This window comes from Sturnira hondurensis, unplaced genomic scaffold (genome assembly GCF_014824575.4).
Source record: "Sturnira hondurensis isolate 20B ecotype Veracruz unplaced genomic scaffold, ASM1482457v3 Scaffold0010428, whole genome shotgun sequence".
Lineage (NCBI taxonomy): Eukaryota > Metazoa > Chordata > Mammalia > Chiroptera > Phyllostomidae > Sturnira > Sturnira hondurensis.
Window position 1 is genome coordinate 8,328,266 of NW_028083059.1, and position 1,126,693 is coordinate 9,454,958.

The 1,126,693-nt window shown below is 35.8% G+C and overlaps 2 protein-coding genes, 2 non-coding genes and 2 pseudogenes across 10 annotated transcripts; 2 read left to right on the plus strand and 4 right to left on the minus strand.

Annotated features, from left to right (window-relative positions):
* Window positions 1-532: 532 nt before the first annotated feature.
* Window positions 533-54,074, minus strand: ARL6 (ARF like GTPase 6). Of its 6 annotated transcripts, none has more exons than XM_037058990.1 (9): window positions 53,905-54,074; window positions 50,206-50,356; window positions 41,348-41,409; window positions 40,836-40,904; window positions 35,489-35,583; window positions 14,111-14,240; window positions 10,502-10,557; window positions 10,357-10,369; window positions 533-3,320 (listed from the first exon to the last, which is right to left on the minus strand). In XM_037058990.1, exons 2-9 carry the CDS (start codon window positions 50,326-50,328, stop codon window positions 3,287-3,289), a joined length of 582 nt encoding a protein of 193 aa, XP_036914885.1. In that variant the 5' UTR covers window positions 50,329-50,356; window positions 53,905-54,074; the 3' UTR covers window positions 533-3,286. The 6 variants fall into 6 exon arrangements, with proteins under 6 accessions (XP_036914885.1, XP_036914881.1, XP_036914884.1 ...); XM_037058986.1 differs by lacking the exon at window positions 53,905-54,074 and adding an exon at window positions 53,633-53,896; XM_037058989.1 differs by lacking the exon at window positions 53,905-54,074 and adding an exon at window positions 44,306-44,385 and having other exon boundaries at window positions 50,206-50,224.
* Window positions 37,474-37,578, plus strand: LOC118995894 (U6 spliceosomal RNA). Its single transcript, XR_005068378.1, has one exon. It is a non-coding gene; the product is annotated as a U6 spliceosomal RNA (small nuclear RNA).
* A 15,813-nt stretch (window positions 54,075-69,887) lies between the features above and the next one.
* EPHA6 (EPH receptor A6) lies at window positions 69,888-968,735 on the minus strand. 2 transcript variants are annotated; one of them, XM_037058993.1, is made up of 19 exons: window positions 968,260-968,735; window positions 900,306-900,370; window positions 814,061-814,724; window positions 599,620-599,775; window positions 581,350-581,685; window positions 434,834-434,958; window positions 395,081-395,243; window positions 355,266-355,374; window positions 349,903-349,973; window positions 346,690-346,815; window positions 300,561-300,746; window positions 246,300-246,425; window positions 228,775-228,836; window positions 198,995-199,204; window positions 117,553-117,702; window positions 83,149-83,342; window positions 80,660-80,731; window positions 71,696-71,845; window positions 69,888-70,642 (listed from the first exon to the last, which is right to left on the minus strand). In XM_037058993.1, the coding sequence occupies exons 1-19, from the start codon at window positions 968,639-968,641 to the stop codon at window positions 70,528-70,530; spliced, it is 3,462 nt and encodes a 1,153-aa protein (XP_036914888.1). In that variant the 5' UTR covers window positions 968,642-968,735; the 3' UTR covers window positions 69,888-70,527. The 2 variants fall into 2 exon arrangements, with proteins under 2 accessions (XP_036914888.1, XP_036914887.1); XM_037058992.1 differs by lacking the exon at window positions 80,660-80,731 and having other exon boundaries at window positions 968,260-968,731.
* On the plus strand, window positions 246,755-257,696 carry LOC118995705 (ubiquitin-conjugating enzyme E2 C-like; annotated as a pseudogene).
* A 64,718-nt stretch (window positions 968,736-1,033,453) lies between the features above and the next one.
* On the minus strand, window positions 1,033,454-1,063,288 carry LOC118995732 (ran-binding protein 3-like; annotated as a pseudogene).
* An 8,055-nt stretch (window positions 1,063,289-1,071,343) lies between these two features.
* LOC118995896 (U6 spliceosomal RNA) lies at window positions 1,071,344-1,071,447 on the minus strand. The gene has a single exon (XR_005068380.1). It is a non-coding gene; the product is annotated as a U6 spliceosomal RNA (small nuclear RNA).
* Between the last annotated feature and the right edge of the window lie 55,246 nt (window positions 1,071,448-1,126,693).

Consider the following 1,126,693-nt stretch of genomic DNA (forward strand, 5'->3'; position numbering starts at 1 on the left):
TTACAGTTGTCCAAGTGGAGAATAATGCAATAATTAATAAACAAGGATAAACTGTGCTTTGCAAACAGAGAACTGTATAGGCTTACTTTTGCCCCGCCCTATGTAAAGTGCTTAGAAAATGCATGACACATAGTAAAAACTGTAAAAATGTTTATTACTATTATGTTCCCAACCAAATTACATGTTCAAAATACCTACCATTCCTGTATGACTTGTAGCATTACTCAGTGACTCAAAATATGGGGAAAGATTTAATTTGTCCTTCTTGGTTTATTCTAAGTCACCAGAAAACAGTTTAACACTGCACATTGAGAAATCCTCCAAGTGTGGCCCTGAAATCAAGCGGTCAGAAGGAAGGGTCCCGGTGCCGAGGAAGTCCCGGGCAAACCTCAGCAAAAGCATCGTAAGGAGGGAGACTTAGTATGAAAATGAAATAAGTTTTCCGAAACAGTCAATTAAATACAATAACCATTTCTTAATCATTATATCTCTCCAAGCACAGAAATAAACAACCTATTTTTACAACATTAAGTGAAATTTTAACATTAGTTTTATTTTTAAATTAAAAAGAAGAAATAATTAGAAAGCAGAAATACACACAAAGTCAGTTAAAATGTTACGTTTTAAATATACCAGAGTTACATACAGGATGTCTTAGGTATTTGCAAGCATAAGGAACAATGTGGTATGCCAACAATTCCAAAGGAAAAAAATAACTCGAGCAATCAGGAGACAGGTCATAATTTTTAGCAGACAATCTATAAATGAAAAAGAAATATATAAAACTCAGGCCTTTTGTGATTTACAGGCTGAATAGAGCCACATATAAATATTTAAATGCAAAACATACAATAGGATAAGTTCTGAACATTTTATGAGCTGTTATATTGAAATGCAGAGCTTATAAATTAAGCTTGGTTATACAGTGATGTCTAAACATGAAAAAACATCTGCTTGAGCTTTATAATGCAATAAATTTTAATTGCATAATGTTAAATACAAACACAACAACCTCAGCTTATATACACTTACATGGCATCCTGTGGCTATTGTTGCCCAATTTACATCTACATAATCTTGACATGAAATTGTAGAGTAAAAATGGATGTTTACATAATGTAAACCAGATCTGAAGATCATAAAAACAAAGGAAAAGGTACTTCTATTTTGCCTAAATATTTGCACAGGTATGAGTTACTATAGTTTGTAGAATACTAATTAACTGAATACCAACATGAGAATTATTTTTATCAGTCAATTAAGCCCAGAGTTTAAAATCTGAATTGATAATAGACTTAAAACAAGTAACAAGAACAAAGCAGCAGTTCTTCATCTCTGACTGCCTCCCATTCCAATCCTGGTCTCCCTCCACATTGAGACTTTTCAACCCTTTTAGCTATTTTTATGACAGATATCTCTACATTTCTAATATCTGTAATACCCTTGTCTCCTGAATGGTCTATTTTAAACAGATTGTTTGGTTCTGAATCCAAGCACCACCATTCACTAGCCTTGTGACCTTCGGCAAATTTTTTAACATTTTTAGGCCTTAATTTTCTTGTCTAGAAACCAAATAATAGAACCTACCACATAAAGCTACTGAGGATTAAATGATACCAAATCACACATATGATATACCTTGCTCAAAATATAGTGATCAGAGTGATAACTATTATTATTACTATTATTACCATATGCTAGATGAGGACTTGAATTCTCTTATTCACTCTTTTCTGCAACTCCTTAAAATTGTTAAGGAATACTAATTGTTGCTGTTGTTTTTTTTTTTGGTAAATCACATTCAGTGTTTTCATCATCATGTTCCTTTTATATTTGAGTCAATTCAATTACTGAGTCTAACTTTTTATTCTCATTGAAATAATTTATAAATGGCTGGCAAAGTAGCTTAACATGCGAGACCACTGGAAGACCCCAAGTAACTTTCAATTTGCTAAATTCCAAATCAATGGGATTTCAGGACCATGAGAAAGTGCATTACAGAACTTTTACTATAGTTTTAAAATTATTTTATTCAAATCTCTGAAACATACAACAACTGCAGTTACTATAACACCTCTTTATTACTCACCTTTTGCCTGTTTTTTTAAAAAATCATTTTCACAGCTAAGGATGTTTAAGATGTTACAAACCGAATATTCTACTTTTTCTTTATATGCAAAACTTTTAAGAATTGATACCACGGCTTTGAACAGTTTCCCAGTGTTTGATTTAAAATCAAAGTTTCTATTTAGAGTTCATAATCCTAAGTAGTCTCTAATTAAGTTGTGAGAATAACACAATTTCCTACTGTAGAGACCTGAGATATGCCTAAAATTCTAAAGAACATTTATGTAGCAGTTTATGCTCAGAGAAAAAAACAGTTTGGTGAGTCACAGTCCATCTTATAGTGTACTATAGCAAACTGGGGGAATTTTAAAGAAATAAGCAGTCAGTTATAATTATTAAAGAATCGCACATTAATTAATTTTTATAACTCAATCTGAAGATAAAATATTTTCACTCAGCCAATGATATAAAATTAAATGTGATATATTAAAAGATTCTCAAATGGTCCCTCATTAAATTTTAAGTTCTCTGAGGACAAGGAATATATCTTATTTACCTTGTATCAATCACCATTGTGTAGGATAATGCCAGACTAGTACTGGTATAGAGATGTTTAATACACACTCATTGGATAAATAACTTCAGCGTAACTGGGTCTCAGATCTACTAATGTCTCATAGTAAAACACCAATGCCACATTAACACAGCATTATTCTTCCATCATGAACAAAGCACATTAGTTGGTATATCACATTTTGATTTACTGTTGGTGAAATATAGTAAAAACCTAAATATACATTAATTAACTGTGGTCCCTTATAAATATTTAAAGTTCCTTTTCACTAGCACAATCACACTGCAGTCCTACTATAAACCTAATTTTTAGAGAATAACTAAAAAACAAAATACATTAAAAATATCATAATTCGTGATGAGATAGTGAGATGGATTTAACTGAATAAACATTCTCACTACAATCAAGACCTTTACCAAGAAGTTGATAGTTTGGGAAGCCCTTCTGAGGACTTGTTTTCATATAATTAATGGCCAGATTAGGATCTCTGTAGTCCTATATTCTTATAAAGTTTATTCAGAGTCCATAAATACAGGCAGATCATAAAATGTTTTTAGATGCACCAATATCTTTACAAAAATTTAATGTATTCAGTTTGTCTTAAGATATGTTCCTTGAACTGAGAATTGCTGAGGTTTCCAAATACTATCTTTTCATGTCTTCGCAGTCTGGATCTGATCTGGTAACAAAAACAGACAAGAAATCATCAGTCTCTACAGGGAAAAATATATTCTTTAACATAATCCGATGCAAATCTATAAGAACACAGTAGACATCTATGCACACTTTTTAAAAAGTGTAATTCATACTACAGTTTTTAATTTTCATGTAAACTGCGTTTGCAGTCTGTCAGCTGGCTCTGAGTCTGTATAAAACTCAGCAGTCTCTCGCGTCATCATCTCCTTCCTCCTTTTATAGGCAACTACTTCCAACTCCCTTTTAAATGATTACCTCTGTATGTCTAAATGATGTACTTTTATTGTTACTTACTGAAATGTCAGTTCCTCACATTTAATGAGGCTTCAGCTCTCATGTACCCCTGTTCCGGTCTCTGCAGCCCTCAGAATGTTTTCAATACTCCTACCTTCCCAACACAGGGATGTAGCCACTGGTAACAGAATGACTCTGGAAGTGCTATTCACAGTTGAGACATGTGGTATAATGTTTACTTTTCCTGTCTTCAACTATATTTTGTTTTCTATGGTGTTAATTGTTGCTTATCCCTATCCCTCTCTGCTTGTTAATGTACTTAATAATACTTCAGTCCCACCACTCTACATTGTTTACGCTTTTATAACTATGAAGCACATTACATAGCCTTATCAATTTCTCTAGAGTGTTCCATAACTCTCTAAACTGTCTCAGTTGTTTCTTATCCTTGCCCAATTATTTTAATACGAGGTCTTTCACTGTCATTCTAGGATCTCCACTATCTCTCTCTTGTGCTAGTCTACTTGTTTCATGACTCCTTTTTTTTTTTCTTTTTGGCTTATTCTCTTGCTTCTGAAGAGTACACCTTTCACTGTCTACCTTAGTAAGAGGTATAGAAAGTAAATTCTTGAGACTTTACGTGGATGGAGATGTCTTCATTTTACAGTCACGACACACTGATACTGGCTGAGAACACAGGTGCCAGGACTGTTCCAGGCACTGCTCAATTACGTTACAGCTTCCAAGTGTTGCTGCTGAAAAGTATGATGCTATTCTGTATCCTTAGCCTTTAGATGACAACTCTTATTTTTTTCTCAGGAAGTTTGTAGACTTTTTCATGGTCTTCAGTGTTGACTTTTAATAATGATGTACCTTGGTGTGAGAATACTTTCATCCACTGCATTGAGCTCTTGAGAGGCCTTTCTAAAAACTCATCATTCAGTTTTTGAAAATGTTTGATAATTTATCTGATGATTTTTCTCCCCTCTATTTTCTCTCTTTCTAAAATTCCTAGTATTAGGATATTGGGCTTCCTAAACCCGACCCCTTATTTTTTTATCTTTTCTTTCCAATTTTCTATTCTTTGTTTTTTTGCTCTACTTTCTGAGAGATTGCCTTTATTCCTTTTTTTAAAATTCTCACCCAAAGATATGTTTCTTGATTTTAGAAAGACAGGAAAGGGGAGAGAGGGAGAGAGGGAGAGAGGGGGGAGGGGGAGAGGGAAGGAGAGAGGAAGAGAGAGGGGGGAGAGAGAGAAAGAGAGAAACAAAGAAGGAAACAAAGAAAGAAAGAAGGAAAGAAGGAAGGAAGGAAGGAAGGAAGGAAGGAAGGAAAGAAAGAAAGAAAGAAAGAAAGAAAGAAAGAAAGAAAGAAAGAAAGAAAGATTGATTAATTGGTTGCTTCCCTTCCATGCCCTGACTGGGAATTGAACCTGCAACCTAAGTATTGGGTTGGCCAAAATGTTCGTTCAGTTTTAAAGTAATCCATAAGAGATAAATTTTTCATTTTCACTAATAACTTCATTGAAAAATGTATTTCACTGTTTTGTTCCACTACCTTCTGCCATCTTTCATGTAGCTTCATGAGTTCATCTTCCCAAAACTCTTTATCTTTTTGAGCAAAGAACTGTTCCAGGTGCCTTTGGCAGTCTTCCAGAGAATTGAGTTTTTTCACTAAGAGAATTTGTGTAAACCAAAATACATGGTAATCTGAAAGTGCAATGCCTGGTGGATACAGCACGTGAATCGGAACTTCCCAGCCAAGCTGTAAGTTTTTCTCTGGTCATCAAAGAAACGTGCGGTCTTGCATTATCCTGATGGGAGATTATGCATTTTCTGTTGACTAATTTTGGATGCTTCCTGTTGAGTGCTGGTTTCAGCTGGTCTAATGGGGAGCAGTACTTTTTGGAATTAATGTTTGGTTTTCTGGAAGTAGCTCATAATAGAGGATTCTCTTCTAATGCCACATACAGAACATCATCTTTGGATGAAGACCAGCCTTTCGTGTAGTTGGTGGTGGTTCATTTCACTTGCTCCATGATCTCTTCCATTCCACATTATTGTAAAGTATCCACTTTTCATCACCTGTCACAAGTTATTTTTAAAATGCAATACTTTCCTTAGGTTTAAGGAGTGAATCACATGAGGAAATATGGTCAAGAAAGTTCTTTTTCCTTCACTTGTGGGGAACCCAAACATCAGAGCCATTAGCATAACCAAGCTGGTGAAAAGTTATTTTCAACACTCGATTTGGATATTTTGAATATGTCAGTTATCTCCCGCATGGTATAATGTTGACTTTTTTCAATTAATGTCTCAATTTGATTGTTATCAACTTCAACTGGTCTACGGATGGTAGAGCATCATCTAGCAAGAAATCTCCAGCATGAAACTTCACAAACCATTTTTGACACATTTGATCAGTCACAGCACCTTCTCTGTACACTGTATAAATCTTTTTCTGTGTTTCAGTTGCATTTTACCTTTCTTGAAATAATAAAGCATAACATGCTGAAAATGTTGCTTGTTTTCTTCCATCTGCAAGGTTAAAATGCTACACAAAAATTCACCAATTTTGGTAAGTCTTTTTAAATGCACGCTGATAAAACAGTTGTCATAATACAGTCTAATAACATTGTTTCAAATGAAGTTGAAGACAGCTAAGTGCTACTAGAGGCATTTTATAGAAAAAAACTGAATGAACATTTTGGCCAACCCAGCATGTGCCCTGACAGGGGATTGAACTCGCAATGTTTTGATGTACAGGATGATCCTCCAACCAACGAAGCCACCTGGCCAGGGCTATTTATCTTCTTTTAATTGAGTTTTCCATTTCTAGTATTCTATTATTGTTTCCCAAAAGCTCAGTTTTTGATTCTTTCTTTTTGATACTTGTTTTTTGAAATGTTCTCCCTAAGTAAATTCCACTTTCTCTAACCTAACTTCTGTTCATGTTCCATGATTCATGTTTTTGTCTTCATATGGCCGGTGACCCTTTGCCACTTTCCCATATGTATGAGTAAACACTGTATGGCTGATTGGAATTTTGATATGTGTGTTAGGTTTGTCAAATATGGTTTCCATTCTAGCGCCTCTAGCTGAGAAATCTCCTTGGGAATTTTTGATGTTAACATCACTAGGTCTTCTCTCTTAGGCTTCTGATTCCTCAAAAATGACTTTCTATTTCCTGCCTATTGCCAGTGTCTTCTAGAAGAAGCACAAGGCAGAAACGGATGAAATATTTGGTATGAAATTTGTTATGACTTCAGTCACTCATCATTCTCAGTTCAGAACTACCACACGCAGTTGTGCTAGTGCAGAGACAGGCTGTCTGACTCTACAGAAAATTAACCTCTAGTCTCCTTTTGGAATAAACACGGAGGACTGGGTCTTCTCTTCAGCCCCAACTCATCTGATTTACAATTTTCACCAACATCGAGCCTTTGGGGGGATGTGCAATATGAATTGGGATGTTTTCCAGCTTTCCCCAGTGCGAGCTCAGAATTCTGCTTTCTCTGTTAAGGGAAAAGGCCTTTAGGTCTGGTAAACCATTCAGCACTCATCTGATCTGGTAAGTCATTTAACATTCATCAGATATTCAGCTTCCAAAATTGGTTGCCATTTTTGTCACTTCTGTTTTTTTGCCTTTGAGGGTTAATGTCTTTAAACAAAAGTCCCTTTATTCTTAGTGAGATTTGAGGAGGGGATGAAACTAAGTGTGTTTTCAATCCTTTTCCTCTGGAACAACCGTATGACTAGTTTACAAGTCCTATATTAAAATCTGAAAGTATTAACCTTTCCCACACAAACGAAGTGATAAAATGAGTAAGTTGCCTTAGTCACATGGGAGGATTTCTTTTTATAAATATCTTACTTCAAAGTGTCAGAGCTAGAAAACAACTTATATCTCTGTGATGACTTCCATATATTCTCTGTTGGTTTTTAAAAAATACTTCAAAATCTCCTCAGGGATTCTTGTCTTTGGGCTGCAATACAGAGGTGATCATTGGGACTCCTTCCAAAAAAGAACGGAATCATGGCACAAAATGTGTCATTTAATATTTGAACCCTGGAATTTCAATCTTAACTGATAAATCATAAGGTTAAATTGGCCCAAGGGCCTTCTTGTTTATCATGCTAGGAAATTTCAGAATTTTGGAAGCAAAATGAAGAGCTAAATCCAGAACATCTTTCAGAGTTAGATTTATATAAAAACTTCTAGCTAATAAATTAGTTATAAACACAGGGAAATCTCCTACATACTGTTACTTATTTTGTAAAATAGGTTTCTGCCTCTTTTGAAATCCAGTGAGACAGGAGCATCATCTTATAAGCTACTATTACATAAGAATTATGACCAAAGGATCTCCTATTCAAACCCAGACTGATAAACTTTTTAATCTATGTACAAAGTTTCCTTCTTTATTAAATAGAGCAGTTGGTAAAAGGGTAGGAACATTTAACATTTATTGTTTTCTTATGCTAGGGATTAACACATACAGTGTTTCATTTAATCTGTACAATTCTGACATTTTATTTTAAAAAATTTTACAGATGAAGAAAATAATATAAGATAAAAGATGTTAATTAATAATAGCTAGTGGAATGAATATGCTAGACTCAAGAGCTCAGGTGCTTTTTAACTACTATTCCATGACACCTACATAAAACAGGGATTCAGCTAACCATGCAAAGAGCTGTTGTAACAGTTATATAAAACAGGGCAACACAAGTGCACAAAAATAATTCCAACAATGTGCCTTCTTTGCAAAGACTTGGGAGGTGAGATGCTAAGATAATGAATCAGAAAAGTCAGAGATACAAAAATCAGGTGACAGACCAGAGTTGGCAAATGACACTGCAATGATGGATTGTTACTAATACCTAGCGGCCTCATTGTCACAAAATATGTACCCCTCTCCTCCTCCTCCTCAAAAAAAAAAAGGGAACGAGCTATGATGTAAAATTCAGATGACTCTCTCAACCTACTTTTTAGTGATTACTGTGCTTTGAATTACTTTGGTATGAACAATTATAGGGTTTGATCCACATAACATCTTCACTGTGAGCAATAATAAGCACTTGTAAAGAAGAATGAAGGCTGAAAATATGCTTGTCTGTAACACTCCTCTGCAACCTATGTTTTATAGGCTGTCCCTATAAAACAAAAGGAATCAGTCCCTTTGACTACTTCTTTACTACAGTCTATGAAGCTAAGTTGGTGTGTTCACAGAAAATTCCAGTAGTTTTTAGAATTCTGAGAACCACTAGAAGTTCTCAACTAAGTTTCACTTAATTATAAAATTATGATTAGTATACAATTATAATTATAAAATTAAAATTATTAGCCCTGGCCAGGTGGCTGTTAGTTGGAGAGTTAGTTGGAGAGTTGTCTCTGTATGCCAAAGGTTGCAGGTTTGGTCCCCATTCAGGGCACACACCTAGGCTGTGGGTGTGATCCTCAGTCTGGGTGCATAGGGGAGGCAACCACTTGATGTTTCTCTCTCTCCTCCACCCCTCCTTCTTTCTAAAATCAATAAAAATATCCTTGGATGATTAAAAAAATATGACTACAATGTTCTTTGGAGTTTTTGGTAAATATCATGATGATTCCATAAATACAATAGAGAAAAACTGATAATAGTCTGTGAAATTAACTAAAATACCGTATTTTACTGATAACGTATAAAATATTTATCAGATATATATTTAGTACTTTGAATCAAAGCAATACTATTTCAATGCACAGATAAACAGGCTACTCTTGCCCACACATAAATATTTTTGGGGTTGGAAGATCCACCATGACATACAGACGAGGGGAAAAAAACCACACATAACTGGAATTAAAAAGACAGTGTAGAAGAAATTAAGTTGATAGCCACAAGACTAACACTTGAATTTATAGTATCTTGTTATTCACCCTTGTTCAGAGCAGGAAATGCCTAATAGGAATGATCCTCAGTTGTTCTCACAAATAAAAATTTCTTGGCCTGACCCTCATGGCCTGTAATAAGAACCTAAAGAACTTGGTTTCATTTACTTCTGCTCTGTGTGGGTGTTTGTGCTTCAAGCCATTCCTGTAACTAGCAGACAATGTAAACTTAGAAAAAATGATGTATCTTTTAAAAAAGATTTTATTTATTTATTTTTAGACAGAGGGGAAGGGAGGGAGAAAGACAGGGAGAGAAACATCAGCGTTGCCTCTAGTGCGCTCCCTACTGGGGACCTGGCCCACAACCCAGCCATGTGCCCTGACTGGGAATCAAACCAGTGACTCTCTGGTTCCCAGGCCGGCCCTCAATCCACTGAGCCACACCAGCCAAGGAAGGAGAAATGATGTATCTTTTTTAAAATTTACGAAATGATGTATCTTAATTTATTCCTTGATATAGTAAGCCCGTACCAACCTAGTATAAGTATTTTGATGAAAAATAGAACTGAAATATACAAAGCATCAATAAAATACCAGGATTTATAATTCTAAACATGATTGTTAAAGGTTATATAAACATGTTACATATAAATGAAGATATATATGGATTAAAGCATTATTAAAATACATGCCATGCAGACTTATTTTAAGTTATTGACAGTAAGGTCTAAAATTTGTTCCAAACTTCAAATGTGCTTCTATTACTAGATATCATAGAAATGTATTGCTATAAATTAAAAATATTTCTACAGTTGTCACATAATTGACTGTAAAAACTCAAACATTTTATTTCAATAAATCCTTTAGAAAAATGTAATAGAAGTAAATGGAGCAAGGTACTGGATACTTACTGTAGTGCATTTTCTGAAGGCAGAAATAAATGAAAACAAGGGGGAAGAGGCAGTGATAGAATAAAAATAAAATGTTAAAAAAGGAAAGACAAATGTGAATGGAAAGGAAATAAAGGCTGAAGATGAACAGTGATTTGTGATGTACCTTGAAGCCAGTCTACACCTTCTTGCAATCCTTCTCCTCTGATGGCATCACTAGCACTGAAATGAAGTCCGTAAGAAACACAGCCATTTCATTATATCACAGAACTACAAGAATACACAACCACAACTTTTCCATATAGCCGATTAATATATTCTAGTAACACATAGCCGAGCAAAACTGGTTAAGCACTGAAGCTGACTGTGTATGAAAAATAAAAGTCTGAGTGTTCTGGAGGAGGACATGAGAAAATTATCCCTAAGTTGTACTGATTTAATTGGTATGACATTTTAAAAAGTGTAGCAACAAAAGTTATTATTTTAGGAATAGTACTCAGACTGACATTAACAAAACACACTTTGAGTTATTTTTCCAGTTTTACAGTCCCCTCCTTCCTACTATGCCCAGTGACTAAAGAGCAGTTATTTATTAGAAATGTTTGACTTAGGATGCAATTTTTAGCCATAGATTCAGTGACTTTATTTGAAATGGAATTTGATATCTACAGGGTATAAACCTGTAATTATAACTTTGGTAAGCTGGTAAAATAAAAAAAACCAGGAGATTTCAGTAATAGTTTTATACTCATTGGCCTAAATTTTAGCATCTGTAACATGGGGGAATATTTTATCAGTGACCTCATACGGTTATTATAAGAATTAAATATTTGAGATATATATGTATACATATACACACATACACATTTCTATATCTATATATCTATCAGGGTCTTTTCAAGGTCTTTCTATTCTTGAGAGTAAATTTACATCTTCACTGTGATTATTTTATAAATAATTATAATTAAGTTACATAAACTAAAGCAAAATGCAAGAAACTTTTTGAGTATCAGTCTTTCAAAAGACAGTCTGATAGCTTCTCATAACATTTTACTGGTCTAGTAGTCATTTCCTTTCAAAATATAATCGTGTAAGAGCAACAGAATACATAATTAGATTTTCTGAATTAGGGTTCCCTTTAGTGTGTTGAAGCATGATTTTAAAATATACTAAAACATAGGTGCTAAGTTACCTGTAAGAGTTAATTTGATTCTAATCAAATCATAAATTACTTCCAAGGAATTACTTATTAAATTAAGAATATGGCTTATATTTTAAAAATAAAGACGAACAGCATGGGATACACAATTATTCAAAGCAAACTATGGATTATTTGTATCAATAGCAAAACATCAGTAATGAATACTTACATATCAAAGATGAATATATTGGTGGAAGAGTCACTAACTACCCTACTAAAGAGCCTGCGTCTTTTCCTACTTATTTCCGACTGTTTGAATTCTACTTTCCTTTCAAATAACCCATAAGACCTATAACTAAATAAAAGCCAAAGTCTTCACCATGTCCTACAAGGCCCTATGTGATGTGGCCCCTGGTTATTGCTCAGTGGTTTCATCTCCTACAAATCCACTCCAGATGTCTCTGCTCTAGTCAGCTTGGACGTCTTGCTATTCCTGAAATATACCAGATATTGCACATTCTCAACCAAGAGCCTTCTTACTACCTGGCCTCTCACCTGGAAAGGGTTTTCCCCAAACCTTTGTGTAAACTCCTCCCTGACTTCAAGTACATCTCAGAGAGGGAATCTCTCATTATTTCTTTTATCTTATTATCCTACTTTATTTTTCTTCACCTTTCCAGCTGACATTTTATGGTTATCTATTTACCTGTTTTATTATCTGTCTCCCTTACAAGATTGTAAATAATCAAAAAACATATACATCATGCCAGGGATTGGGTCAAAGCACACACAGGAAGAACAATACTGCAATAAGATCCTGAAAATGAGAGTTGACTATATGTTTAGTACACTAGTTAGAAATAAACTGTAAAAATTTCCTTTAATTTTCCAGACTATACTTCTCTATAATCTTTTATTGCCCAGTATATTTACTTGTACCTGTAGCAAGAAACATGCAATATTTTATCTCTCCATCACTGCACATTACCTTTATCTCTAAAACTGGAAAAGGATACATCTATTTTCAATTTTATACATCCGTTAAAAATAAAAAAAAACTTAACAAATGAAGCAGTAATTGAAACTTAGTGAGATGCCCAGTTTTAATGAAGAAGTCAAAGTCAGAGACAAACTTAAAGAAATACTTGGCATTCTTCTGTAAGTTATACAGAAAACACGGAAACTGGAAATGCAATGTTCCTATTGCCATAGCATTAGGATACTACTTTTTCTCTCACTGAAAAATATTTAGATGTCACAACTCAGTAAGTTTTTAAAATTTCGAGTGCTAATTATTTTAATTAGAGATTTTTTCCATTTGCAAAATTAACTTCTACTTCAAAATTAAAAGTAGGACTGCATCTTTTACTAAATAGACTCATGTTTTTGAATGTAGTACTTGCTATCAAAGCACTCACAATACTTAATACAATGGAAAAACTAAAATTATTCTACTTTAGGCATTATCAACTTAGTGTGATTTACCTAAATGATGCAGAGATATGCAAAGGTTCCATCTTAGGATACTTCTCTATTCAAAATCCCCCCATTCTTCACCAACAAAATACTACCGAATCTCCAATTCTAACCCAAGACTTTCCTTCTGATTCCAAAGTAGGGGGCTTTCACTTGAGATGGACAGTGTTTCACTCCTGGCTAGGGGAGCGGGAGGCCTTGAGTATGAGGAGTTCCCAGGGCCTTCGCGGCTCTCTTCCATTACTCTTTCAGTACCCAGGTGAGCTCGTCCAGTTCTTCTCTGAGTCCTGCACTAACTCCTTGCTTTGTATTGTTTTCTCTGCAGGAGGCCATGGATTTCTTGGGCCTCTGTGTTCAGCCTTTCTCCATATATACCATCTTATAGAAAGAGGAAACCTCATAGGATAGCGGGAGTTTAACGGCAGGTTGTGGCAGGCACTAAATACTATCTAACAATGTAAAATAATTTCAGACATCATTTATGAATTCAATCTTATTAGTATGTCCAAGTAAGATTATTATTTCCATTTATATCTACTCAAATAAAGAAGTATTTATTGTGAACTTACTAAGTACCATGTACTATAATTCCAGGGCTTAGAATGAAGAAAGCTCATAAAACCCCAATTTTCATGGTGCTAATGCACTAGTGTAAGAAGATAAACTATAAAACAAAGGAAAAAAAGGGAAAAGGTCACATAGCAACATAAAAAGCAAAGAAAGGTAAACATGAGGCAGGGTAAGGTACAGAGATTGTTTTAGAGCTTTATCAGGAGAGGTTCCTGAAGGAACTCGGCAAAATTATTTTGGAGAATAATTTAGACAAAGGGAGTAACAAGTTGTAACACCCTCAGATGGAATTGTGGTTGGCTTATTCAATGTGTAGAAGGAAATCGGCATGTTGAAGTTGGGTGAGTAAGCAGGCTATTTAATTTATTCTTTTAAAGAGTTGTTTGTATTTTTCAATGCCTCAAAAGATTTGAAAAGTTTTAATAGTAATATATTCATCAACACCTGCAATGCCACATTCTATAAAACAAAATCCTTAGCTTATATCCTACCATGTTAGGTCATTTATAAAATGAACTTAGAAAATAAACACTGAAGCTTGGAGATTTTTTCAAAATGATAAAATGAAAAATAAATCTAAAACTTTACCAAATATGCCATGGCTTATCTTTGATGTTCTCTAAACACAGCAACTGAGACACTTTCACGGATGTCACTGCATCTCTAAGGTCCATTTTGTTTGCAAAGAATAAGATTGGTATTCGGCGGTGCTTAATATCTGAAATAGAAAATAAGACTATCGTCATACTTCCAGCCTCTGGTCACCTCCCCCCAAATCCTTAAAATCAAAATTTACTAAAATTATTTCCCAATCACTTCTTTCTATATCACTCACTCATAAACTTTTAAAGACACAGACTACCAGGCATGTGTTTGAGTGATATGATAATTTAAACAATATTTCTTCCAAGATTATCTGCTCTCTGGCTGGAGCTTTAAAACAGACAAGTGTTTGTGGGTGGTTCACTAAGCCGTCCCTGAGCAGTACCTACAAAGGGTTAAATATTTTGTTTCATTTTTTTGTCAACACAGAGGCGGCAAACTTCAAATAGAAGCAGAAGGAAGATAAAGTGGATCTTGATTTTAGTTACAGTATGGTAAGTAGCAAGCTAGATATTTTAACAATACATTTTACCTTGTTACAATGTTGAAAACACGGTTCACTATTGTGAATAAAGAATTTATTTAAATACTTAAAACTCAGAAGACACAAAGTGGTATTCAGTAACAGTCTCCCTCTCACCTCAGTCCCAGGCCATTCACTTGTCGTCCTTCGAAGCAGCAACCCGTAGTATCCATGATATGGTATATTTTTAGAAATATTTTACATATTTGGAATTAATTATTATATGATTCTTTATACAAATAGTATTAGAAAGCCATCTCACTTTTTAAACCTTTTGCTTTTCACTTAATTTCATATCTTAGAGACTATCCATGATCAGTACATTAGTTTCTTCATTATTTTAACTACTGTGAAATATTCTTTTAGTATTGTATTACGTACCACAGTTTATTTAATTAGATGTAGCTGAGATATACTGCTGCAAATATTCACAACAATAAACAATGCTGTAATGAATAAACTATAAAAAAATTTGTAAGTGGGTCAGTGTGTCTGCTGGACAGATTTGAGAAGTGGGATTGCAGGCTCAAGGGGTACGTAAATTGCTATTCTGACAGACAGGATTACTGACCTGCCTTCCCTTAAACAACTTTGTATTAAGAGTGTAAGAAGTACTATCAGGAGAACAAACTCACAACTATCAACAACTGAACCTAAAACTAAAACCAAAACCAAAACCAAACAACTAGAAAGGAACAGAATCACAGAAATAGAGGTCACATGGAGGGTTACTGGCAGGGAGGGGGTGGATGGAGAATAGGGGAAAAGGTACAGGGAATAAGAAGTATAAATGGTAGGTACAAAATAGACAGGGGCATGTTAAGAATAGTATAGAAAATGGAGATGCCAAAGAACTTATATGTATGACCCATGGACATGAACTAAGGGGGAGAATGTGGGTGGGGCGGGAATGCAGGACAGAGGGGAATAAAGGGGAGAAAAAATGGGACAACTGTCATAGTATAATTAATAAAATATACTTTAAAAAAGTACAATCAGAATATGTTTACTTACACTGTTTTTTTAAAAAGACTTTATTTCTTTATTTTTAGAGAAAGGGGAAGGGAGAACGAGAGAGAGAGAAAGATCAATGTGTGGTTGCCTCTCACGAGCCCCCTACCAGGGACCTGGCCTGCAACCCAGGCATGTGCCCTGACTGGGAATCGAACTGGTGACCCTTTGGTTCATGGGCCAGTGCTCAATCCACTGAGCCACAGCAGCCAGGGCGTATTGTTCTGAGAAAAGTGACGAATGTTTCTATTCAAAAGATGTTTATAATTCTGTTTTTGTAAGTTATCTTGGCATGTCATTTCTCCACTTATCTATTAATTTTTATTCTATAATTTATTCATAGAAATACGTTAAGTACTAAGGAAATAAGTCTTATGGCTATGATATGAAATACAAATATTTTTCTTGCTTGTCATTTGACTTTGACTGCACGTGGTCCATTTTACACTTGAAATCTTTTCATGGAGGCATAGTCATTGATTTTTTTTAGGATTCTGGGGTTTGTTATAGTTAGAAAGGACTCTTCTTGCTCAAAAATTATTTTTCAAAATCTCCCACAGTTTCTTCTACTGCTGTAACAGTGTAATTTTTATACTTAAATGTTTAGTTCATAGGGGGAAGATGGTGGCCAGGTAGGAAAGAACAGATTCTACTTCCCCTTACACAAAGGGGAAAAACCTAGCCATCTATGGAGGAAAAAAGCAAACAACCAACAGTACCACAGCATATATAAAAATAAGAGACCAAAAATTGTAGCGGACATTGTAAAGCCAGACAGTAAGGAGAGTGTTTCAGGACAGTAAGGTCCCTGGGACCAGCATGGGGACCAGGGCGGCTGCAACCCCAGTGTGGCCCTCGCTGAGTCTGCCACAGGGTCCCTGGGAGAGAGCCCGGGCAACTGCTCCCTCCCCTGCCAAACAAGGTTGGAGGAGCACGGGGAGAGACCTGGTTGCTTAAAGTCGAAAAGAGGGGAATAAGACCAAGTGGCAAACACACGGCGGCTGTGAGCACCCACAGAGTTTGTGGATGCTGGTTGGGGTGAGTTGAGAGTCTCGATGTGGGGGGACCTGACCCCGATAGTCACTGGTCTGGCTGGAGAATTGGGCTGTGCCAGAGGCCAGGCCATTATACGGCAGACTGGAGTAGGAGGAATTCCTCAAAAAGAAAAAGTGAAAAGAGAGACACTGTTTGAGGAATTCTCCAGCAGCAGCAGCTCTGGCCTCCTCCCCACCCAGCCATCCAAGGTTGTGAGAAAAGGTTGCATGGAAGGCCCTGCGCACTCCCATAGCACTGGGAAGGGTGCACACACAAACCCCTGGGACAGAGGCAGCCTGGTCAAGAGCGCATCCTAGCCTACAGAGGTAACCTGCGGGGGAAGAACACTCTGAGGAAGACCTGGATCCCACACCCAAGGCGCCAAGGACAGGTGCCAGGCTGGCTCTGGGGAGAGTGCCCGAAGCGGACTGAGTGCAGATCAGGAAGGGAGAAAAGCCACACCAATGGCCCCTCAGCCTGCTGCAAGCCAGCAAGACCAGAAACAACGGTTTATCCAGTATGAAACCAATAAGAGGTTTTTTTAAAGCAATTTTTAATTCTTTAGTATTTTTTATCTTTCAATTCCTTTTTCCTCACTTTCCTTCTTTCTTGTTTTATTCCTTCTTCCTTTCTTTCCAACTTTATCTCTTCTTCCTTCCTTCCTTCTTCTGCATTTTTTAAAAATACCCACAAGTGAGATAGAAAAACCTGGAACTGTGAAAAGACCAGAGCTGGACCAAAAGAGGGGGCATCCCAACAGCTGAGACAGAGAGACAAATTTCACTTGGCTATTACAGAGAACCTGCAAGTTATTGCATATTTGTATTATTATTTTTTCATTATTCTTACATCTTTTATTTTAATAGTATTTTTGTATTCCTCTTCTTTCTGTATAGTCTGCTTGGCTGGTTATATTGTATCATTTGACACGTTTCCCCAGTTCTCTCATTCATAGTGTATTGCTAATTTACTGTCCTTCACTTCACCTGTGTTCCATTGGCACACTATTGAAGGTCTGACACTCCCTATTCTTGTTGTCCAGATCACACAGAATCTGTCATATGATTGTTGCTCTAATATTATTGTGAATAATAGCTGTTCCATACAATTGTAACTACTACACAATGCCCCTCCCAGATCTTAGTCCACTTCACGGTTTCTTGAACTCTATTACTGTAGTGGTTAACTCTATTCTCTCACACACTACACCAATTTACTATCCTTTGTTCTCATCTTACCTCAGAATCTGACCTCCCACAACCTCAAGGCTTTCTAGATCCAACTCACAATCCTTCCCTCCCCAACAAGAGTCTTATCTTCTGTCCATCCTTCCTAAAAAGTGACTAGTTGGGTGGAAGATCGCAGTTAACACTATACATAGCCAAAGGATCTCCTATGTCTTCTCTACTGGCTGATACTGTAAATACCATAGAATACTCTCTTGCTGTCTTAAACCATTTTGCCTTCCCCGTCCAACTGATCACAAAAAAAGAGTAGGTGAAAGCTGTGAACACCAGGATGCCCGCTGGAACAGGAAACCCAACAACAAAGGAACCACCAACAGATAACAGCAGAAGAAGGTGAAGGAGGGAGTGGAAACCATACAAATCTCAATTCAGAACCTATCTGGAAATACAACTCAAGAGTGGAGAAACTACCGAGTACAAACAACTGAACAAGAGCAAGAGAGAATCCCCAAAACCTTGTACACTTGGAAGAACCAGCTTCAATACAACCTTCCCTCACCAGCACAACAAAATACAAGAGGTGGTGGACAGAGTGACCCTTAGTTAACCAACTGGTGGGAAGGACCCACCAAAGAAAGACCCAACAACAATCAAAACACAAAGACAAACACAGAGACAACTTAAATGACAGTCCAAGACCAGTGAGTTTGGGAGATCAAGGAGACTGCATCTCAAAGGTATTCCACCACAGAAGTTCACACCATAAATCCAGGGAGCCAGAACAGATCAATTTAAGAAGCTGAGGCTAACAAGAAGAGTCTCACAAACAATGGGAAGAAAAAGAAACAATCCCTAAATGAAAGGAAAGAAGGAAGGCTCATAAAGAATGCTAGATGAAATAGAGGCAAGTCAACTATCAGATATTGAATTCAAAGCAATGGTTATCAGGAAGTTCAATGAGCTCACAATGAGCTACCAGAAACTACAGGGAAACTACAATGAAATCACTGCAAATTATATCAACATGAAAAAGGACATAAAAACTAATAACAAGGGCCAAGAGGAAATGAAGAATACAATTTCAGAGCTGAAGAACACAGTAGAAGGATCAGGATCAATGGATGCAGGATCAATGATGCAGAGGGTCGGATCAGCGAGCTGGAGGACAAAGTAGAAAAAAACACCCAGAAAGAGCAAGAAAAGGAAAAGAGGCTCAGAAAGAAAGAGGAATTAAGAGAAATGTAATATGAAACACAATAATATCCATATAAAGGAACACCAGAAGGAGAAGAGGAGTAAGGAATAGAAAACCTATTTTAAAAAGTAATGATGGAAAACTTCCCTAATTTGATGAGAGCTAAAGTCACACAAATCCAGGAAACACACAGTCCCAATCAAGAGGAACCCACAGAGGCCCACTTCAAGACACATCATCATTAAAATGTCAAAATTCCAAGACGAAGAGAGAATGTTAAAGGCAGCAAGGGAGAAAAAGAAAACAACATACAAGGGAGTCCTATAGGGTTAGCAGCTGACTTCGCAATGGAAATGCTCCAAACAAGAACAGAATGGCAAGAAATATTCCAAGTAATGAGAACCAGAGGCCTGCAACCAAGGCTACTTTACTGAGCAGGGCTCTCAATCCAGATAGAAGGCCAAATAAAGAGCTTTCCAGACAAAAGAAGTCTAAAAGAATACATCTCCACCAAACCAGTTCTGCAAGACATGCTAAAGGGACTGCTTCAAGGAAAGGAAGGAAAAGAGAGAGGAACACATAAATGGATGAAATGCTCCAATCAAAAGACACAGAATAGCTGAACAGATAAGAAAGCATGACCCACACACATGCTGCCTACAAGAGACCCACCTCAGGACAAAAGACCTACACAGACTGAAAGTGAAAGGCTGGGAACAAATCTTCCAAGCAAACAAACAGGAAAAAAAGCTGGGGTAGCAATACTCATATCAGACAAAATAGTCTTCAAAAAAAGGGCCATAAGGAGAGACCCAGAAGGTCACTTCATAATACTCAAGGGAAGAATCTACCAAGAAGACATAAAATTGTAAATATATTTGCACCCAACACAGGAGCACCCTATGTTGGGTGTGCCCTATTTCTTTAGATACATAAAGAAAATCTTAGAGGACTTCAAGAAAGATATTGACAGCAACACAACTATAGTAGGTAATTTTAGCACCCCACTGTCAAAAATAGACAGATCTTCCAAACAAAATACCAACAAAGATACTGTGGCATTAAACAATGCCCTAGATGAAATGTACTGACCTGATATATATATAAGCCCTTCATCCCAAAGAAGCTAAATACACATAGAACAGTCTCAAAGACAGACCACATGATAGGACACAAAACAAGCCTCAACAAATTCAAGAAATTTGAAATCATACCAAGCATTTTCTCCAACCACAAGGGACTGAAACTAGAAACCAATCTCAAGGGGGAAAAACCCAAAACACTCAAAATCATGGAGATTGAGTAGTATGCTATTAAACAACGAATGGGTCAAGAATGAAATTAGGGAAAAAGTCAAAAAGTTTCTGGAAACAAATGAAAATGAACTCACAACAACCCCAAAACTTATGGGACACAGTGAAGGCAGTCCTGAGAGGGAAGTTCGTACCCATTCAGGCCTACCTAAAAAATATAGAAACATTTCAAACAACCTAACCCGACACCTGCAAGAACTCGAGGAACAAGAACAAAGACAGCCCAGAGCAAGTAGAAGGGAGGAAATAACCAAGATCAGAGCAGAATCAAATGACATAGAGACTAAAAGTGCAATTCTAAGGATCAATGAATCCAGGAGCTGGTTCTTTGAAAAGATAAACAAAATCAACAAGCCTTTAGGCAGGCTCATCAAGAAAAGAAGAGAGAGGACCCAAATAAACACAATCAGAAATGAAAGAGGAGAGATTACAACTGACACCACAGAAATACAAAGGATTGTAAGAAGTTACTATGAAGAACTATATGCCAAGAATTTTGAAAACCTAGGTGAAATGGACAAATTTCTAGAAAAACATAATCTTCCAAAACTGAATGAAGAAGAAGCAGGAAGCTTGAACAGACTAATAATAGCAGAAGAAATTGAAGCAGTAATCAAAAAACTCCCAACACACAAAAGCCCTTGATTGGATGGTTTCACAGGAGAATTCTACAAAGCATTTAAGGAAGAGCTAACCCTTATCCTTCACAGACTATTCTAAAAAACCCAAAATGATGGAAGACTCCCAAACTCTTTTTATGAAACCAGCATCATCCTAATTCCAAAACCAGATAAAGACACAACAAAGAAAGAAAACTTCAGGCCAATATCGCTGATGAACATAGACACTAAAAATCCTCAACAAAATACTGGTGAACTGCATCCAACAATACTTTAAAAAGATCATACACCATGACCAAGTGGATTCATCCCAGGGATGTAAGAATGGTTCAATATTTGCAAATCAATAAATGTAATACATCACATAAACAAAAGCAAAGACAAAAATCACATGATCATATCAACAGATGCAGAAAAAGCATTTGATAAGGTACAACACCCATTTATGATAAAAACACTCAGCAAAGTGGGAATAAAGGGAGCATTCCTCAACACAATAAAGACTATATATGAGAGACCTACAGCCAACATCATACTCAATGGGCAAAAAATAAAATCTTTTCCACTAAGATCAGGGACAAGACAAGGTTATCCATTTTCACCACTTCTATTCAATATAGTATTGGAAGTTCTAGCCACAGCGATCAGACAAGAAAAGAAATAAAAGGCATGTAAATTAGAAAAGAGGAAACAAAACTGTCATTGTTTGCAGATGACCTGACAGTGTACATAGAAAATCCTATACACTCCACCCAAAAACTGCTTGATCTAATAAATGAATTTGGCAAAACAGCGGGATACAAAGCCAATATCCAGAAATCAAAGGCAATTTTGTATACCAACAATGGAACAGCAGAAGCAGAAATCAAGACAAAAATCCCATTCGATATAGCAAAAAGAAAAATAAAATACGTAGGAATAAACCTAATTAAGGAGGTAGAAGACCTGTACTCAGAAAACTACACAACACTGAAGAAAGAAATCAAGGAAGACGTAAACAAATGGAAACATACACCGTGTTCATGGACTGGAAGAATTAACATCATCAAAATGCCCATACTACCCAAAGCAATTTACAGATTCAATGCAATACCTATTAAAGTACCAATGGCATATTTCACAGACATAGAACACTTCAAAAATTTATATGGAACCATAAACCATCCTGAATAGCTGCTGCAATTTTGAGAAAGAAGAACAAAGTAGGAGGGATCACAATACCTGATGCCAGACTGTATTACAAGGCCACTGGAATCAGAACAGCCTGGTACTGGCATAAAAACAGGCACATGGACCAATGGAACAGAACAGAGAGCCCAGAAATAAATCCAAGTCTCTATGGTCAATTAATATTTGACGAAGAGGGCAGCAACATAAAATGGAGTGAAAATAGCGTCTTCAACAAATGGTGTTGGGAGAACTGGACAGCTACATTAAAAAAAATGAAGGTCGACTTACACCATACACAAAAAATAAATTTGAGTCAGATAAAGTATTTAAATGTAAGCTGTGACACCATTAAAGTCCTAGTGTAGAACATAGGCAGGAAAATCTAAGATATTTCACACAACATTTTTACTGATATGTCCCCTTGAGCAAGGGACATAAAGAAAAGAATAAACAAATGAGATCTCATTAAAACAAAAAGTTTCTGTATGGCCTAAGAAAACAGTATTAAAATAAAAAGAAAACCAACTGTACGGGAAAACATATTTGCCAATGATACCTCAGACAAGGGTTTGATCTCCAAAATATATGAAGAACTTACATGACTCCACTCTTAAGAAGACAAGCAACCCAATTAAAAAATGGGCAAAGGACTTGAACAGACATTTCTCCAAGGAGGACATACGGAGGATCCAGAGACACATGAAAAGATGCTCAGTATCGCTAGGTATCAGAGAGATGCAAATTAAAACCACAATGAGATACCACTTCACACCAGTCAAAATGGCTATCACAAACAAAGCAACAAATAACAAGTGTTAGAGAGGTTGTAGAGAAAAGGGGACCCTAGTGCATTGTTGGTGGGATTGCAGACTGGTACAGCCACTATGGAAAACAGTATGGAATTTTCTCAGAAAACTAAAAATGGATCTGACCTTTGACCTAGCAATTCCACTGCTAGGATTATATCCTAAGAACCCTGAAACACCAATCCAAAAGAATCTATGCACCCTGATGTTCATAGCAGCACAATTTACAATAGCCAAGTGTTGGAAGCAACCTAGGTGCCCATCAGTAAATGAATGGATCAAAAACTATGGTACATATACACAATGGAATTCTATGCAGCAGAAAGAAAGAAGGAGCTCCTACCCTTTGCAACAGCATGGATGTGACTGAAGAGCATTATGCTGAGTGAAATAACCAGGCGGTTAAAGACAAATACCATATGATTTCACCTTTAACAGGAACCTGAACAACAAAACAAACAAACAAGCAAAATATAACCAAAGACACTGAAATAGGTAATAGGGTGACAGTGACCAGAGGGGAGAGAGGAGGGAATTTCAGGGGGAAAGGGTTTACAGGAACAAGTATAAAGGACACAGGGAAAAACTAGGAGGGGTGGAAATGAGATGGAGGTAGGGAGGGTTGCGGGGAGGAGCTGGGATGGGAGTAAAAGACAGATAACTTTACATGAACAACAATTAAAATAAAAAAATACAGGCAATTTCATTATGATACAAATAACTGATAACTACTATTAATTTGGCATTAATAATATACAAAGTAAGTACTAAATTGACATAAAATAGAGATTACTATCTAATGGTCTGGTAATTATGTACATTAGAGGGCTTATTTATTTGTTGCTATGAAAATTTCATAATTAACTGTTATTAATATTTTTGACTTGTTACATATATTATTTTAAAATCTGATTTTGTAATTATTGTGAATAAAATTCAAATTGGATATTAAAAATTAAATATAAAAATATAAGTGTTTAGTTCAGCTGGAATTTATCTTGGAGCACAGAATGTCAGAATAGATAAATAAGCAAGACATAACCAAATAGTGTTTACAAGAAACACTAACAAGCTGAAGGTGAAAGGATGAAAAACATGCACACATATAAGCCTAACAAAGCATGGCTACACCACTATCGGACAAAGTAGCTTTAAAAGAGGGAGGCTATTATCAGGAAAAAAGGCATTAAAATTTAAAAGGGCCCATCAATCAAGAAGACAAAATGATTTTAAGTGTATATGTATCTAATAAACAAGCTCCCAAACGCATAAAGTAAAAATTGATATTATTAAACCAAAATACAAAGAAATCCACAATCACAGGTGGATACTTCAATATTCCTCTCTCAGAAATTGACAAATTAACAAAAAATTAGTAAGAATGTGGAAGATGTGAACAATACTATCAACTGTCATTTATAGAATTCTTCATCCAACAACAGAAAATTACGTATTTTATTTGATTGCAGATGGAACACTTAACAACTAGACCATATATTCTGGGCCATGTATTTCAAAGGATGAAATCATAGAATGTTCTTTGATCAAGTGGAATTAAATTAAAAGTCAATAATCAAAGATACCTATAAAATTCCCAAGTATTTGTGAAATAAAAAAAATATATACTATCAAAGATTCCAAGGGTCAAAGAAGGATTCACAAGGTAAGTTAGAATATACTTGGAAACAGATAATAAAGAAAACAAAGTTATCAAAATTTGTAACATGTAGCTAAATCCTTAGAGAATATGCATTTTGGTAAATGTTTGTTTGAAAGGGTATAAATTCTATTATTTCCACTTCTATCTGAAAATGAGACAGTGAAATACAAGGTAAGAATAGACAGTTCATAATAAATTAAGAGCAGAAAGTTAATGACAAAAGAGAACATTTAAAGGGCCATAAGTTCTTAGAAAATTAATAAAATCAATAAACTTTTTAAAAGATTGAGCAGGAATAAAGGGAGAAAACATAAATTACCAGCATCAGGAATGAAAGAAAATATATCATACATATTTGTGGACATTAAAAGGTTTATGAGAGGATGTTATAGACAATGTTATGCCAATAAATCTGACAACTTACATACATTAATAAATTTGGTCACAAGTTACCAAAAGTGATCCAGAAACATAAAACTTTAATATTCTTATATCATTCAAGGACTGGAATTCATAAATAATGCCTCCCACTTCTTCAATATACATACCCAATACTGACATAAATGGCTTCACTAGTATATTCTATCTAACAGGAAGAAATAATACCAATTCTATACAAACCCAAAAATAAAAAATAAAATATATTTATTTTATAAATAATACGTATAAGTATAATAAGTATATTCATACTCTCCAACTTATTTGATGAGGCCTCTATAACCTTGATACAAAACCAGATGAGGACATCACAAGGAAGAAAATAAAAACCCCAAAATGGGTGAGATCAGCAGTACATCAGCATGAGAGGATCTCCAGGTCTCTTCCCCAGAAGTTAAAAGTGGGACACCTAGGATTCAACGAAGGATTGATTCCCTACTCAACACACAATCGTGTCTGAGACATCATGCCTTTAGACAGCTGAAGGTCTGATGGACTTACTTGAGCAAACAGTGGAGACAGAATGGTAGGGAGGAGGAGAGAGAGAGAAGCCACAGGCAGTCAGGCGCTGGCTGCAGGTCCTAGTGGTCATGAGAGCAGTGAAGGGCTGGGGTGTGGCCGTCACCGTACAGACAAGACTGGAGGGGCACACACTGGCTGGTTAGTACACACTGAGGCCGAGCCCAGGGTTAGGGACAGAGAAACAGTAAAGAAAAAAAAAATCACTGTGTTTCAACTCTCCTAGCATGGAACAAAGCACTCTGCATGTACAGAAATTTGCCCACCCCTATCTCTTTGTGGCTTGCCTGGCAGCTTTATCCTCAAGTGGGCAAATGGAGAAGGGTCTAGAGAAAAAAACAACAACATTCCAGTGTAAGTGGTCTGTTTTCATTAAAGGTAAACTCCGAAGGAAAAACAGAACTACAAGACACAGGAACGGCTTCTTATTGCCCAACCATCATTCACCCATCACCTACCCATTGCAGAACGGCCTGGTAGAGGCTGCTAGGCCAATTCTGAGCAGCCCTGCCAGCGGCTTCTGGCTACAGCAAGGAGGTGTCAAGAATACAAAGGAGACCCAAAGACTGCCATTTCCAATACACAGGAGTGGTACCCCGAGAATGGGGTGACCAGATGGGAAAAGGGATGCCCACCTCCTTGGGGAACATGAAACATTCCAAGGGGGAGGTGCTGACACCTTCCTACAAAGATGCCAGAAGCCCCTGCAGTACAAGTAAGAGAAAATAAAACTGTGCTTCAGCGCCACCTTCTGGAAAACAAAAGAAATATCTCCACTTAATCAACCTGCTTAACAATGAAGTGTAAAAATTGTTTTCTTTCTTTCTATTGTTGTTCAAGTACAGTTGTCTTCACTTTCCCCCCACCACTTTCCTCTCCCCACCCACCCCCTACTCTCAATCCTTCCCCCCTTTGGCTTAGTCCATGTGTCCTTTATACATGTTCCTTGACAACCCTTTCCTTTCTTTCCCTTGTTATCCTCCTTCCCCTCCCCTCTGGTTACTGCCAGTTTGTTCTTTATTTCAATGTCTCTGGTTGTATTTTGCTTGTTTGTTTTGTTGATTAGATTCCACTTATATGTGAGATCATATGGTATTTGTCTTTCACCACCTGGCTTATTTTCACTCAGCATAATGCTCTCCAGTTCCGTCCCCATGCTGTCACAAAGGGTAGGAGCTCCTTCTTTCTTTCCGCTGCATAATATTCCATTGTGTAAATGTACCATAGTTTTTTTGACCCACTCATTTACTGATGGGCACTTAGGTTGCTTCTAGCACTTGGCTATTGTAAATTGTGCTGCTATGAACATTGGGGTACACAGGTTCTTTTGAATTGGTGTTTTGGGATTTTTAGGGTATAATTCTAGCAGTGGAACTCCATGGTCAAAAGGCAGATCCATTTTTAGTTTTCTGAGGAAATTTTATACTGTTTTCCACAGTAGCTGCACCAGTCTGCATTCCTACCAACAATGCACTAGGGTTCCCTTTTCCCCACATCCTCTCCAAAGCCTATAAAAATTAGTATTTGCTTAATCCTGAAAGATGTGTACTGTATACTCAAGCTGTCAGTTTCCTAAAACACTATTTTGGAGGTTTTGATTCCTTTTCCTATGTTGGTAAATAGAACAATTCAGAAAAATTGGTAATTTTTTAATTCAGGAAATGGCTATTTTCCTCTGAGTGTTTCTAGCCAACCCTAAGATAGTCAATTAGCAAAAAGTTTGAGTCAAGAAAAAACTTCAAAACTAAGATTAAACATGAAATGATCCACAGGCAAAGAGCAAGGTGAGCAAAACTAAGGGGCAGGGGTAAGGATAATTAAAGAAGTAACATCATTGTGACTAAGATGCTGATGGCTAGTTTTTGGCTCCTTTTAAAATCTTCAGATTTTATCTTCTTTCCAACTCTTTAAACATTCTTTCCATTTAGAATTTTCTTGCTTTATTTTAAATATAGTGACATAAGGAGCTAGTTACTGAAACTTCTCTGCTGAAAACACCTTACCTGAACTATCTGGTCAGTGCACATAGAGCTGTCTATTTATTCTCACATGGTTTCATTAGTAAGGGAGTAGACAAACAATATCCAGTGTGAAAAAGACATGCCTGGACAAATAAAAGAGAATGCTAGTCATAATGAATCATAGCCATGGGCTCATTTTAAAACATCTACTTTACTCATAAAATTTTATTAGAAATTTAAAGAGAGCCTTATAATCAAGGACACACAGAAGAAGCCACTTTATCACAAGACTGGCAGGAAATATAGAGGAGAACTTCCATGGGCAATAGCTGATGTGCCAGAGGGATATTTCAGTGGCCAGGGGGTTCCCCCTGAATTGTGGGGTCTGAACCCCAAGCTGGCCTCCCAGCCTATAGCACCAGAGCTGGAAAGGGACCTAGATAATAGCCAGATTCGAAAAGCAGCAGAGTATCTGTCTGCCAGGGAGAGACAGCAAGAGATGCAGACGGCCTCTTAAAGGGCTAACACATGAAATTTCCTTTGCAACCACTTACCAAAGCTGCCAACATGGGAAGACAAAGGAACAGACCCCAAATAAAAGAATAAGAGAATTCTCCAGAAGAAGAACTAGATGAAATGAAGGCAAGCAATTTATCGGAGACTCCAGAGTTATGATTATAAGCATACCCAACAGTATGAAAAAAGACATGGGAATCAGTAAGAAATAAAGAATGTAGTATCTGAAATAAATAATACACTGGAAGGAATACACAGTAGGCTAGATGAAGAGGACTGAATTAGTGATTTGGAAGACAAAGTAGAAAAAAACAATACCCATGCAGAGAAGCAAAAAGAAAAAAGAATTAAACAAAGAGGTGAATTCAAGAAACACCTTGGACAACAAGTACAACAATATCCACATCATGGGAATACCAGAAGGAAAAGAGAGCAAGCAAGGAGTAGAGAACCTATTTGAAGAAATAATGACCAAAAACTTCCCTAATTTGGTGGAGGAAAAATTCACCCAAGTCTAGGAAGATCAGAGTCCCAAACAAGTTGGACCCAAAGAGGCCTGCACTGAGACACATCATAACTAAAACAACAAGGCTTAAAGACAAGGAGAAAATCCTAAAAGATGCACGACAGAAGCAGGTAATTACCTACAAGGGAGCACCAATTAGACTGTCATCTGATTTCTCAACAGAAACATTTCAGGTCAGAAGGGAGTGGCATGAAATACTTATAGTGATGAAAAGCAGGGACCTACAATCACAGCTACATTGCCCAGCAAAATCATTTAAAATCCAAGGAGAAATGAGGAGCTTCCCAGACAAGAAAAAGCTAAATGAGTTTGTTAACACCAAACTAGTACTGCAACATATGTTAAAGGGCTTGCTTTAAGAAGAAGAAAAAGAGAAGAAGAAAGAAAAAAAAAACAATGGAAAACAGTCTAACAATAAAATGGTACTAAATATGTAACTAGCAATGATCACCCTAAATGTAAATGGCTTAAATGCTCCAACCATAAGACATAAGGTAGCTGAATGAATAAGAAAACAAGACCCATGTATATACTGCCTCCAAGAGACATATTTCAGATCAAAAGATACACACAGACTGAAAGTAAAGGGATGGAAAAATATATTTCATGAAAATGGAACAGATAAAAAGCTAGGGTAGCAGTATTTATATCCAACACAATAGACTTTAAAACCAAGGCTATAGTAAGAGTCAAAGAAAGACTCTACATAATGATAAAGAGAAAAACCTAGCAAGAAGATATAACCCTTAGGAATACTAAGTACCCAGCAGAGGAGCACCTAACTATGTGAAGCAAATCTTGATGGACATAAAGGGAGAGACTGACACAAATGCAGTCATAGTCAAAGATTTTAACAACCCATCTACCTCAATGATTATATCTTCCAGACAGAAAATCAACAGGGAGACAGTAGCCTTAAACACCACACCAGGTCAAAAGGATTTAATTGATATTATCAGAGCACTTCACCCCAAAGCAGCAAAATATAAATACTTTTCAAGTACACGTGGAATGTTTTCTAGGATAGACTACATGTTAGGATACAAAACAAGTCTCAATAAATTTAAGATAGAAATCATATCAATCATCTTCTCTGACAACAATGCAACGAAACTAGAAATCAATCACAAGAAGAACACTGAAAAGCATGCAAAGACACAGAATCTAAATAACATGTTGTTAAATAATGAATGGGTCAACAATGAGATCAAGGGAAAAATCAAAAGATACCTTGAAACAAATGAAAATGAGGACACAACAATTCAAAATCTGTGGGACATTGGGAAAGCAATCTTAAGGGGGAAATTTGTATCCTCACAGGCCTATCTCAAAAAAACAAGAAAATGCTCAAATAAACAATCTAACTTCAGTTTTGAAAACAAAGCCCAAACTGAGTAGAAGAAAGGAAATAATAAAGATCAGAGCAGAAATAAACAAAATACAGTCCAAAAAATCAATACGAAAGATCAATGAACCCAAGAGCTGGTGTTTTAAAAAGATACACAAGATTGACAAACCTTTAACCAGACTCATCAAGAAGAAAGGACCCAAATAAATAAAATGAGAAGTGTAAGAGAAGTAACAACTGACACTGAAGATATACAGAAGATTGTTAAGAAAATATAAACAATGATATTCCAACAAGTGGGACAATATGGGTGAAATAGATAAACTGGTAGAAACATACAATCTTCCAAAATTAAATCCAAATAATCAGAGAATCTGAATAGACAGATTACACCTGGTGAAATTGAAGCAGTAATCAAAAAACTCCCAACAAACATAAGCTCTGGACTGGATAGCTTCAAGGCGAAGTTTACCAAATATTCCAAGAAGAACTAACACCTCTTCTCAAACTATTTCATAAAACTTAAGAGGTGGGAAGGCTGGCAAACTCATTTTATGAGGCCAGCATTATTCTAATTCCAAAACCAGATAAAGAAACTACCAAAACAGAAAATTATAGGCCAATATCCCCAATGAACACACATGCTAAAATCCTCAGCAATATATTAGCAAACTGAATATAGCAATGCATCAAAAAGATCCTACACCATGATCAAGTGGAATTCATTCCAGGAATGCAAAGTTGATACAATAGTCACAAATCAATAAATGTGATTCACTATATAAAGAAAATGAAGGGTAAAGCCCAAATGTTCATATCAATAAATGCAGAAAAAAGTATTTGATAAAATCCAGCACCAATTCATGATAAAAACTCTAAGCAAAGTGGGACAGAGGAACATACATAAACATAATACAGGCCATATATGACAAACCCACTGCCAGCATCATACCCAACAGGCAAAAACTACAAGCGTTCCCTTTAAGATTGAAAACAAGGCTGGGATGTCTGCTTTCACCCCTGTTAGTCAACATAGTACTGGAAGTCCTAGTGACAGCAATCAGACAAGAAAAGAAATAAAAGGCATCCAAATAGTTAAAGACAAAATAAAACTACCATTGTTTGCAGATGACAAGATACTGTACATAGAGAACCCAAAGATTCCAATAAGAAACTACTGGAACTGATCAATGAATTCAGCAAAGTAGAAGGATACAAAATTAGGGTCCACAAATCAGTTGCATTTTTTATATGCCAATAACACATTAACAAAAAGAAAAATTAAGAAAACAATCCTACTCACAAATGCTACAAAAAGCATACAATACCTAGAAATAAACTTAACCCCGGATGTAAAAGACCTATACTTGAAAAATTATAAGACACTGAAGAAATTGAAGAAGATACAAATAAGTAGAGGCATATACTGTGTTCATGAATAGAAAGAATTAACATCATTAAAATCACCAAGTCCTTATTATATGAAATGTTAAAGGGACTTATCTAAGAAAGAGAAGATAAAAAATATGAACAGTGAAAGGACAGCAAACTCACAGTTATTAACAACCACACCTAAAACAAAAGCAAACCAAGAGGACAACTAGTTCAGGAGCGGAACCATAGAAATGAAGAACACATGGAGGGTTAGCAACAGGGGAGTGGGAGGAGGAGAAGGTACAGAAAACAAGTAGCACAGACAGTAGGTAGAAAATAGGGGGGAGGGCAATGACATGGAGGGTTAGCAACAGGGGAGTGGGAGGAGGAGAAGGTACAGAAAACAAGTAGCACAGACAGTAGGTAGAAAATAGGGGGGAGGGCAAGGATAGTAGGGTAAATATCGAATCTAAAGAACTTGAGACACATGGTCATAAACTAAAGGGAGGAAATGGTGGGGGAGGGGGTGTGCAGGGTGGAGGGGAATGAAGGGGGGAATAGAACAACTGTAATGGTATAATCAATAAAATGTATTAAAAAAATAAAATGTTCATACTATCCACAACAATCTATAGATTCAACACAATTCCTATAAAGATTCCAATGACATATTTCACAGAACTTAAGTATTTAAAAAATTTTGTATGGAACCACAAAAGGCCCCACATAGCAAACAAGACAAACAGATGGCCAATAGACATATGCAAAGATGCTCAATGTCACTAATCATCAGAGAAATGCAAATTAAAACCACAATGAGATATCATCTCACACCTGTCAGAATGGCTATCATCAATAAATCAACAGTGTAGAAAAAGGAAAACCCTTTTGCAGTGTTAATGAGAATGCAGATTGGTGCAGCTGCTGTGGAAAACAGTCAAAAAATTAAAAATGAATCTGCCTTTTGACTCAGTGATCCCACTTCTGGGAATATATTCAAAGGATGCCAAAACACTAATTTGAAAGAATATAAGCACCCCAATGTTCACTGCAGCATTATTTACAATTGCCAAGATATGGAAGCAGCCCAAGTGCCCATCAGTAGATGAGGGGATAAAACACCTATAGGACATTTACACAATGGAATACTATTTGGCCGTAAAAAAGAAGAAAATTTTACTCTTTGCAAGTGTATGGATGGACCTGGAGAACATTATGCTAAGTGAAATAAGCCAATTAGTCAGAGAAAGACAAATAGCATATGATTTCACTCATATGTAGAATCTAAATACCACCCTAAACTAACAAGTAAAATGGGGACAGACTCATAGGTGGAGAGCAGGATGACAGCTAAGTAGGGGGTGGGGAGTGGACATTAGAGGTGGAGGGATTAAGGAACAAGGAAAAAGGACTCATGGACAATAATGTGGTGATTGCTGGGGTGAGGGGATTATAGGGATCAAATGGTAATGAAAAAATACAATAAAGATTAAAAAAGTGATCTGAAGAAACTGCACAGTTGTAAATCATTCTCCCTCTTTAAACAAATATTTAGAATGAAAAAAATAAAAATATGGAAGACCTAGAACTACCAAAATAACTTTTCAAAAGCAGACTTGAGTTGGAGGATTTATCCTATCAGACTTCAATATTTACTATAAGTCTCCAGTAATCAAGGCAACGTGAAAGGACATGAAAGAGGCCCTTTCTATCATGAAAGGACATGATAGATCCCAGATCAAAACATAAAAGATGAAACTGTAACACTCCAAGAATAAAACATAGAGAATATCTTAGCAATCTTTGGATAAATTTATTAAAGAGTACATAGAAAACTTGTATACTTATAAAAAATGATAGATGCTCAAAATTGGATACATGCATTCTTCAAAACATTCTGTGAATTAATTAGACAAGCCACAGACTGAGAAAATAATCTTTAAAACATATATTTAACAGAGGCTTTATATCTAGAACACATCAAGAAATCTTATATATCAATAAAATGAACAACCAAATTAAACAAATGGGTAAAAGATTTAAAAGGACATTTTAAGAGAATGTATAAGATTGGCCGAGAGAACATGAGAAAGTGCTCAACATAATTAGTCATCAGGAAAATGCAAATGAAAAGCACAAAGAGACCTCAGTGCACAGTAGAAAAGCTAAAATGAAAGAAACTTTATATCAATCATTGGAGAAGATGTGGAGCTACTGAAACTCTTACACATTGCTGTTGAGATGCAAAATAATATGACCTCTTTGAAAAATAATCTGGCAGTTTCTTAACATATTATCCATATATCTACCCTTTGTCTCGGCAATATCATTCCTAGGGTGATATTTGATATGAGAGAAATGAAAACATGTCCCTACAAAAAGCCTTTTACAAAAATTTTCAAAGCAGGTTTGTGCATAATAGCCCTAAACTACAAACAGCCTAGATGTCAATAAATAGGAGACGAAATAAACTGAGGTATATTCATATATTACAAAGCAATAAAAAGGAGTCAAATGATACATAAATCATGAGTGACTGTCAAAAACACTACACTGAATGAAAAAATCCTATGCACAAAAGTGTATGTACTTCCCCCTCCATTCATATGTAATTATAGAATAGGCATAAATAATCTGATAACAGAAAATCAGATTAGTAGTTTCTTTGGTACCAGGTGTGGGGTTGTGATTGAAAAGGGCCTTAAGAGAATTTTCTGGGATAATGGAGTGTTCGGTTTCTTGATAGGGAGTGTAGTTATATGTGCATGTGTTTGTCAAAATTACCGAAGTAGAGCTTAAATCTGAGTATTTCACTGTGTACAACTTACACTTCAATTTTAAAAAGAAACTTCAGATACATTTCAGCTATGCACCAGTACATAAAGACACACGGACAAAGCTTCCCTTGAAAAAACCAAGGATCCCATTATGTTTGAAGCAAATTTTGTAGGAATGATTTTATTTTATTGTCAAACATAGTATTTTTTCAGGAGAGTGGAAAGATTAAAGCAAAGGGAATACATAATCAAAAATGCATTTTTATCTCAACACAGATAAGACAACATAAAAATTAAGGCTGGATAATTATCTCCCAAAATATCTGAATACACTTGAGGTTGTCAGATAAAAATACTAAAGATATTGTGGTTAAATGGCAAGAATTGTTAGAAAGCCCCACAGTACTTCTGTTTCATTTCTAAACAAATCCATACTTCTTTTAAACCACCATGCTATTTTAAAGGTTCAAGCACAAAGACCACTTAAAATCTTTTTTCAGGCATGAGAAAAGGCAGAAGTGCAGAATTCCACAACACATTCTGGAACACTGTTGTGTGGAATTAAAAAAGACTATCCACCAATAGGTAAATAAAAGATATGCAATCTGGCTTAAAAGAATTTCCATCACGGAGTGTTATTTGAGAATAGAAAGATGCGGGAGTAGCGGTACTCAAAGCCCCACACCCTACAGAGTATGGGCCGAAGGTTTACAGTTGTTCATATGGAAAATAGTAAATAAATAGTAATATAAGAATAAACTCGTGTTTTGCATACTTACAACTGTAAATCTGCTTTGTCTCACCTTGTACATACCTCTGGTGCCTGTGTGTGTGTATAATATAGATAGTAGATGTAGATATAGCTAAGGCATACATAAAAGTATGAAAAAAATACCAACTTGCCAATGCTGGCATCTTGAAAAAACTTTAAGAGCGTTCCCACAATAAATATGTAAGAAATGCTGTGATTACACATACATATACAATAAACACATGAAAAGATAGTAACCAAAATCATTTTAACAAGTGTCAAAGTATATGAATTTTCACTTTCTTCCTTATTTTATTGCTATCTGCATGTTTTACTATTGACATATATTATTTATGTAATCAGAAAAAAGGGGCATTTTTATTTGGGGGGAAATAAACATCATAGACCTGAAGAATACTGCAAAAAGCTTTGCAATTTAAAAAATATATATGGGTAAAAATATTGTTATGGGTTATAGGTAAAAATATTTTGAGTTATGCATAATGGTTTAAAATTTAAATAAGAGATGATTGTCTAGTGCAAGCACTTCTTTTTGCCAACATCAAAGAACAAAACATACCATGTAAACAGACCCCAAAGGCTGATCACAGACTGATGGGCATACAAACGTACCTGGATGGTTCAGAAGAGTATCAAGTTCTTCTTTGGCCACAACCATTCTTAATCTATCACTACTATCAATGACAAAAATAATGGCTTGTCCATCTCTGTATAATATAAAGAATGACAAAAATTAAAAATAAACTTACACATTTTCCCATGTTTACTATCTGTTTGCATGCCCTAACCAGTGCATTATCTCTCCATATCCTGTCCATTTATCATTATAGGCTTTGACACTGTTTCTTATTAGTTTGTATTAGTGATTAAAATATTAATCATTAGTGATATTTCATGTAAAACAATTTCATTTCACTTCAGAGATAATACAGTAAATTTAACGACTTTAAAGTTATTTCATAATTTAAAAAAATTACAATTAAAACCACAACCCTGTAACAGACATGATAATCATTATTTTGGGGGTAAATCAATGTTGACATGCGTAATCACACATGACTATCTACAGCTGTAGAAATGGAATCCTGCTGTTGTACACACGGCTTTTCTGACATGTACGTACATTTCACTGATCTTTTCTGCAGTACAGTTTGAACTACTTTTAGTGCTTCTCAAATAATTTTTACCATAACCATGGTGAGACATATTTTATATTATTAAACACATATAAGTATATGTAAATATATTTTATACAGGTCCCCTGAAACAATATTTACAAATAGATTTTATTTTATTCCATTTTATTTTTTTTTAAGCTGATACCCAGCCAATGAACTAGTTTAAGGATTCACTTACCAATCACAGTGTTGCTTCGGAAATCACTGATTCCCTGTGCACCCTTTCTTTTAATAGTTATAAAGTATTTCACTGCATGAATGTGTCATCAAACATTGTGTCAAACATCTATTGTTGGACCTATTGTAGGTTATTTCCAATTTTCATCATTATTGGAAATCCTCCTAAATACATTTTTAAAATTTCTTGAAACTTTAAAGATCCTTTCTTAGGAATAAAATTTCTAGGAATCTATATAAAATTTAAAGTTCTAGATAAACAGTGATAAACTGTCTTCCAGAAATGCTGTATGCATTTATATCACTACCTGCATTTTTCCTATCCACCTGGGGCATAGATCCTATCATTTTTTTCAATCTTTGTCATTGTAACAGTTATATTATTTTACTTTATATTTTATTAAATGCTAATGAAGTTCAATATCTTTTCATGTATTAATTGGACATTTATACATTTTTGTGAATCATTTATTCCAGTCATAAATTAAGATTTTAAAGTTCAGTGTCATTAATAATCATGTAACTATAAAAATAAAACAACTTTTTAGTACCACTGTCTTGAATCACTTAAAAATGTAAATGCAGATTAGCACAGTCATACACTACCAATGGATACAGAAACTGGTCCAACTGGAAACATCCATCCAGAGCTTTAAGAATGTTCAATCACATAAACTGTGAAAAAGATTTATGTAGCCAGATGATAACTGAAGAACTGCTTATAATCTTCAAAAACCGAGAATAGCCTTCATACACAAATACAGAAATGACACAGCAAATTTTGGCATAGGCATATAAAAAATGTTAGGCAGACATTAGAGTTACAGTCTTCGTATGTTTTTCCTGATTCACCTGCATCATCGAATGTTAACTGAAAAAGCAGGACAACAAACTATATATGGTATATGATTTAGAAGGTTCCTTTCTCAATTATGTAGAGTGTACATTACATATTCCAAAAAACAATCTTTTTAATCTTTCAGCCTAATATATTAAAATGCACTTGTTCTTTAATAATCAGAAAAGCATAGAGATACATACAAATAAATTTACTATTACTGTAGCCTCAATAGTAACCATTTTACCATTTAACCTACAATTTATCTATAATATTCCTAAATTCAGCAGCTTCTTCCAAAAAATTTTTGAAGGGAAGTTAAAATTAGAAAAAAATGCTTCCATGTTTTAAAGTACTATTTTCTCTGTATTTTTGCTTTCTGTAAAGTAATTAAAAGTGTTAGTGTACACTTTGGCAGTACATATACTAAAATAGGAATGATACAGAGAAGATTAACATGGCCCCTATGCATGGATGACATGCAAATTCGTGAAGTGTGCCCTATTTAAAAAGAAAAGTGTTGGACTTCTGGCCAAGATGGAGGCGCAGGTGGAAACACTATGTTTCCTGCACAACCAAAATTAAAGTCAACAAAGATTTAGAAACAAAAACACAACCAGAATAGACAGAAAATTGAACTGTACTGTAGTCTGACAACAATGAACCATTCATCCAGATCAGTAAGAGGGGCAGAGTTGGTGGCCGGTGGAGAGGGGTCGCAGCAGGAAAAGGCGGTGGCTGGCAGACCCAGGCGCACAGGAGGTGAAGGACTAGCAGACTCCAGGTGTGGGGAGAAAACTAGCAAACCCAGTGAGGCATACAAGGCTGCTGGCTGACCGCGGTCACAAATTCACGCCCAGATACACCAGGAAAAAACAGGCAGTGAGACAGACCATGCAACCCAGGGCCCCAGCGCTGGGAAATAAAGCCTAAAAGCACTGACTGAAAACACTTGTGGGGGCTGAGGTGCTGGGAGAGACTCCCAGCCTCACAGGAGAGTTTGTTGGAGAGACCCACAGGGTCCTAGAATGTACACAAGTCCACCAACCCAGAACCAGCACCAGAAGGTCCCAATTTGCTTGTGGGAAGCAGTGAAAGGGACTGAAATACGAGAGGAGCAAGTGCCATTATTCCCTCTCTGACCCTGCCCCCACACACAGCATCACAACCCAGTTACTGGGTTGCCCTGCCTTGGAAAGCACCTAAGGCTCTGCTCCTCATATATAACAGGCGTGACCAGACCAAAAAGTTATGGCTCCAACGGAAGAACAGATCAAAGTCCCAGAGCCAATACTTTTAAGCGACCAAGAGATAGCCAACCTATCAGATGCATAGTTCAAAACACTGGTGATCAGGATGTTCACAGAACTGGTTGATTTTAGTCGCAAATTAGAGGAACAAATGAAGGCTATACTAAGTGAAATGAAGGAAAATGCACAGGGAAACAATAGTGATGGGAAGAAAACTGGGATTCAAATCAATGGATTGGACCAGAAGGAAGAAAGAAACATCTAACCAGAAAAGAATGAAGAAATAAGAATTCAAAAAAATGAGGAGAGGCTTAGGAACCTCCAGGACATCTTTAAATGTTCCAACATCCAAATTATAGGGATACCAGCAGAGAAAGAGGAAGAGCAACAAGTGGAAAACTTATTTGAACAAATAATAAAGGAGAACTTCCCCAATCTGGCAAAGGAAAGAGACTTCCAGGAAGTTCAGGAAGCTCAGAGAGTCCCAAAGAAGGTGGACCCAAGGAGGAACACACCAAGACATATTATAATTATATTACCCAAGATTAAAATGAAGGAGATAATTCTAGAAGCAGCAAGAGATAAGGGGACAGTCACCTACAAAGGAGTTCCCATCAGATTGTCAGCGGATTTCTCAAAAGAGACCTTACAGGCAAGAAGGGGCTGGAAAGAAGTATTCCAAGTCATGAAATCCAAAGACCTACATCCAAGATTCCTCTATCCAGCAAAGCTTTCATTTAGAATGGAAGGGCAGATAAAGTGCTTCTCAGATAAGGTCAAGTTCAAGGAGTTCATCATCACCAGGCCCTTATTATATGAAATGTTAAAGGGACTTATCTAAGAAAAAGAAGATAAAAAATATGAACAGTGAAAGGAGAGCAAACTCACAGTTATTGACAACCACACCTAAAACAAAAGCAAACTAAGTGGACAGCTAGATCAGGAGCAGAACCATAGAAATGGAGATCACATGGAGGGTTAGCAACAGGGGAGTGGGAGGAGAAGTGGGGAGAAGGTATAGAGAATAAGTAGCATAGATGGTTGGTAGAAAATAGACAGGGTGGAGGGCAAGAATAGTATGGGAAATGTAGAAGCTAAGAACTTGTGACACATGGACAGGAACTAAAGGGAGAGAATGTGGGTGGGAGAGAGTGTGCAGGGTGGAGGGGAATGAAGGGGGAGAAATGGGACAACTGTAATGGCATAATCAATAAAATATATTATAATAAATAAATAAATAAAAAGAAAAAGGTTATTTTTTTAAAAGTAGGTAAAGTAAATACAATTTTTGTAAAAAGATTTTTACCACCTAACTGGAGAAGAAATTTAAAAAATCTTACACTGAAAAACTCTAGTTTTTCTAAATAAAAGGATAAAAAAAACAGGTCATATTTCTCCAGGAAATTTAATGTACGATATCATAACATGCCACTTTTCCTTTTCCAAACTGGCCCTCAGATCTGAAGCACTCTTTTCTCTCTACCTCAGAGGTCCTCTGGATCAATATACAACTTAAATAGATCTTCAATTTATTAACATACTCATTGAAAAGAATATCTGAAATAAATTTTCTTGGTTCCTACCTGAGAAACACAATGTTCTTGAAACTTTATTAGCAGGAAAAGATTAACCAAAATCACAATGTGATCTGGTGGTAATCACACACTATTTTATTGCTAGAGTTCATTAAGGACAAAGGAGCATTTAGTCAAGGTACATTGTTTGTAAGTTTCAGATTCTAAAAGTGAGTTACACTGCTTTTAAAAGAAGGAGTATCCTAGCTATATTAGAAGTTAATGAATTCATTTTAACACCTAATGCAAACCTGGAGAGGGTATAACACATCTGGATCCTAGTAACTTGACAGCTGTTAATCTAATGTGATTAATGAGTGCTTGACTCACCTAGGCTAAAAAATACCTGTAGAGTTGCTTATAGAACAAATGGATGGATCAACTGTTATAGCGTATGGTTATTTTAACTAAATTTACTCAATAAATATTTACTGACCTATATGCCCATCATCATACTTGGCCTTGAAGAAATCATCTGAATGAAAAATAATCCCTGCTCTTGAGGAGGAGTTCACAATCCCATTAGGGAAGCAGCTATGGTGCATGACTTTAGGATACAGTGAGTATGATTGGAGATGTGAAAGTATCATGTGAACAATGGACAGGATAACTGGGTGAACAGTGAACTTTCACAGAGGGAGTCACTTTTGTGCTAGTCTTTAAAGAATGATATATGACCCTTAAGCAGCAAAGAAGTAGGGTAGAACAGGGTGTTAAAAAAGGAGAGAACAGAATATGCAGAGGTTCAAGGTTATGAAAGACTTCATGCATATGAGAAGTAATGTGAAGTATGATGGTACTTTTTAAAAAAATTGGGGCATGTGTTTAAATTGTATAAAAAATAAACACTGAGACCCAACCCATGTGATCACTTGGATTTCCAATCATTATTTGTATTACGATATACCCATCTGGTTAACCAACATTCATAAACATACTTACTTATAATAGTGTTCCCAGAGATTTCTATATCTTCCTTGACCTGACATGTCAAACACTGTAAAAGACAAACTAGAAAAAAAACACAAAGACTCATGACTATATTATAAGCTATTAACTTTGAAGTATAACTTTCACTTAAACTTTTAAATTGTTTTCAATCAAAAACACCACTCTTGAATATACAATATTCAACTCAGGCCAATTTTCAAGTACAAATGCCATAAAATAAATGTATTAAATAGAAGTAAGATTTTGCAGTGAATAACACAAAAAAACCCCTCAAAAGATGTTCTTTGTTAGTATGATTATCAGCATTTGTCTAAAGTCTAAATTCCAAATCCTGAAAAATAATCCAGAGGTAGTAGTACAAATATTTTAACACCTGAGAGTTTCTGAAAACAAAACAAAACAAAAAGATTACTTTTTCTTACAGTAGGAGGAATGACTAGATCTAATATAACCATTTTTCCCCCATAACTTCTTAGTCACAAGTATAATGAAGTAAAAATTACCTGGATGATTTGAATTTCTCTATGCTGAATCCTATTGTTGGAACTATATCTTGAGATTGAGCCTTTTAAGAGAAAAGATAAAATTATCAGATTTCCGGTCAAGACAGAGGCGGAGGTTCTATCTTGATGGGTCCCCTCCTGGCACAACCACATCAAAATTACAACTAAACTAAAGAACAACCATCACTCAAAACTGTCAGAAACTGACTTGAATGGAAGTCTGACAACCATGGAAATAAATAATCCATATCCATCCAGACTGGCAGGAGATGTGGAGATGCAGAATGGGCTGGTTCCACACCCATGTATGGTGGATAAACATTCAGGAGGTGCATCTCGGGAGTAGGAGGTCCCAGCCCCACACCATGCCCCCCAGCCCAAGATTCCAGTGTCAGGAAGATAAGCCTCCATAACTTGTGGCTTAAAAACCAGTAGGGTTTGAGTGGGTGAAAGGAACTACTAGAGGTCCAAGCAGTGCCTCTTAAAAAGCTCACACACAGACTCACTCCCTCTAAGCTCCAGCACTGGCATAGTAGCTTGCAAGGCACTAGTGGCATACGGGGAGGAACTGAAGTATTTGGTAACAGGGCAAGACTGAGCGATAGCTTTCACCCAGACAGAAAGGCCAGCAGAAGCCATTTTGCCTTTTCTGAGACCTCTGCACACAGAGCCACAGAGCAGGCAGGAGGGAGCCATAGCTGAGACTCCATCAACCAGGCTCACACAGTTTGCTCCACCCTTGGGAATCCCTGAAGCTCTTCCCCACTCAATTTATGGTCCACCCAAGCTACTAACAATGACTCTTCCATATGAATGGCTGGCCTTGGTTCAAGTTTCATATCTTTCTAAATTCTCTCAAATAAGCACAATCAACCTCAGTGAGTCCCCAGCACCAGCACTTCTAGCTAAGTAGCCCCAGGCCCAGCACTAGCAGCAGCCAAATTTGGATCACAGTTTGGCTTCACCTGAGACTTCCAAGCCCAGCACAAGTAGCAGCCACCTGAAGATTGCTCTGTAGCTCATGCTGGGTGGCCTGGGTGGAACACAGGTGGGGGCTGACCTTGGCCTGCACCCCCCAGGAAACCTCAGAGCCTGTGTACCCAGGGGACAGCTAAAGACCACGATGGAGCACCACCAGCCTGCCCCAGCACAATTGATCCTCGACAGAGGGTGGAGGCTGATAGTCAGTGGTCACAACCAGTTCTTGCAACTGACTGGCCTGGGTAAATCCCTCCCATTGACCTGCCCTAGCAATCAAGACTCAACTACAAGAGAAGGGTATACTCAGTTCACATGAAAGGTGCACCTTGAGTATCCAGCTTTGGTGATAGGGGAGTCTGTGCCATTGGACCCTACAGGACACCTCCTATATTATGCCACACTACCAGGACATGGAATCACAACAGCTCTATTTAGTACACAGAAACAAACACAGGGAGGCTGCCAAATTGAGGAGACAAAGAAACATGGCTCAAATGAAAGAAAAGATCAAAACTCCAGAAAAAAGCCTAAACAAAATGAAGATGAGCAATTTATCAGATGCACAATTAAAAACACTGGTTATAAGGATGCTGAAGGACCTTAGTGAGTACCTCAATAGCATAAAAAGATCCAAGCAGAAATGAAGAATGCACTAATTGAAATAAAGAACAATTTACAGAGAATCAGCAGTAGGATGGATGAAGCTAAGACTCAATCCAATGATACAGACCATCAGGAAACAAAAAAACAACCAATCAGAACAAGAAGAAGAAAAAAATAAAAAAAATGATAGTGTAAGGAGCCTCCAGGACAACTTCAAGCATTCCAAAATTCACATCATGAGGGTGCCAGAAGAACAGAAAGCGCAAGAATCTGCACATCTGTTTAACAAAATAATGAAAGAAAGCATCCCTAATTTGATAGGCATGCAAGTGCAGGAAGCTCAGAGACTCCCAAACAAGATGGATCCAAAGAAGCCCACTTCAAGACACATTATAGTTAAAATGCCAAAGGTTAAAGATAAAGAGAGAATTTTAAAAGCAGCAAGAGAAAAGAAGTTAGTTACCTACAAGGGAGTTCCTATAAGACTGTCTGCTGATTTCTCAAAGGAAACTTTGCAGGCTAGAAGGAACTGACAAGAAATATTCAAAGTCATGAAAAGCAGGGACCATTAGCCAAGACCGCTCTACCCAGCCAACTTGTCATTTAGAATCAAAGAGCAGATGAAGAGCTTCCCAGACAAGATTAACTAAAGATGTTCATCATCACCTAACTATTATTATATGAAATGTTAAAGGAACTTATTTAAGAAAAAGAAGATAAAAACTATGAATAAAATGGCAATAAACATGTACTTATCACCAACTGAATCTAAAAAACAAACTAAGCAAACAAGGACAGAGACAGAATCATGGATATGGAGAGTATTTTTCCAGATGGAAAGGGGGTGGGGAAAATGGATGAAGAGGTGAGGGGATTAAGAACTACAAATAGGTAGTACAGAACAGCCACAGGGATGTAAAGTATAGTACAGGAAATGGAGTAGCCAAGAAATTACATGCATGACCTATGGCCATGAACAAAGGGGTGGGGACTGCTGGAGGGAGAGGGGGATCCTAAGAGAGGGTATAAAGAGGGAAAAACCAGGACAACCATAGCAACAAAATCAAGGAAATATAATTTAAAAGAAAAAAACTGTAATGATCAAAGATGACATTTTTCCTCAGCTTAAAAAAAGCATCCTAATTTTCCAAGTCTAAAATCTGTTACTAAGGAGACAGTAGAATTAGACAAAATAATAATTTTTACAGGGGTAAATTTATAGAAGTTTAAGGTTTACTAATTATGAATTTGTATAACATGTGTATTAATTCACATTTTGTGTGGCCTGCTGCAAGTTAACATGGACTTAAAGTGGTTTTATAAGTCAGTCTGAATTCACATGTAGGACTTTTTAATCTTTCAACACATATTTACCGAGCTCATATGTGCTATGGGGACTGTCCTCTGGCTGGCATGGTGAATCTACCCAGGCCCTGTCCCATGGAGTTTATAATCTAGAGGAGGCAAACAGCAATAAAGAACTACTAAGTTATAAACAATAACACGACTTGGGGCAGTGATAAGTGGAACAAAAGGTAACTGGGGGCTGCGGGGTAACGGGGCAGAGGGTTGTTATGACGCATGGAAAAAGGGTGCTCAGGTACTTCTCCGAAAAGCTTCTCTGAAGAGGTGACATCTGACCAAGGAGTAAATATGAAGAGGAAAAGCTATACCAAGATCTTGGCAAAGGACATTCCAGTACAATAACCCTAAGATAGGAAGAAACTTACCCCCTAGGAAAAGAAGGCGGCCTGCATGTCCCAAGTGTACTGCCTGATGGACAGAGCTGCATGCGATGAAGTAAGGGAGGAAGGGCCTCAAAGGCCATGGTGGGGAGTTCTTTGTGAAGAAACTGCAAGTGGGTAAGACTCCTGCTATAGTCTCCTACTACAGCAGGAGACTCTGACAAGTCCCACAGGCCAGTAATATGCCTTCCACTGAGGACTTAACAAGGCGTCTCCCAACATTTCTACCATCAAAACTCATCCACATTCTGATCAAGATGCCTAGGAGTTACTCTTGACTCCTTTCCATTTTACATTCTCTGTATAACCATTCTCTGAGCTTTATTGGTTCCATCTAACTAACATGTCAGGCCTTACCATTTCTTGCTTTGAATTACAACAGCCTTCTAATTTCTAATATGCTACCTTAGAGAAGTTACTTAATTTCCTTAAGCCTTAGTTTTCTCTAATTTAAAACATACTATGATCCTTAAGTCATAAAGTTATATGAAAATTAAATGAGTTAATGGATGCAAAATACTCAACACAGTGTCTGGCCCATAGTAAATACTCAATGAATGTTTGCTAATATAACTACTCTCACTGATGTTATTCTTGTCCACAATTTTCTCCATACTCCCACAAGTACAACTTTGAAAAATTCCCCTTCAGTTCATCTTGTTGTTTTTATGTGAAAACAGGAGAAACAGAGGGCAAGTTGCTGCCTCACATCATTATGTGCACTTCGCTAGTCTACTCCTAGAAATTTAAAATTAAAATGGAAAGACAGAGAAGCTGAAAAGTCACTGGAGCTTGGACACTTGAATGTTAACGTGCTAGTGAAAAAGCACCCTCTGAGCTGCTTTGCTTTTGCCTTTCAGAAGGCTGTTTATTCAGCTTTTTCTTCCATTTTTTAAGTGCCCAGTATTCTTCCAAAAATAGCTTTCTTTTTCTTGATGTTAGAGTTTATTTCCTGCTACTCAGATTCCTGCTGTATACCTTAGGGCTCCTTCACTGCACCAGAAACTTTGGAATAAAGTCTCCTAATTTCTAAAATACCCCACTGCTTTGATTTTAAAGTTTTTCATGTGCCAATCTTGTGATAAAATAAACCATCAGCTTTTATTAGGAAAAACATACCAATGGTAAAAAAAATAAGGAAGTTAAAGATTTATGAAATCTCTGAAAATAGCAGCCTTGTCTTCACAGAATTGTAAAACTTTCATATAGCCTCTCCTAAATTGCTCAGCTTTTTCACAAACTCTTGTTTCCAGAGAAGCTCCCTTTAACTTGCTGTTTTACCTAATAGGGATGAAATTATTCAACTTCCTTTTCCCCCTCTCACTTCTCAAGTTCTAATGGAAGACAATTAGAAAGAAGAGACTCCACAAATGCAGCAGAACAGAACAAGATACATCAGCTGGTGTTTCCACATTCAACTGGGATTCATTCTCATCTAAAGAATTTAAAAAAATAGTTTCCAACATTACTGTCCCTCTGCTTTATCCAGAACAAATGCATTCTGGTCATTCTCTAAATTGGAAAGGGTATGATGCAAAGTAAACAAAGAGTATAGGAATTATTATTGCCTAAGAGGGACAGACCACTTAGGGCTGGGACAGCCCAGGGATAGACCAACACCAACAAGAAAAGAAGGAGATTTCTGAGAAAGACCCTATTTGGTTAGCTTCATTAAGCTTTAGTAAAAATGATATCTCTGGTGCCTACCCAAAAATAAAAACAGAAAAAAAATCAGCCATCAGTCCATTTGTCCAAAAATATATTTTAAATACCAAGCAATATGGTATGTATTTGGGATTCAGTGTTGACCGATATAAGATCCATGATCTTATAAAATTTAAATTTATGAAGGAAAATTTAATACACAAGTTACCAACTGAACATGCAAGATAATTTCAGATTACTTTAAATGCTAAGAATATAAAACTGTATGCAAGCATTTATGTTGAGAAATGAGAGAAAAAATGAGAATTTTAAAAGAAAGGTGTTTATGGAGTACATCTCTAAGAAAAAGCTAACACCAGATTCTTGAGAAGCATGATCAGGTTATAACATGCCCCTTGTCTCCCTATTCGTCAGTTTAGAAAACATCAGCAACCTCAATTTATAAACAATAAATAAACATTAGGACAGTTTAATAGTAAAAACCAGTGTGGGTCCAGGAAGTATTTAGTTATCTAGAAACTGATTTTATCCATAAAACATATGTGGGACTACTTTACTATAAAATGAGATTTGCAATTTTTTTCAGAACAGTTCTGATATAGCATTGTAGATTTCTACAGTTCACTTAGTTTATTAAAAATAATGTTTCTAGGTCCATTTCTCCATCTGGGAGGACATCGGTGTTGAGGAGAATACAACTACCATGTCTTCCAGTGCTTTGACAAAACCTCCCATGCGTGGCCTTCTGGCCAAGCATCTGCGATTTCATCCTGTGGGAGCCATCCTTGTCTCCCCGGGGGCTGCAGCTTCCTACAACTTTGGTGTGGCTGAAAAAAGAAAGAAGGCATATGCAGATTTCTACAGAAATTATGATTCCAGGAAAGATTTCGAGATGAGGAAGCTAGTATGTTTCAGAGTACAAAGTGATCCTGGCATGTAAAGAATTTCTCTGGGGTGAGTTCCGTGGAAGGCTGTCACTGACCTGGGTTCCTGAACTATGAAACATGAATATTTGAGCAAAGAAAAAGTTTCTCTTGATAAATAAATAATTAAGGAATAAAAAATAGTATTTCTAATACTAAACTCACAAGAGGCTCTTCTTTGGTTCAAAGGTAGGGAGGAAGCAAGTGTTTTATCTATACCTGTGTGACAGGAGTTTTGAGGTCTTTAAAAAGCCCATTTCAAGGAGCCTCATGGTTATTGTCACCAAGGTTTTTTTTTTTTTTTTAAAGCAAAGCAACTTAGTCCACTCTCAGGTCTAGAGGTCAACTGCTATGTGGAGAAGGGCAGTTGCTAGTTCCCTAATTCATCAGAGACAACAGACAGAGAAATTGTGAAGCAACAGAAGGTTAATTTAAAAGCCTTCGTTATTTGTTGTGCACCAAGATTTTCCTGAGGGCTCTACCTAACTGGTTTATGAGGCAGTGTCAATAGTTCTTCTGCAAGACCAGACTGAAACTGGAATATCAGAATCTTTCAAGATGATAAACTGAACACATACTACTTCTTTCCTATTTTGCCCCAAATCTCTAGAAATGACAGAAGAAATTATGAAAGAAAATTCATAACTAAGTTAAAAAAGAGCAAGTGTTTTCAAAGTAGCAAACACTGTTCTCTGTAACTGTACTGTTACAGAGAAAGCTATTCCCACCCACATCAAAGATGATTCTTACGGTACTATGTGTTGGGACAGAAATCACTACACTGTGGGGGATGACAGAGGAGACTAATTTCTATTCTGTTCTTGGAAAGTTATTTCTCCCATTTGATCTAGTAGGCCTGGAGGGTGGGGGGAGTTGGTCCAACTGAGGGCTATTAACTGTGGCTCTGGTTTCAATCATTTTGTTTTTATTTGTAACTATTTTTACCAAGAAAAATTCTTTTGAGGCCAGTTGGGTATGGTTCTACTTTTTTGCCATATATCCATTGTTCTCTAAACTCAATTCTGGACCCCATCCAATTAGGTAAGATGCTGTATCTTTGACTTATGGACCAATAAAGAAATTTCTTGTAATCACCTAGGTCAGAAGACAGACTCATACACACACACACACACACACACATTCTTCCCCAATAAGGAAAAGAATCTGTTTTTCCCTGTTTCCATAAAGAGAAAGCACTATTAGAATGATAGTCCTAGTTTCTCTCTATCTCTTTTCCCAATTTATTCCCTTCTATGGGGGGAAATAAATGACTTCTCTGCTTAGTTTGTACAATAGAACTGAACCTCCTTGGTTCTGACTGTCTCTCTCTCATTTGAGAGCTACGTACTTATTGCAAGCATGCGTTCTCATCAGTTCTTAGCTATGCAGTAAACCTAGAAGAGCTGGATTTTCCAAGGAGGAAACCTTGACATTTTGACTAACTAGAGTGTTGGCAAGTTCTCTGGCCAGACCTAAACTTTGCCCTCCAAAACCAACCTTTTCAATAAAGTTGACATTATTTGATGTCTGGCTGACTTCAGTGTGTATGTATCAACTGATTCCCAACTCAGCTGGGAGCCCTCTTAAAACACCTATATTACCTCCCAAATCCATTTTCAGCTTCTTATCCCAGCTACTTCAAACTAATTCCCACTTGAAAATACACCAGTAGTTAGTTGTTTTTAAATGGCAAACTCATCTCTGTAGAAGAAAAGAAATAATAACATTTTCTCAATTCAGAAGCAATTTCCAACTAAATAGAAGTAAAACTGAAGCTGTTGCAAAAGAAAATGGAGCAGTAGGTCATTCCGCCCAAGCTGAAACACTGTTTGGAGGCCCGGGAGACCACCTTTAATCACCATATTTAGGAGCAACATTTCCCACTCCACTCATTTGGTCAGTGTGTGTACCAGCTGCCTTACGTTGGCCCTATCTGTGCAGTCCATATTACCTTTTTACTCAACATTTTTCATGAACTGATTAATGGTTTTTCCCTAAATAAATGTATTTACAACTGTGAATGTTGTCTACTCAATATTCATTTTCTCCTGCTTCCATACTATAGGACCCTTATTTTTGAAAGGAGTAATGTGCCCTGCTTCCCAAGATCCAACCTTATTTACAGATGGGGTAGCCAATGAAGTGTAAGTAAGAGTCATTAGTTGGAGCTTCTGGGGAAGCTCTTCAGAGAAGCCTTGTTTAGGAAGAAGGCCTATTCTTTCATCCTCCTGTGACTTAGAATACAGATATGACAGTTAACCAAAGTGACCACATGGAGATCTTGAGGATGGAGATCTTTCAGGCACTGAAAATAGCAGAGCGGAAAGATGGAAGATATCTCAATCTCTTGTGACCATGTAGCTACCATTCCTGCCTGGGAATATGAAGCTTCGGGTTTTTTTTAGTCCAATGTTATGTGGGTTTTCTTTACATGTAGCAGAACCCAGCTTTAACTGATGTGTCATGTGTTGAATGCACCAACTTTATATATTGTATTTTTCAGTTATTAAAAATTATGTTTATATACTTATTACTAAATGACTTAAAAGCCATCTTGCTTACTACTACTGATATAACACAGTCTTGGGAAACTAATTATCCACGGGACCTACAAAAATGATTCACCTTTCCCTTTGTTTTGTTCCTCTTGTAAAGAGAGAGCCAAAAGAAGGCAAAGTGACCTGAAAGTAAACTTGGCAAATTTGTGAAGATCTTTTGAGAAAAAAAGACATTTGTAAAATATTCCAGTTTAAATAATCAAGACTTACCTACATATGTGCATAAAATATACTGCAAATTATGGCTCAGTGATACTTACTACTTCAAGCTACTGTAATGTTAATTAAATTTCATAACATGAAGTTATAAGAGCAACAAAATAAATTTGCATATTAACTTTCTCTAGCAGAAAATACATAAAGCATCTAACAAAGATACTTACATTTGAAGGTTTAAGTTTGTTAATGATTGTTGTTTTGCCACTATTATCCAACCCAAGGCACAAAACATGAACCTCCTTCTTCTTCAGGCCAAGCAACCCTGAAAGTCTGTCTAGTAATCCCATAATATAATTCAAATATTTTACAAGCTGGCTGCAAGTCAGAAAAAAAAGTATATTACTCACGGGCACTTTAGGTTTGGAAAGTATGAGCATATATATAACAAAATTGATAATATAAAGACACAACAATGTGAAAACCATGTCAGTGTAGCTTTGCATGTAGTAAACAAGAGTATATAAGCTGATTACCAGAAAGGAGCCTTAGCTAAAATGCAGATTGGCAGTTTATAACCCCTGACAACACAGAATAATGCCCTTGAAATAACTGTACATTTCTCATTGTAATTTTATAATATTTAGGAAGAAAAAGTGGTATCTACCATTTTTGATACATGAAAGTATCTGCAGCCCTTTCTAGGAATCTGGAACAATGTACGGGCAATGGGGTTCGCGTGGAGCCTAAGGATGAAGCTGGGAAAGTAGAAGACAGACCAGAAAAACTGAGATTCTGGCTACACCATCTGAGCCACAGGCTAAATATTTTCCTGAAGCCAGCCCTATTGTTGTATTTTGCAAGAATATGAAGTAATAAATATTAAATTCACTGTTCCTGTTTACTTGATTATGTCCAGTATAGACTGTATTAATAGAAACAGAATTCTAATATTTTTATCTTAATTTTCCCTTAGTTCTTAAATATATTTATGTTGTCACTACAAATTCATTTAGAAAGAAGTTTATGTGTAATATACATACATATGTATGTGTAAACAATTTTATCAAAATAAAAATGTTAAAACTGTAATTTATCTGAAATAGCCTGTTAAGTATTATCTTAAAAGAACTTTAATTAGTATACCCATAAAGAATAAAAAACTAAATGCTGATCTTAGATTCTAATCTAGCTTTCTTAAGTATTGTTAAAGTTTGTTTAACTCATCCCTGAAGTGGTCATTTGTTTATCCATTCTTTCTTTAGGAAAAAAAAATTCTTCCAATGCAAACTGAAAAATAAAAAACTTCATTAGAAATTCAAAACAGAAGTATTTTAAAGTCAAATAAAATGGCTGATGACATATTACTCATTATGTGATAACCTGTTCATACCCTACTAACGTACTGTCAAATTTAGACGTCAGGTTTCCAAATGAAACTTCCTAAACGTGTACCTTTTGGGTCTATCACTTACCAAAACATTATTATGTGGTGGGAGAAGAAAGCCCTCAACTGCTGAAGGGACTGCTACAGCAGTAGCTCTAATACACCCATGTCCTAAATATTTCCTGTTACTCTTTGGACTGTCATTTTCAAAGTTCTCTAAATATTAACCTCATTTATTTGATTTATTCTCACCTCCATCTAAGGTTGCAGAAGACTGTCACCTTACAGCTCCTTCACTATTTTTTAAATCTCACACAATCTCAGACAAGGCCATACTTTGAAGGATGTGAGGCTGCAGCAACTTAAATGATAAAAGGCTTCAAAGACAACTGCATTTGAAATGAGGCTGCATCATCAGCTTTGCTTAGGACCCTTGGGAGATCATTATGGATAGAAGTTTCAAAATTGAATTCTAATAATCTGCAGGGAAAAAAAGTGACCTATCTAAGCATGGGGCCTTATCACAGAGCCACAGTTGCCTTACTCAAGGAATGGGATTTATAGCCTATAAATCCAGGTTCTTCATTTGTCCAACTTGAATCAATTTTTCTCCTTGTGATAGAGATTTAAATTTCATTCAGTTCATTCCTTTATATCTCAGCTTAAGGATAAGCATTTCTAGAGTCTAGTTTACGCTAGCCTTCTGATACTATAAAACAATTCACAGAGACAATTTTAATTCAAAGTAAATTTACTATAACTCACTGTTGTTTATTGTACTAAACTTACTGATAGAAAGAGATATAATTTTCCTGTAACCAAAGACACTGAAATACAGAACGTGCTGATAGGGTCCAGAGGGGAGAGGGGAGAGAATCACAGGGGAAAAGGGGAAGGACTCACATGAACAAGTATAAAGGACACATGGACAATAACTAAGGTGGGGGGGCAGAGATGGGAGGGAGGTGGGGAGCACTGGGGGGGGAGGGGCAGGGCTGGGAATACAAGAAAGAAAACTACTTGAACAAGAGTTAAAAAAAAGATTAAAAAAGATTTAAAAAAAGAGAGAGATATAATTTTCCATTTTCCATACAATTTTTAATAGATTAAAAAAAAACATGACCACTTCTCACTTCATTCCCCTCAGGACATTTACTATAAAGCATCGATTGTCAAAAGCTTGACATTGAATATTAATTTTTCAAAGAAACTTGGATTGAGATTTTCCATCTCTTTTTCATGGATTACCAAACACCCAGTGCTTGTGACATCTGATTTAAAAGAACAATCAGATGTTCTAAGAGACGTAGTTACATTTATTGAACTTGCTTTATAAACAACTATCATATGCTTCTATTTCTTAATAAATATACATTTCTATAAGTGTACTTTTGCTTGCATGAAAGAAGGAAAAAAATATATGTCAAGCCACTCAAACTTATTTTATCATGCCGTAAGAGCATAGCGGGAGACACATTGCAAGTTTTCTGCAGCTCCCTCAGCCATCGTCCTCAACCCTGGCGCACACTGGAATCAACTACCGGATGAGTGTATCTGAAGACGGGAGCGGGGCATCTATATTCTAGAAAGCTACACAGTGTTTCTGACATACAGTCACTAGTGAGAACTAATGGCTTTCAGAATAAAATTCCAAGCTTTCATACACAGCTTTTAAGGTTGTTCACATTTTGGCTCCAATCTACCTTTCCAGTTTTGCATCTTATTGTTTTCCTCTCTGCACACCAGTTAATCAAATTCTCTTAGCTGTTACCCAAGAAACTGCTTTGTAAATGATCACTTGTTGTCTGAAAAGTCCTGAAGAATTAGGCTTTTATCCACAGCTAAGAACGTGGAAGATAGCTGCAGAGACAGTGGTCGGGGAAAGAAAATATCAGGAGTGGTACTCTGTAAACTTAAAATGTGTCTAGAGTGAATTATAGCACACTCTAACTACCTCAAGTAAACATTTTTATTCGACTTTCAGTTTCTGATTATGAAATTTCAATTATACTTCCCATACACCAAATAAAAACGCCAAAATTGTGCAGTGTTAAAACCAAAGATTTGCCCAACCAGTTCAATGAGTTTTCTGGGATTCCTAGTAAGTCACTGCATAAATCTCCTTTTCTATCTGTCACAAATTAAACTGATTACACATAATGAAAAACATGGGAACGAGCAACCCTAAAACTGACCGGGGCAGGAGCGGGGGCGTGGGGAAGGGGAGCGGCCCCGCGGGCTGCAAAAATTGTAGGCGGGGGAACTACCTGATCTTTGAGGTTACTTCTGTGGGCCCAGGAGCTGGTGAGGAGCAGGAATGGACACACCCGCTCGGTACCGTCTCTCAGGATGCCTGGTCCTGACCAAAGCCGCCGCCTCCACAAGTTAGGCGAACTGTAGCCTCACTCTCAGCCCACGCGTCAGTCACTGGGCCAGCGACCGGGCGCGTGGCGTTCCCTTGGCAACCGAAGGTACTTCCGGCCTCGAAGCCACCCTTCCTCCGAGGTCAGAGCGAATCAGCCGCATTCATCTTGCTTACTGGACCGTAGAGCTCCCCAAACTGTCACACGAAGGAGTATTAAAGAGGGTGGCACCGTGGCTTGGTGGACCGCAGCCTTTCCACAAATTGTTCAGTCTTGGTGGAGGATGATGGAAGTTGTAGGCGCGCGCACAGACTGCTGGGATGCGTTCAGCGAATGCGCTACAGGGCGTTTCCCTCCCTACTTCACCGGCCGGTTCCAGAGAGAGGCTCCCTAGGGCGGGATCTAAAGGTGGTGACCGGAACGCGGAGGAATCTCTGGCTTGTTCCCTGATAGGGGCGCAGCGTGGTGGCAGCGAGGGCTGGACACGAAGGTGCTCACTGGGGCAAGATGTGTGCCGCAGTAGCCTCGCCGCCCGGCACACCGACCCTCTTTCTGGGCTCGGAACGCCTAAAACCCTAGAGTACCTGCGAAGTGAAGCTGTTAATGTGGGTAGGCAGAGTAAATCAACTCAAAAGCGTTAAGCAAAAGAAGCGTTAAGCATGCGGGGTATGCCTGTATCCTGGCGTCCTAGCTCCGTGGTCTGCAGCGATTCCCCGAGGCGTAATCTCCTGTGAGGGGATTACAGTCCCCAGAGTCCACAGGGCAGGTGGTCAGTAGAAATAAAGTCTCTTGAAACTAGGATTTGTAGTAGCACATGATCCTATAATTGGAAATATTTTGACATACATGTTTTTAGACATTTTTGTTACTGCTCTTCCCAATGTTGAGACTATAGATGCAATAGTTTTAAAGACCTAGTTTTTTTTTTTTTTTGTCAACCTTTCAATCTTCCTAGATCTACCAACCTCACATCCCCAATGAATGGTGGTCCTGAGTTAGGTGTTAAGAGAGTTTTCATTTCTCCTCCTCCTTGTTACCATGCGTATGGGATTTATCCCCTCTCCAATTACATAGTGTTATGTTTACTACCCTACCTGTTCTTTGGCCTAGTAATTAATTTGGCTTATTAAATGGAGGGTGAAAAAGGAGACTAGGAGTTTTACAAAAGTAATGATGGGTTGTTTGCAGATCTTGGTCCATCAATAGATGAGTGGATAAAAAAGCTGTGGTACATTTACACGATGGAATACCACGATACGATTAAAAGAAAAAAGGAAATCTTACCTTTTGCTACAGTGTAGGTGGACCTGGAGGTTATTAAGCTAGTTGAAATAAGCCAGTCAGAGGAAGATGAATACCTTATGATCTCACTTACATGTGGAACCCAATGAACAAAATAAACTGATGAACAGAATAGAAAGAGAGGCATGGAGACATGGAACAGACTGACTGCTGTCAGAGGGGGAGGAGAACTGGGTGAAGGAAGGTGAAGGGAGTAGCTAAAGAACATACATGCATAACCCATGGACACAGACAACAGTGCAGTGATGGCCAAAGGGAAGGAGGGGGTGGGAGCTACATGAAGTTTGGCAAATGGAGGAGAAATGGGGACATCTATAATAGTATCAACAATAAAAATAAAGGAAAAGAGTAATGATGGGGAAGGGGTGAATTGTAGGTGTATGACGATGGGGTGCTTTATCTTCTGTTCCTTTCCCAAATTTTCAAATGTGAAAAAAGTGTGGTTCTGGGCTGCTGACTCTGTTGATAAGACAAAAACTAACAAAAGAACTGCGTATTCAAAAGAACTGAATTATAAATGTCCTGGGAGTAATTGAGTATGCAAATATATGTTTTCTTTCTTACCTTGTGACCTTAGGCCAATTAACACTATCATGCTTTAGTTTCCTCACCTTCAAACAGCCACAGTCTACTCAATAATCTAGAAAATGCCAGTTTTTAAAATATCAGCCTTAAAAAAAGTAAATACTTAACATGTTGAATCCATTATTTTGGTGCTTTGCCAACTGAAACAGCTCTCAAGAGTATACTCAAAGCTCAGTATAAAAATTGTTCCATCTTGATTTAAGAAGTTAGTTTGGATCTCTTCATTGTATTGGGAGATTAAGCAGCTTTAAAAATGGTATGCAATTTTCTAAATGCTATTTAAGATACCTGTATAAAGGAAGAAAGTTTCAGGTACTTTATTACTAGTTTAAATTTCATACTGGCTTTTGGAACTGTAATAGAAGAATTATAAAAGAGGTCAGAGTAAGAAATGATGAATACAGCACTTTATGACAGCACTCATGACAATTTTAATGTATTTCCTTATCAGAAGCTTTCAAAGTAATATAAAAAATCCCTGATTTGTAATTTATTGGAAGTTTTTGGAATGAATGTTGATAGTGTAAAGATGTTCAAACAGTTAGTCACTATGTTGATCGTTTGGTCATCTGCAGTTTGTATACAGTGGTATCTCTCCACTGAACGATTTCCTTGAATCTCACAAAACATTTTGCCCATATATAATCACTATAAAACTGTGTACCAATTGTTTATATTGATTTATGTCAGTTTGTCTTGACCTTAATGATATTATTATGAAAAATTATACCTATGATTTTATATCCAGAATTACTAATATACTAAAGAGCATCTAGATTTAATAGACATTTTAAAAATACATTATATTAAATATGCATCAATATAATATAAAAAGTCACAAATTCAACCACCAGAACTATAACTTTTATTTGCTAATAGATATTTTAATAAACAGGCTTACTCCATCTGTAAGACCCTGATAATGCCTTAGGAAATCATAGAAAAATAAAATACAATAATTAGTAATTTGTACTTTGTACAAAAATCTTATGTTGCTTAGCAGGTAGTTTTGCTAAACACCATATTCTTTCAGCAAATAGATGACATATGTAATGCAATACACCACAATCCCTCATTGAGAGCTGAGCATTCTTTAACACTATTAACTTTCGGCATGCCAGCACATGAACATTAACATGGAACAGTATAATATTAGAGTAAATTTTTATGAGATGAGAACAATACCACCTTCAAGTAAGTATTGACTACTTTACTGTAATAGTAAAGTAAATAGTAGGTAGGATTGCAGTGTTATTCTTAATACCCCTATACTGTGTTTATCTCTCTACCATAGTGTGATGCAACAGAAAAGAGAATATAGGCTGTGTCAGGAACCTGAGTGGAAGGCAGAAACAGAAGCTCTAAATAGGGATGTAATACCAAAGGGAAAAAATACAGTGCTGCCCTTCTTTGTTCTCACAAACAGATCTTTCCCCTGCCCTTTGCAAGAGTAGACGGGTACAGTGCTAGGTTCATAATTAGTGATAAATAACTTTGACATGCTACAAAGAGATTTCAAAAATCATTCTTTCTTATAGGAAGGAAAAAAATGTTTTCAGCTGTAGTTTTTATTCATCAAATATCACTCTATGAGAGATTAAATGTCAACTTAGATGTTATCTAGGTATTTTGTATACAGATACTGTTTAGTATTAATAAACTTTTTAGGATTTGTGCTGTAACAGTTTTCTTACAACTATTATGAATGCACTGCAGCTGTCGACATATACCATTTAATATTTGAAATGGCCATTTAAGTATTAAATGTTTAATCAAATACATAATTATATGTATATCATTATATTTTTGGCTATGCTAAATTAGCAAAAAAGAAAAAAGGAGAGTAATCTTATTCCATTGTTCACAATCTAATGTTACAACAAATTCAAAGAACAAATATGCACCTATAAATTCCAATACATTGAATTACATACAGTCTGTCCAGAAATAAAGCTCCATGTACAATGAAAAGATCACACTTAATTCCTATAGATAGGGAGGGTACAGTAACAACAACCACATTGCCCATTTGTTTTTTCCTAAATGACGGATGGTATTGATGTTTTTCATGTCATGTGAAAACAAACAAAAAGGTATTGTTTTCATAAACAGTTAGAGCCTGATTATCTTTTTAAAAAAAATCAGACGGGGGCTCAAACTCTCCAAAATAGTATTTTAAGAAACTGACAGCTTGAGTATACAATATAAATCTTTTAGGATTAAGCTAATTTTAATTTTCATAGGCTTTGAACTAGAACAGAATAGCTACAAAATATTTCTGCCTTTTACTCTGAAATAGGTAAAAACAAATAACGAAACATGAGAAGCATCAATGGCACTGAGAAGTCCTCACTTCATCTCGACATATGGAAAAGAAGACTGTTATCAGAGTCCTTGGAAAACACAGAATTCAGTTTCAGATCTTCCAAACAAGATGTCTCAAAAATAGTTAGTAAAAATGGCTTTAAAATATTTTATACAGTAGGGTTTTTTTTGCTATGATGAATAACATACAAATATTCATTGACTGTGTATGTAATATACACATATATATGCATGTGCATATATATACATACATACACATATATTCATTTTCTTCCTTTCCAAATACATACACCTGTCTCCTCTAATATATACTCTCTTCCTGTCCCAGTATTGACTTTTATCTCCTCTTGGTAAAATAAAACTACTCACATAGTAACATCCTTACTTTTCTACCACAAATGTATCAAACTATATACATATTACACACTTTGCTCCCATTACAGTCTATGCATCTTATATAAAAAACTAACCTCCCTACTTAGGCTATGAATTCTAACCCTTCTCAAGGCTTTTTCTATAATTACAGTCTCTCTACCAGATCATTCTTGTTAATATATACATATATATATATATACTTTCTCTAAAAACACACACCTGAAACCAAAACCTCTCTTAACTCCATATATCTCTACAGCTACTGCCCTATTTTTCCTGCTTCCTCTACAATAAAACTTTTTGAATTAGTTGTTTGTGACACTGATTCCACCTCCTTTCTGAAAATGTCTTCTTGATTACTTCAACCAGGCTTTGACTTCACTACTTCATAGAGATTGCCCTTTTCAAGGTCTTAAATAACTTCCATGTTGCCAAATGCAATGGCCATTTCTTTATTCTAATCTTGACTTCTTAAAAGCATTACATCCAGATAACCAATCACATGTTCCATGTTTTTTCTCTATCTTACCTTACACTTCTCAGTGTCTTTTCTTGGTTTCTAATTCTTTACCTGATATATAAACATCGGAATGCCCTAGAACTCAATCGAGACTTATTTCTCTATCTGACAGCCTTTTCCTAGGTGATTTCAAAATTTTACACACTGTGTATATACTGATGACTTCTAAATATTGATACTAACCCCGACTGGTCTTGAAACTCTCATATACAACTGTCTACTTGATACCTCCATCTGAATATCTGACAGACATCTCAGGCTTAATGTGGGTAGAACCAAACTCTTGATTTTCCCCTCCAACCCTGCTTTTCCTGCACCAAAATGGATTCGGTTTCTTATTCTCCAAATGCAGAACTTATCTTTGACTTTTCTCTCTTTATCCCTCATACCCAGTCCATTATTAGCAAGCCCTCTTTACAAACATTCCCAAAATCCATCCATTTCTCTCCATGTTCTCTACTAGCACTTTAACAAAAGCCACTGTTTTCTCTCTCTCTCTCTCTCTCTTTTGATTAAACTATTGCAGTAGGCTCTAAATGTTCTTTGACCCTATATAAGTTTTGTCTTTGTCCGCTCACTGACTATGTACCAAGTACACTGTTCTCCCCAAACACTCCAAACTCCCACACATGAAACTATTCCCTCTGCTTGGAATGCTCATCCTACAGATTTTCTCATGACTGGTTTCTTCATGCTTTTCAGACAGTCGTTTAAATGTCACATCCTCAGAGATTTCCCTTGACACTTAACATAGAGAAGCCATGGTCCTGCTATGCAACATTAACTTAATCATCAGCATAATAAATATCACTATTTCTTTATTGTGTGTCTTCACCACTAGGAGATCATTCCATGAGACAAGAGCTTTTGTTTATCTTGGTCACCCTGTATTGTCTGTCAGTGTTTAGGACAGGACACTGATACATGATAGTGGTCAATAAATAGTATTTAATGAATAAATGGACTTATAGATAAATATATCTCTAAAATAAATTGAGCAAAAAGGAAAAAGGACTCATGGACATGGATGATAGTGTGGTGACTGCCAGCGGGGAGGAGGAGGGTATAAGGGGACTAAATGGTAGTGGAAAAAATACAATACAAAATTAAAATACATTAAATCAGTATGTTTGTATATACACTACTTTTAAAATATAGGAATTATACAATTTTGACCAGCAGATAGACATTACTTCCTTTAATATTTTTGTTTGTTATATCTGTTCCTCCTAGTGTAAAGAGCTTTGACTAGACAAATCATGATTTATTGTTATTGTTCTCTATAGGTAACCAACTTTTTCATTTGATAGTAGAGTGATCAAGGTTGTATGTTTAGGAAAGGGAATGTTTTACTTCTTCAAAGGGATTTTTGAAAAAAAATAAGCAGTTTATACAAAAATAGAATGGATTTTCACTTTTGTTTGAAGTACCCTATTTGGTGAAATTTTTAAAATTCATTAAACAGTTAGCAGTGAAAAGTAACTACAAAAATAAATGTTTACCATTTTGAACACACAAAATCTAACAAAGGATTTCTGTTTGTATTTCCATTCATGAGAAAGTAAGAAGCTTGCTTTCTCCAGCAGACTTTATGGGATATTTGTCCAATATTCGATGAAAAAAGTAACTTCAAAGATAATAACTTCTAGACACTATGTTATGGTATTTGGCTTCAATTTCTTTGGGAATTAGAAAGTTACAAGCATTATGAGGCTGAATGGAAATATAAAAAAATAAAGTGGCTCTTAAAAAACATTTAAAGTAATTGAAAAGAGAAGGCAATCTCCTTGGAAGAATATAAACATTTACAAATAAGATATGGCACAAAATTAATATATTGGTACCATATTTTTTTAAACATTAAAGATTATTTGTAAAATTTATATAACTGCACAAAGCATAAATTACATCTAAAAGACTACCCTTTCAACTCAATTATTTTTATCTGCCTATTATATGCATTCACTGTTTTACATTTAATAAAGCAGAAGAAAAACTCCTAATTTTTATTGGGAGTGACTTATTAATATGTCTAAAGTGCTTTTACAGTCCAATATTCAATGTATTTTGAGGGGCAAATTCTTCAATTATATATGTCTTAAAGTCAAAAGAACTAATGGTATGGAAATGTTAGTAAGAATTGTGGCCATTTGGTCTATTATTAAAATTTAAAAAAATATTTTTGCTATTTTGGTAAGATTCCTTTTTAATTTTATACACCAATATGTTTTTAAACAATAAGTTTATATCCTGTAGTTATTCAAATTTTAAATAACACAATCTAAGATGGAGGGTGATTAACAAAGTGATTAATTATGTATCAGAAATATTAGTGGACTTATTTGTTTAGAAATTCCCATCCTCAAAATGTATTTTAGTTTCAAAATTACCAGTAATAGTAACATAATAGGGTGTATGTTTGTTTTTTTTGAATGAGGTAATTTATAGTTTTAACACAAACTCCTCTTTGTATTACCTGTTCATCTTTTTCTCAATTTTAATGGAACTTGGTCTGTTTCCACATTCTGCATTTCATGTTCTGCTTCTGATTTTTAAAAAATGAGGTTATTATACAAGGTATAACTAACATTTTAGGAAACACAGACTGTTAAGTAACAATTATTCTTTCAAAATTCAAAATTAAGTGATTTAAATTTACACAGCATACAAAATGAAGCCCAAATATACTTTGTGAAAAATGTCTAAAGAAATTTTTATCCTGTAGTTATTCAAATGTTCAACATTACAATCTAAGATCAAGGGTGATTAAAATGATTAATAATGTATCAGAAATAAAAGCACATATAATAACATTTAAAATTATTTTCATATTTGTAGGATTGCTCAATTATTGTGTTGCCCTCCACCCGAAATTTCCCACCTTGTGTTTTGATTTTTTTCTCTTGGAGGCCTAAAAAAACTAAAATTATATCAAAACTGCATATTTGTCAAAAGAAAATTAGATTTTTGCATAGTATAGATATATTATTACAAGTTTCATTAAACACATACATATGACATTGGAAGAAACATCACATTAAAGCAAATTAAAACTTCAATGACAAACCTTGATGTACATTAAGCCTTATTCTCTAAGCAGTGCAGACATTTTTAAAAAGCCCCGATCATTAGTATATTTTCCATAAATTTAGTATTGTTTTAAAAATACTTTTGAAGATATGCAGTAACAGCTCTCAGTGAACTACTGGTGGCTTTTTAAATGAGTTAGATTGAACAATGCTCATGTCAATCACATACACCAGAAACACGGCTCATTCAGTTATACGTTTGCAAAGGAGGGGCCATTCATTGATTTTTGTCATAGAACTCGTAAAAACCACAATTTTAAGCAGATTTATTTTAAAGACAGAAATAATGTGTAGCATTAAGTAAAGCTTGTACAGTCAAAGAAAAACATTACAACTTTAATATTGATATTATGGGCAAATAATTCTAAAGACAGCAGAAGTTAGTACTTTTTATGAAAAAAGAGCTAATAGAATTAATTATCTTCTGGCTTCTCTCCGACTGAGTTAAGATGAGTTTTAATGAAAATTTAACAACAGCAATTTCTATCCAAAGGTATACATTTCATTCTCCAAATTACCAAATGTGGAAGAGAGACTTTTATTATAAAAGCAAGAGAAGAGGACATTTTAAATGAAGTAAAAATCTTGAAACCGTATTGTTTACTCATTTTTATGATTTAGCACTACTTCATCTATCATGATTTCAAAAAGTTGAATGATACTGGTCTTATTAGACAGAGGCAAATTAAGTCTGCAACAGAGATGTTCACATCAGTGTTTCTTGTCATGTAAGCTTACATTTAACTCACGAAATCAAGGAACCCATGAAAACAAAGTTTCAAAATTAATAATGCTTAAATATAAAATTTGACTTTAGATATATGCAAATGAAGTTTCTCATGTTTTAGGAATTTTCTTTATAGTGACATATTATTTTGGAATAAAGATAGTTTTCCCTTCAATGAGGGCAAATGAGATGGAGAGTCTGATACTATCTAAACAGGAATCCTGAGACTGGGTGGTGTTCCATTCACTGTTTTACAGAATACCTTAAAGCCATATCTCAGTTGTTGTTATTTATTGTTTGAGTTGATAACTTATTATCTTAACCCAAAAGTAAGTTTATAATGACAGATTAAAGACAGCCAGAGGTTACACATCATGGAGAAACATGAATAAGGACAGAGCTTTACTTGAGAGATTTTTGCTAATTCTGATACTTTTCCAATTTACAACTTCCAGGAAATAGTGTTGTCAATCCATACTTTTTTTTCTAATATAAAGTAGAAATCTCATCTTTATATTGCATTTAAGAGTTAGTTTTCATGATCATCTGTCAGGTACTTCTTTAAAAGTAGTAGAATTCTTTAAAGATTTTTCTTTTTAAATGAAACAAATAAAAATTCTCTCAATTAAAAGTTCTCTTTGAGATTTAATACTCTGATTAACCAGTAAAGAAATTCAAGAACTTTAATTGGTTTTGTTTAGGAAAAAAAACTCTTTCAATGGGAAAGTACAAAACCATAATAAAATGCAGGTATCATTGAGAAATACACAAAACTTTGTATTTGCCAAATTCTTTTTTTAAAAGTGAAGTGAATCATTTTACTAGTGCTTTACTACCCTTAGTAATCGAAAGTTTTTCTCTTAACATTTTTCTTTTATTTTTAAATACAGTAATTTTGAATCAACACTGATAAGCTTAAGGCAGACTTTCAAATCTATTCTAAAATCCTGAAAAAGCAAATGCCAAGTGAATAAAAGTATTAAGAATAAAGAGAACCCAAGTCTTTCAATTAAGATATAAACATCCTTTTAAGCATATTTTATACAAATCTATCATTAATTTGAAATTTGAATTTAATTATTAGTTAGAAGAAAATTAGAACTACATTTTGATGACCTGTATCATCTTCTGGATGTTTTGACATTTTTCCCCATTTTATCCCAGACATGAATATTATGTTATGCCCATATAACCTAAAATAATTCTTTTCATCCTAAGAAATCTCTGAGCCCTGGCTAGTTTGGCTCAGTGGATTGAGTGGCAGCCTATGAATGAAGTGGTTGCTGGTTCGATTCCCAGTCAGGGCATGTGCCTGGATTGTAGGCCAGGTCCCCAATTGGTGGGGAGAGGCAACCACACATTGATGTTTCTCTCCCTGTTTTCCTCCTCTCCCCTCTCTCTAAAATAAATAAATAAATCTTAAAAAAATCTTTGAAATACCTATCTTTTTGTGAAAGGGATCAGTAAGAAAAAGATGGGCTATTTACTTTTCTGTAAAAAGATGTTTTGTTCCTGAATTTCACGGAGTTATATGTTAGATCTAGTCATGAGTAATCATCTCTTTCTTTGCTAAATGTATCACATTTAAAAGAATTTTACGCAACCATTGCAGGTTCGTATTTATTATTACATTTACTAAGACTAGTGAATTGGCTCAGGCAAGAGATTAGTCAAGAACTATTTTTGAAAAGGGGCTCATGTTTTCTAATTAGAAGCACTTTTGAGGTAGTGAGCCTGCAAACTGAAAAGTTTGCCACAGGGCAATAAAAATAGATCTGTGACTCTTGGGGAGGATCTAATTAACAAGAGAGATTATCTTAGAGAACCTGACAAGCATGTTGTCGTCTGCCAGAGGAAGTATAGGGTGTTCTATGAGAATTTAAGGTCAAAGTTATTTCTTTTCATAGGGATTACAAATGCAATTCACACTGGACAAAGTTTTATTTACTTATTTAATATATTTTTCCATGGAAAGAGCTAACATTAGTGACATGGCAATTGCAGCAAACACAGCAAGTTGGCTCCAGTCTTTAGGTTTTAAGCTTAAGAATTGCTTGAAGGTCAGGACAGTATAGCCAAGCTCATCTTTGACATAAAATGCATGGGTGAAGGAGGCACTTGGTAAACTGAACTAAATAAAGTTTAGACTACCTTTACTGAACATTATAAATATTGAAATTTTGTTGAAAATGTTGGTTGTAAAACCTGAAAGTTAGGTGATTTCAGTACCTGGTGTCCTAATGAAAGAATACCAGTTTGACCCAGTAAACTGCTTTACCTTTTGAAGTCTCCACATAAAAGCACTAAAATATTTTTGAATTGAACATGAATGAAGTAAGGTGTGGTAAGGTGGCAGCTGGTGGATGGGATTTCCCACATTTGTGTGCAGATAAACCAGGAGGAACAACTGGGGAGTGAGACAAAGTGCAAGCCAGGGTTCCAGTGTGGGGAAATAAAGCCTCAAAAACTCTAGCTGTGAAAACCTGGGGGGACTGTGGCAGCAGGAGAAACTCCTAGTCTCACAGGAAAGTTTGTTGGAGAGGGCCACAGGATGCTGGGATGTGCACAAGCCCACCTACCTTGGTTCGGCACCTGAAAGGACATAATCTGCTTGTGGGAAAGTAGGGAAGTGACTGAGAGTGGGACGAAAGCCTAGCAAGCTAGCAAGTGGCATTGTTCCTCCTCTGACCCTCCCTCATATATAGGGCCACTACCCAGTGAAGTGGGTTGCCCTGCCCTGACGAATACCTAAGGCTCCACCCCTTACAATTTAGCTGGTGTGCTGAGACAAGGGAATATAGCCCAAATGAAAGAACAGATCAAAACTCCAGAAAAAGACCTAAAAAGCAAGGAGATAGACAACCTATCAGATACAGAGTTCAAAACACTAATAATCACAATGTGCACAGAAATGATTGAGTTTGGTGGCAATGAAGGAAGAAATAAAGGCTACGCAATGTGAAATAAAGGAAAATACACAGGGAACCAACAGTGAAGGGCATGAAACTGGGATTCAAATCAATGATTTGAATAAAATAAAGAAAAATATCTAACTGGAACAGAATCATTGATTTTGTTCAAATCAATGATTTGGAACAAAATAAAGAAAAATATCTAACTGGAACAGAATGAAGAAACAAAAATTCAAAAAAAATGAGAGGCTGGGGGACCTCTTGGACAACTTTAAATGTTCTAACATTTAAATCATAGGGGTGCCAGAAGGTGAAGAGGGAGAGCAAGAAATTGAAAATTTATTTGAAGAAATAATGAAGGAAAAACTTCCCCAATCTGATGAAAGAACCAGACATGCAAGTTCATGATGCTTAGAGAATCCCAAAGAAGTTGGATCCAAGAAGAAACACATCAAAACACATCATAATTACATTACCCAAGATTAAAGAGAAGTAGAGAATCTTAAAAGCAGCAAGAGGAAAGGAGACAGCTACCTACAAAGGAGTCCCTATAAGACTATTGGCTGATTTCTCAAAAGAAACCTTATAGGAAAGAAGGAGCTGGAAAGAAGTATTGAAAGTCATGAAAGGCAAAGACCTACATCCAAGATTACTCTATCCAGCAAAAGCTATCATTTAGAATGGAAGGGCAGATAAAGTGCTTCTCAGATAAGGTCAAGTTAAAGGAGTTCATCATCACCAAGCCCTTATTATATGAAATGTTAAAGGGATTTATCTTAACAAAAAGAAGATCAAAACTATGAACAGTAAAATGACAACAAACTCACAACTATCAACAACTGAACATGAAAAAAGAACTAAAACAAAAACAAAGCAAACAAGTGGAATAGGAACAGAATCACAGAAATGGAGATCACACGGAGGGTTATCAGTGGGGAGAGGGAGGTCGTCCATGTTCACGACCCATGGACATGAACTAAGTTGGGGAAGGAATGCTGGGAGGTGTGGGGGTGCAGGGCAGAGGGGGATAAAGGGGAGAAAAAATTGGGACGACTGTAATAGCATAATTGTAAAATATACTTCAAAAAGAAGTAATATGAGCCTCTAACTTATTGGAATTTAAGGTTGAAAAAGTTATGGTGATCATACTAAAAGAAGCACTTCATGTAATTTTAATCTCTTTGTTATATAAAGACGTACACCAACTATGAGATGATAATAACAGTTTTAATTCTTAAAATACTAATTTCTTTTAAATTAAAATTTTTTTAAAGCTAAAACTATGAAAAAGGATCATCATCACCCATTTGGAAATTACTTTCCAAAGCATTTAATTTCCAGTTAATGAAAAGCCAGAACTCATATGTTTTGCGAGCCCACATGCTCCCATTTATATGGTAGGACCCAAAATGTTAAAGTATGACATTTGCAACATTCCCTTCTTCCCTCCTTCCCCAGCATCTTTTCTGGAGATCTATAAGATCTCGTTGGATGTGTTGTGCAACCTCAATTTTGCTGAGAGGGTTGAGGGTGGAGTGGCAGGAGCTGAGAAATAAAAAGAGATGGAAGAATAAAGGGAGAACCAAGGGGGCTGAGAAAGGAAGGTTTAGAAAAATTGATAAAGGAATAGAAAAAAGATACCCAGTGTTCATGAAAATTTTGAGATAAGAGATTGAACTGACTGCTTTACAGAGTAAAAATTTGGTAGGGAAAGAAATAAAAATGGATTTTTAAGGAATCAAGAGATAGAGAATGTAATTAATTTTTTACCACCTCTTTGGAAGACTTTCTGTAAAGACTACTTTTCAAGGATTGGGTTTGGATTTGTTTTCCACTCATGGTCTGAGACAAACCTTGAAGCTTAGTGGGAGTCTGTTTTGTTCACGTGATAGCTGAGTAGATTTTCAAGGGCAGCACAGAGTGAAACAAGAGAAATCATCTTGATTATGGCATGCATAACTTATCAACAGGTATAAGGTAACAGCGCAAAAGTACTATAATTCTTGATTCTTATTAAGCTAAGAGCTTTGCAATTTCTGATCACTTTTGTAATTGGACAATTTACATACCTCATCTCTCTTTTTGACTGTGCATTGTCTTTAATTTTTTTTACAGGTATACCTTATAACTATAGACTGTAAATCGACCACCCAGAAAATAAGAAAAAAGTTGTTTAACTATCTGATTTTCAGTATTCAAAAAATTCCTCAGTAGTACAGATTAGAAAATTCAAAATGATGAGGCACATGAATATATATGTGCATTTTACTTATCAGAGATTATTCCTGAAGGCTTGTGATTTATGGAAGTTGCTTATTTTGTTCCTATAATTTAGTTCTATGCTTATGCATGCTGAAGTTTTATATGCTGAATATGTATACTAGTAAATCTCAAAAAATTTCATGTAGAACTTTCAAATGTATTTGGTGATTTAACTGTCAATATTTCTGTATATTTTAATACCCTTGGGATCACAGAGTCTGTCACTGATAGGCAGTAAAGAAATAGATATCCTTATTTTTTAATGTTTCATTTTAATATTGCACATGTATTCCACCCTTTCTCTGACCATAAAAAGGCTCAAAATTACACTCAGGATTATCATGCTTACAGTTCTGAAAAATTTAAATGTAATTTTAAAGAGGATTTGGTGTAAGAGACAAAGTGAAAAGAGAGTTTATAAAACTAGACAAAGATATTAGAGAAGAAAAATAGAAGTACAAATTAGCAGATATAGGATAGAATTGGACTTTTTTAAGAAAAAAAATGTAACAGAGAACTTTAATATGGCAAACACTAAATGCTCATTCCATAGAAATTTAAATATTTCACCAAAGTATACAGATGTTGCTTACAGAGTCCTTGGAAGACCATAATTATTCTATTCCTTATTTTGCTAAATACCTTTTTTATTGTATTATAAAAATAAATATATGTGGTTAATAAATTTAATCTGTTTTACATTTCTTATTTATCTGTTATTATTTAATATATATTTGAAGACAGGTAAATATGGATATTTTGTATTTCCTCTAAATGTGTTCAGAGTTGTGGAGATGTGTCAAGCAAACTGCAGGTAGTCTATGAGTGACACGACTATGCAGGTGATGGCTGGAAAATGCTACTAGCTGTTTCTGACACACTGAAAAAGGGATGGATTTCCCACTTTGTTTTAGTATGCCTCAAGGAGTACTTTAAAGACTTTTTTTTAAAGCTCTACACACTTTTTTGAAATAAGAAAAGTTAAGTTGTGGTAGGCAAAAATCAGGAGATAATAAATGCGTGGAAAGACACGGTCTAGTAGCACAATCAACAAATCTGAAAATAAGGTTAAAAAATGAGTCTCCTTTAGCAGCAAGAAAGCTACTTCCACCAAAAAATGTGATTCAGGTGGGGATTTGAGAATGTGGGTAGGCACCTTTGTCTCTGAGGTCCAATGAAAACTGATGTATTAAATTGGCATTTAGACAGCCTGTGTTTAGACAACCTGGCCATTTGGTTTTGTCCTTTAACGCTTTCCCCCCTCTTGCACTCAGCACAGCAGTCATTTTTTGAGTCTCACAAGGAACAGCTGATTTTATAATTGAAATACAAAATACAGCACTATTTTGATAGAGTGGCTCAGCATAATTCACTAAAAATATGTATATTTGCCTTTTTTGACAGCCTTGAGGAGGTTATGGCCATAGCACATCTTAGCTGTGTTCACGTTTTTACGTTACTGTATTATGAGCCCAGGTTAACAAAGTTTATATACACTCATGTGTTAGATCTGTCTGTGTGCTCTTTGGAGTGTGCAACGGTATACCTATCTCTTGGAAGGTTTGGAAAACAGCTCAGCATGTTCATGTAACTTATTTTTATGAACAAAACAAAAATTCTTAAACTTGTAAAATGCATTAATATCAAACAGTCAGCTAGATGTGTTTATGTTCTCAGGCCACCATACAATGATTATAAAATTCTGTTCGAATTAAATCAATTAATCTTTTTCCATTAAATCCAAAGCTATAATTTTAGATCTTTTATTCCAAGCAATTCTACTGAGAATAACTAATTTTATCAGTGCTTTGATGATTACTTTTGAAAACTTGTGAAGAAGAATCAGGGGAATAGTGACGGTTTTACTCTATACTTCACTCCTTGGCAAACTTTGGAGCAATGAACTCACTCATGGTCTCTCTAAGGGTGATCTTTACAAGGTAGTAGAGAAACGTACTATAGTTAGTAAAAAATTAGAGGGGAAAAACCTCTAAACTATCACCTACTATGCAATATGTAGGACACTATAAAGTTTATTTTTAAAAAGTTGACAAACCCAGTCTTAGAAGATTTGAAAGCACAGAATGTTTCTCCCTTCCCCTCCCTGATAACCCCCTTCTCACCAGCCACACCTGACAGAAATTCACTACATAAAGTCATTGCTCATTTCTTCAAATCTAACAACATCAGACATCAGCAGTTAAGCCATTATAAAACAAGGTAACAATAAGACCCATAGAGTTAAATATAATTATCTGACAAATAAATATATATGTTACTTTGGAAGCTACTTGATCACAAAGCATGAAAATAAGGTCGATTATTTCTTTTTCATCTACCATTAAACTCTAAATACATCACCAAGGAAGACACACCTGGGCAAATTCCTTTGCGTTAAGTCCCTGAACACTTCCCAAATACTGTTATACAAAGTTACACATCCATGCTGAGTTATTTACCATCATGTAGCGATAATCTGCAGTGGGCCAGGGTTTTTATTTGCAGGTTATTCAGAGAGGAGCTATGAAGCATGATTTTAAAATCCAGGTTGGAAGCATAAACAAAAGATGTGTGCCCCACAGTCTGAGCAGGAAACTGCAGTTTGTTAAGTGATGTTTGGAGAATCAGATGAGAGGGTAGTAGAGAGGGTATCTTTCGTTACAGAAATGCTGAGGCACAAGACACCGGAGCTTGTAGTACTTTCATACATGAAATCCTTTCTCCTGTATGTGCATCATGTGTAAACGTAACGTCTGTATACTGCTGACTATCCGTCTCTGGTGTCCAATGAGTATGACTCCAATTCTTCTAATGTCACTGAGAGAGAGAGAGAGAGAGAAAGAGAGGAGAGGCAGGGAAGGAGGGCAAGGGAGAATAGAGAATATGAACATTTAGATCTGGTAAGTATGAGAGAGAGGAAATAAACATTTAGGTATGGCGAATATGTACCATATCAGATTTACTTTATAAATTTACCAAAAATTATATATCTGGTAAAATGAAAGTTTAAGCACAGATATAAATGTACATTAAGAGTTTGTTACTTTTTTCTTCTCTCTGGTGCCAACAAATACATCAAGTTAACCTCAACTTTAAGGTTACAAGGAAAATTTCAAATTCAGGCACTTATGGAATATTCAGATATTTAATAGGCCTAAGGTTATATAATTTAGGTAATTATATAATTTTTCAGTAGTTTTAAAATAATATGTAGGGTAGAATGTATAATGGACTTTGTTTGAGTTCTTGTAATTTTTCAATAACTTGAAAAAGAATGTTATATTATATCAAATCATATGATATTGTCATTATTATTTTAAAACAGTGGCAGTTTCTTATAGCTTAACCTACTAGATTTAGCATCTAACCTTTTAAGCACATCTTGAGTACTTTTATTACACCCAGGCAAATGATAGTCTTTGAGAAAGTGGGAAAATGCCTGGCCATGATAATACAGAGAAGAAACTCTGAAATAACATGATAATATTGTATGGTTACAATTACTACATTTGATGAAGTAATAGAAATTTACTATACAATATTAGCATACATGAGTAATAAATAATTTGCTAAGGTAAAACTATGTTATGTAACACCTATGATATGAATGAGTGTAACATGCATTTTAGAAATCATTATAAAATTTTAAATAGCTATTTACATTAAATGTATTCTTTGAAAGAATAGTAGTTAAAAGTGCAATGTCCAACTTCCACTAGAATGACATTCAGAAATGGTGGGGAAGGATGTGGAAAGGCCATGGTAGCCTTAGGAAAGGTGGTTTAAACGTGGTGCTCTTGATACAGTATTTGAATTTAGAGTCTCATGGTTGGAGCATCTAAATCCAGTAATAATCCTAGTACCACTTACTCGATGCTCATTCTTGAAATCAGGTCAAAAGTTGTAAAGCCTGCTGCCATGAAGTTATTCTTATACTGCCCCATCTTTATCGAATCCAGCCAGTCACCCACCGTGACAAACAAAGGGTATTCAGGAATTTCACCAGGGGACTCTGGAATTCTGCAAGAAAAAAACCCAAAATAAAATAAAAACAGTGGAGACATTTTAAAGCCAAATAAAGCAAAAAATACCCACCTTTCTTTTTTCCTTTTATAATTTTATTTATTTATTTTTAGAGAGGGGAAAGGAGGGAGAAAGAGAGGGAGAGAAACATCAATGTGTGGTTGCCTCTTGCACGCCCCTACTGGGTACCCAGCCCACAACCCAGGCATGTGCCCTGTTTGGGAATCGAACCAGAGACCCTTTGGTTCCCAGGCTGGCACTCAATCCACTGAGCCACAGCAGCCAGGGCAAAATTTATATTTTTGTTTCTTAGATCTGATGCAAAGGGCGTTCCAGTTAGAATAGTTTTATAGTTTTAATACAACAATAATGTAAAGGTACTATTTTTGAAAGGAATGTGCATATATACACATATACCCAATATATGTGTGTAGTGTGTGTATATAAATGCATATACAGTGTATGCACAGAATAGTTTTATATAAATTAAAGTCAGACAGAGGAAATACAATGGAAACTATTATTATTCTCCTTACTAAATAACATAAAAATTAATGTTAACAATTTAATGTATGGTTTTAAAAAATGCTTGATAGTAAAAGTGCTTTTTATAGTAGTAAGCATGCTATTAACCTTTTAGGGTAACATATATGTATAATTTTTTAAATGATTAGATCTAGAGTCTATATTATATAGAAAGCAGTAACAATTTTTTCTAATGATCAGTGTTTGAGTCAAATCAGCATTTTCTAAGTAATAAAATCTTTTCTATTAGAAGTAAACCACTGAATTATTTTTATTAGAATATTTAAAGTTAATCCAACTTTCATTTACTTTGCTTTTAATTTTACAAAGTTAAAGAATGAAAGAATCTGTAGAGACTTAACTGGAGCCACAGTTTAAACATTCACATTTGGAATATTTCATTATAATGTTTTTACCATTCATATTTGAACTATTTTAACTTTAACTAGAAACTGATAATCCATGGCAGACGTGATTAAACAATGTGAAATAAGAATATTTCCAATGTGCACAGAACAGCATATGCCTGCTGTGTAACCCCGCTACTGTTATGGGGACCTCTGTAATAAAGTCAACCATAAAAATAAAGGAAAAATTATAGGAATAGGAGTTAGGCTCTAAGGTCAGTGCACAAGGTAAAAATTGAAAGAGAATCTTTAACAATCAAAATTACCCTTACAAATCTTTCAAATTACCCTCAAATAACCAAGACTTAGGCCTTTGTTAGCATAAAAGCCAAAGACAGTGTGCATGGCCATACAAGTTGTGTGTTCTGTGACTCTCAGGGATTGAAAGGTGTTCCTTGAAACTGTTCAGGACAGAGTCCCTACTAAAGGCCCAGACTTTATTTCTTTGTTTTTTTCTTTGATTGCTACATTGATTTTCTTTTTTCTAAACTAGGGTCTAGTTGAAAGTGGGGATAGGGTGAAGAGAGATGATAGGCTAATTCAGGGGCTTTTGTGCTTTATAAATATATAACTGGAATTTACATAAACCCAATGCATGTATCTTGTGACTAGCCTGTAGTATGTATTGAGTCTGGTTACCCTTAGCAGTGACTTGTGTCCTTTTTTCTGTTTCTCAAATCTGTGATCGTATTTCCGTTTTAGAGGCTAAGCTACACTCTCTTCTCCTGTACTATAAAGTTCAGCGATACTTGACTGCCGACTGTTTCATTCTAAATATCGGAATGATTCATCATTTGACCCTATACAAAGATTAGTCATGTCCAAAGGCTGAAAAACTATTACAGTATCTACCAGCAAATAATTATTGCTATTATTTCTTTATTTCCTAGAAGTGTTTACATTAATAAGTATTGGCAAATAAATAAAAATTCTTATATAAATACAAAATAATAAATGTCTTCACAGTAAACAGAGGTAAGCAAGGTTTTTACCTGTAATATTTCTCAGAGTGCTCACTGTCCAAATGTCCAGTGTGAATACGTAAGAGGATTCAGAATTGCTTCTGCATGGTTTTCCTAAATCATCTGATCAGTTTCTACAGAGCATGTGTTTAGGGAATACTGCTGTGGTAACGTCACTAAGTTTAAACATCAAAATGTCTAGGGTATCCTCATTGCTTACTTACGTAAATAAAACCACACATTTAGAAAACCTAATGTCCTATATTTTTAAAATCTAGGTCTTATATCTTTCAATAGCTTCTCAGAGAAGTTTGTTGAAAATGAACAAAATTAAAAGAACACATTTCAGTGACTGGCCCTCCATACTCCTATTCAATTCTTGATGCACAGGCAGAGTCAGATGACGTCCGCTTCTCTATCTCCAGAGATGAGGCTGGAAAAATTCTTAAGCATTCTCAATTTCATATAATTGGTGAGTAGAAATGTAATTTGCTAATTTTATGTCCTTAGTATAGAGATGTCACGGAAGGACATTCTATATACTAAATGACTTAAATAGCCTACTTCTTTGTTGAATAGCATCCACTGTTTGCTCCCAGAATGATTCAGTACCTTAATCCTGTTTCTCTCCGCGTGACTTCGGTAGCCTGGTTACGCCCTTGCCCTTTATATGACTGTGTTGACAGTTGATTTAGTGAGGTCAGGGACCCCTCATTGCTCACAGCCACTGTGCACAGCTCTTCTTTCAGCTCATAACGCAGTTGGAACATGCTGCCTGGTTTCTGGCTTCAAGGGCTGGGCACCACCAGCCTCACATGAATTCTCTGGAATATTACCTAATAAACAATAAGTGCCCTTTCTTATCAGCCATATACCATGATAAATTCAGTCAGCTATTTGCTGAGTACTTAGACATTTCTGCTCTTTGTGATTAGTGGGAGCTGCCCACCTGAGCAATGTCTTTATAGCAAAATCTGTAGCTCACATTTAAAAAAGCACATATTCTACAGAATAGACTACCTTCTGTAGAATAGAAGATCAAGGAAAGGGGATACCTTTAGGAAACTCCAAGCACAAATTATGATCAATTTAGATTAGGGAAAGGGCTGGAGTATAGCTAGAATAGATAATGATACAGTTTAGATGCACTAAATACATACCTCCAATACATCTTGATATGTGAAAAAAAATAGTGCTGATGCAGCCAAGATGTTTTTATCCTAATGGGTTCCTTGAATTGACAATAGTACTAGTCTTTTAATTTAGAAAGTTCTTAGATAGCTTATCAATAGGTATCAAAACTGACATTAAAAAGCAAGGAGGTTTTGGTCCTGGCCAGGTGGCTCAGTTGGTTGGATCATTGTCCCATACGCCAAAAGGTTGCAGGTTTGATCCCTGGTCAGAGGACATTCCTAGGTTGAGAGTTCCACCCACGGCCATGTTTGGGAGGCAACAAATTGATGTTTCTCTCCTCCTACACTTCCTCTCTCCTTTACTTCCTCTCTCTTTAAAGATCAATAGACATATTCTCAGGTGAGAATAAAAAACTTAAAAAGCAAGGTTTTTCAGACAAACAAGATAGGAAGAGAGAACCGACTGATAATTGCCAGAGGGGAGAGGTGTTGGGGGACTGGGTGAAAAAGGTGGAGGAATTAAGAACTACAAACTGGTAGTCACGAAAGAGTCCCGGAGATGTAAAGTGCAGCATAGGGAATACAGTCGATAACACTGTTATTACTATGTGTGGGCAAGGTGGGTACTTGAAATATCGGGGAGACTATTTTGTAAAGCGTGTGATTGTCTAACCACTGTGGTTATACCTGAAACTAATACAAAATAATATTGAATGCAAGCTGTAATTGAAAAAGAAAATTTAAAAAAGCAAGGTTTTTACCCTCAGAAATTTTCCATGTTTTATATCCATCATGTAAATATAATAGTAACAGTCCTATTACAAATAACTCAAGAAAGTAGTGTTTGAGAGAGACTATTACAAGGTAAGATCTTGTTTTAATAGGAAACCATTACATTCATTATATGCTTAAAGGCTTTTTCCCCCTTACTACTCTAACATAGTTTCTTTTTTCCTAGCTCTTCATTTGCATGTGGTTAGCAGAACTGTACAGAGTCCATTCTATTTTATTCCCTTTATTTCAAATATTTATAAATATTTTGCATGCTTCAATAGTTTTCATAACTACCATCCAAATGAGTGTATACTATTCTATATGTTAATGCTTAATAATTATTAATTCCCTGAAATTAGACTCTTAGATCGCTAACAACATTCTTTTATTATAGATGATTATACAGTCTTAAAGCATGCATCTTTTTGCTTCAGTTAAATGACTTCCTTGGGGAAAAGCCATAAGTAAGGAAAAAATACTTCAAGAGTTAAGTTAAAAGTCTCTGATGGCAAGAGCCATATCTCACATTTTCCTGTTTTCTGTAGGCCTTAGCACAATGCTGAAAGCACTACAGGAATTTATGAAATAAATGATTTAGAGTTGAATATTCTTTACAGAGAAGTTTGGTCCATGACAGAATGGCTGGTTCATATTGAATCATCTGTGATGTAACAGTCAGCCTATTAAAGGACATGCGACTTACTTAACCTGTTTCTTGTATTGTGAAAATGTTTGCCGTTTCTGTCTTTATAGTTTTCAGAGTGGAGGAAGAGGCAGTTATAGGCGGAGTGAGCTAGCACAGGGTTACGGGACCTAGCACCACAAAATCAGCATTGACCTTATTCAATATCAATGCTTTCATGTGAGTTTCTCTTCTCATGACTCAGGGAGTTCATACTAGTTCATCCATAAAATAATATCCTAACATACATACTACCCACCTAACTTTTGAAGGAAGAATTTATTTAATTGGATGAAAAACAGTGTTTTTTTCAATTAGGCCTAACAGTCAATTTTAACACAAGTTAAATTAATGAAAGAATTTTGATATTCTTTTAAAATTTTATTCAAAATTCTATAAAATTTATAGAACCATGTTACATATCTTGTGACTACTTCATGCTTATGGTTGATATCTTAACTTCAATAGTGTTAACTAGAAACATGAATTATTTTAGCCAGCCTTTTATTTTCAGAAAGTCATCAGGATTTTTAAATTGATATGATTATTTAATTCTGATAATAAACTTGATAATTGGTGACAAGTATGAAGAAATAAAATTCAAGGCAAAATCTACAATTATAGGTGTGTTTGAACATTAGGAGAGACAGATGCAGAGCCAGAAAAATAACTGTTTAAAAAGTTCCCATAATTCTGAGTACCCGGCACATGGTTTCTATGGCTAGAGTAATAGATTACTGAACCTCAAGGAAAGCCTATTTGTGTGAAGAAATAGACTTCACATCCCATGCCAACTACAATTCATTAGCAGTGGTTGTCAAAACGTGGTCTTTAGAAGAATACTGAGGCAGCATTTGGGCTCAGCGGGAAAGTGTTGTGATGATTAGTAATGTCTGCCATAATAGGGGAAAAAAGGAGCCCAAAGCATATTTTGCCAACACTGGAAAAATTCAATCTACAAAAATGCCTGAGGATGTAATTCTGGAACTATGTTCCTGCCATTTTTTTCATTTTACTATATTGTAGTTTCGACTTTCTTTTTTCAAGCAATGTTCTTCAAGTGGCCGAGCACTATAGGAGGATGTTAAGGGGATAGAATATAGGGACTATATATACATTTGCTACTTACTCCCACAAGACTAAGAGCACATACTCTACGTCCTTGTATTTGTAGTGGAACATAAAATACTGGGTTTTGTCCCATTACAGATTCTTTTTGGGATTTTAAATACCCCATCTATGAAGTTGATTAGTCCAGAGAAAAATCTATCTGGAAATGTAAAAATGTACCTTCTTTCTTATAATCATATTTTTGAAACAGTGCTGTATTGGGAAAATCTTGGTGTTTTGTGTGATTGTATACTGTGTAGGGCAAAGACCAGGGTTTTGCAGTCAATGCATCTTGTTCAAATTCCTGATCTACTAATTATGTGCTGTGTGCCCTTGGGAAGTTAACTTCTCAGATAAAGAAATGGATGGATGGAGATAATAATAGGAATAAATGACCTAGCAGATGAAGTGCATAGTGCACTGACTGGGACATAGTAGGTTCTCAACAAATAATAGTAAAAATTATCATTGATAGTGTATATTAGATTTTGTATCAACATTAGTATTGGAATTAACATTAGTATGTATTATCTTGCGCTAACAATTCATGTAAATTGAATTTAGATTTTCCAATAGGTAGGAATTTTACACTTCCTGATTAATACTTAATGTTCTGTTTTCCTTCCACAAAGCTTTGCTAATCCCTCAGTCCAACACTGAGTTTTGTCCAGTAGTTATTTCTCTGTCTAAAAAAACATCATTAAAAGTGTTCATTAAGGAACTCAAGCAAAACAAGTTTTCCATGAGCTGGTGTCTTACAGATAACAATTTAGCAAGTGCTGATTCTGTACAGTACAGGCAGCACTGAGCAAGATCTCTTCAAAATGAATGGGAAAATTTATGTCAAACTCTTGAAAGTTACTGCCCCCTGAAGACAGCATTATAAGTGCTTTATTAACTGGATGGAGGGAAGCAGTATTATCTATTTTTACAATGTTAACTCATAGTTCTCTAAAGTAGAGTTTCAAAATTAAGATACTGGTTTGAGTTTTCCCTTACCTTCACGTTTCACATATTACTGGAAGCCAAGTGCTTAAAAGTTCAAGTAGATTTATATATAGTACTAAGAAAAGTGGTGGTTCCAGTTCCTAAAAGGTAAAATATTATAAAACTTAACTATGGTCCAATGGTTAGTGAGAACATTCCTAAGTGCCTCAGCCTGAGTGGAACATGATTTTTGAGACAAGTGACTATCAAAGACTGGTTCATCTGGTCAACCACTACCCATCCCTAGATTCCACCTATTTAAGCAGATGTTGTCAAGGAGGCTATAATCTGTAAAATTCTTTGACAGTGACATTCTGGGGCTCTGCAGCAGAGATGTAGGAAAGTATTATTTTCTTATTACATTGCAGCACTGTCCAAAAGGCTGGCCAGTTGACTTCAACATAGTGCCCGCAGAAGGCTGCAGTGTGTGGAGAAAGAGGGGTGGGTTTGAATAGCTAGGAGAATAAATGTGGGTGGGGCTGGGAAGTTAGGGCTGGGTTAAAGAACACCCATATAGCCATCGATCCACTTTGTGCTATTAAACTGCTGGACCCCAGATGTAACCCTGGAGTCTATGGGAGTATGGTTGGCTTGAGGCTGAGAGTATCTACCAAACTGATCATGAGGGTCAGGGGAGAAGGAACAAGGGATGTTTCCATTGCCATGGCCAGGCAGCTATTCCTGTTGCCATTCACCCCATAGCCTTAGCCTCAAGTTGGGCATTTTCTCCCATTGGCTGTGCACCATGTGATAGCTACAAATGAGTCTTTGAAAGGAAGGTTATAGGGCATCATTGTACAATAAGTTAAAGTGAAAGTACCTTGAAATTCACACTTACTAAAGAATGACTGCCTATATTATTAAGGTACTTTTGCAAAAATTATTTTTCACTATCAGTTGATTTAAGGTTGTACGTATAATAGCACTATGCTCACTTGTATGTTTACATACCTTCTTGAATAGGAGAGAAAACAAGAAGGTTGGGAAGTGCATGGAACTCTGAATGCTCCCATGGGAGTGTGTTAGGCACAAGAATATCAGCATGATTTGGAGACACTGCTCCAAATAATTAAAGCTGTCTCTGACCAACATTATTTCTATTGGGTGTTCTGTTTTTTGAAAGAAAATATTACAGACATAAGATTATGAAATTTCCAATGTTAGTATAAAATTATTAAGCTGTGGATTTTCCCAGCCTTCCTTGTGCCCCTTTGTTACCTTCATCTCTTCCCCTCTTACTACCCTGTCAAGAGAAAGGATAAACGCTTGAGAAAAAGCAATTAGAGTAAAACAAAAAACAGGGGGACCTAGGTGCTGAGAGAGCTATGTCAGTGTAAAAGTGTGTGAGAACCCTGGGAGCATGGAGATAGTAGAAAAAAGTTAAGTGTAGGAGAGTTTAAATAAGAGTCACTTTGGGTTGTACACTCAGACTCCTTTTCCAGTCTGAGAGCTGTATGGGAGCAAAAGCTGCAATTAGACACCCGGTCACATTTCCTGAATCCAGTATCACTCTGGGACAAACGCTGGGTTTTTAGACTTGAGGGATGGAGGGGCAGTGTTACAGTTTATAAGCATAAAACAAACCAGGCATTCTTTAGCTAACATTACTGTCCTTTAATTTCCCATGTCTCTTCTCACTAAAGTGTCTCAGTGCTTTGGGATCGGGGACAGGATGAGGGGAGCATTGGAGGCTAGGGGCTAGACAGGGGAACCGTTCAGGTTACTGTGAAAATAAGAAGGCCGATAAAGGTTCAGCATAATATTGCGTACCTTTCAAATTCCGGTTCCTTTTGTTTCTCAAACAAAAGTGTGTTGGGGGAAAAAGCAGTAGTACACTTTGTTTCTTTGTCAGAAACAAAGAAAACCAGTCACAAAAACTCCCATTTGGTTTCCTAGAGATGAGACTTGAGGGTTGAATTAAACTGCCAACTGTATATGAAGAACCAACTTTTGGCCCCCAGATCCTGGGGGAGCCAAAGGCAGCGCGCCTCACAGATCCTGCCATGCACTGGTCTACGCACTGGTCACTGCACACCCCATGAAACCTAAACCTCTGGCCCTCAGGAATGAGCCCTCAGCTCGACTTTACCTTGTGATCATGTTGACTTTTGGTATTTTCTCATCTCAGATTCCTCATCAGTATTTTCCAAATGTGAGGAACAGTCACAATCTTGATAAGGCAGGGAAGAAATGGTTTTTATCTGCTTTTCTTCAAAAAAGAAGGCTCTTACCTGCCTGCTTGTACAGCCATAAAACAGTTAGGGAGCTCAGCTGATGGGCACTGGCTGTGGGGTCCGCTGACCCTATACCACAACAAGAAGCCCAGAATGAATGTTTTTAGTTTGCAGGCGCTGGTGTCCTCCTTCATTAATGCAGACTTGCTCCGTGAGCCCTTTCTACCAGCTCTTTCTCCTCAATGTTAAAGTGTGCCTGACTCTTCCATAAAATGTATAAAGGCAAAAGCTAAGAAACATGGTTTCTAACTACTTCTCTTTCTCTTCAGAGACAGATTTCTTGGAAAAAAAAAAAAACAGTACTTTGTATTGCTTTTCTCTCTGACCTCATATTCAGTCCTCCATTGTAATCTGTCTTAAACAAGTTTATCGAAAATGCTCTTGCAAAGGCTGCTAACTTGAGCACCTCGTTACTAAATTCAATGGGTATACTTCACTTTTTATTTTCCTGAAGCTTTGTGGGGCCTTGGAAATGACACTCCTTGAATCTCTCCCCCTTTTCAGTTTCTATGATACCACTCCTTCCCTGTTCTCTTCATTACCTGTCTGGCTCTTTTTTCTCAGTGTACTTTGGTACTATTCTTTAGTTTACTTCTTGCATTTTTGTATTTCAGAGGGTTCTATTCTTTTCCTCTGTTAATTTGTATTCTTCTTTTTAAAAAAATATTTTATTGATTTATTTTTAGAGAGAAGGGGAGGGAGGGAGAAAAAGAGGATGAGAAACATCGATTGGTTAGACTGAACCTGCAACCCTGGTATATGCCCCTACTCGGAATTGAACTGGCCTTTTGCTTTGCAGGACAATGCCCAACCAACCGAAGCCACACTGGTCAGGGCTAATCTGCATTCTTTATATTCTCCATGGGTTGTCTTAACTATACTTAAAAGTTCAGGTACAATCTGTATGCTGATGATCTTCAAATTTATATCTCTAGCCCAGATATTTTCACCTGAGGTTCAACTTGCAAATATAAAGGCCTGCAGTACATCTCTACATAGGAGTACCACAGGCATCTCCAGGTCAGCATGCTTGAAATGGTGTCATATCTATTCCAAAAATTTGTCCTTCCTCCTCTCTCCCTTAGTGGTAATATCATCAACCAGCTTGTCTAAGAAAGAAACTTGACAAGTGTCCTTGATTTTTTTCTCTGCTCCTCCCTCCATATATTCAATCAATGACCAAGATACATTCATTTTCCTTGCCTAATAACAAATCCTTTTTAAAAAATCTCGTGACTCTAACCTTATTCCCATTGCGTAAGCAGGACTTGATTTTTTTCTAGCTTGTATTGCTGCAAATATATAATTGTCTCTGTTTCCAGTCTCTTGTTTTTTGCTCCAAGTGTATATTACCCCTGGAGTGATATTTCAGAAACACAAACGGGACCATTCTATTATTCTGCTTAAAAATCTTCAATGGCAGCCATGGCTTTTAAAACCCAGAGGGCCTTCCATCCTCCTGCCCCACCCCCGATTTACAGCTTCCTGCGCTGGACTGCCTCAGGGAAGATGGGCTAGAGTAATAGTTTAATCTCTGGCTATTTCGTGCTTGGCTTCACTTTACTAAGGCTGCCAATTACTGATTTAGAGGTGAACTCTGATGTGCTCTGCTGTAAGCTGAGGCCTGTTTCAAGCAGTCCTAGAACAGCTTTTGGCCTTAGTGTCACTAAAAACCTGTACTGATTTGAACCTGTGGCCTAAAGTTAAATATCCTGTTGGCCATCCCCTGAGTCAGGAAGGTGAGTTTTGAAAACGCTTTGGTTATTTTTAAGTCTAATTTGGTCTAAATAAGAAAAATATATTTTCAACTTAATAATATTTTAAATGTAGTAATTTCAGACACAGATGGTAGTTTTTTTCTCCTACTCTCCCCTTCTTATAACTGCTTTGCAAAGGGAGATGAGTAGCTTTCAACTCTACTGACTTATAAAACGGTGTGTGAGTGCCTTCATTATCTTGTCATCTGCCTTTCTCCGGTTTTAGGCATGGAAAGTAACAATAGCTGAGTGTGATCATACCAGCAGGAAACATCCTTGCTCCTGGCTGATTCACAAATTGCCCATCTTGCTTGCCATTTAAAATAGAAGAACAGAACACATACAAAATGGACAAGAAAATTAAAGGGGCTGCTGGCATGCACATATTCTACTTATAAAAGTAAGAAAGAATCAGCAAATAAAGGGTATGTAAATACCAAAGTAAATACCAAAGACCCACACAAGAAAAGTATAAAGAAATTCAGAAAGATTGCACATGGAGAAAAGAAAAGAAAAACCTGTTTTCTTATAGAAAAAAAATCATTTTTTTCTAAAATATTAATAAAATGCTTTTTCAGCTGTTAAATAAAATATAGTTTATACACAATTTTCTAAAAGGTTGACAACTGGGTGGTTATCAAGGCAAACTTTCTCCTATCTGTTAGTCTTGTCTACAGCCTGAAAGAAATTATGATTGTCAAGGGGGAAAATCAACTTTATGCATCTTACACAAGGATGTCCTCCACCAGAGTGTGAAGGGCACTGGGATTGCGGATCAGTTTGTCAAGGAAGCTGACAATGTCAGTAAATTTTGGTCTGTGATTTCTCTCTTTCTGCCAGCAATGGAGCATCAGCTGATGTAGAGACGCTGGACAGCCCATGGGAGCCGGGAGTCTGTAACCTTCTTCAATGGACAGAATGACCTAAATGCAAGCATACAAAGGTTATTTTCTTACTTTTGGGGACAGAGAACACATATGCTGAGTTATGATTTCTTTTTATGAATGAAATAGGAGCCAAAATATTGGTAAGCATGAAAACTACTTGTGAATTCAAATGGTCCAGACAAGAATATGTACAAAAGTTATGAGCAGGAATTGCAAATATTTCCATAGTACCTTCTGATATCCCTGAGAGGAAAATACGTGTTTTAAACATGTGGTATACAGAAGGCAGGTTAAGTTCCATCACAAGGCCAAGCAATAGTGTTTGTATGATTTAGCTGGAAGATCTCAAAACAATTAGGACATTAGAAAATCAGCATTTAGGGCAAACCATGTGTGACAAATATTTTAAGAAAAATGTACTTCTGCTGAAGCACTAAATTCCTAAATATTTTTTTTTTTACTTTTACAATAAGTCACTGTGTATTCTTTTTCTAGTTAAGATTTCTTCTTCCTTCTTCATTACCTATTGAATTCCTATTCACTTACTTCTGCCTTTCTCTTAGTCTGATTCATGATTATGAGCCCTCTCATGATGTCTAAGATCATTTAATCTTTGAAATGTTATTAATGCCCACTTGAAGGCCACAGAGCCCCAGGAGCTTGGCCTGAGCATCCTCTGGGCCAACACTCTCCAAGAGAACTGTCTGTGATGGTGGGAATGTTTTCTTTGCCCAACATGCTAGCAAATATGGGGTACCCAAAATGTGATTAGTAGGCCCAAGGGACTGAATTTTTAGGTTCAGTAAGTTTTAATTAAAATTTAAATAGGCACATGTGGTTAGTGGCTACTCGACACAGTATAGATCTAGAGAAAGAACTCTTTATAAGAAGCCAAAGTTAAGGACAAGAAGATAATGATGGCTTTTTTTCTTTTTTTCTTTATGTACTTAGGGAATATGTTAGAGATAAGGCAAGTTATTTATTTGCTTAATATGTGACCCACCTGGGAATTTCTTAACACTGCAATTAAATTAACCCTGAATTTATGTGACTTATTTTTTCATAACATGTACAAAAGTGTTCATATGAGCCTTTATTCTTATATTATTTCTTTTGGAAAGGCAAAGGAAAGGGTCCCCCTCCCCATTTTTGTGGTGGGAAAACTGAGAAGACAAATATTTAAAGACAAACACAATACAATCTCACCCATGTCCCCTGTCAATGACAGAAATATAAAAGTGCTGGACTTCTGGTTCAGATGGCAGTGTAGCTGGCATGGCTCATTTCTTTGCACAACCACATCAAAATTACAACTAAAATATAGAACAAGCATCACTCAGAACCTTAGAAATCCAGTTGAATGGAAGTCTGACAACGATGGAATTAAAGAAACCACATCCATCCAGGCTGGTAGGAGGGGTGCAGATGTGGAACAGGCTGGTTCCTCATGCACATATAGTGGGTAAAAATTCGGGAGGGATATCTCAAGAGCAAAGAGTCCCAGCCCCACACCAGGACCCCCATCCCAGGGTTCCACTGCCAGGAAGATGGGCCCCCACAACTACTGGCTGCAAAACCCAATAAGGATTGAGTTGGTGGAAGAAACAGCTGGAGCTCCAAGCAGTTCCTTGTAAAGAACCCACACATGGACTGGCCCACTGAGGCTCACTTCCTCCAATCTCCAGCAGTGGGACAGAAGCTTGAAAGGCAGCTCTCAGTGGCATACAGGGAGAAACTAAAGTGCCTGCCTTCAAGACAAGCAGAAGACATTGTCCCTTTTCTAACACCTCCCCCCACAGAGCTGGCAAGCTGGTGCCATATCTGAGTGCCATAGCCACTGACCTGGCTAACACTGACCTGCCTGGGAGATCCTCAGAGACTCTACCCCACCCATCTTATGGGTCCACCCAAGCTGCTTTTCTGTATGACTGGTTGGTCTTGGCTCATGCTTCACAACTTCCTAAATCCCCTCAAACAAACAAGAGCTGGCTTCAGAGAGCCCCAGTCCTACCACTAGCAAAATCCAGCCTAGACTAACAGCTTGGCTTTGAGTGGGAATCTCTAAGCTGAACACAAGTAGCAGCCATCTCATTGCTTTATAGCTCAGGAAGGGTGGTACCAGGCAAAATACAGATGGGGGCTGACCTGGGCATGCACCACTGGGAAACCCCAGGGCCAGTGCACCCAGGGGATAGTTACAGACTATATCAGAGCACCACCACCTTGCCCTTGCACAGCTGATGCTTCACAGAGGGTGGAGATTGGTGGTAGATGGTCATAGCCAATCCTTGCAGCTGACTGTCCTGGGTAAATCTCTCCCATTGATCTGCCAACAGCAACCAAGTCTCAAGTACAAGAGGAGGATATACTCAGACCACAGGAAGGGCATACTTTGAGCATACTTTTGAGCTTGAGTGATAGAGGAGGTTGTGCTACTGGACCCTACAGGATACCTCCTATATTAGCCACACTACCAAGGCATGGAGTCAAAGCAGCTCCACATAGTAGAAACAAACACAGGGAGGCTGCCAAAATAAAGAGACAAAGAAATATGGCCCAAATGAAAGAACAGATCAAAATTCCAGGAAAAGAACTTAACCAAAATAGAGTTGAGCAATCTATCAGTTGCAGAGTTGAAAATACTGGTTGTAAGGATGCTCAAAAATCCTAGTGAGGACCTCAGCAGTATAAATAAGATCCAGTCAGAAATGAAGGATTCTCTAATTCAAATATAGAACAATTTATAGAGAATCAACAGTAGAGTGGATGAAGCCGAGAGTCAAATCAATGATTTGGAACACAAGGAAGCAAAAAACCAATCAGAACAACAAGAAAAAAGAATCCAGAGAAATGAGGAAAGTATAAGCAGCCTCTGGGACAACTTCAAGACGTCCAACATTTGCATCATATGGATGCCAGAAGGAGAATAGAAAGAGCAAGAAATTGGAAATCTACTTGAAAAAATAATGAAAGAAAACTTCCCTAATTTGGCAAAGGGAATAGACATGCAAGTCCAGGAAGCACAGAGATTCCCAAACAAGATGGATATAAAGAGGTTCACTCTAAAACATCATAATTAAAATGGCAAGGTTAAAGGTTAAGATTCTCTAATCTTAAAAGCAGCAAGAGAAAATAATTTCTCTACAGAAACTTTGCAGGCTAGAAGGGATTGGCAAGAAATATTCAAAGTCATGAAAAGCAGGGACCTACAGCCAAGATCGCTCTACCTGGCAAAGCTGTCATTTTGAATTGAAAGGCAGACAAAGAAAGAGCTTCCCAGACAAGAGAAAAACTAAAAGATTTCATCATCATCAAACCATTATTATATAAAATATTCAAGGGACTTATTTCAAAAAGATCAAAGCTATGAACAATAAAATGGCAAAAAATACAAATCTATGAACAATTAAATCTAAAAAAACAAAGTAAGTAAAAAAGAACAGAGTCAAAATCATGTATAGGGAGATCATTTTGATGGTTGCCAGATGAGAAGGCAGTTGTGTGGGAATGGGTGAAGTGGTGAGGGGACTAAGAAGTACAAATAGGTAGTTACAGAATAGCCATGGGGATGTAAAGTACAATATAGGATATGGAGCAGCTAAAGAACTTATATGCACAACCCATAGACATGAACAATGGTGGGGGATTGTCTGAGGAAGTGAGGGGTGCTGGGTGGAGGGGGGGAAGGGGGAAAATCAAGACAACTCTAATAACATAACCAATGAAATATAATTAAAAAATAAAAATACAAGTGTTAATATTGCTAACAGAAGAACATCCTTTATTGTAGCAGCATGTATATGTGTTCTATAATTAAAAAACACATTTTAATTTCTTTAAAAATTGATGCTATTTGACATGGCTTTAAAATATACATAATTTAGCCCTGGCTGGTGTAGCTCAGTGGATTGAGTGCAGGCCTGTGAACCACACAATCGCGGTTTGATTCCCAGTCAGGGCACATGCCTAGGTTGCAGGCCAGTTCCCAGCAGGGGACTCACGAGAGGCAACCATACATTGATAATTCTCTCCTTCTCTCCTTCCCTTCCCCTCTAAAGATAAATAAAATCTTTAAAAAAATAAAAAAATAAAAAAATATATACATAATTTATACTACAGGCAGTTTGCAAACAGGAGCGGTAAAATGCCTTCAGGAACCTCTTAACTCCAAAGCTCTAGCAGTTTTTATTTTTTATTTTTTTTTACTAATAGGGAATTTCTCATAATCCTGTCAGTGTCTTTATGACCAGAACACATTAATCTACCAGGATACTAGCATTTTTCTATTTGTTTTCTATTCCATTAAGAAAAGGATCTTTTCTTATCTGTTTTATGACTACTTTTGCTACCAACTAGGCTTGGATGTAAGACATTTTGCAACATATTTCAGTACAACAGAATGTGTGTAAAATGCTTGTAATACATCAAAACAGCAGTGGACAGTTTCTAAAGTTCTAAGAAAAATAGGATAGAATTCCATTACAGAAAGACTTTCAAATCCCACTCTAGAATAGCTCTCTAGTCAATTTACCAGAGTTATCTAATTATATGTGCTTAGACTAAAACAGATGACAAGTGAGGTTATATTCTGAGAAAATAGCTGTTTTTACTGAGCATCATGTGCTAGGTGCTTTGAATATTTTTATTAATTGCTTAAATTAACTTGATATGGTATTTATTTATTTATTGTTGTTCAAGTACAGCTGTCTCCATTCTTAAACAAAAAGTTCCAACATAGAGTGGTTAGTAAAATTGTCTAAATTTACACAATATAGGTGGGAGATATGGAATTTGAACTTAGTTCCTTTTAGCTTCCAAAATTTTCCTCTGGCCATTCTGCAGAAATACTTTTTAGTTTCATGATATAATACCTTCCTCTGCAATTTTATATCAACTTACACAATTTCAGGAGTGATTATCATGCTATTTTGGGTCATAGCATCTACTAATAAAACTTCAGTTATTTTAAAAATATTTTATTTATCACTTTTAGAGAGAGGGGAAAGGAGGGAGAGAAACATCCTCTTGAGCCCCCTACTGGAGACCTGGCCTGCAACCCAGGCATGTGCCCTGACTGGGAATTCAACTGGCTACCCTTTGGTTTTCAGGCTGGCACTCAATCCACTGAACCAAACCAGCCAGGGAAAGACTTCAGTGTTTCTATTTGGAACTTAAGTTAAATATTCTGGTGAAATAGAACACATATTTACTTCATAGTTTGCAAACTGTAATTTCTGGCTGAACAGATTCCTTTCTGAATGCTTCTGAGTTTTGTACACATATATTTATTATTGCATATGTTACATTCTATTGTAATTTATCATCTGCCTTTCTTTTAAGGCTTTCTATACTTGAAAACAGAGATTATTTCTCTACAATTTGCATTTTCATCATTTAGTATGGTGCCTGACACATTAATAAATGTTATTGAGACTCTGAAGAGAAGATGGCAACCAAGTGGGTGGAAACTGAATCCACTTGCTCTTGCCCCAACTCTAATACTTAGTGGACCTTCCAACAAATAACCTGAACATTCAACAGAAGTTTAGCTGATATGACACTTGGAAGCTAAAGGAGTACAGAAGATGCTTCACAACAGGCAGTAAGGAGATTTTATAGGTGGAGGGGAAATACTCCGTATGTGGCACCTGCAGCCACAGGAACCTATTCAAAAATCACAGCTTTGTGGCTCTTTCCTAACCAAGAGCAGAGAACCCTGAGACTCTGGCTGGGAGTGTCTTGGATACATAAAGTTGGGGAGATTCAGGCTACATGCACATACAGTGAGCAGCACATCTATAGCTATACTGGGAAACACCAAACAGGAGAGTGCCAGAGAGAGAGGGAGAGAGAGAGAGAGATTGATTCAATCTGCACCTGGGTTGGGCAGAAGCAGGCTGTGACTGTGAAAGACTTCTGGCTTTCTGGAGAGATGATATGTGTAGAAAATTGGACAGTGACTTACTACTGCAGTGGTTGTGCCCAGAAAGACTTTTTTAATAGGAGAGCTGTAGCATGCTGGGCAGGTACCCTGACTTGCCAGCAAAGGGCAAAGATTGAAAGCACAGTTTGCTCTCACTGAGTACAGCTGGGCAGAGAGATCAGAAAGGTGCACAGCAAGGGGACTTCTTGACCACAGCCTGGTACTGTTAGCAGGCTGGAAGGCTGTGCAGCGTGGAGAGTTTGGGACTGTGTGTGCTACAAGGGCGGTCATCTGGGAACTGGATGGGCAAGAGTTGGGCACCAGAAAGAACTGAAGAATGTAATGTCTGAAATGGAAAATATACTAGGAAGAATTAAAAGTAGGCTGGATGAAGCAGAGGACTGGATCAGCTGGCTGGAAGACAAATTAGAAAGAAATACCCATTCAGAGCAACAAAACAAGACAAAAAAAGAGTCAAAAGGAATGAGGATACTTTAAGGGATCTTCAGGAAACATGAGACATAACAACATTTGTACCATAGGAATATGAAAAGAAGAAGGAAAAAAGAAAGGAAAAGAAACTGCTGAAAAAATAACGACAGAAAACTTTCTTAGCTTGGTGAGAGAAAAAACCATGCAAGGTTCAGGAAGCACAGAGGGTGCTAACCAAGATGAACCCAAAGAGGGGTGTATTCCAAGAGACACCATAATTAAAATTGCAAATTTTAACGACAAACAGTGAATCTTAAAGGCAGCAAGGAAAAACAGCTAGTAAAATACAAGGGAGCTCTGACAAGACCAGCAGCTGATTTCTCAACAGAAACACTACAAGCAGAAGGAACTGACATGAAATATTCCAGGTAATGAAAAGCAAAGACCTACAACCAAGACTACTCTATCTAGCAAGGCTCTCATTTAAAATGGAAGGTGAAATAAGGAGCTTCCCAGAAAAAAGAAGTCTAAAAGAGCACATTTTCACAAAGCCACATTACAAGAAAAGCTAAAGGGACTGCTGTCAAAAGGGGGAGGGAGGGAGGGGAAGAGAAAGAGAGAGAGAGGGAGGGAGAAAGAAAGAGAGAGAAACACAGTTATTGGAAAAATGGCGATGAATAAGTACCTATCAATAATAACCTTACATGTAAATGCATTAAATGCTCCAATCAAAAGACACAGGGCAGCTGAATGGATAAGAAAAAATGATCCACTTCCATTCTGTCTATAAGAGACCCACCTCAGAGCAAAAGATCTATACAGGTTGAAAGTGAAGGGATAAAAGAAATATTTCAAGCAAATGGACATGAAAAGAAAGCTATGGTAGGAATATTTTATCAGACAATAAACGTCAAAGGCCATAAAAAGGGAGCAAAAACATCACTACATAATACTTAAAGGAGTAGTCCAACAGGAGGATATAACTCTTGTAAACATATATGCACTCAATATAGGAACACTTAAATACATAAAGAAAATCTTTGAGGACTTCAAGAAAGATATAGACAACAACACAGATATCACAGGGGATTTTAACACCCCACTGTCAACAATGAACAGATCTTACAAACAAACCAATATGATGTTTTGGTGACACTCTAGAATGACACTTTAGAGATCAAATTGAATTAATTGACATATACAGAACCTTTCCCCAAAGAAGCAAAATACACATTTTTTTCAAATACACATGGGACATTTTAAAAGATAGATCATATGGTAGGACACAAAACTAGCCTCAATGAATTCAAGAAAATTGAAATCATATCAAGCACATGCTCAGATAAAAACGGATTGAAACTAGAAACTAACCTTAAGGAAAAAACTAAAAAAGCATTCAAATACATGGAGATTTAATAACACATTATTAAACAGTGAATGGGTCAACAATGAGATCAAGGAAGAAATCAAAAGGTATCAGGGAACGAATGAAAATGAACTCCTAACAACCCCAAACCTATGGGACACAGTGAAGGCAGTACTGAGAGGGAAGTTCATAGCAATACAGGCCTCCCTAAAACTGAAAATTCTCAAATTAACAACCTAACCCTACATCTGCAAGAACTAGAGGAACAACAACAGACAAAGCCCAGAGTGAGTAAAAGTAAGGAAATAAGATCAGAGCAGAATCAAATGACGTAGAGACTAAAAGAACAATTCAAAGGATCAACAAATCCAGGAGCTGGTTCTTTGAAAAGACAAATAAAATTGACAAACTTTTAACCAGACTCATCAAGAAAAAAAGAGAGAGGAACCAAATAAATAAAATCAGAAATGAAAGAGTACAAGTTACAACTAAAACCACAGAAATACAAAGGATCGTAAGAAATTACTATGAACAACTATATGCCAAGATATTAGAAAACTTGGGCAAAATGGACAAATTTCTAGAAACATACAATCTTCAAAAACTGAATCAAGAAGAAGCAGAGAACCTGAATAGGTTGATAACAACTACTGAGATTGAAGCAGTGATAAAAAAAACTCCCAGAACACAAAAGTGCTGGATGGAATGACTTCACAGGTTAATTTTATGGAACACTTAAGGAAGAACTAACTCCTATCCCTCTCAAACTATTTCAAACAATTGAAGAAGAGGGGAGACTCCCAAACCTCATGAGGCCAGTATCATCCTAATTCCAAAAATAAAGACACAACAAAAAAAGCTATAGGCCAATATCTCTGATGAACATAATGCTAAAATCCTCAATAAAATATTTGCAAACCACATCCAGCAATACATTAAAAAGATCATACACGGTGATTAACTGGGGTTCATCCCAGGTATGCACAGACAGTACAACATTTGCAAGTCAGTGAATGTAATACACCACCTAAACAAAATTAAGGACAAAATCACATGACCATATTAATAGATGTTGAAAAAGCATTTGATAAAGTATAGCACCCATGTATGACAAAAACACTCAGCAAAGTGGGAACTGAGGGAGCATACCTCAAAGTTATAAAAGTCATATATGAGAAACCTACAGCTGACATTATAGTCAATGGGTAAAACCTAAAAGCTTTCCCCTTAATATCAGGCAGAGGACAAGGGCGTCTGCTTTCATCACTTTTATTCAACATAGTACTGGAGTTCTAGCCACAGCTATCAGACAAGAAAAAGTAATAAAAGGCATCCAAATTGGAAAGGAAGAAGTAAAACTGTCATTACTTGCAGATGACATGATAGTGTACATAGAAAACCCTATAATCTCCACCAAAAAAACTGCTCAACCTAATAGGTGAATTTGGCAAAACAACAGAATACAAAGTCAATATTTAGTGATTTATGGCATTTTTATACACCAACAATGAAACATCAGGAAGAGAAACTGAGAAAAATTCCCATTTACAATAGCAATAAGATAAATAAAGTACCTAGGAATAAATTTACCCAAGGACGTAAAAGACCTGTACTTGGAAAACTATAGAAAACTGAAGAAAGAAATTAAGGAAGACACAAATAAATGGAAGTATATACCCTGTTCATGGATTGGAAAATTCAACATTGTTAAAATGTCCATATGACCCAAATAAATGTATAGATTCAATGTAATTCCTAATAAAATACCAATGGCATATTTCACAGATATAGAGAAAATATTTCAAAAATGTACATGGAACCAAAAAGACCCTGAATAACTTCAGCAATCTTCAGAAAGATGGACAAAGTATGAGTGATCACAATACCCGATGTCAAACCATACTACTCAAGATGGATTGAAAGCATAGCATAGTAGCGATTGAATTCATCTGTAGAGGAAATATTAAAATATTGGTGTCTCATACAGCATGTCCAAAGTGATCTTGCCATCTGACTCTCATTTGCCTAGAGTTTGAGCTGGGTGAGACTGGGGCTGGCTTCCCTGAGGCAGAGGGACTGAATCCAAAACCAGCTTCCTGTGATACTAGTGGCTCTTGCTCTTGTCCAGAGGAGTTACTATCTCCCATTGGCTTCAGAGTCCTTGGCTGCTGGAGGCGGACCTTCCCAGGCTGCTGTAAGTGGTCGACACCCAAATCCAGACTGGTTGGCGCTAAGCAGGCTATTTATTCTCTCTGACAGAGTTGCTCTCCTGATAGTCCTGTAAGAATAGTGACAAGAGAGCATGGCCTCTCCCCTGAAATCTTTACCCATAATGTGTTCAGTGAGTATGGCTCCAGTATGCCTTTCTTTGGGAACAGTGGGAAAATCTGGGGACTCATGACTTTTTTTCTTGCTGATCTCTGGTTTTTAAGTTTCCTCAGTTTTTAATCATGTGACTTCGTGGAATTTGTCTTGAGCCCTAGTTATGACAGGTGTCAAACATTTAGGGTTCCACCTCACAGAGGAACAGTAATAACAATAGTGATAAGAATGATAGTCATAGTGACATCTAATAATTGAGAGCTCTTAGGTACTTCCAGGTGTCAGTTCTAAATGATTTGCATGTATCAATTCTTTTAATCCTTACAATACACTATATGGGGTAGGTACTATCGTTATTCCCATTTTACAAACATGGAACTTAAACATTCAGAAGTTTATTTTATTTTTTTCTGATTCTTTTTTCCATTTTGTTGAATCTCTTGGAGGATAATACTGGTTACTAACTTTAACCTTTAATCTCTTGGGGGATAATACTGGTTACTAACTTTAACCTTTAATCTCTTGGGGGATAATACTGGTTACTAACTTTAACCTTTAATCTCTTGGGGGATAATACTGGTTACTAACTTTAACCTTTAATCTCTTGGGGGATAATACTGGTTACTAACTTTAACCTTTAATCTCTTGGGGGATAATACTGGTTACTAACTTTAACCTTTAATCTCTTGGGGGATAATACTGGTTACTAACTTTAACCTTTAATCTCTTGGGGGATAATACTGGTTACTAACTTTAACCTTTAATCTCTTGGGGGATAATACTGGTTACTAACTTTAACCTTTAATCTCTTGGGGGATAATACTGGTTACTAACTTTAACCTTTAATCTCTTGGGGGATAATACTGGTTACTAACTTTAACCTTTAATCTCTTGGGGGATAATACTGGTTACTAACTTTAACCTTTAATCTCTTGGGGGATAATACTGGTTACTAACTTTAACCTTTAATCTCTTGGGGGATAATACTGGTTACTAACTTTAACCTTTAATCTCTTGGGGGATAATACTGGTTACTAACTTTAACCTTTAATCTCTTGGGGGATAATACTGGTTACTAACTTTAACCTTTAATCTCTTGGGGGATAATACTGGTTACTAACTTTAACCTTTAATCTCTTGGGGGATAATACTGGTTACTAACTTTAACCAGTATTATCCTCCAAGAGATTCAACAAAATGGAAAAAAGAATCAGAAAAAAATAAAATAAACTTCTGAATGTTTAAGTTCCATGTTTGTAAAATGGGAATAACGATAGTACCTACCTAATGGTTACTAACTTTAACCAGTATTAATAAAAATTACTAACCAGCATTGAGGTGTACAATTCTACAACACATCATCTGTATAGTGTATTATGTGTTCACCACCCAAAGTCAAGTCTCTATCACCATTTATTCCGCCTATACCCTCCTCCTTTTCCCTCCGCTCCCCTACCTCAGCAATCACCACACAGTTGTCCATGTCCATGAGTTTTGCTCGCTCTCTCTCTTTTTCTTTTTTAAGCTCAATCCCTCTAACATTGAGAGGTTTAATTTGCCCAAGACCACACACCTGAAATTTCTGGCTTCAAAGAGATGTTCAAGCAATATAATTCACAAAAATGGTTAAAAGATACATTTTTCTAATGGATTTTTAACTTATTCACCCAAACAGATGTATTAGTCACTTAGATGTGCTATTGAACATACTGTGTATAAAGGTATAACAAGAACTATTTCTTCCTTTAGGAGATGCATAATCTAGTGAAGGAGACTGAGGAGTATGACTATGGCCAAGAAGCTATGGGAGCTTGTGGAAGGAGCACCTCACATAGCCTGTGGGAGGCGACTCAGAGGAGGTAGGCTGAACCTTAAAGGATATACAACACATATGGAAGGCGGCATGGTCAGTTAGATGGGAGGAGAGGCGATGTGACCCAGTCAGGAAATGAAAGTAGATTCATGCAGCTAGAACAGAGTTTTGAGATAAAGAAATGGTGATATATGAGGATGCAAGGTTAAATGAAATTTATATTACTTGAGGTTATAAATTATTTTGAATGCTGTAAACAAACTTTTTGCAAAGGGAAAAGGGTTTTAGCAAGTAATTAGAGTTGCCTTTTGGCAGTTCACTCTGGCTGCAGAGTGGAGAATGTGTCAGAGGGGGCAGGAGGCCAGGAAGGAGGCTTGCAGGGATCCAGGAGAGAGATTAGAGAGGACTCGGTGGAGACTGTGTCGGTGGTGCACGAGAAGTGGACTAAATTGGCAGGCATACAGGTATGGGGTGAGATTAGATGTAGCAGTAGAGGGAGGAGACAAGGATAATTTTTAGGTTTTTGGCTTGGTCAACTGGCAAAGACAGAGGACACGGGAGAAGCAATTTGGGGGACGGAGTGAAGATGAGTTCAATTTTCTATGAGCTTTCTAATTTCAGATTCAAGAAACATATATTACTTTGAGAGCTTACTGTGTGCTGAGTTCTGGGCTAGGAGTTTTAACACAATTTAAGGTCTCAAAATACTTGAGTGTATGAATATGGCTATGCACATTTTACAGGTAAGAAAACTGAAGCTCGAACTGAGGAACAGACTGAGTTAATATCACATAACTAGTAATTCCTGTAATTCCCTCAATGAGAACAGACTAGTATCACCATCTTGGTAGCATCTGAATCATGGCAGTGGTAGAGACAATCTGATTAATTCTTGAGCCACATCCCTGACCGGTTCCCTGGAATTAGATCTTAAGCCCTCTCTTACCCTCATGCATGCTGCATGTTTCGACTCTCAGCTATCTGCTTATGACTTCCATTGCTAGAGCTCTAGCGTAGCTTTCTCTCCAAATTTCTATACCTATCGTCTATACATAAAGTTGTCATAGAGGTGCCGTAGATTAATTCTGGTTAAAACTAAGCCTGTTTCTCCTTTGGGATTTCTGTCCTTTGCAGAGTTTACCACTCTTTTTTTTTTTTTTTTAGTGAGATGAGGCAGTTATTTGGACCTCTGCCTTCTCTGATGCTGGTTCTACCACATTAACATATTATAAATCTGCTTTATATTTAAGCCCCTCTCCAAATGATTTATTTCTCATTGTGATCACCGCAATAGCCTTAGCCTCCTAACTAGTCCTCCTGTCTCTTCTCCTGCAATCATCCTCCAAGTACACTCACGCAATCCTACTGAAGTGGAACTGAGACTGGGCTCCTCCCATGCCTGAAATTTTGCACTGGCTCGCCATGAGCCTGGCTCTGTCTCTACCCCTGACTTGGTCCCCTTTACCCCTTTGGTCTGGCCACTACAGAATGCTTGCAGTTCTTCAGCTGGGCAAGCTGAGTGCCCCCCAAACAGCAATTGTTGCTTTTTCCATCTGTTCCCATAATTCAGGACAAGCCTTACCAAGTCAAAGAAGAGAGTGCCAATTGTCGTGGATGTGACTTACAAAAGCTATGTTTTGCGGTCAGCTCCAGAAAATCTTTAGTATTTTTATCCTTGCAAACATTTCTTTTGCAAGAAGTCTTACTTTACAGGTATTTTCTAATTCTTTAATCAAGAACTGAGAGGGAGCCTGGAGCATATGGGTGCTTTATCTAGAAGACTAATTGAAATTTGTTGTTTTAGGATATGAAGGGGTGATAATTAACTAGAGAGAATTTTTTTAACACTTGGCTTTTATGATAGTTGTAGGCTGTCATCTTTTGGAGAAGAGTTAAATAAGGTTATACCTTTATTTAAAATGTAAGGCAAAAATTAAAATAAAGTGAAAAAATATGAAAATGACTGCAGTGATAATTTCCATGCAGAGGCAGAAGGAATTAGATTCTGTCAGAAGGTATTATCTAAGACCTGGCTGGCGATTCTAAATATATCGTGCTGGCTCCTTGTCACTGACACTGCAATTTTTAACAGCCTAGAATCAACATGTAGCAGACAATCCTACTCTTGCTAAATCTGATGAGTTCTCCAATTGCCTTGACAGTTTCTGAATCAAAGCAGGCAGTGCGCACTTTTATTAAACCAGGCAAACAAGGAGCAGACAGTCAATAGGAAGACACTTAAACATCCCTGAACAAAACCTTGAACAAGGATTGTTTCAGTTGTGCAGGGAATCACATTTTTATAAAACTGTTGAATATTTTCAAAAGAGCAGCACATTGAATTTAGTTATTTATACTTTCTTTTAATAGAAACTATGTCAAAATTTTAGTAAAGAAAAAAATGTACTCTAGTAAATGGAATGGGGAATATTTTTATTTTTTGTTTGTCTCTAAATATTTTTCATGGCTTTGGGGAAAACCTATAATTTCGAGTAGAAGGGGCAAGGTGAAGCAAAGGGCCCCAGTATGCACTTAATTTTTGTGATAGTGATTACCTGTACATACAGGATATTAGCTTTATAGTACAGCAATACTATTAATAAAAACACTGATAATGCCTTTTTCTTATATTTAATATAAAGATTGTGTTTACAGGTATAAAAAAGACTGATAAGAAGTGGTTATAAGTAAATAACAGTTATAATCTTATATCTGTTTTCTTATTCAATATTTTTCAAGATACAAAATTTATAATTTGGTGAAAAGCAAACAAAATGCAAGAGAAATTTCAGTGTACATTAAGAGGGGATAGAGTAGTTTCCTACATACAGACCAAAAGAACTTTTTCAGAGACTAATTTTTACTATTTAAGTAATTATGGCAGCCCTGACTGAGCCCTGTGACTCAGTTGGTTGGGTGTTATCCTGCAAAGTGAAAGGTAGCCAGTTTGATTCCTGGTCAGTGTACATGCTTGGGTTATGGGTTCAGTCCCTGGTCGGGGTGCATAGGAGAGGCAACTAATTGATGTTTCTCTTTCACATAGGTGTTTCTCTCCCTCTCTTTCTCCCTTCCTTCCCTTCTCTCTAGAAACAAACAAATAAATAATTATAGCATGGAAGCTCAAGATTTTTGTTAAACTTTAAGATAAAGTCTTTCCGGAGGGAAGGGGGAAGATGGCGGCGGAGTAGGACAAAGGATTTCGCTTCTCTCCATGCACCAGAGAAGGACCTGGCTGATCTGCGGAAGAGCACAGCAGATGCCAAACTGGGACCCAGCATATAAGAAGGCAGGACTCCAGAGACTGTAGCGGACACTGAATGACCAGAGGTTGAGGAGAGGAGACGACCGCAGATCAACAAGGTACGAGGGAGCAGCACAGAGGCGGTGGCGGCCCCCTGCCAGGCCAAGCCAGGGCCCGGCCGGCCGCCCAGGTCTCTGAGAGCCGAGGGTGGGCAACACCTTCTCTGGGAGAGAACTGGTCACCGGCACCACCCCTGTCTGGCAGGGCGCAGATTGGAAAACACCATAAGAGATCGGTCTGCCAGTAGTGGCAGAGAGAGGAGTGAGCATTTGGAAGCAAACCAGAAAGCTCTGATAACCCATGGAGTCAGGTTGCTGGCTTGGGAGAACTGAGAGTTGCCAGAGCACTCCCTGCTTCGAGGGGCCCGTGCCTGCCTGCGAGCAGTCCTGGGGAATCTCGGGCTGCTGTCAGGGCCTCCAGAGGTGGGTCAGTTGCGAGCTCCATCCCTACTCAGCCGGCACAGACCAACCCCATCCCTGCTCAGCTGGCGCAGACTAGGAGACACTGTGAGTCAAGCATTGATCTTCGGCTTGACTGGCTGCAAGTCTCCCCGGTCCCCAAGTGGCCCCAGCCATCACCAGCGCCTGCTCCTTCAGCCGAGCCCGCCTTCCCGGCCGCCCCCCCCCCCCTGGGATCTCACTCNCCCCCCCGCTTCATTGATCACTGGTCCCACGCACCTTCCGGGGCCCCCAGTTTCCTCAACCTCAGGTAGCGCGCACCTTCCCGGCCCCCAGGCGACCTGCGCCCGCGCCATCGCCGGCGCCTGCTCCCTCAGCCACTCACGCCTGCCTGGCCCCCCGGCTTCATCAGCCTCGGGTCTCACGCGCCTTCCCGGCCCCCAAGGGGCCCGGAGCAGGCTGTCTACTCGGGGAACTGCCAGTCCCCGTGCTTTTCCCGTGGGGCAGGGTCTGCTCCAACCCTCGGCTTGGGGAATTGAGAGTCGCCCAGGTGATCCCTGTGGCACAGGACCTGCACCGGCTGTCGAATAAATTCGGGGAGTCTCTGGCTGCTGGCTGGGCCCCTGGAAGAGAGCCAGTCGCCAGCTTCACCCCTACTCAGTCGGCGCAGACAGGGAAACACAGGGAGTCAGGCTGTTGCTGTTGGTTTGGGAGAATTGTGAGTTGCCCTGTGTATTCAGCCACAACACAGGGAAAGGTCCACACCCAAGCCTACGAGAACAAGAAAGCCAGGCTGGGAGCGCGCACCCTCATGTCAGACCAGGGCTGGGAAGCCTGGGAGAAAATCTGTTCTCAGTAGGGCGCGGGTGAGAAGTGCCAGTCTGGATCTTGGGGGGTACTGGCAAGACCAGTTGAGTGTACCAAGGCCCGAGAAGAGCCACAATAACAGCCCCTCAGGCGGCTGCAGTTACTGAGACCAGACGGTTTGACTCGCTGGACACCAACCGGAGGAGTAGTGGGAGCAGAGAAGACCAAGATACCTACAGGAGACTGCACCACTGAATTCCACAGGTATCCTCCACAGAAGTTCATGCCATAAACTCAGGGTACCAGAACAGATCAATCTAAGAAGCTGAGGCCAACAAGAAGAGCATCACAAACAATGGGGAGACAAAGAAACAATCCCCAAATGAAAGAAAAGGAGGAAGCCTCAGAAAGAATGTTAGATGAAATAGAGGCAAGCCAACTATCAGATGTGGAATTCAAAGCACTGGTTATCAGGAAATTCAAAGAGCTTACAACGAGCTACCAGAAACTACAGGGGAGCTACAATGAACTCTCCGCAAACTATACCAGCATGAAAAAGGAAGTAGAAACCATTAGCAAAGGTCAAGAGGAAATGAAAAATACAATTTCTGAATTGAAGAACACAGTAGAAGGTATGAAGAGTAGGATTGATGAGGCGGAGGACCGCATAAGCGAGCTCGAAGACAGGGTGGAAAGAATCTCCCAGAGAGACGAGGTAATGGAAAAGAGAATCAGAAAAAATGAGGAGAGTCTAAGAGAAATACAAGACAATATGAAACGTAATAATATCCGAATAATAGGAATACCAGAAGGGGAAGAAGAAGAACAAGGGATAGAAAACCTACTTGAAAGAGTAATAACAGAAAATTTTCCTAAGATGAGGGGAGAGAAAGTCACACGAATCCAGGAATCGCAGAGAGTCCCAGGCAGGTGGAACCCAAAGAGGCCTACTGCAAGACACATCATCATTAAAATGGCAAAACTCCAGGACAAAGAGAGAATCCTAAAGGCAGCAAGGGAGAAAAAGGAAGTAACATACAAGGGGGTCCCAATAAGGTTGGCTAATGACTTCTCAACGGAAACATTCCAAGCAAGAAAAGAATGGCAGGAAATATTCCAAGTAATGAGAAACAGAGGCCTACAACCGAGACTGCTTTATCCAGCAAGGCTCTCAATCAAGATAGAAGGCCAAATAAAGAGCTTCCAAGACAAAAGAAGTCTAAAAGAATACGCCTCCACAAAACCTGCTCTACAAGAATTACTAAAAGGGCTGCTTTAAGGAAAGGAAGGAAAAGAGAGAGACAGAGAGGAACACAGGTACATAAATGGCAATGAATAAGTACCTTTCGATAATAACTTTAAACGTAAATGGATTAAATGCACCAATTAAGAGACATAGAATAGCTGAATGGATAAGAAAGCATGACCCACACATATGCTGCCTACAAGAGACTCACCTGAGGACAAAAGACCACCACAGACTGAAAGTGAAAGGATGGAAACAAATTTTCCAAGCAAATGGACATGAAAAAAAAGCCGGGGTAGCAATCCTCATATCAGACAAAATAGACTTCAAAAAAAAGGCTATAAAGAGAGACCCAGAAGGTCACTTCATAATACTCAAGGGAAGAATCCACCAAGAAGACATTAACATCATAAATATATATGCACCCAACACAGGAGCACCCAAATATATAAAGAAAATCCTAGAGGACCTCAAGAAAGATATTGACAGCAACACAATTATAGTAGGGGATTTTAACACCCCACTGTCAAAAATGGACAGATCTTCCAAACAAAATATCAACAAAGATATAGCAGCATTAAACGACACTCTAGAAGAAATGGACCTAATTGATATATATAGAGCCATCCATCCCAAAGAAACTAAATACACTTTCTTTTCAAACGCACATGGAACATTTTCAAAGATAGATCACATGATAGGACACAAAACCAGTCTCAACAACTTCAGGAAAATAGAAATCATACCAAGCATCTTCTCTGATCACAAGGGACTGAAATTGGAAACCAACCCCACAGGAAAAAACCCAAAACACCCAAAATCATGGAGACTGAATGGTAGGCTATTGAACAATGAATGGGTCAAGATTGAAATTAGGGAGGAAATCAAAAAACTCCTTGAAACAAATGAAAATGAACTCACCACAACCCAAAATTTATGGGACACAGTGAAGGCAGTCCTGAGAGGGAAGTTCATAGCGATACAGGCTCACCTAAAGAGGATAGAAACATTTCAAACAAACAACCTAACCCAACGCCTGCAAGAACTCGAGGAACAACAACAAAGACAGCCCAGAGCAAGTAGAAGGAAGGAAATAACCAAGATCAAAGCAGAATTAAATGACATAGAGACTAAAAGCACAATTCTAAAGATCAATGAATCCAGGAGTTGGTTTTTTGAAAAGATAAACAAAATAGACAAACCTTTAAGTAGGCTCATTAAGAAAAGAAGAGAGAGGACACAAATAAACACAATCAGAAATGAAAGAGGAGAGATTACAACTGATACCACAGAAATAGAAAGGATTGTAAGAAATTACTATGCGGAACTGTATGCCAAGAAATTTGAAAACCTGGGTGAAATGGACAAATTTCTAGAAAAATATAATCTTCCAAAACTCAATGAAAAAGAAGCAGAAAACCTGAACAGGCCAATAACAGCAAATGAAATTGAAGAAGTAATCAAAAAACTCCCATCACACAAAAGCCCTGGGCCAGATGGTTTCACAGGAGAATTCTACAAAGCTTTTAAGGAAGAGCTAACCCCTATTCTTCACAGACTATTCCAAAAAATCCAAAAGGAGGGAAAACTCCCCAACTCTTTCTATGAAGCCAGCATCACCCTAATCCCAAAGCCAGATAGAGACACAACAAAGAAAGAAAATTACAGACCAATATCACTGATGAACATAGATGCTAAAATCCTCAACAAAATATTGGCAAATCGCATCCAACAATACATCAAAAAGATCATACACCATGACCAAGTGGGATTCATCCCGGGGATGCAAGGATGGTTCAATATACGCAAATCAATAAATGTAATACACGAAATAAACAAAAGCAAAGACAAAAACCACATGGTCATATCAATAGATGCGGAAAAAGCTTTTGATAAGGTACAACACCCATTTATGATAAAGGTACTCAGCAAGGTGGGAATAGAGGGAACATTCCTCAATATAATAAAGGCCATATATGAAAGACCTACAGCCAACATCATACTCAATGGGCAAAAACTAAAAGCTTTTCCACTAAGATCAGGTACAAGACAAGGTTGCCCACTTTCACCACTTCTATTCAATATAGTATTAGAAGTTCTAGCTGCAGCGATCAGACAAGAAAAGGAAATAAAAGGCATCCAAATCGGAAAGGAGGAAACAAAACTGGCATTGTTTGCAGATGACATGATAGTGTACATGGAAAACCCTATAGCCTCTACCAAAAAACTGCTGGAACTAATAAATGAATTTGGCATAACAGCGGGATACAAAGTTAATATCCAGAAATCAAAGGCATTTTTGTATACCAACAATGAAGCAGCAGAAGCAGAAATCAGGAAAAAAATCCCATTCGATATAGCAAAAAGAAAAATAAAATATCTGGGAATAAACCTAACCAAGGAGGTAAAAGACCTGTATGCAGAAAACTACACAACACTGAAGAAAGAAATCAAGGAAGACACAAATAAATGGAAACATATACCGTGTTCATGGATTGGAAGAATTAACATCATCAAAATGTCCATACTACCCAAAGCAATTTACAGATTCAATGCAATACCTATTAAAGTACCAATGGCGTATTTCACAGACATAGAACAAACACTTCAAAAATTTATATGGAACCAGAAAAGACCCCGAATAGCTGCTGCAATTTTGAGAAAGAAGAACAAAGTAGGAGGGATCACAATACCTGATATCAAACTGTATTACAAGGCCACTGTAATCAAAACAGCCTGGTACTGGCACAAAAACAGGCACATAGACCAATGGAATAGAACAGAGAGCCCAGAAATAAACCCAACTCTCTACAGTCAATTAATATTCGACAAAGGGGGCAATAACATAAAATGGAGTAAAGACAGCCTTTTCAACAAATGGTGTTGGGAGAACTGGACAGCTACATGCAAAAAAATGAAACTTGAGCACCAACTTACACCATACACCAAAATAAATTCAAGGTGGATAAAAGACTTAAATATAAGCCGTGAAACCATTAAAACCCTAGAGGAGAGCCTTGGCAAGAAAATCTCAGATATTCCACGCAGCAATATTTTTACTGATACGTCCCCTAGAGCAAGGAACATAAAGGAAAGAATAAACAAATGGGATCTCATCAAAATTAAAAGCTTCTGCATGGCTAAGGAAAACAGTATCAAGATACAAAGAGAAGCAACAGCTTGGGAAAACATATTTGCCAATGATACCTCAGATAAGGGTTTAATCTCCAAAATATACAAAGAACTCATTCGGCTCCACTCAAAGAAGACAAGCAACCCAATCAAAAAATGGGCAGAGGACTTGAACAGACATTTCTCCAAGGAGGACATACAGAGAATCCAGAGACACATGAAAAGATGCTCGATATCACTAGCTATCAGAGAGATGCAAATTAAAACCGCAATGAGATACCACTTAACACCAGTCAGATTGGCTATCATAAACAAAGAAACAAACAACAAGTGCTGGAGAGGTTGTGGGGAAAAGGGGACTCTAGTTCACTGTTGGTGGGATTGCAGACTGGTACAACCACTATGGAAAACAGTATGGAATTTTCTAAGAAAACTAAAAATGAACGTACCTTTTGACCCAGCAATTCCACTCTTGGGAGTATATCCTAAGAACCCTGAAACACCAATCCAAAAGAACCTATGCACCCCGATGTTCATAGCAGCACAATTTACGATAGCCAAGAGTTGGAAGCAGCCTAGATGCCCATCGGTAAATGACTGGATCAAAAAACTATGGTACATTTACACAATGGAATTCTATGCTGCAGAAAGGAAGAAGGAACTACTACCCTTTGCAACATCATGGATGGAACTGGAAAGCATTATGCTGAGCGAAATAAGCCAGGCGGTGAAAGACAAATATCATATGATCTCACCATTAACAGGAATCTAAACAAACCAAACAAGCAAGCAAAATACAACCAATGACACTCAAATATGGAACAGGCTGTCAGGGCCCAGAGGGGAGAGGGGAGAGAATCATAGGGGAAAAGGGAATGGACTCACATGAACAAGTATAAAAGACACATGGACAATAACTAAGGGTGGGGGGTGGAAAGGGGAGGGAGGCGGGGAGCATGGGGTGGGGGGTGGGCAGGGTTGTGAATATAAGACAGAAAGCTGTACTTGAACAAGAATTAAATAAAAATTATATTAAAAACAAACAAACAAACAAACAAAAAATAAGATAAAGTCTTTCCTAAAATCTTTTACTTAAAACAGTTCTCAAACCTCATTTTTTTAAAAAAATATTTATTTATTTATTTTTAGAGAGAGGAGAAGGGAAAGAGAAAGAGAGGGAGAGAAACATTAATGTGCGATTGCCTCTTGCACGCCCCGCTACGGGGGACCTGAACTGCAACCCAGACATGTGCACTGACTAGGAATTGAACCAGTGATCATTTCATTCACAGGCCCATGCTCAGTCCACTGAGCTACACCAGCCATGACTCAAACCTCATTTTTTGACGTCACAATAAAATATACACGGCCTGTATAAAATGGAGAGTGCTTGTCCTTTGTTGGTTACCGCCTTTAAGATTGCTGCATGAGTGGACAAAATGGGAAACAATATGAAGTGTAGGACTTTGTAGGTTAAAAGGTTGTAAATAACATGGTTTATTATTTGGAAAATCTTTTTCCCTAACAGTTAAAGTCACCCTTCCTGAGACTGATATAACTAGCACCTTCGATCTAAATATGCTTCTGTGTGTGAACAGTGGGAAGAGCGTTAGTGGAGGAGTCATCTGAACTGCATCAACATCCAAATGTCACTGACAAGCTCTGTCACCAGGCAAGCCTCTGTCTCTTCATTACTAAAGAAGACAACTGGATTCAGTACTTGCAATAGTACATTCCAGCTCAAAAACTGATGTTTCTAGTACCATTTAAACTGAAGGCTAAATTTGCAGGATCTTTGGTAGCATCTCTAGATCTTAAAGTTCTGTAACCTTCAGATCTAGATTTGGCTTCTGAGTGCAGGGAGACAAAAAATCCAGATGGAGCCAGAGTATATCCTGGTAAACTGAGAATAGGAGGATTTGGGGAACCATGATATTCCTTCCTATGCCAATTCTCCTCCAATAAATTATAGTTTTTGGAAATATAAAGACATGTTCCAAATCTATTTATTTAAAACCATTTTTTTTTCTTTAAGAAGACAATGTTCTTAAAACTCAGGGCCTTATTTTTCTCAAGTGCTTTCTGGGAAAAAAAAACACAAATATTTCTTCAATGGTGCATCATTTTGATTTTAGAAAGATATTAGGCAACTCTAATACATTTCCTAAACCCACTAAAATATCCAAAAGCTATGCAAAGTATTTTATTATTACAAAGAAAAAGGGGATTTCAAAATGCCTTCTTTGTAAATGTTCCGAAGAGCACAAAAGACAAAATAAAAATGTTAAAAGCAAAAGACTGTAAATAAATTTTTCCCAAACAGAAACCAAAGATGTAATTAGTTTTTTATAAAAATATTGCTGGCAGGTATACATTTTACAACTTTGTGGTCATTTAATAAAAAATCCCCCTGAGAGTTCCGGCCAAGATGGACACTATGTAGAAACCCTTTGCTTCCTCATGCAACCAAAAGGAGGATAACAACTAATCTAAAATCAATAAACAACCAGAAGTGCCAGAAAATCAAACTGCATGGAGCTCCAACAACCAAGGAATTAAAGAAATAGTCAGCCAGAACAACCAGACCTGTAAGAACCATGGCCCAGCAGACAGTGTGGGCAGGGCCAGCTGAGAGAAAATGTAGTGGGGCAGCAGACCCTGCCAGTGGGGCTGGCTGAATGGGAAACAGACTCAGAGGTGGCTGTGGACTACAGCGGGGGTTGCCACAGTGGGAGAAACTCCCAGTCTCACATGAGAGTTTGTGGGAAAGAGCTGCATTGTTCCCTCTCTGGCCCCTCCCTCACAGGCAGCGCCACAACCCAGCACAGAGGGTTGCTTTGCCCAGGTGAATGCCCAAGGCTCCACCCCCTACAACTTAACAGGTGCACCTAGACAAAGAAATGTGGCCCAAATGAAAGAACAGAGCAAAACTTCAGAAAGAGCTAAGTGATGAGGAGATAGCCAACCTATCTGAAGGAGAATTTAAAGCCCTGGTAATCAAAATGCTCACAGAACTGATTGAGTTTGGTCAAAAAATGCAAAAAAAAAAAAACAAATGAAAGATACCCAAAATGAAATAAAGCAAAATATTCAGGGAACCAACAGTGACAGGAAGAAAACCAGGACTCAAGGCAACGATTTGGAACAAAAGGAAGAAATAAACATCCAACCAGAACAGAATGAAGAAATAAGAATTAAAAAAAACACACACACAAAGAAAGGCTGAGGAATCTCTGGACAACCTGAAATATTCCAGTATTCAGATTATAGAGGTGCCAGAAGGAGAAGAACAACAGCAAGAAATTGAAAACTTATTTGAACAAATAATGAAGGAAAATTTCCCCAGTCTGGCAAAGAAAATAGACTTCCAGGAAATCCAGGAATCTCAGAGAGTCCCAAAGAAGGTGGACCCAAAGAGGAATGCACCAAGGCACAGCATCATTAAGTTACCCAAGATTAAAGACAAAGAATCTTAAAAGCAGCAAGAGGAAAGGAGACAGTTACCTACAAAGGAGTTCCCATAAGGCTATCAGCTGATTTCTCAAAAGAAACCTTGCAGGCAAGAAGGGGCTGGAAAGAAGTATTTCAAATGAAAGGCAAGGACCTACATCCAAGTTTACTCTACCCAGCAAAGCTTTCATTTAGAATAGAAAGGCAGATAAAGTGCTTCCCAGATAAGGTCAAGTTAAAGGAGTTCATCATCACCAAGCTCTTATTATATGAAATGTTAAATAGACTTATCTAAGAAAAAGAAGATAAAAACTATGAACAGTGAAATGACAACAAACTCACAACTATCAACAAATGAACCTTAAAGAAAAAATAAACAACAAAAACAAAAACTAAGCCAACAACTAGAACAGGAACAGAACCAGAGAAATGGACATCACATGGAGAGATTTCAGTGGGGAGGGGGAGGGGAGGAATGGAGGAGAAAAGTACAGGGAAGAAGAAGCATAATTGGTAGGCATAAAATAGATAGGGAGAAGTAAAAAATGGTACAGGAAACAGAGAACCCAAAGAACTTATATGTATGATCCATGGACATGAACTAAGAGGGGAAATGCTGGAGGGTTGGGAGGGTGTATGGTGGAGGGGGGATAAATGGGGAGAATTTGGGAAAACTGTAATAGCATAATCAACACTTAAAAATTCCCTTGAAAATTACACTGTGGTAATAGCATATTGGTTATTGGTTTCCTCTACTTGGAACTTTATTATTTGAATTATTTACTATTATGATTGATTATATCTCATAATATCTTCTATTACTCTTGCCTCGGCAGCAGGCATGAATCACATTAGTGTAACTGGTATATGTGTAATTAAAAGACTTCTATTGCCTAGGTACCAGTAGTAGGGACTATTGAAAAAAGGGGAGAAAGAAGATCATTTCGAAAATTGCTTTGGTAGACTATACACTCAAATAAATGCAAAAATTCCCTCTGTAATATGGAAGTTGAAATAATGGCAATGGGCCTTTAGCCATTTACTGTATCTTACACAGACCATTACACAAGGACCATTACATAATAAAGCAGAGTCAGGAAAATCTAATCAGAGACTGAAATTGGAAGTATCTGGACTCTTTGAGTCATAAAATCATACTGCATTTCTAGGTAAGTGGATTCTACACATCCACCATTCTTGGCTGAAGTAGTGACCTATAATTGAGAAAGGTTATAGAATTATGAGGACAAACAAGAAATATGGTAAAAGGTTATTTTCTTCCTCCTTGGGTTTTGAAAAAAATAAAGAATCGATTCAGATAATATCAAAAGATTACTTCCAAACACTTCACCTATAAAAAATAATCTTACAGATAAATTGTATTTTTTCCAGTTAAGCTTTTGAAAGCAAATTAAAGCAAAACTCATTACTATATAAAATTTTTTGAAAAGTAAGGAATAATACAACACAAAAATGTTAAGCAGCATTATGTTTCCTAGTGAATCTCAAATGAAATGCTTCCTGAAAGTGGTTCTTTTTGGTACAAAACTGAACTAGCTTCGTAGCATATGCTTAACCGATACTGTGCCCAGGAGGCACTTGGGTTTCAAATTGCTTCAAGGAGGATTTTTTTAAACATCATCACATTAGGGAAAAACAAAACAAAACAAAACCCAAGACTCCAGCCTTGTGTTAGATCATTAGTTTGAGCCAAGTCGTCTCTCATTTACGTGGTGGTAGTTTTTCCCCTACATTTAGCTCTATGGGGATTTGGTTATTTAATGTTGCCTGCTGCTCATATTTTGCTTGCATCTTCTTCTGTTAAGCACATTACACAGCGTAAGTTTGGAAGATCTTCAGTGCCCTTTGTATCATCTTTAAACCTTGTGTAGCTCCTAGCATTAAAATGTACTCCCCTATGGAGTAAACAGCAATGATTTTGAATTTGGATGAAAATAAACTAAAAAAAAAAAGAAACAAAGTGTTCAAAACAGCTAGAAGTTGTATACCTTCAATGTGCCTATGACATCTTTCTTGTAATAGGCTAAATATGTTGGTCATTAGAATCTGATTTTGAGCTACTGCTACTATTGATAAGAAATTCATAAATATAGTATATACTATAAATTTTAACATCAAGATACAAAATACTGCAGAAAAGATTTATAGATCCAAACAACAGTGAGTCAATCCACATTTTTTTGCTAATAGGAAACAATGAAAACACTTTTCCTGTGAACAGGGTGGCATACATAACTAAAGATGCTTGATCTCATTATGCAGAACTTCTGTGGTATGGAGATGTCTTTGAAAATTAGACAGCTTACAGGGTGAAAACATGCACTTTGGAATGAGCAGGGGCCATGAACTTCCGTTCTATCGTTAACCAACTAGTAACCTTGGGTAAGTAACTTAAATTTTCTAGATAGCCTCAGTTCTTTCATCTAGTAATAATAGTAAGAACAGTATTTGTTTTAGAGAATTATTTTGAAGGTTAAATGATCTAATAATCTAGCATACTTGGCTCATAATAAGCAAGTTATTATTATTACCACTGATTAATCACTATGTACAAGGTGCTTTACACACACTATCTCTAATTTCTTCGAATTCTGCAGTTGAGTGTTTTGAATCCCATTATAGATAATATCTCAGGTATCGTCAACTACTTGCCTGAGATTACATAGCCAGTAAATTGTGTGTGGAGCTAGGATCTGAACTCAGGTCTTTCTAGCTCTAAAGCAGTGGCTCTTAACTGGGAGTGATTTTGTACCCCATCCTTGACTGGACGATGGATGGGGACAATTTTGGTTGTCATGCCTTGGAGGGTGCTACTGGCATCTGCTGTGTTGAGGTCAGAATTCTGCTAACCATCCTACAATGTACAGGACAGCCCCCTCCACATACACACACAAAGAATTATTCTGCCCAACACATCAATAGTTCTGAGGCTGAGAAACTGTCCTCTAAAGCTTTCATGATCTTTCTAATACACCTGCTGCTTCACTAGAATACAGTGATGTGCAAAGTTAATAATTTAGAGCCATTTGGGATTTTAGGCCAAGATGAAGGTGTAGGTGGATATACTTTGCCTCCTTGTACAACCAAAAGAAGGACAACAACAAATTTAAAAACAAAAAACAACCAGAACTGTCAGAGAATTGAACTGTATGGAAGTCTGCCAACTGAGGAGTTAAAGAAGAATCACTTATGCAGACTGGTAGGAGGAGAAGAGATGGGCAGCCAGGGTGTAGAAGACCTGAGGCAAGGTAGTGGCTGGAGGACTGGGGCAGGCTAGGCAGCAGCTGGTGAACCAGGCAGTCCCACATTTGAATGCATATAAACTGGGAGGAACAACTGGGGAGTGAGACAGAGAAGACAACCCAGGGTTCCAGTTATGGGAAATAAAACATCAAAACCCCCGATTGTAAAAACCTGCGGGGGTTGCGATAGTGGGAGAAACTCCCAGCCTCATAGAAGAGTTTGTTGGAGAGACCCACAGGGTCCTAGAACTTACACAAACCCACCCACCCAGGAGTCAGCCTCAGAAGGGCCCAATTTGCTTGTGAGTAGTGGGGAAAGTCACTGAAACCCAGCCAAGAGCCAAACAAGCAGCATTATTCCCTCTTGGACCACTCCCCAACATACAGTGCCACAATGCAGCAACTTGGGTTGCCCTGCCCTGGTGAACACATAAGGCTACACCCCTTACTATGTAACAGGCCTGCCAAGACAAAAAAATATGGACCAAATGAAAGAACAGATCAAAGCTCCAAAGTAGAACTCAGCGATGAAGAGATAGACAACCTATCAGATGCAGAGTTCAAAATACTGGTAATCTATATGTTCACAGAAATGGTTGAGTATGGTGGCAAAATAGAGGAAGAAGTGAGGGCTATGCAAAGTGAAATAAAGGAAAATGTACAGGGAACCAACAGTGATGGGAAGGAAACCAGGACTCAAATCAATGATTTGCACCAGAAGGAAGAAATAAACATTCAACCAGGACAGAATGAAGAAACAAGAATTCAAAAAAAAAATGAGGAGAGGCTTAGGAACCTCCAGGAGAACTTTAATGTTCCAGCATCCGAATTATAGTAGTGCCAGAAGGAGAAGAGAAAAAGCAAGAAATTGAAAATTTATTTGAACAAATAATGGAGAACTTCTCTAACCTGGCAAAGGAAATAGGCTTCCAGAAAGTCCAGGAAGCTCAGAGATCCCAAAGAAGTTTGTCCCAAGGAAGCACACACCAAGGCACATCATCACCACATTACCCAAGATTAAAGAGAAGGAATCTTAAAAGCAGCAAGAGAAAGGCAGACAGTTACCTACAAAGGAGTTTCCATAAGGCTATTAGTTGATTTCTCAAAAGAAACCTTATAGGAAAGAAGGGGCTGGAAAGAAATACTTGAAGTCATGAAAGGCAAGGATGTATACCCAAGTTTACTCTATCCTGCAAAGCTATCATTTAGAATGGAAGGGCAAATAAAGTGCTTCCCAGACAAGGTCAAGTTAAAGGAGTTCATCATCACCAAGCCCTTATTATATGAAATATTAAAGGGACTCATCTAAGAAAAAGAAAATGATCAAAACCATGAACAATAAAATGACAACAAACTCACAAGTATCAACAACCAAACCTAAAAAACAAAGACAAAAACAAACTAAGCCAACAACTGGAACAGGGACAGAATCACAGAAATGCAGAAAACTTGGAGCGTTACCACTGGGGAGGGGGAGGAGGGAGAATGGGAGAAAAGGTACAGGGAACAGGAAGCATAAATGGTAGGTACAAAATAGACAGGGGGAGGTTAATAACAGTATGGGAAATGGAGAAGCCAAAGAGCTTATATGTACAATCCATGGACAAGAACTAAGGTGGGGAATGCTGGTGGGTGGGGAGTGCAGGGCAGAGGGGAATAAAGGGGAGATAAAAATGGCACAACTTTAATAGCATAATCAATAACATATTAAAAATAATAATTTGTGGTCATTAATACTGCAATAAATAAAGTTGCTCTTGAAAATAGCATGTACTGAAAAAGGACAACATAGTATACCTCTGGCAACACAACTGCTTTCCTTTGGGGAATTCTTCACTCCATGTGATTTTTGTGATAGCCAATTACAGTGCTTCCCCGGCCTCTGAGTGCACAGGCTGGTATATCAACCCAGCTGGGCCAACCATAGTGTCCATTTCCTGGCATGATTTTGGTTCAGGGTTGAGCAGGGCCCTAACAGAGTCAACCAGAATTCTCTGGTATTAGCACATCAATTTTCAGAGGCAGATGGTCTCATTTTGCTGAGGTTTTTGAGCTGGAATGCTCAACTCTGGAGCATAAAGAAGGATAAAGCAAAGAAGACCTTTGCAGTAGGAGAAAATCTGAGGACAACAGATTTCTGAGGACAACAGACTCAGAAAAGCACTAAAAATCCACATGGTCCTTGAGATGGATCACTGGTAAGCTACCTTCTTAGTCTCATGTATGAAAAATGTTAATTTTTACCTTTGTTTGACTTGACTTTTTGTTGTTTATAATCAAAAGAAACCTGAATAATAGAGTATGCATGCTTTCTTGGCATAGATTTTTAAAATAGCGATGCTGCATTCACACAATGTTATTTCTAGTTAAAAAAAGGTAGGAAGGCCCTGTCTGGACAGCTCAGTTGGTTTCAGCATCATCCCAACATGCCAAAGTTGTGGGTTCAATCCCTGGTCAAGGAACATCAAAGAATGAACCAATGAATGCATAAATAAGTGGAACAACAAACATCCCTTTCTCTCCCTCCTTTCCTCTCTCTCAAATCAATTTTTAAAGAATGGTAGACAGCATGAGGTCTTCCTTTGAAGTGTGTGCAATCTATTTGGTGGCAGACGAAAGACTTATAAATGCCAGAACTTCATCTCTTCACCTACATACTGGGCTCCTTGATAATAAGGACTGGGTTTTCTAATTCTCCATCCCCAGCCGCATGTGTGCCTGGCCCAGTGACTGGAATGTGCACTTGCTGTTATGTTTGTTAGGCCTTTAATGGACTAGTCTGGTGCACTGTATTTTTCTCATTTCCTTTTTATACAATACCACTGACCTTTGGGAAACCTTATATTATTCACTAAAACAAATTCTGCAGGCTCAGAATTGTTTGTATAAAATATGCCACAGTCTGCAGAATGGAGGGACTCTTTCATCAAAACTATCCGAAATCTCCTAAACTCATTTAAAATCATAAAGCATGTTAACATTCCATGTTTAATTAAGCCATAGCTCAGCTAAACTCATCAAACTGTAGTAAAAATGTAAAATATTCAAACAGAACATAGTTGAATTTTTATTATCTAAAACATTACTTTCCTTATTTAAAATGCATCTTGGTTGCAGAAAGTCAAACATAAAATCATACTTTCACCACAAAAATAAGAAATGCAAGACAGGAAATAACCAGGGTTTGGGGAGGAGCACCTGGGAAAGTTTGCATTAAGCTTCCAAATGGAAATTTTGGTTATGCCATCTTCACAGATATGTTGACTTCCTACATATTAAGCCAAACAGAATTTCAACTCTTTTTACTGCAGCAGAAAAAAAATCACAAGATTTGTAAAAGATTTCCACCCTTACTATTTTCCTTCAGTCTTATATTGACCTTAGGACCTCAAAGGTTTGGCTCCTTCCCACATTCCTTGCTCCCATCCCCGGAACTTGTTCTCTAATTTTCAGATTCTTGTTTGAATATACTTTAGCAACCAGTTGAAGACCATGAAGATAGCCAGCTTAACTCCTACCTGGTCATTGAAAAACAACCAACCTCTGGGTGGAGAGAGTTCAGCCTTGTGCTGTGGGCACTGGCAATCCTGCATGAATGAGAATGGGCTTAATGTTGAGAATCTATTCCTGGCTGCAGTAACTTCCTGGTTCCAAACATAGTATTTGTGGCCAAATGAGGTTTAGTAGACAGAATTGCTCTCTAAATGGTCATCTTAACTATAGCTCATCATTATCCATGGCCAGAATGGCTGGGTAAACTGTTGGGCAAGATCCAGGAAGAAATGGATCAATGAGTGTTTGGACTATTCTAGGCAACAACTGACATTGGAAACCTCACATTTGAGATTTTTCCCTCAGAGGCCGCTCTCCTAGTGGGGAAAACATCAAACCCTGTTTCATCTGGTATCTTCACTTGTACCTGCTCTGCTCTGTGGAAGCCCCATCTCATTCTTGGCACCTCCACAGCAATTCAGGTATGTCCTAAATTTCAGAAAAGAACACTTTGAATCACTCCTTTGCTGAGTCAAGTATGGTAACTATTTCTGAAGACATAAAATAATAGCATGTAATAATCCTGTTAAAAGGGATATTACAAATCATTTAACCCGGTCCTTTTATTGTATTTATTGGTCATGAAACTCAGGCACTTTGAAAAGTTAAGTGACTTTCATGGATGACTATAGTCTCCATAATAACAGCCATGGTCACTAAATCTGTGGTACAATGTACCCCAGGTAGTGAGACCATAATCGCGGGCAGGAAAAACAATAAAACTTCTCTTCATATTTTTTTATCTTATTCTATTATAAGAATGACTATTTATAAAGGTCTAATAAGAATGATTACTTAGGACTTTTATGAACATAAAGGAGTGAATTTGATGAATGTATTTTATAACATGTATGATATACTTAGAATCAAACCCCCAGCATTTCTTATCCTGTGTTCTTGCTTCCCTCCCCAAAGCATCGATCATCCTCTTACATACTGGATCTTTTACTTATTTACGTTGTTTACAGTGTGCCCCCCCTCGCTGGAATGTAAGCTCCACGAGGGCAGGAGGTCGCTGGGCCCACATGGGGAGGCACATGGACTGTAAAACCCAACCCACCAGGAAAGCAGAAGTGATTCCCTCTTCTCTTCTCCTTGCCCCTGACTTATTCTAGAAGGTGATTAGCATTGTCTCCTAGGATCACTGTTAAATGCCTTATTATGTAAGTTTATGGAAATCATGTTGCTTCTCTATGCCTCCTTTTCATAATCAAGTTGGACTTGGGTTGAACTTGATAATCCTCATGATCCCTTCCAGGTGTAACATTTGTTTTTTGTTGCATCTGTAGTTCTTGAAGCAGAGAAGTCACCTAATAAATATTTTTAAATGAATACATGACTACATCAGTACAGTAGTTCTTGTACATAATACACAAATATATATATATATATATATATATATATATATATATATATATATGTAACATGAGCTGCGAATGCTCAAGAACTTTTTATTGGGAAGTGTATATTATCAGTAAAGTTTGGAGGCTTCTGAGTCAGGCAACTTTTCATTTGAAGTCTGTCAGGAAACCGGTGAAGGGTGTTAAGGCAAAGACTAAATGGAGTGCCAGTTAAGGAGGGTACTTGAAGGAAGAGCTCTTCTGTTCAGTGAAGACTTGAACCCAGCTGGAGGAGGAATTTTTATTTTGGAGATTTGCTTGAATGGCCTACTTTATCAGGTCAAAGCAAAACAAGAGGGCAAGCATGATCTGGGGTTAGAGTGGAACAGGAGCCGTGGTGCTGAGTCCAGGGCTTCCGTTATGTTGGATAACTGGTTAAGGAAATGAGAGTTCCTTCCGGGACCGAAGGGGCAAGTTGCTGCCTCTGACATTCCATTTTACGTAGCACCGGAGCGATAGTTATAAGCTGTCCCAAACAAGGCCCAGTGGCAGGGAAGAGCAATGATTTCCTTCAGTTAAAATTCCCTGAAGAATAGTAGAGAGACCGTAGGCAAATGACCTGGATCCCAAAGTCTGAGTGTTAGGAGTGGAGCAGAGGTCACTGGTTACAGGACACTCTAACTCTGTTGCTTCAAAAGCAGACGCCCTGCAGGACCTGGCCACGCTGGCTTTGTGCTTTGAAGGTGGGCTTCGGTGAGTGATGACTGATCAGTGTGTACAACCTCAAACCTGCTGCCATGTAGGTTTCTGGACCTGGCGATCTCCATAGAGTGAGGGGGCATCCATAGGACCCAGGAGGACTCAGCTTCGAAAGTAACACTCAAGGGCAGGGAGGAATAGGAGCCACAATAAGCTAACCCAAACCCAGTCTTCTCTACACTTGACATTAAGAAAGGATAAACTTTGTGACTAAGTTCTTCAGATACTTGGACAACTTGAAGCTGAGATGGAGCAGTGAGGAGCGAGGTGTGGAGGGGTTGCTCAAGCAACTGACTAGGAAAAAGGAAGGAGATGTGACAGCAGTCATAGTCTGAGTGTGTTCAGGGATTGTCTTTGTGGTCAACCGTGAGCGTTCAGAATCCCATCAGTGGTGCTTTTTTGTTGCCATTGTCTCAGAAACCATAGATACTTTGTGGAAGGCAAGCGAATGGAAGGAGTGTGAGTTCTGAGGTGAGGAAGTTGGGAATTAAAGTATATTTTCATTTCTGACAGCACACTTTTTTTGCACAGCCAAGTTACTTGCATTTTCTGGTTACTGTCTCTATCACTCGGGACAGGTCGTAGGGGTCAAATAGATGTTAACCATCTTATTCTGTAGTGTTATCTACCACCAAGGTAACTTCTACGGATGTAAGAGAAAGAAAACAGACTGCATAAAGGGTCACACACATATCTTTAAAGAGGTATACCTGATGGCATATATAGATAATACAGTGCCCGAAAGCATTCACTCTTTTCCCACTAAGCAATATGTAGTCTAAATTACTTTGCTGTTTACAGTGTTACATTAAATTGCCCTAAGGAATAACAGGTTAACATTTCTCTTTCTTGTTTGTCCCTTGTAGTGCAAGCACAGTTATGCTGCATTAGAACAATGTGTGTGAACGTCTCAGAGGTGGGATGTGGATCATCTACTCACCTGGCAAAGCCCATCCGCTGGACCCTGTGACACCAAATACAGCTCAGTGTGAAGTTACTTAGCTCTTCAAACTCAGCCACAGGCCCCAACAACTCTCAGGAAGATAAGGCCTAATCTGAGTGAGGGCAAAAGGCACATTTACCCCTCCCTGCCGATGTGTTCACCCTCACAAAATGGCAGTTCAGCTGTGGGTGGCACTTACATCTTGGTTAGACATCTCCCAGTACGGTCTCTCTCCATAGGACATGACCTCCCACATGACAATGCCGTAGCTCCATGCATCGCTTGCCGAGGAGAATTTTCTGTAGGCAATAGCTTCTGGGGCTGTCCACCTTATGGGTATTTTCCCACCCTGGAAAACAAATGAAAGATTTCTCAGCTGTCTCACAAGTGTATTAAAAGCAAAATGAGCCCTGGCTGGTGTAGCTCAGTGGATTGAGCTCAGGCCTGACAACGAAAGGATCGCAGTTCGATTCCCAGTCAGGGCACATGGCTGGGTTGCAGGCCAGTTCCCAGCAGGAGACTCACGAGAGGCAACCATACGTTGATATTTCTCTCCCTTTCTCCTTCCCTTCCCCTCTAAAGATAAATAAATACAAAACCTTTAAAAAAATCAAAATGACATTCCAATTAAATATTTTGTTAGAAAGACCTAAATACTGCATGACAGTATTGATATTTTGAGTCAAAATAAGAAAACCAGAATAATGTTAATATCTCAGAAATATTTCTCCTATAATAGTTACTCAGTGGAAAGAGCTTTAATGGGGAATAAGTCACACTTCAGAAATATTTTATTTCATTCATTAGAGAAATTTATTTTCACTTTAGATTCACACAATTAAACACACCATCATGCCGTCAGAAGAAAGTTCTAGATTGTAGGACATTAAGACTAAATATCACTCAACATTCATTAAACATTATATTGCATGTATAAATAACAATGATAATAAGTTCTAACTTAATTGAAGACAAATGGTTAAATATAGAACTGTGACATTCTCTATCAATTCAATGTTTATGAGAACCTTATTTCCTTTCCCGCTTTCATTTTCATCTGCTGTGATTACATTTATTTTAAATTAAAAATTTCTTAACATTATACAAGAGCACTTGAGAAGGATAATCTTTCTTTATAGAATTTTTAGGCTAGTTAATATTTTTATTCTTCAAAATTCAAGTTAACATCTTAATATATTAAAGAGATTAAATGGAATGAATTTAATCTATACTATTTAGGTATTAAAGTTGGCTATTTTGTTACACTTACTTTTATCAAAATTTATTACATTTTATCTTTTGAAGCACTACAAATCCCTTTTTACAGTGACAACAAGAATAAAACAATTCATTTGTTTGATTTACAATCTTTGAAATCTTTGCAGCTCTGAACAGCAAGTTGAGGGGACGAGAGCAACCCTGGCGCCGCTAGATGGCGGAAGAGAACAACGAGCTGCCCCAGACAGAGGTCTCACACGTGGAGAAGGCTTCTGTTCACAGCAAACGATTCTGACAGTCAGAACCCACTATAATGAAACTGTTTCAACTTGGTCAGCACTTTCATCTGATACCCACTGTGCAACAAGTCTGGTGCCCGGGTGAGTGGGGGTGGAAGGAAACAAAGGGTATATTCTTCAGCACTTGAGTAATTTAGATCAGACATCTTTAAAGGTGAAGCCATTAATCAAGTCATCTAAACGCTACTTATTTGGTAATCTAAACACTACTTAATTGTAGAGAAAAATAGATTCAACTGAAATAAGAAAAATTAGATTTCACCAGGTAAATGCCAACATTAACGGAACCTTCAGTTTTAAAGAACTGTAGCAAGAAATTGGTAGTAGGAACCTTGGGGAAAACACCTTGAATCCAATCACCTGAATTTACAGGTGAGTAGACTGAGACCAGGGTTTAGAGATTTAGAGGTTTAGAGATTTAGAGGTTTAGAGAGTCCTCCCCACATTATTAAGCACATCATCTCTAGTAATTTCATCACAGTAGTATTATGGAGCATTGATACAAAGATGTAAATACTTTGACATGAGAGAAAAGTTCAGCCAAACTAACCTCAATGTTTTAACACTGAGCATTCATAAACATTTATATAATAGTATAGTAGAACAGTCTGAAACCTGGGGTTTGCGTCTTTGGGGCAGCACCACATTGAGACCAGAAAATTAAATTTACAAAGTTGGTAATACTGGTTTAAGAGGGTGGTGGTTGGGGAATAGAGTTGCAAGGAGAGGATTCATTCTCGAACCCAAAGTAGAATTTCCAGATACAATATAGGCTCACAGTTAATTTTAGATTTCAGATAAATAACAAATATTATTTTTAGAATAAGTATGTCCCATGATGAAATATACTTTTTTGCTTATGTCCCAAATATTTCATGAGACATATTTATACTAAAAAACATTCATTGTTCATCTGAAATCCAAATTTACTGGGTACCCTTTATTTTTATTTACTAAACCAGGCACTCTCAACACAGAGCATTACAAAATTCAGAAACGGGAACACTGTCAATGATCCAACAGAACATGGAAGGAGTGTTCTGAAAAGACCAGTGTGGTCTGTGCTTGCAAGGGGACAAGGACACTCAGGCTTATGTCAGTGCAGCAGCACTAGAGTGGCCTCTGTTGCACTGCGTGTTTGTGGCTAAGGTGCCTCAGTCTTTTGGCTTTGCATTCAAAAGCGACATCTGTAGATCTGACCTAAAAACAGAGCAGCAGTCTCATCTGGCATTTTTGACTCTGGATCTTTCTTTGTCTCTCCTGGCAAACAACATGTAGAAGTGTGACTTGCTGGTTTGCTGGGCTGATTCTTTGCTAAATCTTTCTGTGCTCCAATAAGACAGACTAAAAAAATAGATTTAAGGGTTATTTCATGTGCATTCACTTGTAAATGCTATCTCATATAAATAATTTACATATAAATTTATGTTTCATATAATTTGATATAACATATAAATAACTTTATCACATTCCTCCTTAAGATTTTATTAGTTTCTTCAAGGGCGAGGTATTATAGAATGTTTTATTAATAGCATTGCTATCCTCAAAATCCATATTTTGAAGCCCTAGCCCCCAACATGACTATATTTACAGACTGGGCATTTAAAAGGATAATTAAGGTTAAATGAGGTCATAAGGTCGGGCCCTAAGTATGACTGGTGTCTTTATAAGAAGATAAAGTCACAACACAGGTGTGCAGGAACAGGGAAAAGGCCATGTGAGGACACAGCAAGAAGATGGACAGTGCATCTTTATTTGACATTCTATTCCACTGTCATCTTGTAATAGAAAGTGTAAGCTAGAATATATCTAAAAACAAAGTATAAAAATTAGCACAGAAGTTTCAAGCAACAAGAAAAATAAAGTATCTAGGAATAAACCTAACCAAGGAGGTAAAAGACCTGTACTCAGAAAACTACACAACACTGAAGAAATTAAGGAAGATAAAAACAAATGGAAGCATATACCACATTCATGGATTGGAAGAATTAACATCATCAAAATGTTCATACTACCCAAAGTAATTTATAGATTCAATGCAATACCTATTAAAGTACTGGTGGCATATTTCACAGACATAGAACAAACACTTCAAAAATTTATATGGAACCATAAAAGACCCCAAATAGCTGCAACAATTTTGAAAAAGAAGAACAAAGCAGGAGGGATCACAATACCTGATATCAAACTGTATTACAGGGCCACTGTAATTAAAACAGCCTGGTACTGGCATAAAAACAGGCACATAGACCAATGAAACAGAACAGAGAGCCCAGAAATACACCCAAGTCTCTATGGTCAATTAATATGTGACAAAGGGGAAAGAAGCATAAAATGGAACAAAAAAGCCTCTTTAACAAATGGTGTTGGGGGATCTGGACAGCTACATGCAAAAAAATGAAACTTGATCACCAACTTACATACACCAAAATAAATTCAAGGTGGATAAAAGACTTAAATATAACTTGTAGCACCATAAAAGTCCTAGAGGAAAACATTGGCAGGGAAATCTCAGACATTCCACACAGCAACATCTTCATGGATATGTCCCCTAAAGCAAGGGACATAAAGGAAAGAATAAACAAATGGGATCTCATCAAAATTAAAAAGCTTCTGCATGGCTAAAGAAAACAGTATTAAAATGAAAAGAGAGTCAACCATTTGGGAAAATGTATTTGCCACTGACACCTTGGACAAGGGCTTGATTTCCAAAATATGTAAAGAACTCACACAACTCCACTCCAGGAAGACAAAAAACCCAATTAAAAAATGGGCAAAACACTTGAACAGACACTTCTCCAAGGAGGACATAGAGAGGGTCCAGAGACACATGTAAAGATGCCCAGCATCACTAGCTATCAGAGAGATGCAAATTAAAACCACAATGAGATACCACCTCACATCATTCAGAATGGCCATCACAAACAAATCAACAAACAAGTGTTGGAGAGGATGTGGGGAAAAGGGAACCTTAGTGCACTGTGGTGGGAATGCAGATTGGTGCAGCCACTGTAGAAAACAGTATGGAATTTCCTCAGGAAACTAAAAATGGAACTGCCTTTTGACCCAGCAATTCTGCTGCTGGGATTATACCCTAAGAGCCCTGAAACACCAATCTAAATGAACCTATGCACACCAATGTTCATAGCAGCACAATTTACAATAGTGAAGTGCTGGAAGCAACCTAAGTGCCCATCAGCAAATGAGTGGATCAAAAAACTACAGTACATTTACACAATGGAATTCTATGCAGCAGAGAGAAAGAAGGAGCTTATACCCTCTGCGACAGCATGGATGGAACTGGAGAGCATTATGCTAAGTGAAAGAAGCCAGGTGGTGAGGGACAGATACCATATGATCTCACCTTTAACAGGAACCTGAACAACAAAACAAACAAGCAAAATATAACCAGAGTCATTGAAATTAAGAACAATCTAACAATAGCCAGAGGAGAAGGGGGAGGGGACAGTGGGGGGAAGGGTCTTCAGGACACACGGACAAAACCAAGGGGGAGGGTGGAAGCAAGGGAGGGAGGTGGGTTTGGAGGGGGTGGGAGAGGGAGAAAATACAAACAACTGTAATTGAACAATAAAACAATTTAAATTAAAAAATTAGCACAGAAATTTTAATACAGGAGATACAATTCTAATTAACAAAAATGCATGGTAACGTGAATCTGACAGTATGCATAGACTAGAATAATTCTGAGTATACATGGGATGGAGATAAGGAAGTGTTCAAATTTTTTTTTCTAGTGGGGCCATATACACTGGATATGGTTTACATCTAAGTGCAAGATGAGACAGAAAGGAAGAGGTCATTAAGATTACTGCATGATCTCTATCCCTTTATTTATTTTAGAAGCACAAAGGCTTTCTTCTTCTTTTAATTGAATGTATGAACTTTGTGGCTTAATCTCTCTGCCTATTTTTGCCCATGATTTTGAATCACAGACGGAGGTAATGCGTTAAGGTACATTTTTCCCCCTCAAAGCATTAACCACCAGATGTTTGTTTCAGGTTTCAGGAATGAACAAATAGTACTTTAGATTTGAAATCACAATGATTGGAACATTTTATCTTGCTTTACCATATGCTTGTGAGAACAAAAAAAGTTACCAAGATGCTGATCAAAACGACTGAAATGTAACTCCAAAGCCTCTGCATTTACTACTGCTCCTTTATAGGGCAAGCTTCATTATTTAGGGTACAGAGAAGAAATGGGAAGTAAGCAAGCTGGATCCCCACTGAAAGAGCTGTTAGCAAACCTTTTTCTTTTTTTTTTCGAATAATATTCAGGGCTGGTGTCTAATAAGCAGATAATTAGGCTGTAGCAGAAAAAGTGCTGAAGAGGAAGCCAGGAGCCTTGTATACCTGTAAACCCTGAGACCCAGGAGTGTAGTTATATTATAGGTATATTTAACCAACATCTCAGTTTTAGAGCCTAATCCTCTCATCTTTAACAGAGGACACAAGCAACTGAAATACAGTAAGGTTACAGAGGCTTAGCACTGACACCAGGTGAAAAATTCCACTGAGAAACTAGAACACACAAAGAAATCTCTTCATTTCTTACTCACTGGATGGTTACCTTAAAGGCAATGGGTTTGAATTGACAACAATCTATCTGCAGACTGACCTTTTCTTATTTCCTCAGTTTATCTCTGTGCTACCCAAATTTCAATAATTATAAGAATTACAGTACAGAAAACACATACTACAGTTAAAAACTAAGTTGAGGAATTTCTAATGATAATTTTGAGTAAATAATATTTTCTTTCTAAACTGAATATTCTAAGTAGAGTTGCAATGCTACTATATAATCCATTGTGTGAACTTGGGCAAGTCTTAACTCTGAGTCTTGTACTTCAGACCGGCAAAATGATGGGGTCTGAATTAATGATCATTAACTGGTAAACACTAATGTTTTAATATTTGCCTGCAGTATCTCAGCTCCCATTAAACTGTAAGGAGATAGGCCATATGAGTTGACATATAGTTTGTGTGAACAGAGAGCCTCATGACAGTAATGGGGGAGAAGCACACTTACATCCAGACCAATAATTAACGGTCACGGGGATCATCCTAAGTGGTAAGGAAGAGTTTAAAGAACTCAATTGCTTTTTAAAAAGAAGACAACAGCATGAATAATATGAAACCTATTAGAAAGGTATGGAACCAGGACATTGACCTTTTTTTTTTGAGAATTTTTACGAGTTGATTTGAACGAAACTGATGGTTGCTGTGGAAGCAAAATCTCAAGGAATTCACTTTTTAAAAAAACTCTTAATGGCTAACTATTGGGTATGTGAAAAACTCATTATATGAGGCTCACTGATGTCCAACAAAAGAGGAGTTAGTGTGCTTAAAGATCACTTTACATTATAGTTCATTATCAGTCAGATTATCTGGGGCAGAGGTGGCCGGTTTTGGCAGCATTGGTGGAGGAATGAGAACTGTGCCATCTTCTGTCTTAATTCACTACAGTTCCCTGGAATTGACAGCAAATCACAGAAAGATCACACACACAGACACAAATTGTACAGACAACCCTCACTAGGCGGGTATTTTTCTTTCTCTTGAGAATTACTGATCTTAAGAAAGAAGTCCAGTTCTGAGCATTTATTTCTAGTTTGTATTCCAAATCAACAGATTATTATATTAAAATGTATAACTATATCACATTGTGTACCCCTTTTAAAACTGCATCCCCGCCCCTTCTGAGACAGATGTGTATTCTCTTTTTTCATTGAGGTTTACTGATCTAGGCAACTCTGGTACTGTGTGAAGTTTTATTCTTTTCTGAAATACGAGGATAATATCTGTCCATCCTTGAAGAAAGACTGAGGACTAAGATAGACTAAATTCATTTGGGGTCAAGAAAGCTTCTCACATTTTTGGCTTCTAGATAACATTTATTAAATGGATTAAATGAAATGGTACACATGAAGCACCTCTGAGTTGCCAAAATGTAATAGGTTCTAAGAAAATGATTTGTTTCCATAAGTTAATGTATTTAAAATTTGTGTTTTGGGGGGGACCTGTTTGGCTTCCAGCCCAGACCAGTGTCCCATTCCCTCATGTGAAGTCACTGAGCCCACCCCCTACAATGTCCAGGCTCAGGGGTGATCTTCCCTAACAAGGGCTTTTTAGTGCCAGAGGCACCAAATCAATTCTGCTGATGGGCAAGCTCTAACTCAATTCTTGTAATTTACCATAGATCAGAGCTTGTCCAGTTTGAGGGAACCTGTGTATCGTGGCCCACAGACTTTGGAGCCAAGCTTACGTTCCTGCCACTGTCCCACCAGTGCCCTTCCCAGACTGAAGACGTATCTCATTCCTCCTATTCTTTCACGGGTAGAATTCTGTCATCAAAGAACATTATTTGTGGTTGGGTGTTGGCAGCCTGGTTTCTGCCTACAGCTGGACCTGCCCAGTGATGATTCTCTCCGGATTCCTTGCCTTTTCTGAGAGTTTCTCTTCTGTTTGTGGGGTTGTGACACTGGATAAGTTACAAAGCTTCTCTCCTCAAAAATGCACATGTGCAAACACACACACGATTTTGCATTAGCAGATGGAATTTGTAGATGTCAGACCGAGACACTCTTGCTGGAAGCATAAGACCCATTTTTTGGCATAGTGTTTTAAAAATATAACACTGGTTATATTGGTTCAAATAACCAGTTTTTTAGAGGATGATAAACACTGTAGAAATCTGTGATAAATAGCGTCATTTTAGTCCACAAACATATGAAACAAACTTCCTAACAGTCGTTTTCTGTTCTAGGTTTTCACTCCCTTTGCCAAGGACCTTTGTTTGGGTGCTCACTGATGTCTCAGGGTCTTGATTTTATGAATCCAGAGCTCACCAACTGTTTGCCCTTGGGCTGAAATAGGTCTGCAGTTAGGTTTACTTTTTTTTTTTAGTGGATCTAAATGTCTTTAGACAGAGTGTGGGTTCTCCAGAGTACTGACACTCCACTCTACTATCTCACGAAGTCTTTCATTAGACACACTTGACCTATTTCCATTATCTTCCTGGCTCCTCTAGACTTTGCTGTCACCCCCCAAGTTAACTTTAATCCAACCTCTTGTTCTGACTATGAAACAATTACCGACTTTCAAATTTATTTAGATAATGTTTTTCATGAAAAATAGGGACAGATGAGAAATGACTTCATATAAACAAATTGTTAACTCACTTTGTTTTCTACTCTTTAAAAATTTTTTTAACTGTGAAAAGAAGTTCTCAGTCTCTTCTCCTTACACTATCTACCTAAAATACATTACAGGTTTATTCACTGTCTAAATGAATAAACGGCTCTGTGAATGCTATTTTTTTTGTTCCTGTAGTAAAACAGAGTTCATAGTGCTATTCAAAGCCTCAAGAATGAGAATCCTTTCACCTGATTCCTCCTAAATTGCTCCTGAAAATAACTCATTGTCATCTCTTTCTCAGTACTCAGTTTCGATGAGAACATAGGTGCTACATCATTAAGTGAATAGCGTTATTCTGGGGACATCTGTTAAATTAGATTTTCTAATCCACCCTATTGAGCAGATAAAGCAGGACAAAATGTGACCGTAATGTGTGCAAATTAAACATGTACTTTATTATGAATATTGCATCGTATCTGAGGGTAGGTATGTGAACACCACTGACAGTATCAGCAAGTTTTTGAAAGTGACCTATTGTTTGTTATGGTTTTATGACTCTACTGTATGGTAAGGTCCCCAGGGGATAGTAGCAGAGTTAACAATATAGTTGCCAATCTTTTCTAAGCAGTAACATTCTTCCCTATTTCATCTCTCTGCAGTTACTCCCTCTCATTTTTCTTTCTAATCCCATTCTGTGGAAGACTAGCTACCCATCTAATCCCTCCCCAGTGTATTTTAATGAAGTTTTCTCAAGCTTCTCATCTACAGTAGTTTTGACAAAAATTATGGAAATTAGCACAGAGGTAATAGTTTTAAAAATTATACCACATAAATCATAAAAGAAAGTAAAGAATTAATTTTTTGGCCACTAATATTGAGGCATTTAATACATTAAATGCAAGTGTAATATATAAAATGATAATGTAATTCTTCATGTATATACCACTTGAGTATTTACAAAACATTTTTTATCTGAATGGCCTCAAAGTGATGTAAAACACTGAAGAGTAAATATTCTGCTTTCTTATCAAATTTCCCTGTGAGAATAATACCAATCAAAAGCAGTAGTTAATACTTATACTACCTATTTCTATTCATAGTTGGATGCTATTTATTTGAGGAAAAACTCAGATCCTGTTGTCGGGAAAAGAGACTGCATGAAATAAGGTATGTTTTTATTCATATTTAAACCAGTATTGTTTGCAAACCCTGTTTGAAAGCAAATATTTAAATAGGATAGAGAAAGTACATAGGACTCTGGGGCATACATAGTGCTGATTCTCATAAACCAGGGTGTTTACTTAGGAAAGAGAGGGTGCAATGTGGAGAGACAAAGTGACTTTAGAGCCAAACACCTGGCTTCTAATCCCTCTTTTTTCACTAATGTGTTGTGCGAGCTTGGACAAGTTACAGATTCTCTGTAAACTGAGCAGTTTGGACTCTGTGATCTGCAGTTCATGTGAGGGTTTCATATTCCATGATTTTTTAATACACATAATAGCCTAGTAAGTTAAAGCAGAAGGAGCAACTTCCACTTCTGCCTAAGGAAACGGAAAGGGTTAGAGCTGGGCCCAGCTGCTGCCTTGCCATTCTGCCCACAGGCCCTTCACACTATGCATTGAATTAGGCTCCTCCTGACGGGCCCACAGAGCTTTGATTGAACATATCTGAGGCGCAGGTCTGTCCATGTGGGTGTTGGGTGTAGTGTGGTGATACATCAGTTCAGAGCAGAACTGTGACCTCTAATTACCCATTGTCAGGAAGGCTAGCTCTGAGTGTAACTCCGGGGACGACAGGCGAGATGACATAAATGACATCTTTAGAGGCAGTCTGTTTGGGACCAGCTACTCAAATTGACGAAAACTCAAACAAGAGGAGAGGGCAGAGCGCTCAGAAAGGCTGAGTGAGCATTGCTCTGCAGGAAGGACAGGGCATAGGCACTCGTAGCCAAAGGTGGGTAAGAACCTGAGAAGAGTCTGGAAGAGCCCGGAGCTGGAAATGCCAAAAGATATCTACTACAAATAAACCTACTTTAAAGGTAGACTTAGGCCCTGGCTGGTGTAGCTCAGTGGATTGAGCCTGGGCCTGCGAACCACGCGATCGCGGTTCGATTCCCAGTCAGGGCACATGCCTGGGTTGCAGGCCAGTTCCCAGCAGGGGACTCAAGAGAGGTAACCATACATTGATATTTCTCTCCTTCCCTTCCCCTCTAAATATAAATAAATAAAATAAAATACCCAACCTTTTTGCTTAAAAAAAAAAAGGTAGACTTAGGCTGAGAAAATGATCAAAATGCTAGTATTTTCAAATAAGTTTTAACACTGAGACCCCCTGATTAAAGTTGGAGCATAGTTTTCTTTACATCCTCAGGGGCTTAGCTCAGAAAATATACAGTCAAACCTTTGTTCATTCCATTATTCCAACATGGAATGCCGCCCTGTCAAATTTCCTTTCGCTCCTATTTTGTTCATGACTCACGTGATCACTCCTCTTAGGCCTGCTTATTCCACCCACTGTCTGCCTCACTCTTTGGCACTTAGTGTCATATACCTTCTATGTACAGCCATTTAGTTTTTAAAAATATAGATGTACTGTCTTCTAGAAAGGAAATAAAAATCTTGGAGGGGCTTTAATTCTTTGTGATCTACTTTACAGCATTTAGCATGGTGCTGTGATATTAATAGGAATTTGATGATTATTTGCTGAGGGAATGACTGGATGAAATGAATTAGGCAAATGATGTAAAATGAAAAGCACAGTTTCAGAATCATACTGTATAACTGGAATTCAAATTTTGCTTTTAGTTCCTTCTTAGTTATCATTATGAACTTGGTTAATAAAAAGTAAAAAAGAGAGGGAAATTCCTCAGTCTGAGTTTTTAGTGTGTAATGGGCATTACCTGAAGAGGCACTGAAGGTCACTGGTGGCATTCATTCATTCATTTATTCTTTTCCAATCAGACGTTTTTTAAAACAGATCTCAGGTGCCAGGTGCTTGAATCATGAAGACATCCTCCTTATCTTCAGGGAGGTCATGTAGGAGAGACTGATGTAGACAAAGAGGCAGCACAGAGGGTACATGTTGTGGACCGCTGTGCCTGGTTCTAGGAATTGTAACTCTACCCCCTGTGGCTAAGGGTGAATGAGTGACCTCTGGATGACCTCTGGAATGTGAGCCGCAGGAGGCAAAGCTTATCTCTGGTAGCAAACGCTGCCTCAGTTTTCTCCCTGCCCCCAAAGCATGGTCAGAAGTCCTTGATGGGTAAGACCACTCAGAGGAGGGGCAACCTAGGCCAGACAGCATCACTTGGGAGGCCATCATGGAAGGACTCAGGGGGCTGCGACAAAGAGCAATGGACTCTCGTCCCCTGGCTTTGACATAGCCCGAGTCCCCAAGTTCTCTGGGAGAAGCGCTTCCAGGCTCTAATTCCCTTAAGCCTGAATACCTGTTGGGGAGGGATGCAGCTCCTTGCCTTGCTAAAGCGTGTCAGGGAGCGGAAATCAGGCATCACAAAGACTTCCTGAAAAACCTGTGAAATCTGCTCTTCTAAGAGTGCTTTCATTCATATGTTAAGGGTTTGAACAGAAAACCCTAAATCTCTCTTCCTGACGAACTCTGACTCAGACTAAGCCCTCAGATTTCTTTGAAATGTTATTTACTGTTTGATCCTTGCCGCCCTGTATTCTTGTGTATTACAACCCAATAAAAGCCCTTGGAGGAAAGGGCTCAACGCCTTTTCCCCCTGAGAAACTGGCCACTGCTCAAGGCCTTTTACCTCTCGGAAACTGGCCGCTTCTCCTCCCCAAGCAGATCATGTCTCAGTCACGTTTACTCTCATCCGTGGCACACAGGGGGACTTGCGAGGAACGTTGCCCCCACAGGTACATGCTCTAACAAAAGTCTGTGCAAGATTCATTTGGGGGCAAAAACAAAGGATCAGCCATTTGAGATGGTTATGGAGAAAAGCAGAGAAGCATCAGTCACGTATGTATAGTGTTTTAGGTAGAGTTTAACAGAAAAGTAGGAGTTTGACTAGTAAGTCGGAGGCCAGGGCATCCTTTCAGAGAGAATTTTGTGTGCAAAGGCAAGAAGGGTGGAAGAGCGTAATGTGTCCAGGGGACTGCAAGTTGCCTGAAATCGCTGCCCATCAGAGTGCAAGGAGAAAACCAGTGTCTGTGAAGAGGGAGACATCAGCTGCAGCCATGTCATGGAAGACTTGATTGGCCATTTAGAGTAGAGCAGAGTAGGCAATAGGCCTTCACAGTGTCACAGTAAGTGGAAATGTGTTTCTAGAAAATAGAGTTTAACAATGTGGGATGTATCAATCACTCTTTTTGTATGCTAAATTATACACAATTTGGTTTGATTTCTTTGTTTGTTTTCACCCTAATTTTGTTGTGTCCTAAAGACCTGCTTCACATAGTAAAAAACTGGTGTAAATAGCTGCTTTAAAATTTTTTTTAAGTATAAGAGGATGACAGGGATCCCAAACCTTTCTTCTGACCTTCTGTACTAAATGTCTAATAAAAAATAAAATTACTTTTAATTCTGGCAGAATCACCTTGCAATAAGTGTGTGCAATCATGCATCATACCAAACAGGTTGAAAGGTTTAATTTTACTTGCATCATGTATTCACTATTTTAGAGCAGATTTTCCCAGTGAACAAGTTTTGGAAAAGCAATGCTTTTAAAATAGGTCCCAGCTCATTTTGCTCAGGCTTAAGCATATCATTTGTGTTCTGAGCCTTGTTCAATGTGGACAGCAGATGGCTCTGGAGGACATCACTAGAAGGCTGAATAGTGTAATACGACAAGATCTGAGGTACTTGGCTGCAAGTGGAATGAAGTAACGAATGATCTCTATCACCTTCAAATGGCATCACAAGCCAATGGCACAGTTTTAAATAGAAGAGAGCCTATCTCACCCTGAGGAGGGATCTTTGAAGAGATCAACGTTGATTTCTGTGAGCACTTTCCATTTTTATCTTGTATGTTTTCTGGCTCTTCTTATTTCACTCTGCACTCTTTTCTACCTGTTCTTTTTCTGTTGTTCTCTACTATCCTGTTTTGTTTTACTCTGTTCTTGCCAACAACTATTCAATATGTGTTCAGAATATAAGTTCTCTGAGGCAGAAACTTTGTTTGCTTGGTTCCATGCTGTTTTCTCAGAGCTTAGAAATTAGTCTGGGCATAATAGTACCCAATTAGTATTATTTAAAGGAATGTTGGAGATATGGCATAAGGTTATAAAAGTACTATCATCTAATGGATGATAATGACACATAATATATGATGCTATGAGACATATGACATATGCTATGTCATATGCTAATATGACAGGTGCCACGAGAGGGTAGAGTCAGGGAAGGCTTCCATGAGAATATGATACACAGGCTTGCTTCTTATGGAAGATTGAAGTTAGATGAATAAAGGTGGTGTGGGAGGGGGGAAGATCAGGGAAGAGAGGAGGAAAGGCTGGTCCAGACCAAAGAAGAGCAGGTACAAAAGAGAGCACATGATAGATTTAGAGGTACTGAGAGAAGCTGAGTGGGATTGGAGGGAAGAATGTGAGGTGGGGGACTGAAGAGAGATGGAAGCTGGAGAAGCCAGCAGAGGGGAGATCACGAGGGCTTACAAGATCATGAAGGGCTTCCTAAGGCATTTAAAGAATTTGGATCTTTTCTTGTAGCAATGGGAAGCCACTGAAAGGCTTCAAGCAACGTGGTGATGAAATTAGGGGTTTCGTTTTGTTTTTTAGATCATTTGGGCTGCATTGTGAATTGCTGGTGGGGGACTAGGGGACTCATAGAGGGAAGAGAAGAAGCAGGAAAATCTTGCCATGTCTAGGAAGTTAGTAACATTATTTAGTAGTTCCATCATGACACATATAACACCTGATTTTTATACATAAAACCACCCATTTCAATTCCTTTGATTAGATATTTGCCATATTCCTGAGAAGAATGGAGCAACATTTACTCTGTTTAACCTGTCTAAATGGATGGTCCAAATCAATCATGTAAACAAAGCAGAGGGAGAAATATTCTACAACCAATTTTGGAAAGTTCTCTTCTAAAAGGACAAACATACACTATAGAAACACCATTCACATACAGTGCAAATTTATGCATTACAACAAATCCTCTAAGGACCTGCTTATTAGACTAGAGAGATTTTTTACAATATTTAAAATGAATAATATTGAAATGTTAAGAAAAATCTACCTTTTAGCATTAAATCCATAATGGCTTTTCTATTGAATTTACAGTTTAAGTAGTTTACATGGAAGGGAAGGACAAATGTCCAACTTCTCATTTTGTTTGTTTTGTTTTGCTTTCTCACATATATTTGTGCACTGGGAAGAAGAAAGAAAATTCACTCAGAAAGGTGCTTTTTCGGTATTGTCACTTATGAAATTCTATAGAACCATTTTTTTGTTATTTTTCCCCATCTGACAACAAATTTGCTCAGGAAAAAGGACTTCATGTGGGCTCAATGTTATACTCCAGAGAAATAAATCCAAGGTCAAGTTGCTGAAGCAATACAAATCAAAAACATCACTTAGGGTTACCAAATAAGCTTCCTCCATTATTTAAGCACAAAAGAAGATAATTTATTTGATTGTGTTTCTGACATGGTGGATTTCATCTGCCTCCTCAGTCTTACTTTTGTATTTTGTGTTGTTTTGTAGGTAACTGGTGATTTTAAAGCCAGCATTGGCTGTAAAGCTTTATGTGATGTGCAAGTTGCTATGTATTCACTTCTGCTTGTCATATTATTGCTGTAGGTAAACACCTTTCACAGCATTAAATTTGTTCTTGTATCTCCCTGGTAAACAAAACTGAACTTAAATCAGACCCCTGAGAATTCAGGAAGAAAAAAGTATCTACTGTAGAAAAATACCTGAAATGTTAAACCCAATATGCTACTTTAAAAAAAGTCCTAATTTGCAGGAAACTCTTTTCATTTCAGAAAGGCTATTCTCATTTGAAACATGACCTTGGTCATCTCTAATTAGTCTTGGGTAGACATTTGCTAGCTGGCCACAACCAGAACCGCTGGGCCAGTGTTACATTATGGACAGGCTCTTCCCAGATGGCTTCTCTGTGGATCCAGAGGAAGCAACGCAGCACAAGCTGCCTGTCAGCAATGCCTCCCCGGGTGCCCGGCTTCCCGCCTGACTTCAGCCAGTGCTGTCAACCTTCCATTTTCACAAGCCCTGAGATGATCCTGCCTTCCCTTTCCCAAGTGTCTCCTAAGAAGGAGAGATGAACTCTTATAATTAAGGAAAAACAGATATTTTACATTTAGTGCAGAGAGCACTTCACGTTGTTGATGGTAAAATGAGGATGACAGCCCCATTGTACTAAACTTGGGTTTCTTTATTTAGGATTTTTTGTTTGTTTGAAGAGGAAGTCCTAGATATTTTGATAGTTCACTCTCCTAAATGACGAATTTTACGATCTAAGCTGTAAAAACCATGTGATTCCACCAAGCCATGGGAACTCAAGCCAGAAGAATGACTTGCACACTGCCCCTTAAAAGTGTAAACAGGAAGAGAATAGGGATAAGGGAAGTAGTGTGTAGTGGTCTGTGTCCATAATGACAGAAAAATGCTGAAAATTCATTATTATTAGGAATTATAAGAACTATATTACCTTCAAAATAAATAGAAAAATCTATTTCTAAGAGTTTCTCTCTTTTCTTGATTTATAGATCAGTGTTCTTACAATTTAAATTTTGCTGAAACATGCTACAACTCCTCTTGGAATTATCATGTTTCTAAGAAAATTCAAAACTCCACACTTTAATCCCTCTTCTAAGTGTTCAACTATTTTGATCAGATTCTTAGTTTCCAAAAGTATTATGGAATTCAAACATTGCATCATTTTTGTAAAATAAGACTTTCTCATTTTGCCCAATGGGAACTTTTAATAAATAATAAAAATCTTCAGTAGTATTTTTTGTAGCAAATCACTTTATCATTAAAGGGGAAAAAGTTCTTCCCCTATTCTAATACACTGATCTTCATGAAGGTTGAAAGATAATAAAATATCTGATAAAAATGCATAGGTTTGACCCTCAAAATCTGTGTTAGTGAAAGGGAAGTGAATATTTCTGAATGCTAAAATCTGCGTTACAATCATATTTTCATAGCAGGCTGATTTAAAGAGCTTTATATGACAGTCAAGCTGTACAAGCCTTGACAGTACAACTGGGTGAAGAAGATTTAGAACTGTTTTTATATTTAATTGGAGTGTAAAGGTCACACTGTCAAAGCAGGATACTCTTTCCAGTTGTCAGGAAGGGCTGACTTTGAGAACACTGAATTAGGATAAAGACACCTGACATTATTTTCAATTTGCCATTCAATTTATAAATTTGGCAAAATGGCTAGGCATCTCCATACATTATTTATATTACCTGTGATTTAAGGACTTCATTGCATTACACTTGATGGGGGATGGAAATGGAAAAGGAAGTGAATATGAATGTCAAATAAGTGTAAGTTATTCAGGGTAACAATCATGAAGTTAGGTAGTCATTATTGAATAAATGCAAATAGTAGTACTAGATTTAGTAAAAAAACCAAAATTATATATATAAAATCTATATTTATATAATACACACATAAAATGTGTAACCTGTGATTGTGAGAACGTGTTAAAGTAGGAATATGTTACAGTAGACTATCAAATATACAAATTATGGAATCTCCATATTTGTTGCTAGTCTGAAATATGCATTAAATATCAGGTATAGTAAATGCTTGATAATTTTTTTGCTGAAAGAATATAGTTAACTGTCAATGTACTCTAAATCAGGAAAGTAAGGAATGAAATGGCTTATCTGGCTCTTTACTCTCTTCCTGGTCCCCACAGCCCTCTGATCTCCCCAAGAAGGAATACTCAGCCATCACTGGCTCACCAAGTATCCTCTGGGGCCACTATTGCCTCCAGACAGCACAGCCCCTAAAGCTGTAAGACTCAACATGGAATTAGCTTGTGGGAATCCTTCTTGTCCATTGGGTTTTTGAGATCAATCCCTGTCCAGGTATCCCTACCTGGATACCTGTCCTACCCTTTATCTAGTATATAGGTCCCATCAGAATAAAGTGATACTAGAGTTCTTATTTCTAAAATCCATGAACTATGTCTAGCACAGATTATTTGCCTTTTTGAATGATCACTCCTAACCTGCCACCAAATGGTCTGGACACTATGTTCTGCCCAGCAACAGGGAAACCCTTTTCTATACTCTCTGACACACTCACCTGGCTCCCAGCTTTTGGCCTGTGATGTGGCCTGAGTGAGGTTTCCTGATATTCCGCTCCCTTCTAATGTCTTTCCCACTCCTTCCCTGCTCTGGCCTGCCGTGTTTTACCCTCAGTGGAAGGTAAAACACCCATCTTGGACTTCTGGCTGAGAAGAGGAATAGTAAGATACACTGTGCCTCCTCATACAACCAAAAGAAGGATAACAACACGTTTAAAAACAAAAAACAACCAGAACTGCCAGAAAATTGAACTGTATGAAAGTTTAACAACCAAGGAGTTAAAGAAACATTCATCCAGACCAGTAGGAGGGGCGGAGATGGGCAGCTGGGGCGAAGAGGTTGTGCAGCAAGGCGGTGGCTGGATGACCTGGTCAGGCAGAGCAGTGGCTGGTGGACCAAGAGAGGAGGCAGCTGGTGGGCCAGGCAGTCCCACATTTGTGTGTGGATAAACCAGGAAGAAAACCTGGGGAGTGAGATAGACCATGCAACTCAGGGTTCCAGTGTAGGGAATAAAGCCTCAAAACCTCTGACTGAAAAAAACCTGTGGGGGCTGTGGTGGTGGGAGAAACCCCCAGCTTCACAGGAGAATTCAATGGAGAGATCACAGGGTCCTAGGACGTACACAAATCCAGCCACCCTGGAATCAGCACCAGAAGGGCTCAATTATCTTGCGAGTAGCAGAGGAAGTGATTGAAAGGCAGCTCAGAGCAGAGAAAGTGGCACTGCTCCCTCTTGGACCCTCCCCCCACATACAGTGCCACAATGAAGCGAAGTGGGTTGCCCTGCCTTGGCGAATACTTAAGGCTCCACTCCTTACTACATAACAAGCATGCAGAGACAAAAAAACTGGCCCAAATGAAAGAAAAGATCAAAACTCCAAAAAAAATACAACTAGGCTATGAAGAGATCGCCAAGCTATCAGATGCACAGTTCAAAACACTGGTAATCAGGATGATCACAGAAATGACTGAGTGTGGTTGCAAAATAGAGGAAGAAGTGAGGGCTATGCAAAGTGAAGTAAAGGAAAATGTATAGGGATCCAACAGTGAAGAGAAGGAAACCAGGACTCAAATCAATGGTTTGGACCAGATGGAAGAAATAAACATTTAACCAGAACATAATGAAGAAAGAAGAACTCAAAAAAATGAGGAGAGGCCTAGGAACCTCCAGGACATCTTTCAATATTCCAACATCTGAATCATAGTGGTGCCAGAAGGAGAAGAGGAGGAGCAAGAAATTGAAAACTTATTTGAACAAATAATAAAGGAGAACTTCCCCAGTCTGTCAAAGGAAATAGACTTCTAGGAAGTCCAGGAAGCTCAGAGAGTCCCAAAGAAGTTTGTCCCAAGGAAGCACACATGAAGGCACATCATCATTACATTACCCAAGATTAAAGAGAAGTAGAGAATCTTAGAAGCAGCAAGAGGAAAGGAGAGAGTTAAATGTACAAAGAAGTTCCCATAAGACTATCAGCTGATTTCTCAAAAGAAACCTTATAGGCAAGAAGGAGCTGGAAAGAAGTATTGAAAATCATGAAAGGCAAGGACCTACATCCAAGATTGCTCTATCCAGCAAAGTAATCATTTAGAATGGAAAGGCAGATAAAGTGCTTCCCAGAAAAGGTCAAGTTAAAGGAGTTCATAATCACCAAGCCCTTAAAATATGAAATGTTAAAGGGACTTATCTAAGAAAAAGAAGATCAAAACTATGAACAGTAAAATGACAACAAATTCACAAGTATCAACAACTGAACTTAAAAAAACAAAGACAAAAACATACTAAGCCAACAGCTAGAACAGGAACAGAACCAGAGAAATGGAGATCACATGGAGAGTTATCAGTGGGGAAGGGGAGAAGGGAAAATGGGAGAAAAGGTACAGAGAATAAGAAGCATAATGGTAGGTACAAAATAGACAGGGGGAGGTTAAGAATAGTATGGGAAATGGAAAAGCCAAAGAACTTATATGTATGACCCATGGACACAAACTTAGGTGGGGGAATGCTGGTGGGAGGGGTGGTGCAGGGCAGAGGAGAATAAAGGGGAGAAAATCAGACAACTGTAATAGCATAATCAATAAAATATATTTAAAAATAATAGAGTTTTACAGAAAAATCCCACATCTTTTCGGAATTATATTTCTGAAAATTCATTGGTGCATTGGATTATAATATGCAAGACTGAATATTTTATGACACTGAAGAAAATTACATATATAACATATACTAATATATGCATATATTATATATGTGTAGTGTGCATGTCTGTGTATATTTCTTTTTCCTTTATACCTCTGTAGAACCAAGCTAAAATGGAGTTATTTATGTCAGGAGATGGAGATGGTCAATGTAGGTACATAAAGGAAACTTAACCTAACTGTATAGGGATTTATAGCTTTTCTCAGAAATTGGCAGAGCACACCAGCCAATCACCAATGGCCAAGTCTGTTCACCTAGCTCTGGACTTTCTACTCAGCTCCCCTCATCTAAATAAGAAAAAAGATCAGTAGGCAATCAATCAACTGAAAAGCCAAATAAGTTCTGCATTTACCCCATAAAAATCCCTTACTCTGTGAGTAACTTGGGAACACATTGCTCCTATAGCCTTGAGTTTCCTGGCTTGCAGGTCGTAAGCTGCGCGATAAACTCATCTTTCTTCTTTGTTTTATCCAGTGTGCAGTTTGCTTTTTGACAGCCCTATACCCTAGATGTTGGCAGACATTAAAGGAGACAGCTCTTTCTTAGTGGCCTTGAGTTTTGAGATCCTGTTCAGCTGAGCTGAAGAAGTTGATTTCTGAAAAGTTACACAAATATTAGGGAATGTGTCAGCTTCTTTCAGCCTCATATGCCTCTTGGACCATGCTGCTGTCCCTGAGGGCTCACTGGGTGCTGACCTTGGGAGTGCCAAGTCCACCTCCACTCATCCAGGTACACCAGCTTTAGGCACAGAATTTGTGATGTCCACCACCTGTGGACTTGAATGATACACCACACTGAAGAATGGGAAACTTGGCATCCTATGTGGTCGTTAAAGATGCCAGTTCACTCAGCTTGTAATCATGGGGAATTAACTCACAGCACGCCAAACATTGGCCAATGGGAAACAGGAGACAGAGAAATCCTTCTTTCTTCCCCTGAATGATTTCAAAGAGAGGTTTGTCTGTGCAGCCCTTTTGGAGGAGTTCTGTGTGGCTAGTGGACTTGTCTCTCTATTGTTGTGGCTTTTCATAGTCTGGTGAAGAAGTAGCTGGCACATGGTCCGGTGAAGAAGTAATACATCATGGTATTTACCAACCTTCTTTCTTGCCTCACTTCCACTTTCCCTCATTCTAGCTGCCCTGGTGGTATAGCTCCAAAATAAAGCTTCATCATTTTAAATTCTTTTCTGAATCTCTGTTTTGTAAGGAACTGGGGCTAAGACAGTTGCCACAGATCAACCTTGCTGCCATCCCTTGAAAATTCAGGGTATTTATTCTAGTCATATACAATTTGGGATGACAAAATATAGTTAGTAAAATGCTTACCTGAACATGTGTTATAGAAAACTGTGGCACAAGGGAAATAGTGGCATAAAGATATTAGTTTTTTGTGTTTTCTAGACATTTCTCTGCTATTCTGTGAGACATAGTTTATTCTTCCAGGCCTTGTGCTCTTGCTGAGTTAAGTTGTAACTTCTGTGCTGGAGTCAGGAATTGCATATCAGGTTCCTTTTCTCATGTCCTATATTTTTCTATTTACTATCCCGGGCAATAAAGTGTAGAGGTTAAAAGCCCAGGCTCTCAGGTCACTCTGCTTAGACCTTGATCTTGCCTCTGTTGCTTAGAGGATTTGTGTATTTTGGAAAATTTCCTTTCTTCTTTATAACTCAGTTTTCTCATCTGTAAAGTGAAGATAATGATAGTACCTTATAGGGACATTTTCTGGATTAAAGAAGGGAATGCATCTAAAATGTTTGCAATAGTGCTTTGCTCATACAAGAATAATGATTAGTATTATTTCTTTTCCTATTTAGTCTGTTTTATATATTGTGAAGAATATACTAATGAGAACAATTTCTGCCATTTCAAAAGGGGACATGATGTGCAATACCTGTTACACATTCTTTACCTCTACCAACAAGGACAACTGTGATATCCTTGGTATATATTCTTTATCTCCACCAAGAAGGACAGCATTATAGTATAAGTTGTTAATTGTGAGTATCTGCTGGAAGTGGGAGTGAGTGAAATAGTTCTTGAATAGATCGACCTGCCATATGCTTCTGAAATCTACTTGTCTGTATACACCTGGCTGTTCCCATCTATAGTGACCAACGTTCGTTTTTGGAATCCACATATGTCAGAATTCCCAAGAGGGAATCCTGTTCCATAAGCTACCATGACATTTTTCTTACTGGCTATGTGACACTAGGTCCCTGAAACATTTTTGAGCCCCACTCTGCTCATCTGTAAATGGAAGACAGTGATTCCTCAGACTTATTTATCCATCATAAAGTCATTGTTGCCTGGCAATGTGCTAGGACCTGTGCACATAAAGATAAATAAGGCACAGACCCTGTTCTCCGCTTGCTTATGGTTAATAAAGACAGTTGCCACCACTGACAGACAAAGAAAATGAAGGCCAGAAGAGGCTGAAAACTGTCCAGGGCCACATTACCAGAAAAAGTGCCAGATCTAAGGCTTGGATGTAGGCCTTTGTCTTCAAACCAGTGCTTTTCCATCATATAGTGTTGCTCTTCTGTCAAACGTCAACAGAGTGCTGAGGCTTTTTTATATTATAGACTACTGTAAATGTTCTATAAATGTAAAGAGCTCTACAGCGTCCCTTCATTATATTATAATCTTGTAACTTATTGTTTTACTTTTATGAGTACTAGAATTTCAACTTTTAGAGGCAAAGACAAGTTGAGGTCATTTTCCCATGAGGGGCAGGAATTTAGTAACAAAGCATAGTTTTGCAAAACTATTTAGTTTTACAAAGCTACTTTGTTTTACAAAAATACCTTTATGTTAAGAGATTGTGAATGGTCTTGCTTGTCACTGATGCTTTTTCTTCTTAAGACAATGACTGTATCTTTACTAGTATATAGAGGAATGAAACAAACATATACAGGCTATTTTTAATGCTTTGACTTTATCTTAAAATTTTATTAATAATTTACTTCACTTAACATCCCAATAAAAAACTAAGACCAGCACACTGGTAAACGATAATGCTGAAAATACTCATTGAACCTATTTTGAGAGTGCTCTTTGGCAGTTGTAAATGGAAGCAGAGTGTGGAGTGGAGGGCTGGCAGCACCCTGACACGTGGGACAGACTGGACACAGTGAGTGCTGGGCGCAGACAGCCAACATGCTGTTGGTCCTGACAAATATGTTAGATGCCCTGGAAATTGATCACACACCTCCAAGCCAAATTGCACACTGACAAGCTGATACCAACTTCATCACGATCCTGGAAGCACTCTAGAACAGGCCGCCCTGCTGAAATTGCACACATAAATCAGCTGAAGTAAAACTCCTTTCATGACCCTGAAACATTTTTTGAGGTCTGGAACACATTCATCTTTTAAGGTTTTTAGTTCTGATGAAGAGACTTATCCACTCATTCTTAAAAGCCATACGTCTTGTATTGTTGGCTCCTTGACTACAGAAAATAGCCTTTATTTTTATAAAAGGATATTAAAGTAGGGCTCTTTATGTCTCAATTTTAGTTGAGATCTGAAAAGGCCAAGGAGAAAAAAATAATACATAGTAAGTGTCCTACATTAAAAACTGTCCTACACGATTCGAGGGTTGAAAGGGAGATTTAAACACAAAGGAACAAAAACACTGGTGTTGTCTCCAGTCGCTGAGTACCCAGATCACTGAGGCAGAAGACATTGAGATGGAAATAACTGTCTTTGGAGAAGGCAACTGTGGCACTCTTCACATCAAATCTAGTGAGGGCCCTTGACAGTAACACTGGGAAAGTTTTTAGGTGACATTTAATTTGGGGGAATACAAGCAGAGAAATGGAGACACTCTACTCTTGCTTTGAATCTGGGCCTGGAAAATCCTGAAGGTGAGATATTGGTTAGTTGGTACCTGTTATAATGAGAGAACACCAGTGTGTAGTTCTAAAACTGAGAGCAGTATCTAGTGCCGATACTAAACCCACAATTCAGTGTTACAGTCCAGAGCATACACAGTAAAGCTATGGCTGCCGGGGCTTGAGTGTCTTGGCTCTCTCTCATTTCTGGGTCTTGTAACACTGGGTAAATCAATCTCTGTATGTTTCAGTTTCTTCATCTGTAGAATTGGGATAATAATACCACCCTTCTTTTTGGGGAAAGTTTAATAAGTTAATACATGTAACAAAGCCTGGACCATAGTATGAAAGGAAAAGTTAGTTATTGTGATGATCACTATGTCAGTATCTAGCTGTGCTCCCACTGACAACAGGCAGAGGGTATGCTCCTTGTGGGTCAGATATGGACCTTGTGGAGTGGAGCCAGTTTACCTTTTCCTCCCAAAGGGACTTTGTTCCAAGTCTCAAAGGTGCTAAAAGAGAGGTGAACAGTTGGAAAACAGAGGGTAACAAAATGATCATAACTCTAAAAGACAGAGTCTACCAGGAGATCTTGTAGTGACTGGGTGGGAATGGCTCAGTTCCAAAGAACCTGTGAAAGTATTCTATGATACAAAAGTCAGTTTTAATTACCCAGTATGCTCAGATCATCAATGCCAAATCAAGAGATTACCAGTCAAGGAGAATCTATCATGCTGTTTACCTATCATTCTCCCCATCGTCCCTGTGACTATGAATGGGTCAGAGACTTTAGCTAGAAAACTGGGAGGAAGAAGTACTTAGCTTTTGAGATCATGATAGAACAAGCAATGCTAACAAAAACAAAATTGTTTTCCATTCGCAAACCATGGTGTCTGACTTTTTTAATCTAGGTGTTTGGTGTCAGACATTATTTGTTTTCTTTTTTAAGATGTTATTATTTAGTTTTAGAGAGAGGGGAAGGAGAAAGAAAGAGAAAGACAGAAACATCAATGTAAGAGAGAAACATAGATCTGTTGCCTCTTGCATGTCCCCAACTGGGGACCTGGCCCACAACCAGGCACGTGCCTTGACCAGGAATTGAACTGGCGGCCTTTTGGTTTGCGGGACAATTCTCAACCCACTAAGCCACAACAGCCAGGGCCTATTTTGTGGTTTTAAATATAGTTACAAGAAAACTATTAGTTCATTCAATTAAGCAAGTCTCTTTTGCTGCCCAGTGTATGCAAAGTTCTGTGCAAAACAAGATGCTGTAACAACAGTAAGCAACTTATATGTTGAATATGGTAGCTGTCACTCAGCTACCATTTCCTGATATGTCTGGGTGTTCAGTGACTTGCAACATAATGCTTACATCATTACAAAGCAGATATAGAAGGCAACCAGTGGTCTACAACAGACAGCTTCTTATAAGAAGTTCTGAGGTTTCTTAAGGACAATTAAGTAAAGCTAAATCACTGTCAAATGTGTGAATAAAGGACAAAGGATGAATTTTGGTTCGCAGTTAACTATGTCCTCTCTCTATAGTAATAGTATTAAAATTGACAGTGCTTTTATAACCTCACCTCATGGACTCATCTTTCTTTAACTTGTTTTCACTTTTAAAGGACGTTTAATATACCATGCTACATGAATTCTGGCATTAGGATATCACCAACCCTATTAATCAACTGAATCTACTTGTAGTTTTCCACAATGGTGTCATTCTTTGAGTAATGTGAAATCAGATACTCTCTCACTGATGATGTATCTCACTTAATCACTCTCGGAGTGCTGATAACATGATGACAATAATATATTAGCATAATTTATCATCACATGTACCTTTGCTCTGGGGGTGTTTTATTGTGATGTATAATACACTGGCTGTCACTCTGGTGATATATTACAGCAAGACTTCCTCAGGAAAAAACACACTTTGATGGAATGCTATTCATATCAGATGGTAGTGCCCAGGGATAAACAATTGAAAGAGTTTGACTTCATTTGCTATAGAATTCGCATGAAGGTCAAAGGCACTGCAAATAGCAAAAGACAGTTTGAAGACAAAAGGTATCTATCTCTCCAATATAGACCAGTTTCTATAAGTTTAACTTTGAGTTCAAAGTAGGATAAGGCTGATTTTTATCCCTAGTAAATACTTAATTTCCAAATCAATGCCAAAAGTTTTGGCAGCCCTTACTCTCATCAATAGAAGTTTCTGCAGCCTGCTGTACTGTTTAGCAAAATGATACTCTTAAACAAGATGTGGAGCTTGCTGGGGTCAGAAGTAAGGTGGCTTCCAATGATAGATTAAAAGTGAACGCAATGTATTATAATACTTTTTTTGAAATTTGGCCCTTTGAGCTGCCCCAGAGAATATTACACATGAAAGGGACTCATAGATATCCTCTATTATAACTGTGGCCCAGAATAAGACTTACTTTAGGTCTCACAATAGTGAGAGTAGAAAATGAACATGAACTAGGTTTTTTGATAATTGTTCCAGTGTTTGATATAAAATAATTAAAGTTAATTGTGGACCATTGGTAAATTACATAGCTAAAATAGGGTACAATATATTGAGTACAAAAGAGTTCTTTATGTTGTCTTTGGTGGAGACCTTCATGCAAATCAATGTCTATTTGAGCACAACTATAACCATCCACTAGAAAAAAATGATAATTATGATAATGATGATGATGATAATAGCTAATACTTACTGAGGGCACACTGGACAATCTGATAGACATTTTCCTGAAATTATTTCATTTTGCCTTTTCAATTTTCCTGAACACTTGTCTGAGATACAGATTCCAGAAAACAATGACCTTAAATTCACATACACAATCTTATCAACGTCATTTCTTCTCCCATACAAAACCCTTGTTCAATGGTGAAACAAAGTTCATATATGTCTTTGATGCAATCAGTCTTGCTGATAATTGCATCCATGAAATCATCCTAATTAAATTCTCTAAATAGTAGAAACAATTGTTCTTCAGAAGACTAGACTTGATTTGTTTTATTTATTCTAGGTTTTTATTAAGAAAATGGTTTAAGAAGGGGAAAGGTCATTAAGGAACATGTATAAAGGCAAAGGCAAAGCCAAAGGTGGGTAGGATTGAGAGTGGGAGGTAGGAGTCATTGGTGGGGAAGTGATGGGCAGAAAATGGAAATAACTGTACTTGAACAACAATAAAAAATGGTTTTTCTAAAAACATGTACTGGTACTGCTGATCCAGACATCTGAATTTCTCTGCTAACAGTTTACATGCCTCTCCCTGTTTAGTTGATGGTCTTTAGCATTTTTCTTGGCTGTCTAATTAAAATGATGAGGCGCCCACACTGGCAGGTCCTCTGCATCTCCTTGTGTTCTCTGCAGGACAGAGCGCTTCATATATGGCCAGTCTTCTTTATGAATGCCTGTCTCACTGAACAAGACAGTATTTTCCTCATTTACCTTCTTTATTACTATCAGGCCGTCAGGACACCTTGACAAGGGCCACTTACCAACTACACACCATTTTCTGAGTCAACACTGTAGCTGCAATGTAAGCATTCCAGGTGACCCTAAGAAACGGTAATAATATTGCAGCTTTTAATAACTTAATAGGTGCTCATAATGTTCTTCTTAATTCTAAAGGTCAGGTAACTATTGGTAATGGCAGAGTGCACACAAGATAATGATCTATTGAGTAATGCTATTTAATGTGTGACTTTGTGAAGAGACTGCCCAAAGTCTCTTTTTAATTTGAAGAACAACAGGGCAGAAAATTGAGGTCATTGATAACTGAGCCCCCTTCGTATGAGAATGAATAGAAAAACAAGGTTTCAGAGAAGTTTTTCAGCAACTTTACACTACTATGAAAAGACATCACTGTAAATCAAAAGCAAACAAGTCACACACAGAGGTGTTTCAGTGTTTTATCCTAGGCACTGTAAATCACATAAATTATTCAGGAAATGGCAGTGAGGTCTCATAGAACATCTGAGCTAGCTAAGGATTCAGTACTGAGGGGTCAATTGATTTAGGAGAAGAATGGCCTTTTGGAGATTTATGGCATTTTTGGCAGGTCTACCATAAGAAGGCTCAAGTCAGAAAAACCTTGTTTTTGAAATGCTCCAAACATTACTTTAAACATTCTGATCAAATGCAGATTATATGTAAAAAGTTTGCTATATATACCAAAGTACTTCTTAATAACCTATTACTAAAAATGTCTTATATGAGGAAGAGGGGAATTAATTACCTTCAGTTAGAAAAACTGCATAACCATTAAGAAAAAGAAGAGGAAAGACAGATGAAAATAATCTGTTTTAACAGAGTTGGCTGTAAGAAAACAAAAAAGTCCCACATAATAAAGAAGATGCTGACAACAGATTTCAAATTTTATAGTACAGATTCTCTAACTTTGGACATATAGAAGTGAGTCTGTTAAAATCGCATGACCACACCCACTACGGAAGCCTCTCTCGTACTCCTGCTACCAAATGTACCCAGATCCGAGGAAAGGTTGTGGTTGATGGGCAAAGCATTGAATGCAGCAGCCATTTTTCCAGTTTTGTGAATCTTTTCTATGACTGCTCTTCTCGGTTTTTGAGAAAATTTTACTTTCTTGTAAAATAAGTTTCTATAGTTAAAAATACACGTTGAGAATACCAGAAGGACCTATAAGTGGATTTTATCCTTTTTCTGCTCTGGGTGTTGTTGGTTTGTGACCTCCCAACCTAACTGTGCTCATATCAATTCACAACTATTGCTTCAGTAGATGTTTTAATGTGAGGAGATCAATAAGTTATTATATGAATTGGGTGTTAGGGTTATTAGAGCATAAAATTCAAATACATTTTTTTCTTTTAAGAAAGATGTTTTACTATGTGAATATATGTACAGTTATGAAAGCCAAGAACCCTTCCCTCAATCACATGCACATTATTTATTCTTTGAGGTAATTTATTTGGTTTTCCATGTGTAATTCAGGCAAAAAGAAACAGAGAAACAAGAAGAGAAAGTGGGCTAAGAACTTTCTGTTTTGACTTCAAAAATCCAGCCAAGTTGCAAGGGATCCACAGTAGCCAAAACAATGATTAAAAGGAAGAACAAAGTCAGTGGACTCACACTAACAGACTGTAAAATTTAACCACAAAGCTTCAGTAATCAAGACAGTGCAATACTGTCATGAGAATAGACATACAGGTATGTAGGTATGTAGGAAGGCAAAGTCATTGAGTATCCAAAAATAAATGGTCATAAATAAATATTTATGGTTAATTTAGAAAGAAGGGTCAAACAATTCAATGAGGGAAAATAGCCTTTCAATAAATCAGATGGAGCAACTGAATATCCACATGCAAAAATAAATACAGACACTTATCTTATACCACACGCACAAATTCACTCAAAGAGGAAGACATATCTAAATATTAGAGCCAAAACTTTAAAAATCTTAGAAGAAAACATAGCAGTAGATCTTTTTGACCTAGGTTAAGCCAAATTTTTTAAAACATGACACTAAAAGCACAAGTGATCAAAGGAAAAATATATAAAGTTGACTCCATAATAACTAAAACTTTAGTGTTTCAATTAACGCCATCAAGAAAGTGGTAAGACAGCTAAAACAGCTGAGATAATATTTGTAAATCATATATCCAATAAGGGACACATATTCAAAATATATAAAGAACTTATAACTCAATAATAAAACAACTTAATTTTAATAATAAACAAAGGATCTGAGTAGACATTGTTCAAAGAAGATATATGAATGGCTAATAATGATGTTCAACATCATTAGTAATTAGGGAAATGCAAGTGAAAGTCATAATGGAATATCACTCTACCCCCACTAGAATAGCTGTAATGAAAAAGACTGACAATACAATGTTGGCTTCTAAAAAGTTCAGTGTAAATTTGCCATGTGTAGGTCTACTATGACCAGCAATTTCTCTTCTAGGTATATATCCAAGAGATGTAAAAACATATGTTTACACTAAAACTTGTATAAAAAAGTTTATAGCAGCATTATCCATAATAGCCAAAAGCAGAAAAAACATGAATCCATTAGTGATGAATGGATAAACAGACCTGCAGTATATCCACACAATGAAATATTACTTGGAAATAAAAAGGAATGAAGAATTGATACATGTTACAAAGTAGATAAACTTAGAAAACATTATGCTTAATAAAAGAAGCCAATCACAGAAGACCACATATTATATTATTCCATTCATATACAATGTCCAAACTGCCAAATTAAATATAAAGATAGAAAGTAGCTTCTTGGTTGTCTAGGGCTGCAGAGCAGTGGGAGGGGGCCAATGGTAGGGAGGTTTCTTTTAGAAATGGTAAAAATGTTCTAAAATTAGAATATGGTGATTGTTGAACAACTCCATAAATATATGAAAAGCTGAATTGTACACCTTACCTGAGAGAGCTTTGTGGTATATAAAATATGTATCAATAAAGTTGTTAAAAACAAAAGAGCAATCCAAAGACTGGCTCACCGAGCAGCTGGAATGAGGCTCAGAGTTTCCAGCTGCTGGGCTGCAGCCCACATGGGGCTGCCGGGAGAGGCCACAGAATTGGAGCCAGATCTGTGAAAACTCTCCTCACCTCCTGTGTAGGCCCTGAACTACCAATCCAGAAGAACCTATGCACCCCAATGTTCATAGCAGCACAATTTACAATAGCTAAGTGTTGGAAGCAACCTAGGTGCCCATCAGAAATTGAATGGATCCAAAAACTATGGTACATTTACAGAATGGAATTCTATGCAGCAGAAAGAAAGAAAAGAACTCCTACCCTATGCAATAACATGGATGGAACTGGAAAGCATTACGCTAAGTGAAATAAGCTAGGCGGTGAAAGACAAATACCATATGATCTCACCTTTAACAGGAACCTATAACAATAAAACAAACAAGCAAAATATAACTAAAGACACTGAAATAGGTAACAGGCTGACAGTGTCCAAAGGGGAGAGGAGAAAGAATTTCAGGGGAAAAATGGAAGGGTTTATAGGAACAAGTATAAAAGACACACGGACAAAAACTAGGGGGTGGGCAGTGGAAATGGGAGGGAGGTGGGGAGGGCTGGGGGTGGGCTGGGATGGGAGTAAAAGACAGAAAACTGTACTTGAATACCAATTAAATTTTTTAAAAAAGAAAAAAGAAGAAAAAAAACAAAAGCAAACAAACGAGTAAAAACTAGCTTCCCAAAGAAAATGAATTTTTATATATGTAGCCAAAATTGAACATATTTTTCAGCCCATCATCAAATCTAAGGGAACTGGACATACATCTCTCTATGACACTGCAAGGACAAACTGTGGGCTGCAATGTATTTCCTGGGACTTATGAATAGCCCAGTGGCACAGATGTTTGAATGAACACAGGCCATTTGGCCAATCTCTAATACAAATATAAAGTTTGCTTTTTATTCTGTGAAATTTCATGTGATTCTATCCATCCCCATTATGTGCAGATGCTATAATTTTGCAAAAATGCATTTACTTCACATGGTATCTATTTTTATGGGTTTAATGTGTGTAATATGTACATTGAACAGTTTTATGAGATTGTATTGTGACAGCTGTCACATGTGTGTGCATTTCAAAAAAACATCAAAAGTGGTGAATTTTTTTGCAGCCATTTTAATATCAAAGAAGGAAGAAGATATGCAACATTTTCAGTGTATTATACTTTATTATTTCAAGAAAGGCAAAAACACACCTCAAATGCAAAAAAACCCCCTCGATTTGTGCAGTGTATGAAGATTGATCGAACATGTCAAAACTGGTTTGTGAAGTTTTTTGGTGCTCTTGACATTTTGGGCCAAATAATTTTTTGCTGTGGGGCCATCTTATGCACTGGAAGATATTTAGCAGGACCCCTGGCTTCTACCCATGAGAAACAAATAGCAGGAGATAACCGCCATACTAAAAAAATGCTCATCAATAAAGTTATCGGTGAAAATGAAAATGTGTCTCATTTTATGGAAAGAAATAAACAGACTTTATGGCCAGCCCAATAGAAGTAGGTCACAGGTCATTCATTAATTTTTTTAAAAAGTGATAATTTAGGGAAGTGAGTAGAAGTGTATGTTACTTTTTAAAAAGGTGATTTGGAAAAGATCTGTATTACCAGGTGGTTTCATATCAATTCCAATGAATTATAATGAAACATATATTTGACCCAAACAGAAGGCATGAAAGATAAATAATAGTAGAAAACTATATACCAAGTAACTGTGGAAATATACTCCTAGAAATAAAGGTAGCATTTCTTGAAGTGCACTGCAATGTGTGATTAGAAAGTTCCATTGGCAATTACCATATTTCATATGCAAAAGACAGGGAGTAATAATTGAAACTTAAGGTAAACTGTGTTACTCGGTCACAGGCCTCCCTTTCCTCCCTGCCCTGGCCACTGATCACTGTGAGTGAAGATCCCTGCCCAACTAACTCTGAGCTTGGAAGACGCCCTGCTTGGCCAATGCAATGTGAGTAAGGAAACATATGGCACATCCAACCAGGGCTTTAAGATGCATACATCATTCTGGCTATCACTCTGGCACTCCCTCGCTATACAACAAGAAGGACATGCTCCAGAGAGCTGGTCCTCTTGCCACCTGAATCCCAGAATGAGAAATGTGGAGCAAACCTGAACTGAACTGATATTTTGTTTATTCATTTTTTAAGTTGTTGTTCTAATATAGTTGTCCCAATTTTCCCCTGTGGCTCTCCCCTGCTCCACCCACCCCCCTGCTTCCACAGTCAATCTCCACCCTGTTGCTCATGTCAATGGGCCATTTATACTTGTTCTTTAACTAGACCCTTGCCCTTCTTTCTTCCATTATCTTCCTTCCCTGTTCATTTTGGTCCCTATCAGTTTGTTCCCTGTTTCCATGCCTCTGGTTCTATTTTTCTCATTTTGTTTTTTTTGTTCATTAGGTTCCTGTTATAGGTGAGATCATATGGCATTTGTCTTCCAATGTCTGGCTTATTTCACTTAGCACAATACTCTCCAGTTCCATCCATGCTGTTGTGAAAGGTAGGAGTTGCTTCTTTCTTTTTGCTGTGTAGTATTCCATTGTGTAAATGTACTATGGGTCCTTTTTACATGTTCCTTGATTACCCTTCCCCTTCTTTCCCCTATTATCTCCCTCCCCCCTTCCTTCGAGTTACTGTCAATTTGTTATTTCCATATTTCTGGTTATATTTTTCTTACTTGTTTGTTTTGTTGATTATGTTCCACTGATAGATGAGATCATACGGTATTTGTTTTTTACCACCTGGCTTATTTCACTTAGTATCATGCTCTCCAGATCCATCCATACTGTCACAAAGGGGAGGAGCTCCTTCTTTCTTTCTGCTTTGTAGTATTCTATTGTATAAATGTACCAAAGTTTTTTGATACACTCATTTACTGATGGATACATAGATTGTTTCTAGCATTTGGTTATTGTAACTTGTGCTGCTATGAACATTGGGGTGCATAGGTTCTTTTGAATTGGTGTTTCAGGATTCTTAGGGTATAATTCCAATAGTGGAATTACTGGGTCAAAAGGCTCCATTTTTAGTTTTCTGAGGAAATTCCATACTGTTTTCCACAGTGGCTGTACCCAGTCTGCATTCCCACCAACAATGCACTAGGGTTCCCTTTTCTCCACATCCTTGCTAGAATTCATTTGTTGATTTGTTAATGATAGCCATTCTGATGGGTGTGAGTGGTATCTCACTGTGGCTTTAATTTGCATCTTGTTGATGGCTACTGATGTTGAGCATCTTTTCATATGCCGATGAACCCTCTGTATGACCTGCTTGGAGAAGAGTCTGTTCAGGTCTTTTGCCCATTTTTCAATTGGAACATATGTCTTCCTGGTGTTGAGTTGTATGAGTTCTTTATATATTTTGGAGATCAAAACCTTGTCTGAGGTATTACTGGCAAATATGTTTTCCCATATGGTTGGTTCTCTTTTCATTTTGATGAGGTTTTCTTTAGCTGTGCAGAAGTTTTTAAATTTGATTTAGTCCCATTTATTTATTATTTCCTTTATTTCCCTTACCATAGAGGATGTATTGGTGAAAATATTGCTGTGTGGAATATCTGAAATTTTCCTGCCTATGTCCTCCTATAGGACTTTCATGGTGTTGGAGCTTATGTTTAAGTCTTTTATCCATTTTGAGTTTATTCTTGTGTATGGTGTAACTTGGTGGTCTGGTTTCATTTTTTGCATGTATGATTTCAGATCTCCCAGCACCGTTAATTGAAGAGGCTATTTTTACTCCATTTTATGCTTCTATCCCCTTCATCAAATATTAATTGACCATAGAGATATGGGTTTACTTCTGGATTCCTATTTTGTTCCATTGATCTATGTAGCTATTCTTATGCCAGTACCAGACTGCTTTGATTACAGTGGCCTTGTAGTATAGTTTGATATCAGGTATTGTGATCCTTCCTACTTTGTTCTTCTTTCTCAAGACTGCTGAGGCTATTTTGGGGTCATTTTGATTCCACATACATTTTTGAAATATTTGGCCTAAATCTTTGAAATATGTCATTAGTATTTTGATAGGGATTGTACTGAATCTATAGATTGCTTTCGGTAGTATAGACATTTTAATGATGTTGATTCTTACAATCCACGAACATGATATATGCTTCACTTATTTGTATTTTCCTTCATTTCTTTCTTCCATGTTATATAGTTTTGTGAGTATAGGTCTTTCACCACCTTGGTTAGATTTTCTCCTAGGTACTTTATTTTCTTTGTTGCTATAGTAAATGGGATTTTTCCCCATAGTTTCTGTTTCTGATATTTCACTGTTGGTATACAAAAATGCTTTTGATTTTTGAGTACTGACTTCGTATCCTGCTATTTTTCCAAATTCACTTATTAGGTCAAGTAGTTCTTTGGTGGAGCCTATAGGGTTTTCTGTGTACACTATCATGTTGTCTGCGAATAATGACAGTTTTGCTCCCTCCTTTCTAATTTGGATGCCTTTTGTTTCTTTTTATTATCTGATCCCCAAGGCCAGAACTTCCAATATTGTGTTGAATAAATGTGGTGAAAGCAGACATCTTTGTCTTGTTCCTTATCTTAAAGAGGAAGCTTTTAGTTTTTGCCCATTGTGTATGATGTTGCCTGTAGGTCTCTCATATATGGCTTTTATTATGTTGAGGTATTCTTCCTCTATTCCCACTCTGCTGGTTATTTTTTATTATAAATGGGTGCTGTACTTTATCAAATGCTTTTTCAGTGTCTATTGACATGACCATGTGATTTTTGTCTTTCCTTTTGTGTATGTGATATATTACATTTATTGATTTGTGAATATTGTACCATCCTTGCATCCCTGGGATGAATCTCACTTGATCATGGTGTATGATCTTTTTAATGTATTTCTGGATGCTGTTTGCCAATATTCTGTTGAGGATTTTAGCCTCTATGTTCACCAGTGACATTGGCCTGTAATTTTCTTTCTTTGTTGTGTCTTTATTTGGTTTTGGAATTAGGATAATACTGGCCTCATTAACAGAATTTGGGAGTCTTCCCTCTTCTTGAATTTTCTGGAATAGTTCAAGAAGAATAGAGGTTAGCTCTTCCCTAAATGTTTGGTAAAATTCTCCTGGGAAGGTGTCTGATCCAAGGCTTTGTGTGCCTGGAGTTTTTGATCACTGCTTCAATTTCACTAGTTGTTATTGGTCTATTCAGGCTTTCTGCTTTTTCTTGATTCAGTTTGGGAAGATTATATCTTTCCAGGAATTTGTCAATTTTGCACAGGTTGTCCAATTTCTTGGCATAATATTGTTTATAGTAATCTCACAATCCTTTTATTTCTGTGAAGTGACATTTTATATAGAGTTGCCACAGCTGACCTGCAGACTCATGAATGAGAAACAAAGGCCTGTTGTAAGCCACTGAGATTTTTGGGGGGCTCCTTATTATGCAGCATTACTAGACAAATAGCTCTTTGTTTGCTTGTTTTTCCCAAACTTTTAATAATAATAATACTGAAAACACTGATGGCTTCAACAAAATAATAGCATCTGCTGTAAAAGAAATTATGTGGAAAGGTGTACACCATGCTCAGAAGGAAAATATGTACAAAATAACTTAAATCTGCATCCTTTCTCACAACTCCTTAGCCATTTTGAAATAGGAGATATGCTTATTATATTTCACTATATTACAGTCTGACAAATTAAAATGAAACAAAGTAATTAATTCCAATGAGAACTTCTTGTAAAACACTAGCATTTTTGAATGCACCATTAAAGCTACCATGTCAATGTTTTAACAAATATATAGCCACCTGTACTTCTGTCCAGAAAACTGAAGACACAGGTTGAGATAAGACAGTAGCCAGTTGTAACAGCACAGATGTTAAGTTTGTTTTTTATACTGAGGGATCTATGGCAGACTAAAATACATAAAGCACTCAAAAAATATTTAATTGGAAAAGAAAGCAAAATAAGACCTCTGACGCTAAGAATGGAGACAGGATATCATACCAGTAATTAAAGTTTGGAAAAACAACTTTTATGAGCAGGAGAGATATTTCAGGGGAGAGGACTTTCATTTGTCCTTTTCATGCACCATAAGAGATAAAGAGCCTGACGTATAAATCATTGCAGGTGAAGTACAAGTAAGACTTTCTGCTGGATGGCTGTAAACAACTTTCTGAACCCTGGGAAACAGAATTTTTTCCATGAAATATACCCTGAGACACAGAATTTTTCTCATGAAATATATAATGTATAATATAATAATACATACATAACATACTATATATAAATATAAATATATAAATGTAAGTATTTATATTTATATAAATATATATATTTTGCTGTGCCACAGTTAAATAATGTATATCCTAGTGGAAATGAAGGTAGTAAGGCATTTACTAACAGATGCCAAAGAACGCAGAATCCAAAATCCAGTGTTCTCAGATGGTTATAAATGCTTCTATTTTTACTACAGTTCTGAGTTATTTCAGTAAAAATACTTGAAATCTTATCCAGCCATAAAGCTATAGCACCATGTGTCATTATAAACAAATGTGGACACAAAAGCCTGGAAAGATAGATAATGCATGTCAGCTGTAAACACATCAGTGAATGAAACCAAAGGTCTTATGCATTAGAGAGGATGCTGATAAATCCACAGGCTGAGAGCTGTAATAAACATAACCTGGCAAATTATAGTCTGGTCCTGCCCCTATAAAATCAGGCACATGTGTAGAGTGTGAATTTCAGAAGACTTGCAGTGTATCCATCCCACTGAATATTTTATTTGTGCATCTCATTTGTGGCTGTGATTGTGACTTCCTTGAGGACAGAGGGTAGATCTTATTCCTGTTTATCTCTCCAATTCCTAATACTAGCCATCTGACAGGAATGCAAGGCATTTTCATGAAAGAGAGGATGGTACAAAGTATGGGAAGAAGGACAGAAGGAAAGGAAGGTGGGAGGGAAATAATGAGAGAGGGAGGGAGAGAGGAAGAAATGAAAGAAGGACTGAAAGGCAGGCCGGGTATTGATCATTGGTAATTGGTAATTATAGATACCCAGTAGAGGACCCTTTCATCTCCAGATAATTCCCTCCTCTAGTGTGTGGTAGGTGAGTTTCTCCTGTTTGCTTTCATGATTAGACTGATGTGATAGCACATCATAAATAAATAACTATATTCATTTATAATTTCATTTTTTTGTTTTTCATATAATTTCTAAATGTACTTTAGAAATGTTTGTTGAATAAATAGAATGATTGAGAGATTAAGCTATCTTGCTCATTAAACTAGAAAATGTGTCGATCTTGCTTGTGTTATTTGTCATAATTTCTCAGCTAGAATACAGTGCTTGGAATAAAGCAATTTGCTATTCCAGGATTTAGGAATTTACCAAATAATTTACAGCAAAGGAGGTAGAAGCAAAGTGGCCAAGCTTGTGGTTTCTGGAGCCTGGATTTGAATCTGAGCTTCACATTTTATTATTTGTGCAATCTTTGACTAGTTAATTTTGTGCATGCTTCATTTTCCTATATGTGAAGTAGTGATAATAGTACTCGTAGTAATAATTGATTGTTTACAAATATTTGTTCTAAACAAATGACGAGGTTGTTTTTGCTCACTTATTTGAAGTTAGGCGTAGCCAGATGACTTGCTTTGGTCAATAAAATGTAAGTGAAAATCATGGTGTCACTTCTAGTCAAAACTTTTAAAGAGTCGATGTGCTATCTGTCCTCCCTTTTCTCCTTGTTACGGTGACTGGAGATATTTCAGATGGTGGGAGCTCTGTCATACTAAGTATCTAAGTGACAACCGTGTAGAGCACTATTTCTAGCTACAGGATGTGAAGAGTAAGCCAGAAATAAACCTTTATTTTATTAATCCAGTGCTGTATAACATTGTCCATTGTGCTGGTATGGTAACTTTTTTGAATTGTTGCAAATACATTTAAAGAAGCAAACACATGCAACATCCTTAGAAAACGTTCAGTAGGAGTTAATTGTTACTCTCATTTTAGGCTGTTGCTATACTGGAACTGCATACCATTGGGTATGTTTTTGGTGGCATAACATTGCTCACTTCTTCGTTTGACAACAGTTTTATACTACAATTGTTTATAAAGAGAATACAAAGTGTATTCAGTCTTTCCTCTAGCATGGTTGGTTAAAATTAGTTTTTTTAAAATATCAGCTTAGAAAAACATTTTTCGGCTTCATATTTTTTATGGGTGATGTCATGTAAATTTCTATGATGGCCACTAAATTTGGGAAAACCTACCAACTTTCTTTTATAGGCAAATTTGCTGTTTGCTACAGATTTGTACTGCTACAGATTTGTACTCTATGGAGTCAAGAATTATAATAAATTCTGTTTCTTATAATACCCATTAAAAGTGATAAAAAGGTGTATGGTGCTTTAAAACTGTATACACTGCACTAGTAAATATATTTGTGACAGGAGAGATCTTCTGTTTTGAATAAAGTTTGATAAGCACTGAAACCTCTACTTACAATTTTACATATCTGGTGATTGAAAAATAAATTGAACAATCTAGTTTCTGTCTCCTGCCTTTCCACCTTTGTTTCTCCTTTGCTAGTAACATTCTTCCATGACTGTAAAGCATGTTCAATTACGATAATGACTCTGACCTGTGCTGTGGTATCATGGTAGTGATTGAGCATGGGGAGTAAAGGTGTATTTCTGGGGATCGTTCTTATACCAGGTGGCTGGAAACCATTCCTACTCCAGGTGGCTTGCAATAACATCGCTCTCCATGGAAATAACTGAGGAACACATGACTATATCCCATTGAAATACAGTCACGTGTTCCCACTTCAACTCTCTGATAGCTGAATTCCCCCAATGCTCATGGTCACTCTAACGTTGGGAGAAACGTCATGGAGGGTAAATAACTCAGAGTGGAGTCAGCAATTTTAACCAATTGCAGTTAAAATATCTTACTTCTGCAAATTTTACAATAACAGATAATCACAACAACACGTTTCTATAGCTCTTCTTAGGTTCTTAAAAAGAACCTCAAAATTTAAGCGTGGTTAACTTCACAGTGAAGTTTTTTTTATTCTTAGGGACTAGGTATTTGTTCTCACATTCATTGTCTCATGCATCCATTGATTGGAAAGTATTCACTGAACATGTAACATGCATTGAAGATACGCATGTGCACAGAAACAATGCTCATTCTCAGTGAGCACACAGTGTCCTAGAGAGGTGGATAAGTATCAATACATAGCGAGCAATAAATCCACAGAGTAGCAGATACTTTTTAATATGCATCCAACAAACATTCACCAAACTATTTCTTCCTTTTGAGCAGAACTTGAGGGAGTGTTGGGTTATTCACACTGTTTCACGCTATCCTGTTCACAAAGCAGTGGGTGGTAATCCTATTCTATGTGCCTGTGATTGATGTGGAAATGGGCATTGGCCAATGCAATACGAGCGGAAGTCAGCCCAGGGGCTTCTGGAAATACTCAATCCGCGATTTCTCTTCTTTCTCTGGAAATAAGTCTGGATGGCATGACTATAGCTGCAGCAGTCATCTCGCTGAAGGCAAGCTCAGCTACACACTGGGGCACCGCAATAACAGGCACACACGTCCGTGAGGCTTTTCGTGGAGGTGGTGGGCAGCTGACTTAACCAAGCCCCGAACTACCCTGTCCTGGGACTGACAATGCTTCAGGAAATTTAGAACTCAAAAAGAAAATTTTTAATAAGCTAGAAAACTTCAAATTAAATGGTGACAAGCTATTTCTGCCAGCTATGCTCCTCTCTGTAAAATTATAAAGTTTCATTATTTTAATTCTAGTACAAATATGAAAAGCAATTAAATACTTCAGAGGGCAATTCGATTATCCTTTTTTATAGTTACTACATCTGCACTAATGTGTTGGGGGTGATTATGCTGTTTATTTTCTATAATTTTTCCCAATTAAGAGTTATTACCAGGAGCTATCTTTGTTGAATAAATGTGGCTGAATATATATCAGAGGACATGTACGAATGTGAGGCAGACAATTACAGAAAAGGCCTCTTTTGTTAAAAAAAGATTGCATTTATTTATTCTTTAGAGACATGGTAACGGAGGAAGAAAGAAAGAGAGAGACACTGATGCAAGAGAGAAACACCCACCAGTTGCATCTTGCACACGCCCCAACCAGGGACCAAACCTGCAACCCAGGCACGTGCCCTGACTGGGAATCAAACTGGTGACCTCTCACTCTGTGGTGTGTCACCCAATCAACTGAGCAACACTGGTCAGGGTAGAAAGGTCTCTTTTTTATAATGGTCAGGAATTAAAATATCAATTTTTAATTTAAATGCACCTAAAACTGTACACATTCATAAGAGCATGGTGTCAATGAAGGCTGAGTTCTATGACATTAGGAGAATTTAACTTAATTAAAAATTATAATTTGAAAGTATTGTAAGACCTTTTTACTTAAAGGAGAAACAGATATTTCTAAAGATTTTTGACTCAAAAATGCAGATACATCTAATAAAAATGATATCCACAAAGCGCTATAAAAAGCTTCTATAAATCTTATAAGAATGCACTCAAAATGGAAAAGAAGATGTCCTTTGCTACATCTTTGCTCAAGATGTAGCCAGGTTATAGCCAGCTGCTGACATTTGTTACATTTCAGTTGTAACTAGGTGGGTCACCTCTGTGTTTATAAATCCATATGGCCTGATACAAGAGAACACATTTTGTTTTGAACAATTGAGTAGCGACAGGTAAGCTGTCCATAGAATACACAGATGTTAGGTCAAGAGGAAAATGAGCTCTTAAATAGTTTTTCAGTGTCCTCACTGGAGAAATAGCCATTGTGCACAGTAGGCCTCTGTGTTAGAGTTCACACTACTGGAAAATGTATTGCCTGAACCAAACACACCCTTTATTGAACACAAATGATTCAACCACAACGTGATAGGGAGATCATTATTTCTGCAAAAGGGTTTTCAACATGAGCAGTGAGGAGTCATAGTCTATGGAGGAAACTGAGATGTTACTTGTTCAACATTGTAAAAGTATATGGCAGTATAGATGTATTTTGTGTTTATGTCAGTAAGTACAGGGTCAATAGAAAAGGGCATGCTTTAGGTGGGTTATTCGCACCAACACTTCTATATATCATCATTAATCCCTGGGGATTATTTACTTTCCTAGAATCATCTTATTTTTAGCTTTCAAAGGTGCTTTAAAAATGAACTATTGAGGGATCAGAATTGAGACATTTCATCACCATCTCCACTCCTTTGACCTGTTTAAAGGCATGATTTTTTTTTTTCATTCACCTTCCTCTGAGAGAGTACACTTGTAAGTGAGGGTTGGCTACTGCCTTATAGCCTTTCAGGTGATCCGAGACATAGTCTGTACAAGAAGAAAAGGAATAGACTTAACTCAACATACATTAATTTAAATGATACTAGATGGGCTAACCATTACTAAGTAATAATTTGGGGGCTTTTTGTTGTTAAGACTCAGTGTGTGATACTGCTTACATGTCTGATTGTCTATCAGACTAACCACTGGTAATATAGATATATATAATATAAATAATAACTGATTATCTATAAACTTCCAACTACTTGGCAAATAAGTATTAAGCTGGGCAGGCTTTAACAAACTCTACTGTTATTGTTAAGTGTTATTATTATTATTATTTAGAGATATATCAATATCTCTAAAATTACATGTGTAATACAATTATGTTACAAATGATTCAAATTATACAGAACTATACATGTAAGACATGTTAGCTCCTCTTCGCCCCTCTCCCAGTTAGTAGTAACTGCTGAGTTTGGTATCACACTAAGTCTGTTTCAACACAGCTGCATTCTTCATTTGTAATGTAGCATTTCCTTTAAAACAGATCAGTGCACCAGATAGTTGAATAATTTAAAGAAAATATGCAAGTCACTGATTCATTTATTCAGTAACATACATAAATTTATATAAATAGTATTATGCCCAAAATTTAAATTTACAACATGCTTTTAATTTTTTCATTAAACAATATGTTTGGGAGATCTTTCCAAGTCAACCCATGAAAATCTGCCTCATTACTCATCATTATTCAGTATTTAAATACCGCCTGCATCATATTTCATAGTATGAATGTATAAGTATTAATTAATTAATTAATTAATTTATTTTTTAAAATATTCTAATGTTTTTATTTTTTATTATTTTTATTTTTTTCCAATTTTTTTATTTAATTATTTTTTCAAGTACAGTTTTCTGTCTATTACTCCCATCCCATCCCACCCCCCATCCTCCCCCCTCCCTCCCATTTCCACCCTTCTCAGTTGTTGTCCATGTATCCTTTATATAGGTTCCTCTAAATCCCTCCCTTATTTCCCCTGAAATTCCCTCCCCTCTCCCCTCTGGTCACTGTCAGCCTGTTCTCTATTTCAGTGTCTTTGGTTATATTTTGCTTGCTTGTTTGCTTTGTTGTTTAGCTTCCTGTTAGAGGTGAGATCATATGGTATTTGTCCTTCAACACCTGGCTTATTTCACTCAGCATAATGCTTTCCAGTTCCATCCATGTTGTTGCAAAAGGTAGGAGCTCCTTCTTTCTTTCTGCAGCATAAAATTCCATTGTGTATATGTACCATAGTTTTTTGATCCATTCATTTACTGACGGGCACCTAGGTTGCTTCCAACTCTTGGCTATTGTAAATTGTGCTGCTATGAACATTGGGGATGAATGTATAAGTATTAATTTAAAATTCTCGCATTGCAGGATATTTAATTTGTGCTCAAGTTCTTCAGTCACAAACCACGCTGCTATCAATGCCCTGCAACAAGTCTGCGGCCATGGGAAAGCACTTCTGTAGAAGAAAGTCGTCGTCGGCTGAAAGTTGCCCACTGGAATTTCGAGATGCTGCCAAATGCTCTTCAAAACAAGTTCATCAACTTATACTCCCACCAACTGTGTGTGGAAGTGCTTATTTCCATTTATCACTGTCAACTCCGGATATTATAAATCTTTTTAATTTCTGCCAGTCCAATTGTTGAAAATACTGTCTTGTTATTTTAGTTTGCATTTTTCTGATTACTAATGAGGTTGAGTAGCTTTTTATGTTTACTGTCATTTGTATTTTATCTTCAGTGAATTGCTTCTTCCTCCACTCTCTTATTTTTTATTTGGCTATCTATTTTTTCTTATTAATCCATGAAGCTAATATCTTACCATATTTATCTTTACCTATTTACCTTTGCTGTTTGTTAATCCTGATGCTGATTCTGCATATTTTCTTATGCACATGCTTGGTAGAGCCATTATTTAAAAAGCTTAATGGATTTTCACTGAAAAAGTAAAAATATAAAGACTTTTTACTTTCCTTTCATAGAAAGTGCTTTTAGTTTCATGTCTACTGTGACACATTTACATAATGGAATACTATTTGGACACATAAAAGAAGGAACCTTCTGTGATAGCATGGATGGACCTGGAGAGTATTACGCTCAGTGAAATAAGCCAGTCAGAGGAAGACAAATACCATATGATTTCACTTATACATAGAATCTAATGAAGAAAATAAATAAAAACAAATAGAAACAGGCTCATAGATACAGAGAACAGACTGGCAGCTGTCAGAGGGGAGGGTGGTTGGAGGGCTGGGTGAAAAAGGTGAAGGAATTAAAACCAAAACAAACTCACCATCACAGACAACAGGACAGTGATTACCAGAGGGAAAGGAGGGTGGGGGCAAGCAGAAGAGGATAAAGGGGATAAATGGTGATGGAAGGAGACTTGACTGGGCTGGTGAGTACACAATTCAGCATACAGACGGTGCATTATAGAATTGTACACCTGAAACCTATATAATTTTATTAACCAAAACATTTGGAGACTGACATAAAGAAACCATGACAATATAATTAAAGGGATGTCTTGGCAATTTTAGGTCGAATGTTTATATCTGAAATTACCGAGAAGTTGGGGAACCCAACCCTTTGTCACATTTGTTGTATGACTCATTAATTCAATAATACTCAAGTATTTATACTACAAATGGTAAAATATAAAAATAAGCATGTTTTAGATGCCTTCTTTAAGGAACCAAGAGTCTAACTAAGAAAAAGGTATTTACACATTGATGGTGAGATCTTAGGAAACATGGACTATGGCTGTGTGCATGTGTGTGGTACACTTGTGAGCCTGGCCTGCTGGAATTCTGTTTCTGCAAGGGAACTCTCTCAGAGAAAGCACAGTAAGGGGTAAGGGAGTGAGTATTATGGTACACAATCCTTAGACACAAGAGAATAGAGGTGAGTCTGAGTATATGTGCCCATGACTATAATTTCTTGGCCCTTTTCCACCATGTCTGAGTTTTTTACTGACCTTAGCAGGGGAGGAGGAAGGAGAGCTGAAAGTCAGAATTGACAGAGATATCTCATTAAAATTCTGAATGACATCAAAGATGCAGGAAATATGTTAGGAGCTCTGTAATCAAGTAAAACTCTAACGAAGTGAAAGTGACTCCTCTAACCATTTCACAACAGAACATTATGCAGCAGCATTTCCTAAAATGGGTTACATTGAAAATAAATTGTCAGTATAAGGCAAGCAAAAGATCTCAACGGTCAAATAACTGTGGATCACAAAGTGTTAAAGAGAGGCCTTAATGTTGAGCCTGACAAGAGCTTTTAATAAATAAGTGCTTTAGTGAGTCAGTGACTGAGAAAACAGAACTCAAAATTACTTAGAGACAGACCCTCTATAGGGTACCCAGGGAAACACTTCTCAGAGAGGGATGTGTTGGGACATTGAAGGGACTGGTACCTCTACAAATATGTTTACATTGAAGCCAAGATGAAGGTAAACACCAAAATAGCTAAAGTTACTTATTCTTCGAAATATTTAAAAGCAAATGATTGACTAGGGACTGGATTAAGCAGCTAATTATATTCCAGTTAATGATTCTGTCATTAAGCAGGTGCCATATTAGAGTATGTTAATCAGGCATGAGGCACTTAGCGTTAGTTTTAAACAGCTTCCCACAGCCTTGTTTGTCAGGCCCACCAGTACCACAGAATGCATTTCCTATATTAAAAATGGTGATTTACTGCTTTACGCACTTTGGGGAACCACTACACTTTGTATACTACCACACAGAGAGCTCCATGATTATCTCGCAGTTGAGAGAAACTACCAGGCTCTGTTAAGCCCTTCACATTCCAAATTTCCACTGGAATGAGAAAGGGATTAAATAAATTGCAGATTAATTGATAAAATCTTAGCAGTGGTGGGGCAAGAGAAGTAAAAGCTAGGCAAATTTCTTTCTGAGAATTGGTAGGTACACAACATGTTTGAAAGTAACTTAAAGGTAATTGCTCATAGAAAACTTCTAAATCACTAATGAATAATAAATAAGCAGAGTTGTTTTGATTAATATAGGAAAATAAAATAATGTTTTGGAAATCTAAGATGGCTTAAACACTAAGCATGTCAGTTACCACAATAAATGGAGATGGTTTAAATTCTTTTTTAAAAAACAGAGACCCTTAGATTGATTCTCATGTATACACAGATGTATATACTCACCTAACTAAATGTTATAGTTTATAAAAAATATTTTGTGTCAACCAAAACAAAAGTAAGATCATAACAGTATCTTACAAAAGTAAGATACTATTCATATCAAGAAGAATAATAGTTACACATTTTTTTTATGTAAAATAGTCAACCCTGAAATATAAAGCAAAAACTATTAGAGCCCTGGGAGGAATGGACAAAGATACAACCATATGAGAGATTTTTACTTCTCTCAGTTTAAATGCTAAGTTTTGAGGGTCAAAGACTAATAAAGCAAAACTTAAATAACCTCCTCAGGATTCTTTACCTCCACAGCAGGAGTGAAGGGAGGTCCCAGATACCCCTAATATTTATAGTTTTACCTGCACAATCTGCCATGAGAACCACAGGACCAATGTCATTGGCTCATTACTCCTCCTGTGTCATTCATCATGGGAACACCAGTCTCCCTAGCCACCCCTTACCTCAGTCATTCTGGTCTTCTACTCTGAAAGCCACCTACTGTGCCCTCTGAGTCTCAGAGTCCATTATAAATTTCTTCTCTGATGTTTCATCTATTTCTTGTTAACCAAAATCTGAATTTTGCTTGAGAACACATGGTCCTGTGTACAACTTTCATGGCATGATTGGTTTTCTAGTCTTATGTGCCATTGTTACTGGGCTGGGATAGATATCTCTCTCATCTTACCTCAAAACTTCCAACTTGGAGACTCAATTCACAAGACTTTTCCATTTGCCACCCTCTTTGCGGTAGTAATCTATTAATACCCCAGATCATCCCCCCTCATTTCCTGAAGATTTTTGCTTCTGATTACAGCCCCTCTCTCCAATACTATTCCTTTCTCAATTGTTAATTTTATTTATCAATTGTAATTCAATTCCTGGCCTCTCAGTTCCTTTAATTCCTCTTCTTCTCCATCTCACATCAGTCATTTGTTCTTATGATCCTACCCTAGACCTCTCTGTCATGAGAACTGCACCACAATCTCAATTTCAAGCAGCCCACACTGGAATCACTTTATCTTTCTCACTCCTCCAGTAGCTTGTCTCCTATCATCCCTCAAATTCATCAAGTCCAGGAATCCACTGGTCCTACTTTCCCCATTTCTCTTAACCCTTTCATGTCCTTATTATATCACTAAGCTTAAGTTTCATCAGCATTTTAATAATTCCCTTGAAAGCACTTTTACCCTCTTTTGTTTTGTTGAACTTGACAAGACCCCAACCCTGCTTACTCCACACTTATTATACACCATTGACCTTGGCTAGAGAAACTCATACCACCTTGATGACTGGCTTCACTTTAAATTCATGACCACTGACCTCAAGTGGGTCTTTAAAACCATATTTCTTTTCACCAGCCCATATTTTCCAATAGAAGTATAATGAAAACTATATGTATAATTAAAAATTTTCTAGAAGGCATACTAAAAATAGAACAAAAAGATTAAATTAACATCAATATATTTTACTTAATGCAATATATTTAAATATTATTATTTCAAAACAATCTATATAAAATATAGATAAGCTATTTCACTTTTTTAATCTATGAAATCTGGTGCATATTTGACAAATATAGCACCTCTCAGTTTGAATGCTAAACATGCAGAGAAAATGTAGAATCTGTATTTAAATTTCATAAAGTTTATGATTAAGATCATAGAGTTATATACTTATTTCCCAAATATTCTTAACAGTTTTCAAAAGAATGGAGTAACATTTATTTAAAAATCAAATTAAAATAGTCAGAATTGAATATCATTAAAAGTTCATTTCCTCAGTCACACAAATCATATTTCAGCATTCAGCAGACACGTGTGGCTAGAGGTCGCCACACTGGATAGCAAAATACCTCAACGATTTATTTTCTTGCTGTCCTAGATGATTATTCCACATCTTATTCTTTCTCCTTAAACTGCTTAAAACCCCCCTCAGCCTCAATTTCAGCTGATGAGATTTCCAGCAAGACTGAGAAGAGAGCTGAAGAGACCCTCAACCACAAGCTGACATGACCACATTCAGACCCATGGCATCTGCTTTCTTCTCAGTATTAGAGAGAGACAGTTTGCACTCCCATCTACAGCCAGTCATTCCTCTTGTGCACTGCATTCTAATTTTGTCTTGTCTACTCAAGAACATAATTTCAGGAAATCTGTCCTTTCTTTCCCACATCTATTTTTGCTTCCCATAATCACACAGGCACCTTAAAAAAGGCCTATTGATCTAATTTCTCCTTCTAGTCAGTGCCCCATTTCTCTGTTACCCTCTGTAGCAAATCTCTTTGGAAGAGTTATCTCTACTTCTTGGCTTCTTTTCACCCTCATTTTCTTTTAAATCCATTCCAGTCAAACCTTTGCCCCTACTGCTTCACGGAAACTCCTCTTTTAGAGTCTCCAATGGTCTTGCTGCTAAATCAAGTGGCCAGTTCTCAATTCCCATCTTCCTTGATAGCACCTTGCCCCTCGGAATACTTCTTTCATGTGGATCCCGCTCCACCACTCCCTTTCACTCTCCTGCCTGCATGTGAACTCCCTTCTGAGTGTCCTTCTCATCTTCTTCTCAGCCTTCCAGCTCAGAGTGTCCCAAGACTCTTATTCTTTCTTAAGAATCCCACCTGTTCTCATGTTTTAAATACCATTTATCCAATATATGCCAGTGACTCCCAGATTTATATTTCTAGCCTGGGCCTCTTTCCTGAACTCCAGCCTTACATATGTTTTATACACCTTTCTGCTCAACATCTTCACTTGGATATCTAACGGGCACATTCAACAGAACATACCAAAAATCAAACAAGTTTTCTCCTCTGTAACTGCTCCCCCATGCATTCTTTTCTTTTAGGTTCCTATGAAGTCTTGGAATTTTCCTTTTTTTAATATCCAGTGAAGCAAGAATGCTGTTAGCTTTACCTTAAGAATACACCCAGAACTGGATCACTTGCAAAACCACCTATGATTTTTTCATTCTTGCATACGTTTTAGAATGTAGAGAAGGCAGTCATTCTTTTGCATTTTAAGTTAAAAGACTACAGGCCGACATCCCTCATAATAGTCTGTTTTCGATGTAAGATTAAATTTATCTATGTAAGCATTCCTGAAGTTCAGTGAAAAGATCTGATGGAATAAATTAGTTTTTGTTCTTATAAGGTATATAAATACATGTTTAGAGATTACAGAGATTATGTTTCAGATGAGGTCATCACCCTATGTACCATAAAAGGAATTTCAAAGTTATACTAATTAAGTTAGTTAGACTTTGGTCTTCTAGGGTCTAAGATAAGAGTGATGCTATGTAGATTCCTTGGATGTCACTTTTTAAAAAAAAGATCTCATTTATTTACCTCTAGAGACAGGGGACGGGAGGGAGAAAGAGAGAAAAATCAATGTGTGAGAGAAACATTGATTAGCCGCTTTCCACTGGGGACTCTGTGTGCAGGCCAGGCATGTGCCCTGGCTGGGAATTGAACTGGCAACCCCTCAGTTTCTGGGATGATGCCCATCCCACTGAGCCACACTAGTCAGGGCTGGATGCCACTTTCTATTGGGTTTTTGTTGCTCTTCCCATCCAACACCTGCAGGTTTTGTTTAACCATAAAATGAGAATTGAAGCAGGTCTCTGATTGCTTTCTGCTGTTCTCATTGTGAATTAAATGAATGGCAGTGTTCTGCTGTTTCTTAGTTCATCTCCTGCAATGCATATCTGATTAGGAGCAAGAGCCCCCACGTGGCTGTGTATCTTGATATATTAGAACCTTCCAAGGTTCTGCTTGTGTAATCTCACCCCAAATTCTGATGCACACACCTTATCTCCTGGCTGAGAATTCCTGATGCAGTGAATAAAAAAAGGATGTGCTATACCCTTCAAATTGACCAGGATGGGACAAGATGAAGAACCTCTGGCTTACCGGTTTGTGGTTTCAGAGATTGCTTTAGGAGACAGCAGTGAATAATACAGTGCCTGCTTCAGTAAATGGTTTTCCTGTCTCCTTTTAATTGAATCAACCAGTTATTAGACTCCAATAACCATTTCCTAAAGTGGTTGCAATAAGCTGAAGCCATTGTACTGTACTTTTCAGGGAATTAATTCAAACTCAGTAATTAAATTTTCCCGATTCCTCTAAGTCACAAGGGCTGCAACACTAGCAGAAATCAGCTGAAGCAGGTCCGGTCTAGAGAAAACTTGTTTTCATTCTCTGTGGTTTGGAAATGTAGAATATGGGCCTATTAATTAGGAAAATGATTAGCTAGATTATCTAACTGCCTAAAAATAAAATTGTTTTTGTGTAAAAAGAAGTACCCACATATTCTTAAGAGCTGCAAGCTCAGTTCAGATAAAACTGAGTTGCTGAAAAGAAGTACATTGCAACAGTTTTTGCTGAAGTGTGTTACGAAGCATTAGTAAACAAGCCATTATGAATCAATGTAGCCTTATTAAAATCCTTAGGTGAGTAGTAGAATGAGACAATATGTGCACTTGGCTGGAAATGCGTTCCAGGTACTTAGAAAAGAAACATAGTGTTGTTAATATGCTCCCATTACCATTCACATAGACATTATTTCTTGGGCAATGAATCACCACCTAATCAGCTAGGTTTTTACTTTTCTTAATATTGTGTTGTGCTTAGCTTTTAAGTTTCTTTCTGCTTTTCTGCATACAAATCATCTTAAGTACAGCTAGCTCTTTCTTACAAAATGCCGTCTTCCTTTAGAATAATTTTAAAAAGACTTCTGGAAAAGCTTTTATACCCTGCTAATACATAAGTTATATCATCTAAATTAAGCATAAAACGTATTGTTGTTAATAGTAGACAGTTATAATTTAAAAAAATTATTGCAGAAAGCAAGAGGTGTTTTGGCAGACCAGTCGGATATAGAGTGGTCTAGTCTCAGTTCCCACGGCCTTGGCTAGTCCTGCTGGGGCTGAGTCCTTTGCTTCTCGGGCATTCAGAAGTTCATCAAACCCACAGCAAAAGCTTTGGAAAAAGATGAACTTGATCAATGGGCCCACTCTATACTTGCCTATAAAACAAGGTGAACTCTGATCGGGGCCCTTGTCTTGAAAAAGCTTGTTTTGAGGCCCTGAAGTTGTCATAAACTTTTCCTTACACGTGACCTAGATAGAGCCCCAGTTTAATAGCCTTACCCTGATCCTACATTTTCTTCTATGAGATGCAGTTAGGCTGCTGACATCTAATTAATACCCGTCTGGATAATCACAGAGGAGTAGTAGCGGCTAATTTAGTTTACCTGACATCAGGGAAAAGTGGATGGGAATGTGATCCATTGAAAACAGTAGTTGTGCACCCCAGTGTTCATAGCAGCACAATTTACAATAGCCAAGAGTTGGAAGCAACCTAGGTGCCCATCAGTAAATGAATGGATCAAAAAGCTATGGTACATATACACAATGGAATTTTATGCTGCAGAAAGAAAGAAGGAGCTCCTACCCTTTGCAACAGCATGGATGGAACTGGAAAGCATTATGCTGAGTGAAATAAGCCAGGAGTTAAAGGACAAATACCATATGATCTCACCTTTAACAGGAAGCTAAACAACAAAACAAACAAGCAAGCAAAATATAACCAAAGACACTGAAATAGAGAACAGGCTGACAGGGACCAGAGGGGAGAGGAGAGGGAATTTCAGGGGAAATAGGGGAAGGATTTAGAGGAACCTATATAAAGGATACATGGACAACAACTGAGAAGGGTGGAAATGGGAGGGAGGGGGGAGTACAGGGGTGGGCTGGGATGGGAGTAATAGACAGAAAACTGTACTTGAAAAATAATTAAATAAAAAAACTGGAAAAAAAAAAAGAAAACAGTAGTTGTATCCCCTCTCCTCCTCTGACTGATGTGTGAAATTTCCAGAAATGTCCTGCCACTCCCCTTCCTCGGTAATACCAGATTGTTTCTTTTTCTTTTTCCTTTATTTTTCTTCACATGAGAATTATTGAAATAGGAGAGCTCAGAAACGGGGTTTTACAGACCAAATATATGCAACTCTGACTTTAAAGAAAAGAAACAGAAATTAGTGTTGGGGAAGTGGTAAGATGATAATTAATCTTTGAAGAGGTTTCTTAATTTAAAAAGAATCCTTTTGAAGAAGACAGGGTTCTGTTAGCAGCCAGTTTCCGTGGGGACTTTATTTACAGTTAGATGTATGGGCATTTAATTTACACAGATGGGGTCTGCACACTTCTACTGTGAGGTCTGGGGAAGTTTTTCCCAGTGAAGTTTCCATTTCCTTCTCATGGCCCAGATTCATTTTCACTTTGGAATATGAATGCATCAAAGCTGAGGTTTCAATATAAAAAATCCATTTCAGCAAAATCAGTTTTAAGGAAAAATATATGGTCACGAATTTTAAAGAGTAAGTGTCTGCTTTCCCATGAGCCTGAGAGTAGCGGCCTACTCGAAGTATTGACAATGAAATCAGTCTCACCAGGACCCAATGGCTCGTTCTCCAAAGTCAGAGGTTTTCCCCACCTCCCTCCCTCTCCCTTCTTCCCTTCCTCCATCACCCCTTTCCTCCTGCAGAGGACTTCTCCCCCCTCTCCCTTCTTCCTTCTCTTCTCTTTTCTTTCCTTCTCCCTCCTTCCTTCCTGCTCTCCTTTAAAACTGAAGAACAGCGGGCTGAGAATGCAGTAGTGCATTCCCAGTTTCCTCCCTGCACTTGGCTATTTTGCCTCCGTGTGACCATCACTGTTTTCTCTGCTAGTGCAGTTCTTTTCTGTCTAAACTCCCCCTGACTACCCTCCCTAACATGTTACAAGAATTACAGTAAATAAATCCCTGTTCTTGAAAGCCAATGAAACCACCTAATTTGTAGAAATAAGAATAGTTTGGGAAAACAACTGGCCAAAGCAAAATACTGTTCAGGAAAGATGGGCACGAAGAAAAGCACTGGATTATCATTATTAAGGCAAGAAATACGCAGCAGAAAGTAGCTTCCTTTAGAGTTGGAAGTCAGAGTATTATTTGGTAGACCTGTAAAGGGACGCTAGGTGATTTAATAGGTAAAAACCAGAACTTGAAATTGGAATTGAAAAACACTTATATAATTTGGTCCCTTTGGCCAGGAAAGCAGCAATACAATTTTGGATCTAAATTTAATTGGGATTTAACTAGATTCTTGGAAGCTTTTCCATTTTTCATCTGGAAAGCACAAAGTGCTCATCCTTTCAGGAACAGTGATGGACTGCACAATCCAATAGTGCACAGTGTATCCTAAATCAAGTTCGCAGCCGCCACAGTGGGGCAGCCAGAGGTATTCCAACTAAAATGAGACTCTAAACAGCTTTGAAATGTGCATTGGGAAGGAGGCTAAACCTTTTGGATAGAAAATGGTCAAAATCATAGCTTCTATTCCTACTTTGAAAATGTCTTTGACGTTGAAAATCTGTGTTAGAATTTCATCTTTTGCCCCAAGACTGCTGCAGCACTTTCTTAACAATTCCTGCTTACACAGGGTACTTTAAAACAAAAAGCATTAAATGATTTTGGCCTGAGTTTACAAAAAGTCAAAGGCATTTTAAAGTACTATCTTTCAAGTAAACAATACCAAGATTACGGTGAGGGGACTCAATATTAAAGAATAATAAGGCTATGTGTGAATTAAGTATATTATATTTGACTTCTCTTAAGGACTATGCCACTTGCATAATTTAATCGATTATGCTTTCATAAGCCTATACTTTCCAACACATAGTTCTCACATGCAACTCTGCAATCAAGCAACAACAGACTGAAGCCAGTTTTTAAGAAAGCATTACAGTGGCTGGATAAGAATTTATCTCACCTGCTACTCCCTCATGAACGAATATTGGAGTTCACAGGCCATCAGTCATTGTTCCCTTTCTCCCCTGTATGTTACCTTGTTCCTTCTGGAACGATAGAATTGAGAGTGGGGGCAGGCAATGACTGAATAGAGCAGCTATTTGTGAACTGAAACCCCATGTCCCCTAGGAAGCCATCTGTGATACAGACAGGCCAGGTTTAAAATGAACCACGTAAGTGGTATTGCTTATACTTCATAGGTGGGAAAGCTGAGACACTGGGTGATATACTGAAACATGGGTGGTCAGTGACTGAGTTGACACTGTACAGGGGTCACAAAGGATTCTGAAAGAAGCTACTATAAACCCTCTGAAAGAGCCTCTATGACAATTAAACTCAGGTGTTAGAGGTCCTTTACCATACCATAGCTTCTAGGTCTGATGAGTGAAACTCTCATTTGTGGAAGAACTAAGAATCCTGAGCAAACAAATAGTAGCAGTTTAATAAAAAAAATGAGAGAAACTTCACAGGATCAATTTTGAAGAAAGAAACAGAAGTTTGTGTGTGATGCAGGTGGTGGTGACTCACAAAGAACCTGTGTGGACAAAGAACATGCTAGTGTGGGGTGGATAGGCTCAGTGGTAAAAGTTCATGAAGGTATTAGACACTGTTTAAATAAAAAAGGTGGTTTTTAAACTACTGTTTAAAGGCATTATGAATCCCCACCTTGAGTTGTTCTTAAATTACCCGAAAGTGACTGATCCAGACACCGTTCGTTGCAAGGCAAGACAGTTGCAGGGATAAAAGAATCTGCCACTGGGTAAGAAAGGTCCTAAAACTTGGTATGTTTATAACCATATCATATGGCATTAACCTCCCAGGAGGCCAGAGAAAACGCCACTGAAAGAAAGATGATGGAAAAGGTGGTGAAGTAGGTAAGTCTTTTCCACCTGGGTACTAAGTGATGGCCAAATATTCTATTTTCTCCTGTATTTGTGTGGATGTATCTGAGAAGAGTTACCTTTGTCCAATTTTGGCTAAGGATACCAGTTAAAGGCATTTTCAAACCCTTTTGGAAAACATTTTTTTTACTATTTATACCCAATAATCTAGCTGTATTTATGGCATTTTATATGGCTATTTTAGCAGTATGTATTATGAATTGTTAAGCTAATTATGAAGTATTTAGTTTCTCAGTAAGTGGGTAAAGTCAGTCTTTTCTGTCCTGTTTGTTTGGTGCATATTATAGCTAGCTCTTTCTTACCTATAGAAGGGATGATCCTTTTGGGTGGAATATTTATTGCACATAAAACCCCCAACTACATTTCAATATGCCTAGAAAGTAGGCCTTTCATCAAACTTGCTAACTAGTTGCAACAGATGAGTGATTTGTTCCCTGGAGAAATAGCCAAAAGGCATTAAAGGGAAGGCAGAAGAAACAGAGTCTGGGCATCCATCAGCTAGTTAATTCACACCTGAATAATTGAGAGTGAGCTTTACATTAAATATTTATGAAGGTTCCACAATATGCTGAGAAGTAGATGCACCGAGTAAAAAATACCAAATGAAACCAGCCTGCCCACAGTTTATGCTTAATATGGATCTTACTACTTGACCAGAACACACAAAATAGAATGTGTTTTCCAATTTAAGCGTGTATGAGAATCATGAGAAGGAATGTGTCTGTTAAAATTTGCAGATTTTTATATGAACCTTAGAGGCGTTCTCAGGAATCTGCATTTTTAAGAATTTACCCCAGATGATTCTGAAGCAGGCAGTCTAGAGACGTCTCTTGGAGAAAATATCAGTAAGAGTAGTGCTGGGAGGCCTAAGAGAAGAAATCAGAGATGTACTGACCTGTGAATTGAAGAAAGAGAAGAAGCCCAAAGAGAATGATTATTAGTATAAAGGAGAGCGTGGGCATAAAGAAAAAGAAAAAGGGGAAGATAGATAATAGAATAATGGTATCATAAAAGATCTTAGTGTCTCAGAAAGTTACTGTAATGTTCTGATATCTATGCTTTACTGTAAGTTACTTACAGTTAGTGTAAGTTACACGTTAGGTGTTTGAGATGTGAACAGTTATTGGGATCTCATGGCTCAGCCACGGCTCACCAGCATTGTGAAAGGAAACCCAAATTCCAGATGAGGCTGATGCAACTGAGTTAGCTATTTATACTAAATTAATACCACAACTTTAATAATTAGCATAGAGAATGTCAGGAAAAGGAATTGCACTGGTTAAACTGGTGGGTTGTTAACCAGTATAATGGGTGTGAGAAGTGGGTGCTCATTGGTGAAATTAGTGGCACTGAAGATATGTGGACTGGCTAAAATATTTTAGGGATAATTTCTTCCTCCTCACAGTCAGGGTATAGGAAATGCAGAAAAGCCCATAGAGATCCTGCTGCCTGAAGGATGAATTATAATCTGTCAATAATCCCTAAATGGTTTAGACAGTGAATCTGAAGATGTCTGATCGCCCGGCCTATAATGCTATAGAATCTTGGTTTGGGATATTATGTAAGCTTTTTTGGATGATATTTGCCTGGTACTATGTTTAGGGATCCCCTATGAGAATGGAAAGTTGGGACTTCATCGATCTTACAGAACAAATTATATGAATGTCCTATACCTGTTTATTAATAAATTTGTATGAAAATCATCGATACATGAGGCTGAATTGTTCTCATTTGCTCTAGCTTTAACTTGAAGCAAGTTCCTGAGCGTGTTTGCTCATTCTCAGTCCCCTTAAGTGTTTCGGTTGGTACAGTTATCTACTAAGCAGACTTCATTAGCTGTCATAACCCAAGTAGTATAGACCAGTTCTCAACACAAATGTAAAAAATAAAACTTTAATTGGGAGAGAAATTTGGTGAATCCTTCTTTGTGAGCTTTTTGTTGTGAGAAAATCTATAGTTTTTGTGCTCTCTCAGTAAGGCAAGTGTACTCACTGTACTGATCTTTTGGCCCCAAGAAGATATGAAGGGGTCAACAAAGGCTTGAATAAAAGTAACTTTCAAGGCATGCACCCTCTGCTGGGTAATTCACTTCTCTAGTTAGCTCCATGAAAAAGAGCAAATATGAGAAATGGGAATAGATTTTGACATTTCAGATGCTGCCCCACTGTGCTCTCTCCAATGGGCTGTGATCTCCACAGTATTTCAGATCTTTCCAAGGGTATTCTCTATAATCGATACTTCTTTTTCTTATTTTGATTGTATCAATCCATCCCTCTCCCCAAGTAATTACTGATAAAAAAGAATTAAAAGCCAATCAGAAAGCTCTAGTTGTATGTTCCTCAATTTTCTCTGCTTAGATATTCTGAAGCAATCAGATGCTTTCATCATATCTGCCTAGAAAAGAAGCCACATCAGTTAATATCTTTCGAATTTATTTATATATAGGCACTCAGATATGAAAATGTTCAAATGTTCAAATTACATGATAATTTGTTTCTCTACAGTGGAAGTAAAAATTTAAATGGGAAAAGGGAAATGTATCTGTATCTATACACCTATAACAACATCTTTTCTGAGGTGGCATTGTATAAAACAAATTTGGAATGTGTAACCCAATACCCTTCCATGTTGAATGGTAAAATTAACTATGAGGTTATTTCAAAATAGCAAAGATTCAAATTGTGGAGCAACAAATTAATTAAATAATAGACATTGTGCATGTTTAAGAATGTCACTCTAAAACATCATACTTTCAATAAAAGTAAGAGATTTAGTTTGGATATTCTCTCACTTTTATAGATACATGATTTGTTAGACAATGTCAGCATGCAGAGAGAAAGTGGGAGATATTTATAAATAACTTTGTATATGTTTGTCACAACTTACCAGCTCATTATCATTTTGAGATATGATGCTTCTGATTAATAAACCAAAAAGGAAACTTATGAATGCATGCAATCAAACTTCATATGCAAGCCAAAATAAACCCAGCATTGCAAGTCAGAAAAACCCATGAGGGAAACTAATATGATAATGTTCCAAAGCTACATTGTGTGAAAAAAAAAAATGCTTTCCTGTTTAATGGAAAGAGGTAGGTAGGAGAGAACTTAAAAGATAAACTAGCTGGAACATTGCATGTGATGTCAGAACACACACTGAAGAAAAGGGCTCAAGTGGAAAGAGAAAGGGTGATGTGTTCAGTTTTTTCAGTTGAGTTCAAGAAATATTTATTGGGTCACAAACTAAAGCCTCTTCTCCAGAAGGCTGTTTTCACTTCAAGGAAAGATAACATCTCATTGCTTCTGACTATTATGGGTTAAACTGCATCTCCCCCAAATTTCTATGTTGAAGTTATAATGCCAGTATATCAGAATACGAATCTATTTGGGAATTATACTGGAGGAAGGTGGGCCTCTAACCCCATATAGCTGGGGTCCATATGAAAAGAGGAAATTCAGACACTGAAACATGCACAAAAGGAGAATGTGGCAGAGACAGGGATAGTGTTTCCACAAGCCAAGCAACATCAAAGATTGCCAGCAAACTGCTGGACGCGAGGAGGGAGGCATGAAACATCTTCTCCCTCTTCACCCTTAGAAGGAACCAACCCCGTCTGTGATCTCAGACTAGCCTCCCAACCTGTGAGATTGTAAATTCCATTGTTTAGGCCACTCACTTTGTGATACTTTGTTATGTCAGCCTTTGCTCTATTCTCAGAGCCTACAAACAGTTATTCTATTGTAAAAGTTAAGAATCCCATCAGCAAAGTTTTGTCACTTAAATTGCAACCTTAAGAAGCCTGAAAACAGAAATAGATAAATGGAAAAATGTAAGTTACCCAGGACTGGCGAGGTTAAAGATGAAGGGGATGGATGATTTGAGGCATTAAGGTACATTCTTGATGTGGGTGACCATGGGATCAAGGCTGGGAAGACAAGTACAGGAAACGATGTGGGAAGGGCTGTGTGTGCCAGTGACGGGCAACAAGAGTAGGAAAACTGGAGAGTGACATTGCCAAGATGGTGACATAGTTGGTTCCTGACTTTCCTCCCTCCTACAAGAAGAACAAGCACCATGGAGGTGAGGCTGAAGTGCTCCTTGCACCACAGAGACCAAGACAGGCAGCATTAGAAGGGTAACAGAAGTAGCTACAAGTTGACCATCTTGCTCACCCCCAAGGCCAGCTCAGCACCACCTGGAAAGGTTTCTTCTGAGCCTTCTGTTCCTCTGGAAGGAAAACACCTGGGGTGGGGGGCAGTGAGTCGGCCCCCCAACACTGTGGGTCACTTTGTGGGAGCACCATGGGGATTATGGAGAATCTGTGGGGTTCAACTGGTAATCTGACTGTCACTGAGGGAGAGGAGGGGCTTGCAACAACCAGCCCACAGATGTTGGCAGACCAAGTTCATGCCTGCAGTACCCACTGACTAATCTGGGCACCCAGTGCCCAGGTGGTAATCCCAACCAGTGGCTTTGCTCACCTGCAGAACCAAGTCAGGGGTGTACTCTGACCAGGGAAATAGATGGGATGTAGAGCTTCCTGATTCTCATCCTCAAACGAGTTTTCCTGGCTCAAGGGACAGGTTTGCTCAGGCAAGGAGACGAATTGCAGCCCCATCTGTTGTGGAAAGTGTCTTCTGTCTACATCTAGCCAGAAAGGCTGGTGACAACTGCTGGAAGCAGAGTGGCCCACTGGCACTTGAGCTGAGAGGGGTGTGGCCAGAGCTTATAGTCCCCAGAGAAAATCCAGTTGCCCTGTTTGGTCAGGGAACTTGGGTTGCAGTGAGCTTGAATTAAGACAATGAAGAGCTTTACTGTTGTAGAACTGCTTCTCTTTCTGTGCCTGGGTAGGGAATCTACTTTGTAGCCCTGCTGAATGCTGAATGCAGTATTCATCTTGTCTGACCAAAGAACTTAACCAAGGTAAATGGGAAGCTGTGTAGCCCATTCAATTAGCCCTATGCATAGTGGCACCTGAAAAGAGAGCACAGCCCATGGCTTGTCCTATATTCAGAGCAAAACTGGTGGACTCACTTGACCAGGGAATGCAGTGCCCACTCTGGCCTGATTTGGGTCCTCAAACAATGATCTGTATGGGCCCCTGGGTCCCATCCTGCCACTCTGCCAAGGCAGGGAAGCTAATTCTTAGCTCTGTCTACTACTCAATATAGTATGCAGTCCCGACCAGCTAAAAAGCCTGACCAGGGAATCCAGGCAACCGGCACAGCCCACCCTACAGCCTCACTTGCATAGGGAACCAAATCAGCAGTCCTATCCAAACGTTTTCAGCCAGTGTCACCCCTACCCAGCCATGTTCTCAGAGCTCAAATAGTTGCCTTGCCCCCAAACAGACCATAATAATAGGCTCCGCCTGCTCTAGGATATTACCAGCAGACACACCAAGAAACACAAACAGAGCAGACTAGTGAAGATGCACCTCTGACAAACCAAACCTGCAAAGTGTGGAAGAGGAGCCCAATTACTCAAATGTGGAGATACCAATGTAAGGAATGAAGGACCATGAAAATCAGGTAAACATGACATCACCCAGGGAAATTCATAAAGTTTCAATAACTGACCCCCCCCAAATGGTGATCCATGAACAAAGAATTCAGAATAATCCTCTTAAGTGATTATATGAAAATTATATGGAAAAGAATTCATGAACAAAACAAGAAGTTTGACAAGGAAAGAACAATCATCAAACAAACAAATATTCATATTATGGGAATTCCAGAAGGAGACAAGAAAGAGAAAGGGACAGAAAGTATATTTAAAGCAATACTGGTTGAAAACTTCCTGGACTTGAAGAGAGAAATGAACATCCAGGTTCATAAAGCCCAAAGAACCCTAAATAGTTTTAACTCAAATAGGGCTGCACGGAAACACATCAAATTGTCAAAAGTCAAAGACAAAGAATGAATTATAAGGGAAGCAAGAGGGAAAACGAGAAGTTACATACAAGAGAACCTTCATAAGGCAAGGAGAACTTTTCAGGCAAGGAGAGCATTGGATGACATTAAAAATATTGAAAGAAATAAACTGTCAATCAAAGATTCTGTACCCAGAGAAGGTGTCCTTCAGAAATACAGGAGGGATAAAGACTTTACTGAACAAACAAAAGCTGATGAAATTCATTACCACTATGCATGACTTGCAAGAAATGATGAAGTAACTTTGAGTGGAAGTAAATGAATGCTAATTACATCATAAAAACATAACAAGGTAGTGTAAATCACACTGTAAATGGTAAGTATGTCATTATAGTGAGACTATGTACTAGGGTTACAGTAGCATATAAGTTACTTATGATTGCAAAGGAAATAAAAACACTAAGTTGGAAAAAATATGCAGCCCCTGTTCACAGCAGCATTATTTCTGATAGTCAAGACAAGGGAACAACCTGAGCGCCCATTAGTGGATGGATAGATGGATGGATACAAAAGCTAAGATATATATAAAGTACTTATATATATCTCATACACAATGAAATATTTTTCAGTTGTAAAAAAATGAGGAAATCTTACCATTTGTGACAACATGGATGGAACTTGAAGGCATTCTGCTAAATGAAATAAGTCAAACAGAGAAAGGCAAATACAGTATACATTTACTTCCATGTGAAATCTTAAAAAACAACAAAACAAAACAAAAATGAACCAAACTCATAGAGAAAGCGGTCAGGCTTGTGGATACTATCAATGGAGGGCAGGAGGATGAGGAATTAAAGGAAGGTAGTCAAAAGGTACAAAGCTCCACCTGTAAGATAAGTAGGCACTCGGGATATAATGTACAACATGATGGTTATAGGTAACACCACTCTATGTACATGGGGAAATTAAGAGGGTAAATCCTAAGAGTAATCACAAGGAAAAAATTTCCCCCATTTTCTTTTTTTTTGTGGTATCTATATGAGAATACGGATGTTAGCTGAACTGATTGTGGTAAATATTTCACAATATATGTGTCAAACGATCATGCTGAATGCCTTAAACTTATAGAGTGATGTATACCAATAATTTTTCAATATGACTGGAAAAAAGAATAAGAAACCTGGGGACAGTGGGGATTTTGTTTTGAGAATTTCTACTCTCTTATCTCTGGATTTAGGTAGTTGTGCCCTCTTTGAAGGATAATGTGAAGATTCTGTATCTTTTCATTATTTCTAATATGCCAATATACATCTTAATTTTAATGCAAATCATGTGGTCATCACCTTGTCAATGTTTCTGAAAATTCTTTAAAATATTGTAAAATATTTCAGACACAAAAGTCACATAAAGACTAACACAGTGATTACTCATATATCCACCATTTGGCTTTATAATACAGCTGAAGCCCTAGGTTCCTCCTTCAGATTTCATTCTTCCCCCCGGACTCCCATCCCCTTGTACCTACCACTCTGAACTTGGTGTTTATCATTTTCATGCCATCCTGCTTTGTATTTCTCCTCCAAAGTCATTCAGGTTAGAAACAGGAGGGTTGGAGTCTCTACAACGCTGCCCTGTCAGTTACTGGTTCAAAGCTGCCTGGGGTGGGGTAGGGATTGAATTACAAGTTGCTTTCCAGCTCTTCCTGCCTGCAGGCAAGGTGTGGGAGTAAGCACTTTGGGAGCCTTCGGACTTAGAAGTGGTGGGGAGACATGAGAAATATGGAAAGCACACTATCAATACCAGCCATATGTCCCATCACATGGAGATGCCACACTTTACCCATTGTCTTGTTGATGGACCTTTAATCCAGGTATATATTTATTCTAGTTTTCAACAGTAAATTCCAAGACCAGGCTATAGAAATAGGCATCTTTGTGCATTCCCTAAAGGTGTATTTCATGTTGCACTTTAAGAAATAATGTCCCATATAAAGTCCTCTGAGAAATCAGCTGAAGGGTGGAGAACTGTTTATTCTGGACGGTTAGAGAGGAGATGAGCTGGGACATGAGCTAGAAGTCCTTTGCACAGAGGCAGTTTATTCTGATGCTTTGCTCTGCGTGCTGCAGGCGAGGGCTCTTTGCAGCAGTAGAGACGGGGCCTGTGTCCCAGCCTCCTACGAGACCCTCATCGAAGAAGAATCCTCCACTTCCCAAACTTCTTCCAAGCCCTTTGTAATCTTCCATCATATACCTTGTTTTATCCTTGGTTATTCTGTTTTATGTTTGAAAGTATGTTTCATTTTTACTGTCATTTTTCTCATTTGTTTAATTGATATATTTTTTAAGTTTTATTTTTTTAAGTGGGCATCAGGAGATACTTGCATAAGGAACAGGTTGATTGGCCGAGCCCAAAGCAAAAGAGGCCTAATATCTGTTTCTCTTTCCTCACCTCCCTCCTGTCTCCACTCCCTCAGCTCTCAGATTCTGAGATGTTAAAAAGAAAGATCTCTGTCTTTTATTCAAGTTCCAGATGGTCTTCTGGACCTAACGAGAAGCTCTGTGGGCTGAGTTGGCAGCCTAAGTTGTACACATAAACAATGCTTTTGACATTTGGACATACACTAGGGGGAGAAGTAGTTTTCCACTCTAGAAGCAAAGTACTTTTCTCAGCTCTGCCAAGGAGCAGTCTCTCAGGGCAGTGCTGCTTTTGTGTGTGCAGCCGACATACCGTATATGTAAAGACTGTGAGGACATCGTGAGAGGCAACGCAACTGTGTCAACCTCCAGCCTGTGCACATTTGTGTATGCCCAAAAGAGAAATTGTGAAGAATATGGTAACGGTAGGAATGCATAAGAAGGACTCCTGAAATGAAAGAAAATCTTACAAAAACTTTTAATTTTAGGATTCTCACTCAGATGTTAGAATTTCCCTTTTAATGGCCTGGCATAAGAGTCACTAACCCACATGTAACAACCACCACAGAAAACACAAACTAATTTCCTTTCAGGGGAAAACTTATACCTCTTCTAGTTTTTCAGCTCTTAATTAGTTGGTTAGTATCATGGATTAAATGTCTGTATCCTCGCAAAATTCACACGCTGCAGCCTTGGCCCCCAGTGTGGCGGTGTTCAGAAGTGAGATTTTGCGGGGCGATTAGGGGTGCAGGAAGCCATCGGGGTGGGCTCCACGATGAGGTTAGTATTCTCATAGGAAGAGAAGAGGAGCGACAAAAGCTCCTTTCCAACCACATAAAGACACAGTCAGAGGGTGGCCGTCCGCAAGCCAGGAAGAGAGTCCTCACCAAGGAACTGAAATAACAGTCCAACCAATGTTAGTCTCCAGTTTCTGGAACTCTGAGAAATACATTGCTGGTTTTTAAGATACCCAGCGCATGGCATTTTGTTATGACAGCCCAAGGAGACTAAGCATTTGGTTGATAGAATTACCAATAGGTCTTTTAGTCTGGATGTCCACAGAACTTGCTTCTACTACTTAAAAATGATATAATTTGGAGCTTAAAAACCAAAGTTTTATGAACTATGAAGTGTCTCAGCACCAGTGTCCCATCCATCATAAACTCCAACATTCTAAAAAATTTCTTGAGCATTTGAAGGCAGTGAAGGTACACCTGAACAATGTTATGGTATTTCTTAAGATGTGCATGGGGGCTAGACACACCCCCAAGTAAGCTGACCAATGTCAGGGAGCACAGCCCTCACGACAATTCTTTTCTCTTTGAACTCCTTTTGATAATGTTATATGAAAAAATATCTTTATCAATATTTTCATTTATATAAAAAGTACAGTGCAGAAAGAGACTGGCAGTGCCCTGGCACCACACAATGAGATCGTATTTCTGGATTTCTAAAGACAGCAGGGACTTTGTATTTTCTACTTTATCATAGGAAGCAGCTCACCTTTGAAAACAGTGAAAAAGACTGGAGCTAAAGTGAACTTTGAGCAAATGTACTGATAAAAATGAGAAGACATAGAAAAAAGTCATTAAAAACTCAAAAAAGTCATAGATTAGACCAAAATAGATGTTTTGGACACCTTTTTAGACAAATTTTTACTGAGAAAAAATTGGGATTTAATATTAGGATGTCATCCTGGCTGGTGTGGCTCAGTGGACTGAACGCCCACCTACAAACATAAGGGTCGCCAGTTTGATTCCTGGTCAGGGCACATGCCTGGGTTGTGGGCCAGGTCCCCAGTAGGCGGCACATGAGAGGCAGCCACCAGTGCTTCTTCTCTCCCTCTCTCTCTCCCTTTCTTTCCCTCTGTCTAAAAATAAGTAAATAAAAAATCTTAAAAAATAATATTAGGATGTAATTTTCTTGTATGCTGAGTAGACTCATGATTAATTTAATATGTGGTAGAATGCATTCTGTTTTATTTTCATAACATGGATTCAAGCTATTTTAAGTAATCCTTTTGTCATTCCCACAAATCCAGAATTGAAGAATACTCTCCAGATACTGCCATCTACAGAGACCTTTGCTGGCAGATGCGCTCCGATGATGGCAGCTAAGATTCTGGCCCAGTGCCAGCAAAATCAGGCAGGTAGTACGCCTCACAGAATGCCGTTTCATGGTGCATATCTCTGTCACATTGTGCCACATTCACCTTTCATTTATGTTTTTATTCTTGTTTGTCTCTCTCTTGCAAATTGTAGCCTACTTTACTTGTCTTCAATTCTATTTTGCATTGTTTTAGGCAAGCTAAATTCAGGCTGTTACAGTGAGTGACAAGGGACTTTATATCGTGGTTCTAGCACCTTTCAGATTACAAAGTTCAGGTTCAGCTGTGCTGCACTTCCTGCCAATGTGAATGGGGGGCACTCCTACAATGGAGAGTGAAGAGATAGGAGGAGTTTTTAAGAAAAACATTTTTATTAAAAACTGTATTGGTGGAAATGTGGCTTAGATTAGTCTTAAAAATTCAATGTCAGAAAAATAGTAAAAATTGATACATAGTAATATTTTTAAAAAATCAGAAATCAGTGCAAAATACCGAAGGGAATATAATGAATGGTATTATATTTTAAGGTTGTAATTATAATCCTTTTTTTTTCCTGTCAATGTTTTATAACCTTTCAAGAGTAGAAATTTAAAAAAGAGGAATACTAATACTTAGTCAGAAACAGAATTCAAAAAGTTTTGCTTTGTTCCTGTGACTTTCTTGTATTTACTCATTTCAGGGTAAGGAAAATGACCATGTACAAATAGCTTTCCATATGATCTTACTAGGTGCTAAAATGGCTTATATTTGTATGGGATATTTCCAATACTCGAATAAATTGTAATTATGTTGGCAGGATGGGAAATTCTTACTTGAACAAATGCAGCCTAAATTCTTTGATTATATAATTTAAAGTATGACCTGTGACAATGCAAGAAAATAATTTACAAGTTTCATTCAACATTAAATAATGTATTACCATCCTCATATCTAAAATAAATTTAGGAAAACATATCCATAAAATAAGTACCATATCTTTTTCAAAGTAGTGCCCACAACTGTTATTATTTCTGGTAATTTTTCCAATACAATAGAAAATCCACTGGAGAGAAAATTTTGATATTCTTTTCAGATCTAACCCTTGACTGCCTCTGTCTTCATTAATTAGGGATTAATCGGGTTGCTGGGTTTTTATCTCTCCTTTCCTCCTTATATGTAGTAATTAGACATAAGCTATTAGGCTCATATCTGTAGAATTGCTCATTGCCTTAAATCTCCTCCTAAATTCATGGTTGCTGTCTTGCCCTTAGAGACACCTTCACAGTCTCTTAAATATTGTCAGAACTGTGAGTTTCACTAAGATGCAAGAAAACTTAGCATTGGCACTTACAAATGTTGGTAAAAAGTCCTCATGCTTTTTCTTTTCCACTTAGTTTCTCTCTGCTTCTGCATTTCACCTGATTTGTTTTGAACACACACTGCATTCTTTTACTTTAGCAGTTCCTTTTCCTGATTTTACATTTGATATATTCACTAGGATTATAGTTCTACTTATACCTTAAATTTTAAAGTGAAAACAATGACTAAATCTTTGTAAAGTCCAGTTTTGGAATCCCGATTTAAATCTCAGAAACTTCTCAGTTAAATATTAGGAAACAGTTCCGAGTTATTAAGCCTTAATAAATAACACATAAGTAAAATCTTTGTCAATCAGAGCTTATTTTTTTTTAAGATTTTAATTTATTTATATTTAGAGAGGAAGGGAATAAGAGAAAGAGAGAAACATCAATGTGTGGTTGCCTCTCGTGAGTTCCCTGCTGGGAACTGGCCTGCAACCCAGACATGTGCCCTGACTGGGAATCAAACCGCGATCGTGTGGTTTGCAGGCCCGTGCTCAATCCACTAAGCTACACCAGCCAGGGCTCAATCAGAGCTTATTAAAATGTGCATGTTATATCTCAGTGAACTAAGAAAATTGCTTTTCCTCGATTCCCAGCAACCTTTCAAGTGTCCCACCACATTCGTTGACCCCAACGGGGTGAATGTGCACAAATGTGTCTTGGCCTTTATCACCATCTGAGGCAGATTTCATGAATGTTTTGCTTGCTTTGTTTTATCATGTTTTATGTCTTTTCCCCCTCAGTATAAGGCGTATAATTCCTAAGACTACTGTAGTTTCGAATGTTGACTGTAGAGAGTGAATTTCACTTTAGAACCAGAAGAGATATTCTAGGTTAATACTGTAGAAACGGCAATTCCAGCGGCTTTTTCTATTTCTCATAAAGCATGTTGAAATTCAAGGGAAACCTAATCATTCCAAGTACCTCAAAACCCCATGAGCTTTAGAAATATTCAATATTCAATGACATAATTTGTATTTATTCATAATTGTTTTAACACTGAGATAAAATTCAGCCCCTGGGGCAACTAGATGACTTTGTTCTCTAATATAAGTTGTTCCTGTTTTGGCTACAGGTTATAGTTATATCAGAGTTTAAAGTATTTTTTACAAAATGTTACAGGTTTTCAAAAGTGCCCAGAGAGGGCATACATTTCTACATCAAACAATATTGGGGAAAATAATGATCACAGATTTCTCTCTTTCTCTTTAAAGCAGATATGTTAAAAAGAAGAAACTACAAGAAGGTAGCAAAGTGAAAACTACTGAATTCATCACAAAAAATTCATCACAACATAGAAAAAAATGAACCACAGGGCTAACAATTTTCCTCTTTATTATTAAGCATGTTTTACCCTGAAAACTATCTTCTGTGCGAAACTGAAAACAAAATACTTGGGCTCCGGAAATATATATTCCAGGAATAACGTCAGAGAAGCCACGTGTTTTTGGTGTGTGGTATGTTCTCTCGTAAGTGTAACCACAACCACTCTAAATGACCATCATCTGTGCCACTGTCCTCCTCTGCCCTCCCGTCTCCAACGCACTGGCAACATTCTTACCGGCTTGCAACTTCGGTCTCATCGAGTGATGTGCAGGCTGGAGGAGGAAATGACTGGATATGTATCTAAGGGTGCAGTAGGGCAATAAACCAAGATGGGGCCCTTAGATAACCTGTCTCACAATCATCTGGTATTTCACAATCATCTGGGTATTTATTAAAAATCCAGATTTGCAGATCACGCCTGGTTACTCCTCCTTCCCCTCACCCCTCACCCCCTACCTACTGAATAAAAATGATCTCTAGGTCTGGAAACTGGGATTCTGCATTTAAAATAAGTATGTTTGGTGATTCTAATGCGTTCATCTCAATAGTGGCTATAATCCATACTTTAGCTTATTATCTTAATTATCACATCATTTCTGTAGAGACTAAACAGTTTCATTATTAATTCTATTGAAGATGTGGAAATTGAGGCACAAGGATTTTAAATTGGTGATCCATGTTTACTCACTGAATTATGGCCAAGCTAAGATTAAAATTATAACTCTAAATTTATAACCCACTGTTTTTTCCAGTATATTATGTTCAGGGGTGAGCAAAAGTATGTTTACAGTTGTAAGCAAAACACAGATTTTATTCTTGTATTATGTATTTTCCCATATGGGAATCTGTATACCTACTTTTGCCCATCCTGTATATAATGTTTTCTCCATTACTTAATAATTTCCTATTCATATTTGGCTACTGAAATGCTTTGATTATGCAACTCTGTGGAGGATGGGGTGAAGATGAAGATAAAATAGCTTACCCTTAGATTTGTTAGTTATTACTCTATGTAAAAGTATAACTTAGTTCTGATGAATTTATGCCTTTATTTTAGTAGCAATTAATTTTAAAAGCAAATGTATTTGCAACTAAAAGCCATAGCCAGAAACCTTTTCTAAAAAATAAGAAATCATTGCCTTTATTAAAAAACCCTTTGAATCAATAGAAAGAAGGTAATGATTCACTTTCTATAAAAAGAAGAGAATTAAGGACCAGAATGTGTTAGGACCTAAACAATGCAATATATACAGGCAAATGTAGAAAACATTATCTTTAGGTAAAAGTCATTCAGCAGCTGCCTGTTTGTGACACATATTATACACTGATTAAGAGCACGGTTAAACAACTGAATAATGTGTGTGCTCCACATCATAACACCCTGTTCTTACTGCAGGTTTAAAGAAGCAAAACTAGGTACAGTAAAACCTGTGTGTTAATGTTAATTGGAACATTTCATGATCTGAATGTACAAAAAAGTGATAGATCATGGACTCATTCACAGTTTTCCTTATATATGGAGAGAGGTTTCAGGAGAGTTTGGGAGCCTCTTTGCAGCCACCTTTTGGGTGGTCTTCTTTTGCTTTCCTGTGATGAATGACGGCTACAATGTTTGCCCTATGAAAACGTGATTGGTAAGTACCTAAAGTAAATCTACCACGGGATAGCCAGCTGGGAAAGTAAGAGTAAATGGGGAAAAAGTATTTCTTAACAAGGATGCTGGTAAATTTCCATAGTGTTTGAAATTCAAGTTTATGTCTTGTAAAAGCACAGTTCAGATTTTGTAGTGCTTTATCTAGCGTTCAATCTCAGGCTTGGAAATGTGGATGATTGAGGGGCTTACTGATAGGCCCTGGGGTGGCCATGAGGGGTAGAGAGTGAATCAGAAACCCTCTGGAAGAATCTGAGGGTTCCTGGAATATGGCCCAGAATTCCATTGAAAAAATCAGTAATGGTAATGTCCACTTCCTTAATCTCCTTATCTTTCATTTAAAAATAAATGTTGCCCAGTGAAATGACTTCCAGCCATGTGTTGATCAGACAAGTCACATTAAGACAATCAAACAGAGATGTTCAGTCACTGACTAATACCAGGATGAAGGCACTTTAAAAACACTGGTCAGAAAGGTGTCTTGGCACTTTGCCAGGGGCTACTTCTCATTCTATTTTTATAAAATATGCTATTCTTTTCATAAAGGTAAAATATTCACCATAGAATAATTTAAAAAGTTCGATAAACAAAAGAAAAAACATTTTGAGATATGTTTATACTGGTAATATATATCACTAAAGACTAAGAAATCATTCTCTTTATTTCTCAGTCTTCAAAGACTTTCAGTTGCTGCTATCCACAGCCTTCTGCCTGGGTGTCTGAGATGAGGGATAGAAGGGAATCTGCAGTGGGCAGTATTGGAAGAGGATTCGATCTTGGGATACACACTTTCCCTTAACATTGTCATTACTGCAATGGTTAATTGACATTGTTGTCAATGTAATAGCTGTGTGACTTATACCTATTGTTTAATTTTGGGGGCCTCAATTTCCTTGCCTTTTTTTTCTAAACACACACACACACACACATACACCCTGTGGAGCTATTGACCCAAGATATCCCAAGTCACTCCACCAGTATTTATTTTTTCTACTATCAGTTTATATTAACCTACCATCATTTCCTGTCTAGGGTGGTGCAAGTGAATCTCCTTGCTAGAGCTCTGCTTGGCCCTCTACAATTCATTCCCCACATATCAGTGAGAGTGAGCTCTTTAAAAGCATAAATTCTGTTATGTCATTATCTGCTCTTTTCTACGATTCCCATGTTTCTATAGAATCTGGCCTCTCATCTCCCACATTCTCCCCTACATCTCAACGTGTCAACCACCTGGTCTTTTTTCTAGTCCTAAAATATGCCAAGCTTGTCCTCATCTTATAAGCTATCTTTGTTTTTTTCCTCACTTCAGAACATTTGGTTTCATATCATTTCTTGGCTGGCAGGTACCCTTATAATTTTCAGGTCTCATGTCAAATATCACCTCGTTACAGAGGTGTTTCCTGGCCATGCTGTCCAAGGGAGCTACTCGTATTTATTTATTTACTTATTTATTTACTATATATCCAGTATTTATCACTATTTTTAGATTGATTTTTAACTTTATTATCTTTTTGCCCAGCATACTCAACACTGTAAGCTCCAAGAGAAAAGCTTGTTTACTAGAATACCTCTGCTGCCCAGAACAGTCCGGCACACAGCAGGCACTCAGTACACATGTCGTATAAAATCTAAGATCATAATTACAAATTCCACGGCATAATTATTTAATGCCTGTCTTCTCCTCAGTTTCTAAGCACTTTTGTTTCCATTGTGTAACTTGTTGCCTAATGATACTAAAGAATGCATGTTAAATGAATAAATTAAGATTATTACATTCTTAAACGATATATTTATAACCTCACATAATCTAATCACTTTGTATGACTGAGGCAATATTTTACTTAAACTCTTCATTTTGTAATTCTTCTACTTATGATATCTATTAATATGAAAGTTCTTAATATGTTGATTGTGTGTCAAAATGTCTTCAGATACAAGTCATAAAGTCATGCAATGCCCAATTGTCAGGAGCTCAAGCAAGTTAGACATTTAGTTAAACAAATAGCTGGACTAAGTGGCTTCTGTATTGACATAGGAGCTCAACGATTTCATCAGAGAACCACGCTCATTTGAACTTCCTACTCGGCCATCCCCAGCATTGTGTTTGTTTCCCTAGGCTAGCTGCCTCATGCCACCTGAGATGACACAGTGCTGAGCACTATGTCCTTCCAAGACTGAATTCAAGGAGATAAAGAAAAGAAATGGCTAGTACTAGAAAGCTCTCCATTCAAGCCTATGTCTGGTAGATCTTAACCGGAAATTTTTCCAGAAGTCACCAATCACACTTCCCTTTATATTTAAGTGACCAAAGTTTAAAATTTAAGTGGCAAAAAGAATAGTATAAATATAACTGGTTTATAGAAGTCATGATTTATTATTATGGAAGCCATTATTATTATTATAGAAGCCATTATTTCTGGGCTCATGACAAACATCTAAATTTAAAGGTCTTATTAGTGAGGAAGAGATGACAACAGACATTGGGTAGGCAGTTAACATGGTCTGTCACAAATAGCACAAATAATTAATAACTGTTTTCAATTTATTTGCCATTGACCTTAATCTCTTCACACTGGGAGAAAGTTTTCCACAGTGTTTTCTTGTGATTTAGCTTGCATTTTAATATTTCCCTTTCCAGTTTTTTATTTTCAGTGGAAAAAAGCATTTTTCTGATATCAGAGATGAAACTCACAGTTTAGCATTAGTAACAATTTTGTTGCTTCAGATGGTACGTTTAAAATTCTAGGTGTAAAGTCGACGGCTTTGTGTTCATTGTCTGACTTTGTTTCTTTTTCTGTACAAGCAAGATCAACCAATGAGCACTGTATTTTCTGCTTGCTGAACATCTGCTAATTGATCTTCCCGTAAATCAATTTAGTGTGGGTTTGTTCCGAAATCACTCGGAGACGGGAGAGTACTCTGAACTAGACAATGGCAAACACAGAAACAAAAGCCCTTGGTAGTTCTTGTGGCTGTTGGTTAATCATCGAGTATGTAGTGAATACCTTGAGAAATGTGATTGGCTCTTAATTATTGCTCATTGATTAGCACTTAGGTTAGAAGAACTGTATGTATTTTGGGTACTTGTAGGTATTAAAATACTATGTATTATGTGACTTTGTGAACTATTTGTCTCTGATCTTATCCATGCTGTAGGTATCCTTTTGTGCTCAAAGCATTTGGTAGAGTGTTTTCAGACTGCAAAACAGAATTTCCCCCTTTGTTTGTGAATACCTTGATTCACTGTCACAAGTGCTTCAATGTTTGTTACGTTTGCTGCTTTCTATTGAAATTTTTTCATCTCTTTTTTTCTTAAAATTACTTTTAAAAAAGATTTTATTTATTTATTTTTAGAGAGAAGGGAAGGGAGGAAGAAAGAAATAACGATGTGTTATTTCACATACCCCTACTGGGGACCTGGCCAGAAACCCAGGCATGTGCCCTGACTGGGAATTGAACTGGTGACCAGGCTTCACAGGCCTGTGCTCAATCCACTGAGCCACTTCAGCCAGGGCATTAAGGATTAATGCTTTATCAAGCATTAAGGATTGTTTTAGACTCACTCATTGGTGGGTTGTAGTTCACAGTGATATCAGAGAAGAAATACATGTAATTTCACGGATGACAATATTCTTATAGTTTCAATTATTTTTTCTAACTTTTTTCTTCTGGTTTAATTATCAGCAATTAATTAAGCTTCCATTAAGTAGTATATTATTATAGGTGCTGGAAAGCTTTAGAAAATGTAAAAGACAAACCTCATGTTCTCTAGCATTTTATACCAACCTAAAGGGATTCATGACTTGTAGAAAAAAATAATACTGGTAAGTCACACACTAAGCCTTCGGTGCTGAATAAAAATTAGATATTGTCAGTGGTTACTTGTCTTCAGTAATGCCTTCCCAGGTCTGAGGCCTTTGGGTCCTTGTTTGAGAATGTGTGATAGAAAGACAAAGGGCTTACACCCACCTATAAAGAGTTTGTTTTCGTACATGCTTTGCACAAATGACAAATGGAGTTTTTCCCAAAGCAACTCTGGGAAGCTCATTGAGCTTCCTGGTAACCAGTGCTTTGAACTCAATATCTGATAGTTGACTTGCCTCCATTTCATCTAACATTCTTTCTGAGGCTTCCTGACTTCCTTTCATTTGGGGATTGTTTCTTTGTCTTCCCATTGTTTGTGAGACTCTTCTTGTTAGCCTCAGCTTCTTAAATGGATCTGTTCTGACTCCCTGGGTTCATGGTGTGAACTTCTGTGGTAGAATACCTGTGAGATTCAGTGGTGCAATCTCCTGGATCTCCTGAGCTCACTGGTCTTTTGCTGTCATTTAAGTCGGCTCTGTGTTTGGTTTGGGGTTTTGGTTGTTTTGGGGTCTTTCTTTGGTGGGTCCTTCCCACCAGTTGGTTAACTGAGGGTTACTCTGTCTACCACCTCTTATATTTTGTTATGTTGGTGAGGCCATGTGGTGTTGAAGCTAGTTCTTCCGTGTGTACAAGGTTTGGGGGATTCTCCTTTGCTCTTGTTTAATTGTTGGTACTGGGTAGTTTCTCCACTACTTAGTTGTATTTCCAGATAGGTCCTGGATTGAGGTTAGTGTGGCTTCCACTCCCTCCTTCACCTTCTTCTGTTGTTATCTGTTGGTGGTTCCTTTGTTGTTGGGTTTCCTCTTCCAGTGGGTATCCTGGTGTTCACAGCTTCCACCTACTCTTTTTTGTGATCAGTTGGAGGGGGAGGCAAAATGGTTTAAGACAGCAAGAGTGTATTATTCTATGATATTTATAGTAGAAGCCAGTAGAGAAGAGATAGGAGATCCTTTGGCTCTGTGTAATGTCAATGGTGATCTTCAACCCAACTAACCACTTTTAAGAAAAAATGGAAAGAAGATAAGACTCCTGTTCAGGGAGGAAGGATTGTGAATTGATTATAGAATGCAGTGAGGTTGTGGGAGGTCAGATTCTGAGGTAAGGTGAGAGTAAAGGATAGTAAATAGGTGTAGTGTGTTGGGGAATAGAGTTAACCACTACAGTAATAGAGTTCAGGAAACCGTGAAGTGTGCTAAGATCTGGGAGGGGTGTTGTGTAGTATTTACAATAATATGAACAGGTATTATTTATAATAATATTAGAACAACAATCAAATGACAGAATCGATGAGATCTAGATAACAAGAATAGGGAGTATAGGACCTTGAGTAGTATGTTAATGGAACACAAGTGAAGTGAAGGATACTAAATTAGCAATACGCTGTGGAAGAGAGAACGTGGGAAACCTGTCAAGTGATACAATATAACCAGCCAAGCACAGAAAACTATACAGAAAGAAGAGGAATACAAAAATACTATCAAAATAAAAGATGTAAGAATACTGAAAAAATAATAATAATACAAATATGTAATAACTTGCAGGTTCTTTGTAATAGCAAAGTGAAATTTGTCTGTCTCAGATATTGGGATGACCCCTCTTTGGGTCCAACTCTGGTTTTTTCACAGTTTCAGGTTATTTTGTCCCCTTTGTGGGTATTTAAAAAAAAAGAAGGAAGGAAGAAGAGATAAAACTGGATAGAAAGAAATAAGGAATAAAACAAGAAAGAAGGAAAGAGAGGAAAAGGAATTAAAAGATTAAAAATAAAAAAGTAATAAAAATAAAAATAAAGAATTACTTAAAAAAAAAGCCTCTTGCTGGTTTCAAACAAGCCAGTTTTGCTGTTCTTGCTGGCTGCAGCAGGTAGAAGGGCGACTGGTTTCATTTTTCTCCCTTCTTTTTTTTTATTTTTAAAAATATATTTGATTGATTTTTATCCCTTCTTTGATCCTCACTCACCCCAGGACTAGCCAGGTGCCTCACCCCAGGGCTTTGGGTGTGGAGTCCGGGCCTTCCTCAGAGCACACTCTCCCCCGGGTTAGGGGTGTGGGCCCGGGCCTTCGGCAGAGTGCACTCTCCCTGGGTTGCGGGAATGTGCTCGGCCAGGCTGCCTCCAGCCCCACGGGTTTGGGTGTGTACCCTCCCAGGGGTATGGGGGTGTGCAGGGCCTTCTGCTGCCAAGCAGGGTGGGCTGGGTGGGAAGGAGTCTGAAGCTGCTGCTGCAGGAGAATTCCCCAAACAGTGTCTCTTTTTTCACTTTTTCTTTTTGAAAAATTCCTCCTACTCCAGCCTGCTGCTCTGTACAGCAGCCTGGCCTGTGGCACAGCCCAGTTCTCCAGCCAGACCAGTGACTATTAGGGTCAGGGCCCATCACTGTGAGACTTTCAACTCTCCCCAACCGGTGCCCACAGACTCCATGGGTGCTCACAGTTCCTGTGTGTTTGCCGCTTAGTCCTTATTCCCCTCTCTGCGACTTCAAGCACCTAGGTCCCTCCTGGTGCTGCCCAAACCTTGTTTGGCTGTGGAGGGAGCCACTGACCTGGCTCTCTCCCAAGAACCCTGTGGCAGACCTGGCAGGCGCTGGGCCAGGGCCTGTAGTCACCCCAGTCCCAGGGACCTTATTGTCCTGAAGCACTCTCCTTACCGTCTGGTTTTTCAATATCCACTACAATTTTGGGTCTCCTATCTTCATATGTGCTGGGGTCCTATTGGTTGTTTGCTCTGTTCCTCCGTAGATCAGCTAGGTATTTTCCCCCTGTGAAGGGGGAAGTGGCATCTGCTCCCTCCTACCTCTCTGCTTGCTATCTTCCTTCCTCTGATGGTAAATCTCTATTTCTCATGTTAAATTCGAGTACTTAAAGGCAGAATAGTGAATGAAGTAAAATAATTTTCAGGTCACTTTTGTTGAAAATACTTATTCTTCAACCTGGACATGTCTCAAGATTTAAAAATTCTTGTTAAAATGTCAAGACAGTTTATAACCCTTGAATTAGGTAAAGGAAGAAGGTTGCTCTGATCTTCCCCTGACTTAAAATACACATGTAAATATGTCTCCCTCATGCTGCTCCATTATTTTCTGTAACTACTTCCTTGTTGAGTATAAACCATGCCTACTTAGACTGATAGGAGATTTGACTTTTCTCATATTTTATGCAGAATAGAGGAGGTTAAGAGTTGGAGAATGCAGGAGGTCTTATGAATGCAAAGTAAATAGAACTAACATGTGACAGAACTATGATTATATAGATTATGTGTGGTCAACATGAAGCTCTGTATTTCAACTAAGAAAGTACTTACATGGAATTGCTATTGTCAAGTTCAAAATCAAAATTTTCCCTGAATAATACAAAATAAACATGATTGAAAGTTAGAATCGAGGAATCTTAATTTTTAGCAGATATTGTGATAAACTTCAATTTTATTTTGATCTTCAATTTTATTTTGATCTCATGATATATGAGGAGTTATTCATTATAATTAAAAAATCTGAATGGTAGCTGGCATTATATTTTAAGTAAAACTTATCTCTTCAAATGGATAAGTGTGAGCCAGAATACATCCTTCAATATACTTTTTAGGTAAATAAGGCCACATTTTCCTTCTTGGAAGCAAAGAAGCTTAACATTTCAATGTAAGGTTAAGACTGGTGACTTAGCAATATTTAAAGGAGAGAGCTTTCTGCTTTACCATAGGAAACATAGCAATTGTCCACGTAAATGTGGGGCAGATTTGGAGAAGGAAGAAAGTTCTTAGCATCTGCATTACAACCAGACAGGAGATCATGTAATCAAATGAGAATAATCAAAGCTCGGAAATTTTCATGCAGATTATGTTACATCACTAACTGTATACATAGCTAAGTGTATATGTATCATTATGTGTGGTTCATAATCATTCATCAATCTCCCCTGAAAGCCTGGTATACTTTCATAGAATTGGCGCATAAAAACAAGGACTCATCCTCATCTAGGTCATGTTTATGAGAATTTTTTCCCTTCTATCTTTAGCCCACAATGCATATTTCTTAGTTTTCATGTCATTACAAGTTATGAAGTTCCCTTTGCAAAGGCTTGATATACCCATATTTTAGTGCAGGCTTTACCAGGAAAATCTGCTACTACTCTTGTATCATGCTCTTTTGGTATTTGCACATCTGTTGGTTTTATTGTGCTCAACTCTATATGGTTACTCTTGGTCCTCTCTCTGTATAGTCATTTATCCATTCTCAAGATTCCCTTTATGACAAAAACCAGACACAGGCAACAGCATGATGGCTACCATAGGGAAGGGGAAAGGGTGCAGTAAAAGGAAAAGGGGGCCAATTACACGGTGATGAGAGAAGATTTGACTGGCATGGGCACACGATGCACTATACAAATGATGTATCATAGAATTGTAAATGTTAAACCTATATAATCTTATTGGCCAGTGTCAACCCAATACATTTAATTAAAAAGTCTTAAAAAAGAATCCTTTTGTTTTTGGTTATTGGCCCTCCAAGGGAAAGGGCCTTATATATAGTCCCTCCACAATAAGCTGGGTTGCATACACGCTGAATGACTGGGTCTTAGATCTGAAGCAGGGTATGCAAAACACTCTTAAGTTGTAGGGAGAGATTTCTGTTTATGTGTAGTCATAAATCACATCATTTTATTTTATACAGTATATTTTATAATATAGCCAATATGTTCTTCTATATTAATGTATACACCGTCTAAATAGGGTACTCATGGACTCAGCATCTGGCAGGGTAATCTATCTTGTCACCTCTCTGTCGGGTCTGGCTACTCTGGTTCCAATGGCCACCCTGTTCATCTGCCACATGCTGACTGACCTGCTCAGTGCAATCACCTGTTCTGGAGTTACATTAGGATCACAAAGTCATCTTAATGGGAATGTCCATGTTGAGTACTGTTCTAAGAATTATTTTCTTGAAGATTACAATAAATAATCTTTATCCATGGTGTTTTCCTATTTTTAAAACCCTCTGCAAGCCTCCCTTTCCTCCTAACCCTTCTTAAACACAGATTATAAAACCATTTAAAATAATGAGGAAACAGAAATTATACTTACACAGCAAGAGAAAAAAAATCAAAATCATTTATGGTAAAAGATATGTTCTAACAAATCTGACTTTAAAAAATAAAATTATACTTTAAAAAACATACATTAAGGGAGCTTGCTCTTTAAAGTTATTTTTGTATAAGTGTTTTTATAAAACAAAGAATCATTTTCACATAAATGCACATTGTTTTGCAGTATTTTATTACTCAGGGTTTGCTTGAACTGAGATATATCTTCACCAGGCAGTTTTCTAACCATGTCATTCATTTTAACAGGAAATAAAAATATTTATTTATATTTTTTGCCTAAGTATATTTATATAAAGTCCAAAAATTTTATATAGAATTTCATCAGAATGCCAGTGCTCAATCTAGCATTATGCTATGACTTCGAGACAGAGTACCTGTGACCTAAAGCCATGTAGCCTTCCAGATCTGTAGTAGTAATGCCCTAATGGGTCTCCTGGTAACCAGTCCTCCTGTCCTTCCTTCCACTACCCTTCCCTCCCCTCTCCTCCCCACCCTCTCCCTCTTTTACCTTCCCCTCCTCTACTTTTCTTCACACTGTTTTTACTGATAGCTTCTAAGATGCACATGCACTTGATTTCCCTATTTAAATTGATTAATGTCTGCCTCTTAATCCCTACAGAAAAACCTTGAAGTATCACCTAACTACCTTCACAACCTGGCCCCTCCACTTCTCTTCACCCCCATTCCAAACTGTTCACATTTCCACACTGTGACCATTGACTCAGCCACATTTCCACACCTATTTATCTTTGTGTTTCCTGTACTCAGACCTTTCCCCCAACTCTCTGCCTCATGGAATCTCTTAATACTTTTTCCAATTTTATCTTTTTTGTGAAGACTTCTTCAGACCTGTGCTTTTCAGGTACTTCCACATTTCTTTCTCAGACCGTTAGGACAACACTCAACGCAAGGAAGCACTGCCTACCCTGACACAGGGTAAGCCTCCGGAGGGAAGAGCTCTGTCATGTTAAGTAGTGAATGTCCATGTTTGTTATAAATTCAAGTGACTGGTGTATGAGGGTTTGTGCCCCAGGGTCTTCTGAGCACTTAGGTATTTCAGATTTTTTTTTAAAATGTGCTTGGTGACATAATTTACCATTTAACTGATACTTGTTAAATTCAGAGACATTTCTTAATTGAGACATAATATATCGCTTTTAAGAGATACTTTTTGGAGTGTTAATGTACTACTTAATTTTATGTTTAATTCTGCAGTCAAATTTAAATTTAAATAGGATTTTTCTAGGCCTCTCAGTCTTTATAATCATATAAGACAGAGAATATTCCTGGAGTTTATGTGTCAGAACTGACCCAACCAGACATATGTATACTTTAAAATTCTGATTACTCTACCAATTTTATTAGTACCTTAAATGTAGTTTAAGCTTTGCTTTTTAAAAAGCAGTTGAAGGATTATTTAATAAAGGATTTCAAGTTCATCTGTATAAGCATAGAAAGAGTATAGTGGTTATTTCCTATTAATTGTTTCCTATCTTTATTTTTTGTAGATAATATTTGCTGTCATTTTCATAAACATATGCTTTATAATACTTATATAACTTTAAACACTATTCTCCAAGGTTGTAAATAACACGCATAAAAGAAAAATCTTAGCTGCATTGTTTTATAACTTGAAGTTATAGTTATAAAAATAAAAGAGAAGAAAATAAAGTTCTTAAAGAAAATAATTTTGACCTTTCCAATTACAAAACGGATTTAAGATACTGTTCATTTCTAAAATATACAATTTATTTTCAGACTTGATAGACTTATTTTATGAAGCTTTTTGGTCATATTAAAAGATCAATAGATACTGTTACCATATACATTAGGCTCTGAGAGATGGACTTATTTTCATTAGAACTGTATTTCTTTGTTAGATATGTTAATGAGAAAATAACACTGATTAATTAATATGGAGCTTTTCTGCAAAGCAAACATAGTAAGGGCACAACCTGTTTCATTCATAATATTAAACATGTATCCAATATGAAGTAATTTTTTACAGTGAAGTTTCAAAAGATTCTCATAGAAAATGAAATAAAAGGGAACTAAATAATGGATTTGCCTCTTGTAAAGTAATGTGTAAAGCTAGAAAAAGAGAAGAGAATAAAATATCTAGAATAATTTTGCTGACTTATTTTTCATTGAAGTTGACTATTAAATGAGCCAATGGTAAGAGGTTTGTTTAAAAATAACAGAAATGTATAGTTTTATAAGTTATTAGCTTGATAATAGAAGAGAGACTTTGAGACTGAACTCCTTAAAACAATCACCAAAATGATTAGTGGGATGACACGGTTTTAAGGCATTAAGAAATGCCTAAATAATATATTCTTGACTTATTTGAGATCATATACCTTATATGTTAATTTGGTTCTAAAGTTGTAGCCTTTTATTCTGGCTCACATTTTCCCCAAGTATCATTCAAATAAAGGTTTAGAGTGTACTTATATGTTTTCCGAGGAACCTATACACATGGTTCATTTTTAAGTATGATCAGATTATTCCATAATATTTGCTGTGAGGAAAACATGTCATTCATAACCACTGGCTCTTCACTGTCACTGACTTAATTAATGACACTGTTCTTCAATGCATGGAACTCCATTTAAAGGAGATAATTACTGAATTATCAAGAATAGCTCAGGCAGAGCTAATATCAAGACAGATTTGTGTGAAGGCATGGATGCTATGATTATATTAAAATAGCCCTGGCTGGTGTTGCTTGGTGGACTGAGTGCTGGCCTGCAAATCAGAAGGCCACTGGTTTGATTCCTGGGCAGGGCACAGGCCTGGGCTGTGGGCCAGGTCCCCAGTGGGGGCCACCAGTGGCAACCACACATTGATGTTTCTCTTTTTCTCTTCCTCCCTCTTTTTACTTCTCTAAAAATAATTAAATAAAAATCTTAAAAAAAACCCTGATTATGTTAGAACAAAGTTCCATTACAATGGAAGAAATAAGACAGTTAAATATAAGAAGGTTTTGTTTTGTTTTAATCAGGCACTGAGATAAAATTAATATTTTTCAATTAAATAACAATGTTAAATTGGGAAAATGACAAATGAGAGCAGAAAATTAGAAAAACAAAACCAGAATTACTCTAGTGACATTAAAAACAATAAAAGCAAACAAACATACTATATTGGAAAAGAACAGGTAAACTTACAGTTGTTGTATAAGCAGCTTCTGGATCATCTTCCAGCACCCGGGACAGACCGAAATCAGAAACTTTGCATACTAAGTTGCTGTTGACCAATATATTCCTAGCTGCTAGATCCCGATGAACATAACCCATATCAGAAAGATACTTCATTCCTGATGCAATGCCTCGAAGCATACCGACCAACTGAATGACTGTAAAGTGGCCGTCGTGTTTCTGAAAGAGAATTCAAATTCAGAGAATTCAAATTATATTGATTTATTTTAACGCAATATGTGTGCATGCATGCTCGTGTGTGTGTGTGTGTGTGTGTGTGTGTTATATTAAATAAAGTCCGTGAACTTATTTTACTGGATTCAGTGAAAGTAAGCATAAAGTTTTCTGACCATCAACTATTTTCACAACAAAATGAAAGAATCTGTTTGACATTTAAAGGAAAGAAAACTCTAGCTGGAAGTGATAAAGAATAACAAGTAAGGGATAGAAGAGAACCAACCAATTAACTTCCAGAAAAAAACAGTTGCAAAAACTTTAAGAAGAGGGAAGTAAAGTCAAATAAGGTGATAGCAATGCTTATCAAGAAAGCAGAATTCACTTTCCATAGTTGTGAGCTCTGAACCAGCCATACGGGTGGGCAGAAGGCCAGCAAAACCTAGGACTGGATGAAAGATGTGTGATGACTGGAAATATGGTAAAAACATGTCATTCAGGAAAAAGAAAAAATGATTGTATAAACAAGATACAAGTTTAGGAAAGCCACAGGAGAAAGAAAAAAACACGCAAATAGGAAATAACTACATTTTCTCATTCTTTCATTATATATAGAGCAAATAGGAAGTTGTTGGCAAGTGACTGAAAACAGGTCTATTTTAGCTCCCAGTTGGAAAAATTGAAATATGACCAATAGGCCGGGCGCAGCAGGGGTATGTAGCAGTCAGTCCCTTGAATATTTACTCCTCCAACCTTGATTTTAAAATAATAAATAATTTTTTAAAAAGTAAATACATACAATTGTCATCCATACAAGATATGTACACTAATAAGACCAGATCCAAATATTACTCTAGAAATTAGAGAAAATGAAAATCAGAGTTTTCATTTTGAAAAACAGAGTTTTAAGTTTGAAAAACAATACGAATTGTTCTACTGAGTTATTTGGATATTGTTGTCTTTAATGGAGATACAGAGAAACAAGAAAGATTCTCAAATTGGTTTTACACATCAGGTAACATTTATTTATGAATGATATTAAAAATGAATATCTAGTAACAGATTATAGGGCCATATTACCTTGTACAGTGTGGTAGAAGCATACCTAAGAGTATCTTAAATTTTGCAAAGTTAAGCAGTTTTCATAGATATCTGACTTAAAGCTGTAGAGCATCTTAGAGGCAGTGATGATCTGACTACATCACAGTGTCATAGTATCCTATACAGTGATGATTCATTGGTTGGTCAAATGAATAAGCTTATACCACAAATGAGATACACTTTGTTTTACCATATCAACTTATTTCCCTGATAGCTCTGTGATAATATCACCCAACAGAAGTGCAGAGTAAGGAAAAGAACCCTCTCTTAAAAGAAATATTCTATGGTGAGAGTATCCATTTAGGTGGGCTCGTCTGTATAATTAATGGATAAAAGATAACTTAGCAAAGAAAATCTTTGGTGTTATTAGCTCTTAATGCTTCTAATCCATCTTGTTAGACAATGTACTATTAGATGAAATCTGCCTCTTTTATCATGTGCCCTACCTACCTCTCCTCTACTAGGAATCTCAAAGACTTTGAGTAGAACTGAAATCAGAAATTCTTTTGGCCAAGAAAGGATTACACTGAGTTTAAAGAAGTCATTCTTTTACCTATTAGAAAGTGAAGTTTTGCCCCTGGCTGGTGTAGCTCAGTGGATTGAGTATGGGCCTGCGAACCACACGATCGCGATTCGATTCCCAGTCAGGGCATGAGCCTGGGTTGCAGGCCAGTTCCCAGCAGGGGACTCATGAGAGGCAACCATACATTGATATTTGTCTCCTTCTCTCCTGCTCTTCCCCTCTAAAGATAAATAAATAAAATCTTAAAAAAAAAAGAAAGTGAAGTTTCTTGATCCCGCAGTGTTGTCAATGCAGAATTTCTACATAGTAGAAAATGTTAAGAGACCATCTTAAAACTAAGAATCCTCACCTGTACTATGAGACTAGAATAAGTCAGAGTTGTAGTGAGAATCACATACAAAACAAACAGTGGCCACTGGTTTATTTTAATAATTATTATTTAATAAAACTGTTGATATAATTATATGCAGTTTTTATAATTTTAATGAGTCAGAAAATTCACTTTTCTGAAAAATCAATTGGCAACATAAACTCTATGTCATAAGAAAAAGTAGTTATTTAACTACAGGTTGAAATTTAATTTTCTATTTATTCTGAGGGTGGTACAAAGCCCCAAGTTATTTTTTAAAAACTATTTTTAGAGCAGTTTTCCAGTCACAACAAAATTAAGAGTAAGAGATTTTTTGCATATGTTCTGCTCACACACCTGCACAGCCTCCCCCATTATTAACATCTCTCACCACAGTGGTACATTTGTTACAATTGAGGAACCTGCACTAACACATCGTCATCACCCAGAAGTTACAACAGGCTTCATTCCTGGCATTGAAGGTTCTATGAGTTTGGACAAATCTATAACTCCATGTACCCACCATTAGAGTATCATGGAGAGTATTTTCACTGCACTCTGTGAAATCCTCTGTGTTCCAGTTATTCATCACCCCCATTCCCAAGCCTGGAACCCCCTGATTTTTTTACAGTTTCCATAGTTTGACCTTTTCTAGAATGTTATATAGTTGGAATTATATAGTACGTAGCCTTTTCAGATTGGCTTCTTTCACTTAGTAATATGCATTTAAGGTTTTTCTCACATAAACAAAAGGAAAGACAAAAGTCACATGATCATAGCAATAGATGCAGAAAACACATTTGATAAAGTACAGCACCCATTTATCATAAAAACAGTCAGCAAAGTGGGAGTAGAGGGAGCATACCTCAACATAGTTAAGGCCACATAGGAGAGACCTACAGCTAACGTCATACTCAATGGGCAAACTAAAAGCCTCCCTCTAATGTCAGGAATAAGACAAGAATGTCCTCTTCCACAATTTCTATTCAATGTAGTACTGGAAGTCCTAGCCAGAAAAAGAAATGAACGGCATCCAAATTGGAAAGGAGGGAGCAAAAACTCTCATTGTTTGCAGATCGTTTCTATCCTTAGAAAACCCTATAGACTCCTCCAAAAAACTACTCGACCTAATAAGTGAATTTGGCAAAACAGTGCGATACGAAGTCAATATTCAGAAATCGAAGGCATTTTTGTACACCAACAATGCAATGTCAGAAACAGAAATTAGGAAAAAAATCCCTTTTGATATAGCAACAAGAAAAACAAAGTACCTAGGAATAAACCTAACCAAGAAGGTAAAAGACCTGTACTTAGAAAGCTGTATAATACTGAAGAAATTAAGGAAGACACAAAACAAATGGAAGCTTATACTGTGTTCATGGATTGAAAGAATTAGCATCATCAAAATATACATACTACCTAAAACAATTTATAGATTCAATGTAATCCCTATTAAAATACTAATGATATTTCATAGATATTGAATGACGTTTCAAAAATTTATATGGAACCATAAATGACCCAAATAGCCACAGCAATTCTGAGAAAGAAGAACAAAGTAGGAGGGACCACAATACCTGACATTAAAGTATATTACAAGGCCATTGTAATCAAAACAGTCTGCTACTGGCATAAGAACAGACACATAGATCAAGGAAAAGAATAGAGAGCTCAGAAATAAACCCATGTCTCTATGGTCAATTAATATTTGACAAAGGGGACAGGAGCATAAAATGAAGTAGAAATAGCCTCTTCAACAAATGGTGTTGGGAAATCTGGACAGCTACACACATAAAAATGAAACTCAACCACCAACTTACACCATACACCAAAATAAACTCAAGATGGATAAAAGACTTAGATGTAAGTCATCATACCATAAAAGCCCTAGAGGAGAACATAGGCAAAAAAAAATCTCAGGTATTCCACACAGCAATATTTTCACTGATATATCCCACAGAGCAAGGGACATAAAGAAAAGAACAAACAAATGGGATGTCATCAAAATAAAAAGCTTCTGCACAGCTAAAGAAAACATCAGCAAAATGAAAAGAGAACCAACTATATGGGAAAACATATTTGCCAATGATAACTCAGACAAGGGTTTGATCTTCAAAATATATGAAGAACTCACATGATTCCACTCTAGAAAGATAAAGATCCCAATTAAAAAATGGGCAAAGGACCTGAACAGATGCTTCTCCAAGGAGGACATATGGAGGGCCCAGAGATATATAAAAGGATGCTCAGCATCACTAGCCATTGGAGAGATGCAAATTAAAGTCACACTGAGACCTGGCCAGTGTGGCTCAGTGGATTGAGGCCTGGGAACCAAAAGCATTGCCAGTTCAATTCCCAATCAGGACACATGCCTGGATTGAAGGCCAGGTCTCCAGCTGGGGACCTGTGAGCAGCAACAACACATTGAGTTTTTTTCTCCCTCTCTTTCTCCCTCCCTTCTCCTCTTTCTGAAAACGAATAAATAAAGTCTTTAAAAAACCCACACTGAAACACACTTCTCACTGGTCAGAATGTCCATCATAAATAAATTGAGAAATAGTAAGTGCTGGTGAGGTTGTGGAGAAAAGGGAACCCTAATACACTGTTGGTAGGAATGCAGACTGGTGCAGCCACTGTGGAAAACATGGAATTTTCTCAGAAAACTAAAAATGGAACTGCCTTTTCATCCAGCAATTCCACTGCTGGGATTATACCCCAAGAATCCTGAAACTCCAATTCAAAAGAACCTATGCACCCCAAGGTTCATGGCAGCAAAACTTACAATAGTCAAATGCTGAAATAGTCTAAGTGTCCATCAGTAAATGAGTGAATGAAAAAGCTGTGGTGTATTTACACAATGGAATACTATGTAGCAGAAAGAAAGAAAGAGCTCTTACTCTTTCCCACAGTACGGATGGAAATGTGAGCACTATGCTAAGTGAAATAAGTGAGGCAGTGAAAGGCAAATACCATATGATCTCACCTTTAACTGGAACCTAATCAACAAAAGAAACAAGCAAGCAAAATATAACCAGAGATGTTGAAATAAAGAACAAACCGACAGTAACCAGAGAGGAGGTGGGAGGGGATAACAGAGGACAGAAGGAGAACGGGTGTTAAGGAACATGTATAAAGGACCCATGAACAAGGACAATGGGTGGGAAGTAGGGAACATGGTGGCTGGAAAATGGAGACAACTGTACTTGAACAGCAATTAAAAAAAGTTTTTCTATGTCTCCTCATGGCTTGATTGCTCATTCCTTTTTAGTGCTGAATGTGATTCATATTCCATTGTCTGGATATACTAAAATTTATTTACCCATCCCTCTTCTGAAGGACATCTTTGTTGCTTCCAAGTTTTGGCAATTATAAATAAAGCTTCTATAAGCATATGTGGTTATGATGTATTTATGACTGTAGGCTTTATATGTATATAAGTTTTCAGCTTCTTTGGGTAAATGCCAAAGAGGGTAATAGCTGGATTGTAGGGTAAGAGAATGTTAGGTTTGTAGGAAACTGCCAAACTATCTTCCAAAGTGCCTGATCCATTCTACATTTCCACCAGCAGTGAGGGAGGGTTTCTGTTGCCCCACATCCATCCAGCATCTGGGTCAGAGCTACTGATTTGGGCCATTCTAATAAATACACAATGTTGTCACATTTTAATTTGCATGTCTCTGATGACACATGATGTGATCATATGTTGACATACAATGAAGAGGCACACATGAAGTGCCTCTTTTCAGGCACTCTTTGGCCATCTGTATCTCTTATTTTGTGAGGTGTCTATTAAGGTCTTTGGTTCATTTCTTGATCAAATTGTTTTCTTATTTTGAGTTTCAAGTGTTCTTTGTAAATTTGGATAACTGTCTTTTACTAGATGTGTCTTTTGCAAATATTTTATCCCAGTCTTTGCTTTGTCTTCTCATTTTCTTCGCACTGTCTTTGTAGAGGAGAAGTTTTAAATTTTAATGACATCCAACTTATTAATTCTTTCTTGAATTGTGCCTGTGCTGTTTTATCTAAAAAGTCATTGCCATATCCAATGTCATCTAGGTTTGCTCTCATGTTATCTTCCAGAAGTTTCATGCTTTTGCCTTTTACACTTAGGTCTATGATCCATTTTGAGTTAATTTTTGTGAAGAAAGTAAGGTTCTGTGTCTAGATTCATTGTTTTGCATGTACAAAGATATTTATTATGTTTTCATATAACAGTGAAACATTTAACTACCTGTATGCCATTTTTAAATCAATAGTTACTTTACTTTTTTATTGTTGTTCAAGTCAAATGTATAGATTCCATTTTTTACATGTGGATGTCTAATTGATCCAGCATGACTTGTTGAAAAGACAAAATTTTGCTCCACGGTATTACCTCTGCTCCTTCGTCAAAAGCCAGTCGACTATGCTCATTATAGGGTCTCCATTCTGTTCCAGTGATTTATTTGTTTATTCTTTCACCCACACCACACTGTCTTAATTACTATAGCTTTATAATAAGCCTCGAAGTCACGTAGTGTCACTCCTCCAACTTTGTTCTTCTTCAATACTGTGTTAGCCACTCTCAGTCTTTGCTTCTACACACAAACTTTATAATCAGTCTGTTGATATCCACAAAATAACTTATTGAGATTTTGATAGGGATTGCATTAAAATTATACATCATATAGGAAGAACCAACATTTTCATAATATTGAGTCTCTCTAGCCATAAACAATGAACATCTCTCCGTATATTTAGTGTTTTCATTTTATTTATCAGAGTTTTCTGGTTTTCCTAATAAACATCTTGTACATACATTGTTAGATTTATACCTAAGTATTTAATTTCGGGGGTGCTACTATAAATAGTATTGTGGCTTTAATTTCAAATTCTACTTGTTCAATGCTGGTATATAGAAAAGCAATTGACTTTTTATATTAACTTTGTCTCCTGCAACCTCACCATAATTGCTTATTAGTCTAGGCTTTTTTTTTTGTCATTTTTTTTTCAGATTTTCTACATGTCATCTGTGAATAATAACAGTTTTATTTTTTCCTTCCCACTTGTATGCTTTCCCCTGACCCATCCTGTTTTAGAGCATTAGCTGTAGGAGACCATTCTGTGTGGCGTGGGCCCAGCCCCCAGTGGCAAACATTTACTGCAAAATAACTTCCTAAAATCCATGCTAAACCTTCCAAGGACAAGTGTAACCAGTTCAACCACTTTTGCCCTTTTCATTTGCAAATATCCCTCTTCTGTGATGTGTTTAGGGGTATTGGCTTCTTTGTTGTCTGTAAAAGGTAACCACCTAAGGCATCTCATGCATAGTAAATGAGGACCTTCATGTAATGTGCTGAGAAACCCAATAAAGGCTGATCATGGCAAGGGCCCGTGCTTTTGCTCCCCTTGAGAGAAAAGCCATGCTGTCCCTTTTCCTCCTCTGGACTCGGTAGTCCGTGTGAATGTCTCATTTCATCCATAATGATGCGGACACTGTGGGCCTGTGTCCACATCAATTAGCTAGTACTTCCAGCACGACATTGAGAAGTAGTGGGAGTGGACATCCTTGCCTTGTTCCCGACTTTGGTGGGACAGCTTCACGTTTCTCACCAATAAGTAGGATGTTAGCTAGAGGTTTTTTTGCAGATAGCCTCTATCAAGTTTAGGAAGTTCCCCTGTATTCCTAGTTTACTGAGAGTTTTTAGCATGAATGGGCATTGGACTTTGTCAAATGCTTTTTATATAATCAGGTCATTTTTCTTTTTAGTTATTTAATACGATTGACATTAATTGAATTTTAAAAAGTTGAACCAGTCTTGCATTCCAGGGTTAATATCACTTGGTTGTGGGGTATAATTCTTTTGATTCAATATCGGCTTCAGTTTACTAACATTTTATTCAAAGTTATTTTTAACAGCTTTATTAAGATATATACCATATAATTTATGCTTTAAAACTTTCAATTATAGTTTAATATAGTTTGCATTAGTTTCCAGTGTGCGGCTTAGCATTTAGACAATCCCATACTTTACCAAGTGTTCCCTCTGATATTTCTAGTACCTACCTGACACCACACACAGTTATTACAATATTATTGACTATATTGCCTATGCTTCACTTCTCAATCCCTTCACCTTTTTTTATCCAATTTATACTTTTACAGTACATTTAATTATTTACTGTATTCACAGAGTTGTGTAACAATCACCATAGTAAATTTTAAGACCTTTTCATCATTCCTTAAAGAAACGAAATACTCACAGGCAGTCATTCCACATTCTCCCCAAATCCCCCACCAGCCCTAGGCAATGATTAATCTATTTTCTATTTCTACAAATTTGGCTATTTTGGGTATTTCATATAAATGGAATCATACAATGTGGTCTTTCACAACTGTCTTTCATTTAGTATAATTTCAAGGTTTATTTATGTCATAATATGTAGCAGCAGTATTTGAGTATTTTTACTCATAAGTAACATTCTATTTGTTTAATTTATCCATTCATCATGTGATAGATATTTGAGTTTCTTCCACTGGCTATCATGCAAGATATTTTGGTTACATATTTAACTTCCTTTATGAGAACATTTAAGTTCTAATCTCTCAGCAAATTTTAATTATATAATAGTGTTATCAACTATATATGTTAGATCCTCAGAATTTATTCATCTTATGACTGAATATTTGAACCTTTTAAAAAACCTCTATTTCCCCCACTCACCGCACCCATGGTAACGACTTTTCTATTCTTTGTTTCTGAGACCAACTTTTCTTCTTCCCTCCCTCCTGTTGAGGGCAAGGGGAACTAGCCAGAACATAGCTGTAAGGAAGCAAAAGGTGTTTTACTAACTAAGGCTAAGAGGCTCCGGGACACGCCCGAAGAACAGGGTGTGTTCCAGGATGTGGGTTAAGAGCAAAGGTTAGTCAGGCAGATAGCCATCTGGACAGTCACTAGGGAGGGAAACTTTGCCCCTGTGCACGAGCTCGACTGACCAATCAAGTAAAGGAGCACGAGCCAGTGCCCGAGTTAACTCACCAATGATCAGTAACCCTATTGTGCCCCTGAGCCAACCGCTAACCGCCACATCTGCTTCTGTATCCAGCTTGCTTGCGGCACCTCCATAAAACCCTAAGCCTGTAAGCGTTTGGCGCGACTCTCATTTGCAGCCCTTGCGGGCACCGTGTCTCCGGACACTTTGGAGAGTTCGCCCCTGCGCAGGTTAAACTTGGCCAATAAAGTAACATCTTTGGAACCCCGAAAGTCTCCGACATTTGTTCTCGCGGTTGGTGAATGCAACACCTCCCTTCTTCTTCTCCTCCTCCCTCTCTTTGTCTCTTTCTCTTCCCTTCATTTTTTTTTAGATTCAACATAGAAGTGATACCATGCAGTAACTGCTTTTCTGTTTTCCATAACGGCTGTACCAGTTCATATTTCCACCAATAGTGTACAAGGGTTCCCTTTTCTCTGCATCCTCACCACCATTTTTGCTGTTGTCCTTTTGATAATAGCTATCCTACAGGTGGGAGGTGATACCTAATTATGGTTTTAATTTGCATTTTTCTGATCATTAGTGGTGTTACATGTCTTTTCATCTACTGTTGCCCATTTGTCTTTTTTTTTTTTTAAATTTCTTTTCAGGTTCATTGTCCACTTAAAAAATTGAGTTGTGTTTGTTGCTCTTGAGTTATATGAGTTCCTTGTATATCTTGGGTATTAGCCCCTTATGAAATATATTGTTTGCAAACATTTTCTCCCATCCATAGGTTGCCTTTTCATTTTGTTGATCTTTTTATTATTATTATTATTATTATTATTATTATTATTGCTGGTAGAAGCTTTTAAATTTGTTATAATCATATTTATTTATTTTTTATTTTGTTGTCTTGTTTTTGTTACCAAATTCCCAAAATTATTGCTAAAACTAATGTCAGGGTGTTTGTCTCATATTTTTGTCTAGGAGTTTCACAGTTTGGGGTTTTATGTTCAAGTTTTAATTCATTTTGTGTATGGTGAAAGATAGGGGTTTAGTTTCATTTTTTTGTATAATGGCTGTCCAGTTCTCCTACTACCATTTATTGAAGAGACTGTTCTTTCCCTATTGTATATTTTGTGCTTCTTTTATTAAATTAATTAATTAGTGTTTGTTTTTATGCCAGTGCTATCCTGTTTTAAATATTGTAGCTTTGTAATACAGTTTGAAATCAGAAAGTGTGATGCCTCCAGCTTTGGAAATTTTTTTCAAGATTGTTTTGGTTATTTGGGGTCTTTTGTAATTCCAAACAAAGTCTAGGATTAATTTTTCTGTCTCTGTAAAATATGCCATTGGAATTTTGAAAGAGATTGCATTGAATCTGTAGATTGCTTTTGCACAGTATGAACATTTTATGATGTTAAGTCTTCTAACTCATGAGCACAGAGTATTTTCCATTATTTGGATCCTCTTCAATTTCGTCATCAATGACTTACAGTTTTTAGTGTAAAGATTTTCTTCCTTCTTGTGTAAATTTATTCATAGACACTTTATTCTTTTTTGATAAAACTGTACCTGGCATTGTTTTCTTCATATTTCTTTCTGATAGTTTGTTAGTGTATAGAAATGCAATTGATTATCATATATTGATTTTGTATCCTGCAAATTTAGTGACTTTATTTATTACTAACAGGTTTTTTTGGGTGGAGTCTTCAGGGTTTTCTATATATAATATCATGTTATCTACACATAAGACAGTTTTACTGCTTCCTTTCTGATTAGGATACATTTTAATTCTTTTTTTTTTTGTTTAATTGTTCCATCTAGGTCTTTCAGTACTATATTGAACAAAAGTGGTGAGAGTGGGTATCTTTGTTTTATTCTTAACTTTAGAGGAAAAGTTTCCAGCTTATCACAGTTGAGTATGATGTTCGCTGTGGGCTTGTCATTTATGACCTTTATTTTGTTGAATATGTTCCCTCTATAGTCATATTGTTGAGTTTTTAAATCATAAACGGATATTGAATTTTGTCAATTGCCTTTTCTGTATCTATTGTGATGACTGTGTGACTATAATACTTCATTTTGTTAATGTGGTGCATCATATGAATTGATTTGTGGATGTTGAACCACCTTTGCACCCCTGGAATAACTTCCACTTGACCATGGTGTATGATCCTTTTAATGTATTGCTGAATGGTTTGCTACTATTTTGTTGAGGAGTTTTTCATCTATGTTCATCAGGGATATCAGCTTGTGGTTCTCATTTCTCGTATTATCCTTGTCTAGCTTTGCTATCTGGCTTTGTGAAGTAAGTTTGGGAGCATTCCCTCCTCCTTTATTTCATGTAAGTTGCAATTATTTTAACTGTTCTTATTACCGATATTTGAAAAGGCTTGTATTAATTGCTTTATTATCAGTGACATAGCAATCACAGTTCTAATAACAATAAGTAGCACTATAAAATGAGCTTTTAGTGTTTAAAAAGAATGTAAACCACTTTCTCTATGTTATTTCATAGGGCTATACAATGTAGTATATTTATTTTTAGTTCACATGACCGCCATCTCTTCAGAGTTGGTCCAGAATGTGGAAAAAGGGGCTGGGCTCTTATACTCCCACATCAATCAATCAATGATTCAGGCTGCCCTGGTAAAAGTGTCATAGCCTTGGGTGAAGTAGCTTTCTCAATTCAAGGGCATTTTCCAGAGAGGCACTGAGGTAAGAACCACCGGCTTCCAAAATTCTAGAGCCTATAGAAATAAGGGGGTTTATTCTGAGAGTTGTTCCCAAGAAAGTTCCTTCATGAAAGTCTCTAAAGAATCTGCTTCCCACGGAACATAATCTGTCTATAGATAGATATAGAAAATCTCTTTATCTATCATCTATCATCTATCCTTGTATCATCTATCATCTATAAACTGTGGGCTTGATGAAAGAGAAGCTCCCCAAATAGTTCTATATATTTTTTGGAAACTCATACTTCAATTGTTGCCACATTATTCCTAGGAAAAAATAGCTAATATTCTTCAAACACTACAAACCAGTCACAATTATTTGCCCTTTACTGGTATTACCTCATTTAATCCTTGTAACAACCCCGTGATATGTATAAGTGTAGTTTTTATCTTCATCTTATAGATAATCAAACTGAAGCACAACAAGGTTTAATAACTTAGTACTTATAAAGTAAGGATTTGAATCCAGGCAATCTAATTCCAGAGCCTATTTTCTTACTAACTGGAGTTGTCTGAAAAAGAGTTACACCAAACTTTGGCATAAAGACCCAGTCTAGGCTGGTTTGGGAAACATAATTTGGCTTAATAAAGCACGGTATAAAAGGGCTATGAGACTATTAAACCAAAAACAAACAAATAAGAACATTCCAGATAAATAAAAAAATGATGATTTATTTACCTATGTCTGGTTGAGAGGTCAGTCTCATTTATTCATACTTGAGTTATGGCACAAATCTATCTCTCTACCAATGATGCAACTCTCTCCTTCAAACAAAATCTATATTCTTTCTTCTAGTCCTTAGCAACAGAGCCTCCTCAAATGTGGTTTAGGACATATTGGTTTTCTTGAATATGGTGGATGGTTAATAAAAAGTGATTGAACTAAATAGCCTTTGATACTATTTTGTAGGGCATCAGTTGCTACTGCTATATTCTTCCTATTGTGTTGTATTAAAAAGTCTGTTTTCTTTTCTTAAGGTTAGATACGTGTTTTTTCCCTTTTAGAGAGCAATTCTATCACAGCATCCACTCTACAGCTGTGTCTTGTGTCAGCACTTGATAAATATTAATTCAAATTGAATTGAATTGTTTATGAGGGGAGGAGAAAAATGTGAAAGCACTGAGATTTAATATCTTTGGGCTTCCTACTAGAGATTAATCAAAAAGAAACTATGAATTTTTTAATGACATGTGGTTATTTTCCCAGGAAGGCAGATTCAAATGAAAGAGAGCGAATGTGGCATATTTACACTGCATCTGAGAGCTTAGTACCAAGAATTCAGTTTGTCTTCATTCTTTTTCTTTGTTTCTCAACCTTACTGCTGAGAAACCTGGTTAAACCTGGAGTTTAACCTCCAAATGACAGAGAGGATGAGGCTGATTGGAAGGTGTTTTCTGAAGGTTATTATATAATGATGTCTGCTACTTTGAAAATTGCAGAACTGTACCAGACTCCCTCTCTCTAAGACCCTAGAGCACAGCATGCGTCAGATCTGAGCAGTCACTGGCACGCCACATTGTCTCCACAGTAATGCAAGCTCCTGACCATGGTTGTCAAGGCTACGCCTTCTAAGTTGTGCCCCACGGACACTTTAAGCCTCTCTGCATCCATTCATCTTAGGCTGACCTCAAGTACTCAGCCTGTACTTAGGACAAATGTAGTATTTGAGTGCTATGCTGTCTTGATGTTATCACATCATTGTCTAGCAACACTGAAAACACATACATGTATTTTTTCAACATAATAAATGTACTTAACAAATATACTCTATGAGATACAAATATCACCCTGCCACTCATTCATTTAAAACCCTTCAATGACTGAACAAAGTACACTATTCAATTCAAAGTTATGACCCTTGCTCCTGTCTCTAGTTTTATAGCCTTCTTCTGATTTAATTTTTGTGTGTTTACTCCACACTTACAACTATTTCATATTTAATGTACTTTCCTCTTCCAGGAATACTCTTCTAGTCTTCTGTCACTGGAGTTTTTTTGTGATAAGTATTATCTCTTTTAGGAGGTTCTTGCTGATACCCCAAGTCCTTTCTTTCAGCAGTACTCTTTGAGCATCTACTATAGGCCCAGTTACTGCTTAAATTGCTGGAGTCAAAGTGAGAAGCAAATGGAAAGGTACCTGCTCCAATTGTACTTACATTTAATTAGAGGCAGGGAGACAAAAAAAGAAATAGGTAAAAAAAAAAATGAGATACTTTCAGATAAAGAGAAACTATAAAAAGAAAAAATAAGTAAAATGTGTATGAAAGGGAATGAATGACATGTTGGAGCCTGTGACTAATTTCTAGCATATACAAATGACTAATTCAGGGATGAGTTTGGCATGCTAAGGAAATGAAAGCCAATGAGGCCAGAACTTGAGAGAGAGAGAGAGAGAGAGAGAGAGAGAGAGAGAGAGAGAGAGAGATCTATCTGACAAAGAGATCTTTCTGACAAAGAAGAGGTAGGCAGAAGCAAAATGCAAAATGAGGTAGGATCTTGTAAGTCAAGGTGAAGAGTTTGAAATCTATTCTAAAAGTAATGAGAAGTTAGAGAAGAACTTTAGTTGGGGAGTGATACACACATTCTGACTTGTGTATGGAGAATGGAAGCAGAGAGATCAATTTGGAAGCTATTAGAGTCACACAGGAGAGAGAAACTGGTGGCTTAAATCAAGTTTGAGATCCATTTTAGGGGCCATAGCAGCAAGACCTACAATAGAGTGGGTGAAGGGGGAGAGGGGTGAGGAAAGTGGGGAAATAAAGATGGACCAAGTTTCTCACTTTAACGCCCTCAAAGCATCCTGTCTACACCAACATTGGCTAAAACCACATGTGTATGTGTGTGTGTATGTGTGTGTGTATGTGTCTCTCACACTGTTTTGAAAATAATATATTTTTTAACATAACCTTACCTAGGGCAATGAGCATATCTTGCCTTATTCATCTTTGAAATCTCAGAACCTAGCATCATGCTTGGCACACAGTAGGTATTTGATACTCACTTGATGGAATAGAATTAAATTTATTTTTCTTTTGATGGAGTGAAGTACTTCAAGCTTTTAGTCAGTAGTTAGATATTCTTGAAGTACTTTTCATGGTAAGTTAAATGTACTGTGAGAGATTCCCTGAGAAAATCACCAGTAAGTACAAAGTATTTAGTATACTTGCAGCCATCTTCACTTCTGAGTGCAAGACTCTGGTTTGAATCTAATTTTGAGCAGCAAATTCTTATATTTTTTGCTACAGAGTAAAGAAAAGGGGGCTAAATGTGTCCTCTGAATTTCTGCTATATTTCTTTCTAGGTCTTCACTGGAGAGTCATAGTAACGTGGAGCCCACCAACAGAACAGCCTTGCTCACTAGGAAGGGTCTGTGCACCACAGTATAAATCACAGCCTTCAGACTTTCTTGTTGAAAAATGTGCACTGCTCCTTGGTATAGAGTAAATAATTATAATGATTCAGTGTCTTGAAAATGTTAAAAATAAGTCATAACACTACACCCGGTGGATGGTACATTACTATTCTAGAGAAAAATTAATAAAAATTGTACATTACCATTCAACAAACATTTATAGGGAATCCAATTCATTATACAGTGTCTTAGTTGAAATCAATAAACCACCTTCCAAAGATTCCTCACAAATTTGGTGCAATAAACACGATTGGATAATGACAATTAATGCTCTAAAATGAAGAATGAGAAAGTTTGGTTTATATCTATGTCAAAACACTTTTTTTTGTTTCACTAACCATGAGTTACAAAACATGGCACCAAGCTTTCAAAACAGAATGACAAAAATAGAAGGTTTAGCTGAAGCCTTGGGAAATTATTACTTCCAAATGCTGACTTGAGCTGTAAAATGGCTGTGTAGGGAATGTAACGTACTAAGCAGCTTACAAAAGATCGAGGTATATGAACAGTGGGTGCTTTAGAAGCCTCTCATCCCCCCTAATTTTGTGTTGGCCAGAGGCCTTTCTGAGAAAACTAGATGTTGTCTGCAATGTAATTGGTCTGTAAGGGGCAAAAGACGGGAATCTGTTAAGAGCTACAGCAACAGAGAGAAGCTAACTTCTGTGTTCCTACTTGTTTCTTAGTGCAAAAATAGCCTCCCCACAGTTTCTGCTTCTTCTCACTTCTTATTGTTTTTCTATCTGAAATTCCATTATTAAAATTCTATTCAGACCAAATTCATAGAATCAAAGGCTATGGGGAGGGAGATATGGGGTGGTTACTAACAGGGACAGTTTCAGTTAAACAAGATGGATAAGCTTTAGAGATCTGCTGGACAATACTACCTGTATTCAACAACACTATATTGTACACTTGAAAATTTGTCAAGAGAGTAGATACTATGTTACATGCTACTCTCAGAATAAAATATAGTAAGTTATATTTGGGCTTGTAAGTTCATATAAAAAGATGCAAAACATTATGAAGAGATTAAAGTCATATTTGTGAATCACATACTGGCATAAATTAGTCTAATCTAATATCCAGCTAAGACCTATGGCAAATAAAAAAGGAATCTTAGATTTATGCTGCAGTAAGGGTCTAGTTTACAGGTCTATGAGGTGGAAAAGGGCCTAGACAGAAGAGAACATGAAGAACAGAGTGGATGCCACAGAAAAATGGGCTTTAAAATTTTTTGGTCAAGGAAGTCATGTGAGGAGAGGAAAAACACACTTAAAAATTTTTTTGAAGGAAATTCCTGGCCCCTTTTGTATTGGTAGCGACATCCTTTAGCTGTAGTCTGTGTTAAAGAGGCTTTTATCGGTTTGCCTAGGGATTTAAGCAATATCTTTAAAATAAATACGTATGGGAAAATGCATTCTGAGTTCTCAACAATTGATTTATAAGTGACTTTACAGAAAATAGTCCTTGGGGAATTACTTCTACTAACTTAAGTTTAAAGTTAAAATTCAGTTTTTTTATGTTTCTATATCAGAAAGTTGTCCATCCTATAACTTTTAAAAATGGTCCTGAATTTGAAAAAAATGGCTAAGGTTATTTACAGATTTGAAAAGACCATATCATTCTTTCTATTTTTAAAAAAGATTTTATTTATTAATTTTTACAGAGGGGAAGGGAGGGAGACAGAGAGGGAGAGAAAAATCAGTGTGTGGTTACCTATGATGCGTCCCCTACTGGGGACCTGGCCCACCACCCAGGCATTTGCTCTGACTGGGAATTGAACTGGCAACCTTTTGGTTCGTAGGCCAGTACTCAATCCACTGAGCCTCACCAACCAGGGTGATTCTTGTTTTAAGATAACCATTGAACAAGTAAGGGTCTCTATGTCTTTTTTACTGAAGTCTTGGTTCTTGGGGCCTCCTCACTTGAAAATCTCATCATAATTTCTTGTAGAATATTTACTAAACCTTTCAAGGCTTTTCTTTTGTAGGCATCCTGGATTTGGACTTAAACTTGGCAGAGTTATATTTCAGTTATAGAAAGGAGAGGCCACCAAATTTATTTTAATCATAAGGAAATTAAAAAATGTCACTTATAATATACCTAAAAATTCTAGCGAAAAAAGTAGATAGGGATTTGTGAAACATGACAGTTGTACAGAATTATATTTTCAGAGTTTAAAATAAACCTGAATATAATATAGCTTGGAAAGCTTGCTACTGAATTTGATTTTTTTTTTTTTTTTGCTTAGATTTATATGACGGTAATCTACTCCAGCTACTATGTGCTTGCATTTAAATAAAGCCAAAAATAAAAATAACAAACCTCCAGTCCAACAACAACAACAACACTTTTTTGTGTGGCATTTGGGGCAGGCTGTCACAGAGTGACACAGTCTTGATGAAGCATCATTAGAGTACATCAGAATTACCTGTGGAAGTTTTTGCAAAATAAACTTGCTTGTAGGTCTGCATATGTATTTTGTAAAATCTCTCCAGGATGGTGATTTTTATTTACAGATGTGGTTGAGAACCACTAGTTTGAAGTCTAATATTCAGTCCTACAAATTCAAAATCTCTACTGTGGTCCAAAAGGGACTGTAGAAATAACCATAGAAGAATTTAGGAAAATGCGTAGAATTTCTCTATTCATCACTATAATTACAAATAACATACCAACTAAAAAATGAATGTAAACTCCTATATTCAAAAGGAGGATTAATAAGGAAAATAAGAAAATCCAATTTTATGGTACCAGGTGCTACAAAGGATACAACCTCTTTTTTGTACTAAAATGTTTAAAAAGATAAATTCAAGCTATTAAAAGTTAGTGCTGTAACTTCTAATTTGAAAACAGAAAGTTCAGCCAACGTATGCTGGGTTCCAAGCACACCCTGCTTTCATATATTTAAGCGTGTACCGTCACATTAGTTGTAGATTATCATCTGGCATTACACTGGCACAAGCATGATAAATAACAATAGTCTACATGAAGTTTCACTTTGCTTTCTGAATATATAATTAAGGGGATGTAGTTCAACTATAACTTTTATGTTTTAAAAATAGGTATTGGTGAGTAAATGCAGCTTCACTTTTTTTTAGTGCTGAATATAAAATGAATTTAATGTAGTTTAATTTTGCTCTTGTATACCAGCACAAACATAATTCCATACAACAGAATTCACGAGAAAAGTGTGCTAATAAAATATAGCTCTCATTATTAATATATAACTAGCATAAGGTAAGATGCCATCTTTACTAGATTTATAATTTGAGTACATAAATATTTAAAAGATCCCTTTAATTTTTTAAATTAATATTTGTTTTGCATTTGTTCAGGGAAACTCTTTGGATGACTCACATTGCTTTTGAAGTGATAAGATGCATTTATATGTATTATTTAAATACTCATATTTCTGAGGTACATCTAGATTTTTTTAAATGGTGAAAATTAAAACTATTTTTAGCCACTAGAAAAAACAGACCAGGAAGTAACACAAAAACTAATTTAAAATCTTGGCAACATCTGAAATATAATAATGATAACACTAGTAATAATAAACATTATGAAGACTTTCATTTATGCCAGACACTATTCTAGGTCTATTGGCAATGTAATATTATAATAATCACAATATCTGTAAGAAGTAGTTATTGACTATCATTAACCTTATTTTGTAGATAACATTTTACCCTTGAATCTTCCATTTCACTTATACACTTTATCTAATCCACCAGCAAATCCTATTGGCTCTAACTTCAAAATGCAACACAGAATCCACCATTTTCCTTCAATCAGCTGCAACTGTCCTCATCTAAGTCATGGTCAATTTCTTATCTGTATCACTGCAAAAACCTTGTCATTTCCCTGCACTCATCTGTGCCTCCACATAGGCTGTTCTCAGCATAGCAACCAGAGCACCCCTTTGAAAAATAGATTATGTTATGTCTTTACTCCAAACCCTAAAATAGCTTCCCATCTTATCTAGAAAAAACTCAAAGTGCAGCCAAGTTTGAGAACCATTTTCTTCCAAGATTTGAATCCTTTTCTGCACCCACCAACTCTCTGACTTATCTCTACTACCTTCCCCCTTAGTACACTCCTCTAGCCATCATGAGAGGGTGACTACATATTTTATCACGTTAACTGTCGAGTAAAAGGGTTACTATTAATAACTATGAAGAGGTGACAGGCATGAATCAGTACTGTCTTGGGCAACAAGCACACAGTCTTAGAGCATAAGGACTTAATTTACAGTTTGATGGGTATAAAATGCTTCTACCTCAGGGCATTGGCACTTGCTCTTCTAACTGTTTGGAACATTTTCCTCAGGTTCCACTTGCTGTGTTCCTCATCTTCTTCTGTTCATATACGTATGTCACTTTCCATGAGACCTTCCCTGTCCACTCGATTTGACATTGAAACCCAGTCTCACTCCCACCTCTGCTTCCCCTGCTGTGTTTTACTCCCCTCACTGATGTGCCATACACTTTGCTGAATTTGTTTCTTTTTTCACTAGATTTTTTATTTTTATTTTGTTGGCTTAAAAAAAAGATTTTATTTATTTATCTTTAGAGGGGAAGGGAAGGAGAGAGGGAGAGAAATATCAATGTATGGTTGCCTCTCATGCATCCCCTGCTGGGAGCTGGCCAGCAACCCAGGCATGTGCCCTGACTGGGAATTGAACCGCAATCGTCTGGTTCGCAGGCCCACGCTCAATCCACTGAGCTACACCAGCCAGGGCTATTTTGTTGACTTTTGTATTCCAAGCTCCAGAACAGCACCTGCCCTACTATATATAGTCTGTGAACATTTATTTATGCAAAAAATGAATGAATGATTACCAGCAGTTTAACATGGGGCAAGTACCTAATTTGCTTTGCCTTAGTTTCCACATTGGTAAAATGGGATAATAATAATGTCTACCCCATAATGTCATAATAATCACTAGGTGAGTTATTACATGGAGTTCAAATAATGCCTGACTCATAGAAAGCACACACAAAAGTTATCTAAATTGGTTAATTAAAGATATTCATCTTCATTTTTACTTTAGCCACTGATTCTTAGGTTCACAGCAGACACGGTCATCTCTAAAATTGCTTCATTTCAGAAATCTTAAATATCAATCTAGTGCATTGGTAAGCTGGCCCTGACTTGTACTATTTGGCAATATCTGTGGTGCAAATACTCCCATCATGACCAATTTCAGCTATTAACAGTTTAACAACCAGCTCCCGAGATTTCCAACTATTTAATAATTGTCTCTTGCAAGCTGGTATAATCTGGCTCTAACAAACCATTGCCAATATACTGCTTTCTAACCACATTCTTCTTTTCTTGGTGTTCTCTCACACTCACATAACACTACTTCTGCTTTTACATAATAAAACCTTCCAGCACATAAATGTCTATTTATTTAAAGCCAACAGAATGGCTATCATTAATAAATCCACAAACATATCCTAAGAATCCTGAAACACCAATCCAAAAGAACCTATGCACCCCAATGTTCATAGCAGCACAATTCACGATACCAAGAGTTGGAAGCAACCTAGATGCCCATCAGTCAATGACTGGATCAAAAAACTATGGTACATTTACACAATGGAATTCTATGCCGCAGAAAGGAAGAAGGAACTACTACCCTTTGCAACATCATGGATGGAACTGGAAAGCATTATGCTGAGCGAAATATGCCAGGCAGTGAGAGACAAATATCATATGATCTCACCGTTAACAGGAATCTAAACAAACCAAACAAGCAAGCAAAATATGACCAATGACACTCAAATATGGAACAGGCTGACAGGGTCCAGAGGGGAGAGGGGAGAGAACCATAGGAGAAAAGGGGATGGACTCACATGAACAAGTATAAAGGACACATGGACAATAACTAAGGGTGGGGGGTGGAAAGGGGAGGGAGGTGGGGAGCATGGGGTGGGGGGCGGGCAGGGTTGGGAATATAAGACAGAAACCTGTACTTGAACAAGAATTAAATAAAAATTATATTAATAAATAAATAAATAAATAAATAAAAATTAAAAAAAAATAAATCCACAAACAAGTGCTGGCGAGGATGTGGGGTAAGGGGAACCCTACTGCACTCTTGGTGGGAATGCAGACTGGTGCAGCCACTGTGGAAAGCAGTGTGGAGATACCTCAAAAAATTAAAAATGAATCTGCCTTTTGACCCAGCTATCCCACTACTGGGAATGTATCCAAAGGAACCTCAAACACATTTGAAAGAACATAAGCACCCTTATGTTCATCGTAGTATGATTTATAATTGGTAAGATATGGAAGCACCCCAAGTGTCCATTAGTAGATGAGTAGTAAAACAGCTATGGGACATTTACACAATGGAATACTACTCAGCTGTTAAGAAGAAGAAAATTTTACCCTTTGCGGCAACATGGGTAGACCCGAAGAACATTATGCTAAGTGAAATAAACAGTCAGAGAAAGACAAGAATTATATGATTTCACTCATATGTGGAATGTAGTAAACAAACTGAATCAATAAGCAAAATAGAGACAGTCTCAGAGACAGAGCACATGACAGCTACTGGTGGGGAGGAGGTTGGAGGGTGGAGGGATTGAGCTAAAAAGATAAAAGACTCATGGACATAGACAACAGTGTGGTGATTGCTGGGAGGAGAGGGATATAGGGGTACTAAATGATAATGTAAAATACAATAAAAGACAAGGTCATTATTAATTAAAAAATAAAGTCTATCAGTGTTTATTTCATTCTTTATCTAGCCTGAATTCACCAGTTGCTTACCTGAAAGAGTCTTTTGCCACCATCCCAATTCCACTTTAGTTCCCTTGTTTTTCTGTTGTACCTGCTCTACAGACAGCACTGTGTCCTGTCTCCATTCTTATATAGGGGGTTGAGTGTTCCTGCAAAAGCCATGGGAGCATGCACAGCACTGCCAGAGCACACTCAAGCTCTCCAGCATCAGCAGGATGTCAGCATGACTGGTTAGTGATGCTACTTTTTCCACGACCCCAGACAGGGGCTGGCACGAATGCAGGGAGAGTGCATGTAACAAATAGTAAAAATTATTGGGTCAGCAGTCCAGAAGATCCTCTCCTGGGCCACCTAATTTGCATGTCATTAAAAACCTTGGTAAAAAAAATTTTTTAATTTTATTTATTTATTTATCTTTAGAGGGGAAGGAGAGAGGGAGAGAGACATCAATGTATGGTTGCCTTTCGTGCATCCCCTGCTGGGAGTTGGCCTGCAGGGAACTGGCCTGCAACCCAAGCATGTGCCCTGACTGGGAATCGAACCGCGATCCTCTGGTTCGCAGGCCTGTGCTCAATCCACTGAGCTACGCCAGCCAGGGCCCTTGGTAAAAATTTTTAGTTGTTCTTTCTAGGGCCCAGACAGAAACTGTTTTCTTGGAGTAGAACCTGCTTGTAACGATCCTGCTCTTTTCCTGATCAGCTAATTTTCTTGTTTACTCCAGCAATTATTCTATACATTCACTAAAAACAAAAGTTTGTCCTCAAACTCCCACATATACTGTCTCCCTACTTCAGGTGGAAGTGCAATGTCATCTGGTATTACTTCCTTCAATTTAATACCTATTCCTCATAAATCTCTCTAGATGCACAACACGTGGTCCCTTCAGTCTTGGAAGATGTGGACAGCCTTCTGCTGCTCAAAGTCAGTCCTCCACCAGGGTTCTTGGCTTTGTAGCTTCTAATGTGCTAAGGTGCTTTGCCTTACCAACCTGTTTTCTTTGATTCCCTATCCCTCAGTGCATAAATTCTCTGAATTTTTTACTGTCCTAAAGGACACGATTGATTTTTCTTTTATTGTCTACTAGCGTCTGATTTCTCTCTTCTTGCCTTGCTATCTCATTCACTTTTTCCCTAAAAAAGGTCTCCACCCACCACACCCTACTGATCTTTCATTCTCATTTTGCCCTCTGTAGTCTGGCCTCTGCCTGAAATCATTAAAAACGCTCTCGTTGAGATCACTGAGGACTCCTTAAGTGACAAATCCCAAGGATGCTTTTCAGTTTGTCTTTTGATTTCTGTACAGCATTTGATAAAATTGCTTAATCTTCTCCTGTCTGAAATGCTCTATTCTCATAGGTGTGGGACTCCACATCCTCATCTTCCTCCCTGCTCCTCTCTGACATCTCATTCTTTGCTGTCTTGGCAGATGCTACCCCGCTGCCACCTCAGGTTGACATGCCACAGACTAACAGCCTTGCTTAATCAACTCCTTTCCTTTTTCCAGCTTCTTCCTAGGAAATATCATGGTTTGGCTTCAATAGCTATGCTTATGTTATCAACTCCCAGATCTTTATCTTCAGTAAAGATTTCCCCACTGAGCTTCAGATTTATATTCTAATTTCAGTCTGGACATTTTCACTGCATGTTCCAGAGGCATCCCAAAATGTAACATGACACATATTAAGCACATCATCTTCTCTCAACTACCAGCCTCTACCAAAGTGAAGACGCTGTTCCTGGTCTGCATCTCCATCTCAGGTGGTAGTGTGCCAGCTTCCACACATTCTTTTTGCTTTCAAGCATCCTTTCTTGAGCATATCTGGAGCTATGATTTCCTTTTTTAAAAATTTTTATTGTATTCTTGTTTATTTTCTTACAGCTGTCCCAATTTTCACCCTTTGCCTTCCTCCAACCCCAAGGTTTCCTTTCTCAATCTGACCTTGTTTGCATTTGTCTTTATTAATTTCTCCCCTTTTATACGTGTGATTTATGGATGACACTCCTTGCTTGCTCATGTGACTGTGCTGTGTAAATCATGTATGTGTATCTTTTCTCTCATGTTGGAGGACTGGAGGCTGCCGCATGGACATAATGTATCTTCTTGAACTGAAACCCATGGTATTATGTTTTTGTATAACTGAGTTTTATGATACAACAAACAAATCATATTCAAGAAGATTTATAAAATAAAGAAATAACTTTTATCGTTGACATATAATATCTCAATTTTAAAAAATATTTTATGGCTATTTTTGTAATTGACTGCTAGCTAATATTGTTATAAAAATGCAGGCCAAGAGACCTGGGGACAAGCAGCTGTTAGGTAAGTGTCACAAAAAGTGTGAAATCCACACGTACAGAGGAGGAAGAACAAACAGAAACGATAGTCAAATCTGTACTTAATTCATGTTAAGAACTAAGTGCAACTGGAAAAGGTAGGAAAATCTGCACATCACTGGGGTCAGACTTCCCAGGCAGCCAGCCTGCTGTTCCATTTTATATCAAAATGAAAAGCAAATGCATAGTGACATACCCACCCACACCCCTTCTCCACACACACACATGCACATGTGTACATGCACACACACAATTACTCACACACATATACATGTATCCACACCACCCCTGCCAATATATATCTGGAGGAATGCCTGTAAGAATCCAAAACAGTATAAGATTTATGAATCCACTGCAATATCACAGACAGCTGCCACCACCACTGGCACTAGATGGTAATCTCGTATTTTGTTTTGCTTCCACCGTTTCATATAAAACAGAAACTGAAGTGATTTGGAAGTAGTGTGGGAGACCAAAGGGAAATCTTCTGTGCCGCCGGAAGCAGAGTACTGTTAACCAGCCATGGATGTCTTCCCTGCTACGCAATGCACTCAGCCACGTCACTCTTCTGTGTTCACGGAAGCTACAATTACCAAATTCTACAGCAGCAGTTTGAAAAATGACTTTGCTTTTGAGAATTTATGGGATATATACAAAAATATATTTGTATTATATAAAATATTATATATAAATATATATTTATAAAATGTTATCTATAAATATAATATAGATTATATTTAATATATATATTATATATATTTCCGCTTGCATGAAACATTGAGTGTCTGCTATTGACATAAAGGTTATAAAGCACTTTGAGGTTCTGGGATAAAAGAGATGCCTATAAAGGAGCATCAGAATATTAATGAAGAGTGAAAACAGAGTATTTGGCCCTATTCCCTATCTCCCTTTTTAAAAAATAGAAATTCTGTGTGCAGAAGAAACACATAGATGGGAGATGGCAATGGACTTATAAGAAGTACATAATAAGCAATTTAATAAAAAGATAGAATTCATAGTATATGAGGACACGGCTTTTTGAGTGGGAGATGAGTTTGAATCCTCACTCTACCACTTATAATGTGTTAGATATTACTCTATAAAGTTCACAACAATCTACTAATACATCCTTCTAACATTTGTATGGGGTAAGTGCTGTTAATATTCCTATTTTAGAGATGAGGTGACAGGAGCAGAGAGAAGTTATTACTTGCCCAAGTCACAAGGTCACACAGCAGCGAGTGGTAGAGCCAAGGTGAGCCGAGTGAGCATGTTAAAAGTTCTCACAGTACCATGGTGGCCACCACCAACTGAAAACTGACTCTTGCCCAGACTCTATGGTATCTTACATACATGGTGTCTAAAAGCTGAAACATATTGATGTTTAAATTTTAAATGATGAGATATGTCACTTATTAATATGTAGTAGATATTTATAGGTAAATATTTTATTTATAATATATTATCTTTTCTTTAAAATTATTTTAATTGACTCATAATTTGGCAGGATAAAAAGTATATCTGAAGCCTACATTTCTCTCTTACTTTGCTTGTGGTAGGCATTTGATCCAATTTTCAGCAGCAATTTAGATTGGGTATGTGCTCCATTATATGCCATTATACTCATCTCTAGGATATAGCTAATATAAATATAGAAACCTCTTCCAAACATCATTAGATAATAATGTATATCTGATAAAAATGAGTTTTTGGGTAAATATAATGGAAGGGCATAAGGATATCTGAATTTCAGGTACCATAGATGATCCCGATAAATTATTCTAAAATAATTTGGCACATTTACGGGAGAAATGAATATGAACTATAAAATAATATTTTGTAGCTGAGAATGGCTGTAGAAAAAACAAATAGCTCCTGTCCCCGAACACCTATGAATTTCATTTTGCATTGTGTGGGGAGTATTTCTTTATAATAACGACGATTCTGCAGAAGTCAGCTTCTTGCATTCCATCTGGACATCCAGTCCAGTCACGGTGTGAATGGCCATCACTATGAATATTGAAAGCAGCTGCAAGAAGAGAGCATGGGGTCAAGAAAAATCAATGAAAATGAGGTCCAGAGGGAAAGGTGAGATACACGCACGGCTTGTCTAAAATAACATGGAGCAGAACATGAAGTGAAGAAACAATCTTGAGATGGTTTGTTCTCATAAAAATGAAGGATAAAGTGACATGACACATTTCAAATAGCCAAAGTCCAGTCAGTTTAGAAGTCAGAAAAATGGCTATGCCTTTGTAGATAGATATATTTTAAAGACTACAGTGACATTCAAATATGTGACCTCTGCTGGGGATGAAAAACATTGACCCTTATGATTATTTTTCATATATTTTTACTATTAAAAATAATAGTAAAACATTTTTATTGCCTATGATGGCTTTTGAAATGTTAAACACATTATAAATGTATTTTAAAGTAGAACTTCCCGGTGCCTTCTCAGCTCTTCCTGCACCACCGCAGGCATGCCTCACTTTATCGTGCTTCACAGACACTGCTTTCTGCAGATTGAAGGTTTGTGGCAACCCTTTGACAAGCAGGTCTATTGGCACCAGTTTTCCAACAGCACTTTCACACTTCATGTCCCTGTGTCACATATTGATAATTCTTGCCATATTTCAACATTTTTATTATTTTTATATTTGTTATGGTGATCTGTGATCAGTGGTCTTTAATGTTATTATTGTAATTGTTTGGGGGTGTCATGATCAGTGAACTTAATAAAAGCTGTGTGTGTTCCTACTGCTCCCTCAATCAGGTAGTGCCTCATTTCTTTCTCTCTCTCTCCTCTCCCACCCTGATCCTCTCTCTCTGGCTCTCTCTCCTCTTGGGCTTACTTGTACCTTTTGACGCAATGATATTGAAATTAGGCCAATCACTAACCCTACAATGGCCTCTTAAGTGTTCAAGTAAAAGGAAGAGTTGCATGTCTCTCACTTTAAATCGAAAGCCAGAGATACCGAAGTTTAGTGAGGAAGGCACGTCAAAAGTAGAGAAAGGCTGAGATCTGGGCTTGTGCCAGTTATACAAGTTGTGAATGTACAGGAAAAGTTCTTGAAGAAAATTAAAAGTGCTACTCCAGTGAACACAGGAGTAATAAGAAATTAAAACAGCTTTATTGTTAATATGAAAAAAAGTGCTAGTGAACTGGACAGAAGATAAAACCAGTCCAACATGCCCTTAAACCAAACCCTAATACAAAGCAAAGGCTGAGAGAGGTGTGGAAGCTGCAAAAGAAAAGTCTGAAGCTTTCAAAAGTTGGTTCATGAGGTTTAAGGAAAGAAGCTATCCTCATAACATAAAAGGGCAAGGCGAAGTAGCAAGTGCTAATGAAGACACTGCAGCAAGTTGTCTAGAAGATCTAGCTAAGATCGTCAATGAAGGTAGCTGCACTAAACAACAGATTGTCAGGGTAGATGAAATAGCCTTCTACAGCTTTCATAGCTACAGAGAAGTTAATCCTTGGCTTCACAGCACTAAAGGACAGGAGACTCTCTTGTTAGGGGCTAATGTGCTAGTGACTTTAAGTTGAAGGCAGTGCTCATTTACTATGCCATAAATCCTATAGCCCTTAAGAATTATGCTAAATCTTCCCTGCCTGTGCTTTATAAATGGAAGTACAAAGCCTGGAAGACAGCACATCTGTTTACAACCTGCTTTACTGAATATTTTAAGCCTATTGTTGAGACCCACTGCTCTGAAAAAAAATTCTTTCAAAATATTACTGCTCATTGACAATGTATCTGGTTACTCAAGAGCTTTGTAGATGTATAGTGAGATTAATGTTGTTTTTATGCCGGGTAACACAACATTCATTCTTCAGCCCATGGTTCAAGGAGTCATGTCCACTTTCAAGTTTTATTACTTAAGAAATACATTTCATATGGCCATTGCTGCCATAGGTAGTGATTCCTCAGATATATCTGGGCAAAGTCAACTGAAAACCTTCTGGAAATGAGTCACCATTCTAGATGCCATTAAGATCACTCATGATTCATGAGAAGACATCAGAATATCAAAATTAAAAGGAATTAGGAAGAAGTTGATTCCAACCCTTATGGATGACGTGAAGGTTTAAAACTCCAGCGGAGGAAGTAGCTGCAGATGTGTTGGAACCAGAACTAGAAGTGGAGCCTGACGATGTGACTGAATTGCTGCATTCCCATGATAAAACTTTAAGAGCTGGGGAGTTGCTTCTAATGGATGAACAAAAGTGTTTTCCTGACATGGAATCTACTCCTGGTGAAGATGCTGCAAAGACTGTTGAAATGGCAACAAGGATTTGGAGTAGAATACAGATTTAGTTGATAAAGCAGCAGCAGGGTTTGAGAGGATGGACTTCAATTTTCAAAGACAGTCTATGGGTAAAATGCTATCAAACAGCATCACACGCTAGAGAAAAACTGTCTGTGAAAGGAAGAGTTGATCTATGTGGCAAACCCCATCGTTGTCTTATTTGAAGAAATTGCTACATCCACCCCAGCCTTCAGAAACTGCCATTGTGATCAGTCAGCAGCCACCAACCTTGAGGCAAGACCAGCAAAAAGATTAGGACACTGAAGGCTCAGATGATGCTTAACATTTTTTTTAGTAATATAGCATTTTTAAATTAAGGTATGTATATTGCTTTTATAAACATAATGATATCGCACACTTAACAGACTACAGTATAGTGTAAAGATAACTTTTATATGCACTTGGAAATAAAATAATTGTGATTTGCTTTATTGTGATTATTTACTTTATTGTGATGGTCTGGATCTGAATCCACATTATGACCAAGGCATGTATGTATATAAAACAAATGATTTTTGTTTACATCATACATACAAGGAAAAGTCACTTTAAAAAGTACTTTAAAATTTTTTGTTCTAGAAAAAAATCTCTGCTAGACTTTTACTCTTTTGCATTTTGCTTTCTGAATAGCCAGCCAAATGAATTTAAGAGGGATAAATTTGATTGAACCAGTTTTCTGATATCAATCTGAGTCATTATTGATCAATATACATCAATTGAAAGGGTTCAGCATTATAGACAATGCATAAAATATGCTAAAGAGTTAAGTCTGATAAAGCAAAATAAACATCTATGTGAAGTAACTAAGTTTCATTCAAACTCATTCTTTATAACATCATTTGAAATACAGATATATTAACATGGCAAGTAAATTTATAAGAGAAAGCAATTACATTGTGTGTATATTCTCCCACTTAGTAACACTTAGTAATATATCACAGTATCAGAGAAATGCACCCTAGAGAAAATGTTGCTATTCTTCATTAAAAAAAAATCCCTGAATCACATTATACAAAAATTAATTTATGATAAATGATTTAAATCTAGAACTCAAAATAGCTTATTCAAATGCCATTAGAAAAAATAACCTCACCCGCAAAAAGGAGTCTAGGGACCCATTCTCCATGTATTCCACCACGATCATCACTGGTCGGCCTGCATGGAGAGGAGAATACAGGATCAGAGCAATTAGAGAACCATGCGCTGCAGCTAGAGCTTTCCAGCTGTGGCAGCTAAATTATTTGTAGTTTATTAATAGGAGTTTCATTTTCTTACATGTTGCTAGAAAAGTACTCATTATACACAGGCATGTCTCCATTTCTTTATAGCATTAACTCTTTTGATTTCATAGAAAGGACATGAATTAAAATTAGATTACAAAAGAATTAAGTACATCCTTTTCGAAAGCCCTGTGATCACTTGTTTGTTTAGATTCTATATTTTTTGTCCTGAGCTGTTCCTTAAAAGATCGTCGACAAGCTAAAGTCAAGGTTACAACAGTTACCACAGCTTTTTTGACACTCATGGTTTGCCTTCTCCTATCGGGGCAGCAATTGTGGCTGAATTACATGAGACTGAGCATTTCTGAAATATCACTAAGGCAAAGCAGAAGAAGAGAAATTCATAAATTCTCCTTAAGAAATTATAAGCCATCGGTTATAGTCTGCTTTTAAGGGCTTTAAAGTAGAAAAATGTCAGTAGATTGATGAATGCTACAAAGTTGGTGGGATTTGTAATAATGCTTGATCATCTCTTTATTAGAGATATATTAAATCAACAGAACAATGATGGCAGTACATGAAAAATAAGTAACTCTGATTTCATAGTCTAGTGGAGAAGCTAAAATCAGCAACTAAACATCATTTCTTTTCTATCATATCTATTTGCAATTGTTACGGCTCCTAATGCACATACTAGGTAGAATATTTGGCATAAATAACTTTGATTTGCTTCAAAGTAAAGAATCTATTTGTTCGGCCCAATTTCCCAAGTTTAAAATGATAAACTCATTTCAGATAAAGGGAAAATGTTATTTACCTGAAATAAACATGTATGGATGGCATATTTACTTTTTACATCTTTATTTCTTGCTTCTCATTGGAATTTTTAGCAGTTTAACCTGCACTGTGCACAGACTTTTTCCTCGTGAGCACAAAGAAGATCTAGAAAGAAATTATGTGCACCAGTCATAGAAATGCTAGGTCTCACGTAATTCATGTCCCTTTTATGAACTCAAAACCTTGTGGGTTATAAAGGGTGATGGCAACAAATTAGTAAATGTCTTCAAATGCTAGATTTTTACAGTTGAGTCTACATTTTAAAGAAAGATATTCTAAAGGTTAAATGTGGTAATTAAGTTCTTAATTTATCGTGCATCGAATTAGAATCCAAAGAAGACATTCATTTTGTTGGATTTCTACAATGCTCCTTAAAGTCATTCATTTCACCCAAATACAGATCAGGATCTTTATTAGAAAATATTGAGGTCAGATGAACTGTCGGCACTATCGTAGGCAGTAACCCAGAAGATCAGGTTTTAACTCTGAAAGTGTGTTACGAACTCTTTTATTTGGCCATTGGTAACAAAGAGCTTAGAGATAGGAGCCTGATGCAAACATCTGGTTGGTATGCAGGGGAAAATAAAAGGCCCTCTGAATACTTAAATATAAAAATATGAGACCAATATTCTACCTTGAAGTAAAATGAATTATAGGTGTTAAGGGAAAATGTTGGGTTACTTCAATAACTGCCTGACTTCTCTGCCCATAGTCAAAACTTTTCAATCTATCTTGACCATTGTGCTAGAGAAACATATTTTTAAAAGATTTTATTTATTTATTTATTTATTTATAGAGGCAGGGGAGGGAGAGAGAAAGAGAGGGAGAGAAACATCAGTGTGTGGTTGCCTCTCATCTGTCTCCTACTGGGGACCTGGCCTGCAACCCAGGCATGTGCCCTGACTGGGAATTGAACCGGCGACCCTTTGGTTCATAGGCCAGCACTCAAGCCACTGAGCCACACCAGCCAGGGCAAGAAACATAGGTAGATTTAAATAATATATTTAAAAATATTTATCCTCTCTCTAAGAATATCAGTCTCTTTAGAATAAAAAAAGTTTGCAAGCACTTCACTTATATTGATACATACTATTATTAGCCCTATTACACAGATCAGAAAATTGAGGGATAGAAAATTAGACCACTTGCCTAAAGTCAAAACACTGATAAGTGGGAGTGTCAGGCAGTCTGTCTCAGAATTTAAACTCTTAGTCTACATGTCATGTACCTCACAGACACTATTTATAGATCAAAGCCGTAAGGCTCTGTTAGTCAATCCTCATCTTTCCTAACAAGCCTTATCATTTCCTGATCCATCAGTTGTTGTTATAGCCTATACCTCTTCATTTCTGCCTTCTTCAGCCTTTCCTCTTGGTATTCCCCTTCCAGGATTACCTCCCAACCTGCTTCTCTCTGTAATAGCACCGCAGAATGTATACACTGCACCTCTCCCTTGAGAATTTCCCACAGTGATATTTTCTACAGTTGCATTCCCATCACGTCTTTGTCTGCACCATGAAATGTGGATGGTTTTAGAGTTTTTCTTAATTTCCCATAGATGCTTTGTATCCCTGTTCCCTGGGTGTCTCAATGCCACCTCCCCTGCCACTGAGCAGAGCAGGTGCTTCAAAGAAACAAGTTGATTTTTCTAATCAGTTTCACAATTCCTAAAAAAGTAACTCTGAAGTATTGCAGCAAGATTCTGATCTACATGAATACAAAGTACTTTGAAATTAGTTCTATTTATAGTTTCTTGGGAAATAGTCTTTGCAATTCTAAAATTCATTACTGACAAGTTTAATCTTCTCATTAAACACAATAAAGGATCAAAATAAGACTCCCTAGGTTTCTTGTGAATTAGAAGCTTCACACCTGAACTCTGCATCTTTTGTATTTTGTCCAGCAGCGTCAATTGAGAGCAGCTGTTACTAAACTAAGGAATTTCTTTTTTTAAGAATACTGTTGGCATCTAACCTATAATTTGTTTCCTAGGAGTTTCTGATAGGGGAGTTAGTTACACTGTAAAGATTAAAAGCAACTTCACAGTTCACGATTACATTTTATAATCAAGGAAATGGATAAGTCTAAGGGAAATTATGGAAGTTAGGATGGTATTCTTTAAATACTTGATTAGGTGAGAGAACTCATTGGTAACAGTGCTGTTTTGGTCTTATTTTTTAATGCGTAAAAACAATGCATTGCACTATTGCTCTTGGAAAATGTATTTGGAGGTGATTAATGCTAATTTTTACATTGTTCAAAATATTTCACTTTATTTCATTTTTAACAATTTTAGCCACTTACTCCAAGATCCTCATCACAGAATTAACTTAGTGTCTGCATAGTACTGACATTAGTGGACAAACTCTACGATTCAAGCCTCAGAACCCACAGATCGTTTTCAGAAGTCTCATCAGTCTCACTTAAGAAATCTTCAAAAATATTTGTACAGATCACAGGCAAGAAATGATTTTCTTTGTTTTTCCCTAACTAGTCCAGAAAAGGTTATAGATATTTTATTAATTTTTAAAAGTGTATTTTGATTTTATTTTTTCTGTTATCATAAATCAAGATCTTGTAAGAAACCACATATTTATACTTTGCACACAACTGATCATAAGATTCCATGTCATTTTTTCTGTTGTAAGAACAATTGTTTTCTTTAATTGGAACTTTTATAAACTATTTACGAATAAATCTTTCTCAAATTGGCAACTTCCCAACAGTTAAATAATTTAATGTAGATGGTATTAAGAAAACATATGATGATAAGTACATACTTTTCTTGTGCTATTGTTAAAGCAAAGAAAAAAGTCATTCTTTAAATCTTGGGGAAACTATATTCTGAGTAAAATGCTATTTTTCTTTTTTGCTTCAGTGATGATTTGTGAAAGAAGGGGATTATAGAGATTTAATCTTTTCACACAAATAACGAGTTTGTGCTAGGTGTATTGAAGTATTTTGTATCAGTTTGGCAATTTCTAATGTGCAGTCAGTAATATCAAGAATCATTTAAAAATCAAAGAAGAAATAAGGAGCTCCCCAGACAAGAAAAAGATAAAGGAGTTTGCTAACACCAAACCAGTACTGCAACAAATGTTAAAGGGCTTGCTTTAAAAAGAAGAAGAAAAAAGGAAAGAAAAAAAAAACAGAGGAAAATAGTCTAACAATAAAATGGCACTATATATGTGTATCTATCAATAATCACCTTAAATGTAAATGAATTAAATGCTACAACCAAAAAGACATAGGGTAGCTGAATGGATAAGAAAATAAGACCCACATGTGTCCTGCCTCCAAGAGACACATCTTAGATTGAAAGTTACACACAGAATATAAGTGAAGGAAAAAGATATTTCCTGAAAATGAAAAGAAAAAAAAGCTGAGGTAGCACTACTTATATCTGACAAAATAGACTTCAAATCCAAGGCTATAGTAAGGGACAAAGAAAGACATGACACAATGATAAAGGGAACGATCCAACAAGAGGATGTAACCCTAGTAAACATTTATGCACCCAACATAGGAGCAACTACATATGTAAAGCAAATCTTGATGGACATAAAAGGAGAGAACAATGGAAATACAGTCATAGTTGGGGATTCTATTGACTTGAATGGATAGATCATCCAGACAGAAGATCATGGGAGACAGCCTTCAATGACACACTAGATTAAGTGGATTTAATATCTTCAGAGCATTTTACCTCCAAACAGCAGACTCTACCTACTTTCAAAGTGTACATGAAACATTTTCTAGGATGGACCACATATTCGGACACAAAACAAATCTTAGTAAATTTAAGAAGTCTGAAGTCATATCAAGCAACTCTGAGACCACAATGCTATAAAACTAGAAATCAACCACAAGAAGAACAAGAAAAACATGCAAAGACATGGAAGCTAAATACCATGTTATTAAGTAATGAATGGGTCAACAAGGTCAAGGAAGAAATTAAAATATATGTTGAAACAAATGAAAACGAGGGCATAGCAATCCAAAATCTGTGGGACACTGAGAAAGCAATCCTAAAAGGGAAATTCATAGCATTGCAGGCCTATCTTACTAAACAAGAGAAAGCTCAAATAAATAATCTAACTTCACACTTAAAGGAACTTGAAAAAGAACAACAAACAAAGCACCCAAAGGAACAGAAGGGAATAATAAAGATTAGAGAAGAAATCAATATAATAGAGTGTAAAAAATGATACAAAAAACCAATAAATCTAAGACCTGGTTATTTTTCAGTACTTTTAAGCTAGTTACTTAATGTATTTCTTCCTTCTCTGTTTCTGCTTAGACATAGTGAAGTATAGTCTCAAATAGATTTGATAATAAATGAAATAATTTTCTTACCCCTCCTTGGCATTCAAAAGATGTGGGTGATATACATTTGAACAAAGTTATATTAGACAATTCTTTTCAGTCACAAGATAAGTACTAACATTGGGGAATTATTTTCTCTTATACTCTTGCCTGGTGATTATCAGATCATGTCTCAAGCAAACTGTTAATATTTCTCCAGAAGTTTTTATTTCATCTCACATTCCTGTTTTGATTAAAATGTCACCATCCATCCAGTTACCCAGGTTTGAGCCCTACTGTAATACTGAACTTCTCACTTTATCAAACCCCTCTTGGTCTGTAAGTTATTAAGTTGCGCTCTTCTATAGAAAATGACCACTGCTCACATTCTGCCTTTGTTTTGCTCGATTTATTACAATAATCCTTTACTAGTTGTACTTGCTAATGCCTGTACAACCATTATATTGACCATTCAGAGTGATATATCAAATATGTATTTATAATGCCTACTACGTATTATTTCTGGTTTCTGGAGAAACATTTTCGATCAACACAAGATCTCCGCTCTCATGGAGGACATAGCGGAAAGGGGGATAAACATAATTAACTGTCAATTACTACAAAAGTCTAATATCCCAACCCCCTTTAAGGGCTGTTTTAGTTATTGTGTTGTTTGCTGCAGGATTAAAGTCGAAATTGCTTGACAATCAAGTTCCTTTACAATCCTTCCTTTACTTTTGTTTCTGGTATTATCTTTTACTTCCTCCTACTCCCCTAACTCCTGTTTTTCAAATTCTCTAGGTAACTCATGTCTCCTAAAGTATGACTCTACTCCCACCTTCCTCTCTCTTTGAAAGACTGTCTTCCCAATATCTCCACGTGGCAAATCATGTACTTGAAAAAAGAGCGCAGCTTGGATGCCATCTCCAGTGTCAATTCTCTCATGAATACTTCCCAATTTAGAAAGACTTGATTGTTTACTTTCTCCTCCCTTTATATCTTTTTTTTTTTTAGATTTTATTTATTTATCTTTAGAGGGGAAGGGAAGGAGAGAGGGAGAGAAACAACAATGTATGGTTGCCTTTCATGCGTCCCCTGCTGGAAATTGGCCTGCAGGGAACTGGCCTGCAACCCAGGCATGTGCCCTGACTGAGAATCGAACCGCCATCGTCTGAGTCGAAGGCCCATGCTCAATCCACTGAGCTACACCAGCCAGGGCCTCTCCTCCCTTTATATCTTAATCCAACAATTTCATAACAGTCTGGTACCGTGTCAATGTTCACTTGGTAGGTGTCTGCCTCCCACTTGGAAATGCCCTCAAGGTCAGGACTTGTGCTTAACACTTCTCTGTAACTTCACTACTGAGCACACAGCTAGTCTCTAGAGCAGGTACTCAATTATATTTTTTGAATAAAATGCCAGAGGAAACACACACATAAAGGTGTTCTCTAAAAATAATTCTAGACCAAGAAACAGACACTGAAATAACTGAATGACAAATTGATAAAGCCTAAATTATTTGCATTGTAAAATACAGTTTTGAAGAAAAAGCACACACAAAAAAAGAAAAAGCACAAATCAAATTTCAGCTCTAATACCTTAGCTGCATGAACTTGGGCAAGTTATTTTAGCTCTCTCAGTTTTTGCATACATAAAATGGAGATATATTACATACTATATATGATTTTTCAAAGGCTTAGATGAGAAAGCATACAATTAGTACTGTGTCTCATGATAGCTGTCTATGTCTCACTCGAACATGCTGCTGTACATTTACTTTGATTCTCTTGTGTGCTTTGTCCTTCTTGTTATATTTGTGTACTCTGCAGCAAAAAGTAGTTTTATAAAAATGGATCATCTCCTTATTTTACTATACTATGGTGTGGACATGAACATTCTTTTATATCCTATAGCACAGTAAAAATGACTGTGAGTTATGTTTTATATGACAGTAAATTCCTAGTTTTAGCACTGAAATTCTCATGTCCCAGACAAACTGGGATGGCTGGTTACCTTATTCCTTGTGTACTAAGCACAGTGTAGTTAGAAGCTATGGGATTAGTGTCAGAGAGCAGGATATTAAAGACTTTTTTCACTTTGGGCAAGTGAGCTTTAATAACTCAGTTATCGTCTCCCTGCCTCAGTCTCCGCATTTGTATACTATATATGCCTCATTTGTATTTTTGTATAATGCATATTATTACATAATAACAGGAGGTGGTTTAATACCTCCTTCATTGCCTGAGGTATGATATTAAATGAGATGCGTTTAAAATACAGAGAAGAGTACCTGATACAAGATATTAAAGTGCACAATGACAGTTTAAAGAATGGATAAATGGGAATATTATATCCTCCTTTACGGACTAGTTGTTCAGTTCTAAGTTAAAAATTGGCTTTCAGAGTTAAGAAGGTTCATTATTAAACATGACTAAGGTCAATATATTTAGAAGCTTTCCTGATAATCTTAAAGCTCATTTTAAATCCTATACAGCTGAAATCAACAGGTTTGAAGTTGCTTTAATGAGCAAGATGGTTTCTTCTAACCTAAGATAATTAAAACATGTATTTTATTACCATAAATAACATATTGTAATATATATATATATATTTTAGGAACAGCTTCTATAGAAAGTAGATTTGCATTTCCCTCTATCAAGCTATGTTGTATCTTTTATGCTCTGTTTACAGATTTGTACCTGTAACAACAGGTTTTATAATAAATCTGGAATTGATTTTAACCTTGGAGTTATTTGAAACTTCTAAACCTATAAAACTATGCTAATTCGGTTCTCTTAATTTCTTCATTTTGCTTTTTCAAAATGTAGAGGTTATTCCACTGTCCTTGGGGAAATGCTGAAGAATACATTATATTATTTGGTGACAAAACAGCTGAGCAGAAACGAGGAGGATGATCTGCATTACAAAAGCACTAGCATTTCTTCCTCTGGTTTGTTCTAGAGCAAACAGAAGGTGTGAGGCTAAAGATGGGACACAACCTTCCTGCCAGTCCCAGGGAGCAGCGGCTTGGCGTTGCAGTCATTACTTTCATCACCCTCCGTACTGTCTTTCTTTCTACTGAAAATTATCATCTGGGAGAAAGTGTTTCCTCTTAATCAGAAGTGTCTCATTGACAAAGAGACTGCCAGAGATGCCTGATGTGAAAATGTGTCATCACTATAAGACACTAACCATATTGCAAAATTTTAATCACATGAATTTAAAAAAAATGGCTTTCCTGATTTCATATTATATTTACATTATAAGGAGTGGTTGGGGAAAATGGAGAAAACTATACTTGAATAACGATTTAAAAAGATAAAAATAAAAGTAAATAATGATAATGATCAAATTAAAAACATTTGTTTTGAAATTGATTTTTGATTTTTTTGCTTTCTGATTATTATAAAAGATATAACTGATTATGCAATAATCAATAGGTGGCAAGGAACAAAACATATCAGATGGTATGTGGGGACAGGAGGTAGGCTGGGGTAGAAGAGGCTAAAAGGGGGATAAATGGTAATAGAAAAAAAGACAATAAACAATAAAATATTAAAAAAAACATCAGAGAATTCTCACGACTTGAAAAACTATATAATGTCTAAGTTCAAAACCAAATTAAACTGTATGTGAAATAATTTTATGCTGCCTTTGTTCTTCATATGAAAACTCTTTGTGGTAGATACTTTAGAAATAGATACTCTAAATTAGTACAGTTATAATAATAAATTACTTTTAAAAATAAGCTCTTCAATGTACTAGGCACTTTTCTAAGGGTTTTACATGTGTTAACTCATTTAGTCCTCACATCAACCCATGTGGAGAGTGTAATCACTGGTTCAATTGAACAGATAAGATTATCAATGTACTGAGAGTTCAAGCAACTTGTCCAGTCACACAATGTGCAATCGGCAGAGCTTGGGCTTGGAGCCAGGCAATCTGGTTTGGGTCTGAGTGCTTGGCCATGTTGTTATTCATCCGGATAATATTTGGCTCCATATGTAATCTGGAGAACATAGAGTATTACCCTAAATCTCAATGCCTCATCTTAGAAACACATCCTGGAAAGGCATGATGGACTGGACGCTGTTTTGCCTTTGTTTTGTCTTTGAGAAGTTCTAGAATTCAAAAGCCCCAGAAAGCAAAACAGTATAGTTTTGCTATAGTATTCTACATAAACAGGAAATAGTAGCCCTATAGTATTCTACATAAACAGGAAATACGTGCTAAGGAAGTTCGCTGAGAAAAAGCTTTAGGTTTTGCTTTCCCCATCTTCCGATATCAGTTTATGATAATGATTTTAAGGTTCCTTATAATTTATTTTTGTTTATCCTTAATATTCATATAAAAGGATTAAAAAGACTGAACTTCACAGGTTGAAATTTCAGGTTTAAAAGTCACACATGAGAACTTTAGGAGTAACATGTGATATGTTTCTACAAAACCTCTGGGAAGGACATTGGCAAAACTATTAACACATCCTGAATGTCTTAGAAAAGAGTTCTGAAGCTTTTGGAGAAAGTAAAAATATCGTATTTTCCAGAAGTGTTTCAAATGCTTTGATTTGCTTCTGGCTTCAAAAGTGTGTTGTGGTTACAGAAATAATCAAATATTCGTTTTTCGGTCTTTTGTATCATGCACTAATCAAAGGAAATTAAAAAATAAAAAACTAACTAGACAGGCCATAGTTGAAGTATCTTAACTACACAGGTTATTTATGGTGAAACTTTAATTATAATGGAGAAAATATTTGTTGAATGAATCATACACATGATATAAATTAAACTACTGACTACTTTCCTTTTTTCCTTCCATGAAAAATGTTATTTTTCAGTCTTTTCTGAAACACTTGTAAGAAGCATAATTTCTACTTTTTAATTCAATTTTGCTAAATACACTCCCTGTATGACCTCTGTGAACAGAACCGTGAAAAACCATGATTGTGCCATAGGGCAACTTCCACTGTGCTTTTTCTTACAAGGTAAAAAAAAAGAGCAAATGCTGACATGAGACATGATTTGAACGGGGCTGGTCTGTCCCCACCTTACTCACGTTCCTAAGTGACCCAGCAGCTCACAAGGCCACTCATTCATGCTGCCCTGTGGCAGTCCGTGTGGTTCTCCAAAGGGGACGAGGCATTTGAGCAGTTCAATTTCTTGTAATGTTTCCAATTTAAGCGAAAACACATTGACACGACAATCCCTACCGGCACAAAGACTAAATGCTGACTCACATGGATACTCAGTTAATTTAGAAAGCCATGTAAAGTTTTTCAGAATATTTCTTTGGGAGAAAAAACACTCTTGGGTAAATCTTTTGAAAGTGTTGATTTGTGTCTTTGAATAGGACCAAAACAGACAGCCCAGTTTATAATAATAAAGCAAGATCTTTAGGGAATAGATATGTTCTCAATTGAGAATTTAAGCAGTCATATAGGTAAGATCCAGATTTTTAAGATTCAAGCTTATTCAAATGATAGAAAGATAAAAGAAGCACTTGTGCTAATCAGAAGGCATAGTAAGGCCAAAGGCTAAGACTATTTAAAGAATCTGAAAATAGAGAAGTAAAAAGAACTAGAAAAAGCTGGGAGATTATTCAAAGGCTCTTTTGAGATTTTTCATGTCTTTCCGGCAGTACAAAAAAAAGAAATTCTCTTTGTAAATGTTGAAGACCTTGATATCAAATGCATCCTGCAGCTCTGTATTTTTTTAATGCACTGCCAGTCTTACATAAAGATGGCAATGCTCACTGTGTCAGTTAAATATAACTTTATATATAGAACATTGACTTTTTAGCAACACAAGTTTCTTCATTTGCAGATTCAGGGTTCCAGAAACCTTCTGAAATTGTATGCAAACATTTAGAAAGGAGTCAAGGCTGTAAGACAAAAGAAACGGTTATGTTTATAAGAAGGCATAGCTAAAGTCAAAGGCTGAAACTGCTTAAAGAGTCTGATAGCAGGGAAGTAAAAAGAACTAGTAAAAAATTGGAAATCATTCAAAGGGTTTTAAGGTATTTTTTGTCTTTTTTCGTATACATTTTTTTGAGGGAAGAGAGTCTATGTCATTTTTGGCCAAGAAAGAAAGCATAATCCATAAGGAATCTGAGTTCACGACCTGTACCCCAACATCATGGCCATCTGTTCACAGGATTTCTCAAACTCACAAAACTGCAATAGATTACTGTTTTTAATAAACTGAATGTTATTTGAAGGTTCAAATTATACCTTCAATTTTGTAAATGTTCTCATCCCGACTTTCTAAATTCTAACTGGTATCTTCAAGTTGTCTTAAGCTTGACATTATCCTGCTAGCTCCTCTTGTGCTTGTTTTAGAAGTTATCAGTACATCCCCAGATGTGTTCTTAAATGACAGTTTAACCCATAACTAACCGTGTTAAAAGTATTTTAAAGGGGTTGCTTATGGGTTTATGACTAAATACACTCACTCACATCACCTTCCTTGTGCTTCTGCGGTTGAGCCTATTCTCTTTGTCATTTTACCAGTGACCCTCTCTTCTCTATGCCTCTTCTGAGTCCTGAAATAGAATAATCTTGGTCTTCTGCCCAGTCCGGCCCCAGAGTCCCCAATCTAGTTTCTAATCATTGCAGTTCTCCAGAGTTCTCTTCTGAAGCCTGCAGCTGCACAAACTTTTGGAAAGGAGAGTTCTCTTGGGGAGAACTGCGTGGATGGGCACTGAGTGGCCATTGGGGCTTGAAATCACACAAATGCAAAGGAAGAAAGAAATCGGGAGTTAGAAATTCAGGTGAAGGTCTTTACTTTTACCACAGTTTACATTTTGAATCATTTATTAAGAACTGTACTTTGCAAATTTAATCCAGTTTTCTTATTCCTTTTATAGTTAGCTTCTTAAAAAAAGATTTTGTTTATTTATTCTTTAGAGGCAAGGGAAGGGAAAAAGAAAGAGAGGGAGAGAAACATCAATGTGTGGTTGCCTTTCATGCGTGCCCCCACTGGGGACCTGGCCTGCAACGCAGGCATGTCCCCTGACTGAGAATTGAACCAGCATCCCTTCGGTTCAGAGGCCCACACTCAGTCCACTGAGCTACACCAGCCAGGCCCTTCTTTAGTTAGCTTTTGGTTTAAGTAGTACATGCAAACACTCACTCATCCACATGTGTACATCTCATTCAGGGCATTGGCAACATTCTCAACTGCGGAAATGTATAAAATATACCCCTCCAATGAAAGAAGATTTTTACCCTAAAATTTTATTAAAAAGTGAGCCACTATCTCTTATCTTTTATGTATATTCATTACAACAATATTTTGTTAAAGATAAAATAGGTAAATATCATATACACTGCAAAAATATAAAAAGAATAACTCTCCTCAGAAGAACTATAGTCAACAGAAATTGTCTTGTCAAAAGTGATTTTAAAATGTCAAATTGTAAACTTAAAACAAAGTTATTGACTTTTTTAGAATGCCTGAACATATGAAGAATTAAAATGAGTTACCTTGATTTTTGTGCATTGCAGTTTGATTGTATTTAAGAGGTATAAACTTTTCCATTTTTGATTTCTCTTGGCATATTGATTTCACACCTATTTTCCTTAGCTCATTATGCATTCCTCAAAAGTCTGCCATCTAGTCTCACATATTTGTGGTATTGCTTTTCTGCATTGAAACCAGGTAATATATTCATATCCACTAGATCCTAGAGTCTCTGGAGCTCCAACATTATTTGTCATTCCTGGCTTATTTCTAACATCTAAACTATATGTCTTCTGAATAAAAAAATTAGTCGACTTGATAAAAGTGCATGTGATATTTTCTCCAACTCCAGATCAGAAAAGATTTCACATGAACTACAATAAAGAAAATATTGATAGTCATTATTAAACGGACTTTGAAGACATTTTATTCTTGGCTTAGCATGGTAAGCTCTTTGTTATAAAAATGGCCTAGATGGATTTGTTATTGGTTTATAGAAAACTGGATTGCGAATTCATTTCTTAACACTGCTGGTCAGGGGACAGTGATGAGAATATGAAAAGGTCTGGCTATTTGAGTTTAAGGCTCATCTGAATCTCTTTTCAAAGGGTAAAGAAATAATATTAAACTTCATTATTATATACTAAGTATTTGCAAATCTCACTTTTGAATCTCAATGTGCTCATATTTCTCCTGCCAGTTGACGCAGAGTAGGTAGAGGTATTGACAAGACAATAAGGTGAAGACAACTATTCACTCCATATTTGCCATTTACTTTGAACCTAATATGTGCCTACAATGGAAAGGGTGTTGAGAGGTAAACATGTTGAAAGAGGTGATCTATGCACAGCACTGTGCTTAAAACACAGGCAGAACCCCTGAGAGGGGGGTTCAGAAGGACCGCTCCTCAGTAACCAGCCAAGACCAACCACAAAGAAAGTCTTACAGAGATCTTCAACACTGATTTTCTTTTTTTTTCAGAATTTCCCCATTTCTAAATCCCACATCCTGCCTGTTTTCACTGATTCCTCTTTCATAAACCTCACTTATAATTGATAAAGCTTGTTAGTTTAAAGCATACATTTCAGTTTGGCCTAGAATCCAATCTATATACATGAGTGACTTCATTTGTGAAAAATGTTATTTTCCAGTCTCCCACAAGTGACAGAAAACTGACAGAAAAATGCAAGCTAGAATTTTGTTGATCCAAACCTTACTCATCCTAGGATATTATTTTCTAAGTTACCATCAGATAATGAATATTCCTTTACATTTTATAAATAAGTTTAGTTTTTAAGACACATAGTGATATGGGATCTTGTGTAAATTTAAGACACTATGTAATAACAGATGGTTATTGTGAAGTGACAAAGAGAGCCAAATCAGTGAAACGTCCATATGTTACTCTATTATTATCATTGCATAATTTTAATTCTCAAAAATTTTATTAGTCTGCTTTCATTTGTGTATGTTAAGTGTGTGAAACTCTTAATAATATACAGGATTTGGGTAGAGGCAGAGTCTGTCACAAGGTGAGTCACCAGCCTCAGATCCTGTGTATAATGAGTAGTCAATGTCATGTTGAAATTTTCTATCCCACTTTGAAGTACTGTTTGACTACAGAATTAAATTAAGAAATAATTAGATATAGCAAAGAGAGAAAGCTTATCATTTGAGAGTATATGCCTGATAACATATTTAGAATAGGCACTTTCATTCTTTTCAAGGGGTAGAATTTGATTTCAATAGGGAAGAATACAGTGGGAAGGACGTGTATATTAAAAACATAATTTCAGTTATGTCATTCTAATTTTTCCTTTCTCTCCCCATCTCCCCTTCTCTCCAGTATTGTCCCCTCACTTCCCACCTTTTGCTCTCCCCTCTTCTCTCCTGTGATTTTCTTACGTTATTGGGTGACTACTATATGAAAGACATTGCATTAAATTATATGAATATACTTGCTATTCAACTTTCAGCCAATTATTTCCTGGTGTTTTTCTTTATCTGAAACTAAGAATAATAAGCTTTTACTAGACATTTCTAGAAGTGAGAAAGTTTACACACAGTGGTTTCTTGGTATCTGCACTGGATTGATTCCAGTCCCTTCCCCACAACCAGGATACCAAAATCCAAGGATGCAGAAGCCCCTTATATAAAATGGGTTGCACATGCATATAACCGAGATAGCATATAGGCTACAGTAGGGTATGCTTACACATCATTTGCATGAATTCAGCACAGTGCTCAAGGTGTGGCAAATTCAAGTTTTGCTTTTTGGAACTTTCTGGGTTTTTTTTTTTTCTTTCATTTGCAGTTGGTTGAATATATGGATGTAAAACCCCTGAATATAGAGGTTCAAATGGAAGCAATATAAATAATTGACAACTGTTACATAAATACTTATTTCAGGCTTTCCTGCTTTCTGGGTCTCATGATTCAGTAATTCTGATATGGCAGTTAGTGTAAAAATAAGTTAAGTGCTGTAAAATATCCCTCCTTGATAGCACAGTGTGATGCGAATGTGAAGACACTATTATATACAAGACATGTATCTCATTTAAAATTGATTAAAATAAGTAACTGAGAACTAAATTAGTACTGTCATTAGGATAAGTTTTGTGATTCTTGAAGGACATAGAAAATGTCTTCAGGGATCCTCAAAGTACTGTGACATATAGTCAATTGGGAGAAAGCAAGTTAGTTACTGCCCAGTGGACATCAGCCTTTGGCCGGCTGTTCGCAGTGCCATGGTAGAGGTCAGGTGGGGCCTGCTTCCTGCCCTCAAACTGCTATCCAAAACTTCCAGGGGCATCGGTTCAGCTGCATGGCAGAGAAGTACTTTAGGGTTTTTTAAAATATGAAACAATAAAAACTCATGATTATGACTTCATTCCTTTTTACAAAAATTATAAAGAAAATTCTTGGGAAATAAGCTATAGTTTAAATGGAAGAGGATAAAAATTACCTCGGAAATCACAGCAGTCATTACTGAAAAGTAGTGGAGAAAGCATACAAGGATCGCTCACAGGAGTTATATTAGCTAGGAAAAGTGAGTTAATTTCAGTTTGGGGAACAGAAACAAGTTTAGATCTATAAACATTTTATGAAGCCATTTTGTTACACCTGATTTATAGTTAAGTCATGAAAACTGAACTGAGTTTTCCCTACTATGAAAGCTGGAGGCAAATTTGGCATAAAGCCTAGAAGAACAGAATACTAGAGTGTTCTTTTAGCTCCCTCTCTGAAAAGTGGTTTCTGTGTATGTGTTACAGAAATATAATACTGCTTCTATCATTCTCAGGGGCTAAAAAAGCAAGGTTTTTTTTCTTTTTTAATCAGTGATCTTGAGTAAGTTAAGTAACAATAGAACTTTCTTATGTCATTTCTGCCAAACATACCTAATTACATGAGATCTGTCATTGAAAGTGAAGAATTAAGCCATTAAAATAAAATAATCTATTCTATTTCCAATCACTGAGATAGTAATATATACGAAAGCTACATTTTATATTTGCAACAACAACAACAACAAAAATTCCTATGCAATTGATATCCTATTTATTTCTGGGAGAAATAAAATGAGTGGCAAACACTCATTAGATTTAAAATCGCTAATTTTCAATTCACACGACTTTGGTCCTTACTGTGGTGGTGTGGTGATGTTGGTCGGAGTCAGACCATGTCAGCAGTTATCCGATGACAAAACCAAATGACATCAAAGCGTGTTTATAGCTTGTTAACATTTTGGATGTTTGAAGTAGATGAGTATAATTAAAAGGCGAAAGAAAAATGTCAATGTAATGTCCAAATGTCATTGGAAGCTTGGGCTTTGTTGGTATGATTTTGCTAGAAATGCGCATGTTGGGATTTTGTTTTTATTGGATTTCCCAGGCTTTTCACATGTTTTCAGCACACTGCTGCCTGGGCCAGCCGTCCTGAATATGTTGGTAGCATCACCATAATTTGCAGTATAATTACTGATTATGATAAAAGGACAAGAATTATGGTTAAAAACTCCAAGAGTCAATATCTTCATGTTATTTTGTTAAGACATATAAAATATAAAGTAAGTTTGCATCTTTCACATACAAGGGAGGAAGGTACCTTGTTATTTTACAAAATGACAGAGAAAAAACAATTTGTGATTACAATAATACCATGGATAACTCACAAGCTGATTTACTAAACTTTAAAATTGCATTTTAAAATGTTTCACATCCTATATTTTGTTTCTCTCATTGACAGAATATGGCTTTGCTCAGGTTGTTCTTTTTAGGGAGAATAGCACATTAATTTTTTTAAAAAATTTCATTTAAAGTTGCTACTTTCTGGCTTTTCCTTAAATCATTTTTACTTTATGAAATGGAATTTTAGTTAAATCTTTATAAACTCACCAGCAATGGAATTGCTTTTTCTGTTAGTAACACTCAGTTTCAAATGATCTTTTCTGGCCAGTTCTAAGTGGCAATAGTAACTTAAGTTCATCCTTGTTTTGTTCTTGAGTTGCAAGTTTGGGACCCGAAGCTCTAGCTTTTCTCTATGTAAAAACTCACCCTAAAGCAGAGGAGGCACTGTGCTAGCTGGGTGCTCAGGTCACAGATCCTTCCTCCACTTCCTTTAGCCATTTCAAAGCACTGGGTACCATAAATGTGATTCCGGCCTTTTTAAAAGAGCCACTTGCACTTCTTTCAACAACATATCTCAGAAATACTTATTTCTGCATTGTAGATCTATCAATGGTGACCACAGTTCTACTGCTGTATATGGTGGCAGAAAATTTCACCTGAAATACCTACCAGCAGGAATCCTGGGGGGTAGTGATCCTTCCCCTGGCACTGGATTCGGAGCCTGGATGCTGTTTAAAAACCCTGCTCTCAGGAAGCTGGGGCAAAACGTTTCCACCCCGATGGCTGGGAAGGATCCTTTTGAGAGATAAAAATTGACATTAATCAAAGTCTCCTTTCTAGAAAAGTTGTTTATCATTTCACTGGAATAGAACCTACAATCAACAAAGACATCAAGCCTTACAACGAAGTTATGAAATTAAAAGGAATGGAATGCATTTTCATTGATAAATTTTAAAAAGCAATCTAGTTTTTTTGAAAAGTACTTTAGTTACAATTAAAGAAAGTTCAGAAGCATTAGAATACTAAGATAAAATTTCTAAACATACATTTGACAAAGGCAAGGTACATGCTTAAGTTATTGATGCTTTCTGTTTGCAGAGTTCATGTCCACATGAGTTATAGATATGCAGAATACAGCCCCAATAGTATCTGAAATTAATGCTGCACTAGAAAAAACAGTGCTTCACTTGAGGTATATTAGTATTTATGCTTAAAATGAAAAAAACTGTTATACTTTATGTACTTGAATGTTTTTGAAAAAAACGGGAATAAAAACAATATGCAACATACACTATTCTTAATTTGATACTTTTCTATTTGGGACAAGACATTGAGAGTTTGCAATGGTAGAACCACACACTTTTCCATTTTTAAGAAGGCAATTGTGAAACAAAAAAACAAATTACTTGGAAATTTATCTATCCAATTATATAACGAATCATAAAATGAAGGAATGTCAGAGCAAAAAAAAAAAAAAGACTTTAGAGATCATCCAGTCAAAAAAATCTCACATTACAGATCAGCAAACTGAGACCTGTAGAGGGAAAGTGATATCACATAGCTGACAGACTTCCAGGTTACCATTTTTTCCACTATAGACTAAAAATAAATAATGAGCCATTTCCTGTTTGGGATATTGCTCTTCTCTGAATGTAAATTAGAAACCCTGCACCTTGGGATTGTAGTAGCATTATTATTTTGGGGTTTTAATGACCTTTGAAGCCACACAAATAATTCAAAAGAAAATTTAATATATATGCAGTATCAGGACTTGGGCAGCACTGGTAATTGATACAGTAGGTATAAGTTTAACTCAAGGTAATGCACTAAAAGCAAGTTACACTGATTGTTGTGAGACACGAGTCTTCTCTGGGCCCTCTGAAACCCCCTCAGGGCCAGCAGTTTTCACGGGTGCACAACTAAGATCTCTCCTCTTGGGCTCAGATTTAGCAAGTCCTTTAGTTTGGAAGAGACTTCGCTGTTTCTTGACACAGATTTTACACCTAGAATAAGGTAAAATGTGGCGCTTCTTTGAACTTTGTCTAGGATTAAAGGGATCTGGTATACCATACTCCATATATCTGGCTTCTATGAAGATCCTTGTTACTAAAGAGAGGCTAGCATTTCTTAGATCTTCAGAGGTGTTTTTATGAAAGAGCAAAGTTACAAAGAATGTGTTAATAGGCGAGTTCTATGCATTGTACACTGGATTAAAGACTCCACTGAAAGCAAACCATGGACTGTGAACAAACTGGTTTTGTGTTTGATTTCATGGGGTTTAGTGAAATTGTCCAGCAGGGGCTGATGTTCCTTAAACATTAAGTGGTGTAGCAAATGTGCCAAGTCCTAAGCCAGAAACTGCTCTGGGTAACTTTTGATGAATAGTGAGACTAATTTCTTCATTGTTACTGCATGGGGCATTTATCACTGAGCTCAAAGCTAATATGTGTTCATGTGCAATGCTTCATCACTGTCTGAGAAAATGCCCATAATGAAGGCGCTGCACTGAATACCAGGTGGAGATAATTATATCATATATTTGTACAGCATTCTTATTTAATGTTACAAAAGAAATGGTGATTTTTCAACAGGGAAAATAACTACAGGAAATTCAAATTTTATTATATGCTGTGAAAAGCAAAAATAATCCAATTTTAGCTGATTACAGATTTACTGAAGCCAAGTAATAGGAAGCCTAGTTAAAAATACTAAATCACACAGAAAAAAAAGAACATAATTATGCACAGGAAACCAAAAGGAATATAAATGTAATTATCTTAAAGGAAATTTGAGGAAAAACAAAAGCATGTAGAGCAGTGACTCTAAATAATATTAATATGCTTTATATTTAGAGATGTTTATCTGAGTTTTTTCTATTTTTGCCAACATTATTCCAAACTGTTAACTTAGAAAATACTTTTATTTTAACTCCTTGAAAGGAACTAAATACAAATATAATTTTACTGCCATAATTACATTGATTATTTTCTTTGTGGTTGTGACAGCCTGTCAGATTTAATAGCAGCTTTCATTTTCATAAAATTGCTGCATCATTTATAATGGCTTTGCTATGTTTCTTTACCATGGGTTAAAAGATCTTTTATTTGCTGTGGCATATTTTCCTTAAGGAACTGTCATTTAAAAAATATCTTAAACAAATCAACATACAAATAGAGAAACTGTTGTGCATGCATATATATTCAGTTGAGACATCATATTATGTGATAACAATGCCTTATCATTTTCTCCTTAAGGTCAGTCATGTCGGTAGAGATTGTATGAAACATCACTGCTCTAAGTTTTCACAGTTCAATCAGGAAGACTGAAATTATTCTTTGTTATAATTCCCTTATCTCTTATTCTACAAGAAATTAAATTCACAATTTTTTATATTTGATATGAAATACTTTGAGTTTTGGTCCCCCTATTGCTTAAGTTGCTGACTCTCTTTGGCTTTTTTTAAAAGTAATTGTGGAATTAATTAATTAATTATATTGTAGCTGAAGAATAAATAACGTCTCACATCTGTAGCAGGAGAAATATAAATTTTCATTAGTATTTTTGTCTTTAGTTACACTCAGTGGACTAATTATTTGTTAACATAAATTTTTACATGACGAGTGTATTCCTCTAGCCATTATAAGCTTAAAATGTAAAATGTGTCATTTAACACATCTTTCTAAATCGCAGATACTTGACTTTTCAGTTTGCTAGTGATCTTGACTCAGTGGGTTAAAGAGAGACCAGGATGTGACATTAGCTTTGCATTGTTTCTGATACAGAGTTACAAGACAACTGGGTACCCCCAAATTTTATTTGTTACTCTGGCAATCCTACTCTGATAAAATTTCACTGAGCTACACCAGCCAGGGCTTACTCTGATAAAATTTCAAACAGTTACATATAGCAGATGGACAATAGACACTATTACCTACTGGTGTGAGGTAATTTGATGTGAGACATTGGCTGCATGGGCCAGTGATTTACCTGTCTTCCATTAGCTCAGTGGTTCTCAATGGCCCTTAGGGAGCACTGCAAATTGTGACTGGGAAAGTCATTACCTCTGTTCAGTGGGTAAGGGCCAGGATGGATGCTAAAGGCATTGCAATGAGTGGTATCCAACCTGCACAAAGGAGAATTCTCTCTCAAAATGCTAGTAATACCTTCTGAGAAAAATTGTGTGGGAGTAAAGAATCTTAGATAAAGTAATTGCTAGCCCATTGGTCATATCATGAGACCACAATGTGAAAAAGCAGAAGTTGATTGATATGGCTTGTATTCTCAAATCTGCCTGGATCAGTGAATGAAGGACATTGGTTACTCGTATTATCTGAAAATAATCTGGCCTGTAGAATAAATAGTTTTCAAAGAATTTTAATAAAATGTATTTAACACAAACTATGAAACAAAATTACATTTCAAATTTGGTATTGCAGCAATGTCCTTGAAATAACTTTACACTGAAAATTAGATATCGTTTGGAATTTGTGTAAAGAAGACAAACTATGAGCTCGTGTCTCAATGTCCTCATCTGTAAAGCGAAAAATTTTCTCATCTGTATAGCAACTGATCCTATCTTGTGGAACTGTTGGTGAGAATTAAATGAGAGTAAATGATCATAAGTATATGACAATATTATTAAATAGTGATAATTAAAAACATAACCCATTTAGGTGAGAAGTTGAGATAAAGATTGATTAGATCTTCCAATGCAACATGACCCCACTTATGTAATAACACAAATCCTTAACAGAAAAAATCCCTTCTTTGAAGATGATACATATATAATTTATTTTTGATGCTAAAAGGTTTAATAAGGGCAATAATATGAACCTTTAAGATACAACTCTTTCTAATTGTTTACATTTGGTTGTATTTTCGCAGAAACTCATTTTGATCTATTTGAGGATGAAAAAATACACAGACATATAAAAACAAACAATTTAGAATGGGAAACAAAATATAGGCACACATGTATGTATATTACATATAGAAAGAAACTTTGGGGAGATGCCTGCACAAGGCAGAGTGCAAATGATGTTCTACTGAGTTGTCCGTTTCAAAACCTATATGGCTTTGTGAACCACTGTGACCCCAATAAATTCAATTAAAAAATAAATAATTACAAATAAAATATACTCATAATACTCCTGGTAAAGGGTGCTCAAGCATTTTTATTGTTAGAAGATGTGATCAAACAACTTTATTGTTTGATCATATTTTCAACATGATAAAAAAAATTTGGAGACAACACATTTAAACAATAAAACAGTGAAAATGCCAAAGTATTCATGAAGTAAATAATTTATTTAAAGGGCTTAACAATTAAGGCAGGGCCTTGAGTTCATTTGGACCAAAGCAATGATCTTAGAAGGCCACGTTGCTCCTTACATGGTAGTCCTCAACCCTGACTCTACATCAGGGAATTTGTAATAGGAGCCTGAGCAAACATACAGAATATGGAAATTCCGTGTCTTCAATGCCTAAAATGAGACCTTTGTTAATGACAATATGATATACAAGGATAATCTAATCTGATGTAAAAAGAGATCACAAAAGTCATTGAGAACAGTATTAAAGATGTGGATTTGTGCTGTACGATAACTAGCCCGGGCCTGAACGAGCAGCAGTTTACGTGTGTTGTGCCTGTGTGCGGCGTGTCATCTGCAGTCAAGTATTGAAACAAACTAAACTTACAATCAGACCCTAAAGTAGTAAATTTTACACTATTAATATAACGTATAAAATGAATATTACTTCAAAATATTTTCTTTTATTTTATATTTTATAATAAATATGAAACCATAATGCAGCAAAACAGAAGATACATATGCAATAAGTAAATTAGTATGCATATAGTAGAGAGCTTTGGCCCAAAACATCTACTGATCAGGGCATGTTAAAAAATTTGAAGAGCTGAGAATTGACCATGTACGCGTTCAGAGCAGACACCCTTTCTTCATTCTCTTAAGTATCCAATATTCAGTTCTGTCTGGTACCTAGTAGCTACTCCATAATTGTGTGGTGTCAACTAACGAAGGTACCTCTGAGCCGTACAGTGTGAACAGCTTTATAACTCAGTGAAAATATAGTCTTAAACCAGATGCTGTGCCAAGGACTGTTTTTCCCGAGGAATGTTCACTTCTGAACCTTCAAAGATGCTCTGCCTCTCTCTTTCGCCCTCTCTCTCCCCACCAATTTATCTCTCTACCAATTTATCTATTCACCTTTCTATTAATTTCACTTGTCCTTTCTCTGTCAGGCCATGTGTGTGCCCCTTCACTCCTTGTGTATGTCATGTTTTCTTTCCCGTATGCCTCTCTTCTATTTTTGTTACAATAATTTGTGACTTTACACCATTTTCTCCTCCGCTGAAAGAAGAAAACCATAAGCCCATCATATTTGCTTGAATGACGCTGTCTAGTTTTCTATGATGGTGGAAGAAGCCTCAGACTTTATCAGTTACATCACCAGCAAAGTAGACGAACAACAACAAAAATGAGGCATTTTCATGGAAGGCATTGAATGAATGCATCTTTCACTTCATGGAGACCTTCATTTGGGGTGTCTTTACACAATAAGATGTAGTCTAGGAAGAATTGAGCTGCTCTGTCCAGTTCGGTACAGAAAGTATTCCTGCCTCATTGTGGTGCACAAGGTGGGCCAGCTGGAAACCTAAAATGGTCTCTTCTAACTTGATCAGAAGATGCACAGAATAGGATTTCAACAAGGGAGTAAATAAACGAAAAGTGACAAATCGCTCCTTAGGCAGATGTTTTGTTAGACTCAAAGGAAGTGCTCTGCTTGCACAAATGCTTCTTGGACCAATAGGCACTTTCCAGTGACTGGAAGAGAGCTAATTTTCAACGAGGCTTAGAACGTGAGAGTGAACTATTCTACACGTGAATAACTCACTTATTTGTCCTCTAATTCATCCATGGACTTATTCCTTTATTTAGTAAATACTGATCGAGACACTTCTTCTTTAAACCTGGTACCATGACACACATTTCCAGCACAAAATATGGGACATCAAATAATTTTTGATATGGCGCTATCATTTTCAGGAAATGATTACAACTGAGCTAAGCCAAAGATGCACTCACAGAATTCTCTTCATTTTCTAAATTCCTATAAATTGAAATGTGCCTACAATTAAATTGGCATTTTTCTCTCTAGCTGCCTTCACAGCCAGTGTCCATGCATAGTCTTCAGCACCGAGTGCAGGTCGAGATCGGGGAGCCGCCACTATTTTGCTCCTTCCTTATTTTAACCCCTCGGTCACTGTAATAGGAGCTTTACAGATTTCTTGGCCTGTTGTTGCTCAGTAGGTCACAAGAATAGTACTGAAGTGAAAAGGGCAGTTTCATGGTTAAAGTTTTATGAGTTATTTCTTCAGTGCTAAAATTTGTTTTCAGCTTTCCCTCAGTTGTTTTTAAACTTGTAGAGGCATAATAAAATTATGGTTGCTGTAAGTTAGTTTTTAAAAGCATAGTATTATCAAAGATAATTACAGTATTTTAAAACTGATTAAGAAAACATTTATTGAAAAATACGTTTTAATTTATATTTAAAATAGAGGTCCTTTGACATTTTAAAAGCAAATATTGTAAATGCCTGAGTTTCCTCACTTGTAAAATGATAATCGTGGAGTAGAACTACCCTAGATTTCCTTTAAGCTCTAGAAGATTTTTTGACATAATTTTTATTTTATTTGTTACATTGAATTAAACCTCTATTTCCCCAAAGTGTGGGTTATATCCAGTGGTCTTACCTATCTTTAGATTCAGTGGGACTCAGAATGTTAATTACCAAAAAGAAGTCCTAAATAAATTGGCAATCTGATAACATGTATGAGGTATTTTTTTTAAATCCTCCTCACCAAGAATATACTCATTGATTTTGAGAAAGCATCTGTATGTGCCTGAACCAGGGACCAAACCTGCAACCCAGGCAAGTACCTTGACTGGGAATTGAACTCACAACCTTTTGGTGTATGGGACAATGTTCCAATCACAGAGGCACACTGACCAGGGCCATCTACCAGGTGTTATAGTGAAAATGCCTAGGCTTGAGGCCAGGCAGAACTTTGAATTCTGACTCTACCATTCCCTAATTGATTAATCTTAGATAATTTATCTCCCTACTCTGATACTAAGTTTTTTTCATTTGGAAAAATGGAAGTAATAATACACATATCATGTTACTGTAGATCTTATAGGAAGTGCCTATTAGTGGCTGACAGTAGTGTTTAATAAGTGAGGAATAAATATTTCTCCTTTCCCATCTTAATTTCTTAAACTTGACCTATCATTTCATGTCTCTAAGCCTCCATGACATTTCTTGCTCCTGGAAAGCCCTTCTGCTCTCCGGCCTCTGCCCAAACATGCCCGACATAACCTGGGAGACTGTGCTTTTCCCTCTTCTGTGCTCCTGTATAACCTTAGCTGCTATAGTGAAGGTAGAACACCATTATAGGTACAGTGTTTATTCGTTTGCAATTTTGTGATACCAAACTGAAAAACCTTTAGGGGCCCATCCAGTGCCATAAATGAGTATATCAGGTTGGTGACAAAGGCATTAAGTCAAACTGAAGGATAAACATTCTGGCTAAGGACACTGAATTCAAATAGTGTACGAATGATGTATTGTGGAATTGTACACCTGAAACCTGTATAATTTTGGTAACTAGTGTCACCCCAATAGATTCAATAAAAAATTAACAGAACACCCTAGAAATAAATAAAACACCTCTTAGTTCACTTCAGCCTGTGAGCTGCTGGTTGGGGCCTTTGGCTGATGTGTTTGTCTCCCCTGCCCGGTTGCGAGCCCTGAAGAACAGAGATGAGCAATGCAGGTCTTATTCTCCTCTACACAGCCAGTCCCAGAGCTAGCTCACAGTAGATGCTCAACATAATATTTATAGAGTTTAATTGAAATTACCTTCATCTGAATAGTTCAGAGGCATTTTGATTTTATCTGGACAAATAACAGATTGAATTGTGTCAATGTTTAGAACTTTTAACCATGTATACTCTAATAATATAAATATCCTATTCTCAAAACTGTATATAATTATTAAAGTTTAATGAGATGTATGACCTTCCACTTTATTTTCATTTTATTTTTTTAAAGATATATGTTTTAAATATTTTATTTATTTATCTTAGAGGGGAAGGGAAGGAGAGAGGAAGAGAAACATCAATGTATGGTTGCTTCTCATGTAGCCCCTACTGGGAACTCACCCCTGCTGGGAACTGGCCTGCAATGCAGGCATGTGCCCTGACTGGGAATCGAACTGGGATCATCTGGTTCCCAGGCTGTGCTCAATCCACTGAGCTACACCAGTCAGGGCTGACCTTCCACTTTAAATGCTGATAAAGGATCAGTGTTTAGGAACCAGGGACAGATGAAAATCTAAAATTCCTGAGATTCTGGAGTTCTTTTATCTTAAGAATTGGTGAAGGGGTGAACTAAACTCGAAAAACATATCCTCCTGAGATACAGTCATGTTCTCCAAGTCCCTGTGTCCCTGCCAGTGCTGCCCAGGGGGGCCTCCCAGAACTATGACCCACCTGCTGCCAGGGTCACTCACGAAGGAGCTGAGCGCATGGGGCAATGGCCGCCCTCATGGGCAGAAGGTTACGGCAGGAGATGGTGACCCTCATAAAGTCTGACAACAATAATTTCTGCCTTCCCTGAATCAGAAAACCTTTTCAAATGGGTGGGGCCCCTCCATGGAGCAGCTGGCACAGTATAAGAAGACAGGTGTGAGCTCTCCCCAGAGTTCCCCAGTAGCTGCCCGCACCATCTCCCACAGTGAAGTGCCTCATGCCCTGCTACCCCCCCACCTCAGACACCCAGGGTGACATCTGCCTGGACACGCCAAACGATGAACAGTCTGCTCTGTATGAAGTCAGGACCATCCTGTCACCATCCAGAGCCTGCTCGGAGAACCTAACATCGATAGCCCATTGAACACACAGGGGGCTGAGCTCTGGAAAAACACCGCTGCCTTTGAGAAGTACCTACAAGAAACCTATGCAAAGTAGGACCCCAGCCAAGAACCTGGGCTGTTCAGCCTCTTTCCTGGTGCTATGTTTTTATTTTTTTCCTTAGATGGTCTGTCTTGCCTGAATTTCTGTACAGGACTCTGTATCTTCAGCTGTGGTGTCATATTTGTTTGTCTATGCTTTTTTTAAATGAAGTCTCTGAGTCCCCTGTAAGATTGATCTATCTGTCTATTATCTATCTATCTATCTATCTATCCATCTATCTATCATCTATCCACACACACATACACATGAGGGGGGGACTAAAAAACCCCAGAATTTATTTATAAAAAATTGTGTATTTATTCTTACATGTTTAAACTTCAGTCACCTTCAAAGTCCTCTCTATTTGATGCAATACACCTACTGAAATATTTTTTCCATAGTTTGAAACAGTTTTTGAACTTGTCAATTTTGATGCCTTTTAGTGCTTCTGCTGTGTTTTTGTTTTACCTCTTCCACTTTGGCAAAATGTTTCCCTTTGAGGACTTTTTTCATCTGGGGAAACAAATAAGTCACTTGGGACGAGATCAGGTGAATCAGGTGAATCAGGGCTGGGGCACAGGGGTCACGGCATTTTTGGTCAAAAACTACTGAACACTCAGTGCAGTGAGGGCGGGTGCATTCGAGAATCACCATCATGAAATGGGCAAAGGTGCTGAAACAGTCTTCTAAAAAATTCAGCCTCTCACAACAACGCCAGCTGGTACACTGATACAGATGGGTTCCTAGAACACTCACCTAGTGGGCTAAGCCTGTATTATAAAGGGCCTAGCCTCTGGCAGATAATTTCATTTTGGGGGAGACCTCTTCATGTATGTACACTTTCCTTAACAACAACAACAAAAGCATGTCCTTTCAACTAAGCTACCATACAAGGCCTTGGCTGGCGGATTCTTACATAGCCTTTTATTTCCGAGGTTAGACTCTTAAACTTTATGTTCTATAAAAAATGCTTTTATACCTCAGGTGCCATGGAGTCAGCTAAGGAGCTGTTAAGTAGCATTAATCAATGGGTATAGGAGCTAGATCTAGTCAGCTTCACAGGCAAAGTATGCTATGTACTTAATATTTATGAACAATGGGTTTCTCTGTTATGTCATTAAAGGGAGGTTTGTTCCTTCAACTCACTTGGTAAGGAGGTCACGAGGCAGCCTGCCTCTGACTCTTTGTAATTTTCTAGGCTGCCTATGGACCAGTCAGTCTGGCCATTCGTTGCTGGCCTATTGCCTACTGTCAGGTGTATCATTGTTACTGCCTCATATAAAAGCGTGAAAGAGAATGCTTTGGACTTAGTTTCATTTTTGAATATCAGTAACGCCCTTGGCAGTGCTATCCACAAACAAATGTGTTAATGTGTACCAAGCACTTCTCATTTAAGGCTAAGATATTTAAGTTGCTTTCAAAGTTCTGTTAGGTTTTTCAGGTCAGAGTGGTACTCATTTGGAATCTATGTGGTGTAGGTTAGATGGCAGGATAATTTGGTTTAGTAATTGCCATTTTGAAATTTGATTGGTCTTGAAAATAATTTGGGAACACAATTAGGGCTGAAAATAATTGAGAGTAGCCATCAGAGAACAAAACTAATCAAGATGCTAACGACTTTACATCAATTCTGACACCATAAATGTATGATGGGCAGGGCACCGTAATGGTGGTGATGGTGGCAAACACACACGCCCTTTTGCAGGCGGTCACCTGCTGCTCGAGGTGAGCGCGTGAGATTCCCTTCCACGTCCCTATCAGGCATGGTGAAACCGCTTACAGCGACACCTCCCTGGGTCCTTTCTGTTCAGATCTTGTCACTCCTCAGTTAAAAAGATTTCCCAAATCTCCCTACTGTTGAGCACAAACCCAGGGTAAAATCGTTTCGAAATTTTTCACTTTTACTCCAAACATAACAGGATATTCATTGCTATTTGAACCTGTTGTTCCTACTTTCTGGCAAAAAGTGAGAACGCCTCCTCTTGCCCCGACCCATTCTGAACGCTTGCTGGGGCGCTGCCCAGCCTGAGGGGCTTTCCTTCCATTTCCATGAGACAGTGCTCCTGCCTCCTCTGTGCATCCTCCGAAGGCAGCAAGCACTGCCCTCGGAAGCTTGCAGGCGCTGGAGTGAGAGGGATAAAACTCCAAAACTTTGCTGAACTGCAGTTTTGTGAATGACTGTATGCACATCACTTTAACACCCCTAGCCTCCGTTCCCATTTGGGTAACATGTGGACACAGTCTGTTATGAAGGTAATGGTTCAAGGTAGTGTCTATAAAGCACCTGCAAAAAGTAGTCACTACCAACCTTACTCGGCTCTTTTTCCTCCTTCACTTACAACACTATTACATTTTCCTTGTAGTATGATTCTGTTCATGACAGGTCTTACAGTAAGTTCCTTGAAGAGTTTCTCGTTTTTATATTTCCAACAGAACCTGGCATGTTATGTTGCATAGAGGGGTCAACTGCGAAGGTAGCCTTTACAAACAAAAATTACAATGAACGTCTATGCCTTCCTTACTCATGACAATGTTACTGATGGTTTGGATAGCTAGTTTCAAGGTGAAATGATAAAATTCATACAATTGGTTTGGACGTTAGTCAAAATACTATCAGAATCATAACAGTATGACATGGAAAGCCATCTGTCTAGCTCATGTCCTTTGACAGACAGATGGACGGATACTAACAACAAGGTAACAGGAGCTCCACACATATCCTCCTGCATTTTCTTCAGCTTTGCATACATGCTCTCTCATTTACATATTTAGGAAGATCTGAGGGCAGAGCAATCTAAATTATACAAATCCAGGAGAAAAGGGAGGCACAGAAGATATTCTGTGAGGGGAGATACTAACTCAGCATTCATTCTCTATGGACTTACTTCCTTAGATATGAGCCATCCAATCCCACTATGGCCTACAGCAGCGATTTTCTACCAGTGTGCTGCAGGAATTTTTAAGGCATACAGTACCTGACTATTTAGTCAGGGGCACTGACCTCTTTCCCCTTAGATTGTCAAATAAATTAACATCAGCCAACACAACAATAGCCATCCAGTGTGGATGAATCAAAATTACACCTATTTTTTTTCAGTTCAGCAAAAAATATATTTTTGGTGTGCTGCAGAATTTTAGCAATGACTTTGTTTATATCTGTCATGAGATGGAAAAGGTTGAAAATTGCTGGCCTAAAAGCAAAATAATAACAGTTTGCTGGGGTCTATTTTCAAGTAAAATGGTAAGTGTGTAATAAGCTTGAAAAGAGTCAGGCATTATCCAGTTTACCATACCTTTTAATTTTTTATTGAAGCTATTCCTTTTTTTCTAAGCTTGATGCCTTTTAGGCCTATATTAATTTAACTTTCTGTTCCGATCTTTGGCAATACTTATTCCTGATATTAAGGGAGAAAATGAAAGCAGACTCAAAGAAGCCTGATTTCATTACTTTTAAGCTACATGAATGGGGCATGTCAAGAATACGTGAAATAATATCTCCCCGCCTATCTCCCCTGCCAATCTCCCAGCTCCCTGCTGTGCCACGGTTCTCACCCCTGTCTGCCATTAGGCTCTGCTTGGCAGGCCATTAGACTGAGTTCAAAGTGAGGATCCAAGTACAGCATGTCCCATGAAAATTGTGGAAGGAAACTCGTGGAGAGCTAGCAGGTGTTACTCACTGTTGAAAAATGCAACCAGTGTGTTCTTCAGAGCTAGTTCTAAGGCAATTTCAGACCCTTGTATCGTTAGATTACTGGTTCACTTAACATACATGCTTTTTATTACATTTTAAATATTGCCTTGGATGTAAATTTGGGTAGTTTGCTAAAATGTTCTGCTAGGGGTGGCGAATGATCATAATTTCTTGGATGTAGTGTCTGTGAGAAAAACGGCAGCTTCTGACATGATATATTTGGAGAGGAAAACATTGGAAGCAGATTGAGTGCATTTTATTTCTGCGTGGGCTCTTTGGGCACCCAGTCACTTTCAAAGCTTTATTTAACAAATTAATGCACCACAAAAAGTATTTTATGCTTTGGATGTTAGTTTTCAGAAGAGGAACCAATAAATGTCTGGAGTTAATACATAAGAGAAGAACAGAATTGCATTGAAATTAAAAGAACATTTATATTTGCAAGTGAAAAATAACTTACATTCAATTTTATTGCTATTTAAACACACTTGTTTTGTGTAGATGTGTTAATAGTTAATGAGAAAGATGGTTGTTTATTTTTAAAGGGCCAAATAATTTCACTATATGTTGGTGAATTTATCACCCAAATTTTACAGTTTGAGAGTTTAGAGAACAATAATGCACTTTTGTTTATATTTGATTTATAAAAAATCCAAACAAAACAGCTCTCTCATTCAGCCTTTAAGGAGTGGCACAGGTGCTCTTACATGGAGCAGATCACTGGGTAGTCTTATCGTTCCAGGCCAGGGGTAAGTACCGTGTCACGTGAATCACCCTTTAGCATCGGTAAGATTGGGCCAGTGGAGAAGTGAGGTGATGAAATCACTCCCTGGAAGAAAGCTGCTCACCCATGTGAGGCAGATGGGCAGCTGTAGTGTGCTGAATGAGGTAATTTACTGAATGGCACCCTGGTGCTCTAGTAGACTTAATTCACTTCAGCTGAACGAGCAGTTGGATCAAGCTCAATCATTGAGAGTGACCCATTCATACTCAAAGGCATATAGATCTCAAATTGAATGCTCTTTAATTATGTGCATATAGCCCTGAAGAAACCTGGGTACATGGTTGGGAAAATATCAGTGAGTGTGGCCTAATTAAAAAGCCCCATTTAAATTTGCTTTTCAAATCACATTTTCCCAGTACTGAATGGCAGTGATCTAAGGAGATGAAGTATTTTCAGGAAAGAAAAAGCAAGTCACAATATCATTGCTTAACTGTAATCACAAACTCTGAATTTGGAAAGAGGCCCAGAAAGTTTGCATTTAAGCATCGATGTGGCCATAATCTAGAAAATTTTATTTACAGAAAAGAAGTTCTGGCAAAGATAAACACTGGAGTGTGGAATAGGCTTGTCAAGAAATAAACAATGTTTGGTCATTTTTTTCTTCCTTCTGGTCCACTCCATTGATTTGAGTCCCAGTTTTCTTTCCATCACTATTGGTTTCCTGTGCATTTCCCTTCATTTCAATTAGTTTAGCTTTCATTTGTTCCTCTAATTTGTATCTAAAATCAACCAGTTCTGTGAGCATCCTGATCACCAGTATTTTGAACTGTGCATCTGATAGGTTGGCTATCTCTTGGTTGCTTAGAAGTATTGGCTCAGAAAAGAATGAAGAAACAAGAATTCAAAAAAATGAGGAGAGACTTAGGAACCTCCAGGACATCTTTAAATGTTCCAACATTCGAATTATAGGGGTACCAGAAGGGGAAGAGGAAGAGCAACAAGTAGAAAACTTATTTGAACAAATAATAAAGGAGAACTTCCCCAATCTGGCAAAGGAAATAGACTTCCAGGAAATCTAGGAATCTCAGAGAGTCCCAAAGAAGTTGGACCCAAGTCCAACCCAAGTTGGACCCAAGTCCCAAAGAAGTTGGACCCTTCCTATTCCAAGAAGGAACACACCAAGGCACATCATAATTACATTAGCCAAGATTAAAATGAAGGAGAGAATCCTAGAAGCAGCAAGAGATAAGGGGACAGTCACCTACAAAGGACTTCCCATCAGACTGTCAGCTGATTTCTCAAAAGACACCTTACAGGCAAGAAGGAGCTGGAAAGTATTCCAAGTCATGAAATCCAAAGACCTATATCCAAGATTGCTCTATCCAGCAAAGCTTTCATTTAGAATTAGAAGGGCAGATAAAGTGCTTCTCAGATAAGGTCAAATTCAAGAAGTTCATCATCACCAAGCCCTTATTATATGAAATGTTAAAGGAACTTATCTAAGAAAAAGAATATAAAAAATTTGAACAGTGAAAGGACAGCAAACTCACAGTTATTAACAACCATACCTAAAACAAAAGCAAACTAAGAAGACAGCTAGATCAGGAGTGGAACCATACAAATGGAGATCACATGGAGGGTTAGCAACAGGGGAGTGGGAGGAGGAGAAGGGGGGAGAAGGTACAGAGAATAAGTTGCATAGACGGTAGGTAGAAAATAGACAGGGGGGAGGGCAAGAATAGTATGAGAAATGTAGAAGCTAAAGAACTTGTGACACATGGACATGAACTAAAGAGGGGGAATGAGGGGAGGGGGTGTGCAGGGTGGAGGGGAATGAGGGGGGAATGGGACAACTGTAATGGAATAATTAATAAAATATATTTTAAAAAGAAATAAACAATGAAGAGGAATAAACAATGAAATAAACAATGAAGACAAATAATGTCTTTTTTGGTAAATGATATATTTAGATCAAAGAAAAATTATTGCATAAAGATAAACTTGCGTGTTTATAATGTGTGTATTTGTGAGTGTATTTATGAAGTATTAACTAACCTACTTTTAGTACAATTGAATATAACAAATATATAAAGGTTTTTCAAACATTCAGTCTTGAATGAAACAAATGATTATTTTCATGGGATTTTTTTCTTTGATTTATAATGTGTATTTTATGAAAAAACATTTATAATCTCCACTACCTGAAAATATTCTATCTGAAACAACTTTTAAAGACTGATATGCTTACAGCATATGCTGGGTAGCCCACAAAAGGAACAACCTGAACTTATACTGGATGACTTAGGAAGGTCCTGAATCTCTAGCCATGATCTGACCTCATGGTGGCAGAGACTAACAGTGGCCCATAAAAACAAAGACCATATTTTTCCAGCTTCCTTATGCATCCAGATAAAGCTATATGATTAAGTCTGACCAATGCCTGTAAAGGAAAATGTCCCTAAATGGAGAAAGTATGACCATGTTTACCCTTTCCTCCTCGGGCAGTGTGCTAAAGATAGCCTCTCAAGAAAGCAGAACCATAAAAATACCCTATCTGCCATAGATTGCTTACCTCTGGGTGTTGCATACATGGGGGAAATAATTTTTATGCATTTGATCTGCTGTTATTTGGAATTTTCTGTCATTCGTGACAGAATCTAGCCATAAATAGATAGATTGATTTGTCTTCTTTTAACATTCCTGGTGCTTGAACTAACTGCACCATTATCCTATGATGACTTCATCTGACCCTTTGAATTTGAAACAGTCTTCAAAATTATCATTTTGGCTATTTTGGACTATTTTACATCTCCCCCATTAGACTTAATTTCTAGGAGGCCAGTATCATGTGATCTTGTTCATCGCATCCTTAGATCACAGGTGGCGAACACAAGGCCTGCGGGATGAATCTAGCCCTTTGCCTTGTTTTATCCAGACCAGCACCTTGTTTCTACCCAGCGGCAGTGCCAAGATCCTTGCCCCTAGTTAAGGAGTAGTTACATTTACACAATCCTAAAATTACATCGGGCCCTTTGAAGGCAACCACAAGGCTCATGTGGCCCCTGGTGAAAATGAGTTTGACACCCCTGCCCTACATGTAGCTGCTCCCTGGACTGAATGCTTAAGGGAAAAATCCAATAGATAAATTTTTGTGCAATCTACAAGTTTCTTAATACTGTACAGGAATATAGTTATGTTTAGATGAAACTCATATATCATCAACCCCTTCTATAGAGAATGGATACCTTTTTCTTGGAAAAAATTGACAGAAAAAAAATCTTTTGAGATAGTCCTCCTATTCAAAAACCCAAATTTCTCAGGATCTGAAGGATTTAAGAATTATACTTCCTATAATACATTCCCAGACATATACACATACCCCTGTACTCTTGAAGTAAATGGACTTAACCTTTTAGCTAATTGTTAAGTTGGAAACTTGAAGGTCACTTAGACTTCTTTCTCATAATACCGTTCCTATCTTTGGGGCCATGTCCCATGGATTCTATACAGTAAATGTTTTTCTTAGTTATCTTTCCATCATAACTGCAATTGCACTACCTTATTTAAGTCTACTATTATTTTCTACTCTGGATTATTGTCACCACTTTTGAAAAAATTTTCCATTACAATTGCCACTCAATATTATATTAGTTTCAGGTAGACAGCCTAGTGGTTAGATATTATTATAAAACTTATGAAGTGATCCCCCAATAAGTCTAGTACCCACTTGGCACCATACATAGTTTTTACAATATCACTGACTGTGTTCCTGATGCTGTACTTTACATTTCTGTGCCTATATTCCAACTACCAGTATGTACTCGTTATCCCTTAAACGTTCTGACCCAGCCCTCCAACCCCCCTGCCCTCTGACAACCATCTGTTTGTCCTCTAAACAGCAGGCTGTCACTCTGTCCCTCCTATCTCCAGTTTCACTTCTCTCCAGTCTCTCTTATATTCAACTGGTAGAGGATTTTTCCAAGATATGAACATATTTGACTTCCCTTTGAAAACATTTCAAGGCTCCCCACTGATTTAAGAATAATGCTTACAATGTAAATTATGCTGTAATGCAAAAACATATTCTTATTAAACTTTAAACAATTTAGAACGGAAATTCTCTTTCATCATGTATCGAATCCCAGCCCCCACTGCTATCATTCTGATGTGTGTCCTCGCAGATGTTTTTGTATGCCCTGTGTTTCTGCACAGAGCTATGAAAATAGTTTTGTTTTGTAAATTTTTAAAATAAATATTATACAGAGTATCTTACTCTTAACCTACCTTTTAATGTTTAAATTTAATTATACATTTTGGAGACCCTTTATAATATTGATAAACTTGCTTCTTTTTAACTGCATCATAATATTCACTCTTAAAAATATATAATTTATCTATCTTCTTCCTGGTGAGAATTCAGAATATTATATATATATCATAGTTATACAATTGTGGGGTTTCTGATTTGAATAATATATTCATTTTAAAATAAGATAGACTTTCAAATAATCCACCAGAAGTCTGTGTCAATTTATGCTCCTATCAACAGGTAAAAATAATTTAATTTTGGTTTTCATTTGCATATTATTGGATACTAGTGAAACTGAATATATTTTCTGATTCTTATTGATCATCATATTAGTTTTTATGCAAATTAGCTGTTCATACACTTGCCCCATTTTATGTAATAGAATATTTAAAAATGATTTTTGGAATTTATCATATAATTTCTATATTAATCCTTTGTTTAATAAATATAAAGTTTTTCTATTAGCTGCTTTTCAACTTGTCAAGCTCTCTGGCCACATCTACTAAAATTGGTTTACTACATCCTTTGCTACCAGAATAAGAAAATGCTTGTAGGTTTGTAAACCTGTTAACCTATTTCACATTTCTGTAGCTTATTTTTACATGCTTTTTGTGCTAATAATATAGCATTTCCTTCTTGCCTTTCTAACCAAGCTAGCTCTTATTCATTCTTCAAGACTCTGCTTAAGTGTTGCTTCCTTTACAGCTCTTCCTTTTATTCTCATTCCTTTCCAGTAGATCCACCATGCTTCACTATGTATCCGTATCAATGTACCCAATTCCTAATGCTCTACCTCTCTGTCAGTCTGTTCAACATATACACTCATGGAGCAGAAGCTGAGCCTTATTTGTATTAGCATCATACTCGCTGCTCAATATGTGTTTGTTGTTTCAATGACCCTATCAGTCCTGCCTTCACTATAGCTTATTAAAACTATTCCTCTGTTGGGTAATGAAACATGGATTTCTCCTAGAGGGATGCACAGTTCTTTCTCAGAGTAATTAAACAAATGCTTTCTTCTAAGTTGCTCAAATTAAGGTGGGTAAAAATGACTTGGTACACATTATGTGATAGGTTAATAAATAAAATGAAAGAAATGTATCATGGCTATCATTCAGGCAAGGGATCTTAAAATTGAGAAGAGCCTGAACATCTTAGACATTCTTATACTGTTTTATTTGCATCTCTATGACTATGCTCTGTGGGTCAGTCTGTTTCATTGCTGGGCTTTCCTAATTAATATACGATTGGTACAAAATTTGCTTTCATGCAACTTCCATCTAACAGTCTGAACAGTTGCACATGACTATACAAATGGTATATGTAGAGACCTATTATTGTTGTTTTAATTTTTCCTACATTTTTAACTGTATAAAATGTATATCTTGAGCTAGCAGACACTTATTTAAAATCTCACCATCCCAATTACCTTACTTTTGGAAAAAACATACTTTGTCAATTACCTTCAAAATGTGTTATCAGCAATTGATCATCAGATACAGATGTGAAAGGACTCATTCATTCCTTAAAAATGGTCCTTTTCTTACATCAGTGGAACCAAAGATGTAGTTAGCTTTTTATAATAGCTATGTCACACTGCTGGCAATTATTGAGTGTGAGATCAACTAAATCCATTAGTGTTTTTTAGAGGACCAGTATTAAAGCCTTATTCTGCTTAATATAATCTAAAAGTACACTGTCTTATAATTATTCTTTTAAGTTTCTCCTGTTTGTTTTGGGCCTTGTAAGGCTTACTGAATTCCTTATATACAAGTAAGAAAAAGATTAAGACTTCCATGAGTACTCTTAACCATTTCAATAGTCCCACAATTTCCAAACCAAGTCATTGGGGAGGCACAGTTATTCAACACAGACACAGTTGTTACTAAAAAGCTATGGTAAGAAATGTCAGACAGAGAAAGACAAATGCCATATAATTTCACTTATACATGGAATATAAAAAAACAAAATAAACAAATAAAACAGAAACAAACTCATAGATACAGAGAATATACTGATGGTTGCCAGATGTGAAAGTAGTTCAGGGAATATGTGAAAAAGAAAAAGTGATTAAGATGTACAAATGGCCAGGTACAAAATAGTCATGGGGATATAGTATATAGCATAAGCAATATAATCAATAATATTGTATTAACCATGTATGGTGTTGGAGGGATACTAGACCTATGGGGGGATCACTTTGTAAATTTTACAATAATGTCTAAAAACTGTACTGCACACCTGAAACTAATGTCATACTGTATGTTTAAGATGGCAGAAGAGTAAGTGGAAGCTCAGTAACCTCCTCCCAGGACCAAATGGAATTACAACTAAATGAAAGGAAAGTCACCCTGAATAACCAACTGAACACTAGCTATAGAGAAGCCTTAAAACCAAGGACATACAGAAAAAACCACATCACCACAATGAGACCAATAGATCATAAGGAGGCATGAGAGGGCTGCCTGGGCTCCCATAGGTGGTACCTGTGTGCTGAAGGAATATTCCAGCAGATGGGGGGGGGGGCGTCCCATGGAGGGGTGTGGGGTCTAAATACCAAGCGAGTGTCACCAGAGACTCTAGAGCACCAAACAGGGTGGAACCTGGATTACATATGGCTATGAAAAGCAGTGGGGTTTCTGTCCACCAGGGAGAGATGACTAGAGATGCAGAGAGCCTCTTAAAGCACCAATGCACAAAATTTCATTTGCAGCCACTTACTCAGGGCTCTGCTAGAGGGAGGACAGAGTGGACTAGAGATGCTTGAGGAAAGACTGGGGTTGGTGGCTCTGGAGAGAGAGCTGGAGAAACAGCTGCCAGGATCCCTGGGCTGAATCATTCCCAATACTGCAGAAGCCATATCTCTCAGGCAGAGCACTCCCCTCCAGGTGGCAGCAGAGGGGAAGCAATAGCCCCACCCACAGAATGCCTCTCACCTCACCCTGTGGAGCTTAAGCCAGACTGCTGAGTATGGCTGGAGGTTCTTTCAGTGACTTAGCTTAACAGCAAAGGCAGATCTCTGGGAGCATTGAGGCCTTAGCTGACCCTCCCAAAAGCCTGGTGCAAGTAAAATCCTACCCTGGTGCACAGCCTGGTTATTTCTGCACACACCAAGGCACAGTAGAGGAAGCCACAAGCTGTGAATTGCTAATAGCTCCACACAGGTTGCCCAGGGCCAGGCACAGGCAGCATCTGACATAGGTCTACACTACAGTCTTTGCAGGTCTATCTAATACACAGAAAAAACCACAAAGAACCAGCCCAAATGAAAAGACAAATAAACAGGCTCCAAATAAAAGAAAAAGAGAATACTCTAGAAGAAGAACTGAATGAAAGGGAGGCAAGCAATTTATCAGATATAGAGTTTGGAGTAATGATTATAAGGATACTCAACAGCATGAAAGAAGACATGTGAACTATAAAAAAGGACCAGTCCGAAATAAAGAATGCAATGCCTGAAATACTACACCAGAAGGAATAAAGAGTAGGTTAGATGAAGCAGAGGATTGAGTAAGTGATTTGAAAGAGAAGACAGAAAAAAAGACCAAGCATAGAGGCAAAAGAGAAAAAAAAATTAAAAATGAGAAGAGCTTTAGAAACATCAGGGACAACATGAAGCATAACAATATCCACATCATGACAATACCAGAAGGAGAAGAGACTAAGCAAGGGATTGAGAACGTACTTGAAGAAATGATGACTGAAAACTTTCTTAATATGATGAAGGAAAGATACACACAAGTCCAGGAAGCACAGAGAATCCCAAATAAGAGGGATTCAAAGAGCCACAACAACACACATCATAATTAAAACAGTAATGCTTAAAGATAAGAGGACAATCCCAAAAGTCACAAGAGAAAAGCAGTTAGTTATCTACAAGGGAGCTCCAATTAGACTGTCATCTGATTTCTCAACAGAAACATTTCAATTCAGTTCAGAAAGGATTGACACAAAATATTCAAGGAGATGAAAAGTGTGGGCTTACAACTAAGGCTATTTTACTCAACAAGGCTATCATCTATTATTAATGGAGAAATAAGGAGCTTCCCAGACAAGAAAAACATAAAGGAGTTTGTTAACACCAAACCAGTACTGAAATAAATGTTAAAGGGCTTGCTTTAAGAAGAGAAAGAAGAAAAATAAAAATAAAAGCAGAAGAAAACAGTCTAACAATAAACTGGCACTACACACTCTCTATCAATAATCACTTTAGATGTAAAAGGCTTATATGCTCCAACCAAAAGACATCAGTAGCTGAATGAATAAGAAAATAGGACCCTTATATACATTGTCTCCAAGAGACTCATTTGAGATCAAAAGATACGCCCAGACTAAAAGTAAAGAAATGGAAAAAGATATTTAATGCAAATGGAATGGGGAAAAAAAGCTGAAGGAGCAATATTTACATCTGAAAAAATAGACGTTAAGACCAAGGCTATAGTAAGAGACACAGTAGGACACTGCATAATGATAAAGGGAACAATTCGACAAGATGATATAACTGTAGTTCACATTTATATACCCAACATAGCACCACCTAAATATGTAAAGCAAATCTTGATGGTCATAAAAGGAGAGATTGAGCAAGCTATAGTCATAGTAGGGGATTTTTACACTCCACTGATTTCAGTGGATAGATGTTCCAGAGAGAAAATCAACAAGGAGACAGAGGCCTTCAACAACACACTAGATCAAGTGGATTTAAATGATATATGTAGAGCGCTTCATCCCCAAACAGTATACATACTTTTTAAGTACACATGGAACATTTTCTAGGATAGACCACATGCTAGCATACAAAACAAGTCTCAATACATTTAAGAAGATTGAATCACATTAAGCATCTTCTCTGACTACAATGTTATGAAACTAGAAATCAATCACAAAAACACTGAAAAATATGCAAAGACATGAATGCTAACTACCATGTTATTAAAAAATGAATGGGTCAACAATGAGATCAAGAAAGAAATCAAAAGATACCTTGAAACATGAAAATGAGAATGCAACAATTTAAAATCTGTAGGATGCTGGGAAAGCAATCTTGAGAGGAACTATCATAGCATTACAGGCCTATCCCTAGAAACAAGACAAAGCTCAAATAAACAATCTATCTTCACATTTAAATAAACTTGAAAAAAGAACAACAAAGCCCAAAGTAAGAAAATAATAAAGGTCAGAGCAGAAATAAACAAAATAGAGCCTAAAAATGATACAAAATATCAATAAATACAAGAGCTGTTTTTCTTAAACGGTAAGATTGACAAACCTTTAACCAGACTCATCAAGAAGAAAAAGGACCCAAGTAAATAAAATCAGAAATGTAAGAGCAGAAATAACAACAGGCACCAAATAAATACAAAGAATTGTAAAAAAAATATTATGAACAACTATATGTCAAAAATAGGACAACCTGGATGAAATGGATTAATTCCTAGAAATACACAATCTTCCAAAACTAAATCAGGAAGGATCGGAAAGTCTGAATAGATAGATTGCAACTAATAAAATTAAAGCAGTAATGAAAAAATTCCCAAAAAACAAGAGCCCTGAACCAGATGGCTTCAAAAGCACATTTTACCAACAGTCTGAGAAGAACTAACTCTACTTCTCAAACTATTTCAAGAAATTCAAGAGGGAAGACTCCCAAGTTCATTTCATGAGGCCAACATTATCCTAATTCCAAAACCAGATAATGATACTACAAAAAAGAAAACTATAGGCCAACATCCCTGATGAACACAGATGCTAATATCCTCAACAAAATATTAACAAACTGAACATAGCAATACATCAAGAAGATCATACACCATGATCAAGTGGGATTTATTCTGGGAATGCAAGGTTGGTACAACATTCTCAAATCAATGTGATACACCATGTAAAGAAAATGAAGGAAAAAACTCCACATGATTATATCCGTAAATGTGAAAAAAAATTTCATTATATCTAGCACGTATTTATGATAAAAATTCTCAGCAAAATGGAAATAGAGGGACCATACCTAAACATAATAAAGGCCATAAATGACAAACCCACTTCCAATATCATACTCAAGGGGCAAAAACTATAAGAATTCCTCTTAAGATTGGCAATATGACAGGTGTTCACTTAAGTTCTCTTATTCAACACAGTACTGGAAGTCTTAGCCAGAGCAATGAGACAAGAAGAAGAAATAAAGGCCATCCAAATTGGAAAGGAAGTAAAACTGTCTTTATTTGCAGATGACATAATAACTGTACATAGAGAACCCTAAAGATTCCACCAAGAGACTAATAGAACTGATAAATAACTTCAGCAAAGTAGCAGAATATGAAATTAATTATCTGGAAATAAGTTGCATTTTATATGCCCATAACTAACTATCAGAAAGGGAAATAAGAAAAAAAAAACAATCCCATTCATGATCACTTCAAAAATAATAAAATACCTAGGAATAACCTAAGCAAGGATGTAAAAGATGTGTACTTGGAAAATTCCAAGACACTAAAGAAAGAAACTGAAGAAGATACAAAAAAGTGGAGGCACATACCATGGACAGGAAGAATTCACATCATTAGTATGTCCATACTACTCAAAGCAATCTATATATTCAACATGATTTCTATCAAGATTCCAATGACATATTTTACAGTACTAGAACAAATATTTCAAAATTTTATATGGAACTACAAAGGGCCTCACATAGAAACAGCTATCCTGAGAAAGCAGAACAAAGTTAGGGGAATCATGCTACCTAATATCAAGGTATAACTTAAGACCATAGTAATCAAAACATCCTGGTACTGGCATAAAAACAGACACATAGATCAATGAAACAGAACATAGAACCCAGAAATAAACTCACAAGTTTATATAGTCAATTAATGTTCAACAGAAGAAGCAAGCACTTTAACGGGCTAAGGATATTTTACTCAATAAATGGTGTTGGGAAAATTGGACGGATACAAGCAGAAAAATGAAACTAGACCACCTTCTTATACCACACACAATAACAAATGCAAATGGATTAAAGACTTAAATTTTAAACTTGACACCATAAATCCTACAAAAAACCATAAGCAGTAAAATCTCAGACACTGCTTATAGCAATAATTTTTGATACATCTCCTCAGGCAAGGGAAATAAAATAAATAAATGGAACTACATCAAACTTTTTGTAGAGCAAGGGACATCATCAACAAAATAAAAAGACAACCCATTGAACAGGAGAACATATTCACACATATATTTGATAAGGTGTTAATATCCAAAATTTATAAAGAACTTATAAAACTCCACACCAGAAAAAACAAACAATCCAATTAAACAATGGGCAAAGCACCTGAATAGACACTTCTCCAAAGAGGACATACAGATAGCTGATAGACATATGAAAAGATGCTTAAAATCACTAATCATCATTTAAAATGCATATTAAAACCACAATGAAATATCACCTCATGCCTGTCAGAATGACTAGCCTCAATAAACCAACAAACAACCAACTGCTGGTGGTTGCAAAAATGTAAAAAAAGAATGTAAAAAAAATAAAATACCTAGGAATAACCTAATGAAAAAAGAATGTAAGAATGTAAAAAAAAATGTAAGAATGTAAAAAAAATGTAAGAATGTAAAAAAAATGCAAGAATGTAAAAAAAAAAGGAATCCTCATACACTGTTGGTGGGAATGCAGATTTGTGCAGCCACCATGGAAAACAGTATGGAGATAACTCAAAAAATTAGAAGTGGATCTGTCTGCCTTTTAACTCAAGTATTCCACTTTTGGGACTATATCTGTAGAAACCAAAAACCTAATTCAAAAGAACATTAGCACTCTTATGTTTAATAGCAGCATTATTTATAATCACCAAGATTTAGAAACAGCCCAAGTGTCTATCAGTAGATGAATGGACAAAACAACTATGGGACATCTACACAATGGAATACTATTCAGTCATAAAAAAGAAGAAAATTTTATACTTTGCAATGACATGGATGGACCTGGAGAACATTGCTAAGTGATGGAGAACAATGCTAAGTGAAACAAGCCAGTCAGAGAAAAATAACATATGATTTCACTCATATGTGGAATCTAATTAACATACGGAACTAGCAGGTAAAACAGAGACAGACTCACAGAGAGCAGGATTACAGTTATTGGGAGGGATTCGAGGGTGGTAGGACTGAGCAAAGAGGAATAAGGTCTCATGGACATGGACAATGGTATGTTGATGGGGGGGGTAATATAAAGGGGATAAATGGTAATGAAAAAATATAGTAAAATAGTGTATGTCAACTATAATTGAACAACAATTTAAAAGAGTTTGGAATTATTCTTATGAAGAAATTTGACTGTTTTTTTTGCCTTACACTTAACTCAGCAGTACCATATATATAGTGGTATAATACAATCTATATGGATTTTGTTATGAAGATATGGACACAAAGTAGACTTTTACCTAGCATAACAAAAGGACATGAGCTTAAGAGTCAGACAGACATGGATCACATTTTGACTTTGCACATATAAGCAGAGTGATATTGAACAACTCATTTAACATCTCTGAATGAAGCTCCTAATTTGTGAAGTGAGGAAAATATTAATTACTTCTATAGTGTTTGTGAGGACTGGTAAAACTAGATATGAAAAATATGTAGCATAGTATCTGGCACATAGTAGCTGATTTGAATAAGCAAATGAGAAAGGTATACACTGGGAAAGCTTGTCTCTTTTGAGCCAGCTATATAAGAACATGAAGGAATCGTAAAATAAAAAATTTCTCATACATAAGACTTAAAATCTGGAAACCAGAAGGCTAGGAACCATGTGAGGTATCATTTATTATGGTTAACTTCTATTACCTGAATAAGGCCTTACATTAGAGTAAGTATTGTGTAAACCCTATAAAAATTAAAATAGCAGCATAAAGCAAAATCAGAAAACAAAAAAGAGAGCAACTAAGGAATTAGTGTTTGAGGTGACACAGGCATTAATCAGAACCATATAGATTTTTGGTTCAAGAAAGCTACTACTTTAGATAAATTGCCAAGATGAAAAGGATAGCGTGCATATATGCATAAAATGCTGACTGAGGAAAAATGTAAACCGGATCAAAATAACCTTATAGTGCTGTAAACAGAAAGTGGCAGTAGAGGTATATTGAAAACCTGCTGGTGTGCTACACATTGCGGAGGTGGTGCCGACTCCCCAGCTTCTTTGCGTGCAAGTTTTACTGACCTTCTACATTTCACATTGACCTTGATGCTTATAAATGCTGCAGGGCTTGACAATTAGTCTTTTGTGAACAGAGAATTCATTTGTTTGTAAATTCTTAATGTTTGATCTCAATTAAGAGATATTTATTGAGACCAAACATTAAAGCTGCATTGTGCCCAAAAGAACTGTTTACAAGGATAGCGAGAAAGCAGGTATTATGACTAGTGGGCTGATGGTTACCAGACTGAAAATTAAAAGCATTTCTTAGAACAAACATCCCTCTGTTGTGTTATGTGCACCACCACCACCACCAGCCAAGAGGGGATACTGAAACATCAAGTTCACAGTGAGTCAGAGTGACAGGCGAATGGGGGTTTAAGGTGTCTGCACGGGGTGTGAAACAGAGGAAAAGTTACTGAGTTTCAAGGCTGATTTTCTTTTGGTCTCAGGGAAGTAAGATTTATGACTTACATGTAGTTTTTGTCCTTTGAAGGTTACGCAACAATAAAATAATAATAAAAACAGCACTTGAGATGTGAGTGCAGTAGCCAGATCACTAAGAGTAACTTTTCTAAAAGCACAAGAATCCAGCTTGCAAATCAGCTTCAGAATCTATCAATTAGCACTTAAATTTGGGAGAAATTAGCTGAAATTCAATTGTTTCAAGAGAAGGTTTTTTAATGTTATAATTTTTTTAAAGGGAAATTTTTCTGATGAAGCTTCTTTGTGTCATCCCCTAAAATCCCATTTCTGCCATCTTACCTCTGGCCATTACTTCCCTTAATTTTGACTATAGTAATTGGCCCCTCCGCTTCTACTCTTTCCCTGCCACGGTTTATTGAGCTCCCAGGCCACCCTGGCAGCAATATTTTGTAACAAGTGAAGATGCTGCCTTACCTGGCAACTTCCTACTATGACACACTTATGTTTGTATAACATGTTATACAAATTTATGTTACATAAGAGTCCAGGACATAATCTGTCCTGGATTCTACCTGCCCACTTCTGTCCATCCTGGACTCTGTCTGTGAATTTAGGCTTTCAGTTTCAAACTCTTTTTTCTCCTGATTCTATGTGGACTATTTTAGTCTGACCTCCCTCTTGCTGACCCTCCAGCTCTTAACAGAATCTAAAGATAATTTCTCTGTTGCCACATCATGGCCTCTAGACTCCACAATTATTGATAGAAGGAGATTATTTCCTTGAAGTGTGGCCTTGATTTTAACCTCTACCTTATTCTAGCAATTTTGTACACCATCCCCTTCAGGAAGAATTGTCATCTTTGTATTCTTTAAAACTTTCTAATCTTCACAAACTTTCTAATCTTAAAAACTTTCTATGACATTTTGAGTGGGGTTACAATATCATGGTTTAGCATTGAAGGCTTTCCTCAGTATGGTCTAACAGTTTATATCCTTATTCCTGCCCATATAAATGTAACACTTAAGGCAGGTTGAGGTGCTCCCGTCTCCAGGAGACAGGAATGTTCTTATCTTGCGCCTTTGCTCCAGCTGCTTCACACACCAGGAGTGTTTCATTATCGTCTCCTTGCCTGGCCATATCCAGGTATCCTTTAACTTCCAATACACCACTCTTTTTCTCCATCAAGCTTTCCTAACCAATCACGTTTATGAATCCCTCACATTTGCATTTGTATCAAAACTTATTTTATTATAATTTATTTTTTATTCTATTTATTATGAACTTAAACCATCATGTGCTGGTAGTAGCTGGGGTAAAATAAAAAGTGTAGTGTGGTCCAGTAACATTGCCAATAAATTCTGCACATTAAAGATTTTTTCTTGTAGAATTTGATAGGTTTGATTCAGAAAAAGCCATGAATACCTATATAATCCCTCTGTGGTTCAACATCTCAGAACAGAAAAAAAAGCATTAAGGAGTAAAAACTGATCACAGCAAGCATTTACAAAGAACATTGTTATTACCAATAAATGGGTGTATTTTTATGTGTATATTGGAAAGTTCCAGGAGCTACAGAAACACTGATTTTAATCATTTAATTTCAGAGTTTTCAGCCCTGGCTGGTGTAGCTCAGTGGATCGAGTTTGGGCCTGTGAACCAAAGAATCACGGTTCGATTCCCAGTCAGGGCACATGCCTGGGTTGCAGGCCAGTTCCCAGTGGAGGACACATGAAAGGCAACCATACATTGATATTTCTGTCCCTCTCTTCTTCCCTTCCCCCTCTAGAGATAAATAAATAAAATCTTTAAAAAAAATTTCAGAGTTTTCAATATGCAGACAAAAAAAGAATTCGTCACAATTAAAAGTGTTGCCTCTAATCTTGTGTTATGAAAATAATTAATTTTTTTTAGGTTTACACTTAAATTTACACACACACATACACTACAAATTTGTATGGACCAGGGAATTTTCTCCTTGTTTGGACTGGATTCGCTCCTGCATGCTCTCCTTTAAAAAAATTAAAATAATTTTTAAATTTTTAATTATAGTTGATATACATTATTATATTAGGTTCAGGTATACAGCCCAGTGGTTAGATATTACATAACTTAATAACTGATTATCCTGATAAATATCACAGCCATCTGGCACCATGCATAGTTACTAGACTATTTTTTACTATATTCTCTATGCTGTACTTTACATCCTGACTATTCTGAAACAATCATCTGAATTTTTTAATCCTTTCACCCAATCCCCAGACTCACTCCCATCTGGCAACTGACAAAATGTTCTCTGTATCTATGATTTCATTTTTGTTCTGCTTATTGGTTTATTTTGTTTTTTTAAGTTCATTTGTTGGTAGATGTATATTTATTGTCATTTTATTGTTCATATTTTTATCTTCTTCTTAAAGAAGGCCCTTTAACATTTTATATAATGTTGGTTTGGTGGTGATGAACTCCTTTAGTTTTTTCTTGTTTGGGAAGCTCTTTATCTGCCCTTTGATTCTAAATTATAGCTTTGCTGGGTAGAGTAATCTGGTTGTAGGCCTTTGCTTTTCATCACTTTGAATATTTCTTGCAACTCTCTTTAGGCCTGCAAAGTTTCTGTTGAGAAGCCCCCTTATATGTTACTATTTACTTTTGTGCTGCTTTTAAGATTCTCTGTCTTTAACATTTGGCATTTCAATTATGATGTGTCTTGGTGGGGGCCTCTTTGGGTTTATCTTGGTTGGGGTTTCTCTGCACTTCTTGGATTTGTGTGTCTATTTCCTCAACCAAGGTAGGAAATTTTTTTTTTCACTATTTTTTCAAATAGGTTTTCAATTCCTTGCTCTCTCTCTTTTTCTTCTGGCATCCCCACAATGTGAATGCTGGTATGCTTGAATTTTTTCCAGAGGCTTCTTATACTATCCTCATTTTATTGGATTCTGTTTTCTTTTTGCTGTTCTGATTTGGTGTGTTTTGTTTTATTATATTCCAAATCTGATTTGATTCTTCATTTCATCCATTTCACTGTTGATACCCTGCAAATTATCCTTTATTTTAATTAGTGTATCCTTTATTTCTGTCTGTTTTTTATGATGATAATGTCCTCACTAAGTGCTTGAGCATCCTAATAACTAGTGTTTTGAACTCTGCATCTAATAGATTGCTTTCTCCATTTTGTTAGGTCTTTTTCTGAAGTTTTGTTCTGTTCTTTCATTTGGGCCATGTTTCTTTGTCTCCTCATTTTGGCAGACCCTTCCTCAGTCACCCAAGCTGGGTATTTAAAGTGTGTCCACTGTGTGGGCTGTGACACCTTCCTCTTGCAGTTGAGACTTGATTGCTGTTGACACCTCAATGGGAGGGATTTGCTCACTCCAAGGCTGAGCATCTACAAGGACTGGCTGTGACCACTGACCATCAACCTCTGACCACCTTGGAGAATGAGCTGTGCAGGAGCCCACTATACAGAGCAGGACTTCCTCCAGCAGGGCTCTGGTGCCTGTTGAGTCCACCCCTTGAGTGTGTTACTTGTGGAGGTGGTTTTTATATTTTTATTTAATCTTCATAATACGCTCTTCATAATATGTATATTCAGTTAATATTCTTAACAACCCCATGAAGAGCTATTGGGTTTTTCAGAGAAAAACTCATTTCAAGTTTTTCAGAGAAATGAAATAACTTGCCCAAAGTCACTTAAATAAGTGATCAAGAAGAGAATCCAATCAACTTGATTTTAGAGTCTATGCTCTTAACTATTGTCAATGTATACAACATCAAGCATTTATTCACTCCCAAGTCAAATGCTTCACTGGGGAACTGTTGGGATCATTCAATATTTATTCTTACATTTGTTAATACATTTATTACTTTACTTTCTCATTTTGTTCACCAATTTAGCTGACATTCACTAGGCACTTGCTGTGTGCCACATGTTGAGATATATCATGGAGAATCCTGTCCTTATGAGGTACTTGGGGGACACAAGCTTGTGTAAAATAATATGGGCAACACTGTGTTTCAGTTGCCATGCTAAATACTTGCGTAGTAAATAAAAGGAATAAAAATAAATAATAATACACTACATTTGAGCAGGGACAAAAAGATAATCACGATTCTACATGGAGGAGGGAAGTCTTGATTTGAATCTAAAAAGGAAAGGAGTTTGCCATTGGGAGAGTGAAAGAAGCATTCTATGCAGAAGGAGCTGCTCTGGAGAGCCCAGCACTCTCTGGGAGCTTTACATGGTTGACTAGAAGCTGGTGCATCACGAAAATGAACAAAAATGATCCCAGAGAGGAGGCAAGTGCTGGATCAATGGTGCCTTGAACATTCTACTAGAGAACTTAGATTATCTCCATCAATCTGTAGGAAAACTTGAAGATTTTTAAGCAGGGGAGTAACTTACTGTTTTGCATCTTATAAAGGCCACTCCTACAACAGTGGCAGGTGGAACTGGAGGATAGCAAAAATGGAGGCAAGGATACAAGATACGTGATTCTCTATAATTCAGGAAAAATGATGGGAGATTCAATTAAGTTAGTGATAGAGATGAAAGTGGGACATAGAAATGAGAGCAAAGAAGGTAGAAACAAGAGAGCTTGGCTCTGGATTAGATGTGAGGACTAAAGAAAAGGGATAATATGTACTAACTCCTGAGTTTATGTTGGGGAGGAAATACACATGGTTTCCATTTGGGACACACTCTGTTTGAGCTGTGCATTTGACATCTAAATGCAGAAGGCAACCAGCCATTGTGTATTTGTAGCTCAGGACAGTGGTGTTGGGTTGTGATTATGAATTTGGTAGTGCAGGAATGGTTATTGACGTCCTCAGTAAAAAGAGAATACAGTTGATGGACGAACATTGGACTCCATCAAAACTGAAGGTTAGAGGAAAAGGAGGACAAGAAAAAGACAGAAAATAGCCAGTTAGAGAAAAGGGGAGAAAGCTGGAAGAGAAAGGCATGGAGTAATGTGAGAGAGACTTTCTGGAAGGGAATAGGCAAAAGTGGTGAGTGTTATAAAGAGATACAATGAAATGAGTAATACTAATTCAATGGTTGTTGAATATTGTTTTTTAAAATGTCAACAGACTTAAAATATATAATACAATATTTAGAAAACATTAAAATATTTTCAAATTTAATTCTCCATGGCTGATTCCAGTTTGGCTGTGTTAATTTCCTAGAGATGTAATAAAGTAGCACAAACTGGGTGGCTTAAAACAACAGAACTTTATTCCCTGACAGTTCTGGGTGCTAGAAGACTGAACTCAGAGTGTGGGCAGTGTGGATTGCTCCTGAGAGCTCTGAGGGAGAATCTGGTTCCATGCTTCTCTCTTGGCTTGTAAAGAACTGGAATTTGGTGGTGCTCCTTGACCTGTCAGTATCTCACTCCAGTTTCTTCTTCCATCTTCATATGGCTGCTTTCTCCCTATGAGTCTCTGTTTTCACAAAGCATTCCCCTCCGTGGCTGTCTCTCTTCTTTTTATAAGGACACCAGTCATAGTTTTCTTTTTTATTGAATTTATAGAGGAGACATTAGTTAATAAAATTATATAGGTCTCATGTGTATATCACCATTTTGCCCCTGATGCCCTCTTCTACCTCCCCCCTCCATTTCCCTCTGGCAATGACCACACTACTGTGTCTATGACTCTTCTCTCTTTTGTTTTTTGCTTAATTTCTCCACCCCCTTTACTCAGCCCCACAAATCCTCCTCCCCTCTGACAGCTGCCAGTCTGTCCTCTACGAATCTATTTCTATTTGGTTTGTTAGTTTATTTTGTTTGTTAGATTCCACCTATGAGTGAGATCATATGGTACTTGTCTTTCTGGGACTAGGACACCAGTTGTACTAAATTAAGGACCACCCTACTCCATTATGACCTCATCTGAACCAATTATATCTGCAACCATTCTATTTCCAAATAAGGTCATGTTCTGATGTACTGGTGGGGTGGACATCAGTGTATCTTTCTTTGCAGGATGCAATTCAATCTATTCAGGGGACACATATATATTATATTAAATATTCATAGCACTATGTAATAAAGGTATGATTAGTCCTATTCTATAGATAACATTGATGGATTTCTTCTATTGTCTTCTATGTGAAAGATGTCTTTAAAGTTATATAATAGAGCAGACCTGGGTTTCTTTTTGGCACATGAGCTTTCATTTACCAAGTGTTTTTTCTTCATCAAATCACTCAAGGAATTGCAATGATAAAAACAACTGTAACACAATTTCCATATGAAGAAAGCAGACTCATAATGGCTTGACAAGCTTGGTCAAGGTCATATAATTATATCTTCCTATCTTCATTCCCAATGCTCCTTCCACAACAATACAATATTAAGTGTACCAAGTGTGGTGTTATCTTAAGAATAAAAAATGAACGCAATTGAAATTAGTGGACATCTCCTGCTTTTGCTTATTGGCAATCTATTTTCATTTGGTCTTGGAAGAGCACATTGATTTTCCTTAAAAACTAACTCTTCTCTCATTTCTTGTGGTTTCTATCTGGTAGTGGTGGGGTTTAAAACTACCCCTTTATCCCTGTTGAGCTCCAGAGGGGAACCTATGGCATGTCAGGCCAGTGAAGCTAAATTCCAAGCCTTTGTTAAAACTATTAGGGAATAAAGGCTATTGTTTATTGGAATTAAAGCAAGTAGAAAGGTTTGCCCCAAGATAAAAGGGCTGCCATATGGCTGGAACTCACCCTAAGAGCTCACCATTATAGAATAAATAGAACATAGCCTAGAGACTTAAAAACTGTCTCTATTTTTTCTTTTTGTTTCTTTCTTTATTTTTAAACTTTTTTGATTGTTGTTCTAGTACAGTTGTCTCCATTTTTTTCCCTCACCACTCTTTGTACCCTAGCCATCCCCACCTCCCACCCTTGATCCCAACTCCCTTTGGTTTTGTCCATTTGTCCTGTATAGATGTTCCTGAAAACTCTTCCCCACTTCCCCCACATTATCCCTTCCCACCTCCCCTTTTTTAATTAAAAACAAAACCTTAGATCCAGCTATATTGGCAGCTAAATGATTCGGGATTTCGAGTTACAAGGGTCAATACACTCTCTTTGGATTGAGAAAATATGATTTGGATATCTATGACTGTTCACATTTTGCAAATAAACCTGGATAATCAATGTAATAAATTAACTTCAAGTCATCATGCTCCAAATTGGATTTAAGTCAATGGTATTATGTAATCCTAGCATAAGTAAGTTATGATCTTTTGCAGAATCATTTTTTTAATTCTCACCCCAAAACATTTTAAAATAGCTTTTTAGAGAGAGAAGAAGGGAGAAACATTAATGTGAAAGAGAAATGTTGATCAGTTGCATCACTCCTGTGCCTGGACCAGAGATTGAACACACAACTCAGGAGATGCCCCAACTGGGAATCAAACCTGCAGCCTTTTGGTTACAGAGCAATGCTCCAACCAACTAAGCCACACTGGCCAGGGCTAGCAGAATCAATTTTTAGTCTTTGGTTTCTTGTTAAAATTGAGGGAGGTTGATAAGTTTAGTACAGAGATTCTCTTCCAGTATTTACTTGGTAAATTCTATGAAGGCTCTTTCTTTTTTTATGAGGTCCTCAGTAGCAAAAAGTTGAAAATTTTAAAATCACAATGAATATGTGGAAATATATATTTACATTAATAATTTATAAATTGTGGTATTCTATATTAATATCTAATCTATCAATATACATTATTATATATAGGTACTATCAGAGCTTATTGACTATGACCTCTTGGAGTCAGAATTATTTAGCAAGCAGAATTTAAAAATTTCTCTTTAGAATTTTAAATCATACATGCAGTTATTCCAATACAGATTCTTCTATCTTCAAAAGCTGTAACTATCGATCATAATGATCATCAGTAATACTAAGGCTGTTAATGTTACTACAAATGCACAATTACTTAATTTTTTTCTTGAAGCTAATTTCCTTGAATATTTGTAATCTACTTTATATATTGTGCCATTTGGTTAGTGCCAAGGGCTTCAAGGAGCTATTCTTGACTGCTCAGAATCCTTTTGATATTTATTCAATTGATTTTTTTTATGTGCTTGTGAAATGAAATGGCCTAATTCTTTAAAAAAGAATTTTGGCAGGAGGCCCCTTAGGCTCACTTCTGGTCTTTACTACTCTCTGTAAACGACTTCTCCCTTGGCACAGGAACTGGATCTTATGAATATCATCTCTGTGCTGATGAGAGTCACCTCTATCCTTCATTTCCTACTCTGTTTTTTGACATTGGAAATGGTATTTTTCAAGTTTTTTCTGCCTCTAAGGTGCTGTATATGCCAGACATTTACTTGGAACATGCCTAAGCTTTCATTCTCTTATGACCTCTGATTATGCGCGATTGCTCTTGAAGGGTGTAATAGTTGCGGACGACTTTTTCAGGTTTGACATTAGCCTCAGAGATCTTTGCACATTTAATAGTAAATCTCTATATTGATCAATCTAGCAAAATACTAGCATTCTTTTTTTTTCTTGCACATCATCCTTTATGTATGAATTATTTACCTTTGGTAAAAGAAAATGTTGGATAACATTTTTTGTCATGACCTATGCATCATGGTTTTTAAAACTCAATATAATTTGTAATTTTTTACACAGTTGTATTTATTTATTTTAGACAGAGAGGAAGGGGGAGAAATATCCATGTGTAGTTGCCTCTCACACTCCTCCTACTGGGGACCTGATCTGGCTTGCAACCCAGGCATGTGCCTAGACTAGGAAACAACCGGCCACCCTTTGGTTCACAGGCCAGCTCAGTCCACTGAGGCACACCAGCCAGGGTGAATTTGCATTTTTAAAATCTATTTACTCTTTCTTTAAATGTCAACCATGCAGGGTCCTGGTCCTGGAGGTGCTGAAAACAATTTGGAAAGAGTATGTAATGTAATATATAGATGACATAATATAGAATTATAAAGTTGAAATCTATATTATTTTATTAACCAGTGCCACTCCAATAAATTGAATAAACTAAAAAGTTTGCCTTTATTGTAGCTGAACTAGTTTTATACCCTAAGTTTATGAATATGCTATTTTTAGTGTATGTTGTGGTTATACTAATACATAGTATAATACATCTAAAGTATGTAAATTTGCCAATGAATTTCAATTTTACTGTGATAAAAATTAAGTGTAATATTTGATATTATTGATATAATATTGTTGGCACAATAAACAGATAAAAATATAAATATTTCAAAATGGTATTAAACAGCAACTAAAACATTTACCAGGTACTGTACCCCTTTTGCATCTAGGAATAACTAGTTTTTACACATTTTTTATTTGTTCTTCCAAGGATTACAATAATTATAAGTAATATGGTTTTAATGGTTTTTGATATATCTAATTTAAGCAGACTCAATAATTCCCTAGGAAAATATTAACTTCTTCCTGACTTTTGTTAGTTACTGTCAGTTGTTTTTAGTTTTATTCCTACTACTGAACTCAATGCTTTTAGATAACATTTAAACTTCTATTAATTGTTTCATCAACCTCTCACTACCTGAGATGAAAAGATGCTTAACATCAGTAATCATCAGTGAAATGCAAATTGAAGCCATAATGCAATAGCACCTCACACTGGTCAGAATGGCCATGATTAATAAATCAACAAATGAGTGCTGATGAAGATGTGGAGAAAGGAGAACCCTTGTGCACTGTTGGTGGGAATGCAGGCTGGTGCAGCCACTGTGGAAAGCAATATGGAGATACTTCAAAAAATTAAAAATGGATCTGCCTTTTGACACAGTGATCCCACTTCTGGAATTGATACATCTGAAGAAAGCCAAAACACTAATTCAAAAGAACATAAGCACCCCTATGTTCATAGCAATGTTACGTGCAATCGCCCAAATACGGAAGCAGCCCACATGCCCATCAGTAGATGAATGGATAAAACAACTATGAGACATTTACACAATGGAATAGTACTTGGCCACGCAAAAGAAGAAAATTTTACACTTTATAACACATTGGATGGACCTGGAGAACATTATACTAAGTGAAATAAACCAGTCAGAAAAAGACAAATACCACAGATTTCACGTGGGTATTTAGATTCATATGTGGAATCTAAAGGCCCACTAACTAACGTGGAAAAGAGGGACAGGCTCATGGTGAGCAGGATGACAGTTATGGGGAGGTTGGGGGTTAGAGGGATCAAGCAAAAAGAAAATGGGATTCATGGACATGAACAACAGTGTGGTGATTGTGGCAGGGGGTAGGGGGTATAAGGAGGGTAAATGGTAATGGAAAAATACAATAAAAATAAATAGTAAAAAAACCCTTAATATGAATGACACAGTGGTCCCTCTTCCCCTTTTCCTTTCTGCCTCCCCCCCTCCTCTCTCTCTCTATCTATCTTTCTCTTTCTCTCTGTCTAGTATGACTGTGACTTTTCTTTCGCATTTTTTCCCTTAAGCACATAGCTTTGCTTTCTTTTTCTTAAGCTTTAAGCCACCCCCACCCTGCTTTTTTGGCCTCTGTAATTTACTTCCCGAGTCCACACAGCCCAGTGGGCTCACTTCTTCCACACCTCACTTCCACTTCTCTGACTTGCTAAATAACCTTTTGCTTGTGTTTGAAAAAAAAGAAAGAAAAAAGATAAAATATTTCATGTCCCTACATGAGCCTCCACCTTCTTAATTATTGGCTATATAATTACTTCGAAATTTGTATAATCTCATAACTCTATTATTAATATAATTTTGTTTCCTTCTTTGCTTATAGATTGACTCTAAACATTTCATACTAATAAATAAGCATTGTAATAGTATGTTTACATAAATATTATTCTTACCAAAGTCCACTATTTCAATTCATTTGTAGAGAAGAAAGTACAATTCTATCTCTAAGCCTGTACTTTGGAGAAAGTTGCAGACCTCAAGGTTAAATTAAACAAAAGCTTGATTCTTATTGGATAGATCTATTAGATTCTTGATCTATTTATTGGATAGATCATCCTACATTACAGTTTGCTTCATAAATGAACCAGGGAACTTTCTTGTAAATATATCTACTTTTTCTGATGTTTTTAGATAAATTTTGCTTCTATTGGATTGGCCAAAAAGTTAGTTAGTTTTTTTTTTCACATAAGAAGGCTTTAGAAGTGCTTAATTGTCTAACTTCCTTAGAAACAATTTTGTTAGATAGCCTTGTGACAACTGTCATATCAATGTACATTAAAAAAACACCAAAATTGGTGAATTCTTGTGCAGTCATTTTAACATTGAAGATGGGAAAAAATATAAAACATTTTCAGTATATTATGCTTTGTTATTTCAAGAAAGGTAAAAATGCAACTGAAATTCAAAAAAAGATTTGTGCAGTGTATGAAAAGGTGCTGTGACTGATTGAATGTGTGAAAAGTGATTCATGAAGTTTTGTGCTGGAGATTTCTTGCTGGATGATGTTCCATGGTCAGGTAGGCCAACTGAAGTTGATAGCAATCAGAGACATTGATTGAGAATGACCAACATTATACCATGTGGAAGAGAGCTGACATATTTGAAATATCCAAAGCAATAAAGTTATTGGTGAAAATGAAAAAAATATGTCATTCATTTTATGGTAAAAGCTAAATAGACTTTTTGGCCATGTAATACACTTGCATTTCTATAATTAATTTGACACCAAAACAGCTAAAGTGATGGTTTTAAAAATACAAATTTATTTTCTTGTTGCATATGCTACATTCTCAGCATTTTCTATGTTTTGAAAAGAAGTTAGTCAATGGATATCTTCTCAACTGATAATGGGTAGTTGCTGAGAAATAAAGTGTATGCTCACCATATTAACAAACTCAGAGTTGTTCAATAAAATTTTCAGTGATGATGAAAATGTTCTGCATCTGTGCTGTCCAAACTAGTAGCCACTAGCCACCTGTGGCCATTCTGGAACTGTGGCTCCTGAGACTAAGAGTACAAATTTTAAATTTTATTTATAAATAATTTAAATTTAAATGTAAGTAGAAACGTGTTTTTATTAACTGCTCACTAGTGACTAGGATGCTCTAACTTCACAATCACACAAAACCTATATCATTCTTTTATTTAAAGACGTTCTTTTGGTGATTTAGGATTACTCTTCTAATTCCATCTAATTGGTCTCAGGGCATTTTGCATAGCTATCTTCATGGGGTTTTGTGCATGTATGTGTGTTTATGCACCACTTTTTAAAAAAATCCAACTCTATTTCATATTTTTCTAAAGATATCAACAACGACCTCAGAACCAGAAAGTTTCTTAATCCTTGCATGTCTAAATGATTTTTTGTTTTTGATCTTCACACTGGAGAGTTTGCTGGGTTGTTTTTTCAATGGCAACTTGTTCTTAAATTATGGATGAGACATCTTTTCTATTCTCTCTGAAAACACATGTTTTTCTTCTTTCCTTTTTTCTTAGGTTTTCTTATGTTTCCTGAATAATTTTTATGGTCATTATTTGCATTTTCACTTGTTGTTACTTCTCTTTTGTGCCCTTGGTTTGGCACACCTGGCTGTCCATTCTTCTTCATTTCTCTGATGAGGCTGACTAAGCTGTCAACTGGCAGGTTTGACTCTAGGATGCACTCATGAACAATGAGTAGGCAGGGCTACTGACGCCTGGTCCCCTGCAAAAAATGGGAAGCTTCACTCTGGGGTGGCAGCACCCACATTAGAAGCTCTACTGCTCCTCAGGTAAGTTGCTTTCCTTCTTTAGAAGGCCCGTTTCCCCTTTAGCTTGGGGATGTATACTACCACTTCCAGTGGCTCTGAATACAAGGAAGAGTGGAAATAAAGTGTAGTAGGGAGAGCAACAGCAGTTTAGTAGAAGTTTCCTCAGTCACACTGATTTCTGAGCACTTTCCTTCCTTCACTCTCTCTGCTGATTCAGAACTTCTTTGTTCCTAAAATACGAACCCTGAAAGTTTTTCTTGTGGATTTTTTGTGCTGTATGCCCTGCCTTTCTGGTTCATGTATATTTCAAAACCACCTATTTTCTGGTTCTGTTTGCACATATTCATCAAAATCTCTAGAAGTCCTTCTCATTATTCTTGATTCATTAAAATTTATTCCCCTTTGTGTATTGTTATTATGATTTTAGTGGAATTTTGAATGCAATGTAAAGTTAATTCAAATTTTCATCTTGCTCTTACTAACAGTATTTGTGTGTATTATGTAATACTAATGTCACTGGTTATGTGTATTGGGAAGTACTGGTAATATTAATAGTTTGGTGTATTTTACCTGATATGGAAAAATCTCTTTCATTAACTTTTTATGCTGTTTCCTCAAAAGTTCTGAAAGTCTGCTATTCATTTATCTTTATGCATTCCATGTAATAAAGATACATCCTATTATTTCTAATATTTTAAAGATTATGGCATACATTTTGTCCTTAAGTTAACTTTGTGCTTGTGTCACACATATATTGGTTAGTTTTACTCCCAATTTCTACAAGCTATCAATGTATTACTGTATTACAGTAAGCAATTCCTTAAAAATTAAAAGTACCTAAATTATTCTATGTTGTCTCATCATTAGTATGCATAGAAAATGTTCACTCTAATATGTATATTCACATTTTATCTTTTGATACTCCTTGTAAGTCAGAGAAGAAGTTAATCATAATATTTATTTTTATTTAACATGTACCAAATATTACATATACAGGGTCAAGCAGAAGTAATGCCTGCTTGAGTGTGGTTGGTAGGATAATAATATGGGCATAATAACTTATAGTTTTAATTTGAACATTTCACCTAAAATGTCATGTGGTGTACTTGAGTGTGATATTATGTTACAGAATTACATGCTTCTGATTTTGTATTAAAGATTTTGTGATAAAAAGGGGCGTTATTTGTGCCAGACCCTATATACTGTGCACAAATATTGAAAATTTTTATTCCTTCCCAAAAAGCATTGGAGATTAAAGACTTTGACTTTTTTAAATAAAAGCCTCTTAAAGTATTATTTTACTTCCATATTTTTCTAAGATATATTAATATTGCCTTATACCTGTATATGCTTGCAAATACGTACTTATGTGTATAGAAGGTAAAAGCATAACAGGAAGCACAGGGGAGGGAAGAAAGAGGGCAAGAGACAAAACAGCCATGGCATAGGAAATAAGCAAACGTGAGGGGTAAACAGTTAATGGCTAAGATTTATTCACTGACTGAATGAAAGATAGCCCAGTGTCTGCGTAGAAGGCTCACCTCTCTTTCAGAATCTAAGGCAAAGGCTACCAATGCTGAAACTGTCTTTGGGAGTCCCGTAGCTGAGTGAATGTGCTTATCTACCAGAGGAGAGAAGGTACTGTTTCAATTAGTTGCCTGCGGCTATGGGAAGAGCTGCCATTCCTGCTTGAGATGAATATACCTTCAATCACCGGCAAAAGGTCCTCCCATCCTAACTGCAGAATCGCATGGCCCCTTTTCCTCTACCCCCTCAATATACGCCAGCAGATAAACTCTACACTGGAAAAGAAATCAGATTAATATTTTGTTATCACCAAGTTTACTACTACTCACCCTGTATCTATGCTGAGGGTACCAACCTTCTCACATTAATCAGTAAAGTTAAGTGGAGTTCAACAAAAAAGACCATGCTGAGTCAGAGCAGGTGACTCTTCTAAGACGTATGTAGTTGTAGTTGATGAAACAGAAGAGTAGTTAAAAATGTGTGCTGACAATTCTTAAGGTGATAACAATAAGATGTGAAAAGAAAAGAAAAATGTGTTAAGGAAATGAAAATAGGGAAGGACACTATGGAACAATCAATGCTTATTTTAAAAAATATGGAAGAATTATCTTGAAATCACACAAAAATGAAACATTTCAAGTGAAGAAAGGAGGATAATTCAGCATATATAGTGGTATATTCTTTGAGTTCCAGCAGAAACTAAAAAAAAAAAAATTGAGAAGCAATTTTCAAAGAAATAACTGAAGAAAACTACCCTTAAGTGAAGGAAAAAATGAGTTTTCAGTTTTCAAGTGTACACTGAGAGTTAGTCAAGATTAGTGAAAATAGAACATATTCTTGGACATATAAGACAAAGAGACTATCTTATACATATCCAGATAGAGATAAACACATTAAAATTAAAATCCCTGGTTAATAATGACTTGTATACTCTAATAGGAAGTTAAGGACATGAACAGGCAATTATCAGAGAAAGAGATGAAAATGACCCATAAAGATTAAAAATACGGCCCTGACTAGTGTGGCTCAGTTGTCTGGACATTGTCCCACAGAGGGAAGGGTCGCCAGTTTGACTCCTGGACAGGTCACGTGCCTGGTCTGAGGGTTTGGTCCCCAGTCAGGGAGCATGTGAGAGGCAACTGGTGGATGTTTCTCTCTCACACTGATGTTCTTCTCCTTCTCTTTTTCCCTCACTTCCCCTCTCTTTAAAAATAAATAAATAAAATCTTTAAGGATTAAAAATGCAAAATAAGTCATGTAGTCAAATACATGCAAATTGAAACATTAATGAGGTGTTTTACAACCAATTGTGTTGGCAAAAATACAAAGATGAATAGCAGGTAAGGTTAAAAAAAAATCAATAGGGACTCAATCCTTTAATGTGATGCTAAATTGGTACAATATTTTGAAAAGTAATTTGCACCATTTCTTTTAAAATAATATTATACAAAAATAATAATTCTGACTTATAATTCTGAATTATACTTAGAAGTATAATTCAGAATTATACTTCTAAGAATCAATCCTATGATCATAAAAGCATGATCTGGATGTAAATTATAGCTTAGTTTATAACAGGAGAAAATGGAAGCAATCAAAATGTCTATTGTTAAGCAAAAGCTTGAATAAAATATACCCATATAATATAGGAATAAGATGAATAAAAAGAGATTTGTATGTACAATATCATGTTGCAGCATGACTATGACCCTGCCAATATCCATTATTTCATTTTTTCAAAATTAGATGTAATTCACATATCAGAAAATTCACCCTTGTACATGGTTTTTAGTTTTGTGATTGTAGCATATTTACAAAGTGGAATGTATACCCAGATTTGTTCTGATTAGGTGTGATAAGATACACAGCTGCAAAATGACAGTCATGAAGAAAGAATTTTTCATACTCCAAGATCTCAAGAAAACAGAAGCAGAGCGTACCACACAGCCCACATGGGGAAGGAAGCACTCAGGTTGGTCAGGGGAAAGGGGGAGGAAGGGGAAAATGTGAGCAGGAAGAGCCTTTGTTGGGGTTTAGCAGGAAGAAAGGGGTGAGGCAGTAGAAGGAAGCTAAGCAAGTTTAGGATTGACTAGTTTAAATAATTCTGGCAGGCTTCAGGGTATTAGAGGCTGCCCCTTGTTTGCTGATGCCTGGCCCTGAGGCAGCTATGAGTTTGGTATGTTGAAGGCACATAGGCCATATGTGACACAGTGGAGTAGGATGGGAAAGAAGCACAAGATAACATCCGAGAAGTATGCAGGGTCCAGATCATTAAACACCTGTAGGCCAAAGTAAAGATTTGATTTTTTCCCCAAGTAAAATTTGCAAAAACTTTACAACAATCACTTTGGCTGAGTGTGAAGAATGGGTCGTGGTGAGTATAAGAATCAAAGCAGGAAGAGCAGTGTATGAGGCTACTGGGTTTGTCTCTGGAAGATTTCTTTAACTCAAGTATTAGAGGGTCACAAAGCAGACATTAACAAGTTCTCTAAGGTGTTCTTTTAACTGTATTTAACCGAACACTGTAAGCGACGTTTTTAGGATTACGTTCAATTTGGGGAAGACAAAAGGTTATACGATTTAAAAAACAAAAAGAAGCAACAGCTTTTTAAAATTAAAGTATATAGAATATATAACTCAATAATCATTATTTTATTATTTCTATATCAATTTTGGGACAAAAGTTAGAAACTTCTAAACTAGTATTTATTGTACTAACCACCTCTACTGCTACTCACCGAGATTAATGTTTGAAGTATATTTGTTTTGTCTTTCTGTGATTGACTTAATAAAGCCTCTAAACTGTAGTGTGGCTTTACTCAAAATGTCTCTGAATAATATGTTATTTTTTAAAAAGAAGATTTCTTATCTATTGTGACAGATATATCTTTAACATGCAGAAATATACTCCTTATTTCATTAAACTTACAACTGGGTTCTTCATAAGCCATCAAAGGGACTCAAACTTGATTTAGAAAGAGGTTTGTTCCATGTATACCAGCTGCCCTAAGAATCATTTTTTCTTTCAGTCTTCCTGTTTTGCTCTCAATTTCTTAATTAGTAAGAATAGCAGTCCCTATAATTAGANTAAAAAGAAGATTTCTTATCTATTGTGACAGATATATCTTTAACATGCAGAAATATACTCCTTATTTCATTAAACTTACAAGTGGGTTCTTCATAAGCCATCAAAGGGACTCAAACTTGATTTAGAAAGAGGTTTGTTCCATGTATACCAGCTGCCCTAAGAATAATTTTTTCTTTCAGTCTTCCTGTTTTGCTCTCAATTTCTTAATTAGTAAGAATAGCAGTCCCTATAATTAGACTGAAAGGCTGGTCTCCTTAACAATTAAGAACTTCCCTGTAGCTAAAACTGGGAGATATGCCTAAGGACTGGTAGTATTACTTTAGTTATAGGGACTGTTTCATTTATTCCATATTACAAAAAATGGTAATTTTAAATTTTACATGTGGTTTAACTAAGACTTTCATTGTTTGATAAGTGCAGTCTTTCATATTTTTTACTTGGGCGTCGTTAGTTGGAAATAGTTTCTAAGTCCATTACTAATGAACTCTATGACCATTCTGGCAGGGAAATTTGGGACATTAGAGTTGACATCAGGGAAACCTTTGTTTTTGTTTTAATTTTAGTAAATTTATTTAGCTAACTTGTAAGAAGTAATTATATTAATTACAAATTATCTTTTAACAGAGAATTCGTTTCTCTATTTTGGGGAAGAAACGAAGAAATCCCATTAGGCTCACCCCTGTTTCTTCCCCTTGTTAAGCAGTCCTTCACTCTGCTTAAGTTTGAACAGCAGCCTTGTGTGTACCTCCTACCCAGAACTGTTTTCCCCAGGGAATGTCCTGGAATTCCTAGCAATGAGATATAATCTATTTTAAAGAAATTAAATTACAGAAACTAACTAATGGAAGGCTTTTTAAAAAATAATTTCATTTCAATGTAATAAAATGCTTCAGTGACTTGGTATACGAAATAGTGACAAAGTCAGAGATGCCATAGCTTTTTGTATCCATGATTGATGTTCCAAATACAATAGCTTGTTCCATATAATATATGGCTATACCAAAATAAAGACTGAACTTATTTCAAGATTATCATACTATTCATGTTTAGGGAAAAGGTCAATGCATTAGTTTCAAGGCTAAGAATCCTGATAGAACCATTGCATCTGAAAGAAAGAAAAGAAAAACTCACTGGCATCTTGGTTGACATTTGTGATGAGTGGAAAAAAGAATAAACTCACTCACAGTAATTGATGTATCCTAATACAAATGTCAGTAAGTTCACATCATTTTGTTACTCTATCTCAATCATCAGTGAACAAGGGTGTGCCTACTTTTATCTGACCTACAGAACACAATAATATATTTCTTTAACCATTTCAAAACTGGGATTGAGTGTATAACATGAGATACAGATGAAGTAATGTGGGGATATATATGAAATGAGTTAGTTGTGGTCCTACTTTCAAGTTACTTCTGGTCTATGGCAGAAAAAGACATATGTATCTAAATAATTATAATGTAATATAGACAGTTAATATTTCAGAGGGGAAAGACAGCTAAAATTATTGCTCTTCAGAGGAAGGAAAAACTGCAAAAGTACAGAAAAGCACAATTATGAGGAAAGCTGCCAATTTCAAATGAATGTGACTGACATAAAAAAATGTTAATGTTTAGAATTGAACCAGAAGTCTTTGAAAATTAGGTTTCTTCTTCTTTTTTTTTAAGATTTTATTTATTTATCTTTAGGGAGGGAGGGAAGGAGAGAAATATCAATGTATGGTTGCCTCTCATGAGTCCCCTGGTGGGAACTGGCCTGCAACCCAGGCATGTGCCCTGACTGGGAATTGAACCGTGATCATGTGGTTTGCAGGCCTGCACTCAATCCACTGAGCTACATCAGCCAGGGCACATTATGTGTGCATGAAATTGTATTCATATTCCCCTTTCCTAGTTTTTACAATTTACAGTGTTATCTTCACAATGAGCCACTTGTTACTAGATTTTTTTAACCTGCTACTTCTTATCATACCCTACCCAATAATTATCAGGCCTATTTAGGCAAGGGAGAGAATCACAGGAAGAGGCTAGTAAGAAGTAGATCCAAGGAGGTGATTAGAGTGAATGAACTTGAGAAAACCCAGTTACTTAAACACTGAAGGAACAAGAATAAATTTCTCCTGATGACAGAAGTATGTTTCCTCTTGGAAAGAGGGAAGCACACTCTGGCAGAAAGAAAATTAGCCGGTGATCCCAATTAGCCCCAGTGTTACTTGAACAGATAGGATACACAAGACCATCTGACTCTGGCATCTTGGTACTGTTTGTTAGTCACAACTGGCTCATTTTTCATTATCAATATGTATATATTATAATTCACAAAGGCAAATACCTTGTCATAAATATCCTGAGAATCCATTGAGACTCCAGAAATTGTACAAGAATAATTTATCACTACTTTCAGTAACAGAAAATACTAAATATTAAGGGAGGCCAGAAAAAAGAGAAAATATACCAAATCATGATGTCTTCTCTTTTTGCTACCTCTCATCTTTCCTTTTCCCTTGGGTTTTATGCTATCATTCTTTCTCTCACTTATCGACAGTGCTTTTTGGGTGGCAGCAACTTCTGTCATGATCTCTAGGTTCTCTTGTGCTCTCAGTGAGACAGTCTTTCTAACTTTACCTGATCAGTTTTCTTCCACACTTTTATCAGGAGCTACCCTGAGCCCTCTCCCCATCATCTCAGCAAGTGATCTTGCCTCCAACATCACTGGTAAGAGGGAAAGCTGGTAACTCCAGAGGCAGCTAGGCCTTCTGGGTACCAACAGCCTTTCCATATCATAGTTATCTATGTATCCATTCAGGTCCAGATTGATCCATTTTCTTTAAGCTCCTCAAGGATTTAAATAGGAAGAGACACAAGAGAGAAATGAGTATAAGTTTTGAGATGCTTGTGTCATTTAGTATGAATGCAACTTAGAATTCAAGAGAATGGTGAAGAATAAAACCAGAGGAGGTGGATGCAAGAAACTAACTCATGAGGGAGATATTGCAGTTTTCCTATTCACTGCCAAATGCCTAATGCTTAGAAAGGTGTGCAACACAGAGTAGACAGGGAGATAAAGTATCGCTTGAATTAATGAGTAACTTAAAGAATGCTAAGCATTTGGGATTTAAGTAAAAAAGCAATATAATCTAATTTGCTTTTTTAAAAAAATCCATCAAACTGGCTGCAGTGTCCACACACCTCCCTCACAGTATAGTCCATGCAACCTGGCCTCCACCCTGTAATGGAGCTGTCCCCTCCTAACTGCTTCAAAAAACAGGTGCTTCTCAATCCTTATCTTACTTGGCTTCTTAGGTCATTTTGTTCTGTTGATGTCTCCCTCATTCTTAGAAATATGCTCTTCCTCTTTCAGGTTGTGCCTCCTTCTTCTGCCTGCCTATTGAGCTGGTTCTCCTCAGCCTCCTGGGAGACCCCATCCCAGAAGGTTGGGCCTCAACTACCCATCCGTTCTCAGTTAAGTTCTCCTTAATTTGTGCCTGCAACCCAGATGTCCACCCAGGCTCTAGAGACTTCCTGGGAGTCTTTAAAGGTCCCAGGTACCTCAAAACTTACCATGTCCAATTCAGAATTCATTATTTTTCCTCCAAGTCTGTTATTTCTCCAGAGTTTCTTCTCTGTTTCCCCACTTAGGTAAATCAGACACTTGGAAGTCATCTGAAACTATCCCCATATACGGTCACTAAAGTCTCTTAATTTAACCTAAAATATCTCTTAAATATACTCCCCTTTTTGTCTACTTAATCTGTTTTCTCATTTTTCACTTGGATTACTACACTAGCTCCTTTACTGCCTTTTCCTGCCTCCAGTTTTTTCTTTCAACATGTACTCTGTCCTGTTATTATTTTGCTTCAGCCATTTAGATGTTCTCCTAACACGTCAACTTCTTTCTTAGCATAATTGTTTAAAACTTCTTGTTTCCTCTGCCTTGAATGCTCTCCTACCAAACCTCAGCACAGTGTATTCTTTCACTTCACTTAGGTATTTTTTCCTCTTTACCTAAGATAAAATTTATATACAGGGTGGGGGGGAAGTAGGTTTACAATCATAATACAAGTAAATAATATAATAATTAATAAATGATGATACAAGAATAAACTCTGTTCATACTCACAACTGTAAACCTACTTTTGTCCACCCAACATTTAGACTTATTTTTTTGCCTCCAGTCAGTAGAAGTTCTTTTTCAATACATAATTATAAGTGACTAGAATAGTGGGCACCCAATAAACATTTGCTGAATGAATACATGAATAAACTAATGAGCAATTGTATCCAATATAGCACATGCCACACACTGTATTGGGAAATAGTAGCTTACTTGTTTGATGTTCCCAGGGGACTGTCTGCAGCGAATGAGCTTCTCGGGGCACTGAAGCCTTCTTTTCTGTATCTCTAGGTTTTAATCAGGAATAGTATATAATACCTGAAGATGCTAGCAGGGTAGCTGAATTCCAGAAGAAAAACAACCATCTAATTTATTTAATCAGAATCAGTTTTGCAGAATACTTTACCCCCTACAAAATGATTTTGCTTACAGGAAAATTTTACCTATCCTTTTCTCCTTTACAGATGGTCAGAATAAAAACCTTATTAGGAGACACTCTTTGTGTCTTCCGGAACCCCTCCACCTTGCTCTTCTTAGATGAAGAGCCTGAAGCTGGAAGTGGGTGATAAATTATTACTGACACAAATTTCCCTTATGAACATCTTGATTCTTTTCTTTTGGTACAGGAATAAATATTAAAATATTATAGATAGATTTGATTCTTATTGTTTTATAGTCCTATATGTACTTCTTAATCCTTCATGCAGAGGAAAAAATTGAAGCCTAAACATGCTGAGTGACGTGTCCACATCCTTGTGGCTAGTAGCAGGAAATGACAACCAAGTGGAGAGGCAGGTGCCACATTGGTGGAGTAATGCACTACTTGACAAACAGAATGTAATTTTGGGACCAGAGAGGCAGTTCTTGCATATTTAATGTACAATGTATTTAACTGGGCTGAATGGACTCCCTGACTTCGAATCCATGTGGCATCAAAACCATCTAGAAGGGATCCACACAGTTTGGACTACTTTTTTCCCCCAATTTTTAAAAATTTAACTGTTGTTCAAGTACAGTTTTCTGTCTTTTACTCCCATTCCAGCCCCCCTCCCCCCCGCCCCAGTGCTCCCCACCTCCTTCCCAAGTACTTTTAAAGGTTTTGAGCAGGCATAGTGCTTTGTATTACACTTTCGGTAACATCCCACAGAGTCTTCCAGAATGTTCTGTGATGAAATGACGTTATGTTTGGGGATTTATTTTCTGTCTTGGCTGACTTCTATTCCTTCTTACTGGACTTAAATGTACATATTTGAGTCAGACTATCTAAATTTAGTAATAACCTTCCAATCTGGGATACAGGCACTTTATTACCTCTCTTGGTTTTTCCACCATCTTTTCAAACTGCATAGCCCATTCTTCTGGAGCATGGTGTCTGAACTGTATTTCTTCATAATTTAACCACAATTCTTATATTTTTACAGGTTAGCTGTTTCTCTTTTGGCTATGTAGTTCATGAGACTAGTATATACATTATCTGTTATAAATCGCTACTATCCATGTTGCTAATGGCTATAAGTCTATTCTCTAACTGATGGTTTCTATTTGTTCTTGGAAAAAAAGTATTTCTGAGCATCGGGGTTAGCTTGATTAATCTTTTTTTCATATCAGTTGTATCTTAACAGGTTAATGAAATTGTGATGTGTATCAAATAAACAGGTTTATCTTTTATCAGATATACTTTTTATATAATACAGCTTTTAATTATGTAACTTTGAAGTCTAAAATAAAAGTGATTATATGAAAAAATATGAAAGAGTAAAAGTTTTCCAAAGAACTTTGTGATATGTGTCTGAGATAAAGCCTATACTATAAGATAAAAGTATGTATATTAAAAACTTATAAAAGGATCTGATGAAGATTTTGATCTATGACTTTGCATTAGCTTCCACTGAGAGTCTGTGCATTTATTTCTCAGAACTCCAGGGTACTCTACTAACACGACTGTAAAAACCTACATTACATGTTTATCTTTGTCAGCATTATGTTCTGTGTAGTATGATAGCCCTTTGGGAGCATTAATTGCTAGTTCTCCCTTAGCTACTTAAGGGCAATCCTAGAATAATTACCATGTATTTATGGGAATGAGGCATTTATTTATTTATTGCCTTTCTCCTAAAATACCATAGTACTGGAGTCAAGAAGATAACAGTATAAATACGCTCACTTATGTCTGTGGGAATTATTCCTTTCGCTATCTCCACCAGCCACTCTGCAACAATACAATATCCTTACATGGGGCTCGTTCTTGCAGACTAAAGCTATGGTATTGCCATTCAAAAGCATGTTGAATCTATCCTTTCTCAATTGTTTTTTCTTTTCTTATCCCCTCCATTTCTCTCTCTTTCTCTCTCTCTCTCTTTTGAAACGGGACAAGGACCTTAACTATGGGATCATTATAAATTTGGCTGTGTTGAGGTCATTGGTGCCATTTTTAGACAAGATTGTTAGAGATGTAAAGTAATGAGTGTGTTGGTTGTTTGCATGTTTATGTGAAAGAAAGTGAATATTTCAAACTGGCAGGCAAGTGCTACAGGCAATCTTATTAAACCTATTTAGTTGATTTAGAATAAAGAATTCCTACTACTTCATAGGGATAATAAATCTTTTTTCTTTTCATATACTTTCCTGTTTTTATAACATGTAAATAAAACACATAGGAATGCATGAAAAAGTCACATAATGTGATTTAGCAAAGGGACAAAATAAATTTCTGATACTTTTCAGGTTTTGAATTTATTGTTAGACACTCATTTCCAGATATTTCATGCATAAATACACATAAGAGGAATTCAGCATCATACTTAAATTGTTATTTTAAATGCTTTGCAAAGATTCATAACCCAGCTTTAAATTTATCTTTTCCTTCCAGAGAGATATAAAACGAAAGAAATAACTTGAAAAACTCATGCTAAATTAATAACAAGGAAGTCAGGAACTATAAAGGAAATGATTAACATGTTTTGGTATTTCCTCTCTTTTAGATTATAATCTTTGGTAGGTACTGTGGTACAACTAAATATTCTTAAATTTTACATTTTAGAGGTAATTTATTCTCTTACATAAATATTTTTCTTATTTAAAAAAGTAATATATTAAAAAATAATACCAAATCATTTATGTCATGTTATTTAATTCAGATAAGATAATTAAAGTGTAAAACTAGGACATTCACTGCAATAATAGCCAAAACGAACAAAAAACCCCATGGGTTTTAGAGGCAGATAGACTTCAGTTTGAACACCAGCCATGTTACTCACTATGAGTTAGAGGTACTTCTGAAGGTTAAATAAACTGAAATTCAGTGGATATTGATACTCAGGAGAGCTGCTGGGAAAATGAAATAGCAAACTATGTGTGTAAAGTGCCTCGCATGGCGTGCCAATAGTGTCTATCAGGTAAAGTGGCTTACTGTGAGCCACATACTATTGCTAAATGCTCCATATACTTAATACAAATGTAATCCTTACAGCATTCCTATGGAGTAGAAGTTACTTTGTCCCTATCTTACACAAGTAGAGCAAAGAATAGAGGTATTAAAAAATTTACCCAAACTTACACCACAAATGGCTAGAGCAGCATTCTAACTGAGGTCCATCTGTTTGATTAGCCATGGTTGTGTAATCAACTACGCAGTGCCTGTAAATAACCATTTTATTATTTCTCATGATTTTATGGGTTGGCTAAACTGAGGGGGGTGATTCTTTGTTGCACAAGACGTCAACTGCAGTTGCAGCATCTGGTGGTGGTCAGTGAAGGGGAGCAGTGTCTGAGGTGGTTTATCATAATGCTGACACTTGGTGCTGATTCTGCGGGGAGCTCCCATAGAGCTGGCAGCTGGAAAGCCTCAGTTCTCCTCTTTGCAGTACTGCACATGTCCTCACCATGTGCATTAGCTTTGCTTAGCATTGAACTCTGGGTGAGAGGAAGGAGTTTTGAAAGAGGACTAGCTCCAACATACAAATGAGTAAGATGCTCTCCATTGTACCATACTTGTTACTGTCTCATTGGCCAAGGCCGGCCACATGGACAAGCCCAGAGTCAATGTGGGAGAGAAAAACACAAGGGCATGAGTACCTGAAGGCCCCATTAAGGCCATTAAAGTAACAGCCCACTGCAACAGCTACCATCAATGAACTCTCTGAGTCCTCCAACCTAGCATGGCTGTCAGTAATCTGCTCCCACTGGGCAGCATGTTGGACACTTGTGAGAAGGGCTTAGGTGTTTCAGACACACAGTCAATTACACATTTAGTAAATTTTTATACCTTTTTGCTCCAAATCTGACATTAAATTTCAATTTCATATAAATGATTTTCAAAGAAATTTCAGTTTTATGAAAGAAAAATGCCTCTCAAAGTTCTAAATTGTTTTTTGTGTTTTTTAAATGCCATTCTATATTAGGTTTTATATGTTATATTCATTAGTGAATATAATGAGGAGAAATATAGTTCGGTTTTATGCCCTATGATTATTCAAATAAAAGTGAATATATAGCAATATATTTCTTAGAAATATGATTAATTGTGGATTTAAAAGACTTTCTTTGCAAAGAAATGGCTTTCATCCCACTATTTCTATTAAAAACAGACTTTTTATTTCAGAAATCGTAGTTCTATTTTTACTTTATGTCAATTAAAATAACTTAGTCCTAATGGTATTTATGAAGATAGGTTCCATGCAGAACCTTTTGTTCAAAAGTTTACTTCAGACAAAGCATTCCATATTGCACATGCAATTTATTTCCACACAGAAGTATTTTACTTTAATGACCCCAAACACTTAAATGGTTTCTTCTACTAATACTGAAAGTTAGGCAGCTTTAGAAAAAGGGAATAGCTTAAACAAATGAGAAAAAATATAAATAGCTCTTTACACTTGATTCAGTACTTCAAGTTAAATTAGCAAATGATTTATAGGCAGTATTACCATTTCAAAGCTGTGTGGTGACCACTGCAAACTCTGATAATGCCATGGCCTAATATCAAGACTCAGGAGTGATACCAGATGATAATATTTGAATTAAATTATCCCCTTAATGGTTATAGTATTACTATTAAGCTTTTTTTTGAAAATGAAAGGAAGTGAGATAAATATACAAAAGAAGTAATTAAAGAAATCAGTACTTACTTTTTGTGACAACACCTTCTAGTCGAATAATATTTGGGTGGTCAAACTGACCCATGATGCTAGCTTCTCTTAGAAAATCTCTTCTTTGGCGATCCATGTGGCCACCTTTCAAAGTTTTGATGGCAACTGGGATCTCCCTTTTCCCTGGTGTCTTCAAACGCCCACTGCAGACTTCTCCAAATTCTCCTTAAAACATGAATAAAAGTAGTTATTAGTTTAAAGAGAATACTTGTAATCCAGAAGAACTGAGTTGTCATACAGTACCCATTTTTTGTTTTTTAATGTAATGACTCTCAAGTGTGTCATTTTCGCATGGAGATTTCTTTCTTTAAATTAAATTTGTAATGACAATATTTTTGATCAGCATCATTTATAATAAATAGCAGAATGCACATTCATATGTTGTGCCACAGAGCTAACTTTGACAGATATTCCTGATCTGCTGAAAAATCATGAATAGGCAAATGGGTAATGTTAATGTAATTCTGTGGAAAAGCAATCACTGCATAATGTTTCCTGTTCGTGTTCTCAGTACCAATATATGGGTCAATGTCTGCTCTATTCTGGGAAATCATCAGGCCTATGTAGTGGAATTGATCCTGTAGGCCATATGCCTGGTCTTCACTGACATTAGAAATCAATGCTAGGGTCAATTTGTACATGACCATATTGAAAAGACCACACTACATTCAACTATAATAGGTAATAAAACAGGGTAAATTACAAGTCACATGTTTGGAATACAAAACCAGTAAGTTCAGCAATGGCTCTATTGGACAGATTAAGTAATTGCCAAACACTTAATATGAATTTACTACATATATATCCAGTGCTAGGGTGCTGTGAATTTCAAAGAAGCATAAGACTTGGTCTCTGTTTTGGGGGGTTTATAGTTTAGCAGGAGAGTTTGATAAACATAAATGAACAACTTAAGAATGTAAGAATCAATCTTTGTAAAAGCTGTATTAAATAATAATGGTGAGGGCTGGAAGACTTCCTGGAGGGGGTGTAAGCTTTGCTGGACCTTGAATGAATATTCAAGAAAAACAGAAACATTGCAGAAAGGGGTTTATGATGGGAGTGAGGGGAGTGAAGACAAAGATTGAAATATCACAAACAGTGAAAAGAATGACATGGACATAAGTCAGTAAGGATACAAGGCTGACAAGGGGTTATTGTGAAAAAGGTCAGAGGCTTTCTCAATGGAACACAATGAATTAAATAAAGCTTGAAATTCAAAACTTTATTTAAGGCCAATTACCTGCATTTACTTATGAGTATGATGCCTGACCCCCAATTTATTCATATGTACAGTGGAGAAAATAAAAGCTTCCATAATTCTATAATATCCCTTCCCTATAAGGATTTATTTTTAAAAGAGTTTGCTTATTTATTTTTAAACAGAAGGGAAGGGAGGTAGAAAGAGAGGGAGAGAGACATCAATGGGTGGATGCGTACTGGGGACCTGGCCCAAATCCAGGCATGTGCCTGACTGGGAATTGAACCAGCTACCCTTTTGTTTGCAGGCTGGCACTCAATCCACTGAAGCACACCAGCCAGGGCTTTATAAGAATATTTGAAAGATCAAAAGTGAAAATATATGTGAAAATGCTTATAAAATGTAAAGTGCTATTCATGTGCTTTAAGTTGTATAAATCCTGGAAGAGTGAAAGGAATGAATATTAAAATATACCCAGTTGGTTTATTAATAGGTCTGGTCAATAGTTTGATTCAATGCAAGTTTAAATGTAGAGGATCAAATTAAATTTTTGCAGTGCTATAGATTTCGATTACACAAATTTTCTTTGCACCATTTCATTGCAGTCAAATAAATTCTAGCTCGTGTGGCTCAGTGGACTGAGTGGCAGCCTCTGAAAGGTCCTTGGTTTGATTCCCAGTCAGGGCACATGCCTGGGTTGTGGCAGGGGTCTCCAGATGGGGGTGTGTGAGAAGCAACTGATGTTTCTTTCACACATTGATCTTTTTCCACCTCTCTTCCTCCTTCCCTTCTCCTGTCTCTAAAAATAAATAAATAAAATATTTTAAAAAATGTTCATTACACATGGAAATTAACTACTTTTTGGTATAGATAGTTATTTTTTTAATGGAAAATAACTAGGAAGAAAGAGGCCAAAATTTTGCTTCCTAAATTATATGTAAACATGTCCACTAGAAATAGAAAGCAGTCTAATAAGAGAGTTTATTCTGTATATAGTAAACAAACAAATGAGCAAACAAAAAACACTGACTAGAATGTGGTCCCTAAGTTCAATGGATATGGTATTTTCTCTTGGACATAAAAAATGGCAATTGATAAAATTTTCAACAATTTTATATTAAGGCTCTGAACCTTCAGAGAAAAGGAATGTGCATATGTTGAAGTTAATGCCCACTAAGACCCTAACAGCCATGCCTACTAAGACCTTTGAATTCCTTTTCAGATCACTCTGGCTTGTTATAATAAATATCTACAACAAAAGAAATGTTTTTATTCCATTTTTTATATTCCCTTAATAAATCTGTTAGTACATGTAAAGATTCAGCAATATTTTAAAAGTCTTCACCTGCCAGGACCCCATAATCCAAATGATTTTCTGTTAAGATTTCATAGTAATTCAAAGAAACTTTTAAGTAAAATGAAATAAATAGAGAACTCTGTTAGTATTTTATCAAGACAGGCACAGAGATAATTTTCTTTTGCCTGAAATTCATCTATCTTATTAACACCAGCAGGTGTTTTCTTCAAGTCGAGCTTTTCATGATCAAGTTGTTATCACACATTTTCTGGCCAAGATGGAGGCGTAGGTAGATACACTGTGCCTGCTTGCACAACCAAAGGACAACAACAAATTTAAAAACAAAAAACAACCAGAACTGACAGAAAATCCAACTGTATGGAGTCAGACAACCAAGGAGTTAAAGAGGAAACAATTATCCAGACAGGTAGGAGGGGCAGAGATAGGCATCCTGGTAGAGAAGACACACAGCAAGGTGGCAACTTTCAGACCAGGCAGTCTGCCACCAAGGTGGCAGCTGGTGGACCAGGCAGTCACACATTTGCATGCAGTTAAACCAGGAAAAACAGCTGGAGAGCGAGACAGACGAGAAACTCTGGGTTCTAGTGCAGGAAAATAAAGCCTCAAAACGTCTGACTGAAAAACCTGTGGGAGTTGAGGCAGCGGGAGACACTCCCAGCCTCACAGGAGAGTTTGTTGGAGAGACCAACAGGGTCCTAGAACATACACAAACCCACCCACCCAGGAATCAGCACCAGAAGGGCCCAATTTGCTTGTGGGCAGTGGGGGAAGTGACTGAAAGCCAGCAGAGAGCTAATCAAGCAGCTTTGTTTCCTTTCAGACCCCTACTTACAGACAGCACCACGAAGCAAAAACTTGGGTTGCCCCACCCTGGCAAATAACCTAAGGTTCTGCCCCTTACTATGTAACAGGCATGACAAGACAAAAATAATGGTCCAAATAAAAGAACAGATCAAAGCTCCAGAAAAAATACAACTAAGCAATGAAGGGATAGCTAACCTATCAGATGCACAGTTCAAAACACTGGTAATCAGGATGCTTACAGAAATAGTTAAGTACGGTTGCAAAATAGAGGAAAGAGTGAAGACTATGAAAAGTGTATTAAAGGAAAATGCAGAGGGAATCAACAGTGACAGGAAGAAAACCAGGACTCAAATCAATGGTTTGGACCAGAAGGAAGAAATAAACATTCAACCAGAATAGGATGAAGAAACAAGAATTCAAAAATATGAGGAGAGGCTTAGGAACCTCTGGAACAACTTTAAATGTTCCAGCATCTAAATCATAGTGGTGCCAGAAGGAGAAAAGGAAGAAGAAATTGAAAACTTATGTGAAAAAATAATGAAGGAGAACTTTCCCAATCTGGTGAAAGAAATAGACTTCCAGGAAGTCCAGGAAGTCCAGGAAGCTCAGAGAGTCCCACAGAAGTTGGACCCAAGGAAACATACACCAGGGTACATCATAATTAAGTTACCCATTATTAAAGATAAGGAGAGAATCTTAAAAGCAGCAAGACAAAAGGAGAGATTTACCTACAAAAGAATTTCCATAAGACTATCAGATGATTTCTCAAAAGAAACATTACAGGCATGAAGGGGCTGGAAAGAAGTATTTGAAGTTGTGAAAGGCAAGAACCTACATCCAAGATTATTCTGTCCAGCAAAGCTATCATTTAGAATGGAAGGGCAGATGAAGTGCTTCCCAGAAAAGGTCAAGTTAAAGGAGTCCATCATCCCCAAACCATTATTATATGAAAGGTTAAAGGAACTTATCTAAGAAAAAGAAGATGATCAAAACTATGAATAGGGAAGGAAGATGGTGATGGAGTAGGAGGGAGCAGATTCCACTTCTACCTACACGTGGGAGAAAAACCTGGCCGATCTACAGAGGAACAGAGCAAACAGCCCACAGTATCCTAGCATATATGAAAACAAGAGGCCATAAATTGTAGTGGACACTGAAAAACTAGACAGTAAGGAGAGTGCTTCAGGACAGTAAGGTCCCAGGGACCAGTGCAGGGACCAGGGCGGCTGGAGCTCCAGGCCTGGCACCCAGCACTGGGTCTACCAGAGACTCCTTGGGAGTGGCGGGTCTGCCACAGAGTCCTTGGGAGAGACCCAGGTCAACTGCTCCCTCCCTGGCCAAGCTGGGTTTGAGAAGCACTGGGAGAGATCTGGTTGCTTGAAGTGGTAAAGAGGGGAATAAGGACAAAGAGGCAAACACACAGGGGCTGTCACTGGCTTGGGAGAGTTGGGAGTTGCACAGTGACGAGCACTGACTCCGATAGTCACTGGTCTGGCTGGAGAATTGGCTGTCCAGAGTGAAAGGCTTGAGTAGGAGGAATTTCTCAAAAAGAAAAACTGTTTGGGAAATTCTCCTGCAACAGCCCCTTGGCCTACTCCCCTCCCAGCCGGGCAGTGATCCGGAGGCTGCTTGGAAGGCAGAGAAGAAGACCCAGCATACTCCCATAGCAGCACTGGGAAGGGACCAAGGCAGCCTGGTGGAGCACCTCTGTGCACCCGCACCCTGGCCCACAGCGGTAAACCGGGGGAAAGAGCCTCTGAGGAAGACCTGGATCCCACATCCAAGACACCAAGGAGCAGCGCCAGGCTAGCTCTAGAGAGAGTGTGTGCAAGACTGGCTGAGTGCAGATCAGGAAGGGAGAAAAGCCCTATCAATTGCCCCTCAGCCTGCTGCAGCCAGCAAGACCAGAAAAACTGGTTTGGCCAGTTAGAAACTAACAAGAGGTGTTTTTTTTAAGTAATCTTTTATTTAAAAAATTTTTATTATTGTTTTTATTATTGTTTCAATATGTTTTTCCTCTCTTCCCTTCTTTCTGTTTTATTCTTTCTTCTTTTCTTTCCAATTTTACCTCTTCTTCCTCCCTTATCCTGCATTTTTTTATACCCATAAGTGAGACAAAAAAACCTGGAACTCTGGAAAGACCAGAGTTGGATCCAAAGAGGGGGCATCCAAACATTTGAGACAGCGAGACAAATTTCACTTTGCTATTGCAGAGAAACTGCAAGTTACTGCATATTTGTGTTACTTTTTTCATTATTATTACATCTATTATTTGTTTTTTATTTTTTTTAAGTTTATTTATTTTTCAAGTACAGTTTTCTATTACTCCCATCCCATCCTACCCCCCATGTTCCTCCCTCCCTCCCATTTCCACCCTTCTCAGTTGTTGTCCATGTATCCTTTATATATGTTCCTCTAAATTCCTCCCCTATTTCTCCTGAAATTCCCTCCCCTCTTCCCTCTGGTCACTGTCAGCCTGTTCTCTATTTCAGTGTCTTTGGTTATATTTTGCTTGCTTGTTTGTTTTGTTGTTTAGCTTCCTGTTAAAGGTGAGATCATATGGTATTTGTCCTTCAACACCTAGCTTATTTCACTCAGCAGAATGCTTTCCGGTTCCATCCATGTTGTTGCAAAAGGTAGGAGCTCCTTCTTTCTTTCTGCTCCATAGAATTCCATTGTGTATATGTACCATAGTTTTTTGATCCAGTCATTGACCGATGGGCATCTAGGTTGCTTCCAACTCTTGGCTATCATGAATTGTGCTGCTATGAACATTGAGGTGCATAGGTTCTTTTGGATTGGTGTTTCAGGATTCTTAGGATATACTCCTAAGAGTGGAATTGCTGGGTCAAAAGGCACATTCATTTTTAGTTTTCTTAGAAAATTCCATACTGTTTTCCATAGTGGTTGTACCAGTCTACAATCCCACCAACAGTGAACTCACAGCCTCTCCAGCACTTGTTGTTTGTTTCTTTGTTTATGATAGCCAATCTGACTGGTGTTAAGTGGTATCTCATTGTGGTTTTAATTTGCATCTCTCTGATAGCTAGTGATATCGAGCATCTTTTCATGTGTCTCTGGATCCTCTGTATGTCCTCCTTGGAGAAATGTCTGTTCAAGTCCTCTGCCCATTTTTTAATTGGGTTGCTTGTCTTCTTTGAGTGGAGTCGAGTGAGTTCTTTGTATATTTTGGAGATTAAACCTTTGTCTGAGGTATCATTGGCAAATATGTTTTTCCAAACAGTTGCCTCTCTTTGTATCTTGATACTGTTTTCCTTAGCCATGCAGAAGCTTTTAATTTTGATGAGATCCCATTTGTTTATTCTTTCCTTTATATCCCTTGCTCTAGGGGATGTATCAGTAAAAATATTGCTGCAATATTGTGGAATATCTGAGATTTTCTTGCCAATGCTCTCCTCTAGGGCTTTAACGGTTTCATGGCTTATATTTAAGTCTTTTATCCACCTTGAATTTATTTTGGTGTATGGTGTAAGTTGGTGCTCAAGTTTCATTTTTTTGCATGTAGCTGTCCAGTTCTCCCAACACCATTTGTTGAAAAGGCTGTCTTTACTCCATTTTATGTTATTGCCCCCTTTGTCGAATATTAATTGACTGTAGAGAGTTGGGTTTATTTCTGGGCTCTCTGTTCTATTCCATTGGTCTATGTGCCTGTTTTTGTGCCAGTACCAGGCTGTTTTGATTACAGTGGCCTTGTAATACAGTTTGATATCAGGTATTGTGATCCCTCCTACTTTGTTCTTCTTTCTCAAAATTGCAGCAGCTATTCGGGGTCTTTTCTGGTTCCATATAAATTTTTGAAGTGTTTGTTCTATGTCTGTGAAATACGCCATTGGTACTTTAATAGGTATTGCATTGAATCTGTAAATTGCTTTGGGTAGTATGGACATTTTGATGATGTTAATTCTTCCAATCCATGAACACGGTATATGTTTCCATTTATTTGTGTCTTCCTTGATTTCTTTCTTCAGTGTTGTGTAGTTTTCTGCATACAGGTCTTTTACCTCCTTGGTTAGGTTTATTCCCAGATATTTTATTTTTCTTTTTGCTATATCGAATGGGATTTTTTTCCTGATTTCTGCTTCTGCTGCTTCATTGTTGGTATACAAAAATGCCTTTGATTTCTGGATATTAACTTTGTATCCCGCTGTTATGCCAAATTCATTTATTAGTTCCAGCAGTTTTTTGGTAGAGGCTATAGGGTTTTCCATGTACACTATCATGTCATCTGCAAACAATGCCAGTTTTGTTTCCTCCTTTCCGATTTGGATGCCTTTTATTTCCTTTTCTTGTCTGATCGCTGCAGCTAGAACTTCTAATACTATATTGAATAGAAGTGGTGAAAGTGGGCAACCTTGTCTTGTACCTGATCTTAGTGGAAAAGCTTTTAGTTTTTGCCCATTGAGTATGATGTTGGCTGTAGGTCTTTCATATATGGCCTTTATTATATTGAGGAATGTTCCCTCTATTCCCACCTTGCTGAGTACCTTTATCATAAATGGGTGTTGTACCTTATCAAAAGCTTTTTCCGCATCTATTGATATGACCATGTGGTTTTTGTCTTTGCTTTTGTTTATTTGGTGTATTACATTTATTGATTTGCGTATATTGAACCATCCTTGCATCCCCGGGATGAATCCCACTTGGTCGTGGTGTATGATCTTTTTGATATATTGTTGGATGCGATTTGCCAATATTTTGTTGAGGATTTTAGCATCTATGTTCATCAGTGATATTGGTCTGTAATTTTCTTTCTTTGTTGTGTCTCTATCTGGCTTTGGGATTAGGGTGATGCTGGCTTCATAGAAAGAGTTGGGGAGTTTTCCCTCCTTTTGGATTTTTTGGAATAGTCTGTGAAGAATAGGGGTTAGCTCTTCCTTAAAAGCTTTGTAGAATTCTCCTGTGAAACCATCTGGCCCAGGGCTTTTGTGTGATGGGAGTTTTTTGATTACTTCTTCAATTTCATTTGCTGTTATTGGCCTGTTCAGGTTTTCTGCTTCTTTTTCATTGAGTTTTGGAAGATTATATTTTTCTAGAAATTTGTCCATTTCACCCAGGTTTTCAAATTTCTTGGCATACAGTTCCGCATAGTAATTTCTTACAATCCTTTCTATTTCTGTGGTATCAGTTGTAATCTCTCCTCTTTCATTTCTGATTGTGTTTATTTGTGTCCTCTCTCTTCTTTTCTTAATGAGCCTACTTAAAGGTTTGTCTATTTTGTTTATCTTTTCAAAAAACCAACTCCTGGATTCATTGATCTTTAGAATTGTGCTTTTAGTCTCTATGTCATTTAATTCTGCTTTGATCTTGGTTATTTCCTTCCTTCTACTTGCTCTGGGCTGTCTTTGTTGTTGTTCCTCGAGTTCTTGCAGGCGTTGGGTTAGGTTGTTTGTTTGAAATGTTTCTATCCTCTTTAGGTGAGCCTGTATCGCTATGAACTTCCCTCTCAGGACTGCCTTCACTGTGTCCCATAAATTTTGGGTTGTGGTGAGTTCATTTTCATTTGTTTCAAGGAGTTTTTTGATTTCCTCCCTAATTTCAATCTTGACCCATTCATTGTTCAATAGCCTACCATTCAGTCTCCATGATTTTGGGTGTTTTGGGTTTTTTCCTGTGGGGTTGGTTTCCAATTTCAGTCCCTTGTGATCAGAGAAGATGCTTGGTATGATTTCTATTTTCCTGAAGTTGTTGAGACTGGTTTTGTGTCCTATCATGTGATCTATCTTTGAAAATGTTCCATGTGCGTTTGAAAAGAAAGTGTATTTAGTTTCTTTGGGATGGATGGCTCTATATATATCAATTAGGTCCATTTCTTCTAGAGTGTCGTTTAATGCTGCTATATCTTTGTTGATATTTTGTTTGGAAGATCTGTCCATTTTTGACAGTGGGGTGTTAAAATCCCCTACTATAATTGTGTTGCTGTCAATATCTTTCTTGAGGTCCTCTAGGATTTTCTTTATATATTTGGGTGCTCCTGTGTTGGGTGCATATATATTTATGATGTTAATGTCTTCTTGGTGGATTCTTCCCTTGAGTATTATGAAGTGACCTTCTGGGTCTCTCTTTATAGCCTTTTTTTTGAAGTCTATTTTGTCTGATATGAGGATTGCTACCCCGGCTTTTTTTTCATGTCCATTTGCTTGGAAAATTTGTTTCCATCCTTTCACTTTCAGTCTGTGGTGGTCTTTTGTCCTCAGGTGAGTCTCTTGTAGGCAGCATATGTGTGGGTCATGCTTTCTTATCCATTCAGCTATTCTATGTCTCTTAATTGGTGCATTTAATCCATTTACGTTTAAAGTTATTATCGAAAGGTACTTATTCATTGCCATTTATGTACCTGTGTTCCTCTCTGTCTCTCTCTTTTCCTTCCTTTCCTTAAAGCAGCCCTTTTAGTAATTCTTGTAGAGCAGGTTTTGTGGAGGCGTATTCTTTTAGACTTCTTTTGTCTTGGAAGCTCTTTATTTGGCCTTCTATCTTGATTGAGAGCCTTGCTGGATAAAGCAGTCTCGGTTGTAGGCCTCTGTTTCTCATTACTTGGAATATTTCCTGCCATTCTTTTCTTGCTTGGAATGTTTCCGTTGAGAAGTCATTAGCCAACCTTATTGGGACCCCCTTGTATGTTACTTCCTTTTTCTCCCTTGCTGCCTTTAGGATTCTCTCTTTGTCCTGGAGTTTTGCCATTTTAATGATGATGTGTCTTGCAGTAGGCCTCTTTGGGTTCCACCTGCCTGGGACTCTCTGCGATTCCTGGATTCGTGTGACTTTCTCTCCCCTCATCTTAGGAAAATTTTCTGTTATTACTCTTTCAAGTAGGTTTTCTATCCCTTGTTCTTCTTCTTCCCCTTCTGGTATTCCTATTATTCGGATATTATTACGTTTCATATTGTCTTGTATTTCTCTTAGACTCTCCTCATTTTTTCTGATTCTCTTTTCCATTACCTCGTCTGTCTGGGAGATTCTTTCCACCTTGTCTTCGAGCTCGCTTATGCGGTCCTCCGCCTCATCAATCCTACTCTTCATACCTTCTACTGTGTTCTTCAATTCAGAAATTGTATTTTTCATTTCCTCTTGGCCTTTGCTGATGGCTTCTATTTCCTTTTTCATGCTGGTATAATTTGTGGAGAGTTCATTGTAGCTCCCCTGTAGTTTCTGGTAGTTCGTTGTAAGCTCTTTGAATTTCCTGATAACCAGTGCTTTGAATTCAATATCTGATAGTTGGCTTGCCTCTATTTCATCTAACGTTCTTTCTGAGACTTCCTCCTTTTCTTTCATTTGGGGATTGTTTCTTTGTCTTCCCATTGTTTGTGTTGGTCTTCTTGTTGGCTTCAGCTTCTTAAAGTGATCTGTTCTGGGTTCCTGGGTTTATGGTGTGAACTTCTGTGGTAAGATGCCTGTGAGTTTCAGTGGTGCAGTCTCCTGCAGGTATCTTGGTGTTCTCTACTTCCACCTACTCCTCTTGTTGGCTTCCAGCTGGTCAAACCTTTTCTTCTGGTCTCCCTAGGTGCAGCAGCCAGAGGGGCTATTAGTGTGGCCTTTCTCTCCTCTCGGTGAACTTAGCTGGTCTCGAGTGCCCTCCCAAGTTCCAGAATGGCGCCACCCTCCCGTGCCCCACTGAGAGCAGGTTTTTCCCCAGGCTTCCCAGCTCTGGCCTGGCGTGAGGGCACGCACTCCCAGCCAGGCTTTCCTGGTCTCGCAGGCTTGGGCTTGGACCTTTCCCAGTGCTGTGGCTGCACACACTGGGCAATTCACAATTCTTCCAAGCTGGCAACCACAGCCTGACTCCGGGTGCTTCTCAGTCTGAGCCCAGCTGGGTAGGGATGGATCTGGCGATTGGCGCTTCCCCAGGGGCCCTGTCAGTCTCGCGCTGTGTGAGCGCTGGCTGGAGTTCCCGGCTGAAGTCCCCCGGTATAGGGAATGCGCACCTCTGGGAATGCGCGCCACCGGAATGCACGGGACTCCTAGACCTCCAAGCCAGTAACTACAGCCTGACTCCTGGTGCTTCTCAGCCTGCGCCCGGCTGGGTAGGGAGGGAGCTGGTGACTGGTGCTCTTCCAGGGGCACTGACCGTATCCCGAATCTCCCCTGAGACTGTGGGAGCGCCAGCTCAGGCTACTGGGAACGCTGGGGCCCCTCAGTTCCCCAAACTGGCAAACACAGCCTGACTTCACGGGTTATCAGAGTTCTCCGGTTTGCTTCCCAATGCCCACTCCTCTCGCTGCCACTGCAGGCAAACCGATCTCTCCAGGTGTTTTCCAATCTGCACCCTGCTGGTTAGAGAGGATGCCGGTGACTAGTTCTCTCATAGGGTTGTCGTTGGCGGCCCTGCCAGGGCCCTGGCGCTGCCCGGCGAAGGGCCCGCAGCCTCTGTGCTGTTCCCTCGTACCTTGCTGATCTGAGGTCCGTCTCCTCTCCTCAACCTCTGGTCATTCAGTGTCCGCTATACTCTCTGGGGTCCTGCCATCCCATATGCTGGGTCCCTGTTGGGTGTTCGCCGTGCTCCTCTGCAGAGCAGCCTGGTTTTTCTCCGACGCGTGAAGGGAAGTGAAATCCTTTGTCCTACTCCGGCGCCATCTTCCGTAAGCTCCCAATTTTAGTTTTCTGAGAAAATTCCATACTGTTTTCCATAGTGGTTGTACCAGTCTACAATCCCACCAACAGTGAACTAGGGTCCCCTTTTCCCCACAGCCTCTCCAACATTTGTTGTTTATTGCTTTGTTTATGATAGCCATTCTGACTGGTGTAAAGTGGTGTCTCATTGTGGTTTTAATTTGCATCTGTCTGATAGCAAGTGATATTGAACATCTCTTCATGTGTCTCTGGATTCTCTGTATGTCCTCCTTGGAGAAGTGTCTGTTCAAGTCCTTTCCCCATTTTTTAATTGAGTTAGTTGTCTTCTTAGAGTGAAGTCATGTGAGTTCTTTGTATATTTTGGAGATTAAACCTTTGTCTGAGGTATGATTGGCAAATATGTTTTCCCATACAGTTGGTTGTCTTTTTATTTTAAATTTGAATAATATTCTTGTATTCCTCTTTTTTCTGTTTAGTCTTCTTTGCTGAGCTGGCTATATTGCATCATTTGATAGGTTTCTCCTATTGTCTCATTTATAGTGTATTGCTAATTTACTGTCCTTCACTTTACCAGTGTTTCATTAGCACACTAATCAAGGTCCTATACCCTCTATTCTTGTTGTCCAGATCGCATAGATTCTGTCATATGATTGTTGCTCTAATAGTATTGTAAATAATACCTGTTCCATATTATTGTAAATACTACACAACACCCCTCCCAGATCTTAGCCCAATTCACAGTTTCATGAATTCTTTTACTATAGTGGTTAACTCCATTCCCTCACACACTACACCTATTTATTATCCTTTACTCTCACCTTACCTCAGAATCTGACCTCCCACAACCTCACTGCTTTCTAGATCCAACTCGCAATCCTTCCCTCCCCAACAAGAGTCTTATCTTCTGTCCATCCTTTCTTAAAAGTGGCTGGAAGATCACAATTAACTACTTCCACCCAAGTGGTTCGGTGGAACATCACGGTTAACACTATACATAACCAAAGGATCTCCTATCTGTTCTCTACTGGCTAATACTGTAAATATCACAGAATAGTCTCTTGCTGTCTTAAACCATTTTGCCTTCCCCTCCATGTGATCACAAAAAAAGACTAGGTGGAAGCTGTGAACACCAGGATACCCACTGGAAGAGGAAACCCAACAACAAAGGAACCACCAACAGATAACAACAGAAGAAGGTGAAGGAGGGAGTGGAAGCCACGCTAACCTCAATCCAGGACCTATCTGGAAATACAACTAAGTAGTGGAGAAACTACCCAATACAAACAATTAAACAAGAGCAAAAGAGAATCCCCCAAACCTTGTACACATGGAAGAACTAGCTTCAACACCACATGGCCTCACCAGCACAACCAAATATAAGAGGTGGTAGAGTGACCCTCAGTTAACCAACTGGTGGGAAGGACCCACCAAAGAAAGACCCCAAAACAATCAAAACCCAAAACCAAACACAGAGCCGACTTAAATGACAGCAAAAGACCAGTGAGCTCAGGAGATCCAGGAGACTGCACCACTGAATCTCACAGGTATTCTACCACAGAAGTTCACACCATGAACCCAGGGAGTCAGAACAGACCCATTTAAGAAGCTGAGGCTAACAAGAAGAGTCTCACAAACAATGGGAAGACAAAGAAACAGTCCCAGAATAAAAAGAAAGGAGGAAGCCTCAGAAAGAATGCTAAATAAAATAGAGGCAAGTCAACTATCTATATTGAGTTCAAAGCAATGATTATCAGGAAGCTCAATGAGCTCACAATGAACTACCAAAAACCACAGGGAAACTACAATGAACTCACTGCAAACTATATTTACATGAAAAAGGAAATAGAACCTATCAACAAGGGCCAAGAGGAAATGAAGAATATAATTTCTGAACTGAAGAACACAGTAGAAGGAATAAAAAGCAGAATTGATGAGGCAGAAGATCGGATCAGTGAGTTGGAAGACAAAGTAGAAAAAACACCCAGAAAGATCAAGGAAAGGAAAAGAGGCTCAGAAAGAATGATGAGGAATTAAGAGAAATGCAAGACAATATGAAACGTAATAATATCCATATAATAGGGATACCAGGAGGAGGAGGAGAAGAAGAAGAGCAAGGGATAGAAAACCTATTTGAAAGAGTAATGATGGAAAATTTCCCTAATTTGATGAGAGAAAAAGTCACACGAATCCAGGAATTACAGAGAGTCCCAATCAAGAGGAACCCAAAGAGGCCCACTTCAAGATACATCATCATTAAAATGGCAAAATTCCAAGACAAAGAGAGAATCTTAAAGGCAGCAAAGGAGAAACAGGAAATAACATACAAGGGAGCCCCAGTAAGGTTAGCTGCTGACTTCTCCATGGAAACACTCCAAGTCAGAAGAGAATGGCAAGAAATATTCCAAGTAATGAGAACCAGAGGCCTACAACCAAGGCTAGTTTACTGAGCAAGGCTCTTAAGATAGAAGGCCAAATAAAGAACTTCCAAGACAAAAGAAGTCTAAAAGAATACGCCTCCACCAAACCAGCTCTGCAAAACATGCTAAAGGGACTGCTCTAAGGAAAGGAAGGAAAAGAGAGAGACTGAGAGGAACACAGGTAAAAAATGCCAATGAATAAGTACCTATCAATAATAACCTTAGACATAAATGGATTAACTGCTCCAATTAAAAGACAGAATAGCTGAATGGATAAGAAAGCATGACCCACACATATGCTGCCTACAACAGACCCCCCTCAGGACAAAAGACCTACACAGACTGAAAGTGAAGGGCTGGAAACAAATTTTCCAAGCCTATGGACAGACTAAAAAAAGCCGGGGTAGCAATTCTAATATCAGACAAAACAGACTTCAAGAAAAGGGACATAAAGAGAGACCCAGAAGGCCACTTCATAATACTCAAGGGAAGAATCCACCAAGAAGACATAAACATTGTAAATATATAGGCACCCAATGTAGGAGCACCCAAATACATAAAGAAAATCTTAAAGTACTTCAAGAAAGATATTGACAGCAACACAATTATAGTAGGGGATTTTAACACCCCACTGTCAAAAATGGACAGATCTTCCAAACAAAATATCAACAAAGATATTGTGGCATGGAACAATGCCCTAGATGAAATGAACTTAACTAATATATATAGAGCCTTTCATCCCAAAGAAGCTAAATACACACTCTTTTCAAATGCACATGGGACATTTTCAAAGATAGACCACATGACAGGACACATAACAAGCCTCAACAGATGGAAGAACATTGAAATCATACCAAGCATTTTCTCCGACCACAAGTGACTGAAACTAGAAACCAACCCCAAGGGAAAAAACCCAAAACACTCAAAATCATGAGGATTGAAAAGCTTGCTATTAAACAATGAATGGGTCAATAATAAAATTAGGGAAGAAATCAAAAAGTTTGTGGAAACAAATGAAAATGAACTCACAACAACCTGAAACTTGTGGGATACAGCAAAGGCAGTCCTGAGAGGGAAGTCCATAGCGATACAGGCTTACCTAAAAAGAAAAGAAACATTTCAAACAAACAACCTAACCCGACACCTACAAGACTTGAGGAATGACAACAAATACAGCCCAGAGCAAGTAGAAGGAAGGAAATAACTAAGATCAGAGCAGAATTAAATGACTTAGAGACTAAAAGCACAATTTAGTAATCAATGAATACAGGAACAAAATTGACAAGCCTTTAAGCAAGCTCATCAAGAAAAGAAGAGAGAGGACCCAAATAAACACAATCAGAAATGAAAGAGGAGAGATTACAACTGACACCACAGAAATAGAAAGGATTGTAACAAATTACTTTGTGGAACTGTATGCCAAGAAATTTGAAAACCTAGGTGAAATGGATAAATTTCTAGAAAAATATAATCTTCCAAAACTCAATGAAGAAGAAGCAGAAAGCCTGACCAGATCAATAACAGCAGATGAAATTGAAGCAGTAATCAAAAAACTCCCATCACACAAAAGCCCTGGACCAGATGGTTTCACAGGAGAATTCTACAAAGCATTTAAGGAAGAGCTAACCCTTATCCTTCATAGACTATGCTAAAAAATCCAAAATGATGGAAGATACCCAAACTCTGTTTATGAAGCCAGCATCATCCTAATCCTAAAACCAGATAAAAAAACAACAACCAAAAAAACACTTCAGGCCAATATCACTTATGAACATGGACGCTAAACTCCTCAACAAAATATTGGCGAACCGCATCCAACAATACATTCAAAAGATCATACACCATGACCACGTGGGATTCATGCCAGGGATGCAAAGATGGTTCAACATTCGCAAATCAGTAAATGTAATACATCACATAAACAAAAGCAAAGGCAGAAATCACATGATCATGTCAATAGATTCAGAAAAAGTATTTAATAAGGTACAGCATCCATTTATAATAAAAACACTCAGCAAGGTGGAAATATAGGGAGCATTCCTCAACATAATAAAGGCCATATATGAGAGACCTACAGTCAACATCATACTCAATGGGCAAAAACTAAAAGCTTTTCCACTAAGATCAGGAACAAGACAAGGCTGTCCGCTTTCACCACTTCTATTCAATATAGTATTGGAAGTATTAACCACAGCAATCAGACAGGATAAGGAAATAAAAGGCATCTAAATTGGAAAGGAGGAAACAAAACTGGCATTGTTTGTAGATGACATGACAGTGTACACAGAAAATCCTAGAGACTCCACCTAATAACTGCTAGACCTAACAAATGAATTTGGCAAAAGAGCGGATACAAAGTCAATATTCAGAAATCAAAGGCATTTTTGTATACCAGCAATGAAACAGCAGAAACAGAAATCAAGGAAAAAATCCCATTTGATATAGCAACAAGAAATATAAAATACCGAGGAATAAACCTAACCAAGGAGATAAAAGACCTGTGCTCAGAAAACTACGTAACACTGAAGAAAGAAATCAAGGAAGACACAAACAAATGGAAACATACTGTGTTCATGGATCAGAAGAATTAACATCATCAAAATGTCCATACTACCCAACGCAATTTACAGATTCAATGCAGTACCTATTAAAGTACCAATGGCATATTTCACAGACATAGAACAAACACTTCAAAAATTTATATGGAACCATAAATGACTCCACATAGCTGCTACAATTTTGAGAAAGAAGAACAAAGTAGGAGGGATCACAATACCTGATACTAAACTGTATTTCAAGGCCACTGTAATCAAAACAGCCTGATACTGGCATAAAAACAGGCACATGGACCAGTGGAACAGAATAGAGAGACCAGACACAAACCCAAGTTTCTATGGTCAATTAATATTTAACAAAGGGGGCAGCAACGTAAAATGAAGTAAAAATAGCCTCTTTAACAAATGGTGTTGGGAGAACCAGACAGATATATGCAAAAAAATGAAACTCAATCACCAACTTACACCATACACAAAAGTAAACTCAGGGTTGATAAAAGATTTAAATATAAGCCATGACACCATTCAAGTCCTAGTATAGAACATAGGCAGGAAAATCTCAGATATTTCACACAGCAACATTTTTACTGATATGTCCCCTAGAGCAAGGGACATAAAGGAAAGAATAAACAAGTGGGATCTCATCAAAATAAAAAGCTTCTGCACGGCTAAAGAAAAGAGTATTAAAATAAAAAGAACCAACTGTATGGGAAAACATATTTGCCAATCATACCTCAGATAAGGGTTTAATCTCCAAGATATACAAAGAACTTACACGGCTCTACTCTAAGAAGACAAGCAACCCAATTAAAAAGTGGGCAAAGGACTTGAACAGACACTTCTCCAAGGAGGACATACAGAAGATCCAGAGACACATGAAAAGATGCTCAGTATTGCTAGGTATCAGAGAGATGCAAATTAAAACCACAATGAGATACCACTTCACACTGGTCAGAGTGGCCATCATAAACAAAGAAACAAACAACAAGTGCTGGAAAGGTTGTGGAGAAAAGGGGACCCTAGTTCACTGTTGGTGGGATTGCAGACTGGTACAACCACTATGGAAAACAGTATGGAATTTTCTAAGAAAACTAAAAATGGATCTGCCTTTTGACCCAGCAATTCTACTGCTAGGATTATATCATATCCTAAGAACCCTGAAATACCAATCCAAAAGAACCTATGCACCCCAATGTTCATAGCAGCACAATTTACAATAGCCAAATGTTGGAAGCAACCTAGGTGCCTGTCAGTAAATGAATGGATCCAAAAACTATGGTACATTTACACAATGGAATTCTATGGAGCAGAAAGAAAGCAGGAGCTCCTACCCTTTGCAACAGCATATATGGAACTGGAAAGCATTATTCTGAGTGAAATAAACCTGGCAGTGAAAGACAAATACCATATGATTTCACCTTTAACAGGAAGCTAAACAACAAAACAAACAAGCAAGCAAAATATCACCAAAGACACTGAAATAGAGAACAGGTTGACAGTGACCAGAGGGAAGAGTGGAGGGAATTTCAGGGGAAAGGGGAAGGGTTTACAGGAACAAGTATAAAGGACATATGGACAAAAACTAAGGAGGGTGGAAATAGGAGGGAGTTGGGGAGGGCGGGAGGGGAGTGGGCTGGAATGGGAGTAAATGACAGAAAGCTCTACTTAAACAACAACTAAAATAAATTTAAAAAAAGAAAAAAGAAAAAAACTATGAACAGAACAATGATTACAAACTCACCAACTATTAACAGTGGAACCTAAAACAAAAACAAACTAAGCAAACAACTGGAACAGGGACAGAGTCACAGAAATGGAGAAAACTTGGAGGGTCATCAGTGGGAAAAGGAAGGAGGAAAAATGGGGAAAAGTTACAGGGAATAAGAAGCATAAATGGTAGATAAAAAATAGAGGTGGGGAGGTTAAGAATAGTATGGGAAATGGAGAAGCCAAGGAACTTATATGTAGGATCCATGGACATGAACTAAGGTAGGGGAAGAGGGTGGGGGGATGCAGGGCAGAGGGGAATAATGGGAGAATAATGGGACAACTGTAATAAGATAATTAATAAGATACATATTTTAAAAAAGTTGTTATACATTTTATTTATGTATTTATTTAGTTATTGTTTTTACTTTATTTCTATTTAATTTTTATTGTATTTCCCATTACCTTTTAGAACACGTATATCCTTCTCCTCCCAGAAATCACCACATAGCTGTCCATGTCCATTAGTTCTTTTTCCTTTTTTTTAAAAAATATTTTATTTATTTATCTTTTTAGAGGGGAAGGGAAGGAGAGAGGAAAGAAACATCAATGTATGGTTGCTTCTTGTGAATCCCCTGCAGGGAACTGGCTCCTGACGGAAACTGGCCTGCAACCCAAGCATGTGCCCTGACTGGGAATTGAACCGAGATCGTCTGGTTCGCAGGCCCGTGCTCAATCCACTGAGCTACACCAGCCAGGGCCAATTTTTCCTTTTTGCTCAATCCCTCCATTCCCTCACCTCTCCCCTGCACTAGCTGTCATCCAGCTCTCCATCTATGAGTCTGTCCCCATTTTCCTTGTTAGTTCAGTTGGCTCATTAGATGCTACATATGAGTGAAATTATATGGTATCTGTCTTTTTCAGACTAGCTTATTTCACTTAGTATAATGTTCTTCAGATCCATCCATACTGTTGCAAAGGGTTAAATTTTCTTCTTTTTTACGGCCAAGTAGTATAGATGAACACTTAGGCTGCTGCGATTTCTTGGTGATAATAAATAATGCTGCAATGAACATAGGGGTGCTTACGTTCTTTCAAATTAGTGTTTTGGGTTTTTCCCACACCTATTTTAGTGACACTAAATCTGGCTGTCACACTTAAAGATCAGATACCCCTAGTGCATTATTAAGGCAAAATCTAAAAAATTCAGTCACAGAATGTATAAAAACCCCAATCTGTGGTAGGCCTAGAAGTATCAGATATACCATGCAGAAAGGAAAAAATATTTTAGATTAAGTGTATACTTTCAGATGGTGCCAAAACCTGATCTATTCCATTTTTAAATTTTTGCGGAAATGTCATACTGCTTTCCACAGTGGCTGTAACAGTCTGCATTCCCACCAACAGTGCAAAAGGGCTCCCCTTTCTTCACATCCTTGCCAGCATTTGTTGTTTGTTGATTTATTGATGATAGCCATTCTGACAGATATGAGGTGATATCTCAGCTGTAAAACAGAAAAAAAACTACCCTTTGCAACAGCATGGATGGACCTGGAAAACATTATGCTAAATGAAATAAGACAGTCAGGGAAAGACAAAAAACATATGATCTCCTTCATATGTGGCATCTAATGAACAAACGGAACTAATAAGGAAAAGAGAGACAGACTCATACACAGAGAGCAAGACTCATACACAGTTTAGGGGGTGGAGGGATTGAGCAAAAAGATAAAAGGACTCATGGGCATGGACCACAGTATGGTGGCTGCAGGGGGCTGGGGAGGCAGACAATGAAAAAAACTATAATTTAAAAAAAGATAGAAAAGGAATCTTAAAAAAAAGACACTGTGGTTAAAGTCCTAACGTTAAGATCCAGTATTACGTGCTGCTTTGATATCTGAGGGAAACTGGGAGGGTCTCTAATGGCGTTAGCAGATTCTCTCCTCTCCATTCTGCCCTCAGAGATAAGATCCTCTAGCCAAATAACCCTCCTTATCAAAGGGGTCAGACAACAGTTCCCCCTTTCCCTTGAGTAGTAAGTTTCATTTTCCTGCCAGCCTGCGAAAAGATTCGAACAAGCCAGTCACATCCTCCGAAGGGTACAAAGGGTACTTTACCCTCTTGCTACCATAAAGTTGCCTTCCTAAGCTCCTGGTTGTTCACCTAGTTGTTCACTTGGTTCCCAAGGGCAACCCTATGTGGCCCTGTGTGGAATCTGGTGTCCTCCTCCTCCCGGGCTGTGAATATATGTAATTAGGAAATACCTGTCAATCTCATCTGTCTACTGTAGTGAGCTGTGCATTCACCCTCCATAACCCTATGGTGGAAACCTATCCCTCACCAACAGGGTGAATAGGAGGCAATAGAAACAGATACATAGTCACAGAATTGCATCGGCCTCCTAATCGCATTTAATCTAGAGCAGACCCCTACTTCTTTAGACCCTCTCCCAAACCACCCAAACAAAGCCCAAATCCTGTAATAGGATGCATCTAACACCTTGTTATGGACACACACTATCATTACCCATTCTGTATGATTTTCTTGCTGAACCCAGCTTTTTAAAACTATAGTGTGTTCCTGGGATCTTTGGCTTGAGAAAGCCAAAGTATAACATACTTTATAACAAAGTATAACATAACATTAGTACAACATACAGGGTGGGGCAACAGTATGTCTAAAATTGTATCCATATTTAATACAATAATTAATAAATAAATAATACAGATTAAACTGTTACATATACTTACTATAGTTATATAACTATACAACTGTAATACAGTTGTATTATTATTTATTCACAATTGTGTTTCAAAGTGGATACAACTGTAAACCTACTTTTCCCCCCACTCTGTATTTACTTTACAACACTTGACTATTTGAAATTATCTTTGAAATTCATTTTTAATTAATTTACTCAGTCATTAATTATTGCTCTATTTCAACACTTCCTCTGACCCTGTCAACTATCATCTAAGTCAGTGATTTACTACTCGTGTGCCATGGCACGCTGCTGTGTCACAAGAATTTTTAAAACACGCACTACATGATTATTTAGTCAGGGACACGGACCTCTTGTCCCTTAGAGTGTCAGATAAAAAAATGACAACAGCCAACACAACAACAGCCATTCAGTGTGAATGAATAAAAATTATACCTATTTTTGTCAGATAGACAAAATATAATATATTTTTTGGTATGCTGCAGAATTTTAATTAATTAATTTATGTGTGACATGAGATGAAGAACATTGAGAATCACTGATTAAAGTCACGAATGCATGGGCCTTGACTATGTCTATTTTCTGTTGTATCCATGGTGCCTGACACATAAGAACAATTCTTTAATATTTGTATACTTTAATATAATAGGCAGAGGTAAAGGCAGATTGATAAACAAGAGACAGAGGAAAAACATGTAACAGACTTTCAATTCAGTTGTAGAGGGATATATTTGTCTCTTGAGGTCTTCAGGTAATTTCAATGGTTATTAATGCTATCGGGAGGGTCACCCATGCCAATCTCCTACACTGTCTGTCACTCAAGGATGAAATATCAGAACCCTTATGACTAATTCTTTCTGATTTCTTCCTGATACATAACATCCTGTCTACAAATGAAAGAGAACAACATTTTTAGGGAACTTACAACCTCACATCTTTTGGAATGATATTTGAATACTTCTGATTCAACTTCACAGAAAAGATCAACATGATACAAGATCTCTCATGTTTAACAAGGCTTGTTAGCAGAAGGATTAAACGATGACATGAAAGAGGACAGGTTCTTAGAGGTTAGGCCTTCTATTTCTGGCTTCACTGCTACGCATTTTGCTTCGTAGCGTTAGAGAAAGTCACACTACTTTTTCTTTCTTTAGTATCACTGTGGGTGGGTTAAATAACTACCACCCATCTTTTTCATAAGAGCTAAAGATTAATATATAAATATATTCACAAAGCTTTTTGAGTCTTAGGAAAGTTTCATGTATCCACTAGGTCATTTAAAAAATACTGATACCACAACAGATGTGCTAAATATATAACTTATTCTTCATTTCTAGATTATTATTTTTTAAGATTATTTATTTATTTATCTTTAGAGGGGAAGGGAAGGAGAGAGGGAGAGAAACATCAATGTATGGTTGCCTCTCGTGAGTCCCCCCGCTGGGAACTGGCCTGCAACCCAAGCATGTGCCCTGACTGGGAATCAAACCGTGATCGTGTGGTTTGCAGCCCGTGCTCAATCCACTGAGCTACACCAGCCAGGGACTTCTATATTATTTTTATAATTGAATTTATTGGGGTGACCTTGCTTAGCAAAACCATATAGGTTTCAAGTGTACAACTCAATAACACACCATCTGCACACTGCCTTGTGTGTCCATGGCTCCAAATAAGAAAATGAAACCAGACCACCAACTTATACCACACACAAGAATAAACTCAAAATGGATAAAAGACTTAAATGTAAGTCATGAAACCATAAAAGTCCTAGAAGAAAACATAGGCAATAAAATTTCAGACATCTCAGCAATATTTTTGGTGATATGTCTCCTGGGGCAAGGGAATCAAATAGAAAAATAAACAAATAGGACTATATCAAACTAAAAAGCTTCTGCAGAGCAACAGAAACCATCAACCAAATGGAAAGGGAACCCACTGTTTGGAAGAACATGTTTGCCAGTGACACATCTGATAAGGGCTTAGTTTCCAAAGTGTATAGAGAACTTATACAACTCAACACCAGAAAGACAGACAATCCAATTAAAAAATGGATAAAGGATCTGAAGAGATATTTCTAGCTTCTTTAAAGTCTATGCTAGGGAGCAGGATTTCTTTAAGATCTGAGACTGAGTTTTTTTTTCACCATTGTTACAAAAAAGATGGGTAAGGGTTTCTTCAATAAGTGTTTAACGAATATATTCATTTTTCCCCATACCACATTCCAAACATTAAATCTTCTTTTTTTCTTTTTAAAGCAAGTTTTACTCTTTAAACATGTTCCCAAATACAAAACTGTCCTCAAGGATGTTAAAACTTTCCCTGCATCTTATATCATAAAGTTCAGTATGTTACCTACTGACTGAATACTCTCATTTGTACTATTTTGACTTTTCAGACTCACTGATACTTCTACCTCTAGAACACTTTAAATTCAGTGCATCAGCCTCTACCAGATGGCTTCTCATACCACCTGCTTTTTTGCCTTAAGGTACAGGGAAAGGACCTCTCTTTAGACGAAAAATATTTGCATTTCAAAACATCGCTCAATGTTCTGTCAAACTTGATTCTCTTCTCTGCCATCAGAAGAATCACATTAGAAACAAAATATAACTAATAAATCTCTCAGACAAACTTACTCAATGTCTTTGCACCTCAGTTTCCTTCCCTATAAAACCTAATTATCTGTTTTGCAGAGTTAAGAAATAAAAGTGCCCAGCCCTTCCTGACAGCTTTTATTGTTGTTACCACAAAATTCCACTTGCTATCTGGCCAAACCTTCCCCCAGACTCTCCCCACACAAATGAATCTTAGGAGCAGTTCAGTAGTCTGCCCGTCTCTCTTCTCCTCCCACAGTCAGTCCCTTGAGCATTCTATGCTGGATAGTAGTATTGCTAGAAATGTGTGGTTCTTTTCTCGGCTATATCCCTTTTCAGTATACATACTATCCAGGGGAAATGTCTTTCACTACCACCAACTACTTAACTGTCTTTAGGCTAAGTTCCAAATCTGCACTTATAATTCAAACTTCTCTCTTGAACTCCAGACTTACCATCTTCTGTACTAATTGGCTGGGGCTGCTATGAAAGAATATCATTGACTGGGTGGCTTAAACAACAAAGATTTAACTTCTCACAGTTCAAAGCCTGGGAAGTCCAAGATCAAGGTGTCAACTGATTCAGTTCTGGGTGAGAACCCTCTCCCTAACTTGCATCCAGCCAGCCACCTTCTCACTGTCCTCACACAGCCTTTCTCTGGTAAGGCCACGGGGGGGGGGGGGGGGGGGAGAGAGAGAGAGAGAGATCTCTTCCTTTTCACAGAAAGCCACTCATCCTAACAGGTTAGGACCCCACCCTTACAAGCTTATGTAACCCTGATTCAAACCCAGAGTCCCTCTTTCCAAATACAGTCACATTGGGGTTATGGCTTTAGTATGCGAATTGGGTGATGGGGGACACAATTCAGTCCATTGCATCTCTTACAACCCACCTTCTCTTCTCCATACCTTAATTCATTTAGTAGCTTTGGTTGGTTGAATACTGGCTCTCCAAATGTACCCACATTCTAATGCACATAATCTGTGAATATGTTACCTTATACAAGCATATCTTGGAGATATTGCAGGTTCAGTTTCAAATTACTATAATAATGCAAGTATATGATAAAGCAAGTTGTAATCTTTTTGCAAGTGGGTCTTGCCTTCAGTTTGAAAAAAAAAACACAACACCTATGAAGTGCAAAAAAGTGAAGCACACTAAAATGAGGTGTGCCCGTATAGTAAAGGGACTGTACAGATGTATTGAGCTAATGATTCTGACATGTGAGTGCCCTGGATGATCCGGGTGGGTCCAATGTAATCACAAGGGTTCTTGTAAGAGGGAGGCATGAGGGACAGTCAGGGAAGGCAATGGGATGATGGAAACCGAGGTAGGAGAGAGAGAGATTCGAAAATGCCACCCTGCTGGCTTTGACTGTGGAGATGGGAACATGTACCAAGGAACAAGGGCTGCATGTAAAAGCTAGAAAATGCAAGACAACAGCACCTTCTCTGAAGGGCCCAGATTGAATCAGCACTGCAGCACCCTGACTTTAATCCATCGAGACTGATTTTTGGACTTCTGACTTCCAGAACTGTAGAAGAATTTATTTGCGGTATATGTGTTTGCAAGCCACTAATCCGTGATAGATAGCACAGAATGGCTCTGAACACAGGGATTGGGGCAGAGTGAGTTCTCAAATATTTCTGCTTTAGGCTGGGTGATATTCTCCGTTTAAGCATAATTTCTTATTACTCTCCAATATGCCCCCTTTTCATTGTTCTAGTGACAGCACTTCTCTTATTAGTTGAGTTTCTGTTCATTTATCTCTCCCACTGTGTTGTGAAACTCTGAGCACAGGGATTTCATTTTAGTGTTAATCCCCACTGTCTGTCATAGTGAATCCATGGGTAACGCTTACTGAATGCATGACTGGACAGAATTCCTCATGGTAGACAGCTTTCATCAGTATTTAACTCTCTGTGTGAAGACATCCAGTTATTATTTTCAAGCTGTTCTTTGAGAGAGCAACCATGGGAGAATATCACTCACCCAGTATTCACGAACTCGGCAGCAGCACAGATAAAACATTCCAGACTCCGGTCAGGCAATGCACTGGCCAGGCTCAGAGGGGAGGGCTTGTGTTTGGACCAGCAGGACCAAGAGAAGCTCAGCGGGTTGTTGGCTGCAGTGGCCCCAGTGGTTTCAAAAATGAGAGAAAAAGCATCTTTCCCGCTATAGGTAATTATTTTGATGAAAAAAAAACACAAATGAGTGTCCTGAATCACTATTGAAAATGATATTAGACAAGTCTTTAATAGTAATAAGGACTTTGCATAACTTTAATATACTAAAGGTTTATAAATAAAAGTATAATATTAGATTATTTTATCTTAAAGATAATCTGCATAGAAAATCTCTAATGCTTCTTTAAATGAAAACATAATTCAGAACTGTAGACATTTTAATTTGATTTTATATATTCTCAAGGGATAGTCAAAGGCGGAAGTTCTAATAATAAACATTAAAAATTTGCTTTCATGTTAAAGTGCTATTTTCACTAATGTAAACATTATTTTAAGTAAAATTTTATTCAGTTAATTTTGTCTTTCAAAAGACATATTTTTTATCTTTTGAAAATTGTATGCTTTATTATCATACTTATTAAAAAATATTGTTTTTCACGGAATTTTAGATTGCAATGTAAACAATTATTGTTCATACTCCTAGGAAGAAAATAGTGCTGCCCGTTAAACTGGGGGTGCCATCAGTTGTAAAAATGACCTAAAGCAGTGATATTAAAATGAGACAATTTACTAGAGCAAAACTTGAAAGAAATCACACGTACGCTGAATAAGTAGAATACAGTCTCATTTGGCATGTATCATTCTAATCTATTTCCTAAGCATAAAGTTTATATTCATAAAGTTATAATCATTCTATATATTTTTCTGTATGTATTTAATGTCCTTTTATATTCAGTTACTATTATGGCATATGCAGTTTCCATACTATCACATAAAACACAAATTATTATTATTTTTAATCTTCACCAGAGGATATGTTTTTATTGCTTTTAGAGAGAGAAGAAGGGATTGGGGAGAGAGAGAAACATAGATTGGCTGCTCTGATCAGAGATGGAACCAGCAACCTATTTGTTTTATTAGTAATTATATCTTTTCTTTTTAAATCTGTAATGTTGTTTACATATAACTTATATCTTTCTTAATCTATTTTTTTAGAGTTCTATAATTTTGTTAATACTTGAAGAAAGACAACATACTAAATGGGAGAAGATATTCACAAGTGATGTATCTGATAAGGGGTTAATATCTAAGATATATATGTAAGGAACACATATAACTTAACACCAAAAAAACCAAACAACACAATTAAAAAATAGGCAAAGGACCTGAATGAACATTTCTCCCAAAGGGACATACAGATGTCCAACAGACACATGAAAAGTTGCTCAACATCACAAATCACCAGAGAGAGGCATATTAAATCCACAGTGTGAGATCTCACCTCACACCTGTCAGAATGACTAGTATCAATAAACAACAAATGACAAACACTGTTGAGGATGTACAGATAAAGGGACCATCTTAAAATGTTGGTGGGGTTGTAGACTAGCATAGCCACTGAGGGAGATAGAATAGATTCCTCAAAAAACAAAAATAGAGTTGCCATATGATTGAAATACACACTCCCATGTTCATTGCAGCATTACTAGTAACAGCCAAGATATGAAAGCAACCCAGATGTCCACCAGTAGATGAGTGGATGGAAAAGCTGTGATGCACGCACATACACAGACTGTCCTATTATACAGCAATAAAAAGAACAAAATCTTACCATTTGTGACAACATGGAAGGACCTAGAGGATATTATATTAAGTTAAATAAATCAGAAAAAGACAAATATTGTATAATTTCACTTATATGTGGGATCCAAAAAAACACAAGGGAACAAAGAAAACAAAATAGAAACAGAACCATAGACGTAAAGAACAAGCTGATGGCTGCTAAAGGATAGGAAGGAGGGGGTGGGAATAAAGTACTAAAAAAGAAACACAAGTAAAAAACAATAAAAGTACTATTATGTATCTATATATATATAGAGAGAAAATATTGTTTACTCACTGGTAATTTAACTTTTAACTATGTTTTCCTTGGTTTTTCACATTCTACATGTGATGAATAAATTAAAAATGTAAGTTAAAAAACATTTAATTTTGCTACTTTGTTTTCTATTTTACAGGTTTTAATACTTTCTTAATATCGCACTTCTACATTATTTGTGATTATTCTATTTTCAAAAATAAGTTAGATGCTTAACTCATTACTTTTTAGTAGTTCTTTGTTTCTAAAATAGGCAATTTAAGGCTATGTATTTACCCTTAAAGTATTGCACTAGTTGTCCCTCAGAAGTTTTAAGGTGTAGTTTTATCATTGTTATTTAGTTTGAGGGATTTTGTAGTTTATACTAAAATAACCCATTTTTACTTACATTTGTTTACATTAAAATAGAAATTTATTTACATTAAATGTAAATACTATTTATTTACATTAAAAATAATTCACGGGCAAAACAGTATGAAGCTTCCTGAAAAATTTTTAAAAATAGAACTGCCTTATGACCCAGTGATTCTACTTCTAGGAATATATCCAAAGAAACCTGAAATACTAACTTAAAAGAATATACATAAGCACATTTATGTTCACTGCAGCATTATTTACAAAAACCAAGCTATGGAAGCAACCCAAGTGCCCATCGATAGATGAGTGGATAAGAAAGCTATGATGCATAGATATAATGAAATATTACTCTTCCACAAAATAAAATGAAACCTCACCATTTGTGACAGCGTTATGGGCCTAGAGTATATTATGCTCAGTGAAATAAATCAGAAAAAGACAAATGCCATATGATTCGATTTATATGTGGGATCTAAAAAACGGAAAAACAAAACTGAAACAGACTCATAGATACAGAGAACAGGCTGCCAGTTGCTACAGGAGAGGGAGGTTGCGGGACTGCATGCGAAGGGTGAAGGGATTAAGAAGCATAAATTGGTAGTTATAAAATAGTCACCGGGATATAAAGTACAGCATAGGAAAAATAGTCAATAATATCATAATAACTGTGTGGTGCCAGGTGGGTACTGGAAATAGTGGAGGAACACTTTGTAAAGTGTACGATTGTCTAACTACTATGTTGCACACCTGAAACTATTACAAAATAACATTGAAGGTGAAACCATAGATGGACTCCTGGCTTAGATCCACCTGTCATAGCAAGGGACGAAAGTGAGGTATGTGCCCCCCAAAAGAGCGTCCTATAGTTTGAAAGTTTTAATAGGCTAGGAAGAGTTGACTTCTAATTCCTATAAAATATCAGAAGATTTCTGTCTAGAGAGAAAAGAAATGCTTCCAGGGGAAAAATAAACTACATATTGATGTAGTTTATCAACAAAACAGACTCATCACCCAAAGTGATGCCAACTGTAGACATGCCTGCATTCTCACACAGAGCCTCCAGTCAGTGCCTCACTTGTGAATGTGAATGAAAAACCAGGGATCACCAGACATGTGAAAAGAGTCCCCCAGAAAAAGGAGGAGGGGGAAGCCACAGAAAGAAGAAAACTAAAATACACAGCAATGGTGTGTGAAAAGATATTTAATCTATCGAAAAATATCTATATGATGAAAGAAATAAAGAAGAAAATTAGAGAGCTATCAGAAAATTAAAATGATAGTGGAAATAATACTCAAAGTCTTGGAACATTGGTAGATCTAGTTGAGGAAGTCTGCCATAAGACAGAACAAATCTGCATTTACAAAGAAGAAACCCAAACAACGAATATGAGTTAAAAGTTTAAATTAGTAAAACCTCAATCCAGGGGGTTCCATAAATGACCAATAGAAATTCCAGAGGGAATTCAAAAGAACACAGGTGAGGAGACTACACAGAATTAATACTACAGATGACCAAAGAGCAAACATCTCCAGATTAAAAGACCGTCTGCATATGCGGCAGTAACACGCAGCTCCAAGGTAGGATCCTCCAGGCATTCCAGTGGTTAGCAGGAGTGCTGTCCACTAAGAGACAGGAGAGCAATGCCTTTATAATTCAGGAGGAAGAATAATTTTAACTTACAATTCTATGCCCAATTTATTTTAGTTATTAAAAAGACATTTGGGGATATAAAAATACCTAGAAAATGGAATCAGTCTACAAACTTTCCACTCTTAGTTAGAAAGCCAATGGAGGATTTTTTTCAGCAAAATAAAGAAGGTCAAGAGAGAGGAAGATCACAGAATCCAGTAAATGATGGCTTCAAATTAGTTAAGTGGCCAGGAGAAAGGACGAGACCCATGCATAAGTCTGATGGACGCAAGAGAGCAGCTGCTCAGGTGGCTGTGCAGATGTACCGAAGCGTCCAGAGCAGGGGGTGGCAAGCTTTCTCCACCAGTGGCCAGGTTATAAACAGTTTAGGTTTGTAGAAAATTCCCACTGTGTTACAACACTTAATTCAACAGTTTTGGCACAAGAGCAGCTGTAGGTAATAAGTAGACAAATGGGTATGGCCGTGTCCCCCCAGACAGGTAATCTGGTTTGTGGGCCATGGTTTGTCAAACCCTGCTCTAGAAGAACTCAGCTGTGAATTTCCAGTGGCATTACTGTTAGGACATCAGAAGAGCAAACCTACTGTGGAGAAGTTGGCATCATTGAAAAGGACCTACACAATTCAGCAGTCAGGTCAAAAAAGGCTAAACTTTTCTCTTTTCCCAGGTTGACCAAAAAAAAAAAAAAAGAGAGAGAGAGATACCTGACTACTAGGAGTTCCCATATTAGAAATCTTACCAGAGTCAACCTATTTTTACAAACATCAGTATAGCATTTTGAAAATAAGCCTGTTTTACATTCATAATTTGATTATAAGTATAAAAAATAATGCTTATGTTTATTGGAACAATATATGGATACCTAAATGTAATATTTAAGGATATAAAGGTAATGTCAGTTATACAAGTAACAACTATACTGAGAGGGGGGTGTCTGTTGTAAGAAAGCTAAATCTTTGTGATAATAGGGTGTCAGTAGACCATGTCCAATATTGAAATGGACAAAGAAGTAACCCCTGGAATAAGGAAATTAACTCGGTTAAAGAGCATCTTCCCAAATAAACAGGATTTAGTGTTACGGGAGGAGTCAGGAGCAACAGTGGTATTTCATTACAGGCACTTCTGTTTGAAAAAATAATTTTAGATATGTGCAAGTCACTTCAATTTTAAAAATTAAAATTTTAAAAGGATGGAAGAAATAAAAAAGTTTTTATAACTGTGATAGAAATATGGCATTCTCTGTTTGACTTCAGTGTTTGTGGAACGTGCTATTAAACTGGAGTAAGACCTGCCACTGTTCTCCAGTACTACAGGCATTGTTTCCATCAATCAACAAGTGAACCTGAACAGGCTAATACATCAAGTGTAAGACAACACAGCATTTATTGTTTTATTTCAAATTTACTTTTTAAAAATGAAATTTAGCTGTTTTCTGTTACCTCTTCCTTTTGCTATGCTGAGCTAGGTATTAGATTTTGCAGTAACTAGACTCACAACTCAACAAGGAGCTGAGCAAATCTTCTGAACTTTGCTTACAACTTTCTCTTTTTTCCCTTTTGATTATATTTTATTGATTACGCTACTACAGTTGTCCCAATTTTTCCCCCTTTGCGCCCCTCCACATAGCACCCTCCACTTCCTGAGGCAATCCCTCCATCATTGTTCATGGGTCATGTGTGTAAGTTCTTTGGCTATTCCATTTCCTATACTGTTCTTTACATCCCCATGGCTATTCTGTAACTACCTATTTGTACTTCTTAATCTCCTCACCCCTTCATCCATTCCTCTGCAGCCCCTCCCATCTTTTTTTTGATGTAATTATTGATATAAATGTATTTATTGCCATTCTATTGTTCATAGTTTCGATCTCCTTTTTCTTAAGTTAGTCCCTTTAACATTTCATATAATAATGGTTTGGTGATGATGAACTTCTTTAGTGTTCTCAGTTTTCTCTTGTCTGGAAAGCTCTTTATCTGCTCTTTGATTCTAAATGATTGCTTTGCTGAGTAGAGGAATCTTAGCTATAGGTCCCTGCTTTTCATGACTTTGAATATTTCTTGTCTATCCCTTCTAGCCTACAAAGTTTCTTTTGAGAAATCAGCTGACATCCTTTTGCAAACTCCCCTGTAATTAACTTCCTTTCTCTTGGTGCTTTTAAGATTCTCTCTTTATTTCTAACCTTTGGCATTTTAATTACAATGTGTCTTGGAGTGGGCCTCTTTGCATCCATCTTGTTTGGGACAGTGTGCTTTCTGGACTTGCATGTTTATTTCCTTCACCAAATCAGGGAAGTTTTCTTTCATTATTTTTCAAATATATTTCCAGTTTCTTGCTCTTTTTCTTCTCCTTCTGTCACTTGTATGATGCAAATGTTGGAATGCTTGTTGTCCATAGGCTGCTCATATTATCTTCATTTTTTTGGATTCTTTTTTCTTCTTGTTGTTCTGATTGGTTGTTTTTTTGATTCCTCATGTTCCAAATTGTTGATTTGATTGTTGGCTTCATCCACTGTATTGTTGTTTCCCTGTAAATTGTTCTTTATTTGAATTAGTGTATCCTTCATTTCCGACTGGACCTTTTTTATGCTGTTGAGGTTCTCTCCAAGTTTGTTGAGGATCCTTATAACCATTGTTTTGAACTCTGCATCTGATTGCTTGCTTATCTCCATTTCCTTTAGCTATTCTTCTGGAGTTTTGATCTGTTTTTTCATCTGGACCATGTTTCTTTATCTTTTTATTTGGATAGCCTCCCTGTGTTTGTTTCTATGTATTAGGTAGAGCTGCTATGACTCTCTGTCTTGAATGCATGGCCTAATGTAGCAAGTGTCCTATAGGGTCCAGTGACACAGCCTCCCCTATTGCCCAAGGTGGGCACTCAAGATGTGCCCTCCATGTGGGCTGAGTACACACTTCTGTTGTAGCTGAACCTTGATTGCTGTTGGCAGGTCAATTGGATGGATTTAGACAGGCCAGTTAGCTGCAAGGACTAGCTGTGGTAACTGACCACCAATCTCTGTCCTCTGTGGAGAAACAGCTGTGTGGGGGCAGGTGATGGTGCTCTGATGTGATCTGTAGCTTTCCACTGAGTGCACAGGCTCTGGGATGTCTTTGCTGTTAAAGGCCAATGTCAGCTCCAACCTGAGAGGATTTAGGAAGTTGTGGAACATGAGTGAGAACCAGCCATTCCTATAGAAAAGCAGCTTGGGTGGGTCTGTAAGTGGGGTGGGAAGCAGACTCAGGGGAACTTCCATGTGGGGCAAACAGTATTAGTCAGGTTGGTGGAGTCTCAGATATAGAACCAGCCACTGGCTTTGTGACTCTGTGGGGGAACCATTCAGAAAATGGATGATGGCCTCTGCTCACCTTGATGCCAGACACTCCATTTTCTACCTGTGTGCCACTGGTGACTTTCAAGCTGCTGCCCTGGTGCTGGAGCTCAGAGGGAGTGTGTGTGAGTGAGTCTGTGTGTGGGTTCCTTAAGAGGAACTGCTTGGGACTTTTGCAGTTTCTTCTACCAAATCAATTCCTGCTGTTTTTTTTTTGCAGCCAGAAGTTGTGGGGACTTATATTCCTGTCTCTGGAACCCAGGTTTGTGGGCCCTGGTGTGGAGCTAGAACTCCTTGCTCCCAAGATATCACTCCCAAATTTTACCCACCACATGTGGATCTGGGAACATCCTGTTCTGCATCTGTGTCCCTCCTACCAGTCTGGATGCATGTGGTTTCTTTAATTCTGTAGTTGTCAGACTTCCATTCAACTCGATTTCTGATGGTTCTGAGTAATGGTTGTTCAGTAGTTTAGTTGTAATTTTGATGTGGTTGTGTGAGGAGGCGAGACATGTCTGCCTACGCTGCCATCTTGACTGGATGCCAGAACTTTCTTAAGCAAGGCATCCCTGCTGACTTTTGAGAAGAATTCACTTTTCACTTTTCTCTTACTGTCTTGGTCATTCACATTTAGAAAATTAAGACCGTATTTTGTGGATAAGCTTCCAATGGGGCATGGTTCTCTACACAGAAGTATAGGTAACAGGTAAAAATATGTTATGCAACATATCAAGAACATATTGATTTTTATCCTTTGGCAGAAGTCATTGTCATAGGTATTGATATACAATAATGTGTATACTTAAGACTAAAAACTCTCTAAAATTGAGGATTCTCATTAAATTCACAAACAGAAGACAAACAAATAAAAACAACAACAATTAGCCAGAATTTCACTCTTGGCTTGAAAGCTACTGGATTTTTCCACATAGATCTCAACATGTCAATCTTCTTCTAAATATTCCTGTGTTCTTTATTTCAGTCACTTTGGTAAGAAACTGAGACTTGTTCTATGTGCCTTGGGCTCATGAATCCCTGTATCCCACTTGTTTCTCTGCTGCCAGTCATTGCTTACTGTCCTTCTTCCTCCAAAGACATCAAAGTGGTCATTTTAATAGCAAATTTGACTATGCAATTCTCCTAACATTCTTCGGTTACTCTTTAGTGTATTCAGAATGAAGCCATCTCTTGTGTTGGCGCTCCTCGGTCCCTCAATTTAACTTGTTTGCCTTCTCTCCTAGAGGCTGAGGCATCATCACCACGCCTCCGTCACAACACTTAACCCTGGGGATGTACAAGGTGAAATACTCTTTCACTTCCCTCACTGCAGTTTTACACTAGGCTATAAACCTTTTAAAGACAAAACTCATTTAATGAATGAATAAATGTTTTTATTGTTTTTGTTAATTATAAATTTTATGTTCATTCATGACAAGTATTGTTTTAAGGGCTGAGGGTACTGCAGTGAATAAAAGAAACAGAGATGACAGACAATAAGAAAAACAAACAAAGAAAATATATTTCAGTTGTAACTGGTGCAGAGAAAAAGTAGCATAAGGAGGGAAAGGAGTATGAGAGGAAGGTTGCTACTCTCCCAAAATATTTCTTTCATAAGTAACATTGTCCTAGAGGCTGGAGGAAGTGGTGGAGTGAGAAAGGAGCCATGATGTTACCAAGAGCTTTGCAGTCAAGTGGAACATCAAGTACAAAGATCCTGAGATGGGAACGCATGAAGCATATTTGAAGAAGAGCAAGGAAGCCACTGTTTCCAAAAGGCAGTGAGTGAGGGACAGGTTGTGGGAGATGACATTGAGGAGGTAGCTAGGTAGGCGAACAGGCTTTTACTTTGAATGAGTCATGAAGTGATTGGAGGGTTCATGCAGTGACATAATCTGATTTACATTTCAGGAAATCTGGTGCTCTGTGTGGAAAACATACCACACAGGCACATAGGTGGGAGAGAGGGGGCCGGGAGCGATGCTGACAGGTTGGGCCAGAGTTGTATCTATGAAGTGGTAAAAAACGGTTGGATCCTGGGATGCATTTTGAAGCAGGGCTGACAGGCTTTGCTGCTGGATTGATGTGGCGTATAAGAACATGCAGACCATGCTTCAAATGAGGGAAATTGAAAATCTCACCCTAAAGAATGGCCTCATGACAACAGTCAATATCCAAATTAATGGTGGTCCTGCTAAGGCACTTGTTTTTTTGTGGATCAATGCACTTAAAGTTAGGTAGTGACAATCCACTCTACCCTTACAAATCACTGAAAAAGATCAGCGACTGGGATGCAGCCTTCTAGTCACAAAGCTGGGAAGTGACGGTGATGAGAGATTGACAGATGTCTGGAATGAAAGTGAGGAACACAGCCAAACGCACCTAAAATAGGTGGAGATTGTGGTCATGAAAAATGGTTTAGGAAATAATGATTACATGAGTGCCAGAAAAAAATAGTTTTGTGTAGAAAGTATAAATTCACAAATAAGTAGTGGTTAATAAGAACATGGCTCTGAACTCAGACTATGCTAGGGTTGAATTTAGCTTTATTATTTACAAGCTAACCAGCTCTATTATTTACAAAGTGATTATTATTAATAAATAATCACTTTGATCAAGTACTTTAATCTATGTCTTAGTTTCCTTGTCTGTAAGATGGATATGTGATTTTTAGCATTGTGAGGACTGAAAGAGACAATGTATCTAAAGCTTGCTTCACGTATGTAAATATTTAATGACTCTAGCCTACCTTTAATATCAAAGGGAGACTACCTTTCTTCATAGGATGAAGCAGAAGAGGGAACCACAGGAAAGACCCTGGTAGAAACAGGTACCAAAGGTTTTCATTAAACAAGGAGCTGCATTAGACCACATGGAGAGCCCATGGGCTTCAAGCTCTAAACAATCCTTAGGTAACACACCTTTGCGTCATGTGAGTTTACTTACTCCACTGTGAAAGCAATAAATGAGAAGCTATCAATGATCAGAAGTACTTACCTTGCTGATGTTTCTATATTTCAAAAAATCCATAGAAACTGCTATTTGGACTTGATTCTGCATAAAGATCTATGAAGTGTAAGTGGGTAGGAATCTGGGAAAAATGAGCATTTTCATTTAATGATACTGAACAGCCTAGAAAAAAAAAAGCCCTGGCCCTAATGTATATTAAACTTTAGAGTGAAGGTTTAAAAAAATGTATATAGATTGGGTGCAATTTCAAAATCGAAGCTACTATAGAGTAAGGGATAGGTATCTATAAAAAAAACAAATGGCCCTGGCTGATGTGGCTCAGTGGATTGAGCATGGGCCTGTGAAGTAAAGAGTTGCCGGTTCGATTCCCAGTCAGGGCACATGCCTGCATTGCAGGCCAGGTCTCCAGTGGCGGACATGTGAGAGGCAACCACACATTGATGTTTCTCTCTCTTTCTCCCTCGTTTCCCTTCTCTCTAAAAATAAATAGATAAAATTAAAAACAAACAAAAAACCCAAACGAATAAACAAGACAGAAAAACAAAAACTCATAGACAGACAGCAGTATAGTGGTTACCAGAGGAAAAGGAGGGCGGCGGGCGGGGGGGGGGGGACAAAAAGTAAAGGGGATAAAATATATGGTTATGAAAAGAGATTTGATTTTGGGGTGATAGAAACAGAATGCAATATACAAGTGATATATTATAGAATTGTACACTTGCAACCTATATAATTTTATTAACCAATGCCACCCCAATACATATAATGAAAAAGGAAGGATCATAAAAATATACAGATTTCAAACAAGGTAAACACAATGACCTCAATGAAGAAGAGAATGAAAGAGATGTTCACAAAATAAATGTTCTACAGGGAGCTCGGAACTCAGTGATGCTGTCATAACTGAGACACCCAGCTAACTTGCATGCGGAACAACTCAGGGATAAGACAGATGATGGTTATACAGGCTGATCTAAGTGAGGTGGAGAAGGACCTGGATGGTTTGAGAAAATTCACCTATCAAACATGATAAAACTTGATAGAAATATAATTAAATGGGATTATGAGAAAAGTATGGTTGGATAGCTAAATAGCAAATATATATAGTTTATGTACACATATAGTGTGAGCATAGAAATAAAATATAGCCTCATACTCAGCACCACAAAGTCAATTGGACAGGTGTAGACATAGGCTTAAGAGTAACTCATTCGAGAAAGAGAGCTCAGGTTACACTGGTGTGCTCTCTATGCCAACAGTGTGCAGCAGCTGTTCGAGAAGCAAATGCAAACCTATGCTGCGTTAATTGAGGCACAGCAGGAAAAATGCTAGCCCTGTGTTTTCTGCCTTGATTATAAAATATTTGGGATATTGGGTTCAGTTCGGAAAAGGCTTAGAGAATAACTCAGTTCTCCATGGAATGTTATCAGAATGATGAACTATCCAGAAATCATGTCAGAAGAAAATGGTTGGAAGGTTTAGACAATTTAGACTTGAAAAGAAAGATTTATGAGGTTCACATGTTGTGGCCAGATATTTGAAGGGTCATGGTGTAGTATAGAATAAGGATTAGGATTGCTTTGTATAAGTTCAATTTTGAAGAACAAGTATTGGTGGGTAGTGTTATAAGGTTACATCCAGTGTTACATGGAAGCACATTTTTACTTGCAAGATTCTCAATTTACTGGAACAGTTCTTAAGGGAATAGGCTGCCTAGTAAGGTAGCGAACACTTTCACAGGTGGTTTTCTGATAAAGGCTGAATGGTCACTCAGACCTATTTTATCTCATTTGCTTCTCACGAAAGTCATAGTGTGCAAAAGCATTTTATTTTTATTGTATTTTTTGCCTAATGAAAGCAAAATGCATTCCTCTTTTCTTTAATTATGTTAAAGTTTATATGTCATTAAAAACTAAAAATTTACCAAACCAAAAAGACACTCACAACTGCTAATAGCCAAGAAGCAGAGCTAGAGTTATATTTGCATAAAAAAAAAAGAAAAGGCCTTGGCTTTGAAGAAAATTTAGATATAATAAACAGCCAGTGGCACGGAACTCTAAAATCTCTTGAAATTGTCCAAAATTCCTCTTTACAATCTCCACACCTCTAATTTTATCACTTCTCTCTCTCCCGTAAGCTGTGCTTTCCTCACTTTGGCGTTCCTTAGCTTTCAAATGCCACCGCTGTGACGCAGTCTGGGAGCTCTGGATTCTTTAAATGTCAATAGCAATTTATATGTATGTATGTGCACTTACACTGTTTCTTCCTTCTACCTGTCTTTCTTTCTACTTCCTTTTTTTACCTTACATAGTATACTTTCCTTAGCTCCCTTCCTAAGCCCGAGCCCCTTTACTTATAAACTACACGGTCCACAACCCACAGCAGATTACGTAATAGTTGGTCATAAGGAATTCTATTCCATATTTGCAAAGCAAAAATGAACAGAGGAGACAAAATAGCAAATAGATTCTTGCTCTGTTATCTACAGTGTGCTTAAAAAAACCTCGTTTTGTTTTTTTACAAAATAAAGGTTGTAAAACACGACCCAAAATCCTCCCATCTCTGTATATATGCTCCTTGCCTTTTTTTTTTGTTTGTTTGTTTCTCTCAATGAGAGGTAGAAGCTATTCCTCCACTTTGTTAAATCTGAGTTGGTCTTTTGACTTGCTTTGAACAAGATAAGGTAGCAGAATTACACTGTGGAAGTTCAAAGCCAAGGCTAAAAGGGGCTATCAACTCTTTCTGCCATCTGCTTAGGACACTGCCTTAAGACTGTCATGTTTAGCCTGGTGGTAGTGAAGAGAAAAGATATGGAGCAGAGATGAGTGGTTCCTGGTCAGACTCTGCCACCCTGCCCCTTAGACCAACCACCTCACAGCAACGCTGTCCAGCTGAGCCACTATTCACAGGAGTGACCCCAGATGAAACCAGAAGAGGAAAACCCCCAGCTCCAGCTGAATCTAGCACAAGCTGTTGACTCACAGAATTGTGAGTCAACAAAAATGATTATTATTTGAAGCTATTTAGCTTTGGGATGGTTTGTTATACAACAATGGATAATCTGAAATGGCTACAGAGACAAAAGCCATTAGTTAAATAAACAGACAATTAGATAGAGAATACAAGTACCACTTGGGAACAATCAACTAATTACCTCATGCTAGATGAACTATAGGATGACATAAGCAGATCATACATTCAGATTTATGGCCTTAATTCAAATCTCACTGTTCACCACCGTAAATGCACATGGTCTCTCAGGCAGCATTAATGAGTGGCATTATCAGATGGTCACAGAGCATAAATAGCCTTTTACTTCTCTACAAAAGAGAAATTCAGAACTAGATCCAATTTTTACCTTATCCCCCCAATTGCATTTCAAATCCCCCATCTTTATCATATTCATATTAAACTTAAAACCCCAAATGAACTTCAAGTTTGGAAAGTTCCTTTATGTGGTAGGCAGACTTCTAAGACCGCCTGCAATGACCCCGCATCCTTGTATTCGTGCCCTTGTGTAGGCCCTTCCCCTCCAGTGCGATCTGAACTTAATAGCAGAATTGCAGCCAATACAATATGGCAAAGGCGATGTGATCCCACTTTTAGGATTGGTTTATAACAGATTATGATTTCAATCTTGTTAGCAGACACTCTTGGTGGCTTTATGAAATAAGCTACCATATTAGAGAAGCCCACATGACAAGAATCTGAGTGTTCTCCAGCCAACTGGCAGTGAGGAGTTAAGGCTTTCCAACCCTTGAGGGTTTGCTGTATCCCTACAGCAACCATATAAATGAGCTTGCGAGTACATGCTTGCCCAGTTGGACCTTCAGATAAAACCACAGCCCTAGCTGACACCTTGACCACAGCCTCGTGAGCAACCCTGCAGGAGCTAAATTATGCTTGAGTTCCTGACCCACAGAAACTGAGACAGTAGACATTCTTGTTTTTAAGTTCTAGGGTAAGTTGGTATGTAGCAAGAGAAAGCTAATATACTGTAATGAAAGGAATAAAAATTATTGCTGTTGGTATTGGGTCTTTTCCACCTGCTTTTGGCTGTTAGACTTAGGAGAATATATCGTTATTTTTTCTTTTTCTATAAACTGTATCCAGTCTTTTCCTATCTCTTTGGAATGCTTTTTTGACTAATTGTCAAGTTTCCTTTATTCCACCAAATGTTTTAGCAATACCAAATCAGAAGAAAAAGCTGAAAGAAATTTTTTTAAAAAATTAATGTTTTTGTAAGTTATTAGAAAAACTCTATGATTACCTTGCCTGTTTTACAAACGCAATACAGAAAAAATTCTCAATGTAATATTTTCTGTAACACTATATTTTACTATATAAATGCAAAGTATAGAATAAATTCTATAATTTCAGTTCAATTTATCAAGCAAATTATTAATGTAAAGTATTACCACTACTATAATTCACACCTGTCCTCTATAAATTGGTTCTGTTAGCTTATTGTTATTTTGCATTTGATTTTATATTATTTTAATTTTGTTGTACTTTAACTTACACTCTACACTAGGCTTTTTGTTGATAAACATATATTTATTTGTTCAACAAGTATTTACTGATAAAATTGAAACTTCATTTTTAATTAGTGATTCTAAATTAACTCTAAAAATCATAGATGTCATTCCTAAGTTACTCATCAATATGTGTCATCACCAATTCTTGCACTATCCCTACAAGATAGCTATTATTGTTGTGAATTTATTACAAAATGAGCAAACCAGATCTTGAAAGTTTACTAAATTTGTGAAGGTCACAGAGGGAATTAGTAACAAAATTATGATACAAGCCTGGGGCTGCCTGGCTTCAGACTGTGTCTTTTTGATTCATATCAGAATGTCCTGGAGAAGGGATAAAGCTCATCTTTTCATTAAATCATTTAATTGAGAAACCTTTGAAATTCTGGGGTAAAAGGCATGAAGATCTTGCCAGAATCTGTTGTTGATCCTATTTGCAATCTATTAACAAAAAGAGTTTCTAAAAATAGAAAAAATAATTAATCTGGCCTCTACCATAAATCCTTTCAGTTGATGGAGGGCAAAATTTGCATTTGATAAGACCATCACATCTAAATATAGAGGAAATGGGCCGTAAACTGATTTTTTTCTTATAAAAAAGTAAATTGTGAAACCACATCTGGAATACTGTCCACACTTTCCATTGTCATGTCATAAGAAAATGTAGTATGGCTATAGAAGAGTAACACAAACAATAAAAAGACTAAGAGAATTTTTAAAAAATAACAAAAATACGAGGTTCTGGAACAGAGATGAGAGGCTAGCTGGGAGATGACAGGGAATCAGGAGAGGTACACAAAGCAAGCATTCTGCCTTATAAACCGAGGGGAACTGTGACCTGAAAAAAAGGTGGCAATAACAGAACCAAATATTAGGCTGAATAACTCCCTGGTTTGCCACTCACTTTTATATTCTTTTTGGTGTCCTTTTGACTTTCTTTTACCTGCAAATGACTGCTGAAAAATGAACAGTTAAAACTTCCTGGGCTCCTGGGAAGTGAGGAAATACGGTGACACTAAGCCAGGAGAAGATAAGGCCGATAGTGGAGGCCATAATGAGTTTTGTATAGATAACTGGATGGAATGAAGGACGGGGAGATTTTATGCATTTCCACTGAGACTAGGGGAAGAGGGAAGGTCAAAAATAAGGAGGGTGCCCTATGGGCTTAGAGACCCAAACATGACTTTTTCAACAGAATAATGTTTCAAAATTATAGGTACTCTGCTAGGCACGTTTTTCCTACAGTGCCTAAGGTTCAGAGCTGTCCTGAAAAAGGGACAGCCTTTCCATGACCTTTCTCAGCTCATGACTGAAATGCAGTTTACCAGTTTTCTCATTATCTCAAGATATGTAGAAAATCATAATTCTACCCTAATCTGACTTGGTTCTTTTCGCCTGGGAATTTCTGTTTTTTAGTCCTCTGGCCACAGAATTTCATTTTAGGACGCAAAAAGTCAAAGGAGATAGATCATCTTGATAGTCTCCCATGCAACAGAGCTGCTCACTTCATTTAAATGGAAATGTACATTGTCATGGAAATTCAGGCCTGTATTGATAAACAAAGATAAGCTTCCACTATTAAATAGAATAGTGATATACGGAAAAAGAAAAAAGTGTTCTAGAACCTAGAAAACTCATTTAACAAAACAGTAAAATTGAGAGATAAGAAATTTTAAGTATATGTATATATCACTTAGATATAGGACAAATTAAATTTTCTAAGGATCTGTTGCATAATATTTAAATGGTTATAAAGCTGAAAATCCCAGGACAAAGTTGAACACATATGTGTTTAATGAGCATAATGACTCAATATGAGAGAAAAACTAATCAGCACAGTGTCTTTATAAGGAGACATTAGCCAACTAATGCACCTTTTTCAGTGAACATGTTAAGAAGCATCTGTCATGGATTAAGTGTGATATAATTTTCCATGTTCTTAAATTTTTAATGTGGTTATTTTGGGGTCCACTTTTCAATAATTTATTTAAGGAACATTTAATAATCACACATTTTTATCTCCCAACTAGAAACCTGGAAAGAATTCTTACATATTTCTTGGTTGAAAATCATGCAAGTCTTGAAGACTTTTCCTTTCAGCAACAAACTGTGAATATATTGCTACTCTCAATATACTTATCAGACCTGAATATCTATTACTTGACAACGATTAAAACCTGGTATCTTGCTTCTTTCTCCCAGCTCTCCCCATCGAGCCCACCTCAGTGCAGCGCGTACACTGTCTATTAAGTCCTTTCATTTACACTTCCAGAGGGAATACCTGAAACACACACAGTGATGAAATAAAGTCCAGGAAGACACAGTCAAATAGGTGGAGGAAAAAATAAAGGGAATGAGCCAACCCAAGGAAAAGATTTACAGTGCAAATTTTGGCAAATAACCCATTGTACCATTATGTCATAGATGTTACACTACTCTCATTAGTTCCTCTTTAGTTTGACTGAACAGTGCTTTTCCACACTGCTGCTATAGGAAGAGTCCACGCATCCATGAGTTTTTTTCACAAGCAATTAGTTTTAGGACCACAACGTAATGAATTTAATCAACAGAGCAGCACTGGCCACGAGCACAAAGAGGAGAGCTGTATTGTAAGAGCTTTGTCTCGTAAAACATTTTTAGTTTTATGGTTTTCCTGAAAATGGACAGTAAAAGGATGCTTAGCCTATTATTTGAAAGTTGAAACAGTCAACGATGAATAAATATATAAAGGAGATGCAGATGCATAGGACTGACTACATGGTTTAGATATTGTCTTTGCCACATGAGAAGAATCCCATCACAATTTATCAGAGTTTAGATGAAGCAGGGGGAACACAATATTAAAAGTCTTATTAACAGTTATTGTTTACTTTGGCAATAGCTGTTATATATTTTTTAGGGCAAAATTTACATTTTAGCTGGAAAAAACCCCAAAACTGAAGAAAAATTTAATTCCTTTGTTTACACTTTAGATATTTGAGTTTGTTTCTTCATATGATTTCAGACACCAGTGTTTGATTTCTGCACAGAGGGCTGTGAGAGGAAATGCTGCTGCTGCATGTATGAGAGTGTGGAGCACGGCAGGGTAACAGAACATGTCAGAGGGGGAAAGCCAAATACAGGGTGCGACGAAATTATTCAACTTCATTTCTTCTCTCTTCCTCTGCTGTCTTAAGAAAACAAACCCTCAGACTACATGAATATAATGCAATTGTTCTTTTCAATCATAACTTCAAAGCCTGCTGGTGTTCTTTATAGTTAGTAGAAGAGGATAGAGATTCTGGTTGCATTACAGGTTCTTAATCTTTCTGATAATGACAGTCTCTTTTTGGCTGCACGCATTTGGATCAAATGTAGAGGACCCTTGTGGTAGCTTTCAGAGGGAGGCCTGGCCATAGAGGAGGTGAGATGATCCAGTGTGATAGGAATCAGGTGACACAGGGACTCACCACAAATGTCTCTGGAATTCTGGAGATAGTGCTAGTTCTCTGTGCTCCTGGGAGACAGAGTCAGCTCAGTGGTAATAGTCATGCAGAGCCTTGAGCTTAGAAGGGCCCCACCATTTGTTTAGTGCTCTCTTGGCATGATTTTACAATCTTTAATCACTTTTTAACAAGGACTGAACATTTGCATTTTGCACGGGTCCCTGCTAATTATTTAGCTGGCCCTTCTGGTAAAGAAGAGCTTTGAAAGGGACAAGGGATAATCAGCTCCCCTCTTTTGGCCTTGACTTAGATATGATACCTGGCTAGAATGGCTGTGCTTTGCTATGTTCTGCTCTGTCCAAAGTTTCACATAGATATCCTATACCTAGAGGTATAGGATACACTCCCTTGGAGATCCAGTTTCTCTTCTTGGTTTAGTAATTCATTCCCTCTCTGCACTTTTAGTTGCATGCATAGTTGCCTAGTCCCAGATTTTATTTCCAAACTCTCTTGCATTTGTGTGTCCACATTATTGTATTTGGACCATTGAGATGTGAATAGACATGTTTGCAATTTCCAGGTAATTGCTGTAAAGATAAAGGCAAAAAAACGGAACTCTTTCCTTATTCTTCCAGGCTAGAAGAGATAGGTGCTGGTGAGCCAGCTTTAACTACTCAGAGGAGGAAGAGGAGAAGAAACTCCATTCCTTTCAGACCTGAATGAAAACTCCCCCACCAGCATGGATCTCTCACCTTGAGTCAAGGACTTCAAAGAGAAATAAATATTCTGGTTTTTTTTGTTATTATAATTGGCTTAGACTCTGCCCTAAATAATATACAGAATACATTTTTGAAGGCTGATTCACAATAAATTTATGTTTATCCAGAATAGTTGAATAATACAGTGTCTTTAGTGTCTGAATATTCTACACATGGAAAATTACTAATTTACATTAAAATGATGTAAAACTATATTGATCCTGATATTATCCTCAATGATTCTCAGAACACTTCTGAATCTTGCAGAGCCTCAAGATCATCAATGTTAATACTAATTAGAGTATATATCTATAGATGTTGGGCTTTGAGTAAATCTATAATAACCTGTGACAAACTCCTTAAGTTACATTTTTAAAAATAGATTCCTGAATTACTTTAGTTTCATTGTAATTTATCTCCATACTGAAAGAAGACTATAAGATATTAAAAATAATGTTTATGAATTTTCTCATCATTTGGAACCTGAATTAAAGCACTTAAAATACTTTTAAAAAACAGCATTGTTAGAATGTACTGGGACATGGAGGACCTAAGCCACTGCCTATGCTGGAACAAAGAGGGTGGGCATCACCAGCTAAATACCAGGCCACGAGCATCCCCATTATCAGAAGCAACTGAGGCACAACCATGGGCGCCCCACCAGTTGAATCCTCACTGCCCGTCTTCTCCTTCAAGCTTTTCCCAGAGGCAAGGCCCACAAGTCTTCCAGACTTTGTGTCCCAAATCAGCCATCCCTGATCAGAGGACATTGTCTTACAAACACCTATACCCAGGACACATGGGGCAGATCAGCAGGGTGACGCACCCTCCCCGTGGGGTCTGCTACACAACCTTAAAAACCCTTCTCCCCTTTCCCTTGCTGCTGTAGTCTGCCTGGACTCAGCCCGTCTGATCGCAGTGCCCCACCTCAAATAAAAGCCCTTAATTGGACCTTTGTGGCTCCCTATCCTTTCCTAGCCACGTTGGCTACCTAACAAACATAACTTCTGATTTCTTAAAAATTTTCAATGACTAAAACTGCTAAGATTTAAAATATTTTATTGGTAAACCATTTAAACCATTAAGGAATCATATCGTCAAAAGTGTAGCCTTTATGGTTACCTGCCCCAATGACTCTCTCGATGCGAATCCTTGAGGGATCAATCTCCTTTGCAAATTCATGAACTGCTAGGGATGGGTCCTCATATGCATCTGGGTCTATGTAAGTTTTAATTCCTGGGAAGCGTACTGCAACAAAATAAAAGATTGGTTTAGTTTAAGAGCTTTTTTTTTTTATAATTACACATCTTGTGAATAGTGAATATTTAAAGGGAGGAGTCACACCGAAGTACTCATTCTTGTTAATTACTTCAATTCAATTCATTTTTCTTTTTCTGTCCCTCCCCAATCTGCCCCAACTCCATTAAAGCTTTGAGTACTTGGAATAAAATATTTTATTTGCTGTTAATATAAAATGACCTGGTGGTTTAATAAAAAGTAAACTGGCGGTTTCTAAAAGCACATTTTTATTACATTTCTGTAAAAAGTCTAATCAGCTCACTTACCTACCGACAACCCATCCATTTCACATCTGATCCAGCTCAGGGCACGGGGAGAATGAGGCATGGGCCTGTCCCCACCCACTTCTCACATCACCCCTGCTGCAAAGCAAGCCTGTTATTAATGTCCACCCAGGATCTTTTTGCTCTAATGCCCTAGGTTTTCCTGAACTTATGCTGGAGTCTTTTGGTCTCTCCCTCTCCAGAAACTCTTAGGCAGTAAAGAACAGACCCTATGGCACCGTGTCAGAAGATGAGGACAAATAATAGCCTTTTCCTGTGTTCTTGTAGTTGCTTCCATGGCCAGGCAGAATAAATGCTCCTGAGAAAAATCACCTGTCTATCCTGGAAGGAAGGGTAGGAATCAAAGGCACAAATCTGGTCATTGGCCGTGTAGCTGTTACTGTTTCTCTGGTGGGAGTGGGATGAGGGCAGTGCTCACTGCCCCTGGGCAGTTAAGGTAGGCATGGGGGGGGAGGCTGAGTAGAGTGGTTGCATATTCATTTGCAACTTCCTCAGTATCAGAAGTCACAGACTGCCTGTGGTTATTCCTCTATTTTGTTCATTGGTTTGTGTTTTCCACTTTAGATTTCTAGTTCCAGAAGGACAGGAGATTTTTTTTTGACACATCTTTGTATATTACCAAATACTTTGTGTATGGTTTTATAGGTAATCAGCACATACAAATCTTTTGGTTTTTGCATAGGTACAATATTAAATATAAATTATTATTGAATATGAATTAGTAAGGATTAAAAGATCAATGCACATTTGTAGCATAGTGGATAATATTTGGTTTTATTGTTTGTTAGACTTTGAAAGCCATACAATACTCTGAGGTAAGTGTTGTCTAGATTTCCTTAGAAACATACCCCTTCAAGAAAAATCTCAAAAGCAAAGATAATAAAGTAAGTTCAGAAGAGGTAAGGCAGAAATGCCCCTTTTTAGTGGTAGTTTGTTTCATGAGTTCTATTCCTGCTGCTGCTTTTATCACTCTTTGCCTACTGTCTTCTAGTGCTGGATGTGCACCCGTGAGAAGATTCGTACTTCTCAAAACAGCACCAGGGAACCTGAAAATGACTCTGGAATGCTATGCTTTTTTCACTTTGCAAGTTTTGGATTGGAGGAAAGGAGAACAGATCATCTATACCTCTTGCTTATAGTTTATACGATTTTTTAATAATTTAGTAGGAGCCGTGACTTCAATTTAAATACTATAAATGCAAATTCAGTGGCTACTACTAGATGATCAGCAGTATCTAACTGACAATATTACTTTAGGCACAGATATCAGGTATTATTTAGTAACTAATACATGGTTTTAACAATTCAACCAATCAATTATTTAAGGTGGTATACATTTCTAAGGAATAAATCGAGTAGTTAATATCACTTTTTTTTTTACCTTATAAACACAATATATGTAGTCAAGAAAAAAAACCCCAAACTTAGTTCTAATATTGACTCTCTAATTACTCACTGAACTTATCCAAGCCTTTTTAAAACATTGGTTTATCTTTCGTCCATCTCATGGCTGCCTCGGGTAGTTTTCATTGCTTCTTGTTGGGCCCACCTGGTTTAGTTCATGCAAAACTGCTAGTTGGAAAGGAGATCATAAATACTTCAGGAGCATCTCTCTCTTCTGCATTTCAGTTCTAAATGTCCTGCAGTGAATCTTAAGGTTACTCAGCATAAGCTATCTGTCCAGGTGTTTGGATCCAGGTTTCTGCATCTGTTCACAACATTTGCAGATCATTCCATGCCTGGTATCAGCCATCTCTTACCTGCCAGTGCAGTGGGCCTCAAACTAATTGCACAAAAGAACAACCTGGGATGGTTTGCTAAAAAATGCCCATGTCTTGGCTCTACCCTGGACCTTCTGAATCAGAACTTGGTGAAGATGGAATATTCTAATGCTGATGGTCCTTGGACCACTCTATGAGAATCGTGTGAGCCTTAGAAATAGTCCTAAATTATCCCTCTAGTTCATAATTTCCTCACTTATATCCCTTCCTTCCTCTGCGTGGTGATACAGTTTTAAAAGTCCCTTATTCATTTGGCTCAATATGAAGTAGAAGATGAGCTTAAATAGTTAAACAGCTTGCCTCACACATTATCTCTACACTGCGGTTAATTAGAGAACATTCCTTTCTTGTTAATTCAGCATCTCACTACAGAGGAATTGCCTTGACAAAGTAGTTTGCCACTTGGAGGTGGAGGTGAAGGTGGGCGTTGAGGAGGGCAGGGCGGCAATGATCAAACCAACTCTAGTGGTAATTATAGCTTGCTTGGGAAGAGATCCTGCAAATGGATATAACCTTGTAGTCAGCTCAAGGATTTCATACATATTCTAAGCGTTAAGGAGCTGATTTTCTTTTTTAGTGTTAATGAACTGCAAATTGATTTGTTGTATGTTTAAATGACAGTTCCTACAAGAAGGAATAACAATTCCATAATATTTCTGGGGCTAATGCTCCACTAAATGAAACCAACTCACGTGCTGGGGACATTGTGAATGGTAAATAACTAGATACAATCAGTCATCTTGTATTTTTAGCATATTCAGTCTGTCACATGTTTCAGCAAGCAGAATTAGGAGAAAAGCAATATCATTTAATGAGAAGCAGGTGCACTTTCCACTAACAAACCTGGAAACCAGATGAAAAGTTGGAGGTAAATTTTGTAGCTTTCTTAACTCACTGATCCAAGTTTACAAGGCACTCTTGACTTGCTGGAACAATATAAAATAATGGAAGAAAGTCACTTCACTACTTACAATGCCCATTCTGTAAGTGGTTTCGTCTCTTCTCTTCTGACTTCATTTTGGCCTTTATGTACCACTGGCACCTTTTAAAAAAGTAAACAGAGTCTTATTTTTAGAATATGCTGGATGAGAACCAAAGGCAAATAAAATACATATCACTCAAGGGCCCTTTCAAGAACATCTTTATAAAATGTGAAAATACCCCACAGGTTTTTTTTTAATATGTATCAAACAGTCCCAGATAAAAATAAAATACTCCCAAGTGGACTGATTGATCCAAAGGATAGGAATCTTAGAGAATATTTTATAATCAGCAATAAACATCATGTCTTTCCTTATATGACTTCTAATAGCTAGAGCAGTGAAACAAATTAAAAGTCAAAATGAATAAATGTTTGTGAGTCAGAATATTAGACATTCAGCCAACTATCTTCTAGTTACACTGCTAAATGGTAGAATTTTTTTTAATGCCAGAAACTTGGAGGAGGCATGCTCTGCTCGCTCTTGGGATGACCTGCCCCGAAGAACAGAAGCAGCTGCTTATCTCCCACGACTCCCTGAACATGAATAAATTCACCAACATCCGTCTGACATGACCGTTCCCCAAACTGCTAATTCCAAGTGGTTGGACAGAATACATCTGTGGCACATAGTCTGTTCCTCAAAGGTGAATGTTGCTTCAAATCCTGTGGCAAGTTCAGTATTTATTCAGAAATGTCTTACAGTTTTCATAGAATAATTCCAATAAATGCTCCCCTACCAAAGCGCTTAAGAGAGATTTCAAAATGAATTATTTTTATCTTATGCAATCAAAATCATTTCCCCTGGCATGTACAATGTTTCTGGTGTCATATAAACTGGAAGCATAAAAATTGGAAGTTAATAATTTAGAACAAACTTTTCTTCACTGTTCAATTTTCTACGTAGTATTCAAATTCTGCCTCAGGAAAAGATAACATTTGAGCCCATCTGTCAAGTTCATTAGGCCAAACTTGCATAACCTTCAAGGATTGTAAAGTCTTCTTTCCAGTTTGTCGTATTCATGTAAGGCGATATTTTGTTTTTAAAAAAATTTCATTTATTTTTAAAAGATTTTTGATTCCAGCTTACAGTCAATATTGTTTTGTATTGGTTTTAGGTGTACAGCCTAGTGGTCAGCCAATCATATACTTTATAAAGTGTCCGCCTGATAGTTCCAATAGCCAACACATACCCTACATAGTTATTACAATATTAATGACTCTATTTCCTATGCTGTACTTTACGTCTCTGTGACTGTTTTGTACTTCTCAATCCTTTCACATTTGCACTCAGTTCCCCAGCCCCCCGGGCAACCATCAGTCTGTTCTCTGTATCTGTGAGTCTGTTTCTATTTTGTTTGTCCATTTACATTGTTCTATGGATTTTACATATGCGTGAAATCATGTGCAGTTTGTCCTCTGACTGACTTATTTCACTTAGCATAGTAAGTTATAGGTCCATTCATGCTGTCACAAATGGTAAGATTTCTTTGTAATAGACAAGTAATATTTTGTTGACTATACGAACCACAGCTTTTTTATGCACTTATCTACTAATAGACACTTGGGTAGCTCCCATATCTTGGCGATTGTAAATAATCTTGCAACAAACATAGGGGTACATATATTATTTCAAATTAGTGTTTCGGCTTCCTTTGGATACATATCCAGAAGTGGAATTAGTAGGTCATAAGGCAGTTCCATTTTTGTTTTTTTTGAGGACTCTCCATACTTTTTTCCACAATGACTGTGCCATTTTGCATTTCCACCAACAGTTCACAAGGGTTCCCTTTTTCTCACATCCTTGCCAGTGCTTGTTTTTGATTTATTAATGATAAATAGCCATCCTGACAGGTGTGCAGTGATATCTCATCATGGTTTTAATTTGCATTTTTCTAAGGATTAGTGACTTTGAGCATCTCTTCATATATATTGGCCATCTGTATATCTTTTTTGGAGAAGTGTCTATTTAGGTTCTTTCCCCGTTTTTTAATTGGACTGTTTTGGCGGGGTGGTTGGTGTTGAGTTGTAAGAGTTCTTTATAAATTTTGCATACTGACACCTTATCAAATATGTCATTGGTGAACATGATGTCCCACTCAGTGGACTGTCTTTTCTTTTTGTAGATGATTTCCTTTGTTGTGCAAAAGCTTTTTAGTTTGATGTAGTCCCATTTGTTTATTTGTTCTTTTGTTTCCCTTGCCCAAGGAGATATACCAGAAAAAATATTTCTAAGAGAAACGTCTGAAATTTTTCCTTCCTATGTTTACTTCTAGGATTTTTATGGTATTGAGTTTTACGCATACATCCTAAATGCAGCTTAAGTTTATTCTTTTATGTGGTGCAAGAAGGTGGTCTAGTTTAATTTTTGCACCTGTCCAATTTCCCTAACTCCATCTATTGAATAGACTGTCTTTACACCATTGTACATTCTGGTCTCCTTTGTCAAATACTAATTGACCAATTAGGCATGGGTCTATTTCTGGACTCTGTATTCCATTCTGTTGATTATATGCCTGTTTTTATGCCAAGGCAATATTTTCTGATATGTTAATAAAATGCTTTCCCATATATGTATGCGCTATTTATATCATTTGCTGAAATACTATATGCTCCATGAGAAAATAAAAGCTTAACTCCTATTTTACAAATACATATAAATATAATTAAAAATTAAAAAATATGTATCCAAGCTTGCCATAGGTTGAATACAAATAAATGTGTCATTGAAATCAATTTCCATTATGAGTTAGAGTCATTTTTTAAATTGGGGATAAATGACACTGTTGTTTAAATAAAATCATACTTAAAAATACCCCAAAGTTTTTCAAAGAAACTTTCAAATAAGAAAATAAGAATCTTTCTGAATCAAATTGACCATCATGTCTAAATTATCACAATCTAGTTAACAATATAATTTGTGTCTTTGGAGTTAAGATCACCTTATAGGACTTCATTTTACTTTAATAATGGAATAACATTTCTAGGCTCCACATGGATTGTCTTCAAATTATGTGCCACTCCATGAAAAATAGAGTATTATCAAGATATTAATGTATCCATATTTATAATGCATATGCAGTACTTGTATTATAAATGACAATGAAAATAGACTTTTATTCTTCTACTTTTTTCTAATATCATTTATCAAATATGTAACAACCCACAAAATGTTGGCATTTTGCTTATTTAAATCTCACCAAATTGTCACAGTGACTTTACATGTACTGAAATGCTATTATTTTCCCTTCCTTCCTTTCTTCAGAGTTGCCTCATTTACCACTGGCACTTTTTTCCCTTTCCTAGGCATTGTTGTCTTTTAGTCCCTCTTCTTGCAAGAAAGAACTAGATAGGGTCAGATAAATTCTAACTTTAAAAAAAATAAGCAAACAAACTTAGGATTTATTCAGTAGGATGTGTAGGGTTTCATGTATTTATTTTAAATTTTTTAATAACCAGTTGTCCTCTGCTAGTGATTAAGAATTTTGCTATTTATAGGTTGTAGTATCGAATATTTTGCTTTCTACCGAATGGTTAGTTGGTTTAGAGACACCAAAATTTGCCTTCTGCCCACTGCAAAAGATGATTGTGTTAAAGTGTGATGATGGTGAGAAGCTGTCAGAGGTTAGCTTTTGGCATAGAGGGAGAAAAAGGAGAGTGCTGGAAGACGGTACCTGATGGTGGTGCCGTGGTATGCCCACTCTGGTACCCAGTGGTGGTGCCGTGGTATGCGCACACTGGTACCCAGTGGTGGTGCCGTGGTATGCGCACACTGGTACTTTTATTGGGTAACCTTATAATTGTTCCTACATTCTTTCATATGTGTGTATATCAATTGGGGATAAATGACATTGCTGTTACATATAGTTATAGCTAGTATTCTTTTATCAGCTAATTGGACCCCAGCAAAGCAATAATTCTGAGACACTGTTACTTACAAGAGACATACAATACCTGTTTGTATACATGAAAATTTTAAGTTAACATAGGATGAATGTGCCTGTTTTACAGTTCATTTCATAAAGAAGTCACCATTTCAACTTTAGCACACTGGACTGTTTATGTCTTTCTTTGATCCTTGGTAAGTTCTATAAAAGTGGGCTTGTTACGATTAAATTGGGTACACTTTTGATATGTGGTAATTACAATTTGTCAGGAACCTACACTTGGTAAGTACCTTCTAAGTACTGTCAGTTTATTGATCTCTAACCTTCATCTGCTGTCAAAAGTATAGATAACAATTTTAATATATGCATATCATCTGCCATTTTAAATAAATTTTAATAAATTATGTATATAAGTAGAATTTTAAAAATAAATAACACAAAGGTTGTTTCTAGTTCACTGAACTACTGCCCCCAAGGCAGTTATTTGTTACTTCTGCGCATTATGAAATACTAGAGTATTCCAGTACAGTGTACGTTAGCTGCAGTCAGCATGGATGCGCACTGTTTGACTGAAATTCTTAACATAGATTTAAGTCATGACATTGGTATTTTGGGGGATGTATATTTCAGATTATTGGGAAAACTCTCGAGGTGTCCCTTTGTTTCTCTATTGATAATCCAGAAGGAATATTCCACCTCTTGTAGGAATGAAAGTGTGATGATCTTATGATGTTCATAATTTTTGACAAAAGTCTGGGCCTAAAACCAAGGGTTTAATAAGAAGTAACACTTATTCTTTTAAATAATTTCATACTTATGATCTTCACTCATATCTCTGTATTGTCAGTATCTAGCAATAATACAGAGATGTGAATGAACACAAAATGTGTGAAATCTAAGGTTTAGATAGGTGAAGCTAGTCAGCTAGTCAGGATCAAAGTCTAGGTCTTTTGCAATGCTAAACGTATTGTTTCTTTAAATTCTCATCCATATTACTCTAAATTTAATAAATGTTGCACTTAAAATATCAATCAATATAATTCCAATATAGATCCTTTTAGTATTTAATATATTAAAATAATACATATCTATAACACTAAGTTTGCAAAGAATTTTCATATAAATAGTTTGATCTCTCTGTTAAATTTTCTTTAAATCCCTTTCATGGTATATTTTGATTGTAGTAAAGGAAAAACTGAGAATTAATTTATTATGGTAAGTAGAAATCTATCATTCACAGTTTTCTAAGTATTCTTATCAAGTCTCTGGTTGCTTCATTTCAGGGACCTGTTGATACAGAGAACTAGCCAGGGTGGTTTTGTTATGTGAAAGTTTGCTCTCAGAGTGAATCTTCCCTGATCCCTTTTTCTCTCAGGTGTGCTTTGTTCAGTTTAAAAACATTTGGGAAAAAGTGCATTAAAAGTGGTTGTTCTGAAATCTTGGAAATAATCTGGTATATGTCTGTTACCTCCCGGTGATTAAGAAGAACAAAGTAAGAATGACGAGGAGAGTGAATCCCCCAACAGCCGCGGTGGCTATCACGAGAATCTGCCCCTGCTCCGCCGCCATGTCAGAAGCTGAAACACAGATACAAGATTAAAATTTCCCTGGGTGACATTTTATTACCAAAATTACTTTATCACTTAATATATGCTTGCAAATATGGCATTGACTACCAAAAAGCCCATCATATTTGCCCATTATTGAGCACACAGGATGCAAGCCCAAAACATGGGCTGAGGACTAAAGTCATAATCTACAGCATAACCCTTTCTTCCTTTTTACAAAAATGCCAGTAAAGAGTTCTTAGTACCCGACCCGTTAAGATGAAATATGTGTTGAAAATTCAAATTTTTCAGCTAAATCAGTAGATGGATTAATGGGTTTTATTTATATAATTGCTAATTTGTTTCCTTGAATACTGACCAACAAACCAGGCTTTACACACAGTTTTGGTGCTTGTTTCCACAAAGTGGAAAAACTACGGTATAATTTGTTTTAAGAACGACCATCTTGCAAACTTGAAATCTATATAATCCTATTAACCAATGTCTTCCGAATAAAAATTCTTTATTTTTATTTTTTTAAAGATTTTATTTAATTATTTTTAGATAGAGGGGAAAGGAGGGAGAGAAACATCAAAGTGTGGTTGCCTCTTGTGTACCCCCTACTGGGGACCTGACCCACAATACAGGCATATGCCCCAACTGGGAATCAAACCAGTGACTCTTTGGTTCATAGGCCTGTGCTCAATCTGAGCTACACCAGCTGGGGCCCCAATAAATTTTAAAAAGTGAAGGAGAATAAAGATTTTCTCAGATAAAAAAAGAATGATTGTCTTTATATTTAATGTTGCTTAATTCAAATTTACTATTAAAAATTCCACCTCCACAGGACAAGGAAGTACATGCTAGTACTCAGATGTCTGACTGGCAGTAATTAAGAAAATGATATTTAAAAGCTTCCTTTATTGATGAAAAAACTATATAACATATGGCAACAACATATTGTTTCTCTCATTGACAAAATCGTATCTTAAAACTGAATTGCATCCTCCAGTCAAGATGGTGGTGTACACAGACATGGCTCAGCTTTTTGCACAACCACATGAAAATTACAACTAAACTATAGAACAAACATCAGAACTGTCAGAAATTGATCGAATGGAAGTCTGACAACTACGGAATTGAAAAAAAACACATCCATCCACACTAGTAGGAGCAGCGCAGACACAGAACAGGCTGGTCTCACACCCATGTGTGATGGATAAAAATTCTGTAGGGATATCACAAGAATTAGGACTTCCAGCCCCATCCCAAGCCCTCAGTTCCATTGACAGGAAGGTAAGTCCCCACAACTTCTGGCTGCAAAAACCAGTGGAGATGGAGTGAGTGGAAGAAACTTCGGGAGTTCCAAGCAGTTCCTCTTAAAGAACACAAACAAAGACTCACCTACTAAGACTCACTCCTCTGCTCCAGCACTAGGGTAGCAGCTTAAAAGGCACCAGTGGTATACAGGGAGGAACTGAAGTGTCTGGTTTCAAGGTGACCAGAGGCCATTGTCCCTTTTCTAACACCTCTCCCCACAGAGCTGGCTAGCTGGTGCCATATCTGCAACTCCATCAACCTGGCTAACACTGTTTGACCTGCCTTGGAGATAGCCAGAGACTGCCTCACCCAACTTAAGGGCTCATCCAAACTGCTTTTCCGTAAGAATGGCTCACCCAAGCTGCTTTTCCATAAGAATGGCTGCTTTTCCTGCTTCACAACTTCCTAAATCTTATCAGACAAGCAACAGCTGGTTTCAGTGAGCCTCAGGCCCAGAATAAGCAGTAGCCAGCCTAGAATCACAGCTTGGGTTTGCCTAGGCATCTCCAAGCCCAGCACAAGTACCAGCCATCTCAGATTGCTTTATATGCCTCAGCTGAGGCAGAGTGGCCCTGGACAAAACACAGGTGGGGGCTGACCTTGCCCTGCACCACCTAGGAAATCCCAGGGCCAGTGCACCCAGTGGACAGCTACAGACTACGCCGGAGCACCACCACTCTGCCCCTGCACAGCTGATCCTCCTGGAGGATAGAGATTGGTGGTCAGTGGTCACAGCCAGTCCTTGCAGGTGACTGGCCTAGATAAACTCCTCCCATTGATCTGTCAATAGCAATCAAGGCTCAACCAAAACGAGAGGGTGTACTCGGCCCACACAATGGGTGTACCTCAAATACTCAATGGGTGATAGGGGAGCCAGTGCCATTGGATCCTATAGGACACCTACTATGTTAGGCCACATTACCAAGACATGGAGGCAAAGCAGGTCTACTTAAAACATAGAAACAAACACAGGAATGCTACCAAAATGAAGAGACAAAGAAACATAGCCCAAATGAAAGAACAGATCAGAACTCCAGAAAAAAAGCTAAATAAAATGGAGATAAGCCGTCTATCAGATGCAGAGTTCAAAACATTGGTTATAAGGATGCTCAAGGAAATTAGTGAGGACTTAAACACCATAAAAAAGGGCCAGTCAGAAATGAAGGATATAATAATTGAAATGAAGAACAATTAAGAAGGAAAAAAGAGTACAGTAAATAGAGTGGATGAAGCTGAGAATCAAATCAATGATTTGGAACAGAAGGAAAAAAAACAACCACTAATCAGAACACCAAGAAGAAAAAGAATGTAAAAAAAAATGAGGATAGTATAAGCAACCTATGGGGCAACTTCAAGTGTTCCAACATTCACATCATAGGGGTGACAGAGGGAGAAGAGAAAGACCAAGAAATTGGAAACTTATTTAAAAAAATAATGAAAGAAAACTTCCCCAATTTGGTGAAGGAAATAGACATGGAAGCCCAGGAGGCTCAGGGAGTCCCTAACAAGATGGATGCAGAGCCCCACTCCAAGACTCATCATGATTAAAATGCTAAAGTTTAAAGATAAAGAGGGAATGTTAAAAGTAGCAAGAGAAAATAAATTAGTTACGTAGAAGGGAGTTCCCATAGGACTATCACCTGATTTCTCAAAGGAAACTGTAGCCTAGAGAGTATTGGCACGAAATATTCAGAGTCATGAAAAGCAGGGACCTACAACCAAGATTGCCCTACCCAGCAAAGTTATCATTTAGTATTGAAGGTCAGTTAATGAACTTCCCAGACAAGAGAAAACTAAAGGAGTTCATTATCACCAAACCATTATTATACAAAAATGTTAAAGGGACTAATTTAAGAAAAAGACGATTAAAAATTATGAATAATAAAATGGCAAAAAATATATATCTATCAACAACTGAATCTAAAAAACAAACTAAGCAAACAAGAAGAACAGAGACAGACTCCTGGATATGGAAAACATTTTGATGGTTGCCAGGTGGGGGTGGGTGTGGGAGAATGGGCGAAGAAGTGAGGGGACACAGAAGTATAAATACATAGTTATAGAAGAGCTATGGGGATATAAAGTACAGTATAGAAAATGGAGTAAAAGCCACAGAACTTAAACGCATGACCCACGGACATGAACAATGGTGGGGGGATTGCCAGAGGGAGTGAGGGGTGCTGGGTAGAGGGTGACAGATGAGGAAAAATCAGGGCAACTATAATAGCATAATCGATAAAATATAATATAAAAAACTGTATGGGCATATTTCACTAACCTTTTTGAAATCTTTAAAATATATTAATTCAATTAGTTCATTAGCACTTCTCTGTATTACTGAAGGTTTAGTTGGATATAATTTCATGGAATAGGATATGGGCAATTGCTTAACAACAGTGGTAAGAAAACTGAAGCCCAGAGAAGTTAAAGAACTTGCCTAAACTCACACACGATTTTTATCAGAATTCAGGCTTCTAGATGGTTTCATTTTTCCTTTCAATGCTATCAACTCATAGAAGTAACTCAGTTCATTGTCAGTGTTCTAAAATATTAATTCAATCAGTCCCCTTAATGTCCTTTAGCTTGAATAAAGCTTGATTTTTATTTTGATCACCATAAAAATTCATTAATCTAACCAGTTATATGCAGGAAATAAAAGCAAAGAAAGAATATAACTGACAAGCAAACCACTTAATACTCTACCATATTAGTTTATTAAACTTGAGTACTTTAATGCTTTCACAAAAGTAGCTCTTTCTCTCAGAATCAAGTATGCAAATTTATATCCAGGGTAATAACTTCCTCATAAAAATGGCATATCTACTAGAGAATATCTGAACCATAAATGTTATTTTTGAGTCAGTGAGAAACCAGTCACAGCATTTAAGATGCCTGTGAGGAAATATAAATGTAAATAAAAACAAAAGTCATTTATGTTCAGTTTTCAGCGAGAAATGTATTAAACTTTGGAATTAGACTTTAGTCACTATGATTTACTCAAGATATTTTTGGTCAATTTATTTCAATGTTGAGTTTGCAATCTGTACAGACACAAGTTAAATAGTTGCATCTTATCTGATATATAATATAGTAAATTTTTTATTAGGTCCTGACAATTTCCTAATCTCCAAATAGCATTGATATCATGGAAATTAATGTTTGCTCTAAAATGTCACATTTTCTCATTAAAAATTATTGAACAACAAATTGTAAGAAATAGATGTTATAGAAAACAACATTAACTTTTTGAAGATAAAGTAAATGGCATTTAAACAGCAAACATTACTTACTTAGCAACTGCTACATTTGTGAAATATATGATATAGTTCAAGAGTTTTAAACCTGGAGCATATATTCTCATGGTAGCTAGGTAACAAGTAAATTATTAAGACCATGTATTCAAAGTTCAGATGGAGGAGAAGATATGTAATTGGGTGCCTTTTGAAAATCAGATTACCTTGTTATAAAAAATTATGTTGTTTTACTTAAATAATAGCTCGGTAAACTGCTCATTTTACCAATATATCTTCTTTTTCACTCTTGTGATTACACATTTATGAACTGTGCTTTAGTTAAAATTTTAATTAGATGACAGAATATTAAGTTGTGATATTTTGAAAATATCTATGTAGTCCTATCTAATTTCTTAAACCTCTGTGCTAGGAATTCTAAATCCTAATCTCCTTTGTAGAGAATAATAATATAAGTACCTGTCATTTGAAAATAGGAGTGCATAATGTGATGCATTATTATGCTGTGAGTACAAAGCTATGAATGATAGGCTGAGATACTTATGAAAACATCATCACCACCACCATCAACAGCAGCCACTATTTTTTTAATAGCAAACTATCCTCTAGCACTATGCTTAGTGCTTCAAGTTCATTACCAAATTTATCTGCACAATAGTCTTAATAGGTAGGCTCTATTATTATTCCTAGTTTAAATGGTTATATATATTACTTGCCTAGAGTCATACTTCTTATATGCAGGAAAGCTGGCAATCCAACCCTGCTCTGTCAGGTGCCAAGCCTATACTATTTACAATACATTATACCAGCATTTTCACTAACAGCACAGCTAACTGGACCCAGCTCTCTTTTTGTGTGTCCTGCAGCAATCGCAGCCTTGCTTGGCCTTGGTTTCCTGTCTATAAAACACAAATTTTAAATTAAATATCCTTGTCACAATATTTAAGAGTGATTTTACTATGATATTGTGTCACAGATCTGCTACTTGATATTGAGTTCTGTCCAAAACATCCATTTAGATGACTGGCCCATGCCAAATGGTCCTTAATATACGGTTATATTTGGTCCTATCCAGAATGTCTGTGGAGACATTTGTTCATGATTAATTAGATCATACATTTAACTTGTTAAAATTTTGTTTACATTATTTTTTATGATTCACATTCTAAGACTGGATGTTTTGGACAGGACCAAATATACTCAAGGACTGAATTTCAAGGACTTTTGGCATGGACTCAAGGTCTCTGGATGTTTGTATGGGGCCAAATGTCAACAATGTTTTGGTGTGAAGCAATGCTTCTGCAGGACCAAGTGTTCTGAAAGAGTGTTATATATTGAGCTACAATTAAATATAGGGGAGAATCAGATTTTCCATGTGAAAATAAGAGGGGCATTCAGGACATGCTATAGCTCTTGGTCTCAATAGGAATAATTTCTGCCTTCTTGTCATATTGGTGCTGGTCAGTCACAGATCTCTATCTTTATCTCATGATAAAGTCCAAAGCCCTTAATTTTTATAACAAGGCTCTCTATACAATGGCTATAGTATATACCTCCAGATTCATCTCTTATCATTCTCTAACCATGCTGAATTTTTCCAGTTCTTCGAATGCCAAATTTGCTCTCATGGTGAATTCCTATTCAATCATCCTACTGAACACCACATCATTTGTGAAGCTTTTTTTCCAGTTGTTTGGTTCGGGTTAGGTCCTCAGTCATGTATTCTCATAGACCGTTGTATTATTTCTACCAATAAATTTGTATCATGCTTTTTGAAATCGCTATTTGTATAATCTATCTTGTCAGTTATGGACTTTATTCACTGCAGTACCTTTAGCAATGGCATCCCCTCTCCTAGTGTAATTAAGAAGATCAATCATCCTGGTTTATTGGGTGGGCCAAATCCAAAGATGAGTATCCCACAAGGAACAGAAGAAGAGAAGATGAAGGAAAGTTCATGTGAAGACAGAGGCAGAGACTGCAGTTATGTAGCTACAAGCCAAGCAACACCTGGAGCCACCAGAAGCTGGAAGAGGCAAGAAGGATTCTCTCCTAGAGTTTTAGGAGAAAGTACTTCTGGCCTCCAGAACTGTAAGAATAAATTTTTGTCATTTCAAGCCATGAAGTGTGCAGTAATTTGTTATAGGAGCCCTAAGGTACTAATATAGTATAGTAATACCTTAATAAATATTTGTTTGAGTAAATGAATTGAATAATTGTTTATAGTGGATGATTCTGGTAGGAAGAGCTCAGATTAACCTATGGGGAATCTGTATCCTCACTTTCTACTTGACATTACAGAAGAATTGCCCTGAAGGTAACTATGCTGTGCGTGTGAAGTAAGTCTACCCAACATAATTTTAATCAGAAGAATCTGTATGCTCGAAGATAATGCTTCCCAGAAGGCAGTGGCTACTAGAAAGTACAGACTTCTACATTTAATCAGATCGAGTAGATTAAGTTTAGAATGTGAGTCTAAGGTTAAGAACTTCTTAGTTCATCCAACAAATGTTTATTGAGCACCCATTACATGGCAGGCACTGGAACAGATGCTGGGGGTACCACAAGGATCAACAAACACTGTTACTACTCTCCTGGATTTACAATTCACTGTGGAAGACAGACAACGAACGAATAATCACAATTGTAAGAACTGTTACAAAGGGAAATTTTAGGGTGCCCTGGAAGGGAATAAGCAGCCCTTGGCAGTGAGTCAGCAGGGCAGGAACCTAGAAATACAATGTATTGGAAGGGTGAGGAAGAGCAGCGCAGGGAGGAAGAGCAGGAGGGGGTAGTTGTTCCTTGCTTAGAGGCCTCAAAGACTTGCTTAATTTAAAAAGACATATTTAGAAAGATAAACCATAAAGTTATCTACCAAATGGATTCTATAAATATACAGTATAGCTACAAATTCCTCTGTCACGAAAACTTGTTTGTTAGCACCATCTATTCATTTTTAAATCCTGAAAAGATGTTTTGTAGGATAAAATGTATACTATAATTTACTCACATTAAGTTACACCATAGAGAGCAAACCTCATTTGTAAAAAAAAAAAAGAAATAAAATCTGCATTAAAAAAAGAAATGTACTTGTGACTAGTAGATTGAAAATGTCCCTTTGTTTAATGGAATACGGTTGTAGTCTCAGAAAAATATAAGTATATTAAAATGACATACTTCATTATGTGGATTTGGAAAGAAGCACACTCCCTTAAGTGGAAGCAATTTCCAAAAAGAGCTGCAAACTTGTTACTAAACAAAGATTTAGCATCCAGCCAATGCTTTGCATAAGTCAGAGTGACATGAGGTTTACTTCCTCACTTCTATTTGAAGAGAAAAAAAGTGAAGTTGTTTACTTGGACCCCAAATACTTTGTAAAAAGATAAAAAATAGATTTAATACTTCCAGAAAAGTTTGAGAAAAAAAAGCATTTTGATTATTTTTAACCAAAGAAGCTTCTTATATGGAAGCATAAGATTTTGTCCCTATGTAATCAAGATTATTTTAGTTTATACAAAGTTACATTTCAAAATCCAATCTGTTATTTGTATCCTGCGTCATTTTCTGTGGAATAGCTTCTTAAAGTTAGCTCTTTTCTCTTGTGAACATCTTTTTAAAGTAATTGAAGATGGCAGTTATTTTGGGGGGGGAGAATAAAGTATTTCTCAAAATGATGTCCAGTGAATAAACTGCACATTTGCTTCATATTCATATGTTATATTTATGATTCCCAATTATTGACAAAATATAAAAATTTCAAATGATATTATCTCATCATTTCTCCAAAGAGATTTTTTAAATCACAGAAGAAATCTCAACACAGTGATGGAATGACAATGCTCAGTAAATTAAATTAATCTTAAGGTATTTGACCAGCAATACAGGAAATCCTTAGCATTTTTTTTTTCAGGACAAAAAATTTCCCTCTCAGGTCATCTATTGTATTCAGGAATGGTGTAACCACATGAAAGAAACTCCTATAAAAAGATATCATGATATATAATGGAGACTAATCAATCTATAAAATCTCAGAACATATATATGGTAATATGGACATAAAAGTATAAGATATGAATGAAAGCTGAAAAAATATTTGTCCTAGATGAACATAATCTTGTGAGTTTGTAGATAATGATATTTTCTTGGTTGCCTGGGCTTGAAAAGTGACATCATTGATTTTACCTTTCCCTACAACCCCACTTTCAGAGTCAGATCTTTATCATGTCTTATAGTATCTTGTGATTACCATAGACAGAGCCTCATTTTGGGTATTGGCCTCATATGAATAGGTTAGTTTTATAATTTTCTACTAGACTTCCTTAGTACAATATCTCTTCCTGATCCATCCCACATTGTATGGCCAGAGTAATATTCTTTAGAATAATAAACAAGAATGTTCAGAGCCTTCTCCATTGCCTAGAGGGTAGAGGCATCCCATTGCAGGGGGCACATCATTCTTACAGATGTCCAGGCCTGAAGTCTCATGCAATTCTCTCCTTTGCCTTCAGGTTGATTATGAACCTTGTCATTCTTAAATTTTAAGTATATCTGAGATCCAACCCCATTTTATCCTATCCCCACAGCTACTTAGCTATTTTTTTTTAGTTCCAATACTCATCATATTTTATGCATTTCAGTTCAATTATGTGGAATGCAATGGTATATTCAGTAATGTTAATGCTTAAAATTGCTCTAGTTACACAAGTGATCCTTACACATTTATATATTGGCATTTAATGTATTCAGAGATAAGTTAATAGAGTGAGCAAAAATTTTTATTCATATATCTCTGCCTAGGCTTTGAGTGGAATAGGTATTTAAAGAAAACAGTGTTGTCATGGCATAGTATTAACATTATTATTTTACTTTCCTTCAATATTTGATGTCATCTATGAACAGGGAAAATACCTCTAAGATTGGTGTGGGTTGTGGGGGGAGAATGGCAAGAGATTCACTGTTCTACTCAAGTAAGCCAGGTCCTGAAATCTCAGATGGATGGAACAAACTCTCCTGGATCATTTCTGTTGAAGCAGAGACCCTAAGTTTGGGCTATAACTTTTCAGGAAGTGATTTCACAGCTGTGCTTTCCAACACTGCCCTGCCACCACTCAAGAAACAATGCAATACAGTGCATCAAATTGTGACTACCTTGGGACACAGAAGATTTCAAGATTCATTCTTCTTGATGGCTTTAATGTACTTGTCAGATAAAAATGGTAAATGACACAGTGATAATTGGAAAATGTAAGCCTCATACAACCTGACAGAGAGGCAGAAGCATAGGCAAGTAGTGTACCACGATGAAACACTTCTTGTCTCTCTTTTTTTAAAAGAGATTCTTGTGTGCCTTACGAAATAGTCAAGATGCCTTGCTACACATACGCTTCATGTGACAAATATTGAAAAATGAGGAAAAATGACTGAGGCATTGAAACACCTGGAATTATTGTTAACATGCTAAATGTCAAGTATTTAATTTATAATTGTCTGTATTTCATATCATTACTGGCAGTTGAGACAGGCCTTTGATAACATTTTTTTGCAATTGAACAACTTATGTCTTTAATACATGTTTAACACATACATATTTAATTTTTTTAAGATACAGCATAGAATAGAATTTTCTTACAAATTTCACAAATTCCCTGGATTACTGACCTAGGAGCAATGATATTCAAATTCAAACTTGAATATTATTCAACATGTCCCATATTAATAATGGGTATTTGCATATTGGTAGGCTTATATATAACTGAGGTTATAGTTTCTTAACATAACCATTAGAATGACAGTTATCATTAGAATGATGGTTATATTAAGACTGCATTGGCATTAGAAATTACAAATTTCATAAGGCATATAAACTCAAAGATTTATTTAGAATCTTTTTTTATTAAAAACTATTTAAAGAAAACAATCCTGATAGAAAACATGCATTGATTATTTAGAAGTTCTAGAAAATTTCTTGAGGAAATTCTCATTCATCAATTCATTATTCATTCAAAACCAACAAAAATTTCAGTCATTTAGCATGTACTAAACACTGTGATATTGGGATTGGGGAGAAAAAGAAAACTAAAGCATGGTTTCCTGTCCTGAATGTAGTTTCTCTTTATTGAAGGAAATAGGTAAGTAAGCTTTAATTATAATATAGTTAAATTGTTTCTAAAAATAAAGGTATATGTGATGATGATGTGGGATAACATCCATAGAAAGATAGGAAGGGAGGTTTCTAAAAGGTAATTATTAAGCTAAATCTGGACCTGTTAAAGTCAATTTGCAAGTCACTAAGGTGATGAGTATGTACAGGGACTTTCCAGTTGGAAGAAATATCACAAATATGAAAACACAAAACAGTGAACCATTTTTAGCAGCTGTTTGTACGCACTTTGAAATGTCTGAGCCATAGATCAACAAGCAGAATAGGACGTTGGGTTGAGAGGCAAGGGAGGAATCATGAAAATTGAAAGTGACAGAGTCAGCATGCTATTGTTTTTTTCAAGTTACTGTTCATATTCAAGAGTAGAGTAGATGGAGACGCGAGTTTACTCACAATTTTAATTTTCACTGGAGATATAAACTCTTGTAAACATGTGGGGAGAACCTGTCTGAAGGTCCACTCAACAAAGAAGAAAGCAGAACAAACATAGAAATTATCGAGGACATGGCTGAAGAGCCTGGATTTGGCTTGAATCTTAAACCACTCTCAACTCTGCAGTTTACACACAGCAATAAAGTCCATTTTTCATTAAACTAGTTGGGTTTTTGTCACTTGAAATTGAGACTATTATTTAGCATAATGAATCAGGGAAGAAAGACTGACTATATTTATCCATATTCATATCCTAATAGAAGGGGAAGGGAGAGTCTTAGTATTTACAAACTAGGTACAAATAACTTGTCACTTGCTTATTATGCTGCTTAAGCTGTCTGTTTCTATCTCAATTTACTATTAATTTTTTTATGTTAAACATGGCCTCTGGAACCTGTTTTCCCCTACGACTGAATGGATGGGATTGGAAGGAAAAGGTGAGAGGAGGTGGAGAGAGGTCACCTTTATAAAACCTTTTGTTAAACAAAACTATCAAATGCTCTGCTTGGAGAAATTCCTTTCTTTTTTTCTTTAATAGACTAATAAGTCCTAGGGAAAATCAGACCTATCTCATATTTAATGTAGCTCATATACTGATTTAATTAAAACTGCATGGATGTAAAAACAAACAAACTAAAAATAAAAACAAATGAGCAGACATTTCTGGAAAATTTTGCAGGACAACAAAAAAATCAGGTTGTGAAGAAATCTGCCTAATTTAAACCTATCTAATTATAAACTTACTACCACCAAATCTGGAGTTAAATAAATTCCTGTGGAAGACCTTTACTTAGTTTCCGCAGTTAACGATGAAGCAGATTTGAGGCTACAGTTGCCCCTTAAATGGCTTCAGTGAAAGTACTGACGGAAGCGCAGGCACCCAACAATGGTGGGAATGAATGGGGGCGATTGTCCTGAGTTCTGTGGACCCAAGTGCAGAGCCCTGGTAATTTAGATCCCAGACATCTAACAGAGACTGCTGGTCCTTACGCCCAAACTAATTCAATCATCCCCTGAGAGTAAGTTGTAAGAGAAGTTTTTGGATCATTGTTTAAAACTGCCAGAAGTGTGTTCTGAATAACACCAAACTATAGGGGTAGACGAAATTAGGTTTACACTTGTGAGTACCACTGTGCCATTCTGTTGAGTTAATAAAGCTACTGTAATAATCATAACCTGCATGTCTTTTTCCATACAAACAACTATAAACTTACTTTTGTTCTGGAAAGGTTCAAAGAGAGCCTACTCTATTTTTAAAAGGAGTCAAACCTGTAGTCCCACAAAACTATGGCTATATCAATTTTCTTAGCAATTATTTATGTTAGCTTCCCTTTAAAGCACATGTGAGGTCTCCAAGTTAAATATTTTATATTAGAAATAAGAGGGTTTTAGGAACAGTATTTATGCTATTACTCACCACTATTTTTTTCAAGAAAGTAAGATTGTTTTGCATGTTGATCTCTCACTAAGTTTTGACTCAAAAGTGAGGCTTAGTTTATGATCCTAATAATATGTGGGTAGATACCCCTTTAAAAATAAGCTAAATAAAGGGGGAAAACTTCCTGATATATCCATTACCAATTTCATGTAATATAAAGCAGTGGTGTTTTGTGTATTCATCTTTTAAATTAATCTCTGTCACAATATGATACTGATTATAGACAAACTAGGTATGTGCCATCTTGATAGATAGAAAGATAAGCCTTTTTCTATATGATGATGATTGGGTTTAATTTTCAACAGTTAGAATTGATTTCTGCATACAAATAATTTTGCCATCCTACTGCAGCCAGAAAGAACTATGCATTATCAGCTTTATCAAAACTAAAATCATTTCCTCGGAGACAAAAGGCAATTGATCAGCACTCTATAAGACAACCTATTCTATCTTGTGCAAGTACAATACTTTCCCCCATAGCTTATCCTGGAAAGCATGTTGCAGAACTCTGAAGCTCAATATAACTTTTTTCCATGGGCAAAATACTCCTCAGGTGTCTCTTTGATGATTTGGAACACCTGCTCTGAAAACTGTCTGGGCCACGACTATCTTTTCCACACTGAATCCTGTGGTGTGGATCTCTACACTTTCAGTCTGGGATACTCCTAATTGTGAGAGCACATACAAATCTGTGGCCTAAGGACAACCTCTTCTTTGCCTGCAGCCTGTTACAGTGCTAACATGGGGAGGTTTTATTTTTGCATCAGCAAAAATATTGGTTGGGCATCTTGCCTTCAACAGCAGAAAGCTTTCTGTGTCTCTTCACCTTATTTTTATTTTTTTTTTAATTTTTTTCCTAGATTTTATTTATTTATCTTTAGAGGGGAAAGGAAGGAGAGAGAGAGAGAGAGAAATATCAATGTATGGTTGCCTCGGGTGTGTCCCCTGCCGGGAACTGGCCCGCAACCCAGGCATGTGTCCTGACTGGGAATCAAACTGCGATCATGTGGTTCACAGGCCCGTGCTCAATCCACTGAGCTATGCCAGCCAGGGCTCTTCACCTTATTTTTAAAGTATTTGTATCACCTGTCAATATGAAAATAGAGAATTCACATTCTAAGCCTTAAGACTAACTCAAAATTTCCAGTAAGCATCTCCTAGGAAATTTGATTAGTCCTGTCTTTGAAACTGTCTCTGCTCTCAGGGCAGGGCCTTGGAAGACAGCGTTCTCTCTTCCCTGGTTCCCAGTCACATTAATTGGGTTACGGATGGAGACCTTACTCAAACTGGTCCAACCACATTCATTTTTTCAGGAGTTTGGAATAAGGATTCACAGTCAGTTTGAAGGTTTTGGTGCATGAGCGAAATGAGGGGGGAATGTGAAGTTGCAAGCTGTGGGGCAGATAGATATCCTTTCGTAAGTGAACACAGATGCAGGCAGAACTAATCTTTGCAGAGACGAACAGGAATGAGTGGCTGTGTTGACCAAGAAAAGGACCGGCTGCCTTTTATTTTGAGAGCCTTCCAGTCTCTCATTTTAATCCTTTTTTGGAAGCTTATGTTCATCACACATGTTCCCACTGCAGTCCTGCCTGGGAAATTCTTGTATCTTTTTTTGTTTAACTTAGCCTATGAAATATTTATATCTGCAAGTAAAGGGACTCAGGGTATTCTAATTTTCAGTTCCTGACCAAGGGACAAAATATTTAGAAAAGAAATTTGAAGGGTGATTCTTTTCATTCACTTCCTGTTATATTTTCTTTTGAAGTCTTTATGCACGTGAGGTACTAAGTAGCCTTCCTTTCTCTCTCCTCTCACTCCCATCGTGGAAGAATCATCTTCAATCAGTGACACTTTATCTGGTGTCTGCTTTTACCAAAAGCTGTGATCAGAAAACACCATATGAAACAAACACATTTAAGCAATTGTTGAAAAACCCTGCTTGAGGCCGTTACCCTCAGTGCCCTCTGTCTCTCCTGCAGCATCTGCGCTTCCTATCATGACGGCCCCATCACCTCTCCACTCTCGGGCCGCTGCCAGAGGTCTCAGAGGCACCGTGGTGCACATGTGGCACACGTCCAGTAATAATTACCAAACAAGACTGTTCAGTCTTCTCTTTATGGACTAATTTTCTACTTCTAGTTCTAATTTATCAAACATTTTGTATAGGTGTTTTAGATAGCCTCAAATATTTTTAGGAAAAGGAGAAATAAAAGTAAAAATCAACATCCCTCTAGTTACTCAAGCTTTCTGAGAAAGCATCCCAATATTAATTTAAATATGTTAATATACAATATATATGTGGGAGTCATGCCAGTTCCTGCTTAAAACATTCTTTCTTCCTAGACCATGAAATGTGACTAGACTTGTAATACTCCTTTTCTAGTGTGTGATATTAGTGACTTTGATTAGTTATATATATATATATATATATATGTTTGGGTGTGTTCTATTAGACACAGTTCTTGATTAAACAATTTTGAATGATTAACAAAACATGTAATAGATGTCACTTATATCCCTTTTAAAAAACACAAGAATTTCTAAATTCCATATGCTTACTAGATCAACTAACTCAAGTGTTAAGTTCTCTTTTTTCTGACAATGGATATACATATATCTAGCTTCAAGTACCATATTTTTTCAGGCTGTAAGACACCCCCCCCAAATTTGGGAGGAAAATGGGGGTGAGTCTTATAGTCCGAATGTAGCTTACCTGGCTTCCTGTGGGGGGGGGGTGGAGCAGGGTCACAGGTTATCAAATATTTTACCACATTTTTTGCTCAAAATTTCTTTTCCTCTTTTCCTCCTTTAAAACCAAGGTGTATCTATGACCCTGTGCATCTTGTAGTCCTAGAAATCTGGTAAGTTTTTCTATATAGCTTTGTTCTGCAGATTGACAAAAAGTATTTTTCTGATTGTTTTGTTCCAAACTGAGCTTTGCTATTCTTTTCCTGTTCTGATCTCCCAATTTCTACAGTATAAGCTACTGGAAGTCTTAAGCTAAGGTTGCTTATGAGACTTCCTTAACTATCTTCCTAGTCATGGACCAAGTGGGATGCTACATCTCTCCTTACTTATGCAAGTCCCTGGGACTTGGAGGTCCCCAGAGGTCAGTGATCAATGCGAAGGAAATTCAGCCCATCAGTTTCTTGTTTACTCACTCTTTATTTTTCTTTTTAGTAAAGTAATTTGCCCTCCATTCTAAGCTGTAAAAACATTGGAGAAAATGGTGACATGGACACAGCTTCATGTACAGAAGTTTTTTTAAATAAAAACATTAAATTTACCTTACTTTCTTCTATTAGTAATAATCTCAAGGGCAGTGTAGTGTCTGATGATGAATGCTATGCTTTTAAAACCCTTAAAAATATTGATGAATTCAACCAAGAAACAATTGTAAAGGCATGTAACTTTTAAAATATGTGTTAACTGGGTATCTTAACTGCATGTTTTTGTTTAGTGCAATTTTAAACCTATCATCCCAGAGGTCATTTAAACAGGAAGAGAAAGAGAAAATGATAGAAAGACAGCTGTCTAGTTATAAAAGGGTTCATGAAGCTCCTAAGATGGATAAACACAAACAGAGAGAAATGAGTCTCTACTGGATGAGAATTAACTGTCAGGGATTTGGAATGGTTCAGAAAGAATTTTGAGCTTCAGTACTGAGCATGAAAGAAAAAAGGAGAATGATTAAAGGCAATCGGAAACCCCAAGGCTTCTTGGAGCATTCCCACGTGGTGCTCTTTCCGTCTGCTGAGCAACTTGGATTAATTTGTGAAAGAACAGAGTAGCCCTTTGCTGGTCATGATGTGAGGTAAAAATGTGATTTCATAAAGGTTCAAAACTTCTCTGTATCTGCCCTATAATTTGAAAAAGTAAAATACTTCCCCCAACAAGATAGTCTGTGCTTATTATTTATAGAAGAGCATAACGATCACCTATTCTGAGCCAAAATACAAATTTTAATATACAGCTAAGTTTAGTTGTCTTTGGATGGCTTATTCCTTTGCAAATCAGTGAAATAGTTATTTATTTATTTTTTCAAAAGCTTATGGTGGAATGGGTAGACATACATCTTGTCATTTTTACTTAAACACTGAAGAGGATGCCACAGAGGGTACCATAAGGGAGGTTTCTAGACAAAATTACATAGTTTTTTTGTCTTACTTTTTTTCTTCCTCCTTTATGGAGATGAGTGGCAGCTGATTCACAGCATCTTGGACTAAATGAAGGGGTCCCCCTCAGAAAAAGGGGGGACTCCACAAGAACAAGTACTTTTAGATTGCTTACCACATTGTGTGAAGTTCTTGATACTTCACATGTTTTAACCTTTTTAATTTTCACAGCAATCATATGAGATAGTAGTATTATTACCTCTACTTTGTAGATGGCAAAACGGAGGCTCAGAGAGGTTAACTGACTTGTCGTGGGTGTGCAGACACAGGTGACAGAACCAGAGTTTAAGTACAGAGAGTCTAGTGCCAGCGTTTGAGTTGTAACCACTCTGCTGCACTGTCTGTTGGCACTGAGACCTTTAGAGACTTAAGTATTTAAAGAAAAGTGGCTGAGCCCATAATAACTTGATCAGCACAGAAACAGGAGGGACAGTGGTTCTGGGTCCCCAGGATGATGTTACTGTGATGGGACAGATGGAGGTGCCTGACTTGCCTACTGTGCTGGTCTCAGAAGGTCAAGAGTGGAGCTTCCTTGGCTGAACCCAGTTCTTCAGTGCTTAAGCCTTGGGAGGCCAGCTCATCTCGGGGAGTCCTACTCATCCTTATATATCACCTATAGAAATTAAACAAAAACTAACACCAAGACTAGCCAACTAGTCTCAAAGGTAAGCTTATGCACATGAAGAATAAAAGTCAAAATAAAGACTCAGGGGGTGACTTGATTGTCACAGTAGGGTTTCTACATGCAAGAAGATAATGAAGAATATTGCTTTGTTTTTTTAAATCAGTTTTGAAGTTGTATAATGGAATTTTAGGGTTGAAAATAAATACCAATATCAGTATTAATAATCAACATTTTTAAGCTCTAACCACATGAGTACTGGATACTCTGCTAAGTACTTTTTATGCACTGAGTCATTACATATGTGTAAGAACACTAGAAAGTGGGTGGTATTTTTGTCCTCATTTTTCCAGATGTGGAAACTGAGGCACAGAGTACTTAACTGCCCTGTCCAAAGTCTAATATCTAGGAAGTGATAGAGTCAAGATCTAAATCCAGGGTTAAGTCCAAAGCTTCAGTTTTTAACCAAAATTCTTCTTCACGAGTTCCTAGCAGTCTATTTAACTATAGAGCACCTGCCAAATTGAACTGCGTGAATCAGTTGACATCATGAAAAACTTCCTTATTCTTTTGCTTATTTATATTCTCCCTTTTCTTCAAGGCCAAGTTTAACCCCCCCCCCCATTAAGGTTTTGCTTGCTGCCTAGCTCTCAGTAATAATTAGGATTTAGTGATAGTTAACCTATAGTGATCACACAGGAGGCAGGCACTCCCTCTCCTCCTCCTCAGCTCTACACTTCTCCAGTGCACTCCTGTCATCTATCTCAGATGGGGTTTTGTGGCACATGAGCTCTGCAGTGGAGCTTCACATGCAGCAGGTTTACTAATGAGTGATCTTCGTGTGGACAGGAGGGGAAGTGAGAGAAGCAGATATGAGGAAAATGGAGCAATTCAGCTGTGATATGGTAGCTCCAAAACCTCAGCAGACATCAGAGAATTGCGATTTGAGAGGGCCCTTTTGAACTGTCTTGAATTGAACAAGGGGACTAACCTTTTTATCTCACCTTGACCAGTGTTGGATTCGGTCTGCCCTTAGGGAGTGGGGATGACTCTGAAGTATGCAGCTTCTTTTTGACCAAGAAATGTCTAAAAAGGAATGCAGCTATGAGCCTTACCTGGATCTCGAACGAGAGATTTAGAGGTCATAACAGCTCTGTATCACCTGAGATTCTAAATATTTGCGTTATTGTCTTTCTCCTCTCTAGAATGTATGATCTCTAGAATATGAAGAATCTTTGTCTGTTTCTGCTATGTCCATAGCATGCAGAATAGCACTTGATACAGAGCACAGAGTTAGTTCTCAAAAATATTTGTTAAATGAATCAGTATACAAACAAATGAATAAGTATCTAATTTTCTTTTTTTAATTTAATTTATTTATCTTTAGAAGGGAAGGGAAGGAGAGAAGGAGAGAAATATCAATGTATTGTTGCCTCTCGTGAGTCCCCTGCTGGGAACTGCCCTGCAACCCAGGCATGTTCCCTGACTGGGAATCGAACCGCGATCCTGTGGTTTGCAGGCCCGTGCTCAATCCACTGAGCTACACCAGTCAGGGCTTAATTTTCTGATAAGGACACCAAAGTCTAAACAGACTAAATGGCTTTCTTTAGGTCTTAGTACAGAGGGAATGGCAGAGATGGTCTGGTCCAAGTCCTTAATCACTTCACTTGAAAATTTCCCATTTTGGGGGCAATGGAAGATAGTTTAGCACATTTTTCTTTATTTTGTTGACAACAAATTAGTGTCTAGAGTGAAGAATCCTCATAAGACAAAATACTAATTGAATTGCCTAGTTGAATGTATCATTTCACCTTTGCCAATCAGAAGATACAACCGAGTAACCTAGCCTGAGACAAGTCTGTGGCACCTTTGTGTGTCTTGCTGTCTAACTTTGCTTTGTTAACATATCACCTCTACTTCTACGATATCTAGACTCATGAAGTTTCCCAGATAACTTAATTCTGAGGACTTCTAAACTGACCGATTTTTGTTGAAGATTTGACGTGGGATGGCTTAGCTCTAAATTTCTCAGGAGGCTCTGTGAGCAGGTTATTTTCACTGTGTTGGAAGTCCAGAGACCAAATATGAACTGTCAAAGAGAAATATGCAGGCTTACATTCTGGCAGAGATCAAGCATGTGTTAGAATTTAATTCCCAAGGTTCTAGCACCTTTGGTAGGTGAATTCTTAAGGCTTAAATTGTCTCCAGGGAATTTGGGAGTTATGACAGCAATAGGTGTGACAATGAAAAAGATATTTGCAAAGTTTTATTTTCAGTGTGAATAAAATGAAGGTGAGGACATAATTAGATGTGCTAGCAATGGTTCCAGTGCAGTCAGCTGCGGGAAACTCACTCTGACTGCTTGCCTGTCACAAAAACTACAGATAACTGTAAGAAAGAAAAAAAAACTTAAAAAATAAGAGAGAGAGAAGGTTTTAGTTTTCATAACAAGATAAAGAATGGCATGCATAGCCCCTGCCTACAACTTGGCTCCTTGTCTTGAATTTGATGAACCCAGATGACCACCCCCATCACTCCTTACCCCTACTGACCTTTGTCGTCTCTGATGAAGCTGCTGGTTCTCTAACTATTGTGTGCACCAGATCACTTGCGGGGCTTGTGAAAACACAGTGCTGGGTCCCCCTCAATTTAGTAGGTCTAGGGTGGGATCTGCTAAAATGTTGCATTTCTAATGTGTTGCTGATGGTTCTGGTTTGGGGTCCACATTTAGAGAACCAAGAATCGAGCCATACCGAAATTCCTTCAGTTACTAGAAAGTTCCATGCGCTCTTTCATCTCTGCCCCTGTATCCATCCATGCACTCCTGAGAGAACCAAAGCTCTCCAATATGCTTACCCCACCCCTCACCTCACCCTGCATCTCCTTTGTTTTCATGGCCAACTTTTATTTAACTTTAAAGTCTCTTTTAACATATTACTACTTCTTTTTGGAAGCTTTTCTTGATGCTAGTTTGTTTGGGTTTTTCTCCTTGTGTTCCCTGATACATTACACATGACCCTTTATTGTAATCTTGTTTAATTTTCTGAACCTCCCACTAGCTTTTGTGAAAGCAGGGAATAACTTTATCCTTTCCCTCTTTGAATCTGCAGTGCCTACTTCTGTATCTGATCCATCCACTAATATTTTTGGATTGAGTTAAGGATTAAACAAACCCTTGAACATTCTTCTGCTTGCTTTCACTTTTGCTGCTTCCTTTCAAGTGTCCTTCACTTTCCCATTATGTCAAATTTCATAACAAACTTTATATTAAATTTAGAAATAGACTCTGTTCATATCCAGGGATTACAGCTTATGCAACAACGTTGAAAACATTGCCAATTTCATTTCTTCATCTCAGAATGAGAATAGAAAGTGTGCATGCATCCAGAATACATGTATTATGTATATGTGTATATATACATATATATGTATGTTAAATTCAGTAAGTAATATATCATATTTACTGTTTATTTATTGTTAAAGAAAACATTAGCCTGCTCTGGTTTTGTATCCAGCAAATGTAACTTTAATTTAAAAATAACTGTAGTACAAGAGCATTTTTTGAAGGATGCTCAGTTTTTCAAAAGCATAAGGGAATATAAAATTGAGTCTGCTGTGAATCAGCTATTATATCTGGTAGCAAGGTTGCCACACCTGCCTTTGCCTACCTTTACAACACAGTAACCAGCCCACACATGTCATACTCTGGTTTGTGCACACACAGCTAAATCATTGAAAGGGCTGCTGCTATTTTTGCCGAGAATCTGTGTTACTCAATTTAAATTCACTGAACTACTATTCCCTTGAAAAAGAAAAGTGTAACACAACTTAATTCTGTTTCTTAATTCATCACACAGGTCTTGGTAGAGTTGGCTGGATTTATCTTATAAAGATCTGTCCATTCAGCATTGTGACTTAACAGTGAGATACAGTAAAAACAGTCATTGTGTTGGGTTAATACAATTTTTAAACATGGTATATTAGATAATATAAAATTATTTTATCTCATACTGGTATGGTGCAAATAAAAAAATCAAACTATGTCTGTGGCTTTTACACAGGCAGATAATATTTAGTATTTATATGTATTATATAAAATACTTTTCACCTGACTTGGGCATTTTGATACCACTTTCATTGAATTCTCAAATTTTTAATCCCCTAAAAATTACGGATTCCCATGTGGATAGAATTCAATTGGGAAATATGATATAAAGCTATAAAAGAACCCAGGGCTCTGTGCTTTGTCATCCTGAAAGTCTGTAACTTTACAAAGGACAATTTTGTCAGGCATCATTGTTTCTAATATTTTTCTCAAGAATCTATCTATGTATCTCCAACAACTAGTATTACTCTACAATTAGCTGGAATTCCTCTCATACTTTAAGACATTCTTTCAGAAGTAACTCCTGACCAACACAAGACCCCTAATCCTGTCCTGAGTTTAGTACACGATCATGCAACAGATGAAAGTGAGAGGTTAACCACAATTAAGAATCATTCCAGCAGTTACAGAGAGGCTCCATACACTTATACATATATAATCTAATATATGTGATTATATATTAGATTAGGTTTTCTTCACTTTGGCCTTGATGATTCTTTAATAACTAAATATAATATTTAAAAAGCCACTTTAGAGATCCAAGATGGTATAGGACCAAGTGAAAGTTACATTAATCTCCTTCCAGGACCAATCTGGAATTGCAACTAAATTGTGGAGAAATAAATCATCTGGAATAAGCAACTAAATGATAGCAGGAGAGAAGGCTATAACCATGGACAGACAGAAGAAATAGAATCAGCACGTGACTGATAGGGAGTTGAAAGAGACACAAGAAGGCTGGCTGGGCTCCCACAGGTGGCAGCACTGGAGGGATATTGAAGTGGCTGGTTGGATCCCCCTGAGAAGTGTGGGGTCTAAACCTCGAGATGGGCTCTCCAGCCTATAGCACCAGAGCCCCAAAAGTACACAGATACCATCCAGCTGTGAAAAGTGGCAGGGCCTCTCTCTGACAGAGACAGACAGCTGGAGACCCAAAGAGCCATTTAAAAGGCCAACATAAATTTTCATAGGCAGCCACTTATCCTGAGCTCTGGCTAAGGAGGGGAGGGCAGGATGGACTAGAGACACCTGAGGAGAGACTGGGGGCAGTGGCTCCTGGGAGAAAACTGAGAGAGCAGCTGCCAGGATCCCCATCCTGAGTGATCCCCCACTGTAGGAGCCATCTTCCTCAGGCAGACCACTATGCCTCTATGCATCAGCCTGAGGGGAAGCAATAGCTCAACCCCTAGGAGGGACTCTGCCTTGCTCCGAGGTGATTAAGTCTGACTGCTGAGTGTAGAGTGACAAGATTGATAACTAAAGGAGTCAGCCCCAGGTGGTAGATCTCTGAAGCCTCCAACAGGCTGCCTAAAGTCAGACTAGGATGCCATCTGACATCGCCTGAGGCAGATCCAGAAAGAAAAAACAGTGGTAAATAACTAGATGCTAATGAGAAGAAATCCATCATGGTCTTCTCCTTGATTTGCAATATTTTCTTTCCTGCATAGCTTAGTTTTATGTATGTGTATATGTATGAATGTATTTATTTATTTCTATTGCTGTTCAAGTACAGTTATCTCTAATTTCACCCCATCATGCCCCCCTGCCCCACCCATCCCTGCCTCCCACCTTCCAACCTATCCCTTTGGCTTTGTGCATATGTCCTTCATACATGTTCCTTGATGGCCCTTCCCCTGTTATCCTCTATTATTCTTCTCCCCACTTTTCTCTGGTTACTATCAGATTGTTCTTAATTTCAATGTCTCTGGTTATATTTTGCTTGCTTGTTTGTTTTGTTGATTAGGTTCCACTTATAGGTGAGATCATATGGTATTCACCCCTCACTGCCTGGTTTATTTCACTTAACATAATGCTCTCCAGTTCCATCCATGCTGTCGCAAAGGATAGGAGCTCCTTCTTTTTTTCTACTGTGTAGTATTCCATTGTGTAAACGCACAATAGTTTTTTGATCCATTCATTTACTGAAGGGCACTTAGGTTGCTTCCAGCACTTGGCTATTATAAATTGTGCTGCTATGAACATTGGGGTGCATAGGTTGTTTTGAATTGGTGTTTCAGGATTCTTAGGGTATAATCCCAGCAGTGGAATTGCCAGGCCAAAGGCAGTTTCATTTTTAGTTTCTGAGGGAATTCCATACTGTTTTCCACAGTGGCTGTACCAGTCTGCAATCCCACCAACAATGCACTAGGGTTGATTTTCTCCACAACCTCTCTAATACTTGTTCTTTGTTGATTTGTTTATGATGGCCATTCTTACTGGTGTGAAGTGATATCTCATTGCGGTTTTACTTTGCATCTCTCTGATGGCTAGTGATGCTGAGCATCTTTTCATATTTCTCTGGGACCTCCATATGTCTTTTTTGGAGAAGTGTCTGTTCAGGTACTTTGCCCATTTTTTAAATTGGGTTATCTTATTGGAGTGGAGTTCTTTATATATTTTGGAGATCAAATCCTTGTCCAAGGTATCATTGGAAAATATGTTTTCCCATATGGTTGATTCTCTTTTCATTTTAATGCTGTTTTCTTTAGCTATGCAGAAACTTTTTATTTTGATGAGGTCCCATTTGTCTATTCTTTCCTTTATGTCTCTTGCTCTAGGGGAGATATGGATGGAAATACTGCTGCATGGAATATCTGAGATATTCCTACTGATGCTCTCCTCTAGGACTTTTATGTTGTCACAACTTATATTTAAATCTGGAAAGAATAGCTGGGGTAGCAATACTTATATCAGACAAAATAGGCTTCGAAACAAAAGTCTTAAACCTCCATAGCTTTTTAATATTCATTTTTTGTCCTTCAAATTTGTACACATGTAGTCACTAGATTTTATATTATAGTTAATTTAAATTCTCATATTTTGATCCTTCCTTCTTTACCCCATTTTTCCTTCTTCTTTCATTATTTTTATTTTAAATTTTATTTCCTCTTCTGCTTCAGAATGGAAACATGTTTCCATTCTGCCCTTTTACTGTTTCTCCCCTGTCTAGCCTCTCAAAACCAATTTTCCTGTCTATAATCATCTCACATTCTTTTTCCCACTCTTAAAATACCTGCATTCTCTCTCCACCTTTAGCGATCTTTGCTTCTTGGTTGTGGATAGGGTACCTGTTGCATTTTTCAACTTTATCTCTAGATATTCTCTATTCTTGTATTTCAAATATGAAATTTTAACATGCCCCTTTCCTATTCTATTCTGCCTTCATCCTGCTCATGCTTTTTTCATTTCAAATTTTAACTTTTCTCTGTTTTAGTCTGTTTTTTCTTTACTATTTTTCTTTCATTCTGCCCTTTCTGTTTTTAATCTCAAATTTTAATTTTCTCTGTCTTAGCCTTAGTTTTCATTCCTTTTAGTATTCCCTCTCTCTCTATCATCTCAAAATAACTTCCCTTTCTCCTAGACATCTCTTAAGCTTTTCTTTCTTTTTTCCCCATCATATTCTCATCCCACTTATATTTATCTTAGCTTATTTGTTGTTGAGTGCTTTGGTGGATTATTTTCTCCAATTTGTTTCCTATTTTTAAAAATTATTTATTTATTTATTTTTGTTTCTTTCTTTCTCTCACATTATTTTTAAAATTTTCTATTTAAATTTAATACTATAGGCTTCCCTTTTCTTACCCCATTCTGTCTTCTTGATTCCTTTTTTTATTTATGATGTAAATTTTATTTTTTCTTTTTGCATTGCTCCGAATTCCTACTGTCATTAGTGCTCTACCCTCTACCTTCTCAAAATCATTTTTATTTCATTTAATCATCTCATATTCACTTCTCCTTCCTTATAATACTCTTAATCTTTTTACACCTTTATTAATACTGGTTAAGTGCCCATTGATTGAGGGATTGTGGGTGGGAAATACTTTTGCAGGCATGAGTTTGTTTCCTGGAGTATGTTGTTGTTAGGGAAGCACATGCACAACAGCATATAAGACATGGTGCGTAGAGAGACCCTCAATCAACCAGTTGGAGTGAAGGACCCACTAAAGAATGAGCCAACAACAATCAAAATGAATTATATCTAGAGAGCCAACATAAAGAGCTTAAAGGGAATCCCAAGAGCATGAAGTTCAGGAGATCAAGGAGACTGTACCACTGAATCCCACAGGTCCATCTTCCATAGAAGTTCAAACCACAAAGACAGGGAGACAACGTGAGAAGCAGAAAGAAACAAGAAGGGTCTCCCCTTAAATGGGGAGACAAAGAAACAACCCCCAAATAAAAGGAAAGGAGGATACTCAGAAGTGCTAAATTAAGTAGAGGCATGTAAACAATCAGACATGAGTGTAAAACAATGGTTAAAAGGAAGCTCAATGAACACAGTGAGGATTACAAAGAACTACAGGGAAACTATAAGGAACTTATTGTGAATTATATCAGCATATGAATTATATGAGCATAGAAAAGGACAAAGAAATTATCAATAAGAGCCAGGAATAAATGAAGGAGACAATTTTTGAATTGAAGAACACAGTAGAAGGAATTAAAAGCAGGCTAGATGAAGCACAGGGTTGAATTAGTGAGCTGGAGGACAAGGTAGAAAAAAACTCCCAGGAAGAGCAAGAAAAAGAAAAAATACTCAAAAAGAATAAAGATGGGTTAAGGGAACTACAGGACAACATGAAACATAATAATATCCATATAATAGGGATAGTGGAAGGAGAAGAAGAGGAGCAAGAGATAGAAAACCTGTTTGAAAAAGTAATAATGGAAAACTTCCCTAGTTTGATGAGAGAAAAAGTCATTCAAATCCAGGAAGCACAGAGGGTTCCAAACAAGAGGGACCCAAGGAGGCCCACTCCAAGGCACAGCACACAAAAATGGCAAAATTCAAAGACAAAAAGAGAATCTTAAGGTCAGCAAAGAGAGCAACAGATAGTAATGTACAATGGAGCTCTGATAAGACTAGCAGCTCATTTCTCAATAGAAACACTACAAGTCAGAAGGGAATGGCAAAAAATATTCCAAGTAATGAAAAGGAAAGGTCTGCAACCAAGACTACTCTACCCAGCAAGGCTGTTGTTTAAAATGGAAGGTGAAATAAGGAGTTTTCCCAATAGAGGAAGGCTAAAATAATACACCTCCACCAAACGAACATTGCAACATGCTACAGGGAATGCTTTAATAAGATGAAGAAAAAAAATGAGTGAGGAAGAGAGGAACATGGGTACAAAGTAGAAAAATGGCAACGAATAATTACCTGTAAATGATAAACTTAAATATAAATGGATTAAATGCTCCAATCAAAGGCACAGCGTAGCTAAGAGAATGAGAAAATATAACCTGCACATATGCTGCCTACAAGAGACCCACCTGAGAACCAAAGACCTACACAGACTGAAAGTGAAGGTTTGGAAGAAAATATTCTGAGCAAATGGACAGGAATAAAAGCCAGGGTTGCAATACTTATATCAGACAAAAATAAGTTTCAAAACAAAGGCCATAAAAAGAGATACAAAAGGATACTTCATAATATTCAAGGGTAGAATCTGTCAAGAAGACAAAAACATTGTAAACATATATGCACCCAACATAAGAACACCCAAATATATACGAAAAATCTTGGAGGACTGCAAGAAATATATAGACAGCAACACAGTGACAGTAGGGAATTTTAACACCCCACTGTCAACAATGGATAGATCTTCCAAACAAAGAATCAGTAAGGATATTTTGGCACTGAATGATGCACTAGATCAAGTGGATTTAATTGATATATACAGAAACTTTCACCCCAAAGTTGCAAAGTACACATTCTTTTCAAATACGTTTTCAAAGATAGACCAGATGATAGAAGATGAAGCAAACCCCAGGAAATTTGAGAAAATTGAAATCATATCAAGCATTTTCTCAAACCACAATATGTTGAAACTAGAAACTACCCTCAAGGAAAAAAACTCCAAACAGTCAAAACATGGAGACTGAATAACATGTTATTGTAAAATGAATGGGTAAACAATGAGATCAAGGAGAAATCAAAAAGTTTCTGGAAACAAATGAAAATGAACACACAACAGCCTAAAACCAATAGAACACAGTGAAGGCAGTCCTGAGGGGGAAGTTAATAGCCATACAGGCCTACCTAAAACAGGTAGAAACATTTAAAATAAACAACCTAACCCTGCATCTACAAGAACTGGAGGAACAGCAACAAAGCCCAGAGTGAGTAGAAGGAAGGAAATAATCAAGATCACAGCAGAATTAAATGACATAGAGACTAAAAGAACAATTCAAAAGGTTAATAAATCCAGGACCTGGTTTTTTGAAAAGAAAAAAAAATTAATAAGCCTTTAGCCAGACTCATCAAGAAAAAGAGAGAGGAACCAAATAAATAAAATCATAAATAAAGGAGAAGAAGTTAATTCTAACACCACTGAAATACAAAGGATTATAAGAAATTACTACAAAAAACTATATTCCAAAAATTTGAAAACCTGGGTGAAATGGACAAATTTCTAGAAACATATGGTCTTCCAAAACTGAATGAAGAATAAGAAGAAAGCCTGAACAGACCAATAACAGCCAGTGAGATTGAAGCAGTAATCAAAAAACTTGTAAGATACAAAAACCCCAGGATCAAATGATTTCGGAGGAGAATTTTATAAAATATTTAAGGAAGAGAAAACCTCTAGCCTTCTCAAACTGTTCCAATAATCCATGAAAAGGATGATTCCCAAATTCTTTATGAAGCCAGCATTATCCTAATCTGAAAACCAGATAAAGACATAACAAAGAAAGAAAACTACAGGCCAGTATCACTGATGAGCATAGAAATTAATATCCTCAACAAAATGTTAGCAAACAGCATCCAGCAATACATTAAAAAGAACATACACCATTATCAAGTGGGGTTAATCCCAGGGATGCAAGGGTGGTATAATACTTTCAAGTCAATAAACATAATACATCACATACACAAAAGGAAAGACAAAAATCACATGATTATATTGATAAACACTGAAAATGCATTTGATAAAATACAGTATCCATTTATGATACATACACTAAGCAAAGTGGGAGGAGAGGAACATATCTGAACATAATAAAGGCAATATATAAGAAACCTACAGCCAACATCACACTCAACACCCAAATACTAAAGGCTTTTCCCCTAAGATCAGGAGCAAGATAAGGGTATTTGCTCTCACCACTTCTATTCAACATAGTATTACAAGTTTTAGCCACAGCTATCAGATAAGGAAATAAAAGGCATCCAAATTGGAAATGTGGCAGTACAACCATCATTATACAATCCTGCAGATAACATGATAGTGTACAAAAAAAAATCCTAAAAAACTGCATGACCTAATAAGTGAATTTGGCAAAACAGCAGGATTCAAAGTAAATATTCAGAAATCAAAAGCATTTTTGTACACCAAAAATAAAACATCAGAAACAGCAATCAGGGGGGAAAATCCCATTTGATATAGCAACAACAAAAAAATAAAGTACCTACGAATAAACCTAACTAATGAAGTAAAAGACCTGTACTCAGGAAACTACACAACACTGAAGAAAGAAATTAAGGAAGACACAAATAAATGGAAGGATATACTGTGTTCATGGATTGGAAGAATTAACACATTAAAATTTCCATACTACCCAAATCAATTTATAGATTCAATGCAATCACTATTAAAATATCAATGACATATTTCACAGATATAGAACAAACACTTAAAAATGTATATGGAACCATAAACAACCCCAAATAGCCTCAGCAATTTTGAGAAAGGAGAACAAAGTAGGAGGGGTCACAATACCTGATATCAAAATATATTACAAAGCCACTGTAATCAAAACAATTTAGTAGTGGCATAAGAACAGACATATAGATCAATGGAACAAAATAGAGAGCCGAGAAATAATCCATGTCTCTATGGTCAATTAATATTTGACAAAGTGGTCAGGAACATAAAATAAAAATAGCCCCTTCACTGAGCTACATGCAAAAAAATGAAACCAGAGCACCAACTTAAACCATACACAAACATAAACTCCAGATGGATAAAGGCTTATTATACCAAAAAAGTCCCAGAGGAGAACATAGGCAGAAAAATTTCAGATATTCCACACAGCAATGTTTGCACTGATATGTCCCCTAGAGCAAGGGATATAAAGGAAAGAATAAACAAATGGGACTACATCAAATTAAAAGGCTTCTGCATAGCTAAAGAAAACATCAGCAGAATGAAAAGAGAGCTAACTGTATGTGAAAACATATTTTCCAATGATACCTTGGACAAGGGTTTGATCTTCAAACTGTATAGAGAACTCACATGACTCCACACCCCAGGAAGACAAACAACCCAATTAAAAAATGGGCAAAGGACATGAACAGACACTTCTCTAAGAAGGACATACAGAGGGTCAAAAGACATATGAAAGGAGGCTCAGCATCACTAACCATCAGAGAGATGCCAATTAAAACCACAATGAGATATCACTTTGCATAGGTCAGAATCACCATCATAACCAAATCAAGCAAGTGCTGGTGAGGTTGTGGAGAAAAGGGAACCCTAGTACACTGTTAGTGGGAATGTAGACTAATGCAGCCACTATGGAAAACAGTATGGAATTTCCTCAGAAAACTGAAAATGGAACTGTCTTTGACTCAGCAATTTCACTGCTAGGATTATACAGTAAAAATCCTGAAACACCAATTCAGAAAAAGCTAGCATCCTTATGTTTATAGCAGGATTATTTATAATAGCCAAGTGCTGAAACAGTCTAAATGTCCATCAGTAAATGAGTGGATCAGAATACTGTGGTACATTTACACAATGGAATACTACGTAGCAGTAGGAAAGAAGATACTCCTACCTTTCCTGACAGTGTGGATGGAACTAGAGAGCATTATGCTAAGTGAAACAAGCCAGGAGGTAAAAGACAAATACCATATGATCTCACATATAAGTGGAATCGAATCAAGAAAACAAACAAGTGAGCAAAACAGAACCAGAGACATGGAAATAAAGAGCACACTGATGGTGACCAGAGGGGAGAGAGGAGGGTGATAGCAGGGAAAAGAAGGGGAAGGATCAAGTTAAGGGACATGTATAATGTCCTACGGACAAGGACAATAGCGGGGGATGATTGAATGTTGGAGAGGGGAGTTGGTAGGGCTGGGGAGATCAATGGGGGAATAGTGGGGACAACTGTAATTGAACAACAATAAAACAATTTAAAAAGAAAAAAGCCTCTATATGTTATAAATCAATAAAATTGATTTGTGTTGTCTTAAGAACAGCTCTAAATCTTCAAGTACTATTATAGATAAAGAGAATAGTTTTCACTAAATTTGGAGCTATCTGAAATGTCTAAGGAACACTTCTGTTCTCTAAAAGTATTCAAGGTTGTAAAGTCAAAGGCCTTGACAGAAAAATTCAGGCAATTTATATGATGGCTGATAAAAAAATCCATCTCATCTCAAATCAGGTCAATTTAAAATTAGACTTTGAGAATGACATAAATAAAGAATTCTTATAAGAGTGCCTAGTGTGGTTTAGTGGTAAGTTTCTTGAGGACAAAGAACATAATTTATTATCTTTGATTCTTTTCCTCCATTTTTACTGAGATATATACTATTGATAAATAATAAATATTTATATTTGTGGTATACATCATATTTTGATATTAATATATATGGTGAAATGATTACCACACTCAAACTAGTTAACACATCCATAACCTCACATAGTTATTGTGTGTGTGTGTGTGTGTATGAATGTGGTGAAAACATTTGAAATCTATTCTCATAGCAAATTTCAAGTATACAATACAGTATTAAATGTAGTCACCATAAGTGAATCTTTGACCAGCGTTCAGCATATTGTTATTAATATGTGCACAAAATAAACAAATAAAAGAAAGGTACTGAAGTATGCAGGTAGAATAATAACATACATGTAATTTGCTTGAAACAACAGACATATATTCACTGAATATTTACCTTACAACATTAACACATTAATATTCATTAAATGCCTTCCCTTTGTCAGACACACAAAAACAACATAGGAGGTACAAAAATAAATAAGAAAGGGTCCTGATCACAAAAAAATAATTGCCCCCCAAAACCTCCAATTACGTGATATTGGCTTATATCCCAAAGAAACCATATTTTTGTATATGTTGCTGTATATAACTGATATCAAGTAAACTTATATTCTGTTTTATGAAACAAATCCACTGATGTTCATTAGTTTCCTATTAGATATGAGCTAAATTATACATTGTACATTGAGGTGCACATTTTATAAGTCTAAATACCTGTTAATAGTTAATGATTTTCTTTTCAGCTCATTTAGCAAAGTTACTATCTTTCATATTTTTCATATTAAAGTCTTCAGTTTGTTTTACAGTATGTAAGTCTGATTCCCATCATTTAAATCTTTATTTGATACAGGTAAAACTGCAACAACTTATCTTTTTCTTGTCAACGCAAAAAAGGTAAACTTCCATTATCTATGTGAATAGTTACTCTTCATCAAGTTCCTGCACATATAAAGCAATCAGATTAAGTGCATTATTTTGCCCCTTTAGAGTTATATTTGGTCTACTGTATGTGCATTAATCCAGAAATCAGCATTAAAACACACATAGCTTTCTTAACATGATGTATGGTGATTTACAAATAATTACAGTCTTCTAAAAATCTGTGTGTATATTTGATCACCCATTGTTTTAAGAAGAAACATAATTTGTTATGGGAGGGTAAACACTTGGAGGTAAGAAGAAAAATTAATCATGTAGACAATTAGAAGTAATGACCAAGTTGAGTAACAACATAGGAGGTACAAAATGAAAAGTAAGAACAATGAATGGGTAGAAAGGAAACTCGGTCCTGGTTTTGAGCATTAGTATGAAAAGGGCCTATTGGCATAATGTTCTATTTCAATATTTATTAGCTGTGGGAAACTGGTGAGTTTCTAAGCATCTTTGTGCTTCAGTTTTTGGATCCATAGAATGGGCATGGTAATAGTACCCACTTCAAAAGTAAAATACGTTATAGCCATAAAGAGCAGAGATTGAATCATAATTAGAATTCAATAAATATTGTCTATTATTATGAAATTTCAATGTTAGAAATTATATTAAACTTCTATTATGGTCTCCTAAACAAAAGCAAGGATTTTTCCTTTTTGACATGATGAATAAGTATCCAACCAATTTAAGTATAAGTTGTTATTATAAAGGGTCTTCATTAGCTCATAAAGTAGGCTAATTTGTGTTCAATCTAACTTCTAGAAAAGTCTTTCCTACTGATGTTTGGATTTAGATGGCTCTGGATACCAGCATTTAAAGTGTGCTATTGATTGGAGATTATTTCAAATTAAAGTCTTATTTCTGAAATTCATCCTCCTCTAGGTAGACTCATAAATATGAAATCTGCCTCCTGCATGATTAATTAACTTTTTATTACTCTACCAGGGCCAGCTGGACCTCTTCCAGATTCATGCTTCACCTTTAATAATCATCCCCAAATTTTCTGGCTGCTGTAAAGAATGATTTAGCTAATTTTATCCTAATTAATTGAAGCAGATTGTGTGCCTTTCAATCAATAGGCTGGGTCAAACATAATTGATATTTTTTAAAAAGTTTAAGAAGAAAAATATGTTAACAACAAAAAAGTCATTAAACCCCAGATACCCCCAAATTTTAGAACTGATGCTAAATTTGTAATTAAAATTGCATATGTCATGTTTCTACATGAATCTAGTCAGTTACAACTTGTTACCCAAAACAAAGCAAGCAACATTGCTCATCTGTGGCAAATAAAATATTTCATTATTACTTTTTAGACTAGTAGGCAGCATGCTATTTCTTCATAATTTAGTTTTTTTGAAAACTACATGTTCTACAGTTATTTAATCAAATGCTTATTAAAAAGTAATTATGTACAAGAAATCTTTTGAGACACAAAAGATTTAGAAATATAGTTTTTGGCCTCAAAAATCTAACAATTTAGTAAAAAACTAAGCCCTTGAACAATAAAACATTATAGAAAGTCTGAGGAAAGAGTGATGATCTCTTGCTGGACTGGTCAGAACACTTCAGGAGGGGCAGCATGTTAGACTGACTAACCATCTGGGATGTGATAGGCTTCTGAATATACCAGTTGGAAGTCGTAAAAGAAGTTTAGAAGTAAAGATTAAGAATTTTTTTTTGTATGAAGCATCCATACATTTTCCCAGAGTATATGCTAACTAGAGAGAAATAAGACAGGCATGATGTTCATCTGGATTAGACTAAAGGAAGACTTGGATATTTGTTCAGAAATTCACATTTTATTCAGTAGAAATAAACCAATGATTTGGAGTTTTTAAGTGCACAAAGTAGAGTATAAGAAATTAGTCAAATGGAGACATAAGGGATAGATTCAGGAAGAGGAACTACAAAAACAATTTTGCTCCCTAATTTTCAGGATTATTTCCCATCTATCAATTATCAAAGTTAATCAAATTGCCTAAATATGAAACTATACTAAAATAGCTAAATATTATGAATGTTTTAAAAATAATTAAGTTATTAAATGCATTCATTTATATTTATATAACTTTTTAAAAATTTTTAAAAAGATTTATTTATTTATTTTCAGAGAGGAAGAAAGAGAGAGAAACATCAATGTGTGGTTGCTTCTCACATGGCCCCCACTGGGGACCTCGCCCACAACCCAGGCATGTGCCCTGACTGGGAATCAAACTTGCAATCCTTTGGTTCACAGCCCATGCTCAATCCACTGAGCTATGCCAGCCAGGGCTACATAACTTTTTTTGTATAAATGTGTAAGACATGGCATAAGGTTCTATTTTGAAATATTGTGATTCAATAATTTACAGTTTGGTTACTTGACATTGATCATGATGATATTTGTGTGGTTATTTACTTTACATGTTATAAATATAGTCCATAATTACTACTTTTAGCCAATAATACATTTTATCTATCTATTTATTTTTAAAACCATTTTAAAAGATTTTATTTGTTTTTAGAAAGGAGAAAAGAGGGAGAAAGAGAGGAAGAAAAACATCAATGTGTGATTTCCTCTCATGTGCCCCCTACTGGGGACCTGGCCCGCAACCCAGGCCTGCCCCCTGAAAGGGAAGCGAACTGGCAACCCTTTGGTTTGCAGGTGGGCACTCAATTCATTGAGCCACACCAGCCAGGGCCAATAACACATTTTAAAATGTTGACAAATGTGGCTTTTGTGCTTTGGAATGCTTTCTTGTAGCCTATAGGTGAAAACCTAAATTTACATGTTGTTAAAATTTAAGGTGTAATTAATCTTTTTAGAGAAAGCATTGCTTATATACTAGTGACATATTTTCCAGGGTCATTTGGATAACCATTAGGCAACGGAAGAAGTAAATTGCTAATTATTATGTGTAAAATTCCAGTCTTCTTTAAAAAATTGTCTTTAAGCTGTATATTTGATACAGGGTGCAGCCAAGGGGGGGCCCANTCAATTCATTGAGCCACACCAGCCAGGGCCAATAACACATTTTAAAATGTTGACAAATGTGGCTTTTGTGCTTTGGAATGCTTTCTTGTAGCCTATAGGTGAAAACCTAAATTTACATGTTGTTAAAATTTAAGGTGTAATTAATCTTTTTAGAGAAAGCATTGCTTATATACTAGTGACATTTTTCCAGGGTCATTTGGATAACCATTAGGCAACAGAAGAAGTAAATTGCTAATTATTATGTGTAAAATTCCAGTCTTCTTTAAAAAATTGTCTTTAAGCTGTATATTCTCCCTCCTTTTGATAGCTTCACAAATTCTTTTCTAGTATTTAAGTAAAATGTTCAAGTTGGCTACAATTTAACAGGCTATATTTTATTTTGGTTTTTAAAATACACACATAAAATTATTTTTCTCTTATCCAAAATAAATTTGCAATTAGATAAATCTGGTGATATTTTAAGTAAGAACAAATGTTTGACTTCCTTATTTTAAATTATTTGTATTATTATTTTTAAATGTGGGGTATAATTTAAATAAATTATTAAAAATTAAATCAAATATATTTCAAGCACTTTATAAGGATATGGATGTTATTATTGGTTAGGTAAATTTTTAATTTTAATTCTCATCTTTTTCTTCATTAAAAAGAAGTACATTTTCTACAGAATATAAGAACATAAATAACAAGTGTGAGACCATTAAAATTTCTTATTGTTTCATCCACATAGGCCAAAAAGATCTGCATTTAATGTATGTATGTATATATGTATGTATTTGATACTTTGTGGCATTTTATTTTAATTCTGAGAAAATTCTTAAATTAGAAAGCTTCTAAGTACCACATATCTTCCATCTTTCAAGAAGATACACTTAGAATATTTATATATTCTTATTCTCTTACCACTGATTCTGTAGTTTACAGTAATTTTGATAAATTTCTTCTAAGAAGGTGAGAGAATCAATAACAATACCTAACAAAAAGGTCAGTACTTAATAAGCACTTAAAGAATGCTGTTAGTGAACATGATATTTAGCTATACACAAGGGCAGTGTGAGCTCAGTGGAAAAATGAAATATCAGCATTAAAACACAAAAAGAAAGTCTTTTGTGACTATATATAAGTGAATATCTACCTATGTATCGATGTATTTGTCTATTATTTATCTATCTCTCACCTATCTATCTATATACCTATGTATCTATCTGTCTCCATGTATACTTACAAAACAGGGTTGTTCTATAGACTTAGGGAGAAAGGAAACCATTAGCTCAAATTAAAGTGGCTCTTTTAATAATGTTAACTGTCACAATTAGTAAACTTTACATTTGTTAGCCAGTTTCCATTAGCATACTCTGACTCTGGAAAAAATTCCAACCACTGATTTGAAACAGCAAGAGAGGTCACCATGATCGTTACTCAGATCACTAGGTTTGTAGAGCATAAGTGGTTAAGAACATTATAAATTTGAAAATAAATTATTTCATATTTTGTATTATTTTCTTACTTATTATTACCAAATTAAGAGTTGAAACAAGGTGAATAGGTATGGCTAAGAGAATTGTAAACTACTTAAGTGGTGAAAGACAAAAACCATATGATCTCACATATAAGTGGAACCCAATTAGCAAAACAAAGCAAGCAAAACATAACCCGAGACAATGAAATAAAGAACAAACTGACAGTAACCAGAGGGGAGGGTGAGAGGGACAATGGGGGAAATAAGGGGGAAATGGGAGAAGTGTTGTTGAAGAACATGTGTAAAGGACTCACGGACAAAGCCGAAGGAGGGGTAGGATTGAGTATGGAAGGTGGAGGCTGGTGGGGTGGGGAAGAGTAGTGGGAGGAAAATGGGGACAACTGTAGTTGAACAACAATTAAAAAAATAAAAAAGGGAAAATGAATAAAAATAAATAAATACAAATTTGAAGCAGGTCATTAAATGAGAGAGTACCTAATCTCCTTAACTCACACCCCATCTCTATGCATATATATAGTTAGTTAATTAGGCAGAATACACACCAGAAAGCATACTAATAAAGTTGACATTACAGTAGTTTGGGCACTACTTGAAAAACAAAAGCTACAAAAATTTAAAGATGAGTTAGAGGGTATGGAGAGAAAAAGACTGATGTTGAGATTGGGATTCATATCATTATATTCCTGAATTTATAGTAAACCTATCTGTATTCTACTATGACATTATTCCTTGAAATTCTCTTCTGGATATAAACAGCATACTTTGAAAATGCAATTTAAAGCTAACCAGATAAAAAATGATCCTTTAAATGACTTTCCCTTAGGCTATAAATTGACTTGGGAGCCATTCTATGTACCCAAACTCCGAGTTTAGACAAACATTTTTCAGATTCTTCTCACTTTGTCTCTTCCAGGGTCTAATAAAAGTCACTTTCACGGCATTTACTAATCAGTAATTCAGAACATGGTTTTTACTATGTGGTTTCTAGAGTCTGCTGCTGACATTATCAGATGGTTATGAGGTCATAATCCTGCACCTCGACTGATTGGTGATCGAATTCTGGTAAAGCTACTTAAGTTTCTAAAAACATGCAATCTTGTCAGAATTAAAATGATAATGTGTGTAAATGGCTTCATACAGCCTTACACCTGTTATTGGTGTAACAATTACTCCCCATTTGAAATCCTCCTGTGGCCCCTCAGTGTCTTCATAACCCATTTCCCCCAATGTGGCTAGAAGAGCACGTTGGTCTGGGCTCCTCTGACTCTCCGCCTGTAGCTCCCACTATCGTACCTCCCATATCTCCTCCCTGTAACCACACCAGATTATTTGTTGTTCTTGAATTTTTCACGCTGTCTTAGGCCCGAGTGCGTTTGCTATTCCTTTACGACTCCCCTTTCAAGAACGAGCCCAGATTTCTCGTCTTCCAGAAACTCTTTGTGCTGAACCAGGGCCTCTTCTCTTTGCTCTCACGGCTCCTCTTACATATCTTTATGGTAGTACACATCATTCTATATTGTACTTTTAACTCAATTTTCATTTTTCTTCCACAAATACAAACTATAAATTATGTAGAGGTAATAGCTCTTATTATTATTGTGATCCCCAGAACCTCAGTCAAGTATGGCATATATTAAGAGTCCTCTAAATTTTCTGCTAAATGAATAAATATTATACTGGGTCATTGGTGAATATGGGACTTTTCTGCTGAGGAATTTCAAAATATCTTTTTTACATATAATATCTTAGCATAGTTGAAATTTAGAGTTAAAACCAAATCAAATTTTTCATATTTAGATCAGGACTTACTATTTTCTTATTAGACTAGATTGCCTTGTCCAGAAGTCTCAGATGAACACAAATGACTTACTTAGATTTAGCCCTACGAGTGTCCCTGTGAATGCATTTCTAAATTAAAATAATACTCAAAATGCAATACTGTGAAGAAGGTAGGTGAATTTCTATATATGTGAAATAAAGGAAGAGACGTGAGGTACCAGGATGCAATAAGCAAACAGACCCTGACAGAACAATGAGGCGACTTCTCCCTGGAGCAAACCTTCCTGGAGCTGCTGACTCCTTGCCTTTGCACCTAGCCCGAGTCTCGACAAAGAATTTCTTATGGATCAATATTGTTCATCCGCATAAAAAAAACAAAACATCTGTTCTATCACTTTGAGGGAGTGACAAGCTAGACAAAAATTGTGGCCTACTTAGTGGTTTTATCATTAGCCTTATTAATAATTCAAGTGAAAAGACTTGGCAAGATAACAGAGTAGCTCAGAGAACGGGGAACAGGTCTCAAATTTTAGCTTCTCACCAGCTGCATAAATCTACACAAATGGCCCAGCTTCTCAAGGCTGTTGTTTTCTCTCAAGTAAAATTAAGAAAATAATACTTGTCTCATTGAATGATGAAAGGCTTAAATAAGATAATACATGTAAATACTTCCTATCATTTCTGGTATTTATTAGAAGCTCAGTAAATGGTGGCTATTATTGCCATTATTCATAAAGGGTTTTATAATAAATTTTCTATTCTTGAACTCTTATGGGATCATAGGTATTTTATCGATGATGGAAATATGATTTTACTATGATTAGATATTTAGACATTTTCTAATTGGGAACATTGCAAGAGCCACCCATATTATCCTTACAAACAGAGCAGTAATATGAATCAGAAAGCTAAAAAAAAATTCAATGGTAGAGCTGGGTTTAGAATGAGTAAGACATTTCAAGGCTGCAATTACATGATGTTGAAATACCTCATTCCCTTCCCATTTTGGTTTTCAATGTGTTGAGGCTATGAAATTAATTTGAGTTACTAATTAACTTTAATTTCTAATTAATTTGAGTAAGCTTATGCACCTATATTTAAACTTATAACATGCATTTCAGTGGAATCTGTCTCCTGATCATTGTTTTTATTGATGTAACTGAGATAGATAATAAGCCAAAGCTGCATAATTTTGAATTAACTGCTAAAGTCATTTGCTCATGGCTTTATTCTCTTCCAGTTTTCATTAGTATCATATTATGATGCCAGCACTGGTGAACAATTAGGCTAGCACCCCCCACTGAGACTCTATGCTATAGTGTAAGTGATGAATTCTGCATAAAGAGACATATTTGGGCCACATTACAATTGTGGTAATGCAAGACATTTCATGAAATACTTAATGATAACACTAAATCATTAACTACTATGACTGTATGAATAGAATCCTGTTTGATAAGATTACTAAAACATTGGGACATTAGATTTGTAACTATTGGAATGGCACTAAATTAACACCTTGCTTTGTGTCCTTGTGTGAAAACTTACTTTCATCTCCTGTTTCAAATTCAAACTTCTGACTGTAGCCACTGTATCCTGTTGTAGTCCTCACCCGGATATGAAATATGTACTTGGTGGCTGGCTTGAGACCTGTGATGATGACACTGGGGGCCTTGGACCTTGTGGAGGAATAGGTGAGCTGCTCATGCTCCTGGGGACAGAAAAGAAGAAAATGGAAATGAAGCAGAGTTATTCTACTTTTTTCCTAGAGATTTTCCAAAGTTAAGCTGAGAAATTATGCCCAGAATATCAAAAGTATAGATTAAAAGGAGATATAAGCATGGTTTTCCATAATTTATCATTTAGCTATTTTATCATTAGGGTGCAAATGATAATGGTCTTGATTTGGAAATTTAAGATGGTTAATCTTATATGCACTGCATCGAATTTTTGGTGATTTGGATTTCTGGTTCCACTCTGAGGAATGGTGGTGGTGTAAGAATATGTTTGCACAGAATGGTGGCTGCATCTTGAGTAAAATGCACACATCAGATCAGACCACACCAGCAGGGAGCAGGGAGCAAAGGTGGGAAAGTGGAAGTACCTGCTGCTCACTTCTACCCGCAGGTAGTGCCAAAATGCCAGCACTATATGTGGGTAGACCTGTGGGTGAAAGGAAGAATACATTAATTGGTTTTAAAAGTTTGAAATCTTATCCTGGATTAATCGCTTGGTTCAAAAACTCAGTGATTCACCAGTAGTAACAACTCGAGTTTAGTCAAGTGAAAACATATAAAAATTTGAGAGAGAATTGATCCCGTCCCAGATAACACAGCTAATTCTTAAAGATGTACAAGTTCCATAGTGATTGCGAGGTAGATTTAAAAACAGTGTGCTCATGAAGGAGCATCAAAGACTTACCATACCCTCGGAATCAGACCGAGAACTGGAGGCTGGGCTCCCAGTCACCTGCAGTAAATTGCCAAGGGATTTCTCCTCACTAACAAAAAGTGCATTTGCTGCAGCTAACTGAATGACTTAGTCTGTCAAGGTTTTTTGAGTGGGCTACCACATCAGAACAGGATGTTGTATTTTATCCATGCATATGAGTGACTGTAAACATGCTGGTGGTGGGACAAATGAAACTTAACATTTTTGGGGGTAAAGTCTCATTGTTCAATAACTTTAGGATATTTTAATAGGGTCTCTGAAAAAAATATATTTGTGTGAACAACTCTTCTAAATTCGGAGGCCAAATTAGGGCATACAGTCCTCAGGTTAATTATCCACTACTTTTATTTATTTATTTATTTGTTTGTTTGTTTTTATTTATTTATTTTTTAAATTACCCACTATTTTTAAATGCTAAATCTAAAGGTAGAGACTCAGTGATGGAAGTGACTTGCAAGGTTATTAAGTGAATCATTCATTTAATGCTTAAATTCTACCTATAATATTCTCATCAAGATTTAGCCTTTGCTAAAGAATATTTAGCCTTTGCTAAATCTTGTTCAGGAGATCTTCCACACTAACAAATGAAATTATAAAAACCTACACATATGGAGAATGTATCAAACTGAATTTATTACTTTGTGATGCTTTAAGATTTAGAACTATGAAAGTTATTTCCCTTAAGCTATTGTTGAAAAAAAACCTTATCTTAAAGATCATTTTAAAACTTGATGGCCTTATTTGTCAGAATTTTATATGCTACATGGTTATTGTGTTTCTAGCTGAGGAATTGAGTTTGCATCTATAAACCCAATACCAGAATTGTTTATTAAATAGGAAGTACAAAGAAAATATGAGTTTATAACAGCAAATGTTATTTATTATTATTTTTTAATGCTAAACCTATTTTTATTTACTTCAAAAATTTTATTTATTTTTATTTATGCTGTTACAGTTGTCCCCACTTTATCTCCTTTTCCCCACCTCCAGTCAGCCCTACTGTCTCCCCTCCTGCCACCAATCCCCTCTCCCAACATCAATCCCCTCTCCCAACATCGACCCAACATTGTGTCCCTGAGTTGTATGAAAATTTTCTTTGGTTAATACCTTCACCATCTTTTATCCCATTTTGTGCATCCACCAACCTCTCTGCCCCCCACCTCACCAATTTGTGGTTGCCTCTTGCACGCCCCCTACTGGGGACCTGGCCCACAACCCAGGCATGTGCCCTGACTGGGAATAGAACCAGGCACCCTTTGGTTCCCAGGCCCACGCTCAATCCACTGAGCCACACCAGCCAGGGCATCTACTACTTTTAATATCTGCTCTTACTATAAGTTATTTTATTTCTTCTTTTTACTCTGTTTTTGTTAATTGTGTTGTCTTCTAACTTCTTGTGTTTCATGCCTACCTCATACATTTTTAGTACAGTGGACTCTTGAACAACATGTGCGGGTCCACCTATGCTCACTTTTTTTTTCAATATATAGTGAGCTCTTATATTCTGTTTTTTGCATGCACTGATTCAACCAGCTGTGGACAGAACACAGTATTTACCATCTGTAGTTGGGAATCCTTGGAGTCAGAGGGCCTACAGAATGTATTGTTTTATAGTATTTTGTGTAAGTGACTTGAGCAATGGTGGGTTTTGATGTCCATGGGATCCTGGAACCAATCCCCAGTAGATACCAAAAGATAACTATAGTTAAATTTTAGGAAAGTCAAAATATACACACAAAATATACATATGAATGTTCTACTGCCCAAGAGTCAGCACCTCAAACCCAAGAGTCAACTGTATATTTTTCAAACATATAATTTAAGTCTACAAATTTTGAAATACTGTACTATTTATTAATCTAACAGTTCTTATATTATCAATCATTTCTAAGAATTTATTAATTTACAAAAATCTATTGTTTTAAAATATTACATGGCAGATCTGGGATTATTATTTGTACAGGTTTATGAGTCAAGACAGGTGTCAGGAAGTAAATAAATGGCATACAGTGAAGCTCCAAAGGCATAACCCTATGGGGTAGGGTAGAACCCTGCCCCATAACCTTCTGGCATACAAAACACTAGACTGGGTAGAACAGTGGGTGCTCATTGCTGAGAGCACAGATGACCTGCATTAATGCATGTTGGCTGAAAGTGGAACAGCTTATATTATCTCTCCTTAGATAAATGCAGATAATAGTACTAACTGTAGGAGAAACATTTAGTAACAACACACTTTAGTGGTACATATATTATTTTCTAAAATAAATATATATACAATTCCTGTTTTACATACTTGTATCCACATATATTAAAAAATATTTCAGAACCAGACAGCTTGAACATAGGGCATTGTCAAATGGAGACACACATATCATTGCCTAGAGGTGTTCATCTTTTCTTTTGGTTCTTTTCCTGTGGGCAGATCCTTCAGTTTAATTTCATTGCTCCTTCCCAGTGACAGAAATCAAGGCTTTTCTGGGAATCTAATCTTGCTGTCACATTGACCCTTTTGTTTACCTAAAATTCTGAATCTAGCTTTATCTCTGTAAGTGTCAACTCTTCATAGTAACTAAAAGAGATGCTGTTACTACAATTTGAAACTCTAACTTAATGAAAGGAAAGGCTCCAGTGCCCAGTTGTTACGGCTGTTTCTTTCCGAGATGAGAGGGGATGTGGCAGTATCAAGAGAGCAGCATGGAGAGAATTCTGGTTTCGAATTTTCCTGTCTTGCTCTTCACCTTGGTTCTAGTTCTGTTATGTACCTTGCTAAATCACCTTGAAGACTTTGATTTCCTCATATATAAAACTCATTTATTCCACCCACATTTGTTGAATGTTTACTATGTGTAAGATTCTACGGCACTCTAGTAAATTTAGCTTACTTACCCACCAAAGTTCTACCTAAGCAATTAATTTCCACATTTTTTTATGTGAGTAATACAAGTCCCCTCTCCTCTGCTGTGACTCCTTCTCAACATTCCTCATCTCACTTTCTTGAGCTTACCACTCCCAGATGTGGAAGTACATTCAATAGGTCCAGAGGAATTTCTATAAGATGTTAACTCTGTTTTATATGTTCAATTTTACATTATTGGATTACATATGCAATAAAAAATTATGTTGTAAGCTTTTTTCTACAGCATATATATTTAAAGACACCAGCAGTCATAAGGTAACAACGCTAATTTAAGTGATGCTTTACAATACATGAGGTACTTACACACATTATTTAGTAATATTCATAATATGATCTTGTGAAGCAAAAAGAAAATGTGATATTTCTATTCTTACTTATCATATGTTGAAACTGGTCCAGGAAGTGTAAATTATTTACCAGAGGAAGTCACATGACTAATCAGTGCCTTCCATTCAAGTTGTCCTTTTTCACTGGACCTAATTTAGGAAGGTTTGTCCAGGAGAGATGTGCATATACATTTAACTTTGAGTCAAGGTAATTTATTTCATATTTTGTGTTCTTAGCCATCTGATTGCTAGAAATAACTTGAAATTGAAGATAGCCTGTGAACCAGATAGTAATGATTTGATAATATTAAAATACTTTTATATAAATAGTTCTTCAATGGTAGAAATAATTTTCCTTTTTCTTACTTTTTAAGTATATTTTACTGATTATGCTATTATAGTTGTCCCATTTTTTTATTTATCCCTCCTCTGCCCTGCACCCCTCTACCTTTTATCATTCCCCACTCCCCTTAGTTCATGCCCTCAGGTTGTACACATGAGTTCTTTGGGGGAGTGCTTACTTGCCGTCTATATGTCTTCTTTGGTGAGGCATCTGTTCAGGCAGTGGTGTGAAACTCTTTTTTACTGGGGGCCACATCAGCCCCATGGTTGCCTTCAAGGGGCTGAATGTAATTTCAACTCCTTAACAGTTAAGGAGTAGTTACATTTATAGTCCTAAAATTATTTTGGCCCTTTGGAGGCAACCACAAGGCTGATGTGGCCCCCAGAGAAAATGAGTTTGACACCCTTATGTTAAGGCCTTTGGCCCATTTTTTAATTAGGTTGTTTGTTTTCTTATTGAGTTTTACTGTTCTGTATACATTCTGTTTAACAGTTCTTTATCAGATGCATCTTTTAAAAATGCTTTCTCCTAGTCTGTGGCTTGTCTTTTTATTCTCTTGACATTGTCATTTTTCAGAGCAGAAGGTTTGCATTTTAATGAAGTCTAATTTATCATTTTTTTCTTTCATATATCCCATTTTCTGTGTTGTATATAAATTGTTATATCTAAAAATGTGTGAATTTATCATCACCAGAGCCAAAGTCACCTAGATATTTTCCTATACTATCTTCTCACAGGTTTATAGTTTCAGATTTTACATTTAGGTCTATGATCCATGTATTAATTTTGTGAAAGATACAAGGTTTGTGTTTAGAGTCTTTATTTTTTGCATGTGGATGTCAGCTTTCCTGCACAATTTGTTGGAAAAAAACCCCTCTATCTTTTAAATTTAATATTAATTAAATTGCATTTGCCTCTTAAAAAAACCCCATAACAACAACATGAAAAAACAACTTGCTGGTCCAAGTATGAGCACAAATTGGGAGAGCTTCCAGCTCACACTGACTCCTGTGTCCAGATCTAAGTAACAGCACCATCAGGGAAGGTGGGGCTCTTCCCAATAAAGGTGATGGCTCAGAGAGAGAAACGAGTAAGAAAGATTACGAATTTTTTCTGCAATGAGCATGAATCCACAATGAAGAGATACAGAAAAAGAAACTCCATTGAGGTTGAATAAACTCATCTTTTCTGGTTGTTGTTTTCTGAATCTGGGATCTTCTGTTCTACCTTGGATTCTACGTTTTGATATCCTTAAATAACAACAGAGTTGGATTCTGTGGCTACTAACTGAGAGAATTGCTTTCTTTTCTCACATTCACTGAAGTATACAGGTGGAGTTTCTAATTTGGGGAGAGAAGGGTTTAAGAAGCTAGTTTGTGGACTGTTATAAGCTATTAGGTGAGGTGTTCTGAAATATTTTTCTTGGGTAAAAATTAGCTGCTCTTATGACAAAATGTCAAATTATGCACACATAAGAAAAATGTAAAAGTAGATACTCTAAGTACATGACTGCTTTCTGACTACACTTTTGGAGAAGTGTCATTTAGCACACTACGGCTATAATTTACTACAATCAACTCTTGATTATCCTCCATAATCCAAAATAGGAGATAACCCTAAGTCACTTTGAAACGAATTCATGACTTTTTCAACTTTCTTTCTGACGTGAATTTTGTTTCCCTTAAAATAAAAATTAAATGCATTCCTCAAATATTAAATGTTCAGCAGCAGTAAGGAGATGGCAGTAAAGTACCCCTGATGGAAGGAGATTATTGATCTGGAATTAAGCAGTCATAACTGATTTTCAGGAAACAGACAACATATATGTGGATCATTAACTGCTTGAAATAGTGGGAAAATGGTCAAATTATTACAGTGTGAACTTTAGAAAATATTGATGCTAGGATAATATCAATAGAATCCTAATTTTAATCTATGAAAACTAAGAAAGTTACACCATCTCAAAGGGGGAGACTTGTAATAAAAGTAGCAAAGAAAATATTGTAAGAAAATAGCAAAACAACATGTAGAATGTTTATAGGTTCCAGCATGTATGTAAGAGAATATTTCTTTCTTTTAGGATGCTTTTTTAATAGGTGGTACATTTAATCCAGGGCAATGACAGGCGTGTGCCTTAAAGTAACTCTGCAGATGCTGTGAGAAGTCTTTTTTAAAAAAGTTGTATGTCTTTGCTTTCCTGTTAACTTCTATATTCCCACTGCTTAATGAAGTGTGGCTAGCATATTGTAGGCTCTCATAATATATTATTAGTCAAATGACTGAATAAAGATACAAATAAATTAATTGCTTTTTAAGTTTTATTTAAGCAATTTAAATTCATTTGTACTATTAATGACAGTTCAAATGAGAGATGAGAAAAATTGTTTTGTTGGCTTTTAGTACTTCTGGAATCAAAATGCAATAATATTTTGTAAGTATAGCTGGATTGTTTTCTTAGGAACATTGTGGAGAAAAGCCAAGATTTCACTTGCCAAAAATACTTTACAAAACAGTATACTTTACAAAAACCCCTCATTTGTACTGAAATATCTTGTAATGCAAATATCTTAATATTTATTCAGTTTTTACTTTCCCATCTGTCTCTGTATATCCTACCTTGGTATAGACAGGATATAGATTTTTTTCCTGTGCTTTTTCCTAAAAGATTTTATTTATTTATTTATTTTTAAAGAGAGGGGAGGGAGAAGGAGAGGGAGAGAAACACCATGTGCAAGAGTACTCTGATTGGTGGCCTCCAGCACGCCTCTAACTGGGGACCTGGCCTGTAACCCAGGCATGTGCCCTGACTAGGAATTGAATTAGCAACCTCTTAGTTTGCAGGACAGTGCTCAACCCACTGAGCCACACCAGCCAGGACTCTTCTGGGCTTTATTGTTCTATATTTATGATGGTATTCAAACAACAATTAAATGTTTAAAGTTTGATACATGTCAATGAAGAAAGTACCATCATCCCAAAATTCTTTAATGCTTTTCTTAAAAGTGTATCATAAGAATTATAAACTTGGTGACAATAGTAACATAGAGACAGAAAAGAAGATGTACATAAGACAGTAAAACATTTAAGGAATTTCTATTTATTGTAATGTTGAGGATGAATAAATTATCTAAAAAAGAGATTTTTTTATATCAGTTGAATTTTTACACATCAATAATGAAGCATCCAAAAGAGAAATAAAGAAAACACACAATGAGATACCAGCTCACACAGGTCACAAGGACCATGATTAACAAATCAACAAACAATTGCTGTCAAGGATGCAGAGAAAAGGGAACACTAATACACTGTTGGTGGAAATGCAGACTGGTGTATCTACGGTGGAAAACAATATGGAATTTCCTCAAAAAACTAAAAATGGAACTGGTTTTTGGCCCCATGATTCCATATACTCTAAGAATTCTGAAACACCAGTTCAAAAGTACCTGTGTACCCCTATGTTCATAGCAGCAGTATTTATAATAGCCAAGGGCTAGAAACAGCTCAAGTGCCCATCAGTAAATGAGTGGTTCAAAATACTGTGGTACATTTACACAGTGAAATACTATGAAGAAGAAAGAAGGAGCTCCTAGCCTTTGCTACAACATGGATGGAACTGGAGAGCATTATGCTGAGTGAAATATGCCAGGAGGTAAAAGACAAATATCATATGATCTTACCTATAATAGCAACCTAATGAACAAAACAAAGAAATGAGAAAAATAGAACCAGAGGCATGGTAACAAGGAACAAACTGATAGTGACCTGACGGAAAGGAGGTGTGGGATAAGGGAGGAAAGATGGGGAAGGGCCTAGTTAAAGAACAAGTATAAATGACCCATGGACATGGACAACGGGCCAGGATTGACTGTGGGAGGGTGGGGGTGGGAAGGGGTGGGTAGAGCAATGGAAGAAAATTGGGACAACTGTAATAGAACAATAAAAAAAGGCAAAATGTTAAAAAATCCCATTTACAATTGCATTAGAAAATAAAATAGGAATAAATTTAACTAAAAAAGTAAAACACCTGTACCAGGAAGACTATAAGACATTCAAGAAATACATTGAAGAAGATACAAATAAATGGAAGCATACCTAGTACTCATGGATAAGAAGAATTAATATTGTTAAAAATCTCCATATTACTCAAAGCAATCTACAGATTCCATGTAATCCCTATAAATATACCACAGGCATTTTTATAGAACTAGAACAAATAATTCTAAAGTTTATATGGAACTACAAAAGTCTCCAATAGCCAAAGCAATCTTGAAAAAGAACAAAGCTGGAGATATCATGCTATCTGATACCAAACAATACTACAAAGCTATAGTAATCAATAGCAGGGGACTCACATAAAAGCAGACACATAGATTTATGGAACAAAATAAAGAACCTAGACATAAATATACACCTATGTGATCAATTAATCTATGACAAAGACAGTCTCTCAATAAATGGTGTCAGGAAAACTGGACAGACACGTGCAAAAGAAAGAAATTAGATCACTTTCTTATATCCTATATAAGAACAAACTCAAAACTGATTAAAGACTCCAAACCATAAAACTCCTAGAAAAAAATATAGGTGGTAAACTCTTTGACATCACTCTTACCAATATATATGTATTTCTGATATGTTTGTTCAGGCAAAAGAAACAAAAGAAAAAATAATTGGACTACAAAAATATATATATATAAGGAATTCATTCAATTTAACATTAACCCCCTCAAAATCTGATTAAATATAAGAAGATATGAATATACATTTCTCCAAAGAGGACAAGCAGATGGTCAACAGACATGTGAAAAGATGTCCAACATCACTAATCATAAGGGAAGTGCAAATTAAAACCACAATGAGATATCACCTCACATCTGTCAGAATGGCTATCAAACAAATCAACAAACAACAAGTGTGGGTGAGGATGTGGAGAAAAGGAAACCCTTTAGCACTGTTGGTGGAAATACAGATTGGTGGAGCCACCACAGAAAACAGTATGAAGGTTCCTCAAAAAATTAAAACTAGAACTACTTTATGACCTAGCATTTTTACTTCTGGGTATTCATCTGAAGAAATCCAAAACACTAATTTGAAAAGACATACATGCTTCTATGTTCATAGCAGCATTATTTACAAGAGCCAAGATATGGAAGCAACCTAAGTGTCTGTCAACAAATAGCTGGATAAAGAAGTACTGCATATATACAATGGAATGGCTGGAATAAAGAAGTACTACATATAAAAATAGTAAAATGCTGTCATTTGTGACAACATGGATGGACCTAGAGGATATTGTGCTTAGTGAAATATGTCAGAGAAAGACAAATGCCATATGATTTCAGTTATATGTGGATCTAGGTAGCAAAGTAAATGAACAAACCAAACAGAAACAAACTCATAGATACAGAGAACATCTTGATCACTGCCAGATTGGAGCCGGGGTGGTGAAGGAATGAATAAAGAGGGGAAGGGATTAAGAAGTACAGATTGGCAGTCACAAAATATTCATGGGGATGTAAAATATAGTAGAGGGGATATAGTCAGTGTTATTATAATAGCTATGTGTGCATCAGATCGGTACCAGACTTATTGGGGCAATAGTTAGTAAGTTATTTAAATGTTTAGTTTCCATGCTTACACTGACACTAATATAATATCGTATGTCAACTGTAATTAAAAAAATTTTTTAGAAAAGGAAAGATAATCCTGCCACAGTGAAGATGTCTCTGCTTTTTGGCCTTGGTCACAAATGTTGCCCACTTTAAATATTCACAGTTTGTACTTGAAGGGTTTGTGGTGCCAGTAATGGATGCTTTTTCTTTGGACAGGCAGAAATCTCCTTATTTTCAAGTTTGGATAATTTGATTTGTAAAATTCTTATTTATTTGTAATGAATATATTGGCACAGATCAATGCATGGTCCAGATTCAAAGAACAATAAAACTTTGTGAAATTTTTCCCTTCTAAAATTTACTAATTTATTTTTATTTGAAAAATTTATGTATTTGTACTAGACTGACACTCTTTCTGAAATGAATTTATACTGTGTTAAATACTGTGTCCAAGTTCTTGAATTAAGAAAAATAATCAGAGCAGAGCATCTGAACATAAACTTTTACAAGGAAGGTATGTAGATGGCCAAGAGATGTATGAAAGGATGCTCAACATCACTACTTATAAGGGAAATACAAATCAAAACACGCTAAGATATCACCTCACACCTGTTAGAATGGCTATTATCAATATGACAAGAAATAAAAAATGTTGAAGAGGATGTGAAGAAAATGGAACTCTTACACAGCTGGTCAGAATGCAAATTGGTGCAGCCATTATGAAAAAGAGCATGAAGGTTACTCAAAAAATTAAGAATAGAGCTACCATACGACTCATCAACCCCTCTTCTGAGTATCTACCTGAAAAAACTTGACAATACCTATGTATAAAGATATGTGTACCTCATGGTCATTCAGCATTATTCACATTAGCCAAGACATGGTAACAACTTAAGTGTCCTTTGATGGTTGATTAGATTAAAAATATATGATATAGCCCTGGCTGGTGTAGCTCAGTGGATTGAGCGAGGGCCTGTGAACCATACGATGGCGGTTTGATTCCCAGTCAGGGCACATGCCTGGGTTGCAGGCCAGTTCCCAGAGCAGGGGACTCATGAGAGGCAACCATACATTGATATTTCTCTCCTCTCCTTCCCTTCCCCTTTAAAGATAAATAAATAAATAAAATCTAAAAAAAAATAAAGGACCAGATAGTAAACATTAAAATATATATATATATGATATGTGTGTGTGTGTGTGTGTGTGTGTGTGTATATATATATATATAGTGAATATTCACAATAGAATACCACTCAGACATAAAAATGATGAAATAATGCTATTTGCAACAACAGGGAAATTTACATTTCTTTTTTTGCTTTACTTTTAGAAAAAGGAAAGGTAAATATTTTAACCTTATATTTTCATATATAATTATTTAAATTGACTTTTAACTTTTAGAATCACCTACATATTCAAAATTCATAAATTTGCTTTGGCTCAATACTGAAAAATTATTTTCTTAAATTAGTATAAATTAGAAGCAAAGCACATAGTGTAATTAATTTTGTAGGTCTAAAACAAAGTAGAATGGCAAATTAAACATGGTTGTAAATTCTTTTACACTCCTCTCACTGAAAAGTCAGGTTTCTGCTTCCTCCCCTCGATCTGGTCCAGCTGTAACTGGATTTGACCAACAAAGTGGGCTAGATGTGAAGAGCTGACAATGACGCTCTGTCAGTCACCGAGTGTTCCCGTCCTAGTCGTTTTCTGTCATTCCAGCTGAGGTTCCAGAAATTGTGGAGCAGGGGTTAGCTGCCTCTGCTTTGTTTGGCTCATATATCTGATCTATAGATGTATGAGATATAATACCTATAAATTACTATTTTTAAGCCACTACATTTTGGGGGTAGTTTGTTATGCAGCAATAGGTACTTGAAACAAGTAATTGAACATTAATCTGCAATTCAGAGTCCCCAATCTATTACAAAATAATTTATCCTACTTTTTGTCACTAGATTGGTGCATGGAATTTTGAAGAGTCTGTTTTAACACATAAAACTTAATCAACTTAAACATCCCAATTATCCAATACTTTGGAAGGATTTTAACATTTTTAGCCTGAAATGACAGGTTAAATTAGTCAAAACAAGCCATTTGAAAAAATAAATGGAACATAATATGGTTAAAAATTTTTAAATGTTAACACTGATAGTACACACTGTGTTGCAGGCTCTATAGGTACTCCTGACACCCAGAAAAATCTTCAAAGCACACTGTAAAGTAAGTCTTAAAGATGACAAAACTGAGGTATAGAGAGGTCAAGAAAATTGCCAAACGTCACCCAATAAATTAGTGGTAGAGCTGGGATTTGATTCCAGAGAATTTAGCTCTGGATTCTAAGCTGTTATTTGGCATAGTATATAGCTTCCTATATCAAGTACTGCATGAAATACAGTTACATGTTGCTAAGAATATTATATGTTGTTAGATTTTTTATATTCCCTTTTTATTACTACATTGACAGAGATGGGAAAAAAGTTAATGTAGATTTTATATAACATAAGTAACTGACTATTTTAATTGTGGTATAAGACACTCTGAAATTCAAAGTACTTAGTCTAACGAAGATTTAAACAGATTATATTTTTGTTACTATTTCATGAGATATTGAATATTTATCAAATACCACTGATATCAAGAACCTTATCCACCTTTTCTTTTTACAATGTAAGAACAAAGGTTCATTAAGAAGAATAAATGGTTATTTCTTTTATAACAATTAAATTATGTATCTAAGTTCATCTATGAAGGCAAATTAGAAAGAATGAGACAAGTCATTTTCCTTCAATCGTACTTTCCATTTTTCCATCATCATGAGTTTGAGAGACCAAAAAACTAAAAGCTTTTCAAGACTTTACATTGAAATTCCTGATTCTGACATACTTTCAACAGGGCCTTCTAGATTTACTGATAAACTAAGTGACCTTTCTAATTAAAGCACTGGATTGGAATTTGAAGAAGCCTGTCTCCTGTGACTCACAAGACTGATGAATATAAGCATGTCTTAATCATAATATTACTAAGCTACAACATCCTCATATTAAAATATGGACAAAAAAACCTCCACTTTATCCATCTCACAATACTATTGTGATGGATCTAATGTGATTTCTAAACTGGAACATCTTTTTCAGATGTAAGATAGAATGGTTATTGTTGCTGTTGATGTTTTTAAATATATGTCCATGTAGTTTGTGAAAACGTCTCTCAGAGTGAGACATAACATTTTAATAATGAACTACATTGCAAGTGGAAGTTGCATCATTAATTAAATAATTACATTATATAGTTCATAATTAAATTGATTATTTAGTAAAGTAACTACCCAGGACCACAGGAAATTTCATCTTCTAATTCCATCTCAGGACAATTAATAGGATAAATCAGCCAAATGCCCAGTCACCTAAAGCCTCAGGTGATGAAGTGTGCAGTTGGGATCCATATGTGAGACTAACACCAATGTCTAGAGATTTCTTCAGATGATGGATTCTCCTTTGGGGTCAGTACTTGGTCCCCAAACAGTTACTTGTACCTGATGGCATGGCCGGTTAACTTAGTCATTAACGCAGCCTTCATAGGTACAATGGGACCATCCTGAGATTAAAAATATGAATTTGTCATAATCCTTGAATGTGACATATTTCTGGAGCTAAGGGAGACTATACTCCAGTCAGCTAACTCTGTTTGCCATATTGTAGGTGAACATTAATGAAATACCTTCATTGCTGTGCTAATTGAACTAATCAAGAATTGATCTAAGTTCTCAGAAAAACTATGTGGTAATCTTTTAAAGATATAAACTTGTTAAACATGCTAGGATAAAAATGTTAGGATGCATAATTCACTAAATAAGAGGAAAATTACCATGGAGTTGTTGATAATGGCAGTTGTAGTAGGTATACATATTCAAGTGTAACTAAATTAGATAGAAAAAAATATTTCATCCATCCACCTGCTGATCTACCCATGAAATCATAAGGATCAAGGGACATATGGAAATAATGATCGCACTGATTGCCTTCCTTAAATGCCCTTATGTGAAACAGAAGGATCAAACATAGGTTTGGGGAGCAATTTTCCTTTGCCAACTGAAGCTTAGCCAAAAACAGTTCATTTATTTTGCATTCAACCATGAAGAACTGCAGAATACTTCCTCAGCTAAAACTATATATTTTCTCATTATAGGTGTATGAGTTTCTATTACTACAGGTTTAAAGAGAATCTAAATTAATTCTAATATTTTTACTTTTCAATCATTCTATGGAAATGTTGAGATTTCTAATAGTATTTGTGTCATCAGTTCTGATTAAAATGTACTTATATAAATAAGATTATAAGCTTGTCTTTTTCAACATATATAAATTGAGAAAACAGAATTTTACTAACAAAAATCTAAACACAAATAGTTTAAAAATTACCAAGAAAGTTACACTTAAAAATAAACAACCTTTGAAATATTAGAACCCTTATCATCATCAAATTATTTTCTAATTATCCATTGATATACTCAAGTAAATAGCCTCTTGTTTATTTCCTCTAAGAAAATCAGATCACTGTGGATTCTACAAGGTCACTACAAACACATGATATTAAAACACAGCCAAATTCTGTAGCGACATAAATGTTTTTATGAGCAGCAGGTGTATTCTTTGAAAGACTGTGAAGCTAGTAACAGCTCAGTAAGGAGTACATAATAATAGGCTGTTAAGTCAGCCTCCCCTACAAGAGTACTGAGGAAGGACATTTTGAAACCCTTAAAACAAGTGTATTTTAAAAGGTACTCAATATGAATGGTTTATGAAGAAAGGTTCATTCAAACTTCATCTCATTAGAGTAATACATTTAGTCATCTTGATTTAAATATGACCATCCAAAAGAGTTATTTGATTATTCTGAATAAAAATCAAATCATAATTTTGAAACCAAATGTGTTCTAGCTTGAAGTACTTGAAAATAAATTCTAAGTTAGATTATTTTTGCAAGTTCCAGGATTTGAGGCCTATTACACAAAAATCTGTACTACCTACCCTAAGTACTTAAGACTTTAATAAGCCTATTTCAATGAATGAGTGAAGTAATGATTTCCTAAGATATTTTATATGTTGTTGATATTTTATTTGATCACCTGGGAAAAATTATTTGTGATTTGATACCCATGAAGTTACCTCTAGTTATATGATTCAAAGTGAGACAGACTCTGGTTTTATTAGTTTATTGGAATATTTTGCTCCATAGTTGCCACACACATTAAATAATTTAAATTTTCTTTAAATTGAAAAAGCATGAGGCTGTTAAAATATTTTTGGTTCTATGTTAATTGTGAGGCATAGCATATTTTGTGATATGCAATAAGCAGTAAGTACTGTGTCGATTTTTCATGTTTGAAGTCAGTTATAATTATTTGATTTATATATAAAACTTTGTAATATTATAATAAGATTGTAAAATAGAACAAAACATATTTACTATTTTTTCTTCCTTAGAGATTTTGCTTTAAATTCATGCTTCAGTGAAAATAAAGTTGGCAAACAATATGGCAAAGGTATTAATTATTTTTTATCCTCACCCCAGAACATTTTTTTCACTGCCTTTAGAGAGAGAGGAAGGGAGAGAGAAAAACATCAGTTGGTAGGAGAAACCTTGATTGGTTGCTTCCACTAGTTGTTTAATTTTAAACAATGTGCCTGGACTGGGGATCTCAAGCTCCTGGACCAGAGATCAAAGGTGCAGCCTAGGTATGTGCTCCGATCAAGAATCACCGTGACCTTTCAGTTGTGGGATGACAGTCCAACCAACTGCACCACACCGGCCAGGAGAGTAAAGGTATTTAATAACATGTATTATAGCAATTTACTTTGGCACTGAGGATTATTTTTCCAAAGCCCTCATGCTGAAAGCAAAGAACAAAGGATTAGAAGGAAAAGAAATACATACATCATTTAAAAATATTTTCCTACTATAAAGGTATGAATGAACTAAAACAAAATAAACATTTATGTTTTTATAATTTTCTCATTTGGTAGCAATAAAGTTTGGCTTGGAGGTGGGAAAGGGGGGGAAATTGGGGACAACAGTACTGGCCTAAACAATGAAAAATAAAGAAAACCCACCCCCAGCATTTCTCAGAGTTTTCTGTGGGATATTACTTCCAAGGAATATGTATCATTATAACACAAAAGAAGCTTATGAATATGTAGGAGTATATATGTTTGGGTCTTCTGGGTAGCTGATTCCAAAATGATGCCAAAAGTGAAGTTATTTATGGAAAGAAATCCCTGTGCAGATAGAATGGAAAAGGAGGCAAAGAGACCTTTTGGACCTCAACACACAATACAGGTCTGACTCTTGAGAAGAGAGGTGAAGAAAAAAAGATTGGGTAGACAGTAGCCCTCCGATGATGCAATTCTGAAAGCCTTGGCCGGGTATTTGGGTGTCCCAGAGAGAACATTGTCCATTATAAGAGTTCTGCATTCGTCAAGAAAGGTCTGGAATAGACTGATGACTGTCAGAGGGGAGGGAGGTTGGGGGGCTTGATGAAAGAAGGTAAAGGGACAAGGCAAAACAGTAGATATGTCCATGTGTGTGCATGTGTGTTTGTATATGGAGAGGTATATATATCTACATACCTCTCTCTCTCATATATATATGTATGTATATAACACATAGGCACATACAATAGTATGGGGATAGCCAGAGGGAAAGGGGGTGGGGGTAGATAGAAGTGGGGTGGGAGTAAACGGGATGGGAAGAGACTTTGCTTGGGGTGATGGTAACCTGTTGCAGTGTACAGATGGTGTTTTTCTGAGTTGTACACTTGAAACCTGTATGGTTTTGTGAATCAATTTCACCTCAATACATTCAATAAAAAAGAAAGACCTGGCCCTAATACATGGGGTTCAGAAGGAATGGGGCTTTGATGTGAATGCTGCAATGGATCCTAAAGGTGACATATCAATTTTAGAACCAGTTTGTTAGTTTCTACATAAAGACCTGCTGCAATTTTTATTAGAATGCATTGAGTCTACATATCATTTGGGGAAGAGATGTCACCTCTCTATTATAGTCTCTCTTATCCATGCATGTGAGTTCTCTATTTAGTTAAGAGCTTTAACATATCTTCCTATAAAGTTTTAAAGTTATTTTGCATAAGTTAAAAGATAGTTTCAATTTACTCCCAAATACTTTAGATTATGTTGCTATTCTAAATGTATTTTCTTTGAAAATTGTATTTTCGGTTTGCTGCTGGTGAGTAGAAATGCAATTGAATTTTTATAGCCAGCCACCTTGCTCTAATTATTATTTTAAAAACTTGCATATAAATTGGGTGAGAATTTCTATGTATGGTGTCATACCATCTAGGAAAATGTGTGTTTTTTTACAGCTCATAAAATTTCATTTTATAATTATATTGTAATCTAATCCAAATGGTTCCATTCTACAATATCAAGAGAAGCAATAATAATAGACATTTTCATGTAGTTCCTGTTTTTAGGAGATTTAGTTTAATATTTACTCACTAGGAAGGATATTTGCTTGATTTAAATTACGATAAAAAAGTAATCTCATGTTCCTGGTTTTCTAAGAATTATATTAATGAATAAATCTTAGTGCACCTTTTCTACATCTATGACAGTGTTGTCCTTTAATCTGCTAACATAGTAAATTTCATTTATAAATTAACTACTATTAAAATCCCTGAACATTTCTGAAAGGAATCTAATTTAGTCATTTTTTTCTTCTTACAATTTGCTGTAATAGTTGACTAATATTTAATTTAGGATTTTTAGTCGATGTTTCTGAGTGAGATTGACTCTAGTTATTATTCTGATGCTGTTCTATTTCAGTTAGGTGGTTATCTCAGTCATATAGGATGCATTTCAGAGAATTACCTTTTTTTTTTTTTCAGTTCTCAGGAAGTCTTTGCATGTGTTTCAAATAACTTGTTCCTTGAAAGTTTGGTAAAACAACTTCTGAAACCACCTAAACTCTTAATCTTAGAACAACATTTATTTATTTATTTGTGTTTGCCTGAGGACATGCTTATTGATTTTAAAGAGAGGGGAAGACAGGGAGAAAGAAAGGGAGAGAAATATCAATGTGAAAGAAAAATATCAACCTATTGCTTCATCAACACACCTGAACCAAAGATCGAACCCACAACGTTGGTATGTATTCCGACTGGGAATGGAACCTGCAACTCTTCAGTTACAGGATGATGCTCCAACCAAATGAACCATACCAGCCAGGGCTAGAACAATTTTTATTAGTGGACTCAAATATTAAAGAACTATTTCAATAAGTATTCAAGTTATCTACTACTTCTGTTACATTTAGTACATAATCTATTGTGAAAATTTTACTTAGTTCAGGTAAAGTTTCACACTTATGTGCATAGAATTGACCTTGGTAAACTCATATTTTTGATTTCTACAATTATTTTCATTGAATTTTTAGATTACTGTTTCTTTTACTTTAGTCAATCTAAAGTTTTATATAATTTGCTGATCTTTTCTAGTTTTTTAAATCTTCTCTATTGTATCTTTGTTTTCTATTTTCCTAATTCTGCTCGTATAATTATTTCCTTCCTTTTACTATCCCTGGGTTTATTTATTTTTTTCCTGTTAAACTTATAAGTAAGATACTTAACTCACTGATTTTTGGAACTTATTATTTTATAATATGGGAACTTCTAGAACTTTATTATTTATGAACTGCTTATACTGTATGGCATGTTTTTCTTAGGTAATATTTTCATTATCATTTAATTAAAATAATTTAATTTCCTTTATGATTTCTTCTTTGACCCATGCATGCTATTTTTATCCATCGAGTTCTCTTCCTGTAATGTTAATTCATAGTGGTAATGTTTGTTTAGATTTATGTATATATTTACTATTTATGTATTCATTCCTTGCTTCGTATACTTTTGGAATTATTTTCCTTGTTATTGAAGTCTATCTTTTCAGTAGTTCTTTTACGATGGGTCTTTTGGTGACAAACTTTTAAAAAAATCTTTAAATGTTTTTATTTACCCTTGTTTGTAGAGGACTTTGGGTTAACAAATGTTTGCTATCAAAATTTATATGTAATAAACTTCAATTTTCTTCTTTCTATTATTCTAAGAGATGTTTTAATTCTGTCATTTCTTTGTCAGTGACCTCTTCTACATGTCTAATTGTAAAATTGTCGCCTCTATCTCTTTTATATTCTGCAGTTCTACTATAAAGTTTCTAGCCATGATTTCTTATTTTTCCTATTTAGGGTATGTCATACTTTGTGAATTCACTGGTGCTAGAAAATTCATAGTCATTATTCATGTAAGTACTGTATGCTCTCCACTCCTGTATTTTTCTTCTATGGAATCCAGCTCAGTTTATATTAGATTTTGTTATATATCTTCCACATTTCTTTCTTATTCCTCTTTTATATTTTCCTTTTTCTTGACTCATCATGCTGAAATTCTGGGCAGTATTTTCAAGTTACTAAATGCCTCTTATTATTATTAGTTATCATATTTATATACATAAAGATATAAGAATATGGTTATTTAATCTATTGGTTGATTTTTCCTCACAATAATTGTATTTTTTCATTTTAGCTCCTTTCCCCCCACTTTTGTGATTGTGTTTGTTATTTTTTTAAACACTCTCTATATAACTGTTCTATGTATGATTCTTTAACACATGCAGTCTCTGAGATTCTAAATCAGTTGCTGATTGTTTCCGCTGATTCATTTATGCTTTGCTTTTTCCCATGCTTGCTGTTCTTTGATTGTGGTATTATTGTGTGATCATATTGGTGATGTCTTTGAGTCCTCAATTTTGAAAGCTTCTCTACCAAGAGGATCTTCTTGTACATCTATCAATAGCCACAGCTTGCTGCTGAAATGGTGCAACTAAAAGTTAAGAAAATATTCCAAAGTAATATTTTGGAAAATAAATTTAGTAATCAAATATACTATTATTATGACTACACACATTTTAAAGAAAGACATTTATAAACATCTATCTTGATTAGAGCATTAAAAAATAAAATCAGTGAATGGGAGGTATAAAATTAATTTGTTTCTGAATGATGAATTGGGTAAAAGTCATTCAAATTTAAAATAGCATTAATGAAAAATAATAAAATATTCTACAATCATGAAAGTCAAAAATTTTTAATTAGAATTAATTATATCTTAAGCATTCTTAACCAAATATACTGAAATAGTGTATTTTTAAGCAAATTTACTATTAAAAATTTTAAATATTATCTTTAATGTAAATATGTTGATGCTCAAGAGATATTTGTTAAATGAGGAGAGAAAAGAAGAATGGGTGCTTGGAGAGGCAAGGACAGACGGAGGGAGGGAGGATGAACTGGCTTTCTCCTGCACTCTCTTTCACCCTCATCTTCTCGTTCTCCCTTACTGTATACTCGAGCTGTAGGAAACTGCCTCTTCTTTGAACTTCCTCTGTCTTGGGTTTTCACATGAGTATTCCCTTTGCCTGGAATGCTCTTGTTTTCCTGTTTTGCCACAGTGGTTAGTATTAAATATCTCCCCATTGTGAGTTAGTAACTAAGCAAAGATGAAAATATTATATCTCCTTTATTATTTAAAGTTATATCTATAAAGGACTTTTATTATAAAATTCATTTAACCCCCAATTCTATTGTAACTTTAAATTGCAAAGGAATCTTTTATTTAATTTTCAGGGGGCAGCATGGTGATAAGGAAAGAATTCTAGATTTGCTCTCAGACAGGGAGCAAAAGTGTGTGCTCAGAACCTGGCATGTAATGGGTATTTGATATACTTTAGTTTCTTCCTTCTTTCCCTTCCTGTCTTTGTAAATATTTTACTTTTTCCTACAGTGAAACAAACAATTAATACAAGGTAAGGTTTTATTCTTACAAAGGTTATTCTCCTTTGTAAGAGTAAAAAGGAGTAAATATGTTAGAACGCTGTATTCTGCAAATTACAGTACTTGGGCTGAACCTTGGCTTCAAAATTTCTGGCAATTAAAAGAAATTGAGAAAAATATTTTATTTTGATAACAAGCTACATAATATTAAAATTAGAAAATTAGAGTTTTCATCAAACAGTAGTTCAATAAGAAAATACAAATGATTTTACAAATAAAGTCTATTGAATAGAGGAGCAGATAATAATTTTAAACAATGTTTTTGGAGGCAGAATACAAGTATATTAATGATTTTAATTGATGGGGTAATTTTTTTCATGACACTTAGATAATGTGTTGCAGACATTTTGTTTTTGGTCATATAATTTAACAAAGGTATAGAAATCAGAGACTGTATTTGAATGTGTTTGAAATGTCCATTTTGTGATCTGCTACAAATAAATTCTCAAATGAATTTCCTATAAATCCCAGATCTCATTCAATTCAAAGACCACTTCTTTAATAAGGGCCTCTAATGGAATCAAGAAAAATACAACCTATCAGCAGAATGTCAAAAACCTAGTAGGATGGATATATATATATATATAAATATATATACACACACACATGCACATATATTTATGTCATATATTTAATATATTAAAATGTATACAGATCATCTGTCATAGAAACATACACTAGAAACCTATATAGTCTTATTAACCAATGTTACCCCAATTAATTTAATTGAAAATATATATTTTTATCAAGTGGGTGATCATTACACAGAACTAGTTCAAGTTTGTTTTGGCTTTTTCACAAATTCCTATCTTAACTTCAACATGTATTATGGCCTGAGACAATTTATACACTTTTATATAGTTTGTCTTCATTTCTAATTTTGCCTTCAGCTGTATTTTCTTCTAGAAAGCTTTACGAGCTTCAAACTGTCAAAGGAATAGATAAGACAGAATTATAAAACACCACTCACATCTGGAGACTAATTAATATTGGATGATGATAATGGGATACATCCACTAATGTTAAGAGAAGTACAATGTGATAAATGAAAAACAAAGGAATTGATAAAAGCAGATGCTCAAGCCAAGTCTGCTTGCCTTAGAGTACGGATAACTCCTCCTAATGACTATTTTAACTTTTTTAACTGTAATTGTTCAATGGCAGCAACATAATCGCACAACATCTGCTTTATGTTTCGAACATCAGTGTTTGCATGGCAAACAGTGTTAATTGGAGAGAATTCTGAGTTGCCTTTTTAGAGCAAAGCCACCTGGATTATTCTGTTTTTCCCAGAGTGACCCTTCTGTTCTAGGATAAAGACAATAAGGAAATGCTCTTTGGGCCATTTTAATGANTCCTCCTAATGACTATTTTAACTTTTTTAACTGTAATTGTTCAATGGCAGCAACATAATCGCACAACGTCTGCTTTATGTTTCGAACATCAGTGTTTGCATGGCAAACAGTGTTAATTGGAGAGAATTCTGAGTTGCCTTTTTAGAGCAAAGCCACCTGGATTATTCTGTTTTTCCCAGAGTGACCCTTCTGTTCTAGAATAAAGACAATAAGGAAATGCTCTTCGGGCCATTTTAATGACACACAAAAGCTTAGAAACCCCCTCTAAATCACTGAAGGCAACCATTAACAGTACAGCCAACCAGTCTCTAATGGACAGGTCATGAGGGACAAAGCACAGAACCTCTCTGAAAAGTCCAAAGAACATTTAGTGGTTTATAATTGATTCTTCTGGGCAGATTTCCTTTTTTCAAATTGTAATTATACCAGTGTCATTAATAATGGCTGTTTCAAGGGGCCTTGCTTTCCTCTCCAAAGCAAAAAATATATTGGTCAGAGAAGTCTCATAATTATTTCTACTTATTTGAAGCAGAATACAGACTTAGTTTTCCCCTCTCATCTGAGCGTCTAAGACACTTAAGCCTTTCCCTGAGGAGTCAGGATAGTACTAACAGAGCCGGGAAATGAAGCGGTTTACTACACATCGCTTATGATGCGGGAATGCGCTAAAGGAGTTTTGCTGTAATAGTTTAACTCCTAAACCACTTTGTAGTAATCATTTTTTTTCTAAATTCAAAAGGTTTGATGCATTTCTTGATGATGTTAAGTATTTTTCTAAATTTCTTTTCTCGAAGAAATTTCTTTTTAAAGAGAGGTTCTTATTAACAATTAGAAAAGATGAGCCAGGATTCCCGGCCAGGATGGAAGTGTAGGTAGACATACTGTGCCTCTTCACACACCCAAAATTAAGGACAACAAAAATTTAGAAACAAATAAACAACCACAACTGCCAAAAAATTGAACTGTACAGAAGTCCAACAACCATTCATCCAGACCAGTAAGGGGGGTGGAGTCTGTGGCCAGTGGGGAGGAGTTGCAGCAGGAAAAAGTGGTGGCTGGTGGACCCAGGCACACAGGCGGTGGTTGGCAGACCCCAGGCAAACAGGGTGGCAACAAGCAGACCCAGTGATGCATACAAGGTGGCTGGCTGACTGCAGTCACATGTTTGTGCACAGATAAACCAGGAGAAAATGGGCAGTGAGACAGACCGCCCAACCCAGGGCCCCAGTGCTGGGAAATAAAGCCTGAAAACACTTGTAAGGGTGTGAGGTGCCAGGAGAAACTCCCAGCCTCACAGGAGAGTTCATTGGAGAGACCCACAGGGTCCTAAAATGTACACAAGCCCACACACCGGGAACCAGCACCAGAAGGGTGCAATTTGCTTGTGGGAAGTGGCAGAAGGGACTGAAATTCAAGAGACTGCAGAGCAACCACTGTTGTTCCCTCTCTGACCCCGCCCCCACTTATAGCATCACAACCCAGCCACTGGGTTGCCCTGCCTTGTTGAACACTTAAGGCTCTGCCCCTCATATGCAACAGGCACAAACAGATAAAAAAAAAAAAGACTCAAAAGGAAGAACAGATCAAAGCCCCAGAACCAATACATCTAAGCAACCAAGAGATAGCTAACCTATCAGATGCATAGTTCAAAATACTGGTGATCAGGATGCTCACAGAATTGGTTGATTTTAGCCACAAATTAGAGGAACATATATATGAAGGCTAAACTGATTGAAATGAAGAGAAATGCACAGGAAACCAATAGTGTTGGAAAGGAAACTGGGACTCAAATCAAGGGAGTGGACCAGAAGGAAGAAAGAAACAACCAAACAGAAAAGAAGGAAGGAACAAGAATTCAAAAAAATGAGAGGCTTAGGCACCTCCAGGACATCTTTAAACGTTCCAACATCCAAATTATAGGGGTACCAGAAGGGGAAGAGGAACAGCCACGAGTGGAAATTTCTTTGAACAAGTAGTAAAGGAGAACTTCCCCAGTCTGGCAAAGGAAATAGACTTCCAGGAAATCCAGGAAGCTCAGAGAGTCCCAAAGAAGTTGGACCTAAGAAGGAACACACCAAGACACATCATCATTACATTAGCCAAGATGAAAATGAAGGAGAGAATTCTAGAAGCAGCAAGAGATAAGTGGACACTCACCTACAAAGGAGTTCCCATCAGGCTGTCAGTGGATTTCTCAAAAGAGACCTTACAGGCAAGAAGGGGCTAGAAAGAAGTATTCCAAGTCATGAAAGGCAAGGATCTATATCCAAGATTGCTCTATCCAGTGAAGCTTCCATTTAGAATGGAAGGGCAGATAAAGCACTTTTCAGACAAGGACAAGTTCAAAGAGTGTAGGGGCGACTTTTCCCGAAAGTGCCCCATCCACCACAGATGAGAGTAAATACTACCAAGACATGATCTGCTCAGATCATTTACATGATCTGAGAGGAGAGGTGGCTGATCCCTCAAAAGGGAAGGGCCAGGAGCGGTGACCTGTTTCCCAAAGGAAAAAGGCCCGAGCCCCTTCCTCCAGGGGCTTTTATTGGGTTGTAATACACAGGAATACAGGCAGTAAGGATTAAACAATAGATAACATTTCAAAGAAATCTGAGGGCTTAGTCTGAGTCAGAGTCTATCAGGAAGGGAGTTTTGCAGAAACTTTAGAGTTTCCTGCTTGGACCCTTAACATATGATGAAAGCACTCTTAGCAGAGCAGATTTCACAGTTTTTTTTCAGGAATTCTTTGTGATGCCAGATTTTCCCCCTGGGATCTGTTCTGGCAAGGCAAGGAGCTGCACTTCTCCCCATCAGGTATTTAGGCTTAAGGGGATTAGAGTCAGGAAGTGCTTCTCCCAGGGGACATGGGGACTCAGGCTATGTCACATAGATGGGGGGGGGGGCAAGGGTCCATTGCTCGCTCTTTGTTGCAGCCTCCTGAGTCCTCCCATGATGGCCTCCCAAGTGCTCGAGTCTGGCTTAGGTTGCCCCCTACTGTGAGGGGTCTTACCTGTCTCTGACTTCTGACCATGCTTTGTGGGCAGGGAGGAAACTGAGGCAGCATTTGCTACCAGAGACAAACTTTGTCTCCTGTGGCTCACATTCCGTAGCTCACGTGCTCATCCTTAGCCACAGTGGGTAGAGTTACAATTCCTGAAACCTGGCAGAGTGGTCCACAACAAAGGAGTTCATCATTGCCCAGCCCTTATTGTATGAAATGTTAAAGGGACTTATCTAAGAAAAAGAAGATAAAAAATATGAACAGTGAAAGGACAGCAAACTCACAGTTATTAACAACCACACCTAAAACAAAAGCAAACTAAGCAAACAACTAGAACAGGAAAAGAACCACAGAAATTGAGATCACATGGAGGGTTAGCAACAGGGGAGTGGGAGAAGGAGAGAGGGGAAAAGGTACAGAGAATAAGTAGCATAGATGGTAGGTAGAAAATAGACAGGGGGAGGGCAAGAGTAGTATGTGAAATGTAGAAGAACTTATGACACATGGACATGAACTAAAGGGTGGGAGGGGGTGTTCAGGGTGGAGGGGAATAAGGGGGGGAATGGGACAACTGTAATAGCATAATCAATAAAATATATTTTTAAAAAAGATGAGCCAAATAGCAGAATACAGAGGGCTGGTTGAAGCAGGAAAATGCCTCAATTTTTAGCAATGCCTTTATTAAGATATTTATTTGAATATATTAGGTGATATAAATTCAAATCCAAATTTCTTAGAAAATGGCCTCACTTGATTCAATTTTGTACACATACACACACGCAGAAATTTATGGTACTTTTTTTGGTAAAATTTTCAATACTTGAGTTGATCTATTAATCTTTATAGTGACTTCTTATACAACTATATGGCAAGCAATGTTTGCTTTTATACTTTTACTAATTTTGACTTAGAAAATTTTCAAATATTTTATTTTTTAGTAACCTTAGTTACAAAATATTAATTTCTTTTCTATCTATCTTTACTTCCTAGAAGTGATTACATACAGAGATATTTTGGTTGTTTGCAAGGGTGGATTTACCCTTTCGTAAAGCCAAGGAATTGTGCTTTCACAGGATCTGGCCTACTTCAACTAAAAAAATATTTTAAGGTCTTGCAAGAGTCAAAGCAACATAAATCCTTGGATATGGCTGAATATAAAGTCAGAGGTATAAATTTTTCTGTTTAACCTTTATAATAAAAAGTATGCATGGATTACTTATTTGGAAATGTAGGTTTTAAAATTTACTTTTATTTTACAGACAAAAATAAAAATATAGGTTATTTAAATGATAGGATTGAGTTATTTGTGGAAAAAGAGATGCTATGTGTATAAAGTTAAGGTTCATATGTTGAATTTTGGACACCACAGTCTATCTTCCAGAGAAATTCTGAAAAATGAATTGTCCATATCACTGAACTATCTAGAGTATTTTTATAAGACCATGGGCATTTCAGAATAGGTATATAGCCTTTCTTCACAGATTTTCTGATGAAGTCAAGCTGAAGTACCACAGGTTCTTCCAACACTGTGAGATATCATGGCCACTTTCTAAGATTGGCCCTCATGATCCCCACCCCTAACAGTAATAACACTGTTATACAGTCCCCTCCCATATTACACCAGGGCTGGTCTGTGTGACCAACAGAATATTACGGAAGTGAGAGTGACTTCTAAGATTATATTATAAAAGACACTGCCTTTTTGGTGTTAAATGTGTAGCCTCTTTCAGATGTGATAAGGCCCCCATGATGAGAAACTGAAGCTTCCTGCCAGTAGTCATGAATGAGCTTGAAACAGGGTCTGCCAACCTTAGTTAAGCCTTCAGCAGACCGTAGCCCACAACAGCTTGACTGCAACCCCGTGTGTGACCTTGAGCCGGAACTGCACGGCTCTATCACCCCTAGATTCCCAATTCTCAGACAGTTTGTGAGATGACACATTCATTTTTTAAGCTGTTAAATTTTGGGGTAACTCATTATACAGCAATGAAAAACGAATATAGTGAACCTGTACATTAGTATATTTTACTATAAGGTTAGCTTATTAAATAACATTTTCCAAATGGTGGTGCTTACTAAGAAGAGGTAATAGAGAATATTAGAAGAAAACAGACACATATATTGTGGTCTTTGCCAACATCACATGTCACAGATACTCTGCTGTCTAACTTCCTAATATATACCACAGAGTTAGATTAAATTGCTCTAATGACCATTCATATTTTAAATTGTAGAATTTTAAGAGTGTTCTCATGCATTCAGTTTGGGAATCCCTTTGTAAATGAATACTTTATTCACCACAGTATTACTACTTTTTTATAGATTTCTATTGCATGGATGATTAAGAAATAGAAAGAAAAGGCTGCTATTGCAGAGACAGTAAATGAGGGGAAGGGAATGTTTGACTAATGTACATCCTCTGCATAATCTACTTTGGCTTTTAAGAAGTGTGAAGAAAGTCAAAAAGGAAACAAGAACCATGGAGGAAGACATGAAAAGATGTGCACATTAGAGTAATTTATTCCAACTAATACAATAATAAAATCTGCCAAAATAAGTAGTAGACCATCCTGCTTCATAAACAGTTCTCATAGTATAAAGAACTTACCCTAAATAGAGGGGTGAGAATCCTGTATCAAAGAATATATTGCGTGTGTCAACACATCTAATATGTACTTAGAAAGTCCAATGATAATGAAATTATTTTTCATGTTTATGATCACACTACTGGACATTTGTATATAATCTGTCTTTTACTTAATGTCAAATGTTTCTCAGTATATAAATTACAAAACTCATATTTTAAGAAATCAATTGCAATTTCCAAATTAAAATATTATCACATTCTTATATTAAAACTTCTTCACTGACAATAAAATAATACCGTAGAATGATATCAATTGGTTAATATTAATGTGGATGGTAGTTTTTAAATGTAAGAACTGGTTCTTTTCTGTAGTTTATATACTAGTTACTATCTTTACACCTGTTTGACTTATTACCACATGATCTATAGAACAGAATAATCCTTTGCATGATCAGGTTTGCAATTTCAGTAAAATGCCATTTTGTTTGGGTAACAAAAATTTGGACCTTCACTATGGGAACTGGAGCCATATCAAAACCCAAACTGTCCCAACACTAGAACTGATTTTGATATTAGTAGGTAACATCTATTGAATGCTTATTCTTTCCATGTAGTAAAATGAAATAAATGACTTACATTTAAAAGTCTCATTTAAGCTATTCCTCATAATAGCTCATGCAGCTGTCATTTCTCTCCTAACACATAAGGAAAATAAGAATAAAACTAGTTATAGATGGTCATGCATGTAAATAGCGTGAAAGCTTGAATTCTAACCCAGATCTGTCAAAATTCACTATGACTTAGATTGAGTATTAGTTCCTTGATTCTCAAAAATCTGAGAAGGAGTTTAAAAAGAATATAGTAAGGTTATTCTCAATTTAATTGATGGAATTTGAAGCACTGTTTATGGTCTATAACTAGTTAGAGACAGAGGTGGTAGTAAAACTATCAATTTTATTTTAATTGCTTTATGATTTTAAATCATAGTACTATTTTCTCATGTGTATAACAGTGGACTAATGAGTCACCAAAAATTTAATAAGAAAGAGAAGAAAAATGAAATGAGCGATTATCTAGTCATTCTTAATGTTTCATCAATATCTAAGTATCTTTTTATTAGTTTCTTGTTAAATTGCCGGTTGGAAGTTAAAATTGGTGATTAAGAAGCAGGTAGGTGTCTCTCAATTAGTTAGCAGCTAATTAACTTGCCTTAAAATAAATTAATTCAGGCAAAGTGCACTCAGTAAATATTCGTATTTTTTTTCATGACTAAATTTAGGTATCAACACCAAGATTTTGTTCTCTACCTTCATTCAAAACTGCAAAAGTAGTGTCAAGAATTAGACATGTGCAAACATTTTAACTTCCAACTCATTTTTTATTTCTCTAATTTTTTTTCCGCAGAATCAAACCACGGCCTTTCAGTAAGGGCTCTGTGGCTCCAGAAGGGCAGGTGCCCTCACTCTGGACACCCCGCCGGCCTTGGGTGCCAGACTTGCCCTCTGGCTGGAAGAAAAGGGGCCCAACCACGCCAGGCAGCAGGGCCACAGAGCAGCTCCCATAGTTCTAAAGGGAATTTTATTAGAAGATTGAATTGTCTTTATCATATTACAATATTTTGAAATCTATGGGGCCTAATAAAAACTGTGCTTACAAACAAATCGTTTAAAAACACATACACACCTTTCACAAAAGCATTTATTGGAGTAAACTATTTTCAAAAAGGAACCCCCACTAAATTCCTGATTGGCTACCAAGGAAAGTTGGTAGCTACTCTGCTGTACTCCCCATATGGCCCACATTTCCTTTATTGGCACTTCCTGAGGAGTCCCTGAAAGCAAACGGAGGCAAAAGATACATTCTGTAAACTGCCACCTCAACTCTTTTTGAAATCTCTCAAGATAACTCCACATGATTTTTCATATAATTACAGGCTTAAAAGGCCTCAGAAGAAATAAGTGTATTTTCATTCAATTTATAGATGTTCTCAGTAAGTGCTGGATGAAGGAGAATTAGCAGTAGAGTAGCAGAAGAGAAAAAATGAATTAATGAATTACTAATTATGTTTGTACTTCTAGCCCCAAATAGTAATTGTTTAAAATAGGCAAAAATATGGTTGTGTTTTTTAAAAGTTAATCTTTATTGTATTTTCCCCCATTACCATTTAGTCCCCTTACACTCCCTTCCCTCCAGCAATCACCACACTGTGTTTTTCAACTATATTTGAAATGAGCAAATCTTACATTTATCCCTCTGGAGTATAACTCATTCAACACTTTAATAAGGCCAGTAATCAAGGGAAAACTTGCTAAGGGTTGGAAGACATCATCTACTTGCTTTTAGCTTGAAATTTATATTAGAAAATCTGGCAATATTTACCTACAGGGATTATATAATAGTGGTATTTTTCTCTTTCATCATTTTAAAATAGAAAGTTAGATGTCTGATTTGTAAATGTTTGACTTTCAAAAGTAGCAATATTATATTCACATTTTCCACTAATGGAAAAATAAATTTTTGAAGGCTCACTGAATGCAGTCTAAATTCATGGCAGTGTTACATTTGAGTAATTGGTGCCTGCCTGTCTGTGGGATTTTTGTTTCTCTGATTTTCACTGAACTAGATCAGAAATTTAGAGAAAGTCTGAATTTGTGTCCTTGCTACTCCCTAGAAGAAATTTCCTGAAAGAATGAAAACATAATAGAAAAATAGAAATGCTGCAGACTCTCTGACTACATCGGTTCTTGGTGGGCAGTATTCTAAATACTTGACCGAGAACAGTTCCTGGTATTACTTTTCACCACCTCCCACTACTTAAAGGAAAGTTGTAGTCTTCTGATAATTTGATATTGTGATTCTATACCCTCTACTCTAAGTCATATGTTACAATGTATTACTTCTTCCCTCCAAACAATAATTTTTAAGAGAAAGTGAAAATTGATTTAATTAATCATTTAAAAATAGCCTTATATTTTTCTCTTTTTTTAGAAATGCAAAATTTCATTATAGGGTACATAAATTTGAAAATCTATGTTGAAATTAAATTACTCTTTCAACTTGAGGCTTTCATGTATTTTCTGAATTTTTTTATATTTCATATTTTTATTAGAAATACCAGATCTATCATTCCTTGACTACTCTTACTTGATTGTTTCCTATGACTTTGCATAGCAAGGCAAGATACAATAAAAATATTAAGCTTCTGCAGTCATATAATCTCAAGACTGAAAAACAACTCAGTTTATTCACTGCTTCAAAAAATAGATAAAAATATGGAATTCAAGGAAGTGATGAGGAAGCAATTTAAGAAAAGTATGACAAGGAAAGTGAAAGTAACTGATTACGACTTTAGGATATGAAATTGAATTAAAATGTGGAATTTATAGCTGATTGACATATAGCTGGCAAAAATGTAATTAGTGTGCAGACTTACACAGCACCTCAGAGCTAAAATTTCACTCTTGGTGACTGCAGGTCACCAAAAGAATCCCCGGCCACCTGAGCATGTGGAGAAGGGGTTGTTGTATTGTTCTTGGAAACCAGAACATACACTTTGATACTCACTATGTTTATAATCTTAATTTTGTTCTACAAATTTAGGCATATTCTAAAGTTTTAAATAAAATATATGTAGAATACTTGCTTATACCAACTTATTTTTTTCCTTTTTTAGATATAGCAAACTTTGACATACTAAATCCAGCTTCTGTAATTTTAACAAATCTATTTTTAAAAATCAAACAAAAGTTAGTATAACTTCTTTGAAATAAGACACACACAGTATTTGCTCTATACTTGTAATTTTCATGCAGACCCTATGCTTGATGCAATGAAGTAAGTATTTTCTAAATGTCTTTCTACTTGAACACATTCAGTCCACACAGGTCTGTTGTTGGTGCAGTACTGGCCCCAGACTTGCCAGAGAACCTCTGCTTCAGAGACCGGTGTAACCGAGCAGGTCAGGCTGCTGGTCCTAAGAAAACTGATAAGTTAGAGTCACATGCTCATGTAAAGAAAAGAAAGTGTTTTATTTTCAGGTGTCAGCCACCTGTAAGATAGGAGAGCCATGTTGCAAAGCATCTCCTGGGGTGATGGGGGACTTGTGTCTCAAAGCCCATCTTACATCTCAGTGCAGGCAGAGGTTTTTTATAAGGAGGGAGAGGGGAACAGGACAAAGATCAGGGAGGGGTTGAAAAGTTGTCTACATGCAGATGAGTGCAGTCCATTCTGATAAGGCACGTGACGGCCCAGTGGGCATTCTCCTGGATTACTCATCTTGGCTTCCTATCAGTCAGGCTCCACGGTTGAAGGTCAGCAAATCTCCTGAAGCTGGGATGCCTGAAGGTCAGTGTCTGTATCTTTTGAACTTAGTTCCTAGGATCCTTATACAAACACACTGTTTATCTACAAGCTACTTATTAGTCAGAGTCAGCACTTACAGAAACAATGTCAAAAGAACCGTGGGGTGGGTGACAATTTCCCACTGTTACACCATGAAGACTGCCTGATGCACAAACCAGACAGGCTTCCACCTGGTGGTGTTTGCTGTGCAACATGGAAATTGCCTATGAGATCTCCATACAGAGTGTTTGTACCATTCCTCTGCTCTCCATTTCCTATCAAGTAATTTTGTTTTAATTAATACCAAATGCTCATGTCCAATTTCTCTATGTTGGACATTGCAACAAATAAGAATTGTGAGAAGTAAGAAAAACTCCAAATTTTATTTAACGGCTCAGGAATTCGCTGATTCCATTAGAAACACCCAGTTGTATCTGAATCTGACTTGTTCTTTTTTTTTTTCATTTTTTAAAAATATTTTATTTATTTATCTTTAGAGGGGAAGGGAAGGAGAGAGGAAGGAAACATCAATGTATGGTTGCTTCTCGTGCATCCCCTGCAGGGAACTGGCCCCTGCCGGAAACTGGCCTGCAACCCAAGCATGTGCCCTGACTGGGAATCGAACCGCGATCGTCTGGCGATCGTCTGGTTCGCAGGCCCGCGCTCAATCCACTGAGCTGACTTGTTCTTTTATTTACTGCATTTTGATTCGGATTAATAATTTAAGTTCTCATGTCATACAAGTGATGAAATATGTGTAAATGCTACTTATAAAGGAAGTGCAGTATTTAAGTCCATGAGTATGTTTAGAGAGTTGTGGTTATTTTACCTCTATTCACACTCAATAAAGGGAGGCAACGAAGAAGCCGGGCATTCAGAGACCTACAACTCAAAGACTAGTCTTTGGAGCAGTGCCAGCATTCCTCGTGCTTGTTCCAAATGTGGCCCCCATCCCATCCCCCCCAGCCCATGCCCAACTGAATCATGATCTGCACTGCAACCAGATCTTCATGTGATCCAGGTGGTCCACATGCTCTTTCCTCAACCACACTTAGTTCCTCTATAATAAGCACGCTTAGGTTTACATGCAGGCTTACATTTAGGTTACAAATGTTCAAGTCAGATAGTAATAGAGGAAGGAAAATGCAGAGAATGAATGAAAGAGGTAAGTTTCTGTACCTAAATAGTAGATGGAAGTAAGAGTAGCATTTATGGGAAATGAAGAGAAAATTCTTCATTGGGCAAAACCTAAATGAAGGAAATACAGTTGGCCTTCTGTATCTGTGGGTCCTGCACACTCAGATTCAAACAACCGCAGATCAAAAATAATTGAAAAAAAGTTGGATTGTTGCTCACATGTACTATGTGTCTTTAGGCCTATGAATGGTGTATCTGTACTAAAAGTCTACAGAATTTTTTCCTGTCATTATTCCCTAAGCTATTATACAGTATAACAACTATTTCTAATGCATTTACATTGTATTAGGCATTATAAATAATCAAGAAATAATTTAAAGTATAAGGGAGGTTGTACATAGGCTATATACAAATACGACACCATTTTAGATATGGGATTTTAGCATCTAAGGGTTTTGGTTCATATCTGAGGAGGTTCCTAAAACCAATCCCCCTAAGATAATGAGGGACCACTGTATTACAAAACAAAATGAGGACTTTATATTGACCATTTTATAAGCAAAGATGTTTTTTTCTTCAATTGGTTATTTCTATAATAACTGTGTCATATATTTTTAATCAAATAAACATGCAGGTTTACTAGTTATATGTCTTTAGAACAATGAGTGACTTCATTGAATTATTATCTGGTGAAAACTATCTTGATAAATTAGAATAACACAGGAACGAAGTTTGGAAAAAGAGACTTACTGTGCAATGCTTGATATTGAGAAGTATGTGCCTTTTAAAAAGGATGTCATGAATTCCACCTTCTTCACAAGAAACTACTTCAAAGCATCCTTGACTGATGAAAATATTTCTCATGATAACAAGCTTACCATGAATCTCTTCACCTTTTTTAACAACACACTGTTCTCATGACATGAAATTTTTATAAAATACCTTATTCTATAATCAGTGAACTAGGTGAAATGAGAGCAGATTATATTCATTCAGTATTTTATACAGATAATTATTGACCATCTGGATATAAGAATGCTTTTGAGTTTTCTTGAACAAAATCTAAAAATTGCTGACTATGATGAGAATTAACAAGAGGATTTTAAGGACAAGACTTTACCAGTCAGTGTCTTTAAATACTGGATATAAGAATAATGAAGTGTTATGAGGGATTCATGTTTCAAAATGAGCTACCAGTTGGTAATTAGTGGAGTGTACAACACCCTGGAGAGACAGGTATGTTTTATTGCTGACATTTTACAGATGCAAAGTGGGCAGTAGAGACTAATGAAGTGTTTGGCCTCAGGGACTCTAAAAATCAGCATCAGCAGAAAGCACGGACTTTTCAGAGAAGTCCAACTGCCATGTAAGTAGCCAGGCCAGTGTTAGCAAACACTGTCTGCCTGTGTGATTTTGCCAAAGTTACTCGGTTTCCTTACTTTGTTCAACTATAAAATGGAAGAGTAATAGCATTTATTTCAAAGGGTTATTAGGATCGAACTAATTAATGAGAACTACTTTTAAAAGTACCTGATGTATAATTGGCCAACTACTGTCAATGAATTATTGGATATGAGTCTTTCAGAGCACTTGGGGACAAGTGCTATGTCCACTTTTAAAGTGGACAAAAGAAATCCCTGCCCTCATGAGCTTACTTTCTAGTTATCAACAGAGCATTCTCTCAGCTGATGGGCAACTCTGTAGGGCCCTTATGAATAGGTAGACATAGGAAGTCCTGGAGGTTTTCTTTCTTTTCTTCTTTTTTTTAAGTTCTAGGGGTAAGTTCACAGTGGACGGTGACTTTTGTCAATTTCCTGTGAATGCGTTCTTAACGAAAAGAGGAACTTCGCTAATTTCTCTTGAAAGAAAACAGCTGTGTTAGGCAATGACTGCAGGTTGGGTGACAAAAGCAACAAAAAATGATCTCCATTTTTCAGGATTCATAAAATAATGGAGTAAGATGCACAAATAAATAACTCTAATTAAGGTTATCTTGAGATATATAAATATAAAAAAGAACAAAGAAGCAAGAGGAGTGCCATGGGCAGGGGGAAAGAAGGGGAGCAAAAATTTAGAATGTAAACAAAAATGGTAAAGAGCAGGGAAGAGTAGAAACAAGGGAAGGCTGTTTGATATTCAATAGAATTTTTGATTTTTTAAAAAAAGATTTAAAAAAAAAAGAAAAGATTTTATTTACTTATTTTTAGAGAGGGGCAGGGAGGGTGAAAGCGGGAGAGAAACATCAGTGTGTGGTTGCCTCTCATGTGCCCCCTGCTGGGGACCTGACCCACAACCCAGGCATGTGCCATGACTGGGAATCCTACCAGCAACGTTTTGGCTCAGTGCAATCCACTGAGCCACACCAGGCAGGGAAAATTTTGATATATTGTAACTGTAGTAGGGTTTGCAACATTTTGAAGGTGGAGACTGAAGGGCTGAGAGCAGATATCTTAGTTCTGTTAAAATAACTTTCTAGGCCCAAGATGGAGACACCCCTATGTGAGTGCCATGTCAGTAAACCCAACTTAGACAACTCTCGTGTCCTGTAAAAAATGCTCTGCCTGACCCAAACTGCGGCGTATCCAGTCAGCCAGTCCCTGAAAGCCGAGCCAGCTCTGGGCTCTATACTTTCTCGTTCCTTCTCATTCCAAACAAGGTTACTCTGTGGCCCTAGCCAATGAGATATTTTCTGTTTTTCTCTCCCTTGTTCTTTCCTGTTGATCCTTTAACTATGATGGGAGAACTCTGTTCCTTGTGAGGAAGTATTTTTTAAATGTGTGGGTTTAGGTATTTAATTTCAGTAGACATAAATGAAAAATACAGTTATTGGAGAGATGCAATAACTTATTCATCTATATGACAGTCCAGACAGAAACATATTAGTGTCTAGAAACAGCTAGAACCGTAAGAGTTTATCTTTCTGTGCCTTTATTTTATTGATGAGAAAACAGGACTGAAAAAGTTAAGATTTCACCAAACTCAAATTTTTGAACACCCAGACCAGTGCTTTTTTTCTAATATTACATATTTTCTGAGCAAGTAACTGGTAACAATAATATGTTTGACCTCAGATATTTATAGACAATTTACATTCTAAGCACGTTAACTTATTTTCTGATTTACAGAATAATGTTCTTAACACAATGAAAACTTAATAAAGCAGCACAAATTCCTTGTGGATTGATTATGGGTTAGTACTACAGTGTAACTTTTAATAAAAGGAAATGGAAGGTTTATGTAATGTAAATTGAAGACTAAAGCACCAATATTAAAAACTGAGTAGAATGTGAATATTATGAGCTGAGAATTAAAAGTCATAGTTCTCTGAGCACCGGGGTACCTTAGCTGATAGTTGGTGGGCCACCGGATCCCATGGGATCACCTTTATTTAATCCTCCTTGCAGCTGTCACCCTCTTTAGAGACCTAAATTTGGGCTACAGAAGCCACTACTGAGAACTGGGAGTGCTTATGATTTTTCTCCCATACCACATATATTGTACATCTCCACTTAGGCCTGTCACCAACTACTGACTGGAATCCCAGTACGTAAGCTCAGCTTCTCTGTTTCCATAGTATGAACTCGGAGATGCAGTTTAGATCGCAGAGCTCCCCTTAGTCACTCTGAGTTTAATTGGCATCTTCCTTCCTAGTCCTGCTGCCTCCATTCTCTTAGCAGTTCTCTTGGGAGTTACCTGAGTCACTTGTAGGCAAATTGCTGTCTCAGGGTCTACTTTTGGGCAACTCCACCTAAGACAACTACCAAAGCTATTTAGGATCCATCCATTAAACCATCTATTCATATTTATCTATACTGCTACCTCCCTTTATCTTTCTCCACTCACCTTTGTTCTGCACCCCACTCCACCCCAATAAGCAACACTTGAAAGAGCATATTGTGTACACACTATTCCTAAAGAAATTTTATAGTTCTTTATACTCATATAATCATATAATCACAGAATATCTGTGTTCCAAAAATGGGATCATTTGCATTTACAGGGTAGGGCAAAAGCAGGTTTACAGTTGTCCATATGGAAAAATAATATAATAATTAATAAATAATAATACAGAAATAAACTCTGCTTTTCTTATTGAACAATACTTAGGTTCCTAATAAAGAAGGAAATTATTTATAACTAAGAATGCTATTGTAATTTGCCCTAGTTATAAGCTTTATAGAAATATTTTCTTGGAAGGAGAAACCATGTTATAAATGCTGACCTGTAAAATGTATGGTTAGAGTTTGAAGTTACAGTTGGAAAAAGTTTTAATGCTGTCAGTCATTTATGCTCTCTCTGAAAGGTTTATATTCCAACATCTTTGGCTGCCTGTACATTATATATTTATGTATAAAAAGATAATATGTTTTAATTTGCTTGTACACAATTCCCATGCTACTGTGTTCTGATTTTACATTATATTATGTGCTAACATTTCCCTAATGCTCACTTAAATAATATTTAATACTGATTTAGTGTGCTTTTCATCTTCAAGTATGTTTATAATTAACTTTTACAATATACTAGAAGGGTTGATATCTTCATTTCCATTTTGTAACTGTAAAGTCTGAGACAGAGGGAAATTAATTGACTTTTTCTTGGCCATAAACATAACAAGAGTCAGTGTCAAAACATGAATTAGAAATCTCTGACTTCCAATTCTATGTTTAATCCATTAGCATTAGATCACTGCCATTTTCTTATAGAATAAACTATAAGAAATATTATTCTTATAGTTTAAAATATTAAAATATTTTAATATTTTAAAATATTATTTATTCCATAATTAAAACACAAATATTATGTCAATCACCATCTTTCAGATTTTACTTACTGATTTCTAAAATTTTGATTGGATGAATGCGGTTCCCTTTCTTATAGAATCTGTGTAATTTGTCCTTATTTGGAAATACTGCAAGTTATATTCAAACATGATGTAGATACGACTATAAGAGTGATTTGATGTATAGGAAATATAATTTTTATAAAACACAGAGAAATATTTTCATCCTCTGAAAGTTGCTTATATGTATGTGTGAATTACTTTTTAATAATCAGAATTTGCGAATAGATGAAGATCTGTTAAATTAGAGAACAAAATACATGTGTATTGTTTTGACAGCTCCAGATAGTAACATGAGAAAGGATTGAGTAACGAGACTTCTAAACCCACGCTAGCCTGGCTAATGTGCGGAATCTATAATCCAATTTAAACTCAGAAATTCCTCCTGTCTTACACTATGAATTTATCTATGTGAATTAATAATAAGGACAGTTTTCATTGACCACATAATGCTGAAATTACTACAATGTCAAAGTGAATTCAGACGTTCTTCTGAGTTACTCCCTTTCTCAAACTTATACTTGCTCAGAAGCAATAGAATAGAAAAATACTTGTTTCTTTTCTTGCTCCTATATTTCTTCAGAGAAGACCTTAATTTATTTATGATATTTCTTTGCTTCTGGTAAGATACAGAAATGCAAGTTCTTTCTTATTGTAGTATACCATTGAATATTATATATAGTTTTTATATTTAATTTTAAAATTTAATGTTCTTATGAATATTCTAGAATAGTATTAGCACAATGAGACTATCAAATTTGAACATGTGGTCTGCTGTAATATCCGTAGCAGCACTGTTATAATGATAAGGAATAATGAAGGGGAGCATAAAGAAAGAGTGCGAAAACAATAAAAGTAAGTAAGTATAAAATTCATGGAAACGTAGTAATTGAGAACATTTTTAAATGGCAAAAATGTACATTAAGGTTTGTAGTTGATTTATTAGCCAGATTTATCTTGCTCGCTTCTTATAAACAAAACAGCTGACACAAATGTAGAGAAAAATTTGAAATGATCAGCTATTTCTTTTTATTCATTAAATTACCCTTGTAAGTTATAGTAGACTCTAACTTTGAATTCACTGGCAAAGAATATGACCACACAAACTCTTTTCAGGTTATAGTAATTCCATTTCACCATTTCTTCCAAAGTGAATTTAGAAATAATGTTATATCAACAAAACTGTTGATAAATTGCAGAAGTTACTGCTTCTTATCATATTGTAAAACTCCTAGAGTAAGTTGTGACAGAGATAAACATTTTATATCTTCTGAGTTAATCTGACATAAAACAAGACAAATTAATTAAGAAATTATATACACAACAGTAAATCAGAGAGTACTCAAAGACATTGTAGGCATGAGGTTAGGCCAAAGAACGGGTTTTAAGGTAAGATAACAGAATAATAACATGCTCAGTATATACATATATTCATATATATGTATATGTAACTTTTTAGGAAGATCCAAATAAGACCTACTTTCTCGTAGTACTTGATCTCGTAGTCTAGTATAGCTCCATTGGAAAAAGCAGGTGCTTGCCAGGATAGAGCAATGCTATTTTGGGATGCCCAGTCCTTCCTCACTGTACCTATCAGGGAAGGTGCTGAAATAAGAGAAAAAAACTAAGAATTAATTGACAGGAATCATATTCCATAATCCTTTCTTTAATATTTTGTCTTCCAAAAATATATAATTCTTGCTGAGGAGGACATCATATGTAGGTATCAGATTAACAAGGTAAGCTTAGTATCTACTCTATTTGATCTAAATAAAGTATTAAAATATATTTAAAAATACTACTAGGGAACTTAGGAAATTTCCATGTAGTCCAAGAATAAGGGCCAGAGCTCATCATCTTTGTTTTTTTTAGAGGGGGTCATTTTTCTTTAAACTGGCTTTGATTTTGACATGAAGTATAATACACTTGGCTCCTATATTGTACCAAATCTAAATCTTCTATAGCAAAATCCTCTGCAATTTCATACATGGTCACTTACACACTTTTCTTTCTCTTTAAGACTTAAGACTTCATAAAGTCTTAGTACTCTATAAAAGTTTATGTCACAAACTTTTTAACTGTAGTAAATTATTGCTTATCAATGTATTTTTTATTTTGTATGGCTTCAGTTACATTTGAATAAAATTGAAATGTTTGACTTCTGAAGTTTATTTTCAGAATCACGTCATTTTTCCTTATATAACATTGTTTTAACAATCCAGTTTTAGTCTATAGTAATCTTGTGTTAAACTTTCAAAATTTACCAAAAATGTATATATTATAAGTTAATTTCTATAACAAAATATTTTTCACTTTAAGTTTTCAAATTTTTAAAACAGTAGTTTTTTACTTAGATGTTAAGACTCATAAAAAGAAAGACCAGCAAGATGGTAGAGGAGTAAATGGAAGCCACACTAACCTCCTCCCAGGAACAATCTGGAATTACAACCAAACTCTGAAGAAATCACACAGAAAAAACAACTGAACAATAGCAAGAGAGAAGCCTTATAACCTTGGACAGACAGAAGAATCATCTTTAGCACAACCTAACTGGTAAGTGGTATAGTGGAGACTCCAGAGGGCTGGTTGTGCACCCACAGGCACCAGCGCTGGAGGGATAATTAAGCAAACAATTGGGTTCCCCTGAAAAGTGTTGGGTCTAAACCCTTACTGGGATCCATAACCCAAAGCACCAGAGCCCCCAAAAGTATACAGATAACAACTAGCAGTGATAAGCAACAGGGTTGCTCTCTGCCACAGAAGGATGGCTAGAGATATGAAGAGCTGTTTAAAGGACCAACATACAAATTTTCATTTGCTGCCACTTATCCTGGGCTCCAGCAAAGGTGGGGCAGAGTCGGCTAGAGACACCAGAGGAGAGACTGGAGATGGGAGCTTTGGGAGAGAACCGAGAGAGCAGCCTCCAGGATCCTGGGACTGAGTCATTCCACATATGCAGCAGCCATCCTGCTCAGGTAGACCTCTCCCCTCTGAGCAGCAGCAGCCTGAGGGGAAACAATAGCCCCAACCCCAGGAGGGATTCTGTCCTGCCCTATGGGCCTGACAGCTGAGTTTGGAGTGACTAGATAAACAACTGAAGGAGACAGCCACAGACACTACATCCCTGGGTCAACATCTGACATCACCAGAGGCAGATCCAGAAAGAAAAAACAGTGGTAAATATTAGAGGCTCCCAAATCAAAATCAACTATGGTCTTCTCCATGATTAGTGATATTTTCTTTTCTGCATAGCTTTTTAACATTCATTTCTTATCCAACAAGTTTGTGCATATAAGTCACTAGATTTTACACTATAATTTATTTCTGTTTTCTTATCATAGGCTTAAACTCTTTATACCCTTATTAATACTGTCTCCTTTGCTATTGATGCTGCCATTGCAGAGAGGAGTTATTTTTGCAGTTGTGAATTTGTTTCCTGGGCTTTGTGGTTTGGTTCTGGCAGTACCTGCACAACAGCACACAAGACATTGGTGGGTGGAGTGACCCTCAGTCAACCAGTTGGAGGGAAAGACCCACCAAAAAAAGACTCAGCAACAATCAAAAACCAGTTACATCCAGAGAACCAAGATAAGTGGCATTAAGGACATCCCAAGAGCATGAAGTTCAGGAGATCAAAGAGACTGCACCACTGACTCTCACAGGTCTCCTACCATAGAAGTTCACAGCACAAAGTCAGGAAGTCAAACAGATCAATTTAAGAAGCAGAAGCAAACAAGAAGAGTCCCACAAACAATGGGAGGATAAATAAATAATCTCCAATAGAAAGGAAAGAAGGAATCCTCAGAAAAATGCTACATGAAATAGAGGCAAGTCAACTATCAGATATTGAGTTCAAAACAATGGTTACAAGGAAGCTCAATGAGCTCAGTGTGAATTACCAAAAACTACAGGGAAGCTAGGAGGACTTACTGCAAACTATGTCAACATGAAAAAGGATGTACAAATTATGAACAAGAGCTAAGAGGAAATGAAGGATACAATTTCTGAATTGAAGAACTCAATAGAAGGAATCAAATGCAGGCTTGATGAAACAGAGGATTGAATCAGTGAGCTGGAGGACAAGGTAGAAAAAACTCCCAGAAAGAACAAGAAAAGGGAAAAAAAAGACTCAAAAATAACAATGAGGGGTTAAGGAAACTGCAGGACAACATGAAACATAATAATATTCACATAACAGAAATAGCAGAAGAAGAGGAGCAATGGATGTGTTTTTCAAACACAAGAAGATGTGTTTGAAAAAGTAATGATGGAAAACTTCCCTAATTTGGTGAGAAAAAAAGTCACTCAAATCCAGGAAGCACAAAGGGTTCCAAACAAAAGGGACTGAAGGAGGCCCACTTCAAGACACATCATAATTAAGACAGCAAAATTTAAGGATAGAGAGAATCTTAAGGGAAGCAAGGGAGAGATAGGAAATAACATAAAAGGGAGCCCTGATAAAGCTAGCAGCTGACTTCTCAACAGAAACACTCCAAGCCAGAAAGGAATGACAAAAAAATATCCCAAGTAATAAAAACCAAAGGTCTGCAACCGAGACTACTCTCTCCAGCAAGGCTCTCACTCAAAATGGAAAGTGATACAATGGGTTTCCCAGACTAAAGAATAGAAAAAGAAGGCTAAAACAATACACCTCCACCAAACCAGCACTGCAATATATGCTAAAGGGAGTGCTTTAAGGAGATGAAGAAAAAGAGTGAGACAGAGAGGAACACAGGTACAAAGGTGAAAAATGAATAAGTACCTATTGGTAATAACCTTAAATGTAAATGGATGAAATACTCCAATTAAAAGATGTGGGGTAGCTAAATGGATACAAAAACAGGACCCACACATATGCTGCCTACAAGAGATCCACCTCAGAACAAAAGACCTACACAGACTGAAAGTGAAAGGTTGGAAAAAAATATTCCAAGCAAATGAACAGAAAAAAAAAGCCAGAGTAGCAATATTTATCTCAGACAAAACAGACCTTAAAACAAAAGGCCATAAAAAGAGACAGAGAAGGACACTTCATAATCCTACAGGGAAGACTCTATCAAGAAAACAAACATTATAAACATATATGCACCCAACATAGGTACAACCAAAATATAAGGAAAATCTTGGAGGACTTTAAGAAAGATATAGACAGCAACACACTTATATTAGGGAATTTTAACACCCCACTGTCAAAAAAGGATGGATCTTTCAAAAAAACAACCAACAAGGATATTGAGGCATTGAACAATGTTTTAGATCAAATGGACTAAAATGACATATAAAGAACTTTTCATCCCAAAGAAGCAAAATATACATTCTTTTCAAATGCACATGGAACATTTTAAAAGCTATACCACATGATAGGACACAAAAAAAAGCCTCAGCAAATTCAAGAAAATTGAGGGGACTTCTGGCCAAGATGGAGGCATAGGTAACACACATTGCCTCCTTACAAAACCAAAAGAAGGACAACAACCAATTTCAAAACAAAAAATAACAGAACTGCCAGAAAACTGAACTGTATAGCAGCAACAACCAAGGAGTTAAAGAAGAAACATTCATTCACATAGGTAGGAGGGGCAGAGAGGGGCAGCCAGGGTAGAGAAGGCAAGGAAGAAGCTGGTGGAGTGAGGGGTCCCACATTTGCATGTAGATAACTGGGAAGAACAAGTGGGCAGTGAGACAGACCACACAACCCAGTGCTTCAGTGCAGGGAAATAAAACCTCAAAACCTCTGGCAGTAAAAACCTGTGGGGGCTGTGGTAATAAGAGAAGCTCCCAGCCTCACAGGAGAGTTCCTTGGAGAGACCCACAAGTTCCTAGAACATACACAAACTCACTCGCCTGGAATCAGCAATGCAAGGGCCCAATTTGCTTGTGGGTAGTGGAGGAAGTGATGGAAGCTAACTGAGAGCCAAGCAAGTGGCATTGTCCCCTCTTGGACCTCTTCCTGACATATATCAACACAATACCAATACATTGGAATAGCCGAGATCACCACAACCTGGTGAATACCTATTTCTTCACCGGTTACTACATAACAGGCATGCCAAGACAAAAATTATGGCCTAAGTGAAAGAACAGATCAAAGCTCCAAAAATAGAACTAAGTGAAGAAGAGATAGCCAACCTATCAGATGCAGAGTTCAAAACACTGGTAATCAGGATGCTCACAGAAATGGTTGAGTATAGTCACAAAATGGAGGAAAAAGGGAAGGCTACAAAAAGTGAAATAAAGGAAAATGCAAAGGGAACCAACAGTGACAGGAAGGAAACTGAGAATCAAATCAACAGTTTGGACCAGAAGGAAGACATAAACATTCAACCAGAAGAGAATGAAAAACCAAGTATTCAACAATAACAACAACAACAACAATAACAACAACAAAAAGAGAGGCTCAGGAACCTCTGGGACAACTTTAAATGTTGAAGTCTTGGGAACTGCCCTGTCTGGTTTCAGAAGCTGTAATCTCATGTGACTAAGGCTCAGTAAAGGACCTTGGGGCCATAAGCCACTTAGGAGACAAAACTTATCTTCCTTGTAGGGACACCACTTCTGCCCCCTTTCTCTTCACTCTGCTTGGCCCCTGGTGGATGACTGGTTAGCCAATGATGGGTAAGATTCCTCAAAAAAATTACAACCTAAGAGAGGCACGGTAACAAAGGGGCCCTCAGGGAAGGGCTTGGGGAGCTATAGAAAAAGGGGGTGATGGACCCTCGCTCCTCAGCTTTGACACAGCCTGAGTCTTCTTTCTGTCTTGCAAGAAGTCTCCCAATCTCTTAGCTGCCTTATTTCCCCTGCCTGACTTAAGCCTGAAACAATGCTGGAGGTGGGTGTGGCCCAGTACTGGAAAAGGCGGGTTCCCTGGGGCAATCTGGCCTAAGAAAGAATGCATAAAATCCTATGAAACCTACTTTGCTAATACCCTCAATTTAAATAAGGGTCCAAGCAGGAAGTGAGCTTGTTCCCCAAAGTTTTATGGCCCTTTAACTATCTGACCCTGACTCAGAATAAGCCCTCAGAGTTATTTGAATGTTATCTATTGTTTAATCATTTCTGCCTGACCATGACTGATGAGCTTTATGTATACCCCCTGTATTCCTGTACAAACTGAACCCAATAAAAGCCTGTCAAGGAAAGGGTTGAGGCACTCTCCCCTTAAGAGAGTGGCTACGCCGTCCCTTTTCCTCCACAAGACTCAGAAGTCTGTGTGAATTTGTCTCATGTCTCATCCACAATACCTCAGACTCCAGGAGCTGGGATCTGCGTCATTTCAACATTCAATTCATAGGGGTGCCAGAAAGAGAAGGAAAAGAGCAAGAAATTGAAAATTTATTTGAAAAAATAATGAAGAAGAACTTCTCTAATGTGGCAAAGGAAATAGACTTCCAGGAAGCCCAGGAAAGTCAGTGAGTCCCCAAAAAGTTGGACCCAAGAAAGCACACACCAAGGCACATCATCATTAAGTTACCCGTGATTAAAGAGAAGGAGAGACTCTTAAAAGCAGTAAGAGAAAAGGAGACAGTTACCTACAAAGGAGTTCCCATAAGACTATCAGCTGACTTCTCAAAAGAAACCTTACAGGCAAGAAGGGGCTGGAAAGAAGTATTCTAAGTAATGAAAGGCAAGGACCTACATCCAAGATTACTCTGTACAGCATAGCTATCATTTAGAATAGGAGGGCAGATAAAGTGCTTCCCAGATAAGGTCCAGTTAAAGGAGTTTATTATCACCAAGTCCTTATTATATGATATGTTAAAGAGACTTATGAAGAAAATGAAGATGATCAAAACTGTGAACAGTAAAATGATAACAAAGTTACAATTATCAACAACTGAACCTAAAAAACCTAAAACTAAAACTAAAACAAACTAAGCCAACAACTAGAACAGGAACAGAACCAGAGAAATAAAGATTACATGGAGGCTTATCAGTGGGGATGGGAAATTGAAAGAATTGGGGAAAAAGTACAGGGAATAAGAAGCATAAATAATAGATACAAAATAGGCAGGGGGAGGTTAAGAATAGCATAAGAAATAGAGAAGCCAAAGAACTTATATGTATGACCCATAGATGCACATAAACTAAGGTAGGGATGCATAGTAGGGTGGTGCTGGGCAGAGGGGAATAAAGGAGGATGAAAATGGAACAACTTTAATAGCATAATCAATAAAATATATTTAAAAAACAAATTCAAGAAAACTGAAATCATATCAAACATTTTTTCAGACCAGAAGGACCTGAAACTAGAAACCAACTTCAAGGAAAAAACTCAAAAACACTAAAAATTTGTAGAGATTGAATACCATTCTATTAAATAATGAATGGGTTAAATGAGATCAAAGAAGAAACAAAAGTCTCTGGAAATAAATGAAAATGAACACACAATAGTCTAAAACTTATGTGACACAGCAAAGGCAGTCCTGAGAGGAAATTTCATAGTGATACAGGCCTACTTAAAAAAGATAGAAACATTTAAAATAAACTACCTAACCCTACACCTACAAGAACTAGAGGAACAATGACTAACAAAGCCCAAAATGAGTAGAAGGAAGAAAATAACCAAGATGAGAGCAGAATTAAATGACATAGAAGCCAAAAGAACAATTCAAAGGATCAATAATTCTAGGAGCTGGTTCTTTGAAAAGATAAACAAAATTGACAAGCCTTTAAGCAGATTCAAGAAAAAAAGAGAGAGGCACAAAATGAACAAAATCATAAATGAAGAGAAGTTATAACTGATCACACAGAAATACAAAGGACTGTAAGAAATTACCATAAAGAACTATATGCCAAAAAATGAACAACCTTGGTCAAATGGACAAATTTTTAGAAAAATATAATATTCCAAAACTGATTCAAGAAGAGGCAGAATGCCTAAACAGACTAATAACAGCTGGTGAGGTCAAAGGAGTAATCAGAAAATTCCTAGGACACAAAGCCTTGGACTGGATGATTTCACAGGAAAATTTTATAAAATGTTTAAAGAAGAGCTAACCCCTATCCTTCACAGACTATTCCAAAAAATTCAAGAAAAGGGCCGACTCATAAACTCTTTTTATAAAGCCAGCATCATCCTAATCCCAAAATGAGATAAAGACACAACAAAGAAAAAACTACAGGCTAATATTGCTGATGAACATAGATGCTAAAATCATCAACAAAATATTGGCAAATGGCATACAGTAATTAAGAAAATCATACAAAATGATCAAGTGGGATTCATCTCAGGAATTCAAGGATGGTACAATACTTGCAAATCCATATGCAACATCACATAAATAAAAAGAATGACAAAAATCACACGATCATATCAATAGATGCAGAGAAAGATTTGATAAGGTACAACACCCATTTATGAAAAACACATTAAAGTGAGAGTAAGGGGAGCATACCTCAACATCATAAAGGCCATATATGAGAAACCTACAGCCAACATCATACTCAACCAGCAAAAACTAAAAGCTTTTCCCTAAGATCAGTAACTAGACAAGAGTATCTGCTTTTACCACTTTTATTCATCTAGTATTAGAAATCCTAGCCACAGTGATCACACAAGAAAAAGAAATGTATGGCATTCAAATTGGAAAGGAGGAAGCAAAACTGTCAAAACTGTCATGTCATTCTGACATGATAATGTACATAGAATATCCTATAGAATCAACAAAAGAACTACCTGACCTAATTAGTGAATGTGGCAAAACAGCAGGATACAAAGTCAATATTCAGAAATAGAAGGCACTTTTGTACATCAACAAAATATTGGAAACAGAAATCAAGAAAAAAATCCCATTTGCAATAGCAACAACAACAGCAAAAAGTACCTAGGAATAAATCTAACCAAGGAGGTAAGAAACCTGTACTCAAAAAACTACAGAACATTGAAGAAAGAATTTAAAGAAGACACAAACAAATTAAAGCATATACTATGTTCATGGATTAGAAGAATTAGCATCATCAAAATGTCCATACTACCCAAAGCAATTTATAGATTCAATGCAATCTTTATTAAAATATCAATGACATATTTCACAGATATAGAACAAACACTTAAAAGAGGTATATGGAACCATAAATGACCCCAAATAGCCTCAGAAATTTTGAGAAAGGAGAACAAACTAGGAGGGATCAAAATACCTGATATCAAACTATATTACAAAGCCACAGTAATCAAAACAGTCTGGTACTGGCATAAAAACAGACAGACCAATGGAACAGAGTAGAGAGCCCATATATAAACCCAAGTCTCTATAGTCAATTAATATTCAACAAAGGGGGAAGAAGCATAAAATAGAGTAAAACTAGCCTCTTCAACAAATGGTTTTGGACTTCTGGTCAAGACGGAGGCATAGGTGGAAATACTGTGCCTCCTCGCACAACCAAAATTAAGGACAACAAAGACTTAGAAACAAAAATAGAACCAGAACAGACAGAACAGTGAACTGTGCAGAAGTCCGAACAACCATTCATCCAGACTGATAAGAGGGGTGAAGTTGGCAGCTGGCAGAGAGGGGTCACAGCAGGAAAAGGAGGTGGCTGGCAGTACCAGGTGCACAGGCAGCATGGGGCTAGTAGACCCCGGGCATGGAGAGGAAATGAGCAGACCCAGTGAGGCATGCAAGATGGTCACATATTCACATGAAGATAAGACAGGTGAAAACAGGCAGTGAGATAGACCTCAAAAACCAAGGCCCATTGCCGGAAAATAAAGCCTAAAAGCATCAATTGAAAAGGTGCTGGGAGAGACTCCCAGCCTCAGAGGAAAATTCATTGGCAAGACCCACAGGATCCTAGAACATACACAAGTCCACCCACCCAGGAACCAGTATCAGAAGGGCCCAATTTGCTTGTAGGAAGCGGCAGAAGGGACTAAAATCCAAGAGAGAGTGAAGCAAGTGCCATTGTTCCCTCTCTGACCCCACTCCCACATACAGTCACAACCCAGCCACTGTGTTGCCTCACCCTGGTGAACACCTAAGGCTCCACCCCTCATACATAACAGGTGCAACCTGACCAAAAAATTATGGCTCAAAGGAAGAAAAAAATCAAAGCCCCAGAGCCAATACTTTTAAGTGACCAAGAGACAACCAACTTATCAGATGCACAGTTCAAAATACTGGTGATCAGGATGCTCACAGAACTGGTTGACTTTGGTCACAAATTAAATGAAAAAATGAAGGCTACATTAAGTGAAATGAAGGAAAATGCACAGGGAACCAATAGTGATGGGAAGAAAACTGGGACTCAAATCAATGGAGTGGACCAGAAGGAAGAAAGAAACAATCAAGCAGAAAAGAATGAAGAAACAAGAATTTTTAAAAATGAGGAGAGGCTTAGGAACCTCCAGGACATCTTTAAATGTTCCAACATGCAAATTATAGGGGTACCAGAAGGGGAAGAGGAACAGTAACAGTGGAAAACTTATCTGAGCAAATTAGGAGAACTTCCCCAATCTGGCAAAGGCAATAGACTTTCAGGAAATCCAGGAAGCTCAGAGAGTCCCAAAGAAATTGAACCCAAGGAAGAACACACCAAGGCACATCATAATTACATTAGCCAAGATTAAAATGAAGGAGAGAATTCTAGAAGCAGCAAGAGATAAGGGGACAGTCACCTACAAAGGAGTGCCCATCAGACTGTCAGCTGATTTCTCAAAGGAGACCTTACAGGCAAGAAGGGGCTGGAAAGAAGTATTCCAAGTCACGAAAGGCAAGGACCTACATCCAAGATTGCTCTATCCAGTGAAGCTTCCATTTAGAATGGAAGGGCAGATAAAGCACTTCTCAGATAAGGTCAAGTTCAAGGAGTTCATCATCACCAAGCTCTTATTATATGAAATGTTCAAGGAACTTATCTAAGAAAAAGAAGATAAAAAATATGAACAGTGAAAGGACAGCAAACTCACAGTTATTAACAACCACACCTAAAACAAAAGCAAACTAAGCAAAGAACAGGAACAGAACCAAAGAAATGGAGATTACATGGAGGGTTAGCAACAGGGGAGTGGGAGGAGGAGAGGTGAGGAGAAGGTACAGAGAGTAAGTAGCATAGATGGTAGGGAAAATAGACGGGGGAAGGGCAAGCATAGTATGGGAAATATAGAAGCTAAAGAACTTATGACACATGGACATGAACTAAAGGGGGGGATGTGGGTGGGAGAGGGTGTGCAGAGTGGAGGCGAATGAAGGTGGGGAAATGGGATAACTGTAATAGCATAATTAATAAAATATATTATAAAAAAGAAAGAAAAACAAATGGTTTTACAAGATCTGGATAGTTATATGGAAAAAAATGAAACTCGACCATTAAGTTACACACCACTCACAAAAATAAACTCAAGATGACTAAAAGACTTAAATATAAGTCATGACACCATAAAAGTCCTAGAGGGGAACATAGACAGGAAAATCTCAGATATTCCACATAGCAATATTTTCACTGATATGTCCCCTAGAGCAAGGAATATAAAGGAAAGAATAAACAAATGGGACTTTATCATAATAAAAAGCTTCTGCATGGCCAAAGAAAACATCAGCAACATGAAAAGGAAACCAAAATCATGATAAAATATATGTGCAAATGATACTTTGGACAAGGGTTTGATCTCCAAACTATATAAAGAACTCACATGACTCCATTCCAGGAATACAAACAACCCAATTAAAAAATGGAAAAAGGACCTGAACAGACAATTCTCCAAGCAGGACATACAGAGGGCCCAGAGTCAAATGAAAGGATGGTCAGCATCACTAGCTATCAGAGAGATAGTAGTTAAAACCACAATAATATACTACTTCACAGTGGTCAGAATGGCCATCATAACCAAATCAACAAACAACAACTGGTGAGGTTGTAGAGAAAAGGGAACCCTAGTGAACTGTTGGTGGGAATGCAAACTGGTGCAGCCAGTATGGAAAACAGTGTGGAATTTCCTTGGAAAACTAAAAATGGGACTGCCTTTTGACCAGGCAATTCCATTGCTGAGACTATACCATAAGAATGCTGAAACACCAATTCAAAAGAACTTATGCACCCCAATGTTCAGAGCAGCACAATTTACAATAGCCAAGTGCTGGAAGCAACCTAAGTGCCAATCAGTAAATGTGTGGATCAAAAAACTGTGAAAAATTTACACAATGAAATGGTCCACAGCAGACAGAACAAAATAACTCCTACCCTATGTGACAGCATGGATGGAACTGGAGAGCCTATGCTAAGTGAAATATGCCAGGTATCGAAAGATGAATAGCATATGATCTCATCAATAAGTGGAACCTAATGAACAAAACAAACAAGCAAGCAAAGCAGAACCAGGAGCATTGAAATAAAGATCAAACTGTCAGTAACCAGAGGTGAGGGGGTGAGACGGATACAGGAGAAAAAGGGGAAGGGTCATCAAGGAACATGTGTGAAGGACACATGGACAAAGCCAAAGGGTGTAGGATATTGGGTGAGTAATGGGAGGAAGATGGAGATAACTGTACTTGAACAAAAATAAAAAAAGAGAAAAAAACAACTTGAAATATAACTAATTTTAGTTTAACAAAACACAACTATTTTTATACTCACATCCAAAGAAACAAATAATTAAAACTATTATTTGTTCTAAAAATTCAGTCAACATCAAAATTAACTAAATGTTGAGAAATAATTGTTCCCAAAGAAATCTATTAGCATTAGTAAGAGTAAACAAAGCACACAAAATTCAATATTAAATTTTTGAAGTGGTATAAAAAATGTTAGCTATTCCTCAAATAGTAAAAAACAAATAAACATGCCTAAACAATTTTAAAAACTCATGAAAGAGTAATACAAATTAAATACACTGAGATACCATTTCTTATTTATAAGACTGGCAGAAAATCCAAAAATTTGACACAAGGATCACTTTGAAAAGGCTGTAGTAGTAAAGGACTTTAATATATTGTTGGTGGAAATTCAAAATGCTAGAGCTCTTACAAAGAGAAATTCAACAATTTAAGGCAAATTGTATATTTCTTTGTATTTTGGCTTTTTTATCTTATCCCAAATTGCACGAATATGAAGAGACATATTTACAATACTACTCACTGGGAATTGTTCATAATGACAAGAAACAATTTAAAGTTCCATCAATATAAGACTGGTGGACAAAAATATGATACATCCACCAGAGAATTATGATGTTTTAAAAAGAAATTGTGACTATCTATAAATACTACAATGGCACTATTTCAGGATACATTTTTAAGTGAAAAAGATACGGTGGAGAAAAATGTATAAAATATAAGGAGAAAGCTATGAATAAAAAGTAATAACAATAGTTACCCCTAGGGCATGAGAGGAAATAAGAGGGAAACCACAGTGTTAAAAGCCAAATATCTCAGAAAAACTTTCCTTTGAAGATTTATTTTGGAATCTTGTAAATATTTTAAAATATTAGAAAACAAATTAACATTTAAAAAAGCAATAAAAAACTAGAAGAAAAATAAAAGAAACCTGTGTATATTGAGTTAGAGGTATAGACTCCAAGAGGAACTAATTAGTTACTTTTAAACATAGTAACTCAACATACAAGTCAATGGCATACATTTTAAAGATAAAAAACCCTGCAAAAATTATTAAATTGCTTTTAGTTAGGATATTGTTAATGGTAGTACTGGTATTATAATTCTGAACCTGTGTGCGTATATTAAGAGATAAAGTAAATGAGTAATTAGGTTGGTGTTATTGAGAATTAGAAATTTTCTTTCCCCCTAGGGAGAAAGGAGATACAGATATCCATTTAATAAAGTATGTAAAAACCTTACAACAGTAGACTCAAATTAGAAATATCATTTATGTACTCGTGATATATTTTTAATTCATTTTAAAAAATGCATTTAAATGTACCAATCACTGGTGAGAATAGAATTAAAAAAAGATTCTCTATGATTACAATAAATATAATTTAAATTTATTTATTTATTTATATTGTATATTTTTTTTCCATTATCATTTAGTCCCTTTATATTCTCCTCACCCCCAGCAATCACCACACTGTTGTCCATGTCCAAGAGCCCTTCCTTTTTGCTCAACCCCTCCACCATCTACCCTCCCCCCACCCTTAGCTGTCATCCTGCTCTCCATCTATGAGTCTGTCTGTATTTTCCTTGTTAATTCAATTTTTTTACTAGAATTCTAAGAAAAACTCAAGTATTAAGTTTTGTATTTCATGTCTGAGTGTTGCCTTTGAATCTTAGGGATAAAGTATGTTTTTAAATTTGTGTGAATGACAAGTTTGGTTCTCCTAAGGAAATGAGTACTTAAGAGACTATTTTAAAACTCTTTGCAGATGTTCAATGAAAGCATTATTGTTGGACTAAAACATACTCTTAAACATGAGCAATAATTATAGAAATTGTGAAGAAATGAAAAAACTTTATGCTATGAGCTGAAATAGATATGGATGGTGTGGTAAATAAGAAAAAGTGCTCAAATAACTCACTACGTAGTTGAGTCACATTCACTACAATTAAACTGCCTTTAGTACATTTATCCCTGTCGGAAATTGCATTAATGTGTCTAAATTATAGTGTAATACTGGATTAAATGGTGCTTTATGAAAAAATTATGACAAATTAATCATACAAATTATAAGTTGATTTAAGTATATTAATTCATTATAATTTTTGAAAATGTCTTTTTTATATGTATTCAGTCTTATGGTTAATTTTCAGTTTAAGATACAATGTCATAAAGCAATATTACCAGTATATCACATTTTGCCTCATAATTATTTGGGACTGAAGGTCAATTAATATAATGCTTGCAAAACATATAAGAAATTCAATGATATCAGCAGAATATTAAGATAACTATTGGTTCAAATATAGGTTTTGTCTTTTCTATTTCCAATTCTCCAATGGTCAATTAAGTTGTATAGGCACATCACCTAAGTTTTATGAATTATTTTCTATACATGTATAAAACAGAATTGAAGAAATCTATTTCCTAACTATGTAGATCACACATAGACTTCAGGTCCCAAGAACTATGTAAACCCTAAAAAATATCTTCCTTTTTCCACATTTGTTTCCATAAGTAAAAATTCTTATTTTACATAGCTATGGAATATACATAATTTTTATAGTTCTATTTTTAAACCATATCTTGTCATCACCACCTGTATTTGTTATAGTCTCCATAATTATTACTTTAGTGGATAAAATATTCAATTATGTTGATACTTCATCAAAGTCTTTCCTTTAATATTGGCTGTTAAAGTTTCCACTGTTGTCCTGTTAGTGTTCCCACATGTTATGGACAAATTTTTGATTTTGTTAAGTATTTTGTAGAGAAAATAGCTTCAACTAATTTGGATTTTCTGAGCCATACTAGGTATTTATATGTTTCTTTTGAAAACAGCTGCATCAATACACACTAGGCACACGTTTTAAATAGTTATTGAATTAAAGCAGAGGATGTGGGAAACAATTTATATGTCAATATACACCCCAAAGTGTGCCTTTTCTATTTTCAAAGGCCAACACTACACAAATGTTCATTTTAAAACAAGTCGTTGATATACAAACATCAAGATTTGTTCTGATTATGTTAAATAAATGTTTTCTTAATAACCCATGTTTCTATAACATCTGAATTCGGCATACTTTGACAATACTGTAGTACCTACGAATATAAAGCAAAAAGTACATTTATTCCTCCACAAAAAGAAAAACTAATTATAGAACACAGAAGAACAACTATTGATATTTACTTGTGATTCTAAAAAGTTAGAGAGGTTAAAGAAATAGGCAGGGAAATAATACCTTCTGGAGTGTGTCACATCAGAGGATCACTGAAAGACTTGGCAATGTTTCCTGAGTACAATTATGTATTCAGTATACTTTTCAGAAGAATTATATATCTGATATACATGCTTTCTCAGGCCTTCAATATCTTAGCTTTGACCTTCAAAATAAATGATTGTTGAATAGATTACCACATTCTTCAAAACAGTTTTAAGCAAAACTTTCTGATTATTATATTTTCTGAATCTCAAATAGTTTACCAAAAACTATCCAAAAAGTGAAAAGAAAAGCATATAATGGAATTAGTTAACAAAAGATATATTATTCATATCTAGAGGAGCACTATTTTCATATGTAGAGATACCCAAAGAAATATTAAATTATTCTATTTTGCTACTCATTAATCTATATAGGATTGTCTCTATTTTATTTTTTGGCTTATATCTATTTTTTGAGGTTTTAAAATTGTTTTATTTTTAATTGTATTTTGTTTATCATGCTATTACAGTTGTCCTGATTTTTCTCCCTCTGCTCCCCTCTACCCAGCACCCTCAGCCCCACAGGCAATCCTCACATCATTGTTCCTGTCCATGGGTCATATATATAAGTTCTTTGGCTACTCCATTTCCTGTACTGTACTTTACATCCCCATGGCTATTCTTTAAGTGCCTATTTGTACTTCTTAATCCACTCACCTCTTCACCCATTTTCCACAACCCCCTTCCATATGGCACCCATCAAAATGCTCTCTGTATCCATGATTCTGTCTCTGTTCTTCTTGTTTGCTTAGTTTGTTTTTTTAGATTCAGTTTTTGATATGCATTTTTTGCCATTTTATTGTTCATAGTTTTGATTTTCTTCTTTTTCTTAAATAAGTTTCTTTAACATTTCACATAAAAATGGTGTTGTGATGATGAAGTCCTTTAATTTTTTCTTGTCTGAGGAGCTCTTTATCTGCCCTTCAATTCTAAATGATATCTTTGCAGGGTAGAGCAATCTTGGCTATAGGTCCCTGTTTTTCATGACTTTGAATATTTCTTTCCAGCCCATTCTGGCCTGCAAAGTTTCTTTAGAGTAATCATTTTCCCTTGCTGTTTTTAAGATTTTCTGTTTATCTTTAACACTTGGCATTTTAATTATGATGTGTCTTGGTGTGGGCCTCTTCACATCCATCTTGTTTGGGACTCTCTATGCTTCCTGGACTTGTATGTCTATTTCCTTCACCAAATTAGGAAAGTTTTCTTCCATTATTATTTCAAACAGATTTCCAATTTCTTGCTCTTTCTTCCCTCCTTCTGGCACCCCTATGATGTGAATATTGGACCTCTTAAAGTTGTTGAAGAGGCTACTTATAGTACCCTTCTTTTTAAAAAATTTTCTTTTCTTGTTGTTCTGATTGGTTGTTTTTTGCTTCCTTATGTCCCATAGCATTGATTTGATTCTTTGCTTCATCCTCTCTATTGTTGTTTCACTGTAAATTGTTCTTTATTTTTCTTTGTTTCCTAATTTTGGCTGCCTCCCTGTGTTTGTTTCTATTAGGTAGAGCTGCTTTCACACCATGTCCTGGTCACATGGCCTAATGTAGTAGGTGTCTTGTAGGGTCCAGTGACACAGCCTCCTCTTTCACCCAAGCTGGGCACTTGAGATGCACCCTCTGTGTGGGCTGAATACACCTTGTTGTAGTTGAGCCTTGGTTGTGGTTGGCAGATCAATGGGAGGGATTTAACCAGGCCAGTCAGCAGCAAGGACTGGCTGTGACCACTGACCACCAACCTCCCCACTCTGTGGAGGATGAGCTATTCAGGGACATGGTGGTGGTGCTCTGACACTGGCTGTAGCTGTTCACTGGATGTGTTGGCCCTCGGGTTTTCCAGGTGGTATAGGTGGGTCGGGCCCTCCTGTGTTTTGCCTGGGGCTACCCTGCCTGAGTTATAAAGCAATATAAGATGGCTGCTACTTGTGCTGGGCTTGGAGATTCCCAAGTGAAGCCAAGCTGTGAATATAGACTGACAGCTGCTAGTGCAGGGCCTGTGGTTCACTGAGGCCAGCTGTTGCTTGTTTGATACAATTTAGGAAGTTATGAAGCATGAGCCAAGACCAATCATTTATATGGAAAAGCAGCTTGGGTGGGCCTTGAATTGGGTGGAGTGGAGTGTCTGGGAATCTCCAGGGCAGGACAGTGTTAGCCAGGTTGATGATCAGATGTGACACCAGCTTGCTGGCTCAGTCTGGATGGATGTGGTTTTTTTGATTCTGTAATCATTAGATTTCCATTCAACTTGATTTCTGATGGTTCTAAGTGATGGTTATTCTATATTTTAGTTGTAATTTTGTGGTTGTGCAAAGAGGTGAGTCATGTCTGCCTATGCCACCATTTTGACCAGAAGTTCAATTGTTTTCATTTTAAAGATGAATAAGCTAAAGCTCAGAGGAGTCAACAATAGTGATATGAAGATTTCATATTCTTAATATCAAACAGTAACGCATTCAAATACCTTGGGCTTATTATAAATATGTCTTATTTTGAAAATGTAATCAAGATTTTTTATACATATTTTTTCATTTTAATTATTGTTCAAGTACAGTTTTCTGCCCTTTACCCCCATCCCAGCCCCCCCTCTCAGCCCTCCCCTTCTCCCTCCCATCTCTACCCCACCTTGTTATTGTCCATGTGTCCTTTATACTAGTTGCTGCAAATCCTTCTCCCCTTCCCCTGAAATTCTCTCCCCTCTCCCTTCTGGTCACTGTCAGCCTGTTCTCAATTTCAGTGTCTTTGTTTTCTTGTTTTGTTGTTTAGGTTCCTGTTAAAGGTGAGATCATATGGTATTTGTTTTTCACCACATGGCTTATTTCACTCAGCATAATGTTTTCCAGTTCCATTCATTCTGTCACAAAGGGTAGGAGCCCCTTCTTTCTTTCTGCTGCATAGAATTTCATTATGTAAATGTACCATAGTTTTTTGATCCATTCCTTTACTGATGGGCATCTAGGTTGCTTCCAACTGTTGGCTATTGTGAATTGTGCTGCTGTGAATATTGGGGTGCATGGGTTCTTTTGAATTGGTGTTTCAGGGTTCTTAGGATAAAATCCTAGCAGTGGAATTGCTCGGTCAAAATAATCAAAAGTTTTCATTTGGTCATAATGAAGTGTCTTCCTGAATATCTATCAAATACTACTACTAATCATATATTGAATATATGGGCATATTAAGATTTATATATTAGGTTATGTGTATGTGTGTGAGTGCACGTTCTGGGATAAGAAAGAGAGAAATTAAAGGAAGAATGAATGAAAGAAAACTCATGCACATGTTTTTGTGACAATGAAAACTTCAATAGCGACCACTGTTGGTGGGATTGCAGACTGGTACAACCATTATGGAAAACAGTATGGAATTTTCTAAGAAAACTAAAATTGGACTTGCCTTTTGACCCAGCAATTCCACTGCTTGGATTGTATCCTAAGAACCCTAAAACACCAATCCCAAAGAACCTATGCACCCCAATGTTCATAGAAGCACAATTTACAATAGCCAAGAGTTGGAAGCAACCTAGGTGCCCGTCAGTAGATGAATGGATCAAAAAACTATGGTACATATACACAATGGAATTTTATGCTGCAGAAAGAAAGAAGGAGCTCCTACCTTTTGCAACAACATGGATGGAACTAGAAAGCATTATGCTGAGTGAAATAAGCCAGGTGTTGAAGGACAAATACCATATGATCTCACCTCTAACAGGAAGCTAAACAACAAAACAAACAAGCAAGCAAAATATAACCAAAGACACTGAAATAGAGAACAGGGGGACAGTGACCAGAGGGGAAAGGGGAGGGAATTTCAGGGGAAATAAGGGAGGGATTTAGAGGAACCTATATAAAGGATACATGGACAACAACTGAGAAGGGTGGAAATGGGAGGGAGGGGGGAGGATGGGGGGTGGGATGGGATGGGAGTAATAGACAGAAAACTGTACTTGAAAAATAATTAAATAAAAAAAATTGAAAAAAAAAAGAAAACTTCAATAGCGAATCTTAAATAATAGAATGTTATTATTAAGGTAAATCTTTTAAGCCATTCAATATGTTTTCCTCAGCAATGCAGAAAATCCCTCAACACATTACTGATAGCTGATTGTGCACTTTTTGCTTCAGCAGTTGCCCTGAAGAGTATATTTCATAAGGCTATACAATTCTTTTTGAAAAATCTCTAATTGTTAAAAAGTTCTCATATGAAATTATTTTCTTCCTGCAACTTCTACCTAGTTCCTAGTTCTGACCTTTAAGCATAAATATAATTAACTCTTCCACTTTGCTCATCTATCATCCTCTTTCTTCTCTTTTTTATTCTATTCTTCCCATGCCTCTTTCTTTTTTCCTCTATTCTTTCTTCATGTTCTTTTTTAGTGCTTTTCCCTGTCTCTTTTATTTATCCTTTTCATTTTTTCTACCCTGTGCCTCTTGCAAGAAATCTGTGTGTGTGTGATTTTAGGAGAAACACAGTCAACAACATGATGAAATGTAATTAAAGAACAGTAGTATAATAAATAAATGAGACCAGGAAGTACAAATTAGAATAGACTTTCAGACTGCATGGTTTTCCTGTTTTCTTGGATAATGAATCAATGGGAAAAACTGCAAAACAAGAACATGTAATAACATTTCATTCTATAGATATTAAGAAAAGAGAAAAGCCATAATCAATAACAATTTTAATTGTGAAATTTTGTAAATGTGGTATTTATATGAATTGAGATTTTTAAACCTGAGGCCATACTTCAAACTACTTGTGATCTGTGCCTTATTTTTGGAAATGTTCATTAAGTATATAGTGCTTTGGATATTATAGTATATCCTAAACTATTTGCCTCATGTGCTTTTCCTTTGATGTGTTTCTTTCCCCTATAATCAAGGGTAATGGTAATAACAGTGTTATTCACTTTTTCCGTGTGGTTAAAAACTGGTTATGAATTTGAAATATATATTTAATATTTATGTGCAGATTTAGTGCTTTATATCTTTGCTATTTCTGTCTTTTTTGTATCTGAGAATAAGCCTGTGTGTGGTATGTTAAACCATATGACCACTGTGATAGTGGGAATAATGGCCCCCAAATATGTACACACGATAATCCCCAGAACCTGTGAATGTCCTTCTACAGTCAGAGTGATTAGGGAGTTTTTAAATTAAAGATTTTGAAATGGGGGGATTAACCCGGATTATCCAGCTGGGCCCAATGTAATCACAGGTGTCCTTGTAAGAGTGAGGCAGGAAGAAACTTCACTGCAGAGAGGACTGTGAGCCAAGGGGTGCAGAAGCTGGAAGAGGGAAGGGATCAATTTTCCTGGAGCTTCCAGAAGAAACAAGCCTCCTGTCACCTTTATTTAGCCCTGTAAGACTGATTTTGGTCTTCTGACACTTAGAACTGTAAGATAATAAACGTGCTGTTTTTGAGGCAAAAGTTTGTGGTAATTTGTTATAATACCAATAGTTAACTTACAGCAGTTCAACTGATTTGTCTTTAAATACCTTAATTTTGGGTACTTGAACAACAACAAAAAAAGTTGGGGAAAAAGAAAGCCATGCAAAAGTAAAAAAAAAGGATATATTTATGGTTCAGTAGGGTAAGTGGGTAAGTTTTAAAAAACAAAGTTCTAAAGCAATGTTAAAAACATCCATTGAATTACATAATTTGGGTGGTAGGCACTCAATGCATTGTATAGATCATGTACCATAGAAAAAGTCACTTGAAACCACTATGATACTATTGTATTAACCAATGTCACCCCAATAAGTTCAATTTAAAAACCACATAACTCATTTGATATACTTATTACTTTTAAAACATATTCATTCTAGCCCTAGCTGGTGTAGCTCAGTGGATTGAGTGCAGGCCTGCGAACCAGAGGATCACAGTTCAATTCCCAGTCAGGGCACATGCCTGGGTTGCAGGCCAGTTCCTGGCAGGGGACACACATTGTGTCCCCTGGCAGAGGCAACCATACATTGATATTTCTCTCCCTCTCTCCTTCCCTTCCCCTCTAAAGATAAATAAATAAATAATCTTAAAAAACATATTCATTCTATATATTTAAAAAAATATTTTAAATACTGGCCCTACAGATTTTTCTTATTTAATCTACAATCTGTCAGGTTTTGCTCTTTTCTGCCTTTCTGATATCACCTTAAGTTGTAAGTGATATAGAACTATTTTTTCAGCCTTTCCTCAGAGCTAATATTATTTTATTTTTTTAAAAAGGCTTTAGCTTTGAATTTTAAGCATCTTTCTGAAGGAAATACCAACACTGGGCAACACAAGGCTTTCTTACTTTATTTCTGCCTGCAATGCCAATGTAATGCAGGCAGGTAGCTTGAAAAGACATTAGAGAAAAATGTGTAGAAATATTTGCACAGAAAACTATCACTACTTGTAAAGACTAAAGTGAAAAATCACTTTATTCATGATGAGTCAAAATGACACAGTATCATCAGCATTTAATTCTATAGAGTAAGACCTGAAGCATTATCTTTAATATTCTTTTCAGCATAATCTCTGCCTTTTGATTTTTATTTTATTAGTCTTGTGACTGGATGATTTAATGTGCTCACTGTTGAGCTTGTCTTTAGGCTGCTGTTTTCAGTAATTTATACCATATACCTCTGCTGACGATTATATCATTCCAGAGGTACTTGAGAAACTATTTATGTGACAGATACTATAAAATGCAATTTCTTTGAAATGTGAGGGTGGAAAAGTATCCTAAAATTAGACCAGTCTAAGATTCTGCTGACCTTATTATTGTCCATCAAACTGCAGTAAAAAATATGTTGTATCAGTATTTTCTAGGAATTTAACACAATATTCACCAAAATCTCAGAAAGTTGGCCTGGCCCTGGTAAAAGATCCCTTCTCATCTTAATTTCAAAAAGTTTCCTTATTCATGGCATCTCATTATATTAAAATCAAGACTATTATTTTCTGGTAGTTCACCTAGGCAAAAATACTATTATCTGAACTGTACAATTATATAAATTATACACGAAAATTATATAAACAGACTTTTAAAATAACACCCTAGTTTTATTTCTATACAGTTTGGGCCTCAATTTATCAAATAGTTTGCATCTCATTCTAGGAATAGAATAGATGAGGCAACTTAAATACTATTTTTTAAAAAAGAAAAAATTCTGTTACACTGACCAGGAAAGTCGTTTTTAAGCAAATGTCTAAAATCATCTTAAATTATATTGAAAAAGACTTCTGGCCAAAATGGAGGCGTAGGTGGAAACACTGTGCCTCCTCACACAACTAAGTGTAAAGACAATGAAGTTTTAGTAACAAAAATGCAGCCAAAACACAGAAAATTGAACTGTACGGAAGACAACAAGGAACCATTCAGCCACACTGGTAAGAGGGGTGGAGTCAGTGGTGGAGCTGGGTCAGGCAGGAAAGATCCTTCAGTACCAATGTGGAGTGTTGGTGGCGGTTGGTGGCAGTTTGTGGTGGGGTGGCAACAGGCAGACCCAGTGAGGGCACAGGGTCTGGCTGACTATGGTCACACATTCACGCTCGCAGATAAATCAAGTGAAAGAGCAAACAGTGAGGCAGATCGCACAGGCTAGGGCCCCAGAAATCGGAATTAGAGCCCGAAAGCACCAACTGGAAAGACTTTCCAGGTCGAGGTGCCGGGAGAGGCTCACAGGCTCACAGAGAGTTTGTTGGAGAGACCCACGGGGTCCTGGGGGGTATGCAAGCCCACACACTCGGGAACCAGCACCAGAGGGACCCAATTTCCTTTTGGGAAGCACAAGAGGGGACAGAAATCTAAGAGAGAGTGGAGCAAAGCGCCATTTTTCCCTCTTTGACCCCGCCCCCACGTACAGCGTCACAACCCAGCTACTGGGTTGCCCTGCCCTGGTGAACACCTAAGGCTCTGTCCCTCATACATAACAGGTGCAAACAGACCAAAACATGGCTCAAGAACAGCTCAAAGCCCCAGACCCTATAATTCTAAGTGACCAAGAAATAGCCAACCTTTCAGATGCACAGTTCAAAATACTGGTGATCAGGATGCTCACAGAACTGGTTGATTTTAGATAGAAATTAGAGGAACAAATGAAAGCTAAACTAATTGAAATGAAGGAAAATGCACAGAAAACCAATAGTGATGGAAAGGAAACTGGGACTCAAATCAATGAAGTGAACCAGAAGGAAGAAAGAAACAACCAAACAGAAAAGAATGAAGAAACAAGAATTCAAAGAAATGAGAAGAGGCTTAGGAACCTCCAGGACATCTTTAAATGTTTCAATATCTGAATTACAGGGGTACCAAAAGGGCAAGAGGAACAGACATGAGTGGAAAACTTATTTGAACAAATAATAAAGGAGAACTTCCCCAATCTGGCAAAGGCAATAGACTTCCAGGAAATCCAGGAAGCTCAGAGAGTCCCAAAGAAATTGATCCCAAGAAGCAACACACCAAGGCACATCATAATTACATTAGCCAAGATGAAAATGAAGGAGAGATTCTAGAAGCAGCAAGAAATAAGGGGACAGTCACCTACAAAGGAGTGCCCATCAGACTGTCAGCTGATTTCTCAAAGGAGACCTTACAGGCAAGAAGGGGCTGGAAAGAAGTATTCCAAGTCATGAAATCCAAAGACCTACAGCCAAGATTGCTTTATCCAGCAAAGCTTTTATTTAGAATGGAAGGGCAGATAAAGTGCTTCTCAGATAAGGTCAAATTCAAGGAGTTCATCACACCAAGCCCTTATTATATGAAAGGTTAGAGGGACTTATCTAAGAAGAAGAAGATAAAAAATATGAATAGTGAAAGGACAGCACACTCAGAGTTATTAACAACCACACCTAAAACAAAACCAAACTAAGAGGACAGCTAGATTGGAGGCGGAACCAAAGAAATGGGGATCACATGGAGGGTTAGCAACAGGGGAGTGGAAGGAGGAGAAGGGGAGAGAAGGTACAGAGAATAAGTAGCATAGATGGTGGGCAGAAAATAGACAGGGCCAGGGCAAGAATACTATGGGAAATACAGAATCTAAAGAACTGTGACACACGGACATAAACTAAAGGGGGGAATGGTGGGGGAGGGGTGTGCAGGGTGGAGGGGAATGAAGGGGAGGAATAGGACAACTGTAATGGCATAATCAATAAAATCTATTTAAAAATAATAATATTAAAAAACAGCAAAGCAATAAAACTTGCAAAAACACAAATCTTTGAAACAATATAATAAATGGATAAAGTTTTATGCATAAATTTTATTGCCTCATTAAAAAATGTTTGGACACTTGAATCTATATACCACATCACAGTAAAGCTTTTAAAGAAATGATATAGATATACAGGCATAGGAAAATAAGTATAACACTTATATTGACAAAAGTTGCAAAATAACATGCATGCTATGATTTAATTTTTTTTTGTAAATAGAAAAAGTCCTGCCCTGGCTGGTGTAGCTCAGTGGATTGAGTGCGGGCCTGTGAACCACACGATCACGGTTCGATTCCCAGTCAGGGCACATGCCTGGGTTTCAGGCCAGTTCCCAGCAGGGGACACACGAGATGCAACCATACATTGATATTTCTCTCCTTCTCTCCTTTCCTTTCCCTCTAAAAGATAAATAAATAAAATCTTAAAAAAAGAAAAAGTCCCAAGTTGTATATATATAAGTTGTGTAACTTATCAAGACTATGTTGTAAGATGTAGGAACAGATTATTAATAAATGATGACTCGGTTCCTTTACCTAATATTAATTTAGCAATACTTAAAAAGGTCATTTATTAAGGTCATCACCCACCATAAGGATGATCCTCTTCTTGAGGATGATGAGAGCAAAGAGAAACAAGCAGTCCCTGTTTGGGACTAAAAGTTGGTCCTTAAAGTTGACCAAGAAACACTTCTTGAACTTGTTCTGGTTGCAAACTACTTAGACATCAAAACTGATGTCTAAGTTACATGCAAGATTGTTTCTCCTTGATATAAACAAGGAGAAAATTCTTGAGGAGATTTCTAAGACCTCCAATATCGAAGATAACTTTACTAAAGAAGTGGATGCCCAAGTATGCTAAGGGAAGCATTGGTGGGAATAGAACTGAAATGTTCCTGACACTTCCAAGTACTAATTGCACTGCTTTATGTATAACTGATAATATTAAACAAACTGTAGACAAATGCAACAACAAATCCATTGTATTAGTAGAATATTGCCCTCATTACATGTGTAGTTTGAGTACAGGTTCCAAACTTACAACTAAATTTCTTGTAGTGTGATAAAAAGTCTCAATTTTCTTTGCTCTGAATGGAACTAAATTGTGGATTCTCTATTAAATATGTGTGTATGTGTATATATAATGTTCATTTTATATATTTTTGGAATAGCATTAAACTGTTAAGAATGGTTTCCCATGCTAGCCTAGTAAAACTAGGTAAGACAAAAACAAACCAGAAATAAATCTAATAATTGACCAATAGTTAGTGATTTTTAATTCCATTAACAAAATATTATATTATTCATAATTTTAAAGGAATATGATTTTATTTCAAAGAGCCTAACTAACATGGCTCCCATATTTTGAAGATTGCTTCACAATGTAATTCAAAATGGTAATATATTTTAAACCTAAATATAAACTTATTTATATGCTAAGGCCATAAAGTAATACATGTGGCATATGGAAGAGTCACTAAACTTTCATCTTGCACTATATTTTTGTCACCTTTGAATTTCTGTTATGATACAAAATTGTAGAGAAAGCTAAAAAATGTTTAACTTTAAAATACTATTTTAAATCAAGAATATAAAAAATTAGCCTTTAAGTATTGTGAATTTGCTTACTGAATGTCTCAAAAAGGTAAAAAGATGTCCTTTTCAAAACTCTTGGGCCTTAGGGAGCATAAACAAAATTTCAGTCACATTTTGAGACTGTGAAAAAAATCCCATGAATAATCTTGAAAATTATAGAAGAGAGAGTCACATTTAAGTATTTCAATTCATAGTATAAGATAAATGGGCAGTAATTATCGTTTTTCCCTTAAGATAGAACTTGGAGTAGCTTATAACTTCTTTCATCACTTCAATTGAATTTATTTCGATGTTGGAACTTCTCAAACATTTATTGTCTATTTTTCATGACATCTAGCAATTGACTGCCTTGGTCTTAAGTTCTTGCTATTATTTTTATAGAATATACACTAGAAAGAAAACCCACAGAATCGGTGAATATTTCTCAATACAGCTAAATACAGGGAAAATAAATAAATAAATATTTTCTCAATACAGGGATTAATAGCCAAAATTTATAAACAACTTATAAAACTCAAAACCAAAAAACACAAACAACCCAATTGAAAAATGGGCAAAAGATCTGAATGGACACTTGCCTGAGGAGGACATAAGATGACCAATAAACATATAAAAAGATGTTTAATGTCACCAATTATCAGAGAAATGCAAATTAAAGTCACAATGAGATATGACCTGACACCTGTCAGAATGACTATCATCAATAAATCAACAAAAAACAAGTGTTGGTGGAATGTGGAGAAAGGGGAACCCTTTGCACTATTGGTGGGAATGCAGATTTATGCATTCACTGTGGAAAGCAGTATGGAGATACCATAAAAATTAAAAATATATCTGCCTTTTGTCTCAGCATTCCCACTTCTGGGAATACATCTGAAGGAACACAAAACACTAATTCAAAAGAACATACATACCTCTAGGTTCACTGCAGTGTTATTTACAAATGCCAAGATTTGAAAGCTGCACAAGTAGACGAATGCACAAAATAGCTATGGTACATTTACACAATGGAATACTACCAGGCTGTGAAAAAGAAGAAAAATTTTTCCTTTGCAACAGTACGGCTAGAACTGGAAAATATTATACTAAGTAAAATAAGCCAGTCAGAGAAAAACAAATACCACATGATTTTACTCATATGTGGAATCGAATGAACAAATTGAACAAAGAAAATGGGGACAGACTCATAGATGGAGAGCAGGATGACAACTATTGCGGGGGGTTGGGAAAGGAGAAAATGAAAAGGAGAAAGGACTCATGGGCATGGACAACAGTGTAGTGATGGCACAATATAAGTGGACTAAATGGTAATAGAAAAAATCTAATAAATATTAAATTTAAAAAGAGTATGTAATAATATATTATACTTAACTTTTCAACTTCACATGCTCTTTTACATTAATTAAATCACCTAATATACACTGTAACTTTGTAGGTATAGTTATTCTGATTTTTTCCCACTTCTATTCAACCTAGTATTGGAATTCTAGCCTCAGGAATCAGACAAGAAAAAAAAATTGGAAAGGCGGAGGCAAAACCGCCATTCTTTGCAGATGACATGATAGTATATATAGAAAACCCTATAGACTCAACCAAAAAAAAACTACTTGACCTAGTAAGTGAATTTGTCAAAACAGTGAGTTATGAAGTCAATATTCAGAAATTGAAGGCATTTTTGTATACTAACACTGAAATATCAGAAACAGAAATCAGGGGAAAAAATCCCATTCAATATAGCAACAAAAAAAACAAAGTACCTACGCATAAACCTAAACAAGGAGGTAAAAGACCTGTACTCAGAAAACTACACAACACCGAAGAAAGAAATCAAGGAAAACACAAACAAATGGAAGCATGTGCCATGTTCATAGACTGGAGGAAGTATCATCAAATTTTCTATAATACCCAAAGCAATTTATAGATTCAATGGTATCCCTATTAAAATACCAATGACATATTTCACTGATTTAGAACAAACATTTCAAAAATTTGTGTGAAACCATAAATGACCCCAAATAGCCACAGCAATTTTGAGAAAGAAGAACAAAGTAGGAGGGAATCACAATACCTGATATCAAACTATACTACAAGTCCACTGTAATCAAAACAGACTGGTACTGGCATAAAAACAGACACATAGATCAGTGGAACAGAATAGAGAGTCCAGAAGTAAACCCATGTTTCCATGGGCAATTATTATTTGAGAAAGGAGGCAGAAGCATAAAATGGAGTGAAAATAACCTCTTCAACAAATAGTGTTGGGAGATCTGGACAGCTACATGCAAAAAAATGAAACTCAACCACCAACTTAACACCATACACAAAAATGAACTCACAATGGAGAAAAACAAATGTAAGTCATGACACCATAAAAGTCCTAGAGGGGAACATTGGTAGAAAAATCTCAGATATTCCACACAGCAATATTTTCACTGATATGTCCCCTAAAGCAAGGGACATAAAGGAAAGAATAAAGTTATTCTGATTTTAGAAGTGATGAAATAGTATCAGCCTGAATTTATAGTTATGTAAGAGGTAAAGGCCAGACTGCAGACTTCCAGACAAAGCCTAACACTTATGGACTGCCCCCACCCCAACCAGTGGCTGTGGCACATTTCAATATCTGTTTCTCCCATAGGACATAGAACAGTGCCACACAAACACATTAGAAATTTTCATGTAAATTTTTATTCAAAATTTGTTTAAATCTTATTTCAAGGCAGATCAGACCATTGTCTTGCTCTCTGTGGTTTTGTTTGGTAAATCCATTATGACAGCATATGAGTACTGTCCAATTGATTCACTCATATACTCCATGATTACAATCATGATTTTATGAGACTAGAAGTAAGGTAAGAAATTAATAATGTTTAATATTTAGTGATATAATATTAATAATAATAAATCAGAAATTTGGAAAGATTATTGCCAAGTGATAAGAGGTTAAACATATGGTATTGTTGAAAATATACATTATGCTATTATTTAATTGTACAATATTAAAATTCTTCTAGGGTTATTTTCTTGAATTTTCAATATTTTTATTATTTAACTGTCTCATTTAAAAAGTATTTGGATTGAGGAATAAAATCAAACAAAAAATAGTCTGAGTTACTTGATTATTGAGAGTTCTCCAAATTTGCCTTTTCATTAATTCTAAAGCATTTCCATCATCCATACACCTATGCTATCCCATTAGCCATATATCACTTTCCCCAGCCAATACCTCTTGATCAATAAAAGTCTGCTGGATTCCATAGGTTTTGTAGGATATAACCCTAAGATTCTATGTTTTCTATCTAACCTACCTGCAAAATGTTCTAAAATCTGTGTTTTAGGTGTTTTTATCTGTTACTTTTTTGGAAGTGAAAGCTATATTTGCAATTGTGTGTGAGTGTGTGTGTTTCCAGAAAGCACAGAAAGGGAGGGAGTACTCATACTGCTGGCTACTCAAGAGAATGTTGAATGATCCTGTCACACTGGTTCAGGAGGATGCAAGTGTATTCCTGCCAATTTACCAGAAATGGGATTGTAAAACTGCTTTTGTTTTCTCTTCAAAGAACTAATGCAATGCAGCAGCAGATTCACTGGTATTGTTTCTGGTTAAGCCAAGAGGAATAAATCTTGATTCTTCCTTGATAGAGGTTGTTTTTGCAGAGGACAAGTAGCCAGGTGCTCCCACAGCTGCCTTGAAACATTCATGGCTTCCTGAGGATATGGGTGATTTTGTTCTCATCATTGATCAAATAGCAGAGTAAATCATTGTCATAAAATAACACCTGGCTGGGCCCTGTGTTTCCCTCTCATTTTCTCTAGTTAGTAATTATTGTTTACAAATCACTGACTACATGCAGAGAAAGAGCTTGTGTTTCCTCATATTGGCTGCTAGCTCGTAATTTCTACTTCATGCTCTCATAGTAGCTTCAAAGTCATTCAGTGCATATGGTATAATTTCCCCCCTAATTTTTGTGACTACTTTGTAAATAAACCAAATAGCACTGCTCCATATTTACTGCAGAAGTTAATAGGATTACAAAGATTTTGAAACTAAAATAATCTAAATATTATTCCTAATGTATAATGCAAATCTTTTCCACATTATTATGCTCCATTTAAAGTGCACAATGCAGAAGAAAGATGGCGGCTAGCTAAGAGGGAGGGGATTCCACTTTTCCCTATACATGGGAGAAAACCTGATCTGTGGAAAAACAGAGCAGATAGTCACCAGTACCACAGCATATATGAAAATGGGAGATCAAAAATTATAGCGGACATTGAAATACCAGACGGTAAGGAGAGTGCTTCAGGACAATAAGGGCCCAGGGATCCACACAGGGACCAGGGAGGCTGAAGCCCTAGGCCCAGCCCCTGCTCTTGGGAGAGAGCTGGGTCAGCACTCCCTCCCTGGCCAAGCAGGGTTTGAACAACACTGGGAGAGACATGGTTGCTTGAAGTCGCAGAGAGGGGAGTAAGGACCAAGTAGGAAACATACAGGGGCTGTGAGCACCCACGCATTGCCCTGGGAAGAGTGTGTGCCTGAGCCTGTGTGACCAGAGGTGGCCTAGCCAGCTGTGTGCACCTGCAACCCCAGGGGAGAGAGCTTTGTGGAATGCCTGGAGCCCACACTTGTGGACCTGGAGAGAGTGCATCCTCCTCAGAAGGCCTGGAATCCACACCCAGGGCCCTGTGGTGGAGTGCCACGCTAGCTCTGGGGAGAGTGTGTGACCAGCCCTGGGGAAAGTGCCTGCATGGCTGACTGAGTGCTGAACAGGAAGAAAGAAGAGCAATACCAGTCTCCCCTTAGCCTGCTACATTCAGCAAGAACAGAAAAACTGGGTTGGCCAGTTTGAAACCAGCATAAGAATTTTTTGTTTGTTTGTTTATTTGTTTGTTGGATTTTTTATTTTTAACTTTTATCATTTTTTCTCTCAATTCCTTTTTTCCTCTTTCCTTCTTCCTGTTTTATTCCTTTTTTCTTTCTTTTTAATTTTATCTCATCTTCCTTCCTTAGCCTGCTTTTTTTTTTGAAACACCCACAAGCTAGACAAAAAAATCCTGGAACTGTGAAAAGACCAGAGTTGGACCCAAAAGAGGGCATCCCAACAGCTAAGCCAGAGAGACAAATTTCACTTTGCTATCACAGAGAACCTGCAAGTTATTGCATATTTGCATTATTATTTTTTCTGTATTCTTACATCTTTTATCCAAATAGTATTTTTGTGTTCCTCTTCTTTCTGTTTAGTCTTCCTTGCTTGGCTGATTATATTGTATCACTTGACAGGTTTCCCTTGTTCTCTAATTCACAGTGTATTGCTAATTTACTGTCCTTCATTTCACCTGTGTTCCATTAGCACTCTACTCAAGGTCCAATACTCCATATTCTTGTGATCTAGATCTCATAGATTTGGTCATATGATTGTTGCTCTAACATTAGTGTAAGTAATAGCTGTTCCATATAATTGTAAATACTACACAGCACCCCTCCCAGATCTTAGCCCACTTCACGGTTTCCTGAAGTCTACTGCTGTAGTGGTTAACTCTATTCTCTCACACACTACACTTATTTACTATCCTTTACTCTCACCTTACCTCAGAATCTGACCTCCCACAACCTCACTGCTTTCTAGATCCAACTCACAACACTTTCCTCCCCAACAAAAGTCTTTCCTTCTTTTCATTCTTTCTAAAAAAGTGGCTAGTTGGGTGGAAAATCATGGTTAACACTATACATAGCCAAACGATCTCCTATCTCTTTTCTACTGGCTGATACTGTAAATGGCACAGACTACACTCTTGCTGTCTTAAAACATTTTCCCTTCCACTCCAACTGATCACAAAAAAAGAGTAGGTGGAAGCTGTGAACACCAGGATACCCCCAAAAGACTGCACCACTGAATCTCAAAGGTATTCTACCACAGAAGTTCACATCACAAACTCAGGGAGCCAGAACAGATCAATTTAGGAAGCTGAGGTAAACAAGAAGAGTCTCAAAAACATGGGAAGACAAAGAAACAACCCCCAAGTGAAAGGAAAGGAGGAAGCCTCAGAAAGAATGTTAGATGAAATAGAGGCAATTCAACTATGAGATATTGAGTTCAAAGCAATGGTTATCAGGAATTTCAATGAGCTACCAGAAACTACAGAGAAACTACAATGAACTCACTGCAAACTATATCAATATGAAGAAGGAAATAGAAACTACCAGCAAGGACCAAGAGGAAATAAAGAATACAATTTCTGAACTGAAGAACACAGTGGAAGGAATAAAAAAACAGGATAGATGAAGCAGAAGATTGGATCAGCAAACTGAAAGACAAAGTAGAAAAAAACACCCAGAAAGACTAAGAAAAGGAAAAGAGGCTCAGAGAGAATAAAGAAGGATTAAGAGAAATACAAGACAATATGAACTGTAATAATATCTGAATAATAGGGATACCAGAAGGAGAAGAAGAAGAACAAGAAATAGAAAACCCATTTGAAAAAATAATGATGGAAAACTTCCCTAATTTGATGAGAGAAAAAGTTACACGAATCCAGGAATCACAGAGAGTCCCATTCAAGAGGAACCCAAAGAGGCCCACTTCAAGACACATCATCATTAAAATGGCAAAATTTCAAGACAAAGAGAGAATCCCAAAGGCAGCAAGGGAGAAACAGGAAGTAACATAAAAGGGAGCCCCAATAAGGTTAGCTGCTGACTTCTCAATAAAAACGCTTCAAGCCAGAAGAGAACGGCAAGAAATATTCCAAGTAATGAGAACCAGAGGCCTTCAACCAAGGCTACCTTTACCCAGCAAGGCTATCAATCCGGATAGAAGGCCAAATAAAAAGCTTCCGAGACAAAAGAAGTCTAAAAGAATACACCTCTACCAAACCAGCTCTGCAAGAGATGCTAAAGGGACTGCTCTAAGGAAAGGAAGGAAAAGAGAGAGACAGAGAGGAGCATGGGTACAAAAATGGCAATGAATAAGTACCTTTCAATAATAACCTTAAACATAAATGGATTAAATGCTCCAATCAAAAGACATAAAATAGATGAATGGATAAGAAAGCATGACCCACACATATGCTGCCTACAAGAGACCCACCTCAGGTCAGAAGACCACCACATACTAAAAGTGAAAGGATGGAAACAAATTTTCCAAGCAAACAAACAGGAAAAAAAGCCAGGGTAGCAATTCTCATATCAGACAAAATAGACTTTAAAAAAAGGGTCATAAAGAGAGACCCAGAAGGTCACTTCATAATACACAAGAGAAGCATCCACCAAGAAGACATTAACATAGTAAATATATATGCACTCAACATAAGAACACTCAAATATATAAAGAAAATCTTAGAGGACTTCAGGAAAGATATTGACAGCAACACAATTATAGTTGGGGATTTTAACACCCCACTGTCAAAAATGGACAGATCTTCTAAACAAAATATCAACAAAGACATCGTGGCATTGAACAAAGCCCTAAATGAAATGGACTTAACTGATACATCTATATAGAGCTCTCCATCCCAAAGAAGCTAAATATACATTCTTTTCAAATGCACATGGGACATTTTCAAAGATATACCACATGATAGGACACAAAACAAGCCTCAACAATTTCAAGAAAATTAAAATCATACCAAATATTTTCTCTGACCACAGGGAACTGAAACTAGAAACCAACCCCAAAAGAAAAACCCCCAAACATTCAAAATCATGGACATTGAATAGTGTGCTATTAAACAACAAATGGGTCAAGAATGAAATTAGGGAAGAAATCAAAAAGTTTCTGGAAACAAATGAAAATTAACTCACAACAACCCAAAACTTATGGGACACAGTGAAGGCAGTCCTGAGAGGGAAGTTCATAGCAATACAGGCTTACCTAAAGAAGATAGAAACATTTCAAACAAACAACCTAACTCTGTGCCTACAAGAACTCGAGGAACAACAACAAAGACAGCCCAGAGCATGTAGAAGGAAGGAAATAATCAAGATCAGAGCAGAATTAAATGACATAGAGATGAAAAGCGCAATTCTAAGGATCAATGAATTCAGCAACTGGTTCTTTGACAAGATAAACAAAATTGACAAGCCTTTAAGCAGGCTCATCATGGAAAAGAGAGAATCAAAATAAACACAATCAGAAATGAAAGAGGAGAGATTACAACTGATACCACAGAAATAGAAGGGATTGTAAGGAATTACTATGAAGAACTGTATGCCAAGAAATTTGAAAACCTAGGTGAAATGGACAAATTTCTAGAAAAACACAATCTTCCAAAACTCAATGAAGAAGAAGCAGGAAGCCTGAACAGACCAATAACAGAAGAAATTGAAGCAGTAATAAAAAACTCCTGACACACAAAAGCCCTGGACCAGATGGTTTCACAGGAGAATTGTAAAAAGTATTTAAGGAAGAGCTAACCCCTATCCTTCACATACTATTACAAAAATTCAAAATGATGGAAGACTCCCAAACTCTTTTTATGAAGTCAACATCATCATAATCCCAAAGCCAGATAAAGATACAACAAAGAAAGAAAACTTCAGGCCAATATTGCTGATGAACATAGATGCTAAAATTCTCAACAAAATATTGGCAAACTGCATCCAACCATACATTAAAAAGATCATATGCTATGACCAAGTGGGATTCATCCCAGGGATGCAAGGATGGTTCCACATTTGCAAATCAGTAAATGTAATACATCACATAAACAAAAGCAAAGACAAAAATCACATGATCATATCAATAGAAGTGGAAAAAGCTTTTGATAAGGTACAACACCCATTTATGATAAAGGCACTCAGAAAAATGGGAATAGAAGGAGCATTCCTCAATATAATAAAGGCCATATATGAAATACCTACAGCCACCATCATAATAAATGGGCAAAAACTAAAAGCTTTTCCATTAAGATCAGGAACAAGACAAGGTTGTCCACTTTCACCATTTCTATTCAATATAGTATTGGAAGTTTTAGCCACAGTGATCAGACAAGAAAAGGAAATAAAAGGCATCCAAATCAGAAAGGAGGAAACAAAACTGTCACTGTTTGTAGATGACATGATAGTGTACATAGAAAATTCTATAGACTCCACCCAATAACTGCTCAACCTAATAAATGAATTTGGCAAAACAGTGAGATACAAAATCAATATCTAGAAATTAAAGGCATTTTTGTATACCAACAATGAAACAGCAGAAGCAGAAATCAAGAAAAAAATCCCATTTGGTATAGCAAAAAGAAAAATAGAATACCGAGGAATAAACCTAATAAGTAAAAGACCTGTATGCAGAAAACTACATAACACTGAAGAAAGAAATTAAGGAAGACACAAACAAATGGAAACATATACCATGTTCATGGATCAGAGTAATTAACATCATCAAAATGTCCATACTACCCAAAGCAATTTACAGATTCAATGCAATACCTATTAAAGTACCAATGACATATTCCACAGACATAGAACAAACACTTAAAAATTTATATGGAACCATAAATGACCCTGAATAGATGCTGCAATTTTGAGAAAGAAGAGCAAAGTAGGAGGGAATCAAAATACCTGATATCAAATTGTACTACAAGGCCACTGTAATCAAAACAGCCTGGTAGTGGCATAAAAACAGACACATGGACCGGTGCAACAGAACAGAGAGCCAAGAAATAATCCCAGGTCTCCACAGTCAATTAATATTTGACAAAGGGGGCAGCAACATAAAATGAAGTAAAAATAGCCTCTTCAACAAATGGTGTTGGGAGAACTGGACAGGTATCTGCGAAAAAATGAAACTCGATCACCAACTTACACCATACACCAAAATAAATTCAAGGTGGATAAAAGACTTAAATATAAGCGATAACACCATTAAATTCCTAGAGGAGAACATAGACAGGAATATCTCAGATATTTCATGCAGCAACATTTTTACTGATATGTCTCTTAGAGCAAGGGGCATAAAGGAAAGAATAAACAAATGGGATCTCATCAAAACTAAAGCTTCTGCACAGCTAAAGAAAACAGTATTAAAATAAAAAGAGAACCAACTGTATGGGAAAAATATTTGCCGATGATACCTCAGACAAAGGTTTAATCTCCAAAATATACAAAGAACTTACACGACTCCACTCTGAGAAGACAAGCAACTCAATAAAAAAATGGGCAAAGGACATGAACAGACACTTCTCCAAGGACATACAGAGGATCCAGAGACACATGAAAAGATGCTCAATATCACTAGCTCTCAGGGAGATGGAAATTAAAAACACAAGAGGTACCAGTTCACACCCTTGAGAATGGCCATCATAAACAAAGCAACAAACAAGTGTTGGAGAAGTTGTGGAGAAAAGGGAACCCTAGTGCACTGTTGGTAGGATTGCAGACTGGTACAACCACTATGAAAAACGGTATGGAATTTTCTCAAAAAACTAAAAATGGATCTGCCTTTTGACCCAGCAATTCCACTGCTAGGATTATACCCTAAGAATCCTGAAACACCAATCCAAAAGAACCTATGCACCCCAATGTCCACAGCAGCACAATTTACAATAGCAAAGTCCTGGAAGCAACCTAGGTGCCCATCAGTAAATGAATGGATCAAGAAGCTATGGTATATATACACAATGGAATTCCATGCAACAGAAAAAAAAGAAGGAGCTCCTACCCTTTGCAAAATCATGGATGGAACTGGAAAGCATTATGCTAAGTGAAATAAGCCAGATGGTGAAAGACAAATACCATATGATCTCACCTTTAACAGGAACCTAAACAACAAAACAAGCAGACAAGCAAAATATAACCAAAGACACTGAAATAGAGAACAGACTGACAGTGTCCAGAGGGGAGAGGGGAAGGAATTTCAGGGGAATTTCGAGGGAAAAGGGGAAGGGTTTACAGGAACAAGTATAAAAGACAAATGGGGAAAAAGTTGTGGGGGGTGGAAATGGGAGGGAGAGGGGAGAGCTGAGTGGGTGGGTGGGCTAGACTGGGAGTGAAAAACAAAAAACTGCACTTGTCAACAATTAAAATAAAAAAAATTAAGTGCACAATGCTGTAGTAAGTAATTTTGTTTTTCCCCCCTTAAATTCTCTTTCTATGGAAAAGGAATAAGGATAAAACTCAAAGTTTTAATTTGCACATTTACAACAAGGTGAATTTATGCAACCAAGTAGTATTTGTTTTCTTAGCATTAACTTATAAATAATTATACAGCAGGCATGAAAATCTGTAAAATATAAATTTCAAAAACTAAATATTACAATTCAGCAACATGTAATTTCTGAATATTCAACTTAGGTTAGTGTAAGGAGAGTCACTGAGAAACAAGGAAACAGAAGTCACATTGCAATGCTGACATTTAGCTGACACACTCTATTTTGGTAATATCAATGGTTCACTGCCAACACTCTCCTGTCTGATTATTGCCCATGCCATAACAATTTTAAGCATTTTGAGTGTCATTCTAAATGTATGTACTACTGTCCTTAATAATTTTAGAATTATGTCATTTACTGTATTTCTTATCAAGGTCTTCTCCTTTGCCATAAGAGATTAATTTCAATTGATGGGCAGAATTTTTTTGGTTCTGTGTATATTAATTTGTGTATATTTGTCTTTGTAGCCTTAGATATATATTGCTAGTCCAGGAAAATATCAAAATTCAAAATTTGAAGTACAGTTTTTATTGCATGCACATTACTTTTGTATCTTCATAAAGTCAAAAAATCATAAGACAAACAATTGTAAGTTAGGGACTACCTGTACTACAGAAGGTGATATATACATTTCCTCAACTTAATTGATCAAAGAATCATGTTTTTTGAAAATTCTATCATAGGACTTTGTTGAAATACTATGGGGACTTCTGATCTAGAAGATAAGTCCAGGAAAGTCAAACATTTATTTAAATTGCTACACTTTATTGTAATTCTCCAAATTAGCAAATATACATAAATCTCATGTCATTGATTGGTACTTGATTAATTGAACACACTAAGCTAGAAATAATGTCAATTTACTACAATTTAAGGACATGTATTTTTAATGAACAATTTTGATGATATAAATCTTGCATTTTACTTGTTTTAATTTTTTTAAACAATTGTTAACCAGTATAAATAATGCCCTTCTTCCAATGTTTCTGGGGTGTCTAGTACACACGTCAGAGAGTTTTGGCAGAAGATATATATAATTTCCACAACAGCGGCACAATAATTCCTTGTCCGGGACACATGATATAAATGTCTGTACTAAAATTAAATCTTTATATGACTTGATAGTGATAAATCATTGTAAGAAATATTAATTATTCCATACTTTATTCCCTACATCTACATATTGAGTCTTCATTAATCTTTCAATACCATAAAGTAAACTACCATTTCTGGGTCAGACCATTAAGTACATTACTGATTAAATGGATCAGTGGTGTCCTATAATAACAAAAAATTAATGTGGCACTTTTCCTTTGTGCCAGATAATACGGGGCATGAATAAATGGTTTCTTGTTTACCTTAATTGCTCCCATTTTCTGAATACACCTCAGCAGCAATAAAACTGTCTTCTCAAAGAATACAAAAGCTAAGGCTAGAAGGACAAATACTAAAATTGACCTTGATTGAATCTAAAGTGTATTTGGTTGGAAATCACCCAATTCATGTCTCCCTGTTTGTTTTGTTGTCATGATATTCGTTACTGTAGTGTATTTGACTGATTTTGTCCTCACAAAGTTTTTTTTTTACATAACCAAATCACTGATCCATCTTTGTATGAGCCATCAGGTGGTTGACTACGACTAGCACAGATCACTGAAGTTAAAGGTGCTTTAGTTATTTGAAAGAGCACATCAATCGAGCACTACTGAGTTGGCCCAAGTCAGGGCAACCCTAATTGCTTTGACAAATTTCCTGCTGCGAAATTGATCTTCAAAGATTTCTTAATGCCTTTATTTAAATCCATTTACTTCATTTTAAAACTTCAAAGTCTTTCTTTCTATTAATTATCACATATACTAGAAAACACAAAGAACAAAATGCTATGTTTTATTCATCTAAGCAGAGCATCTAAACACTAAGTTACAGCAAAGATGGGAACTTATTGAAGCAAAGGTCATCCTCTGTCAAGACTATAAAAGGCTTTTCTTTTAGTAGAGAATTCATGAATATTTTATCTGAACATTCCCATGAACTTGTAAAAGCTATGTTTCTTGGCATTTACTGGGGATGTCAAAATCAGTTACTGTAATTTAAATCTTTTGCTAATATGCTTATCAGATTTTCATTTAAAATATGCTCATCATGCTTATAGTAGTATATGTAAAACATACAGTTCTAAATAGTTAGTTAACATTATTGACATTTATATTGCATAAAATCAGAACTACTTTCTTTTATTTTAAACACATTTTTGTTCTAATATAAATCTGAGGGTCTAATGGAAAGATAACAATAAAAATTGAGTGAGTTACATCTCTTTATCTGAATGCAGACTAAATGTCTTTATAGATGCTTCCAATGTCTGGGTTTAGCGCTAAGCAGTCTCCTGGATCCCAAATGGTGTAGGGACCTTAGATTGGGCAGCCAAAAAATAACCACAGCTCACAACCCACTAAAGTTCAATTTAATTAAGCATGCTTATTCTAGAATATGTCTAACAATTGTAAGACTTAACAAAATGTTGCATTTGCATATGATATACACATCAGCAATACCACTAAATCTGTTGATATTCTCAGTTGCTCAATAATAGAAAAAGTTTTCTAGTATTCATATGATCATTCTCATGAGCTAGACACAGGAATCAAGTGAAAGAAGGATGTCTGTGTCTTTGCTTAACTTTTTCCACCGAACATTCACTTTCTGTGTGATCCGAGGCCTCACTAATAGGGGTGTATAATGTAGGAATTTAAAAAGTCAAAGTTAGATTTCCTGGACTTTGAATTCTGGCTCAGGAGCTTAATTAACTCTTGGAAATTCACTTGCTTTTTCTATACCTCACTTTTCATCAATCAGGTGAGAATACTAATAGCACCTACCTAATAGAGTTGTTGTGGGACTTTAGGGAGATAATCTGTACTAGATAATCTGTACTAGCTAAGTGACTAGCTCCGTACTTAGGGTATAATAGGCATCAATAATAAATATTGATAAAATAATAAATATTCCTAACATTTCATTATTATGCTAATTAATCTAACCAGATACTTTATATCATAGCTATGTTTTGAGAAAAAATTTGTTGTATATTTCATTGTAAAGTTTTTACCTCAAAACTTTCAGCTATATTTTTCATTAGAAAATTTGTTTTGTTTTATTTATTTTAATTCGACAAATATAAGCTTACTAAAATATGTATATTGTAGGAGAATTGAAAAGCCTTGAAAATTAATAGAATTCATATGTCATATTAAGCCAATACAGTCTAAAATAATTAGCAGAGGTTGGAAAAAAATGTTACAGTCTTGAAAAGACAACTGACTAGATTGAAGAGAAAAAGCATTTCTGTGAAGAGAAGTTTGTCTTTATAATCATGACTAAAATAAAAGTATGCCTAAATAAAGCTAACAAATTACAGGTAGTAATCTCTGAAATTACAAAAAGTTATAAAACAGATGTTGCTTTAATGATGGGAGATTTAAGACAGTTCATTTAAAAAATGAATTTAAAAATTTTTGCTATGACCATATTACTGAGATGAATATTTTGCTATGTAAATAAAACTAAATTATTTCTTTTTTGTGGATTCCTAGGCAAGTTACACTTTCAAAATATTCTATGACTAGCCCATTTGAATTTTTATAATTGATTCACTTCATAGTTGAAAAGTTAAGTACTGTTTCCTGTACATGTATATAGGTAGCTATTGAATATTTCAGAATCTTCATTTTCTCTGCATAGGAAACTCAGCTTATCTGGGAATAAAAGTCTGTAACACTGTACTTCTCCATCAATACCCTCGATAGCTCAGAAGGTCCATGCGTGTCCTTCAGGCAGACTGAATCTCTCTAACTTGTGAGCACATAACTATTACTTTTATCACACATTATTTTTCTGATGTGTTTCATTAGCACCTATTTCTCATTTTATATCCAACTGTTTTGTTCACCTTTTGCATTCTTTCTTCATGAGATCAAAACACATCCTTTTGAAAATCATTACATTTCTAGTTTTTACAATCCAAAAATGCTCAGAAATCCAAACTTTCTCCCGATCTTGTATATGTTCTCTTCCTTGGTTCTGAAGTGTTTTTAATTGGTCACATGATGGCTTTTGTTGTTGTTGCTATTGTGTTATTGTTAATTATCTTTCAAATGAAGGAAATCTCTCCAGTCTGTGCTTTGGCAACATAGTACAGAGGAATCATCTTTCTTTGTTCACCTTTGTCCATGTGGGGCCTGGTGTCATCTACTTTGACCCAGGGCTGAAAAAAGACAGAGTGCCTGAATTTTCAGATTCTAGAATCCAGACAACTTTTATCAAATGTAATTCTACTAAATATTCCCCTATATTCATTACCTGAGTCTTTGGCAGCCTGCTAATATGGGAAGCCACCACTACAACTGAATACTGAATATTTTTATTACCAGCAAAAGAGTCCTGTTGCATATTCATTTCTCCTCCACTATTGTCCCTGGACAGCCATTGATGTTTATCTCATTATAAGTTAGTTTCAATTCTTTTAACTTGATATAAATGAATCATACAGCATGTAGTGTTTGTTTTGTATGGATTTTTTTCAAACATATAAATGGGATTCATTCAAGTTGGCATATGTATTAGTAGTTTGTTCTTTTTAGCTACTAAGTAGTATTCCATTATTAAATGTTTCAAGCATTAATTTTATATTTATAATAAGAGTTCAAATATGTAAAACAGTTTATTTATTAACATGATTATTAAATTTTCTTAGGAAATTAATCAGAGAAATACTACCTAGAATATGCAGTGATCATCTTTTTCTTTTTAATAAACCATATATGCCCTTAATTCTCTACAAAGTTAGACAAAACTAATTTGTTTTATGGCTTAAATGAATAAAATGAGAGGAATATATATATATTTAATAAATTTTACTTAATGTTTTTTTTTTGCCATCAGAGTCCCCTCCTCTTTTTCACCCTGATCCAGAAGTTGACAGGAATCGAATGTAGTCAAGTTGCCATTTAGCTATGGTTTAACACTAATAATTAGTTCTTATCTCTGGTATTTTTTCAGTGATGTGAAAGAGACTAAGCTTAAAGCAGAACAATAGAAGTTGGAGGGGGTAGTTTAATCATGAATTCAGACAATTTTTTCCAAAAGTACCCTTCCTTTATTATGCAATAAGAAAATAAAAGTCTATGTAACAGCATGACCAATGTGCCTAGAAAGCATAGTAACTATTTTTGAAACTTACAAGCAGTCAGGTTTTGTTAGGTGGCAATAAAAGATGCCTTTTACTTTGTAGAGAAACAGAAAAAATAGAGACTAAAGAGGGTGGTACAGTAAAAAAAAATTACTGTATTCACTATTGTGTATCCAGTGCCTGCATGGCCTTAAACATAGCAAGTGCTCAATAAATATTTGTCTTATAAAAAGCATGTTATATAAGAGTGTTGACAAAACCATGCAAAGTTTCAGAAGCCAGAAAATAAGAAGTTATAAATATCATTAGAGAACAGGGTAAATATTTAAATCCAGTAGTAAAAAGTATGGAAAAAAGTAGTGGATGTAAGCATATTGTTAACATCAAGGAAGAATAGCCTCAAGGAGAACATTCAGAAAACCATTACAGAAAGCCAGGCTTGAGGCAATGGGGGCCTGGGAAAGAGAGGTAATAAGAAACACCAAAAAATAGATGGTAGTGAGTATCTTAAAGGTGAAAGAAGCAAAAGGGTTGGAGAGAAAATGTTTTGCATCTGGATGACTGGATGAACTAAGACAGCACTTACAATGTGGAAAGCTAGAAGTAGGAATTAATTTGGAAATAGGAATGGGGAATATATGAAGTTTGGAATTTTGTCTTTAGTCCTTCAAAATACAAAATTAGACTAGAATGTAGAAAGTATTAAGACTTAGGGGAGCTTAAATAGCTATTACTTCACTAAGTAAAGAAAAATAAAATTGGGGAACATATTTTGGCCTCTGAAAAAGGTTTGAAAATTTCTACTTCTAGCGAAAACCCAAAGCCATGGATCTAACAGTAAAACAAAACCTTCAAAACATAGAAATTTTCTTTTGTTTTAAGACTTATGTATGCAACAAATGCTTCACATAGATTATTTTTTGATATAATTTTTTGATACATTAAGCAAATGTATCAAAAGTGGTTTCTGAAGTTTCAAAGCATAGACAACTGATATATTTGAAAAAAACAGGCAAAATAAATTTTTAGAGAATAAAAACTTTGTTACCCAGGGTATACAATAAGATAGCTGTACAGCTTCTAAAATCGACTATATGAAGTCTTAGTGATAAAAGCACGATAGTAATAAAAGGTAAGTTCAGAATCAAATGGCAATTTTTTTAAAATGATCATCTCTGCCTTTCAAATCACATTATATTATCTCAAAAGCAGTATTTTTTATTACTGGTACTACTTCCTAAAAGGTTGAATAGTTACTGACTTTGTGGCTCATGAATTCAAATAACAAGCCATTCTTGGATCAATTTTCTTACTTGAAAAGTAAATGACTTGTGAAATAATATTCTAATTTCACCTTATCTTTTAAAATGACTTACTTTTCTTATTAACAAAGAAATAGATTTGATCACAGTAGCTGGGACTTACACATTTTTAACTACTTGGCTTGGAAAAGAGTAATATTATCAGCCTATTCTTACAGTCTGTTGTGATTGATATTTTATGACTAAGGTTTCATCTAAGGCTGAATTTCAGAAATGTGAGATCATAGACATAGTGCATTTTTAAAACTGCAAAAAGAATGAGTAACTATCTGCCATCCAAAATGTTTTTTCTTAATTTTGTTATAGACATTTACTATACAAACATATATTTCAAAGAAAATGAAAATATACTTTTCACTCCAAGTTACATTTTATAAATGGGAATTACTAACAAAAAGTGGAGGGACAACGTAAATCACAAAATTGTTCGAAAAGAGAATTGCAAGTGCAAGCCTTCTGTTTATTCTGAAATTTCATACACTCAAATAGAAAAGTACAAAAATGTAATTAATTGATATCCATATGCCAGCACCCAATTTTAACATATAGGAACATTTGAAGGACTTTGTTTCCATCTGTTTTTGTGTAATAAAAAAAAAACCAAACTGTTTAGATAAATGAGTATTTTTTGTAACCACTATAATCAGATTCTCTTGTTTTTTAACCCTGAAAGTAATTATTAACCTGAAGTTGGAATATATCTTTTTCATCAGTTTTCATATCTTTCATAGGAATATACATAAAAGCATAATATAACATTATTTGTGATATGTAACAATTCTACACATTGTGCTATATATTATATAGTATAGTATGAAATGTATTGCAGTATAGGGTAATATAATATTGTTTGGAGTATTTGTAAAATATTAATTAAAATGAATGACTTGGTGTGTGTTATGTCTTTAAGTGAATGTTTCATTTTCTAAAGTTCTAAATTTACTTATGGCATTGTACATACATCTGGTTTTGGTTCATTCACTTTAACTGCTGTATAACATTGGGTTGGCCACAGAGTTTGTTTGTTTTTTTCTGTAAAATATATGACACATTTTTCATTTCCACCAATAATTTTATTGGCTTGGATACTTTGAGTATATAGACTATCTCCCACATGGTATGTCATTGATTGTTCTCAATTAATATCTCAGTTTGATCCTTCTCAACTTCAACAGCTCTACCTGAATGTGCAGCATCATCCAGGAAGAAATCTCCAGCATGAAACTTCAGAAACCACTTTTGATACATTTGCTTAATCCCAGCACTTTCTTCATACACTGCACAAAACTTTTTTCTTTTTGCATTTTAGTTGCATTTTTACCTCTCTTGAAATAATATAGTATAACATGACAAAAATATTACATATTTTCTTCCATCTTCAATATTAAAATGGCTACACAAAAATGCACTAATTTTAATAAGTTTTTCTTAAACACATGCTGATATAATAGTTGTCACGATACAATCTAACAAAATTGTTTTGAATAAAGTTGAAGACAACTAAGTACTACTAAAGCCATCATATGGAAAAATACTAAATGAACTTTTTGGCCCACCCAGTAGTTCATTGCATGATATACCACAAGTTAATTACTTATTATTTTTTTCTTTAGATTTTTAATATTTATTTATTTATTTTTAAAAAAAGTATTGTTAAATTATAGTTGTCCCCATTTTCCCCCATTGATCTCCCCTGCCCTATCGATCCCCTACTTCCCACATTCAATTCTTCCCCTTCATTGTCTTTGTCCCTTGGTCCTTCGCACATGTTCCTTTACTTGTTCCTTTGTTGATAAAAATAGAGGTCCTTTTCAAGTTACTGCTTTTGAAATCAATGCTGCATTGAATATCTCTGCCCACATCTCCCTGGACACACATATGAAAATTTGTTTTAATAATGAATCTAAAAGTAAAACTGCTGGATTATAGAAAGTACACACACATCTTCACATTATCTATCTCTCCAGAATGACTGTATCAATTGATGCGCTCCCCAACAATGTATGATAGTTTCCCTTTACCTTCATCTTTCTTACTTTATGAAGTAAATTAAAAAATGGGCATAAAGTTTAAATATACAATGCCTTTAACATAAAACATACTAGCTAAAATACTATGCTAAATTGGATATTTTTAATGAAAAGACTTTAGGACTCATAGATCTCTCAAATAATTGTGGATCCTCTTGCATGGATTAAACATACTTAGCTGCAGTAAAATTCAGCTATTGAGAGGAACAAGCTCTTCTCCACCCTTACTCATCATCTGAGAAATAGAAGGCATTGGCTTCTCTAGTGCCTAAGGGAGGAAGCAAATCAGATTACTGCCTTATATCCCAGCTTCATCTCTCATCAGCTACATAATCTTCCAAAATTTAAACTCTCTGAACTTCATATTCTTTTCCAAAAAATGGCGACTGGAATTGCAGCCCTACAATATTGCTTTAAAGATATAAATCAGATAATATTTTTTAATACACAAAGCACAATTCTTAGCACAGAATGTTAGAAAATGCTCACTTGTCATCCTGCATGGAGTTAGAAAAACTGTTATGTTAAAGCTAATAATATTATATATTAAAAGGTTTAACATGTAATAGCCACTATGTATTTCTTCCACTCATTTATATTCCATAGCCTGTAAACTAATACTATGATGTTATTTAGCATATAATAAATATTGTCTAGCAAGAACCCCCAAAAATGTACTTTCAGCTTACATGGTATGCAAATTACAAAGTACAGCTAACTTGCTGGATCTATGCATAATATAGCACCACTATAAGAGAGACAGAGAAAAAGTATCAGACAAATATGTTGGGTTTATACTTTTCCCTTGTTATACTATGAACTGTTTGGGGTCCAGAACTTCCTTCTATTCATACTTATATTTCTAAAATTGGTACATAGCATTCTTATATGAATGGATGAATGAACACATGCAAACAATTAATAATATTTCTTCTTGTGCTAATTTTTAGGAACACTGAGAATTTTAAGATGGAAACTATTCCTGGACAGAATCAAGTCACCTTCTTCATAAATAGAAGCAATAAACTCTCTATTCGTGTACCAGTCAGTTATCATAGTAGTGAATTGGAAGTTCCAAATCTCAGTTTGATTAGCTTCCTACCATACCAGTTGCAAATGCCATATGTATGAAATGGGAGTGATAGAGGGCAAATAAGAGAGGGAAAGGATCACTCTAATGCTTTGTTGTCAATTCTAAATCAAGTTATTTGTTTCTTATGGTTAGACACTGTGGGGACTAAAATGTTACATATGATTCCTGCTTTCATGAATCTACTATCCTTATGGAGAGTATAGAATATTGAAAAACTTGATTTTTTTCAACTGGTAGCTTCTTTTATATGGGATTGGCCAAAAGTCCATTTAGTTTTTTTGCATATGACAGCTATAGTAGTACTTAGTTGTCTTTAACTTCACTCAAAACAATTTTGTTAAATTGTATTGTAACAGCTGTTGTATCAGTGTGCATTAAAAAAAAACTTATCAAAATTGGTGCATTTTTGTGTAGCTATTTTAACATTGAAGATGGGAGAAAATATACAACATTTTTAATATATGATTCTTTATATTCCAAAAAAGGTAAAAATGCAACTGAAATGCAAAAAGAGATTTGTTCAATGTATGGAGAAGGTGCCGTGACTGATCAAATATGCCAAAAGTGGTTCTCAAAGTTTCTTGACATTTTAGTCAAATAATTCTCTGCTGTGGGGCTCTTTACACATTGACAGATGTTAGTCACTACCCACTAGAAGCCAATAGTGGGAGACAGCCAACATAGTCAAAATATCCAAAACAATAGAGTTATTGGTGAAAATGAAAATGTCTTTTATTTACAGAAAAAAAACTAAATAGATGTTTCATCCAACCCAATATAAAGTGACTGAAAATGAAAGTAAATACTCCAAACATAGTAAATAATTGGAGCTGTAAATCTAGATATTATATACAACCTACAAAATATAAGGAATATATGGATTAGGAAGATGGCAGCTGAGTAGCTGTGCCCTCTTGCTTGGGTCCCCAGCATGGATTTTCAACTGATCTTCCAACAAATGACCTGAATTATCAGTGGATTCTTGGCTGAAATGAACTGTTGAAACCAAGGAGTGCAGATGAGGTACTGCATCGTCCACACCTGTACAAAAGCATACAAGACGTGGTGTGCAGTGTGACTCTCAGCCAGCTACCTGGAGGGAAGAACCCCCCAAAGAATAACCCAACGACAANCAAACATAGTAAATAATTGGAGCTGTAAATCTAGATATTATATACAACCTACAAAATATAAGGAATATATGGATTAGGAAGATGGCAGCTGAGGAGCTGTGCCCTCTTGCTTGGGTCCCCAGCATGGATTTTCAACTGATCTTCCAACAAATGACCTGAATTATCAGTGGATTCTTGGCTGAAATGAACTGTTGAAACCAAGGAGTACAGATGAGGTACTGCATCGTCCACACCTGTACAACAGCATACAAGACGTGATGTGCAGTGTGACTCTCAGCCAGCTACCTGGAGGGAAGAACCCCCCAAAGAATAACCCAACAACAACCAAAACGCAATTACAACAAAGCCCACATAAATGTCATAAAGGGCATCCCAAAAGCATCCAGCTCAGGAGGGGAAGGAGGCTGCACCACTGAGTTGTATAGATCTCCTACCACAGAAGGCCATCCCATGAAGACAGAGAGTCAAAGGAGATCAATGTAATATTTAGAAACAAGCAAAAAGAGTCACCTAAAATGGGGAGATAAAGAAACAAACCCCAGTCCAAAAGAAAGGAGGAACCCCCAGAAAGACTGCTAAATGAAATTCAGGCAAGCAATCTATCTGACATAGTGTTCAAAATAAAGGTTATAGATACTCGAGGAGCTCAGTGAGAATTACAAGGAACTCTATGGGACCTACAAGGAATTTAGTGGGAACTATATCAGCATGACCAACGACATAGAAACTAGGAATAAGAGCCAAGGAGAAATGAAGAATATAGTATCTGAAATGAATTATACACTAGAAGGAATTAAAAGCAGGCTAGATGAAACAGAGGATCAAATCAGTGAGTTGGAGGACAAGGTAGAAAAAAATACACAGAGCAACAAAATGAAAAAGACTCAAAAAGAATGAAGATAGTTTATGGGAGTTGCAGGACAACATGAAACATAATAATATTTGCATCATAGGGCTATCAGAAGGAAAGGAAAAGGAGAAAGGGATAGAAAACCTGTTTGAAAAAATAATGGCAGAAAACTTTTATAACTTGGTGAGGGAAGAAGTCATGCATGTTCAGTCAGCACAGAGGGCCCCAACCAATCAAGATGAACCCATAGAAGCCCACTCTAAGACACATCATACTTATAATGGCAAAACTTAAAGACAAAGAGAAAATCTTAAAGACAGGAAGAAACAGCTAGTGACATACAAGGGGGTGCCAATAATGCTATCAGTAGATTTCTCAACAAAACACCACAATCCAGAGGGAATGGCAAGAAATATTCCAAGTAATGAAAAGCAAAGGCCTGCAACCAAGACTATTCTACCCAGCAAGTCTCTCATTTAAAATAGTAGGCAAATTAAAGAGCTTCACAGAAAAAGAAAAAGGTTGAAATAGTGTATCTCCACCAAATGAGCACTACAAGGGATGCTAAAAGGACTGCTTTAAGAAGATGAAGAAAAAGAGAGAGAGTAACACAGATACAAAGGAAAAATTTACCTATCAATATTAAGTTTAGAAATAAATGGATAAGTGCTCTAATAAAAAAGCATAGGGTATAAGAAAGGATATGAAAACAGGACCTACATATATGTTGTGTACAACAGACATACCTCAGAACAAAAAATTAACACAGGATGAAAGTGAGGGGATAGAAAAAAATACTCCAAGCAAATGGACGTGAAAGAAAAATCTGGGGTAGCAATGCTTATATCAGATAAAATAGATTTCAAAACAAAAGCCATAACAAGAGACAAAAAAGGTCATTGCATAATACTAAGAGAATAGTTCATCAAGATGATATAACATTTGTAAACATATATGGACCCAACATAGGAGTATTTAAATATATTAGGAAAATCTTGGTGGACTTGAAGAAAGATATTGACAGCAACACAGTCACTGTATAGGATTTTAACACCCTACTGTCAACAATGGATGGATCTTCCAAACAAAGAATCAGCAAGGAGATAGCAGCACTAAATGATACTCTCCATATCAATTGGACTTAATTGATATATACAGAACATTACACACCGAAGAGGCAAAATACACATTCTTTTCAAGTGTACATGAAATATTTTCAAACACAAGCCACATTGTAGGACATAAAACATGCCTCAACAAATTGAAGAAAATTGAAATCATAACAGCATCTTCTCAGATCACAATGGCTTGAAACTAGAAACCAATATCAAGTAAAAAAACCCCAAATTTTCAACTACACATAAACTGAATAACATGTTATTAAATAGTAAATGGGTTAATAATGAGATCAAGAAATAAACCAAAAAGTATCTGGAAAGAAATGAAAATGAAAACATAACAGCCCAAAACATGTGTGAGACACAGTGAAGGCAATCCTGAGAGAGAAGTTCATAGCAATACAGGCCTACCCAAATAATATAGAAAAATCTTAAAATAATAACATAACTCTACATTTAAAAGAACTAGAGGAACAACAAACAAAGCCAAGACTGAGTAGAAGGAAGGAAATAATCTAGGTCTGAGCAGAATTAAATGACAGAGACTAAAAACCAATGAACAATGAATCCATTGTTCAAAGGAACAATGAATCCAAGAGCTGGTTCTTAGAAAAGATAAACAAAATTGACAAACATTTAGCCAGGCTCATCAAGAAAATGAGAGAGGGGACCCAAATATATAAAATAAGAAATGAAAGGGGGGGACGTTACAACTAATACCCCAGGAAAACAAAGGATTGCAAGAAATTACTATGAACAACTATATGCCAAAAAATTGGATAACAGAGGTGAAAAGAATAAACCTTTAGAAACATACAATCTTCCAAAACTGAATCAGGTAAAAGATTGAAAAGACTGGTAACAACTAGTGACACTGAAGCAGTAACAAAAAATTTTTGTTATATGTCCAAGGAGGACATGTATAGATAGCCCATAGACATATGAAAATATGCTCAACATCACTAACTGTCAGAGAGATGCAAATTAAAACCACAATGAGATAACACCTCATACCTGTCAGAGTGGCCACCATTAATAAATCAACAAATAATAAGTGCTGGTGAGGTTGTGGAGAAAAGGAACCGTGTACTGTTGGTGGGAATGCAGACTGGTGCACCAGTATGGAATTTCCTCAAAAAACTAAACCTGGAACTACCTATTGATCCAGTGATTCCTCTGCTGGGAATATACCCTAAGAATACTGAACCATCAATTCAAATAAAGTTAAAAACCCCTATGTTCATAGCAGCACTGTTTATAATTGCTAAGTGCTGGAAACAGCCTAAGGGCCCTTCAGTAACTGAATGGATAAAAAAAACACAACTGGTGCATTTACACAACAGAATACTACACCGCAGAAAGACAGAAGGAACTGTTACCTTTTGTGATAGCATGAACGAAACTGGAGAATATTATGCTAAGTGAAATAAGCCAGTCAGTGAAAGATAAATACTATATGATCTCACTTATGAGAGAAATCTAATGAACAAAATAAACTATTGAGCAAAATAGAATCAGAGGGATAGAAATGTGGAACAGATTCACAGCAACTAGAGGGGAGGTGTGAGAGGGATAATGGTGGAAAGGAGAGGGATGGACAAGCCAAAGAATATATCTGAGTGAACCATGGACATGGACAATGGTGTGGGCTGGTGGAAGAGAGCAAAGGGTGAAAAATTGGGACAACTTTAGTAGAATAATAATAAAAAAGTAAAAAATCGAAAAAACCCCCAAATGTAAGAAGGGCACATATTGATTAATTGTACATAAATATTTTAAACACAGAGAAATTAAATTACAGCCATGAGATATATCACTGTATCAGCATCACTCATTAATCACTTAAAACAAGGAGCAAGGGAAGCCAAGCTAAGAATCATATCAGACTTAAGGCAAGAAGATGACACTAGCCACTTAGGCCAGGCTGGTCTTTATCTGATGGTCCTCAATCTCTTCCACAACAGTAACTGGAACCACCATTTGCCCAGTTACTACAGTTGGAAACTTGAGAGTCAGCTATAACTCCACCATTTTCCTTGAAAACAACTCGATTTTCATGGCTACCACACCAGTTCAAGCCACCTTTATGTCTTCACTAAACTAAAAAAAAAAACTCTTCTGACTTTTTTCCTTTCACTCTTGACCCCTTCCAGTCTTTGTGTGTAATGGAAAAGAGTAGCAGTTAACCAGAAAATAACTAAAAGAAAGAGTCCTAAAGACGCTGTCTGGAGAGGAGAACACAGCTTGCCAGAAACAACCTTGCAGGAAGTGAGCCAGGGAAATAAATACCAGGACTGTACTCCTCACAGGTCTCCGAACAGTTCCTTAGGGGGCCATTTCTGAGCACGTGGCCCGGGTTTAGTTGATTTAGAAAATTAATTTACTCTATATACTTTAAAGATGAGTTCACACACACACACACACACACACACACACACAAGATGTTAATCATTCACACTTTAGTAATAATGTTTTATAATTTTGTGTACGTAACACAGAAGTTTACAAAGCCCTTTCATTTTTATTATCTTATGTATGACCTCATAAAAGCATTCCCAGGTTAAGAGCATGGGTTCATCATCTGTGTGACTTTGGACAAGTTTCTAATTTATGAGACATTATTATTTATCTGTTAAAAAGGGAATAGTATTCTATTTTTTTCTGGGGGATTATGAGCATTCAATGAAATACAAATATTTAAAGCTCTTGGAATAGTACATAGCAGGTGGTAAGGGCTTCATAAATGCCAGCTTTTATTTTCACAGGGGCAGAAATGAAGTTTGAGGAACTCATGGGATTTAAGGCCTCTGGTGAGAGGTAGCACATGGCACAAGTTTTCTTACAATACAATGCCATTCATATTCTACATAGTTATATAATCATGGTCTATTATTTAGTTTTTCCAAACACACATGTTTTGCTGGCTTTGCTCACTATCATGCCCAGTTATTGCTTATCACTGCATTGTAGTGAGGGAAAAAAAAGGTGTGTTTCATGTGGTGTGCTATTAATTCCAGTCAGACACTAGTTACTCTATTAACAATAAACCTACTCGGAATTAGCATTTTCATGCATGTGAATATAACCACAGTGCCTTCTTCATTAGTTATCTAAATGATTCAATCTAATGCTTAATTTTAAAAGAGGGCCATTTAAACATCCAATAACTGGAAAATTTCACACCATTGCCTACAGGACTTGCTCGGTACATGGATGTGAGCACTGGGAATGCTGCCTGGGGCACAGCAGGTGAACTAATTAATAGAAGTGCTCCACCTAATATACTGCTTTTATTGATATATATGGGAGAATAAGCTGCCTAGAACACTGAAAGCCAGGAAAATGGAAATACCTAGATTTAGATGAAACTGTAGAGAAAAATCAATGTCACACTGTGGAGGTTCTGTAGTTAGGAAGGCCTTAATTCAATGTGGCATTTCCATATAAGCCAAAACAATAATACCATACTGACTTTTCCCAGGCGGATTTAGAAAGAGCCTGCTGTAGTCACAGTATCTTCTACAGCTATTCTGAAGGAGAAATGCTGATGGTGGAAAGGTAGATTTTGTATCCAGATTGTAGCAAGTGAGAGTTTTAGTCCATTGAGGGAATGAATCTGACTCCTCACAAAAAGTGAGATTTTTTCTTATATTACAAAACATAGTTTTTGAAAAATAAAGCAAACTAAAACCCCTCACTTGAGGATGATTATAAAAGAAAAGACCTGTCTTGTGTAGGGGTGGGGACACAACCAACCACAACCAAACAAAGCCCAAACAACCTTTCATTCAAATTCAGCCATGGATTCTTTCTATGAAAACTATAGAAATATAAGGAGAAAACTTGTGTCCATTACTAGAAACAGAAGAATGAAAAATATCTATTGAAATGTCTTCATAATTTTTTCTATCATAATACTTTAAATGTTTGTTTGATAGCTACAGAAGTGTTTAGAAGAAATAAAATAGAACATTATGGAACCCGAGGCTCACCTAGGGCTGAGAAGACGTCAATCACTTTGGAATATACTTCAAACAAAGCCGTGATTTTGAACCTTTTCCATCTGACAGCATCCATAAACTAATTACCAAAATTCTGTAGCACACCAAAAATATATATAATATTTTTTACCGATCTGACAAGAAAATAGGTGTAATTTTGATTCACTCACACTGGATGGCTATTACTGTGCTGCCTGTTGTCATTTTTTTAATTTGACAGTCTAAGTGAAAGGAGATCAGTGTCCCTGAGTAAACAGCCAGGTATTGCTTGTTTCAAAAATCCTTATGACACACCAGTGTGCCTCTTGTGGCACCCAAGTTGAAAATACCTGAGATAACGAAATGCCTTTAAAATGTCTCTAAGTAAACTCAATATCTTACCGTAGGCGTTCTAAATAAATACTAAACAAGTTTCAGTTATATACAGGGGAGGGCAAATGGAGGTTTACAGGGGTTCCTATGGAAAATAGTACTACAATTAATACATAATACAAGAATAAATGTGTTCTATGTATTCATAACAGTAAACCTACTTTTGCCCAAATATATGCATGTGATTTAAATTATGGATTTTAAAGAAGTTATCTATATTATGTTCCTTAATACCTTTATCACCTCCCTAAATTTATTAGTTTTTACATAAATGCAATCTATATGATCATGTGATTTTTATCTTTTGTTTATGTGGTGGTGTATTACATTTATTGATTTGTGAATATTGTACCATCCTTGTATCCCTGGGATGAATCCCACTTGGTCATGGTGTATGATGTTTTTAATGTATTGTTGGATGTGGTTTGCCAATATTTTGTTGAGGATTTTAGCTTCTATGTTCATCAGAAATATTGGCCTGTAATTTTCTTTCTTCATTGTGTCTTTATCTGGTTTTGGGATTAGGATGATGCTAGCCTCATTAAAAGAGTTTGAAAGACTTCCCTCTTCTTGAATTTTTTGGAATTTTCTGAGAATGGTAGGCGTTAGCTTTTCCTTAAGTGCTTTATAAAATTCTCCTGTGAAACAGTATGGTCCAGGGCTTTTGTGTGCTGGGAATTTTTTGATTACAGCTTCAATTTCACCAGCTGTTATCAATCTCATCAGCCTTTCTGCCTCTTCTTGATTCAGTCTGGGAAGATTATATGTTTTTAGAATTTTGTCAATTTCACCCAGGTTTCCAAATTTCTTGGCATATAGTTTTTCATAGTAATTTTTTATAATCCTTTGTATTTCTGTGGTATCAATTGTAATTTCTCCTCTTTCATTTCTGATTTTATTTATTCAAGTCCTCTCCCTTTTTTTCTTGATGAGTCTAGTTAAAGGTTTGTCAATTTTCTTTATCTTTTCAAAGAATCAGCTCCTGGAATTATTGGTCCTTTGAACTGTTCTTTTAGTATCTATGCCATTTAATTTTGCTGTGATCTTGATTATTTCCTTCCTTCTACTTGCTCTGGGCTTTGTTGTTGTTCCTCTAATTCTTGTAGATGTCAGGTAATCTGCTTTTAAAATATTTATGTTTAGATGTCACTCTTCTGAGAGAATTTGTGGATCTTACTAGGATGGATTAGGTTTCCCCTATGTCTGTCCCTGCAGAATCTTGTGGTGTCTTGAACATACCACATCTGTTAAAAACATATGTCCTTCAATGGAATTTAGACAATGCATAGCTTATGCAAATTAATATCCCTAGAATTAGCTAATTTCTTGGTAAGCAGTAATAGCTTAATAAATATTTGGTGACATAAAGTACTGATATTTCATGATTTTCAACATAAAATGTACAATTTTATTATTTTTAAAACAAAATGTTACCTTTCAAATCAATGTAGAATGGATATATCCAAATCTTATTTTTCATAAATACATTATATGTAGAAAGTTATTAGTAACAGAGCTGTAGATCCCAAGATATTGGTAATATCTTGTTTTGTTAAGATATAATTTTCTTTTTTTTCTGTGTATTTAGAGGAGCCCTTTGAAACCTAAATATGTCACCTTTTTTTTTAAAGCCTATGGCAACCTGAAAGAAGGTATTTTCTTGGATTAGAAAAGTTGCTCATGATAGTTTAAGAAGGGTACCCTAAATTAAAGTCTTCAATTTGTGCTTCATTAATTGTTTGAACTGATTTTCAAGAAATTAGTCCAATTAATTTCAAAGGTAAACACCAAGCAAATTCCAAAATAAATTATATGCCTTTTTATTTTGAGAAATCAGTGCCTTTTGATTTTTCTAATGGCAAAATTTATCAGTTGTCAGTATAAATTAATATTCTATAAATACGGCAGGACTTTTGCTCAAGATGGAAGCATAGGTAGATACACTTTGCCTCCTTGCACAACCAAAAGAAAGACAACAATAGATTTAAGAACAAAAAATGACCAGAACTTCCAGAAAACTGAACTATATGGAAGTCTGAAAAACAAGTAGTTAAAGAAGAAACATTCATTCAGACTGGTAGGAGGGGTGGAGATAGGCAGGTAACCAGGTCAGAGAAGATGCCCGAAAAGACTGTGGCTGGAGGAGCAGGTGGGCAAGGTGGTGACTGGTGGATTGAGGCAGGTAGGCTTGCAGCTGGTGGACCAGGCAGTCCCACATTTGCATGCAGATAAACTATGATAAACAAATGAAGAGCAAGACTGACCATACTACCCAGGGTTCCAGCATAAGAAAAAAAGGCTCAAAACCTCTGGTGGTAAAAATCTGTAGGGGTTATGGTGGTAGGAGAAACTCCCAGTCTCACAGGAGATCTTATTGGAGAGATCCACAGGGTCTTAGAATGTACACAAACTCACACACCCAAGAATAAGTACCAGAAGGGCCCAATTTGCTTGTATGTAGTAGGGGAACTGACTGAAAGCCAGTAGAGAGCCCAGCAAGCAGCATTGTTTCCCCTCTGATCCCTCTCCCACATACAGCACCATAATGCAGCAACCTGCTTACCAAGCCCTGGTTAATACATAAGACTCCACCTCTTACTCTGTAACATGTGAGCCAATACAAAAAAAAAAAAAATGGCCCAAATGAAAGAACAGATCAAAGCTCCACAAAAAAATACAACTAAATACAAAAAACACAACTTCTTGTCCACTGTTGGTGGGATTGCAGACTGGTACAACCATTATGGAAAACAGTATGGAATTTTCTAAGAAAACTAAAATTGGACCTGCCTTTTGACCCAGCAATTCTATTGCTGGGATTGTATCCTAAGAACCCTAAAACACTAATCCCAAAGAACATATGAACCCCAATGTTCATAGCAGCACAATTTACAATAGCCAAGAGTTGGAAGCAACCTAGGTGCCCGTCAGTAAATGAATGGATCAAAAAACTATGGTACATTTACACAATGGAATTCTATGCAGCAGAAAGAAAGAAGGAGCTCCTACCCTTTGCAATAGCATGGATGGAACTAGAAAGCATTATGCTAAGTGAAATAAGCCAGGTGTTGAAAGACAAATACCATATGATCTCACCTTTAACAGGAAGCTAAACAACAAAACAAACAAGCAAGCAAAATATAACCAAAGACACTGAAATAGAGAACAGGGGGACAGAGACCAGAGGGGAGAGGGGAGGGGATTTCAGGGGAAATAGGGGAAGGATTTAGAGGAACAAATATAAAGGACACATGGACAACAACTAAGAAGGGTGGAAATGGGAGGAAGTGGGGGAGCATGGGGGTGGGATGGGATGGGAGTAATAGACAGAAAACTGTACTTGAAAAATAATTAAATAAATTAAAAAAAGACCCCTCCCCCCAAAAAAAATACAACTTCTTGTATTTTTTGAGATAGCTAACCTATCAGATGCACAGTTCAAAACACTGGTAATCTGGATGCTCACAGAAATGGTTGAGTGTGGTCAAAAAATAGAGGCAGAAGTGAAGGCTATGCAAAATGAAATAAAGGAAAATGTATAGGGAACCAAAAGTGATGGGAAGGAAACCAGGACTCCAGTCAAGGATTTGGACCAGAAGGAAGAAATAAACATCCAACTAGAACAGAATGAAATTATAAGAATTCCATAAAGTAAGGACAGGCTTAGGAACCTCTGGGACAACTTTAAACATTCCAACATCTGAATCATAGGGGTTCCAGACAGAGAAGAGGAAGAGCAAGAAATTGAAAACTTATTTGAAAACATAATGAAGGAGAACTTCCCCAATCTGGCAAAGGAAATAAACTCCAGAAAATCCAAGAAGCTCAGTCCCAAAGAAGTTGGACCCACGGGAGCACACACCAAGGTACATCATAATTACATTGTCCAAGATTAAAGATAAGGAGAGAATCTTAAAAGCAGCAAGATAAAAGGGGATAGTTACCTACAAAGGATTTTCCACAAGACTATCAGCTGATTTCTCAAAAGAAACCTTGCAGGCAAGAAAGGGCTGGAAGGAAGTATTCAAAGTCATGAAAGGCAAGGACCTACATCTAAGATTACTCTGTTCAGAAAAGCTATCATTTAGAATCGGAGGGCAGATAAAGTGCTTCCCAGATAAGATCAATTTAAAAAAGTTCATCATTACGAAGCACTTATTTTTTAATGGTAACTCTTTTTTTAAATTTAAGTGTTGTTCAAGTACAGTTTTCTGTCTTTTACTCCCATCCCAGCCCACCCCCCAAGTGCTTCCCACCTCCCTCCCATTTCCACCGCCCTTAGTTGTTGTCCATGTGTCCTTCATAGTAGTTCTTGTAAATCCTTCCCTTTTCCCCCTGAAATTCCCTCCCCTCTCCCCTCTAGTCACTGTCCCCCTGTTCTCCATTTCAGTGTCTTTTGGTTATATTTTGCTTGCTTGTTTGTTTTGTTGTTTAGCTTCCTGTTAAAGGTGAGATCATATGGTATTTGTCTTTCAACGCCTGACTTATTTCACTCAGCATAATGTTTTCCATTTCCACCCATGCTGTTGCAAAGGGTAGGAGCTTCTTTCTTCCTGCTGCATAAAATTCCATTGTGTAAATGTACCATAGTTTTTTGATCCATTCATTTACTGATGGGCACCTAGGTTACTTCCAACTCTTGGCTAAAAAGCACAATTCTAAGAATCAATGAATCCAGGAGCTGTTTTTTTTTTTAAAGATAAACAAAATAGACAAGCCTTTAAGCAGGCTCATCAGGAAAAGAAGGAAGAGGACCCAAATAAACACAATCAGAAATGAAAGAGAGATTACAACTGACACCACAGAAATACAAAGGATTGTAAGAAATTACTATGAAGAATGGTATGCCAAGAAATTTGAAAACTTAGGTGAAATGGACAAATTTTTAGAAAAATATAATCATCCAAAACTCGATGAAGACAAAGCAGAAAACCTGAACAGACCAATAACAGCAGATAAAATTGAAGCAGTAATCAAAAGTCTCCCAATGCACAAAAGCCCTGGACCAGATAGTTTCACAGGAGAATTCTATAAAGAACTTAAGGAAGAGCTAACTGCTATTCTTCACAGAAAAAAATCCAAAATGATGGAAGACTCCTGTACCCTTTTTATGAAGCCAGCATCACTCTAATACCAAAACCAGATAAAGATACAACAAAGAAAAAAAACTTCAGGCCGATATCACTGATGAACATAGACACTAAAATCCTCAACAAAATATTGGCAAACCACATCCAACAATACATTAAGAAGATCATACACCATAACCAACCTAAAAAAAACTAAAACTAAAATGATCTAAGCAAACAACTAGAACAGGAACAGAACCAGAGAAATGGTGATTACAGGGAGGGTTATCAGTGGGGAGGGGGAGGGGGGAGAAGGTACAGGAAACAAGAAGTATAAAAGTAGGTGGAAAATAGACAAGGGGAGGTTAAGAATAGTATGGGAAACAGAGAAGCCAAAGAACTTAAATGTATGACCCATGGACATGAACCAAGGGGGTGTAATGCAGGTGGGGGGGTTAAGGATGAAAGAAATAAAGGGGGGAAATGGAACAACTAGAATGGCATAATTAATAAAATATATTAAAAAATAAAATGGCTAATAGTCTATCATAAATATATATACTACACTTTGATTATTCATTCATCTGTTGGTAGGCACGCCATTGCTTCTACCTCTTGGCTATTGTAAATAATGCTGCTTTGAACATTGTTGTATAAATACTGGTTTGAGTCCCTGCTTTCAATTGTTTTGCATATACAACTTCTGTCTATTAGTTATCCAGACATGTAATGTGAAAGATAGAGACATTTACTAAAATGGTTAAAAGATACAAGAAGTATTGTACATAGGACAATGACACCTCAGTCCCCTTCAAAGTAGGTACCCTGGGACCTCACACAGTTCTCCCAATTGCCATCAGATACCCCATCCTATTTTCCTCAGTCTCATCAATGGTCTGAAATCATTTTCCTTTCAAAGGTGATTTTAGTTTTGGGAAAAACCAAAAGTCCCTGGGCACAAAATCTGGGCTGTAGGGTGCTAAGTTGCCTGGGTAATGTGATGATTTGCTAGAACTCTCTGCCCAAGACATGATGCATGAGTAAGCATGTTGTTGTGATGAAGCTGCCAATCATCAATTGCCTATAACTGCAGCCCTCTGAATCATCAGAATAGTTTCTCAGGAGGAATGTTCAAGCTCAACAAAATCTGATGCAGATTCTTTGCTCTACTCACTCAGTCAACAGTACACATGCTCACTCAACATCTACCACCCCTCACTGACTAGTACAGTGAAGCTGTCATTGTTCATACATGTGCATTCCAGTCCACTCTCCTTGGCTGCCAGGTTACATCAATGTTGAACACACTATTTTCATTATATTAATGATGGCTAGAGTTTTTCTAGACAGACATCGTATATTTAGAAGGGGAATTGCTGTATTATAAAGTAATTTTATTTTTAATTTTTAGAAAACTTCCATACTGCTTCTGTAGCTAATTCAGGGCTTTTTAAAAAAGAGTAAAATGTGTAAAAATTAAAAAAAGAAGCTACACTCACTGTGGACTGTAGAATTCCATGCTAAAAGAGCCTTGAGGTTAATTATATCCTACTTCTGATATACAGGCCAATGGTTGTCCCACATGCCAATACTTCAGTTTGATGCTTAAAATGTTATAATTTTAGAAGAAAATATAAGCATGGACACCTACAGCAATAATATACTTCTGCCTTTGTAGTATCTGAGACTTTTAAAATATATATTGCAGAGACAATATGGGCATTTATGGCTTTTGATATCTTCTACTAAGAAACCTGGCACCAGTTTAAACACTACAGTTGTTCATAGAGAATCTACTTTAAGGTTAACAACTGTGACTTTCTTCCTATATTAAATAATTATATTCACAAAAAGGCAAAAGCTACAAACTATAACCACAGTGAATTCTCTTTGAATCTTATAAATATGTAATTAAATTACTTCAATTTCAAATGCATGTTTTTTTTTCTCAGAAAAATTACAGCACTTCTAATGAACATTCACATATCCTTCTACTTTACTAACCAGGACCATGAGCACCTTCGTAGGTTGGACAATCTGATTAAAATGAAACTGACACCTTGACTTGGAGGCTTGCATTCTTCAATAGACGTTCCTTCAAGTTAATTAATGTGTGAATGCTCGACTGTGGATTCCATTAAACCATAGGATTCTTGTTGCTGTACTTTTCAAGAAATAGTATGAAACAGGATATACCCATGCTTTTAAGAACCCTAGATACAACTCCTTTAAATGAAAGTAACATGATATAGTAAAAGGAAAAAATCAGAAATAGTAAAAATGAAATCTTGTCTTATTAACCCATAAACATAATATTCAAATGATATTCTTACATTACTATTTGGCTTAAAATATGTAAATAAATATGGAATATAAAATGATAATTGAATGTTATAAAAACCTGAACTTTCTCATTTTATGAATTTTAATTATAAATGTTTCATGTAAAGAGTTTTATTTGTAATAACAAAGACTTTTGAGCTGTAATGTATTGTGATTTTATCATAGGTATATATTGTAAAGAAATTATTTAAAAATACATGGGAGTATGTTCGAAAATAGATGTGCTGATTGGCAATACTGAATAAAAAAACTATATACATCAATCACTAACAAATTCAATTGTAAGTTATCCAGTACCATTAATTTCTGTGAAAATATGACACACCTAACTCTCCAGGGAATTTGCTGTCATTGCACATTGATGTATTCTACTTGTATTAATATCACAGTTCCTGTCAAATTGTATTTACATGATAATTGCATGTACTTATTTATCTCCTTTAACAAACTGTACAGTACATGAAACTAGTGCATGTCATTGGCATTTATTCCTCTCTCTGTAGTGCCTAAGACTTTGGGGAATCTTAGATGTTTAAGAACTATTTTATGAATGAATAAAAACATACTTTTAGATAGAGTGCCTGATTTCCTTTAGGCCACAGGTGGCAAACACAAGGCCTGCAGGCCGAATCCAGCCCTGCACCTGGTTTTATCTGGCCTGGCACCTTGTTTCTACCTGGCGGCAGCACCGAGCTCCTTGCCCCTAGTTAAGGAGTAGTTACATTTATACAGTCCTACAATTACATTTGGCCCTTTGAAGGGAAGTGTGAGGCTGATGTGGCCACCAGGGAAAATCAGTTTGACACCCCTGCTAGGCCGACTGCTTAATTTCTTTCAAACATGGTGTAACAACTTAAAAAAAAACTGTTTGTGGGTACCCATTTTAAACTGCATCACTAACATTAAATTTCTGTTGCTATTCATGGTAACTGTTTCTTTGCTTGGCATTCTGCACAGCTCTGAAGTTTACCCTTAGTGTTAAAAAGAATTGATCATTTGATCACTTTTGCAAAAGACTCAAGCTGCTAGACAAAGATTACTTTGGGATGCTATTAGAACCTAGCAGGTGAAAAAATAAAACTATTTATTTAAACTCTCCTCTTACTGACAGTTACAGCAGCTCCAGGGTGCACATTAATGAGGCAGGCTTAGTTTGTGTCCCCAAATGACGCATGCCTATGAAATTTTAGTGTTGTTCACACAAAAAAGAATGAGGCTCCTACTAGATGTATAACAACAAAACAAGCCTTGCTCCCTGTTGGATGGAAGCCCCAGCACAGTGCATCACAATGACAGTATTGGGAAAGCAACTCCAAAGGGCACTTCTTATTGACAGAAGGGAGCTGAGTAATGTCTCCTACAGAGACACTTTCCTCAGTGAGTCTCATAGAGCTATGAGGCCTCATAAATAAGCACACACAGAAGCATTCTAGTGTGGTCACTAGCTAAAGTAGTTACAGCATGCATAAAGGGAGACAGTAAAAACTGACAGGCAAATTAAATGTTTTCGTTTGCTCATTTCATTACTTTTCTCCTACACTATAAATTATACCATCTGATATTATGTCCTATATTGCTGATTCCTCTGATCTCATTTAGAGTTACATACATTATCTTTCAAATAAATTTTATTTTCTCAAGTTACATGAACCAAATACAGTTTGAAGTAAGTAAAGCAGAGCAAAATTCCTGTGATCAGAATCTTTTTAGATTCACAATGTGAAACAAAAACATATGACTTCATCTCTTTCCAATCACACACAAATACAAATAACACACACATTTTTCTAAATATGTTGCAAAATGTTGGACCATGTTTATTGACAATATTTGAAAAATATTTAAAAACTGCAGATAGCCCTGGCTGGTGTAGCTCAGTGGATTGAGCGCAGGCCTGCGAACCACAATCACGGTTCAATTCCCAGTCAGGGCATATGCCTGGGTTGCAGGCCACTTCCCAGTAGGGGATGAACAAGAGGCAACCATACATTGATATTTCTCTCCCTCTCCCCTTCCCTTCCCCTCTAAAGATAAAAAACAAAAACAAAAACAAAAAACCCTGCAGATAGTATAGAACCCTGTGCATGTTTTCTCCTACACATAGATATGTTAAATTAAGCAGATAAGAGATTATAAACAACTAAAAATAAAACAGTTAATATACTGTAATGAAAGTTATGTGAATATGGTATTTCTCTCTCTCTAAACACTGCATTATACTCACTGTTGTTCTTGTGACAGTGTGAAATGATAAATAACTCCATGCTGAGATGAGAGTGAATGACAGGTATTGTGATGTGCTCAGGGGACTACTGACCACCGCTTTGTCCTCATTCTTCAGTATTTGCATATCCGGGCCCCTGCTAACTGCTTAATTTTTCACTACTGCTCCATTTCAATTAACTTGTTGGGTGTTACTGGAATAACACTGTTCATAATATCTCCTTGTTATCTCTTTAGTGCTTATTAGATCATAAGTGACAATACCTGTTCCATTCATGATTTAGGTAATTTGTGTTTCTCTCGCTCTTGCTCTCTTCACGGGGCAGGGAGGGGTGTATCAATTTTGTATGCTTTTTCAAAGAATCAGCTTTGGACTTTTAAATTTTTTGTGAGTCTGTTTCCTGTTTCATTGGTTTCTGCCTTTGTGCTTATTGTTCTTTTTTTGTACTTGCATTGGTTTTATTTTGATCATCTTTTCCTACCTTAACTTTAAGTTATTGCTTTAGACACTTCATTTATACTTAGAAGCATTTAAAACTCCGTATTTCCCTCTAAGCAGTGCTTTAGCTGTATTTCACAAATTTTGGTTTGAGGTTTATTCAATTTCAAATATTTTATAATTCCCTTGATATTTATTCTTTGGATTTTTTAAAGTATATTTTATAATTTCCACATAATTTTTCTGAGTATCATATTGTTATCAGTGTCTAGGTTAGTCTCACTTTAGTCAGAGAATATCTGCTACATTATTTCAATCCACTTATATGTATTGACACACGTTTTATAGCCCAGGATACGACTTACTTTCTCCTGTGGTTCCAAGATTTTCCTTTTTATTTATTTATTTGTATACAGTTTAAAATGATGTGCCAAGTTTGAACTGTCTTTGAGCTTATTCGGCTTGGGATTGTGGATCATCTTTAGCTTTTAAATTCATGTTTTTTTTCATCAAATTTGGAGAGTTATTTGCCTTTGTTTTTTCCATTATTTTTTTTTTGACTCAGCAATACACATTTGATACTGTTTCATGGATCTTGAAGCATCAGTTCTTTTTTAAAAAATATTTTTAAAAAATCTGTTCTTCAGATTGGAATAACAGATATTAATCTATTTTCAAGTTCGCTAACTCTTCTGTCATTTCAAAACAGGCTAGAAAGCCCATTCAGTGAGTTATTTAATTCATACATTTTATTTTTCTGTCTTATAATTCCTATTGTGCTCCTTTTACATCCTTGAACATAGGTATAAAATAGCTTTAAAATTTTTAATCTGTTAATTTCAAAATCTGAGTCATTTGGGATGTAACCATTGATTATATTTTTAAAAAATATTATATACAGAGTTTATAGTTGGTATCTCTAGAACAATTCATCAAATACATGCCACTCAGGTATTAAACAGAGGCAGAGTTCTTACTACTAATTTATTTATTTCTTTTTTCATATTGATCTAAGTTTTTAAAAATTATTTATTTATTTTTATTGAATTCTTATTCAAGTACAGTTTTCTGTCTTATATTAATTTAAAATTCACATTATTAATGAACATTTTCTTCTCATTCATTTACTGATCCATTCATTCATTTATTTCTTAATTCAATAAACACAGTGTTTTAAAAGTAAATAACTATTCTCATAAATGTGTGAAATATTAAATAAGACAGGTACTACATAAAATTGTAGCATATTAAAAATTTTAGAGCAATTAAATTGAACAGAAGCTTGTTGGCCAGACACTGGGCAACACTGTATTGGTTTATGTACTTTCTTCTTAACAATCTTGTTTTTGTAACGTATGCTATATATAATTTCAGTAATACTGGGGCCATGTTTATTACTAAGTATTTTTTCAAATGAGATGATATGCTTGCAACTTTGATTACGAACAAATATAAGAGATAACAGTTACACGATATTGTGGTGATAAATATTGACTCGCATCTTCCACTCCCCTGCATCCCTTAGGCCCAACATAGCAACATCATGGACAAAAAAAAGGGTTTCCTTCCACCACTTACAGATTAACACTCTTTTCAACAAGAACTAAGCCAATTTGTATTATACATACTCATCTAGTGATTTTGAGTTACTTACTAATCCCCAAACAGCTATGCAAATTACTTCAAATTAGAGATCCCACTCTATTTTTATTTTAAATTCATTAAAATAGGTTGCCTTTATTTGTCAATCAAAGTTGAGTCATTTAAGAAATTGAAGAAATCGTTTAATAGCTTGGTTTTCATTAATAATTTCCTTCACTGTACATCTTTCCAAAAAATTAAAGTATAATAAAACTTAATATTTTGATTTTTTTTCAAATTGACAAGAGTTACAATCTGGGTTTGCTAATAATTTTCTACGGTAAGAAATAAAAGAAGGCATAATAAAAAATAGAATCTTTTAGTTGAAAAACCACATTGCTCAGAATTTAGAATTTGTTTGACATGTTTAGTTGCTATTTTATAAGCATTAAATAAACCTGATCCAGGTCATCTCTGTGTTGAAAGTTTGCCACAGTGTATTTTTAAAATTTGAAATTATTGTATAAGATCTATATTGGCATGCCAAATTTCCACTGTACTAACTAAAATCCTTAGATTGACAAACTGCACTTTGGCGTGAACAGAAGGATATGCTTTAGCCACATTTTTTTGTCTCAGTAAAATAACTACTAGCAATAAAGTGTGTTCATTTATAGAGCCTGAGGGTGGTATATCGAATGGTACTAACAATACAATGAATGAATGATAAGCTGAAGCCTAAACAGGCTTGGCAGAAGCAGAACAAGGTCATTTAGGAAGGTCCCTATATACCAGGTTGGAATTCTGACATCACTTTCATCCCACAGGTTATCTCTGACTTCCTACTGTTAACCTTGCCCAATCAGAACCTGTCGACAAGAATGGAGAGATCAGATATTTTTCTGACCTTTCAGCTACGTTAAAGCATGGAGACAATGCAGGGGAAACAATAAGGAGCTCGATATGGCATAGACTGAATCATTTTCTAATGACATGTGTTCCAAAATGAAATGGCATGGCTTGGAGGTTAAGAAGTTCTATAATCCAGCAAGTGTTCAAGCTGAAGTATACTATTTGAAGAGGCTTTTAATGAAACACAAAGCAAATGATGGAAATTAGACTACATGTATGATGAGGTATCTTCTAAGGTGTCCTTTAATGTATAATCACTGTATACCAAGATACTATTTTCATAAAACATTAAAATTAATGATTGCAATTTATTTATTTGTTTATTTCTACACAACTTTTCTCAGGGTCACCATATATACCACATTAAATTTATCACACTTTGTTTTATTGGGGCTTCACAGATACTACGTTTTTACAAATTGAAGGTCTTTGGCATCCCTGTGCTGAGCAAATGTATTAGTGTGATTTTTCCAATGCCATTTGCCCACTTTGTGTCTGTCCCATATTTGTAATTCTCACAATATATCAAAACATTTTCTTAGTATATTTGTTATGGTGATCTGTGGTCAGTGATCTTTGATGTTAGTATTGTATTGTTTTTGAGTGCCACGAACTACATCCATATAAAATAGTGAACTTAAACAACAAATGTATGTGTTCTAACTGCATCACTGATTAGCTATTCCCCATCTCTCTTCATCTCTTCAGGCCTCATTATTTCCTGAGACACAACAATATTGAAATTAGGCCAATTAATAATAAGCCTACACTGACTTTTAAGTGTTGTGAAAAAAAAGTCACTTATCTCTCATATTAAATCAAAAGTTAGAAATAATTAGGCTTAGTGAGGAAGGCTTGTTGAAAGCCAAGATAAGCTGAAAGCTAGGAATTTTGCAAAAATCAGTCATCTGCTTTCTGAGTACAAAGCAAAAGTTCTTGAAGGAAATCAAAAGGCTACTCCAGTGAACACAACAAATAAAAAAGTGAAACAGCCTTATCACTGATATGGAGAAGGCTTTAGTGGTCTATATAGAAGATAAAACCAGCCACAATATTCCCTTAAAGCAAATCCTAATCCAGAGCAAGACCCTAATTTTCTTCAATTATATGAAGACTCAGAGAGGTGAGGAAGCTGCAGAAAAAAGTTTGAAGCTAGCAGCTTGGTTCATGAGATTTGAGGAAAGAAATTACTTCCATACCATAAAAGTACAAAGTGAAGCAGCAAGTGTTGATGTAGAAGCTGCAGTAAGTTATCCATATCTAACTATGATAATTAATAAAGGTGGCCATACTAAACCAAAGATGTAATATGTAGATGAAGCAGCTTTTTACCAGAAAAAGATGCCTCCTAGAACTTTCATAGCTAGAGAGAAGTCAATGCCTGTCTTCACAGCACCAAAGGACAGGCTTACTCTCTGGGTAGAGGCTAATGTGCTAGCGACTTTAAGTTGAAATCAATCCCCACTTACCATGCTTCAAAACCTAGGACCTTTAAGAATTATTCTGTCTGCTCTGCCTGTGCTCTACAAATGGAATAACAAAGCCTAGAGGACAGCACATCTTGTACAGCATGCTTTACTGAATATTTTAAGCTTACTGTTAAAACTTATTGCTCAGAAAAAAGATTCCTTTCAAAATGTTGCACCTGGTCATGCAAGAGCTCTGATAAAGATGTACAAGGAGAGTAATGTTCTTTTAACGTCTGCTAACACAACATCTATTCTGCAGCCTATGGATCAAGTCATTTAGCCTTTCAAGTCTTATTATTCAAGAACTACATTTCAAAAACTATGGCTACCATTGATGATTATTGTTATGGATCTGGAAAAAGTTGAATGAAAACCTGGAAAGGATTCACCATTACATATGCCATTAAGGTCATTCATGATTCATAGAAAGAGGTCAACATAATGCCATTAATTGAAGTTTGGAAGAAGTAGACTTCAACCCTCATGAATGAACTTTGAGGGTTCAAGACTTCGGTAGAGGAAGTGACTGCAGATGTGGTGGAACTAGCATGGGATGTAGAATCCGAAGTCAGAAACGGAGTCTGAAGATGTGACTTAATTGTGAGAGTCTCAATATAAAACTTCAACAGATGAGGAGTTGCTTACTATGAATAAGCAAAGAAAGTGATTTCTGGAGAAGAAATCTATTTCTGGTGAAGATTTTTAAAGGATTGTTGAAGTTATTTCAGATGGCATTTAGCTAGAAAAGAGGAGCAAAGGGAACCGGACATTGAGTTCAGTAAAATGGTTGATCAGCCAGGAAACTGCAGCTTCTTTCTCCAGGGGACTAAAGAATTTCTCCAAGGTTATTAGCACTCCTCTCACCTGACTGGTAGGAGCAGGGGAGACAGGCACATGTATAACAGAAGTCAAAGATGCCACAGGGATAGGTGCTGGACAAGAGAGGTCTGTCAGACTAGCCTGGGGAAAGAAGAGATTGGATGGGTAGTAAACCCACTCAAAGTGTGCAAAATTAGGAGGTTGATTGGTCACGTTGAGAAATCACCCAGTTTGTCCCACACCAAAGCTAGTATAATCCCAGGGTACAAAGAAGCTATCTCTTTTGCCCTACGTGCTTATGTACTTGCCTGTTTGTTCATGTTCTTTCTTGCTCAGAAGCACACAACCATGTGCATCTAGCAGCTACTGGGCTTGCAGGAGATGGTGTGGGCTCCAAAAGAACTAAGAGGTTCTCTCTTGCTTGGGTGACCTGCATTCATCTTGAGCATTCACATGTCCTCTCTCCAAGGCCATAGAGCCTTGGCAGCCATGTGGCCCAGGGCCATGCAACTCCACATGCAGGCTCCAGAAGTGAGCCTGAAATGAATTATAGCTGGAAACACATGTTAAGGTAGCTGGAAGCTGGACTGGACTATACTTTGATATGATACTTAAAGTCTGAGCAGCAGCCTTCATCCTGGCCTTACTGAAGACAAGATTGGCCTTTTTGCATGGCAAGACAGACAAAGATGGGACACTGGGAAGTCCTTTTATTTTACATCATCAATAAACCATTCCACAGAGCCACATCCTCCCGTGCAGCTCTTAGGAAATTATTTTCATTTAGACACCTCAAAAGTCCCACTTTTGCTGGTAACAAAATGACAACAAAACATTTAGAATATTTACATAAACTTAGTTGATAAACCACTGGAATATTTTGAGAGGCTTGACTTGAATTTTGAAAGAAGTTTAACTGTACATAAATGCTATCAAATAGCATTGCATGCTACAGAGAATTTGTGAAGAGTCAATTGGTGTGGCATACTTCATTGTTATCTGATTATAAGAAATTGCCACAGCCACCCCAACTTTTTTTATCAACCACCAATCTAATCAATCAGAAGCCATCAAAATTAAGGCAAGATTCTTTATTAGCAAAAATATTATGACACACCAAAGGCTCAGGTGATGATTAGTATTTTTTGGCCACCAGTATTTTTTAATTAAGATATGTATATTGTTTTCTGGACATAGTGCTTTTGCACACTTAATAGACTATAGAATAGCATCAATATGATTTTATATGCACTTGGAAACAAAAATTTTGTGTGAGTCACCTTCTGCAATATTTGCTTTATTGCTGTGGTTTGGAACTGAACCAAATGCTTCTGTGGTATCCTTGCATTTGTAAAATAATCTAAACATCAACTACATAAGAAAAAAGTTAATATAAAAATGCTTTGGATGGGTCTTTTAAATTATTCTGCATTTTGTTAATCTGCAGTAACTGATAATTTACCTAATTATGCCTTAAACAATACAAACCTTCATACGTCTTCCTAGCACATTTCAGTAGTTCAGATGTCTCCAGAGACCTAGGGATTTTGATCCTTTTGCCTCATCATTCTCACTGCGAAGACTTATTGGAGTCAGACTCTTTTGCTTCAGAGTTATAAAACTGCTGCTAACACCCTAGTTATCCCATCTTCTCTCAATGGTATCCAGCGCTGTAAGAGTGAAAGGGAAAAGGCAAAGCTCTTTCCTGATGCTTATGTCTTTTAAGTGAAAAATTTCCCCAATGCAGCCTAAACATTACCTTGACATAACATCAATAAGAACTGTGTCATATGGCTGCTCTTAGACAAAAACTGACAAAGGAAGACAGAATTACCATGATTAGCTCAGATTATTGTTTCTCAGTTGGGAGTGGTACTGCTCCCTAAGGTGTATTCATAAACCTCTGGGATTTAAAAAAAATAGTCACTGAGCCTGGACCATTAAGCCGAGCTTGAATTATGAAGGCCAAAAATAGTAAACCTAATGCTATCTGCAGAAAGCTCTGTTCAGTAAAGACTTTCTGCTTCAAAAGTCTCATTGAAAGAACTAATTTAGGCAAAAATGACACCTTCCCTTAGAGATGGGCACGTTTTTCTCTGAGCAAAATTGCATTTATGATGGTAACAAAAAAGAATGTGTTGTGGCAGGCAAGCAAGTGTGTCTGCCACAATTTTTATGCGTTCTCTCAGTGACTCTTTCCTTTAATAAAACTCTAAAACCACAAAGGGAATGCATATGTAAAAATATAAATACTTTGTGGAAGATATTATATATGTAACTTTGACTTACTATTGTCTTGCACTGTGCTCTACATTTCTGCCTCAATAGATATTAGTTGATAATATTGACAATTAGTTGATAAAATTGACAATTTCTCTTCTAAATTGAAGAGAAAAATAAGCATATATTATATAAGTATTTATTCACCTAGCAAGTGAATAAAAAAGGTAATAAATGCCACAGGATTAGTGACTGAGGGTAACCTTAATGGGTGATCAGATCACAAATTCCTAACTTGGTAGGTCAGGGTGGGCTGTTATTCCCCAGGCCTATAAAAGGTTTATTTTTTGCCTTAAGCAAGCCTTTGTTCTTGGCCATCTGAGTGAAAAATGAACATTGTCCATTGTTCTTGTGCATCTAAGTTAACACTCCTTTAAAACACCAAGAGTATTTCAGGGTTCTCAGGATATAATCCCAGCAGTGGAATTTCTGGGTCGAAAGGCAGTTCCATTTTTAGTTTTCTGAGGAAATTCCATACTGTTTTCCACAGTGGCTGCACCAGTCTACAATCTCACCAACAATGCACTAGAGTCCCCCTTTCTCAACAACCTCTCCAATACTTGTTATTTGTTGCTTTGTTTATGATGGCCATTTGGACTGCTGTGAGATGGTACCTCATTGTGGTTTTAATTTGCATTTCTCTGATAGCTAGTGATGTTGAGCATCTTTTCATATGTCTCTGGACCCTCTGTATGTCCTTCTTGGAGAAGTGATGGAACTGGAGAGCATTATGCTAAGTGAAATAAGCCAGGTGACAAATACCATAAGATCTCACCTTTAACTGCAACCTAATCGACAAAATAAACAATCAAACAAAATATAACCAGAGACATTGAAATTAAGAACAATCTTATCAAAATTAAAAGCTTCTGCATGGCTAAGGAAAACAGTATCAAGATAAAAAGAGAAGCAACGGCTTGGGAAAACATATGTGCCAATGATACCTCAGACAAAGGTTTAATCTCCAAAATATACAAAGAACTCACTCGACTCCACTCAAAGAAGACTAGCGACCCAATTAAAAAATGGGCAAAGGACCTGAACAGACATTTCTCCAAGGAAGACATACAGAGGATCCAGAGACACATGAAAAGATGCTCGATATCGCTAGCTATCAGAGAGATGCAAATTAAAACCACAATGAGATACCACTTTACACCAGTCAGAATGGCTATCATAAACAAAGAAACAAACAACAAGTGCTGGAGAAGTTGTGGGGAAAAGGGGACCCTAGTTCACTGTTGGTGGGATTGCAGACTGGTACAACCACTATGGAAAACAGTATGGAATTTTCTAAGAAAACTAAAAATGAACGTGCCTTTTGACCCAGCAATTCCACTATCAGGAGTATATCCTAAGAACCCTGAAACACCAATCCAAAAGAACCTATGCACCTCGATGTTTATAGCAGCACAATTTATGATAGCCAAGAGTTGGAAGCAACCTAGATGCCCATGGGTAAATGACTGGATCAAAAAGCTATGATACATTTACACAATGGAATTTTATGCTGCAGAAAGGAAGAAGGAACTCCTACCCTTTGCAACATCATGGATGGAACTGGAAAGCATTATGCTGAGCGAAATAAGCCAGGCGGTGAAAGACAAATACCATATGATATCACCATTAACAGGAATCTAAACAACAAAACAAACAAGCAAGCAAAATATGACCAATGACACTCAAATATGGAACAGGCTGACAGGGTCCAGAGGGGAGAGAGGAGAGAATCATAGGGGAAAAGGGGATGGACTCACATGAACAAGTATAAAGGACACATGGATAATAACTAAGGTGGGGGGGTGGAAATGGGAGGGAGGTGGGGAGCACTGGGTAGGGGTGGGCAGGGCTGGGAATATGACAGAATACTGTACTTGAACAAGAATTAAATAAAAATAAAAATAAAAATAAAAACAAAAAACAGGAATTCTAACACATACACACAGACAAGACACACACACAGACACACACACAAAAAAACAATCTGACAGTAACCAGACGGGAGGTGGGAGGAGATAATGAGGGGAAGGGAGAAGGGTTTTCAGAAACAACTATAAAGGACAAACAGACAAAACCAAGCAGGGGTGGAAGCAAGGGAGAGAGGTGGGGATGGCTGGGGTGAGGGAGTAGTGGTGAGGGTTAAATGCAGAAAACTGCAATTGAATAACAAAAAAATAATTTTTAAAAAGACTTAAATTAAAAAAAACTTAAAACACCAAGAGCAATCAATCCTCTTTTACAAACTCTTGGGAGTATAACCTCCCTCAAGGGTGCACATAATCTTGTTAACTGTCCTATAATCCAGTCATAGATATTTCCCTGTCTTACCTTCTCCCAGCTTTATATAATCTTCCTTATTTAACCTCCTTAATTCCAAATGTATAAAAAGAACTGTGAAACTGTCATTTTCTAGAGCAGCTGGAGTCTTGTTTCCCAGCACGTTGACAGTTTGGTTCAATAAACTCTTCAAATATTTTCTACAGGTTTGAACCTTTCTTGCACAGATACTGGTGATTACAATTGCCAACACATTACTTACACCCTTGAAGTTGGCTTTTTTTACAGAAGTTTTATTGTGGGCCTTAACTTTGATTTTGTCATTTTTTATAATGGAGTTTTGAAACCTTTACAAATTAAAATCCTGATCAAAGATAAGTATAAGGTTAATATTCCTCATTTTTATAAGAGCAGAATGGAATTTTGATATAAAATAAATTGGAGGGGGTATCTTAATAATAAATGAAAACTTACACCAAGATCAATGTTAAGACTACATGAAGCATTAGTGGGAAGATGTTCCAATATTCAAATAAGTACTAAATAAATGTTAGGATATATAAACTTCTGTTATAGGCAGTATAAAAGCATTATTGTAAGAAAAGTACCAGAAAAGGCTACGGAGATGTTTAATTCATTTGTTAAGGTATTTTAATTATTTCTGATAATTGTCCACTTAGTACATTTTATTACTACTGTAATGAAACCTGAAAAAGACTGCCAGGTTCACTCCATCATTTCTACAAATACTACTTCCTTATCTATCAAAGAAAAAACACCTACAGTTACTCATACCACTCCCATCCAAATTTTGTATGTTCCTAGACTCTCCCACTCCCATGACTTATCTTATGGTAAACTTGATGGATATATCTTTGATTGGGGCATGGTGAAAACCCTCCCTGGTATTAATATATTTAATATTTTATTTCAATCTTTTATATGATTTCATAAATTTCATTTATGTAACTACCTTTGTGCTCACCTAGCCCAGTTATGTACAATTAGTTGCCTAATATGTGCTCATTGAGAATAATAATGATAAATCACCATTTCAAGTATAATAACACTTCTTAAGTAAGCTGAAAAAGTTACTACCTAATTAAAAAATATCTACTCTACTTCACATGTGGAATCAAGCCTATTTTTAAATAACTTGTAAGAAAATAATATTAAATCTAGAAAGATCTGGTGTTTATTTCTGCCAAGTTTTAATATGCATGCACATTTATGTGGTCTTTTTTTTTAATTAATTAATTAATTAATTTTTAAAAGATTTTATTTATTTATCTTTAGAGGGGAAAGGAGAGAGGGAGAGAAACATCAATGTATGGTTGCCTTTGGTGTGTCCCCTGCTGGGAGTTGGCCTGCAAGGAACCGGCCTGCAACCCAGGCATGTGCCCTGACTGGGAACCGAACCGCGATCCTCTGATTCGCAGGCCTGTGCTCAATCCACTGAGCTACACCAGCCAGGGCTTATGTGGTCTTAAACTTTGAGGTCAGACAAAAAAAAAATTATGCATAGAATCAAATAATTAAACCCAAATTAGTATATGGATCTCATAATCAGCTGAATTTATAATAAACAGCAGGACAATACTTATTATCAGACATATTTTTCAAGGATAATTACAGGACTTTATAAACAATATTTGTTGTAGAACATTCTGTTCATTATAAGGATTTGCAAATTATTCTATTCTACGTTGTCATTTTACACTGTTTTACTCTTTAATATTAGCATAGGAAGAATGTATATAAAACAATTTTCTTTCATATACAAACACAAAAATATGATTGCTCAAAAATTAAGTTTCAAAGTGCATTAAACACTATTTCTCAGTGCATTAAACAAAAGACAGCAGTTTTGTTGGTTCTGCAAAATTTCAGAAATTCAGATAAGACCACAGACTGATTATCTGCATATGTTTGGACCTTGAATCTTCTCTAACTGAAAACATTTGTCATGATATATGGCTCTCAAAAAGATTCAATTTTTAAGTATGAAAAATGTACTTTACATAGAAATTCATTTCTGTAATACTGAAGTTTATGGGAAGAGTATTTTAACTGATAAAATATTTTATAACGGCATGCAAATTTTAGCAAGGAAGTTGCCAAACCACTGGCAAAGGAAATGGCCAACACTGACTTATTTGACAAGGGCTATCTTCCCCTCCAAACATTTGCTTCAGAAATGAGGACTTAACAGAGGCAGCCTCAAATTTTCCATTGGTACCTCTGAGTCAGTTTCATATACTGTATTACTCTTCTCAGAATTATTGTGTGAATGTATACATTGTTTTCCCCTGAACAAAAAATAAAAATTCCAAAATATTCATTGGATGATTTTATTTATTACATTTATTTAGTAAATATTTTTTGTATATTTACTTTATAGCAGGCACTGGAGATGTAATAATGAGCAACAAACAATTCTTATCCTAGGGGAGATTATACATTTTATTCTCTAAGACAAAGCTTAGTATCAAATGATAACTAACATATCCACTTCTCTTTTCTTTCCCTAGCATTTGACATCCCTATAGTCAATAATCCAGAATTTATATCCTGCTTAGGTTTCAAACATTTACTCCAAACTTACCATCTGGCAGACAAAATCCAATCCTTTTCTTTTTCCTTCCTCCCTTTCTTCTCCTTCTTCCTCTTTTCTCCTTTCCTCTCCTGCCCCTTCCAACTTTCTTCTCTCTCTCTCTCTTTCCCTCTGTCTCTCATAGACCCCAGGATAACCTTTCCAAGGTCTATATAACATCATTAGCCATTAGGAAATACAACGTAAAACCATAACTAAATACCATTACACACCTGTTAGAATAGTGGAAATTAAGAAGGCAAACAATAACAAGTGTTGACAATGATGAAAAGATACTAGAATGTTCCTAAACTGCTGATGAGAATGCAAAATGAATGTTAAAGCCACTCTTTAAAACAATTGGGAAATTTCTTAAAAAGGTAAACACACACTTACCATAAGATCCTGCAATTCCATTTATAGGTATTTATTTACATAAGTGAATTGAGAACTTATGCACAAACACTGTATTTCAGTGTTTTATTAATGTTATTTTTCACATTGTTAATAATATTATTAAAATAGCCTGATAATGGCAGGAAATGCAAATGTCTACTAACTAGAGAATGAATAAACAAGTCATAGATAATTTATTCAATGGAATACTACTCTAAAGAAGAAGAAACAAGCTACTAGTACACGTAACAACATGGATGAATTTTAAAGGCATTATAGCCAGACTTAAGAGGTTACACACTGTATAACTCCATTTGTATAACATTCTGGAAAAGGCAAAACCATAGAGACAAAAATCAAAACACAGGCTTGCCAAGGCTTGGGTCAGGGCGTAAGGCGGACTGCAAGGGGGCATGAGAGAACTTAAGTTGGCAGTAATGTTTTGTGTCTTGGTTGTGGTAGAGGCCATACAACTATATACATTTGTTTGTTAAGACTCAACAAACTGCGATTTAAAAGGATGAATTTTACTGTAGGCAAATTATACCTTAATTTATACCTTAATTTAAAAAACAGGTATCAGATATAAGATTTATTTTTAAAAGCACACATAGACTACTTTTGCTCTGAGTTCTGATTCTGTGAACGCAGGGCTCTATGGATTAGAAAGTAAGTGAAAGAAAATGATTTCTCTGCTTTTTGCCTCAGATGAATTATAGGGAAATTTTTGGAAAGTGCTACAGTCACCTTTATAGCCATTCTTCTTCTTCTATTTCTCTTTCTATGCTGCTGCCCCTCTCTCTAGCTTCTAAAACTCTTAGAACATTTCCACTCCAACAGGTGTCATCTATGTATGTATTTTTTGTCTTGCAGTGTTTTTTTCTTAGTAATTACCTGCTGTCTCACCCTCTTCTTAAAAGTAAATCTCTGTCAGTGAATTTTTTCTCAGCAATGTATATAGTGATGTGAATTTTATTGAATTAATACAAATACACAAAGATGTGAAACGGGGAGATAATTTGGAGGAAGGAATGTGTATTTTATTTATTTTGAAAATAATATTTATTTATTTATTTATTTATAGAGAGAGGGGAAGGGAAGAAGACAGAGAGTGAAACATCAATGCATGGTTGCCTCTCAGAGGCCCCCTCCTGGGGTCCAGGCCCGCAACCCAGGCATGTGCCCTAGACTGGGAATCGAACCAGCAGCCCTTCGGTTTGCAGGCCCGTGCTCAATCCACTGAGCTACACCAGCCAAGGCTATATTTTAAAATTAACCTTTAATTGCTGTCATCAATGCAAGTCAAAGCAATAGAAGTATACATACACACACACATACGCACCTATATAGCGTTAAATATATATTAACTAACGTTAATTAAAATCAGGCAATGGGAGAGAAAGCGATCATCTTTTTGCTTGAGAGCACAGCACCATAGCGTGACGAGAGTCTCCAGCTGTCGAGCCAGCTCTTCCAAGCTGTTTTCTCTCTGTCAGGCCTTTTTTATCCCTTTAATTTTAAATGCACCAAACCTCTTAAAGTTCCAAATTGCTTTTATAACAGACAGTGTACTCAGTGTTGCTGGTTACCTTCACACAGACATTTTCTCCCTTTTCCTTGCTAACAAAGCGAGATTATATTCACTCCTTGGGTGTTCAGGTGTGTAAGGGGATGCTGGGTCCACTCTGCCTCCATCAGGTAAGCGGTCATGGTAATTTTATTTCCCTTGCTACTGAATGATTAACTGAGGGAAAGTTAACTTGGGGCTTCTGGGAAAAATCTTCCTCACAATTTAAAAGGGACACGACTAAGATGTTATGGACTGAATCGTGTCGCCCACAAATTCACATTAAACCCTCATCCCAATGTGACTATATTTGGAGACAGAGCCTCTGATGAGGATATAAAGGTTAAACAAGGTCATAAGGGAAGGTCTTAATCCAGTAGAGCCAGTGTCCTCATGAGACCAGACTCTTCACACTAGCATAAAGGGAATGCCAGGGGAGACGGCAATGAGATGGTGACTGTCAACAAGCTTGGGAGAAAGTTCTTATCAGAAACTGAATTTACCAGCACTTTGATCATGGACTTCTAACCTCCAAAACTGTTCGAAAATAAATGTCTGTTGTTTAAGTCACCCAGTCTGTGGTATTTTGTTATGGCAGCCATCTAGACTAATACATAAAAGAAACACCAACTTTCTCTTTCCAGACTTGGACATGGCTGTGTGAAAAGGTGATGACTGGAAATTCCACAGTTATCTTGACTTTAGGAAGGAATAAGCCTGAGGGCCAAAGCTGACAGGTTGAGGATATTAGTTGGAGAAAAAGAATCTGAGTCTTTGATGATTCTTTTGCATAAACCAAATATGCCTCTCCTCACACATCCAAGTTGTCACTTAGTCAGATTGCTACCTGCTCATATACCCATTGGCAGAGCTCCAATGATGGGAGGTTGTGGGAGGGGCCACTGTTTACATACACACGAAGGCCTTTGGTCCGGAACTGTCTGAATAATGATTTTTACTACTAGAAAATTCTTCAGTATTTAACCTAAATACTCCATACTACATTTTTTGGAATAAGAGTCTTATCTTGGTAGCCCTTTTCCTTAATTGAGTATAAATATCCACCTCATAAATTTTCAATGTATTTTAAAATTTAATTTGGAAAAAAATATTTATGTTATCACTATTTCACACAGACCCTAAGCCCTGTGACAACCAGCTGGCTCCAACCCAGCCTGTAACTTTCCTTTCCACAAAAGAGGTTTTGTTCTTAAACAGCTCAATGGGAGCTAAGCTACCAGAGCTCCGTGCTGTTGTACGGCATCATTGAAGGCAGCCCGCCCGTCTCACACTCCTTGCTGCTCAGTTCCGGATGTGGGCTGCTTCTCGCAGGCAGGTTCATGAGCAATGGGATGCCCAGGGGCAAATTGTGAGCTGCTATTTGCCTCCCATTATTTGTTTCTTTTACTGTTTTGTGGCCTGGGCCCATAGTAATACAAGTTTGATTTTTGTCCTAGGCCCTATGAAAAGCCTTTGTTATAGCTTTTAATCATTGCAATTATTCTAAGGTAGGTATTAGGGTCTTTGTTTAACAGAGATACAAAGTAACTTGTCTGAGGTCATCAAGAGAATAAGCGGCAGAATTAGGATCTAAACTCTGATCAGCCTTACCTCAAAGGCTGTATTATTAAATATTTCAATCTATTGATGTGGTAAAATATTACATGACAGAGGGGATGCTCAGATACTATCCTTTTCTCTCCAGGATAAAGTAAAGAGGACCTTAAAGGAGAGAATAGGAAGGAGTGAAGAGGAGATGGAGGACTGAGGAGTCAGAGTGAACACCAGGCTAATGCAATCTTTGATGATCTATGTGTTGGACCTTGAAGGGGGTTCTAGGGAGAAAGCATGCTGGGACCTCAGAGAGGTTTCTATTGCTTGTATCTGCTTAGTATACCTGTTCCTGTTCTTCCTATTTATTATAGCACACTCTAGCTTCCTCCATGTGATTCTGATAGGACTGCCCATCAAATCAACCTGTTCCGTTAATTAAGTGGATGGTCTAAGAGTGGCTATGTTAACCAAGTCAGGTGAACCACAGATCACTAATTCACTGAAGACAGTGTGAGGGCAGCCCCCTCCTATGTTTGAGATTATTAAGCAGAAATAATTAAAGGTTGTATCAATAGAGCCATGCTTCCAACTTCTTAGAAAGTGCCTGTATGTAATAGCAGAGAATGGGTGGAGTAAGAGACAGCCATAGATTGAGAGATAATCATAGTGGCAATTGAGTTTTTGGTTCCAATTCCTGAGATACTCAGAGAAGACTTGTTTCTTGTGGGGTTTTTTGATTATATGAAATGTCTCAGTACCTTTTCATTAAGTCTCACTTAGCTTTTTCTTGTACTTCTGTCACTTACACCAAAAATAATATTGACTATAGTAGACTTCAGGGGCTGAGTAATACAGCTAACACTATAGTTTCCAAAGTAATAATGATAAAGTTACAATCTGGGCAAGTAACAAAATGTCAGGTATTTGCTTGTATGTTTGCAAAGCTTCTAGGGTTTCTAGGTTGTAATGATACTTGGAGTTATATCATGTAATGTACAATGTAAAGCTATAAAAAAGTTGGCAGCATATTAGTTTCTGAAATTTAGAGAATGATTCATATGAGTTGAAATAAAAGCCTAGTGTCCTCAGGGCAAGGCCATGGACGAACAGGGTTGGTGTTCAAGCTAAGGCTATACAGGTGCACAATACCAAATAAAGAAAGATTTAGTCACGTGATCTTAGTAGATATTCAGAGAGAGGTTATGGAAAGCATTTCAGAGAAACCACTGGTGCCAAGCAATTCATCTTAGGCATGGTAAACAGCAGATTTATGACAGAAAAAAAAAAACAGTGCATGGCTTCATTCATCAAGCTTTAATTGCACAGCTACTGTAATCAGAAATTGGGGCAATACCCAGGTTTAGCTCTGACTGACATAAGATCTAACCTGAGATAGAGATGTAGAATTGTATAATGTGGCCAGGTTATGTGGGCAGAGGGTCTTAGAGGATAGGCATTCAAAGACTAATAGACTTGTTTGTAGAGGGAAAAAACCCCACAACTACCATCTGAGATTTCCTCATACTACCATGGTTCTTGTCTCTCCACTGAACTCCAAACTCATATATCCATTTTCACTTGGACATCTGGGAGTCATCTCAAATTCAGCCTGGTCAAAATAAAACCATTCCTCTGTCAGTCCTCCCTGTCTCAGCAAATGGCTACACCATCCACCCACTCAGTTTTTCTAGTCAAATATCTGTGTGTCATCCTTGATTCCTCCTTCAATTTGATCCCATGGTCCCTTATCCAGTTCATTGAGTCCTCTAAGTTAGATTGTTAAGCTATCCCCTGCAGAGGACTATATTCATACATAAGAAACTGAACCCTCTAGGAGTAACTTGATAAGTTCTCACAGTACAGACTGATATACATACTGGTTTAATAACTAAACCTTTCAATTTTATTTTATTTTAACAAAACTCTCCTCTTTGAATGTTGTGCTTCTTGTGCATATTTGACTAAAATTGGTATAGCTCTCAGGGCTGACAGACTCTTTACCAGTTATAGTCCCAGGGTAGTAAAAATGGAGCATTCCTGAAAGTTAACTTTATCTCTTTCTACCATAGATGGAAAACATTCACAACACAAATGTTGAACAAATGCCAATGATGTGTTTGTGGCAATAAGTGCTGTTTGCTCATATATCTTTTGGGTTAGGGTTTTTGGAGATATCTCCTGGATAAACCCTGACACAGTAAAAGTAGAATTCACTTTATTTCTCTGTATTCTCTTAGTTTAGTGAAATGGAAAAAAAGGTAAAAAATGGGGATGATTAAGAAGAGAAACAGAATGATTTAATGAGTGGGTTGGGCCAATTAAAGTTTAGCACTCTTAACAATAATGAGAGTCTGGGACTAATGAAAACAAAATTAAGGTCATGTAGGTCTTTGCATATGTCATTAACTATTTTAAAATATTCCTTTGTAATCATCAGTGGGTTTGGATAAATTCCAAATTTGCTTTATCATAAGTCAGAAATCAGGTACATCACCTGCAGGTAAGAGTAGAGCATTACAATTTGTCTATGTCATCCTCTGCAATGCTGATAAAATCCATCAGTCCGCAATTTGAAACTCATGCATAATATGAGTCTCTCTCTTTGTGTTTTACAAAAATTTTTAAGTATTGAAATATTCTGGCATTTTTAAAGTATTACACAGAATAAAGAAAGAATATTATATAGTGAGAAATCTTGTTAAATGTCCATTTTTACTACTTCCATTTTTCCTATAGTGTTAGTAGTGTTCTCTTACAATAACTGTTAAACTTAGTAGCATCCTAGGTAATTCAGGCAAAATAAGCACCAACCTATTTCCTGGACCCAAGTTAAACATGTGGGTCTTGCCTCTTGAGTATGTAACAATGAGGAATAAAATGATCTTTTGTGCATTAAGTTCCCTACTTATAAGTGGTATCATTTCATGTAGATCATGTAAGATTTCTGAGACACTGAGCTTTCTCAGACAAGAAAAATGCAATAGAATTATAATTCCTGGATCTCTTTCCTTAGTACTAAATACTAAAATAAAACTTTTGAAAGCACTTCTGATACAATAGACAGAAGAAATAAAAATACTGCTTCTCTCCCCCAAAGAAATGCAGTAGCTTGTCTGACCTCTGTTAGAACAAAATAATTATATAGACATATATAACTCCTATATTAAATATGGTTCTAAAATCCAATAAGTATAAAATGTAAGACACATATCTTAGTACCATCATCTTCTTCATATAAATTAGTGATTAAAAACAAAACTTGGAGACATACAAAACACTGCCTCAACAACAGCAGGATACTCCTAATTTAAGCATTGTGCCACCAAGCACTCTGCCGTGACTGAACTGTGTTGCCCTGATATTCATATGTTGAAAGCTGAACAGTCAATGGATGGTATATGGAGACAGGGTCTTTAGGGCTAGTTAGGGTTAGATGAGGTCATGAAGGTGAAGTCCTCATGATGTGATTAATACTCTTATAAGAAGATATTAGATCTCTCTCTCCCTCCTTCTCTGTTTCTCAAGGATACAGTGAGAAGGCAGTAATTTACAAGCCAGAAAGAGAACTTTGACCAAGAACTAAAGCTGTTGGACTTCTTAGCTTCCAGAACTGTGAGAAATAAATGTGTGTTATTTAAGCCACCCAGTCTATGGTATTTTGTTATGCCAATCCAAGCTGACTAATACATTCCATAGGCCATTCACAAAAGACAGACTATTACCATTGGCCATAAAATAGACCCCTACAAATTTAAAAAAACTGAAATGATATAGAGTGTGTTCTCTAATCATATTGAAATCTAACAATAAATCAATAAAATAAAAAAAATGTGAAATACATAAAAATTCACACTTCTAAATCATCTCAAAGGAAATTAAAATATGCATAGAATTGAATGAAAACAAAAAACAACATGTCAACATATTTGGGATACAGCTAAAGCAGTGATAGGGATGTTTACAGAATGGAAATAGTTATAAATGAGTAAAAATTTTAAAAAAACATCTTAAATTTTAACCCCAAGAAACTACAAAAGAAGAGCAAAGTAAACACAAAGCAAGAAGAAGAAAATGGAAAGACAAAGCAGAAATTAAATGAATTGTAAACAGAAAAAACAATAGAGAAAAAGAATTAAGCAAAACTCTGGTTCTTTGAAGAAAGAAAATTATGAATTCAACAGCTTAGAAAAAAAATGAACCAATTTTTCAAAGAGAACAAATACCCAAACTCAACTAAGATGAGGTAGATGATATGAATAGCCTCAATTAAGTGGACTGAATTCATAAATAAAAATCTCCCTAAAAGAAATTTCAGAGCTCAGATGGTTTAACTGAGGAGTTGTATGAAAAATTAAACTAACAATAATTTTACACAAACTCTTTCAGAAAAATTTCTTCTTTCAGAAGAGAAGGGACTACTTCCCAATGCAATTTATAAGATTGATTACCCTAATAGCAAAACCATACGAAAAAAAAAATAAAAAGAATACAATATCTCTGATGAACTTAAATGCAAAAATCTTCAATATGTTATCAGCAAATGTATAAAAATAATTATACACCATGATCAAATGGGATTTATTCCATGTATGTAGAATGGTTAAATATTTGAAAATCCATAAAAATAATCTACTATCAACAAGCTAAAGAATAAAAATCATATCAACCAACAAAAACGGCATTTCCCAAACTCAATGCCCACTTATGATAAAAACATTGAGCAAGATAGAAATAGAGAGTATTTACCTCTACATGACAAAGATCATATATTAAAAAATGTAGGTAACTTTATCCTTAATGGTGAAAAATTGAATATTTTCACCCATGGTCAGAAACAATGCAAGGATGCCTATTGTCATCACTCTTACTCAACATAGTAGTAGACATTCTGCCACTCCAATAAAGTAAGAAAAAGGGGACAAAAAACATGCAGAATGGAAAGGAAGAAATAAAATTATTTCTGACTACAGATATCATGATTGTCCTCAGGGAAAACCCTGAAAGAGTACCAAAAAGCCCTCCTATAACTAATAAGTGAGTTCATGATGATTGCAGGTTACAGCATTAACACAAAAATCTATTTCATATCTATATACTAACAAACATGGAGAATAAAATTAAAAACTCAATACCATTTATAATTGGTATTGGTTCCAAATAAAATAAAATAGTAACATTTACATTTAACAATACATGTATAGGATCTCTATGTTGAAAATTATAGTGTTGAAAAATATGAATCAAATTAAACCTAGATAAATGGAGAGATATATTCTGTTCATGCAAAGGTAGACTCCACATGGTAAAAATATCAATTCTCCATAAATTAATCTATAGGATTCCTGTAATTCCTGTAAAAATCCCAGGAAACTTTTTGGTTGACATAGACAAGCTTTTTAAAAAAATTATATGGAAAGATACTTACTCTAGAGTAGCTGAAACAGTCTTGAAAAAGAAGAATAAAGAGAGTGGAAACATTCTACCTGCTACTAAGGCTTACTCTATAGCTATAGTAATTAAGATAGTGTGTGGTACTGGAGAAAATGTAGATATAGAAATATGTAAAACAGAATCCAGAATCCAGAAATAGAACTGTACAAGTGTGATCTAGTTCATTTTGACAAAAATTCAAAATTAATCCAATGGAGGAAGTATATGTTATATTTAATAAATGACACTGGAACAAGTGGACATCCATAGGCAAAAAAAAATGAACCTCAACATAATTCTCATATCAACTCAAAGTGAATTACAGACAACCTACATGTAAATTTAGTAAAGTGTAAGTAAGATAAAAAGTTTAGGAGAAAAGCATAAGAGCAAATATTTAGGATGGAGGGCTCAGCAATGAATTATCAGATTGGACACCGAAGTATGATTTAGAAAAGAAAAACTGATAAATTATACCTCCAAGAAATTAAAACCATTTGCTCCATGAAAACCCATGCCATGTGGATGAAAAGACAAGCTACAGATTGGGAGAAAATATTTGCAAATTACATATATGCTAAAAGAGTAGTATTTAGAATGTACAAAGATCTTTGAAAACTCAACAGAAAAAAAATTAGAAAATGGGAAAAGGACATCAAAAACACTTCACTAAAAAGGACATATAGACTGCAAATAGGCACATGAAGCAACATTCAACATTATTAGTTGTTAGGAGTATGCCCATTTAAACTATGAGCTATAGCTGCGCATCTAAGGTAATGGCTAAAATAAAAAATAGTGATGGCATCAAACCCAAGATGCAGAGAGAATGGATCACTAATATTTTGCCTGTGGGAAAGTAAAATGATACAAGCACTCTAAAAATCAATTTGGCACTTTCTTGTACACCTAAATATGCAATTAGCATAGGTCCCTGCAATTCCACTATGGGCATTTATTCCCGAGGAATGGAAACTTATGTTTCCATGAATCCTATATATGAATGTCCTTTTTAGTTTTAAGAGTAATAGCAAAAAAATGAAATTATCCAAGGTATTCTTTAACAGATGAATGGTTAAACAAACTGAGATACATATACCATATAATACTATTCAGGAATAAAAAGGAATACAGTATTGATAAAACTTGGATAAATCTCCAGGATGAAGTATGTGGAATGATAGAGTCAGTCCCAGAAGGTTATATACTGTAATATTGCATTTGTGTAACATATATTTTAATCTTCTCCAGTTATATAGTATTTTTAACTGACACAACTTTAGAAATGTTAGAGAGATGACTGTTTGTCAGAGGAAAGGGGGTGCTGGGGGCAGCACAAGTGATCATTGTGGTGTAAGTGCTATCTGATATCCTGGTAGATGACTGGGCAAAGGAAACGTGGTGCACATACAACGGAAGACTGTTCAGACAGAATAAAGGAGGAACTATTGCCATTAGCAACAACATAAATGGATTTTGGAGAGTATTATGCTAATTAAGATAAGTCAGATGGAAAAGACAAGAATCGTATGATTTTACTTATATGTAGGATATAAAACAAAAAGCAATAAACAAATAAACTCATAGATACGCAAACCTACACAGTTGATAAAACTTTTACCTAATTAACATGTGTAAACATACTCCCCAAAGAGGACAATTAAAAGTGGGAAGAGCTGAATAAAATTATAAAATTGGTAGTTATATCAATGTTGATATATTAGTTGTGATACTGTACAATAGTTTGGCAAGATGTTTGCATTGAATAGGAAACTGGACAATATACATAACGAGTATACAAGGATCTTCCTATGTTATTTCTTACAACTGTATTTGAATCTACAAGCATTTCAATTAAAATAAATCTGTTGAGAGATCCAAGATGACAGAGGAGTAAATGGCAGCTACACTAACCTTCTCCCAGGACCAATCTTCAATTACAACTAAATTGTAGAGAAATCATCCAGAATAACCAATTGAACACTAGCTGCAGAGAAGCCTTATAACCAACGACAGACAGAAGAAACCACTTTACCACAACGTAACTGGTAGGGGGTGGGGAGGAGGATCTAGAGGGTTAGATTCCCACAGGCAACAGCTTAAGTTCCAGAGGGATAGTTCAGCAGCCAGGGGGTTCCCCTTGAGAAGTGTAGGGTCTGAATCCCAAGCTGAGCTCCCCAGCCTACAGCACCCGAGTCAGAAAGAAACTCAGATAACATCCACCTGTAAAAAGCAGCAGGGTTTCTGTCTGTCAGGGAGACATAGCTGGAGATGCAGATCCTCTTATAGAGACAACACACAAAATTTCATTTGTAGCCACTTACCCTGGGCTCTGGCAGAGGGAACACAGAGTGGACTATAAATCCTTGAGGAGGGTCTGGCACTGGAGGCTCTGGGGAGAGAAAGGAAGGAACAGCTACCAGGATCCCTATGCTGAGTCATTCCCCATACTGCAGAAGCCATCTTTTTCAGGCAGAGCACTTCCCTACAAGTTGCATCAGCTTGAGGGGAAACAAGAGCCCTACCAGCAGGAATTACTCTGCCCCAGCCTGCCATGCTTAAGGCAAATTACTGATCACAGCTTGATTAAATTAAGAACTGATAGGGTTGAAGACTGATTAGCTTAACATCTAAGGTGGGAAATACAAGGAGCAGCCAAAATAGGGAGACAAAGAAACAGACCCCAAATGAAAGAAAAAGAGAATTCTCCAGAAGAACTAGCTGAAATGAAGTCAAGCAATTTATCAGATACAAAGTTTGAGTAATGATTATAAGGATACTCAATAGCAGTATCCTTATAGTTTATAGAAACAATAAAAAGGGACCAGTCAGAAATAAAGGATGCCATATCTGAGATAAATAATAGACTAGAAGGAATAAATAGTAGATTAGATGAAGCAGAAGATAGAATCAGTGTTTTGGAAGACGGGGTATAAAAAAACCCCACCCAGGCAGAGCAGCAACAAGAAAAAAAACAAAAAATGAGGAGAGCTTAAGAAACATTTTGGACAACATGAAGCATAACAACATTTGCATCATGAAAATGTAGCAACACCTGCACAGAAGCAAACAAGAAGTAGTGGGCAGAGGGGCCCTCAGTCAACTAGCTGCAGGGGGAAGAACCCACCAGAGAAAGACCCAACAAGTCAAAACCCAATTACACCCAGATACACCCAACATAAATAGCATAAAGGGTACCCCAAGNAAAAAAAATAAAAAATGAGGAGAGCTTAAGAAACATTTTGGACAACATGAAGCATAACAACATTTGCATCATGAAAATGTAGCAACACCTGCACAGAAGCAAACAAGAAGTAGTGGGCAGAGGGGCCCTCAGTCAACTAGCTGCAGGGGGAAGAACCCACCAGAGAAAGACCCAACAAGTCAAAACCCAATTACACCCAGATACAACCAACATAAATAGCATAAAGGGTACCCCAAAAGTGTCAAGTTCAGGAGATCAAGGAGACTGCATCACTCACAGGTCTCCTACCACAGAAATTCACACCACAAAGTCAGGAAGAAAAAAATAGATCAATTTAAGAGGCAGAAGTGTTGGGAACTGCTCTGCCTGGTGTCAGAAGCTGTAACTCCCCATGGCTAAGGCTGAGTGAGGTAGTCCTGAGAGGGACGTTCATAGCAATATAGGCTTACCTAAAGAAGATAGAAACATTTCCAACAAACAACCTAACCCTACACCTGCAAGAACTCAAAGAACAACAACAAAGAGAGCCCAGAGAAAGTAGAAGGAAGGAAATAACCAAGATCAGAGCAGAATTAAATGACATAGAGACTAAAAGAACAATTCAAAGGGTCAATAAGTCCAGGAAATGGTTCTCTGAAAAGATAAACAAAATCAAGAAGCCTTTAAGCAGATTTATAAAGAAAGAAAAAGAGAGGAACCAAATAAATAAAGTCAGAAATGAAGGAGGAGAGATTACAACTGATACCACAGAAATACAAAGGATTGTAAGAAATTACTGTGAAGAACTATATGCCAAGAAATTTAAAAACCTGGATGAAATGGACAAATTATTAGAAAAATATAATCTCCCAGAACTGAATGACGAAGAAGCAGAATGCCTGAATGGATTGATAACGTCTGGTGAAATTGCAGCAGTAATCAAAAAACTCCTGTCACCCAAAAGCCCTTAAATGTTTTGTAAAAGGAGAATTTTACAAAATCTTTAAGAAGAGCTAACCCCTATCCTTCATAGATTATTCCAAAAAATCCAAGAAGAGGGAAGGCTACCAAACTCTTTTTATGAAGCCAGCATCATCCTAATCCCTAAACCAAACAAAGACGCAATGAAGAAAGTAAACTAGAGGCTAATATTGATAATGAACATAGACATTAAAATCCTCAACAAAATATTGGCAAACTGCATTCAGCAATACATCAAAAAGATCATACACCATGATCAAGTGGGATTCATCCCATGGATGCAGAATGGTTATCATAAACTAATCAACAAATAACAAGTGCTGGTGAGGATGTGGAGAAAGGGAAACCCTTTTGCACTCTTGGTGGGAATGCAGACTGGTACAGCCACTGTAGAAAGCCGTGTGGAGTTACCTCAAAAGATTAAAAATGGATCTCTGCCTTTTGACTCAGTGATGCCACTTCTGAGAATATATCAGAAGGAACCCAAAACACTAATTTGAAAGAACACAAACACCTCTATGTTCATTGCAGTGTTATTTACATTGGCCAAGAATGGGAGTTGCCCAAGTGCCCATCCATAGATGAGTGGATAAAACAACTATGGCACATTTACACAATGGAATTCTATTTGGCTGTAAAAAAGAAGAAAAAATTTCCTTTTGCAATATTATGGATGGATCTGGAGAACATTATGCTGAGTGAAATAAACCAGTCAGAGAAAGACGAATACCATATGATTTCACTTATATGTGGAATCTGATGAACAAGTCAAACTAACAAGCAAAACAGACAGACTCATAGATGAAGAGTGGATGACAGTTAGTGGAGAGGGTGTTAGGGTGTGGAGGGACTGAGCAAAAAGGAAAAAGGACTCATGGACATGGACAACAGGGAGGTGATTGCTGTGGGGAGGTGGGTATAAGGGGACTAAATGATAATAAAAATACAAAAAAGATTAAATTAAAATAAATCAATTGAAAATATAAACCAACACTACTCTTCTCAGTAAATATTATTTTGTTTTGGAGAATATTATTAGGTTTTTAAAAGGTGTTATTTATATTATCAAGTAATGAACTTACTGATATTTTACAAATAATCTTGTAAATGTTGACTTATCATTTCCTTCCTTCTCTGTTTATACTAAGACATACTGCATGTGAATATGAACATTATTTACATGTAGTTTCACCCTCACAAAAGAAAAGGAAAATACCTTTTATTAAAAACAGAATCTTATGTGAATATGTACAAAGTGAACCTTAAAGTGCATTTCAAAGAAGTCAATTCCTGAATTACTTTTCCTAGGATGGTTTAGGAGAATTGTACTCAAGAAAACTTAATATACAGCTGTAATATGTCATTACAGCTAGTAATGATATGAAATAGACAAAGATTGGTTACATTAAAACACATTTTTATGTTTTATAATGTAACTAACACTTATTAGTTTTAGCAGTAAACTTTCCTGTTTCATTATAAGTGTAGTGTAATTTAAAAATGACAACAAAAAATGTTCTAGCTCAACCTTCCTCATAAAACAATGTCTGGTAGTTTCAATGGTAAGAGTATTATTCACAGTATTTGGAAGACTGATCTCTCTGCTTGCCACTGAGAAGCTGCTCTCTATATAAGGGCAATTATTGGTATACGTCCTTGTCTGAATTCTTAAAACTTTGATACACAACATTGTGCTAAGGAGCATCAGTGGCTTGGTTAGGCCATTTTATTGCATATGAAGACATTTCGCAAAATTAATTTCATAGTACCTGCAATGAAGCAAATCATATTTCCCAGGAATCTCATTAGATTTCCAGTGCTTTCTAGCACAATTACAGCAGATCAAGTTTGTTTAAGATTATTTTGTCCTTTGCTGTGGAAAAAGTTTTTCTGTTTCATGATGTGTGCTTCCAGTTTCTGTCAATACTGTTTGCTTGACTAAAGACCGACATTTTTTCAAACAACAATTCCACCTGAAGTTATAATAGCTTATGCTTCTCAAGTTCTAAGTGGTTTTTAAGAAAGTATCCTTAATTCACTTTTCTTCAAACATGGGCTGTGGGCAGTTAAATCTCTGCAGATGAGGTAATTCTCACATCTTGGTTAGATTATTTTTCTGGTTACTTATTTTCCCCTCGATGGTCACCACTGAGCTACCTAGAGCCATTTACTCAGGATAAAAATGAAAGACTTATATTGTTTAATGTGATATAAGAACAATATAATATAAGACTTATATTGTTTAATGTGATATAATGCTGAATATAAGAAAAAAGGATGGCTGACTTATAGNAATGAAGCAAATCATATTTCCCAGGAATCTCATTAGATTTCCAGTGCTTTCTAGCACAATTACAGCAGATCAACAGTTTGTTTAAGATTATTTTGTCCTTTGCTGTGGAAAAAGTTTTTCTGTTTCATGATGTGTGCTTCCAGTTTCTGTCAATACTGTTTGCTTGACTAAAGACCGACATTTTTTCAAACAACAATTCCACCTGAAGTTACAATAGCTTATGCTTCTCAAGTTCTAAGTGGTTTTTAAGAAAGTATCCTTAATTTACTTTTCTTCAAACATGGGCTGTGGGAAGTTAAATCTCTGCAGATGAGGTAATTCTCACATCTTGGTTAGATTATTTTTCTGGTTACTTATTTTCCCCTAGATGGTCACCACTGAGCTACCTAGAGCCATTTACTCAGGATAAAAATGAAAGGCTTATATTGTTTAATGTGATATAAGAACAATATAATATAAGACTTATATTGTTTAATGTGATATAATGCTGAATATAAGAAAAAAGGATGGCTGACTTATAGTGCCAAAGACAGTGTACTCTAAATATTGTATACAATTCTATACAAAGATACTAGCAGCAGTTGCCTTTTCCTGTCTGTATATTAAATAAAACTCAGTCATTGGACACAGTTATGACTGAAGGGAATTCCATGTGAATATTTCTAGATTACAATATGTCTATTTAGCCATCTAGAATTTTCTAAGATTGACATTATTCTGAATATACTGACTCTAGGGTAAAACAACTTTCAGTATTTCACTTCAGCTCAGATGAGTAACAATCTTTCTCATATAGCATATTATACATGCAATACATACATGCATTTTATGTACATTTGTATTACACTGCTTAAATCTCTTATATTTCAGTGATCCCTATCTCGGATTATTCTGTGGTAAAGAAGAATGTTTTGCAACTTAAAACAGCATATGCTAAATTTTTTAATAAGCAGAATTGAGGAAAGAAGAAATTCCTGGAAGCTTAAAATTTCTGTTAAATATAATAGAATAAAATTTTATAATTATTAGATCAGCAGACATCAAAATTTTTTTAGTTGCTACACTTCCTCAGTTCTATTCAGCTTTCAACATTTCCATTAAAATATTGCTCAGCATTTTCTCTGGGCTTTGAAACTATATGATTTTCTCCCTATGGTACTATTGGGTGAAGCAAAGATTTTCTTTCCAGTTTTATTTTGCTTAAAGTAATAGATACCATTCACATTTTTCAATTTTATCAGACTTCTTAAAGTATTTTTTATGTGTGTGAATATAGAATGAAATGCTTTTGATTAAATATAGAATTAAACACTTACTTAGATTTCAAGAGGTTTCTCTTCCATAGAATACAAAAGATTTTAAATATACCACAAGTTCATGGGCATTTCTAAAAAATGAAATCTCATGATTCAGAAATAGATCTGGGCACTGATGTAGATAAACACAACCATCTGACACACTAAAGCAATGCATTTTTTCTTCCCAACATTCTTCCATTCCTCATTCTCAAGTATATATATATGTTATTTAAACATAACTAACATCAATGTGTGAATGTGTTTCAACTTATATACTTAATTATTTTGCAGCTCACACAAGCACATACCTTTTTCATACCTTGTATTTTATTTTTTAATAAACATTTTATTTATTTTTAGAGAGTGGGGTAGGGAGGGAGAGAGAGAGAGAAACATTGATATACAACATTTAAAACATTTCTCTTAATTCAAAGATCTTAAAAATATCTAGTCAAGCAAAATGAGATTTTACATACTTTCACTTTTTTCCTTAATTTTAATTAGTTAATTATATTTTAGTGTGTATATGGATTATCCCAGTTTGAGGTTGCTTTTTGTAGAAAGGGAAAGTGCAGGGTAAAGCGATTGAATTCTTCATTAGCAAATGGAATTAGGACGTTAAATTTTCATGGATAGGACCTGGAACCAGGGCTGGCTTCAAGGGCATGCAACCTGTGCATTCCGTCAAACACTTAGAAGGGTCTTGCACTTAATTTAACATTTGCTCTTGCTGAAATTCTTAACAATTTTGAACAAAGGCCTCCACATTTTCATTTTGAACGGACCTTTGCAAATTATGTAGCTGGTTCTCTCTGAATATTTGATTTTTACATGATGTTGACCAGTTTGAAACTAGTCTATAGTACCACAAATTTGTTACCTCTTACTATTTTTACACTAATAAAAATCAATCTATTTACCAATGAATTATTTACTGTTCAATTGAAGTCCTCGGTTTATGTTTTAACATGTTGCAAACGTTATTTTACAAAAGCTATATCAGCAGGACAGGCACATATTTTCAGATATTTTTGTCACAGACTCCATGAAAGCCCTTTAAAACTCTATTATCTCATGGGGTTGGGGAAAAACAACATGAAGAAATTAGTTTAAAAATTTGACAAAACAAAACATTTATATGATAACCTTGCATTAAAATATTGATTTCTCACTGCATCCTGAGTAACTGGTATTTGGAAATATATTAGTGCCCCATCACCTTCCCCACAGAAACTGTATCGAGTTAACAACTGTGCTGATCATATTCAGAAAGTCCTCAAATTAAAAGGATTCAAGGCTTTAGTGTTTTAAAACCCTGATAAGAAATTACTGACATCTAAAACTCAAAGTGACAACCCAATTCACTTCTCAGGAGGGAAAAAAGAGCAATCCAGAATCCTATGGCAAATAAGTGGGATAACTTGATGCCGAATCATTTAACATTGATGAATCCAGCCTACTGCCTCAAATAGATAAGTAGGTGAAGCATTTCTAAGATTGCTCTCTCCAAACAATAAAAGCATACCCTTAAACCTGACATTTCCACAGTGATGAATCTTAGATGAAATCACATGGAATGTCAAAATAAAGACAGGAAAAAAATCAATAGTTGTGCAGATGAAGCTATGTAAGGTCAATAGTTTCATAATATTTGTGACAGGCCACCCATGTTTTTTTGTGTGACAATATTTTTTAATGTGCAATATCTCCAAAGCACTGAAAATTAATTTTTGAGATGGGATTACCTCTTGACAAGGTTATAATTAAATTCATACTTTTTTCCCTGAGAACACAGAATGATGTGATAAATAAGCTGCCCCTTCAAGGTCAGAAATCTGTTAGGCTTCTAAGTCCAGAAAAAGAGAACCAGTCCTTGGGTCCAAAGGAGTGTCATCCCGCTCCCTCTTGCCCAGTTCTCAGCTCTACGCTGTCGGCTGCATCCTCTTCCCAACTTCCCACAGGCCTATGTACTTGGAAGTGTAAGGTATGGAGTTATGGAGTTGAAAATAAATATACACACTTTGGGTGAGGAGACCTTTTCTCTCTGAGTTTTTGAAAAAGAAAGGGAAGTGTGATAGTGTATTTCCCTCCTGCTATCACTTTGCTTATTGTCTCCCTTAAGAAAAAGGATTTCCCTTAAGAATTCAAACTTTTGCTTCACTCCAGAGATAGCAGAATAAATTGGCCAACAGAAAGATGATTAGTAATTTAGTATGTTTCAGATACCACATTATATTTCTTCATGATTTTCCTCTTAATTTCTAAGAACATGTTAAGGCTTTATGACAAAGAAAGGAAAGAAAACTATAAATCTATTCTTTTATTTTTACTTTAATGCATTTGTTTAACATTATAGCAGGGTGTCATGGAGTATAGAAGTCATTAAAAATGCCCCATTCTTAGATAATCTAGAGGCTTAGTTTACTAATGAAATGTGTTACAGTAAATGTAACACATTTGATCATGTCTTGGTAGTTTCACTTTCATCTGTGGCAGACAGGGGGACTTTCAGGGCAAAGTTGCCCCCACAAAGAACCATATGATTTCGCTCATATGTGGAATATAAAACTGAAACTCACAGATATAGACAACAGGATGCTGGTTACCAGAGGGAAGGGAGTGGGGGTGGTCGAGTGTAAAAGGGGGTCAAATATAGGGTGACAGAGATGATCTGACTTGGGTAGTGGGCACACAATGCAATATACAGGTCATACATCATACTAATATACACTTGAAAGCTATTAACCAGTGTCACTCTAATAGATTTAATTTAAAAAAACACCCTCTAAATATAAAGGAATAGACTAACACCAACTTTCAATCATTTAGTTTTGGATGCATGGGCACCAGAGCTGAATTCCAACTAGAACTGAGATGTTAGAGAATACTTTATTTTTCAAATGAACCAAGGTTTAGGGGAGCTCAGTTATGTAATTGATATATACCTCTAAATTACTAATTTTAAGTAACTCCTTTATATAGTCTAGGATTAGTTTTTCTCATCGATGAAACTGAATAATAATGCCTTCTAGTTAGTTTGTTAGAGCCCTTTCAATTCCATGCCCCTGTCCTCGTATATTTATTGTCTTTACATTTTGAGTTTTAAAACCATTCAGGACTTCAACATTGTAATGCCCCAGGGAGACTGTGATTCCTTTATAGGTTTATGTGTTTCCCTAAAACAGACCTTAGCTCCTGATGATACTAAACTCTCAGTCATGTGTGCATACAACTGGGACCTGGAACTCTGGCTCTTGCATATAAGAGGAGATAATTTTCAGAACTTTCCACAAGTCTTCGAGTCTCATAATTGGCAAACCAAATGTGATCTCCTGGTCCTCTTTCTACGTATATTATAACCAACAGTTCTTTTTCAGTTTAGATGTGCTTTGATCCTTGGGATTCTGTATTGCGTGTACCTTGTCATGCCTTTCCTCCTGTTGTGATGGGAAGGCCCTCCCCCACGCAGCTCTTGGAACCATCAGAGATGAAGTGGTTTCTGTGACTAATTATCTTGTCTCCCACAGCCACCTTGCCTCTGTTTGTTCTGAAGGATTCTTCAGCTGAATGTCAGACACTGTACATACATTCTGAATAGCTAGGATTATTAGAAATTTAGTTTTATTGAGGGCATAAGTTATAAAAAATAACTCCAATATAATAATGAGAATAAAAAGGAGCCCAGAGTTATGAGTTTGTAAAAGAATCTAGTATGGGTTCAAATTCAAGGAGTGACTGACTCTAAGAAAATTTAACTAAAATAACTTTTTTTTTTTGCAATCAGGATTTCTATTGGGGATTTATTTTTAAAATTTTCTTGTTTATGCTGCTATAGTTGTTCCAGCTTGATTCCTGTTCCTTACTTCCACCCAGCCCCACTCTCTCCTCCCCACGTCAATCCTCATACTGTTGTAAAATAAGTTTTAGGAAAATTTTGTTACTCTATTATCACAATTATTATAATTTTGTCATAAAATTAACAGTAAGTAAATTTTTGATAGTGTATGTTAAAATACCCATGTTGTTGTGTTAGTAGGAGGGCAGATTAGAATTAGCTTCTAGTTAGGTGGTATTTCTTATCATTGAGTGTGAGGGGCACCCCCAAAGAACTGAAATTATCTTCTGGAGGGTGGGCCCCTCATAGTACTGGCTTCTCTTGCTAGTAAGCCATCTGTATTACTATATCAGCCAGCACTGTTGTGAGAGGCTGCGTAGGCCTTAGTGAATTTTTTTTAAGGCTTTCAATGTGTTTGCCTTTTTCATGATGGCTAATGTATGAGCACACCTGCCCACACCATGCCGAGTATTCAGCAGTTTTTGACCAAAAATGCATGACTCCCATGCCCCATCCTCTCCATTTACCCAATATTGCCCCAAGCAACTTTTTTGTTTGTTTCTCTGATGAAAAAAGTCCTCAAAGGGAAATGTTTTGCCAATGTGGAAGAGGTGAAACAAAAAAGCAGTAAAGGGTATCAAAACTGATGAGTTCAAAAACTTTGAGCAATGAAAAAAGTCTCAATATGTGTATTGCATCAAATGGAGAGTACTTTGAAGGTGACTGAAGTTGAAACTTGTAAAATGAACACACAATTTTTTTATAAATAAATTCTATTTGGGGGGGCTCTGCCCTGGTATTTTGTATTTCTTTTTTTTTATCTTGAATACTTTATTTTTTTAAATAATTTTTTTATTTAATTCTTGTTCAAGTACAGCTTTCTGTCTTATATTCCCAACCCTGCCCTCCCCCCACCCCATGCTCCCCGCCTCCCTCCCATTTCCACCCCCCACCCTTAGTTATTGTCCATGTGTCCTTTATACTTGTTCATGTGAGTCCATCCCCTTTTCCCCTATGATTCTCTCCCCTCTCCCCTCTCCCCTCTGGACCCTGTCAGCCTGTTCCATAATTGAGTGTCATTGGTCATATTTTGCTTGCTTGTTTGTTTTGTTTAGATCCCTGTTAACGGTGAGATCTTATGGTATTTGTCTTTCAGCGCCTGGCTCATTTCGCTCAGCATAATGCTTTCCAGTTCCACCCATGATGTTGCAAAGGGTAGTAGTTCCTTCTTCCTTTCTGCAGCATAGAATTCCATTGTGTAAATGTACCATAGTTTTTTTTTGTTTCTTATCATTGAAATTTTAGAAGAACTGGGTAAATAGAGAGTGCTACAATACTGATCATCTCCAGAAATTCTCAAAAGCAGCTTCAGGGCACTGGCCAGGTGGCTCAGTTCATTGAAGTGTCATTCTGCACACCGAAAGGTTGTGGGTTCAAACCCTGGTCGGGGTGAGTACGGGAGACAATCTCTTACATCAATGTTTCTCTATCTCTCTGTCTCCCTTCTTCTTTCTTTAAAATAAACATATCCTTGGGTGAGGATTTTTTTAAAAGCAGCCTCATGGATTTTGTTGGTCTCTTTGGGAAGATAAACTCTTCCTATACTGAGAAGTCACCTCTAAGAACTATTCTAGTTTACAACTTCTATGCATCGCCTTTTTAGGCATTTTAACTTTGTATTATGTTAAATTAGTTAAAAATTAATGAGTCAAATAGTTAAAATCTACAGGTGAAACAGTCTGTTTAGAGTTTATCTAGTATATCTCTTGCATTTTATAGATAAGACAAGTGAGGTCTAGAAAGTTTACTCTAATTATCCAGGATCACACAAACAAAATAACAACATCTGTGCTTTTTTTGTCTTTTGGCATCCATTAAGAATCTTTTTTAATTGTAAACATTTTTAATTCAATTAAAGCCTTGCTGAAAATGTCCCAAAACATCTGTGTAATTTCCATTTTCCTATCTCTCTCCAATTTTTATCATAATGCAACTTGGGAAATAAAACTAGAAACAAAGTTGATTCCATAGTAGAGTTCACATTTTAGATGAAAAATGTGGAAAATGCTAATACAGGTAAAGAAATATGAATCTAAAGATAATTGGCATAAATTCACTAGGCTATTCCAATATCTATATACCTGAATCTGAATGATAAACTGTATTTTACAGAATCAGGGAACAGATCATAACATTATACTTTTAAGGAAACGCCAGAATATGTAACACATGATGCTTTAATTTACTTTATTTTTTAAAAATATTTTATTTATTTATTTTTAGAGAAAGGGGATGGGAAGGAGAAAGAGTGGGAGAGAAACATCAATGTGTGGTTGCCTCTCATGTGTCCCCTACTGGGAACCTTCACCGCAGCAACCCAGGCATGTGCCCTGACTGGGAATTGAACCGGGATCCTGTGGTTCGCAGGCCCGTGCTCAATCCACTGAGCTACACCAGCCAGGGCCAACACATGACACTTTAGAAAGTGCAACAACCTCTGGAAAGAGACTTAAGTGTAAGTTTTTTCTTCTAGCTAGACACTATTACTTATTTTCTCCTGATTGATGCTACAAAAGTTGGGGGCATAATGTGAATGAAGCGTATGAGTACATCTGAACAGAGGACATTTTTATTTAAGACTTTTTTAATGTTAGAAAATTACACTTGTCAATATGAGTTTTTTAATTTCAGAAAACCTATACTTATTTTGGCTCAATTATGATGTAATTTTGCATTTGTCTGTTTTGGTTCATGTAAAACAGTTATCTAAAGAAAGGTATAATGCTTAATATTTTCCATATCTGGAGGAAAAGTAGTCAGTGGAATTTAGTCATTGTAATTTTAAATAATTTTACAACAATTATAAAATACACTTCAATAATTTAGAATTCTAAAAGATGTTTGAAAATCATTAATTATATACAACCAATTAGGTATATATTAAAGCAAAAAAAATCCATATAGGTTCTTAAGGTAGATTCAGTTCTAATAAGTCTGAATTTAACGATATATAGTTTCATAGAATAGCATTATGATTCAGTTTGCTTTAAAATTTTATTAGACTTACAGAAAGATACAAATGACAATGGAAAGAACAAGTATGTTAGATAGAAGGGCCTGAGTTCAATACTAGCTCTTGTACTTTTCAGTGTATGAACCTCAAGTTTTCTAATCTGTGAAATGGGAGTAACAAATATCTCACAGGGTTGTTGAGAGATTAAGCAATATAATATCTGCTAAATTTTTTATTCTCTAAACCACTCTATACATATGACATTATACAAATCATAAAGTTTCAGTAATGTTAACCTCTCCCCCACTTTCAAATTAACTTTTAAGAAATACCACATACAAATAAAATTAATTATATAATATTTAAGTTATATATCTCTCATATTTCACTTTTTAATTTTTATTTTGTTTTTTTAAAGATTTTATTTATTTATCTTTAGAGAGGAAGGGAAGGAGAGAAATATCAGTGTATGGTTGCCTCTCATGAGTCCACTGCTGGGAACTGGCCTGTAACCCAGGCATGTGCCCTGACTGGGAATCGAACCAGGATCGTGTGGTTCGCAGGCCTGCGCTCAAACTGAGCTATGCCAGCCAGGGCTTATATTTCACTTTTTAAAATTCCACTTCTTCTCCCTAGCTACTCCCCTTTCTTTTTATAGACAAGTTTTTGGACAGAGTGGAGTGCACTTATTCATACTTCCTTTACAGAGACCAGTGAAGGTATATAAAAGTCATCTCATTTGGGCAGGGCAAAAAATTGAAGTATATAGTTATTTCTTATAATACTATGACAGTATAACAGGCAATTAATAAACTCCATAGGCATATGTTGTGCCAATTTTTTCCTGACCCTTACTTTGTTTATATAAACTGCATCCCGTGGCCATTACGTTGATGATCTGAAAAAAATGAAGTGGCAATGAATTGTGCTATAGCTTGGTGTTAATTACTTTGACATATATTATTTTGTAAAAAACATCTGAATCTATAGGTTTCATTCACAACATCTGCAGAAGATCACTGGAATTATAGTTAATCTGTCGTTATTTGTAATCTCCCACATAGAGAAAGAATTCTCCTTGGGATAATACAGAGCGCAATCAGTTTGATCCGTACTGATTTCTCTTTTTCTTTTGTGATAGGTATGCATCCAGACATCACAAATATTTTGCCTTTCAAAATAATGATTTTAGTCATCATAGGATGCTTTGGATATATGAGATAATATTCCTTAAGCATCCAATGAAATAGCTCTTGACAAAAACACAATTAGTGAAAATGATTTAAAACTTGTTTATGTATATGTGATACTGGTTATCAGTTTATGCCAGTAAGTTTGAGTTAGGGTTCCACACTTGTCAAATTTATCATCTGGTTTTAACCATCTTCTAAGTTAACTTTGTTTTCCCTCCAACTTCCAACACTAACTTAATGTCTACTTAATTTTTTCTTCTACTCAGTTTCTTCTTTCCCTCTAACTTGTAACAAACACTTTAGATTTATTATCCTCTTACTTATAAACATAAGTTTTCTTTAAAACATTTTTGTTTTTATTTTTATTGTATTTTTCCATTACCATTTATCTCCTTATATCTTCTTTCACCTCCACCCACACCCCTCCCCCAAATCACCACTTTTGTCAGTGTCTGAGTTTTTTCTCTCTCTTTTTTTTTTTTTGCCTGATCTCTCCACTCTCCAACTACCCCACTTCGAACCTTCAGCCTGCTCTCTGTGAGTCTGTCTCATTTTGCTTGTTACTATTTCAGTTTATCTTTGTCTTCTATTTCAGCTTGTGATTCATCTTGAATATTTTCAGTGGGTGATCTCAGCTACTCAGCTTTTGAATACTGAACCGAGCAGTGCAGCTCAGCATCAATTAAAGATCCACTACTGGAAACGTAAGTCATTAGTTTCTAGTCAATCAAGATTCACTATGTAATTGTTCTCTACAAGTGAATTCTAAAATTCTCCTGCTTTTATGCACAGTACTGGCTAAACAGAAGCAGAAATGATGTTATAAAAAAGACCTGTTTAAATGACTGAGAATTAGAGAAAACAAACTATTATATATCAAAATGGAATGTTATCATACACAAATGTACATTAAATTGGAGTTTTCACTGTGTATCATACAATATTTAGAATATTATAAAGATGAATATTAAAAGTATAAAGGAACAGAAGTTCATAGGACTGTGAACTGTGTGTGTGTAAGGTTTTAGATACTTTTAAATTTATATTTGCATGTGGAAAATTCTAAATAAATGATACTCTTCAGCAGCAGATGAGAATGGTTAGAAAGGCATTATATTCAACTAGAAATCTGAAATTGGTTATTATAGGTATTGAAATAGAAGAACTGAAATCACAATGTAGATAATGACTTGGAAAACAAGAAGGAGCATTTATGTAAAGTACAACACATTATGAATATAGAGAGAAATAATGCCACTCTGAACCACATCAAATCATGTTTTGAAAGCATATTATAGGTCTTCCACTATTAGCTAGATACAGAAAGTCAAAAAAGACCATCACTCCTGCTGTAATAATGAGAAAATACAAGGTAAAATAATTTGAATATGTATTTAATATATATTTATGGTCATTAAGGTTTGGTAGGTCATAAAGAAGTCCAAATAAACTAAATTCCAGAAGGAAACAAGCTCTTTCATGATGTATAAGAATCAGTGGCCTTTTCTATCCTGAGGGTAACTTAGCTAGTTTCCACAGTCAGTGGAAAAACAAACTTGCCACAGAGAGAGAAACTTTTTTTTTTGACAATGAAGAAAATTTGTTTTTTCCAACAGAGAAAATAGACAAAATTTTAAAAGTCATATATTAGCTGGTATGGCTTATATGAAATTTTGGAGAATGTTATAAACCAAGCTAGATCTCCTTGCTGTCAATTGTCCCAGGCAACTTTTTGCTGAATAAAAACAAAGAGGTTCCCTAGTCATGCAGTGCTCAGATGCCAAAATCCTACTGAGGGAGTGATGTAGTCTGTCCCAAAATTTATGAAACCATAGATGGGTTAAAACTAACTAAAAATGTAACCAAGCCCCCACCAGTTTAATTATTAAAATTATAAAGACCAATGAGTTAGCCCTTGACCCTGGCTGTCAGAGAAAAAAAAACAGTCCATTGAAGAATAAATTCAAAATAATGTTTTACATACAATTTTTCTTTTAAATTATAGTTTATAGATTATACTATTAGAGCTATATCTATTTTTCCTCCTTTGCCCCCTCCCCCCACCAAGCACCCCTACTTTCTCAGGCAATTTCTACCCTTTTGTTCACGTCCATGGGTCATAAGTATGAGTTCTATGTCTACTCCATTTCTTGTACTGTAATTTACATCTCAATGGCTATTCTGTGACTACAAATTTGTACTTCTTAATCCCCTCACGTCTTCATCCATTCCCCCAAACTCCTATCCCATCTGGCAACCATCAAAATGCTCTCTGTAACCATGATTTTGTCTCTGTTTCTCTTGTATGCTTAGTTTGTTTTTCAGATTCACTTGTTGATAGGTATGTGTTTATTGCCATTTTAGTGTTCATGGTTTTGATCTTCTTTTTCTTAAGTAAGTGTCTTTAACATTTCATATAATAATGGTTTGGTATGATGAACTCCTTTAGATTTTTCTTGTCTGGGAAGCTCTTTATTTGCTCTTTGTTATTAAGCTCTTTATCTGCTCTTTGGTTGGTAGAACAATGTTGGCTGTTGGTCCCTGCTTTACATGACTTTGAATATTTCTTGCCAATCCCATCTACCCGGCAAAGTTGTTTTTGAGAAATCAGCTGACAGTCTTATGAGAATTTCCCTGTAGGTAACTAAATAATTTTTTCTTGCTGCTTTTCAGATTCTCTCTTTATCTTTAACCTCTGGCATTTTAATTATGATGTGTCTTGGTGTGGGCCTATTTACATCCATCTTGTTTGAGACTCTATGTGTTTCCTAGACTTGCATGTCTATTTCCTTCACCAAATTATGGAAGTTTTCTTTCATTACTTTTTCAAATAAATTACCAATTTTTGGCTTTTTCTGTTCTCCTGACACCCTTATGGTGCAAATGTTGAATCTGTTGAAGTTATACCAGAGGCTTCTTATATTATCCTCAATTTTTTTAATTAAAAATATACTTTATTGATTATGATGTTGCAGTTGTCCCATTTCCCCCTTCATTCCTCTCCACCCTGTAGACCCCCTCCCACGCACATTCCCCCACTTTAGTTCATGTCCACGGGTCATAAGTTCTTTGGCTTCTACATTTCCCACACTACTCTTGACCTCCCCCTGTCTATTTTCTACTTACCATCTATGCTACTTATTCTCTGTACCTATTCCCCCTCTCTCCTCTTCCCACTCCCCTGTTGCTAACCCTCCATGTGATCTCCATTTCTGTGGTTCTGTTCCTGTTCTAGTTGTTTTCTTAGTTTGTTTTTGTTTTAGGTGTGGTTGTTAATAACTGTGAGTTGGCTGTCCTTTCACTCTTCATATTTTTTATCTTCTTTTTCTTAGATAAGTCCCTTGAACATTTCATATAGTAAGGGCATGGTGAGGATGAACTCCTTGAATTTGACCTTATCTGAGAAGCACTTTATCTGCCCTTCCCTTCTAAATGAGAGCTTTGCTGGACAGAGCAATCTTGGATGTAGGTCCTTGCCTTTCATGACTTGGAGTACTTCTTTCCAGCCCCTTCTGACAGTCTGTTGGGAAGTCCTTTGTAGGTGACTGTCCCCTTATCTCTTGCTGCTTCTAGAATTCTCTCCTTCATTTTAATCTTGGCTAATGTAATTATGATGTGCCTTGGTGTGTTCCTTCTCGGGTCCAACTTCTTTGGGACTCTCTGAGCTTCCTGGAATTCTTGGAATTCTATTTCCTTTGCCAGATTGAGGAAGTTCTCCTTTATTATTTGTTCATATAAGTTTTACACTCACTGCTCTTCCTCTTCCCCTTCTGGTGCCCCTATGATTCGCATGTTGGAACGTTTAAAGATGTCCTGGAGATTCCTGAGCTTCTCCTCATTTTTTTGAATTCTTGTTTCATCCTTCCTTACTGTTTGATTGTTTCTTTCTTCCTTTTGGTCCACTCCATTGATTTGAGTCCCAGTTTTCTTCCCATCACTATTGGTTCCCTATGCATTTTCATTCATTTCACTTAGTGTAGCCTTCATTTTTTCATCTAATTTGAGACCAAAATCAACCAGTTCTGTGAGCATCCTGATCACCAGTGCTTTGAACTGTGCATCTGATAGGTTGGCTATCTCTTGGTTGCTTAGATATATTGGCTCTGGGGCTTTGATTTATTCTGTTTGAGACATAATTTTTTGATCTGATCACATCTGTTATGTAGTGAGGGGCAGAGCCTTAGGTGTTCACCAGGGTAGGGCAACCCAGTGGCTGGGTTATGATGTTGTATGTGGGGTCAGGGTCAGAGAGGGAACAATGGCGCTTGCTCCATTCTCTCTTGGATTTCAATCTCTTCTGCCACTTCCCACAAGCAAATTGGGCCCTTCTGGTGCTGGTTCCTGGGTGGATGGGCTTATGTACCCCTGTGGGTCTCTCCAATGAACTCTCCTGTGAGGCTGGGAGTTTCTCCTGGCACCTCACCCCTGACAAATGTTTTCAATTGGTGCTTTTAGGTTTTATTTCCCAGCACTGGGGCCCTGGGTTGTGCATTTCTCACTGCCTGTTTTCCCCTGGTTCATCTGTGCGCGAATGTGTGACTGTGGTCAGCCAGCTGCCTTGCATGCCTCACTGGGTCTGCTCGTTGCCACCTCGTGCCTGGGGTCCACTGGCCACTGCCTGCATGCCTGGGGTCTGCTAACCACTACATGTGCGCCTGGGTTGCCAGCCACCACTTTTTCCTGCTGCGACCTCTCTCTGCTGGCCGCCAACCCCACCCCTCTTATGGATCTGGTTGAATGGTTGTCGGACTTCCATACAGTTCAATTTTCTGTCAGTTCTGGTTGTTTTTTCTTGTTTGTTTCTAAATTTTTGTTGTCTTTAATTTTGGTTGTGTGAGGAGGCACAGTGAGTGTACCTATGCCTCCATCTTGGCCAGAAGTCAATTTTTTGGATTCCTTTTTCTTTTTTGTGGTTCTCATTGGTTGTTTTTTGTTTCCTTATTTTCCATATCATTGCTTTGATTCTTGGCTTCATCCATTCTACTGTTAACTTCCTGTAAATTGTTCTTTGTTTTTATTAGTATATGCTTCATTTCTACCTGGGTTTTTTTTAATGCTATTGAGGTCCTCACTGAGTTTCTTGAGAATCCTCACTGTTTTGAATTGTGCATCTAATAAATTGCTCACCTCCATTTTTTTAGCTCTTTTTCTGGAGTTTTGATCTGCTCTTTCATCTGGGTCATGTTCTCTGTCTCCTCATTTGGCAGCCTTCCTGTGTTTGTTTCTATGTATTAGGTAGAGCTGCCATAACTCCCTGCCTTGGCAGTGTGGCCTTATGCAGTGGATGTCCTGTAGGATCCAGTGGCACAGCCTCTCATATCACCCAAAATGGATACTTGAGGTACACTCTCTATGTAGGCTGTGTATACCTTCCTCTTGTAGTTTGGTCTTGATTACTCTTAGCAAATCAATGGGAGGAGTTTAGCCAGGTCAGTCAGCTGGAAGGACTGGCTGTGATCGCTGACCACCAACCTCTACCCTCTGTGGAAGATCAGCTGTTCAGGGGCAGTGTGGTGGTGTTCTGACGTGGTCCATAGCTTTTCACTGGGAGTACAGGCTCTGGGATTTCTTGGGTGGTACAAGCCAGGATCAGCTACCACCTATGTTCCATCCAGAGCCACCCAACAAGAACTAAAAAGTAATCTGTAGATGGATACTACTTGTGTTGGGCTTGGAGGTTTTCGGATGTAGCCAAATTGTGATCCAAAGCTGGCTGCTGCTAGTGCTGGGCCTGGGGTCACTTAGCCACAAGTATGGGGGCTGGGAACTTGCTGAGGCTGGTTGTTGCCTGTTTGAGAGGATTTAGGAAGATGTGAAACCTGAGCTGAGACCAGCCATTTATATAGAAAATCCACTGTTAACAGCTTGGGTGGGCTGTAAGTTGGGTGGGGCAGAGTCTCAGGGATTCCCCAAATGGAACAAACTATGCAAGCCAGGTTGATGAAGTCTCAAATATAGCACCTGCCTGCCAGCTCTGTGGCTCTGTGTTCCTTTTCTGAAGGCTCAGAAAAGGAACAATGGCCTCTGCCTGCCTTTCTGTCTGGGAGAAAGCTGTCTCCCAGCTCTTGCCCTGATGCCAGATGCTTTAGTTCCTTCCCATATGCTACTGGAGCCTTTCATGCATACCCTGGTGCTGGAGCTCAAAGGGAGTGAGTCTGAGTGTAGGTGTGTTAAGAGGAACTCTCTGGGACTCCAGAAGCCCTCTATTTCACTCAGCCACTATCCCTACTGGTTTTTACAGCCAGAAGTTATAAGGCTGATCTTTTTGGCACTGAACCCTGGCTTGGGGAGTCTGGTGCTGGGCTAGAATTCATTACTCCTGAGGTATCCCTCCTGAATTTCTGTGTACTTCACATGGCTGTGGGACCAGCCCAATCTGTATCTCAATGTCTCCATTCCTCCTACCAGTCTGGATGGTTGTGGTTTCTTTAGTTCCACAGTTTTCAGACTTCCATTCAACTCAATTTCTGATAGTTCTGAATGATGGTTGTTCTGTAGCTTAGTTGTAATTTTGTTGAGGTTATGCAAGAAGATGAGCTCTGTTTACCTATGCCTCCATCTTGACCAGAAGTCCTATTTTGCATATAATTTAAAATGACAAAATGTGGAAAGTGGGAGAAAGAAACCAATAATCAAGAGAAAAGAAATCAATAGAAGCAAGTCACAGATGTTTCAGACATTCAAGTGTCCAGACAAATGTTTAAAAAGAGCTAATAGAAATATATAAAGAAATTAGAAAGAAAATGAATAACATATATTAAAATATTTAAATTAAAAGTAATGGGAGAGAGAGCCAAGTGGAAATCCTAGAACAAAAATTATAATTTATAAAATAAAAATTTATTGGATCTGAAAGTATTTTGGACACAGGAGAAGAATAGTGGAATCAAAGACAGATCACAGAAATTATCAAAATCTCAGCACATAGTGAAGATGACAATAATGATGATGACTATATTCAGGAAGAGCATTTGAGATGTTTGGAATGACATCACCTACTTTAATATAAAGTGTAAGTAAGCTAAACAAGAGATAGAAGAGAGAATTGGGCAGAAAGAATATCAGAGACATAATAAAATATTTTCAAAATTTATGAAAATTTTAACCTACAGATCCAAGAAGTTTGTAATTACTAAACCGGACTGCATACTTATGCATAATTGTACTCAGGTTGCTGAAAAGCACCGATAAAGAGAAACTGCCTAACAGAGCCAACATATCGCCTGCAAAGGAAATAATAATGACTTTATTTGAGAAAATAGTGAAGATAGAAAGCCATAGAATGATATATTCAAAATATTGAAAGGAAAAAGGCCATAGAATTATATAACTAGGAAACTCTCTTTTTCAGGTGAAGATGAAGCAAAACATTTTCAGATGAAATAAGGTCAAGAGAGTTTGCCAGCAACAAGCCTGCATGGTCAGAACAGAAAGTGCCTTGAGCTGAAGGGAAGTAATCACATATGGAAACCTAGATCTTTAGAAAAGAATCAGGATCTCTGGAAAATGTAAATACAGGGATAAATATAAAACCATTATATTTTTTACTTTAAAATATACTTTACTTTACTTTCTACTTAATATTTTTGGATGCTGGTTGACCACAATGAGCTGAAACTACAAAAAGTGAAACCACAGACAAGGTGGGACACAACTGTATTTCCTGCTGCACCCATGACGCTTGTCATTCAGTGAGCATTCAGCTAATGTTAGTGAATACACAAGTGAATGAACAGATAAAGTGTGGTGTTCTGAAATTACTATTAATTCTCCTAATTGGAGATGGGAGATGGTCAAAATAATAAATCTTCAGGTATACATATGAAATTTTCATCACAGATTGATCTCAGTGAATGCTTTAAAAATGATGGGATTACTTCAAGTGAGAATTTTCTTAAAAAGCTAATATATATCTTCCAAAGTAAAAGACAACTAAATAAGTAAATTTTTTTCTTGCATTTTTTAAATTTAATTATTGTTCAAGTACAGTTTTCTGTCTTTTACTCCCATCCCAGCCCAGCCCCCAGTGCTCCCCACCTCCCTCCCATTTCCCCTCCCCCTGCCTTAGTTTTTGTCCATGTATCCTTTATACTTGTTCCTGTAAATCCTTCCCCTTTTCCCCTTAAATTCTCTCCCCTCTCTCCTCTGGTCCCTGTCAGCTTGTTCTGTATTTCAGAGTCTTTGGTTATATTTTGCTTGCTTGTTTGTTTAGGTTCCTGTTAAAGGTGAGATCATATGGTACATATACACAATGGAATTCTACACAGCAGAAAGAAAGGAGCTACTACCCTTTGCCACAGCATGAATGGAACTGGAAAGCATTATGCTGAGTGAAATAAGCCAGGCAGTGAAAGTAAATTTTAAATATATTCTAAATATTTAGTTCTACATTTAATTAAACATTATTAAGATATGTTTTAAAATTTATAATTGCCATTAATGTCAATTTAGTCTATAAATGTTTACAAAGAAAATACAGATACAGAGTTACACTGATACTGCTGAAGAAATGTTTGACTTATGTTTTCTGTATATTTTGTTCTGAAATACTATACCAAATATATGCATGTCCTGAGGAATTACAGAAAATCTGGTTAAAAACTGAGACTTTGGGATACAACACAAATGTGAAAAATCATTTTATAACTTACTGTTATAGGCTACCATAACAAAATGCCACAGACTGGTGGCATAAGCAACAGAAAACTGTTTCCTCACAGCACCAAGATTAAGGTGTGTATAAGGCTGATTCCCCCTGCAACTCTCTCCTCGCCTGGCAATAGCCCTTCCTCATGGTGTCCTCACGTGGCCTCTCTGCACAGGCCCTCCTGGTGGCTCTTCCCCTCCTAATAAGGACGCCAGTGCTATCAAATCAGCAGCACATCATCCTATGATATCACTGAATCACATTTTTAAAAGTCCTACCTCTAAATACAGTGACAGTGGAAGTGGGAGTTTCAACCTATGAATTTTGGGAGGACACAATTCAACTCCTAACACTTTCCATGAGAAAGATCGAGATTGTATTGGTTTTTATTTGGGAAAAGTGAATATCCTTCCCACAGAGAGAGAAGGACTGATCCCACTAGGAGAGGACTGTCTGGTACTAGATAATGGAAAATGTCCCTGAGAGAAATCCGTGACGATGTCAGCCAGTCAAGGTTGAGGGCTCTATCCAAACTTTCTAGCAAAATATTTTAAAGGACTATTTATAAACATTTTATTGTTATGTTTTGCAGATATAGTACAATCTCAGAAAGCTAATGTAGTGACTGTCTATATATCAACTCAGTATGCAAATCAAATTGATGACATTGGTTGTAATGTTGGTAGTGCATAGTTAAGACAGGATTTAATTCATTTGGAAGAGGATTAAGATTGTGAATTCTGGACCAGAGTGGATTTTTAGAGCTTTGAGAATTTCAAAGTTATATGAAAAGTTTACTTAAACAAAGAACGCTATATGGTATTTGTCTCTTTAGTCCTAAGGTTCTTTGGCTCCAAAGCACATGGTAGGACCCCATATGGGGTAGAATCAGATAGCCCAGTGACAATATTCAGACCTACTCATTTAGTACTTTCCAGAAATAAGTTACATCATGTCACTCATTTTGTGGTAGCAAGGAAGAGGCAATAGACCAATCTAGAAAGCATGAGAGGTTAAAAAACAAAGCCCAATTTTTGGTACTTTTGAACATTATTTTCTCAAATTTAAAATTCAAATATGTCTCTTAACAACAATTATTTGTTATATTGTTTTCACCCAAATTACACAGAAAACATACTTTCAAATGGAAGAATAAAATCATTGAAGGTAGTGAGAATCATCTTTAGTGACAGAAAAAGTACCCTAAGTTTAACTGTAAGGGCAGATATAAAAGAAAGAAGAAAAAGCAAGGAAATTTATTATTTTTTATTTTTGTGTGTGTCTGTCCTATCATGTGGTCTATCTTTGAAAATGTTCCAAGCAGGGAAATTTAAAGATGAACTAGAATTTCCTGAACTTGCAAAGTAGACACTAAACACATGTCTCAGTTCCCTCAGAGATCAAATGAAAGCTAAGTATGGAAAAACTTGTGTATTCTACAATGATGGGATCTGACATTCACAACTTCTATGATAAAAACAGCCCACTTATACCTTCTCATCATCATTTTCTTCATCATAATTAACAGTGACAGCAACTCTCTGAGGAATATCCAACTGTCCCCAGTTTCCCGGGGTGCACATTGGTTTTTACAGGTTACATACTAATTGGTGGTGAGGTTAAAATGTGATTACAGGGCACCTGACTCCCTTCCATTGCATGGAATTTCATGGGCTGAGACCTATGAAGATCCTGCAGTTTAAATGGGCCTCAATTTCTAGAAAAGTGGGTGGGGCCAAGGAAAACATTATTCAAATAAGCAAACAGAAAGGAGTACTAAAGCCATAGGTCCTAAAATACTTGGATATAAGTAGATGTTTCTAAAATAAAATGCACAATTAGGAATACTCTGGGAAAGAGTTAACTGGGTGAGTTCTGCCCCTAGAATCAATTCATAAAATATATTTCTTAGCCCAATGTGATATAATTATTAGGCAACTGTCATTAAGATTTTATTTACAATCTAAAGTGAGGGTAATAAAATCAATACATTAGGTAACAGTAAAATTGACCTGAAAACTTGAAGCTAAAGCTTCTCTAAAAGAATAAGATTTTGAAAAGTGTAGGTGAGATGGGTCATTTGTGAAAATAACTTTTAAAAACACTTGCTATGTAATTGAAAGACCACATTTTGGAAGGGATCATAAAATTCTGGTCAATAAGTAGCTATTAGAGAGCATAATATTAATGTGCCTAGCTAGAGCTGTAGCTCATTCAATTCCTAGTCTCCAGAATTTTTAGTTATGTTTTTCAATTATACTTTACATTCAGTATTATTTTGCATTAGTTTTAGGTACAGTACAGTGGTTAGACAATCATATACTTTACAAAGGGCTCACCCTGATATTTCCAGTACCCACCTGACACCACACATAGTTATCAAAATATTACTGACTATAATTCTTACGCTGTACTTTAAATCCCTGTGACTATATTTTGTAACCACCAATTTGTACTTAATTCCTTCATCTCTTTTTCCCAGTCCTTCAACCCCATTCACTCTGGCTATCATTACTCTGTTCACAGTATCTATGAATCTGTTTCGATTTTGTTTGTTTATTCTGTTTTTTAGGTGCCATACATAAGCAAAATTATATGGTATTTCTCTTTCTCTGACTGATGTATTTCACCAGCATAACACTCTTTAGGTCCATCCATGCTGTTGCAAATGGTAAGATTTAGTTCTTTTTAAGGCCGAGGAAAATTCATATGTACCACAGCTTTTTAATCCAGTCATCTATTGACGGACACTTGGGTTGCTTCCATATCTTGATTATTGTAAATAATGCTGCCACGAATGTGGGGGTGTAATTTTTTACTGGTACATTTTTATGATTCAAAATTCAAAGAAAATGAGTTCATACTCTGAAAAATTTCTTTCTTGCTTATTTCTCAGTGACCCAGCATTTTAGGCAGGTTCACCAAGAAGCAGGCAGATAGAAAAGGACTCTCTCCAGCATGTGACTAATTGAGAGGGATTCTGAAGGCAAGAGGTAGAGCACAGGAAGTGAGAGTGAAAGGAGAAGGAAGCCAGTACCCGATTTGTTAGCACCACGCTACTGAGGTTCACTGGCTCCAATACCACTGGAACCTTTGGGAGATGATGTAGAACAAATGAATTTACAATTTCCCTTATTTTCTTTACTTACTTATCCACTTTTTTATTTGTTTACTTTATTGTAACAAATAAATAAACAAACCATAAAACAAATAAAGTACAGATTCAATGATTTTCAGTGTATTCAATAAGTAATCATCTATTACTGATTTTACTTTTTTGATGATCAAATTGGTCCTACAATTGGCAAGCACAGTATGTACCTGTGCCTATTTCCATTCTTTGCTTTCTAATGATCAGTTCTGTAGTCATTTTTATTCTGAAAAAGTAGTATAATTGTCAAAGGCAAAAAACTAAGTTGGAGCTACAATTTACACAGGCTATTTATGCACAAACTTTCAATTAGTGAACCTGGATTCAATAAGGCTCCTAAAAATGTCATAAGAGAGAATAAGTGCTATAGCATAAAAAGAGGGAATCCTGAGACAGTCTCTTTTTGGCAAGCATTCTATTACAGTGAAATTTTGGGAAGCGGTCTTTTGTAGTTAAGTACATTTGGTTGTCTTTGGCTGCAAGAGTATGAACAAGCAAGCTTGGGAATAATTCAATTGAGGAAGGATTGTTCTACATTAGAGGTGAGGGTTTTCTGTGGCTGTACACTTACCAGAACAATTCGGAGTTGATGGGATTCTCTTCTATGCAAACTGTCATAATGGGCCTTGTCGGAATGGCTGGCATGTCCAACAAAATCTCAGAACAACTTAAGCCCAGTTTCCATATTCATCAGTTGTGTGATCCAGGTCAAGTAATTATGTTGTGCTTCTTAGGCTGATTTCCCTGCATCCTTTCTTCACCCACCCATGCCCTAGAAAGTTGACCCATGTGAGCTATAACACTCCAGTTACCTTTGATTTATAGTGAGTTTGACCTATGGGATGCATACATGAAGGGCAAGAAGAGAGTCAGTTAAAGATATTTGTTCATCTTTGCTCCATTTTTAGTCCTTCACTTACTTTCAGTGGCTGCATCTCTATGGTTACTGTTGCAAGGTGGATCTGGCAAGATCACTGGGAATGAGGAGGGAACCCCAAATTGGCAATTGGAGAGCCTACCTTCCCTTGAGAAGGGATTGGTTGGGAAGTGCTGGAGGTAGCGGGACTGAAGCTACAGTTGGCATGTGATAGATTTCCATACCCTTGGGTAAGGATAAAAAAAAAAAACTAGCATGGCTCATGACACAGCAAGAGGAAGCTTGCATAGAGTACATAGGAGCTGGAAAGGTCAAAACATATGTGTACTGTGGAGGTTAACATGGTGATAGGAGAAGGTCCATACAGAGGACATGTGCCAGGCTAGTGAGCTGTTTGGACAGAGGAAAAGACCCTCCTACTGGCTTCCAGCGTGCACAGGATTTTAGGCAGGATTTTTAAATGGAGGATGGGTAGAAACTCGAATTTTTCCAGTCTGGCTCCCCCTCACCTGCCTGGTTAGTATGAGCATTTCCAGGCTGGTGGGCCCCGGAGAATATGTGGTTTCCCAGTGTTTTTGGGCCCCTCCCAGTGCAAGAACCGGTGGTAGCATGGGTGACTGGAACTGTGCTGTGCAGTCCTGCTGGGCTGGGTACATGGATGCACTGGTGAGCCAATGGCTAAAAAGACAGGGTGCAGGCACTGGGCTGGCCGGCAGCATGCAGAAGGAAAGGCAGCTCACAACAAGTAGACTCTGGTGAGTGTGCAGACTCCAGAAAGACACTTGAACCCAGATTGTGACTGGGGACTGGCTAAGCTGCTTGGGTGATTCTGCTGCAACCATTTCTCAAAGAACGGTATTTTTAAATGGAAGAAGGAACTCTGGTCACAGCCTAGGACTGGTCTGGCCAGGCAAAGGATGGCAGAGTTTTTTTTTTTTTTCTTCAGGGATTTTAAAGAAAATGGGCTTTAAAGGCAGAGCCTGCCACTCTTTCAAAATTATGTCATTTTAGAGTAAATGGCCCCTTTCCTTTTTCACCAAACCTCTGCCTCTGGAGTTTGCCTATTGGGTGGCAGGCAGTAGAATCCCAGTTGCTGTTCAGAAACATTATAGCACCTATGTTGTAGTTCCAATCTGCAGAAGAACAGTTCTTTCTCCTTTAGGTTCTCAAAGGCAACAATTCCCTGCTATGCTAATGTCTCAGACCACACCAGCCTTGTCCCTTCACTAACCTGGACTATCCTTCTATAAACAGTTTCTTCATTAAATTCTTTTTAACTAAGCCCCATTAAGTGTACCACCCGCTACTTGCCAGAACCCGTGAGTATGTTATGTGCCATTGAATTGGCTCCAATTCCAGGTGACCCTATGATGAGTGACATCCACAAAGTCTTGTCCTCAATAGCACTGCTCAGTTCCTGTAGACTTATGCCTACAACTTCTTTTATAGTCACTCCATCTCAGATGGGGTCTTCTTCTCCTGCTGCCTTCCATTTTCCCAGTGTTATTGTCTTTTCCAAAGAACCCTGCCTTCTCATGATGTACCTGAAGTAACACAGCTTTGGTTTCATTATTTTCGCCTCCAACTATGTTTCAGGCTTAATTTTCTCTAGGACCTACTTGTTCATCTTTCTGGTGGTTCAGAGGATGTGCAGAACTCTCCTCCAACACCATATTTCAAATAAATCAGTTTTTCCTATTAGCCTTCTTCACTGTCCACTTTCACATCTGTTCATAGTAATTGGGAATACAAGGGTGTAGATGATCTTAGCCTTGGTCTCTAATGATATATCTGCTCTTGGTGATCTTTCCTAATTCTTTTCTTTCTGTCCCTCTGAGTATCAGCCTTCTCTTGATTTCTTGGCTGCATTCTCTACTTGAATTGATATGAGCCAAGATAAGCAAAATATTAAACAATTTTAATATTTCTATTGTCTATGTTAAAATTGAGCATTTCTTCTGTAGTCATGATTTTTGTCTTCTGGACATTCAAATGCAGTCTTGCTTTAGCACCTTCTTCATCACTTTTGTAAGAAGTCATCATGTGCATACCATAAGTTATTGATTATTTCCACCAATTTTGGTCCTACTTCAGAGTCTAGTCCACTTTTTCATGATTTGTTCTGTGCACAGATTAAACAAAAAAGAAGATAAAATGCACCCTGACAGCTTTGTCTGTAGGAAATCCTTCTGGCTTTCCATAGTCTGTCCTTACAGTGACTTCCTGCCCACAGTGCAGGTTACTTAAGAGCTCCCCTGTAGCACAATCTGTTCACCTGTGAAATGAGGAAAACTGTTACTATATTTGGGAAGGTTGTAAAGACTATATGTCTTAATATATGTAAAGCTGTTGGAACAGTACCTGGCCCATGGATGCAATGAGTAAATCTAACTCATAATGATGATGATGTTGATAATGCTGTTATTATTAGAACCTCAGCTTACTTCATTTTCTTTATAATTTGAGTCCCTTCAGGCTTCTTTTGTCTGGGTATTCTATGTATTTTCTATAGTGTGGGATGAAAATGATTGGAATCAGAATTAGAGACTGATTGGAGCAATAGGCACACTTGGTTAAGGAGACTGATAATTTGCTTCCTTCAGAAATATAAAAAATTGTCTAAATTTACTCATAGAAAGAGAAATGCAAGTAAAAATAATGCACATTAAAATTAGATGCATCTTTCTGTTTGGCATATATGCTTTATTTTCCCCAAGAGAAGTTGTAAGTTAATTGTATTTAAATGGATACTTCTAATAAAGCTGTGACCTTAAAGCGTGCACAAACACACATTTTGAATTAATGGCTACAATTTAGATTGCATCTTTATGAACTGAAAACAAAACTTTTCTCTCTTGCTTTTTTATGAACCCTCCCTAGAGTTACATGTTAACACCTAACTTTTTCCCTGCACACCTCATTTTTCCTTAGGAGACCTTTTTTCATTACTATACAGTATTCTTGGAGTAGTTTATCAAATGCCTTCCACTCCACTGCCAAATTGAAGCATGGGGCACATTATAGAAATGTCAGAGTCTTAATTTTGTTTATTTGAAATCCAGCAGTAGCGACAAAGAACAAAAGTGGTTGGGTTGAGTGATTTCAACAATAATGCCTGGATGAACACCTGGTTTTCCAGATCCTAGAGTGCTTTAATTCCTAGTTTTCTAGGCCTATAGTTAATTTTTTTTAACTGTGTGATTCCTTATGGAAACTTAAGTTAATCAAAGCCATTTTATTTTGTCTACAAAAAACCCTGATAAAACAAGTTTACTTAATTTTAAAATAGTACAGAAATCGCCAAGTACCTGAATTGTGTAGATAAAAATATACTGATGAAAGACAAAATTTCTACAGTATTCAGAGGAGTAATTGCCAAATCTGGACTATATTATCTGTTAATTATATTGCTTCATACAGGGAAACAGAATCAAATTACTTGGCTTATAGAACATGTTTAATATACTCATAGTTAATTATCAAAAATCTAACTCAAGATTCCACCTTCAAGAATGATTCCCAGAAATGTATTGGTGTAGCAACTTCCCCTCATGTTTGTCAAAGCATGAAATTCACAATCTTACAAAGAGATACATAAGAAAATATACATATCACAATTGCTTAATATATATATTCTCATGTATATATATTTGATAGACCTCAACTATATAAAAATGTTAAGATTATTGATGCATAAGGTCCCCAAAATCATATACATGTTAGGAGAGACAGTAGAGATAATCTAGTTTAATCTCTTGATTTTGTAAATATAGAGTAAAAGCCCCCCAAGTGAAGTGCCTTCAGGAAGGTCACACAGATGGCAGAGTAAAGGCTGTGGTCAAGATATCAGTGAATCACATTATCTTTATTGTGTTTCAACATGTGTTTACTTGCTAATTCTGTGTACATATGTGTGTATTAAGATTCCTCTGGGATGCTCAGGGAACTCACAGATAATTACAAGGAACTGAATGAAAACTGTAACAGTATGAAAAAGGAAATAGAAACTATAAACAAAAACCAGAAAGAAATGAACAATAAAATTTTAGAAATAAAAAACTCACTAGAAGGAATTACAAGCAGGCTGGGTGAAGCAGAGAACTGAATTAGTGAGCTGAAAGGCAAGGTGGAAAGAAACACCCAGGTAGAGCAGCTACACAAAAGAAGGCTCAAAAAATATGCAGACAACTTAAGGGGACTCTAAGATAACGTGAAGTATAACATTGGAATCATAGGAATAATACCAGGAGAAGAAAAGGAATAAGGGATAGAAACCATGTTTGAAAAAATAATGACAGAAAACTTTCTGAACCTGGAAACCAGAAAAAAAAAACATGCAAGTTCAGGCAGCACGGAGGATCCCAATCGAAAGGAACCCAAAGATGCCAACTGCAAGACATATAATTAAAATACTAAGTAATAAAGACAAAGAGTGAATCTTAAAAGCAGCAAAGGAGAAACAAGAAGTAACATAAAATGGGGCTCCTATAAGGCTAGCAGCTGATTTCTCAATGGAAACACTCCAATCTTGGAGAGAATGGCAAGAAATATACCAAGTAATAAAAAACAAAGGCCTGCAACCAAGACTACTCTACCCTGTGAGGCTTTCAATTAAAATGTAGGAGTTTTCCAGAAAAAAAGAAGGCTGAAAGAATACATCTCCACCAAACCAGCCCTGCAAGATTTACTAAGGGGTCTACTATAAGAAGAGAAAGGAAAGGAGTGAAAGAGAAAGGAACACAGGTACAAAGGTGGGGGGAAATGAGTAAATACCTATCAATAACCTTAAATGTTAATGGATTAAATGCTTCAATAAAAAGACATAGGGTAGCTGAATGGATAAGAAATCATGACCCACACATATGCTGCTTACAAGAGGCCTACCTCAGAAGAAAAGACCTACACAGACTAAAAGTGAAGGGCCGGAAAGAAATATTCCAAGCAAATGGACAGAAAAGAAAAACCGGGATAGCAATACTTACATCAGACAAAATAGACTTCAATACAAGAGCCATTAAAAGAGACCCAGAAGGACACTTCATAATACTCAAGGGAAGAATCCACCAACATAAACGTTATAAACATACATGCACCCAACATAGGAGCACCCAAATACATAAGGAAAATCTTGGAGGACTTCAAGAAAAATATAGACAGCAACAAAATTATAGCAGGGGATTTTAACACCTCACTGTCAAAGATGGATAGATCATCCAAACAAAATATCAACAAAGATATTGCAGCATTGAATAATATCCTAGATCAAATGGACTTAACTGATATATAGAGAGACTTTCATCCCCAAAAAACAAAATGCACATTCTTTTCAAATGCACATGGAACATTTTCAAAAATAGACCACATGATGGGACACAAAACAAGCCTCAACAAATTCAAAAAAACAGATCATATCAAGCATTTTCTTAGACTACCAGGGATTGAAACTAGACACCAACCTCAAGGAAAAGAATTAAAAATATTCAAACTCATGGAGACTGAATAGCATACTATTAAACAATGAATGAGTTAATAATGAAATCAAGGAAGAAATAAAAAAGCTTTTGGAAACAAAAGAAAATGAATATACAACAGTCCAAAACCTTTGGGGCACAGCGAGGGCAGTGCTGAGAGGGAAGTTCATAGCGATACTGGCCGACACAAAAAAGATAGAAACATTTCAGATAAACAACCTAACCCTACAGCTACAAGAACTGGAGGAACAACAACAAAGACAGCCCAGAGCAAGTAGAAGGAAGGAAATAACCAAGATCAGAGCAGAAATAAATGACATAGAAACTAAAAGCACAACTCTAAGAATCAATGAATCCAGGAGCTGTTTTTTTTAAAGATAAACAAAATCAGCAAGCCTTTAAGCAGGCTCATCAAGAAAAAAAGAGAGAGGACCCAAATAAGCACAATCAGAATGAAAGTGGAGAAATTACAACTGATACCACAGAAATACAAAGGATCGTAAGAAATTACTATGAAGAACTATATGCCAAGAAATTTGAAAACCTAGGTGAAATGGACAGATTTCTAGAAAAGTATAAGTATTCCAAAGCTGAATGAAAATGAAGCAGAAAGCCTTAATAGACCAATAACAGCTAGCAAAATTGAAGCAGTAATAAAAAAACTCTCAACACACAAAGGCCCTTGACCAGACGGTTTCACAGGAGAATTCTACAAAGCATTTAAAGGAAGAGCTAATGCCTATCTGTCAAAGACTATTCCAAAACATCCAAGAAAAGGGAAGATTGCCAAACTCTTTTTATGAATCTAGCATCATCCTAATCCCCAAACCAGGTAAGACATAAGAAAGAAAGAAAACTTCAGGCTAATATTGCTGATGAACATAGACACTAAAATTCTCAACAAAATACTGGCAAAACAGATCCAGAAATACATTAAAAAAATCATACACCATGATCAAGTGGGATTAATCCCAGGGATGCAAGGATGGTACAATATTCACAAATCAGTAAATGTAATATACCAAATAAACAAACGCAAAGACAAAAAACACATGATCATATCAATAGATGTGGAAGAAAGCATTTGATAAAGTATAGCACAATTTATGATTAAAGTACTCAGCAAAGTGGGAATAGAGGGGGCATTCCTCAACATAATAAAAGCCATATATGAGAGACCTACAGCCAATGTTATACTCGATGGGCAAAAACTTAAGCTTTCCAATTAAGATGTTGGAAGGGTGTCCACTTTCACCACTTCTATTCAACATAGTATTGGAAGTCCTAGCCACAGCAGTCAAACAAGAAAAAGAAATAAAACAATATCCAAATTGGAAAGGAGGAAACAAAACTGGCATTGTTTGCAGATGACATAATAGTGTACATAGAAAATCCTATAGACTCCACTCAATAACTGCTCAACCTAATAAATGAATTTGGCAAAACAGTGGGATTCAAAGTCAATATCCAGAAATCAAGGCATTTTTATATACCAACAATGAAACAGCAGAAGCAGCAATTAAGAAAAAAATCCCATTCAATATAGCAAAAAAGAAAAATAAAATACCTAGGAATAAACCTAACCAAAGAGGTAAAAGACCTGTGCTTAGAAAACTACAGAACACTCAAGAAAAAAATTAAGGGAGACACAAACAAATGGAAACATATACCGTGTCCATGGATTGGAAGAATTAACATCATCAAAATGTCCATACTACCAAAAGCAATTTATAGATTCAATGCAATACATATTAAAGTACCAATGACATAGTTCACAGACATAGAACAAACACTTCAAAAATTTGTATGGAACCATAAAAAACCCTGAATAGCTGCTGCAATTTTGAGAAAGAAGAGCAAAGTAGGAGGGATCACAGTACCTGATACCAAACTGTATTACAAAGCCATTGTAATCAGAACAGCTGGTACTGGCATAAGAACAGAAACATAGACCAATGGAACAGAAAACAGAGCCCAGAAATAAACCCAAGTCTCTATAGTCAATTAATATTCAACAAAGGAGACAGCAGCATAAAATGAAGCAAAATAGCCTCTTCAGAAAATGCTGTTGGGAGAGCTGGACAGCTATATGCAAAAAAAATGAAACTTGATCACCAACTTACATCATAACAACAATAAATTCAAGGTGGATAAAAGACTTAATATAAGTTGTGACACCATAGAAATCTTTCAGGAGTACATAGGCAGGAAAATCTCAGATATTCCACGCAGCAATATTTTCACTGATATGTCCCCTAGAGCAAGGGACATGAAAGAATAAACAAATGTGTACTGATCAAATTAAAAAGCTTCTGTATGACTAAAGAAAACAGCATTAAAATGAAAAGACAATCAACCTTATGGGAAAACATATTTTCCAATGATACCTCAGACAAGGGTTTGATCTACAAAATATATGAGGAACTCATATGACTCCACTCTAGGAAGACAACCCAATTAAAAATGAGCAAAGGACTTGAACAGATACTTCTCCAAGGAGGACATACAGAGGTTCCAGAGACATATGAAAAGATGCTCAATATCACTAGCCATCATAGAGATGCAAATTAAAACCACAGTGACGTATCATCTCACACCAGTCAGAATGGCCATCATAAACAAATCAACAAACAAGTGTTGGAGAGGATGTGGAGAAAGGGGGACTCTAATGCATTGTTGGTAGGGATGCAGACTGGTACAGCCACTGTAGAAAACAGTATGGAATTTCCTCAGAAAACTAAAAATGAACTGCCTTTTGACCCAGCAATTCCATTGCTGGGATTATATCCTAAGACTCCCAAAACACCAATTCAAAAAAGCAGCACAATTTACAATAACGAAGTGCTGGAAGCAACCTAAGTGCCCATCAGTAAAGGAATAGATAAAAAAACTGTCATATATTTACAAAATGGAATACTACCCAGCAGAAAGAAATAAGGAGCTCTACCCTTTGTGACATAATGGAGGGATCTGGAGAGCACTATGCTAAGTAAAATAAGCCAGGTGGTGAGGAACAGATACCATAGGATTTCACTTTTAACTGGAATCTAATCAACAGAACAAAGAAACGAGCAAAATGTAACCAGAGACATTGAACTTAAGAACAAACAGACAGTAACTAGAGGGGAGATGGGAGGGGATAATGGAAGGGGGGGGGGAGTGTGAAGGGTTTTCAGGAACAACTATAAAGGACACATGGACAAAACCAAGGGTGGTTGGAATCAGGAGAGAGAGGTGGGCATGGCTGGGGTGGGGGGAAAAGGCAGACAAATGTACTTGAATAACAATAAAATTTAAAAAATGGGAAAAAATTCCTTTGGTTTGCTAAATAACCAAAACAATAATGTTATTTGACCACTCATAACATGCTAAGAATTGTTCTTAAATTTTATTTTATTTTATTTTTATTTACTGATTGGACATTAAAATATTTATTAGAGGCAAACAATCCTGAAATATTCATTGCATATGGAAGGGGAAAGTACACTGCTTACTTACACCTCATGATCTTGTGTGTGCTGGAACTTTGTATTTGAAGGATGGACAGTTGGTTATCTGACTGTCCTTTCAGCCATTTCATCCACAGTATAGATCTGGCTGGGCTCAAGGAAACCACGTCTATAGAAAAATAGTTTAATATTTTATAATATACAGCTCTCAGAAAATCCTTTTTTTAACTTTAAAGTTAAATTAAAGTGCCATATAAACTTTAAATTATATTTTCAGGCACTTTTTGTAAAAATTACAGAATTGCCTTTATATGCTAAATTATCAATTAAAGGGTCACTTTCTGTCTTGGACACATCTTTATGTCTAATGTCGTATCATAAAATTACTAGTCCTAAATTCAAAGTAGTGCTATCTTTTCATACAAAAGGCATAATATTTAATATGATGAAAGAAACTAGCATCCACTGGGTCTAAACTCTGATTTTAATTTTCACTATATTTGCTTCAAAGAAACTTACGAGAAATGAAAATAAGTGAGGGAACACAATTAGTGCTTAATGAACATCCTTTAAGAAGTGGCCACTGATGTTTCTGTTACACAGGAAAAAATGAAAAGATATAGGACACTAATTATGGATCAATTTAAATTGTATAAAAGTTTATTGTCTAAATTATGAGTAACTCTGTGGGACTTTTCTATCTTTAAAAACTTTTAAAGGAATTTAAAGACAGAAGGCACACAAACATTAGATTAAAAAATGGGCAGAGTACCTGAATAGACATTTTTCTAAAGAGGACATATGGAGGGCCAACAGATACATGAAGATGGTCAACATCACTAATCATTCGGGAAGTATAAATCAAAACCACAGTGGGATATCACCACATACCTTTCCCAATGGCTATCATCAATGAATTACCAAATCACAAGTGTTTTAGAAGATTTGAAGAAAAAGAACCCTCATGCACTGTTGGTGGAATTATAAATTGGTACAGCCACTACAGAAAACAATATGGAGTTTCCTAAAATAAGTTAAAAATAGAACTAACATATGATTTAGCAATTCAACTTCTGGGTATTTATCCAAAGAAATCTAAAACAGTAATTTGAGCCCTGGCTGGTGAAGCACAGTGGATTGAGCATGGACTGCGAACCAATGGGTGGTTGGTTTAATTCTCAGTCAGGACTCATGCCTGGGTTGTAGGTGAGGTCCCCAGTATGGGGTTCATGACAGGGAACCACACAATGATATTCCTTTCCCTCTCTTACCCCTTTTCTTCCCCTCTCTCTGAAAATGAACAGATAAAATCTTTAAAAAGAAAATACTAATTTGAAACAGGTATGCTCATCTGTGTTCACTGCAGCGTTATCTACAATAGGCAAGATATGGAAACATTCTAGGTGTCTATTGCTAGACAAAAAAAAAAGAAGTCATATATATTCACATATTAACCATAAAAAGAATAAAACCTTGCATTTGTGACAACATGGATGGGCCTAGAGGATATTATGCTAGTTTAAAAAAGTCAGACAGAGAAAGACAAATACTGTGTGATTTCACTTCTGTGTGAAATCTAAAAAACAAAGTAAATGAACGAATAAAACAGAAGAAAACTCATTGATACAGAGAACAAACTAATGATCACCAGATGGGAGAGGAATGAAGGTATGAAGGTATAAAATTTAGCATAGGTAATGTAGTCAATAATAATGTAATATTTATATATGGTGCCAGATGGGTACTAGATTTATCCTGGTGTTCACTCTGTAAGACAAATGTCTTATCACTATGTTGTATACCAGAAACTAATATAAAATTGTTATACCAACTATTATTGAAAAATAAAGTTAAAAAAAGAAAACACTTCTAAGGGAATTTAGAACATAAGGCACATGTAATGCAGTAAAATATTTAGCATGTAATAAATTTTATTTATTTATTTATTTTAAATTTATTTAATTATTTTTCAAGTACAATTTTCTGTCTATTACTCCTATCCCATCCCATCCCTTGTGCTCCCCACTCCCTCCCATTTCTACCCCTCTCAGTTGTTGTTCATGTATCCTTTATATATGTTCCTCTAAATCCTTCCCCTATTTCCCCTGAAATTCCCTCTCCTCTCCCCTCTGGTCACTGTCAGCCTGTTCTCTATTTCAGTGTCTTTGGTTATATTTTGCTTGCTTGTTTGTTTTGTTGTTTAGGTTTCTGTTAAAGGTGAGATCATATGGTATTTGCCTTTCACTGCCTGGCTTATTTCACTCAGCATAATGCTTTCCAGTTCCAGCCATGCTATTGAAAGGGTAGGAGCTCTCTTTCTTTCTTTCTGCTGCATAGAATTCCACTGTGTGAATGTTACCATAGTTTTTGGATCCATTCATGAATTTGGGCTTTTGACATAGGAATATTAAATCCAATTGGTTGAAATACAGGGTCCAGCACAAATAACACCCCTTTTTATGAACATTGGGGTTCATATGTTCTTTGGGATTAGTGTTTTAGGGTTCTTAGGATACAATCCTAGCAGTGAAATTGCTGGGCCAAAAGGCAGGTCCAATTTTAGTTTTCTTAGAAAATTCCATAGTTTTCTTTTTTTTCTTTTTTTTAAAGATTTTATTTATTTATCTTTAGAGGGGAAGGGAAGGAGAGAAGGATCAATGTATGGTTGCCTCTGCTGGGGACACACAATGTATTGTGTGTCCCCTGCTGGGAACTGGCCTGCAACCCAGGCATGTGCCCTGACTGGGAATCGAACTGTGATCCTCTGGTTCACAGACCTGTGCTCAATCCACTGAGCTACACCAGCCAGGTGAGAAAATTCCATACTGTTTTCCATAATGGTTGTACCAGTCTGCAATCCCACCAACAATGGACCAGAGTCCCCTTTTCCCCACAGCCTCTCCAACATTTGTTGTTTATTGCTTTGTTTATGATAGCCATTCTCACCGGTGTAAAGTGGTATCTCATTGTGGTTTTAGTTTGCATCTCTCTGATAGCAAGCGATATTGAGCATCTCTTCATGTGTCTCTGGATCCTCTGTATGTCCTCCTTGGAGAAGTGTCTGTTCAAGTCCTTTCCCCATTTTTTAATTGGGTTAGTTGTCTTCTTAGAGTGAAGTCGTGTGAGTTCTTTCTATATTTTGGAGATTAAACCTTTGTCTGAGGTATCATTGGCAAATATGTTTTATTCATTTTAATACACACAGGGGAGAAATCACAGATTTGGTGAGAAAGGTTGCACAGTTAGAAATGTGTCCATACAAAAACTCATTTATTCCATCAGTGTATCAAACTATTTACACCTAGCTGTGATTGGCACAATCCATGTTAGTGCCTGCTGTACTGGCACTCTTATAAATACTTTTCGTATTTCAGAAATGTCCCAGTGTGGATGTAAATTACATTGGTCAGTTTAGTCTTTGATCACCCACCATCTGGCTGTCACACTCTACTTGTCACAAGTGAGGAGGGTAATGAGTGCTTGAATTTCCAAATGTGAGATGTGCTCTGGAAGGACTGTGTATGTCTTTTCAACCTTCAGTGGCCCTGTACTTGGGCACTGGTAGGGTTTGGGGAAATTTAATTATTAGAAATAGACTGTTTTTGTACTCTGGGAATTTAGGGATTGACCTACAGGATCTTGGTTGTGCAATATTTACTGTATGTGTTTGTAATATTGTGCAGTTGTCTACGATTGCAGAAGTTTAAAACAAAGCCATTCTGAGTCTGCAATGGAGACATTCTTTATAAATTTTGCACTGGAGAATATTGTGAAGACTGTCTAAACTTGGCAACTCTGCCACTGAATTTAAATAATTAGGCCAACCGAAGAAACAGTCAGTCTTGACACATTTCCACCTTGTTCTGGCTGAAGTAAGTTGACCTAATTCAGCTATGCTACAAAACTTTGAATGTATCTCTGTCATAAAGGCAGAATGGAGTTGCTTAGAAAATTGTGTTGGCTACAGCAAATCTGACTTAATAGTAGGAAATATCTTTTCTTCTAGCATGAAAAATTGCAAATGTGATAATATACCCTACAGCAAGCCAAGATGACATGTATTAATTTTTGGGCTAACATGCTTTAAGCACAGGAAAAAGTCTTGGGTGAATAAAATTTCTTAACCTGTATGGGAAAAAATAATAAAAGAAATCCCTGAAGGAGATTTTTTAGCAACATATTCTTGGCCCTCTCATTTTTTAAAAAATATTCTGGATCTAGAGAAGTAAAAACAGTATTAGCAGATTTGTAAGAATATCAATAGGAAAAAATATTGTTGCAAATTATTTTCATTATTTTTCTAATTATTTTTAGAGTAGTTTCGTTTTCTCCAAATGTGGTCATTCCAATTATTGACACTTTTAAATTCTATAATTATTTTTAGCCTTTACTGAAAATTACACTCCCATAGACAATGACTAAACAATCAGAACAAACTATAAAAGAATAATAAGGTATATTCCATGTATATTTAATACTGGGTTGTGAAATTAGCAGTGAATTTAAAGATCAACAAACTTTAAAATCTGAGTGTTGTAATTATAAAAGACATTTACAGAAATAATAAGAAACAAATTATATTATAAAATAAATTTGTCAGGTGATTTACAAATTAATACCCTTAGCTTATTTAGTTTCCACTATCATTTGAATCACACGAATAAATATCTGCCATTTCTTTCCTTTACATTTTTAAAGAACTTTTTTCAGTATCAGTTTACGTTCAATATGATTTTGTACTAGTTTCAGGCGCACAGCATAGTGGTTAGACAACCATGTATGTTACAAAGTGTCCCCCTGATACTTCCAGTGCAGACCTGGTACCATACATACTTTTCACAATATTATTGACAGTATTTCCTAGGCTGTACTTTACAGCCCCATGACTATTTTATAATGACCAATTTGTATTTCTTAATCCTTTCAACTCTTTCACCCAGTTGCCTAAGCCCCTCCCCTATGGCTATCATTAGTCTGTTCTCTGTATCCATGAGTCTGTTTCAACTCACATTATTTCCCATGTGCAGCATGGGAAATTTGCTAGTTATAGTTTGCTAAAAGCTTTTTCTTTCTCAATGAAAAGGGACAGGCAGGGCTATTTTTGCCATTTCCTTGTATATCCATTACTCTGACTTGAAAACAGATATTCTGCCTGGGTGTACAGATGAAATGTTTGTAATCACGAGGAAAGAAACCAACACTTTTTGTAGGACAGAGAAGAAAAATAGGTCCTAAAGCCATGGATTATCACTGAACAGTTTAACTACCTCCAGCAAGACTCTGTTCTTGTTACAGGAGAAAAATAAATTCTTTTTTTGTTTAAGGAATACAATCAGATTTTCTGTTTCTTTTAGCCAAATGCATTTTCCCCCAAACTTTTGAGGCAAATCCCTTCCCTCCTTTTTTATTGAATTTATGGAGGTGACATTGGTAAACAAAACTATACATATTTCTTAACTGGTAGAATTATTTATTCATCTTTATTCTCTCTGTTTTCAGACATAATTCTCTGGAAGTCTCTCTACTGCTCAGAAAACAAATACAACTAATGAATATTTATCCTACTTAAAAGATTAAAGAGGAACACTTACACAAGTGTTTCTTGAGCCTAGAATTCCCTAAATTTAACCTTACCTCACTGTGATCATATGTTTGGCAATTTTTTAGAGTTAAATATCTTTATCTTCTTCCATTTGGGTCAAGAGAAGAAAAGAGGAACAAAATTTCCTGAGCCAAAAATAAAAAGTGATAGTAAATATAAGTACAAGTGTATTTTTTTCATTTATTCTTTCACTAATTTAGTCAGTCATCCAACATTGATCTCTTAAGTCACATATACTATATTTCAGGAACGATGTGGTAAATGATATTTTTGTGATATTTCCTTCCTTCCTTTCTATTGATCTTAAACTGTTACTCTAATAAGAGCTGGACTCAGATAGACATTATTAAAGTAAATCTATATTGGCTTACAATTCTCCATTTTAGTCGGCACAAGTGTCTCAGACCACAAAGGAGCAATCATCTACAGTCAGGAAAAAAACATTAAGCAATTCTCACCTACATAGAGCTTAGAGAAAAAATAACAAAAGTGAAAAGAGGAAACATACAGATTTATTTATTGTGAAGCCCTGGCTAGTGTGGCTCAGTTGGTTGAAGCATCATCCCATACACAGAAAGGACAAAGTTTCAATTCCGTGTCAGGGCACGTGCCGAGGTTGTGGGTCCGTCCCAGCAGGGGCATGTGCAAGAGGTAAACTGATTGATGTTTTTCACTCACATCAATGTTTCTCTCCCTCCCTCTTTCCCTGTCCCTCTCTCTAAAGTCAGTAAGCATGTCCTCAGGTGATGATAGATACAAACAAACAAATTTGTGGAACTGTTTGTTTTTTAGTACTTGTTCATACCAATGGTATGTTCACAAGTATAAGAACCCGCAGCCACAATTTGAATAAGCAAACACTCACACACAACAAAAAACATACTCAACTAATTTTCAAGAAGCAGATTAAACTCATATTTCAACATCAAAATAACAAATTTCTCTTGTTACAATACATTAGCTACAGATCTCAAAGTTTTGGCTCTTGTTCTATTTCATGACAATACCTCTTTAGTCCTATTTACTTCTAATGGAGAGTGAAGCATCAACTGACCTTTACATAAATGACTTTATCTATATGGAACTCATCTCATTAAATTCTCTGGTGAAAGGCTTATAAACGTGCCCACATTTTTAAAAAAAAGCCAAATATCCAAATTTTAATTCTAACTCTTCTTTGTATTATATTTGTGCCACATTTGAAGCTCATTCCCTCAAGACTAGGTTAAGAGTCAAATCAGTTCCATGTTATAGTCCTCATACTGTACCATCTCCACAGGCTTTTGCCATTAGCTCTTGTACAGAGTTTACGGAGTTCTTACACAACAAATGGAACAGAAACTAAACAGCTGGAATAAGCTGTATTTGTTACTGGTAGTGAAATTGCCACAAAACCTGGTTTTATTTTTATAAAAATATGAAATCTCTGTAAATAATAGTTGTGTAGAAATAATTCCTGTTAGTTTGAATATTAGCATTTTACATATCTCCATTAAATTATTTTAGTTTGTTTTGCTTATCCTGAAATGGACCCTGATATTGGAGGAACTGAAGAAATATAAAATGTGACCATTCCACAGGCTAGTTGAGAGGTTATTTTTAAGCAGTACTAAAATTTATTTAATTCACCTAATTTTAACTATGTGTATGCATTTATATAAAAACTGATCATATTTTTACTTTTGCATTAGTTAAAATTACCTATGCTTCACACTATTTTATGAAAATGAAAGACTTAAAAATACCCTTATTTATGTCCCTTTAAAAGCCTTTCTTAAATAAAATTACTAGCTACCTATTTCAAAATGTTTATTTCTAAATGACTATCATTGTAGACCTTTGGAGATCTTTTCTTTTTCTTTCTTCAGATTTTAAGTTATAGGCATATTAAGCAAAACCATCCAATTACTTTATCTAAGAACATAAAGCTTTAATATCTAGGGCAGGGGTTGGTAAGCTGTGACCCATGGGCAGAATCCACTCCAACATGTGTTCTTTATAAAGTTTTATTAGTCATGCTCTTTCATTTATGTGTTATCTAGAGTTACTTTCCTGTTACAAGGCCAGAACTCAGTAGTCTGACAGAGAATTTATGGCCCACAGAGCTGAAAATATGGACTATNACTATCATTGTAGACCTTTGGAGATCTTTTTCTTTCTTCAGATTTTTAAGTTATAGGCATATTAAGCAAAACCATCCAATTACTTTATCTAAGAACATAAAGCTTTAATATCTAGGGCAGGGGTTGGTAAGCTGTGACCCATGGGCAGAATCCACTCCAACACGTGTTCTTTATAAAGTTTTATTAGTCATGCTCTTTCATTTATGTGTTATCTAGAGTTACTTTCCTGTTACAAGGCTAGAACTCAGTAGTCTGACAGAGAATTTATGGCCTACAGAGCTGAAAATATGGACTATCTGGACCTTTACAGGAAAAACTTAGACTATAGGAGGATATGTGAACATATTTGGAATCTACATATATAGAATAATCATATTTTTAATTGGGAAAAATATTGAAAACCGTTGCCAATGCTTGATATCATGAAAGAATTTTGGTGCAGAAAACTACAATAATGTTGCAGTTTACTCGAATTTGTGTCCAGAATGAGAACAAGAGGCAGGAATTGCAGATGTTCAGTTTCATGTCTACCAGATTATATTTTCCTTTCTAGCAACACACACCTCATCCTACCTTTTTCTTCTTTTAACTTTGTATGTCACATTTATACCAAAAGTTATAACTTTATAACCAAAAAATAGAAAACTTTGATATAATCATAAAAAATTCTATCACTTAAAGATATTTTTATTCTACATCTTTTATAAGATGTTTATTAATACATAAATTATTAATACATAAATTTAAATCATTAAATTCCTTATTGACATTATTTTCTGAGTTTCATAATTGTTTTATATCTTTATTTACTTTAGTTATTATAAATGAATGTAGTACTCTGAATGTGTGCTTTACAAACCTTATTTAATGAAGTACAATAAAAATCTAACTTAAAAATGCATTCTTTTATTTAATCATGTATTCCTTTATTCAATAAGTATTTATTAATACCTCCTAGGTAGTAGGCATTGTACTAGGCCTTGAGGATACAGTAATGAATTGGATTTACTTCTACTGAAAAAGAAGGAAACACTTAGACTGGCTGTGATGACGTCTTTAAACATCTGTTCTTTAAAATAATTTTGACATGTTTTACAGTTCTCCAGAAACACACCCACAAGCCATGCCCATAGTGGAGGTGTGCTCATTATTAAATATAAATTGATTCTGTTAGCAGTTAAAATCTGCTTTTAAAACAAAGTGCTGATTATACAAAGTATTTTAATAATTGACTGGAGTTAATATATCAAAATAAGACAGATATTTGAATTGTGAATATTAGTTTTACTATAAAATTTTATATCAATTCTAATTTATGAATGAATTTTAGACTATTTAACTGGAAGGTAGTTAGTAAATTATCATGACATGTAACTTTCGGGAAATATTTATTCATCCATTCATCTGCTCAATAAACATGCGCTGGGGGCCTCATATGAGCCAGGTTCTTCTGTAGGCCTTGGGAATACAGCCAATAAACATGAGAGAAGTTTTTACCTACATGGAGCTCACATTAAAGTTGGTGGGAGACAGACCAGCAGTTGAGTAAAATTGGAAATGGTGATAAGTGTTATGACAAAAGAAAGGCAGAAAATGGAGTTGGGAGTGGTGGAGATGAAAAAATATAATGTTAAATAAAATATCCACAGAAGGTTTTTGGGACAACATATAATTTTAACAAAAAATCTGATGTAATGAAAAGGAGAGGGCATGAGGCAGAAATGTGCCTGGGGTTTTAGGGCAACAGCAAAAAGACTAGAACGGCTGGGTGGTGTGTGTGTGGGGGGCAGTTTTATTAAACATGTTTCTTTCAGAATTGACAAAATACATGCATGTGTAAAGGCATATCAGAGAATATATGCATTTTACATTGAACCATTTCTTTTGAAAATATCTTTCAATTTTTTTCTAAAATTTATAAAACATGTCATATGATTATTAACAAATAGCAAAATGATTTGTTTCAAGAATAAGATAAAATATTCTGAATAATATATAAGCATTTACTTTTTAAGGAAAAAAGGATAATTTTGAGTTTCAGGATCCTCCTTTAGTTCATAGTTTTCTATTTAGTCAAGATATCATGGTGAGAGGCTATAAAGCTCATGAACTTCAAGGATACCTCAAAAGCCACCCTGGAGTCCATAAATTTACTGTGGTGGCTCACCACATTTTCTACAGAGTCAGCTAAAAAGATAATTCAATTTTTTTGTTTAATCTATCTTCAGATAAAAATATATTTACAATTTTCAATAGGGAGGTAGAGAAACAAAAAACCCAGTATGAATAACTTGGGACTAAATAACTAGCGTTTTATAACTGCTGCTGCTCTACCCAGGCCCAAGTTTCAAAAGTCATGTGTCCTAACCTAGACTGCCTGGCACAAATTCTGGGCTGTCCATGTCTTAACTGGTTGATGCTGACACTCTACTGTGTGTCAGCTACCACCTCTGGAAAACACTTATAATAATACCTTATTGTGTTGATTTAATTTATGATTTTATGTAAATGCTAGAAACGGCATCTGACACAGTAAGCAACTTGTAACTTTATCTATCACATTAAGCGAAGGTTGAATTATATCATCCTAAAATCCGCTTATACTCCAAAGAACATATTTGTTCTTATAACATTTCCTCAAACAATGTGAAGAATCATTAAGTCAAGTAGGAAGTCACTTAGAGACGAAGTTGCTGTCCAATAAACATCTAAAGACAATAAGGGCCATGGAGGGTGAAGTGTGGGTACAGAAAAATAAATGAAGGACTAGTTAAAAATGTTGTGCTTTATACAGCCTTTGAGTATTTAAGGTTACGTTCATTGTAAGGTAATATTACTTTAAGTTCCTTTCAGCACTTTTGCTATGAGAAGAGTTGACAGGCATTCTAATTTCTGGTCAGCAGTCGTAGAGGTAAATGTATCTGAGCCTTCCTGTCCTTCACCCACCATGTAGGAACCAAGATGCTGATGCATCTGTGAATTCACTTCCCGTTTTTAGACCAGTAGAGCTATTCTCAGAGAAAGAACCTTTTGATATATCTGGACTCATCTAACCAGATTCATAATACACTCCCCCCTTTTTTTACCTCAACAAATCATTATTTGTACCTCTTTATTTTCTAATATTTCCTCAGGGTATTCTGTTAAGGTAAGACACAGCTTTATGATGTCCTTTCCAACCAACATCAGATTATTTGTTTCAAGATAGTAATTAACTTCCTGCTTAATTTGTCATACTTAATTTGAAATTAGGCATGTAAGGCTATTAAAAACTGTGGTTGTGGTGCTTGCATCTGGCTGAGGCAGTTGCCACTGGCAGGCTTGATTTATCACTCTTCATTTAAATTCTTGTGCCAATGATTTTAGTTCCTAAATGCTGTGACTGGCATTTATGGCTTTCGACATCAAAGTGAAAATAAGCTACAGTTAAGAACTCAACCGCTCAGATCGATGAAAAACGGTTTTAAAACTGAACACCCAGCAGTTAAATCCTAGAGGCTTGACCAGAAAGTGTTTAGTGCTCAGAGATGTTGCTGTGGGAAGCTCGAATGGCTGTTTATAAATCACTATCAAAAATATGCATCTTGTAACAGTGTCATGTAAATTTGCAACCAGATGGCAATTATTTTCACTAAGCCTGCTTCCTTCCTTAAAAGAAACTCCCTTCTAATAGTAAACTTCTCTCTCTGGCAAATCTCATCTTTGATATTCAAATTTATTTATCCAGCATTGCTTATATTCAAGGAAGCAGAATATAGCGCTGTTACTAAAACCTAGTCCATACTATTGCATGCAAAATTATCCCCTAAATGAAATGAGTATGATTCTGCAGCTTTCTTACCAAAGACTGACTGTGGTGTAAACCTTGATTCAGTGAAGATTTCTTTAGATAGATACATGAAAAGTTAGGCTTTTCTATAACAAAAGCCTAACAAAAGTTAGGCTTTTCTACATTTGTTTCTTTGTCAGAAACAAATTGTGAGAATTTGTTCCTCTTGAGTGGCTTCATAATCTCAATCGCTCAGCACTCCTTGTATGGCCATTCCAAATGCTATTCTTCATTTAGAGTAAAGCTCTTCCAGGAAGTATTCCAACTCAACTATAAACACTTAATGTAGGAATAAGCTTCCGTTTATACTTTGCTAGCCATTTTAAGCCTTCTAACTTTGTCTCCCCAATTAGAGTAAGTAAAGCCTTTGAGGAAGCCACACTAACTTCTTCCCTTCTTATCTATACTGTGTGATGAAACATAGTACTGATTACACATATGGCTTATTAAATGTTTGCTCATTCATTAATTTTAAAAATTTACTGAGCAGCTACTTTATACATAATGCTGTTCAAGGCTATGGAGACAGAGTCAACCAACCACTAAAACACCAATCCAAAAGAACCTATGCACCCCAATGTTCATAGCAGCACAATTTATAATAGCCAAGAGCTGGGAGCAACCTAGGTGCCTGTCAGTAAATGAATGGATCAAAAAACAATGGTACATACACACAATGGAATTCTATGCAGCAGAAAGAAAGAAGGAACTCCTACCCTTTGCAACAGCATGGATGGAACTGGAAAGCATTATGCTGAGTGAAATAAGCCAGGTGTTGAAAGACAAATACCATATGATCTCACCTTTAACAGGAAGCTAAACAACAAAACAAACAAGCAAGCAAAATAAAAACAAAGACACTGAAATAGAGAACAGGGGGATAGTGACCAGAGGGGAGAGGGGAGGGAATTTCAGGGGAAAAGGGGGGAGGATTTACAGGAACTAACATAAAGGACACATGGACAACAAATAAAGAGGGGTGGATAGGGGAGGGAGGTGGGGAGCATGGTGGTGGTGGGCTGGGATGGGAGTAAAAGACAGAAAACTGTACTTGAAAAATAATTAAATAAAAAATAAAGAACTGAAAAAAAATACAATGAAAAAGTCCAGACCTCATGAAGTTTAAATTTCATTTTTGGAAGATGGAATTTATTATGAAATGAAATTAAGTGATGAAATAAATAAATAACACAGCCAAATCACTTATGAAATAAATAACATAGCCAAATCACTTATCATCAGATGTTTAATGTAATACATTTTTATTCTTTCTTACTAAAAATAAAAAAGATATAAGTTGGAATATGTGAGGAAATATTACTGAGATACTTCTGCTTTACCTTCTAAAAATGGATGTACAACTCGAGGTCACTATGTTAAATTTTCAAAAATACCTCAACATATTACAGCATAGAATCTAAAGTAGTTTCTATATTCATGGAAAGTTACAATACATTTTAGGAGGAGATATATTTTTTAAAATTGAACTTACTGGAGTGACATTGGTAATGGAAGTGTCAAAAATAGTATTTTATATCTTTAAATTAGGGGTGTCACACTCATTTTCACCAGGGGCCACATCAGCCTTGTAGTTGCCTTCAAAGGCCTGAAAGTAATTTTAAGACTGTGTAAATGTAACTACTCCTTAACTAGGGACAAGGGGCTCAGCACTGCTGCCACGTAGAAACAAGATCCCAGGCCGGATAAAACCAGGTGGAGCGCCGGATTGAGCTTGAGAGGGGCCTTGTGTTTGCCACCTGTGCCCTAAACTGTTATTTTCTTATTTTTATTAGATTAAGTCTGAAATTCTAAAGAAAAGTGACTTTAAATATGAAAAAACTGTGTGCATAGAATGTTCCTCATGTTAATGCTATTACTGAATATTAGAATGCTCATGGTATCTAGTGTAATCTACTCATTTTGCAAATTAATAATTTGAGGCCCAGTAGAAAGATCAAATAACTTGTCTGAATTTACATAGCTGGATAGTAGCAGTTTAGGGACTAGAATTCAGAGTTGATCAGCATCTGACTAGCTGTTTTCTCTCTGTATATAACTAAACTACTGGATATTTCAAGAGGAAAAAAAAAAGAATAGCATCAAGAGCTATAAATTCATGAGTGTGCAGATGGTAAAAAGCAGACAACAATGTATGCAGGATATGAAAGTTTGGGCCCTAGAGATCCATAAAACAAAATGGACAATAATCTCTCCTGTATATTTTCAGGGCATTCCTGCTTAGGTTTACACAACTGAACACTATGCCTTCTGTAGGTATATTACAGGACCATTAGTGTATATACAGAATGCTAACTGTTGATGTCCTAAGTGATCACTTTATTACTAAAGGACAAAAGTATCATGGCTTTATAACTTTTTAAAAAAATCACTTTGAGTATGGTAGAAGTTTGCCTGAGTGTGTGGATCTACGCGTGTGTGGAAGGTCTATGTATGTATGTACGTATATCCCCACACTTAATTCAAAAGTTTATTTATTAGATATTTCATGCACAGATTTTATATGAAAGTTGCTCTGTTTGGCCATTTGGCCTTGGGATATAAACATTTACCAAAAATCCAATAGATATAAGGAGACTTGACTTGGAGTGATAAATACTCAATACAATACACAGAGGACATAGTATAGATGTGTATACCTAAAACCTATAAAATTTTAGTAATGAATGTCACCCCAATAAATTCAATAAAAAATCCAATAGAAAAAAAACTAACATACAATTGAAATGTAGAACATGGTAAATGCTATGAGAGGTAAAAGTAAAAACTAAAAAAAATGATAATCAAGGCCAGATCAGGAAGGACTTTATAAGTCACTTTAGAGAAATAACCAACAATAATCCTACCACACATTAATGTGTCAACATTTGAAAAGCTTGCTATTCATTTTCTTATGATTATATGTGCTCAGGAATTATTTATATAATTGATTGATGGTGTATAAAGACCTTCCAATCCTATGGCACTTATAATATTGGTAGCATTTCTTTCATTCATTAGTCTTAACATTCTGTCTTATAGACATAATACATTTTACTTACTATTTATTCTTGGTCATTTAGGACATTTACACATTTCCTTATTATAAATAATATCTTTATATAGAGAGTTGTTCTATATGTCTTACCTTTCTCAGATATTAACATATATAGTGAACTTAAAGAGTATGATAATTTTAGGGTGCTGAATACATATTACCATATAAACTTGTAATTTTCCTGTAGTGGTATGAGAGTTTTGACCAAATAACATCCTAAGCATTACCATTTACCAAAAAAAACCACTACAAGACACAAAAAACAAGTTCAATTTGAATAGAAATAGTGTTTTAATTTCTTCTTTTGATTAAGTATTCTTTAATGCTTAAAACAGTATTAAAATAGTGTTTTAATTTTAATTATTTTCATTTTTAGCAAGTGAAGATTTTTCTGAATGCATATTAGACAATTGCATTTCTTCTGAGAATTGACAGGTCTTGTTTTTTGCACATTTTTATTATGGTCTATTCATCACAAGTATTTTCCCCAGTTTACCACTTATTTTCAGCTTACTTACAATAACTATGAAGTATGAAATTTCCACTAGCCTCATCTGTCCTTTGCTTTGTAATTCATTTTTTTGTTTCTCCATTCTCATTGTTATTATTTACCTACATATAATTTATAATTTTATGTTTAATCATTTGGAATTTGTTTTAAGGTATTTTCTTCATTAAGGATAACCTAAAATATGTAAATAATAATTTCCTCAACCGATTTTATTCAATGATGTATAATTTTCCCATTGATTTTAGGTGTATTTTCATCCTATATTAAATATCCTTGCATAATAATAACATTTTTCAAGGCTATCTTTTTTGCTCCTTTGATTAGAAAGTATTTTTGTCTTTGCCTTGGAAAAACAAAGAAATACCTGAAATGTGAGTTAATTATTCATTAGTTGATTTTGATTAAATATACTTTTTAGGTTTTAAGGGGATATTCTTAGATAAGAATCAATTTTTTAAATGTCTTATTCAAACAGAACAGCAGCACTATATTTGCATTTATATAACACCACTATCCTAGCAACAAATGACATGCAAACATGTACGTGTTTAATATACAAACAAAGTGCACTACATTTTTGGAAAGTATTATGTAAATCTCTTGTCATACTTCCTAAGAAAACTTTTATACAGAAAGTTAAGCAAAATTTCAGTGAAGAAATAAAATCATGAAAAAAGCAATTAGTTCTTTAAAATTGAGAATTTGGAAATAAAGGGCTTTTTATGCAAAATACAGTATAGCAATGCCATTTATTTTGTAAAATGTTTTCACAGCTGGCTTGATGAGTATGTGACTTTGCAATTGCACAGCTCCCTGACCCTGCTTAGGGTTCATTGTTCAGCTATGGCATTTAAAATTCTTAATAATTTTATCTTTGAACTCATGTTTCCAAGTGAAGTCTGATGGGACAATTGAGCATACACTATGAACTAAAGCCCCAGCTCTTGGCAAGGTCCAGCCTCTGGCCACCTCCCCACATTCCTGGGAGTCCTCTTCCCAGGAGCTTCCCTGCTCTCCACGATGCAACCCAACCCCTGCTCCACCCCTCATGGCTGCCACCCTCCACCTGGGAAGATGACTGGATTTACCTCTGAGGGGGGAGGATCACATTCCTGGGTTGTCTCCTGTCTCCACTGGGGATCTGAACATGTGCATAGGAAGAGGCTAGGTTAGCCCTGAGGAGCAGAGAAGTGTTTGTGTGTGTCTGCGTGTGTTGGCTATTTCTGTTCTGCAGAGGCCATGTTTTAGAAGGAGCAAGTTTCTCACCCACCACATGCAAGTAGCCAACAGTTTCCAGTTAGGAGGTTTAAAGACGATTGGGATTCTCCCTTCCACTGTGCATTTGAAGGCCTTGAAGACCTGGGGGTAACTTCATTCTTCCTACAAGTATCCCAGGGCACAGGGAGTGCTCCCTGGCTGACTCAGTGCTTGGGGGACAAGCTTTCTTCCTCTTTCCACCCTCTCTGGCCTGACTTACATTCACCTGTTCTGGTTTTCTTGAGACACCTTCGGGGCTGGGGATAGAGTGGGAGTTGGATTACAGAAAAAGAATTGTGCGATTTCCATAACTCTGAGTATGAGTTAAATGCTCTTGATTTATATTTAAAAGTAGCATTAAGCAATATAAAGATGAATGTTAAAGGTTATGCTAATGATTTGAAATCTTGTTTTTCTTTACTTAGAAGGACATTTAAATGGCAATTAAAAAGTATAATGACAAGTTGAGAGAGAAATTACAGAGGAAAAGCTTTATGTTTTAGTGCCTTTCATGGCCCTTTTCTCCTGCTTTTTGAACAAAGGTTTCTGCAGTTTCATTTTTCACTGGGCTTCACAAATTATGTATCTGGAACTGACTGTTTTAAGAATCTAAACCAAACAGAAAAGTGCTGAGGAATACATGGAAAAAGAAAAAAGCGATTTAGTCTAAAGATGCTATGTGGAATTTGTCTGATTAAAATGTAGCAGTTAGTTTCAATCTTTATAAATTTCAGTTTTCTCAAAATGTGAAGACATTTCACATTTTAATTCTGAACAGAATAATGTGTCAACATTGAATAACTTTTAGCTTTATTCTTACAGTTTTTTCAACTCATTAATATTTAGAGTAAAAGAGGCTTTCAGAAAATATTTTCTAAAACCCTAGTGTTTATTAGTAACCACATCAGAATCAGTTACCCAAATCAGTCTATTTATTTTATTGGCAGAATTTAGTTAATGAAATTAATTTGGCCTCTATTTTCAAAACAAAGAATGGCAATGAAAATAGGCAAATAATTTCCTCGACACTTGCCTAACTATAAGGTAAAGCCTTACATCATTTGATATCGAATATGCAAAGTATGTTAATCTACACTTATTTTCACTGCTAACCAGGTTTATTTTTACAGGATTTAAAATATTTAATAAATAATTTCTACTATTATTTTTCAATCTGTACAAATGCCATTAAAATTATTGATGTAATAGTAGAGGCATCAAACACATAATATTATTTTAAACTAAAGAACATACTTAGTCATTTTTCCTGCAAAAATGTAGAAATGAGAACTCTTTAGAGAAACAGCTGATGACTTTAAAGGCCAGTTGTTTAAAATCAAGTTTAGTATTAAAGAAATTTCTCTAACAATGTCTGGTCAACAAGAAAAAATATAACTGCTATTAAAGAGTGGCTTAATATTTTTAGATTTTATTTATTTATTTTTCAGAGAGGGGAACAGAGGGAGAGAAACATCAATGTGTGGTCGGGACCTGACCCACAATCCAGGCATGTGCTCTAGACAAAGAATTGAATGCTCTGATTCACAGACCGGCACTTAACCACTGAGCCACACCGGCCAGAGCAGAATGTCTTAATATTGATTAAAATCTCTTGTTGCAAATTCTGTAAATATAGCACCAGAGGATTTTAGTGAGCATGAAAATTAGCACATGCTAAAAAATACATATGCAGTAATTATTTTCTCATTACCTTCTAGACAAAGTCCCGGTTAAATGTAGGGTTTTGCCCTTTTTATTCCCATTGCCTGGAATAGTCTTATTTCACATGATCACAGTTTTCTCTTTCCTTTATGGTCTGCTCAAGTATTGTGTTATCAAGACAGGTGTTTTTGGTTTTTCTATGTAAAAATGCCAGTATCCCTGTTACTTCCAAATAATCTTACTTGGCTTAGTTCCGCATAAGACATATCATTATTCAACACTAAAATATAACGTCCATGAAGACAGGGACACTGTTATTCAGTTTCTCCTTTGTTGCTATAACCCTAGCCCAAAGAAAAGTTCTGGACCAATAGTAAATAATAGGTATTTTTGAATGAGTTAATAAATTAATGAGTAAAAAATTAACTCAAACCATCTCCAATTTCTGTTCATATAATCAACAGAGATATACTGATACAGACAATGTAAGTAGTAGATACTCTTAGTCATTTAATACATCATTCCTGCTATCAAGAAGCTTACATATTGGTCAGGAAAGCAAACCATTACAAAATGTGATGAGGGTGCAGTGAGGGCGAAACACGCGTGCTCTTGTACATAACCGACTGGGAGCAGTTCCTGTACTTGGCTGAGAGCTGAGCCACTGACTAACCTCAGTGAATTCACTGATGAGGACTAAGGGACTTTGCTATATCATTCATTTATTCAAAAGATGCATGCGACAAAATGACACCAGACTTGGAAGTAATTGAATGTTTCTCAGGAATAAAAATGAAGCTTACAATCATCCAAATTCTATTATAACTTAATATTTGAATGAACCATAAAGTTTTTTTAGTTATGATGAACTATACTGACATTTCGATTGTGTTTTATAAATAAAATATTCAGTATACCTCTCAGAAAAGCAACACTTTTCTTGAGGACACAGGAAAATTTGACCCTTCAATGTAGGGTGTCTATAATTTTTGAATATGTAATTTTCTTATATTTAAGAGATATAAGATATACAAATAGCACAGCATATCTGTTACTTTAAGTTATGGTTATTGCCTTTTCAACATATTATGCCATTGGCTTATATTCAATGTATTTTGTTAAGCATTTAAAACTTTTATATATATTCTTCACTCTGAATCGATTTGCATAGATTTAAAAAAATAGGATATTTGCTGTGAAACTTGAAAACACAGTGAGGACCTTAAGAGATATCTAGACACAAAATATGTTAAAATTCAGCTATAAAGACAAATGAATGTCTACAGTGCCCCTAATTGCCTACTCTAGCAACGTACAAAATGTTGGCATTTGATATAGAATATATTTCTTAAAGGCAGTGAACTATAACTTAGATAGACATCTCAAATTTATAAATATATAAATTTACTGATTTAAATCGATTTTCAATGTCAGCTCAATTAATTTACGAGCAAATACATGAAATATGCAATCAGAAGGTGGGGCTAAGGCGACACCTATACAGAATAGTTACTCAATGGCAGAGATAGGGGTGTTGAATGTATATTTTAAGAAGCCAATGAATTGGACAAGCTGCTTTGGACAATAATTGCTTTAAAGGCCCTTTAGCAAGTATCAGCAGAATTGGTTTGAAATTCAGCATGTCTTTCATTTGGAACACGGTCCCTAAAGGTTTTTGCACATGTCACAGTATCTACAAACACAATTTGTTTCAGGTTGAATTTCTGTGATTAACATTCTCCTGTACTGTCTCTGACCAGAAAAATCCCTTTTGCTGAACCACAGAACTTAGTGTTCCTATCAGGAAATGAAGATTAAAATAAAATGTTTTCTATGTATTGCTTCCTTGTTTCCTCTCTAAATGAAACACCTTTAAAAACTATTTAAATAAACTATGAAAATAGAAGGTTACAAATATAGCTCCCAGGGATTATAGAAGTCAGTTCATTATGGTTTATTGCAAAGATTTCTAATTATGAGAGGCACAGTCTTAAATCTATAATCTTACTTATCCAACTGGCATCAGAATAATCAAGCAATGTTTTACATAACTACAGCTAAGTGGTTGTAAGTCATTTGGAAATTTTTTAAACATTTGTTTAATTGTAAACAGCAAACAGTTAAGTCAAGGTTGTTTAATGTAGTTTCCTTAACATTTCTTAACTATGAGAAAAGATTACAGGAAAGAAGAGGCAATTCAGCGCAAAATTCCTCTTTATCTGCATGTTCCACACTGTACATGCACAGAGCAGTAAAAGTATAATTAATACAGCTATTTATATCTTTTGGTCTCTGATATTTTATTTCTTTACTCACATAAGTCATCTCATGAACAATATTATTATGATGATGATTTTCTTTAACTTACTTGTGGCTCTAATAATATATCAGCATTTTCTGATAAATGCTGATTATCTAATTTGTCTTGGATAATTTGCAGATACACCCACTCATTTCTCCAATTTTTAGGTTAAATCTTCAGTTCCTTCCTCAAATCCTTCTGAACTCTGTAACAGAGAAACTATTTAATATGTGCCCTTGATACATTAGTCATCAGTGTATAATTCCTCAACTGCTCATCCTTTTCTTCATTCCTTCTACTCAGAATTCTTTCCTGTTTCCCAGTCTCATTTTGCCTGGCCACATTCTAGTCATCTCTCAGGACATAACTTAATTTAAATGGCGTTTCCTCAGGAAGGGCAGCCCTCATCCCCCAGACGTGGAGAATACATGATGTTAGGGCATCCAGAGCTTCCCCGCTCTGTAGGACTTAACCATAGTACTGATTGCACAGTTGTCAAGTAACTTGTGTACAACCTGCCTCCCCACCAGAGTGTAAGGTTTATAAGGGCTCACTCACCATTGTTCCTATGTTGAATAAATTAAAGGTTTATGAGTAGCACATATTGCTTGTACACTTCATTGCAAAAACAATAATATGTAACCTACAGATAATGAAACAAATAAATTACTGTGGTCCCTTCAGTCCAATGAAATTGTACCATGTTATCAGGTAACACTGGAAATTTGCCTCTCGGGCACTTCAAAGAGTATTTCTGAAGATACCAAAGTGAGATGATTAGAAATCCCTCTGTCTGACTGCAGCAGTGAAAGTGTTATCTTTCCAAGGTGGTCAGTACAATGACAGCTGAGGTTCGGTTCCTGGACACTCCAGTTTCTAAAAGATTCTTTTTTATCCAGCATCGGGATCTGATCCCTTTTGATATGAAAAGAGTAACTATACGTCCATAGAGGAGCTATTTCATAATGTTACCCTTGCTTGGAGTATTTTCATTTTTAAAGATGTGAATCTCTAATGTCAGAATTTCAGGCACAAGGAAAGGTGTCTTCTTGGTGTCTCTAAAAATTATGACATGATGATAGTCACTCATGCATGTAAGGCTGGTCGTAACATTTATTAAGTATACATGTAGCATATTTTAGTTCAGTTTAGGACCTTTATATATTTTCCAAATAAATTTTAAATATATAAATTTATTACTAATCATATCTGAAAAGGTCAAATTAAATTAGTAATAATTGTTTCTTCAACAAAGATAAACCTATTAGGGAAAATTCCTTAATGATATTACCCCTCCAAAATATATAGTCTTGATGTATGGGTACTACATCTTATTCCATGCTCAATATATCTTCTGTCCTTATATCAACACTGTTAATGAATTCTCTCATTCTATCCTTTTGCTAAGGAGAAAAGCACATTAAATAAATTTTCTTCTAACCCTAGAATGAAAGACTGCCATGTGTATGTATGAAATTATGAAGCATATTAACACATATATTTTTATAGAGATTTTTTAGTAGATAGTAGCAAAATGCCTTAGAAATAACCTGCTAACAAAATACAAAGATGGTGATTGTGTAATACTATTTATGTTTTCTTTATTTATTAGATGTATATCTGAAGACATCAGCAAAGTGAACTTATGTGTAACATTTTGAATAAAACAATCACATCAATTCCAAATATGTTTTAGTAGAACATCAAAGTTTTCTTCCTGCACATTTTACAGGTTTAGCAATGTTTTTAACTTTGTATTTTCCAATAATTATAGATTCACAAAAATTTGCGAAAAAATGTATAGTGAGGTTCCATGCATCCTTTACTTAACCTTTCCCAATGTTAACTACCTGCATAACTGTAGTGCAACATCAAAACCAGGAAACTGACATTGGTAAAATCCACAGGACTCCTGTATTCCTGTGTGTATCTGTGCAATTTATCACCTATAGAGCTTCATGTAACTACCACCACAATTAAGAATCAACTGTATTACTATTACAAGGCTTCCTCCTGCTACCCATTCACAGCCAAATCTCTCTATCCCTATTCCCTAGTCCCTGGTCACTACTAATCCATTCTCCATATTTATAATTGTGTTACTTCAAGAATGTTATACAAGTCAATCATACAGTAAGTCAACACTTAAAATGGGCATTCACACCCACCATTGTGCCCTTAAAGTTAATCCAAGAGTTTTTACTAGTTGCTCTTTTTTATTGCCTAGTTCTAGTCCAACACTTTCAACGTACTTTTATTTAAAATATCAATTAATGTCACTTTTGGTGTATGTTATGGACTGAAATTCACCCTCCCAAAATTCTTATGTCGAAGACCTAACCTTGATTCCTCAGAATGTGACCGTACACACATACAGGGCATTTAGAGAGGTAATGAAGGTAAAATGAAGTCATATGGGTAGGCTCTAATCCAATGTGACAGTAACCTTATTAGGAAAAGAGATTAGGATACAGGCACACACAGAGGAAAGACCATTTGAAGATACAGAATAGGAGAGACATGTGAATGAGTTCAGTCCTCTTGATACCTTGATCTTGGACTTCTAGCCTCTGGAACTGCGAGTAAATCAATTTCTGTTGTTTAAGCCACCTAGTCTGTGCCATTTGTTATAGCAGACCTAGCAAACAACTACAGTGTGTAAAAAGAGTTTTGTATAAATGTGTTTCATACATGTTCATGTACAATACTTTTATTACATACGACAATTATTGTGTATCCACACAATTTATGAGCACTTCTTAAAGAGAGTTTTTAAAGTCTCCAAAGCTTTGCCTGTATCATGCTCTTCAATAAATTATGTTATGGAAGTATTAAAGAGAATATATACTTATAAAATGCTATAAGAATGTTCATACCTAGTTATGTTGTAGCAAAAATCAATAGCATTATAAAAGGAACATTTAAGTGAAAGCAACTGGATTTTTTTTTAAAGGCAGTTTAGTCACTTTTTACAAACTGTACGTAAACAATAGCACTGGGGAATATTCCTGGATCATGGTTAAGTATGTTGACTAAAATCTTTCTACAATATAGACGAGTTATAATTAACGTAAATTCTACTTGCTTTTTTTGTTATGGAAAAAATGGCAGCATAAGTCAGTAGCTTAATTTGAATTCATTTAACAACATCTCATTTATGTCTAATATTCGTTGGTAAGTAATATGAGTTGACTCATTAAGATAATTTTGTATAGGGCTATATAAAAAACCTAAACTCACAGACAACAGAGAGAAGCATTGTATGTAATTAACCAAACTACTAAGAAGTGATATCAAAAATATCTTTATCTTAGGAAACAGCAAGAAACAACAACCGGGGAATAAACTCTGTGATATATAGAGTACACAACTGCAGGTCAGTGAAGATAAGCCCATCAAGAGCATTATGCATCAAAAGGGGATTATGGATCTGTTTTGAAAAAACAGCAGTGGAACTTACCGTCTTGATCTGTGGTCACTGTAATAGCTGTGAATGACTTGGGAGAAAAACTCAACTCAGAAACTCCATTCATGGCTTCTATTTCAAAGGTGTAATTCACATGAGACACAAAGTCAAGAACTATCACGGAACTGTTGATCAGGCCAGTGTGTCTTGGGACGAAGCGGAGTCCTCCACCACAGTCCTCGCACTGGCTGGTGTCTGAGCCACACTTCTTACAGACCACACTGTACGTGAGGTCTTTTCTCCCTCCCGTGTCACTTGGTGGGCTCCATTCCAAAATAAGGGCCGTTTCATTGATGTTAAAAACCACATTCCTAGGAGCTGATGGTGGCCCTGGAGAAAAGCAATTAAAAAACAAATGTATATGTATAGGACAATAAAATTATGGTGCCAACTTGAAAGCTTCATCAGTAAATACTTGTTGGTCTACTATATTAGTTTGAGCTCTTTCTTCTGATTGGAACTATAAAAAATACACATGATTAAAAACATCTGACAAAGTCTAGTTAGAAAGGAGTCTTTAGGGGTGAAGATAGTCTATAATATAGATTTTTGGTATATGAATTTCAATATTTAATATAAAAAGTTGTAGATCTCCAAAAGATATGGTAATTATCCTCTTTTAAATGTGGTGAATGAAAATATATACTAATCAAACATTATTTTAAATTATGTTACAGTTTTAATTATATCGTAATAATTATTTCACCATTTTCAAAATTTGAAAAAATAATAACATGCATGTGTTATAACAATATATATATATTATTATATGCATATATATGTATATACATTCTGTTGTGTTTCATTTTTCTGGCTTCATACTATACTTGGTATATAGATAAAACTACCATTAATCACTTTCAACAATCCCTAAGTATCTATTTCTTGCAGGTTGAAAATAAATGGCCACAGCTCTAGCAGGTATGGCTCACTTGGTTGGGCGTATCCTGCAAATCTAAAGGTTGTGGGTTTGGTTCCTGGTCAGGGCATCTGCCTGGGTTGTGGGTTTTGTACACGACTGGGATGTCTATGAAAGGCAACCAATCAATGTTTCTCTCTCACATCAATGTTTTTATCCCTCTTTCTCCCTCCCTTCTCTTCTCTCTAAAATCAATAAATAAGTCTTTGGGTGAGGATTAAAAATAAAATAAAATAAAATAGAAACATAACATAAAATAAAATAAATTCAGGGTGAATAGACAGTTTAGGAAAAGAGGAAGAGAACAGGAAACTGGAAACATGAGAAAGGTTTTTATTAGGCCCTTGCTAATGTCATGAGATAAAAGCATTATAGGAAAGACGCAAAATTTACATAAAATATGGTGAGTAGTCTTTTATTTAGGCTAACTCTATTAAGCACAGGTGTCTTTTTAAAAGCTGATAAAGAGACCTGGCTAGTACAGCTCAGTGGATTGGGTGTGGGCCTGCCAACCAAAGGACTGCTGGTTCTATTCCCACTCAGGGCATGTGCCTGGGTTGCAGGCCAGGTCCCCAGGATGGGATGTTCGAGAAGCAACCACACATTGATGTTTCTCTCCCTCTCTTTTTCCTTCCCTTCCCCTCTTTCTAAAAATAAGTAAATAAAATCATAACAAAGAAAATCCTTTAAAAAAAGCTGATAAAGAGAACCACACCGTCCTCATATTTGTCACCAAGACTGCATTAACCAAGTGGGTCACAAGGAGTTGGTGAGTATATTCCTACAGTGTTCTTTGAAAACTAGTTTTCCATACAGATCACACTACATGGAACACTTGAACGCTTTAACCATTCCAGTATTTTTAAAAATTTGTGTCAATGGTCTTTTATACATATCTGAGTTCTTCAAACTTCAGTTTCATATAAGTACTGAACAAATATTAACTGAAAGTCTACTGGTTGCCAGAAACTGCACTATGTGTTATATGTAAAATAAAGCATCTTTCCTGGAAGAGACTATGCTTAAAATACATACTTTGAAAATAATTCACTACATAAATAACTAATGAAATATCATCCCTGATCATTTTTAGAAGGCTTATGTATATTTGTAAATCTGTAGCAACTTTTAAAATTTGTGCCCCTAAGAAAATTTGCTTGGAAGGTGGGAAAGAATTTCTTTGCAACATTTTCTCCTCATAAAAAATAGTTTTAATATAGGATCTTTTTGGATTACATTCATTCATTCACTGAATAAATTTTTTCATGACTTTCATGTGTGCTAGATAGTCTGCGAGGTCTTGGATTTATAGTGTGAATGTGATAGATATTTCTGCTTTCTTGTTATTTACATTTTAGTTGAATGGCTAGATAAACTCACACATAAACAGAATAATAAAAATATTGACTTTTTCTGTCTAACTTATTTCTCTTGGCATGATATTCTCCAGATCTATCCATATCACAAGTGGCAGTATTTCCCTTTTTCTTACAGCTGACTAGTGTTCTATTTTATATATATACACCACATGTTTATCCAATCATCTGTGGAAGGATACTTCGATTCTTTCCATTTCTTGGCCACGATGAAGCAATGTTTTTTAAGAAGAGCATTCTGGCTGCTGTGGTGTCTGAACATTAGTCATAAATCTACAGGACTGTATCTTGGGTTTGAGATATTAAGAAATGTTATGATATTCTTTCCTTTTTCTTCTTGCTGCATCCTGAAATTAGCAATCAGATGTGTAGGGTCCTTAGCTATCTCTATGCATATCACCTAAAGGTAGACCTAGAAATGAGATGGTTAGTTTTTCTAAAAGGTTTCTGTGTATGTTGCTTTATGCCATTTCATGTTCCAGAGAGTTGCAGGAATGTCTGTGTTCAGAAAGGAAGATATGGAAGGGATTACATACTAGAGCACAGGGACAAGTGTAGCTTGTCCTAGACTTATGCCTGGCAGATAAAGATATATTATCATTACTGTAATAATGTCTTCCTACAGAATGACATATTAATATTGTTGCTCTTTTGTCTTATTTACAATGGAAAACATGAATTATTATTCACTTATATTTCCATGAATAGGAGAATGCTATCAATTATGTTATGGGTATCTGCAAGTATATAACTGTCCGCTTGGAGATACTTAAAAAGAAAGGCAGACACCCTTCTTACTCAAGGGCTTGCATATCAATTTGCATGACAATTAAATAGCTTTTTAATTGCTGTTAAATTATGCCAGCTAAACTGTGATTTCATGCAAATATTAAGCTGTAATGGCATGCAGTGAATCATTTACTAAGATTCAGAACTTGGAACAAAGAGAGACAATTAATTCTAATCCTCAAGTTCAACTAAATTATGTGTCGCTGGGCTTTTATTAATGTGACCTGATTGCTTTGTTATCGTTTATACATTATACAAAGATTATGTGACACATTGTGGGGAAAATCCCCTAGGACCAATAACCCTTTTGGAGACATCTGCATTGAAAATTCTCAGGATTTCCTTCTGTTGATTTTTTATTTCTCTAAAGAAAACAAATAAATCACATAGAAGGAAACAATCTCCATACTTCAGTCTCCAGACTGACTTGATAGGAAAAGGGTAATTATTCTGATTGGCAAATAGCTGTTTTCCAAGCTCATCATATACTAAACCTTACATAAAAACTACTATTTTATCTCTATTAGTATATTAGAAAATATATTTTCAATCATTTTCCTTTTTTTTTTTGCTTCAATTTTGATCCCCCTCCTCCCCAGTATACTTTTAAAGAATGAAGGAATAGTGCTCTAATAGTGAAGTAATGAGAAGATTGTGCCTCTTTCTTTCCCAGAAAAGCATCTGGCCCTGTAGCTTCAATCTTCCTCTTAGAGTGGAAGGCAGACGGACTATGCTTTTGTTTTGTTTTATTTCATTTTAAGTATTTTTCCATGTAAAATATTTTTAAACAGATGGGTCATTCCTAAACTATACGGTATACAATACCTTTAGTCCTTTGAGATATTACACAAAATAAATGGGCTCAGTGCTCAAATTAAGATTCCTCTGGCAGGTTCATGCTGTAACAAAAGTAAAACAATTTGTTCCACTTTGTTGAAGCCACTATATCCGAAACTTTTGCTCATAGAATCTTATTCTCCAAGAAGCATCTAGAGAAATACTAGCATTCTGCAGAACACCCTTATGTAAAGGCTGACACAAAGGAAGAGTAAAATTAAGGGTCATATTTCGGTTACTATACCCATTACTGTATATTTATATCTCATGTTCATAATTACAAAAATGTTTTAACTCACAAACAAACAAGGTCTTTTTTATGTTGACAGGAGAGTGACTATTTGCCCATTAACTCTATACCTAACTGTAGTTTGCAAATGAATTCTTTAACTTTAAGAACAATAAAATTTTGATCCAAATAACTGTAGACATCAAGTCATAAAAGGCTATTGCCTATTAAGCTAAATTATATCAGTTTTTAAGTTACTACTTGGCAATAATTTAAATATATTTTGTTAATTTAACAGTGATACAGGGATTCACTGAGAGAAGGAAGAGGGTGGTGCTGGGTGAAGGTGGGAGAAAGGAAGAAAAGCAGGAACAACTGAAATAGCATAAACAATTAAAAAATTAATGACTACTAAGAAGGTAGTAGTACAATTTTTTAATAGAAAGCAGATTTCTTCATATCTGTGAGTTTACAAATGAGAGAAATAGTTCTATGTTAATGTATGTCAGTGAGAACATGAAAAAATTCTAGACAATCTAGAGATGCGTAGGTAAATGCTTTTGCAAATGAGTAAATTATAGAAGTAATTAAAGAAAGATAAATGCATAGAAAAAATGGAAAAGGACATAGCTAGACTCAGATAATGTACTAAAAATGTAAGTTGTCAGACCTGCATATAAACACAATTTAAAACTCTAAAAGTCATGTTATTTTTGTATTATCACTATTAATATAAATTTTACCCATATTGTTAATTTAATGTTTTTTCTTTTTTAATCATAATTTATTGATTATGCTACTACAGTTGTCCCAATTTCCCCCCTTTCCTCCCTTCCACTTAGCCTTCCCATCACTCCTTTAGGAATCCCCACACCATTGTCCATGTCCATGGCTCATGCATATGTGTTCTTTGGCTACTGTATTTCCTATGCTGTTTTTATATCCCCATGACTATTTTGTAACTACCAATTTGTACTTCTTTTTAAGATTTCTTTCTAAATTTATTTTTTAGCGAGAGGGGAAGGAAGGGAGAAAGAGAGGGAGAGAAACATCAATGTGTTAGAGATACATGGATCAGTTGCCTCTTGCACGTTCCCAAGTGGGAACGTGGTCCACAGCCCAGGTATGTGCCCTGACTGGGGATTGAACCCATGAATCTTAAGTTTGCAAGCCTGTACACAATTCACTGAGCCACACCAGTCAGGTTCCAATTTGTACTTCTTAATCTCTTCATCTTTTTCATTCATCCCCCTGACCCCCTGATAAACATGAAAATGTTCTCTGTAGCTATGATTCTGTTTCTTTTCTGCTTGTTTATTTTGTTTTTTAGATAAATTACTGATAAATATGTATTTGTTGCCATTTATTGGTCATATTTTTTATCTTCTTAATCTTCTTCTTAAAGAAGACCCTTTAATGTTTCATATAATGCTGGTGTGGTGGTGATGTACTACTCCTTTAGCTTTTTCTTGTCTGGGAAGCTCTTTATCTGTCCTTTAATTACAAATGATAGCTTTGCTGGGTAGGGCAATCTTGGTTGTAGGTCTTTATTTTCATCAATTTGAATATTTCTAGCTAATCCCTTACAGCCTGCAATATTTCTTTTGAGAAATCAGCTGATAATCTTATGTAGGATCCCTTGTAGGTAACTAACTGTTTTCCTCTTGCCGCTTTTAAGATTCTCTCTTTGTCTAACCTTTGGCATTTTAATTATGATGTATCTTGGGTTGTGCCACTTCAGTTTAATCTTGTTTGGGACTCTGTGCTTCCTTGACTTATATGTCTATTACCTTTATTAATTAGGAATTTTTTGTCATTTTCTCAAATAGGCTTCCCATTTCTTGCTCTCTTTCTTCTCCTTCTGGCACCCCCATGATGTAAATGTTGGTATGCTTCAAGTTATCCCAGAGGCTCTTTACATTATCCTCACTTTTTGGATTCTTTTTTCTTGTTGCTATTCTGATTGGGTATTTTTTGCTTTCTTATATTCCAAATCACTGATTTAATTCTCTGCTTCATTCCCTCTACTATTGGTTCCTGTAAATTGTTCTTTATTTTAATGAATATGTCCTTCATTTCTGACTGGTTGTTTTTTATGGTTTCCATGCCCTTTTTTATGTTATTGAAGTTCTCACTAAGTTCACTGAGCATCCTTATAACCAGTGTTTTGATTCTGCATCTAGTAGTTTTCTTGTTTAGTTCTTTTTCTGGAGTTTAGTTCTATTCATTCATATGGAGGATGTTTGTCTTCTCATTTTGGCAGCCTCCTTGAATTTGTTTCTATGTATTACGTGGAGGTGCTTTGACTCTGTGTCTTGGTCACATGGCCTAATGTAGTAGGTGTCCTATAGGGTCCAATGGCACAGCTTCCCCTATTACCCAAGCTGAGTACTTGAGGTATGCCCACTGTGTGGACTGTGTACACTGTCCTGTTGTAGTTAATCCTTTATTGCTCTTAGGACATCCAAGGTCAGCACCTTGGATGAACCTTGGTCAGAACACAAGGTTAGCACCAGCTGTGTTCTGTCCAGGGTCACATGGATAAGCTACAAAGTGATCTGCTTATTGCTGGTACTTGTGGTGGGCTTGGAGGTGCCCAGGTGAGGCCAAGCTGTGAATCAAGCCTGGCTGTTTCTAATGCCAGGCTAGGGGCAACTCAGTGAGCAGTATGGGGCTCACTGATGCTAGATGTTGTTTGTTTGTGATGATTTAAAAAAATCTAAAGCATTAGCCAAGATATGCCATTCATATGGAAAAACCAGCTTGTGTGGAGCCTCAGCCAATAAGCAGGGTGGAGCAAACAGTGTGAGTGAGGTTGATGGAGTCTCAGATATGCCTGCCCACTCTATGTCTCTGCAGGGGGATGGCTCAGGAAAGAAAGAGTGTCCTCTACTAACACTTCTGTCTGTGAGAAAACTGCCTTCCACTTCTCACCATGATGCTGGACAATTCATCTCCTCCCCATATGCCTCCAGTGCCTGTCAATTTACTACCCCCACACTGTGGATCACAGGAAATGAGTCTGAGTAAGTCAGTGCTATGGGCCCTGTGAGAGGAACTGCCAATGAGTCCTGCAATTTCTGTCTTCCATAGTCTCAATGATCCTGGTTCTTACAGACAGAAGTTATGTGAGCTTTTCTTCCTGGCACTGGAAACTGAAGCAGGGGTGCCTGGTATGTGGCTGGGACCCTGCTCCTGAGATATCCCTCCTAATTTTTATCCACCACATGTCAGCATGGGACTGGCCCATTCCATATCTCTGCCCCTCCTACCTGTCATGATGTAGTTTCTTCTTTAATTCTATAGTTGCAGGACTTCCATTCAGCTCAATTTCTGATGGTTGTTCTACAGTTTAGTCATAATTTTGACGTTGTTGTGCATGGAGGTGAGCTGTTTTCCTACACTGTCATCTTGATCTCTCCCTCTAATATCCTTTCTATATAATTTTTGAAAAATATATTTAATACATTTTGTACTATTCTTTCCTAAATTAATTTGTGCTCTATTTATAAATTTTATTCATAAAATGTTTGTGTATTTGGAAGTGAATGACAAGTAATAAAAAAATGGGGTCTTCAACATTACCACCAGGAAGAAGAAACTAAATCAATTTATTCAGACAAACAAATGAGGCCCAAATAAGTACTATAATTATATCAAGGTCATGTAGTACTTTAGTGGTATAATACTTAGGGCTTTTATATTTAGATATATTTTTTTTAGCTCTACCACACTGCATTCATCCTAGAAACAAAAAAGATGTGATAAATAAATACAAAAAGTATTTTATAGTGCTTTGTTTAGAAAGTATTGTCAAATACAAAGTTATTAGCATATTAAGTAGCGAGCAATTTATTGCCTTGTTACAACAGAGTCCTTTTGCAATGTCATCTTAGAGGTTTTAAAATAACTTTAAAATCAAAAGACAACTCACTGAATGGGAGAACATTTTTGCCAATACATCTGATAAGGGCTTAATATCCAAAATTATAAAGAACTTATAAAGCTCAACACCAGAAAACCAACAATCCAATTTAAAAATGGGCAATGGACCTGAATAGACATTTCTCCCAAGAGAGAATGCCACTAACCATCAGAGAAATGCAAATTAAAACCACAATGAGATATCACCTCACACCTCTCAGAATGGCTATCATCAATAAATCAACAAACAAGTGCTGGCGGGGATGTGGGGAAAGGGAACCCTACTGCACTGTTGGTGGGAATGCAAATTGGTGCAGCCACGGTGGAAAGCTGTATGGAGATGCCTCAATAAATTAAAAATGGAACTGCCTTGTTCTGCTTATGGAAATTTATCAAAAAATCCAAAACAGTAATTTGAAAAAAAAAATATTTGCAGCCCTATGTTCATTGTAGTATTTATTACAGTGGCCAAGATTTAGAAGCAGCCCAAGAGTCCATCAGTAGCTGTGTAGATAAAACAGCTATGTTTTACACACTGGAATACTACTTGGCTATTAAAAAAAAGGAAATTCTACCCTTTATAAAAGCATGGATGGACCTGGAGAGTATTATGCTAAGTGAAACAAGCCAGTTAGAAAAAAGATAAATACCATATGATTTCTCTGCTATGTGGAATCTAATGAACAAACTGAACTAATAAGCAAAGTAGTGACAGACTCACAGATGGAGAGCAGGATGACAGTTGTCAGCTGGTGGTAGGGGTGGGGCTGAGTAGGGTGGTGGGGGGTGGAGAAATTCAGCAAAACAAAAGAGAGAAAAAATTAATAAACTCAATCTTGTCTGTAATTGTCTTCATAACCAGGCCAATCCCTTAGCCTCATGCTCCTTGTTGCTACGTCTCAATACCATTGCACATGCTGTTTCACTACCTCCTTCTGCTTTCTGGAAAATTCCTACTCATCCTTCATAGTGTGATTTAGGTGTTACCTCTTTTGTAACACCCCCTTTTTGTTCTCAAGAAGAATTGACCACTTTTATACCTTGTAAGCATGTATTCAAAAACACAATCAACCTTTTTAAGCACTCATTTTTCCCTAAGAGTATTACTTTATACATTATGTGATTTGAAATATTCAAATATCACAATAAACCTATATATAAAGTAACAATTGGTATCCCCATCTTATAGAAGAGATGGCTGATGCTTACCCAATGTACATGCTACACTGAAATGTTTGCATTAATGTACACGAATCTACCATGTACAGCTTGATTCAAAGGCAACATGTACTTTTAACTAAGGGAATGAATAGAACGCATGGTATTGTGGAATACTTCAAAAATTATTTTTCACATAGTGCAAAACTTGACAAATATCAGAGAGAAAAGTTCAAGATTGTAATCTTTGCAAGAGCCTGATCCACATGACTTGAAAATCACTTGAGAAATGGAAGGAAACATTTTTGTTACCATAAATTGAGATCAACTAGTAAAGACTAATAGCAAAATGGGCAACCACCTATTTACCTATCCACTGGGAAGCAATAAAAACCTCAAAATACAGTTCTGTTGATACTCAAAAACTTGAAAAGTGAACTTTTTAGCCTCAAATGTTCTTGCTATAGAGAATAGATATAATTTTATGTTTGGAAAATTCCAAAAATAGTATCAGCCATCCTCATCAATGCATAGAACAACTCCAAAGAGACACATAGAATAATTATTTGTAAGAATTACAAAAATGTATCATAGCTTCACAGATTATGAGTTAAAAGGCAAAACCACATGTATGATAAAAAGCACACTAAAATACAAACAAATCAATGTGTCTTTTGAGTTAAAAATAATTCAGTTTCCATAATACTATGAAAAAAGAGAATACACACTTACATATAGCCCTTTCTGTGTTTGCATAAAACATGTATTAGAAGTAGAAAAGAGAAACATGAAGAGACTAAGCACTGCTGTGATTTGGGAGAGAAAAGCAAAATAATAAATGAATAAATAAAAGCAAATTAATAAACCTTTCTCCAAATGTGGGTCTAATTAATAACATTGTGGGGCTCTCTAATTATGAATGCTCTCTTTCCAATTATGGATGCTTATTGGCAATTGGTTTGTTGTGAACCAGTAGATGATACTGAATGGTATGATTCTCTATGGAGGGCAGGAACAGATTCACCCTGGAAGCAAGTAGTAACTCAACTCTCCAGCATAAGCAGAAGGACCACTTAATATCTCTTTCTATAGAAGAACCTCTCCCAGGAGATTTGGTAAAAGAACCTCCACTGAAATAAAAATTAAAATATTTGTGCTCAGGAAACTTCATGAAGCTCAGCGACACCTTACATGAATGATCCATATTCGGGAAACTTGGATTCATTATATACAGTTATCTATTCTGTAAGTAAAGGTAATTTTAATGTTAAAATATAACCAATGCAATACACAGAGTGAATATTTAGAGTTATTTTCTATCAAAAGACAAGTCTAGAATATAACATAAACTGCTAGACGTAACAAATCCCTCTTTACAACTTCTACCTTGGCCTTTGTAAAATTGTGGCTGCTAAGCTATGTTTGCAATGAGCTAATGAACAGATCATTGCACTTTTGTGTTCCAATTGTGAGATGGAAAAGCAAGGAGGTAGGATGGTGTTCTCCATGCAAAACTTGCTTAAGACAGAGAGGAAAAGAATTCCCTAAGAGATGGGGAGAAAAAGAGGAGTTAGCAAGCAGAGCAGGGGAGCCTGAATGTGGGCATCCCGTGCCCACTCAGAACGGGGATTCCTGAGCAGGACAGCTGGAAAGAAGAGCATCTCTCCTGCTGCATCTCAGCCACTATTTGTTCTACTCAAAATAACAGCGATAGAATAACGACTTTCTCAAGTGGCCAATTATTTCAGCAATTAGGAAGCCATGTTTTACAATGGTAGCCTTAGACAAAAGAAAATTCAACTTTTAAACTTTCATTCCAATCATTCTTGCTGTAGGTCAAATACGAAGATACAAAGGCATGATATTTGCCTTGTGCTAAGAATAAAATGTGAGTACTGTTTTCACACGCAAGGTACTTGGTAAGATATTCAGGTGACCAAAAGAAAATATCAAGGGCATTAGAATTATCTATATCTGATACACAGTTTATTTTTTTAACTTTTCTTAGTAGGTAACACAAATGTTTGTTGGATATATTGATCTTCCAGCACCTGTTTAGTAGCTTTAAAAAATGCTCATTTAAACATAAGAAATATCAAAGTAAAAATAAATGTAGAACTACATTTTTCTAACATTTCATTCATCCGTATATTACACCCTAACTTCTTTTTTCTTGAACTTTTCATGCTTTCTGCCTTTCCTGCTTGAAAAGCACTTTCTTAGTAACTTTTATTTTCCTTTGTTTCTTCAACCTCAATGAGTAATTTCCCTTTTGGCCTGGAAAAGTCTTAGACAATTATTTTGATAACAGACTTCCTGGCAGGCAGTGTCTCCTGTGCTCTGGGCTGCTCTCAGAGGCAGTTTTAATTGACCAAGACTTGATATTGTGTCCCCCCCTATTCATCCTTAGTTTAAAGCGGACAACATATATTAATGAGTCACTTGAGAAATAAACTTAAGAGTTAATAAAGTAGATCGAGAAACTAGAAAAAAAGATTTCAGTATTTCATTTTAAATTAATTTTTCATCATAATTTATTTATATACTTTGCAGTTTATGCAAAAAATACCCCATAAATTTTTAAAAATTCAAGAAAACTCAAACTTGGAATTATGCTGCTGGTATATCAGGACTGATTGAGAGATCCTAATATAGTTAAAATTGGAAAGAGAGAGAGACAGGCCAGGGGTGGACTTTTTATGTCCTGGAATTGATTCTTACAATTTGGGGTTTTGAAAAACTTTATGCAGAAGAGGTGGAAATATGATTCAGGTTTTATTTGTGTTTAGTAATAATACTTTGTAATATTTGGAATATATGGAGGGATGAAGACAAGGAAGGGGACTTGCTGAGATATTATTAAATTAGTCCCAGGGATAGTTGAAGGCCTTAACTAAAAGGATAGGGCCAGGAACTGACAGGAAAGAATGAACTGAAGAAATGCTCAGGTAGAATGGATAGGACTTGTGGCCACTTGAACACACTGAGATTGGGGCAGATGTCTAGGTCTAAACTTTCTGGACTGGACAGATTTTTGTGGTAGAGCACTTTGTGGTAGAATGAAATAAAATTGGCTTTTACAGGTTGAACTTGAAATTATTAGTTTATTTGTTCATTAAATATTTGCTTAGAGCCTAGTATCTGACAGGGACTATTCAGTGCAAAAGACAGTAACGTAAGAACTTTCACGACTCCATGGCCCTTGCAGTCTAGTATAGGTTGAAGGACAATAAACAAGGAATCAATTATATAATTGATCAAATAATCTGATCTTTTCTAATAGTGATATAATTCATAAAAAGTAAAACATGTGACATAAAAAAGAGTAACTGGGGGGTTTCTGTCTTTGAATGGGTGGTCAAGAAATGCCTGTCTTAAGAGTTGATATTTGAGCCTGAATGGCAAAAAGAAAACAGCCATGGGCAGACCTAGGGGACATTTCAAGTAGAAGAAACTTCTGGCTCTAAGGATAAGAACAAGGTCAACATCTTGAAAGCCCATGAGTTTAATAACTGTGGGGAGTACGGTACAGTAGTAGGTTAGACATACAGGCAGGCTTCTATAGGACAAATAGGCTGTCAGATCCATAATTTGTTTGCTAGAACACTTTGAACCATAGCAGAGGAGACTGGGATAAGGATAAAATATAGGCATCATCTATTTACAGGTGCTGTTTGAAGCCATGAGAAAGGGAACACATGAAAAGACAGAAAGGCAAAGAAAGAAATGTGAGAAAAAGAAATATTTAGTGGGTGAACCAAAAAAGAGAATCTACCACTGGCAACAAACACAATGGTCAGAAGATTAAGAGAGTGAATGGAAGAATGCAATGTCTCATACTGAAAGGGAACAGATAGCTTTAAGAAAAAGGGAGTAATCAAAAGAATTAAATGTCATGAATAACAGGACAAAAATGTTTTTAATGCAAAATGGCAAATAAGATCATAGGTAAATTTTTCTTATACAATTTACTTGAAGTGGTGAGAGCAAATATCTGAATGTAGTAGAATAAAAATTAAATTAAAAGTAAAGTAGCCAGAGCCAATGAAAACTCTGTTTATAGGGTGTTTGTTTTGGAAGAGAAGTTTTGAGTATACTTACAGGCTGTGAGCAAGAAGTTAGTGAAAACAAAATGTCAAAAGAGGGAATTAATGAAAATAGCCAGGCCAGCAGAGGTATAAAGGACCAGATTCCCCTACTACCACCAACAACACAACTGTTCAAAGGATTAACTCTGAACAAGGAGCATCTTTTTCCCCCCCCAACTGTAGTCATCTGAAATACCTAAAAATCCTTAGGTAGACCCCTCACCAGAAAACAATATATAGATGCAAAATAAGCCTATGAAAAGACACTCCAAGTCACATGGAATGCAAATTAAAACAACAACAAGATGCCACAGCACACCTATTAGAAACGGTCAAAATCCAGAACACTGACACCACCAAATGCCGACATGGTTATAAGGCAAAAGGAACTCTCACTCATTGTTGATGGGAATGCAAAATAGTGATTTGGTGGTTTCTTATATAATTAAATATATTCTTACCATAAAATCCAGCAGTCACAGTTCTTGAGATTTACTTAAAGGAGTTGAAACCTTATGTTTACATGAAAACCTATACATTCATATTTGCAGCTTATTCATAATTGCCAAAACTGGAAAGCAGCCAAGCTGTCCTTCAGTAGCTAAATGGATATATGAGCTGTTGTACATCAAAACAATGGAATATTATTCAACACTTAAAAACAACCTATCCAGTGATAAAAAGAAATGGAAGAATTTTAAATAAATATTACTGAGTGAAAGAAGCCAATCTGAAAAGGCTACATACTGTATTATTCCAACTATAGGTCATTCTGAAAAAGGCAAAAGCATGGAGACAGTAAAAAGATAAGTGTTGGTAGGAGGGAAGAATGAATAGGCAGGGCACAGAATTTGGGGCAGTGAAAATATTCTGTATGATACTCTACTGATAGACATGTGTCATTACACATTTGTCCAAATCCATAGAATGTACAACACCAAGGTTGACCCCTAAACTATGAACTTCGGGTGACTGTGGGGTCAGCGTGGGTCCATCGGTTGTAACCAAGGTATCATTCTGGTGGCGGATGTTGATAATGAGGAACGCCGTGCAAGTCTGATGTAGGGGGTATGTGGGAAATCTCTATACTGTCTCTTAATTTTGTTGTGAACCTAACACTGCTCTAAAAGAGTACATATTGACAAAAGTATTTACTTAAATAATGTATATGTCTCGAGATTATGAGATAAAAATGTATCTCTGTAGTGAAAACCCAAAGAAACAGGAGAACTTAAAAATGTCACATATTTATCTTCATTCAATTACAATTTACATTCAGCATTATTCTGTATTAGTTTCCAATATTCAGCAAACTAGTTGGAAAATCATATACTTTACAGAGTGATTCCCCTGCCACTTCAATACCTGACAGGCCTCATATATATTTATAATGATATTACTGACTATATTCCCTCTGGTGTAACCTACATCTCTGTGACTATTCTGTAACAACCAATTTGGACAGTTTAATTTCTTCACCTTTTTCATCCATCCCCGAACCCCCTTCACCTTTGACACTTGTCAATCTGTTCTCTGTATCTAATGAGTTTGTTTCTATTTTTTAAATTTTGTACATTAGAACTCTTAATGATGACATGAATTCTTGTACCAGAAAGTCTTAATAATCACATGAATTCTTGTACCAGAAACTTAAGGGTTGTTGTTGGCACTAAGAAGCAGGCCAATGACTTCTTTGGGTCCTTACCATCAATCGTATCATTTATATAATCACGTACCATAGGTCTATGAACTCTTTCCTTACTATTCCATTTATCAGCCAAAAGTCCTGGTTCGTCATTTCCAATATTTTAGTCCTTCATTTTCTTTTAAACTCATAGATTCAAAATCTCCCCACCCCTGAAACTAAGGGAAAAATAAAACACTTCATTTTAAATTCCTGGAAGATTCTCTGAAAGCACAGTTTCGAATGCTTACACCAGAAAGTGATGGGATCAACTGTTTACCTGACCTAAATTCTGACCATTAGATAATACACTATTGGAATAAAGGCATTAAAGAATGGCTAATTCACAAATACATGATCTAGAAGGTAAAAGAGCTTGCACATATTAAAATTTGACTATTATATGTGGTCAATGAAAGACAGGAAAGTTTGACTACTTGTTTGAATCATGGCTTCAAAAGTTCTATGTCTTGGCAAACTTACCCTGGTGGTCCTCTGAGGAGGACCAGGCTCTAATTGTCTAATTATTCAATTACCTCCTGACTTCTCTTCCCCCATAATCTAATCTCGTAATTTTTATGAGCCATGATGCTCTGGAGTTTATGGTCCTTGCCTTTCCTGAATATATTTTATGTTGAATATATTTTATTTAGACACTGGAAGTGTCTCTCATCTATCAGAGTGTAATTGAAAAACTTTACTGATATCAGATAGGCACAGAGGTACAGGATTTAATACATTTTGTTAGAGTGTCTTAAAAACTCGGCACACTATTTTTTCTGGTTTGTAAAAATGCAGATGATAGAAGCTTTGAGCTCAGAATAATAATATAACATAAATACTAACATCAAAAATTATTTTAAGCCCTGGCTGGTGTAGCTCAGTGGATTGAGCATGGCCCTGTGAACCAAAGGATCACCAGTTCGATTCCCAGTCAGGCACATGCCTGGGTGGTGGTCCAGGTAGGTCCCCAGTGGGGGCCACATGAGAGGTAACCACACATTGATGTTTCTCTCCCTCTCTTTCTCCCTCTATTCCCCTCTCTCTAAAAATAAATGAATAAAATCTTTTAAAAATTTTAAAATAAATTGTAAGAGAACAGCTTTTTCTACTAAACAAACATTTATGTAGCACCTTCTATATGCTATGTATTGTTCTTAGCATTTTCCCTCAACTTATTCAATCATCATAACCAAAGAATGAGGTAGATACTGTTATTGTCACTACAAATGGTACAACTGAGGCTAAGAGAGGTTAAATAATTTGTCCAAAGTTACACAGCCAGTAAGCACCAAAACCAAGATTTATATTTAGATAATTTGACTCCAAAAGATGGCAAGTTACTAATACACTGTGCTAAGTCTTTGCTAAAACAAGAAGTCCTTGGGGAAGTAGTAGACACCTTGAGAGGAGAGCCCCCTGGGACTGGACGGGGGAGATGGCAAAAGCTCTCACCTTTGCCCATGGGTTCTCTCTTTGAATCTGTGATGGCAACACAGAATGTTGTTCCCTGTCTAAAGCACTGCACAACAATGACCAGGATTTAACTTTTTTTTGACTTGCACTTAGTATAGCTATGGCAGGCAAGCATTTTAAAAACATAATTTATAATACCAAGCATAAAAGAAGAATTTTTAAAGAAGGAAAAATAAATAAATAAATAAATAAATAAATAAAGGACCTAAACATTAAGCTGGTAAGTACACAGATCTGATTCAACAACAACTGACTGGTTTCCCAGGTTCCTAGACCTTGTTGCATTCCACATTTATTTCCCTAACGGGTCTCTCACCCTGAAGAACTCTATGCTCTGCCAACTACCTATGCTGCTACCTAACTAAAAGGTCATATTGATAAGACCCAATATATTCCTTCAACTTGTCAAGTGTTTTTTTATGATCTCAGAAAATAAAAGGAGGATGTTCTCCTCTATCACTCCCCTAGGAAGCCCCATTCAGTTCCTGATGTATGATTTGAGGAGCACTTGCCTGGCAGGACTGTAGTCATTCGAAACTCCAGGATCTAAGCTGCAGTACGTTGTCCACAACACAATATAATGAAACACAGCAACTGTGCAAGAAGGATCACCTGTGCATAGTAATTGCAGGCTCTTCCTGTGCAAAACTACTTCCATATCATTTGAGAAGTTATATTTAGAATTTTCTTTTTCCCACTTATAAGCTTAAAATCTTTTCCTAGGAAAAATATCTAGGTAGTAATTTCCCAGGCTACAAATTTCTGAATAAAGTTGTCTCTCAGCATTTACAACCCAAAGCAAAACTTACTTCTACTAATGAAGGTGTATTTTTATTAAATGTGTTCATAAAAATATTTTATATTGAAGTCTATAGTAACACAGTCTAAGAACTGTATCAGTTCTTAGATTTGGGACATTCCCATTGTCTCTAAGCAATATATAGCATTACATTATTTTCAATCTATTTTGCCGTTAGGGAATTATTACATAAGATAAGCAATATTTGGCACCAATTCATCAAAACAATGGGCAAATTTTCACTGTCAGATCTTATTCACGTATTTAACAAGATTTTTATAGCTATCTGAAAGGTGACATTTTACTTTTGCCTAGCCTAGCATTGCATTAGTACATTCACTTTTATTTTTTAAATGTACAGGTATTTCACAATACTTTTATAATAGAAGGGTACAACTAATTTAAAGTTATCAGTGCATGTATTGAAATGACCTTAAGATTTAGATTTAATATTCTCTTGGTACCAACTCCCCAAACTGTAAAGAGCGAGAGATGAAATTTGAACAAATTCAAAAATAACTTCCTTTAAAAAACGTGTCAAAAAAGCTCAAACTTTTCTGCATAACAATAGTACAATTGTTCCACCTGGAAGTTTCCCTACAGTGGTAAACTTAATGTTTGTAACTTGAAGTGCCTAAAAAATGGTCAAGAGTTAAAGCAAGGAAAAGTTTTGCTTATAAATTCTCAAGTAGCTTTAAACTACTTTAATTTCCTAAGGACCAATTATGGTTAGAGAAAATTTACAGGTCTTCAAGTTGGTGTTGGTATTTGCATGTCAAGGGTCAATGTAAATTTTGAGGAATAAACACATTCTTTGCAAGCAGCTGAAAACTGCTGAGAACGAAGTGAAATTTTTTCCTTGACGGCTATCAAAGACAATTAGCATTAATAGTACAGGATTTTGTGTATCTACATTAAAAAACTGGAATGAAGAGATCAAAAAGGTCTGAAATAGGATTTCCAAATGCAAAATGTATAGACTTACTAGTACATGCCATAGAAGGTGGGTCTTTTTCAGCCCGGAAGTAACCCTTTTCACACTGACAGACCGAAGTTGCTTCCATGTAGGTTAAACTGTGTGGAGGGCATTTAGAACATTTTGTGTTCCCAGCAAATGCTTTATAGAATCCTGGTCTGCAAGCTGCAAAAATAGGAAAAAAGTTTCTGTTATTCCTAGATCTCTTTTATTTGCACCTGTACAATGTATTTTGATTTAAACACACTTTGAATCAGAGTGCAGTGTTATGCACACACAGAAAATCAATATATGTTAATATTAATTAATTAACTTAGTTATTCAAAATCAGTAACACAATAGTGACTTCACATTTTACTTAAGGTTGCTAATTTGAAAAGGCACACCCGAAACACACACACACACACAAAACAGTAGTGCTTAATGCAACGGGGGTGTCAGTCAGAGACAGAAAAGAATCATTTTGTGTAGTCCCGAAAGATGGCATTAAATAACATTGAATCACACTGTTAAAAATGTATTTGTGTTCCATTTCTTCCTCAGTCCATCTGAGTGCTCAAGGAGAAAATCCAAGTGTTGTGCTAGGATATCTTTAATACTTTTGTTAAGGACTAAATAAAATTTTTTAAATGGGGGCTGACCTTGTATTTAGAGACCTTAGCAAGCAAGATCTAGCTTACTTGTTACATTGATTTAGTTTTAATTATTTTTATTTTTTATGATAAATGACTTATGACTCTGAGAAGAATATAACTGCCAAGATTATGGTTAATCAAGCCCAAATTCATAACCAGAGTCTAGCAGCCATTGTGCTGCCGTGAGCTCCTTGCCTTCTGAGTAGGCCCTTGTAAGAGCGCCTAGGGTCAAAATTCTATCAATAAGTTCGAGAGTTTCCCCATCTACCCAGAGCTACACAGCTATATCCTCATTTGCATCTCATCAACCAATCAGAATGGTTTCATTCTGACCAATCAGGATGCTGCTATTTGGACCAACCAAAGTATGATGATCTGGAGTTCTCATTTATATAGAAATGGACTAATCAAGGAAAGGTCTGGGAACTTCTCTGTAAGTCAGTCTCCTATCTGTCTCTTGGAGCACACTTTCAGTTCCCATTGAAGACTGTTTCCTTGGCAGAAGATGTAACACTGGGGTGGAGCTGTCTTGCCTGGGCTGAACTGTGGAGTGGAAGCTGAGACACTGGCACCTCCTTGCCTGGGCCATATCACCCGAACTGTTCCACAGCTGTGCTGTTCCACATCCATGCAGTTAAACAACTGAAGTGTTTCACAGCTATGCTGTTTCAGAATTGACCTGCTTTCATTGAATAAAGTATCCTCATTCACTGAACCCCAAATCTGGAAATCCTCTTGGTGTTGAATTCATTGGCAGTGATAATTTTTTGTTCATATAATTTTTCTATTTATTATATTGAAATAAATTTACTTTAAAATTTTGAATTAGTTAAAAAGTAGGTAGACAAATATTTAGTGAATAAGGTGTATATGCTATATACATATGGCAGAAATCATGAAAATGGAATGCAAATAAGTAAATTCTCACAAAAAGACATGAAAATGTAAATGAGTAAAGTTATTTGATGAAAAGGTTTATTGAACCTGATTTTTTCTTTGCTTAAATCTACGCCGTCATTTTCAATGTACATTTTTACAGGAATGGAAGACCTAGGGAGAAGGGTCCAATGCTCAGTGTGCACCCAGGGTCCTGAATGGTAAAGGGCTTAGTCATTTCTGATCTTAAAGAAACGACTTTTTTTTTTTTTTTACAGTTCCAAATATATTGTTCTAAATCACTTGTTTCTTTTTTTTTTTAAGATTTTATTTATTTATTTATCTTTAGAGGGGAAGGAGAGAGGGAGAGAAACATCAATGTATGGTTGCCATTTGTGTGTTCCCTGCTGGGAGTTGGCCTGCAGGGAACTGGTCTGCAACCCAGGCATGTGCCCTGACTGGGAATCGAACTTCGATCCTCTGGTTCGCAGGCCTGTGCTCAATCCACTGAGCTATGCCAGCCAGGGCTCAAAGAAACGACTTTTGACCACTTTCTAAATTAACACTGTTATACAAAATTAAAATAATTTTCTAGTGACATTATATTAAAATGTTTTAACAAACTGTCTATTTTAACCCGATATATTTTCACAAATTACTACATTTAAAAATATACAAAAACCTGAATTTAACAATGATAAATTTATGCATAAGGCTTCTGCTTATGTTTTTAGGACAGAAAGAACAATTGCCATTAATTTTTTGAAGTAAAGTTAATTCCTACCAGAATGAGTTCCAATAAAATATTTTTCTCTAGGTTCACATATTGATGAGTATTTGTACAAATCTAAATCAATGCAATTCTTAATGATACTGGTAGTATACTTACACCAGGGATGCACATGAACACACACATATGTGTTATAATTGTGTTATCTTTAATAGCTTTTTATTTACTTTTATGAAAACATTTCTTATAAATGATGGAATAATTTAATAGAAGTAAAATTATCAATACTACACAGTAAAATTACTATTAAATGATTGGTTGTTCAATATTTATAAAGCTATGAGTAGTGGTCAATAAATAACAACAACACAGTCTCTTCTCTAAGGTGACAATAAATTAATTAATACTAGAATGGTTAATCAAGAAAAACACTATTATCAAAATATTTCTCTAGGCCGCAGGTCACCCCTCTGGCTGAGGCCTCAGGGCAGGCCTGCTCCACTATGGATGTGATTACCCCAACAGGGTAGATGGGGGCGGCCTCTGGAATTCACACCGGTACCAATGGTGGGCTTCTCCACAGCTGGGGCTGGCCTCGCTGGTCCAGGAGCCTCTGGCCCCTGACTCAGCCAGTGCAGGTGATCGGGCTAAGGCCACTTGGTGGGAACCAACTGCACGAGCCCAAGCTCAGGCTGGGCAGGGTTAACAGATGGTAATATCGTGGAGGGAGGGATGGGAGTAAGGAAGGGAGAGGGGAGCGGCAGGGACAGTACAGAATAAGAACAACAAAATAACCTTGAATATATAAGATTAAACAGAGCAAAGGTCAGGGGTATAGGGAATAGGAAAAAGAAGCTTCCCAGCATTTGGGAGCCAGATTTTTTCTTCCCACCCTAAACTGTTTCCTCTGGAACAAGCATGAAGGACTCTGAGTTCTACTGGCAGGATTTTATTTTTTTGCCTATAACTCACTCAGATATTTAAAAAAATAAAAATGCCAAAAGTAGCCCTTCCACTAGAGAAATTGGGCAAAGAGCTCTTATCTGCTTGTTAAACATTTTGGGATTTTGTGGGAATATTGTCTTGGAAGGACCTCTACACTCAAAGTGCAATTCCCTGGACCAGCGACATCGGCATCTCACGTTGGAAGAGCAGTCTCGGGCCCTCCAGATGGACTGAATCAGAATCTACAGCGACACAAGATTCCCAGGGGGCTGCCTGTACATTCTATTTGAAAAGCTCTGTCTGCAATACTGGTTTTTAATTCTGGCAGCATGTTGGAATAATCTGAAGTTGTGGGTTGACTTAGTTTTTTTTTAATAAAAAAAGAAAACTACATATTTCTCGAAACCTGTCAAAATGCAGAGTATATAAATAATAAATAATCACCCCATTAACATTTTCATAAATGAAATATTTTTTAGAAAATATTTAATTTCTAAATGTAAACTTGTGACAATAGTTACAAGACACTGTATCGTAAGCTATTCAATAAATCCTATTCATATAGGTTTTGTCAGTCAAATAATTATATTCTTCTTAATTATACAGTTCAAAATAACTGAATATATTTCATAATATATTGGGTTAACCAAAAAGTTCATTTGGATTTTTCTGCAAGATAGTTCTAGTAGTGCTTAGCTGTTGTTGAATTTATTTGGAACAATTTTGTTAGATTGTATTGTGACAGCTGTCACATCAGTGTGCATTAAAAAAAAAACCAAACATCAAAATTGGTGAATTTTTGTGTAGGCATTTTAACATTGAAGATCAAAGAAAATATGCGATGTTTCTGGCATATTGTGGTTTTATTTCAAGAAAGGTAAAAACACAACTGAAACACACAAAAAAGATTTGTGCACTCTATGGAGAAGGTGATGTGACTGATTGAACAAGTCAAAAGTGGCTTGCGAAATTTTGTGCTTGAGATTTCTTGCTGGATGATGCTCTACAGGTAGACCAGTTGAAGTTGATAGCAATGAAATCAAGACAGTAATTGAGAACAATACACATTATAGCATGCAGGAGATAGCCACCATACTCAAAATGTAACATTATTTTGAATAATGTTGTTGATGAAAATAAAAAATGTGTCTTTTATTTTGCAGAACAAACTAGATGGACTTTATGGCCAATCCAATACATTTGTAACCCTTCACTAAAAAATTTAAAATGTTGAACTTAAATATAAATTTAAATTATATATTTCATCTATTACAATATTTATAAATATATCAATCAGTTTATAGAGAATATGCACTTTAAAAGGGGAGCTTGTGTCTGTATATTCCAATGTTATTTTAAATATAATTTAAATATCATAAAGGTCTTTCAGGTCACTTTTTGAAAAAGGCCATTAAAAAATAAATTTATTCGGACTATGTATGTTATAGAACAACACTAAAAGTTCAGTGGAGACAAATACTGTATGATCTCACTTATATGTGGAATCTAATTAACAAACAAACAAAAACCAAGGAACTCAGAGAAAAGGATATCAGATTTGTGGTTGCCAGAAGGAAGGGTGGGGTGAAACAGTATTGGAACAAGGGGGTCAAAAGGTACAAACTTCCAGTTATAAAATAAGTGATTACTAGGGATGTAACGTACAACATGATGAATAGTTAACACTGCTGTCTGATACGTAGGAAAGTTGTTGAGAGAGTAGGTACTGTGAGTTCTTACAAAATAATTTTTTTAACTGTATCTGTTGCTATTATGGATGTTAACTACACATATTGTGGTAATCATTTCACAATATATGTAAATCAAACCATCCTGCTGTATACCTTAAAAGTTATACAGAAATGTATGCGAATTATTTCTCAATAAAACTAGAAAAAACAAAAAAATAAAGATTTACTCTAAGTACGTATACAAAATTTATTAGACACATAAACAAAAACTATACACATTTTATTTCTTTTCTGTTCTCAGCCATTCAAATCTCAAGCATAAATATTTGGCATGGAAAGTAGCCTCATAGCTTAATTTTGTGCAGCAAAGCACTGTAATCTCTTATTCATTTTTTTAAACTAAAACAGGAATTTAAATAATTTTTATCTGAAGGGTTTTTAGCTACTTCGTCATTCCTTTCAAAAATTATCTTAAAATGCTTAGGGTATCTCTTAAATACTTTAGAATAGCTTAGTGGTATTCAAACTCTTCTTGAAATCAGCCTTATAATTGGTCTCTCAGCAACCATTTTTGAGTGGTTTAATATATTCTGGGGACAGAGTAATCTTCTAAACCTGCTCTGTCCAATAGTAATATAAAGTGAGCCATATATTCATAATTTTATTGTAGTAGCCACATTAAAAACTAAAAAGAAACTGGTGAAATTGATTTTAACCATATATTTTAATTTAAGCCAAACAATAGATAATATTATCATTTTAACATGTAAGCACACTTTTGAAATATTTAACATTATTTGGTTTTTGGAGGTTTTTTTGTACAAAATATTTGGACTCCCATATTTTACATTAATGGCACATTCCAATTTGAACTTGGCACATTTAAAGGGCTTAATAACCTTATGTGGCTACCTCACAGCACAGCGCAATTTTCAAACACATAAATTTGTTTGTTACATACTCCTGTTTGGAAAAGTATGAGGAATTCCCATCATGTTTATGGTTACAGTTTAACATATTTACCTTGTGTTATAAATTCACCCATGGTTTTACCCTGCCTGCAGTTCTGTCCATATCAGATGAAACTGCTCCCCTCTCATACTTCCTCTGTTATGGTTTTGCCTGCCTACAGTCTATTCTCAACCCACAAGTCAGTGACATTCTTAGAATATGCATCAGATCATGTTACTACAGGGCTCAGAGCCTTCCAATAGCTTTCCATTCTCCTAGGGTAAAGCCAATTGCCCTGTTAAATGCCTATAAGGCATTGCAAAATTTTATTCCCCACCCATTCCCTGTGATCCTGCTGCTTTCACCTTCTACCTCTTTCTTCCTCAGATACTCTGCCCCCCACCACATTGGCCTAGTTTAGAACCTTAGACACCCAAAGCCTCCTCCTGCCACTGGGCCTTCAGCATCTGCCCTTACCCAGCTGTCTGCCTGGTGTTTGCTCCCTCCCGTTGACCAAATCTTTTTCTAACCTTACCATATTAATGAAGTTAATACAGTAAGGTTGGTTTCCTCCCAGGTTGGTGTTCCTTTTCGAAATTGCACCTTCCACCAGATTTAACTACAGTGTTCCACATTACCCTTCACTTTTTTTTCTGTCTTGTACTCCTGTAATCATCTTAGGTCTGCCTGCCTCTGCTCAAATCTACTCCTCAGTCATTGTGTAGATAGATGACATCTTTGATTTTGATTATTGGCCTGCAAAGTCTTTAATATATGCTATCTGGCCCTTTAGAGAAAAAGTTTGCTAACACTTTCCCTCTAGAATAAATTCCAAACTCAGTTTAGCATTTAAATTTTTTCACAGTGGAGGTCACATCTATTTTTCCAAACTCACCTTCCATTTATACAGAAATTTTAGACTTTTTATCACTTTCCACATATACCATACTATTTTTCACAGATTTATTGAGATGGAGTTGGTGTGCAAAAATTGCACAAAAGTGTACAATTTGATAAGTTTTGGAATACAAATACAACTGTAAAAACTTTACCACAATTAAGATAGTGACCATATCCATTACCCCCAAAAGTTTTCTTGTGCCCCTTTATCTTTTTAATTATTATATTTAAATGTTTCACACGTGTAATACATACCTGTGTCTTGCCTTTTTAAAAATTTAAACTGACATTCTCTGCTTTTAAATTTGCAGGTTTAGATTATTTACATTTAATATGACTATTAATATGGTCAGGTTTAAGTCCTTGTGCTATTTGTTTTCTATTTGTCTCCCTCTTCTTTGTTCTATTTTCTTATTTTTTCCTTCTTTTAGAATAACTGCATGCTTTTAATGACCTCATTTTATCTTTTTTATTGGCTTATCCGCCTATTTGGAAAACTTAGCTGCATGCTTACAAGAACCTCTGCAGCTCTCTGGAGTTCTCTTTCAGAGCAGCGCTCTACTCTCTGATACAATGTCGTGTGAAATCTAGCTGTCCTGGACTGACTGCATGGACTCTCCTATGTGTCTTCTCCATGCATGCAGGGACTCTGCTGGGCTCTCTCAGGGCCCCTCCTCTCTGCAGCGTGGTCTGGAACCTCTCGGGACACTAACTTAGGACAGCGATTTCCTCCTTTACTTACACCTCTCTGTGATCTCTTTCCTATATTACCTGATGTTTTATGTGTTAAAATTATTTTTTATGAATTTTCTTTATTTCAGGCAGCAGGTATTACTATAGCTTGGTCACAAGTGAAAACCAGACTACTTTAGTCACCTTAATAGAAAGAATTCTTATTTTTCTAATTGTCTTTATATTTCAGTCCCTTCTATAAGAGCCAACTCCTATTTACTACACATGGTTTCTTAAAGGCATACTTTAAGAAATACTTTAGTATGTCTTTAAGACATACTTTAAGAAACCATGTGTAGCAAATAGGAGTTGGATCTTATAGAAGGTGGTGAAGACAAATATCATATGATATCACTGTTAACAGGAAGCTAAACAACAAAATAAGCAAGCAAGCAAAATATGACCAAAGACACTGAAATAGAGAACAGGCTGACAGGGACCAGTGGGGAGAGGGGAGAAAATTACAGGGGAAAAGGGGAAGGACTCACATGAACAAGTATAAAGGACACATGGACAATAACTAAGGTGGGGGGTGGAAATGGGAGGGAGGTGGGGAGAACTGGGGGGGCAGGGCTGGGAATATAAGACAGAAAACTGTACTTGAACAAGAATTTTTAAAAAAGACATACTTTAAAAACATATTTCACAGTACAATGTGATACTATTGCCATCTACCAGAATGCCTAAGGTGAAAAAAATATACAAAACTAACTTTGGTGAGGATATGGGGTGATATGCACTTTTATACATTGCTGGAGAAATAGCACTGGTGCTACCGCTTTAGAGAACTATTTGGTAGTGTGTAGTATAGATGAACATAGATATAACTTCTGTTTTTCAAAAAAAATTTACTACATTTTTTCCATTACCATTTAACCTACTAAACCTCCTCCCCCTACAATCACCACACCATTGTCCATGTCCATGAGTCCTTTTTCTTTTTTGATATATCTTCTTACACAGCAATTCCACTCCTTGGCATGTACAAAATAGAATAGCACAAAGGCAAAGCAGCTTCTCTCCATGAAGGCAGTCAAACCAAGCGCCGTTGTTTAATGAGTTATCACTCCTCCACTGAATTTTCATTTTCTACAATTTCATTGACATGTCGAAATTGTAGAAGAATTTTCACCTTATCTATGTTCTTCTCCCTTTGCCTTTGGCTTTGTCATTGTTAGTGTAAATCTTTTATATTTCCTATTCCTTTCGGTGAAGTGTTCTGAGTTAATGAAAGTAAATGGATATGTTTAATCAACTATGTTTAATAAGAAGGTTACACTTTCCTGAATATCTACTCATATAATTGGTGTCAGTATATCCAGTAGAAAAAAGTCAAATTACAAGCAAGTTATTAGTTATGAAGTATTTGTGAAATGATTTCCTGCTTTATTTTAAATTTATTTATTTTATTGTTGTTCAAGTACAGTTTTCTGTCTTTAACTCTCATTCCAGCCCACCCCTGAATTTCTCGATTTTCTGTTGCCATGTAGCAGCTGATAAAAGCAAGAATGCTAAAATAAATACAATGTAATTTGGTAATAGGGGATCTATAAAATGCAAAATGTATATTTTCTTAGCATTACATAATAAATAATCTAAGTTAAAACAGTGTTCTATTTTAAAAAGATTTTTAAGTGATTGCTTAAATACCAATAAAAGAAATACATATAATATAAAGGCAAAGAAATTTTTGTAAAAAAGCATGTATTAAAGGCACATGCAATATAAGTATAGTTATTGAAATACCACTGATACTAATTACATACTTTGCAATACTTCTGGAGATATTTGAAATTTTACAGTCTTCAGAAAATTGAAATTTCTGAGTATTGACTGAAATACAGTTGAAAAGTATACATACACACACACACACACACACGTGTGTCTCTAAAACAAAATCAAGAAATGTATGACCTGTTACACATGTACTTAATTTAAAAATTGAATGGTTAGGCTATCTATATTGCCAGCAATGATTATTAAGTTTATTTTCATTATCAGAAAACTCTTAAGACAAATGTCCATGATAACTCCTAGTTGGCATAGTGTGCTGTTCTCATCATTCTCATAATTTGATGAAATGCTGAAATATGAAATGTTCCAGTCATTCTCATTATTTGATGAAGTACTGAACTGCGTTTTGTGTGACAGGAACTGATATTAATATAATTGACTGCCTTTCCCTTATCAATGTTTAATAGTCAGTAAGTTTAGAAAACTTGAATGACTTCTTAGTAAAGTATGCAATCTACCTCATCTCTAAAAACTTTAGAATTCATAAAATGTAAGGAAATAGAATAGGCAATATCATCATTTTCCTAGATTCTGTTCTACAGTTATAAAAATTACATTTTGCTGCCACATAAGTAGAGAAGGAAGGGAAAATTAGAGAATCGAAAAATAAAAAGAAAATAAAAAACTAAAACCTAAGATTAAATAAAGATATTTTGTTTCCTCAGAATAACCTATTAATAACAATCCAAAGAAAATCTCAAGACCAAATATAAGCCAATTGGTAATAAATTGTGCATTGTGCTTCAAAATATTCAGCTGAACCTTCCTTTCGGGACAAAGGGGTGGTTTACTAAAAAGTTTGCATGAGATAAAGCATATAAAAATGCCCTGCTACTAATCCTAATTTTGCACTGTCACCAAAGAAATGTGTAAGGTAGACTTTCTCTCTTTTTTTTTAAAAGATTTTATTTATTTATTTATCTTTAGAGGGGAAAGAGAGAGGGAGAGAAACATCAATGTATGGTTGCCTTTCGTGCGTCCCCAGCTGGGAGTTGGCCTGCAGGGAACCAGCCTGCAACCCAGGCGTGTGCCCTGACTGGGAATCAAACCATGATCCTCTGGTTCACAGGCCCGCGCTCAATCCACTGAGCTACACCAGCCAGGGCCTAGACTTTCTCTTAAATAAGCAAATGGAAAAATCATCAGACCGAAAATACACTGTCGGCTCCATGGCTTTCATCCCAAAGATTCAGAAGAAGGGGCTTGGGTTCTGGAAAGCACAGAACAAAGCACCTTCTTCCTTTTGCTTATCTATAAAGTCTGGGCACGATACTCCCCACAGATATTTGAAGACTCTGAAAAGGAAACAGCAGCGGAAGTGCTGAGAAAGACCGAAGCTCGAAGAATAACCAAGCTGGTGATACGTTTACTGTCCTTCTTTCTTTACCCCCTCTGCTCCTTCCCTGAATGCATGGGCTGTGGCCTGGAATAGACTGGAAATGGGCTCCAGGTCACAGATGGGGCTCCAGGACGGGCCTGCTCATCTTGGCTCTGGAAGTGGAAAATGGAACTCCTAATAGGAAGAATGTGGAAGTCCCTTCTTCCATTGTGCTTCTTCTTTTCACCCTCTGTTCTCTCATGTTTAACTCTCAAGTAGCCATATAGTAGTGGTGGTGGTGGTGATGGCCAGTGATAGGAACTGACATGAGCCAACATACTTGAGAAGGAAAAACCTCCTCTCCCTTCACTGAAAATGTGATTCTGAGAGGGTGGAGGCAATCTCTTGCATTTTTTTCCTAACTGTCCTCTCCCTTGGCCTTCCATGCAGATCCAGTTTCAGAAGTGCTCAACAGAGTAAATAAAGGCCCGGCCAACCTTCTAACCAAGAGGCATGAAAGAGGAGTCACAGGGAATGACAAAGTACTGAGAAGAACATGGAGAGAGAGCAGCTTGGGAAAGCAAGCCCCATCCACTTGTTAATGAACTCCTGGGCTGACTCCCAAAATGCACATAGGCTGGTCTGATTCCATTTAATATAGCAAAGACTTTTGGAACTGAACCAAAAGACTATTACCCAGGTCTCAGACTAAAAGCAAAGTTGTGTTTTTTTTTATCTTTATTGTTGACACTTTACAGATTATCTCCATTCTTCTCCACTACACCTTTGCCCACCTCCACCCAGCCCTAGACCCCCTTCCCTCTGGCCATCACCACACTGTTGTCTGTGTCTATGGGTTAGGTGTGTATATCCTTTATCCAATCCCTTCACCTTCTTTCACCCATTCCTCACCACCCCTCCACTCTGACAGCTGTCAGTCTGTTCCATGTGTACATACCTCTGTTTCTATTCTGTTCACCAGTTTATTTTGTTCACTAGATTCCACATATAAGTGAGATCATATAGCATTTGACTTACTATATAGCACTGGTTTATTTCACTTAGCATAATTTTATTTTGGTTAGGTAAAGGAGTTTTATTTTTTTACTACGTGACATTTTGACTATTAACATAAAATAAAAAGGAATATATACCGGCAAACCCAGACGAGTGGCCATTAACAAGCATAAAGTAGACATAGCAGATCTTAGTTTTATCTTCTACCACCTTTTCTCATTTATAGATTCATAATTTATATGATAAATAGAATTAGGAAAGAGCACATTCATTCAAGAGGTGGACAGGTGTCGAGGACAGGGCATCACTTAGAATATAAAGTCAAAAACGCGTTAGTAGGCTGAGGCTGGTGACAGGCAGAGTCAAAATTCGAGAGCTGTTTCCAGCTTTAGAGTAGGTGGGTGTTTTTGTTCTGGAGTTAAGATAAAGTATGAAGACAAAAGGTTTATATTAGTAGTTTGTGAAATGAGATCACATTTTATTTTTAATACTGTTTTGAATATAATCTGGTAAAATTCTGGCACAAATGAAAGCTAACCATATTTTTTTCTATAAGTATGCATCACATTTTAAGCGCTCCAACACTCATCTTCTAATACAATTTGTATTTAATTTGGTGCTCTCAGGTATATTTTAGTCAACTAAACTTAAGCCTACATTAATATTACTTCCTTAATATTTAGCACTGCTTTAAGAAATGTGCTGGCGAATCTGTCTTCATGTTTTAAAGTACACCAAATTAAGATGCCATTTAACTTTTTTGTCTCCTAATCAGAGATTCTTATATCACTATTTTTTCTAGACATACTGTAATGACAGTTTTGAACTTTTTCTTTCAATTTTTCTTTCTTGCATACTCTTTAAGACAGAGTAAATTTAGTTTTAAGAATAAGCAAACCATCCCCATAGAGTATACACTGAGCAATTCAGTGTAAGATATACTAGCAGTAACAGCTACAGAAAACCACTTATAAATTTGAGCAATCAGACTGAGCCAAAAACTATGCAAGGCACTTTGCATACAATTTTTTAGTTATTTTTATAAAAATTATTTATAAATAATAATAAAGAATGTGGTCTTCAGAGTTGAATTGCATGACTTTTAGTTCTGTTTCTGTGTTTTCTTAACTGTCTTTTGAGGCAACTTATTTTTCTGTACATCACTTTTCTCATCTGTAAAATGGAGATAAATTATAACACCTAACTGAAATGTTGCTGTGAGGATTTAATTAATTAATATGTGTAAAATGATCAGAAGAGTGCCTAGCATACTACTGGTTAGCTGGAAACTAAAATTAAGAGATATGGAGTTGCTATAGCAGATGTTTTTTTTCCCCAAAAGGGCCTCAAAACAATATCTCCCATCAGACATATGCTTCTGATAATGCTTCACTGATACTCTTTCCATGACGAGTTCAGGTTTATGTCCCCAACTCTTGAATTTGGGTGTATTTGTGACTATAGTGAGTCTATGTGACTTCCTAGGTTAGGTTACAAAAGGTGACTGAGCTTCTGCTTGCTTCTGTTGGGAAGTTTATCTTTAAAAGGTAGCCACCAGGCCCAAAGGAAGGCCAAACAGCCATGGAGAGGCCCGTGTGGAGCACACAGGCCCTTGGCCCACAGCTCTAGCTGAGCTCCCGGCTGTCATCCAGCCCCACCTGCCAGCCGGGGGAATAAACTGCCTGGCAAGTCAGTACTCCAGGCCCCAGGGGAGCCACCCTAGCTGATGCTGCACGAAGCAGAGGAACTGTCTTTGCTGAACCTTGCACAAACTACAGATTTATAAGCAAAATAAATTATTATCGTTTTTCTAAGTCATTAATTTGGGGGGCAGTTTCTTATGCAGCACTGAGAACACAGAACACCTGCTTGAAGTCACATGCAAGAGAGCCAAAAGTTAAGGCCTATGTTCATTCTAATCTATAGTCTGAGTTCTCATCATAAAGTACATTGGTTACCCATTGTTTCTGGAACAACATTACTACTTTGTCACCTAGAGCAATGAGGAGTAAACCACAGTTTTTAAAGACCAATTGGTGACTGGTGTTTGGACAATAAATGTTGTAATAAAAAGAACTCTTTAATAGGATTTAATTAATAGATATGATTTTAAATAACAATTTTCTGTTCTCCTAGACACTTTTTAATAAAAAGCAAAACAAGTAGAGCTTTATTTCCACCACTAGAAATAGAAATAAAACACAACCTTCATTTAATAAAAGATGATTTATGTGACCACCTCACTTCACGGAAAAAGTAAGCAAGACATTTTATCTTTCAACCTAGAACTGAAGAATAGACTCATCATAAAATGGTTTATATGCATGACTTGTACATTTTCTCATCACTGTTCAAAGTCTCATGTACTCTGACATCTCAGAGAAGTTTGACAACCATGTCTTCTACTGGCTTAGCAACAAGCTCACAATCCATTCTTCAATCTGACAACTGTGAATGTCCTGCTGTCACCTATTTGTGGCATTCGTGTAGCTGAATAGGGCAGAAAACTAGTGTAAAAATTGTTGAATTACATAACATAAAATTCTTACTAATAAGAAAAGCATACATTTTCTTTTTATAAAGGTATAAAGCATAATTGATATAGTAATGCAATTTACTGTCTACTACAAATTGGTGTTTTTCAAACATTATTTTATTTGATTTATGAAATCAATGATGTAGATATTAAAATCTTCATTTCACAGAGATGAAATATGAACAAGCCAGGATTTGAAGCCAGGTCTCTCTGATTCTTTAGGCCAATACCTTGTCGTTACATGAATATATACATATATAACCAAACATGCACATATACACATATATGCATATGTATGCATATATATTAGAATAAAACTTAGTAAAATATTCACCATCTGCTTTTCTTAAAAATTATAAAGATAAAATATTACACTGTAACTCAGAATTTCTAAACTTTTTTCTTTGAAACTATCTGTTTCTCTCTAAGTATACAGGTATATGTCTTCCTCTTATCCATAGAAGCTTGAAATGATGACTTGTATCATTGGTTGAAGTGTGACTAGATGTTTCCTATGTATTTCCACCATAAAGAGCCCTCTATTTTGTAGTTAAACTACAGTACTTGAATATCATAATGATACTTTTGAGTTTTACCTTTTTCTAGTATCAAAATTAAAGATGTTCTGGACATCTTCTGTCCAGTACAAGCATAGTGCCTGCACTGTACCAGCATAGTTTGGATATGAAATGCTCATGGAGGACAAAGGCACATTCAGAGTTCAACTGTTGTGTGTAGCAATAACAGACGCTCAAAAGGTTATGCAGGTTTTACAGATGTGATGCGTCTGGTCAGTCTCTTGGTTGGGTTCATACCTGGTTCCACACATGTGTAACCAGGTATAATAAAATGTGTAACCAGCATTGCCTTTAGTAATGCTGTTGGCCTGAGCCTGAATTTCCCAGTGACCATTTTACACTCAGGTAGATCATTTGTAAGCTGGTGTTCAGATAATTCAATTTTCATGGAAAGTAGGAGTTCTTTGAAAGAACCAGGTATAGCATTTCACGAACACATAATAACCTGAAAACCCTGGAACCACAGAGGCATGTTCTACTACAGTGCCTTAAATCCCATTAATCAGAAGCTCTGCATAGACAAGATTTTGTGAAATTTTTTGTGTATACTTTTTGTGTAAACATATTCATATATATTGTGTAAATATTTTAAAACCAGTGGGGCAATTCTTAGCAGACCTTCCTTTATATTCTATTTTGATATTTGTATATCAGATTCCTTTAAATTGGAAAATTAGATATTAAGGAAAATTAGATACTAAGATAAAATATGCTATTGGACCAAAACAATTGAATTATCAACATACACCAATTTGTTTTTCTTTCCTCTATATTCCACGTGCACACGCACACACCTCCATTTTCACAGGTAGAAGTACTGGATCGTTTTATGGCAGGTTAGATCCCGTGACTACAACAGGACCTGAGCACTTGTGGGAGGAAAATATCTCTGTGTTAAAGGTCTTATCCTCTAAGACACTGCTTAGTACATTTCAGGTCATAAATACATACTTATTAAGTGAATAAAAGTGAATTAGTGGTGTCTGATATTCTTTGACTTACAAAACCAAAAGTTTTATATTTAGTAAGTATCACTCTATGTATTATAAACACTCTAATACAGCTTCTTTCAGGGGGCAAACACACTTGCAAAAGGCACCTGGAATCAACATAACACTTTTCTATATCTATTATCAAAGCAAGAGCATATTCAAGCATTGACTATTTAAAAAATTAATCCTAAATTGTAACATACACTTTTATTTTGAGGTTGCAATTTTAGAACTTCTGTCTCAAATTGCTATATTGATGAATAAATTCAGTTCCATGTTTGACTGCATATTTTAGTTTGAACACATATGTAATTGTTCTCTGTTGCATCTTTACAAACTAGAGTAGTAATATAAAAATAATGGTGCCATTGCAAAAACTGCTTAGCTGAAACTGCATTTTCAAGTACAATAACCTTTGATTATTCTCAAGTGAAACAACTCTGGTAAAAGTATAATGGACAGCAGTTACTATTTACTCAGCATATAATAGAGAAGTCAAGGGTACAGGTTATATAAGACCCAGTCCCTGAAGAGGTAATGAGTATACACCTCAGGTTATGTGATAATATTAGACACTCTGTGATTAAATGCCTCATGAATGGAACAGACAGTAAATGCCTGGGGTTGCAAGAAGAGAAATATTACTATGGGATGGAGTAGCTAAAGTCAGCCTAGAGATGTTACATTTTCTGTAAGAAGGTAGAATGGGAAGAATAATGAGAAATTAAAAAAGAGGTTGAAATGAAAATGAGTATCACAAGTTCCTAAACACAGAGAGGAAACTTGCATAAGGTCAACTGACAGTGAAAAGGAGAGAGATAGAAAATGGTTAATGAAGAATGGTTATCAAAGTTTTTACAGGACAACTTAAAGAATTTTATAGTATTTACATTAAAGCACAGAGAAGTACTTGCCCAAAGAAACACAAGTTTATTTGAACTGAAGTCTTCTGACAGTGTACTGAGTTTATTAAATAGTATGCGATAAAGAAGGGAGGAGATCAGATGGGAGACCAAGGTGTCGATCCTAAGAAAATATATTTAACAGCTAAATAAGGGTGGAAGTGGGGAAAAGAGGAAAAAGTAACATTGTGAAGAGAAATTATTCTAAAAAAGTATGGACAAAGAACAAAGTGTAGATTAAGTGCAGTTTAAACATGCTTGTTAAATATATTTAATATACTAAATTCACTCTATGTTTATGGATAGAATTTGGGCTTTTAAAAAATTTATTTATTTTAATTGTTGTTCAAGTACAGTTTTCTGTCTTTTACTCCCATCTCAGCTCACCCCCCCCACCAGTGCTCTCCACCTTCCTCTCATTTCCACCCCCCTTAGTTTTTGTCCATGTGTTCTTTATACTTGTTCCTGTAAACTCTTCTTCCCCTTTCCCCCTGAAATTCCCTCCCTTCTCCCCTCTGGTCCCTGTCAGCCTGTTCTCTATTTCAGTGTCTTTGGTTATATTTTGCTTGCTTGTTTGTTTTGTTGTTTAGGTTTCTGTTAAAGGTGAGATCATATGGTATTTGCCTTTTACTGCCTGGCTTATTTCACTCAGCATAATGCTTTCCAGTTCCAGCCATGCTGTTGCAAAGGGTAGGAGCTCTATTTCTTTCTTTCTGCTGCATAGAATTCCATTGTGTAAATGTTACCATAGTTTTTGGATCCATTCATGAATTTGGGCTTTTGACATAGGGATATTAAATCCAATTTGTTGAAATACAGGGTCCAGCACAAATAACACCCCTTTTTATTACAAAATCATAAGCATGTCATTCTGTAAATAACACACTCAATCACACCATGTGACATTTTAGATGAAATTTTCACATTGCTATCCATCTCATGCAAGATATTCACGTAGCCTCCCACCCATGCTCAAGCAAGCCTTACTTCTGCTGGACCCTGTATATTGTTTGCTTTAGGTAAGTTATTTAACCCCTGCAAGTATAAATTTACTTATCTGTTAAGTGGAGATAACAATAGACCCACCTGTTGGGATGATGTACAATATAATTTATGTAATGTGTTTAGATGGTGCCTAGCTCATTATAAGCAATTGATGAAAGCTAGATCCACAAGTTTTAAGGTTGATCTGCCCACAAAAATTTACAATGCGAAGACAGAAATTCTGTACCCAAACTAATCAGGCAAACAGCTACAATGGCTAACCAAATACAATCATGTGCTGCTTGACTAATGCTGTTCTGGTCAACAAACCACATACAGGATATGACAGTGGGCCTCTCCAATGAACTCTCCTGTGAGGCTAGGGCTTTCTTCCACCACCTCAACTGCCACAGATTTTTTCAGCCAGAGGTTTTGAGGCTTTATTTCCCCATGCTGGTACGCCAGGTTGCGGGTTTGTCTTGTTCCCCAGTTTTTGCTCCCAGCTCATCTGCAGGCAAATGTGGGATATCCTGGTCTTCTAGCCGCTGCCTCACCCACCCAGGTTTACCACCAGCTACCACCTTGCCATGCATCCTCTCCACCCCAGCTACCTGCCTCTGCCCCCTACCAATCTAGATGGATGCTCCTTTAACTCCTTAGTTGTCAGACTTTCATGTAGTTTGATTTTCTGGCTGTTATGGTCTTTTGTTTTCAAATTGGTTGTTATCCTTTTGGTTTTGCAAGGAAGTGAAGCATATATACCTTCCCCACCATCTTAGCCTGAACTCCCTTTCTAATTTTACAATTTCTTAAACAGTGTTGCCTTTCATGTGAATAAAATTTACTCTTTACAAAATCCTAGACTGCTTCCAAGATTAAAAATATTCTGTCATTTAGTGAAAAAAAAAACCTATTTAGAATACCCAGTTGTATGCACATTTATCACGCATCTCTCACCCATCAGTTTTCCAAAGCAAAAGACTTCTAGAGATAATGAAATGTTTAAGCTATTATTGATTATAGAGTTAATCTTACATAGTACTCCTTTATAAAGAAGGAGACAGAACATTACAAAGAGAAAGCTCCTTCCTCAGAATTACACCTTGGGATAGAAATGGAGCTGGACTTAGAAGTCCAGCCTTCTTATTCTCTGGACCTGCATTTTTCCTCCATACCACAATCTCTCCACAGACCTCTACCCCTCAAGCATTTCATTGGCCTTTTCTAGACCTGTCTGTAATCTCTTTCCTTATCCTTGAAGTAACATAATCAGAGCCACCTGTAGTATTTCTGGAGCAGAGACACTTTGATTTTGGTAAAAATTGGCCATGACACTTTGTTTTGTGTCAACTTCTCCACTGTTACAAATAATCTGTATAAACATCAAAAGTCTTATGTGGTCTCTTAACTTTGCTTCCAGCAGGCAGATCAGTATATCAGTTCCTGTTGCTCTAACTCTGAAAGAGATGCTAAATCTGTCCCTTTATCTCCAGCTGCATTGCTAACACAAGTACACATGACCATCATATTTTGCCTGAATTATTCCAATGGCTCTTTCCACTTTGCACCCACCACCTTACAACACAGTTTTGACACTATATTCAGAGTGATCTTTTCAAAATGCAAGGCAGCATTTAAGGGTAGAGACCAGAGCAAAGTATCTGTACTGCTTAAACCCTCTAATTGCTAGAATTACATTTTGAAAAAAATCCAAATTCCTTATAAAGCCTTTAGGGCAGATCTGGCTCCTGTCTACCTCTCAAATTACTCTCTTCCACCCTCATTGTGTTTTATTATATAGGCCTTCTTGCTGCTTCTGTAATATATCAGAAATATTTGTGTGTTAGGGCTGATCCTCTAACCTGTCTCTATCGCATCATGTGCTCTTATTATCTGCATAATACTACTACAATTTAAACTGAACTTGTTCATTTATTACTTTACTTTTTTACTGTTATTCTCGAGAGCAGGAAACATCATTCTTGTTTATGACTTGTCTCTTGTGCCTAGAACACAAGCTAGCAATGGGCGTTCGCTCAGTATTTGTTGACTGAGAGGATAGAACTCTTGTGGTCAATGCAGATTCAAGTATCTTCCAGCTCAATCATCAGTAAATTGTTATCACTGCTCACTGGAGAAGATGTATTCCTTAATATTCTTTCTCCAACATACCCTCAGGATACCCCTACCAGAACTCTGACCTCAAATTCCTTCATAGTGTTCTCAACCAATGTCAACAATTCTCTCTTAGTTCTACTATAAATATCATCTTTCTCTCCAGGAAAAGAACACATTTTTTGACTCTCATAATGAAGTTTCTTGCATGAAGAATATATATATGAGTTGTATCTGATGGGTAATATTTATATATGTTTCTAGCCTTTCAGTTTTTCCCCCAACTTTATAAAATGCAATTTTCTCCATTATTCTGTCATCTCCTTGAGGCGTCTTCTTTTGATCCAGTGGAACCCTCAGATGTAAAAGCAACATTGTCATCATGTTTGGTTATGTGTGTACCCATTAGAGTGTCTAGCTAGATACCTTGTCTATAGGTAATAAGCAATAAAAAATTATGAAGATGTAGTGATGAAGATTCTGATCCTTAGGTGCCCATGTACCAGGATTAATTCAGGCAGTGGGAAATGTGAGGGCTATGTGCTCCTGCACATAACAGCTACTTTCTTAATTACAGTTGGAAGCCACATTTAGTTTTACTCAATATGTATTATTGCCTGTCAGATGAAAACACAGGCTGTGCAATGCAATGAAAGATGCTAACAGTCTAATTATAATATCTTATTATTATAAAAATGTAACTCTGCCCTTTAACTTGAAAAAAGAGTAATTAAATGACTGTAAGAAGCTTAATCTTTGCTTTCTGGGGTTTCCTTTCAAGTATCTCCCGACTAAGTAATAATAGTTTTAGATATGTTTATTTTCTTTTAATGATAAATAATGTCCCAATGGTTGTATGTTTTATTTTCTCTAGGAGATAATAAGCTAATGTGACTTCGGTGACTTGCATGAACAGCATGGAAGATCAAAGTACCCCAAGTAAGAATTCAAGTTTTCACAACAACTATTCATAGATTTTAGGCTTCAGGAAACTTCTACTTTTTCAGTACTGATTGCATCTATGAGAAAGAACCTAAATATTTAATAAAACATTTAAGACTGAAGGAACAAACAGACCCAGTGCTAATCAAAGGACTCCCTGAGACAATTCGTCAGGGTTGTCATTTTTATAGCTGTGTTTAATGAGTAAGCTACTTCAGTGATTTGAGTTGCAACTTTAGAGAACTGACAAGAGTTACTGCTTCATAATTTATTGGAGGAAATAAAAGTTTCATTTACTGAATTCTATAAAATATATTTTGATATTTTTGGACACAGTCATGTTGAAATGCAGTATAACTGTCCAATTGATAAATTAGTTTGTGTTTGCTTGGTTATTAAAAAATAGATAAAAATTACAAACTGAGCAATTAGACATGTTTCCCTCTATTTCATAAGATATAATTTGATTATAATTCATGTGTAATTTCTGGACCAAAGTACGTTAGGCTTTTTTCCAAATATTTCCAACTTAAATCAGCAAATATACTTAGGCTTACTTAAAAATAAAATGTACAGAACTGTAAGACTTTAACATGTGCCCCATACACACCTCCAGCAGGCAATCAAACCTATGTCCACACTGAACTAGGTATTAGATATTTATGAATATGAATATGTCTATTTCAGCCATTGGATTGCAGACTTTTTGAGTGGAGAGTATATGCCATATTCATATTTTGCATCCTCTTATACCTAACATAGGGCCTCCTACATGGTCTGCTGAGCACTAGTAAGCTTTCAATAAATAGCTATTAAATTGAATGAGAGGACTGAGAAATTATGCTAAGCATCTGGGTAATGGAGACTGTCAGTCAGTGTCTAACTAAGCAGTGCAGTTAAAAATGCTGAATGTGCATGCTTGCATTGCTGGATTGGAAGCACCACAGGGCGGAAATATACAACTTACCTGGCACTTAATATGTATCAGGCATGCAGTAAAAAATCATATGTACACTATGTCATTCAATCAATCATAGCCAATTCATAAGATAGGAAGGACTTATTTCATTACAATATATACGAGAAGCCTGAGGCAATACGGTGTGATATTTATGACCTCATGAATTCTGCTTTCATATTTGAGTTTGATACCTGGTTTTGCTAATTATAACTTCTCTGTAGAAATGACCCAGTTAGAAGCCTAAAGGGTAATTGGAAAATATTGCTCAAAACGTAAAACACAACATTTTTGACATTGCTATTGTATTTCTATGATTCTTCCTATACTTGAGTGTTTAGTATTTAAGACCTTTCACATGGCCACCCAAAACTACTTTTTCTTTCCCAGATAGGCTCTGTACTCTCCAGAGTCTTTACAAATGCTGCTCTTTTAACTAGAAAATCCCATTTGAGGTTAAGCTCAAACCAGTTTCTTTTGAGATTGAGATTTTTTTTTTGAGGCAATTGCTCGATGCCATTGTTTTCCATGATTTATTTGTATCAAGTAATCTGTGCATTAATTTGTGATCATCCCCAGCCCTCCATACTAGGTAATTAATTCACAAGGTCAAAGGCAATGAACAGATTTATATTTATACTTTTACATTATAAAGTATACCTCAATATCTGAAATTAAAATTAGTTGGTTAAAGAACTAATATATTTCCACAGAGGTTAAGACTGCCTAAATTGGCAAAGCTGATTAGAACTCGAATTGTCTTGCTTTAAATGCAACTCAGGAGCATATTAGAACCACAAGAAAAATTTTGAAAAGTACTGATGCCCTGGACGCACACCAGGCAAATGAAAACAGAATCTCTGTGGTGGGGGTAGCGGGTACTCGTAATGTTTTCAAGGCTATCCTAACCTACAGCCAGGATTGACAAGTACCGTGATGTGAATTATGTGTTCCCCGTAAGACCATTCCTATCCTTATGAATAAAACCAAGAAAAGTAATACCCAGGTAATTAGCCTTGTTTAATTTAACCCTTGTTCCCATCATAGTCCATTCTATGAAAAGACAGCCATAGCTTCCAGCTGTGGTTCATGAAAGGTTTAAAAATAATCAGAACCCAATTCATTATTATGTTACTCTTTTCAGATGAGATGCTTACCGCTGGCTAAGGCAGAACAGGAACTGGAAGAATTCTCTCCACTATCTCTGCCTCTATCCTGGTCTCATATATGTCTGTACCAACCATGCTATTGCTTCAGGACTCTGGGTATTCTGCTTTGCCGGTGAATTCTGTGGTCCACCCACTATAATTATGCAAACTTCTTTATGAAACAAGAGCACTAAACTTGATTGGTCAACTGGGGAGAAAGGGAGCAGTGAATAAATTCCAGACCTTTCTGAATCAGTCACCATCCAAGTGGAAGAAAATTACATGTGCATAAATATCAACTTTCAAGCCAGTAAAAACAATTTCATTTCCCTGATTTTGATTTCACCTTAAATAAAACACGTTCAAACACTGGCACTTTCAATGTTAAGTCTCTGCTTTAATGACTTTTCATTATAAGTGGATTTAATGACTTTTGTGATAAGTGCCCACTTCAATCATTGGGCAAAGGAAGGAAATAATGGATAATCTCCATTCTATTAACTTTTGTTTTTATCCTAATGTAAACCCTGGTTTTGACTCCTTCAACCAAATAAAATTCTCAAGAATTAAAAAGGCCAAGGCAAAATGCTCAGTAGTTTTAATGTATCCTTTTAAGTCATCTGTGATGCTGCTAAACGGTCCAGAAGGCTATTTATGCCATAACCTGTGCAGACTTGTCAACAGTCTGGAGCCAGGAGCATGATGTCCTGTAGTTACTGGACTGGAATTTAGAAGCTGGGCTTTAAAATAGCAAGCAGATGAGAACTAAGAGCAAAGTTGAATCCGGAATCAAAGGTATATTACATACCAAGAGAATGTAAACTCAGAGGAGGGGGGGTGAGGGGAGTCAGGGGGGCGGTATGAATCCTTATATCTCCAGCAATGCTTTCAGATACTAGGATACCTTCAAGGTACATCTTAACTTAAGAGTTGCCTCATTTCACTTTGGATAGCAATCAAATCCTTTGGAAGCTTTTTAAAAATAGGATTTCATTTATTTTTTACAGTGAAGGGAAGAGAGGGAGAAACAGAAGGAGAGAAACATCAATGCATGGTTGCCTCTCACGCACCCTCTGGGACCTCTGGGACCTGGGACCCACTGGGACCTGACCTGGGCTGCAACTGAGGCATGTGCCTTGACTGGGAATTGAACCAGCGATCCTTTGGTTTGCAGGCCCATATTCAGTTCACTGAGCTACATCAGCCAGGGCCTCCTTTGCAAACTTTTCTAAGAAGCTGAGGTAGAATAAAAAGGCAACATTGTTATATTAATTGCTTTTTTTCAGATGTTGACTCTTAAATAAGAATACAGTATAATTTGTTTATTTGGAAAGTGAAGGGGGTCTAATAGGATCTGGGGGAAATGAGATAAAGTGAAGATGGTATATAATGATGTTTTCAAGACAGCTACCAGTATAGAGGACAGAAGTTTGATCCAGCTGTGGGAACCATGAGAGTATGTACCTTAGAACTATCTGACGTAAGTAGTGAGGAAGGTGGGGTATCTATTTACCAGTTCTCATCAGTCATTCATTAGGGCTAATTGCGGGGCACTTCTCATACCATAGGATGCCCCCAAAGTCTGAAAACATATAAATATTTATTATTTATATTTCCAGACTTTATAGACATCCTCTGGGACAATTTCTGCCATCACACTCAGTGAAATGCAATGTAATTAGCATCATGGTGACAGATAACTATCACCACTGAAATGTATTTCTTACATGTTCTTAATATGTTCTTAAAGTTATCCATGCTGATATACGCAGATGTAGTTTATTCATTGCAATTGATATTTAGAATCTCATTATATGAAATTACTATAATTTATCCATTTCTTTATTGCTAACAATTTAAGTTGTTTCAAACTATTCACTTTTAAAAATGATGCTGTGATAAACCTCCTTTCACATGCTCTCAGGTATATAGGTAGGACAATTTTATTAAGAAATACGAAGTTTCTGGATTAAAGACAACATACTCTTCAGCTTTACTAGATATTATCAAATTTCACTCCAAAGTGATTAAACCAATTTACAGTTTTAAGAGCAGTGAATGGATATCCCTGTGCTCCACATCTTCCAACATACTTGGCATAATCAACATCTTGGATTTTTACCAATCAGATATGTGTGAAATGGGAACTGACAGAAAATAATAAACATGTTAGATAGATCATAGAGTCTAGAGATATAGGTATAGGCTTTCATTAATGGGGGAAGGGTTTTCAGGAACATGTATAGAGGACACATGGACAAAACCAAAGAGGGGTAGATTTGAGGGTAGGAGGTGGGGGTGGCTGGGGTGGTGGGAGGGGTTGGGAGAAAATGGAGACAACTGTACTTGAACAACAATTAAAAAATTAAAATAAAATAAACTTAATAAAGTTTAAATTGTTTTGGTTGTCACAGAGTTTATAGTCAAAGATTAAGAAAGTATGGTAGTTATATTTTGAAGGCTAGCCCATAAAATAGTTCCAGGAGAAATGTTTAAGAGTTTACTTTCTTGTGAGAATAAAAAAATAGAGCTAGTTAAGCATGACACAATGATAGCTTGAACAATGGCAAAATGAACATGGCAGGTGGCAGCTGGCCTTGGTGTACCCTGAAACTTCTGCTGAGTGGCCACAAACTCAGCACTGGAGCTAAGTGTGAATTTATATTAGTGTGGTGAACACCTCTTTCTGACCTGATGACTCAAAGAACCTATCTCATGAAACTCACATACCACCAGAGGCTCTTTCAGTGACTGAACCCAATAGGCAGGCAGCAAGTGGAGACAAATCTTGGGATATGTTGGGTCTTTTGCTGACCTGCTCCATGGCTCAGTGTTGGTGGAAGACAGACTTATTGAGCAGATTTGCCCCTCCCATACACACCCAGGCATAGCAGAAGAAGCCATACACTGTGGATCACTTTGTAGCTCCAAAGAGAAAGCCCTGGGTCATTCACAGGCAGCTCCTGACACTGACCTGTACCAGAGGCCCTCACAGAAGGCCCCAGAACCAACACACCAGTAGTAGGTTCAGACCATATCAGAGTATGACCCAATCAGCAACAAAAGTGGCACACACAAAGAAAGATCTGAGCAGCACCAGACCCTGCTGGGGAAAATTCTGATTTGTGGGGTGAGCCCTCACAGAGCAACTTATATATTGTGGTCAAGGTTGATCCACATAATCAGCCAGCCAGAAAGTCAACCTCACACACAGACAGGGCAATAGCAATCAAGACTCAACTATATCAGGAGGATTCATATAATCCACACTAGAATAATTTCTTGAGCACCTAGCCCAGGTGATCAAGGAAACTGCACTGCTGCGCCCAACAAGACATCTATCGATACTTACATAAGACCACCATACCAACGCATAGCAGATCTACTTAATACACAGACATAAATCCAGAGAAGCAGCCCAAAGGGGAAGGCAAAGAAACATGCCCCAAATGGAAGAAATTCCCAGAAAAAGACTAAATGAAATGAAGGCAAGCAATATACCAGATACATAGTTTAAAATAATGATGATAAGAATGCTCAAGGAACTTAGGGGAAGAACACATGAAGTCACTGAGAAATTAGAGACGGTAAACATAAAAAATGACATAAAAATCATACAAAAGGACCAGTCAGAAATTAGGAATACAGTAACATAAGTGAAGAATACACGTAAAGGAACCAACAGCAGGCTACGTAAGGCAGAGGATGAAATCAGTGATTTGGAGGACAAGGCAGCAGAAAACACTCCATCAGAGCAGAAAAAAATGAGAGCATTTTAAGGGATCTCTGGGACAGCATCAAGTGCGACAACATCTGCATCATAGGGATAGCAGAAGTAAAAGAGAGAAAGAGGAAGGTTGAAAACATATTTGAACAAATAATACTGAAAACTTCTCCAGCCTGGTGAAGCAAAAAGACACAAAAACCCAGGAAATGCAGCGTCCCAAACAAGATGAAATGGCAAAGGTTAAGGCAAAAGAGATACTCTTAAGACAAACAAGAGAAAGTTACCTCCAAGGGACCTCCTGTCAAACTGTTAGCTGTTTTCTCAACAAAAACATTTCAGGTCAGAAGAAATTTGCAAAAATATTCAGGGTTATAAAAAGCTAGGACATACATCTGAGACTAATTTACTCAGCAAGCTTATTATTCAAAATTGAAGGAAAAATACAGAGTTTCCCAGGTAAGAAAAAGATAAAGGAGTTTATTATCAGCAAACTAGTACTTCAAGAAATGTTAAAAGGACTCCTTTAAAAAGAAGAAAGAAATATAAGAGGAACATTGTTAAAAATAAAGTGGAAAAAATATACACCTATCAATGATCACTTTAATAAAATGCATAGATTAAATGCTCAAATAAAAAAAGACGTGGATAAGAAAACAAGACCCACATACGAGGGATCCACCTCAGAATAAAAAAAAAAAAAAAAAACAACAACCCACAAATGTAAAGTAAAAGATGGAAAAAATATCTTATGCAAACTAAAACAAAAAACTGGGGTAACAATACTTATTATCAGACAAACTAGACTTTAAAACAAAGACTATAACAGTAAACAAATAAGGTCATTATATAATGATAAAGGGATCAAATGAAAGACTATGACCCTTGTAAACATTTATGCACCAAACACACATAAATATATAAAGCAAATCTGATGGACATAAAGGTAGATATCAGCAGTAATATAATCATAGTAGGGGATTTTAACACCCTATTGACATCAATGGATAGATCCTCCACACAGAAAATTAACAAGAAAACAGTGGCCTTAAATTATTCACTAGACCAGATGGATATAATTGATATCTTCAGAGAATTTCACCTTAAAGAAGCAGAATATACATTTTTCCCCTGTACATGGAACATTTTCTAGAATAGACCACATGTTAGGACACAAAAGAAGCCTCAATCAATTTAAGAAAATTAAAATCATATCAAGCATCTTTTTTTGATCCTAATGGTATAAAACTAGATGACAATTACAAGAAAAAAACCTGAACCCCCACCAAAAGAAATGGAGGCTAAATAACACATCACTAAACAATGAATGGGTTGACAATGAGATCAAAAGAAATAAAAAGACCTTGAAACAAATAAAAATAAAAACACAACAATCCCAAATCTACGGAGACAGGGCAAAAAAGTCCTAAGAGGGAAATTTATAGCATTGCATGCCTACCTCAAGAAACAAAAATGTCTCAAATAACCAAATTAAGTAGCAAGTAGAAATAAGAAAATAATAAAGATTGGAACAGAAATAACTAAAACAGAATCTAAAAAAACTATACAAAAGATGAATCAAACCAGAATTGGGTTCTATTAAAAAATAAGATTGATAAACCTCTGAGCTTTGTTTGTTTTTTGGGCTTTGACTGATAAAAAATAAACAAGAAGAGACTGGTTTTTACTCCATTGTATGTTTGTGCTCCTTTGTCAAATATTAATTAATCGTAGAAACATGGGTTTATTTTTGGACTCACTATTCTGTTCCATTGATCTATGTTTTGGGGAACCTATCTGCGTGGTATGGTGACTGTAGCCCAGCTCTATCAGAAAACTGACAGGCTCGAGTTGGCACAAAGGAAGCCAAACCCACGGATAGGTTCTCCCATGGGGCACCAGGCCTGCATTGTATCTAGGCTGCTATGAGGCTTGCTTTTGCTAAAACTCCCTCACCCTGGATCGAGGTAGAAAATGTTTACTGAGTATCTTTAAAATGGCTTCCTAAAGTCTGTGCTAAACCTCCCAAATATGGAGTGTAACCAGTTCAATCACTTTTCCTCTTGGTTTGCAACATCCTCCTCTTTGAAGTAATTAGCAACATTCCTTTGTTATCTGTAAAAGGCAATCACCTACAGAGAACCTGTGCATAGTAAAAGAGGACCGTCCTCCATGTAATTTACCCAGAAAAGCAATAAAAGCCTGTCCAGGCAGGGGTCAGGGCCCTCTTTCTCACTTACAGAGTGGCCATGCTGTCCCTTTTTCTCTACAGGACTTCTTACTCTACGTGAAATTGTTCATTGCAGCCGTAACACACGGACCCTGAGGGCTGGAGTCTGCATCACTGTGTCTGTTCTCATGCCAGTACCACACTGTCTTGATTACAGTGGCCCTGTAGTATAGTTTAAATAAGGTGTGTGATCTCTCCAACTGTGTTCTTCTTTCTCAGGATTGTTGAGGATATTCAGAGTCTTTTGTGGTTCCATATAAATTTTTGGCATATTTTTTCTAGATCTGTGAAATATCCCATTTTTCTTTCTTCAGTGTTCTATAGTTCCCTAAGTACAGGTCTTTTACCTCCTTGATTAAATTTATTCCTAGGTACTTTATTTTTCCTGTCGCTACAGTAAATGAAATTTTTTTCTTAGTTTCTCTTTTAGATATTCATTATTGATGTACAAGAATGCCATCAATTTCTGAATACTGACTTTGTATCCTGCCACTTTGACAAACTCACTTACTAGGTCAAGTAGTTTTCTGGTGGTGCCAATACAGTTTTCTGTGTACACTATCATGTCATTTATGAATAATGACAGTTTTACCTCCTCCTTTCTAATTTGGATGCCTTTTATTTCTTCTTCTTCTCTGATTGCTATGACTAGGACTTTCAGTACTATGTTGAATAAAAGTGGTGAAAGTGAGCACCTTTGTCTTGTTCCTGATCTTAAGGAAACACTTTTAGTTATTGCCAATTGAGTATGATGTTGGCAGTAGGTTTTCTGTATGTGGCTTTTATTATGTTGAAGTATGCTCCCCCTATTCCCACTTTCCTGAGTGATTTTATCATAAATGGGTGCTGGATTTTTGACAAATACTTTTTCAGCAACTGTTGATATGACCATGTGATTTTTGTTTTGCACTTTGGTAATGTGATGTATTGTGTTTATTGATTTGCAGATGTTGTACCATTCTTGCATCAGTGAGATAAATCTCACTTGAGTGTGGCATGTGATCCATTCAATGTATTGTTGGATCTGGATTGGCAATACTTTGTTGAGGAATTTAGCATGTATGTTCATTACAGATATTGGTCTATAGTTTACTTTCTTTGTTGTGTGTTTACCTGGTTTTGGATTTAGGATAATACTGGCCTCATAAAAAGAGTTTGGGAGTCTTTGCTCTGCTTGAATTTTTTGAAATAGTTTGAGAACAATAGGTGTTAATTCTTCTCTGCATGTTTGGTAAAATTCACCTGAAAAGCCATTTGTCCAGAGCTTTTGTGTATCAGTGTAGGGGACTGGTTTGTTCTGGCCTGGCAAATGTGACTCACCTCTGTATGGAAAACCTATAGAAGTGAAGTGGTGGGCAGGAGCCAGACCTTCAAACCAAATTTTCCTGTGGGAATCAGGCCTAGAAAATGCATACAGATTGTTATGGCTTGCTCTTGCTAAAACTCCATCACCCTGGTCTAAAACAACAAATATATATTGTCTATCTTCAAGGTAATTTCCAAAGCCTGTATGAGTTCTCCCAAGGACAGAGCTAATGAGCTCATCACTATTCTCCTCTGCATGTTACTTTCATTTTTTGATTGTACCTAAAATGTAGACAATAATATTCTATGTAACAGATAATAAATCTTTCTATGATGTGAGACCCCAGGAAAACAATAAAAGCCTGTCTAGGCAAGGGTAGGGGCACTCTCCTCTGAGGGAGTGGCCGAGGCACCCATAGGCACTCTCCCCTTGAGAGAGTACTCGTGCCTGTTCCCTTTTTCTCCATGGGATTGTTGTCACCTGTGCATTCATTCTCGCCATCAGCCACAACAAGCGGACTCTGCTGGCCAGGGTCTGCCACATCTGGTGCCCAGGAACAGGGACGCAGAGGCTATCAGGCACATATCAGGAGGTTTTTTTAAAAAAAAATATTGCTCCAATTTCACTAGTTGTTAAAGCAGAAAGTCTGTTCAGGCTTTCTGCTTTATTTTGGGAGATTGTATGTTCCAGGAATTTGTCCATTTCATCTAGTTTGTCCAGTTCCTTGGCATATAGTTGTTTATAGTAATTTCTTACAGTACTTTGGATTTCTGTGGTATTGGTTGTTACTTTCTTTCATATCTGATTTTATTTATTTGGGCCCCTTTTTTTCTTCATATAATTTTGGTTAAAGGTTTGTCAATTTTGTTTATCTTTTCTAAGAACCAGCTCCTGGATTCATTGATTCTTTGGATTGTTTTGTTTTAAGTCTCTATGTCATCTAATTCTGCTCTGAGCTTCATTATTTCCTTCCTTCTGCTTGTTCTGGGTTTTGTTTGTTGTTTTTCTTCTAGTTCATGGAGACATAAGGTTAGGTTGTTTATTTGAGATTTTTTGATCTTTTTTAAGTGGGCCTGTATTGCTATGATCTTCCTTCTCAGGACTGCCTTCACTGTGTCTCAGAGGTTTTGGGTTGTTGTATGTTCATTTTCATTTGTTTCCAGATACTTTTCGATTTCTTTCATAATCTCATTATTAAATCATCCATTGTTTGAAACATGTTATTCATACTCTGTGGGAGCCCGCCAGGCCACAGGGGACCAAGGGCAGAGCCCCCACNTTTCCTCTAGTTCATGGAGACATAAGGTTAGGTTGTTTATTTGAGATTTTTCAATCTTTTTTAAGTGGGCCTGTATTGCTATGATCTTCCTTCTCAGGACTGCCTTCACTGTGTCTCAGAGGTTTTGGGTTGTTGTATGTTCATTTTCATTTGTTTCCAGATACTTTTCGATTTCTTTCATAATCTCATTATTAAATCATTCATTGTTTGAAACATGTTATTCATACTCCATGTATTTGAATGTTTTTCTTTTTTTTTCCCTTGAGGTTGAATTCTAGTTTCAAGCCATTGTGATCCAGGATGTTTATTATGATTTGAATTTTCTTGAATTTGTTGAGGCTTGTTGTGTGTCCTTCCATGTGGTCTATCTTTGAAAATGATCCATGTGCATTTGAAAAGACTATATGCTTTACTTCTTTAGGGTGAAATTTCTGTAAATATCAATTAAGTCCACTTGATCTAGAGTGCTGTTCAATGCCACAATACCCTTGTTGATTCTCTGTTTGGAAGATCTATCCATCATTGACAGTGGGATGTTAAATCCCCCTATGATGACTCTGTTGCTTTCAATCTCTTTCTTCCTTCAAGATTTTCCCTATGTATTTAGGTCCTCCTATGTTGGGTGCATATATGTTTACAAGGGTAATATCCTTTTGTTGGTCCACTCTCTTAAGTATGTAGTGACCTTCTTTGTCTCTTGTTATGGCCTTTATTTTGAAGTCTGTTTTGTCTGGTTTGAATATTGCTACCCCAGCTTTCTTTTTTATGTCTGTTTGCTTGGAGTATTTTTTTTATATATCCCTTCACTTTCATCTTGTGTAGATCTTTTGTTTGAGGTGGGTGTCTTGTAGACAGTATATGTGCTGATTTTGTTTTCTTATCAACTCAGCTACCCTATGCGTCTTGATTGGGGCATTTAATCCATTTACATTTTAGGCTATCATTGATAGGTACTTATTCATTGCCATTTTTTCAGCACCTCTCTCTGTCTTTCTCTATCTTCCTCTTTTGTTTAGAGCAGTCCCGTCAGCATCTCTTGCAGTGCTGGCTTGGTGGAGGTGTACTCTTTTAACATTCTTTTGCCTGAGAAAATCTTTATTTCACCTTCCAGTTTTAGTGAGATCTTTGCTTGAGATAGTAGTCAGGGTTGCAGGTCCTTGCTTTTCTTTACTTGGAATATTTGTTTCCAGTCCCTTCTGGCCTGAAGTATTTCTGTTGAGAAATCAGCTGATAGCCTTATCAGAGGCTATAACATGATAGCCTTATCATGTTATTAGCCATCTATTCCTTGCTATAGGAATGCCCCTTTTCAGCCTATGTGGGCCCTCTTATTCTTGGGCTTTGATTATTGATGTCTCATTCATTGGTGGGTTCTCCCCTTCAGCTGGCTGACTGAGAGTCATAACCGTACCACATCTTGTACACTTTTGTACGCCTGCTGACAGAACAAAGCAAAACTAAGCAGAAAACCAAAACTATGTCTGCAAAAATGCTCTCCTACCACATCATCAATATCAATAGCAAGTGAACAAAGATTAATAGAGGTGGAAAGAGATTAAGACTATAAAATAGGGTGAAGATTATGATATGATCAAAGAAGAGAAAAATGATTTTGAGAGGGAAGAGGGAAGAGAAATAATGAGTAGAGAATAGAAACAAGGCAAAGAAAGGGAGAAAAAGAATTTAAAATATAAGTAAAAGAGGGAAGGACAATGGCAAAATGGAGTAAGACAAGGGAAGAATATAATATGAGGTTTGAAATAAAATAAAATAAATAGTAAACCTGTAGGAACAAAATAGAAGCAAAGCCACAACAAGGTAATAACAGCAACAGATTAACAAAGGTTAATAAAGGTGCAAAGAGAATAAGAGTATTTTAAGAAAGAGAAAAGAGAATATGAGATGTGTAGAGTAAAGAAATGTGATTTTGAGAAGATAGAGGGAGGAGACATAATGAGATTAAGGAATAAAACCCAGGCTTAGAAAGAGAAAGAATAAAATTCAAAATAAATAAATATGCAAGGGCAGGAGAAAAGCAAAACGGAGTAAAATAGGGGAGAGTAACCTGTAATATTGGAAATTTAAAAACAGTAAACAAATATGGATAAAATTGAAGAAAAACAGCAATAAGTGCAATATCCATGCCAAACAAGCAACAATTAATAAAGTTGGAAAGAAAACAAGAATATTAAAGAGAAAAAGCATGTGAGCTGACTAAATGAAAGAAAAATGATTTTGAGAGGATAAAGGAGGAGAAATAGTAAAAGTAAGGAATAGGAACAAGGCATACAATGGGAGAAAATACAATTTAAAACAAAAATAAGAAAAGGTGGGAAGAAGGCAAAATGGAGTAAGACAAGGGAAGGGTACAATGTAAGATTTGAAATAAAAATAAAATAAAATATATAAAAATATAAAAAAGAATAAAAAATAAAAATAGTGAATTAGAATACAACAGAATTTAATAGTGAACTGAAATACAAGAAGGATGTTAAAAGGCTATGCAAGAAAAAAAAGTAATGCAAATTCTGAAAAAGAATGAGGTGGAATCCATCTCAGCAGAGTTTGGTGTTTGCCTTCTGTCTTCTCCTTTTAGATCCTCCTCTGGCTTTCTGTCAGCTCAGGGTCCAGGGGTTTGTCCTCCAACTTCTGGCTGCACTGTATGTACCACCTTCATATGCCTCTAGAGGGGGCTTCTGTTGCTATCACCAGGGTGGGAACCCTGGGTCTCCTCTGGGAGGCACTGGTCAGTCTTCTGGGAAAATTATGGATGTGTTCCCGCTGCCCCTGCACCACCGGTCTTAGTCTGTCCCAGCTTATTTCCAATAATGTATAGTGTTTAATGAATGAGTTGTCTGTTTCAAGGAAAGGGCCAATCTGTGTAAGTGGGTCAGCTCTTTCCTGCTTAGTGCTGATGGCAGCTCTGTGTGCGAGTCTGGGTGGAGCACTGATTCCCTCTTGCTGCACCAATTTATCTCCCGACCTTGCTGGCCTCAGTGAAATAGGGCCCTGGAAACCAGTGTATTTTGTGTCCCTGACAGAAGAACAAAATGGGCCCTTCTGGCATTTCTTTTTCTGTCTTTCTCCTGCAGATATACACCCTGAGGTGGGGTTCTTGAGCCTGTCTGGCCTGCTCTGCAGAACTGCCCTGTTGAATTCAGTGCTGGCGATTCTGCAAGAGATGAGGGCTCGGTACATCCCTTCCTGGAGGTACCCACTGTTTCTCATCTCCATCCAAGGGAAATGTTTTGAATGGCAAAGGCTGACAAACTAACTCAAGGGGTAGGCTAGGTTAGCATAGACTTTATTAAAATCTTTGAGGTGATCAATTTGGCACTCAGTCATTTTAGTTAGACAAAAAGCCTGATAAGGTCTAGTTACTGGCCGTTAATTTGAGAGAAAGGCATTGTCTCAGTAAGATTTATTATTTTAGAACATGGAACTGATTAGAGTTTAACAATTAAGTTTTTGAAGCTGTGTGCTGTATTACCATGAAAGCTACTAGTGTAGATTACAAGAGTTAAGAACTTAAAACCAACCACTGGGCCCGAAAGTCTACATGCAGGAAGCAGGCTGACAGGTCTGCTTAGCTCCCGAGGAAGGATATACTGCAAAGTACCTGCTTGCAGACGTGGTAAAGGAGGTCTTGGGAAAGGAAGGACCTCCCAAGAGATAAAAGCACGGGCCATGGAAAAGTAGAGTAGGACGTTAATTCCAGGGAGCAGACCTAAGGAGCAAAGGCGATCCCTTACTTTTGAAAACATAACACATTGTGTTAATTGCCATTTCTTTAAAACAAACCTTGGCAAGAGAGTTCAACTTCAGAGTGATCATCACAGAAAAAAATGTTTTTGTAAGAATGTATGGTGACAGATGCTAACTTAATTTATTGTGATCATTTTGCAATATATACAACTATGAAATCATTATGTCACATACCTGAAACTAATATAATGTTATGCCAATTATTCACAAATATAAAAAAACTTGATAACCTATTTTTCCTGATGAGGATAATCTTAATTTTAAGATGTTTTATGAAAAGGGCTTATAAGTAGTTTGTAAAATGGAGTACCCTGGCAAAGACATGTATGTGTTATTCCAAAATAATGGTACAGAAAAGTTTTTAGGTATACACTTTTATAATTCTACATATACTTTTAAAAACCTTTAAATAGTGAGGCCATTACATTATTTTGAGAAAAACAACTGATTCAATTTAAACTATAACAGAGAACTAAGCAAATCCTGCTATTTAACTGTGCTGAAGGCACGCCAGCTGCTGCAGAACCCATTGATTGCTTTAGACATCCATTGGTTAATTTAATTAAAAAAAAAAGAGAGTTGGACTACAAACGCATTCACAATGCTGACATAAGAGGATACTACCAGATGTTAGGGCTAGAAAAATCACACACAATCAACATTAACATCTTAAAATCCTTTATATCTTTACTATTTAATATAACATTAGAAATCACTTTCAATTTAATTAAAGAAAATAAGACATCGAGGAAGTAAATTTTTTATCCAGAATAACCTGCCTGTGTTTACATGAATTCACAAAGAATATGAATAACTTTAATGAGATGACCCTTTGCTTTTGCCTCAGAAATACACAGCTGACAGGCTTTGGAGTATTGACACTACACTGATTTAATTCTTAAAACATAGCCAGGCATAAAATACAGCTGGACAATAGCATAATTCAATGTAATCTCATTTTCGTCTAATCTATTACAATGGTCTAACTGTAAATAAAATCATACTAATTACTACAGCCCTGACATGTGTGGCTTGGTTGGTTGGGCACTGTTCCAGAAAACAAAGGTTCGATTCCTGGCAAGGGCACATGGCTGGGTTGTGGGTTCCATCCCCAGGCTGGGCATGTACAAAAGGCAGCCTATCAATGTTCTCTTTCACATTGATGTTTCTTTTCCTCTCGTTCTCCCTTCTTTCTCCTCTCTCTAAAGATAAGTAAATAAAATCTTTTTAAAAACCGAGTTTGGGTCATGGGAGAAGCAGCAGTGGCCTGGAAGTCCAGGTTTGCAAAGGTGCTTGGCATGCGTCGGCCCTCAGGTACCAGTCACGCGCCTGCCATGCTGCCGGGAGGCCCGAGAGGAAGGTCAGCTTCGCCAAGCGGGCGGAGAAAGAGGAGCCCAAGAGAAGATCAGCAAGGCTGTCAGAGAAACCTGCTCCTGCAAAAGTGGAAACCAAGCCAGAAAAGGCAGCAGGAAAAGATAAATTTGCAGACAAAAATGTGCAAGTGAAAGGGAAAAGGAGAGCAAAGGGAAAACAGGCTGTAAGTGGCTCACCAGGAACTCAAAGAAGATCTACCTGTGCAAAACGGAGAAACTGAAGAGTGTCCAGACCTGGATGAAGTAGGAGAAAAGAAGCCAAGTTTGATTAACGCCATATATAATGTCTTATCAATAGTCCCTGCCTCCCTTCTTGTACAATCTAGAGAGTTATTTTTTTTTAATATTTTATTTATTTATCTTTAGAGGGGGAGGGAAGGAGAGAAGAGAAACATCAATGTATGGTTGCTTCTTGTGCATCCCCTGCTGGGAACTGGCCCCTGCAGGGAACTAGCCTGCAACCCAGGCATGTGCCCTGACTGGGAATCGAACCTTGATCGTCTAGTTCACAGGCCCGCGCTCAATCCACTGAGCTACGCCAGCCAGGGCTTCTAGAGAGTTATTTTTTACCAACTATCTTGTAAATGCAAATTTTTAGAGCTCTAGAAATATTTTTAAGAAGGAGGGAATTCCAACTCATCCCTTTTTTTAAAAGTGTAAATGCCTCTTTTAAAATAGATGAAATAATTTGCTGGTTAATTTTTTTCTCTTTCTCTTTTCATTTTTTGGTACACCAGAAAATAGTGGGTTATTGAATATGGGAGATTGTCTTGGGTGTCAGCTTAATATTCCATAGATGGGGATATTTTTTATATCCTATAACACAAAGCACACTAAATGGCAATTTAGAGTCAGTCATGCATTTACTACGTCCTGAACATTTTAAACTAATTCTATTTTCATATTTTTGGTAAAATCGTTTCCTAAAGAAAACCACTCCTTGATCTTGGCTCTCTCTGTCAGAATTCTGGCATTCTGTAACAGCTTTGCTGTGGTAGTCCAATTTTCCTAGTGACTTTGTTAATGTGCTGTGAGAGATTGAAAGTTCGATTATGTAGTATATATGATATTAAATTGTGAATTAGTTGGACTTTGATGTAATAGCATGTCGACATTTTTAGGTATTGGTACTTGACACTTTATTAAGAAAATTAGTCTCCAAATTTTAAGACAGAAAGTCATTGGAATAACTTCAGAAAAGAATCACAACTATATGATTTTACATATTTGGTACATATGTTAAGAACTGTGTACAAATTGAAATGTCTGTGTACTTATCCTCAAAACAACCAATGAAACCTAATAAAAATCATACTATTTTTTAAAATATATTTTATTAATTATGCTATTATAGTTGCCCCATATATTTTTTTCCTCTTTATCTTCCTCCATTCTGCATACCTCCACCAAGTTCCCCCACCCTAGTTCATGTCCATGGGCCCTACATATAAGTTCATTGGCTTCTATATTTTCCATACTATTCTTAAATTCCCCCTGTCTATTTTGTACCTACCATTTATGCCTCTTATTCCCTGCACCTTTTCCCCCATTCTCTCCCCACAGCCTCCCCACTGATAACCCTCCATGTGATCTCCATTTCTGTGATTCTGGTCCTGTTCTAATTGTTTCCTTAGTTTGTTTTTTGTTTTTAGGTTTCGTTGTTGATAGTTGTGAGCTTGTAGTCATTTTACTGCTCATAGTTTTGATCACCTTCTTTTTCTTACACAAGTCCCTTTAACATTTCATATAATAAGGGCTGGGTGATGATGAACTCCTTTAACTTGACATTATCTGGGAAGCACTTTATCTGCCCTCCCATTTTAAATGATAGCTTTGCTGGATAGAGTAATTTTGGATGTAGGTCCTTGCCTTTCATGACTTTGAATACTTCTTTTTAGCTCCTTCTCATCTGCAAGGTTTCTTTTGAGAAATCAGCTGATAGCCTTATGGGAACTCATTTATAGGTAACTGTCCACTTTTCTCTTGCTGCTTTTAAGATTCTCTCCTTATCTTTAATCTTGAGTAGTGTAATGATGATGTGCTTTGGTGTGTGCTTCCTGGCTCCAACTTCTTTGGGACTCTCCGAGCTTCCTGGACTTCTGGAAGTTTATTTCCTTTGCCAGATTGGGGAAATCCTCCTTCATTATGTTTTCAAATAAGTTTTCAGTTTCTTGCTGTTCCTCTTCTCCTTCTGGCATCCCTATGGTTTGGATATTGGAACATTTAAAGTTGTCCTGGAGATTCCTAATCCTCTCCTCATTTATTTTGAATTCTTGTTTCTTCTTTCTGTTCTGATTGAATGTTTATTTCTTCCTTCTGGTCCAAATGATTGATTGGAGTCCTGGTTTCTTTCCTTCACTGTTGGTTCCCTGTACATTTTCCTTTATTTCACTTTGCATAGCCTTCACTTTTTCCTGTTTTGAGATCATATTCAACTATTTCTTTGAGCATCCTGATTACCAGTGTTTTGAACTCTGCATCTGATATGTTGGCTATCTCTTCACTACTTAGTTCTATTTTTGGAGCTTTGATATGTTCTTTCATTTGGACCATATTTTTGGGGGGTCTCTGTGCACCTGTAATGTAGTAAGAGGCAGAGCCTTAGATATTTGCCAGGGTAGGGCAACCCACATTGCTGTGTTGTGGCACTGTATGTGGAGGAGGGATCCAAGAGGGGACATGCCACGTGCTTGGCTCTTGGCTGGCTTTCAGTCACTTCCCTTGCTACCCACAAGTAAATTGGGCTCTTCTGGTGCTGATTCCCCAGTGGGTGGGTTTGTGTGTGTTCTAGGACACTGTGGGTCTCTCCAACAAACTTCCTGTGAGGCAGGGAGTTTCTCCTACTGCTGCAACCCCCACAGATTTTTACAGCCAGTGGTTTTAAGGTTTTATTTCCCTGTGCTGAAAACCTTGGTTGTGAGTTCTGCCTGCCTCCCCAGTTGTTCCTACTGGTTTATCTGCATACAAATGTGGAATCTCCTGGTCTGCCAGTCACTTTTCCTGCCTGGTCCTCCAGCTGCCACCTTGCCATGTTCCTTCCACCTTAGCTGCCTGTCTTTGCCCCTCCTACCAGTCTGGATCAATGTTTCTTCTTTAACTCCTTTGTTGTCAGATTTCCATACAGTTTAATTTTCTGGCAGTTCTGGTTGTTTTATGTTTTTAAATTTGTTGGTGACTTTTTAGTTGTGCAAAGAGGCAAAGTATATCTACCTATGCATCCATCTTGGATGGACAAATTATACTAATTACTTATGTTAAGACTTTTATTCTAGTTTTAGGTATTCAGAAATATTCTGTAGTTATTAATGCATCACTTCTCATAGCATTCAAATAAAAGTGATGAATAAAAACATCTACATTTATACATAAGTGAAAAATCAATATAAACTTTGTGATTGTAATAACAAAGGAAATTTGTGTTCACTGCAGAAATTGTGATGAGTATAGATAAACAAAAAATTGTCCCCAGTCAGGCTGAAGCAAATATTTTTTGCTAATAATATGCTGTATATCTTTGAAACATTTTTCTACATATACACAGTAATTTTATGTGTGTGTGTGCGGGTATGTGTATACACACTCTATTACAAACCATTACTTTCATTGAATAAAACATGAACATCTTTCTGTGTTAGGTGGATATTTACATAATCATTTAAATGGTTGTATAGCATTTTAATTTGTATATTATGTACAGTAATTTAATTAGCTATCTCTTTTTATTACACTTTAAGTGGTTTCTATTTTCTTATAGTTTTAATAATAAGATAATTTTGTTGGAAAATACCTAATGGTGATTCAGAATTATTTTCTGAGGATAAATTTCTTTTTTTTTCAGAAAGGTGTTTTATTGTCTTGACTCTTTTTTAAAAAATTTATTTAACTCTTGTTCAAGTACAGTTTTCTTTCCTGTATTCCCAGCCCTGCCCCCCACCCAGTGCTCCCCACCTCCCTCCCATCTCGGCCCCCCACCTTAGTCATTGTCCATGTGTCCTTTATACTTGTTCATGTGAGTCCCTCCCCTTTTCCCCTGTGATTCTCTCTCCTCGCTCTGCATTTCAGTGTCTTTGGTTACACCTTTCTCGCTTGTTCATTTTGCTGTTCAGATTCCTGTTAAAGGTGATATCATATGGTATTTGTCTTTCACCGCCTGGCTTATTTCGCTCAGCATAATGCTTTCTAGTTCTTAGGATAAATTTCTAATGAGACTGTTAAGAATAGAAATCACTGAACACTGTTTCAATATATGGCTGAATCGCTAGCAGAAAGGTGGTATTGATTTTAACAGTTTTACAGGAATGAAACTGGCAAGAAATGGTTTTCTTGCCAATTACTCTGAGTATTAACATTTTTACATTACTTAATAATTCTTAATTTAAAGATATGTATTATTGTTTTAATTTGTATTTGATTTCTTGCTGTTCATTTTTCTAAGGTTATGGAATTTTATTTGATTTTTACTTAAACCTTAGTCAAAGAAATACAATGATATTAAAAATTATACTGATTCTACTGGATTATACCTCCTCTTCTGAAAATAAGGATAACATACTACTCAGGTCATATGTAAGAATTAGAAAGGTATGTATAAAAACCATTTATGAATTTCAACTGCAAAATGTTATTAAGTGAAATTAAGACAATTAAAAAGGATGAATGCTACCACTTTCAGCTGAGTCTAAAAAATAAGATAATAATTTCAAATAATGTTCAAAACATGTAAAACCTGAGTGAAGAAAAAAATAAAACAGTCAACATATATGTTTTTCTTTCATAGAAAACGAAGGAGGAAATTGTTTGAACCTTTTTAAAATAAATGTTTGTTTTTATTACCTGTGGCTATAGGGTCCCAGCAGCCACTTGTGTTTTAGCAAAATGAAGGTTGTGACCTTATGTTTATCATTCATATTATTTAAATTTCCTTATTTAAAACATACTAAATTGGACCCACAGTATTCTATATAGATAAAACTATATGGAAAATCATATATTTTTGAAATATCAATGAAGAAAATGTCAACACTCTTAGAGGTATTTTCTTCTAGAATGGACTTCCTAGACACACTTTCTCTTGCACAAAATCAACAAGCCAGGCTGATTGTAGATTGATTTACTTACATTTCTGACAAGACAAAGATACATTTAGCTCAAATACATTAATATTCCATAACAGTAGAGAAAACATGACATGGAACAATAAAAATGTATAGATTCTAAACAGCCAATTGGTAATGAATTTATTAAAATTATCAATATAAAATTGATAATTCTGTGTATTTCTTAAATTTATTTTCAATACTGTTTCCCTTAATATAGGTAAGTCTATAATATGAAATCATAATGATGATTTTGAGGGAAAAAGTCAATATTAGGAGGAAATTTCAGAAACAATTATTTGTCTCAGGAAAATGTTAAACTATTGTTCAATGAGAACATATGAGGAAGATATATTAATGTTATTTGGTTGTAGACAATATAAGCCAATGTAGAAAAATGAAATAAATATATGTAGGGTGCAATATTTTGAACGATCACTTGGACAGCTCTATCTAAAAGGGCAGGGGCCAGGGCACTTCCTTGGGGACCTTTATAGCAGAAATTTGTGGCCCTTCTCTCTGGTGTACGGCCTCCAGCATGACTCACCTCCAACAACCCTTGGCTGTCTTACTCCCATTTCAAGTTTCAGTTCAAAGAAGATGGGTTCTAACTGACCCAGTTGTGCTCGCTCCTGGATAGCCACTGTGCAATGAATCCATCCAAATAGAAGTGACACTCAAGAGAGAAAGATTGGGATTAAATAGATTTGGTGTCCATGCCTAAAATCTAGCTTTCCTATTTGCCTTTTTTAGGAAGAGTCAACTATTGTGTGTCTGCTATTGATAGTTCAAAGTCACTCTCTAATATTATGGCATATTTTGAGACTAGACTCCAAATAATCTGGTTAAAAGTAATCCTTAATTCATTACAATGTAATGTTTTCTTAGTTTGTCCACAATGGATTTACTAGATACACATGTATTTAATAACATTTTCCACATTTGTCCGAATCATGGAAAATTTTTTGATGAACAAAAATTTATATTAATACTTTTAGCTAATTGTTTTGGACTAAATTGTGTTCTCCCAAAATGCAAATATTGAAGCCCTAATCCCCAACACCTCAGAATGTAACTATTTGGAGACAGGAACTTTAAAGAGATGATAAAGCTAAAATGAGGCCTTAGGGTGAGCTCTAATCCAATCTGACTGATGTCGTTCTAACAGGAGATTAGGATACACAGAAAGACACCACGGTTACCCATGGAGGAAAGGCCATGTGAGGACACACTAGAAGGCAGTCATCTGTAAGACAAGGAGCGAGGTCTCAGAAGAAACCAAATCTGCAAACACCTTGATCTGGGATTTCTGACCTCCAGAACTGTGATTAAATAAATTTCTGTTTTAAAATCACCCAGTATATGGTACTTAGTTACAGCGGCCCTACCAAACTAATATGATCATGTTTGTTTAAATATTAGAGAATACTATTTTACAACACTGATTATAAACCCCTGTTTCTTCCTGAATTTGCTACTATGTCACTTTTTAAAAGCCTCAGCTGAGGATGTGTTTATTGATTTTGGAGAGAGGAAGTGAGGGGGACAGAGAGAGACAAAGAAGGGGAGAGAGGGAGGGAGGGAGGGAGGGAGAGAGACATTGATGCGAGAGAGAAACATCCATCGGTTGCTACCTGGACATGCCCCAAGTGAAGATCCAACCTGTAACCTAGGTATATGCCCTGACCAGCCATTGAGCCCACAACCTTTTGGTGTACAGGACAATGCTCCAACCAACTGAGCCACCCAGCGAGGGCTAACATGTCACTTTTGACATTTAAATTTTAATACATTTCAAAAGCAGCTTATGACATTTTATGTCTACATTTATTAACACTAGTAGGTTATTTAACTTCTCAAAATTTAACTCTTGATCTAGACAAAACCTCTTTAAAACATTTTGAAACATTCTCAATATATTTATACAGAATATGGCATGAAAAGTAATAGAAAATGACAATATATAGCAAGTTATACAATATTAAATCATATTCTATGGAGATCTGTCACCTTATGAAATGATTTTGTTGTTGCTGACCATGAATCACTTTTCAGATCATCAGTTACTCAAGGTCAAAGCCATGAACTGCATGTAAATATTCTAGATTCCCTATAACTACAATAGTTTGGTTGTGCTGTTTAACTGGTCATTTGAGCAATAGGACAGTAGATTGATAATGCTGTTATTCAAAGGAAGTCAGCTGAGCTACTGACAGATAGTACAGCAGTAAGTGCATCTGTAAGTTTTAGAGCAATTTCTTTATTTCAGGACATGACACTTTTGGAATGTTATGATCAAAGCAGATACACACAAACCTACAGTGATAAATATTCATGAGTCAAAAGCAGCACTTAAAAATGAATCTAATTCAGTTCAATAAGAAACCTATTTGGCATTCTGTCTAACAATATGACTGATTTTTATTAGCTTAAAGTTGTGTCTCAGCAATTGTTCTTTCCTCCTTGTATTATAAGGACTACTCAGGGATTTTTAGAATGAGTAAGAATCACAGTGCAATTAGATAGTTTTGTTTAAGCTATCTATTCCTGAAATAGTTGCAAAGATGAGGGTTTCAGGATTCTGGACAGGAAAGTAAGTATGTAGTTGGTTGTCTTGCTCATTTATTCATTACTTGAACAATATTTGTTAAGAGACTTCTCTGTTCAGAGAAGCTCCACAGAGATGTAGGACAGCTAAGATATAGTTCCTGCTCCTGCATATTTCACATTCTTAAACCTTATATTCCACTGAGTTCACTGCTCTGTCAAACCACTGTCTTACAGAAAACTTTAAAAAGAGCAGTCTGTACATGCGATGTTCCTGCCAGTATCCACTACCTTCTAGAACACTGCAACCTGGACTCCAGGCCTACCATTTCACATACTTAAGCATTTCCATAAAGAAGTTACCAATGCCTTTCTCAATTCTCCACTTCAATGTTGATTTGGGCAGTGTTGAAAGTGCTTCCTTCTTAATATTTCTGCTTTGACTTATATGACAGTACAGACTTCTTCTGTAACCACTCCTTTATTTTAATCTATAGTTCCGGAAGGTTTCTTCTTGTCTGTATACCCTTTCTTTTTTCTTTCTAAATTGTTGTTCAAGTACAGTTGTCTCCATTGACTCCCTGCACCCTACCCCTCCCCACCTACCCACACCTCCCACCCTCGATTCTACCCATCTTTGGTTTTGTCCATGTGTCCCTTATACATGTTCCTTGATGACCCTTCCCCTTTTTCTCCTGTTATCCCCTCTGGTTACTGTCAGTTTCTTCTTTATTTCAATGTCTCTGGTTATATTTTGCTTGTGAGTTTGTTTTACTGATTAGGTTCCACTTATAGGTGAGATCATATGGTATTTGTCTTTCACCTCCTCACTCACTTCACTTAGCACAATGCTCTCCAGATCCATCCATGCCGTCTCTCATCCAGAGTCAGTTCCTCAGGGTTTCCATCGCCTCAGTCTCTCACAGATTGCACAGCAGCCTTATTACAAATTATCTTCTGACTATCTTACTTGATGGGTATTTAAGCTCATTATGTCCTGAACTGAAGTGATCATTTTTCCCTTTACTCACTAATTACATACATGCCTGTCTAGCTATATCTATTCTTCTTCTGTAATTCTGGTGACAGAATGACAATTCTCTCAGTCACTAATGCTTGGATCTTGGAATTAGCTATAGCTCCAAATTAACTCAGACACCATATCAAACCAATTCCAAGACCCATCAGCTCTGTCTTTGTAGTATCTTTTGTAATATCTTTCACTCCATTCTTATTGTTTCTATCTTCATTATCTCTTACTATCTTATAAACATAAGAAGTAAGATTGAATTCCGGGCCACCTTTTTCTCTCCCCAATTTTTCCCACCAGAATCACTCTCCTACACATTAATCTTCCACATATTTATTCCATGACTGACTAAAATTTAAGCTTTAGCTACTTGTTTCACTTTTCACTCATTAGATGGGAGATTTCTACACCTTTGAAATAGATGTCTATGCTTACTTAATTAATTTTTATTTTGTTCAAGTACAGTTGTCTCCATTTTCACCCCACTATGCCTCCCCAATGTTCATAGCAGCACAATTTACAATAGCCGAGTGCTGGAAGCAACCTAAGTGCCCATCAGCAAATGAGTGGATCAAAAAACTGTGGTACATTTACACTATGTACTTAATTTTTTAACATTCATTCATTCAGAAACATGGATTTAACACATTTGGTCTCCATAATGTGTGAAATTAATTGTCTTCCAACTCTCATCAAACTGTAGCTGATACTAACCTGCTATTTTCTAGTATATTTTTTTCTAGCTAAGACAGAATTCTATCCTGATTAGTTTATACAACTAATAGTGGGTTTTTTCCTGATAATTGCATTATTCTCAAGAATAAAACAAGCAGCAGACTCTCAGGCCCTCCAATCAGTAATGTGTTAGAATGCTTATGTGTCATTCCTTGGGACTTCTTCCTCTTTGACCTGGCCCCATCTCTCTTACGCTCTTTCAGCACAGGCCTTTATGTTAGCAGCTTTATCCATGATTACAGCTACAATAAGGGCTCATTCATGAAGATTATACCTGAGGTTTTAAAAGAAGTTTCATAAGGGAAGACTCTCATTCTATATCATATGGATTTTTTGATTCAATCGTGAGTACAAATGAAGTAGCATTAATGGTGACAATTTTTACTTGCTCATTAACTATAACCATAAAATTGTTCCCCCTCCCAACCCCATCACATACAGAATTGACTTATTCTGGAAGTTTCTAAGGCTATTCTGCAAGTGCACATGACACCTGCATTTTTCTTCTATTTTGGCTTTTTTACAGCCTCCTTGTTTATGTTTACATTCCGCATTGCATATAAAATCTATTTTAGTTAAATACATATTGAGTTAAAACCTCTACAAACTTTGTTTTTGAGATGGGAAAGTGAATTCATTCACTTGAATTAAAGGTCTAAGTTGAGGCTAAATGATGGAAAGAGGGAAGATGCATATATCTGTGTGGCTGCAGTTTAAGAAGCACTGGTGTCTGAATATGTGCTTCTTACATTAACTTGTAAGTGCACAGTATCTGTGCGCTTACATTAACTTGACAGTGATTCCATACACCAACAAAAGGAAGGGAAAGATGAGAATAAGCCTGTCAAAGAGAGGCTATAATGAGCATCTAGAGAAGTGTACAGTGAAATAGTATTATACATATAAGATGCCAATGATATTTAAACTAGATATAGAGAGAAAGAGGGTAGAGGGAAAGAATAGGGAGAGTTAAAGGCATATTATTTAAATATTGAGGGTAATTTTATTAATCATGGCCCTTAATGAATATGCATTCTAGATTGAACATGAACTAGAAAATAATCTGCTATTGTAGTCATATGTCTTACTGGACCTAACCTACCACGTGTCTCTTACACAGCTAGCCTCAGCAAATGTAATTCCGCACTGCATATGACTGGAGCACTTGAAGATGGGCACCTGACCCTGGCCACTAAACACCAGAAAACAATGCCATTCTGAGCTAAAATAAAGAAACAACAATCTGTTTCAGTGGTTGAGGAAAGCCTGACTGTGATGGATGTCTTTGGAGAATGTAAGGCAGAGTCAATCTGGTACATAAATGTTGCTATGTGTAATAAACTAACACCAATGTAAGATGCCACTCCATGAATATAGAAAAAAAAGTGCTTTAGAATAGAGAACAGCAGAGTTTAAATCCTTCATGAGAATGATAAGGTGGATGTCAGAATTTCCAAACACAGCATATTGAGTCACAGTAAAAAGAATTTAATAATTATTTTACAATGACTTCATACCAACTGATATTTACAATTTTTCTAGCAACAATATAAAAAGAATTATTTTAATACTGTATGTCATCCTGTGAAAAAGATGGTGTTAATAGACTTTATATATACTTTAAAATAAAATCTAAAAAAGATTTGCATGACTAAATCTATCCAAAATGAAATTATTTTGTAATCTACAACTATTATTTAAATATTGCTGTTTCTGAAATCAAGGAGAGATAAACTCTAAAAATCTTAATTTGTGTAGTAATTAAGTATTTAAAGATTCACAACACTAAAATTGATGCTGTAGAATTAATAATGAAAGTTCTGAGCTAGCTTTGACCTCAATTTATGATAGATTTCAACACTTATTCTGCATTAGAATTAATTATTAATAAATAATACTGATAATTTTAAACAGATTATCCACTAACATGTATGAATAAATTAAACTTTCATCTAAAGAATGACATTCTTTAAAGAATGTCATTCTTTAAAGTCTGATAACATAAAAGATAACAAAAGTAATAATTCATGACACCTTATAACTTAAATCACAGACAGTTATCAGCCGGCTAGCTTCATTATTAATATTCAGAGTTTTGACCTTCAAAATTAATGACATCTAAGTCAATTCTCTAGTTAATTTGGATAGGGACTTTTTAAAATGTAATTTAAAAAATATGAATATCCATACCTCAACATACAGTAGTTTTGTTTTGTTTTAAATTAAGACTGGGAGGAAGATGGTGGCAAGATAGGTGGGAGCAGAGTCCACTTCTCCCTGCACACGGGTGAAACACCTAGCTGATCTTCTGAGGAACAGAGCAAACAGCCAACAATACCCCAGCGCATATGAAGACTGGAGACCAAAAATTGTAGTGGACATTGAAAAATCAGACGGTACGGAGAGTGCTTCAGGACAATAAGGTCCCTGGGTCCAGCATGGGGACCAGGGTGGCTACAGTCCCAGGTTAGGTACCCACAAGGTCTGCCACAGGTTTCTTGGGAGAGAGCCAGGTCAACGGCTCCCTCCTCAGCCAAACAAAGGTTGAGCAGCAACGGGAGAGAGCTGGTTATGGGAAGTCACTGGGGCAGGGAGGTGGCGGGATAAGGACTAAGTGGCAAAGACAGAGGGGCTGTGTGCACCGGCTGAGACTGTGGACGCAGTCTGGGGAGAGTTGGATAGTCTCCAGTCTGGTTAAAGAGGTGGGCTGTGTGAGAGGCTGGGCCCTTGTATGGAGCAGCAAGCTTGAGTAGGAGGGATTTTTCAAAAAGAAAAAGTGAAAAAAGAGACACTCACTGGCTGTTTGGGGAATCCTCCTGCAGCAGCCCCTGGCCTCCTGCTCCCCTAACCCTGAGCAGCAGTGCCGTGCTCCCACGGTGGCTTGGAAGGCTCTGTGCTCATACCTGAAGCCCTGGGGAGAGTGGGCACCTGACTCTGGCAAGAACAGGGGCTGCCTGTCCCACCACACTTGCAGGCCTTGCATGGAGCGCAACTGACCCCACCGCCCAAAGGGACCTCGCACCCAACCCAACCCCTGTGCTTCCGGGGAAACAGCAGAGGAAGTGCACACCAGCATCCACAGTGGCAGCCACTCGGCACCCCTGCCCTGCAGGGTTGACTGGCTGTCTAACAGAGACTGCTGAGCAGAGAACTGCAAGGCTCAGGGAGTCAGCAATCTCCAGAAAGACTTAACTCAGAACCGGGGGAGCAAACTAGCCTGAAGGGGTGCTGAGAGTCCCTGGCATCTAAGACAGCAAAGAGCGGGAAGGTGGTGTGTGAATTGCCCCTAATTGGTGCACCTCAAGGACAGTGAAACTGGGAGACTAAAGGCCTAGGCTGGGCTCAAAAGGGCACTGGGGGCCCCTCAGGGAACTCAGGAACTGGGCTGGAGGCTGGGTGAGTATGGCTCAAGAAGGGAGAAAAGGGAAACCAATTCTCCCTCATCCTGCTGCAGCCAGGAAGACCAGGAGAACTGGCTTGGTGGGTCTGAAGCCAGCAGGAGGCTATTATTTTTAAGTAATGTTTTTCTTTTAACTCCTTTCTTTCTTTCCTTCCTTTTTTATTACTTCTTCTTTTCTTTCCTTTTATATCTCTTCTTCCTTCCCTCTTCTTTTTTTAAAAATTCCCACAAGTGAGAAAATAAAATCTGGAGCTGTGAAAAGACCACAGTTGGACCCAAAGAGGGGTCATCTTAAGAACTGAAACAGAAACAAATTTCACTTTGCTACTCCAGAGAACTTGCAAGTTATAGTATATTTGTATTATTTTCATTATTCTTACATCTTTTGTTTTATTAGTATTTTTGTATTTCTTTTCTTTCTGTTTAGTCTTCTTCACTTGGCTTGTTAAATTGCATCATTTCACTGGCTTCCTTTGTTCTCTCTTTCATAGCACATTTTTAATTTACCATATTTCACTTCACTTGTGTTCCATTACCACATTACTCTAGGTACTGTGCTTCCTATTCTTGTTAACCGGATCACATAGATTCTGTCATATGATTCTTGNTGTATTATTTTCATTATTCTTACATCTTTTGTTTTATTAGTATTTTTGTATTTCTTTTCTTTCTGTTTAGTCTTCTTCACTTGGCTTGTTTTTTTTTTTTTTTAAGATTTTATTTATTTATCTTTAGAGGGGAAGGAGAGAGGGAGAGAAACATCAATGTATGGTTGCCTTTTTGTGCGTCCCCTGCTGGGAGTTGGCCTGCAGGGAACTGGCCTACAACCCAGGCATGTGCCCTGACTGGGAATCGAACCATGATCCTCTGGTTCACAGGCCCGCGCTCAATCCACTGAGCTACACCAGCCAGGGCTTGGCTTGTTAAATTGCATCATTTCACTGGCTTCCTTTGTTCTCTCTTTCATAGCATATTTTTAATTTACCATCTTTCACTTCACTTGTGTTCCATTACCACATTACTCTAGGTACTGTGCTTCCTATTATTGTTAACCGGATCACATAGATTCTGTCATATGATTCTTGCTCCATTATTACTGTAAATAATTACTGTTCCATACTATTGTAAATACTACACAGTACCCCTCCCAGATCTTAGCCCACTTCAGTTTCCTGAACTTTATTACTATTGTGGTTAACTCTATTCTCTCACACACTACACCTATTTACTATCCTTTACTCTCACTTGTGAGAGTCATAATCTGACCTCCCATAAGCTCACTGCTTTCTAGATCCAATTCTCCTCCTCCCCAACAAAAGTCTTATCTTCTCTCTACACTTTCTAAGAAGTGGCTAACTGGGTAAAATATCACGATTAACACTATACATATCCAAAAAACTCCCATCTCTTCTCTATGGGTTGGTACTTTAAATATCATAGAATACACTCCCACTGTCTTAAACCACTTTTCCTTCCCCCTACAACTGATCACAAAAAAGAGTAGGTAGAAGCTGTGAACACCAGGATACTCACTGGAAGAGGAAACCCAACAAAAAGGAACCACCAACAGATAAAAACAGAAGGTAGGAGGGAGTGAAAGCCACACTAACCTCAACCCAGGACTGATCTGAAAATACAACTAAATGGTAGAGAAATTACCCAGAAAAAAAACAACTGAACAATAGTGAGAAAGAAGCCTCAAAACCCTGTACACTTGGGAGAACCAGGTTAAACACGACCTGCCCACACCTGCACAATAGATACAAGACGTGGTAGATGGAGTGACCCTTAGTTAACCAGCTGGAGAGAAGGACCTGTCAAAGAAAGACCCAACAATGATCAAAACCCAAAGACAATCAAAAAGCAAACTTAAACAATAGCCTAAGATGAGCAAGCTCAGATCAAGGAGACTGCACCACTAAATCTCATAGGTCTTCTACCATAGAAGTCACACCATAAACCCAGGGAGTCAGAACGGATCAATTTAAAAAGCAGAGGCCAAGAAGGTCATCTCACAGATAATGGGAAGACAAAGAAACAATCCCCAAATGAGAGGGAAGGAGGGAGTCTCAGAAAGAATGCTAGATAAAATACAGGCAAGTCAACTATCAGATATTGAGTTCAAAGCAATAGTTATCAGGAAGCTCAATGAACTGACAAAGAATTACCAAAAACACAGGAAAACAACAATGAACTCACTGCAAACTACATCAACATGAAAAGGAAATAGAAACTATCAAGAAGGGCCAAGAGGAAAGGAAGAATACAATTTCTGAACTGAAGAACATAGAAAAATCAAAAGGAGGCTCAGTGAAGCAGAGGATCAGATTAGTGAGTTGGAGTACAAGGTAGAAAAACACACGCAGAACGAGCAAGAAAAGGAAGAGGCTCAGAAAGAATGAAGAGGGGTTAAGGAAAACACAGGAAAATATGAAACAGAATAATATCTGTATAATAGGGATACCAGAAGGAGAAGAAGAGCAAGGAATAGAAAATGTGTTTGAAAAAGTAATGATAAAAACTTCCCTAATTTGATTAGAGAAAAAAATCACACAAATCCAGGAAACACAGAGAGTCCCAATCAAGAGGAACCCAAAGGGGCCCACTTCAAGACACATCATCATTAAAATGGCAAAATTCTAAGATAAAGAGAGAATCTTAAAGGCAGCAAGGGAGAAACAGAAAGTAACATTCAAGAGAGCCCCCATAAGACCGACAGCTGACTTCTCAATGGAAATGCTCCAACACAGAAGGGAATGGCAAGAAATATTCCAAGTGATGAGAAACAGAGGCCTGCAACCAAGGCTAATTTACCCAGCAAGGCTCTCAATTAAAATGGAAGGCCAAATAAGGAGCTTCCCAGACAAAGGAAGCCTCAGAAAATATACCTCCTCCAAACCAGCTCTACAAGAGATGCTGTAGGGTTTGCTTTAAGAACAAGAAGAAAAACAGTGAAAGAGAGGGGAACACAGGTACGAAAAAATGGCAATGAATAAGTTTCTATCAATAATAACCTTAAATGTAAATGGATTGAATGCTCCAATCAAAAGACATACAATATCTTAATGGATAAGAAAACATGACCCATACATATGCTGCCTACAAGAGATGCACCTCAGGTCAAAAGACCTACACAGACTGAAAATAAAGGGCTGGAAACAAATTTTCCAAGCAAATGGACAGGAAAAAAGCCGGGGTAGCAATACTTATATTAGACAAAACAGACTTCAAAAAAATGGCCATAAAGAGAGATCCAGATAATTACTTCATAATACTCATGGGAAGAATCTACCAAGAAGACATAAGCATTGCAAATATATATGCACTCAATGTAGGAGCACTCAAATACATAAGGAAAATCTTAGAGGACTTCAAGAAAGATATTGACAGCAACACAAGTATAGTAGAAGATTTCAACATACCACTGTCAAAAATGGACAGATCTTCCAAACAAAATGTCAATAAAGACATTGTGGCACTGAACAAAGCCCTAGATGAAATAAATTTAACTGATATATATGGAGCCCTTCAACCCAAAAGGAACAAAATAACACATTCTTTTCAAATGCACATGGATCATTTTCAAAGATAGACCACATGACAGGACATAAAACAAGCCTCAACAACATGCTATTCAACAATGACTGGGTCAAGAATGAGATTAGAGAAGAAATAAAAAATTTTTGGAAATAAATGAAAATGAAGTCACAACAATCCAAAACTTATGGGACACAGCAAAGGCAGTACTGAGAGGAAAGTTTATAGCAATATAGGCCTACCTAAAAAAGATAGAAACATTTCAAATAAACACCCTAACCCTATGCTTACAGGAACTGGAGGAACAACAACAAAGAGCCAAGAGCAAGTAGAAGGATGAAAATAACTAAGATCAGAGAAAAATTAAATTACATAGAGACTAAAAGCACAATTCTGAGAATCAATAAATCCAAGAGCTGGTTCTTTGAAAAGATAAAGAAAATAGACAAGTCTTTAAGCAGGCTCATCAAGAAAAAAGAGAGAGGACCCAAATAAACACAATCAGAAATGAAAGAGGAGAGATTAGAACTAATACCACAGAAATACAAAGGATTGTAAGAAATTACTACAAAGAACTATATGCCAAGAAATTTGAAGACTTAGGTGAATTGGACAAATTTCTAGAAAAATATAATCTTCTAAAACTCAAGGAAGAGGAAGCAGAAAGCCTGAACAAACCAATAACAGTTGATGAAACTGAAACAGTAATCAAAAGCTTCCAACACACAGACGGAAGCTTCCACACCTGGACCAGACGGTTTCATAAAAGAATTTTACAAAGAATTTAAGAGAGAGCTAACCCCCATCATCCACAGATTATTCCACAAAATTCAAGAAAATAGAAGATTCCCAAACTCTTTTTATGAAGCCAGCATCATCCTAATCCCAAAACCAGATAAAGACACAACAAAGAAAGAAAACTTCAGGCCAATATCGCTGGTGAACATAAATGCTAAAATCCTCAACCAAATATTGGCAAACTGCATCCAGCAATACATTAAAAAGATCATACACCAGGACCAAGTGGAATTCATCCCAGGGATGCAAGGATGGCACACTATTTGCAAGTCAATGAACATAATACACCACATAAACAAAAGACAAAAAATCACATAATCATATTAGTAGATGTGGGGGAAAAGCATTTGATAAGGTACAGAACCCATTTATGATAAAAACACTCTGAAAAGTGGGAATAGAGGGAGCATTCCTCAACATAATAAAGGCCATATATGAGAGACCTATACCCAACATCATACTTAATGGACAAAACTTAGAGCTTTCCCACTAAAATCAGGAACAAGACAAGAATGCCTGCTTTCACCATGCCTACCCAGCAGAGTATTGGAAGTCCTCGCCATAGCAATCAGACAAGAAAAAGAAATAAAAGGCAACCAAATTGGAAAAGAGGAAGTAAAACTGTCATTGTTTGCAGATGACATGATAGTGTACATAGAAAATCCCATAGACTCCACCAAAAAACTATTTGACTTGATTAATCAATTTGGCAAAACGGCAAGTTACAAAGTCAATATTCAGAAGTCAAAGGCATTTTTTGTATACCAGCAATGAAATATCAGAAACAGAAATCTGGAAAAAACATACCATTTGATATAGCAACAAGAAAAATAAAGTGCCTAGGAATGAACCTAACCAAGGAGGTAAAAGAACTGTACTCAGAAAACTATACAACAATGAAGAAAAAAATTAAGGAAGACACAAACAAATGGAAGCACTTACCATGCTCATGGATTGGAAGAATTAGCATCATCAAAATGACCATACTACTATCCAAAGAAATTTATAGATTCAATGCAATACCCATTAAAGTACCAATGATATATTTCATAGATACAGAACAAACATTTCAGAAATTTATATGGAACCATAAATGACCCCCAATAGCCATAGCAATTTTGAGAAAGAAGAGCAAAATAGGAGGCATCACAATACCTGATACCAAACTGTATTGCAAGGCCACTATAATCAAAACAGCTGGTACTGGTGTAAGAACAGACACATAGACCAATGGAACAGAACAGAGAGCCCAGAAATAAATCCAAGTCTCTTTAGTCAATTAATATTTGACAAAGGTGGAAGCAGCATAAAATGGAGTAAAAATAGCCTCTTCAATAAGTGGTGTTGGGAGAGCTGGACAGCAACATGTAAAAAAAAAAAGAGAAACTTCATCATCAACTTACACAACACACAAAAATAAATTCAAGGTGGATAAAAGATTTAAATATAAGTTGTGACGCCATAAAAGTCCTAGAGGAAAACATTGGCAAGGCAAGAAAATCTCAGATATTCCATGCACTGATAAGTCCCCTAAATCAAGGAACATAAAGGAAAGAATAAACAAATGGGGCCTCATCAAATTAAAAAGCTTCTGCATGGCTAAAGAAACAGCATTAAAATAAAAAGAGAACCAACTGTATGTGAAAATATACAGAACCAATGACACCTCAAACAAGGGTTTGAGCTACAAAATATACAAAGAACTCACATGACTCCACTCATGGAAGACAAAAAAAAAACAATTAAAAAATGGACAAAGGACCTGAACTCCTCCAAGCAGGATATACAGAGGGCCCAGAGACACATGAAAAGATGCCTAGCATCACTAGTCATCAGAGAGGTGCAAATTAAAACCACAATGAGATACCACCTCACACCTGTCAGAATGGTTATCATAAACAAATTAACAAACAAGTGTTGGAGAGGGTGTGGAGAAAAGGGAACCCTAGTGCACTGCTGGTGGGAATGCAGACTGGTGCAGCCATTGTGGAGAACAGTATGGAATTTCCTCAGAAAACTAAAAATGGAACTGCCTTTTGACCCAGCAATTCTACTGCTGGGATTATATTCTAAGAATCCTGAAACACTAATTCAAAAGAACCTATGAGCTCCAATGTTCGTAGCAGGACAATTTATAATGCTCAAGTGCTGGAAGCAACCTAAGTACCCATCAGTAAATGAGTGGATCAAAAAACCATGGTACATTTACACAATGGAATTCTACCCAGCAGAGAGAAAGAAGGAGCTCCTACCCTTTGTGACAGCATGGATGGAACTGGCGATCATTATGCTAAGTGAAACAAGCCAGATGGTGAGGGACAAATACCATATGATCTCACCTTTAACTGGAACATAATCAACAAAAGAAAAAAGCAAACAAAATATAACCAGAGACATTGAAATTAAGAACAATCTAGCAATAGCCAGAGGGGATGGGAGAAGAGACAGTCGGCGGGGGGGGCGGGTAGGGTTTTCAGGAACTACTATAAAGGACACATGGACAAAACCAAGGCAGTGGGTGGAAGCAAGGGAGGGAGGTGGGTTTGGCTGTGGTGGTGGTGGGGGTGATTGGTGGGGAGAAAATGCAGAGAACTCTAATTGAACAACAACAAAGTAATTTAAAAAATTAAGACTGTATAGGAAGGCTCCAAAAATAAAAAGTTAATCTGAGTGACACAGAAAACCTGTAAGTCTCCTAATTTATTCATATGAATGGTGCTTCCGGTAGATTGTATTACTATTCTCCAAAATTCCTTCTTCTATCTTGTGAGAAGATTATATATTCATGCTGTGCTGAACTGCAGTCAGATGAATTACTTTGTCCAACAAAATATAAGCAAAAGTTCCTCTTATGTATGAGTAGAAGCTTTAGGATGTGCTTTGATATACTTCCTTTCCTTGCTTTCATCACTACCAGAAATTCATAATATTCAGAAACTGTATCTTCAGACTAGGACCTGAACTAAAGGTTACTTGCAGCAGAGGAGTAGCTGATCAACAGTGTTCACTATCATGGGCAAGAAAAAAAATGTTTTTTTTAAATGATAATCCATTCTGATTTAGAGGCCACTGACTACTGCCAAATTAGGGGTCCTATTCTAGGGTACAAGGGGCCCAAGGACTTAAGTGGTCTGCAGCCTGAACAACTGTGCACAGCTGCCTTGGCACTGCATTCCAATTCAGTATTCTTCAAAAAGTTCTTTAAAACATGATTTGATTTAAAAACATCTGCCAAAGCTAAAAAAATATGGAGTTTTTAATCATTAGAGAACACTTTCAATTTCTATTCTAATTTGACTTTCCAATCTAAGTTCTGGATATGATAAATGATCTTCTTAGGATATATTAGATCACAGGCAGGGTTTTTTCCACTCAGAGAAACCAATATCCACAATTTTGTCTCTTTGTTAAAAGAAAAAAAAATCATGTTTTCAGCTTTTCTACCATAACTGCAAAGGGTGAAAGCATAGATGTTTTGCTAATCATCAGGTGTTTTTTTAAATTTTAAAGGTATTTTATAAAGCAACACATTATTTAGTGTGTGTGTAAGTATTCAAGACTAATCAGGACTAAGGGCCACACATCTACTGTCCTTCATAGTAGCACTTATATATTTGCACATAGTAACAGCAGGTGGTATTACTAAATGCTTATTCCATTAAATTTAAAACTTCCTTTGAGAAAGCAATTACTTTCTACAGTAACACTATCACCCATATTAAATATTAAAGAAACATAGAGGTCCCTTAAAAGGTAGGCTTAATCTAAATAGAAGAGATAATTTCTCATATTTTCATAGGTATGCAGGAATCTACTCATGTACTTGCCTTTTAAATTGAAGCCAAATGTATACTTGTCAGACTGCATTGTACACTTGCTCTGTATAGACACACAAATTGCAAATTGCAATTTGCAATTTTTATTAAACACGTAAAATACAATTTCAAATAAATCATTAATCAGCAAAAGATAATACCACTTCAACTTCCAATATGAAGCTCTTTACTACTACTTTCTAAGTAATCTGTTCCACACAATTGTGCTCACTGAAGCCAGTGAAAGCTTCATTCCCTTCTGCAGAAAATTTAACAGGCAGGATCATAATGATCCCAGGCAATAACAATCACTTCTAGTCTTTCTCAGTTCACTCCACACATCCTGACTCGACTCTGATCATTACCAGCCTCAGACGTGTTTCATTTACCCTTAGAGCCAGACATTGTAAACTTGTTTGCTCTGATTTTCATTGCCCATGATCATCATGCAACCTGCAACTGACCAAACACCCATAATCAATGACTTAAATTTAAGAAATGCTTATTACATACCTTGTAAATTCAAAGTATTATGCATATCCTGCAGAAGATACACTATGGAGGATAATTTATAAAAATACATGTAACTCGATGGTGGAAATATTATATACACTATAAATCCCTGAAGTCTTTAGGCAAACTTTGTGAGATTTCAGAGAAAAAGGAAGATTTTATTTAGCTGGGGGATCAAGAGACATTTGAAGAGATCTTAATGTATAAATGTTATCTCCAAGAAAGAGAATGTTGGTCAGAAATAAGAAAGTAATAGAAGTAACAAAACAAAGAGATACAAATGCAAAAATAAAGACACTGTTTAAAAATATAAAATGGCCAGTTTTGCCATAGTTCTGTGTTGTGGACCGCTCTGCCTGGTTTCAGGAACTGTAACTCTACCCACTGTGGCTAAGGATGAGCGAGGGACCTCTGGAATGTGAGCTGCAGGAGACAAGGCTTGTCTTTGGTAGCAAATGCTGCCTTGGTTTCCTTCCTGCCCCCAAAGCATGGTGAGAAGTCCCTGACGGGTAAGACCCCTCAGAGGAGGGGCAACCTAGGCCAGACACAATCATTTGGGAGGCCATCATGGAAGGACTCCGGGAACTGCAACAAAGAGTAATGGACTCTCAATCCCCTGGCTTTGACAAAGCCTGAGTCCCCATGTCCTCTGGGAGAAGCGCTTCCTGGCTCTAATTCCCTTAAGTCTGAATACCTGTTGGGGAGAGGTGCAGCTCCTTGCCTTGCTAGTGTGTGTCCTGGGGAAAAATCTGGCATCACAAAGACTTTCTGATAAACCTGTGAAATCTGCTCTGCTAAGAGTGCTTTCATTCATATGTTAAGGGTTCGAGCAGGAAACCCTAAAACTTTGTTCCTGAAGACTCTTACTCAGACTAAGCCCTCAGATTTCTTTGAATGCTATCTATTGTTTGATCCTTACCTGTATTCTTGTGCAAATGAACCCAACATAAGCCCCTGGAGGAGGCAGCTCAATGCCTTTTTCCCCTGAGAAACTGGCCACTGCTCACAGCCTTTTTCCTCAAGAGAAACTGACCACCTCTCCTCCCCAAGCAGATCACATCATATCTCTGTCATATTTACTTTCATCTGTGGCACACAGGGGGACTTGTGAGGAAAGTCGCCCCCACAGTATATTTAGGGCAGCAGTGACACACATATATTTGAGAAGCTGAGCTGAGACCATAGTGTGGAGGGTCTTATATGTTAAGGTCTGGATTTCATATTGAACTTAACTGGAAGTGGTGTGAAATAAAAACTAATGCTAAGAGTTCTGCTCTTCTAAGATTCAATTGGTCTCAGAGTGGATTGGATGCAGAAGTGACCAAAGAAAGAAAGACGTATTACATAAAAGTTCCAGAAAGAGTTAATACTTGAATGAGGTGGCTGTAATAGGAATACCATTTTGTAGGTGGCATCACGAAAGCGAAACTAACAGGATCTGACAAGTGATTGGTTGTCAGAGGAGAGAGAGTAAGGGCAGAGTTAATTACTTAATCATACAGAAAAAATTATCTCCTAAAATTGCCTCTGACTGCCAGGAACCATATATGCCATATATCCTCGCATAATACCAAATGTTCAGTATTTCCAATTTTTAAGTGTAAATAATATTTTAACCAAGCCTGCACTTGTTTTATAATGTTAAGGGAAATAATAACACTACAAAGTAAGATAGGAGAATAAATTACACAAGGAAGATAGTTCAAACTTATAGAAATCTTAACACTTTGCACAGGACACATCAGAAATAAAGTCATCCAAAATAACAACAATGATAATACTTAGTTTTTATTACATAATTTTTATTAATGCATGCAGACTAAATTTAGTGCTGTGACAGAATATGGCAGAATAGTAATTTATTTAAAAATTATTGGGTAAAAATGTTACCTTTTGCAACAGTATGGATGGGCCTGGAGAACATTCTGCTAAGTGAAATAAGCCAGTCAGAGAAAGACAAACACCATATGATTTCATTCATATGTGGAATCTAATGAACAAACTGAACTAACAATCAAAATAGAGGCAGACCATAGAGAGCAAGCTGCCAGTTCTGGCAGTGGTAGGGCAGTTAGGGGTGGAGGGATTGAGAAAAAAAATAGAGAAAGAATTTATGGACATGGACAACAGTGTGGTGATTGCAGCGGGTAGGGGTGGAAGAAGATATAAGAAGATACATGGTAATAGAATTAATACAATTAAAATAATAATAATAAATTTTAAAACTATTGGGTAGCTCCTAGAATTTTTGTGATAAGAGACCTGAATTCCAAGATTACATCCAAAACCATGGCAGAGAACCTCTTCTGACCTCCCAACTAGATATGGACACTAGATGCCACCTTGTGAAACAAGCCACCAGTACCAGCAACATGGATCATGGGACACTGCCAATAAAATTGCCACTTCTGGTCTCTCTGCAAATCAGATGTAGCTGCCATGGTTGCTAGTACTTATGAGCAGAAAGAATATTGATAATTTTACTGGCCAATCTCATTTGCTCACCTACATCATGCCATGGCCTAGCTGAACGGGAGCTTTGGGAAGCAACAACCTGGTATTTCAACTACTCTATGGAACAGGGCTTACCATACAAGATGCCTCAGGTGTTGGTTGGCCCAAAAAGATGCTAGCTAAAATATTGTTAATAGACACATTTCAATGTTTTAAAGTAAGTATATGAAGTTATGTTATTCTCATTAATGTCCTAAGTGGCAAAATTCAGATCAAATAATAGAGATTTTAAAGGGTAAAAGCATATTTATTTATTAATATAAAAACCTGTGAATTCCAATGATATTTGGTCAAAAGAGATGTTTAACTTGATATGTTAAATATGTTAACTTGATAAATATCAGCATTAAATTGGAACTACCATGAAAATAAGGCATAGGTTGAGTGATGCATTTTAACAGAAATGCTAAATTCAAAAATAGGATAGGTATCAATTATTATATTACATTCAAAATTTGGATTAAACTGTATGACATGTTGTTTATAATGAAACAACAACAAAGTACAGTGACAAGCTTGAATTAACATAAAATGTATAGTTCCTGAAATGAGATTCATAAGAAGTACTAGTTATGTGAACCACTACTAATTCCTAAATTTATGTCTAAAATGGCCATCTGTGGGTACATATAGGCACAGGAGATGATTTTATTAGATATAAAGATTACTCTGGTTGAGGTAGTAAAGAAAGCACTCATTGTCTATGGCACTATCTAGCAATGAAGATATACAACATATGTCCATTGGAAACTCCTAATCGAACACTTAATGAGAAACAAAAATCTAGTGGTTGTGTTTATGATACTTTGAACATTTTAGACGAGCTAGCAAATATAAAGATATTGGCTAGTTGCTCCTATTGGACAAAAATACGAAAGAAAAAGACCACAGGGATTCAAATTTCCAGCTCAAGGGCCACCTAAATGACCTGAAAGCTTCTATGTGTGCCTTGGAGATTATCTCCTCTACCTGCAGGCCTGAGGTTGCTGAAAATCAAATGCAGAATCTCATCTGTGACTGACTGAATGACAGTGCAGGTTAAACGCCCAGCTGTGATGGGCGTTTACTGTTAAAGTAAGGGCATTGATTGAAAAGACCTTGATGATGCTGGGGACATTGAGCCTCAAAATTCGGATGAGTTCTATTTGCTGTAGAAGAGGCCTCCCCACCCCCACCAGGGGTATCCTCTCCATGCCTATTTGAAAGGACTAATCCTGCCCGAGGAAACTATAATAGCCTCCCCACAGGTAGTTGCTGTATGAAACAATGCTAGCTCCTCAGGACCCACCCTCAAGGCTCCTCTTTTTCTACACCTTTAACTCTATCCAGATGCCACGAGGCTCCGAAATGTGAGGTACAAAGTGGGACTGATGAGGAGGTGTGCTTCACTCCAAAAGAACTACTTGAGTTATCTAATTTATACGAACAGAAATCTGGGGAACATCTATAGGAATGCATATTAAGAGTTTGACTGACTGCCCTGGCTAATGTGGCTTAGTTGGCTGGGCGTCATCCTCCAAAGCAAAACGTTGCTAGTTAGATTCCCTCTCAGCCTGGGTTGCTGGTTTGGTCCCTGGTCACAGTGCTTATGAGAGGAAACTGATCAATGTTTCTCTCACATGGATGTTTCTCTACCTCTCTCCTTCCCTTCCTCTCTCTCTAAAAATAAATAAATAAAATCTTGAAAAACCAGTTCAACTTCCTAAGCAGAGATTCTAGATTTAATATTAACACTTGGGAAACTGCAAAAGGGTCTAACACTTTGATTGGTTAGCTGAAACACAGACAAACAGGCGGCCCTCAGTGAGCATACTGTAAATGCTGGACTTGACTTGGTTTAACGTAGAGGAAGGTCTTCAAGGGATTAGGATTACCAGAATGTTGAAGTAGATTTGTCATTTAATACTTGCCTGCACTGAGAGGGTCTGGAAGACATAGCTCCTTCATTGTAAATATAAGATATAAATTCTGAGGGGATCTCCAACATCCTCCAACATCCTTTGAAATGCTCGATGATCTCTGCTCTGTTGGCCAAACCTTACAGTGGTGATGGTAGTCACTGAACTGGGAACCATAAATGCAATGGAAGTAACTGGATCTCGTGGTCGTAGGGGCCAAGTGGTGGCACTCAACCCCCAAGGGAAGGTGGGAGTAGTTACCCTAATGGACTGCAGAGTTAAAACAGCAGTTAGAACAGTGGGGCTCACACAGACCTAAGCTGATCATGATGTTCCTAGAAGGGAAACAGACAGGAAGACTACTAGATTTTTACTGGATATATATAAGCAAAAAAGTCCTTGGTCAAATGAACAAAAGTATAACCTGACCATAAAAATATAAATGAAAAAAAAAGAGTTATGGCCCCTCAATCAATTCTTAAATTTGAGCCAGTTTACAGACCCAAAAAGCCTTGAATGAAAGGGAGGCCAGATGCCCTTGAGGAAGGATTTTGGTTCATTGCCAAAAGTTTATGTTATTAATCTTTCTCCTAGACCTTTTCCAAGGAACATACAGCCTTTTATCAAAATAACTGTGCACTGAGGAAACAGAAATAATTAGATCTTTAGGGGACTACTGGACATTGACAATGAATTGAAATTAATTGAGTCTCAAAACATTACTGTGGTTCTCCCATCAGAACAGGTTATGGAGGTCAAATGATCAGTGCTCTGGTCCGTCTCTCTGTGAGCCCAGTGGGTGCTCAAACCCATTCTTTGATCATTTCTCCAGTTCTGGAATACATAATTGGGACAAATAAATTTAGCAGCTGGTCAAATACCCACAATGGTTATTTGACCTATGGAGTGAAGACTATAATGGTGGAAAAGGTCAAATGGAAGCCACTGAATTGCCTCTACTTAGAAAAATATTAAACAGAAAGTAATACTGCATTCCTGAAGGGGTTGCAGAGATTAGTACCACAATTAAAGACTTGAAAGATTCCAGAGTGGTGATTCCTACCACATCCCCATTCAATTCTCCTAATTTAGCCTGCAAAGAAGACAGATGGGTCTTGGAGAAGACAGTGGATTAGCCTAAATTTACCCAGGTGATAATTCCAATTGCTGCTGCTATCCTAGATGTAGTTTCATTGCCAGAACAAATTAATATATCCCCTGGTACCTGGTATGCCAAATGTCCTTTTTCTCCATCTGTCAAGAAGGACTGCTAGAAGAATTAGCTCGCAGTTGGAAGGACCAGTAGAACAGCATCATAATTTAGTTTTCAGTAATCTCGATAGTATTTTCCTTTCATAAGATATCACACTGGTTCATTTCATTGATGACATTACGTGAATTGGACCTAGTGAGCAAGATGTTGCGACTAAACTTATTGGTAAGGCATTTGCATATCAGAAGATAGAAAATAAATATGATAAAAGTTCAGGGGCCTTCTACCTCAGTGACATTCCTAGGGATCTGGGCTGTTGTGGGCCAAGTTAAGAGATTCGCTTCTAAGGTAAATGGTAAACTCTTGTATCTGGTCCCACCTGCAATAAAAAAAAAGGCAGTATATGTAGTGGGGTTTTTTGTTTCTTTTTGGAAGCAATATATTCCTAACTTGGGTGTATTACTCCATTTCATTTGCCAAATAACCCAAAAGTGCTAGTTTTGAGTAGAGCCCCAAACAAAAAAAGCACAAGTCCAGGCTACACTGTGCAAGTGACTCTGCCACTTGGGCCATGTGATCTAGTAACTCCAATGGTGCTTGAAGTGTCAGCGGCAGAGAAGGATGCTGTTTGGAGCCTCTGGAAGGCTCAGTGCAGGTCTTCAGGATTTGACAGCAACTCCTGCCATCCCCTGTGAAAAACTATGCCTTTTTCAAGGAAAAGCTCTTAGACTGTTACTAGGCTTTATTACAGACTGAATACTTAACCATGGGCCACTGTGTCACCTTGTGATCATGAACGGGGTGCTATCTGACACATCAAGTCATAAACTTGGGCACGCACAAGTGTACGTGACCAGGGCCTAAATGTACAAGTTACAGGAAGAAGTGACCCAAATGCCAATGGTTCCCAATCCTGATGCACTGCCTTCTCTCTAAGCCTGCACCTATAACCCAGCAGAGCTCCCTACAATCAATTGATAGAAGAAGAGAAGACTCAAGCCTTGTTTTTAGATATATCTGCATAATATGCAAGTACCATCACCAAATGGGCAGCTGTATCACCACAGGCCCTTTCTGGGACATCCCTAAAGGACAGTGGTAAAGGATACCTTCCCAAAGGACAATGCCATTGGGAAGAACTTCAAGAAGTGTACCTTCTTTTTCATTTTGCCTGGAAGGCATAATGGGCAAATGTGTGATTCACAGGCTGTGGCCCATGTTTTGGCTGGATAGTCAGGAACTTGAAGGTACATGCTGGAAAACTGGTGATAAGAAAATTTGGGAAGAGATGCTGACAGACGTCTCTGAATGGAAAAAAAAGTGAAGATATTCACATCCCATGTGAATGCACACCAAAGGGTGACCTCAGCAGCAATGGAGAATTTTAAAAAATCAAGGGAATAGGATTATTCATTCTGTGTATACCAGTCGGCCTCTTTCCCATGACACTTTTGCCATTGCCCAATGGGCTTAGAAACATGGTGGTCATTGCCCAATGGGCTTAGAAACACGGTGGTCATGGTGGAAGAGATGGAGGTTATGCATGGGCTCAGCAGCACAGACTTCCCCTCACCAACGCTACACTGACTAGCACCACTGCCAGCAGCAAAGACCAACACTGAGTTATAATGCCATTCCCTGAGGTGATCAGCAAGCAACCTGGTAGCAGGTTGATTACATTGGACAGCTTCCATTATGGAAAGGGAAGCATTTTGTTCCTACTGGAATACACACTCTGGGTATGGATTAGTCTTCTCTGAACACAATGATTCTGCCAAAAGTACCATCTGCAGACTTACAGAATGCTTTTTCACCATTATAGCATTCCACAAAGCATTGCTTCTGATGAAAGAACTCCTTTCACAGCAAAAGTAGTATGTCAATAACTCATACTCATGAAACTTACTGATTTTACCATATTCCCCACCATGCTGAAGTAGCTGGGTTGACACACAGTGGAATGGCCTTTGGGAAATTCAGTTATAGAGCCAGCTACATGGCAGCAAATTGCAGGGCTGAGCAAGACTCTCCAGTACAGTGTATATTCTGCGATTTGGCATCCAGTATTTGGTGCTGTTTCTCCCAAAGGTAGACATGAGTGGTGCCACCCATTATTACCCCTAGTGACTCACTAGCAAAAGCTTGGTTTTCTGTTCCCATGATCGGATGCTCTGCTGGTGTAGAGATGTAACTTCTAAAGAGAAGAATGCTTCCACCTGATGACAACATTGTGATTCCATTGATCTGAAAGTTAAGACAATGGCACAGCCACTTTGGGCTCAGGAGTCTAAATTATCAGACAAACAAAGGGAGTTACTGTTCAGCTGGTTGACTGAGCCTGATCACCAGGAGAAATCGGACACTGTTCCACAATGGAGGTGGGGAAAAGTACTTTGCTACACAGAAAATCCTTTAGTGCGTCTCCTAGTATTATCATGCTTTGTGATTAACAGCGATGGAAAACTACCACAACAGAATCCAGGAATATTAATAACTCAGACCCTTCAGGAAGAAAGGTATGGGTCACTCCATCAGGTAAAGTACCATGACCAATGCAGGTGCTTGCAGAAAGCAAAGGGAATTCAGAATAAGTAGTGAAAAATACCAGAATAAGTGTGAAGGTAAAAATACCACCTCTCACCATGTGACCAGTTACAGAAATAAGGACTGTAATTATCATGAGTATTTACTCATTTTATTTTATTATAATTATGTATTTGTGTATAGCAAATATCTTTGTTTTCTTTTCTCTCTTATTCTGTCATCATATACCATGAAATATATTGATTTTTACATATTCATATATAAAATATAAGATATCAAGGAGAAGAGTATTATTACTCAAGACTTTACTTCCTATACTATGGAAGGAGTAGTGTGTTTTGGATGTATGCAGGATGTTATATGGAACTACGACCTAGTATTGTCTTTAATTGGAGATAAAGTATAGTGTAAGGAACTACTTACTGGTGCCAACTTGAGAAGGCATAGAACTGTGGTGGTTAATTTTATGTTTCACCTTGACTGGGCTATGAGGTACCTAGTCATTTAGCCCAACATTACTGTGGGTGTGTCTGTGAGGGTTTTTCTGGACAAGTTACGATTTGAATCAGTTGATTGCATAAGACAGATTGCCCTCCCTAATACGAGTGGGACTAATCTAATCAGCTGAAGATCTGAATAGAACAAAAAGGCTGAGTAAGAAGGCACTCCTCTCTTGCTACTTGAAATGGGGCATTGGTTTTTTCTGGCCTTTGGACTCAGACTAAAATATTGGCTTTTCTTGGGTCATGAGCCTTTTGGCTTTCAGACTGAACTTACACCATTGGCACCCATGGTTTTCAAGGCTCTGAACTCAGACACTGTATCATTGGCTCTCCTGCATCTCAAGCTTACTGATTGCAGACCTTGGGACATCTCAGACTCCATAGGAACATGAACCAATTTCTTGTAATAAGTTAATTTGCCTCTTTCCCTATTTATCTACCTATCTAATCTGTAATACATATATCCTATTGGTTCTATATCTTTACAGAAACCAGACTAATACAGAAGGTATACTAAACATAAATTTAGGAAACTCAGAGATTGAAATACGTAAATATTAGTATACATTGCTCAGTAAAATAGTATTTAAGGTATGCAGGGCCACTTTTAGGAAATTATTCTAAAAGAAAACAAAAACAACAACCACAGAAAAAAACCTCTGGACACTCACTTCATACCTACACATAGTGCTTTAAATAGATATTATCTTAAAAAAATTGAGTTTGTAAATTTCCAATATTCACAAACTTTAGTAATTTTCTGATATTTAGGGTGATATATAAAGTTACACCAAATAAGGCTGCAGAAATTATTGAACACTTTAAATCTTAATCTTTTCTCTATAAATTATAAGGTTACATACATCATGTATGCTGAGTCATTTAGATCAACTGTAATGACATGACATTGTATACTTCAAAAATAAACTCTACTCTTCCTCAATATAAAATTGTACTTCTTACACAAGAATGGGGTAACTCTAAAAGTTGCTAAACTAAATATTAAGTGCATGGTTAGTAGTTTCCTTATCATTTTTCATTTAGGTAAGTTTTTCACCTCTAATAAAAAAAAAGAGCACATTTCAAATGCATGTATAAGAATAGGACTGTGTTTTAAAACACTGGAATGCCAACATGTAAATGGTCCAACTTAGTTCCTTTCTCAAATAAAAAAAGTATTAAACTGACATTAATTACAGGTAAAAGTAAAATAAGCAATGTTCTTAAATTGTAAAAAGTGTAGATGACCTCTTTTCTTTCACATAACTTAAAACATCTAGAACAAAACATTTATGTTAATCCCAGAGTAACAAAAAACTATATGAAAGCAAATTTGACTGTGTCATAAGTGCACACAGTTTTAAGGTATACATTTACTAATAAATAGCTTTCATTAATATTGCATTATACCTCTGACACTCTGTTCTAAAATATTAGACCACACACTAATCAAGGTTGTTTTAAATTGGCATAAACAGCTTTGTTCATCAAAGTAAATAATTATAGATAATACACTGCATGTTTATACTCATTTGCTTAATTAATATTGATTTTATTCAATTACATTTTGGAAGAAACTTTTGTTAAGTAGAGCTGACTTTTGAGTGATATGTATGTTATAGGGGCACCAGCTCCTTGTGCAGTGAAAATTATGAACACGAGTTTTGATTCCTCAAAAATTTAATGATAGTTTGTCTCTCTGAATCCACAGATTCCTAACCAACTACTGAAAATATTTTTTAAAAATCTGAATAAAAGTGAACCTGGGCAGTTCGAATCTGTGTTGTTCAAGGATCAACTGTACATTCATTTGCAGCTAAAATGTTAAGAATTAGTCTTCATCGTGGAGTCTGCTTTAGCTGTGGCCGTTTGCTGCACAAGTCCCCCTTCCTCCAGCACGCTGATCAGAACTTTCTCAAACGCATGTCCAAGTAAAAGAAATTTAGTTACTGCAGTCTTAACATTAATACTGCCTTGACTCTGATCAATATTATGTACACTTCCCAAGCTTGTTCTCCTATTTCTAGCCAGAGAGCTAAGAAGATAACCTCACATTTGTATTACAGTATGTGGTAGGCAGAATAAAGGCATCCCAACGATGTTGATGATCTAACCCTTGGAACCTGTGAATACAGTACACTACATAGTATAAGGAACTTTAAAGATATAAGTAAGGTTATGATCATTAAGATGTGTAAAATTACTGGGTTATCCATCCATCTGGATGGGCCTGATCTAATCACATGAGCCCTTAAAAGTAGGACACTTTCTCTGATTGGAGCCAGAAGAAAGACTGGAGTAGAAAAGGTAGAGGAAACAAGTGGCAGAAGGGACAGTCAGAGAGCACCCAGAAATGAGCAGGAAATGACAAGCTGTTGCTGGCTGTGAGACATAAGGACCCACATTTAAGGACCTGAGAGTCCCCTAGGAACTAAGGGCAGGCAGCAGCTGACACTACTCAGGTTAACGGAACTTTAGTCCTACAACCATAGGAACTGAACCCTGCCAACAACATGAATGAATTTGAAAGCTCAGAGCTTCCCAATGAGACTCAAGCCAGACAACACTGGTTTCAGCCTTATGAAACCCAGAACATAGAAACCAGAACATAGAAACCAAGTCAACCTGGGTGTCTGACATAAAAACAGTATGAGATAAAAATTTGTGTTGTTTTAAACTTGTAAACTTGTGATACTTTGTTATGACAGTAACATTTTAAAATTTAGCAATTTTCATATTTGTAATGAAGTTTATTTATAATCTTATGACCCTTTTTAATATGTAAAATGGGTATTAGAGAAATGAAATGACTTCTAGAAGATTCTGTACAGCATACTGAAAAAAAAAATCCCACCCAGGTCTTTTAGCTTTAGTTTAAATTCTTCAACTATAATGAAACTAACTAAGTAACTAACTAACTAACTAAATAAATAAATAAAAAGAGAAGACAGCATTGTTAATGCAGAGAAACATTAGAAGTTGTAGTTTTCTTTATTCTCATTAGTGTCTTTCTTGACATGTTAAAGAAAACTTAATTCTTATTCTATTTTTAAGATTAGAAAGAACTTTAATCTTATAATTTTTTTAGCTATTATAAAAAAACATAATATCGAAGTCTCAAAGCACTGAAATTTCCTGGAAAAGATGTAGTACAGTGAAACATGGGATACTGCCTATTTTAATTATAACCTATAAAGAACTAGATTGGTTTTTCTTGCACAGCCATTTAATTTACAGATTCAAATGTGGTCTAATAATGTGAATAAATAATGCATATTTTAGTTCAACTGCTGAATTAATTCAGATGATTTTGGCATCTTTCATCACATGTGGTGTTAATATTATGTCTCTTGAATTGCCAGAATAGAGAACACACAATAGAGATTGTTCTTGAAGGCATAGCCAACCTTTTCAAAAAAAAATAGTGAGTTAAATTTTTATATAATTTGATCAAACAGATGCATAATGTTAATCAATGTAAAGTATAAATGTTATTACTTTATTTAACAAAAAATAAGAAATTTTAAAGAAACAAAAATACCTAGAAAAAGAAATAAAAATTAAAACTAAGTTTTTATTGTTTAGAGAATAGGAATTAACATATTTTCCCAGTGTGATAATTTAGATGTATCAGTATCCTGATAGTTTTCATCAAGGTGTAAATAATTTTGGGGGTGGATTTTGGTGCATTTTGTTTTAACTGCACCTTGATGAATTTAATAATATAATGCATATCCTAAGTTGAAAATTAATCCCTGTTCAAATGTATATTCTTCTTCTAAAAACAAACATGACTTCTATGAGAAAATACAACTATTGTACTTTCAGTATTTTCACAATAAAATACTAAAATTATATTTCAATGTGTTTATGTATTTAATAAATATGTTTATTCATGGTTTAAATTTTTTTAAATTCTGTTTTGATAAATTTTATGAATCCTATTAGAAGAATTAAAAGTGGTAGAACTTTTGGAGATACCATACTAGTATTTACAGGGTTAAGTTTGTGAACATTTTTTAAGTATTGTTTATTGATTATGCTATTACAGTTGCCCCATTTTTTTCTTCCCTTTATCCCCCTCCACCCTGCACTCCTCCTCCTTCCAGCATTCCCCATCCTGCTTAGCTCATGTCCATGGGCTGTACATAAATTCTTTGGCTTCTACATTTCCTATACTATTCTTGACCTCCCCCTGTCTACTTTGCACCTATCACTTATGCTTCTTATTCCCTGTACATTTTCTCCCATTCTTCCCCTCACAATGTCCACTGATAATCCTCCATGTAATCTCCCATTTCTGTGATTCTGTTCCTGTTCTAGTTGTTTGCTTAGTTTGTTTTTGTTTTTAGGTTCAGTTATTGATAGTTGTGAGTTTGTAGTCATTTCACTGTTCATAGTTTTAATCATCTTCTTTTTTCTTAGATAAGTCCTTTTAACATTTCATATAATAAAGGCTTGGTGATGAGGAACCCCTTTAACTTGTCCTTACCTGGGAAGCACTTTATCTGCCCTTCCATTCTAAATGATAGCTTTGCTGAATAGAGTAACCTCAGATGTAGGTCCTTGCATTTCATGACTTGGAATACTTCTTTCCACCCCTTCTTGCCAGCAAGGTTTCTTTTGAGGGATCAGCTGATAGTCTTATGGGAACTTCTTTGTAGGTAACTGTCTCCTTTTCTTCTGTTGCTTTTAATATTCTCTCCTTATCTTTAATTTTGGGTAATATAATTATGATGTGCCTTGGTGTGTTTCTTCTTGGATCCAACTTCTTTGGGACTCTCTGAGCGTTCCTGACTTGCATGTCTAGTTCTTTCACCAGATTGGGGAAGTTCTCCTTCATTATGTTTTTAAAGAAGTTTTTAGTTTCTTGCTCCTCTTCTTCCCTGGGCATTCCTATGATTCAGATGTTCAACTGTTTAAAATTGTACCCAGAGGTTCCTAAGCATCTTCTCATTTTTCTTTATTCTTGTTTCTTCATTCTGTTCTGGTCTAATGTTTATTTCTTCTTTCTGCTCCAAACCATTGATTTTAGTCTGGTTTCCTTCCCTTCACTTTCGGTTTTATGTACATTTTCTTTTATTTCACTTTGCATGGCCTTTACTTCTTCCTCTGTTTTGTGTCCATACTCAATTTTTTTGTGTGAGTATCCTGCTTACCAGTGTTTTGAACTCTGCGTCTGATAGATTAGCTATCTCCTCCTCACTTAGTACTTTTTCTGGTGTTTTGATTTGTTCTTTCATTTTAGCCATATTTATTTGTCTCAGCACACCCCTTACATTGTTAGGGGTAGAGCTTTAGGTATTCACCAGGATGGGGCAATGCACTTCACTGCATTGTGATGGTGTATGTGGGGGAAAGGTCAGAGAGCGAACAATGCCACTTGCTAGGCTCTTGCCCAGCTTTCTGTCACTTCCCCTGCTATCCACAAGTAAATTGGGCCCTTCTGGTGCTGATTCCCCAGTGGGTTGGGTTTGAGTACATTCTAGGACCCTGTGGGTTTCTCTAATAAACCCTCTTGTGAGTCTGGAATTTTCTCCCACTGTCTCAACCCCAACACGTTTTTACAGCCAAAGATTTTGAGGTTTTAGTTTCCCATGCTGGAACCCTCAGTTGCATGGTCTGTCTCACTCTCCAGTTGTTCCTCCTAGCTTAGCTGCATGCAAATGTGGGACTACCTGGTCCATCAGCTGCCTGGTCTGCCATCTTGCAGTGAGTCCTCTCTGCCCAGGCTGGCCATCTCTGCCCCTCTTACCAGTCTAGATGAATGTTTCTTTCTTCTTTAACTCCTTGGTTGTAAGACTTTCATATGGTTTGAGTTTCTGGCAGTTCTGGTTGTTTTTTGTTTTTAAATTTATTGTTGTCTTTCTTTGGGTTCTGTGAGGAAGCAAAGCATATCTACCTATGCCTTCACCTTTGCTTGAAGTCCATTCCTCTTGTTATGTTTGCAAACATTTTTAAAGACCATCAGTATTTACCAGAATTGATCTCATTGGAATTTTTGGTGCAGCCAGAAGTAAAAATTTAATTCTGGTCATGTGTACCATGTTCTCATTGTTGGAACATTCCATGCAATATGATAAAATTCTGCATGTCACAAATATTAAAAATTCAGATATGAAATATCACTGGAATTTTATTAGATGTTCATTTTTCCCAGAAATTTTAAGAAAAAAACACTTTAGACAACTGTGTTTTTTTCTCCTTTGAACTATATTACTGGGATTTGTATTCAACAATTATCAAATGCTAATTATGCTTAAAAGTTTGGTGCTATCTAGGTAACTTATTTAAAAATGCACATTTACAAGCTTTTTAAAAGTGATACATGCTGTGTTCAGAAAACTTTTTAAAGGCACTACTTTGTTTTAATATTAATAACACTATTTTGAAAATACAATGTTAAATGATGACAATGAGTAATTGTATCATATTGAGTGAAACCAAAGGGATGGATTATTTTATTTTTGTGGTTAAACTATTTATGTAATAATAGTTTTATTGTCCATAATTATATTTATGATCAGTTATACAATACCTGTCGAGCATTCAGGAGAAAAACTATGATATATGAAAGCTACATGTTGATTCTGATCTCACCAGAAATTACTCTTTATGGAAAAAGATGTATAAGAGAGGGGAGACACACAAAAACCCAGAATATTCTTCTGGAGGGCAGGCCCCTTGAAGTAAAGCTTTCTCTCCCTATTGAGTGTTCTAGGAACCCACCTGTATCAGTGTATCAGCTAATGTTGTGAGAGGCTGCATTTAGCTTAAATGAAACTTTTTTGAAGACTCTTTCAGTGTGTTTGCCCATTTCATGGTAGATGATTTATGAGCAACACCTGCCCACACTGTTCTGAGAGTTCAGTAGTTTTTCACCAAAAACTGTATGACTCTAGGCCCCACCCTCCCTATTCACCTGATTTCACCCCAATTGACTTTTTTTTGCTTACCCAGTATAAAAAAGGGAAGCATTTTGTCAGTGTGGGAGAGGTGAAACAACAACAAAAAAATGGAAGAAACACAAAAAGGCATAGTAATTGATAAGTTCAAACACTGTTTGGAGCAGTGTAAAACATGTCTCAATAGGTGTAGTACATCAAACAGAGAATACACTGAAGGTAAATGAAGTTTAAGCATGTAAGAATAAATACACAACTTTTTAGAAATAATTTCTACTTTTTGGTTCTCCCCTTGTATAATGGGTATTTAAAATAGCTATTGACTCATCAGGCTTACAACTACACACTACACTAATTAAACTCAATCCTTTTTGTATCTTACAGTTCTTTAGGTGAAAGTTTCATTAGGTATTTAATAGAGGTGACATTGGTGTGCGCATTGAGACTCTTAATCATTAGGGTTAATGTACTCTTTTCACTGGTAGCATCATATAATACAAGGCACTAGTATAAGACAATTTGTAGGAGACCCTGAAGAAAACACTGTCCAAGCATGGTTTTTTATCTCAATCCCAGTATGCCCTCCCTTTGTCTCACCTGAGGAGAAAAGACATTGAGTCAGCTTCATTACTTATTGCCTTATAACTGTTGTGCAGCCAAACGGAAGTAAAGGAGAACAGATATTGAGAAGATATTGAATCATTGGTTAAAGTAATATGAAAAGTCTACTTTTATTTCTTGTACAACATATATTGTTTTTCCTTAATCATGACCGGAGACAACAACATTGTAATTTTGCTCTCCTATACATTTTTAATGTTAGTTCTACAATATTTCAAATTTTATGTTCAAGCATTCAAATTTACTTATTAAAATATTTTGTGCATGCTTCTCTTCAAGAGTAAATAAATGAATTAGTTTATATTTTAGGTGTTGGTTTTACTATAACCAACTATTTTACATAATTCATTTTTATTATAAAATGTTAAAAAGATTAAGAGAGCTGTTGAGAGCTGTTTTAATATTAAATTTTATCTCCACCTGCTAATATAAACTCCATTAGTACTTTCCTTCTCCCAAAAACCTTGGGAGAAAGAACCCTAAACACTGTTAGCATAACTCTTCTTTGCTTCTCTTGTCAATAATTACACTTAGTAAAACATTCCAGATTTTTTATGTCCCCAGGCAAGTTACTTAATCTGTCTAGACTTTAATTTCCCTGGTCACACTACAGGTTGAAATAATAATAGAATCTATCTATTAAAGTTACTGCATGTAAAGAATTTATCATAATGCCTGACATATAATAAGCACTCAGTAATTTTTATTATTATTAAAAACACTAAACATGATACATAATATAGCATATTATTGTTATTATAAAAACTTAGTGCTGATTAATAATATAAATTAATTATAGCATATTAATATAAATTACAGTAATTTAATAACTTGAAGCAGTTAAACACAATAACTGCTACAGCATTGTGTTTATTGCATTGATTAAAATGAAAATTAATTATTTTATTTTTAGCATAAAACTTTGCATGCAATAATTTTCTGTATTTGTTTCAAATTACTTGTTACTTGTCAGCAGCTCTGAAGGTTCTCAGTAAGCCAAACATCCTAGTCACAGTCTTTATTGAGTTCTTAAATAGAAGCCAATAAGGCCCAGACAGTGCTAAACTCAGACCAGTAAGATTTATGCTTCGTGTGCTAGTGCTCAGATGGTCGGGTCTAAAGGAAGAAAGTCAATCTATCAATTGCATTTGGCTGGCAGATGATGGTGGTTGGAGAAAACTTTTGGTTTGACTTGAGAGGCTTTGGATATTTCTCATATTTAAATTTCATCTCCTATTCATTCAAATTTGATTGAGTATCTACTAAGCATAAGGCACTGTAAGGCATAACAGATATACCGGATTTTATACTTCCTTAAGAAGTCATCATCTGGCACAAGATAAAGGAGTGAATCTAATGACTACAGAGTAAGTGAATGTTATATGAAAGGAGACACATAAACAATCACTTCTAAGTAGAACTTAAAATAAAGAAATTATAAAGAAATTTTAGTTTTTAACAGGGCTATAGAACATAGACTTGTTGATGATAAATAGATGGAAGTCCAGAAACACAGTACTTTAGGTACAAAGGCTTTGGGTTTGACAATCATAGGACCTTTAGGGGGGCTCAATCCAGTCTGCTGAGGCACAGGTTCTTTGATAATTATAGTGTACGACAGGGAAGGTACACTAAGCCAATACTGGCAAGTTCTACCTTAAAGCACTACATGGGTCCCTAAGCAAATGGGGGTGGGTTGCATCTCTAGCTTGCCCATCGTTTGTCTCAGGTGTCTAAAATGTACGTAGTGAAGGCTTTAAAATTTTTAAAAAAGATTTTAGCTATTTAGCCCTGGCTGGTGTAGCTCAGTGGATTGAGTGCAGGCCTGCGAACCAAAGAACCGTGGTTCGATTCCCAGTCAGGGCGCATACCTGGGCTGCAGGCCAGTTCTCACCAGAGGATGCATGAGAGGCAACCATACAGTGATATTTCTCTCCCTCTCTCCTTCCCTTCCCCTCTAAAGATAAATAAATAAAATCTTTACAAAAAGATTTTAGCTATTTAATTTTAGAGAGAGGAAGGGAGGTAGAAAGAGAGGCAGAGAAACATCACTGCATGGTTGCCTCTTGTGTGTCCCCAACTAGGACCCTGGCCTGCAACCCAGGCATGTGCCCTGACTGGAAATTGAACCAGTGACCCTTTGGTTTGCAGATTGGTACCCAATCCACTGAGCCATACCTGCCAGGGATCATTTTATTTTTATATACACTTTAAAAAAATATGTACATATATATATACACACGTGTGTGTATATGTATATATATTTAAGTGTATATAAATAAATATGTGTGGATATATATATTCACATATATATGAATGTGTTATATAATTTCATGAAATTCTGGAATCTGTTTTCTAGACACATTTTTAAACTTTCCTAAAAATTAACAAGATTGACTACCTTTTAATATTAGGCATGTGTTATCTAAAAATAGTATGCATTTTAAATGATTATAAATTTGACTATTTTATAATCATCACAGGCTAATTCTTCATCATTTCTATTTTAAGTAATTTTACTCTTACTTATTTCTCAAAAATCATGGTAAACTTAAGGGATTTCACACTTTGAAGTCTTTATACAGATGATTCTCGAGTTTCCTAGTTAGAAATATTAACTATTTCATAGCCCTAAATATCCTCCTTATTGGAACTATAATACCAACTGCCTAACAAAGCATTGTAGACATCTTCCCACAAAAAAATAAGAAGGTAAAATCCACCATACTGATTTAATTATTTCTTTTTAAGAATCCATAGCTACAATAGGGACAAACTGACTAATGATAGATTCTAGCTGGTACAATGGTGTGAAAGGCAAATTTAAACATCATTATCATTAATAAAATTCTTATTATATACCTACTATGTGAAACCTATACACAGGGGATTATCAAGCATCTTTCCTACTCATGTGGTTTAGGACCCAGTGAAAGCAATTTTTAGCTTCCGAGTTTCAGATTGACCTGGGCAAGCCATGTACATCAAAATCCTCTAGGTAGTCAGCATGAGAAAATATGTTCTCATTGCTTCCCCTTAGCACTGTAACCTGGTGACAATTCTTCTTTCAGTCATGGGCCAGGGGAAGCAAGCCAAAAAACCTTGTCATCTTCTAAATTCACAGCATGAGGGTATAACATTTCTTTAAGACTTCTTTTTTTTATTCCTGTCTCCTACTGCCACAGTCTGTCAAAGTCACTGCAGGAGATAAAAATAAAAAGAATCATCAAAGAAATCCATGCACAGAATTTCCCTTCAGGAGTTTTCAGCAAGAGGAGGAAAAAAAAGTGGCTCCATTGACATTTGCCTCCAGCAGAACATTAATAAAAGGGAAAAAACAAATGTATGCTTGCCCACCCCTCAAATATGTCCCCTGATAACAGAAAATGGAATGTTTCATTCTTGTAATAGATGAAAAGACCAACTACTTAAACATATTTTGCTGTGAGCAATTTTAAAAATGTAAAAATTAAAAATGATCCATAACATTTAGGTAGAAAAAGTGGGTATAAATTTACATTGATTTCAAGGTCAGAGTTTTATACAGAAATTTGACAGAAACATTTAAAATGTTTTAAACAGGTAAGTAACACTATAGTTTGTGATCATGAAAGCATTTACATCACTTCAATCGAAAATCAATCTTATAGCAAGTAGCATATAATAAAAGAAAATTTTCATTTTAACATTATAACTTTCTACTGAATTTTGAAAAAGCTCTCAATTCTAAAATTCAAATACTTTTATTGCAAATATTTACTAAGTGCACACACTGTTTAGAAAAATATGAATATTGTACTATGTAAACAATTAACTGATTTGTTAAGTTGTAATTGTACTTTTGAAAAATAGACTTTTGGGGGGAATAATTTTAAGTTTATAGAAAAGTTGTAAAGTTAATATGACGAATTAATTCTCATATACTCCTTGTTTGGTTTCCTGCATTGTTAATAGCTTATACAATACCACTATAGTATATTTGCCAAAAATAAGGAATGTACATTAGAGTGTTACTATTAAATAAGTTATAAACTTTATTTGGATTCCACAAATTTTCCAGGATCCGATCTCAGGGCCCACATTGCATTGGGCTGTAATGTCCCCCTGATCTCTGATATAGAAATGAAAGATGCGATTTCTTCCCTCAGGACATAGTAAAGAAAGAGGAGAAGTCAAGTAAACACAAAGTTGCCATAGAGAACTTGGTGGACTGAGTGGGAGGGAGTTAATGGTAGAGGTGCTCCTAGATCACAATGCCTCCAAAGGCAGATGTCCCTGACTGAAAAATAATTGAATATGTTCAAATGTAATTTATCTTTATAAATATTATCTTTACTTTACCAAAAAGACATGTAAAAATATCTGCTCAGGCAGAAGAGGTAATATCCAAAGTTAAGTTTTTTAGAATGAACTGGGTTTCACCAGGAGAAGAAGTGAGCAAAAGGGGATTCAGGCAAAGGAAGCAAATGCTTAGTTTGGCTGGAGCCCATGCTAGCATGCTTTGAAAATGTTTTTTTTTGGATTTATTGAAATGAGAAAGGAAAATTCAGAGGACCATTTCCTCTAATGATTTTAAGTAAGCACACACGCACAAAAGTAAGATTTGCATTTTAAAATATACTGCATGCACCCCAATGTTAATAGCAGCACAATTTACAATCGCCAAGAGTTGGAAGCAACCTAGGTGCCCGTCAGTAAATGAATGGATCAAAAAACTATGGTACATATACACAATGGAATTTTATGCTGCAGAAAGAAAGAAGGAGCTCCTACCTTTTGCAACAGCATGGATGGAACTGGAAAGCATTATGCTGAGTGAAATAAGCCAGGTGTTGAAGGACAAATACCATATGATCTCACCTTCAACAGGAAGTTAAACAACAAGACAAACAATCAAGCAAAATATAACCAAAGACACTGAAATAGAGAACAGGCTGACAGTGATCAGAGGGGAGAAGGGAGGGAATTTCAGGGGAAATAGGGGAGGGATTTAGAGGAACATATATAAAGGATACATGGACAACAACTGAGACGGGTGGAAATGGGAGGGAGGGGGGATCACGGGGGTGGGATGGGATGGGAGTCATGGACAGAAAACTGTACTTGAAATATTATTAAATAAATTAAAAAAAATAAAATACACTGCATCGTTTTTTAGTAAGTAATTTAAATAACTACATATTGCACATTTTTTCTTTTCATTTCCTTTTTAAACTTCTTTACATTTTAGAAAGAATCTTTTTTCAACAGTATGGAGAGTGAATTAGAGGGAAAAGAAACTAGAAGCAAGAAATAATTAAGCAGAATACTTAGTATAATCAAGACTCTGTAGGACATGCGCAAAATTGAACATGGAGAACAAGAGAGTAAGAAGAAAAGAAGATACTGCTTTTGAATTTCTATTTAGTTGATATAGTGTGACCTGCCTAAGATGGAGAATATAAAAGGCAAAGAGTAAGGGGATAGGGAGATGTGAAAATATTTCAGTTTTGAACAGTGGCTTGAGATGTCTGAGTTTGAGAATATAATACGGAGATTCCCAATAGACCGGTGATTATTAGAAATAAAGCTAAGGAGAGAGATGGGCTGGAGATACAGTTTGGGAGACATTACCATATAAATAGTAATAGAAATAATAAAACTAGATGATATCCTCCAGCAGCATATAGAATGAGGAAAAAAAAAGGCTGTTGTTGGGACTCTCAGAAAACACCCGTACTTAATGCATGAGGCAAAGGATACTAAGAAAGAATAGCAAGTAAGAGTAGACAAAAAATTGTTTATCACAGAAACAACAATGAAGGCTTAACATTCAAGAACAGAGATTCAAAAAGCAGAGAATGACCAACATTGCCAAAGTTATAGATAGGCCGGTTAATATCAGTACATTATTCTAAAATAATTTTCCATAGGATGTCTATATTGGTTTAATTTTTTAAAGATTTTATTTATTTTTAGGTAGAGGGGAAGGGAGGGAGAAAGAGAGGGGGAGAGAAACATCAATGTGTGGCTGCCTCTCATGCACCCCTACTGGAGACCTAGCCCACAACCCAGACATGTGCCCTGATCTGGGAATCAAACAGGCAACCCTTTGGTTTGCAGGCTGGCACTCAATCCATTGAGCTACACCAGCCAGGACTACATTGGTTTAATTTTAAAAGAGCAATTGAACAACATACTAACTTATATTTTTAACTGAATGTTTTGAAATAAATTTGCTAATATAGTACAACAAATCAATTTAAAATTCTGTAAAACGTTTGTGGCAAAACCTGAGTTTCACTCTGTGCACCCCTCTCCTCTCTGAAATTCTATTCTGCAATCTCTAGCCACAATTACATCCCTGCACTCATGGCTCTATGCCCTCAACTCAGGGACATTTTACCAGGTCCTGCCTGGGCTCTTTTTCCTTATGCTTCAGCCTGGAAACTTTCTGCGGGAAATAATCGGGGACAATGATTTTTGACTTGAGTGAAGAACCTTGTTATCTTATTCTCACCATGATTATATCAGGTCACTTCTTCATTTCTCAAGGACAGACACCACTGGTAATACCTCTGTGGGCCATCACTGAAGGCAGTTCATAGTGGTGGCATAGAAAGATCCCTGAACTGACCTCCTCCCACAGACACAAAAATTTACAGCTACATAAGAATAATTTCCTCCAAATAGACCTGAAAACTAGATCAACAGAACCTCCACAACAGAAGATTAAAGAACCATATTGAAATGATTACAGGTGGAAGAGACATGGTCTCACTAAAAGTCCTATTCCAGAAAGATTGACCTAGAATAGGGAGGGATCTCAAAAAAGTATGGAAGTGTTAACACCCCATTTATAACAATGGATAGCTCATCCAGAGGAACAAAAAGGAAACACTGACCTTAAATAATACATTAGATCAGGTGGAAAATATGTATATATACATTTGAATATATATATATACATATATATACACATATATATACATATATATATATGTATGTATGTATGTCACCCCAAAGCATCAGAATACACACTCTTCTCCTCATGCACATGGAATATTCTCCAGGATGAATCATGCTAAGTCACAAAATAAAACTCAATAAATTTAAAAAACTGAAATCATATAAGTACATTTTTCAACCACAATGGAATGAAACCAGAAATCAATTACAAAAAGAAAACTGGAAAAAATACACAAAAATTGAAAAATTAACATGCTACTAAAAATCCAATGTATCCTTAAAGAAATCAAAAGGGAAATAAAAAATACCTGGAGATACAGTAAAATAAAAATATGACAAAAACTTATGGGATGCAACAAAAGTAGTTCTAAGAAAGGAGTTCATGGCAGTAGATGCTTACTTCAAAACAAAAAAATATAATAAAAAAGCTAACTTTATATCTAAAGAAACTAGAAAAAGAAAAAAATGAAGCCTAAAATTAGTAGAAGAAAGGAAATTTACTAACAAATTGGACAATCTAGAAAAAATGGGTAAATATCCATAAATATGAAGTCTTCCAAAACTGAACAATGAAGTAAAAAAAAATCTGAATAGACTGGTAACTAGTAAGGAGATTAATTCAGTAATCAAAAAAACTCCCAACACACTAACACTCAGGACCAGTCATCATCACTAGTGAAGTCTACCATATATTTAAAGAAGATTAATTCCCCCCAAAATTAAACAGGGGGATAGAGGAAACGTGAAAACTAGTTTTTATGAGACCAGCATTATCCTGATACCAAAGCCAGATAAAGACAACAACAAAAACACAAAAACAAAAACAACAAAAAAAGAAACAAGGAAGAAAAAAATGAAGAAAAGGAAGAAAGGTTGGAAGGAAGGAGAGAAGGAAGGATGTAAATTATAGGCTAATATTACTGATGAACATAGATGAAAAAATCCTCCACAAAATATAAGTAAATCAAAATTAGCAATACTTTAAATGGATCACATACCACAATCAAGTGGGATTTATCCCAAGGATGCAGGAATGGTTCGACATCTGCAAATCAATGTTGCAGATCAACATAATGAAGGGTAAAAATCATATGATCATCTGAGTAGAAACAGATAAAGCATTTGATAAAATTTAACATCTACTATGGTAAAAACAAAACCTCTCAATAAAGTGGGTATAGAAGAAACATAGCTCTCTGTAACAAAGGTCATTTTTAACAAACCCATAGTTATTATCATACTTAATGATAAAAAGCTGATTTTCCTCTAAGAATAGAAACAAGACAAGGATGCCCAATCTCCCTACTTTTTTATTCATCATAGTATTGGAAGCGCAAGCCAAGAAATTAGGTAAGAGAAAGGAGTAAAGGCATCCAAATTTAAAGGAATAAGTAAAACGGTCACTATTTGCAGATGACAATGCTATGTATACAGATGACTCCACACACAAAAAAGTTAGAACTAATAAATTAATCAGTAAAATTGGAGGATACAAGAGTAATATGGAAAAATCTGTTGCATTTCTACATACAAATAACAAACTATCAGAAAGAAATTAAGAATATAACCCTATTTACAATTGCATCAAAAAGAATAAATATCTATACATAAATTTACTCAGGAGAAAAAAATTTGTATAGTAACTATAATACATTGATGAAAGAAACTGAAAAAAGACATGAAGTAAAAGGAAAGATTATCTGTGTTCATGGATGAAAAGAATTAATATTCTTAAAATATCTATACTACCCAAAGAAATCTACAGATTCAATGTAATTCCTATCAGAATTCCAATGGCACTTTCCACAGAAAACAAATAGCTCTAAAATTTGTAGGGAACAATAAAAGACCCTGAACAGCCAAAGCAATTTTGATAAAGAAAAGAAAGCTGGAGGTTAGCATGTGCCTCGATTTCAAACTATATTACAAAACCATATCAATCAAACAGTAAGGTACCAGCATAAAAGCCAGACATATAGATTTATGGCATAGAATAGTGAGTCTGGAAATAAACACAAATATGTCAATTAATTTACAACAAAAAAGGCAAGAATACATAAAAGGGGAAAGGACAGTCTAGTCAATATACGGTGTTGGGGAGACTGGACAGCTATATATGAAGGAATGAAACTGAATCAGTGTCTTACACCACATACAAAACTTAACTCAAAATGGATTAAAGACTTGAATGTAAGACTTAAAACCATAAAACACTGTCACATATCACAGTAAGCTCCTTGACATGAGTCCTAACAATGTTGTGTTTCAGGGATCTGGATCCAAAAGCAAGGGCAACAAAAGCAAAAATAAACTAATGGGACTACCTCAGATTAAAAAGCTTCTGCACAGAAAAGGTGACCATTAACAGAACAAAAATGCAACTACTGAATAAAAGATATTTGCAAATCATATATCTGATAAGAAGTTAATATCCAAAATATATGAAAATTATATACAACTCAATAATAAAAAAATCCATTTTATAGGCAGAGGATCTGAATAGACATTTTTCCAGAGAGGACATACAGACTACCAACAAACACATGAAAAATGATTATCATCAATAATTATCAGAGAAATGCAAATGAAAACATAATGAAATATCACCTTACCTCTGTCAGAATGGGTATTATAAAAAAGTCAACAAACAACATGTGTAGCGGACTTATAGAGAAAAGGAAACCCTTGTTCACTGTTGAGAATATTAATTGGTACACCCAATGTTAAAAACAGTATGGAGATCTCTCAAAAATTAAAAATAGGACTACCATATGATCCAGCAAATCCAGCTCTGGATATTTATCCAAAGAAAACAAAAACACGAATTTGAAAAGATACATACCCCTATGTTACTATGTTCATTGCAGCACTATTTACCCAGCTGAGACATGAATGTATTGTAAATGTTCATTTATGGATGAATGGAGAAGAAGATGTGGCACACATGAAGAGACACACACAATGCAATGCTATTCAGACAAAAAGAATAAAATCTTGCCATTTGTGACAACATGGGTGTACCTTGAGAGTATTATGCTAGTACAATAAGTCAGTAAAAAAAAATTACACAATTTTACTTATAGGAGAAATTGAAAAAAACAAACAAACAAAAAACCCCACAAGTAAAATAAATAGTTTCAGAGAACAGACTGGTGGTTGCTAGAGCAGAGAAAGGTTTGAGGAGGGCAAAATAAATGAAGGGGATCAGGAGGTACGAACTGCCAGTTATAAAATACATGTGTTAAGGGATGAACATACAGCATGGGGAGTAGAGTCAGTAATGCTGAATTAACTTTGTGTGGTAACAGCTGGTAACTAGACTTATTGTGGCAATCATTTCACAATATATACACATGTCAAACAACTTCTATATGTGTGAAATATTATATAATAGAGTAGATGTTAATTATACTTCAATTTTAAAAATTGTGGACCTCATCATTTCCAAGAGATGATACTGGCATAGAATATTCTGTTAATTAATTTTAACAAAAAGTTTCATTCTTTGATAAAAAACATATGAAAACTAATACCAAGTAATTTTTGAGACTTCACCATTTATTGTATACTCTAATAGAAGACTTCACTCTTCTATTGTATACTCTACAGCAGTGTTTCAAACATACTAGAAATCTTTTCCTTTGCTAAACCAGATAAAATGAATTTTACAGCCAATACATTCCTAAAATTGTTGGAAAGTGCTCAACTCATTATATAATGTATTTTCTATTCTTTTGAGCACATTGTACCCTTGCACTGCTTTGTAAAGATACATGTGGTCTATTCGGAAAAAGTCCAACCATTGTTAATATGACCAGAACAGTTTGCACAACGTTGTTGTGACCTGACAGTCAAGTGAGAGGACTGGAATGTGCATGTGTGAACAATGATGACTTCACTGTATTAGTCAGTGAGGGTGGTAGACGACACTGAGTGAGCATGTGTATTGTGTGGCTGTCACATTCACAATGACTGAATGAGAAGAGCAACGAATCTGCTTCAAATTTTGCATTAAGCTTGGACATTCCTCCACAGAAACTATTTGGATGATTCAGAAGGCCTCAGCTATGGGTAGCTGGTGATTGGCAGTTTCATCACAACAACACGCCCCTCATACATCACGTTTCCTCTCATACAGTTTTTTGGCAAAACATCAAGTCACCCACATGACACAGACCTTCTATAGCCCAGATTTGGTGCCTTGCATAAAACATTATGAAATTTCATCTCAGTATGTCTATATGCATACTTATTATGCTTACTATAAACTGAGCTTCCTGAATCTGTTGATTTGTACCTTTTATAAATTATAGAAAATATTTAGTTCTTTATGCCTTTAAATATTTTAATTACTCTACTTTCTACTTCTGGAACATTATATAGTTACATAGTATAAGTTCTCATTTCACTCTATATGCTTTTATATTTTTCATCTACTTATCTGTGTTGCATTATGAGAAATTTATTCCAATTTATCTGCCATTTCACTTTGTAGTCATCTTTTTCTGCTATTTGACCTATCAAGATTTTATTTTACTTTTATATTTTAGTTTTAAAAGTTTTTATATTGTCTCATTTTGGCAGTCTCTACCTTGCTTTTAAAAATACATTTATCTCTTAGTTCTTTAGATATTCTAAAATATAGCTCACTGCACATCTAAGTTTGTTTGAATTTTGTTTCTGTTGACTTATAATTGCTTACTTTAAAAATGTTGAGTATTTTTAGTTTAGGAGGTCACATTTCATTGAAAGTGATTTGTGGGAATCCTAAAGCCGTAATAGGGATGCTTTCCTAGAGAGAAAAGCAGAAAATATTTTTAAAGGAGTACTACCAAATTGAGATCATTTTAATCCCCTTGGAGCGTTCCTGCTTCAGTATACAAATTTCATGTCCAGACCTGCTGCCTTGCTAGGATTCCAAGGTATGGTGCGGGCCTGACATTAGCTTTGGTCTCAAGACAACCCTATTTAATGCTTACCACTCACAGCTTCCTGCTATAATTTCAGTTTCCTTGCATGCAAACTGAACTTTTACTTTCTAACACACCTAGCAATGCAGTAAAACTTACTTTTTTTGCATTTATTCCAGGATCTAGTTGAAGTTTATCCAGAAGTTTCCTCAGCATGTCTACTTACTCATAGACATATCTTTATAAATACATGTAAGCCCTTTTTTTTTATATCTTGCTACACAAGATAAGGTATGTGGACTCTGAGAAAGAAGATACCTACTAAGGTGTCTACTTAGTAAGTACCTACTAAGAAGGGCTCCTAGTAGTTAACTGGGCTCAAATTTTAAAAACAGAGCTCAGCAGCCATTCTTTCTACAGGGTACACACAGATGACACTTCAGTAAGAAGTCTGCACTGAGCTTCCTGCCTCCTTCCCTAAACTACCTGCCTTCACTGAGTGTCTGCCATTTGAGCCAGCCCTTATGAAGGAGTTCCTGCAATCCTGTTTCAACTAATAGGACTGAAACTTTCCCCATCCAATCACAGCTGTGTAGCTGTATTTCCCCGTCAGGGTCTTCACCCACCCATCAGAGCAACTCCATTCTGACTCAGCATAACAGTGTCTTTTGGACTAATCAACCTGTGAGATTTGGAGTCCTCATTTGCATAAAGACCAACCAAACAGGGACTATGTAAAAGTCAGCTCCTCTCTGGCTCGGAGAGGGCACTTTCCATTTCCACAGAAAACTGAAGACTGGGTGGTGTGCTTATTAGCCCTGTACAATCTCAGGTCATAGCCGAGACATTCTGAATTGGAATTTGCATTTTTAACAAGATTCCTAGTTGACTTGAAGGAACTCTAACAGACCTTACAACACTTTTTAAATATTTAGGAATAAATGAATAAAAATTAAAGTTTGGGTGGACTTTCCCTAATATATTTTTAGTAATTAGTGTCTACTTTCAATGTGTTATCCTATATGTATCAGTAAAGTTTTTAAAGTAGAAATGGTTTTTCATATTTTCAGATAGAGATGGTTTAAAGAGAAATGACAGGAGCTGGGTACTGGTTATAATCAGTAACACTGGGGTTTGTATAATTAGGAAGTTCAACTGGATCTGATATATAGGCTTACGTAGATCAAATGATTTTTCTCAACTTCATACAGCTTGTCACTTTCTGAAAAAGCTAGATTCTTTTTAAGTCAGCATTGTACCACCGTGTCATATCCTCCTCATGCTAGGCTGAAAAATTCAACTGTCTTTTCGAGTTTTTAAGTGTTTTCTAGTTATTACCTTTCTGTTTTCACTGTCTGTTGACTTTAGGGATTACAGAAGTACTGTACTTATTTTACACTCAAATTCTTATGAAACACAAAAAACCAAAATCTAGATTTATTTTTCCCATTTCTTTTCATTTTATTTTGTATATAGTTCAAAAACGTATCTTTGGACAAACTAAGCCCACTTCATATGAGATTAAAATAAATTATATTTGATTTTGGTAACAAAAGTCCAAAGCTGTAAAGACTGACATATTTGTTTTTATCTCAAACACAATGTTGTTATGCTAAGCTCTGTGAAAAGTGAGTAAACACAGTATTATTCAATTCTTTTTTCCTTAGCTGTGGTTAAACACTTAAAATTAGAGGTTTAGTCCTTGCTGACGTGGCTCAGTGGATAGAGCACCAGCCTGCAATCCAAAAGGTCCCGGGTTGGGGGTGTGCGAGAGGCAATCAATCAATGTTTCTCTCCCTCTCTTTCTTCCTCTATGTCCCTCTCTCTGAAAATAAATACATAAAATCTTAGAAAAAATAAAATTGGCATTTCATACAGTAATAAATTTAAATATTTAAATTTTACATCTTGGTGCTCAGTTATGTTGAAGACTTTATGATACATATTTCCAAAATCAAATAAATGGACTATAATTATTTATTAATTCTAGCTGAAATTTCTTTCTTCATTTATTCTGGTGGTAGCCTACTTCTTGATTTCTTTTTATTTAATTGAATATATGCAAAAATCAGTAAATTTGATTTTTTTCACTTCTTCATGCCATTAATGCATTTTTTGTTATAATACCATGATCTGTTTCCTAACTTTGGATGTATTTATTAATTCAACATTTTTAACATAAAACATAAGCATAAAAATTAATTTGGGAATAAATAATTTTAATAATAGATGATTCTTCTTGGTTAAATGCTTTGAAATAAAATCCAATGTTAAGATCTTGCAAATATTTTCTCTTATTTCAAAGTAGATGATAGTTGATCTCTCTCAATTGCTCACAACTGTTTAAATTTGGAACATACCAGCATCCCAAAAACAATTCCCTCCTAATTTCTTAAGCGTGAAACACAGATATCAATATTTTTATAGACTCCTTGTATGATCCTGATACTTATCTAGAGTCAGATACCACTAGTTAATCATTCAACGTTCAAAAAACAATTCTGTCTGAATAAAAATATCAAAGAAATAATCTAAATATATTTCTTTAGAAATATTGTACTGAAAAAGTTGTGTTTTCTTATGTTGATAACACAACTTATTCAGTGGGAGACCCTCATTTGAATAACTATATATAATCCATATGAAATAGAAATGTTACATCAAATCACCCTTCATTTGTTTTTAAGTGATAAATGATTCAGCATTTTCTGCATTATGTTATATTTATGTGGGTTCTTTTTTTAAATTTCATAAAAACAAAGACAAAAGCAATCTTCTGTAGTTTAAATGTGAGGCTACTTTTCTAAAATCACCCTCTGAACCACTGATAGAATTATACATACCACGCTATCGTTAATCTACTGTACCATTAACAGGTTGAATTACGTTGACAAGTTTAAGAAGATAAAATTTAGAATTCCCTTTTGGGAACAAATTAGAATCATTATTAGAGAAGATATTTTTGAGTTCTTTGATCTCCTGGGTGGTATTTTCATCACTTTTATATTGTTAAAATATCAATTATTAATATTAAAATTTTAGCACAAGTTCCAAAAAAAGAACACCACTGTGCCATTCCAAGAGTAGAAAGCACAGAACTTTAATTTTGGACTTCCCAGCCTGTATATTCAGGCATATCTTACAAATCACAATATGATTTATGTTTGAAAATTAGAATTAGACATGGGGATATTTCCTGATAATTTTAACTCTATCTCCTAACAAACTGACTGAAGCACTTATAGCACCTTCATAGTCATCCTAAATGTGTTTAATTGTACTTTTTTCTTATAAATATTTGATAAAGAGTTTGATAATTTTTTCATGGAAAATGAAAGGTAAAGCAGATATGAGCAAATAACATTTAAAAACACAATCATAACAATCTTATATCAATTTATTCTTCCATATTTGAAAATGCTCTAAATATGTGAAAGAAACTTATCATTTAATATTTGAACAACTCTGTCTTTCTCTGGCTGGTTTATGCATCTCTGCTGTGGCAAAGGGTAAGATTTCCTTCTGTTTTTTGGTTGAGTATAATTCCATTGTGTAAATGTACCACAGCTTTTTTATTCATTCATCTACTGATAACACAGGCTGCTTCCATATCTTGGCTATTGTAAATAATGCTGCAATAAGCACAGAGGTGCATATATTCTTTTGAATTAGTGTTTCAGGTTTGGATAAATTCCCAGAAGTGGCATCACTGAGTCAAAAGACAGATCCATTTTTAATTTTCTGAGGTATCTCCACACTGCTTTCCATAGTGGCTACTCCAATCTGCATTCTCGCCATGAGGTTCCCTTTTCTCTGTAGCCTCGCCAACACTTGTTTGTTGATTTATTTATGATAGCCAGTCTGACAGGTGTGAGATGATATCTCATTCATATGTGGAATCTAATAAACAAAATGAACTAACAAGCAAAGTAGAGACAGATTCATAGATAGAGAGCAGCTGACAGCTGTTGGGGAGGTTGGGGCTCTTGCAGGGTAAAAGGATTGAGCAAAAAAAGAAAAAAACTCTTGGACACAGACAATAATGTGGAGACTGCTGGTGGGATAAGAGGGGAGGTGGAAGAAGGTATGGGGGGATGAATGGTGATAGACAGAGACTTCACTTGGGGTGGTGAATGCACAATACAGTGTATGGATGTGTGTTGTAGAACTGTGCACCTGAAATCAGTGTAATTTTGTTAATGTCACCTCAATAAATTTAATACATAGGGGAAAAATTGAACAGCTTTGTCAAACATTGATTCCACCAAATATACCTGACTTAATCCAGTATTCTAGGCACAACATAAATCACTTTTCTCTTTATCCACCTCTGTGTAGGTCACAGTAGCTGGCCGCTCACTCACACCGGGTATCATACCTCTACAATCTATGTCCACTAAGAGAAATCTCAACATTTACCAATCATTAGAGACCCTAAGGAAACCAGTTGTCTTCTATTATCCATTGTGCCACTATTTACGGAGAGTAATATCCTCAAGGGCAAGTAACATTTTCCCTATTGTATTAATTTATATCTACTGAATTTAGTAGTAGCAAGTGTAGCTCTGGGAAAAAATATACATTGATTACTCTTTGTAAGTCTACTTAAGGTACTCATTTATCTACTTCTCTACATGATGATGTTCCCCTCAGTCCCACACTCTCCAGCTGATGTCCCATATTCTATAACTGCCCCTTTGCTTAGTGTACTGTCTGGCTAAGAGTAAAGCAATACAATAAACCAATATCCTAGTGGTTGTAGAATAAACCTCATAACAGATTAATGTGTTATGCCCTGTAAGGTGTGCTGCAAGTTTAGAGAATATTTTTTTATTATGCCATTTTAGTCAGAGAAATAATCAGGTAAAAAATAGTTTTGAGCAAGAAAACATTATTAACTCCTTAAATATTATCATGAAGGAAACCATGTACCTTGCCAAGTACAGGACCTATTTATATAGGTGTATAGTAAGATACTAAAGAAGAAAATAGGTTGAGAAAATTGCTTAACTGTTTTTCATCTCCCATAATCTGGGATTTTCCTAAAATCAAACAATAAGAATTTGAAAAGATCCTAAAGATAGTATTTGATATGTGGCACCTAAATAAATCCTAAGTACCTCTTGTGGAAAGTGCTGTATAATGTGCACCTTAAAACGTGAAACAGTCCCTGACACGCAGGAAGTGCTCGTCAATTATTTGTTTTACGATTTAGTAAATACCTGCATTGTTTCAAGGATGTATAAGTGCTGTGCAATGCAAAGGCTCTGATTATTCAATGAACTCCATACCTGATACATATATATCTTTTTTTATTATCAAACTAATGATTTGAGGTCCAGCTACTTTGACTAGTACAGTGGCATTCACAGATTTTTCACACATGGGTAATGTTTCATTATTTTAGTGCCTTATAACTTATAGGTTTTAACACAAATTTGCCAAATCTTTTTTTTAATTTAGCTTAACATGGCGAGTCATTTAGATTATGGTAAAAACCACCAGAGGCTGTTTACTTCCAGAGGCTGATTTGCTGACACAAAACCTGTATATTAATGTATAATATCCACTTTGAATACATGTCAGCACAGTGAGAGGAGAATATATGCTACTCCATACACCTTGACTGAAGTGAGAACTTTTCTGATCCATTACCTAGGTGTTTCCTGCCAATATCTTAGAAGATTTCCCAGCTAATACATCATACACCTGGTTGTGTCATTTTTAGTTGTCCATTTGCAAATAAGGTTATATATACATAATTGTCCTCTCTTGGAAGAAGGCAGAGAGAAGTTTTCTCTGTTAAATACTGTGCAAAATATATATAATAAAGATTCACAGATTTTCCCAATATTTTACTTTTATTTGTCAATTTACTGTAGATTCTGGCACCAAAAACTTAGTATTACAATTATTTTATATTTAATATTGCTGTAGCCCAACTTTAATCATTATTATGACTAAGAAATATTGTATGGAAGCTGGATCTATTTTTATTTTTCATACAGTTCTTTGGGGATGTTCAGAAGTGTGTATTATCTCTTTTCTCTCATTTGTCTATTCATCCATTCCTATATAAACCTAGATATATGTTACAACTTTTATTTATATTTTTAAAATCACATACATACTACTACTGCACCCATATAATAGAGACCTCTATATTTAACCTTATACATATCTAAAAAGCAAGGCATACATTTGGGAATTAGTTTGCATAACACTCCTTTCCTAAACAGTAGTTCTTTGGCTCCTCTGCTGTGGTAATTTTAATTTGCCAGTGCAGTTTCAGGGTTTTTAACAGGTGTAAATCAACTGCACTATTGATTTTTCTCCATGGAGTAGTAGAAGAGTTAACTACTGAATAATTAACGATCATTTTGTGCAAATTAAGTGGCATAGAAATGGCTATAATAAAATCATGCAACAAACTTCTGCAGAAATACATCTTCTGAAAAAAAAAAAAAACTTTAGCCCTGTCACTAGGAAAATAAAAGTTTCGTTTTATCCACAGCAAATCACAGGAAGTGTAAATGAAATACTTCTCACTTTTAATTGTTAGAACTAGGAAAGCACACAATGACTAGAATAGATACAGTTTCATTAGAAGCATTGCATAGTCATAGCATAATTTATATTGATACTTCTTAATGTTCCCCTAATGCCAGAAAAATTAATATGCATATTAACATGAGAATAACTAAAGAAGTTGTCAAACTGAAATGATATGTCAACATAAAAAGAAACAGATAGGCCCTGGCTGGTGTAGCTCAGTGGATTGAGTGCGGGCCTGCGAACCAGAGGATCGCGGTTCGATTCCCAGTCAGGGCACATGCCTGGGTTGCAGGCCAGTTCCCTGCAGGCCAACTCCCAGCAGGGGACGCACGAAAGGCAACCATACATTGATGTTTCTCTCCCTCTCTCCTTCCCTTCCCCTCTAAAGATAAATAAATAAAATCTTTAAAAAAAAAAGAAAGAAACAGATAAATTAGAATATGAGTGAAAATTCTGTAAATGATATTGTAAAGCCTGTTTAAGATAATGGGTGTATTTTGACTGGTATTGAAAGATGACAAAAGTGGCATTCAAGACAGAGTCAGAAAATTTGAGTCAACTAGAAATACCTTTATAATCAACTGGGCCAAATAGATGTCAAGATACCAAAAATGTTTATAGAATTTTATAAAAATTATATATGAATTATGGCCAAACTAATTTTACAATTTAAAAAATTGCATATAACTATCCATATGTGTAAGAATTGAGAATGTGGTTTGACAGATGGTAACTAGTTATTAAATGAAAGAAAAAAGAAAAACCTTGAGACCTTAAGAGGATGTAGGAAGGGCATACAGAATACTGCAGACGTATGCATAACCCAAAAGAGAAAATAACAAAGCCTGGTTCAGGAAATGAGTAAACTTGCTATGTAGCGCCAACTACCATCACCACCACCCAGGAAAAAACAAAATAATTTCATTAATAAAATCCACTTTGACAGGCACCAAATGATACATACTTTGACCAAGCTACAGACCTCAAAATTCCATTATGGTTTTGCTGAACATAATCAATGCATAATTTACCACCATCCCTTTGCATATAATACATACTAAGGAAGTGATTTCTGAATGGTTATAGCTAGGTGATTCCAATGAGGACATAAACATTCTGATGGTAAAAGAAAGAAAAAAGTAAAAATATCTAAATAAAAATATACATTTTTCAGTGTTTGGGGTTTAGACTGTTTCTATATCCAATAAGCCAATTTTCAAGTAGTATAACACAACAGAGGGGCACATAAGCAGATTAATTTATAGAATATATATCCCTCTTATGATCATTATAAAATGATACTTTTGCATGTTTTTATTTTATACTTATCATTGTTTTAGTTATTTTATTTCTTGTTTTCCAATTCGATCTAAGTTTTTTGTTGCTTTTTCCTGTGTCATCTCCCATTGGCCCATCTTCTTCTCTATACTTTTACTGAAATGAATTTCCATAAACCAATACTGATCATTTAAACACCAGCAGAATTAAATTTATAAACTAGTTTCATGTCTGACAGATTTAATTTGGTTATACTGTATTGCTTCAAATAATCTTTTGACAAAAGGGAGGGCTCTTAATTTCCACTGTTTCTTAGTACAGAGCAAAATACATGTAACACCTGCAAGAACTTAGCAGCTGTATTTAAGTGTAACAGGAAAAATCTGTCATCTTTCCATGTGGCGTATTGACAGAGATTCTGCACTTCACCAAACTCTACTCAAGCTCCTCTGAACTCTCTTCTGGACTAGTTCCTACTTTTGGGCCCTCTTGGTCTTCTCTACATTGGTCAGTTTTAGCATGAATCCTGCTAAGCACATGTAATTAGAATCCCCCACCCTCAATATCTGATCATCTTTGATATCTGATTGTGCTCCTTATCTTTCACCATTCCCAAGTGAAATCTAATCACTTTGGCCTTCCATCACAAGACTCTTGGGAGGTTGAAATGGAGGGTCTTTTTGACTTTGATTAAATTTAGTTTTAAATCCTAACTCCAGAAATCATATATCTATACTCCTCAGAGACTTAGACTTTCACCCAATAATCAGCAACCCTCAAGGTAGCAGAAGACAGTAGCCCAGACCTGATTAATGATTTCACTGTCTGGACCTCTGACAGGCTAAAGATAACATGTTGATCTACATCATGTTTCAGTTCCTGGGCTCTAAGGTGGAATGACCCCTTCCTGCCCCATGACTTTTCTGTGAAACTGGACAGAGGAATGATGGAAAGAACATTACAGCTGTATTCAAGACCTAAAGAAATGATTCAATCAACCTCCAACCAATCAGCTTTCAGCACCATCCCAACCACCCTAGCACACAATGTCTTAAGATTTTGTTCTGTGTAATATGTAACCTACATGCCCTCAAGGAGTTTGGGCTTCTGAGCATTAGCTTCCTGCTATCCTGGGTAGCACCATTCATATTATAATAGCCAATCTTTCTCCACTGCAATTCTCAGTGCTTAGTGTTTGCCTCTGCTAACAGCAGGTGGACTAATTCTTTCTGTTTGATAACAAGGTCAGTTTAGCCAGAGTTCTCCCATCTTGGTGTCCTCTTTGTAATGTTCATCCACCGAACCCTCAATGTCCACCCCTTGCCTGCTCCTCGGCTATCAGTTCCCACTTTTCTTTGCATACTTGTACTGGTTTGGCCAAAAAGTTGTTTAGTTTTTCTCTGTAAAAAAAAAAGATAAATTTTTCATTTTCCCCAATAACTTTATTGATTTGGATTTTTGAGTATGTTGGCTATCTCCCACATGGTGTAATATTTATTGTTCTCAGTCAATGTCTCGATTTAATCACTATCAACTTCAGCTGGTCTACCCAACCACAGAGCATTGTCCAGTGAGAAATCTCTAGCACAAAACTTGCACTAACCACTTTTGACATGTTCTATCAGTCACAGCACCTTCTCCACACACTGAACAAATCTTCTTATGGCATTTCAGTAGCATTTTTACCTTTCTTGAAATAATAAAGCATAATATGCTAAAAATATTGCATATTTTCTTCCATCTTCAATATAAAAGGACTACATAAAAATTCATCAATTTTTTAAATGCACGCTGATATGACAGCTGTCATCATACAATCTAACAAAATTGTTTCAAATGAAGTTGAAGACAACTAAGAACTACTAGAACCACTTCACAGAAAAAAAAAACCCAAATGAATGTTTTGGCCAACCCAATAGTTGAGCCTAATTTCTCTTTCCTACCATTAAATCCCATTGCAGTAGCCCCCACTGTACCTATCACAACAACCCCCTCAAGTAAAGTCTGACTCACCATCTTGAATAAGTGGCATAAATAATTTTTCCTTTAACAGTACCTAAATTCCCAGGAGAAGGCTGTTTAATAGTGATGCAGTAATAAATTGTCTTACTAGGTCTCTATGTAATTATTTGGAAGTAGTTTTGTGGAGTTGTAATGTCATTTGTGCTACGTAAATGTCAAAAATCAAGCAACTTTGAATTAATTTTATCTTTTTATTTTGCTTGTTTTTAGACGGAAAGAGCTCTTCAGGAAGGCAGAAAAATTACAGTTTTCTTCTGCACTCAGGGAAATGCTGGGAACCCTCACACCTGGCATTAACATCACTGGGCTGTGCTGCAAGCAGCCAGTGAGTGCTGTGATGTGGATTCAGACAACAGAAGGGCAATTCCTGGCCATTAGAATCAGGTGGGGGTAATAACTTAGGTGGACATCTGGACTAAGTCAATAAATCTCAAGCTTGGGTCAAGGAAAAGAATTGTGGTGCCTTTTTGAAATTTTAAGAGATCAGTCATACTGTGAAAGCTGAAGAAAAGTTGTCTTCTAAAGTAGTAGGAAATCTCCTACCTGCACCAAAATAGGTTTTTATCACATAATCACAGCCTTAGGATGCAAGCCTGCTTGCCATTTGATCTGGGATAAGTTGCCTTTTGTAATCCATTCACTGAACCAAAGCACGGTGGAATGTGCAACTTGGAAGCCTTCAGTTTCCAACAAAGATGAACTATGTCAACAGCCTTTACTTATATCCTTATTATGTCTGAAATGAATACTCTAAAACAATCTGAAAGTATTTACAACTGGGTTTGAAATTCAGTGAAATAGGGGTATGTGAGTGTGTGTGTGAGATTATCTCCTAGAGCACGGGTGTCACACTCATTTTCACCAGGGGCCGCATCAGCCTCAATGAGGTTGTCTTCAAAGGGCTGAATGTAATTTTATTTTAGGATCATATAAATGTAATTACTCCTTAACTAGGGGCAAGGAGCTCTACATTTGGCCCCTGTCCTAGGCTATTTGATTGACAGTTTGTGATTTCATCATTAACTAAAATTTAACCACTTTAACTATTTAGGTAATATTGTCTGCAAATATTTGTTTATCCACTGATAAAAACAACAGGCCCCAAATGGATTCACTTCTGCTAAACCCATGTCACCAACCCCCTAGCCTTAATACCTAACCTAACTGAAGTCTGAACCTTCCTCAGAAATGTAATCTTAGACCAGTCAATCCAGAATTTCTAGGCCAGCACTACTGAGGCAATCTTCTTGATAGAACCCTTTCGCCCCCCAAAAGAAGGCGACCTTGCCAAAAATAATCCTTTCTTTTGTTTATGACCCCCTTGTCCCACCCCCTCTCTCCCTTTAAAAGCCTTTCTTCTATCTGCAGCTCTTTGGAGCTCCTTTATATCTGCTGTATAGGATGCTGCCCAATCCATCGATAATTGAATAAAGCCAATTTGATCTCCAAATTTACTCAGTTGAATTTTGTTTTTTAATAGCACATAATTACAAGAGCCTTATGGTCGTTCTTAAATTTCCCTTGGGAGAAGGAGAAAATAATCTGGTACTTATCTTACATTTAAAATAATCAAGATACCAATAAATAACCTGTCTTAAATCCTTACATGCTGGAGCACAAACCATAAGCTCCATGTTGCCTTACAGTGAATATCTGCCTATATTCTTGTATTAATATAAAAACATATAAAGTCGTATACTTACATTTTAAGTATATGTAATCTTACATTTTCTGGAAACATATCTACTTATTTATATGGTTAGTAGAGCATTTCAAATTCATCCTAGTATAACTGAAAAAAAAAAAGCCTTGTTGAGTTGAGTTAGCTGCCTCTGTAGCAATCCCTACATGTTCTGTGTTTTATGCAGTACGCCAGAAGCGATCAACAGAAGCATGTTACAATATACTTGTGTATCCAAACTAAATATTTTCTCAGCTAAGGGTTAACACTTGCCCTAAAAGATCATTAAATGTTAAGTACAAGAAGGAAGATAACAGTCTTTTCTGGTGCACTTTTAAAAATAAATACAAAACAAGCAAGACATTGGTTTTTCCGTCTTTCAATCTGATAGCCCAAAGGCATGCCCTTTTCCAATAGTTCTTCACTACATCCTGCATTTCTCTAAGGCCTAAGCAATATCGCTGGACTTCTTCTAATGAGGTAAACGTCTTCCTTTGGCACTTAGAGGGTCAAGCTGCTCCCAGTTAAGATTTGTAAAGCCTTAAAAAGTGTGCCATTCACTGTATTTTAGTAAAGATGCCTCCAGCAAATCAAAAGATAGACCTGTACATTTTCAGGCCCCTTGCTGACATTTGATATCTAACCTTAAAGTTTCTGAGGTCAGTAAAGACAGGCTGAAGCAGGACCTGCAGTGTTCCTGGGCTTTAGTAACTCGTGGGATTAAGTACATAATTTTTGATATAGCTTGCCAAGATCAATTGAATTGTCTCAGTACCACAGAATTTTACATTTTTTCTAAATTCAGAAGCTGAACTGGAAAAGAATGGAACAGGGAGAAGGGGTAGTTGGGGCCTCCTGTTAAAATAATGGTCAAAAATGATTCTTTTAAAGGAAATATTTGCCAAGATATTTAAAAATATCTCTCTTAAGATGCTACCTTTATCCTCTGTACTCCATCATCCCCCAAATTTCCTTTTGGTGATGATAAGATTAACAGTGAAATGCATATGAAAAACATCTCACCACGGTGTCAACAAATGGTCATTCATGTTAGTTGGGACCAAATCTAAATTATATTAGGTCAATAAAGAAGCATAGAGACTTAAATGTGTACACATAAGAAATTTCTCAGGAATAGTGCCCTGGCTAGTGTGACTCAGTGGATTGAGAGCACCAGCCTGCAAACCAAAGGATCGCCGGTTCAATTCCCAGTCAGAGAACATGCCTGGGTTGCAGGCCAGGTCCTAGGTTGGGGACACATAGGAGGCAACCCACACAGTTATGTTTCTCTGCCTCACTTACTCCCTCCCTTCCCCATTCTCTAAAAATAAATAAAATAAAATCTTTTAAAAAAGAACTTTCTCATGAATATTATGAATTACCATCCTCAGTTTCATTATCTTCCATTTAAATTGATTAGGATATGGCTATTAGTGAATTATTTGGGATGCTCCCTTTCTAAGGCTATTTTGGTCAAGATGTGTGGGTGGGGGTTTGAAGGGCACTGAGTACAAAATAAATGTGGAGTTCATTAGAAGGCTAGGGAAGCATTTCACAGAAATAAAGCAAGAATTTAGAACTAGGAACCTGTCAGCCATCCAGGGCACTACTCTGCTTGTCTCTCTCTGTCTTTCTGGCAGTGTATATGGCTAAATGTATAACCACCACCCGCTCTCAGGGAAGGGGGTGCTCTTCCCCAAAAGTTCAAATACTTTGAATCAAAAAGAAATATCAACTAGATAGACAAAAACGGAATTTGAACTCCAAACTGGTAAGGGATCTTAAACAATTATCTTCTAACTAATCTAATTTAGTATATTTTCTTTTTAAAAAAGATTTTATTTATTTATATTTAGAGAGAGAGGAAGGGAGGGATAAAGAGAGGGAAAGAAACATCAGTGTGTGGTTGCCTCTCACATGGTCCCTACTGGGGACCTTGCCCAAAACCCAGGCATGTGGTAGGAATTGAACTAGTGACCTTTTGGTCCCCAGACCCTGCTCAATCCACTGAGCTATACCAGCTGGGGCTGTTTTCTTCTTTAAAAGGTTTATTTATTGATATGAGAGAGAGAGAGGAAAGAAGAGGTAGGGTGGGAGAAGGTAGAGGGAGAAAGAGAGAGAGAGAGATTTGTTGTTCCATTTATTTATGCATTCATTGGCTGATTCTTATTAAAACCTTACCAGGGAATGAACCCATAACCTTGGTATAGCAGGACAATGCTCTAACCAACTGGCCAGAGCGAGTTCCAGGTTTCTTACACAAACTAATTACATCCCAGTGTTACCTGGAGACTTCCATGTGAGTCAAAAATTTTATTAATAACCTTTTGGAAATAATGAGACTGGGACAACAAGGCTGCAACATTAGAAGTGAGCAAATGAGTTTCAGCCTAAAAAAGGGAGAAAAGGGTTCATTTACTAAACTGGCTTTATGTTGACACTGTCAGGGTATCCAACCCATGGCCTATGGACTGCCTGCAGCCCAGGATAGCAGTGAACACAGCCCAACACAAAATTGTATATTTACTTAAAAATTATTAGATTGTTTTCTTACAAATGTGTGGTCCAAGACAACTCTTTTTCTTCCAGTGTGGTGTACAGATGCCAAAAGGTTGGACACTCCTGCATGGAATGCATAAGAGATTCTGCAGAGGAGAGCTGGCAAACCAAGAAATCAACATGGGTTTACCAAAAAATATTGGACAGGTTAAACAATATCCCCCACTTCTTAAGGTAGAGTCAAGTACTGAAATAGCACAAAAATATGGTAAACTATGTAGATAGGTTCATTGTGTTCCTTTCCTTTTCAGAAGTTTAGACAACTTCACTCACGTAGATAAAGCAAAAATACTTCCCTTTCTCCATTCAGAAAGATCACTCAGACTTTTCCTGTTTTTTTCTCTGCAATCTTTTCCCATTTCATTTGATTTCTTTGAAGCTATTGGATTTCTTTCTAAAATTTAGCCCTGAAGTTGGTACTCTGTTTCTGCAGTTTTGACTTCTCATGTTTTGTAAAGACTATGATTTGGCACAGCCTTTATTATACTTGTGCCTCCGTGGTCTTCCTGGAGACAGTGCCACCACTGACTAGCCCGCTAATTGATGGCCCTGACTGACCTGTGCCCAGAGAAGTGAACAGGTACAACCATTTCATGTATTTTAGCAAGGAATTTGCTAGTTTACTCTATGATAACTTTGTAGGTAACATGCACCTTGAGAAATGTGTTACATACTGTTAAGGAAAGATAGCTTGGAAATAGGTGCAAAAACAAAGTGGGTGCAATTATCAAATTCACAAAGGACAAATTTGGGATCTAGCCAACACACTGACCAACTTAATAAAATTCTGTAAGTTTGCTTAACAAGCTGGAGCCATGGAAAGATTCTAACATGAAGTATTAAATCGTTGATAATGTAAAAAAGAGGAAAAAGGGGATGCATACGGTGATATGAAAACTAAAAGCTCTTCTACAAAAATGACTTAGAACTTTTCTTGACAGCTCCCTGTGAATATATAGGACAATGAGAATGCCAAAAAAAGCTAATACAATCTTTGTGTTACTTAGTAGTATCCAGAATACTTGCGATGATAGTAATGATCTACGAGATTAGTAGATCATTACTATAAGAAATCAGACAAGAAAATGGACGTGTATTAAATTACTAAGATGTTATATTGAAATATTTTAGACATTTTGAAATCTAAGTCTCGCAACCTCTAGGAGGCATTTGTTTCTAGTACCATTTTATAGTACAGAAAATTGAATGTTACAGAAGTTAAGCAATTTTGTTAGGATCACAGGTACCAAAGCTTGAAAATAATGCATTAAGCCATATTTGTGTAATCTAAAACATATGGATTTTACACTACACAAATGGAACCAGGTATCAAAGCAAAAATAAATGTACTGAGGAAATTGAAGCCACTTTTCCCCTAAAACAGAAAAGGAACTAATGCGGTAGGACTAGGCAAGAAAAGATTTATGTTAGACAAGATCTTTATATTGAGAAGCTTCGAAAAATAAGGAATTACAGTGTCTGGGAGGTTCAGCACATGCTGAGTGAATACTTGTTAAATGTACTGCACACATCAGGCAGGTGACTGGACCAAGTCATTTTTAAGGTATTTATCAATTAAAAGAATTTCTGACTCTACAATATTTATAATTGTAAGGATTCCAAAACTGAAATAGGAAACAAGTACGAGAAGAGAAGATCAACGATATTCCAGTGTATGCCTTTGCAGCATGCCTAGTGAGGCTGTACTATGCTTTCTGAGTCAGAAGTAGGCAGGTACTCTGAAATAGGTTTGAAAAACCAGAAGAATCTGAAATAATGTTTGCGTGTAAAACTGCTATAGGCCAAGACAAGATGGCTGCAGAGTAGGTGGAAGCTTCTCCCACTTGCTCCTCACCCCAAACCAGATTTATAGCTAAATTACAGAGCAATCAGTTTGGACAACCAACTGAAGTCTAGCTGATATGAAATATTATAACCAAAGAATAAGAAGCTACACAGAGACTGGTAAGAGGGCAGAGACAGGGAAAGGGATAGCCTCTGCAGGCATGTGCAGCAGCAGCTGAAGAGGCTGGAGGGGTATCATGGCTGCAGAACTCCCTCCCCACAGGGGCATGAAGTCTCAACCCCATGAGAGGGTCCCCAACCCAGAGCAACAGAGATGGGAAGAGGTGTATTTGCAGAATCTGGTGGTGCACATCAGTGCGAATTCACTCTGCTTGGGAGACTCAGAGCACACCCTCCCAGGTATGAGCACTCCTGCAGTTACAGCACCAGCCTGGGGAGTTCATGGTCTGGACTCTGACTGCTAGAGAGACCACGCTGCCATACTCAGGTCCCGTGGAAGGGGCTGCTGGCTACCAGCAGTGACTTTAAGGGGACATCTATTTTCTGGGGAGGCTTTTGGCAGAGACCTAGATAGTGACTAAACTGTGTGCCTTGGGGAAGAGGATCAGTATCCCCCATCTAAGCACACAGCTGGTACCCCACACACTTGCTGAGCCACTTGGCCTGTGCAGCACTGCTGAGGTTAGAGGTGCTGGGGATCTGTGCAGGGCTGGGACCTTCAGCCTTGTCCTGATGGCTTCAGCACTGCCAAGCTGGGGCTTTTGGCCTTGAGCTGCTAGGTTTGGAGCCCTCATGGAGGGGGGAAGTTCAGCCCTTCCCTGCTTCGTTCGAAAGTACACCAGGGAGCTGCACAGAGCTAGGATTTTCACACTGTGTCTCCCAGGGAGGCTTCTGTCTGGGAGCCAGATGAACAAGTCTCTTCGGAAGGCTCTTGGAGGAAGATCAGGAAACCTTGGGGGGAGGTGAGCAGCAGAAAGGGGGCAGTGGACCTCAGGGAGCCTCAGTCCTTTTACAGAACTGCCCAGTTACAAGGAGGAAGAAGCTGACTCTCTTACACAGATTGGCCCTTCCCATGTGCAAACAGGTTCAGTAGACACAGAGATAAACTGTGAACAGCATGGCAGTTACAACAGGTGACCCAAGGCCAGTTACATGCAAAACAACAGAGAGCAACCTGTATCTGAATCCCATCTAAGCGGACCCAGAACCAACACAATCAGTGGTGGGCTTCAGACCACACCAGAGCTCTACCCATCTAGCCACACAGCCAGTATACTCGAAGGGGGATTCTGGCAGGCTCCAGACCATATTGGGAACAACGTTGCCTCTAGGGGTAACCTCTGCGTCTCATACAGTAATCAAGGTTTAACCTCATAGTCAATCAGTGTGAAGTGTCAACTCTACCCATGAAAGGGCCAACAGCATTCAAGACTCAACTAAAAGAAGGGTGTGCACATAACCCACAAAAAGTATTGTGGGACACATTGTTCAGGTGATCTGGAAGTGCCACTGAGCCCAAGAAAACATTTTCATCATAAAACCATCATAACAAGATTGGGAGTCATAGCAGATCTACCTAACACCCACACACAAAATGACTAGATTAAAAAAATGTCCCAAATAAGAGAACAAGAGAAATTCCCAGAAAAAATAGTGAAAAAAAAGATGAAATGGAAGCAATCAGAATACCAGCTGCAGAGTTTTAAAAACTGGTTATAAGGATGCTCAAGAACTTTAGGGAAGGAATGGAGGGTCTCAGTGAGTACTTTAAAAAGACATAGTGTTAAAAGGGACATAGAAACCAATAAAAAACTAGTCAGAAATGAAGAATACAATAACTGAAATGAAGAATACACTAGAAGGAATCAATAGCAGGTTAGATGAAGCAGGGTATCTAATAGTGAATTAAAGAACAGGATAACAGGAGATACCCAAGGAGAGCATGAAAACAAAAAGAGAATTAAGAGAAATGAGGAAAGTCTAATATTCCATGCAAATGGGAACTAAAAAAATTCTTGTGTAGCAATACCTATATCTGACAAAATAAAGTTCAAACAAAGGGTATAAAAAGAGAAAAAGAAGGTCAGTCCATAATACTAAAGGGATCAATCCAACAAGACAATATAATCCTTTGAAACATTTATACACCCAATAAAGGAGAACCTAAACATATTTAAAAACCTTGGTGGACTTTAAGGAAGAAATCAATAGCAATACACTCCACTGTCATCAATGGATAGATCTACCAGGCAAAAAAATCAATAAGGAAATAGTGACCTTAAATGACACACTAGATAGGATGGATTTAATCATATTTAAAGAACATTTAATCCCAAAGCAGCAGAATATACATTCTGAAATGCACATGGGACATTCTTAAAGATAGACCATGTGTTAGGACACAAAATAAGTCTTAAGAAATTCAAGAAGATTAAAATCATATCAAGCACCTTCTCAGATCACAATAGCATGAAACTAGAAATCAACTACAATTAAAAAAATTCAAACCCCCCCAAAACATTCAAACACATTCAAATACATAGAGATTAAATAGCATGTTATTAAACAAGGAATGGAATATCAATGAGATCAAGGAAGAAATAAAAAATTACCTGGAAATAAGTGAAAATGAGCACAGAACAACTGAAAATCTATGAGAAACAGCATAAGCAGTCCCGAGAGGGAAGTTCATAGCAATATAGCCCTACCTTGAGAAGCAAGTAAAATCTCAAATAAACACGTAAAGAACTAGAAAAACAATAACAAACAAGGCCCAGAGTAAGTAGAAGAAAGGAAATAATAAATATCAGAGCAGAAATAAATGGCATAAAGACAAAAAAATCAATATAACCAACAGCTAGTTCTGAAAAGATAAACAAGAGTGAAGAACTTTTAAACAGACTCATGAAGAAAAAATGTGAGAGGACCCAAATAAATAAAGTCAGAAATGAAAGAAGAAAAGTAACAACTGACACAGCAGAAATACAACGGATTGTAAGAAAATACTATGAACAACTATATGTCAACATATTGGACAATCCAGAAGAAATGGACAAATTCACAGAAACACACAACATTCCTAACTGAATCAGAAAGAATCAGAAAACCTGAATAAACTGATTATAACCAATAAAATTGAAGCAGTAATCGAAAAATTCCCACCAAACAAAAGTCTTGGACTGATGGCTTTTTGGGTGAATTTTATCAAACATTCAAAGAAGAACTAACATCAATCCTTTTCAAACTATCACAAAAAATTCAAGGGGAGGGAAGACTTTCAAGCTCTTTTTACAAGGCCAGCATTATCCTAAATGCAAAAGCAGATGAAGACACCATGAAGAAAGAAAATTACAGGCCAAAATCCCTGATGAACATAGATACTAGAATACTCAACAAAATATTAGCAAACCAGATCTACCAATACATTACAAAGATTGTACATCATGATCAAGTGGGATTTTTCCTGAGAATGTATAGTTGGTACAATATTTGAAAATCAATAAATGTGACACTTTACATAAATGAAATGAAAGATGAAAATCACATGATCATATCAATAAATGCAGAAAAAAGCATTTGATAAAATCCAGTACCCATCTGTGATAAGAACTCTCAGCAAAGTAGGAATAGAGAGATCATACCTCAACACAACAAAGGCCACATATAACAAAGCCACAGCTTACTCAGTGGGCAAAAACTAAAGGCATACCCCTTAAGATTAGGAGGAAGACAGGGATTTCTGCCGTCACCACTCTTGTTCACTTGGACTAGAAGTCCGAGCCACAGTGATCAGACAAGAAGAAGAAATAAAAGGCATACAAATTGGAAAGGAGAAAGTAAAACTGCCGTTATTTGTAGATGACATGCTATTTAGAAAACCCTAAGACTCGAACATAAAACTACTAGATCTAATAAATGAATTCAGTAAGTAGCAGGCTTCAAAATTAATATTCAGAAATCAATGGCACTTTTATATGCCAATAATGTACTAAGAAAAGAGGAACTAAGAAAACAATCCCATTTACAATTGCAACAACAATAACAACTATAAAAATAAGGAACCTAGGAATAAATTTAACCAAGGAGTTTAAAAGACCTATACTTGGAAAACTATAGGACACTGAAGAAAAAAACTGAGGAAGATACAATTAAGTGGAAGCATATACTGTGTTTGTGGACTAGAAGAACTGAAATCATTAAAATGTCCATACTACTCAAAGTGATCTATAGACCCAACAAAATTACTATAAAAATATCAATGGCATGTTTCAAAGATCTGAAACAAACATTCACAAAGATCCCAAATAGTCTCAGCAATCTTGAGAAAGAAGAACAAAGTTAGAGATATAACAATACCTCATATCAAACTATACTACAATGACATTGCAAGCTAAACAGCCTGGTACTGGCATAAGAACAGGCATATAGGTCAATGGAACAGAACAGAGCTCAGAAACAAACCCATGCCTTTATGGTAAGTTAATATTTGAGAAATTAGACAAGAGCATGCTTTGCAGTAAAGACAGTCTCTTCAATGAATGGTGTTAGAAAATTGGACAGGTACATGCAAAATAATGAAATTAGATAACCAACTTACACCATATACAAGAATAAACTCAAAATGAATAAAATTTAAATTTAAGTCATGAAACCATAAAAATACTAAAAGAAAACATAGACAGGAAAATCTTGGACATTATTTCTTATAGAAATATTTTTTCTGTTATATCTCCTTGGTTATGGGAAACAAAGGAAAAAATAAGCAAATGGGACTATAAATTAAAAGCTTCTGCACAACAAAAGAATCACCTATAAAATAAAAAGGAAACCCATTTTCCAATGCTACATCTGATACGGGATTAATATGCAAAATATATAAAGAACTTATACAACTCAACACCAGGATGACAAATAATCGAATTAAAATCTGGGCAAAGGACCTGAATAGACATTTCTCCAAAGAGGTCATACAAATGAGAATGGACATATGAAAAATGCTCAAAGTCACTAATTATCAGAGAGATGCAAATTAAAATTACAGTGAGATATCACCTCACACTTGTTTGAATGGCTACCATTAACAAATCAACAAACAACAAGTGTTGTCGAGGATGTGGAGAAAAGGGAACCCTTTTGCACTGTTGGTGGGGATGCAGACTGGTACACACACTGTTGAAAACACTACGACGGAGTTTCCTAAAAAATTATAAACTTAACTGCCTTTTGATCCAGCAATCCCACTTCTGGGTATACATTGAAAGAATACCTAAATACTAGTTCAAAATATATGCACCCTTATGTCCTGCAGTGTTATTTATAATGGCCAGCACCTGGAAACACTACACAGCAGTAAGGAAAAAAAAAAGAACTCTTACCATTTGTGATGGCATAGATGGAACTGGAGATTATTAGGTTAAGTGAAGTAAGCTAGTAAGAGAAACAAACACCGTATGATCTCACTTATTTGTGAAATCTAATGAGTAAAATAAACTGATGAACAAAATAGGAACTGAGGCATGGATAGGAACAGAATGGCAGTTGTCAGAGGGGAGGGTGAAGGGGGAGACCACGAAACAGGTGAAAGGATACAGACAACAGTGTGATAATAGCCTGAGGGAAGATGGGGGCGAGGGCTGGGTAGAGGTGGACAAATGGAGAGAATTAGGACATCTGTAATAGTGTACAGTAAATTTTAAAAAATGATGTGAACTGGTAACTTAAAATAATTAATTCAGTATAATTATTTAATGGTTTTATTCAGTTAATAAATTTGAACTCTTAGCATCCTAATTATTTGATATTGATTTGAAATAAAAATGAAGTTTAAAAATAGGTAATACTCCTTTCACTTGGAAATTTATGAGACATTTCTATGTTCCAGCATTGTGCTAAACAATAAAGGAGATGAACATAACATTAAATAATACATAGTTCATTGTATATGAAGAACTACTAAATGTAGAAAACATATTTTGGTGCTTTATTAAGCAATAAACTAATTATGTTGTACCTTTCATCTAACATTTGTTTGCCTTTGTGATCGAATTAATTTCTAGCATAAGAAATCTTGTGAGATTTAGATATATGTTTGCAAAAACATGATCCTCTAATATAAAATAGTTAAAATTAGCTAGTATCCTAAAATTAAATACATGCAAATAATTTGTTTCCTAATTTTTCCCTTTCTCTCTTTATGGTCTCACTGTAGAAGAAAATCTTTGGTATGAAAAGAAAGGAAGAAGAAAGTTCTAGTGCTGACTCACCTTTGGGGTGAAAAGCAAACTTCATATAATTGACCATATTTTAAAACTAAACTATTATATACTGTGATTCTTTTTTAGGGAGTTAGTTAATAAGGTGTTTCTGTATAAAAATGTCTTTTATATGTAGCTATTTGATACATTTAGATAAAATACAATGACGGTGTCCCTCAAATATCCTAAACTCCCACATCCTAAAAAGTACTTTTCATTCTATAACAAAGTAAGCTAATACTTAGGGCAAAATGTTAAATAAGTGTATCAATGATTTCAACTACATAAAGGGACAGGTCCTTGCAAAGAATATGAGTCCTCAATCAACTCTCTTTTCCTGCTTCCTCTCTCCTCCTCTCCTTCTCTGGCTTTCAGTATTGTCATTCATTTCAATGACTTTGCTGCTGCCTACATACTTCTGAGGATGAGTTACAGAGGCAAATTTCCAACTTCCTTTGGTTGTGTCAGTTGCATAAAAGATGACAACACTTAGAAAGTGAATTAATATTTCCTGCCACTCTCAGTTCCTTCTCCTGTGTACCTTGTATGAATTACTTCTTCATTATGTACTCATTCATTCAAGCTAGAAACTCCAGTAACTCTCCACCTCTTCTTTTCTACATTTTCTTTGTCTGTTGGCAATAAGTATCTTTTATAGTTTTCCTTGTCTGCATTTGTAGTTCCACAATTTCATTCCTCAATTATATAAACTGCATCCCATTTAGGCTTCCACTGATAATCTGTCCTATATATAAAACCAAAACTTCCTTTCTGAGATAAAATATGATTAAATCACCCTCTTTCACCAAACAACACAAAACAAGAAATCTATTAAAAAGAAGGTAAAATTATTTTAAGGCTCTTTACTATCTGACTTTAATTTTGGTCCTTGTCACATTCTACTACCTGTCATACAGTCTTTTTTCCAGTTATAGTGGAAGTATTTTTCCTGCACACTCACCATGCAGATCAGAAAGCAGGCCTAGCTGTCAAGGATCAGCTCAAATATGACTTAGTTCATTCCCTTTACTTCCACTAAATCTTCTGTCAAGAATCAGTTCTGTTTCCAGCACTCCCAGCAGCATTGTTCCCAATACCAGAGAGCATGTATTCAATTATATTAGATCAGTTTATATGTATTTTTTTACCACATTTGTGAGATTTTGAGAAGAAAAAAATGTGTCTTTTCATCTTCGAATCCCCTACAAGTTCCAAAATGGTTTTTGAATAAATAAATGGAGTCATAGTTACAAAGGCTTTTTTTTCCTCTCTATATGATCTTAATTATTAAAGGAAATTACAAAAAGCTATAGCAATATATATTGAATATTATAAGAATATTCAATATATATATAATGGGACAATATAGGAGCCTAGTGATGATCATTTATTCATATTTACTGAAAAAATTAGAAAATAAAATTATACCAAACCTAGAGTTATCAGAAAAATTTTCTGAAATTTTGAAATAACAAAAGATGATGATCTAAGCATATGCTTTTATAGGTGGTAAGATTTTTTTTGTGGTATAATAATGAGAAGAGACATTTAAAATTAATTCAGTAGTTTCAATATATATACATATATATAATTCAGCTGCATTTGCTGATGAAGTTAAAAATCTTTAAACATAAGATATTGTCTATACCAATTTATAAATAGTTATTTGTTATTAAATATTGTTGATATGTCAAGTTTTTCTAAATGTGGTTCAGGTTTATAAAATATCTGATTGGAGGTATAGAGAAGGGGACCTGTTCATCAAGAAGCTCCTCTGTGATAATACTACTTTTGCTACATCAGTTTTTACTTTTGTATTCTGAATGAATAGCATAATTGCAGCAATGTTCTGATAGAGGTAGTAATCACCTCCTCATGGCGATCAGGAACTGTCCATCTGTCTCAACATACCTCAAGCTGAACTAGTAATATTTCTGCAGTATTCTAGAGCACAGAAGGTCTAGATTTAATCTGTAAATGAAATAAAAAGTGATTAACTATATTATCATATCTCTCATGACTATGATATGCATAAAACATAGTCTTTAATTTTCTTTATAGGTGAATTATGAAGAACAAGACTATGGGACATTTTTTCCACTAAGTTCTTTTTTTTATTTTTTCTTTTTTATTGTTGTTCAAGTACCGTTTTCTGCCATTTCTCCGCACTGCAGCCCAGCATTGCAGCTGTCCCCACCTCCCTCCCCTGCCTCCAACCTACCCTGTTATTGTCCATGTGTCCTTTATACTTGTTCCTGCAAACCCTTTGCCCTTTTCTCCTGAAATTCCCTCCCCTCTCCCCTCTGGTCACTGTCAGCCTGTTTTCTCCTTTTTAAAAGATTCAACTCTGTGTGCAGACAGTACGAAATACAAGTAGAACAGCCTCTACCTTTAAGGTAACCACATCTCATGATTACAAATCTAGCTCATACACATTAGAAAAGATATAATAAGCCCTGGCCCTTTGGCCAGCTGGTTGGAGCCTTGTCCTATACACCAAAAGTGTGGGTTGAATACCCATCAGGGCACATGCCTAGGTTGTGGGTTTGATCACCAGTGGAGGCACTATGGAAGGCGATGAATTGATGTCCATATCCTTGCATGAGGATTTTTCAAAAAGAAAAAGAATAATGAAAAGCAAATGAAACAAATATCACAACAGAAATACTGATGAAATACTAAGAGGGTTGTGGGGAGGGAGGGTGGAGAGAAGGGAAAAGAGAGACAGACAGACAGACACTGACTAGTATCACTTCCATGTGGAAAAGAAAAAATAGTAGGACACATGTTTTTTGTAGGCACTAAAGTATGCCCCCCAGATTTCCTTTTGTGGCCTGAGGCTTTCATTATATCAGCTGTCAGCTGCAAAGAATGTTGGCTGCTGATGGAACACAGCTGAGTACCTCCTTGGAACCATCCTCAAGAAAAAGGGGAGTTGTTCACACAAGGTGGAGCCTGCAGCTCACATTGGTGAATTGTTGGTGAGGAAGATCAAGGGGGTCTTCTTGCCTCAATTAGAAACAAGTTTCAACGGCCATTTTAGCTGAGAGCACTCTATGAGGTTGGGTGAAGCCTCTTTTGCTACTGAATCTCAATCCAACTTCTGCCTCTGCCCAGTCACATCTCCCTCAGTTCCTCACAGGCATTGTTCTCTAGAAGTCTCCCCAGGAAGTGTTCTGAATGCTAATGCTGCTTCAGGTTCCATCCTAAGGAATCTGACCTAACAAAGGACCAATAAAAATAAAAACAAAGATTATACAGGTAGTTTTCAGAGTGCAATAACTTCAAAATTTAACCATTCTAGACAATTGTTATCTGTTAGCTGAGCCTGAGGGAAATGGGAGGAGTTGAGACAAGGGCCTGACATGTGGTGAAGACGCCACATGATAGCTGTTTTTGGAGTCACTGAAAGCAAGTCAAGTGTGCTAGACGTATAAGATCAGTGAGCTAGAAAAATGAGGTGTTGAACTCAGGTTCAGAAACATGACTAGAGAGAGAGGAAAATAATGATTTTCATGTGAATCATTAAAAAATATGGAGGCTGTGCTGTTGATTGGGGGGGGAAATAGTGTTATTAATTCTAAAATGAAAACTTCATACCGGGGGAAAAAACCCTGAAAGGAGTATGCATTTAAGAAGTCCAAATAAAAATATGTAGATCCATACCTGAATCCTTTGAATGAAGGAAGACCTATGAAATAGTACTTGGGAGAAAGGTACAAAATGTATAGTAAAGTATCAGATGAAGCTAGAAGAAACTCCTCCATGGTGTACTGTTTCACCCAGAAAGCTAGATTATGTTTATTAAGCTTTGCATACACAGTTAACTTTATTATGCACTTGGAGGGCAGAAACTATTATCACCATTGAATCAACAAAATTCTCAAATCCTAAATGAACTCTGGAGAAACAGCACTTAGCTTGTCTCCCCCTTTTTATTATTTTTTATTTTTTTCAATTTTTATTTATTTATCTTTAGAGGGGAAGGGAAGGAGAGAGGGAGAGAAATATCAATGTATGGTTGCCTCTCGTGCGCTCCCTGCTGGGACCTGGCCTGCAACCCGGGCATGTGCCCTGACTGGGAATTGAACCGAGATCCTCTGTTATGCAGGCCCACGCTCAATCCACTGAGCTACACCAGCCAGGGCTCTCCCCCTTCTTAAAGTCCCCAAATCTGATTAGTGTCCCCAAATGTAATAAGTCTCAGAGGCCTAAATATTGTAGAAGTAATCACTAGAGGTAACAAACTTATTTCTCTAATATTCTTTTAATTGCAAATGACATCATGCAAGCCAAAGTGGAATTGAATTTAGTCAGAGTACCGAGGAAATCCTGAATAGTTGTGCTACTTTAGTAAGCAACAGCTTTTGCATAATTAGTATCCCAGGCTAATAATATTTTAAAAGTTTCAAAATAAAGACATGCCAAAACACAAAACACCAAAATACCACTTATACACAACCAAATGAAGCATAGGAAAACACAGAGATTAATATTTGCACTTTTGTTTGCTGTTCATATAAACCATAATGAATACCAAAAATTTATAAGCCACATACTATAAAGTGAAGTACTAGTGTGAGGATTTTAAATTTCAGGTAGCAACGCTAAAACATGAACTGAAAATGCAGTTCAGGCACTCTTATGCCTTCTTGGAGATGGGCAAGAATATTACAGTTAGTGATAAAATATAAAATTATAAAATGGAAACAGTAATAATAATGATATTTCTCATTTTACTTTGAAAATGAGTCAGACTATAGCACATTGAAAATACTGAACCTGGGCTGTAACCTTTGAGGTGGGCATGAGAACCTTCTTTAAGTGGCAATCTACTTAGAGCTTCAATTCCCCTGCTTGTCAATCAGATGAATGTGGAAGAGCAAAATCTCACTTACGATGCTAAGTTCTGAGCAGTTCTGTCCTTCAGGGATAAATTTATGCAAATATCATAGAGCTTTACTAAGAGATAAGTGCATATTGCATGAACGAAGAGAAGTAACAAACATGATAAAAACCAAAGCATCCTGGGAAAACTGCAAATTGAGAGAAAATATGTTACGATAATATAAATAAGACCTTTCAGTATGTATCTAACCAGAAAAGCAATTACAACTTTGTTTCTAGGGAAAAGTATAATTTTAATGATTCATTTAAATGATGGTGACCTGCCCACCCAGAAACTGTTTTTCCTTCCTCCCAATTTATCTCTAGATAAAAATATGCATTACATGTTGCCATACAGCGGTCACTCTCTACTTGGCAGGGAAATTGAAGCAATGACAGCACATATTGCTTATTATGCTAAGAGCTGAAAACAAGTACTTAACTAGGAACCCGTCATACACAATTTAAAGAAAGCTCACAAGAAATGAACGTCATAATAATCTATCTTAAAAACCTCAATTTAAAGGCTATATAACATGCAAATAAGAAATTCATGAATAAAAATTAAAGTTTTCACATGGAAATTTCACATTTGTAAATGATTTTGCCGGTGAACATAATTTCGAATTCTATACATGAAGAAAACCTATAAGGTATATAACTCAGAGCCTTTAATCCCTGGATGAGTTTGAGAAATTTTCACAAAAAGTTGCAGAAGCTCACTAGGTGGTATCATTTTCATATGTAAAGCTCTCTCCAAACCTCATCTAAATATCTCCTATCAGAAAGTTTATAGGAAAAAAAAGTTTCTAGGAAAAATACTGCTTTCTCACTAGCATACAAATTCTTTGTCTAATTATAAATATACATAATAAACATATATTTGACATATTACCTGCAAATTAAGACAATTCTGTTCAATCTTAGTAACAATCTGAGTAAGTCACACTCTGAATTCCTATGTCCTCGTCTGCAAAATGAAGAGCTCACACTGGTCATGCACCATTTCTGGGTTTCTAAGTCACATCCACAACAATGATAATAATGAATGAAATCTGGAACTGTGTGATTTGCCATGGAAAATAGTTTGTGAAAAGAAAGTGAATAAGACACAATGACAGAATGGAGTTGAGTTTTATTACTGACTACTGTTTAGGTGTGTAGCTGTGGGCAATTATCTGACATTTCTCTAATTGAGTTTCTCTAAATTACCATCATGGAGGTACTACCATTATTATGTCTTTGTTGTCTGTGTCCATCATCCATAGCATCTGCAATATCTTAGTCAATTTATGTATTAATATAATTTCATCGTTTTTCACTAGATGGTATTAACTTAAAATGCAATGAATATGTAAAGTATCTATCTCATATAAGTACAGATTAAAATAAAAAGTTAGATTAAAAGAGTAAAGATTAAAATAAAATAAGTACCCTCTTATTTCTCCAAGAAGTGAGAAATGTAACAGACAATATTTTAGTGTTCCTTAACACCTACTAAAGTTTTATTTTCTTTTTTTAAAAAATATTTTTATTTATTTATTTTTAGAGGGGAATGGAAGGAGAGAAGGAGAGAAATATCAGTGTATGGTTGCCTCTCATGCGTCCCCTGCTGGGAACTGGCCTGCAAACCAGGCATGTGCCCTGACTGGGAACTGAACCAGCAATTCTTTGGTTTGCAGGCCCGCGCTCAATCCACTGAGCTACATCAGCCAGGTAGAGTTTTATTTTCTATTGGTCTAAAGTATGTTTCTCAACATAATGCCTCCCCTCCACTCCAGTCCTTTTAGTGCCAATGATTATTTTGGTTGAAATTGTCAGGTTAGCATATGATCACCTCTGTACTTATCACAACTATCATAAATGATTTGAACAACTACAACTTTCTGTCTTCACTCCACCATAAGATTCACAATGTAGGAGCATTTGTCCATCCAGCTTACTGCTTTAAGCATTTGTCACAGTGACCTGCCCTTGCTCAATTGATATTCTGAATAAAGGAATGCTACACATTGTCTTGACATACCCATCTCCAAGGTCTCTGCATCTCACGATTTTGCTCCTCGATTCCTTCTTTAGTGCGCACACGCGCACACACACACACACAACTCTACTTCAGGGAGGCTAAAAGGAGTAACAGCTCTTAGCATCTTCACCTTTCACTGCAAGTGAAAAAGTTACTGACTTCCAATGCTCTTTAAAATTGTACTTGAGAGTGTTCAGGAAGCTGCATAAAGGCCTTAACACTGCTCTCCTCTTCCTGCAAGGGTAACTTTATTAACGTTTAGCTCCACTGAGCTGAACTAGACCCATGGGAGACAGTTCCATTTTATACCCAAACTAAGTTTATAAACCTAGGCCAGATTCTCTTAAGCCTAAACAGTCTTCATCCTAAATTTGAGCCATGCGTGTCTGTAAGGATCTAGACTGGAAGAGGTCCACTTACATGTTTGATCAAGCAGCCTTCCCTGGGAAAAATACTCTGAAATAAAAGCAATCATTGCATAATTTTGATTGAAACTGGAATTTTAAAATCACTCATTCATTGAACAAATACAATCTAAATCAAGTAAATCATCCTTCTTGCTCTCAATTATCTTATTATCTCAGAGAAAAAGCTTGACAATAAATCAACAGTAATGAAGGAGTCACTGAAAATATAATATTTATCCCAGACCCAAGTGCAATGGGATAAAAGGTGGTTATGAGTGTAGCCTGTCATTGTCACTCTAGTTGCCCTATGCTCAGTCCTGGGAATGCTATAATTGCCACTGGAATGGCTACTCTATTTGATGTCTACCAGAACCTTGGACATCAATACTGGAAGCCAGAGCAAGAAAGAAGAATGTTTGTTGACCATTATTTGCAGACACACAAAAAAGAGTTATCATTCATATTAACCCTTGAAAATTTCTAGAAATACACGGATATTTGTAGCAGTGAAGGTCCCAAAGAGGGTAAAAGTAGCACCAGAAAGTCACTACTTTTGAAATGTTTACCTTGTCCACCCATTCTTGGGATAGCTTGGAGGATACAGGTTGCAGAGCAAAACAATTAAAAAATAAGCCAGCCTACCTTACAGAATGGTAAATTCTCTGCCTCTATCATCTCAAGCAGTGACTTTTGCCAACAGTAAATGGAATGGAAGGTAGGCTTATTGAAAAATATTTCCTTTAACTTTTTAATATAATTCTATAATGCCATTTAATGTAGCATTACACAGGTACTTTGAACCAAGCATTGTGTTCTCTTCCTATGTACTCATATACTATCTTTCTTTCTCCATGATGTGGCCATATAATCACACAACAAGATCATTCAGGAAAAGCTCCAAATGTTCACCCAGCAAATGGCAAAGATTAGCCATTTGGAAGCAGAGTTCAAATAAGTGTGCCACACTGGAGACCATGAGTGAAGCTCTGTGTTTCCAGTCAGAGGCTAGTACTTTGGAAGAGGAACAAACCCATAAAGATGATCAATGCTGACAGCTTTCTGAGGGAGTCATCTCTTAGTCATCTCTGAGGGAGACAGCCACCAAGAGAAGGCTCAGAAGCCACCATTCTGGCTACAATGAGAAATTTGTTTTTCACAGTTCTGTCATGCATCTTGGCAAAAACAAACAAACAAACACACTTGTGCCAGACCCAAAGGCAGTGAGACCAGCCACCATCATGGGCCCAGCTTTGGTGTCTTCAACACGTGGCAAATTAATTCCACCTTAGCCCTGCACAGCTCATTAAACATTTGATTTTCAATCCCCCCTAGGCATATAGGGTTTACTAATGCAATAAAGGTTGTGCCATTTCCTTAAGCCCTTTCAATGTCATTTATTGTTTAATCCCATACCAGAATTAGAATGAATGAAATCTGCAGATATCAATGATTCATGCTGACTAAGCTATTTTAGCATCCATTGATTGATTTTAAATGGGAACACTTGCTATCCAGTTGGTTTAACTATTGATAATAACCAGCATATTGTTTTCATGTGTTCTTTTTCCTACTGAGCTCTTCCCTGTCCACAACACTCCTTTCCTGTGACTTCCTGTGGTGGGTAACACCATGGTAGCTTTTACCTAGCATGCAATTTACTTAGGCTTGCACTGCATGATATGGAAAGTACTAGCTAGAATTACAAAGGTTTTTGAGACAAGAAAAGGTATCCTGCTATGCTGTGAATGAGGCCAAACATATGAGAAAAAGTTAGGTCTCTTATGTACAATAATAGTTCTGGCACTTAGAAAAGTATCACGTAGTTTTATTTGAAAATCTGAGAATATAAGCTTTAAAATAAAACACTTAAAATAAACCACATGTAATTTCACTTTAAAAGAAATGACATGCTAGCAACTAAAATGAGATCCCTTGGCAAAAGAACTCAAAATCTATTAGAGAAAAAAAATAGAGAAAAACTAATGAGGGACACCAAAAGATAACATTCATTAAGTAATAATGTAATGTATGCTTTATTTTCCTAATCTTTCAGAATCAAGAAAATCCTCATGGAAGGCACGGACGCAAAATGGACTCATTAAGATTGGAGGTGTAGATTCCAGAACAGAAACAGCATAATGAAAGCACGCAAACAAGGGTTAGAACAATTTTATAAGAAACAGACACAAGATTCAGCCAGTTATAAAGAACTAGCCTTATGAAAGCAAGAGAGAGAAAATAAACTAAGCTTATAAAAAGCATTTTAGTAAAAGTAGAGAAGTATAGATTTGATTCAGGAGGAAAGAGAAACACAACACAGTTTTCAACAAAGGAATTAAATGAGAAAAGGTGTGTATGGCAAAAGTGTAAACAGACAGTGTAACTTGGCAAAAGGTGTGTATGGCAAAAGTGTAAACAGACAGTCATCCAAGGTAACTTGATTATGAAAGGGGAGGGGAATGGAAGCTGGGACCCCAGGTAGAAACTAGTTTGAGAAGCCCAGATGAAACTGTGTGAGCAGTTCTTATTACCATTAACATATTGTACTTCCAGGAGGAATTTTCCCCAATGTAAAATACATCTCAATGAAAATGCCATTTAATTGTCAATACTCATCACATGAAATATTATACATATACACATATATATATATATACACACATACATATACAAATACATATATACACATACAGAGCCTGAAAACCACTATGGTTGAGGCTAGGCCCTTCATTCATTTAGCCGTTCACTAAATCTTTGGGTACCTAGAATAAGCAAGGAGCTTGGCAGATCTGAAGAGAGAAAGACGGTGACTTTTCTTTACCTATTTTCTTTGGTAACCTTACCTAGTGAAACTGAAACACTCGTCCCTTGCTCTCGCCACATTTTTGATGACTTATCAAGTCGTCTTCTACTGTTGAAATGTCGGAATCTAACTGCTTCACCCTTTTTGCACTATCATGACTGGATCCTCATCATTTGTCCCCAGGAAATAATGCAATGTCTTCCTTTATCGTCTCCATGCCTTTAATCTCACCTCTTTTCAATCTACTATTCACACTGCCACAAAAAGATTTCTACAACAAACATCTAATTTCTTCTTAAAACTACTCATAATTCCCTGTATCAAACAAAATGAAGCTTTAATTTCTCAGCAAGCACAGAAGGCCCTACCCAATTTGGCTCCCATTTATCACTGTTGGCCGTGTCCACAACAGCTTTCCCCAGCTTCGTGCTTGCACTGCAACCCCCCAGTTCCACCTTTCACGTCCTTAAGACCTTACCTTGACTTCTCTCACATTGTTCAGTACCTGGAGAAATTCTTCTGGTAGTTGAAGAAAAGCCCAAACATAACCTCCTCTTATGAAACCTTCCCCAGGAAGTTATACTTATTCTCTGCTTCCAAATATAGTGTATGTTTTCTTTATTATAGAACTTTTAATGTAACTTTATATTATAGATGTACCAGTTTTCTCCATATTTCACCAGTTATTCCCTTCACAACAGAGACCATGTCTTAGTGCTTAGAATGGAAGTCCTAAAATACTTTTTAAATATTCAAATGACTCTATCCTGTAAAAACTGTGGAAGTTATAGATTTATTTTTAACAGGTTTATTGAGGTATAATTTACATATCATAATGTTCACCCAATTATCTGTGTAATTCAATATTCAATAGTTTTTAATATATCTACAGAGTTGTGGAACCATCACCATAATCTAATTTTAGAACATTACCACCATCCAAAAAACATATCTCGTGTCCATTAGCAACAACTCGCTGTTTTCCTCTCACTCCCACCCTATGAAACACTAACCTACTTTCTGTGTCTGTAGATTTGACCATCCTGGACACTTCATATAAATGGGATTATACAATAAATAGTCTATTATAATGGGCTTTTTTCACTATGCATATTGGTTTTGAGGTTCACTCATGTTTTTGCATATTATCAGTTCTTCATTCCTTTCGTACTGAATAATATGCCACAGTATGAACAGACCACATTTTGTTTATCCTTTCCTCAGTGGCTAACCAATTCATTTCTTTCCACTTTTTGGTTCTTATGAATAATGTTGCTATACACATTATTTTTTAAATCCTCACTTGAGGGTATATTTTCACTGATTTTAGAGAGAGGGGAAGAGGGAGAGAGTGGGGGAGGGCAGAGAGAGAGAGAGACTGAGAGATACATCCATGTGAGAGAGAAACATTGATTAGTTGCCTTCCTGTAAGTGCCTGTACCAGGAATTGAACCCACAACCTTTTGGTGTACAGGGACAATGCTCTAACCTAGTCACCCAGCCAGGTCACTGTATATATTTGTATACAAGTTTGTGTGTGGATACGTGTTTTAATAATTTCTCTCGGGTAGTTGCCTAGAGAGGAGTTGCTATGTCATACAGTGACCCTATTTTGACAAAACTACCAAACTGTTTATTTTGAGAACAGGAAATAAATTCATATAATTCAGAATTCAATAGAAATAAGAGGATCCATAATGAAAATGCTATCTTTTATCCACGCTCGGGTATCACCCAATTCCTCTTCCACGAGTCAACGCAAGTTAGCAATAATCCTTGTGGATATTCTTTATGAAAATAAAAGCATATGGAAGCTCTTCTGGCTCATTTGTTACATTAATTTGTAGAAGTCTATGTACTGTTATGCTACTTGCATTCCTGTAAATAATATATATTAAATATTGTTTCATATCAAGGTACATAGTCTTTCTTATTTTTATAGTTAAGTTTTATTTATTGCATGGATGCACTAATTTCTTACTGAGAAATTATTTTGAAATATTTGAGTCTTATAAGCAATACTGTAATTAATAACTTTGTGCATGTATTATTTCATATCTGTATGAGTGAAGATAAGGAATAATTATCTGGGAATGATAGGTATGTAAAAATATTTACCTATAGTTTCAAAATACAGGGTCTGGCACAAATAACACCTTTTTTATTATAAAATATTTTATCACAAAATCATAAGCATGTAATTCTATAACATAACAACATCTCACTTAAGCACACCATATGTCATTTTAGGTGAAATGTTCAAATTAAAACTATAAATTATTACACTATATTATTACCCTACCAACCACACTCAAGCAGGCGTTACTTCTGCCAGACCTTGTATATTGCAAAATAACCCTCATTAAAGCTATACCACTTTAAACCCCCACTATCAATGTAGGATGGCACCAATTTCTCTGCATCTTGCAACCCCAGTGTGTTACCAAACATTTCATTTTCTGCCAAAGAAAGAAGTAAAAATTCATTTAAATACAGATTTCACTTATATATTTACCTGATTACAAATTGTTTTATGTATCACTTTCTGTCTTTAATTGCTAATTGTATTTAATTTCCTATATTTTATCTATTCATATTTTCTGACTATTTTTCTATTAGATTTCTAATATTTCCTGTTATCTACAGGAACTGTGAGTATTTGAGAAACTGGTCTTTGTTTATGAAATAAGCATCTTTTTTTCCATTTTTTTGCTTGCCTTTGCTTATAGTACTTTTAGACCTCATAGATTTTTTTAAAACTTGCATGTCATCAAATTTATTTTTTGTTTTATAGCTCCTGGGTATTATATCAACTTTAGAAAGCCTTCCGCAATCTGAAATTACTAAAAAATAAAGCTTTTCCTTAATTTCTTATATCTCTTTTGCAACTTATTTTTAAAAATTAAAAATATTTTTTAAAATTAAAATTTACTTTTATTTTACTATTTATACCACCTGTATTTTTTCCTAGTGTAGGGTGTGATAAGCCAATAGAAATTTATTTTTAAGTGGCTACCCAGCTGTATCTAGCCATTTACTAAAAATTGCACCCTTTCCTTACTTTATGAAATATTGCCCTTTTAATATATCAAACTCATGTGCATGTGTGAAGTTTGAACAGAAAAGTAATTTATTGTTTTAGCAAAATGAATCTCTCTACAGATTTCAAAGTCAGACAAGCAAATGTGCTCTTAACTTGGCATCTTACTTGGAGAAAATTCTTTAAAATAGGAGTTATATCTGAAGGTGAAAAAACTATAGAATAAGAGAATTACAACTAATAATTTCTAAAATACATAGATATTTCAATCCAAACAGAAAAGCAGAAAATAATAAGTAATTTTGGCATATCACTTTGAGAATGTTAAGAGTAATAATTCAAAATTTCTTGCACTAAAGGTAACATATCCAGAACATGTGCCTCTGTTTATTTCAGTAAATTTCCTGGTTCTTTCTTACAAATTCATTCTTCCCATGGCACAACTGAACAATGTGCTGTCTCTGGAATTGGCTGTGCTTGGGTAAATCTCAGCGTTATCACTCAAGAGCTATGTGATCTGGGCGATTTAGCTAGATGCTCTGACTTTGTTTCCCATCACTAAAGTCAGTCTGTGGGCATTAAATAGGACAATGTATATAATAGGGCCCCAGAGTACCTTGATACCTAGGAAGCACTTAAAGAATGATTGTTGTCATTATTGTTTCTCTGTGTTATTTGTCTGGGTGATAATAAGAAAGAAACCTAGAGTATCTCATAAAAAATACTGATCTCTTTACTCTTACTTGTGTTCACCAAAATTGCTTAGAGAATGCTATGCTACTACTATTCGCCAGATGATTGTCTGTCTGAATCTTTTATTCTGTTATGATTGGAGACATGAGATTGAACTTGGAGGTAAAAAATGCCTTTTATTTTTTGTTTTGTCTTGCCAGTTCTTACTGTATTCACAGTATACAGTAGTTAATTTGATCAAAATGATAATGTTTCCATAAACTGTATTCTACAGTGAACTTTAACCTGGCACCTACAAATATATGCATATACACTGTGAGATTCCTTTGTTCTTAATTTTCTCCAACTTCAATATTTTGCTAATTTCAGATACATTAGTCAAGGTAGACCAATAGCTGTAACAGGGAACCGCCTAATTTCATTGGTTTAATACAGGCTTATTTCTCACTTACTTCACTTTAATGTAGTCAGCAGAGGGACTCCACTCCATATGATCAATCAAGGGGCTAGGCTACTTCTATCTTATGCTTCTCCATACCCTAGGGGCCTTGTGTTCTCCACTGGATTTTCCTCATTAGAGTGCAAGAAAAAAGGTGAGAGGCAGCTACACGGGTAAAATTGTAGGTCATCCAATGGGCCAGGACTGAAAACGGGATATACCTTTTTAAGCTACAAAGGATGTTGGGAAATTTCATTCAGGTGGGTTGCAAAAGAAAAACAATAGGGGATTAGATGAACACTCAGTACTGTTTCTGACAAAATACACTAATTAGTAAGAGATACTAAGATATAGCTAATGCTTTCATAAATAAAAATACAAAAATTTTTGTAAAATATTTGTGACTTTCAAAGCACAAATTGTATGTTATATTAAACAGATTTCTGATAAAATCAGTTCTTAATATTAACAACAAACAAGTGTTTAACATTTTAGATGATAAAATAAAGCATTCCCTCCCTGGCTGATGTGGCTCAGTGGATTGAGTGTTGGCCTGTGAACCAAAGGGTCACTGGTTTGATTCCCATTCAGGGAACAAGCCTGGGTTGCTGGTTGGGTTCCCAGTTGGGGGCGCGTGAGTGGCAATCACGCACTGATGCTTCTCTTCCTCTCTCCCTCCCTTCCCCCTCTCTGTAAATACATACATACATACATACATACATATATACATACATAAAATCTTTAACAAAAGCATTCCCTTATTAGAAATTAGATAAGTTGATCAGAAAGAATGTTTATATTTGTTTATATTTTATGGTTCACAGAGCATGATGGGAAGGTTGTGGATCAGTCTGCTGAAAATAGATACCCCAACTGTGATTAACAATAAGGAAGCTTAAACAAAATTAATGATTATACATGTTGACTTTCAGCTTCAATTCATTGGAATAATTACTTCACATTAACATATCAACAAGCTGGCAAGCAACATTCTAAAGTCTCAGGTCACTGACTGCTTCTAGAAATGTTAAAAAAAATTATTACACTGCCTTTTGCAAAATTTCTGTCCATACTGTTACATGCTTAATTGCACAGAATCTCATGAATTCTAACTGCACATGTTTTTTTAAATATTAATTTTATCATGTTAATGAGAATATAATAGAACTGTACTCTGATTGTAACGCTGACAGCAGAAGCCACCGATTCATTAGCAATCATCAAACAGCAGCGAACACATTCATCAGTGGTGGACAGAACAGCACAACAATTATATCTCTATATTCCTGATAGATTACACTGTTATCAACTATGATGCAGCTTCAGACACCTTCTTCCTTTTGTAGACTTTTAAAAAATTTAAATTATTTTTATTGTTGTTCAATTACAGTTGTCCGTATTTCCCCCCCTCCCCACCCTCTCTTTTGTAGACTTATAACAAAAAATACTAGCTTTTCCCAACTTACTGACTTCTTTACCATAAGGGCCCCAGAAAGTCTTAGAGGCCTGACTAATTTTATAATATAACTTAGGCAAAGATATTTCATATAATATACCATGACAATGTGACATCAACTGATCCACATTTAAAATCTATCTATACCACTCTATTTGAATTTATCATGACAAACTTTTCCTGGAATTGTTGTTTTACCCATAAATTGCTTTGCTTACTCAGATTTAATGTATGAGAAAGGTTTAATGTATACGGTAATATTGGTTGGCCAAAAAAATTTTTTTTGTAAGATGGCTCCAGTAGAGCTTAATTATCTTGAACGTCATTCAAAACAATTTTGTCAGACTGTATTGTGACATCTGTCATATCAGCAAGCATTTAAAAAATCAAAATTGGTGACTTTTTGTGTAGCCATTTTAATATTGAAGATGGAGGCAAATAAGCAACATTTTTGACACGTGCTTTTTTAATTCCAAGAAAGATAAAAACGCAATTGAAACATAAAAAGTTACTTGTGCAGTGTATGGAGAAGATGCTGTGACTGATCAAGCATGTAAAAAGTGGTTTGTGAAATTTCTTGGTTCTATTGACATTTTGGTCAAATAATTCTTTGCTGTGGGGCCGTCTTTGTCATTGAAAGATGTTCAGCAGCATCCCTGGCCTCTATCCAATGGAAGCCAAGAGCAGGAGATAGCCAACATACTCAAAATATCCAAATCAATAAAGTTATTAGTGAAAATAAAAGTGTCTTTTATTTTATAGAAAAAATCATACAGGCATTTTGGCCAACCCAATATTATTGTCTCCTAATCTCACGACTTGAGTTATATAGATTCAAATTCCTAAGCGTAAGATTTATTTTATAGTTTTCACAAAACTTTAATTTGATAGGGAAAATGTGGCACTTTTAATGGTGCTATACACATTCACATTATTGTTCACATGTGACTTAACAACATCCTACTTTGAATTATATTTTTAGATATATTAGCTGTATGTAGTCTTCTGAGTTATCTGCTATCTGATTAAAATACTGAAAGTATTCGTTAGCATAAACTTGGGCAGTTCATCAATTACAAAACCCTTTATTTTACCTATTACAGACACATGTTTGACATACGTGATACAAAATATGGGACATATTTTGGTACTCAGGATCTTCTCCTGAGTGTGGCAGTAAAGATATAAATTTTAATCAAATAACTCTTATATAAACCAATATATTAAAAGTGTCACAGGATAACTGCATTATAAAAAAGAAACCAGTATGATTTTATATTCATCGAGATGGTCATTCAGCTACAAGTCACATTTTAAACATTTACAGTATTTTCCTGTTTTTCAAAATCAATGCTCTATTTTAATTTTTATTCATTGAATTTTAGAGAGAGAAAGAGACAGAAACATTGATTTGTTGTTCCACTTACTCATGCATTCATTGCATGAATTCTTATATGTGCCCTGACTGGTGACTGAGCCTGCAATCTTTGTTCTAACCAAGGCCCAGCCAGGGCGAATGCTGCTGCTGCTTCTTCTTTTTTTTTTTTTTTTAAATTTAAGAGCTGGGATATCTCCTTCCTTCAGAAAAAAAGTAATGATAATTATGTAATTGGTTTTGACTTTGTTTGATTTGGCTGCCAGAAAACAAACTATAGCAATGATGTAAATCTTGATGTTTCAGACATTTAAATTATTCTTTATATGACTTCTTAAAAAAAATTGTATTTTTAATTTATAATTTTGCTTTTATATGTTTTTCTCTTTTATTATTTATTTATTTTTATTTTAATATATCACTTAATATTCTTTATGGAACACAGGTATAACTTTAAATACTCAATAGTTTTATTATTAAAAATTCTTATAGCTTCTTAAGCTACAATATTCTTTATTTATTTATTTTTATTTTTTTTATTTTTTTATCTTTAGAGGGGAAGGGAAGGAGAGAGGAAGGAGAGAGGAAGGAAACATCAATGTATGGTTCTCATGCATTCCCTGCAGAGAACTGGCCCCTGCCAGAAACTGGCCTGCAACCCAGGCATGTGCCCTGACTGGGAATTGAACCGCGATAGTCTGGTTCGCAGGCCCGCGCTCAATCCACTGAGCTACACCAGCCAGGGCAAGCTACAATATTCTTTTTCTCATAATATAAAAATATAACTGCTTTAATGAGAAACATTGAACCATCTAAAAATCAAACTTTCCTGTGGGAATTTCAATTTCATTTAAATGATTATTTATGACTACACATATTCTTGGGGAACTACAATGAAGAAAAACATTAGGAGATGTGAAAATTTAATTTTGCTTTACCTATTTTTAAAAAGTTGGTCAACATGATAAAGGCTTGGTTTGAGTATAAAAGTAAAAGCTTATCCTTATATAAAATTACTAACCTTAGGTTTTCAATTTTCAATTAAGATTGACATTTTTATTATTAAAACACTTCTGATTATTCAAAACTTAAAAAAATTAAGAATTGTGTTAAAGAAGGCCAACACTCACCAATTACTGTTGTTTTCTGTAAAAAATACCTAAATACACTGGGTATTTTACACATCTGAGAATTTAAATGCCTTGGTTTAATAACCCGTGACAGATTGAATTCTCCTTTTCAGTTTTATTCACCGGTTTAGAAAAATCATAAGGCATGAGGTGAAGGCCGTGCACTCTCAATGCTTGGTAAATTTCATTATTAATCATTGCCCTTCAACATGTTATTTACTATTATAAAGTGCTCATAGATTCAAAATAAGCATATACATATATATATAAACACTTTCATATATGTGTTAATATGTATACAATAACATTTAAATTACTCTAAATATAGTTTTGCCATAAGAAGTCAATACTCGAGTATAGGATATCTCCTTAGGTTAAATATACACTGGGTCCAGCACAGATAACACCCTTTTTTATTATAAAATCTTTGTTACAAAATCATAAGCATGTAATTGTGTAACATAACAATACCACACTCACGCATATAAAATTTTAGGTGAAATATTCAGTTCATAGCTGATAAAGTACCTCTGCGGTTTCCCGCAAGCAGGCTTTCAGCTTTCTTATCCGAGTTCCTAGGATGCCACCCCCGGTTCATGGCTTCCTCTGTAGCAGTACCAACCACATTCACACTCCAGGCATTAGGGAAGCAGAAAGAACCAGAAGGCAGAGGTGCTCAAAGCGCAGCCCTAGGACTACCAGCATCAGCATCCCCTAGGAACTTGTTAGAAATGCAAACTCTCAAGCACCTCTCCAGACTCACTAAATCTGTACTCTGGGATGGTACTAAGCTGTTTATTTTTTAACGATCCCCTCAAATGATGCTGATATACACTTAAGTTTGAAGACCATTGCTCAAAGCGCATCGCTTTCTCTCAAATTCTCACCAGGTCACACACAGTGGAAAAGGAGATGAAGAAATGTAGTTACATTTTAAGCAGCAACAAACACTGCTAACCAGGGATTCCATTGGTCTACTTGGAGTTGGGATAATGAAAACAGTATCAGCCTGGCCACATAATTTTATAAAGGAAGGCTGGGGTGGGAGCCTACAAGTACAGAAAGCAGGATGGATTCCCTCTCCTCCGCCCCCCATAAAACATTCTACTTCTGTTTGGGAAATGTTTTTAATTAAAAAGAGGGCTATTTGGGGGGGTATTATTGATTTTAATGGCAGTCCATTCTCTTATTCAATTTGTAAATCATATACTAATCATAAGGGATAGGGAATATTTTTGTCCTGATTTTAAAGATAATAAAACGGAGACTCCCAAATTATAGCTTTCTTATTCAAAAACTCAACACCTGGCTAGTAGGAAGAGTCAAACCTAGAAACCAGGGTCCTTTACCAAAAGTCATTTATCCTTCACATTATGTCACCTTTATTTATTCTTAACATTTCAATACTTTAACATTTTTGTTTTGCTGTTTACCAAAATATATTTCCTAAAAATCTTCCTCATGAAAATACTGACAACTTTTAAAATGTATAGGCTAAAATAATAATTTATGTAGTGAGACTAAAGGAACTTTACAATTTTACTACTAATCAGAATGAGACACACTTGACATTTTCCTATATTTCTTGTTTATATTTTAATCATTGAGACATAAAAGAGATAACCAGATTTTGATAACTGAGAAATGCTAATAACTCAAGACAAAGAGCTGCCTGGAAATATTATTTCTAAACTTTGATTTGAAGTTAAACCATGCAATTTTTCAGAAACCAGGACAACTGACATGAAATTGTTGCTTGTTGTTCTTCCACTTAAAAACTGAGGAAATAATGTTAGACAAGAACTATAATTAGAATGAGATGTGATTAAGAGTTAGTTTACTTTTTATAACTTGATAAAAATATTCAATGCTATTTCAGTGACTTGAATAGCACTGAATATTTTAATCAAGTTATGCTACTTTTAACCTCAGAAACACAGCTATTTTTCTTTTCTGAGAGAGCCCCCAGTCATAAAAAAGGAAGCATTTGATATTACTACTCCTGTAGGAAAGAATGCACATAAAATAAAGGCATATACAAATAATTATAATTTTATAGAATTATGAGATTTATTTTTTGTACTTTTATTTTTTATTTTTTTATTTTTTTCCTCCGATTTTTTTATTTAATTACTTTTCAAGTACAGTTTTCTGTCTATTATTCCCATCCCATCCCACCCCCCATGCTCCCCCACCCCTCCCATTTCTACCCTTCTCAGTTGTTGTCCATGTATCCTTTACATATGTTCCTCTAAGTCCCTCCCTTATTTCCCCTGAAATTCCCTCCCCTCTCCCCTCTGGTCACTCTCAGCCTGTTCTCTATTTCAGTGTCTTTGGTTATATTTTGCTTGCTTGTTTGTTTTGTTGTTTAGCTTCCTGTTAAAGGTGAGATCATATGGTATTTGTCCTTCAACACCTGGCTTATTTCACTCAGCATAATGCTTTCCAGTTCCATCCATGTTGTTGCAAAAGGTAGGAGCTCCTTCTTTCTTTCTGCAGCATAAAATTCCACTGTGTATATGTACCATAGTTTTTTGATCCATTCATTTACTGACGGGCACCTAGGTTGCTTCCAACTCTTGGCTATTGTAAATTGTGCTGCTATGAACATTGGGGTGCATAGGTTCTTTGGGATTGGTGTTTTAGGGTTCTTAGGATACAATCCTAGCAGTGGAATTGCTGGGTCAAAAGGCAAGTCCAATTTTAGTTTTCTGAGAAAATTCCATACTGTTTTCCATAATGGTTGTACCAGTTTGCAATCCCACCAACAGTGGACCAGAGTCCCCTTTTCCCCACACCCTCTCCAACATTTGTTGTTTATTGCTTTGTTTATGATAGCCATTCTCACTGGTGTAAAGTGGTATCTCATTGTAGTTTTAATTTGCATCTCTCTGATAGCTAGCGATATTGAGCATCTCTTCATGTGTCTCTGGATCCTCTGTATGTCCTCCTTGCAGAAGTGTCTGTTCAAGTCCTTTCCCCATTTTTTGAGATTTAACTACTATTCATAATAAATAGGATAGAAACATTACATCACTACTAAATAAAGGAAGGGATAAGAATACTTATGTATATAGAGAACAGAGCACATGATTATTATAACTATAGCACATATCTCATATTGAAAATTCATATTATGCTTGACCAAACAGTCAAATATGTCAAATAGTCAAATAGTTTATGTACATTATCTTATTCTACCTTCATTACCTATATTTCAAAGACATTATTACCTTTTTTAAATCAGGAATCAAAATTATAAAATTCAGTTTTTAAAGTCACAGTTAGTTCAGCAAAATGGCTAGATATCCATTAACAATTTGTACTCTTTTTCAAAATGTAGAGGTGCAGCTGAGAAATAGCTATACAACCAGGGATTGTATTTCTCAGCCCTCTTTTATGCAGATAGGGTTGCTGATTGAGTCTCACCATGGAATAAAGTTGATTTTGTCTCTTACAGGTCAAGATATTTACTAAGCTAGGAGGCCTTCTCCATGTTCTCTTACCTCATCAAACAAGTAGATGAGGAAGGCTCTGAGGCACTAGAAAGAGATTGGAATTAAGAAATGGCACGGGCTTTGTCCCTGTGTCATTTTGTGGAAGATAGCTGCTTTACATTTCTATAGCGTTAAGCCACAGACATTTGTTTTTTGTTTTTGCCTCAGTACAACTCTAATATAGCCAGTTAGTGATGCAACAGGAAAAGAACGTAAGTTCATCTGACCCTAAGACCCACATGGCCCTTTTCTGGCCTCCTGATGTTTCCAAACAGGTCTCAATATTATAATACGGTTACTTCCATTGAGGAGTCATGCTTCAAACTGAACAGAACACCAATAGCATTAGAAACCAGCTTTTTATATAGCCAGAGAAGAAAGTATTAGTACCTTATCAAAGTAAAAATGATGATGATGAAAAAAATAATACACATGTTGAAAAAATTGACTCAGAAAACTTTGTCGACATACTTTTTTTTTTTTGTCTATCAAATCTAGTGAAAAAAAAAGACCCCACAATCTATATTCAGGGAGACTCAAACACAACATTTTTACTCAGGTCTAAGTTTTGTCTTCCAGGAAAATTTATAGAGGCTGTGTATTTAGAGGTTAGGGAATGCTGTCCACATACTGATGGAATTGAATATTGATGTTTAGTCTATAACCTTGTATGTTACCATCACGCCCATACTAGCAATTTCCCCATCACTAAGCACAATAAAATCAGGGTTTACACACACATTTTTAAGCTAAAGAAAGAGTAAATGTGGTAAAGATTTGTAATACCCAAGTTATGACTTTCTAGGGAAAATGTTCCATTTATTATTTACTTAGTTATGTGTGTGGGTGATGATATTTCAAATGAAAAAAGAACTTGTTAACCAAATAATGCATTAAAGTGAAAAACCTTTTAATTGCAAATATTCTTGAACTTCAAATTCCCTATTATTGTGGTTTTCAACCCAACAGAATCAACTGAGCCCTGTTTTCTCCCAAGCACACCACACCATAAAGTCAATAGCTATGGAGATGGAACCTAGGCATTTCTCTTTCTTAAAAGTTTACATTTCTTTTTCATAATGTATCACAAATGATGCTAGGACAACTGGGCAGGGAGCCATTTTAACAGAAACAATAATAAATAACCCATACAATTATAATATTGATATAATAATAAATAGCTAAAATTGGATGAATGTATATTGGGTACACAATACAAAGAATATGGCCTTTCTTTACCTTTAATCTTCAAAATTATTCTTTAACATTGATATTAGCTTAATCTCACAGAATAAAAAAACTGAAGGTTAAAGAGATTGAACATATTAACCAAGGCCATGAGGTCCTTAAATGGGGACTCCTACATTCAATTTCTCTTTCTTGGATACAGAGCCTATGCTTTTATACCTCTGTTTGGAGTTCTTCTATGATAGAAAACAAATAATTGTACTCTTTCTCCACATTGTCTAATTTGCTTAGATTCTTTTGATAAGAATGGCTCTGACTGGGCCATTTTAAATACATAATCCAGTGTACATAAATTTCCATTTTTTTTACCTGATTTTATGGTGACTGATACTCTGATTCATAGTAGAAAAGGTCTTAATACTGTTGGCTTCCATTAGTTAGGTCCTTTTGGAAACAGTGTGCAGAGCGAAAAAGACAAAAACTTCTGAGAATATTCTCCCTATTTTGTAGGGAGCATCAAGGGGAATCCACTCTGCAAGGCACACTACTGTCCGGAAGTTGGTCTGAACAGAAACACATACGACTCAGTTTTCTGAGGAAAGTGTTGCTTGTGCTATTGCACCAGTAAAATGGAACAAAAGGAATCTTTTATTCACAGTGCTGCTGTGACGTTAAATATAAAAATACACACAGTGCTGGCAAATGGCTGTACCTGCAAACTGCACTATAAATGTCAGAGATTATTATAATCATTAGTGGCTATAGCCAGGTGTTATAAATATTTAGCTCTTTTATTCTCTGTAACATATAAATTTACATCTTTCTTGATTTTAAAAGTATAATCTTTATCAGTTCCCTGAGTTCTAGTCCCCACACTCTAAGAAAGCAATTTTAAAAATAAACCTCAAAGTCCCTAAGTTTGTAGAAATTGATTTTACTTGTGGTATATTTTGCCTAGCCAATGAGTTCATCATAAATCCCAATTTCAAGTACAAAATGTTTAAAATTGAGATAATGACTCCATATCCAAGCTGAAACACAGTATTTTAGCTGTATATGTATGTATCAAAGAGAACATGGGAACTAGGTATTTCCCTTGTGAAATGTAAACAAATTAAATGCAGGTCATATGAGACAATCAATTAGAATTTGTTTTTCAGATTGTCTTTTCCCTTCCATTTTTTGATTTTCAAATCTTATATGTTGTGGAATTTACATACTTACTTACTTGAATATATTGTCACATGTTTTCACAACTTCTAACTACCCCTTTCATCGTACTGCAATACCCAACAGAAGAAAAAGGATGTGAATTTACAGTGAGATCTACAAGAAAATATATACAATGTTAAAAGCTATAATTCCATAGAAAAGAAAGCTACACTTTTTCTACTTTAAAAAATTTTCAAAGGGTTTCACAGCATTCATTGTAAAATATCCTGGTCAAAAAATATGTAATCAAAAGGCAAAAGTATTAGTAACTTATTTTGAAATAAATGAGGTAGCAAATAGCTTGTTTCAACTAAACTAAGATAAATTCTTGATTCTTTTTTGAGCATAAAGAGAATATAATGATTTTGTGAAAAAGGTCCTTGATGTCTCTCTATTAGGATGCAAGATATGAATAGCAATTATAATAATTAAATATAATTATGTTAAATAATTAGTGCTTATATTATCAATTGCAGTACTCTATTCAGCAATTAAACACAGACACAATTTCAATATAATTTATATTTCTCTATTCATCATTCAGGAAGTGGTAAAAATAATCTTTCTGTGTATTTTCAATTAAACTAGCATTGACTCAGTTTTAGATCAGTTTTTAAAGCTAGATAGGACATAAAACTTATGAATTGCTCAACTTTCTAAGTGATTCTGGCTTGATGGGTTTACCATATGCTCTGAAAAAGTCACTTTTCCACTTCTAGAGATTCCTATAGTGAAGCTGGTCCTGCTGTGGATCCTATAAATGATGACAGAAGATTTCCATTATTGCTCACATATCATGGGGTTCAATGCTACTGAGATTCAGATCCACAGAACAGGTCTGGATAATTTTGATTTCAATGTTTGAGTAGCTCCCTTTGAAAATAATACACAGGAGTAGAATATGACAGGCTTCTGAGACTCTACAATTCTCCCCATTTTGTGAGGGACATCAAAGGGGAGACCTATTTTGCAATATGTTTCAGATGACTGACATTCTGTCATTAGAAACATCACCGGACAAAAATTCTTGGAGAAAAATAAGCCCATAAACCATTGACTCAGGAACGACTTTAATTTGTAAAAATTAAGTTACTTCATCAAGAGTTAGAAAAGTGGACTGTGAAAAGATCATATAATATTCAGCTTCTCATTAACAGGTTTAATATATATTAATCAATTTTTAGCAATAATTTTTAAATTGTTTGTTTTTCAGACACATAAAAGTCAGAGCTTATATCTGGCTAGTAGTCACTAGTACATGTTACAGGTTGTTCACGTCTCTACCAATTGGTCCATGCCTGGTGACCAAACTTCCTCAATGACTACTTTACCACTGCTCTCCATCCTGGTTTCCCTTGTCCTAACCTCCTCCAAATCTGTTAAATAATCCTGGCATAGACGAGGATGCTAAGGACTCTGCTCTTTTCCTAAAGCCAGTATATACTCAGTGCTTTATCGGTTATAAAACATATTGAATGTGCCCTTAAAAAGACGCTGTGCTAAACCACAAGCAATCATTTTCTTAAACTTTCTTAGTGCCTGGGGTATCACCGGTAGAAGTTGCTTTTAGCTAGGACCTTTTCCATGTGGCATGTTGGGCAGACCAAGTAAAATGAGCTGGTGGTTAGCATTTGGGGGAATCCAGGGATACTGACCATGGGAAGAGATAATAGGGGGCTGATAAGCAAAGCAAAAAGGAATGAAGGAATCCAGTGCTCTCACAAGCAGGCACTGAGATCTAAGATGGAGAATGATTGGCAGGGCAGCAGGAACAAAGGAAGTTAGAAGTGAAGTAGATGCAGAGAGAAAAAAAATCAAAAACAAAGTGTGTTCCAGGAAATCTGTGTCATCAAACGGAGAAATATGAGAAACAAGCCTGACAGAAATGAAGCATGAAAGCACATACTAGCAATACAGCTGAAATTGAGGCATGCATCTCCAGAGACATGACAGACAGAACAGCTATTTGTATTCAAGAACAGAGACACAGGGAGTCCCGAGAAGGCCTACTGACCTTCTCCCATGCATAATGCTTGCTCAGTATTTGCTGCAAAAGCTGATAAGGTCAATTGTCTAGGAAGTTACAGTGACTGAAATTCCAGCATGGACTTTAGAATCTCATTAACTTCAACTCAAATCCCAGGGATTCCACTTATTAACTCTATGACCTTAGCAAGTGACGTATCATGTCTGAAAATGTTTCCTCAGCTGAAGATGTTTTAATGGGAAATGAGGTCACAGACATTTTTAATTTCTTTGGGCTGGTATGCATTCAATAAAAGCTATGCCGATAATGATTGCATTGAGTAAGACCTCATCAGCACAGTTCCTAATATCTTCCTAGTTAAAAACTCTTCCTCAGTCTGAGGGAATGAACAGGGGTGAGTAGCTACTCATTACCATTATTTAGGTTGAAGTTTTAACTGAGGAAGCTGTTAACATACTCCACTTTAATATGCAATGAGCAGAAACTTCTATATTACCCAGATGTAAAATAAATATTTTAGTTTCTTATTTTCTTTTTCTTAAATATATTTTATTGATTATGCTATTACAATTGTCCCATTTTCTTTCTCCTCTTTATTTCCCTCTGCCCTGCACCCCCCTTACACCAGCATTCCCCTACCTTATTCATGTCCATGGGTCGTACATGTAAGTTCTCTGGCTTCTACGTTTCCCATAGTATTCTTCCCCTGTTTTGTACCTACCATTTATGCTTCTTATTCCCTGTACCTTTCCCCCCATTTCCTCTCCTTCCCTTCCCCACTGATAACCCCCCATATGATCTCCATTTCTGTGATTCTATTCTTTTCTACTTGTTTGCTTAGTTTTTTTTTTTTTTAGGTTCAGTTGTTGGTAGCTGTGAGTTTGTAGTAATTTTATTGTTTGTAGTTTTGATCTTCTTTTTCTTTGATAAGTTCCTTTGACATCTCATATAATAAGGGCTTGGTGATGAGGAACCCCTTTAACTTGACCTTATCTGGGAAGCACTTTATCTGCCCTTCCATTCTAAATGAAAGCTTTGCTGGGTAGAGTAATCTTGGATGTAGGTCCTTGCCTCTCATGACTTGGAAGACTTCTTTCCAGCCCCTTCTTGCCTGTAAGGTCTCTTTTGAGAAATCAACTGACAGTATAATGGGAACTCCTTTGTAGGTAACTATCTCCTATTCTCTTGCTGCTTTTAAGATTTTCTCCTTCTCCTTCTCTTTAATCTTGAGTAATATAATTATGATGTGCCTTGGTGTGTGCTTCCTTGGGTCCAACTTCTCTGAGACTCTGAGCTTCCTGAACTTCCTGGAAGTCTATTTCCTTTCCCAAATTGGGGAATTTCTCCTTTATTATTTGTTCAAATAAGTTTTCCACTTGCTCTTCTTTTTCCCCTTCTGGTACCCCTATAATTCGGATGTTGGAACGTTTAAAGATGTCCTGGAGGTTCCTAAGCCTCTCCTAATTTTTTTGAATTCTGATTTTTTCATTCTGCTCTGGTTGAATGTTTATTTCTTCCTTCTGGTCCAAATCATTGACTGAAGTCCTGGTTTCCTTCCCTTACTGTTGGTTCCCCGTACATTTTCCTTTATTTCACTTTGCACAGCCTTCTCTTCTGCCTCTATTTTGTGACCAGACTCAACCATTTCTGTGAGCATCCTGATTACCAGTGTTTTGATTTCTGCATCTGATATGTTGGCTATCTCTTCATTGCTTAGTTCTATTTTTGGAGCTTTGATCTGTTCTTTCATATGGGCTATATATTTTTTGTCTCAGTGTGCCTGTTACATATTAAAAGACAGAACCACAGGTATTCGCTAGGGCAGAGCAACCCACTTCTCTGCAGTGTGGCTCTGTATGAGGGGTAGGGGTATGAGAGGGAACAATGCCACTTGCTTGGCTCTCATCCAGCTTTCAGTCACTTACCTTGTTACCCACAAGCAAATTGGGCCCTTCTGGTGCTGATTCCCAGGTGAATGGGTTTGTGTACATTCTTGGACCCGGTGGGTCTCCCCAGTGAATTCTCCTATAAAGCTGGGAGTTTCTCCCTGCACTGCACTCTTTACACATTTTTACAGTCAGAGGTTTTGAGGCTTTATTTCCCAGTGCTGGCACCCTGGGTTGTAAGGTCTGTCTCACTCCCAAGTTATTCCTCCCGGTTTATCTATATGCAAATGTGGGACCACCTCGTCTGCCAGCCATCACCTTGACTGGTCCATAAGCTGGTGGCTTGCCCACCCTGGTCCTCTAACCTCCGCCTTGCTGCAAGAACTCTCTGCCCCTCCTGTTGGTCTGGATGAATGTTTGTTCCTTAACTTCTTGGCTGTTGGACTTCCATACAGTTTGAGTTTCTGGCAGTTCTAATTATTTTTTGTTTTTAAATTTGTTGTCCTTTTTTTGGTTGTGTGAGGAAGCAAAGTATACCTATCTATGCTTCCATCTTGGCCAGCAGTCTAGTTTCTTATTTTCTAAATCAATTACATCTAGCTCAGAATACCCACTTGCCTCATCGGCAGGCTCTTTTTTCTTTTGTTAAAGTTATGAGGTGTCTCTGGCTTCTTACACAGTCCAGAAATCTAGGGAAAAGAGATTACCTTTCAGTTCAACTGAAATTCTCACTATGCAAGCCTCTCTCATCTGATCATCATGCCCAGTTCCCCACACTAAATCAGTCAATGGAACCTTTGGTGTTACTTATAAGCTAGTGAACTTAAGGCCCAATCTTCACAAATATACCCCCATCAGAAATATCTCCATCAAATTCCTTCAACTAATATACAAGGTCTGTCCAGAAAGTATCCAGCCACACAAATTGAAAAATAGAGACATTTTTTAAAAAGACACACAAGATATAAGAAACAATGCATAAAGGACAATTATGCCCCAGTTCCCTTCAAAGTAGGCACCTTGGGACCTCACACAGTTCTCCTATCAGCTCCAAATCTCCATAAGCTACCCCACTGTATTTTTTTGAACCTCATCGACAGTCTGAAATCTCTTCCCTTTCAAAGGTGATTTTAGTTTTGGGAAAAGCCAGAAGTCACAGAGTACCAAATCTGGGATGTAGAAGGCCTGAATCACCTGAGATTTTTTTGCCCAAAACTGCATAAAACATGACGTATGATTGGGCACATTGTTGTGATGAAGTTGTCAATCACCAGTTGCCCATAGCTGAGGCCTTCTGAATCATCCAAATAGTTTCTGTGGAGGAATGTTCAAGTTTAATGCAAAATTTGATGCAGATTCATTGCTCTACTCACTCAGTCATTTTGAATGTGACAACCCCATAGTATACATGTTCAGTCAATGGTATCTACTGCCCCCACTGACTAGTATAGTGAAGTCATCTTTGTTCACACATGTGCATTCTAGTTCATTCTCCTTGGCTGCCAGGTTACACTGATATTGTGCAAACCATTCTTATTATATAAATGTTGGCTCACTTTTTTCTAGAGGGACCTCATAGATTAGTACATTCCTTAGTGTCTGTTGCAGCATGGAAGAATGGAGGAGATTCCATGCACAGAAACTGCACAGAAACCACTATCCTCAATTTCTAAAAACCTACCTCAACTATAGTCAGCTTAATTACTCTTTTAAGCCATTTAAGTCCTTTTCTTTCCTGAGTTTATGCATTCCTAAAAAGAGCCAGTTAATTTTTCTCTGGCAAGGGCAATGCCTGGGTAAAAGGCAAGGCTTCTTTGTGACATGCCCACAGGTAAAAAAAAACATAAACCTGTTTATCTAGGATAATATTCAACATAGTTGCAGTGATTCCAAAAGCCATGATTCCTGTTTCTTCAGTAATAATTGCATAGTATTTAATTGCTCTGAAAAGAATTTTAATAATCTGCAATTTGATGACTGGCTAATATCAAAACTGTTTAAAAAGCTATAAATTATAAATTTTATATACTTTAAATACAAAAATTAATAACTCATTGAAATGTATTTATAAGAATTTTAAAAATTATTCATGTACATAGTTTTAAAAATTTTTAAGGATTTTATTTATTTATCTTTAGAGGGGAGGGGAAGAAGAGAGGGAAAGAAATATCAATGTATTGATACTTCTTGTGCATTGCCTATTGTGCGTCCCCTGCTGGGAACTGGCCTGCAACCCAGGCATGTGCCCTGACTGGGAATTGAACCATGATCCTCTGGTTCACAGGCCTGCACTCAATCCACTGAGCTACACCAGCCAGGGCCATGCACATAATTTTTTATTCTTTTCTATGGTCTAATTTTTTTTGAAAGATTGTTAAGTAGATATTTAAATCTTTAGGATTTGAAATATTGAATTGTAAAATGTAACCAACAAATGATAAAAAATAACCACCAATGTACGTATGTATGTAGTATGTACATACATATGTATATACAAGGGGGGGTTCCAAAACATGAAATTTATTTATAAAAATCTGTATATATTTATTCTTACATGTTTAAACTTTGGTCACCTTCAACATACTCTCCATTTGATGCATTATACCGGTTGAGACATTTCTTCCACTGCTTAAAACAGTTTTTTGAATTCACTCATTTTGATGTCTTTTAGTGCTTTTGCCATTTTTGTTTCACCTCTTGCATGTCAGCAAAACATTTCCCTTTGAAAGCTTTTTTCATATGGGAAAACGAAATAAAGTAGCTCTGGGCAAAAATCAGGTGAACAGAGTTGGGGTGTGAGGATTATGCTGTTTTTGGTAAAAAACTGCTGAATACTCAGTACAGTGTGGGCAGGCGTGGTTGTAAATCACCCATCATGAAATGAGCAAAGGCACTGAAAGAGTCTTCAAAAAAATTCACTGATACCGAATGCAGTGTCTCACAACAATGCCAGCTGATACACTGAAATAGATAGGTTCCTAGAACATACACCTAGTGGGGAAAGCCTATACTTCAAGAGGCCCACCCTCCAGAATATAATTCCACTTTTGGGGGGTTCTCCCCTCATGTATGTATGTATGTATGTGTATGTATGTATGTATGTATGTATATGTGTGTGTGTATTGTCTGCCCAGAAAAAGTTGAGCCATTGTTAACTTAATGAGAATGGTTTGCATGATATCGATGTAAACTGGCAATCTTGAGAGTGAACTGGAATGTACATGTGTGAATGACGACAACTTCACTATACTAGTCAATGAGGGCAGTAGACACTATTGAGTTTACTGTGTGGCTGTCACATTCCAAATGACTGAGTGAGTAGACTTATGAATCTGCATAAAATTATGCATTAAGCTTGAACACTCCTCTAGGAAGCCTATTCTGATGATTCAGAAGGCTGGAGCTATGGGCACTGGTGATTGGCAGCTTCACCACAATAATACACTCACTCATGCATCACCTTTTGTGCAGAGATTTTGGTGAGATATCAAGTCACCCAGGTGCCCCAACTCCCATATTGTCAGATTTGGCACCCTGTAACTTCTGACTTTTCCCAAAACTAAAATGACCTTTAAAAGGGAAGAGATTTCAGACCATCATTGACATTCAGGAAAATACAATGGAGCAGCTGATGGCTACTGGGAGAACTGTGTGAGGTCCCAAGGTGCCTACTTTGAAAGGGACTAAGGCAACATTGTCCTATGTACAGTGTTTCTTGTACTTCGTATCTCCTTCAGTACATGTCTCTATTTTTCATAGCACATGGCTGGATACTTTCTGGACAGATCCCATTTATTTATGACTATATTTCTTGGTAAGCCCATGTAACTTATTACCCTTTCCATTTTCTAAGTGTATCACTGAAGACAGCTGGAAAATAATAACATTAATAATGCAAAATGTTATTAGAAACTTGATATACTACACACATATATATTGAATAGTTATATTTCTTTAAATATATTTATAAAATCAGTAAATTTCAAATCAATGTTTAGGAAGTATAATACAAGTAAACTATAATTTGAGAAATGTCTTTTGGCACATCTAAATTACAGTTAAATTTAAATACTAAAGGATATGAACCCTTTGTTACACACAATTTGAGGAGGACAATATTATTCTTCAAGATTTTATGATAATTACTACAAACTGATTTTGCATTAGTCTAATAATGTCCAGAGAATGTTAAAATAATTTTAATTTATAATGTCATCATATATATTAATAGTTCTCAAATGGGAATTTTATCTCATCAATTTCAAATAGAGAACAGAAATTCCTGATATATTGTATTGATATGAGAGAAATATACTCATGTCTGACTAAATAAAAAAATGAAAAGTATTTTAAGTAGGAAAAATAAAAATCAAGTCAAAGCCTACAATAAATAGTAAAGTATCAATGATGCAGAAACAACGACTCCAGTCACACAGTAACATTTAACTTTTATTATTACTCTATTTTGTCTGAGTTTGCATAGCAACTATTTTAATAACATTCTCATGGTCTATAAATAAAATGAAAATCTGTGAAATGCATGATATTGGGTTATAAACAAGCTACTGTGATGTCTGATTCATGAAAAGCATGTATCAGAGAGCACTGGATACTTTCCAGGACCCTTAAAGTAACTTGCTTCAGGTCATATCCAGCTGTTTCATCAGAGAATCACTGTGCATGAGCATATCGGCCAATATGCTACATCACTCTGTGCTTGTAGCAGAGTTCCTTCAAGTTCGATGTGCATTTTATGACTCAGTTTTTCTAAGTTCTTAAATTCCATCACTCAAACTAGGAATTTCTGAGAGCAAAAGAGAGTTGACAAGTACAGGACATATATTTCCTAAAGCTGAGTATGTGGAATGATATTTAAATATAGAATTAAGTTTTATATTCTAATATTACATAGCAATTGTGTAAACTATTTTCTAGTGAAAGAAATATTTCTTCATGAAATTAATTTACTTGGTCATATCATGCTGTGTTTGGGGCTAGTTATAAATTGTCATTTGCAGTTATTTCAAAGTAGAACATTTTGAAACAACTATGTTTCTGTGATCATAAACTATTTTAATGGTAAACTAGCACTATTCATAGAACTTTAAAATGCTATAAGTATTTCTATGTAATTACTCAAACCATGAAATGTACTGAATATGATTATTGCCTTTTAAAGTGTGGCAAAATACCTAACATACATATCAATATGAATATTGTATATTTTTTAATCCTCACCCAAGGATATGTTTTTAATTGCTTTTAGAAAGAGAGGAAGGGGCGGGGGAAGGAGGAAGAGGGGAGAGAGAGGTTGAGAGAGTGAGAGAGAGCGAGAGCGAGCTCAACTGCCTCCTGTACATGCCCTGACCAAACCCATAACCTGGGTTCGTGCTCTGACCCAGGACTGGACCCACAAACTTTTGGTGCACGGGATGACACTCCAACCAACCAAATGGCCAGGGCAAATATTATCTTTATTCTTAAATGAGCAAAAGATTCAAATTGACAAAAGCAATTTAGATATAAAACATCATATATGTTATACACCATAATAAAACTTTCTGTTGCCCTTTTTGACATATAATTTAGGCCTCTCACAAGTAGCCTCACCTCCCCCTCTCTATACCAACTAACATGATTCCCACGGGTTGCCTTAAAGTTGCAGGTGTATTAATAGGTAGAGATGTGATGTAGTAGATCTATCATAGATCTATCATAGATCTAGAGTTTCTTATTTTGACTGTAAGTTTAAGTCCCATATGGTGTGGGGCACCACATGCAAAAGAGAAAGCGGACTCTCCTTGTACAAGAAATAACATAGGATAGGCTAAATAGAAGAGGGCATTTTGCCCAACTATGCCGCAGGCAGTCACAGAGCTTTTGGTGTCAAAGTTAACCTGAAGCCTGTAATGGAAGACCCATATGCTGTGAGCAAAACAAACATTGAAGCAGGCTCCTGAACCTAAAAAAAAAATTCAGTTAGTTTCAGTGCAGACTGGATCTCTGACAGTAGGGAAATATAAAGTTAGATTAAGAAAAGTTTGATAAACAGTTGATATTCAGCAACAAGTTGCCACTCATAGTGGGTAAAATATATTTTCTGAATTTTTTCTAGACTGTTAATGGTAATTTATATAAAAATAAAGTATTTAAAATTTACTTTATTATTAATAAAGATATACTTTTCTATTTATTATCTTAATAACTAACTGAATACTTTCAAATTATTCCAATCAATTATTATTATTAACCTACAATGCTCAATTAGTTGCAGTTCCTTTACTAGTTTCTAGAGCTGCTATAACCAAGCACCACAAACTGAGTGGCTTAAATAATAGAAATATATTGTCTCACAGTTGCAGAGATGATAATTCCAAAATATAGGGTATATGGAGGAACTGTTCCTTCTAAGGGTTGTGAGGTAGAATCTGTTCCATGCCTCCCTTCTAGCTCCTTGGCTTACGGATGTGTTCCCCCTCTGTCTTCACAATGTCTTCCCTTTATGCTTGTCTGCCTCTGTGTCTAGATCTCTCTCTCTTTAACAAGGACATGTGCCATATTAGATTAAGGCTGACCCTAATGACCTCATCTTAACCTGATCATTTGCAAAGACAGAATTTCCAAATAAGGTCACAGGTACTAGGATCTCATCATCTCTATAGTGCACACAGTTTGTTGTGTACAGAACAGTTCCTACAAGCCAGAAGAAAAAGATGAACTGTTATAAACAACATCGTTTACTTCGATTATTTTTATCGTAGGAGTAGAGAGGGGTAGGGAGTGAAAAGAGTAATACAACAAAGAAGTAATAGTGGTATATATGTAAAGTTTAGAAAGAATGGCCTGAAGTTGTTATAAATCACAGTACCAACTCAGGAAAGTCTCCCCTCCTTGTTAGAATCACTGCATAGAGTGAATCTGGTGGGAGATAACTAAATTTAATGATGGGGTACTTTGGAGAAAATAATCACCATAATCACCCTTTAAAATCTAAACTACTGAAGTTAATTCTTTCAATAGATAGAACATCTCATAGGGTTTTGTCACACTAGTTAAATTGTATCACTTATTATTTCATTAATTCTATCATTTGAAAGACAATTTTAAGATCACACTGAGTGTATCAGGCACTGATAAGTCACATGGATACAAACACTCATTGATCATCTTCTCTCCCCTCAACAAAATTAAAGCTACCCCAAACACCTCTTTTCCTATAAACAATGGTAACTTTGAACAGTAATTCTCAAATGATTTTTTACGTTGACACACATACAAGATACTACTAGCCTGCACAAAACAGTCCCAAGGATGTATACAAAGTATTTTCAAAGTGCCAAAAATTTTTAGGGTAAAAACTCTACAAAATCATCACCATACTAACATGCTCTGAGGAATGCTAATCCCTTACAGTGACTCTTCTTCTCTTGCACAGGAATAGACAAGTAACGTTACAGAGACAGTGCTGTTAGCGCTCCATTATTTTATAAGAAAATTATTCAGAAACCTCAATCATTTGTTATCAGCACTATATCACTTTTAATGTGCCTCACAAATAAGTAGACAAACCAGTATATCAAGAGGTCAAGGTTGAGTTTGTCTGGTTCAGAGAATACAAGTGCTATGGGTAGCCCCCATGGCGTCCCAACTCTCATTCCCCAATTCCAAACTTCTTCCCTGACATAGCAGTTCTGATCTAGAAAAATGCTTTGTGGTATGAATGCATTTAGCCAAGTTCAGTGCCAACTATAAAACATAGAACACACATTATTAACCTGCCTCAATCATTAATTAAACTGTATGTATTTAGTTTTATGTCCAGGCACTCAACATCCGCTTTCCTAGAATTATATGGTAGTCAAGGCATGTATACAATAAACAAACAAGCAAAGAAATAACAAAGATAATCTTGGTTAAGGATAAAAGCTCTCCAGAAAACCAAGGGATACAATCAAGTAGGTAGTGGGGTGGGAGGGAAGCTCTTTTAGATCAGACAATCAAGGAAGGTTTTTCTGACCTGTGGTCTGAGAAAAGAATAAAAATCTCTCATGCTACATCTATGACAGAACATTCCGGGAAGGGAAAAGAGCAAGAGCAAGACCACACCTGAAAGAGCTATAAGGATGCTAGAGAGCAGGTCACATTTCTTAAAAACATCATCATCATCATCATTATTACTATACTATATAGAAAATACATTACAGCCCTGGCTGATGTGGCTCAGTGGATTGAGCCAAACCAAAGGGTTGCTCGTTGGATTCCCAGGCTGGGAACACACCTGGGTTGCAGGCCAGGTCCCCAGTAGGAATCACGGGAGAGGCCACCATGCATTTTAAAAATCTCACTTCTGCTGTCCTCAAAAAACCAAGTGGCATTCTGAACTTCAAATTGCAATGTGATCAAGATGCAGCTGGCATAATCAACTGTGTTGTAAAATAATCAATTGTGTTGCACAAAAGTCAATTGTGTTGTAAAATAATCAATGTGTGTTGTAAAAAATTTATGCTTGGTATTTATTTTTAAAAATCAGTTTCATGTATCAAAAAATGTGTTCAATCCATTCCTAAATTTACTCCAAAATACAGTGCATAAACAGTATCACATTTATTCCTCAGTTCTGAATGTTGTTTTCACATAATTCATAGAGTCTCCAGATTATTTTGCATTACACAATCTCTTGAAGTAGCATTAAAGATAGGGCAGACATATAACTTATGTTATAAAATGAATTTAAAAATACATAAAATAAATCATAGTTGTCTAGTAGTGGTCAAAATGAACGAAATGTGTTTTATGTCATTTAATATTTATGTAGTAAATATAAATTATAGGCTGTATGGAGTTCCAAAAAAAGCAATTTAAAAACCATATTTTAAAACTCATTATTTAAAAAAAATTTGAGTATAAGTATACTTTATTGATTATGCTATTACTGTGTTCCCAATTTTTCCCCCTTTACCCCTTCTACCCTGTACTCCCCTTCCCTCCAAAGTGGCCCCTAGTTCATGTCCATGGGTCGTGCATGTAAGTTCTTTGTCTTCTTCATTTCCTATGCTATTCTTAACTTCTTCCCCCTGTCTATTTTGTTCCTGCATTTATGCTTCCTAATCCCTGTATAATTACCACATTCTCCTCTTTCCCCCTCCCAGCTGCTAACTCTCCATATGATCTCCATACCTACAATTCTGTTTCGGTTCAGGTTGTTTGCTTAGATTTTTTTTAAATTCAGTTGTTGATGGTTGTCAATTTGTTGCCTTTTTAACATTCATTGTTTTGACCTTCTTCTTCATACATAAGTCCCTTTAACATTTCATGTAATAATGGTTTGGTGACGATGAACTCCTTTAGCTTTAAATCTTTACCTTTAAAGATTTTAAGAACTCTTTAAATAGATTATTTCCTAATGGATACTTAGAGCACCTTTCTAAGTTTCTAGAAGTAAATGTCTCCCAACTTCAGAAAAGCTCTCATTTTTTCTGACTTTTAATGACATCAAAATAACTACTTGGAAATACTTGCACTAAAGCTTCAGAAAAAATATGGCTGGCTGGCTGTATTTATATTATATACATATAATATATATACATATGTGTATATGTGCATGAATACATATAACTATATACATGGGTAAATATATGTATGTAAACACACACTCATACTCCTGAAAACTCTGATTTCTTTATTTTTAGGTAAGAAATATTTCTTTTCGCATAGTACCCATAGTGTGAATACATATACCCATGTCCTGGGTTCTTCTGCTAAAGGCTTTTATTTTTCTCTCGCTGATTGGTTATTCTATTCTTAGAACTGGATTTAAATCTTCATTCAGCTCCTTTCTTTTTTTCTTTGTTTTAATTGTTCAAATACAGTTGTCTCCATTTCCCCACCACCACTCCCACCCCACCCCAGCCATCCTCAGCTCTCACTCTCAATCCTATCCCCCTTTGGCTTTGTCCATGGGTCCTTCATACATGTTCCTTGATGACCCTTCCCCTTCTTATCCCTGTTAACCCCTCTCACCTCCTCTCTCATTACTGCCAGTTTGTTCTTTATTTCAATGTCTCTGTTTGTATTTTGCCTGCTTTTTTGTTGTTAATTAGGTTCCACTTATAGGTGAGACCATATGGTATTTGTCTTTCATGGCTTGGCTTATGCATAATGCTCTCCAGTTCCATCCATGCTCTTGCTAAGGGTAGGAGCTCATACTTCAGCTCCTTTCAGTAAGCCTCTATTATCATTATTCTGCTCCTGACACATCACAGACCTCTCTTAGTTTTCCTAGATACACCTCTTAAATTATCCATAACATCATACTTTTGAAACTTCCTATTGTTTGAGGAGAGATGCATAAACTTCCTTTCACACTGAACACTTCTGCATATACTCTGGATCCTGCTCCACCCTTCTTCTGTACCTTGTTGTGTCTTTTTTCTTTTGGTGTTTTAATTTGCTATTTTTTCCACTGGCTTTGACCCATCACTCATAAAAGTACTTGAGTATACTTTCTCCATCATTAAACAAACTTTCTTTTTATCTGTGATTTGTTTTTGAGCTAGCTCCACTTTTTTGACATATTTCAAAAATCAGCTTTTTTATTTTTACACCTACTTCCTCACTGTAGAAACAGTTGTCTCAAAGACTGATCTATTTGGCCTAAATTGTTAATAACTTGTTCCCCATTCCCAGTGTACACTACGCAAGAATTGGGAATGTTGACTCCTCTCTACTCTTGCAGTGTCCTACCAACTATTACCTTCTGTTGATTTGCTTATACACTTGGCTGGGGTTTTCTCACATTCTCTCCATGGCTGTCTTTTCTTTCCCATCTTTGCTTCTCTTTTGTATATATTTCCTGAGTATCTCAATCTTCATCATTCATTCAACAATTATCTAGAACTAAATGACTTCAAACTTTGAAGTATAAATGACTTATACTTTGTTTACAGACTTTTCTTTTTAGCATCAGATCCAAATGTCCAGCTATCATTTATTAACTGTAATCTTTATATCTCTTACTTTATACTAGAACAAAATAAAAAACATTAGTTTCCTCTTTCTGATTCGCAAGTTGCTTAGATCATGGACTTCGTCTTATTCGTTTGTATTCCTAATGCAAAACAACCTAGTGCATGTTAAACACTGAATAAATATTTAAACAAATTTAATATTCAAAAGATTATATGATGTCAAGTATGTTCTTTAGATTTTTTACGAAGTCAGATGGACACTGATAGGTAGCAAAAACTAAGTAACAAAGTAGTCTCTTATCCACAAGGTATACATCCCAAGATCCCCAGTGGATGTCTGATATTGCAGATAGCAACATGCTTTTACATACCATGCTTTTCCCTGTCACACATACCTATGATAAAGTTTAATTTGTAAATCAGGTATGGTAGAGATTAACAATGATAAGTAATAATAAAGATTATAACAATATACTGTAATACAAGTTATATGAATGTGGTCTCTCTCTCTCATAACTGGTCTGACAGCTGAGATAGCTACTAAGTGATGAATGAGAGGGAGGTGTATACAGCATGAATAAACTGGTCACAGGGATGATTCCCATCCTGGAGAGGGAGAGTGTAACACTTCATCACACTACTCAGAAAGGCACACAATTTAAAACTCATGAATTGTACATTTCTGAAATTTTCCACTTAATATTTTTGAACATGGTTGACCATTTATAGAAAGCAAAACTGTGGGTAAAGGGGGAGAGAACACTGTAAACACTTAAAATTTACCCTTGCTTACTGAAAGTAAATGACGGTAAAAAAATAAGAGAATTCCAAAATGGAAAACATACTACAAAGATGAATATGTCTTCAGTCTAGAGTCGAGAGAATTGCATATTGCTAAATGCCATTTGCTGTTAAAAACAAAGGCAAACTTTCCCTCTTGGCCTATTAAATTGTTATCTCTGTCCTATATTGTTTACCCTTTCAAATCAATTTGCATTACCCAGTGATGACTTTTTCTTCTTCTAAATCTCTGGGTAATTCTCACCTGACATGGCACTGATGTAGTTATATTTTGGGAAACATTTAGAGCTTTAAGATGTGGAAAAATCTGACTTCTGAATTAGCTTCATTAAAATAAAAACTAAAAACATATACTTGTAAGTAATCTATATCCCAAAACCTCTTTAGTCTCTAAATAGCTGACTGGATATTTGATGTGCTAAGACCCCAGTGAGGCAGTTTACTGAAAAATATAGAAGGTTGTAGTCACAGACATCTGTTTTGATAAGATAAACCTATGTACTTCTCTTGGGTCTTATCAACAGAAACTCATCCCATTTGGAACACTACTATATCTTCTGTAGTGCTCCCCTGGAAATATTTTATGAAATCCTTCTGTTTCTTCAGATTCCTAAAACCTAGAAATCCCAGTGCTTATAGTAGTCTGTTTTATAATTGAAGTCAAATATATATTTGGCCCAATAGTTTGTATGCTTTTTTTCCACAAAATAATAGACACATTTTTCTGTGTGGGTGTTTGTGTTTAACTTACCCACTGTGTTTCTTTTTAAAAAATTTGTATTGTATTTTTTCCCATTATCATTTAGTCCCCTTATACAGCTCTCCTCACCCCATTGGCACTGTTGTGCATGTCCATGAGTCCTTTTTTCATCTCCATTAACAACTTCATTGATTTGGATATTTTGAGTATGTTGGCTATCTCCTGTGCAATAGAACGTTGACTGTTCTCAATATCTTGATTTGATCGCTATCAACTTCAACTGGTCTACTCAACCATGCGCATCGTACAACAAGAAATCTCTAGCACAAAACTTTGCAAGTCACTTTTGGTATACTTGATCAGTCATAGCACGTTCTCCGTACACTGCACAAATCTTCTATTGTTGTTTCAGTTGCATTTTTATCTTTCTTGAAATAATAAATTGTAAGATGCTGAAAATCTCTTCCATCTTCAACATTAAATGGCTACACAAAAGCTCACCAATTTTGACAAGTTATTTTAAATGCATGCTGATATTGTATTGCAAGCTGTTGGAATACAATCTAACAATATTGTTCCAAATGAAGTTAAAGACAACTAAGCACTCCTAAAGCCATAGTACTGAAAAAAAAAAAAAAAACAACAACTCACACCTGAACTTGTTTGCCAACCCAAAATTAAAAACTAAATAAAATATAAAATGTTCATCCATATATCAAATAAACTCATTTAATATGACAATAAAGGTACCTATATCCCACTTTGAGAAATTTGGTCTTAGGACACATTACTGATACGTAACACAGCCTTGAAATACTGTATTTTCCCAATATTCACTGTCAGAAGCTAATTAGCTTGACATCAGAAACTGAGTTTATATGTTTTTAAATTTACTTCCTTACAAACAGTGGATACTTAGTAAGTTAACTATCAAATAAACATTGCATAAACCCCTTGAGTTTCACAGAGTCAAATTTTCTTTGAAGAATAAGCATATCTCATTTTAAGAGATTATTTTATTTCTAAATAAAAGGCATCCAACATTTATTTAAATAAAAGTCATGTATGCAAAAGAAAATCCCTCTGCCTTGATTTGGTAACATGCATATTTCATGGGCTCTACTTTGAACATTTAACCAAGAGATTTGATGTGATTATTTCAGTAACAATTCAATTAGAAATGTCAACTACGTTCAGCATTTAAAAATTAGTAGCTAAATCCTTTGAGTATCAGAAAATACTTTGTTCTGGCTTAAAATAACTTTATAGGTCTATGAATCTCCTTGTGCACTCTCTGCATATTTAAATTATTCTGTATAAGGCACTCCCTGTAAAGGCCCATTAGTTCAAAGAATTTTGACACAGCTCTAAGCAATGATTTTTACATCAGATATATAATTGTGATGGGCAATAAATTCTATAAACTCAAATATATTTTACCGAAATTGTGCAAATATATAATTTTAGTAGGTTTAACAGAAAACAACATTGAAAAAATGGATAACTTAATTAAGCCTCTTCTCCTTTCCATTGATTTGCTTTTGGGAGAAAGAATTCAAAGAGGAATCCTGAAGTAACAATCGTGGCAAACCAACGTGGCTGGAGGAGAGGGGGCTGTGCAGTGCTTGGGGCACCCCTGACCGTAGTGATCATGGCAACGCTGAGGGCTGGGGCTGGAGCAAAAAAAATACCTGATGTGCAATTTTAAAAATAATTAGGAAAACCCTTGACCAGCATTACTTGTTGATATAAGAAGCACTCCAGACTTAAGTGAGATTAATGAAAATATCATTATCTCTGAATGGCACTGAGAAAAAGAGAAACTTTTCTGTCCATTTTAAACAAGATCGTCTTAGAATAATCTACAGTGATTTGTTCAATTATCCAGTTGAGAAACATTTATTGCTGATGTTTCACTGGCAGTTATTTCCTTATTTCTTTTTATCTTTTCCCGGGTTTCTTTCCCCATTTCCCCTTACCATAAAAATACAGACCAATGGAAGTAAGGCCTGTTTGAGTGTGGTTGGTAGGGTAATGACATGGGTGTAATAATTTATAGTTTTAATTTGAACATTTCACCTAAAATGTCATATGGTGTGCTTGAGTAGGATATTGTTATGTTACAGAACTATATGCTTATGGTTTTGTATTAAAATATTTTGTAATAAAAAGGGATCTTATTTGTGTTGGACCCTGTATATCCTGGCAGTATGGTTTCCATTTTACAGTGATCATATATGGTTCTCTGGACATGCTTTCCAAATCTACTGGCATCCGGATATAGAACTTATCCTCCCTTGGAGCTTATTGAGTTACTCAGGGTTTCTCTGAGGCAAAAAAAAAAAAAAAAAACCCAACGAAAAAAAACCCACAAAAAAACAAAAACAAAGAGAAGTTACCTTTGGGCCCAAAGTGTTAGTGTAGGTAACTAGCTAGGTATTAACAAAACAGAAGGGAGCTAAACTGGCTAAGCCACAGCTTAACAGATATCTCTAAGGACAGATACATTTTCCACCAAAGGGATATTGATCCTGAAACAGGCAGGAAAGACGGTTTTCCAATCTCTCTGGTAAACAACTTGCCTAGTCATCCCAATTATAGGGGGTGGGGAGGGATACACAGGAAGGGGGGATTCCTTTGCTGGGTGGATGTGCAGTAGGACCCAGATGATGAGACAGAACTTTGAGGCAGGTTACAGTAGGAGCCAAAATGTTGACTGTAAAGGGAAGGAGTGTAGCCAGGGAAAATCTGGGAAAAGGCTCTAAGAGGATAATCAGGGCATGGCACCACAGAAGATGAAGGAAAGGGATGGATACGGGTAGGTCCCAGCACAGTAACATCCTGGGAAGAAACAGGAAAGGGGTTGGATGGTTTGAAAGGCAGCCTCCTTGTTCCCCAAACCAAGAACATTTTGTGCAGGGCTAGTAAGAACCTCAGGACAGCTGCTACTAGAGCCTGCCTGCTGTTTACTGTTTACATTCCCGGGGGTACACTCTTTCTTTTCACCCCAATAAATCTTGCCACTGCACTTAAACTTCTCCCATGTGTGAGTCCTTGAAATTATTTTCTTGCAACTTTGCAAGAGCCCATTTTCTTCAGCAACAAAAGTTGGGAACTCTGTTTTTTTAAATACTTGGATACAGTATTTACTGGGGCAGTGTCATCTTCCTGTAGCTTTCCAGTTCAAGGTTGTTCTCTTCCCCACTCTGAATTTCTTTCTTGATTTTAGTCCTATTGCTGAAAAGGCAAATTACATAACTCTTATTCCTGTCCAACTCCTGCTCCACATGTGTGATATTATGATTTATAAAAAGGAATATATATTGGTCTTCATCTTGTTTCTGGCACACAGCTCCTAAAATCCCTAGAACTTCCCAAGTGATGAGGGCAACAAAAGTGTCTTTTGTTATGTTAATGAGGTGGCTCTTAGAAAGCACCTAAAGATGGGGGTTGGTGACCAGTGGGGCAAACCCTGTAATTAGGGGTTGGAACTTGCAGTGCCACAGTGATCTCCAGAGAAGGGATAAGGGCTGGAGGTTGAGTTCAATCACCAATAGCCAAGGAATCACTCAATCATGCCTGTGTAACGAAGCCTTTGTAAAATTCCTAAAGGACTGGGTCCTGAGAGATTCTAGGGTGGCGAACACCTGGAGATTTGGGAGAGTGGTTCACCTACAGAGGGCATGGAAGCTCCTAGGTCTTTCCCCACAACTTGTCCAATGCATCTTTTATGGAACTGTTCCTGTATCCTTTTATAATAAACCAGTAATCTTGTAAATAAAATGTTTCTCTGAGTTGGGAATAGTGTCAGAATAGACTTGAACTGTAGGACACAGAAGTGGTGTTCAAAGATTGCTTAGCGATGTGAAAAATCCCCGCACACGCATTGGAGTTGATACAGAACCATTTAATACCCAATTTCTGTCTACTTCCAGGGACCACCTCCACCTGTTCTGGAATATACATTCCACATCCGATTCCTGTCAGCTCAGTTCTTGGTGTTTGTGTCCTAGAAGGAAACCTCAGATACTTCTTCTTCACTAATTTACTAATGTCCGTTACCAAGATTCTGAAATTTTTCTTTCTACTAAAATCTCGAATCCACCCAAATCACCATTATCTGCTTCTCAATCCCAGGGTTTCTTTTCCTGAGTTTACTAGCATGTTTTTTGTACTGTTAGCTGATTTTCTCGAATAATGCAGGGTAGTAATTAACTAGTCATTCTGAATATGTCATCTTTTGTTAAGAGAAAATTTGTGAACAAAAGAAAAAATTATTGGCCTTCATATCTGGGTTATCACAAAATAGCTTTACTTAATTCTAAAAGACCAGAACAATGTTTATTAATTAAATATAATTTCTTTTAACAATATCAAATATTCATTTGATGAAGTTATATTCTTTATATATACTCCACTATCATTAGCTTCACTAAATTACAAGCCACAGAATGTAATAATATGCTTAATTAAGATAATTAATTTAGGTATTACTATTGATTCCATATTGATTATTTTACCTCATTTTTCTTGTCTATAATAAGAGGATAACATGTAATAGAGGATTAGATGATATAATAAAAGAAGTAGATTTAATGTTTTGAATATAGGAAGTGTTAAAAATATTAACTCTTATTTTTACTATATAAACATATTTCTCTATCTTAGGGTACTTGAGAAATAAATCTCAATAATTATGAATATTTAATCAATCTATTCATTCATTGTTTTTAGTTACATGTACAATGAACCTGGTGCTAAATTATTTATAAAACATAAAACCCTCAACAATCAAATTTTCAGAGTTAATATGAGCCAATTTATGATGACCGCACTACAGTCTTCAGGACTGCATGTAATGGAACAGTGAGATCTTCCTGGGTCCCCACACAGAGAAACTCTTGTTGAGGAGGCAGCTGAAACAATCATTCATTTTAACGACTAAAACCCTATACTAGTCAACCATCTTGCAGAAATAGCAGTATGTGTTACACTTATCAAATTCTAAAATAGTTGTCTTCTCCAGGAGATAGGATTGTCCTAAAGTGTCTGAGGTTGCTTCAATTGAAAGTATATGGAATGCAAAAGAAAGAAATGTGTTTTCCTCTGAGATGGTTGGTTTTACTTTACATAGACTATTATTGTAAAGATAAGTTGTTTCAGAGGAAAAAATGTGATTCCCAGATACTGGGTTCAATGACTCTGAAAATCAGACACCCGAGAGGGGTTACCTGCTTGCCTCTCTTCTAGGGTCCCTTTTCTTACCGTGATGGCCATGAAAACAATGGTTTTCTTATTCTCCATTTACCTCACTTTTATATATTAACTTAAGGCTTCTCTTTTTCTCTATCTCCAATTCTTAGTGTTTGATCCAGAGACTCCACTGCCTGGGTGGAGACAATAGCCACTCCTCTCACTCTGGATCTCCTCAGTTAGTGAACGAAAAACTCGAGCTCTGGAGGTTAGATATCGGTTGATGTCAGAAAGACACTTTCTCTCTAGCATTACTCTGAAGTTTCTGTGTTTTTGACAAATCATCTCAAATATAAAAATACAAACACAATTTTACTGATGTAGTCACTAAGATCTGCCTAAGATAACGTTAACTCCAGAGACTAAGTAAGTGCTCAGCCGCCCCTCTAACATATTTCCACATGCACATTTTCATTTTTGTCTGCACTACAGATACAGCACTCCACCACAGCCGGGTCCAGGCCCAAGCAATTGTCCTTCTACAAAGGCAGCAGCACCACCCACCTATGTAGACATTGTTCCACTTCTGTGAAGGTGCACAGCACAAGAGGCCAGGAACCAACATGAACTAATGAGACTTGTAAGCACAACCATCTCCAAATCGAGGCAGAAGTTCCAGCTGGAAGACCATTCCTCTCGTCTCTTGTGGCAGGGAATCTGCTACTATTATGGAATAGTGAGGAAACAAAGGGTTTGTAAAAATGTTTGACTGGGAGAAGGGGCTTTTACCCAGCAGTACAAAAGAATGTCAAATTTAGGAGATAACAAATTTAGGATACTTTAATATCTAAATCATCTTAACTAGTAGTGGAGTAGACACTACAAACATGTAGGCTGGGATAAAAGGTGTAAATTGTGACTAACCCAGGCATGGTGAGTTATGCAGTAGCTGAAATAGATTGAGGGTAGTTCTGGCACACTGCATTGTCTACATCAGCGATGACATCAGTCATCGTGAGATAAATAACATTTCTGGATATTTGTGATAAGTACTGATTTGACTTTTTTCTAAATAATTGATGTACTGGAAATGTGGTATTCTAATTGTGATAATATTAATGTCTTGTGTAAAAGGAGGTGTTGATAATACTAGAACAAATATATTTTAAGAATATATTTTATGTTGCACAGAAAATTAAATTTGTAAACTAAACTACCATATTTTATTACATCACATCAAAACTTTTCCGAGTTAAAAATGCAAAACTGACTTTTCTAGGGTGCTCTGCTTCTAACCTTTACTATATTTTTAAGTACTACAATTTTCATTATTGTCATCCCTTAGGAAACATATTATTTTTATTTAAAAATAAAGCAATCAAACAAGTCCTAAAGGAAAAATATGAAAATGCTATTTAATATAATTATAGTCTTAAAAAAACTGCATGTGATTTGTGATTAGAAAAAATAATTTTCAAGTATTTTATAAGGAAATAGATGCCTGTAGGGCAGTTTTTCCGTAACATTACATTTTATCTGACAACTTGTTCTGTTTTCTTAATGTCTCTTACCATACTTAAGCACAGAGCTGTTCATTTTAGTGTCAGTCGGCAAAACCTTGTGTATTTCCAGGTGAATCTAATTTCTGAAAGATTATAAACCTTTCTAAAAATTAATGACCCAGGCAAAAGTCCTCTTATAAACAAACCATTTCTACTCATGAATCTTAATTACTAGGTTTTTAAGCTAAGATTCTCCAGGTTCTCTATGGATGAAAAATATCCTTTTACTCTTAGCAGCTACATCATAATTTATTTGCAACAGTCCCGGGACTTAAATAAGGTTGGCTATATACTGCTTCAGTATATTTCTAAAACTGTAATGTGAACAGTTCAAAATGCATATCTTCAGTCTACATCCTTAGAAGTTCAGAGTCAGTAGGTTTTGTCTAGAACACAGGAACCTGTATTTTTAATAAGCAATCCAGATCATTCTACTCAAGGTTACCTCTGGAGTATATCTCTGCTTTGGCGGTTTTTAAGTTAGTCTGCAACATTTTGTAGGAGAAAAGTAAGTTAAATGTATTGCTTAGTTCTCATTAAACTACTTAGAATCACGTGAGTATACATGATTTAGATCCAGTTTTAAAAAAAACAGAATCATTCTCATTATTTTTCAAAAAGAGAAAAAAGCCCTGGCTGGCGTAGCTCAGTGGATTGAGTGTGGGCCTGCGAACCAGAGGATCGCGGTTCGATTCCCAGTCAGGGCACATGCCTGGGTTGCAGGCCGGTTCCTTGCAGGCTAACTACCAGCAGGGAACGCACAAAAGGCAACCATACATTGATGTTTCTCTCCCTCTCTCCTTCCCCTCTAAAGATAAATAAATAAATAAATAAATAAATAAATAAAATATTAAAAAAAATATCAAAAAGAAAAAAATCTTAAAGTAACAAAAATGGAAAATGGTGGAAGGTCAGGGAAGGTAAAGGTTTCATTGTTCTTGGAGTTGTTTATAAAAAAAGAAAAAGAAAAAGTATCCACAATAACTACTTAGTTATTGTGGATAACTACTAACTTCTGTGAAAGCTAGAAAGTTAAATACACACAAAACATAGACATATACACACAGATACATGAATGGATTCCTACAAAGACTAAAATATCTGTCTTGAATAAATCACATAGAAATCAAAGTGAAAATCTGTCATATGAAATAGGCTAAAAAAGTCATGAGAAGGATTTCATTTTTCTAAGAAGAATATTCTTTGATACTGTTGATAACTGTTACATTCAAAATGTTTCTCAAAATAAAACACAAATATTTTACTTTCATTTGGGTACATTATGATATAACTACTTGTACAATGAACATTTTATTCTTCCCCTTACTTAAACTTATTTAAGTTATTTAAATCTGGCCCTGGCTCAGTGGATTGAGCACCGGACTGCAAAGCAAAGAGTTGCTAGTTTGATTCCCAGTCAGGGCACATGCCTGGGTTGCAGGCCAGGTCTCTGGTGGGCGGGCATGAGAGAGACAATCACACATTGATGTTTCTCTTCCTCTCTTTCTCCCTCCCTTCCCCTCTCTCTCTAAAAATAAATAAATAAAATCTTTTAAAAAATCTGTTTAGTAATTATTTTGTTATATTTTACATCATTCTGCAATGACGCAGTTAAATTGTTTTAAGAGAAAAATAAATGAAAGTGAAATAGAAATGCTGTTTTTTTGTAAGCTAAACATTCTTTTCTCTATACTAATATTTATTTTCCACAGCCTCATTACAATTATGTGTCTGTGAAAAACAGAGGGCATCGGGAAGCCTGCTGTTGGCCATTCATGTGACAAATCACTTCAAAGGAATATTAAATGTGTAGGCCTTGATGCAGTGTCTCTTTTCAGGGATTTATCAAGTTTAGTTCATCTGATTTGGGCTGTCAAATGGTTATGTCAGAAACTGCTGTTTTTCTGTCTGTGTGCTTTTTTTCCATCTGTTGGCTGTCTCGAATGTTCTCATCTCGTCTGTACGGTGAGCCCCATGGGAACTGATTACCACCTAACCATGAAAATTACAAAAGGAAGCCAGTGGCCAGTAGGGCGTAACAGAAAGAACACTGGATTTGAAGTTCCAGCCCAACCAATTCTACCTACACTGGGTGAAACTAAGGGCAGATCAAAGTTTTATTTACTCTGAAAATATAATTTGAGGAAAGATCCTTTATAATAAAGACACCAGGGCCTGGGAGGGGATCTATGAGAATGAAGGACCCTGAAACTTAATTTTTGTTAGCTACATAGTAAATCTAAATCTGCCTCTGGAGAGATGCTCATGATTCTCTAGTCTGACAAATGTAAAATGAAAGGCACAATGTCTGCCTAACTAACCTACATTACCAGATTAGTCTAAGGGGTCTATGTAAATGACACATGGAAATGCACTATCTTGCAAATCAAGCTGTATAGGAAATAATAACTCAGCATTAAGGAGGACTGCTGCTAGTGCCCTGAACCCAGGCTGCTTGCGATGGGCTCACTCTGGGACAGCCTTTCCCTGTTGGTCTGTCTCTTGGTTCCATGGTTTCCCTGGATTTCAGAGCTGCTTTACTGCCTTATCAGTTTTAGTTTATTCAATTTAGTACTCATTTATTAAGTGCCTACTGTGGTAAGAAACTGACCCCTCCCCTCTCCCCCTCTCCTTTAAGTCTAATTCTGGCTTACTCATTGGTTCTACCTTAGTGCTGGCATATGTTCCTATTCAAGAGCATTCACTTCTTCCCAGTCCCACAGCTCTGCTGAAATTCTGCTTCTTACTCTAGTCCTACTCCACTCCAGGCTTACCCACATGTCTATGCTATACAGAACACCCGCCCTTAACATGACACTCCACGCTTAACTCTTATCTTGTGCCCTACATTCTTACTTCCCATTTATTCCCTGAGATAATACCAGTTTTGAAATATTCAACTTAAAAAGGCTGCATTATAAAAGATCTTTATTACTTCACTCAGATCTTTACTACTTCATTTCCTATATAAATTTCCTAACTGATATATGCTTTGAACTTTTCAGTCTCATCAACCTTTTTCTGGTAGGAGACAGGTATCTTATGCTTTGTGGGAGACATATCATATGGTCTTTGTTACGACCATATCATATGGTCTCTGTTACGACTGTCATTTCTGTCATGTAGTGCAAGCAAAAGAACCAGACATGAGAAGGGCTAGGGAGATGGGTGAAAAATGGGAAGGAATTAAGATGTTATAAAAACAGTCACAAGGCTATAAAGTACAGCATAGGGAATACACTCAATAATATTGTAGTAACTATGTATGGTGTTGGATGGGTACTAGTCTTACTGGGGTGATCACTTTGTAAGTTATATAAATGTCTAATCACTGTTATACACCTCAAACTAATATAGTATTCCATGCCAAGTACATGTAAAAATAAATAAGTTGTATTGCAATATAACCATATTTATGGTCACTTACATGTGAAATTTGTATAATTTTCCCATGCCATGAAACATCCTCTTTAAATTTTTTTCCCAACCATTTAAAAATGCAAGGAATCATTTTTAGCCTTCTAAGTCACCAACCCTTTCTCTAAACTAGCTTGCACACTGCTGTGGGGTGCCTCTTCAGAAAACACTCCTTTCACTGTTACCAGGGATTCTGGGTTCCTTAAACTCCAGGCTCTCTCCCTATCATTCCCCCAGCATCAGCTAAAGTAGACCTTTTTCACTGGACAGTTGTTTTCCTGCTTTTGTTCTAAATTACTCTTATTTCTCTTGCAAACTGTAGCCTACCTTCCTGACTGCTGTCCTTGAAACTCTTTTTATACTTTATGGCCTTACTGTACCTCTGGAATACGGGCTTGGCACCATTCCTTCGTTCCTCCTATTTAGCCACTTCCACCCCCGCCACAAGCCACAGCGCATCTTTGGTTCGATGGAGGTAGGCCTCCCTGGACAGAGATAAAATCGTAACGAGGGTGATTTGAGGTCTTAAGACTTGTTTACGGTATACTCAGGTGGCCCTCCAGGGTTTACTTAAGTCCTCTTGGTGGAAACAAGATGGATGATGTGACTTCCTTACTTAAACTCTTGCATAATCTTCCACTGTCTATCTTCAAATAAAATCCAACTCCACAGTCATTCAAGCAGCTTTGTAATGGTTTCTGACACATTTCTGGTTTTCCCCTTAATCAATTTAATTAATTTGATTTATATGAAACCAAAATACACTTTTGCTTTCCCCTACATTCAGTGTGCACTCCACCATTTAATTATTCACTTAGTCAAGAAGTATTGGACAATAATCATGTTTCAGACATTGTTAAGGCAACTACAAAAACGTTTATACCTGGCTGGTGTAGTTCAGTGGATTGAGCACAGGCCTGCAAATCAGAGTTGCCAGTTTGATTTCCAGTTGGGGCACATGCTTGGGTTTCGGGCTGGGTTGCCAGTAGGGGGCACTTGAGGCAACCACACACTGATGCTTCTTTCCCTCTCTCTCTCCTTCCCTTACCCTCTGTCTAAAAACAAATGAAATCTTTTAAAAAAGTTTATAGCACACACTGTTCCTTTAAGGAGCCTATATATTAGTGTGGACAGAGCAAAAAATTTTTAAAAAATCTTTGACCACTGCTACAACAAGAGTATTAGATCATAGGGTAGGGAGGTAGGGAAAATATTGCAAAAGGTGACATTTGAGTTAAAAATCAAATATGGTAAACATTTATCCTATAAGAGGTTGGAGGAAGGGTTTCCAAGGCAGTGTTAAATACATGCAACATAGTTCATACATATGAGAGAGGTGTGGCTGGGGCACACATGTGGGAGCAACACTATTACAAGCATGCACTATAGAGATAGATCTCTGGTGTTCAAAACCCAACCTCGTCATTTACCAGCATTGTGGCCTTAGCTGAGTCACTTTAGTTCTGTTTCCCATCTATAAAATGGGAATAATAACAGCATTTTGCCTCATAAGCTTTTCGCAAGGATTAAACCAATTGATATTTGGTACATATAATAAAAATAAAGAAAAACAAAATAAATGTTGACTGTCACCGTTATTTTGATTATCATCATCATAGTCATTTTGAAGTCTGAAAGTAGTTCCCTATGGCTAGTGGATAGAGTATAGACATTTGAGATTGTGAATGGCTTTATAAACAGGTTATAACATTTGGAATAGATCGTCTGCTATGTCTGGCCTTTGTCATCCCAAAGCCCAGGCTGCAATCTGGGACTAAGAATATGAGACTGAGTGGTAAGACCTAAGTGGTAAGCCTAAGCAAGACCTAAGTAAAGCTTTCCAACTAACTCCATTGTGAAGGCAAGACTGAGAACCACTGTTTGGATTAAAGAACTTTACTGGATTCATAATAATTGGAAGTGATCTTCCGATATTTGTTTAGCACTGTAGTACTTTCCAAATATTTGGGGGTGCCTATCTAATATTCAATGAGCTTTAAAAGTAAAGATTCCTAAGTCTCATCCCAGAGTTTTTGTTTTCTCATGGCTTTAGGTTGAACAGAATCAATAAATCTTTATTTTTAAAAAGTATTCTAGGTTATTCGGATGGAGGTGACATGCATATCAGACTTCCCATAATGCTGTATGTCACTCATATGACACAAAGCATATAGTGCCTTGTATTATAATTATTATGTACATTTTTAATCTGTCATACAAAATAGCAATTTCTAAAGGACAGGGACTAGGCCTTCAGCACCAGAAACTCTGGGCCACAGATAAACAAGTGCACTATAGCTTTTAAAAAGCATATTCAATAAGTATTATTGTTCAATTTATTAGAGAACCAAAGGCAGCTCTCCGGTAACACTTTCCAAACTCTACATGTCCCAGTGGTGGTTTTTCAGATATTTTGTCAGCAGAAATGAAGTTATTTAGGCTATTTAGTAATAAATGAAAGAGTGATACATAGCTTATTAATTATTTCACAGACTGCCGCCAGCAGGGTACTGTCATTCTCAATTTCCACAGTTCTCTAAGGGTCCTGACAAGCTTGTCTGAAATAGTATCACAGGACATGTTTCCTGGATACACCTATTTTTTCTGACAAGATCCATATTTTCAATCAATAGAAACCTCATTCAAAAGGAGTCTTCCTACCAGGGCTAAGCAAATTTAAGTTCTATATTAGTACATAAATTTATTGGTGAATTCCAAGGTTATGCTGAGGAGCACATTTTTAAGTCTACTTTATTCCTAAAAAAGTCAGGCTGAAATACAGAATGCTGATGCCTCGGTGGTAAAGTTCTGTGCGTGGGGAGTGCCCAATGAATGAGCGGCAATATTTCCATGTCTCGGGTCTACAAGTTATAAATACACGAATAAACAGAAGAAGCATCACACAAAGCAGCAGCTATCACAGGTAATCTTCGTGTTCAGAATCATAAGTACCAGACTCAAAGTCATATATTGCCAGAATTGGAGAATAATATAGATAGAGATCATGAACTCTAATTTCTTTATTCCTGCCTGAATATCCACTTAAAAAAATATCTCTGATACTGGCCCCTCCATGTAGCTTAACTGTAATGTTCAATGCTTCTCAGAGCAAAGCATTCCACTTTTGAGAAATATATGCTTCCTGGTGTATGACTGAAATTTTATTAAATTCAAGTATTTTGGATTTTATACTTTCCTCTGGCCCTACTACTGGCTATGCCTTTTAACCTTCTGACGCATCTCCCTGCCTAAGTCACAGATAGCGCAAGAGCAGATAAATCAGAGTCTAGCTACTCAATGACCGGTGAATTACTTCTGGCATATTTGCTTTTCACCTTTTGCTGCAAATCCTCTTGCTAAGTAAAATCTTTTGGGAATGATTTTTGCTTTTGTATCCAGAGTCTCTCTCTTCCTGGTCTCATTTGGGTTTAACATTTATTTGGAGGGTTCTCATACAAACCTCTCGGTAGTACTCTGTCTGAAAACTGACCTAGGCTGAGTCCGGGGCCCTGGTTTACTTGTCAAGGAGAGAGGGGTTAGCAGAAGAAAATATCCAATTTGTCTCCTGACAGCGTTCAAATGACTTAAAGACAGTTATTCTTATTTCCCCCTCATGCTCTCCTTTCAATTTCTTTGAAATTTCAAGGTATTTCTTTTGTTTTGTTTGGTTTTTTTACTAAGCACATTTTACAAATAATTTCTGTACTCACCAATAAGCTCTGGGTTCGGATAACTTCTAAATCTAGATTAATAAATCCACTTAAAAGCACTATTTACACTTGAAATTCATCCTGATCTAATACCCACATTACTATCTTTACAACAAATCTGGAATTCTTCTAATTGTGTCAGTTGTACCCATCTACTAACAGTTACACTTTCTCCAACTTAAATTTCCAGGATGATGTTTCACTGCTTCCAGATGCATATTCTAGTAATGTAATTGGTCTCCTAATTTGTAATTTATTTCCTTTAATTTATTTTCAACACAGAGTGACCCTGTTAATACACAAGATCATGACACTTCTCTGATCAAAGCTACCAAGGATTCCTCTCTCCCGCTGACTAAAAACCAAAGCCCTTTCAAAGTTTTGGCCTTACTCAGGAATTAGTTCTCCAGTACCACCCCGACCATGTCCCTCGTTCAGTCAGCCCTCTAAGACCCACTGGCCCCATGTTCTCCCCACACCCTTCTGCCTCAGGGCATTCATTCTCATCATCCTCTCTACCAGGAACACTGCCTGCAAGATACTTCTGGGTAAGACTGCTTCCCTCATCTCCTTCATGACTTCACTCGAACATCACATACACAGCAAGGCCTTTATCACCTTATATTAAATTGCACATCCCCTGTCCCATCACACTACCATTCCATCTTGCAGGGAAAATGAAGTCAGTCTGGCTTCCTCACCCAGGTGTATGGGCAACTAAGGGAAGCAATTTCCCGTAACTTTGAGAATGGGCCAGATAAACGGTTCCCATAGCCTTGAGTGCGCTCACGTGCGCAGAATCTTGCTGTATTACGCAATACTCTGACATCCGCCAGCTTTATCTGTATTTAGTATATAAGGGAGGTAAGGCCTTCCCTCTGGGGAACATGCTGGGGGACGGGTGACATGCAGAGACACACAGTGACATACAGAGGGGACATGCAGCTTGCCGCATGCTTGGATTGCCCACCCTTGAATAAAGGCATGTCCAGCATCCCCAATGGCTCCTTGAATATTTTTCTGTCTGCCTGAATCCTGTGAACCTGCCTGGCCTTTACGGGTCCCAACACACCTCTTCACTGCTTTGTGTCTGTTTATAGCATTTATTTTCTACCTTGTTATACATCATATTTGCTTTTTTGTTCCTTAACTGTCTTTCCTCAGCAGAAACAAGCTCTTTGAGAGCAGGGATTTTTGCCATACTTTGCTCACTGTTTTATGTTCAGTATTGGCCAATCAGTAAATATTTGTCAGATGAATGAATTCTCCATGTACAAATATTCGAGTTCTAATGACTTGACCCTTATAGTTTTTCTCCCATCAGTCCCACCCATCACTAATGTCACAGCTCAAAATCACATTGCATTTTACTAGAAATCTTTTCTTCTTCACAAGGTCTCTCACTAAGCCAGTATATGCTACATGCTACTGCAAGAGTAATGTTTATGTTCAATTTACCTTCCTTGCCATTGTTTCACAAAGCCCTAACTATAGGACACAACTTCAGGATTTTTTTAACTTAATCCCTGGGTGTCATATTCAAGTTATTTGTGAATGTCTCACAGATTGTCACTCCTATGTGTTTGTCCACATGCAGTTTCCTCCACTTGCAATAGCTCTCCTCCAGTCCCTGCTTATGAAACCTCTTTCAATCAAGCCACTACTCAGTTGTTACATCCTTAGTGTTTAATTCTCCCAGCTAAAAATAATTTTCTCCTTTCAACAGATTTGGCCACAGCACAACTAAATCTGCTTGTCTTAGCTTTCCTATTAATTTATAATCTCTTTATCTAGATTAGCGATTTTCAACCTTTTTCATCTAGACACATATAAACTAATTACTAACACTGCAACGCACCAAAAAATATTTTTGTAGATCTGAAAAAAATAGGTATAATTTTTTATTTATTCACACTGGACAGCTGTTGTGTTGGCTATTGTCATTTTTTTTTATTTGACAATCTAAAGGAAAAGAGGTTAGTGCCAATACTAAATAGTCAGGTATTACATGTTTTAAAAATTCTTGAGGCACATAAGCTGAAAAATCACTGACCTAAATAAATTCTCACCTTTGGTAGCACTATGTTTGTTATATTAAATTATTTATAAGTTCCATATTTGCATTCTTTTTGATTTTATCAAAACACATTTTAGATCTTTATCAACTGTATTAATCAAGCTAAAACATGATAGTTCTATGAATAGAGCTGTGTAACATACATTAGACTACACAATTAAAGCAGCCATTGATCCATTATTCAAAAGTCCTGGACCTTTATTATTTCTTCATTTGTCTACAAGGCTATTGTGAATGACTGCCAAACGCCTTGCTGAAACTGACACTCAATACAGCATTTCTCCACTGATTCCTTCAGAAGGAAAATTATCTTGTTTGATAAGCCTTGCTTTTAGTGAACTTATATTCCCAATGATCACTACTTCTTTCCTTCTGACTAAAGTTATGCAAGATAATTATTTAATAACCCATCCTACTATTTTACAAATACTAATTAAATTCTAGCACAGTGCAGAGCAGATTTAATTTTTTAAAATAACCTGTACGAAATTTCCTATCTCTAGACTTCAGGCACATGCTATGTGCTACAAATCTCTTCAATCAGAATACAGATAGTATTTTCACTTTTATAATGGTTTCTTATATTCTTAGATAATTTTATATATTGATTAAAACAGTATATACAATATTTTTATTTATCACTTACTTTGATGGATTTTGTTAAGAAATCCCTATGTATTTTATTATACTACACACAAATTCAAATCCTGGTTGGTAGAAACTTAATATAAAAACCTGTCAAACCTTTAAGAGAATATACAAAGTATCTATGATGATAGGCCCATATGGATTTCTTAAACAAGAGCAAGTTAAAATTTAAATCAAAATTTTGAACTGAAATTACTCATTCAGGTAAATTATATATCAGTTTGTCAATATTCATGGTATAGATGTACATATTTTGATAAGTGAAAGTTCTCATTAATAAGTACAGAATATTTATCTACTTGGGTTTTATTTTTTGACCTTCAATAAAGTTTTATAATTATTTTCTAGAACTTTTGCAGGTCTTGCTTTATCTTTTCCTAAGACTCCCCTATCATTTTGATAACATTATAAATGAAATCTTCCTCTCAATTATACTTTCAAATTGCTTCTTGTTGGTAGGTAAACATATTACTGGCTTTGTAATTGATTGTGTTCAATGATACTGCTGAGTCTTTTATTAATTTGTATATATATACTGATCTATTTTCTTGGATTTTCCATACAGATAACATTTCTGAATAATAGCAATCGATTTCTTCATTTTCATTCATTTTACTGATTTTTCAGAGAGATAAACAGAGAAAGGGGAGAGGAAGAGACAGACGGAAGAGGGAGAGAGACATCAATATGCTCTTCCTCTTCTTTATGACTTCATTGATTGTTTCTTGCATGTACCCTAACCAGAGGTCAAACCCGCCACCCGGTATAGCAGGACAACATTCTAACCAGCTGAGCTACCTGGTCAGGATTTCATTTCCATTCTTAATTTTTTATCCTGCAGTAAGGGCGTCTAGCAAAATGCTGAAGGAAATAATAACAGTGAGTATCTTGTCAAGTCTCTCACTGCATCTACAGTTTCACAATAAAGTATGTTTTTTTAAAGATTTTATTTATTTATCTTTAGAGGGGAAGGGAAGGAGAGAGGGAGAGAAATATCAATGTATGGTTGCCTCTCATGTGTCCCATGCTGGGAACTGGCCTGCAACCCAGGCACGTGCCCTGACTGGGAATCGAACCGCGATCCTTTGGTTTCGCAGGCTTGTGCTCAATCCACTGAGCTATGCCAGCCAGGGCTAAAGTATGTTTTTGATTTAAATTTTTTCATTATGTTAAGAACATTTAATTATATTACTATTATACCAACAGTCTTTAAAATGAATAGATGTTGAATCTTATCAAAGAATTTCCCTGTATCTACTGAGATGATCATACTTCTCCTTTAACCTTCTAAGGCAATGAATTACATCAAGAGATTTTATGGTAAAATATCCTTGAATAGAATAAATAAACCCATGCAGGTCATGAGTATCACCCTTTACACATTGTTGTGCTTAGTCTTCTATTTTCTGGAGTCTGTAATATCTTTGTTCAAATATGACAATTGTTTGATTTTTTAAACTACCCTTGTGTGTAGATTTAGTATTAAGGTTATATTAGATTTTTTTAAATTAGAAAAATATCTTTCACTTTTCAATAATGGAGGAATTCACATAAAATAGAGATTTGCTGTTTCTTGAAGACTTTAATGCTTTCCAGAAAACACACTATGATTCTCTAGTCCATTTATTTCCAGACTCCTGGATATCTATTTTTCACACTCTCTGTATTTTCTTATATCCAATAGCACTGCCTCCCATCACTCCCAGTTGCCTTCTGATTTGATGGTGCAAATAAAGTCATTCAAAAAAGATTATCCACAAACTTCCACCACTGCAAATTCCCATACATCTACATCTCTGTCCATCTCATTGTAAGGAAAGGAATGCCCAATTTTGCCGATAAACACTTGGCTATTCCACCACTACAACTATTAAAAAATATATACTACTGTTCAAAACATATTATCTTCTGTAATGGGACTAGGTTCCTTATTAAGAAAATAATGAAACTGGCATTTTAGAATAGATTTACCTATAGTTTTCTGTTACTTAAGATAATATTATTTTGAACATTCAACTACCTTTATTTTTACTGAGAAGAAAAATCAAGGAGAGCAAAGAAAAACAAAATGGTTAAAGCAGATTCGTGCTTCACACCCTTCATAAGACTGTGTCAGATAAAAGTTCACTGTGATTTTTTCCCTATCCTATTTATAATAATTCATCATTTTGTGACATTCCAACCCTTCTTAATCATATTGTAATTAGCTTTGCATGTAGGCATATGCCAGGAAAATAATCTTGATTGAACTCTAAAAGGGTGTGAAATATCAGTGTCAGATATTTTCTTTAAAATAGTACATTTGAGAAACAAATTCTACATTTTCAACTAGACATTACTGAATTTCATCTTCACTACATAATGTTACAGATATAACTTTAGATGTTGCATTAAATCTTTAAAATAGCATAATTTATTGAAACATTTGCATCCACATTTAGCTATGGAATATATTAAATGCCATTAATACAATATTAGATATAAAAATATACCAATAACTTCATAAATTAACTTCAGTATATTCAAACTGGACAAAAGTTTTCATAATAAAGGATTCTTCTATAAGTTTATTCACATGAAAAAGTCCATTTCTCAAGAATTTATAAAGGCTTACTAATTTGTATTTGCATTAGACAAAGTTCTTGGTGTTTACCTTAACACATATGCTTTCATTTACCAAAAAAAAAAAGTCAGGGCTATCAAACATTTTGTAGCTTATTCAACTTTTTCATTATATTTACTCTACCCCAGGGGTGTCAAACTCATTTTCATTGGAGGTCACATCAGCCTAACAGTTGTCTTCAAAGGGCTAAATGTAATTTTAGGTCTGAAAAAATGTAAGTACTCCTTAACGGTTAAGCAGGAGCTTGGTGGTACCTCAGGGTAGAAACAAGGTGGAGGCTGGATTTGGCCCACAGGCCTTGTGCTTGCCACCTTTGCTCTATCCCTAAACTCTAAGATCCTTAAACCGCGATCCTTATCCCTAAACCAAAGGGATAAGGATCCAAAAATTGTATGAAAGTCAAAAGCCAATGAAGTCTTTGTATCATAAAGAAACCCAGAGAGTTCTATAGTTTTCTCTTATCTTCCCTTCTTTTTCCCTCCCTTCCCTTCCTTCCTTTCTTTCATTTTCCCTTCTTTCATTTCCTTCTTCCTTCCTTCCCTTTCCTTCTTCCTTCCTCCTTTTTCCTTCTTTGTTCTTTTCTTCCTTCTTTTATTCATTAAGCATTTAAATAAGCATTTTCATGTTAGATTGGGTTATAAAGAACTGTGTTAGTGAGAAGGACATTGGCAGTGAAGTCTAAGAATACCTAAAGAAATTCATGCTATAACATTTCCCATATATTTCATCTTAGGGAAACTGTAGAATAATTGTAAATATCTCTTTTACTTTTCTCATGCAAAAATGGTTTTGAGACAATGAACCTTACATAATTTAGAGGATTAAATTTAATCATATATGTAAAAGCACAAGGCAACACACTTAGCATATGGAGGTTGATTAATCAAAAGTTAATTTCATTTTTTCTGAGTGGTTGACTAATAAAGTAATAATTATATTCAATCTGAAAGTTTTAAGATTGTGACATGAGCAAAATACTAAAGAAACACAGAAGAGATAACTAAATCTTCAAAAGATAGGTTATATATATCTGGCTGAATTCTAAAAGATAATTTGGACTTTGCCAAATGAAGAAAGCCTGGGCAGTTATTCCACATGTAGAAAGTAACATTTGCAAATATTTGGAGCTTAAAACTATATTGAATGTATAAAGATTATGTGTGGCTATAAGGTAGGAATCCTTGGAGAAGTAGGGAGAAAAGATATAGGGAAACAGTCTGTGAAGAATCACTAATGTCACACTAAAGAATTGAATGTTGTATATAGACCAGGGCAGATCTTGGGGCAATCACCTCTAGCAACTAACGGGCAGGTCAACTCCAGTGTGCTGAACAGATATATTTTCACTGTGTTCCAGGATATTAAAAAAAACCTGGAAATATCTATACAAATCTTATAATAAAGATACTGGATTGGGTTTTATACTAGCTATGTTTTAGATGCTTCTTGTGTTGACCTTGGAAAAAAGCAATGGACATTGAGAAATCAGACAAGTGAAAGAGCCATAAGAAAAGGCGTGAGAGCAGAAGGAGCATTACATTGTAGTTCCTCTGTACAAGGTCGGCCAGGGCTCTCAGTTTTTGCTGAACAGTATCAGCATGAAAAATGCCTATGTTCTTGGAAAGATCTCCCAGGGTTCCTTGTGCAGAGAGTGGCCCACTTATGTTTTATGAGTGTCTATTATATTCCCATTCAAAGGATTAGAGTGTCCCCTGGGGATCTATGGCTGAACAAAGTTCCAAAGGGGAAAGCAGGCAACTCTGGTTTAAGTGTGCACAGCCGACTCTACCTGCCAAACGAGAGTTGGCCTGTCTGTGGAGCTGAAATACTATACTTCCCTCTGGACCTAACACAGGGCCAAGGCCCGAACTATCTTGTGTTAACCTTTGCCACCCCAATAAATTCAATTAAAAAAGAATAAAAGTCTAGTCTGCTCTACCTAAAAATGGTATAGGATTAATTAAAATGGTATAAAATGCAGGACCAAAGCTGTAGTCATGAGACGGTGTTTGCAGCAGGAAGGTGCTTCACTTTGCCACTCTTCTCTCACGGCTTCCTTTCTGCTTCCTGCTCTGTGCTCTGAGAGCCCACTCGCTAAGATCAAGCTCGCAGGGGGCTATACAGCTAGGCCAAGTCATCATACCAAGTCCTAGACTGTCATAGAGGATGTGGGTAGTAAGGGATTGTCGAGACTTGAGTTTGATCTGATTGTACACAAGGAGGTATGTCTGATCTTATTGCTTGTTATTTGGATGTTGATGAGTGTAAGCTTTTCTAGTTAGAGCATAGACTGAAATTTAAAAAGTCCATAGAGTAACCTTCCTGCTGAGTAACCTTGTCTGCTTGAAAGAAGGGTGGTTCTTTAATGGCTGGAACCAAGGATGGATCTATAGTGGGTGGGGGCAAGCACCTAGCCTTGGGTTTCCAGTCCAAGGGAAAGTTAGGAGACATGGAGAGTTAGATAAAAATGGGTAGATTAGGAACAGACTGTCACAGAAAATGGCACCCTTTCCCTGGAGGTTTGTGTCTGGGTTATAAACAGTGCATTATTTTCCCAGATGATACAGTTCACTTTGTATCATTACAAATATGCCACTTGAAGGGAACAGCCAGGGCTTCCAGGAGTAATGTCCAGTAGAGTGAAAATTCTCAGTTCCATTTGCAATACCCGCTCTGCCCCCTGCCCCGACATCAAATCAGAGACACGAGGATTGGCAAGAAACCAGAAGGATGCCTGATTTCAAGAAGTTAATGGTCAAATGGCAACTATAATAATTTTAGAAAGAGGTATGAATATAATATGTAGGAATGCATAGGAGCAAAGATGAAGTTAGCCCCATAGTGGTGGAGGTCACACATTTGAGCACTTTTACCTACGAATAAGAATTCTTGGTACAGAGAAAAGAAAATAAAGACATTGTCATAATTCAACCCAACCTTTTGAAAACAAGCAAAAATAGAAACAAAAAGTAATTAGAGGAGAAGGCAAAGAAAAGGAGAAAGTTATCTGAATAAAAGTTATTAGAATTCTTAAATAAACAGGTACTTTGGTATCATGTTCCTTTAAAAAAGGTTGGCATTAAAACCTAAACATCACAGGTACAATATACTCAGCAATGATATGCCAAATTTTGAATCCGTGAGCATACATAAAATACAGGTAAGACTGAGAGAACAAATGGTTCATTTTCCCACTCCATGGTAAACAGTTAACGGCATCACTTCTCTGGTGTTATTGATTATGAAATAAATGATGTCTGAAGGATTCGACAGAGTCTAAGAATTAAGTTATTTTATTTCTGGAATCATAACCAGGGAAAACAAAAATCCTTGGGTCATTATAGCTATGTTAAAAATCAATTAGGATCGATCAGAGAAAGAGAGTTGAAATAATAATATAGAAAACACTTGAAGGAGTTCAACTTCCCAAAATAAGAAGAATTCATAATAAGCTTTTCTATCCCTAAGAGCAAAGGCCATGTAAATTGACAATGACTTGCATGCCTTAATCAAGATCTATCATCTTTTGTTTCTTACTTTAACATCTTAATTTGATACAAAATCTCAGATATAATAAAATTGTTTTATGTTTTAAAATATGATCCATATCTAGAATATTAATTAAAAGTCCTTATCAGGACTCCCATTGTATGGCGAATATATTTTAATTAGTATCTCCCCATACTTTTCATGACCTAGGACTCAAATGGATAGCATCTGAGAATTATTCAGAATAAAGGCACTCTGAACTGAGGATGCTTAAATCCTCCACTTCCAAGTGAACATCAAGAATTCAGTGCTAACAAGTGCCATATTTGTAACAAACAGCATTATCACCATCAGCATCAGCATCATCACTGACAGCAGATGTGGTTCGCCTTTAACTACCATGCTTCTCAATGGAGGCTACAGGACGTCTCAAACAACTGGTTGCTAGATCAAGTTTTGGGTTGTTTTGTTCTTTTTGTCTTTTCTGAGTCATATTTCCTTTTCATCATCTTCTGCAGTTTTCTTGAACTTAGTAGCGTAAAGGTCAAAGGGCTCACTCTGAGACTGTAATTTGCTCAGTATCTAATTATATTAAAAAGACTTAATGCCTAATGACTTATTTCAAATTGTCCCCTGGTTGCAATAAAACAACCAGGATCAAAAGCTGCAAACATGTTGCAAGTAGCTGCCACTTTTTCTCTTAACTCTACTATGGGCTACATACAAATTTTACATAAACATGCATTTTAAAACCATCTTATTTCTTTAAAATATTTAAAACTAAAAATAATGATCCAAATTCATAACTTTAAAAAATCAAGCAAAAATATATACTCCCATAATATTCTATTTCCTAGTTAAAAATAGTTTCCATGATGTTCATAATCCATTTCAACTAATTAGTTCTCTTCTTTTCCATAATTATTTTCCTATTGATATTATGTTTTTTTTCTTCAACTCCCATTTATTCTTCAATGTATTCCACCAGCTGAGTCTCTACCACTCCCAAACTCCTACTGTAAGGTCAGCAGATTGAATCCTGTCAGTTGCAAATTCCAATTGGTTCACAGTCTGCTTTTAATTGTCCTTTTGCAGCATTAGATATAGTTGAACATGTTTGAATTTTGTCTACCTTCCCATTTCAGTGGCAGCATTCTCTATACTTTTCTCTCCTTTACTAACTCTTCCTTTCTAGTGTTGCTAAAACTTTCTAATTACCAACCAAAGTATTGAGCGCACTCTAGGCCATCTTCTCTTTCTCTATCTACACTGTCCCTAACTGAGTACATCCATTCCAAAGTTTTAAAGACTATCTCTATATTTTGACTACTAGGTAAATATGTCCAGTGCTTGTAGACTGTTATATGAAACTCTGCATCTCTATTTTAATGTCTCACAACAGTTTCATGTTTTATGTGGCCACAATTAACTTCCCTTTCTCCTAAAATCAGTTTTTTCACCACCTTGTGGCATCATATCCTATATCTCTCCTACTTTTCTTTTACCTAATATCCAATCTACTTGTAAACTCTACTTGCCACCCTTGATCTATCACATTTACTCATCAGCAAACACTATCAGAAATATATCTTTTCTTTACTGCCACTTAGCTTGTCCTATCCAATATGATCTCTCATCCAGTCTAACTGGTTTCTCTGCTTCCTTTCTTGCTATTTGAAGTCCACCAAGCTTTTATCAAGTAATATCAGTCCCTATCTCTCATCATTTAGAATTCTGTAGTGCTTTCTCACTGCATGAAGAGCAAAATCCAGATTCCTTAGCATGGCATACAATTGTGTGATCTTACCTTTTCTCACTGCTACCATTATTTGCTAAATTCCTGACACACTGGTGTTCTCTTGCAAAATATCCTGTGTAAATACCTACTCACATGATGATATTCTCTCTGCTAATTTAGCAGCCCCTTCATAGTTTTAGATTTCAGGCAAACCGTCAATTAATCAAGAAAGTCTTACCTGACTCCTAAAGGTTTAGACCTGTATTCCCTATTTCCTGTTTTGAAACTTCATAGCAATTTTCAAGAGTTACTGCAATTTTCATGTGTATGTGTGTTTGTGGGGCAGGGAGAGAGTATATGTGTGTATAACTCCTTCATGGAGATATAAAGTCTTTGAATCAGAGATCATGCCTATCTTAATTATTATTTTGTTCTTAGTAACTAGTACACTTTAATACACAGGGTCCAGCAGAAGTAACACCTGATTGAGTGTGGTTGGTAGGTAATAATATGGATGTAATAATGTATAGTTTTAATTTGAACATTTCACCTAAAATGTATCGTGTGCTTTAGTGTGACAGTGTTATGTTATAGAATTGCATACTTATGATTTTGTAATAAAAGAGTTGGCAATAAATCACGAGCATTATTTGTGCCAGGCCCTGCATATTGTTAAGAAATCCACCATTTAGTTTGTTTAAATGCAGTTTTTAATTTGTTTTAGTTTTAATTTTTTATGAACAAATTTAAATGTTTTTACCTACTAAAGAGATCTCAGTATTGAAGGTATTTCGTGAAACCTCCTGACAGTCTACCATGTTATCTTACCAAACTTAGCAAAAAGCAAAAACAAAATCTCTGTTTACCCTGACATTATTGAAAAGCATTCCCTTATACTTGGTTAGAACTTTTTTACAAAAACAAGGACTAAGTTTAGAATTCAGACACATGTGCTATATAGTGAATGTCTTTTCAAGAGACGTGAAAGATTCAGGATAGGACAGTGAAAGAAGCTATGCAAGGATGCAGTTTCAGAGTCAAGGTTTATCTGAATCCCACAAGGAACATGAATTAAACCAGAGGGTTTTTGCCTTTTGAAACTGCATGTCAATTCATCAGTGGCTGTGGGCTTCTCCTGATGCTGGCAGCCCAGCCAAAGGCAATAGGGTGGCAGCTGTGACCCATTAGCAGCCAATAGTTAGCATTTGAGGGATAGGTGAGCTCAGTAAATGGGATAGAAGCCTTTATGCTTTTTCACTTAAACAATTATTTAATAAGATTATTAACTCTATTTTATGATGATGAAATTAAATGTGAAAATTAATTCAAGAGACTACTTCAGCATTCACAGGTTGCTGTCTAGATTGGAACCTAGGACTTGCACTCTAAAATCAAGACATTTCTCCATTGAATCCCACTTTGTAAATGCAAAGGGAATCCTATAGAAATAAAGAAACTCCAAGTCAGGGGACAGAAAGAATGACTTAATTGCTGATGATATCCTTTTAAATTAGGCAAGAAAATCATGAGAAGGATTAAAATGTAAAAACACTCATGGTTCAGTTTTTAATAATGATTTTGTTCTCATCATGAAGAGAACCACCATATTAAGAAGAGAGATAATTCTATTTAGTGTCTACTTGGTGTTTGCCGCATGCCTACTAGAATCATGCTGATATCTTTGAAGGCATTTTCATATTTAATACCATGTATAGCCTTATTGGGTAGATAGTATTATTATTCCCATAGAACAAATGAAAAAGTAAGCCACAGAATTTTTGTCTTGTTCAAGGTTGTAAACCAAGAAGTGGTACGTTTCATCAGTCTGATACTAGATTGTGTGTTAACTAAGAATATTCCTAGCAAAATGAATTGCTGTACCTAATTCTATACATAACAAAATAATTCTATTTCTAGAAAAAAAATCTTATGAGAGAAACAGAGCCAAAATACTCAGAAAATGATAAAAATTAATAATATAATTGATATTTTATTCCAAATCACACTAATTATTAAAATACATATACTGTATTATAACAAAATTCAAATATATAACACCTGACTAAAAAAGAGAAAAATATGTCACTCTAAAACTAGAAATCTTTTTTTTTTAATTTCCCTGTTTTTTATGTAATCTCTTTATTCTTTTTTTTTTTTAAGATTTTATTTCTTTATTTATCTTTAGAGGGGAAGGAGAAAGGGAGAGAAACATCAATGTATGGTTGCCTTTTGTGCGTCCCCTGCTGGTAGTTAGCCTGCAAGGAACTGGCCTGCAACCCAGGCATGTGCCCTGACTGGGAATCGAACCGCCATCGTCTGGTTCGCAGGCCCGCGCTCAATCCACTGAGCTACACCAGCCAGGGCTAAAACTAGAAATCTTTAACAAATGAATATCCATCTTTACAGAAAGGAAACAAAATCTAAAAAAAAAATTTAGAATATGGAATATGCTACAAAATTCCTCTATTTTGAAGGCTAAATTTACAATGAATTATAGAGAAGATTTTTTATCATTTACAGTACAACCTACTTCTTTAAATAAATCCATTCTTTTAAAAATGGAATCTTAGGGGTTACTATCACCAGATTTCTAGATACATGAACAAATATTAAGTGAGAATCAAGGAACAAGTAATTCTTTGAATACTAGAAGAGGCATAACATTGTTTGAAATACACTTGGGGAGATTACTAAGAAAGAGAAAAATGATAAAATGGCAACATATAAAAAAAAGACCTTGCAGCCATAAAAGTTATGTACCACTAAAGCATACTTCTCAACTATGTATTCTACACAGGAAAGAAATTTTATCTGCAAAGCATCCTGCTGAGAGACTTGAAATGCTGAAAAGATAAGGTGCTTGCTTTAGCATGAGAAAAAAGAAAAGAAGAGAAAGTTCGGGGCGGGGGAGGGGAACAACCTAGGAGCCATAAGCAAAATAACAGTGAAAATTGTTGGACTGCTTGTGTTCTTGTTTGAGGGAAAATTGGAGTGCTTTTGACCTACAGGAATTATCATAAAGATTTTATTTCTCTTGTTTCTCAAGCTATTCTGCAGACACTCTAAGTCTTAATTGAGAACAAAACAAAGAGTGAGGTAGTAAAAATAGAGAATACAATTTACATTTTCTCTTAAGTGTTCTCAGATGTCTGGCATTATATTCTGAAAATATAATCATATGTGAAAATATGGCTATAATTTCATCTTTTTCAAAAGAATTTTTAATACACAGGACAATGGTCAAGGGAATTTTCAAACCACATTTTCAAAAACCCTTAGTTGCTCTCAAGCCCCCCAAAAGTTCAAAGTAAAGTACAAGTAGATCTCTACATCTGTTTTATTACTACAGTTCTACGAACAATTTGGAGCCTAAAGTCAGTACTGTATGTGTGCACGTGCATATTTTATTTAGTCGACTACTTATACTACTTTGAAAATAACTGGTGTAGGTAATCTACTAAAAATAATAGCTAACTGTGGAAGATTTTCAACAATTAAGCAAAGGAGAAGCCAAAAAAGCCATCTGCTCAGATGCAACTGAATTCTAAATGTTTTAAATAATAATTTATTGCTGGAGATGACTTTAAGTAAGGGATAAAGGCTTCAAAAGAACACATTTGCTAAGCAGAAATTAAAAGAGATTCTAATAGAAACTGAAATTTTTATTTAGAAAATTGGATAAACCATTCACATTATACTAAATAGTGTTTTCATGGACAAAGAATAAGTTTATATATTAAGTGTATAAAAAATGAAAATATTGAAGTTGTAAAAGTTTATGGCCATGGCACTGATTATCACAAAGATTGTAAAACTCTCCGTAAGGAACAGAAGCAGGCTTGGTTTGCTGTATCTGTTCATGTTAAAATTTCCTTGAAGGTCAGAAAGTACAGAACTCATTACTAAGATCAGATGATTTCTTTAAAATACAAACATAAAATTATAACTCAGAAATAGATATTTTAATTTTTAACAGTTGGACCAATTTGATTATTATCAGTTTGAAAAAAGAATGTTCAAATTAAAATTTAAGAAAGTGTTCTGTTGCCATAGCTGGTGTGGCTCAGTGGATTGAGCACTGACCTATGAACCAGAGGGTCTCTGGTTTGACTTCCAGTCAGGGCACATGCCTGGGTTGCAGACCAGGTCCCCAGTAGAGGGCGCACAAGAGGCAACCACACGTCGATGTTTCTCTCCCTCTCTTTCTCCCTCCTCTCCCCTCTGTCTAAAAATAAATAAAATCCTTTTTAAAACAAAGAAAGTGTTCTGTTTCTGCCGTATAGAGGGATTAGGCTGTAGACTTACAATACAATCTTGTTGTGTGATATAGAGGGACAGAATTGTGGTCAATAATAAGTTTAAAAATGAGTTAGGTAATAACTAAGGTAAATCACCTAAAGTCCAATTCAGAGTTTATTTTAAGTTCATTATGCTTATAAAATAATTTGATTTTTAAAACCACAACAGATACATGCATTTAAAATTATTTTATATATAATTTCAAAAATATATTTTATAATCTTGGGGGATGGCTTGGCATAACAGCATTTTTTTTCATTCTTGTAATTATGTGGCTTTGATTTGGGGCTGTTTTCCACTGTGGTTCTATTGAAGTGCATTAGTCCTATGTCATTGTGGTAAAAATAAACTTGATTTTTTTCATTTATTTTCCATTTTAGGAATTAAGGACTTTTTTTGTTTTGTTTTGACTTTTGGTTTTAATTGCCAATCCACACCATCTTTTAATCTACTTATTAAGTTAAAGATATGTTCATTTTTTTATGGACTACATTTAGTGTTATGATACTTTTTTAGCCAAGCAACACATATGACTATTACCTATTTTTTGTTAAAATTAGAACATTTTTATTTGCTTACCAGTGATCTTTAAATAATTTGTTTTAAATATTACTTCTAGAATTTTTTAAAAAGATCTGTGATATAGGTGGCGATAAGTTCAGGATGTTACCTCATTGCTTTTTTTTGGTAACAGACTGACAACTGTTTTTTCCATATCATTAAAGTTAGGTTGCAATTTTTCTTACATTTAATTTTGTCCCATATAATTATCTACAAGTTTTCTGCAACTTAGAATGTTTTCATTAATATCAGTGAATACTTCGAATACTTCAAATACTTCAACTATAATCCTTGTGATAAAATATGAAACTTTAATAAGACAATGCATATGGTAAAGATTAAGTCATCATCTTCTAAGGCCAATTCACTGCATGCTTTCTGAAAATACTGTCTCCACCAGCCTCCTCATACATGTTGCTCAGGATTTTCCATGTTCCTTGGTGAAGGAACTGCCACGTTCAAGAATCCCTTAAATTTTTTCTGAAGTTTCTCAGTCTCTTCTACCCTGCATAACTTTTGTAAAAGGGGGAAGCTAATAATTACTGTTCATCAGTACTCTGTAGCTCTCTGGTTTTTGAACTGGGCACATCAACCTTTTAAAATTACACACACACCAATTCCTTCAATAAATTACACACACACCAATTATATAATTTACAAAAAAGGAAAAACTCCATTTTGATGCAGAAATCAAAACACTGGCAATCAGGATTGTTGGTAATGAGGATGCTCACAGGAATGGTAGAGTATGGTCACAAAGCAGGAAAAAGTGAAGGCTTTGCAAAGTGAAATAAGAAAAATATACAGGGAACCAACAGTGAAGGGAACAAAACCTGGACTCAAATCAATGATTTGGAACAAAAGGAAGAAATAAACATTCAACTAGAACAGAAAGAAGAATCAAGTATTCAAAAAAATGAGGAGAGGCTTAGGAACCTCCAGGATAAGTTTAAATGTTCCAACATCTGAATCATAGGGGTGCCAGAAGGAGAAGAGGAAGAGCAAGAAATTGAAAACTTATTTGAAAACATAATGGAGGAGAACTTCCCCAACCTGGCAAAGGAAACAGGCTTTCAGAAAGTCTAAAAAGCTCAGAGAGTCCCAAGGAAGTTGGACCCAAGGAAGCACATACCAAGGCACATCATAATTACATTACCCAAGATTAAAGATAAGTAAAGAATCTTAAAAGTAACAAGAGGAGAAGAGGAAGTCACCTACATGGAGTTCCCATAAGACTATCAGCTGATTTCTCAAAAGAATCCATATAGACAAAAAGAGCCTGGAAATAAAGAAGTATTTGAAGTCATGAAAAGCAAAGATCTACATACAAGATTACTCTATGCAGCAAAGCTACCATTTAGAGTGGAAAGTCAGATAAAGTGGTTCCCAGATAAGATAAAGTTAAAGGTGTTCATTGTGCTAAGTCCTTATTATATGAAATCTTAAAGGACTTATCTAAGGAAAAGATGAGCATCAAAACTGTGAATTGTAAAATGACAATAAACTCACAATTATCAACAACTGAACCTAAAGCAAAAACAAAAACAAACTAAGCAAACAACTAGAACAGGAACAGAATCACAGAAATGGAGATCACATGGAGGGTTATCAGTGGGAAACTGATAGTTGGGAAACTGGGGGAAATGGTACAGGGAATAAACATATATGGTGGGTATAAAATAGACAGGGGGAGGTTAAGAATAGTATAGTAAATGGAGAAGCCAAAGATGCTATATGTGGGACACATGGATATGAGCTAAGGGGTGTGGAAACACTGGTGGGAGGAGGATTCAGGGCAGAAGGGAATAAAGGAGAGAAAAAATGAGACAACTGTAATAGCATAATCAATAAAATATACTTAAAAAAAGAGGCAAGACCCATATGTGTGCTACATGCGAGACACCCACTTCAGATGGAAAGATACACACAGAGTATAAATAAAGGATAGAAAAAGATATTCCATGCAAATGGAAAGGAAAATAAAGCTGGGATAGTAGTACTTATATCCAGAAACCCAAAGCTGTAGGAGATAAAGAAGGACACTACATAATGATAAAGGGAACAATCCAAGAAGAGGATATAACTCTAGTGAACATTTAGCACCCAACATAGGAATTCCTAAACATGTAAAGCTAATCTTGTGGGACATAAAGGAAGAGATTAACAGAAATACAATCATACTAGGGGATTTTTAACACCCCATTGATTTTAATGGATAGATCTTCCAGACAGGAAAGCAACAAGGAGACAGTGGTCTTAAACGACACACTAGATCATACAGATTTTATTGATATCTTCAGAACATTTTACCCCAAAGCAGCAGAGTATATATACTTTTCAAGTGCACGTGGAATATTTTCTAAGATAGAACACATAACAGGACACAAAACATGTCTCAATAAATTTAACAAGATTGAAATTATATCAAGCATATTCTCTACAGACAATTTCTTAAGTAGAAACAATCAGAATAAGAACACTGAAAAGTACACAAAGACATGGAAGCTAAATAACATGTTATCAAACAATGAATGGGTTAACAACAAGATTAAGGAAGAAATCAAAAGATACCTTGAAACAAATGAAAATGAGGGCAAAACAATTCAAAATCTGTGGGACACTGGGAAAGCAATCCTGAGAGCTGAACTCATAGTATTACAGGCCTATCTCAAGAAACACAAATAAGCTCAAATAAACAATCTAACTTCACATGTAAATGAACTTGAAAAAAGAACAACAAACAAAGCCCAAATTGAGTAGAAGAGGGAAACATTAACATCAAGCAGAAATAAATGAAATAGAGTCTAAAAAAAACAATAAAAAAGATCAATGAATCCCAGAGCTGGGTCTTTGAAAAGGTAAACAAGATGAACACACCTTTAACGAGACATGCCAAAAAAAGAGAGAGAGAGAGAGAGAGAGAAAGAGAAAGGACACAAATAAATAAAATCAGAATTGACATCAAAGAAATACAAAAGGTGGTAAGAAAATATTATGAACAACTATATGCCAACAAATGGACAACCTGGACAAAATGGATAAATTCCTAGAAACATACAATCTTCCAAAATGAAAACAGAATCAGAGAATTTAATAGATAGAAAACACCTAGTGAAATAGAAGCAGTAATAAAAAAAACTCCCAATAAACAGGAGCCCTTGTCCAGATGTCTTCATGAATGAATTTTACCAAACATTCTCAGACAAAAAACACCTCTCTTCTTCAAACTATTGCAAACATTCAGGAGCAGGGAAGCTGCCAAGCCCATTTTACAAGCCAGCATTATCCTAATTCGAAAATCTGATAAAGACACTACAAAAAAAAAAAGAAAAGAAAATATAGGATGATATCCCTAATGAACACATGCTAAAATCCTCCAAAAATATTAGGAAACTGAATACAGCAATGCATCAAAAAGATCAAACACCATGATCAAGTGGGATTTATTACAGGAATGCAAGGTTGGTACAAAAATCTCAAATCAATAAATGTGATTCACCACATAAACAAAATTGATAAAAACCACATGATCATATCAATAGATGCAGAAAAAGCATTTCATAAAATCAAGCACCCACTCATGATAAAAACTCAGCAAAGTGGGAATAGAAAGAACATATCCAAACATAGTGAAAACATATCCACTGCCAGTATCACATGCAACAGGTGAAAATTACAAGCATTCCCCTTAAGATTGGAAAAAGGACATGGATGTCTACTTTCACCAGTTATTCAACATGGTACTGTTAGTTCTAGCCATAGCAATCAGACAAGAAGAAGAAATAAAAGGCATCCAAGTTGAAACGGAAGTAGTAAATCTGTCTTTATTTGCAGATGACTGTGAAACTGTACAGAGAGAACCCCACAGATTCCACCAAGGAACTGCTGGTACTGTTAAATGAATTCAGCAAATAACAGGATATAAAATTAACATGCAGAAATCAGTTGCTTTTTATATTCCAATAACAAACTAACAAAAAGGGAAATTAAGAAAACAATTCCATTCACAACTGCTTCCGAAAGAGTAAAATACCTAGGAACAAATCTAAACAAGGATTTAAGAGATCTATACTTGGAAAATCATAAGACTCTGAAGAAAGAAACTAAAGAAGATACAAATAAATGGGAGCACATATTGTGTTCATGGATTGGGACAATTAGCATCATTAAGATGTTCATATTACTCAAAGCAGTCTATAGATCCAACACAATTCCTATCAAGAGTTTAATGACATATTTCAAAGAAGTAGAACAAATATTGCAAAAACTGTATGGATCCACAAAAGGCCCCACATAGCAACCAGCAATCCTGAGAAATCAGTAGAAAGTTGAGGGAATTATTATCAGGCCCTAGTAATCAAAACAGCATAGTTCTGTGAAAAAAACAACACATAGATCAGTGGAACAGAATAGAGAGCCCAGAAATAAACCTACAGCTTTATTGTCAATTAATATTCGACAGAAGAAGCAAGCACATACGATGGGCTAAACACAGTTTACTCAATAAATGGTGTTGGGACAATTAGACAGATGCATGCAGAAAAATGAAAATTGACCACGTTTTTATACCATACACAAGAGTAAATTCAAAATGGATTTAGACTTAAATGTTAGACTTGAAGCAATAAAAATTGTAGAAGAAAATATAGGCAGCAAAATCTTGGACACTACTTGTAGCAATATTTTATCACATATATCTCCTTAGGAGATAAAACAAATAAAACAAAAGAAACAATAAACAGGACTATGTCAAACCAGAATCTTTTTTGTACAGCAAAGAAAATCATCAACAAATAAAAAACTTACAAAACTCAAGACCAAAAAAAAAAAAAGCCAAGCAATCCAATTAAAAAGTAGGCAAAGGACCTGAATGGACACTTCTCCAAAGTGGATATACAGGTAGCCAACAGACATATAAAAAGATGCTCAATGTCACTAACCACCAGAGAGATAAAATTAAAATCACAATGAGATACCATCTCACACTTGTGAGAATGGCTATCATCAATAAATCAACAAAACAACAATTGCTGGCAAGGATATGGAGAAAGGGGGATGCAGTTCCTTTTGCACTGTTGGTGGGAATGCAGATTGGTGCAGCCACTGTGGAAGGCAGTATGGAGACACCTCAAAAAATTAAAAGTGCATCTACCTTTTGACTCAGCAATCCTACTTCTGGGAATACACCTGAAGGAACCAAAAATACTAATTTGAAAGAACACAAGTACCTCTATGTTCACTGCTGCATTATTTACAAAACCAAGATATGGAAGCAGCCCCAGTGTCTATCAGTAGAGGAGTGGATAAAACAACTATGGGACATTTACACAATGGAATACTACTCAGCCATGAAAAAGAAGAAAAATTTTACCTTTTGCAACAGTATGGATGGACCTGGAGAATATTATGCTAATTGAAATAAGCTAGTCAGAGAAAGACAAATAACATATGATTTCACTTGTATGTAGAATCTAATGAACAAACTGATGTAACAAGCAAAATAGAGTCAGACTAGTAGCAATTGGGAAGATGACTAAGGTGAGGTGGTTAGAGGTGGAGGCATTGAGCAAAAAGGAAAAAAGGACTCATAGACATGGGCAATAGTGTGGTGATAGGATGGGTGAGGGGTATATGGGGATTAATTGTTAATGAAAAAATACAATAAAATATTCAAAGATGAATTAATTAAAATAAATAAATGAAATGACTGTAAAAATCCACAAATTTACCCAGAAAATAAATGCAGCAATTTATTTTTTTGTTTATATACAGTAACTAATTACTAAATCAGTCTTCAGGTTTCTCCTCTGTATCAAAATAAAGCAGTTCCTTCAATCATTTTTCAATAGGTCAAGCAAGCATTATCAATCTTACCCTCCATTCCATCTCTTAATTATTTTTAAAAAATTTTCTACTTCTAGAGTACAAAAATAAAATTTCTTGGAATTCTGAAATGATGCTAATCATGTTTATAATGTTAGATCACAACAAAGAAAATTTGGCCACTGACAGTTGTAGTGGGAATTCTAGATACCCAATTCTACTCTGGAGACTAGAATATAGGAATTAAGAGTAAATATGAAGAAAGAAAATTATGTCTGCATTGCCCATCATTCTTTATTAAGAACCGTTAGAAACAGAAGTGGGTCATCAGCAAGGTATTTTACTAAAACCACATAATTGTAGTTATGGCCACAAATGGATACTAATAAAAATACTTTCTTTAAAGGCAGTATACCTCTGGGACAGAAGCTATTTCCTCACAGTTTTAAGGGGAACTGAGATCATTATAGAGCTTTAATAGGTTGGGTTTTGGTACATTAAACAAAAAACTGAGTTCACATATTTTTAGACAGAGGTTTCATTAACCTATTAATATTTATTCATACTAATTCTTAACAGAATTCTATTAAGACCAGTAGTATTTAGGCAGCATCAGCACCTTTACTTGTAAGAAGGAGGTAAAAGTTTCTCTGCCCAGTTTCAAACCACTAATCAATCTCTCTCTCTTGTTTAAATCAATTTTTTTTAGTTTCAACTCATTCAATATCTTTCTCACTCTCTCATCTTCCCTGGTAGGTTTTCATAGTACTTTTTTATTAAAAGCTTTTTTTTTTAAAATTTGAATAAGCATAACACCTAACATAATGCATGCTTATAAGGTCAGAGGTGCTATGCTAACTCCTCTATGTAAATCATCTTCTCTAATCTTCACAAACACCTTTGACACAGGTACTGCTTTTTCTGATTTTGTAGTTGTTGTCGTGGCTGGCTTGGAACTCAGCTTGGACTTCAGAGCCTGCATCCCTCATCCCTAAACAATACCGGCTCTTCTTACAATTACACCCATAAAGGCAGCATTTCCAGTTAAATCACAGTTAACTCCTTACAAAGAGGTATTGTTATACAAAAAAATCCACTTTCCAGTGGTTTCAGAAACCAGAAAGCTTGACATTAAACAGTGGTTTCTGTTTTTTTAAGATAATTTTTCAAGTAAAACAAATTGAAATCAGGAGTCACTTAACTGAAATGGGAAGAGAAGATAGGAAGTAATTAGTGAGGAGCTTTGCAAATGTTATCTCTTTGCTGCCAGGGCCTGTTTTATTCAATGCGGTTTGTTGAAGAGGAGAGTTGAATGAATCTGGTAAGTTTCTTGAATTTTGAAAATTTGGACTAGATTTTTTATGTGTTTTACATTCTAAGTTTCAGATCCTCAAAAGAAAATGAACAGACACCCATGTGTTCATTTCATGCTTTGTTTACTCTTCATGTCTGAGAATATAAAATGCTTATTTTTAGATTTTCTTTCAGATCAATTATAAATACAATATGTCAGGATATGTGAGTTAATTCTAAAGCTCAAAAATGAGTGGAAGCTAATCAATAAAACAAACAAGCAAGTAAAATAATAACCAGAAACAATGAAATAAAGAACAAACTAACAGTAACCAGAAGGGAGGAGGGAGAGGGATAATGGGGGAAAGTAGGGGAAGAGCCATCAAAGAACATCTGTAAAGGACACAAGGACAAAGCCAAAGTGAATAGGGTTCAAGGGTGGATGGCAGGGATGGATGGGGTGAGGGACCGTGGTGAGGGAGAAATGGAGACAACTGTACTTGAACAACATAACAAAATTAAAAAGTTGACTTATTCATAATATTTACAATTTAGAGTCTTAAAAATGGCAATGTTCTTTGAACGACATCATAGCAAGCTATAATAAAGACCTGACAATCACACCTTCCCACTCTTTCCCACAATTGGAATCAATACTTTATTTTGGCTCTAACAATTTGAATAAAGTAATTATTTAAACACATGAAAAAATCTGTGTACTTTGCCATTTAAAAAAACTAGTATGTATATGAAAAAATAGGGTGCCTTTCAATCTGCATTTTCTCACACTATATTTCAGTAGAACAAGAATAGCGGAGTATTGTAACACCACGGAGTATGTTTATTTGTATTAGGACTTTAATATGCAAATTTATGTTCTACAAGAGTAAGAAATGAACTAACTACTAGGTAGTATCATAAGAAAATTCCTCTAACAGAGAGAAAAAGAGCAAGAAATAGAAGAGACTGTGAATTCTGAGTGGTATAAGCTTTAACATTTTACTTTTCTATGTAATGCAGTCAAATGCAAAATATTGCCTCCATTACAAGGTATCAAAATCAATTTCGGGGTATGAAGTGTAAATCCTGCAAGAGATTCATCCTGCTAATCTTACAGATGATTCTTTACTCAGTCTGATAGTTGTTTTTATGAATAATTGAATTTTATACTTGCTTAGCAGAGAAAAGGAGGTATTTCTCTATTTAAAGATTTTTACCTAAATTAATATAAACAGACAATAACTTAAAATAAACACAATGAAATATTTAAAATCCTTAAGAATTAACTTTTAAGTTATATAACACAAGACTGAAAATCTATTTCCCTGAAAATATTTTTAGTCTTATTTGTTTATATTTAATATTTCATCTAGTAAATACATACAGTACTAAAATCAGAACATAACAAACATATTTTGAAATGCAAATAGATAAAATAAAGGCAAATAAAGATAAAATAAGTAATATAAGAGAAAAGTCCTTGAAATATAAATAGTGTTCTGGTTGAGAAGAGCCCCTATGACAAAGAAATTCAAATTTGAAAAAAATAGGTATAAAGACAAAACAAAATTATAGTGTAAATCAAAACTAAAATATTAAATTGCAAATTAGAAATTTAAAAGTTGGGGAAAGTATGAAAATATTTATACCAGGACTTTAATATGCAAATTTACATAATATATCTTTCAAAATGAGAGTTGAATGCCTAATAAGTAAAAAAATTAAAAATTATAAAAATAATTTATAATTTCCATTTTTAATAAGATATATATAATAGAGTACATTATGCTATAAATGCTACTACAATTGAATGTTGTGTGGAAATTTTCCCACATCCAGAAATTTCAACAAAAACTCAACTTGAATTGAATAAATTGCTAGGAATCTATACCCTTAATTCATAAACTTTAGTAGCCAGAGCCAGCTAACTCAAGGAATGGTTTATCAGGATTCACCATTTTCAATGCTCCCAGTCATCTCAGCAATGATGATGGGAGATATTGGTCTTTTGGGGTCATTTAAGTGAAGTAGTAAAAAAAATCCCCAAATTTAAGGTTGCCTAAAGTGTCCCCTCCAATTTATTAAATCAAATATACCATCTCATCTAAAGAGTTAGAGGGACATTAGATACATGAATAATTTAATGCTACTAAGGCATGAAAATAATGACCAAAAGAGAGTGTTGTGGTGCTGAGATAAGAAAGTCTGGTGAGTAGATGTCCTTCTTTTCTTTGGTGAAGCGGGAACCCGAATTTTCCTTGGGAAGGATGCATATGAATAAGGCTGGGCTTCAACTGACCAGCTAATATCTACTCGGACAAGTCACCTCAAGGAGAAAAGCACTGTGATGGCAGACTTCGGGGGGTTTTAATGAAGAATAAAGGCTTAGAATAAATGAAGGTGAATCTTGATTTGCTTATTCTGTGATCTGAGAAATGGGACACCAATTACATACTTCTCAGAGGCAAGCACGCAGGCACCACACTGGAAGGGCACAGGCATTGGGAGGTCAGCTATACAGAATATCTGCAGTTGAGTGTCACCTGAGCAGCGACAACAACCAACAAAAAGACTTCAATTTCATTGGGTCTTGTAAAAAGACATTTGTCCTCTGTTGTCACATCACAGATGGAGCTGGCATCTAGAATTCAGTGACAAGAGCTATCGGGAAGCCCTTCCACACCACAGTGTTCTTGAAGCACAGGAGCTGTTAGCACAGACAGTGAGTATAGAAAAGCTTTGAGTGAAATCCTAGATTGAAATTTTAAAAATAAATAATAGAATAAACTAATAACCCAAGTGGCTGAAAAGTTATGGCATCTATCCAAGAAAAAGTCATGGAAATTGCTCGCAATTGAGAATAAAGGGGGAAGTGCTGTCATAACATGAGGCAATTATTGGAAAAAATAAAACAAATCACAGCAGGTTGTAACTCATCAGTTACTCAGTTACTCCATTCAGTGGTACACCTAGAATAACATTGTTTTCCATTCTTCTGGATAATACCACAATTAATGAAGCTCAGTTGTATACACAAAACTCTGAAAAATGGCACATGGTATGTATTGTTAAAGTGTGTGGCATACCCAGAAATAACCATAGTGCATAAACCAGAATGCTGGGAGACAGTATTTACTGAACAAATAATTTTTAAATGCCTCATATCTGCCAAGCACAGTTCTGGTTATAGTGATCTTGCTGAAGAGTGAACCAAGTTAGACATGTCCCTAGTCCTGTAGTTTCATTAACTAGGGCTAAACTAGTTAAGGAAGAACTCTCTGAAGAAGAGTTCTTACTGGAAATAAGACTTGAAAAGTGAAAAGGCATCATCCAAGTGACAAAATAAGTAGGAAGGGAGGGAGAGAAGGTGTTATAGACTGAATTGTGTCCCCCAGGTGAACTCCAATGTGACTGTGCTTGGAAGTAGGTACTTTAATGAGGTTACTAAGGTTAAATGAGATCCTAAGGGTGAGGCCTTATACAATAGTACTAGTGTCCTTGCAAGAAGATGAAGAGACACCAAAAGTGTGTGTGCACCAGAAGTGTGTGTGGCCATATCAGGATATAGCAAGAAAGTTGCCATCTACAAACCAGAAAAGGAGGTCTTGCCAGAAACCAATTCTGCTCACAGACTTGGTCTTGGACTTTAGCCTCTAGAACTGTAAGAAAATAAATTTCTGTTGTTTAAGCTGCCCAATCTGCAGAATTTTATTATAGCAGCCCTAGCAGACTAATACAGAAGGAAAGATATTTAAGACAGAGGAAAAGACTAATGCAAAGGCCCTAAAGAAGGAAGCAGCTTGTAGAGCTCTAAAAACTAATGTGATGTGAGTAGGAGGAGTACAGTCCAATGAAGTGTGGCAAATACGGGAGATAAAGTTGCAGAGGCAAGGCAAGCGCTACATCGTGGGGCAGGGTAGGCCTCCTCAGCCATGGTGTGAATTGGAATTTTATTTTGAAGCTAATATGAAGCCAAGAAAAAATAAAGAGAAGACCAGCTGCTCTTAGGAAAATGGATTGTTGGAGTTCAAATGTGGAAATGTTAGGCTATTCCAGCAGAGATTTAATGTATGAGGTTGATCAAGAATAGATTTGGGGTAAATTTTGAAAGTAGGGTCTATGAAATTGCTGATGAATTAATGAGGAGGAAAAGGGTGAGTTAATTTACTTTGCCCACTGTGGCTGCAAGTGTCCTCATTTTAACAGTCAAGTAGGGACCACAAGATTTAGATATTTATACTAATGGCTCTTTTTTTTTACAACTTGTGATTCATTAAAATGAAGAAAAGCTTTGTTGACAATCTAAAGATTATATTCAATTATAGAAAGGCAATTTTTAAAAAGCCCTAAAGGAGGTTTTGACACTTACATCAGATCCCATTCTGCAAGTGTCTTTTACCCATGTGGCTAGAAGTTGTTAATTATTGGACCGGTGTCAGTCTCTGTTTGTGAAACCCCTCCCGTGTACCGCAGAGAGCTTTCACTCCATGAGCCTAGATAAAAGAACTTGCATTTCTCCTTTTAGGACACCTATGGATTATCGCAATAACATAATTCTTAAGTTTCTATCCTTGTTTGCATTGATAGTTATAGCTTTGTCTTGACATCTTGCATTTTCTTGACCTTTCACCTGTGTTCCAACAGACTTGGGTACCAGCAGACCCATTTCAGGTTCTTGTAGACTGGACTGCCCGAGAAATAATATATTTTCTAGCTTGGCCAGGGTTCCACAGTGTTATCCTGCCATTTCGATGTAATGACCAGATCTGTTAAATGCTTTTTGTATATATTATTCATATCTTATTATTGGCAGTGGATTCAGCTGTATCTGTAGTTTTTAATCTCCTAGTATTCATTTTGGGTTTTGCTGGGTAATCTGATCTAGCCTGGACTTGGCAGGATGACTGATTCAACCTGTATATCTGCCTAAATTGGCTCCTCATTATAGTCTGGGCTTGGCCTGCTCCAGCAAATACCAGGGAAGCTCTTCTGATGGTACTGGCAAGGGTACAAGGGAACAAACAAAAACCAACCTGGGCTGCTTGATGCACAGGCTCAGAACTGGCAACTGTAACTTAGGCTCTTATTCTATTAGCCAAAAAGAAAATCATATAACTGAGGCCAAAGTCGATGAGTCTGGAAAAGCACTTGCCCTTTAGTAAGAAGAACTGCAAAGTCACAAGTAAAGAGCTTGAATACAACAAGAAGTGAAGAATTGGGGCCAATAATTCAATTTGTCACACCTACATTCAAATATTGCACCTGTTTTTACCCTTCGCTAATTATACAGTTTGAAACAAGTACACAATCATGACAAATGAACATATTTATTAGGAAAAATAAAAATGTAATAAATACATATATATCTACATAATCTATTTCTATACCTCTATCTGTATATCCGTATCTAACTCGTTATCTATGTCCCTATATATGTGTATCTATATATCTATATCTACATCTATCAAAAACTGAAGGAGATTGATTAATAAAAAAAGAAAAAAACTCTGAGATCTGCAGAGAGCTCCCCTAAGTACTTAGTTTGAGGGATGATCATCAGCATGACATATAAAGAAATAATCTCACATCCAGGTCCAAATGGCCTCACTAGTGAATTATACCAAACACTAACATATATATATATATATATATATATATATATATATACCTATTCTGGACAAAAACTTCCAAGATACTGAAAAGTAGGAAATACAATTCATTGTATTCTATGAGCTCTAACTATGATATGAAAACCATAAAGAGATATTATAGGAAGAGAAAATGATGAGCTAATAGGTTCGATGGATGGAAAAATCTTCTAAAATTTTATGGAAATTAATGCAGCCATATTTTTAAAGGATATTAAATCATGATAAAGAGGGTGTTTATTCCAGGAATGAAACTAACATTATATTGAATGGTGAAACATTGAATGCTTTCACTCTAAGATCAGGAACAAGGCCAGAATACCTATTCTCACTATTTCTATTCAGCATTGTGCTAGAACATTAAGAAATTGAAACAAAAAAATTAAAAAAAATATATCCAGTTTGGAAAGGAAGCAAACTTTTATTATTCATAGATGACATAAAAGTATGAGCTAAAAATGTCTATGCACTTTATAAAAACTTTCAAAATGAATAAGTGAGTTTAGGAAGGTTACAAGATGCAAGATTATATAAATATATGTAATTTGTATTTTTACATATTAAACTACAAATACTGTAATTGGAAACCAAAATTAACAAAAAAGTATATATTAGAGCAGAGACATCACAATCATTTTTGCCAGAGTCCACATTAGCCTCGTGGTTGCCTTAAAAGGGCCTAGTGTAATTTTAGGACTGTATAAATGTAACTACTCCTAATAGTTAAGTGAGAGCTTGTTACTGCTGCTGGGCAGAAAGAAACAAGATACCAGGCCTGATGAAACAAGGTGGAGGGCCGGATTCAGCCCATGGGCCTTGTGTTTGCCACTTGTGTACTAGAGTATCAAAATACAAAATACTTCAGAATAAATCTTACAAACTATTTGGAATAGTTTGGAAATTAAGGCGATGTATGGAGAGATAAAAATGTGCTGTTAGGATGTCATTTTTTCCAAAACTGATTTTTAGATTTATTTAATCTCAATCAAAATCCAAATAGGTATTTTTTGTAGCAGTTGACAAATTGATTCTAAAATTCTTATGGAAATACAAAACATCTACAGTAACTAACACAAAATTGAAAAAAAGAACAAAGTTAGGAGAATTACACTTCCTGACTTAAGATTTATTATACAGCTACATTAATCAAGATGTTGCATAGCTGTAAAAGTATACATATAGGTCAAAGGAATAAAATAGTTTAAAAATAAACAAAAACATAATTCTATTCATACCTCCTACCACGTAAAAAGCTTTTACTCAAAATAAGTGCTAGATCTAATATAAAACCCAAAAGTATAACATTTCTAGAACAAAGCATTAAGGAAAAATCTTGTGAGTTTTGAGTTAGGGGAAAAAAGAAAAGGAACTATTTTTACAAAGAACCAATAACTTGGATTTCATTACAGGAATTTCTGTTCTTTGGAAGATCATGTTAAGGGAGTAAAAAGGCAAGACACAGAATGAGGGAAAATATGTTCAAGGCACATATTTGATTAGAAAATTTGTTTTGAGAATATAAAAAGAACTCTCCAATCTTAATCATACATAAACAAACAACCCAATGGGCAAAAAAGATTTAAACAGCCCCTTTACCAAAGATGACAAACGAGCACATGAAAAGATGCTCAGTAGCATTAATCATAGGGAAAATGAGAATTAAAATCATGATAAGATACGACTGCACAGCTTCAGAATGCTTAAAGTTAAAAAAAAATAAAGAATGACTATATATAGTAGTGGTAGGGATATGAAGACACTGAAATTCTATACAACCAGTGAAACTGTAAAATGAATAGACTTCTTTGGAAAACAAGTTGACATTTTCTAGGAAATGTAAATATACATCCATCATGTGACCTAACAATTTCATTCACAGTATTTACTGAAAAAAATAAAAGCACATGACCAATTAAAGAACCATACATAAATGTTCTTAGCAACTTTGCTTGTAATAGGCATATACAGATAATTCTCAAAATGTGTATTAATAATTAAAATGTCTATTAACAAATGAATGGATAAACAACTGTGGTATATGCAAATGATGTCCTAATACTCAGCAAAAAAGTAATGATTGTAAGTACATAGATAAATATCAAAATAGTTATGATAAATTAAAGAAGTCAAAAGAGTGCACACAGTACAATCCATGTAATATTAAAATTCTAGAAGATGTGAACTAAAATATAGACACTAATGTATAGAGCCACAGTGACTGGTTACAGAAAGTACAAGAGAGAAATTACGAAGCAGCATCAAGAAACATTTTATATAATTAATAATTCACCATCTTGATTATGTTGATAGTTTCTTGGCAATATACAAATAGCAAAACTCAGCAGATTACACTCTTTAAAGTACAGTTTATTTTATGCCATTATACTTCATAAAAGCTGTTATAATGAAGTCTTATTATATTTATCTTTTGAGTTTAACTTTACACATTTTAAAGTAAACAAATCTTTTATAATGTAAATAAACAATTCCTACTTGACCTTTAAAGAATTGAATTTATTGGGATGACACTGTTCACAAAACCAGGCCATATTGTCAAGTGCTCAACTCAACAGAACATCACCTGCACACTGCACCTAACTGCGCCAAGCAAAGTCTTCCTGTTTCCATTTATTATTGTAACTTTTTATATCCTGTTTACTTCTTTTCTAAAAGTGGAATATTCCAATTAATAAGGTAATAATCTCTCTAAAGCAAAGGGTTTATTTTCATGAAACTCAAGCAATTCTTAATGGCAATATATTTTATATGGATCTAAAACAGAATGAAATGCCACAAAAGGGAAATCATCCCAAATGATCAAAATAAGAAGTTCCAAAATATACTTAATAGCACAGGAAAAATTTTAAAGTATAGATTCTGTTAAAAATGTTGATTCTTGGAGAAATAGCTTTGGACCAAAGTTGCGAAAAATTCATATATCTTCAATTAAAGTAAGAGGAGTTTATTTTATTGTTGAATGACACATTAATTGTTTAAAATCATAATTGAGCAGCTTGCACAATTTGATTTTCATAGAAAGTACTATCTGAATATAAAAAGTTTCAAATATAAATAGTAGTGTGGCAAGTAAATAAAATGGCAGAAAAAATTATTCAACCAGTAGCAATAATTAAGACCACCATTTAAATGGCTTTCTATACACACAGAATAAAAAATATTGTTATAAAATTTTACAGTAAAAATTGAATTTAATCCTAATTCATTACAATTATACTTCTTTTTTTCGTGGTGGATCTGTATTTTCTCCAGCAATGGACTGTATTTCTTATGTGAACAATCATAGGCAGGAAACTTCTTAAACAACCGACACCTACACATGCTGCTTTAAAAAGGCACAAATCCTCAGTGTTTATTCATTCATTACTTTGGGATTTTTCTTCTATATTTTAAGATAAATCAAGGTGTCATTTTTGGGGGGGCAGGAGGAATAATAATCAAGCTGCAAGATACTCAAGTAGTGCCTATATTCCAAAGAAAGGCAATTCTCAAAGCCATTCTAAAACTGAATGTTTTTATACTGAATTTTTAAAAATGTTTTCTCTTAATTCAAAATGTCACTTCTGACAGATCTATCAGTGAAAATTTTCAGTTTCTAATTTAAAAAAATTACCTATATCTGTGAGCCAAATGAGCCTGGTAATGCTCTCTCAGTGACTGGGGGCCACATGAAGGCATGGGGGGAGCTGCACCTCCTGGACGTGGGCCGTGCTTTCCAGGACTGTCCCTGACAGAGGTGTCCATCCCCTTCCCTTCCATTCTGAAGGTTTCATTTTAACATACTCTTTTTGATATTATGTGCTCTCGGCCTTTCACAAACACATCTTATTTTAATTAATTATATATATATTTTCCTTCTGATACTATAATTGTTATAACTTGAAATTGGGAACAACCCTAATCACTTTTTTTTGCCCTTACAACACTTATACTTTTATTCAAAAACCATCTTTATTTTGGCATTTAAGATGTATCCTAAGAACCCTAAAACACCGATCCCAAAGAACATATGTACCCCAATGTTCATAGCAGCACAATTTACGACAGCCAAGAATTGGAAGCAACCTAGGTGCCCATCAGTAAATGAATGGATCAAAAAACTATGATACATTTACGCAATGGAATTCTATGCTGCAGAAAGAAAGAAGGAGCTCCTACCTTTTGCAACAACATGGATGAAACTGGAAAGCATTATGCTGAGTGAAATAAGCCAGGGGTTGAAGGACAAATACCATATGATCTCACCTTTAACAGGAAGCTAAACAACAAAACAAACAAGCAAGCAAAATATAACCAAAGACACTGAAATAGAGAACAGGCTGACAGTGACCAAAAGGAAGAGAGGAGGGAATGTCAGGGAAATGGGGGGGATCTAGAGGAACATATATAAAGGATACATGGACAACAACTGAGAAGGGTGGAAATGAGAGGGAGGGGGGACCACGAGGGGTGGGATGGGAGTAATAGACAAAAAAACTGTACTTGAAAAATAATTAAATAAAAAAATTTAAAAATAAAAATTAAAAAAAAAGACACACACACACAAAAAGATGGCCCAGACAGAAAACAAATAAGAGACAAAGCAATGGTCCAGAGAGACCCTGACGGTGGTCCTGTATTAAGAAATGGTATCAGATGTAATTCAAGCCCTCTCAGATCTTTTGGAAAAGCACACAGACATGTGTGGGACAAGTTCCACTGCTGTTTTCAGGTCATGTTCAGTGATAGAGCTATAAAAATTGTTTTAAGTTTTCACCATTGCATTAATTTTTCCAATGTAACATATGTTACCCTATTCCTCTTATAATATGTAAGGTTTTCTATAAAACTTTTGATGTATAATGTCATTTTTCTTTTTAATGCCTAAGTTTAACTCATAATTTTCTATGAAAAAGGAGTCTGGCTGACCAACCAAACTGAATGATTTAGAAATTACTTTCTTCTTCAATAATAAAACTTTGGTTAATAATCTTCAGTTGAGTTTATTTATCCTTGGAGGCTTCATCTGACCTACTGATGAATTGGGCAACATTTTAATTATAATTGACACCTTCATTATGCTCATGAAGATTAGGTAGATAGACAGTCAGATAGGTAGATAAAGAGACAGACATAGATATATTTGAAATGCTGGCCATCTGGAAAAACAGTCAAGCTGTCATAGCAAAATTAAGATATCTCTCATGAAACACCTCTACTCCATGGTCATCAGACAGTAAATCAATAAACATTCATTGTTATTATCCTTAAGGAAATTCTCTCAAAAAAGCATTGTTGCCTCCTTTAGAAATTTTTATATACTTTGATCATCATCCCTTTGAAAAGTACTATTCACTTAAAGAGATATTTTACATTCAAAGTTAGACTTTTCTATATTTCATTAGTAGATATGAGAATTACATATATTTTCCATTAAGCAGTCAAACCATTAAATTGTATAAGTATCACTAATATCTATGATTCAAACATCATTGCCCCTTTTTGTAAAGTATCATCCTCAAACACTTTAGTATTATTTAGTATTTTCCTTAAAAATAATGTTTTATTATAGTTATCATTTTTCATAAAAATCTTAGTTTGTATCCCATCAGAAATTTTTGGTATAACTTTGCCTTAGGCTTCATTTTATTGCAACGAGAACATCTCTGTGATTCTTTTCTTGCCCCAAATAGATCCCTAAACTAAAGCACAATGGAGGCCTATTACTTACATTCTAAAGAAAGATATCTTCAGTAGTGAAGGTAACTCCTCTGGGGTTTAGTAATAAATGGTAGTGCTAGTCCTACACACAAATCATTATCGCTCTCCTCTCCCCAATCTCAATGACTATAAAGTAAGAACCATTGTAATAAGTAAACCCTCTAGTTTCCCCACTAGTTAGTGCTCTCTATTTTACCATAGGGTAAACTATTTCATGTAATTTAGTCTATTTTTTTCTTTCTACTTGTACCACTGATAAATATTTCTCTTTCAAAGTAAATTCTACATGTTTTAAATATTCTCCCTTGAATATGCTTTAATATTTTGCAGGATTGTTGAACATCTTTACTGTTTTTTTTCAAATAGTCTTCTCTATGACATTTCAGTTGTTACTTCATATAAAATATAAATCATTTTTGCTATGTTCAAAGTGGCAAACATTAAGAATTTTGAATATGATTTGCTTATAATTTTAAATTAACATTTACATCTTCAAATTTCCTTTTTTTTTAAGAGAGGAAGAGAAACATATATATGTGATTGCCTCTCACGTGCCCCCTGCTGTGCACCTGGCCTGCAACCCAGGCTTGTACCCTAATTGGGAATCGAACCAGTGACTCTTTGGTTCTCAGGCTGGCACTAAATCCACTGATCCACACCAGCCAGGGCATATTTAAACTTCTTATCAATGAACACAGTGTATATATCTAATTATCCTACTCTTCTTTATATCACTCAAAACAAATTTGTAATTCATTGCAATATATCAAATTTCCTATGTCACAAATTTAACAAAAGTATGTAATGTATTTTACCATGTATAATGTGTACCTTTGGCCCAAATTTTTCAGGGAAACATAAAAATGTGCATTATGCATAAGTATAATTATTATATCCCATGGGTATAATAATTCCATGTATAATGCAAAATACGGTAATTCAGAATTAAAGTAATCATCCATCAAAACCAAATAACTTTATTTTGTTGAATCAAAAAGGAATCATCTAAGGAAATGTATTATTATGATGTCTTATCAAGAGGTATATAAATTTTGTACCACCTGGGAAACCCCAGAGCCTGCACACCCAGTGGACAGCTACAGACCAAGTCAGAGCACCACCACTGTACCTCCACACAGCTGATCCTCCGCTGCGGGTGGAGGTTAGTGGTCAGTGGTCACAGCCAGTCCTTGCAGCTGACTGGCCTGGGTAAATCCCTTCCATTGACCTGCCAACAATAATCAAGGCTGAAGTATAAGAGGAGGGTATACTTAGCCCACACAAAGAGAACACCTTGAGTACCCAGCTTGGGTGATAGGGGAGGCTGTGCCACTGGACTCTACAGGACACCTACTACATTAGGCCACACTACCAAGACAGGAAATCATAGGAGATTGACCTAATACATAGAAATAAATACAGGGAGGCTGACAAAATGAGAAGACAAAGAAACATGGCCCAAATGAAAGAACAGATCAAAACTCCAGAAAAAGAACTAGACAAAATGGAGACAAGCAATCTATCTGACACAGAGTTCAAAACACTGGTTATAAGGATGGTCAGGTAACAGTGAGGACCTCAAAAGCACAAAACAGATACAGTCAGAAACAAAGGATAAACTAATTGAAATAAATAATAATTTATAGGGAAACTAAAGTAGAGTGGATGAAGCTGGGAATCAAATCAATGACTTGGAACGTAAGGAACCAAGAAACAACAAATCAGAATAATAAGAAGTAGAAGAATTAAAAAAAAAAACAAAGATAGTATAAGCAGCCTGTGGGACAACTTCCAGCATTCCAACATGTGCACCACAGGGGTGCCAGAAGTAGAAAAGAAAGAGCAAGAAATTGGAAAACCGTTTGAAAAAACAGTGAAAGAAAACTTACTAATTTGGCGAAAGAAATAGACATGCAAGTCCAGGAAGCACAGAGAGTCCCAAACAAGATGGATCCAAAGAAGGCCACTCCAAGACACATCATAATTAAAATGCCAAGCTTAAAGATAAAGAGAGAATCTTAAAAGCAGCAATAAAAAAGAAGTTAGTTACCTACAGGGGAGTTCCCATAAGACTATCAGCTGATTTCTCAAAAGAAATGTTGTAGTCAAGGAGGGATTGGCAAGAAATATTCAAAGTCATGAAAAGCAGGGATCTATAGTCAAGATTGCTCTACCTAGCAAAGATATTACTTAGAATCAAAGGGTAGATAAAGAGCTTCTCAGACAAGAAAAAGCTAAAAGGAGTTCATCATCATCAAACCATTATTAAATGAAATGTTAAAGCAACTTAAAAAGAAAAAGTAGCAGATCAATACTATGAATAAAATAGTAGTAAATACATATGTATCAACATTTGAATCTAAAAAAAAAACAAACTAAGCAAACAAGAACTGAGACAGAATCATAGATATGGAGAGCATTTTTATGGTTGCCAAGAGTGATGAATTGAGAGGATTAAGAAGTACAAATAGCCATTGGGATGCACAGTACAGGAAAGGGAGTAGCCAAAGAACTTTATATGTGAGACCCATAGACATGAACAATGGTGTGGAGATTGCCTAATAGAGGAGGGGCTGTTGGGTGGTTGGAGGCAAAGGGGGAAAAATTGGGACTACTGTACTAGCATAATGAATAAAATATAATTAAAAAATAAATTTTATGGTCAACTTAATAGATGCCAGAAAAAATTTAAAACAAATAGCAGCCATCATGAATACAAACATATACATAATGTATGTTATTTATTTTATAGAATTGTGAAAATTACATATAGTATTTCATATGTGTGAAAATTAGTTCCCATTTAGCAAGATTGCTAAATATATGTGAATATACCTACCTTACCATTAGACTTTAAGAAGAATATGCTCTTAGTAATATGCAATTAGTATATTAATAGAGAACATTTAGAAAAGTTCTCATCAAATCCATAGCTATTGCTTTTTCACAATTTTACCAATTAAACTTTAGTACATTTTATTAAAAATATTTAACTGGTCAACATATAGATAAGATTTTTCATTGTGGCTGGGTGAAAAATAACCCATCAGAACAAGAACAGAAAGAAAAAAAGAAACGAGGGTATTTATCATTTTAAGAAAAAGGCAAAAAATACAGTGATTCTATATAAAAATTATATACAAGATATTGGTTGTTTATCTCTGTCCAACAGAATAGGGTTTGCATCTTTCAAGTGCTTTTCATGACTTTTTATAGCAGTCACTTTTGATACTGTCAAATAATGGGAATAAATCATGTCTTTTCTTTGCTCACTGTAAAAGATAAAACAGAGCATGCATTTTTTTTGCTCCTAAAGTTCTTATCAATTTTAGTCCTGCATGCTTCTAGTCCTCAGATAGAGTAACTGGCAACTGAAAAATCTTCATCTCTGTAAATTTATCACTACTCTATAATTCCCTGTAAACTGAGATTACCATTTTCAGTAACACTATATTGCTTATTTATTGGAACTTATTCTAAAAACACATGTTTGCTCTAAGTTCAAACTGAAAATAGTAACTGGTTATCAAAGTTTATTTTAGATACAGAATCACAATGGGGAACTATTTATAATACTAAAATTTTCCATTGTTTAGTGTTATATGGTGAAAGAGAAAAAAAATCAAGAAAAGAAAAGAAACCTCATAAAAAGACCAGGTGCCTAATTGAGGACACCAGTATTTCTTTAATTTTTATTATGTTATTACTTCAAAGAACTAAAAAATATTAAGAATGTCCCCCAATAGCATCATAATGTATATTTGAGTTTATCATGACATCCCAGGTCATCATAGTAACTATCATTATGAATGAAATCAAGAATTCCTTTCTCACAAAAGATAGTAAGATATCTTTAAAAAATAAACATGTTAAGTGACATTTATACCAGAAATTCTCTTCTCCCCTGTTTTACCCACTCCTTTCTCTAAATCAAGTTTAACTTTTGTTTCTTCTTTTGATGCTTATTTTCCTTAGAACTATGCTGTCCTTTGAAATATACTTCATTAGAGATTAAATATGTGAAATACTAAAAATGAAAATTATTACATTTCTGTTCATATGGGTGTGTATAGTCATTTACTCTTCTGTATTTCTAATGTTAGCTCTGCCTATATAATAAAATACTTACAACATAAAAGTATATCCAAATTTTAAGATGTACAATATCATAATTTTACTATTTATAGTTGTTATGATGCTTAGAATAAAATTCAATCTGAATTATGTACAGATTTACTAAAACAATATTTTCTTATTAGACTGCATTTATATGAAATTAAAATGAGATCATTTTCTTCTCTGGTAAAAATTTTGCCATTAAGGTTTACCTTGAAAGTTCTTTTTTGCTACATGGACATAATCACACCTCCTTCAAAATAATTGATTTCTGTTTATTTCTATAGACACAAATATGGTTAGAATTTATAGCAATAACTTTTCTTTGAATTTTAATTTAGTGTTATTAGCTCTATTTATATTTTATTTGATGTAACACTGCTACCACTTATCTCTTAATCAAAAAATTCCATTTGTATTGGACATAGCTTAATATTAACACTTATACTACAACACTTTTTCTTTATGAGTTAAATAATTTTTGTAAGTGTGGCAATTGTATGTAAAATTTGTATTTCACTTCTGTGAAAAAGCTTTTTAGAAGATGTGTTTTGAAGTAGTGCTCAGTTGTTTATTTTTCTTTTGTTTCCCTTGTGACAGTGTGGATGGGCCTGGAGAACATTATGCTAAGTGAAATAAGCCAGAAAAAAGAAGACAAGCACCATAGGATTTCATTTGTATGTGGAATCTAATGAACAAAATAAACTAATAGAGATAGACTCATGGATACAGAGAACAGACTGACAGCTGTCACAGGGGAAGGGAAGAGGGGTAGGAGAAGGTAGAAGAGGATAAAGGGGAGATAGATGGTGATGGAAGGAGACTTGACTTGTGGAGATAAACACACAATACAATATACAGACTATATATTGCAGAATTGTGGACAAAATAAACTGACAAGATAGAAACAGAGCATGGGCACATGGAACAGGGACAGGTGTGGAAATGTAGCTCAGCACTCCTGTGGAAAACCAGTGGGGAGCAAGTAGAACACTGGACTATGCCCACGAAGAGGTTTTCCCATGGGAAATCAGGCCTGCATTGTTCCTAGACTGCTATGGGACTTGCTTTTGCTAAAACTCCTTCACCCTGAATTGAGGCAGAAAGGGCTTACTGCAACTTCCTAAAATCTGAGCTAAACCTCCCAAGTATGGAGTGTGACCTGTTCAATCACTTTTCCCCTTGGTCTGCAACATCCTTCTCTAAGAAGTAATTAGCAACATTCTTTCCTTTGTTATCTGTAAAAGATAATCACCTGTAGTGAACCTGTGCATAGTAAATGAGGACTACCCTCCATGTAATGTAGCCAGAGAAGCAATAAAAGCCTGTCCAGGCAGGGACTGGGCTCTCTGGCCCTCTTTCTGTCTCTCTCTCTCAGAGTGGCCATGCCATCCCTTTTTCTCCACAGAACTTCTGTTATCCATTTGTTCTGTTGTTCACGAGCAGCCACAATATACACGGATCCTGAAGGCCAGGATCTGCCACAAGCTAAAGAACATATGTGAATAACTCATAGTGTGGTGATGGCCAGAGGGAAGGGGGTATGGCAGATGAGGGGAGGTGGGAAAAAAGGGAGGAAATAGGAACATCTGAAATAGTGTCAACAATTTAAAAAGTATATAAAGTTAAAAAAGAATTGCATACCTGAAACATATATAATTTTATTAACCAATGTCACACCAATAAATTCAATTAAAAAACAATTATGTAACTACAAAAAAAAAGAAAAAGAACATGTGCACTTTACATGCTTTCCTTCTACAAACAAAAAATGGATGATTAGTTTTCTAATTCTCTGTGTAAAGGAAAGTCCTCAATAACCAGGAATGATTTGGATTCTAATGTAAATAGAAAGTGAAGTTTGACATATAAAGGCTCTAGAATTTAAAATTTTATTTTTCTTTTCATTTTTTAAACATTACCCTGCCTCAAATATGTGCTTACACGTGTGTGTGTGTGTGTGTGTGTGTGTGTGTGTGTGTGTGTGTATCTCCAAAATAAAAATCCAAACTTAACAGTCAGGGGGCAGGTGATGTATAAAACTGTAAAAAAAGACTGAACTGATGAAAACTTATACTATACAATATAAGTAACACTCTTGATAAAATATTATGTGCAGTAACTTGGAACATAATTTGTGTCAACTATTACTTGATACATTTGTGAAGATATTTTCAGAAACAAATGAGCTCAGGCAATAATTGTCTGGCTTGAAGGTTAAAAGGAAAAGGAGTAGAAGAGTATAGAACCTTAAAGATTTTATGATGGGAAAAAGAAGAGATGATTTTTTTCTCCATAAAACAGACAAAACAAACAAGAAAATCTTAAGCACCAAACATAGATTAAGTCATCCTAATTACACAAAGAGACTCAGCCCTATGTCTAAGATATCCCAACCCTATCATCTGAAATGATCTCAACTCAGTTGCCATTAAGTTGAGACAGGCATATGAATATAGAGGCAAGTAGATAAATTAATAAATAAAACACACTTGAAAATTATGTTAAAAATAGCTTTGTGTGCAGACTTTTGTATGTAGTTTCTGGTACACAGAAATGAAAAAATAGATTAAAAGGCTGCAATGAGTTTTAGAAAATCTCATTGCTTATAAATCATGAGTCTGGTCTAAAAGAGACCAAAGCTATGGGATGATACTTAAGCCCCCAAAATAGATGAGCATGAAACAAATATGAAAGCTGTTTGGCCACAAATAATTACAGAAACTGCCAGGACATTAAAAGAAGCTAGCAGGTAGAACCCTGGGTCATTGAGAACAATGAATAAGAGCATGCCACAGAATCAGTGTCCTGATCATTTGAGGTTTTTACTAATGGCCATATTGTTCCCATTATTCCACTTGGAAGTGCTCAATCTATTTTGTCATTGTTTTAAACACATTTTGGATTAGGAATAGATATCTTATCATTTAATTTTGGGGTTATCAGAAGACATATTTGAACCTGGTACAGAAAACTTTGAATGATCAGATATGAGAAAATAATTACATATGTGTGGTGGGTGAAGTGGCAGACTTTTGTAAACATATCTACAAAAAAATGCTGGCTTCCTCTTCCAGGATAGAGAATTGTTCTAAGAGTAACTATTGAGCCAGAAACAACATTCAACAACAATTTCCACACCTATTTGCAGCTTGATGTTGTGACAGAACCAGCTCTCACTCCTTATATGTGAAAAAATATCCCTTAGGGCATTTCCTCCAATTACTTTTACAATTTCTGAGATGGATCCGGAAAACTACAAAGTCTCTAAGAGAGAGTTGTTCACTAAATGAAAGAAGTCTGGATTCCTGAATCCCTGGAGATTCTGTAAACCAGGAATACCAATGTAAATTTTTTGATAAATTCATTAGGGCTTTTAAGTTTGGTTTATAGGAGCATATTTTATGCAATTACAGAATCTCCAATTTAAAATATATTTGCCAATAATACCTTGTACTAAGTTTTGATCTCCAAATTATATAAAGAACTCACATAACTCCACACCAGGAAGACAATCTAATTAAAAAATGGGCAAAGGACCTGAACAGATACCTCTCCAAGGAGGACATAAACAAGGCCCAGAGACCTATGAAAGGATGCTCAACATCACTAGCCATCAGAGAAATGCAAATTAAAACCACACTGAGGTACCACTTCATACTGGTGAGAATGGCTATTGTAAACAATCAACAAACAACAAGTGCTGGTGATATTGTAGCGAAAAGGGGATCCTAGGACACTGTTTGTGGGAATGCAGACTGGGGCAGCCACTGTGGAAAACAGTATGGAATTCCCTCTAAAAACTAAAAATGGAACTGCCTTTTGAGCTGGCAGTTCCACTGCTGAGATTATACCGTAAGAACCCTGAAACACCAATTCAAAAGAACCTATGCACCCCAATGTTCATTGCAGCATAATTTATAAGTGCCCACCAGTAAATGAGTGAATCAAAAAACTGTGGTACATTTACACAATGGAATACTACTCAGTATTTTGGAATACTGTGTAGTATTCACTATGCAGCAGAAAGAGAGAAGGAGCTCCAATCATTCACAACAGCATGGATGGAACTGGAGAGCATTATGCTAAGTGAAATAAGCCAGGTGGTGAAAGACAAATACCACATGATCTCACCTATCAGTGGAACATAATCAACAAAACAAACAAGTGAGCAAAACAGAACCAGAGACATTGGAATAAAGAACATACTGACAGTGACCAAAGAGGAAGGTAGAGGGGAATAAAGGAAGAAAGAAGGGAAAGGGTCACAAGGAACATGTATAAAGCACCCATGGACAAAGACAAGAGGATGGGAGGATTGACTGGGGCAGGGGGAGGTATGGCAGGGAAAAGTAATGGGGGAAAATGGGGACAATTGTAATTGAACAACAATAAAAAAATCTCCAAATAAAAAAAAAAGATAGAATGTGAAACAAGTTAGCCTTCAAGTACAATACCATAGTACACAATCAAGAGTAATATGCTTTCAGATATAGTCAATATACTATGATTATTTTATTTTGTTATTTTATTGAGATAATGTTGGTTTATGACTTTATATGTGATTCAGGTGTTAATTATAATTCAACATCTGTATGTACTACACTGTGTTCAGCACCAGAAGTCTAGTTTCCATCTGTCATCATACAATTGACCCCCTTTGCTTGTTTTAATCTCCCCTTTATGCCTTTCACTTCCCCCTTCCTTAGGTCGCTACTGATCTGTTGTCTGCCTCTGTGATTTGTTTCTGTTCTTGTTCTTTGTTTGCTCATATGTTAACTCTTAGTTTTTGTTTTATATTACACATATGAGTAAAATCATACACTATTTGCCTTTTTACATCTGACATTTCACTTAGTAAAGTAGAATACCCTCAAGTTCCATCTATGTCTTAACAAATTTCATCTTTTATGCCTGAGTAGTGTATTCCATTATGTGTTTTATATCTGTAAAACATAATATAAAATATATATTTATATACAAATACACATAATATTCATCATGTGTATTTATATATAAATATATATCTATATAAATATATAAAACAATATGTAAATTATTGACTATGCTTTCTTCTACGTACTTTATAATTTCAGGTATTACATTTAAGTATTTAATCCATTTTGAGTTAATTTTTGTGTATAGTGTAAGATAGTTGTCTACTATTATTCTTTTGCATGCATCTGTCCATTTATCCAAATGCCATCTATTGAAGAAATTTTCCTTTCTCTTTTGTGTGTTCTTGGCTCCTCTGTTGTGAATTAGTTGTTCAGATATGTGTGGGTTTATATCTGGAGTGTTAATTCTATTCCATTGATCTCTTTTTTTTCTGCCAATACCATACTGTTTAGGTTACTATAGCTTTGCAATATATTTTGACATCAGAGGTGGTGATATCTCTGGCTTTGTTCTTTTTTCTCAGGAGTGCTTTGTTTATTTGAAGTCTTTTGTAGTTCCATACAAATTCAGAAAAATTTTGGTTCTATATCTGTGAAAATGACCATTGGAAATTTGATAGGAATTGAACTGGATATGTAGATTGTTTTGGGTAGTGTGAATGTTTTAAAAATGTTAATTCTTCTAGTCCATGAGCATGGAATATCTTTCCATTTCTTTGTGTCTTCAATTTCTTTCAATGTATCAGTTTTTAGTGTGCAGGTCTTCAGTTAACTATATTCCTAGGTTTTTTTTTGTTGTTGTTGCTGTTGTGATTGTAAATGGGGTTGTTATCTTATTCTCTCCTTGATTTTTTTAGTGTATACAAAAACAACAGATTATTGTATATTTATATTGTACCCTGCAACTTTACTGTATTTGTTTATTATTTCTATAAGTTTTTACTGGAATCTTTATAAGTTTTCTATGTATAAAATAACATCATGTGCAAACAGCAATAGCTGTCTTCTTTCTTCCCAATGTGTATGTCTTTTATCTCTATTTTTAAAAAGATTTTATTTGTTTACCTTTAGAGGGCAAGGGAAGGAGAGAAGGAGAGAAATATCAATGTACAGTTGCCTCTCATGGGTCATCTGCTGGGAACTGACCCAGGCATGTGCCCTGACTGGGAATCGAACTGTGGTGCTTTGGTCCGCAGGCCTGTGCTCAATCCACTGAGCTACACCCGCCAGGGCTCTATTTCTTGCTTGGTTACTTTATCTAGGATTTCCCGCACTATGTTAAATAATGATGAGAGGGGGAATCCTATCTTGTTCCTGATCTTAGAGAAAAGGCTTTCAGTTTTTCATATGTTAATCTGATACTGGTTGTGCATTTTATATATATCCTTTATTATATCCTTTATTGTGTTGAGACACAATATCTTTTATTATGTTGAGAGACATTTTCCTTCTATACTCATTTTATCAAGAGCATTTTATCATAAATGGATATTGACTACTGCGAAATGTTTTTCTGCATCTATTGAAACATTCATGCAAGTTTTATCCTTCATTTTCTTAATATGGAGTATCATGTTGATTGATCTGTGGATGTTGAACCATCTTTGCACTTCAAGAACAAATGCAGCTTAACCAAAGTATTTGATCCTTTTAATGTATTGTATTTAGTTTGCCAATATTTTGCTGAGAATTTTAGCTTTTATGTTCATCAGAGATATTGGCTTGCAATTTGTTTTTCTGTGTCATTCTTGTCTGGTTTAGGTATCAGGGTAAATGTTGGCCTCATAAAATGAATTAGGAATCATTTTTTATTCAATTTTGGGGGGAATATTTTGAGAAGGTAATATTTGGTAGAATTTACCAGTAAAGCCCTCTGGACTTATATTTTTGGGAGGTTATTGATTATGGTTCAATTTCCTTACTAGTGATCAGTCTATTGATATTTTCTGTTTTCTTTATGAATCAGTCTTAAAAATTTGTATCATTTTAAGAATTTATACGTTTCCTCTAAATTTTCTAATGTGTTGGTGGATGAATAGCTGTCTATAGTGTAGTTTCTTATGATACTTTGTATTTCTGTGGTATTGTTGTAACTTCTCTTTCTTGCCCAATTTTACTTATTTGAGCTTTCTCTCTTTTTTCCCTAGTGAGTCAAGCTAAAAGTTAGTCAATTTTGTTTACCTTTTCAGAGAACTAGCTCTTAGTTTCACTGATGTTTTCTATTGTATTTTTACTCTCTATTTCACTTTATTCATGCTTTGATGTTTATCCATTTCCTCCCTCTACTGACTTCGTTCATTCTTCTTTTTAGCATTCCTTTAGATGTTAGGTAAGATGGTTTATTAAAGCTTTATCTTATTTCATGAAGTAGGCCTGTATCATTTATAAAAGCTTCCCTCAAACACTGCTTTAGCTGCATCCCAAAGATGGAGGTAAGCTGTATTTCCATTTTCACTTGTCTCCAAGTATTTGTATTTCTTCTTTGATTTCCTTGTTGACTCAACAGTTAGTGCATGTTATTTAATCTCCATGTGTGTGATTTTTCTAATTTTCTCGTTGCAGTTTATTTCTAATTACATAGTGTTGTGTTTAGAACAGTTAGTTGATACGATTTCAATCTTGTTAATTTTTTTTAATACTTCTTTTTTAGCAACACAGAATGTAATCTTGAAAATGTTCCATACATACTTGCGAAGAATTTGTATTTAGTTGCTTTTGGATGAAATGTTCTGTATATATTCATTAGGTTCATACGGTTTAATGTATCATTTAAGGCCACTGTTTTCTTATTAACTTTATGTTTGTATGATTTATCCATTGATGTAAGTGGGTACTAAAGTCCCCTAGTATTATTGAATAGCCAATTTCTCCCTTTAGAGCTGTTAATGGCAGCCTTATAGATTTTTGTTTTCCCATGTTGGGTACATAAATATAGATAAATGTTATATCTTCTTGATGGACTGTACCCTTTATTGTTATATAGTGTCCATCTGTGTCTGGTTACCTTTTTTGGCTTGAAGTCTGTTTTGTTTGCTATAAGCATAGCTTCACCCACTTTCTTTTGACTATTATTTGCTTGGAATATAATCTTCTACCCCTCTAATTAATGTGAAATTTAGTGCTGAGGTTAAAATATTTTTTTAAATATCAGAGATAAGGAGGATAATATTGAAGGTCTCCAACAAATATCTAAGGTATTCTAGAAGTAGAAAACAGACAAATGCTTTCTCAACACACACATGCTTTCTCAAGTTCAAAACACAGAATACAAAATACAAAAAACAAAACAAACCCATGACAGTTGCAGAATAATGTAACTGCAGATAATCTCCCAAGTAATTACACAAGACTGTTAGAAGAATATTATTAACAATTAATTATTATAAATAGGGAAATCATATTTTCAGAATGTTTAGGAAAATAATAGTTACCTAGTATCCTATACCAAATAAACAACCATTGAAGAGGGAGAAAAAAATAAATATATTTTTAGATATCTACTATATAAAGAGCTTAAACACTTTAAAACCTTGCCAAAGATCTACCAAAGTATATACTTCAGCAAATGAAATATTGAACCCAGAAGAAATGAGATAATGATAGAAAACTTATCAAATATAAAAACTGTTACTATATCTTGGTGTATCTAGGGAAAATTAAAGTTCTAGATAATATTCTCAACAATATTCACAAGAAAGGTAGCAATTTCTTGCAGGTGTCATGGTATGCATGTTTGGAAAGAGAACAGAAATGCTGAAAAACTTTATTCCCTCTTACAAATATATGTGTTAAGAAAAGATCTTAAAAATAGGTGTAGCCTATATAGAAATATGATTTATAAGACACAAGCCAGCAGTGAATAAAAATAGGAGCAAAAATAGAAGCTAAAATTTGGTTAAAATCAATTACTAAAAATAATTATTTCAAACCAGTTTATGTTCTAATCTATTTTTTAAATAATGACAAAAATAATGTAATTATTTAACTTTACTCTGTTTTGCTTGGAAATAATATTTTCTATTTGTAGACTACTTCTCTAAGATTCTTGATTCCATATTCTTCTCAAGCAGAATGAAAGTCTAGAATTGCTTCATGAAAAAGCAGCTTTATTTGGAATTTAAGGTTATATTGTAAGAGTTCACATTTAGTCTGTGAAAAACCTTCAGAAAGTAGAAATACTATATGGGTCAATAAGTATGCCCCTTTTTTCTGATCCCAATTTCACCTTTCAGGTTTTCATCATATCCTCACAACCCCTTATTTAAAGCCAGCAAATTCTGGTGTCTCAAAATTTCTTAATGCTCACTGCTTCCACAATCATTTCTGATAACATGATTAGACAGAAGATCATAAACACAAAGAATAAATGTTTCTCTACTGTAACAGATGACAGAACCATGAAAGCTTAAAATAACAACCCTCTTCAGGAGATCAAATTGATAGCGATGTCACCAAAGGCCCTGAACAACCCCTTTCATCTCTGTGAACTATAATGCAGCGGTCCCAGAATTGCCACCATCTTTTTCCCCTGAATTTTAAAGCAGCACTGGAGAAAAAAAGAAATAAATAGAAACATGTGCCTAGAAAAAGGAAAAGTTTTTAAAAATTTTCAATGTTCAGAACTTTAATTTCCATAGCCAAATGTTACTTTGTTGAACTGTATCATGTGATACTTAGGGGCTTAAAGAATGTATCCTTGACATATATAGATAGATATAGATACACCTATAATATACCTATACATATATCTATACTATAGGTATATCTATAGGTATAGGTATAGATATTGATATATAGTCTCCTATTAGGTCTAAAATCCTAAACCTTAACTAATATTTCTAAGTACAGATGCCATTGCTTTAATCACATTTATTCCAAATTACTATCCAAGAGGAGTTTATTAGGGATTCACGTCACTTCAACACTCCCAAATAAACAAAAATTACATTCAATATTGCATGTTAATTATTTCCAATTATTTCTTCCAATTATTTGTCCCATAGTGTTAAAATGTTATTAAATATATGAAATGAAAGACTATTTGAAATGAAAACTTGATAGAAAGACTATTTGATGATATGAATCAATGTTATTTTTTAATTTAAAGCCTTAGTGAAGTAAATTAAGATAAAAATTATTTCTGCAACACCAATCTGCCTAAGTATGATCGTTTAAATTATGAGTATTAAATAAAATAGAAAATTATGTAAAATAAGTTGAGATTTGAGCCAAAAATAATATACTGTTTACTCTGTAATCGAATAACCTAAATTATTATGTTTGGTTTTCAATTTTAGCATGTCTGTTTAATATAATTTTTATATCTTATTTAACTTGACTTATAGCAAGGATAAGAGTATTTCTCTCTTTTGTGATTCTAAAATTTGAAATAGATATACCTTAACAATATTATAGAGAAGGAAATAACATGTTCAAACATTCAGTAGTACAACTTTTAAGGTCAAATATAACAAATTATTTCAATGCAAACAAATATACATCATTAATTTGATATTGACAGTCTGGGCAAATATAAATTTACTCTATTTTAAACAAGCTTACTGTGTTTTTGTTACACAGCAGACACTGTCAAATCCATTTAAATTAACTATAAAATCCCCTAAAACCTCATAATTTTTCCTGTTTATCATTTCTAAAAGCAAAGATCCAGATAAATCTACCTAATTCACCATCATTCTTAGTACCTGAATTTCAGGGTAGATGTGCAGATGTTGTTCTAGCAGTGTCCTTATCAGATTCCAGAAAATGAACATAGGGCAAAGGGACTAATTTTAATGATCAGTAACTTAGCGATCCTCTCTACTGCTTGGCAGGCAGGAAAGCATCAAGGTATGGGCATGAATGCTTGGGATGAGGAAATGAAAGAGAAATAAAAGGAGAAGTGGGGAAGGGGAAAAAAAAGAAAGTACAAAATGAAAACACACAAAGACCAGGTAGAGGAAAATCAAGGCTTCAGTCCTCAGTCTAGTATTAGTTACTAATCGGCCCCAGGCAATAACATTCTATTCTTGGTAACCTACCATTCTGATTCATAAAATAAGAAATACAAATATTTTCTAACACTTTCTAAATCTAAAACACTACGACCCTTCCGGAAGAAAACATTCCTATTTCAGGGAATGAGAAGAAGCAAAGCACACGACAAGCATATCAATACTGTCTATCTTTACTCAGAAAAGACTAGTAACCAGGGCCTTGTGAACATTCACATCAATAAATATTGTCCCTTTTATTACACCCATGGTTTTTAAATACAACTCTTTCATCTGACAGCCCTGGTGAAATAGACACACACATAATTACTACAAATTACAGTACAGAGGAGAGAGGGATTAACTATGTAAAGACCCACTTACATGACATTTATGCTAGACTTTAAAGGATGCATAAAATACCATTATAGAAAAAGGATAAAGAAAGACACAAAAAGCAGTGAGATAAGATAATGAAAAAAAGCAGGAAATATGAAACATACATGGGTTGTTCAAAAGCATAAAAATATAGGAAAGAAATTTATAAAAATTAGAACAAGAGTTTGCAAAAATTAAAACAGAATAGAACAAGGTCAAATTGTAAAGCCCTTAGAATGGTATAGTGAATAACTATGTTTAATGGTTATCCCAGAAAGAGAAAAATTAGAATAATTTCCTAAAGTGAAACTCATTAAAATTAGTATCAGGATTTACACAGTAAGCAACCTTAGGGCCTCAAATATTCTACATATGAGAGAAGCCATATGTAGAGTGAAGGACCACCCAGCTAAGCCTAGTTTGTATTTCCAGATTGTACGTAAATAATCTGTACAAGACAAGGAGTGCTGCTATAGCAGAGAAACTAAACATATGGCAGTTTCTTTGGTACTAAACAGGCTGTAAAGGCTGGAACAAGTGGAGGATGAGAGGATAGAAGAGAAGTAAAACATTTGCTGTTGGAGATAAAGGGTCATGTTGCCTGTGATAATTTGGAAAATAGGAAAAATACTTCATAATGTTCTGGATCGAATTAAGAACATTTCTCAGCTGTTGCAAATGGCAACTAGCATATGGGCATTTTCAATAAATGGATTGGCTCAGAGGGCAAAGTAATGAAACTACGAGCCACAGATAACCAGTCCTAGGGAGCAGACCTGGACTGTGATCACAGAACATTCTCTGCTCTACAGCAATGGATCTTTACAACATCTACGTGAATTTCAGAACCACAACAAAGCAGTGTTTGCTACAGACCTGCCTTTACATATTAGAGACTCTTTTCCAAGGATCTTGTCATTGTCCCATGTGTGTTGTATGTCGGGGGAACAACACATTTCATTTTGGTTCTCAGTTCTCCAGGACAGGGCAAGCTTTAGCTTTGCTCACACCTGGAATTGATTTAAATGATGTTCTTCTGGACTTAAACACAATGCCATGTGGAATAAGTCTTTGGGAGGCTGTGGGTTTTTGTGCATGAAGGAGAAATATTGATCGTGAGAAACTAGAGAGTGAACTGTAGTATACCACCACATTGGTCGCTCACTGCAAACATACTTCTACATATTCATCTCTGTGTAGTCCCCTCATTTACAAACTTAGTACCTGGCCATGTGACAATCTACTTCTTAAAGCCAGCCACTGTACTGTAACAAAGTTTGGACTAGATTTTTAAATGAAAGGCCATCTAGAGAAAGGCCCTTGAAGATGAGAGGTCATCTCGAACATCACAACTCCAGTCAAGCTCCCAGCTGGAAACACCTGCAGGAGGGACCTCTGTTTAATCTGCATTAAGCAAAAGAAATACTCTGGCAAATCCTGAGAAATAATGAATCATTTAGCTTTCTACTAATAAGTGCTGGGCTGTATTGTCTCAATAGTAATAGATAACTGAAACATACTTAATATTTATCTCTACCAACCACCAAAGTGATTAACAGATGGCAGGGTATTCCCAAATTTCAGTAACTTAAATAATATAATTGTGCAGAGCACAGCAGATTAAACAGACTAACAAAACAGACTAAAAGAGACGAAAATCATGTATATCTTTGGTATCAGATATACTACTCCAGGTATAGTTTATTCATATAAATCCAATCAATCTCACGTTTAGATTATATGTATATGTGAGTCAGAGATTTGGTTAAAGACAAAAAACATTATCCCCAGCTTCTCCAATTTTAAAATATGGTAAAACTACATGGACAGTATGTCTAATATGTTTATCCAAAGCTCTTACCATCTTCTTAATCTCATTGAACAGTTACTTAAACATATGAATTTTTCTCTAGAATATTTCCCAATATAAAATATTTTATAAAGTTCCCCTAAAGGATCAAGTGTACCTTATTTTTGTTTCATTATATAAATCCTTGTTATGAATGAATAAAAAATATTTGAATTCAATCTACTGATAAACTTCAATGGAATATTTTAATTTTTAAATATTGGAGGGAATTGGCTCATACTTCACAAAAACATACTGTACACTTTTAATGCAAATATTAATTTTTTCAAATGACCAACATAATCATCATTGGAGGCACCAGTGAACTTTTCAAAAACCAAGTGTTTTATAAATATATAAAATCTTTAAGTACTCACACATATCATCCATAATCCCTATGTACATAAAAGTATGTTTTTCTTATTTACTTCCATCCTTTTAATGAGTATGAGTATAGAAAAGAAGTCAATAAATTCAATACAGTGCTATAGAAAACAAACCTATAAATAATTTACCATTGAGAGGAAAAAATCTCTGTTACTATTTACCAGTGAATAATTATATTTATATATTTCTGTTTTGATCATAAGTCTGAAATCCAATCAATTCATATAGATTATCTTTATCATGGATATATAAAAATTGTAAATGTATATATTTATTAGATTAATAAGCCTTCATAAAATAATTCACATAAAGAAAAAATCATTTTATGTTGAAAACTCTAGATATTATATTAATCATAACAATGTAAAAGGTACCATTCTAGAGTTTAAAAAAATCATTTAAATGTCTAATACATTATTTGAATGTTCCTTACCGTGGCAAGAACCCTCAATTTCTTCATATCCAGTGCTGCAGATGCACCTCCCAAGAGGAACCAGCCAATCCCCATCCGCTCCACAGTACAGTTTCGGAGTGTCACGCTCTTCTGCACTCTTCACACAAGCACCCCTGACTTCCACCAAAGAGGAAGAGTCCACCCTTGGGATGGTGTCAGGGAACACAGCCAAGTTGCGAACGGTGAAGGGGCACTTTTTGTAGAAAACACGGACGGAGACCAGGGCAATGCATGCCCCAATGTCTTGAAAAGCCAGATAAAATCCTTTCCTGTCTATAGGCCCCACCTCACGAATTTCAGTGTTGAGTTTGAGGATACGATCACCCAAATCCATCTGGGTAAAACTTTCATCTGCAGCAATTGTATCGATCTTTGTATATTGGCTTGGCTTGAATTTAATTCCATGGGACTCATCTGATTCCACATAATACAGATTAAAGGTTTCTTTACAAGTCCCTGAGACCCAAGGGATGCTGTTACAATCCCTCAGTGTGAACTTCATCTCCACATAAATTTTCTGAGCTGCATCGCGGGAGATCCAGTTTGTACGAAGCCAATTGTTTTGGTTAGGTTCCATTACATTGCAAACCTGGTATGTGTGAATGGGCCTATTATGTTCATCCATTTCAGTAATGGCATCCCACTGCAAAAAAATTAATAATAACAATTAAATGTTTATAAAAGTACAGTGGTTACACAGAAATGATTGCTTCCCAAATTTTCAAATTTTACAAAAGAACATGAATAAAAAGGATGCAAATGAAGGGAGTCAAAGCAATAAATACAGCAGGATTTTTGCCATGAAAATACTCCTCTTTGATTAGGAGTATGGGTTTTGGACATACCAGCTGTCCTGGTGAATCTTAATTTCTTATATATTACATGCATGACCAAGAGCTACTAAATTTAAGCTCTGGTTTCACTGATAATAATAGGACAGATGAAACTCCAGAAAAAGAACTAAAGAACTGGAGATCAGCAATCTATCAGATGCAGAGTTGAAAACACTGGTTATTAGGATGCTCAAGGAACTCATCGGGTGCTGCAACGGCATAATAAAGGCCCAGGCAGAAGTGTAGTTTACACTAAGTGAAATAAAGAACAATTTACAGGGAAACAACAGTAGAGTGAGTGAAGCCAAGAATCAAAAATCAAATCAATAATTTGGAATATAAGGAAGAAAAAAACAATCAGAACAGCAATAAGAAAAAAAGAATTAAAAAAAAAAAACAAGGATAGGGTAAAGAGCATCTGGAACAACTTCAAATGCACTTTCATTCAAATCATAGGGGTGCCAGAAGGAAAAGAGAAAGAGCAAGAAATTGAAAACTTATTTGAAAAAATAATGAAAGAAAACTCCCTAATTCGCTAAAGAAAATAGACCTGCAAGTCCAAGAAGCACAGAGTCCCAAAGAGAAGCATACCAAGATACACTATCATTAAAGTACCAAAGGTTAAAGATAAAGAGAAAATCTTAAAAGCAGCAAAAAAAAGCAGATAGTTACCTACAAAGGAGTTCCCATAGGACTGTCAACTGACTTAGAAGAAACTTTGCAGGCTAGAAGGGACTGGAAAGAAGTATTCCAAGTGATGATAATCAAGGACCTATAATCTGGATTACTCTACCAAGCAAGGCTATCATTTAGAATCAAAGTACAAATTGGTGGGTACAAAATAGACATGGGGATGTTAAGAACACTATTAGAAATGGAGGAGCCAAAGAACTTACATACATGACACATGGACATGAACTAAAGGTGTGTATTGCTGGAGGGAAAGGGGAGTACTCTTTGGAGAGGGACAAAGGGGGAAAATTGGGACAACTGTAATTGCATAATTAATAAAATATATTAAAAAGTGAAAAACTCCAGGCCAGATGTCTTCACTGTTGAACTTTTCCACATATTTAATGAAGGAAAAAAGTAATCATACCCAAAGTCTTTGTGAACGCAGAGAAGGGAATACTTCCTAATTTATTATTAATTTTAAAAAATCCTTACTCAAGGATATGTTTATTGATTTTAGAGAGAGGGGGAGGAGAAAAACATCAATGTGAAAGAGAAATATGCATCCGTTGCTTCTTGTATGCACTCCAAATGGGATCAAATCTACAAACTAGGTAAGTGTCCTGATTGGGAATCAAACCCATAACCTTTTGGTGTATGAGATGATGTTCCAACCAACTGAGTTTTCCATCTAGGACCTTCTCAATTTATTTTATGAGGCCAGAATAACCTAGACAGAAAAATTTGATAAAGATATCAGATAAAAGAAGATTGTAAATTGATATCCTTCATGAAGATAGATGCAAAAATCTGATTATTCTTCAATGCAGCAATATCATTTCTAGGAGTTTGTCCTAAAGAAACATTCTTGAAGTTGTACAAAGATTAACTACAGGATATCTAGTATAGTAATATTTTTAACTGTCAACATTGGAAACAACTTAAATGTCCCTAAAGTGTGACCAGTTAAATAAATATGGTACCTTTATGACAGAATTTGTAGCTATTAGAGAATAATAGAAATATGCATTGAAAAAGAAAAACTCATACCCTGGCTGGTGTAGCTCAGTGGATTGAGTGCGGGCCTGCGAACCACACGATCGTGGTTCGATTCCCAGTCAGGGCACATGCCTGGGTTGCAGGCCAGTTCCTGGTTCCCGGTAGGGGACGAATGAGAGGCAACCATACATTGATATTTCTCTCTCTCTCTCTCCTTCCCTTCCCCTCTAAGATAAATAAATAAAATCTTAAAAAAAAAAAAAAAGAAAAAGAAAAACTCATTATATTTTAAGCACTTTGACTTTATTCTAAGCTGGATCACTGTAACATTTTTCGGTGTGTTTACATATAAGTATTCTGTCATTTATTTGAATAAAAACCTTATTTATCTTTTTAAAAAATTAATAAAAAATGTTGAGTACCTTGAAATTGTATCAATATTTATCTAGAATAATGCATAATTCTATTATTAAACTTTTATGTAATTATATTTTATTTATAACAATAGTTGTAATTTCCAATAAAAAATCATTCTGGTAACTTTACAGGCAGTTTGCAAAAACAGGCTAATTATCATAGTTTCTCATTACTAGTAAAATTGTGTGGAAACAATAAATTACTTTTATGGTGAATAAGTGTTTCATTTTTGATATTATAATTTAGTTATTTATAATAAAATTATTTAATGCATTCTGTGTGCAGTTTCTCATTTTAAGTGGCTGTAAGAGTCATTTATCAGGCTTATTGAGTTTCTATCAGTTTAGCTCCTAAAGGAGTGGCTACTTTCTCCAGTCCACAAAACTGTTAGGGCAGTGACACCATTAAAGCCCTAGAGGAGAACACTGGCAGGAAAATCTCAGATACTTCACACAGCAACATTTTTACTGATACGTCCCCTAGAGCAAAGGACAGAAAGGAAAGAATAAACAAATTGGATCTCATCAAAATAAAAAGCTTCTGCATGGTTAAAGAAAACAACATTAAAATAAAAAGAGAACTGACCATATGGGAAAACATATTTGCCAATGATACCTCAGACAAGGGTTTGATCTCCAAAATATACAAAGAACTCACATGACTACACTCTAAGAAGACAAACAACCCAATTAATAAGTGGGCAAAGGACTTGAGCAGACACTTCTCCAAGGAGGACATACAAAGGATCCAGAGACACAGGAAGAGATGCTCAATATTGGTTGCTATCAGAGAGATGCAAATTAAAACCACTGTGAGATACCACTTTACACCAGTCAGAATGGCTATCATAAACAAAGCAACAAACAACAAATGTTGGAGAGGTTGTGGGGAAAAAGGGACCCTAGTTCACTGTTGGTGGGATTGCAGACTGGTACAACCATTATGGAAAACAGTATGAAATTTTCTAAGAAAACTAAAAATGAATATGCCTTTTGACCCAGCAATTCTACTGTTAGGAGTATATCCTAATAACCCTGAAACACCAATCCAAAAAGACCTATGCACCCCGATGTTCATAGCAGCACAATTTACAATAGCCGAGAGTTGGAAGAAACTTAGGTGCCTGTCAGTAAATGAATGGATCCAAAAACTATAGTACATTTACACAATGGAATTCTATGCAGCAGAAAGAAAGAAGGAGCTACTACCCTTTGCAACAGCATGGATGGACCTGGAAAGCATTATGCTGAGTGAAATAAGCCCGGTGGTGAAAGACAAATACCATATGATCTCACCTTTACTGGAAGCTAAACAACAAAACAAACAAGCAAGCAAAATATAACTAAAGACACCTAAATAGAGAACAGGCTGACAGGGACCAGAGGGGAGAGGGGAGTATAAAGGACACATGGACAAAAACTAAGGCAGGGGTGGGGAATGGAAGGGAGGTGGGGAGCACTGGAGGTGGTGTGGGCTGGCATAGGAGTAAAAGACAGAAAACTGTACTTGAACAATAATTAAATTTTTAAAATAAAAAAAAAAAGACTGTTAGGACACTCAGTACTTTCAATTATCTACCGTAAATTTTCACAAATAAAAGGTTTATATTATCTTCAAAAAAACCCTTAAAATAATCTGTATCTTAAATTTTCATTTGTAAGGTGCTTGCTTGAAATTCAAAGAGTATTTTCCACCTGGCTGGTGCAGCTCAGTGGATTGAATGCGGACCTGCAAACCACACGATCGTGGTTCGATCCCCAGTCAGGGCACATGCCTGGGTTGCAGGCCAGTTCCCAGCAGGGGACTCAAGAGAGGCAACCATACATTGATATTTCCCTCCTCTCTTCCCCTTCCTCCCTAAAGATAAATAAATAATTTTTTTTAAAAAAGAGTATTTTCCAGAAGTAACAGTGAGTTTCTGTGAAAAGAATTTTGAGTATACACTCATCATCAAGGATGATCCGATAATCTCATAGAGACTCATAAGAGTTATCTTTCTAAATACTTTTCATCCTATTGTACCATGGGCCTTAGTAAGAGTTCAAAGGATAGCAATGCTCATGAATGCTGGTGGTTTTAGAGGTTTGGTGAAGAGGGAGGGGCTTGAATCTTGAAGAATTTTAAAATTCAATAAGGCAGAAGGGGAAGAGTAAACAGAAATTAATGTGTAACATTAACTTACAAGCATATACTCTTTTGCCATTTTAATCCTGTATAACATACATATATTCAGTGGATAGAAGTTTTTGTCCCTCTTTAAAACAAGCAAACATATAATTTATTCCCTGCTCTGAAATATTTATATGTACATAAATCTGGTAATTGTAGAAATCACAGGATGGAAATATGTATCAAACCAGACATTAATTCTGCTATAAAGTCAGTAATTTAGTTAGCTCCATGCTTTTACATAATAGGCATTAAACCCAAAATACTCTGACTTCTCGAGCTCATTAAAAAAAGCATATTTTATGTAGGTATTAAAATAAAATACCAATACATAAAAAATTACCAATATACCTAATGTAGAAAAGAGCATAGTAAATCAAAAATAAATCACACATGCTACACAGAGAAAAATATCTTGCAAACTATATCTGTTCTCACTGCCTGGATGAGTAGAATTGGAAGCTCTTTCTGTCTCACATTTTATTAGAATGTGAGTTATAAAGGAGTAGATAGGAGAATTACAAACTGATGGATGGAAAAATTTTCCTGCTCAATGAGAAGTTTAGGTTAAGCAAGAATTAGTTATACAACAAAGGGTTTTTTCTTTAAAAGAAGCTTCAAGGGCACCTTAGATGTAATTATCCCTGAGGGCAACTATTTACATACTGAATTTAAACTTGTCAAAGCTTTTTCACAAATGTTTATTCCTTTGGTCATCATCAGTCCAATTAAAAGTAGAACACATAATTTCTGTTTCACATTACTGATACAAAAATCTAATACCTAGGAATTAAAGTAATTGCCTGGTGAGGCATAGACCAGGCCTTCTAACTTTATTTTCTGTTTTTCTGAACAACTTGCTGGCCTGGGACAGACTGCACCTTCCAGGACTAGCTAATTCTTAAAGACAGTAAAGAACACTGGGCCTAGAGAATATCTTCCATATGTAAAACAACCAATCCTGAGTCTACAGCCCCAATCACAATCTCTCTAACTCTTACGTACCAAACCAATTATTTCCCCTGCCCTAAATCATCCCAGAGCCCGAACCATCAACAAGAGACCACCCCAAGAACCATATCCAACATTTAGATTATTAGAACAAACACCTACATGGGTTCTGAGACATTCTTCCTGGCGACATTTTGGAGGACAATGTATTCTTATTTAACCAAAAGTTTTCTATTCATCCCAGGTAATTCATGAATACACCCCTCAAAAAGGACTTCTGTCCTCATAGGACAGAAGAAGCTCTCTGCTCTACTTATTCAGGCCATAAGAACAGATATATTCTACTCTGCAGAAGCATTAAGCAAGGAGGCCATTAGTCTGAGATGGCTCTAATGCCTTGGGAGCCTATGAAAGCAAACTGAAATCTAAGCTTTAGTAAATTCCTGCACATTCTGATAAGCTCAAGAAATCAAAACCTAAGAACATATGATCACAAATAATCAACCAGACTTTCCCAAATTAAGCAACTGCTTAAGCAACAGCCAATGACATGATTTCCTTGATTGGCTTCCATGTCTGCACTGTAACTCCCTCCCTCTGGCTCCTGTTGGCAGAGTGACCCCAACCACTCTTGGTTTGACGCTGCCTGATTCAAATGGATGTTGGCTCAATAAACCCCTACAATCTTTACTATGCCACAGGTTATCCTTTAGTATATGTATAATTTGAATTTTGCTTCACTGACATTATTTATCAGTAAATTGTTTTATATATTAGTATTTGTTTTATATTAAAATATAAAAATTCAAGTAAACAACAAGAAGACAAAAGAGTTGGAACAGTTCATTTTTGGTTCCTATCATGTAAAAGCAAGAGGGGGAAAGAATGGACCAACTGTTTTAACAGTAGAATTAATGACAGATTTATTATTTTACCATATTTCCTACAACTGCAAGGCTTATGTAAATGTGACTGCTTCAAACTGGAGAATAAGTTTATGTGTGTTATTGTTTTAAACAGGGGCAGGAACTTTTATCCCCTGGAAAATACTTGGCACAGGACTAAAGTTGCCAAAAGTGTGTGTATACAGCTTAATGCTTTGAGCACCTAACAATATTTCTCCACCGATGGATTACTGGGCAGTCCCCTTTAATGTGAACGTTCATTAGAAGTGATAGGAAATGTAAAGAACACTGAAAAGGTACTTAATCCATTTATGCCTAAGAGCTCTCTAAAAACCCATCCCCAACCACAAACAGTGAGTTTTCATTTTTGTTTTTTTTTCCATAGCAAGCTAAATAAAGTAGGCCAAATAGCTTCTTTTGGGGCATAAAGAACTAGAACAATACAATTAATTCCTAAAGCAAGTGGCAAATATAGTGAAATCAGATAGCTTTCCTTCCTCAAAGAACAACAATGAAAAGGTAATCTAGCCAAGAATATTAAGATAAACTGCTGGTAAATTGACCCAAACACCCAAGGTTCTTACATATATCTCTCAAATTTATACCCTTTCCCTTTGAAAATCTTTAGAATTCAATGGGAGTATAAACATTTATTTCAAAAATAAATTTAGAAATTTTAAAATAAAAGCAGACAGTTTGTTTCTCAAAAATAAACCAGGCAGTGAAAGACAAATACCATATGGTCTCACCTGTAAGTGGAACCTAAGCAACAAAATAAATAAGAAGCAAAATATAACCAGAGACACTGAAATAAAGAACAAACTGACAGTGACCAGAAGGGAGAGGGGAGGAGGATAACAGGAGAAATAAAGGGAAGGATCCTCAAGGGACATCTGTAATAGACATATGGAAAAAGCAAAAGGCGGGTAGGATTGAGGGTGGGAGGTGGGGATGGGTGGGGTGGAGTTAGTGGTGTGGAAGGGAAATGGAGACAACTGTATTTGTACAACAATAAAAAATAATTTAAGAATTAAAAATAAATAAAAAAGGGCTGATGGAAAGCTAATTGTAATTTCAAATAGCAGTGATAAATCCTGATAACTTATTCAAATTTGGGCCGTAGCTTAAGAAAACTTGTAGAAACAGAAAAGAGCTATTACCCTCATGCTTACATGCTCAACTCTGTATCTCCAGCGAGAAAAAGGAGAGGATAAAAGCACACCCTAGATACCTTAGGATCCTAAGAAGCTTCAAGGCTAGTCTGAATAAAGGAAAACATCACTGAAAATCAATGTTAAATAATTAAATAAATTTAAAAGAATCAATGTTAAATATTCTGATATTAGGCACTAGGGAAAGAAGTACTCTAATCACATTGAATAATGAAACAGCTATACAAAAATATTTTGGTTTTTAGCTTTACCTCTGCTTCCTAAGTATATAAATACTTATTTATAAGTATGTGGGATTGCTTTCCACTCTTTCCTTTTCTCTGCCTACCTTTTAAAAATCACACATAATACCATTATGCACTATAATAGTAAAACCACTTAAGTCTCAAATTTATTTCTGCTCCCATTTGTAACAGATCTCAGCTATAATCTAAAAGTGACATAAATAGGGGGTAAAAATATTATTTATTTATTTATTTCTTCAAAATGTGTTTATGATAAAGGGGAAATACATAAAAATAGACTATAACAAAAGATAATTTAAGAGAGAGAATACAGAAAACCAAATGCCTTGTTAAATTAACTAGTATTATATGGGTAGATGTTTATTTAATAAAGCAATCAGCCAATTATTCTTCAAATTTTTTTACAAAAGTAAAAGATAATTTCAAGATGAAGTAAAATAAAGAAGCAGCAACAAAATTATATGATTACATAAGCAGTAATTCCTACTTAGGTTCCCTGTATAACTTGTTACCAAGTGCTTTGAAGTAAATGGTAGTACCTAATTATTCCTCAACCTAAACTAAATTTAAATAAGAAAGGGAGGAAGGCAAGAGGAAAAACTCTTAACTTTATTCTCTGAATGAAAAAAGAAATAGAAGAACTGAGAATGAAGAGAAGTCTTCATCTGGTAAAATGACACATATCTGATCTCTTTCAAACATTCTACCTCTTACCTTCCATAATCCAAATAAACTAAAGTTGTTGAATCTATACAAGCATCTCATTCTGTAATGCAGTAGTGGCTTAATTTTTAAATTATAACCCTCTAATATTCTCCACCAAAGAAAAGCTTATTATAAGTGCCTTCTTATCCTAATGTGATATCTTCCTCAGAACCACTTAAATATTCACTTTGAGTCAATATACTGACATAAATTTAGAAAATCAGCACCCTGAATTCTGCTGCAAGCCATGGAGTTAATAACATAAATCTGTGTTTGCAGCAGAAAAGTGAAGGCTTTGCATTTAAATGATAACTCGTTTCAAAGAATAAAACGAGAAGCAAAATGCATCATGTGCAGATACACTTCTATTTCACTTTGGGCATAAAGCTTTTTTATGAGCACTAAAAAGATTTATTAGAAAAAGTATGAACTCAATGGCATGTTTGGAAGACAACTACTGAGACTAAGTAAATTTTATAAATAAACCTATTACTTTTGGTACAATGATCCTACTAAGATCAAAATATTACAGAAGAATTTTCACTAAGAAGTAATGATTCTTCCCATTAAAAATTATCACAATATTCATGAAAATTAAAAATTATTTTTTCCTGTGACTAGTTTAATTTTTTATTGTTGATCAGGACAGTTTTCTCCATTTCCCTCCCATTGCTTAAATAAAATCTATCTTCTGAATGTCTAAAATCCTTAATTGGTATAAAAAGTTAAGGTTTTCACTTAAATAATGAGTAAGATGCTGCTAATATCATCTCTGAATAGGATTCTACAATATATATGTAATAAATATTTATCTTAATTATTATGTCTTATGTTTAACAACACATGAATACCATGCTAGGTGCTACATTACTTCACAAATATAGAAAGCATATAAAAAATCTCACAGAGCACATTTAATTTCATTTTGTATGGTAGAGAGAATAAAGCATGCTATCCTTGATTTATGGATAAGGAAACTTACTTAAAAAAAAGAATTAACTTGAGTTTACAAAGAACACAGAAATAACACCACAATTATCTGAAAAGTTGTATTGGCCCATGAGGCTTTAAACTAAAATAAATTTAAGAAGCATGTTATCCCCATGAGAGCAGGGACTTGGTTTTATTCACTTCTGTATCCTGAGTACCAGGGGGATACAATACTAGAATCCCAATAGGTTCCTAGTATTTGTTGAACATAGACATTAATAATAGAAGGTTTAAATTCTAACTAAAACAATTCTGAATGCTTCCACTAATGGGAGACTTACTACTTCTTAAATCTGGATTCTAAACATCACATATTATTGAGAGAGATATAGTCTTTGAACAATGTCTTAAACTAAAAATCTCATTTTAGAGATTTTGTAATAACTTAGCTGAACATAGAAATATCAGATGACTGGAATGAAGCCTGCAACATCAAGTGAGTTAGTCAGGATTATGCTAGTGCACATTTTAGGGTAGGATGAAAACTCAGGTTTAGAACTGACAGGTTCATTCATTCCCCTCCACCATCCCTAAATGTTTTCAAGATAGAGGAAGGAGGAGACAAAAATGCTACCAAGAAATGTGTCTGCATCAGAAGAAGGAGTCAACTGGTCAGTTGATGTAATATCCAGGATGCTTAGAAGGTATACTTTAGTAGAGAACTTGAATATAAAAAATGCTGCTTACTGATCCAGCCAGATCATCCATCTTTGTGTTAATTAATAATAAAGTCTGTAGCTCCTTGTACTTTAACTAAAAGGTATAATATTTAAGTATATTAAATTATGAATTATAAGCCTTCTAAAGTATGAAATAAATGAATATTTGAACTGTACATGTTGATGCAAGTTTGGAGAAGAAACCCCTAAGACTGTGATGTTCTACACACATTAGAGAAGAAAATGATCATTGAAGGAAGGAATATTGCAGCTAATATGCTGCTGAAAGATCCAGTAAAATATAGATATCCACTATCTACTGGATTTGATTTAAAAATGGTTTATGGCAGCTCTGACAAGAAAGGTTTGGTAGAGTGCCATTGTGAGCCTAAGCCCAATCTTCATGAAGAAACCCGTGGAAAAGAATGCTTTCTTATTGTAAACATGCAATGTGTAAAATAAATTCGTTGAGATTCTTCCAAGCTAAGAGGATGATTATGTACAGATATTCTTAGTTTATGGTCTGGCTCATGAATGCTATTTAGCACTTCACAAGCACTATTTTGGCTTGGTTTTTCCAAATATATTAGACCTATACAGTTCAATTAAAATTCTAACTCTACCCAGGACTACAGTTCCATAGGAATGGCTGCTAGTAGGTCAAAATGTGCGTGACGTCAGATTCCTATGTGTGCAACTATGCCCAATGACCGTCAGCAACTCCGATGGCTTCCAGGTTTTGTCTGCATTAACTGACTTAAAGGTATAACACATGATACATATGAATGTCTGACTTGAATAAAGTAAATATAGGTTACAATAATTAATTTGTTTGGCATATTTATATTTAATGATTCTTAAACACAGCAGACGGAAAATTGTAAAAACACAGGCACTATTCTTTTCAAATAACTCTGTGGAACTGACTTCTAATGAATAAAAATTAGTTTAGAATTTCAAATTAGTAGTAGGTAGTTAAAAGGGAAATTTGATACTACTGACCTAAATTGAGATTTTTTTCCCTACACACATCCAATTCCTAATTTCACAAATTATTAATTATCTAGATTATCATTTACATCTCTTATATGCTTCCATAAGAATGCTTAAAAGAACAGCATGCCGTTAAATAGGATCTGGCCCAGTTATTACTGTGACAAAAGTCAGGCTGTGTAATAAACTTACTCTGTATTTCTAACATTTACAAAAGTTTATTCTCAGGAAAAACAAAACAAAACAACATAATATTCAAAGCTAACTAAATAACAATAGTTAGTAATCTTTCTCCTTTCAAGCTTCAAGGAAAAAAGAACATCATTGGACAGTACATATTATATTCACAGAATAATAAACCAAAATTGCTCTGAGCATAGTAATAAAAACATTATGATGTATCACATAGAGCTTTAAGGTCATGTTGAGAACATAAATCTTTCAGCTCTAAAATGCATTATACAGAACAAATGAACTTAGGCTTTTATAGTTAGGTGCTTTGAAACAGAAAAAATATTAGATATTAATTATCATGTATACTTTCTTAACTAATCCAATGTTCTTAAGATAGAAAAATATGAGGGTTTTATAGATAAATATTTATGAACTATTTTATATGAAGCTATTCTGAAAATAAATGGAACAAATATGCCTTTGTGTACGTGTTTGTTTACAATACTTTTTTCTATAAATTTTACAATTCGTATATTCAATAAGCAAAATAACCCACATTTCCTAATAGCTAAAATTAAAAGGACATAGAAGTAAGCTAAGTGCTACATATATCTAAATAGATATGGTTCCACAATTAAGAAGCTTACTTTCAAAGTCATTATTATCTCTAGCATATACTTAAAGTATTTACATATGTATTTAGAGTGATAATTTAAGCTAAATACAACAGCTTATAAATTAATAGAAATAAATCAATGAATGTGTATGTCTGAACAAGTAGAAACTTAAAACAGAATATACCAAAAATGTAAAAAATAAGTTATAAGGGGAGAGGAAAAATGTAAAGCATATACATAGAAGGTATAAAATACATCCTGACGGAAGACCAAATACATACATAAGTTACCAAATAATTATTGTTAAATATACATTTTGAAACTACAAATAATCACAGATTTTACAAGAAACATACTCCAACTACAACCCACACAATTAGCTGTAGATCCACTCTCTTTGTACTAAATTTTCTTCAAGCACATAAAATTCATCCCTTTTTCTATTCATGTTGTTTAGTCCCATTCTGTCTTCTATTTCCAAACTTGAATTCAACAATAAAAAAATTACTTAGGAAAAGGATCTTTTGATAATTAAAACATACACATACACACACACACAACACAACTGTATACATTTGCATGTTGCTAATAAGACTAAAAATAAAAACAAAATAATCTAAAACAGTGAAGAATAGAAGAACTTCCTAGAAAAAATATTGGCTCATCATGGCTACTAATCATAAAACTTGTCAATATATTTAAGATTTCTAAGAATGTGCAGAAGCCACTGACCTAGTAATTCCACCTTGAGAATTTTATCAAGATACTGTTTAAAAAATAATTCAGTAATGGAAAAATGACAGATATAATCTACTCATTAAAATTCATTTTTAAAAGAATACTTATAGCATTAAAATATAAAGATCAGTGGAACAGAATAGAGAGCCAAGTATGTGTTCAATTATATGTGACAAAAGAGGCAAGAACATACAATGGGATAAAGACAGTGTATTCAACAAATGGTGTTGGCAAAACTGAACAGATACATGCTAAAAATGAAAGTAGACCACTTCCTTACACCATACCCAAGAGTAAACTCAAAATGGATTAACGATTTATGTGTAGTACCTGAAAACATAAAACTAGAAGAAAACATAGGCAGTAAACTCACATGGCTCTTAGTAATATTTTTTAAGTATGTATCTTAAAAAATATTTAAGAAAATATTTTTATCTTTAAAAAATATTTTTTATCTTTAAAAAATATTTAAGCAACAGAAACAAAATAAATAAGTAAATAAACAAATGGGATTACATAGTTTTCCCATGTAAAATGGGATAACAAGTTTTGTACAGAAAAGTAAATCATCAACAAAATGAAAAGATAACCTACTTAATGGGAGTAGTTATTCATTAATGACATATCTGATATTCACAAAGGATTGATATTCAAAATACATAAGGAACTCATACAACTTAACATAAAATAAAAAAATCAAACTAAGAAATGGGCAGATGACCTGAATAAACATTTCTGCAAATAGGATATATAGATGGCCAACAGACATACCAAACTTGTCCAGTTTCACTAATCATTGGAGAAATGCAAAAAGAAAGAAAATATTGCCCCACCCTGTCAGAATGGCTATCGCCAGTAAACCAACAAACAAGTGTTGGCAAGATGTGGAGCAGAGGGAACTGCCCTGCTTATTGATGGAACTGCAAATTGGTGCAGCCAGTATGGAAAACAGCATGAGGGTTCCTCAAAAACTTAAAAATAGAATTTCCATACCACCCAGCCATCCCACTTCTGGGTATTTATCCAAAGAAATCCAAAACACTAATATGAAAAGATATATGCTCCCTTTGTTTATTGCAACATTATTTACAATAGCCAAGATATTATCTAAACATTCACTGATAGCCAATTGAGAAAAGAAGTGGTGTATATACATAGTGGAATATGACTTGGCCATAAAAAAAAGAATGAAATCTTACCATTTGAGACAACATGGATGAACCCAGAAGATATTATGCTAAATGAAATAAGTCAGAGAATGAAAAAATATCATATAATTTCATTTTTATGTGGAATCTAAAGAACAAAAATAGGAGGGAGCTACATTAAAAGTCTGATTCTTTCTAATCTTGGCAAACTGGGAAACAGGGTTGTAATATCTTGGAGATACGACCATAATTTATCCAATACTAGAGGTTTGTATATACTAATTACCACAGAGGTTATTTTTCACTTTATATGAACATGTGTAAGAGAGGTAATAGTTTAAACCACAATATTTTCTCTCAGTATTTCATATATATATCAGCAAATCTTGTCACTTTTGTGTAAGAAATAGAACAGAAAGAACTCTTTAATGGTGAGTGCTTTTTTGAAAATAATCTTAGATTATGTTTCTCAGAGGTACAGAAATACCTAAGCATGTCTGAAATCTGCTGCACCCTACAGAAGCCCTTTTACTGGATTTGTTGCAATAAGCTATGAATACTGGTAAGGAATTCCTCCAAAAAAAAAAAAGAAAATAGTCAACCTACAGTTGACCCAGTAGCAAACTCCTCAACACTGGGAAGTTGAAAAGGAAAGAGTATTTTTTTAGTGTAAACCCCAGAAACAGATGAGGGGATTAACATTAGTGTGAGTGATACCAGCATTATCCTAATTTGAATTTGCCTATTCATGTTATATGTAGAGATGACAAATTAGTGCAATCATTACTAGATTAGTGTTAAGGTATGAAAACATTTTCTCTTATTTTTTTGCTCTTTTGTTTCCAAGTGGATTTTAGCATATTCCTCAAAAGTGCTCCTTGGTACTTCCTCCTTTTTCAATTTTTTTTCTTACACATCAAAATTTTTTCCCTGTCTTCCACAGACCACTACTGGGAATGACAAATTACTAAGTGGGACTCAAAAGGCACACGTAGGTGATTGAACAGGTGTAGCAGACTAGGAAATGAAGGTGTGAACCACGCTGCCTCTCTACACAAAGCTTCTTCTGCCAGAGTGAGGCAAATTTGCTTTAGCTAAAAATAAGATATTTAAACTGAAAGGTGAAGGTAAAAAAAAATCTGTACATTTTCACAATGCAACACAGAAAGTAACCTTGGACATACTTGCCTGCGTTCTAAGGTCCCAATTCTTCTGAAAATGGAATCTCTTTTTTATTTGACATATTACTGCTGACATATGCTTAGAATGCTATCCTATGCAGTGAAGCCTTCTAAAAGTGGCTCCAGTAATTAGGACCCAGTACAGGTCCTGACAGAACTGGAAATAGGAGGACAATCATCATGTTACATTCTGCCTCCATTGCCCTACCCAATTCTATCTCTGTTCTACAATCTAGCATATACACCAATTTAGTGCAACTCTCTTGTACAGGAGATAATCAAATCTAAAAATGTATTTCCTTGAATGGCATTCAATGCCTTGCATGGTCTGATATTGACTAACTTCAACCTCACTGCTTTCCGGTGTCATGTGCTATCAGTGCTCTGCCCTCTCTTCCGGCCTTTCACTTAGGCTGTAAAGTCAACTCTGTGCATGAGGCCTGCTTTTTCATTCCCCAAACTGCAGGAGGCTTTTCTGTCTGTGTACACTCTAGATTGGAAGCACTGAGGAATTAATATCCCTATAAGAAAAACCCTCAACAAATAACTCCTAGAATTTAGTGTGTGACATATGCTTTGGAATTAAGCTCCACTTATCCGTGGTGTTAGCTAGCTTGATAAAGCACCCTTTACTGCTGTCATCCCTTTTCTGTATCACTTTTCCTCCAGCCATGCTCCCTGCATCTCTCAAGTGAACTACCTGAACTCAAATTCTTGTCTCAGCACCAGCTTACAAAGAAAGTGCACCTATGACAGTTGGTATAAAAAAATGATTCTATCAAGCTATTATCCCAGTAACTGATTGCTCATTGGCCAAATGGCAACAAGGATTCTCTACTACTGGCAGTTAGTACAGTAGTGATAACTTCTGGCATTCTGAAGTATTTCCATTATTAATATTCTTACCTGTGGTGAGCTGGGATATACAAAGTAAATGGGTTGCATTGGTTTATGTAATTATCTCAAGACTTGAGAGAATAATACTATAGAAAGAAAAGTAATAATTAGGATAATGGTTATTGTTAAATGCCATCAGTGCACTGAAGGAAGAAAAATGACATACTCAATTCAACTAATACCCAATCAGGGCATGGAGTGAAATAAAAGTCTTCTTAAAAGTAAATAATAGCATTTATAGAAACAGTCTTCTGCATCCAAAAGGCAGTAGAGATGCAAATCAAGCACAGGACCTGACTATGCAAGGAACCAAACTGCAAAGAAGGTTAATTCACAGCCTTATTATATCTCTTACATTAAAGTCAAGCATGGATTGGGGAAGAAATAAGACAGAATAGATATGGTTGGATATATTGAGAACTTTAATCTCCAGAGCTCCCTAAGACCAATAGGCCTGCAGAAATGCCTCCTGCACCATTGCTAGAGGAAAACAACCCCCTTTTGTCTAGACAATGTTCATTGGCCTCACCTCAGATATCTACCAAGATGAAACCTTCCCTCTTCATGATCTCCCTTTCCAACTCTTTCAAGTCTTCCAGGCCAGTAACTATAGTTCATTCTCAATATAATCCAACTGTGGAATATTCTCTCTTCATTGGGAGGAAAGAGATAACAGATCAAAAGAACTGCAGGCCCAGGCTTGATAGGTACAGGCAGGAATGAAGAAATCATGCTTGGGAATGAACTCCAAGACTATCAAATATGAGGCCAGATAAAAGACAGTTTATTCATATGAGGACACCCACTATGACCCAGAATTTAATGTCACCTCAAGCCAGTCATTATATATCATTAGGATACTTCTTTAAAATGGAATTGGGTTGGTAGGAGCATGATAATGACCTAGAGTAAAAGAAGCAAAAATACTTGTACAAAGTTTGATGAAGGCTAAAAGTTTAGAGAGGTAAGCATGTTAGATTAGATTTATTAAAGAACACTGGAGAACCCACCTGCTGCCTGTATTCCGGGGATGGCCCTGAAGACAAACCATTCACAAAAGCAAAAAGGAATGTGCTAATGAGAACAGCCCCATCTTGAAAGCTCAGCTATGGTTATCCTTTACAGACCAGATCTGAAGGAAAAGTCTGGAGTCTGGATATGAACACGGCTCACTAGTTTCAGAAGAAATGATGGGATTTTGGCATGGCAGGAGCCAAATGATAACATTTAACTGCAAGAGGGAAGGTGGACATAATTGCTCTAAGTGTCAAAATGGGCAGCCAAGACTGGATGACACACAGGGATCTATGGCACTGGCTAACGGATTTTGATGACCCAGAACTGGAACAGGTAAGAAACCAATGAGGGTACTGCTGCATCTACAAAACCAAAGATAAGACCAGGTGACATCAAAACTAATATCAGCTCTGACAATGAAGTCATTATTCTGCACCACTTTCTGCACATATCCCCTAAGTCCACAAGTGAAAAGTAGGCTAAGTTCCTTTAAGAAAGTATACATAACGCCAGAGGCCACAAGTGCTGAGGAATTAACACAACCCAAAGCAGTCCTTATGCAAACAACCCCGGAGAAATGATTCACAAATACAACAGCACATGTGCTCCGGAGGGGTGGGTAAAAACTCTGAGGCAGCTCTCAAAGACATTTTTTTGCACTTGAACCATCTTCTCAATCTCTGTTTATGTTTAGGTTTCACGTTCTCTGCAAACCATGCTATTGTAAAGATGAAATAATATTTTAGGCTTTCTTGTTCCTTTCTCTTGTCTACCTATGCCTATCATTGTCTTCTCTAGTACATCTTTACCCATCCAAATTCTAGTAACACTTCAGAAACTTTTCATATGCCACCAATTAAATAAAGCTTCCTTAATCTCCTTAAGTAGGGCTTTTCCCCCATTTCATGAGCAATACTGAAGGAAAATAATATTAAGAACAATAAACTTACATACAAAAAATGAATTTGGATCCCTTTCTTATATTCTTCATAGACTTAAATGTAAGAACTAAAGCTATAAAAATTGTAAAAAAAAGAAAATATATATTACTTGGACTTCAACATTAAAAAAAACTTTTGTGCTGAAAATAATATGAAGAAAGTATTAACCAAAAGAATGTGTGAAACTCTTTGCAAATCATATATCTGATAAGGGAGTTGTATCTAGTGTAAAGAACCCTTCCAACTAGATGACAAAACCACAAATAAACCAATTTAAAATATATACATAGGATTGAATAGATATATCTCCAACAAAAACAGACAAATGGCTAATAAGCACACAAAAAAAACTCTCAAATCATTAACCATTAGGGAAACACAAATCAAAACCAAAAGGAGAAACCACCACATACACACTAGGATGGCTATAAACAAATTAACAGACAATAATCAATGTTGGTGTAAATGTAGAGAAACAAACTCCCATACATTGCTGGTGGGAATGTAAAGTGGCACAGCTGCTTTAGAAAACACTTTGACAATTTTTCAAAGTGTTAAGCATCCAGTTACCACATGACCCAGAAATTTCATTTCTCTGTACATACTAAAAAAAAAATCAAAACATACTTCCATACAAAATCTTGTAAATGAATGTTTGCAGCAGTATTACTATACTAACTTAAAATGGAAACATCCTAAATATCCACCAAAGGATGAATAAATCAACAACTTTATATTCATATAGTTGAATAGCATTTGACAATAGAAAGTAATCAATAAATGCTAAATGGATAAAATGAATACATGCTACACAATGGATGAATTTGCAAGACATAGGTAAACAAAAGAAGCTAGTCACAAAACACTACATATACTGTGCCTAATGCAGGAAGTTGTGGGGAGGGGGGTTGGGGGTTGGGGTGGGATTGCTAATGGGAACAGGGTTTTTAACATACTCTAAACTTTGTGCTGATGACTGCACAGATCTGTGAATATACCAAAATCATTGACTTGTACACTTTAAACATGTAAATTTTATAATATGTGAATTAATCTTTATTAATTAAATGACATATTTATTAATAAAGGTGTTAAATAATAACACCCATCTCTCTCTCTGTTGTACATGATGTCTGTATTATTTAAAATCATCCAGCTTCAAACTGAACAATCTCAAAGAAGAAGGTAGAGTAGACTGGTTTCTATCATGCCTCAGAAAATGAAGGGAAGGAGTTTGTTTTTGAGAAGAATGAGTTCCAAAATTCAAATGTTGTTAGAATTTTCAGTCCTATTCTCTAGTGTTTGTTTATTGGCTTTTGTTTACCTTCCATTATATGGAGTTTGCTTATATACAGGTAAACATGACTATGTGCAACTCAGATTTTAAGTGCTTATAATTTTTCTTGTCCAATTTATAGTTTGGGTTATATGGGCTTCTTTTCAAATTCTAACTCTACAATTTACAAGCTATGTTATCAGAGAGATTTCTTTTGATCCTTATGTCTTCATCAATGAAATAAAAGAACTAATCTCACAGTTTATTTCAACCATTTAACAAGATAACACACATAAAGTATATAGCATAATATCTAATATTAAGTATATATTAAAATATAGGTTCCTAACCTACAGGAAAATCATTCGGGCTAGTGAAGGAAGGTCAGCCCATAAGGTAATGGTCAGGAACTATCTGACTGATTATAGAACAATCAGATATTTCTTTTAAGAAATTTAAACACACCGTCCTGGCTGGTATAGCTCAGTGGATTGAGCACAGGCCTGCGAACCAGAGGATCACGGTTTGATTCCCAGTCAGGGCACATGCTTGGGTTGCAGGCCACTTCCTGGCAGGGGACACACGATACATTGTGTGTCCTCGGCAGAGGCAACTATACATTGATATTTCTCTCCCTCTCTTCTTCCCTTCCCCTCTAAAGATAAATAAATAAAATGTTAAAAAAAAGAAATTTAAACACAGAAACATGGGATTCAGGGTGAGGTGTGGGTGGGAGAACTAGTACGCATATGGGACTAAATCTGAAAGTTTATTATATAGAATAATATAAAGACCATAAGAGCAATGCAGGCATTTCATTTACAAAGGAACTAGGTACTGGCAAAACATAAAGTCATGACTTATTCCCACTACTTTTTAAAGTCTACATTCTACTACACGATCTCAGTCTGATTTTAAATATCTTCATGACAATAATTTCCAAATGTGTATCTAGATTCCTGGCCACTCCACTGAATTCCAAACTCATATAGACAATAGCTTTTTTGATCTATTAGATGTCTAATAGGCATTGTAAAACATGGCTAAAACAGAACTTTTGATTCTATCCTTCCACCCTTCTGCTCCTCTGCCAGTCTGTTCCACATGAGTAAATGCAACCACAATCTACCAGGTAGTCAAGGAAAAAGTCTTGGAGTGACCATTCCTTTTTCCCCGTGTATCTGACACACAATTCAATAGCTGGTCCTATTAGCTTTACTTTCAAACATATCCAGCATACATCAATCTTTCTCCAGCTGAGTTGTCAATGAGTTAGTTCCTCTCTGACTGACGTCACTCCAGTTGCTATGCGACTAGTCTCCCTACTGTAACTCTTGGCCCCTCACAATCCATTTAGTAATCACAGTGGAGCAAAAGTGGCCTATTTGAAAGTTGCTAGGGGAGTACATCTTATAAGTTCTCATCACAATGAAAGAACTTTTTAACTATATGAGGTCATGGATATTAAGTAGATTTATTGTGGAAGTCATTCTGCAGTACATACATCTATCAAGCCTCATGTTGTGTGCCTTAAACTAGCAGTGTTATATGTTAGTTGCATCTCAGTAAAACTGGGAGGTGGGGAATGTAAGTAAAACAATTATTGGGAGAGACTCAGCAATATATGGAGATTATGAATTTTAGCAACAAAAATAACAAATATGTACTTCATGTAATGGCCCATTATTATCCATCTCTCCCCCCAACAAATATGTACAGTGAGAATGCCATGCAAAAGGCTAGCAGAATAAAATTTAAATCACTCAATAAATATCATTATCAATATTATTAAATAACGAATTAATATTATTACAGTATTTATTGAATGAGTAGCACCATTGTGTTAAAAGTTTACATGCAACATTACCTTTAGTCCTCACAAAAAATCCTGTGAGGTAGGTAATATTATGATCCGCACTTCTTTTTTTTTTTTAATTTTATTTACTTATCTTTAGAGGGGAAGGAGAGAGGGAGAGAAACATCAATGTATGGTTGCCTTTCCTGTATCCCCTGCTGGGAGTTGGCCTGCAGGGGACCAGCCTGCAACCCAGGCATGTGCCCTGACTGGGAATCGAACCGCGATCGTATGGTTCGTAGTTCTGTGCTCAATCCACTGAGCTACACCAGCCAGGGCTATGATCCACACTTCTAAAATAAGGAGACTGAATCTGACAAAGTGAATCACATAGCTTCAAGTCAAAAAACAGTAAATAGCAGACTTGGAAAACAAAACCTTAAAGGAGATACGAGAGTGTACCATGGGAAAAAAACCAGTATCCAATGAGTAACGAAGTCACATGACTGGAGAACAACAGAGTACAGACCTATAAACTTACACTGCTGAAATTTCAGAGACACTTGATCTGGTTGCAATGAGTCATAACTTTTACCACTTTTTTTATATTTGTGGTCTAATAGTTCAGTTTTTGACAGGGGGAATCCCATGCATGTGCATCATTAGTGGTCTCTAATTTAAACATAAATAAACAGAACTAAATTTTTTTCCAGCCCCTTTTACTTAGTGAGAATTGCAAAGTAACCTGGTTAGTTATTTACTTCTAAGCATTCCATTATTTTTGCATCACTCAGTGTTGTGTTGACAGGAATTAACAAGTGATTGAAATTCAATAACTTCTATTATTCTTTTCAGATACAAGGTTCTCAAGTCTTTGATAGGTTCCCAATTGCATATTCTTTACATTGTGCAATATGAGAGTTTCATTAAAAATAAGCAAAATATGATTCTACATGCATGAAGAGATTTCCAGATAGTAGAGGCCCCATTTTGTAGCTTTAGTTGGTTCAAATTTTCAAAATTAAATTGAGAAACAATGTGTGTAACATGGTAACATTCTTAGCCATCCAACATATTAACACTTTTTTGTAGCTTTTTGTATTCTCTAAATACTCAACTCCATAGATTCATCTCTGTTTTGAGTCTTGTTTTGACCCATCAATGCCACTGCCCTAGTGGTGTTATCTAAATTCCTTTCAATGACTCTTTATTAATATTCACTTATTTTCCAAACCATTCTGAACATTATTCTTGTTTTGTTCAATACTAACAGTCAAGTCCATCAGTATTTCACGTCATCCAATTTTTATTGAATTCTAATTCTGTATTAGAATTAGTTAAAAAAAGGAAGTGAAAAATCACCTACAACTCATTCTCTATCAATCAGTAACCTGGTCACATTCTCATTTTTTTTGGCTCTGATGTGTACCTACAAACAAACAACAGCATTTTTTTATTTTTGAATTAACAATTAAGTTCAACAGACACAATAATCTAACACCAAGGCTATAAGGCACACACCAAAGTACCATACACAGCAACAAGCAATAAACAGCATAGCAGAATACTCCACAGCATGGCTTCTAAGTGTTCCCCAGGCTGAGAACTTAGAATATCACAGAGTCAAAGAGGCAATCAGGGACAATCTCATCTCAGGGAACCCATCAGCTCCGAAGCCCCTTGAGCTTTTATCCCTAGCTCCAATTCTCTGGCTTATCAATACTAGTTGAGTATTACCCAATACATCATCTTAAAATTTAGACATAGTTATTAAATTCAATAAAAACTGGCTAGATTCTCAGCTGTTTTTGATTTTATATACGCCTACAAACTCCTTAAATTTGTGGTATAAAGAGGCATGTCTGAAAATACACAAAAGATCACTAATTAGATATGAGAACTTCCCTTGTACCATGAATTTATGTTATAAAATGTCTTTAGGTAACTAAATTTTATTAAAATGTAATTATACTTTAAATACTTGACCTTTTTATTTTAAGTTGATCGATTTAGGTTTCTGCATAGCAAAAAAAAAATTATCAACGAAGTAAGACAACTCACAGAATGGGAGAACATATTTGCCAATACATCTGATAAGGGGTTAGTATTAAAAAATTTTAGGTACTTAAAAAACTTAACACCAAAAAAACAAACAACCTAATAAAAAATGGGTAAAGGCCCTGAACAGATACTTCTCCAAAGAGGACAGGCAGATGGCCAATAGACAAATGAAGAAATCCTCAACACCACTAATTGTCAGAGAAATACAAATTAAAACCACAATGGGATACCATCTCACAACTGACAGAATGGGTATCATCAATAAAGCAACAAACAACAGTGCTGGTGAGGATGTGGAGGGGAAACCTTCTGCACTGTTGGTGGGCAAGCAGGTTTGTGCAGCCACTGTGAAAAGTAGTATGGAGGAACCTCAAAAAATTAAAACTGAAATTGCCTTTTGACCCATTGATCTCATTTCTGGTAATGTATCTGAAGAAATCCAAAATGCTAATTCAAAAGAACATAAGCACTGCTATGTTCATTGCAGCATTACTTACAACCGACAAGATATGGAAGCAGCCCAAGTGTCTATCAGTATATGAGTGGATAAAATAACTATGGGACTTTTACACAGTGAAATTCTACTTGACTGTATAAAAGAAGAAATTTTTACCCTTTTCAACAGCATGGATGGACCTGGAGAGCATTATGTTAAATGAAATAATCCAGTCAGAGAAAGACAAATACCACATGATTTCACTCATATGTAGAATTTGATGAACAGACTGATCCAACAAGCAAAATATAGATGGACTCATAGATGGAGAGCAGATGAACGCTAGTGGAGGAGATAGGTAAGGAAGTGGAGAAATTGAGCAAAAAGAAAAAAGGACTCATGGACATGAACAACAGTGTGATGATTGCTGGGGGGAGGGGAGTGTAATGGGACTAAATGACAATGGAAAACAATACAATAAAGGTTAAGTTAAAAAATAAATAAAATATCTAATATATCTTCTAACTTTCAGAAAAACAAAGTAACATCATTAAGATTTGCTACATCTTCCTATAGAATAAAGAATATACTGATCCATAAGTTTTGAAATATATTCTAAGTTATCCCAAATTACACCAAGGTCAGACATAAACACCATATAGATTGAGTAGTCAAAACAAATTTTAGTTTCTTTTATACGGTAGTTGACAAACAATAATAAAAAGTTTCCTTCATCACTTACAGGACATGCAAAGCATGTAAAGTGTATATGAAAGCAACAGATCTTTGAAACAGTTCAATTTTAAATGAGTATGTCTTATGATAAGTGACAGGGAGATTCAGAAATGGTGGCCGAGCAGGAGGAAGGTGAGCCCACTTGTTTGTCACCCCCAGCATGGATTTTTTGACTGGGCAATTTTTGGCTGACCTTCTGACAAGTGACCTTGTCAACAGAATCAACAGAATTTCAGCTGACATTAAATTTGAAGCCAAAGAATACAGAGGATGCTTTGCATGATCTGGTAAGAGATTTTGTAAGTGGAGGGGGAAATGCCCCAGGCAAGGCATCTGCAGCATAGGAAAGAAAAGACAAATAACAGCTAGTGGCTCCCTCCCCTGCAGAGTGGGGCCCTGGTCCCATGCAGGGAAACCACCAACTCTAAGTGGGAAAGACTTGGAAGGATATACAGAGACTGGGAGACTTAGGCTATACACACACACAGTGAGCAGCCCATCCATAGCTAAGGTGCCAAATGGGAGAGTTCCAGAGACAAACTCTATCTCCTAAAACTATCAGAGGCACTGACAGTCTGTGGAAAGCCCTGACAAAGAGAGACTTTATGCTTTTGGGGGGAGTTGGAGCACGCAGAGAACTGGCCCAGGGCTCAGTGCTGCAGTGTCGGGGGCCACAGAGAGACTCTTTTAAAAGAGGAGCTAGGCGAGACGCCGCAGGGACCCTGTGCTCACATGTGCTTGCAGTAGTTCTGCCAACAAAGAAACCAGAGTGAAAGTGCAGTTCGATCCCACTGAGTGCAGCTGCACAGAAAGAACAGAAAGTGCCATGCTGAAGGGACTGTGTGACTTGACCCAGCACTGCTGGTGAGCAGGAGGCTGTGCAGAGTGGGGAGTTCAGGCCTGAGTCTCCTGCAAAAGCAGCAGGCTGGGGACTGGATGGCCAGGACCTGAACACCTGAGATTCATTTGGCCAGGAATGTCCCCTCATAGGCAGGTGTCCCCAACCCCTCACCTGCAAGAATGCAGGCTCTGCAGATCTCTGAGCCCAGGCTCAGCAGGTGCCTGCTCAGTGTACATCCACAGAGGAAAGAAGCAGCTCTGAAAGGGCCATTTCTGTACTTCTATCAGATACTGTCAGCTATGCCAGTTCCTCAGGCCCTGATCTGCTGAAACCAGGAGAGTTTAGAGGCTGGCACAACAAGGAGTGTTCAGGGCTCCACCCAGCATCAGCTCTTACACAGCGCTGCCATCAGAGCCAAGCAGGAAAGAGCTGTCCTGTTAAGACAGATTGGCCCCTCACAGGAAATGGAGAGCTAATTCATCAGACACAATACATTATCAGAAATAATCTGGGACAAACCAAGATGTGTGGTGGAGGGTGGGGTGGGAAAACACTTCTCCTGTCTTCCCTGAAGACTGACCAGCATCTCCTGGGGGGGTGACCCAGGGATTCCACCTTCCCAATCACACCAGGGGTCCCCTCGGGAGGGAGGTGGAGGTGGTACTGGCAGTGATCTTGGACATTAGCTGAACCATTCCTGGGCCCTGTGCTAACGGAAAGCCAGCAGGGTAGAACAGTAGGGATGAGCCAAGCTTGAAGGAGACAGCCATAGGCTGTGGATTGCTTGTGGTCGCAAACAGGCTGCCTGAATGAGACAAGGACGCCATCTGACTTTATCAGAGGTGGATGCAGAAAGAGGACAGTGGCAAACACTAGACTCTGCTGAGATGAATTCCGCTGTGTCTTCTGCATTATTTCAGTTATTTTTTTCTCCTGCAGAGATTTTTAAACATTTTTTCTTTTTCTTCAAGTTTGTTCCAATTATTTCACTATTTTTTAAATTTTAATGTATTTTAAATCTCATATTTTACTCCTCCTTTCTTGTACTCCATTTTGCCTTCTTCCTTTCTCTTCTTCTCTTTTAAATTTTATTTTTCCCTTTCTATGCCTTATTTCTACTCTGCACTCTTACTATTTTTCTCCCTTTATCCTCTCAAAAACATTTTTCTTGCCATTAGTCATCTCACATTCTTTTTTCCTTTCTTATAATATCCTTATTCTTTCTTTACCTTTATTAATCTTTGTTCATTGGCTGTTGATATGAAGGTTGTTGTTGCATTTCTTTAATTTTATTCCTAGAGGTTCACTATTTTTACATTTCAAATCTCAAATTTTACTGTTCCCCTCTTATAATCCATTTTGCTTTTTACCCACCCTTTTATTTTTTTTCATTTTAAATTTTATTTTTTCCCATTTTTAACCTGGTTTATAGTTCTTGCTCTTATTGTCTGTTCTTCCTCTATCCTCTCAAAATCACCTTTTATTTCCTTTAGATACCTCACAATCTTTCTTTTTCTTCTTCTTATTCCCTTTCCACCTTTTTAAATCATTGCTCATTTGTTGTCCATATTGCTGTGGTGGATGTTTTTCTTCAATTGTGTTACTATTTTTTCATTCTTTTTAAACCTCATGTTATATTGTTCCCTTTCCTTACTACATTTTTGCCTTCTTCCTTCCCTTTTTTATTTATGAGGTAAATTTCATTTTCTTTCTTTCTTTTCCTTGTTTCTGTTCCCTACTTTGATTATTTCTCCTCCCTGTGCCCTCTCAAAATCAGTTTTCTTTCCATTAGTCATTTTGTATTCATTTTTCCTTTCTTATAATCATCCTAACCTCCTTCCAACTTTATTAATATTTTCTCATTTGTTGTGGATAGTGTGGTTGTGGACCAAGGTTATTTTTGGGGGGTGGGTTTTGTTTCCTAGGGGTTTTTTTGTTGTTGTTCTGGCAGCACCTATACAACAGCATGCAAGACATGGTGGGTGGTGCAACTTTCAATCAGTCAGTCAGAGAAAATAACCCACCTAGGTTGATCCAACAACAACCAAAACCAAATTAAAACAAGAGAGCCCACATAAATGGCATCCCAAGGGCATTGAGCTCAGGGTAAAGTAAACTGCACCACTGAGTCTTACTGGTCTCCTACTACAGAAGGCCACCCGGTGAGGACAGGGAGCCAAAGCAGATCAATCTAACATGCAGAAACAAACAAAAAGAGTCACCTAAAATGGGGAGACAGAGAAACAACCCCCAGACAAAGAAAGGAAAGGAGAAATGCCCAGAAAGAGTGCTAAATGAAATTGAGGCAAACAATTTATCAGACATAGTGTTCAAAATAACGGTTATAAAATACTCAAAGAGCTTAGTGAGAACTGAAAGGAACTCTATGGGAGCTGCATGGATCTCAGGGGGAGCTATATCAGCATGTGAAAGGACATAGAAACAATGACTAAGAGCCAGGAGGAAATGAAGACTACAGTATCTGAAATGAAGAATAGAAGGAAATGAAACTCTAAGAAGAAATTGAAAGCAGGCTGGATGAAGCAGAGGATCAAATCAGTGAGTTAGAGGATAACGTAGAAAAAAATACCCAGACAGAGCAACAAAACAAAAAACGACTCAAAAAGAACAAAAACAGGGGGATAGCGGTGGAAACTGAGAAGGTACTAGTCAAAGAACGCATATGAATTGCCCACGGACATGGACAACAGTGTGGGGATTGATTGTGGAAGCAGGGGGGTTCCAGGCAGAGGAGGGCAAAAGAAGAAAACTGGGACAACTGTAACAAAATAATAGTAAAAAGGTAAAAAAAAACCTTGAATATTAAAAAGAAACTTGAATATTAAAAAGTGCAAGAATATTTGCACTTTGGTTTTATTTACCAAAGTGCAAATAAAAATCCCAATTTTTGCTTTATTTTAAAATGATTGGGGAAAATAATCCAAAACATGTGCAGATTTTCATTTTTTTAAGTCCCATAAAGAATTTTACTGAGAGAATGTTGATTTATTATAGTTTTGCCATATCTCCCTTTCTCCACATACATTTTGGGGTCTTATAATATTTCCTGTGCAATAGAACCATAATGGTTTTAATTATTGCTAATTTGCTTTCCTTCACTTTTCTGTGGCTTTTAATATATATTTAAAGTTCTTGGCTTTAACCTATTAATTTTATTGGTCAACATAGATTTATATAATATTCATCTTTTACTACAGAAATAAATTCATAATTATATTTTTGTACTGCACTAAATGCTTCCCATTTATTTTATTTTTACTTAACTCTCAACAAAATCTAGAAAGGTAAGTGATATTATTTCACTTGTTTTACAGAACAGGAAACTGAACATAGAATTGTTAAGTGTTCTAACCGAAGTCAGACAAGCCTATATTTTTATTTTTCCAGGCTAGGAATATATGCTACTTTTATTGGAATAAATTGATACCTCCATAACTCCAATATATGGCTAACACAACTTTTATTAGCCTTGGTCATTTTTAGTTGCTCATTCAATTTGTCCAGATAAGCAATTCAGAGAATACAGAGTATGTGAAAACTACTCTACTGCAGAATACCCATTATCTCTGGGGCTTGGTACTGAACAACACAAGTAAGGCAAACAGACTATTGGGGGAGGCTACATGTGGAATCAGAAATTCTACTTAGCAGTCTATTTTATGAATCCAGGGAAAGATGATGGTGTCATGGACTGGAAAGGTGGCAAAAATGGTGTTAAAAGACAATCAAATTCTGAATATATATATAATTTACTTTTTATTGTATTTTTCCATTACCATTTAGTCTCCTTGTATGCCCTCTCCCCCTGCAATCACCACACTGTTGCCCATGTCCATGAATCCCTTTTCCTTTTTGCTCAACCTCTCCATCTCTAACCCCTTCCTCCTCCCCAGGCTGTCACAAATATGCTCTTGAATCAATTACAAAACTTGAGAAAAGCTGAAGTCAAATATAACTCCAAATTTCTTGTCTCTAGTTCCTGTAATGCTAGAATCTCCATTTTGTGAAACAATGATGACTATTAAAGGAACCAATTATAGTGAGTTGAGGCATTCAGATTTGGATATATTATACAAAATGCCTGATAGACAACTATGTTACACAGGTATACTTCTAGACAAACAAACCTACACTCAAAGGAGAAGTGCAGGTTGGAATATCAATTCAGGACTCATTAACATATTTCAAGTCTTGAAACTGATCAAGACCATATGTAGAATAGGTGGCAATACCTGTAAGAGTCAAATTATTGATCCCCAGGGAAGAAATCAGCCAAGGAAATGCAACAGGTAAGAGAAAAAACTAAACAAATTAATGTTATAGAAGCCAAGGGAAACAACTGTTTCAAAAAAGAGGTAGTTATTATATGTGTTAGATATTGCTAATAAATCAAGGAAGGTAAAGGTCAAAAATCAAGTTCTGATTTTGACAATGTGAGTGTGACTCTGACAATATGTTATTTTGACAATGAGAGGTGATCTTGAGTTGTTTTGATGGAGCAGTGGGCCAAAGTCTAACAGGTGTGGTTTTCTGAGAGAAGAGAGTAGAGACAGCTCTTCATGGACAGGTAATAGAGACAACATATAAATAACTTACCATGAAATTTTATAGAAAATATATAGTAGTTACAAAGAGATAAACACTGCAGCAATTTATATGCTACGAATATGAAACAACTGATGATGCATTAGAATAGCACTATTAATGTAAGAGAATATATATTATGAATTGCATAATTCATCTTTGTTACATTTCAAAGATAAGTTCCAAAATTGTAAATTAATTTCATCTCCTTTATTTTCATTTAATAGATAAATTTTAGTTTCTTCTCCATAATAATACAAGCAGCTAGTACACCTTTCACCTACAAGTTTTAAAACTGTGTGCATCTGTATATATATACATAGACACACACAGATATATACACATATCTGTGTGCTTATACATATACATTTATACATTTACATGTATATATACATGTAGATAAAAATATAATTTCTATTATGAGACAAGATGAGAGGTTTGAACTAAATTATTTCTCAGTCACTGGACTGCTTCTAAGGGACCATACCCTATTCTGACAGTCTCTTTTTGAGATTTGCTTAATTCACTGGGAGCAGGTATTTGTCACGGTATTACTTATCAACCTCTGTCACTATGAACTCATGAAGCTAATTTACATATGACTCTTTTTTCTTCATTGCAAAAAATATAGTTGACACAGTAATTCCTTTTAACAGGTTAATAAATTGTTTTTTCTCTACCTCAATTTATTAGAAAAGTTTGTTTCTTATTCCATTTTCCCCTTACAAGTTATTGCCTCATCTCTGTTCTGTTTTGCTAATAGATAACACACTATACAGAACAGAGCAGCCAAATTTGTCTCATAAAAATAAAGAAACTGCATTATCATTCACTTTATGTGTAAATGGGGCCAATAACTAGAAATTTAATCTCACTGATGCGATACAAAATGTAAAGAAAATGCTGAGATTACAATACACTTTAGATCACCATTCTTGTTCTGTCCAAATCAGCACTGTCTTAGACTAGTGATTTTCAAACAGTGCACTGTGAAAAATTTTAAAACATGCAATATCAGACTATTTAGTCTGGGCCACTGACCTCTTTTCCCTTAGACTATCAAATAAAAGAATAATAACAGCCAATACAACAACAGCCATCTTATGTGACTGAATTAAAATTGTATGTATTTTTCTCAGATCATCAACAAATATGTATACTTTGGTGTGATGCAGAATTTTAGTAATTAGTTTATGTGTGTCATGAGATGAAAAAGATTGAAATCACTGTCTTACACTATTCAGGAAAGAGAATAGCCACACATGACAGTGTTTTACAGTTTTCAGGCAGATGAACTGACAAATGCTTTTGAATTAATATAAAATGTTGGAACACATACCCTACTTTCAAACATATTTCACGTAAGTGTGTTTGTGAATAAAATACATTTTAGGCCAAGTATTTGTTTAGGTCAAATATTTCTTCATTTAGTTCTATCAACAAACTTTCTAAGTAATTACTATTTAAAAATTAATTTATTAGGCCTCATAAGAGATAGGAACATAGCAGTATGCTAAGTGAAATAAGCCAGGTGGTGAAACACAAATACCATATGATCTCACCTATAAGTGGAACCTAATCAACAAAACAAACAAACAAACCAAATATCATCAGAAACATTGAAGTAAAGAAGAAACTGACAGTAACCAGAGAGGGGTGGGGAGTGGATAACAAGAGAAAGACGGGGAAGGATCATTGAGTAACATGTATTAAGGACCCATGGACAAAGCCAAAGGGGCGTAGGATTGAAGGTGGGAGGTGGGCATGAGTGGGGCGGGGGGTGTGGTTGGGGGAATTGGAGACAACTGCATCTGTACAACAATAAAAAATGAGACAGGAACAAAAATAGTATATTAAGATATAATTACTTCCCTCAGGTAGTTTACAATTTAGTGCTAGTGAAAGAATAATGAAACATAGTCCCTTGAAACAATAATAAAATACAAGCAAATGTAGTAAAAGCTATAAATCTAGTGTAGATTACTTTGTATTCTTCTGTTAAAAATTAGCAAGAGAATTATAAACAGAGAATATCCTAAACTGTAGAAGTACCACACTTTAAGTTGACATGTAGATATATATACTATTTTAACATCAGTTCTTACACATGTTTAAAGATAAATCCTACTTTTGTGTAGCTATTATCTCAGAATGAAAACATGTTTGGGGTACATTACCTATTACTTTCCTTAGATGTTTTCTTTAAATTAAATTCATTTATTATTTCTTTCATTATGTTCCTATGGTCAAAGTCAAAATTTTTTTAGTTATTTATGCTTACATACTTTGATTATTGTTAAGCAATTATATATTTTAAAAGTCTCAACTGTGTTTTTAAAAAATATCTTACTTATATGCAGAATTACTATTACCCTTCTTTATTGCAATGCATTTCAATATTCTGGGTGGCTATTCACTATATTTTCAAAATATATATAATCTGAAATTTAAGTTTTACCATTAGTCTGAGAAAATAAACGACGTTTAAGGTCATTTTGCTAACTTACTGACCTGTATCTTCAGAGTCTTCCCATGTGTAAAGAATTGACAACATCATATACATACTTATTATTTTAAACTTGCACTTAAAATTAAGATCAGTAATATATATTTTCTTGAGTTTGAAGTATAAAAAGGAGCCTTATAGGAACTACCTACTGCCATTTATGTAGTAAATGCAGAAGACCTTAAAAAAGTTGATGAAATTTTTAGTAGAAATTTAATAGCATACTGTCAATTATAACGGATTAACAACTTGATATTATTAAGCTTGTATATATGCATGCAAAACCATGATGTATGAATCAGGTAATTTTGCAAGGTTGAAAGCCATTAATTTTCAAAGATATTTTTGAGAAACCAGATGTATGTCATTGATATTTTTTAAACAACAATTAAGAAATAAATGTTAAGTTCAAAGAAAAGTAAAAGTATGAATTTTTAAAAATACTTAACTCTGGGGCCAAAAAAGACAATCTGCCATAGAAAAAGAATCTTTCTACTTTAAAAATGTTACTAATGAATATGTTGTTTCCCTAAAAACTTTTCCAACCTGGCTCCTATGGAGCTGCAGCATGTACATCCAGAGGAGAAGTAACGTCAGGGTCTGCTGAGGCGGTCTCTTCAGTGCCTTCTTGAATTTTCCCCCCTTTTAGCAGTGTTGAAAATAGCTCTGGAAAAGCATAGGAAAGCTATATCAAATTTTCCTTAGGAGGTTTTCTTTTTCCATACTGTTTTAGCAGTGTTGCAGGGTGAAGGTGTTGTGTGATATGACATTATGTATTCGTTTTCACTAAGGAGTCCTTGTGTAAAATTAGTAATATTTTCAAGATAAATATAATTATATTTTATTAAGTCGTATCAGGCTATATTTGAAAATATGCATGTGTGAGTTAGATCAGAAGCACCATTAAATCTATACATACATAAAAATGATTTCTGGGGAAAACTGTACTATTTATGATGGTATCTTTTATACAAAATGAAATTGATGCTTTGGAACTACCTAGGAACTTTTGATATCATTTATAAGTTGAATTTTCAAAATTAATAAAATATTGTATGATCTTATGCAGTTTGTAAACTATGAAATGCATTATTTAATAATGATAAAGAATTATTTACATGTGTGCTACATAGAATTATTTTATGTATACATGTCATATGTAAGTTATATATATACGTAGAAATATATGTGTGTATGTATATTTACCTGAATGAAAATATCACTAATATCATGTCTAGTGATTTGAATTAAAAGAATGGCTGTACTTTGGCAAAAATATACAATCTTTAATTTTTTCAAATGATCAGTGTAATTAGTTACAACAAAAAATACGTTTTGACTTGATTTCCCCTCATTATTGACTATATGGCATGTAGTAAAACTAGTAATGATGTATTCATAGTTGTTTTCTAAAATCCAAAAAACATGATGAGTTTTTTCAGGTTTAGTGACAACAGCAATAGCATCAAATACTTAGGTTGATAAAACAATAAACACTAAGTGCTCTCAGTGTTACTGAATTATTTAAGCATCTACATTTTGAGTGGACATCAAAGAACCAATTTTATTTTAAATCTGTATTACACTCAAAAGGGGATATAAATAATTTATAATTATTTATAAATAATTATAAATAATTATAACTACCACTCTTTATCGTGCTAGTTATAAAAACAAGTAATGAAAAAGACTAAGCTTTATAATGCTAGGAGCAAATATAATACTTAGAGCTATCAGATATAAAGGACTTTTCTAAGACATATTTTCATATTTAGGATTTATATTCCCTTATGAAAAAGACATTTGAGTTATGTGATTCTTTTAAATACTTAATTCATTAATACTTATTTCAATTTTATTTGCCTGCCTAATTGCCCATTCTTAAATTTGCAACTTTATCTAAACTTCACTAATATTTGAAACCACTTTAAAATAATACTGTCAATTAAGTTTTACAAATATTCATATACTGAATTACCATGTTACTATGATATAGTTGTACACACAGTAAAATTTTAGTTACTCAATGTGTAGCTTGCAAGTCTGGCCAAGATGGAGGCATAGGTAGAATCTCTTTGCTTCCTCGTACAACCAAAAGAAGGATAATAACCAATTTACATATTTACTTATGTTTATTAATTTTATTTTATTTTTTATTGTTCAAGTACAGTTGTCTCTATTTTCCCTTTGTCACTCCTCCCCATCCCACCCATCTCAACCTCCCACCCTGGATCCTACCTGCCTTTGGCTTTGTCCATGTGTCCTTTACATATGTTCCTTGATGACCAACTTAAAAACAAGAGCAACCAGAACTGCCAGAAAATTAAACTACATGGAAGTCCCACAACCAAGGAATTAAAGAACTGGTAAGACTGGTTAAAGAACTCCATTCATCTAGGCTTGTAGTGGAGACCCACAGCTGGGGTAGAGAGGACTGCCAGCAAGGCAGTGAACTGATGGGTGAGGTGGAGGCTGGCTGACCCTTCGGTCCCACATCTGCATAAGGATAAGCCAGGAGGAACAACTGGGGGGGCAAAACAGACCACAAAAACAGGGTTTCAGTGTGGGAAACTAAATACTCAAAACCTCTGGCTATAAAATCCTCTTGGGGTTGGGGCTATGGGAGAAACTCCCAGGCTCACAGGAGAATCCTTTGGAGAAACCTATGGGATCCAAGAATGTACACAAACCCACCCACCTGAGAATCAGCACCTGAAAGGGCATAATCCACTTGTGAGAAGCAAGGGAAGTGATGGAAAGTGGGATGAGAGCCAGCAAGAGGCATTATTCCTTCTCTGACTCCTCCCTGACATACAGAGCCACAATGCAGCAAAGTGGGTTGCCCTGCCCTGGCAAATACCTAGGCTCCACACTCTGCAATGTAACAGGTGTGCCTAGACAAAGAAATATGGCCTAAATGAAAGAACAGATCAACACTGCAGAAAAAGAACTAAGCGACGAGGAGATAGACAACCTATCAGTTGCAGAGTTCAAAACACTGGTAATCAGGATACTCACAGAAATGATTGAGTTCATGACTAAAATGAAGAAGAAATGAAGGCTATACAAAGTGAAATAAAGCAAAATATATATGGAACCAACAGTAAAAGGAAGGAAACCAGGACTCAAATCAACAATTTAGAACAAAAGGAAGAAATAAACATCCAACAGGAACAGAACGAAGAAACAAGAATTCAAAAAGTGATGAGAGGCTTAGGTACATCTGAGACAACTTTAAATGTTCCACCATTTGAATCATAGGGGTACCAGAAGAAGAAGAGGACACCCAAGAAATTGAAAACGTATTTGAAGAAATAATGAAGGAAAACTTCCCCAATTTAGTGAAGAAAATAGACTTCTAGGAAGTCCAGGAAGCTCAGAGTCCCAAAGCTATTAGATCCAAGAAGAAACACACCAAGACACATTACAATTAAGTTACCCAAGATTTTAGTTAAGGAGAGAATCTTAAAAGCAGCAAGAGGAAAGGAGAGAGGTACCTACAAGTGAGTTCCCATAAGACCATCAGGTGTTTCTTGAAGAAAACCTACAGGCAAATACTTCTTTCCAGCAGAAAGAAGTATTTGAAGTCATGAAAGGCAAGGACTTGCATCCAAGATTACTGTATCTAGGATTTGCTGTATCCAGCAAAGATTTGCTGTATCCTCCAAATCCAAGATTTGCTGTATCCAGCAAAGCTATCATTTAGAATGGAAGGGCAGACCAAGTGCTTGCCAAATAAAGTCAAGTTAAAGGAGTTCATCATCATCAAGCTCTTATTATATGAAATGTTAAAGGGACTTATCTAAGAAATAAAAGAAGATCAAAAACTCTGAACAATAAAATGACAACAAACTCACAACTATCAACAACTGAACCTAAAAAATAAAAACAAAAATGAGCTAAGTAAACAGCTAGAACAGGAACAGAATCACAGAAATGGGGATCACATGGAGGGTTATCAGCGAGGAGGGAGAGCAGGGAGAATGGGGGAGAGGGTACAGGGAATAAGAAGCATAAATTGTAGGTACAAAATAGACAGGGGGAGGTTAAGAATAGTATAGGAATTGGAGAAACCAAAGAACTAATATGTACAACCCATGGATAGGAACTAAGAGGGTAGGGATGCTGGAGAGAAGGAGGGTGCTGGGTGGAGGGGAATGAAGGGGAGAAAAAATTGGGACAACTATAGTAGCATAACCAATAAAATCTACTTTAAAAACATGTGGTTTGCTTTAATGAAACACAAAATAAGTTGACCTTTTCATTTCTGCCTGACAACATTTTAAGTGTTACTCTTAGATTTTAGTTTAAAAAAAAGACCGCTGAAAGAAACTAACTGGGATATTTTCAGCTTCTGATAATGTTAGAGTGGCTTATATTGGACTAAGTCTTCTGCTAACACTAAAAATAAGCTCTGGTGGAAGGGAATGATAAGGAAGTTGCAGGAGAGTTAAGGGAGGCAGAAACTAAAGGAGATAAGATCCTTGAAAGAAACACTACATTAACAGAGTTTCTACATTTCAGACACCCCATCTACACTGAGGGTGCCTCTTGGTCTATGATGGTACAGTGGGTAGGCTGGCTGGAAAGAGAGAGAAAGAGCTCAAGTAGAAATCTGCTGCTTTATTTATTTATATCAAAGGTTGGGCTTTTTGTCTTTCTGAGCCGCTAGAAATAAAGTGTGCAGTTGTGGGGAGCAAGAGAAAGGGGGAATCCAAAAGCTGCACATGCAAACTCCTCAAACCTTAGCTAATTCAAACTGCTTTTGCTCTGAGCATGGAAAAATGCATCCCAGAGGAATAGAGCTGAAACTCTGAAAGAGTTTAGTAGGGATTTTAGTAGCTGCCCACTTCAAGAGAGATAAGTTGCAGTTCAAGTCCCAAGAAATAGGTTTTATGAACACTTGTTTTCATTGAAATACTAGAAAAGCCATACCTTAAAAATAAAGATCTTGTCTCAAGAATAAGGGGTTTTCTCTACAATTAAGTACAAATCCATAATAGCCTTAAATAGCTGTATCACAGCCTAAAACCAGGTCTCCAAAGAAAAATCAGTGTGATCTGTGAGTAATGTAACTCATGCTAAAAGAAAACACAACAAGTTTTAGAGGAAAATTAAATATCTGGAGTCACTGAAATAAGTTCTCCATAATATCCAGTGTACAATAAAAAATTTAATAAATGTGAAAAAATAGGAAAATGTCACCTAGTATTAAGAGAAAAACCTGTCAATTTAAACAAAACATACAAACCAGATGTTGAAATCATTGGAGCAGACTTAAAAGTACTTATGATAAACCTGTTAAAGAATATATAAGAAAAGATGAGTATAATGAATGAAGGTATAAAAAATGTCAGGAGAGACACAAAAATGAAAAACAAAATGAAGAAACTAAGACAAAATTATGGAATTCAACAATGCAATATCTGAAATAAAAATTCATTATATGAGATTAACGATATATCAAACAAAACAGAAAAATGAATCAGTGAACCTGAAGCAGAAGTAAGTATATAGACAGAAAAGAAAGATTTTAAAAAAGAGAGAGAATAGAATCTCAAAGATCTGAAGGCCGGTTGAAAGTATTTTGCATATACATTTTCAAAGTCCCAAATGAAGAGAAGAGAGAGATCAGGGCAGAAATACTATATTTAAAATGATCAGAAATACTATGTTGAAAAATGATAAAATGATAAAAAATTTCTAAATTTCATGACAGAGAAACCCACGGACTCAGAATATTCAGCAAATTCCAACATGATAAAAAACCCTAATTCTTCTTTTAAAAATTTTGAATTTGGTTGATTTTAATTACTGACATCATTTGTTATAGACAAACCAAAAACTAATGAATGAATTATTTGGTAAATGGTAATAAAAGTGGTAAAGTTGTTGAGAAGAATAGTTTGTATTCTTTCCTGGTACATTACAAAGAGCATTAAATTCTGGAAAATATCAGAGATTTGAGCTATTTGAAAGTCTAACAAATAAATGGAATTATACACTGTGTTCATGATTAGAAGAATCAACATCATCAAAATATCCACACTACAGAAAGCAATTTATAGATCCGATGCAGTCCCAATTAAAATACCAATGACATACTTCACAGACATAGAACAAACATTTCAAAACTGTATATGAAACCATAAACCACCCTAAATAGCCACAGCAATTTTGAGAAAGAAGAACAAAGTAGGAGGGATCAAAATATCTGATATAGAATTGTATTTCCAGGCCACTTGAATCAAAACAATCTGGTACTAGCATAAGAACAGACACACACACCAATGAAACAGAATAGAGAGCCCTTAAATAAACCCAAGTCTGTATGGTCAATTAGTACTGACAAAGAGGACAGAAGGATAAAATGGAATAAAATAGCCTCCTCAACAAATGGTGTTGGGAGATCTAGACAGGTATATGTGAAAAAAAAATGAAACTTTACCACCAACTTACACCACGCACACAAATAAACTCAAGACAGGTAAAAGAATTAAATATGTCATGAACCATAAAGGTCCTAGAGCAGAACATAGGCAGGGAAATCTCATATATTCCATGCAGCAATATTTTTACTGCTATGTCCTCTAGAGCAAGGGACATAAAGGAAATAAACAAATGGGATCTCATCAAAATAAAAAGCTTCTGCAGGGCTAAAGAAAACACCAGCAAAATAGAAGAGAACTAACCATATGGGAAAATATATTTACCAATGATATCTTGGACAAGGGTTTGATCTCCGAAATACATAAATAACTCACTTGATTCCATTCCAGGAAGACAAATAAGCCAATTATAAAATGGTCAAAGGACCTAAAAAGATACTTCTCCAAGGAAGACACATAGAAAGCCCAAAGACGTATGAAAGGATGCTCAGCATCACTAGCCATCAGAGAGCTGCAAATTAAAAGCATAATGAGATACCACTTCACACTAGTTGGAATGACCTTTAAAATAAATCCATAAACATTAAGTGCTGGTGAGGTGGTGGAGAAAAGGGAACCCTAGTGCACTGTTGGTGGGAATGGGGACTGGTGCAGCCACTATGGAAAGCAGTATGGAATTTTGTCAAAATACTAAAAATGGAACTGCCTTTTGACCAAGGAATTGCACTCTTGAGATTATACCATAGGAGTCCTGAAACACCATTTCAAAAGAACCTATGCACCCCAATGTTCATAGCAGCACAATGTAGAATAGCTAAGTGCTAGAAGCAGCCTAAGTGCCCATCAGTAAATGAGTAGATAAAAAAAACCGGGGTGGGACATTTACACAATGGAAAACTACATAGCAGAAAGAAAGCAGCAGCTCCCACCATTTGCTACAGCATAGATGGAACTGGAGAGCACTATGCTAAGTGAAATAAGCCAGGTGGAAGACAAATACTGTATGATCTCACCTATAAGAGGAACCTAATCAAGAAAACCAACAATAAAACAAAAATATAACCAGAGACATTGAAATAAAGAAGAAACTGACAATAACCAGAGGTGAGAAGGAGTAGGGTAATAGGGGAAAGGGGAAGGGTGGTCAAGGAACATATATGTATAAAGGACCCACAGACAAGGACAATGGGGGCAAGGATTGAGGGTGGGAAGTATAGGAGAATAGGAAAAGGAAAATGGAAACAAATGTACTTGAACAACAATTAAAAATTACTACATCACTTCAACTCGAGTATTTTTCATCAATTGTTACATTTTGTCATAAAATGCTAGAGTAATGAAGCCATTTCTCATAAATAATGACAACTGTTGTTGGGTTCTTCCTGTTGTATCACAGGAAGATCATTACAGGACATTCATGGCGGACCAAAGTAGAAACAAGTTTCCATACTCTCTTCCTTGGGTGACTCCTCAATGCACTACTAGCTGTTTCACTTATTTAACTTTCCTCCAATTTCAATTTAAAATGTATAGTTATACACTTAGAGTATATCCCTATAATTCAATATCACATTCTTCTCTTCCAAAAACCATTCATGTATTATAAACTGTGTTGAATCTTCATAATGATATGCTACTTGATCCTGAATCTTTCCTGTTTTCTCACTTCTTTTTTTTGTTGTTGTTGTTCAATTACAGTTGTCCCAATTTTTCCTCACTGATTGTTTTCTCACTTCTTGCAAGGTGCCAATGAAACTACAAATACAATAGTATTTTGTTATAACTAATTTAATTTGGAGAAATTGGAAAATTGAAATAGAGCTAGAGAAACCTTAATAAGCTAGGCTATTTGCCATATAGATATTTGTCAGTGGCAAAGTGTGCAATCCAAAAATATTTAAAGGTTCAACTAAAGGAATTTAACAATATACAAATAACAAAGATAAGCCTGTAATTTTATTTATTTATTAAAAACTTTTAATCATTACCTGAGGACATTTTTTTCATTGCTTTCAGAGAGAGAGAAGCATGTATATGAGATAGAAACACCAATTTGTTTCTATCTGTTTGTTTCTGTACATGCCTGGACTGGGGACCATATGTACCCAGAATGGGAACTGAACCCTCAACCTAGGCATGTGCCCTGACTGGTAATCTAACACGAAACCTTTCAGTTATGAGACAATGCTCCAACTGAGCCACACTGGTCAGGCCTAGTCTGTAACTTTTAAAACACAGAATTCCAATAATTAAATATATCATTGTAGAAGACATATGTACTAAGGCAATTTAATTCCTTTCTAAATACTGCAGATTAATTCTGCTCAAATCATCCATTTTTTTCATTATTTTTATTTCATATGATTCAAGTAATATGATATATACTAAATACTAGAAAAATGGTTCTGTTTTTATTCCCTTTGATAAAGTAATAAAATGCAAAAAGTGGGAAGAATAATTGATGTGCATTTTATAATAAATTTTAAAATATTTTGTTTTGTAAATCCCCTCAAATAGTAAAAGATACAGTAATATGAAAAGTTGGATGAGTTGCATCATTTAAACTTAATAAATGTCATTTAGACTTATAAATATAATATATTTATCATTTTAATTATAGTGTAAATTTCACATATCATAACATTTTAAGTAGTTTAATCAGCATCTTTGAAATATACTGTTTCCTACTAACTATAATACCATTATCATGCTTGATAAAATTGACACCGATTCCTTCATATTATCTAAAATTGTAGTTTATTTTCAAACTTATCTACATAATCAAGGTCTACATCTCCCATTTGGTTATAACTCTCTTTTTTTAATCTAAAGATTATTTCCCCCAAATATTTTAACTAGTGATTTTAACATACTTTAACAATATTTGCTAAACTAAATATTCCATTTAGTTTTAGAAAATGATTTTCTAATTTTATCATTCCTTCTTTTATAGGAAGCATTTTTCTGAAATGAAATCATGTCCCTAAAAACATAATACACTAAAATGTCAATATACATTAAAATATGCCATAGACCCACAGCCATCAATATATATATATAGTAAGTCCTCCTTAAATAATTAAATTGCAAAGGAAATGCCTACATATCAACAGAAGGATAGTACATCTAAATGCAAATATGCTTACAGGTTTATTTGTTTTTGTAAATAGAGCTTAATTTACCAAAGAAAGTTTGACACTAGATTTACCAACTCCTGGTGTTTGGTACTAAATAGGCATTCACATAATATGTTGTGAATCAAATAAATAAATTCATGTTTTCATTTTCTTTAATACTTTCTCCTACTTTCTCTACACTGAAGGGATCTTTATCATTTATCTGATAGGTAGATGAGATTATACCCTTAAATCCCTTATACTTTTCCTTATTTTTAATAAATTTTTCTACCAAGGGATTAACCAGAGAACACATATGGATAATACAGAGACACGGAGCACAGTGTTATAATGACCAAAGGGGAGAAGGGAAGGTTAGGGGAGAGGAGGTGGGCAGTAGGAGAGGTGGGCAGTAGGAACATCTACAATAGTGTAAACAAAAAAATAAACTGAAGAATAATTTGGTGTAACTTTAAAATTTAAATGTAAGTATCCTTTGATGTAGAAAGATGTCATTAATAAAGAAAATTCACATAAAAAGTATTTTGGTAAATTTTTAAAATACTTTGCTCTACAAACCATTTATCATGATCAGAAACACAAGATAAAAATAGACTTCTGCTTTTTCCTTGGTTCCTGAACTTAATCTGTAATGAAAGTACTTTGAGTAGACTTTTAAGAAATCTCTGCCTACTTCCAGGTAATGACATTTATCTATTATTTTTGTTTCCTAAAAGCTTTATGGTCTTAGTTTTTATATATGCTATACTTAGACAATTATTTTTAATGATTTGAATCAAATTACTGCAAAATTGTCAAAGGAAAACTTCACAAATTACATAAAGATGTATGCTCAGAAATGTAATATGATTTTATGTTCTCTTTTTCTTCTATGAGATAGAATAATGCTTGTATTAAAATGTAAGAAAAATATAAAAATCACTCTGGACTTATTAGCACAAAGAGCTCACAGCAAAGTAATTTGATAAGTGAAGAAATATTAAGGAAATTATTATTAGAGATGAACATGCATTTTTACTTTGGCCAAAAGCACTGGCTTTTTCATCTATGAAACTTTAAATAGTGCCCCATACCTAAAAATTATTACAGCCAGTTATAATCCCTGCCTCATTAAACTAAAGAAAAATAGTTTCTCTTATTGAAATAGACATCAATATAAAAAGTTCCTAATGCTAAATTAAATAAAGTGCCTAAATGAGTCAATTTTAAGGAAGAGTCATTCTTTATAGATGATATTAATGTGCTTTTATAAATTTCTATGGAATCTATTACCCCAACAGAAAGTTTAACTGAATTCTTCCTAAAACTTCTTTTATTTTATGTTTTATGTACAGACATGTAAATTTAAACTTTGCTTTCAAACCTGAATCTATGAGCTTTTAGCATTCCCCAAAAGATCCTTTGATTTTTGAAATTCATAATATTTCTTCATATTCTCTCTACTGTGTAGAGTAGTATTCTAATGGATTATCTAATTTTTTACTGTTAATAGCAATGCAAAAAAACTAAAACATACCATTAAAACTTATAGAGTAGGCATTTTTCAATGATCTACATTATACATGGCTATATTCTATTGTTGTCCATAATTTCATTTATGAATAATGTAATACAGTGAATAAGATAAAACAGATTTAGCTTTATGTTAACTATAAAATTTACCTGCTTATATTTTAAAAATTGTGAAATGAATATTTTATTAAAGTTAAATGTCCTCACTTACATATTTGACTTACTTTAAAAGTTAATTCAAGCCCTAGCTGGTGTGGCTCAGTAGATCGAGTGCAGGACTGCAAAGCAAGGGGTTGCTGGTTCTATTCCCAATCATGGCACATTCCTAGGCCGTGGGCCAGGTCCCCCTGGGGCACATCAGGGACGACCACACATTGATGTTTCCCTCCCTCTCTTTCCCTCTAAAAACAAATAAATGAAATCTTAAAAAAATAATTCAAGACACATTAAATTCACTATGCAGTACTTAAAAAAATAAACCTCTCTGCCCTCAGAGGAACTTGTTTATGAGTCAGAAACTTAAACGTGCAGAACATGAAATCAAATAGTGAATCAAAACCCATATATTACACTTCAAATCACTAAATAGCTTTTTAGTCATCCCTCATTATAAGCTGGAATCAAAAATGTTGTTTAAAAAGAAGTAAGTATTACTAAGTGACTATACAGTTAGAGAGTTGTAAAATAGATTGAAGTGAACTATCTCTGAAAAATGCTAAGTAATTCTGAAAGCACCATTTCAAAAAATCAAGACAATTTATGCTTAAATGCTCTATAAAATACGTACTTTTTTAAGATTTCAAAGTAGTTAACTTCTACTTTTCCTGGCAGAAACTCAATAATATCTCAGTAAAACTATTAATAAGCAATTTAAAAATTTCACACTCATAAATAGATTTTCATAACAGGTTACAACTAAACTTGCATGTATGATTCTCTCCCCATTTGATTAATTAGTTCAAACACTAACCTTGTTGATGTATGAAATGCTCTGTTTAAAAAAATATAATATGTAAATTTAAAATGTAATTTTGCCCAGTTGGAAAAGTACAGCATTAGTTACCTTTCCCTTCAAGATCTATTTTAACCTCTAGCATATGCATGAATTTATTATACTTATCTATATACCACAATATGGTGTGTTCCAGTCTCTATTCATTGCAAGTCTGAAGCCATCAGAGCAATTTAGTAGGTAATGACTGTGGTGATGGGGGGAGGAGAATAGAGATGAGAAGAGAATAGGGTGAGGGCGGAAGGGAAAGAGGGAAATGGAGAGGAGGAGGGGGAGGAAGCAACCAAAAAAAAAAGTAAAATAGAAAATAGAATAAGTATTATGGGGAACTGCCCTGCCTGGTTACAGGAGCTGTAAACTCCCCATGGGTAAGGCTGAGTGAGTGACCTTCAGACCATAAGCCACTAAGGAGACAAAGCTTATCTCCCTGACAGGAGGCCGCTTCTGTTCCTTTTTTCATACTGGTCCCCAATGCTTGATCAGTTAGCCAATGACCGGTGAGATTCCTCAAGGGGGGAACAACCTAAGACAGGCATGATTATGTAAGGTAAGGACTTGGGGGGCTATGGAGAAAGCGGGTAATGGACCCCCACCCCTCGGCTTTGACGAAGCCTGACTCCCCTGAGTCCGAGAAAAGTCTCCGAAAATTCCTTGGCTATCTGCCTCCTCTGCCTGACTTAAGCCTGAAACAATGACAGGGCGACGCAGCCCTGTGCTGGAAAGGGCAGGCTCCCCAGGTGATCAGGCCTGAGAAAGGACATGTGAAATCGTGTGAAACCTGCTTTGCTAAGAATGTTCTTGGTTAAATGATAAAGGTCCGAGCAGGAAATGAGTTTGTTGCCCAAAGTTTTGTAGCCTTTTAGCTGATAGACCCTGACTCAGAATAAGCCCTAATAGTTCTTTGTATGCTATCTACTATTTAATCCTTACTTCCAGACAATGATTAGTAAATTGTTACTGGTATTCCTGCTCAAATTAAACCCAATAAAAGCCTATCTAGGCAAGGGTCAGTGTGCTCTCCCCCTGAGAGGGTGGCCAAGCTGCTCTGAGGTGCTCCCCTGTACCGCTTGAGGGAGTCGCCTTGTGGTCCCTTTTCCTCCTCCACAGGACTAAGTAGTCTGTGTGAATTTGTCTCATATCTCATCCATGATGCTGCAGACACCGCGAGCTGGTGTACGTGTCAGTATTATTTTCTTGATTTTCTAAAAATAGGTTTGTAGGTGTACTGGGTTGCAATGTAAAAAACATTGTAGTGATTCACAAATACCAAACTTCCATACATTTGGAAAATATACTAAGCATAAGACTACACAAGTACATTAACAAAACATAATGATTTCTCATTTTGTGAATCTTTCCAAGTTATTTAAACTAGATCTTCACAATTTGTATTTCTTGGTTGTTCAGCATTTTGAACTCACTGAACCCCTGTTCTGAAGACATATAATAATAACAATGGTTTCCTCTGGTAGTAGTGTCTTTTAATCCAAAGTATCCAATTTAGTTACTACCATTTAAGGACAGCTCTTACAATCTGCTGAATCAATCTTACAATCTGCTACTCCTTGCTCATTCCATACTGGAGTCCATATCTCTTCTGTCCTTCCTGTGGTTCACTGTTTCTCCATGGTACCTTCAAAACTCCTAAGTACATTTTTCCCCTTACATCTTCACTAAGAATGGTATAACCTTTATTAATCTATCTAGTAATGGCAACAATGATATTATGTTGCCAACACCAAAAGTAGTAAAGATGATGTAAAAAAAATAGCCTAAAAGAGGATTCCAACTACTATCTGCATTTACAATTATGAAAATGATAAATTATGCTTATATTCCTGTCTCCTTTATACTAATTTAAAAATCACAGTTTTTATCTCTGGTTAGAAATGTGTTTATAGACAATCAATGTGGGTCAGTTCCCTAAGGCTCTGTTCTAAAGCTTCTAAATCAAAAAGTAAATTTAATTATGCTTTTTAGGTAACCCTGGAACTAAGAAGTTCAAATATGTCAAAATCATTCCTTACATGTCCCCAAATATAGATAGGGTCTATTATCTGTCTTCTCTTTCTTTAGGATTTAAATATTTCATAACCTTTCTGGACTCAATTAATAGTATTTAAACAATAAATTATGAAAAAGATGACATATATTTAAAACCACATTGAAATACAAAGCATGTATAAAATTTTAATTTATTGAAGGCCTACAATTTGCCATTTGCATCTTAGAATCACACTAACCTATCATACCCATACAATTAGAGGTTTCTCTTATTTTCCAAATTCTTTTTTTGTCATCTGTAAAACTAGGACAAAACAGCACAAATTTCATAGGTTTTTTTTTTCCAGAAGTAGATTAGTGCTGAGAATAGTGTCTTTAACATTTTTTAAGTGTGTGCTACCACTATTATTATTACTACTGCTGCTGCAATTGCTACAATTACCGACATCATGTGGGGGGCTCTGGCAGTATAAAAGGAAGAACAAGAAAATAAAGAATAAACATCTTTATTTAAATACTGACTCCTTGAAAGAAAAGTGCTGATATTATGCAATATATTTTCTTATACTTTATGAGCTTAAGTATATTAAAGTATATACTTTATATATATACTTTATAAAGTATATATATAAAGTATATATACTTTATTAATAAAAGTATATACTTTATACTTTTATAAAGTATAAAATTAATAAAGTATATACTTTATATACTTTATTATCACAAAACTTATTTAAAAATAAGTTTCCTTATTTTTAAAATGAGAATCAAAATAAATGACAGAATTTTTGTGATAATTAAATTTCATAATATATGTGAAATAGTAGGCAAACCATTTTTAGTAGTACTTGTTCCTGTAATCATTCCTCTTGTCATTTCCCATTTCAGTCAAATAATAACAATTTAACCATTCTATGCATTAAGCCAGTACCAGTAATTCCATATCTCCCCTTAGGGAACAATGATTTTCTTCAGGTATAAATGTAATGGATTAACTTAAATTACATTAGGTACTACTTATAAAAATATTCCTCTTAAAGTTATTAAAATATAAGTAATTAACACATTAACCAAAGAATGTACAATTTTAAAACAAGATCAAGAAAGTTATTTGTATATGTGACATGTTCCTTAAATTTTAACTGTTAGCTAACAGTTTAACTTCCTTTTCCCTTATTTCCCTTTAAAGAAGGTTATTCTTTATAGTGATTTTAGTTTTTAAAAAGCCCTTGCCTTGATATACTCATAATTTAACAAACTTTCAGATTTAGTTCATAGTTCCCATATTTAATATTTAAATACTGACAAAATTATTTAATTGAATTATCTACTTGAAGGCTTTATTTCTTCTTAACACCAATGTTTTATTAATTTGCATACATAAGTTTGCTGAGTTAAAATGTACTTTTTTATCTCACAGCTTTTTCACAATCTAACAAAAGAATTTAGATGAACTTCTTCAACATACTTTTAATTTCTATTTCAATAAAAAATATGTGGAAAAACCAAAGTGGATAATTTTAGGTTTTGTATAAATCTTCATCTTTTCCTTGAAAACAAGAAGATTCTTTCAACTATCTTTCCTTTCTGAATAATACCTTATATACTTTTATAAGAGTTTCTCTGTTAAACTCTATCATGATGTCATTTAACTCTACCAAAGGTCATGAAGTAATTTCTTCATATTCTACATAAATTTAACTGAGCTGGGCTTCTGGAACTTCTTTTCAAACTACAAATGGTGACTTTAAGAGCTGAAATTAATTTTGTCAGAAATTTTGTCTGTGTAATATTTGCTTTGGAAGCCAAAATTCTAAACAGATCCCTTTGAATTCAGGGACTTTTACCAGTACATCTGTGGTTGTTCAAAACTAAAAAGGCTTCTTAAAAACATTATTAGTAGTAGTGTCTAAAATCACATTCAGTTGTCCAGCTAAAAAACATTTTATTTTTATGTAACTTAACACCTTCCTAAACAGAGAAGCACTCACTTATCGATCAAGAAATTTAAGTAGATTTTTTTTAGAACAGCATAAAGACAGCTATCTACAATTCATCAACACGTCTTGATCTTTTAGGCTGGTGTTTTATCTTTAACAAATTACCAACAGCAAGTTCGTAATTATATTTTAAGAAGTTTTATTCAAGCAATTCTTTCTGTGCTGGCATAAAAGATCATTTGGAAGTTGACAAACAGCTTAAATAAAAGAAATTCATAAAGGCTAAAACCTTTTAAAAATTGTGATGAGGAAAAAATCTGTATTTTAACCTGCACATTTAATATCACTGATTGTACCTCTACCCCTTGCTTAAACTCTAGCCATTAATTTTTAAATGTTTATTACTCATACACCATATCACTCATCTTCCTTAGTTTCATCACAATAGTTGCCATGAGAAGGCTCTCATTAATAGTTTGATAAATGCATTCTGGGAGAATAATGATGGGGGGAGGTTAAAATCAATACTGATTTTTAGTTATCTTTAGCTAAATCATTAATCTTGAGAATTATGTTGTTCATACTACTTAGGTTCCGATAGATTATTCACTAAATACCTACTTATTCAGCACCTACTACTATATAAAAAGCACTGAGACAGATGCTGAGGCCACAGCAATAAGCAACAGTTTCTCTCTCCTGTCAGAGATTAAGAACAGAAGGACAATCAGACACCTAAAATCTAATCTCACAACTTCTTATTTTATTATAATGGTAACATGTACTTTGAAGGTGAAGGGCAAAGTGCTAAAAAAGCATACACAAGGGGGTATGAGCAAGCTTGGGAAGTTAAGGATTTCTTCTCTAATAAAAATGTTGGCCTGAACAATTCATAGCAAAATGAAGCAGGGTCTGCAGCTGCATGATTTTCCTTCTGAGTGAACTGGATTATGTCATTTAGAATAAAACCCATATTCTTTAATGTGTAATGCACAAGGCCTTTCAAAACTGCTTTTGGATACTTCTCTAGCTCCATCTTACAATGCTTTTCCCTTTCTCAAAAACCATGCTCCTAGTCTCATCAGCCATGTTTCCTTTCAAGTCACGGTACTCTGTCTTGCTTAAGGACCTGTGATTATGTCTGAAAAAACTTTTGCCTTTCCCCTTCTTTTGGCTAAATCCTGCCCAAACGTCAGGTCTCCAATTAGATATGCAACTAGTACTTCTCCTGAGCTTTTTGTAACTACCAGTTTTAGGCAACTTCTTTCCTTTATTATTTCATAGTACCCAGTATTTTTTTGCATCAACACACTTATCTTACAATATCAGAATTTCCCGTTTACTTTTCTGTCTCCTGCTAGGCTATACATTTCATGAGGACAAATCTGTTGTTTTCACCATTGATTAGCAATTGGTTCCTGACTCACAAGGCTCAACTAGTAATTTTATCACTTCTGCATGATGGGATAACATATCAGGGCAAACAAATTTTAGACTATACTTATAGCATTATGAAACAGTTATATTATGTACATTTAATGACTGAATGGAGTGAAAAGTGAAAACTTAAAGAGGAGTCACACCATTGACAGTAATGATGAACTTAAAAAAACAGAAACTTTTAGAATGTAAATCATATTATTTTAAGTGTATTTAATTTATTCCCATTCCTGTTTCAAATTATTTAAATTTATTTAAGATGGCTGGTTTCTTTCTGTTTCAGATTTCTTGTGTTCTAGTTTTTAGGCATCTAAATTGAAAGCCCTGGCTGGTGTAGCTCAGTGGATTGAGCGCGGGCCTGCGAACCAGAGGATCGCGGTTCGATTCCCAGTCAGGGCACATGCCTGGGTTGTGGTCCAATTCCCTGCAGGCCAACTCCCAGCAGGGGAAACACAAAAGGCAACCATACATTGATGTTTCTCTCCCTCTCTCCTTCCCCTCTAAAGATAAATAAATAAAATAAAATCTTTAAAAAAATAAATAAAAATAAATTGAGACATGCTATATTCAGTAGAGAACAGCTAATAGGAGGTAAAAAACCAAATGACTTTTAGAAGATATAATGACAAAAATGTAAAAAGAACATTTAAATCTATAAAAAGAAATAGGTAAATAAGATCCTTTAAAAAGTTTTTTAAAAGTACTAGCTTTAAGAGTAAACTTGCTCAAGTTATATACAGAGCCACCTCTTACCAGATTATAGATTCATTTAAATGACACACTATAACTTTCTTACATTTAATTGCCTACTTTTTATTAAAAACATATAAAACATATCAAAAGTCATAAGTGATAGTACAAAACAGGCAAGAATTTTGCCAGCACAATGTTTGAACAAATGTTAAATCTTGATTTTATTAATTCCATATCTTTTGCTTCTAAAAGTAATATTTTATAAATATCACTAAAGGTCATATCCTCTGCTCCATTCCATGGGTATGCTCAAAGATAACTGCAATCTTAAAGTTGGTGTGCATTTTTCATAGTTTCCTACATATAACCATGATTTTTCTATTGAAATAGTGTTCTTAAGAAGTTAAAGCTCCAACATTTAAAAAAATGACATATTTTTTCATTAAAGTGAGATTAACTTGAAAAAGAATAAATAGGGTTTTAGTATCTTTGAATAAAAAAATTAATTGGAATGAATAGAAATAATATCTACTTTCTGACCTATAAACACAAAAATATAAGCTTTAAATAAAATAACTAATTCCCAATATTTTCATTTTAAATTTAAATTTTTATTTATTTTCTAAACAGCTTTACAGAGGTATAACTGAGATACAAAAAACTGCACTTACAATATGATGAGTTTGGATATATGCATTCACCCATGAAAACATCACCACAATCAAGGTAATAGACGATGGTATTTAAATTTTTACAATATACACTTATTAAACAGAAAATTTTGAAAATTGTAGCTAAATAAATAACATTTCTAACCATATGTGTTGAAGGTGTATAAGGCCAGCATTTTAATATAGCACTCATTAGCATTTTCCCCCACTAAACACAGCTTGATTTTCAGAAATACAGTCGAAAATTTAATTATATTTTAAGCAAAAATATCGAAGTAAAATAATTCATAAGCTATTTTGAAGCACAAAATCTTGTAAATGCAATGGAAATGGCTTATCATTTAAAGAAAAAATAATGGTCTTTCAATCAAGAATAAATACTGTGCTCCTGTTATGGGCTAGGAATTCTGCATAGAGTGGTAAACTAACTTCAAGATGTTTACATTGTTATAGTAAAACAGATAATAAACTAGTGTTATGGAGAAAAAAATAGAGGATAAATGATAAAGAATGATGAATTCAGGAGGCTATTTTAGACAGTTTGGGCGACGTTTGAGCAAAGGGCTGAATGATATAGGAAGAAGCCATGTAAAAAATTCAGCAAGGAACATTTAACACAGAAAAAAGAGCAAGTTGAAAGGCAAGCTCAAGAAGTTACAAGATGACAAGTAGGGCTGGAGCAGAATGAATGACAAAGAGAGTGGGAGATAATGGGGCTGGAGAGGTAGGCTGGGCCTGGTCGTGTGGAAGCTTGCAAAATATATCAAGTTTCTTGAATTTTGCTCTAAGGTTAAAAAATGTTATTGGAGGTTTTGAGCAAAACAGTGATACAATGTAATTTTTAAAGGGTCACTATAACTATTATGGAGAAAACAAGGCAATAAATAGAAAAAGAGAGACCAATTATTAGGCTGGCCAGGCCAGGACTAAGATGGTAGTGATGAAGATGTTAGTAAGTGTTCAAAGTGAAGCTATATATTAATGGTAGAGAAGATTCAAAGCTGACTCCTAAGGTTGCTGCCTAAACAATTAGGAAGATTATGGCTCCAATTTATGAAAACTAGGAAAATGGGAGAATGGGTTTTGGTGGGTAACAGGAACCAATAATCCTTATGGGATGGAGCTTTGAGTTTACAATTAGCAATCAAAGTGGTGATGTCAGATAGAGAGTGAGATACAAAAGCCTGACATTAATCTGGAACATTAAAGAAAAAAATAAACACTGATAAATTAATGTTACATGAGCCATCAACTAGATGGCATCACCCATCACTACTGGCATACAAAAGGCTGATAAATTAGGAGAACACACGGAGTACAAAAACCTGGAATTCAACTGAAAATAGTATTTATAAACTAGAGGTGTGGGGCAGCAACCTAACTGTGTCAAATCTTCCTGAGAAAATGAATAAAATGAGAATAGGCCAAAACAGTTGTAACATGAATTTACTGATTTTAAGAGTTGATAAAAGCGGTTTCAATGGAAAAAGAATGTGAGCCAAAATAAAAATGGACTCTGGCTACACACCATAGAGAAGGTGAAGGAATGAAACATGGCCAACTGTCAAAGAAAGATTGTTTTAAACATGAGAGATACATTGTTAGACATGCCTGAGCATATGGAGAAACTCTTATCTACGTAAATTAACTTCTTCCTTCTGTCTTTCTTTCTCTCCCTCCCCCATTCCTTCTTCCTCTCTTCTATTGCTTCCTAGAAAATGGATCAGGACTTTGCAAGCAATCTGTCAATTTACAGTGATGTCCTTCTATGCATAATCAAGAAATGTTGAACCACAGGAGCAATTAGAACAATTGATTGATTACTATTAATTGAATGGCTATGCCCAAATGGTACTGATTTAAAAATAAATTTACAAATTACTTTGTTGTTAAAAAATGTAACCATAACACAATGCCCTGTTCAGTCCTGTATACCATTTTCACTAATAATTTCTATGAATATACTGCAGGCACACTTAGCACATTTATAAACAATGCAAAACTTAAGAAGACAGATCTTAGTTCAGTATTGAGCTAAGGCATTTAGAATTATCCAGAGATGGATTGGTGATCCTCAGAAATTAACTATTTATGGGAGTGTGCAAGCATAAATAGGCTAATCACAGACACCAGAGAGAAGGGAGGAAGCTTAGATTTTTATCTAGACCAACTCTCATACTGTATGAATGAAGAAACAGGTGCACAGAGACACATAGGACCTAGCTCAAGGTCATTCACAGACTCAACAGCAGAATCAACATTCACAACTCCCATCCAGAGCTGCCCATTAATAAAGTTGAGGATCAAGGTCACAATATTCCAGTTTTTCACATACCATAACTGATGAGTTATGTAGTTCACTGGATTTGTCATGTCTTTCAACTTCATTTATTCATCTACTAAAAAACATATTTGAGCACCTTCAACGTAAAAGGCACTGTGAAGGCTTATGAAGAATATTAATATATTTTAAATATATTAAGGTTATTTTGTCTTTAGTTTTGAAGTTATAAATTAATATACACAGAAAATACAGTGCTATAATCAGTTGCCTCATAGCCTTCTGGAAAAAAGTAAAATACAATTAATTTGATAAATGAAACTATAGAGACATATATATAGATAGATAGAGTTATTTTATTAGACATGTACAGATATTACACAGTAAGTTTAATATCTCCTATGTGGATGTTAGCCATTCTTAAATGCCAATGAGAGGGAGATAGCAGAAAAGAATAAAAATAAAACAAGTACTGACAGATATTTGTGAAACAAATATCTGGTATTCCTGGTATTTAATTTTAAATGCTAATTCAAATATTATGAATCTATTAGACTACAAGACATTAAAATAAGTTGTTGGTTTTTTATTCATTATCTTAGAGGTATATCCAAATAATCCTCATCTACAGGAATTATATTAATTTCAAAACTAATTCTTTAGGAAATTAATATGACAGCTCTGTCCTGAAAAATATCTCCAAACTATTTTATTTTTTAATATGAAGATAGAACAAAACAACCAGTTAACAAACATTTAAAAAATATCATGTGTGCCACCAAACGTCTTTCTGTCTACACCTTTCTGTATCTTTTGCTAAAACGTTAGGGAATGTATTGCTCACTGCTTGAATCAATATAAAGCAAAGGAACTTTGGCGCCTGTTCTTTATCTTTTTCAGCTGCTTTGATCACTTTACAAATCTCTGAAACTATTTCTGGCTCCTGGTGACTAACATCGACAAAGTTATACCCTTAAAACCGGATTAAGATGACCCTTTCATCTCATAGTGCCTCCAAATAAACTCAAATAGCTTTTGCTTTCAAATTTATCAACAGCTCACAAGTTGATTTCTTTGTAAACTGAACACAGACACAAAACTTCTGTTTGTAAAAGTTTCAAAAGAACTCAACACTTTTCTTCCTTAATAGCAACCCTCTCATAATCACAGAAAGGACAAAGAAAAAAGCACAAACAAGAATTTTTGTTTGTAGAATTTCAAAAGAAGCCAACACTTCTCTTCCTTAATAGCAACCCTCTCATAACCAACCAACCCTCCCACCCAGCTGCCCCTGGATTCCATTGCACTTCACTGACTTGCTCCATAAACAATCAATAATATCTTGGGATATGAAATAAAATTGATAAAGTCTAAATAGAAAAAATGAAGACCTCATATAAAAATAATAAGCTATGCAAGTACAAAAAATATGAGAAATATACAATATAAAATTCAATTTTATTTTTTTAAAAAGCTATACAAGTCAGCATTTCTTTTTGCTATCCCCTATCATTGATGATAGAATATAAAAATTCTCTAATAAAATAGCTGAAACATTTTGCAATGTTATCCAGTTGTATTCCTGTATTTATTGAAAAAATATACACTGTTAATTAATAAATAAGGCTAAACTGGCCTTTTCACTGGGATTATATATACACACATGTAATATGGACTCAGAAGGGGAAGCAAAAAAAAATCTGTGTTTGAATGACACTGAACTTTGACATTTTCCCAAGGCTGCATATCTCAAGATACACTGTAAATTAGTTTGCTAAATTACACTAAATGTATGACTGTGAAGAGGGACCACTGGATGTTCTAAAATCAATCATAAAACAACCATTACTCTCAGAAAGTCAAAAACATGAAATAGCCCTGTATCTATTCTAGAACCTGACATTTTTACTGAATATTAAAGATAGTAAAATTTAAAAATATCAATGCAAACAAAAGATACATACAAAAGATGCAATGTCAAATCAAACAACACAAAAAAATAAGGCAATTATAAAACAACAACAGAAAGTAAATATCAAAATAATTTCCCTTGTTATCAACAATAAGGTCAAGAAATAGCTGTATGATACTGTAAGCTAATAAATATTATTTATAATTTCTCCATCAACATAATGAACAAATATTTGAAAAATCAACAGAAATAAAGGCAAACACTTGTAAGTAGGGTATATTATAAAATTTATCACAGTCCCTTGAACAGATGCATAATAAATATTAATAAGGAAATAAGGTAAAATATTTAAGTAGTCAATCTTAAAATATTCACATTCAAGATACTATAGTAAAACTTTCCAGAAGGTGCTAAACACATTTTAATGAATAATATATAATAGAAAGCAATGGCAAGCATGCTATTTATATGTAATTTTTCTTTTCAAAATTTCTATAGAATTTTTAAATTGGCATTGTTTTCCAAAATATTTAATCAAGAGTACGACAAGTGGGAGAAAGCCATCTTTTTTTTAAAGATTTTATTCATTTATCTTTAGAGGGAAAGGGAAGGAGAGAAGGAGAGAAATGTCAGTGTGTGGTTGCCTCTCATGGGTCCCCTGCTGGGAACTGGCCTGCAACCCAGGCATGTGCCCTGAGAATTGAACCATGATCGTGTGGTACTCAGGCCCGTGCTCAATCCACTGAGCTATACCAGCCAGGGCAGAAAGCCATCTTTTATAAATACAAATAAGGGGTCTATTTATCCATTAATAACTCAGTTTCATATATAGCCAATTCCTACCTCCTTCACTACTTACCACTTCCACTAGAATCATTTGTCTGGAACCTCAGTACCTTAGGCCTAATTATCTTATGTTAGCCCTGCTGAACCTTGTGTTCTTTCTTAAATTTCCATTCTTGTCCACGCCCTGGCTTCCCCTGTTTACTTCCAGTGACCCAAATTTTGCATTACCTTTCCATATTCTAAACTTCCTAGGGGAAAAAAAAAGGGTATTCTGAAAACTCTATACCTCCTAATTCAGTGATTGCCCTACGCCAACTAACTACTCCAGGATTTTGTGGCTGCTATGCATTCTGTGGACCACAAGAAGCAAAATAGAGAACTAAGACAATGATCAAATGATGTAAATTGAAATTATACACAAAGGTACAGGGACAAAAAGGTATTTTAAAAAAACATATGGCATGGCACAAGGGCACATGACATATCTAGAATAGATGTGACACGAGTTCTCTCGTTAGCAGAGTGTTCAAGACGCTCAGTGTGTAAATAAGCAATATAAGAGGGTCTTAACACATCTGGAGCATGTGTTAGAGCATGAGAACAGTTGCAAGACTAAAGGAACTGAGAACCAGGGAAGAGAGAAGCCTGGGTTTATGTGACACTTACCAAAGATGGCTGACACTTGACCCACTTCACATACATTTTTGGTGTCAGAACACAGTGGAAATCTGAGACTGCAGGATCTGCAGAAATAAGAGTAAAGGCAGAGAAAGAGAGAGAGAGAAAGAGAAGTAGGGGAATGCAAATTATCTGCCTGCCACCTCACTCTCTTGCAGCTATGCTCTTCTTGGTAAATGAAATCTGTATAATTTATAGTTTCTAAAAAAGCAAAAAGAAAAAAATAACACTCTTGGGAATTCACTGGATTTCTCAATGATTTTTTCAATATGATCTGTCCTCAGCAGACCTGTCATGTTCATATTTTATGTAACTTTGAATTTTGATGTGTGTGTACACGTGAATGCATGCACATACACACTCCTATATAGGTTGGGGATCTACTAACAAAGGTATTCCAATTAAAAATCTTAAAATATGAGATTCTGCATTGTGTAGGTATTACATGATAAAATTTATTACTCTTAGAGGCTAAAAATTTACTATATTTTAAAGATCCACTGATGCTAAATTAAAATCAATTTTTCTTCTCTGTCATCTATAGAGATTGTCACTCCTGATCATGCCTAAAATAGTTAGAAAAACTCATTGGGAATAAAGAATAGTCTTTTCCATATGCTACAAACTTTCTCTGTAAGCTTTTCTATAAGTGACAAAACACATGAGATATTTACAATCAGGTATATTTACCATTCTAGAATCGTGTGCCATAAAATTGTAAAATATGCAGTTTGATTTAAATAACATTAATAACAATTTAATTTTGCATTTATATTCTTTGTAGAAATGTATAATAATATTCCACATGATTTTGTTTTAATACGCATTTTCATGCTTCATTAGATGAATTCAGGCTGCTGGATGATTAAGCAGTGTCATGGATTGACTGATGGCATGCTCAGACTAACAATTATGAACATTAAAATTACAACAAAAAGTCAAGCATAACAACATCCTATACCCTATTTAAAATAATTTACAGAGAATTTAAAAGTGAAATATCCCTATACAATTATTCACAAAAGAGACGAGAAAAACCTTGGAGTTTTTAATACACCATAAAACATCTATGATTTAGTGAAACCGTATTTGTAGTGTCATAACTATTTTGGATTAATACACTTTGAATTGTAAAGCAACTTTTCTTTGTTCTCTTACAAATGTTTAAAAACTAATCAATTAACTTCATCAAGTACATGTCAAATAACTTTTGCATTCCCTAGGCAAGATTATCACAAATGGTAATACTAGGAAAGAATGGTTTATAGTTTGTGCTGTGTACTTGCTTCTCAATGTGTACAGTGCTATCTATCATCATGACAATACTAGTTTTAATGCTCTTTTGTCAGTTTTATTGTCTGTTTACAATTTTAATTTGACAAGGAAAATACTGTCATTTTCATTTCCTTGAGAGCTAATTTTATTTGGCAGGAGGTTCATGCATGTCATCGTGCTGTATCCATCAAATTTAGAAGTATTGTCAATGCTACAATGCTGACAAATATGTACAGATTTGTGTGAGACCTTCTGAACACACTATCTCAGAGAGAATTCCATAGAATTTCTGGGTCAATTGCATTAATTGCTATTAATGCAGGAGGAAGGTAGATGGAAACTCTATCCTCAATTCCTACTACTCTTGCCCTTGGTCTCTTTCCACTTAGCTATGCTGGATCGCACGTCGTCAAAGCTTGAAAGGCTGTGCACTAGGTCATACTTCCCCAAGAACACTCTTCCTTCTGATATCCACATGACTCACCATCTATTTTATTATTTTATACTTTTATTCAAATATGTGTTTTAACAGCAAGATCTCCCTCAATTTCAGCACCATTTCACCATTGGCCTGTCACTTTTTTATCATTTATTTCTTCTTAGTGCTTGTCAGCACTTTACATGACAGTAATTCATGTATGTGATTATTTTTTCTTTCTCTGCTAAAATATAAGCACCACAGAGGCAGAAGCTTTGTCTGTTTGGTTCACTTTTGAGTCCTTATTAAAATATATCTAGCACATAATGTTCAGTATATACTTGTTGATTTAAAGAATACAATTAACACGTGTAGCAGCAATTTCCCAGAATCCATGGCTGCCTAACTTCCAATCAGGTCCTGTCAATGAGAGGCACTGGGGGGAGATTAAAAGCAGGAGGAGATAAGGTGTTTTTGTTCCCCTGTTCTGCTTGTGGCTCTGGCAGCAGAAGCAGGGGTAGTGTCAGCAGTCTTAGTAGCACAGCCTCACGGGCTCTCTGTGTCCAGGCAATGCAGCAGCAGCAAGGGAGATGAGGACTCTGGCAACATACAAGAGCTTCAACTGGAGTGCGGGCCCCAGGATTTCCGCAACATCAGTCCGTGTGTGATTCCTGGCTTGCTGAAAAATGGACAGTCAGTGATTTCAACAGCAGAAGTGGCCACAGCAGCACTTGATCATTGGGCTCTCGATAAGCACCTTCTTTTTGCCCCTCCAGCCTAGGGACAACAGTAGTTTCCTGAAGTTACTGGTCTTTATTACTCCTCTGGTCCTTCTTACACATTGTAAGCATTTTCTTGTTTAAATTCCTCTGTTTGGGTTATCTAAGAAGGTTTTTGCTTTCCTACGAGACACAACTGAACCACTGCTTCAGAAATAACTTTCTGCCAAGTATCTGCTCAATTAAACAGCAAGCGTGCCCATCCTTCCTAATGCAGCAATCCCACAAAATGCTAAATAATTACAAGAGATCTCCACTGTTCAAACTCTTCCATGTGATTTCCCCATCTTTTCACTGTCTCTCTTACTTGCACCATGTTGCTCTGATATATCACATTAGCAATAAGTTTTGAAATACTCGCATAATCATCTCATTCTATGTAGTAACCACAGTGATGTCTTTAAGTCCTTATAATTTACTTTTAAGTACAATACATAAAAATGTTTTTCATTACAATATCCAACCTTTCTTTTGGTACTATGTAACTTGCATAATAATAGATGTTTGGCAGAATTAATAAATTAATGCACAAGTATAGTTTTCTGCATACAGGTCTTTTACCTCCTTGGTTAGGTTTATTCCTTGGTATTTTATTTTTGTTTTTGCTATATCAAATGGGATTTTTTTCTTGATTTCTGCTTCTGCTGCTTCATTGTTGGTATACAAAAATGCCTTTGATTTCTGGATATTGACTTTGTATCTGCTGTTTTGCCAAATTCATTTATTAGTTCGAGCAGTTTTTTGGTAGAGGCTATAGGATTTTCCACTTAACACCAGTCAGAATGGCTATCATAAACAAAGAAACAAACAACAAGTGCTGGAGAGGTTGTGGGGAACAGGGGACCCTAGTTCACTGTTGGTGGGATTGCAGACTGGTACAACCATTATGGAAAACAGTATGGAATTTTCTAAGAAAACTAAAAATGAATGTGCCCTTTGACCCAGCAATTCCACTATTAGGAGTATATCCTAAGAACCCTGAAACACCAATCCAAAAGAACCTATGCACCCCAATGTTCATAGCAGCACAATTCACGATAGCCAAGAGTTGGAAGCAACCTAGATGCCCATCAGTCAATGACTGGATTAAAAAGCTATGGTACATTTACACAATGGAATTCTATGCAGCAGAAAGAAAGAAGGAGCTCCTACCCTTTGCAACATCATGGATGGAACTGGAAAGCATTATGCTGAGCGAAATAAGCCAGGTGGTGAAAGACAAATACCATATGATATCACCATTAACAGGAATCTAAACAACGAAACAAACAAGCAAGCAAAATATGAGTAGAGACACTGAAATACAGAACAGGCTGACAGGGTCCAGAGGGGAGAGGGGAGAGAATCATAGGGGAAAAGGGGAAGGACTCACATAAACAAGTATAAAGGACACATGGACAATAACTAAGGGTGGGGGGAAGAAATGGGAGGGAGGTGGGGAGCACTGGGGGGTGGGCAGGCAGGGCTGGGAATATAAGACAGAAAGCTGTACTTGAACAAGAATTAAATAAAAAAATATTTAAAAAAAGAAATAATAAATAAATAAACAGATATACAATGATAAAAAATTAATGCACAAGTAGTGTAAGTGATCACATGTTCAAATAGTTTAAGATTCAACTATTTCTTGGAAGGTAATCAGTGGTCAGTTGAAAACTCTTAAAAATTCTAATTATCTTTGTTGAATTTTAGCTATAAAATCAAGCCTTTGTCTTCTTTGCTGTCCTTGGCAAGAAGAATTTTGAAACATCACCCTCTATCTTTTTTTCCTAAGGACCAAGACACCATTCTAATCTATTTGGCAACACAGGAAGGCTGTTGTTCCTTTAGTGGGGATTTCAGTTATAAATCATGTAGTTTTACTTTTATTCTATTATGGAAACCAAATTTTAATAATTCCATCACTTTTCAGAAGTCCAAGTATTTTCCTTTATTTTAAAAACATAAAAATGAATATATCATGTATAATTCTATCATTTTTAAAATAAAAGAATATAAAATATAAAAAAAAGCCATCTTCTCTCAGAGTTCTCTCAATCCCAACCTGAATCCAGTAGGAAATCGAATTACCACAGTATAACTACCTGGAAGTCACATACCAAACATTTTTCTATGACTGTATGTATATTCTGCATACATATATGCTGCCAGGAATTTTTCTAGGTATTTTTAAGGGTTAAAAATAACATTGTATTACACATATAGACAATGAAATAAATTCTTTTTAAATAATATATACAATCATGGCTGTCCTCACAAGCCTGCCCATATATTTCTACCTATTTTTTCTTCTCTGACAGCCAGTTTATGTACTGTTTTCTCATTAGCATACTGGAATATTTAAGCTGGCTGCAACTCCCATGAATATACTCGACTAACCTAAGGTGCCCATTGCCAAGAGCTTCAGAATCTCCTGGCTGATGGGAATCTCATGTATTAACGAAAACTCTGTTGTTTTACAGAAAGCCTCATTCTCCATAGGTTTTAGCTTCTAATTTGTGGCCTCTAGATCAAATGTCACAATTGATGCAATAGAAATGATACTAGTTTTTTTTCTACTCCCAGTCAAATGTATAGTTAGAACTGATACTATTCACCACTTCTTATTTAGCCAGGCGGTCAAATTTATCTTCATCTGTGGCCTGTTATATTAATGCATTTTGGGTAAAAGATTCAATCCATAGACATTCTAGTTTTTCCATTTTGTTTACACACATATTACAGGTTTTGCATAATAGCTAAAGGACTCAGTAATAATACCATTAATCACTTGCTATTTCAAATGTTTCCTCATGTCCTCTTTCTTATAAGAAGAAATTCTTTGAAATCAGTCTTTGAAGGAGGATTACTGACAGAGATGAATAGGATGTTTAACTATTGCCAGAGTCTATTCCTGTGGCAAAAACACTCCATGTAAAGCTTCGTATTCAGCAACATTCTGTAGATTATAAAGAACTTCCAAAACCAACAACTCTTTCCATGCTTGTTGTCACAGAAATATACTCCATTCCTCAAAAGCCTCCTGTCCTTCCTCATTTCTTATAATCTTATGTTCATGATTTTCACTATCTTCCATTTTCACCCATTTTTATCATTCTTTGCTTTTTCTTATAACTTTTTTGCTTTTCCTTATGAACATTGAAAACATATCTCTGAATCATGTATCTTTCCATATGTCCTCTATTATAAATCAGACTCATCAGATGAACTTTCTATAACTGAATTTGCAGTTATTTAAAATTGAAAATTCTAGAAAGGAAATTCTGATTCTTTGCCAAAAAATATATCATCAGAATTAATAGAACTTTTTCTTTAAAAAAATAAGCCTCCATTCAGGATATTTTCAATGACATTCAATATTTTATTTCATTTGTAGTAACCTAAGCACCTGGTATAAAAAAAGACATGCACAAAAATATTTAATTTGTTGCATGAGAAATTTTAAACAGATGGTAACTTTTACAATTTACTTGTAGTTTTTCTCTTCTGTGGGATTATACAAACAGACAATACCAATTTGCACAATCATAGCACTGAGTTAGTCCTTCCTCTTTCCTAGGGCAATAACTATGAAATATTAACCATGACTTAGAGAAGCTATGCCTAGTTATTACATTTCGCTATGTTGAGAGGCACAATTACTCCAATTACAGATGAAAAGATCAGTAGATTGATAATAGCTAGCAAAATTAAATGCCTGTTTATACCTATTATCCCAGGATAATTATAATAGTGTTCACTTAATTTTAAAAAGGAACCACTTTGAATAACAATTTATTGTAACTACCATTGATTTATAGTACAAAACAGACCAAAGGCTGATAGTAAGAGGCATCTATAAGATCACTAAAAGTTAATTTAAAATGATTGCATGCTTCTATCATTTCAGAAATATTTCAAGATTTATTTAGGGGCTGTTGGAGGCCATATCTAAATTCTGAATTGATATTATTTAATAAAATTAGAAAAATATACATGCAAATATGTCAAATATCTTTGTTTCCATTATTCTGTTGTACATAACATTTTTTCTGATTTCAATAAAGACAACATCCACTGTGAGAAAAGAACTGCTTATAATGAAATAGTAAAAGTCATAAGACACAGAGCACTTATTTTACCAGTGCATAAACATCAAATATTTTTACTAATGCTTATGTATTTAACTCTCCTTAGTTTTCCAACAACTCCTTGATAAGAATGAGTTTATTCAGAATTTCTGATGTTAACCTTGCAGAAAGACACAGAAATTAAACAAAAGTATTGACTTAATATTGGATCAGCCTACATATTTAATTGTAACTTCCTTTACTTTGAATCATGAGTATATTTTTAGACCATTATGAAAATTAATGTGCTGTTATGTAGTAAGTTGAGTAGTTTTCCTCCCAAATTTCATGTTCAGCCAGAACCAGCAAATGTGAGCTCATTCTGAAATAGTGTCTTTGCAGATATAATCAAGTTAAGATGAAATCATAATGAATTAGGGTAGACGCTAAATGCAATGATCAGTGTCCTTGTAAGAAAGCCCATGTGAAAAGACAGGCACACAGACAAAAGAGAGCCATGTAAAGATAAAAGTAGAAAGTGGAGTAATAAAGCTACAACCCAAGGATTTCAGGGATTGCTGGAAAACACCAGACTCTCGAAACAAGCAAAAAATATTCTTTTCAAGATTATAGCAATAAATACATGTGTATCAAAAATTGATTTAAAAAATAAGTGAAGAAGAAGAACAGAAACAGACTCATAGATACAGAGAACATTTTGATGGTGGCCAAATGGAAGAGTTCCTGGAGGGATGGGTGGAAAAGGTGAAGGGATTAAGAAGTGCAAGTTAGTAGTAGTACAGGGATGTAAAGTACGGCACAGGGAATACAGTTAATGACATTGCAGTAAGAATGCATGGTGTCACATGGGTACAAGATTTATTGGGATGATCACTTAGTAAGTTACATAATGTGTACAATCACTAGGTTGTACACCTGAAACTAACATAACAATGTATGTCAGCTATAATGGAAAAATAAAAACAATTATTTAAAGAAAAAAAGAAGATTCTTCAGAGAAGCTTGGCATTGCCAATACCTTAATTTCAGACTTCTTGCCTCCACAACTGTGAGAGAATAAATTCCTATTGTTTTAAACTAACCAGTTTGTAAAAATTTGTCACTGCAGGCCCAAGAAACTAATAGATGATATAATGTATAATATTATATAACAATTCCTGATCTGGTTGTATTTTTAACTAGTTGCGATTGGTTACTGAAATTATATAAAAATTATATTTCTTACATGTGCACATAAAGATTCATTGATTGTACATATTATTTAAGTAATTTATAAATAGAAAATCACTGGGAATAGACAAACCCTTTAACTGTTGAGTGATCACTCTGGCTCTGCAAATGAAATAAGAGTGAGAAAATGATGCCCAGTAGGTATTGCTGAAGTTATAGAGTTATCCTTCTCCATTGTTCATGCCATGATAAATTTATTATTTAAGCTAGATTTTGCCCATTTCAATATAAACCTGTGTCTTATTCTTAACATGATTCCCCAAAACAATACTTAAGTCACATAGCAAATAGTAAAACATATGTAGGCAGAGATCGTTGTTTTAATATTAAAATACACCAGTACCTCAGTACTGGTTAATTCATTCCGACAAGTGGTGACCAAGCGACAACTGATATTTTCTCTTGCAAGGTGGCATCTTGACTCATACAAGTTCTAGCAAGTGGGACAAGAAGTGAGCAAAAGCCAAGTGCCAAAACAACTTTTTCTCATCAAAATGTAAGGAGTACCATGTTTGAGGATTTCTGAAACTGAGTACCAAGGTATGCCTGTAGTTTGGATAATAAATATAAAATGATAACATGTAAAGTCCACACTTTGTTTCTAGGCATTGTCCTAGTTAAGGGTTAAATTTCAATTGTGTGTCATTCATTTCATTAAATGTTTTCCTTGTTTAGCAATATTTACTTCAAAATAGGTAACTGAAACAACACTGATTTCTTAAAACCCAAGTAATATAAAACATTGTAAAAACCAATACTTCTTCTTTTTATTCATTTTTAGGTTTGAAGTCTTAAGGCTTTAGGATTCAAGAACTGTCTAGCACTAAGGGGCAGCATCATCCTCCCATCCTTCCATCAGCCAAAGGAGAAATGACCAAATCTTGTACTGAGATGGCAAATTTTGCAACGAAATTTTTTGTTACATCATTGACATTGTCAGTTAGCACACTCACAAAACATTTGTGAATTCTGAAATCATTTTGGAAAAATTCTTACATAAGGGACACTTTAACTTTATTTAGTACCCCTCCCCATTTATTCTGCTGTCTCTCTATATTGTGGCCACATTAGAATATCTGATTACCTGTTCAAGGACAAAATACACGTTAGTGTCATACAGAAGAAACAGGCTGCAGAAAAGCATATTTTGAGGACACTCTGTACAGCAGACTGCATTTCTAAATAGAGATTGAATCTCTGAACAGAAGAATCACCACAGGGCTGAGAGGACATAAAGAGTATTTATATTTGAGTCAATATCCTCTCTGCTTTGTCAATGTAAACCTGAAGAAGCACAGGATAGCTTGCCCTCTGCCTTCATCCATTCTGGTCTGGTGCTGGCATCTACCAAGATCTACTTGAAAGCAAATTATATAATAAGTAAATTGCTGCTGTGAAAAATTCGTTCTACTGATAGAAACAATGCAAGATCACTGCTTGGCATCCAGAACCTCCATAAAGAGGGATGGACTGTGTGTACATGCACGAGTGTTTACTTAAAGCTTAGTTTAAAACACATAAAATAATAAAATTGGTATTTGTCATGTAATGCAAATTGTTTTTATATACAAAAACTTTGTTACCAGTGTACTGGTATTTACAGAGAACTTAGTAGGGAATGACAAAATATATTTCTAAAAATCATAGTTTTTATTACAATAAAACTGCAGCAACTAATTGCATGTGATATTTTTCCTGAACTGTTATATATAATACTAGAGAAAATAGCTATTTTAATTTTATGGTGGTTTTCTATTGACTAACATGATAAAGGGCAAAAGAACTGTTTATACTTCTTAAACAATATAATCTTAATGCCTTTAAAAAAGGGCTGGTTATAAAATTTTAAATAGGTGGCTTGCACTTAAAAACTATTGAACCTTAATAGACAAATGAAAAATTAACAAAAATTAGCAGTTATATAAAAAGTCCCTTATCCAACAGGCAAGTGATAAGTGTAATTTATGTCATGTATATTTAAGATGTCATGATCCCTTGCTTTGATAGTCCATCTTTGTTCAACATACAGAAACGGTAAAATGTAAAACTAAAAAAAAATTATATTACACAGCCAGGATGAAAAACAAAATGAGAACACCTTTGAACAAAAACTAAACATAAATGCAAAGCAATGAAAACAGGTGAAGATGGAGCCACAGACCTGCTGACACCTTGGTCTGAAAGCAAGCATTGGTGCCTTGTACACAATAGTTTTAATTCTTCGGGCTGTGTCAATAACCGAAATCATTTGCATGAGACTGAAGACAGGGTACTGAAGACTGAAAGCTGACTTTTCAAACCATTTCAACACATGAAAGGAAGATAAAAACCAACAAATGTGGTTGCTGAGCTTTCTGCAGGCCTAGTTTAGCAACAAAGACCTGAACCAAACTGAAGAAATCTGACCGTAGGGAAGTGAGCCAATAAAATCAATAGTGACAAAGTAAACACAGATTAAAATAATTTCACAATAAAGTTTGAAAAGATTTATAAGTATATTTAAGATGTGAATGATATAAATGATGGAATGATTTCCATTATAAAAAAGTAAAAATAAAAGTGGTAGAAGACAAAACAGAATAATATGAAGTAAAAGAAGAGGAGAGCTAAAAGAAACAGCCAGAAATTATATATATAATTTTTCTAATTTTCAGACCGTAAGACACACCTAGGTTTTAGAGGAGAAAAATAGAAAAAAAGTTTTGAAGCAAAAAATGTGGTAAAAAAGTGTGTCTTATAGTCCGAAAATATGGTATATATTCACACATGTTTTAATTGGTATATGCAATTAGTAGACAGGCAAAATATAAACTGGCAAAAAATGACTAAGACACTGAAATATACAAATATACATTGGAATATACTGTTGATAATTTATCCTGATTAACTCTACAAGGAGGAAAAGAATTTAAAATTGTGAGTGAGCTGCTGGAAAATATAGGGAATAGATTGAAACATTCCAATATTTTTTTATGATAGAAGAAAACAGTACATGAGAAGACAATAGTTGTGAATTTTTCTTTAGGAATAAAAAAATGGGTCGTCAAAACAGGTAAATTCTGTGCTCACCTCCCACAACTATAACTAATTACAAATTGTAGCTTAGCTGAAAAGGATCCCTGTAGCAGAACCCCTAGAAGCGACATTGAGACTGGTAGGAGGGGTGCAGATGTGAAACAAGCTGACTACACACTCACATTTGGCAGTTACGAATTTTTGGAAGGGATATCCAGCCTGCTGCAGTCACCCCTGAAGAGTGACAAGTCCTGGCCTCACCAGGCTCTTTAGCCCAGGGCACCAGTGCCAGGGAAAAAAAGTCCCCACAGCATCTGATATCGAAAGTCAGTAGAGATTCCATCCAGGTGAGACAGAGGACTTCTGGAGTCCCCAGGTGCTCCTCACAAAGGGCCTTCACACAGATTTAGTTGCTAAGGATTCATTTGCTCTGAGCCAGTGATTCACTGAGAACCTATCCAAACCAATTTAAGCACGGGCCAGACTCTCTTTCAGCAGCTGTTACTCAGAAGCCACTGGCCTCAGCCAGAGCTGTAGACTTCCCTAAAATATCTGATGGGCCTATAAATCCCAAACAAGTACCATCTGCTTCGGCATGCCTTCTTGTACCTCTTGCTAAGTTTTCCCCAGCCTGGCACTAATGGCAGTCGGTCTCAGGTCATAGCATATTCTACCTCAGGCACCTCCAAACCCAAGCACAGGCAGCTACCAACTGCAGATCACTTTGTAGCTCCAACCCTGTGACACCTGGCAGGACACAGGAGACAGCTGAGCTAGGCCTCTAGTGAAGCCCCTTCCAAGAGGCCCCAGAACCAACACACCTAGTGGCTGGTGCAAAGGATGGAGACAAATTTTTTCCATATCCGATTGACCCTAAAACCATTTATTGAAAATAATATTTTACCCATATTATTGCAATGTCACCTTGTTTTAAATCATGTGATATAATACATGGTGGATCTACTGTTACATTATCTGGTCTATAGTATTGGTCACTTTGTCTAACCTTGCACCAATATCATACCATGTTAATTACTACATGTTATAAATAATTTTGTAGGGTAAATAACTCAATATATTGTTGCTCTTCTTCCAGTTTTTATTAACTGTTCATTGAATTTGTACAAGATTTTGGAATTGGCTTAATGATTTTCACAGAGACACACAAAAGAAAAACCAAATAGAGAATAAGAAGTGTTGGTGAGGGTGTGAGAGAGTCAGAACTGTCATACATTGCTGCTGTGAATGAAAATGCTTTAGCCACTGTGGAAAAGAAAATAGTTTGGCAATTCTACACAAAGTTAGACACAGAATTACACATGACCTTCGGTTATATCATTAAGTATATACCTAAAAGAACTGAGAACATGTATGCCCCCAAAATAAAAGCATATGTATAGTAGCGCTATTAACAATAACTAAAAGGCGAAGAGACTCTTAATGTCCATCATAGCCTTAGTAGCCTATGTATACAATGAAATATTACTTCATTGTATATGAAATATACAGAAATAAAGTATTGGGTATATGCTAGAACATTCATAAAACTCAGAAACATACAAAATGAAAGAAGCCAGACATGAAAGGTCATACATTGTAATTATTTCATTTGTGAAATATCCAGAATAGGTAAATCCATAAAGACAGAAATCAGATTGCTCCTGGTCAGGGGCCAGTGGGAAGAGGGAAAGAAGAGAAATGGCTTAATGAAAATGGGGTTCCTTTGGGGGTGCTGAAAATTTGGAACTAGAAGTGGTGTTGCATGATACCATAAATGTACTGTCACTGTCTTTACTTTAAAATAGTTAATTTTGTGTTATCTTAATTTCACCATACTTTTCATTTAAAACGAGAGAAAAAGAAACATGAAGTGAAATAGTTATTGTATTGAATTAATTGAATCTGTAAAGTATTTTGAGAGAATTCATTAACATGCAGTTGTGATTTGCCCAATCCAGGAACATGCATACTTTCCATTTCTCTAAGTCTCTGTTTTTTCTAAACACTTCTGGAGGAGAGGAGGGGAAACTTCTAACTGCTACAAATACTCACTTTAGACTATTTCAAGAGTGAGAATAATATTATTTTGTGTTTGAATTGTTAGACATTTGGTTTTTTGTAATGCAGTTAATATTATCAGAAATACCAGAATGACTATACAATTTATCATACAAACAAGGACACTCTTAAAAATGAAAAAGGCACAAATTAATAATTATTCTAGGCAAATGAATAAAACAGGTCTGTTACAGACAAACCAGGCTTATAATCATCTAAATAATATAGAATTTATAAATAGAAGCAATAAAAATAACTGTACAAAAGAATAAAAATAACTGTATGATATTCCATTCTTTTAACTGTAAGTTTTACAATATGGTTGTTTCTTAGAGTGATTGTCAAAAGAAAACATAAAGAAATCCCTTTTAATGTGCACTAGAAAGCATTGCATTTAAGGTAAGCATATAATTTGACAAACTAAATAACATCATTAAATGGAGCTATCTAAATCAACAATGCAGATTTAATTTTACCTCTCCAAATGTGGTATGCAGAATGCATGAACAATCAAAGGATAAAATACATATATGCGTATGTGTATGTATTTTTTTAATCCAAGTTTCATGCTTTTGCTTGAGAGATTTAAATTTCATTAGCGTGTTTTGGTATACATTGCAACTAATAATAGAGGAGATGAGGACTAAGTTATGCATTATGTTTATGATCACAACAGATTTGAAAAATAAAGCAGTCAAAATATTTTAAGAACCTATTTTGCTTGTTATGGTACATTAGTTCAAAATACTAATTACAGATAGAAAACTGTACTTGAACAAGAATTAAATTAAAAAAAATAAAAAAACTAATTACATGGGACACGGATCCAAAAACCTACTTAACATTTAATGTTGACCTATGTGCTTTTTGAAAACTTGACTAGTTAGTATAAATTCTCTAAACTTTGCAGTCCATCTATCAACCATCAAAACCCCATATGTTCTATTTTATATTATCATCTTAATAATGAGGTTCAGAATTAATAACCATCTAGGGTTAATATTTCCCAGATGTGATTCAGATCATCAACCATTTTCAACCAGTCATTAATTTCCTTAATTCTTTGAAAGTGTATCATATCTTGATTGGTATTGTTTAAATATCTTATAAACTCTCTTATAGCCATTTTACTTCATAGGTAAATGTATTTCCCAATTATCTTTCAACTTAATTTTTGGTGACACACTAAAAATGAGAAAATGAATAGGATTGTCTAAAATACAATAACGAGAGTAAATGAATAAACTTTTCTACCTGTACTCAAACCCAGTGCTAAATAAGAACACTTCAATTTTCACAACCTTAGTCTTTTTTTCACAGCTGATTCTATCTAAAGTTAATACCAACTATTCCAGCTCCAATCAGAGTTGCAAAATACAGCCTCTACCCATTATCTAAAATAACTTGTTATTTGTACAGCTATTTAGCTATTCAACCAATTTATATTAAATATCTGTAAATAATTTAAAACACAATCATGGTAATCTGAAGAAGAAGTGAGGAGGAACCAAACAGATGCAATGGTGACAGAGAATGAGTTTAAAAAGCTTTAGGAAGTAGAATTAATAAGAATTGGTCATGTGATATGAGAAGGGCAATCAATTAAAATACAATGAAATTTATATAAATATCATGTTTATAATGTTTCATTTAGCTAAGTATTTTACTAATAATCCCTTAGGGTTTCATGAGATGATGTAGCATTTGTGTGTGCTTGCCTTGGGTTTCTTTTTTTAAGTATATTTTGTTGATTATGCTATTACAGTTGTCCCATTTTTTCTCCCCTATATTCCCCTCTGCTCTGCACTCCCTGTTCCACCAGCATTCCCCCATGTTAGTTCAAGTCAGTGAGTCATACATGTGAGTTCTTTGGCTTCTCCATTTTCTATACTATTCTTAACCTCCTCCTGTCTATTTTGTACCTACCATTTCTGCTTCTAATTCCCTACACCTTACCACCCCCACCCAAGCCCTCCATGTGATCTCCATTTCTGTGATTCTGTCCCTCTTCTAGTTGTTTGCTTTGTTTTGTTTGTTTTTTAAGTTCAGTTGTTGATAGTTGTGAGTCTGCTGTCATTTTACTGTTCAGAGTTTTACCTTCTTTTTCTTAAATAAGTCCCTTTAACATTTCATATCATAAGGGCTTGGTGATGATGAACTTCTTTAACTTGACCTTATCTGGGAGGCACTTTATCTGCCCTCCCATTCTAAATGAAAGCTTTGCCGGGTAGAGTAATCTTGGATATAAGTCTTTGCCTTTCATTACTTTGAATACTTTTCCAGCCCCTTCTTGCCTGTAAGGTTTCTTTTGAGAAATCACCTCATAGTCTTATGGGAACTCCTTTGTAGGTAACTTCTTTCCTCTTGCTACTTTTAAGATTCTCTCCTTACCTTAAATCCTGGGTCATGTAATTATGATGTGCCTTGGAATGTGCTTCCTTGAGTCCGACTTCTTTAGGACTCTCTGAGCTTCATGGACTTCCTAGAAGCCTATTTCCTTTATCAGGTTGGGGAAGTTTTCCTTCATTGTATGTTTGAATAAATTTTCAATTTCTTGCTTTTCCTCTTCTCCTTCTGGCACCCCTACGATTCAGATGTTGGAACGTTTAAAGTTGTCCCAGAGGTTCCTCAGGCTTTCCTTATTTTTTTAATTTGTTTCTTCATTCTGTTCTGGTTGAATGTTTCTTCCTCCTGGTCCACACTATTGATTTGAGACCTAGTGTCCTTCCCTGTTGGTTCCCTGTATCTTTTTTTACTTTGTTTCACTTTGTATAGCCTTCATTTCTTTCTTTATTTTGTGACCACACTCAACAATTTCTGTGAGCATCTTCATTACCAGTGTTTTGAACTCTGCATCTGATATTTGGCTATCTCCTCATAGCTTAGTTTTGATATGTTCTTTCATTTTGACCATATTTCTTTGTATAGGCACACCTGGTACATCACCAAAGGCAGACCCTTAGGTATTTGCCAGGGTGGTGCAACACACTTTGCAGTGTTGTGATTCTATATGTGGGGGAGGGGTCAGAGAGGGAACAATGCCATATGCTCAGCTCTTGGCCATCTTTTAGTCACTTCTCCTGCTACCCACAAGCCAATTGGGCCATTTGGGTGTTGATTCCATTTGGGTGTGTTTGTGTAGATTCTAGGACCCTGTGGGTCTCTCCAGAGAACTCTTCTGTAAGGCTGGGACTTTCTCCCACTATCACAATCCCCACAGATTTTTATAGCCAGAGGTTTTGAGGCTTTCTTTTCCCATGCTGGAATCCTGGGCTGTGAAGTCTGTCTCACTTTCTAGTTGTTTCTTCAAGTTTATCCACACACAAATATGGGACCACCAGCTGCTGCCTCAACTGCCTGGTCCTCCAGCTGCCATCTTGCCACATATTCTCTCCTCCCCCAACTGCCATCTCCACCCCTCCTACCAGTCTGTATGAATGTTTCTTCTCTAACTTCTTGGTTGTCAGACTTCTATACAGTTCGATTTTCTGGCACTTCAGGTGGATTTTTGTTTTTAAATTTGTTGCTATCTTTCTTTTGGTTGTATGAGGAGACAAAATGTACCTACCTACACCTCCATCTTGGCCAGGAGTCTTGCTATGAGTTTTGTTGTAGACTCTTTCATTATAAATACTTGGAATGACTCTTGCTAAAACAATTAGAACTTTCTAATATATCCAAAATTTAAGCTTAGATTATATAATATGAGTTCACTTTAAAAGAACTGAAGCTTCTCCTAGAAGTGGGTTCATAAGTAGCAATATAATATTTAAAAAATAATCAAGAGAATAAAAAAGACTATATTATGTAAATCAAGGGTAACTGGCTAAAGGAAACCCATGCCTTTAAAAAATATGTACTTGGAAGAAGATACCCTCAAGACTGTACATGAAGAACAGCAGAGATATTGGGAAAATGAATTGCATCCATATTTTTGTGCTGCTCAGAAAAGAGAAAACTAATTACATATTCACAGTTATCAGTAAATTGTTCACCTCTGATTTTCTAAATCATTGTTATTTGCTTTCACCTTCTTTTCCTCACCATAGAATTAACTTCATTATTATTGATTACACGTTCCTTCAACTGGTGAAAGATAGGGCAGCAATTATTTATTTATTTAGCAGAGGATTCTCCACAGAAAGGAATATTTTGAGATACTGTAGCAAGAACTGCCACAAATCAAAGTTGCTCAGGTATTAAATTATTAAATATTTAAAAATTTATGGATGCTAATAAACTATGCATATTCATTTACCTATTATCCTTCCTTGCCTGCATTTGCGGGGAGCATTTAGAGATGTCTGAGTTGATTAAAAGGAAGCCTGTTACTCTGGATAATTCATGTATTCTCCTTAAGAAAACTGTATCTTCCATGGCTTTTTATATATCCTCGTGTGTCTCAAAGTAGTACCAGTGTTTCACTAACTTGTTTTTTTTCCATCATTATCATCATATTCATTATTGGGAGGTTTACAACCTGTCATCAACATCATCATCAGGTTTACCAACTGCAACATCATTTTCATGGTGGTGGTGATGGTGATGTTTCCAATCTGCCTTTACAATTTGGTGGCTCAAGTTCAGTGAATTCATTTTAAAAATACCTAAGAACTGGATCTGGAGATTCAGCAGCAACCTGGGAAGCTCTAGATATAAGACAACTATTCCAATCTTTTCTTTTCTCATAACTTTTTCTCTGTGTGAGCTTGTATTCTTCATACTACTAATTAACTGGATGTCCCTTAACTGCTGTGGGCATTTTTTTTTTAAATTCCTGCTCCCTTAGAATTTTTATTTGCACATGACTGGTTTTTCACAGCCTCTTTGCTCTAATCCTCTTCCATGTATCTTTCAGTATATCTTTTTGGCAAAGGTTTCTGATAGCTACTTCTCCTTGGCTCTTAAGGTAGGAATCCTGAATTCCTAAAGAGGAATCTCACTGGATTAGCCATTTATGAAAATCACGTGTGACAAGTGACAGACAGCTGTTAAGGCAATTAACTGGATCTTTCATTCAGGTGGCACCTCTGTCCTAATAATATATGGTTGAAAAGTAAGGCATTGTGACACTAACCATAACAGATATTGCTCAACAAAGCGATAAAAACTTTATACTACGCTGACTAAATATGAAACCCAGCTTGTTACTCCAACCTGATTTTTCTCTTGAAACTAGAGCTGGCATGTTATTTTTTTGAGTATAGTTTACAGTTCAGCAGTTTCCATTTCTGTGGGAACCTAGGAAGCAGCCTGACCTGAAGACCCCAGGACTTCAGCTGATAAACCAAATGGCCAACTCAAGGAAGCTGACCATAAAGATTTATATCAAGACCTAGGGGAAGATGTCCCACACGTCTACAGTCCCCACCCCCTTTGCAGAACAAAGAACAAAGACTTCTTTGTTCTGCTTTATCTCTCCTTCTTGATAAACACTCTGGCCTGCACGGAGATGTTAAGACAGACTTTGGGATCAGTGTACCCCTATCTCCTCTGGTGGATAAACCGTCTTCTTGAGTCAACCACTTTCCATCCCAGCACCTTTCTCACAAGTTTGGCTTTCCTTGTAGCAGGTAGCCAAACCCTTGTTTGGTTGCAGAATTGCAAGCACTCTAACATTTCTAACACACTTATTTGTATAAGGGTATTTTTTTGGATTGGGCTACTCCATATTATATGCATAATTACCTTATAGTCAATAACGGACATGTATACAGACATAGTTATTAAAACTGAAGGACAAATAATTAAATCCAACAGGAACACAGTAAAGGAATATTTATTTTCTAAAAGAAAAATATGAAAGCAATCTAAACATGCACCAATTATTCTTATGCCACTGACTAAGCAACAGTGCTTGATAATTAACCATCCTTCATGTGGGATATCCATTGGTCTTTAAAGATGAATTAATGTTTTCAGCACTTTTTAATAACTACATACTTTTTACACAAAATCCGTGTCATTCTAACATTGTAAGTTCATTAAAATGCATGTGAACAATGTTATAGCCTATTTTACACTCTCACTATATCAGTAAGAATGTTGAATATCAAGCCATAGTTATGGGTGCACTGAATGGCTGAAACTCTGGGCTTTGGGACTGAGATGACCCTGGTTTTAAAACCAGGTCTTTCAGATAATGTCACCACAAGCTTGGACAGGTTATATAACTTTTATCAGGTTCCATTTTTCATTTTTCAAAATGGTGCTAATAATATAGCATCAAATAGATATTATTAGGATTAAATGAACAAAGCATGTAAAATGCTTAAGCACAATTCTTATTACAGACCCATGACACATTCATAATTTGAATATTCTGAGGAGGAAATTTGCATTAGGTCTCCTGTAAAGCCAAGATATATATTTGGAACTAAATTTGCAAGAGCTCCTGGGAGTGGCACAGTCTACTACTCAACCTGCATACCACAGGAAAGCTGTGGTATTTATTCCTTTATTTATTTGAAAGAATAGTAGCAATAATGTCATGTAAAGCAAAGCATAAAAGCTTGATTAAGTTTTACATTAAATGGGCTTGAAAATCGAGCCAACTGTTACTGATAGTGATTGAAGTGAAGAAAAAGCAAAAAATTCAGAGAGTTAATCGCATAAAAGCAGAAGAGCAAGAAAAATTTAATAAAATCATAACATGAAATTTTAGCAATGTTTCAGACAACTATATAATGTCTTGGACAGTTGAACATGGAAAAAATAAAAAAAGAAAAAACAAACACACTTTGAAATATACCAGAGCATTTTGTTCTTAAAAAGGCCTGCCTTCAGGAGAAACTATTTTATTAGAGTGTAATCTATCTACTTGAAGGAAAGAAAAACACCCAAGACTCTAGCCTTCCATGTAGGAGGAGGGAAATCCCCAACTTCAGCACCTTCTGGCTACCTTGTCCCACCTAATGGTTCAAAGTCCAGGCTTTGTTGGTGCAACACAAGCTCACCAACAGACTGAGACTTAATCATAGAACAACACAATACTTACCATCCCCTCGCATGTTACCACTACATTACTAAAGGCCTGTTTATCACAGTTCCTTTACCCAGAAATTATTTCCACCTTACTATTAAAAATTACAAGGTATACTAAAAGACAAAACAAAACAAAACAATAACAACAACAACAAAAACACTGAAACACTGAAAAGACAAGCATCAGAATCAGAGTCAGGGATGGCAGGGATGTTGGAATTACCAGATAGAACAAACACCAAATACTCTCACTTATGGAATCTAATGAACAAGATAAACTGATGAACAAAATAGGACCAGAAGCAGGACTCACTGGAACACACTGGCAGATCTCAGAGTGGGGCTGCGGGGGGACGTGGAAGAGATTAGCCAGGGAGTACTATGCACAGTCCAGGGACAAAGACAACACAGTGAAGGCCGGCGGGGTGCAGGGACTGGGTGGAGTGGAGCAAAGGGACAGGAATGGGGAACATCGGTAACAGAGTCAACAATAACCTAAGTAATTAGAAACAAATAATCCTATGACTACTCTGCTAACAGCTTTAATGGATAAAGTAGACAACATGTAAGAGCAGATGAACAATGTAAGCACAGAGATAGAAATCCTCAGAAAGAATAAAAAATAAATGCTAGAGATGAATGTAACAGAAATGAAGAGTGACTTTGATGGACTCTTTAATAGGTGGCATGATTGAGGAAGATCTGAGTTTCTAAATGTAACAATAGAAGCTTCCAAAACTGAAAGCTGTTTCTTTGAAATGTGAAATAATATGATGGAAATTAACATGATGGATATTGAGAAAACTCCCACATAGTTTGTGAAGTTTGTCTGAAGAAAAACTGTTTAGATATCAGTTATGAAAATAACTAAAACAATACATTTTAACAGAAATTATCACTAAAGTTTTAATTTTCAGAATTCAAACACATACATAGTTTTGAACAATTCCAGTGTACTCTAAAATGAATTAAATGCAATACTGAAGTTTGCAGCCAGGATATTGGTTTTATTATATTGTTACCAGACTGAGGGGGTCTATTTGTATCAAAGCCCAACAAGACACAAACAGGAGCTGGCAGCCAAGGCAGTAAGAAATAAGAAGATGGTGCCATGTCCAGAGTCACAGGTAGCTTATGCTCAAGAACTGGCTCCCTGGTGGCTTCCAGGGGATGGATTATATAGGGACAAATCATTAATCATAGGGATTAATAGAATTAGGATTGTGGCCTCTACTGATTGGTTGGGTCTGGGGGTTGGGGGTAATTGCTCCTTGCACTTAATCCTGATGTCAGCCATGGAGTTATTCTGTCCAATTTCTAAAAGACTGGTTCTGTGGGATCATTCTGCTTTCCTGGGTCCAGAGCTGCAGCACAACTGAGGCCATGATATTATGTCTAGTTTGACTGCAAACTGTCTCGATAATCAACAGAGCGAGGATCTTGATCCTAAGACTACCGGCTGCTGACTAGAACCTCACTGTCCTGAGGGCTTAATGCTTAAGCAGAAAGAGGAAGGTGGGTGAGTCCAGGTGTGGTTACAATATGAAATGCAGAAATTGTAATACAACAATAGAAATTAATTATAAATAGATACTCCATTGTCTATCATAAATACAATCTATTTGATTTTTCAACTTTGGGGCAATGATATTAAAAATGATAGGCTCTAATTTATCTAATAAAATATCTTTCTACTCAGTTAACTTATAATATAGGTCTCATTATAAAAATTATTAGTTTTTCTTATAAAAATCAGTAATTATTATAACATGTCAAATTTTAATAATCAAATAATTAGTAATTAAGTACACAAAGTACACTTATAACTTTTACTTACACATGAATGACTAGTATACTTATTTTTCTAGATACCTCAGGGTAAATTTCCTAATTCCAATTCACTATGTTTAACAAGTAAAATCACATATATGATTTTTGCATTATTCAAACTATAATGATCATATAAGTCACAGCATGCAAAATATACATATAATATGTTATTAAAACCAATATCTGGCACCTGAGAAACACAAAGTTTTCCAAACTCTAATTGTCATGATTAATAAAAAATGTTATTAATATCCAACACCACTTTTTTCCTACTAACATTCAGTTTTCTCTTAATTTTTTATTAAAGTGTACTTCACAATTGAAAAGAAAGCTTGACTTTAAATATTGGCATGCCTATTTATATGTCCACTATGGCTTTGTAGCAAAGGCCCGATCTACCACATGCACATTTAAAATGAGCTTTGGCCCTGGCTGGTGTGACTTCGTGGATTGATTGCCAAACTGCACATCAAAGGGTTGCTGGTTCCATTCCCAGCAAGGGCACATGCTCAAGTTGTGGGCCAGGTTCCCAGTGGGGGGTGTTCGAGAGGCAACCACACATTGATGTTTCTCTCCCCCTCTTTCTCCCCCCTTTCCTTCTCTCTAAAAAATAAATAAAACCATAAAAAAACTATCTTTGAAGACTTAGCCACCTCTTAGTTGCCAAAAGAAAAAAGTGAAAAAATATCTGAGATAAGTAAATCTCATTTGCTTGCTAAAAATATTGCTATAAATAAAAAATAAATGGTGAAAATCTTTCAGGTGAGTTGATGGGATGCATACAAGTTATATTATTTCCATCAACATTAAGTACATGTAATTTTAGGTATAAATCAAATAATACAAAATGATTATTATGAAATGCTATGTTTTAACTGTCAGGTTTTGTTCAGGTATAAATACCTTTAAAAACTAGTATGAGACCAGGTCACTCATCTTTTTAATTACAGTATCAAAATTAGAAAGCCACACCACTGTTACAGTTTCAGAAGTATCAAGTATATTTACTAAACCTCAAAGGTAAGACTATGAGTTTTTAATCATGAAATAATTTTTTTTTATTTTTCTGGTTAGTAACTTTTTAATAGAGTTAATACTGAGCCAAGATACCCCATTATGACATACCCCTGCTCTGTGGCACTGAATAGGGCAGCTCTGTCATGAGATTAAGGGTTTCTAATATAACATTTAACTACAGGTCCTCATATTGTAACTGTATTTTTCTGTTTCATCTACAATGTTATATATTGACCAAAAATAAATAGAATAAATAAAATAACAAGAGGAAAGGAGAAAGCATGGATGTTAATGTTTCGAGAAAATTTATATAGTTTTCTTGCATACATTTTCAGACTATAAGAAAAACTCAGAATATACATAATTTTTAATTTCTTCCTTTGTGCCAAGTTACTGTATGAGCAGTATCTTCCATGTTTCTTTTTTTCTCCTTAGCATTAGACTGCCATCACTTCTTAAAAACTAGCTGCCTCGTTCCCAGATTTTCAAAATTGAAATAGGTCCTTCAGGTTTTTTTTGCAAAGTAAGAGTAAGTGTTATTTGTTATTTGTAGCAAATAAAATCTAGGGCATATGCCTATACTTAGTGTTTGTGAAAACGCTTCTTCAGGATGCACTTAAACATCTATAGTGCTATGCAAAAACGTTTATTCATGCAGCATTCTTTCACCGATCATGGAACTTTTAGCTACTCTGCTAGATCATCATAATTATTTTTAATGTTGTATGTTGACAAAAGATGGAAGGGGCACTTACAGAATAAATTTCTTAAGAGTTTTGAATTATGTAGATATAAAATTCTTGACATTAGACAGTAAGAGCACAGTGTTAAGAATTATGACCCAAATTTTCTGATGTATTACTTCTTTTCTGTAACTAATCTTCAACCTCTGTACAAACATAATTATTCAATTTCACTCAGTTCTCAGCATATCCATATACTCATATACCGTATAACATCATTTTGGTCAACAGTGGACCACATATATACCACAGTAGTCAGATAAGATCATAATGGAGCTGAGCTTTAAGAATAGAAGGGTATGTGGTTCAGGAGTAAATTTTTTCTCTAACAGGAGCAGTATCTATGGGGCTTGACAACAGATTACCTCTCACTCACAGCACCCCAATTTTGAGTGCATAGATTACATCCCAATCAGTCAGCCACAGACCTGTTTGAGCAGAGGAGTCTCTCTTCCCAAGCACTACATAGTCAGGGGGTGAAACAGCCCTCGCAGACCTAGCTTGATGGTCTTCAGAGAACATTGCTAATTTCTTTGTTGAGGACCTAAGCTCCTATACAAGGACACAGGTCTACAGGGGCTACCTTAATATGTATTACATGCCACTGACACTTCATTAAGAACTTTCTGTGGTAGTGTAGAGCCAGCCAGCCTGTCCCTGTACTTTGGAAATATTTTTAGGCTGTAATGATGTAAAGCACAGACAAGTTTTATTTTTTTTCTATCAATACAATGCCAAAGAGAACCCTTTGTGCCAGTTGATGTAACCAAAAACAAATTTCTAAAGTCAAAACATTGAGTCAGTTCTACATCTTCTCTATGAGAAATTATTTTTTATATTTTATGTAAACCTCTTTTTTATTAACACCAGAAAGTTTCTTAACCTGACCGCTGCTCTAACATGCAATAGCCAAAACCACATTGCTGTGATGATTTCCTACGTTCCTTTATCTCTCCATCCTGATTTCTTATTTCTACTGATCCTCAGGCCACCTTTCACTCCCTCCTGACAAAAATTACTGCAGCAATCTATGTGTCACTCAGCCAGTGTCTCCTTGATATTTCCAATTGATTCAGCCCACATCCTTGTTCATGGAGCATTACTGACCCTACTTCTGACCCTGTTGGAAGGAAGCTGGGGGAGGGCTTGTGGGCCAGTCTTTATAAAATCTACAGTAGTGTAGGTCTCCACAGTCACTCAGCCCTTAATCACTGACCCATCCTGACCAGCTACCAGTCCTGGAAGCTCATTTTATGGTAAGTGCCCTGCACAGAAAAATGATTTTTCAGCCTTTTATAGCATATTTCACTGTATCTTTCCTACATTAGATATATTTAGATACACAAATACTACTTAATTGTGTTACAACTGCCCACAGTACCCAGCACAGTAATATGGTATACAGGTTTGTAGCTAGTACCAAATAGGCTACACAATGTAGCCTCGGTGTGTGGTAGGCTATATCTGTTTGTGTATGTGTAATCTATGATGTTCCCACAGAACAAAACTGCCTACCTATGTATTTCTCAGAACATATACCCACTGTTCAGTGCATATGACTATAGTGTCATATCACCAATATTTTCAACATCCTTTCCTTTTACTTCCAAGGGTCTATATTATTGCCTTTAACAAACAAAAAAAGACTACAATAATTTTTGTTTGTTTTAGCAAATCCAGAAAGTTTTTACTTTTATTGTACTTACTGGCACTAAGATATACACTATCTCAATCAATTAATCATTTAAATTCCAAGGTTCCACAATATGACATGAGTCATAGTCTGACTTTCCAGCACCTCCCTCCACTCCAGCCACACAAATGAGTCTCAACATCCTTGAAACTTAATGTACAGGTTAAAAAATCCTGTGCTTTTCTTCAAGCCATTCACTTTGCCAAAAAGGGGATTTTTATCCTTTCTTCCAGCCCACATTCTTTCACAGTTTACTGAAAAGAGTTGACACGTTACATCCTTCTGCCAATTTTCCCCGAGCAGAATTAATCCCTGTCTTTACTATTCTTTCATGAAATACTATTCAAAGCTACCTGAAGACACTTTCTTTGGGCTTATGATTGTGTAGAATCCTCTCTACACAACAAGACTCGTAGGATGGAAGAACACTGTTTTCAGCACTCCGAAAAGGCACTTGGCACAAAGAGAGTAAAACAGACATTTGTTAAACTGAATTCTGGACACTGATTAAAATAAAGTATATTTTCAAAGTTGGCGCAAATAACTTTTCAAGTAAGCATTTCAGGAAATAAATTTATTTTCCTTTTCTGTTTACAAGCCTAAAAAGTCAAGACTACTTATCTTTGCTAACTGAAGGTGCTCACCTCCTATTCAAATAACCGTTCAGGGTTTTGCTCACAGGCACACAGTGAATACCTACTCCTGTAACTAGCAGCATAACACTACTAGTGAAGTGGCTACCTTTCATTTAAAAACATGACATTATTATGAACTCACTTCTGTTTTATCCAGTACATTATATAATTTCAAAAACATGTTAGTTCAATTCTTTCTCAAATGAAAGTGTCATCAGTTAAAAAATTCCTAGCAAATATTTTATTTAGAGAGATACTGAATATACTTTATATCATGAAATTGACAAATAAATCATACAGTTGTCTTTTCTACCCATGAAATATTTGTAAAAATAAATGAATTAGTATCTCTGAAAAAAGGGCAAGTTTATTAGAATGGCCATTCAAATTAGCATGGCTCAATAAGCCTGAGAACCTGAAAAAATACACAATTTTAAATAGATATAATTACAACTTTAATATACATAAATAAATGCTGGTTTTAATGTTATAAACTTTTCAACAGTTTCCATAGATTTTCATTTTATCTGTATTTTATTTTTTCAGTATTAACACTTTTTTATTTTAATTGTTCAAGTACAATTTTCTGCTTTTTACCCCCATCCTGGCCCACCTCCCAGCCCTCCTCACCTCCCTCCCATGTCCACCCCCCTTGTAATTGTTCATGTGTAGATTTTAATTTTTTAACCAGTATCAGTGTCTAGATGATTTCCATATTTGTATTTAGCAGCTTCTTTTTAGTTCTTCATCATTACTGACTACTTACATCATTGTTTTAACCTATAAATAGCATTAAGTAAAACTCCATTAATGTCAGTAATCTATCCTCTTCATTAAAAGAAAAAAAATAGGTTGTATATTTTCTTTAAAATTTATGTGATCGATTTTAAAATATGTTCATGTGTTCCCATTTTCAAGTATCCCTACTCCTGTTACCAGCCATTTATGCATTATTATTTGGGGGACAATCTAAAAGTAACACAGCTTAATCCAACCATCAATATTCGGAGGTAACTGAGTATTTGGTTTACTTTTCACATCTAAATCTACGTGTTACTTTTCCCACCATAGTCTACATATTGGCCTTTTATCTTTACGTGCTAGAATCTTAGACAAAATAAAAAGCACCCAGCTGTGAAATGACCACCCATAAGTGTTAAGATTAGGATACATTTGGCTTAGAATTTTCACTGTACTACTTCCTGGCACTGTAGCCTTGTAAAAGTTATTTAATGTATCTGAGTCTTTATTTCCACATCTTTCAATAGGGGAAAAAACTGTACTTGATTTATATGACTGATGTGACTAATGTGCTTTGAATAAAACATTGCATATGGTGAATGCTCAATAAATTTTAACCATCTTTTTCCTTTTCCTCTTTATTCTATCATATTTCTTTTCTACTGTATTTTCCTTCCCCTCTTCTTTCTCTCTTGCTGATCTTTGGCTGGTGTTCAAAATGCACATCTTAGTCTAGCAGTTTATTTATCAAGGGGAGAAAAGGAACCTATATCAATTACATAAATATCACACATAAGTAACTGGCCTTTCATGACGTTTCCAGTGTTCCTTTCTGTCAGCCATGATAAAGACATAGGTTCCGAGTCAGAAATAGCTCATTTTGCACTACAGGCCATTGCTCACTGTAGGGCCATTGTGAAAATAAAATGTAAAATTATTAGTTGAGTGTCTGGCGAATAGAGAACTATGAAGAAAGACTCACTTTTTTGGACAATTCTGCCCTTTCTCTCTGTAACTAATAAACCAGAAATACTAAAAATTCCCCATTTTGTAATAGTTATGATGAAATCATCACAAGAATGATAGCAGTGACTCTGTAAGTCCTTGTGTGTCCTGGGGACCAGTTTGCCCAGAAATGCAGCCTGATGGAGCCAAAAGCAACCAGAGCCGGGGTATAATTCCTGTCCCTCCCATTATTCTTTGGTGTGACTATAGGAAAACAATGATTATAGGATCTCTAACATTTTTGTCCCTTTTTTTCAGAAAAATAAAGGGTACGACTTATAATTTATTTGTAAGTTCTTATAAGTTACTCTGTTTAGTGCTTATATAGAGATGTGTATTATCTCTGTATTTTCTCTAAGAACAAAGTTTCACTTACTGCTTGATAACTGTGATAAATGTGACATACTTGATATAAGCAACATATATTGATGTTTATTTTAATGGAAAGAAGACAAGGAAGTTAAAGCATAATTTTAATTTAAAAGATATATTTCTCATAAATGATTTAAGAGTTCTCTTATACTAAAAGGAAATTTTCAGCTAAAAACAAAACCAGTCTATGAAGCAAACAAAAAAACCCAACCTATTGAACAAAAACAGGAAGACTGAACTCTTTGCAGGAATTTTTAGATGAAAGTACATGTTTAATGAATAATTATTGAGTAATTGTTGATATAAAAAAAGTCAAATTCAAACAGCAACACTGGAATGATTCCAAAAAATAAAACCTATTGAGTTAACTTCTTCCTTTAGATTTCAATTTGTAGATGTAATGGAAGCAATGTAAAAATATCAAGAAAGTGATAAATGAGAAAAACGTAATTTCTAAGAAAGCTAACCCAACTATATCTAAAAACAGTTGACTACCTCCATTATTCAAGATGTCATTTAAATAGTCAAAAACCAAAGTAAAAAGCTTTACAAAATACCCTTTTATTTTAGGTTGAAATAAAATGTCGCAATGTATTACAATGTGAAAATAATGTAAAATACATTGAAACATAAAATGTCAAGAATGTATAATCATTGCTAAAATAATGTCAGTACCTGAAAAACTGTACTTTGTAAATTATACATACTTATAAGCCTTTTAAGAGCAACTACTCACAGATAAAAAACCTAATAATAATATATTTTTTTGCCAACTTCAAGAAACACATACTGCCTTAGAAGACTCTCAGTTTCCAATAAAAAGCAAATTATTAATATCGTAAGTGTGAAATCTACTTATGATAATCTAAAATTTGTTTATGCATAAATACTCACTGAGGTTACAAATTTAATAACATATGCACAGAAATGTGTCTTAAAGATACCCACAGAAATTTATTTCTAAAGAAAATATTTATATGAGATATTCTAATATTACTTTGTATAAACACTGTATTAAAGAAGTTACTAATTTAGAAGAAAGCAAAGATGTCTTATGTATTTCCATTGATTAACACTTCTAATTGTAATTTAATATTTCCTATGGGATTTAAGTTATATGCTAAAAGGCATACTACGTAGAGCCAATAATCCACCACTACTTCGTACTATAACAAATCCTAAACACCTAACAAGGATGGCAATATTAAAAAGATATTCCAACTTACCCCATTTAATGGATATGTTTTCCATCCTAGCTCTCCCAGCACAGTTGTTGTATCAAGCAACACAACTGGAATTATACAAATAAAAAACTTGCATAAATATCTCAATTGATGAAAAAAATGTTATCAGTCATTTAAATCATTAATGTCAACTACCCTCACTAGTATTCATTCTATTAGCTTTAATAATTCACATTACTTTAAAGTATTTGTATATACTAAATATTAATACAGATGTGGGCAAAAGTAGGTTTATAGTAGGTTTATTTACTATACTTAAGAAACTATAGCGAACAAACTAAAAGAATGTGTAAATAACCCTGGTTGGTGTGGCTCAGTGGATTCAGTGCTGGCCTGCAAACCAAGGGGTTGCTGGATTGATTCCCAGTCAGGGCACATGCCTAGATTGTGGGCCAGGTCCCCAGTAGGGGGCACATGAGAGGCAACCACACACTGACATTTCTCTCCCTTTCTTTCTTCCTCCCTTCCCCTCTCTCAAAGTAAATAAATAAAATCTTTAAAAAGAAAAAAGAATGTGTAAATAATGAAGGCCTGCAATTTGAGCGCTTATCAGATTATACTTAAGTGCACTGTGCCATTGTGCCATTCTTTTGAGTTAATAAAGCTATTGTAATAATCGTAACCTGCATGTCTTTTTCCATATCAGCTGTAATCCTACTTTTGCCAACCCCTATATGTGATACATAGTGATAAAATGCATGAGGCAGTTATACATTAATTTTAAAATATGTGTTTAACAATACTAAATGAAACATAATTGTATAACAAAGTCATTTTAATAGCTATCTTCTGAAATTGATAAAATAACCACTTTTGTTTCCCTGCCCTCCTTTTCATATATGGTCTATTTATACCACATTAAAGAAAGAAAAAGTGCATCAAAGCAGGGCTCTCTTTTTTTTCTGTGTATTTAAATGTGCTTATGTATTATTGGCAAACAACTCATTATGAATAAATCCTGAATCTTTATAGCATAGATTACATTGTTATTATATATGCTGGGTAGTATACTTACTACTAAAGGAGGCAAAAACAAAAATAAAAGCTACACATCATTTTCTTGACCAAAAGTAACTCATAATCTGGTAGAAAAGGCAAACATGTAAACAAACAATTAGAACATATTCTATTAAATTCAAGAAAATAAAAGACTATATAATAGCCTCTCAATTAAGTCAGGCTAAGGCTGGCAGGGCCTGTCTGGGAGGATTTCACAAAGGGGTTGCTATTTGAGCAGAGAAGACTTCATTAGATGTGACAAGAATCAAGTATTTGTTTTTCTTTTAGAATACCTTCACAAAGTAACTAAGCTATAGCTCAGTTCTCAGTCGCTAGAGTGGGGACTAGGAGTGGGAAATATTTGGGGGGGAAGTAGAAGGGTACAAATGAGAATGGAAAGCAACATAGATCGATTTGGAAGGATATTTGTGGTGTTTACAGCACGCAAATGCTTAGGTCCCAGGATTCAGCAGACTTTATTTTTAAGTCTTACTACTTCCAAGTCCGCCAGATACCAGTAAGGCCACAGAGCACACTTTGAGAAACAATGTTTTGTTAGCTTTATCTAGTTGAAAAAGTGTGGTTTTTTATTAGCTTAAAAAATGCCTTTAGAAGTATGTTACTTGGCATCTGCTGCTTAGTGTGAACTGTAAAGAATCTATAAGTTTTGAATCACTATGATACATTTTGATACTATTTGAATCACTATGATACATTTTATTGATTTTTACATATAAAACTATGTTTAAATTTCTAGGATAAATACTAATCATTAACAATATTCTTTCAGTACTGTTAAAATCTATTCACTAATCATTTATAACTGAGCTATAATTCCTTAATTTTTATTGTGGAAAATTCTCAAGCATACATTAACATGTATAGAAAATATTACATTGGACACACATGTATTTACCACTCAGTTTTAATAATTACCAACATATGGATAATCTTATTTCATGTTATTTATTCTTCTACTGTAAGATTTATTTGAATAAAATTAGTTATCATATCATTTCATATGTAAAAATTACAGTATTTCTTCCATATTTATTTTACTATGACTACAATATCTTAATCCATTGCTATAAATAGTAATTCTTAATGTCATCAAATATCGAGTCAGTGTCTAATATTTCTATTGTTTCAATTTCACTTAGCAGGAAGTCAGTATCTAATAAATACTATATATTACAGTGAGTGGACATTCCTTTTTAAGTGTTTTTAATCAATAGCTTCTCTTATTATCTTATGTCAGCTTTACTGAGGCATTATGTACTTAAAATTCACCCATTTTAAATGTATATTTTTCTATGAATTGTGACAAACCCCCATATCCATGTAACCAACTCCACAGTCAAGCTATAGGATATTTCCATCACCCTCAAAATCTCCCTTGTGACCCTTCACAGTGAATCCCTTCTCCATCAGCCCATGGCCACCACTCATCTAATTTCTGTCCCAGTGTCTGCCTTCCCCAAAATGTCAAATGAATGAAATCATATAGTATATAGCATTTTGAGCTTAGTTGCTTTTACATTAGCATAATGTGTTTGAGATTGATCTATGCTGTTGTATGCAGCAACAGTAAGTTCCTTTTTACTGCTGAAAAGTATTATATTGCATGGAACTCCCTAGTTGATAGACATGTAGGCTATTTTCAACTGGGGCATTATAAACAGCACTATAACATTTCATTTACAGAATCTGATAGGAACCTATGTTTTCATTTCTCCATGATAAGTAGAAATTACTGGGTTATACAAGGAATGCTTATATTTTTTCCTAAGCATATCACTGAAAAGTGTTTCCACATTCCCTGTGTTTTCTTTAAATTAATAGATATATTAGTGGCTTGATCCTATTCAAGTTCCATTTATTTTTATATTTCATAGGATTACTTCATTGGTGGTAATAGTCCTTGTACCATAAAACAGAGAAGATATTAATGTCCACTTGGATCATGTAAAATGGACTGGGGAACCAACATGCATGCATAGGCTTCAACTTGCCAAAAATAATTTGATCAGCCCTGGCTGCTATAGCTCAGTGGATTGAGTGTGGACTGTGAACCAAAGGGTGACCAGTTCAATTCCCAGTCAGGGCACATGCCTGGGTTGCAGGCCAGGTCCCCAGTGGAGGGCATGTGAGAGACAACCACACATTGATGTTTCTCTCTCTCTTTCTTCTTTTCTCCCCCTCTCTCTAAAAATAAATGGATAAAATCTTTAAAATTAATTTGACCATATACAAGGTTTATAACTGTAAGGGACTGAAATATTTCAAATATACTTAAATGCATGCATTCATAATGATCAAATATACCAACTGATAACTTTTTCAGCATACTTGGAAGCCATTGTTTTAAAAACTGGTAAATAATTTGAAAAAATAAAAAATATTATTTTTCTTTTTCTATATTAACTTCTAAATACAGAAATAGTTAATGAAGAGACATTTCTGATATTGAAATATTTTATGTAATAAATGAAATAAAGAAAGACCAGATTAGCCTACACCATTTTCTATTCCTTATACATTAATATATCTAGGCTGCTAACCTCCATTACATAATGATAATAGCAGACATAAGGGGCTAAAACTTTTTAAAGCCTTTCTTTATAGATTCATCTACTTCATATCAACATATAATGCTAAAAAACTTGAAAGTAACAGACAGTACAGTAAGGGTTATATATAAACATATCATATATTCATACAGATGTACACAGTTTAGTCTATCCAGAAAAAGTTCAGCTATTGTTACTATAATGAGAACAATTTGCATGATATTGGCAACCAAGAAGAGTGAACTGGAATGTATATGTGTAAACAGTGATGACTTCACTGTACTAGTCAGTGGTTGGTGGTAGATGCCATTGAGTAGCATGTGTACTGTGTGGCCATTACATTCAAAATGACTGAGCAGGTAGAACAATGAATCTGCATCAAACTTTGCCTTAAGCTTGAACATTTTCCACAGAAACTATCGGGATAATTCAGAAGGCTTTCAGGGATGATGCAATTAGTGCAGTGCAAATAAAGTGTGGCACGGATGCTTCAAAGATGGTCGAGAATTGTTGAAAGTGATCTACATTCTGGAAGGCCCGAAAAATGCAGAACACCTGAAAATGTTGAATGTGTATGGGCTGGAATTACAAAGATTGGTGACTGACAGTGCAAGAACCAGAAACTAATATGGGGATTCAGAAAACTAATGTGTCTGAGATTTTGATGCAGGATCTTGGCATGAAATGTGTTGTGGCAAAATTCATTCTGCAGCTCTGCTGTCAGAGCAGAATGAACATCATTCTACAGTTGCTAATGATGCTGGGAGAACTGTGTGAGGTCCCAAGGTGCCTACTTTGAAGGGGACTGAGGCATCATTGTCCTATGTACCATGTTTCCTGTATCCTGTCTCTTCTTCAAGAAATGTCTCTATTGTTCATATTACATGGTTGGATACTTTCTGGACAAACCTTGTAAACACATACAAATAGAAAAGTATACAAGAATACACGCAAACACACAAAATGATATTTGCTGGCATTTATGTTTATCACTGTTATCAGTCTGAGATATTAGAGAAAAAAGCTGAAGATATAATAAACATTCAAAACTGTAAGCTTATCTAATTATCACATGAGTTATCTTTACATTTGGTATTTACTATTAAAAAGAACGCAGAAGAATGTAATACCATTATCTAGTTTGGGGGTTCAATAACTTAATGTTACTCATTTAGCACATTTATGTATTTCAAATAAACCATTATTTCCATAGCCCATTGGTAAAATAATGGTACTAATTCATAATCAATCTAGGAAGAACCTTTTGTATTTTTCTTCAATAATATCCATATTATCCTATATGATTTTTTAATATTCATTTACAGATGAGAAGATGAGAGAACTAAGACTAAGGAGGTTAATTTTTTTCCTGGAGATCATTAAGTAATAGATTTGATGGGGAACATTTGTAACAGTGGCAACAATAAATTAAAAAAATAATAAAACTTAAACCTTTTTGTCAAGTGTTGTTTTCTTCCTACCTTTTTAAGTTTGAATGTAAAACTTTGTAATTTGTTTTCTTATTTTTATAGATGCAGAGAACTATCATAATTTCTTTTCCTAATTCCAAATCTTCATCAGTTTATATCCTAGTTTTCACATTAATGGTTTCTACAGAAAATTTATCATTATTATCTACAAATCATGCCATTTAATTTAAGCGGTAAAGTGTTTAATTTATGGAGTAAAACGTTCAAAATATCTGTCATATGAATTGAAGTATACCAACAGATTTTTTTAAATTATGGCAAATTAATTCATTGAGTAGTTGATATAATTTTTTTTCTAACATGCATTTAGCCTGTTTGGTTCTCAATATGTATAATTTGTAAACTGTAAAGTATACTTATTTCAAAACAAATGAAAAGGAAAATATTTATTCCTACAACACTGTAGATCCTCTGGAAGAATTTCCTTTTTAGTAGTTTGAGAAACAAAATTTACATAATGCTTTGTTTTCCTCATTTAACTGCAAAAATACCTTTTATAAATGTTTAAGAACAGTAAAGTTTCAAATCTGCATTCCAGACAAGTGAATTTTACACTGATATTAAAATGAAACTAAGGGTTTTGAGATTTTTAATACCATCATATGTGATAAATGTTTGAATTTTATCATTTGTTTCATGTATAAAACCCCCACAAATTCAGGTTTTTCACGCACACTAATTGCATTAAACCCAGAAAGGTGAGAGCTCCTCCTGCTGGTTTCAAACATAAGTTATCTAGTCCCTATCAGAGTGCAAAAACATTATAAACCAAAGGAGGAAAAAAGATTTATAATATAATGGCATTAACTTCAATAAAACATCAAGGCTTTATATTTTTTATTTAATGGCATAGTTTTAAATATAGCAAGATTAACACTTATTTAAAGAGTATATATGAAAAAATATATATTCATATCATAACTAAAAAATTCAATAAACCAAAAATACAGAGTATGTGTGTGTGTGTGTTTGTGTGTATAGATAGATATAGATACAGATATATAAACTTAAAAAGAGTCTACTTGAATATCATCCTGTTTAGGTCGTCCTTTAAAGTGACATTCAGGTAATCACATTAACTAATCGAGTTTTGATATAATTGCATATTTTGATCAACAAAAATCAAAGCTTTTACTTCCAGATCTTTAGACAATAATATTATATCTACCCTCACACAGAGTTAGAATCAATATTTAATTACCAAAAAAATCAAACATATATTGCTGAAATAAAAGTAGGATTATTATGTTTATGTATTATATGTTCCCCTTTGTATTTGTATTATTTTTAAGGCAACATTTTCCAAAATAGTTCACTCTTCAAAAATAAGTAAACTACTTTTATCTAGAAACTGAGATCAATACTTGTCCATTAGGCATATTGGGATGGCCAAAAAGTTCGTTTAGTTTCTTCCATAAAATAAAAGATACATTTTCTGTTTTCAACAATGACTTAATTGATTTGATATTTTGAGTATGTTGGCTGTCTCTTGCTTTTGGCTTCTAGTGGGTAGAGGCCAGGGTTTCTGCTAAACATCTTCCAGTGCATAAGACAGCCCCATAGCAAAAAATTATTTGGCCAAAATGTCAATAGTACCAAGAAACTTTGCAAACCACTTTTGACACTATCAGTGACAGCACATTCTCCATACACTGAACAAATCTTTTTTTGCACTTCAACCTTTCTTGAAATAATCAAGCATAATATGCAAAAAATATTGTATGTTTTCATCCATCTTCAATATTAAAATGTCTGCACAAAAATTCACCAATTTTGTTAAATTTTTTTTTAAGGCACACTGATAGGACAGTTGGCACAATACCATTACAAAAACTGTTTCTCATAAATTTAAAGACAACTAAGCACTACTACAGCCATTATACTGAAAAAAAACTAAATGAACTTTTTGGCTAACCCATGTTTATTCCATTTTTGTAAAGATTTTCTTATTTCTGTTATTGCTGATTTTTAATATAGGCATTGTTCATAACTAATATTTTCCCCGAGAGTTTGGAAATCCCATTTGAAAGACAAGATAATATGAACTTAGTGATGTTAAGTAGATTTCTCTAAATTTTCTCTACTGTACTAGAAAACATCTTTTTCAGCCCTGGCTGGTGTAGCTCAGTGGATTGAGCGCGGGCCTGTGAACCAGACGATCGTGGTTCGATTCCCAGTCAGGGCACATGCCGGGGTTGCAGGCCAGTTCCCAGCAGGGGACTCACGAGATGCAACCATACATTGATATTTCTCTCCTTCTCACCTTCCCTTCCTCTCTAAAGATAAGCAAATAAAATTAAAAAAAAGAAAACATCTTTTTCAGAAAGCATGTTCAAACCAATGCGCCTGTCTCTTTCATAATTCTTTCTTAGATTCCAGTAAAAGACATTTTTTCTTCTCATGCAAAGCCACTATTTTTTCTTTTTAAAGTAAAAGTTTTAATATAAGATTAGCAAATTTAAGAATAAAGCCAAATAATCTTTCTATCTGTTTAAACTCTGTGTAATTGAAACTAATGGAAATAATCCAGGTCCTGAGTGAACTAAGTTAATGTATAAATCAAAGAGCTGAAAAATAGCCAATGTACTCAAAAAATCCAAATCATTAAAGCTATTGGTGAAAATGGAAAATGTGTCTTTTATTTTATGGAAGAAACTAAAAAGGAACACACACCATTCCTTTTCAGTTATGATGGGGGGAGAAGCAATAATGATCAGAAATTATCTTCCTTCACTGTTACCTTAAAAAGAGCAATAAGGCAAAACAAATTAATCTAGCTTTGCTATTTAGAAGGCAAGATGTACCATAAACTAAGAACTGCCACTGAAAACTTCATGCAAATACTGAAGGATTAACAGCTGATTAAAATAAAAGTAGTAATGTTCATTCTTACTTCCACACTTTTCTATTTTTCTCCAAGAACTTCTGTATGTTTCTCCTTATTTGACACAGCTTTTTTTACTTCAGCCTCAAAATCATTTCTAAAGTCTGCAGTTAGGAGGTTTGACCACAGAGACCTAAGGGGAACCCAGGTGTGGATCACAAGGTCACAATGACAGTCACTTGAGCTCAGTCATTAAGACTTATCAATGAGTCATCTCGCAAGTCCTGCTCCCCCCATCAAATCATTCAGTTGTCTCCATGGTTTAAAAAAATGGTATGTTTCTAAGTAATATGTAGTTCTTCCACTTTGACATCTTCAGCACTTTAATGTATAAATTAACTTAGTTCACTAGGACCTGTATTATTTCCATTGGTTTTAATTACACAGAGTTTAAAAAGGTACAAAAGATTAGTTGGCTTTATTCTTAGATTTGCTAATCTTATATTAAAACTTTTACTTTTTAATTTTAATATTTTTTATTTAACACAATATATCCAAAACATTATCATTTCAATGTGTATTTAATATGAACAATTTTTAAATTTATTTTATTTATTTTTATTATTTAATTCTTGTTCAAGTACAGTTTTCTGTCTTGTATTCCCAGCCCTGCTCCCCGCCAGTGCTCCCCACCTCCCTCCCATTTCCGCCCCCCACCTTAGTTATTGTCCATGTGTCCTTTATACTTGTTCATGTGAGTCCATCCCCTTTTCCTGTGTGATTCTCTCCCCTCTCCCCTCTAGACCCTAAAAAGAAAAAAACAGTGGTTTTGCATGAGAAGGAAAAATGCCTTTTACTGGAATCTAAGAAACAATTAAGTAAGTACAAGAGAGAAAATTTTTTCCTTGAAAACTGAAGGAAAATTTTTTTCCTTCAATTTTTTTCATTAAACTTACATGGATACAATTAACATAGGCTTTACCCTTCATTATGAACATACAGAGTCAAAAATGTTAATGTATTTAATATTAAGACATTTTGATATATTTCAATAAACATTTATTTAATCTCTATTATATTTAAGACTATATCAGCTATTGCAGGGAATAGAAAGCTTACAAAATACAATGTCTATCCTCAAGCAATAATTGGTATCATTGTTTCACTCCCACTGATAGAATTTTTAACAACTCACACACTATAGTTTATTAAAACATGTAAAAATAGCAAAACATTAAAATTCCCTTGTTTAGTGGGTGCAGGCAAGGGAAGGCTGCAGTTATTTGGTAGGCTGCGGAATTAAATTGCTGTTCCAAAACGGCAGACATCCAACAGCACATTGACATCACCATCAAAACTGTCAGTGATTGGACCACTTATTTCAGTTTCTATAGAAATGCCAAGGAATTAAGGGTATAGAAATGCATCCCAGTAGTTAAGAGGAAGGGAAACAGTAATTTTCTATCTGAAGGATCCTCTCCAAAATAATCCCAAATTCAAAAGCTTTCTGCTGAATTAGTCTGGAGAGACAGAATATTTCACTTAGAGTGGGAGATTAAAAAATTGAGGTAAATATTACCAGAAGTAAGTATTTTTCTAATCTAAGATTAGTCATCAGAAATAAAAAAATCAAGTAAAAACATTAAGTACCTTGTCAAAATTTTGAGAAAAACACATACTAACTTTGAAAGGACAATATTCCCCTTTTGTCCATTGAAATTATGGTCAAATCAAGGTACAATTATCAATATTATTTTAATTTAAAAATTAGTTCTGCCAACATAATATGAGTTAGTTCTCAAGGTCAATCAGTTTTGTGTGTGTGTGTGTGTGTGTGTGTGTGTATTGAATAAAATGGATAAATGGAATAGAGTGAATGAAAAGTAGCCATGACAAGAAACTCATATCTCAGAAAAAACATTCTTAAGCAACTTTTGACAAAAGCAGTGAATACTTAACAGGAAGGAAGGCACTGCATGAAATTTAAATGGCCATTGTGCTTAGTTTTGTAGTGGAGAAGGTCAAAAGGCTATTCACAGACAATCTCTTTGAAATGTGGGTAAGGGACAAAGTGGTCTTTGGGAAAAATAAAATCAAAGTAGGCATTTGTCTTTAACATGGAACAGACTGTGAGAAGACAAACATTTTTCTGTACACTTTGGAGTCCTCTGCTCTACTCTGGCCTCAACTCTTTCATCAACGAATGTCTTCAGGTTACCTGCTGTCAGTCTAGACTATGTGTATCTATCCTCATCTCTAACAGTGTGCAGTGTTCAAATCATCCCTTCTGATCTGCTGTCCCACTGAAAGCATCCATCAAATTCAGAACACATCTTAACTAAAATAGCACCTATATGTGTTTATGGATAGTCACTTCTTATTTTTTCTTGCATTAACTATTTACCCAAGTTAAATTTGAATTACAACACCCTTCAGGTGACAGTGACTTGAGACTCTTTCTCAGCATATCTAAAATCACACCACATAAACAATTCTTCACAGAAATATACTGAAAGAAATGTGTAAAACTTCAAATTTTATGTCCAAAGCGATTACTCCTTGTTTTAGATGATACCTTTTTCTATTTAATTCCTTTTTTTCTAACATGGCTCTAGTATAACATGTTTGTATGAACTTGGTCATATCATAATTCTTATTCTACCAATTACTTGGAGTTGCTCTGCCCTAAACAGAGTAATCTCTGTCTTAACAATCACCCCATTCTTGCTCTTTTAATTTCTGGTCTTGTTAGCCATTCTTCCAGGGTAGCATTGCTTAGTATGTAATAATAAAAGTAATAAATGAAAGTTTGCTTATTGTATGATGGGTAATATTATCTTCTTTGCCTTTGGAGTTGCTCTTGTTAACTGACATGCTAAAAAGTCTTTAAAAGAGATCTAAAGACAATGTTGTATTTTCTTAGATCCCCACCACTCCTTCTCTCCAACTGATTCCAGACATCTTACCCTTATTCTAACTCTTTTAGTCTCTAAAAAAGGTAGATTCAAATTGTCAATACTGAAGACTCTTCTGTGAAGCAACTAACTAAAATGTTTATAAACACTTAGATTTCATAGTCAGCTGCCTATAAAACACAGTTGTCAGGTGACGAAATTTATCTGTTCACACAATAATGTACACACTGAGGAGATGTTACAAAAAGAATATTCTATATAAAAATGTAATTTTGTATGCCTTTTATGATAATTTCAACATTCTTGAAGAATCAAGAATGTGTCTAAAGAATGTGTCGTCTTCTGAATTGCTAAACTGAATTGTACTAAAGATTTTGGTAAGTAGTATTGCATGTGGAACTAGAGTAGTCTAGAATGAGAGTAATGGGAAGGAAAAATGTGAAGACAAAATATTAAGGCAACCAGTTGTATCACTTACACATTAAATAGCTTTTAACATAATTATTTGATAAAGTTATAAGAAGTATGCAGGACAACTTCCTACTGGAAGAAAACTACAGAGCTATTGACGGTGAACATAATGCCTCTGAGATTTAGAGCCATATGAACTGGAAAACAGCTGATATTTGTAGCATATTTCTGTACTGCAAAAGAGTCAGAAGAAGGGGTGATTCATAAATGAAACATTTACAAATGTGACCCATGCCAAGAGCAGAATGGCTTCAGTATATAGAAAAGAATGACAGATGGAGGCTTTATTGTTGGTAAAAAAAAATAAAAGAGAAAAAACAAAACAAAAAACAGGCATTATATCACTACTACCCTGTAGGGAAGACAAGTCATTAAATGCTATTGTCAAAGTGTTTTTCATCAGGATTCTGTGCAATACAATGCAATAGAAATGATAATGACATTTTATCATTTAGGAAAGTGATGAATATTTTATCCAACATGGTTTCCCAACTATAATTAAGCATTAAGAAAGCAGATGCACTTCAGTCAAGATGGTGCCACAAGTAAACACAGTTCAAGTCATTGCACAACCACATCAAAATTGCAACTAAACTATAGAACAACCATCATTCAGAACCATTATAAATCAAGCTAAAGGGTAGCACTACAACTATGGAATTAAAGAAAAAAACCACATCAAGATCAGTAGGACGGGTAGAGATATGGAACAGGCTGGTCCCATACCCACATGTAGCTGCTACAAATTGGGAGGAATATCTCAACAGTGAAGGGTATCAGCCCCATACCGGGCCCTCTAGAAAATAATACTCCATAACTTATTGCTGAAAAAAAAAAAACAGCAGGTATTGAGGTTGTAGAAAACAGAAACTTCTGGAATCATAGGCAGTTCCTCTTAAAGGGCCCATGCACAGATTTACTCAAACTCACTCTCTCTGAGCTCCAGTGACACAGCAGCAGATTGAAAGGCATCAGGGACAAACAGGGAGGAACTGAATTGTCCAGCACCATGGCAAGAGCAAGAAGGGTTGCTTTCTCCCAGACAGAAGTGCTAGTGGAGGTCCAGACAGAAATTGTTCTGAGCCCTCATCCCATAGAGTCACAGAGCTGGCAGACAGGGTCCATATCTGAGACCCCATCAACTTGATTTACATGGTTCACCCCACCCTGGTGATTCCCTAAAGCCCTGGCCTACCCAACTTTCAGACCCAATGGAGCTGTTTCTAGTGGTTTTTCCATACAGATGGTTTGTCTTGACCCATGATTTAGATTTTCCTAAATTCTCTCAAACAAGCAGCATCTAGCTTCATTGAGCTCTGTAACTCTGGCTAAGTTGCCTCAGGCCCAGTACTAGCAGAAGCCTAAGTCTACAATTTAGCCTTGCCTGGGCACTTCCAAACCCAGAACAAGTAGCAGCTATCTGCAGAAAGCTTTGTAGATAATGCTGTGTGACTTGTACAGAACACAGGTGGTAGCTGACCTTGGATGTGCCATGCAATAAAGGCTCAACTACAAAAGAAGGATGCACACAGCACACATACTGGGCACACCTTGATTACACAACTTAGTTAATAGGGCAGGTTGTTCCACTAGACTCTATAGAATACCTACTACATTAGGCCACTCTACCAAGCCTAGGAGTAATAGCAGCTCTACCTATGCATAGAAACAAACACAAGGAGGCTACAAAAATGAAGAGATGAAGAAACATGACCAAAATAAAAGAACAAATTAAAACTCCAAAAAAAGAACTAAATAAATGGAGCCAAGCAATCTATTAGATATAGAGTTCAAAACACTGGTTATAAGGATGCTCAATGAACTTAGAGAGAACATCAATAGTATAAAAAATATCCATACAGAAATGAAGGATACACAAATTGAAAGAATAATTTACAGAAAATTAATAATAAGACTTGATGAAACCAACTATCAAATCAACAATTTGGAATATAAGGAAGCAAAAAACACCCAATCAGAACAGCAAGAAGAAAAAAGAATCAAAAAAATGAGAATAGTGTAAGGAGCCTCTGGGACAACCTCAAGCATACTGACATTTACATCATGAGGGTACTGGTAGGAGAAAACAGAAAATAAGAAATTGTCAACGTTTTTGAAAAAATGACAGAAAACTTTCCTAACTTGGTAAAAAATAGACATACAAGTCCAGGAAATGCAGAGAATCCCTAACAAGATGAACTCAAATAGGCCCACACCAAGATACATCATAATTAAAGTTCAAAGTTTAAAAGTTAAAGATAAAGTGAGAATCTTAAGAGCAGCAAAAGAAAAGCAGTTAGTTACGCACAAGGAAGCTCCCATAAGATTGTTAACTGATTTTTCAAAAGAAACTTTGCAGGCTGGAAGAGACTGGCAAGAAATATTCAAAATGATGAAAAGCAAGGACCTACAGCAGGGGTGTCAAACATATTTTCACCAGGGGCCACATTAGCCTCATGGTTGCCTTCAAAAGGGACGAATGTAATTTTAGGACTGTATAAATGTAACTACTCCTTAATAGTTAAGCAAGAGCTGAGCTGCTGCTGGGTAGAAACAAGGTGCTGGGCCAGATAAAACAAGGCGGAGGGTCAGATGCTGCCCACGGGCCTTGTCTTTGCCACCTGTGACCTACAATGAGGACTGCTATACTGAACAAAACTATCATTTAGAACTGAAGGACAGATGAAAAGCTTCATAGACAAGAAAAAGCTAGGAAAGTTCATCCCCACCAAACCAGTATTCTATAAAATGTTGAAGGTTCTCCTGAGAGAGGGAGGAGGAAAAAAGAGGAAGAAGAAGAAAAAAAGAAGGAGAACAAGGAGGAGAAAAAGAACAGAGAGAAGAAGGACAAAAATATGAACAATAAATGGCAATAAGAACATTCTATCAACAATTGAATCTCAAATACAGAATAAACAAACAAGCATAACAAAAAAATCATAGATACAGGGAATATTTTGATGGTTGCCAGACTGGAGGGGAGTTGGGGTTTGGTAAAAATGGTGAAGGGATTAAGAAATACAAATTGACAGTTACAGAATAGTCATAGGGATGTAAAGTACAACACAGGGAACAAAGTATATATGCATGGCCCATAAATATGGATAATAGTGTGGGGATTGCTTGTGGGAGTGGGGGAGCTGGGTGGAATGGAGCAAAGAAGGACAACTTTGGACAACTTTAGTAGTGTAAACAATAAAATATAATTAAAAAAAGAAAGCAGATGCAGGCTTCCATGAAGACAATGATCATTTTTAATTAATGTTGAGAAATGTAAAGAAATGTAAAATGTTTAGAAACTCTTTTGATGAAGTCATCAGTATCCAAATTCCATCCTGAGCTTTCATAGCTCAGAGGCTCATTTTTTCTCCTTCCATGAAAAAGTAAAATTGTGTTCTTTAAACTACTAAATTTGGGGTTATTTGTTACAACAGCAACACATAACTAGTCCACTGAACTTTTTAAATCATCTTCAAATCTATAATTTTTTTCTGTTTTCTGCTTATTCCACCTTTCAACTGGACTGGGTCCCTTGGTCTGGTTCCTCTTATTTAATGCAGTTTCATTGATGTGCCTGAAATACAAACCTGATTTTTCCATTTTCTGTTCAAAATTCCTCAGTGGTTCCCCATATCACTTATAAAATTCTCCCAAAATATCTGTTACAAATGTACACTTATTTCTTCATAATGTATACATTAAGCATTGTATCAGATTCTGAGTATAAGGTGAATCAAAATAAACACAATCTCAACTTTCAAAGTAATTACAATCTAAGATTTTAAAAAAGAAAATACAAAATATATAACTGTATATTATGAAAACTTCCATAAATCTAATTTAAATTCCAGACTCACAGAGAGTCTCTAAGAAGGGAGTTAAGATCAGATAGAGTTGTATTATTTTCTATAGTCCTTTTAGACTCCTGATGTGAACTATAAAATAATGAATTGGAGAAGACATGAAATAAGACATTATTTATTTTTAACCCAGTATTACCCTTACATTTTTGGCTCTCAAACCTCTTTCCCATTGAATGTTTACTAATATTTTATGGCAAAATGTTCAAGAAAACACAGTATGACAATTTTTCTGTTGTTGTTCAAATACAGATGTCTCCATTTTCACCCCATCTCAGTCCTCCACCCCACTCATCCCTGCCTCCCACCCACGGACCTACCCCCTTTGGCTTTGTCCATGTGTCCTTTATACATGATCCTTGATGGACCTTCCCCTAGCCCCCCCATTATTCTTTCACCCCCTCCCCTCTGGTTACTATCAGTTTGTTCTTTAATTCAGTGCTTCTGGTTGTATTTTGCTGATTAGGTTCCACTTATAGGTGAGATCATTTGGCATTTGTCTTTCACTGCCTGGCTTATTTCACTTAGCATAATGCCCTCCAGTTCCATCCATGTTGTTACGAAAGGTACGAGCTCCTTCTGTCTGCTATGCTGGAAGCAACCTAAATGGCCTCCAGTAAATAAGTGGATAAAAAATCTACATTACATTTATACAATATGATAATTGTTGTCTAACAATGTATACTCTGAGTTCCTTTCCATTGCACACAAGACACTTCTGGGTTGGTTCCATTTCCTGTCCTATTTCTTCCTCTTCATGTGCAATACCCCAACGATGCCCTACGTTACTCTAATAGGCAATCAAGCTCACCTTGTCCCCTCACCTCTCCACATTGCAGATCGTTCATTTTGTGTGGAATACTATCATGCTGCTGTTCCTGCAAGAAGACTCCTGATCAACTCTTATGGCTGAGCCAAAATACAATTTCTTATAGAACATATCCTGGTTTACCCCTGATAAATGCAGATGCTTTTACTCTTACTCCCCAATGAAATGTCTACATACTCTACTAACAGTAATTGCTTTATTTTACCACAATATATGTATGCATTTGTATTTCTTTGAGTAACTGCTCTTTCATAGACTCTAAATTCCTTGAAGGCCAGAACTGTATATAGTAATGCCTACACCTTCCACAAAGATTAAATATTTTTAAAAATCAATAACTGAATGGAATAGCAAAATGAAAATCAACATGTGAGAAATTTGGAATAACTAGATAGATATAACCCTACAGTTAACAAACAGCTCGAAATGTCAATAAAAACAGATAACCCAAACCACAAAAACAAAAATATAGTACACCTTCAGTAGCTTCAAAATACTGAGAAGAGTACATTGGAGAGGGGGGATTTCAACTCCTCTTATTATAAATCCATTGTTCCAAAAGAAGTAGATAATAAAAGAAATTTCTGCTTTTTATCACATTGTGTCAAGAGGAGTTACTAGAGCAGAATTAAAGGATTATCATAGCCAATATAATAAACCCGAAATCCTGATCATATATAGAAGAAAAAAGAGAAAAAAAGACTATTGAAGTAAAATCATAACATTTCAGGAACTTGATGTACTTAAGCAGAAATTTCAATGGGAGCCTAGGAAGGGAGATTTTATATATATAATAAATGACTTTTGAAATGGCATATTAGTTTTATATTAGTTCTTTTTATTAGTTCTTTCATATTAGTTTTACAGACACACAAACAACTATATAATTTATATCTATAACTATAGTTTTATATATAATATATAAATATATGAAATCTGAAAGAATACACTCAAATGTATGGGAAAAGTTACCTATAAACAAGAAGAACCATTACCCAGAATAAAATAAAGTCAGTGCTTTAGACAAAGAAAATAGTCAATGTATCATAGTCCTTGAAACTGGAGAATGGGTAAGAAAAGGAACATTAGGTGGTATTAAAACACACTTAAAAAGATCTACACAAGTGGCTACAATATCTGTGAAGCTAAATAGAAGGATCCTACTGTTTGAATACTTTTATCTTTAAGTGACTAGAATGATACCTTTTATGGAGTCCCTATTTGTTTAGGTTTTCATATAAATTCAAGCTTTTAGTAAGGTTATTTTTATTAGAGACTAGATATATTAAAACCTTAAAAAGTTAGAATATTAATAAATCTCCATACCTACTATTGCTCTAGGACATAGTTATACATTTTGATGACATGACTTTGTGCCTTAAAGCAAACTGTGAATATAGGCAAGTATGGAAGCCTCGCTGGAGTAAATATTTCACACTATTACAGAGGAAAAGGTCCTCTCTTTTCTAAGCAGAAGAGCCAAATTGATAATAATCAGCAAGATATAGGTTACTCTAACGATGGCATCAATGACAATGATCTCATATACCATCTATAGTAAAGGCAATGATACCCTGATCATCTTATTTACAAAGAAATGATGACATATTAAAACAGTTTAAACTTAAAGGAATTCCACAAAGCAACTGTAAGAGAAATCTGTTTGATGAATAGTTCTAAGGCCCATCCCAGATAAGTAATCTACTGATGTGAGAAACACCAAACAGACATAGTCATTTACCTCATCATCACCCTTGTCAACTGTCTATCGAGTACCTAGTAAACCCAAGAACTGAGCAAGCTGCTCAAGTAAAAATGGAATGAAGGGGGACAAATACATGGAAATTAAACCATTTCACATTAGGAAGGCCTTATGGAGATGAATAAGATACTTCAAAAAAAAGTAATATACTATACCATAAAATAGGGTGGCTAAGAATATTGAGGAAACTGACACAAAGTTGTAAAACTTAACCACTTAAAGAAATCATTTTGAGTTTATCCTGTCCAAAAGATTAAACTTTATTAAACACTCTCTTAATATAGCATTGGACCATTGTTGATAAGAGCTAGAATTTCTGTTTGTTTCTAGAAGATTAATACTGCAATTGGCTAGGTAAACTCCAAACTCTCACACACTATAATGAAATGTTCCTACCATACCACAATAAATGATGATAAAACTAAGCTAAAACATTTGGTCAATTAAAAAAAAACTAAGCCTGTTTTTACTCATTTTTCTCTTGAAGATAGTGCTTTTCCAGTATTATTTAAATTCAACAAAAACTCTAGACAAATCTCAAGTGACTAATATATCCCTAGACCTGCTTATGCTTCCATGTCCCTAGAGGATCTTCACATACATGTCTCAAGTCTTCTTTCTAAGCCTTCTAACCCAGAGCTTCAGGACATATTGACATATTGAATATATTTCAAATTCTTTAAAACATCAAACTCTTTAAGCCTTCTCACAAACTAACATAGTCTCATCTTGGTGACTATCAACTCACTGTTGGTCTCAGTTTACATGACATTTCTTGTTGGAAGTCTCTTCTGATATCTTGTTTGTAACAGTGGGGAAGTGTCGTGTTTAAAGGAGTCTCCTTAAACTAATTCACATTCAATAATCAAAAAGCATGACTTTACTGTAACTATTCAATCATTTATCTCCTAGAAGAGACTAAGTTTCATGAGTTTAGGGACCTCAGTCAGACTGTTTACTAAGTCTTTTCTAGTATCTTAGCAAAATGATGTATCAGAAGGCTATTGTAAGAGTCCAAATAAGAAATGATGGTAGCCACGGCATAAAAAAGTCTCCCAACCAATCAAAGCCACAGTGAACTCTCCCCTCCTCTAAGCATACTTAGCGCATCCAACTAATATTTGCTTCATATTAAAAACCACATGCCAGTAACATTATTTACAGATAACTTCATACTACAGATGAGGAATAAAGCACCCAGAAATATTAAAAGCCTTATTAAAAATCACTCACATAGTTAGTGTTACAACCATATTAAAATCTGTATTTTTCAAGAGGTATAGTGCTTTTTCTATTACCCCATGTAATTTTTTTCCATAACTAGCATTCGTACTTTCAAAGTGAGTCAAAATATGTATCTCTTCTGTAACTACATCACATAGTTGTTAAGGGCATATTTGATTATATTAAGTGATGGTTATATTGAAAGAATTGTACTTAGTTTTATTTATATTTGTTTATTCATTTATTTTTATTTGATTTTAATTCTCTGCCACCCTCCCTTCAGAAAAATCTCTGTAAGCTACTTTTATCATTCCCCAAAGAAATTTCAGGCAGGTGATGTTATTTTGCTATGTCTTTTTAATCATAGCATGATTCATTTCAAAAATTTTTAATATTCAGTTCAAGAAAATAACCAAAACTCAAAGTTCATACAACTTTGAACTTCTCCATCAATTTGATTTTGCCTAAAGTCTGGAAGCTTGCAGTATAGAAGGTGTATATATTTAGTTCCCCTCATAATCTTTCATTCACTGAATATCATTTCTCCCTCACCAGCATCAAACGCAGTGATTAAGTGGAAAGGAGTACAGTTTTCTATGACTGGTTCAGTTTTGATCTGGTTTTGGCAATGCCCTTTCTAAAAAATTCCAGGACAGTTCCTTTCATAATGGCCCACATTCTAGTATGAAAGCACACACATTTGACCCTATGCAGTATTTTATGGTGTTCCCTCCTGATGTAGCTCTATCTCTGCCTCTGCTCTACTACCTCGGGCTACTCAGTGGCAGACTCTCCTACAACCATTAATGCTCCCCAAATAATGAACACAGACTAACCTCTGACTTGTCCCTTTACTATCTCCTACACTAAAGCATCCCTTCCCCACCCAGAAATGCAATTCCTTCCAGTCTCTCCAAATTTAGTAACTTATACTAGTTGAAACTGGCCATCTCTAATGGTGGAAAGAGGTTTTTAAAAACTTTTAACTATGAGTTGCAGAGGAAATGGTATAGTAATTCACTTTAAGATATGTAGATATTTTTTAAAAAAGATATATAGATATTGGTACCTATATATTATTCTTGACTTTAACATTTCAGCTTAATTTACAAGTCTCATTTTCATATCCTGTATTGTAATATAATGATATTAACTAACATTTGTTGAACATTCCTATAATTCAAACTCTTAGCTAAGCACGCTCTACATGCATTATCTTATTTGCTATTTATTTCAAACTTATTATTTTTAAAGCCCCTATGACTACCTCCACATGATCAGTTAAGAAAGCAAAGTCCTGCCCTAACCAGTGTGGCTCATTTGTTTGGGTATTGTCCCCAAATGAAAGGCAGCCAGTCCAATTCCCAGTCAGGGCATATGCCTGGGTTGTAAGTTTGATCTTGGACAGGAACATAAGAGAGGCAACCAATGGATGTTTCTCTTTTACATCGTTTCTCACCCTCTCTTTTTCCCTCCTGTTTCATCTCTCTAAAATAAAATGTTTTAAAAAGTTACTGCACTGTCTCCTTTAAAAAAAAGAAAGCAAAGTCCTTAAGAGATAAAGAAACAAACACTCCAGAAACCAAAGCTTATGATAAAAGGCACAATCATTTGAACTTAATACCAGTTTGTCTTGCTTTACAACCCAAACACCTAAACATTATGTGAGGCTTTTCTGATCTTGTAAGAAAAAGAGAACAGGAAAGTTTTAATAGAGAAACTGAGCAGCATGTAGTACAAGAAGAGTAAAAGAAACAAAATGATTTCTACAATGTGAGATTTTAGAAGAATCCCGCACTTTCTTTGTTTTTCATTTAAAGGATTCAATAAGCAACTATAAAAAATTAACACAGCAAGACATAAAAGTTTACATGGCTCTTTTCCTTACATCAAACAAGTAAAATAATTACCTTAATGTTTGTTTTGAATTGTAGAAATAAAAAAATTATGAAACTTGATTTTAAAGTTAATGGATTTTATAAGGAGACCCAGTTTACTGCCCAATCTCCCACAGTAGGACATGAATAAATTCCCAGTGAGAGTCAAATACATTTCTACATAACAAAAAATATTTAAGCCTGCAGTTTTCAAGCATTTACATTTGAATTCTGTACTGTTTCATACCCAACCTGAGCAACTGGACCAACATAATGAAAAAAATCTTATGATCAAAGGCTATTGACATTTGTATTTAGTTCACAATTTCTGAATTAAACCTGCTGGGAAACTTCATGTCTTATTTATTTCATGTCTTATTTATGGCTTTGAAGGCTGTTCAAGAGGACAGCTCTATCTTTTGGTAAGCATGTATTTCCTCCTATAAAATATTTATTAAAAAAAAACTTTTCTGGGAAAAGCTGTTACTGTGTGTTGTATAGACCAGAAAAAAAATTATAGTATGTCACTCATGAATGTCTGGACCCCAACATTTTCATATGAGTTTAAACTTGATTACTAATCTTGAAAATTTTTATAAGAAATAAAAATACATAGCTATTCAAATGAACTAAGAATAAGGGAAACAAATGCAATCTGTTCTGGCATAAAATATGCCTTTTTTCTAAAGGATGTAAACATGACTAATTTATCCCATCTCAATTAATTTTTTAACTTAAAACAGTAATTTGGGATTATATAGCATGACAAAGTATGTCAATCAAGTTTTCAAATTAAACTTTTAAAGTATGAAAGTTTAAATATTTTTATAATAATGTGGTTATTAACAGTTCTCATTATCTTTATTATAATTTATTTGGGGTAATCTTTATAAAAATTTGGACATGACCAAATTTCTATTAAAAGAGAAATACTAAAAAAATTTAACTCAATTGAGTATCATTATCACTTATTTAGCATTTGAATACATATTAATAATATGCCATTATAAAGAAAAAGTATATTAAAAACTAATAGTAAAATTTAACATAAGTTTAATGAAATGTATGCATACAAAACAATGTATATTCATATTCATGTAAACATAAAGTCATCTTTAAGTTAGTTTTAAAATTGCAAGCCCATGTGGAATAAACAAATATATTTTCTACTGTTAATTGTGCTCTAATTTTTGCTATGCTCTTAAAAACTGTAAGCATTATAAAACATAGTTCAACAAAATTTCCCATATTTTTCAGTATATTTTATTGATTATTGTAATTGTCCCATTTTTATTCCCCTTTATCCCCCTCTGCTCTGAACCCTCCGTCCCACCAGCATTCCCCCATCTTAGTTCATGTCCATGGGTCATACATATAAGTGCTCTGGCTTCTCCATTTCCCATACTATTCTTAACTTCCCCTGGTCTATTTTGTACCTACCATTTATGCTACTTATTCCCTGTACCTTTTCCGCCATTTCCCCCTCTCCCCCTCCTGCTGATAACTCTCCATGTGATCTCCATTTCTGTGATTCTGTTCCTGTTCTAGTTGTTTGCTTAGTTTGTTTTTAGGTTTAGTTACTGATAGTTTTGAGTTTTTTTCATTTTACTGTTAATAGTTTTGATATTTTTCTTAGATAAGTCCCCTTAACATTTCATGTAATAAGGGCTTGGTGATGAGGAAGTCCTTTAACTTGACCTGATCTTTATCACTTTATCCGCCCTTCCATTCTAAATGATAGCTTTGCTGATAGAGTAATCTTGGATGTAGGGCCCAGCTTTTCAGGACTTTTAAGTACTTCTTTCCAGCTCCTTCTTGCCTACAAGGTTTCTTGTGAGAAATTAGCTGAGAGTCTTATAGGCACTCCTTTGTAGGTAATTCTCTTCTTGCTTTCAAGATTTCTCTTTATCTTTAATCTTGGGTAAGTTAATTATGATGTGCCTTGGTGTGTTCCTCCTTGGATCCAACTTCTTTAGGACTCTGAGATTCCTGGACTTCTATGTCTATTTCCTTTGCCAAATTGGGGAAGTTTTATTTCTTTTTCTGTTCTTTTAAAGATTTTATTTATTTTTAGAGAGGACAAGGGAGAGGGAAAGAGGAGGAGAGAAACATCAATGTGTGGTTGCCTCTCATGCACTCCCTACTAGGTACCTGACCTGCAACCCAGGCATGGGCCCTAACTGGTAATCAAACTGGCAACCCTCTGGTTCACAGGCCAGCACTCAATCCACTGAACCACATCAGCCAGATAAAATGTCATAGAAATCAATGTATTATGTTGTAGAATATCACAATTTACACAAACATATTCCTTCACCTATAACCTATTAAAGGTATACAGATATATCCTAGTTCCCATTCTTAGTAACTCAAATCAAGTGATGAGATAACCAATAAATTAGTTTTTTGTGGGTAAAAAATTAGAAATTCGCTGTTACAATTTATTGATTGCTATTGAGTTGTTGAGGCAGGCCAAACAGAGAAGTAAGACAAAAAAGACCTTCAGCAATCTATTGAAAGCAATCATTAAGACATTTGGACCAACACCAAAAAAAAAAAAAAGACATTTGGACCAACACTAGTAGGAAGGCATTATCGAAGTTAGAGATGTGAGGGGTTTATTTTTATTTCTAACCAAATAGTAAAATTTTTGTATTATATCACATGAGCTATACTTTTGAAAGTTTACTGGGCACAGTGTCACCTAATTAATGTCTCCTGTAAGCCTCCACCTTGAATTCTGGAAGATTCTGGAAGATTGATTATATTTGAAGAAATATAACTTACATTGTGTACATGTGACCATTTAATTAGACTATCTAAAGAAGAAAGTCCATCAAAATCTGGAAATATTATTATAAAAGCTATTTTCTTAAAGTCATTCTTTCATCACTTTTAAAAAATCACTCAATTCAAAAATGTTTGTCTTGTCTCTCTACTACAATAGATTCTGTGCCAAGTACTGGGGAGATAGTATTGAACAAGACAAACAGACCTTCAAGGAATATACAGCATATTTTATTTTGTCTGTACATGTTCAGAGAGGGCCTTAATTAGTCTATTTATGCCTCTTTAAATTATTTGGTCTCACATATACTAGATGAATTAGGATCAGCATCCCTTAGAATATAATTATGCATGCTAGATTCGTCTTGGTTTACTTTTTATTTCTGCTGGTATCCTCCTTTGTTATTATGTGGCTTGATCTTTCTTACATTCTCCACCCCTTTCCTCCAAGCCCTGTATTACATTCATCTCTCACTCTTTCATAGGTAAAGTTCTGTGACAATGATCAGATATCTCCCACAATTGCTGACAGAAATTACTCATTTTTATTTATTCCTCATGATATGATATGGTACTCTCATATTTCATAACAATTTTATTATTCTTTGATAAAAACTGTGCCACAACTCTGGCTAAACACAATTCAGGTATTCAAAAAATTTAACCTTGAAAAAAATGAACAAACCAGTAACAGCAAATTGGTTTTCAGTACAGCAAGAATTCAGGCTTTATATAAAGATACTTAGGATCATGCAAAATCACTATATTCTTAACATTTTTAACCCTTTAAAGTTTTTTTTTATAAAGATTTTATTTATTTATTTATCTTTAGAGGGGAAGGAGAGAGGGAGAGAAACATCAATGTATGGTTGCCTTTTGTGCATCCCCTGCTGGGAGTTGGCCTGCAGGGAACTGGACTACAACCCAGGCATGTGCCCTGACTGGGAATCGAACCGCGATCCTCTGGTTCGCAGGCCCTCGCTCAATCCACTGAGCTACACCAGCCAGGGCTAACATTTTTAACCCTTTAAGTAAAAATTATTTTACAAATATTCTAGTCCTCTTCTAGACACAGTTTTTATTATACCTAGGTACACTCCATTTGTAACCTCATATATGCTTCATTATATTTGAAATCTATAAGATGAAGCAGATAAAGCAAGACCTTTATCTATGGGAAGTACAAACAGTGAAATGTCACAGCATGATTATAGACAGTAGCGTATATCCAGAGGCTAGACTCAATTTAAATATGAATAACTGAAAAGGGCAAAGGAATAATGCATGACATACATTTTTGTATCCAGTCACGGGTCAGGCTAAGTTTAACTATAGATATTCAGGACAGACAACAAACACTGGTTGAGGATCCAGCTTATAGAAAAGTAGGATCAAACACTGATCTCTTATCACTACACCAAATTGCAATTTGGTGTCAGGAAAAAGAGAAGCCTAGAGATTAGTATGAATATGAGAATAACATAATACCAGAATCTGTGCTGCTGAGTTAAAAACTGCTGAAAATTTTCTATTCAGTCAAGATTATTTATAAACTTTTAGCCTGAAAGTGAAATGTACCTATATGTGGAACTCAAATGGGTCCACATTTAGGAAAGAAAACTTTACTGGTAAATAGACAGTTTTAATATACTTTGCACATTTTATATAAGTATAAATATATTTTTTAAAAGTTCCCCTAAGCAATACTGTTTTCTTTTAAAAATAAAAAACTATAAAGTGGAAAATAGAAGAAAAAAATCGTATTTTTAAATACTGTTATTGTTAGAATAAACATTTTTATCATAGTGTCATATAAATAAAGGCTATTCCATGGTTTATTCAAAGTAATAGTTCTTATGCCCTCAGTGTAGCCCAATTTTTTTCTGGCTGTCAATCCAAGTGATAATTATACTCAAACATCCCTTGTTAATCATTCTAACACAACCCCTTTACTTTTAATACTAACATCCAAATTTTCCTTGTTAGAAAAAAAACAAGTCCATGATTCCTGCAGGCTAAAATCCAACTTCATTACTGTCTTTTCTACCTATTCATTGCTATTTCACTCATAGGATTGCCTCACAAAATTGACAATCACTCTTTCCTACTTGACCTAAATTTGACTTTGTTAAAGAAAAAGTTCTATGCATTTAACAACATCTGAAGACATTTTTGGTCATCACAATGGGGAAGAGAGTGCCAGGGACACTAATAAATATCCTATAATGCAAAAGATAGTCCCCACAACAAACAACTGTCCAGTTCAAAGAGTATATTCCTCCCAAGTGTGTGAGAACATCAGCTCCACTGGCACCCCTAAAGAGGCCATTCTTGCCCCCAAAATATTTCAGTATCTTCAGTACTAATTATCATTCTTCCCTGAAGGTTCTAGTGCTCCATGAGGATTTCAGTTAGTAAAGGTGGATTTCAAATGATTGATTTTAAAAAGAGAGTCTTCCAAAGGAAAAAAAGAGAAAGAGTTCTATAAATAATCCAGATCTAAATTTTGAAAAATGAACATTTTTCAAACATACATCAAAGCTGAGTATGAGTTCTGTTATGATGAAAGCATGTTTACCTGTTTTTAATGGGGTTCTAATAAATAGGATCATCCTAAATTTTCTGACCCCGTCAAATTTAAAGACATCGAATTGAAAACTATAGCTAGGAGAAAAGCCAACATAGATACTTAAAAAACATCTATATGCCAAAAGTTCACAATAATATGTGTGTGTATGTGCATACACACAGTTAAAATGTAGTGGAAGTTAGGGAGGGCAGTTACATTTTGCAGGAACCCTAACCTCTCTGTCATAATCATCTGTAGAGAAGCTACATTACCTTTTTTGGTTTCTTTATAGTAGAAGACAACTCTAATTCCTGTCCTCCCAGAATGATTACCAGAATATAGAAGACCAGGGACAGGGTGCCTAACACCTATTCTTGGTTTAGTAGTCACAATCTTGCTTCTTGACGGTATAAACCTAATTCACACTGAGGTCTGGGATAGGGTTCCTCATTTTCTGGTGTGACACTGACAGCACTTTCCTCTCATGCTTTAAGATTTTCAGAGATGACATTTCTGTGCCTATGACCTCAGACCTAGAATAGTGCCCTTCCCTGAATCACAGCTTTTTGGTGATTAGGATAGATGGGAGGCTGCCTCATAAGGGAGAAAACTAAAAGAGAGGGAATATTTCACTTCTTGTCAGCTGTATTGTAGGCACCATGACCTAAGAGTACTCCATGGGATGTTCCAGCTCAAGATTTTTGAAATTGAGTGAGTTATGGCAAGAAGCACACACAGAATTATTTTTGGTAGTGGTGGTGCCAGAGATAGAAGCTTCAGAGTTCTCACAGCACTGTGCCAGCACCTGAAACTAAACCTTCCTCATAAAGAAATGCAAATTAATACATTATGATACTTTTACCTCATGTATTAGAAAGATCAAAAGGTTTGACATACACACTGTTGTTAAGTATTTCAAAATGCACTGGGTATGTTGTAGAAAATAAAGTCTAAAAGTTGAATGGGCTACACTGTGGTCTTGGAGGAAAGCTCTACTCCTGGTAATAACTCAGAAACCAAGGCTGAATGAGAGAAGCCACCAATTAGATCAATGCTGGTCGCCATGCAAAAGGGTAAAATAAGCCTCCATAGATTATTACTTTGGCACTAAATGTAACGTACATATCACTTCTTATCTAAACCCATTAGACAGCCCTGGCTGGCGTAGCTCAGTGGATTGAGCGAGGGCCTGCGAACCAGACGATTGCAGTTCGATTCCCAGTCAGGGCACATGCCTGGGTTGCAGGCCGGTTCCTTGCAGGCTAACTACCAGCAGGGGACGCACAAAAGGCAACCATACATTGATGTTTCTCTCCCTCTCTCCTTCCCCTCTAAAGATAAGTAAATAAAATCTTAAAAAATATATATAAAAAAATAAACCCGTTAGACAGAACTAGCCACATGGCTCCATCCAACCCAAACATGGCTAATTAATGTAATTCTACTACATGCTTGGAAAACAGCAGGAACTCTTGTACGAACTGTCTTAATTTGCCATAATTTTTGTTTTTAATTTTAGAGCTTTGATAGATTTGAAAACTTTGAAACAAAACTTAATATTTTTAATTCAGTATTTGGTAACTCAATTGCTATAACAAGGCTAAGTACAACTGTTTCTATCTTGCCCCAAGACACTATCCAATAAGCAGCGTTCAGTAAGTCCTTTATTTTGAACTGGCACTGTTTCTGCCCTCCCCAGTATCCCACCTTCACACTTAATAAGGGCTGACAATCTGAGTTAAGAAGAGAAATCAAACTACTATCCCATACACAGGTAACAAGTAAGCCAGCAAGGAATTTGTGGCCCTATTAATCTCTGTACCATCAATTCTACTCTCTTTGTTCTCCGCTCAGATCTCTAAAATATTGTCAACACTTGCTTACCACAATAGGTCCAATGTTCAGAATAACAAAGGCACTTTCTAAACTTCCTGTTAGAGCAGTTTGGACCACTGACACACTTATTAATAAAAATGAAAATAACAGAACCTTTGTGGAGTCTCCCTATACTGTATTAGGTCAAGAGAAAATAAATAATTCTGAATAGTTCAACAGTAGAGTAATAACAGATGTCCTCTCCACAATAAGAGTGTGTATTTTGCCAAGAAATTTAATTTTCTTCCTCCATCACACAGAACATGAGATGGATAGCAGTGTGAGAAATAATTATCACCAACTCATTTCCTGTGAAATTAGTGAAATTCTGTGAATTTATACTGTGAAATTCTGACAATATTTTTTGCATAATTTTCAGTCCTGAAGCTGTTTATTTCCATTTAGAGATGACAAGGCTTAACCCATAACACTTGTTAGGAAAATCAATTAAGAAGTGTATCTTAAAGTTTCAGTGTGTTGTAGAGGTTCTAGTGTTCATTTGCCAATAATTGCTAAGTGATTGTGGACAAGTCACTGAATATTTGTTGGTCTCATTTAACTCAGATCAAAACTACAGAGCTTTGCTAGCAGTCTCTGGCTTTCCATCTACCTCTAAATCCCCACCTTGTAACCCAATTACCCAAATAAATAAATACAAATTTAAATAATACAGGAGAACAAATATCCAAATATTCCAATTTTTTATATTTTTAAAAATGTAACACTTGGTTCATCAAGAAACCTGTTATAAAGGACACATGGATAAAGCCAAAGCAGGTAGGTTTGAGGGTGGAAGGAGAGAATGGGTATGGCGGGGGGCCACAGGGGGGTGAAAATGGAGACAACCGTACTTGAATAATGATTAAAAATGTATCACTTGGAAGTAAAGAAAATTTTATTTATCATTTTAATATTAAAGTGTTTAAATTGAGTAAAAATACTTTGATTCAGAAAGAAAACATTTGTAATAAAAATATAAACCTTTTCCCAATTAATACTTTTATATTATAAAAAATAAAACACATAATAGAATTAACAGAAATAATAATATATAACAGAAATAATATATAACATATTTGGGGATACAGAGGCAAAAGTATAACATAATAGTTAAATGAAGGTAGTTTATCCTTAAGTCTGTGTGAGGTCAACAAATAATTTGTGACATAGGTCAAAAACTCTTACTTCATTTTGTCTTTTAAATTTGCCTTTTTCTTTCTCTTTTCTCAGTTTAATTGAGGTATAACTAACAAACAAAATTGTAAAGTATGTAAACTGCACATCCTGATAATATGATACAGGTATATGCTGTGAAATGATTCCTCCCATTTAGTTAATTAGCATATCCATCACTTCATATATCTATCTTTTGTACATGTGTGTGAAAACATCTAAGTTCTACTCTCTTCGCAAAATTCAATCATACAATTCCATGTTATCCACTATAGTCACCATGTTATTTATTAGATCCTCAAACCCAACTCACCTCATGGCTGAAAACGTGTTCCCTCTCACTAACCTCTCCCTATTTGCCACGACCCCTGACCTGGCAACCACTTTTCTTCACTCTTTTCTGTAAGTTTGATTTTTAAAAAACTCCATCTATAAGTGATACAATGCTGCATTTTCTTTCTCTGGCTTATTTCACTTAGCATAATGTCTTCAAGGCACATCCATATTGTTGCAAATGACAGGATTTCCCTCTTTCTCAAGGCTGAATATTTCTTTTTTTTGTCTCTGTGTACATTTGTATCACATTTTCTTTATCTAACTGCTGACAAATACTTAGATTGTCATAATTTAATGAACAATGGAATGCAGATATCTCTTTGATACCCTGTTTTTGTTTCTTTTGTATATATATCCAGATATGGGATTGCTGGATCACTGGTTGTTCTATGTTCAATTTTTTGAGGAACCTCCATATTGAGTGCACCAATGTACAATCCCACAAAGAGTGAACAACGATTACCTTTTCTCCACATCCTTGCCAACACTTATATCTTGTCTTAAGTAGCCATTCTAATAGGTATGAGGTAATAGCTCATTACAGTTTCCAATTGCATTATACTCATGATTAGTGATGTAGAGCATTTTTCATGTATCCATTGGCCATTTATTTATATGCCTTTTTAAGAAAAATGTTTATTCAGTTTCTCTGCTAATTTTTAAACAAGCTTTATTTGTTTGTATTTGCTATTTGAATATATATTCAAAATATATAACAAACACACAACTTATCAAACATGATTTGCATATATTTTTTTCTATTGTATAGTTTGCTTTTCATTTTTGTTGATGGTTTTCTTTGCTATGGAGAGCTTTTCAGTTCAATGTAATACCATTTGTTTACACTTGCTTTTGTTTACTTTGCTTTTGGTGTCAAATTCAACAACCCATCCCAAGAATGATGTCAAATAGCTTATCCCTGAAAAAAGGTTCCAAGATGGAGAGGAGTAAGTGGAAGTTAGACTAACCTCATGCCAGGAATGATCTGGAATTACAACTAAATTGTGGAGAAATCACCTGGACCAAACAACTGAACAATAACAAGAGAAGTCTTAATAACTTTGGACAGAAAGAACAATCAACTTCGGCACAACCTTACCTATAAGCAGTGTGGTAGAGACTTGAGAAGGCTGCCTGGGCACCCACAAGTGGCAGTGCTAGAGGGATAATTAAGTGGCCAGTTGGATTCCACTGAAAAAAGTGGGGTCTAAACCCTTAGCTGGGATCCCCAGCCCAGAGCATGAGAACCCCAAAAGTACACAGATAACATTCCACTTAGAAAAGTTGCTCTCTGCCAGAGACGGACAGCTGAAGATGAAAAGAGTCATTTAAAGAGCCAATGCACACATTTTCATTTGCAGCCACTTACCCTTGGCTCTGGCAAAGAGGGCAGGCAAAGTGGACTAGAGATGCTTAGGAGAGACTGAGGATAGAAGCTCAGGGGGTAGAACTGAGAGAGTAGCTACCAGGATCCCACTGCTGAGTCATCCCCCATACTGCAGCAGCCGTCTTGTTCAGGCAGACCACTACCCTACGAGTGGCAGCAGCCTGAGGAGGAACAAATGTCCCAATCCCAGGAGGTATTCTTCCCTACCCTGTGGTGCTTAAGCCTGACTGCTGAGTGCAGAGTGACTAGATTAACACCTGAAGGAGACAGCCACAGACAGTAGATCCCTGGTAGTCTCAAACAGGCTACCTAAGGTCAGATGGGGTCACCATCTGACACCACCAGAGGTGGCAAATCCAGAAAGAAAGAACAGTGGTAAATACTAGATGCTACTGAGAAAAAAAATCTACCACGTTTTTCTCCATGATTTGCAATATTTTATTTTCCTGCATAGTTTTTTAACATTTACTTCTTCTGCTTTGAGTTTGTGGATATTAAGTCACTAAATTTTATACTATAGTTTATTTCAATATACACATTTGCCCCTCTTCTTACCCCATTTTACTTCTTCTTTCCTCATTATTTTCATTTTAAACTTTGTTTTCTCTCTTGCTACAACTTGTTTCCACTCCATACTCTTACTATTTCTTCCCTGTCCAGTCTATCAAAAACAATTTTCTTGTCAATGGTCATCTCACATTCTTTTTCTTGTTCTTAAAATACCCATGTTCTCTTTCCACCTTTAGCAATCTTTGGTCATTGCTCATGGCTAGGGTAGCTGTTGTTGCATTTTTTAATTTTATCTCTAGATCTTCACTAGTTTTGTATTTCAAATCTCAAATTTTACTGTTACCCTCTCCTACTCTTTTTTATCTTAAAGTTAAATTTTGCCCTATTTTAGCCTGTTTATTCTTTTTTCTCTTTTATCCTGCCCTTTATTTCCCCGGATTTTTTTCCTTTCTCTTCTCATCTGAAATTATATATTTTTTCCTGCATTAGCCTGGCTTTTGTTTCTCACTCTTACTCTTCTCTCTCCCTCTATCATCTGAACATCACTTTCCTATCTTCCAGACATCTATTAAGCTTTCTTTTTTCCTCCTCTTTCTCCCATCCCACCTATATTAATTTTAGCTCATTTGTTGTTGATAGTGCTGTGATGGATATTTCTCTTCCATTAGGTTACTATTTGTGTATTATTTATTCACTTTTTTCTTTATCTTTCTCTCTCTCACTTTTTCTTTTAATTCCTGTTTAAATGTAATACTATACACCTTCTTCATTCCCTTTTTTTATTCAGATGTAAATTTTACTTTCTCTCTTCACATTGCTCCAATTACCTACTTTCATTAGTGCTTCTACCTCTACCCTCGCAAAATCATTCTTCATTCTACAGGTCACCTCACATTCACTCTCCTTTCTTATAATAGTCTTAATCTCTTTACACTCTTATTAATACTGTTCCATCTGCTATTGATAGTGAGATTGCAGACGGGAGTTGTTTTTCTGGGTGTGGGTTTGTTTCCTGGGCTGTGTGGTTTGCTCTGGAAGCACCTGCACAACGGCACAGAAGACACGGTGGGTGGAGTGACAATAAACAAACTGGAGGGAAGGATCCAACGAAGAATGACCCAACAACAATCAAAACCCAATTATATCCAGAGAGCCAACATAAATGGCACAAAGTGAATCCCAGAAGCATTAGGTTCAGGAGATCAAGGGCACTGCACCACTGAATCCCACATGTCTCCTACTACAGAAGTTGACACTCCAAAGACAGTGAGTTAAAACAGATCATTTAAGAAGCAGAGGAAAACAAGAATATTCCAAAAAATGAGAATACAAAGAAACAACCCCAAGTGAAAGGAAAAGAGGAATTCCCAGAGAGAGTGCTAAATGAAATTGAGGCAAGTAAACTATCAGATACTGAGTTCAAAAAACAATGGTTATAAAGAAGCTCAATAATCTCAGTGAGAATTACAAAAAAGTTACAGGGAAACTACACAGAACTTACTGCAAATAACATTAGCATGAGAAAATGAAAAAAGGTCAACAAGAGCCAGGAGGAAATGAAAACCATAATTTCTGCAATAAAAAACACAGCAGAAGGCATGAAAAGCAGGCTAGATGAAGCAAAGGATTGGATCAGTGAGCTGGAGTACAAGGTAGGAAAAACCCCCAGAAAAAGCAAGAAAGGAAAAAAGACTCAAAAAGAACAAAGAGGGTTTAAGGGAAATGTAGGACAATATAAAGCATAATAGCATTTGTATAATAGGGACACTAGAAGGAGAAGAGGAGCAAGGGATAGAAAAACTTCTTTGAAAAATTAATGATGGAAAACTCCCCTAATTTCATGAAAGAAAAAGCCAAACAAGCGCAGGAAGTACAGAAGGTCCTAATTAAGAGAAACCCAAAGAGGTCTACTACAAAATACATCATAATTAAAATGGCAAAACTCAAAGACAAAGAGAGAATCTTAAAGGCAGCAGAGAGAAACTGCTAGTAACACACAAGGAAGCTCCCATGAGGCTAAAGGCTGACTTCTCAACAGAAACACTACAAGCCAGAAGGAAATGGCAAGAAATATTCCAAGTAATGAAAATCAAAGGCCTGCAACCAAGGCTACTCTACCCAGCATGGCTATCAATTACAATGGGAGGTGAAATAAAGAGTTTCCCAGTCAAAAGAAGGCTAAAAAAATATACATCCAACAAACCAGCATTGCAAGATATGAGAAAGGGACTGCTTTAAGAAGATAAAGAAAAAGGGTGAGAGGAAGAGGAACACACTAGAAAGGAGGGAAATGGCACTGAATAAGTTCCTATCAATATAACCTTAAATGTAAATGGATTGAATACTCCAAACAAAAGACATAGGATAATCGCAGTTTGATTCCCAGTCAGGGCACATGCCTGGGTTGCAGGCCAGTTCCCCGCAGGGGAAACACGAGGGGCAACCGTACATTGACGTTTCTGTCCCTCTCTCCTTCCCTTCCCTTCTGAAGATAAATAAATAAAACATTAAAAAAAGACACAGGATAACTGAATGGATAAGAAAACATGAACTGCACATATGCTGCCTACAAAAGACCCCCCTCAAAACCAAAGACATAAACAGACTGAAAGTAAAGGGCTGGAGAAAAATATTCCAAGCAAATGAACACAAAATAAAAGATAGTGTAGCAATACTTACTTCAGACAAAATACAATTCAAAACAAAGGCTATAAAAAGACACACAGGATACTTCATAATACTCAAGGGAAGAATCCATCAAGAAATCATAAACATTGTAAGCATATATGCATCCAGCATAGGATCATCCAAAAATATAAGGAAAATTTTGGACAACTTCAAGAAAGATATACACAACACAGTTACTTAGGAAATTTTAGCATCCCACTGTCAAAAATGGATAGATTTTCCAAACAAAATATCAACATATATATCAAAATACACACACACACACACATACCCTATAACATATACACATATATGTATACATTGTACATATATGCATACAATGTATACAGTGTATACACAGTGTATACACTGTATGTATACATTATATATGTACATTTACATATATACACATTGTATATATATACATATACAACCTTTCATCAAAAGAAGCAAAATGCACACTCTTTTCAAATACACATGGAATACTTTCAAAGATAGACCACACGATAGGACACAAAACAAGCCTCAACAAATTTGAAACAATGGAAATCATATCAAGCGTTTTTTGGACCACAAGGGCTTGAAACTAGATACCAATCTCAAGGAAGAAACTAGAAAACATTCAAATTCATAGAGACTAAATAAATGCTATTTAACAATGAATGGGCTAATAATGAGACCAAGTAAAATATCAAAAAGGCTGTGGAAATACATGAGAATGAACAGAACACTGTTGAAAACCTACAGCACACAGAAATGGCAGTTTAGAGGGGGAAGTTCACAGCAATACAGGCCTACCTAAAAAAGACAGAAATATTTCAAATAAACAACCTAATGCTACAACTACAGGAACTAGAGGAAAGGCAACAAAAGGAAGCCCAGAATGAGGAGAACAAGAACAAGAAGGAAGGAAATAATTAAGATCAGGGCAGAATCAAATGACACAGAGACTAAAAGAACAATTCAAAGGGTCAATACATCCAGGAGTTGGTTCCTTGAAAAGATAGACAAAATCAACAAGCCTTTAAGCAATTCATCAAGAAAAAAAGTACGAGGACTCAAATAACAAAATCACAAATGAAAGAGGAGAGATTACAACTGATACCACAGAGACAAAAAGGACTGTAAGAAGTCACTACAAACAACTATATGCCAAGAAATTTGAAAACATAAGTGAAATGGACAAATTTCTAGAAAAATATAATCTCCCAAAACTGAATCAAGAAGAAGCAGAGTGATATAACAGACTGATAACAGCCAGTGAAATTGAAGCAGTAATAAAAAAAAACTCCTGGCACACGGTAGCCCTGTATTGGATGGTTTCACAGGAGAATTTTACAAAACATTTAAGGAAGGATAGGGAGGCTAATCCCCATACTTCTCAAATTATTCCAAAAATTCCAAGAAGAGGGAAGACTTGCAACTCTTTTTATGAGGCCAGCATCATCTTAATACCCAAACTAGATAAAGACACATAATAGAGAAAGAAAACTACAGGCTAATATTACTGATGAACATAGATGCTAAAATCCTCAATAGAATATTGGCAAAGCTCATTCAGCAATATGTTAAAAGGATCATACACCATGATCAGGTGGGATTCATCCCAGGGATGCAAGGATGGTACAATATTCACAATTCAATAAATATATCACATAAACAAAAGGAAAGACAAAAATCACATGACTATATAAATAGATGTGGAAAAAGCATTTGATAAGGTACAGCACCCATTCATGATAAAAACACTCAGCAAAGTGGGAGCAGAGGGAGCATTGCTCAATATAATAAAGGTCATATATGAGAAACCCACACCAACACCATACTCAATGCGCAAAAAGTAAAAGCTTTCCCACTAAGATTAAGAATAAGACAAAGGTGTCCACTTTCATCACTTTTATTCAACAAAGTACTGGAAGTTCTAGCCAAAGTGATCAGACAAGAGAAAGAAATAAAATGCATACAAGTTGGAAAGGAGGAAGTAAAACTGTCATTGTTTGAGATGATGTGATAGTCTACATAGAAAACCCACAGAAAAGAGACTCTGCCAAAAAAACTACTTGACCTAACAAATGAATTTGGCAAAACAGAAGTATACAGAAATCAGTATTTGGAAATAAAAGGCGTTTTTATACACTATTAATGAAATATCAGAAATAGAAATCAGGGGAAAATCCTATTTGCTATAGCAACAAGAAAAATAAAGTACCTAGGAATAAACCTAACCAAGGAGGTAAATGATCTGTACTCAGAAAACTACACAACAGTGAAGAAAGAAATTAAGGAAGACACAAACAAATGGAAGTATATACTGTGTACATGGATTAGAAGAGTTAACATCACAATGTCCATACTGCCCACAGAGATTTAAAGATTCAATGCAATCTTTATTAAACTACCAATAATATATTTCACAGATATAGAACAAACATTTCAAAAAATTATATGGAACCACAAATGGCCCTGAATAGGCACAGCAATTTTGAGAAAGAAGAATGAGGTAGGAGAGATCACAATACCTGACATTAAACTACAGTATAAGGCCACAGTAATCAAAACAGTCTGGTACCAGCATAAGAACATACACATAGACTGATGGAACAGAATACAGAGCACAGAAATAAATCCAAGTTTCTATGGTTAATTAATATTTGACAAAGGGGACATAAGCATAAAATGGAGTAAAAATAGCTTCTTCAACAAATGGTGTTGGGAGATCTGGATAGACATATGTAAAAAAAAAATGAAAATCACCAACTTACACCATACACAAAAATAAATTCAAGGTGGAAAAAGACTTAAATATAAATCATGGTACCATAGAGGAAAACATAGGCAGAAAATCTAAGATATTCCATGCTGCAATATTTTCAATGACAGGTTCCCTAATGCAATGGATATTAAGAATAAAGACATGGGACTACATCAAATTAAAAAGCTTGCTATAGAAAACATCAGTAAAATGAAAGGGACTCAACCGTACAGAAAAATATATTTTCCAATGATACATCAGACAGTGGTTTGATCTCCAGGATATATAAAGAACATGTACAATTTCACTCCAGGAAGACAAACAATCCAACTAAAGAATGGGCAGAGAACCTGAACAGACACTTCTCCAAGAAGGACATACAGAGCACTCAGAGACATATGAAAGGATGCTCAACATCACTAGCAATCAAAGATTCAGATTAAAACCACAATGAGATACCACTTCACACCATGAAAATGGCCATCATAACCAAATCAAGCACTGATGAGGTTGTAGAGAAAAGGGAACCATAGTACACTGTTGGTGGGAATTCAGACTTGTGCAGCCACTGAGGAAAACAGTATGGAATTTCCACAGAACACTAAAAAATGAGAATCTCCTCAGAAAACTAAAAGTGGGACTACTTTTTGAGCTGGCAAGTCCACTGCTGGGATTATACCCTAAGACTCCTAAAACACCAATTCAAAAGAACCTATGCACCCCAATGTTCATAGCAGCACAATTTACAATAGCCAAGTACTAGAAGCCGCCCAAGTGCCCATCAATAGATGAGTAGATAAAAAAACTAGGGTGGGGCAATTTATACAATAGAGTATTATGTACGAGAAAGAAGGAACTCCTACCTTTTGTGACAGCACTGATGGAACTCGAGAGTATTATCCTAAGTGAAATAAGGCAGGTGATGAAAGAATACCATGGGATCTGACCTATGAGTGGAACCTAATCAACAAAAAAAACAAAGCAAGCAAAATAGAACTAGAGATATGGAAAGAGTGAACTGACAGAAGAAAAGTAGGAGGATGACAATGGGGGGAAAGAATGGGAAGGTCCAAGTCAGGGAACATGTACAAAGGGCATATGGACAAACACAATGCGGTAGATTGAATGTGGGTGGTTGGGGGGTAGGCTGGGCAGAGGAGAGTAATGGGGGGAAATGGGGACAACTGTAACTCAACATTAATTAAAAAAAAAGCTTATCCCCTTTACCTTCTTTTAGGAGTTTTATGGTCACAGATCTTATATTTAAGTGTTTAATCCATTTAGAGTTACGTGGTATAAAAACAGTATTGTACTTTCACTCATTTGCATACAGTTGTCCAATTTGCCACTCATTTGTGGGAGAAACTGTACTTCTACCACTGTGATATTCTTTGCTCTTTTTTTTTTTGTAAATTAATTAACCATATATGAATGCATTTATTTCTCGGCTCTAGATTCTGTTCCATTAATCCATGTTTGTTTTTATGCCAGTACCATATTGTTTTGATTAATATAGTTTGGTATCAGAAAGTGTGATGCCTCCAGATTTATTCATTTCCTCAAGATTGTTTGGCTAGTCAGAATATTTTATAGTTCCATACTAATTTTTAGATTTTTTATATTTCTCTGAATAATGCCTTTGGAATTTTGATAGGGATTAAATTGAATCTTTAGATTGCTTTGGGTAGTGTGAAAATTTCAAAAGTATGAATTCTTCCAATCCACAAGTATGAAATATCCTTCCTTTTTTATGTTCTTCTATTTCTTTCAACAATGTCTTACAGCATTCAATGTACAGATCTTTCACTTCCTTGGTTAGGTTTATTCCTAGATATTTTATTGTTTTGATGCAATTTTAAATGGGATTGTTTTTTCAATGTCTCTCTGATAGCTTATTGTTCATGTATAGAAACAAAACTGACTTTTTTGCATTGATTTTATAACCTACAATGTTACTTAACTCATTTATTAGTAGTAACAGGTTTTTTTTAATTTTTTGGTGGTGTATCCAACTTTCTCTATGTATACCATCTACAATTTTACTTTTTTCTTTCCAAATGGATACATCTATTTTCTCTATATAGCCTAACTGCTCTGGCTAATACTTCCAGTACTACACTGAATAAAAGTGGTGAACAAACATTCTAGTCTTGTTTCTGATCTCAGAGGAAGAGATTTCGGCTTTTCTCCATTGAGTAGATGTTGGCCATGGTCTTGTCATGTATGGCCTTTACAATATTGAGGTTAATTACATCTATACTCAGTTTATTTAGTTTTTATCATGAATGGATGTGAATCTTATCAAATGCTTTTTCTGCATTTGGAGGTGATCATATAATTTTTATCCTTCATTTTGGTAATGTGGGGTATCTCACTGATTGATTTCTTGATGTAAACTATCATTACATTATAGATAAATCCCACTTGATCATGGTGTACGATCTCCTTAATAGATTATTGAATTCGTTAATATTTTGTTGAACATATCTATACCTATCTTAATCAGGGGTATCAACCTGTGATTTTTTTTTCATAGTGTCCTTGTCTGGTTTTGGTATTAAAATAATGCTGGCATAATAAAATTAGTTTGCAAGTGTACTCTGTTCACATTTTCTATTTCTTTATGACTTTCTTGGTTATTATTGTATTTTTATATTAAATATTTTGCGATTTTTCATTTACCTTTCTGTTATTAATTTCTAGATAAATTCTACTGTGGTCTAAGTAGACAATGTATGATTTCTATTCTTTTAAATGTGTTGAGGTATGTTTCATGGCTCAGAATTGGGTCTGTATCGGTGAATGTTCCTCATGAGCTTAAGATGAAAGCACAAACTGTTATTCAAAGAAATACCTTATCAGTCTATTATATCCACTTCACTGATGGTTTTGTTGAGTTCAACTATATTTTTACTAATTTTCTGACTGCTGAATTTGTCCATTTCTGGTAGAGAGGTATGAAGTCTAAAACTATGTAAGTCATTTATTTCTCTTGGCAGTTCCATAAGGTTTTGCCTTTCATAGTTTGCTATGTTGTTAGGCACATACATGTTAAGAATTGTTATGTTTCTTACAGAATTGATCCTTTTATTATTATGTAAGCCCTTCTTTATCCCTAGTAACTATCCTTGCTGTGAAGTCTGTTATGTTGGAATTAATCTAGCTACTCATGTACTTTTGCTTAGTATTATGATGATATATTTTCTAAATTGCTTGGTTAGTTTCTTTAGACTATTGATATTTAGTGTGATTACTGATGCAACTAGATTAATATTTAACATTTTTGTTTTCTGTGTGTCGAACTTATTTTTTTATTCCTACTTTTGCCTTTACTCTTTTTCTGACTTGTGGTTTTAATTAAGCTTTTATATCAATCTATTTTCTCCCCTTTAATAGCATATGGGTTTTTAAAAATATTTGTAGTGCTTTCCCCTTGAGTTTCTATATATTGTACATGTACAATTAATGCAGGTCCACCTTCAAATAAATTACTTATTTGTAAGAAGAGTACTTTATAGTAAAAAAATCCTACTTCTTCTTCTAGCCTTTGTTATGATGCTGTCACTCATTTCACTTATATGTAAGCATAATAAATAAATATACATAGAGAATAGATTGCCATAATTCTTTTGAAAAAAAAAAAACTGTTAGTTGTTAGATCAATTAACTATGAGGAAAATGAAAGTTTTTTTGCCATCACTTATTCCCCCTTTGATGCTGTTCCTTACTTTACATAGATTCCAGTTTACGACACTGTATTTTTCTTCTCTCTAAAGGTACTATTTTAAAACTTATTGAAAAGCAGGTCCACTGTCAATACCCCCTCATTTTTTGTTTGTGTGAGAATGTCTTTATTTCTCATTCACCTTTGTAGGAAAATTTCACAGGGTATATAATTCTAGGCTGGTGTTTTTGTCTCAACACTTTATAAATATTTCACTCCACTCTTCTTGCTTGCATGTTTCTCAGAAGAAGGCAAATATGATTCTTATCTTTGTTTCTTTAAGAGTATGCTGTTTTTTTTTAATCTGGTTGTTTTAAGGGAATTTTTCTTTGATCTTCTTTAGTATAAAAAATGTGCCTAAGTGTTGTTTTTGCTGCTGCTGCTGCTGCTGTTGTTTGGCATTTATATTGTGTGGTGTTCTTCAGATTTCCTAGGCTTCTGGTTTGGTTTCTGATATTTGGGGGAAATTCTCAAATAATATTGCCTCAAATATTCATTCTGTTCTTTTTTATTTAGTTTCCCCATTATGTGCATGCTGAATCTTTTGTAGATATTCTATAGTCTTTGAGTATTCTCTTCTTTTTATTCTTTCAGTATTTATTCTCTTTGTTTTTTAGGATTGTACTGATTTATATTGTAGCCCAGAGGTTATTTTTTCATCCATATCTAATCTAATTATAAGTCCATCAAAGGCACTTTTATTTCCTTTACAGTATTTTTTTTTATTTCTAGCATTCCCTTTTGTTTCATTATTAGGAATTCAATCTCTCTGCTTAAATTGTCCAACTCTTCTTGCATAGTAGTCAAAGCTGTTGTAAATTGCTATTCTGATCATTTCAATATCCCTGCCGTGTCTGGTTCTAATTCTTGATCTTCAAACTGTGATGTTTGCTTTCTAGTATTCCCTGTGATTTTTTTTCTTGATAGCTGATCTCAAAAGCTACATCATGTACCAAGCACTGGATCCTTTATGAGTCTAGTCTGGGAAACAATGACTCCCTATTTTGTCTGACCCCCAATCATGGGGAATCTTCTCTCCCCTCCTCTCTTACAAAAAAGTTGATTTTTCATTCTTTTCATGTTTTTACTAGTTCTTAAGACCAAGTCGAGAGTTACAAGATCCTTATATCTGGAACTGAATGACTTATTTTATTCCAAGGTCAAATTTTATTATTAATTTCATTATTTTCTGCTTTTGAAGCACTAGTGAAAAGCTTTAAGTCAGGAGGTAGCATCATTAAAAAATATGTAATATATTTATTGTGTATTAGGAGTAGAAATAGAGAAATAACTAGACAATCAGCTTTGATATTATGGAAAAATGCAGTAGGTATTCTTTATACTAATTTTAACATGGTCTATGTAAGGAAGAAATCCGTGAATGTGCTGTTCACAAAATAAGGCACTCTTTGGATATTTATCAGTAAACCATCAATAAACATATTAGCATATCAACCTGGGTCATCATTAACTAAGTATCTTTTTTTTATTCTAAAATATCCTTGTAAAATATAACTTTTCATTAATGAAAATAAAATTTTCTGTTAATTTAATTCTCAACAATAACTAAAAATAATTTTGGATCCCTACCTGGTGTGGCTTAGTGGATTGAGTGCCAGCCTGTGAACCAAAAGGTCACTGGTTTGATTTCCAGTCAGGGAACATGCCTGGGTTGCAGGTCAGGCTTCTAACTGGGGGTGTGCAAGAGTCAACTAATCAATATTTCTCTCACACATCAATCTCATTCTTCCAATCTTTCTCTTTCCTTTCCCCTCTCTCTAAAAATAAATAAATAAAATCTTTAACAAATAATTTGGAGTCATTCTGATAGATAACAAAAGCTAACTACTAACATCAATTATCCTATATTTCTTGAGGTCCTACTACATACTTAGTAAAGTCTTAATAAGAATAAGATGCTCTAAAATCATTTAAAATGTATTTATAAAAGTAGAAATGTGTTGAACCCAAGTATAAACATTTCTTTCAATAGTCCCTAGTATGATTTTGCTGTGCAGCCAGGGTTAAGAACCTCTGGATTCTCACTGTAAAGTACAAACCACTCAGCATGGCATTCAAGGCTCTTCAAATCCTCACCTTCTGTTTTTCTTCCTTCATTCCTGCCTCACTCTTCCTGACAGTCTCTTCCTGTTCTTATCTATTCACTCCCCTCCCCAAGTGCTATCATATGTGGTCTTCATATTTACTATTACCTTTGTATAAAATGATTTGTAATCACTAGTCACCTGATGAATAATAATATTTCAACACTGAACTCAAGCTTCACTTTGTAGAGAAAGTCTTTCTTGATGACCCTTCCCCTTCTGTCCTCCTTTACCCCCCCTTCTCCACTCCCTTCGTGTTATGTCAGAAATTAGGTATTCATGGACAAAGCCAAAGGGTGGTAAGATTGAGGGTAGGAGTTGGGAGGGTGGGGCAAAAATGAAGACAACTGTGCTTAAACAACAATTTTTTTAAAAGTCTTTCTTGATGCCTGAATGTAGATATGACTATCTCTTCCTTTGAAGTCTTTGGTAACTGTACATATTTCTATCACCACACCTACAACAGCTGTTGCTGCCCACTTGACTATCTCTTATTTAACAGTAAATTTATAAAGAACTGCTTATTCATGTTTTTTACCCTTAATACCATGCCACTAATCATGTATTTAATGAATGTTGTTTATGCTACATCAAAAGTAGAGACCTAGGTTTGATCTCAAAATCTACAGATAACCTACTCAAACTCTCTATGACTTACTTTCTTCAGATATTCAACTGGGATAAATAATATGACCTACTTCCTAATTCAGATATTAGGACTGAATGAAACAATGCACTAACGTACTTAAATAGAATAATTCAATTAATGTTATTATATTGCTGTGGTTGTTATTTTATGGGCAGGTAGTAAATTCTTAAAATTAAATTGGTGTTATTTTTGCTATTTTATATATGGTTAAAGCCAGGCTAAGATATGAAGCCATTTTCTCAAAAACTTAATTCTTTTTTTATTAAATATTTTATTGTTATTACAATTGTCCCAAGTTTGCCTTCCTCTGCCCAGCCCACTCCCTGCTCCCACAGTCCTTCCCTGACTCATCGTCTATATCCATGGGTCATTCATGCATGTCCCTCAACCAGTCTTTCCCCCTTTTTTCCACCCTTAACCCCTAACCTCTTGCCTCTGTTCACTGTCAGTCCATTCTTTATTTCCATGACTCTGGTTGTATTTTGCTCCATGACCTGTTTGTTTTGTTGATTAGGTTCCACTTATAGGTGAGATCATATGGTATTTGTCATTCACTGCCTGTGTTATTTCACTTAGCATATTTCTCTCCAGTTCCATCCATGCTCTCATGAAGGGTAGGAGTTCCTTCTTTCTTTTTGCTGCATAGTATTCCATTGTGTAAATGTACCACAGTCTTTTAATCCACTCATTTATTGGTGGGCATTTAGGCTCTTTCCAGCACTTGGCTATTGTAAATAATGCTACTATGAACATAGGGATTCATAAGTTCTTTTGAATTGACATTTTGGGATTCTTAGGATATATTCCCAGCAGTGGAATCACTGGGTCAAAAGGCAGTTCCATTTTTAGTTTTTTAAGGAAATTCCATACTGTTTTCCACAGTGACTACACCAGTCTTCATTCCCACCAACACTGGGTTTTCCTTTTCTCCACATCCTTGCCAGCACCTGTTGTTTGTTAATTTATTATTGATAGCCATTCTGACAGGTATGGGGTGATATCTCATTGTGGTTTTAATTTGTATCCCTCTAATGGCTAGTGATGTTGAGCATCCTTTCATATGTCTATGGGAAATCTATATGTCCTCCTCGTAGAAGTGTCTATTCAGGTCCTTTGCCTACTTTTTAATTGGAATGTATGACTTCCTGGTGTTGAGTCCTATGATTTCTTTATATATTTTGGAGATTAAACCCTTGTACAATATATAATTGGCAAATATGTTACCCATATGGTTGGTTCCCTTCAAAAACTTTCTCTTAATAAAGCATATGACAGGAATTCAGTCCCAGGGCTAGTTGATTATGCAGCTCTCAATAGGGTAAAACTTAAAGAAATATAAGGAGATATAAATCAAGAACCTTACTGACAAAATGTTAATAGTAAACTATCCTTGCTTTATAAACTACAATTTCCTCTATTGAATCCAAGCAAAAAACTCCCTCTAATTCATCTTTAGTTACCTGATAGAGTTGGAAGGAAAAACAAGTTCTGGGCAGCTGGGCTTTTACCTCTCTATTGTTGGTACTTCAGAGCAACACTGACATTTTGAACTTTTAATTATTGCTTCAAATATCTCAAAACTGAGGCATCAATATACCCTCTAAGGACTTCCTACTTACTTCTAACTCTCCCTTTTCATTCTGTCTTTCTTTGCATTTAATTGTGAACAGAAAAAACCTAAGTTATGCATGATTCTTCCTTCACTCCACAGCTGTCTGTTTTAATAAGAAAAATCCATAGGCCATGCAGAATTTCTCCATTATAGTCTTTGTGTGATAAAAATTCTATTTTTATTTTATGTGTTTCCTATTTAATTCACTAGTATTTAAAACCTAGACTTACACAAAAGTTATGATCAATGAAAACTGAGATATTTTAAAACAGTCATCAAACAGAAGCAGCAGAGATCTTCCAAAGCACCTTTTTCTTTCTGTACAGATTCATTAAGGAAGACATGTTTTTGATATTTAAATAAACTTAATCTATACAAATTTATAATTTATGGTTAAACTCTCAGATCGTTTTTATCCAACTATATTTAGTCATAGTTATTCTGTCTTTCTTTTGTTGTTATCAGTTATGAAGGGAAGTAATACTTCAGGCTTCTTTCTCATACAACATCCCTGCAAAAAGGCACTTGAAGCTTCAGGAAAAAAAGTTGTAACGCTGTTACCAGTTTTAGTGGCAGCATTAATAAAAATTTATTAGCTCTCCTAGTCTAGAGTAGCTTTTTTAGCCTAGATCTCTCATATTCTAATAATGAATTTATTCAATTCTCTTATCTTTAGGGAGGCAAGATAATGTGTTAAGAATGCTTTGAAGACATAAAGTCTACATCCAAATTCTTACTTGATGTTTTAGTTTCTTTGGGCTGTTATAACAAAAGATCACAACTGGGTGGCTTAGAACAACAGATATTTATTATCTCATAGTTCTAAAGGCTGGAAGTCTGAGAGATAGATGTCAGCAGGGTTGATTTCTTCTGTGAGGGAAAATCTGCTTCACACCTGTTTCGTAGCATCTGGTGGTTTGTTGGAAATCTATGGTGTTTCTTGTATTGTGAATGCATAACTCTAATATCTGCTTCACTTTCACATAGCATTGTACCTGTCTGTATGTTTATGTTCAAATTTCTTCTTTTTATTAGGCTGTCAGTCATATTGTATTACTAGCCCAGCCAACTGCAGTATGACCTCATCATAACTTATTACATCTGCATTGACCCTTTTCCCAAAAAAAGGCCATATTCTAAGGTACTCAGCATTAAATAGACTTTAACGTGAAATTTAGGGGGACACAATTGAACCCATAAGACTCTGTAACTAATAATACACTTTAACACTGTACCAGAATATTAGTGTTGTTAAGTTACTTAACCAATTTCATGTTCCAATTCCCTTCACCTATAAAATAAAGATGATAATAGTAATATTTACTTTAGAAGTTGTTGTGAGGATTACATAATTGAACACAACACTGAAGTACCTAGGAAGGATGGTGCCCAGAAAAATTTAAAGCATTAAAAAACTGAAGAATTTTTGCCATTGTATTTGGGTAGCTATCTAGAAAATGGAACCTAAAAAAGTAATTGTTTTAAGATGAAACATTGGTAATCTTAAAATCCAAGTTCTTGCCCTGGCTGGTGTAGCTCAGTGGATTGAGTGCAAGCCTGTGAACCAGACAATTGCAGTTCGATTCCCAGTCAGGGCACATGCCGGGGTTGCAGGCCAGTTTCCTGCAGGAGCCAGTTCACCTGCAGGGGACGCACGAGAAGCAACCATACATTGATGTTTCCTTCCTCTCTCCTTCCTTTCCCCTCCAAAGATAAATAAATAAAATAAAAAAATAAAATAAAAATCCAAGTTCTTAAAATGTTAGTTAATGGACATTTTAAATGTGTAAGGCTTTGAAGCACATCAATTTTCTTCTTTAGCTTAGAAATCACTTCACTTTTAAAAGTATAATAATTGTATATGGAAGTTAGATCAATATTGAACACAATATTTTAGGTTATAAATTTTCTCACGTTAACCAGGCAAATGGGACTAACCAGAATATTGTACAATGTTTGAATGCACTGAAATTTTGGACACAGAATAAGCCACTTGCTAGAAGTCAAATTTCTTGTAAGAGATTAGACATTTGGGCACTTATATCTTTCCTTGTCTTCTATCGTGCAAGATAAGAGTTTTATTGTAACAAGAAATGTTTCACTCAGCAACATTTTTATTGATATGTCCCCTAGAGCAAGGGACATAAAGGAAAGAATAAACAATGGGATCTCATCAAAATTAAAAGCTTCTGCATGGCTAAAAAAACAGTATTAAGATAAAAAGAGAACCAACCGTATGGGAAAACATATTTGCCAATGATACCTCAGACAAAGGTTTCATCTCCAAAATATACAAAGAACTTACATGATTCCACTCTAAGAAGACAAGCAACCCAATTAAAAAATGGGCAAAACACTTGAACAGACACTTCTCCAAGGAGGACACACAGAGGATCCAGAGACACATGAAAAGATGCTCAGTATTGCTAGCTATCAGAGAGACACAAATTAAAACCACAATGAGATACCACTTTACACCAGTCAGAATGGCTATCATAAACAAAGCAACAAGCAAATGTTGGAGAGGTTGTGGGGAAAAGGGAACCCTAGTTCACAGTTGGTGGGATTGAAGACTGGTACAGCCATTATGGAAAACAGTATGGAATTTTCTAAGAAAACTAAAAATGAATATGCCTTTTGACCCAGCAATTCCACTGCTAGGACTATATCCTAAGAAGCCTGAAACACCAATCCAAAAAAACCTGTGCACACCAATGTTCATAGCAGCACAATTTACAATAGCCAAGAGTTGGAAGCAACCTAGGTGCCCATCAGTAAATGAATGGATCAAAAAACTATGGTATTCTATGCAGCAGAAAGAAAGAAGGAGTTACTACCCTTTGCAACAACATGGATGGAACTGGAAAGCATTATGCTGAGTGAAATAAGCCAGGTGGTAAAAGACAAATACCATATGAGCTCACCTTTATCAGGAACCTAAACAACAGAACAAACAAGCAAGCAAAATATAACCAAAGACACTGAAATAGAGAACAGGCTGACAGTGACCAGAGGGGAGAGGGGAGGGAATTTCAAGGGAAAGGGGGAAGGATTCACAGGAACAAGTACATAGGACACATGGACAAAAACTAAGGCAGGGGGTGGAAATAGGAGGGAGGTGGGAGCACTGGGGGGGGGTGGGCTGGGAGTAAAAGACAGAAAACTGTACTTGAACAATAATTAAATTAAAAATGCTTAAAAAATAAATGTTTAAAATTATGTTTGGCAAAAAAAATATGCTATCATTTTTGAGATGTTGGCTTCATGATAATATTATAATATGCCTACTAAATTGCTAACACTCTACTGAGGATGGCAGCAAAATGATGCCTAAATACTTTTAGCTGAACTGGGAAACAATATAAATTCCAATTAGACAAAGTCATACTCACTGAGTAATTGAGTTTTTGGGGTAAGGGTTAACATTCTAAAGTAAGTTATTTAGATGTTTATATTACATGATCAATAATTAGACATACTGGTTTTTAGTCACCCATTAGCAGTTTCAGTGACAGCATTTTTAAGGAATTACATGCCCCACATAATGACAAGATATAGTAAAGTTGTCAATAAAGGGTGTCTAATCTTTCTATGATGCAGGGTTCATGACCCAATCTAGGCTAATCAGACTCATTCTTGCAGCAATGGGATTTTTTTTTTAGCTGAGTAATACAATTATAGGAAGGAAAGGGTTGAAATAAATTCAGCTTGATCACACTGATGATTAATTCCTGGTGTCTACATCCCAAGTGTTGCCCAGATTCCCATCTCTTAGAAGTTTGTTTTCTGCTTATTTTAGCTAGTTTTAATTCCTACTGCTTATAAAGAAAGAAATAGAATGGCTGCAGATGGGGAATCTCTTTTAAGTTAAGGCTTCTGAAACTATCTTCATCTAAATTATGTAGAGTGCTTCTTTAAAGTGAACAGTTCTAAGGAATATATCTGAAGAAACATGAAACACTTATTTGAAAGACTATGTGCACTGCTATATTCATTGCAGTGTTATTTACAATAGCCAAGATTTGGAAGCAGCCAAGTGTCCACCAGTAGATGGATGGTTAAAAAAACCTATGATACATTTACACAATGGAATACTACTTGGTTACAAAAAAAAGGGAATTTTACTTTTTTGCAACAGCATGGGTAGACCTGGAGAGTATTATGATAAGTGAAATAAGCCAGTCAAATACCATATGATTTCACTTATATGTGGACTTACTGATACAGTAAACAGATTGATAAAGGGAGGGGGATTAGGGGAATAGGTGGAAAAGGTGAAGGCATTAAGGAAAAAAAATTCCTCATAGATACACATACACAAAATAAGGTGAACAGTTCCAAACACTATCTTAAACACATTATATCTGACTCACTGGTAGTGGGACGAGCAAATTGTTATTTAAACAAAATCTACAGAAATTCTTATAGACACCAAAACTTGATAATTGCTATGCTAGATTGAAATTGAGGAAACATAAAAGTAGTCCACATGAAAACAAGTTAGGGGCTGAGGACTCAAACTGTATAACTTCTCATTAAATACTTAAATTGCCATTATTGCTTATTAATCCAGACTGCTTGTGCAGTGCCTAGTACAGTTTAAACACATCAGGAAAACACAGTCAACAAACATGATAAACAGAGTAGCAAAAGCAGAAAATATAGAGATTTATAGCCTCAAAAATTATATATAAAAAGAATATGAGAGTAAAAATATCAGTATTGAAGTCATGAGTATTGACTTCTAGTAAAGCACAGTTGTACAGTCCAGAAAACAAATTCTTCTTTATAAATCTTTTTCCAAATGATTCTTCTATTCTTTTAAAACAGATTATCATTATTTATAAGAAAATTGATTATTTTTAAAATTTCAAGATATTAAACACCTTTGCATTTTTAGTAATCTAGGAGTTATATAAATTTATCTTTCTCTTTAAAAAAATACAATGATCCAACAAGATTAAGACCTGCCTTATTTTTCCACTGTGGTTATAATTTGTCTATCAGCTTTGCCAAGTAACTTAATGTTCCTATAAATTCCATTAGTAAAATAAAGGCAGTAATTTATGCTTCCTACTTGCTTTACAGAGATGACATAAAAAAAGATAAAACCATAGGATTAAATTCATATATAAAGTTGAAAAACATTTCTTTTTTTACCTAGTATGTCAAAACCTCCATTAACTGGAGATACATGTTTACATGTACATTAATGGAAGAGACTGCTGAATGTAAAACATGTTCAAGTTTTTCCGTTTTGAACACAAAGATGCTATCTACTTATTTTGAACTTAAATTAGAACTGATTTACCTAATAACTACATGTTCAAACAGTTGACCAGAAATACAGTAAAAAAATGAAAATGCATATATGTCTGAAATTTATAGTTCTTTTCATTATAGTACTGAAGTGAGATACTGGGAATTATGTGAACCACTGTACACTAGCACAAAAAACAACTTGTGAGTTTATAGGGCAAATAGCATAGTGATTCAGATTCTGTATTTGTCTCTCTGCGTGTATATACATATAGTAGGTGTAGAGTTGGGGGAAATATTATTAGAAGGTATTAAGAGCTATAATAATAGCTAAGTAAGCTATTTTTTAAATTTTTGAACAAAATTCAATAATGCAAGCTTTACAAAATTTCAAATATATTCTATTTCCTATGCATTACACTCATTAAGTTTTTAGTACAGAACTTTAATCACTAAATTGGAATGTTGAAAAGAGGACCAAGAAGCAGATGTTACCTCTCTTCATGAGATCGGAAGATAGCTCTTATACTACTATGTAGTGCCATATATTCAGTAAGAATACACATTAGTTGTTAAATACCAGAATGATTAAAAATCATTAGTAGTTTCCAAAACAGGAGAGCAAGCAAATGACACCTTTCTTCCTCTGAGTACTTCTAAAGAACGCAAACTCCTGATTCAGCTATTTCTAGTATAATTTCTTGGGGAAGAAAGCATCCTAGAGTGCTTGGGAGCAGATTAGTGACAGGAAATAAACTGCCTGGACTAAAATAAAATGATTGTATTCGATTGTATTCCTTTCTTTCTATATTATGTGGGCTTAATTTCTCCTTTATAAGTTTGCCAAAAGTGAAAGCAAGGGTCCCATTCCTCCCTCCAGTATAATTTAAAGAGAGGAACTTTTAAGCAAAAGTACTCTTGATGAACAGATTACACACATTAACTTAAAATAAAGTGGCCTGCGTGGCCCAGTGTGCTTTCTTTTACAATCATTACAGAGTTGGGCTGGGATAGCTTCCAACCTCCAAAATTCAGCCAATAAATAAAATCTGAGTCTGAAGCTTTGTTTATGACATAACACAGGGTCTATTTCTAGACCCCTGAAACTCCAACCAGTTTGTAGAGCCATTATTTTTGAAATTTCTCCATATCTTAAAATGTCATTAAAATGTATATTACACCTTGTTCCTATGCTAGTAATAGCATATGATCAAAATTAATCCTCTGGTGGCTGAAAATCTGGGAGAAGGTAAAGTCAGCTTTTGGATGGCTATCAGGCACAAAGAGAGTCAAGGACTAGGGGATGTCACCACAAAACATTCTGGAAGGTTCAGTTTGACAAAGCTATAAAGGTACTGGGGTATGAGACACTGTTTATCATCTATGACAAAGTAGACAAAGGTACACAGAGCCCTATTCCTTCACTTCGCTAAGATACTCCCCCATTTTCATTTTGGTTAGAAACTATGGCCAAACTCCTGATTTTCTGGACTCATTTTCAGAAACAACACTGGCCAAGATATTCTATGCATTCATATAAATGAAGGTGAAGCAAGTGTGTTTAAAGCATATGTAACAGGATTCCACAGTGTTAAAATTATCACCTTCCCTTTTGCATCTCTAAAATCCACTTGTACATTTGACCTGCTTCCTGATAAGAGAAAGACCACACACATATAGGTGACTATGTTTCCTTTTCTTTTTAATTCTTTAATCTCCAGAAATTTTGTGTTAGAATATTATCATATTAGGTAGATCCATATTATCTGCTCTGAAGATTATGAACTCATCTTAAGAATTCCTGATGCAGCTGCTGTTTAAACGCCTTAGAACACAGAGAGAAGTCTATGTAGAACTCGAGTAACTTATGAGCTGTAACTTATAACTTTGGGAATTTTTTTGGTTGGGGAAGCGGGTGATCTAACTGGTTTTCCTTCCTCAGGGAATTTTTACTACTGTTTTCTATGTTCTTATTCTCCTGGAGTATAACAGACCTTGATAAAGTTTTGGAGGTTACGATGGTGAGTGGGGCAGAGGTTAGCATCTCAGTTATATAAGCTACTCAAAATAGAACAATTATTACCATCATTTCCAAACTGTTCTCTTGGATCCCAAAATCTCCATCAGACTTTTTCTCTTGCAAGCTTCCTTTCCTTGTTTTCCTATCCTCTCTCTCATGTTCTTTCTCAGTAGCAAAATAAGTTTTTCTTCTCTCTGGTAACAGGAATTTGGGACTCTTGTTGATGCCACACGCATGCCCTCATTCAAAAAACTTTTTCAAATAAAGGAACTTATTTTTCTAAGAAGATTTTCTACTTGCAGCATTTGCTTTGATTTCAATTCTTCAGTTTTAAAAAGAAAGCTGAGATGAAAATCTCTGTATATAAATCTTGGCTTGTCTTTATCCATTTTCCTAGAATTTAAATTTATGAAAGCAGAATTAATGGATTCAAATGTATGAGCATTTTCAACATTCTCCTTAATTGCATTCTAGAATATTTTACATCTTCAAAAGAAATATTTGTTGTCACAGCATCCTCTGAGGCATGATATATTAATCTGAAGACTAACATTTCTAGAAAATACAGTTAAAGTGCATGCGCAAAGATTCTTACACATAAAAGAGTAAGAAAATAACCCAAGATCAATAGACATTATTCCATAAAATTGTAAACTCCTTCAAAAATATTAAGTGTTGAGAAATGATAGCTGGGGAAGCAGTCTTTCTTGCTCTCAGCTAGAGATTCAGCCTACTTCTTAATCAAGTTCTTAACCCCTTTCAACCACTTTCTAGCTTTTCCACCTGAGAAGTTGTCTAGAGTTAGACAATATTATAAGACTATATATGTGGCACAAATACCACAGGATCTCACCTTTAACAGGAATCTAAACAACAAAACAAACAAGCAAGCAAAATGTAACCAAAGACACTGAAATAGAGAACAGGCTGACAGTGACCAGAGGGGAGAGGGGAGGGAATTTCAGAGGGAAAGGGGAAGGATTTACAGGAACTACTATAAAGGATACATGGACAAAAACTAAGGGGGGTGGAAATGGGAGGGAGGTGGGGAAGGCTGGGGGGTGGGCTGGGATGGGAGTAAAAGACGGAAAACTGTACTTAAATAACAATTAAATTAAAAAAAATTTTTAAAAGACTGTATAAGTGTATGAGGATTCAAGATGAACTCATACCTGCAGTAAAGCCAGGAGTGCCTGCTTCTTTGTGAGTTCCTTTCCAAATAGTAAACATTCTCCTCTCTTCCACCTATAACTAGGTATGTATCAGCCATCCTTGTTCATCAAACATTAAGTAAGTAATTGGGATGATAGAAATTTTAATTTGAAGGTAAAAAACCCCACTTCAAAAGGAGTTCTATCATTCTATTTATTGTAATTCCACAGCTGACCTTATAGCAGGGTGTTGATCATCAGTAGAGGAGCGTTAGAGTGACTAGGGAAATTTTATTTTCCAACACTTTATTGGTCGGTGTGTGCATGAGCATGAGACTTCAGAAGTAAATCTCAAGAGGGGGGGGAAATGATGAGTGGGAATATTTGGAGGGTTAAGTCAATCATGATATCCAAACAGTAATAAACATGTAAAAAACAACTTGAGGAAAAACTTGGGATTAACCTGGCATGTGTAAATACAGGATATATAAAGAACTTAGTTATAAGAAAATCAAAAAGTCATAATTAATGCAATTTAAGACTTAAGGATATAAATTAAAAATATTCAATTCATATAAAATATGTCCTCTTTTGTACTGTAATAGAATTAAAGATAAACTTTAAAATCAGAAGCTGGAAGAAACTACACTAAGTTAGATAATCCTGGACTTGAACAATAAATATACATGACAAATATGTAAGAGAGAAAGTTAGTGGTTTTATTCCTCAGTGCTATAGGCACCATATGAGCTTCCTAGATCTGGTGCCACTTCAGAATAAGAACTTCCAAACAAGCTAGTGGTGCATTTGGAGAATAGGATCCATATCATAATAAGTACTGTGTGTCAGTGAAGGGGTGTATAGAAAATCAGTCTAGTGAGGTATGGCAACAAGTCACTTTCTGATAGCCTTGGTAATCAACTGTTGTGGAAGAAAATACCTGAAAGACTTATGATGTAAGTCTGGCATAGTGTTAAAATGACTTTAATGACATAGCAATAAACAACCATATTCTAGATATTATATAATGATTGAAGGACAACTATATTAATACATTCATAATATATTTTATTAAGATATTTTATAAGTTAGAAATATGGCCTACATTAGGGTATTATAATAATGATAATAACAACAAAACAAACCTAGATGCAGGCAAAGGGATGAACAATTCATTCGTTCACTGGCTGATCTATAATTTTTTCATTTAATCAATAATTAAAGTCTAATTTATCAAAAGATCTATAATTATTTCAATTAATTTTTAAAATAGATATTTATGTTGGAGGAAGGATGAGGGCTACAAAATGATAATTTGAAAATAAGAATATTATTGTAATTTAAAAACTAAATTGATAGTGTTCAGTGCTTTTTGACATTCTTAATTCACAAATTTAAATGTCAACAGCTAATCATGGATAATCTGCTACTGATTTTTTTCTGTTTAAATATGTCAATTTCTGGCAGTAATTTCTATCTCTATGCACTTCTACAAGCTTATTTCTCAAACACATAATACAGGACCCATCAAAGAGTATTGTACCTAATTTTCCCAGGTAAATATTAGAGAATATCAGCAATTTCTACTTATGAAACACTGCTAAAAACAAACATTTAATAGATTTAGAAAAAAAGAGAATAAAAATAGACCAGAACTAATATGTTAGAAGATGACAAGAAACCTATGGAAATATTTTTAAACTCTAACATATAATGTAAACCATATAGGTATTGCCAATTTTACCTTCATCTAAAAGTAAAAAATCAGCAGACAAAACATATCATCCATTAAAATTTAGATTTTGAGTTATCATAGTTTTAAAAGAAGCCACCATCATTAAATGTAATATTTCTTGAACAATATGATAAAAGCGAGGGTGCAGGAGGGGAATAAATGGTGATGGAAAGACACATGACTTTGGGTGGTGAACACAATATACAGATATTGTGTTAAAGAATCACACATCTTAAAACCATATAATTTTATTTACCAATGTCACTCCAATAAATTCCATGAAAAATAAAATTTAAAAAAAGGATATGAAAAAAGTTTTAATGAAAAAGCCAAGTATACCCCTTCCTAAAAAGTTTTATGTTTATTTTTTATTTGTTAGAAGATTTTATTCATTTATCTCCAGAAGGGAAGGGAAGGAGAGAGGGAAAGAAGTATCTATGTATGGTTGCCTCTCGTGAGTCCCCTGCTGGGAACTGGCCTGCAACCCAGGCATGTGCCCTGACTGGGAATTGAACTGCGATCCTTTAATTTGCAGGCCCACACTCAATCCACTGAGCTACACCAGCGAGGGCAAAAGTTTTATGTTTAACTAAGACATTATTCACTTGGATAGTTATTTTTTATTTATATCCAGAATAGGTTTCAATCTTTAGATTCAGAATAACTAATTTAAAGTAATTTAAAATTTGAGGTTTCTGCAGGTGTCATTAATTTTAATATCTTATTACTTTTATATATTAACACTATATATCCTGACAAATATAAGATTAATTTTGATTTCCCATGAGTAACTCATGCTTTTTAGTTGTTTGTAAAATTGTATATTATTTCCCTTAATTTTACCTTTGCTATAGCAATAGTGTTTAACTGTTCTGTATATCTCTTCTATATTTCATAACATTGTCCTAAGGTTGGGAGTGGGGTGGAGTCCATGGGCAGATCTTATTTCATTTCTGGCAGTCACATAAAGTCATGGCCAATACATAGAATGAATATTTATTCTCAGTGTCTCCATATATTAAATCATAGATCCTTGAGAATAGTACTTTTATATTTTCATCTCTATAAGCAATAGTTCATAAATGTGAACTTATTTATGAAACAGCTAAATCTATATTGCTTTGATATATAAATTAATGTTTAATTATTCATTAACATATAAATAGTCTCATTAGTTAAAAATAAGGTTCTCAGAAATTCCAGACAGTGGTCTGTGTTTTTATTCCCTGTGCCAAGCATAGTGAAAAAACACAGCAGATATAAATAGATTTCATTTAAATATTGGGTAAGTATACATTTACTATTTATGTAGCTTGAAAATGCTAGGAAATTGTATATGAATAAACCATATAAATTAAAAACCAAAGTGTTTATATATAGGTGATAAAAATAAAAATGAAAAACAAAAAACGAAAGGTCACTATAGCTACATCGAAATAAAAAAAGTATCAGAACTTGATAACTGAAAGAGGCTAACAAATTTAATTAGATTTAAAGATTCAGTAACATTTTTAGTTAAAAAATGTCACTTAGCTTTAAAAAGCATATTAAACCTTAAAATACTAACCTTTAAAATTAATTCTTAAATTTAGTTCTGCTTTACTGGGTAAAAGGGGCTCTTGAATCATCTAAAACACAATTCATACATTCATCGATATACAGATTTCTGGCCATAAAATAGTGAATATTATAAAGGCATTTATACATGTATTTTTATTAAGCAAACTACCAAATTGTTATTTTAATAACCTAGGTGATCTACAGTGTTTCTAACCTACCAAATGAAGTCATTATACTATAACACTTTAAGATAGTAAGTTATTATACTACAGGTATGTTTTTATCCTAACATAGCATCATGAATGTAACAATAAAATTAAAGCATCTTAATTTTTTACTTTAAACCATGCTAAGCAATATGCTATTGCTTAAAGCAATAATATACACTACTGAAATTTTGTGTTTCCTTTTGTGATTGAATTTGAGATCTCTTTCTGATTGCTCCCTCATTAAATTGAGCATATAAAACAGCCAAGGTAACAGTGACCTTTCCTCATTAAATATTCTAGTATTCAAAAATTCTCCTGACTATTACACTCTGTTTTTTTTTCAGGTATTATACTAACTGTTAACAACTGGATTAAATACAGATTTTAATTTTAGAAATTAACAGAACTCTTATGATTTTGTTCAATGCTCTCTACTAGTGTGATCAGCTATTTCCCATCACACTTAATGGCAACTACTAAGCATGTTCACTTGCATTCACAAGATAAATGTTACCTGAGTATACTCTAAATTCAGAGGTGGAGAAAGAGTAGAAGGAAATTTTAGATGTTTTCTTTTTTAAAAAGTTTGAGCTAAGATTTGTTGTCAGTGGACATTTCTGTACCTGCAGAGATTAAGGGATCTGACTGATAGTACTGTTCAATATATAGAACAAGAAAGACTCAGGAACTAAGTAGATTCATTTTTAGAATAGTACCACAATTCAGCTTTGTACCTATCCTTATTTTTCTTTCATTTTGATACCTTTATAGATAGTTCTTTATACTTAAAATAAATTCAGAGTTCTGAGATACTAAGTTTTAGAATAACTTATTTATTGGCCTTTACATAGTTTAATTCACTAATTATATACTTCATTTTTATTATCTTTAGCAATATTAAAATATTATAGCAGCACGAGAAAAAATTTTTCTCTTTAAAAGTAAAAATCAAAGTGATTTTAAGCTATAATTCAACTCCAATTTGGGGACAATCATTTCAATCAATTTTAGATAATTAGAATACATACTAATATAGTGCCTTTTTATTTCCTAGTATACAAAATGTTACTTTTTTTTATTTTTTAATTTATTTATCTTAGAGGGGAGGGGAAGGGAAGGGGGGTGAGAGAGAGAGAGAGAGAGAGAGAGAGAGAGAGAGATAAATATCCATGTATGGTTATTTATCATACGTGGACCCTCCTGCGTCCCCTGCCAGGAACCGGGAACTAGCCTGCAACCCAGGCATGTGCCCTGATGGGGAATCGAACCGCGATCGTGTGGTTCGCAGGCCCGCGCTCAATCCACTGAGCTACACCAGTCAGGGCCAAAATATTACTCTTTATTAATTTGCTTTAACTATGCCTATTATAATCACAATAGGTAAGAAATTTTCCATACATTGACTTTTTAGGATAGTAAGTGCTTTACCTTATTTTAGATATTGTACTATCTATAATACCATGTTTTTCTTTGCAATGCTCTTGCATCACAAAATATAAGTATCATAATATACTATAGTCAACCTGAAAGAATCATTCTCTACTGTTATTAGTAAATTAATTAAATAAATTAAATGTAGATATTTATATCAGTGATTACTTTTTATTAGTTATGTACAAAGATACTTTACAAGAGCAAAGTAATTAATTAGCTATTTCTGCCTCCTAAACATTAATCTTCTAAGGAGATGTTATTTTGAATCTCCTATGATCAAAAAATAAGCATGGAAACAGACACACAGACCAATGGAACAGAACTGAGAGCCCAGGAATAAAATTACATGTACATACATTTTTTCTCCAATAATTTTTTACAAAGGAGCCAAGAACATACCATGGAGGGGAAAATCTTCAATAAATGGTGCTGGGAAAATTGGAAAGCCACATGCAAAAGCATGAAACTAGACTGCTTTTTGCCTTCATATAAAAAATTAATTCAAAATGGATCGAGACTTACACATAACACCTGAAACAATAAAGTAAATAGGAAAAAACATAGGTACTAAATTTATAGACCACAATCTTAGAGAAGATTTTATGAATTTGACCACAAAGCAAGGGAAGTAAAGGCCAAAATAAATGAATGGGACTATATCAGACTAAAAAGTTTCTGCAAAGCAAAAGAAACTTTCAACAAAACAAAAAGGCAACCAACCCAATGGGAGAAGATATTTGCAAACAAGAGCTCCAACAAGGGGTTAACAACCAAAATATATAAAGAACTCATACAACTCAACATCAAACAAACAATCCAATTAAAAATTGGGCCGAGGACCTAACAGACACATCTCCCAAGAAGACATACAAATGGCCCACAAATACCTGAAAAGATGCTCAACTTCACTAGCTATTAGGGAAATGCAAATCAAATCTACCATCTCCACCAAATGAGATACCATCTCCACCAATTAGAATGTCTATTAACAAGACAATAACAAGTGTTGGAAAGGTGGTGGGGAAAAAGGAACCCTCATTCATCGCACTTGGGAATGTAAACTGGTACAGCCACTATGGAAAACATAGTATAAAGGTTCCTCAAAGAATTAATAGAGTTATCATATGACATAGCACCCCCTCTTCTGGTTACCTACCCGAAAAAAAATAAAAACATTTATTTGCAAGAACATACACATCCCTAAGTTCAATGAAGCATTATTCATGGTGGCCAAGACATAGAAACAACAAGTGTCTTTTGGTAGATGATTGGATGAAGATGTAATACATATATACAATGGAATATTACTCAACCACAAGAAACTATGAAATACTGCCATTTGCAAAGATATAGACAGACCTTGAGAATATCATGCTAAGCAAAGTAAGCCAGGCAAAAAAGTTAAGAAGCATGATTTCAATATGTGGGATATAAAACTGAAAGCAAATGAACAAAGAAGAAAAACAAATAAAAACTCATAGGCAGATAGCAATATGTCAGTTACCAGTGGGAAGGGGGTTGAAGGAATAGTAAAGGATAAAGGGGGTCAAATATATAGTGATGGAAAGTGATTTGACTTTGGATGGTGGACACACAACACAATATACGGATCATGTATCATGGAAATACACAGTTGAAACCTATATAATCTTATTAATAATATCACCCCAGTAAATTTAATAAAAAGAGAAAAAATAACCCTAAAAAAGTTAAGCATGACTTTTACTCCTAAAGCTATGAAATGAAATAGGAGGAAAAGCAACATGTTTTCAGTCATATCCACTAAGTATGGGTCATCAGACAGGCCAATGGCCAGAGAACTCAACAGTATCCTAGGAAAGTAGCTGAATGTTTTTCTGGACATGTACTTAAAATACACACTTTCATCACAATTCTCACTCTGAAGCTCAATCAAGAGGTATGTTTACTAGTATCAAATACTAATTTGATACTGGAAAGAAACTTATACCTTTAATATGAATTACTGTTTTTAATAATTAACATACCTTAAATAAACAAATCAGAATAAGCCAGTCTAATATTCTTTAAACAAAAACTCCACATATCAGTCCATGGAATGCCATGCATATGTGAAATACTTGTTTTGTATACATGAATGTTTTTAAAATACATATTTATGTTTTCTGTTCATGTAATTAAATACAATGTGTACCCACATATACAGAAAACTAATATGAGAAAACTCAGTTTTACAAATAAAACACATATAATGGTTGACAGTATTTATTTACTTCTCTACCACATAATATAATTTACTATAAAAGTGTTCATCTTATAAAAATCAAGTAATTAGAGAGTTAACATCAGCCATTCAAAGGCATATAACATCAACAGAGCAGGCTGAGTTTCTAAAGAGCAGAGACTGTATGATAATCATCACTGTAGCCTAAGAACCTAGCCTAAGAACACAAGGGAGATGCTTACCATGTGATTTTTTGAGAGACTTATTTTAACTCTGAGATAAAATGAAATACTAATGAAATACTATTAGTAATACCTACTAATGAAATAGTAGATACTACTTTCTAATACATGTCACATGCTTTATATTATGACGGTTGATCACCAGTACTGTTATATATTATTATATTTAACAAATGTGCTTTTAAAGTTTTCTCATTGGTTTTGGAACTAATTTTTAAAAAAACAAAATTTTCTTGTCAGATCTGGAAGGAGACTGGGAACTCTTCACTGTATCTTATATTCTGGGAGGGAAAGTTCTCTTTTAACATATAGCTGGGACACTTGCTATTAAATAGGCCTTCAATAAATATCTGTTAAAAGAATGGTTTCACTAGTTTCAGAATATTATTGAAAACTAAAATTGTATATCCCATAAGACATAATATTTATCAAAGAGAATAACTATAAAAGTAGTATTTTTCCAGAACATTCTAAATACTAAACTGTAAGATTTACTGTTTAAATATGTATTTAAGAATATTTGGAAATGTTTAAATAAAGCATCTCCAAAGTGTGAATTTTCTAAATATACACCAAGTATATATGACCGTTGTTTAAGTTAGGACTGTATGCTTCTATATACTCATTCCTGTAGTACTATTAAAGGCAACTCTAAGTAATGAATAATTTAACTGTTTGGGGAATTTTTTTATTCATTTATTTTCAGATAGAGGGGAAGGGAAGGAGAGAGGGAGAGAAATAACAATGTGTGGTTGTCTCTCACGTGTCCCCCACTGGGGACCTGGCCTGCAACCCAGGCATGTGCCCTGACTGGGAATCGAACCTCGATCCTTTGCTTATAAGGCACACGCTCAATCCACTGAACTACACCAGCCAGGGTTGTTTGGAGAAATTTTTAAAGTTACATGCAACTTACAATTATTTCATGGAAAATCTAATAGTTTCTTCCCTTGTCCTTGTTACCAAAAACATCATCTATTCCAAAATCTCATTTTCTGGGTCTCTTAGATGTTTCTTTTCATTTAAACAAACACTGAGAAAAAAAAAGGAAGACTAACAGAAAATGTCTGAAAACATACCTATTTTATATCTAGTATCACTTAGATTTCTTTTGTTTTCAGTAACAGTAATATGACCATAACAGAAATGAATTAAACTGGCACATGAGCCAAACTTCCAAATACTGCTCTTTTTGGCTAAAAACTAGAATCCTGCTGGATTACTGTATTGCTTTGTGACGTTGTCCCCACCTGTTTGTGCCATTACCGACTCTGAAAGAAATCTAACTATACATGAAAAGTTATCAAGTTAGAAATGCATTAACAAATTATATTTTCATCTAATAAATATATATTATGTACAAGAGTTTGAAATAGCAAAACTGTACTATGAAGATTCTATTGTATTTTAAATCACAGTCTTAGCCAAATAAGGGGGAAAATGGATAACTCACGCCATACCTCCTATGTCCTATCTATTACCAATAATTATATAGTAAAGTCATTTTTATAGTACTGGAAATTTTATTAGGGCCCCTTGGGAAAATAACCTAAATGCTGAATATCTACATTTATTTTTCTGTAAAGATAAGATGGTTCCATAAATTATACCTCCAAAATATATCTCAAGTCCATCTTCTTTATATCTCTACTACTCAAGGCCAATCCGCCATAACCTCTCTCCTGGGCAACCTCAACAGACTCCTAATTCTACCCTTTGCCATCTTCTAATTTCTTTGCTCACCAGCCAAGATGCTCTTACAATGAAAATTGCTTAAAATCTCTCAGAAGCTTCACATTTTACTTAAATATTAAAATACAACTCCATACTACGGCTTATTTTCCTCTCTGTGGGACATGATTCCTGACTATCTTTCACAGCTGGCATACTACTATCCCTTGTTCAGTAAGCTCCAGTCGCACTGAGCTCAGTCCTTCAAACATACCAAGCTCACTTCCCTTCAAGGTCACTGCCCCAACGGTTCCCTCTACCTGCAATGTACTTCTTCCCATTTTGTACAATTAGCTCTTTTTGTTCCCTGAGAATGTAACTTAAATGTCACATCCCTAGATAGGTCTTTCCAACCATCACACTTAAAATAGCAGGTCTCTCCTGTTATTCTCTATCTCAATGCCTTTATTGTTTCTTCCATAAAATATCTAAGAGCTTTTATCATTTCATTTTACCTAATGTTTTTCGGTCAGGCCCCCTTACTAGAAATAGATACCATGTGAGCATGGACAATGTTTGCCTTGCTTATCTCTTTTTCTCCATTATTCAAATATTGAATTCCAGAAAACAATACTTAATAAAATTAGGCAAAAGCAGAAGTAATATAATTTCCATTTTTAAAGAAATAATGTCAGTTTAATGAAATTGCAAGTTGACTGGAATGCTGATGTAATACACATGCTGCATGCCTTAAATAATACAATCTTTATTAAAAATACTGTAGATGTATAAATTTAGTTTGATTATATGATTGACAATGTACACTGGACAAAGTAAACCCAGTTTGATTACTTAACTATATATATTGATTTCCACCATATTTATACTCTCAAGAAATGCTGAATCAAGAACACAGTGAAAAACTTCTATTACTGTAGAGGTTTGTTGATGTAGAAGTGTAAAACAGGATCTATTCTTTCACCACTTGGGACAGATGGACAATCTAGTTACAAGTACTCATATATGTGAAGAGAGAAAGAGTGTGATTGAGATATGATGCCCACAGCAGGGAAAGAGGATTGGTAGAAGGAAATAGAAGAAATCTATGATGCTTTTGGTAGTGGTTTACACTTGTAATGGTGAATGAAGAAACAAATAATTTTACTCTAACATTTTCCTAACATTTAACCTTTTAACATAAAGTAACACAAATTCTTAATTTAAAAGTTCAAAATCTAAAAACAGTAGAAAGGTGTGATTTAACCATTAATTTTGTCTTATACAATTAAATATATATTTTTTCCCTCTTAGGAAAATCCAAATGTTTTATTCATGTTCCTTTCAGTTTGAAGAAGGGATCTTTAAATAACACTGCATAATTATTTTGCAAGAAAATGTCTTCAGATACAGTCATATCCCAAACCCAGGGCAAATAACACTTAGACGATCAATGCATATTAAAGACATTTTATTTTTCCACTTCAGATACTAATCATAACAACTAATTACACAATGACATTTCAATTTATAAATGTATGATAAAATTACATCCCAAGTTGCTTTTATATTTATGGTTACAGGAAGGCATATGATTATAATCTCCTGTACCTTTACAACTATGAATAGTTTATACCTGAAAATGAATTTTATCTAAGTTAAATTCTTTTAGAATTATTATTAAATCATCCAGTTTTCCTTATTTAACAAAATTTTGAATATATTCAGGAAAGGTCAGTTTTGAACTTTCTAAAAAAATTTCAATTCTTTTCTTTCTATTCCCATTAGAATATTCAGGTTTATAATTTGTGAACAATACTTACAACAGTTCTACTAATTGTAGGCTACAGATTTTATTAAGCGGGTATATTTCTGCTCAGGTATGTTCACCTATATCTATACACAACTTAATTGAATTTTACACTCACTTTGGCCTAAATAATAAATTCAGTGAAACTAACAAGTCAGAGTACTGTTTTGCTTGTTTCACTTATCACTGAACTCCCTGGGAACAGGGGTGTGGGGGAGATAAATTCACACAATCTTGATAGTAAACTGAAGTCTCTACATTCTTGCATCCAAGCCATATTTTGATTTAATGAATTACTTTAGTATCTGATTGATGATTTTTGGAAAATGAGCCACACCCTGAGATTGACATCAACTCTTTCAGGCTGTACACTATTTGCTAAACTGATCTTTGAATAAATAAACTCCTGGTGGCTACTAACTGCTATAATTAATAAACATGGTTATTTACATATGAAACAAGATTTTGTTTTATATTCACCTAAGTGTCAATATATGTATAAATGTTTATAGACATTAAGAAGACAAAATTTGTTATTTTAAAATAAAAATCACCAACTCTTACTAAACACTGTTGTCTTAAAATACAGGGTAAATTATTAAGAATAAGAGAAATATAAATACAAATCATGTTTTCACTTACTAAACAGATGAGTGATCTGGGAAGCAACTCTACCTTCTAATCAATTCAAGGAGGTTGGGTAATAGGAAGAGAGAGTCAAATTGATTTATTTTCTCTTTATAGTGCACAGTTTCACAGCCAGTTAAAAGACAAGAGGAAAGATTGCTTACTATAGTGAAGTTACTCTTAGCAACATGTTAAACACCATGTTAAAAATGAGCTAGTTCATTTTTTTGTCATTATCATTATTTTACCCATTCTAAGTCAGAAAAACTAGAAGGCGGGAAGAAGGTGAGTCCACTCATTTTAACCATAAAGAGCTTTATATAATTTGGTCAAAATGGACAAAAAGCACTAAAATTTTTATTTTGTTAATATCTTTAATCAGAAGGCAAGTAATACAAAAATAAAATTTTAGCATTCATAAAATAACAAATTTTAAAAATAAAACATGAATTCCATTAGCTCTTAAGATGAAGTTACTAAGAAAATGAATATCATTTACTTGAGATTAACTGCTAACCATATTACTTATATTCATAATGTATACTAGAAATCTAATTTATACTTCATGTTAATCTCTCTATATTATGTACATAACATAATTCTGTAATGCCAATGTTTAAAAATTGGTAAGCTATACTTTGTTTCATGTTATCTATAAAACTACAAATTAACAAAATATGCCCAAAGTACTTATAAGAATAACATTTTTAAGTCTGATATTTTTATTAGCTATTAGTGTGATCACTTTGGTATTTGAAAGTTATTCCAGGGTATAATAAGGCATAATTTCTAAACACTGTGACTTACGTTGTAACAGCATTTTATAAGCAAACATTTATGTCTAATGAAACAATCAGAGCAAACTTTCTCTTTAATTTTCTTTTGAAGAACTCCTCTAAATTTTACCCAACTTACACTGTAGGTATTATTTTAGCCAAGAGTAATCTTATGCATAGCCTGTGTTTTTACTGTATTAATAGAAATTCAAATTAAGAGTTTTAGTAGACTATCTTTAATGATGGGTAAACATTACCCAATGATGAGTAACCTACATGACAGATGGGTAAACTGAGTAATGCCCATTCACTAACACTAAGTTAAGCTAACTAATAAAAAATACCCATGAATTATATATATTTGGTAAACAGTTTAGATAAAATGTGTTTTAAAATGATGGGAAAGTAATCACAATAGATAAAAATTACTGGAAGAAGTTAACAAGTAACTCTTCTATGTCCTTAATTTTAACAAGAACATCTGAAAGGTCATACATCAACACCTGACAGATTTTGGTAGAATGGCACTTGCGTTATTTGCAGATTCAGATATATATTGTATTTATGTTAGTATCCTCCAGGGCCTAAGGTGGTTCCTGGTGTCTCATAGGCACTTAATGAATAAATAAATGTTGACTGAGGGAAACTACAGCATGGAAAAAACTTTTAGATAATTCTAATAAACGTGACTCTCAAAGTATACATCTCTATTAGTAGCTCTAGTTACTAACAATAGAGTACAATATAAACATCTGACTTTCCAATAATTAAAAAGTTTTCTAAAAAATAAAAAGATAAAGTAAATAATTATGTTATTTTTAACAATGTTTTTCACACAAGGAGATTAAGTTAACTACTTCAACACTGAATGTCCATAGCTCTTACAAACAAATGAAGGATGTGTGTGAAGGTATACACTGCCATAGGCCATAGGAGAGTATGGTACTATAATGGGACACTTATTATTTGACACATCTCAAAGCCACAATGGTTGTGTGTGATTCCCAAATTTACATATGCATCTGCAGTTGCAATCTGGCAGAAATACAAAAGAAATATCTAGGAAAACTTGCCAAAAATACAAAATGTATAAAAACAAATGAATGTTGATTCTGAGTATTTCTAAATAGAATTAAATGGTCGTATAGGTTTTTACTTGCCTTCTCTCTTAACCTCACCATCACAAAAAAAGCGCACACTCTTATGTCATCTGGCCTCCATTGTTATATCTGCAAATTATCCTGAGGCCTAATTTGTTAAATAATAACTGTAACTGAAGTTTTTTATTTGAAGTCTTTAGAAAAGTGTGACAGAACAGGTGACATATTGGTGGCCATCACATTGCCAGTGAGAGCATTCAGCCAAATGCATGCTGGAAAACTTTTATGGTTGTTTGCTGCTTATGCTAAGAGGACTCAGATATTGCAGGTGATATTTGTTATAGATCTTTAAACAATCGTAGCAGAAATCCAATGAGCTGTATCTCATAAAAACTGTTTGAACAGAAGAAAAGAAAATGTTCAGAAATTCTAAGTGTTTTCCATTTGACAAACCTGACTTTCACTTTCCACACACTATTCACCTTCATTTTCAACACTTTACCTACAGAAACAATCTTCCTCCAAAAATATCTAAGAGACTGGACTTTAGGAATAGGATATTCACAGCTTGGATATTCACACCTAACGCTTATTTCCCTCCACCCGTTCTGTGCACAATGAAGAGAGAAACCACAAGCACAGATACCTAGTCTAGCAAATGATTCAAACATGTCTGGTTGGGTCATGGGGACTGGCTGCAGCGAGGCAAGGGCGGCTGAGTTACCGGAGGCAAAGGCTAACATCTGGTCACAGGATAGAGCGGAAGTGATTTGCTTTCCTGAAGGCGAGTGAGAGACCCTACACGTAACCCAGCCAGGAGGGACCGCCAAGAGCCAAAGTCTCCATTAAGCATGTGTCCGGAAGACTGGCCTCCAGTAGAGGCAGCGCAGCAAAGAGTGGTCCCGCTACCGCCAGTGGTGGGACTCAACTATCGCTCAGGCTCACGCATCCCTCTAAAGACATTTCGAACAGTAGAGACCGCAGCTGGTGGGGTCGCAGGTCCGAGGCAATGTGGACCAGGCGCTGTGGTGAGGGGGCATCCTGGACCCCCTCGTGGGGCGAGCCCAGGGAAGACAATCTCGGGACGAAGTTACCTGCAGGAAGCGACCAATACACGGGTCCTCATACCACCCACCTCCTCCCATTCCCTCTCGCTTTTCCGTTCGGTCCCTTACCTTGGTTGTTGGAGACGTGACTGCAGTCTCCCTGCCAAACTGTCAGCAGAGGCAGGAAGAAACCTAATTGAAAAAGAAATTCCCGGACTTCGCAGCCCCCCATGGCTCTCCCCGGCTCTCGTCTTCTCTCCCTAAAAGATAAGTGGCAGCAGCACAGCCAGGTGTTCGGTGTAGGGTAGAGAACCTGGTCCACCTCTTCTTCCTCCTCCTCTTCCTCCTCCACCCGGGCCGCAGGGGGTGTCCCGAGGCGCCCCCCGCGCGAGGCCCCGAGGGCAGGGCAGGAAGGTCCAGGCTGCCCAGGTGCAGGCTCAGCTGCTTCGGAGGAGGACGCTGCCTGCGGCACCAGGGAACTCCTGGCGGCTGTAGGGGAACGAAATTGCATCCACCACCGTGTCCCGCTCGCGCGAGGACTATTCACTTGGGCCTGGGAGAGCGCGCGCGCAGGAAGGAGCCAGGGCTGTGGTTTGGGGGAGGGGAACGAGGGGCGGGGAAGGGCGCCACGCGGCGCGGCTGGGGAGAGGACGACCAGGTGCGGCGGCCGGAGCGCCTCTCCAGACTGAAGTGGGCACTTGCTAAGCCAAAAGCTGAGGAGGCGCAGCAGCTGTGAGACCAGGCTGGGGCCGCGGGAACTTTCCTCCGGCCAGTGGGGGGGAGAGCCGAGCTATTAACGTGGGGCCGGGAGTGGTCCGAGCCACCTATCGAACTGCGTCCTCAGCCCCTCGTCGGTGTGGCGACGGCAGTGGCTCGCACCGCTGAGATCTCCAACTCGGCCGCATCTGCGCAGCGCCTCGGCCTCGGCCGCCGGTTTCTGGGCGTTTCTGAGGCCCCTCTCAGTCCCCCAAGCACTTTGCTCCTCGCTTGGCAGCAGCCGCGCCCAGTGATTTAGGCTGGTCAGCCCCCGACACCACCTCCCCCAGATTTCTCCACATCGCCGCCGCTGGAGGGTTGAGTGCCGCGGCCAAGCTCTCCCAGTCCGGGGCGAGTTAGGTGGCGGTGGACCAGCCGGACGGCTCCTCAGCGTGGGTTGTCCAAACTTGCCCACCACTGCGAGAGCCTCAGCTTTGTGGCCTCCTTCGCTGCCTCAAGTCCTAGGAAAGCAAAGGCAGTGAGCCAGCAGCGGAGGACAGTCACTTCAGGCTGAATGTGGTCGGGTGCCTGGCACCGGGCTCCCCTGAGGTCTTCGCGTCGCCGCGCGGTGGGAACTGCGCGATGGAGGTCACGAGCATCGCCGCCGCCGTGGGGGCTGGGAGTCCCAGGGCCCGGAGCGTCCGCGGCGTGGCAGCGTCGGACCGCGTGCTCCGAGTAGTCCCAGGGCTGAGCGGCGCGTGGCCACATCCACGGCGGCACCGAGTTCGTGGCGGACTGACCGCTCTCGCGCGTGAGCCGTCTTCTCGCGGCACCCACTCCCTCCCAGCGCTCGGAGGAGTAGGTCAGTAACCCGCGCACTGGTTACTCGGTGGAGCCAGGCGGCCCTCGTGCCCGGGCCGGGCAGTGCGTAGGGATATCAAGGAGAGGGGCTCCGCGTCCCTAGCCTCCACACTCGCTCGGAGGCCGGTGCGGGTACGGAGGGCAGGGCGCGAGTCCGGAGCGCTGCTGAGCTCTGCCAAGCCTGGCGCTCCGCTGGCAGCCGCGGCTCGGATGCTGTCAGTTCGGCGCTAGAGGGGGTTAGTGGACAACAAAAATGCCTTCAGTGTTCGCAGGTGGGGACAGCTCCTCCGGCGGGGAACCTAAGGGAAAGAGGAATGCTCTCGAGCTAAACATAATGCGTTAAGGGTGCACGGAGGAGCCCACATAGCTGGTGTGGGGAGTTCTCTAATACGTTATTCGCTGTTATTACCCTCCTCATTTTCTTTCTGTAAGGAACTTAGTTCCTCCTCAACACTCACCAGAATGTTTTGAAAAAATATGTATGCAGTGGAGAAAAGTGAACGGAGAAGAGAAAGCGGCGGCATTACAAAGGGTAGAGGAAATGGTCAAAGAGGGCAGAGGGCACGGGAGGGAGATGGCCCAGTGGTACAAGTTGGGAGATGGCCCAGTGGCACCAGCTGGGAGAGTGGTGGATGAAGGAGCGGAGGGTCAGTGTTCCACGCTTAGAGAATTCCCACAAAGAAAGGACCCTCCCCTTAGATATTTTTCCGACTTGGATGTTTGTGTCACATTCTACAGTTGAAGGGGTTTCAGTTGGAGGCAAAGAGATGCAAAAGATGCCCTACGTCTAATTCAGCTGCGTGGAGAGAAATGTGAAATGCAAGTGATTTTGAGAATGTGAAGAAGGTTTTTAATTGGTGACTGTACTTTCACTCCTATTAGGAATTCAAACGCGGCTTTGCCTCTCTAAAGGTGTCCACGCCAATTTAAATGTGTGCAAATCACTTCTGAAAAAATAAACTAGTATGGATTTATATGTTGGTATTTTAATAAGTAAAATCTTATTTTGCTACTGATTTTACCACTCTTACTGATATCGACTGACCACATGGGCATTTGTAAACTGAATTTATAACTAACAAACTGTAAAATTAAAGGACTAAAGTACAGTATAAATCATTATGACTAAGTAATGTTCTTAAAAGTTTAATGATTTATTATACTAATGTTTTGGTTGAAAATTATCTTTTTATGTACTGTACCGTCAAAGAATATATTTCCATGACCTTTTTATAATTAAATTTGAATTTTAAATGTTGACCTACAGTGAATAGTTTTATAGACTTCATAACAACTTATTAAGAGAAAAATTGTGTCCAAAGAGGACACTGCGTATAAATGATAAAATACACTATATTCTTATAATCTGAGGAAATGTATATACTATTATCTTAGAATGATACTATTACCTTAGAAATGTAAACCATGCTAATCTAGTACTAAATAAACTTCTCATTTTTTAAAATTAGACTTGCAAGAAGATTTTTTTAAATGGGAAAAAATTCCTAGAGTAAAAATAATATCAAAATTTTAAATTCTGATAGTTTACTTGAGTATAACATTTTGAAGAATAGAATATAAAACACAAATAAGCTTATTTTTAAGTTAGGCTAGAGGGGAATGGTTCTAGCGGATGGATGGATGGATGGATGGAAGGAAGGAAGGAAGGAAGGAAGGGGAAGGAGAAGGAAAGAAAAGGAGAATGAGAAGGAGAAGGGAAAGAAGAAAGGAAGAAGAGGGGAAAAAAGTACATAAAAGCTAAGTTTCATTTCCAGGACTCACACTTAGTTACCAATCATGGTACAATCTGTGGAACCAACTATTACTTCAGAGTAACAAAAACAGCTTGATTAAACTGGATTTCTATCATCTCCTCTAACTACATTTCACCTAAATTCACAATTTTGGTTTAAATAAGTCAGAATCAATTATGGTATATTACTTTTAACTGGTTGAATAATTGATACTCATATTTTGGCTTGAGTTTTTCAGAAAAAATTAATTATGACATTTTCCCCAATATTAAACATGCTTCATATATTTAGGTATTGTCTATTGAATTATCTAGAAGATCATATCCTCAAGTAAAAACTCAAAGAGGATGAACTGAAATGTAATTATCATGACTTTAGAATATAAGGAGATTCCATGGGTGTAACATGATTATCAATTTCAAAATGTGATTGTAAACAGAATTACCATAACCATTTGACTATTTGTGTTACTGGTTATATACATATATATTTATATACACACATATATACAATGTACATATGTGTATTAATTTTAAAATATTTGTAGAGCTCTTTTCAAATGCTCAGTTATCTTCATTCAGACAAGAGTTAATGGTCATATGAGTAAAATAATTTGTTTTGAAAAGCTAACTTTTTATTTTAAATATTGTCATGGTTATCTTATGTGAGCTAAAAGCAATAGCACTTAACAGAAATGTACTTCCTTTTGACTTTCTAGCAGTGTGGATGTATTTGCTGACATGTGACAGTTTCAAAATTACAAGCTACTCATTGAACCAGATGCAATATTCAATGTGGATTTATCTGCACTTGTCTGTTTAAATCATACCTATAATCAGATAAGCATTCATGTCTCATTTTTCAATACTATGTTGTTCACAATTCTTTTGTATTCTTTCAGATCATTGGTCTCGATTCTGGTAAGAATAATTATATTTTGTTAAATAGAATTATTTGACACTAAAAATTTTTCTAAGCTTTCACTTATAGTAGAAATAGTGGTATTCACAAATACTATTTGCTTTTTAATATGATAAAGGAGGAAAGACTTAACATGCAATTAATCCCTTTCAGAAAAAAAGGATTATAGGGTTTAATACTCATCATGTTTAAAGGTTTGAGAAAGTATTAAGTATTTTATTCTGATAGAAGAGTAAGTTATTGCATTTATATATGTAATTTTCATTGTCTAAGGTCAAGGTAGAAGCAACATAAATAAAAAGAATGTTAATCCTCAAGTATGTCAAAGCACACTTAATATATTAGTTTAATAGTTTCAATACAATCGTCTAATTCTTTTTTGTTAATATAAAATTTAGAGATATGCCACAAACAGTATTACTATTGCCATGTTATTAACTTTAAAATAGAAATTAATTAAAAGATTAAATTGTATGTTTTAGCCTGTGGACAGCTAAAGTAAAAAAAGCCACAAAATAAATATAATTAATTTGAGGGCCTTTGCTTTAAGAAAATATGCAATTAGGAGAAAAAAAACACATTTTAGAATTTTTTGTTTGATATTAGGATGTTAATATTTTTGTGAAAGAAATTAAAAACAACACTGGGTATTTTACTGTATTTTCAGCACATCAAATCTTGAAAACCTCACAGAAAAAAAATCAACTTGAAACTACATTAAATAAACTATGATTTGTTCTACTGTGATACTGCATTTTCTATTGTGTATGCTCTTTTATAGTAAAAGAAAAATATATGTATATGTCATATACACATCATTTATAGAAATAACATATATGAATGTGTGTTTATAATTAAATGAAAACATTCGTTCTAGTACTTCCCTAATTCAGTAACTATTTACCAAGTGAGACTTCATGTGCATTTGTGCTGAGCATTATGAACAAGGTACAAAGATTATTATATTTAGTTCCTAATGATCAGAAATTCATATTATATTGAAGGGCACTGATATATGAATTATTCCAATACAACTCATTGTATAATATCCTCTAATAAAGTTCCAAATTATTATAGTTATATAAGAGGAAAGGAATCATACCCCTTCCCTCTTAGATGTAGATATCTATAGTTACTACTTTTGCTTAAGTTAAACTTACTCTAAGTTTAGATTGATTTGTTCTCTGAATACTAGTGCATGAACTTTTACTAACATCAAATACAATACTAATGTTATGTACATAGCCAAATAATACAACTAGATTAAACTAACTTGGATTTTTAAAAATGAAACTTACTTAATGTCTCTGTGACATCAGTTACCTATAAAAATATTTTTACCTAAATTATATAGGAAAGTTTTTAAGTGATGTATTTAAATTTATTTAAATTTTACTAGGAACATATTATTTAGTTTATTCTTCATGCCCCAGAATAACCAGCCCTGTCAAAACAGTTTTTTCAGTCAATCATAAAGAGTATCACTGAAGTGCATACTCTAAAATTCAAACAGTAAACGATGAATGATAGAGGAAAAAACACCTTAAAAAAACTCTTTATATATTAAACTATGCATGATTATTTCCATAATAAATAAAATAACACTGTAACAAGACTACTGCTATTAATTTCTATTCAGGTAGCAAGTTAGTCTGTCAAAAAAAACTTAGTATTTTGTCTTGTTGACTCTTATAACTGCATGCCTGCTTCAAGAAATGGTAAAGATAGAGATTTCAATAAAAATACTTGAATATTTCAAATACTTAAATGTGGAATATGTTGATAATATTCATATTAATAACCATTGTCAACTAAATGTTTTAATTACTTTGATACAAATAATGCAAAATATGTTTTTTTACTACAATCAAATCAGAGATAAAGTATCAGAAGAATAAAAGTGATTTCTTAATGCATGTATCAAGTTGGATTTTATGGGTAAAGTTTTTATAAAAATGTATTTTAATATTTCAATTTAGTTTCAAATCAAGAGCTATGTTTGCATTTTTTAAGTTCTGTATATTTGTGTATATTAAACTTGATAAAAAATGAACAGTCTTAAGTGATGCTCATTGTATTTCTAAGTGACCTATAACAGCCCAATAAAAACATAATATGCCTCACATTTACCCTTTATGTCAGGAGTTCTATGTTATTTTAATCACAGTGTGTTCCTTAACTCTGGCTGTTAAAATTTTTTCATGGAATATAAACATTTCTGAATATCATCTTATAATTATTAGATGTTTTAAAATTCTATATAACTCAGTTATACCAATCATTTAACCATTCGTATATGATTCTTCATATTCTCGACTGACTCACACATCCAGTCTTCCCAAGGACCTTGAAATGTCTTTAAAGAGCAGTGGATATTTGTTTTACATCCCTACAAAAATATGTGCTAACTAATAATTCATTTATAAATAATTACTTATAATAATCCAATAAATATTTATATTTATATAATTGTGTATAAATAGTATTTATAAATTGTGTATATTTAAAATACTTATAGATTATGTTTATAGTTATATAAATATATAATTTACATATAAAATAAATTATATTTTTAAATTATAAAATGCAGTTATTGTGTACATTTATAAATATATTTATTTTTTGGTAAAATTTACCATCTCTATTACATTTTCATAATTGATTATTTAATTCATATATAAACTGTAAAAATAATATCTAGTTCTTTTTCTGTTTATTAAAGATAAAAATAAACAATTCATAATTTTATATATGAATAACACATATTTACACATATTTTGAACCTATTCTTAGGTGCTGTGAAAATAGTTTTTTTTACTACTCAGGGAACTAAATCCCACTATAGATCCCATGTGAGATTCCCCTAGTATTTCAGTGATAAATTCCACTTAAGGTCCTTGTTATTAGAAATATACTTACATTCATATCATTTGGAATTCTATTGTAATATCTCTGATATTTTATAGGTAAAAATAAGATCTAAATTAGAGAAAAATAAAAATAAATACTATATTGACTTATATTAATAACAATATTGTCACCTACTATTCCTGATTTATTTCCTCCTGACTTATTTTACATCAAGGATTGAAATATATAAGAAATGTAAAGTTTTTATATATACAACTTTCATGCTTGTTTTTGAGTATTTTTATTCAATGGAAAAGAAACCTTGCTCATTGAGAATATGTACAACTTTCAAATAAAATATTAAAGGTTATATGTGATTTATCCTAAATAAATTCTATACATTAATGGTAATAGAACTAATGCCTAATAGAACTTACTGCAATTTTATGGATGTTCTCCATCTGTTCTGTCCAATAGCCACTAGTCACATCCACATGTAGCTTTTGTGTTTTTGAGTGTGTCTAGTGTGACCAAGGAATTGAACTTTTAGCTTCTGTTAACTTTAATAAATTTAAAATTAAGTAGCTATATGTGGCAGTGGCTATCACAATGGATAGTACTATATTTTTGTATATATGTATCGATGGTTTTATTTTCAATGCTTCCATATTGATAATTGGGGAAAATAAGAAAGGCATTTAAAAATCATGTAAACATTCAACACAGGGTACAACTTTTTACATAAACAGCTATACTTGACTATAGAAATTCTGTAACACACAGTGATGTTTATCAAAAACAAAAATGAAATTTACTTTGAACAATAACTGTGTTACTTCAGCAAATACAGCCAAAGACACTGAAATAGAGAACAGGCTGACAGTGACCAGAAGGGAGGGAATTTCAGGGGGAATAGGGAAGGGATTTAGAGGAACATATATAAAGAATACATGGACAACAACTGAGAAGGGTGGAAATGGGAGGAAGGGGGGGAGCATGGGGGGTGGGATGGGATGGGAGTAATAGACAGAATACTGTACTTGAAAAATAAATAAATTTTAAAAAATCTTTCAAAAAAAACTGTGCTACTTCAAGTGTTTACACTGTCTTTCAAGCAAGTCTGATATGATGTGGTTTTGTATATTACATTGAGTTGGTTAGAAGACATTAAATGTAGTCACTGATAGAAACTCATAATATTAAAAATTACTTCAGTTATGAATAAATAGCATTACTTGCCTAATGTGTCGAATCTTTGATGCTACAGTTTTAAAAAATGATTTGGGAGCTGCCATCAACTCTGCTATGCCACTATGTCTGTTACACTCCCCTGGGTTCCACAAAATTAGTGACCTGAGAGACTCAACTAACAGTAGTGAAAATTCCATAACTAATATTCTTATCCAGAGATTTGTTAAACAAACGGGAGTTTCTTTCATTTACATGTTAGTGTTTGTTCAAGTTGCTTGTTTTGTTTTGTTTTCATTTTTCACTTTTTAAAATTGCTTTCAGGATCCCATTTTCATGATAGTAGATTTTTTAAAAATATTTTATTTATTTATCTTTAGAGGGGAAGGGAAGGAGAGAGGGAGAGAAATATCAATGGATGGTTGCCTCTTGTGCAATCCCTGCTGGGAACTGGTCTGCAACCCAGGCATGTGCCCTGACTGGGAATCGAACCATTGTCATTTGGATCGCTGGCCCACACTCAATCCATTGAGCCATACCACCCAAGGCTCATGATAGTAGATTTTTAAAAAATATATGTGTTCACAGGAAAACTGGAGAATCTGTTCACCACTGTTTCATTTACTTAATTCTAAAATTTGTCACTTTGTGGTATCCTTCTATAGCTTTGCTATAAGCACCAAAGTAGAGAAAAGAAAGAAAAAAGAAAATCCAATAAAAATGTCATTATCAGATGTTGGAACATTTAAAGATGTCCTGGAGGTTCCTAAGCCTCTCCTCATTTTTTGAATTCTTGTTTCTTCATTCTTTTCTGGTTGGATGTTTTGTTCTTCCTTCTGGTCCACACCATTGATTTGAGTCCCAGTTTGTACCAGAAGGGGAAAAGAAACAGCCAGGAGTGGAAAACTTATTTGAACAAATAATAAAGGAGAACTTCCCCAGTCTGGCAAAGGAAATAGACTTCCAGGAAATCCAGGAAGCTCAGAGAGTCCCAAAGAAGTTAAACCCAAGAAGGAACATACAAGGCACATCATAATTACATTAGCCAAGATTAAAATGACGGAGAGAATTCTAGAAGCAGCAAGAGATAAGGGGACAGTCACCTACAAAGGACTTCCCATCAGACTGTCAGCTGGTTTCTCAAAAGAGACCTTTCAGGCAAGAAGGGGCTGGAAAGAAGTATTCCAAGTCATGAAAGGCAAGGACCTACATCCAAGACTGCTCTATCCAGCAAAGCTTTCATTTAGAATGGAAGGGCAGACAAAGTGCTTCTCAGATAAGATCAAATCCAAGGAGTTCATCATCACCAAGCCCTTATTATATGAAATGTTAAAGGGACTTATCTAAGAAAAAGAAGATAAAAAATATGAACAGTGAAAGGACAGCAAACTCACAGTTATTAACAACCACACCTAAAACAAAAGCAAACCAAGGGGACAGCTAGATCAGGAGCGGAAACACAGAAATGAAGAATACATGGAGGGTTAGCAACAGGGGAGTGGGAGGAGGAGAAGGGGGGAGAAGATACAGAAAATAAGTAGTATAGACAGTAGGTAAAAAATAGAAGGGGGGAGGGCAAGAATAGTAGGGAAATATAGAATCTAAAGAACTTGAGACACGTGGTCATAAACTAAAGGGGGGGAGTGATGGGGGAGGGATGTGCAGGGTGGAGGGGAATAAAGGGGGAGAATAGAACAACTGTAATGGTATAATCAATAAAATATATTTAAAAAATAAAAATAAAACATATCTCCAGACTTAAAAAATGTCATTATCTCTTAAGCAAATCTTGAAATATTATAAAATAAAAGGTATTAACTTTTATATAGCCTGACAAACAGTTTTATAGCATTTACTATGTGCCAGACACTCTTCCTAGTATAAGTATTAATTTCAGATAATAATTAAAAGTACTAATTATATATAGGAATTCAATTAAGCCTCAACTCTCTCATGTAGTTGTGATTATTTTTCTGATTTTATAAATTAGAAAGCTCAAGTGCAGAACTTGCCCACAGTAACCTATCCAGCAAGTGATAAAACAGGGACCAGAACCCACACAGTCTAGAGTCCAAAGATGGGCTGTTAATTTCTGTGCAGCTTCTCCTGTAACCACTGAAAGTTAACCCCAATATATACAAGTATGCACATATATAGTTGCATACATCTGTGGTTCCAGGCAAAACTTAACTAATTCTATAAAATTAAGCTCAAGTAATGGAAATTTTTTAGTTTTTTTAAATTTTTATTGTGCTTTTCCATTACCATTTAGTCCCCTTATATCCCCCTCCCCCTGCAATCACCACATTGTTACCCATGTCCATGAATCCCTTTTCCTTTTTGCTCAATCCTGCCACGCCCTAACCTTCCCCCATTAGCTGCCATCCTGTTCTCTATGAGTCTTTTTTTATTGATTGATTTTAGAAAAAGAAGGGAAGGGAGAAAGCAAAACATTGATTTGTCATTCCACTTAGTTTTTAAATTTGTAATAGTTCATTTTTACCGTATTTTTTCCATTACCAGTTATCCCCCTCCTACCTTCCCCTACCCCCTGCAATCACCACACTGTTTGTCCATGTTCCACTTATACGAGTATATGCACTAATTGGTTGCTCCTTGTATGTGCCCTGACCCAGGATTGAACCCACAACTTTGGTGTATCAGGACAACATGCTGACCAACTGAGCTACCAGCCAGGGCAAGTCATGGAATAGTTTTAGTGAATCTACTTCCTAACTGTGACTCAGTTTCTGAATAACCTCATGCTTTTTCTCATGGCCCACCACTTACTCATTTGTGACTCCTTCAAGATACTTTTTCACTTTTTTCCTAAAATCTTTATCTTGGATAGCACCTGCCTTCTAATGCTACTAATTCATATTTATTCAGCTATTATGTTTTGCATTGCATGTGGAAGGAGATTAAAGCAATGAGCAAAAGACACAAAAGTATGCTCATAAGAACTTACATTTTTATATTTAATATATATTAAATGCTTATCTTGCATCTCACAATGGTACTAAATTAATTATACAAGCTAGGTCATTTAATATTATAGCCCTATGAAGGAGGTACTCTTTTGTCCCCATTTTAACAAATGATGAAAACAAAACATATAGTTATATGCTACTAAGGGGCAGGGCAATGACTGTTACATTTTAAAAAGTGCTCTGTCTGTTCTTTGTAATGCAGGCAGGATTATAACCAGAGAGAAGAAAAAGGAGATTAGGGTGGTAATTCTGGAGTGACATAATAGTGGTTTTTCTTAGAGGGGTGATAGAGAGTTAGAAGTGGATGGATTTTTCCACACATGTTGAAAGTAGAAAGTACAGGACTTCCTAATAATTTGGATATTGTTAATGAATAGAAATGGCTCAGGTGTCTAAATAAGCAGATAAAAAGAACACTTATTCTATATTTCCCCCACTATTCTCGCCCTCCCCCTATCTATTTTCTACCTACCATCTATGCTATTTTCTGTGCCTTCTCCCCCCTTCTCCTCCTCCCACCCCCCTGTTTCTAACCCTCCATGTGTTCTTCATTTCTATGGTTGCACTCCTGATCTAGCTGTCCTCTTGGTTTGCTTTTGTTTTAGGTGTGGTTGTTAATAACTGTGTGTTTGCTGTCCTTTCACTGTTCATATTTTTCATCTTCTTTTTCTTAGATAAGTCCCTTTAGCATTTCATATAATAAGGGCTTGGTGATGATGAACTCCTTGAACTTGACCTTATCTGAGAAGCACTTTATCTGTCCTTCCATTCTAAATGAAAGGTTATAAACTAAGGGGGGGAGAATGGTGGGGGAGGGAGGGTGTGGGTGGAGGGGAATGAAGGGGGGGGATAGAACAACTGTAATGGTATAATCAATAAAATATATTTTAAAAAATAAATATCAATTAAATATTTAAAAAAGAACACTTATTCAACCATAAACTTAGCTATTGAAGAAGATTTTGAATCAATATTTTCAGCTTCTGCACTATACATTTTCAGAAGGAAAAGTCATTTTTTGCCATCTAAAATTATACCTAGATTCTATCTCCATTCTTCTTCAAGAAAATCAGCTGAAATTATTGTCAATATTTAAATTAAAAGTGCATTGTTTATTATTCTATATTTTAAACTATAAGAGGTATAATAAATTTGGTAATTTAAGAATTAGCATGTAGCCTTATTTTTATGTCAGAAAAATTAAATTGAACCTTATATAAATTAGTCATGTCATATAAGATTTATCAAGACATTCACTATCTATAGTATTATGCTTTTTGTGGCTCAACATAAACTCTCTTACTGAAATAATTTTTGTTCCCAAAGCCAGTTCTGAGTTTGTTGTGTATTTATCAATTAAACAGACTAAGTAATCTACATTCATTTTATTTAAGACCATGCCAAAACTGAGGTATTCAAATCCTCATTGAAAAATTTCCCAGATCTTCAGCCAGAGGAAAACAATGTATTATTTGAAATGCTAAAACTCTGTGAGTATAAAGACTTTTTCATGAATGTACTAGATGTGACTAAGAATACTTTTTTAAAAGAAAAAACTCAAGGATAAAGTAACTATGAGTATTTACCCCCTTGAAATTATGATAATGGTAACATATTTATGCCAAAAATCTAAAGGACATTTGAGTAAATTGATATTTTATTACAAATTTAGAACATATTTTTCTTTTTAAGTTACTCTCTTCAATTTATTTATTTATTTATTTTATTTATTTAATTGTTCAAGTACAGTTGTCTCCATTTTCACCTCACCACTTTACCTACAGTTGTCGCCACTTTCACCTCTCACCCTTTAACCTACTCCCTTTGGCTTTGTCTATTTGTCCTTTATACATGTTCCTAGATGGCCTTTCCCATATTTTCCCCCAGTAACCCTCTCCCCTCTGGTTATTGTCAATTTGTTCTTTATTTCAATGTCTCTGGTTGAATTTTGCTTGCTTGCTTCTTTGTTTTGTTTAGGTTTTGTTTAGGTGAGATCATATGGTATTTGCCTTTTCACAGCTTGGCTTATTTCACTTAGCATAATGCTCTCCAGTTCCATCCATGCTGTTTCGAAGAGTAGAAGTTCCTTCTTTCTTTCTGCTACATAGTATTTTATTGTGTAAATGTATCCCAGTTTTTTCATCCATTCATTTACTGATGGCCACTCATTTACTGATGGGCACTTGGCTATTGTAAATTAGGCTGCTATGACCATTGGGGTGAATAGGTTCTTATGAATTGATATTTTAGGATTTTTAGGGTATAATCGCAGCAGTGGAATTGCTGGGTCTAAATGAAGTTTCATTTTAAATTTTTTGAGGAAATTCCATACTGTTTTCCAGAGTGGCTACACTAATCTGCATTCCCACAAACAGGGTACTAGAGTTTCCTTTTCTCCACAACCTCTCCAACATTTGTTGTTTGTTCATTTGTTTATGATGGCCATTCTCACTGATGTAAAGTGATATATCATTGTGGTTTTAATTTGCCTGATGGCTAGTGATGGCTACTGATGGGTAGTTTTCTTGCGGGTAAAAGGTTCTATATACATATCTACTATGATATGTATATAGAAAAAATAGTCCATTTAATCTAGGGCATTGTTCAATGCTGCAATATCCTTGTTGGTACTTTGTTTGGAAGATCTATCCATTTTTGATAGTGGAGTGTTAAAATTCCACAGTGTATGTATGTTGCTTTCTGTATCCTCCTGGATTTTCCTTATATATTTGGGAGCTTCTATGTTGTCTGCATATATGTTTACATTGTTTATGTCTCCCTGATGGCTAGTGATGCTGAGCATCCTTTCATATGTCTCTGGGCCCTCTGTATGTCCTCCTTAGAGAAGTGTCTGCTCAAGTCCCTTGCCTAATTTTTACTTGGATTGTTTGTCTTCCTGGAGTGGCATCATGTGAGTTTTTTTATAAATTCTGGAGATCAATCCCTTCTCTGAAGTATCATTGGCAAATGTATTTTCACATACAGCTGGCTCCCTTTTCATTTTGCTGATGTTGTCTTTAGCCATGCAGAAGCTTTTTAATTTGAAAAAATCCCCATTTGTTTATTCTTTCCATTATGTCCCTTGTTCTAGGGGACTTACCAGTGAAAATATTGCTTCATGGAATATCTGAGATTTTCCTGCCTACATTTTCCTCTAGGACTTTTATGGTGTCATGACTTATATGTAAGTCTTTTATCCACTTTGAATTTATTTTTATGTATGGTGTAAGTTGGTGATCAAGTTTCATTTTTTGCATGTCTCTATCCAGATCTCCCAACACCATTTGTTGAAGAGGTTACTTTTACTCCATTTTATGTTTCTACCTCCTTTGTCAAATATTAATTGACCATAGAGACTTGGGTTTACTTCTGGGCTCTGTATTCTGTTCCATTGGTGTATGTGTTTGTACTTATGCTAGTGCCAGACCAGTTTGATTTGAATGGCCTTGTAATATAGTTTGATATTAGTATTGTGATCCCTCCTACTTTGTTCTTTCTCAAAATTGCTGCAGCTATTTGGAGTGGTTTACCGTTACATATAAATTTTTGAAATATTTGTTCTATATCTGTGAAATATGTAATTGGTATTTTAATAGTGATTAAGCTGAATCTATAAATTGCTTTGGGTAGTATGGATATTTTGAAGATGTTAATTTTTCCAATCCACGAACACAGTATATGCTTTCATTTATTTGTGTCTTCCTTAACTTCTTTCTTCAGTGTTGTGTAGTTTTCTGAGTATAGGTCTTTTACCTTCTTGGTTAGGTTTATTCCAAGGTACTTTATTTTCCTTGTTGCTATAGAAAATGGGACTTTGTTTCTCATTCTGATATTTCATTGATGGTGTAAAAAATGCCTTTGAATTCTGAATATTGACTTTGAATCCTGTTGTTTTACCAGATTTGTGCATTAGGTTGAGTATTTTGTTGGTGAATTCTGTTGGGTTTTCTATGTATACTATCATATCATCTGCAAACAGTGACAGTTTTCCTTCCTCCTGTCCCATTGGGATGCCTTTTATTTCTGCTTCTTGTCTCATAGCTGTGGCTATGACTTCCAATACTATGTTGAACAGAGGTGGTGAAAGCAGAAATCCTTGTCTTGTTCCTGATCTTACTGGGAAAGCTTTTGTTTTTTGCCCACTGAAGATGATGTTGGCTGTAGGTTTCTAGCATATGGGCTTTATATCATGTTGAGAAATGCTCCCTCTACTCCCACTTTGCTGAGTGTTTTTATCATAAATGGGTGTTGTACCTCATTAAATACTTTTTGTACAATTTTGATATGATCATGTAATTTTTGTCTTTCCTTTTGTTTATATGATGTATTATGTTTATTGAGTTGTGAATATTGTACCATCTTTGCAATCCTGGGATGAATCCCACTTGATCATGTTGTATGATCTTTTTAATGTACTGCTGGATTCTGTTTGCCAATATTTTGTTGAGGATTTTAGTATCTATGTTCATTGGTGATATTGGCCTGTAGTTTTTGTTCTTTGTTCTGTCTATCTGGTTTTAGGATTAGGATGATGCTGGCTTTGTAAAAAGATTGTGGTAGTCTTCCTAATTCTTGGATATTTTGGAATAGTCTGTGAAGGATAGGGGTTAGCTCTTCCTTGAACGTTTTGTAAAATTCTCCTGTGAAACCAGGGCTTTTGTGTGCTGGGGGTTTTTGATAACTGCTTCAATTTCATCAGCTGTTATTGGTCTGTTCAGGCTTTCTGCTTCTTCTTCATTCAAGTTTGGGGGATTATATTTTTCCAGAAATTTGTTCATTTCACCCAGCTTTTCAAACTTCTTGGCATAGAGTTGTTTGTAGTAATTTCTTACAATCCTTTGTATCTCTGTGCTATCAGTTGTAATTTCTCCTCTTTCATTTCTGATTGTGTTTATTTGGGTTCTCTTGCTTTTTTCTTGATGAGTCTGCTTAAAGGCTTGTTGATTTTGTTTATCATTTCAAGGAACCAGATCCTGGATATATTGATCCTCAGAATTGTTCTTTTAGTCTCTATGTCATTAATTGTACTCTGATCTTGGTTATTTCCTTCCTTCTACTTGCTCTGGGCTTTGTTTGTTGTTCTTCCTCCAGCTCTTGTAGTTGTAGGGTTAGGTTGTTTATTTGTAATGTTTCTTTTTAGACAGGCCTGTATCACTATGAACTTCCCTCTCAGGACTGCCTTTGCTGTGTCCCATAAGTTTTGGAGTGTTGTGTGTTCATTTTTATTTGTTTCTGGAAACTTTTTGATTTCTTCCTTGATCTCATTATTAAGCCATTCATTGTTTAATAGCATGCTATTCAGTCTTCATGAATTTGAGTGTCTTTGAGTTTTTTCCTTGAGACTGGTATCAAGTTTCAGGCCTTTGTGGTCTGAGAAAATGCTTGATATGATTTCAGTTTTCTTGAATTTGTTGAGGGTGGTTTTGTGTCCTCTTATTTAGTCTTATCTTTAAAACTGTTCCATGTGCATTTGAAAAGAATGTATAATTTGCTTCTTGGGGGTAAAAGGTTCTATTTTCATATCTACTAAGGTATGTATATAGAAAAAAAGTCCATTTGATCTAGGGCATTGTTCAATGCTGCAATATCCTTGTTGGTACTTTGTTTGGAAGATCTATCCATTTTTGATAGTNCCCTGGCTGGTATGGCTCAGTAGATTGAGTGCAAGCCTGTAAACCAAACGGTTGATGGTTGGATTCCCAGTCAGGACATATGCCTGGGTTTCGAGCCATGTCCCCAGTAGGAGGCATGTAAGAGGCAACCACACACTGATGTTTCTCTTCCTCTCTTTCTCCCTCCTTTCCCCTCTCTAAAAGTAAATAAATAAAATCTTTAAAAAGAAAAATTAAAATCCAATGTGAGAGGGAGAACAACGAAAACCAGTCAAACAATGTAATTAAAAAAACAAAATGAAGAAAGAAGAGAAATAAAAAATAATAATAAAATAAAAGATAAAAATAATAATAATAAAAAATAAAACACAAGTCTGCAGGATAGCAAAGTGGTATTTGTCTCAGTGTCCCAGTTGTTGTTAGCCTTCTGATCTCTCTCCGAATCTGTCTTTGGTTCTTTGGTCCTTTCACTGCTCCAGGTCTTATTGTCTCACACTTGAGGGATAATAAAAGCCTCCTACTGACTTTAAAGGCAACAAGTGAGTTCTGCTGGTCTTCCGGTATATTGCAGGCAGCTGGGCACTGGGTTTCACTTTTTTCCTGTGATTTTGCAAGGAACGGGGCTAGGTCTGGGCTGCAATATTCATAGGTGCCCAGCCTCCAGCCCAAGCTGTCAGAATGCTGCAGGGCCCTAACTGTCCATCTGCGCCCCGCCAGCACCTTTAATCCACCATGTTTTGCCACCGTGGCTTGCACTGATTAGGAACAACTGTTACCCCTCCTCCTCCTTTGCTGTCCTGGCTGCTGTGTACCCTCCAAGTCCCTTCCAGGCAGTTTTGTTCCCCTATTAAATCTCTCTGAGGATGGCTAACTCTTTGAGCCCTTACTGCCCTCCTCTGATTAGTCCATGTGGCACCCCTCCTCCTCCCTCTTTGCTGGCCCGGCTACTGGGAGGTAGAGGTCCTTGCACAGCAGCTGTGTGCCATTTTTTTTTAAGTGAATTTCCTGTGGTTGCAGGGTACCATTCTTAACAATTGCCTAGCTTTTCACACAGTCCAACTCTCTGATCAGTCCCAGGACTCTGGGTCAGTCACTAACTGCCCAACTCTTCTACCATCTCCAGGTGTGTCCCTGTTTGCCTGATTTCTCTTGTACTGTCAAGCCAACCACCACAGTCCAAGCTGGGAAACACCCCCTTGGTGTACATCTCCCACTGCATCTATATCCCCCCGGTGACTTTAAGCATGCAAGTCTCTCCTAGGCAGACTGACTTCCCTGCTCTGGGAGGGAGGGAGCTGCAAAGTTACAATTGCTCACGGGCTGTCCTCCAAAGATCCCATAATGACAGCCGTGACCCCTAGTGCAGAGTCCGGGCATCTTCCTGTTTGCCTATGCAATCTCCTTACTGTGCGTTTTTAAATGTCCTCTGCAGTCTTTGACTTCCAAACTTCATATAAGCTGTGTTTCCATTCGCTGTTCACTCTGTTCTTCAGAAGATCATCTAGGTGTACCAGCTGGATGCACGAGCAAGTGGGTTAAGCTCCCACCTACCTTGCCACCATCTCCCATCTCTGCTCTTTAAAGTTTAAAAGTAGCAAAACAATATCAGAATATATGAAAAACTGAAATAAAATAACAGCCTTTTTTTGTATTCTAACATAATTAGAATTATTGTTTTAGTATTTCATTTCAGGTGTCTTAACCTTCCTCCTCCCAAATATATACTCTGATGTGGTTGAAGCCATATCACATATTCAAATTTATGTTATAATTCCTCCACTAGTTGCTTTATTTCAAAGGATTTAAGGTGTATTTATATATAAATTTTATTGAACTTATTGGGGTGACACTGGTTAACAAAATTATACAGGTGTCAGGTGTGCAATTGCACAACACATCATCTATACATAGTATTGTGTGTTCACCACAAGTCAAGTCTCCTTCCATCATCATTTATCCCCCATACCTTCCTCCACCACCTCTACGCCCCACACTCCCTACAGTGATCACCACACTGTTGTCTTAGTCCATAGAGTTTTTCTTTTTTCTTCATTGCCTCCATCTCCCCACCAGTCCTCCCAATTCCTCAGCCCAACAGCTGTCAGGCTGCTCTGTGCCAACGAGTTGCCATTATTTGCTTATTAGTTCAATTTGTTCATTAGATTGCATACATGAGTGAAATCACATGGTGTTTGTCTTTCTCTGACTGGCTTATTTCACTTAGCATAATGCTCTCCAGTTCCTTCCGTGCTGTTGCAAAAGGTAAGATTTCCTTCTTTTGTATAGCCAAGTAGTTTTCCATTGTATAAATGTACCACAGCATTTTTATCCACTCATCTATTGATGGATTGTTTTATGATGGAAATTAAATAAAATGATATAAAATAACTGAGAAATGTGTTGTTATATGAGGGATGTGATATAAATATTGTAAGCCAAATAGGATTTTTGTAGATCTCATGATTTTCAAAATTCCAAGGTAATGAAATGTGTTTTTTTTAAATAAAAATGTTACATAATATTAACTGGCGGAGAAAAAGCAATGCTTTTCTAAAAGACAGAAATAGTGCTACTATGCTACTATGCCAGGAATAAGAGAATGAGTCCCTGAATTGTAAATTCTAGGCAAAAATGCAAAATAATGTAAGCAAACCCATTCTTTTACTATTTTTAAATATTTTCTTTGTACACCTCCCTCCTTTCAGATGCACAGCTAATTTGATAATCTAATTTTTATCTGTACTTGCCTTTCAAAAAATAAAATGTAAAATAGTTTTTTAAAGATATGTAAAAATAGAAACAATTGGAGCTGGGCTATTCTGTTACATTATGGCCTATAATTTACCAGTAATGATACCAACAATATACATTTGAGACTGTGAACCTTGAGAATAAACTGCCCAGCATTACACAAGTAATGGTGTAATAAATAGCTCAGTTTTTGCTTCTACTCTTTGTATTCAACCTATGTTTTGGCTGCTAAAAAATATTTTCTGAATAATTATATCTATCATTACTTACTCATGAGGTTTTAAGTGAAATGTATAAGCTCTAAAAATTAAAACTAGAAATTTTGTGGGGGTTATAAACTGTGTTGATTATTCACTTTTGTATTATATTCCCTTTTGTCATTTTAAAAGTAATATAGCCATATAGAAATACAAACCTAAGTTATGTATAAAATTTTTATAAATCTGTAAAAATTTTCAACTCCAATACCCAATTATTGGAATTAATACATGTTGAGTACTTCTGTTATAGTTCTTGGTATTTATTTTTATTACTCCAAGTTGAGAAAAAAATGTTTTATTCAGCATTGCTCAATAGGATAGCCACTAACTACTAGCTATCTGTGACTAGTAAACACTTGAAATATGGCTAGTGTTACCATGGAAATGCATTTTAATTTTATTTAATTTTAACCACTTTAAATTTACATTTATCCATATGTGGCTTAGTGGCTATTGTATTGTGTAGTGCAGTTCTAGAGCAAATGTTTGCATTTCGATTTATCAATTTTAAATAAAATCTTCTCACTCTCTGTAATGAAAATGTAGAATTAAGCTTACCTACACTAACTTCTTTACTATTTTCTTCTGCTTCCATATGTTATTAAGTTACCTAATTCTCCATGGATCTTTCACTCTTTTTTATTTTCAGTATTACATGACTCCCCACACTTTTTTTTTAAATGAACAGGATGTATCCTTTTACATTTCTCCTTCTCCTTACCATAATCTTGTCAAATATAATGTAATATTTTTGTTCGACAAAATTGGGATCATTATCATTATTGTTTTACAGCACACAGTTTTAATTAAAACATACATATTTTGTTCAGTAATCATTCTTTTATATTTCGTGTATAAGTTACACCCATAAACTGTTTAATTATAGCATTACAAAAATATTATTTGCTGAAACATTAGTGATTATATCCATAAAAAATAAAATAAGCCTCAAGGATTAATACAGTTTAATGGTCTGGATCAGATTAAATAAAAATTTTTCGAGGACTCCATTAATTGTAGGGCATGATTCTATGCATTACTTTGCCAAATGATTTTAATATACAATTTTTTGTTTTACTAATTGTTTATTTGTGTTTCAAATTATTAGGTTATTTTTTCTTTGTTGATAAGAACTGACTTCTTTAAGTCATCAGTAAAAATCACCTAGCACTGGTTCTGACTGGGGTGACTCAGTGGATTGAGTGCTGGCCTGTGAACCAAAGGCTCTCTGGTTCGAGTCCCAGTCAGGGCACATGCCTGGGTTACAGGCCAGGTCCCAGTTGGGGGCACACAAGATACAACCACACACTGATGTTTCTCTTCCTGTCTTTCTCCCTCCCTTCCCTCTCTGTAAAAATAAACAAATAAATAAATCTTAAAAAAAAGAAGAATTAGCGGTGATTTATTTCTGGGATAAAAAAACAAATGTTAAACTAGACTTTTAAAAATATTTGAATCATATTTTAGTATTTAAATAGAATCACAATATTTTTATTTGACGTAAAATACTTTTTTCTGCAGTCCATTATCAATTTATTTCTTTAAAAAGAACATATGGAATATAAACTCAGACCTTTCTTTTGAAACAAAGTTATTTATTTTATCTTTGGTATTCTTTTATATAAATTCTTTTATATAAATTTTTCACCCGGTTTGTTTTTTATGTCTATTAATTTTTCTTTCATATTTTTCATTCCTTTTTTATTTGCTCAAATTTTAGATAACTTTAAACAAATTTTAGATAACTTTTTGACAACTTATTATTTAAAATATTAGAAATTTTAATTTCCAAAGTGTTCTACTATAATGATTACTTCATTTCAATAATAATTCAGCTTTTTGTTTGTTTGTTTATATAGCATTATTTTCTTTAATAAGTAAGTGACCTATGAGTCAAACCTCTGGTTTTGAATGGCAGAAAATCTGTTTCTAACTGACTTACCCAGAAAAGAAAAATGATACTCATTGGCTGTTTGGTCATATGGACAGTTTTGTTAAAACAAATCACCAGTACCGTAAGGATACATAATTCTCATTGTTCACATTTCTACCCCCAATACTAGGGGGTAGGTTCATCTCTATGAGAACCATATATATTGAAAATAGTAGAGGGCAGGTCTCAAAGAAGGAAAAGAAAGATGCTGTGCAGACAAGAAAAGTTCATTAGAAGGATAACTACTTTACTACACTATTTAAAAAATATTTCTATTCTCCAAAGTCAGCTCTTTTGTTTATTTAATTATTATTTTCAGAGGGGGCATGTGGAAGTGCAGATTCATTTCCTACAAAGAGTGTTTTTTCTGCTTTACATTCATATTTTTAAATAAAGGACTGAGTTAGTTAATAAAACTAGCTAATGTGTATGTACTGTTATATTATAATGCTCTTTGCTGATCAGGTCTCTCTTCTACATTGGAAAGGTGGCTGAAGATGACTGAAATGCTGCCTATATGAAGAGTCAGTTAGGCTATTTAGGCTATTTCAATCCATCCTCATGCCAGAATAATGAATTCTTTACTCTGAAGGAAATAAAAACCATTTTAGGAGCCCTTGCTCTCTCCAGAAATGTAGTTCTCTTTCCTTGGTGGTTGGCCCTTCTGTTTGTACTGGATTATATTTGTTGCTGGTTACTCTGGAGGTATGATATAGCCTGTGTTCAGAACACCCACAGAACACCACTCATCTCTGGCCCAGACTTCTGTGGATGCTTTGTACCATTTTGTGGATGGGTATAACAGATGTTAAAATTGATTTAATGGTGAGCAGATACTAAAATACAACAAAAATTATGTTGTGCATTTAAAATGAAATTTAATATGAATTTACTCTATGTCCCTGGATTAGAGTTTAGAAAAGAAGGTTTATGAAGAAACTTCTGTAAAAATATCTGTCTTCCTGCAAAGATAAAATAGTGGCATGAGTCGGGAGAGATCCATCAGGCCATTTCAAACTCAAAATACATTGGTGCATGTGGAAGAGAGAAAGGCTGCCTACAGACACAGAGGGCTGGCATATGATTCACTCCTGATATTCCAGTTTTTATTGCCTGAATCTTAGTGGTGTACAAAGTCATTTTATTATACCCATGGACTCAATGGGACAGGAATTCAGACAGGGTCCAGCAGGGAACAGTGTTAGTTTCTGATCCACAATATCTAAGGCCTCAGCACAGAGGCTGTGAGTGACTCAAGGTACTTTTCCTCACAGATCCAGCAGTTGGTGTTGGCTGGCACCTCTGCTTAGACTGTTAATCAGAACTTCTAATACTTGCCCCTTCCATGGGGTCCAGGCTTCTTCAGAGAATATAGGCCCCATATCTCAATGGGAAGAATATTAACATCACATTGTAAGAAGAGAATGTGTGAAGGAAAATCTTGTTGTGGCCATTTTGAAAAATACAATCTGTTATGCCTGAGAAATATGAATAGTCTGTGAAAATAAAACAGAGATGGCTGCAGTGGGAGCAGCCTGGACTTCAATTTGTTGGACAAGGAATGAGTAGGACATATGAAAGTGAATATTCCATAAGGTCATTTTGAATTCAGTCTCATAAATACTTCAAAAGACGAAGTAACTCCAGCAACAAAAATCAGGAGGTATGTCATCAGGGAAACAAAAATTAGAACAACAATGCCATACTATTACACACTTATTAAAATCACCAAAATCCAAAACAAGAACGGTTGTTAGGGACTGGGAAGCAGGGAGGGATGAATAGATGAACACAGTGGATATTAGGGCAGTGAAAATACTTTCTATGCTACTATAATGATGAATACATGCCGTTAAATATTTGTGTAAACTTCTAGAATATATAGCACCAACTTTGATCTCTAATGTAAACTAATGTCAACTTGGAGGACAATGGGGTATAAATGTAGGTCCATCAACTGTAACAAGTACACTAGAGTAGGGAACACTGATGATGGGGGAGGCTATGCATATTTTGGGGGCAGGAGTATATGGGAACTCTCTGAACCTTCCCACAAACTTTGTTGTGAACTTAATACTTCTCTAAAAAAATCTTAAAAGATAACAAATAGGAGATGAGCACTAGGTTTGTTGAGAATATGGAATGCATCATAAGGATTCTATTGGAATAAAGATGTATCTTCTTGGTTCAAAGGAAGTTAATGAGAAAGATTATCAGAAATGAAAACATCTGAAAAATTATAATATGTTTATTGATTTTAGAGAAAGAGAAAGGGGGTGAGAAATAAAGAAACACTGATTGACCCCATACGTGCCCCAACTGGGGATCAAATCCACAAGTTTTGGTGCACAGACAACACTCCAGCCAGCTGAGCCACACTGACTAGGGCAACATTTGAAAAGTTTAAAATGTCAGCTTATGAGAAAGAAACACAAAGTCAGTGCTACACCCTTGCCAGAAGCAGAAACAGAGAAGCCACACAATCCAAGTAGACATTTTCCTAGCCCCTGGTAGACCAAACCACTGCTAGAGTAGAAAGCCTTGAATATGAGAAGTACAGATCAACTATATCATTGGAGCTAAAAGCAGGTATCCTCCTTCAGGGCTTAATGTAGGAGTAGAGGTGGAGGAGGAGAGAAATGGTTTAAGAAATCATACTCTTCAATTAATTCATGTCTAATTAGTATTTTGATGGATAATCTGCATTCTAAATTGAGTCTATAATTATGAGGTTAAGTTACTATTGATTTTCTAAAACAGAATACTTATAAGGCATGCCCAAACTTATATCTAGTGCTGAGGAAGATTTCTTTCTCTGCTGAAGAAAAAAATAAAGGGACAAGAGGAAATCAACACAGATTTTCATGTAGGTGATATCCTATGAATCACATATTTAATAGACCAGCTTTATCTAGCTTACTTTGTTCCTGTGCTTCTATCAGTCTTTCAGAAATCCATCTATATTTCTGTTCAGTTAATGACCTGCTTCTAGTACTGCTGTGAAATTGCTTTTATTCTTTACTACTAGCAAGAATAGAAAACATGCATCCTCAGATGAACCTTAATCCCAGGCAAAGAAATACCCAGAGTCAACTAGTAGAGAAATATATTGAGCTTCAGACTTTTCAGACATTTTTGTTCTAAGTTGTTGTAACTTCTTTCTCAGAAATAGGATTACTTCAGTGACCAGAAGGGAAAGGGGAGGGAATTTCAGGGGGAAAAGGGGAAGGATTTACAGGAACTAGTATAAAGGATACATGGACAACAACTAAGGGGGGTGGAAATGGGAGGGAGCATGGCGGGGGGGCTGGGATGGGAGTAAAAGACAGAAAACTGTACTTGAAAACAATTTTAAAATTTAAAAAAAAGAAATAGGATTACTTCTCTCATCCTGCTGATTTTCTACTGAAATCTTTACCTCATCATAACCTTCCAGATTAGATAATGGCTTGTGGGACAATAGTAACATTCTGAGTGATAACTGGTTCACATATATTCAAGATATCACTTTTTACCAGAGTTGATTTAGGAAATATGAAGTGAATCTTGATATTCTCTGACACTTCCAACTGAGGTTACATGACCTATGCAATATTGTTCAGAGTCACAGGTACACAGGTGTAACATTGCCCTGTTGAAGAACTGGAACAGTATTTCTCAGGTGGTAACTTGACAATAGAAGTATTAGAAGCTTATCCAAAGCAATCTAAAAGTTATCACTTCTGGGGACTCACTCAACCAGTTTACAAAATGAAACTTCCCGACTGCTGAAGTGAGCAGTTTGGCATTTGTAAAAATGTTTTGAATTTAACAGGAAGAAAAAAAGTGTCTGTCAATATTATACAAATAAAATAATCAGATAAAATATTAACTAAGTACTCCATAAATAATAGTAATTGCAGTGTTAACTTGCATTTTAAGGGTAAATAAATTTGATAATTAAGAAGAGGGAAGGTATTAACATGGGCAAGTGAGAATATTTGTAGATTTGTGAGACAAACATATGCTCACAAATACAAGCATGTTGAAAATATTCCTAAAGGAGAATTTTAATAAGACTGCTTATCAAAAATAAAAAATAAATAAAACATTTCCTTATAGGAATATTTATTCTGCTCTTAATAATAACTGCTAAGACCCTTGGACCCAAATAATGTATACAATAAGATATTGTAATTTTCCACCAATATTTGCCAGATAAAAAACATTAATGTGAATGACAGATCTTGAAGACAGCTAGGCAAAGGCAGTATTGACATAACTCAAAGTATGACTGCTTGCTGGAGAGCTGTGTAAAATTAGGGTGGAGTTGTTCTTAAAACACTGCCAGGCCCTTCTCTTATAAACTTACATGCTCTTTCCAAAGCCATCTTCTGTAGACATATGAAGACTTTACTATGGATACAAAGTCAATTAATTTTGCAGATGGGTCTTGTGACCCATCTTTCATATCAGCTTTTAGAAATGCATGTAGATGCACAGAAGGCTATGAGGATACCATCTGTGACATACAAAAAAAGAGACTTCAAATGATGTTTAGGATGACTGACACTTGGACTAAAACTAAAGTCCAGGATTATGTCAACTCCTGTCACTGAGTTATGCTAAATGAGTCAGAACACACCTGCAGGTAGTGTATTAAAAAAAATAAAAACACTAATGTGTCAAAAGCTCTCTGGGATATACAACACGATTATACTTCATAGTATTTCTAGCTTTATACCAGAGAATGCATGCTAATAAAATTAGCAAAATAGAATAAATTAAAAAACATATTTTCAAAAAGGGATCTTCATTTATACCTTTTAATACCTGTGTGTATAGAATATATGCTTAATGTATCTTTTTTCCTTCACATATGTATGTCCATTATTAATTATCTTGACAATCTTATAATTTAAAATAACTGGTCAATAATGAAAATGCAAAAAGCTAGTTAAGAAAAATATAATGACAAACAAAAAAGTTAATGATCGATTTGTTTCATGTCCATTGTATGAAGAAAGCAGTGTTGAGGTTCTTTTTTAAAAAAATGAAAATCTTTGTTTTATTTTTACAAAGGCTGAAGAAATAACTTTAACAATTGAGCCAAGTATTTAACCTGGCATACAAGAAATTTCTAGAATCTGGAGGAAATATTGAAACAAGAAAACAGATTGCAGGGTTACCGAAAGAGTGAGTGAACTAAACTTGTTTCACATTGATGTGATGTAAGGACAGGGAAACTTGCATACCATCAAACAAATTTAGAAGGCCTGCCATTCAATTTCCCCCACACTGACTGGAACTGCTTTCACTGTGTTCCTGTAATTTTTCATTACTGATCCCCTGCACAGTTTTCAGGCATTTTATATTGAATTCCCACAAGAATTTAGTGTTCTCATGTGACTTTGCTTCACTTTCTGATGCTTCTGATGGGGATGAGAGCAGCAGAAGCAGCAGATGCTGGGTAAATGGTTTCCCATGCAGATTAGATTCCTTTGTAATTAAATTACACCCTTTCTCTATTCTCTTCAAAATCATCATAAACAACTTTCACTCTCTTGCAGTTATACTCTTTAGAGGAAAAGTAATCAGCATGTAATAATTATTTTTTTTAATTTAAAGGGCAAATCCCTTTTTACTATTTTTTAGAGCAAAACTTGTGGGTGGAGATGCATCTAAATCACAAATTTACACACTTGAACAGATCCAAAATTCCTTACGGAAGAATGTTTTGGTAAGATGTATCCCCGGAAATCCATTTCATTCACTCAGAAGATGAGTGTTCATTGCACGAGAATACTGGTGGGGCAACTTTTGGTGGATAATATCCAAAGATGGGTGCTCTCAGTTACTTCCTCACATCCAAAGGTAGAGTTAATTCCCCATTCTCTTGACTCTAGACTGGTTGTGGTAACTTGTTTGAACTATTAGAATCCAGTGGAAGTGATATCTGCAACATCTGAGGTTAGGTCATAAGAAGCATTTCAGTTTTTGCCTGGGCCTCTATCAATGCTTGGGATTCTGCCTCTTGGAACAAAGCCTACCAGGCTATATGAAACTGAAGCTACATGGAGAGACTATTGTGGGTGCTGGTTAACAGCTCCAGTATTGGTCCCAGCTAATAGTTAGCATCCACTGCCAGTCATGTGAGGGAGCCATATTGGTTGTTTAGTCAGCTGATGTGGCAGAAGATTCCAACCTCAGCTGCAAGAAAGATACTGAGAAAAAAAATGCCCAGTTGAGACCCATTGGCCCATAGAACCACAGATAATAATGAGTAATAAGCACAGTTAAAATTATTGTTTCAAGAATCTGAAAAGTAATAATGAATTGTTTCAAATCATAAATTTGTTGACAGTTTGTTACACAGCAATAGAAACAATTGTCATGAAATGTTTTTTTTTGTATCCAAGACAGGTGATTTTTCCTCCAAGCACTAGCAAACATAAAATTGAGTAGTGGTTTTTTTTTTTTTTTTTTTTGGTCAAACAAACATTACATATATGGCAGGTTTAGCAGACAATGCTATTTTTCCAGTTTTACAAATCATAGGCACAAACACACAAAATTATAATTTTCAGTTTATAAGTATTTCAGAAAGAAGATAAATTATATTCATTCATAAATTATTTCTCCTCATGAATCAAGAACCCATATTAGGCTAGATATCAGTAAGGTTGCTAGTATGGAGGCCTGAGCTGTCAGCATTTAGGTCTTAAAACACCGATCTATTTTAGGGAACATAGCAAAAGAGGCAAGAGTGGTTCTCATTGTTCTTTAAGTGTCTGGACAAAATAAACTTGTTCACGTTTATACCTTAAAATACTCCTATGCCACTTTCCTTGAAAAAAGATCCATGTTCTGCTGCATTGTACACATTTTATTTGAATTCAAGGCTATGCTTATTTATCAGAAAAATGACCAAGAAAACAATATTTTTTACCTTATAGTGAGGTTTTTTGACTGCATTCTTTCAAATTTTATATCTAAATTTTGAAAAAACTAAATGTTAAAATCTTCAATTTTTTTACCTTCTTTCTTCCTCCTTCATTTGTTTTCTTCTCTTCCTATTTTCATTCCTCATTTAATGATTTGTCACCATCTTTTGGAAAGATAACTAAAGCAAAATACTAGGATTTAAGTTTCGTGGTTTCTAATCTAAATTCTGCAAGTGACTAGGTATGTAATCTTGGTTAAATTACTCACAATCTTGAGGCCTAAATTAATCTCTTTGAAATTTTAAGGGATTAAAATAGATTATCTTTCTAACCTTTGCTGCTATAAATTACACAATTCAGAAATATGTGCAAAATAAGGCACTTACAAGTAAACATCAAAAGCTAATTTAGAAAAGATTGAAAAATGTATCAGGCACTTAGTATGAGTTATTTACAATAATGAACTAAAGTTAAAATGGAAAGGCAATTACTTTAGGCTATCTAGTTCTCATAATACAATGAAAGAAAACAAAATTTCTCTATGGAAATAATGTACTTCTCTTCATTGACTTCTAGAGAAATATATATGAGTACCATGTATAAAAGATACTGGATAACATAATTGAAGCTGTATCCAGTTACAGTATTAAGTGAACCATCTCAGTACTTTCATAGCACAAAGGATATACTGCAACCCACGCATATGGCAACTTGTATATTTACTTATTTTTATAATTTATGTGTTGATTTGTATATGCTGAAGTTTATTAGAAGCATCTGACTTTGACATTTTATTCCCATACCCTACACAATGTGTGGGTCACTCAATACACTGTCAACAATTTTTTGTAGAATAAGCAGGTACAGGATGCATTTTTGAATGGATATTCCTTACATAAAAAATAAAAGCTATGAAAACCATATAATAAAGTTGTAATTTAGGACAGTTAGATCTGTATAACTGAGATACAGGCATCTAAGTAGGCAAGGAGGAAGTAAAACTGTTATTGTTTGCAGATGACATGATAGTGCACATAGAAAACCCTACAGATTCCACCAAAAACCCACTTGACCTAATAAGTGATATTGACAAAAAAGTGGGATACAAAGTCAATATTGAGAAATTGAAGGCATTTTTGTACACCAACAATGAAATACCAGAAGCAGAAATGAGGAAAAATCCCATTTGCCATAGCAACAAGAAAAATAAAGTACCTAGGAATAAACCTAACAATTGTACCCAGAAAACTATAAAATACTGAAGAAAGGAATTAAGGAAGAACAAATAAATGGAAGCATATACCGTGTTCATGGATTGGAATAATTAACATCATCAAAATGCCCATACTACCCAAATTATAAAAGTTTGTTAAGTATGACTCAAAATAAGGTTCAGGTGGTAGAGTTAATGTCTTACCATGTCAATCTAAGAGTCTGACATATATTATCTCTCAAATGGAGACCTGTCTTATTCCTTATAATATTGAGTCAGAAGGGTCTTGCGGCGGAATTTTTCCCAGAACATAATTCTTAAGCACCTAAACAAAGAGTGGATTATGATAAATTTGGATCAGAAGCAGAAAATTAAGATTGGGGGTCATCAACTGACCACAACTTTTTAAACTGATTTCCATAAAACACCTAACTATGATAAGATCTACAAAATATGATTCTTCCATCTCCAGTTACTGAAAGGGCTGATACACAAGTGAAATTATTCAATATGTTAAGATTAAGGATATTGACAAAATTTAGTTATGATATTGATGATGCTATGCTTTTCAGTAATGCTTAACTAATTCTCTCAGCTGTTTTTTAAGGGAGAAATATTATATAGCAATGTGATCTTCCAATTCTTGATTTCCTATGACATAGCATTGGTAGAATTCTGACATTTCAGTTTCTATAAATTATTTTTAGCTAATGGATTCTTGGATTATGGATACAAAGTTTAGAAGCTGCCAAATTGGTTCTAGACATCTGCTAGCTTTTTGTGCTCATTAGTGGAGTAAACAACCCTCTTCTATGTAATGAGTATAGAATACATAACTAGACAAACTTGTCAGCAAGTTTCTTTAGGCTTGGGAATAATATGTCCTGATATTTAAACCAAATATTTCAGAATTTGACTCTTAATAATGGAAATTAGTATAATTGCCTTTATTCTTATTTCCAAATGCCCAAAGGTTGGTTATAAATAAGATATTATATTTTATACATATAAGAGTTAATATTATAACCCTGAGTTGTTATAAACTGAGCTTGCAAAACCATGAATAAAGTTTAGATGGTCACATTTTTCATTCTGGGTTCATCATTATTCTGCATTTTGAAAAAGGAATTTAAGAATTGGCAAGTAAAGTGAAAAAATAAAATAAATAAAATGAAATCCTAAGGATTGTAAAATGTAATATTTTTGCTTCTGAATCTTTACATTATATGGTTCCACAGTGATTTCTTACTAATATTAGAGGTAGGTCAGTCTTAACTCATAAAGATCATGATTTAGAAAATTGGTTCCTAGAGTGGAGGAAAATATGGAGTCTTCATGATGCACGGAAAAAGAGTTAAATGAATGACACACACAAAAATGAAGCAAATGATGGTTGTTTGTGAATGGTGAGACTTGGACTGGGTACTGAGCATCAACAGACTGGGATGCCAAAGGGAGAAAATTTTTAGGTAAACTCCAATGAGTTAAGGATGTTTATACTGCCAATTATGTTAGTTCTTCAATTTTCATTGAGAGAAGTAAGCATTTGCCATTTTCTGGGTGATCAAGTGAAAGATGAACAGAACAGAGTAGTCCTGTAAATTGTGGAGTTTGGCTAGTTAAAATATTGTCAATAAAAATAAAAATGTTCACTAGAGCAAGGGACATAAAGGAAAGAATAAACAAATGGGATCTCATCAAAATTAAAAGCTTCTGAATGGCTAAGGAAAACAGTATCAAGATAAAAAGAGAAGCAACAGCTTGGGAAAACATATTTGCCAATGATACCTCAGACAAAGGTTTAATCTCCAAAATATACAAAGAACTCACTCGACTCCACTCAAAGAAGACAAGCAACCCAATTAAAAAATGGGCAGAGGACTTGAACAGACATTTCTCCAAGGAGGACATACAGAGGATCCAGAGACACATGAAAAGATGCTCGATATCACTAGCTATCAGAGAGATGCAAATTAAAACCACAATGAGATACCACTTAACACCAGTCAGAATGGCTATCATAAACAAAGAAACAAACAACAAGTGCTGGAGAGGTTGTGGGGAAAAGGGGACCATAGTTCACTGTTAGTGGGATTGCAGACTGGTACAACTGCTATGGAAAACAGTATGGAATTTTCTAAGAAAACTAAAAATGAATGTGCCTTTTGACCCAGCAATTCCACTATTAGGAGTATATCCTAAGAACCCTGAAACACCAATCCAAAAGAACCTATGCACCCCGATGTTCATAGCAGCACAATTTACAATAGCCAAGAGTTGGAAGCAACCTAGATGCCCATCAGTAAATCACTGGGTTAAAAAGCTATGGTACATTTACACAATGGAATTCTATGCTGCAGAAAGGAAGAAGGAACTCCTACCCTTTGCAACATCATGGATGGAACTGGAAAGCATTATGCTGAGCGAAATAAGGCAGGCAGTGAAAGACAAATACCATATGATATCACCGTTAACAGGAATCTAAACAACAAAACAAACAAGCAAGCAAAATATGACCAATGACACTCAAATACGGAACAGGCTGACAGGGTCCAGAGGGGAGAGGGGAGAGAATCATAGGGGAAAAGGGGATGGACTCACATGAACAAGTATAAAGGACACATGGACAATAACTAAGGGTGGGGGGCGGAAATGGGAGGGAGGTGGAGAGCACTGGGGGGGCAGGGCTGGGAATATAAGACAGAAAACTGTACTTGAACAAGAATTAAATAAAAATGAAAATTAAAAAAAAGGATAATAATAAAAAAATAAAAATCTTCAAGATTAAAATAAAAATCTATCAAATTATTCAGTTAGTTTTTTTTCCTCTAGAGATTACCTAAGTCAACTCTAGTGTTGTGTTATTTACCTTTATAAGACTCCATAAAATAGTCTCAGATATCATGCTCAATTGAATCTAAGTACTTCAGATCTTTCTATTTGGGGAAGTAGAAGTGTAAGTTAGGAAGAGTAATTTCCAAAAGGCTTCTAGCATTCTTGTCAGTGCCTGGCTATTAAAGGTGGCTATAATATATGTTATTCTAAGGAAGCAAATATATATCTTATCCCACAAACTGGGGTGCAATAAATATATCATATTCTTATAACTCAATTTTAATTTCAGGCTTTACTTTGTCAGAAACATCATCTCATTATTTATTTAAGTGATACTCACATTCCTTTCTCAAGGTTATGGCTCTATCTGTAAAAAGATTTTGTTATTAGCAGTTGTAGTGGTGGTGGTGGTGTTAGGGACATCAAAACTCAGTGTTGCAGTTAGGGACATCAAGTCTCATTGTTGCTGTTCTCATCATCCTCTGCGGCTACTGTCTTCCTCTTGTACTTTCCAAAATTATCTATCCATTCCGGTTTAGCTAATGCATTCCTTACTGTCTTCTAAAGACCCTATTATGTATGGTAACTCTCTGAACTATGTCCATGTTACTTCTGGATACAAGAAATTATTCTTCTTTGGGTTCATTCTGGGACATGAAAAATTCCATGAAGATGTCTAAGGTAACATTCCATATCTCTCTTTTCAGTAGAGTACTTCTAGCATTTTAGTTCTCTAGCTAGGCTACAAATATGATAGCTTTATAGTTTGTATAGCTTTTTCACTGCCCCAAACTGCCCAGCCAAGAGGGTGGGTACAGAGTGAAACCCTTGGCAGTCTATTGTCAAAGCTTTCTGCCTGGTTGACTCGAACACAAGCCCACAGTGTCTGCAGCGTTATGGATGAGATAAGATACATTCACACGGACTACTGAGTCCTGTGGAGGAAAAGAGATGGTCTGGCCACTCTCTCAAGAGGAGAGTTCCTCGTGCCCTTGCGTTTACAGGCCTTTATTGGGTTTAATTTGCACAGGAATATAGGCAAAGCTCATTAGTCACTGTCAGGCTGTAAGGATCAAACAGTACACAGCATACAAAGAACTATGAGGGCTTATTCTGAGTCAGGGTCTGTTAGCTAAAGGGCTACAACATTTTGGGAAACAAACTCACTTCCTGCTCGGATCCTTATCATCTAATTGAGAGCATTCTAAACAAAGCAGGTTTCACAGGATTTTATATATTCTTTCTTAGGCCTGATCACCTAGGGAACCCGCCCTTCCCAGCACAGGGCTGCACCACCCTCTGTCATTGTTTCAGGCTTAAGTCAGGCAGGGGAAGTAAGGCAGCCAAGAGATTACAAGACTTCTCACAGACAGAATGAGGACTCAGGTTCTGACAAAGCCGAGGTGCAATCCTAAAACAGGATTCCTTTGGGGAATCGTTCCCCCTTTGGGGAATCTTACCTGTCACTGCCTAACTAATCAAGCATTGGGGACCAGTTATGGATCAAGTAAAAGGAGCAGAAGCGGTGCTCCTGCCAGAAGGAAAGATAATCTTTGTCTCCTTAGTGGCTTATGGTCTGAAGATTGCTCATTCAGCCTTAGCCATGGGGGGTGATGTGGGGTGAGGGTTACAGCTCCTAAAACCAGGCAGGGCAATTCTCAACATCTGGTATAGGGAAAAGGTAATTTTTATTATACAGAAAAGCATCAGGTTTTCCTCAAGATATGGTTCTTTCAATTTAATATGAAAACAGCATATAGTAGGAGTGATTTTTGAGAAAGAGAGAGGAAAGAAGAGCAAGAAACATGGGTTTGTTGTTCCACTCATTCATGCATTTATTGTTTGATTTTCATATGTTCTCTGACCAGGGATCAAACCCACAACCTTAGCATATTGAGACTATGCTCTAATCCAGCAGTACCCAACTTTTTTGCACCAGGGGCTGGTTTCATGGCAGACAATTTTTCCATGAACTGTGGTGGTGTGGGGTGGCAGAGGCAGAACTCAGGAAATAACACAAGTGGCTCAAGGTGGCCACGGTTGGAGAAGAGGAAGGTTGGGGACCCCTGCTCTAATCGACTGAGCTTTAGGAATTGAAGGTTGAGGAAATTCCCTTCAATTCCTAGTTTGCTCAGTGTTTTTTATCATGAAATGGTGTTTTATTTTGTCAAATGCTTTTCCTGAGTCTATTAAAATCATCATATGGTCTTTGTCCTGTATTAAAATGGTGGATTAGACTAATCAATTTTCAGATTTTAAACCAACCTGGTATTCCTGAAATAAACTTCATTCGTTATGGTGTATAATCTTTCTTATATTTTGTCAGATTTTATTTGCAAGTATTTTGCTGAGGAGTTTTGCATCTACATTCATAAGAAATACTGACTTGTAGTTCCTTGTGATGTCTTTGCATAATTTAGGGGTCAAGGAGATACTGGCATCATAGTCTGAGTTGAGGAATGTTTCAAGTTCTATTTTTTTAAAGTTTGTGAATAGTGTTATTAATTCTTTATTTAGCATTTGTTAGAAAACACCATTGAAGCCAGAGTGCATTGGGTTTGTCTTGTAGGAAATTTTTAAGGTGCTCACTCAATCTGTTCACTTGTTATAGGTCTATTCAGATCGTGTATTCCTTTTTAAGACAGGTTCTATAATTCAAGGAATATGCCTATTTCATCTGTTATCTAATTAGTTGACACACAGTAAATCACATTATTAACTCATACTCCTTTTTATTTCTTTATTAATGTCCTCTTCTATTTCCAGTTTTAGTAATCTGAGTATTGTCGTCTTTTGAGGAATATTGCAGTTTTAACATACTAAGACTTCTGATCCATGAACATGAGATATTTGTTCTTCTTCTTTCACTTAACATATTTCTTTCTAGGCCTATCCATGTTGTTGCAAATGACAATAGTTAATTCTTTTATTGTTATGGCAAAAGGTAAAAGAAGCAACCTGATTTTGTCTTATAGCTTGTCTAAAATGGCCTCCTAGGTGGTCTGAGGGATGACAGCTGAAAGAGCTTGGAGTTACAATGCTCAAAGTCCAGAGGAGAAGGTATGAATTTTCTGCAAACATCCAGAGAAGGTGCACTTCAGATCAAAGACAGGTTAGGGGAAAGATCTCCCAAAATGTAGGATCTTTATGCCCTACATTCTCCATGCCCATGAAAATGCTCTCATGGGGAAATGTCAGCTTTAAATATCTGTCCCACCCGGAGACAGTCTACATCATCTCTCTTCCAGTCAAATGAGAATGTGAACAGGAGGTTTTGGGGTTTAGCTTTTGGATTTTTTTTGAAATTTCATCCTCAGAATGGAAAAGCAACCAGCATCACAAGGGTAGATTTAATTAGGTAGCAATGTGGAAATATTAGAGTTTAAAAAAATTTTTTTTATTGTCTGAAAGAAGTGCCTGATTTGAAGCATACTGGTAACAATTGGCAATGGACAAATATTAGATTTGCTTTTATAAGCACATATTAAAATATTAAACAGATCTAGACATATGAATACTAAAATACAACATGGTTGTAATTCAGACATTGTATCTCAATTAAAATAGAAATAAAGTAGAATTGTCATTTAAAATTTTTAAGTTTTTTTTCCTGGAAAAATGGGGGAGAAATCTCAAAATGGGATTCCCAATTTCCCATACAAGTATGCTTCTTTGTGGTGTCCTTTTAGACTAAAAACAAAGATTATGGTAAAAAAATCCTATTATATAAATTTTGTATATTTTCTATCCTGACATGGAATGATATTGCTTACTATATAGTATCCCTTATATAATTTCAATAGAAATCAGAGTGTAAATAATCATCATAAATAAAATAAGCTATATGGTTAAATTTAAAACTTTATTTGAAAATGAAGCAAGATATTTATCAATTTACCTTTCAATAAGACATTATCTGGTTAAGAAGAAAAACGTGGGAGAGAGTGAGAGAAAGCTAATTTAATTGTATCAGATTCTAGAGATTTAAAAACCACTTTTGACCTATTCACCTCCTTACAGCTTAGTATTGCCCTTCTGCTCCTCGTTTTAGAATGAGCTGTCAATTTTTCCTGGTTACATGTCAGTCTTTCTCTTCATTTTAAACAGTTTTATTTTAACTAGAAGTGTGTAGTTAAAAAAATATGTCTTAGATAAACCTGTGTTTGAAATGCTTGCTTTGTCACTAATTATATACATGATATTTACTGAGCTTTCTTTTATTTTCTTTAAAGTAGAAATGATAAATATAAGCTCATTGATTATCAAATTATATGAATTAATGGATAAAACACCTAATACAGATTACTTGTCAAGAATTACTTTCCCCTTGCCTCAAATCACACAGTCCCTTTTACTTTGGAAAATGTGACCTCCTTATTTATCAACTTTAAAATGAATTTAACTGAAAGAATAAGTATATATCACCTATTAGAGTAAATATTAAAACAAATAAATGGCTGATGGTATTATTATTTATAAATATCAATTTTATTAATAAATATTGGAATGTCCCAAGGCATCCCTAAACACTAAAAATGTTAACATTATTTATATTACAAATTTCACATCAGATGCCACTAGAGGGACTTGTATTATCAGAAGTGTCTTTTAGAAGCATCATTACCAATTTTACCAGGAAAATATAAAGTAAAAATTCCAGGTAATGATTTTTAGATTTAAAATTTCAGCATTTTATGAAAAATAAAAACTATCATTTTGCATTGACTCACTTCTGCAGACTTTATTTCAAAATAATTGCTATTTCATATACTACTAAGAATTACTATATTTTGCACTTAATTTTAAGTCATCAAAAGTAATGTATTAAGAAACAATCCTTCAATAATTTGTATGGTATAAGACTTATTGTTTAATAGGGGACTCAAGTTTTTTAGGTAGATTTGCCTTATTTTGTCATTTTGAAAGTACTGTATTCTCAAAATAAACTCTTCACATATTTCTATAATTGGTTACATGAATACTAAATCAGTGGTTCTGTGAAGATTATATCTATTTCATGAATTTCACAGCAATATTTTTATATAAAGTGCTATCTAATAAACTTAATTTTATATTTATTAAGTTTCTATTACATTAAAGGAACTTAGCTCTAGATGGACACAAAGATGAAAAGCTACACAAGGCATGGCCCATATGATCAGAAGAAGTTATAATTTCCTACATAAGTTTATTTCATATTATTTCATAATTTATTTCAAATTATTCACCCTTTGTTTAAGTCACAAAGGTCCTTTTCAGAAACTAGTAGGCCTAATATATAAAATCCTCAGGGTGAGTCACTCAGGATTTTAGGGAAAGGAGAAAGCAATCATGGGAAAGACAGAGTACTATGGAGGGGACTATCTGGAGAGAAGCAGTGATCTTTGGTCAAGAAATGCAACCAGCCTAAAATGACCTCCCTTGGAGGAAACTAAGAGGATAAATTCTTCTCTTACCTTTTTTTTTCTGTCCTTATCAGCCAGGACTCCCCGTTATGCAGCAAATTGACAGAATAGCCTTCAGGGAAGAGCTGTGGGTAGACAAGTTTGGAGAGTAAATCTGCAGGGACAAAAGGAATATTTATTCAGCAGAGGAATAAAGACTAAACTGCTGTACAAAACAATATTTTGAATTTCAAGTATAGGTGTAATAACTTTCTGTGGGAGTTTATAGAAAAAGTGATTATGCATTTAAAAGATTCAGGAGAACCTGAAGGAAGAATATGGCATTACATGAGATATAACTGAATGATAAAGCATAAACAGTTAAAAATGAAGTAAAGTGATACAAAGGAGTTTGCTTGGCTAAAGAAAATCTTAAAATTCAAAAACATTTTGGCTTATTTACATGTATTTGCAAAAAAAGTTGCCTGTATGTATGATATGTTTTACTTTTCAATGTTGTCAAAAAGGGAAAAATTAAAATAACTTTATTATTGTGTGCCTAATTTTCTGATAATTTCTTTTCCACTTCATGTGTTTGAGTAGCCAGTTAAATAGAGAAAGGATATTAAAATAAGATATCAGAGGGTGGAGACAAGAATGGAGAATGGAGGTTAAAAGAATGAGTACACAAGAAAAACTAGAGAGTGGCCTTGCACAGGATAATGGCAGGAATGTCACAGGACCCTGAACTCCCTGCACTGGGACACACTGGAGTGACATTTCGGAACACCTAAGACCAGGGAAAGTCCTATAAGCTGCAGGAGTGGAGGGTGGATGTACCATGTACAAAATGATAAAACACAAATTAACATCTTTTGTACCAGCAATGCCAGATTCTGGAAGACAAAGAAACCATGTATTTAAAATGCTGGGAAAATAACCTGCAACCTTGTACTCTATACTCAAACTGTCATAGGACCTACATGAAGAGCATTTGATTTTACTTTTAAACTTTATTTTGTATTAATTTTATCATAGTAAAATAATCTCATTCAAAATGTCAAATGGTATTAAAGTCTAAAATGGAAGCAACAGTAAAAACAAACTATTCCTTAGTTACCCTTTCTTACCATGTCCCAGTACCAAGAGGCACATAATTCTCTACTTTAAGGAATTTCTCATAATATTTACCTCCATATATTTGTGTTATGAATATAACATGCATAAGTGAGGGGAAGAGAGAAGACAAAATAGGCACACATTTCAGCCCATTGAGCAACCATTTAGTGTCTTTCTTGCCATCATGCCGAAACTTCCACATGTATCTATTGCCTAGAACTTGGCCATATGGCTCTTGCATCTATCGGTAAGGCATGGCAGAAAATGTCATGTTTTATTTGGATATGTTGTTGCTTTAAATAAAATTAAGTTTCTAGTACTAGGAAGAAAAATAAAATGGGTATTGGGTAGTTACTAACAGTTTCTGCTGCATATTATTCTAGATTTGGCAATTAAAATGCTTTTATTCCTTTTCCCGTTTTTGTAGCTTCAAGGTCCTGGATTTTGTTGAAATCAAGTTGTAGGGCTTCCTCACAATTTGTCTCCTTTCTCTTATGATCCCTTCTTTTATAGCACTTCTACAATTTCTTAATCACAATGACATTATCCAACTAGAGTATTTACATATGTTGAAAGTCACTACTTACTATCTTTCTTCAAAATAATTCTCATTTTCTTAACAATGTCTTAGTTCTGATTTGTCATTTGGTTATTGTATTTTCATAATTTTCCTCACATGGGTGATACATACTCAGAATCCATTTATTTCTTAAAATGTCATTCCTTTACCCTGACAGGTGAATAGTGCCTTCAATCTAATTCCTTTGATCTCAGTGGATTATATTTCATTTATTGCTAAGTTTTAATAGTATACATGAGTCAGATATATGTCAGTCTCTTTCCTTTAAAAGTCACTTGCTCTTTTAGAAGCTTATAAAATTTTATATTTACTGTTGGAATTCAAAATTTTCACTGGGATGTATCTAGTAAATGACCTTTTTTATTAATACTTCCCAGGATCTAGGAAGCCTTGTCAATCTTCAGGCACAAATCTTTCTTCAAATAAAACTTCTTAATTTATTTAAATATTAGCTCTCCTCTATAACTTATTTCTTATTTTAAATTGCAGGGCTCTTTTTATACACATGAAAATCCTTTTGTCTATCCCTCAGTAACTAATTTTTTTCATTAATGGTATCCATTGTTTACACTTTTTGTACATATTTTATATTTCATTCATTAGTCAAATTAACTTTCAACCATAATTATTCTTAAACTAGAGACTGAAAAGTTTAACTATTAAAAAATTTACATTGAAAAATCTATCTTTGGTGTTTTTCCATAAACTGTTTTATATTTGATATCCTTGACACATTTTATTACCATATTTGTCTCATCTGACATTTTGATTAGTTCCAGTTCTTGTGAGATGCTCTTCTTTGTTTCCACCTCTGTTTTTACTTTCTTGAGGTTTTACTTGCTTATTTATATTTTCAAATACAGTAACATCACTGGCAATAATCATCCCTACTAGTGTATATCAATCACCACAGGACTTGGAAACAACTCATCCTGCAGGGCAGCTACATTCATGATCCTCTATGTTTTTTAAGCAAGGTTGCAAGGTTGGTGCAACCTTTCCCTTAAGGCACTCAGAATCTCAGTGCTTGTTCTAGATCTCAAGGTCAACTGAACTGCTTTATATTGTTTGAGGCTTATCTTGACCTCTGATGCACATCCATTCATTTTATTTCTAGTAAGAAACTTTATTTTCTATTGTTTGTTTTTATAAATAGAAAATCACTTTTTCCTACTTTTTAGTCTAAATAGAAAGAAAAAGACCCCACACTGACCTACGGGTGGGTATGTGACTGGAACCATAATCATCAGTATTTTCTATTCCTGGTATCTACTGACTGACTCATCAAATGGTCATTCGGCTGACTATAGTCTGTTTAGGCACAAGGCACTTACTTATAAAGTGAGAAATATGTTCTCCATTGGCTTTGCATTTGAAAGGAAAGATCTAGAACAGCTGGAAGTGTTCTTCATACCATACATAGTTTATAAGTAAATGCAGAGAAAAAGAGCTGAGAAATGGGTACACTTTGTTTGTGTACCTGAGAAACAGGTGTTTGAAGCCTGTGTTACATCTGAAGTTCTCAGTTATGGGAGACAAATGTTTCGTTGTTGGCAGATGTCATTGAGAACACCTCTGGTTGACCTGCAAAGGGGATCTGGGCAATCAGAAGCTCCTTACCCTGTCTCCTGCCCTTGCAATGTTTCATTCCCACCATCAGAGACATTTTCAAGGATACAGATCTAAGAGAAAAAGGTATAGTTGAGACCATCTGGACGGTATACATTAATGAACCTAAGTAAGGCCTCTGTATAAACTTTTAAGATTTTGGTGTGTAGTGTAGAGATCTTCTTGTCTTGTAGATGCCCAAGACAAGCGTCATATGTAAATCCCCTGCTCATGAAAACTGCTACCTACCTACCTGGAGTGATCTGCCTCTTTCTTTGATCTTTCCTGGCCCTCCATGTATGTAGTCCAGGTTGTGAATCAACATTCTTTTGCTAAGGAGTATTAAAAGTGATTTTTGAAAAATCATAAATAATGAATACTCACAATCTAAGAAAACTTCTATAACTTAAACCTTCTTAACTTCTGTAAGTAAAGGGATAAAACATTACCATTATCCTAGAAGCTCTTCTTATGATTCCTTTCAGTCAATCAGTAACATCCAAGGGTAACCACTGTTCCACAATCTAATAGTGTGGATTAGTTTTACCATTTTTGAATTTTATCTGAATTGAATGTATATGATTTTTTGGTCTGGATTCTTTGGCTCAATATTTTATTTCTGAGATCCATTAATATTGTCACATGTACTTAGAGTTTATTTGTGTTGATATTATATTCTGGATGCCATTGTGTGAATATACCACAATTTTCTTGGTTTTCTGCTGATAAGCATTTGTGCAGTTTCTTTTGGAAGCTATTATTTGTGGAAATGTTCTGAACATACAGAAAGTTGTTTTTCAGTGAACATGTATATACATTTCTGTTGGGTGCATAACTAGGCATGTGATAACCAAGTCAAAAGACAGGCTTATTTAGTAGATGCTGACCATTTTTTATAATGGTTATAACAATTCACACTCTTAGAGATTCCTGGTCAAGATAGTGGTATAGGTAATGTGGTATTTGGATCCTCCCAAATCACATCAAAATTACAACTAAAGTACAGAACAACCATCATTCAGAAATGCTTGAAATCTTGCTACATGGAAGTCCTACAACTAGTGAATTAAAGAAGAAATCACATTGAGATCGTAGGAGGGAAGGAGATGGAGAATGGACTGGCCCCCACATAAGGAAGATAAAAATCAGGAGGGATACCTGGGCTGTGGAGATACCCCCTGAGGAGCATGAGGTATCAGCCCTATACCAGGTCTTCCAGCACAAGGTTCCAGGGCCAGGAAGAAAAGTCCCCATAATTCTGGTTGTAAAAACCAATAGGGACTGTGGCTACGTGAGACGGAGGACTTCTGGAGTCCAAGGCAGTTCTTCTTACAGGGCCCACACCTAGACTTACTCAAACTCACTCCCTCTGAATTCCCTGCACTGAGAAGCTCTTGAAAGAAACCAAAGAAAGACGTATGGGAAAGAACTGAATTTTATAGTATCATGGTGAGAGCTGGGAGGGGAACAGCCTTCTGCAAAACACAATTGCTGGCAGAGGCCATTGTTCATTTTATGAGCCCTCCCCCGACAGAGCCAGAAAGCAGGTATCATATATGAGACTCCATCAATGTGGCTTATACTGTTACCCCTGCCCTGGTAGTTTTCTGAGACCCTGCTCCATTCAACTTGCAGGCCAATCCAAGCCATTTTGAGTGGCTTATCCATGCAAATGACTTTGTCTTGCCTCATGTTTCAGACTTTTAAAAAATGTCTCCAACAAGTGACATGTGGCCTTTGCATGTCCCATACTTCTTTCTAAGTGGCTCAGGCCTGGCACTAAAAGCAGCTACTCGTGGTTCACAGTTTGGCCTCTCCTGAGTGCCTCCAAGGCCGGCATAAGTAGCAGACATNTCCAACAAGTGACATGTGGCCTTTGCATGTCCCATACTTCTTTCTTTTTTTTAAAAAATATTTTATTTATTTATCTTTAGAGGAGAGAGGAAGGAAACATCAATGTATGGTTGCTTCTCGTGCATCCCCTGCAGGGAACTGGCCCCTGCCGGAAACTGGCCTGCAACCCAAGCATGTGCCCTGACTGGAAATTGAACCGTGATCGTGTGGTTCACAGGCCCGTGCTCAATCCACTGAGCTACACCAGCCAGGGCCCATACTTCTTTCTAAGTGGCTCAGGCCTGGCACTAAAAGCAGCTACTCGTGGTTCACAGTTTGGCCTCCCCTGAGTGCCTCCAAGGCCAGCATAAGTAGCAGACATCTGCAGATAGCTCTGTAGCTTGTGGGGGTGACCCCAGTCAGGGTACAGGTGGTGGTTGACCTTGCACATCCCTGGAGACCCCAGAGTCAGTGCACTGAGTTAAAAGCTTCAGAGAATACCAGTTTACAAACCTACCACCTCCATGAGTGACATGCTCAAGAGCAGATTTGAAGAGCACCGAAGCCACACTGAAGCAAATCTTATTTTGTTGGATGGGCTCCTGCACAGCAGCATCTCTGCTATAGTTGTAGTCTGACCTTACAATTGATTGGCCTGGGAGTCAGTCCCTCCCAGTGACACCAATAACCACCAAGGCTTAACTACAATGGACCATAGGAATGGTCCATTGTCCATAGGACTTTGGACAACAGGAAATTAGAATACCAAGGACAGATGTTAAGAGAAGCAGATGTCAGGGAAAAACCAACGACCGTGTACATAGCCCATATAAAGGTACACCTGGAGCACCCAGGTATACCCAGCTCACATGAATGAGAAGTCTGAACCACTGGGCCTTACAGGACACCTAATATTAAATGGGAGACATAGCAGTTCTACTTAATATGTAGGAAGAGCCATAGGGAAGCAGCCAGAATGTGGAGACAAAGAAACGGGTCCCCAGTTGGAAAAAAACCTGGAAAAGGACATAGAAACAATAAAAAAGAACCAGTCAGAAATAAAGCTTATACTAACTGAAATGAGAATAATTTATAGGAAATCAACTGTAGAGTAAATGAAACCAAGAATCAAATCAGTAATTTGGAATATTAGAAAGCAAAAAAATACCTAATCAGAACTGAAAAAAGAAACCAAAAAAATGCAAATAGTGGACAATTATCAAGGAGCCTCTGGGACAACTTCAAGAATATCAACCTTTGCATCATGGGAGTGTCAGGAGAAGAGAGAGAGCAAGAAATGGGAAGGGCACTCAGCTAGTCTTTAGATCCTGGCCACTGTAAACAATGCTGCAGTGAACACAGGGGTGCATATACCTGTGGTCTGTCCAGAAAAAGTCCAGCCATTGTTAATATAACGAGAATGGTTCACACAACATTAATGTAACCTGGTAGCCAAGGATGGTGGACTGGAATGTGCATGTGTGAACAATATGACTTTATTGTGCTAGTCAGTGGGGATGGTAGGTGCCTTTGAATGAGCATGTGTACTGTGTGTCTATTGCTTCTAAAATGAGTGAGTGAGTAGAGCAATGAATCCACAACACATTTTGTGTTAAGCTTGAACATTCCTCTACAGAAACTGTTCAGATGATTCAGGCTTTTGGGAATGATGCAATGAGAGCAGGGCAAATAAAAGTGTGGCACAAATGCTTCAAAGATGGTCTAAAGTCTGTTGAAAGTGATCCACGTATGTAAAGCTTACAACAAACAGAACACCTGAGAATGTTGAATATGCAATCAAAAGGCTACAATCAACAAAGATGGGCACTGACAGTGCAAGAACTAGAAGCTGATCTGGGGATTCCAAAAACTACTGTGTCCAAGATTTTAATTCATGATCTTGGCATGAAACATCTTGTGGCAAAATTTATTCTGTGGCTTCTGCTACCAGAGCAGAAGGAACATTGTGCTGCAGTTGGGAGAACTGTGTGAGGTCCCAAGGTGCCTACTTTGAAGTGGACTGAGGTGTCATCGTCCTCTGTATTATGTTTCCTGAATCTTGTATATACTTCAGTAAATGTTTCTATTTGTTATAGCCCATGGATGGATACTTTCTGGACAGTTCTCCTATAGTCATTCCCTCTTCTCTGCTGGATGAAAGGAAGATATGTTTTAAGATCCCTCCAGTGGATGCTTGAATCTGAACATAGTACTGTTAGATAGCAAATACAGGCAGGAAGCAGGAGGCATCAATGTCCCACCCACTGACTCAGCAGTCCTTGAAATTCTATGTATCTCTTCCATTGTCTAGGAAAGAAAACCTTTGAAACTGTGCTTTCATCTCAAGGCCTGAAAGGACCGAGTGCCTAAAGGAAGAAGCTCATTAATACCTTTGGATATTCACGATTCCCTGCCCCCCCACTCTCCTCCCATCCTGGAAAGCTAGCACCACCTTTACCTGTCAATCAATATGTAACTTCTTACCCCTTACTCCTCATCCCTCCAAATATATAAGTACTTAGGATAAAGGACTCGCGGCTGCAGTGGGCTTGGTACTCTTGGCTCTTTGGCTGCCTAGCCAGGCCACCCAACTTCAGGCCACCTGGTCTCTGACCATGTGTGCTCTTGCCACCCCAGCCCTCAAAACCTCTGCACTTGCCACTCCAGCCTTTGGCTGCCCTTATCCTGCTTCACCCTGCACTTAAGTCTTTCAGCTCCCCACCCCCACTTTAACAAGACCCATTCTCTTCCATAAGAACAGATCACCAATAAACCCTGCCTGTACACTAATAGACTTGCTGATCTCTAATTCTTTACTTGCGTTGACAAGAAGAATGGAGTTTCTGGGAGTTTTTCCCATAACAGTACCAAACCATATGAATACCGTTTTCTCCAATGCATACATACTTATGATAAAGATTAACTTATAAATTAAGCACAGGAAGATATTAACAATAATAACTAATAACAAAATAGAACAATTATAACAATATACTATAATAAAGTTATGTGAATGTGCTCTCTCTCTCTCTCTGAAAATACCTAATTGTACTGTACTCCCTTTTTACTTAAGGAAACACTTTATAGCTCCTCTTTGGCATATTTGGATTTCCAGAATTACTATTCTTGCATTTTGGAGTAATTTTTAAGTAAAAGAAAAGTTCCTTGAAAATAAACACTGTGATACAGTGACAGTCAATCTGATGACGGATACTAAGTGACTAAAGGGCAGTGGGACCAGGAGCACATACTGCATGGTTATTCTGGTCAAATGGATGATTCACTTCTCATGAGGGAGGCCCCAGATTTCATCATGCTACTCAAAATGACAAGCAATTTAAAGGTTAGTAATTGTTTGTTTCTGAAATTTTCCATTTAATCTTTTAAGACCACAGTTGACCACAGACAGGTAACTAAAACTGTGAAAAGTGAAACTGTGGGTAAATGGGGATTGTAAGTTGTTTCTTGCCTTTTAAAATCAATTAGTATGCCAATTAGTATGTTTCATATGACAAGTTACAGAAAATGAGACTCAGATTACAGACCCAGATAACTGGAAAGTCTGGGGAGGGCTTCTGCCTCAGGTAAGGCTTGATTCAGACAAATATGTGACCAGACTTCAGTTTCTCTCTAGTTCTTGGCTCTCTTTTTTCAGGGTAGTTCCATTTTCAAACAGTATTTTCTTGTCCTGGCATCAAAAAGTGGACACTTCAGGACTGTATCCTCTTTCCCACATAGTGAAAGTCCATTCCAGTGATTTCCTCAAAAGAAAGACATTTTTTCTTATAGAAGCACCAGTTAGTGATCTGCTAATAGGCTGAAGTCACTCAGACAACTCACTCCCATTTCTCTGTGGAGCTGAGGATGCGGACAATTCGTCAAACCTGGTGGCTGACAACCCAGGAGTGGACTTTGGACAATAGGAAATTAGAATACCAAGGAAATATGTGAAGAGAAGCAGATGTCAGGGAAAAACCAACAACCGTCTTTTGTAGCAATTCCCTTGCATTTTAAATTTATTTTTAATTTAACACTTAAAAAAGTGAAATTAATGGAAAACCACTTTTTAAAATGTGCTTTTATATTCCTAGCTAGAGTTTCCAATTCAATTAGACACTTGTTGTTTACTAAAAATATCTTTTAAAATATTCAAGGTGAATTAATATTTCACAAAAGGGTCAGAAAACTAAAACTCAGCACTTCAAAATATATATTCTGTGTGCATTTATAGACTGATTGTCATACTGACATTCAAACAGAATGTCAGTAGGGGTTGTGTCCCTGTAAGTTTCTTAGGAATCTTGATTTCCCATATTTTTAATACATATAAGATGAGCCAGCATAACTACACCAAAATTATATCTAGACAAATCTAACAAAAATTATGCTAGGTATCAAAATGATTGGGTATATTCTCCCTCTTATCATTGGAAAAAATTTGTAGAGATAGTCATTATACAAATATTAATGTTCAAGATTATTCTTTTTTAAATATAGTGATAGGAGGAATAAGAGAAAGTTAAAAAAAAACATTGATTGAGTGTTATTGTTTTCCAGATCCTATAATATATAATGTGACATGCAAATTCACATGAAGCTCATTACATTTTCACCCCAGCTCTTTGAAAGTTCATATGATTATTTCTGTTCTATGGTTAGAAAATTACATCTCAGTGAGTTATGCAGTCAGCTAAAATGAACAAAACTAGATAGCTTTACAATAAACATTTAAACATAAGTCTGTGGAAAATCAAGGTTCATTTAAGTTCTAGTCAATTGATCACTCATTCATTCACTTATTAATTTTTGGTTGGTTAGTTTTTTGGTCAGTATATAAAATAAGTTAGGAAAAATGGTTGCTGAACTCTCATTCCTTTGTAATATATTGTAGTTGAAAATTAATTTTTATGTGATTAGTGCTTCCTATAAACAATGTATAGGGATGCTGTGCTCACGATTTACAGACACATTAGTTTGGAAAATATTAAATAAGATCACCATACTCTTGGGAGAAAATTTGAAATGGTGTATGCTAATTTAGTGGCTCAGTTTCTAAAATAAAATGATTTTGCAACAGTCAGCTCTTGTAACAATATTGGTCCATGACAAGCCATTCCCAAACTCAGAGGATTTGAATAATAATTATTTAATTTTACATGCATTGGTTTGTGATTTGGTTGCAGCTTATCTGATCTAGGCTTGTGTAGCTCAGCTCTATGCTGTGAATGGGGTTCAGATCTGTTTTATGTGTGTGTAATTCCAGTGGGACCAGTACTACCTGGGGCATATACAAGAGAGGTGAAGGAAAGCACTTAATGTCTCTTAACGATCTTAAGGAACAGGGTCACAAGTCTTGGCTCGTTAGAGGATACCTGCTACTCCTCGACTGGAGACAAAGCAAAAGCTTCACATGAAGCAGATACCCTGAATAATGATGCTTACATTTTTCATGTGTCACCTCCTACTGTACAATTCTTCCAGCTCAGTAACTAGGTTAAATTTCTGTAAAGCCTAAATGGAGGGGTACTGTCCTTGCTGCTAAAAGACATTGTTCAATGAAACATCTACCGCATCTGGCTAATACATATTTAACATATGTCGGAATATACCTTATGGATACTGGACCAGAGAGAAAAGAACATACAGCTGGTTAGAAAGAGATGTTTTATATGAGGGTACTCTCCACAACACTGGCAAAGAAATGTGTTTTCTATTTATATGCTGTTGGCTTTTGAAAATGTATAAGCAAAAATATAAATTGGAAAATAAAAAGAAGGCAGCTTATAGTTAAGTAAGAGGAATTACTAGAACTTCCTTAGTAGTATATTATGGAAAGGCTCACAAGGTTCAGAAAAACAGACTTGTTAGATAGAAGTGACAAATTACATCAGATGAGAAAACATGCCATTTGACTCAATTTCTGGAGCAGACTCAGAAAATACTCCCCTCACTAAAAGGACAATGAATGTGTGAATGAAGGGGATTACCTGCATTGTTGAGTAGCTTAGCTATATTTCTTCTATATTCCCAGGTTGGTAATAGAAAATGCTACTATGGAGCTGATCTCTCCATTGTCATTGCGAATTAGGTATACAGAATGTAGCAGAGGCCAGGTGGCAGCATTTAATTCAGTGGCAAGGTGAACATAATTGCAAAATGGACTATAAGACCTTGTCAGTAGCTAATAGGCCACAGTGTTCCTAAAGACAAGATAGATGAACATGCAGGAATTATATTACTTGACTTATACAACCCAAAGTCATCAAGAATAGGGAAGCAGAGTAGGCAAAACATCATAATGAAAAATCATAGTCTTTGTTTTCACATCTGAGTCAGTTCTCAGACATAAAGCCCACTGATTGAAAGGAAAGCCATAACAATTGAGCCTGAAGCCTGAAATACCACATAAATGTATTCAGTATTTACCTAATGCTTTACCAAATGGTCTTAAACATATTAATAAGAAAACCATACGGTGGGGAAAGGGAAATCCCAATATAATTTTAGGGCCTTCCAATACTGAATGTTAGCTGGCATTGACACCAGAGAATGCAAAATGCTCTTGTTAACCTGAGGCTGTACAAAGGCCAGATGGTAAATGGTGACTATCTAGGTCTAATAACTCATAGATAACATTGTGGCCATTTCCTCTGTTCCTGAGTACAAAGTCAAGCTGGATATAATTATTGCTTGGCAGAATACTTACATTGATTCTCTTTCTTGTGGAATAAGAGCCATATAGACTTTCCAGTGGACTTTCCACATAGACTTTGTACTGGACTTTCCAGTCCAACAGGAAGCATCTGACTCTGTTGCCAATGGACAAGACAGTAAATAAGAAAATATATTTCAACCTAAATAGAATCATAAAAATATATGACACACTCAAAAATATAAACAATGCCAGGGCTACCCTCATTCATTTAAAGAAGGCAGTCTTCATAAAAATTTTGATTCACTGTTGTGACTTCTGAAAAAGTCACCAGAACCATGGCTGCTATTGATAGACTATCAAAAACTGAACCAAGTGTAGTGCAATTACGGTCTTTGCAGGGAGGTAGTACCTTTCACTAGAACAAACCAACATAGTCTCTGCTTCTTGGTTTGCCCTATTAATCTAGGAAGTGTGGTTGGTTTTTTTTTTGAACCCAATAAAGAAGGAGGACCCCATGCAGTTTAAATTTATACCTAACACACAACTCTAAGACTATGCTAATCTCTTGCTCTTTAGCATAGTAGACACAGTACACACAGAATGGATTTAAAATATCTTGACATTCTAGAGAACATCATGCAGGTTTACCATATTGATGACAGTATTTTAATTTAGAGCAGGAACACTTATAGAACAGGAAGTGGAAGGTATGTCACAGGCATGCCAAAATGGAGACATAAACACTAAATAGTTTCCAGGGCTTGACACTTTAGTAATATTTTTAGAGGTCAATTATAAGGGCATGCCAAGATATTCTATATGTGCTATCTAGAGAAGTTCAGTTCATGCTCCTATTTGGCTGGGTTTGGCTGCTGGCCTTATTCTACTCCTTTCATCTTATTCTCTGTGTCGAAGACTGTAGGAAAAACTGCTATATGGGCATTTTTTCTTAATAGATGTGAGAAGTTAGTCCCCCAAGAGATGAGCAAAAGTAACCTGTGCCTCGTAAGACCTAAGATTGAAGATGACACACTGTCAAACTTCACCTACAATCCATTAAATAAAGCAAGTCATATGAATAAACAAAGTATCATTACATCAAAGTAGTACACTTCCTCAATGAAAGGTGAAGGGAGGGAACAAATATTTGTTACACAATTTATGCCACAGCTTCCAATACAAAGAATTACATTTTATATATTTATGTGCATTTTGGGGTAGCATATACCACTGTGGAGAATACTGCTCTGACCTACTCATTAGGTAATTAAGAAAACTACCAGTTTTCAATGGGGCCCAGAGCAAGAAAGAAATATGTTGCAGACTTAAGTAGCTTATGAGTCATGGAAGCTGACTGAGTTTATGTAGGTAGAGATGCTATGTGGAGTCTCTGCAACTCCAAAAGAAGAAGTATAAGTTTCTGGAGCAAGGATATTTCATTTGCAACGAAGAATTATTCATTATTCCTAAAGCCATATTTGTTCTATTACGTTTTCTTCATAGAGATCGGGTACCTGAATGTGGGATGCATTGCGATACGTTATCAGCTCCACCAAATCATAAATTTAGTGGCATGGAAGCAATACACTATGTGATAGTAATTGTACACCAAGTTAAAACATGAATAAATCCAGTTTGCACAAGAAATTACACTAACAGAGAGTCTAGATCCAATGTTATACACACCTATTGCACCAATGCATCTTTCTCAATTCATACCATAGACATTGTAGGACCTTCCCTCTAGCCATGAGATTACCAGAGTAAACAAATATACCAACAAACTCCAGCTGGTTCATGGTTGGGATTATATGTTGTTGATGTTACATTTGTTGAAGGATGAAAATGGATTTTCACTGCATTATAAAGCCAGTCAGTTAGTCCTGAACTATAGTAGTTAGAAGAAATCCTACATGGGGCAGCTTTGAGCATGCTACCTGGTCATCGATTTTTCAAAAAGGGAGAAGCAGTCGGTAATAAAGATTTTTAGGTTTGGGAGTGGTAATAATTATCTTGGCTGGTTGGTAAGGGGCCTGGAATGAATATGATTAAAAGCTCAAAGAAAGTATTGAGAAGAAGTATATTACTGAACCTTTGGGAGAGCATGAGAGTGTACATGTTTGTGCATCCAGTCAATGCCTACTAGGAAACACCCACTGGAAGGAAAAGAACCAAACAAGATGATGAATAAGAAAGCTTATTTAGTGTATGTCGGACAGTTTCTGTCTTTGGACACCTGATGTTGGTGGTACAGGTAAAGGCTATAAATGGGTCCAGTTGCATGGGAGCCCTCTCGCCAAGAATGGTTTATCTGTTGCTGGTGATGAATGTTAACATTGTAAATATCAGAGACAGAAGCTAATTTTTCACTGTGGTATAAACTATTAAGGAGATCATTAAGTCATACCATGGCAAGTTGATTACTGTACAACTCATATGCCAAAAGGGAGCAGCATTTTATCTTTACTGTAATCAGTACATAGTTCCAATGTGGTTTCCCTTTCCTGCCTGCTTCCTTGGCCAGGATCGATATCTAAAAGTTCATAAAACGTCTTATTTATCCTAAGGGAAATTGTGTTAACACCACCTCAGAACAAGGAATTAATTCTACAGTGAAGACTTACAACAGTGGGATCCAATAATCAACAATGCACCTCATTATCACCACTTAGAAACTAGAAACATGAGAAAGTTAAAATCATACTTTTATTTTTGTATTTTTTATCTTCACCCAAGGGCATGTTGTTATTTTTAAAAGGGGGTGAGGAGAAAGAGAGGGAGATAAAGACTGATGTGAGAAACATCAACTGGTTGCTTCTTGTATGCACCTCAACTGGGGACTGGACTGAACCCACAACTTAGGCATGTGCCTTGACCAGGAATCAAACACACAAACTTTTGTTTTATAGGATGATGCTCTAACCAACTGAGCCACACTGGCCAGGAAAAAATGGTACTTCTAAGGTTGCAGCTAGAGTTCCAGGTAGGGCATGACACCCTATAGATTTAAGATGTAAGTCTTCAAGATGTAGTATATACTTAGAACAGCCATTATATGGTAATATACTCTTGATAGATAAGATTTGGGACTAATGGTCTTACTTGTTCCTAAAAGAGTAGAAAAAAGACACAAGACTGCAATAAATGCTCAGGATTTGGGTCTTAACCTTTCAAGTAGACTAGAACATTATTCAATCCAGATCTATGAGGAAGGCTAGTTACTCCAGATCCAAAATATGGATGATGAACTGATGTTAGCTAATAATAATAATGTCAATAAAAATAATTTACTAGTAAGATCTAGAAGGTATGGTAACAATAGCATTGCCGGCACTATAAAATTTGTTAGGTGGAGGGAGCAGGCATGTAAATGTAATTGAGTACTGGTTACTTTACCAGTTGTATAATCCCTCTGGGCAAATAACTATTTCTGAGTGTTAGTTTCTTTTTTTTATTTATTATTTTTGTCAGAAAAGAAGAAAATATCTCCAATTCTTTTGTGATTATTTTGAGTATTAAATTTGTGCTTATACAGTACTTAGCATAGTGTCTGTCTTACAATGGGCACTCAGGTATTGTATGTATGTCTATATGTATCATCATCATTTTTATTATTTTTGGAGCAGTGATGTACTGCCTTATGAAAGAATATTGGAATTATTTTTAAAAGAGTGAACAGTAGTAAAATATTCTATAGAATTCTAGTAGTTATTAATAAGGATTTGGTGATATTTAACTTAAAACTTTTAGCTTTAAAAATGTATAAGCTGTTTCTCCCCATTATGAGTTAAATTATTCATCACACTTCTTTAATATACACAAACCGTTACCACAAGTACTCCTGGTATGATTACTTTTAAATATCTTTGTTCTCCTAATAAGCTGGTATAAAAGTATTAAAAAGTTATTGTGGTCACATTTTACAGGCAAGTATTTATATTTGGGTAATTGGCAATTCCAATTAAAAATATTTTTTGAAACAAGTCTGCCCTCCCCTTTCTTCTTACTTAATGACCCACAGTTATACGAACCTAGTAGTTAGATTGCCAAGCACTATACATGGCCTAGAAATTTTGACATTGTGTTCTACTTTCTTCAGTATAATGTTGAGCTAACATTACTCACATAGAAAATGTAGAACTTTGAGTGAATAGGTATTTTAATACAGGGTAGAATTTTGGACATCATTTCTGATAAAGTATCAGTCAAAATGATTATTTATATTGATCTAAATTCACATGTAGCCTATAAAAACACATGCATTGTTATTGTATTTAAGCCATGTGTTATGGTAATGGTAACTAATGGTATTTGGTGGTTGGTTAGAAAATGGACTGTTTGCCCTAATAGTATTTGTATAAATTACATTCCATTCATGAAAATCAAAAGTAATTTCTGAGTAAAAATATACAGAATAATACATTAGAACATGTTATAATTGTAAACATTCCCTTTAAACTGACCCTTTAGTGTTGTTCAGTGAATTCAAAATAAAAACATAGGCTTCTAAGCTTGAAGAGGCAGAACTTGGGTAAAATTTTTCAGGATTTTGGAAAATATTGACCACTAGCAAGTTTTCCCCACCTAAAAATTTCATTACGACTATTTGTTGGGTAACTCAGGACATGGCCCCTCCACAACCTCAGAGAACAGGTGGTTGACTATCCAGCAGCCACGAGGAATGAGAAAAAAATAGTCTGTATCTGAATGTCCCAGCCACCTCAAGACTCCTGTGTTTATCACAAAAATGTAGAATTTTCATACACTGCTCCTCCATAAACCCAGGTGAAGCACTAAGGCTGGAGGCTAGAGGCTGGAGGCTGGATGCAGTCTTTCTCACAGTGGTCTGCTGCCGTTGGTGTGCTTCCCTGTAAAGTGAGTAATAAAGGGCATATCCACATTTGTTGCTCCTCTGAGTGTGTTTTTCAGAATATCAAAAATACAAGTGCACCTCCCACACTATTCAAGACATTTTTATAAAGCTATATAATTATTAGAGCATCATGTGAAAGAAAATGTCCCAAGGAATGAAAGTCTCTTAATATACTCGTAATTCTTTCTATGTGCTTGTATCACGGAGCTCTTGGTTGAGAATTAAAGAAACAAATTCTGTGTAAATTAAGCAAAAAATTATTGAAGGGATATCAAGTAGCTCAAGTAATCAATGGAGAGGCAGGAGCATTAGGCTTGGAAAACTACCAGGATCTGAGAATCTAGTTAGCACAAAAACAGCCAAGTAATATTGTGCTTTGTATTCCTGTCTAGGCAATCAATATTGTTGAACTCACAACTCCACTCCAGCTGGATTACCTCCACAACCATCAAATTAAGTTATTCTTTGACTATTACTTTTTATTTTATGCATTACTTATTCAATATGTAAATTCCCAAGTTTACCTAAGCAGCAAAGTCATACTCTGGCTGTCAAACACATTGCTGAATAAATTTATAGAGCTATCAGATCCTTCCAAGACATGGGCTGAGATTGAAGGTAAATGATGTAAATGACAGATTTCAGATGCATCAGAAAAGAGGATTTTTTTTCTGATCTAAATTAATAATTCCAAAAGCTGGCACCCAAATAATTCCAAAAAGCTGGCATTATGTTCTGGATGATAGCCCATTATATACATCTAGAACTGTCTTCTTGATGCTACATACCATTTGTGTTAGCAGCACGCAGCAGCTGGTTATCTTCATTAGATCTGACATTGTGAATGGGTCACTTATCTGGAGCTGAGACAAAATGTGCCTTAGTAACTAATAACACTATTGTGGTGCTCATATTAATTTATAAGTCAGTATTAAATCTTATGTAAATATTCATATAATTCTTCTGATAGGAGGTAAGTATTGTAGTAATGATATACATCTAGATTTATATTAATCAAATACTTTACAAGGGGACTGACTTACATAAAAGTTACTAGGATATTTAAAGCTTGCCCATATAGAAATATAGAACATGTGTTCTATTCCTAATTAATAAGGATAAGTACTCCACAACCCTGTAATATAACGGGCCCAAATCAAACACACAGAGCAATAATTCCATTACCACAGGTGATACATAAAGCTACTAATTGAGCCCAAGGCTACCATATGCTTGTGTAGTTTGTCAACAGCACAAAGGCATATCTGGCTGAGGGAACTAAGGGGACAAAGGCTGACATCTAGACTACTGCTCGTCAAGTGTGTCCCTCCGGTGAACATTCATCTGCTCCAAGGTAACATGTAGTAAAGGCATTCCAGGGTGCTATATGTACCAGTAGTTAATTCATAACTTGGGTCCCTTTCAAGATGTGAAATAATTTCATCAGGAATGTGGCTGGACAAATCAACATCAGGATTTCTTCCCTCTTTGCATAGTTTTGAGGTTGACAGAAAATCCAAGGTAAAAATGTCACCCTAAGAGAATTTTTTGATATTTAGCAAAAGAGTTCTCCTAAAGTTGATCCTTTCCAAATGAGATGTTGATAAAATGATATTGATTTATGTAAATGAAAACATTTATGTGACCTCTGGAGAGGCTTTCATTTAACTTATCACGTCTGCTCCAGGACATTGGGACTAATTTTTTCCCTTTCTTGAATTTCTTAAAAACAAAGTAACAATTCCAAACCTACCCAAAAAAGAGAGATATATTGTTTTTTAACGAAAATAACTTTGTTTGAGCATTAACAACTTTACATCACCAGTTAATATATAGTCTCAGTTTTTGTTGGCCTTGTTTGCAGCCCTGAAGTATAAAGGTTTTTGTTCTGTCAGCATTGCTTTACAGCTTTCTGTGGCCTGATATCTGGCCTTCATAGCAGAATCAAGAAATGAATGGTTTCCTAATTGTTCATTGAAACCCAGAGCCATAATCTCAGATCCTGGTGACTCCAACATTCTTTTGAAAATGAAAGGCTGCCACCCAGATGATTTTCAAAATTAGGTATATTTCCTCTTACAAATCTTAGTAGGCAAAGAGGATAGTCCTGGTGAAATCATCTGTTGCCTGACTTTCATGAAGGGGAAAATACTGATGTAACACACAAGTGTGGGAAAATCGTTGTTGTTATTATCATTATTATTGTTACCAGGGTAAAAATGCCATGCAATGACTCTGTATGTGGGGGAAGAGTTTTAAGCATTTGAAATGTGACTTATAGAACACTTGAACAAGAAACCATCTTGTTAAAACAAAAAACTTTCTCTTATATTAGACTGGAAATTATGCTAATAATTCTTAATTTTAGCAGTAACATAAGATAAAATAGTAAATTTGGAATTCAAAATGTCTAATTCAGAGGGAAGCATTCACAGAGGCATTATAAATAAACAAATACATATTTGGGGGACACAGCCTTCTATGAAAGCAAACTGTGAATATCTATCTCTAAGTGAAAATGAATATCTTTGCTCATGCAATTGTCACAGATTTTCAAATTTATCCTGCACACATAAACTAACTTGGAGAATTCAAAGAACATGAGATCAAAGATTTTGACCTCTTAGAACTTGCAATCTAGAACAGACTATTAAAGTGGATAGTAGAAGCAGATGTAGGAATAATTCAGGCTATAGAAAAAATAATAGCATATTAGCAGAAATGTTTTCTATTATATCACAGTTGGTTTTTACATGGACTATTTTAACTATGTAACATTAGCATATTTATATAAAGGTACACTTGACATATGCTTATTAATTTTTCCCCAAAAATCTAGGAAAATAATTTTTCTCTATAACTATGCAAACATGTTTATTTTTGGTTTTATTTAGAAATTTTTAATACAAAAAGCTTCATTAAACAAAGATTACATTTCTTTTTTCGATAAAGTTCAACAGTACATGGTTAAGTTGTAAAGAGCAACTGATAAAAGATTCAGGATATCTTTCTTGACCTGACCTGAAGTTCTTCACATCCCTCAATTTCTTCCAACAAATTAATCCTCTTTATCTTTGTTTTGTTCATACTTATCTAGCCATATATCATGTTCAATCTTGAAAGAAAATGCCACAAATATGAGCTATTACCAAGCTCATTACTGTCACAGGGATCACAGAGGAATGCAGTGTCTCCATTGATATTTTTATTCATCCTCTTTCTTATTTCCTCATGTCATTACATATATATTATTACAAAATGAAATTGGTTTACATCAATATCAGGACTAATAGGAGTAGAAAGAGAAAGAAGCAGGATGGTGTGGCTGCAGAAGTGAAAATGGTGAAGGGTTTCTATTTTGTCTCTGTGGCAATAAAGATAATGGAATGTTTTCAAATGGTCAATAATTTTTTGCATTTTGTTTTCATGCTGACTCCTCTTACTTTCATGCAGACTTGAGCCACTGCCCGCCTGCTTTTTGCTCTGGTATTGTAGTTGACAGAGAAATTCAGAAGAGGGAATGACAATTATTTCATAGCTAGACTGAATAAACTGAAAATGGGGACCAGACCATTCTTTAGTTAACATCTTTGATATTAAAACTTGGTGATTTAAGACTCTTAGTTGAAATCTAATGAGAGAAAGGAATTCCTACACATAATCACATTTAATCGTATGATTTTCCAAAATCAAGTGTGAATTCCAAAAAATTCACTCTGCTTTATTTATTTCCCTTAAGAAACAATCACATTGATTTGGACTCCCTGCCAAGATGGAGATGTAAGTAGACACTTTTTGCCTCCTTGCACAACCAAAAGAAGGACAACAATGAATTTAAAAACAAAACAAAACAAAAAAACTAGAACTGACAGAAAATCGAACTGTATGAAGTCCGACAACCAAGGAGTTAAAGAAGAAACATTCATCCAGACTGGTAGGAGGGGCAGAGACAGGCAGCCACATGAAGAGGATGCATGGTGAGTGGTGGCTGGAGGACTGGGGAGGGCAAGGTGGTGGCTGGCAGACCTGGCGAGGTGGCGGCTGGTGGAGCGGGCAGTCCCACATTTGAGTTCAGATAAACCAGGAGGAGCAAATGGGGAGCAAGACATACCGCGCAACTCAGGGCTCCAACGCAGGGAAATAAAGCCTCCAAGCCTCTGATTGAAAACATCTGTGGGGGTTGAGGTAGCAGCGAGAGAAACTCCCAGCCTCACAGGAGAGTTCGTTGGAGAGACCCACAGTGTCCTAGAACATACACCTGGGAATCAGCACCAGAAGGGCCCAATTTGACTGTGGGGAGTGGGGAAAGTGATTGAAAACTGCCAGAGAGCAGAGCAAGCTGCACTGTTCCCTATCAGACCTCTCCCACACATACATTGCCACAGTACCACATTGTGGGTTGCCCCACCCTGGTGAACACCTAATGTTCTATTCCTTATATGTAATTGGCACATCAAGAGGAAAAATATGGCCCGAATGAAAGAACAAATCAAAGATCTGGAAAAAATACAACTAAGAGACAAAGAGGCAGCCAACCTATCTGACACACAGTTCAAAACACTGGTAATCAAGATGCTCACAGAACTGATTGAGCTCAGTCACAAAATGAAGAAACAAATAAAGGGTCCCCAAAGTGAAATAAAGCAAAATATACAGGGAACCAACAGTGATGGGAAGGGAACCTGGAGTCAAATCAATGGTTTGGAACAGCAGGAAGAAAGAAACATTCAACCAGAACAGAATGAAGAAACAAGAATTCAAAAAAATGAGGAGAGGCTTAGGAACCTCCAGGACATCTTTAAACATTCCTATATCATAGGGGTGCCAGAAGGAGAAGAGGAAGAGCAAAAAATTGAAAACTTATTTGAACAAATAATAAAGAAGAACTTCCCCAATCTGGCAAAAGAAACAGACTTTCAGAAAGTCCATGAAGCTCAAGAATCCCAAAGAAGTTGGACCCAAGGAGGAACACACCAAGGCACATCATAATTAAGTTACCCAAGATTAAAGAGAAGTAGAGAATCTTAAAAGCAGCAAGAGAAAAGGAGACATTACCTACAAAGGAGTTCTCATAAAACTGTCAGCTGATTTCTCAAAAGAAACCTTGCATGCAAGAAGGGGCTGAAAAAAGGTATTTGAAGTCATGAAAGGCAAGGACCTACATCCAAGATTACTGTATCCAGCAAAGCTATCATTTAGAATGGAAGGGCAGATAAAGTGCTTCCTGGATAAGGTCAAGTTAAAGGAGTTCATCCATCACCAAGCCCTAAGTGTATGAAATGTTAAAAGGACTTATCTAAGAAAAAGAAGATCAAAAGTATAAACAGCAAAATGACAACAAACTCACAATTATTAACAACTGAACAAAACTAAAACAAAAACTAAGCAAATAACTAGAACAGGAACAGAATCACAGAGATGGAGATCACATGGAGGGTTATCAGCAGGGGAGTGTGAGGGAGAGGGGGAAAAGGTAACAGAGAATAATTAGCATAAATGGTAGGTAGGAAATAGATGAGGGACAATTAAGAATAGAATAGGAAATGTAGAAGCCAAAGAACTTACATGTACAACCCATGAACATGAACTGAAAGTGGGGAATGTGGGTCAGAAGGGATGTGCAGGGCGAAGGGGAATAAAGGGGGGGACAACTGTAATAGCATAATCAATAAAACATATTTTAAAAAAAGAAAATCAAATGTTACTCTTTTTAATCCTCACCCACGCACTTGTTCTTTTCATTTAGGGGAAAAGAGGAACACCAATGTGAGAGAGAAGCAGTGATTGGTCACTGGGGACTGGAGTGTACACACCTGGACCGGGGATCTGGGTCATGGACTGAACCCACAACCTAGGTATGTGCCCTGACTGGGCAGGGAATGATGCCAAAACAAACTGAGCCACATGAGCCAGGGCCCAAATGTTACTTTTTAAAGCTTTCACTTTTACATATTTTGCACATTTTTACACAAATACTTACATATTTTCAGAAGAAACTGAAAAAGTATAGAGAATTTAGATTCAGTGTTTAAATGTTAAAGTTCTGATTTATGTCCAACAAGCAAAGGATGTTGAAAAATTAATGAAGGTAACTAATGGCTATCACCAGGTTTAGACCCATCTGTTCATATATTATATCCTCTCAACTATTGGATGTGATCATAATTTAGAAATGTTTACAGTTAAAATAATTCTGTTCAGTTATACAAATACACAAAAGGACTTGTAAACTGTTGTATGCTGGCTCTTCAAATATCAATGATATAATCTATTCCTAAAACAGATTTGAGTTATTATTTATTGTGCTAGAGAAAAAAGACTATTTCAACAGGAATTTTGCAAATGTTTCACTGGGGAAGGTGGACAAGATGAAATTTTATTGATTTGCAGCTTGATTTAATGTGGGTATTCTAATGTGGGGATTGAGAGATTGATTAGGATTGGGTTAAGAATCAGGATTTAATACTCAGGATTTAAGACTGGTAGAAACAGCAAAGCAAGAATTTGCGGGCTAAGAGTTCAGAGTCATAGGATATGAACCGCTAAGGCTTTGTACTGAAAAGTTGAGTTTCCTCTAGTAAACAATACACTTACATGCCTGGGTAAAAGTCTTCTGGAAGTGAGGTTATGCTAGTGAAGTTAATGAAACAAAATCATATTATTTTAGAAAATAAACTATGTGAGAGAATGGGTAGTTTTATCCTCAGTGTCCAAGATATATGAGGGGGGAACTAATAAAACCCCAGAATTTACTTATTAAAAATTGTGTATTTATTCTTACATGTTTAAACTTCAGTCACCTTCAAAGTCTTCTCCATCTGATACAACACACCTATTGAGAGGTTTTTTTCCACTGTTCAAAATTTGAGCAGTGCATCTGCCATTTTTTTTTTGTTTCACCCCTTCCCTATTGGTAAAACATTTCCCTTTGAGGACTTTTTTCATCCAGGGAAACAAAACAAAACATTAAAAAGTGGCTCAGGGTGAGATGGGGTGAATAGGGAGTATAGGACATGGGGGTCATTTTGTTATTGGTCAAAAACTGCTGAACACTCAGCATGGTGGGAGCAGGTGTCCTTGTAAATCACCCATCATGAAATGGGCAAATGCACTGAAGAAATCTTCAAAAAAGAATTCCCTAAAGCCCAATGTAGCTTCTCACAACAATGCCAACTGGTGCATTGATACCAATGGGTTCTTAGAACACTCACCCAGCGTGGGAAGCCTGCTCTACAAGGGTCCTGCTCTCCAGAAGATAATTCTGTTTTTTGGGGTCTGCCCCCCTGTAATTGTACCCATCAGTTCCTTACAAATGTTTTATTATTTTCCTAATATTTCTGAATTATTCTTGTTATAGATGAAGTTGACATCGACTCACATTTTATGAAGCTTATATAACTTTTCCAGTTCTCTTATGGAAAAAGAACACAAAATTATGAAAAGTAATTAGGCACATGGGTTTGAAAGGTACTTATGCTTGAAGTGATACTTATACTACATTACTGTAAATTCGTTTCTAAGTAGAATAACAGGACAGTTATAATTGTTCTCTCTGGGTTGCAACTTAATAGATGTAGGGTCAAAAACTCTAATGGGGGAGAATAAAGTATTTGAAAACACAGGACCTGAAGTGGCCGTGGAGAAAATGAACCCAAGGTATCGCAAAGCTATAGAAAAATTACGGTGATGCTAGAGTTCAAAAATGATTTAGAGTGTATTGGTACCAGGGTCAAAACTGAAGAAGGATGGAAACTAGTGGACAATCAAATGACCAGACTTGTGGGTAAGATTGGGCGGACAATCAAGATGAAAAAATCTTAAGAAAGGTGAAGATAACAAGTTTATTTAGACAAGCACTGTGAGCTGCAGAGATCGGGAAAGGGGAATTAGAAATTCCTTCTTAGGACAATGGTCTCTTTGTGGTCTTTATACATCGGTATGAAGGTCTTGATCCTAATTCTAGACCAACCACTAATCTTGATACCCCCATTATGCTTCATCACAAATAATGAACCAATTTTATATCCTTGGACTTTAATTGGTAGTTTCAAAACTTCAGTCTTTTTCATAACACCTTTAGAATTTTAAACATGTCCAAGTATTCCATGTCAGATTGTTCAGTTTTGACTAAATCAATTGACCTTTTAAAATATAAATATATTTTTAAAATTTGTATTATTACTTTTAAAAACATCATCAACTTACAACAGAAGATAACTAAGCAAGATAAATTGAAATTAAAGGTTTTCATAATAACAAAGCTTGCTTTGTCTCCATAAAAGTATTAATATAACTACCATTATATATACTACCATTAATATAACTACCATTAATATAACTACCGTAAAAGGTATATCAACATTATCACTGATTTAATCAGAAAATTGGTAGATGCTTGAACAATTTTTGTATGTGTTTCAGTGTTGTTAAATGCATTTAAATATTATTTAGATGTCCTTCCTTACAGAAAACACTTTTGTAATGGGTATCCTGCATTATCAAGCAATATTGACATGGTAAAATTTAAACCTATCCACAAAATGATGTATTTCCTCTCATATTTCTTTTCCTTTCATGTGGGCCATCCTGTGGCACACAGGATTACTAGAGACATTATAATTATCCATAGGCTAACAAATTAAGTGACATCAAATTACAGACATTACTTATGATTTTAGCTTTCATTAATGCATTTCTCTGGATATATCATATCAGCTACAGGGTAAGAAAAATGTGATAATATAGTCCTACTTTGCCTGTTACATGACATAACAGTCAAGAAATATGTATTGTTCATCTATTATGTTGCAAGCATTGTTCCAGCATTAGGAATATAGCAAAGAATAAAACTGAAAATTTTTTGCCATCTATAGAACATTGGAAAAATTACACTCACTACAGAGTTGGCTACAAGATATATAAATCATATTATATAATACAGATACATGGATATATAAATATAATTATACACATAAGTAAAAAATAAAAATAAAAACAATGATGGATGACACCCCTGATACTATGTAATATCATCACCATATACTGCTATTGTGAAGATCAACATCTACCTGAATTTTGTAGAATCAACAATATTCTGAGTATTATCTCTTACTAGTCCCACATCTAACAATCTTATGTGCTGATTGATATCATTTGCAAAATACTTTTGCCTGTGTTGGACTAGGAATACTTGCCAATTTCTATTATAATTGCTTCTCTGGAAAGACAGGAAAGTGCTTAAATCCATATTTTATTATTTTATTTTATTTTATATTTTATTCTTATATTTTTTAGTTAAAAGTTTTAATGTAGTTCCCAAATACATAGGACAATCTTATATAAATGTTCCAAAACACATAGGCATCTGGTTTTGTCACTAATTGGCTAAGGCATAAAGTAGTGAAGTGTGACCACATCTGCTAGGGGCCTTTTAGTGTCTTCTCACAGCTCAGGCTTGAGCTGCACACGGTCAACCAAGGTGTAGGTACTACAGCTGCAGAGACCAGGCCTTATCCCTCTGTACCCCTCACGAGGGTGGGGCTGTGAAATTTATTCCAAAATCTCTCAGAGCCCTGTACATAAGGACCTTTTCTGCAGGCAAGGGGTACCCAGATGGGCTCTTGGCCCTGCTATAAAATGGGAGGGGCATGGCACCCATCTTGTGTGTACTGTGAGTGTTAGAACAGTGGCCTGCAGTCTGGAACCAGTCCCCTGCCCCTTCTCAAAGGCCCTGCTAGGGAACCCCTTTGTCTGTCATGGAGGCCTTTGACCCAGGATGTTCTTGGGCATGGTCACATCTACGGATGGGCAAGAAATGTCCAATAGTGGAAAGCAGGTGAGTGCCCAGGTGCCCAATGATGGGTGACACATAATGGGGACATCAGGAGGGGAGGGGATGGGGACCTTCCTTGGTACAGTGACCTTTTTCTAGCTAAGATGTCTCCAGGTGTAATGCCTACCCTTCAACACTCTTTGATAGCCTGGATGAACCGTGGGTGGGGAACAAGTAGATGCCTGCCCTCCAGCGGCCCTCAGAGCACCCTTAGCTTCCCAGTAAGGCCCCAGCACACAGGCTGTAACTAGAGAGATAATGAAGATGCTGGAGTTGTGCCTGCTTAACACACATGAATGAGCTTCTTAATTTAAGAAACCAAAAGCAAAGCCTTAGGGGGGAATATCTGCAAATATACACCTTCAAATTAGAAGAAAATAAATGGGAGATAAAAACAGTAGGGCCAGTATTTACACTAGTGGGGACAAACCTGGTAGCCTGGGCAGGTGGCAGGAACCCACAGGTGTGGTAGCAGCAGAAAGGAGTGAAGAAACCAGGCATCCCAGTCCTATTGAGAAGCCCTGACAAGCCTGAATGTGCCACTTCACCTAAAAAGGAGGAGGGAAGAAATGCTTTCATTTTGCTCATCAGCATGATGAGCTCTCCTGTCCCAAGCCACCTGCACACAGTTCCTGAGACTGCTACTGAACAGGCATGCAAATCCAGACTGCAACCAATCCAGCGGGGAGTGTGGTTCCCTACGCCCAAGCCTCATGCTGACAGGGAGAGGAAGGAGGGTGGTTGGACAGACAGACAGAGCAGCAGGCTCCCAAGTGGCCAGCTCCTAGTGCTATGTGCTTCTGGCTGTCTACCTGTCTCCTTCATCAACTCAGCCTCTTGTGGCCCACAACGTAGCTAAGATGTTGTCACTATCACTGTCATCCTCAGTGGATGGTGCTGCACAAGGCTTAGGGGCCCCCAATTCCTCCTTCACATGGCTTTGTACATCCAGGATGCAGTGGTGCAGGACACATACAGCTAGCCTGTGTACTTGGAGCTGGCCAAGATCAGAAAGACCTTCATGCCCTGGTACTCGGTATCCGTGGCCATGGTGTGGATGCTCTTCTCACTGGAATTGTCAATCTGCATCTGGGCCCATAGCTTGGTGTTGAGGATCAGCCTCAGGCTACCCTGGATTTGCATCCACTAGTAGGGATTGTAATATCCAGTGGTCAGTTGATGCAGTGTCAGAGTTGTTGAGTCTAAGTAAACCCCAGCCTCTCTCTCCACCCACAAATGCGAGGTTTTTTCAAAGGCAAACAGCTCACACTGGATCTGTAACAGGTTGCTCTCTACCTCCTCTCTGTTGATGACTTCCAATTTTTCCAAAAAATGCTTCTGTGCCTTTTCCTTGGTGCAGGCAGTTGCCCACTCAGCCAGGGGCTCTCTCAGGGGCGGCTTCCTAAGGCCGGGACTTAGACCCAGGCCCACAGCCGAGTTCTCCCTCCTGGCACCTGAAGTGACCTCTTTTAATTTAAGTAGGCTCAATATGTTCTTGCTCATGTTCTGGCCAAATGTAAATTTGTTGCTGGCGGCATCAGCATGACACAACAACTGTTCGAGTTCCCTAAACTGAAGAAAAAAAATAGTTGGTTGCAGTTGGCATTCGTGAACGAGTGTCCAAAATCCTCCACGTCAGCAGCTTCAGTGTTTCTCATTTATTAACTCTGTCCCTCAAGTTCTGACCAAACACAACTACTACTTTGTAACCTGTTCCTTTTGTCTCATAGTTGTCCTCCTCAGAAGTATCGCTAGACTCATTTTCCTGGGGCTCCTCCTCCTCCTCAGGTGCTGGCGCGAGTCAGGCTGACTTCTGTGGGGTTGCTGGGTGACATCGATGTCGCTTTTCCCCCCCGCATAGTCTGCGGGGCCACTGAGCCCCTTGGTGACACTGCTCAGGACAGGCTGTGAGAGTGCGTGTAACCGTGGAGCGCGTAACACTGCCCTGCGGGCTTCCGACGTGGCAGACCAGCGCTGGGAGCCTGGCCATGGATCATCAGTGTTTGCGGCTTCAACCAGAACTCACTGCTCTCCTGTGGTGCTGAGTCGGAATTGCCAGCAGATGGCTTGCAGGGGTTTGATGACATGAAAACATTATTTCTTGATACTTACTGTGAAGGTGAGAATTGGGCTGAAGAGGACGTTTTTCGCTTGGCAAGAGAGCAGTAATTTCTATCTCCTGGGTCAGAAATTTCTCCGCCTTCTGGGCTGGAGCCCTCAGCGGACCACTCGATTTACCAAGTCCGCCATGTTATTCCTTCAAGTCCTCCCACAAGGCCTTGCGCTGGTCCTGGCTGGCCTTCTGCCAGCAAGCCCTGCGCTTGCGCACTTCCCAAGGCATCTCCCAGCCCTTGAGTCCGTGTTTTAATATATTCAAAGCTGATCTTGGAATTTCCTGTCTCCATCTCACTTTATTTCTCAAGATTTCCTGGAATATAAGGTCTTAAGGATAGGAATTCTCATATTTATAATTTTACTCATAATAAATAGACAATAAAGCCCTTGCCACACGGTAGGTCATTAATAGACTAGTGAAGGAAGGATAGAGATCCTTATAATCTGAGCGAAATGAAAACTTCACTGAGACCAAATAAACTACTTCAGCTCCTAAATAAACTCCTAATACTTTAGAATGTTAGGAATCAATGATATTCAGATTCACCCGCCACCTCAGAGCCTCTAAATTCATGGAGGCATTGCGTTTGAAAACCAAATAGTGCACTCCTCAAGGTCAGAGTGTTTCCAAAGCACTTAGTAATCATAACATTCTTTTTTTATAAGTAAAATTTTATAACATGCTTTTAATTTGAGACAAAAGAAAGAAAGCTAAAGAATATGAAACTTAGGCCCCTAGGACAGACCTGACTTAGAAAAATATATGCTCTGGGACTTGTAACACTAGTTACAGTCTTGTTGCTTAATATTCAAGCTTTGGTCAAGAATTATCCCATCATCATATGGCTCAGCATATTAACTGAGAATTCTTCACTCCAGTTGAGTCACTTGGTTCTAAAATTTGCTTGTGCTCATCTGACTGTGTTACTGAGATAAAATTCCTCAGTGTAATCTTAGCTGGAAAATGATGCACTTGCTGATTCTTGCCTCTTATGTCTGTCCTTGTTACTTCTTTCCGACTCCATATTCTGATGCTTGTCTTTGCTAATCTTGAACACTTTCATGTGGATACTCCTCACCCATACATAGAGAGGCAATGTCCCTTAGGGTCTTGTAGTTGAAAATTGCTGCACAGGCAAAGAAAGGGTAAGGTCTTCTGGGTATTCATAGATGTCTAATTACTTCTCGTTACCTACCTCTGTGATTTAATATCAATTAGTGTGGTTTTTCTTAGATTCTGAACTTGATGTTTTGCTGGAGTATAGGATGATATTTGATGTTAACTAACAGTTGACTTCAGGGTGTGTTTGCTGCCTAATCCCATCCTCAGAGACATCCTTTGTAGATATGATTGCTGACATTTACAGCAGTTTTTGAATTCTCGTAATGTCAGTTAAAAGAATTTAACATTATATCCTGACTACTGAGAATAAGATTTTTTTAGGGCTTTCTTTTCTGTAGGTCATGCACATAAAGTTTTAATATCTGCCAATTTATTACTCTCCTTAAAAAAACAAAAATTTTCTTTTTTCTACAGAAAAATAAAAGATGTATGAAGAATCCATACTTTGGGTGAACAATGTCTTTTATCCCTCTTATTTAAAATGTATTTTTTGCTTAAAAAGTTTTTTTTGATCCTTGTTGGAAACCACTCTGCCTGGCTTCAGGAATTGTAACTACCCCCCATGGCTAAGGCTGAGTGAGCAACCTCCGGAAGGCGAGCCACGAGGAGACAAAGCTGGTCTCTGATAGCAAACGCTGTCTCTGCTTTCTCCCCTCCCCCTAGTTAGAGACAGGTATGACTTCTCAGAAGAGGGGCAACCCAAGCCAGACACGATCACTTGGGAGGCCATCATGGAAAGACTCGGGGGGGCTGCAACAAAGAGGGAGTGATGGGCCCTTGCCCACTGGCTATTCTGACATAGCCAGGGTCCCCATGTCCTCTGGGAGAAGCGCTTCCTGGCTCTAATCCACTTGAGCCTGAAAACCTGTGATGGGTGAGGCAGTGCAGCCCCTTGCCTGGCTAGAGCGAGATTCAGGGTAATTGGGCATAAGAAAGAATTCCTAAAAGTCCTGTGAAGCCTGCTTTGCTAAGAGTGCTTCCATTCATATATTAAGGGTCCAAGCAAGAAATGAGTATGTCTCCCAAAGTTTCTGCAACCCCCTTTCCTGACAGACAGTGATTCAGACTAAGCCCTCAGATTTCTTTGATATGTTATTTAATGTTTGAAACTTACAGCCTGTATTCCTATGTATTACAATAAAATCAGGGTTTCCTGGCCTTTTTCCTCTGAGAAATTGGCCATCTCTCCTCCCAAAGCAGATCATGTCTTGGTAGTGTTGCTTTCATCTGTGGTGGACGGGGGGACTTGAGGGCAAAGTTACCCCCACAAATCCTTTGTAAGTTCTTTGTAAATTCTCAGCTTATACACAATATTTTTAAAAAGATTTTATTTATTTATCGTTAGAGGGAAGGGAAGGAAAGAATTATGAATGTATGGTTGCCTCTCACGAGTCCCCTGCTGAGAACTGGCCTGCAACCCAGGCATGTGCCCCAACTGGGAATCGAACCGCGATCCTGTGGTTCGCAGACCCGTGCTCAATCCACTGAGCTACACCAGCCAGGGCGGCTTATACACAATATTTTATATGTTTATATATATAATATATTGTTTTATCTGATATATATAATATATTAGATATAAATATTTACATATTTATAAATTAATTTGTATAAATATATAATGTATGTAATTTTTATACTTTAAAGTTGTTTATTTTTTCCTCCATGGAAGGAAAGTGGATAGATGTTAGGAACCACTCTACCTGGTATCAGAAGCTATAATCCCTCATGGCTAAGGCTGAGTGAGCGACCTTCAGACCATAAGCCACTAAGGAGACAAAGATTATCTCCCTGGCAGGGGCACCACTTCTGCCCCTTTTACTTCACCCTGCCTAACCCCCAGTGCATGATCAGTTAGCCAATGATGGGTAAGATTCCTCAAGGGAGGGACAACCTAAGACAGGCATGATCACAGGGAGCCCCCAGGGAAGGACTTGGGGGGCTATAGCAAAAGAGGATGATGGACTCTCACCTCTCGGAGTTGATATAGCCTGAGTCCTCATTCTGTCTGTGAGAAGTCTTGTAATCTCTAGGCTGGCTTACTTCCCCTGCCTGACTTAAGCCTGAAGCAATGACAGAGGGGAGTGCAATGACAGAGGGGAGTGCTGGGAAGGGCAGGTTCCCTGGTGATCAGGCCTAAGAAAGAATATGTAAAATCCTGTGAAACCTGCTTTGTTTAGAATGCTCTCAATTAGATGATAAGGATCCGAGCAGGAAATGAGTTTGTTTCCCAAAATTTTGTAGCCCTTTAGCTAACAGACCCTGACTCAGAATAGCCCTCGTAGATCTTTGTATGCTATCTAATGTTTGATCCTTACTGCCTGACAGTGATTAATGAGCTTTACCTGTATTCCTGTGCAAAATTAACCCAATAAAAGCCTGTTGAGGAAAAGGGTTTTGGCCCTTTTCCTTTGAGAGATTGGCCATGTTTCCTCCCCAAGCAAATCATGTCTTAGTACACTTATTCTCATCCGTGTCAGCCCTGTAGGTGGAGCCCTCCGATGGATAGAGGAAATGTACATAACTGTGGTTGTATGTAAGGTAAACCTTGTATGTAAGGTAATCACATAAAGTATAAATTTGGCTGATACCTCTTACCTACAAGAATCTCTGTAAATAATAGGTGAACATCATTATCAGTGACCATCCTATCACTTCTTTCCTGGTCTGTCAGTGATTGGTCACTGTGAGTTTGTTATTCAGTTCACACACATAAAGCAGAGCTATTGTAATGTTGCTCTTTTGTTTCCTCTGTTAAACTCATGTGACATTTTATAAAGATGGATAATCAAAACATGGGCTTGGCCAACAAAGATGAAAATGAAGCAAAGAAATAAACAGTGATACTGCTGGGAAAAATGGAATAGGGTAAATAGAATTCTAGAACAGCTTGAAGAACTCTAAAGGAACTTAGTAAAGAAAAATTTATGCATGTAAATGAGAAAAGTGTTTAGGATAAAATGGTTGACGATATCTCAGAGGCAGTGATGCTGGCGATAGCTTCGCATTAGATAAATGGAAAGAATAGAATATTGGAAGCAGATTAAAACTTGGAAGGGAGTATTGAGGCAGGAAAGCTAGAATAAGGAACAGGGGCCTGGGGCTATACCCTCTCCCTCCCCTCTAGGCTAGAACATTGCGGAGGGAACTGGTGGCTGCACACCTGTCTCCTACTGCCCCCTCCCAATTTCTTTGTGTAAGAAACAGTTGAGACAAACAAAAACCACTCTCAGCCAGAGGGGGAAGCAATGCTGACCTACATCATAGCTTTGAAGACATGTCCTGAGAATGAGAACATGTCTAAAGAGTGAGCCAGCATCCCGAGAAGAGGGACTGAGTTGAACTGTAAAAATTCAAGTTTGCTATTTCAACTGTAAAAATTTCCACCCACACCCAAGTGCCAGAGACCAAAAACCACCCCATTCCATCCCCTTGCCCATGATAAGAACCTTCATGCAGACCCCCTCAAGATGACTTGCTCTCTGAGTTCACCCTCACTTCTTTCTTGAGTGTGTACTTTCACTATAATAAATCAACTCACTTTGCTGAAATTCTGTCCTGATCTTGAATTCTTTCTTGTGCAAGGACAATAACCTGGACAGGGCCACTGGGTTGAAGCCTCCCGTGGCCTCCAGGTGAGCTCTGTGGAATCAGTATGACAAGGTATAGGAAAGATACTTACTCCACATAGTACAATAATAAGACAAGCACTATGAAAGCTACTCCTGACATGTATTTTACAAAGAAATAAATCACTTTGATTCTTAATGTTTTTTAATGTTTTAAATTACAGTGTACAAAAATAAATACTCGTTTTATAACTCTTATTTTTATACATTTATACTTAAAATAAGAGAATTTTTATTGTTTTGACAAATACTTTTGAAGGCCATGAAATTGTGTATTATAATTTTTTTCCTATTTTAGTGAGATTACTTTGTGTGGTTCACCTAGTACAGTCATTTTTATGGCACTGCACAATTATATATAGTGAGGACTGCCTATTCTTTAAAAAATGTATACATATTGTCTAATATCAAGTTTATAGTATATTACAAATTAAATCTTTTGCTTCCAAATCAAACATTAATAGCTAGTGTTAATGAGCTGGAGATTGACAGATAAATATCTAGAAAAAAAGCTACTAGAAATAGCCTTATGTATTACAAGTAGTGGAACAAATTACTATGCTTTACCTTGGAGAACACATTAAACAAAACATAATTATGTTCTTTTTCCTCCCTATTTCCCAACATAATTTGGTTAAATAATTTACTTTTATGAATAAACTGAAAACACTGATTATCTGTCATAAGCTAGGGCAGCAAATGCATGTACCTGACAATCTTTTTTCATTTGTATTGTAATACAAGCTCTAGTGTCAGAATATAATCAGAGGATGAGCATAAAAGATAGCAACTTCTGCTGCCCTTTGAAAATTACCCTATTCTACTGTTACTAATACCACTATTATCTATGCCATTGGTGTGGCTATTCTCTCTCTTTTTGAAATGGTAGATAATTCTATTTTTTCTCTCTGTATATGATTCTGGTAGGAAACAAAACATTTCACCAAGAAAAGAATCCTAACAGAGAAAAATCAAAGAACTACTCCTTTGCAAACACATACCGGATTTTGTTCATCCTTTCCCTCAATTTCAGTTTGGATAGCCAGTGAAGGAAGGCTTTCTGATTCTGAAACTTTCTTTGCTATGAAACCCTAGGCCCCTTTCTATACAAAAGGAAATGACTGAGATTAGGACCTTTGAATCTTATTCCATGTGCTTAGGTGTGCATGAAATGTCACTTTATTTTCTTGATAACTCACTAAGTCTGATTAAGTCCTGTCCTACTGGGCATGAGATACCTATCACACAAAGTACATAACACCTCCTTAAATTTTGAATTTCACATAAACAATAAATTTCTAGTATATATATGTCTTATGAATTATTTGAAGCATACTTATCCTAAGTCTTCAGGTTTCTTTTCACCAAACACTTAGGTTATTTGAGTAAAACAGATTCATGCATTTTGTCATCAACTTATCCTGATCAGCTTGCTCATTTGAAAACACAAACATAGAAACTGTAGTGACTTGAAATGAGTTAAACATATGGTATCTCTCTCTCTCTAGGTATGTATATGTTTGTATATATACAACATATTCTCTTGTATAAATAAAAGCTAAAAGTATAATTTTTAAAGCAAGAAACTCTTTAGGATATTTTTAATCTTATTAACATTTTAAATACTATTCCATTTAATAACTCTTAAATAACTCTTTCTAAAACTATGAGTGATGTTACTTAAAAATAATGTTGTTGAAATCTTTTTAAGTGCACTAAAATTTAAATTAAGTTTAAATGCATTATTTAACCATACCTATTTTTAAAAAGATTTGAAGTATATTTTTATTATACCATGTCCATAGAATGGGAGTTATTACAGACCACCAAAACCATGATAAAAGAACATAAAGCAAAATTGTTTGTTTGTCCTTTCTTTTATCTCTGCCTTTACATTTCCTTAAATTTCGTCCCATCTCAAGTGAAGGTTCCACCTTTCAAAATAGTCTCAGTGAGAAGGAGGCAAACTCAAGATTCACTCACTTATTTATGTCCAGCCATCTTGAAGACCATTAGGGTGTTTAAAAAAATAGATATATTCAGCAAAAGCACCTAGATCTTGGTTTTAAACAACATTCTTTAATAAAAGGAGCTACACATTCTTTCAGAGCTGATACCAGGTCTAGAGCAAGAAAAATATAAGAAAGACTTAGAGTTCCTTGGCCTGTAAGTATGGGTGTGCTCAACCAAAATATATGTTGATAGAACACAGTAGCTAACCACAGGGATCTCCTAATAATTAAAGGTAGAACAATTTGAGCAAAAAAATCCCAGCTGTATGCAGTAGTAAATAGAAAGGTAATGTAGGTAAATAAAATGTTTATGTATCAAAAAATAACCATAATATGATATAAGCAGGAAAATATGTTGCCTTTTACTCTTGAAATATAGTATGTAAAATTTAAGCATATCACATATAGCTGTAATCTTTTAAAATTTTTTTAAAGAGTTTATTTGTTTATTTTTAGAAAGAGGGGAAGGGAAGGAGAAAGAGAGTTAGAGAAACATCAGTGTGTGGTTGCCTCTCATGTGGCCCCCACTGGGGACCTGGCCTGCAACCTAGGCATGTGCCCTGACAGGGAATCAAACCAGTGACCCTTTGATTTGCAGCCCATGCTCAATCCACTGAGCTATACCAGCCAGGGCTATATCTGTAATCATTTAGCAATCTAGGCAGTAGGCTAAAGCTTACAGTCATAATTTCTGTATGTCCATCATATTAGAATCTGTAAGATAAAGGAGTAAAAAGTTGGGGGAACAGGATCAAGGTAGAAGTGATAAGGAAGAAATGGCATTTCTCTGTATCATTTTGTGTAGCTTTGATTCTTAAAACTACAGTAATGTGTTTCATAACTCTCTTCTCTTCCCTAAGTAAACAAGCAATTACCACCCACCAGAATGTTGGGGGAATAAAAGCAGTATATGTATGCTAAAAACCAAACCTAATTAAATTAGAAATTAAAAACAATATTGAAGTTGTTGTGGAAGAAAATAAATTATTAATTAAAAAAAACCAATATCTTGTATAGAAGCTTAAATATAGAAAGAACTATACATAAATGCTATAGTGCAGTTACTAAATATATTTCTCACAAAAAGATATATAGACAGATAGGTAAATGGAAAAAGAGATATAGATGTGCACTTATTCATAGATTAGTATACATGCATACATTTCCTGGCTGAGTTCATTGAGAAGGCGTAGAAGCAATGGCATCCCAGTAACAGTAATTTCACCTAGCACCCAGATCTTGGTTTTAAGCACCATTCTTTACCAAAAGGAGCCACTTCTTTCTTTAAGTATATTTTATTGATTATGCTATTACACTTGTCCCATTTTTTCCCCTTTATCCCCCTCCACCCTGTACCAACCCTGGCTCCAGCATCTCTACCTCTTAGTTCATGTCTGTGGGTTGTATGCACAAGTTCCTTGGCCTCTCCATTTCCCATACTATTCTTAACCTCCTCCTGTCTATTTTGTGCTTACCAGTTATGCTTCTTATTCCCTGTACTTTTTTACCCCATTCTGCCCGCTGATAACCTGTCCCCTGTCCCCACTGATAACCCTCCCTGTGATCTTTATTTCTGTGAATCTGTTCCTGTTCTATTTGTTTGCTTAGTTCTTTTTTCCTTTATTTTTTCTTTAGGTTCAGTTGTTGATAGGTGTGAGTTTGTTTTTATTTTACTGTTTGTATTTTTAATCTTCTTCTTTTTCTTAGATAAGTCCCTTTAACATTTCATATAATAAGGGCTTGGTGATGATGAACTCCTTTAACCTGACCTTATTTGGGAAGCACTTTATTTGCCCTTCCATTCTAAATGATAGCTTTGCTGGATAGAGTAATCTTGGATGTAGGTCCTTGACTTTCATGATTTCAAATACTTCTTTCAAGCCCCTTTTTGCCTGTAAGGTTTTTTTTGAGAAATCAACTGATAACCTTATGGGAACTCCTTTTTAGATAATTGTCTCCTTTTCTCTTGCTGCTTTTAAGATTCTCTCTTTATCTTAAATCTTGGGTAATATAATTACAATGTGTCTTGGTGTTTCTTCTTGGGTCAACTCCTTTGAGACTGAGTTTCCTGGACTTGTATGTCTACTTCCTTTGCCAGATTGGGGAAGTTTTCTTTCTTTATTTATAGATTTAAATTTCTTCCTCTTCTCCTTCTGGAACAACTATGATTTGTATGTTGGAATATTTAAAGTTGTCCCAGAGTTTCCTCAGTCTCTCCTCATTTTTTGAATCCTTGTTTCTTCATTCTGTTCTAATTGGATGTTTATTTCTTCCGTTTGTTCACAATTGTTGATCTGAGTCCCAGTTCCTTCCCTTCACTATTGGTTCCCTGAATATTTTCCTCTGTTCTACTTTGTCTAGCCTTCATTTCTTCATTTTGTGACTGTACTCAATCATTTCTGTGACCATTGTGATTACCAGATTTTTGAACTCTGCATCTGATTTTTGGCTACCTCCTCATCACTTAGTTTTGATCTGTTATTTCATTTGGGCCATATTATTTTTTTTTGTCTTGGCACATATGTTACATTGTAAGGGGCAGAGCCTTAGGTATTTGCCAGGGCTGGGTTATGCACTTCACAGTATTGGGGCACGGTCTATCGTGAAGGGGTCAGAGAGGGAACAATGCTTATTGCTAGCTTCCTTGGCTCTCACNAGTTGTCCCAGAGTTTCCTCAGTCTCTCCTCATTTTTTGAATCCTTGTTTCTTCATTCTGTTCTAATTGGATGTTTATTTCTTCCGTTTGTTCACAATTGTTGATCTGAGTCTCAGTTCCTTCCCTTCACTATTGGTTCCCTGAATATTTTCCTCTGTTCTACTTTGTCTAGCCTTCATTTCTTCATTTTGTGACTGTACTCAATCATTTCTGTGACCATTGTGATTACCAGATTTTTGAACTCTGCATCTGAATTTTGGCTACCTCCTCATCACTTAGTTTTGATCTGTTATTTCATTTGGGCCATATTATTTTTTTTGTCTTGGCACATATGTTACATTGTAAGGGGCAGAGCCTTAGGTATTTGCCAGGGCTGGGTTATGCACTTCACAGTATTGGGGCATGGTCTATCGTGAAGGGGTCAGAGAGGGAACAATGCTTATTGCCAGCTTCCTTGGCTCCACCCCACTTTCTGTCCCTTAGCTCAGTTCCTACAAGCAGATTGTGCCCTTTCAGGTGCTGATTCCTGGATGGTTGGGCTTGCGTATGTTCTAGGGTCCCGTGGGCCTCCCCAAACTGACTTTCCTTTGAGACTGAAAGTCCCCCTCGCCCCCGTCCCACCACACCTTCCATAGGTTTTACAGCCAGAGGTTTTGAAGCTTTACTTTCCAATGAAAGAGCCCTGGGTTGTGCAGTTTGTCTCCCACCCAAGTTGTTCCTCCTGGTTTATCTGCACTCGAATATGGGACTGCCAAGTCAGCCTCCTGCCACCTGGCCTGCCCTAGTCCATCAGCCACTGACTTGTTGCATGACCTCTTCCCTTGGCTTCCCCTCTCTATTTCTCCTACCAGTCTAGATGAATGTTTCTTTAACTCCTTAGTTGTTGGACTTCCATACAATTTGATTTCCTGGAAGTTCCAATTGTTCTTTTGTGTTTAAATTGGTTATTATTATTCTTTTGTTTGTGTGAGGAAGTGAAGCATACCTACCTGAGCCTCCATCTTGGCCAGAACTCAGATTCATTAAGAACTGATTGATTCCAGGGCTGGAGCAAGAAAAATGTAATAGAAATATAGCAGTATCTTGGGCGGAAACTATGGAAGTGCTCAATAAAAGATGAGCATCTCTTGATAGAACACAATTGCCAACCACTAAGAATACCTAATAATTAAAGGTCAAACAGTTTGAGCAATACAATTAATAACGATGACATTTTATTTTAACCACAAAATAAAATGAGCATATGAGTATGCTTATAAAATATAATGACTATACATTACTAATAATACCAATAAATAATCAAATAAATAAGTGGACTGGATGTCTTGGCCATCCAATTGTTTTTTTTCTTTTTCTTTGAGAGAGCAACTTTGCTGATTATTGTATCCAATGGCCACATTTGAGTGGAACAATAAATATGTCTCAGAATAACATGATATATAGAGTGTGGAATTTTTAGTGTCTTATCTATGACTAAAATGTCTAGTTATATATTCTTTACCATGGACTATTTTACTTGAAGCATAAAAGCACATATACTTCATAAGTAACTCCAGAACAAAATTATGTATTGCCATTTAATCAAAGAGACATATGACACCTGTATTTCCAGAAATATCCAATATAATTCTATAAATCATGTGTATGGCATGATATGAGTATTGCTTTGCTAAGGGACACTGTAATTCAGGCAGCTACCACTAGATGGGAGGACATAAATGGGCATATAGATCAAGTATCAAGCATTATTTAAAGTTTTTCTTAATGAAACCTAAGCTACTACTAATTTTTCATCAAAAATGAATTTGATTTCATAATAGTAAGATTTAGGAAATATTACCATTTGAACCCAGAATTTGAGACAAATAAGTACTTTTAAAAAATCAATATAATTTTTATTTTCATTTGCTTTTGCCATGAGTGTCAGAGCCAGGTCAAAAGCAAATATATTTTCAACTATTATACAGAGTCAGAAGAAACTTGAGACATTTTTAGGTTCACTCTAGGAACTTAGATCTCAGTAAACACTTGAAATCTCTGCTGCGTTTGGGGGGTTCTGTTTTGGAAAATCTCAGGCCACTTTGGTTATTTGAGAATCAGGAATTTTCATACTTTGGGTTTTGTTATGTCCCTTATATTACATTGTATTAGCCATTATCCATTCTGAATTTATTATGTTGGCCTTATATATCAGTCTCTTAAAAGCTTTGTGACAGATTGCTTGTTATACATCGATATTCATTCTTCCATTTTTCCATTGTAACAACTGTAACTGGCCTCATGGTTGACCAGATTAAACACTACATTTTTCAGCTTCCATGCATTTGGATGTGGACATTTTACTAAATTCTGATCAGCAGAAATAAACAAAAGTGCTTTGAACCATTATATGGTATTTTTCTTAAAAGGAATTAACATATGCTTCTTAATTCTATTCTGCCTTCTCTATGGTTTGTAAAGAATTTTAAAAAAAGGAGTTGCTTATTTGGACCCAGACATGGAAGTCACATATTGAGAATGATAGTGCCACTCTACCATGTCTTACTTAGCCACTTATTGATATATCGTATATAACATGAAAGAAATAAAATACTTAATTGAATTGACTAGTATGTAACCTCTGTTTAAAGCAGTATGCTAATATATGTAGCAAATATTTAACTATGATTTTATTTCAGTACTTGTGTAGAACCTTATGTGCATACTTTCTAGGAATACATGGGACACAAGATACATAGAAGAAATTATCTTTTGTGTATGCCATATTTTCTTTTCTTGCTGTTGGTCTGAAGATGGTTAAACTGGTCGGTTGATTAAATATCACCAACTCTGTAGCAACTGCCATTTTGAATAACTTCTTAGGGTTTTGCAATTCCCCCTTCTTTCCTTGATAAACACGCAGGGTACCTCTGTCAGCCACATCTGTGTTAATGTGACCTAGCCCCCACAAGTTACAACAGAATGACAGCAGGGAGTTTCTGTCACGGTGTCCTTCAGTCTTTTTCCTGCTAATTTGGAATTTTGAATAGAGTATCTGAAACAAGGAGGTGTTGAAACATGGTTTGTGGAATATTTGCTTGAATTGGCAAGGTAATTCTGTCTCATCTTGCTAAATTTCTTGGTTTCAATAACTTACAGCCAAATTAAAATGAAGATTTCCAAGATCTAATTCTATGGCTTCTCCTGCTGATGAAATCCTAGCTCTCTGCACGATGTGTATTTTCTCTAACAGTGATGATCTACCTTTCATGTACCCTCAGGTTCCATCCCTACAAGGGAAAAGCCATGGGAACAAGGATCCAACTACGTTTACATCCCTCTGCATTCCTTCATCATAAAGGAGATTGTTACTGTTGTTCTTTCTCTGTCCCTCTCTCCGCTCTTAGGTGCCTTTATTTTATCCACCTTACATGGTTTAAAAAATATAAAAATTAAAATTCTATTGAAAATACATATGAAAAACGGATATTTTCAATTTCTAGAATAATATTTTCATGCCATCAAATGTAACATTTTAATCTTAAGCTATATATCACTTATGTGTAAGAGAACACATGTGAAGAAACAGAAATAAACCCAAATATATTCACCTTATGTGAGTAATTTTTTTAAAACAGGAATCAAATGTCTGGCAAATAAATGGGGATAGTTTAAGTGCTGTTTGTGTAATACAACAATAGGAAAATATTTTGTGATTTTTTTTTGTAAAAATATCTTTTGTAATTTGTATGTACTTTTTATTCCAATTACAGTGCTGCTTAAGTTTTTGGCATCATTATAAGGTAAGTGTATATGAAAAGGGGTGTGTGTGAAAAGATTCCAAAGCCATAACCACTAATGAACATTAGCCAGAGCTACCTCATGCTATCTTAGATAAGAACAGTGCTTTCTTTTCCACAATGTCTAATGTTTCACATATACAATATATTAACATTTTAATTAGCTGCTACCATAACTTTAGTTCTGAACACGTGTGTACTTTATTCCATGGTAATAGTGGTATAAAGGATCAGAATAATCACTATATTTGAGTTGTTCACTATACTTCTGGATTCTTATTTTGTATAAAATTATTAAAAACATAAATATTAGATTAGTAGTATTGTAGTTTACATGTATTATTTCATCTAATTCTCATAATTCTTAAGTGATATTTTTAGAAGAAAAGGGAACTTTTCTAAAAGACAAGGGAACTAGAGTTTAGAAAGTTCAAGTAACCTAACCAGAGCCAGACAATGACTGAGTCAGGATTGAAATACAAGTTTTTCCTGCTCCAATGAGTGCAGACTAGATGAAGTGACAGCCTAGAGAACTTTAACCAGAGTTTATATTTCTCTGGCTTCCATATTGAGTTTAGAAGAACAAATACTCTCTATTATTTACCTTTTTTACTCAGTGCACAGTAAAGTACCTGGTACTTTATCTGCTCAACAAATATGTGTTAGAAGAATGTATGCAAGTAAACTCGAATGAAGATTGAATGAATGATTATATTTGTGATTAAATCAGAATGGGTTATTCTTTTCAGATTACAAAGTATTTCTTATATTCTTAAATATTTTGTAATATTTTGAGTAGGGTCTGCTAAATCCACTTATCTTATAGTTAAATTATTTCTACTACAGGAACTGTAATAAGATTTGCCAATGTCACTATAAAACTAACATTTTTGTGATCTAGATTCTGAGAGCTAATAAAACTGCAAAATAGTCAACATTTTATGTGTGGATTCTATTGAGTATGAAATGTAAACATGGCTTATGATTGTTAAATTTCTATCAATTACACAAAATGAAAGAAACCTAAATGCAAGGATCAATTCAAGATTATTTCATCATGTTGGTACAGATAAAATGCTTATTCTCATAAAATAAAATCAGATACATTCCAGTTACTGTAACAAGAGAAAGTAACAAAGTAGTATACATATTTTATATTTAGATAAGCAGTCTCAATTTATGAAGTTGTACGTCTTTTTAATGACTGAAAACATTTCTTAGAAAAACTATCTTTTTCAAATTTATCTTACTGGCTGCCAGGCCTCTCAACCACCTAAGAGTATAACAATTGTACTTATAAATTACACTAGGTAAATATAGTAGGCTTTGTAGGTTAGCTGTATGAATGCCATAAAAATGTCACTAAAATGTCCCTTAGTGGAATACTTTAATAAGTACGTAGCAGGTGCTTCCAAAGCCACCAGCCCTAGAGAATTATAGGTGTGTTCTGCCTTCTATCTTTCATGTTGCTACTGTCAATATTCGTGCTTGATTTTCACCAAATCCATACCACTGCACTCCAGTGGGTTCAGTCCTGCTCAGAGTCAGTATTTCTGTAGATAACTTGTTTTCCCTTTGTGTTAACTTTAAAATGGGCATCATAACTATTCATCTCCTTTTTCCTGTTTACCAGCTCTCTTAGATCAGTCCAGGATTTTGACCACACCTATTTTTCCTGTGAATAAAATCATTGTCATAACTCAATTTATATAGAACTTTGTGTATACTATAGAGCAACACATATTTTAAAAACATAAGCATGGAATAAATTATATATAATAAGGCAGATTCAGATATAGTTCTTTATCATCTGATACTATAGCTGTGATCAAACTCCATTCATTAATATTCATATTAATATTGACTATTAGTATTAATAGCCACTATTTCTATATCAATATCTGTATGTTCATCTATCATCTGTCTATATCTTTGAGTTTCCCTAAACACTCTTTCTTTGATGAAGTCTGAGCTTTGTGGTTCTTTTAGCTATATTCCAGTGTTATTATACTAAAACAAGGCATCTGTTTAGAGTTCATTATTTCTTACTTTTTAATTATAAAATCAGTTTATTAATTTTCACATGGTTGTCTCTGAAAATTATTATGCCTATATATTTTATAGCATGATAACAGGTATATGAAAAAGTAAACTTGGTAAAGTTGGTAGAAAAATAGCTGAAATAAGTTGAATTTAAAGTACTTAATAAGCCATTTGAAATTATATATCTTTAAGATTTGGCATTTAATATCAATAATTAAATAAAACTTCCAAATCATAGAATACATTATTGTTTCTATCAGAGAAAGAATTCAGCTGATGTATTTTCATTGTAAAATTGGTATGTACAAGCTACCTGGTTGCCTACAGTTAATTACTGGTGTGAGGTACATGTGTCCGCAAAGAGTTTTTCTGGCCTAGATTATCTTATGGAGCACATCAGGTACAGCACAGTGTTTTTATGCTTATAATTTACTATATATTGAAATTCTCCTGCTGCTTTTATGTAAACCCTCTTGAAATAAAGTTTCTTTTATTATTGTTGCACAAATGCAAACAATAATATTCACTGTAGTGTTACCTTTATTAAGGTATTGAAAGTTTCTTTTCAAAGTTAAGATAGATCATAATAATGAACTTAACATCAAAGAATATTTTGCTTATGATATTCATTTGAAGAAAATCTAAAGTAAGAGAATGACTATTGTAACAAATTTTTTAAAACAAGGTATAAAAGTTTACTACATAATAGTAGGAAAGGAGTCTAGGCTGCGTGAAGAGAAAAAGCCTTCACAGATTTTCCATGGTTTTAAGTCAAAAGCAAAGGGGATGGAGAGGAAAAACAAGAGAGTTACATCTAACATATATAACATATACACTTACCCTCATCTTGCAAAAATATGACCATGAATATCACAAAGTAAGCCAGCATGTGGCTGTGATATACTGAGTGAAATAAGCCAGGTGTTGAAGGACAAATACCATATGATCTCACCTGTAACAGGAAGCTAAACAACAAAACAAATAAGCAAGCAAAATATAACCAAAGACACTGAAATAGAGAACAGGCTGACAGTGACCAGAAGGGAGAGGGGAGGGAATTTCAGGGGAAATAGGGGAGGGATTTAGAGGAACAAATATAAAGGATACATGGACAGCAACTAAGAAGGGTGGAAATGGGAGGGAGGGGGGAGCACAGGGGGGAGGATGGGATGGGAGTAATAGACAGAAAACTGTACTTGAAAAATAATTAAATAAATTTTTAAAAAATGGGGAAGAAAAGAGTTTACCAGTGTTGATGGATAAAGAATTCTGGTAGGATTACAGTTTCAGTATCAGTACAAGAAAGCACATGTAGTCCATCAGCATAGACTGTGGTAAAGGCTGAATTATGAAGGTCTTGTTTTACACACACACACGCACATGCACACACGTTAATTTATATAAGTGTATATAAGGAATTCTATTAAGTTACTAACTACTGAATTCATGTTATTCTTGTTAAGTTAAAGAATTTTTTCAACAACTAATTATTGAGTGTTAACTATGTTCTAGGTCTATTCTATCCTCATGGTGCTTATATTTTTGTGGGAGATGAGTTAATACTCAAGCACAAAAATGCACACGTTTATTTCAATGCTTTAATGGAAATTTAAAGATGATGGATTGAAGAGTCGGGTTTCTTCTAGGTTTTCGCCCGGTTAAAGCACAGGGAAACATATACATGAACAAAGGCTGGATATTTTTGCATCAATGCATGAACTCCCTCTTTTTTTGGATTTCCACAATTTGGTATGCTTTCAACTTTGTGTATTAGAAAAGTTTAAACAATCATGACTTATTTCAGTTCACTGGATTCGCATAATTTAGAAAGTTGTGGTTGTGCAAATTTGGCTACTCATTCTCTAGGTTTTAGAGAGAGGTTCTTCCTTTATTCTCATTTGTTTTTCTTTCCTTTCTTTCCTTAATTTTCTTATTGCTTTTTCTTTCATTCACATAACATTGCCATGTATGCAGTAAGGGATGTGAGCCTGGAGGGAAAAGACAGGTAATCTTGGTTATGTCTAAACTTGGCATAAGATGTTACACACATATTCTAAGAAAGAACACACATATTCCCCAGTGACTTGGGGAAAAGAATATCCTCACTAGTCAATGCCCTGTTACCATATGAGCATATATTCTTCCACTTGAAGTCTCTGGTGGTGGTAGATGTCTGGACTAATTGAGTGTCCTGGGTATCCTAGATACCAAATATTTTCTCAATTCTAGATATTTGACAAACAAAAAATGTAGCAACACATTATATGGTATTCAATATTTTTAAAAAATTAGATTGCCTTAGTGAATTAAACAGTCTTACATCTTTCAACTTAATAGAGAACATATTTTTCTTATTTAAAATGTTATATTTGCCCTTTTAGAAAGTATAAAGACTACTACTAAACAAACAAATGTAACTTATAATGCTACTACTAAATATTAAATCTTGGTTTAATTTTAGCAAACATACATGTAATTCCATTATTTCTTCACCAGGTTGAGTTGGCGTGTTATCAGGTTGTTTTATGACACTCTTTGCAAGGAAAAACCAGGAAGGCCCAAGTTTCTTCTTGGTCACCCAGGAATGTCCTGAGTTTTTTCTTGGACTGATTGTTGATGCTACATGGTAGTTTTCTAATGAAAACAATTACTTGGTATTTAATAAAACATTTAACAAGAACCTAGTCTGTACAGAAACTCTGTCAGAAATATTGGGGAATAACAAAGATTGAAAAGTCTCTGCTCTTGTGGAATATACACCATATTAGAAGACATAAAATTAACCAATAAATACATGCATATGAAAATGATTAAAAAATCAAATGGAAACAAAATTAATATTTTATTTCACCTGTGGTTTTGGCATCAAGCAACAATATGAAATTCTGTTAAGTTAAACTATGGGGAAACTGTATTATTTCTAATATAGTTGGTCCTAAATAACCATCTTCATAAGTAATAAAACAACAGTGACAGTATTTACTGAGCACTTATAATATACTAGTGTCTTAAGCACTTTACATAGGTTTAATTTGCACAATAATTTTGTTAGGAGAGTAAAATGGAGAAGTTATAGTGTTTGATTGTAAAGGTCCTGCTTTTTACCCACTGTGTATTAGATCTCTCTGGATATCTACTATGTTGGGTTACAGAATTCAGAAGGTCAGACAGTTATATTGGAAGAAAAAATCATATCAATTTTAACTAATATGAATGTGAAGTATACGGTGTATGTGTTCTTTTTAATCCTCACCCAGGCACCTGCTTACCAATTTTAAAGAGAGGGAAGGAAAGAGAGGGAAAGAGGGAGAGAGGGAAGGAGAGAAACATCTATCAGGTGCCTCATGCACGTGCCCCGACTGGGGACCAAACCCATAACTAGGAATCAAACGTATGACCCTTTGCTTTAAATGATGATGCTCCAACCAAACTGAGCCACACTGACCAGGGCTGAAGTATACTACTGAAGCTTAAATATAATAAACATAATGGGGTGAGAATGATATTAACAAGACTGTTCTAGTAAGTGAGATTCCAAATAAACCTGTATTATTTCTACATGTTTATGACCATTAGAGTGGGGTCAGTAAGCTAAGTGGATTTGAAAATCAAAGAATCAGAGCAAACATTTTAGCAAAGACTGAGCTATAGTGCACCTCTCAGTTACTATAGCAATAACCACAGCAACAATGGTGGGAAGAAGTGCAGTAAAACAGACTTATCTTACACCCTCATGCATTATGGGCTAACTTCTTAAATATTATTGGTAGTTCCATACACAGAATGGACTCACAGTCTTTCTATAAAGGTATAGTATATTTCATAAATTTCTGACTTAGTTGATTTAAATTGTGAATATTTAACTTTTAACTTTGGTGAGATTGAAGAAAATTGAATTAGATAATAGTGAATATAGAATTTTATCCTCAGAGAGTTTTTATGTATTTTTGTAAACAGAAGTATTTCTATACTAACTTTGGGCTTCTGCTGGTCAGCATATTTTGACTAAACACATGTAACTCAGAGTTAATAATGGACTTGTCAACACAATCCAATAAATAAGTGTCTAGCTATATCATGTGTCCAAAACACTTCTTGCCAAGACAGCTAATATAAATTAGAACCCCATTCCTCTGACTGGATTTTGAAGAATAATGAACCAGTGAGTGTAGATCCCTACATTTCTGATGCAACAGCACTTGGCGAGGTATGCTAATAAGAAATTAGCCATACTGTAATGAAATTAGCCATACTGTAATGGCAGGGTTAGTGTGCTGTAAAGTAGAAGTGCCATAAAAATTCAGTTCTATGATCTTGTACTTGGACTTTCATTGTTGCTACTTCACTTATCTGGTGAGAAGGAATACTAACAGTTAATCCTATTTCTACAGTTTTCTACCTGGTTGAAAGATTTAGTCCTTAAAGCTGAGACTAAGGAGATATTATCACCATGGCACTTTAGCTACATCCTTTCTTTGGGGAGAATGCTTAACAGATAAGTCTGGAACCAACTAGAGATGAGATTTCTTCTTTTTTAAAATAAATTTTGGTCCAGAGAAAGAACCAGAGACACTGAAATTAAGAACAAACTGACAGTAACCAGAGGGGAGGAGTGAGGGGATAATGGTGGAAAAGGGGAAGGGGCTGTCAGGAACATGTATAAAGGACACATGGACACAGCCAAAGGGGGGTAGGATCAAGGGTGGGAGGTGGGGATGGCTGGGGTGGGGGAGTAGTAGGGAGAAAATGGAGACAACAGTACCTGAACAAGAAAAATGTGAAAAAAAGAGAAAATTTTCTGTTTTAATTGTTTCAAGGCTTAATGTTGTTGGAAAATATGTGCAAATTTTAACAGGTGTATATAAATCCTCATTGCCTAAGAAGTCATCTAATACAGATGAAATGAATAGTGTCTTTAAAAGCTTGAAAAGACTGTGATTTACTTACACTTTCCCTAATTCCAAAATGGACTTAGTGTAACTGTGATATTGGATTTATAATAAGGAATATGCATTTGGTGTTTGTCCCCACTTTTGACACAGAGCTCCTAAACCTCTTGGAGTTTTCTTAGTGATGAGAGTGACAAATGTGTCTTTTGGACCTCACCTAAGAATTGGGCTTGTTACCAGAGGTACCAACCATGGGCTTAGAATTTTGAGACTTAGTTTCCGATCCTCTGATCTCCAAGGAGAAGAGAGGGGCAGGAGATAGAATCAACCACCAATGGCCAATGATTTAATCTATTGTCCCTATATAATGAAATCTCCATAACAACCCAAAAGGAGAAGGTTTGGAGAGCTTCCAGGGTGGTGAACACATGGAGATGCGAGGAGAATGACTCTCCAGGGGAAAGCATGGAAGCCCTGAGCCCTTTTCCATACTTGGCTCCATACAGTTCTTACACCTGGCTGTCTCTGAGTTATAGTCTTTGATAAACTGGTAGCGTAAGTGAATGAAATGTTTCTCTGAGTTCTGGGAGCCACTCCAGCAAATTAATTGAACCTCTGATCTATAGTCAGTAGGTCAAATGCACAGGTAGTAACCTGGACTTGTGATTGCCACCTGAAGAGTGTGTGTGTGTGTGTGTGTGTGTGTGTGTGTGTAGTGGGGTGGTGGGTAGCAAGCAGTCTCACAAAATTGAACCTTTAATGTGTGGGATCCGATGTTACGTATCCAGGCAGTGTCTGAATTTGAGCTGAATTATAGGACATTCAGCTACTCTCTGAGAAATGTTTGATTGGGAAAAAATCCTCCACATATTGAAATCGGGTGCAGAATCCTCAAAACTCTAAGTATATTTAGTTCTCAGAATATTTTGGCAAGAGGAAACACACACACACACACACACTCACATACAAAGACTACTATAATTATTATGCAGAAAGTAGAATTTTAAAGAGGGAAAATACTTTAAAATTCATTTGTGCAATCCTATCATCCTAATTTTAAAATTGTGAAAAGTGAAATCTTAAAAAGATTTACATGAAAGGATTATCCAGGGCTGGTTTCCTGACCCTCAGCCCCTTGCTCGCTGCTCCACAACAGTTGCTCACTGCATTTGACTTTTTTCTCCTTTTTAATCTCTGTATGAACCACGTGTGCAGCTCGCATATTTTTCCACTTCCCTTTCCCTACACTACTTTGTTGCTTTTATACACAATTTATTTTACATTCCTCAGAAAGAAAAACCAGGATATTCTAGCAGTTCTTGAGCCACTGCACTCAGACTAAATAGATGTAAGGAAAGTAGAAAGCATTTCTGTAATCATATCTAGAGAGTAGACATGCGATGGTTAAAACTATGTGAATAGCAGCTGTAATTCTTCTGCATCTTTTCTGTTTTTGTTTTTTTTACTGTTATAAAACTGTGTGTGGCCATCTGAGTAAGTCTTCCTTTTCCAAGTAAGATTATGTTAATGCAAGAGGCTGGCTCTAGATAACAGACTTATTTATATTTCAAAAATCTTATAAATGAAAGAATACCAAAGAATTCTGTTGTTATTTTCAATTTCATCCATAATTCTATTCATAATGCTTTATATTACACTGATATCATAAATCCTTAGATATTCCCTTTCCTACTATTTTCATAACTGTGTTTTTTCTTTCCCCTGCCTCATTTATCTACACGACTATAAAAGTATTCGAAGTTAGTTCTTTGCAAGAGTTCTTTCACTCCAGGGTAATTTTAAACAATATTACTCTCTTTAGCTCAGTTCATTTAAAGGAGATAAGCTGCTATGATGGAGGTAGTCAATCATCCTTCCAGAAATTTAACCACATTTTTCAAAGATTGTATAAAAGCCTCCTGAATCTATTATGAAGACCTAAGCATTTCCTATACTTAAGTGACTTCAGAATTAATGATTTAGTCATGTTTGATATCCTTCTATGTGACAGTAAAATAGCTATGTCTAGGATTTGAATACAAAAAAACAACATAAAACCTATGGCTACATAAGTTTTATGTTATTATTATAGTGCAAATACCAAAGTAAATTTTTGTGGAAACATTCAAGCTGATTAAAGATGTAATCATCATCTGGTTTAATGGCTTACAATTATTTTCTGACTTTGACACTTATTAAGAAAGTGGATTCCCAATTTCTTTGTGACCTCTTATCACCCATGAACACCAAAAAATTTAATGTACTTTAGGGACTGCCTAATGTAAGAATATTCTTTATATATCTTAGATGGAACCATTCACCTCCTGTTTTAAAAAGGTTCGGGGACAGAGAATTATTTTTTAGTGTGGTCTATTCCATTGTTCTAGTTGGTGGAAAGTTCTTCATACCTTATTTTATTTCTCTGTAAACTCAAGTTAAGTATAGGCCAGAGAAATAATGGTAATATTCAGTTGGTTAAAATAGATAAAATGTTCCATTTCTTCTCAAACATGTGAGATTGAGTGAAAGTCATTGTTTTTAGATTTAGTGAAAGTTGAAATGTAATGTTTTACATAAACATCAAACTGGTTATAAAGGTAAATTGTTTCATGATTTCTTAAATTTTTAGAATTCTGGCATACTTAGGCATATCTATACCCAGTTAGAAGGAAGCTTTAAGGCAAAATTCAGATGTTAATAAGGAGTTAATAAAAATAACATTTACGTGATCAAATAAGCTTGGAAAACACAGATACTTTTGCTAATGTAACAAGTAGCCAATAATTCATAAGGCATATTAGCATACATCAGGCTTTGAGATTTCATATGGGTATGAAGTCTACCTAAGTTTATTTAATCATGGTTTTATAAATGTATGTGACTAAAAACTTTTAAAAAAATATGAAACATTATTAGCAACTGGAGTGGAGCTCACTACCATTTGGAAAATGCTGCTTTAAGCATCAACACTTACTGGGTTACTTGGTGTGCCCACTCCAGTATCCTGACCTCAGGTGTCAGTTCTCATAGATCGGTTCAGCCATCTTCTACGTATAGTACAGGAAGAGGTTGCTTAAATTGGAAACTTGTAAAGCTTTTTAGAAAATTAGTTGAGAATGACTGGTTCTGCATAACAGTTGGAGGACAATATATAATTTTCTCTTTTGTATGGGGACATAAAGAACAGCATAGGGAACACAGTCAATAATATTATAATAACCATGTATGGTGTCAGGTGGGTACTGGGCTTATCAAGGGGATCACTTTTTAAGTTTTGTAATGTCTAACCACTGTGTTGTACAACTGGCACTAATATAATGTTAAATGTAAACTGTAATTAAAAATTAAAAATAATAAAAAGAAAAAACATAATTATTTAAATTTTGTTAATATAACATTGAGACAAGGTACCAAGGGTATAATCAAATTAAACAAAGTCTCACTGAAAAACTGATGAAATCCATATCTAGCTCTAACTATAGCAAGTTATGTTTTATCCAATTTATTTTCAGTTTTTTACAGTGTCTACACTATATGGCCGTAATGTATAAGAAGTGCCCAACACAGGCTTTTGTTGACACCTTTGATGTCCTTAATCTCTCCAGTTAGACAAAAATAGTCCTCAGTTTGAAACTGTAATAATTTGTACCTCTGTTCATCATATATTCTGTGTCATTTTACTTTTGTGAATATCCCCATTCTCCTGTCCTCATTGGATTATAAACTTCTTTATTGCTTTTAACTAGACAATTATAGAATTTTATTTCCCATACAATTTATAATAATTTAATAGCAACCATCATACTGTTTGCTTTCCAACAATTGTTCCTCCTCAACAGTTTGTATGAAATGTGTAGCAATTGCTTTTTAAATTTAAGTATAAATTGCCCTGGCTGGTGTAGCTCAGTGGATTGAGCGCGGGCCTGTGAACCAGACGGTCGTGGTTCAATTCCCAGTCAGGGCACATGCCTGGGTTGCAGGCCAGTTCCCTGCAGGGGCCAGTTCCCAGCAGGGGATGCATGAGAAGCAACCATACATTGATGTTTCCCTTCCTTTCTCCTTCTCTTCCTCTCTAAAGACAAATAAATAAAATATTTAAAAAATTCAAGTATAAATTATTTATAATCTGAAAAAATATTTTCTTAATAATTATTTTTCTTAATAATACTATTTTTAACTATGTTTTAACTCTCTGTTTCTCTTCCTTAATGTATTTCCTTTTCTCCTACCCAAAGATAGCTAGGATCATAGATTTGGTGTTTGTAATTCTCATGCATTATTTTGTACTTCTCTCTATATTTTGGATCACTAAGTAGTCTGCAAAATTACTAATTTATATATATATATAAGATATAGTGAGTGCATTTTTTCAACTTGCTGTCAGCATAGTATGTTTGTGATATTTATTTATATTTATGCACATAACTTTAATTAATTTACTTTATGTATGAAATAGTATTAAGTTATATGTATATATCAAATGTTTGTAACTATATTCCTTTTTTTTTAATCAATTAAATCCCAGGGAGATTTTTAAAAAATTTTTAATAGCTATTTTATTTATTTATCTTTAGAGGGGAAGGGAAGGAGAGAGGGAGAGAAATATCAATGTATGGTTACCTCTGCCGAGGACACACAATGTATCGTGTGTCCTCTGCCAGGAAGTGGCCTGCAACCCAGGCATGTGCCCTGACTGGGAATTGAACCACAGTCCTCTGGTTCGCAGGCCTGTGCTCAATCCACTGAGCTACACCAGCCAGGACTACATTCCTTTTGATAAATAGTAAGTTTTATTAACTTTTTACTTTTTTAATTTGTTTATACATGGAGTTTTGCTGCTTATAAAGGATGAGAGTCCAATACTCTTGTGCATATCTCCTTGTGCACATATACTTATAGAAATTCGGGGGTTATAAGGTTTGTATTTAAATTTACAACGTATGTTCAAACTGGCAACATTCTTGTTAAATTATTCTGTATGTGATTGTATTTTATACTCCAAATCCAAAGTCCATTTTAGCCTCAGAAGGAAAGGGTTTGTCAGTTTAAGAAACATTCAAACCTGCAGAGAATTTTTGGTGAGTTTGTTTGACCCAAACTGACAACTGCTGGGAAGCAAAATCTCAGTGGACTGAGAAAGGCACTGGAGAATGGTAGTTTACCACCTTACTTTATACATTGCATTCAAAGGAGGAGACAAAGGAGGTTACCTGAAATCCACTGGTTATAAACTGGGGAGGCCGGAGAAAACAAAGTAGGGGTGGACCTCTGGAACCGGACAAAAGGTAAAATGATAGACACACACTTCTTTTACATAAATGGGTAAAGGATAGTTAACAATGAGGCTATTTGCAGTCTCAGCTCTGGTGTGTGGTTGTGCCCAAGGGGTTTGGAAAAAAAGGAAGTTACCCTGACATTTCAAAGGTATCATTATGCAAGAAGACAATAGACAGTCTCAGCAAAGGTTAAGATGGATCTTTGTTAACGAGGGGAAAATACTGGCCTAGGACAGGACTACCCTCTGCGACTGCTTTTAGTTAATAAAATTGAACTTCAGATCATCCTTTGTGATTAGGTCTCTGAGTTGTAAGGCTGCCTCACCAGCCTCCCCTGAGCTTGTCAGGTTAACATGTGGCCCCTTTCTTCCACATAGCCATGGTAGTCCTCTCATTCCTTTTCCGCTTGGCATATCTAGAAAATAAATAGAGAACTGATAGACTTCATCATGGTCAGATGTACCCTTCAGGAAAAGTTAAGGAAAGTCCTTCAGACAGAAGGAAAATGACACAGATGGAAAAATAGTTTTTATTCTTAGAGATATAGGTATATTGATTAAAATGAAAAAATGGGATGAATTCCTGTGGTTGCTCTGGGATTCACTAACCCCCTACAGGATTTTAAAAAATAAAATGTTTGGCTCACTCTCTGTGCTGTAAGTCCTGTGGGTTTTGACAAATGCATTGTGTCACGTATCCACTATTACAGTATCATGCAGCATACTTTCACCGCCTAAAGCAAACCCCTGCACTTTACCCCTTCGCCACTGCCACCTCACACTCTTCACAGTGATCATTTTATCATCTCCATAATTTTGTTTTCTTTTTCCCAGAATGTTATGTAACTGCAATCAAATAGTATACAGCCTCCTTTTAAGACTGATATCTTTCCCTTAGTAATATGAATTTAAGAGCTAATTCTTTTTATTGATGAATAGTAGTCCACTGCATGAATATAACAAATTTATGGGTTGATCTATGGAAGGACATCTTGCTGGCTTAGAGATTACAGTTTTATTTTGGACATAAGTTTTCAATCAGTTACATAATTACCTGAGAGAACAACTGTGGGGTCATCTGATAAGATTAGGTTTATAAACGCTGCCAAAATGTCTTCCAAAGCAACCGTGGACAATTTGCATTTCCACCAATAATGAATGGCACTTCCTGTTGCTTCTCATTCGCACCAGCAATTGTTTATGTCATTCACTGGGTTTCAGCCATTCTAATAGGTTTGTAGTGGTATGCAATTGCAGTTTTAATTTCCCTAATGACAAATGATATCGAATATATTTTCCTTAAAATTACATTTTATTGATTATACTGTTATAGTGATACAGGGTGCAGCCAAGGGAGGCCCCAGAAAAGATTTGGAATGGTGTCCAGAACTCAAGGTGTACAGGAATATTGGAGGAAATATTGAGATGTCCTCACTCCCNTACTCCATTTCCTGTACTGTACTTTATATCCCCATGGCTGTTCTGTAACTACCTATTTGTACTTCTGAATCCCCTCACCTCTCACCCATTTCCCTCCATCCCCTCCCATCAGGCTACCATTAAAATCTCTCTGTGTCCATGATTCTGTCTCTTTTCTTACTATCTGCAACATTTGTTTTTTAGATTCAGTTGTTGATAGATATGTTTTTTTGTCATTTTATTGTTCATCACTTTGATCTTCTTTTTTCTTAAATAAGTCCCTTTAACATTTCATATAATAATGGTTGGTGATGATGAACTCCTTTAGTTTTTTCTTGTCTGGAAAACTCTTTATCTGTTTTTCAATTCTAAATGATATTTTTGCTGGGTAGAGTAATCTTGGCTATAGGTCCCTGCTTTTCATGATTTGAATATTTCATGCCAATCCCTTCTAGCTGGCAAAATTTCTTTTGAGAAATCAGCTGATAGTCTTATGGGAATTACTTTGTGGGTAACTAACTACTTTTCTCTTGCTTCTTTTAGGATTTTCTCTTTCTCTTTAACCTTTAGCATTTAAATTATGATGTGTCTTAGAGTGGACCTCTTTGCATCCACCTTGTTTGGGACTCAATGTGTTTCCTGGACTTACATGTCTATTTCCTTCACCAAATTAGGGAAGCTATCTTTCATCATTTTTTCAAATAGATTTCCAATGACTTGCTCTTTCTCTTCTTGTTCTGGCACCCCTATGATGTGAATGTTGGACCTCTTGAAGTTGTCCCACAGGTTGCCTACACTATTCTTGGTTTTATGGATTCGTTTTTTTCTTCTTGTTTTCATTGGTTGTTTTTTGCTTCCTTATGTTGAATATCATTGATTTAATTCTTGGCTTCATCCACTCCACTGTTGTTTCCCTGTAAATTGTTTTTTATCTCACTTAGTGAACTCTTCATTTTGGATAGGATCTTTTTTGTGCTGTTGAGGTCCTCACTGGATCCTTTAAGAATCCTTGTAACCAGTGTTTTCAACTCTACATAGGACAGATTGCTTATCTCCATTTTGTTTGGCTTTTTTTCCTGGAGTTTTGATCTGTTCTTTCATTTGGGTCATGTTTCTTTGTCTCCTTGTTTTTGAAGCCTCCCTGTGTTTGATTCTATGTGTTCGGTACAACTGCTTTGATCCCTGTCTTGGTAGTGTGGCCTAATGTAGTAGATGTCCTGTAGGGTCCGGTGGCACAACCTCCCCTTTCACCCAAATGGGTACTCAAGGTGTGCCTGTCATGTGAACTAAGTACGCCCTTCTCTTATAGTTGAGCCTTGGTTGTTGTTGGCAGGTCAATGGGAGGGATTTTACCAGGCCAGTCAGTTTCAAGGGTATCTGTGACCACTTACCACCAACCTCAGCCCTCCATGCAGGAAGAGCTGTGCAGGGGTAGGATGGTGGTGCTCCAACATTGTCTGTAGCTGTCCATGAGGTATGCTGGCACTGGGGTTTCCTGGGTGGTACAGGCCCAGATCAGCCCCCTCCTGTGTTTTGCCAGGGGCCATTCTGCCAGAGTTATAAAGCAATCTGAGACCACTGCTACTTGTGCTGGGTTTTGAGATTCCCAGGCAAATCCAAGCTGTGAATCTAGGCTGGCTGCTGCTTGTGCTAGGCCTGGTGTTGCTTATTTGATAGGATTTAGAAAATTGTGAAGCATGATCCAGGGCCATTCATATGGAAAAGTGGCTTGGGTTTGGCAGAGTCTCTGGGATCTCCAAGGTGTGTCAGTGTTAGCCAGATTGTTGGAATTTCAGATATGGCACCAGCTTGCCAGCTCTGTGGGAGAAGTGTTTAGAAAGGGGACAATGGCCTCTGTTCTCCTTGATGCCAGACACTTCAGTTACACACTGTATGTCACTGGTGCCTTTTAAGCTGTCACTCCTGCGCTTGATCTCAAAGGGAGGTGAGTCTGTGTTTGGTTCTTTAAGAATAACTGCTTGTGGCTCTAGAAATTTCTTCTACCAATTCAATCCTCACTGGTCTTTGCAGCCGGGAGTTGTGGGGACTTACCTTCCTGGCACTGGAACTCTGCTCTTCTGGTGTGAGGTTGGGACTCAGTGCTCTCAAGATATCTCTCCCAAATTTTTACCCACCACGTGTGGGTTAGGGACCATCTTGTTCCATATCTGTGCCCCTCCTACCAGTCTGGATGGGTGCGGTTTCTTCAGTTCTGTAGTTGTCAGACTTCCATTCAACTTAATTTCTGAAGATTATGAGTGATGATCATTTTATATTTTAGTTGTAATTTTGATGTGGTTGTACAGAGAGGCAAGCCATGTCTGCCTATGCTGCCATCTTGACTAAAAGTCCTGAACATCTTTTCATACGATTATTTGCCACATGAACACTTTTTCAATGGCTATCTATTCATAGCTTTTGTCCAGTTTTTAATTTTTATTTATTTTTTGCCTTTCTGAAAGAGAAATTTTATTTTTTAAAAGATTTTATTTATTTTTAGAGAGAAGAGAAAGGAAGGAGAAAGAGAGGGAGAGAAACATTAATATGTAGTTGCCTCTTGTGCACCCCTGACTGGGGACCTGGCCTGCAACCCAGACATGTGCCCTGACTGGGAATCTAACTAGCCACACTTTGGTTGGCAGGCCTGTCCTCAATCCACTGAGCTACACCAGCCTGGAGTTGTCCAATTTTTAATGGATTGTTTTCCTATTGTTTCATTTAAAATGTTTCTTCTATATTCTGTATACAACTACTTTTATCAGATATATGGTTTCCAAATATCTCTCCTAATTTTTAGTTTGCCTTTTTATTCCATTTTTCCCAGAGCAAGTGTTTTTAATTTAAATAAATTTCAACTTACCAATTTTTTCTTTTGTAGATTGTGTTTTTTGTACTACATAATCAACCAAGTCACTCAGATTTTTCTCCTATATATCTTCTTGAAGTCTTATATTTTGCATTTTACATTTTAGTTAAATAGTCCACTTTTACTGTTGTGTATGTCAATGTAAGAAACATCCAAACCTGTAAGACTTTTTATGAGTTTATTTGAGCAAAATGACAATTAATGGAAAGCAAAATGTCAACAGATTGAGAAAATGCTCCAGAAAATGGTAGTCCTGTACCCTGCTTTGTGCATTACAATCAGAAGATAAGGCGTAAGGGGGGTTACATGAAATACATTGGTATAGATTATGGAAGTGTAGAAAAAAGCAAAGTGGGAAAATTTCTGGGATTGGATAAAAAGTAACATAGACACATACTTGTTTTACATAGGTTGGTACAGAATAGTTAACAGTCAACAGTTAACACAATAACAATAACAAAGGAGATTTGTGATCTCCTTCTGGTGTGCTGCCTGTGCTTTGACAGATCTGGAAAAAGGAAATTTGGAGTTCCAAAGGTATGTTAATGATAATAATATAATAGGCTCAATTAAGGTAAAGATTGACTTTTGTTGGAGAAGATTCTTGCCTAGGACATGACTGCCTGAGTGACCAGCTTGTAGCTAGAGAGTATTAGTTTCATACTATCCTGTGTGATTACTTTATGTCTCTGAGTTTGTATGCCCACCCTATACACCACCCCTGAGCTTGTCAGTTTTGGTATGTGACCCCTTTTTGTCCAAATCTAAGACATAAGGTTCATATTTTTCCATATGGGCTTCCATTACTCTTAATATTGTTTAGTCAAAAGACTGTTATAATTTCTGTATATATTATATAAAGTAAATTTCTAAAAAAGCAATGAAACCATAAGCAAAAGTTAATTTTTTGAAAATTTCAGAATTGTTATTTAATAAAGTATATCATGAATATCATGGAATCGTTAATAGGTAGGTAATGAAAAGAAGATATTTATATTTTCTAAACTGACAGTATGATTAGTAAGGTTAATTTGCTATAATTAATGAAGCAGTATTGATATATTAATATTGTTAGCTGAAATTAATTACTCTATTCATATTTTCTTTATTTTTATTTATTGTTGTTTTTATTCCAAGATTTCATCTGGTTACTAGATTACATTTAGTTGAATGTCTCCTTGAACTTCTCTGGGTTATGATAATTTTTCTAATTTTCCTGGTTTTGATGACTGTGATAGTTTTGAGGTATATTGTCAGGTGCCTTTCTAATGGAATTTGTCTGATGGTTCTCATGATTAGACTGCAGTTATGGGGTTTTAGGAAGAAGAACGCAGAGTTAAAGTGCCATTTTCATTGCATTCTATCAACCATACATGTATGAACCTGATTTATCCCGTTCATGTTGATCTTGATCAGCCAGTTGAAGTAGTGCTTGTAAGGTTTCTCCACTGTCAAGCTACTCTATTTTTCTCCTTTCTCTCTTGTGCTCTTTGGAATAAGGTCACTATGCACAGCCCGCATCTATGGAGTTGAGAGTTAAGCACACTCTCCTTCAAAAAGAAAACCTTAATATTTTTAAAGTATTTATCAGAAACTTAAAACATACAGGTTTCCATGTGCTTCAGAAAACCTTATAAATTACAATTCAAGGTGAGATGAATAAGAGCCAAAAAGAACAACAGCTTTTTTGAGTTTTTAATTTCATTCTATTATTTCATCAGTCTCTCAGATCACTTCTTATCCTGACTTTCATCCAGAGCCCTCAGACTAATTTCCACACCAAGTTTTCTCAATCTAAACGGTATTGTTATTTTGGGACAGGCAATTTTTTGTTGTGAGGGAATGCCCTGTATACTGTTCAATCTTTGTCAGTATCCTGGCTTCTACTCATTGGATACTAGTAGCATGTCCCCTGTACTTTGTCCCCAGCTGTGACAAACAAAAATTTCTCCTGACATTGCCAAATGTCTTATGGATGGCCAAATCAACCTGGTTGAGAACCACTGCTATAGAGTACCACCCACCTTCTAAATTAACATCTAATTCTTTCACTTAAACATTTTACAAATATGTTATATTGTCAATACATGTCTCAACACACTTAAACTTTTCCTAGATTATTTATGCTCTTTAGCTATTTATTTTATCTGCAGCTCTCACTACCCCATAGAAATGGAGGATTCTGCCCTATGTTCTAATACCCTGAAGAAAATATATATATTAAAGAGAATCTCCTGGCCCTTTATAACATTTTCTAATCACTTTTACTTCTCCTTTATTTATAAATCCCTCCAATTAAGGATCAACGTATTAAGTGATCAGATTATCACTTGATACGATCTTTCTGCATTCTAATAACTACTAATTTTCAAAACATTTCTTTGAGTTATTGAAAGGTTTGGCCCCTGGCTTTCTACCTAACCCTTGCTCACTGTAAGTCCAGTGGAACATTAGCAATACAGACTATGTCTGACCAAGAACCAAAAATGCAGCAACCATATTACTGACTGGAGAATTGTTTCCTTTTATCACCACAGCCATTCACTTACTTCTCCCTGTGAAATCTTTTTTTCCTATATTTCTTTAAACTTGTCTCCCCACACTGATATGCTTCCCTTTATCATCTTAAACTCTTACTCAATATTTTCAACAGCATTGCTTTCAATATTTGTTCCTAGTTTCTATCCTATATAATTAGGCACTCCTACTTGGTTAGAACAATCTTTTAGGCTTAGATAGTTTTTTAAGTACTTTGCTTCAAAAATCTGCCATTGCCTGAAAAATGAGACATAAACACTTTGGTATGGGCATTCAAAGATCCTTTTGTAGTTTTTTAAACTACTTTCCAATATCTACTTCTGCTGTAATATGATTTTGTTGTATAAAATAAAACCTTAAACTTCAGTAACTTAACTATTTAACTTTTAAACATTTATTTCTCACATACGAATTTCTGGGTTGACTTGTAAACAGTTTAGTAACTTATAAACATTTCTCACACATGAATTTCTGGGTTGACTTGGCACATCTACTCTTGGCTGCAGCTTTTTTCAGACCTGGGCCTGCTCTGCATCTGTCCATCTTCTTCCAACCAATAGGCAGCCAAGTTACATTGCTCTCCTGGAGAAGGTGAAAGTGTGTGGGGTTTCAGAATGAGCTACCCCAAGACGTTTCTCAGTGGTGTACAGATCACTCTGAACCAAAGTCAGTGAATGTTAGCTTCAGGCTCAAGAGAAACTTTTGCCCTTTTCTTTAATGATCTAGAAGAACTTGAATCAGGAGCCTCACCCACAATAAGATATTATCAGGGATAACTTCTTTTGACCTATCTGTAGGATAGGGCAAACTTTTACTCACTAAATATCTGTTATTATCCTGCAATAACTTCAAAACCCTGAAGGTGCATTACGTCATTCGTATCTTGGGGTGTCTTATATGCTGACGATCTCTTTCTATCTCTGAACCTGTCCTGCAGGTGAGGTCCCTGACTTTCTCATGCATATGGGCTTCTCATGTATATATTGTGGCTGTTTTCTTTTGCTAATCTGTCTCATGTTGATTTGATTATTAGACTACCTAGAAGAACCTTGAGCGTAAAGGAAGGTTGTTTCTGCCTCCCCAGCCTCCTAAATCATATGAGAGCTTAAAAATATATGCCTCTTACTTAAGCCCTAAGCACTATTGTTTCATCTCATATTTCATCAGTCAAAGCAAGTGAAATGGTCAGACCCTTAGCCAAGGAATGGAGAGTTATCTACTGTCTAAGATGAGGTTATAGCCAGCGTGTTCATAGGAAGGGGTGAAAAAACAGGCCAAGAAAGTGCTGTACACTTTCATACCTCTGTGCCTTTGCATATGGTGTTCTCTCTGTCTCAGTTATCTTCTACATTACCTTGGTAATCTGGTAAAATTTTAATCACCATTAAACATGTAGTTAAATAGCTTTATCTGTGAAGTTTATTCTTTTTCAAACAGGCAGACTAAATTTCCTGTTTGTCTTTGCTGACATGATTCTGTTTACATTATTTTTCTATAATTGTTTCATTAAATCATTAATGTGCAGAAAGACTATTGCTTACCATTTACCCGAACCCTCCACTGGGCTCAGAGAGGATTCTTTAGATTATGGGAAGGATATGCATTTCCTTTGCTGGACCCACAGTATGTATCCATCCAAACTATTGAAAGATTTGATGAATTTAATTCTATCTAAATGGCTGGACAATATTTCTTGTCACATCTCTGAAATATTAAGAATCATTGTAGATAAGAAATTCACAGGAAAAATAGAGAACTCTTTTATTTTCCTTCTACAAACCCAAATTGACTATATTGTCACCTATGACTTTTAAGAATAGATAGTGTGTATAAGCCTGTTTTCAAAATTGATACACCAAATTTTGAGAAGAGGACACATAGTGCAAATGCAAAGATAGAGGTTTTATAATTGTGGAAGCTCCTCATAGATAGATACCATACTGGACAGTAAGATGTTAAAACATAGGACAGAGATAACTGCTGAAGCTCATGTTACAACCACACCCCTATATTTATTATTCAACAAGATTCTTTTAGCTCCTGTTCCTTATTTTTAATCCTTATTTAAGCTTCAAAATAAAGTCTGAAAACAAAATCAAGAAAAGCTCTGATATTAATAACATTTAGCAGCTTTATTCCAGTTTGCTAAAATTGCATCTAAGTGGGTGTCCTTTGAAAAGATGATTGTATCTATGATATTAGAGGTAAAGGATGAAACTGAGATGTGTGGTGCCATTACATTTACCACTGAGATAACCAACCAGTCGGTAACTAAGATGGGTACCTTAGTTATATGAGGAAAACAAAAACAAAAAAATAAACAAACTACTAAATTAGTGTACTATGTAGACACATCTGTTGATTTTTACTTTTCTATCAGACATTATTCAGTCTCATGCATTAAGAACTCTACACTCAAATTAGACTGATTTAAGAAGAATAACCAAGCTTCCAAACATCCATATTAGCAGTAACAATGTTAAAGAGTATATGAGGTAATTGAAGTGTATTTCTTATTTTTGCATCACTTAATTCTATTACTTTTCCTAATAAGGTGACAATTTTAAAAAATATTTTCAAGTGTCAAGTAATAAAACAACGTTTACCGCATATGAGCTGTTTTACTTGAATATTGAATCAGTGACTATGACTAAATAGATCACAATAAGGCTACAAATCTATCAGTAAATAAAATCAATAAAAACCACTAAGTTACTGGATTTATGGTTCTAACTGATTTATAATGATGTACAGGTGACTCATTGCCATTGTAAAGTATAATATTCACTCATTAAGAAGATGAATACTTTTGGTAGCAGAAACTTTTTGTTAAGGACAATAGTTGGAATTATTTTTTGTAAACAATCCTATAACAGAAAAAAGTTTAAGTCACATAATTTTTGTAGACTAGCACCAAATTCAGATTTTACCTTTTTTTTTCTGGCAACACAATTATTTAAATTATTGGAAATAACTCAGAAGGAAGTTTCATACATAAATTAGTTATGGACTGAAAACTTTACTTCAAAATTATCTCATATGCTGACATATTTAAAATATATTCCTTATAAATAAATACATAAATTATATATAAGTATGTATATATATTACATATATAATATATTTACACATTTTATACACATATAGCCCAATAGTAATTTCTTTTTTCATGGTATTTTTGCCAGATATTGTTGGTTAGATAATCCATGGGCTAGCTATTCCAAACATCTTTCTCAATTGCTAATCTTGAAACATTAAGGCAGACACATAAAGTTAAATACAGGGTCTGGCAGAAGTAAGGCCTGCTTGAGTGTGGTTGGTAGGGTAATAATATAGGTGTAATAATTTACATTGAACATTTAGCCTAAAATGCCATATGGTATGCTTAAGTGTGATATTGTTATGTTACAGAATCACATACTCATGATTTTGTAATAAAAAGGGGGCATTATTTGTGCTGGACCCTGAAATCTCAGATGCAACTAAGTTTTTCCACGATTCCATTTCTACTAGAACAGGTGGAAAAGAAAGGAGAACTCAGCCTGAGAGTTGTGTGGACATTTTTCTTACTCCTTCTGATAAATGAGATAAAAGTTTCATCTGCTTCTGACTCCACCCCACTCCTACTTCATTAGTAGGAAGTAACGAATGCCTTCATTAGTTATCATACTAGGATCTGAAGTTTTATTGCAACTGTTGAGGAAAAGATATTGTAAAAGAAGACAGAGAGAGAAACAGAATCTTAATGATATTGTTAAGAGGCTGCATGAATGCTTGGAACAACCTACCTTCAAATTTCTTTTTATGTGAAAAAATGTCCTATCCCCCTCACCCTTGTTTAAATTCCTGTTACTTTTATTCACAAGCATTTCTATCTGGTACCCTATTCTCACAAACTTTTGAATATTAAAACTATCTTTGGTTCTACCAAAATTAAAACTATTTCTGTAAGCATTTGGCTATTTTGCAGAAACAGAATTATGATTTCTACCAATTTCTATAAAACTAAAATCTAGTTTATTTTCATGAATTAATATCTTCCTTAAGAGTCTTACAAATTTATATATATAATAATAATATAATATAATATATACATTAATACATATTACAGATAATAAGTCACGATTACATAGATAATAGCAAACTAATGTCAAAACATTATCAATATGAAGTATATTCAAAATACTGCTACTTAAAAAAATACATGGAGTGCTTCAGAAATTTGCATGTCATCTTTGCACAGAGGCCATGCTAATCTTTGTATCATTCCAATTTTAGTCTATGTGCTGTTGAAGGGAGCACAAAAATACGGTTTCTTTTTCTCAATAGTTTTATGTAAAAATAATTAGAGGCCCTGCTGGTGTGGCTCAGTGGATTGAATGCGGGTCTGCCAGCCACAGGGATGCCCATTTGATTCCCAGCCAGGACACATGCCTGACTTTTGGGCCAGGTCCCCAGGGCGGGTGTTAGAGAGGCAACCACACGTCGATGTTTCTCTCGCTCTTTTTCTCCCTCCCTTCCCCTCTGTCTAAAAATAAATAAGTAATATCCGTACAAAATTAGATGTGTGCTTCTCTTCTAGAGAAATCGATCAACATGAATATAAGCACACCTTCTTAGAAGTCCCAGGCATATTTTATAATTGTGTTGGTAATATTAAAATAGTCAAGAAATCCTAAAATGCTTGATTTAGAGCTTATTGACCTAGTACTTATTCAAATATCACTAATGTATTTTCTTTGCCTGCAGTGATGTATAAATTGTGTCTCTTTAAAAAGAATAATGCTTTTATAATTCAAAAAAATGGCCTCCTTCATTTCTGCCAGCTGTTTGGATTAGGCTGGGTTTATGAAGTGAAGCAAAGAGCGAATTAGCATAATCTAAATGTTTAGTTCAAGCTTCCAAAATATCTTTACTTCAAATTTTTTAAAAAGCGTTTATGTTTGTTTAAAACATTCTTTTTTTAAATAAATTTTTATTTTTCAATTACAGTTGACATACAATATTATATACCTTAGTAAACATATATAGCTTAGTAAAGTGATCACCCTGATAAATCTAGTACCCATGTAACACCGAACATGGTTATTATAATATTATTGACTATGTTCCCTATGTTGTACTTTATAACCCTGTGACTATTCTACAACTGTGGTATTTAGTTAGATAGGTGTGAACAGAGTAGGAACGATATGCTGGGGACAAAGGGGTCACAAGGAGGACAAGCCCTAGGTGCCTAGCAATGGACAAAACTATAAGCGGTTGCACAGCCACACCCTAAGGCATTAATCTCTGGAGACATCTAGGACTCAGCTGTGTTTCGGCTCCAGGCCCAGAGAAGCAGCAAAATCAAAGTGATGCCACAGCTAACATCAGGACCAGCTACATTGACTAATGATCCCCTACCATACTGCCAACCAATCAGTGGAGGCCAGGACCCTGAGGGAACACACCTGGAAAGCTGAAGGATATTGTATTGAGATCTTCTCCTGAGACCTATATAGATAAAGCCCTTATGACAGGGACCCCAGCTGTGTTCTTCCTCTTTTTTTCCCAGCTACACCTTTCCTTCTTCTTTGGTCTCTCAATGAATGTATATTTCTCTCTCTCTCCTTCTTCCTCTCCCTCTCCCTCCCTCCCTTCCTCTCTCCCCTGAGCTCCAAGGACCTTTTTTTTGCCTCCATAACTTGCTTCCTTGGCCCATTTCTAGCTCAGTTCTTTCACCTCTGTGACTTTCTATATAAGCTTTCTCTTATAGTTTGAGTCTTGGCTCTGAGTGCTTTCTTAGCCAGAACTTGTGTTGAGGTTACTGAGCTGAGGTCTAACACCTAGCGCCATTTCACCACCAACATAACTACTAAATTGTACTTCTTAATTCTTTCACTTTTTTCAACAATTCCCCTAACTCACCTCTGTCTGGCAAACATCAAAATATTCTCTGTATCTATGAGTTTGTTTGTTCTGCTTATTTATGTATTTTGTTTTTTAGATTCCACTTATTTTCTTTTCAAAAGGTATCCGCATGCTATCTCATGAATCTAAGGAAAAATTTGTTTGTTTGAAATATTAGTTTTATTTTTTAGGTGAGGAGATTGGGATTCAGAGATGGTAATTGATAAAACTCATTTAGTTATTAGGTGGCAGATACAGAATTGAATTGAGTACTTCTTTAAAATTTACTTTATCTTCACCTGAGGACTTTTTTCCATTGCTTTTAGAGAGAGAGAGGAGGAGTGAGAGAGAAATATGTATTCAAGAGAGAAGCATAGATTGGTTGCAGTCCTTATGCACTTGGGGCATGTGATTCCATGTGCCCAGATCTGGACAGGGGGCTGGGGATTGAGCCTGCAACCTAGGTATGTGCCCCGACCAGGAAATGAACCCACAACTTTTTGGTCATGGAATGATGCTTCAACCAAACGAGCCACACTTGCTAGGTGAATTCAAAACTTTTACTCTTAGCCCTATAATTTTTAAAGGCAAAAAGAGTTTTGTGGAGAATTATTTATAATGTTTTCAAGATTTTTGTCCTTGTCTTTAATTTTCAGTGTTTTTTAATGATATATCTGTTAGTAGGTCCCTTTATATTTATCCAGTTGTAATAGTAGGGAATTGCAACCCATCTCATCATTCTTTTAATGTTTTTTTTTCTGTAATTGTTGACTATAGTATGTAGTTTGTAGATAAATGGCATGTTTGTATAAGAATTCTAGGCACAATTTCACAAGGCAGATTTTGACCTTCAGCCATCTCAGCTCTGGGAGATTTGCTGACTTTTAACTGTAAAACTGGAATGACACAAAACCAGGATGGTGTACACCAGACCATTGCTTGACCAGTTTCGAAATTCTTATCAGAATGGGCTGTGCTGGTCTGCATGAAGAGGACTTTTAATCCCCCTCCCCTCGACCTCTCTTTTTCTGCTTTCCCTCTCCCTCCTTATAAAATCTCTGTCTGCACTGAGATGTTGTGATGGAGTTTGGGACGAGGGTCCCACATCATCTCGGGTGGCCAGCACTTGGATAAACCCCTTTCGTTTTCACCAGCTCTTGTCTTACCAGTTTGGCTTTTGTCGCAGCTGGACCTACCTGCATTTGGTACCATTGTGTGGAATTTATTGAGTTTTTTAGATGTGTAGGTTATAATATTTTGATAAATCTGAGGATTTTTGAGCCCTTTCTTTTTTGAGTTTTTTCCCCCTGCTCTGTCCTTCCCTTCTTGTGGTCTCGTTACATGTACATTAGTGTTTTCAGTGGTGCCCCAAGTTTTTATGAGGCTTCCTTCTCTTCCTTGGATTGCATAAGTTCAGTTATTATAAATTTCAACTCTATAATTCTATTTGTTTTTTAAAAATAATACTTTGCTCTTTATTGATATTTACTCTTTGATTCAACCTTGTCACTGTACATTTTTTTATTTCATTAATCATCATTTCCTATATTTCTGAGAACATATTTATAATAATTACTTTTAAATTTTTATTCTAATATATCTGACATATCTGGTCTCATAGGCACTTTCTATTTGTTAGTGACTGACTAAATTATTTTGGTGAAATCTACCCCAGTCCCCTACTCCCAGCCCTCATCACACACAGTGTTCAGCCACTGGTGGAGGGGTGGCTGTGCCAATAGTCACTCTGGAAAGAAAGTGGCTTCGGGAAGAATTTCTCTTTCTTCGCCCACACTCAGATTTTAAACTCATCTAGTTGCCGGCTAATTGCTATTTTATTTTCAACAATGTCCTGGAGCATAAACTACTGTACACGGTAATCCAATCAAATTCTAGTTTCTTTGAAAGAATAGCTTTTGAGGTCAACACTTGATTTTTGTTTTGACCCTTCTCACCTCTCTTATTTTCTGAAATAGGTTCTGAAAGCTGGCCCACCTATGGTTTAGCCTGTTTCTTGAATCTCCTACTAATTGCTTTTCTTTACAAACAACTGCCACTGTTCTTAAGAGTACCTTCAGGCTTGAACTTCTTCACTGTCTGTTGCAAATGAAGTCAGTTTCTTGGGAAGAAATTAGGAACTTCTATGTTTTTCGGTCTGTTTCCACTCTTAGGGCACATCTTGAGCCAGAGCTCAGTAGGAGACAAGAGTGATACCCTTGCTCTAGTTGCTGAGCAATGGGCTTAGATGGAGCAGAGCCCTGTGTCCTTGCTTGACTTAAAACAACAACTTTAGGAGCTAGGAAAAGGCTGATTAGTATTCCTGTATTTTCAGCAGCTTCGTGCACAAAGCAGAACCTCTGATCCACAGGTGTCCCACCTTGCAACTGTGTTGCTGTTGCTGAATAGCAAGTGGGGTCCTGGTGCTCGCTGCCGACCTCTAGGCAAAATTCCAGAGGCAAAGGTGGGGTGATAAGGAAAAGGAGTCTTTATTCAAAAGCTACACAATTTTGGATAATAGCTTTCCACATACATTAGTCAGTTACAGTTTTAATCACTTATGCCTTTCAATTAAGGCTAAACTCTTTAACACCTGAGTTTTCCTATCATTTACTCCCTGTTAGTTTTTAATTATCTCATTTCTATAGGGTTAGTTCATAAACTAAAACAACATAAGATACAAAAGCTACACGATTTTGGAAGAAGGACAGGCTTCTGCCTCGGAGCTCATCTCCTCTAGACCATCCAAATAATAATAACCTGGCCACCTCTGCCAGGCCAGCCCAAACCCAGGCTGTACTTGAATTTTCTTCTCCCATCCAAAATCCATCCAAAATACCACCCTTTGGGAAATGCAGGCAGCTGCAGCATAATCATCCAGGCATTCTCAAGGAAGAAGAGGGCCTGAGAGCCAGTCTCTGCCCTCTCATTATTCTAAATTTTCTGGCCTATAACTCCATGTGTTCTGGAGGTGTTCAGCTTCTCAGGCACTCCCATCCTAGACTGTTTAGCATTGCCCCGGGCAACCTCTATGACCCCTTCCCTGTCCTCCCCAGAAATCTGATCAGATCTCTCTGTATTGCCAGACTAGAGGAGTCCTCTTGCATGCACACATCAAAGCGTGGTAAGATGTGAACAGGAGCTTGCCACAAAGGAAGTAAGGGTTTATTTTTAAGGATGTGGCCCACACCTACAGACAAGTGCTTTAATGTTCAAAGATATGGCCTCCCTGATGGCTTCCAGGGGATGGGTTATATAGCAGAAAAATCATTTATCACGGTGACTAAGAAAATCAGGGTCTTGGTGTGGTCTTTACTGATTGGTAGGTGCTAGGGTAGGGTGTAGTTGATTATTGCATCTGGTCCTGATGTCAGCCACAGCATCACTTCATCTGGTTTTACCACTTTTCTGGACCTGGAGCTGAACCACAACTGAGGCCTAGATGTTATCTACAGTTTCACAGAAACTCTGTCCTGTGGTCAACATACCTAAGGCTTTGTTCCTGAAATTATTTAGTGCTGATCAGAACCTCATTGTTCTTAGTGCTTAATGATTAAGGGATTGCATATGCAAGGAAGGAGACAGGTGAGTTGGGGTGCTGAATGAGGCCAGTCTGAATCAATAAGAAAGAAAGGATAAAATTTTGTGGTAAAAATGGTTTCTTAGCTGCAGTAACAGGTAGCTGAGGGCTGATGAGAAATGCCAATATCCTGCTTCCCTACTGAAAAAAGTCCTCCATCTGGGTGCCAGGGTCAGAGGGACCTTTGTGTTCTTAGCTGCAGTGGCCTGCATTGTCAGCTCCCTCTCACGGGGTTGGGAGGAGGGTGAGAGGGTTTAAATATCACAAAGTATTTTTTCTCAAATGGATTGTTATAGTTGTTTTTGGTATAGATAGTTCACTTTTTGATCACCCTTAGGACCAAGGGCTTCAAGTGGTAGTATTGTTTTTAGTTTTCACCAGTTTCACTCAGAAGTGGTCAACAGCACCCCTTATACTGCCAAGTGTAGAGTTAATCCCCTTTACAATTGTTTTGATGTTTATTTGAAGATAGAGCTGGAGGGAGATGAGAATTACTAATTTGATTAAAAGTTACAAAACAGCACTGTAATGAGTCAGTTTTGCTTACAGTTCTGGTATGGATGATGTAATTTGTTAACTTAGATATATTTCTGTGCTTTCAGTGCAACTGAAAATATAAATAGAGTTTGAATCCAATTATAAATATAAATATGCAAATCTCAAACTGTTTGTGAAAGTTTAAATATCCTGTAATTTTTTCTTGACAGAAAATGATGACTATGTTAACACAAACCAATTTAGATAAATTATGCTATTCTAAATGACATTAGATTTAAAAACCACTTTTCTTATGTGTAAATTTGATATATTTGTTTCTCTAAACTTCTGCCAATTTTTAATCTTTAACTATGATAACATAACTACAATACTGAAAGAGAAAGCACCAGAATAAATTATTCTAAGGTAAAATTAAGATTTCGGGGAAAATTTTGTATGTAACTATTAAATCTATTCTGTTAAATATTCAGAAGAGGCTTTTCTGACTAAATAAAAGCAACACAAACTCAAAGTAACTTCTTAAAAAATTATTCAAGTGAACAATAGGACCTGATTTTTTTACAATTTTCAAGTTACAAATTTATTTTTATAAATTGGTATCTCAGTTATACTTTAGACTTATAGCATGATGTTCCAAGAAATTTTATCATGAGAGAAGTGTAAAAATAACTTTTCTCTAAGTTAGTTATCCTGTTCTTTTCATTTGAAAACCAACTGGGAATATTGTATAAAAATTAATTATAAAAATAAATAGTAAGAATATAGACTTTTGTTTACAAAGACTTTTATTTATATAATCTTATTTAAGTTTACCAACAGTTAACTAAGTGATATCATTATGACATATTATTTATTTATTTAGCCCACATGAGATGCTTTATATCATTCATACAACTGATATGTAATTGAAGAAGTTTTTCTGAAGGAAGTAGTATGCCAGGCTCCTGGGGAAAAATAAAACATTTTAGAATAATATATTTTTTTCCTAAAAGGAGCTAGTAATAGGAAAGGGTACACACCAGACCAAACAGTCTTCTAATTATCTAACATTCAAACATTCAGAGAATGAGAATAATAAATAATGATTTACATAAAAATAAAGAATCGGGAAGAACATAGCAGTTTGAAACTGAGTGATATACATCAAATTTAAACAGCTATTTTTCCACTTCAGTTCTAAACTTGTTGTACTATTAAGCTGAAGATAAGTCAGCATGAACCAAACATTTATAACATTTAATAAAGTATTTTATTTATAACTTTTCTAATGTTAAATTCTCACTTTTCTACTAGAATCAATAAACACATTAAGAAAAATCCATTTTAAATATAATTCAAGTACTATATCCGCCACACTTTTTGAGACTATTGTATTGGCAGTTCTGTTTATTTGAAAGAATTTTAGAAAAAGCTACAGCAAATGTTTGACACTAAAAAGATAAGATTGAGTCTGTATACCAAGGCCATGTCTAATGGATTATATATATATATATATAATATATACACACATATAATATAATATATATATACACACACATATACACACATTAAAATACTACATGAAAATACATGAATTGAAAAATGTAATTCAAACAAGTACTTATTGAATGTCTACTGTATTTAAGGTACTGGTCTGGTCTAAAATGCCTTTCTCAGTTGTTACCCTCATTCTATATATTTTGGAAATTTTAACAACTCCATGCTATAGTTTGCTCCAGTAAACTCTTTTATAACAGCAGAATCAGCTCCAGATGGTCTTATTCTGTTAATGAGATGCTGAGTTGCTTTTCAGAGACAACAGAAAAAGACCACAAGTCATGAAGCCTGGAACCAAAGTTTAGTGTTCCATTCCTCCCCACACTTCCCTCCAATGTGAAACCAAAGGAGCAGGACATAATTGAAACTTGAACACTGGAACTCTTTCAGAAGTTAAGGGTCCATTGTTTAGGAAGATGTGGTATTGATGCCCCTTTACCATAAATGGCTAAGTTCCATGGTCCTCCAATTAAAACTTGCCTAACAACACTTATTCATAGCATCTTAAAAGCCCTTGTCCTGATCCAGCAAGCAAGATAGATTTGAGCATTATGTTTCCTGTCTTCTAAGTTGACACCTTTTCTATCAACAAAACTTTTCTTAATGTAAACTCTGATGTTCTGAGTTTTGACTTTTGAAGTGTCAGGCACAAGGACTTGGGTACCATAACATTCTGAGTTCAAGCAATATTTGATCTCTAATCCTAATTTTCTGCTTTGCAACATCTACCTGTGCTTCAAGAAAAGTGATCTCCTGGGGTCTATCCAATGTGGGCTGACTCATGGAAGAAAATAATTAACTAAAATGAGATTGCTTTTCTTTGCCACAAGAAAGATAAAGTACTGGCCGACATATAAGTGGCTGTTTTTCATGCTCCAGACATTGTTCTATTAGTTTAATATATTATCTTGTTTAATAAACACAACGAGCCCTATACTGTTGATCAGCACTCCTCCCACTTAAGAGTAGATGTGGTGAGATCCAAGATGGCAGAGGAGTAAATGGAAGCCACACTAAGCTCCTCTGAAGATGAATCTGGAATTACAAGTTAAATGCAGAGACATCATCCTGAATAACCAACTGAACATGAGCTGGAGAGAAGCCTTATAACCAAGGTCAGGACAGAAGAAACCACTCACTACAAGAAAACTGATAGGGAGTGCAGAGAAAATTCGAGAGAGCTGGCTGGGCTCCAACAGGTGGTAGCCGAGGTTCCAGAGGGATATTACAGTGGGTTACAGAGGGTTCCCCCTGAGAAGTGGGAGGTATAAACCCCAGGCTAGGCTTCCCAGTCTACAGTACCAGAGTCAGAAAGGAACCCAGGTAACATCCAGCTGTGAAAAGCTACAGGGCTTCTGTCCACCAGGAAGAGACTGCTGGAGAAGCAGACTCTTAAAGGGCTGGTGCTTGAAATTTCATTCGCAGCCACTTACCATGGGCTCTGGCAAAAGGAAGGCAAAGTCTGGGGTTGGCGGCTCTGGGGAGAGAACTGAAGAAACAGGCATCAGAATCCCTGTGCTGAGTCATTTCCCATACTGCATAGGGTATCTTTCTCAGGCAGAAAGCACAGGAGAAACAGAGGGGCCTATACTGGGAAAGGGGGTCACTATAACAATTTCACTAAGTCAAAGAGCTCTTATTAACTAAGGAAGAAAGCCTTTGTATCTGTACATTATTCCCCAAATTTAGATGGGAAGACGAGAAGTGTACCTTCAGGAGCCAGATAAGGTATATAACCCTCAAACCCCAACTGTTAGGGCTCTCAGACTAACTGGCTGAGTGCCCACATGTAGCTTTTGCTCCAGTGTATAAATAAGCTATTTCATTTCTATTATACATGTTTGTCTCTTACTTCAATTCATCTCTGGTTGCGAGACAAGACCCGAGGTGGGGAAAGAAGACATCTTGACTAAGGTCTCCCTTCCCCCACCATAATAAAAGCAGCAGAACATTCAAATGCACAGGAATGTTTTCTAGTATAGACCACATGCTAGGACACAAAACAAGTCTCAATAAATTTAAGAAGATTGAAATCATATCAAGCATCCTAACTGACCACAAGCTATGAAACTAGAAATCAATCACAAGAAGAAAATTGAAAAACACACAAAGACATGGAAGCTAAATAACATCTTATTAAACAGTGAATGTGTCAACAATGAGATCAAGGAAGAAATTAAAAGATACTTTGAAATAAAAGAATATGGGGACACAATAATCCAGACACTGTAAGATACTGGAAAAGCAATATTGAGAGGGAAATTCATAGCATTACCTGCCTATCTCAAAAGCAAGGAAAAAGCTCAAATAAACAATCTAACTTCACACTTAAAGGACCTTGAGAAAGAACAATAAACAAAGCCCAAGGTGAGTCAATGGAAAGAAATAATAAAGGTCAGAGCACAAATAAATGAAATAGAGTTTAATAAATATAAAAAAGATCAATGNGAATATGGGGACACAATAATCCAGACACTGTAAGATACTGGAAAAGCAATATTGAGAGGGAAATTCATAGCATTACCTGCCTATCTGAAAAGCAAGGAAAAAGCTCAAATAAACAATCTAACTTCACACTTAAAGGACCTTGAGAAAGAACAATAAACAAAGCCCAAGGTGAGTCAATGGAAAGAAATAATAAAGGTCAGAGCACAAGTAAATGAAATAGAGTTTAATAAATATACAAAAGATCAATGAATCCATGAGCTGGTTCTTTGAAAAGATAAACAAGATTGGCAAATCTTTAATTGAACTCATCAAGAAAAGAGAGAGAGGACCCAAATTTAAAAAATCAGAAATGAAAGAAGAGAAATAAAGACTGATACCAAAAAATATAATATATTGTAAGAAAATTTTATGAACAACTACATGCCAACAAACTAGACAACTTAAACAAAATGGATAAATTCCTAGAAACATAAAATCTTCCAAAACTAAATCAGGAAGAATCAGAGAATCTTAATAGACATAGTGAAATTGAAGCAGTAATCAAAAAAACTCCCAACAAACCAAAGCCCTGGACTGGATGGCTTCACAGGTGAATTTTATCAAACACTCCAAGAAGAACTAACAACTCTTCTTCTCAAACTATTTCATAAAATTCAAGAGGGGGGAAGGATCCCAAATTCATTTTAGAAGGCCAACATTATCCTAATTCCAAAACTGGATAAGACATTACAAAGAAAGAAAATTGTAAACCAATATCCCTGAGAAAAAAGATGCTAAAATGCTCAACAAAATACTAGCAAACTGAATACAGCAATGCCTGAAAAAGATCATACACCATGACCAAGTGGAATTTATTCCAGGCATTCAAGGTTGGTACAACATTCATGAAACAATAAATGTTATTCACCACTTAAACAAAGTGAAGGATAAAAATCACATGATTGTATTAATAGATGCAGAAAAAACTTTGGTATGATCCAGCAATGATTTATGATAAAATAGTCTCAGCAGAGTGGGTATAGAGGACACATATGTAAACATAATAAGGGCCTTATATGACAAACTTACAACCAGCATCACACTCAATGGTCAAAAACTAAAAGCATTCCCTTTAAGGTCTGAAATAAGACATGAATGCTTGCTTTCACCTCTATTATTCAACATAGTACTGCGAGTTCTAGCCACAGCAATCAGACAGAAGAAGAAATAAAAAGCATCCAAATCAGAAAGAAGTAAAATTCTCTTTATTTGCAGATGACATGATGCTGTATGTATAGAACCCCAAAGATTCCACCAAGAAACTACTACAACTGATAAATGAATTTGGCAATGTAGCAGAATACAAAATTAATATCCAGAAATAAGTTACAATTTGTATGATAATAATGAACTAACAGAAAGAGAAATTAAGAAAACTATCCCATTCATAATTGCTTTAAAAAGAGTGAAATACCTAGGAATATATCTAACCCAGGATGTAAAGAACTTGTACTCAGAAAATTAGAAGACACTGAAGAACAAAATAGAAAAAGATACAAATAAGTGACTGCATATACCATGTTCATGGAAAGGAAGACTTAATATTATTAAAATGTCCATATTACCTAAAGCAATCTATAGATTCAACACAATTCCTATCAAAATTCCAATGATATATTTCACAGAACTAGACCAAATATTTCAAAACTTTTTATGGAACCACAAAAGGCCTCTCATAGCAACAGCAATCCTGAGAAAGAAGAATGTTGGAGGAATCGTGGTACCGAATATTAAACTATACTATAAAGCCATAGGATTCAAAACACCATGGTACTGGCATAAAGACAGACATGTAGATCAAGGGAACAAAACAGAAAGTCCAGAAATAAAGTCACACATTGATAGTCAGTTAATATTTGACAGAGGAAGCAAGCATGTATTATGGCCTAAAAATAGTTTATTTAATAAATGATGTTGGAAAATTTGGACAGATACATGAAGAAAAATGAAATTAGACCATCTTCTTTTTTAAAAAAATATTCTATTTATTTATCTTTAGAGGGAAAGGGAAGGAGAGAAGGAGAGAAATATCAATGTATGGTTGCCTCTCATGAGTCCCCTGCTGGGAACTGGCCTGCAACCCAGGCATGTGCCCTGATTGGGAATCGAACCTCGATCGTGTGGTTCACAGGCCTAAGCTCAATCCACTGAACTACACCAGCCAGGGCTAACCCATCTTCTTCTACCACACACAAGAATAAATTGAAAATGGATCAAAGACTTAAATGTTAGACCCAAGACCATAAAAACTGTAGTAGAAAATATAGGCAGAAAAATCTCAGATATTGCTCATAGCAGTTTTTAGTGAATATATCTCCTCTGGCAAGGGAAACAAAAGGAAAAAAACAAACAAATTGGATTTCATCAAACTGAAAAGATTTTAAACAGCAAAGGAAATTATTAACAAAGTAAAAAGAAAACCCATAAAATGGGAGAACATATTCACTGACACATCTGATAAAAAGTTAATATCCAAAATTGATAAACAACTTATAAAACTGAACACCCAAACAAACAAACAAACAAAAAACCAACAATGGGAAAAGGACCTGAATAGACACTTCTGCAAAGAGGACAAATAGTTGGCCAATAGACATATGAAAATATACTCAATATCACTAATCATCAGAGAAATGAAATTTAAAACCACAAATGAGGTATCATCCCACACCTGTCAAAATTGCTATCATCGATAAATCAACAAATAACAAGTGCTGGCGAGGATGTGAAAAAAGGGGAACCCTTTTGCATGGTTGGTGGGAATGCAGACTGGTGTAGCCACTGTGGAAAGCAGTGTGGAGATATCTCAAACATTAAAAATTGATCTGCCTTTTGATCCAGTGATCCCACTTCTGAAAATGTATCTGAAGGAAACCAAAACACTAATTCAAAAGAACATAAGCAGCCCTATGTTCATTGCAGCATTATTTACAGTTGCCAAGATATGGAAGCAGCTCAAGTGTCCATTAATGGATAAATGGATAAAACATTTAAGTGGAAATTTAGGAAATAGATAGAGTGAACAAAACAAGCATGGGACATTTACACAGTGGAATAGTACAGGGTTATATAAAAGGGAAAATTTTTATCCTTTGTGACGGTATGAATGGACCTGAAGAACATTATGTTAAGTCAAATAAGCCAGTCAGAGAAAGAAAAATACGACATGATTTCACTCATATGTGGCATCTAATGAACTGAATTAACAAGGAAAATGGGGGGAGACTCAAAGATGGAGAGCAGATGGCAGGTAGTGGTGGGGAAGGAGGTGAATGGTTGGAGGAACTGAGTGAAGAGGAAAAAGGACTCATGGACATGGACAACAGTGTGGTGGTTGCCTGGGGAGGGGTGGTATAAGAGGACTAAATGGTAATGGAAATAAAAAAATTAAATTAAAAAAAGAAGACGTTATGCAACTTTTCAAAAGTCACACAGCTAGTTAATTTTGAGACCCCATCAGTTTGGCTCCAAAGTCCATGCTTTTGCTTCTGTACTGCACAGCCTGTGACCGACCTGTGACCCAGATATATTTACTGTATGTGATTCTGAGTGACTGCTTTGCTTATTACATCAGAAGCCAGAGTGATCTTTTCATGATTCAACTTTCCATTTGTATTTGCTAGTTACTTAAATAAGAAGGGAAAAAAGCTTCTCCCATTTTGCCAACTGCAACCTAACATCCTATATAATTTCTAAATGAGCAGGTGAAGTCTCTTGGACTGTTCTCATAGGAAGTAACATGGGAATAATTATTTCTATGAACTTTATCAGTATAACTACTTACTTGGATTTTTGGAATTTTTTTATTATTCAATTTGTCTATCCACAATGATAAAAATAATCCTTTCTGAACACTCCCATGGCTTTAATCATTCATATTATAGGATCATCCTACTTCTCCCTACTTCCATACTCCTCCCTTTTTAGTCCCCATGCAACTCCCTTGCCAAAGTAATCCAGTCCAGGCAGAGAATGCCATACCTGCTCCAAACTCCACAGAGAGTTTGCATATCACTCAGGATAAACACTTTGCCCCTCTCTTCCACCTTGTTTCCTCCTCTGGGCTGGTCTCATTACTGGTTCCTTGTGCTTGCCGGGCCTGCTCAAAATTTAGGTCGTTTACTCCTTGCCCTTTCATCGGCCTGGAATGTACCTCATCCTATCATCAACATATTTTACTCTTTCTTTTTCTTCAGATTTAAAGTATCTCTTCAGAATGCTTTACCTGTAAATCTTTGTCTAAACTATTATACCTTCATGACTACAATTTTTATCTCCATTTTTGCTTTATTTTTTCTTTAGGAATACCATTATCTCATGCACTATATATTTTGTTTATATTGCTTCCTTGTGTATGACGTCCATTTTGTCCGTTACTGGAGACTCAGTATGGAAAACAAAAATCACCATGCAGTAAGAGCTTTAAAAAGTATTTACTGAGTGAATAAAGAATAAACTGACAGATAGTTGCAATATGGAATTGAGCTGATACACTCTAAGGCAATGTATTTCAAATCAATTTGAAAAAGATCAGTTTTATCCATTCAGGTAAAAAAAAAAAGGTCAGACCAATTGTTTAATTTTTACTCAATATTTTATGTGTTTGGCTGTTTCACTGCTGCTGAAGTTGGTCAGTTCAGGGGAGCACATAGGAAATGTAAATTGTGCTCATACAAAACCTTCCCTGCGTCTTGGCCTATGATCCCTTCTCTCTAACTCTGCTAATTGAGTTTGCACAGCACTCCGAATCATGGCTTGTGAAAAAAATGTTTTCCCGTCATCTATAGAAACCCCTTAAAAACAGCTTAATGAACAATTCTCTACTTATTTTGCTAACTCTACACCTTGTGTTTCTGTCATACTCCAAGCCCTCACCACCAAAAAGAAAACACAGACAAAACACACTGAACCCTGCAGCCAGACTTCTGTTTTTTCCATATATACCATCCTTTCTGATGGCTTCCTAACTCTGCACATGTTCTGTGTCTAGTATTCCTTTTCTTCCTCTCTTATCTCCCATCATCACTCCTGCTAAACATTCCTTCTCAATCTGTAGAGAACACGTCAGTTTTGTTTAACACTGGATATCTTAACACCTAGTCTGGCGCCTGGAATGTACAAAGTGATTAATATTTAAACTGATGACCTTCAGTGCATCCTTTAGGCTTTAGGAGGACTCTGGTGTCACTGTCTTATTTTCGAGTTGTGGTCATCATGGTTGTAGAACCATTAGCAGACTGGGATTTTCTTCCTAAACCAGCAACTTTTGAACAGCTTTTTTTTGTTTTTGTTTTTTTAAACATTTCTGGCTTTGTAGTTGGTGATCAGTAAATATTAGCTAAATGAAAGAACAAATGTTAGAATCACGTGCAGAAACCACAAATGGAAACTGTGAAAGAGAATATATTTCCTCATATGATAGGGCTTTAAACCATTTCAGATTAGGAAAGAAAATTTATTATTTTTCTGTATAACACCTTTAAAAGCCATTATAATAACATAAGCATTTTCACAATAAAAATATCACCTCATATGAATAAGCACATATGACTTCAAATTGACTATCTGTATGTTTATACAAAATAGGAAATGAAAAGTGGAATAAATAAAGCAAATTAGAGGGATGGGGAGAGAAGAAATTAAAATTAATGAAGCATTTGTGATCTTGCTGCCTGGCAAATGTCATCAGTTTGGCTCAAATAAACTTTTACTGAAATTCTAAAAAAATAAAATAAAATAAAGTTAAAATATTATAACAAGTGAAAATGTTGAAATAAAAGAAAAAATTATGGAGTTTGAGATTAAAAACCAAATGAATATGGCTTGACATAAGGAAAAAATTGGACAATGGTTCACTCCTGGAGGAATCTTTTAGGAAGATCTGTTTGTATTTCTTTTATTTAAAAAAATTAAGTAGAATTGATTGCATTTTCTTTTAACATAATTCTTGGCTTTGCATAAAGCCAAAAGCTTGTCATAATTACTTTCTACTTTCGAGAATCAAAGTTACAATTTTAATTATTTACCCACAATAAAAGAAAAGCTCTATTCCTTCAGACAAAGCCTATTTATGAACACCATGCTTTATTTCAACAATATTCATAGCATGAATGTGTAAAACTCTACTTTTTCCAGTGGATATTGCATTTATTATAGAAGTTCTTAGAGTATAGAGGAAGCTTTGTATTGTGTGGCTTTCCAATTACATCAATTCATAGGAATGTCAGAACGAAACTTCCATATAAAACGCTGAACAAAAATAAATACAAGTTTACATATGTGTCACAAAAATGTTTTAAGCAATCCAGCACGTTCTTTCCTACCTCTGTCATCTTTCTGTTCAACACATTACTAAATGCAATCTTTAATTCACTTTTATAACAAAATCTAAGAATCTTCATTAGGAAACTAGGGTTTTTATTAAGCAGCTTTTATATGCAAAGCCCTGAGTTAAGAACTAGAGACAATAGACAAAAATTTGATTCAGCTAAGAACCTCCAAGAGTGTGATTATTATTAAAAAAGAAATATGTAGATATATAGTTTTCAATATAGGCTTCCAGTCAAGATGGCAGAGTAGGTAAACATGGTACTGGTATCCTCCATATCACATCAAAATTACAACTAAACTACAAAACAGTTGTCATTGGAAACCTTCTGAAATCTAGCTGAACAGAAAGTCTTTACTACGGATAGACAGAAAAAGCCAAGTTGAGAATGGTAGAGGGGCAGAGATACTTACTAAGCAGGCCAGTCTCACATCTCTATGTGGTTGTTAAAATCATGAAGGATATCACAGATGCTGAGGTTCCCTCTGAGGAGCAAGAGGTCCCAGCCACACCATGGCCCCTAGCAAAGAGTTCTACTGCCAAAAAGAGAAGTCCCTATAAATTATGGCTCTGAAGACCAGCAAAGAGAGATTTAGCTCAGTGAGAAAAGGGGCTCCCGGAATACCAAGCATTCCTCTTAGAGGGACTATAAATGGATTTACTTAGACTCACTCACTTGGAGCATCGGTGCTGTGGCAGCAGCTCAGAAGGTGCCATGGACATCAAGGGAGGAGCCGAACTGGATGGCTTCGGAGGGGCAGCTTTTCCCCCAGACAGAAATGCTGGTGGAGGTCATCGTTTCTTTGTTGAGCCTTTCCTCCACAGAGCCAGCAGGCAGGCATCATATCTTGAGTTTTTATCAACCTGGCTAGTCCTGTGAGCCCACCCACTACCATCATTTCCCACTCCCATTCAACTTTCAGGCCTACCCACACCACTTCCAACACTTTTCCATACAAACAGGCTGTCTTGGCTCATGCTGTGGATTTTCCTAAAACCTCTAGAAAAAGACATAGGAAATATAAAAACGACTAGTTAAAATGAATAATAGAATAACCAAAGTGAAGAATATACTAGAAGATATCAACAGTATATTAGATGAAGCAGAGGATCAAGACCGGGTAGCAGAATACACCCAAACAGAACAGCCTAATGAAAAAAACTCCATAATGTGAGGATAGTGTAAGAGAAAGGACCTCTGGGATAACATTAAATGTAAAACGCCTGCATCAGAGGGGTACTAGAAGGAAAAGAAAGAGAACAAGAGATTGAAAACCCATTTGAAGAAATAATGACTGCAAACTTTCCTAACCCGGTAAAGAAAAGAGACACACAAGTCCAGGAAGCACATAGTTCCAAACAAGATAAATCTAAAGAGGCTCACACCAAGACACATAATTAAAATGGCAAATGTTAAAGACAAGGAGAAAATCTTAAAAGTAGAAAGAGAGAAAAAGTTAGTAACCTACAAGTGAGCTCCCATAAAACTTCCAGTTGATTTCTTAACAGAAACTTTGCAGATCAGAAGGATATGGCAAGAATTATACAAAGTGATAAAAAGCAAGGACCCTCAACCGAGATTATCCAGCAAAGGTATCCTTTAAAATTGAAGAACAGAGAAAAGCTTCCAAGACAAGAAAAAAACTAATGGAATTCATCACAACCAAACAAGTTTTACAAGAAATTTTAAAGGGTCTTCTTTAAGAAGAAGACAAAAGAGTTGGGGTGGTAAACACACAGTACAATATACAGGTGATGTGTTGTAGAATTGTATACCTGAAAACTAGATAATTTTATTCACTGGTATCATCTCAATAAATTTGATTAAAATTAACAAATTCTAGAAATTTAAAAAGGATAAAGGTTGAAAATATGAACAATAAAGTGGCAATAAATACCTGCCTATCAATAATTACTTTAAATGCAAATGGATTTAATACTCCAATTGAAAGACACAGGGTAGATGAATGGATAAGAAAGCAAAACTATTACATATGCTGTTTATAAGAAACTAACTTCAGATCAAGGCACACACAAAATGAAAATAAAAGGATGGAAATAAACTTCATGAAAATGCAAATGAAAAGAAAATATGGGGTTAGCATACTTATATCAGACAAAGTAGATTTTAAAATAAAGAATATAAAGAGACAAAGAAGATCCATCAATTTTACTTCTGAGTATTTCTCCAAAGAAACACAAAATCTAAAAGACATATGTATCTATATATTCATTGCAACAGTATTTATAATAGCTAAGATAGGGAAGTAACTTGTGTCCATCAATAGATGAATGGATAAAGAAAAAGTGATTCATATATGCAATGGAATATGATTCAATCATAATAAATAATTAAGTCTTGTCATTTGCAAAAACACAGGTGGACATAGAGGGTATTGTGTTGATTGGATTAAGTCAGAGAAAGACAAGTGTTACATAATTTTACTTATATGTAGAATTTAGAAAATAAAATAAATGATCAAGCAGAATAGAAACAGACTCATGGATACGCAGAACATTTTGAAGGTTGCCAGATGGAAAGGGAATTGGAGGGATGGGTGAAGAGATTAAGAAGTACAAATTGGCAGTTACAGGATAGTCATGGAGATGTCAAGTACAGCTTAAGGAATACAGTTAGTAGTATTGTAATAACTATGTATGGTGTCAGATAAGTACTAGATTTATGGGAGCAATCACTTTAAAAATTATGTAAGTCTAATCACTGGGTTATACACCTGAAAGTGCTATAATATTGTACATCAATTGTAATTAAAAATAAAAAAAATTATAAGAAAAAGAAAGACCCACAAAACTAAAGGATATGGGAAGAGGGGATGGAAGAACAGCTGTGTCAATGTTGCAGGATATTGAATGTCAATCTTGCAAAAATATCTGACCACACTTTTAGGTGAAGTGTGTGTCTAGAAATGATAGATATTAGGATGAACAATATTTTCCACTATGGTTAAAATACTAATATTTACAATAAAATCATGTTTGCATTGCATTGCCATGTTTTATTATTAACTACCCAGAACAAATTAAATACAGTAGTTCTCCCCTCTTTTTCTTACCTTAATTTGTTCAGTTTCAGCTACCCTTGGTTAAGCATGGTCTGAGAATATCAAATAGAAAATTCCAGAAATAAGCAATTTGTACGTTTTAAACCATGAAAAAGTTAATTTGCAATATAACCTGGTATGTATAAAACTGTGTTAAAGCTCTTGTAAGATCAGGAGAGCATAAAGGTAATTCCATAAAGTGAGATGGAAACAACTTCAGAGAAGAAGTAATGTCTAAGTTGTCCTTTGGTAGTATTAATTATTTTCCTATTATTTAGTCAGGAGAAAGGAGAAGTTCTAGATAGAGAATTGTTCAAAACTACTAAGAAAGAGTAAATGCGGAAATTGATGCAGGTACAGTGCGGCAGAATTGGAGGCATGGGAGAACTTGCAGAGGGAAAGGGTGCCCTGAAAATATACTGGAGCACTTTGCCAAGGTCTGACGAGGCGTGAGAAGTCTTCATGTGTCTGGAGCTCAGCTGAAGTGGGAGCTAGAATACTGAGTTATCATGTCCCTTGACTAGCTAGTTAAAGAATTAAAGCAACAAACAAAAAATGAAGGTGGTAAGCCTTTAATTACTTACTGCAATGGTATAAGCAAAAAGCTTTAAACTCATAGAAAGCAAGAGCTCTCTACTCTGTCCCCCCATGGAAAGGTGCACAGAGTAAAGGTGATGTGGATCAGAACAGACATGGATGGGATCCTCTCACTGTTGATGAAGAAGCCTCCCCCACAAAAGACTCTGTCATTTTTATAAACCTTAAAATTAGGGGAAGGGGAAGGAAGAAGGACTGGGAGTGGAAAAGTACTGGGTGTTGATTGAGAGTAGGGCAAGTGTCTTCAAGGTTTCTCCCCACTCTCCTCATGAGGGGACTTCCTCAGAGGTGCCTGAAAAGGACCTTGGCCCAAGACCTCAGGTAAAAACATCTAGGAATAAGGATACCTTGGGTAGCAATGCAAATAAGCAAAAGGCATGACCAGCCATGGGGACAGGAGTCCTCGACTACAACTCAAGGCCCTTTACAAACTGCAGTGCTTTAGCTGTGTACCATGTCTGGTGTGTGTCTCTGTGCAGGAGAGTGTGTGACTGTGTGTCTGTGTATGGTAATGGAGGGACTGAGCCACTGTTTTCCTAAAGTATTTGTAATTGCCTAACTTAGGGCCTGGAAAAATCACAAAGGTTTATAACAAGAGCTGGACTCCTCATCATGGTTAAGGACAGAATTCTCATTATGATGTGGACAGTGGGAAAATTGGAGTGTTTTTGAAGCATGAGAATTGCCTGATTAGATAAAAGTTTCAGGAAAACAACCCTTATGACAATGGACTCTTTGGGGATTACTGTAGATAAGAATAACAATTTAGAGATTTTTCTCAATGGTTCAAGTGTGTAGTTTTAAACCATGGGACAACCCATTGTCCAACTGAAAAAGAAGCCCTAAGAACAATTTTGAAGTCACTTATCAGTCACTAGGTCTAGACTAGAGAGTCATAGGCTAGTATTCTTTTAAGTCCTTTGTATTAAGTAGTAGGATACTTAGAATTATAGTCCTGGGTTTACTTCTTGCCCACTTCATACTGTTACTACTTATTTTTCCCATTAACTAATGGTTGAGAAGTGGGATTGTGGTCTATAGTTCTCATATATTTATTAAAGCTTCCTATTTGATATTCTTTCTTAGATCTCCCAGACTTTCCTTCCTTATCTGATACAGAAATAATAGAATCAGGGGAGTTTCTGTATAATATTAGGGCTCTGAGATCCATTGCACAGCTGGCTTCATAGTTATTTGCCTCTGCAGTTGAAATGATTAAAATATTTGGATCAGGAAATAGTATTTAAGTTAAAAAGCACTAATGTAACAGATGCTACAACATAACATAATGAATTGATGCGTTTAATCATGAGTTGGTATATTTATACACGTGTTCATATTTGAAGAAATATTAGTGACTAGTAGCACTTTAAAAGCATATCATATGATTCTGTAGTTGCTATGGTAACTTGTTTTCTTGGAAAACCTAATACGTGTGTGGAAACCTGAAGTAGTTGTTATTAGTTATTGGAGAAATAACATTACATTCTATTTTTAATCTTTAATTTTGTAAACTTTTCATTATATTTTATTGATTATGCTATGACAGTTGTCCTGATTATTCCCCCTTTGCCACCCTTCCATTCCTCATGCTCATGTCCCTCATGCCATACCCTCACCATTATTCATGTCCATGGGTCATGGACCCATGGTCCATATAAACTCTATGGTTACTCCATTGCCTATACTGTACTTTATATCCCCATGGCTGTACTGTAACTACCTATTTGTACTTCTTAATATCCTTACCTCTTCACCCATTTCCACACACCCCCTTATCTGACAACCAACAAAATACTCTCTGTATCTATGATTTTGTCTCTGTTCTCCTTGTTTGCAATGTTTGTTTTTTAGATTCAATTGTTGATAGATTTGTGTAATTTTTTCCATTTTATTGTTCATAGTTTTTATCTTCTTCTTTTTCTTAAGAGCTTGTTTGGAGGTTCTAGAGTGCAGCTACTCGTATACACTTGACTGAAGACTGGTTCTCTCCTCTAGTTGGGAAGGTCGTCCTCTTTGACCAAGTGCACAGCTTTGGGAGGGACACACATGGATCAGTGAGGAAGAAAAGGGACACTCGCCCAGTCAGCCAGATCAGCCGAATCAACCCTGGCGATCAATGGGGTGGCAGATGTCACAGCCAGATCGCCCTCACTTTCTCTCTTCTTCTTTTTCTTAAATAAGTCCCTTTAACATTTCATATGATTATGATTTGATGATGATGAACTCCTTTAGTTTTCTATTACTTGGAAAGCTCTTTATCCACCCTTCAATTCTGAATGATATCTTTGCTAGGTACAGCAATCTTGGCTGAAGGTCCCTGCTTTTCATGACTTTAAAATTTTTTGCCAATTCCTTCTAGCTTGCAAAGCATCTTTTGAGAAATCACCTGACAATATTATGGGAACTCCCATGTAGGTCACTAATTTTTCTCTTGCTTCTTATAAGATTCTCTCTTTATTTTTAACCTTTGGCATCTTAATTATGATGTGTCTTGGAGGGGGCCTCCTCACATCCATCTTGTTTGGGACTCTACGTGCTTCCTGGACTTGCATGTTTATTTTCTTCACCAAATTAGGGAAATTTTCTTTCACTGCTTTTTCAAATAGATTCCAATTTCTTGCTCTTTCTATTCTCCTTCTGGCATCCCTAGGAAGTGAACGTTGAACCTCTTGAAGATGTTCCAGAGGCTGCATATACTATCCTCATTTTTTATTCTTTTTTCTTCTTTGTTGTTTTTTTGCTTCCTTATGTTGAATATCATTTGATTTCTGGCTTCATCCACTCTGCTGTTATTTTCCTGTAAACTGTTCTTTATATCAATTAGAGTATTCTTCACTTCTGACTAGATTTTTTTATGCTGCTGAGGTCCTCACTAAGTTCCTTGAGCATTCTTATAACCAGTGTTTTGAACTCTGTATCTGATATTTTGCTTATCTCCATTTTGTTTAGCTCTTTTTCTAGAGTTTTGATCTGTTCTTTCATTTGGGCCATGTTTCTTTGTCTCTTCATTTTGGTAACCTTTTTGCATTTGTTTCTATATATTATGTAGAGCTGCATTGATCCCTGTCTTGGTAGTGTGGCTTAATGTAATAAGTGTCCTATAGGGTCCAGTGGCACATCCTCCCCTGTCACCCAAGTTGAGTATGCAAGATGTACTCTTCATGTGAACTGAGTCCACCCTCCTCTTGTAGTTGACCCTTGGTTGCTGATAGCAGATCAATGGGAGGAATTTACCCATGCCAGTCAGCTGTAAGGCTTGGCTATGGCCAGTTAGCATCAGCCTCTGCCTTCCATGGAGGATTAGCTATGCAGGGGCTGTGTGGTGGTGCTCTGATATAGTCTATAGCTGTCCATGGGGTATGTTGGTCCTGTGGTTTCCAAGACAGTGCAGGCTAATGTCAGCCCCACCCGTGTTTTGCCTAGACCCCCCTTTTTTTGAACTATAAAGCAATTGGAAATGGCTGCTACTCATGCTGGGCTTGAAGATTCCCAGATTAAGCAAAGCTATGAGTCAGTTCTGTGCCTGGGGCTCACTGAGGCCAGAAGTTATTTGTTTGATGGGATTTAGAAGTCTGTGAAGCATGATTCAAGACCAGCCATTCAGGTGGAAAAGCAACTTAGGCTGGATGGTAGGTTGGGTGGGGTGGAGTCTCTGGGATCTCCAAGGTGGGTCAAACAGTATTAGCCAGGTTGATGAAGTCTTAGAAATGACACCAAGTTGCTGGCTCTGTGGAGGGAGAGTTTAGAAAGTGGACAATGCCCTCTGCTCACCTTGATGCCAGATACTTCAGTTCCTCCCTTTATACCACCGGTGCCTTTCATGCTGCTGCTATGCTGGTGCTAAAGCCCAGAGGCAGTGCGTCTGAGTAGGTGAGTCTCTGCATAGATTCTTTAAGAGGAACTGCTTGGGGCTTTAGCAGTTTCATCTACAAACTCAGTCTTTGCTGGTGTTTGCAGCCAGACGTTGTGGGGATTTATCTTCCTGGCACTGGAACCCTAGGCTGGAGCATCTGTTGTGGGGCTGGGACTTCTTATGCTGAGATATCCCTGTCATATTTTTATCCAGCACGTGTGGGTAAGGGACCAGCCCATTCCACATTTGCACCCCTTCTACCAATTTCGGTGGATGGGGTTTCTTTAATTCCGTAGTTGTCAGGCTTCCATTCAACTTGATTTCTGATGGTTCTGAGTGATGATTGTTGTATACTTCAGTTGTAATTTTGTATGAAGAGATGAGCCATGTCTGCCTATGCCACCCTTTTGACCAGAAACCTTCTGTATTCTATTTTTAAAGGCCTGTTTGTGCATTGACTGTATTATAAACTGTTATACATTTTCTCAGTATGACTTTTTTCAATTAGCATCAACTAATAGGGAAATGTAAGGCATTAATAATTAATATCAGTAAGAAAAAATATTAGATAATTATGTTTCCCCAGTTATCTATAAAATATTTATTAAAATATTTAAACATGAACAAGCCTTAAAAAATAGAAACTATGGTATATACAAGGCCCCCTCAAACAGTAGGAACCTATTTTCTGATTGCCATTATTGTCCAGGTCATAATATAGATTAGTCACATGAAGTACAGGATTTGGTTTATAGCAGTTAGCTTTTTCTACATAACAAAGTTGAATAAATTTTAGTGGCTTAATCAATAATCATTTATCAACTCAGGAGTCTTGGGAATTTGATCTGAGCTTAGCTGCATCTGTCTCGGCTAGCCTTGCCTAGATTACTCATTCAGATGTAGTTAGCTGCTGGGTAAACTCGAGGTTTGTTAATCATGGGTGACACTCACTTCTGTGTCTCATGATTGTTTTAAGTCACTTCACATAGAGATTGCGTTTTAAAAGCCACTTCACATTGTGAGTGCATTTCGAAGAGGAAAAGTTTGAAGAGCAAACACTTTTCAGGTTTCTCCCTATATGGTATTTGGTATGCTCCCTTTGTCAAAACAAGTCACACAGCCAATCTGAATCTAGAAGGAAAAGCTCAAGGAGATATTTGCAAGAAGGAGAATTATGGGCATCTGGCAAACCGTGTGTGTTATCCAACTTGTTAGCTGCACTAACTTACAATCTTTCATGTGGAAGATCTACTCACCCTTCTTCAAAAGTTGAATCCCATGATTTCTTAATTTAAATTAAGTTCAAATGCAGAATAGCTTTTTTTGGACAAGACTCCTTGGTGAATTTTTTGTGTGTCACACCACCAAACCTAGAGTTAGTGTGGAACATGACTATCCAAAGATGAGATTGAGCCCTGGCTGGTGTAGCTCAGTGGATTGAATGTGGACTGCAAACCAGAGGGTCGCTGGTTTGATTCCCAGTCAGGGCACATGCCTGGGTTGCCTCCAGGTCTCCAGTGAGGGCCATGTGAGAGGCAGCCACACACTGATGTTTCTCTCTCTCTCTCTTTCTTTCTCCCTCCCTTCTTCTCTCTAAAAATAAATAAAATATTAAAAAAAAAACAAAGATGAGATTGAGGAGGTGAGTTTGGTGACTGTACTACCAACAATCTGCCATGGTGAAGAAGGAGAAGCTAGGAAAAATCAACTGAATAAAACCATGATTTTGGGAGATTGTGTTGTGTGGATCTTATATGTGTTGTCATTTCAATACATTTAAGATATTCTTGTACATCTTGGATTTCTATCATTAGCTTTATAAAAGAAAAAATTACAATTTTTGTTTTGTAAGATAAATTTGTAGATGGTAAAAAAATGACACTCCGCTTTTGGTATTACTCAATGTAACATTTGCCCCGTTGAATACTCTGTTTTCTCTTGGTTGCTGACTCCCTGCAGCACTGCAGTGGCACTAATGCCATGCGTTCCATATTTTTGGCCCAAGAAAATTTCCCCAAGTATCTGGAGTGCTCATCTGGTTCTAGCCCTGGCACAGAACTTGAGTTTTTAACTAACATTCTTTTAGAGAAAAAAATCAGTGCAGTGTTTGCCTAAGTAAAATGAAAAGGCAACTTACAAAATGAGAGAAAATATTTTTAAACCATATATCAGATAAGGGGTTAATATTCAAAATATATAAGGAACTCTTACTCAATGGCAAAGTAAACAAGCTAATTCAATTAAAAAATAGGCAGAGGACCTGAATAAACATTTTTCAAAAGAAGACATCCATATGGCCAACAGGTACATGAAATGATGTTTAACATCACAAATTATCTTTGAAATTCAAATCAAAACCACAAGGAGATATCACTTTACATCTGACAGGATGGATGTTATTAAAGAGACAAGAGATAACAAGTATTGCTGAGGGAGGGTGTGGAGAATAGGGAAACCTAGCGTACTATTTGTGGCAACGTAAAAGTATGCTGCTGCCTCTGTGGATAACAGTATGCAGGTTCCTCAAAAAATTAAAAATAGGTCTACCATATGGCCCACTAATCCCACTTATAAGTATATCTGAAGGACATAAAACCACTCTCTGAAAGAGTTATCTTTACTTTTGAGGTAATAATACATGGGCGTAACCTATTCGTCTATCAGTGGAGGGATGCATAAAGTCACCCCAGCTATCAAAACCTTCTTTTTTAAGTATCACAATGAGAATAACATAATATTGGAATGGAAGGACAAATTAAGCAGTACATTATGGAAAATCAAGAAATAAACACATGAGTAGTCAAGCATGTGGTATATAACAAACATGGTTTTCAAATACAGGGAAATAAACAATTAGTAAAATTAGTAAAATTATTCCCATTTAGATAAAAATTAAAATAAGATCTCAACTTTAACAACTATTAAAACCTAGATTATAAAAATTCTAAAGTATTGAAGAAAAGTTTGGAATATATTTAAGACCCGTATTTATTTCATAATTTTAAAGATTGAGAAGAATAAATTTTTACTTCTATGATATGAAAGGCCATGTTACATAAGACAAAGAATTTATTGAAGTAAATTGAAGTGACAATAGAACCTGGAAAATAATTCATTTTGGAAATTGGATCAGTATTGACTTCAGAGAAGAAACATTTGAAGTAAGTTTAATTTGCATTTTAAACAGAAGACATTCTGGAATAACTTAAATAAAAGAATAAAGACATTACCATCCTGATTGGTGTGGCTCAGTTGGCCCTGCAGAAAAACATTTATTATGATACTTTTTATTCCACTGAGCATAGAAAGGGTACAGAGAGTCAGCATGTCATGTGTGTAACAACAGTGAGACAACACCTTGATAAACAATCTCTTTATCCTTTTGCACTCTCTAAGGATAAGATACTAAATGAAGAAAATAGCAGAATAGAGACATCAATGTGTTTAACACCCAGGGGACAAAGTCTGCTATAGAAAATGCTGTGGGAAAAGAGAGACATCTCATTTATCAAGCAGACACACTTCTAAGTTTTATATAGCACTTTACTGAGGAGGAGGGGAGAAGATAAAAATAAAAGAAAGGATAGAAACCAACAAATATATCTTTTGTCAACTGTGGACATCTCTAGGGAAGAAATGAAATAAACTTACTTTTCTAATCAATACATTATGACCACTAAAAATCCAAGAAGATTAATGTGCTACAGACTGAGTAGCACATTCAAATATGTTATTAAGGATTAAGGCCTGATACATAACTGAGACATTCAGTGCAAAATGAAAACACAAGATGATTTGTTTAAAAAAGCAGAAAAATGCCATGTAAAAGCTTTTTAAAAATATTTTTTAAATTTATTTTTAGAAAGAGGACAAGGGAGGGAGAAAGAGAAGGAGAGAAACAGCAATGTGTGGTTGCATCTCTAATGACCCCTACTAGAGACCCAGCCCACAACCCAGGCATGTGCACTGACTGAGAATTGAACTAGTGACCTTTTGGTTTGCAGGGCTCTTAAGTTTCTTACATGTTTCTCATTTGACCTGTATTGGTGCTTTTATTTAATTTCTAACTAAAAAATAAATGTTAATATAGATTTTATCATCGGTTTTTATAGTGTGCAATGCCAGTTTCAAATGCAAATAGTAGAAGTCATTAAAGTATTGAAGTCATTAAATTATTAAAATTACACAATTTGCATTTCTTACCTTGTGTATGAGTATGCATTGTGTCCTTATCAGAATAATGGAAATGCTGCACAAAACTCACTGAATTATATTTATTTCGCTTTTTGATGTATACAAATTTTACTAAAAAATTTCTAACTTTAGTTTCTGGTACTTCAGGAAGGACTGAAGGAAAAGGAACTATGGAGTTTCTCTATGGAGTTGCTCCCTTTCCTTCTGTGTAATTGTTTTCATCATAAGTGGTTGTCTGATGCAGAGAAATAATACAAGTAAGAAAATGTATGAAAGGATTCTTTTGGTATTTGTGCTCCTTAACATGCCATTGCTCTTCTATATTTAAACACATTATGGTTCTAATGAAAAGGGTGGTCTCTCTGGGTTGGCATTGTCTCTGCTTATTTATCAGTAAACAAAGCAAGCTTATCTTGTCCTTGCTTTGAGTCTCAGTCATTGACCATGCATCATGGGTTCCAAAGAATTTTGTGCCTTGGGAACCTCAAATATTATATGGGAATAGGGTGACAAGGAACAGTGAACAAGCATTTTGCATGAAACTTCTTCTCTCATGTGCATGCTCCATTGTCCTATTGGATTTACATCAAAATACAAGTTGAAAGGTGGAATTATTAAGAGTTTCAATATGGTAAGAGTATGGGTCATTAAACCAAGCATGAAGTTCTCTCTCATTATAGGGCACTATGTAAATTCCTGATTCCATGCCCATGAATCTAGCTGTGTTAAAGTGTTAAGTTTTACTTTAGTGTATGAGATTGGGTTACATTATGTACATTAATGTACACACTTCAGGAAAATAATTAAAAATATTAGGTAAAGACTCAATCACAATACATGTGCAAATCAAAATAAATGCAAATGTAAATTACAATCAGATAGAATTTCTCTTGAAGCTAAAGCAGAAAGGTGGCACAGCTAGGCTGTCATCAGAAGGTCTAGTCAATCGAGAAGAGACAAACCTAGAGCAGTAGGGCAGACATGAGGGGATGGAGCGGGCCGTCTAAGGAACAGAGAAGAGCGAGCCACTTCTGGAATTGGGACGGACAACCTGGAAGGAGGCAGGGCACAGCAGACACAAATGTAGTTGATTATCATTGGGAGCAACATGTGGCGAGAAAGTGAGTTCTGATGGACCCATTTGTTAAAAACAGATTTAGAGGCAAAACGGGTGAAATCAAGAAAAACTAAGGCATTGGTAGAGAAAGGGTAACTGGAGAACTCTAGCCCTATATTTGGAGAGTGATTGGACTACCGGGCCAGATAACCAGATTGACAACAGGGTAGGGGAGCAATATATAATTACAATTCACAAGAATGAGCAATACAGCTAGAGGAGTATGGAATGCTGCAATTGGAATGCTGAACTAGATAGAGACTAGCGCTCACTGAGTGAGCACATCTGGATGTGGCTGGAGCCAAACCCACGGGGTGGTGTGAGGTCTGTTGTGGTAGCCACTCAGGAGTTTTGGGATCCGAGCTTACTTACGGGCTGAGTGATAGTGCACTGAAGTTACAAACTGCAAGGGTGGTGTATAGAAGCTGCCTTTTGCAACCAGTTTAGAGCTGTTTCGAGAGTGGATAATGCTGCCTTCATAGGTTTGTGTTACATGCAGACACTTCTAAGTAAATTAGGGAGGACAGAGATGATAGAAGATAGGACACATAGAATAGGACAGTCAAATTCTTCCAGCATACATTATCCAGAACAATGCCTTTATTTTTCTGTTCTCTTTTAGGAGTCAACATTGATTTAAGTACACTAGATCTGCAATTGAATAATTAGAAAGAAGGAACCTCCAGTTCAGTTACTGACTCTACCGAACATTAATGTTTTAGAAAATGAGTAAAAATATGTTAGCAGTTTTATAATGCATTTAGAAAAATCTGCCTAAAAATCATTGAATAAAAATATGTAGGGGACTTTGGTAAAGGAAAGTCTCAATATACACAGACACACACATTTTCTAGTTATCTGCTTAGCTCCAAATTAAAATTACAACGAATTAAATTACAGTACCGGAGGAAGTCCTTCCTTCTTAAAGGTTCTGGTCATTCAAATGGAGACATTTGTGCATTGATATAAATTGCTTTACAAATTTTCAACAAATTAAGCAATTGAAATATATAAATTGGATAATACATAAACCCTGTTGTAATAGCTGTGACTAACATATTTTGTCAACTTAAACATTCAGTTATATTTTATTTTATGTGAACATTATAATTTACTAATAAGAAGACTGAAGATAAGTCATATAATGATAAAAAACAGAAATGAGATTTATGTTTGCTGATTCTAGAACCTAATAACTGTTCATTTGATATTTTGCCTATTTCATGATAAAATATAAGGTTTTCAAGGTTACATTGATATGACTTTTAAAGGGATACAGAATGATCTCACACAGCAGAAAATGGTCTCAGTGATGTAAGATTCTGTAAGGAAGTGCTCCCATCTGCTTTGTCTTTGCTAAACAGGAGACTATTGTAGCCATATGGAGGCAGGGTTCTGCGCTGCATCATTAACAATCCCTAGTTTCCTGCATTCCGCCGTGTTAGCTAAGAAGATATCATTTTGTTCAAATGCTTAAGCTATATCCCAGTAGTCTATTCATTGTTTACAATAGAAAGAGAACTATTGTTACTGCCAACTAATAGAATTTTACAGGATTTGGCTTGGAATGTTTGTTTAGGACAAGCACTGATGCATTTTTGTGATTCAATTTTTATAGGAATTCACATTTTCTTCTCAAGCCTCCGTGCCATTCATTTGAGGGAAAAGGCAGACCATTCTGATTGTGTAGGTTAGAGAAAGCTAATATTTTGGTGAGGAAAGCTCTATATAATCAAAGAGAACAATTTGGAAGAAGCATATTCCTGGTATATTTTCCTAGCAGAACACATTCCATTTCTGAGATACTTCTCAGATTCAGGTATACTCTCAAAAGGTGTTTCCTTTGAAAACATTTTCCAATAGTAGCCATAGTAACAAAAATATCCTGATACCCAAAAGGCTTACCCATATTGAGGGAACTGGGATTTTAATTCAACATTTTCACAACTTGATTTTTAGAATAATAGGTTGTATGCCTCAGAAATAACCAAGGGGAAATTTGCAATTTTCCTGGAAGTTAGACAAAACTAACTGGAAAGGAACTACAATTTCTTAATCCTCAAACAAGCATATCTGATAAAAAGTAACCTGTTTTTACCAATTCTATATGCTGTTGCATGTACATATTTTATACTACACAGAAGTAATCAATTTTCCAGATTACTTTGAGAGATTAGAAAGGTCAGTAAAATATTTTAGAACAGATTTTTTAGATTATGTTAGAATATGTTATTAGAGGCATATACAATGATTAAGCCTATGACATAGAGGTTTTATATTTTTAAAAATCTCATTTACAAAATGATGATATGGGAAAGAGCATAATAGGCAGGAGAATTATGTTGTGAGTTTATGAGCATTAGGGAGAATTGTTTGCTCTTAGGCTATATTAAAGGCATTAAGATCTCAGATCTAATTCTTGAAAACTATCCACTCTCTTTCACTCTCTAAGCAAATTAGTCTGAATCTTAGAAACATGAAAAATTTTAAATTTGAAATTTACCAGTACATTTCCCAGAATATGTCTACAGTGATAAAATCCTTGAGGCAATTCTAAATTCCTTAAGGTTGTTCTGAAAATAAAAATAAAATAATAAAAAAATTGTTTCGAAAGTAGACCATTAAATCAGATGAGTTATGTGTTTTAATACACGGTAAAATCTTGTTCACAAGGAACAGTAAATTGGAATTAGTTTGATTATTGAGAGTTATAATTCATACATACATTACACATTTTCAAAGAATTTGAATATGGTGAAATGTGTTTGACATAAAATCTATACTAGTATAATCTGCCATTTTTCACTATTATTTTGCTTCTGTAATGATCGAATGTATCAATGTATGGTATTTGGCAGAAGACTAATATACACCAGTGTATAAATTACTTTTAAAAACCAAATCATGAGCTTATTAGCTACATTTTTTACTAGAAATGTCTATGAAAAGATTATGTTTTGCAATTTTGTTTAGGCCATCAAATACATTGACATTTTCTTAATCTGCTCTTTTTATACTCCTTATCATCTATTCCTCAAACTTTATGTATCTCCAAGAATCTACTTCTCAGCCATATATTTACTTCCTGCGTGCTTAAAGATTAATATCAATTCAGTACATTTTAATACTGTGGCTTCCTAAGAACCAGATAAACACAAATATCTTTTCAATATATATTTAAAATTTTTTGCTGTGGTATAAGTTTGTTCTGAGCCATTCTTCTATGCATAGGAAATTTCATTTTCATGTAGTTTTATAAATTCTTTATTTCAATATAGGAGAGAGGCATGCATTATATAACAGTTCCTTTTAGTTTTAGAAGAATGTAAATATATGTTTGTTAAATAAATGTCCTGTTTCAACATTTTATGATTATTTTAGCTCTTACGAATATTAGCAATAAGTTTTAAAAGTATAGCCACTAAGACTGTGCTTTGCTAATAATAAAGAAACATAAAAACAATATTTTAATCTAATTAACTTCATCATTATAAAAATTAAACATTACTCAGGACCAAAGTTGTGTTTTAACAAACCTAATCCAGTTAAGTTGTCTTTATCAATTTGTTCTTGCCAAGATTTACAAGCCTTTATTTGCTTTAAGGAGCAAGATATATTGATCCATTATCTTGAATTATCAGTTTTATTTAGCATTTCAAGTTTCAAGTGTTAGAGAACAAAATAAGAACATTCTCAATGAGCAGTTGTATCAAAAAAGGTTTTAAGTGGTTTCATTTCGATAGAATATTAACTTTTTTCCCAAGAAGTTTTTGATTCACCTTCTGATGTATCTGATGATATTGCTTTCATATTAGCACTAAACAAGGAATGAGTCTGAGATAACAGATCAACTCTGAAAGCATCAAGAAGATGATACAAATTTGTGAAAAAATGCATTATTAAATTAAGTAATCCTGTAATTTTAGCACAAGTACAATTTTGTAGATATAGCTTTATAAATTATTGAAAGTAAAAAGAATATGCATTGTTACCTCTTCATTGAATTTAGTTTAGTGGCAGATTTAGAAATGGAGCCAATGGGATACACTCATCTATTTCAGAGTTACCAGTTTCTATATGATTACACAATTCAGTAATTTTTCAAACTTTTTTTATGTCATGACACACATAAGCTAATTACTGAAATTCTATGACACATCAAAAACATACTTTTGCCAATCTAACAAGTAATAGTAATTATTATAAAATAATTTTATATTTATGTATGTATGTATTTATTTTTTACCTCATGAAACATACTTATTGATTTTAGAGAGAAGGGAAGAAAGGGAGAGAAACATCAATGTGATAAAGAAATATCTATCAGTTGGTTGCCTCTCATAGGCACCCTCACTGGGGACTGAATTTGCAATCTAGGCATGTGCCCTGAATTGGAATCAAACTTGTCACCTTTTAGTTTATGGGATGATGATCCAACCAACTGAGTCACACTGGCCAGGGTGAAGAAAAAATAAGTATAATTCTGATTTAGTCACATCAGATGGCTATTGTCTTGGCTGTGGTTACTTTTTTAATTGGACATTATAAGGAAAAAGAGCTCAGTGAATGTTTAAAAATTCTTGTGGCATTCTGGTCAAGATGGAGGTATTGGTAAACACACCTAGCCTCCTCACACAACTACAGAAAAAATATCACCCAGAAACATGATAAAATTGAGCTGTATCAAAGTCCAACAAACAGGGATTTAAAGAAGCCACCTTCTTCTAGATGGGTAGGAGGGATAAAGACCTGAAGATGCACAGAGAGGCACAGGGAGGTGGAGAGGTACAGAGATGTGGGGTGGCACTAGGAAGGCATGGAGACATATGGAGATCTGGAACAGGCAGTCCCACATCCACATGTGGTGGATAAAAATTGGGATGGATATCTCAGGAGAGATATATCTCAACCCTAGACCAGACCACCAAGCTCAGGGTTTCAGAGACAAGAAGTTATGTCCCCATAACTTCTGGGGACATAACTTCTGGTATTTTAACATATATACATAAACCATAGTTACAGACAGCAGTGTGGTGATGGCCAGAGGGAATAGGGGGGTGGGGCCTGGGAGCTGGGTGGAGGGAGGCAAAGGAGAGAAAAATGGGGACATCCATAATGATGTTAACAAAAAAGATTTTAAAAATGTTTTAAAAAGTGGCATCTCAGATTGCTTTGTTTTTGAAATGACCATTAGAGTAGAGTAAGTATCTCACTTACTGGTGATTGACATATGGTGATGCCTTTTATCTTTGTTTCTCTATCAGAAGTCAGTCAATTCTTTTTCAGTTTTGACAGACAGTATTGCTATAAGATATTACAGTTCACTGGCTTACTGCTGTAATATAGTACAAAGGGCTTGGGAAAGTTAAATGCCCTTACCTCTTTGACAGTATTTTCTGACAGAAGGGAAGAAGGCTATAACTAAACTCTTGAGTGGTGTACAATTGCTCAGCCATACTTCTTTTTAAAATATTGAAGTATTTCAGTATTAACTTTAAGTCATGCGACACCTGTCAAAGAACTGCCCCTCTGTCTAACAATGACATAATTAGTGCCAGGTATCTCTAGGACCCTGCTCCATCTTTGTAGCTCACCTCCTTTTTGTTTGGTCCGTACCTATGTTGATTTCAAAATACTTTTCATGTCTTCAGAATTCAGTGTTTCTGGAAATCTGTGGAAATAATCCTAGCAGTCTTCCAAGCAATCTTAACTTGAATTGATGGAAGTTAGTATCTATGAATTATGGAGTAGATGTAATTTGATCAATTTTTAGTTAATTTCCCAGGCAAAGAAAAGCATGATTTTCAGTTCATGACAGTGAGGTTGGTATTAAAATACAATAAATTTAGTTTTTGTCTTAGAATAAAATAATTTGCATGTTGCTTATTCCTTTTAATTTTAATCTTTCTATTATTGACATGTTTTACTTTTATAATTAGTCACAATAAATGTCAATTCAAATTAGTAGAGATGGAAACATAATTACTGTATTTAGCCTCACTTTATTCTGTCATCTGGAATGCTAGCATTTGAATTAGAGCAAAAATGTATTGAATACATGAACTTTAACTTTTAAAGGGTTAATAATTGCTGCATTGCCTTATTCTGGATTCTGATTGAAAAGTTATCAATAAAAACAAGCAAAATGTGTGCTTAAATTATGCTTATATTTTAATGATTGTAAAATACATGGTAAGTCCTAGGAGAATCATTGAAACTTAATAGCAAAAGTAACTCATTCAAATATATTCACCCATTTGAAACTAATGACAAAACGTTTATTTATAAAATTGGATTTATTCCAAGGCAAAAACACCTAGCAATTCTTTGTTCTAAATGGTAGGACATCCACAAATAATGACTATATATGAGAAAAACATAATTTAAAAATATTAAATGGAGGTTGGTCAGGGCAGGGGAGAGGAAGGGAGGAAAATTGGGACAACTATAATTGAATAACAATACAATTTTTTTAAGTATAGATTTTTTTAGTGCAAGAAAAATATACTTGTATCTGTGTAGATAATCTTTAATAAAAACTGACTTTCCTAAGAGATGAACATGCCTGTTCTTATTTTTATCTTTTTTTATATTTTGTTCACATCATCATTCCCAGATCTTATATTTTCTCTTATGTTCATAATGCTGACCTTAAGTGAATAATATGTTGCAACCACAGAGAGGGTTAGAAAGTTATGATATTCTGAACTGAGAATATATTAGGTTTTTCTTCAAAATTTCAGGCATGGAGAGATGTCAGAAGAGCAAACACTAGAGAGCTCTTGCAATAAAAATCACTAGAAAACTAATCTTTAATAAAATTCACTCAAGAACTATTCTTCGGGGCCCGTTTATTCAAATGCCATAGGAAAAAAATGTGATGATTTGACTTGTTTGACTATACTAGTAACCTTTGCTAAATGTAGTTTCAACCATAGAATGCACCATTGGGTTTTATCTATTTTTCAGTGTGGGCTACTAAAAAATAAGTATGCTTTGGGAGGGATGTAAAAAGAATAATTGCTTTTCCAAAATGTGTTATATCTAGGAAAATACTGCTAGCTTTTTAACAAATTATCCTAAATTATCATTGAAATGAAAATCATAGCTATTGGAAACACTGCATATATTCTTCTTATGAGGTAATTTTATTGTGTAGTCCTGGCATTTCATTCTTGTAGCATTTATTTATTTTAGAGTATCTTTCAGTGTTGTATATTTTAGAAGAATTTTGCTTCCCCATTTCTGTCTCTTTGCCCCTTAATAAAGATATGGGTTTTCTAACTTCAGATATGGCTTTCTTATAATTTCAAACTGTTTTTAGCAAACACTCACTCTATCAGTAATCTTTTTGAAGTGTGTGATTTATTCGTTGAGAGTTGGCAATATTAAATGGCCTCCATACATATATTAATACTTTTATTTTTTGTGTTTTCCTCTTGATCACTGAAAGCACAAATTAATAATTATTTGATATTTTCTTGTCAACTGTATTGATTAGGTGTGCAACACTAGAATATAGAATAATTTTCACAGTTTTAATGATCTCTGACACCAATTCAGAAATAAGTGATAGTATTTTCTGTGTTAGGCTACTTTTGCATAAGAGCTAATAATTTAAAGTACATGTGCATCTATGATTTGCTTATATTTTTAAAGGAAAATAAGCCCTTCTATAAAGTAAAGCAATAAAAAACAACAAAAGTCACACTAGAAAAAAGTCATACTAACTTCAAAACCTCTATGACCAATATAAAATTGATTATTGTATTTCTGCACCATTCAAATGTAATAGCTATCTATATGTGATAATTTACTTTCATGTTAATAGAAACTAAACAATTAAAAATTAAATCTCTCAGTTGTATTAGCCATTTTTTCACTGGCTCCAGGCTACCATATTGGATAATAAAGGGTTAGGACATTGATATCATTTTAGGAAGGTCTTTTGGAAAGCATGAGTCTAAATCATTGCCTTCTGAACTTGGATGCAGTACCAAGTGTGAAGTAGGTAACTTTTGAAAGAATAATATTATAATATATTATATTATCAATATAGTAAAATAATTTAATGTAAAATAATTTATTATAATTTTTATCATATTTTAAATTAACAATAGTTATAGCTTTACAGAAAAGTTGCAAAGATAGTACAGAGAATTCCTATGTGCCCCACATTAGATTTCTCACATTATTAACAGCTTGTTTTAGTTTGGTACATTTATCACAATTAATTAACTAGTATACATTATTTTAAAATAGTATTTGATAGTGAATCAAAGTTTATCTTTTTCTCAGATTTTCTAGGTTTTAGCTAATACTGTCTTGCCATTTCAAGATCCCATTCAGGATTCTACATCACATTTAGTCATCACATTTCCTTAGGTTCTTGAGAAGAATTTGTCTATTAGACCATGGCCATTTCCAAGGGATACATCTGACCTTGTAAATATCAAACACATTGAAAAGGAAATATTTGCATTAATCTCTTACATTTTTTCTTGATTCAAATTTGTACTGAGACTCATTTATTCATTAATTATTCAACAAATATTTACGAAAACCCTGATATTCACAGACACTCTTTTAGTTTTTTTAAGACACATTAATTTTTAAAAGACAGTAATGCCCACTCTCATAGAATTTACATAATAGTGGGGTATATAGACAATAAACAATTATGTATAATATAATGTGTCTGATAAGTGTTATGAAGAACATAATTCACAGAAGTACAGTGTTTTCAGTTGCTGCTTAAACTAGTGTATATAGAATTAACATTTGTGCAGTTAATGTATGAAAGTGATGAAGGAAACCAGGGAATATATGGAGAAGGCATTTCAAATATAAATTTGCCAGTTTTGAGATATGACAGTCTTGTGAAAAGCAGAATGGGCTAAGAATTTTTTTGTTATTTTAAATTTGAGATGTCTATAAGGGTACTAGATAATCAGTGGTACATACTCATTAAATCCTGGAAGAGTAACTGAAAATTCAGAATAGATACTATTTTCAGGAAGTTTCACAGCAATAGAAGGTTAATAATATTTACCTCATGGGTTTTTATGAATATTAAGGTCTCAGAAGAGTTCTAGAGAATTGGATGAGACATTTATATATTTCTTATATCACTAAATATTATGATTGAGTTAAACAGTTTGATGACTAATTTGAAATTTTAATTTTGGGAAGAAGGGAAGAAAATGATTTGGACACAGTAATGAAGTACAAATATAACCACTCTTTCGAGATAAATGAACTTGATAAGGGTCCTAAGTTTCATAAGACAAAGCCAGCTCTTAATTAAAAGTAAGAAGAGTAAAGGTGTCAAAGAAGGTGACAATGGAAATGACTCTAGTGGTAAAAGATTATGAGTTACAGAAGGAAGAGTGATAAGGGAAGAAGTTTGGAAGATGTGAAATTGGAAGTCAAAGCTGCATTGACTTGGCCTCACTGGGGCCACCAACCAGACTAACAGGCATAAAGAGAAAAGTTCCCATGAACACAAAATTAGTGGTGGAAATGAGGCTGAAATAGTTGTTGTTGAAGGGAGAAAAAGAAAGAGGTTGACAGGTAAAAGCAAACCTCTCATTCCCCTCTTCACTACTGCGCTGTAGGAATAGAGTCAGAAAATAGCTGTCTTAAAAGAGTAAGTGGAATCCTGGTGTTCTGCTTCCCTGTTGCTTAATGGGATATAAAAGCCAGAGTAGATACAGTGAGTGCATCTGAACAGGATTCTTCTTCACCTAGGAGGATGTAGTATTGTGGAGTTGACCATTAATAAAATAAGAAGAGGCCAATCATAAACATAAGGGCTCCAATGTTAGCATGCTGAATGGACCATGTCAGCATTCAGCATGCTAACTGTCCCATTGAAGATCATCAAATAAATGTTTATTATAGCATAATTTTATTTTCTAGACCTTGTAGATAATGCGAATATTATGGTGGTAGTAGAATTGTCTTATTCTTACAAGAAAATCAATAGAGTAGAAGAAAATCCATATTTCCTAGAGAGCTGTAGATGGCAGGTAGTATTTGTTGGGTTTGGAATGTTTATACCAAGAGAGAAGAGGAAGGAGGCTTGATTTGTAGCAATGTGACATAAGTGAAGTGAGAAATAGCAATTTTAGTAGTTTTTTAAGTTGCTATAAGAATTACTGGGAAGAAAGAAAACTAAAAAATTTAAGAACATTTGATAGGTAATGAATGCTATAAACTCTTCTCTTTCAATAAAAACTATAATAAAGATCTATAATATTCAATTTTTTTAAGACTTTGAATTATTCAAGATTTTGTTTTTTAATGATGGCATGCAGCTATTTTGAGTGATACTGAGAAACTTATTTAGATATATCCAATATATTACCTATTTCGAGGGAGAAATTTTTGTTTCTTTTTTTTTTTCCTTTCCCCATGTGCCTATCAAACTATACTAGCCCACAGTAGATTCTATTAGTATTGTTGAATGAATAGATAAGTGGTTAGATATTGCCCTCCCACTCCCTGGTCCCCATTTCATGTAAATGCTTCCTGAACACAATTCACTTATTTATAACAAAGCATTAGGATTTTGTACAGATTTAAATAGGCAACTATACATCCACAAAAAAATTGAACCATAAATTTGGGCTAAATAGTAGTACCAAAAATTTACTAAGAATTTCAAATTCTCAACTGTGCTAATGATGATTTTATTTGTCTTCTGTTTTGTTTATTTAAAGATTACTTATCATTTTTCCCATTTGGATGCCTATTATTTCTTTTGTCTGATTGCCATGGATGGTTAGGACTTCTATTACTATGTTGAATAAGAGAAGTGAAAATTGACATCCTTGTCTTGCTCCTGATCTTAATGGGATGCTGATACTTTTTGCCTGTTGAGAATGATGCTGGCAGTGGTTTTGTCATATATGGCCTTTATTATGTTTAGGTATGTTCCCTCTATTCCCACTTTGCTGAGAGTTTTATCATAAATGGGTCTGGATTTTACTAAATATTTTTCTGCATGTATTGATATGATTATGTGGTTTTTAGCCCTCTTGTTGTTTATGTGGTGAATCACAATTATTGATGTGCAAATGTTGTACCAATGTTACATTCTCAGAATAAATCCTACTTGATCGTGGTGTATGATATTTTTGATTCATTGTTGTATTTTGCTTGCTAATATTTTGTTGAGGATTTTAGCATCTATGTTCACCAGGGATACTGGTCTATAATTTTCTTATTGTTTTCTTTTGTGATATCTTTATCTAGTTTTGGAATTAGGATAATGCTGACCTCATAAAGTAAGCTTGAGCATCTTCCCTCTTGATTTTTGGAAAAATTTTGAGAAGGAGAGGTGTTAGTTCTTCTCAGACTATTTGGTTAATTCTCCAGTAAAGCCATCTAATCCAGAGCTTTTGTTGTAGGGAGTTTTTTATGACTGCTTCAGTTTCACTAGGTGTAATAACTTCATTCAGATTCTCTGATTCTTCCTGATTTACTTTTGGAAGATTGTATGCTTCCAGGAGCTTATCCATATTGTCCAGGTTGTCCAATTTGTTGGCATATAGTTCTTCAATAATATTTTCTTACACTTCATTTTATTTTTCTGGTGTCACCAAGAAACTACTAGAACTGATAATGAATTCAGTAAAGTAGCAGGTTATAAAATTGATATCCAGTAATTAGTTGTATTTTTAAATGCACATAATAAGCTATCAGAAAGGGAACTTAATAAAATAACATCATTTACAATTGCTTCAAAAAGAATAAAATACCTAGGAATAAACCTAACCAAATAAGACATAGAAGAAAAAAATTGAAGAAGATACAAATAAATGAAAGCACATACCATGTTCATGTATAGGAAAAATCAACATCATTAAAACATCTATACTACTCAAAAGCAACCAGTTTCAATGTAATTTCTATTAAGATACCATGACATACTTCACAGAACTAGAACAAAAATTTCAAAAATATGGAACCACAAAAGGCTTTCAATAGCAACAGCAAACTTGAAGAAGAACAAAACTGGAGGAATCACACTACCTACTATCAAACTATACTTTAAGGCCGTAGTAATCAAAATAACTTGACACTGGTATAAAAACTGACACATAGATTAATGGAACATAATAGAAAGTCCAGAAATAAACCCATACCTTTATAGTCAGTATATGACAAAGGAAGCAAGCACATACATGGGCTAAAAGATAGTTTATTCAATAAATGGTGTTGGGAAAATTGGACAGATATCTGCAGAAAAATGAAACTAGACTGCTTTCTTATGCCACATACAAGAATAAATTCAAAGTGGATTAATGACTTGAATGGTAGACCCCAAACCATAAAAATCATAGAAGAAAACATAGGCAGTAAAATCTTGGACATTGCTTGTAGCAATATTTTATCTCATATATCTCCTCAGGCATGGTAAACTAAATAAAAAATAAATAAATTGGACTACATAAGTTTTTGCTCAGCAAAGGACACTACCAACAAAATAAAAAGAAAAACAACCCATAGAATGGGAGAATATATTTGCCAGAACATGTGATAAGGGGTTAATATCCAAAATTCATAAAGAACTTATAGAACTCAATACATACACACACACAAAAACACACAAGAAACAATCCAATTAAAAAAATGGTCAAAGGACCTGAATAGACACTTCTCCAAAGAGGACATACAAATGGCCAATAGACATGAAAAGATGCTCAATGTCACTAATCAGCAGATAAATGCAAACTAAAGCCACGATGAGATACGACTTCACACCAGTCAGAATGTCTATCACCTGCAAGTACTGCTATCATCTATAAATCACCAAATGCTGATGACAGTGTTGAGAAAGGGGAACCCTTTTGCACTCTTGGTGGGAATGCAGATTGGTACAGCCACTATAGAAAGCAGTATGGAGGTATCTCAAAAATTAAAAATGAAATTGCCTTATGATCCAGCAATTTCTTTTTTGGGATTTTATCAGAAGAAACCTGGAAGCTAATTTGAAAAAATATGATATCTGTCTGGAAAAAGTCCAACCATTGTTAATAAAAAAAAGAGTAGTTTACACAGCACTGATGTAATCTAGCAGCCAAAGAGAGAGGACTGGAATGTGCATATGTGAACACTGACAACTTCATTTTACTAGTCATTAGTTACTGTGGGAACAGTGGACATTGTTGAGTGAGAATGTGTACCTGTGGCCATCAAATTCAAAATGACTGAGTGAGGAGAGCAACGAATCTGCACAAAATTTTGTATTAAGCTTGACCATTCCTCCATGGACAATATTTAGATAATTCAGAAGGCCACAGTTATGGGCAACTGGTGACTGGCAGCTTTACCACAATAACATGCCTGCTCATGCACCTCTTGTGCAGAGCTTTTGGGAAAAACATCAAATCATCCCAGTGATCAGCTCCCCTGTAGCCCAGATATGGCACCCTGTGACTTCTGGCAGAACTAAAATCACTTTTGAAAAAGAAGAGATTTTAGACCATTTATGATATTTAGGAAAATATGATGGGGCAGCTGATGACTATTGGGAAAACTGTGTGTGGTCCCAAGGTGCCTGCTTTGAAGAGGACTGAGCCTTCATTGTCCTATGTACAATGTTTCTTGTATCTTGAATCTTCTTCAGTTAACTGTCTATATTCTTCATATTGCACGGCTGGATACTTTTTGGACAGACCTTGTATAAGCACCCTTATGTTCATTGCAACATTATTTATAATCACTAAGATTTGGAAGCTGCTCAGATGTCTATCAGTAGATGAGTATATGAAATAACTATGGTACATGCACACAGTGAAATAGTACTTGGCTGTAAAAAAGAAGAAAATTTTGCCCTTTGCAAACAACATGGATGGATGTGGAGAACATTATGCTAAGTGAACTAAGCCAGTCAGAGAAAGAAAAAAATACCATATGATTTCACTCATGTGGAACCTAATGAACAAGCTGAACTAACAAATAGAGACAGACTCATAGAGAGCAGGTTAACAGCTCTGGAGGGGGAGGTTAGAGGGTGGAGGAAATGAGGAGAAAAAGGAAAAAAGGACTCATGGACATGGACAACAGTGTGGTGATTGGGGTAGGAGAGGTATAAAGGGGATAAATAGTAATGGAAAAAATGCAGTAAATATTAAAATAATGTATCATGAGTTAATAATAAGATATTCTATTTAAAGATGCCTTGGAGATAACAATTCATAGGAAAAAGAAAGCCAGGTTCTAAGGCCAGATGACATTTATTGCATCCATGGATTTTGGGATATTATTTATGAAGCTGAGAATCGTTACAGCACAATGTTTTAATTGTGCCATTTCTTGAGGGATGCTTGATGATCCATATTTGCTGTATGATCAATTGTAGATCTGTAATGGGCTCCTTCCTGCTCACTGTAAGTTAGATTTCAAAAATTTTTGCATTATAATTTGATTTTAAATACTCAGCAGTCAAAAATTTGGGAACGGCACACTAAATTATAAGATGATGCTTTGTGATTATTTAAAATAAAACTGTTGGAAAGAGAACATAAAACCAGAAGCATTAATCAGTATTCCACTTTGATAATGTCTATTAGGCACACTTAATAAAAATGTATACACAATGACTTGGAAGCATACTTGACAAAAGAAAGCCCTTTTGAAGAATTAATTTCCTGACAGTGCACTTAGCATGTGCGTGCATGTATGCATGTGCACACACATACACACATGTGTGTATATATGTCTGATGTGTATATATATATACACACATCATATATATAAAAAGTATAAACTATATTCAAAATTCTTTATTGGTGTTGTAGCCAGAGAAATAGAAGCTTAAGATATATAATAATTTAGCTAATAAGGCAATGAAGTAGAAATTTTTATAAAACTTTATAAAATTCTAGGAATCAATCCAGATTTCTGTATAAATTAAATTAAAAGTAAAGAGAAATTTACTTTGAATAGGCCAATATGTAAATAAGAAAATTTCTTTCTACTAAATGTATATGTTTGGCTAGTTTATCCTTAAAGATGTTCCAGCTTATTTTTTAATTGTTTTTTACTACATTTTTCTAAGGAAGATTTAGCTCCAGAACAGAGAAGTTCTTGCTAGAGACTAATTAAAATATACAGTTCCGTTTAAGTAATTAATTATCAGATATCTTTTACTTTATTTTTAAATTAGTTTTTAGTTACATTTATTTTTAGAGAGAGGGGAAGTGAGGGAGAAAGAAAGGGAGAGAAGCATTGATGTGAGAGAGAAATATCAATCAGTGGCCTCTCATACCCACCCCAAATGGAACCAAACCTGCAACCCAGGCAAGTGCCCTGACCAGGAATTGAACTAGCAACCTTTCACTTTGTGGGAGGTCATTCAACTAAGTAAGTCACACTAGTCAGGGCTCAGATATGCTTTTAAAACTTTTGAATAATTCCAGATATCCTCCACAGGTAAATGAAGGATTCTTGTTGCAACAATCTTAACCCAGACATCTCAAAGGTTGTATCATTTACTCAAAAACAAAAATAAAGCACTAAATATCTGAGTCATAGAGAGGACTACATGTTATTTATATTTCCTTATTGTGCTTATTTGTATTTGTCAGAATTTTAAATGTTATAATGAGTTATTTTAATATAAGGTAAAATTTAATGTGTCAATAAATAAATGATTGTTATTAAAAAGAGAAGGCAAATGTTCATTTTGAAATCCAACTAAAGATTTTAGCTTACTTTTCACTGTATGAAAACAGTATTGCTGTTTTCTTTTCCAACACAGCATAACAAATCTATTTAATTTCTTTTTTCTTCTCCTAGAATTCTTCTCTATATAAAAATAGTTTTGGCTGCTGATCTTGGGAGCAATGCATCTTTTGAAGATGTCTTCAGGGCCAGATTAAGGATTCAGAGATATGCTGCTATGGTGATTTCCCTATCAACATAAGCACTGCCATATATATATATATGTCTATCTATATCTATCTATCTATCATATATCTCTGATAGATACATATCTATATATATACATCTATCTTTGTGTGTGTATGTGTGTATATATATGTGTGTATGTATGTGTATATGTGTGTATGTGTATATATGTGTATATATATATATATATATATAGATTGAGAGAGAGAGAGAGAGAGAGAGAGAATTATAAGCAATTGCCTTACCTAGTTTGGAGGCTGGCAAGTCCTCATACCTGCTGTGTCAGTCAGCACACTGGAGACCCAGGAGAGCCTATGCTGTTGTTCAAGTCCCAGAACCAACAAGCTTAAAACCCAGGAGGAAGTGATGTTTCGATTTAAATTTGAAAGCAGGAAAAAGCTAATGTTCCAGTTCAAAATCAGTGCAGTAAGAGGAATTATCTCTTACGGGTGGTGGAGTCAGCCTTTTTGTTCTATTTAGTATTTCAAATAATTGGGTGAAGGCTGCCCACATTTGGAAGTGCAATCTGCTTTAATTGGTCTATTCATTTAAATGTTAATTTCATCCAAAAACACCCTCACAGACATACCTCCAGTAATATTTGACTAAATTTCTGGCTACCCTGTGGTCCTATCAAATTAATATACAAAATTATCCACCAGAAATGCCTTCCTTTATTACTACTATTGCCTTAAACTAGATGCCTAAAATACATGTAATTTTCTTGCCCTTTAATATAGTAAATCAATAGCTTGCAGAAGTTAGGGTTTAATCATTTTTTAAACTCCCAATATCACCTCTAAAATACAGCATGTGGTTGTGATGTTTTCTTTGTGAATAGAGTTTTTTCTAATGCTCCATTTTCTATAATTTATTTTTGTCTCTTCCGGTTTTCTTTCTTGACTAAAAGTAAGTTAATGCATTAGTCTTTCAGAGAACTAGCATTTGATTTTGTTGCTATGTTGAAATAAATTTCTAGATCCATGATAAAGCTGCTGCTGCCTAGGGTGACATGTCAACAAACCAAAACTTAGTTAACTTTTGTGTCCCTGTAAATGCTCCACTTAACTAGAAATGCAGTCAGCCAGTTCCTAAATGCCAAGCCAATTCTGGGCCTTCTCACCCAAAACAAAGTTGACTGTGTGGCCCTGGCCAGTCAGATATTTTCTACTTGTCTTTTTCTTGCTCTTCATTCTTTACCCTGGAAAAATCTTCTGCTCCATTTTGCTGTTGTCCTAGAGACTGACACATGAAATGTTAAGTAAAGTTCATTTGTATCACCTAAACAGTCATCTTTAATACATTTTAAACAATAGTATCTATCCTTTGCTATCCATTTCATAAGTTTTTGCTCTCCTTTTTTCTTTGGTTTTCTGTCTTGTTTTTGAATGGAACCCTTAGATTGCTAATTTAATATCTTTCTTTCCCCCCTAAGTATTAAGGCTATTTAGTACTCTTGGTGCATTTCTCAAGTTTTTATAGCTTTTCATTTTCATTAGGATTTGAATATTTAATGATTTACATTGTAATATTTCTCTGACTCTTGAATTGGCCTAATTTTACATTATAAAATAAGGCTACTTTTCTGTTATTTGTATAAGAGGAAGCTAAACTGCTATACAACAGAAGTCAGAATTTGTGGAAACACAATGGGAACTCACCTGATACTCAGTGGGGTCAGTGAACTCTCCACATGGTGGTCATCTGAGAATTTCGTCTCCTTCCATCTTCTACCAAGGCTGTCTTTAGGGCCAGGTCTTAATCTGCATTCGGGTAGCAGAAGCAATGGAAGCATGTAGAAGTCTTCATGGCCAGGCCTTTGTATGGCATTTGTTAGTTATGTTCACATTTCATTGCAGACTAGTTTGATTTCTGGCTGTATCCAACTGCAAAGGTTAGGAATGAAGTTCGTTGGGCATACAATGAAGGTGGAAAAGATTTAAATGGAAGCCTAGCTAGCAGTATCAATGTATTTATGGCCATTGTTTTTTTTTTCTTTTTCTCCAGGGCATGTGGTCTATGTAATTTAAATAATTTGGTACTCATTAACAATTGCTTTGTAGTGTAATGAAATTCAATGTTTGTAAATGTTCTACATTGGTTTGTTGAAAAAGAATACTATTACATATATTGTTATGAAAGGTTCTTCGTAACTCTGTGAAGTTCAGTTTACTTTGTTGTCTAAATTTTCTATGTAATTAGTTTGAAAAGGATCTCTCTCAATGATTGTGGGTCTGTCAATGTCTCCATGGTACTCTCTCAATGCATACTTTTCCTTTGTATTAAACTTATGCATTAGGAGCAAATGTGCTCTATTTCACTTTGTCATTCTGAAAAATACTTTCAACAGAAATTCATTAGCCTCTTTGATCTCCATTTGTACTTTGTTTATTTCCCCCTTTGTCAACTATTGATAATACTGCACAAGATTTTTTTTGGTTAGTATGTGTGCCTTATATTTTCCATTCTTTGCTTTGAAAACTAGTTTCATTGTGTTTATATGTTAAATAGAAAACAGGTTTTTTATTTTAATGCAATTTAAGGATTTATACTTTTTTCAAAGTAACTTTCATGCATTTCAGAAAATTAAATAATTTTAATTATTACTTCATGTGGACTATTGCCTACCATCTTATTATGTATCTGTTTGTGTTTTCAAATATTTTGATTATCAGGGTTACTCTGTCTTTACTTTTTACTACAATGGTTGTCTTTTTTATTTATTTCACTCTCTACATTTGGATTTTGTGTAATTTACATTTTACTTATATTGTTTTAGTGTATATACTCACATCTTAACATGCTTACTTGACTTTAAAAATCTACAATAAATCGATCATGATCTCTATCTTCAGCTAATAAAACTGCATTAGAAAACTTGAAATTTGTATCTTGTTTCTTTCATATTCCATGAAATGAGCAAGAAAAAAGGTTTACTGTTTTGTTAGTAGAGGTAGCTAGTTACTAACAGAAGAAGAGAGCAAAGGGAATCAGGTATTAAGAAGCCCACTTGTTTCACCAGGAAGCTACAGCTACACACAGTTCCCAGGGGATGGCAGGATTGTCCCTCCAAGGGGATTCACATTCCTCCACAGAGAGCAGCCTGCCCTCTCGTATCAGATGGTTCAGAAGTGGAGGCTGTGAAAGGAGAAGCACACATGCAGGAATCAAAGTGGCACTGAGAGCGGTGTGTGTATCATGCATGCGAAGGAAATAGATTTGTCAGGGGGTAAACCCATCAAACACCAGGGAAAGCTTGGGAAGTTGATTGATTATTTTGAAAGAGCCTCTGGTCCCTTCCAAGCTCAAGATAATATAATCCATGGAACAAAGAGCACAGTCTCTCTCACTAGGTTAAACACACTCACACTGTGTGCTTGTGTGTTCTTTCTTTACAGTAATCATGTGGTCTTAACAGCTGTGTGCTGCTGGCAGCTGGAATTACAAATGCAGGCTCTAGGAGGTAGCCTAGGTATAGCAGTATGGTACGGTTCAGCTGGGAACAGTGCTAACCTACGTGGATGTGACAGGGACTGAGAGCTCTGAACAGCCTCCTGGGGCCTGCAGGAGACCGCTTGGGTTGGGAAGGACTAAGCTTTAATATGGTTCAGAATCTTTGGATATTGGCCCTAATTCTGGCCCTGATTTTCCACGGCGGGGTGGCTGGAAATAGAACATTGGAAATCCAGGGGCCACCTTCTGTTTTCACTCAAATAAGTCTTACCACCAGACCTCAGCCTCTTCAGTGGGTCCCTGAAAATGCTTTTCTTGTGACACTGCAGTAACTTCATTTCCACTGACAACAGTTTGGTTTTCACTTCATTTAAAATTTTTCAACATTATCTTTTATTTTTTAATTATACAGTTGCTTCTTATTTTATTTAATAACATTTTGCCCTGGCTGGTATGGCTCAGTGGATTAAGCAGCAATCTGCAAACCAAAGGGTCACCGGTTTGATTCCCTGTCAGGGCAGGTGCCTGGGTTGTGGACCAGGTCCCCTGTAGGGAGTGTGTGAGAGGCAACCACACATTAATGTTTCTCTCCCTCTCTTTCTCCCTTGCTTGCCCTCTAAAAATAAATAAATAAAATCTTTAAAAAATAACACTTTTATACATTTTCTTCAAAACATACCTTTAGAAGGTTATTTCTTCTGTCTGGAAGAAATAATTTTCTTTTTATTAAATAAATCTTATCGTAACAATTGTTACTTTTATTTTATTTGTTTTCTTGCAAACTACTTTAGTGTTCCTGTATTTTGCAAGTGACCCTAAAGTTTGGTTTTTCTCTAGCTTTTTAGGGCTTTGGAAGGTTCCTGGCTCCAGTGCTGTGTATGTGTATACATATATTTATATCATGATTCTGACACTTCGCAGGTCATAAATTTCTCATTTCTCTGATGTTTCATTTCTTTTTTTTCCTGCCATTTTCTTTCCTTAGCCCTTACCTATGCTAGTGGGTCTTGAGATACTTACTATTTTTCCTTGAAAGCATAGCCCATACATGATTCTGTCTTTATATACAGCTTCATTCCAGCTCCATCACTCATTCAGACGCAAGTCCTGTCTTCACCTGGAGATCAGAACCACTCCTTGCAGCCTACTGGTTGTATCAAGGACCGAAATTCTTGAACCTGTGGCTTTGGGTTTACTGCTTTGTCTTTGAATTTCCATTTTATTTGTGGCACAAAATAAATTTATTTTCTTTCTTTCGATATTGGAGTTAGCTCTATCCAATATCTTACTTCAAGTTCTACAATGATTCTTAAGTAAAGTAATAACTTCTTTTTTCACATGTTTTAATTTGTTGCTCAAGTACAGTTGTCTCCATTTTTCTCCCCACTACTCCCTGTGACCCCCAGCCATAACTTTTGTCTTTTAGTGTCATATAGGAGCTTAAAACTTACTACCAGAGGGATTAAGGGGGATGGGAATAATGGAGAAAAAAGGGGAAAGGTCATCAAGGAACATGTATAAAGGACACGTGGACAAAACCAAAGAAGGGTAGGATTGAGGGTGGGAGGTGGGGATGGGTGGGGCAGAGGGGCATGGTGATATGAAAATGGAGATAACTGTACTTGAACAACAACAACAAATAATAATATAAGCTACAAAAAATGAATATTCCTCCCAAATTCTAAGTTCTGCTAGACGGTCTAATAATTAAATTGACAGAGACAAGTTAACTCAGAAAACATCCAAGGTTTATTATAAATGTACATGAGTGGTGGGGGTCGGAGGTGTCCTAAGAGACTCACGACACAGTCTTGTGTCACCTCCTTCAGTGCAGCTGAGGCTTATGTGCCACTCTGACCAAGGGAAGGGAGGAAGGGTCTGTGGTTTCAGGGGAGACGGAAACAACTCACAGGTAGCTGAAAGAGCAGACATGTGGTGAATAAATTCTTGCTGGACCATCTAGAAATAATGGGACACAGAGGGAGACAAGTTTTATTAAGATTCATGCTAAGGTGAATACGCTGAGATGAATGTGCTAAGGTTCCTTTCCTGAAGTATGTTTTTAAATCTGAATCCCTTTAGGTTGGAAGGGGTAAAGTCAAAAGTTCTTTCTGAGTCTTTTGTTTTTTTAATAACCAGCTTAAAATCAATATTCTAAAAGGCACATTTTTGGGTAGCACATCTTTGGTCCCCCTCAGTGGTAAGCATTTCACTCTTTAGCTTTCTTAATCTAACCTGTATAAGCCTTTTTATCCAGTCACTTACTGCAATGGTTCTAGAAGTAGTTAAACATGAGGCATTCTTCCTCTTCCCCACTCTTTATTCTCATTCAGTTTTCTAGCAGGAAATGTGCAAACTGTTGTTTTCTAAATCTCCTTGGGAAACAGGTTTTAGAATCAGTGACTTTACCATTTTCAATTTTATGTTGCCTATGTATTGTCCTCACAGTGGGAATACATCTAATTCTCAGTGTTATGATCATGAAAAAATGACATCATGTAGCAAAATTTGTTTGAAGACTATAAAAGTCCATTCCAGTTTATTACATATCATACATAGTAGGAGATAAGAAATTATACTCTGAAGAGAAAGAAAAAAATAATTATTTGTCTAGGTTCTTTCTGTTGGATATTTCACTAATACGTATTCTTCTAAACTTTGTGTTCTTAAGTGCTCTATTTTTAGTCCAATAATGTCCAACTTTATTTCGTGACCAGTGGCATAATAAATATCATTGTCCTTGTATCCTTCAGTAGTTGTATATTTATTTTTGTAGAACATTCTAAAGATGTGACTGATGTCAACGAATGAGTTGTTTTTTGAAATTTGAATAGTATTGCTGACCCTTTCTTTTTATCAGCAATGAATACAAGCACTTATTTTACTTCAACATCTATAGCACTGGTTTTAATGGGATTGCAGAGTTTAGAAATTCTGGAATATGAATTTTTGGTTGTTGAATTTTGCGTTTCAGATGAACATTTTTAAGAAAAGACAGAAAAATTTAGGCTAAAGGATATTTATTCTTCTTTATCATGGACTCAGCAAACTGTCTGGTAGGCAAAATGTTTTTTGCACTCTGCTTACGTCTCTGGTCTAATTTTCTCCTTCTTTCCCATTTTTTCAGTTTATTTCGGTTTCAAAGATGTGCATGTGTACCATCTTAAATCAACTAAACTTTCTTCTTTTCTGCTAAAATTAACTCCCTAGAGAGCTTTCCAAGACCATCTGCGTTAGTTTGGTAGGGCTGCCATAACAAAGTATCAGAGACAGTGGCTGAAACACCAGAAATTAGTTATCCCATCACTCTGGAGAACAGAAATCTGAGTGAGATGTTGGCAGCGTTGGTTTCTTCTGAGGCTTTTGATTTGTAGATGGACATCTTCTCCCTGTGTTACCACATAATCTCCCCTCTACATGTGTCTGTGTCTAAATTTACTTTTCTTATAAAGATATTAGTCATAATGGATTAGGGCCTACCCTAATTGCCTCACTTTACATTAACTACCTCCATAAAGGCCCCATATCCAAATACAATCACATTCTGAGGTAATGGGAAGTAAGACTCCAATGTGTTAATTTGGGGGGCTATAATCCAGCACATGCATTACTCTGTATAGATAGAGTACACCTGTTATACCTATGTCCTCCCACTTTACATCATGTTTAATCACTTATTAACATGCATTGGCTTGTTTATTAACCATGACTCCCACCAGACTATGAGGCTTATAAGGAAAACAGCTTTTCATGTTCTAGTCACTGCTATTTTACCCAAGGTCTAGAAATATACTTTGCACACGGTATGTCCTCAATAATTATGTGTCAGATGATGAATACATAAATTATAGATGGTATGAGGATACACAAGACACAGTCTCATTATGAGTCAACACTGTTATTCAACTGAGTTTTCTAACTCTCCTTGGAAATTAGCTCAAAGTATGTTGCCAAGATAAACTGGCTTTACCTTTGTACAGTGTACAGCAATTTTAAATCAACTATATAGGGTGTCAGATCGGTACTAGACTTATCAGGTTGATCATTTCACAGGGTATATAAAAGTCCAATCACTTTGTTGTACACACCTGAAAGTAATACACAATTGTTATGTCAACTGTAATTAAAAATAAAAAAGTATCAACAAGTATTTAAAATCAATTTTACTCTTTTTTATTTCTTTTGCATAATTTCTAAATTTTCTCTGTGACAAGGAGTTTACATTGATTTGTTCCATAAATCCTATCTCGCTAGTACTGAAAATTAGACACCTGGTTTGGTCCTGCAGTTGAATGTCTCAGATAAGGAAGGTGCTACTTGCACAAGAGATACTTCTCTAAATCGGCCTAAAGATGGCTCATTGCCTACCTAAGAACTCTATAAAACTCTGCTACCTTGGATTTTATTTTTCCGCACTGACTTATTTTTAGCTCTGATTTATTTCGATTTTCTGAAATATACTAACATTAAAAAAAGTTTTTATTTTATTATGTTATCTCTTTCTCCCTCCCTCCCTCTCTCTCTCTCTCTCTCCCCCCTACTCTCTCTCTTTTTCTTGATCCAAGATCAAGGTGTCAGTGGGTTTAGTTTCTTCAAGGTGTCTCTCCTCAAATTACAGGTGACCACTTTCTCCTTCTGGCCTCACATGGTCTTTTCTCAGTATGCAGGTATCCCTGGTGTCTCTCTGTGTGTTCCAATTGCCTCTTCTATATGGATACCAGTTAGATTGCATTAGGGCCCATGTTACAGACCTTCTTTTAAACTAATCTTCTTTCCAAAGGCCCTATGTTGGTAACATTCTGAGGTACTGTGAAATAGAGCTCCAGCATGTGAATTTTGAGGAAGGCATAATGCAGCCTAAAACACCTTTAATACCATTGTCAGAATTCATTGCTCAATATTTTGTAGCTGTGAGTAAATTGTATTTTTTTCTGTCGTATTTATTTGGAGTCTGAATAATGACCATGACATTAAATATATTCACTACTTTGTAGTAAAAAAATTCACTCAACTCGACATTCATTTACATATTGTATGACAAGTCAAAAACTTGTATTAATAGTTTAATATATTTAATTTTATATAATCATGCTCTGACTTGCTAGAAAGATAAGTTTTCTTATCAATATAGATTCATAAACAGGCTTATTAAACATTCATTAGAGACAGTCTGGAGTGGGTGAGAACTTTGAATTCTGACTTAGATTAGAAGTTTCAGTTTCCTGCTATGTTTCAGAAATGATGGTCAAATTATACTGCTATTTTTTGTAATTCTAAGCTTATATGTATATAAAGTGGCTGTTTTGTATTTTACAATGATGAGCTAAATTCCAGGGTAAACTCTGTAATATCTGTCTACACATCAAAAAAATTATTCACAGAATTTAACTTTTCACAACATTTTGAAACTGTTCATAAAAACACCCTCCCCATGCCCTGGCTGCTGTAGCTCAGTGGATTGAGAATGGATCGCAGTTCGATTCCCAGTCAGGGCACATGCCTGGGTTGCAGGCCAGTTCCCAGCAGGGGATGCACAAGAGGCAACCATACATTGATACTTCTCTTCCTCTCTTCTTCCCTTCCCCTTTAAGGGTAAATAAATAAAATCTTAAAAAAACAACAACAACAACAAAAAAAAAACCGCCATAATTATTTAGGTAAGTTTACCTGACACTTAAAATGTGGTTGAGCTCCTGGTCATACTGTAGGTCATGTATTATTCTTAGATATGAGACATGTTTTTTTCTAATTTAATTTTAATATGCTATGTGGTTTGTTATATTAACTGAAAATATGAAGTGGCATCTTACTAACTTTAAACTGTGAGTAAAACATCTAGTGTGTGTGAGTGGAATTCTAATGAACAGATGGTTGAACACTAAATAATGAAGACTAATGAAAAAAGTTCCATTTTATTCAAATGATTTATGCTGTAATATTTGATTAAACCACTTCCAGGGAGCAGAAAATACTTAGAAGTATATACGTTTAGAATTTTGTAGAAGCAACTTTATACATGGAAACATATGCACTAATCTCATCATCACTCATTCATTCAGTTGGTTACTGAAAAATCCTGTATTCAATTAACACGGCCTAAATGGAGTACTCCTCTCAGTAATCATTACATTACAAATTAAATTTTAGTACAATTCAATTTGTGTAAGTGTCATTGAAGACTGAAGTCTTAATGGCTAAAGTATTATTGCCATCTCTATTACTTTTCCCTTTTTGTTATGTGATTAGCCTGTTTTTATGTTGTTATAGAAAAGAGAAAGATTATGGAATATTTCATTTTACTGTATTTTTGAGTAGTTCACTTCTAATAAATTTGATCTCAAATATAATCTTACATTGATGTCTGGATAGTTAGAAATATTCAATAAACATAAAACACTTTTATGGTAAAGTTAATTTATGAATAAAGACAATATATATCATAATTTACATCATAATTTTGTGGAAGCCTTATAAGTACATGCTGCATTGAACAAAGATCATACTATTGCATTTAAATCACTTTATTTTATTTTTATGATGTAATTCTGAATTATGTTTTTTTAAATTATAATTTATGGGTGAAACAGATGTGTAAGGCTTAGTTGGAAATGAAATGTCCATAAAAGTAATCTCAGTTGTCAGGTGACTGCTCAGCTACTAAAGGAGCAGTAAATTTAAAGTCAAGTTAAAGTACTTGAAAAAGCATTTCAGTACCTGGTCTTAAAGTATGCATTTAAAGTCAGGTGTTTTATTAAAAATAGACATTCTCGGACTTCCGCCAAGATGGAGGCATAGGTGGAAACACTGTGCCTTCTCCCACAACCAAGTTTGGATACAACAAAAGTTTTGGAGAACTAAGACACACCCAGAGACCAGAAAACCGAATTATACGGAAGTCCGACAGCTACGAACCGTTCAACGGGGACGGTAAGAGAGGCAGAGCCAGCAGCGGAGCAGGGTCGGGAAGGACAGACCTAGGAGCGCAGGCAGCCCGGACCTAGTCGGGGTGCGGGGCAGACTGACCAAGGTC

Excerpts from the sequence above, each read along its gene's own strand:
- ARL6 (XM_037058990.1), bottom strand. The coding sequence starts at position 50,328 with ATGGGATTACTAGACAGACTTTCAGGGTTGCTTGGCCTGAAGAAGAAG. Across the intron at positions 14,241-35,488 it reads TACTCTTCTGAACCATCCAG|ATATTAAGCACCGCCGAATA; the intron begins GTACGTTTGTAT and ends TTTCTATTTCAG. Across the intron at positions 10,558-14,110 it reads GATAAGCCATGGCATATTTG|TGCTAGTGATGCCATCAGAG; the intron begins GTAAAGTTTTAG and ends ACTTCATTTCAG.
- EPHA6 (XM_037058993.1), bottom strand. The coding sequence starts at position 968,641 with ATGCAATTTCGTTCCCCTACAGCCGCCAGGAGTTCCCTGGTGCCGCAG. Across the intron at positions 434,959-581,349 it reads AGTGACCACAGATCAAGACG|CACCTTCCCTGATAGGTACA; the intron begins GTAAGTTCCACT and ends CTCTTATTTCAG. Across the intron at positions 395,244-434,833 it reads AGATCAAGTACTACGAGAAA|GAGCATGAGCAGCTCACCTA; the intron begins GTAGGTCTTATT and ends TTCTGTCCCCAG.